General features: G+C 35.6%; 17 protein-coding genes, 1 long non-coding RNA gene, 1 other non-coding gene and 1 pseudogene across 20 annotated transcripts; 11 read left to right on the top strand and 9 right to left on the bottom strand.

The window, feature by feature from the left end:
• The first annotated feature begins 81,570 nt into the window (after window positions 1–81,570).
• On the top strand, window positions 81,571–150,249 carry LOC145692484 (cholesterol 7-desaturase nvd-like). Its single transcript, XM_081767792.1, has 6 exons — window positions 81,571–81,694; window positions 96,887–97,075; window positions 104,849–105,027; window positions 112,781–113,011; window positions 120,207–120,380; window positions 150,082–150,249. The coding sequence occupies exons 1-6, from the start codon at window positions 81,571–81,573 to the stop codon at window positions 150,247–150,249; spliced, it is 1,065 nt and encodes a 354-aa protein (XP_081623918.1).
• A 25,748-nt stretch (window positions 150,250–175,997) lies between these two features.
• On the bottom strand, window positions 175,998–178,196 carry LOC145691951 (uncharacterized). The gene is made up of 2 exons (XM_081767251.1): window positions 178,004–178,196; window positions 175,998–176,627 (listed from the first exon to the last, which is right to left on the bottom strand). The coding sequence occupies exons 1-2, from the start codon at window positions 178,128–178,130 to the stop codon at window positions 176,167–176,169; spliced, it is 588 nt and encodes a 195-aa protein (XP_081623377.1). The 5' UTR covers window positions 178,131–178,196; the 3' UTR covers window positions 175,998–176,166.
• Window positions 178,197–180,031: 1,835 nt separating this feature from the next.
• Window positions 180,032–191,168, bottom strand: LOC145692483 (uncharacterized). The gene is made up of 5 exons (XM_081767791.1): window positions 190,650–191,168; window positions 187,628–188,045; window positions 185,133–185,306; window positions 180,133–181,155; window positions 180,032–180,037 (listed from the first exon to the last, which is right to left on the bottom strand). The coding sequence occupies exons 1-5, from the start codon at window positions 190,847–190,849 to the stop codon at window positions 180,032–180,034; spliced, it is 1,821 nt and encodes a 606-aa protein (XP_081623917.1). The 5' UTR covers window positions 190,850–191,168.
• A 53,858-nt stretch (window positions 191,169–245,026) lies between these two features.
• On the bottom strand, window positions 245,027–862,083 carry LOC145692482 (uncharacterized). Its single transcript, XM_081767789.1, has 4 exons — window positions 861,890–862,083; window positions 719,192–719,265; window positions 343,288–343,380; window positions 245,027–245,206 (listed from the first exon to the last, which is right to left on the bottom strand). The coding sequence occupies exons 2-4, from the start codon at window positions 719,258–719,260 to the stop codon at window positions 245,027–245,029; spliced, it is 342 nt and encodes a 113-aa protein (XP_081623915.1). The 5' UTR covers window positions 719,261–719,265; window positions 861,890–862,083.
• LOC145691949 (cholesterol 7-desaturase nvd-like) lies at window positions 355,391–422,017 on the top strand. The gene is made up of 8 exons (XM_081767250.1): window positions 355,391–355,443; window positions 362,473–362,707; window positions 365,017–365,206; window positions 380,278–380,466; window positions 384,722–384,900; window positions 405,726–405,956; window positions 412,409–412,582; window positions 421,834–422,017. Exons 2-8 carry the CDS (start codon window positions 362,510–362,512, stop codon window positions 421,999–422,001), a joined length of 1,329 nt encoding a protein of 442 aa, XP_081623376.1. The 5' UTR covers window positions 355,391–355,443; window positions 362,473–362,509; the 3' UTR covers window positions 422,002–422,017.
• On the bottom strand, window positions 366,093–374,434 carry LOC145691948 (uncharacterized). The gene is made up of 4 exons (XR_014132593.1): window positions 374,390–374,434; window positions 372,195–372,300; window positions 371,207–371,338; window positions 366,093–366,177 (listed from the first exon to the last, which is right to left on the bottom strand). It is a non-coding gene; the product is annotated as an uncharacterized LOC145691948 (long non-coding RNA).
• TRNAR-CCG (transfer RNA arginine (anticodon CCG)) lies at window positions 455,729–455,800 on the bottom strand. Its single transcript has one exon. It is a non-coding gene; the product is annotated as a tRNA-Arg (tRNA).
• Window positions 463,331–481,528, top strand: LOC145693455 (uncharacterized). 2 transcript variants are annotated; one of them, XM_081769461.1, is made up of 5 exons: window positions 463,331–468,699; window positions 469,962–470,139; window positions 471,367–471,463; window positions 476,560–476,701; window positions 480,343–481,528. In XM_081769461.1, exons 1-4 carry the CDS (start codon window positions 468,376–468,378, stop codon window positions 476,660–476,662), a joined length of 702 nt encoding a protein of 233 aa, XP_081625587.1. In that variant the 5' UTR covers window positions 463,331–468,375; the 3' UTR covers window positions 476,663–476,701; window positions 480,343–481,528. The 2 variants fall into 2 exon arrangements, with proteins under 2 accessions (XP_081625587.1, XP_081625588.1); XM_081769462.1 differs by lacking the exon at window positions 480,343–481,528 and having other exon boundaries at window positions 463,333–468,699; window positions 475,420–476,695.
• Window positions 553,073–602,247, top strand: LOC145691506 (cholesterol 7-desaturase nvd-like). The gene is made up of 7 exons (XM_081766915.1): window positions 553,073–553,213; window positions 560,399–560,588; window positions 574,551–574,739; window positions 582,951–583,129; window positions 591,540–591,779; window positions 596,902–597,075; window positions 601,961–602,247. The coding sequence occupies exons 1-7, from the start codon at window positions 553,073–553,075 to the stop codon at window positions 602,126–602,128; spliced, it is 1,281 nt and encodes a 426-aa protein (XP_081623041.1). The 3' UTR covers window positions 602,129–602,247.
• Window positions 794,683–861,096, top strand: LOC145692480 (ATP-binding cassette sub-family C member 4-like). Its single transcript, XM_081767788.1, has 11 exons — window positions 794,683–794,709; window positions 796,680–796,830; window positions 799,288–799,394; window positions 809,344–809,467; window positions 825,214–825,384; window positions 832,624–832,748; window positions 835,639–835,884; window positions 837,942–838,114; window positions 842,138–842,267; window positions 845,200–845,310; window positions 860,675–861,096. The coding sequence occupies exons 1-11, from the start codon at window positions 794,683–794,685 to the stop codon at window positions 860,720–860,722; spliced, it is 1,413 nt and encodes a 470-aa protein (XP_081623914.1). The 3' UTR covers window positions 860,723–861,096.
• Window positions 862,084–872,443: 10,360 nt separating the features above from the next.
• Window positions 872,444–989,268, bottom strand: LOC145692479 (cholesterol 7-desaturase nvd-like). The gene is made up of 7 exons (XM_081767787.1): window positions 989,179–989,268; window positions 987,501–987,696; window positions 973,375–973,563; window positions 959,909–960,087; window positions 940,265–940,507; window positions 938,484–938,657; window positions 872,444–872,650 (listed from the first exon to the last, which is right to left on the bottom strand). The coding sequence occupies exons 1-7, from the start codon at window positions 989,266–989,268 to the stop codon at window positions 872,513–872,515; spliced, it is 1,209 nt and encodes a 402-aa protein (XP_081623913.1). The 3' UTR covers window positions 872,444–872,512.
• Window positions 989,269–989,830: 562 nt separating this feature from the next.
• On the top strand, window positions 989,831–998,045 carry LOC145692478 (uncharacterized). The gene is made up of 2 exons (XM_081767786.1): window positions 989,831–989,845; window positions 996,618–998,045. The coding sequence occupies exons 1-2, from the start codon at window positions 989,831–989,833 to the stop codon at window positions 998,043–998,045; spliced, it is 1,443 nt and encodes a 480-aa protein (XP_081623912.1).
• Window positions 998,046–998,263: 218 nt separating this feature from the next.
• LOC145692477 (uncharacterized) lies at window positions 998,264–999,160 on the top strand. Its single transcript, XM_081767785.1, has one exon. The coding sequence runs from the start codon at window positions 998,264–998,266 to the stop codon at window positions 999,158–999,160; it is 897 nt and encodes a 298-aa protein (XP_081623911.1).
• A 47-nt stretch (window positions 999,161–999,207) lies between these two features.
• On the top strand, window positions 999,208–1,000,188 carry LOC145692476 (uncharacterized). Its single transcript, XM_081767784.1, has one exon. It carries the CDS (start codon window positions 999,208–999,210, stop codon window positions 1,000,186–1,000,188), a length of 981 nt encoding a protein of 326 aa, XP_081623910.1.
• Window positions 1,000,189–1,000,221: 33 nt separating this feature from the next.
• On the top strand, window positions 1,000,222–1,001,748 carry LOC145692475 (uncharacterized). Its single transcript, XM_081767783.1, has one exon. The coding sequence runs from the start codon at window positions 1,000,222–1,000,224 to the stop codon at window positions 1,001,746–1,001,748; it is 1,527 nt and encodes a 508-aa protein (XP_081623909.1).
• Window positions 1,001,749–1,020,205: 18,457 nt separating this feature from the next.
• LOC145692474 (uncharacterized) lies at window positions 1,020,206–1,021,066 on the bottom strand. Its single transcript, XM_081767782.1, has one exon. It carries the CDS (start codon window positions 1,021,064–1,021,066, stop codon window positions 1,020,206–1,020,208), a length of 861 nt encoding a protein of 286 aa, XP_081623908.1.
• Window positions 1,021,067–1,021,408: 342 nt separating this feature from the next.
• On the bottom strand, window positions 1,021,409–1,022,530 carry LOC145692473 (uncharacterized). The gene has a single exon (XM_081767781.1). The coding sequence runs from the start codon at window positions 1,022,528–1,022,530 to the stop codon at window positions 1,021,409–1,021,411; it is 1,122 nt and encodes a 373-aa protein (XP_081623907.1).
• Window positions 1,022,531–1,062,019: 39,489 nt separating this feature from the next.
• Window positions 1,062,020–1,076,973, bottom strand: LOC145692472 (cholesterol 7-desaturase nvd 1-like). Its single transcript, XM_081767779.1, has 6 exons — window positions 1,076,720–1,076,973; window positions 1,074,891–1,075,079; window positions 1,071,136–1,071,314; window positions 1,067,839–1,068,069; window positions 1,063,385–1,063,558; window positions 1,062,020–1,062,206 (listed from the first exon to the last, which is right to left on the bottom strand). The coding sequence occupies exons 1-6, from the start codon at window positions 1,076,841–1,076,843 to the stop codon at window positions 1,062,039–1,062,041; spliced, it is 1,065 nt and encodes a 354-aa protein (XP_081623905.1). The 5' UTR covers window positions 1,076,844–1,076,973; the 3' UTR covers window positions 1,062,020–1,062,038.
• Window positions 1,076,974–1,085,871: 8,898 nt separating this feature from the next.
• On the top strand, window positions 1,085,872–1,086,423 carry LOC145692471 (KRAB domain-containing protein 2 pseudogene; annotated as a pseudogene).
• Window positions 1,086,424–1,086,501: 78 nt separating this feature from the next.
• LOC145692470 (uncharacterized) lies at window positions 1,086,502–1,088,317 on the top strand. The gene is made up of 2 exons (XM_081767778.1): window positions 1,086,502–1,086,812; window positions 1,088,095–1,088,317. The coding sequence occupies exons 1-2, from the start codon at window positions 1,086,502–1,086,504 to the stop codon at window positions 1,088,315–1,088,317; spliced, it is 534 nt and encodes a 177-aa protein (XP_081623904.1).
• Window positions 1,088,318–1,128,491: the final 40,174 nt, after the last annotated feature.

Genomic DNA, 1,128,491 nt, shown 5'->3' with positions numbered 1-1,128,491 from the left:
TGCAAAGTGGGGCCAAGGCGGACAAAATGGAATGTTATGAAAGTGACAATTTGGGCGATAATCTATACATTTTCTATAGTAAATGAACCGAGAAATTTGGTTGTGATAATGATTTTGCAAATAGCATTCTTTTGCAATTAGTAAGTATTTAAAATGCAACAATGTTGAATTTGTTGAGTTTACGTGGGTTTATTGAGAGGTAAAATAGTTTTGCTTTATGAAAAAAAAAAAAAATAAGAAGAAGAACTGTCTAACGTGACAGATGTGAATACAGGCAAGCATGCGACAAATAATTGGTTCTCCAAAAAAAAGTTACATAAGCAAAATAGTGAATTTTTCAATGAATTGCACACATGTCTAGGTTTATATATATATATATAAAAGCTCCGCTGAACTCCGCTCTAATTAAAACGTTTTCATCAAACTACTGTAGTAAACTACTTTCTCTGTACATTGCATCACAATATGCCGTAAAATGTAGCCATAGCACCGTTGTAAGCTGACTGACTGCGTTAAGAAAACACAGTTCCCGTGGAGCAACATAGTAAGTATAAATAGGGCCGTGTGCAGCGAATACTATGAAGTCAATTGGCTCTCATGAAGTTTCTATTCAGTAGTTACAGTTGTTATTTCAGTGAGAGTGTGCGCTCTTTCCGCAATGGAAGAAGTAGTAAAATATGCCGAACTTTGTGAAGTGCTACTTACAGGTGGATCAGTGGAGTGTTTTATTCTCGAAAGATATGAGCACATGCATGAAGATAAACTTTCTCGAATTTGTGATGAAATAAAGAAAAGATTTTTGCCGTTTTATGTACAAAAACCTAAAATAGTTAATCACAGTAAAACATATTTTGGCAAGAAGTATCGCGAGTAGGTGAATGGTGAATTTGTGATTAGTTTCCCCAGCAGTAGCGTAGCCAGGATGTGTGTTTGGGGGGGGGAGCAAGTGCTGTTATAGGCACATATAGAAAAATTACAAACAAAAAAATATATAAACATAAAAATATATAAAAAATTACAAACATCAAAGTACCAAAGTACATTGTCGGACCTCTTTGGGGGGGCGGCCCCTCCTTCCCCCTTCCCTACGCCACTGTTCCCCAGTGATGATGCTCATTCGCCGAAGTCTTCCAATCCTGTTGGAAGGCCTAAAAAGTGTTTTGAAGTTTGTTGTGAGAGAAGTAGAAGTTTACGATCTAAAACATGGGCGGCGATTGGGGAGGCAAGAGGGGGCAGTTGCCCCCCACTTTTTTGAAGTGACGCCCTAATTTATATAATTTCATTTGGAAATGTAAACAGAGTGTCCATACAATTTGGAGAAAAGATCTCTGACTTTTCCCTGACTTTCCATGACGAAAGTTCCAGAATTCCCTGACCCCTGAATAACTTAAAAATATAGAAAAAAGAAAGAAACCCCAGTCTCCACACTCTCCATAGTTGGTCTTGTTCTCTTCCGATTCTGTTTCTTTCTTTTCTCCCAAATTTACAAACGTGCATTAGGCCGATATTGATTAGGCCTAAACGAAAGTGTGCAGTATACAGAGTACTTAAGATATAATAAAATTACACATTATATGTTTACACATTATAATACCAATTACACAGCTTATGCTTGAGGTACTAACTGTATTTCATTTTCTAAGAGTAAAACCATTCACTTAATGGAATGTGTGGAATTAAAAGTATAAGTTGTTCATTAATTCCCAGTTTTAATATAACTTCTGCAAAACAATTGTCATTATTCATTACTATGATTAATATTATTCCTTCAATTTATTTGTTTTGCAAATTTATTAAATAATCTGATCACACAATTTTCCAGACAGAATTTTAAGATGTTCATGAGCAAGATCTCAAATCTCTTCTTACACTTTCATTGTTTAAGAGTATAAAGGGCTAGTACTTACCTGTATTGCTCTTATGAATTTACTTAATAAAATAGAAATACGATATACGGCATTTTAAGTGAAAAAAGATAGTATCCTATTAGTTATACAACCTTTCATCAAACATTGTTAGAAACAACCAGGAAATCTAACGTTGATATGCAATTGTTCAGATCATGTCTTGCCCCCCACTTCTAACGTCCAACCGCCGCCACTGATCTAAAAGCATCACATTCCCAAAGCGTAATAGATGCTGCTGCTTCGTCGCATTCAGGAAACACATCGAAACGTTCCAGTGCTGATTTTACAGTATCAATCTTTACACAGGCTAAGCTTTCCAAATATCAATACGAGGTACTCAGAGGTGCCACACACACACAAAAAAAAAAAAGTTCAATATTTTTCCCATAAAAAAAATCCAGCGCGCAAAGAAAGATTGTCACCCTAATAATATCAAAATTACCGAGACCTCCGCAGAAGTTCCGCTCCAAAATTTACTTAACCATACAGCCGAAAGGATCCTAAAAACAGTAAATGAGAAGGAATTAGAAAAGTTGAACTGTCAGGCACTGACAATGCATACAAAATGGGGCTTGGATGGCTCGTCTGGCCAGAACAAGTTCTCTCAACGGTTTGCGATTGAAAGTGACGCGAGATCAGATGCTAATTTATTTATGACTTCTATTGTGCCTTTACAAATAATACCTACCTGGGAATGAAGATAAATCAATTTGGGTTAATCCTCGACCTTCCTCGACGCGACACTGTCGATCACTCAGGTATCAGTTCATAAAAGGGACACCTGAAATAATAAAAACTGAGAAATTGAAGGTTGAAAGGGAAATCAAGAAATTGCAAGAGACACGATTGAACCTAGGACCAAACTGTATCAGTAAAATATGTTTTACATTTGACAATGTTGGACGGAAAAGTTGCTCAACATATTAGTGAGACATCTGCAGTAAGTAGCTGCTTCATTTGTGGGGCTCGCCCATCAGAGATGAACGACTTATCGAAACTTGAATTGAAGCAATCTAATGAAAAAGGAGCTTGGGATTTCACCTCTTCATGCTCGAATCAAGTTCATGGAATATGTACTACATCTAAGCTACAATCAACAATTCAAGTCGAGGAAGACTACGAAAGATACTCTCCCAATCAAAGAAGCTGCAAAGAAACGCATCCAACAACGATTCATGAATGAGATCGGGATTAAAGTTGATGTAAAACAGGGTTATGGTTCGACGAATACCGGAAATACCTCCAGGATATTCTTCCGACATTTTTCTAACAGCAGAGATTACACACATAGACGAAAATTTGATTCGTCGGCTTGGTATAATACTGCAGGGGTGCAAAGTGCGTCATTGAAATATTTGGGGAGGATTAAAATCTGTATAAATAGGTTTGAGGAAGTGTAAAAATTAATCGAAAAGAAGATTTTTTCATGGAAGAACACTTACGGGTAGACAATTGGGGGGGGGGTGCGTCATGGACATAAGGGGGGTGGGCACCACTGAATACTGGAGGTAATTAACAGCAACTCTGCAATTGATTCGGATAAATTTCGATTGTACACAGCGGAAACGGCTAAATTAGCTATACAGTTATACCCGTGGTAATATATGCCTTCCACAGTGCAAAGTATTGATACATGGGGTGGAAATAATACAAAACCTCAGCTCTGCCTATCAGGTTACTTTCAGAGGAAGCGCAAGAAACTCTTCATAAAGATTATAAGATTACAGGCTTCACCACACAAGAAAATGGTCCCACACAGCCACCAATGAAGATGTGTTCCATAAAATCCTCGAGTCATCAGACCCATACATAACTTTCCTGAGGCCCGAACTAAAGAAGAAACATCTTCCTCTAAGTACTGAAGCAAAAGGTTATTCATTTAGATTTTCTTTGAAAAACACTTGTTTTTTTCAGTTCCTCCTGTAAATTATTTCTAAAGTGTGTTATACATATAAGAAGAATATATATATTTTTACACCGTTGTTAATAGAATGAACAGCCTTTTCCCGACATGAATAAAGCAAGTTGTTTTTTCACTTTCAAAATATACAAAAATCGTTTTTGAAGACTGCAATCTATGTTTTGTAATTTCCAAGTCACGAACTTATCAAAACACTCATATAAATGCACAGTTTCTCTGTATTATTATTAAGATATAAAATAACACAATATTGTGTTTAGCACGCTTTTTTGTATACGTTATTTCTCTATGATTTACTTATTCTACAATATTATGCAGAGTCGGGCCAGTGTTGGGTAAGTTACTTGTAAAAATGTAACGCGTTACAAGTTACTTTACTTTCTCTTAAAATGTAACGCGTTAGTAACGCGTTACTTGCAACAAAAAAGTAACTGTTACTTTACTTCGAAAGTAACGCGTTACTAACGCGTTACTTTCAGGTCCGAAACTTTAAAAATGTGAAAAAAATTATCACTTCAATTTTCCGTACTACTATTACTACCGCTATTATTATTATTATTATTATTATTATTATTATTATTATTATTATTATTATTATTATTATTATTATTATTATTATTGCACGTTCTGAATCTCTTTATGTAAATGCAAGGACAAATTTTTACTTGAAATATGAACATTTTCATATAATGTAATATTGATAAAATGCCATACTGCGTTACTTGTAGGGATGGACACGAGCGAGTTCGAGCGAGTTTTCTTTGAAACTCGATTCGACTAGAAATAGACATCTTTGAGCTCGAACCAAGAACTAGGCTCGAAAAATTTCCTCCAGCTCGACTCTAAATGGGGTCGAGTTTCGAGTCGAGTCGAGCCAAATCCGGTGTGTAGTTTCAAATACATTCTTCAAGTATATTACATAGACAGTATAATTATTATCAATTACACTGCTACTACTACTACTTTTATTATTATTATTATTATTATTATTATTATTATTTATTATTATATTAATAATAATAATAATTATGACAACACTGAATATAAACATGAAAGATAAGCGGTTTGTATTTGAATACTAAAAAATAGTTGATTGTCAACCTCGGTAGTCGTGAAGTCTTGGAGTCAAGGACATTATACACGAGCTTCTGAATTTGGGTTGAGGGTCTATGTTGAGTATTCGGGCTCGAGCCAAACAATGTTAAAAGTTATAGGGCACTGGCCAAATATGTTCAAAACTGCTCGGCCCGGGTTTAGAATTCTCAACGACTCGAGCAGCTCGGCTCACAGCTCATTCACTATCGACCCGAACCGAGAAGTGAACTGAACCAACAGCTCACCCAACCGCCTCGGCTCAGTTGAGCCGAACCGAGCAGATGGCTCATCCCTACCAAGCCAGCTCGAGCCGATGGTTCACCCCAAGTGAGCCGGCTCGAGCCATCTTCTAAGTTGAGCCGAGCCGAGCCGAGCTGAGCTTCTTATAAAAAATCTTTTGTGGTCTCGCTATCGAGACGAGACGAGATGCGAGCAGTGTCCCCTCTCGTGAGCAACACTAAAAGTATTCTATGTTACTGTTTAGCTTACATTTCTCATGGCTTTCGTTTTCCAGTGTAATCAGGCCATGATTTCAAGACGAGTTAAAACGAACGAGCCGTTTATCAAACTCAACTGGACCCGAAACTCGACGCGAAAAACTGAATCGGTTTGGAACCCGACTCGAGGATATTACCTTTGACTTGACTTGAATTCGAATCGAGTCGAGTTTTAGCTTGACTCGTGCTCATCCCTATGCGTTAGAAAAATTGGTTGCTTATTATTATTCTGCTAAACTAATTATATAATAATAACAATGTTGTTATGTAAAATTAAAAATACAGAATATAGAGAAACATTACACTACAACTAATAAAATGAAAACACATGAACTGGGAGTGAATAAAAACTTGCCAGTAACTCTAAAATCGATACATGCTTTTTAAAGCTAGTTTCAATCTCTATAATCAACGGGACTCTAGGATAAGTAAACTGATCTGAAAGAACGCCAATACTACATACCATCAGCAAACCATTTTCTAGTAATAAAGTAGGCCTGCTCATCAGAACACAGTTTATTCATATTAACCCCTTACTGTTAATCGTTAATTATGGCACCCTAGTTGTTGATAAATATTTTCCGCCGGGGCACTTCAGACACTTTACTTTTAAATTGTGTCCACCATCATCCTCAGTTCTTAAGAAAAAAAAAAGTATTCTTTCAAATGTTCGAACGGTAAAATATTTTATGTTCTCCATCTTTATAAAAACAACAACAATCAAAGTAAAATAGATTACCGGTATCATTGCACTCCTAGTTCACTCACTGAATGTATTGATTTGGAGCTGTCAAAATCTACGACAAAATCTTCCAGGTGCTTGCAATCAGTACACGTGATTTCCCTAAGGCTGTCCTCATCTTCCAAAAACAGCAAGTGGCACTACGAACTTATCTGTTTATCTGTGAGTCTGTGACTGTCGGTTGTTCATGCTCGATTGTTTCATTCTGCGAAATTCACTTACAGGAAAGAAACATTTGTTTCCGAAAAAAAAAATATACACATATTGTAGTTACTCATCCGAAATGTAACGCGAAAAAAGTAACGCAAACTACAGGGTGGCGCGTATTGTATCTACCAACTTCAAATGAAAATACAAAGGTGTGTTATGCAAGTTTTAATGCAAAACTGTTATGGAATATAAGTATATGGACTGGCAATTTGTACACTGTACAACACTTGTCGAAGGAGCTCACTAAACTTTACAAATAACGTCCTGTAAATGTCCGCCTTTTTCCTGGATGCACTGCTGCAGGCGACGTGGGAAGGCATTCATCACACGCATTAACGTATCCTGTGGAATGGAACTTATCACATGACGAATGGCAGTCTTCAGTTCGTCAATTGTCTTCACGCGATTGGCAAAGACCCTTTCCTTAACATATCCCCAGAGGAAGTAATCAGGAGCTGTTAAATCTGGGGAACGGGATGGCCATGAGACATCGCCAAATCGGGATATCACGCGGTTTGGAAATGTTTCTCTGAGTATAGACATACTTTGGCGTGCCGTGTGTGCCGTAGCACCGTCTTGCTGGAAATAAACGTTATTGATCACACCCCTTTCCTGCAATTCCGGAATGAGAAACGTCTGTAACATATGGCAGTAGCGGTCGGAATTTACAGTTGTTGCATGTCCGGCGTCATCCTCAAAAAAATAGGGACCAATAATGCCACACATTCCAACTGCACACCATACCACAACTTTTGGGCTACCTTGAGGCTTTTCATGTAATGAACGAGGATTCTCCTGAGACCAATACCGGAAGTTTTGCTTATTAACATACCCAGTCAGGTGGAAAATTGCTTCATCGGACATCAAAAGTTGTTGGAGGAACAGTGGATCTCGGTTAATCAACTCAAGAATGTTCTGGCAGTTATTGAGTCTGTTTTCCTTATCAATGGCTCTCAACTCTTGTACCACCTGCAGTTTATACGGATGGAACTTCAAATCACCCAGCAAACGACCCAATGAACGTCGTGTCAAATGTAATGTTCGTGCATGTTGCCGTGCTGAACGTTTGGGACTGCGTTCCATCGCTACGCGCACTCGTTCCAAGTTTACATTTGTTCGAACACTTCGTCCACGACCTGGTGATTTCCGGTTCACAACACTACCTGTGGCCCGCCACTGTCTCACCCATCTCAGAATACTGTGTCTCTCGGGTATAGCAACATGGCGATCATCACTGTTTCGTCGCAGTGCCCGCTGAGCCTCACTGACAGAACCGGTTCGGATAAAGGCTTCCACCGCCGCAATTCGCGTCTGCACAGACCACCGCTCCATGGTAAACTAATTGCCAGAGGCCCTGCTATTCAGTGCCGTAAGCATGCGCAGCATTCGTACGCGCATTTGATCAGGGTTGCCAACTGCAACTGGTAGATACAATACGCGCCACCCTGTAGGTACGTTACTTAAAAATTTGTAACGCGTTACCGTTACAGTTACTTTGGAAAAAATGTAACGCGTTACTAGGAAACGTTACTTAAAAAGTAACGCGTTACAAGTAACGCGTTACTTGCGTTACGTTACTTCCCAAGACTGAGTCGGGCTTCCTCAAATTCTTTTTTTTTTTTTTAAAGATATTTCCAACTAGCATAATCCATTGTATGCATCAGAAGTTCACACAGCTCAATTTAATGTTCTGTTTGCGAAGATATCTCGCGAAATCTTGAGTGCAGTCAGTTCTAACGTTCCAGAAAAGGTTTCGTTTGATACACCACCACAACATACAAGGGACCACATCATCGTCTGTTTCTTGTACCAACATTACACTATTATCGAGAATTTTGTCCGCAAAACGGGTGTTTGGACCCACTGTGCGGTGTGGCGTCATGCCGCTACCTACCGTCCCCTCACCTTTTCAGATCCACTTCTACCCCTGGTTCCTATACATTATAAAGAAATATCTTCTAGTTTGGATTCTGGGCCCTAGTGATAAAGAACAATTGAGCCAGTCACTTGAAGACCAACACTAATTATACACCATGTGCTGCTATGATTAAAGAGGACACTCCACTGTTGTAAACTGGCAGAATTTGAAATTTTCATTTTTTCTAAGCGCATCTGGTCACAATAATAAATCTACTATTGTGACCAGATACCGCTTGTCAAATATACAGATGACATTCTTTATCCTCGCTCTCTTGCCCAGCACACAAATCAAACTCAAGCGTCAATCACAGATAAACAGAAGGCCAAAAAGTTAGATATGTTTTAGAGCAGAAGTATGCTAGTGTTTTAAGCATGTTTATAGGCATTTTCTGCCTAAGAACATTGCCAGACTTCGGATCGATATGCACTAAAAAAAAACGGCAAAATATGCGCTAAAAATGACGAAAATATGCATTGAAAATATGCATCATTCAAAAGCCAAAGTCAAATGAGGAATTTTATTATCTGTAGAAAAAAAGGTATATTACAGGAACTACATACGTATTCGTGGTGTATAACTATGATGCATTCATACTACAATACACAACTATGTAGGTTTCGATGTTCTGGCAAAAACTTGCATTTATCATCCAAAACATTACTGTACGTTACATGGAAAATGTTCCTTCTGTGTCACGAGTTGTTAAGAGACAGTATTTCAAAGAATTAATGTTATTTGCCGATAAATCTGAAATTCGTGCGTCGTTGTTCCCAGAGACAAGAATTTTATGCCAGGATATTTCGCGTCTATTGACTGTGCGTCTCGTGAAAATGCTTGCCCAATTGGTCTTGGTGACGTCTGTTTCGTTATTAAATTAAACTGCTCGAATGCACTACAAAGTCCTAATCATCACTCTTCTAATCTCGTTATTATCTTTGAAATTGAACTGAAATGAGTATTGATAAACACAAGGTCGCTTTTAATGTTTTTAGCTTCGCAAGCGTCCAAGGCTTCTTGTATGCATTTGGTTTCTTCGGGTTCAAACAGCTCGCAGTCAGTATGTGAAATCAAAATATATATCTACTTATATAAACTATATCTGTCTACCTACCTACTTCTCTATCTATCTATCTATCTATCTATACACACACACGCACACGCATATATATATATATATATATATATATATATATATATATATATATATATAGGGGCTGATCCAGGATATGATCAAGGGAGGGGCTAAACCATATTTTGCCGTTTTATCCACTGTAAAGCACGATTGAAGGCCATTTTATCCAGTGTATACCTGAACGTCAAAGGGGGGCTATAGCCCCTATAGCCCCCACATTGGACCCGCTACTGTATATATATATACGTAATTTACAAATAAAGAAGAATGCGCCAAGTGTCTGTCAATAAAGAATAAATATACTCAGAGAAGTAAATAAACATTTCTGGCATAAGCATATAATAAAACCTACCTAGCGAAATTGAACAGAACTCGCAAAAATTTCCGTTAAATATTTTAAAGTTAACGAAGATAGATGTAACTTTTAAACAAATTAAATAATGTACATACATACAGGCCCGTATCCAGGAGGGTCTAGGGGGGCAGGCCCCCCTAAATTTTTGCGGGCTCCCTAAAATTTTCACGGTAGGCTTGCAAATGAACTATAATATGGTGAAGAAATATAATATTTTTGGATCGGGCCCCGCTAACTTCAGCCGGCCCCCCCGTACATTTTTTGGCTGGCTACCGGCCTGCATACATATCGTCCCTCTCGAAACAAAGGGGCGTATCTAATTTTTTCAGCAATTCCAAGAGACGAGTTTAAAGATGTTATCATAAGTGTATTTTATGTTGTTCTGCTCTTAAGTTAAATACCTGACACGAATTATATCAAACTAAATTTTAAAAGACGATAGAATAAATAATGAGAAAAGGTCTCCTGGAAAAGCTAAGAAAACGAGATACGCCCTTTTGTATCAAGAGGGACGATATAATGGACATAGGGAGATAAAATAAAATGTACATAGGCCTACCGTATTCTATTACAATATTTATTTGTGCTACGAATGAATACTCATAAATCTTTTAGTAAACAAAGAAAAAGCTACCTACGATTTTAAAGGCCAAGAAAAAGTAAATGCTATGCCCTTTTCATCGCTCCTTCCTCTACTGTTAGCTCCCTTTTGAACTATTGTGTATATTACGCTCATTGTTCCATGTCTCTAAGCCAGCTAGAGAACGAGTTATTGGTATTTGGAAATTAGGTCTACTATGTAAATTGCACTTCGTTCAAAAAGTCGCACGGTATCCAGGGTCTTACATGGCCGTGGACTAAAGGTTAAATATGTAGGGTAACAAGTAAACGAAGACCTTTACAGACAACGTACTTCATATACCTAACCTTTCACAGAATATATAAAAAATTTCTAAACGCTGAATTACGAAACTTGAAAATTTCCGTTAAAAGGTATATTTTAACATCCGTTGTTCACAACGCTGCTTCCTTCATGGGACCGTGTAATATTTCCGTTTAATAAGCGGCCTGTTGAAGGCAGCTTTTACTGTATGAAAAACCCATATTTCAAAACCTTATGTTATTGTTTAAAAGAAAATAAATCCACTTGAATTTACTTTTTGTATCAAATTATGTGTAAATCCTAGAATATTTTCTTCTAGCGTAGCATTGTCCGTTTCAAACAGTAATGACTTAACAATGTATAATATTGACGCTTTAAAATGGAATAAAGTGATTTGAGCGAGACATGGAGCATGAATGGGAAGAAGGTAAAGTTATCGAAAACATAACAAAAATCTAGTAGGATAGTTACGTTTCGAGAAACGAGGTGCGTATCAAAGCAACACAAGCTTATATTTAAATACTCTCATAAACTCCTTAAAAACAAAACTTGGGAACTTACGGTATCTCCTTATCTCAGAAAGTAACTGCTGTGACAAGTTTTAGATTTTGTGAAGCAAATGTTTTAATTAATTTAGAGCTCATTTCCAAAGGGTTGTTCATTTCTTCCCGAAACACATGCTTCAACGGTTCCTTTGGGATGAACTCCGTCGGGTACGCAAAAAAGCCACGTCTCGGTTGTTTCATAGTTGTATAAACTCCTTATTAGATTTGAAACTGCTATGAAAATATAAGAAGTCCAAATAATTCGTCCCTCTCGAGACAAAAGGGCGTACCTCATTTTTTAAACTTTTCCAGGAGATAAGTTTAAACCTTCATCATTATTTATTCTGTCGTCTTCTTTTAAAATTTAGATTGATTTCCTTCGTTTCAGGTATGTAAACTTACGAAATCAAATTAAATTTGAACAGAACATGATAGAATAAATTGTGATAAAATCTTTAAACTGGTCTTCTGGAAAAGTTGATAAAATGAAATGCACCACTTTGAAGATGTCTCGAAAGGACCGAATTGAGCGCTGCTGAAGTTTGAGATTTTGCTGTCGAAAAAGATAGAAATGTCCTCTTCTCAAATCAAGCTTACTTACTTTGAAAATATTACTTGTTTAGCGTACACTTTGTATAATATATTTTCTTCTTTAACTGTTAACGTCTCTCAACTTCAGTCCATTGTTTCAGAAGATAACTTTTAGAAGATTTTTCAGGCCCATTTAATTATAGTGTGACATCTTTGTCCAATTTTTGTCTACCCAAGAAAAAAATGTGTACCATTCAAGTCAACAAAGAAGGCACTTCAACATTTCGGCCACTTCGATCACCTGTTGTGCGACATTTTCAAATTTGAATTTTAATCAGCTCAGAATTTATTTCATTTTTGTCCTACCAAGAAAAAAAAATGTACCATTCAAATTAACAAAAGAGGGCCATTTCAAAATTTGGCCACTTCGATTATTTGTAGTGCGACATCTTCAAATTCGAATTTTAACTGGCTCAGAATTTTGTCCATTTTTTGTTCAATCAAGAAAAACTTTTATGCCATTCAAATAAACGACGGAAGGCCATTTCAAAATTTCGCCACATCGATCACTTGTAGCGCACCTTTAAATTCAAATATTAACAAGCTTAAAATTTTATTCAATTTTTGTGCATTCATGTGCCACCAACAAAACATTGTGTACCATTAAAATAAACGAGGGAGGGTCTTTCAAAAATTGGTCACTTCGATTACCTGTAGTGCGACATCTTCAAATTAAAATTTTAATTAACTCACAATTTGTCCAATTTCCGTATATTTATGTACCATAAAAAATGTACTATTCAAATTAACAAAGGAGGACCTTTCAAAATTCTGGCAACTTCGATCACAAGGAGTGTGATATCTTTAAATTCGAATTCTAACTAGCTTAGAATTTTCCCTATTTTTGTAGATTTTTGTACCACCAAGATAGTTGAAATTCGAATTTGGAAATGTCTCACTGCAGGTGATCCAAGTGGTCAAATTTTTAAATCCCAGGTTTATTTCAATAGTACAGAATTTATTCTTCGTGGTACAAAAATGTTAAAAAATTCGACACAATTCTGAGCTACGGCCGAAATTTTGAAATGTTCCCCCTCGTTTATTTGAATAATACATTTTTGGAGTGGACAAAAATGGACAAAAAATTGGACAAGATTCTGAGATAGTTAAAATTCAAGTTTGAAGATGTCACACTACAGGTGATCGATGTGGACAACCTTTGAAATGGCCCTACCTTGTTCATTTAAATAGTACAAATTTCTTTGTTGGGTGGACAAAAATGGACAATATTCTGAGCTAGTTAAAATTCGAATTTGAAGATGTCGCACTACAGGTGATCGATGTAGCCGAAAGTTTGAAATGTTCCTCCCTCGTTTATTTGAAAGTTACATTTTTTTTTCTTGGGTAGACAGAAATGGACAACAATTAGATAAAATTCTGAGCAAGTTAAAATTCGAATTTGAAGATGTCGCACGCACTACAGGTGACCAAAGTAGCCGAAATTTTGGAATGGCCCTCCTTTGTTAATTTGAATGGTACAAAATTGTTTCTTGGCTGAACAAAAATTAGCAAAAACTGAACAAAATTCTGAGCTAGTTAAAATTCTAATTTAAAGATGTCGCACTACAAATAAATGGACCCATATTTTTCTTTTGGTATTCTTATACTGCCACACGACCACACAATTTTAAATCCACACACACACAACAGTAGCAACTTTAACTGTCGAGATGAGTGACGTGGAAATTTTGTTGTAAGTGATTTGAGATCGTTATTTATATCTTCTTCCAACAAGCTGACATTCATGCGTCATTGCCGGGAGGATGGATCACTCATCCTTTGGTTATTCTCCTTTTGCATGACCTTGGAAAATATTCTAAACCGACAGCAATGAACCATTTAAAGATCTTATGTCTATTTATATTAGAAACTTGAAATTCGATTTATAAGGAAAATTGTTGGTCGTTAAAAAATATCAATTTGTTCGTTCTTTTAAATATGCATTAACGACATTTAATTTATATGCAATAACGACATAAACATGCACTAACCTCCGAAATATGCAAATATATGCACTATAAAACTCTGCCCTTTTACCCCAAAACACCTGAAACGAATTTCTGTTTAAAGAGCATATCAATATCACAGGAGAAAAACATGCAAATATGCAAAAATCTGAAGTCTAAACATTACATAAGTTCTACTCAAGTAGAGGTAAGAAGGGAGGAAAGGACAGCTTTTGTTGTTTTTTAAGAATTATTTGTAAGGAAACTGCTATAAACACCTTATTCTCTTCTGCATTAATGATATATATCTATATCTATCTATTTAACTATCTATCCATCCGTCTCTCTCTCTCTCTTTCTCTCTCTCTCTCTCTCTCTCTCTCTCTCTCTCTATATATATATATATATATATATATATATATATATATATATATATATATAAACTGGGTAACGTTCTGAATCTTGTGTATCAGTGGATATTTTTGTTCATTATTTGTACATTGCTATCCTTCAATGAAATTCCAACTGAATACAAACAGTTGAAATCAAAATCTTTATTCAAAAAAATGATAAGAGAGCTATTATGGCAGAAACTAAGAATATGAAGTGTAATTACACAAGGAACAGCATTTAGAAAAAAGTAGCAAGTAAATGGAAGGATAAACTCAACATATATTGCCTTACTTTTATTCTTGTTTATGTATATCTATTATGTATCAGCAATTTAATTTTGTATTTCGATATGTATAAGCAATGTAACTGTATTGCCTCTTAAAGTGAGTCCAGGACTCGTTGGGGCCTGGAGTCTGATATATATAATGTTTCTTACATCCGTAATGTCAGTGACAATGTTTCTAACGAAATCGACAAGAAACTGTAGCTATCTGGCAATTTGGCGCCCCGTGCTTAATGTATGTATGTTAGATTTGACTTCCTGTAGGGAGGTCATTAGTAAGTTCGTTGATTTGAAATTTAGGGTCTTTATCCAGCATATAATTCGTAAAACCATAAAGCAGTACTTCATTTACCAATAATAATAATAATACCTTGACATTACAGTTCAAACTATGATCTACCAAACAACCTTCAGCTCAGTGATATGTAGTGAACAAATAAACCCCCAACGGAAATTTTAGTGGATTTCTAGGCCAATGTGAATTTAACTAAATTTCTAACCGATGGTTTTCAGTTGGGTAATGTGTGATCCTCACATCGACCTCAATACAATTGTTACTGGGGTTTCTAGGTCTACCAAACGGCTTTTAGATGAGTAGTGAGCTGTCAGTACATTGTTACTGGTTATCTGGTCCTACCAGACGCTTGTAGTTAAGTGACATCTGATCAGCACATGTGAACCCGAGTGCGATTCTTACCGAGGTTTCTAGGTGTAACAGACAGCTTTTAGCTCACCAACGCATCGTCACCATATGGATCCAAAACGCAGCAGTTACTCGGCTTTCCAGGCTATTAGATTGCTTTTAGTTGAGAGATATGTGACAAGCACATGGATCCCAACTCATACTTAAATGGGTTTCTAGGTATAGGACATAGCATTGGAATTTAAAGAAATCATCCATTTTACACCATCACCGTCTGCTCACTGTACACTGATGTGTTAGGCTAGTTTTAGACGGAAGCATTTCTCGTAGCAAAAATCGTATCATCGATATCCTATCGTGTAAAGTAGCAAATGCTATAGCATTTCCCATGCCATGGCATATCCTATGGCATTTCTTGTCGATAGAACCTGCTCTATTTCGTAGCATTTTCCCCAGCATTTCTGGTCCGATTGCAGCGCCGTGGTGTGTTAAAAAGAAGCGAAAGATTATGTGCCAAATTTCCATTCTCTTTCTTTTCTGTGGGAAATTGAATTGTAGTAAAGAAAAAAAAATTGGAGTAGGGATGCTCTTTGCCCACATACTTCTTTGTGATTTTCGTTTTTTAATATGACCAGCGAGAACTGTTGTTACAATTACTATAGCTTTAGCTGTCTCACGCTTAATTTCGGAGTCATAATTGCGCTCTTCCCCAGTGATTTCTTTGCTACGTCACGACAGATGCTTATCAAAATGCTACCGTTTAAAAGCACCATATACTTTTGATGTCATAGAATATTATATTAAATTTTTGGCAGCACATCTGCTACGAGAAATGCTGCGATAAATGCTTCCGTCTAAAACTAACCTTACTCCTTCTTACGTAGTACGGGCTTTTCCCTAACATACTATCATCAACAACAGCTGTGACCATTGTCAGCCTAGACTTCTGATGTATTTCCAAATTTAGAGGTTTCAATATATATATATATATATATATATATATATATATATATATATATATATATATATATATATATATATATATATATATATATAGGGTGTTTCAAAACAAAACGAGAGGTTTGAGAGGTGATTCCTGACACCAAGATACCAAGAAAAGACAAAAGTATAGACAAACCTGGATGCACAAATGCTTCCTCTCGGGGAGCATGAAAAAATATATAGCCTGCCGAAAGCATGAAAAAATGAACTTTAAAGGTCCATAGCTCCAAAACTTTGGGGCCTACCGTAGTCGGGTCAAGACTTCACTTAGGAACTAGTATGTGCCCTATTCAAACATCCATGTTTCAGAATCCTGTGGTACTTCCGCAACAATTTTTGTAGAAGTTGTTTCTACGTGTTCACCTTTATAAAAATTCTTGCAGAAATATCGCTGAATAGATATAGCTGCTCTTTTCAAGTGATTACAAAGTATGTTAACATGAGAAAATATATTATTTTCTCATGTTACCATAGTTTATAATCACTTGAAGATGCTGGTTCTTTGATAATTCAATATGAAAAACTCAACACAAAACATGGAAAACAAATAACAGTTGTGCAAACACAGCCAGGGACAGTGAGAATGGGATACAAAAGGTACTGTACACTTTGCTCGTTTATATGGCGAGGTACGAGTTATACAAATTCGCAAATGGGGTGAAATACGTTTCTCTGTAAACAAAATAACTTTTTACTTATAACAGCTAGGGGGCTAAAATTTGGTTCGGTACCTTAGGTCAACACGGAGATCCAATAACCGAACCAGCCATCTAAGGTCACTCTCAAGGTTAAAAGGCCAAATTGAAGACTTTGGGGCCAAAACCCTTCAAGTCTAGAAAGTGAAAGTGTAAATGAGAGCTTCACAAGGGCTTCTCGTCATCCGATTTTCTTCAAACTTCACACATGTATACGACACGAAAATAAATCGACACATGCTTTTTTTTGTTTCTTTCGGAAAACAGGTTAAGGCGCAAAGGGCTCCTTTTTATAAAAGGGCCCTCGTGATTAAAAGGGCCACTTTAAACAAACAAAACTCTGCCGATGCAAAAATGACTTCAAAATAGAAAATACGGGTTTTGTCGCTTTTGCGAGAAAAGGGTTGCAGGGGGCAATAGCCCCCTTCGAAATGACAAATTACTCCGCACAATTCTTACGGAAATTGGATTTAAATGGAATTGCTTCAAACCGTGATATGTTGTAGATATGATGTTCCTAAGAAAAAGTTTGAACGGGCACAACCACAAATTACTGACGTTTGGCCGCTACGAGGCCAGTTTTTTTTAGGCAACCGAAGATAGTGATGTTCTGTATTGTGGTGAAAATGACTGAAACTGTGATATGTTGTAAATATGATCCTGAGAAAAAATGTTAATGGGCATAACCACCAATCACTGATGGTTTGGCCACTACGAGACCACTTTTCTGAAAGCAACCGAATATAGTAATATTCTGGATTTCGATTAAAATTACTGAAACTGTGATATGTTGTAGATTTGTGATCCTGAGAAAATGTCTCAATAGGCACAACCACCAATCACTGACCGTTTGGCCACTATAGTGTCGTTTTTTTTGGAGACAGTAGCTAACGATATTCTGGATTTCGGTGGAATTGCTTGAAACCGTGATATGTTGTAAATATTGTGATCTTGAGGAAGTCTTAATGGGCACAACTACCACTCACTGACCGTTTGGCCACTACGAGGCCATTTTTTTGAAAGTAACCGAAGATAGTGATGATTTGTACTTCGGTGAAAATGACTGAAACTGTGATATTGTAGATTGTGTTATCCTGAGAAAAAGTCTCAATGGACACAATTACAAATCATTAACCCTTTGGTCACTGCAGGGCTACTTTCTTGAAAACAGCTGAATATAACAATGTTCTGGATTTCGGTAAGATTTAGTAAAACTGAGATATGTTGAAGATCTTGTCATAAGAAAAAGTCTTAATGAACACAACCAACGTATTATGATCGTTTGGCCATTGGACTGCCAACTCTGGAAAATAATAATAATCATAATAATAATAATAAAAACAGCTTCCCTAAAAATTCCCTATGATATAGGTCTGAGTGTGAAATATCTCTGTTCGGACCCATTCATGGGAAAGAAATGTACTATCGTGAACAAAAGTGCACTAACACATGTATTCTGCATATCCTTTGTACAATCACTAATAAGATTAATAGATATATTATGCTATAAATGAGAAACAAATCGCATTGATCATTTTATTGTATTTAACAGTGTAATTTGGTGGGTTTTTGCCCCTACATATTGCTGTATGTGAGACAAACCAGTGTGGTGTAAATGACAGTCGAAAAAACACATATTTTTAAAATATTTTTTCATATAGGTGGAAAAACCAGAGATTTATTTATTTCTCTATGTTCATTTAATTAGAAGAGACCAGAAGTTCCCACCTAACAGTAAAATTCTAAATATTATTCTATGCTACGTGACTTTTGTAGGTGAGTGGGTCATAACAGAAATAGGTTAAGAGGAATTTAACAACAGTTACACGATTGATATAAAAGACTGCCGTAAATTTGCTTCGGGGTTCAGTTTGTACAGTGGAGAGGCAAGGAAGTTGTTTTAAAGAAATTCCCATCGTTTGAAGCAGAGAGATGGATCTCTTCTGCCTATCAAAGGTTGGATCTTTTGGTCTCTTCTGCCGAATAGTAACATAAGTGACTGTGCGTCTCTTTATCCTATAATATGGATGTGTTAAATTGTGATTTTTCAATAGGAAATGTTCAGGATTTTTACCGTGTAATAGGAAATGTCTCCCATCTTAATTTAACTTTGGTAATCTCAATTAATTAGTTCTCTTTTGCAACTTCATTTAAGTTGATTATATTGAGTCTTATTATATTTTAATAAATCATTGAAAATATAAAAGCAACCTTTCTTACATCATTTAAATATTCACGTTTCCATAATTAAACTAAAGGTGTATCTTATTTAGTAGTGACAGGCATTTTGGAAACTAAAAAACTCTTTCCAAGATAATTTGTTTACATTTATTTTACAGTATTATCACTGTCAGAATTTTAATATTACACCCCATTATTAAAGTACACCATACCAGTTTGGAGACAGAGAGTAGAATATAAAGAATGATGTTTTGGTGTCCAATTGTGAGAAGGTTTCCATTTTCGCGTATTGGGAAGAGGTTCTATTTGTGAGTAATAAATCCTAGGCCCTGATCGTCATTGTTGTTGGTCAGTGTGCCATTTGGTTTGCCGTTGCCGTATCAACAGCTTAGAGAAGGCGAATGCTAGGAGTCGGAGATGAGATAGCGTGCAATATTGGGTTACATATCTAATAAAGATATTACTGGCTTCGTTCCGTGGGATGTCGCAGTGGTCTGGTGTATGAAGTAACATAACAAATTGATTATTTATTTCTAGTCTTCAAAACTGTTGTCGAATATTAATGTATGGCCATGTAGTTGAGAAGTCCATGAGTTGCTATTGTGAAGTAACTGTGAAGTGACTGTGAAATAATGTATAAGTGTGTGAACTTTTGATTTAATTTGTTAAATTCAATTTTATTATTTCAATAGAATCATGAACTCTTAAATTTCAACTAGACATAACTTTTATTTATAATGTACACTCATTTCCAAAATTATTGTCGCATGTCTATAAATGTGTTGTTCTAGAAATATAATTTGATAACGAATTCGCCCGGTATTTTTTTATAACGTTAGTATATGTATAATCGGTAAAGACATGTATGTGGCAATTTTCATATAAAAAGAGCAGTAAATAAGAACAATAAAACGAAAATAAAATTTGCTTGCCTATTTAGCAACATTTTATTTCACTCATTATAATTTTAGTATTTATAATTATTTTCCTATGAAATTTACCACAAATATACATTTCCTGATTATACACATAGTATCAGTATTAAAAGTACCCTGCAAAATCATTATCAAATTATATTCTTACAAGAAGACAGTTATAGATATGCGACAATAATTTTGGACATGGGTGTACATTTGCCGACAGCTTGAATAAGTATGTATTTCACAATGGTCATTACTGAAATTGCTAATAAACACGACTAGTTCCCCTTCCTGGTTTGTGCATTCCGTTCCGCCTAGCCTGATGCTTCCTAGTTCACTGAACGCAAGACTCATCGTTTTTCTAGGGTCCGCGGTGGCTCAGTGGTAGAGCGTTCACCTCTGTTGCTTGGAGTCCCAGGTTCGATCCCAGCCCCCGCCACGTGAACTTTGTGGTGGACAAACACCGTGTGCGTGGGCTTCCTCGGGATTCTCCCGTTTTCTCCATTCCACCATTTCATTCATTATTCATTATCACCGTCTCCTTTAGCCTAACCGGCATACACGTGGGACGTAAAACTCAAAGGTTTCATCGTTTTTCTGTTAAACAAAACCACGGAGGACACACCCACAAGAAGTATTCACCCTGAGGTTTAAATAGGTGCAGAATCGTGAGAAGCACAGCGTATCATTGGAGATTTACCAACTCCATGTCTTGGAAATACCATTCTGTAGGTTTCTCTTGGATTAGACACCTGACTAGTGGGATGGATATGAAGGGAAACGTCATTGAAGATACATTGTGAAGAGAGAACTCGACGCTCCTAGCAGCTCAACAGGATTGGGATCCAATTGTTGGCTGACTCCAACGTATCCAGATTCCTCCAGGGAAATCCATTTATCGTCTTAGATGACGAGAACGACGCCAGTCTGATAGGAATATTCAGACTAGTGCTCATCCTTTGTTCCACAGTTTAAGCCTTTCTGTCTCTCTGTACCTTTCTCTTATCTAGTCAATTTCTATAAAATTGAAACATTTGAATTTTATTCAAACTCAACCATATTTTACGCAGTAAAGTGCCGTGTTGGGCATCAGTTTTTTCCCACTTATAACTTTTGTAAATATTTATATATTATTTTGAGCTACAAACTGATGATCCACGGCTCATAGTGGCACTTCACGGCACACTATAAAACAAGAAGTTTCCGTTGAAAGACGACTTTCAAGCCCATGTAAATACCCAGGTATTGAAGGGAAATCATGTGATGTATTGGAGGGAAATCTGTAAGTCTCTGAGTAGTTAAGCGCAGGGTTATATCGTCGCATGAGAACCAGAGGAACGTAACTCCAAAAATGCAATTTTCGTTTTCTTCATGTTTGGACATAATTTTGAAAGCCTCACTTAGTGTAGATGGAATGTAACACCTTCTGTTCTCCTTGTCGATCATCTGTTGTAATGTAGCTCAATTGGGCCTAGGACAAATCTGCCAATTACCAAATGCGCCAATCGTGAAAATGGACAAATCTGCCAATGGACAAATCCGCCAATGGACAAATCTGCCAATTGACAAATCTGCCAATTACCAAATCTGCCAATTACCAAATGTGCCAAACGCGAAAATGACCAAATGCGCCAATTGTGAAAAAGGACAAATCTGCCAATTACCAAATCTGCCAATTACCAAATGCGCCAAACGCGAAAATGACCAAATGCGCCAATTGTGAAAATGGACAAATCAGCCAATTGACAAATCTGCCAATTGACAAATCTGCCAATTACCAAATGCGCCAATCGCGAAAATGACCAAATGCGCCAATCGTGAGAATGGACAAATCTGCCAATGGACAAATCTGCCAATGGACAAATCTGCCAATTGACAAATCCGCCAATTACCAAATCCGCCAATTACCAAATCCGCCAATTACCAAATCTGCCAATTACCAAATCTGCCAAAGGATAAGTCACCGAACTATCATTTTATTTTAGATGTATTCTTCAATCATCATCCTACAATATTACGGAAAAGAAGAAGAATTATTTATGAAAGAAAGCGGAAAAGAGTATTTTAATTTTGATGTGTTTTACTTTAATTAATTCGCAATTATGTTTCAAAATGAATGTTTACTGATGTTGGTTGTTGGAGTTTAGTATCCCATTGCTGTACATAGGTTATATGAGACGTGAAGTAACGCGTTTGAATTTTAATGCCCTCTTACTAGGAATCGAACCCGAAAAGACTAATGTTTGTTGTAATTATTCGATAGCCAACAAATAATTTTCAGAGTAAGTTTCTCTTTATGTAGTTAATACGTTTAAAGTGGATTGAATATGATCCAAGATTAGTTCATATAAAAGGAAAATTAGTATAATTGAGTTCACTTCGCATCTATTAGTAAATACACATTAGTAACTAGTGTTTTGTAACTTGTATGCTTAGTGATTTTGTAATAATTTTGTGATCCTGATTACAGATTTCTAAAGTGAAAAATATTAACTGTTAAGAATCGGATTGTACCTTTTGTTACTTGATTTCCTCTTAACACTGACACACATATTTCCAAGAATGAAACGCGTAGTTCTAACAGTCTTCCAATGACGAGACATATATCATTCCATTGATAATATTGAGGTAAACAAAATGTTATACATGCGTGTAAAAACCCATGTAAACTTTTCTAGAACATGTAGTAAAATATCGTATTCGTAGATATGAACATTGATGCTCTGTTACAGCTACTTACTGATATAAAAGTGAAATTGAATTACATCGTCATTAACCATGCACACTGATCTTGGAGATTGGCCTCCCTGAATGTAGATATCTTTATTCGAATTTGTGACAAGGAAATACACATATTTCAATGCCTCCCCAAAATTATACAGAAGTCGTCGTCGCTGTCATTAAGATCTTTATTACACCAATTCTAAGACTACATTACTCAGTTAATGAGATATAGTCCACACTGTTGATTGATTTTCTTCCTTTAAAAATAACATTGTCAAACACATTATATATGTATAAATCGATAAATCACATCGAACCAAATAAAATGAGATGCTCGAATACAAGTTTAGTTTATATAAAAAAAAATATGCTGCACTAACAACTGTATCTTTCGTTGCCAATAATCAGTGACAGCTTTCATTCATTGTCCTGGCAGTAGTGAACTAGCAGTTTCCTTGTCTTTTCGTAAGGTGACACATACACTTTTTCGAACATGATAGTTGTAATCGTAGGTAATAACAATCAAGTTAATTAAAAAGTCTTGGTAATAAGTATTTTCAAATTGGTTAAAATGAATACGAACCTGTTTTCGGAACGGGTAATTTGAATAGGGACATCAAAATATAAGCCGTCACTTTAGAATCTTTTTAAACAAAATTACAAAAGTGTTTACTTAAAATATTTACTTTATATTTTACAAGGCTATGAAAATATTTCTTCACATTCTTTCAAATATTCACAACTTTCACAATTACAAACTAGAATTTCTCACCAAGTACAAGATCGTATAAAAAATAAATACCAAAATTTATAGTTGTAAAAGAATTTTTTCTGTTATAACTTTCGATTTTAAAATTCACGACTGTAAATCAGGTCAAGAGGACAAAAGTTACTTCTAATATGGGCAAAGTTCCTACAATCTAAGAACCCCGCAAACCTGACTTAATAAATTATATATAAAAAAACTATATATTCTAAACGTTCTAAATAGAGTACTCAAAAAAGATCTCAAGATACGTGTTTGCAAACAAGTCATGATTATACTAACTACTGCCTACTTATTAACGATGTTATTATTGCTAAAATAATAGCGTTTCTTCTTACTTTCCTTATTCATTTTCTGTTAAAGATTATAGCTTCTTGTTCAAGACTTTTTATTATTAACTTTTACCGACTGTATTTTTCTACTTATAATAAGGAATACATATATTGGTTTATTTCGAAAATGTAAAAAAGAAGCACACATCCGCTTAATGAATTAGGTCAGCCATAGCTCGTAGATTTCATGGTCTTTCACACAAATTCTATGCGAGGTCCAACCAAACTTGTGAAATCTCCATCCCCGTAAAGGTCGTCAGCACAGTTGCAACTTCGTTTTTGTTGAAATAGTCAAGTAACAATATTTATATGATTCAAGTCCTTTTTCTTTATTATTTCTTCTACTACTTTTAAATTTGAAAATTGAAAGAGCTTTTGTGTAAAGTGTATCCCTCTCATAGTGGGCTACTTACATGATGATGCACCACAGGCACTTCGTCGGTAATTTCAAACTTGAAATACTCATAACGGAATAAATTGAGTTGAGTTGATTTTAGTTTAGCGTCCCTTTCAGCAGCGAGGCTATATGAGACGTGGATCTACTGATTAACGTGGAATCCGAACCACATGAGCTCCCGCCGGGAATCGAACCCGGGTCTCCCACGCCAAAGGCGCGTACGCTAACCGCTTAGCCACGGAGGAGCTCTCATAACGGAATAAACAAAATAAACAAAGAAAAGAAATAAACTGGCTCCCCAAAAACCACAATATTAGCCACGGTTACCCCCTTTGTGGTCACATTAGTAGAGATGCAAGGGCTCGGAAAAAAAACGGCTTTTTTGGAAAAAAACTCGGTTTTTTCTGCTTTGCTTTTTTGCTTCGGAAATTTTGGGCTTTTTTCAAAATACTGCTTTAAATTGATAAAACAGACTTTGTATCGCTTCTCTATAACACAAAAAATCATTTGATTAGTGGTTAATGCTGATAATAATATAAAACATCGAAAATAATCTATGAATTTCGAAAAAATATTTCAAAAAATTTTTCTTCAACATATTTACATTATGATTTCCACAGGATTAACCAATGTATATAATAAGAATTTTTTAACCTCCTATATACAAAAGTAAGCAGAGTTGGCAAGAACCATGGTTGTTTTTGAAAATGCCAAAAACCCGTTTTTAGGGGGATGTTTAAACCAGGCTTTTTTGGTTTAAACCAGGCTTTTTTGACTTAGATTTTTTACTTTATGTATTTATATTACATATTCACAGAAATAGCCTAAGTTTGTTTCGCCTTGATGTTATTATGCAACAGCGGGGTTATGCCGGAAGAACTCCCATAAGTTTAAAGAAGTGCGGTCAGTAAATTTCTTAAGTTGAGAATCTCCCGCCCTAGCCATTGGGAAAATCCCGTCATTACTTCAAATGTAAGACAATAACGGGAAAATCCTGTTATTGCGTTGCATGTAAAATTTAAAGGTCAACGTACCATAATCAGTACGCTAAAACTGAGGTATTCAATTACAAATTTAGTACCGGTATGTAGATATCATTGAAATCCAATCCAAGCTAATGTTGGAAGCTACGTAGGCAATCGATAAATTTTGCCAATTTCTATCAATATATTTAAGCAATATTGGCTTCTTTATAAAACAACACGCATTTAGGCATGTAGAAATATACAATTTGGTTTTTTTCGTATATTTAGGCTTAACATCCTTACGAAATACCGAGGTTATCAAGGAGAAGACTTTCGCTTAAACTGACATCCGAACCGCTACTTGGGTTACGCATGAAAGAAGGATTGTGGTTCGACCGAGAATTGAACATGGGACACCTTGATTAAAAGGTGAAAGGGAAATAAAACTATTGCAGGTAGTTTGATATCTGGAAACGTTACCATGAAGTTCACACGATTCGCATTTTTCATTCTTTTTATTTTTGTGGTTTAAACCAGTTATTAAAAAAAAAGTTGGTGTAAATCAGCCAACCCTAAAAGTAAACACTTCTTTTTAAAGAATACACAAATAACTAGCAAAATAGTATGTAGTATTTTTACTTCAAAATATTCCATACCCTCTTTTTGAAACGAAATAAAATTAAAATAAGACATAAGAGAAACACTTAGATTTATATGATACACTTAAAGGCTGCACATCTAGAGCTTTTGGTTCTGTATATTCTTGAAATTCTACAGTTAAGTTTTATAGAACCCATCACAGTTTACCCAATCCTCAATTTTTCTGAATTTTTAACAAGAGGGATTCAACATATCATTACGGAACTCCCCCCCCCCCTCCAAAAAAAAAAAGACTACGGAATATATTTAAGTTAAGCTAAATACAACTGCACAACAAACATGACTGAGTGATTAGCTTTTGCGCTTCTATCGGGAAGTCCGGGATTCAACCAGCATTCGACCATTCTGACAAAGCTTTTCTTCATTCCATCTGTGAATGTAGAAATAGTGCATGTACTGAGAGTTGGGCGACTTCCTTTTTTATTGTTTTTAAATCGTTATTATTACTAATTACCAGCAGTGACGGTTTTGCGAAGGTTAGGGGGGCGGTCTTTCGGACTGAAGCCCGTTCCCCAAAGTTACGGAATGTCTGAAACAAACGAAATATCTATTATTTATGCCTTTACTCATAAACTTTAAGCTCCCGTCAAATAAAAATTACGAATGTTTAAAAAAACTAAACATTAGTAAGAAACCCTTCCCAAAATACTTTTCTAAATCCGCCACTGATTCTCAGTATAAAATGATTTTTAAAGTTGTATCCGGAAGATTATTGCTAAACATATAAACGAAACGAAATATTAGTTATGCCTGTACTCGTAAACTTCAAGCACTTCCCAAATAAAATTAGGACTTTTTAGGAAACGAAACAATCAGAAAAAACCCTCCTAAAGTACTTTTCTAAATCCGCTACTGATTATTTGTATAAATTGGTATTCAAGGTTGTGTCCGGAAAATTATTGCTAAATCACTTCACAGCTACAGTATAACAGAAATGTGGAAGTACGGTTTGACGGATATATTGAAAAACGTACGCTTTGACGGATATATAGAAAAACGTAAATTTAACTTCTGCGTTAGAAGCTAGAGTACTAAAAGCTCTTAGAAATGAAAAACGGATGACAAACTAGAGAAGAAAAAAGATGTCGATAACTCAAAGGTTAAAATAAAGTTAAATAGCCTCTAAAATTACCCTCAAATACTACATTCTTCATGTTAGCTTTAATTCGTAAAACATGTGCTCCATCCATCTTGATGGTGAATTTCAGAGCGAAATATGACATTCAGGGTCATGGAATTCGTATCTAACTATAGAATATACTATAAGAAAGCTATTTAGATAGAAAAATCATGAAGTTTAAAAAAGCCAAAATTTCCAAAATTCTCGTTTTTTTCCCCAAAAAAGCCGGCTTTTTATGTGAAAAAAACCACCGATTCAAAAAAGCCGGCTTTTTTGCATCTCTACACATTAGTAAAGAAACGCAGTTTGTCCTTTACAAGATAATATTTCCTCGACATACATTTAGATTCTTTTTAAGAATAAATAATATACGATAGCCCAACACATTACTCACATATCTATCTTCGTATTCTCTTGTATTTCTTTCATTATAATATATTCATGGGCATATATAGATTGATCCTTTGGAACAAATGCTATAACTTCAATAAAAGTATCACAAATTGCCTACTTATAATACAGCATATATAAAGTATATAGATTCTCTTATTATTTGTGTAGGTGTTATTCTCTTACATACAATTTTTACTTTATGGTTTTCAATGAATAGGTTAGGTTCTCTAAAATAACGATGTGTATGACATGTTCCCTTTTCTGTACTTATAAATTTATTCATACAAAACTTAACATTTCGACTCATATTTCTTTGATTTACTAACTACTTATATATTTTTCATTATTCATTTCGATAACCTGAGAATAGTTGTAAACTATAAATTTATAAAGTAAGTAGTCATAACTTCGAAATCAACCTGTTTTCTTCTTCCATTTCTCATTCAGTCACTTTCTTTCAGAAAAAATGTACTGTGTCTTTTTTACAATTGCAGACGTAATATAGAGTCACAATGATACAATTTAATGGCATATAAATATTATAATGTCTTATAAATGTTCGTTAAAATGTCATACATTAAAGCTTATACATACCACGTTTTTGATAAAATTATTACAACCCATTATGTATCAATAGTGGCGTCTTAGGAAGAAGGGCAATGCATTATACGACATTACATTAGAGTTGGGGAACCGGTCAAAACTCCCACGGCCAAAACACCCACACTCAAGAAATGTCAAAACGCCCACACAAACGGTCATAACTCCCACACAAATGGACAAATCTCCCAAATACACGAACGGTCATAACCCCCACAGCCAAAACCCCCACACTCAAGAAATGTCAAACCGCCCACACGATCGGTCATAACCCCCACAGCCAAAACCCCCACACTGGTAATCGGTCATAACCTCCAACGGTCATAACTCCCACACAAATGGACAAACCAGCCAACATATTTAAATAGCAACGGTCACAATCCCCACATAAATGGACAAAACCCCCACACAAATGGACAAAACTCCCACATGCAGAAATTGTCACAACTGCCACACAAATGGACAGAACCCCCACACAATCGGACAAATCTCCCACACTCTGAAATGATCCTGGTTGTATGTCTTGCCCTTGTACTTTTTAATAACATTTTTTATTCCACTTAAACTGATGTTGCAACTATTCTTCTTGCACTGTTTTCTAATGACAGAAACACTAAAGTGGGCGTCATAAAGAGCCGCAACAAAGACGTGCAATCACGATCATTTCAGAGTGTGGGGGATTTGTCCGATTGTGTGGGGGTTTTGTCCATTTGTGTGGCAGTTGTGACAATTTCTCCATGTGGGAGTTTATGTGGGGATTATGACCATTGCTATGTGTGGCTGTTTTGTCCATTTGTGTGGGAGTTTTGACCGATTTTGTGGGCGTTTTGACATTTCTTGAGTGTGGGGGTTTTGGCTGTGGGGGTTTTGACTGTTCGTGCGTTTGGGAGATTTGTCCATTTGTGTGGGAGTTATGACCGATCGTGTGGGCGTTTTGACATTTCTTGAGTGTGGGGGTTTTGGCTGTGGGGGTTATGACCGTTCGTGTATTTGGGAGATTTGTTCATTTGTGTGGGGGTTATGACCGATCGTGTGGGCGTTTTGACATTTCTTGAGTGTGGGGGTTTGGGCTGTGGGGGTTATGACCGTTCGTGCGTTTGGGAGATTTGTCCATTTGTGTGGGAGTTATGACCGATCGTGTGGCGTTTTGACATTTCTTGAGTGTAGGGGTTTTGGCTGTGGGGGTTATGACCGTTCGTGTATTTGGGAGATTTGTTCATTTGTGTGGGGGTTATGACCGTTTGTGTGGGCGTTTTGACATTTCTTGAGTGTGGGGGTTTTGGCTGTGGGGGTTTTGACCTAGACCCATTTGTTGCATCGCTTTTGGTGTTCTTTTAGGTACCTCATTGCAACCACAACCTTGAACTACACCACGAGATGTAGAAAGAGTAGAAACAACATTCTAGATAAGTGTGTTAAGTCTGGTGAAGATACTATTATAGTATTGAAACTTTACATTTTATAGTGTTTTTACTAAAAAGTGCTGTACCTTGTCATGACAATTGAGTTAAATATAAAATTTATTTACAAGGTCTACAGGTGGTTTATTTAACGTTAGAAATATTCTTTGAACATATCGTTGTGCATGTTAAGGAGATGCAAAGAATTTTCACCTATACAAAATTAAACATATTTTCAATATTGCTTACAGTAACTGTTTACATATACTTAATTTTCAACTCTTTTCATCTCTGAAGCAAAAAAAGATAATTTTTCTAGATATATTTCTTTCCTTTCTACAGAAAGTAATTTATTAGTTGAATTATTAAAGGTAAACTAAAATATTGCTCTGAATGTTACCACTATTTTACGTATTTATTTATAGACCATTCTCGTGGGTAATGATGTATATAGTTATTCGCTGTAAGTCGTAAGTAAGACACGTGCGGATAACCATAATTGATAGGACGATCACTACCAACTTCATTGGAACATGTGTGGGCCCATGTGAACGCACGAACAGTAACCAATCTACTATTGAATCGCACGTTTATGTTCTTTTCCTACGATTTTTCTCCATCTGTTCATCGCTTACAGGATCTTCGTCATTGACTAGGCACATGGAGGACGCTGATATTTCGATAATATTGTCCTTTTACCCTTTAACACAATGACGACTATTAAGTGTGTATGAATTTCGCATATAGGATGAATACCAAAATTTTACTATAGGGCATTAAGCTACATATCTCACACATCTGTTGTTCCGCTATGGGTGCTTTCATCCTCAATTGTCATCTCTATAAATATTTGAACAACTTTTTGCGATTTCATCTTCGAAGAGGGTAACACATTTTCATAACATGAATCAGGTGTATTCTAGTCACTGTACACCTTCTACTCTCGTTTGATAACCTACCCTTGGTTCATCAAACATAGCCCTAGCATGCGATTCTGACAGACACATGATTATGACAGCATTTCCTACGACCACCACCTAGCTACTTTAAGACTATATACCTGCTCAAATATCAGTTTGTATTTGTGCTGGAAGTGATATTAACATGAGTACTATGCGTTTTTTTTACAGCCTTTATAACGTATGTCTGATGCGAGCAAGTGATGCAGTCATGAACACCAAGTTTTTCTTCTTCTTTTGAGCAAGCTATCGTATAGATGAATGAATTCTTATTCTAAGTACTTATCTCGAATGGGGGCAGACATCAAAGGGTATAAGAGTTAAAATGGTCTAAAGCAAATATTGTAATCCTCGGAGTATATAAGAGTTAAAATGGTCCTAAACTAATATTGTAATCTTCTGAAAGTCCTTTTTGCACATTTATCTACAATATCTATAAACCCTCCCTTTGAGCTTTCGCGTTAATCTAGTCGCTAGTACGTGAGCATTTTGTATAAGGGGTCCCGGCCTTGATTCCTGGTAAGAGATACTTTGTGATTTGGACTGTCCGTTATATTTCTGTTTGTCACTAACGTGTATGCTTAAGTTGAATTGCAACCAAAAAAGATGACTACACAGTCGGGTGTCGCTGTTGCAACTAATTAAAGGAAATTAAGCTGGTATAGTGGCTGGTGGGTGGGTTTTTGGTGTCGTGTATGGGTCCGAGGTTTCATCCGCAGTGGAGATTTTTTGTGATTTTAACTGTCCTCGATCTTTCTGTGTCCGTGTCTCTGTCATGTCTCACTCAGTACAATTAGAATTAAAAGATAATTACAGAGAATATTGTCTCAGTTGGGGCGAGTTAAGAGACTGACAGCTGCTCAGGAAATGCGAATTGCACATTTAAGTCTACCATACATTGATGTATTTTTCGGTCGTAATCATAAAATTTCATACGCTAGTCTTGTTAGCAGCTGTCAATACGTTAGTGTATGGGACCTGGCGTAAGTTTACGTAACGAATTTTTATACGCTGGAAAAGTCTGTCTGCTTTTAACTTCGAGCGTAAATACGGCGCGTAAAAACGGCTCAGATGAAAGAGTTTTCAAGCAGCAGGTGGTCTCTTGCCCTTTCTAGGCCTTCTCCCCGTTCTGGTTGTATTGTTTTCAGAAGAGAAAACCTGTTCTTGTGTTGTCCTCGCGGATCGTTGCTGAGGTTTGCTGGCAGACTCACCAGAAATCATCATTCCAATCTAGTTTCAGTCTTTCTATACAATACATGATTTCGGCTAAATTAATATTTTCTATTGCACAAAATGAGATATTATTTCCTAATTAAAATTCATAATTAATTTTCAGTACATAGAGAAAAAGCTATTTAAATCCAATACTTCCTAATCAGAATTCGCAAATGATGAGAGCTCCTCCGTGGCTATATGGTCAGCGTACGCTTCTCTGGCGCGGGACATCCTGTTCGATTCTCGGCAGGAGCTCATGCAGTTTGGATCCCACTTCTCATATAGCCTCGCTGTTTAAGAGGTCGCTAAATTGAAATCCAATCCAATCGAACATGATGTCTTTCGACTACGAATTTAACATTAAATTTAGTATTTGCATATTAGTCCCCCCCACACACAGACACAGAGGTCGAGATGGTTATAAAGATGAAGTCACACCTTTAGAATTGCTCATGTTCTGCTATTAAAAAGAGAAGTATAACATGACTTTTAATAGGGTGTGACCAATTCTCGGCAAACTGAAAATGTCACGCTATTTATAAAAGAGAGAGAAAGCAAGAGAAGGGAAAGAAGGAAGGTTAGGGCAACCAACAGCAATGTTACTTCCAGATATACTTTCGGGCATTTGGTTCTCTCAGTCGAATATGAATAAAAATGTCCCCAGTAGCAAAGATAAATTACATTTCACTCTTGTGAAGAACACTTCATCAAATAATGTCCAAGTGCAGCTTTCTGATAGTTTGTTTTGTCCCACGCTACCCATACAATACTTTTAGAAGAAATCATCACCAGTATAGAGGCTAGAGGTACCTACTAGGTATATTTAAGATAAAAAGTAGTAATCCTGACCTTCAACAAGATACTATCTCGATATCTGCTGATAAAACTGAGCAAAAATTTGCGTTTGAGTATCGAAATTCGATAAAAGTTTTTTGCTATTTCGACCACCTGCTGCTTGTTATTTTAAGTACCTTCTCAATCTTACAAGAACTTGTAGCAAAATGGGTTCAGAAAGTCACTATTTTTTTTCCACGTGACTTTACTCGTGAAAAAGAAAATTTGATAAACCACAATACATAGCCTAATGTTTCTTTCTTTTATTTCAAACCTCAGAATGTATACATGTTTAAATTTAATAGACCTAATAATCCTATTTCTCTATTAATGCTCACATACTAAGTATAAATAGAAGAATCATTGTACCGCTTGTTTTAGTGTGCTTGCTTTCCAGTGATAAAAGTTCTAGTTCAATCCAGGATACCAGCTATGTTGAATATTTTTCAACATTATATTATATCTCGCCATGATGGGGACTGTACCACCACTTACTTGAAAACTTATGTAGGTTCAAAACAGAACATACCTAACATCAAAATTTAAATGACACCCATTTGCAGGAAATAGGAATACACTCATAATAGTTCATGTTAACTTGTAGTATTCCATTAAAGCATTTCTCAACCTTTGTGGTATGGTTACTATCAATCTTTCCCAGGCAAACGTTAACTTAAGGTATATTACCACAAAATATTAAATAACAATGAATACCTGACACTTAAATAATTTCTTTCCTGAACAACTCAATCGTTTTACTGAGCTCCTATGTCACTAAACGGTTAGCGTACGTGTCTTTGGCGTGGAAGACCCGGGTTCGCTTCCTGGTGGGAGTCATGTGGTTCGGATTCCACGTTAATCAGTAGGTCTCATATCATATAGCCTCGCTGTTGAAAGGGACGTTAAACTCAAAATCAACTCAAGTTATATCGTTTTACTATGTTTGTAAGTAGCATGTCCATCACTGTCAGGAGAATTGATATAATAATTGACGCAACTTCCTACTTAATAGTGTGTTATTTTAGTGGTATTTTAACTACTAGAGCTTCGAAATTAATTTATATTTAATTGTTTTCAGTTTCGTATAACATACAAGTTTGTTTACATTTTTCTTTTTACTTTCTCCTTAATTCCTTATAACCACGATTTCTTACAGTGAAATATGCCTTATGTAATGAATATAAGAACTAGGAGTATTAAAAACATACAATTCGACGGGATCTTTACACTGAGAGAAATGAAAATTTAAAATAAAACAAACCTGTTTATTTTCTGAACCAATATGGAAACTCTTTCGACTTAGATTCCTTCAAACTGATTGGTTCATAAGTTGTGAAACAAATGTAGTAAAAAAATAAATTTAAATCAACGAATGGATTTGGTTCAAAGTGTCTTTAATGAGTTAACAGTTTAAAAATTTGAAAGAAAAAATCTGAACCAAAATTGGGTAGTTCTCAATTCATTTAATTAAGCAGTTAGATGTTTGTACCAACATGTAGTAAAATTTAAACAAACTAGTAGTTCAGAATAGTTTAACTTTGTTTGAAAATAACCTAATCTGAGTTGAATTGTAGGATAGAGAGTTGTGAATGGCTAATGTTTGAACGGAATTTGACTACTATAAATTCGAAATTAAATAGGCTCTAAATTAAGGTCTATATTATGGTAAAGCTTCGTGATAATATGCCAAATATCATATCTACGCCAAATTTATGAAACAGCTCCAATGATTTGTAACAACCCTATATTTTATTATATGTTGTTCTCATATAACATACACGTGCAAACCTCTCTTTTTAGAAAAAATCAATATATAGTATACTAACTTACTATAACAATTTTAATAAAGTGTTAAATTTATCTTACTTTCCGTGATCGATTGTAGTTGCGCAAAAACAGATCCATCCACTTGTAATAGAAAGTACGGCAATTGGGTATGAACACTAAAAAGGGGGACAAAACACTACTAATATAAAGGGGCCATGTAATTAGGTTATAGTGTAAAGCTAAAAAAGTGAGAGCAGCAATTACTTCCACGCACCTAATCGCCGATGGACAGCAAACTTGTTAATATTATTCCCAATTTAACTGAATTTTAAGACATTGTTGAGGAATAATTTTAGTAGTATATAATTACATCTATACGCTTTTATTTGAATCACTTCACTTCAGATCTACAATTAGTTTCATTATATTTTCATTAATTGATAGTCATCCAACGATGCGTTCAAACATAGAATATTCACTAACAATCATTGCATTGGCCAACAACTTAAATTAATTTGTTTACAGTTAACTAAATAATTTTTTTAAAAAAACACCAAATTTGTTATATTTAATTTGAACATGTGGTTTAGTCCAGTCATTTGAATTAATAATTTTTCAATTTAAAAGTTGGTTTACATCGATCAAAAGTGTCTGCTTACTGTGTCAAAATGTTTTCAGTAGACCTTACATTGAATGCTGTAAATTTATTGTATCTTATACACTAACATGAGAGACGGACATAGGGCGTATTGTGAAGTTATACACTCAGAAAAAATGTATGTGGCGTACGTAAAAACGTAGGTTACATGTGTAAATCTTGTAGTTTTTGGACTTAAGGTAGAACTAAAAAAACGTATAACTAAAAAAGTATAACTAAGACATACTTTCCGTATAAATATTTCGAATAAACGTACTTTCTGTACGAACGAAAGAACTGTATATAAGTGATCAGGATGTCACATACAGATATACGCATGTAACATACAGCTGGCGTATGTAACATACGTATACGTATGTGATACATGGAAGACTGTTAGATGTCATACATCCTAAAACGGCATTATGTAGCATCTAAGTGAGGAAAATCTGTAGCATATGGATAACGTGTGCTCCTTGCAGATTCCTGTAGTAAACAATGATTCCGTATATTTGTACAATGTATCGCTGTCCGGATAACCGACTTTTCTCAGTGTATTAATTAATAAGAATTTGCGTCCGGTGAAGGGGAATGTTAAATGTTCGAAAAATTTTCTATATATATATATATTTACAACAATGAGGAATATCACAGTCGAATCGATAAGTGTCAGTAAACTAGACAAATGTTTAGAAGGAAGATGAAAAACAGAGCCGTAGTTATAGACTTCGGCGCCCCTACACTCACCTTATCGAGCTTTTTTTTTTTTTTTTTTTTTTTTTTTTTTTTTTTTTTTTTTTTACAAATAAGACAAACAGCTGTTGTCTAGTTGCACAGATTATTGCAACAGCCAAAAGTGATCATTCTCTATTCTTTTACAAATAAAAGCTGTTTTCAAGAGGCTTATTTTGGACTTTTTGTTGAACTTACAAAACTGCCTCTGGCTGTACACATCCACCTTGAGAACAGTTATGAAAATTTACAATGTTTACGTTTCATACTATCTAGAAGAAATGAAATTTTAATATGTTTGAAACTTTGTGTTTAAAAAGAAATGTTCGAAATGGGTAACAGCTTCAATTTCCAGTAATAATTGTAAACTTTTGTAAATTTATTCTGTATGTGACCACATAAAGAAGATTTTAATTTTGATTGTTTTACAGTAAAAAATATTTTGTGAAATGTAACGGAAGCTCTGAATGGACCTTCTTTGCGAATTTCTTAATATTGATCGATAGAGGTGAAGAATAGTTTAATGCTTGTACTTGAAATCCAAAATATAGTTTGGCTACTATATACATTTAAAATTATAGTACTTACTTAATTTCTTAATGACTGAAAATTTTGAATTTAAGGTTACTTATTATTAATAAACATACAAAATATCACACAACTAGATACGTAAACACACACACACACACAAAAGAAATCCTGGCGATACAAGTGGTTGATGGGGAAATGATTCCAATCGTGTCTTCACTGTTCGCGTTTTCCCGTTTTGCCTTATGATTCTTATCACAGGAAACGTCAACCAAAAATTGGTACTTAATGACTTGTTATCATAAGGCAAAATGGGAATTCCCCTTTCGCCTTACAATAATTTTCATATATTGGTAGCCCTGTGTTAGCAAATATAAATGTAATTAAAATGTTCAACAGAAGGATACTGAAAAACTGGAAAGAAATAAGTTGCATTGAAAAAGAAGGTAACAATGTAATGGATTCGAAATCAGAACTAAGAATTAATTATCACAGAGCAGGGGTAGACTGGCAAACTTTGGCCCACCATCAAAATTTTGACCCATGAATCCGACCATTATGGCTCACGAATCCGGATTTTCGACACCCTACTGCAATTCATGGGAACAAAGTTATACCTAATTACAAAAACAATAATAATAATAATAATAATAATAATAATAATAATAATAATAATAATAATAATAAAATAAGAAAGAAAGAAAAAAGAAAAGAAAAACGGCATGAACATAGTCCTACAAGTTCTGGAGTGCGTAAGTGTTTGTTTTTGTACGTAAAACAGTAGAATCTCTTTTAACAAGGGCGGATCGAAGGGGTGATAAGGGGCTATAGCCCCCCCTTGACGCTCAGCTTTACACTGGATAAAATGGGCTTCAATTCTGCTTTACACTGGATAAAACGGCAAATTATGGTTTAGCCCTTCCCTTGATCATATCCTGGATCCGCCACTGCCTTTTAACCTTACATGTATCCACCTTACATGGATTTTATTTCTTTTACCTCAATATAAATCGTTTATTCTGCCTACAGAAATAGAATTGTAACTCCTCGAAAACAACTTAATTTGGATCAGGAAAGCAGAAAATTTTTGAAGAGTGAAAAAAGTCTTCACCGATGCTCAATGCTTATGTGTAAAGAAAAGAGACAAATTAAAATGATAGTTCTCATAATCATGTTTCATTTATTGCGTAATGAAAACATTTTTGCACAAATTCCGATTCAGAAAACTTCCCAGATATCAAACAGTCTGAGCCTAACGTTCCATATAGGGATGCACACGAGACAAGTCGAGACAGGATTTTCCTGACAAAATTCGAGTCGAGACACGGCTCTTCCAATAGAGAAATATACATTTTTCGAGTCGAGACATCACTTTTACAGCACATTTTCAAGACGAGACAGCCACAAATCTTGTCTCGTGCGCATCCCTAGTTCCATAGTATACAAAAAATTTCAAGCAAGAAGTGTACAACTATACTTAGGCAGAAAAAAATATAAATGAACTCTTTCACAACCTAAAGGGAGGATAGGTTTATTTGGTGAAGTTGACATTAAAAAAATGCAACAAGGAACTTGCAATAGGAGTACAATACAGAAGGGTAACCAGAGAGTGGAACGAAGAGCTGGACCTTCAAACCATATCCTGCCAAATAGAGTTCGCTTATATTTAATTAAACTTTTTTAATACTTACATACAGCCAGGGACGTGAGTGAGCAGGAATTCATTTCGGGGGGAAGCTGTCCAAATTCAATATGAGGACAAATTGTATTAAAATTTGTAATATCGCCCCTAAAATTAGACAAAATTTAAGAAAAGTCGTGATTTTGGGGAGGGGTTTTCGGATTCCCAGGCACACCCCGTGCCTACAGCAAATGAAGAATATAGTATAAAATGAAGTACTTTTTAAAAATATGAACAATGCTAATACGTTAAAATAGTTGAAAGAAATGATTGCCGGGTAGCCAGGTAGGCAAGTCCGCTCTTGTCAGTGGGATAAATTATTGAAAAGGTATAAGAATTAATGTTTATATTCATATAATTAGATTATTTCTATGTATTTGCGAAGGTAGAGCAGGAAAGGGAAGGGATTTTAGAATTTTTGTGTAACTTTGTTTTCTGTAAGATTATTGATTATTACGAGTCAATCAGGTAACAGGTTTCAGATTAGATGTCACATTTAAAGATCTGTACGTTGCTCAAGTAGTTTCACACTGTGTATAATGAGTAAAAGTTCCTGATTAGTACTGAGTTCGTCACTGGAAAGTGTATAAGTGCAAGTGTGTTAAAGTGTGTTAAATGGCTATATCTTTCATTGCATATAAACAAAGGGGAAGGTTACTGTGTTAGGAAGAACATATTTATCGGATAAACTATTGTCGTTAGTCAAAATAATATTGCAATTGTAGTGAAGGGTGTAAGGTTATTCTACTGTTATTCTAATTTGTGTTGAATTTGAATCTTTATCTGGTGAATACACACATCCTCCAAGAAATGAGCAGATTGAAAGTTCTCTCATACGAAATGAAATGAAAGTTTTACGTCCCACATTTATGCCGGCTAGGCTAAAGGAGACGGTGATGATCAGAAATGAATGAAATGATGAAATGAAGAAAGTGGGAGGAAACGGGAGAACCTCAAGAAAACACACGCACAGGGTGTTTGTCCACTACAAGGCTCACTTGGCGTGAGCTGCGATCAAACCAAGGATCCTATGCACCAGAGATGAACGCTCTACCACTGAGACACCAGAAATAGAAGTGAAAACAATTAAACATTCGCCTGCGTACTTTGAAATGTAGAATGAGTAGTAAACAGATTTCTCTAATGCAATACTTAGATGGTGTTGCTCATTGTATATGTACCGAAGATAAACACCATCTTGTATAGGTGTTCTGTACTTCTTGTAGTTACTGCACTTATTTTGTTATATGAATAAACAAATTAAATTATATCTATGAATGCACTTGCAAGCCTACCAACATAATGTTCATAAGGCGAAACGGGATAATTCACATCGAGATTTCCCGTTCCGCCTTACATGAAGATAGAAAGTGATAACAGGTTTTACATGTAAATTCCATTGCAGAGGTCATAAGGCGAAACGGGAAAAGGCGAAAAGTGCAGGAATCATCCCAATAAATTCCTTGAAATTGAAAGCATTTCATATGCAAATAAAATTTAAAAAATCACTGGTAGTGATCAGTCTTTGAAAAAGAGGAAATTCATGGGGTAAAGTTCTGACCCATTAAGCCCCTATACTACAACTGTTTCAAATTCAAGAACGTTATTATTCCCCTTGTTTACCTTTATTTTTAATATTCCCGAGCAAAGAGCAACTTGTGTGTGTCTCTTAACTCCTTTCATTTTTCATACCTTTATTCTCACCGTCGTGATTAAAACAATTGGGTAGAAAAACGTGATTAACTAACCAAATTCATCATCAGCAAAACGCCAAATACGTTCGTATTTAACACTTTGACCGTTTCTGATTTTGAAAACGTTCTTGTGTATACTGTAAGTCATTACTTGGCAGCATGTATGTAACATCGTCATTGATAAATCATATATAATAGCTTTTTTTTAAAAGTGATAAGTAAAAACTTGTGACTTTTATTGAAACGTTTGGATTGCGAGCGTAGCAAGCAAGAAAATTTTTAACAAATCTATTTCTTTCCATACCAACAACAATATTGATTTAATAGGGCGCCAATACTTTTTCGGGGCGACGCGTCGTTTATTCATTTCCAATACCTTTTCTTTCTTCTTGCTCGTTCGGCACCCTCTTGTTATCAGCGCCCAGGGCAACCGCCCCGCTCGCCCGCACCCTAACTGCGGCTCTGATGAGAACTTTTCTAAATATACAGCAATCTATTCTACAGTTGCTAAACGAATAAGAGATAACACAAGCACTTACACATTTAAAAATTAATTGTATTTAAGGTAAAGTATTTTTTTTTTATCTTAAAAAGATATTTTACTTCCAAGGAACTTATTATTATGAGCAAATGTACTATCCAATGTAATGTAGCATGGTGCATTTATACCGTCACTGTTAGAACATGCTTGAAAGATTGGGAAAGAAAACAGGAGAGTGAATTAGTTGCCGCCTTTCATATTAGTAAAGTACAACAACATAATTGATATTGTTTTGATTTGGTTATGTTGTACTTCAGATCAAGTGATAGTTCGTTTTCTATATATTAAATTTTAATTATTCTAAATGTGCTTTTGTAACTTTTAAATAACTTGTCAAGTCACACTTCGAAATTAAAACCTTAGTTTGTTTGTACTTAGAGACGGTTGACTTTCATTCTTTTCCTTGACCCTTTCATTAAGGACTAGATTCTACAAGAGCAGCAGATGCTGAGCATATATTACCCAAAAGCAGTGCGCGAATTAGGTTGTGTATATTTGAAGGGGGATAAAATAGTTCCTAACAGGAGATAGTTGGTTGCTTTGTGAAGAATCAATGTTTCAGTTTGTTACTTTTTGAAAGGGATTACATAAAATAGAAGGAAATTCCGCCCCGGGATTCGCACCCTACCCTAAAGACATGAGTGGCATAAGCTGAATGGTAGGCCCTGTTTCCATGAGATATGTGACGCCACAGAGGGTAGATTTATTTGTTTATTCGAGAAATCTAACAAATTTAGTGGAAAAAAATATTAAATTCAATTACTGCTTTCGCAAAATCATGCATTTAGCTTTTGTTTTTCTTTCTTTCTTTTTTTTAAAAAAAATGTCTGATTTAATTTTGTTAAGACATTCTACAGGAATTTCACATTCCAATACTATGAAAAAGAAACAAAAAGTACTCTTACGTTTGAATATCATTCCCTAGTCCAATTTTCTTTTATTCTTTTCTTCTTGCTTTTTATTCGTTTCCTTAATATCATAATGTTTATAGGACCTGCACTTAGGTCTCTTTCACATAATCCGGCAATTTGCCGGATCCGTTTCCGGCTGTTTGCCGGATCCGGTTTCGGCCCCTTTCATATTATCCAGCGTTTTGCCGTGGATGAAAAATATGCGAGCAGAATTGCTGTGCAACGGAAGAAACAAAACTCTGTGACTCTTGTCGTGTTGTGGTGGTTTTAAGGGACAGACGCAAAATGTGTTTTCTACTCGCCTTGTTAAGACACAGGCAAAAAAAAAAAAAAAAAAAAAAAAAAAAAAAAACGTCAGAGACACATATGGGTTCACCCTGATTTTTCTATACTGTTTCCACAATTAAGGGAAGACGAAGGAAAATTCTTTAATAATTACTTTCGTATGTCTATCGCATCAACTATTGTCATTCATTAGTTTTGTTAACGTGACTGCAGTGGACAAATGCAAAATAATATGCATTTTATTCGCTTTGTTACCAGGCCCGTAGCCAGCCCCAAAATTTAGAGGGGTCCGGTAAAAGTTAGGGGGGCCCGACCCAATCATAGTATACTTCATCACCATATTATAGTTCATTTGCAAGCCTACCGTGAAACTTTTAGGAGGCCAGCCAAAGTTTAGGGGGCCCGGCCCCCCTTGCCCCCTATGGATACGGGCCTGTTTGTTACCGAAATGAGAGAACATGCCACATACAGAAAACATGTGCACTTTTTATTAGAGAAGCGGTATTTTGGAAGAGATTTTTCTATACTGTTTCCACAATTGATAAACTTGGGCAAAATAGCGGCCCGGTTCTGGATATTTAAAATACCGTTCTGGTATTCAACTGTTGTGACTGAGAAAACCAGACTAAAGTCCTCTCGGGATAGTCAACCGTTGAGGTCTATCCGAGAATCTCAAGCCAACATTCAGTCACTGACCCCAAGACAAATTCCGGGGCACAAATTCCGGGGAAATGGGGAGACATGTCCCCCCCAAAATAGGAACTAGAGACTCTCCCAATAATCCGATTTGAAAAGTGCTTTTTGCAGATAAGTGTGATGATTTGTGTCCGACTGCCACAAAGGAAAGTGAAATGAAGTTTGTTTCTCTTGGCTTTTCCATTTTTAATGAAAATGAAGGCGTGCAACTGTGTGTGACGTAACCTGATATGAAATCTTATCTCCTCCTCTCCCCTAGGCCCTAGCACGGGAAGAGTATAGACTATCCAACGTCAGTAGAACCCATCTTTTCAGTAAATGCGTATTTAATCTATTTGTAGTATCAGCCTAGGCATCTACTCATGCTTCGTAAGCTAACTACCTCTGTAGCCTATGGAACCCGGAGGTTCAATGCTGCGTTCACAAAAGCTCTCCACTGACTTCTATCCTTAACCAACTGGATCCAGTTTCTACTTTGTATTCCTATTTTTACGAGAGCCATCTTAATATTGTCTTCCCATCTGCGCCTAGGTCTTCCTAATAGTCGTTTTCCGATTTGTCTTACCGCTAACACTTTGAAAGCGTTCCTACTTTCTTCCATCCTGGCTATATGTCCTGCCCACCTGAGCCTCTTTAACTTGAAGACCCTATCTTTGATAAGAAGTATAATTTACGTAGTTCCTCGTTATGAAGTTTCCCATTCCCATTCCTCTTGGGTCCGAATATTCGTCTGAGCATTTTGTTCTCAGATACTTTACGTCTATGTTCTTCCCTCAGAATAAGCGACCATTCCTCAACAGAATTCGCGACGACAAGAGATTTTGAACTGAATAATAACACGAATTTCCTGTTTTTAGTCGACATTTAATTTCTTCGTGAACAGATTTTCGTCTGTTAATATTGATCCTAGATATTTTAAAGTATCCATTTTATCTAAAGTATTATTTAATATTTTAACGCATTCATAATTTCCCGTATTACGGTCCCGACGCACTTTCATGTATTTAGTTTTCTCTGCATTTACTTCTAAACTCTTGTCCCTGCAAGCGTTTAATAACACCTCTGCATTTCTTTCTATTGTTCTCCTATCATCTATTAAATTTACATCATCAGCGTACGCATAACCTGGTAAACACCGTTCAGCTCTAGGCCCTGGTTGCTATCTTTGATTTTCCTTGTAGCGTATTCCAGAACAAAGTTGAATAATAATGGCGACAACGCATCTCCTTGTTTCAGGCCATTCTCGACGTGAAAGCTCGTGGCCAAAAATTTTCCTATCCGGACTTTATTATGGGATTTATTTAAACATGCTTTAATTGATCTAATTAGCTTTTCCGGCATTCCAAATTCTGTAAGAACGTTGTACAATGTTTCTCTCCTAACCTAGTCGTAAGCCTTTCTAAAATCAATAAATAGTTGATGTACCGGGCTACTGTATTCCCACTTCTTTTCGAGTATTTGGCGAATGGTAAATATTTGGTCGATAGTTGATCGATTTCTTCTAAATCCACACTGATAATCTCCAATAATTTCATCTGCGTATGGGGTCAATCTTGCTAATAGAATGTTCGAAAGGATTTTATAGGATGTTGACAGAAGAGAGATGCCTCGATAATTATTACAGTCAGTTTTGTCGCCTTTCTTGTGGATTGAAACAATGATTGATTTTTTCCACTCTTGTGGCAATTCTTCCTTGTTGTAGATAAGGAGAATGAGTTTGTGTACCTTGTTCCACAATTTTTCGCCTCCAGCTAAAATTAACTCTGCCGGAATTTCGTTTACATCCGGAGATTTGTGTTTCTTTAATTTCTTTATAGCGATTTTTACTTCTATTCGGTTGGGTTCTGGAATATACGGTTCTGCGGTGAGTATCTCCCTTTCTCCACGCACATTTGTTTTTGACTGGGTGTTAAGCAAATCGTCAAAGAAATCTTTCCATCTATTTAAAATGCTATCTGTATCAGTGAAAACTGTTCCATCAGCTTTCTTTAATGTATAAGCACGAGGTTGATAGCCTTCCTTAAATCCGTTGATCTCTTTATACATGTCTCGAATGTTTTTATTTTTACTATTATTTTCAAGTTCTTAAATTTTAGCTTTCAAAAAATCGCGTTTCTTTGTTTGGAAGTTTCCCGCCTGATATCGACGAAATTTTGTGTAGTTATTTCATTCGAATTTTTTAGCCAACATAATTTTGCCTGTTTTCTCTTCTCTGCTAGATCGAACCATGGTTTGTTCCTACGTATTTCCGTGTACCAATTTTACTTTTGAGAGAGGATGCTTCGTAAGCAAAGAAGAGAATTCAATTGCTGGAATATTTTTCTCCATAATCTTAAGGTTACATCTGTTAACTAAAGAGTATATGACATGCATCAGATTTCTGTAACGATTCATGTAGTGTTATTGAGATTATCATCATTTTGCTCAAACAGTATTGTTGCGTCATACATAATTGATATTCTTTCTTTATAGTTTTGGGGAAGTCATTTATATTATTATATTATTATAAAACAATTTTAACGTTGATCTTTGTGGATGCCTAATTAGAAATATACCAATTATAAATATGCGTGTATTCAGATTTAAGAATGTGTTCACGGCAGTGATTTGTAATACTGATATGTACAACTACTTCACCTACATCGCCTAATATATAATATACTCCACAACAGTTGATCAGATTCATCTACCGTAATATGAGTTTCATCTCCCTTCTCTAGAATAAGGCGTACTTAGTATTTTGTTTCGAGGGCTATGCCCAACACAAGGAAGGAAGTCGGAGTGCAATTGCCCATCTGAGTTTGAGAATTAAATATATTTTAATTTATGCATAAATTGAAGTTATAGTGGCAAGAATTGCAGACCGATAAATCCTATATATGATATGATACAAAAACTTATGAGTGAATCTAACCCTTTATTCTATTCATACAAGAAAAAGGAAGCATCCTCTTGGCCTTCCTAACTTCCTTGACTAATTATTCCCCCGGTTTGATTTTCTTTAATTCAAATATTCCCTTCTTTTAAAAATAATTAAACGATATATTTTTTCCTTTATTATAATAACTAAAGTCCTGTCATGTTGATATCCGCGCATGTTGGTGTGGAACACCAGTTTCGCTTATCAACTCCTCTTAGTTTTGGTGTTACCGATGACGGCCGACTTGAATCACAACTGACAACGGTCGATAAAGTATGATAGGCGAAATGAAAGAAAATAACGTCCAGAAAAAGAAACAGAAAAGTAGAAAGGACGAAAGAAAGAACAAAAGAACGCAGTTCTTACATGGAATGAAATTTGACAAATACAGTATTATTTCTAAACAAAGAGCATAAGAAAATGGAAAGTCAATTGCATTCTTAGAAATGGTAAGAAGGATTATTGTTGTACGTGGAATGCGAAAAACTAACAAATTTATTTCGGGGGGGGGGGACTTGAGCCCGATAGCCTCCTAAATACGCCACTGAAGACAATTCTGCTCCTCTGATTCTTCACAGCATTGTTTTTCAACTTCATAAATATTTTGAACATCGCTTATATATATAATTATATATATATATGAGAACGGTCTTACTCGTCCCAACCAATGTTGAAGACAGATTTGCGCCGATGCGTCCTACCCTTATGCCGTGTAAGCTAAAGGATATGGTAATGATAAGAATGAATGAAAAATAGTGTAATGAAGAAAATGGGAGGAAGAAGAACTCCGAGAAACCTCAGACACACTGTGTTTGTCCACCACAGAATCCACTTCGCGCGAGGAAATTCTGAAGTTCAGGAAACACAAATATAACATCAATTTATAATTTTTATTGTGAAGATCCGAGAAAGTAGCTGCACAGAGACTGACTTATATACTTGTTTCTCTTTGACAAAATTAGAACTGAAGTCATCAGAGTAGATTGTAATTAATTTCTTAATTGTGACACTGTCATCCAAAGTGTTTACTCTGAGAATTGCTTGAAAAGTCAAGTAAATATATCTCATTTCTGTACACCGAGAATCCACCTGAGATACGATCTTGTGTACGATTACATCAAAAAGCCAATATTTTAAATTGTTCTTCTCTGATTTCTTCTCGGAGTGGTTCAGTATCAAATGCGGGATTCAATTTCTTACATTGATATGATCTAGATTTTATCTTCAAACGTCCGGAAGAATTAATGGTTGTAACTTAGAGAAATGTAACCTACCCGTTTCTTCTGCCATAGGTTTTATAGTCTTAAATCGTACACAGGGCTCCCTTGTGGCTATGTGGATAGCGTACGCGCCTTTGGTATGGGAGACCCGGGTTCGATTACCGGCGGAAACTCATGTGTATCGGAAACTATGTTAAGTTGTAGGCCCAAGGCTCATAGTCTTCTGCTGAATGGGATGCTTAACTCAAATCCACTCCAATCCGTGTACATTCCATCTTGTTTCAGAAATGCTATGGAGGGATTGCCGACCCTTGTATTTTAATAATCTCTGTGGGACAAATTTGATTTTCAGTCTTAGCGTCCCGTTCATCATTGAGGCTATATGAGACGTGCACCTACAATTTAACGTGGAATCCGAACCAAATAAGCTCCCGCCAGGAATCGAACCTGGGTCCCTACGCTAACCGCTCATCCACTAGGGAGCCCTTTGTGTGGACTTGAAAATACCCCAGTAACTATACATAAATCACTAAATTTTTGTATTACCAATAGACTAAATTTTTCTCCTTTCACCAAACGTGTTTAAAAGATCGCTAAATCCAGATTTTTAAATCTAATTTTAATTTGATCTCTAGAATGGTTATGAAATATATACATATATATATATATATCTCGCGTATCGCGCTCCCTCTAGAAGGTTTGGGTCCCCATTTATCGGGATTCCTATACCCTCTTATTGTTAATCCTGCTGATATGCCTAGATTTAACGTTGGCTACACAGTCGAACACAAACAAATTGTAGGCAATATCAATTTTGAAAATGCACTTGGAGAGTTTCTAAGGAAACACAGGGCCGGCGCGAGGGGGGTCGAGCCGTGCCACCGCCCAGGGCGGCAAGTCTAATGGGCGGCAAAATTTGAAAAAGAAAAGAATACTATCAAAATATAATGCTTCATAATAGGCTTACATAGAAAAATAAAATTGTGTTCACCTGAGAATGTAATTGAACTTACTTCACTCACATTCAAGAAAATACTCACTCAGGAAATTCAGAGCATTACTCCTCATTTTCAATTATCAAACTACTAGCCACAGGTATCTCGTTCAATATTTCCCTTGCAGCGGCGTAGACAAGATTTTGAGCTAGAGTGCATAAGATTACAAGGTGTCTTTTTATATTGTTTTCTATTCAGTAATGTTCTAACGCTCCGCTCCAAGTATGCAAAAGGTACACTCCCACTTGAGACAGGCCGTTCTAGCCTGTAGCATCTAGAGACATTTAGGTTCTAACAGCGAGTTTTTGACCATTTTACAAATTGTTCATTCCGAATGTAGTAAATCGTACAGCATATTTTTTCGTGTGAAATGTTTCATTTTTTGTATAGATAAAAAAGTTTATGGCTTTCTTTCTGCGTCAGTTCAACGTTGGGCCATACTAAAGGAACATATTAGCAGTCTCACTTCAATATCATTAACCACCACAAGGTGGGAGAGCCGAATTGATGCTCTGACTCAGTTATGAAATAGGGGAAGTTTATGATGCCTTACTTCAAATAAGTAATGACAATAGAACAGATAGAATGGTCGCCCACGATGCTCTGTGTATAGTAAACCAGCTGCGTTACTTTCCTTTCCTTTACTCACTCGTTGTCTGATATGACTTTTTACTCCACATAAACATAGTAAGCAAAAATCTTCAAAGCATTGATTCTCACGAGTTGGATGCAGTAGGATTTCTTGAAAATATATCTGGGTACTTTGAGAAGAAATGATGCAAAGTTTCAATCTTACTCAGTTGATGCGACAGAGTTGGCATCAGCATTAGATATGGATGATCCACGGATATGTAATACAGTGCAAGCCCGAAGTCAAAAGAAGAGACAGTTTCAGTGCGAGACAGAGGATGAAGCTATTGAAGATCCACAAACAAGATACCAGATCGATTTTTATTACAAAGGTCTAACGCTTAGTTATAAGAGAAAGGTTTGAACAACTTAAATATCAGACGAGTATTTCAATTTACTTTACGATAGAAGTAATTTTAAAGATATGCCACCTGAATTTTTTGTCTGAAAAGTGTACTAAACTTGCCAGCATTTTAACAAACGAAGAATAGAAAGATATTAACCCCAGTGATTTGAAAGACGAACTGAAAGTGTTATCCGCTATAATTAAGCCTAAAAGTTCACCAAAAGAGACTTTAAAAATAATTAATGAACATAACTTTGCTCCCAATGTCAGTGTTGCACTTAGAACTTTGTTAACCTTACCGGTAACAGTGGCAAGTGGAGAAAGAAGTTTTTCGAAACTTAAGCTTATTAAAAACTATCTACGTTCTTCCGTATCTGAAACACGCTTGAGTGGTCTGGCGATGATATCAATAAAACACAAATTGGCTAAAACATTGGACTACGCGAATGTGATAAAGGAATTTGCTTATATCAAAGCAAGAAAAGTTTCTTTCAATTAAGGTATGTTAAATTTATGTATCTATTGTGTTTTAGTGCATTATAAGGCTTAGGCTAATCACTTAGATTTACCGTAATATCTGATTTACTAATTATCTTCTTGCTCCATACACTATCGAAAACCCTTTTGATATAAAATAAGCCTAAAAATTAAAATTCTTAGTCATGACTAAAGTAATATTTTTAAATTTTATTTTCTGTATGCGCTGCTGTATATTACAGATATACAGCGAAATCGAGCATACCGAATATTGTGTCAGTATAGTCGTTTAAATATTACAAAAGCATTCCAGAAAGGTAGTGCATTTTCTTTGTTTACTTTTCCATTTTATACATATTTTTAAATGACACTTGAACATCATCTATCAAAATAAGGTTTGCTGATTAAAGGGCGGCATGTGAAAGCACCGCCCAGGGCGGCAAAATTGCTAGCGCCGGCCCTGAGCAAACAAATTATTATATTGAGTGCTTGAACTCACCTTGAATAAATTTAACTGTGGCGTGAACAGCTGATAGCGTAGTAACCCAATAATGTGCTTGGGACAATTCGTATTGTATGCATTCTGTTTATAATATAATAGATTTGATCATTATAATATACTCATCTGGCAACCCTTAGCTTATAAGTCGATTTTGTATAAGTCTTCACGATTGTGGTATAAGATAAGCTAGAGAGAACAATACCGTGGCAAACAACACCAAAATGGAGTCATGGCAAACAACACGTAATAGCAATTTGATATTTTACATGGTTTAGGAGATGTGATAATGAATGTTAATGTTGGCAATACTGCTAAAAGTTGTGAAATTAGGAGAATATGTAGTAATCACGACTCCCAAAAACTGTTGGTCAAGTGTCAAAAGTACGAAAACAAACAACGATCGTTTTAAAAATTTCTCGCAACTACGTCATTTTAAGAAGTATTGCCAACTGTAACAAGTATAGTGTAATGTCCAAGAGGTCGGGCACCCGAAAAATATAATCTCAGTGCAGAAAGGGGGCAATCACTCCAGCAAATAACAAGAACATTCATTTTTAACAGTTATAAATTCATCAAAATTAACATATAAAAACAAACAAATTATCTCATTGCGTTAGAGCATGTACGATTTATTGAACTTTTACATAATGTCTCTCCGGTCTTCATAAAATAACCAACTTTTTTTTTAACATATACTGACTAAACGTTAATGTTATTTTAAATGGTTACCTCGTTCAAATCTTCAAATATCTGGGCGATGATTTGATTACTTTCTATTAATTACTTTTAATTTGTTGCTTGATATTCATAAATACTTTCTTTCTATATGCTTTTTACTAGACTATCCAGTTATTTGATGATAATACAAACAGAGTTCGGTGTTTTCCGTTTGGCAGATTTGTCAATTGGCAGATTTGGTAATTGGCAGATTTGGTAATTGGCAGATTTGGTCATTGGCAGATTTGGTAATTGGCAGATTTGTCATTTGGCTGATTTGTCCATTTTCACGATTGGCGCATATGGTCATTTTCGCGTTTGGCAGATTTGGTAATTGGCAGATTTGGTAATTGGCGGATTTGTCAATTGGCAGATTTGTCCGTTCTCGTCATTGGCGCATTTAGTCATTTTCGCGTTTGGCAGATTTGGTATTGGCAGATTTGGTAATTGGCAGATTTGGTAATTGGCAGATTTGGTAATTGGCAGATTTGGTAATTGGCGGATTTGTCCATTGGCTGATTTGTCCATTTTCACAATTGGCGCATTTGGTCATTTTCGCGTTTGGCGCATTTGGTAATTGGCAGATTTGGTAATTGGCGGATTTGTCATTTGGCGGATTTGTCCGGGTCCCTATAAAGGTGCTCTGGTACCCTATGTGAGAGCATTTCCATAAAGCATGCTCATAATTGTAATTTGTGTAATCACTAAAACACCACGTTAAATTTAAGTTACAAATATGCATAATTGCAATTATTATGAATATTTATTCAAAGTAGTTTATCTAAAGCAAAGAAGAGACTTATTAAAAATTAGGTACAAAGTTGAATAACATAAATAAGCCATTAGTAATACAAGTATACGTTTTCCGTAACTCGTAATTTTCCACCTTAAAACAAATCTGAAATCGGATTTATTTCCTGTTGATAACTTTTTCGTGGTAAATCGTCCGCAGCGGAATGATGTCCATCCTTCAACCAAGAAATAACTAACTCGTCTAATTCGAGCTTGTCTAGCGGTGGGTCATTAACATTGATGAGCAACAAATTAGACAATATTTGAGCACTTAGTCTATTTCTAATATCAGTCATCTGTAAATTCATAAGGGGAAATCCCTGTTCGCACTCTGTCGTGGAAATTGATAATACTACCCGATTTCTGCAACTTCTCATCGACAATCTACTTGTTAGACCTAAGTCTGATAACGATTTTTCTTGGTCAGGTTTGAAATACTCAGCAAGAAGTATCATCTCTCCATCACCATACAACATCTTTTCCATATCGACCATATCAGTTGGCAATGTCGACCCATGTAGAACAGAAACTTCATCTACCACGCCTTGGATAGGGAATCTTGTGAATAAATTATCAATTAAAGCCTGATAAAGTGATGATTTCTTATTTGTTTATAAATTTAATTTTTGTAGTTACACATGAAGGTTTGATACCATTACCAAGTTTCCTCCCCCGTCTAGAAAGCGAAAGGGAACGAGGTTCCTGGAAAGTGTTCAGAGGTGAATGGGAATTTCCCTTCTTCCCCTTCAATTACCACACTGCTGTTTGCCATGTGCCAAATTACGATGAATTTAAATTAAATTATCATAATATAATTATTTCCTTGTTGAATTATCAATACTTTTCAGTGGAAGAAAAGGATGAAATTTCAAAGTTCCAAATCAAAGTAAGTAGACCAACGTAAAGGAAAAAAAAAAAAGTGTAAAATTTTCCATACAATTATGCGTACAATCTAAACTTAAAAGTTCCGTCTAATTAAGCTTACAGTACAAATTTTATGCCTATTTTTCTCACAACTTTATGGGTTGTTTGCCCTGTGCTGTAAGCGCTCCATATAATACCGTAAACATAAGCTTCAGCAATTCTTATAACAAAAAGCAATGGATATATGAAGCCAAGCACTGTATTTTTTTGTTTCTGATTTTTTTTCTTAAATAACATCGATCGTTTTCGATCATTTTTACTAGAGATGGGCACGAGTCGAGCTGAAACTCGACTCGACTCGAATTCGAGTCGAGTTTCGAGCCGTGTCAAAGGTTGTTTTCTCGAGTCAAGTTTCGAGCCGAATTACTGTTTTTGAGATCGAGTTTCGAGTCGAGTCGAGTTTGGTACATGGCTCGCTCGTTTAGCTCGCTTTAGCTCGATTTGAAATCACGGCCTGATTAAACTGTAAAGCGAAAGCCATGAGAAATGTAAGCCGTACTGTGGAATACTTTTAGTGTTGCTCACGAGAGGGAACACTGCTTGCATCTCATCTCGTCTCGATAACGAGACCACAATAGATTTTTTTTTTTAAATAAAAGGACAGCCTCAAATGTCGTGAGCACCAATATATGTATATACTGTAGTTTTTACCATCAAGGATGAGACCTGCACGGTCGTATTTCTGAACCTAAGCAGAAGCCCAACCCGGGTACTCTTGTCAACGGGCTCGGCTCGGTTCAACTGAGCAAACAGCTCGAGCCGGCTCGGTTGGGATGAGCCATCGGCTCGGCTCAATTGAGCCGGTGGCCTGAGCCGACTCGTTCGGGATGAGCCACCGAATCGGTTCGGTTCGGCTCAGGTGAGCCATCGGCTTTTGCCATCTCGGTTAGGTGAGGTGTTGACTCGGTATTCTAAGATGGATATAGGCCTATACATAATGTGTCTCATGTAACCCCTCTTTAATCAAATTTATGTGGTCATCAATTTATCACCTGGTATACACCCTTATGCTATAGCCGTGTTGAAGCAGCTCTCACGTTATGAATACTAGTAATTAATTAATTAATACGTAAAATTTACCATATTTTCCAATATTTTACATCTCCTTGTCTTTATATATGTGACTGTGTATAGCTGTGTTGAAATGGCTCCCATTATGAATGATTAATAAAAGGGATAGTCTAATTCAAAATTGATCACTTTTCTGAATATCTTACCATAGGCTATATGGAGAAATTACTAATTTTTCAGTATTAACATATTGCTTTATTAGTCTGTTTTTCTGTTAGTATCAATCATTATAAAGAATTCTAGTTACACAAGAAATCATACTTAACTTTAAATTATCTTCATAATACTCTTTCGTAATATTCTATACTGTCTTTAGCTGTATAATTTTCCTATGGTATTTTTAAATTCCTCATATTTAGAATTTCTTGCGAGAAGAATAATCGTCATCTAGTTTCTACATATTATTATTATTATTATTATTATTATTATTATTATTATTATTATTATTATTATTATTATTATTATTATTATTATTATTACCAATATTATAAAAAGCCTATTCTGGATAACAAAGTTGTTATTTGTATAATATGGGCAGCTCGTGGAAACATAATTGTATGCCACATTTTCTGACTTTCGAGTAAGTAAAATATGAAAAGAAAGTTCATCATTCCTATGCAATTCAATACAATGACATATACCAAACAAGTTTCCCTTGTGGTTTAATACCAATCCAGTCCACCTAATAACTTAATTTTGCCAGAAGTGACAATTATCATGATGTTCGCTAAATCCTCTCGTATCATGGTAAAAACGAGTTGAAATCTTTAAGTTTTATGTCCCGCGGTTTTGCCGGTTAGGCTAAAGGAGACGGTGATGATGAGACATGAATGAAATGGTGGAATGAAGAAAGTGTGAGGAAACGGGAGAATCCCGAGAAAACCCACGAGCACGGTGTTTGTCCACCACAAAGTCCACACGGCGCGAGCTGGGATCGAACCAGGGACTCCAAGCACCGGAGGTGAACGCTTTACTACTGAGTTACCGCCCCCCCCACATATCATGGTAAATAAAGTGATGACTTCGCTTCTTCATATTTTGTATGGCCGGAAATTCTCTTTTATCTTATTCATTGGAGGCAAACGTTCTTACAGATTTAGACTGGACTGCAACTGAACACGTGTGGTTTATTGTTCAACAGCCCTGCAACTCTGCAAGTAAACAAGTTACCACCAAACGGAATCTGTAATCAGAGGTCCCTCCCTACAGGGGTTCAGACTTTTCTTTACTGAATAGTTTTAAGCTCTTTCCTTTTTTATAGTAGGCAATAAAAATAGGAGAAGAACAATATTACTTTTCTGCGGCAGTGTGTCATTTATTTGAGCAAAGCTATGGTAGTCAAAATTTGCAGACACTCCTCAAATAACAGGAAGAATCCCACAGCTATTTACAAAGGCAATCGGAAAAACAAGTTCATTTCTCTGCTTTCACGAAATATTTACATGTGTGACACTTTGCGTGCTGAAATTAATAATAATAATAATAATAATAATAATAATAATAATAATAATAATAATAATAATAATAATAATAATAATAATAATAATAGTGAATATCTACAATATATTATCATTATTCATACTTTATCTTATTTCTGACAGCAGTGTTACATACATAATTTTGTCTTCTTCAATCACAAGCCACTGTTGTGCTTATCCGATTCAAATCTCTCCATATCGTTCTGCTTATTTACTTAGTAAAGTACTACTAGACTAATATTCATTCAAAACAATTCTTTGATCCAATACTTGATCCAATTTTATGTTGTATATACCCACATTCATATTCAGTTCCATCTAAAGAAACTAGTGTAAAAAATATTTGTTCCCGAGCGTTATAGTAGTGTATGATTGAATTCCGGATATATGAAGGCCCATAAATATGCAAATGACATATGGGCCGTTAAAATTAGTACAATATGAATTGGGCCGCGGAGAACTTGGCATTTGAATCAATTTTACACGAATACCGAGAGAATACTTCGCGAATGTAGCATAGATTGTGTCTTAAAGTTACTCATATTAGAGACCTGCATGGGCCGAATTTTTCGGCCCGAGCCCAATCCAGCCCGAAGGTACCTAGGCCCGGCCCAGCCCGGGCCCGAAAAGCTTTGGAGATTTTCGGCCCGAGCCTGGCCCAGCCCGATAAGTTTTTCAAAATTCTCGGCCCAAGCCCGGCCCGGGCCCGATAAATTTTTAATTTTTTGGCCCGACCCCGGCCCGATAATTTTTTTAAAAATATAGCTCGAGCCCGAATCTTTCTCAAAATTTAGTACTAAATTTGACCTAACCCTCAGAAACTTTCTAAACTCTGGTTCACAACCTGACGCTTGCCTCCCGAATGGTACCATTGCCTCCTAGAACTGCGCCTGTCATCGAGAGAACAAAAAGTCCATTTACTGTAACAAAAATCTAACTTAATTGATTTTTAGCATAAAGTGAAGATGGCAATATTGTTTAGCGACAGGCAAAACATTCCCACCCCTTCTTTTTATATTTTGAGTTCAGTGAAGGTCAAGGTCAGAGCTCAATTTACCGCATAATGCCTGCAATCCTCTATAGTGAAAGTGGAGCCGCTGAGCAACACAAACTGTAAATAGCTATTGCATTCTTTGTAACATTTTTCACGGACACACTTCTTCAACGTTTGGCTTTATTCCAATTATCGTTTAACGAAAGTCAATAATTATTAAAGAATTGCAATTGATCGGCCCCAGCCCGGCCCGACCTGAAGGGAAATCAGAATCGGCCAGCCCAAGCCCGGCCCGGCCCAAAGAAATAACAGTGTCGGCCCGCCCAAGCCCGGCCCGGCCCAAAGAAATAACAAAGTCGGCCCGCCCAAGCCCGGCCCGTGCAGGTCTCTAACTCATATACAGACCACGACAATAGTCTAGGAGAAAAAATGAAATGAAATCTTTAAGTTTAACATCCCACGGTTATGCCGGTTAGGCTAAAGGAGACGGTGATAATGAGAAATGAGTGAAATGGTGGAATGAAGAAAGTGGGAGGAAACGGGAGAACCCCGAGAAAACCCACGAGCACGGTGTTTGTCCACCACAAAGTAGGGTCTAATAGTCTAGGAGACAAAGTTTGTGTCTGTCTCGTATCGAAAAAGTATCGTAAAAGTGGTGGTCTCTTAGGAATTGTATATGTACCTGGAAACGTATGACTTCATGCCCACCATCAGTCATCTTTTGCAGAATTAAGTGAACGAGATATATATAGCCTATATATATATATATATATATATATATATATATATATATATATATATATATATATATATATATATATATATATGTTTATTTATTTATTACTAAGCTACCAGATACAATCTCAGAGGCCATTTTACACTGGAGCACTCAAATCAACAATAATAACAACATTGGGAAATGAAGTGGAAGAATGGCGGCCAGGGTCTGTATTTTAAGGTACCATCTCAACATTGACCTGGTGTAACTGAGGAAAACCCTGGAAAACCTCACAAGGGAACCTTCCGAAAATGATAGTCGCAGTGAAAGATGTGGCCTATGCCAATTGAAAGAGATGTAACAGACATGAACATTCCCAAAAAATTAGCTGCCCATGGCAATAGGTTCAAGAAATATAAGGGGTGGAAGTTCGGGAAACACCAAGGTTGGACAAGGGGAAAAGTGCAAATTCCGTAAAAAAAAAAAAAAAAAAAAAGGGGGGGCACGGCAAAATACAATGCTAGCAAGTGATGTATAGAAAGAGACTTGCCACAATAGGGAACAAATGAAGGCCACTAGTAGGGTTAACAGTGTTGCCAACTGCAATGAAAAGTACATGTTTTGCAAAGAACACTATATGAAATGAGTGCAATATTCAGTGTCATGTAGAACATAAGATATGACGTGTATAATTAGTGGAACAATTTAACAAAAGAGAATAGAAAAAAACAGAAGTACGAAAAATACGGAAAAGACGAAGTTGACCATAATGCGCCACATTTGATCACGAGCTGTGCATATTTGAATGAACAAAACAAAAAGCACCAATTATTCAGGAAACCGACGTACCTAGAGTCGCAAAGAAAAACGAGTTCCAAAGTTGGCAGCACTGGCCATGAAAATCCACACAATTCTAATATAGTTAGGGCACTTGCTTCACAAAAAGAAATCCGGCAAGAGGCATTAGCCTTCGCATCATTTGTACATGCTCCTCCACATTGTACGTGCAATTGTTGGATGAGACCTTGGTCCAAACAGAAGATACATTTGCAGTGAGCACAGCAGAATACCGCCAATCCGTCACACATGGTACAATCCGCGGCCAAAAACCTGCAACATGAGGATGTATGTTTATTGTGAAACTACGCCTAACAGCACAGGGAATGAACATAACGTCTAAGTGGAACGAATCACGCCAGGATAAACCTCGGTCTCCTCCCGTGCACACTTATTTTGGAGCAAAAGACTTCGTCATTTCACAATAAACTTATATGCTCATGTTGCAGGTTTTTTGCCGCGGATTGTACAATGATCGCCTGTGAATGTCTCAAAACCGTACTGTAGAGGTGTCTCAACCTTTGGTGGTCTTTCTATCTCATATCCACACCTGTAGAAAGCAAACATAATCAAAGGCTTGATCTGCTGTGTGTTGCTGTCTGCAGTACTATCACCGCCTATATGATATATCCAGTGTGTCCCACCTAACTCTGCGACTGAAATAGTTTCAAAGGGAAAAAAACGTGACATATCCAGTTGTGCAGGAATGTACCCATGTCAGAGGGCGACAAACTTCTGTGAGACGCAAGTGCCCCCAAGTCCCCCATTATAGGGTCCCAGGGGCCAACTTCAAAATTTCAAATAGCACCATCGGTCGAGGTATATTTCTTTCGATAAATCGTGGAATATGCAACAACGAATATCAGAAATATTTAATATATGGGATTTCAAAATGGCCGCCAAAAATATCTGCTCGGTGACAAGAACAACGTGCATTTTTGGCGGCCATTTTGAAACCCGTGCTTCATATGGCAAATGTTTCTTATAGACGGTGTTGTATCTATCCAGAGAAATATCATCCACCCCCTGTTCCCATTTGAAATGTTGCGGTTGATCCCTCGAGTCTTATGATGGGGACCCTGGGGGACTTGCTTCTTACAAAGTTTTCTTGGCCTTCGACATGAGTACATTCCTGTACAATTGGATTTGCAACATCTCTTTTCGCTTCGAAGCAATTAGAGATCACAATGTTCGATGCCATGTTAAGACACAACATATATTTGTGGCGGCCATTTTGGAAAATGCTTCATATAGCAAATGTTTCCTATATGTGTTGTTGCACATCCCATGGTCTATCGAGAGAGGTACCACTCGGTCCCTGTTGCCATTTGAAAGTTTGAAGTTGGCTCCTGGGGCTCTATGATGGGGATCCAGGGGGTACATGCTTCTCACAGATTTTTATCACTCCCTGACATTGGTACATTCCTGCACAACTGGATTCGTTACATTTTTGTTCGTTTCTCAAATCTTTCAGGTCACAAAGTTTGGTGGGACACCCTGTATATTTCCACATACGACCCAACCATGACATAATGTTTACTTCTATTATCGGCTGTTGGCTCAACCCAACCATTTCATGTTCCCCGACTTGACATTGCCTCAATCAGTCTAGCATTGATGCATTCCGAGTGATGTCTGTTGCCGGAATTTTCTTTTTGTGAAACGAGTGGCCTAACTATATTAGAATTGTCTGGATATTCATGGCCAGTGCTGCCAACTTTGGAACTCGTTTTTCTTTGCGACTCTAGGTACGTCGGTTTCCTGCATAGTCGGTGCTTCTTGTTTTGTTCATTCAAATATGCACAGCTCGTGATCAAATGTGGCGCATTATGGTCAACTTCGTCTTTTCCGTATTTTTCGTACTTCTGTTTTTCTATTTTGCTTTGTTAGATTGTACCATTGATTATACACGTCATATCTTATGTTCTACATCACTGAATATTGCACTCACTTCATATAGTGCTCTTTGCAAAACATGTACTTTTCATTGCAGTTGGCAACACTGTTAACCCTACTGGTGGCCTTCATTTGTTCCCTATTGTGGCAAGTCTCTTTCTATACATCACTTGCCAGCATTGTATTTTGCCGTGCCCCCCTTTTTTACGGAATTTGCAATTTTTCCCTTGTCCAACCTTGGTGTTTCCCGAACTTCCACCCCTTATATTTCTTGAACCTATTGCTATGGGCAGCTAATTTTTTGGGAATGTTCATGTCTGTTACAGCTCTTTCAATTGGCACAGGCAGCATCTTTCATTGCAACTATCATTTTCGGAAGGTTCCCTTGTCAGTCAGGATACTGAACTCTGGATTCGAGCATGGGACCTTCCGATTGCGAAGCAAAAACGCTGTAATAATAATAAATCTTTGAGTTTTACGTCCCAGTCTTATGTCGGCTAGGCTAAAGGAGATGGTGATGGTGAGAAATGAATGAAATGGTGGAATGAAGAAAGTGGGAGGAAATGGGCGGGCCCCGAGAAAACCCATGCAGACGGTGTTCGTCCACCACAAGGTTCACTTGGCGGGAGCAGAGATAGAACCCGGGACCCCATTCATCAGAGGTGAACGCTCTACCAATGAGCCACCGCGGTCCTTATAATAATAATAATAATAATAATAATAATAATAATAATAATAATAATAATAATAATAATAATAATAATAATAATAATAATAATAATAATAATAATAATAAGTGTCATTGATAATAATTGTATTGTGTATGTATAATACTTGAAGAGAGTACTTAAATTACACACACGATTAGGCTCGATTTGGCTCGTTTTGACTCGACTCGAAACTCGAACCAAATTCGAGTTGAGTTTCGAGTCGAGTTGGAGGAAATTTTTCGAGCCGATTTCTCGAGTCCAGTTCAAACATGTCTGTTTCGAGTCGAGTCGAGTTTCAAAGAAAAATCGCTCGAACTCACTCGTGCCCATCCCTATTTTTTACAAACCAACTCACTACCAATTTTCCATATATAGAAAAGTGCCCCTGCCCCACATAAAGGAGAATTTTAAAATTGCTAGGACACATTCTGTTTATTTTCAATAAAGAGTTAATAAACTGAATTTCAGCTCCGTAAGTTTAACGGCTTGCGAGATACTCAATTTTTTTTTCGCAAAAATTTGGATCCTCACTACCTCCTTAGGATATTATGCATTATAATAAAAGCAATATAACATCCCAATTTGGATTAAGGCCGAACTATATACCAAAAGTAATTTCATTTGACTTTGCAATTTGACCGTGATGATCAGACACACATAGTTGCATGCAATTTTTTATATATTACAGTGATTCAAAAATGTATTTTTTCCAGTAGTTAGCTCTAAAAACTCACAGGTCTCGAAAGCCAAGTTGTAGTGTAAGTCCTATTGCTATTATTACAATTAAAAATATCAATATCCAAAAGTGCCTGAAGTTCCTTTTTCAATTGGTTAGATATACTCGCCTCAGGTAAGTAGACAGAAACAAGTGGAAAAGGAAGGGAAATGAAAGTCTTGAAAGTAAAACAGAGACAAATTTACCAATCTTCAGAAGATACTCTCTACAATGCAGTGAGCAGAGAGGGTCGGTAGATCATACTGAGTCGGTGGGTCGCAGTGGGTCACGGTGGGTGGTGGGTCACAGTGGGTCATGGTGGGTGGTGGGTCGCAGTGGGTCATGGTGGGTGGTGGGTCACAGTGGGTCACGGTGGGTGGTGGGTCACAGTGGGTCATGGTGGGTGGTGGGTCGCGGTGGGTCACGGTGGGTCACATGCTGTTGACCCACGACCCACTGACCCACTCAGAAAACTTGACCCACCGACCCACTGACCCACTCCATCTCTGGTTCTCATGCGACATTATGTTCCCGCTCCAACCATAGGTCCATGTTCAATATACTGCTTGGAAGCATTTGTGTAGATAAAAATAATATTACAGTGAGGGATTGGATATGGTGGGTGTTTCCACATAGGTCTATAATGTACCATCTGAGACTGGGTGGAACAAAGACGTTTGAAGCAGACTAACGGTTGATCAAGTTCGTAGGTGTGTATAAGGGTTGCATACTGCACAGTATAACATAATAGTTTTGTTCCTTGATATAATTGATTTGACCGAGTGTGAACCCTAACATATTCTCGCCAAAGTCAAGGTAATTGCTTATGATAAGGACGTCTGGTGTGGAGTTAATACTGGACAGGAGCTGTAATTTCGATAATAATAGTGAGAAGGAGCAGCACATTTGTTGAAAAAAGAACTTCTTCACCATAAAATATTTTTTTACAGAAAAAAATATTCCAGTGTCTTGTAAAAGAACTTAAGGGGAATGTAATATATTAAAATGTTACTTTTGTTTAACGGACATGAACAACATTTAGGTCAGTGTGGTTTACGCGTATATTGATGTAGGCTATATAAGATAGAAAACATATCTTTATCTTTAATTGTACCCTGTCTCCCTAATAGCTCCATACCGATATCCTAATAACTAGAAATTGGAGCGAAGACGATAAATCCTTCTTTGAACGGCAGATAGCGATCACTCTTACAGTATAATTATTCACTCATCCCAAGAGGCAAGACGTTACTGAAATTTTTGTTATTGATCTCGGAGATGAACACTGACAATTTGAGGACTCCTAAATAAGGAGTACGATAAGCAAAATCATCCATTGACGAGTTTCTATCATAAAATGTGCTTCTGAGTGTCTCTTGCGTATGTATTAAACTAGTTTATTCATAACAATAAAATTTTTTACTTTATTAAATGATAATAAATAAAGTACAAATAATATATAAAAAGGTTACCGGTACGGTCCGTTCTGCTTTGGTCTCCCAGGTGTCCATGGAACAACTAGGAGTACGGTCGTTCATCTTAACCTCTTTGAATCCACCAGTTGTAACAAAGAAATTCCTCTTTGAATATAATATGTATCTTTGTATCAAGTACGAAGGCTTGAAGACATCATATTACAACTAAAGTACCGAAAGGATCCAATTTAGTTATTTAAAAAAAATTAGGCGTCACGAGACGCTCTACCACACATTTATAAATAGAGCTCCTCCGTGGCTAAGCGGTTAGCATACGCGCCTTTGGCGCGGGAGACCCGGGTTCGATTCCCGGCGGGAGCTCATGTGGTTCGGATTCCACGTTAATCAGTAGGTCCACGTCTCACATAGCCTCGCTGCTGAAAGGGACGCTAAACTGAAATTCAACAACATTTATAAATACTGTTGGTTGGTGACTTTAAGCGGTTCCGTCTCCACCCTCGAGGCATCAGAAAGTATTTTTTTTTTTTTTTTTTTAATTATGGACTTGAATACAGTACAAGCACTGCACCAGTTTTAGGCTGACTGATGGAACTGAGAGTAATTCTAATTCGTACTCTATAGTCAAAAAGTTACTGGTACGTAGTCACCTGCGACCTTAAGAACGAATACGATAAGCTGCATTGGTTCAAGAGAAAGTCAATGTTATTCTACATGGAAAAAGGGTTGTGAATGATTTCCTGAGGGATTATTACCGAAAGAGAATAGAACAACGTATACCTTTGTTTCAGCTCATTTTCGGTAACCGCACCTAACCTTCAGAATGTTACTGTGGTAATTTTATTATGCCGTAAAGTAATATCTCAAAACTTTTTCTTCTTCTTCTTCTTTTGGTGAAAAATTGCTATCTTGCTGAACTACTCCATTCTCTTTTGAGGATTTGCATTTTGATCAAAATGACATATATATATAACAGTTCAACTAAAGTATTAACGTGAATAATGGAGGACATGTACTAACTATTTGCGCGATTAATGTGGCAACTTCAGAAAAGTAATCAAGAAGTCACGTTTGGCTTGAAGTTATTTCGAAAAAGAAGAAAACGAGAAGAAAGGAATTAAAAATATATATATTGTATTATATTCTTTTGAAATTTTAACTAACAATCAATTGATTTACATTTCACAACAAAATGTCAATGACAGTTTACTGTTGAGATAAGACAGAACACGTTCAAGTGGCTTGATTGTGCAAAAGTTGACGATGTCAACATAATTAATATCATTTTATTAGTGTTGTTTACATTTACGCACGTCTACGAACGTCTTCTATTTTAATGTTTCTGATTCTTGTCATCATTATTCTGCTTGAACAGTTTGTCAACTAAGAGTTGTACATTACAGTGTCTTCAGGTTTCATAATATTTGTTTCTACTACACAAAAGGGTTTTTACTGTGAGTAGGATAGCTTAAGCTTACTATGGACAGCCATAAATTTAGAATTAACTTTTAAAGAATAGCATTAAGACATTTCTTTTTTCTTTGTGTTTCTACTAAAAAAAAAAAAAAAAAAAAAAAAACTTCGTTTGAGGTGTATGAGAGTGATTATCATTTTGTGCAATAACTTACTTCATTGTGTATTGTTGTTATAACTTAGTTACCATATTGTAAATTGAGGCACTTTGATGGAAGGTTTACTTTCACTCGTTTCGTCGGCACAAAGTACCTAACCAGGAGAAGAGTTACTTTTCTTAAGAGTTACTTCCAAACTATGTTATGTATGTTATGCTTAAGTAGTGAAAATCTTATAGAAATAGAAATGTCCGTCGACTTGTAGACAGTTATCGAGAAAAAATGAAATAATATCTTTGAGTTTTATGTCCCACGGTTATGCCTGTTAGGCTAAAATAGACGGTGATGATGAGAAATGAATGAAATGCTGGAATGAAAAAAGTGGGAGGAAACGGGAGAACCCCGAGGAAATCCACCACACAGTGTTTCTCCACCACAAAGTTCACTTGGCGGGAGCAGGGTTTGAATCCGGGACCCCATGCACCAGAGGTGAACGCTCTACGACTGAGCCATCACCGTCCCTAGACAGTTATCGACAGAGCAAAAACAATAAGATATATAAAAAACGTTTTTTTTTTTTTTAAAATAACAAATCGATGAAGTGTTCCAAGAATAGCTTTCTTCTCCTATATTAGCCCTCTATTCAAACCAGAACTGGTATATATCAATCCTTTTCAGCTTCGATGTTTATCACCATAAATAGAAACGGTAATAGATAGCGACAAGTGGTTGACCGGTTCAACGTCTCATGAAAAAAAATATAATATCCACCTGTAATTACTAAAACCGGAAGTGGTAGATGTTTTAATATTATTATTTAGAGAGCGAAAACCACAAGAAATATCGATAAGTTGTTTCTACGAGGGCTATCCAGAAAGTAGATTACGTTTTGGAATAAAAAATCAACAAAGTATAGGAAACAAATTTTATTATATACAGATGAAAGCCACACACAAATACTACTTTTCGACATAGTCACCATTCAAATTAAGGCATTTATCGTAGCGATGTACGAGCTTGGAAATTCCTTCGTCGAAAAATTCGGCCGCCTGCGACTTCAACCACTTCGTTACCTCTTCTTGCAGCTGTTCGTCGTCATCAAAACGCTGCATAGCCAGCCACTTCTTCATTGCTGGGAATAGGTGGAAGTCGCTCGGTGCCAGGTCGGGACTGTACGGCGGATGAGGAAACAACTCCCACTGAAAAGATTCAAGAACTTCACGCGTGACATTTGCCGTGTGGGGCCGGGCGTTGTCGTGAATCAACAAGATCTTAGAGCTCAACATTCCTCTGCGCTTGTTTTGAATTGCTCTTCTGAGGTTTTGCAGAGTTTGGCAATACCTTTGAGCGTTTATTGTAGTGCCTCTTTCCAGGAAGTCCACCAAAATCACACCTTTTCTGTCCCAAAAAACAGTCGCCATCATCTTCCTTGCCGACATTGTTTGCATGCATTTCTTGGGTTTTTGGGGAGAACCTGTGTGCCCCCACTGCATTGATTGCAATTTCGTTTCACAGTTCACGTGTTTCACCCATGTTTCGTCACCAGTAACGATGCAATCGAGTAAAGAGTCACCATCCTTATTGTAGGCGTCCCAAAAGTGCAACGCTGCAGCCATTCGCTCATTTTTGTGGTCCTCTGTCAAGATTTTTGGAATCCATCTTGCACAAAACTTGTGGTATCCAAGCTTTTCGCTGATGATTTCGTGCAACAAACTTCGCGAAATTTGTGGAAAACTCAAAGAAAGTTCCGTTATTGTGAACTTTCGATTTTCACGGACTTTAACATCGACTTTTTCGACAAGTTCGGCAGTCACTTTGCTGGGTCTCCCACTTCGATCTTCGTCGTGAACATTGGTTCGGCCATTTTTAAATCTTATGACCCACTGTCGCACTCCACCTTCAGTGATAATGTTGTCCCCATACACTTCACACAGCTGCCGATAGATTTCTATCGGTTTACAGTTTTTTGCTGTCAGAAACCTTATTACTGCACGCACCTCGCAGCTCGCGGGATTTTCAATTAACGCAGACATTTCAAACCGTCACAGTATCTTAACGGAGCACAGCACGAACCTCTCACTAGCACGGCTAGATGCCGACTGAGCTGCGCAACGCTCTGACCCCAAGATGGCCGCGCTAGCCCCGCCCCTAGCGGACACAGACGAAAACGTAATCTACTTTCTGGATAGCCCTCGTATTTAAAAAAAAAATCGGTTCAGCGTAAATACTGTATTTACTAGCGTTTTCCGGTTTCAACGTTGATCGCCATAGAAAAAAACTGTAATAAATAGCGGAAGCGGTTTTGTGGAATCTGTTCGGCGTCCCAGAACAAAATATATATATATATATCTACTTGAAACATTCTACTAAAACCGGAAATGGAAGGGATTTTTGCTAGTATTTTCAGTTTCAACTTTGATCTCTAGAGAGCAAAAACGGTAAGATATACCGAAGTTCTTTTAATCGCCTCAGCTTCCCAAGAATAAGTTCGTTTTCATCCATTAACCATTTATTAAAACCGGACTTAGTACACATCATTCATTTCCGATTTCAACATTGATAAAAATAGAACAAAACGGTAATAGATAGCGCCAACTGTTTTCTTCGAATTGATTTAGAGTATGAAGAAAAGATATCATCTTTACTAAAACCAAAAGTGGCAAAAATTACTAGTATTTCCGGTTTCAACCCAGTTTGTTAGAAAAAAAAAAACTAATAGATAGCGAAAAGGGGTTTGTGGAATCGATTCTGCATCTTAACAAGAGATAACATCTCCACTCGTAGTTACTTTTTTAGGAAAGGAACTTTAATCAGACTAGGGGCCGGAAAAAATTATTGGGCCTAGGGGCGCCAAAATGCTAAATCCGGCCCTGTTAATCATCCGTCTTTTAGCTTAAACAGCATAAATGAGGGACACAAATCTAGAACTTTTATTTCATTTTCCATTCTTAATTGTTTTCATCTTTTTCACTGCAGAATGAAACGCAGCTGATAAGCAAATGTATTTCCAAGCATCTTATTTCATACAAATACTCTTTGTGAATTGTTACAATTAGTTTGTCACACTTGAACTTTTCTACTAATAAGTAGAATAATATCTATTATAAACGAAAATGACGTTTCAGCACTCCCCATAATATATCCATTTCCCACATTGCATTGATATTTCTATTATAACGAATTTCTTTATTAGCTCTAAAACGGGTTACGTTCCTTGACTGATTGAAAATGCATCTCTTTTAGCACCGACAACATCCCTATAGAAACGTTGAATCTGAAGTAGGCTATATAAATTTCCACCACGAATTATATACTGTACATGTCTATCGCACCAGAGATGCGTATGTTAATTGAATAGCCATGAAAGTATGTTTTAAAACATGTTAGGATTCATATATCTATATATTAGTTGTTTACGATACGATGAACCATGAAAAACAATTACTTTTGTTATTTATTTGTTAGTAACTTAAGAATAGCCTTCACATTATGCTCATTTTGTAGCCAGAAATTTTACGTTAACATTATCCAACTTGTCAGCTGTTGTATTTCAAACAAGTTGCATTTTTGCAGCTTCAACAAACTCATCTATTGTTTTCCCACGCACCTCTTTCTAGTCTGCCCGAGCAGAGACAAAGAAAACTGCAACACTCCGTGGGAGTGGTCTTCTGTACACTACCCTGTTCGCGTTTATGCAGCACGAGATTTGATTTCATTGTTTATAATTTCCTATATGTACTGCTCCTCGACTTGATAAACTGCCCTGTTGTTTATTAGAGTCCATACACGCAGACACATGCATGAAAAAAAACTTCCAACATGCATAGAAAATGATAAAACCACAGGCAAGTTGATTGTTGAGTTGATTTTAGCTTAGCGTCCCTTTCAGCAGCGAGGCTATATGAGATGTGGACCTACTGATTAACGTGGAATCCGAACCACATGATCTCCCGCCGGGAATCGAACCCGGGTCTCCCACGCCAAAGGCGCGTACGCTAACCGCTTAGCCACGAGAAAGCTCGCAAGTTGATCGTGTATGGCGTCGTTCATGGATGTTGGAAATTTTCAAAATCTTCTGTAAACATGCATGATGGTTTTGCCGTTCTTCGTGCATGTGCTCGTTCAAGCAAGTTGGTTGTTTTATATTTAGGTCCACCAATTACGACAGCGGAAGAAATCACGTTAGGCCTACCCTATCCTCCGTGAGGCCCATTTCGTAAATTGGACAGCAAGTTGGTACGTGTGTGCCCAAAAAATTCTTCCAACATGCATGATGAAACAAATCTTTCATGCGTGTTAGTCATGCAAGCGTGTGCGTCTATGGCTCCCATTAACGGCCGACCTATCGTGAAAGTGAAAACATAGAGAACAAAATAAACAAATACAAGATAATTATCAAGGTTTTGCACACCTGGACATAACTGCTACGGAAATAATTTATATGGAGTGGGGTTCGTATCTTTGAAATGCATCCTTAAACATTTACTTAGCTAGTACAGTATGAAGTATTTACTCTGGCTATTAAAGTTATGTAATGTGTACAATATTGTGTGCATCAAGGTCAGAATGTTCGTGAGTTCGCTTGTATGTCGGTATTTTTCCTCCTCCCTCTTGTAAAGAAAATTCCGTGGGCATTTCTGTATATGGCGGACATTATTTATCCCGTACATGTATATTTAAATGGCACAGGGGTCTCAGTAAAGAACAGGAGTCAATTAAAGACGACAAGTATTCGGCAGTGGCGCAAAAATATCTTCAACAGTGGGGGTACGGGTAAGGCTGTTTCCATAATCTTTTTTTTCTTTCTTTTTTCTTTCTTTTTTTTAAAGCGATGTTCAAAGTATTTATGAAATTGAAAAACAATGCTGTGCAGGATCAGAGAGCAGATTTGTCTACAACATTGGTGGGCGGGCAGATCTAAACGCTTATTGTTGGGGCGGGGGAGACTCATATTACGGTAGATAAATCTGATTTCTGAGGTGAACCTCTTATATATTATATACTAGACGATGTAGATGAAGTGGCTGTCGGACAGAAATCATCATTTCTCCCCAAAAAACACATTTCAAATCGGATTATTGGGGGACAGTCCCCTCCCAGTTCCAAAGATTGAGGGGACATGTCCTCCTCATCTCCCCCGTGATATACGCTAGTGGTTTCCGGCTGCAGTGTTCCGTTAGGAGACCGATATTCACTGAGAAAATGAGCACAATCAGTACTGAAGACCAAAATTCTACGCTTCAAATCTGTATTGAAGAGTTAAAAGTGATATAAAAAAAGTTTGATAAAGTATAGCCAGTGTTGAATTCAGACATTTTCACCCGGGGGGGAATGTGAACTCCTCGGGGGGAGGGTTGTTTTTCTGTATTTTTGCAAGAAAGCAGCATATTTAACAATTCCATTCACATTTTAACAAAAGAGACACTCACCAAAGCTTAAAACCCACTTTCTTTTAAATTATAGTTTGTAACTGTTTCGGATATCTAGCATATCCTTCTTCAGACACTATCGAAATTAATGAAAATACAGACATATATATAAATGTTGTTATAACAAAGTTTAAATTCAGTTTATCTCTTCCTACCTTCTTTATCCAATCCGCTTCTTTCCACTTCCTTATTATCATTCTCTTCTCCATCTCCAATACTTCCGTCTTATCCCAATTAATTCCGTGATTCGTCTCCTTAACATGTTTGTATATGGCATTGATATCTTTCTTCCTCCTAACATCATCTTCATGTTGTTTTATCCTTTCGTTCATTCTTTTTCCTGTCTCTCCTATATATGACATATCGCAGTCCTCACACCATACCCTGTAGATGACCCCTTCTTCCTCTTCAATAAACTTTTTAGTTCCTTTTCTATTCTTCTTCTTTATTGATCTTAATAAAGTTTCTTCGATCTTTCTATAAGTTCTGACCCCTCCTTTCTTCAATAAATTCTTCAGTTTCTCCGTTTCTTCTCCCATACTTTCTGTGCCATGCCATTTTCCACTCTCATCCTCTTCATTCTTCTTTCTCCCTCTCTTCCTCTTCCTGCGTTCTTCTTCCTTCTCTAACTCTTTCTTGCTGTAACCGTTCTTCTCTAACTGTCTGTAGAATTTCTGTATGCTCTCCTTCCTTCCTTCCTCTTTGTCTTCCATCATTTCTATTCTTCTTATCATATTTGCTTTGAAATTTCTCTTTGTACTCCTATCCACGTCGCTCCTCTCATGGCAGTACACTCCCGCTGAGCACTCTTTCTGGTACCACCTCGTAACCAGGCCTTCTCCTTGTTTTATTATGGTCATGTCTAAAAAGTTTATTCTTCCATTTTCTTCCAACTCCATTTCCAAGCTTATGCCTTTTTCTTTATCTTCCACACTATCTTTGAAGTTCTCTAATTGTCTCCTAGTCCCTTTCCACAAGCCGATACAGTCATCCACATACCTACAAAATATGATCAAGTTCTTATACCCTTCTCCTTTCACCTTTTTCTCCCATTTGTTCATAATTATTTCTGCCAGTACTGGGCTCAGCCTTGAACCTATACTGACTCATTTTCTTATTTTTACCACTTTCTCACCGATTATACAATAACTGTTTTCCCACATTAACTTCATAGCCTTAACTACTTTCTCTTTTGTCCATCCTTTTATACTTTTACTACCCATTTTTTCCTCTATGACACTTATTATTGCTTCTCTACTAAGGCTCGGGAACATAGCCTTAACATCAAGACTAAACATAAGTTTTCTGCCTCCAATATTGGAGATGGAGAAAAGAATAATAATAAGGAAGTGGAAAGAAGCGGATTGGATAAAGAAGGTAGGAAGAGATAAACTGAATTTAAACTTTGTTATAACAACATTTATATATATGTCTATATTCTCATTAATTTCGATAGTGTCTGAATAAGGATATGCTAAATATCCGAAACAGTTACAAATTATAATTTAAAATAAAGTGGGTTTTAAGCTTTGGTCAGTGTCTCTTTTGTTAAAACAATCAATCCAAAGCCATGAATAGTCTTACTTTCCATTCACATGCACATCTTAGCTAATATTGAGACTAATTGCTGATAAATATTCAATGTGAGATTATAATTTTAAAAAAAATCATTTAATTTTATCTAAAACATTAAATAAAGACTGGCAAATATATTTTTAGACTAAACTTTAACTGCTATTTACAGTAGCTATTTTGGTTATTTTTCCCCTATATTCAGTAGTTACTGTTTGTTACTAATGTAGAAGTTTTTAAAAAGATTTAAATTAACTGAAATATTTTTTTGTCCTAAAACAAACATACATAGGAATATCTTAACAAAAAGTAATCATTTCTTCTCACACTTCTGATTCTAAATCAAGTATATTAGCCTTGGTTTCTTCACTGCACACCCATCAATAGTTTAGTTTACGAAATCTTCAGTAGGATTAGTGCCGTGTCGTGAAAAATCAGCGCTTGGGACGAGAGTATACGACGGCACCCCTGTATATTCTACATATGAGTGAGGTCGACAGACTAGCTGCGAAAGGTGAGAAAATTTTAAAAAGTAAACCCTGCTTTTCCTCGATTTTGAGCACTTTTTATTACTTTTTTTCTTTCATTTTATATATGTGCACATGCCCACATGTGCACATGTGTTTCATTCCTCTCTTTTTTCTTTCCTTCTTTTCTTCTCTTTTCCCTCCCGATTCGTGCGCCCCTTACTTCGGTGCCCGGGCCGTCGCCCCGTTTGCCCCTACTTCGTCACCTTCAATAGCAATCTTTCACTTATATACTACTATTATATTGATAAATTCTATATAAATCTCTAACCCAGGAGGGATCAGGTTCGTCCCTGATCCCTCTAAATGACGCCCTCTGAATCTCACCCTTTAACTGACTTATTTTTAGTTAAAAAAAGGTGTGTTTACTTTAACAATCGTAAAACACAATTACATCTGTTACTTCCGATGCGAGAAATGGGATTTAGGCGCTCTATTTCAAATAATGCAAGAACTGTACATTTTCAAGAACTGAAGTCTCCTGACATCAGAGATGATATGGAATGATCGAAGAATATTCCCTATCTTTCCTTTCCTATCTCAATCTGTGCTAGTGCTACCTAATATATAATATAGGTCGAGAGTATAGTACCTACTAAAATACAAACCTTTCTTCAACAGTTGACAATTTCATGTTCTGTCAAACTCGGTCATAGCTTTAAGAAATACAGGTTTTATTGACTATTTGGTATTCTACCTTAGAAGTTGCATGTATAATATTTATATAGAATGAGTCTGCGTCATTTATATGTATATTGAGAGATCGGATTTCGTCTGCACGTGCACGGAAAGAAAAACAAATAATTGGGTGAAGTAATTTCTACATTTTGTGACTGAAATTTTGGGAGTTTCTCCGGGGGGAATGAATTTTCTTCGGGGGGAGATTCCCCCCGGGCTACCCCCTGAATTCATCCCTGAGTATAGCACGTGTAGAGTCCAAGTGTCAAAATAATGGTAAATGGTGTCCGCTGCATGACAATGCTTTAGGCACAAGGCTTGGATTCTGAAGAACTTTCCTGCCCGGTATGGAATCTGTGTATTGTTACACATTTCCTATTCACTGGATCTAATTCCGTATTATTGTTTTATATTATTATTATTATTATTATTATTATTATTATTATTATTATTATTATTATTATTATTATTATTATTATTATTATTATTATTATCATTATTATTATTATTATTTCCTAAACAAAACCATGCAGAGAAGTTCCTACTTTGATGATGAACAAAAAATCAAGAGGACTATAACAACGGTTCCAAACGGCATTACAAAACCGAATTATATAAATCGTTCCATGACCTGCTAGGCAGTGCTCAACGATGTATTGATGCAGATGGGTCCTACCTTGAATGATCCAATTTAAGGAATTTTATATAACCACTAGTTTATTTTTTACAAAAACAATCTCGATTTAAAATTGCTACACTGTAGGGATGGTACCAAGACCGAGACGGACTTTTATATACCAAGACGAGACCGAGACAGATTTTATATAATCGAGACGAGACCGAGACCTACACAGACCTCTATGAATCGAGACGAGACTTAGGTCAGTCTCGGTCTCGTTTCGAATATTGATAGCTACAAAAATTGCCTTTACTCAAAATTTGTTTCGTTGCTGTGTTAGATAATGTGGGAACGGTTAGCTGACGTACAGTGGCGTATTTAGGGAGTGGCTATTCGCCTCAAGCTCCTCCCGAAACAAAATCCATCACAAAATGTTTTATGGTGCTAATGTCAAAGTTTTCGTTCCAGTAATACATGTAAATGCAAATTGTAACATAAATTAAATGTAACTGATAACTTTTCAGTAGCACTAGTTGTTCCCCCTAAGCTTTAAGCCTGCTGTACACTTTAGATTAAAACCGTGCTTAATTATAAGTTCTAATTACACACCCTAATTATATTTCACTTGTTTCAGTTTGACTATCGGCCACCTCAAACTAAATCCATACCATATAGCTATATGCAATTATTCAAGGACTTACAGTTAGTAATACACATTGTGTTGATTTTTTATTTGTTTTGTTATAGTTCAAAGTCCCACATTTATGCTAGAGCAGTTAAAGGGGACGTGGAGCTACTGATATAGTGGAATCCGAACCACTCCAGTCGTTCTACGGTACCCCCACTGGGAATCGAACTCGGGACCACGGGAACCGAAGTCAAGCGTGCTAGCCTCTAGACCAAATGGGAGTCTCACATTGTGTTGATTTAAATCATTGAGTCAGTGTTGACAGATCCCAAGTTCAAAAAGTAGCGTGTCTGTGCTCCGAAAGTAGTGAATTTGAATTATTTGAAGCCCAAATATATAGAAACGAATTATTTGGCAAGTAATGACTATTACTAATGTAATAATTTTTAATCTGGGTTGGAAAAAGTGCTGGATATATTGCAAGAAGAAATTATGATCAATGGATGAAAACAATTCTAGACTGGATACCACGAGACAAAAACAGCCTAGGAAACGTCCGAATACAAGGTGTGATGAAATCAAGAACTACTTGTGAGTAACCTGGAAAAGAATTGCCTAAGATAGATAATTGTAGAAAAGGCTTGGAAGGACCTTCATCCAGCAGTGTATTGATAATTGTTGATTATGATGGTGATGATGATTTTATTATATCCGGACCTCAGAGGTAAACTAAAGCAAGTTATAATTTCATAATTTTATAAGAAAAGTGAATACTGGTTTCTTAAGTAAGACCTATAGTATTGTTTTTTTTTTCATACTTACAGTATTACTACACCACTAAAAAAATATTCTATTAAAAAAAGTATTCTTAACTCAATTTCGACCAAAAATTGACTTAGCCTTGTTTACCTCTAAAGTATATATATAACTTTAGGTAAGGTAGGGTATATAACTTTTACTAGGTAAGGTAGGGTAAAAAATAGATCCAAAATTTACCGAAAGTCGTACAGCGAAGAAAGTATTCTTGACTATTCAATCCTTCATATCGCAGCAAAACTACGAAAATTAATACAAAAGAAAACTAGAAAGATAGGGATTATTTTGTTTTGGCGCGCGAGAGAAAATAGATACAGATAGCTCGAACTATCTATATACTTACATATATAATATGTATGTCTATGTTTTATAAGTAATTTTCAGTCAATGTAAAATTTCCCACGTGCCCCAGTTGCACCTCTCTAGTTACGGCATTGCATATGGTTATGTAATACATTATGACCATATAAACTTGTATAAGAAATAGAATGTATTTAAGTGACACCAAAGCTATGCGAAACATCGACTTTCAATCTAACTTGTTTGGTGATCCAACCCGAGACTACACATAGGTTCAAGAAGTTCTTTCTTATAAAGTGACAATTAAATACGGAGATGTGAAACAGTAATAAAGCATTTGATCAATTTGAAACAAAATATATTGTAGTAATGTTACAATGTAATGTTATTGTAGTACCGTATTTGTTAACATAATGAACGTATGCAGTAATAAAGCATTTGATCAATTTGAAAAAAAAATATATTGTAGTAATGTTGTTAGTAATGTTATTGTAGTACCGTATTTGTTAACATAATGAACGTATGACAGTCAAAGCAGAATGTATTGGATAATAAATGAGAAATCGTAAAATTTCAATTTCGTTACAATTAAATACATTCGTGCTGCTATGTGATGCGTTATCCGTTAGGATGTATTGAACATTTCTGATTCAAAGGAAGGAAATAAACTACATTATAGTACTGGAGTTAATTTAATAAAGTTTAATTGTATACGCAGTACTGAGGCAATATGAGACAAAGTCTATTGCTGAAAGTGAAATATGGGTTATTATTAGGGTTTTATCCCAGGTATGATATACCTATTGATGACTGAACCTGGAACACACACATGAAAGGAATAAGGGTTAGCAAACTTGCTATAAACAGGTAGGCCTATACCATACCATAATTCTAAGTCAAGAATGAAGGCAAAAAGTAAGAAGCGGAATACTTTCACAATTTTAATTTCACATTATTTATTTCGAGACTTTAGAGACGAGACCGAGACTTGGCCCTCGAGACTGAGACCGAGACGGCGATTTTTGACTCCAGAGGAGATCGAGACCGAGACCGCTATTTATCAACCCAGACGAGTTCGAGACTGTACAAAGTCTCGTCTACTATCGTCCCGATACCATCCCTACTACACTGTGAATATATATGTTTTGCAACAATAAAACACAGTAATACGCAAAAGCCTTCGCGTTGCTCTAGTGATTGGTGTGTGCATCTTTCATGCACAGGGTGTGATTCCAGCTTAAATTGTAGGTCAAGATGTTGTCAGTGATAGAAAGAGATGTTTTTAGTTCCAATTCATCAACCAATGAAAGAGAATACACACATACACACTAAAAAAGGGGAAATGCTTTTCTCGAATCTCTGAAACTGCACTCACGAATATAGATCTCACGAAGGAGCTAGGCCCTAGATAAATAGATTATCTCACGCGCTTCTGTAACTTTCAGAAAATCCTGGTGGACAAAAGAGTCTGGTATATGTATTATTTCAGGCCAAATGCCTATATCAAGGTTTTTTTTTTTTTTTTTTTTTTTTTTTTTTTTTTTTTTTTTACAAGTTTTGTATATCCCATCGCTGAAGGATAATTTGATTATAACAAGTTGGAATTACAAAGAAAAAAGAGGAAGATAATTTTATTTGTTGCTCTTTGCTGCATGGATTATGATAGTGTATTGCTCTTAATTCTCAGAAATTTCATGTCGATAAAATTTAGAAATTAACTCATCCATCAAACTTTTCCTTGTGTGATTTTTAACATATAAAAGAATTTTGTTGCAGCTTTTGTTATGCTGTTATGCTACACTGAATTTTTATCAAGCTGCTTGGACAAACCACTGCAACAGAAAAAAGCAATTATTATGTACTTTTTTTTTTTCTGTTTACAAATCTAGGGATGAGAAGTAAAGTAGTAGAAGTCATAAAATATTAATTTCACAGGAGACGCGAAAAAATTGTTTTCAAGACAATATTTTTGTTGAATTGTGTCGATTGACGGAAACATTATTCCCGTGTTCCAGTTGTCCCTTCTTAGTGTCCCTGGTAATAATGTAAGGAAAACATGATTATCAATTTCGGCCAAAAATGACTTGGCATACTTTATCTCTCAGCCACAGAAATAACAGCCTTTTTTAAAAGGCTTATTTTGGACTTTTTTTTTTTTTTTGTTAAATTTGACAAAATTACTTTGGTTCGTATACAAGTTCACTTGCAGAACAGTTATAGAGATTCACAACTATTTATAACGTTTCGTACTATCGATAAGAAATAAAATTTCAATTCATACGACAATGTGCTTTTAATATTCCAAATGGGTGATAGCATTAATTTGCAGTAGTAACTGTAACCTTTTGAAATTTTGTTCTCCATATGACCACAAAATAGCATTTTAATTTCGATTCTTTTACTGTAAAAAAAAATTTTTGTGGAATGTAATGGAAATTCAGAAGAAACCTCCTTTGCGAATTTCTCAACATTGGTCGATGGAGCTCAAGAATATGTTTAATGATTGCATTTAAAATTCAAAATGGAGTTTGGCTACTACATAGCTTTGAAATTACAGTAATTCCTTAATTTACTAATGAATTAAAGTTCCGAATTTAAGGTTACTTATTATTAATTAAAACATTAAAAATACACTAACAAACATAAATATATAGTATATACTGTATACAAATATAAATATACAGTGTATAATGTAAATGAAATGAAATCTTTGAGTTTTACGTCCCACGGTTATGCCGGTTAGGCTAAAGAAGACGGTGATTATGAGAAATGAATGAAATGGTGGAATGAAGAAAGTGGGAGGGAACGGGAGAACCCCGAGAAAACCCACGCACACGGTGTTTGTCCACCACAAAGTTCACTTGGCGGGAGCAGGGTTTGAACCCGAGACCCCATGCACAAGAGGTGAACGCTCTACCACTGAGCCACCGCGGCCCCCAGTGTATAATGTGTGTATATGTTTTGTATGTATGTAGATAGACAAAAAAGTCACACAACTAGGTACGAATATTCAAAAAATAATAATAATAATAAAAAAAGGGATATCCTGGTGATACACGTAGATGCTGGAGAAGTGATCCCAATAAAGTTCTTCAGGTTGGAAACATTTCATATGTTAATGAAATTAAAAAAATACAGGTACTGATCAGTCTTTGGAAAACACGAAATTCGTTGGTTTAACTTCTGACCCATTAAACCCTTATTCTACAACTTTAAGTTCGAAAATGTTATTCTCGTTGCTTACCTTCGTTTTTAATATTCAGCATAAATCAGTAGCTGGCGTGTATCTCTTCATCCCTCTTATTTTCATATCTTCATTCTCGCCGTCTTAATTAATACGATTGGGTAGAAAAGTGGGATTAACTAACCAAATTCACCATCAAATCGTCCAACACATATTTCAGTGTATGCTGCTGGTTCCTGGTTTTGAAAACCCTTCTGCGTACTCTACAAGTCACTACTCACAATGTCAGCACCTTGTATATCACGTTGTCATTAACAGATCATATGTAATAACCTTTTTAAATAATAGGTAAAAATTTATTGTAACTTATTGAATCTTTCGTGCTGCGAGCGGAACGAGCAAGAAAGTCTTTATCAAATCTATTTATTTGAAAACATACAACAATATTGATTAAATAGGGCGCCAATATTTTTAAGAGGCGCCGCGTAGTTTATGCTTTTCCAACACTTTTTCTTTCTGCTTGCTGGTTCGACACCCTCTTCAACACTCGGGCAACTGCCTCGCTCAACCACCGTAGCCATGGCTCTCAATATTTGTAATTTTAAAACAAATTACATACATTTAGAAAAGGTATGTAATTTGATTTAAAAATACGATTTACTTGCACAAATTTAATATCAAGCGTGGACAGGAAGTGGGACAGAAGTAGAGAATGAAGAAAACATATGTTCGATTAATATTGTAACATATTATTTGTAATACAGAGAAAGACTGAATGAAGAATGTGAAATAACTTGAAACATTCTGGTTCATATTATGCTATTACTATTCAACTTGTAATGTTCAACTTTTGTTATATATATATATATATTCTTTTATTCTAGTAGCTTAAGAAGGTATATTTGTATAAATAATAAGTGAAGAATAATATTAACACACTTTTTCATCTTATTTTCCGTTACAGTTAACAAATTGTACCTTTAAAATTAAAACAAAGGATTATGACAGGCATAGAGGAATCTTTGGAGCTAACGTTAACGGAAACGTCGATAATTGTTTTAAAGTACATTGAAGGCGTTATTCCCTTCCTTGACTGTGTCAACTTTGGAAACATATACCTTTGGATATTGATTACTACATTCACCTTAATTACTGCTATTGCTTATAATTATGCATTTCGCCCTCTCGATTGGCGTTGGGTAAGGTGATTCTTATAACTTATATATATGTATCATAGTTTATAATAGCACGTATTTGAAATTTTTAATATGATATTTGATTTGAGTTTGAGTTTAGGGACATTTTCAGCAGCGAAGCTATACGAGATGTGCACTTAACGTGAGGTCCGAACCACATAAGTTCTTGCCGGGAATGAAACCAGGGTCTCCCACACCAAAGACATGTATGATAGCAGCGCAGCCAGGAGAACCTCACTTTTATATTTACTATAAGTTATACTGAAACTATAGTGGGAATGGCGGAAAAATGTTACTGTTGGGTTATCAGGTAGTGGAACATCATTCTCTAGCTAACTGTGCATGTGCACTGTTCTATGTGCTCATATCCAGTTTTAATTAATTTTCTCTATATGTTATGAATATTAAACATTGCATATCTTGAGTTGCACCTCGTGAGGAAAATCGCATCGGTAAAATAATTTTCCTCAAGACCCGTTACTGTCAATACTGTTGCAATACAAGAAAAGATAATATTAACATATGTAATAAATAAATAAAATTAATTCAGAACAGTGTAATAAGTAAAGCATATTAGTATACCACAATAATGGTAGGGGTAGTATTCGTAGTATAGTTGTAGTGTATTGCCTGTCATATGGTGACCAATATCCAAATGATCCATGACATTTCATTCAGATGTGAGAGATTGTAGATTAAAAGAGATTGAATAAAAATAATAAGAAGAATATATAGTGTAATTAATTAATATTCAGAATAAAAAAAATGACTACATGTAAGTCAAATACACAAATGAAATACAAAGAAAGAACTATTTAAATATTACAAGAATGTGAGAAGCTAATCGGATATTCTAGTTGCTATCCATACAATACAATTATACTTATTCCTTTTTCTGAATTTGTAATTAATGTCCTGATTGCTACTCAGAGACTTCATGACGAAGTTGTGAAGAGTTGATTGAATCGATCCAGTGCCCAGAATGAACGCTGAAAGAAGAATGATTGTTAAATCATCGTTGAATGAACGATTGATTCCGAATGATAGATTCGCTTTAGAAGTTTTACTTTTAATGTGCACCATCGTCCTTGTGTATCCAAGTATTCTTGTTTTCCGGGAATTTTTGTATTTTTAACTTTTGTAAGTCCAGATAATAATTTCTGAAAATATTATTATTAAACTGAAAAGTCAAACATTGATTGTTGCTTTTCTTTGTCCAGTTTAAAAAAAAAATCCGTTTTATTTTTCACCTCACTATGCCACTAGATGTTTTTGCGTACAAGGAATGTAGAAGCACAAGCCGACGTCACTTGGCTTTATTTTCCGACGAGAAAATTTGCTTTCTATTTCACACACAACCTTGACCATAGGTTGCTTTTACTTTTGGCTGCTTCGATGCAAATACTTGTATTATAAAAATATTATTTTAAATGTCCGTTCTGTTCCCTTCTAATTATATAGAAAAACTTTATGCATTATTATAATTATATGATAATATTGAGTGAAATGAGATTTATAAAAATAGATTCGTTACGTGACTATTCAAACCTGATTGCAATTTGAGAACGTTCCCCATCTGTGTAGGGCAATGAGTTTCTCCTCAATGTGCAGCAGCTAGTATCGAGCACGTGTGCCGACCCAATGGCTCCCATATTACCACACTTGACTTTGAACCATTATCACACTCTATAGTTTACACCCGCAGATTGAACTAATGACAGTGTCTCAAGTATGCGAATATAACTATAGAACAGACTGAAGCGAATTTTGTCCTTAACTATGCAACCCAGCACTCCAGTTATAGTATTCATGAGCTTGTAGCAGCCTGAAGCATTTATGCGACTGGGTCAAAGATATGCACGGCGCCGCCAGCTCAAAGTTCAGCAGATGGCATCCAAACATCGATGTGCACAGTTCACGTATGTTATTGTGCTCTTGAATCGAGCTAATTGAGGATAACGATGCACAATTCGTCATGTCCTTGTGAGCAAGAGATCTATCAGGCCATGTTGAGGTTATGTTATGCCATTCTCTTCCTATTCATTGCATCATACAGCTGTCTTGTGTCCATTGCTTACACACATTGGTGATTGTCGTGTGGCTACATTCCCTGTAGAAATATTAACTTGGCGGTAATAGAAGCTTCCTAACCGTAGTTCGACCGTATGTCCCTATTCGAACGCAGTAATTTGTTTGTATTGTACTCTTTGAACTTGAACAGTCATAGTGGTGCCTGCCTGCACGTATTCTGTACACTTGCCTAATTTCCACTAACCGGTACCTCAATCCTAAGTAAACCACATCTTGCTTTAATACTACATGCAGCGAACCGTGAACGCTGTTGGATCTATGATTACGTAATTGTGCTGAAATCAAGCATTGTTTTGTCATACACTGACTTCTAAACTGTGTGTGTTTGGACGTATTCCCGTCAATATCGTTTTTATTTTGTAATTTTCACTACGAGCTGTATAGTTTAATTTTATTCACGTCGTTTAGATAAAGTATGATGTATTGCTGAAGAAATTATCGCATCTGACGTCATACTTCATTTGTTCTTACACAAATTAAAACATTTCAACAACATGAGATATTTCCCAAAATACAATTTTCTAAGGACTAAATAATGACATAAAATCTGTAATATCTTTATTAACTGTTGGAAATGCATTTAAGAAGATCCATATATACATATATATACTGTATAGGCTTATTCAAATTAAATTCGCATTTCAGAATATTGTTTCATCGATGCCAGACTAACAACTGATACGTCAATTTGTAAGTTCCAAGACACTCGCCACAATAGATGGCAGACTGATCATAGTGTAGAGGTACATAACTGTTATCGGAAGATTGCTGGATATCACGGGTGTAATGGATATGTTACCGAACTCCTATTTTGTGTAATAAGATGACTTCAAGCGTGACCTATTATGTAATCCAGTATATCTAGGCTAATCAGAGCCACATTGGCCTATATATGAGCACACGACCACTAACTAACTGATTGTTTGAGGGAGGTATACTATACGTTCTTTGGCGATTCTTTCACGATACTCTTAACACCAGTTCATCGCCGAAAACGCCATTAGTAGTTACGAGAAACCGTATTGCAGAGGAAATGAAAGACGAAGACGTTGGAAGATGAGATTATTTCCTATGTTAAACATGTTCGTATACTACCTGAAGACACATAAGTGAGCGGAAAAAATATAGCGCACTCATCATACATAACCCACATCTGACATTCAGATATGGGACCAACATGCTATAAAACCCGCTATTCTTTGATCGTTAGGCTATTAATGGGAGTAATACTTCGCATCACCAATCCTGTATATTTGGATCCTATCTGGACAATTGTGGCATCTGCTACGGTAACTCACGTCTCCGTACCGTATTGCTAGGTATACATTTGATTTCCGCGTCTGCCAGTTCTCCGGACTTAAACTATATCAATCACGTGTAGAAACATGAAGGCAGGTGACTTACCGCCAAACGGGCATCAACGACAACCATCACTTAACTATACATAGACCTACATGAACGTGGGAGTTCAGGAACTGTACGAGTAGTTATGTAACCAAACAGCTACTTGTGTGGTCGCTCAAAGTAGTTCTATGTACTATTTGAGCGCATTTGTATGCTTTTCAACATCCTGTATAGCATGTTCAGGATTTCCACCGGCCCTCACACTAAAATCACAGTCTTGGACCGATCCCTGAATTCTTACTATGTGTTCTTAATAGTGGTGCCAGCAGAGTGCTAATTTATGATGTGTCAGAGGAAGAAGAATACATTGTAAAATAGGGAAAAAATATAAACTCATGTAGGTCATACTTCTGGTCTGATATATTTTGGTTGTATGCACTGAAGTATTCGATACCAGTCTGTCAATTATCTACAGGACTTGGATGATACAGTTTGCGAAAATTTGATGGATTTTAAACAAAGGAAATCAAGGAAAGAAATAATGGAAGAGGCTCGAAGGACAAGAAAAGTAGGATCCTTACCTCCAGTATTTCCAAATGGATGGTTTGTGATTCTAGAATCAAATGACTTGAAGAAGGAAGAAGTCAAATATATATCTGCTCTTGGTAAGTGATATTAGAAAGAGTTTTGATAATTGTTTTTTGGTGTAACTAAGTCAAGTCACTATGTTTATTATTACTTGTGTCTTATCTTTATATGTTAAAATGATGATTATGGAAATTTTGCTCATTGAGTAGAAAGATATGAGTCGCGGAAGCGTAGTCGTTAAGATCATGAGCATGGGACGAGTGTGTGCTCGGAATTGCAGTATTGGGGCTCATAGGTTCGCCCAATGTTTCTGAAGTGGATGAATTGCCGGAAAACAATCATTATATTTTATTAAGTAAGATTATACCCTATAGTTTATACCTGTAATAAAATTGCACATATGATCAGTGCTTTCTAGGAAAAAGGTGCTAGTTCCATCATCAATTTCGTATTATAATAACTTCCACATTTTAGCGTATAGACGGATTAGGGCCATAAATCGGAAGATTTCCTGGGAGAACAGGCATTAATAATTACCCCATTTAGAAAAATATGAGGTTTAGTCGTCTAGAAAAATACAAAATATATTTATATGCCCTAGAATTTAGTATATTAATAAACACTTTTCAATTATACCTCGTCTTGTAGAAAATATACTTTGTCAAGAAATGAAAAAATGAAATGAAATCTTTGCTTTATATCCAACGGTTATGGCGTGTCGGCTAAGGAAGGTGGTGATGAGGTTTAAGATATGGTGGAATGAAGAAAGTGGTAAGAAACAGGAGAATCCCGAGAAAACCCACGCACACCGTGTTCATTAACAACAAAGTCAACTTGATATTTTGTTCAGATGATTGGACAGCACCAGTGCTTCAAATTACTTTTAGTCCTTCTGTAAAGAGTATCGTGGTCCCATTCTACGCTTTACTAGTTAAATTGAGGACACGATTTAAAGTCATAAGATTTATACAAGATGATATCAAATTGAAAGAAATTAACTCTCACATCAAAATGAAAGAAAAAGTTCATATGGACCTGAGGGGAAAAGTGTAAAGGACTATCCAAAAGCATCGGAAAGATGAATTTCAACACGCGTTATTTTGAATATGAGAAACTGTGGTCCGGCGGTCCATATCAGCCAAAAGAAGCTATACGTATACAACACAAAAATGCATATTTCATCAATGTGCAATGAGTATACAAGGGATTTTCTACAGGGTATAATTCCCAGATATGCTTTCTACAGAATTACCAGATGTGTTCTGCTTTCAAGGTGGGCTGAATGGCACGGTGGCTCAGTGCATGGTGTATGAGGTTCAATCTCTGGTCAAGCTCAATCTCAAGATACACAATTTCATTCCGCCAATTCTTCAATCATCAATCATCTGACACTCTTAGCCTGAGACTGAAAGATTTCAAAATAAACCCAAAATGAGCAAAAGTCAAACCTTGACAACAATCAGCAGCGAATGCTTCGGCTGAAATGGGAAGTGTGAAGGACAGTCAGTTCCCCGCTTTCCGGTGGTCGGCATAACACGTGCTATGATGTATTTTGTAATGATATGATTCATGTTTTTTTTTTTAACATATACGAGTAAAACAAAACATCGCAGCATGCGTTATTTTGAACATGAGGGGACATTTGTGATAACGGCCTTAAAAGACAAGGTTTCAAAAGCAATAACAAGAAAGGGCAACGAAAAGAGACAAAATATACTCTTCCCTGTACTTTCTACCGTCAATGCAAAATCTTTCCATTAGGTTTGTATACAACAACTAACGGACTACTATATTCTGTATTGCATTTCTTTATTTTCTTTCACGCATTCCAGCGATTAATTTTATTTCATACTTCATTTTAATACTTAACTGATGTATATATTTTCGATTTAATAGGTGTAGTATCTGCTAATTCTATTTTGTGTTCATAATTCCTAATAATTTTCAGTTTTTAATTAAATATATTTATGTGTGTGACTAAAAGAGACGCAATTAAGCCCTTTGCATGATAATCTTTCACAACTGTTAACTTAATCATGAATATCATCTATAGTTCCTTTTGTATCTACATTGAGCTATTCATCTGAAGACAACACTCTTTGTCCCATTCAAACACACTTTTCTACGGTTTGGAAATTGAAATTGAATTTGGAATTCTTTTCTCTCTTTCTCCTACGTTCCCTGTATCACTTATTTCAATAATAATACCACTGATTCTTCCAAGTATTTTAGGACAAAATAATCAGTGTATTCCTTACGTCATGAAAAATGATTCTACATATTGGATCTTTTGTAAAATTATTAGCGCTATAGGATAATGTAAAATAGCTGAAGATTGTACGAAAAATAGCGATCTCAGTACCAAATTTTTGTTCACATCCTCCACAAAAATTCCTACTGTTCGATAAACTTTTCCATTTACATAAAATTCTAGCACTGTATAGCCTTTTGTTAACGTTATTTTCTTACTGAAAGTAGAGATAACTTATTCGCCTTTAAGAAAGCTGGCGGAAGTTGATATCCTTTTATTGTATACCATAACCTACTGCTTATAGCAGAAATAGATGCCCAGAGCCTAATAATGCATTTACCGATTGTACGCATATATACTGTTTTTCAAAGCTAAACCAAGTTTTCTTATCAGCAGTAAAACTGTCATATGGTTGTTAGCGGCCACGTGCGGTTTGTCAACCAGTTGGATGTTGCCGGTATTACAAAAGCTTAGCCGCTATCCCTGTCGCCAGGGCAAACAATGAAGTCTCGAACTATTCTTTCTCTGAGTGTTGCAAACCAATAAGCAGATACATAAAACCAGAATAACCATTTAAAATAGGGATAAAATACGTACAGGTCATTCAACAAGTAATTTGCTCTCCTATTAAAATAATAATAATAATAATAATAATAATAATAATAATAATAATAATAATAATAATAATAATAATAATAATAATAATAATAATATAGTAGTTTTTACGCCCGAGCCGTTTCGGGCTACTGTGCATTTTCGGTAATGCTCGGAAAATAGAATCGATTCTGGACCGCCCGTTGGACCGATATTGTATTTTTATCCGTATGAATCGGGTTTGCCCGATTGAACCGTACTTGAATGGGGTTGGCCTGATAACCCCGTTTTTATTAAAACAAACTTATTCTGTCAAGATTGTAAATGATGTGTTGTTTCACTTTATTATCGTAACATAAATTGTTCTAACTATCATGCACGAACTCATAACGAGTCTATCGAGTCAAACGGTCCAAACAGGCCAAACGGGTTTATCAGGTCTAAGGATCGAGTAAACCAAACACAAGGGGTATCGTGCGGGTACTGTTTACCCGAAAAGTTCAAGCACTAATTATAGGTTAAAATCATACTTAAGAGCTCTAATTGTTTGCATTTACTTTTTCTTTTTTTAATTTGCCGACCAACGAATTTGCGGACACATAAATATAAATGCTCAAATCTAAATTATTGCATTATGTTATTGCAATGAGCATGAACGTGATTTACTATTAGGAGTTAGCGTAATGCACTAATGTTAGTCTTTTATAAATAGGATTATTATTATTATTATTATTATTATTATTATTATTATTATTATTATTATTATTATTATTATTATTATTATTATTATTATTTCTTGTTTATGCCCTTCATGCAACTTAGAATCAATCTCACATAAAGCACTATATCAGACCTGATTGATTATTTTTAAAATTCTCATATAAAAAAATAAAATAAAAATTGGAACTTACCCCATCAAGAGTTTAAAACATGTCCTCATATCCGTTATCCTCACTTTCTGAGGACGATTGATCTATCTCGATGACAACATGATCCTTGTCTCCATCAAAAACATTTTGCAAAACACGATAACTTTGTTCAATGTCCTCGACGTGTCTTATGTAGTTTCTCCATTTTTCAGGAGTAACAGAGTCCGCTGCATTTTTCAAAACTGAGATAAGTTCTGATGCTGGACGACCTTTTAAATTGCAAGATGCAACACGCCTTTTTATTTCTGACCAAATTTGCTCTATAGGGTTGAGCACACAATGGTATGGCGGTAATCTTAAAACAATGTGCCCGTGCGAAAGAGCAAGTTCATCAATTACGAATTTTTTCTGTTCTCTAGGTGATGTCTCCCGAATAAGTTTCATTAAAACAGGTTTTATTGGAACCGGCTGAGGTACACTAATTCCATGATTTATCATGTACTGAATTATTTTTTCTTTTGGCCACGACATATTAGGAATTGGGTTGAGAATTCGCGAGTGGTATCTGGCATTGTCCATCACTATAACGGATGGCTCTTCCAATCGCTGTAACACAGAATTAACAAACCATTCCTCGAAAACCTGTGAGGTCATGGTGCCATGGTAGTCGGCTGGGACATTTAACATGTTTCGATGTGTTACTAGCAGAGCGTCTTGAACAAAGCCATTTCGCCCACCACAGTGCACAATTACAATTCTTTCTCCTTTTGACGCAGGAGTTGCAACTGTGCAATTGTCTGTGTCATCACTCCAGTTTTTCATTTTGCATGTGTTCGTATCGAACCGCGACTCGTCCAAATATACCGGTGCAACGACATTGCGCAAATTTATCTAAGGATTAGATCGTTGATAATCCTCGTAATCTATATCTTATTAACTAGGAGCAGAAAGTTCTGAAATTGCGCAAATTTCCACTGCGACGTTGCCAACAACAGCACCCAGTAAATGTTGTGAAATTTTGCACCGAAATAAAATGTATAAACACCATTCTTTTGTGAGATATACTTTTATTGCATTCTATATAGCCTATAATATTTACAAAGCAAAATATATATTTACAGAACATTTCATTTTACAAGTTGAATTTAATTTCTACAGCTTTTAAAAATTTCCTACGTACTTTCTCATGGTTTATCTATGAATTCCTAAACTCAGTGTGTTTCCTCATGATGAACTCACTCCTTTTGATGCAAATGCAAATATAAGGATCATTTATAGAAAGGTGAAAGGACAGTTACTAAGATAGATGGTAGACACACCGAAATATGTAAAAAGATGCTTGTTTGTGATTGGCCAAAACTGAAAAATGTAAACAAATCCTTATCTCTGATTGGTCGAACTCCCGTCTTCGATATTTAAAGGGAACTTCTACAAATATATTTATTTTTTATTTTATATAAGTTAGTTTTCCTTACAGTTTTCCAATAAATATTTTCTTGAAGTTTTAATCTTACAGTTAGACATAATACAGAAAATTACTGACTGCGACATGTTGCTCAGTCCCCTCTCTAACGACGCCCATGCACACATATAATAGCGATAACTGAAAATGCTATTGTCATCCATTACTTCGTACTTTTCCCTAAGACGACTTGCGTTTTGGAGACTGCTTTTATTAGTCGAAATACTTATGGTAATCATGGCAACGTTGGACAACATTTTCCAACTTTGTCGCCTGCTCATTAAAATTTTATCTGTGTCAACAGATAAGGAAGTAAAAAGTTGGCGCAATTTCAGAGTACCCAAATATACATCACTATATCCTTCTCCACGCAGTCTATTTATTTCTTCTAAGTAGCGAAATCTCCACGCAACTATTTCTACAGACTCGGATCTAGCCGTTTTACGGAGAACTCTTTTATGTGAGAAACCCATACTTCGCAGTAATCTTCGCAAAGTCCCGTCAGAATATGGAAATTCATAGTCCGTCCCGGCAGTCTTTTCTTTCATCGCTTTCCCTAAACGGCGTATTGTTGGTGATTCTCCTTTCATATAGAATTCATACACCGTTCGTCGGACTAAGTCTCTCGTAAAATCATCTATCTTATCGAAGGACGACTTAATTTTATTGATTTTTTGTTTAGTAGGTGTCTTATATGATGAAACATCCTGAATCGCGGAAATTTTCCTCACTGTGGTTATATTAACACCAGTTGCGTCTGCTGTAATTTTATTTATGTTTTTACTTGGCAAAATACCCCCACTTTTTACTATATCACGCACATACTCGCATACATTTCTCACAATACACACACTCTGTTTTCTCATTTTCGAACCGCTCCCGATCGAATATTCTTTCTTCTTGGTCGGTGTTCGTTCATTCTGATGGCTGGGACCTGGAAGATTATTTTCTTGTTCTGGCAAGGAATGCTCTTGCAACCACGGACGGAAAAATTCAGACATGTTGACAGATCACACTACACTCACTTTGTGCATCCAAAACTAGCTAAACAGAGACAAACAAACATCGCCACCTAAAGAGAGCCAAAGTAGGGACACGCCTCAGGGGTTCTCTAATATTCCCACTAGACGACATACCTAAGTTGACATCTGTGCATCTGTGTAGTCTTTGAAGAAACGGGAAAATTATATTATCTACTGTGTGCATATTCCCAACTCCATTCTTTAAAACATCAAGTTAAAAGTACTGTATTTTGTTTCTAACTGGAATACTTGATTATACTGAAGTTACATCATCTAATCATTTTATATGTATATATATGCGGATCCAAGGGGAGATAAGGGGCTATAGCCCCCCTTGACGCTCAGGTTTACACTGGATAAAATGGGCTTCAATTCTGCTTTGCACTGGATAAAACGGCAAATTATGGTTTAGCCCCTCCCTTGATCATATCCTGGATCCGCCACTGTATATATATATATATATATATATATATATATATATATATATATATATATATATATATATATATATATCCATGAAAACAAAACTTTCACAATTACATTGATATTAGTTTAATTAGTTTAACTAATAACTATACCAGTGACGTATTCTGGGTTAACTTATTATTATTATTATTATTATTATTATTATTATTATTATTATTATTATTATTATTTGACAGGCCCGTGAATAATACTATAATGACAATTTAAACTTTTTTTTAAAAAAAAATGGTGTAAAAAGCATTCTATTAAGTATAAAGTTCCTCATATTTATTAATGTATGCGGGATCTGAATAATAAAGCTATCATTACTAATTTCCTGTGTGTACTATCCTACTTCGCAGTTTGTCCAGTTTTTATACACGTGATGCATCACATTAGAGTGGAACTGATCAATTGTTCACCTGCCTAACTATATCATAAAGTGATAAATAATGTTCTTATGAGCAGAGCAAACAAACACTCAGAATCTTTATTAAGCCTACTGCTAATATTATTATTAGCAATAATAATAACTAAATTCCTTGCGCAACAGCCCTTAGGAGGCCTGGACTTATGGCACTGATGACTGTGGGATGATGTATTGTCAGCACATCGGCTATCCTTGCCTTTAATGCTGGCTTCATAGACTGCAGTTCGCTACTTTTTTCTTTCAAGTGGCTTCCAAATTCAGGGGTATAGAAGCAAAATCTGCTAAATCAATTTTTCAATTTTGTCAGGAAACGAAGAAAAAATGACGCCCGTATGTTTCAGAATTGTTGATTTTTTTTTTAATGGTCACAGATGAGTCAAATCTACCACTAAAAAAAAAAAAATCAATAATTCTGAAACATAAGGGCATCACTTTGTCTTCGTTCCCTAACCAAATAGAAAAAATGGATTTAACAGGGTTTGATTCTATTCCCCTGAATTGTCCTCACGACGCTGGGTGAACGCTGCAACGCCAACACAATCTGGTGACTACGAATGGTCACACTTATCTTTCCTCTGACCACACCCGGCACTGCTTAACTTCGCTGATCTCACGGGTAGTGATATTCCAGTGTAGCTAGGGTGTTAGTAGTAAAATAATAAATGCATATTGAAATAGTGAGGAAATTTGCAAGGAAATATAAGGAAGTGCTAAACTGACTCCCTGTAGCTACGGTTTATGACGGATTGTGCCTAACCAATGGCGCATTGCAACAACCATCGAGAGCTCCTCCGTGGCTAAACGGCTAGCGTACGCGGCTTTGGCGTGGGAGACCCGGGTTCGATTCCCGGCGGGAGCTCATGTGGTTCGGATTTCACGTTAATCAGTAGGTCCACGTCTCATATAGCCTCGCTGCTGAACGGGACAAAAAACTCAAACTCAACAACAACCATCGGCCACACACTGAAAATATTCGAGATAGGAAGATATCGGCTTTTAAACTGTGTTGCTATTTTTTTACGCAGTGCTCGAAGTGGGAGATCTAAAGAAGTATATCATGCATACCCCCCTCTTCTATTTAGATCATTGCCTTTACGTCACTTATGGAGGAAACATAATGCAAAGGCTTAGATCGGGAGTAGAGAAGTTTTGCTCTATTCGGTAATATTTACATGCTTCCCGACATAGTTTACATCAAAGTAATTTGTATTTTAAGCTAAACAAGTAGAATAAAATTGTTTTATTCTATTTCATATGACGTGGGCTGATTGCAAAGCCTAGTGAAAGCTACGGATGCCAGACGGAGGAACCGCAGTACAATGCTACTATGATAACCGTAGTGGGGTTAGCCATACTGACAGCTGAAAAATGTTCAATGTGAGTTCGAGCGGCAACGCCGGATTCTAGTTACAAAGAAGGATTTATGGTAGGGACCCTTAGATCTTGACCTTCGAGGAAAAAGTTGGCGATGTTTTGTCGCGTAGTATAATTACATTGATTTCCGATAATGTTATAATTTCATTGTTTATTAATGGACCATCTTTTGTGCCTAGAAAGTTAATAAATATTGCTGCATTTGACTTGACTTAATAGATACATTATGCATTTGACTCTTGCAAACCTCTCTATCTAAATCCATCTTTCTTCCATCTTTCCATGACAATGAAATGGTAATTTCCAGGGCCCGGATCTTGTTGACAAGTTAACTTTTTTCTGTTACGCATAGGACAAGGCAACTTCAAATAAAAACGTTATCTGTCAACTCAAGGTTCTAAAAGTATATTGTTTTAGGGTCAACTTTTGGTCACTTCTTGCCGTTTTGAAGTTTCTGGTCATTTTTTTTTTTTTTTTTTTTTTTTTTTACATTTTAAGGTAACTTTCAGGTCACTTATGGTCTTTTTAGTCTTTTTCTTCGACATAAGGAAATCTTAAAATGAGCATTGTTTACGGATTTGAAAAATACGAAGTTATCTCTTTTCCTGGTTCCTGATTATTGGGGTGGAAAATTGCATTCTTAAGAAGCTAATGAACACTAAGCTGTAGCTGGTTGACTAGAGGTAGGGGTTGGTCGGTGGCCAAACAGATGGTTTTAGATCATTGACCACAAAGGATGTGATCACGTGAATAACTAACAATGGATTAGAAGACGTACAAAGATTTTAAACGGGGTTTTTATCTATTATTCTCATGTATGCAGTCTACACTTGCGAACTTCTATTGTTTAAGTGTGTTTCCTAGTTTCAAATCGGGAGTGAATTGACGCTTTCAGTACGTACAATGTCGTACAATGGACTGATCAATAGACTGCAAGTAACTGAAACAAAACTTTTGAGAATGAGTCAGAAATGGTAATTAAAATCTAATAGATATTCAAAAATGACAATGTTTAACGAAATAAACGTTTTAAAAAGAAACAAATTTTAGGGTCAATTTTTGTTAATTTTAGGGTCATTTTAGAGGAATTTTAGTGTCATTTTATAGGTCACTTTTTAGAAAATTTTAGGTCAACCAGATCCCGGCCCTGGTAATTTCATTCATTACTAGATATGCTTTCAAAGTATTTTTTGTTTAATAAGCTTAATAGATACATTGCGCATTAATTGTGTGCTATAAAGGAGATACTGAAATCGGCATTGATCATTTTATTGTATTTACCAGTATCTGTCATTTCTTTAAAATTATCGAAACAGATGAACAAAAATAGGGCTATATTAATGTTTATGTGACAATTTTGCATTTGGAAAATGAAATTTATTCTTTAAACTTATTCTTCAACTGCAGGAAATTGCTTTAAGAAGTCGCTTCTCACTCTCAATAAATGTATAAAATTCCTTACAAGTAAATTTCAAATTTTGCCTGACATACTTACTAAGAACCTAACTCCTCTTGTAGTTAGTTACTGTACTAAGCAGTGATCAAGTATTGCAAATGTACTTGTGAGATCAGTGCAGATACCCTACATAAGAGACTGACAGAGGATTTTCATCTTCTGGAGGGTTTAACTTAAATTTTGAAGGTCATTGTTTCTGATCACACTTTGACCAACTCTTTTGTTGTTTTGTTAGGGTTACCTGTAGCACTATCTGAAAGGGCTGCTGTTTACATCAGTTTATGCGGTGCATATTTTTATCGCACCATGCATAAGCTACCGGGATTAGTTCAAGGTCCCACAAATAAAGCAGTGGTTGATGCCAAACGCGATACGCGAACCAATCGACGTACCCGTCAGCTCTCGGAGGGTAGTTTAGAGTCGGCTGATAAACGTTCCAGATCTCGCTCTCCTACCTATATTCGCAAGCCGGAAGAATCGGAACTAATGCAGACGGCCGCTGGTCTCCTAGCACATCTACTGTTGGATTACAACCGTCATACGCAGCCACCCTTGCTCGTCCTAAATTGAATTCTTTCCTTCTAACTAACTTCGACCCAAAGTACAGTAATACCCGTCATATCTTTAATCAGATTATTAAGTATCTTCCAAGGGCCAGTATCCAACAGATAGTTTTCACCAGGGGTGGTGTTATTATTAAATCTCAGGACGAAAATTTTGGCATTACTCTCCGTAATAAGGCCAGTTACGAGATTTTTGGCAAATCTGCACAACTGTCTAAGCTTCCTGACAAAATCAAGCAAACTCCCCCACCTTCGAGAACACCAATGATGTCCGTAGTTCTTCGCGGAGTTTTACCTGAAATAACAGATGATGAGGTGCTTGAGGAGCTAAAAGCAGAGGGAATTGAAGTTACGAAATGTATTCGTATCCGAAATAATAACGGTCCAACATATATGGTGAGAGTCCTGACTACTTCTCAATCCTCCATCGATGCCTTGTTACAAGATGGCGCATACATATTTAAGAAACGTCATAGGGTGGAACCATCCCGAACAAGCCTCCCTCTTCCCATTAGATGTGAAAGGTGCCAGGTGTATAACCAACATATAACGGCTAAGTGTCCAAATGTCGTAAAATGCGGCTACTGTGCTGGCAACCATGATACCAAAAAGTGTCCGAATACGGGAAAACCACCTCTATGCTCGACCTGTTCCAGTGACAAGCACCCAACGTATAGTTATAAATGTAAAGGCAAACCGAACCCAACTCCTGACCACCCGGAGATGACGGTACCGCTACGTACCATAGATTCTAACGTGGCTTTGTCACAGTCTATCACCTCTCCTCTTATTGTGGAAAACTTCCTCCGCTACATAACACTCATATTGCAAAATATTTTCCCATTCAACGTCAACTTATACTAGATCATGTTATTGCAGCAGCCTCCGCTATATTTCAAGTTAACTTGTATGCTACATATTCTGGACCATACGTTCATTTCCATATTGCTCCCCGAGATATAGCAGTTTAACTCCGTAATTTTGTATATGAATATGGCGCTTACAGTTCTTTTTCTGAACATTCGTTCTTTAGCGCAACACCGCATACTATTTGAGCAGTTACTGTTTGAGGAAAATATCGATTTATTTGTACTAAATGAGACTGCACAGAAACCTGCTACTTATGTCCGATTTCCTCGATATCAATTTCTTCGCTGCGATTATGGAGACAATAACGTACGAGCCCAAGGTGGCGCTGCAATTGGAGTTCGTAATAAACTCACTTATAGATGCAACTCTGTTCCGCAGCATATGCAGTTACCGGAATACCTAGTGACAACAGTTTACGTTCCTCACCTTATATTAACAATAGCTACAATATACGTTCGACCAGGTCATATCATTCCTCTTGCCTTCTTCACCTATTTGTTTCACCACTTTAAACATCTTGTCATATTAGCCGACGTTAATATTCACAGTCGCTCTGCCCGTGATAAAGCTGAATTTTTCGATCATATAACTCTTAATTTAAATGGGCATGTCCATCAATTGCGCAAACATACGCGACCAAGCAGTCATACTACATCCGATGTTGTTATTAGCACTGCCTCTATGGTCGATAAATGTAATATACATGTACTAGATTGTATCGGCAGCGACCATCTTCCGGTGAAAGTCGTTATCAACCATCAGAGACGACAACTATCTGAATCAACTATGAGAACTATCATGTTATACGACAAGGCGAACTGGGATTAGTTTCGTACTGATATAGATGTTGCTCTTGCCTCCTTTGTACCACCGACATCAGAGACCGACCTTAATAATACCGTCGATAGCATTAGCACAGCTATCACCAGTAGCGCCAAAAAAAAAAAAAAAACATACCTACATATCGAGGCAAAACATACCAACCTATGCTACCTCCGCAGTACTTGACTCTCGTCAAAAAAGTCTCGCACTTATTTTCGAAAATACGAACAAACACGGAATCCAGAGTATTTGACTCAAGCAAGACGATGGCAAAGGACCGTTCATAACTATATTGTTGCTCATAAACGGCTTACCTGGAGCAAAGCATGCAATCAATTGAATACAGAGTCACATCCCACGAAATACTGGAAAAAATTTCATCTTCTAACTGGACAGACAGTTAGTTCATCTTATCCTCTCATACAAGATAATCAATCTCTTGATACAGATCAAGATAAAGCAGACACTTTAGCCACACATCTTCAGTCAGTATTTACACCTCCGCCTTGCACACATCAATTCAGCCCTAGAGTTTCTGAAGAGGCAATTGCACAATTACTTCAACCTTCCATCCAGCATACTTTAGAAGCGGATAATCCTTTGACTCGTGAAACCATTTCCGCGGAGATACAGTCCATCATCAAGCGGAAACGTAGTACTGTCCCAGGCTTTGACCAAATAACTTACAGATTACTTAAGGAATGTTCGGTCATTTTTTTCATATTTCTAGCATCCATATATACATTTATGCTTAGAACTGGTTTCTATCCTCTTGAGTGGAAGGTATCTAAAGTCTGTATGTTTCTGAAACCCAACAAACCACCACATTCCGTACAGTCCTATCGTCCAATCCATTTAACTTCCACGTTAGGTAAAGTCTTTGAAAAAATACTCGTATCTCGTTTACACCCATACATTATGGATCTACAACTTCTACCTCTCCATCAAACTGGATTTCGACCTCATTATAGCATAAATGATCAACTACTTCGTCTAACTACCATTATTACCAATCATTATAATAAGTCTCTTCCGTCCTGTCTCGTTTTAATGGATCTGGAAAAAGCTTTTGATCGGATTTGGCATTATGGATTATTTTATAAACTTCTTAAACTCGGTCTTCCTGTTACATACCTCCGAGTCATATTTTCTTTCATACTCAACCGAATAGCCTACGTCAGCATAAACAACTCATTATCACATCCAGTCTTTCCATACACAGGAGTACCGCAAGGTTCTAGTCTATCTCCTCTTTTATACATATTCTATGCTTCCGATTTACCGTCTCCATCGCCGAACACTTATCTCTTTCAATATGCTGATGATATAGCTTTTCTTACACTGGGAAACACGATACAGCAGATTAATACAAACTTACAGACTACAATTACTAGCTTTCTGAATTGGTGAAGTAAATGGAGACTTTCAGTTAATGAAGACAAAACACAAACACTTGTTATTTTACCTCCTAAATGCCGCAGCAAAGTTAGACGAAATCCAAATTTACTACAGATACGTGTGGGAGATCACTTTCTTCAACCAGCTAAAACAGTAATATACTTAGGAATCATTTTTGACGATAAGTTGCGATGGACACCCCAGCTTCAGAAACTTGTTATCAAAGCAAAGAACCGCTTACAACTTCTTCGTCGTCTGGTTGGCCAGACCTGGGGTTTAAATTCCAAATTATTGCTTAACACATACAAAACATTTATGCGGAGTATACTTACATTTGGACACATAGCCTGGTGTTCAGCGCCTCCGAAATTTTACAATAGACTTGAAATTCTTGAGAGACATGCCATTCGTCTTGCATTTAGGATAGAACTTCCGTACCATAATGCTGACTTGTATGACAAAATTACCTTTCCTCCGCTTGTTCAACACATAGCACAATTGCGTCAGAAGTTTATAACTAACAGTCTCCGTGATCGTAAGGATATCTTTCTTGATACCATATTTACAGATTTACAACAAGAATCTCAATCTAAGTACTGCTATACACCACTCAGAGTTTTGCTTTCCATATACATCCGCACTCTTCCAGCAGATCACCACCATGCCACCTTCTTCCGTCACCAACTCATCCGTCAACATCTTCCACATCTTTTTCCATCATAGCACTTGTCTCACTACAACACTAATCTGAGCTTACCCCATGTTTCTCATCAGTCCTGAGCCGCCCCAGGACAGAAGATTAATCTGCATTTGTTTGTACTAACATCTATATGTTGTGTTGTGGCGTTACGAGCACCTCACTCATCATCATTTTTCCATTTTTTTTTTTTTTTGCATTTTCTATGTTCTTTATTAGTTTCAGTTTTTTCCGCACCTTTTTGTTATCTTTTGTATCTGCACCTTTCCTTACTAGTTTGTTATTATTCATATATTATTAATGCTATTGTTGTTTCATATCTTTATTTTTTATTTTTGTTAGTGTATAATAACAATAATTGTTTCACAGCTCTTTGACCAGCTATGAGTTTAATAAAGAATAATTGATGCTCCCACACCCCTGGCCAAGAGAGAGGGCGAAACCCTCTAGTGGCCGTTTCTTTATACCCATTCATTCCAAGTTCTTCAGCAATCAACCAATGATATACTTAAATTGATGCCCAACACCTTCCAACTCAATAAATAAAGTACTGTCACTACCCACCACTCTAAAAAGAAAAATTGCCTGTTACAGTCTCTGTAATCTCTTTAAAATTACTTAAATAGATGAACAAAATATATTAATCGTTGATAGCTAGTGAAATGTAACAGTTTTGAGTTTACAGAATGAAAGTTATTTCTTAAATCTATACTTCCAACTAGATAAAATTGCTTTGAACTAGATACAAATTTGAAAAAACCGGTCACAAAGATGCTGGTAAGAAGTTTGTACCGTCACCGGTTTTAATCAAAATAACAGCAATATTTCCGGCCAGGCCGGTAAAAAGACCGGCCAGTTGGCAACCCTACATGTGAGATCTCGATGAGAAATTTTACAGCACAATTGTGGGTTATGTTCGTATTTCTCTTAAACCTTCGAACTTAAAATGATTTCTCTTTAACAGATAAGTTTACAGTAGTTTAATTTGTTTCTCAGGTGAGAATTTTGCAGTGTTTCGAACAAAGAAGGGCGAAGTACATGTGTTAGATGCATATTGTCCACACTTGGGTGCTAACCTTGCCATTGGAGGTTCGGTACAAGATAATTGCATTGAATGTCCGTTTCATGGATGGCAATTCTCAGGAGTTGACGGAAAATGTGTATCAATTCCATACACAGATAAAGGTAAGAAGTCAGTCTGGATTGAATTTGGGCATTCTACATTTTATTTGATAAACTTGCAGAATGCAAATGTGACCGTTCTTTGCCTGGTGGAAATGATATTTAAGATATATAAAACCATGAATTTTAACATTGTAAAAATTGCTAATCCTTTCCCTTTCAGAAATCGATTTTTTTAAAGTGTTGGATAGCTCTTAAAAGTTTATATGCTGAATTTCTCACATTCAAATTAAGCGAATCCTCATATCTGAAACTTTCTGAATAAAGAATGGAAAATTAGTCTGCTTTTCTCCAAGAGCAGACTTTTGAAATGCTAAACAAGACTTCCGGTCTTTTAATGGAAAGCTTCATCTGCATATCTTTAGAGGTTTGTTTGATAATTTAATTCTCCCAAAACGTTTAAGGCTTCCTTTACTTTACGTACGATATGCACTTTTAAAAAATCCCGTCCTTTCCGTAGTATTCGTAGGGAAAGAGAATTTTGTCCACATTTCACGTTTCTAGCCACAGCCCTGTACAATCACAGAACTAATGAATGAGTCACTTTTAATATCTTGTATAATAGAGTAGATTTTAGCGGTAGTTGGCGTATTTCAGCATTTTACCTTTGTCAAAGAATTTTAACTTCTCACGAATTCAAAGTGAACCATTACTTCAGCATTACTATTCATTTAGGAGCAAGGAATCGACTAAAAGAAGACACAAACTCAAGAATAAGCAAGAGAAACTATCTGCTTTCGGAAAGTGAAACACAGTGACTAAAGAACTGATGAAACAGGTGAGAGCGATCAAGGACCTTCGTATAGGAAGAGAAATGTATCACCCGGAAACCTAATGACCAGATATAGCCTAGGTTTACCATGCAGAACCTTTAAGACAGGCGTCAGTGATCGTAGTGCTGATTCATGGAATCACAGAACATCACTTGAAGAAATCACCTACGTAGAGAGAGAGAGGATGGACGAAGGAAAGAAGAAACAAGAACAGAAATAGGAGAGGGACAATTCTTTTATTTAAGAATCAATTAACACTTTCGATAATAAGCAAGAAAAAAGTAGAAATAGATAAACTGTATAAGTGAAATTAAGGAACAACTATACTAGATAATATACGCAGAAGAAAGGAACGTAAAACTCTGACTGGTCTATGGTAAGCTTGGAGGGGGGAGTGAGACAGAATTCCCATGCCTGTCCTGCGCCGATGTTTGCTGCAATGGGAACTGCGATACCGTGTGATAGTCCACAATGTTGGAGTCAAATAGAACATGACCGGTTGTGGTGGCGCCGTATTTTTAAGGTGAGTAGGCCAACCTGTCAAAAATGGTCGGATATACGTACAGCGAACAACCTTCTTTATATTTGACATAATTTTCAAGGAGATCTTTATAACTTAACAAATAAGACTATTGATGCTTCTTTATTTTATTTGAGATACGTTTCAAACGTACTGACTGCTTTCATCTTCAGAGTTGTTCTAATTCGGAAATTTGTACATTTATTGTGGTATAATTTTAATTTTTAAGCTTGTAAGAATTTTGTATTTCAGTATTTAATAATTAAAATTTTTACATGTTACAGTCTGGGTATTCTTCACCCGTTCGAAAAGATACTACTTTAGTCGTGCGCGGAATTTTGTTTCGCAGAATAGAGATGAAGGAGAACTTCTGTGATAATTAATATTCTTCCTGTTTTGATTTTATTATAGACTAGAATATTAGGTAGTAAAATGCACATTTAGTACAACATATTCTTTACTATATTAATGAAATAATACGTCACATATAACTCAAATAATATGGAACTTGTTTATCTCCCACATCAGACATTGGTGTCAGCTTTAATTTGAAATAATCAGGACAGAAATTCAGGAATACATATTACACAAACAATTTAGATTACAAATACCTGATTACAATAGAAAACACAAAATGTTAAATAAACTTTAAACTTTCAGACACATTTTAAAGTATCTTCAGCATGATATACAGGGTGTTTTAAAACAACACCGACAACGTTTGGGAGGTGACTGTAGATCCATCTGGTGTAAAATATTACAATATATATCCCCCGAAATAAATTTGTTAGTTTTTCGCATTCCACGTACAACAATAATCCTTACCATTTCTAAGAATGTCATTGACTTTCCATTTTCTTATGCTCTTTGTTCAGAAATAATACTGTATTTCGCGAATTTCATTCCATGTAAGAACTACGTCCTTTTGTTCTTTGTTTCCTCCTTTCTACTTTTCTGTTTCTTTTTCTTGATGTTACTTTCTCTCGTTTCGCCTATCATCTTTATCGACCGTTGTCAGTTGTGATTCAAGTCGGCCGACATAAAAAACATCAAAACTAAGAGGAGTTAATAAGCAAACTGGTGTTCTACATCAACTTACGCGGATACCAACATGACGGGACTTTAGTTATTATAACAAAGGAAAAATTATATCGTTTAGTTATTTTTTAAAAAAGAAATGTTTGAGTTAAAGAAAATCAAAACGGGGGAATAATTAGCCCGGGAAATTAGGTAAGCCAAGAGGATGCTTCCTTTTTCTTGTATGAATAGACTAAAGGGTTAAATTCACTCCTAAAGTTTTGTATCATATCATATAGGATTTATCGACCTGCAATTCTTGCCATTATAACTTCAATTTATGCATAAATTAAAATATGTTTAATTCTCAAACTCAGGTGTGCAATTGCCTACTTCCTTTCCTGTGTTGGACATACCCCTCGAAACAAAATCCTAAATACGCCACTGGTTGTCTTCAACATTGGGAGGTGGGCAGGTCTGAGGTTTATTCTAGGAAAAGGGAGATGAAGCTCATATTTCGGTAGATGAATCTGATTTCTGAGGTGAACCTGTTGTAGAGTATATTATATATTAGGCGTTGTAGATGATATCAGTATTACAAATCACTACCGTGAACACATTCTGAAATCTGAATACATGCAAATTTATAATTGGTATGTTTCTAATTAGGCATCCACGAAGATGCACGTTAAAATTGTTTTATAATAATATAATAATATAAATAATGACTTCCCCAAAACTATGAAGAAAGAATATCAATTATGTATGATGCAACAATACTCTTATTTGAGCAAAATGATGATAATCTCAATAGCATTACAGGAATCGTTACAGAAATCTGAAGCATATCATACACTCTTTAGTTAACAGATGTAACCATACGATTATGGAGAAAAATATTCCAGCAATTGAATTCTTTTCTTTGCTTACAAAGCATCCTGTCTCAAAAGAAAAATTGGGACACGCGAGAATACCGTGTGGTTCGAACAGGAATGCATTAAACTAGCAGAGAAGAGAAAACATGCAAAATTACGTTGACTACATAATCCAAATGAAATAACTACACAAAATTTCGTAGACATCAGGCGGGAAACTCCCAAAACTTTTAGACAAAGAAACGCAATTTTATGAAAGCTAAGATGAAGGAACTTGAAGATAATAGTAAAAATAAAAACATTCGGGACATTTATAAAGGGATCAACGAATTAAAGATAAGCTATCAACCTCGTGCTTATATTAAAGAAAGCTAACGATACAGTTCTCCCTGATACAGATAGCATTTTAAATATATGGAAAGTCTTCTTTGACGATTTGCTTAACACGCAACCAAAAACTAATGTGGGTGGAGAAAGGGAGATACGCACCGCAGAACCTTATATTCCTGAACCCAGCCGAATAGAAGTAGAAATTGATATAAAGAAATTAAAGAAGCACAAATCTCCGGGTGTAGACGAAAATCCGGCTGAATTAATTTTACCTGGAGGCAAAAAAAATGAACAAGATACACAAACTCATCCTCCTTGTCTGGAACAAGGAAGAATTGCTACAAGAGTGGAGAGAATCAATCATTGTTCAAATCCACAAGAAGGACGACAAGACTGACTGTAAAATTATCGAGGCGTCTCTCTTCTGTCAACATCCTATAAAATCCTTTCAAACATTCTATTAGCAAGAGTGACCCCATAAGCAGATTAAATTATTGGGGATTATCAGTGCGGATTTAGACGAACTTGATCAACTATAGACCAAATATTTACCATTCGCCAAATACTCGAAAAGAAGTGGGAATACAATACCCCGGTACATCAACTATCTATTCATTTTATAAAGGCTTACGACTCGGTTAGAAGAGAAACATTGCACAACGTTCTTACAGAATTTGGAATACCGAAAAAGCTAACTAGATTAATTAAGGCATGTTTAAATGAATTCCAAATAAATTCCGGGCAGGAAAATTTTTGTTCACGGGCTTTCACGTCAAGAATGGCCTGAAACAAGGAGATGCGTTGTCGCCATTATTATTCAACTTTGTTCTGGAATACACTATAAGGAAAATCAAAGATAACAACCAGGGCCTAGAGCTGAACGATGTTCACCAGGTTATGTCGTACGCTGATGATGTAAATTTAATAGGGGATGATAGGAGAACAATAGAAAGAAATGCAGAGGTCTTATTAAACGCTTGCCGGGACATGGGTTTAGAAGTAAATGCAGAGAAAACTAAATACATGAAAGTGTGTCGGTACCGTAATACGGAAAATTGTGAATGCGTTGAAATCCTAAATAATACTTTTGATAAAGTGGATACTTTCAAATATCTAGGATCAATATTAACAAACGAAAATTATATTCAAGAAGAAATTAAATGTCGACTAAAAACAGGAAATTCGTGTTATTATTCAGTTCAAAATCTCTTGTTGTCGCAAATTCTGTCGAGGAACTTGAAGCTTAAAATATATAAAACGATAATCATTCATGTTGTTCTGTATGGTTTCGAAACATAGTCGCTCACTCTGAGGGAAGAACATATACTGAAAGTATTTGAGAATAAGGTTCTGAGACGAATATTCGGACCCAAGAGGAACGAGAATAGGGAATGGCGGAAACTTCACAACGAGGAACTACCTAATTTATACGGATTAACAAACATTCTGAGGGTCATCAAGTCTAGGAGGCTTAGGTGGGCGGGTCATGTAGCTAGAATGGAAGAAAGTAGAAACGCTTTCAAAGTCTTGACTGGAAGACCAATCGGAAAACGACCATTAGGAAGACCTAGGCGCAGATGGGAGGACAATATTAGGATGGATCTCGCAGAGATAGGAATACAAAGTAGAAACTGGAGATGGCTAAGGATAGAAGTCAGTGGAGAGCTTATGTGAACGCGGGATTGATCCTCCGGGTTCAATAGGCCATATAGTTAATTACCTTACGAAACATGAGTAAATGCCTAGGCGGATACTACAAATAGATGAAATGCGCATTTACTGAAGAGATGGGCTGTACTGACATTGGGTAGTCTATATACTCTTCGTATGCTAGGGCTTAGGGGAGAGGAGGAGATAAGATTTCACATCAGGTTACGTCACGCACAGTCGCACACCTTCATTCTCATTTTCATTAAAAATGGAAAAGCCAAGAGAAACCAATTTCATCTCACTTTTCTTTGTGGCAGTCGGAGACAAATCATCACATTTATCTGGAAAAAGCACCTTTCAAATCGAACTATTGGGAAAGCCTCCAGTTCCAATGTTGGTGGGACATATCCCCCCATTTCGCCGGAATCTGTGCCCGTACCTACAGCTGAGACAACTTTCCATATGAAGAGAGGGCCATATCCTCCTCTGGCATTTATTGCAATTTGTGCCCATTTAGCGGAAGTGGAATTAGTACATATTGATGAGACTACTAAGTGCACTACAGCACGAAGTTCAGTTTGAAATACTTCAGAATATGATTCTTTTTAAAAGATGGAAAAGAAAAGAGAAATCAATTTCATCGTACATTCCTTTGTGACAGTCGGTCACAAATCATCACACTTATCCCAAAAAGCACTTTTCGCGTCAGATTATTGGGGGGACAGTCCACCCAGGTCCAAGATTGGGGGGACATGTCCTCCTCGTTCCCCCGGGATTTGTGCCAGTGCATAAGATAAAGGATTTGTGGTTACAATTAGAGAAATTATTCAAGAAAACATGTTAAAGTAGAACAAAATTTCGCGTGAGACTAATACTGCGTTAATATTATTATTGTTTTAGGTTTGTTCTAATTATAATAAAGTATTCCAAATTTCACTTAATTTCAAACCTCCTCTTATTTAATCTGTTATCATGTAATTTTATTTCTATTGCTTTGCATAATAACCTTTTATATCCATGAATTGATCTACATATCACCGAATTTTCTAACATAATTTTATTCTTCTATTGCATGTTTCACTAATGCTGACTTCTATGGTTGCTTTAACCGTATACATCTTATATGCTCTTAACATCCAGTCTTAACTGTATGTCCCTTTTTTTCCAATGTATCTTAGTTCACATCTACGTCGGATTAAGTAAATACCTAAGATATCTATATTTCTTGATATTTTGCGAAGGAACTTTTGACTAATCTTTGTAGGTGGCATGTGAATTACTTTTATTTCCTATTTCTTTTATTTAGTAATCCACTTACTTTATTTGAGGTACTGTGAATAAAGGGTATGAAAGGAATAATAATATTAAGAAAACGGTTATTAATAAATTTGAATCAAACTGTAACTTGTAACAATACTTAAACGCTAAATATTGTAATATGAAAATATAACAGTATAAAAATTTAAATTATATCACAAAAATTATATAAGTCCTCAAATTAGCACAACTATGAAGAGAAACACAGTCAGTGGATTTGAAGCGTCAGTCAAATAAAATGAACAAGAACGGAACATTGAATATCTTATTTATTAAAATAAAAGATATTTGCAAACATACTATTTCACTTGGAGATATTATTTACTGATGTAGAAACGATAAAATGTAAATGTAATTTTCATTTTGAGTTCAGTTTAGTGAAAAATTATGTATGTAAATCTAATTTAAATAGGACTTATACATTAAAAATATTTTAAGGCTGCAGACTACTAAATATTTTTGAAAACTAATATTTTTTTTCTTTTGCCCGTTTCTCGTAAGTGGAAAGAGATAATAAAATGCAACTTACCACAATCATAGATAATATTATTCTGCAACCGAAAATATGAATCGGAAGAATTTTCAGTGTTGCCAACCATAGAAATTACAGTGTGACCAGAATTTGAATTACTCAAAAATCTGGGTAAAGGCAGCGACTAGAAAAATGAACTCAACAGTAATTGATGACTTATCATCCTGTCTATGCTTCTTATTTACTACTTTTTAAATAGTGCTTCCATTTATTTTGTAATAACTCATTTATTTTGTAATAATTTATGTAAGGTTTATAAAATAAATAGAAATATTATTTAAAAAGTAGTACACAAGGAACATAGACAGCATGATAAGTCATCAATTACCTTTAAGTTCATTTTCCTAGTCGCTGTCTTTACCTCGGTTTTTGAGTAATTCAAATTCTGGTCATACTGTAATTTCTATGATTGGCAACACTGAAAATTCTTCCCATTCGTATTTTCGTGTGTAGAACAATATTATCTATGATTGTGGTAAGTTACATTTTATTACCTCTTTCCACTTACGAGAAGCGGGCAAAAGAAAAAAATATTAGTTTTTCAAAAGTATTTAGTAGTCTGCCCCCTTAAATACTGGTAAAAAAATCTGGCGGAATCAAGTTTGTAAAATAGCCCGGTATAGCATTGTTGATACACTAACATATCCAAGTAAGTTGAAACTAACATGTTAATGTTAGGCAACCTAAGTAAATCTCTTTATTCTAATGGAATAAACTATGAACATTTTTAACAATTACATTAAATGAACGTTTTCTTTTCAGTACCAGAATTTGCGAAGGTGAAAAGTTGGCAATGTCTGGAGAGAAATAGTTTAATATTTGTTTGGTATCATGCTGAAGGAAAAGAGCCCTATTGGTGGCCTCCTGCAATAGACGAAGTTGAAAATGGTAAATGGAAATACATAGGAAGATCCGAATTCTTCACTAATACTCATGTCACAGTAAGATTTTTAAATGTCTTTAAGAAACTTCTGTAGTTTGTAAGATCATTTTAAGGAATTTCATTTTCACTATGCCTTTATTTCCAAAATTAATATTAAGGACAATTTTTTAAAAAAATCTATGAAATGCGTAGATGGCTAGAAGTCTCGTTTTCATTCCTCAAATAAATTTCATTTTGAAAACTTGTTAGTAGTACGGGCTATGACCATAGGTCCCGTAGGAATGGCATGTCTGACAGCTGTTCTCTCCGGATCCTGTATCTACCATCAAAAACAAGTAAAAGAAACTTGAGTAGACATTCTGAATTCCGGGTAGATTTTTTCTATGACGTAATCAATATGGCTGCCAACGAATTTCGACTTACCAAATTTAAAATTTTTAACTTCCTTACTATTCAAAACAAAAGCTTCGTTCTTCTTTTATTTATCAAAGAATACATTGGGCTTTTCTTATAATTATAAACTTTCCCTTCTACTGCCGCCATTTTTAAATATGACAGCTCAAACTAGAGAAATGATAATTTTCACACTATTTTTTAAATTTTATGGCAAATAACTTTGAAACGGCTATGTTTAAGAAAAAAACATCCTGAAGCAAACGTTATGGAGTATTACAATAGCTTTCAAACGCAAGCAGAACATTGGTGTATTTCAATTAATAGCGAAGATATTCAATTTGATGTTAGGTTAACTGTAAAATTTTCATCAGTAGGTTCGAAGTATTAAAATTGTATTCATAGATGTCGGCGCAGGGAACTTTATGAAGGAAGAGCTCAAAATGCCGAGCAGTAAGGTTGAATAGGTTATGTTGTGGGTATTTTTAAACGATTAAGCCGCAAAACTCGAAAATCAAAATACGCCTGGATTAGAGATGCTTAAAATACTAATCCTTTCGAACCTCTTTAAATGCCTTTTCACCTTAGTTACCTCAGAATTTCGGCTTAATTCATTAAAAATTACCTGGCCTCCGAAACATAGCGTACCCATAACTTATTCAGTAGTCTGACATTACACGATATTTAGCATAAACTAATCACATTACATTCTTTCAAGTCTATATTAATATTATTGCTACTGGTGTTAGGAATTTCTTTTAGGAGTTTATATATATATATATATATATATATATATATATATATATATATATATATATATATATATATATATATATATATATATATATATATATATATATATATATATACCAATAATTCTAATTATATTTTTCTTAGTTTTAGGCTATATGAAATATTGAACTTTTAACAATCAGAAACATATACTGTGCCATGGCATCAAAATTGTATTCATCTCAATCATTAGTTGGAATTGAATTGGCAGCAGAAATAATGAAAGATCATGAGACTATCCATATTGACATTAACAAATTGTATTATCTGTCCACAAGTTACGAAAGAAAAAACATGTACGTCAGTCCTTGAAAGGAAAAATATTCTTCATCTGCTGAAATAAGGAAAGGTGTAGTTTATTAAAGAATTTCTGCAGGAATTTTGCAACCAGGAATAGAATTTATTTATCATTGCACTAATACATGCTACAAACAGTATACTTTAAAGAAAACATTGCTGAAGTTAAAGCTTAATTGGAGAAGAAAAAAAAGATGATGATGATGATGGACTTGATAATATTGAGCAGGAAAGGAAAATATCTCGATCAGATATCACATCTCAATAAAAGGCATCCCAAAACAAATCGATTCGAAATGAATTGTATATTGTGAGATTATAAGAAACTTGGCCATATCAAAGAATAATATCGTATTTGTGAAAGTCCCAGACATTCAGTATTTCTTGAGCAACTTTCTGTGTGAAAGATCATGTACATGCTTGGAACATCTGTTTTTGGAGCTGACCTGTTCTATCAGAAGATGTGCCTTGAAACTTACATTATAAAGTACAGAAGAAAGCAGAAAAAAATGAAAATAAAGAAAAGTCAGTACAGGTAATCAACAAAGAAGAAATGTTGCAAGATGTATTTCTATTAATTAAAGATATTCTTAGATAAACGTAATGGTTGACACTATCTGAAATACGTGAGTACATAAATCAGAAAGGAGAAATAAAGGTAACAAACCAGGAAGTCAAACTTTATCTCCTAAAAACTTTTGGACCTGATATACAATTTGTAATCCAGTCAGAATAAATGAACATAGTTTTGTTTATTCTTCCAAACTAAGTGCTGATCAGTTAGCTGAAGCCATTAGAAACACAAGTGTGCAAGAGATGCAGGAGTATTGATTTGTGAGTCTATTTTAAATTGTGAATTTCGTTTGGATCATAGAATTGGAATTCTGAAGCTTTTAAACAATTCTGGACATCAATAATCTATGGTCTTGGATATAGTTTCACAAAATGTATTACATTTGCCAAACAACACACCAGGAGGAATTACATATCAGTCAATAATCTATGGTCTTGGATATAATTTCACAAAATTTATTACATTTGCCAAACAATATACCAACAGGAATTACACAAACTATAAAAAATGATTCAGAACTGTACTTATAACTATCGAATGAGGAGCTTATGAAGAATATTCAAGAGACTGATTTGAAAATAATCCTTTTCATTTTTCATGTTGCAAAAGGTTTTGTGCTAGTAATTGAAGCATCAAATGTTTTGGTATGGATACAGATACAAATGTTTGGTACTATCTCTCCATTGTCTTAAAGATTTCAAGTCTGCTGGTTTAAATAAACCGTGTCTTAGATAATCTTCACAATAAATTTTACTCATTCATACTTTATTAGATAAATTAGGAGAACTTATTGGTGTTATTATTTTTAACATTACCTTACAGGATCAGCTGCTACCATTAAAATTAGAACTAAATAATCAGCCTTGAAAGCACAACCAGAATTATACCTAACACATTTTGAACGGCATGTGCCAACAGATGATCAAGCTTTTCAAGCAGTAGAAGAGTATCTAGTATAAGTTTCAAGTGTAGTAGTCACTTATCAAATTTCAATGATCTCAGAGAAGAGATTATGACTCAGTCTAAGGCAACAAACCATCTCCTGCTACCACCAACAAATTATTTTATACAGGGTCATCTGAAGCGCGCAGTTTTATAGTATACACTTGTTCCTTAGTGCTTCATCAAAGTATCACGCTATTACCAGAAGAATACGAATGGATTCTAGATGAGGACAGTCAATTGGTACTTGACCCTCAATTAAATCCAATTTCTGAAGATATTATTATTACAAGTAACTGCAAACAAAAATACACTACAAAGAGCTGTCGGTGTCATTCGAAGTTTTCTTTTTGCGCGTTGTTCTGCAACTGCAATAAACTTTGGAAAAATATATCCAAGACCATAGATTATTGACTGATATGTAATTCCTGCTGGTGTGTTGTTTGGCAAATGTAATACATTTTGTGAAACTATATGCAAGATCATAGATTATTGGTGTCCAGAATATTTTAAAGCTTCAGAATTACCAATTCTATGTTCCAAGCGTGTCCATGATCATTCACACAGAAAGTTGCTCAAGAAATACTGAATGTCTGGGACTTTCACAAATACGAAATTTTTTTGATATCGCCACGTTTCTTATAATCTCACATTACACAATCCATTTCCAATCGATTTGTTTTGGGATGGCTTTTATCGAGATATGATATATGATCGAAATATTCGCCTTTCCTGCTCAATATTATCAAGTCCATCATCATCATCTTTTTCTTCTTCTCCAATTAAGCTTTAATCTAACTTCAGTAATATTTTCTTTAAAGTGTACTGTTTGTGACATGTATTAGTACAATGATAAATAAACTCTATTCCTGGTTACAAAATTCCTGCAGAAATTCTTTAATAAACTACATCTTTCCTTATTTCAGCAGATGAAGAATATTTTTCCTTTCAAGGATTGGCGTACATGTTTTTTTTTTTTTTCGTAACTTGTGGACAGATAATACAATTTGTTAATGTCAATATGGATAGTCTCATGATCTTTCATTATTTCTGCTGCCAATTCAATTCCAACTAATGATTGAGACGAATACAGTTTTGATACCATGGTACAGGATGTTTCTGATATTTCATATAGCCTGAAACTAAGAAAAATATAATTAGAATTATTAGTATATATATATATATATATATATATATATATATATATATATATATATATATATATATATATATATATATATATATATATATATATATATATATATATATATATCTTGTGTGTGTGTGTGTGTGTGGTGGAAATAATATTAATTTAGCAATAGTAGCAATAATATTAATTTAGATTTGATAGAATGTAAAGTGATAAGTTTATGCTAAATATCCTGTAATTTTACAGAAAATGATAGTTATGTCAGATTACTGAATAAGTTATGGGTACGCTGTTTCGTAGCCCAGGTATTTTTTAATGAATTAAGCCGAAATTCTAAGGTAACTAAGGTGAAAAGGCATTTAAAGAGGTTCGAAATGATTAGTATTTTAAGCATCCCTAATCCAAGTGAATTTTGGTTTTCGAGTTTCGCGACTTAGTCGTTTAAAGGTACCCACAACATAACCTATTCAACCTTACTGCTCGGCATTTTCAGCTCTTCCTTCATAAAGTTCACGGCGCCGACATCTATGAATACAAATTTAATACTTCGAACCTACTGATGAAAATTTTACACTTAATCTAACATGAAATTGAATATCTTCGTTATTAATTGAGATATATCAATGATTCTGCTCGCGTTTGAAAGCTATTAAAATACTCCATAACGTTTGTTTCGGGATGTCTTTTCTTAAACATAGCCATTTCAAAGTTATTTACCATAAAATTTTAAAAAATATTGTCAAAATTATCATTTTCTAGTTTTTGCGGCCATATTTATAAACGACGGCAGCAAAAATGGAGGCAGTAAAAGTTTATAATTACAAGAAAAACCCAATATATTGTTTGATAAATAAAAGAAGAACGAAGCTTTTACTTTGAATAGTAGGGAAGTCATAAAATTTTAAATTTGGTAAGTCGAAACTCTGCCCGGAATTCAGAATGTCTACCCAAGTTTGTTTTACTTGTTTTTGATGGTAGATACAGGATCCGGAGAGATTAGCCGTCAGACGTGCCCTACCTACGGGACCTATTGCCAGGGCCTGGACTATAGCCTTCAACACAAATATAATATAGTTAGTTTGGCTAAAGATTAGTATTTTATTTAGTACTTTGAGTTAAACACTTCAAGATCAGAGCTTTATAGGAAATATCGCTTTCTCTGATCGCAGTTATTGTTATTGAATAGCAGTAACTTGAAACGTATTTGATAAATACTTGGACAATATTATTCACAAGATCTTTTTAGTAAATGTTGATTTTCAAATATTCAAATACTAGAGTGTAGATCAAATGAACACATTTTTTAATGCAAATATGTTTTCATATTTTTTCTCTAATTACTTTGTAAATTAACTATTTGCTTTAATACTAGGGATGGCCGGCACCGGTTCCTGATGGAATCGGTTTTTATATCTGAATGGATACGGTTCTAGAAGATCCGGTTCCGGAACCTGATTTTCGAATCCAGGACTGGAACCGGTTTCCAGGATTCAGTTCCGGAACTGAGTTTTCGGACGTAGATCTGAAACAGGTTCCTAAGATCCAGTTCCGGAACCGGGTTTTTCGGATCCAGGTCTGGAACCGGTTCAGGAATCGGTTCTAAAAATCGGATCTCCAAGAACCGGTTTCTCGCGGTACCGGAACTCCCCAAACCCGATCTGCTGGCAAGCTGTGAACAGTGTGCTAGATGAAAGGCGGCAGGCCGCTTGTCTCATTTGGCTAAACAAGCTGGGTAACTGGCAAACTCATTGACTAAACAGGCAAACTGGTAGGGATCCGCACGAGACGAGTCGAGACAGAATTTTCCTGACAAAATTGGAGTCGAGACACAGCTCTTCCGATAGAGAAGAATACAATTTTCGAGTCGAGACATCACTTTTACCGCACATTTTCGAGACGAGACAGCCTCAAATCTTGTCTCGTGCGCATCTCTACAAACTGGCAAACTCATTTGGTAAACACCCACGGATGGACCAAATATTTTTTTCTGGTGGGCACAAGCGGGTCTTGGCGGGTGGGCACAAGCGCGTGGTTCTTTATGCAGTGTTTTGAAGGTGAACTTTGTGTCTCTTTTAAGGGTCCTTGATGAGCTTTTGGATCCAGGTCTGGAACCAGTTTCTAAGGTCTGGTTCCGGAACCTGTTTCTAAGATTCAGTCTGGAACCGGGCTTTCGGATCCAGGTCTGGAACCGGTTCCTAAGGTCCGGTTCTGGAACAGGGTTTACGGATCCAGGTCTGGAACCGGTTCTGAAAACCGTATCTCCAGGATCCGGAACTTTGTGGCCATCCCTAGTTAATACTAAGAAATATGAAAAATGTATTTCAACAACTTTTCTTCGAAAACTTAAATGTGCTACTGCTATCTTGAATATTTTACTTTATAATTACTTTACTCATATACCTAGGTATTTTGCATATACCTAGGTATGTTATTTCGAAGTAAATGGATTCAATGAACCACTTGAGTGGTTGCACAGAACGTAGTCATTGAAGAATTCTAAGAAATGAGGGTAGTGCGTTAACGTACATTTTTCAATGAAAAAATTCAAATTCAACTGTACTTTCACACTATGATAGCGACAATCCTCAGTACACACTGAATTAAACCTGTGTGAGAATTGGTTTGGAAACACACATTTCTTTTCAGTATCATATTTTTAGTACTAGCTGGCTAACTTTGGTATTTTTGATACCTTACATTACCTTGAAATTATTAACATAAATTCAAAAGTGTAGTGATGAGGATAGGGAAAACTTTAAAAGACCGTTTGTTACGGACGAAGAAAACTCATTATTTTGCCTGCATTTGCCTGAGCACAACATTTACACCTGAATTATCAAAAGTCGAGCTTGTCTTAGATCTGTTAAACCTTTCAGTGCTTTGCGCTTTCGATAAACTAGAAAGCTCAGTGATGGTAGAGTAGCTAACAAACTTCTTTTTTATCGTTAATGAAAAAGCATGTGATAGGCAGAGATAGTTAACGTCAATATCATAGTCAGTATAGGATCATATGGGCAAAGATGGTAAAGGAGAATGGTATGTGCATTAAACCACTTTTCCCGTTGATGAAAGCACATTTCCTCAGAAGAGAAAGAGTGGAACGAACATCAAATGAGGTACCTTAACTAAAGAGAACAATGACAAAGCCCTCACGATCAAGTATTAATTAAAAATGATGCAGATATTTCTAAGCGTTTTTATGTTTACTATTTCTTTGTTTTATTTATTCCGGTGCACAAAGCATTGGACCCACATGCGGTTCGTAATGGGTGCAGGTCTGCTTCAACGAAAGGAACATGCCCACCAATAATCCAGTCTCTCGACTTCTATAAGACTTTCACGAATCCGCCAGTGATATTAACAGCTGAATGGACAGACAAAGAATGTGCAAAATAAAGGGTGAGTAATGCACTATGTAAAACCGATCTCTGGACTCCCTCCTCTACTTCCCAACGACGATTCACTGCTTCAAAGGAATTATCTATCTTTAGCTAGCTATTCAATATTTAAGATTCGAAACATTAGTTGTCTTACGAAAATAATTATAGCATATTCATTTCATTTAATGGTATTTCCTAATGACAATACTGGATGACTTCATCCAACAAGGATTGCATTAGCAGGAGCGATCAACTACTTAACTAATATGTTTTCATTCTTCAGGATATGGGGGAAAACGGCAGTGACTTAGCACATCTCAACTTTGTACACGCTCCTTTTGTTCCAAGCAGCAGTAAATTTGGACTGCTTGGGCGACTCGTCCGACACGTTTACAAGGGTGGCTGGAAACCAGATCCCATTCCCAATGAACATTGTGCAACAATATCTCTTCAACATAATTTACAGTTGTTTAATAGAATAACGACATTGAAAATGGATATAATGGGAAAACAAGTAAGTGTATTTTCTTTTCTTTTTTTTTTCTCGAATAGAAGTCAAAGTGTAATGAATAGGGCCCGGGACTTTATGCCCTATAAAACTGTAAAATATGTCATACAAACTTCAAAAAAATGTTACGAAAATTAAAAAAAAAGTCATCTCTCCAAAACACAGAAAAACATTAGAATATAAGTACTTAATTTACAAACTCATTTTAGGGACATTTTGTGGTATTTTTAAAAATGTTTTATTTAAACTTAGTTGATAGCTACAAAAGGAACATTTTCCAGTTGTATTTCTGAACAGATTTTTAAAGGAAAATGCTATCGTATTTTTTAATGTTTTGTTTTACTTAGCTTGCTTTTACAAAAGGAACATTCTTCAATAAAACACTTATAGAAGATTTTTCGTGTTAATTTGAGAAGCTTGTAACGAATCTCTAGAACTTGTGATTTCCGTTTCTTTTAATTGAACACACACACACACACACACACACACACACACACACACACACACACACACACACACACCTACACACACCTACACACACATACAAATATGGAGAGAATGTATATACAGTTTAACCTCGTTAATCCGACTATTTGTTTGCTCGAACTGTTTGGATTATCAAAAAGTTCGGATTACTATGGAATGCTAAAAAAGAGCGAACGAAACAAACTTAAAATAAATTTACTGATAGTAGTTATCACCGCCCATAATTCTCTTGCACATGCTAAAGATTGACCAATAGAATAACTAGCTAACAAAATGCCAACCCACAGACCCACCACACTGACAAGTAAAGCACCTATTTTTAAGTATAAAGATAACACAACAGAATTAACACTAAGAAAAATTAATCAGCTTAAAATGCTCCCAAAAATGCTATTACTACCAATCCTAGTATACCCCTGTATATAATTCACCCTTCATTATCTCTAATAGAATGGGATACGGACAAAATCTTGCGGCCGAAACATCGCCGGCCAAAAACTCGCGTGGCCAAAACCTCGCCGCCCAAAATCTCGCGTGACCAAAACCTCGCCGCCCAAAACCTCGCGGGACAAAATCTCGCCGGGCCAAAACCTCGCGTGGCCAAAACCTCCCCGCTCAAAACCTCGCGGAACAAAATCTCGCCGGGCCAAAACTTCGCGTTGCCAAAACCTCGCCACCCAAAACATCGCGTGGCCAAAACCTCGTGGGCCAAAATCTCGCCTGCAGCTTAATAAAAATTCAGTGTAGTATAACAATATCTGCTGCTTTTCTTATAAGTAAAAAGAAAAAAAGGAAGGAAGAGCTTCGTGTGGTGAGAGTAGGGGCGCCGAATTCTACTTCACCCCGGGCGCCGAAATCTCTAGCTACGTCTCTGTGAAATTACAAAAGACATCCTAGGCACGAACCTCATCTATGTTAAAAATTTGATTGAGATCGGTAGGATGGCTCAAGAGGTATAATGTAACAAACATAGTCATTTAATTTTTATATATATAGATTTCCAAAGCATGCATTAGAATTTTTCTTGTCATTATTTTAATGTAATTATGTGTTATTACTAAATATATACATATAGTAATATATAGAACATTCTACATTGAAGAAATCGTCGTGAAGAGGTTTTATCCTGACATTTCTTCCCAGGCGACACTACGTCTCGCTCAATTTAGACCAGGCGAGATTCTGCGTCACGAGATCATTACAACGAGGTTTAGGTCAGGCGAGATTTTGGGTATGGCGATATTTTGGGGCGCGAGGTTTTGGAAGACGAGGTTTTGGCCCCGCGAGATTTTGGCCCGCGACGTTTTGGACGGCGAGATTTTGGCCAGGCGAGGTTTTGGCCCCGCGAGATTTTGGCCGGCGACGTTTTGGACGGCGAGGTTTTGGCCAGGCAAGGTTTTGGGCGGCGCGGTTTTGGGAGGCGAGGTTTTGGTCCGCGAGGTTGTCGCCGCGAGGTTTTGTACCCAAAACCAATAGAATGAATAATGGGTCCTCCGAACCCTTTACCTGTCAAACAAAAATCTTAAGCGCACAGAATAACATAGAATTAAACCTGTAGAAAAAATAATAAGAAATAACTAACTACATTAATTAAAGACAAGGAAGATACCTCCAAAATTAAATCCTTAGAGTAAAACCCTGCTAAGAATGGTATTCCACATAGTGTTAAATTAGCTACATTCAAGCAGGATAAAGTAAGGAGGATTTGACCTACAAGTGCTCATATTCTACAGATATCTTGTGTGTCCCCTACACCGTGGATAATCGCTTTCGCACATAAAAAGGTAACGTTTTAAACACAGCATGTGTAAGTAGATGGAAAAAACCTAATACAGGGAACCCTATAGATAAAATTATTATTATAAGACCGAGCTGGCTTAAAGTAAACAACGTGATAAGCTTCTTTAAATCATATCCATAATTAGCACCAATACTAGCTGTAAATATTGTTAAACCTGAGAATAAGAGTAATACATATTCCGCTTACACATTTAATAAAACGTCTCTGAAACGAATTAATAAATAAACACTGGCAATGGTAGTCATGAGGAAAAAGGAATTTGTGCACTTTTTGTTATTGCTGCCAAAATAACTAAACTAGAAATAATTACTATTTCATCATTATTCAAAACTCTGTGCAAATAAAAAACATAATTTCAACTGACATAATTCAATATTCAAGCAATGGCTAGCAAAATTGCTACCTCACCAATCCGATTACAAAGAGCTGTTAATATGCCAGCATTATATCAAACTTTCTCATAATAAATAACTAAGCAATATGATACTAATCCTAGCCCGTCTCAGCCAAAGAGGATTCTAACTAAATTAGGAGAAATAATTAACAACACTATTGAAAGAACGAATATTAACATTAATATAATAAACCGATTAAGATATCGCTCAGCACCTATATATTGTTCACTATAATAAATCACTATACTAGAAATATACAGTACAAATCTTATAAATATAAATGATATCCAATCAAATAAAAGAGCCATAATAATTTTACTTCTATTAAAAGAAATTACTTCTCATTCAATTAATACACTATATCTATTAATTAAAAAATTCAAGCCCATTATGAATAAGAAAATACTTATACCATTCAAAAAATCAAATCTAGTTACACAAATTGAAAAAGGTCAAACCACGGCCTGAGGGTAATAAACTTTCCTTAGTTCCACAAACTAAAATTTTCTCTTTAACTACTCAAGCAACTACAATCATAAAAATCTCGGCCCTGCAAAAAAGATTAATAAATTTAAAGGCAATCAATGCAACATTAGCAATAAATACTTTCGAACACTTCCACCTCAACAAGAATATAAATTAGAATAAGCTATACCATGTTGAGTATATGAATATAAATATAATCTATAAGCAGTGCTAAAAAAAAGAAAGTAAAGCCAAACCTAACATATTCTTCCATGATCAACCAACAATTCTAATCAACAAACTATTTTCTCCTAATAAATTTAACGTAGGCGGCGCGGCTATATTAGCAATCCTCAATAAGAATTATCATAGACCTATACTTGGTATAAAAGATAATATCCTACGATTAATTAATAATCTCCGACTCCCTAAACGTCCATAAGAAATATTTGCAAGACAAAATAATCCCGAAAACCATAGGCCATGTGTAATTTTTAATGTAAGGGTACCTCTAAACCCTAATAGACCCATCATTATTAATCCTATTAGTACTAAGCCTATATGAGCAACAGAAGAATAATCAATCAAAGATTTTACATCAATCTGCCGTACACAAACTAATCTAACTGATCAAATACCCACAACACTAATAACAAATCAAATTAAATTTATACTTACAGTTACATTTTCCATAAAATATATAATACGCAATAACCCACAGCTCCCTAATTTCAATAAAACTCCTGCCAAAATCATTGAACCACTTACGGGCGCTTCTACATGGGCCCTCGGTAGCCAAAGGTGGACCAGAAACGTAGGCATTTTAATCAAAAAAGCTACAACTAAGGCAAAATACCACATATAGTACGTAGTCCCCAAACCCATAACACTTCCTATATTAACCGCCAACAAACATATTCTTAACATATTCTAAATAAAAAATGCCAATCAGAAGCGCTAGTGAAGCAAATGAAGTGTAAAATAATAAATACATCCCTGCATGTACACGCTCAGGTTGGTACCCTCAACCCAAAATTAAAAATAATGTAGGAATTATTGAACCTTCAAAAATAATAAAACATAAATAATTTAGAAGAAAATCTCAAATAAAGTAACACAAGTAATACTAAAACTAAACTAATAAAACTCGTATTATAAAATCAACTATTTAATACATCTTCTCTAGCCATAATTATAACAATTCAAATCTATATATATAAAAGAGAACGTACAATTTTTTGTCCGCTCATCACGCTAATACGGCTGAACCAATTTCTTTCATTTTTGGGGGGTTATTAGGATTTGGACCCTAGATGGTTTTTATCATATCACTTTAATTTTTAATTACCAGTGTCTTGAGATAATTGACCATTCAGGTGTCCATAACGTACAAATCCTTTGTTATTAGTTCATCATAGGTAAAAATAAACGTATTTATATGCAACCCGCATGACCGTGTCACTCGGCGGGTTAACATAAATGACAGGCGATATACAGCGGAAAATAGCTTGAATCTTCTGTTTAAAATTTTTTAATTGATTTGCTTATTTTTACAGACACTTTTACAATATGCCAGCACCGGGATGACCGCAGCGAAGCGGGGCGGGTTAACATAAATGACAGGCGATATAATGTTAAGATTTACTGCAATCTTCTATGGTTTTTATCATATCACTTGAAAGCGAAAAAGTAAAAATTATCTAAGTAACAAAGTTTATTGCGTTCCGGGGTGACCGCAGCGAAGCGGGGTGAACGCTGCTAGTTTTCAATAAAATTAATGAATATCTCAAATTATCTCTTCACAAATAGTAGCCAACTTCTCAAGAAATCGATCCTATACTATTTCCTATCATATATAAAAAACAGAATCTAATAAGACAAAACTGAACAAATCACCATTATTTAAAATTAAATCCCAGAGGGATTAAAAGTAACATAAATATTAAATATTTTAACATCGTAATACAACCAAATAATTCAAGTAATCATCCCCCCCTGAGTTTGAACGATAGGCACTAAAATAGATAGCCCTAAGCTACTTTCACAAACTCTAAAAGTTATAAATAATAAACAAAAATAATTTTCAACGTATAAACTACCCAAAGAATAAGACAACAATTAAAAACTTATCAACACAATAAATTCAAGTCTTAATAAAACCATCAGTAAATGCTTACGCTGAATGACAAAACAGGCTATTCCCAAAATAATTAAGAAACAAGAAAACAAAATCAACAATATTTTCATAAGCTTTTACAGTTTAATCAAAACGTTGGTTTTGTAAACCATTAATAAATAAAATTCTAAAAGTATCAAGAGAAAGTATGAACTTATCTTTAGTACCCAACCCTAATATTTTAATAAACTATCTCTTGAGATGAAAATAACCTGAATATTACTTATAATTTTAGTAGTCCTAAGATTCATTTTAATTCAAATATCCCACCCCTTATCAATAGGACTAATTCTCATTATCAACACCATCACTACCTGCTTAATTATTTCAACTATAAGAGAATCGCCTTGATTCTCTTATGTTCTTTTTCTAGTTTTCGTTGCTGGTATACTGGTCCTATTCATTTACGTTACAAGACCAGCATCAAACAAAATATTCACTTTAACATCTAAACTTTTTCTTACTAAATTTCCTTATTCCCCTCTCTTAATCTTCATCTGAATTATTGACACTATCCTCTTACCAAACAATTTCAATTCCTGATCCTCATGTATGTACAACTAACTACCAAGAAATTTCCGGTATAAAATTTTGCATAACATCAATCTTAATAAATACTATTATATTAGCTACATACTTATTTATTACATTAATTATTGCTGTAGTAAAAATCACTTCACTATACCAACGACATCTTCATCCCTGTAAACTATATGTCAACACTAATTTGCTTACATAATCCTCTTTTTAAAATTGCTAATAATGCCTATTGATCTTCGTAATAATTAAACATGTGTACAGTGTGGAAACATTAACTAAAATTTCCATAGTCTTTAGTTGGTATTTTTCCTAGTAGATCGTGTGGTCCCAGTACCGCACACTCCGCATGTTCCCAGTATCGAACAGAAGAGATTACCTAATTAGTCTTAATTGAGAAGATATTTAGGGTGAAATTTATTGTATGCACAAGGATGGCTACATACAAGAAAGGGAAACGGGATGAAGAAAGTATGAAGAAAGCTGTGGATAGTATGTTAGCAGGAAACTGTAGTGTTCGGAGAGCTGTTGGACGACACAAAGGAAACTATTGTCACGGAGTGTCTTATTTGTGGGGAATGTTTCAATGAATGGGTACAATGCTGCAGTTGTCGAGGGTGGTGTGCTGACAGTGAAAATATTGATTACTTCGTTTGTGAAAATTGTAAGCAGTGAGGTTACTGAGATGAAACATTTAATTTGAAATATCTTTTGGCTTTCATTTCCTACATATTATTGTTATTACAGTCTTAGTTTTATTATTATTGTAGAAGATTCAAATTATGTTGCTTGTACCAACGGTTTTAACAGTAGCCACTTTTGAGTAAAATTTAGTAGGGAGAGAAACATTGTTGCGGTGAAGCACTATTTTATTTTTTTAAAATTTTCTACTCATTTTTCATAGTGTTAAAGTACTAATAAAATTCATCCTGTCTGTTAACACTGTACGAACTGGATAATGTAATACGATTACAATATCAAATAAATTGTATTTGACAACTACAACATAACATTTACTTGCATATTTACAAACACTCCTGTGTTTGATATTTATAGTAATCTGTCCGGTTTGACCAACGCCATTTTGAGCATTTTAGAAAATCGAAAAATTTAATGTTCAAATCTTGTAATAAAAATGTTCTTGTCATACTACATTATTATCAATACTATGATTATAGTCAGGGTGTTTTCTTGTATCGATTTGTTGATTGGTGTTTAAACAAATAGAAAAAATGCTTAAGTGTACGGTACTGGGGCAAACTTCCCTATATATATATATATTACTGAGGAAATCTATTACTTTCATATATTAACATATCTTGTACATTTTTTGTTCTGCAGATAGGCCCTGCTTACATCCAAGTAAACTTGAGGTCCTCAGTTGGTCCAGCTATATTATTTTTTACAATGACGCCTGTTGAGCCACTGTTGCAGAAGATTGTCCATCGCTTATATGCTCCACCAAGTATCTGGACACCATGTTGGAAGTTGTTTTTGGTCGGAGAAGCTTTTACAGTATGTTATACAAATTAAATTTCTACTCGAGATTTAAACAGTCCATTTTGATAAATGTAGTCGTAATTGTTATAGGGTGTCTTGTTAAACTATTCATAAGGGTAGGACAACTTTGGATAATATGAGGAGTTCGATAATATGGGAAGATCTAAGGTTTTCACAGTATTACTCATACGAGATTTGATCTATTACTGAATTTGTTTCGCATGGTGTGGCATACTAGATGATAACATGTGGTGGCATAATGGTGTGGTTAAAACAAGGATGCAAATAAGCAACAAAATTTTAGTCGCATAAGAAAAAAACTACTAGCCCACATCCAACAATAGAAATCATTTACTTACCTTCGGTATGATATTAAATACTCGCCCGCACCGATAAACTACTCGCCCCGGGCGAGTGGGCGAGCGGTTATTTGCATCCCTGAGTTAAAAGCTAATTGCAATGTGCACGGTGAATGTGACATTATATTGCGTTATTTAGGAGATACAGGAAAGTAGTTGTTGTCATTTGCATTGCACATTTTGTTTTTGTAAATTTCAGCATTATGGATATAAGGAATTTATGCTTATATACTTTTTAGAACAAAAAACATCTCATTTATGATAATCTGTACGCATTGCGATATCACTACACAGCAAAGGATGGGACTGCCCAATTAAATTATCATTGCAGTGTTGCAAACTACTAATCACAATATAATGTAAGCATATTCATTTTGAACAAAACAGGCAGATATAATGAATATATACTGAGCAATTATCAGATAAAGAAAGAAAGTGTTTCCTATTATACAGACATTTTTGATCATAAAAGATAGTTTTCTTAAACATTGTGAGTACAAAGATATTTTTTGCTTCAAAGTACATCTCTGTCTAACTAAGCCAATTATTTAATTGCCTAAAACAACTGGCAAATCTCTCTTGAGACCACTGAAGAAACACTATTACGAATTCGTAATCTGTATTGAATTACGTGTTCACAATGATCGGCTTTTCAAATTAAATTGCGCGATATGTTTTCACAAATGTGGCAAATATGTCAAAGGCAGTGAAAGAGTTCCGCATAAGAGGAATTTATTCTTTCTAACCCAAATACAATAGCAAATGACACTTAGGTTGGAATTAACTAAAACGTATGAACTGGCTGCAATATCAAACAATTGTTAGCATATAACTGGGGATATAGGGACAAAATCTTGCGGCTAAAACATGGTAATCGAATATCCCGCCGGCTAAAATCTCGCGCGACCCAAGCCTAACGGATTAAATAACGCTGTTTCAAAATTCACAGGCCGAAATGTCATCAGAACAAAACCTCGCCTTAACAATCAATATTAATTTCTTGGGCCAAAATAATAATAAAGTACTATGGGAACAGAAATGCCTATTTTAGACACAGACATTTTATAAATTGTCATGGTCAAAACGAATGTATATGTAATCATAAAACAAACTGAAAGAGGAGAAACGTTTTCCACCAAATTTAGTGCGCTCATTCTAGATTTTTGCTAGGAGGGAAGACTCTCCGATGTAAGTAGAATTTATCCCAAAGTCAGAGGCAAATTACTCTCTCCCTGAGTCCCAAATGAAGCCCGTGATCATATCTATTTTATCTAAATCGTTTAGTGGTCGCCAACTGCCAATCGTAATAGAAGTTTATCATTTATGTCAAAGATCCAGTATCTCATTAATCCTTTAAGTTAAGAAGATAACATTTTGTATATAAACTCCTCATTAAAATGTATGAACACATACCGGTACCCGAATGTTTTCGAGAAGTCAGCTTGTAAGGAACAGATAGAGGCAATTTATATAGTTTTTCTTCAAATTTAAATCGACGTTGCTTATCTCATCATCCTGGGTAAACGTATGAACCATTTAAAATGAATTGTCTGTCTGCTGTACTCGGATTTATATTCAAATTGCAAAAAGGATTTTCTGTGCAAATTACATTTGAATTGAGAATTGCTCTTGCTTGTTATGAAAATGTTACTAAAATGTTCAGGGTTTGGTGTTCGTATCTGAGAGTTTTCGTAAAATAGGGGAAAATTAAATGAAATCTTTGAGTTTTACGTGCCACTATTATGCCGGTTAGGCTAAAGGAGACGGTGATGATTAAGGCCCCTATTTTTATGTAATATCAAACAGCAAAATATGTTCATAAAATGATAAAAATACCCAAAGTATGTTAGAAATATGTAATATCGAGAGAATATGTAATACTTAAAGATCGAAAATATCTATATATATCAGCAGTTTCAAGCATATAAAAGAATCAATAAAATAATGTTATGGTAAGAATATTCTGGTCTGCAACTTTCCAGTTCAAGCTATAATACAATGAATTCCCTTGAACAAGTAACTTTCAAATTATATATATTTTTAATTATACAAAAACACATTCTATAATTTGAAAAAAACGCTGTTTATAAGTCCCATATATATGTTAAAAGCAATGCGTATAGCACAAAACTTCACTGTATAAATATATCGCACATGACATAGAACAGTGACACAACTCAAAAAAACGTATTGTTTCAGGAGAGCAAAAAAAAAAAAAAAAAAAAAAAAAAAGAAGAAGAAGAAGCAGAAGAAGAACTAGTATTACAATGAGTATTGTATTTCGAAGAAAATAGTGTATGAATTGCTTCTAGCTTTGTAAATAGTTACAGGTATTGTTACTGGAAACAATAGGTGTTTAGTACACAAAATGCAGTCATCTCAGGGGTGAGAATTTTGATTTGTGTCACTTTTCTTTTTATTTATCATTGTCATTTTTTGCAAGTTGTGACTATTCTGATGACACACCTTGTAAAAGTGTGTAATGATGACAAAGAGGAAAAGCGACACAAATCGAAGTTTTCGAAGTTTTACAAAAAAAAAAAAAAAAAAACAATTACTTTTAATTATGGTATAACTTCAAAATAACGATCCAAAAATCAATGTCTTTACATCAGCTGTACAATAGAAACTACTAATTGAAAAGTGATGGGTAGAAATCTTTGTAAGCTGGGGGGAATGTGTTGGGAAGCAAAAAAATCCATTATATTGGACTTTTTGCGATCCGATATTATGAATTTATCTGGATGCGCTTTTCCCAGTTCGCACGACATTCTTCGCTGCCGAGACTTGCGTGTATTCTTCGTGACAACAATTTTTTGGTAATCCGCCTGTTCGTATGAAATTATGATAAAAAATTCGTCCGGTGTTTCTTTCTTAACTTTTGCTATCTTAATATCGGCAAATTTTATTTGCCGTTCATCGTAGGTTTTTGAGAAGTTATTTCCGTAGTTTTGACGAAGATCCTTAAAGTCAAGCAAGTTTTCATATGTTAATTCTACTACCTTGTACGGCTTTCCTTTCTTTTTTGCTCCCTGAACTATTGGCACATACTGATATGGCACATAAATTTTAATGATATTTTCACTGCTTCTTCGATAACGGCATGAACGTTATTGCCCTCATACTGAGTATGTCCAGGTACCAGGAACTTGAGGGTTATAGATTTTATGTTTAAAGTGGATACAGCGTGCATATACATGACGATCATAAATTTATTCTTTCGTTGGCCGCAGCAATTATCAGAGTACAAAACAATTTCCAAAGATTCATTCCTCGCACGCTGTGACACGTCTTTTAAGTACATGTAAAGACAGGAGGATATTTCTGTGGCATCTCTGTTGCCTCCACATTCATGCCAGAAGTAGCGATAAACATCTTTTAACCAATAAACATCACACCATATTATATTGCAGTTTTTCTTCGGCAGAAAATTTTACGCGATTTATTTTGATTTACAATGCACAATCAAGTACTTTTCAATGTTTTCTGAGTTCATTGATAGCCGTTTGTCGGAGACTACGTTCTTATACGCTGAAAAGAATCTTTCAACATCACATGATGTTGTAGGAGCGTATTTCAACAAGGAAATATTTTGGGGGATATATCTTCTGGGATGGGAATCGCGACTTCCCCACTGAGAATCTTACACACACTATCAAAGGCTTCATATTCAGGATTTCTTTCTAAGACCAGCTCAAACTTTCTGTTAACTTTGACACCAATTTCACCTCTAATAACTACAAGTTTTTCCCTTACACTGTTTACAATATCGAAGGACTCCTGCAAGGGAAGTCCTGAAGATTTAAGTTTCTTTATGTTCTCTGAAGGAAAGCCAAAGTTGCTTGCAATGTATGCTATGCTTGAGACAATTTCAGGATCATTAACAGCGACTTGAGCTTCACTCACTGAAATTGCGGACTCTGGTGAGAACATGTCAACTACAGACTTTACGTGCTTAAAATGTTGGTTTGTAAAATATGACAGCCTTTATCCAAGTTCCTCAATGTGTAACTATAGGTTCAGGAGGTAAAGGCACATCCGACAGGTGTTTTCTGTAACATTATGATCAGTGTGGAGCTTTCAAAAAAAAAAAAAAAAAAAAAAAAAAAAACCTTTTTTGTACTAGATATAAGTTTGTTCACCAGAGGGATATTGCTTCTCACTTCCTCCGACACACGTTTGAATGCGTGCGTGAGTAAGACAATGAAAGGAATTAAATTCAGGTACAATACTCTTAAAGCTCTATGGTTGAGAGGAAGCTTCAGGGTCTAATTTGACAACAATTAAATTAGCTACATAGCGGCCCGCTAAATCTGTAGTTTCATTTACCCATATGTACGAGTCCCCTATTTCACTCCGAATACACTCTATACTTTCCTCGTAACAAATATCAAGATATTTTTTCGCAACGTCGAATCATCTGGAATTTGACGCTTACAATATTTTTCTAGGAATTCCCGGTATTCGTGTACCTGAAGCTTATACCAAAGAATATTAGCAGCTACCACTGCAGAACACATGTCTTTGAAAAATTCGTTCATTGTAGAAGCCCCCTGCTGCATTTGGGTCAGAAGAATTTGCTTTCTGCCGGAATGCACTTCCTTGTTTCTAGTGTGGACGGTGCTTCCCTTATGTTGCTCTAACTGCGATTTCAAAGAGCACACGATTTTTTTTCGTATGCTGTACATGCTACGACTTTACCATCAGTCGTAAATGCTTAATCTATTCCACCCCACGATTTTAATTTCGCTGTTAGTGAAGACGCGGCCGATACCACCTTGTCAGCGTTATTGGATAAACACTCGTTCAGAATGCCACTAGTTCAGAATACTTTTAAAGACGAAAAACTTTTGGAAAGCTAATTGGAATTTCAATAATTCTTTTGTGCGTCTGTAACTCCATAAAAACTTGCCAAAATTATAAATTCGCAGTGGCATAACATGACATCATCCAGGCACGTAGCCAGGATTTCGTAATAGGGGGGGTCCGAGACATGAAATACTGTGGTTGTCACACCAGAGTTCGATTATCCTAAACTATTTTATTGGTAACATACATTGGTTCGTTTAGTCTGGATTTCGCAATGGGAAGAGGGGAGGGGCGTGTGACATGAAATATTGTGGTTATCACACCAGGGGCTTGATCAATCTAAACTATTTTACTAGCAACACATATTGGTTTGTTAGGACAAGAAAATGAGGACATGTTAGTAAGTATTTTAGTAGCAAGCTATGAAGAAATCTCTAATAAAAGAATATTAAAAAGATTTTAAAAGATTTTACAATATCTACATTTCTTCTTCTGTTCATTCATATATAACAATTTTCCTTTTATTATGACCTCAACTATTTTTAAAAAAAAAGTACGTATCCAATAATGTAAAATATTATATATCTGCGTTCCTTTTTCTGTTGAGTCAAATGTTAACAGAACTTGCTTTCCACATAACTTTTTGTTTCTATTATTCCGTCAACTACTGTCTATTCCAAATGACAAGTTAAAGGAGCAGTTGAAAACCGTTTCTGAAATAACTTGTTTGATCTACAAAGAAGCGATGATGAAAAATTATTTTTATTTTTCGCTTTTTATTTTTAATGCTGATTCTTCCTATTTCTCGTTTCTTTTTGCTTCATCCTTCATTAATTTTTCTTTAATTTCTGGTCTTGAAGGGAGGGGGGGGTCCGGACCCCCCCCCCTTGGCTACGTGCCTGCATCATCAATATGGCGGCCAAGCGATGGCGATAAAAATATTCTTTGTAAATTTAAATAGGCATTTTTATATTATAATAGGGTTGAGTGTGCTCTAGGGATATTTTAAGTCGACGAGTAAATAAATATGATTGTATATTCATAAATGTTGAAAGACAATATGCAGTCCATTGTTGTCGGTTCACTTTGTATACGCGCCGTCCAAACCACACCGTGGCCCGTCCCAACCCCTGCTAGAATTTAGGATTTAGATTTCTGGGCTTTGGGCATCTAAGGCCATTTAACCCTTCACTATTTGAGGAATGACGTCCCTCGGTGAGCATACAATACGGGGAAAGGGAAGGAAGAAAGGATTGGGGAAGGAAGGAAGCGGCCTGGAACCTATAAGTTAGATACCACCCCGGTATTTACCTGGCATAAATGAGGATAACCCAGGAAAACCTCATTCAGGGTGACTGGCCTGAAAAAGCGTGTTACACTTTTTCGACCGAGTGCCCTCACCGGGAATCGAATCCGGGACCGATTGCACCGAAGGCGAGAGCGTTAGCGACTACGCTACACGGCGCTACTCAACAAGTGCTGAGAAAGGGGGAATTACCCCTTCATTACACACCTGTTACCGCATGCCTTGTGGTGGGCTGGATGCTTTGAGGGAGAGATAGGTTTGACTGGTGCTTGGAATCATGTAACTATCTAGAATGTTCAGCACCCCGAGCAGCTTTTCCTCATAGACTGTTCCAACAAGTTCGACAATAACCTACCGGAGGAGGTGAGGCTTGGTCTATCCTCCGAAATGACCAACTAACTCGTGCCATTGGATTCGGGAGAGTACGTGTATCCTCATCACGTTCTCAGTGAGGAAGTTAGCTTCTGCTGCCGCCCCTAACGGCAGAGGTGAAGTTTTCGGCTGTCCTCCGAAATGGGCAACTAAGCCGTGCCCTTGAGTCCAGGAGATAAGGCTGCGTGGTACTCCAGCAAGTATGAAAGAGTGAGGAGCTGGTTTGCCCAGGGGGACGGGTCCAATGCCCTACTGGAAGGATGATGTAGGTACTGCTCTCAAAGAGCGTTTCGTACGTGCTCTGGGGTCCGGGATGGGATACCTAGTATCCTAACGGACACTTGTACCTTAGGGGCGCTAAGGAACTGGGACCGTTCATCCCAGATTTTGTTGACCTTATTTTCGTGCAGGGTCTATGATCCTACCAGGGTAGCCGCCGCTCCGAAATGGCCATTGTCTTTAAAGGTAGACAGTTTACGTCAGCCATTGGATCTGGTAATATACGGTGTAGCTCTACTGTAATTAGAGGAAGTTCCGTATTGCTTAAACGACCCGGTAGCCACGTGTTGCTTGGGCTACCCTACCAGGGAAGACATGGCTTCCAAATGACAATGTATGTGTTGAACACACGGTCTACATCAGTCATTGGTTCTGGTAATGTACAGTGTACCTCTGCCGTAATTAGAGGAAGCCCCGTATTGCTTGGACTATCCTACCGGGAGGGGAGTGTCAGATTTCTGCCTGCATGGGGACTGAACTTCGACTGGGAAGCATTATTTACTCTTCAGATGCTGAATCCATAACCACTTCCGCTTGGAGTAGAGGTATAAAACAAAGATGGAACTTAATATCGGAACGCTGATTCCATTTTTTTAAAAAAATCTTTCTACTTCTTACCATTCTTAGGATTAGGATTAGATTTCTGGGCTTTCGACATCTATGGCCATGTTAGCCCGTTACACATGAGGAACGACATTCCTTGGCAATCACATTGCCTTAGGAATTGGGGAGAAAGAAAAGAATGGTGAAGAAAGGAACCTACCTGGAACCTTGTGTTAGATATCATTCTGGCATTTGGCTGATCGAAATGAGGAAATCCCAGATTTGTAGAACTTCACTCAGGATGGCAGGTCTGAAAAAGTTGTTACATTTCTTCTGTGATGCATACCGATATACAGACGGACAGAATTGGACTGACATAGCCGTTCTACGTCATTACTTGCGATAATTATGTATAGTATAATTTCGATGTCTAACAATATTTCTTTATAAGTAGGTCCTAATATTAATTACATTATCATAAGAAATGTCATTATTTCTACGATTGAAGAAGATTATATGCTAAAATAGCATAGAGAAGAAGTCGTTCTATTTTTCAGTCTTTAAGTTAGTATAATACATTTTGAAATCTATTCTTTCACGTGTGTATCACTTCTTGTTCTGCAATTATTTTTATAGTCAACTTATAATAGCATAGCTACTTGTATTCTTCTTCCTCTCTTGGGTTTAATTAGTTACTCACTTTTGCAATTTGTAGTTAATATCACTTAAATTGAGTAAGATTTATAAATATTGAATTCAATAATACTTTTAATGCTTTTCAATTGACAATATGCCTTCCAGTAATCAAGTAAATGTAACTAGTCACGTAACTATCAGAAATACATAATTATGGTCCTTATTCAATAAAAAAACGACAATAACTGTTCCGCAAATATAGTTCATTCTGAAATGTCACTTCTTGACATATGGAGAATTTCCCCCCAATAGATACAGGTTTCAATACAGAAAACACTCTACATTTGACATAAATTTTGAAACATCCTACCAGTCTTGTGAAGTAACGTTTTCTAGTAACGCGTTACATTTTTCCAAAGTAATTGTAACGGTAACGTGTTACGATCTTTTTAGTAACGTGCTTAGTTTGCGTTACATTTCGGATGAGTAACTACAATATATGTATATTTCCTTTTTCGGAAACAAATGTCTCTTTCCTGTTAGAAAATTTCTCAGAATAAAGCAATGGAGCATGAACTATGTCAGTGACCGACAGCCAGTCACCAACACACAGAGAAACAAATAAGATCTTAGTCCCATTTGCTGCTTTTGGAAGATGAGTACAACCTTAAGAAAATTACGTGTACCTACTGATTGCAAGCACCTGAAAGATTTTGTCACAGATTTTGACAGCTCCAAATTAATACATTCAGTGAGTGAACTGCGAGTGCAATGGTACTCAGTTTACTTTGGATGGAGAACGAAAATATTTTACCTTTTAAACATTTGAAAATTACTTTTTCTTAAAAGCTGAGAATATGCTGGACAGAATTTCAGAGTAAAGTATCTGTAGTACCCCGGCGCTAAATATCGTCGGGGTACTACAATCAGGATTTATCAATAGCCAGGATTTCGTTCACAAATTCTAAAGATTTTTTGGCAGTTAAATTTCTAGAGTAGACCAAAACAGCACACACACAAACATATGGGATCAAGCTATTTTCCAAATGTTAATAATTTGTTTACGCATGCTCTTAACAATATTATATTAATACTTTCTTTAATACTTCATTCTTGTATAGTGCTATTTTGTTTATACTTATGGGTACTTTAGGAGTTGTAATTCCTTGGGAAAAAAATTCAATTGCAACAATGTAAGAAGAAAGATAGAATTTCACTTTGTCAAGAGATTAAATAAAGAAATGTATATTAAATGTAGATGAAGTAGGAGATGTAATGTGTTGATTGGTTATCGTGACAATATCTGAACAAAAACATCAGAGGTGCAAAAAGGGCAGCCAAGTTCGTCAGCCTCAAAAAGTGTCGAGATGAGGATGGATGAGGCAAGTTCCTTGGCCACTACATCTAAAACGAACACTGGACCTTGCGCGAGGGGTCAAGGAAGATTATGTTAAGGAGCGTTAGGGATAGTGGTGGTGAGCGTGGTGGGTTTGGAGCCACCACCAGCCGTAGAAATATCAACTTCGCTAGTGGGCTAAGGCTCGTATATACTTTCATTAAGGTTGGTTGTTCGAAACTCAGACAAGAAAAACTTATAATCCTCCATGGGAAGTTAAGCAAAATGACGTTGACGATCTTTAGGGATTGTGTTTGTGACCGTGGTGAATTTGGGGGCCACTACCAACCTTAGGGTCGAAATGTCCCGGCTGTGAAACTAGGAACAAACATCTTGCTGTATTCCAATATATTAGACACCTCACGCCAAGTTCCAGTGTTTGTTGGAGATGCAGAAACTTGGCTCATTCACCCTCATCTCAACGCTTTTTGAGGCTGATGAACTTGACTGCACTTTCTACACTTTTGGTGTTTTTGTTCAGATTCCATTGCTTTTTATAGTTCACCATATCATTATCGTATATTGGGATTAGCGATTGTGTCATATTGTTGGATTAAAATTTAGGATTTTACATTTTTAAAGAAGTCATTATGTTCCACATGCATCATTACTTCCCAAGGGCTCTCCCTCCGGGAACCGAACTCAGGATCCCGTACAACAAAGGCGCACATGCTAGCCACTGGACCAGCAGAGAGGGTTACTTTCATTAAAAATCTGTCAGAGAGTTATGTCCAAACGAGATTCTAATTCATTTACCCAAGCTACAAAATCACGATAGCTAACATCTGCTTTTTCATTACCTAAATACTAAGAATTTCAACAGACCTCAAAACCCTTGATGCTGAATTCCCGATATTACATCACTAGACATGGCTGGTGTTTCGACATACTGAGTCCTTCTTACCCTTCCACATTGCTAAATTCCGGAGCTCATTACATGACGCGCAAGTTACTCAGTTTCATACTTCCTGGAGTTTTTCTTTCAATGACATAACCTTTTAAATAGCTTGTAAACATAATTATATCGCCGCTAACATGTTTAGTATAAAATACAAACAATTGAATTCCTCATATTCTTGGAGAACTTCACTAATTTACAGATATTTCCACTTCTACTTTCTCCTACTTCTTAATTTAATTGCAATAGCTATTTAATACCAATAAATGTGTGAAAGAAAAAAATATTCACTGAGAAAAAGAAAAAAATAGTTTTTATTATCTGGGTTCTCAACCACCAAATTTACGTTAGAATGTACGCAGTTTAGCTCACTCGGACGATTAACATTATCATTACGCACATGATGTGTTGAATAACGGAATCCGTTTCCGATTTCTAATTGTAAGAACAGTTTTGCACCTATTAAAATTTTCCCATTGCACATTCCTCAAATTTTGGACTTTTCCCATACTCAAGACGTTATAAGGTACCTTTATGGAGAGTTTTACATCTTCATCTCATTAAGAAGCATTTAATAATTACGGACAACTTTTTGCCAATAAAGGGCCTAATCGGATGGAATGATCTGAACAGACTCAGGGAGAGATGGCTGAAAATCAGCTCAAATGTAGAAGAAACTATGCAGATTCTATATTTCAAAAGTAAATTGTTCCAAAATGGATGGAACATAATCAAAACGCACGAAACATTAACATTAATGTCAAAGGAAAATCAATGAAATACCAATAATTGCTCCACCTATCTCAAAGACCAAAAGAGGGAGATGGCTGAAATTCAGCACAAATGTAGAGGAGAGTATGTAGATTTTAAACTCGGAAAGCAAATTGTCCTAAAATGGATGGAACATGGTGAAAAATCATGAAAGATGAACATTAACCTCAATGGAAAATCAATGAAGAAACGAAGTCGTCCACAGATCTCAAGACCTTTAATAAGGAGATGGCTAATTAAAAGTTTATTGGAAAGACATAATGAACGTACATAGCACGTAAGGTAAATATGAATAGAACATTGTCAAAAGTCAAGTTCTTTGAGTAAAATCAATAGTAATAATAAAGTATATGCATCTTCTGCGAATCACCCAGGGCGCCGCATGGCGAGATTACGTGCTTGAAAGATCTCACATCTGGATTTGGAATATCCAGACTAGATTTAGTAAGCAACGTGACTTTTGATCTGATCACGCACAGTCTGGTTCTTATGGCAAACTGTATAGGCCATATCCCATTGAACATTCCTTAAATTTCGGACTTTTTCCATACTCAAGTCATTATAAGATACCTTTATGTATAGTTTCACGTCTCTATCTCATTGGGAAGTATCTAATCAATGTGATGAGAGTGAATGAACCGATTTCTGCTTGGATAAGGACAGTTTTTGCCCATAAAAATTCCATGGCGCATTCCTTAAATTTCGGCATTTATCCATACTCAAGTTATTATAAGGTACCTTTATTCAGCGTTTTACGTCTCGATCTGGTTGGGATGTACTACCACGAGCAAAATAAATGATGCGTCTCTTTATTTTGAATTTTTTTTGAAAATATATTTGTTTTCTTTATATGTTCGAAATTTCGGAAGGTTTCCCCAGCAGAACAGGTTATTAACAAACCCGTGTTTAATATTTGTGTTAGATATTAGCTTAAAATAAATAAATTAGAAGCAAAAACATTAAATCGACAGAAATCTCGAGAATTACCAACTCTGCTAAAGTGGGAAATTTTCAAGAACGCGAGGGAATTCTGCAGTTCAACACGAAGCAGCGACATCTATGTCACTGAGAGAAATGTGGATAAAATATACAAACGAAACTTTTAACGAAATATTTCTAATATGTCTTATTTCGTGCATTATCTGCAAACTCCAAATATATTAATATATACAAAGTTTTAACGTAAAGATAGAGCAAAAAGTGGAAATTGTCTATGGAAAAGGACGAATTGGTAGCGCGACCGTAATGAAAAATCGTCTTTACCGTAGAACAGGGTCAGTTCACGTAAGGAAACAAGTAGCTCAGTTAATTAAAGCAACTAGTTTGTATGCCGAAGGTAGCGGGTTCGAATCCAGGTTGAAGTGACGTTGTCGTTTTTATTATTATGGTTATTTTATTTATTTTTTATGTGGGAAAGAATCAAATTGTAACATATGTGTAAAATTCATGACGATACCAAAAAAAGAAAAAATGTCGTTGTCGCACTTGCATTAGCATCCCTAATTTTGTTTGCAAAAAGTTTAGTAATTATTTCCTCTGTGCTCACTGCTCACTATACGTAATGCTCGCTGGCGCGTTGTTTCCAAGTAAATGTTAATCCTAATTTGGAGAATTTTATAAAGTTTCACAATATTTCTCACTAGATAGCCTTCTATGTACTTGTTTGGATATTTTGATAACAGATTCCCCTATTAAATGTTTAATTTTCCCTAGATGTTTAATTAGGAAAAGTTTTACAATGTATTTGTATTAAATTGAAATTGTTTTGAATTTACCACATGAGATAAGTAGCTCGAAGGAGGAAAACTCAAGTAATTGATATTCTACGTAAAAGCTACCTATTGTAGAATGATGATACTTCTTGCCATCAGACCATAATCTTCACGTTAGAGAGCCAGATAGAAAAAAATTCTGGTTTTTCCTCCCTATGACCACCCATCTTAAACCTCTACATTCCATTGTTCGTCTTATAAAATTTCGGTGCTCCAAAAACATTCATATAATAATAATAATAATAATAATAATAATAATAATAATAATAATAATAATAATAATAATAATAATAATAATAATAATAATAATCCTGAATATGCCATCCTTACATAATGTAAGGATATCTTAGTTTCTTAGTTTAAATCTTAGATATCTTAGTCTAAAGTGCTTTCTTTAGTAATTATTTGAACAACCATGTAGGAGGGGGTACGGCGTTTTATTTTGCCCCTCTCATTTCAGTACCCTTCCAACAGAAAGTAATTTCTGATAAGCAGGGTAGACAAAATGAATAAGAAATATATTTACAGCATCCTCTCCCCTTTCATGATTGGAATATCACGTAGCATTTTTTTATTCTACCAAAGATGGCCCTCTGCGGTTAGCGGTAGGTAACTAAAGAAATACCTAATATATAGCGCCCCTTGATTGTAATATTTGTACGAGGGAGCCCCAACAAGGTGATAAAAAGAATAGGAAAAATGTCTATTGAATCCAGTGGCGGATCCAGCACAAACTTCTGGGGGGGGGAGTGAAAGATTCTTTTGATGATGTGAAGCTGTCACAAATTACCACTTAACTAAAGTAAACATAATAGTGGGGTGAACTTGAACTCAGTCAGTTTAAATTGATGTAAAAGTTTAATTTTTGGCTTCATATTAAAGTTTTGGTTTCAAATGAGAATTTCAGTCCCAGTGGTCAAGGATCAAATCTCGTGGGGCTTTTCAGTGTAGGCTAATACGGGCCCCTTATGAGAAAAGGCAAAAATATTAAAATGTTTATAACGTTCGAATTTTTCGTCTATTTTAAAGAAATGTTGGGCTTCGTATTAAAGTGTTGGTTCCAAATGGTAATTTCAGTCCGATGGAGAATGATCAAATCCTGGAGTCGGGGGGGCTCATCAGTATAGTGTGCTACGGCTCCATTATGGGAAAAGGCAAAAATATGAAAATGCTTATAACTTTCGAATTTTTCGTCTATTTTAAAGAAATTATTGGCTTCATATTAAAGTCTTGGCTTCAAATGACAATTTTAGTCCTTGTGGACAATTATCAAATCTCGGAGGGCTCTTCGGTGTAGGGGTTTCGGCTTCTTTATGGGACAAGGTTCACGTAATTGATATTGCAAAATTGTTTTGTATACATTAGTGTAAACTTGCACCATTTGGTTAATTTTACCTCTTATATTTTGCAGATTTCAAATTCCAAGCATAGTTACTTCTCAAAGCTAAAAGGCACTTACTAGTTTCATTAAAAGGGAATGTCTTTTATGAAAAGTTGTCATGGAGTAGACGAACGAACATTCACCCAAACATTGGTTGAGTCAGACGGTTGAAACTCGTTAAGCTCACTTCAATTATAATAATAATAATAATAATAATAATAATAATAATAATAATAATAATAATAATAATAATAATAATAATAATAATAATAATAACAATAATAATAATAATAATAATAATAATAATAATAATAATAATAATAATAATAATAATAATAATAATAATAATAATAATAGAGCATTCATGGGGTCCGTGGCTCGACTCCACTTCGCGCCAAGTGAAATTTGAGGTAGACAAATACCGTGTGCATGGTTATGGGTTTTCTTGGAATTTTCCATTTTCCTCCCACTTTCTTCATTTCATCATTTCATTCATCATCATTCTCCCTTAGCGTAGGTGCATAATAGTGCAACGTAAAACTAGATATTCCATTTAATTTTAATTTCAATAATAATAATAAACAATTAATTCAACTGAAAGAACTGTAATTTATGTTGACGGCAATTATCATAAATATGCAACCATTATAAAAACAATGCTTTGAGTAGAAAGATAATCCTTCCCAAGTGTTAACGAATGCGCACGAGATAAGATATGTCTCGAGAAAGAGACGAGACGCGCTTTGTGACATCCAAAAGAAGACGTAAGAAATGTTTTGGACATGAGATAGCTTTTAAAATGTCTCGTCTTGTCTGGAATGTCTCGAAAACAAAAGTCTAAGTTTTAAAATTATTTTTAAAGATCTATTCTCTCAAAAGTAGCTCTCTCCCTTAAAATTAATAACGGCATTTGTGATTTTTATAAAAATAAACAATGTCTAAAGTTAATAGTTAACTTTTTGAAAAGAAGCTTCATTAAGGGTGAACCTGAAATATGTCCACAAACTTCGGGAGATGATTCGTGACATCAAAAGGAGACAAATAGCCCTCTTGCAGTTTTCGAGTTCAGCTTCGTTGTCGATATACAGGGTTGCCAACTGGTCGTGTTTGAGAAACTCATTGGAAATAAATTCAACTCCAAGAATAAACTACTACAGGTCAATTGACTTATAACATGCTGCAAGGTTAAATATTTGTTTATGAAGTGTGTACAAAATTTGCCGGTGTCCTTTCTGAGAACATCGTCGAGAAAAAGTCACCTCCAAGAATAAACTACCCCTCGTAAATTTTTCTAAGAGAAATATCTGATACTGCAATATAGGGTTGTTAATTAAATATTGATTAATCAAAAATAAACAAAATTGTTAAAACCATTTTGGAGAAAATAGCTGTTTTCGATTTTCGGCTGTTAGTAAAAAACACTTATTTTAGGCGGTAGGAAAAAATGGGAAAATCTCCTGTAGGAATACTATGTAAACCCTAAGTCTAAAATTTGGTGTAGATACGTTGAACGGTATGGCCTCTAGGCGAGTGCACAGAAAAGTGTACCGAACGGACGGACCGGAAGGACGGGTATCGAAAAATCACATTTTCGGTATGTAGACGCCATGAAGTATGTAAATCCATTGAAATCTGAATTTGATATTATTTTCACAATCACTATATTTTCTTCTCTCTTTTGTCGCTCGAAAAAGAAAAGCCTGAGTTTACCACAAAAAGCTAGGGTGTTTACCAAAAAATATTCAATTACAAGGCCACCGCACTAAACGTTTTCAATTCAATTTCTTAACTGTGTTAGGCCGCAGTTGTTACTGAAGTGTGTACTTGGATAATACGAAAAAAAATATCGTATTATTCAAATACATCAAATGTCAGATTATCGAATAAAAAACTTCGATTGAAGAAAATCCTCACTACAAAATTAACTCACACTTTGAGCACATTTTCATTATACATATAATAGAGCAATTAATGCAATAATTGTTTATGAAATATGAAAAAATCAAATGAGTCATTTTCGAGAAAGTCGTTCAAAAAGAACACGTCAGAAGTAACCTACCTCTTGTGAATTGTTTCGAACAATGAGTTAAGATATACTTTTGCTCATTAATGAAATACTTATTTGCGAAATTTGAACAAATCGCCTGTCGTTCGAGAAAATTGTTGGGAAAAACCTTGACCCCCAAAATAATTTATCCGTCGTAATTGTTTTTCATAGAAATGACTTATACTAAAATATAGGGTTATTAATACAATATTTATTTATGAATTATCAATAAAATTGTCCACGTAAGTTTTGAGAAAATCGTGAGGGAAAAATAACTCCCCGAATAAACTATCTCTTGAGGATTCTTTCAGGGCAAGCGAGTTATTCCATATTATTAGGTTTTTAATGAAATATTTATTTCTGAGTACGAACAAAATTGCTTGATTCATTTTAGAAAAAACCGTGGAGGAAAAACACCCCCAAGAGTAAACTACCCCACGTATATTTTTTTTCAGGACAAACGAGTTTTGCCATATTGTTCGGTTATTAACGAAATGTGTATTTTTGAAATACGAATAAACTCTTTTGAGTCATTTTTGAGAAAATCGCCCAGACAACACACTCCACCAAGAATAAACTACCCCTCTCATTTTTTAGGACAAACGAGTTATTTATGCCATATTGTTAAGTTATTAATGAAATATTTATTTATGAAATATGAACGAAAACACTTGAGTCCATTTTGAGAAAATCACTGAGAAAAAACTCACCCCTAAGTATAAACTACCCCCTGTAGGTTTTTCTCAGATAAATGCCTTATACCACAAAATAGGGTTGCTAATTAAATATTGATTTATAAAAAAAGAAAGAAAACAAGATCGTTAGAGCCAGTTATGAGAAAATATATTTTTTCTATTTCATCATACAGGATACTAACCTTGTTTTTGGAGAAGGAGGGAAATAAAAGAAACTATAGGCAATATTATGAAAATCTTAAACTAAAATTTGGTGCAGATAAGTTGAACGGTTGGCCTCTACGCGAGTGCACAGAAAAGTGTAGCGAACGGACGGACGAACAGATGGACATGTATCAAAAAATAACTTTTTCGGTATTAGGGGCTATAATACGGGTAAATTCGTTGAAATTTGAAATTTGATTTTTTTTCGATCACCATACTTTCTTCTCTCATTTGTCACTTCAAAGTAAAAGGAACTCAGAACTACAGATAAGAGACAGCTACTTTTACACATAGACATTTATTGATTTAAAACTGTTTTAGTTTGTCATTTCACTTCCAATTGAAAGGTTTTACCATGACCAACGGCAAACCAATGACGAGACTAAAGTTTTGAGGAAGTAAATGCATTCAAAAGTCTAGACTACATTACGCCTATCAGCCTGTTTTTACTTCTGCAATTATTGACAGTTGTAATTTCGTCCAAACGCTACATGAAATAATTCTTGGTTGACGTCATTGTGTTACTATTTTAGTATTGTTCTCTTCAGACTTGGTTGAAGTTTTGTCTTAACGGTTATACATTTTTCTTTCTTATTTCATCGTTACACATAAGAATAAAATGTTCTGGTGAGGGGATAGATTCGAACCTACGAACATTGAGTGTTCATTCTTCCAACACTTTACCAATGGACCAAGCTTTGTCTTCACGTTAACGCACGGTTACAGGGTTTATTACGATTTAAATAAAATGGCTGGCTGTTAGAGTTTCCTGCTCACATATTTCGATAAAAAATTTTCATTGCTTCGTAGATACGTAGAGCAATGTTTAGATACACATTTTAGGAGAGTGCATTTTGGTATATATAATAATTTCATGCCAGATAAAAGCTGCATAAGTTTTGATAACATGTTTCATATGTAGTTCTCAATAATAAGCTTGTTGTTCGGGATGACGTTCCAAGGTTCAGCACTGACTAGCAGTTTTTGCTATTAATACCCCTTCTAGCAATATTGGCAGTGGCCAAAAGTTAGCCCGTGTTGAAGCTTTTTGCTCCTAATTTAGTTATTTTACTTCATTATTTAACGAATATATTGAAAAATGTCAGCAGACACGTATGCAGTAATTTATTTCGGCAGGGCTCCGACTTCAATATTAGGATAAATAATAATAAAATTTTAAAAGATAATCCCAAAAATTAGGCTAAATTTACAGAAAAGTTGGGATTTCAGAGGGGGCCCGGACCCCCTGTACCCACCCCTGAATGCGTCCTTGTTTGTCAGTAACGTTTCCTCATTTTGAAACCCTCAAAAACTTCGGATATATAAAGGGAAAAGAGTTATTTTCGATAAAATATCACTTCAAGGAGACGCGACAGTTTTATTGCACATGGTGGTATCCAACTTTCACAAGGGCAAGAATTCCTTCCCTTTTATTCTTTTGCTATTGTGCTCTATCGAAAGGTTAGGTTTGTAAAATATTACTCTTACAAACAAGCGTGATTGGCAGATAGTAATACTGAACAGAACTCCACAGAAATGCATGCTGAACTTACGTTTATAGCTTCCCTTTGGTGATTTGGCCTCAAGGTCAATCGAGTGGTAATTCAGTTCCGTCTCTGTTCTTGAGCCATGTTCGTATTACTTCGAACAGTTTTGCTAATGGAAAGCATGCCTCGTAATATAACAGACTTCTTTCGCGTAAGAAATCTGAACTCAGTTGGTCAGAGCAACTAGTCTGTACGAATTAGGTTGTTAGTTAGAGCCCAGTACGAGTAAGGGTTTTTATTACTATTGATTGTTTTTATCTTTTTTAGGTGAGGAAAAATCAAATTGTGACATCGCGATATCAAATGTATTTGGTTAGGTAACTTTGTCTCAGCTAAACTTTAAACATCAGTAACCGTCGAAATTATTTCACTAACCGATCAGTCACTGAACATTTCAAACACGTCAAACCAGTGGCATAATATGAAAGTTAACCTCTCCTCCGCAGTCCTTAGTTATGCGTCCGTACTTTCAGGTGCGTGCCAAGGGCCGGGCGACTGCCCGGGGCGCTAGAGAAAGGGGGCGCCAAAACGAGCCTCAAAAATTAAATTTTAGAACGTGTTTTCTACTGACGTTTTTGTTTATATTCTTGTAAAGTAGTGGCAATTACATAACCATGGAAGAAGAGAGTTTCATAGTAATAAGGGGGCTGTATCGAAAAGTGGAGAGATGGTATGCAGAATAAAGAGTGGCGGGGGTGTAAGTATTGTTTGTTTGTTTGCTTGAGTTTAGCGTTCCACGGTTATGCCTTAATGACCAAAGGAGATGTGGATACTAATTATAGTGGAATCTGAACCACTTTTATCGTTCAACAGTAATCCACCGGGAATTGGATCCGGTACCACAGAAGGCAGGCATGCTAGCCACAAGACCAAGCGGGGGGCGGGGAGTTCGTATTGCTTATAGCGGGCCATATTCTTTGTGAAGTTTTCCTAGGTAATGAATATCTTTTTGAAAAATGGGTTTAAAATATTAAAAACATTATGATAAAATGTAAAATATAGGCTAGTATAGGGGGAGGGCGCCAAAAAGTCACTTTGCCCGGGTGAAAATTTGGCCTGGTCCGCCCCTGCGTACTTTCTGTATATTTTTGGCCTTGCAGCTTGTGCGGTCCCCACGCCACAGGGTTGCGGGGGCGCTATTTACGCGTATGCTTCGAACGTAATTCAATAACTGCTTAAGAAATTCTACCATCAGCGTGGAAACGGGAATACTCGTATATATTTTTCTAATAGTCCCATAGAACTTTCATTCAGAACGCCAGATGCAATTAAGTAGAAGGAGGATCTGATGTTTTCTAAGTAAGTTCCTTTCAGAAAGTTTGCTATTTCTTTAACGGTGATGTAAATAATTATACTCATCGTTATTAGCCCGACACAAAACCATCGTGGACAAATCCCTCTAGAAAACTTTATTCTGCCTAATTTTATAAGCGACTCAACGGTGAAACACTTGTTAACGAAAACAATGCTGTGTATACACTGCCTTGTTTCTGACAAAATATAAAGTGTTTTGTAATCTTTAGACACTTTTCCTATTCTTTTTGTCACCCTTGGTTATGTAGGGTGGCCTCGAGCAAATAAAGAAGAGGTAATATTACAGTCAAGGGGCGCAATAAATATATTAGATATTTCTTTTGTTACCTAACCATAACGGCCTAGGGTCGTCTTCAGTAGAATAAAAAAATGTTACGTGATATTCCATTTACGAAGGAGGAAAGATTACTTTAAATATATTTCTTATTCATTTTGTTTACTCTGCTTGTCAGAAATTATATACTTTCTGTTGGGACGGTGCTGAAAAGAGAGGGGGGGAATAAAACTTCGTGCCCCCTCATACATTTTAAATTTTGTTACATGGTTGCTCAAATTATTACTAAAGAAAGCACCTTAAACCAAGATATCTAAAGTTACATTATGCAAGGGTGACATATTCAGGAATAATAATAATAATAATAATAATAATAATAATAATAATAATAATAATAATAATAATAATAATAATAATAATAATAATAATAAATGTCTTTGGAGAGCCGAAATTATGTGACACGAATCATTACATGTAGAGCTTTAAGATGAGTGGTCATAGGAGAGGAAAAAACAGGGTTTTTCTCTGTCTGACCAACGTAAAGATTATGTGCTGAAGTTAAGAAGCATAATCATTCTACAATAGGTTGCTTTTACGTAGAATATCAGTTACTTCAGTTCTCCTTCGGGCTACTTACCTCATGTGGTAAATTCAAAACAATTTCAATTTAAGACAAATACATGTAAAACTTTTCTGTAATTAAATATATATAGGGCAAATTAAACATTTAATAGGAAAATCTGTTATCAAAGTGTCCAAAAAAGTAGATAGAAGACTATCAAGCGAGAAACATTGTGAAAATTTATAAAATTCTCTAAATTAGAATTAACATTTACTGGAAAACATTCGTTATGCACCAGTGAGCATGTTGTGAGTAGTGAGCACAGGGGAAATTATTACGAAACTGTTTGCAAACAAAAATTAGAGACACTAATGCAAGTGCGAGAACGGCATTTTTTTGGTATCGTCATGAGTTTTACACATATGTTACAATTTGATTTTTTCCCACATAAAAAATAAATAAAATAACCACAGTAATAAAAATTACAACGGCACTTCCATGGGGTTCGAACCCAATACCTTCGGCATACAGACTAGTTGCTTTAACTAACTTTTTTTAAAATACTTTATTGTACTGTTATCGGTCGATTACATCAGAATCAATAAACAAACAAAAGTTGTACTCTTAGCAGCCAATTACATCAGAAAGCATAAACAAACAAACATACAATGGACACATCAATAAATTGCTGCAAGAAAATTAGCAAACTTTTGTTTACGAATTGGAAATGCAATAGTGTGCGTGCGTAACAAAAGTTGGTGGATGTACAAAGTCAGATTACCATTAAAATTATTACATAAAAGAATATCTATAGCATGGGACGTGATCCACAGAATTGCATTATGTTTAGTACAGGGATAAAATTGATAATCAGGAAATAACATTAGTGACGGACAAGTGATAGTAGAAGGAATTGTTCGGGATATACGGGCAATAATTTTTTGATAGTGAGACCAAATTGTAACGTTCTTTGAACAACTATCGAGCCGGTGTTTTAAAGTATCGAATGACAGGTACCGTAGAAAGAGAGGCTGCGGATACCCAATTCATAGAGTCTCCCGTTTGTAGGGTATATGTTTTGAACAACACTGTACCACAGAGATTGCAGGGCAGGGGACAATATCGGTGCATGAATGTTCGCCCAGATTTGCGTCCAGTTTTTCAGTGGGTAATGTTCTGCTATACGGGGAACAGAAACTGTGATAGAGTGAAATTGATTATATAATTGCTTTACGGAAAGGTCTTCAAGGTGAATCCGTGCAATAAGCGAGTAACTAATATCAATAAATACGTCCTTGAGGTATGGCACAATGCTAGCCCATGGTTGTGTATGCAGGGGAGCTTGTAGCTCAATATGACGTAATGATACACACAAAGCCTTGCTGGAAAGGGAGTCGGAATATGAACATAATGTTTGACACACGCGATGCAGTAACAGCGAGTAGCTCTGAAGTTGTATATTTTTAAGACCGAGGCCGCTAGCACCTTTTGATAAACGCAAGGTCTCGTGACTTACTCTTAGGCAGTGATTTTGCCACAGCAGTTACCCTGTGTGTTTTCGTATCACACTGAGGTATTTCTTCGGCAAGGAAAATAATTGCGTCAAAAACCAAAGACGACTAAAAATAAAAACATTTAAAAGGTAAACTCGGCCTGCAAGACTTACATGCCGGGCTTTACTTTGGTGAATGAGTGCAACCAAAGTACATGTTGTGGTATGAAAATTGTAGTCTATAGTGTCTGCTATGCGACGTTGCCAAGTTACACCTAAGATTTTGATGCGATCAGTACAAGAAATCGTAGAAGAATACACGTGTTGGTCAGCCGGATTTATACACATCAGGCGTGACTTTTGTTTATTCAGAACAGTACCTGAAATGCGCTCATAGTGCGATATGAGGTTTTCAACACGTGACAGTTCTTGTGGACTGTTAAGAAAACAATGTATATCATCGACGAATGCTTGTAATTTTAAGGTTGTTGCACCAATCTGTATACCTTGAATGTGTTGTTCCAGTTTTAAAAGAAAGGGCACGAGAACCAAGCTATACAGGATGGAAGACAGGGAGCAGCCTTGTGCAATACCTCGACGTACATTGATGGGATTTGTAAGTCACCATTAATTTTTAATTTTACGTATCGTTGAGTATAAAGAAATTTCATGAAATTAAGAAAACTGTCTCCGAAACCATATTTTGCAAGTACTGTAAACATATAATCATGTGACAACCTATCAAATGCCTTATGGATATCAAGAGCTAATATAGCTGCCTGCGGAGAACTAGTTTTCTGACACCAATGAATACCTTCTCGTATATTACTTAATGCTAAATACATAGGTTTGGTATGCTTTAAGCTATACTGATCATTATGTAAGACCTGATTTAAAAACGGTTCTAAACGAGAGGCAAGACAACGTGACAAAATTTTCTGATCAACATTAAGGAGGGTAATCGGTCTAAAGTTATCAAAATCATGCGCACGTGCATGTTTAGGTACAAGAACCATGATGCCAGCCGTAAAAGAAGAGCTCCACGTAGGTGTGACTCGGAGTTCGTTATACATTTCTGTGAGAAAAGGCGTGAGAATGCCGTGAAATTGGCGGTAAAATTCTAGTGTAAGACCATCAGGTCCCGGAGATTTGTTTAACTTCCCCGCAAAAATAGCTTGGCGAACTTCGCGTTCTGTAAAGGGCGCATTGAGGGTGTTACGAGCCTCCGGGGTGATAGAACCGATCGTACTAACTGAGCTACTTGTTTTCTTACGTGAACTGAACCTGTTCTACGGTAAAGACGATTTTTCATTACGATTGTGCTAAGAATCCGTCTTTTTCCATATTTAATTTCCACTATTTGCTCTATCTATACGTTAATACTTAGCATAGATTCATATATTTGGAGTTCGCTGATAATGCATGTAATAAGACACATTAGAAATGTTTCGTTAAAAGTTTCGTTTGTAGATCTAATCCACGTCTCTCTCAATGACATAGATGTCGCTGCTTCGTGTTGAACTGCAGAATTCCCTCGCGTTCTTGAAAATTTCCCACTTTAGCAGAGTTGGTAATTCTCGAGATTTCTGTCGATTTAATGTTTTTTGCTTCTAATTTATTTATTTTAAGCTAATATCTAACACAAATATTAAAACCGGGTTTGTTATTAACCTGTCCTGCTGGGGAAACCTTCCGAAATTTCGAGCATATAAAGAAAACAGAGATATTTTCAAAAAACTTCAGAATAAAGAGACGCGTCATTTATTTTGCTCATGGTAGTACCTAATCAATTTGATGAGTGAGTGAATGAACCGATTCCTGCTTGACTAAGGACAGTTTATCGACCATAAAAAAATCAAAGCACATTCCTTAAATTTCGGACATTTTCTATACTTGTCATTATAGGTGCCTTTATGCAGTGTTTCACGTCTCTATCTCATTGGAGGCACGAGATGGAAACACGAAAAAGGAATTTGCAACTCCGACAGACAAAGAGATGTCTAAGGTAGGTTTAGCAGCTGATGACATCAACTAGAAATGGGAAGCCATGAAAGCAGGGATTTTGAAAGCAGCCACGAGCACATAGACGAGACTCGAGAACCCCATATAAACCTTGAATAATAATATTGGAAATGATGGAGAAAAGAAGATTGTTCAAGATGACAAACAAAGAAGAGGAATACCGATGGTGCAGAAATCACATCAACAGAGAAGTAAATAAGACCAGAGAAAATTGGATAAACAACTTGTGCTAGGAAGTTGAGGAAAATATCGTCAAAAGTAACACAGAAACAGCATACAAAAAGGTTAGGTAACAGTTCGGTGAGAAAAAGAAACGCACAGACATTATCATAGAGAAGGACGGGACAACGCTAATAGGAGAGGAGCAGATAACAAGAAGGAATGCATTGAAGAACTCTACCATAACGACAAAACGACAGAGTGAACGAAGAAGAGATAGAGAAGGAAGAAGACGTCGATGAAAATGAATTAGGGCCATCAATTTTACAGTGCGAATACATGGTAAAGCCCAAAGAGTAGACCAAATGCCAACGGAAGTGATTAAGAATATCGGAATAGCAACAAAGAAGAAACTGTTTAATCTTATCAAGGAAATGTACATCTCGGGGGAAATACCAAAAGACTTCTATAAAAGCATATTGGCCCTTATCCCGAAGAGAAAAGATACACAGAAATGAGAAGAACACAGAACGCTAAGTTTGCTTTTCCATACATCAAGAATACTGTGCAAAATTATCTCACAACGAATGGAAGGGAAAATCGAAGAACAGCTATCAGAAGACCAGTTTGGATTCAGGAGAAAAAAGGGGACAAGGAAAGCAATACTGAGTCTATGGTTAAACATGGAACAGCACACCAGAATAAACAAACCAATTGTGATAGCATTTGTAGATATAGAGAAAGCTTTTGACAACGTAGATTGGAATATCATGCTCACAGCGTTGAAGAATCAGAAGATGGATTACAAAGACAGAAGAACAAACTTTACAGGAATCAGAAAGCTGTTATACGAAGAGATCAGAAGGAAGCAAGAATAAGTAAATTAGTAAAGCAAAGATGTGGACTTTCACCTTTCCTCTTCAGCGTCTATATAGAAGAGGCTATGAAAGAATTCTTTGATAAAAACGAGGAAGGAGTAAATGTAAATGGCCAGATTTCCAGCACAATAAGGTTTGCTGATGACAGCAGTGATAGCGAAGAACGAAGAGGACTTGCAGAAAGCACTTTCAAACTTGAACGACCAACTGGAAAGAACATGCAAATTGAATATAAATAAGAAGAAAACCAAAGTGGTGAAGTGCACAAGAGCAGGACAGGAAGGGCAAACGTATGACTAGAGGGAGAGAAAATCGAAGACGTTGAGACGTTCTCCTATAGGAAGTCTAATATCCTCGGACGGAAGAAGTGAAAAAGACGTAAGTCCCAAAATAGCACAGGCTAAACAAGCATTCAATAGGAAAAGAGGACTGCTAACATTAGGAAATGTGTTACTGGACGTTTGAAAACGATTTATTAAGACGCTGGTATGGAGTGTTGCGCTTTACGGATTAGAGACGTGGACATTGAGAAAAGCCGAAATATCCAAGCTGGAAGCATTTGAAATGTGGTGCTGACGCAGAATGCTGCGCATATCATGGACCGAAAGGAAAAGGAACGAAGACGTACTAAAGAAGCTAATGAAGGACGACAGATAATGAAGATAATAGAAAAAGAAGAAAGAGCATGCTTGGCCATCATATTCGGCACTCCGATTGGATCACCGTGTTGATAGAGAGAAAGGCAGAGGGAAAACCAGCAAGAGGAAGACCAGAGATAGAATATCTAGATGCAGTTATGAAGAAGAAACCTTATCAAGTATAAAACAGCTCTCCCAAGAGAGAGATAAATTTTAAAAATTCCATGTTCCCCACCAACTATGGTTGAGGTGAGAAAGAAGAAGATCTCATTGGAAGGTACCTCATTGGATATATTTTCTCATGTCAGTCCCTACCAACTTCCATCCCTTGGGGTGTCTTACTCTAACAGTATTAATTTCTTTTTCAGATTTAAGTCAAATTTCTATCAAGTTTGGTTGAAATTGCTCAAGGTGTTCCAGAGTTACGTTGCAACATATATATATATATATTTGGTCTAGGAATTAATTCGTGCGGGTGGACAAGAGATGGCGCAACGAACGGAGCGTCCCACAGTTCCGTGTATCCACACATGTGTTGCAAACCCCTGTCATCGCGTATCGTTCGTAGTATAGGGCAGTGGATTAAAGCGTCAACAACACCAGTTTGTAGTTAAGTGAACATGGCGCAATTTGTGCCTGATAAAGTGTTTTTGCGGGGTGTCCTGCTGCATTACTTTAACATGCAGAAAAGTGCGACTGAAAGTCATCGTATTTTGGTGGAAGTGTATGGTGACCATGCTCTAGCTCAGCGAACGTGTCAGAAGTGGTTTGCACGGTTTAGAAGTGGTGATTTCGGCTTGGCAGACCAAGAGCGAGCTGGACAGCCAAAAAAATTTCAAGACGAAGAATTGACAGCATTGCTCGAGCAGGATTCGTGTCAAACGCAGGAACAACTTGCAGCAGCATTAGGCGTTGATCAAACAACAGTCTCCAAACGCTTGAAAGCCATGGGAATGATTCAAAAGATGTCAAATTGGGTTCCACATGAATTAAAGGACAGAGACGTTGAAAGACGAAAAACCATTTGCGAATTGCTGCTTCAACGACAGAGCAGAAAGGGGTTTCTGCATCGAATTATTACGGGTGATGAGAAGTGGATCCATTACGAGAACCCTAAACGAAAAAAGGCCTGGGTGAAACCAGGTGAACCAGGTCCATCACAATCAAAATGAGATATTCACTGTGCAAAGGTTATGCTGTGCATATGGTGGGATATGAAAGGTGTGGTGTACTATGAGCTGCTGCAACCGGGTGAAACTATGAATGGAGAACGTTATCGACGACAATTAATGCGTTTGAAGCAAGCTCTGTCCAGAACACGACCAGAATGGGAGAACAGACATGATAAACTTATTGTTCAACATGATAACGCTCGCCCACATGTCGCAAAACCGGTCAAAACCTATTTAGAAAATGTCGGATGGGAAGTTTTACCCCACCCGCCGTATTCACCAGACGTTGCTCCTCCGGACTACTACTTGTTCGATTGCATGAACAACGATTTGATTGGACAGCGGTTTACTTCTTCAGAAGATATCGAAACATGGGTCTCTGACTGGATCGCTTCCGAGGATGAGGACTTCTTTCGCCACGGAATCCGTACATTGCCTGACAGATGGGCGAAAGTGGTGGCTAGCGATGGACAATATTTTTCTTAAGGTATTTATGTATTTTGTGTTTGTACTACAGCTTCAATGTGTGCGTACCAACCGCACGAATTAATTCCTAGACCAAATATATATACATACAAACATATATATAGAAGCATATATGCATTCATACACATATATCCTTCGGCGTTGCTCCGCTCAAATAGTAAAGAGTTGAATATAACAATAAACAACAATCAATGCCTTCGATGTTCTCCCTATAATTTCCCATTTCAGCTGACATACCCGTTTCTGGCTAAACTTGGGTTTAAATTTAATCGGAATTCCCACCTAACAGGTTAACGACCCCGAAAACTATAGATTTTATACTAATCTCGTTCACTTCTTAACACGCTTCATGCTGATAAGAGCTGAATGTAAACTTTAATGGTATTGCAAATGTGGCTATTTGTCTCGGTGGCATCGAAAACTATGGATTCGAGACTAGTGTCAGTTGTTTTCGATTATTTTTACGTGTCACCCCTTCTTATCTTTCAGAAATCCTAATGGGAACAGAAGTTGAACTTAAACACCATCGTAAGTGTCACTATTCCTCTCAGCGACTCCGTAAATAATAACATCAACACTAATATTATTTTATACTTTCTCCAGTTCCTACACCTAGGGATGCTAGGAGATCTTAACCACTCTGGGGGCTTAAGTTAGACCCTAAAACGGCATTGGATCTATCACCAATTAACTTATGGACCCCGAGAACTATTAGTTCGACACAATTGTCAGTAGTTTACGATTATTTTTACCTATCACCCTTTCCTCCCAGGAGTGTAATGGGAGTGAACATGGACTTAAACGGCAATGAAAGTGTCATTATTCATGTCAGCAACACCGAAAACTGTGGTTTCGACACCTATATAGGTCATTTTCAATCATTTTTATATGCCATCCCATCCCACTCCCTTCTAAGTGTGATACAAAGATCTTGCTCCACAGTATAGTTTTCTCAGATTGTACGTAAGTAAATACTTGCACCAAGATTTTACAATCTGTTCCAAGTTTTCCAGAGTTATACTTGAACATATACACATACATGAATATATTTATATACAGTATAAGAAATACTAACTATGATGAATTTTATGCGCATATTTATTTCTTATTAGTAAACTTCATCTCTATTTGAGAAGATTTAAAAAGTCATAAGGTAAGTAGCTCAGTAGTAACTGTGAATCGAAGTCCTTCCTTTCGATTTGCGGAAATTCTACATTAAATCTGTATCAATTTTACATATTGGTGGATTCCCAGAAAGGAATAAGCAAGTCGAGTTGGTACATCTCTCATATCATTTAGAACAGAATAAGAGTTGAACAGAACAAAATTTTTTTAAAAAAATCTGACAGTAAGACTGCACTGTGTATAACAAAATTCCTAAGTTTAAGAGTGAATGCATGTATATAATATTGTATATTTGTTTAAGGGCGGATCTTGAGGAAAGTCCCAATGGTAAGAAATTAAATTTTATCGTTACTAACTACGAGGGGAAAGTCATAAAACTATATACAAGATTTAGCACAGTAGGTAACTATTCTTCCTTAGTTTTACCAGCAAGTTGAATCTTTTAGTGTTGTGACTTTCCTCAAGTGCCGATATTCAATGTAAGCACAACGTTTTAAGTATTTTTTACAATTAAAGATGCTGATTCATTTCTTAATATCTTGTATTACACATTATATTAACATTGTCTCTTACCTGCAGCTTCAACGGGACGTCCTTATTTGGAACCATAAGAAGTACGAACATAAGCCTATGCTAACAAAAGAAGAGAAAGCACTAGCTCAACACCGGAAATGGTACAAACAATTCTATTCGGAAAATAGTCCCCGACTTAAGAATCCAAACACTGAATCAACTTTGGATTGGTAAATTATAAATATATACATTCTCTCATACGTACAGATATAGAAATTGGTCGTTAAGAGATTATCATTGTGTATTAGGAGTGACAAATTATAATCATTTTTTGTAATTATATGTTATCAAGGATATCTTAAGAAATTAAACCATTAAGTTGGCTATCTTTCTGGTTTCGTCAACTATCTAACTTGATCGCATATAAGATTACTCATAGTCTTACAGGAATTTATTAAGAAAACCTTATCAGTTGGTCACAAATCCCAGGTTAATCTCTGAAATATGTAGGTAAAGATGTGCATTGGACTCTAAACAGACTAATAAAACCCATGCACGGTATAGAGATAATAAGATACTTCACACTTATTTGTCTTCGGCATGCAAAGCAAGAATTATAATTATCATCATGTCCCAGCCACCTTCAAAACCACATGCTTCTCCATGTACCCATTTGACAGAGGTTGGGATCATGCTGAGGCGCATTTGAACGGAAGTACAACTAGAAATGAAAGTTCTAAGCACCAAGTGTCTCTGAAAGTAAAGATTACTATCTTACAAATTTCGTTGTTAATTTATTGTATATTAGTTTGTTACCGTGTTCCATATTAGTCTAAATACTATATTTTGTTTTGATACTTTATATGCAACTACACTTTGTTTTGTTACTTTATTCTGAACTAGTTTCAGCAAATATATTTTGTTTTGTTACTTGACTTTATATTAGTTTAAAACAACTATATTTTCCTTTGTTAGCATATTCTTTAATAGTTTAAACAAGTATGTTTTGTTTTGTTGCTTTATTTGTATTTGTATTAGTTATTTGTATTAGTGAGAGAGAAACTATATTCTGTTTTGTTGTTTTATTCTGTATTAGTCTTACAAGGTACATTCGCGAAGTGTTCCCTCGGGATTCATCTAACATTGATTTAAATGCGAAGTTCTCCGCGGCCCAAAGTTTATTATACTAATTTTAGCGGCCCATAGGGTAATTTGCATATTTATGGGCCTTCATATATCCGGAATTCATACACTACTAAAAAGCTTGGTTACAAAATTGTCTTTAGTTTCTTTAGATGTAAATGAACATGAACGTGGGCATATGCAAAACAAATTGGATCAAGTACTGCTTCTCTGACACGTATTATCCACACCAGCCGCCATCTTGGATCCGCCATATTGGACTCAACTTTCGTTTTTTCAAATGGGAATAGGTACATGTGATACATCAAATTCATACAAAATTTTCTCGGAAATTCATTGGTGTAGTGAGTTTTACGGTAGCTTGTACCATTTGCAAGTTATTGCATTTTAAATGTGAGGCACTTCACACAAATTCAACCATTAGAAAGTTATGCAGTGCCCCGTATGTATATGTGATCTTTTACGTGATTTATTGTTGACTAAATGTTTTCTGAACGTACATACATACAGACATACAGACGTAAATAGGATATGATAGATTTTCACCAAAATCTGGTCGTAGATTTACATTAGGCATTTTGTTCGTAATACTTCCTTGTTATAGTATAACATGGATGTAATAAGAATCACTCGCAGAAATGTTATAAGATTATGACACCAATGTTGTAGAGAGTTTGTTTATACCTACAGTACTTTTACAGTTAGAAATTGTTCTCATTTCTCAACATAAAAAACGTAAGCGTAACTGATATTACTCTGGAATGTCTATTCGCAAAGTGCCTAGAGGGATTTGACATGTATTATCTCGCAAATAATACAAGCTACCGTAAAACTCACTACACCAATGAATTTCCGAGAAAATTTTGTATGAATTTGATGTATCACATACACCTATTCCTATTTGAAAAACTGAAAATTAAATCCAATATGGCGGATTCAAGATGGCGGCCGGTGTGGATAACACGTGTCAGAGAAGCAGTACTAGATCCAATTTGTTTTGCATATGCCCACATTCATGTTCAGTCACATCTAAAGAAACTAAAAGCAATTTTGTGATCGAACGTTATAGTAGTGTATGACTGAATTCCGTGTATATGAAGGCTCATAAATATGTAAATTACTCATATGGGCCGCTAAAATTAATACAATACACATTGAGCTGTGGAGAACTTTGCATTTAAATCAGTTTTACATGAATCCCGAGGGGACACTTCACGAATGTACCTTGTTAGAGAACTATCTGCATTTTGCTTTGTTACCTTATTCATTTCTTACACGCTCTATGTTAATATAATCATCGAAAATACATAAATCACTTTGGACTAAAGGAAGATCTTACTCTTACACTCTATATACTTTGTGTTATTTGTCTGCTAGTTAAGATTCATTTTTAGAAATAAAGAATAAAATTAAAATTCAGAATTATGTTTGAAAATGCAATATTATAAATTATTTTGTGTATTTACTCTACGAGTTAGGAATAAAGTTATATTTTTCCTAAATTTTACTGAAAATATAATTAAGTCTGAAACAGCAATTAGACATATACAGACTGAGAAGACATTATATGTAACATCATTGAATGAAGGAGCATATTGTTTTCCTTTTCCTTTTTTTAAGTTTATTTTTTTCCACGATTATGTACCAAGACTAATAGAAACGTTGGTGATGAAATGAATGATAATAGTGGAATGGTGAACAAACGGAAAACCCGGAGAGAAAACAGCACAAGTGCCGCCATTTTAAAACTTACTTGGTGATAGCTGAGATGTGTACCAGAGACTCAACGATTCGTAGGAGAACTTTATGCAACTGAACCATTGCAGTCCACTAGAAAACTGTGTTTGCGGTTTAATTTTTTAAAAGTAATATATGCTATTCTACACAGTTACACCGTGCAATTACAGTTATATGGTTATTACAGTTATATGTCTAAACGTTGCATTTTTCTGACGACGTGAAGGCAACATTTGCTGTTAATTTTGTTTGTTTATTCGTTTCGTGTAGCGAAACTAGTGCAAATGCATTTAAGAACAACCCAGATAAGGCTTACATAGAAAAATTCGAACGAAATTCATAAGGCAGAATAAGTGCTTGTAGAGGTAACTCTTCAACCAGAACACGAAAACTGGTAGTCCATATAGTTTTTGTAGAGTAACTTGAGTTAAAATCACGTTCTTGACTACTTATTATATTTTTAATAGTAGAGGCTAAGTGTTCTCTAGCATAATTGATGTCCGGTCGTTTAGAGGACTGATTGTGACACTGACCACTACCTGCTAGCAGCGATAATACGAGGGAGGTTATCGTTGAATAAAGGTAATATTCATTGTCCGAAAACGGAGAGATTCAATTTAAAGAAATTAGAAGAGAGCCAGATAAGAGAAAAATACCAGATTGAAGTTTCGAATAGATTCTCGGCTTTAGAAGATTCGGAGTGCATTAGTGTTGAGGATACCTGGATTGAAATTAGAGATAGCATTAAAATTTCAGTAAAAGAAAAATTGGGACACGCGGAAATACGTAGGAACAAACCATGGTTCGACCAGGAATGCATTAAACTAGCAGAGAAGAGAAACAGGCAAAATTACGCTAGCTACAAAATCCGAATGAAATAACTACACAAAATTTCGCAGATATCAGGCGGGAAACTTCCAAAACTTTTAGAACAAAGAAACGCGACTTTCTGAAAGCTAAAATTAAGGAACTTGAAGATAATAGTAAAAATAAGAACATCCGGGACATGTATAAGGGAATCAACGAATTTAAGGAAGGCTATCAACCTCGTGCTTATATATTAAAGAAATCTGACGGTACAGTTATCACTGATACGGATAGCATCTTAAATAGATGGAAAGATTTCTTTGACCATTTGCTTAACACGCAATCAAAAACTACTGTGCGTGGAGAAAAGGTGATACACACCGCAGAACCGTATATTCCAGAACCCAACCGAATAGAAGTGGAAACCGCTATAAAGAAATTAAAGAAACACAAATCTTCGGGTGTAGATGAAATTCCGGCTGAGTTATTTTTAGCTGGAGGCGAAAAATTGTGGAACAAGATACACAATCTCATTCTCCTTATTTGGAACAAGGAAGAATTGCCACAAGAGTGGAAAGAATCAATCATTGTTCCAATTCACAAGAAGGGCGACAAAACTGACTGTAATAATTATCGAGGCATTTCTCTTCTGTCAACATCCTATAAAATCCTTTCAAATATTCTGTTAGCAAGACTGACCCCATACGCAGATGAAATTATTGGAGATTATCAGTGCGGGTTTAGACGAAATCGATCAACTATCGACCAAATATTTACCATTCGCCAAATACTCGAAAAAAGTGGGAATACAATACCCCGGTACATCAACTATTTATTGATTTTAGAAAGGCGTACGACTCGGTTAGGAGAGAAACATTATACAACGTTCTTACAGAACTTGGAATACCGAAAAAGCTAATTACATTAATTAAGATATGTTTAAATGAATCCCAAAGTAAAGTACGGGTAGGAAAATTTTTGTCCACGAGATTTCACGTCGAAAATGGCCTGAAACAAGGAGATGCGTTGTCGCCATTATTATTTAACTTCGTTCTGGAATACGTACGCTATAAGGAAAATCAAAGATAACAACCAGGGCCTAGAGTTGAACGGTATTCACCAGGTTATGGCATATGCTGATGATGTAAATTTAATAGGGGATGATAGGAGATCAATAGATAGAAATGCAGAGATCTTATAAACGCCTGCAGGGACATGGGTTTAGAAGTAAATGCAGAGAAAACTAAATACATGGAAGTGCGTCGGGACCGGAATACAGCAAATTATGAATGCGTTAAAATATTAAATAATACTTTTGATAAAGTGGATAGTTTCAAATATCTAGGATCAATATTAACAGAGAAACGTCATATTCACGAAGAAATTAAATGTCGACTAAAAGCAGGGAATTCGTGTTACTATTTGGTTCAAAATCTTTTGTCGTCGCGAATTCTGTCGAGGAATTTGAAGCTTAAAATATACAAAACGATAATTATGCCTGTTGTTCTGTATGGCTGCGAAACATGGTCACTTACTCTGAAGGAAGAACATAGACTGAAAGTATTTGAGAACAAGATCCTGAGACGAATATTCGGACCCAAGAGGAACGGGAATGGGGAATGGCGGAAACTTCATAACGAGGAACTACATAATTTATATGGTTCACCCAACATTGTTAGGATCGTCAAGTCTAGGAGGCTTAAGTGGGCGGGTCATGTAGCTAGAATGGAAGAAAGTAGAAACGCTTTCAAAGTCTTGACTGGAAGACCAATCGGAAAACGACCATTAGGAAGACCTAGGCGCAGATGGGAGAACAATGTTAAGATGGATCTCGCAGAGATAGGAATACAAAGTAGGAACTGGATCCAATTAGCTAAGGATAGAAGTCAGTGGAGAGCTTATGTGAACGCGGCATTGAACCTCCGGGTTTCATAGGCCATAGAGTGAGTTAGTTAGTCGGCACAGTGTTCAATGCTCATTTAGCTACGGGAATGTATATAAAGCATGTTAAATTTAATTTCAAAGTCCAACAGATGACTTGATAGAGCACAATCTTTAGAGAGCATACTAATAGTGGTTTCAAGGTCGACTTACCAACTTGAAAAGTATAGTAGTTTGTGAGAATGATTTGTTTGAGCCACAGTCTGTGGCTGTAATATTAGGACGAATACAGTGATCACTTAGTATGTAATAAGCGTCATTAGCAAGCTTGCGAGAAACCAGGTGACCTTCGTGCATAATTACTGTTCTTATGGGAAACAAAGTTGGAAACAAAAGACAGTCATAGCAATGATCTTGCAATGCACCATATAGCGCCTGAGCAGAATGACTGCAAAGCGAATAAAATATATTGAATGGCAACTCAAAGTTGTGTGCTGTTTAAAATGTTTCACTATACTAAGTGACCAGAATGGGTTTGCCACCTTTCTCCCTTGTATATGAATATAACTGTGGCCATTGTGAAAATACATTTAAAAGCTTGAAAATTGTGTACTGGCGTAACATTGTTACGATGGAATGGCCAAAATGGGTTTTTGCTTTTCAGAACATGACGAAAAATTCAACCGCTCATAACTCGGAGTCCGTAATCCTTCACAACATAATATTTCATACGCTTATATAGCAAGACCAAAAAGAATCACCAAAAATGAAAACTAAAAGAGTATTTCAGGCTTTGCAGAAACGAATCTAGTCTTTGTGTTTAGCGTATAACACTGGAACCCAAATTTTAAAGATTTTTTGCTTGGTGTTTCCTATAATGTTATGCGTAGTAGAAAATGAACATGTAAAACATTTATTGTATTATAACAAGTTATATTTTGTTTACTGTTTTCCGTTCTGAAATTTTGACGTTGGAAAAATCTAATATTATAAATAGCTATATACAAACCCATTACGGACCCATTTTGCCTGTGCTTTTAATATTTACTGAAGTTAACATTATGTTCTTCTGTTGGTGTTTGTTGTTGTGTCGAGTATTCGAAACTTCGATTTTGAAGAGTCCAACACAAATTGACCCTGTCCAACCAGTACCGAGTTGAGCCCGAAAGTGAAAATGCTATCTAATTTAGTAACAGGGACTGGTTCCTATCACTTAATCAATATGGAGGGCAAATTTGTTACGAAATTTTCCAAATGGTCATTTACGCCCGTTTTACCCACCGTATTGGTTCCAGGGTTTTGAATTTTACAATTGTGACATTCAAAACGTTAATAGTGACCTCACAAATATAACAAACTCAATTTTCAGCCCATTTGGAGATTCCGAACATATTTTGTCCGCCAAATTGGATTAGCCATTCTGAACTTCTCACTTTTGACGTCAACATCGCTATCACCGTCCTCGAAAACCAACGAGTACATAAACCCATGCAAATTGCACGCTGTTTTCATATTTTGATCAGGTTGTTAGGATTCAAACCCACTATGCAGCGTTGCCATCTTTTACAAACCTTACTTCTCAGCTTTAACAAGATATCGAATATCTCTGTTAGTACGTGACTTATCGTTCTCACATAACCACGGTACTGTTTCTCATGCTCTACCGCCTGGCATTATGGGTTTTAAACTATATTGCACTAGAGACCTTTTCTGAGTTACTGTACATTTTCCAAACTCAACTTTTGTCAATATTTACAATGACAAACAGTTCTTGTCAATATTTAATTTAACGTGTACAAAACGTCAGTACCTTATTTACTGTGTGTGCCACGGCGTTTGCATGTAACACATGTTTCACGTTATTCTCGAAAAGTTTGCAACACTGACCTGAGTTAACCATCTCTTTTGTCTTTAATTTCATTGTTGCTTCAAATTGTGATATCCAGTTTAGTTCATTCTATTTAGAAAAACACAACTTCTCTTGGGTTGGCGACACTGTTCATTCGGTGATGTTCGTAAACACACTGGCAGATGTCATAATTTCGCTAGTTGCTTCGTGCAAAGTTTCGTTTCTATGACTCTTAGTTTCTCAATTATCACGGTTAGAAATGCTAAATATTATATTATAATGTGGAAAAGTCATTTTTTGACTTTGTCGTCAAGTCGGCATGGGTTAACTTTCTCGTAGGGAGCTGCTATTTCACTATTTACCGTCACATAGACACCCTATTCTCTCTCTCTCTCTCTCTCTCTCTCTCTCTCTCTCTCTCTATATATATATATATATATATATATATATATATATATATATATATATATATATATATATATATATATATATATACTATAGTAAAGTATATGAAATATATTGCAGAATTTTCACATTTTCAGGCAAAGCCCTCCCCCCGAAAGTTAGCAAAGTCCCTCCCGAAACAAAATCGTAAATACGCCACTGTATATATATGTCAATTATGCTCAACCGTTTTCCTTCAGTTCAAGATTAAGGAAAGCTATTTCAGATTTTCTTTCCAGTTTATTTATTGTATTATGTTCTATAAGAAACTGATTATTCCGTGACAATTCCCGTGAAATTACCGTGACAAAATTTCCGGTGACAAAATTAAAGAAGTTCGTACTCAAAAGAGTGGATTTTTAAGAAAGGTAACTAAAAATGTTTTTGCCATCCTAGAACAGTGATAAGCAAAGAGCAATACAGTGGGCGGTACGTATCTTTAGGTTTCGAAATAATTTCCATCGTCATCCAAACATTTTGACAACATTCCTGTAGCTGCACAATATGCTGGTGGTCGTGGACGCAAAGAAGTCCGTGAGTGCGTTCTCCAGGTCTAACTCAAGGATCTTCCACAGAGATGGTTGTCAAAAGAATGAAACAGGTAGTAATCTTTTGGCGCAAAGTCAAGTGAATATAGTGAATGATACAGTGTCTTCCAGTCAAGTTTCTGAAGGGTTTCCCCCGTCCTTTTTCCACATATGCCTTGACATTATCGTATAGGAAGAGCACACCCTTGCAATTCACCAATGCCGGCTCCTTCGGCCTCAATGCACGGTGCACTGTTTTCAGCTGCTGAGAGTAGATATCAGTAGTGATGGTTTGACCCAACGGAGGAAGCTCTTAATGCACACTTACCGACAATTTCACCATACATAAAGCCTAACATTTTGTGGATGCAGAGATGGTCTTGAGGTGTTAGGAACAGGTCACGTGGCAGCAACCAATGTCTGGTACACTTGATAGTGCCATAGAGGACCCACTGTTTGTCAGCAGTGAGCAAGTGGCCAAAGGTGGGTGTATTAAGGTGCGATTGAGCAAGGGGAATCCGGTTGTCACTCGTTTTTTCTTATTGGCTGTTTCAATGTGTTGGGTACCCACTTGCTTCACTTATATGACTTTTTTTTTATCCCACGGAGATACAGTATCACTATTTCAGCGGAAACATAGAACCTTTCTGCAAGTTCATCTCACTTTAGACCACTGTCCTCTTTGATGGCTGCTTTCAGGGGCTCATCATACAACACATGTGGTCGTGCACTGCGAGGTTCATCCGAAAGGCTCACATCTCCCGAATGGAACTTCTGAAATCAATGTTTGGCAGTGCGTTCGTTCATGGTATTCTCTCTAAATGTCTGCATATGAGGTGACTTGATGTTGAAGCTGACCGACCCACTTGAAAGTTATACAACAAACACACTATCAGCGGCTGTAATGTTTTCTCTTTGTTTTCTCCCCACTTGTACTAAACTTTTTTTATTTTTCTGCTCTTCCTGAAAAACCAGGTTTCATGCAAGCACAGTAGTCATTTTTAAAATATATTTTTACTTTTTCATCAAGCCAAGCATTAAATTTTTAAAAAAAAAAAATCTTTCCTCCTACGGCATTGTTTCCATCTCTTGTCGAAATCAACATTGAAAGTACATATATATTTTTAATTCTTCCTTAATGTCTCCTTCGAACTGTTCTTTAGGCTATACTTTATCATTACATACTTATACAATCCTTCACTAAATGATTTGGTGAAAAATACTTGGTCGCAAAGTTCTCGTCTTTCCATATCGGAAGCTATTCGGGACGTCTAGGAGGTATGTATCTCTTCAAGAAAAAGATAGATATTTCAGAAGATAGGAACTAATAACAAGATATAAGACATGGAAATGAAAGAAGAAATACTACTCTCTGCATTAGGTTCAATGGGAAAATACAGACATTTGCAGACATTTTTAAAAGTCTACGTGAATTTTACGTATTTTACGAAACAAAAAATCACTTACATACACAACCATTTGCTATTACTAATGCAATGACAAGCCCTGTTATTACTGTGTGTTATCGTAAGCGTCGGAAGTCATATAACGACTATATCCGTTCATTCGTCTGCCGACAGCTATTAGAGCAGAGACAATAGAAGGCGTCAAAATGCGTTTTTTTCTTTGCAATCTATTCAGAATCCCAAGAGTAGATTCCATGTCCTCCGTTAACTCTCAATTGAGACCGAAAATGGTATAAATCAACCATTTTCGGTTTTAACGTTAATCGCCGTAGAACTGAAACGGCAATAGATAGCGATAAGCGTTGTTTTTGCAAGCGTTTTATCATCTCAAGAGAACATACAATCATCATCCGCAATATTTTATGAAAACTGGTTTACTACAAACTGTAATACTTTGGTATTCTCAACTCATACCGTGATTACATATATTATAAATGATGTTCTTGAAGTTAAATTTTCTTTATTTTTATGTCAATTTTGAAAGATTAATAGTGTTTAATGTTATATATTTAAAAGATGTGGGTAATGAACTTTGACGATCTGGATCATCAAGAAACGGATTATAAAGGAGAAATGTATTATTCTAGCGAAGAATATCTGTGCTTACAATAGAAATTTGAGCATTGATAAAAACGAAAAATTAAACGCAAATTAAGACAATTTTGGATACTTTTCGGCCATTTTATCATACCTGAGAAATAATAATTTACATTCGTTCCTGAGAAAGAAAGCTTTAACAGATAACGTTGGAGTTTTTAAAAAATAAATCAAGTTATTGTTTGTTCGTTTCCCAATATGACTGCCCACAATTAATCGACAATTGATGTTGGTGTCGGGTAGGCAAACTTACGTTAGGGTTTTCTTCTGCCCATTGGTGTTGGTTATAGATGCTGACACCACCACTTCGCGCGAACCCAGCCTCATCAGTAAATATAGATGAGTCAATGAAGGTCCAGTATCAGGACTAATTAGTAACAAGCTGAATTTTTCAGGACGTTGGACCACAATATAAGAGGTATTTTCTGAAAAGTCCCCATCCCTCCACCTTTCAAATGGTATTATGTGCATATTTGCATGATTTACGAAGGAAAGGAAATTCGGGGTAAAAAACAGAACTTTCCTTCCAAAAATTCCCTTTTTTGAAATGTGGTTCCCTCTGGAGCAACCTGGCTACAGGTACCTGAATATAAACTATCTTGCAAAATACTGTAAAGGTCTATACACAATGAGTGTTCCAAGTTTTACTGCAATATCTAGAATAGCTACGAGGGAAAAATATTTCTCAATCCTGCTTGACAGTACCGAATTTCATATATAGATAAGGAAAAGTGGGACATATATATAAAATAAGTTTCCAAATACAGTATTATATATCCAAGTATCATGGTTAATATGCCATTCTTTTCAGAATGAAATAAAATTTTAACTGATACCATGCGCATGTGTTTATAATGTACAAAAGAAAAGGATTTTGGGATAAATATAAAAAATTCCCTGCAAAAATCTCTTTTTTGAAATTTGGGGACCCCTGAAGCAGTACCGGTTACAGGTGCCTTAATATAAGCTACCTTGAGAAAAACTGTTTTCTATATATAATGTATGTGCCAAGTTTCGTTGCAATATCTAGAATTACGAGGAGAAAAATATTTTTAATCCTGTTTGACAATACAAATGAGATACTTTCGAAGAATCGAATCCAGTAACAGTACTCTTACCCTTCTAGTATCCCAGGAAAATATGACAAACGGAACGAAATATAACTCTTAGCTTTAAAATATATATGTATGTACAGTCAGCGACAGTAGAAAATGGAGGTTGGATACATAAGAAATGATAGCTTTTTCCAGTAGCAGAATAGTTTCACTCGATGTCTGATAGTTGGACAACCAACATGACAGCAAATACGTGCCCGAAAACATAACATGCCAGGATATTGCTCCATTTGGAGGAAAAAGTATTACTATCTGAGAGCATCATTTAGAGAAACAACCACGAGATAAATCTGCAGAAATTCCATTCACATTAAGTTCAAAGAGATAGGAATTAATGTAAAGAAAACGAAAAGAATAATACGATTCATGCAGAAACCGAAAAAGTACGGAAAGCTAAACAAAATGAGAAAAGAAGGAAAGGAAATTGCAAAAGACATGAGAATAAATTAAATATTAACACTTAAGGATAAACAGTGTCCGTCTTTCCCCCTGCCCCCGTCTTGGTTTTTCTCCCTTCAGAGGATAAATCTCTTTCAGTATCAAACGCGAACATCATTTATAGTGTTGAATTCCTTGAAAAAATTTTAACTCGGTCTAGGCCGAGACTCGAACCCCAGACCTTTAGAATGACAGTCTCACGCGGTATCCACTTGCCTACACAGGCTCTATCTATTAATAAGCTATTACCCGCGCCGTTATCAAACGTGTTAAATCAGCCATTGTCGGTGAGCCACCCCAGTTCCATTTGAAGTTTAAATTTTATTTACCTCACTTAGCCATCTATGGGTAGCAGTCCCCTTGCTTTCATAAAAAGCATTTGTTCTGTAGATTAAAATCAAGAATGAATTAATCTGTACTCTTGGGAGCTTACTGGTGCACCAACATATCTATCTATCTATCTATCTATCAATCTATATATATATATATGTGTGTGTGTGTGTGTGTGTGTGTGGTGACGGATTGATTGAGGATTAAAAAAGCGACTTCGTAAATTTACGGAACGCGTGTTAACACAACAGTAAGGACATCTCGTAACGTTACGTAACACACGCAATGTAAATAAAGTTTCAAAACCAGCAGTCGGAAGATATGCCGTGGGTAAGTCGGTAAGACGTCTGCTTGCTGAGTGGAGAAATCCGGGTTCAAATCTGGGCTGTTACGTTTTTTTCTGTTCCGTTGAAAATACATTTCTATATTTTTGCGTTTGAAATTGCTTTCTTTCATTTTTTGTAGATTATCTTAAATTAGTGAAGGCCAAGTAAGGTCAGATTACATATATGTCTGCTTTATCTGTGTGTACAGTCCAGAGATGGAGTGAGTCAATTGGGTCAAGATTTGTAAGTGGGTCAGTGGGTCGTGGGTCAACAGGACGTGACTCACTGTGACACACCACCCACCGTGACCTCTCTGACTCACTGACCCTACGTTTTAAATTTTAAGGTCTCCCTCTTTATTCGGCCTCCCTCCTTATTATTAAATTCAATGTATAGATAATTATTGAGTTGAGTTGATTTTGAGTTTAGCGCCCTTTTCAGCAGCGAGGCTATATGAGACGGGACCTACTGATTAAGACAGAAACCGAAAATCATGAGCTCCCGTTGGGAATCAAACCAGGGTCTTCCACGCCACAGGTATATAATTGTGTCTTATATAGCAGTTAATATTCTTGCTATAAAGTATAAAGTTATAGAAAACTTGTAGCTTCACGAAAGGCATTTGTTGGTCCTTCAAGGTTTACACAAGAACAAAAAAAAAACTAATATTAGGTGTGCATTTACAAGTGACTACTATGATAACAACAGAATGCTGCCTACGTTTAACATATTATGCCTCCGGGGATTAGTAAAACGCTTAACTGTGTGGAAATCGCTGCACACAACAGGTCTTAGGAACACTCACAAGTACGTAAAATTGAAAGAACAGAAAATAGTGCATTTTTGAAATGAGCATACAATTCACACTTCACGCAAAGTTCCAGTATGGGAAATCAGTCAATATCTTCAGTTGGAATTACTGAAAAAGACAGAAACTGGCTATTTAAAACTCCAAGTGTAAACCTGCGCTAGGAACGATTCTATTAGCTACATCACAACTCATTTTCGAGAGTTGCCTCTGTGGTCAAGCGTGCTTAATAGCGCTGTTAGAGTTCTAGAACCGGAGGGCGGCGGTTCGAGCCTGAGTGCAGTAAATTTCTTTTTTTAAAAAAATAGGGATTGCTTTTTAAAAGTATATATAAAGTTGTATTTTGAAGTGATTGTAAAACAAATTCAGATGAACTTTCACATTTCTAAGCTCACTCGTATTTATTCGCCATGTCCCAAATTTCACAGAAATAAATCCCTACGTTAAGCGGGTTTACATATCCAGACTCCTAACAATTGTAAGTATGAAAACATTTACGCTCACTCCAACCTCAATCATTTCATGAATTCAACCTGATTTACGTATGTTATTAGGACGTAAAATTGAATGTGATTTATTCTACAAACACTTTTATACATTGCAAGAGCTGTGACGTCTAAATATTCACTGAGAACTCATAGTAGTATCGCAATAAACAAAAGCGAGTATGGAACAGTAAACTGCTTTCACAAAAGTTAAAAGAAAGCCTGCAAAAGCATGCAAAATGGTCGAGTGGTTTAGGTCGATACTCTATCAATCACATGTTTGTGTGTTAAAACCCAATAATAAGTTTTTCTAAGTGTCTTCCTATTTTCATTTGGAGGCGGAAAACATTTCTTTGAGTAACTCATTGGAAACTTCTTTTGTTTCAAATTCGGCTAAGACGGAATAATATATCAATTGCAAATCTAAAATCCATAGCTGAAAACAAAATATAAAGTATGTTTTCCAATTATTATCCTCCGATTTGTAACGAGACCCGGGTTCGATTCCCGGAGGGAGTTCATGTGGTTCGGAGTCCACGTTAATCAGTAGGTCCACGTCTCATATAGCCTCGCTGCTGAACGGGACGTAAAACTCAAAATCAATCAATCAATCTCCAAGAGAGAGAAATAAAAAAACTTTCTTATGGTAAATTCTAGTTCAAAGTTCGAAGCACTTGCTTTTGCACGTGATTTTTTGTTTCTTTTTTCAGGGAACAGAAAAGTTCTGGCGCCTAAGAAATTATACCATATAATATTGCAAATTTGCAAGTGGATGTATTTACATTGCAATTTGTGGTAATAAAGATATTATGATTAGAAAACAATATTGTAATAAGTAAGTTTAATTTCTTTATCCATCGCAAGTCTTAGGGGCCCCTTATACCTCGCCGCCCCTCGAATATCGATATCGAAAATTTCGAATGATATATTCATGTCCATATATTCGCGATATCGAATGTTGATATATGATAATATATATATCGACGATAGCGATCTATCAACATATCACAGGCCCAGGTCCGAGAAGTGATGCTTGAAATATACTGGAACCAACAATCAAATTCTAAATAAGTTCTCCATTTCCGTATTCAATGTTGAGGGGGAAGGGTGTGAACCCGAATAGAAATTTTAAGGAAAACAAATGTTAAGATAAAAGTAGGTTTTCGGTCTCCCCTTGAATATAAAAATTAACAGAAAACTATTACTGCAATTTACCTTATACTTCTGTTTCTGGTTGTTATCACAAATCAGCGACAGTACACATACTTTACATAGTACACAACACACTCTATAACTTTTCACAACCAAGCAAGCCGGAACATGAATTTCCTGTGATATTAAAGTGAAATGTTCTACAAAATAGTCATAATTCATTGGCCATATTTCTATCAGTACTTTGGTACGGACTAAGAGCTACAAGACTAACAGAACTAGAAATTAGAGATTTCATTCCTTTTTTCTCTCAGACTAAAAGACTTCTGCATTTTCCTAAGATTTTCATTTTCTTAATATAAGTCCCCTATCCTGGGCTAATTCTGGCTACCGCGGTTGTGAGGTAATCGGTAAACGAAAGAGCAAAGTTTGTCGACTCTCAACTCTCGACAGTTTGTGAGAAGATATTTCACAGTTCACGTTGTTATTTCTTCGTTACAAAAACACTTCTAGTTGACTCTATTCATGGTGAATTACTGAACTTATAAACATTGACAATTATTGAAAAATGAATAATTATTTTTAAACATAAACGGCGTTACAGTTCAGTAGAATGTAGTAGTAGAATGCAGAAGTGAAAGAACATATTGTTTATTTGTTGAGATGCGCAAACTGAATGTGAATAATAAGTGTTTCCCATTCTCTCGTCCAGAGGTGGATCTATGATGGACTTCTGGGGGCTCGGTGGTTGGTAATACTCCTATTTAGAGCTACTTTTAAGAGCTCCAAACTCTGGAATGGGTTTTATTTATATATGAAATAACAAATATTCCCTTTCTGGGAGGCAATCGCCTGATCGCCCACTGGATCCGCCCCCGCTCTTGTGTAGCAGACTTTGAAGATATTTAGCTCGTGTATGCTCCTGCGATGGTGATTAAGGTTTGTAACCTCTGGATAATTTTTATACTGATATCGGATAGGAACTTATCCGGATTTGCAATATCCGGTTGAAGGACAACAAAACGGATGACGGATAACGGATAATATCAGGATAATGGATGACGGATAATATCCGGATAGCGAATGACGGATAATATAGATAACGGATACTATCCGCATGATGGATAACGGATGACGGATAAGATCCGGATAACGGATGTTATCCGGATGTCGGATAATGTCCGAATAATGGATTTATCCCGATAATTTATAAAATTAAGATAACGGATAATATCTGGATAATAGAACATTCGGATAACTGATTACATGCGGATGACGAATAAAGGATAATATCCGGATAAAGTATGTGGTTTTGAAAAGACAATATAGGAGAGGGACTCATCAATGCTTTTTCCTCATGAAGTTATTAAAAGACGATCATCGGGCAGTGGTCTTTACCATTGAAAGATATTGCTTCTTAAAATGTTTCCTAGTAACTTCCAATTTTCTTGTTCTTGTTGGGCGCGGTGGCTAATGGTAGACCGCTTACTTTGGTGCGTGGGGTACTTATTGTTTCGATCCCCGGCCAAATAAGTTTGCGGTGGACAAGATCGTATCCGTAGCTTCTCTCAGGGTACTCCCGCTTCTTGCCACTTTTCCCTCCATTAAAGCCGGGGGATCCACTACGTAGTTTGTATCAGTGTCAACAGAGGTCACCTGCGTAGGTCGCTTCAAGCGTTTGTAGTGAGCTCAGTTGGAACTAGCTTCTCAATGTAAAGTAGGGTGTTTCCATCCCAACATACCAAATGGTTTCGTTTCGTTTCAGGAAAATACAGGGTAAATCAACCTGAAATTGGCACAGACCAGTTTTTTTTTTAGATTTTTTTAGATTTTTTCAGATTTATTATATTAAGTGGCAATATCGGCGTTATCTACTTTTTCCCCTGTCTTTCGTCGATGACATTTCCAAGTGGCGTCTGTTTATTTTTTTTTAATTTATTGTAAAAAATTCGCGTTTAAGTGAAAGGCTTTCATGATATTCAAGTTTTCTACTCGATTCTAGGCAATAGGTTAAGGAATATGCTTTCAGTGTTTTTGCGTTATTTATTGTTCTAATGGAAATGTTGCACATATTTTATGTTGATCGCTTCGTTAAACCGTAAAGAATGTGCATTTATGTCATACTGTTAAAAATTGTACATTCGTCGCATGCTTACAACGGTGCCAGGAACGTAGCTAGGAGAGAACATGGGGCCCCACGTACCTCCTAAAAGTTGACTTAGCCCTCCAAATATTTATTTAACGTTATTTGTATGAAGGAGCCCATTTGCTAATATGGCTTCCCAAAATCAGAACTCTAGTTACGTTCCTGAACGGTATCAAAAATTAGGATTTCTAATGTACACTCATGTCCAAAATTATTGTCGCATGTCTATAAATATGTTGTTCTAGAAATAAAATTTGATAACGAATCCGCCCAGTATTTCTTACAATGTTAGTATGTGTGTATGTGGCAAATTTCAAATGACATGTGGCAAAGACATAGACTATATGTGGCAAATTTCATGTCAAAAGAGCAGTAAATAGGTACAATAAAACGAAAATAATATTGCCTTGTCCATTTAGCAACATTTTATTTTACTAATTATAATTTTCGTATTTATAATTCTTTTCCTTTGAAATTTGCCACAAACATACATTTCCCGATTATACACATAGTATCAGTATTAAAAGCAACCTGCAAAATCATTATCAAATTATATTCTTACAAGAAAACAGTTATAGATATGCGACAATAATTTTGGGCATGAGTGTACATAAACCCCTTTGCTTGGCACAAGGATATAAAGCAGTTCTAGAGATATTAATTTGATACTATTCAAGGTAACAGTCTACTAGAGATTAATTTGATTTTAAGGTCTTCTACTTTGTCTAGTATCTAGCACACTTGCCTTCGGAGCTCGCTATCCAGGGTTCAATTCCGATAAGAGATAGGGTACAGTAGAACAATAAAAAAATGTTCAGATACCACTAAAGGTAGTAGATCTCCTGCAGCCACCATGGAATAAGAGTAAAGCGTTAAAATAAAAAAAATACTGATTTTCTTGATTTTTAATTTAAAAAAGATTATCCCAACTGGTCACTAACTGCCTTGTAGAATTTTATGCCTTAGCCACTAAGCTTATTTCTGAGCACGAGCGCACCCACGGGTTACTCCGCTTACACCAGACCCTCAAAAACAATAATTCAAAAGATTCCGTACACTTCCGTAATAAAACCACAATTCCTTAGCAGATAAATTGTTGGTGTATTCTCATAATTTGATTTTACACTTCATCTGTACTATAAATCCTAATTTAAAAAAAATCTAATTCTATCATAGGGAAGTTTGGTAAAATTTTAAATAAGTATATTTTTTTCAAGTGCAGAATCGTTTCAATATTACATACAAGCACTGTCTTGTAGTACTGGACACCTCTCAATACAAAAAATTCTGACTGCGCGTCTGTGTCCGAGTAAGTGAAGGTAAATATTTTTTTTAGATGTATATAGTACTATTTATCAATGAATTCAGGGAAATCCCACACCATGAACAGTGTACCTAAGTAGCAATTTGTACCAACTACAGATCGCCAGTGGAATATTTTACCGCCACAAACCCGACTGTTCCCCTCTCGCCACCTCCGAAGTCCGTCCTGGATCCACCCCTGGCCCTATTTTACAGGATGTTTTAAAACAACACTGACAACGTTTCGGAGGTGACCAAAATAAAAATTATATACCAACCTACGGTCAAAAGTGCACAGTTTTGGAGTTACAAGTTGCCGAAAACGTGAAAAAATAAATTAAAAGTCAATCCCTCCACTACTATGGGACCGATTGGAGTCGGGCCAAAACATCACTTAGAAACTAACACGTGTTCTATCCAAATATCCATGTTTCAGAACCTCCCGGAATTTGCACAAGAATTTTTGGAGAAGCAGCTGAACAGTACTCAAAAGGTTTGAAGTACTTTCAAACTGCCCCTGTAAAAACTGTTGCGCAAGTACCGGGGAATTCTGAAACATAGATATTTAGATAGAACGCATATTAATTCCTAAAAGATGTATTGACCCAACTCCGATCAGTCTCAAAGCAGTGTAGCAATGGACCTTTTAAGTTAATTTTATCACGTTTTCAGCAGCCTGTAACTCCCAAACTATGCACTTTTGACCATAGGCTGATCAATAATTTTTTGTCTTATTTTGGTGTTAGGAATCACCTCTCAAACGTTGCCGGTCTTGTTCTAAAACACCATGTATAACAAAGTTACTCCTTACCAAAACATTTGATGAAATCTAAAAATTGGTTTATTTCTTCATGATCTTTAGCAAAAAAAAAAAAAAAAAAAAAAAAAAAAAAAAAAAGTGGGAGAAATATCCATTTCATTCCGCACGCAAATGTGTACATTTGTAGGACTAACATATAAGTTAAATATAAAGCGCAAAATGACTATTTGGTAAGTACCAACAACTACTCATTTTCGGGTTCTCATTAAAAGATAAATAAATAAATACATTCTGATTTTACTATGTCTAAATAGACTTCCTTTCAGGAAAAATTTATTTGTTCATGAAATAAAGAAACTCACAAAATTTAGTGATACAATGTGTGAAATACATATTTTTTTTAACTTCCTCCGGGCCCATAACTGGGTAATTTACCCTAGCCATTTAAATACAGTGCGTCTCAAAACTTCCTTGACATAGCGTAACTCTGTTATTATCAACAAAATGTAAGAGGGGAACCGGTCTCCAAATATGTTTTCAATCTAAAGTGAAGGAATATTTTAAATCGGACTAGCCGTTTGGGCTGTAGTCTTTATGTGCATAATGTTAAATGAAAATGCAACGTTTCCATTAATAGAGGGACTGGAGGAGGGAAGGGCGGGTCAGGAGGTGAATAAATTTTGTAACAGTATGGTGAATGGTGTTTTCAATGGAGGCTGACCATCGACACGTTAGCGTAAAAGACAGTAACTTCATTCACTTATGTTGTTGATCCAGATAAATGGCAAGGTTGAATTTTCATTATTGGACGCATAAAGAGTGTACAGCCCAAATAGTAGTCCGATTTAAAAATTCCTTCACTTTTGGATGGAAAACATCATATTTGGTGACGGTTTCCCCTCTTACATTTTGTTGAAAAACCGATAATATTTACCCTATGTTAGGGGACTTCTGGAACACCGTGTATATATACAATATATACAGTGATGTAATGCTAATTTTTTAGGTGAATATACGCTCCATCCCTTGTCACACACACACATATTATATATATATACATCGGGTGTTTCAATACTATTGGTCTTTGCACTATTAAGATTTAAAGTTCAACGTTCATAAGAAAGTTATGAAATATCCTTGCTTATACGGAACTCACACTGGCTCTCTGCGCGTATCGGTTGCATAATAAGCAGGATATGTATATGAAGTAACAAGAGAAGTCTGAATGGAGAGCTATGTTTTTGAGAGCAGCTACCGAACCACTTAACCTATCAACCAGAGACTAAGAAAAAGATTACCTATAATGTTATAGATTAATGTAAGACCTTATTTAGCTCTCAGCGTTAACTAGATCAGGCTGTAGAAGTGGCTGTACTTGTATGACTGATAACTATAAGAAGAAAACAATGACTTTGACCAATGTTGTTTCCGCCATGTTGCTCATTCCTTTGGCCCTATCTATCACTATGACACTTTCAAAGGATGTATTTAATGTATACATATCTCGTTTGAGTTAAAATGTTGAGTACATTTGGAGTAATTTAAGATTGAATTTTGAATTTTAACATTGTAGATCGGTCGCGAGCCACAGCCTACTGGCTGCTGTAATAATCAGGGCCATAACCAAGAAGAAATTAATCGCCCTCAATCTGTAGTTTGTCCGTCCTACAGCTTATAACCTCTCTCTCTCCCAAATTGTGTTTAGTTGGACCAGTAAGGATGGCTGGCTCGATTTTTTAAGAGTAGAATTACTCGAACAGTTATTTCCAGCGAAATTTGACCCTGGGGCCATTCACGCAAATGATTCCAATAATAATAATAATAATAATAATAATAATAATAATAATAATAATAATAATAATAATAATAATAATAATAATAATACGAGGGACATTCAATAAGTAAAGAGACAAATTGCTATAGCTCAATAAAGATTTATTTTAATCTTTCAAAACTAAGGCTATTTTTTAATATAATCACCCTTTACAGTTATGCATTTGTCCCATCTTTCTTGCAGCTTCCTAATTCCCTTGGCGAAGAAATCTTTCGATTTACCCCGAAGCCACCTTTGCACCGTCTGGGAACCCATCTGGCACACGTTTTTCTGTACTTTAAAATGTTCCTAATGACATTGTGAACAGTTCCAACACTTACTTTAACTTCCTCAGCTATCATTTCAACAGTAATTCTTCTGTTATCACGAATAAGTCCGTCAATCCTCGATTCCAACGAAGAACCAGAAACTTCCACTGGACGTCCATATCGGGGTTCATCACCTTGTTCGGCCACTTTTAAACCGATCAACCCACTTGTACACATTCGCACGGTTCATACAACTGTTACCGTACTGTCTCAACATTCTAGAAAAAAATTCACTTGGTTTTACACCTTCTGCGACTAAAAACCTAATGATTGAGCGCTGTTCTTCTAAGGTGCAATCTTCTAGAGGACTTGAAATGATGAATTGATATTTTTGAAGTTATGTTGACATAAAATTACGAAACAGCAGATCAGAGCATATCCCAAGGTTGCCAGCTAACAACCCTGAAACAAAAAAAACAAAAATGATTAGTGTTAAAAATATAGACTTTGTCTCTTTACTTATTGAATGACCCTCGTAATAATAATAATAATAATAATAATAATAATAATAATAATAATAATAATAATAATAATAATAATAATAATAATAATAATAAATCGGTCAAGAATGTGTGAAAAAGATTTTGCAGGTCAGCTATCCCAAGAGAGGTTTTTCTTCATTCACACCAGGCAAATGTTGGAATAGTACCTAACAGGCCCCAAGTACTCTCCTATCCAATGCCGAGAAGGACGTTATCCATATGACATCATCATCAAGCCGGAGATGTAATAACAACCGTTATAATGTGAAATAAATAAATAAATATACTTTCTCTGAAGTAGCTGGCAAATTAACGTGTTCTTTTGGATTTTTCTTCACTATTTCCCGATGTATTTTTTCACATTTTCGTCAATGGAATTTACACAGCTATTGTCTCTTTTCCTTTTTAACTAATTTTCTAACATCTTGCAAATTGCGAAGGAACTCTTAATTAGTCAATCCACAAAGAAAGTTTAAACCTTTTGGGATTTCCACTTCGTGAGGTAAATTTAGACTTTCACTGAAACAGTCACTGCTTCCTTACTATTTATCGTAGGATCGTTCGTACTTTTTTTTTTTTCAGAATAGAGCATCATCTTTTCCTACGGTAGCACTCGCTTGTCCGTATTATACACCAGAAACGAGAAAAGGGTGGAAAACCGGGAGCTTTTTCGATTTTTTTTCAAAATGTTTGGGCCCATTTATATATATATATATATATATATATATATATATATATACAAAAATTTACTGCGTCATTATTTACTTGGCCTAGCATCATGGTTCAAACGCCATTTTCTTCGTATTACGCGCTCTTTCAAACGCTACCATCACATGTCCGTATCTGCATCTGAACCGGGATATCGTTTCTTTTTCGAAGAGTCACCCACCTCGGAACTCTGGCCGGCCTGGGTTCACGTAGGGATCTGAAAATTTCTTGAAAAATATGCTGTTATGTACACAGTACGTGTGCAAAATTTCAGTTCGATATCTTGAAAACAAAGAACAGATTTTTTTTTTTGAAAATCTGAAGGTGATCCATTTATAGATATACAGGATGGCCCAAAAGTAGGTATACAACCCTGCATTGATTAAATATGACCGTTTATTAAGATAGTGAGGTTATTTGCTTCGTTCTATTTCCACTTTAACGTATAAGTGAAAATAAATCAAATAAACTAGCATAAGTAAATCCTGTCTGGATAATAATAAGTAAATTATATATAATGTCATAAGTCAATCAGTACACTAGACTGTATTCCTACTTTTGGGCTACCCTGTATATACATATATTCTAAAAATTCATATAACATTACTATTTGGCCTAGGATTATGGTTCAAACTTCATTTTCTTCAGTATTACGTGTCCTTTCCAACAGTACCACCCACATGTCTGTATCGTACACATGAATCCGAAAGTTCGGTAATAACCGGACTTTTTTCTGAAAAACCAACCTCTCGGAATATTTGCGCCCCTTGGGTCCGGGTTCAGATAGGAATCTCAAAAGAAATGAGAAATAATTAAAGATGCACACAATCCGCATGCAAAATTTTAATTTTGATATCTTGAAAATTAAGGTGCGAACTTTTTTGAAATTTTCCTAAAAAAAAAAAAAAAAAGTCACACTCCTGCCCCTCCTTGGCACCGCCAACTTTACCATCCGGTTGCAAAACGAATCTGGGGTGTTCTTTGATCCATGCTTGACTTGAACAATAAAAAGAACCGGGTTCAATACGTGTTCAAGCGTTTAAATACAACACTACTCCATGGTACTGATTCGTACTATAAATCCCCTAAAGGGTTAAACACTACTAAGGAAATATTTTCGAAGTGACGGCTGTATCAAAATGAGCAAAGATTGCTGTGACATGCTCATACGCTACAAGTCTTTCCTGACTTGTTTTCTACCCATTCCTGTTAAAAATTTTCTTCAATTTTATTTTTTTACCTAAAAGAAAATGAAACAGCAAAGAAAAATGTTTATTTTTACCCCGCCCTTTTGTGTGTGTGTGTGTGTGTGTGTGTGTGTGTGTGTGTTCGGTAGGTTGAGGAGAAACTACTACTAGTACTAGCTTGGGATCGGCGAAAATGCTAGCTGCTAAGTATTTATCGAAATCAATCGCTCCTTTCTTTTATGTCAATTGCGGCTACAAATGAGCAGTATTAATCCCAGGTTCGCTGTTGTAATTGGTGGTATTGGGAACGACGGTGAATGCTTGAAACAAGACCGACGACAGGTCATGTGTTTTGTTATTTTTGTGGAGGCCAACGATTTCTTGGAGCAAATATATTCATTTAATTTCTCTTAACTTTTAAGTAAAGACCACATTTTTCAGAACCTCCTTCCGAGATTAGAAGGGAACTGATTCCATCCCATATTGCCTTGTTCAAATTGTATCCAATCGACAGAATGTGAATTTGAATTTGGAAGGTAGGGACAACGCATGTGACATCTTGGGGAAAAATCACTGCATGTTCAGAGGGCTGTTTGCTTTTGCTTTTTTTTTTTTTTTTTTTTTTTTTTACATTCGCTCAGTCGAGTTACTCTTAGTCGGTTACCTAGAGCATTCGAAAACCGACGAGTTATCATTACTGCGAATGATTTCTATGGTAGTTTTTTTTCTTTATTTCCATAAGTGAAAAAAGAAAAAAAGTAGGAAAATTTGGGAGGGAAAGGATGGGGAAGGAAAAGAGACCAAAAAATGGAAAATTTACAAAAACGAAACAAAACAACAACAACAAAAAAAAACTAAAAATTTAGGAAAAAAGTTTGAATCTAGTTTGCTTGTTTATTGTGTATTTCTGTATGTGTGTTTGGTATCTGTGTTCTCTGCGTATTTATGTTTTTACCTTTTGGCTTCTTCTTCTTTTTACCTTAGGCTTCTTCTTGTTTCTTGCAGGTTTTCCCTGTGTGTTTAGGTTTTTTCGCCCACATGTTTTATATATATATATATATATATATATATATATATATATATATATATATATTTAAATATATTTATTTGGTATTCACCTATTTCTTTCACTGCACTAATGGTTTTCACCTGTGTTTACCACACTAACACTTGTGCACCAAAACTAATATTCTTAACACTACACTACACTGTATGCTTTTGCTGTCACTAATACTAATAATCACTGACACTTGTTTTTCACCTATATGACTTTCTATTTACATATACACTTACATATATATATAACTTCATCTTTTTGCATTATAGAAAAGATCCTAGAAAGTTAGATTCCCACGCCCCCAAAACGCAAATATTTTAAAATAATTGTAATCCTTTGTTTTAAAAAATAATTTTCCCGATTATTATTATTCTTTTTATTTCTTTTCATATATGGAGAAGAGTTTTAGAAAAACAGTGCAGAATATACATTGTGTGTCCCTTACTTCGCTCATCACCGGCAACGATATTGTCGGGGCTTCCACCGATTTTGACGGTATCGTGTGCAAACACGCTTACGTGTTCCTACCTAAATATACAATTGACAATTTTGTTCCACGAAATCTATTACGTTTTCAGAACGTTATTACTAACATTATTATTATTATTATTTTAAACACATTTGTCTTGAAAATTATTAATTATGTTGTACGTAAAGCAGGACTGTTCTATGCAGGTGGACGCTAGAAAGAGCAAAGCCAACGAGAATAGCATCAAACCCGCTATGGTATGTTCCAAAATCAATCAAGGTTGCAAGTGTTTGTTGTTTGTAATGGCTATATGTAGCTATATATTTTATGGATTTATTAGAATGCCACGTGACTTTGTAACTATCTGTAGAACCACTACCCTTTTTTTAAACTTTGGAGTCTTTAGTCGCTACAGTTCTTTACTTAGTGCGTTATCTTGCTTTTAAAAATGTCCAAAATATTACGAGAACTAAATTATTAAAGCAACATTTCAAAATAATAATAATAATAATAATAATAATAATAATAATAATAATAATAATAATAATAATAATAATAATAATAATAATAATAATAATAATAATAATAATGACAACATAAATACATATATTGAACACACACTGACGATATTGATAAAAAAAATAATGTTTACATTTACTGTAACAACAAAACAGCACAATATAGGGATACAAATAATAATAATATAAAGAAGAAGAAGAATACTTGTTGGAATTACAAATAGTAATGTTTGAGAATAGGTCGTTCCAAACATGTAAAACATATTTTGCCTTTCTCACTTTTTCCCTTTTTTATTTGTACTATTTTCTTTGCTTTCCTTTCTTCTCTGGATTTCCTCCTGGGCTTTCACTATGTAGTCGGGATCTCTACATTTCATTCCACGTGGGATTAACGGATCGACAATCTCTGGTAGCATGCATTGTTTAAAAAAACGACAGAGTTTAGGAAGCATAATATTCTTCCATAAATCTTCATTCCTTACTACCTTTTCAATATACAGAGGTGTTTTGTCGTCAATATACACTACCAAATAGCATTTATTTAGTTCGGCAATGTTCAGCTGTCCCTGAATTTGGTAGTAGTAATCACTATTTTGTTTTAGTTTCAAGCTTCCATCCGGCTGGACAAGTAAGAAAAATGTCCCTTTCCTCTTTCTTATTTCTTCTTGAATATCTTTGTTCCTAAGGGAAGGAACGCACTTGACTTCCACTAGTGCATTCTCTTCAACTACATACCCTGTAAATATGCAGATAATACCAATTATAATATTAATTATTACTTTGTGACGATTAAGGTGTTGCATATGAAAAATTAGTATCCTCCCTATTTCAAATTTAGTCAAAAAGTAAAATTTGTTCGACACTGGTTCAGGAGAAAAGACATAACTAAAGGCAAACTGCAAATCTTCAATCAAATTAAACTCTCGTGAATTACAAATTATGGGCAATATCTTTCCCTTGCAGTTCCAAAATCATAACTATTTGAAGTCATATTGGTACGAGAACTGGGTGTGAACGTTTGCACACAATCACATACGTAAGTCAATGTGTGTTATTGAAGAATGGAATACTAAATTATTTGTTGTATAAGTATAACTACGCGTATTATAAAAATCGCCTTGTAAACGTTGAAGTTTATTCAGGAAAAACAATATTTACGAAGGAAGGCGCCGGGTAAATACGGTTGGGAACCTCTGGAAAACAGTCATGATAAACAGGAATAGTAAACTGGTTAACATTTTCTGAAAGGCGTAAGTTAGGCCACCTAACTGTTCCTTCCAGGGACATATTTAGGGGAGCTATTGGGCTCAAGGCCCTCCCTAAATAAATTCGTTATCATTTTTTCGCATTGCACATATACTGCTACTTACAGGCCCCTCAGTCGGCTACGAATAAACGGAAATCAGAATTACGAATATTTTACAGCAGCTGTAACTTTTGCTTCTAGTTTTTATTATGAAAGCAGTAATTTTTGCTTTCCCAAACTTTTTAAATATCAATATCAAAAATTTACAAAGAAACGGAGCCATAAAAAACGAAATTACGAACAAAACTTCAGAGAACAAAATCCACCAGAAATTTTATAGGATAGGACGATAGCCCATCAAACAGGAAAAACCTTTGGTCAGGGTTATAATGGCGAAGGAGCGACCGCGTTGTGAATTCAAAATTTATTGTACTTAATTATTCAATTTTATATAGAAAAAATAACATTCGATTTTTTAAAAGAAGTAAAACGCACATTATATTTGGAAAAAATTTTCAACAAAAGCAACATTTCTCATTTTTTCTTTGAACCGACTATAGTAGATAATATTAATAAATACATGTCAGGTAAATTGTATTTGTTCATATGGGCTACTGTTGAATCCAATACTGGAATCGATACTGAAAGTACACAAAATACTTTAGAGTAAATAACCTATATCTATAGGTTCTTAGTTCTCCCATGTCCACGCATTGAAGTGAAGTAAATTGATAGTAGGCTTTATCTCATCTATTTCCGACATGAAAAGTATGGGGCAGGTTTCTAAGTACGAGATGGTTGTATACAGAAAATAAATAAAAATAATTTTCATTCGGAAAGATTTACTAATGAAAAAATGTTCTTACCATCAGGACTAGCGGCCAAAAATCCGTGTGTGAGATCTATGTACAGTCCTCTCTTTTGTATTGTCCAGCCTTTCTCAGCCGCAAGCCTTCGGAGAGCCACATGTTCATAATTCCTCCCATATTCCATGGCTGGTGTACATACATTTCTTTTGTAAAGTACATCCTTTACCAATGAATGACAGGCGGTGTTATCTTTACGCGTAATTACCCTACCAAACATAGACGCTGTTAGTCTGTTACGACGCTGCTCCTCGTAAACTAAGTTACCGTGCTGTCCTCCTCTAGAAGAAACTTCTATATTTGTTCTCTGTTCTGTTGTAACCTAATAATAATAATAATAATAATAATAATAATAATAATAATAATAATAATAATAATAATAATAATAATAATAATAATAATAATGTTTATTTCTGTGCCATGAACAGCCTAACGGCAAAAATACAGCACTTTATCAGACAATATAAACACATATTACATACAATGTAAGCTATATACTGAAACAATAAAAACATAATGATAAAATAATATCGGATTAATAATTCCTTGTCAAATTAACACCATTTTTTTTAGTATCAAAATAGTCGTCATAAATAGTAAAAATAATATTTGTCAAGCTCTAAAATTCATGCGTTTATACTGATAAAAATAAATTAAACTAAATTAAAAGAATTGGTCAGTCTTATTAAAATTACAGATTTCGGATTCAACGGAACTAATGTTGATATATTTCTTGTATTATACATTGGTACCCTTATACCTATATTATGCAAGCAATATTCACTACGATAGCTATTGTCTAGTAATTTCTTAATAAAATCTCTTTCAATAACTTTTCTCCTGTCGCTCAATGCCTGCAATCCCCAAAATTTACACCAGTATTCATAACTACGTGAGTAGTAATCTCTATTCATTTTATAGCAGAGTAACCTAATAAAACATTTTTGTACTGATTCAAGTTTGTTTGCCAACGTTATACCTATACTATTCCAAATAACTACACCGAACTCTAATTTTGATCTTGCTAGCATCTTGTATAAATATACATATGAGCTGTATAATATATAATAATAATAATAATAATAATAATAATAATAATAATAATAATAATAATAATAATAATAATAATAATAATAATAATAATAATAATAATAATAAGTTAGTTTCGTTTCACAGTGTGAAACTATGGCAGACTTACAAACTATGCAAATTCAAAGCAAAATCAAACAAATTCGAGATTGAATCGATTCCCGGAAACCACTTTTCGATATCTCTTACCGTTTTGGCTTATAAAAATCAAGTTTAGCCGGAAGTAGTAGTAAATACCTACCACTTCCAGTTTTGGCTTAAAAAGGATTGACATAGTAAGATGCTAAATCAGTTAACGAAAGCTGCTATTCGCTATCTACTTCCGTTTTTGATTTATGCGCAATTATAATTTTGGCTCCACAAAAATTCAATTGAAACCTGAAGTAATATAAATTTGTACCAGTTCTAGTTTTAGTAGAGAGAAATAAGTGGGCCTATTATTCTTTCTTGAAACGGTGAATCATTTGTTGAAAACAGTTTATAAAATATTAAAATTTCATTGTTTTGAATTTATAGAATTTTTAAAAAGGCCTATTTTTGACCGCCCATTGCGTATTTATTGAATATTAAAATTATATTACATGAGTATTTATTAAACCAAAAATTCATAAAAAAAATAAAAAAAATAGTATAGCATAAATTTTTTTAAACATTACTTTTCAAACATTCATTGAATCACTAATATGAAATATTTACACTTTTTATGCTTGTTATTCAATGGATATTTAAGAAAAAAAATATTTATGCTTTATTATTATTATTATTTTGTTTGTTTTTTTGAATAAGTATTCATAGTAACATAATTTCAGTATTCAATAAACATGCAATGGGCGGTAAGAAATAGGCCTTTTTACTATTTTATAAGTATTAGAAATCAAACAATAATGCAATTTCAATATTGAGTATAAAATAAATATTCCAAAAATATTGTTTCAACTTTCAGTGCTATTAAAGGTATAAAATAAATGATAAAACGAACTTAAAGTAAACTTTAAAAAAAAATCAAATAATTTAATATGGTTTAAGAAATGAAAACTTACGTCGTATGTTTTGAGCTCGGCTTCACAGGCTGATTGAAGCGAAGTCGAAGACAGCGGTGGTTTATCCGCGTTCGGCCCATAATCTCTGTCCTTTTCTGGTGGAAGTTCTAATTTTCTTCTTACTCGTCGTGAACGGGAGTGAGAACGCTTGCGGCTTCTCTTGTTCATAAATCTCCTGAAATACATTCCAGGATTATTTTCTATCACAGATTTCCAAGGACTACGGTGCCATGTTGCTTTTTTGTTATATGATAGTCCTGTAACATAGCATCGGCGCTGGAAGGCACCGCGATTTGTCAAATTAAGCCTCTTACCAGCATTGAACTTTGACAGAAGGCTCATATACAGCTCAACCCGATTAGTTGTTTCGTTTGGAACTAATCGGTCTGCCTTTCTTATTAACTGGTCTACAGCAGCCATAATGTGGTAATACAATCCGGCCTTTTCTAAATCTGGAACTAAGTTTCTATCTTCTTTCTTTGTACAAAAGTACTGTTTGCACTTCTCGTGGTTCCCAAATACGTGCGATGGACCATTTCGCAGGTCATCTCTAAGATCCTGCACTGAACACTTCTGTTTTGCATTATAGGATATAGCTCCCCGAGCAGCAGCGGTTAGACGTGGAATTCTATCTCGCAAAATTGTTCTGGCTTGCAAGGGAAAACTATTTTGCATACGCAGCTTGTGGAGCGCACATGTATAATTCCGCACACAATGATTTGCGCATTCAACTTTCGTGACTTGACGTCCATACGACACCTTTTCGATTATCCTGGAGTGAACGCTGGAGTCGCCATCTGCCACAAATCGTTTGTAGCGAAGCGTATGCATTTCTTGGCTCTTGCAAAAGCCTTCTACGATTATGTCAGCTTCCATCGACGAAGATGAGGATGACCAGTTGCGGTAGCATCGATGGTCGCTTGGTTTTTTATTTCTTGATGACGCTGCAGCGCACACTGAACAATATTTGTTTCTCACTCCCAAAAATAATAGCTTGTTAGTTTCTTGACCAATAATACATGCCTGGAAAAGATAATATATACAACAATGTAAGTAAAATTTAAGTATTAGCAACATTATGCACGATAAAACGTAAAACGTATTCAATTTTAACAAAACACAGTGTAGACCTTAGAGCGTTTGCACACGTCCACGGCAATGCTGGCCCAGTACCGACAATGCCGGAACCGGAACCGAGGATGCTTTGCACACGCGGCCGGCAAAACCGGATCCGGCGCTGCTTTGCCCACACATCCCGGTAATGCCGGTGCCAAGAAGTAGTTAGAATTTGAACGTGAAAAATAGAACATGAGTCCAGCAATAAACAAACGACATCTCCTTGCCTTGATGTACGTACGGCGAAGAAAAAGGAAACAAAGCAGTACTAGAAAGATTTGGATCCATCCATTGTTGACAGTGCGTCATGTGAAAGGTTCGTTTTATACATTATATGAAAAGATGCGGAAATATATTGAAACAGGCTGAGATCACGGTATTTAAAATACTACTACTACTACTACTACTACTACTACTACTACTACTACTACCACTACTACTACTACTACTACTACTACTACTACTACTACTACTACTAATAATAATAATAATAATAATAATAATAATAATAATAGGAGGTTCTGAAAAGGCAGCATTGCGGTTGCATATTCACTCAGTCCACAATCGTTCTATGGAACATATGCCAGACTAGACACAGAGTACATGAATACTTTTATAATGATCTATAGGGTAAAGCAGCATGCAACCACAAGACTGGAAGTTTTCTTGTTCTGCTGGTGCTTTTTCAGTTCTTTCTGTAGTTGTGTTGTAGTTTTTATTTACTTTAATTGTATTGGGATGCTTTACTTGGGATGCCTCTCGTAAGCCTCTGTAAAATCATGATACCCTTTCCCCGTAATATATTATGTTCCTTACTACAAACTTTTTTTCATGCTTACACTGTTCGTTTCATGCAAAAGGTTTATGACAGAAAAATAAATGTGGAAAACTTAGTAAATAAAAAAATAACTAAAAATCAATGGTAAAATGGAAAAACATCCCTAAGAGCAAGGAATCGTGAAATAATATTTATAAAGTATTGAAATTTCATTTGTTTCAGGATGTCAAATATTTATTGAATATTGAAAACCGGCCTATTTTTGACCACAGATTGAACATTTATGTTATTATAAATGACACTTTTCTCTTTGGATTTTAACCGCTTCAGCAGACAAAGCTCAGGCCAGGAAGTTGACCATAAAATCGCAATGAAACTGGATTCTCTCTCTCTCGCCTTTTTTTTTTTTTTTTTTTTTTTTTTTTGTGCGAAGGGAACATATGTAGCGTTGTTCTTTCCTGTACCTCTGCACAAGAAACAGAGCAGGCTTTCTGCTAAATTGAATAGAACAGCGGTACTTCAAATATTGCGAATGGACGTTTCTAACTGCTCTTTCACTTTCTCGAATGATTACCGACGAACTGTACATATCCCTACGCAAGTTTTGTGTGTGTGCCACTACTCTGAAATCTTTCGGGCTGTTTATCACAATGGAAACAGGGAACGCGGCGTATAATGTGTAGTACTGTATGTTGTACGTATTATTGTAAGTGACCTGCTAGGAGTAAGATTGTAATTCCTGGAATAAACTAGACGATGGAATATGACAGCTATTGTAACGGTCGAGATGTAAGAGTATAAAAATAGTTCGTGCCGGCAGGGTCAGAAACAAGAGATTGTCTTTTTTTTTTTCCCACCTATCCCAGTTGGGGAAGGAGGTGTTTGGAATCTTGGCTAAGATAATTGCCGCTAGTCTAAATTGTAAATCTGCTAGTACAAACAATGTACTGGAAAAGGAAAAGGTATTGTGGTTATAAAATTTCATCCCTTCACTTCAGCTGTTGCTTCTGGCAATGAGATAATATCGAGTTCGCAGAAGGAAGGCTGCAAATGGGAACAGCTCTTCAATCTTCTCTTTCGTGGTCAATAAACCCCCACCCCTATTTGCAGTGACCTTCACAAAAGACTATTTCTGCTTCAGAAGAAAAATAATATCCATTCATCTGTGAAAGCTTTCAGGAATGTTTCGGAGCTTATTTGGGTGTTTCATATGAACATACGTATTTCGCGAAAAATTCACACAGCCAGGAGTGGAAGCGGAAACTATTGAAAGCCTGTTGTTGGCGGAAGGTGTTTCCAATCTCCACAGAATGTATACTAACAAAAATTATATTACTTGTGCTCATAAAAGAATGCCAAGTTGAACTTTTGATTTTATGTTTAGCGTTCCTTTGAGCAGCGAGGCTACATGAGACGTAGATATACAACTCCTGAAATCCGAAGATTATCGTTCAATGCACTCCCACTGGGAATCGAACACGGGATCCCGTTCACCAAAGTCGCGCATAATAGCCATTAGACCAGCAGGGAGGGTCACCCCAAATAGAACGTGGATAGCAAACAAAACAATTCATTTCCCATCTTCACAATGATTGGTAGGGTGAAATTACAACTTACAAACATTATTTTAAAAAGAATGTGGTTAGTTGAATATATAGACAAAATATTCGTCGGCTTCACCCCTAGATCTCCTAGTTTGCTCGGTTTACGGCCTCTCAGTTCATGAACCTAGAACCATATTTAATTTCATTTGGGGCTTCGCCCACAACCTCCCTTATCCCTTTTGATCGGCCAACGGCCTTGCATCTGATAAACTTGCAAGCACACCGAATTTCATTTCAGATCCGGAAAATCGCTCCGTGTACGGCCTCGCATCTCATTAGGCGTTTACTCGACCTATGGCATCGTACCTCATAATCCTGCAAGCATATTGTATTTCAGTTGAAGTTGTCAAAGGATTAGCTCCAACCCAGGTTTGCAGGTTGAGTCAGGTTCAGTACGCGGGGGCTTCGCCCTCAGATCCAGGGGCGTAAATAAGGGCCCCGTAGACCCTGTATTGCGGGGGGCCTCAAGCCATCAGGGGCCCCGAAATCGTGAAGTGGGAAGTAGGGAAGGGGGCTCACTCCACGCTGTCTGCGGGAGGGCCCCCAAGCCTTTAGTTACGCTACTGCTCAGATCCCCTACATTTGCTCTTCATATCATACACCTGCACATTTCCCGAATTTTTGTTCAAATTCCAAGTTTCATGTCTCTAACATGCCGGGGTTCCGAGATTTGAACATCTTTTCTTCCCGCCTCTTTTCTTTCCTTCTAGGATATACACCGGTGTACATAAAAACGCTTAATAAGTATCTAATAATCTTCATTGAAAAGTATAAATACCACATCCATGTTCCTAACCTTCAAAGATTCCAAGATATCGACATCTTATTATAAGAATTACAATGTAGCTCTTTTCTTCTACTTTCACTAAAATATCAAAAAATGCTGAAACATGTGTTAATTTATTTTAAATGGGAAATCCCAATACCAAATTTCAAGTCTCTAACCCGGAGTGAACATCTTATTATAGTAATTATAATCCACGTCCATTTTTCTTCCCTTCTGGGCCATATTAAAAAAAAGGCACTGAAATACGTGCTACATTATTTTAAATGAAAAGTCCAAATACGAAATTCTATGTTTCTAACCGTCAGAGTTTCCGAGATATTGGCAAGATACGAATTGCAACTCCCATTGCATTTTCCTTTTCTCCCCTTCCTATTTTCCTTTCCCTTTCGCCATTTTCCTTTTCTTCCCTCCTCTTCGTCCCATCTAATTAAAACATCACAAAACGCTAAAAACATGTCAAATGATTTTCAATGAGAAATGCAAATATCAAATTTAAAGTATCTAACGTCACGAGATTCGGAAATAATTCCATTTTATTAAAATATTTCAGACACCATTTTCATTCTATCCCTGTCGCATTTCCAAAAATCATTCCTTAGTGGTACTCTACGTCACAAATCCTATGTATTGTCCTAATTTTTTATTTTGACTTCTATATGGTTTAGTTTTTAATTCCTTCCTATATAAGTCATTAAATTTGTATAATTATACTCACCACTCCAGAAGCTGCATTGTATCCATGTCCATAACTTCTTTTGCTCCACCCTCCGTCCACGTATACAGTTATCCATGGTATACCATCTGGATCTACATGGCCCTTTTCAATTGCTAATCTTCTTTCTTCCTCTCCAGCTTCTTTCATCTGACTCCAAAGAGAATCTGTCCACACCTATAAAAGATATACATTGTTTTAGAAAACATGGCATATCGTTATTTTGTTCTAATTTTGATTCATTACAAATCTCATTACCCATTTACTTTCTACTTTGAGTGATATCAATAACGAACAAGATAAATTTCCCTAGTCATCGAGAATGTGACTCAGTTTCTCTATGATTGTGCAGAAACTATACGGATAAATAGTTATTATTTGTCTCTGCATGCTTTGTCTGGTATACATTGCAAATACTAGCAGCGTTCAGAAAATATCAGTTTGAATTTTACTTTGTATAAAATGTAGATAGCGACTGAGGCTTCACCTCTTGAATCCCACATATGCTCACTCTCCGATCTCGCATCTCATAAACATAAAATCATCAATGTTTGGTTAGCCTACGGCCCCGCACCCCTGCAAGAGTGCTGAATTACAGTCGAAATACCGGAGGATTTGTTGCAGAAAGGTTTCTAAAACTATTTCCTTGTGGCCAAATAGCGTTCTCGCTTGCTGTGTGGGAGATTCGGGTAATATTTCGTGAAAGATCAATGGTTTGGATTTCACGTTAATTTACAGATTAAAGTCTCGTATGGCTCCGGTGCGCAACCATCTCATCACACACACCATAAAGTATTCTTGACAACATCAATATGAAAATTCCACGAGAGCAGCAAAACGAGTGTGATCCACAATTCGTTATATGGCGGGTTACGGAAGCTGAGGATCATAGCGAGACTACGCTTGGGTCGCAGAGTGGTGCAAACTCCGAAAACGTAATCAAAAACCCCTAAATCAAAGTCTCAACTTTGATACTTCTCCAAATAGATAGGTTAGGTTAGTATTTTAACCATTAGGAACCCGGTTTTGTGGGTCAGATGCATATACTGGCTTTATATATATATATATATATATATATATATATATATATATATATATATATAAAGCGCCGAACTCCTCACATCAAGGTCTCGCTCGCTCAATTTCCTTGTGATTAAAGTTATTTTATCATTTTCTCCAATGGAGTCAGCGATTGAAAATAAGTAGATTTTAACTACGTACGTTAATTGTAATAAAATTTGCTTGTTAATATATTATTGAACCATTTATAACATCTTTTTTCCATTATTTTGAGTTGAAATTGCAAAATTAAAAATGTGGTGAGTTCAAAAATCTTACTACACCCCACCCTTCAACAGCTGCCCATGTTGACCCCATTTTGTTTAACCCAAATTTATCCTGCATTCGCATTTAGATATGAAATTTATGCACCGATCCTGAAGGAGACGCTGATGATGATAATGAATGAAATGGTTGAATGAAGAAAGTGGACGAAAGAAAAGAACCCCCAAGTAAACCCACGCAATGATATCTGTCCGTTTGGCGCGAGATGGGATCAAATCAGGAAACCCACGTACCAGGTGAACGCTCTACCATCCACCACGACTCAAATATTCGCAGTTAGGCGGCGAATTCATGCTTTCTTTCAGACTCCCCCGTTCAATATGAAGTGGTGATAAATTTATTTGTCATTAATTTATTTACAATTCAAAATTAGCCGCTTGGGAGACCCATTTATATATTTTTTCTTATGAGATCGCGTTAGTTCAGTGGTGGAACGGACCCTGCTTCGATCTCGGTCCCACCAATGTGGACTTTATGGTGGACAAACACCGCGTAAGTGTTTTCTTTGGAGTTCTCTAATTTCCTTCCACTTCCTTCATTCCACCATTATCGCTTATTTCATCATTACCGTCTTTCTTAGTCGCGGTGCAGAAAAAAAAAAGATTTTCTCAAAAGCAAAAGTAATTTATTATAAATCCGTCATATTTGATCGCTATCAAAGCTGAAATCACCGATTTATGTGCTTTATGTGTTTTTTCTTTTTCTTTTTTTAACGATTAATTTACGTTTTCGAATTTTCCACATTTTTGGCAATTGAAACTACTACGTTGCCCTTGTAACCAGGTCAGCAACTAGAAGGGGGCAAGGGGCCAGACCTCCCTAAATTTTTCATGGCTCGCAGATCTCAATGCATCATATACTATATTAACACAAAAAATCATGAATTTATATATTTGTAACAATTATTTTAAGACTTGGGCCCCCCTAACATGTTTATGGCACCCCCAGACTTCTATGGCTGGTTGCGGGCCTGCTTGTAACTAAGATTACTTTCATTCCGCAAGTGCTATTATGATAAAATCTTCTATACAGAACTATATCAATACAACTATTATATTAGCCACTTGTGATATTGTTGATAAGTAGGAAAGTATATTTGTCAGTTTTTTTTTTTTTTTTTTTAAGATCAAACGGATTTGTCAATTATTACTTACCGGTTCCAGATCTTGTTCAATCTTGTTGAAAAGTTTGAAGCTCATACATGGGATATCCATAATACTGAGAAATTCCTCTAGATGAGAATACCCACTTCCAATGGAAACAGTACCCCAAACAGCTGCAGTATTGATTACAGATCTTTTCGACTGTTGTTCCTCCTCTGTAGAGTGACATACTTCGCGTTTGCACACGCGGCACTTGAAATAGAGGTAAGACACTAGTCCTGAACGTCTCTCTCTATGAAAATCCATTTTTCCTAAGACACATATCTTTCTGTGGTTTTCTTGGAGCTTTATGGACCACTTGAGAATGTGGCCCAAATTTACAATTCGGTAGCCATTTGGAAAGTCATTGCGACTAACAATCTCTGTTTCGGGCTCCACTACAAGAGATGGTAGAGACTCAGTGTCAGAGCTGAAATGACATATAATAATAATAATAATAATAATAATAATAATAATAATAATAATAATAATAATAATAATAATAATAATAATAATAATAATAAATTATAGAAATGAAAATGAAATTTATAGAAATTTAGTGCTTATATGTTGAACGATATGGCTTATATGAATAGGGTGAATAATTGAAGGACAGATGGTCAAAAATTACTTTTTTCCTGTATGTAGGACTGCGAAATGTGTTTATCTTTTTAAACATTTGAATTAGATTTTCTTCTCTATGACTATTATATTACCTCCTATTGTCGCTCGAAAATTAAAACCAAAAAAGTAACTTTTATATGAAGTTCAAATGTGAAACTGGTTTTGTTCTTTGGTTTGCAATTTAGATAGATTAAAACAGTGCAATTTTAGACTCGGTTTCATGACTTTTCGGGGAATAACCAAGAGTGGAAAATCATATGGAGCAAAAGCCACGACGAAAAAAAAAAAAAAAAGTTGAGGGCGAAAATCACGCTGCCGGAATCTTTGATGTAAACAAACAACTGAATGTTGTAGGAGGCTGAGTCCCCTTCAGGTGTGAGTTGACCAAGGATTTCTAAAAATTATTTAGTAGGAATAATCTGTAAATTAAGCATGATTTTTTAAATAGCTTTCCACTAATAAATTACGTATAGATTTAAAGTTTGAATTTCAGACTTTTTTTTAAAGTAACATTTCGATACATAAAGAAAATATGTATTGTTGAAATTAAATGAGAGAAATAAATCACACGAAAAAAAAGCCTTTTAAGTTAGTGAACAATGTATATATATATATATATATATATATATATATATATATATATATATATATATATATATATATATATACAAGGGTGGATCCAAAGGGAGGCTAAGGGGCTATAGCCCCCCCCTTGACGCTCAGGTTTACATTGGATAAAATGGGCTTCAATTCTGCTTTACACTGGATAAAACGACAAATTATGGTTTAGCCCCTCCCTTGATCATATCCTGGATCCGCCACTGTATATATATATATATATATATATATATATATATATATATATATAATTACTTTTTCCTCTAAACCTTCAGTTACAATGAACAATTTAGCAGGTGATTTTCCTCGAAGTGTACATATTTTAGCAGTAAACCATTATAAAATGTGTGATAGAATGAGTCGAGTAAAGTACATTTCTTCAAGTCTGAAATATTAATAGTCCTAAAGTAAAATAATCGTTTAATCCTTATTGTAATTCTATATGTTGTCAGTTAAATTAATTCCTATTTTTTATTTTAGCTGTATATTATAACAAGTTTTTGTAAAGCATCTAATTCAGGTGAATTCTAAACAGTATCAAAGAAGATGGCAAGTGTATTAGGGTATATATATTATTGAACCAATAAAAGTAAACACTTAATAAATAAGGTAGAATACATTTCCTAAAATACCTACATATACAAACACATAATATTCAGACATAAGATGCAATATATATATATATATATATATATATATATATATATATATATATATATATATATATATATATATATATATGTCGCTGGTCTAGTGGCTAGCACGTGCGCTTCTCTGCAAGGGGTCCTGGGTTCGAGTCCCGAAGGGAGAGCATAGAACGATTGTGGTTCGGATTCCATGTTAACCAGTAGGTCCATGTTTCATATAGCCTCGCTGCTGACAAGGGACTCTAAACTAATATATATTTATGATCCGAGAGAAAAGTGAAATTTGCCATTGCATCATAAAAAAGTAATTTAAACAAGAATACTTACTATATCTACTGATCCTAATTTCGATTTTTGCAAACTTGTCAAGATCAACGGGTTATCAGTGGTCGATTTGGAGGAAATACGGAGAACGTCGTTCTCCATTTACCAGAAAATCAAATATCCGTTCCCCTACTTTATTTCGTTCTGGAACGCCTTACCCCGGAATCTTACAAAATAATTTTGTTATTCAATGTATTAGAGCATTTTATATTAATACATAGAGAGTGTTCCCCCACTTCTTTAAAGCCAAATCGACTACTGCAGGTCGTAAGATATGCAAGGTCCTAAAAATAGTGATTTTTTTTAAAATGTGGCATATTGTTCCAAGCCCTTCATATATAACATTGCGCATAATACTATTATTATATGTATCGCTGTATAAAATTAAACACGCAAATGATTCACGTAATTGTATTTTAAAAAAATAATACACCTAGCAATATTATAATAATCCACTAAAAGATTAGTGAAACATGTGAAGGGTACAGGGAAAGAACATGGTAAGTACATTTTTTTTCTTCGATTTTGAGATTGCACCCAACCGTAAAAGTATGCGTTGCACACGATGTTTTGGACTACTCAAAGTGGTAAAAAATTTTGATCATTCCTCTGTAAATTGGATGTTAAAAGCAGCTATATGCGTAAAGAACACGCTCAGTCAGACTGCAAAAATGAGTTTTGGTATAAAATCAATAAAACTGGATTTACAATGTTCTTTCCCTGTATACATTTAGATAGAATGATAACAATTTTATAAAAGAATCATTTTATGTTGGTTCAAAGTAATTAATAATCAAGATGGAAAGTAAAATAAATCTCACCTTTCTTTATCATTTGATTCATCCCTTGCAATTGGAACCTCCATAGAACTTCCACTTGTTTCTTCCAAAGATACACAAACAGAAGTGTCACACTTGGAGCTATCTTCTATTTTACGCCTTTTTATCCAAGATAAACGAATAGCCTTAGAATGCTTATTTCTCTTCCTACTTCTGGAAGGACATCGCCGCGTACGACCCATTTCTAAAACACTAGCTGAATAAAACTGTGCGTTGGTAACTCTGTCAAGACTTATCCAGACTGCAAGAAGTTCCGAAAAAAAACGTCGCCTGAAGTGGGAGGCGCCACCTCACAAACCAAGAGGGTGGCATTTTACATATTACGAAATTGTTTCATGTTTTACTTTGAAATGCATATGTCTATATCCAAAACTGTGGTACCAATCAAAAGACAAATATATAGGGATTTGCCTGATATGCAATATATAGGAATAAATAAAGTATTTTTCACAAAAATAGTGCTCAAAACTGAAAGTTTGTTCCTCATACGGAATTCAGTAGTATCAGCAATGCACTTTTCCATTTTCCATTAATAATAATTTAATATCTGTCACGATATTGACGTGTATTATTATTTTATGTCAATGAGAAATGTGTAAAGAATCATATACTTTTTTACAAAAATATTTCTGACAATTGATTACAGAGAAAAACACGTAATAAAAATGCATAATTAATAATTAATTATGCAGTAATTAATTATCTAATTTTGTATAAAATCACTTTTAATCATACATATAGTCAATGTAATAGTGTTTTCATACAGACAGAACATGAGTAATGCATTAATATTAGTAAATCTCAAAATGGCAAATGTCCCCTTAATTCTTCTATTATCATTGACTTGCTTTAATCATTCGGCACGGCAGCTCAGTGGTAGAGCGCTTCCTCTTTTGCGTGGGGTCCTTATTGTTTCGATCACCAACCAAGAAAATTTGTAGTGGACAATATCATGTCCGTGGTTTTTCTCAGGGTAGTCCTACTCCTTCCCACTTTTCTTTCCACAAATTCCTCTATTATTACTGACTGGCTTTAATCATTGCGCGCGGTGGCTCAGTGGTATAGCGCTTCCTCTGGTGGACCAATTAAGTTTAAGTTGGATGAGATCGTACCTGTGGGTTTTTTCAGAGTACTCCCGCTTCCTCCCACATTTCATTCCACTAATTCTTCTATTATCATTGACTTGGTTCAATCATTGGGCGCAGTGGCTCAGTGGTAGAGCGCTTCCTCTGGTGGGCCAAGTAAGTTTGTAATGGACAAGATCGTATCCGTGAGTTTTCTCAGGGTACTCCCGATTTTTCCTACTCTTCATTCCACCAATTCCTCTATTATCATTTACTTGCTTTAATCATTGGGAGCAGTGGCTCAGTGGTAGCGCGCTTCCTCTGGTGGGTCAAGTAAATTTGTGGTGGACAAGATCGAATCCGTGGGTTTTCTCAGTGTTCTCGTGCTTCTTCCCACTTTTCATTCCACCAATTCCTGTTTTATCATTTACTTGCTTTAATCATTGGGAGCGATGGCTAAGTGGTAGAGCGCTTCCTCTGGTGCGTGGGATCCTTATTGTTTTGATCCCCAGTCAAGTAAGTTTGTTGTGGACAAGATCGTCTTCGTGGTTTTTCTCAGGGTACTCCGCTTCTTCACACTTCCCATTCCACCAATTTCTCTATTATCATTGACGCTTTAATCGTTGGGCGCGATAGCTCAGTGGTAGAGCCCTATCTCTGGTGCATGGGGTCCTTATTGTTTCGATTCCCGGCCTAGTAAGCTTGTGGTGGACAAGGTCGTATTCGTGGGTTTTCCCAGGTACTCTCGCTTCCTCCCACATTTCATTCAACAAATTCTTCTATCATCATTGACTTGCTTTAATCATTGGAGATGCCTTGGTCCCTTGGGAATTGCAGTGATGTCAGAAATCAGATTCGGTCCCAAGCATTTGGGTTGTGATGTAAACCTTTGCTGTGGTTCAGTCTCAGTATTTTATTACGCGAGATAAAGCCATCCATACAGCTATAAATGTTGTTCTATCTTGCGCAACCAGGTATTGATTTTGAGCCAATTCGGAACCACATTTTTGGGGCTTTGAGGCCAGAAACCGATTTTGGACATTACGCTGTCCTCAAACGACTAGGATCTTTCCAATGTTACCATCCGCGTCCAACAACCCCATGTTTAAAAGGAAAATTGAAAGGACTCGTGTCTAAAACTTCCGGACCCAGTTTCTTGAGGTTCAAGTTTAGGGATCGATTTCTGATATCACCATTGTGCTCAACGCATCAAAACCTTTGAAATGTCGCCAACGCCGTCCAATAACTTCATCTTTAATAGGTGAATAGAAGGGACCTGAGCACATAACGTCAGGACCCCATTCCTTGAGTTTCGTGGCCTGAGCCTGATTTCTGACATTATTACTGAACTCATGGGCAGTGGTTAGGGATGGGCACGAGCGAGTTCAAGCGAGTTTTTTTTAAACTTGATTCGACTCGAAACAGACATCTTTTAGCTCGACTCGGGAACTCCATTCGAAAAATTTCTTCCGACTCGACTCGAAACTCGACTCGAATTTGGATCGAGTTTCGAGTCGAGTCGAGCCAGATCGAGCCAAATCTGGTGTGTAGTTTCAAGTTCCTTTTTCACTTATTCTGCATAAACAATATAATTATTATCAATGTTGCTACTTCCACTACAACTTATTATTATTATTATTATTATTATTATTATTATTATTATTATTATTATTATTATTATTATTATTATTAAATTCTGTAATTAAGCTTGAAAGATATGCGGTTTGCATCTAAATACTAAAAACTACTTGACTGCCGATTTCGGTAGTCGTGAAATCTAGGACACAAGGACATCGTTCACGAGGTTCTGGGTTTGAGTTCCGGAGGATCAAGTATTCGTGCTTGGGCCAAAATTTGTTTAAAAGTTATAGCGTGCCAGGCAAACATGTTTAAAACTGTTCTGCCTGGGTCTACGGTTGTCAACGACTTGTGCGGCTTGGCTCACAGCTTATTCAATATCGAACCGATCCAAGAAGTAGGGATGCGCACGAGTCGAGACACAATTTTTAAAATTCGAGTCGAATCGAGACTGCTCGTAAAAATCTTGATTCGACTCGAATGTCTCAAAACTCTTCACATATTTTTAAAAATAGTTTTGAAGAATCTAATCACTCAGAAACATATATATATATATATATTATACAGGTGCGGATCCAAGGGGAGCTACAGCCCTCTTGACACTCAGGTATACACTGGATAAAATAGGCTTCAATCCTGCTTTACACTGGATAAAGCGGCAAACTGTGATTTAGTCGCTCCCTTAATCATATCCTGGATCCGGGGCTTTAAGGGTTCATAGCTGTAAAACTATGGGACCTATCGTTAGGGATGCGCACGAGACGAGTCGAGACAGAATTTTCCTGACAAATTTCGAGTCAAGACACAGCTCTTGCAATAAAAAAGAATACAGTTTTCGAGTCGAGACATCACTTTTACAGCACATTTGCGAGACGAGAAAGCCTCAAATCTTGTCTCGTGCGCATCCCTACCTATCATAGTAGGGTTAAGACTTTACTTAGAAACTAATATGTGCGCTATCCAAAAATACAATGTTTCAGAATCTAGAGTACACATGCGACAATTTTTAGAGAGGAACTTTGGCTATGTGCATATAATTTGAAGTACTCACCAAATACCTGTATAAAAATTGTTGCAGAAGTATGGCAGAATTCTGAAACAAGGATATTTGAATAGCGCACGTACTAGTTCCTAAATAAGGTCTTGACCCTACTACGGTAGGTCGCCTAGTTTTGGAGCTATGGATCTTTAAAGTTCATTTCTTCATGTTTTTGACAGCCTATAACTCCGAAATTAAGCATTTGTGCGCCCAGGTTTGTTATTACCTTTTGTCTTATCTTGGTGTCAGGAACAGTTTTTCTTCCAGATATGTTTTTGGGGCACTGCCCCCCTCCCGGAGCTCTGAGAGTGCCCCACGGAGACCAAAATATTACGTCTATAATACAATAATAAATAGAATAGTACCAGCAGTGCTCCCCTCACCCTGAACACTTTTTTCTGAAAGAACAACTGGTCAGGAATCTCCTTGCATTTTTTAAATGGAGTATCGCATCGCAGTTTGCAGTGCAAATGGGAATGCAATGCAGTGCAAACATGGAAATGCAACATTGCATTTACATGTTTGCACTGCAAGTTGAAAAATGTATTGTAAATTGCGATACATCTTTGTGTCTTTAATTACTACGTAAGCTAAAATAAGGAGCAAGTTAAAAATATATTACTATTATTTCAAGAAACTTCCCCCGACTTAAAGGGTCGGTTATTGCAAGAAAAAATGCCTCGATTTTGGATTACAATAGTTTTCCACTTTTGCATTTCCTTCCCTTTGTCAGTTTATTGTTACTGGGCCATTCTCCAGATCTTCTCAGGTTTCGGGTGATTATCCTTGTTTCTGAGCGTGTAATAATAAAAAAATGTTCCTTAAAGAAAAGGCGCATTGGCAGCAGATAGGACCTAGCCGATATATGGTATATATAGCATGATTGTGGCTTAGTTAGTAAAACGCAGAAGTGCGTACAGTAGATCAATAAAACAGTAATGGTATTCTTCAATGCCAAAAATACAGTATAGGAAATTACACTCATCTTTGTCTCTCTTTTCTCTTTGCTTTTCATTTGAAGTACTGATATACCTGATACCCATTTACGTTCCTTGTTAAAAACAACATATGTTTTAGCAAGATTTCTTCTTGGGAGACGCCGCGAACCTCAAAAAACATCCCGAACAAATGGACTCTCTCTTTCTGTGTGTGTTTGAACCAATGAGTTGTTTTTCCTAAACCTAATTGTTGAATTTGCCGCTGTGGTAAAACTATTTCGCTCAATTTAATAAAATATAATACTTATCCAGCAATGAGCGTGGATTGCAAGGAAAAGCAGTGAACCCTAAAGTACCCCTGTAGCAGGGACGGATCCAGAGCGGACTTCTGGGGGGAGGGCGTGGATTGTAATACTGCTACTTAGCTAGTTTTAAGAGCTCCAAATTTTGGGATGGGTTTTATTTATATATAAAATAAGAAAGCTTCCTCTTCCGCGGGAAGGGAGGGGGACGATTGCCCCGATCGCTCCCTGGATCCGTGTCTGCCCTATAGCCTCTCCCCGAAATTAAATGCATTGATCTATTATTTCCAATTCGAAGTCATTTTCGCTTCGATGTTAATGGTGACGGATTTCTTGTTCTTTGTATCTCTGTACTCAAGAAAATAATAATAATAATAATAATAATAATAATAATAATAATAATAATAATAATAATAATAATAATAAAGCATCTGAATAATAAAGATATTTTTAACCCTTCTGTAAACTTTCTGTGTATTTCTTTGAATCTGGATATGTTGTTTTATAGTGTATAATGCAAAAAGGTTTCAAACAGCAATCTGGCAATATTTATTTGTGTATAAGACACAAACGCCTTATCAGTTGCTCTGCAAAGAACTACTAAACAACTGACGTTCTTTCTGTTTGCCTTTAAACACAATGTTACGATTTACAAGGCACAGACAAAAGTAGAGAGCAACGTGAAATTTCGCCTAAGGGCTCCTTCGTTGCTAAACTGAAGACTAGCACTCTGTCAACATATTGCATAGCTATCAATAAGTCACACTCAAAGGTTCTTTCCAAACGTTTTGGTATAACAGGTTAATCAAACTACGCTGTTGTAAGTAAGGGATGAGACTCTGAATGACCGATAAGTGTTGGAGCTCAGAGCCGTAGCTAGAAATTTCGTTGCCCGGAGCGAAGTAGAATTCGGCGTCCCCTGACACTCACCTTACCAAACTTTGACTTTTTCTTTCTGTGCTTTTATTTTTAACATATAAGAGAAACACCTTTCTGTTGTTATGCTACGCTATTTTTTTTTTTTACCAAGCCGCTTAGAAAGACCATTGCAACAGCCAAAAGCGATCGTTATGTATTCTTTAACAAATAAGAGCCACTCCCAAGAGGCTTATTTTAGACCTTCTGCTAAACTTGCCAAACTACCTTGTATACAAATTCATTTGGAGAATAATTATGAAAAAAGCATGGAGTCGATTCTCCTACGTCAGGTCGACCATGTTAGACATGGAGTTGCTGGACGCGAGTGGTAGCGTTGGAAAGGTCCGGGACCCTTGAGTGCAGTAGTAATGTCAGAAGTCTGGCGCAGGCCACGCAACTCAAGGAACGGGGTCCTGACGTTATGGATTCGGGTCCCTTCTATTCACCTATTAAAGATGAAGTTGTTGGACGGCGTTGGCGACATTTGAAAGGTTTTGATCCGTTGAGCACAATTGTGATGTCAGAAATCGATCCCTAAACTTGAACGTCAAGAAACTGGGTCCGGAAGTTTTAGACACGGGTTCTTTCTATTCCCCTTTTAAACATGGGGTTGTTGGACGCGGATGGTAACATTGGAAAGATCCTAGTCGTTTGAAAACAGCGTAATATCCGAAGTCAGTTCCTGGCCTCAAAGCGCCAAGAATGAGGTTCCGCATTGGCTCATTATCAATACCTGGTTGCGTAAGATAGAACAACATTTATAGCTGTATGGATGGTTTTACCTCGCGTAATAAAATACTGAGATTGAAGCACATCAAAGGTTTACATCACAACCCAAATGCTTGGGACCGAATCTGATTTCTTACATCACCGCAATGCTCAAGGGACTAAGACCTCTCCAATGTTTAAAGACCACTGCCCGATGATCGTGTTTTAATTTTTTCAAACCATATACTTTATCGGGAATATTATCCTTTATTCGTCACTTCATGAATTGTTTGAGGTTGGAGTGAGCGTAAATGTTTTCATACTTAGGAGTCTGGATATGCAAACCTGCTTACCGAGGGGATTTACTTCTGTGAAATTTGGTCCATGATTTTATACAAAAATGGTAAAATAAGGAACATTAACATTCTTACAATGAGAACAGGTTTCAATTCCCGGTGGGAGTTAGCGTACGCGGGACTTTATCGTGGGAAACCCGGGTTCGATTCCAGGTGGGAGCTCATGCGTTTCATATTCCATGTTAATCAGTAGGTCCACGTCTCCTATAGCCACGCTGCTGACCGGGCAGTTAAACTCAAAATCACAATCACCACCACACGGCGAGAGTTTACATGGTTCGGGTTTTACGTTAATCAATATGTCCACGTCATATATGGTCTTGCTGTTGAAAGAGACGTTAAACTCCAAATCAACTCAACTCATTAAAATCAGAGTTCTGAGTTTAATACCAACTTGAAACCATACGTTCGAAATAAAAATTGAAATAAAATGAAATCTTTAAGTTTAACATCCCATGGCTATGCCGGTTAGGCTAAAGGAGACGGTGATAATGAGAAAGGAGTGAAATGGTGGAATGAAGAAAGTGGGAGGAAACGGGAGAACCCCGAGAAAAACCACCAACACGGCGTTTGTCCACCACAAAGTCCAAACGGCGCGAGCTGGGATCTAATTAGGGACCCGAAGCACCGGAGGTGAACGCTCTACCACTGAGCCACCGCGCCCCCCAAAATGAAAATTATTCATGCTTCTGATACCTATATATATGGAGAGAGAGAGAGAATAAATATTGTTGTATTTTTCATAGGGCCGAAGTGGCTTAGTGGTAGTGTGTTCACCTCTGGTGCATGGGGTCCTTGGTTCGATCCCAGCTTGCACAAAGTCAGATTTGTGGTGAAGAAACACCGTGTGCGTTCGTTTCTTCAGGATTCTCCTGTTTCCTCCTACCTACATCGTTGCACAATTTTCGTTCACTTATCATCACCGTTTCCTTTACCTAGCCGACATAAGCATGGGACGTCAAACTTAATTTAATTTCATTTCATTGAAAAAAATACTATTATTCATAATCTGCATCTTTATAAACCAACTTAAACAATTATATGGATGTATAATGCTTAAAATTGAATTAAATCGCAATTGCAGTAACCTGCAATATTTTAGGTTTCTCATTTATTTACATCAAATGTTTACTTATTTGATATTTTATAGCAAGAATATTAACTGCTATATAAGACACAATTATATACCTGTGGCGTGGAAGACCCTGGTTTGATTCCCAACGGGAGCTCATGATTTTCGGTTTCTGTCTTAATCAGTAGGTCCCGTCTCATATAGCCTCGCTGCTGAAAAGGGCGCTAAACTCAAAATCAACTCAACTCAATAATTATCTATACATTGAATTTAATAATAAGGAGGGAGGCCGAATAAAGAGGGAGACCTTAAAATTTAAAACGTAGGGTCAGTGAGTCAGAGAGGTCACGGTGGGTGGTGTGTCACAGTGAGTCACGTCCTGTTGACCCACGACCCACTGACCCACTTACAAATCTTGACCCAATTGACTCACTCCATCTCTGGACTGTACACACAGATAAAGCAGACATATATGTAATCTGACCTTACTTGGCCTTCACTAATTTAAGATAATCTACAAAAAATGAAAGAAAGCAATTTCAAACGCAAAAATATAGAAATGTATTTTCAACGGAACAGAAAAAAACGTAACAGCCCAGATTTGAACCCGGATTTCTCCACTCAGCAAGCAGACGTCTTACCGACTTACCCACGGCATATCTTCCGACTTCTGGTTTTGAAACTTTATTTACATTGCGTGTGTTACGTAACGTTACGAGATGTCCTTACTGTTGTGTTAACACGCGTTCCGTAAATTTACGAAGTCGCTTTTTTAATCCTCAATCAATCCGTCACCACACACACACACACACACACATATATATATATATATATATATATATATATATATATATATATATATATATATATATATATATATATATATATATATATATATAGATTGATAGATAGATAGATAGATAGATAGATATGTTGGTGCACCAGTAAGCTCCCAAGAGTACAGATTAATTCATTCTTGATTTTAATCTACAGAACAAATGCTTTTTATGAAAGCAAGGGGACTGCTACCCATAGATGGCTAAGTGAGGTAAATAAAATTTAAACTTCAAATGGAACTGGGGTGGCTCACCGACAATGGCTGATTTAACACGTTTGATAACGGCGCGGGTAATAGCTTATTAATAGATAGAGCCTGTGTAGGTAAGTGGATACCGCGTGAGACTGTCATTCTAAAGGTCTGGGGTTCGAGTCTCGGCCTAGACCGAGTTAAAATTTTTTCAAGGAATTCAACACTATAAATGATGTTCGCGTTTGATACTGAAAGAGATTTATCCTCTGAAGGGAGAAAAACCAAGACGGGGGCAGGGGGAAAGACGGACACTGTTTATCCTTAAGTGTTAATATTTAATTTATTCTCATGTCTTTTGCAATTTCCTTTCCTTCTTTTCTCATTTTGTTTAGCTTTCCGTACTTTTTCGGTTTCTGCATGAATCGTATTATTCTTTTCGTTTTCTTTGCATTAATTCCTATCTCTTTGAACTTAATGTGAATGGAATTTCTGCAGATTTATCTCGTGGTTGTTTCTCTAAATGATGCTCTCAGATAGTAATACTTTTTCCTCCAAATGGAGGAATATCCTGGCATGTTATGTTTTCGGGCACGTATTTGCTGTCATGTTGGTTTTCCAACTATCAGACATCGAGTGAAACTATTCTGCTACTGGAAAAAGCTATCATTTCTTATGTATCCAACCTCCATTTTCTACTGTCGCAGACTGTACCTGTATATACATTATTAATATGCACATAAGTTAATATTTTATTTATAATAGTTATTACAATTTTTATTTACTATATTTTATTACTTGTATTATTGCTAATTAATATGGCCAATTTTGGGTCATTGATTCCTAACTTATATTGGGGCCGTTCCATTATCAACTACCTATGGACCCGCCATGTCCCGGACTAGTAACAATCGGTAGGTGCTTAACAATGCAAAATAATGTACTTTGTACTAGAATAACATCATCACGAACTACCCACCCAAAACACACTGAATGTAGAAAGTAGAATCACATATTCTACTTTCTATACAATATTACTACACATTTTATACAATCGATATTTACTTATTGACTGATAAAAGTCAATTCAGTTCTCAGTCCAATCTGGATAAAACAAAATGCTATACTGTTGACACTCATCATCATTAAAGTCGGTAACATCGTCTAGGCAGAAGAAATATCGAGGAAAGTTCATTACAGTGCTCACATATTTAGGAACAATTGAACCCTATATTTCTACATATAGTTGGCGCAAGGTTATTCACAGCTGTGAGAAACGAGACGAATATTTCCAGGTGCAAAAGGCTTAGAGCTTGGTACTGGCATCAAAGCTTTCCTTTAACATGTTCCATGTTTACGATAACCGTCAGAAATGACAGTGACATTTCTTCCCTATGTGCTTACAATGTACACTGAGTGCTCACTGAATTGTAACAATCCCTGCATACAAGAAAGTGTGTGGAAGAGCTGACTCTATGATCCCCGACTAGTAGTATTGCAGAGAAAGAACACACTCGAAGTTACATATTCGCAGAGAGAATACTGTTATAATGGAAGGTGGGCAGGATTTATCAACATTTTATTAGGGCATGATTGTGAGTACCCGAACAATAGGTGCGTCAATCACCCAGACAGCAATATTTGTCCTATGTGCCCGTTCCTGTGTAGTGAAGGTGTACAAGGAGTGCGAAGAAAATGGAGAAACGGTCTCCAAGAGACGGAACTACGGGGATGTATGGAAGTTCACAACGTGGGGCGAACATCGCGTCAAACAGCTCGTGATAGCCAAACGAACTAACAGTGCCTTGGAATTATATGACCAATACAATGGTGGATGCACAACACCCATATCCCACGCAACTTTACTGCGCACTGACACGCATGCAGTTTCACAACAGACTACGCACTAGTCCCTCACTCCTCCAGACTTCGTCGCGCTCGGGCATAGAAACACGCTAATTGGACCATGGATAATTGAAAAAGGGTGTGTTGGTCCTATAAATCAGGGTTTGTGTTACTCCTTTCGAATTTGCGTGTCCACGTGTGGCGCCAACAGCATGAAGCTATGGATCCCTCGTGCATGGTGCGTACTGTAGAGGCAGGTTGGGGCGGCTGTATGATTTGGGATGTCTCTGTTGGCATGGACTGGGATCGTTGGTGTGCATGGATTACAGCGAGACATCCGTTGTGTATCTGCAGGTGTTAGAGAACATGTACCCCTATAATGCAACACTTCTACCTACACGAAGATGACATTTCTCAGAACGTAATACATAGTGTCACCAAGCCAGGACTGCACTTGCCTGGCTTAAGGAACATTTCACGGAGCTACAGCGTATCAATTGACCCCTAAACCACCGGATTTTAATTCTATAGAAAATTTATGAGATGTTGCAGAACGAGCTCTTCGCACCATGACTCCTGCACAAACATCTGTGGATTCATTATGGGATACCATCAGGAATATATGGTGTCAGATCTCCGTAGAAACATATCAGGAACTACCAGAATCCATGCCACGCCGTAATCAGGCCATCCTCTGAGCAAAAGTGGACCGACAAAATATTAGGGAGATGGTCATAATTCAGTGAGCAGTTAGTTTATTTGCTACAGTTTTGAATAACATTTTCCTAAGTACAAGGAACATAATAAATAGGAAATTAATCAATCACTACAACTGGTTTCATATTTTGATTTGGTCAATTTCAATACAGCCATAATGTGTGATTAAACACTTTCTCGATTTTCTCATTATGGTTGTCATAAATCCACTCCATCCTGGCTGCGACTGGAACCCAACAAGCCATATAAGATTGAAAAGAAACATATATTGTGAAGATTGGTCCGCAAGAGATCTTACTTGCTGAAGTTCACTTAAGTCTTCAATGACAATTATCAATGAAGAAAGACATGTATTTCTCTTTTTCGTTGCATGTAAGTACTCTAGGATAGTTACGGTGTTAATACAAGACTCAATTGGAATTCTCTCAACTTTTATCTGAGTTTCGACGCAGATACCTGGCGTGACGCAATGAATACCCCCAATAGTACGAAAACTACCTTTGCTATCAAGATTTTTCACATTTACGTCAACATTATCAACAACATGTTGGAGAAATTCATTTGATTCAATAGCTGGGAAGCCAGCGTTAATAATCGATGTCAGGTAGATTGTGATTTCATGTTAAGATGCTCGCACTCCCACTGATAAACTATGTTTATGAAGTGTTTTGAACCGTATAATCGATGTAGATTTAGACCAAGACTTGTCTATATTATATGAGTGACAGAAATGATCTAGATCTTACAGCAAATACGAGAGCGCAATTTATAGCACTCACTTCCTTCGTACTTTCTGGGATTTACTTGAAGTTTCTTGTTTTTGTAATTTGTGATATAAATATATCAAGACCTTCTGGAATAAGATCTTTGCCCTCCTGAATTAACTGTATTCTTAAATTTTACACTTTCTTAATACTCTTCCTCCGTTGCTTTTCGTACACATAACTTTTTCTTTGTATACTAGCTTCACAAATAGCATGTACACCATTTTTACAACTCCAATGTCTACTTAAGTTAATTTCCACAAATTACACAAATAAATTCAACATTATTCTTTGTTTTTTTATATTAATGCTACTCAGATAGCCTGGAACAATATGAAATTACTATACTCTTGTCAATGTAATATATTATACTGAGTTAAGTTATACAAAGATGGGGTACGGCGTGCGCCTAGCCGGCCCGGCAGGATGATTTTCCCGCACCTGCAGTCATTTGGTTAGAACTCTCTGGACAACGTTCTCATTCCTATAAACCTATTAATACATATAATTACCATTTTAAAGCTAATAAAACAAGCTAAAAGTTTTATTTGAAACATTTTGTTATAGCGTTATCACTTTTTTTCGTAATAATAACAAAAATGTTGAACATTCTATTGAAAAATCTACATTTTCAGCAATTTATTTCAATAGAGCCATATATTCTTACCTTAGCTAAAAACACATAAGTTCATAATTTAAAGAACGTAACGTGAGAAAGCTAACTTCAAAAAATCATATTGATTCGAGCTGGCGTAATCGAGTTATTGGCATTTTAATGTAGGTATACAAAGAGGGATGTGCACAAGTCGAGACATGTCTTGAATCTCGACTCCAAATCGAGTCGACACACACTTTGTAAAATTCGAGAGGAGTCAAGACATATATATTTCTCGACTCGAATTTTCGTGTCGAGACACGAGTTGAGTCGAGACTGCTTGTAAAAACTCGACTCGACTCGAATGTTTCGAAAATCTTTCTATAATTTTTAATATTATTTTGAAGAAAGTTAGAAACTGCCTTGAAACCAATGCAGCATTTCAGTTCAATTCAGTTAATTAAAACTAATAATTAATGTCGTGATATTTGATTGTACTTCTAACATAATAATAATAATAATAATAATAATAATAATAATAATAATAATAATAATAATAATAATAATAATAATAATAATAATAATAATATATTATCTAGTTTGTATAAAACTATTCAGATAAAGTGAACTTCATAAATTCTCTGGATGTGGAATTGGCAGTCTATAGTAATTTAGCATAGTTATAATTATTGTGTTTTCGTTTCCATGAACGCAATAGGGATACATAACTTCTGGATTACTAGCTTCCAGACCTACGTACTATCGATATAAACTCATCCAGGCGATAGCAGCGTCACCTGTCGAGAAATGCCTACTAGTCAGACAGATGTATGATACATATAGTATCAGTGAGAGTGCTGTCCGTGTGTAGAATGGGGAAGGCGCGCGATCTATCTGAATTTGACCGAGGGAAGGTTGTAATGGCCCGGAGACTCGGCATGAGAATTTCGGAAACTGCAGGACTTGTCGGCTGTTCGAGGAGTGCTGTGGTGAATGTCTTCAATAAGTGGCGAAACCAAGGAGAAACATCTTTCAAACGTCGAGGGGTTGGGCGCCACCCCACCTCATTACAGATGTTGGACTCGTAGGCTCTTCACACTGGTAAAACAGGAAAGACAGCGCATTGTGGTGGAACTATCATCAGACTTTATTGTTGGGCAAAGTACAAGTGTGTCTAAACATACAATGTACCAAACACCCTAACGATGGGCCTCCGCAGCTGGCGACCCATCCATGTGCGAATTTTAACACCATCGGCAACTACGACTGAAATGAACACGTGACCATCGGCACTGGAGCTTGGCGTAGTGGTAGAACGTTACATTGTGTGATGAATCCCGATACCTTCTTAATCATGGCGATGAAAGGGTGCGAATCCGTCGTGTTCCAAGGGAACAGCTTCTTGACACCTGCACTGCAGGATGGAGACAATCTGGTGGAGGCTTAGTTATGGTCTGGGAAACATTCACGTGAGCATCCATGTGTCTAGTACAGCTCAAGCAAGGCACCATGACGGTTGAAGCGTATCGCACATTGCTTGCAGACTACGTACACCCCTTCATGAAGACCATGTTTCCCAACGATAGTGACATTTTTCGACAAGATAATGCACATTGTCACAAGGCCAAGAGTGTGATAGAGTGGTTCGGGAAACACAGGAGCGAATTCCAATGATGTGCTGGCCCCCAACTCGCCGGATATACACCCACATCTGGGATTGATTGAACGTGACGTCAAAGCGCATCGCCCCCTCCCCATAACTTATGGGAATTACGTAATCTGTATGTGCACATGTAATGCCAACTCTCTCCAGCGACCTACCAAGCATCATTGTGTCCATGCCAAGACGCGTCGCCGTTGTTATCCGTGCCAAAGATGGACATACTGACAATTAAGTAGGTAGTCATAATGTTCTGGTTGATGTGTGCGTATATTTTAACTCGTATATTTTGTCTGGACTCTAATTTCGAGACGACTCTTCTCGAATTCAAGTCGGGTCGAGACAGAAACTGTCGAGTCGAGGCAACATTTTCTCGAGACGATTTGAGACAGGATCCCGACTCGTGTGGATCAATATATACAAATTTGCATTTTTGGGACCGTGAGGGGGAAGCAAGAGGGGGAAGGTTGGGGTCTTTTGAGGAAATACCCCCTTTATGTAATAACTGGCAAATTTTCAGCTTTTGACTAATTAGTCTATTTGGCAAGTAACTCTTTCTGAGTCTTCTTATTTATCGTGGAGCAACTGGTGCTTCTGAAAACCTCATCAAGGAACTATGGAGTAAGAGTCAAGGATCAGCATTCTACAGAAAAACAATGACTGGAAAGAGATTTTATAAAATCGAAAGATATTTACGATTTGATGAGAAGTCAACAAGATCAACGCGACTTCAAAGTAATAAATTTGCTTTGACCACAGATATATGGAATATATGTATTCAAAACTCATATGGTGCTATAATGTCAATGAGAGTGTTTCAGCAGATGAACGTTATACCCGACGAAAGATGATGTAAATTTATACAATATATGTGCAATAAGCCAGACAAATTTGGAATAAAGTTCTGACTGTTGGTTGATGTAAGTCTAAATACATACTCAACCGATTTCCCTACATAGGTAAAGATTCGGAGCGTCCAATAGAAATGCAGTTAGGTGAGCATGCTGTAAGAACTTTGGTCGATTCTTCCAAGAACAAAGACCTAAATATTACTTGTGATAATTTTTGACGACCTAGCAGAAACCCTGAAAGTCAGTAGTATGAATTTAGTTAGTATATCAAGCAAAATATTAAGGAGCTTCCCAAGGAGTGTCTCAACCAGAAAGAAAAGGAGTTATTATATATATATATAATGTCATGAGTCTGGAAACACCTTGACTATATACAAATGCAAACGGTATAAGTGTGTATGTATTCCTAGTAGTATGCAAAAATCCGTGTCTATAAAACCTACCCAAGCAGGAAGCCTGAGAAAGTTATATTTTATAACAACACCAAGTATGGAGTAGTCGTCGTAAATAAACTGGTAAAGAAGTCCTTGAAAAAGATGGCAATGTACGTCTCCTACAAATGTATATTGTGAATAGAGAAATAAACAATATATATAATGGTTCTAAATACGTTGTACAAAAGCAGAGGGGGTGATTCCTGAGAGCAAAACAAACAAAAAAGTTCGAATAAACATAACGCTTAATCCGTGTCGTTTACGTGTTATAGGTTGCCGAAAGCGTGGGAAAACAAACTTTAGAGTTAAAAGTGAAATGAAATCTTTAAGTTTTACGTCCCACGCTTATGCCGGTTAGGCTAAAGGAGACGGTGATGATGAGAGATGAGTGAAATGGTGGAATGAAGAAAGTGGGAGGAAACGGGACAACCCCGAGAAAACCCACGAGCACGGTGTTTGTCCACCACAAAGTCCAAGCGGCGCGAGCTGGGATCGAACCAGGGATCCCAAGCACCGGAGGTGAACGCTCTACCACTGAGCTACCGCGCCCCCCAAACTTTAGAGTTAAATATTGCACAAACTATTAATCGTAGGCGTGATGCATCACGATATCTTCAAAGGATCCTAACCTGCTCTATCGAAATTTGCAGTTTTCAGATTTATGCAATGGTGGAGCTAGGGACTCCCCAAAGGACGTTAGGGATTCCTGGCCATTTTATTTCGTAATTAAAGAAGTACACAACACAAAACATAAAAAATTAGAGGCGCAATGCCATTAGAGGTACAAATAAACGAACGAAGCCTGTAACAGAAATGATATACGTAGTTTTCCGTTTATGAAATGGCTGATTAGAAACACACTAGCAGAACTAGTCCTCAAACGAGAATTCATTTAGCTGTCCACAATGTCGATCCCCGTTCTTCCGCACAAGATCAACAAACCAGCTCATTCACTCATGTGCAATGACAGCGCACGCACAGTGCAACAGACAAATGAAACTGCATAGGAAAACCACAAAACAAATATCAAGTAGCGTAGTTCCGTTGTTACTTGCAAAGCTACTGTAGAGAATGACGGAAGTGTATGTACTTCCATGCGCAATAAAAATTGCGCGTATATTGTAACTCACGATTTTTCGCATTTATTCCATTTTCCTTACGTTTATGGGTACAATTCAGTTATTAGTATGTGAAGATATGTGAGAGCAATCCATTTAAGGAGATATTTCCAAAAAATATAATAAAATAATAGATATATAAACAAAAACAAAATTATTCTTGGTTTTGTGTATACTGGCAATCATGCTATTGAGGATTTTTTCAGTAGCAGAGCACGATTGCAGAGGAAATTCAGTAGGGGAGTCGAGAAGTTGGATCAAGGAACTGGATACTGGAGTAAAATGTTGCATTTATTGGTTAAAATCTAGTGTGTAGATTGTCTGCCAAATATAAATTAGCTTCTGTAACCAAGATGTCGTACGGAAATACAGAAACAAAGAGGAAATCTCCTGTCTTGAGGTTGGAAGTGACATACGCTATGGATATTAGCATTTATTTGTTAAGAAAAAGAAAACAAGCAAAAAATAGTTTCCGTGCTTAGGTGCGTAGCGTGGTGGATTAGTAGCTTTTACACTATTTTGACACTAGATCGAATCCCATCCCATCCCATCCTTATTTTGCAAAACATTATAATTTTCATGTTAATAAGGATCGAAGCAAAATAATAAGGACATAACTTATTGATATTTTGCTGTAATGACGTATTTATCCAATATTAGAGTACTATTGGTAATAACTACTGTTTTCAGTTCATGCTGTTGTATAGCTTCTTTCATCCTCTTTTCTTGGCAAAAGAACAATTTTGTCTCCAACAAAGTATGAAGGTTATATACAGACAGAAAAAGACATCTTAGTACCAAACATGATTTATCATGATGAAAGGGACCAGTTTGCCATTATTAAAAAGAAAACTAAAGTAAATTGTTAAAGTTCGCTTTTGTTTAGCTTTTAGCTAAAAATATTTTTTCTTTATAAGACGATACTTTATGAGGCAAGGTGTGTGATCATACCCACAAATTTAGCTAGGGAGGGAAAGATTATTATTTATACAAACATTTTACAGATTTAGGTGCGTGCAACACCCATACACCATGGTCTCGCTTATCCGATCTTCCTTTGTTCCACATACCGTATGATCCGACATATTATTGGAGACAGCACCAATCGACAAGAAGAACTGCAAGTTGTGGTCTTAATCAATTTTTCACGCTCTGGAGTCTATCGCCTAGCGCGCCCCCCAGGATCGGTGTCCTTGCCTTCTTCCTAGTTAAGCAAACGTAAACAGATGATTTACTCCCTCCCCATGGTAAGTAATTTTTTCCTCAAGATCTGATGTGTTTCGTGAAATAACAGCAGGAATTTCCTGATTACTTAACCATCTAAATGAATGTTTTCACTTAGAGCCATCCCGTCGATTCGCGTTGCCTAAGACTAAAATAAATTAAGGGTCAATAATGAAGATGAGACTTCCATATCAAACATGAAGAGACATGTGGATCGGAGATCTTTCTTTGTTCGAACTTTGATTTTTTCAAATCCATGATGGGAAATTATAATATAAGCGCAATTTTCGAAATTAATAGTATACAATCGTAAAAATATCTTACAAAACGATGGTTTATTGCAAGATACTTTGACTCAAAGAATGAATTACAAGTAGTAAACTTGTTACTTTTCCTGAAGAGTCTAAGTCTTGAATGAGACGGAGACTCTCGAGCGTAGTGCTGGGAACGATTGCCTCACTTGTTCTACCTTCCCGTGGGGCAACCTTGATTCGTCTTGATCATAAACGAATTATTGAGAAGTCGAAGTCGGAAGATATTTCCCATTTTTCCGAAACACTCTTGGTCGATTACAATCTGCCTCAGTTGTAAGGGGACAACCCCATACCGTAAGCGTCGGTGGACCACCGATAGGCAACTAGCGATATGTCCCGAAAAATTTGTCCCGCAGCGATGATCGGCGATGATCCCACTTCCGAATTGAAAATTATACCACCAGTGGCAGAGAAGCGACGGAACGCCAACGAACCGGAAAATTATTCCCCTAAAATACGTTAAATCGCCTATATGCGTAATTTGTTTGCATTAAGGTTAGTCAAAACATTTTTAAAAAAGCAAGAAAAGTGCCTTGAGCTGGTTACTGGTTGCGTGTTCTTCCGAATTCGCCACGGAGGCGATTATGAAGACACAGATTGTAGTGTGATAAATCGTTGAAGTTTTTAAAATATTTCTAATCAGAGTGCTCCTTTAATGCTGTATATTTGACGATAACTGTTTGGAATCAGATCAAATGCACTCACCATGTAATTTTATAACAAACTGGCAAGCGTCTATTTACTTTTTTCGTAGTTCTATATTCAGTTGCTACTGATCGGCGACAGTTGCCATCTAAACTCATACAATTATACGCACCGATCTCAAGATTTTTCATTTCATGATGTGAAGGCAGGACTCAATCTTGACCGCTGGAACTCAAGTATTGTCCTTCATCGTCACAGAAAAATAATATAAAATAATAACCACATGCACATGACTGGCGATAGATCGTGTTGGTTCCTTCGCGATTCTCCGTGACAAATCCAAGGAGCGCGGATCAAAATGAAGTCATCGCTGTTACACGGTGGTAACTTCAATACCCCCGATTTTAGATATCTGCTTCGAGTCGACGAATCCCTGCCACTAGTGGCAAACTAGCGGTAATCCTTCGACGCGTCACTATATCGACGATCGCTATTTACCGGCGAGTGGGCCACTAGGTGTTGACGACGTTTACGGCATGGGGAAGCTAATAAACAAAGAAACCAATAAATAAATCTGAAGCCTTATAAAAAGTTTTCCCAAAATTTACATCTAGCAAAATCATTTGTTGGTATTTCAGAACTGTAAATTCACCTTTATTCATAATTTGCTTCTATCGTAGTTTTGATATGATAATGATATGTCTGAAATTGTAACGCAGGTCATTAATCCTTTTTTTGCTTTAGTCAGATTTAGCAGTTTTACTTAACAGTCAGTCAATTTGGATCTGTAATTTCAGAGTTTTAGAGATTTCCTTACATTTTTCATTTTTACAACAGTATGCAACGAACACCAATTACGTATCTCTTTTGATATTTCCATAGGTAATGGCTTGGTCGCTCCCAGTATATTTCAAACAATAAACTATTTACGATGTCTTATTTCAGTAATCCGAACTACATTTAATATCCAGCAACTCTGTGCATTTTCCCTTAAATCTCCAAACTTTCTACTAGATTAAAACTGAACATCTTCTATTTTCTTCCTTTCTTGCTAAAACAAAAGTGTTCTTTAGAAAACCTAGAAATGATGACTCTATACTAGATTATGTTGCATAGGGTATTTTATGTAGCATATCATTTGTACAGTTGGACACTTTCTTCGTATATTGAAAGCAACATACATGGGAAGTAAACAAATTCTTTGTAATTCGTGGAATTCTGCCAATGCACTAGGTCCAGAGAGTTTTTAATTTAAATTTATTATTATTATTATTATTATTATTATTATTATTATTATTATTATTATTATTATTATTAGTAGTAGTAGTAGTAGTAGTAGTAGTAGTAGTAGTAGTAGTAGTAGTAGTAGTATTTTATTGACTTAGGTTTTCCTGAATATTAAGCAATATTTCACAAAAAGCTGGTATTTTTAAACAAATGTGTTCGATATCAAGTTTTCATAAAGTAGTTACTCTCTCCTATAAATAATTTCAGAGGGGCCGCGGTCGCTCAGTTATAAAGTGTTTACCTTTGGTGAATGGGATCCTTGGTTCGACCTCAGCTTGCACCAAGTGAATTTTGTGGTGGACAAACGCCATCGCCTTGGGTTTCTTGGGGTTCTCCCGTTTTCTCCCACTTTCTTCATTCGACCATTTCATTCATTTCTCATCATCAACATCTCCTTTAGCCTAGCCGGTATAACCGTGGGTCGTAAAATTCAAATAATTACAACCTAAACAATTCCAGGAATAAGTCAATTCGAATAAAACAATCTACTCTATAAAATTCTGAGTATTATTATTAATATATGCACAATTCTAGCGGACCTTATTTCTAAATCGAAGGGTAAGAAGACTAAATTCACTCTCTTATTATTATAGATTAATTTCAATTGAAGCAGTTAAAATAGTTGGGAAAAATTAGAAAGCCATATTCTATATTCCAGTGTGCCACAACCGGATAACACGGCACACTGGCGTGCCCAGCAAAATGAACAGTGTGACGCAAACTTTTACCTATTGTTTACAGGAATATTTGTCGAGTTTATTTTATTTATTATTATCAACGATTCTTCCAGGGATCAGCTGCCTGTGTACAGTTAAACAAACAAGTATCACATTGAAGGAATGAGTGTAATTATTTACTTTAATAGTAATAGAAAGGTATATTTTCCTGTATTTTCTACCGGGAATAACTGCATCCGGTCTAGAATGCTGGGACTAACAACAAAGGAACCCGATGTGCCAACCACACACCACCCTATAGTCGTGAGTGCAACAAGTCTTTTTCTACGTCTTGGCACCCTAAGGGTTGTTGCCTTCAAGGAGACAGAAATAACTTAAATCCATTGGGCTTACATGCTTAAATAAATAAATTATGTAAATAACTTTCGTTTTCTATTATTATTATTATTATTATTATTATTATTATTATTATTATTATTATTATTATTATTATTATTATTATTATCAATATAAATTTCTTAGGAAGTTGATTTTTATATGTATGCACACGGCTCTGCCGTGCAGCGCCTCGTGTATGATTTTCCATACACAAAATATATATTCCAAGTTTGTTGTGTTGTTCTATATGTGTGTTTGTAATTAGATGCATATGGCGTAGAAGTCAAAATTTAATGTCCACGCTACGTATATGCAAAACCATGGACAAAGAAATTTATGTACAAAGACATTTATGGCGCTGAAACGAAGGGCGAAAATAAAGAATTACTGGCGAATTGTTGCCCGTAGTGCACAGGTGATAACGGTTAACAGTGTTAAATTTAAACAAATAGAGTTTTAATTAAACACGAATTTAACATATAGTGTACAGTGGGGAAGGCTCAGGAGTTCGCTAGGATCGTTAAAATATCTAACCCCGTGAAATGCACTGCAAACCTGTCCGGAAGCCCCCCGTAATGTTCAACAGATATTGTGTATTAACGCTCATTTCAATGCAAACCTATATAGGCCTACGCACTTCAATACTCAACGAAGGTGCAGACTATTCATGATTTACAGTATTAAAATCTCTCTCCCACTGTATTCTCCAAACATGTCTCCCAGCGATTACAACATTTTTTGATATCTCAATCATTTCCTAGTAGGATAGCTTTACCTAGAGACCACTGATTAACCTGGTATTGGATGTTTCACTTTCTTACCTTTGGAGTTGACAGTCATCGGTTGGACATTTCACACGCAAATATCTAATATTAACAACATTTCTTCTATAATTTCATAATATTGTATTATTTCTTTGTATTATTCATGACCTTAGTTAGGCTTGTTTAAACACTTTTCTCTTTGCACCTGCTTATTACCTATACCTTAACGTTGGATAAAAATACACGAGCTCTCACAGGGAATCAAGTCCAGAACCAATGCACTTGAACCATTTTACCTCAACAAGGCACATTTAAAAAGAAGTTTCGATTTTGTTAGAAAAGTTGTGATTAGGTGTAACATTTAAAAATATATTTAAGAGTGGGTACGGATGAAACGCACTGAATTTTCTCGCTCTAATTTCTTAAACTGACTCGTGTTAGGCTGCAGCTAGTATTGAAACATTTATTTGGGAAATGTGAATAAAATAATGTGTTTTGGAAAACTTTGTTCGAAGCAACTTACGTCCAAAAGGAAAGTACCCATTGGTCATATTTCTATTAGAAATAACTTAAGATATGTATCAGAATTATTAAGGAAATAATTTTATGTAAACTATGAGCAAAAGCGTCTGAGTACTTTCTGAAAAATCGTCAAAAAAGTCATCCCCAAGAATAAAATATCCCTTGTGTATCTTTTGAGGACAAACGAGTTATGACATACATGATATATTAACAAAATTGCCTGAGTCGTTCTCGACACAATCGTAGGCTAAAATTTACTCCGAAAAGTAATGTACCACTTCTAGATTTTTAGGATGATTGAATTATATCATATCGTTAGGTTATTTACGTAACATTTATTTAAGAAATATGAACAAAATTGCGTCAGAGGTTAATGGGAAAATCGTCGGAGAAGAGTAAACTACCTCTTCTGAATGTTTACAGGACGAACGTGTTGTGTCATATTGTTAGGTTATTAATGATATATTTATTTATGAAATGTGATTTAGAAAATTGTTTGAAAAAATGCATTCCATACAGTATATTACACCTTATGTATTTTTTCAGAGCAATGATTCATACTACAGTGAAGGGTTATTAAAAAAATATTTATTTGTAAAAATAAAGCAAAATCTTTACAGCTGTTTTTGAGACAATTTAATTATTTTAAATTTTCATCCTTCAGTAAACTGCCCTTATTTTTAGGTGTCGGAGGATATAGAATTGGAAACGATAAAGTGTTATAAAAACTTCACGCCTAGAATTCGGTTCATATACTTCGAACAGTATGGCCTCTATTTGAATGCATGTAAATGCGTGACGAACCGACAGACGAACAGATGGACAGACATCAAAATCACTTTTTCGATATGTGGGGGCGTGAAACTTGAATTCATTGAAATCTCGAATTCCTTTTTTTATTACTATCACTACACTTTCTTCTTTCGTCGCTCGAACGTGAAAACAAGTCGGAAAACAACGACACGTAAGGTGATAATTTGTAATGCCCATAATTTAATGAGTTACGTTTAATGCGTTGCCGTGCTAGAAAAAAAGCTTATGCCCGTTTGTTATATCATTTTAATATCAGTTTTTCACGTTACTATATAATGTAGAAATGTGGTATGATTATCGTTCATATTCATGCTATTTTTTAGAAATATTCGTGTTCCGCATACATAGATCTGTATAACTTAGTTTCGTTCAACGGAAGCATTCTTTATTCCTTTCATTGACTTATGATTGCATTTCTTGCACTTGTGGATATGAAAAAAAGAGAGAGGGAGAAAGTCAATACCCTAAAAAGAAAACTCACAAGCACATACACATACACACATACAAACGATAATTTGACATCAACTTTTTCCTTTCTTCCTTTTTTCATAACAACAAGCTATTCTACTTCATTCGACGTAACGTCATGTCGATATATTAAGGGCTAAGACTGGAAAGACTGTCAAGATCGCTTATGTTCTTCTTCCTGTTCCTGACACACAAATCCGAAGTGAGTTCTCTGCTGTTCAAGAACGGGCAGGGGAGATGTAACATACAAGACTATAACTGAAAACAATCGCTGTTTCCAATAGTACACGTATTCTAATACTGAATAAATACGTCGCTTAAAGGATACTATCAATAAGTTATTTCCTTATTGGATTGTTTCGGTTCTTATTAACATCAAAATTATACACTTCCTATAATGTTTTGTAAAAAAAAAAAAGGAAAAATTTGGGATTTGATGGGATTGGATCTGGTGTCAAAATAATAAAATAACTACTAGACCGCCACTCTATCCACCTAACCACGGAGACTACGTTTTATTTGCCCTCTTTTTCTTAACAAATAATGCTCATAACCATGGCGCGTATTGCTTCGAACCTTAAGATAAGAGTTTTTCCTGTTTAACTCTATATTTTCGTACGACATGTTAGTTACAGAAGCTAATTTATATTTGGCAAACCATCTAGACACTAGGTTTAAACCAATAAATTCAATATTTTACTCCACTTTCCAGTTCCTTCCGCCTGCTCGTTCACATTCTATTGTCAATTACCCTTCGCAATCCTGCTCTGCTACTGGATTATCCCTCGAAAGCATGATTAACAGTATACACAAAAGCGAGCGTAATTTTGTTTGTTGCTTACTTTTTTATTATTTTTTTATATTTTTCGGAAATATCTCCTTAGATTGATTGCTTTCTATTATCGTTACATACTAATAACTGAATTTTACTCATAAAAGTAAGAAAAATAGAATAAATGCAAAAAATCATGAGTTACAGTATATGCTCATTTTTTGCGCATGTGGGTACATTACGAAATGCAAATAAACTAAATGATAGTAGCAGTAACAGGAGATCATCATTAAAGGCGTTGTGATGTTATTAATATGAGCAAATCAGCAATGGGTATTATTTTCTTTTCTATTACTTATCGGCTTGCGTTGTACGTATTTTTACCTTGTAGCGATAAGAGGTTTCCAGTGAATTCTTGTAAGTACAATGTTTTTACTAGTACTTTTTTGAGAAGATGTGCAACTACGAACAGTGATTATTAACTCATCTGTCATTTTTTATCTGCGTGTATGAGTAATGATCTGACACGTAGTATTATTTCTAGGCAGTGAGACGTTCTTTACATGCTCTTGTCCATTCAATTCACGTCATAAAATGGCCAGGAATCCCTAACGTCCTTTGGAGAATCCCTAGCGTCACCATTGTACAAATCTGAAAATCTGCAAATTTGGATAGAGCAGGTTAGGATCCTTTGACGATATCATGGCGCATCACGCCTACGAGTAGTTTGTGCAATATTTATCTCAAGGGTTTGTTTTCCCACGCTTTCGGCAACCTATAATATAACACGCAGACGATGCGGATTTCGCCCTATGTTTTGCTCTCAGGAATCACCCCTCTGCTTTTGTACAACGAATTTAGCGCCATACTATGTATCTATCTATCTATCTATCTATCTATCTATCTATCTATCTATATATATATATATATATATATATATATATATATATATATATATATAGGGTTTTACAAAACAACACCGACAACGTTTGGTAGGTGATTCGTGAAACGAAGGTAAGACAGAAAGTATAGACCAACCTTTCGAAGTTATAGGTTTCCGAAAAGATGAAAAAAATGGAATTTAAAGGTCTATAGCTCTAAAACTACGGAACCTACAGTAGTCGAGTCAGGACTCTACTTAAGAAATAGTATGTGCCCTATCCAAATATCCAAGCTTCAGAATCCTGCGGAACTTTTCCAATACTTTTTATATAGGTAGTTGCTGGGTACATAAGATAATATGTCCGCAGCCAAACTCTCTCTATAAAAATTGTTGTGTGAATTCCTTAGGATTGTGAATTTTGCAGCGTGTGGAAATGGAACAGTTTCGACCACAATTTCACCACGCGAGAGACACAGAATTACCAAGACGGCTGGCTTCGAAGAAGAGGTCTTTGTGCGAGTGGAGGTGCAACCTTCAACAATCTCGAGCCGTAGCACATGACATGCGTTTGGCCCACAGTACTGTGTGGAAGGTACTAAATGACAGGAATTGCATCCCTACCATCCACAAGGAGTGCAAACACTGAGTACAGCTATTTTGTGAATGGCTTGTGCAGTGCTCTGTGGCCCATACTCAGTTTCATGTCTCGGTATTGTTCATCAATGAAGCCTGTTTTCCCAGAGATGGTGTGTTTAATTGTAGTAATAATCAGGTGTATCCGCCAAAAAACATCACGCAACAATTGTACGGAGCCATCAAGAGAAATTTGCAATGAGCATGTGGGCAGGCATCATTTGTGACTACTTACTAGGCCCCTATCTTGTTCCTCCAAGCTTAACTGCACCATTGAATGCAGTGCTTCTGCAGCATACATTCCAGAAATATTAGAGGCTGTTCCGCTTCTTCTTCGACAGCAGATGTGATTTCAGCATGTCGGAGCGCCAGCCCACTTTGCTGCTGTTGCTCGTGTTTTTTCGATGAAACATTCCCAGATTCCCGTGGATCAGCGAGAGGATCCTGCTCGTTCGCCGGACCTCACCTCACCTGATTTTTCCTTGTCGGGCTACATGAAAAGCTTTGTCTACGAAACTACTGTAGAGAGCGAAGAGGACCTCTTGTCACGCATCCTCGCTACCAGTGACATCATCTGAACCACTCCAGATACATTTGTGCGTGTACGACAAAGCTTTCTCCGACGCTGTTATGCATGCAGCGAGGCCACGGGACGTCATTTTGAACATTTACTGAGAAACTGCACATAGCAAGTACATTCTCTTTGTTGTATGTGCAGTACACTTACGTTGTTTACAGGGTACAGTTTATCTGACTTTGTCTTACGAGCAGTGTCTAATGACGTTGTTCTGTGTTGTGTCCCAAACGTATTACCTTCTTTGTGTATGAAACCCAAGGGATTTTCCAGACATCTTTCTTTGTCGTCTCATTATACGTTTCCGGCACACATATGGCGTCCTGTACCGAACCAACTTCCCAAAATCATTTGTGTTTGTCTGCGCGGGCTGTCCTGCTGCAGCTTTCCTTCACACCCCTACTGTGTAATTATTGTACTGTCGCATGTACTAGAAGTAGTTCCTCACCTCGGATTTCTTCTTTTGTGCTTGCCCACCCTCCCTCTCCTTTTTTCCTACGTGCACAGTCACCATCACGTACGTACCTCTTTCTTTCACATCACTTTACAGTATGCAGCTCATAATTAAACTAGTGGCATCATGACTATCCGAAACATCTGTAATGAATGCAGTATTTTCTTGGTTTTGCCAATATTTCTGAACTAAACATTTTTTCTAATGGGTTCAAAATTTCAGGAAATTTTACACAGAACAAGGAAGATACGTATCTCCATAAAATATATATTTGATTTTAACATACTGGTATTAACTAAAATGATTCTGGCCGTTATTTTAACACTTCCCTGCAATAAAACGGTGACTTTGTAAGATTACTTAAGATAATTTAAATGGGTCTATATTAATTAATCTAACTACGATTATATTTTAGTACCTTTGTAGCCATAACTATATTCTATCACGGTGCTAACTTTAAAGGGGTGGTGTAAATATATTTCATGCCACAAAATTCCCCTATTGTAATACAACAATCGTAACTACTCAATACAAGAAACATAACTACTCATTGATCTTAACTGTAAAGTAATAAATATAAAATAGTTTCCATTTTTAAAGCATAATGTAGTAAAATATTCGAGAATTTCAATTTTTACCAATTTTTACCAATTTTTCCATTTTCTCCAAGCTCGGTTAAAAAACGGTAAAAAACTTTTTTAACCCAAATTTCCGGCTTTTTTCCAGGCCTTTACAACACTAGTCCGGAATCGACTCCCACTACCGGTTATTATAAAAATTCCACTATAAACAGTATTTTACAAATATACAACAGATAATTTCTCTCAGTTTGCAAGGTGATATACCGATAGTCTTTGACCGTTAGGTCGCAGACAGGATCTGCACAGAGTCCCGTAGCAGGCTAACTAGAGTGGTGTTAGGGATCCCAATGCTCCGTGGCAAGCAAAGGGTTGGTTAGGTGACCACAGATCCCCGTAGAACGTTAAGCGGCTGAGATTAGGATTCCCGACAGAGCCCCGTAGTGGGGTAAGCCAGGAGAAAGGATTGGCCAAGAGTCCTGAGCAGACTAGAGGTCTGGGATTAGGTTACTCCTAATGTTCCGTTGCAAGCAGTAGGACGGGCACCAGAGAACTGCTACAGGTCTGCTATCGTCTATCAAATTTATAGGGGTCCTCGGACGGTGATGGCACTGCTGGTCCGTAGTTGTCGTCCGCTCCGTGGGAGGAACCAGAAGTCCGTCGTCTGCAGGTGATAGTGGATCCATCTATTGTGTAGAATCCTCTTTCCAAACCATGTGGGACATTACACTATATATATATATATATATATATATATATATATATATATATATATACCCTCCCCCTCCCCTATGTTGCACCGTCCAAGTTAAATGACAAAAATTATCCCAGGCCCAAACGTCATCTATATTGAAAAGGTTCTTTGGGTCAAGAGTTAAGATTTATTCATTTTTATATATAAATCTAACCCTCTTCTTCCCCTCCCCTAGGTCCTACCTTCAAAGTAAATATATATATATATAAACCACTTTCCACACCCGAATCGCATCTATGTTGAAAATTTGGTCGGGATAGGTGGAGTAGCTCCAGAGTTATTAAGATTTATGTATTTTTATGATATCTGCCCTCCCCTCCCCCTCCCCTAAATTCTACCGTAAAAGTGATATGATAAAAACAACCCCAGGTCCGAACCTCATCTATGTTGACAATTTGGTTAAGATCGGTCGGGTGGTTTAACTGTGATGAAGTCACCAAGACAATCCCTTTCATTTTCAATTTTTAAACATAATCTCACCCCTCCCACTCTCCTACGTTGCGCTGTAAAATTGAAATGACGAAAGCACCCCACTCCCGAACCTTATCTATATTGAAAGTTTGATTCAGATCGGTCACTTGGTTCAAGAGTTATAACTTTTATTCATTGTAATATATTTCCCCTCCTTCCCTCCACCTCCCTTAAGATCTATCGTCAAAATGAAATGATGATAAAAAAAACTTTAAAGGCTCGAACCTCATATATGTTCAAAATTTGATTGAGATCGATCGGGTGCTTCAAGAGTTATTAACTCAAGAACATAGTCATTTTAATTTTTACATATATTGATTTTAGTATATCTTCCCTCCTCCCGCTCTTCTAGGTTGCTCAGTCATAATAAAATGATAAAAGACATCCCAGGCCAGAGCCTTATGTATGTTGAAAGTTTGAGCGAGATCGGTAGCTTGGTTCAAGAGTTATAAAGTTGTATTTATTTTTTATAATTTCCCCTCCTCCACCTTCTTTAAGTTCTACTGTCAAATGAATAGCTGAAAACACTCCCAGTCCAGAACCGCATCTACGTCAGAAATTTAAGCGAGATCTGTCGGTCGGTTCAAGAGATTAAGAGTCACAAACATAGTACTTTCAGTTTTATAATACACAATAGCGTCAATTACCCTCTTGGCTCGGTCAAATTAACAAAAAATAGTAATATGTTTTTTAGTCAGTCACTGTTTACTATTACTAAATTGTTCTTTGAAATCTGACACTTTGCAAGAGTTTATATATCCGCTCCCCTCGCTATTTTGCGGAAAACGCATTGGAAGTGTCATTGTTCATTTCAGCGACCCCTAAAATTGAATTCGACACTGATATTAGTCATATCGATCATTTTTATATATCTCCCTCTTCCCCGCGTTACGTAGCTGATTTGGATTTAAACGGCATCAGAAATGTTACTGTCCATCTCAGCGAACCCGAAAACTAAGAATTCGACACTAATATCAGTCTTTTCCGATCATGTTTAAATGTCTCTCCCTTCCCCCACCTTTAAGTTAATACCGTCAAAGTGGTATGACAAATACCATATCAGGTTTATACTTCATCTAGGTTGTAAATTGATCAAAATCGGTCCGGTGGGTCAAGAGTTACTATGTTTTATTAATGTTATATATTCCCTATCTCCCTCCCCTAAGTTCTATCGTTAAAGTTAATAGATAAATACCATCCCAGACCAAAAACTCATCTATGTTGAAAATTTCATCAAGATCGGTCGGGTGGTTCAAGAGTTATTAAGTTTTATTTATTTTGATAGACCCCTCGTCTCGGAAAGTGAATTTATTTCCACGAAAGATCTGTCTCTTACAGTGTCGTGCCATACACAGAGATGGAGTCAATGGTGCTATTCAGCCGGTTCGCAAGAACCGGTTATAAAATATTTTAAGTTCGCAGAACCGTTTGTCAAACCGAGACACAAACACACACAACACACACGCGCATGACCTAACCAAGAGTGAAAGAAAGAAGCAAAAAATTAGTGGAAAACCTCCGTAGTTTCCCCGCTCAATTGTATTGCTATAAAAACAAACAACTTTCAATTGTTTCAGTTCAATAGACAGACAAATATTTGAATGGACAAATAGAAATTTGAATATGAATTCTGGGATACTGGGATCTGTGAGTATAATGAATGTGATATGTATCTAAGGGGTAGTCTACTTATTAGTAAAGCGGCAAAGGGGAGAGGGGGTTCGGCCTTGCGTTATGAAGTATGACACGAGGAAGAAGGGAGTTAACGTCTTCGTTACGTAGCGTGTTTTTTCTGTAATCTTAATTTTTATTCTCAGGTTTATATGCAATTTTTTAAACAAATAGTTTTATTCCGTTCTTTTCATTTTTACAAATAAATATTTATATTGTTTTGGAAAATTGAGAACATACAGCCTATATAAATTGAATCATGCAGAAGGGATTTGATGACACTACTAGACACCAGCATGAATGGTAACGAACCCTGCATGTATTACAACACAATAAAGCTCTGTTTTGTTTCTATCGTCGCAATGCATTTTTCTGGAGTTAGTTGTTAGCGATCGTAACTACCGGTTGAAAATGCCCTCGCGTTCCCACTCGATCTGAGAGTAGATTTGAGACTTTTGATTTGAATCATTACTCACTCTGTTCTTCCAAGTGGTTTCGCATGTGAAACAGAAGAAACTCTCTTTCGTGAAATAAAATTTTCCGCGACAGAACGATCCAAGCAAAATAAGATATTAAAAACCGAATTTATCGGAGATTCATCTCATGCTGATTTTTTTTATCTTTAGATTTTTTATTTTCCAAGAGAAATAGAGTTTATTCGTATTCTGGCATTGATTTAGGACAAGAATAATTTGAAAAGGGGTAAATGAAAGTCCAAAGAAGATGGCTGAAAGCTTGTTCACAAACGAGATGTTCCTGCACCTTCACGTGTGCAGCCACGTCAAATCTGTGATCTACTCGGAAGAGAACATCTTTGTATCGTCAATGCTGGGAAACTTCAAATACAGAAAGCATCCTGAATTCCAGAAGAAAAGAAGTCGATGCCAATTCTCCAGATCCTGTTTCACCTGCATATTCCTTAAGTTCCTTGCCAATCATCGGTGACCTAAGAGGTTGGATGCGATCACTTTGGGAAAAACGACAGTATGAAATTTCGAAGAATTAAGACTGGTTAATTAATGAACCTTATGGGGTTAAAATATTATTATGTTACTACCATTTTCTAATACTTTGATTTGTTGGCAAGAAAAAAAAATACAAATATATTCGAAATACAAGCATTTTGTAAAGAAGTTCTGCCATTATTATTATTTTTCTTTTACAGTAATAACTCCCAAACTATGCTTAAGCAAAATTAATGAAACATCAAAAATCAAAAAAACGTTACGTAACGAAGTGGGAGGTGTTCAGCTTTGGATTGTGAAGTGTGACAAGGGAGAGATAGGGGGTAAAATTGATCAAAAACAGCATTACGTAATATGTGCTCGGCCCCTAATGTCTATTACGTGTGCTACCTATATACAACACGTTTTTGAATGACTGCAATGTCTTCATTGGTTCTCAAGAGATGTACCTTCGATGTAATGTGTAAAAAATAAAATGTTTTTTTCATCAAGATCTCGACCGATTGCTTGTCATGACTAATACTATCATTCCTCTAAATATAGCACTTTCCTGGTGGGACACATCTATACAAAATTGAAAGTGACTATGTTTGTGATTCGTAATCTCTTGAACCAATCGACCGATCTCGATCAAATTTTCAACGTAGATGAGGTTCTGGCTTGGGAGTGCTTTTAGCTATTTACTTTGACGGTAGAACTTAGGGTTGGGGGAGGAGGGGATATACAAAAAATAAATAAAACTTAATAACTGTTCAACAACCCGACCGATCTTGATCAAATTTTCTGTGTAGATGAGGTTCGAGACTGGTATGATTTTTATTGTACTTTGACGACGCAACGTAGGGGAGGGGGAGATATAAAAAAATCAATAACATTAAAAATAAAAGTCACTATGTTCGTGAATTAATAGCTTTTGAATCACACAATCGATATCAATCAAATTTTCAATATACGAAGTTTAAACCTGGGAATGTTTTTATCATTTCATTTTGACAGTAGATCTTAGGGAAGGGGAGGAGGGGGTAATATATGAAAATGAATAAAATTTAATAACTCTTGAACCATCCGGTCGATCACGATCAAACTTTCAACATAGGTAAGGTTGTGGCCTGGGATATTTCCTTCATTTCACTTTTACAGTGCAATTAAGGGGAGGGGAGGGGGAGATGTATATGTCAAAAAATTAAAAATAAAAGTGACCGTCTTTGTGACTTCATCACGTCGAAACCACCCGACCGATCTTAACCATATTTTCAATATTGATGAGATTCAAATATGAGGTAATTTTTATTATATCACTTTAACTGTAGAACTTAAGCGAGGGGGAGGAGAGGGGAGAAATCTATATAAATAAATAAAACATAATAAATCTTGAGCCACGAGATCTATCTTGATCAAACTTTCAACATAAATAAGGTTCGGTCCTGGGATGTTTTCGTTATTTCAATTTTACGGTGGAACCTAGGGGAGACGGAGGGGGAGATGTAAGTAAAAAAAAAATCTTAATCAAATTTTCCATATGGATGAAGTCCGGACCCAGGGTGGTCTATCACCTTGACAGTAGACCTTAGGGGATGTGGAGGGGAGGGGACAGATATATAAAAATAAATAAAACTTAATAACTCTTCAACCACCCAACCGATCTCGATCAAATTTTCAACATAAATGACATTCTGGCTTGCGATAATTTTTATCATTTAACTTTGACGGTGCAGCGTAGGGGAGGAGGAGGCGGAGATATATGTAAAACAATAAAAATTAAAGTGACTGTCCTAGTGACTTCACTCTTGAACCACCTAACCGATTTCGTTCAAATTTTCAACATAGATAAAGTTCAAACATGAGAAATCTTTGCCATATGACTTTGACGATGTAACTTAAAGGAGGGGAAAGACATATACAAATGATCGAAAATGACCGATATTATGTCAAATCTATAATTTTTGAAGTCGCTGAGATGAACAGTGAAGGTTCTGATGCCATTTAAATCCAAATTCAGCCCCGCAAAAATTCTGGGAGGGGAGGGATATATATATATATATATATATATATATATATATATATATATATATATATATATATATATATATATATATATATATATATGGAGAGAGAGACAACCGTTTGTTAAAAGATTATAGTAGCACCACTGGATGGAGTCGGTCAATGGAGACAAGATTTGTGAGTGGATCAGTGGGTCTTGGGCTAATAGGACGTGACCGACTGCGTCTAACCATCTACCGTGACTCACTCTGACCCACCATGATCCACCAACCCACTACGAACCATCGACCTATTTTGTTCAGTGCATTGTAGACAGCATCTTCTGAACACTGGTGAATTTGTCTAAGTTTTACTTTCAAGGCCTCCATTTCTCGTCCTTTCCATTTATTTCTATTTACATGAAAAAGAACTTTAAAGTCTTTTGGATATTGATATTTGTAATTGTAATAATATCAATAGGACTTCCTAATTGGCTTTCGAGACATAGCAGTAGTAGAAAAATGTATGTTCTGCGCCACTGACCCTCTACCCACTTTCTCAGTCCCGCCCGAAGCAGACAACGAATTTCCCAGTGCCGCCTGACACACTATGCCGGGGCACACAGGGGGGATACGAGAAATCGAGCACTTTGAACCGTCCACCTACGGTCTTTTACGACCTCCATTTTAGAGGTGTATTCATTCCCTTTTATGAGCACTTTTTAGGGGGTGTACTCGTTCCCTTTTATGAGCACATTTTAAGGGGTGGACTCGTTCTCTTTTATGATCACTTTTTCAACCCCTATTTGACCATAGCAGAGACTACGAACACATAGCAGCGATGTATTCATTCCCTTTTATGAGCATTTTTAGGGGTGGACTCGTTCTCTTTTATGAGCACTTTTTAGGGGGAACTCGTTCCCTTTTATGATCACTATTTCCAACCCCTATTAGAACATAGCAGAAATTACACTGAGACTATGAACACACAGCTGAGCAGATAATACATAAGACTCGTTCTCTTTTATGATCACTTTTTCAACCCCTATTTTACCATAGCAGAGACTACGAACACATAGCAGAGCAGAAGACTACGTAATATAGCAGGGATGTACTCGAACACACTGAACCGTCCACCCACGGTCTTTTACGATCTCCAATGTACTCGTTTCCACCCCTATTTGAACATAGCAGATAATACATAAGACCAGCAGGAATGTATTCATTCTCTTTTATGAGCATATTTTCCAACCCTTATTTTAACATAGCAGTTGGCCTATTTTTCCACCCCTATTTGAACATAGTCCATTTTAGGGGTGTACTCGTTCTCTTTTATGAGCATATTTTCCAACCCCTATTCGAACTTAGCAGAGAATACATAAAACTACTCCAACCCGCTATGACTTATTTTCCAACCCCTATTTTAACATAGCAGAAATTACATAAGAATACGGAACATAGCAGGGGTGTATTCAACCTCTATTTTTCCAGACCTATTTGAACATAGTTCATGGACTCGTTCTCTTTTATGAGCATTTTTTTCAACCCCGATTTTAAAGACAATGAATACCTATGTAACATAGCAAAGGGGGTGTATTCGTTCCACCCCTATTTTAAATTCTTTAGGGTGGACATAGCAGTAGCACATGGGGTGTATTCATTTTTTCCAAACCTAACTTAACATAGCAGAGATTATTTTCTTTTACGGGGGTAACACCTCACAATCCTCCTCCTTTCTCATCCAGGCCTTGGGACCGGCAATGGCGGAGTTTAAAAAAATAACAACACCATCATCACCATACTCTCATAAATGAATAAAGCATTATATCATTAGCATCAGTAGTGGTAAGTGAGAATTTGTTTAAGAAATCGTGCAGTGAATAACCAGATGTACGACATGTTAGATATAAAAAACAGTAATGTCCACAAAATTCAGATAAATCACCTTGAATACGTCTATTATTCCATGTATAATACAGACAGTTTCGTTTTAAAAACCTTATAATGTTGTAAAATATATAGTTAGGTATACCATAGGTATCGAAATACTCTCCCACACACGTATTAGATATATAAACAGCAACCCAATGTTCACCAGGCTTATCACTAGAATAGAGTATTTATAATTATGGCGGCTGGAAATGTATGAATAAACAGAGGTAACTCATCTGCAGCATATACACCAATAAAATGATTTTTAGGCAGATTTTGTTGTAGTGCCTCATAAAGTTCAATTGTATTTAACATTTTTAAAATTAGTTAATATATATTTTTCTCTGGAAATCAATTTCTAATTTTGAAGAGAATTCACCATAAATAATTGCTGTTACAGGAGATGGCAGTGCTTCTTTAAAATGAACCTCTAAACGTACACTTCCTTGCCGTTGTGGACTAGTATGAAATGCAGCACTTGCGCTAGAATCGGGAGTTAAATTAAACACCAGTAGAGTATAACCATTAGGATATTCAGCAAGTGAAATATCATTATCTTGATTAGAATAATAAATACCTGAACCTGTAAATAACGTAGAATATGCTTGTATATATACCTTATTATCAAAATCAGGTTGTATTGATTTTGATGGCACAAGCGTTCCATCAACATACAGTGTAAAAAACGACATACTAAAATGTTGAAAATTGAACGGATTTGTTTGATAAGTACCATTGAAAGCAGCATTAGTAACAAAACCAATAAAAATACGTTTAGGCACTATGCCTGAAAACAGATCTGGAAGTGTGCTATCCATAATTCCTTGTGGCAGAGTTTCTGTCTTCACCTGCACTTTTCTTAGAGGATATTTTATTCTAAGTTTATATTTTGTAATACTTAATTTGTGTTAATTTAACTGCTGGTGATACATCAACCTTTTTCACAAGCAATGTTGCATCTGTAATTACAACCTTTCCATCAGCATCTGCGTCACCCATTAGACAAAATGTAGGTTTAGCTGGAATTAGTTTAATACGCAGTTGTACACCATTCAGTAAAAATTTCTCCTGATTGAAAATATCAGCATGAATATAACCCAATAATTCAAATGACTAACTTAAAGTAGTGAGAAGAAAACGTTGTTTAAATCCTAAATTACCATCGGCCACACTGTACATATGACCTGCAGTATATTTAAAACACATTGATGTTTGAAGATGCGTTGATTTAGCATTAGCATTATAATTTAGTAGTTTTTCAATATATGATCGATACTGATATGTATGTGAAGAGTAGGAAATAAGTCTATTATTCAAATATAATTGCACTTCACTGAACATTGCATTGAGAAAATCATTTACAGGACCAATTTTCTTATCAGTAGAAGTTAAATTAGAACCATCTGATTTAGTAATTTTACCTTTAATATATACCATTGTGCACGGTAAGTCCATATAGTCATCCCCATGACCGGGGACAACAAATTCTATTGGTGCATTATCAGATATTGAAGCCACAGGCTTATATGGAACTATTTTATTACCTATAATACTGGTTTGAGTGGGTAAACCAGCAAATAAATCTAATGCTGATATCATACACTCACACTGCATTTTTGTCTTTTTTCTTACTATTAATATTCACACATGGTAAAATTTACAATACCGCATTACGTCTACGAAAATGTATTTTTACACATACACTGCCATATTGAAAAGGAAGTGGATTATCTGTACTATCTCTTAAATCAATAATAATTTGATCAAATTGTTTTCGTTGCACGGGCACATAATGATGATTGTCAAAAATATGTACATTATTAGTACCATACTCTATAATATTTGTATTTATAATACGTAATAATGGAGCTATGGTGTCACCCACCATTTGTATTTCTACAATATCACTGTAAATATGCATAAGTGTAGGTAGCGATTTTTGTAAATCAGGTGGATAACGAGCATGATGCACAATTGCAATATCTTCTTGTTGTATATGTTCAAACCCTAGTATTATGGCTAGTTCAGGAGATAGGAGTACTTTTATATGCTCCGCTTGATCTTTTATTACTCTATTAACCTCAATTCGTTTTACTGATGCTTTAACTTTTAATTGTAAATTTAATATATCACTTTTATGATTAATTTGAGATAGGATATCATCAACATTATAATAGTGTCCTGGTAAGATTTGAGTTATGTTCCAGCTTTTTGTATTCATGATACGGTAATAAATATTATTTGTATATTTGGAAACATTCTGAAATGAATTTGTATAATGTACTTCAACAACAGCTGTTTCCCACACTCCCTTCTCCAGTACAATAGGATGATATAATTTAGTAGTATAACAGGCATGAGTATTTTGAGGAAAATATTGCATAGAACTATTGCTAGGAAGTGTGAGAAAAAAACTATCACTTTGCTCCATAATCAATCAATCAAAAATATCTTTGGATCTTTTTATCCGCTTCACACCAAAACCTGTTGATGTAAAATGAACTTTGTTTCTTTTTCTTCCAGATCCTACCAACACCTGATTTAATTTATTTTGAGCTTTGTTTTAAAATTTGTTTTAGCTTCTTGCGACCGATCTTGTAAAGACACTTCAATAGGTCTATTATTATCTAGTACATCTCCTGCTACATTAATTCCTGTACGTATCAACTCTTTACCAACAGTTTTTGCACCTTGTTTTAATAAAGGAAATACAGTGCGGAATGAACCTTCTAGAAAACTACCAATGCCATAACATTCTTGATATGCTGTACCTTTATACACATTGTAACCACCTCCTGCTTGATTAGTGTAATAATGAAAGTACGGATTATTTATCTTTCTATATACTCAAAAATAAAAATAGATTACAATATTATATTAGTATTATTGCTTATAAGTACGCCATTTGCGTTTACGGGGTGGAGGACCATCCTCTTCGTTCTCATCATCATCATCGTCCTCTGTAAGTTTTCTAATATATTCTATTCGTTGAAGATTACCAGTGTACTCTAAGGGTATATTGGCTTTTGCTAATAATGTAGCAAAAGGTTTCCAACCGGCAACTGAAATATTTTTCTTACGACATCTAACAAAATCGGATACCAAATCCACTATATTTGCACCTGGAATTAATTTATTATTAATATTCACATTTCCATTATCATCCCATTGAATATTAGGATTCTGTTTCAATTTACGTAAAAAGGTCTTGCTTTACGTTTACAAATTTCGGGGAGAGTAGATATTATTTCATCCTCCTCCTCGTCTTCTTCTTCCCCCTCCTCTTTATCAATAGTACTAGTTGCTGTTGTAACTGCTGCCGATTTTTTATTTATATTTAAATATTTTTGTAAGACCTTTCTATATCGTACCCATTTTTCTTCTGCATTTAAACTTTTATTATTTAAAATTTCTTCCATCATGAAGATTAGATATCGTTTGATAATGATGTAATTTTTCTGGTGAGATTAAAATAAGTTTTTGTGCGTTTTGCATAATTACTTAATTAAACTTGATAATATACCTCCTAAAATAGGTGCAAACAATGCAGTAAGAAAACCACCTTTTTGTATAATTATTCGTTTTTTTCTTTTGTTTTAATGACGGATCCTTTTTCACCAAATATCTCAGTTCCTTTTTATATTTTTTAAATTTATTTATCTCTGTTTTATTTAACGGAACCTTTCCCTGTAATACGTTATAGGAACATTCGCAAATAGAGCAAATTAAATCAGGATCTGCATTTTGTAAAATTGCCCTACGTGCTTTCGGTTTTGACTTTGCTAAAAGTTTTAACAAATGTGCATTTTCGTTACTAATCATTTTTACGGCTATTAAAGCACAAATAGTTGTTAGAATATAAACCATATTACAATTATTTTTTACAGGCACATAAACATAATTAAAAGAATCTGTTGGAAAGATATTTGTTCGAAATCGCTGCTCATCAGGAGTATTTTGTTTTAAATCAAAAAATAAATAACCATGTGCAATTCGAGTTGCATCTTGATATGCTTCTTGAATAAATTTTGTATTACCTGGATACAATTATTGTTCCAGATAATTAATTTGAGCTTGGTCTCTAGAATTTTTAAAACAAACAATATAATCAGAATTTAACGAAATATCCCGCACTCCCTTTTGTTGTTGAAAAATATTCTGTTATAAATATTACACTTATATTTCTATGATGGCTACCCTTAGTAAAAATATTTACAATCCGATGGTCACACTCACGCATTAAATAATCAATAATGACAAGATGTGGACCCTCGTGTGCTTGAAATTCATTATTTTGAGGTAAACCTTCTTTAAACGTGCAGCCTGAAAGAGTATCATACAACGGCTGCCATTCACCATGACATCATACAATATTTTTAAATAACTTACTATAATGGTCAAGAAATGTTTTAACAAAATATGATTTTCCACAGCCTGTAGGACCTGCTACCATACATGTAAAAGGAATTTTCCACTCCATGATTTTTCTCTCTCTCTATTACAGATATATCACATTTATTTTAAATAACGTTTTTAAATATTTTGCTTTATTTTCTCTTTTACATAAAATCACAGCGTTTGTTGAAGTAGAAATTTGATTTAGTATACCTTTTACTTGTGATACTGATAGACCTCGTGATGATGATGATGACAATTTAACTAAACAACGAAAATTTACAGTGTTGCTAGAATTTAAAATATAAAATTCACCTTTAGAAATTATAAAATCTACAAGAAAATATACTTGTGACATGCTTCACCTATAAAAGCTTTGAATTTTCTTTTTTACAATAGAGTATGCTTTAAATCAATCCAAGAATTTTCGCTTTTTGGAAAATCTAACCATTTCACATAGGTTTTATTATTTTTCTTCCGCAAAACCTTTACAATCAAACCTTTGAAATTGCTTCTTCGCCTTACTTATTCTAACATAATCATTCACTTTAAATTTTGGTTTTGCTTTAAAGGAAGCAAATTTTTTACAATACACGGTTGATAATAAAATCTGTTCATGATTTTTGGTTACATCTGCAGGTCTCATTTTGATAGTGCTATGTTTAGTATGATTATATTGTTTAAGTAATTCTGGTAATATAGCGACCCATTTATAATTACCTTGTAAAGGAAAGCGTGTCCATATTAAATTACGCAATGTTTTGTTAAATCTTTCGACCATACTAGCTTTTATTTCAGTATATGTAGAATAATGCTTAATATTATATTTTTTCATTAATTGAGTATGTGTTGTAGAATTCTTTGCCTCTATCCGTCTGAAGATTATTAGGACTTATCTGATTTTGCTTGACTCAAAACCTTTGGCTACATGTTCACCAGTTTTTTGTTTCACAGGCACCGCCCATGCTTTTTTACTAAATGTATCTATGACAGTTAATAAATATTTATAATTTTTATTAATTTTTGCTAGACCTTTTAATTTCCCACTATTCATTTCTATAAGATCTGCCTGCCATAAATCGTGAATGCCTTTGGTAATAACAGGAATTCTAGCATAGTGTTTTCTAGCAGATTTATGTAATTCATTTACAATATTTTTTCTTTCATCCTGATAAGACATCACTTCTATATATTTCTCCTAAAATATTATTTACATATTTTACATTGATTATCATTATGCTGTTTCTATTGAAAAACTTCTTTAAAAAAGATTTTATTTTACATTTTACACTTATCACAATATCTCAATGGTAACTGATAATGTCCCCATGGCAATGTATGAATGTTACAATTAAGAATACATCGCTTGTTATCATGAGGATCTAAAGCAATTTTATTAACAGATACTGTAAAGATTTCATGTTCTTTAGATTGAAACTGTGCTTGTTTTTTTCTAATAGTTCGATTATTGTTTAACCAATCCGTAAAATCTTCGATAGAAATCATACGTGTTACATTTTTTCTTATATCCTTATTTTTTATTTCTTTATCAGATTTAGTGCGAATTGCATATACTTTAGCACGTAACCCAACATATTTTATAATGGGAAGTCCCCTTACTTCATCTTTCATTTTACCTAATTTTTATTTATTGTGCTATATAAAGCACGATTTTCTGGATAATTAGAAGTATCAAAATAATCAGACATTTCTTTCATATCATTCTATAAATTATCTGTAAATATCTGGTAAATGAAACTGTCTGTATCTGTTTACATAATTTTGATGTTATCACCATATTTTGCTTTCATTACATTATAATGAAAGTTATACATTGCAAGTTTCGATAATTCTAAAATTGCAACACCAATGTAAATAGGTTTGTTTAATTTAATTTTCGAACGCTCCATGTTAAACATTACCAAATCCTCGTTATAAATAACCATAGATTTTAAACGAGGTGATGCTAAAAGTTTCTGAGCTTTCAGTCGATCGGATACCAATTGAATGTCAATCCTAGTTCTTACATTTTCCATTGTTTTACCGTAGGGTGAGTTATTCATAAGTTTATAAAAATCTTTACCAAAGGATGTAGTGACTTGTGCTCGTAATTTTGTATTATGTTCAATATATGATTTTAACCATTGAGCCTGTTTAAACCAAAAAATTTTATGAATTTTTGTAAGTTTAAGACTTTGTAAAATGTAAAATTGTAAAGTTGGTAGTGAACCACATAATGGGATTTATTATCTAGGGTTAACATTAACTTTTTCTTTTCGGGGGCCATCGGAAAATCACTATGTATCTCATGTAAATGTTTTGAATATATCAAATCTACTTCAAGAAAACACCCTTCTTCCTTATCTATACACCAACTTAAAATATCTCCTACAGTATATTGTTCAGGATATGTATCCCAATAAAATCCTCCATATGGTAAATAGTCCGCCATTGCAAATCCATACAAATTATTTACGTCAAAATACGCAATCCAAGAATCATTTTCAATACTATTTGCATATTTTTGGCAACACTGTGTGATTCCCCCACGAATATTCAAATCTAAAACATATACATATCTATGTCTGAAAGCAATTCAAGTTCAATATTAGTAAATTTTAACATAGCATTCCATGCTAATCCAGCTGTTGTAAACATATGTGCTGGATCGATCTGATACGTTAGCATACACTCATCTCGAAAATTATTGAAAATATCAGCAGTAAGTAATACATCTCTTAATAAATAGTGGTCATGATAATCACCCAGTGCTTTGCAATCAAATCTATACCATACTGCGAGAGCGTACGAATAATCTTCATTACTTATTACACCAGTTAAAGTATTATGAAACGCTTCCTTCGAGGGTAATTCCTCTTCTTCAAATTTATTAAGTGATGTAATATATTCCTAAGGAAATACCCCCTTACGAGTGATTAAATCAATTTTATCAACCCCAATGAAAGATGTAGTAAATTTCATTTGATCTGCTACCAATTTTGATGACACAGCCTCCAGACTATACGGCAGAAATCGATACATATCTAAAAAGCGAAGCTCTACAGTTTGATTGCTAAAAGTGAAATATTTTGAAAATGATATATATCGTTCTTCAGTTTGTAGTATTACATTGATCTTTCCAGGCATACACCCTAATTTTTTTTACAAATAAATGACTGTCATATCCTGATAAATTTTGAAAGAATATAGGCACGAAATTATGTTGCCGTTTTACTTGTAAGTTGCAATTATTACATAAAGGACTAATATATTTACCTGTCAGGTGGCTGCAGTGTTTAACTTTGTAATTTTCATATGTAAATTCTTTACAACATAGAGGACATTCAGTGGTTTTCTTATACATTTCCTCTTCTTCAAATGTCAATACATTCATTTGTTTTTATTCTGAATCCGTTGAATAATATTATATAATTCATTTTCTATGCGAAACAAAAATTCATCGGATGCAGATCGATCATTGTCTTTATTTCGTCTGTAAAGTACAGTTTTCGTTGCTGTATTATCACTCGAGCACACTTTGTACGCAAAACTGCAAGGCTCATGATGCTGAATAGGAATGCTATACGATATATCAGGATTATTATCAGAACCGCTAATTGGTTTCAAAATGCTTTCAAAATCTGATATAATTATTGCATAAAATTTTAAAGTGGTCACAAGTTTATTAAATTTAAGTATTTCACCAAAATTAGGCATTTCGATTCGTGATACTTTATGCTTTGTACATAGCTCCAAATGATTATCTAATTTAATTTGTGTATTGAAGAATTGAAAACATCGTCGAAAGATATATGGTTTACGATCATGACGCGTTAGTTGACTATGAACTAAACGTGAAAAATCTCGAATTAAACAATAATGTTTCCGACCATCTTCGTGAGTCAAGTATAACAGATCAACATGTAAATAACATTGTTCGCTAACATCACTTACACGTAATGGATAAATATTATTGTCACATCCATATACGTTTACCGAAATAGTCTTTTGAGTATGCTCATAATATTGTTTCTCAAACTTATCAATATCTTTTAATGCAATAGGAAACTCTATACCTTCAAATATACCTTTGAGTTCATTTTGATATTAAACATAGCAAGACACACGATCAGGATGATTTTGTCGTGAAATTGGATGTAACGCTGCCAATACACACCATACAAAACAATGATTATCATTATTTTTTATATTAAGTACGCATTTTTTAGCTTTAATCCAATCTGGCAAATCTATATAACTTGATGATCTCAATGGAATATATTTATCAACACCAATTTTTAATTTATGTTCCGGCTCAGAACATAGACTCCAGCGTGATTTCTGAATACATCTTTCCTCTTGAAAGTGACATAAGTCCTGGAATATTTCACCCAGTTTTTTGCTGATATCATCAACCGGTTGGGTTACTTGATATCCGGATACAACAGGAAAATTTGTTATAACATCTGGTGATGAAGATTGTATAAATCTTGTTAAACTGCAATTGACTTTAACTAAATGATCAACACTCAAAGCTTCTTTTATAATTGATTCACATTGCGGCTTAATACACTTTAAAAACGTTGGTGTGTCACATAAATAGTATTCAGTATTTCCATCTGGTAAAATATAACTTCTAAGGGTACGCTCGAATGCAGTCTTTACCCCCTGATTAGTTTTTTTTTTTTTTTTGTCTTTTCACAATATTACTTGATGATGATAATGAACGAATAGGTTTCATATGTCTGCCATAATGTTTCTTTGTAATCCAATTGTTACACATACCACATTGTTGCTTTGAATCCATATTTTATCGTTAATGTTAACTCTTCCAACTATAGAATACCAAATAGTGTTTTTTTAAATAACGTATTATTCTTAACGCTCACTCTTTTCTTTTCACCAAGTAATGTTTGCTGTTTTTATATTAATTGGGGCTTCCAACTATAGAACGCCAAGTAGTGTTTTTTCTAATAAGCTATTATTCTTAACGTTCACTGTTTTACAACGATATATTGAAAGCAATGTTTATAGCACTTCTAATGAATCAAAGCCGCTCTCTCTATCCCTTATTTTTCTAACTATACTATGATAAAATGTCTTTTTTCCTAATAACTTATAATAATAATTAACTATTGTTAATCTTTGCAAAACTCCTCTCGGAGAAACGCTATCTCTCATAACTGGGAGATGATTGCCTGGGGCCAGGTTGCAACTATGGCACTGAAACCCCCTGCCATGGCACGGCTTTGGAGCTCTTCATCTCCCAATTGAGAGATAGAGTTTTTTTTATTCAACAATCTATGGAGATGTAATCCTTTATAACCCGGCCAAAGTTATAAATTATTACGGCTCCAAACAGGATTCGAATCTACATTATCAACCGAATCTCTGTTCTTTAGATTGCTGCCTTTACCGATTGCGCTATAATTGGAAAGACAAAAAATCTCTGAATAAAAAGATATTTAGCAAAATTATTAATCAATCATTCTTTTCTCCTATCTGCCGGCAATGCCATCTATTAGCAAAACTATCAACCATTTACTGCCATCTGTTGGGCTGATTTATAATTACCAACAGCGCTAGTAGCTTCGGAACTTCTGGATTTCGACGTCGCCAAATTTAACATTGCCACGACTGGGGTGGACCATTTTTTGCCAAAATTTCAAATAATCGACAATTGTTCGCTCACTGGTATAGCTAGGGGTATACGGTTTTCAGTGAGATTAACCAGACTTGTTAAATGGTGTTGTTATTTATTTTAAACTCCGCCATTGCCGGTCAAAAGCCTTTTTTGCTACGTTAGTAGGGGTTGGAACGAGTACTCCCCCTTTGCTATGTGACTCTGCTAGAGGGGTTAAAAAGGGAACAAGTACATCCTCATTATTCTCTAGTTTTTGCTGTGTTCGAATAGGGGTTGGAAACGATGCACATCCCTAAAATGGACTATGTTCAAATAGTGGTGGAAAAATAGGGCCGTAAAAGAGAACGAAGTGTTATATAATTTCTGCTATGTTAAAACAGGGGTTGGAACGAATACACCCCCTTTGCTATGTTATATATGTATTCATTGTCTGCTAAAATAGGGGTTGAAAAAATGCTGATAAAAGGGAATAATTACACCCCTGCTATGTTACGTAGTCTTATGTATTATTCTCTGCTATGGTCAAATAGGGGTTGAAAAATTGCTCATAAAAGAGAACGAGCCAACCACTAATAATGTTCATAAAAGGGAATGAATACATTCCTGCTATGTTTCGTATTATCTTCTCTGCTATGTGTTCGTAGTCTCTGCTATGGTCAAATAGGGGTTGAAAAAGTGATCATAAAAGAGAACGAGCCCATCCCTAAAAAATGCTCATAAAAGGGAACGAGTACACCCCCTAAAAAGTGCTCATAAAAGGGAATGAATACACCCCTAAAATGGAGGTCGTAAAAGACCGTAAGTGAACGGTTCAAGGCGCTCGATTTCTCGTATCGTCCCAACCCCTGCTATGTTCCGTATTCTTATGTAATTTCTGCTATGTTAAAATAGGGATTGGAAAATAAGTCATAGCGGGTTGGAGTAGTTTTATGTATTCTCTGCTAAGTTCGAATAGGGGTTGGAAAATATGCTCATAAAATATGACGAGTACACCCCTAAAATGGACTATGTCAAATAGGGGTGGAAAAATAGGCCAAATGCTATGATAAAATAAGGGTTGGAAAATATGCTCATAAAAGAGAATGAATACATCTCTGCTAGTCTTATGTATTATCTGCTATGTTCAAATAGGGGTGGAAACGAGGGTGTTCGAGTACACCCCTAAAATGGAGGTCGTAAAAGACCGTGGGTGGACGGTTCAGGATGTTCGAGTACATCCCTGCTATGTTACGTAGTCTTCTGCTCTGCTATGTGTTCGTAGTCTCTGCTATGGTAAAATAGAGGTTGAAAAAGTGATCATAAAAGAGAACGAGTCTTATGTATTATCTGCTCAGCTGTGTGTTCATAGTCTCAGTGTAATTTCTGCTATGTTCAAATAGGGGTTTAAAAGTGCTTATAAAAGAGAACGAGTCCACCCCTAAAAATGCTCATAAAAGGGTATGAATACATCGCTGCTATGTGTTCGTAGTCTCTGCTATGGTCAAATAGGGGTTGAAAAAGTGATCATAAAAGAGAACGAGTCCATCCCTAAAAAATGCTCATAAAAGGGAACGAGTACACCCCCTAAAAAGTTCTCATAAAAGGGAATGAATACACCCCTAAAATGTAGGTCGTAAAAGACCGTAGGTGAACGGTTCCAGGTGCTCGATTTCCCATATCCCCCCTGTGTCCCCCGGCATAGTGTGTCAGGCGGCACTGGGAAACTCGTTGTCTGCTTCAGGCGAGACTGAGAAAGTGGGTAGATGGTCAGCGGTGCAGAACATACATTTTTCTACTACTCACAGCCTTTGCATTTTACGAATTTTTTTCTTTTTAGGCCTACTTTATCTTGATTTGAGACTTTCAAATTCCATCCTATTTTACACTGAAAAGTATCTGTAATTCAACAAGGAAATAATTATATATGATAATTAAATTGAAATTCATCATAATATAGCCCATGACAAACACTGTGCCATTTTATATCGTGGAGGTCAGATCCAGTTGTATTGTAAGAGAGCGGTGCTTGAGTGATTGACAGTAGAAATTCAAACTCCGATTAGTGATAATTTCACAACCATGTTTTAGTAGAAGTGTAAAGTCTTTAGTCAATGGAGAGGACAGCGTGGATCATAAGTCACAGTCGATAACGGTGGGTTTTGGTGGGTGGTGCATCAGAGTGGGTCATGGTAGGTGATGCGCGACGTTGGGTCGTGGGTTAGAGTGGGTCACGGTGGGTGGTGGGTCAAATTTTATTGATCCACGCCATCTCTGTCATACCCTTTCAATACTACTACTACTACTACTACTACTACTACTAATAATAATAATAATAATAATAATAATAATAATAATAATAATAATAATAATAATAATAGAAAAAGAAGGAACTTTCACAGTTGTATCCTAATAAGTCAAATTTAAAAGATCACACAAAAACTATATTTTTCATTAGGCCAATGCATACGAAAACCCTGAGCCTCCGGAAAGTTTCTGTGCACTAAAAATAATACCATTTGGAAATGCCTTGAATGAAATGTGTTGAGAACTGACATCTTCAGACATACAAACATGTCTGTGTACCTGTCTGCACATTACTATAGCGAATATCTTATGATCTGTGGTTTGGTTGACGGGCTACGTATATTATATATGTATATTCCCTCAGAATATATACGGTTTATTATAATATATGTTCCTTCACAGGAAATTACGCAAGGGATAGCATTTACTCACACTTTTTCACTCATTTCCATTAAGACTAGTCTAAAATAAACATACAAGGAAATGCTATATACTAAGAGTGTCCTTCATGGTTTTAATAGGAGCTTATGCAAATTATTTGCTCAAAAAATACGTGTGATAAAGATAGAGACAATTATAAGGCACACTATATTTTTGTGGTAAAGTAACAAAGAAAATAATGTTTGGATTTTTTTGTTCCGTTACTACACACTAACTCAGCCAATTTATTTTAAAATTGTTCTAAGAAGGTATTATTATTTTTTTTGATATTACATAACGCATAGTTTCATAAGATTAGAGTCTAAAGCTCACTTACTCAAGCTGAGAAACAAGTTTATTATTTCAGAATAGTGTTGAATGAAGGTAAGTTCCGTTCTTTTGGCTTTTACTTTCGAGTAATGAGATTAAAAAGGAGAAGGTACGGTGATAGTGGAAAAAATAACCCTGTCCAAGATGTCAACAGTTGGACATGATTCATGTGACATACATGCCAAAAATAAGTACTTTTGACGTCAGCCCCTCTGTTCGTGTGTTAGTTTATCCCAAAAATACGTACAGACGCCTAAAATCATACCGTCCATCGTATTCTTACAAATTTTGAAGTTAAGCTTTTTATAGGATTCTCCAGTTTCATGTTTCGAATTTGGACTAATTGAAACTTAAATTTTGGAAAGTAGACGTAAGATTCCCCATGCCGTAGGCGTCGGAGGACCACCAATGGGCAATTAGAGATATCTCGCCAAAACTTGGCGGCCCCGCAGTGACGATCCGCGGTGGCCCACTTCCGTTTTGAAAATTATACCACCAGCGGCTGAGACGCGACGAAACGCCAATGAACAACAAAATTAGTCCCCCAAAATATGTTAAATCGCCTATATGAGTAATTTATTACATTAAGGAGAGTCTAAAAAAAGCATTTTAAAAAAAGTAAGAAATACGTGCTCCAAGTACGCGCGAACCACCAACCTTTGGATTACTGAACGCGTGTTCTTCCCACTTGGCTACGGAGGCGATTTTGAAAATGTCGCTTGTAAAGGCATAAATCGTTGAGGTATTTCTAATTTAGCTAATCAGACTGCTCCTGTAATCGTGTATATTCGACGATAACCATTTGAGATTAAATAAAATCCGTTCGCCATGTAATTTTATGACAAAATGATGCGCGTCTAATTACTTTATTTCATGGTTCTCCATATTCACTTTCAAATGATCGGCTACAGTTGTCATCTAAATTCATACAATTATACGCACTCATCTGAAGATTTTTCACTTCATCATGTAGAGGCAGGGGTTATTCTTGACCCCCGTAGCTCGCTTTAGAAACAATTCGTCAGGAAAGATAATATATAACAATAACCGTATGCACATGACTGGCGATAGTTCGTGTTGGTCCATTGGTGATTCTTCGCGACGAATCGAAGAAGCGCGGACCAAAATGAAGTCCTCGCTGCTACGCGGTGGTAACTTCAATACTCAGACTCTCTTTCGGCTCAAGTATAGAGATATCTCTTTCAGCTCGACGAAACCCTTCCGCCAGTGGCACACTAGCGGCAGTCCTTCGACGCGTCGTTATAGCTACGATCGACATTTACCGGCAAGTGGGTCACTAGATGTTAGCGACGTTTACGAAATGGGGATAGTACTAAGGAAGAATTTTTGGAAGTTTGATGTACATTCATGTCCAAAATGATTGTCGCATATCTATAACTGTCTTCTTGTAAAACATAATTTGATAATCATTTTGCAGGGTACTTTTAATACTGATACTATGTGTATAATTCGGAAATGTATATTTGTGTGCAAATTTCATAGGAAAAGAATTATAAATACGAAAATTAGAATGAGTAAAACAAAATGTTGCTAAATTGACAAGAAAGTTTTATTTTTGTTTTATTGCTCTTATTTACTGCTCTTTTGACTTTAAATTTCCCACATACATGTCTTTGCCAATTATACACATACTAACATTGTAAGAAATACCGGGCGAATTCGTTATCAAATTATATTCCTACAACAACATATTTATAGACATGTAACAATAATTTTGGACATAAGTGTACAGGAAGAGAGGAGTAGGAATTTGAATTATAACAATTTATCCACATTCAATAATCTCTTACGTATTATTTGTATTTGGGCTTTCTTTTAAAATATCGAACACGGGTATTTTTTTTAAATGATATTTGACGTAGAAGGGGAAAAAATCGTTGGAAATTCGGTGTGGAAGAGGTGAAATGCGCAGTTGCAATTATCACAATGAGATATCTACATCTTGGAGTTCCTTAAGGTTAGATACATGAAATATGGCATGCTCATATGATATGTTCAAATTTTGGAACGAGATTTCGACCTGAGAGAAATTCGACATAGAAAGATGCAGAACCAGGAACGCAAACTATTGCCTCCAGTAATACGAAGGACATTCGCAAGCATAGTAAAGATTATATATCCAGTGAAATTCCAGACGAGATAGTTCAGTCTAGGAGGTAGATTTTAGCCAGACGATTTTCTGAAGCAGAAAAACAAAAGGACTCAGGCGATATTGTTCGTATTTCGCATGAAAAGATCCACAAGAAGTAGTTTAGCCTTTGGAAAGAGGGAGGGACAATAGTTTTCATTTTTCAGAAAGTATTTTATTTATGTGGTGTAAGAGATTACTCATTTAAAATTTTATAAGTGATAGTTTTCTCTTGGCGGTGAGTTTTTTCACGGTATATTTTTACCAAGAACAACTTATTGAATTTTACTTGTATTTCATAAAATGATTTTGCTCATGAATATACCCAAAAGGGGTTTTCTTAGCATGATTTTTTTTAGCATTTAGCATGAAACCCCATAAATTATTATTTTGCTCATATTTCATGAATTAAACATGAGTAATAACTGGAATATAACATGAATTAATTTGAGAAGTGAGAGCGAAAACTCTTATGGGATACCTAGTAAGTTTTATTTTAGGTATTTATTATTATTACTACTACTACTACTACTACTACTACTATTATTATTATTATTATTATTATTATTATTATTATTATTATTATTATTATTATTATTATTATTAATGAAGAAGGGAGAGAGCAGTTCAATAATTTTAAAACTTAAAACTTAGAAAATGCTTCCCGATTATAAAATGGGTTTAGAATATGTTAGTAATGGATATAATACACTTCTTGAAGGTAGAACCATATTTAATATCTTTACTACTCTAAGCCATTAGAAAAATGCCGCCACCTCAATATCAATAAAAAAAAAAAAAAAAAAAACGACGTAGAAATTCTACGAAGGAAAGAAAAACAGTTTTTATAAAGAACGAACCTCTGAGAAAAGAGTAACAAGACATATGCCATATACCGATATATACACGATGAAACTAGCTACTTTCCCAGAACCTACTTCTATGTAAGTAGAAAGATCATACAGTGCGTCTAGCGGAACCTTGAACATTATCCCTGTGTCGGATCCTTGTTCCGGAATCAACCTATAAAAGCGCAGGAATGTCAGCCGCGGGCAAATTCAAAGGCTAATCGCTCGCTGTGAAGAACCCTTCAAAAGACGTTAAGGCTCTCTGTTTATTACAAGGTTTTCAGTTTAATTTATTTTAAATTAGGTTTGTAAGGGGCAGAAATAGACCGTTAGTTTTTTTTGTTTTTAATAAATCGCTTTTCGAGATCCTTCTATAAAATGTTAAATTGAATCGGTCACTTGAGAAACACCTCATATCCCCCCCCCAAAAGTAAATTTTCGGGAAATCAAAAAAAAAAAAAAAAAACAGCTGGTCCATAATTTAACATCATGTTTTTAAATTTTTATATATGTTTCTACAGGGTTTGGTAAGTTAATTGTACCAAAATAAAATTTTATTAATTTTATTTTGATATTTAAAAAAAATATAAACGTTGTTGGAGATGTGTTGTTTCTCAAATGACTGACTAAACAATATGTTATCAAGTATGAAATAAAAGGTAAAACAATTCAAATTATTAATAAAAATCAGTATTTTATTCACATTTTCCAAATATTGTTTCTTAAAACAGTTCAATGTCATCCATATCGATAGTTGGCCAGTCATAAATTTTTGAATAAAATTCACCAACAATGTCTACAGGTATATAGGCTTCGACTTTCTTGAGGTCATTGATTATGTTGATGTTAATAGGTACACATTTTTGCAGGTAGACACTGATTTTTGGAAGCTCTGGTAAACCAGTTCCCGGTTTTTTAAAGTCAAAAGTTTGTTCATTGAGTCCACCAATAAAGTTTTTTACTTTAACTTGGCCTACATGTTTATTAGAGTAATGAATCTCCATAAATGTTGAAATGTTGAATTTTATTTTGTTTTCCCTTGGGATGTTCCTTGCTTGAGTCTCCGTAGATATTACATTTTTTCTATAAAATTGACCACACCATGATTTTAAATAATTCACTTTTTCACTTTCTACTATTTCCACCAGGAACTTGTCCTGAATAGCAGCAGAGTGCAACATAAGTTCAGCATACTGTTTTCTAGTGTAAATCCTGTCAGTTGTTTTAATTTTTGATTGTTTGCTTTAATTTGATTACACTTAAGTCGCGGTCACACGGAAGGTACAAATGACCTCGAATAGGAAAATAGTGATGAATACTGTCGAATCGGCCAGTTTCTATTATGGCAAGAAAAAACCCGCACAACCACGGTGTTTTTGTTTTGTCCAGGTGCACCATCGAGGACACATGAAGATCCCTAACATCAGCATCAAGAACTTCATTCATATAATCACCTAAAAATGAACAACTTTCATTTGGCTCTTTCTTAGCTAAGCCCTCATGATATACATAAAAATTGGCTTTATTGGTTGCAACATCATGAATATTAAAAACATTCACTGTCAACTGCCGTAAGTAAAATATTTCTTGAACTGGTATTTGAGGAAGTTGAAGGTTTTGTATAAAGTCCATGCAGATCCCACCTACTTTTTCATCCGTTAAACACTTTTGTCTAATATTTTCAATGGCTTTGAAAACTGTGATCTCTTTTTATGCACAAGGAGTTCTGCAACATAAACTCTTTTAGCTACATCATTTAAAGATGGACTTTTTATTTTGACAGACAGTTCCTCACACTTACAACAAGAATCAATCTGATGCCTCCCGAAAGTTAAGTCAAAATGCTCATGAAAGATTTTCAAATAAAACTTGTAATCAACATTCAAGTCTGGATGTTTTTCTTTGAAAAGTTGCCACATAACTCTAACATTAAGTTTAGTGTTCTAGTATGTGTAAGACCTGCTGGTGTAACGGGCTTCTTTCTGGGGAATAGAGGCTATGTGGTCGTCAATAGCCTTTATGATATGACCTGGTGTAGCGTTCCCTGGGCATTTTTCACTCTTAAGTCCTTTGGTGATTTGCCTTGAGAGAGTAGTTTACACATGCTTTTGACACGTTGAGTGGATACTCCATGGACCGAAAGAAATGCACGTTTACATACCTGTACTTTTCCAGTAGACGCAGATACAGAATACACAAAGGAGTGAGACTTTGGTTTACTAGTTATTTCGTTATCATCCAATTTTCGCCTTTTCCTTGCAATTGGCTTACACTCAATTAATGATTGGAGGTATGCATCCTATTCATTTTTTGTGTTAAAATCAATAAACTTGGTGTAAGTTTAATTTTCTTGGTCCTCTGTAACCTTTTCCGGTATACATTTCCATCTGCACCTAAAATAACCAAACCTCACTAGGACTAGTTCAAAATAACTTAAAACCTACAAAATATTACAATCTTAGGCTATACAGATAAATTTTCCTAGGTTAATGTTCTAGGTTATAGGATGTAAGATGATCTATGCCTATGGTAAATATTCTAAGTTACCTGCAAGCGAATCCATATTCTTTTGATTTCACTACATTTTCTTTCCAGTTTGTATACTCTTCATTCATAACACGGGACTTCTTTATTCTTTCACACTTATACTGAACTTGCTTCCCTTTTCTACGTTTTAATCGTGTGGAATTATTACTTTCACTTTCACTAGAACTCATTTTAACCTATAAACAACAATAATAAACACTACAGCACAACAGCTAGCTGTTTGGATTAAAATTGAATAAAAAAAACAGTGTTGCTACCAGCTACATTATTTTGTAAGTCATTTGAGAAACAACACATTTCCAGGAGATGAGATGTTTCTCAAAGGAATGGATATTTTCTAATGCGCCATCACAATGGTTACTAAGTGGAGATGAGTTGTTTTATGCGTATTGGTTTTGTCTAGCCTTCACCAACAATTTAATATGTCTAACTCAATTTTGGCCAAAAATGGACATGAGGTGTTTCTCAAATGACTGATTCAATTGTTTTAACGTATTCTTGAAGGACAATTCTATTACATATGTTGTTAAGTATCAGGCTTCCCTTGCGAAAAGCTCAGATGATTGGCAACTCTATCCTGTTGTGAATTTCCTGAGAGGGAGAAATGGAAGTGAGATAACGACTAGTTTCTCTTTCTCTCTCTCTCTCTCTCTCTCTCTCTCTCTCTCTCTCTCTATATATATATATATATATATATATATATATATATATATATATATATATATATATATATAGAGAGAGAGAGAGAGAGAGAGAGAGAGAGAGAGAAACTAGCCGTTACCTCACTTCCATTTCTCCCTCTCAGGAAATTCACAACAGGGTAGAGTTGCCAATCATACATATATATACAATTAGTACATGTATACGTAGATAAATAGATATAACTTTCATATAACTCTCTTAGGAAGCATACTATACAAGGAAGACAAAAAGCAATTTTTTTCACTGGATACCATAAGTAATAAGAGTAGACTTCGGATCGATATGCACTAAAATATCCATGCAAATATGCACTAAAATATCCATGCAAATATGAGCTAAAAATCACGAACATATGCAAATATGCACCAATCAAAGGCTAAAGTTAAATCAGAAATTGTATTATCTTTAGAGACAAAAGTTGTATTACTTGAACTACATATAACTATGATGCATTCCTGCTACAATACACTACTATGTAGTTTTCATTATTTTCTTAAAAAAAATAACAAAAGATTGCTTTTTTTAATTAGTTAAAACATTTCTGTACATCGGAAATGTTCCTTCCATGTCACTGGTCATTAAGGGACAGTATTTCAAAGCAGCAATGCCACTTGCCGATAATCTGAAATTCGTGCGTCTTGTTCCCGGAACACTTTATTTACATGTCGCATGAATTTTATGGCAGGATTTTTAGCGTCTATTGACTGTGCTTTTCGAAGCAATGCTTGTCCAGTTGGTCTTGGCGGAGTCTGTTTCATTGTTGAATTAAACAGCTCAAATGCTATACAAAGTATTAATCATCGCTCTTCTAGCCTCGTTGTGATCTTTGAAATTGAACTGAAATGAGTATTGATAAACACCACAATGTTTTCAGGTCCACAAGTGTCCGCAACTTCTTGAATGCATTTGGTTTGTTCGGGTTCAAACAGCTCAGTATGTGAAATTAAAATACACCTATCTATCTATCTATCTATCTATCTATCTATCTATCTCTCTCTCTCTCTCTCTCTCTCTCTCTCTCTCTATATATATATATATATATATATATATATATATATATATATATATATATATATATATATATACCTGCTTGAAAGTGGCTTATTTGAGGATTCGTAATTTATACGCCTAAAAATAGTACAACGGTACAATAAATTATAGTAGGTGCAGTGAATTACGTAGAATTAACCAAAAAGGTAAATATAAAGAGATTGATTACATTCCATCCGACGATTTTTTTTTAAAAAAAATCCAAGATATCAAGTAAATGTCAATCGAATTTGATAAAAGTTCTTTAGTTACTATTTTCTTTTAGGATTTTTCACAGTCTTTAGTGCTTGGGATCAGTCAGGAATAAATCGATGGCTTTACCCCTAGTATAAGGTGAATTCCTGCTAAAGGAGTGAAACCCAAAGCAACCCCATGTTGTAAACATTTAAAACAATTTTGCAGGATAAACTACACTATAACTTTCGTAATAATAATAATAATAATAATAATAATAATAATAATAATAATAATAATAATAATAATAAAATTGACTCAATATGGTGCATATTTTTTGAGGCTTCACAATCATCCCTACTACGTGAATTTAAAATCAATCGAGAACTAGACATTGAAATTATCTCATTTCCCCGGTCTTCAAATAAATAAAAGTATTCTACAATTACATACGTAATATTGTTCTATTTTTACACATGTCAATAATGAAGGAGTGAATCTTTCCTGATTGTAAATAAAATATTTCCACGGCAATTTCGTAAGTCTTCTGTTTTTGAAATGAAATTAAATGAAATTTTTGAGTTTTACATGGGAGGAAAGGGAGAACCCAAGAGAACGCACGAACACGATGTTTTCTCTAGTTAATTTCTCATGTTTTGCATCTAGATTAAGGGAGACGGTGATGATGATAATGAACGAAATTGTGGAATGAAGACGAGCGAGAACAAGAGAACTCCTTGAAATTTTGATGCACACGCTGTTTGATACCACAAAAACAACTTAATGAAAACCGGGATCAAACCAGGGACCCTATGCACCACAGATGAACGCTTTACCAGTGAGCATCTATAGTTGAGTTCTTTATCTATTTAACGAAAAATGAATTAAAGTACTGTATTAGAAATCTAAATGTGTGTGTTCTATAAAAGTAACAAGCTCTACATAATTTAAATAGTACATTGATAAATATGTTATTGTAAAAAAATACAGCAAAATTGCTGAATACAGTATTTTATATACTCACACGTTTAAAATAAACATCATGGTGTGAAATGCACTTTGAATTATGTATATTTTTGAGAGTGATTGTAGCAGGTTGCAGTGCACTTCAATTTTCTAATTATCTAAGCATCACTGCTAATTTCGTATCTCAATTAAAAAAATCAGTGCATCTTTAATTCATATTATTAATAAGCAAACAAGTATTTACTAATATAAATTATCGTCATTTAGAAATCTTAATCCAGAATATTAGTGTCTTATAACTTTGAGAATATTAAAAGATGAATATATTAACAAAACTGTATTGACGGACTTCCACGACACCTTACTATAAAGGTAACCAAGAAAGTTCTGTCCATTTGTGTGGAGATCTGTGTTCAATTGGCTCTCATACCGTGAGTTGAATGCAGAGATAATGCCAAGTTCAGTTGTTGTTGTGGGTATATCCAACATACTACTTCGTTCTGGTAATTCACTTACACCGTGAACTTGCTTAAGGACAGAGTGAACATGGGACCTCCACAGAACGTCATAAGTGCGTGTATATTGTACAAGTACAAACTGGGGTCAAACGCCAATGCAGAGGGGCGGAAGATATACCAGGCCTTTGGTGAGGGTGTCGTGACTACGCGGACAGTGCAGCGGTGGTTTAGCAAATTTAAGGACGGTGACGAAACACTCGAAGACGAACCACATGCCAGAAGACCAACATATGTACAAAATGAAGATCGTCAGTCAGCAATTGAGGCGAACAGTTTCCAGACATATGAGGAACTGAAACTACAATTCAGTGTGAGTGGAGAAACCATTCGGCAGCACCTTCATCAACTTGGGAAGCACTCTAAGTTGGGTAGGTGTGTCCCACATAAATTGACTCCCGAGCTTCTTCGTAGTTAAGCGGTTAACGTACGAGCCTTTGGCATGGGAGACCTGGGTTTGACTCCTGGTGGAAGCCCATCTGGTTCGGATTTCCCATTAATCAGTAGGTTCCGACTCATGTAGCCTCGCTGCTGAAAGGGACGTTAAACTCAAATCAAATCAAATCAAATGAATTGACTCCGGGCCAGAAGGTAACACGAGCAGACCCATATGTTTCTTTGCTGTCTCGTCCGAGAAAGGAGACATTTCTGGACAGGGTGTTGACATATGATGAGAAGTGTTTCCTGTACGAAGCTCCATGGCGCCGTCATCATTGGTTAGCATCCCATGGACCTGTTCTAAAACAGCCGAAACCAGCACTGCACCAAAAGAATGTCCTCCTGTGTGTTTGGTGGACTGCTCGCGGCATCGTGCATCGGGACCTGTTACAAGCTGGTCAGAGAATCAATGTAACTGTGTGCTGGCAGTAGTTGAACCGTGTTCAAGAAAAACTCAAAGCTCTGGAGCCAGTACTTCTAAATCACATAGGGGTCCTCCTGTTACAGAACAACGCTAAGCCCCACGTGGCTAGGGTGACCCGGGACACCATTCTACGTCTTGCATTGAACAATGACCTTAGAGGAAGCCATTTCAAATTCCTAGTAGAGGTGCAAAATGTACTTGATATCTTCTTCGCTTCACGGCCCGCCACGATGGAATCCTTGGTCTTCCAGAAAGTTGGCAGAAGATCGTCGATGTTTATGGGGATCATTCTTGATCTTCCAGGTACGTCTTAGGTGACATAACAATTTTAGAAGGTGGGGTTGTAAAAGCGACATAACTTTCTTGGTTACCTTTATAAAATGTGTACCCCTGAAATGAGTTTAAGTATTATGGTCTAACGACTTAAGCTGAAAAGAACTATGTCAAATGAGTAGAAAAAGGCGTAGTCACTAGCCTGAGAAGAATAAAAGGTGATGAACTAGTAAGGTGGAACTATTTAGGGAAGAAGTATATACTCTGCTGGAAATGATATGATACGTCTACCCTGAAAGGAGATTTAACCAGGAAAACCTAATCCAGTATGGCCGACTAGCGGTAAACCTTAAATCGCATGATTGCCAAGCAATGAGGCTATCTACTGTGCACCGTTATATTGTAGAGATTGGCAAGCCTTGTTGCGCATTTAGACCACAAATTTCTCAAGTCGGCTAATAGGCCACCTCAATCAGCAAATAGGCTACTTTCATAAAAGTAGATAATGAGAAATGATCTTTTTGCTCACTAGCGGCACACTACCTGCTTAACATCTTGGTACCAAAAAGTAACCGGTAGCTATTGATTAACTATCTACTGGCCAACTGGCCACCGTTCTCCAGATATTGGCCAAAACAGTTCGAATTTCTAGACATTCAAGCAACCATATCTCGAGAACTGTAATTCATAGAGAGATGATATTTTGCTAATGTTTGCGGGAAAGAGAAGAATGAGAGGATACAAAGATTTACTTTTACGTCTAGAGACAATGACAATTATCCTTCCCTCTCCATTCTTTTTAAGTTTGTTCTGGCAATGCTTTTGGAGCATTCTCAACTGGTTTAATTGTAGAACTCATTTTCAAAAGGGTTGTTCATTTCTTCCCGAAATACATTTTCAACGGTTTCTTTCGGATGAACCATGTCGAGTATGCAAATTAGCCATACCTGAGTTGTTTCATAATTGTATAAACTCTTTGCCAGACTTGAAACTGCTATGAAAATATAAGAAGGTTAAAAAAAGGACCTTTATTGTTCTAAACCACTGTTTCAGAAGATGACTTCTAGAAGATTTTTCTTTCGTTATTATTATACTACCACAGGACCACATAATTTCATATCCACATACACAGTGATAACAACTTTAACTTCCGAGATGGGTGACGTGGATATTTTGTTGTCGGTAATTTGACACCGTTATTTGTAGTTCTTCTAAAAAGGTAACAGTCATTGCCGGAAGCATAATTCACTTACCCCTTTCTGGGTTAGTGAAACTTTTCTTTCACACGACTTTGGAAGATATTCTAAACCGACAACAATGAACCATTTCAAGGTCTTGAATCTATTTATATTAGAAACTTGAAATTCCATTTTGAGCAAAGTTGTTGGACGTTAAAAATTATCAATTCGGTCGTTCTTTAAATATGTATTTATATGCAGTAACGACATAAACATGCACGAACTTCCGAAATATGCAAATATATACACTATAAAACTCTGTTGTTTTATTCCAAAATAACTGAAATTAATTTCTGTTTAAAGAGTATATCAGTATCACATCAAGAAAAAAAAATGCAAATATGCAAAAATCCGGAGTCTAGTGATAAGTAGAGACTTTCGCAGCATCCTATAAAGCGTGTTGTCATGAAATTAGGTAGCACTGCGAACAGTCGTTCTCTCAGAAAAAATGTTCCGGGAGGACACAGTTAGTATTCCGGGGGGGCACTGCTGGTACAGTTCGCATCAAAAAACCTGAAACATGAGCATCTAAGTTTATTGTGAAACGACGAAGTCTTTTGCTCCAAAATAAATATGCAGGGGAGGACGCCGAGGTTTTTCCTGGCGTCATTCGTGCCACTTAGACGTTATGTCAATTCCCTGCGCTGTTAGGCGTAGTTTCACAATAAACTTACATGCTCATGTTGCAGGTTTTTGCTGCGGACTGTACTATTCAATTTATTATTATATTATAGATGTATTATTTTGGTCTCCTCCGGGGGGCATTCTCGGAATGCCGGGGGTGCAGCCCCCCAAAAAAAAAACATGTCTGGAAGAAACACTGAGTGTGAATATCTTGGAAACGAATTATCTAACATTGATAGTTGTCAAAAAGTGTTGGAAAGACCATAATCCAGCAATCAATTGTCAGTTGTAGATAATTGTATGTAAGCGTTTCAAATATAAATAATCCTCACCACTACACTCATGCGGTCCCAGTTCTCATTTTTGATATATCAGCATTTGAGATTAAGAAATAAACGCCTATGGTTTGTTCTGAAAGATCATATGCTTAACCCTATAGCTGTAAGAATTTCTAAAATTTACTGTTCCTGGATATAACTGGTAAGATTTACTGTTATGTTTGGATATAACAAACTTCTCGACTAACTCGACATACTTTAATAACTGGTTCTAGCGAACCGGCTGAATAGTACCATTGAATGGAATTGCATTTGGTGATGGAATCGGATTTTGATAAACCTGATTTCGATTCTGCAACTTACTTACTAGATAATAATTTAATTGCGTCGTTAAAAAAAGGGAAGAAAATACTTTATAACGGAAAACAAAGAAAACACACTTGAGTAGGATTTAGGATTGAGATTTCTGAGCTTTAAGAATCCATGGCCGCTTAACCCGCCATATGAGGGATGATGTCCCTCGGCGATCACATCCGTGGAAAGGGAAGGAAGAAAGGATTGGGGAAGGATGGAAGCGGCCTAGAACCTATAAGTTAGGTATCAGCCCGGCATTTGCCTGCTGTGAATGAGGGAAACCTCATTCAGGGTATTTTCCTGGTAAACCGCCTTCCTTTTTACGCTTTTCCGACCAAGTGTCCCCACCGGGACCGCTCGCACCGAAGGCGAGAGCGTTAAGCGACTACGCTACGCATGGCCGGCCACACCACACTCAAGTTTGATCTAACACAATGGATTCGTAAATTTCAAAATTTCTGTTATAACGAATACGAATGACACTATTGGACTAATAAAGGTATACTGATAGAAATGAAAAGTTTCTTGGTTACTGGTATTTCAGGTTGGGGATAATGAGCCATGGTGTAGACCTGGTGTGTTTAAATGGAAAAAGGTGTCGAACACGAAGCAAATTACGTCTAAATCACATGAAGCGTCTAAATCACATGCGGGTTTTGTCAATGAGTTTTAGACTACAAGACATTAAATAATGAAACACAAAGAACAGAAAAAAATGTGAGCAGACTAATTGACATTGTGTGCTGTTTTAGTGTACAAGAACTTCCATTTAGAGATCACAGGTAGGGGTTATAACTTGGAAAAAATAGGAAATCATTTAGAAATTACAGAGTTGTTAGTTGCTGAAGAATCGTTTATAAGAGCAGTTAGGTTAAGTAATATTTGTTTAGATAAGGCACACACCAAAAAATTTTATTTGGAGGAGCCCAATACTATGATACTACGTTCAATTACCACTGTAGTGTTGATCCGGTATTATTCTAAATAACTGTTAAGTACTGACACCTATATTCTCAGAGAAAACGATACAACTAGGTTGTTTTTATAAAATATAAAAGCATAAAAGAAGTGTAAGGTCAAACCTTGACGCAACATCAGTCATTTCTTTGCTAAGCAAGTATACTTTTATTCAGACAATGTATACATGACTCCAAAAGTACATTAACACCTGTTATTCTCCTTTTCCTGCAATAGTAGGCAACCCCAAAAGCTTGGTCATTCGGTTGGTTGGGAGTTCGAAAGGCGTTGGACCAAACCTCAATTTTGTTACAAATATATCAGTGTGGCAAACTGTAAATAAGAGAATAAAATAAATTGTTAAGAAAGACAGTTTTATTATTGTGAGGGAAATGGATGACACAAAAAGTTACAAAATCATCTTACTTAAGCAGTTGAAACAAGATGAATGGTAAGAAATAGATATCAGAGAAAGCAGCTTCTTTCTTTAAAACAAAATCGTAAAAAAGAAAATAGGTTTCATAATGTAAAAGTTTAATATAAACGCCTAACAGCACAACAACAAACATCCACAGGAAACGGAAAGAGAGGCAAACATAGACTAAGGTTCACCATTAGCATAGTAGACTTGTGGGACTCCCATGAAAGATAAAGACATGGGACCCTGCTTGTAAACCAAATTGTTACAATAATAATAATAATAATAATAATAATAATTATTATTATTATTATTATTATTATTGAAAAATCGTTTCCTTTTCCAATCTATAATTCTGCCTAAGAGTATGTCTGCATATAGCAGTCGTGTGTGCAGTTTTTGTCAATGAGCGGTCTCAAAGGCCAAATGGGATGGAAATCTCCGAGAGAGAGGAACAAAAAACATTCTTATGATAAATTCTAGGTCAAAGTTCGAAGCATTTGGTTTTTGAAAAGTCCTTTTTTTGGGAAGATAAAACGTTTTGGCCCCTAAGAAATTACAGTATATAATATTGCAAATTTCCAAGTGGATTTATTTACATTGCTATTTGTGGTAATAAACAAATTGTCATTGGAGGACATTATTGTAAAAATTAAGTTTTGTTGTGTCATCCATCGCAATGCTTAGAGGCCCCTATACTTCGTCCCCACAAGACCGATATAAAAAATTTAGGATATGAATATATTGTGTTGATATATTTGCTATATCGAAATTGGATACGTCAATGTCGATATCGACGATATCAATATCGACATATCGCACAGTCCTAGATCGGAGAAATAATGCTTGAAATATACTGGATCAATAATAAAAATTTAAATGTTCTTGCATTCCGTACCCAAGGTTGACGGGGAAAGGGGTGAACACGAACAAACATCTTAAGCCAAAAAATTGTTAAAATAAAAGTAGTTATACTTCCCCCTTAATATAAAACTATTACTGTAATTTATCTTTTACCTCTGTTTCTAATTGTCATCAAAAATCAGCGACTGTACACATATTTTACGTAGTATAGCAAGATACTCTATAATTTTTCACAACTAAGCAAATCGGAAGATGAAATTCTTGCGATAATAAAGTGGAATGTTCTACAAAACAATCATAATTCATTGTCCTTATTTCTGTCAATAATTTTGACAGACTCAGAACTACAAGAATGATAGAACTAGATATGAGGCATTTAATTCCTTTTTTCTCTCACACTAAAAGACATCTTCATTTTTCTGAGATTGTCATTTTTTAATATATAAGTCCCATATCCCGGGTTAATTCTGGCTACCGGGTTTTCGAGGTAATCGGTACCGGAAAGTGTAAAGCTGTCGACTCTCAAATATCGACAGTTTGTGCAAAGAGATTTCACAGTTCATGTTGTTATTTCTTCGTTACAAAAACTCTTCTGATTGATTATATTCATGGTGAATTACTGAACTTATACACTCCGCATAAAAAATCGACAGCTAATACCTTGCAGCTAGGCCATCCAATATATACTTTCTTGTCCCACAATCGTGTCTGGTAGAGAGACCTCTCTCTCTCCTCCTTCTCTTTCTCCCATATTAAAATCAGCAACAACATGAGCACAATTCTAATTTCAAACTATAAATGTATTAAGGTCAATAAAGTGAAAGAATAAAAATGAGACAAAACGAGATTTATAAGTTGATATAGAGGGAAATTAAAAAAATCTCAATGAAAAATTGAAAACAATAGATATCTGTTAGAGTTATGGAAGTGAGGCAGAGAGGGAAAAGGAGATAGAAGAAGAAAAAGAAAAGGGAGCACAGATAAAAATATTGGATTTAAACGTAGTAAGAAAAGAACCTAACATTATAAAGTTCCGATTCCAGAAATCCATCACTAATATAGAAATAACGTTTTCTAAATTTTTGTTAGAACTATTCGAATAGATACGTAGAGGATGCTTGAAAAATTCATGAAATCATTTTCAAAATGAATACCAAACTTGGAGACCAAATTAAGTACTCGATTTCCGGTGAAACTGAAAATTCCGAGAAGCATCTAGTAACATGCCAAAGGTTTAACATACATCCTGTCTTTCAGCGTGGTTCGGTTGCAAATTCGGTAGTGTTCATTAAACGTGCTGATCTGAAATACATTATAATAAACCTAGTAGGTAGCGAGGGTCATACCTTCCACTCCAGACTACTAATGCAACTGAAAAAAAGAAGAGAGAGAAATATAGAAAGAAAGAGAAAGAAAAATTCAATGAATCTTGTAAATTTTTGTAGCAAATTTTGTATATTTCGTATTTCATATGCGGATAATAGTAATTGAAGAATTATAGGATGGAAACGAATTTTGTGTCAAATTAATGTAAATAAAATCTCTCTTAAAATAACTCAAAAGGGGCCATTTTATAGTCATTTCTGAACATTTGTCTGTTCCGAACATCCACTCTCGATTTCACCTATTGCGGATATAACGTTATAATTCGCAATGATAAGGTGAACACGCTAGAGGTGAAACGGGTCATCACAGTGACACGGTGATTTGGTTGAGACTCTGTAACCCATGGAAAAAAAGAGACTACTTATTTCCTTTACATAAAGTACGTGTTCGTGAGTGAAAGCGAGAGAGAGAGAAGAGAAAGATGCAAGACATGATAAGGAAACGTCAAGAAAGATGGATACAGAGAAAGAGAAAGGGAGACGAGTATAAATATGAAAACTACTTATCACTACTCTGTATGATGAAGACTGCATCCAATGTTTATTCTGATTGTCGTCTTGTAACTATTCCAACCAACGTTGGTAGCGAATATTTTATATTAAAAAAGCTAGTACCTGATGGGGATTCGAACCAAGATTTTTCATTTGCAAGTCTATGACAGTACCAATACACCAACGTTTACTCTACCAAATCATATTTAACAAAATATATAGTGTTTCTTTTTAAGAACAATAACATGAAAAGTGGATACTACAGATTAATTAAGTGCTTCGAATTGTACTAGTATCCCTCATAGTTATTTTTTGCCCTTTTCCGAACCAACATTTGTAAATAGTCTCTATCATAATAAAACAAGATAATGGTTCTTGTCTCAGAATATTACTATTCTTATTAGTGTCGGTGTGGTAGTACAGTGATTGTGTGTGACCTATGACTCGATTACCCTGTAGGGTATGCTATCTGCAATGCAATAAACCGTATGTGCTTCTTCTTCCTAACGAGGCTGGGAGATAAGACCCTGCAACTCCATCATAAATAAGGACGTAATTATTTTACAAACTACTTGCTGAACGCTAGCTAATATAATGTTACTAGTTCTTACAAGCTTTCGTTAAACTTAGCTAAGAATTGCAAATTGAAATAAGAGAGGAAACATATAATGATGATGATTGTTTATTCATATAAGCTATACATACAACAAAAGGGAATCTGTTGGTCACTACTGCTTATCTACTAAACCAGGGTCAAACTCTGTGTGTCATAAAAGTTAGTTTAATAGAGTTTAATTAAACAATTTAGATTCTTTCTTACCTATAAAGCAAATCATTCTATCAGCAAGGTGACTTGAAATAATACGCCAGGCATAAGATGAGCCTTGGGCTATGTCGCTTAGAACTGCCTTAAAAGTGAATCTATCATTTATGCATTGAATTCCATTACTGGCTACTTACATGTTTCGGCCTCGTCTTGGAAGTCAGCTTCTGGTCTTATATTCATACCCCATGCTAATCACGCACTAATTATGGGCACTATAGATCACTAGACGCATCACTTCGTCCTCTTCCAAGCCTAGAGCAGCGATCGGATTGCAAGCCCATAACAAACGTCTTTGTGTGGCTACGGAGTCGGGATCGAACTTTGGACGTCCAAGGATGGCATCAGTGGTAGCACACAGCAAACCTATTTGTGTGGCTTATGGAGCTGGATAGAACTGGCTTGAACTCAGGACCTCTCTTTTTCGAAATCGAGGCAGACTGTTAATCAAGAATTCGTCGGCGAATGTGCAGCACTTTTGCCTACCATTCGAGAACGACCCCTGTGACCTCAAAACCCGAAGTTTAAATACTGCTTGCTGTTCTTGGCTTTCAGGTCACGAGCTACTTTCTGTAACTAAATTTTACTTAGGAAGTTAATTTTTAGCTTGTGTTCCGTGTCTTAATGCAGCCATGGAAAAATTGGTTTGTCACCTGTATGATGCCTATCGCAGCAGGATACGTCGCTGGTTTGCGTATTGGTTTTTCAGAGAAGCTTAAATCCGTACACAATATTCTGAAATTCGCGGTAACTGAGTATTTGATAAATGTAAAAGTTTGACTCTTGTACTCTAGTAGACACCTGATATGCCCTTTTTTTTAAAAAAAAAAATGAATGTCTGGTCTAGCTTTCAATAAACAAATGAAATGCACTTACAAACTAAACTTAGCCTACGTACAAAGAAAAGAAAAATATTTACGAACATGAATGAAATTAATGAAAAATGGAAAGTTATCAGTTTATCTTTAAAAGTCCATTGTCTACGACGTCTGACTACTTTAGGCAGCATATTAACAATCAATATGGCCTTTGTAACACAGCAATAGAATCATGTGCAATCAGTGATACAAGTGTACCCTTCTTTCTTATTGCATGTGCGTCATTTCCCCGTTGTTTGGACACTCATGTGAGCCACGTCCATGAAGACACATACTTCAATCAAAGTGGGAGAGACGTATGAATTATGGCTTGTTCAAGGTGCGGGAAGCACAAAAGGGGATGATATGAACGCATATGTATACTTAATGGGATGTATCGTAACTCTATCATTAGCAAAAAAGAAAAAAAAATCTTACAATCTAAGAATATTGTCGTAAATGGAAGAATGGTACACTAGTTTGTGACGGAAAACAAAATACTGTTATGCTACGAGGATTAATGAATGAAATAAACACTTTTGAAAACGAGAGTAAAAGTGATAGCTAGAAGAAAGAGAAGTTATTTCTTTACTTGGAATGACATGCCAGAGAATATAAACGAACAAAACGTCACTAAAGGTGATGCACTTGTATTGAGTGTATTACCGGAGAGTTGTTGAAAAGTGAAATGAGCAAATGAAAGTATTCAATGAGGAAATATTTGAGCAGGGTTACCAATACACAGTAAGAAAAACTTGGGAGAAACCTAGTTCAAGAAAGTTAATTATTATTAAAATACTAATGTTAAAATAAATTATAAGAGAAATGGTAGTTCTCACTAAAATAGTTAAAGTGGCAATCATGGAATGAAAGAAATGCACTGGTTAGAAAAAAATGTATGAGCGAAACAGTGAGATACGAAGTCGGGAACAGGAAGCAAAATACGTTTGTGTGAAAAAATATGCTGGTTACAAGTAATTGCGATATTTTGTTACAAATTGTGGGTTGACATCATTTTCATAATAAAGTTGATTTCTGTTCTTAGCGATAGGCATGCGCTGTCCATTGATGTCAAGAAGGTATGAATTACCATCAAGTCGAGAAATAATAGTACAGGGTCCATCAAAAAAAACTACGAAGAATACTATCTTCGTTTGATTTTGTATACAATCTTTTGACCATTACTTGCATACCTGGAAGAAAATCAGTAGGAAATTTCTGAGCGTAAATTTTGAATTGGTAGTTTTCAAAATGTTGTTGTCTCTTGTAAGCGACATAATCTCTGAGATCTTTAAGGTTCGCTAACCTATCGTGTAAATCAATGTCTTCAGTAGGAATTGGAAGATGTATATATTGAAAATATAGGGGCACTCCCTTCAAAAGTTGTAAAGGAGAGAAAGTTGGCTTATGACCGTCTTGTTTACTATGGCGGTCGCAGTAGGTAAGTGCTCTGCCCGTAATGAATAGTCATTTTCGGTCAGAAAACGCAAAATCTTTTGGAGATATCCTATCCTCGTTTCGGCGTAATCTAATGTATAATGTTGGTTCGGCAGTGTATATCGAATCTCAACACCTAGCGCTTTGAGAAATTCTTTAGTTTTCGCACTGGTGTGAGAAGATTGCTTGTCCATAAAGACCAAACGAGGGCATGAGTATGGGATAACCATATAGTCCATAAAAAATTTAATGAAGGCATCTGAAGCAGGACTTACAATCGGGGCCGTGATTGTAAAAGACGTGCTATGTTCTAGTGTGGTATAAATATATTTTTGAGAATCAGAAAGCATTAGTTTTCCACATAAATGCAAAGAAATAGCTTCAAACAGCTGATATGAAGGATGTCTCTGTACAGTTTGAGTAACAGGTGGGGTGGCGCGTTTGAAAATAGCACAATCTTGACAACGCTTAAGCTTGAGAAATAACCAAGATTTTAATTGAAGGATGTAGTATTTGGATTTGAGCAACAAATACATTTTCAAAATGCAGGATGCGACAGTGAATGCTTGTGGAATTCGTCAAATATCGCATCGCGAAGACTTTTAAAAATACACAACAAATGTTTGTCTTCTGGAATGGATTTCGTGCGATTATATAAAAGTCATTGTTTGTGAACAAACTCATTCTTGTAACGTTTATATTGGTGGTGGTTTGTGTCATTGGTGTGCAAAATTTTTAATTATTTTCCCGAAAAATGTATCTTCACGTTGCAACGCTGCAATATCAACCGATTTATCGAGAGCAAGAAGTTGAAGCATATGGGGCGTTTCATTGGCGTCGTGGGTTGTCTCTGCCGTAGCGGTAAGGAGTTTCTACTTATAGGTCCGGGACGGAGTTCCGGACGCCCGAAATGTGTTGAATGTGGAAATCGAAAGACATAATGAAAGAACGTCATCTTTGTAGTTTGGCTGTTAAATAAGGGGAAGATTTCATTGCTTGTACAACAGTACTATTCGTAAAGATAGTGAAATGTTTCCCAATGAGATATTTGTAAAATTTCTTCAGAGAAAACAAAGCTTCATAAAAGTCCTTCTCATAGATTGGGGGTGTCGTTTTTCTGGGAGGAAAGCGTGAACTTGCACACAACGGTAGTTTGTAGTTCTTCTCACCTACCTTACGTTGTAATAACAAGCTACCACAGCCTATCATTGAACTGTCAACCGCGAACGCGTGTTCAGTGTTGTCAGTTGAATAAATGTAGAGGAGAGGGGGTGAATTCAACGCTTCCTTCATCTACTGGAAAGGTTTTTCTCGGTCACCGTTCCAAATGAGCTTTTTAGATTTATTTTTAAGTGCTTCATACAACGGCGCAAGTTCAGTTGACAAATTGTTGATAAAGGAGAGGAAGAAATTGACACTACTTAACCAGGAACGCAACTGTTTGATAGTGGAAGGCCTAGGAATTTCTAAAATCGCTTTTAGTTTGTCCTTATCTAGTGAAATTGTGCCATCTTTAATATGAAAGCCTAGACACTTAATTTCAGTATCACCAATAGTAGATTTGTCAAGGTTAAAAATGTACAGAATATTTCTGTGCAGCTTGAAGGATTTTTTCGAGAACACTAAGCAATTCTGGGAAAGTTTTGCAGCCAACATATAGAGAATGCAAGTCTGAAGGTACTTCTTCAAAAATTTGTCATAAAACACGTTGTAAGTTGATAGTACTATTAACAGCGCCCATTGGTGTCATGCGAAGTTGAAACATACTATGGGGCAAATTTAACGAAGGAACACTAAAAGCAGTAAATTCTCTATCCTCTTTACATAGGGCCAATTACAAAAAGCTCTGGTAAAGATCATAACAGATAAAATAGCAAGCGTCTGCTAACTTCTGAATAGTGTTGGCCGCAAGTAGCGTTTGAGTGTGAGTTGAGCCTGCGTAAATCCAGCACACAACGAACTTCGTCCTTGTTTTTCTTGGGAATCACAAGGATATTATTCCTTGTACTACTATTAGATTCCTCTATGATTTCCTGTCTTAACAGTTTCAGAATTTGTTCACGAGCATGGAGACTTAATCGATAAGTAATGGTAAACATAGGACTCTGAAAACTCTCACGCCTCTTTAAGTTTAGCGAAGATTCGAAAGCAGTTATGTTAGTAAAATCGTCAGGACTCCACTTATAAACAGTGGCCTACTTCAAAAGTAAGTCGCGCAATTGTCGCTGTTGTTCAGGAGCAGGATTTTCGTTTATTTTGAATTTCGCGGGATCAGTAAGGTGTCCTATCTGTTGAAGACGTTGACGCGTCTTTTCTTGTACTTCTGCGTCACTAGGTGTGTATAATTTACGTATAGAATGTGCATGTACCACATCCTCATTTTCTTGTTGAAAGAAAGACCCTATTGCCTTGCTTGAAATATTTCGTACGATTCGTTACATTAACCAGAGGCACAAATAAAAGTTCAGTGTTTGCAACAGATTGCACAATGTAACACTTTTGTAAACACCTATTTACTGGAGTATGTATAAAAAATTGCTTATCGTTGGTCTTAAGAGGGAGGGAGTTTAACCTATAATAAAATAAGTTTAACCGTGCCGGGGGAATGGAGAAATTTTTCGTACCCATAAGCGTGAAATGTTTGTTTATTTTCCACTGTTGTAGCGTCTGTCAAAGTAACTTGAGCTTGAAGAGGCACATTACGCTAAGTATACCGAGGTTTCGTACCGAAATGCTTAAGGGCAAGAGTATTTGTTGTATAGTTAATTTGACCAAAATGATCTCGTAAGAAATCATTTCCAAGAAGAATGGGAAAATTTTGAAGTGGTATCAACCGAAATAAAATTGAATAAGATTTGCCATTAAGATGAACATTTGTGACAGCAGCGGAATCAAGCTGAATGGATTCCTTTGATACACCATGTAAAAGAGTGGAAAGAAGAAAAACTTTACAGTTTTTGGGTAATTAATTTACGGAATAGAGACAGGTTTCAGCACCTGAATCGAGGAGCAAAGAGACATGCTTGTTATTTATGGAACCGTCGACATAAGCTAATTTTCCAGTAAATTTCAAAGGAAACGCAATATTAGTTACATCATGATCGATTGGATCTTCTCCATGCTCATTATCTGGCGGCAATGACAGTGAAGACGCTGATGACAAACTTACAGTGATGTGGGATGCCGGAGGCGAGTTAGTAGGGTGGGAAAAGGTCTCTCACCCTACATAGTCAGTTTGAGAAACCAGTTGTTGAGGTCACAGTAATGGGCGAAGAATCCGAAGCGAAAGGAGAAGGAAGACCTTCTCAACACATTCTAGTTTTTTGGACGGCCATGTATGCTAGGTGAAGTGGGTGGAGGTGGGGAAGGGAGGGAAGGAAAACCTGGGATATATATGCACTTTGCGCGTGTGCAGCAAAGTAAGGGTAAAGAAAGGGATGAGGTAGAGAGATGGTGAATAATTTGTTTGTCTACTATTTGCACGGTTTTTCTGTTTGTTTTTCTTCTTGACTAGCCTGTGCTCAGATGTATTTGCTGGAGCCGAAGAACGGTTTTCACTTCAGCTACTGCATGAACAGCAACAAGAACAGGAAGGTTCTTGGATAAACGAATTGCTAAGGTTGAAATTTCTATTTGCGGAACTGTCCCGTTGGTTGCGCGAAGGAGACCTACTTTCTCTATGCGTATAACGATACGGAGAAAATAACCTGGAATGTCGATTCTGAATAGGGGCGTCTGAAGAATTTCATGAAGAGAGTCAACAACGAGGGTGACACGCCTGATCTGTAGCATAGTGAAACACAGTTGTACTTTGGGCATTCGCCAATGTATTAGCCTGTAATTTAAGGGATTCTAGCTGTTGCATAAGGGTGGCTATCGAATCCTGAGAAGAGGGGGAGGGGAGGGAGGAAAATTGAACCTGCGGTGAATGTGATACAATGGGCTGAATTTGCTGCATGCGTTCTCTTTTGAGTCTATCCGCCGTTTCTAACAGCTGCGCTTGGGAAATTAAATAATCAAAATTAGCAATAACTTTCTGTGATAAAGCATGAATATAACCTGGAAGCATATTACAAACGCAATCCGCCAGAAATTCTTTAAAGGAAAGTTTCGAATAGTGAAATTCAGCCAAATATTTATTTGTGAAGATATAGTGACATAACGATTCATCTGGCTGTTGTGCCCTATTCTTATATTCTGTGAGTGTAGTCATTACACCTTTGAATCGATCAAAGAAACTGAGAAATTCTGTTTTGATTTCCTGCCAGTCTTTTGTTTGCAACTTATGCTGTTGAGTATTCCACCAAAATTTCGGGGTTTCGCTAAGAGATGTGAAAAATCTTAAAAATTTTGTCGATATTCCAGCCATGAACTTGGATTTGTCTTTCAAAATTAGCAATAAAAGTTTCTACGTTTTCACCTGGACGTCTCAAAAATACCTCTAATGAAACAGGGGACATGATTATTGAGAGAGGAGGGGAAGGAGAATCCTCCTGGAAGCCATAATACAATTGTTTGAAAATTTATAGAGTAAAACAAAGAATTCGAATTGTAATGGACCAAACTCACCAAGTACAAAAAAACAGAGAAAATAAATGTACGAGCTAAAGTAACATGAAATAAAACAAGAAATAAGAGTAACTTGTAATAAATAAATTCACTCAAAACACAGATCCAAAACGATTTCCTCGATTGGGAAGCCATAGAACAAGATAATCGTTCTTGTCTTAGAATATTACTATTCTTATAAGTGTCGGTGTGGTAGTACAGTGTTAGAGTGTGACCTATGAATCGATTCCCCTGTAGGGTATGCTACCTGCAATGCAATAAACCGTATGTGCTTCTTCTTCTTAACGAGGCTGGGCGACTCCCTCAACCAGGCTAAGCCCCTGCAACTTCATCATAAATAAGGACGTAATTATTTTACAAACTACTTGCTGAACCCTCGCTAATATAATGCTACTAGTTCTTACAACCTTTCGTTAAACTTATTTAAGAATTGCAAAATGGAATAAGAGAGAATACATATAATGATGATGATTGTTTATTCACATAAGCTATACATATAACAAAAGGGAATCTGTTGATCACTACTGCTTATCTGCTAAACCAGTGTCAAACTCTGTGTGTCATAAAAGTTAGTTTAATAGAGTTTAATTAAACAATTTAGATTCTGTCTGACCTATAAAGCAAATCATTATATCAGCAAGGTGATTTGAAATAATACGCCAGGCATAAGATAAGCCTTGGGCTATATCGCTTAGAACTGCCTTAAGAGTGAATCTATCATTTATGCATTGAATTCCATTACTGGCTACTTACATGTTTCAGCCTCGTCTTGGAAGTCAGCTTCTGGTCTTATATTCATACCACACGCTAATCACGCCCTAATTATGGGCACTATAGATCACTAGATGCATCACTTCTTCCTCTTCCAAGACTAGAGCAGCGATCGGATTGCAAGCCCACAACAAACGTCTTTGTGTGGCTACGGAGTCAGGATCGAACTTTGGACGTCCAAGGATGGCATCAGTGGTAGCCCACAGCAATTTTCTTTGCGTGGCTTATGGAGCTGGATAGAACTGGCTTGAACTCAGGACCTATCTTTTCCGAAATCGAGGTAGACTGTTAATCAAGAATTCGTCGGCGAATGTGCAGCACCTTTGCCTACGATTCGAGAACGACCCCTGTGACCTCAAAACCCGAAGTTTAAATACTGCTTGCTGTTCTTGGCTTTCAGGTCACGAGCTACTTTCTGTAACTAAATTTTACTTAGGAAGTTAATTTTTAGCTTGTGTTCCGTGTCTTAATGCAGCCACGGAAACTTTTCCAACGGTTTCTTGTTGACTTGTAGGAAAACACAAGTTTAATTTGCTTAATATTGGAATTAAAGTTTTTAATTTTTTTTTTAATTCTCCCAGTGTATATTGTCCTGATCCTAGGTGATCATTACAATAATAAAGGTGTTTGTTTGCACATTCTTATGGATTGCTCGTTTGGTATCAGTAGTCACTCTCCCATTCTTCACGATCAGTTTGTGAAAGCAAGACCTTCGTCTTGTCCAGGATTGGAACCTATTCTACTTGTGAGTCAAGGATGTAGCTTCTTCCTCACCCTGATACTTGAAACTATAACTCAAATCTTAATCCGTTCAGTTTAGTTCAGAGCAACACTGCCCAATAAAGGGCTAGAAGGGAAACGGTGGCTCAGTGGTAGAGCGTTCATCTGTGGTGCTTGGGGTGTTTGGTTTGATCCCAGCTCGCGCCAAGTTTACTTCGTGGTGGTGAAACACCATGTGTGTGGGTTTTCTCGGGGTTCTCCCGTTTCCTCTTACTTTCTTTATTAAACCATTTCATTCATTACTCCTCATCACCGTCTCCTTTAGCCTAGCCGGCATAATAGTGGGACGTAAAACTTAAAGATTTCATTTCATTTCATTATTAGAAGAGCAAATAATAAGAGAGATGTATTTTGAAACGCATAATCTAAGGGTAGTAAAAGGGATTGATTTTCTTCTAAAACCAAGAGTATAATGTGTCATGAATCTTTGACATTAGAAAAATGGAACTCGGCATATAAACACTCTTTCTTTATAATAACTGTAAACGTAATTCAGCATTTTGAAATTTTCACTCACATTATTCAAAATTCTGTTTCATTATTCAGAAAAACATTAGTCTGGGGATTCGTTAATGTTGTAGTGTAAAATTCGGTACTTAAACTATTATTATTATTATTATTATTATTATTATTATTATTATTATTATTATTATTATTATTATTATTATTTTAATACGAAGCCTAATACGTGTTACAGAGTTTTAGAAAATTTCACTCTTGAAGGCAGAGGGTAATTTATCTACATATTAAAAGGCTACGTTTATATGTTTGTGGTCAAGAAAGATTTATAAGTTTGTCGCAAATCCTTTCGAGAATGAGTTCTCGGAGTGTAGATTGATCGATTGCAAATTTCGTGTGGATTGTTCAGTTCTAATTGAATATTTTTTAAAATTCCGTTTCTTCTTTATTTTTTTAATGGTACACAGGAAGTGTTGAATTTTTTTAAAAAAATAAATCACCACACCCAACGAGCTATACACTCAAACACCACACATTTGTATACAGGGTTAATATATCTCTCTGGCGATTATTTCATGGCCAAATGATAATGAAAAACGAAGGATAACCATTTTTCTAGTCTAAAATGAGTCTTAATTGTTTGGAATGATTTGCAGAATGAACACCATATGTCACCGACATTATAGTTAATTGTGTGTATAATGTATTTTCTTATTACATATTGCCTACAAGAAAATAAAACACTGGTCGTACTTGAATCAGAAACTCCAATCGGAAGTAGACTCAAATCTTGCAAACGGTGTGAGAATTGAAAAAATAATCCAAAAACTCTCCTCTTTGTGGGATTCTTGCCGATATGTATCAAGACGTATTTCACTTGTGTGTGTGAAGGGGCATGTGCAGATGTTCTGAGAAATGACAAGGAGATTCATGCTCATGTGAATGATGCGCTGTGTAGAGAGCGCAGGTTCAGCTAGGATACTATTAAAAGTTTCTATACTTTACTCAGAAAATTTCAAATGTGAGAATTCTCTTAAATTGGGAATATGACATTCCGTAAATGAACTTTTCATTAAGAATGATCGACCATGTGTTATGGTGTTTTCGTAAATTCCTCATCTAAAGGGAAAAGGAGGCAATTTTTATATTCTTCAAATTTCCTGGTTTGTATTAATTAAACCTTGACTAACTGTGCGAAAAGCGGGTACTTCTGAATTAATAATGCTTTCGCATTCTTAATAACGGTTTCCTTTTAAGCTAATGCGCCTGATAAAGTCACGGTCCTCCCCAAGAACAACTTGCTGGCCAGATCCCTGCATTTTTACACTTGCATACTGAAATAGTCACTGCCAGAACGACGAATGAAATTCTTACACGAATAGGAACACGTAAGCACTCTGTCAATAAGAAGATATTACTTTACACTACTGTGCATTGTTAATGTCTATAGCCTTTCGTAACATATAAGATTCACGATTCTATGGCCATCTATGACCACTTAGAGAAAATGCTCTGTATACAAGATTTTCCTCTTTCCCGCCCCCTCCCCAATATAACGTTCTTACCAGAGTTGGAATTTAATAAATGAGTGGTGTGGGGAACATAATGGTATGTCACGTTTTCTAACTTTTAAGTAAACTGTAATGAAGGTTCAACATTCCCATACAATTCAATGCAACGACACATAAAAAATAACTTCCCCTTGTCATTTGATGGTACATTTCCGAAATTAAAATACCTATATACTCTTCTGTGGTTCAATCCCAAATCACTACATCTAATGACTCAGTTTCACTGGAGGTTGCTCTTACCGGCATGTTCCTCCACGTCGCTCAAATGAACGAATACATTTACAATCCAAAATTCAACAGGAAGTCCCGTTCAGAAATATCAATTACGTAACCTAGTTTCCACGGAAGAAAAACCATGTGACCGCAGTGTGACATCCTCCTCGTGGTTCATTCCATATCAGTCTTCTCAAATTTTGTTCCTCGCAATGCAAAGCAAAATAATAATAATAATAAGAAGAAGAAGAAGAAGGAGAAGAAGAAAAATAAGAAAAGAAAAGAAAATGTTATGTTGATTTTTCCAATTTAAAACGCAAAGTTTTTGTATTGTGTTGACGCAAACCACAACGGAATGAGTTCCCTGTATGCCTCTATTTGGAGGACACAAGGTCGCATGGAAGAGTCATTAGTTTAAAAATATAATGGAAAGACATTTCTGTAGGTTAAGAAAGTGCGAGGAGAATAATATAAACACCATAGCTATTTAAAAAAAAAATCCCTTATGAAATCAAATAGCTAGCGTGTAAGATGAGGAAATGCATAAAGAAGTAGAGAGGTACATAATACTTATAATGATATACTGAAGGAAAGGAGTGGAAAGAAAGAAACCTTGAGACGTGTGAAATACTCTTTGCATTAATTTTGTATATTACAGTATATTACTTCTATAAATTCAAGTTTTACTTTCACACAGAAAATGAACACCTTTTGTCATTCTTTGATAGAGGGATTATTCTGTGAAGGTTGTTATTATGACACGAATTAGCAGCTTTTTAAAATCCTTATCTCACATTATTCATCTTAGGCCTGAATATGCTAATAAAGTAATTCAGCATAATGTTATTCAAGATTTATTATAGCATAGTGTTGTTAAAATCTTTTGGTACTGAGGAATCATTTTCAAAACGGTATAAGCCGAGTTAATTAAGCATGAAACGTAATTATTGTCGTGAACTTGGTAGGTTATATTTCTACCAGTTTTATGTATATACATTCTACTATATTGTTATTGTTTAAGGAGAAATGAAATATCAAAAGATGAGACATATTACTTGATATATCTCATCGAGCTGAACAAAATGATATAGGGAAATCTAAAATCTCATGCGTAGTTTCAGAGGAAAGATAAATTTTTCTAAATCTAAAAATTGATTCTGTAAGATAATCGCATCATATATTAAGAACCAACCTATAAAACATTGTTCCCACCTGCTGGTTTTGAACGAAGTCGTTGAACTCTACTTAATATTCAAGACTTTGCCATCAGGGGCGGATCCAGGGGGAACCATCGTCTGCCCCCAGAAGAGGAAACTTTCTTATTTTATATGTAAATAAAACCAATCCTAGAGTTTGGAGCTCTTAAAAATAGCTCTAAGTAGCTGTATTAGATCCCACCGCCCCCCTCCGCCCAGAAGTCCGTCCTGGATCAAACCCTGTTGCACATTAAGATCATTCTATTGTTTTATAGTCGTAGAGTAACAATTAACAACAACAAATACTGTATACTTACTGTTAAAATAAGTTGGTGTCGGCAACTCAGTCCACAATAATTTACAAACGCAAGCTCACTAACAGAAACGTGTAAACAACTCTAACAGCCTTTGTTATTACTTGTCTGCCCAGATACTTTTTTTCTACTAGATACAAATGTCATACGTAGCCAAGGGTGACCATATTGTAGTGTTCAAGGGGAGGCAAGTATACGCGACTTTTCAAATATAGGTTTAAATTTTACTGTAACTAATGTAAAGATTCTATTGGGTTTTCGATATTCCGAAGGGTCGCGGTGGCTCAGTGGTAGAGCGTTCACCTCTGGTGCTTGGGGTCCCGGGTTCGATCCCAGTCCCCACCAAGTGAACTTTGTGGTGGACAAACACCGTGTGCGTGGGTTTTTTCGGGGTTCTCCCGTTTCCTCCCACTTTCTTCATTCCACCATTTCATTCATTACTCATCATCACCGTCTCCTTTAGCCTAACCGGCATAACCGTGGGACGTAAAAGTCAAAGATTTCATTTCACTTCGATATTCCGAAGTACAATTTCCTCTAGGGGAGGAGCGAGCGCCACACCTTGTCACCAATGATGGGCGCCCTTGTACGTAGCACATGCTGTTCCGCAAACGAACGCCAGTGGGTCAAATATAATTCTCGTTTGTAAGAAGATTCTAGCCTAAATTGGTATGACACACACATATCTTTCTTTTTAAAAATATTGTGTGGTATCTAATATGAGGAATTCAAGATGATTGTGATGGTGTACATACAATCATTCAACTCAGTTTTCCCACCGATATCATCTTGCAACTTTTGCTGTTCCTCCGGCTACGTATATTTCTGTTAGTGCGCTGTCCTGGTACCTATTATATTAGATAAAAAAAAATGTCAAACATAGCAGACCCTATCTCATAAACGGATGGCGATAGGTCAGATAAGTTCACTTTTTAACATAAAACAGGTGTTTTCACGAAATATTTTTCAAACTCATAAGTATTTTTATACTTTTGGACTAAGGGGACAGTCATTAATCCTGGGGTCAATTTGACCCAGCCTTGGTACTCCGCGGCACGGCACAGAAAAATAACATAATAATAATAATATATTGTTGATTGAAACGACATTTTTTAAAATTTTACCTGCAGCAATCACTTCCCCATTCTCCCGAGCTTTGATTCGGAAGAGAGTAATAGAATATTTTATTTTAGCAAACTCTTTTTTTCCCATTCTTTCCCTCTCCACACTTACCGCTGTACATTTCTTTCTCAGCAATTACTACATTGTTGTTCAGTTCCCTACAATATCTGGTTTTATTTTTAGCAAGCCACGTGATTCTTCACCCCTCAAAAGTATGCAATCTGTTACAAATTTATATGCAAAGGACAGTGCACCAATGATCTGTTCTGCAAGCACTTTCAGGTGTAATCAAAATACCATATGTGACAGGAATTACTTCTAAAAAAGACAGCGTACTTCTATGTATAAATTTCTAATGCTACAGTACTATAATTCAGGTATTGTTTAAAAGTGTCACGAGCCGCCACTAACAATGTATACAGCGTATAAAATTTACTGTAATATAAAGAACGATAAGGTGCATTGTCCTTTTTACTGTACGTTGGAAATTTTAACTCCCTGATCAAACTTGAGATCTTTTTACAAAAAACTCGCCTGGGTCATTAGTACTTTACGTAATATTTTAGGCTTGGTACTTTAAGGGTTAATATATGTATATACGAGGAACAGTCAAGGAGTTCCCTGAATTATGTTGTAGCTCTTTATTACCACAATATAAGCACCGCAAGACTACTTTGCACAAGATTTAAGCAATTTTAAGGAAAATCGCATGTAACTTACAAATGTAATGAGTTAGAACACTGTATTTTAAACATATAATAACTAGATATATAAGGAAAACGTTAGTGCACGTTCATTAGTAAACATTCAGTATAAGCATAGTTATTGAAATACAAACTTTGGTGCAAAGTAACCCCACAGCTGGGGTTACTTTCCACAACATTCAAAAAAGTATGTTCAACATACGAACAACACTTTTCTGTGCAATATTTTCCCTTCAGTATTTATACATTTTACTTTCTACACAAAACTGCATGCAATTTGCAAATACTGATATTAGAATGATGGTATCGGTATCAGTACTTAATTTGAATTATCGATATTTGTAAAGAAAATTATGTATTTTCTGGTACCGGAACGGGAATCACATTCTAATAATTTAGCATATGTCCCACAAAAATGCCAACTCAGGAATAGAAAAAGAAATGCTCGTGAACTGATTTGCCTTGTTCACTCCTTATGTTCAAGAATATCATTCCAACGGTAATCAGTGGAAGATTTATGACGTTTGGGACTTTCAGGCTGAAGCTCACCCAAATTGCAAGTCATTCCTATGCGTATAAGCTGCAAGCACCCTCCCCAAAAGTCGAGTGATCTCTAAAAAAAAAAAAAAAAAAAAAAAAAAAAAAAAAAAAAAAAAAAAAAAAAAAAAACCAAGTCTTTGTGGGTTAAGTTCCTCCTCTCAAACTACTTTTCGGCCACTGTTCATAATTTATTTTCCAACAAGAAATTCATTCCGGCATCTACCTAAATAGGACATTTAGCAAAATTTAGATTGGAGGAGGTTCCAGTGTTAATAATTTCCTATCTAAGTGGTATTTTGGACCGGTGCAAAGTAACCTCGAGTAGAGGCTAAAACCGCCTTACATTCTTTATGACTTTAAAACGTTTTCCATTTCAATTTCTACTATTGCATCAAAGTCCCATTATACACAGTAATATTCTACGAAATTGACTTAACTTTGACGGAAATTCTTGTACGTGATATCTTTCAAATTTTGGGGGCCTGCATATTCACTGCTTTCCATACCTCTAGAACAACGAACCTTCCCCCTAATTAGAACTTGTGTTAGCCGCCAACATTAGAGCCAAAATACAGTTAGATGTTCTATCTTACGGTGGCAGTTGAAACTTCCTCTTTACGGTTCATGGTTTTACCGTCAGAGGACTCTGAAACTCTTTTCACATTTTGTGCAAAGTAACACCCGGTGTGCAAAGTAACCCCGTCTTACGGTACACATTTACTTGTCTTCACAGTTGGCACCATCGGAACACACGCACACTTGGGCCACGGCTCGTGCGATTGCTGGGAATACGACGAATTAGCTCTTTTTGTTACTTCCGAAGTTCAGCTGTCGCGTCACTTTTGATCTCTTCTACGTTGGCGAAACGGAGAAGGTCCGTGTTTTGCTTTGGAAAGTGCCAAACATCCAATGGTGCTATAAAACTCTAGTATAAATCAGATTTTATCCCGATCTGCATATGAATTTGATGTTTGCGCCTTGCTCGATCTGTGAAATTCCGCCGATTGATCATTACACACTCCTCCGTTCAGCTACACTACTCGTACAATGCCTGTTATGACCCGTTCACACTTGTCAATTTCATAATAAGGCAACCTAATTATTGTACTGTACAAGATTCGTTGTGATTGCATCATGCCAAAATGCCGAATGCCAAAACTACAACAGCATTCCAGGAAGTTTTTGACTGCCCCTCGTAGTCTGATGGGCGTACGTTACGAGAATAGAAGCCCAGAGGGACGTTGGACAAGCGTATTTTCACGGGGAACCAACTTAAACAATAGCATTTGTCAGCGGTGGCTAATCTAAGTGTTGCGGCGTTATGCAACGACCAATGTATTACAACACAAGATCTTATTAACATTAGTAATAAAGAACAGAAAGAAATACTTTCTAATGCTCCCATATATACTTTAAATAACATATTTTCACTTCTATAATTGTTCGTTCCGTTAATCCATTTTGAAAAGCGAAAAACAATCCGTCACAGAGTCTCTAATTTATGTTGCGTTGCAGGGCGCATACAACGACCAGATTTCTACAGCGCGGGAATTAGAGCAAATGGTAAATCTCCTTCCCCCTGTCTCAGAAGTTAAAGACTCTGGTCGTTGCAGTGCTTCTGCAACAACGCGGCACGGTTTCCAGTGAACGAGAACATTTTTCGCGCTTCGCGCTAAATAAGATTTCTGAATTTTATTTTACTACCAATTAACAAATGGAACTTATTTTTATGCATTCATATTTTTAAATTACGGGTCTATACTGAAGAAGAATCAATATAATGACAAAAAAAGGAGGTGATTGCAGAATTACAAAGTAAGAAACAAAATATTTAGTAGAAAACAAATGAAAGTAAACACTCATTTACAAGTTAATTCTTAGCTAATATAGATAATGAAGACTTCTTGTACAGTAATTTGTGAACCAAATATTAATAAGTCAATATATATAGAACTTCCCCCTCTGTGGATAGTATTTTAGTACATATGTATTTCTTTTACAAAATAAGTGTATATTGTACTCGTGATAGCTTTCCACATAAAACTGTATGGTGGGAAAACAACAGATTGAACTTAGGACTAGCTAACAAGGCTCAGGTGCGCACCCACGAGGGGGGTCCACTGGGTCCGGACTTCCCCAAATTTCGAAACTCGACTAACATTTGTAGACTTTCTTAACGAACTATACTTGTTTAACAGAGATGTGATTGATGTAGGCTAAATATTTTATTTTTCGCCTCGTCATGTACTCTTTCTATTTTTTAAAAATAAGAAAGCATAAGAGGAAAAATAAGCAGCAACGTTGTTTGCACTAGATCTATTTCCAGAATTTATTTTAAACTTTCCTAGATACATAAAATAAAGCGTGTTCAATTTACATGTTTTATAACACTAATCACTCCCACGAACTGTGTTCAGTCTAAGTTGCAGAGGAATTTGTATCACTGTTAGAAGTTAGGTTTGCTGGAATCAATTGTTCGTAATAATCTAGCAAAATTATTTAGTGAATCTGCCAAGCTTCTGAAATTAATAACTGTGTCTATGACATCAGCAAAAAGAGAAGGGCGTTTTTCCACATCGAAAAGAATTGTCGCTTTCAAGGAATTGAGTTGATTTTATCGTCCCGTTCAGCAGCGAGGCTATATGAGACGTAGACCTACTGATTAACGTAGAATCCGAACCACATGAGCTTCCGCCGGGAATCGAACCTGGGTCTCCCACGCCAAAGGCGCGTACGCTAACCTCTTATCCACGGAGGAGCTCATTCAAGTTTCCTGTTTTTATTAATGACCATTGATATTCTTCCTTCTTTTGGAAAATCCTAGTGAGGGGATGCTGTCCCCTCTCGCCTCTTTATTTCCACCGCTGCTTTGATCTCAGGTTTTTTTGGTCGTGGGACCGTTTTCACCTGAACACTTTTCACTGGGAGCCTTTTAACTCGGACCCGTTTGATGAGAGGCTTTTTTGTCCTTTCCTTTCTGACATTTTTAAATTTTCCAATTCAGCCTCCTCATCTAGGCCTACATATATAGCGTAAGCACCATTGATGCAGGAGACTCGATTTCAATTCCCGGTGGGAGCTGATGTTTGAATCCCACATTAAACTGTAGGTCCATGATTGACATAGCTTCTATGCTGAACGGGACGCTACACTCTGAATCAATTAACCAAGAAATTAAATTAGTATTAAAATCTCAATTAGACAGTTATCCAATCGTAGAATTTTTTCACGATATACATGAGTCTTTACATGTATATTCTGTTTGAATTCTTGTCTCTTTGTACGGTGATATTTACGGAAACGTAAAATTTTGAAACTTTTAAAATGTTTTTTTGTTATATCGTTGAGTACAATTAAGATGGAATTCTAAAAATCTAAATCCGTAAAATGGATAACCGAATTAAAGTGTTGTTTATCATTAGTACTAATTTCCTGTGAAATACCATGAAATTTGTATATAAGTATGTTTTGTTATACACGATATCCAAACAAGAAAACGCTTGCGCTTCTTTGAAACTGGTGTAAGCAAACTAGTTGTAGTCTTTGGAAAATTCATTTTCGGAATTAATTGATTCTTAACGCTTGAGGTAACGGAGTTAGAGGAATCTCTGTGAAAATGGATCTCGATGGGATGGGATGGACAGGACTAAATAATTCGACTGTAAGTCGACAATTTTGTATCGCATGAATATGTTTATGGTTAGGGTTACCATATTTCAAAAATGAAAATCAGGGACGCTACTGAATTGCGAGAATCTTTGAAATGCTTAAAATGTAAAAAAAGAGGGTGTTATATACTAATTTACTTTCTTCCATTAGATAGAGTTCTTCAAGTATTACGTTATCACATTTTTAGTCATTTTAGTAGATCTTCTCCTACCTAGTTACGCAAACGTAAACAGATCATTTATCCCCTCCCCCTGATAAGCATTTTTTTTTTAATTTCTCAGGATCTGTTATGTTTCGTGGCTTTCAGAATTTGTTTTAGCTCATTCAAGGTATAAGGTTTCCTTTTTCACGTTTTGTCTGTTCGTGTTGTTTACTTTTTTACTTTTTATTTTTTTATTTTTTTAGAGAACGAATTACTATACGTATCGGTCAGGAATTATTGATTAAAATATTTCAGAGGCAAGATGCAGATCGAAACAGAATAGTCTACTAAAGATCACGATAAGATTGTGAAGTGAAACCTTTTTTCCTTTGCTCGGTGAAATTAATACTTCGTTCAATGTCGAAGTAGTTAAATCGTGAACTTAATTAAATCCATGTTTTATGTATTCAAGTCTTTTCTTTTTCAAATTTTGAACTGCCATACTCAGAACTTGAAGAGAAGAATTATATATCTAATCCTGTGAAAAAAGCAAACAATAATTTCAATTCCTTTATTTTTCTTCACTGAAATTCGGGACATTTAAGCGCCCCGAGAAACGTTTTCGGGATGCCGGGACGAAAATCTCGATTCGGTAACGGTCCCGGATTTTCCGGGACGAATTGTAACCCTAGCTTTTGGCTCTGTCTTTATGCTGTGAAAAGTTATTTATAGGCTTTTATGTGGTAGGTGTTTCATTAATTCCTGTTAACTCATGTGTAATACAACATATAATTTAAAACCAGAAGTGATTACGTATATTTTATGTTTGATTTGTATGTCTTATTCATTTTGTACAAGAATTTAGTATAGTATATAGCACTATATGCCACTATATAGCGACAAATAAATGAAGCTATATAAACTGATGAATTATTTTTCTCTTGTAATCTACAAATATGCAAACATCATGGTTTAAAGGAAATGCAGTCATTTCCTAGCATGTTTATGAATTTTGAATAATTGCCAAGGGAAAACCCGAACATCCTGGTCATTTTCTATATAATCATCTTCTGCAGTGAATTATGTAACTAATGCAAGGTCACTTGAAGCAATTTAAAATAATCCATGCACAGAGAATGCAACCTAATCACATACATACACGTTATGAGAATTTTATGAAAAGAGAAGGATATACATATATGCTGTACATATTTTTACACAACAACAACAATGCAGTCAAATGCCTTTAATTATAGTAATAAAACAACAACAACTACGCAGAACAAGTTCAAAACAAAACACGCTTAATGCCGACTAAAGTAATGTGTTTTCACTAGTTGTAATTAAATATTTTTGAGTAATACGACATGATTACTATCGTGACATAAAATTAATTTAACAATAAGGCAAGTAAACCAAACGAAACTAACTGACTACATATACACAGTATATTTAGAAATTTGTTGACTAAACTCCAGGAGATGATTCACAATATAGAATAAGTGAAAGAAAGTTATAATAAGCATCGGTTAAGAAACGAGTCCTTTTGGAATTAAAACTGAAAAAAAAAAAATCATGTTTAAATTTGTCCTGGTTTGAAAAATTGGGGTCTATTGCAAGCGGTTCAAAGAATTGCACGGGTAGTACGCACACTATCTAAATAATCCAGCGTTCGTAGGTCTCCTTAAGAAAATGTTCCTCAAATTACTAAAAAATTCCCCTTTCTTATCAAATTTTCCCTAGTTTGTTGGGTGTCCGATTCCTAGGACAAATTATGTGATAAAATTAATTTAGGTATATTAAGGGAAGTGCTAATCATATTTGTTTCGTCCATTTGCTTTTTGCTTCTATTTTTCTACTTTCTCCTTAACATTTTTCTCTAAAAAAAAAAAAAAAAAGCAATACACATAAATTCACCGTCAACAATTGGTGCAAATTAATCTACTTTGAACAGACACACATATAAGCTTACACAGGAAATATTGGTGGTGTATTGGTTTATTTATGAAAACAAAGAAAATTTAAACTAGTCAGAGCGAGAATTTCCCTGGATTTTCAACGTTTTATCGAAAAATTCCATTTTTGCTAAATTTATCTACAAAATTTCCCTAAATTAGGACAATTTCCCTTAAAATACGAACACTGAAATAACCAAGTTTTACCATCTTATGGTACCGTAGAAATGAATTGTAATGTCTTGGCCATAGTAATTTAGACGCCTGTAAAATAAAACGAACCTAGACCCCTTCGAATTCCCTGGGAGGCCGCGGTGGCTCAGTGGTAGGGCATTTACCCCTGGTGCATGGGGTCCCAGGCTCAAATCCTGCTCCCGCCAAATGAACCTTGTGGTGGACAAACACCGTTTGCGTGAGTTTCCTCGGGGTTCTCCCGTTTCCTATCACATTATTCACTCCACCATTTCATTCATTTCTCATCATCACCGTCTCCTTTACCGTAGCCGGCATAACCGTGTGACGTAAAAATCAAAAATTTCATTTGATTTTTCCCTACGAATTCCCTCTATGTCTGGTTCATTTTCCCTGGATTTCTTTCACAGACAGGAGTAAAGTGGAACGATAATATTTCTGAAGATATAATGTAATTTTGTTTCCTGTACAGTTAGGTCAAAAATATACCATACAGAAAAATACGGTAATTTCTAGTCGCAAATTTAATATATGATTTATAATTGTATTTAGAACTGTTAAAAAGACCGACATAGAAGTAAAGGCAACATATAACTTACAAATATACTATAAACATTAACCGTCTGGTTCACGCGGTTTGTTTCTTGTTTCATTGCCAATTTGAGTTTCCTTAAAGTAATACGAGCTTGCCAAGTTGGCTTCATTGAAGCCAAACAAACAGAGCCGGATTTAGCATTTTGGCGCCCTTAGGCCCAATAATTTTTTCCGCCCTCTAGTCTGGTTAAAGTTATTTTCCTAAAAACCTTTATTAAAAAATTAGATCAGGCTTATATGCTAATTGCTTAAACACCACTCCACGATGCAAATAGTTTAACTTTACCAACAATTATTTGTTCCAATGAACTTCAAAATCAGAATGCTTTATTAGCCTGATTTTTAAAAATCAATTCAAAACATATGTTAAGTTATGGCTATTTATTTTTATTTTGTAGATATTTTTTATTTTTTTTTCTCTCGGCCGTGCGCCCATAGGCCCGGGCCTACCGGGTCTATTGGGAAACCCGGCCCTTCAAACAAAGGGGGAATTCATGAAAAAATTATCGAAATCAGCAGGATAAAAGCGAGTATATTTGAAAAAGTTCTGCTTTTGTCTGGTAACATCTGATTCTTCTTGTCCTGGGACGTACGGAAGAATTTATTTCGGGAAGGATCATAACCTTTTCTCGGGGCACCAAATTCAATATGAGGACAAATTGTACTAACATTTGTCAAATCGTGTAAAAAAAAATTAGTAAAAATTTGCAAAAATGTCAAGATTTTGGGGAGTTCACACTCAAAGACGTAACTCGTGCGTACATTTCTGCCGAATTACTTTTTTTTTTTTCTATTTAACAAGAGAACCACCGCAGAACCTACAGCAAAGTTTCTGTAAAGGCCATATATGAACCAAGGGACCTATATGTCTACCATATGATGCTACTTTTTCAAAAGGCCGTCAGTCGATTATAGTGAGTTTTTCCCAATAAAATAAACCGGCGGGGCCCGAGAGAAGGTTTTCTGAAAACGGTCCAGTAAATTTAGTTTTATTGTTTTAAATTTCCTTTATATTTACGACTCATACAGAAAGTTTAATGTAAATCCCATGATACTTACGTGGCACTTAACTGTTTTAAAAATATTTTAATATTGCTCTTCTTAATGTAATGCATTTTGAATGAATTTTGTATTGTATGAATTTTGTATTGTTAATAAATCATAATTTCCAACCCTGTACTTACCAATCTCAGAACATTTTAACATTCTTAAACATTCTCTTTCCTTTATGAAATAATTATATGCATTTTCTGCATAATCTGAATACTTCTATTTAAGTATATATATATATATATATATATATATATATATATATATATATATATATATATATATATATATATATCGGGTGTTCTAAAAATAGTGCCCAGAGACCTCAGAGCACTTTTCTACAGATCAAAATATTGCACAATGTGGCCATATCGCATTGCAGATAAAGGAGCATACAGTTAATTTACCATCAAATAGTTATGTTGATTCTTTCCAGAGGGCAGTTAAGTCTATAGACTTTGACACTAGCATCATTTATTAGCGTAGGTACAAAATAAAAGAATGCACTTGCTAATAGAAAAGAAAATACTTACCAAGTAAAGCCAAATAGTTTCTACAAAAATATGTATTCTAGCTAAATCAGAGTAATTTTATTTTCTAATGAATCCCAAATAAAGAATTGTCTTAAAAAAGAAAATGAATCAGATCAAAAGACTTGCTAGATTCAAATAATAAATTCTGCTTCATTGCTTAGATTTTTTTATAAGGTCTCACCGCAGTCTCAATGAGATTTCAAAATATAGCCAGCCCTATACATAAATTTTTCACATTCGTTCTAAAATTACATAATATAGATATTGAAAATGAATACATTAATTATACAATTAGGTTGTAAGAGAAAAAATATAAAACGTAGAACACAGTGGGACTTGAACCACGTAAAAATATCTTAAATTTACAAAATAAATGTTAAAGAAACATGATTACGTGCGCTCGGCTACTAAGCCAACTGCAAAAGAGATGCTGTTACACTATATTTTATACAATCCATACAACTATCTTCAGCTTTCTTTATTCATTACTGTGTTTGAATAGCATAGCAAGCAATAGCAGTCACCAAAAATAAAATATTTTTGAAAGATAATTTAAACATATTTTATGTAATAACAGAATATTTGGCATTCCAAAATTCGAAGTGATGGAATGATTGTTGGTGTAGTTGAAACATTTTTAAAATTTAGTAAAATAAATGCATATAATTGTTATTTACATAACTTTACATTAAGTTGTGTCTAAAATCTAATTCCCATGAATTACAAGCTCATGCACTAAGAAAACAGGAAACATTTATTCTGGTGTACTTTTTGTGTAGGAATAACGTGTAATTTGTATTCTTAAGTGTAGGAAAGTAACACCAAATTTTCAAATTGTATTTATTTATTTATAGTTTCAAGAATAACAGGAAAGTATCATTTTTGTTTAATCATTACTTAAGTAGCATGGCGTGAAGTTTTATGAGCTGTCGTCTACTTTATAATATTTAATTTCATTTTTGTTTTTAATATCTTAATCCGTGCAGCTATACTTTTGGCGCTCCATTAAAGATAATTACTGAAAAAAAAATTTTTTTCACGAATTTCCTTCTTATTGTTCCCTAAAAGATTTGCGGTGGGCGACATGAAAATATCTCACTTAGCACAGATAAAATTCAAGGGGACCACCAGAAGTAATTGCTGAAAAATAATTCTTCTACGATTTACGTATGAATACGGCTTCCGAATGTATGACATAAAAATTATAGTGCAAAAATCAGAGGCGAATTTAGACTTATGCCGCTTAAGGGCTAGCGGCAACTTGCCGCCCCCTCATCAGTTACTTCTGAACCATCTTCTCTCTACTCGCACCTTCTTGCTCCCTTTCCTTCTCTTTACCTTATACTTGCGTAAATACGACACAAAAATGAAGAAGGGTGTGCTATATTCCGTCATCTGGCCGTAGAAAGGTACAAAATACAGAAGACACGAAACGAAAGAAACTAATATCAAAACAACTTTTGCAGGGGGGGGGGGTAAATGGTGTCAAACCAAGGTAGTAGTACTATACACGGAACTATACATTAGAACATAATAATAAGAAAAAAAAATAATGAAGACAGAGTTTTCTAGTAATACTCCCACTACTCAAAAGACTTGTCTCAAAGACTTTCGTTCCACCTATATTTCAGCTTCCTTGGATTGAATAGCAAAAATAGCTATGATCATAAAGAAAATCTGTAAGTTTTTTTAAAAAAAAAACAAAAAAAAAACAAAGTAATATCTTGTATGCCAAAATAAGATGTCTTCTTCCAAATGCAGCAAGAAGCAAATGTGCAATCAGAAACTTTGTTAGAATTGGTTCCATGTGCTAAATTCGATTTTTGGACAGTCTCTCCTGAACTAAATTCTTCTGCTTTTGCGATTAACCCTGCTACTACCGGATTTTTTTCATTACACTGAATACCGTTGGGGTCACTGGTGACCCCATTTCATTTATTAAAGAAACACAGCCTTCTTTGTTTATAAAAACATTTAATGGTTCCCAGTTTTACATTCTATCGTGTTTGTTTATACATTGTTATTAACTTAGCTTTTCTGGTCACGTAATATGCTTAATGTGTTGATAAATTGATAACATAGTGCAATTATATAAATTAAGTACAGGTATGCACATAGGGAAACTTAATAATTTGGATGATGACTAGTAGTATAGCTGAATTTTCCAGTCTAATTGCCTATTTTAGACATACAATTCGATTCTAAAACAGTTCTCTAAATTTTTGTTTACCTGCGAAGTGTTTTTTTTTTTTTTTTTTTTTTTTTTTTTTCAGGAAATTTTGATCTCCAAGAAACAAACTGCTTACAAAAGAACTTATACAAAATTACACTGTCGTTTTAGCCGTTGTCACATTTTACACAAAGAATAGCTGAGTGTTACTTATACACGTATGTTTCGTATCTTTTCATATGCCTTGCATAACATACAACCACGTTTTCGATATTTATTGGCTTCTGAAGATATACACGGGAACTCTGAACGCCGAAGTCGGTTTTGTGTAGTTAGAGACTTAGCTAGTTCAGGAAGAAATATTGTCCATCTGTAATTACTGCTGCTGTTCTATTCAGGATTGAGTGAAAACCAAATGATGAAAACGTTGAGAGCACTGAAGCTAATGGCGGAGGGGTCAGCGTCCTCAAAATGACACTAATTGTTCATCAATAGTAATGTTACCTGCTATATATGCGTCCTGTAACGTACTTCCACATGCGTCAAAAGCGCCTCTAATTGGAAATAATTTGTCCGAACTATGATTTTTGCCTCGTTGTTGAGTGTCATTGAACCAGAAACATCGAGATATCTGTGTAAATCTATTTGTCCACATTGATTTGTTGGAAATAGACCTGTTATCTTCTTTATTCCACAAATGTATAATACATTCATTGTGTGTTTTTCATACTTCCTCCAGTATAAGAAGCAATATGATACACTGAAGTTCACCCATATCAACATACGCTCATTTATATCCATATCTAATAGAGCATTCCTTGTTTGTCCATTTCAAAATAGTTTCAAGAATATTGGGTCTCGTAAAGTGCTCGAAAGGAGATTGGACCGTATCCACATTCCTGATACTATGACGTGTAAGCCCTGTTTCCAGTCTTGATAATATTGCGAAAAGGAGTCTTAGAGACTGAAACTGAGTCCTGAGAAGTCCTTAGTGGATTACTACTGAAGATTTATTGTCCATTCTCCGACTTCAAAAGAAAGTGTGGATTCATAAGATAAAAAGAAAGGGAAAATCAACATTGCAATAACATAAGATGACTAACAGAAATCAGGATCAAATTCAGAACAAGGATAGAAATGTGTTTATAATCGTAGTTGATCGTGCTCATTAGGAACAATTTTAGTGGATTATTCAGAAACATAACATTCAATAATATGCCGCGGTGGCTCATTGGTAGCACCTTCATCTCTGGTGCCTGAGATTCCTGGTTCAATCCCAGCTAGCGCCAAGTGTAATTTATGGTGAATAAACACAGTGTGCATGGGTTTTCTTGGGGTTTACACGTTTTCTTCCACTTTCTTCTATCAGCCATTTCATTTATTCTCATTATTGTCGTCAGCTTTAGCCTAGGTGGAATAACAGTGGACTCTTTTCCAATTCCTTTTTCTACAATATTGAATAAGGATGGGAAAAAGGAAATAACTAAAAGGGGAAAGTGAAAGAACAATTCTGAAATGTGTCTTTCATGAAACTTTAGAAAACTAATAGATCAGGACAAGAAATACAACAGATAATGCAAGGCTACGATTTCAACTAGGAGCTATTTCTCATTATTTTCAGGACACCGCTAGATCGAGAGGATAGCACACTTACCTTCGACCCAAGGCCGGGTTCTATTCCCGGTAGGAGTACAGTTGAAGGAAGAAATTGGTTCGGATTCCCCTTCACTCAGTACGCCTACGTCACCTTTAGTCTACACAGCATAATCGAGTGACTTTAAACTCAAAACAAAGCAAATCATTATTTTAGATTTTTATACTACATGAAAGTATAGCGCACTGTATTTTACCATTTCCATAAAATAATAAAATCAATTGACAACAATGATTGACAAAAATGCAAATGCAACAAAAGTAGAAGTCCATTAGAATATACCTACTTGTAAGTGCAGATGTTGAGGTATCATTTTTGCTTCTTTCAAGCATACAGTCATCTTCAGAATCTAGATGTGAATCTGAATCATATTCATGTATATTATTATAGTCGAAAATCTGATCTATTTCACAATCGTCACTAGAGGAAACATCATCACTTACAGGATCTTCTGGCGAAAAGTCAGAATCAGTGATTTCTTCATGCAATTTTTTTTTTCTACGTCTTCGCAAGATAGATTTTTTGATGCCATGGTGCTTCTCATAATTCAAGAAAACAATTGAAGAGTGATTTGTGTTAAATTTCACTCCGAATAATCAGTGACATGTATTAAAAAATACAAAAGTTGTTAATAATTGCTGGGGTCGTATATGACCCCAATGGTACTCGGTGCAGGAAGTAAAGAAACTTGCGCCCACATACACACAAAAAATATCACAATGTACCAAAGTGAAGTTCCAAAGCAAACATGAAAATCCAGTGTTTTTCATTTTTTAATGTAATATATTACGCGACTTACACGCTGTTAAACTTAGCTTGGGGTCATATAGGACCCCACGGTAGTAGGAAGGTTAAGATGAAATCCAAACCTCGTAATACTAAGGCACACGGGTTGGCTAGAGAACAGGTTGTGTATAAGTAGCTCCCTGAAGTTCATTTGCAACCAGAACTGTCACAGGTTGGAATATGCATTCCGTACCATATCACTGTAATTTTTGTTCAAACTAGTACAAGGGCATGCCTACGTTTTGTATGAGAATTAACTGCATTTTTCTATTGCTGAAGCAAACAAACTAAACTTTAATTAATGTGAAGTCAGAAATTTTAAATAACTACATTATCACGAATTGTTGGTAACAAAAGAACAGATGAGTAGCGATTTTTTGTTAAGTGTGTTGATTCATTGTGAGCTGTATGAATTGTTAAAATTACTGCAGGGAGCGGGCTATCTCAATCCTAGAGAACCTCCTTACATTCAAGAGACCTTGTACTGAATCTTCCGAATCCTAACACAATACACATGAATAAAACATTTAATATTAAAAATAACGTTTTTTGTTAGAGGTTTAAACATTAAGTACAAGAAACCATGTAACACTGATGAACAAAACGATATGTATCAAAACAAACTAATTGTCTAAATTAAGAAACAAACTTACCAGAAACACGAAAGAACTTTTATCACTTCTTTGAAATTTAACATATTTACAGTTTTTTCCCTTCTGGTGACAAATACACACAGGTTGTCACAATTAAAAGAACTTCTTTCGTAAAGCAGAATTTGAAAATGAGTCTATTACATCATCAAAGTCCAACGTTTTGGTTATTTCTGATTCGATACTTAAAACTGCAACATCCCTGAAACGTTTCTCAGTCATGGTAGATCTCGCGTAGCACTTTAACCTTTTCAAGACAGAAAATAATCTTTCCGCTGAGCAGTTAGACACAGGCATTGTCAAGAAAAGGTTTAGAGCTATATTAACGTAAGGGTAATACTTCCTGAAGTTCGTACTCATGCACAAGTTGAAAAAGTTTGAATATGGATTTTGGACATTCATCCAATTCTTTCAAAAACCAAAAAAGTTTAAACACTCGTTCTGTAATTGGTAGATCTTTATCGTAAAAAGCACATAACTTCTTGCTGTGTTGCACTAGTATGCTTTTGTCAAGGTCTTCCTTGTCACCACTAATTAAACATCCAAACAACGCTTGTTAGTGCTTATATTACTTCATCCCAATCTTCATTTAACGCCTTACAAGCATCATCTTTTGCAGACCAACGAGTATTTGACAAGGATTTTAGACTTAAGTTGTCTTCCTTGCCAAGACATGTCGTGAGTACTTCCCACCTTCTGGTAGAGCATGAGAAAAAAATATACAGGCTATTAAGAAGCATAAAAAAATCTCGACTTTCTTTACAACTACTGGCTAAATGCTCACCAACTAAATTCAGTGAATTAGCACTGCAAGGCACGTACATTGCTGTCGGCGTTGTCTCACGTATTCTGGCTTGTAGTCCAGTGTACAGACATGTTGGGGGCATTGCCATACGACTGTCCCCTGCAGTTTTTTTTTATGTCAATACCATATTTATCGAACACATGTGTAAAAGCACTGGAAAGTTCATCTGCTTCATGGTCCACATTAGGTAAAAAGCAGACAAATCTTTCTACAGGAATGCCATTCCCGGGAACGCATCTAATTATTACGACCAGTAATTGGTTTATGACTTGCTCCAGGGTGTTTTTATTGATAGACCAAAAAGCAGGATGAAACACAAAATCTTTCTCATACTTTTCTGACTCAATTTTGGAGTCCTGGAAATCCTGGCCTTTTATTTCTGTTGGATCATCTCGAGTCTCACCGTTAGCTGTAAATTCTACTGCACTTGGAGATTCTGTAATTGGGTGTAATTTGTTTCGGGGTAGTTCTAATTTTTGTCCAGATTTTTGCGTTTCCAGGTGGCTTTGCTATCAGATGACCCTTGCATTTTCCTCAGATTCTTACGAGATAATCGAAGCAATGAGGTATTTTCCTGGAAATGATGAGTTGTTAACGTTGGTAGAGTATGTTGTAGTCAGGGACGTACGCAGGAATTTATTTCGGGAAGGATCTAAAGCGTTTTGGGGATTCCAAATACAATTTGAGGCTAAATTATAGAACATTTCTAAAATTGCCCCTAAAAGTTGACTACATTTACAAAAAAGTCGGGATTTCGGGGGGGGACCCCACGACTCACCTCCTGCGTACGCCCCTGGTTGTAGTTTGGTTTCATTAGCTTGAGATAAAGCATCTAAACCTTATTACATTACGTAATAGATCCCATCTATCCTATAAAGTAAATCATTCTGCCTCTACTATATCTCCATTCAGGTCATTTAAAAAACAAAAACTAAAATTAAATTAATAATTTTCTTCACCTGTTGATTTATTTAAAATAGAACACTTATTCAGCACAAGAACGCACCTAATACGCGTTACAAAATGTAAACCGACGCTTTACACTTCATAACAAAACAAGATCAACTCGGGAATTAATGATGTACCTCCTAGTGATCTGAAAATGCTCAAATTAGCCAACTTTATCAAAATCAACCACTATTACCGTGCTAAAAATTTCAGTTTTGCTAACTCAGTACGAAACACTTACTACTTTAATACAATGGGGTGTCTCTATATCCCCTTTTCTACGGGCGGTACATGGTCTTCCACCTCCGTAGTTTGAACTACTTCATATTTTCAAAAAATTTTCCGCCCTTGAAATTTGGCCAAAATTTGCCACCCTGGGCTGTAGCCTCCCTAAATCCGCCACTGGCAAAAACACAAGCCAACATGTGCTAGGCGGGCACTAAAAAGCAAGAATGCTATCTATCCAGTCAGAGCAGGGCGAAGCTGGTCTGCCCGCGCTCAGACGCGTTAACAATGGTGGGTAACTCATAAGCGAGTTTAGTGAAAAGGAGTGGGCTTTGGCAATGATACTAGTTTCAATTGCACTTGTCATGGTTTCATACTAGTAACGCTCCACTTGTAAACATAAAATACAACTTCTGTACACTATGCAGAAATACACCGCCGAAGAAAAATAGCATCTAACAGGGTCACTTTTCATATGTACTCACTTGTTTTATCCTTCGGAAAGCACTTGTAATGATTTTACACTACTAACCCTAGTTATAAACCTAAAGTACAGCTGTATTACTTGGTATTTAATTCTGTCACCTGCAGAAATTTGTTCCTTATAAACATGTCTTTTCAGGTAAAGTATTCAATTTTGCCTGTAAATCTTCTAAAATGTGGTGCACCAAAACTACACCAGCACCGCTTAATTCATTCTAGAGTGTTATTATCTTGCTGCATGTTCAAATAATTGTACAGATAGGTATGCCATTCGCCCCGGAAAATCCGGGACCGTCACGGAATAGAGATCTGCGTCCCGAAAATATTTCTCGGGACACTTAAATGTCCCGGATTTCAGCGAAGAAGAAAGGAAGAGAAATTATAGTTTGCTTTTTTCAGAGGATTAAGAATATAATAATTCTCTTCAACTTCTGAGTATGACAATTCAAAAGTTGAATAAAAAAACTCGAATACATAAAACATGGATTTTATTAAGTTTACGATTTAACTACTTTGACATTGAACGAAGCATTCGTGTCATTGAGCCAGGGACTAAAGGTTTTACTGCTTAGTTTTATTGTTACCTTTAGTACTCTGTTTCAATCTTTATTGTCCTTCTGATATATGTCAATCAATAATCCCTGAATAATATTTTTAGTAATTTTCTGCTGACCATTCAAGAAGAAAAATAATTGTTTTAATTAATAAAACTGTACAGACAACAATGGGAAAATGTTAGAATATTTGTTTAAAAAAACATAAGCTTTTGAGGTGGGGAAAAACGGAACAGATCCTGAGAAATTAAAAAAAAAAAGTTTTTATCAGGGGGAGGGGATATATCATCTGCTTACCTTTGCTTAACTAGAGAAGAGAAGGTCTACTAAAATGACTAAAAATGTGATTACGTAATACTTGAACAACTCTATCTAATGGAAGAAAGTGAATTAGTATATAACACTTCTTTTCATTATAAGCATTTCAAAGATTCTCGTAATTTAGTAGCGTCTCAGATTTTAATTTTTGAAATATGTACAGATCAATAATTTAAGAAACTTGCAGCAACTGTACAATAATTATATATATAGTCTCTTTCATGGCTTGACGAGACTTATGGTCCTGTGCAGGGTTGAATCTGTAGGGTGTAGGTGCAAAGCGACGGTGAATATAAGCATAAACGAAGATGCTTTGGAAACTACAGAAGCTACTTATATTATAACTTAAAAACACTAATCTCTCTACTAAGGCCGGAAGTGTTAGTAATCTACTACCACTTCCGGTTTCAATATAATTGAAAAAATATATAGTGCCATATAACTAAATTCATTCAAGGGATGTATACGTAACACTGTTACTTGTTTATATGCATTGTCTATTAGATTACGATATTTTGTAGTTTCCCTTAGGTAAGTGCAATTCTAACTTTCTTTCCCAGTATGTGTCACAAAATGTTTAGCATTAATCCAGTAACTTGAGATAATTAGAGATCTACTGTAATTCAACCTATAAGACAGCTACAGTGTGAAAATTCAGAAATAACGGAAAAAGGAATTACATCCTCACTATACATAATCCAGCTAAATGCTGTCAAGCAGGATATTTGTTACAATGCATATCCTACTTGTATTTTATGGATACGGTCTGCGGGTTTTATTTATTTATTTACGGCCTTGGTGAGAAAGGAGATTGACGTCTTTCTTAACGTTTGTTACTATAATATCACCTCTTATTATGTCCAGTATGTTTCCCTTAGATAATTAATGTCTTATTAACTGATGTGTGCAAATGAATGTGTATTGAAGATATGATCATTCAATTCTTTTATAGATCCAACCTTTATTTTTAATTCTCATTTTGTTTTCAGTCTCACAATTCTCATTCTCAACATTTTAAGTTAACTTTGTCATATGTTAGGTGCGCGAGATAACTGACTCAATTCAGGGTTACGCGAAGTGAACTTGGTTATGGACAAGCACCCTGTACAAGGTTATCCTGTCCTTCCGCTTTCTTAATTCACATTTCGTTCATTATCATGATCGTCATAGCCTCTCTTAACTTCAGGGCATAATCCTGGAATACTAAACTGAAAAAGATATACGCAGATATATCATGTTTTTATCCTTCTGTATATAGGATACACAACAAGAAATTTGATGCTAACGGTTTATTACAAGTGGAATAGTTTCTGATTGTTGTTTATTACAAGTGTTTCTGAATGTTATAAAAGAAAATATATTTTTAAAATCAGTTTACATGACTGAAAAAACTATGGTACTGAACGAAACCTATAAACTTTCGTTGAGAATCACAGACTGCGGAAGGGCACTCCGCAGAGTTTCTGTGAGTTTCTCGTCACTCCAGAAAAACAGATCAAAAATAGGAAAATTGAAAATAAAAGAACTAAGACAAAAGAAAGAAAAGTAAATTCTAATCCAACGTAATTCCTAAATGGGGCATTCTGTGCACAATGGATTCAAATCCATTTTTGGTTAGTTTGGTGATATTTCATATTTAAGAACACTATATGATTCCCGTTTCAGTGCTTGAAAGATTCATATCCTTAACTTATATTGTTGAAAACTACTTACGTATATTTCTATATTGTTGAAAATAGTGCTCCTTTTTTCGTGTATACCAACTTTGTTATTTTTTCTCACCTTTGATAATTGAACTTGAACCTCTTGTGCTCTGAACGCCCTAAATGATAGTAGGAACCAACATTTTCTTAGGGTGACAAAAGGTATATAAAATTTGAGCTGAGATTTAAGTAGGGATGGAAAAATCCGAAATTATGATGCTGATGATGAAAAAACAGCAAAAATCATCTTCACTGTATTTTTTCTCAACGAAGTGGCGATACTTTTACTTGACAGATTGAACTATAATTTTTATGCTTCATATATCACAAACGATAGACGTTGAAAATGGCGTGGCGAGAATTAAGATCGGGGGTTAGAATCCTAGAATATCCCTAGTTACACCGTAATACTCTCATCCAAGAATGCACACTTTCCGCTGTGGAAAAAAGAAGAAACACGAAAAGAAACCATTAATTCAAAATACTTGAAATTGCAGTTTTAGGAGAACCAATTACCAGAGTTAACTGGAAAAGGATCCTCCTATAAGCCTGAGTGGTTTCCGTACTGTAGATTTCCGGTCTTGAACAGTTAAATAAAGGAACCCTACTGATTTCCAAAACCGGAGCTTCTGCATCGAAATATTTCTGAGGATTGGCATTTTTGGTCATGTTTCACAGACAGTACTATCCAGGCCGGTGGCCAGCCCAAAAATGTATGGTGGACCCAGTAGAACTTAGGGGGGGGGGGAGGCGACCCAACCATATTATAGTTCATAATCATATTATAGTTCATTTGCAAGCCTACCGTGAAAATTTTAGTGGAGCCAGTGAAAATTTAGGGGAGGGCAGCCCATCCTGACCCCCCGTGGTTACGGGCCTGGTACTATCCTGGTAATACTAATGTAGAAATGATAAAAAAAAACAAACAATGTCTTCTTCAATTGGATGTTTTCTTCAATTTCTAGTTATAGTTAACATTACAGTTATTTCGCTACTACAAGTATTTACAAGTGTATTGTTATGACGTTAAACAAGTTAGCAACACGAGACGTGCTTCTGTATCAATACGCTGCCTCAGTTGTGTAACACACACGCACACAAACATAAACAGAAATTACTCTAGTTGTATCCTCGTCGCCATAAGTGGCTTTACATCGCAGTGACGGGTATGTGACCGCGCAGTACTCCAAGGAAGGGATGGTTGTATAAGAATTTTTGATTAATATTGAAGAGTGTTTATCTTGACTAGGGAATTAACATAGGTATAGGGAGTAAAGACACAGATTTGAAGCATCAGTGCACGAAAAGATTCGTATTCTCAGTTTTTCTATTTATTGTTTTATATGTTAAGTTAAAGAACACAATATGTATCACGGATATCGCAGATCGTATAATTTTGTAAAATCGTGTCTGTAACCTAATGTCAAATCATTCATCTCCAGAAATGATGTAGAGACAAGAGAAAGAGATAAGACATCTGTAATATATGTATATGTGACTCAATAAGTAATTGTAGAAATTAGTTAAAGGACACGTCAGAGAGCGAAAGGGAGGTCTAGAAGTCTGAACATTTTTTTTAGAAACGTCCTAGATAGGTGAAAGTATAGTTAGAAATTGCAAAAGGTATCACGTAATTTATCTTTCTTTTCTTATATCCTAGTATACTTTTTCTTTCACATTCAAACATCTCTATTCAGAATTACGAGATAAAGGTGAAGAGAGAAACATTTCCATCTCAAGAATTATATCAGAAAAAAATCTTTTGACTTGGGCTAGATTCGAACTCGTAACCCTTGAATCCATGAGTCTGCGCACTACCGATTGACCTAACAATTGCTGTTGCAAAAGCCTGATTTCTACAACTAACGGTTGCTGAATGGTGTGTATTAACGAAATTGGCCGAGATAATAGCTTCATATAGCTATTGCAGTAACAATAATAATAATAAATATAATAATAATAAATATAATAATAATAATAATAATAATAATAATAATAATAATAATAATAATAATAATAATAATAATAAAGATGAACAGAATTTAAAAAGTCGCATTGTTAAAAGTTTGGTGTGCAAAGTTAGTCATAATATGAGATTTTATTAATTATATATAATAAATGGAAGCGTGGTTTATTCGTGCGTGCTACTCAAACTGCGCAACTGACTACCGTAGTCTCATAAGGGTTGTACGCGTATGGTACAGTAGCCTTGCGTCCTCCAACTGTGAAGAAAGATTCGGTTTGAACCTATGCGTGTCCTAAGAGGAAGGAGGAGATTCAAAGAAAGAAAAGTGGTTTAGAAATTATGCAAACGTAGAATATCTCACGAGGTGAGGTGATATAGAGTTCAGCGTGTCTTTCAGCTGTGACTCTATACAAGATATGCATCTACGACGTAACGTGGAACCCGAACCACACGATTCCTGCCGGGAATCGAAACCCGTATCACCTCTAGCTCTATCATGGAAGACACAGGGGCATGTAAAAATAATCGAAAATGAACGATATTAATGTTAAATCCATAGCTTTCGAGGTCCTAAAAATTACTAATTGAAAGATATGAGTGTCTATTCAATAGTTTTCGGGGTCTCTGGAGTGAATAATGACACTCCGGATACCATAAAAGCCTAAGTTTTTATTCTTCGCTAGCGGCAAGTTGATTCATTTGCTCCTGCTGGAAATGGATTCGTACTATTTCATTCCGATTCAAATATGTATTCAACTGGGAAAACTAATCTCAAATATATCTTTGAAATATAAACCTATTCTTCCCGTACAACGCCGGGTATTTCAATTAGCAAATAAATAATTTAAGAAACAATGAGTATATTTAATGGAAACAGACATATTTATTTTTGAATGTTGTATACGAATTGCTAATTCATACTTTATCTAGTAGAAAATGGAGCATCCCTTATATATTCTGAAGCAATAGGGAGAACTATTGGAGGTATATTTTATTTATCAACTGTCGAATTTAGTGTGGAATAATTTCAAATAATTTATTTGGAAACTATCGAGACGAGACTGAGACCGCTATTTGACGGTTGAAAGGAGACTAATACTGTAAATAGTCTCGTATTGTCTCCTTTTGATACCAGTCCTACTTCTGGGTTTGTTCTCTAGTAACTGGTTGCGTAGTGCACCTACAGTATATAAGACGTCGTATATTTAAATGTTTGAGAACTTACCCCACCTCCACTTGACGGATCTTTCTAACTAAAAGTACCAGACCGTTTATGTAATTTTGCGTTTAAGTACAGGTCCTATCCTTATGTCAATTATTTTCTTGCAACAGAGAATGAAAAATATAACAAGTTATAATGTTGATCGCTCATAATCTTGCATAGATAAAAGGCACTTTATAGAGTGTCGGACTCTGTGGCGTAAATACAGTAGTTATTGGCTTGGTAAGTTAATCACTGAACGCGTTTCCGTCATATCGTGCAATGACGTCACCTTTGACACATGCTCGGGACAGGACCACAGGAGGAGTAACGCCGTTGTTTGCTTACTCGCTTGCTGCTGTGCAGTGGTGCCCCCCTTATGTCCATAACGCACCCCCCAATTGTCTACCCGTAGGTGTTCTTCCATGAAAAAATCTTCTTTTCGATTAATTTTTACACTCACACAAACATATTTATAGAGATTTTTACCCCCCGAAATATTTCAATGACGCACTTTGCGTCATAGCCCCCCTTGTGGGCACCCCTGCTGCTGTGTATTCTCTTTGGAACCTGATGTGAAATTACTGATTTCTCCTTACTTTCAGCTGTTTTTGCTATTTCTAATTTAGATGTCTATTATATTAGTGGAATTTTATTCCATAATGGAAATATATTTTATTTCTTTTTAAATGTAAATAAAAGAAAAGTCTATTTGGAAAAGTTTCCCACAACTCTAGAGGTATTGTCTTGGTTGCGCTTTTCTTTTCTTTTCCTTTAGGGCCGCGATGGTTCAGTGACAGAACTTTCACCTCTAGTTCTTGGGGCCTGGGGTTCCATCCCAGCCCCTGTCAATTGAACTTTGTGGCGGACGAACACCGTGTGCGTGGGTTTCCTCGGGGTTCTCCCATTTCCTCCCACTGTCTTCATTTCATTCATTACTTATCATCACCGTCTCCTTTAGCCTAACCGGCACAACCGTGGGACGTAAAACTTCAAGATTTCATTTCATTTCTTCACACGAATGCAATCAAAACCTGACTCTGAGAGCGCAACAATGTTATCTTGTTCGAAGGGTCAGTGATTTTGTGTCGAAGGTAATGTCACGCGAAGAGACAGGCTGCGCGTGGGCTTACCTTGTCTTACGTTAGGCAACATTGCTCTTGGTCAAGTGGCCTATTGCTTATGCCTTTAGGTATTTGCCCTAAAGCTATACAGCAAGTTGTGTGCGTTCTGTTACTCCGTCCCTGCCCCTGGCTGTGTTTGCAAAAATATTATTTGCTTTTCAGGCATTGGGATAAGGGGTAAGACACCTTGCATAGCTTGGGACAATGGAAGGGAGTAACATATAAAGTGATCGAAAACGACAACCGATGTTAATGCAGAGTTCATAGTTTTGAGGTCGCTCAGATGATTAGGCGTAAAGCTATCAGCTATTTTCTGTTAGTGGTTTCTTCATATACGTCTACCAAGTTAACGAACCTTGACTTATCTGCGTACAGTAGTTGGTTAGTGTGTCCTCGATGGCTATTTTTACTTTTTCCATGATCATCCCATACCATACAGTATTTTTTTATGTTTTGAAAAAGATTGATTTTATCAATTCGTTAAACAACAATGTTTCTTTTTTCTAACCATGTTCCTTAGTATTATCCTCTTCATTCTAACTAATTTAAATATTTTCAATAATTCAGAATTTTGACTAAAAATGTTATAATGATCAAGATTTGTATAAGAAGAGGAGCCTTCATTTCTAATCATTGTCATAAACGGAAGGGAAAACTTATAAAAAATTGAAATAACTTAGTAGACATAGAAAATCGATAGAAATAATGAACACCAACTATTAGTTGACTGTTAGAAGTATAGTAGATATAGTTCTCAACCCAAGTAGAAGATGCACTCTTTGCTTCATGAAAATAATAAACTTTTTTGAAAAATAATTACAGAAAAGTAATTTGATGACATTTACTGAGCGAACGTAGATTACTGGTTAGTGTTGATGCTTGTAATTGAGAGTCTCCCGGTTCAAATTTCGATACGAGGCATCCTTACTAGTGATTTTGCAGTACCACTGGGCGAATACCGGGATACTTTTAATACATAAGCTTTGTCAAATTTTCTTGAAATCTTTGTTTTTATGTTAATATTTCAATGTGAAATGGCATTTTGCTGCATGGAAAATATTTTTAGTAAACACAATAAAGTAGATGAATGGTTAGTGTAAGGGACTCCTACTTGTATGGCTTAGGTTCAAATCCCGACTGTTCTTATTGATTTTTTTTGGCTACGCTCATATGTTGCGCTCCAGAAGTTCAATTTTGAATTAAATGTAGTCGCAGCTAGCTTAAACTGAAAATATTTTCAAAACTATTTGCTGTTACATGTTTTTGTTTTACTTGTGATGTTTCAACTTTGATATTAGATCTTAGAATCCTAATGTAACTCATTTCCCTACGTCATATCATGATGAATGTTTTCACAACAACGATAGTCGGGCGGTAATACAGAATTCCATTGTTACTGCAGGGCCGGATATTGAAGCCTTCGCAGGAGGCGCCAGGTGAACAGGGAGCCAAATTAGAAAAATGAATTTTGTTTTAAATGTAAATATTTATTTTAAAAATGTTATGATGAAAAATTTTCCTCATAGAGCTTCAAATAAATATTGTACAGACTGAGATACAGATAAAATACATCAAAAGGACAATAAAGTCGAATCTTTGCGTGGTTGGCTGTAAAAGACCCTTTACAAATGAAATCGGCTCGTACATCAATTGATGCCAATGCCACACTCACAAGTGATGCTAGTTTGAGGAAAATTTCCACGGCAGAGGATAGACCTTTTTAAATAGGGAAAAGGGATATTTTACGAATATGAGATAAAATGAAGGTAAATTTAGCTTTCCAATATATGTTGTATTAAGCACTATGACAGTAGAGCTAAAGACAGTGGTATTCTTTCCACAATCCCACCATATGCACAAAATACAAATATAACATACTCTTCATTCCTCCCTCAACAATCCTCCCGACACCTTGCTAGAGAATATCATTGCCAAATATGTCTTTAAAATTCGAATGGATCAACAAACGAAAGGAATTCAACCGCAAGTATTGTTTATAGATTGGGTGGCATTATCACAGTACAAAGAAATGTCTCCAAGGGTGTTCCTTCAGCTTGTCTTAAACAGTGTCTTCGCATAGTGTTTGGTTCAATGACCACAGTTAAGGGTTGAGAAAGATCACCGTAAATGAAATTCACATTATCAAAGATGAAGCAAGCATGGGCGCCCAAAAGGGGACGAGGGGGCCGGGCCCCATCTGGCTTACGACAAGTATAATATATGTATAATTTCTAAGATTTTCTTAATACAAATAAAAATACCAAACGTAATATACCAACCAGGGAGATGACCCCCCTAAAAAATTCTTCGTGCCCTCATGCAAGTAAGTAGGCTTTTCTTGTCCATTCGCCCAGGGAGTGGAGCGAATACTAAGAAAAGACGGGCGGTACAAATGGATATTTTAAAAATCATTTCTGAGGGAAATTTTAACTTAAGTTCCTAATTGCTCAAATCGCTGTCCACTGCTTAATGCTCACTTTGTTTAATATCTATTAGTTCATTTGTCATTCGTCAAGATTTTCATTTCTATCCTAAGTCGTTTCGTTTTTGTTTTATTTTTTAATTTATAATGATGTGTGCTTTCACTTTTTAATAGTAGTTTGTTTTTTCATGTAATAATAATGAGCAACGATATAAAACCAAGTGAGCATTTTATCGGAAAAGAAAGCTACAAAACATGAAAGAAGATAAGAGGCAACCGAAGGCTCTAAAAGGTTTCTTTCGCGTTTTGGACAAAATCATACAAATGTTGAGGTGGAGAGTTGTCAATACCAGTCACTGTTAACGAAGCATTTGCAGGTCGACCTTCTTTTGAAACTGTAAGGTTATTTTACCTGATTGCAGTAATTTAATTGTTGAATTAAAATGGAACGATACGGTCATTTCTGTTACGGGTCTGAATTAAATTTCATGTATTTCAAAATATATTTGAATATAATTAGTTTTCACGCGGCATATAAGTATATAACTTGAAAGGATATAATCGAAAGCGATGAAAGGTCATTTGGATGACAAGTATTTTTTTTCAGTACTCTCACTTTCAATCACAGCAGCATATACAGATGGTTGTTTTATTATAACAGTATAACAATAATTATTAATCCATTCCCTGTTATTAAATGTAGATGGAGCGATATTTTAAATTAGTAATAATTCTACTGCAAAGTAGAGTTTTGATTATTAGTTACTTGTGTTCAGCGATGCACTGACATAGGTGCTAGGGATGCGCACGAGACGAGTCGAGACAGGATTTTCCAGACAAAATTCGAGTCGAGACACGGTTCTTCCAATAGAGAAACATACATTTTTCGAGTCGAGACATCACTTTTACAACACATTTTCGAGACGAGACAGCTACACATCTTGTCTCGTGGGCATCCCTAATAGATGGGGTGTTCCTTTCAGAAAAAATCTTCCGGGGGGTACACTTAGTATTCAGATTGCCACTGCTGCTACTCTTTTATTTATTATTATATTACAGACGTATTATTTTGATCTCCTCCCGGGGGAAAGTGGCCCCCTAAAAATATGTGTGGACGAAACACTGCACAGGTAGTCTGAGAGTCTGGATCCCCAATTAGCACAATTTCAGGGGCAGATACACAAAATTATTTGTATTTATAGGCTATTCCGAAAAATCTTCGAACCCCAAAGAAAAATCTTGGGTGCATCTTTGCTTGTGTTTACATTGTGTTACTGCCTGATTTCGTACGTTTATGTTGGAAAGAAACATGAAAGAATTGAATTGTTCTATAGGCCTAAGGGGCCCTGAAAAGAATTTTTGCGAAGGAACCTGATTTTAAAGTTCTGCCACTGGATCGAGGACAAATTAAACATCAATTAAGACACACACTTTTGTCATTTGTTGTGTATTGAACTAGTTTAACTAAAATTAACAAAGAATTATTTGAAATCAAATATATCTCAAGAGCGATTGAATGGACTAGCTTTGATGGCCATTGAAAATTACATTCTGAATGAAATTTATATTGATGCAATAATAAGAGATTTTGCCAAATTGAAAGCCAGAAAAGTGTCTTTATAACATGAACTTTTCAGTAACAAAATAATAATAATAATAATAATAATAATAATAATAATAATAATAATAATAATAATAATAATAATAATAATAATAATAATAACCGAGAAATTAAGCTAATTATCATATTTGTATCACTAGAAAACACTATTTAAATATGCTTTTAATGAAGTGTAAGAGGATATCTCTTTGTTAAAATCAAACCTGTGATAATCTTAGACTTGAAGCTCATGAGATTTATTCTATTTCGACTTTTATGTTTCAACTGTATTTGTCAAAATACATCTTAGGTATACATTTTAGTTGTTTCCTGTGCTTATTTAATAAAATAAAATATATAAGTTATTAAAACAGGAACTTTGGTCAGGATTCATCCACAGTTAATTAGGTTTAATTTCGCTATTTTCCTTTAATACTCATTGGAAGACTGAATTATTATATATTGAAGAAATTTGTAATTGTAACAATTATCTGAAGAATTTTTGTCCATTACAGCATTCTATTCTTTTATTATCATTTAGGCGGGGGCAACTAAATATTGTTTATTTACACTTACAAAATGTCTACAACCGATCCTGTTACTGTTATATATATATATATATATATATATATATATATATATATAGAGAGAGAGAGAGAGAGAGAGAGAGAGAGAGAAAGTTTTGACTCAGAAAAAAGTACAGTTGAACGTACGATGCAACATGGGCTCCTGGAGGGTTTTCAAACGAATTAGGTATACGTATACATTACCATCTGAACAATTTAACCCTAAAAATGCTTTCGATCACTGAAATAAATTCCTGCCTACGCTCCTGTAAAGCAGTAAGAATTTTAGGGATTGATCATGGGGTAATGCCTCCCTGGAGCAACGACAGTTCCCCAGAAATCATACCTCTGATAGGTCCGGATATGACACCAGTATTTGTGAATTACCACTCCACACTCTAAGTGTATTGAAACTTAAGTGAAAGGAACTGTTCTGAAATCTTCACCGGTTCTCTCCTCTGAAACCGCATGCGAATGGGGCCAACCTTGGCCATATACCACATCTGGAATATTACCGTTTGTCAGAGATCCCGAAAAATATATATTCGACACAAATAAAGGATGTTTTCGATTTCATTTTATTTATTTATTTATTTATTTATTTGCCTGTCACCCTCCCACTCTGACCTCCATGCCAACCAAGGCTTAACTTGAACTTAAGCAACATCGACAGCGTCACTATTCATCTGCGACCACGAAAACTAATACAATAACGATTTCGATATTAATATTGTTCATATTGAGTACTTTTACATGCCACTTCCCCCCTTATTACGGATGGCTTCAGTGTCTCGCCCCCACAACTATGGAGTAATTTCAACAAACTTACGTATAGCTATAAACCACCATCTGTAAAATAAATGTGCGGGTGACCTTTTTGGGAAGGAATTCATTAGCTACTTTTCCAATATCAATGTGGTGGCTTTTTTCGCTTTCCATGCTAAAGATTGCCGAAGAGCTCAACTGCATTTGTACCACTGTCCTATGAATATAGATTTTAATGGCATTTACTTTACTGAGTGCTTGCTTAGGTGTTACAAGAAAAGTGAGATTCTGTTGTAAATGAGTAGGGGTCTAAACAAATACGGAAAACTATTAGCAATGACACTACTCGAAATGAGTTTTCGCAATATAATGGAACAGTATTTTATTCGAGTGTGAAGGAAATCATTGCATAAATTGACCCTTCCCCTCATTAGAAGTCTAAGCTAAAATACGTATCTAATAATTTTGAATTAGAAATATACGCATCGAGTTTCATATCCGGGTAATTCCACGGGATTATACACCAAAAGTGTATTTTCTAAACTTATGTGTTTCGCTTGCTTTTGTCACCCATATCTTCGATTGAGGTCTAGAATTATGAATGCTATATAATTTGCTGCAGTTTGAAAAGTACTGAACTGACAACAGTGCTGATTCAATATGGCCGCTCTGTGAGACAAGCTGAAAGGCATATCGACTGACATTTAATTGTCGATCATTCATTTTATTGAGAAGAGAAGAAAAGGTGTTTACAATTTTGAGTGCAGAGTACCGTATTGTGTACCACTACATATGCGAATGTTGTCTCATTTCAGCTGTTTAAGTAATATTTCATATTAGAAAACTGGTCTTGTGGTGTAGTGTGCGTCACGTAAAAAATACATTTTTTCCTGCTGAAAGTTAGTTATTGCATGTATCGGTTTAATACTTTCAATTTTCCTTCTTGATAGATAGAGCAACTATTTGCCATGATATTGATTTGGAAACTCAAATAAACACAGACTTACAATTACTGAAGTGTATGTAGTGTGCGTCACGGGTAGTGTGTGTCACGTTCAAGCATAGCGAAAACTGCTGCACAACGTAAAGCAGAGCACGGAGAGGCTCCGTACGTCCGGAAATAATGCCGAATTTTGAAGAAAAAAGACTCAAAAACAGAGAATTAGACGTGATAAAAAAAAAGAAATATATTACAATTGAAGAGAAGGAGCATATGCGAAAGAAGAGGGAAGGAATGAGACGATATCGCCAGAAGAAGAAATTAAGCACAGCTATTGATGCTATGTTAAATAAACAAGTACCAGTGCATCTTGACCTAACAAAGTGTTTTCATCTCGGTGTTCATATGGGAAAGCTATGGCTAAAGTTAAAAGAAGCGTAGACACGGCGCACAACAACTTTGCACTTGAGAGACGTAATGCTCTTCGCGATTTGGCTGCCATCTGACCATGATTTGAGAGGCAGGGAAGTCAAGTTCTCAACGTTGCCAACTGAAATAAATATTCGCCATGAATCTAAAATGTGAGGTATTATTCATAATTCGTACGTTGTACTTTTTCATGTATATATATATCTAGAGCATTGTTAATAGACGTTTCACTAGCCTATACACACTACACTGGACCAGACAGAGTACGATAATAACAACCTTCGTAACCACAAACACCTTATTTTCAACCTACCACCACACTACACGAAATCCAGCCAAAGGACAAACCTTATCATGCATCGGAAATATCTTCTTTCGAGGGGTGAGTGAGCCATGTCCCTTGTTTTAAGCGAATGGAATGCTACGATTGTCAAAATGTACCATGTGTTCTGTTGGCCAACAGCTGTGTGGGATTTTTTTTTTTTTTTGTAACCCAAAGGTCAAAAATAAGAATTGCGAAAGAATATTTACCATTCAGTACTACCTAGCATTGTGTTGGTGATGTATATAAAACTGAATTTTTGTGTTTTGTAAAACTATATTAAAATATCTCTTTTGTGTGTTAGTATCTGGCATTGTGTGGAGATATTTGTATGGGTTGTTCTTTACAATTTTTTTTTTTTTTTTTTTTTTTTACGTCGGCATGTTCAGGTGTATGATACATTAAGTTATTCTTTAATTTTAATAATTGACTTCAAATTCTCTTGTACTTTGGTTAATTAATGCTATGATTACGAAAGATAAACTATCTTTTTTTTAAAAAAAAAATCGGGAGCGGTGCTACGATCAGTTGGGAAATGGTGTATAATGTCAGAGCTTGCATTGAGGAAGAAAGACAAAACGATGGTCCATGATTATCAAAAGTAGTGGAGAGGATGTGTGATAGTTCGCAAATAGGTAGACATTCAGTAATAAACTATTTTTTTTTATTATTATTATTAACGACTAGGATTTACTACTGAGAAGTTTGAATAATCGCGGTTGGCAACACATCTTGCGCATGCGTGGTATCAACCATTTCCTCTCGTTTTCATCTCACTCACTCGGAAAACAACGGTTTCAAAGTGCAAAGTTAGCTTACGCCATGTCTACCTCATAGTTCGAATAAGCGTAAGGTTGCTGTTAAACAATTGTTTGAACAGTTTGCACCCAACAATAAAAAAACAACCAAGACACTAGATCAAAGTTCATCAGAAACGGCAACTGAAGAAGCAGTTATTCAGTTTTATTTAAGCAATGCAATATCTTACCAGGCACTAGGACTTCGAGATTGTTTAATTATCAGAGATTCATTCGACAAACAAAAAGTTAAAAAATTGTTTTCGTTCCTAACACTCGGTGAAACAGTTCAAGAAACAGAATCCTGATACAGAGGTTGGAAGATGTAAATTCTGTGAACTTCGGCCGAAACTTCGGTCTGCTGAACGCGAACACCACCACATCTTTCTGTGTATCAATCACGAGAATGTTAGGTTACTGTTAAATTCATGTTCATTTCTGTCAAACAGCACAAATGATCTGATTTCGTCTCGTAGTGTGCGACGATGAATCTGAGATCTGTATGTTTCATACTTGACAAGAATGTGGTGATTTACTAAAGTTCGTTTCGCTTCTCAACTCTACTCAACCAATGGACACGAATATGGAAATCATCTATCAACAATAGACTACTGATGAGACTGGCAAAGTGCCGAAAGAGAAAATATCAGGAACATTAAAGGAAGTGATGAAAAAACTATAGAATGAACTACCCGTTTTTTATAGCATGCATTTATACTGCGTCACCAGGCAAATTATTTTAAAATCCTGAAAAAATGGATTGATTTAGTTTAACGTCCCACGGTTATGCCTACAAGGCTGAAGACGACGTGGACCTACTGATTATAGTGGAATTCTAACCACTTTGGTCCTTTAACTGTACCCCCACCGGGAATCGAACGCGGGGCCACGCTATCCGAAATCAAGCGTGCTAGCCACTAGGCCAAGCAGGGGTTCCCTGGAAGAAAATGTACCGGAAAACACAATAATCATGCAAATAAATTTTAGTGAAAACTACACATTTCCGAAACATGCTAAATCCTTTTTTGGTCGCTCAATAAGTATATTTGAGTTTGCTCTTTCATTTCTCGAATACCTTTCGACATATACCTCAGTTTCCTATTTTTTTAAAGTGCGTTTTGGTTTCTAGCAAACATTATTGAAACGAAACTATTGCAGGTATCGATAGGCATTTGAAAAAATAAAAGAAACAATATGCTTATTGAATCACCAAAATGCGATTATTTATTTAACGAACACCAGATACGGCTCAGAGGCCATTTTACACTAAGGAAAGGATTTGGGAAAGTGTCGGCCAGAGTGGATTTGCTAGGTACCATCCCGGCGTTTGCATGGTGGGACTAACGGAAAAGCATCAAAACCCGTCAGAATGGTCGGCACCGGTATCGAACCCAGAACCTCCCGACAGCGAACCATCGCTGTACAAACGGAGCTACCTCAGTAGCATGTTTTGGAAATACAATCCACAGTTATGCGAGGTACGATGAATAACAAATTCAAACAATCAATAAGATTCCAAACAATAGGAAAATTTAAGTGTTGTCATTGAAGGAAGTAGTGTAGTGCAGTGTAGTGGTTAGAATTCCACTATAATCAGTAGGTCCACGTCGTCTTCAGCCTAGCAGGCATAGTGCAGAAGTAGTGTAGTGTGCGTCACAAGTGAACTGTAGTGTGCGTCACAGAGAAATTCAATTGTCATATGTTTACTACAGTGAAGTGCGAATGAAACGGTGGTTGTGAGAACACTGCATTCCTTCTGGAAAATGTTTATGTACAAAATATATTTTGTAAAGTCATACGGAGGAAGATTTCCTAAATTCAAAATATGAGTGAAATTTTACTTCCCTTTCTGTAGTGTGGGTCACGTTTTAGTGTATAAATATAACCTGGTATTTTAATAATTAAATAGAAAAATACCAATATGTGGAAATTATAATATGTCCTTTCTATAATCATATTTAGTGGTTTGTATTTAAAATTCGATACATTCATTACCATAGTTAAGGTTTAAAATATACGAGCATGTTCTCTTGTAGAGTGCGTCACGCGTGGAAATAGCCATCCTTAACTTTAATGTCTCCTGAGTTAAGTAAATGAATAAACTTCCTGCTAACGAAAGAGTAAAGCTTTGGGCTTTAATGGTATCTGGAGTGTAATTATTAATTTAAGAAACCCCGAAAACTATTGAATACACACTCATATCTTTCAATTAAGAATTATTAATTTTCACCCCTCCCATTAAACCTCCATGAGATAATGCTAAACTTTGATGTGAACGGTATAGAAGGTTTCATAATTCATGCACTCAAATGCTATGGATTTAATATTAATATCGTTTATTTTCGATTATTTTTGCATGTCCCTGTGTCTCCAGAGGCGCCCATTAAGGGGGTAAGAGGGGTCGCTTGCCCCTCTAGAGGAAATTATACTTTGCACGATCGAAAACCCAAAAATTGTTTGAATATTTACCCCAAAATTTGCAACTATATTTGAAATGTCGCTTATACTTGCCCCCTTTGAAAACCACAATATGGGCACCCTTGTGTGTCTCTCATGATAGAGCTAGAGATGATACGGGTTTCGATTCCCGGCAGGAGTTTGTGTGGTTCGGGTTCCACGTTAAGTCGTAGATGCACATCTTGTATAGAGTCACAGCTGAAAGACACGCTGAACTCTATATCACCTCACCTCGTAAGATATTCTATTTTTGCATAATTTCTAAACCACTTTTCTTTCTTTGAATCTCCTCCTTCCTCTTAGGACACGCATAGGTTCAAACCGAATTTTTCTTCACGGTTGGAGGACGCAAGGCTACTGTACCATACGCGTACAACCCTTATGACACTACGGTAGTGAGTTGCGCAGTTTGAGTAGCACGCACGAATAAACCACGCTTACATTTATTACATATAATTAATAAAATCTCATATTATGACTAACTTTGCACACCAAACTTTTAACAATGCGACTTTTTAAATTCTGTTCATCTTTATTATTATTATTATTATTATTATTATTATTATTATTATTATTATTATTATTATTATTATTATTATTATTATTATTATATTTATTATTATTATATTATTATTATTATTGTTACTGCAATAGCTATATGAAGCTATTATCTCGGCCAATTTCGTTAATACACACCATTCAGCAACCGTTAGTTGTAGAAATCAGGCTTTTGCAACAGCAATTGTTAGGTCAATCGGTAGTGCGCAGACTCATGGATTCAAGGGTTACGAGTTCGAATCTAGCCCAAGTCAAAAGATTTTTTTCTGATATAATTCTTGAGATGGAAATGTTTCTCTCTTCACCTTTATCTCGTAATTCTGAATAGAGATGTTTGGATGTGAAAGATAAAGTATACTAGGATATAAGAAAAGAAAGATAAATTACGTGATACCTTTTGCAATTTCTAACTATACTTTCACCTATCTAGGACGTTTCTAAAAAAATGTTCAGACTTCTAGACCTCCCTTTCGCTCTCTGACGTGTCCTTTAACTAATTTCTACAATTACTTATTGAGTCACATATACATATATTACAGATGTCTTATCTCTTTCTCTTGTCTCTACATCATGTCTGGAGATGAATGATTTGACATTAGGTTACAGACACGATTTTACAAAATTATACGATCTGCGATATCCGTGATACATATTGTGTTCTTTAACTTAACATATAAAACAATAAATAGAAAAACTGAGAATACGAATCTTTTCGTGCACTGATGCTTCAAATCTGTGTCTTTAGTCCCTATACCTATGTTAATTCCCTAGTCAAAATAAACACTCTTCAAAATGAATCAAAAATTCTTATACAACCATCCCTTCCTTGGAGTACTGCGCAGTCACATACCCGTCACTGCGATGGAAAGGCACTTATGGCGACGAGGATACCTTTTCTTGGACCATGATATAACGCTACCGATGCTAAGAGAAGGCGTTAGTATCAACATGTTCGAGACTAAAGGAAAATACGAGGAATGCCAATGCATTCTGAAATCAAGGAAGGATTAGTCAATGAAGAACGCTGAGACAGACGATAGCCAACTAGTATGTACGACATAATTCTCAGATACGCTCAATATGACTGTTATGAAATATGTCATATAATTTCCAATTACTCTGTGCTTATCAACTGTAAGTCCATCTGGCGACAATCGATGTAATTGATGAGAACTCGCAGAGTAACTGTTTATATTTCAAAGTTTATCTACAATGTTGCCACATAGTAAAATTTCAATTCTCTTAAGCAGTTGAAGGAGGCTGCGGAGGGTATTTCATCATACAGTATCTTTGTTTTATTTTGATACTGATCCAGGGGCGGAACCAGAATGGACTTCTGGGGAGGGCTGTGGTTTGTAATACTGCTACGTAGAGCTACTTTTAAGAGCTCCAAACTTTGGGATTGGCTTTATTTATATATAAAATAAGAGAGATTCCTCCCTGGATCCGCCCCTGGACTGTACTCTCATGTAAGTGGTCTAACTATTAGTCACAGAGTTAAACAATTTTCTAGGAGGAAAGAGCTATTATTTGTTACTTACAACTCCAACCTGCACTTACTTTAGTCGCTGTGTGTACATACATTCCCCCCAAATATCTTTCTAAGGTTACTGTAATGGGATAAAAGAAACTTTGAAATGAAATATGAGGGTAGTAAATTTGCAGAGATTTCAAGTACGCCTCAAACATGGAAAACTATAATTTTCATTGTTTGGTCTTGTTGTATTTGACACGTTTATGTTGGTTTTTAAAATGGCAGTACTATATAAAATATGTTAAATTTTAAAATATTCATTAACGCTTTGTAAAAAAAAGAAAAAAAACAGATGATGCATTTACTAATCAATAGACCTCATTAAGGCGAATATAATTATATTGGCGTGTTTAAGTTCTCATGAGTAGTTTTTGAGATAATCTACAAAAAGGATTGTTTTGTAAACCTAAAAGCTGATATTCTATGATAACGACGACACATATTAATATGAAACTGATATTGAAATACACCGTCATCAAAGATTTCATTATTACGCTCAGTGGTGACATCTGATAGGGCAGGGTGCTCCAGGTGGCATCTTCTGCTCGCCTACCGCCCTACCGGACATGCTGTAAGTTAAGGTAGGACAAGTAAGGAAAAATTATCCATCTCGGTGCACGCAAAAATAACTTTCCCCTGAAAAATGTCTGTTCTCCCACTTAACCTCCCAACCAAGAAATTAAAGTTGATGATCTCATTGATTACGCTATTATTATTATTATTGTGACAAGGTGGTTAAAATGAAATATAACCGAAAATTATCCCTAGTATTAAAACGATATCTTTGTTTACAGTCGTTCTGTCAGAAAAAAAAAAAACGTTTCGGGAGTCACACTTAGTATTTCAGTGGGTATTGCTATGGGCGCCCGAAAGGGAGGGCAGGGTGCGGCCCGGCCCCTCCCTGGTGCACGAAAATGTATACGTAATATAGCAAACCACGTCTATTAAATACCAGAAATACCAGATGTAATATAGCAATCATGGAGATGGCCCGCCTAGAAATTTTTCTTCGGGCGCCACTGGGCACTGCTCGTACTATTTTATTTATTATATTATAGACGTATTATTTTGGTCTCCTCCGGGGGGCACTTTCAGAGCTCTGGTGGGCAGTGCACCCCCTCCCCCGCCAAAAAAAACATGCCTGGAAGAAACACTCTTTGTTTATGTATAACATTGTTGAAAAATTTTTTGTAGCTATCTTATTGTTTATATTGTTCATATTCTCCTGTTTGTATTCTTTATAGTCTGCTGAACAGCTTACTGGTATTTGTTTAGGTATTGCTCCTGTAAATAATACGCTTTTGACTGGCATATTGTATCTGTTGTTTGTTTCTCCTGACAATAAGACACACAACTGGTCGTGATTACTATAATCATGTTGCCATCACTTAAAGTAAAGTAGCTTTTATTATTGGATCACAAACGAATCCAAAAGAACGAGATGCTGTATAAGATTTCGAGGTAAGACCATATACGAAGTATCTAGTCCGTAAATAAAGTACACTTTTACTAATATTTAAAGGTATTCATGAAATTTTGTCGCTTTTTGTGGAGGTCTGAGTTTAATTGGCCCTCGCACCATGAGTTGATTGCGAATGGAGATAAGGTGAAGGTTAGTTGTTGGTGTGAGTATATCAAACATACTACCTTGTTGTGGCAGTTTAGTTACACCGTGAACTTGCATAAGGACAGAGTGAACATGGGATCTGCAGAGAGTGTCATAAGTGCGCGCATGCTGTACGAGTTCAAACTGTGGTCAAACGCCGCTGCAGAGGGGAGGAAGATATGCCAGTCCTTTGGTGAGAGTGTCGTGCCTACTAGGAAAGTGTAGTGATGATTTAACAAGTTTAAGGACTGACGAAACACTCGAAGACAACCACGTGCCGGAAGTCCAACACATGTACAAAATGAAGATCTTCGGGCAGCAATTGAGGTGAACAATGGCCAGGCATGTCAAGAACTGGGACTATAATTGAGTATGAGTTGAGAAACCATTCGGCTCCACCACCAACTTAGGAAACACTAAAAGCTGGGTCAATGGATCCCACATGATTTCACTCCGGGCCAGAACGAAACGCTACCAAAATCCTGTGTTTCTTTGCTGTCTCGTCTGAGAAAGGAGCCATTTATTAACAGATTGTTAACATGTGATGAAACGTGGGTCCTATACGAAGCTTCACGGCACCGTCATTATTGGTTATCATTGCATGAACCGGTTCCTAAACAGCCGAAACCAGCAGTGCATCAGAAGAAGATCCTCCTGTGTGTTTGGTGGACTGCTCGCGGCATTGTGCATCGAGAACTGCTACCAGCCGGTCAGAACATCAATGCAACTGCTAATGTCAGCAGTTGAGCCGTGTTCAAGAAAAACTTAAAACTGCTGGTACCAGCACTTCTGAATCGCAAAGGGATCCTCGTGTTAGAGTACAACACTAAGTTCCACGTTTCTAGAATGATCCGGGACACCACTCTATGCCTTGAATGGGAAACACCATTGCATCCGCCAGCTACGCATTGCACAGTCCAATTACCACCTGTTCCATTCCTTGAACAATCACCTTAGAGGACCAGTTCTAAACCCTAGTAGAGATGCAAAAATACACTTAATACTTTTTAAACTTCACGGTCCACTAAGTTCTACCGCTATGGAATCCATGGCCTTCCAGAATTTTGGTAGAAGATCCTCGATGCTGATGGTGACTATTTTTGTTCTTCCATTTACATTTTAGGAGACACATCGATGTTCGAAGGTGGTGAGTGAAAAAAAGACAGAAGTTTTTTGGTTACCTTTATAGTAGCACTAGAAGTATGAAACATTTTGAGTGTGTACTTGTGCTCTTTATGTAGATTGATGTGTTACTACTGTACCCTGCATCTGTTACTTACTGTACTCACTCTGTATCATGATACATATAGTCCATCGTTTTTACTACATCGAGGAAGAAAACGTATGTGGGGTACGTAAAAACGTATGTTACATGTGTAAGTCCTGTAGTTTTTGGACTTACGGCAAACGTATAACTGAAAAAGTGCGTTTTATAACTACTTTCCATACAAGTGTTCCGAATATTATACTTCCTTACAAACGAAGAGCAGTACATGGATGGTCAGGATCTCACATACAAATGGACATATGTAACATATAGCTGACGTATAGAACATACATTCATGCTTGTAATATTCTGAGGACTGTTTGATGTCATACATCCTACAAAAGCATGATGAAACATATAAGCGGGAAAACTGTGTAGTATTGCCTATGCATAACGTATTCTCCGTACTGATTTTCGTAGTAAACATAAGGATTCCGTATATTTGTATCCTCATTGCAAAAAAGTGGCTTTACATCGCCGTGACGGGTATGTGACAGCTCAGTAGTCTAATGAAAGGATGGTTGCATAAGGACTTGTGATTAATTTTTAAGAGCATTTATTTTGACGGGAAATAACATAGGTAGGCCTATAGAGAGTAAAGGCACAGGTTTGAAGCATCAGTGCACTGTCATCTCTGAAAAGATTCGTATTCTCAGTTTTTCGATTTATTGTCTTATATGTCATGTCAAACATAACAACAACTATCACTGATAACGTAGATCGTCTTACATTTTAAAATTACCTCTGTAGCCTATTTGACAAAACACTCATCTCCAAATATGATGTAGAGAGAAAAGAAACAAAGAGATACATATGTAATATTTATATGATTCACTATGGGACTATTGGAATTAGAACATCCGAGTTAAGCGGACGTAAGAGAACTACAGTGAGATCTAGAAATCTGAACTTTTAGAAATGCCCTATAGAGATGAAAATATAGTTAAAACTTGGGAAAGTAATCACGTGACTTACTTTTCTTATATTCTAGTATACTTATTTCAGCATCCAAACATCTCCATCTAGGATTACGAGATAAAGTGAAGAGAGAAACATTTCCATTTCAAAAATTTGATCAGATAAAATTCTGATCTCGTACTTGAACTAGACTGGAACTCAAAAACTTTGAAAATCACTGCTCTATCTACTGAGCTAATAACTACTACCAGTGCTTTTCACTCTTAAGGAATTTACCACGGTCTGTTTGCAGGACACTTTTCTAACAAGTAAATGGTCCAAATGGATGAATTGAGTTGGATGTAGTAAATGGTCCAAAGGGATGAGACATAATGTGCCTGATAGAGGATGTGAAAATATGTGTATGTGCAAAGTTATAGCTGTTGAACTCGTAAGAAACGGAGGGGGAGGGGGTCGAAGATGGAAGATTTATTTATTCATTTGGAAGATTTAGGATTATCTTTATAGTTATTCTATTTACGAAAATCTAGGAGATTAATACTCGTGTGTTAAAAGTTTGGTTTACAACGAAAACACATGTAAGTTAAACATATCTATAAGCCAAGAAAACTAACAATGAAATTTGTTATACAAGTTGTATGTTATTACAATATTATTTATGACATTACTTCCAATTTGCTTCATATAATGCCGAAAAGTACTGTTCCGGTCTGTAAGAACCGCGTCCGCTTGTTTGCTGTTTGTGCTTTTGGTTTGAAAATAATGTGGAGTTTTTATAACTACCATTGTTAAATGGCATACTATTTGGTCTAGGAATTAATTCGTGCGGGTGGACAAGAGATGGCGCAACGAACGGAGCGTCCCACAGTTCCGTGTATCCACACATGTGTTGCAAACCCCTGTCATCGCGTATCATTCATAGTATAGGGCAGTGGATTAAAGCGTCAACAACACCAGTTTGTAGTTAAGTGAACATGGCGCAATTTGTGCCTGATAAAGTGTTTTTGCGGGGTGTCCTGCTGCATTACTTTAACATGCAGAAAAGTGCGACTGAAAGTCATCGTATTTTGGTGGAAGTGTATGGTGACCATGCTCTAGCTGAGCGAACGTGTCAGAAGTGGTTTGCACGGTTTAGAAGTGGTGATTTCTGCTTGGCAGACCAAGAGCGAGCTGGACAGCCAAAAAAATTTCAAGACGAAGAATTGACAGCATTGCTCGAGCAGGATTCGTGTCAAACGCAGGAACAACTTGCAGCAGCATTAGGCGTTGATCAAACAACAGTCTCCAAACGCTTGAAAGCCACGGGAATGATTCAAAAGATGTCATTGGGTTCCACATGAATTGAAAGACAGAGACGTTGAAAGACGAAAAAACATTTGCGAATTGCTGCTTCAACGACAGAGTAGAAAGGGGTTTCTGCATCGAATTATTACGGGTGATGAGAAGTGGATCCATTACGAGAACCCTAAACGAAAAAAGGCCTGGGTGAAACCAGGTGAACCAGGTCCATCACAACCAAAACGAGATATTCACTGTGCAAAGGTTATGCTGTGCATATGGTGGGATATGAAAGGTGTGGTGTACTATGAGCTGCTGCAACCGGGTGAAACTATGAATGGAGAACGTTATCGACGACAATTAATGCGTTTGAAGCAAGCTCTGGCCAGAACACGACCAGAATGGGAGAACAGACATGATAAACTTATTGTTCAACATGATAACGCTCGCCCACATGTCGCAAAACCGGTCAAAACCTATTTAGAAAATGTCGGATGGGAAGTTTTACCCCACCCGCCGTATTCACCAGACGTTGCTCCTTCGGACTACTACTTGTTCGATTGCATGAACAACGATTTGATTGGACAGTGGTTTACTTCTTCAGAAGATATCGAAACATGGGTCTCTGACTGGATCGCTTCCAAGGATGAGGACTTCTTTCGCCACGGAATCCGTACATTGCCTGACAGATGGGCGAAAGTGGTGGCTAGCGATGGACAATATTTTTCTTAAGGTATTTATGTATTTTGTGTTTGTACTACAGCTTCAATGTGTGCGTACCAACCGCACGAATTAATTCCTAGACCAAATAATATAGACCATAACACAATAAAATCTGATAGATTGGAATGCAATTATTACGTACTGTGCATAAACCACTATTTTTTCACCACTTGCTATATTTTTGACTCAACTTTGTCCACCTTCGTAAGCAATAACAACTCGGGACAAGCGTAGCATGGAAAATCTGGATGAAAAGTGGACTACTGCAGTTGAATACAGCAATGTAGTTGTAGCGGAAAATAATTTGTCGGGTGAGATGGCTTTCTCGAGTATCTATCGTGTAGCATTATGTTTGGTCGGTTTATTTGAAATACGAAGCCTTCGACTATTGTGAAAATGTTGGTTCGTGAGTTCGGAACTTGCAACGATGAACCATCGTCGGAAGAATACAGTGTGTATGAAAGAATTAAAAATTTATTGGAAGAAAACGAAAGTGTAGTAAATTAGATACAAACATTGGTGACTTGGAACAACATGAAAATGGTGATGATGTAGATAATACCGTTAATGATTTAGAAGAGTGAGAAGACGTTTCGTAATTAGAATCATCCATTGAAGCTGCAGAAGATAGTTGTTCGTATTAAAGCAACAGTTCCTCATATATGCCTTCCTCACCGAGTTCCTCACCAGTCATGCTGGTGCCCAGTGCGTCTTTGAATCCCTTCTGTGTGATTCAGTTTATATAGACTATAGTTCGCAACTTTCCAAAATAATGGAAAAATTTATTCATTTATTGACAAATTTGAACTTTGATATTTAACAGTGAAATGTGATAGTAATATACAACTTGTATATCAAATTTCACGGTTAGTTTTCTTGACTTGTGGATATGTTCAACTTTCATGTGTTTTCGTGTTAATCCAAACTTGCAACATACGAGTATCAGTCTCCTAGACTTTCGTAAATAGAATAACTATAAAGATGATCTTAAATCTCCCAAATAAGTACAGATAACGATAACTAAAGTTAATAATTCACTTTTTGTGAAAATACAGACCCTAATTGATATATCACATGTCTATCTTTCCATTTCAAAAAAATATCACTATTTCAAAATGGAGGAATTCAAGATGGCGGCGGAAGTTCGTGATCTACTATGTCCATTCTTCTTTTCCCAATATCTGAAACTACCACCGTTTGCATTGTCTATCGTTCACTAGTTTCACGGTTTAACAGTTTATTTAATGTATTTCAATAACCTTCTCCCACCAACTTTGATCCCCTCCTCCTCCGTTTCTGATGGCGCTCAGCCGCTATAACGTTGCATATATATACATTTTCACATCCTCTATCAGTCGCACTATGTGTCATCCCGCAACTTGATTCATCCATTTGGATCCTTTACTTGTAAGGGGATGGTGACGTAAAAATAACTGAAAATTACCGATTAATTGAAATCCAACCTGAATAACCGAGTAACGTTGTTTTTCACCAAATTTTCTATCTGATATAAATATGTTTTTTTAGGTCTCGATGTCTTCCCCCCGTGACTCATCAATAAGTGCAGGAAACAAATCGAATTCGTACAGTATTAGTATCCCATCTCATTGTTTAAAATGTAACAAGAAACCGAAAAGAAACCTTTGTGAATTTATCAGTAATTTCAAAAACAGAAAATTCCACTATTTCTTCATATATGCGCTTGCCTATGTAATGAAATAACTACATTAAAGTTCCAGTTTCTCATGAAGATTAATTTTGTGACAGAAAATAAGAAGAAATGCTTTGATTTTATTGTGGTTAAAGCTGTGAAAAAACATAGCCTTACGCGTATTAAATTAACGAAAAGCGATATTGTGATATTAAAGGTGAATTTTGAGGAAAGAATACGATAAAGTTTTTGAAAAATATTTCCAGAAATGAAGAATCATTAGATGTTCACTTCATGAAACTTCTTTCAGACAAGGTTTATTACAAATAAATTTTACGGCTAAACAACGGTGTAGGAGTAAGTGGAGCATGTTTCTATGAATCGGAAAATTTTTCAGAAAATTTTCTGGAAAATTTTCCGTTTCAAAATTTTCCGGAAAATTTACATCACTAGGCAGGACAGAAAAGCCCGAGTCAAAACGGCTCCGCGTCAAAAGATCCCGGTCAAGATGGTCCCGCGACAAAGGAGAGAGTCATAAAGGCTCCGTGTCAAAAGGGCCCGGGTCAAAACGGCCTCGGTCAAAATGTTCCAGCGACAAAAATGCCCGGGTCGAAACGGCCCCGTGTCCAAAGCACCCCGCGGCAAAAGAGCCCGAATTGAAAGGACCCTGCGTTAAAAGGCCTCGAGTCAAAGTGTACGTGACAAAAGGGCCCAGTAAATACGGTTCCGCGGCCAAAAAGCCTGAGATCAAAGCAGGAGTGAAAATTAGGTACTCACAAGGGTATAGTGTCCCCTTAGTAAGTTGAAATGTTTGTGCAAAAGAAGGAAGAATATCTGTAGTTACTAGTAACAAATAGGAAATATGAATCGCGATATTAATTTTGTTTGGTTGTTTATTGTTATGAATAATCGCTATCGCTTACGTCGGTTCAACATGAAAGTTTGCTTGCATTTCCGTCTTTCTGAGTTTGTTCTCGTGAAATAGCCCAATCAAACTTTATCTATTATTGACTTTCCCCTTAGTTCTAAAATTACATTTCTACCCCTGGATCAAAGTATAGTATGAACAATATTCTGTGGAAAAGATTAGTTTAATTTTGCTGTGAGAAGACACATGTGGATCTGTATACAGGGTGAGTCAAAAGTATTGGGACAGAACAATAATAACGACATGCGTGGACGGAGGAAAAATAAATGTTGCAATTGGTATTATTGCAAAAATGGTATTATTGCAAAAATAGTATTGATTTGGAGTGTGGTCATCATGGAAGCCATATTGCATATCTTGAATTCTGCCATATTGCATATCACAGAATATTTTTTAATTATAAAGATTATGATTTTACACTTCAACTTAGGCTTAAATATTCCCATAAATGAGAATTTGAACTCATTTTTGACACATCACCTGTTTGAGACAGGATGGGCTATGTTTGACGCATGCATCTAATAGAAAAAAGTATCATTACAGAGAAGTAACAAAGAGACGCATGAACGGAGGAAAAGCACATGTTACAGTTTGGCAGTGATGTAGAAACTGCATTGAATGATTTAGGGTACATCAGGACAGCCATCTTAATTTCCGCATATTATATATCACACAAAATTTTTAAATAGAATGAGTTATGTATGTGACATAAATTGATGCTAGAATCTTCCTCAAACGATAATCTAAATTGATTTTTGACAGACCTTCATCCGTTTACGAGATAACGTATGCTACGTTTGACATTTTTCTAGCAGAAAAATATATCGGGACAGGCAAGTAATAAGGAGAGCGTTCGTCGTGTTCTTCACGTTTCTGTTCGTAAGCTTGCGTTTGTAAAATATTGTACAGTGAGTTACCACATATATTAATATTAAATGTAATATATTTTAACATTTTTTAAATAGTAAGTATATTTTTGTTAATTCTTGATTATGAATATAAAGCAATAGTTTGTTCTTAATGTGCAAAGTTTCAAATATTCAGTAGAGCTTAACGTCTTTGTTCAAACAGTAGCTGGTGGTAACAATGTTTTATCTTGTCAGTGTATTACCTTGCGTGGGGTTAATATGGTAAGGGTATCATGGTAGAATAGCTAGAAAGAAATCGTATATTATCCAACTACAAAAAAAAATAAGATACTTAATTTTTTAGAGCTTTCGTAGATAAGCCCAAAAATTGGTGGGAATATGTTATTTTTCCGACGAATTTAAATTCAACCTGCATGGATATGATGGTAGAGTAATAGCTTTTTGGCAAGTAAAAACAGAGCTAAATGTCAAGAACGTTACCCTACTGTAAATCACGGAAAAGGAAGTGTAATAGTTTAGAACGTTCTTAGGGCAAATCTTCAGAAAAATGCGGAAAATTGGGAATGACGATGACTTCTAATTTTATCAAGATATTTATCACAAACAAAGTGTATATTGTAAGGAAATGATTGATTTAAGACTGTCCAAAAATGAGCGAAACCCAACCTCAAAATAATCACAACATTGTTGGAAAATTAAAGACGGTTATTACATTCATAAGGAGCAACCGGCACTCAATTCAGATAAAGGTGACATAAATGTTATTTGGAGTAATGGTTTTGCTACTCATTTTCGCAGTCTGGAAGATAATGAAGAAAGAAAAAAACAGTAAATAACAGTGAACAGTGACAAGTGAATACTATTAACATATGTCTAATTATAGTGCCAAAAAGATTTTTACTTCGTACATTTTTAAAATTCGTTTTATGGTTTAAATCCTTTTTGAAGTGTAGCTAGGCTGACGATGAAGATGATATTTTTCGAAAGTACTTCCTAGAGATAAGGTTTGTTTCTTGTGGTGAATACTAGCCTTTTACTTCCATTATTTTTCAAAATACCGACTTTAACCTCACTGACAAGGAGAAAGCAGACTTTCGTAAATGAACTTCGGGGCCATGTTTCATCGTCACCGTCCCGTTGGTAATGCTATATGTTGCTATAAGCAAAGAAGATTTCCTCCTCATTCCCTTGTAATTCGCACACTTTCCACAGACATAGACGAGAAGCGTCAAGAACATACTTTTTCACGAGTGTGGTAACCATAATATTTGTTACTCGTGATATCAACGAAGTAGATTACAATTCTTTGCTAATTAACATGGAGTATTGAAAAATTCTAAATTAATTTTGAACATATCGATTGTTTTATTCATAATAAATATATGGTGAATTAATATTTTAGTTGTAGTAACAAATATCTACTTTATTGGCTGAAGCAAAAGAACTTTACTTGAGCAAGAATCGAACCCGGAACCCATTGCACGTGAGTCGTAGATGCCTCACACTCCACCACACCGCCGCTTGAGATCTTTATGCGTCGTACTATATATGCAGCGAGTCAAAACCTTTGCGACGCTTTTTCTTCGCTATTTTTGCTATTGCGCTCTCCCAGTTTGTAATATTCAAACTTTAAATGTGCACTACCACCTCGCGCCCTGAAGTTCATTCACCAGAATCTGCTTTCTCCTTGCGAGAATCTTTGCAACGAACTGCAACGTAGGGTCAGTATGTTACGAGTTATGATCATTAACTTTGAAGACATATATAAGGAAATCATTAACACAAAATGCTAGATCGCTTCGCATATTTTGTTTTTTTTATTTCTGTTTATTCGTTTGTTTGGGTGACAGTCATATATCCTAAACGGCGTAAGTCCAAAAAATATAGGCACTAGACCTAAATTTTAGGTCTTGTGCCTTTTAGAACTTATGCCGTTTAGGACTTGCGCCGCGAAATGATTCTTAGGACTTGTGCCGCAGAATGATTTTGAGGTTTTGTACCGTTTAGGTCTTATGCCGTTTAGGACTTGTGGCGTTTAGGTCTTGTGCCTTTTCATTCCCTTGTTTTAGTTCTGAAATTCGTCACCACCACACGGAATTGTGACGATGCAGCAACTAGTAGGTGATAATGTTACGAACGTAGCTAATTCGAATGATAATAGCTAAGATTATTATCATTATCTGTTCTGCACTTATACACGAATTATATAACATATTTCATTCTAAGAATTAATTGTATAATTGGTTAAGAAATTCGTTTCTTTCAGGGTCCGCGGTGGCTCAGTGGTAGAGCGTTCACCTCTGGTGCGTGGGGTCCCTAGTTCGATCCCAGCTCGCGGCAAGTAAACTTTGTGGTGCACAAACACCATGTGCGTGAGTTTTCTCGGGATTCTCCCGTTTCCTCCCACTTCCTTCATTTCACCATTTCACTCATCTCTCATCATCACCGTATCCTTTAGCCTAACCGGCATAACCGTGGGACGTAAAACTTAAAGATTTCATTTCATTTTTCCTCTCTTTTTCAGGAAAATACGAATCACGCATTCCCTGATCTTACGTCTACAATATTTGTGTGAAATTTCATTCACTTCGGTCCACATCTTCTTGCCTTTGGGAGGTCAACTTTCAAATTTTTGAGTGAGTGCTTTTGCCCATAAAACCGTTTTTGCGAAGAAAATAAAGAAAACTGTGCTACTTTATTTTTTGCGTATTGTCACTACACAAAGTTTCCTTGCAGTTCTTCATGTCCTTTAGACACTTCTGATTTACTGTTATTAGCATTTTTGATATTTCGTATCAAAGGTTTGGAGGGGTCCGTGCCCCACCGAACCGTTTTTTCTAGGAAAATACGAAACGCGTATTCCCTCATTTTACGTCTGGCATAATTTCATTCACTTCGGTCCACTTCTTCTTACCATTGGCAATCTGGCAATCTTCAAAGTGGAACCCCTCCTTCGTAATGGCGAACTTGTATAAGGACGCAAAATTCAAAAACTCAAAAAAAGACAGCTGTTGCTTCTTTTCTAATGGTTCATATTTTAATACATCCCTTCCCTAAACATGGTTGCGGCATTGATTAAACGTAATGTTCTTCTATTAAATACATTTATTTTAAATATATCTAAGTTTCTCATTAATTTCAATTAAGTTGCTTTACAAAGATCCTCAAAAATTTCAGTGACGCACTATGGGCTATAAGCCATTAACTTCTGTGGCTACCCTCGCTACAAACTACAGACTTAAATTTTCGATAAAACATTTCAGTAGTAAGTAGTTGCCACAATAGTATTATGAACGTATTTAATTCCAACGGTAACAGCTATGTTAGTAATACTAAAATTATTATTAATAATGATAACGGATAAGGAGTAGCTAATTACAAGTATGACAACTATTTCTTATAGAAAGACTTGAATACAATAAATATATGTGCAAAAATAATTTACTTCAAAACAAGGAAAGCAAAATTTATGACGTATATAACTAAACACAATATTATGTTACTAATATAAGGTCAATGGTGTGGAAATAGAGAGACACAGACATTATGAGAGATTTGGGAATCACATTTGGTAGAAAGTTAAAATTTTAGCACCATAGATATATTTCATGGAAAGAGCAAGAAATGACAATAGGTTTCATTTATTTACTTATTTATTATTTCAGAACGATAGAATATGTATTTATACGAATTACTTGTAAAAACTAAGGTTCTGTAATATGAATCAGTATATCTAGAACTTAAAATAAGAGATTGACAGTATTCTTGGCACGGACGCTAAAATGTAAACAATGTATTTATTCTGTATTTTCTATGTTACACTTTAGCCTACAGTCCAAATAATTATAATCTAGTCTACTACTTTTTACTAAAATCCACTTAAACAATCCACCTTGATATTAACTTTTTTATTATAGTATAATAATTAAACATTTACACCTTTTAAATATTGTACATGTTGATTCTACAAAATGGATCTTCTGTTGTATATTTTTCGTTTCTATGACAACCAATAACACATATCAGATTATCATGTCGACAAGATATCAAAAATAATATTTTAAAAAATCAATTTAATTTCTTTTCATATTTTCTTCTTCTTCTAACAAGCTTGTGCATATTTCAATAGCACCTATTGCCCGTAAATACAAGAAATGATATTTAAAATTACATGTAGAGTACACAATATCGTTATATATAATGGCGCTGGAACAATAGGACTTTTCTTCTACAATTAAAAAGAATCCTGGACCATTAAATATTACATAATAATTACCTAAGTTTTTGAATGACTCTCGTATACATAAAAATTACAATTCACATAATTATATATCATATTCATTTTATATTAATATCATTTTCATATTTACTTTAACTTTCATAATTAATTTTATTTTAATTGTTCATAAAATTCATCGACGAAATGAGAAGGTACATTCAAAATATGATATACGAGTTATTTACTTTTGAGTCCTAATTAAGTTTTTCGTTTCGATGCCATTAATACTTATTGGAATTTAAAAGTTAACAAAACCTATATTATTCATTCGGGCATAATTAGGAAGTTTTGGAAAAAGATATTTTGAAATTGATATAATTATTCTTCTGAAGGAGACAGAAGATTAAATACATTATATATATATATATATATATATATATATATATATATATATATATATATATATATATATATATGTGTGTGTGTGTGTGTGTGTGTGTATTTTCAAACAAAGTACAAATTACAAATGAAATACCGACAATGTTTAGAACGAAACAAAATAATCAACATCATAAAAATTAACACAAATAAAGAAATTATCATCTTAAGTATTAATTTAAAGATTAAATGTCATTCTGTTTAATACATAAATATGGTTTTATATGAAGGACTATTTGTAAAGAATTCAAACAAAGCATGAATAACAAATGAAATCATTACAATATTTACAATGAACTAACACAAAAATTTATTTAATATGGTTTTCTCGGACGCCACAACACTAGCTTAAGTTACATCACCAAAGTGTTCGGTTATGAATTACGCAATCATGAATGTAGTATGGCGTGTCCTTTACTTCAACAGTACTTTGGTTCTTATTTCGATTTCTGTTGCGTCTGAAATTAGATAGTTACATTACCGGTACAATTGATAATGCACTGCTTCGTATTCGTGTCCGATAAGTGTTCCTTATCAATTCAGTGGAATGAATTACTTCTGAAATTAGGTTCAGTTCTATTACCGATAAAATTATGTTCAGTTCTCATTCGTTTTACTGGTGGCAAAATGTCGTGACACCTAACGGAGCTGTACTTGTTCGTTAACACAATATTCACGGTAGTCTGTCCTACCACGGTTTCTGTTCCAAAAAGACTCCCTCTGAGCATTCGATGTGTCTCTGTTCTGTTTTTTAGAAGCAGCCTCATTGCCGTCGGGCGGATAATTTTTATCCGACTTCTTTCCATTTCTATCAACCCACTATTCTCTTCGCCGATCGTCTCGACGTCCACCTCTGTACTCCATCCTCTTTCCTCGGAACTTATCTCTCCGCTTGCGATGATATTCATCGTCACTGTCTCCCATGATTAACCTCGCAACCTTATCCGCCTTCTTATGCAAAGCACTATCGTCTTGTTCTAAATATCCTTCAGGTGAATCATTATTCTCTACAGCTACTCTGTGTTGATCTGGTACACGTTCTATGTTGACGGCTTGAACTGGATTACCATTTTCAATGGTTATCTCTTCTTGCAATTCCTCCTGTAACTCTCTGATTTGACTACTTTGTTCACTGATCTGACTAGTATGTTCAGTGATTACAGTTTCCAATACTTCTACAGAATTTGAACCTCGATAAACCTATGTAAAATCTGCTCGATCTTAAGATCACTCTGTTCAAATTTCGAATGTATCTGTTAATTTATTTGATCTGTTCGTTGTGACATCTGTTGATTCATTTGCTCAATTCGTTGTGACATCTGCTGATCAAGTTGTCTTATAAGGTCAGCTGTGTTCGGGGATGCGTTCATTTCTATACTACCACTTTCTTCATGTAGCCTATACTTTCACTTCCGGTAACACTCATTTTGATGTTTCTGTAAATTTTCTCTTTCTCCTTAACTAAGTATACTCCGTGTTGCTTGATTTGCTAAAAAGGTTACGCAATCTTAAAATCAATCTAAAGGTCCTGGTCAGTAGACTAGTCTCTATTAAATAACGATATTTTGTTCTTGAAGTGTGCCTACAATAATTCAACACAACTGGTCAAAAATTATTGTAAGAAACCACCCCATGAAATGTAAGGTCCTTAAGATATAATCCTGCGGCTGAAGACACCACATTAAATGTAACCAATGTATTTATTTAGTATTTTCAGGGTTACACTTTAGCCCACAGTCCGAATAATTATGATCTAGTCTACTACTTTTTACTAAAATCCACTTAAACACTCCTCTTGATATTACCTTTTCTTATTATAGTAGTAATAATTAAACATTTACACCTTTTAAATATTGTACATGTTGTTTCTACAAAATGGATCTTCTCTTGTATATTATGTTTTTCGTTTCTATGACAACCAATAACACATATCATCAGATTATCATGTGGACAAGATATCAATAATAATATCAGAAAAAATCAACTTAATTTCTTTTCATATTTTCTTCTTCTAACAAGCTTGTGCATATTTCAATAGCACCTATTGCCCGTAAATACAAGAAATGATATTTAAAATTACATGTAGAATACACAATATCGTTATAACGCGATGGTAGCGCCACAAGAGATATTTTTAGCTCCAGTGCCGTTTAGGACTTGTGACGCGAAATGATTTTTAGGACTTGTGCCGTTTAGGTCTTATGCCATTTAGGTCTTGTGCCTTTTAGGACTTCTGCCGCGTCTCCGTTTGTTTACGTGCAAATATTTAATATCTATGATTATTAGAGCTGTGTCAAGAATAGCTTAGAGAGTAATACTCCCTGAAGTAGGAACTGAACACACGGTTCTGATTGGTTGGCGTTATCTGTTTCTTGGCACGTAGCATATGTATAGCAGAAATAAAATCCTTCCTGAGGACGGTAATAGTGGTCGAGCGTATTAACGATACGGCCTTTTATGCTGAAAAAAATACACAAAATTATAATCCATTTGCCACACCGAACATCCTCAATTTTGTTGTGTTCTCTGATTGTTAAACAAGAATGACATCTGAACTTTAATGTAAAAGCACATTTGCGCCATATCTGCTGGCTTTACGACAATTGCGAGGAACGTTTTGCATGGGTGACGCGAAACACGATGTATCAATTTCATTCAAGCATTTACGGATTCGTCGGATACGACCTGCAATGGATGTTGGATTATAATTATTGGCATACACTTGTCTCTTTAAATTTGCCCAAAAGTCCTCGATAGGCCGAAGTTGGGGAACATCAGTAGGATTTTGATCTTTGGGTATGTAGCGTATGCCATGACTGCAAGACTTGCTGTATCGTAGGGGCAGCTTAAATCTGGCCAAAACACCACATTGTTTCCACGATGATATGTGTTGATAAACTGTTTAATTTTCGGCAGACAGAACTTCACATAGCGTTCAGTGTTTAACACAAGAGCGGTAGTGAAAAACTGCGGTTTAGAGTGTCTGTTTTCATTCATCGCAAGTCATAGCAACACCTTTTGTGGATATTTTGATTACGGACGAAAATGCACTGAATGAGGCATATCATCAGTTCCTAGATCGTAGTACGATTCAGGCTGCCACTCGTGACCGTCTAATGTAAAATGGGTCTCATCGTCCATCATGCAGAGTAAATCATTTTTAGCAGTGAACGTTTGGTAACCAGAGTTTTTAAACGTTATTTCTGAATCACAATTTGTTGTTCCGCAATCGTCGGCATAGTTTTCCTTTTACGCTTGGTAATTCCCATTTTCTGTAAAGCATCCTTTACTGTACTTTTATAACAGTGAAATTTTCTACCAAGTTCTCCACCAAGTTTCTACCAAGTTTTGCCACCTTACTGCAGTAGCTCGTCGAAGTTGTCTCAACACCTTGGGATCACCTAAAGTCGATTTCTGTTCACTGCCGACCATATTTTTCACGTTCATACCCTTCTCTACTTTCGACACAATGTTATAGACCGTTCGTCATGAATATCCCACACTCCGGAAGTATTTCACAAGGCCGGACTTTTTAACATTCGGATTGTCTTTCCAATATTGCACAATTATTTTACGACGGTGTTCCTCATTTAACGCCAAACTCATTTCGTTGTGCGTCATTCTTCTCCTGTTCTTGCTAATTTACAACAGATACACTAATCTTCCTGCATAGCTCATATCGTGTATCACGGTCCACTGTTGCCAGGGTTTGCAGTGTTGCAAATTTTGTGCAAATTTTTTCACCATACGCTAGTAGTATTTAAATAGTTGTAGAAGTAGTAATAGTAGTAGTAATAACAGTAGTAGAATAAGGAGGTGGAGAAGGCGGGGTCGTAGTAGAAATGGGTTAGAAGAACCGCAGGGATCGTTTGGTTCCACCTTGATATCATAATAAATTTTGTGATCAACTTAAAACAGCTGGCTAGGGTAGCGCGCGGAAAAACTTACTTCCGTGAATATTGTATAGTAACTAACATTATGAGAGATTTACGTTGCATTTCTAATAGAGCATAAAATTCCCCATCTCTTACAAGGTGAAAGCAGACTTCATTAAAAGAACTTTAGTTTCATTTTTCGCGACGTGGTAGTGCACTTTTCTTAAAGTTTTAATGTTACAAACTGGGAGAAGGTAATAGCCAAACATAGCGAAGAAAAAGTGTGTTAAAATTTTCGACTCTCCGTGTATATCATACGACGCATAAAGTTATCAAGTGACAGTATGGATGAGTGGCGCGCAGCTACGACTTACGCACTTGGTTCGATTCCCGCTCGAGTTGTTTCTTTTTGTTTTCAAAATGAAATTATATGAACTATATTATAGAAATACATGTAATTTCTATTAAGTTGTTTACAATTTTTAGATAAAAGATTATTCGCCGCAGTAGTTGTTGTAAATAGTAAATTTTATACGAGTTTTTTGCCGTATATTAAACAACTTTTCCCTCTCTTTCTTGCTATGAAAACTTCCCTAAAAATCCTAAACATTGGTTATAAGTATTACTATTGCTAGAGTTTTCTCTTAAAGTAAGAAATTAAATTACTTTTGGCGTGAGAATGTTAAATCTAATTTGTTGTGTTCAAATGCTATAGTTGCTGGTACTTAATGTTTTTATTTAATTATTTCTTACATTATAATTACAGTTAATTATTTTATTAGTTGTCGTTATCAGATGTATCAGTAACTCCCATGGAGACAATTTAAAAAAAAATATGACTTAAAAATCAGATAAACATTCCAAGTGGTTATGTTTTCTAAACTTTGAAAAGAGTTATCTTAATAATTATTTGCTCATAAAATTATGGCGCAAATGCACGCTTCTGAGAAGAACACACTAATTATTATGCACTATAAACATTCTTTAAATTGGCATTTTCAAGGTCGTATAACTTTAACAGTATAATACAGACAAACAATTTCACACCAAACCTTACGTTGAGGAATAAATTTACTAATTACCATAAAATCACTGTGATTAACTGTGGGATTTTTCTTTAAAAAAAGGAATATAATTTTTGCGTCTTGCTTTTGTTTCTTTTCCCCTTAATGAAGCTCATATCCCTTAGTTGTGATTTCTTTTTTACTTCTTTACCTGTATGTTACGCTTGGAAGCCACAGACTCAATACTGAACAATTGAATACAAGTGTGTAATTTCTGCAATGAGAGTTTTATGTTGGGGTAAGTTATATTTAGGGGTTCAGGGGTAAGTTAGGATTTGCTCTTCTAGTATTAACTCAGATAATATGAATTACACTGGACCTAGTAGTTACGAACTTAATAGGTTCTAGGTTCTGTAATGCGTTCGTAAACTGAAATTGTACTAAGGTACGTTCGTGAAGTGTCCCCTCGGAATTCGTTTAAAATTGATTCACGTGCTAAGTTCTCCTCATTTTAGTGCTAGTAATTTACATATTTATAGGCCTTCATATATATCCGGAATTCAATCATAAACTAGTATAACGCTCGGACACATTATTTTTATTTTCTTTAGATGTAACTGGACATAAATGTGCGCATATGCAAGGGAATTTAGTACTGTTTCTCTGACACATGTTTCACATCCGGGCCACCATTATATATCCGCCATATTGGATTCAACTTTCGTTTTTTCCGAATGGGAATAAGTGCAAGTGATACATCACATTCAGGTTATAATTTTCTCGGAAGTTCACTGATGTAGTGAGTTTCACCGTATATTGTACCGTTTGTAAAATATTGCATGTCAAATATCAGGTATTTCACGAATATTGAACCAAATAGAAAGTTGTGCAGGGCAGAGCAAAAAGTGGTGTTGTGCAGTGTCAACGTATGTATAGTAACCTTTTATGAGATTTATCGTTGACAAAATACATCTGGACGTACATACAGACAGACACAATCAATAAGGAAATGGTAAGTCGGAGTCCAAATCTGTTCGTATCTGCATTTACATTACAAAATTTAGACATTCATCCGTGCTACTACTGTGATTACTGTCGTGTATATTTATGCTTACAGGATTATTTTATGAAGTCTCATAGACAGGTATGTTCCCCTGCATGGACTGCAGCAATTAGCACAATACACACGGGGCCCGGTACAACTGTCTATTTAGTTCAATATTAGTAAAACCCCTGAAATGTTACATGCAATACCTTGCAAACAGTACAAAATACGATAAAACACTCTATACCAGTGACTTTCCGAGAAAATTGTACATGAATTTGATGTATCAATTGTACCTATTCTCATTTGAAAAATCGAAAGTTAAATCTAATATTTCGAATCTAAGATGACTACCGGGATATGTAGCGTGTCAGAGAACCTGTGCTTTATCCAAATTCTTTTGCATATGCCCATATTCATGTAGCTAAATCTAAACAAACTAAAAACTTTTTTTACCCGAGCCTTATCATAGTGTATGATTGAATTTCGGATATATAAAGGCTCATAAATATGCAAATTACCGGCATGAGCCGCTACAATTAGTACAATACACATTAGGCTGCGAATAACATTGCATTTGAATCAATATTACACGAATCCCGAGGGGACACGTGTATCACGGGATTGAATCTGCGGATCCGATGCCCTTAGACTTTTCCTTGTGGGGTAATGTGAAGCAACATGTGTACAGTGAACGTAACAAGAACATTAATAATTTAAATCATAGAAACACAGACGTTATTCACTCTTATACCAGACATACTTAACCCTAGAGTACGCAATGCATTTTCCCGTTAATGTGCGCAAGGTGAGCTTCTGAGGCTCATGGTAATTTTGTAAGGATTTCAGTATATATATTTTAGCTTTTCAAGTAATAATATTATCTTTTCTTCTTAATCTTTGCATAAATATTTATTTTCATTCATTTCATTACAATTTATAAACATATTTTCACTCAATACATTACAACACATCTTTTAATGTGTTACTATTTTTGAGAAACCTTTACATATGTGACGAAAAGCTAGGATGTTAGTCTTGATCATTGTATCACTGTTATACATTTCAAATATGGAGTGATGCACACTTGATTGTAACACTACACATGTTTCTTTAGAGGCACATAGGAAACAAGTATGAATTGTTTTGTGGGACCAAAGATTGAAGAGATATTGCTCGAGATATAGGTGGTCCATATAAGCGACTTCATAATATCTTTGTACTCGAATGATTACTTGTTTCCATGTGCAGCCCCATAAACAGCCCAACGAGAGGAGGACGTTTCGAAGCACAATATTTCTGAGCCATAGCATTTGTATATTTCTGTATTATCTTTATGACATCGTCCGAAATGTACAATTCAAAAGAATCAGCCGGAGTTTCAACTTTCAAAGGAGGCAATTTAGTTTATTCATTTGTGATTTTATAATATTAGATTTAGGGACTTTTCCTTGCAATGGAGATTCTTTAGTCCATACACTACCGTCTTTTCCAAAGAAAGCATTACCCACCTTAGATAGTTCAGGACTCTCGTCGTCATTGTCACTTCCGTGACTGTCGAGGCCTACTTCGTCGGGATCTTCACTCCATACACTAACGTAAAACATATCTCTGTTTCAATACATTCACTATCACCGTCAGAATTCACATGTTATAGCAAAGTAGCACTTATCTTCATCAGACAGTTTCTGTCGAGCCATCTTACACACTAATACTATGTCACTACAATACACGACAGAGATTTATGCACAGAATACCTCAACAAACTTCTCGTCAGTACATAAGTATGTTCCCCATTCACAGTATATCAGTATACTGGAACAATTCATTTGCGGGAATATGCTATTACTAGGAGAACAACAAGCAAATCTTGTACAATTAATAATAACTAGATACGAATAGTAAATTAGATACAGTATACATATAAAAACTCAATAGTAGAAAATAATATACAAAATAAAAATTCTATAAGCAAGCTTTGTATATACTTGATACATGTGACGTCTGTTTACAATATTCTAAGTAAATGTATGTAGTATAATCTCGGGATTTATTTCATCTTCAATACATAAAGTGATAACAAACACATTGCAAATGAACTCCATAAAGGAATGAAATAACACATAATAATAGAATCTTTCTTTGTGCCTCTGAGACTCACCTTGCTTCAATTGAGGATCTAAATTGAGGATAGAGTATTCCCCATGTCATTCAGACTAAAAAGGTGACTTTGAAATATTAGTCAAAGCGTTAGCATATCTGCAAAAGTGAATTGAATACTAGTCATCGTTTTCTATGAGATATGTTTCGAAAAAATATCTCATCAGGCTTGAATACAGGTATCATCATCATATATTATAGTTTTCGTTGATATAGTTCTTCATATAGCACTTTTACGTGCAACACAAGCTCACTGAGGGCTTGAGTATACAAATGTTCAACTTACGTTGTCAAAACATTATGAAATGCTATGAGGAACTTAAGTCCTTAGATGATGCTGAATTGACTCCAAATAACAAACTATTCACTTAATACTTGGCTGAGTCATGTTTCATCGTTTTTATACATGCATCTCTGTGGGAATAGGATCAATGCTAAATTTCGATGGTGTTGATGTTGAAGTTCTTCGTGGAAACCAAGGCCATTCAATGTTTATGGGGGCAGCTGCATATACGAATTCTCATCCCACGTTTTCAAAAAAAAATATTGAAATACGATATACACCTTAGACAACTAAAACCAATTCAATCAAAGAATACATTTCATGTCATACAACGTTTCACGAAATACGATATTCACCTTAGCATCTAAGACCAATTCTATCAAAGGACAAATTTCATACAGTCTGATGGGAAGCTTCGACCATTGAATATCACAGCTTCAGTTCATGGTCTACAGGAGTTTCAGTGGGAGTAGGACTAAGGTTAAATCGCTTACGCCTTTCGCAGGAGGGGCGAGACTGTGGGCCAAAAATACCGATCCAATACAAGATGAGAAGACGAAGAAGAGGAAAAAGCATATTTCAACTGTTTCTACATCCGGTAGCCGTTCAAGAGTATACTACCTTATTCTAGGATAGCAGTATACTAGTTTACGCCGGTTTAGGCTCCCTGGGAACATTCCCAGGTCAGGCCGAAGGGTCAAAGGTCAAATCCAGCTATTCTGCCTGACATCTGCTGTGTTTGAGTAATTATTACGAGGTGACTAAAATGTTTCTATCACCATGGCTAAACACTTACTGTACACGTCTTTGGCGTAGGGGGTCCTGGGAAGCCACGGGGTTATCGTTTTACATTTCAGGACCCAAGAGGGTTCTAAAAGTAGTGGATGGGTCCTGGAATCATTTTAACAACGAGCTATTTACTACGCTTACACATAGTGTTCGAGTATTCATTACGAGGAATTAAAAGATACAAATGAAATAAAAAAGACAAAGGCAGGGTCCTAAAACCAATGGAGGATCCCCAAAGAATTCCTGAAGCATCATTCTTTGCAGGAGCCACAGGGATCAAGTTTTAACCACTGATTTTTATACTCTATCTAGTAACGAACCTGGAAAGTCAGGGAACAACGAATTTTTACATTTTATTACATCATAATCAAAGATTGTTCATCGGCTAAATTACGACGGATTAAAAATCTTCTGAGAACCATTTTGAGGGAGCAGGGACTATAGGAGGTCCCTGGAAACCTAGGGGCCATTCTCAAGCCATGAACCATGGTCCTGCTTGGCTACACCAACCATCAAGGGTCAATAACATCCCAAATGTCATTCAACGTTTCCAGGAAACACTCAGACCACTGTAATGGTCAATCAATTAAGACTGCAACACTTTGCATACATTCTAAAACATTATCAAACCATTAGAAACAACAAGTACCGTTAGGGCGGCTTCCTTTCTCGACCCTGCTACATTATTCTATTAACCACCTCACTCCGTGACATTGTATCGAACCATACAATTAACTTCTACGTTGGGTAAACTACTTGAAAAAATCCTGGTACACCGTCTCCTTCCATATCTAAATGAGCATACCCTTCTCACCAAACAGGATTCCGGCCGCTATATAGTATTAATGACCAATTACTTCGCCTTACCATTATTATTACAAATCATTATAACAAAGCACTACCGTCTTGTTTCATACTCTTGGATCTGGAGGAAGCGTTTCACCGCACTTTGCATTACGGCTTATTAAATAAACTTTTAAATTAAGAATTCCTCTCACTTATTTCCAAGTTATATATCTCTTTATACTCAACCGTATTGCCTATGTGAACATCAACGGCTCCCTATCGCATCCTATATTTCCATTCACTGGTGTACCACAGGGTTCAAGCTTATCACCTCTTCTTTACATCAAATATGGCTCGGATTTGCCATCTCTAGCACCTAAGAAATATCTATTCCAATATCATTCACGCAAACACATAGGTGGTTGCATGGGGAGGCCGAAGGGTCGTTCGCCCCTACCCCAGCGGCACCATTAAGAGTGTACTTTAGTATTAATTGGTGGCAATTTCAGACCATATAAGTAATTTTTCACCGCTAGCATCCCCAACCGCCCAACTCGAGTAAATCAGCCCTCTCCAGGAGTCCGTCTTGGATCTTCCCCTATGCAAATATCATATACAACTCATTCAGGAGTACATTTTGTTGGCTTTTTTTAATTTTTATTTTAACCCTCTAGTGGGCAAGCATTGATATCATTACCATTAAAATATTAGTTTTCTTTTATGGTTGGACCATATTTTCCTGATCATAATTTCGTAATGTTTAAAGTATTTTCTTACTTTAGTTACAAAATGCAGGGTGTTTGTTTCAAAGCAACATTGATATAAAATAGGTCTTGTGTGTAGCTAAGGAGCAGCATTGCCCTATTGTGGTAAAATATCATAAGAATACTCTCAGTAATTACCAAGAGGTCTGTTGAAATATTTTTCAACAGAGCAAGAAACCACAAATAAAAAAATAAAAAAGAACTTTCCCCAACGAAGGAGATAAAGCTTCTACAATACTAAATTTGACTGTCCCCTGTTGACGAAGATGAGAAGTATCTAAAGAAGCGACCTGCAAATCATGTATATGAATATTGTATGAAAGTAATAATGCCAATTAAATGATCACTGAAGTTATAATTGCCGATGAAGCAATAGAATGCGATATTACTTGAGAGCAACACTGCGCACTAAAGGGTTAAAGAGTTGTCATTTCTCGTGGCTACTTATGCAATTTTGTCCACAGATGTACATGCAGTTTCCAGTCATTACACAAATACATTTATATACCTACTAGCCTTGCTAGTTGGGGCTTCGCCACCAGACCCCCGTTACCGCTCGGCGTACGGTCTCGCACTAGAAAAGCCTCTAATCATACTGAATTTAAAAAGAAATGTTTGGGAAATTCGCCCTCAGACCCTCTGATATCTCATTTCATCGACCTACGGCCTGGCAGCTCATAAACCTACAACAATACTGAATCTCAGTTCAAATATGAAGGTGTGTGTCTTAGTTCATTCCGGTATCCCGAGATATATCGAATTATAGTACGAGTACGTGGGGGATTTTCCCCTAGCCAACAGTTGCTCGGCCTAAGGCCTCGCACATCATACGCCTGCAAACATAACGAATTTCTGTTCAAATAACAAGTTTCATTTCTCTAACATTGGAGAATTCCGAATATGAAAATCTGTTCTTCCGTTCTAGGGCATGCATAAAAAATGCTTAAATACGTATCTAATGAAAAGTCCAAATACCAAATTCCATGTCCCTAACCTTCAGAGGTTCCCAAATATCTACATGTTATTACAATAATTACAATTCCCAGCCTTTCCATTTCCACCTCTTTTCTTCCCCTTTTTACTAAAACATCAAAAAATGCTGAAACACGTGTCAAATTATTTACAATGAGAAACTCAAATGCCAAATTTCAAGACTCTAATGCCTTTTTCTTCCCTTCTGGACCATATATCAAAAACGCTGAAATAGTATTTAGTTATTTTAAGTGTGCAGTCCAAATGCCAAATTCCATGTTTCTAACTCTTTAAGTTTCTACAATAAGTTTCTAAATATCGGCATATTATTATACTAACTGCAATAATTGCAATTACTACCCCTTTATTACTTTCTACTTCTTTCTTGATCCTTCTTATTTAAATATAAAAATCACTTAAACAAATAAATTATTTTCAATGAGAAACCCAAATATTAAATTTGAAGTATTTAACGTCGAGGATGTCGGGGATAGCTCAATTTTATTGAAATATTTTCCAACCTATTTCCGCCTTCCCCGTCGAATTTCACAAAATCCTTTCTTAGTGATACCCTACGTCAGAAATTATACAGGGTCTTTATAAAAGAACTCCGGGGTTTTAAAAATGCATATCTTATTAACGATAAAAGAGAGCAAAATTTAGTTAATTTCTCTGAAACGACTAGCTCAAAAAGTTTTAGTCATACTAATTGGAAATGTTTTTATCAACAGGTGGCAGCGCTGAGGAGCGTTGACCTTGAGACGACGTAGCGGCTGCGGTAGTCAGTGAATCATTGCCGTGCCGTGTGGAATGTTGCGCTTCGCGTTATAGTGACGCCACAACAAAAGGCTCAATGTGTTATTTGGCTCATAGAAACTAAGTCTGTTGTTACCGTACAAAGAAACTTTCGACGTAGCTATGGCGTTGACCCGCCTACGAACAAAACCATTCGTCAATGGTTAACTGCATTCAGGGAAACAGGAAGTGTTTTAAAGCAAAAGTCGCCGGGTAGGCCATGTGTGCCTGGCCCAGACATGCTGGCCAGGACATGGCAAGAGATAGAGTAGCGTTACGATGTGTTCCGTGCCACTCACGGGGCTCATATTGAACTTTATTAAGTTTTTAAAACAAACTTGAAACTGTAAGCTTTCCAATCATGTATAACACATGTATGTACGGTTTTTTTTTTTTTACTTATTTTGCCTCAAAACCCCGGCGGGGCTCATATTGAACTTTATTAAATAGTTGAAAACAAAACTTGAAAATGTAAGCTTTCCAATCATGTATAACACTTGTATGTACATTTTTTTTACTTAATTAAAATATTTTGCCTCAAAACCATGGAGTTCCTTTATAGACACAATGTATGTACTATCCAAACGTCAAGTTTCTAGCTTAATCGGTTTGGCCTGTATGGTGATCAGTCACTCACTCAGTCAGTCACTCAGGACTTTTTCTTTTTTATATAGAGAGATTTAAGAGTTTATGGGAAAGCCATGGATTTTGTTCTAATACCGTCAGTATCATAGAGATGTAATTGCTTTGCTGTAAACTTTAAGCAGTCAACCGACGACTGATCTGCGCCTATATGTATTATTTAAAATACCGCTTATGATATTTATTTTGCTAATAATAAAAAATAGTAATAATCGAAAATTCAAATGCATTCATTATTTTAGCGTAATGCTCCAGGAGTTCAGATCATTGGATAAACATAAGAGTCAACTGTATAAGAGACATCAATTTCCAATGTAGGTAAAAGAAAATATGCAGCATTACTATGCAGTGTTTTCAAATTTTTAATTCAATCTGAATATATTATCATGAGTCCCACAAACAATCGAGTTTTAATTTTAACATGATTAATATGCCTATAACAAAAGGCGGATCTATACAACTACTGACTTGAAATGACAGTGGGATGCTCGTAGTAAGTTTATATATTAAAGTCTTTGATATATTAAAGACTAAATGATGGGGTATGCGCAACAGTGGTCTAACCCCGAAAAATGTGAAAATGAGATTTTGATATCATCTCTTGTCATTTAAATTGAATTGTCTTCCCACTATCTGAGTTAGGGGCTGTCCACATATTACGTAACCCTATTTTTAACCAATTTTTACCCTCTACCACCTAGTGATGGGCAGTGGGAATATTCCCGGTGGGAAGGAAAATAAAAAATGGGAATATTCCCGGGTTTTTCCCTGGCATATAATATCCCGGGAAGAAATTGATTACCATTTCTTTACTTTATCTTCCAAATTATAAGAACCATGTGTCTAATTATTTTATTTTCATTTAATATTATTCACTTCAAGGTTTTAAATAATTTGGAGATTAAAAAAATAAAATTCTTTGACAGTACTTTAAATAACTATTAATATGATATTTAAAGTTACATTTGCATTTGCACTAAATAGTAGCAGAGTACTAATTTAAAATGATGCAAAGAATCTGTTTGTAAAGCAATGTAGAAATTATGTAGAAATAGATATGAAATACTACCAATACACCCCAAAGTGGGCCCAAACCATCGTTAGTAATAGAAGTCGCTCTGTCTCCTGGCTCTGATTCAAATTTCTAAAAAGGTGCTTAGACTTCTCTTACATGAGAATTATCGCATGAAATTTCGAGAAATAGGTAGGAAGAAAGGACGTGTGTTACAATGTTACGTGCTAAATTATAAAACTAGGTAAGTATCTTGAAAATATTATCAACATAAATATGTATGCGCAAATGTGTCTTCTAACAAGACATGGTGAGACATGTCTTCTGACAGTTATCCAATCTAATTTTTTATAACATATAAAAATTTAATATGTTTATATCAATATTAGAGTTAAGTTTAGAAAATTCACTTACAAATAAATTTAAACTGTTTAGCGGTGTATGTGGACTTTCTATACCATTTTCCCACATATTTACTTGCATAGAACATATTGTAAGTAAATATACATTTATGCATATTCTCTAAATATAATAAAATATTAATAAAATAACACGATACCGTTCAGAATATACATTTTGAAGAATCCTCTGGACATAACAGTAATAATATACAGCGATAAGAAACGAATTTACCTTTGAATTAATAATATAGTAATAGAATTCAATTTTGTTTGTGCTTGTACATAAATCCCCGGAATAATTCTCATTTTTGGGAATTTTCCCGAAAAATATCTGCCCTGGAATTTACCCACCACTACTCCCACCCCCTAGTCACTTTGTAACGCAATGCCGAACCCCTTTGTTACGTAACACTTTTTGATTTTGATTTTTTCCACCAATTTTGCTTACTTTGGTAATTATTACATTAAAAACTATTTTTAATGGTAGAACTTATTATTACAAAATGCTTGTATTCTGAATACATTTCTAATGTTTTCTCACCGAAAAATCAAAGTATTAAAAGATAGTAGTATCGAAATAATATTTTAACTGCATAAGATTGTTTAATGAACCAATCTTAATTCTTCGAAATTGCATACTGTCATTTTCCTAAGAAAACTGACTCATCTTTTAGCTTCAACTAGAAATACAAATCATTGAAAAAAGCAGCGTTTCTTTTTATTTTAAAATAATAACCCTGTAACGTGCGTTACTTAACGAAGACGCAAACCTCCTCCTCCCTCCTTGTCACGCTTCATAACTCAAGTCCTAACCCCCTCCCTTCCTTTGCCGCGTTACGTAATATGTGGACGACCCCATGGACGATCCCTTAGACAAATTTCACCTAGCAAATGTAGGTGAGAAGCTAACTTCTTCCTTGAAACGAAATTTCTCTTGTGCAAGCGCAACAATTGCCCAACCTCAAACGGGCAATGAGGTTCCAGTATCCGCGGCACGTGCCCTAACCACACAAATTGCAGAAGCTAATGTTGTTACGGTACTTCGACTGTTGAAACAGCGAAATAGCTTAACAGGAACACGAAGTTTATAAAAGAAGTAGAACTACAAATACTTAGTGTCAGGGCACAGTTATTTATCATGTGATAAGAGACCTCGGATTAAAAGGAGAGAAAAAGCGGGCACAATGTTTATACTCCTGCTGAGTTAGTAGAACTGATAAGAGATGTTAAAACAGGTAAGAAAAAAATTGAAATGCAGCAGGTGCATTTTGTAAAAGCAAAACATTTAATTGCAGAGGTTACCAATCGCAAACGCACTGAAGATAAAAACCGGTTACTTTCAGTTACATTACAATTAATTTTGTTTATCATGAACATTCATGAAAATGTAACGTAAAGTATTGTTATTCAGACAGAACAAAACCAATATGTATATCGTGCTAAAGAACAGAAAAGCAAAGAAAAACAAAATATTACACTTAAGCAAATTTTAGAAAACCAAGGCGATTAAAACCACAGGGGAGGATGATTTTATTTATATTCCAGACTAGAGAATAGGGAGATTGGGGAGGTAATTGCCCTCTCCAAGTTCGGGGCATACATACATTATTCTAACTAATAGTATAGATATATAACTAGAAATTAAAAAGTGAAAATTTCTACTTTATCCTTAGAAGGACCTATTTGACCATGGTGAAACTGGTGATTTTATTCATACTCCATATTTGTACCTCTATGTAATATGTAAAATTACAAAAAACGATAGTACAAGTTTAGTGGAGGCAGATGTTGTGGCACCTGTAAATAATTTTCTTCATTCCTTATTTAGTCAAGTTGATGTTTTATTCAGCGATAAATTAATTAGTTCATCATCTCGTTCATATCCGTACCGTGCTTAGATCGAAACACTATTAAATTATGCCACTCGAACCCGTTTAACTGAGGGATTACGGTATAAAGATAAAAGCAAGCCAATTTAATGTATTAGGCAACGCAAATATTGGATTTACAAATCATGTCCAATATGTTATAAATAGTGCATCATTCGATATGTATGGCCGTATCCATGCTGATATTGCCGGCGTGTGATGTATGTTTCCTAATAAAGTAAACTTACGTGTAAAATTACATCGTACAAAAAATACGTTTTCTTTAATGTGTGCTGAAAATACAGCATATAAAGTCAAACTTTGAAGATGTAACACCTCACATGCGGCGTCTAGATGTTGCTGCCGACTTAGCTAGGCAAATGGATGTTGGCTGGAACACATTCCGGCCAAAATACATCTTACCTGTGTTCAAACTCCTACATATACCATTCCAGCAGAAGTAAGTTCATTCAATCTCGATGATAGTACCAAAAGGTGTCAAAGGTTTTGTATCAAACGCTGCATTTAACGACCAACCACATGTGAACCCTTTTGAATTTCAACATTTTGACGTTATCAAGTTGCAGTTACAACTTGGTTCAAAATCATTTCCACCGACTCCCCTCACTCCTGATTTTGCAAATGGATTATATGTTCAAAGATATTCTACTATGTTTTCCGGTACCGGTATATATTATCAACATCATTTACATACTATTTCCCATGATGAATTCCGACATGGATACACATTGTACCCGTGTCGATCTGCAACAGGAACATTAGATGATTCTACGTGGAATGTCATACGTGAATCTCCTGTCAATTTAAAATTATCATTTTCTCAAACTCAAAAAAGTTCCATCACATGTATCGTGTATGCCCAATTGGATTCTCTCATTCAAATCGATAAAGACAGTAATATATATACTGATTATACAATGTAAAAGTTCATCATTTTAGTGCCATGAGTGTTATTGTTCACTTCTCCGCACACAACGATAATGATAATAATATTATTAAGGGACTTGCAATTGTAAATCCTGATATGTCCTTTGTACAAAGCTGGATTTTTAAACCTCCATGTACATTACATGAATTATGTGTGCCGCTCAATCCAAATAGTACAACGTATGTTCCATCAAAAATAAAAAATAGGAAGAAAGTAAGGACGAAATCGACTAACAGTCACCAAAAAGAAAACAGATAAACATGTATAGTCATCAAATACTAGAAGTGTTACTAAAGTACTGTATTAGTGGTACAAATGTGATTGGAATTTACCCCAATTGATCGTTTATCTATACTTGTTCAACACCCAGTAGGGTTGATTATTAATTTAAACAAGTCTGATTTACCTGGTAGCCATTGGGTAGCAATCTATATTGATGAAAATAAAAATGGATGCTATTTTGAATCTCTGGCACAGGGTGTACCTAAACTAATTCAGTAGTTCCTACAAGGGAATTCTAAACTCTATTTTATAAATACTGTACAAGTTCAAGGTAATCATTCTATCATGTGTGGATATTTTGTGTTATATTTTCTGTGACGTGGTGTATCATTCGAAAATTGTATTACACAGTTTAATCATAAAAAAATTAAAAGATAATGATAAACTTGTCAAAAAAAAAAAAACGTACAAAACAAAATGCGACATTTAAAGTAGATGTTTGTAGATTTTTAGAAAATATTTTTTAAATAAATAAATACAATTTTTAAAAAAGAAATATGTTTTATTTCTTCATAAGATATCTCTTTCTTACAATAATTTTAATGTTACAGCGAAAAGATTAGACTTGCTATGTCATTAGTAAAGAGTGTTGATCGTTCAGTTTTCCACCAATAATTCAATTGCTGTGCATTCCAATATGCACATGTCGATTTTTGTTCTACTTGCTTATGAAATTAACAAATTTCATTACAAATGGTAACTTGTAATTCTGCTAATGGTGAAAAACCTTTTGTTTTCAGATTCACAACGTTTGCTAGTGTAAAGATTTGCTTTATCCGAATGGATTTTTCCTCACCTTTACAAAGGAAAGTTGCATCTGATGCACATAAATTATACATAATATTCCGAATATGTGATACGAGATAGCCAGTCTTACTAGACCACGACAAACCATGCAAGTGGTTTGTAAGCCAATTAATTTGTTTTTGTTAACCTATTGGTAATTCGTTAAATTCACATGGTATTTTTTCTGAACAATAGAAATTTAATGTATCATTACACGTAGTAAGACAAAATTCAGGTATCACACATTCTTTCGGGAAAATCTTAAATCCCTGAATGTCTACAATATACATTTCATGGCAAACTGAAATTTCATACGAACGCTCCATGACAACTGGGATCAGTTGTTCAATAAATTCAGCATTTTTTGAACATTCACCAGGTTTTAATATAAAGTTTGTGATTAAAATTTCACGATGATGTTCATGAAAGATTTCAAAGAATTCTACTAACGTCTTATCATTCAACAAGTGTTTTTCAAGAAAAGTTTCAGGATTATGCTGCAAACCAGTTATTCCATTTGAGTGTAAGTATACAGCTATGGTTTCTAACGCACAACTTTTACTAATGTTTCGTCCACAATTCTCACTATCACAATACATGATTAATAATAATAATAATGAAAGGGAATCAAACTATTAAAATAAAAAAAAAAATACACAATTCACGACTTGTTCAAGTATTTTACATAATCTTTCTCCAGCAAAATTTTCACTAACGTCGATCAAGTCCCACACAAGATCTCGAAAGCGATCATTAAAGTTCCATTGACTGCCGTCTCCAAAACCACAAGCGAAGCAAATATATATATCGTCTGGTTTCCATTATGCCAGCTTTTAAACAATCCAATGATGTTCGTTCTACTGTACATTCACATGGTAGATACAAAAATTCTTCCAACTCCCAATTTTGCACCGGGAAATTACTCACTGTTGGTGAAGGTGTACGGGGATATTCTTCTATTTCATGATCCTGACACAACACATCAAATGACAGGGTAAATTCCGTTTCCAGTGGCGGCGGTTGCGGGCTCACCAATGGTTGGGATGAAAACTGTCCCCGGTAAAGATGTCAATAAATCCAAATTAGGGGGGTAACTTCTGTTTCCAGTGGCGGAGATGCGCGGTCAGCCCCTGCAATGTACAACACTCAGTCCCCAGCAAAGGTGACGTCTGTGTGAGATCACTTTCATCTCTTGTACTAAGATCCCAAGGTCTCGCTAAATCCACGTTTTAAAAACAGTATATAACTCCTTTTCACTAATAGCTCTTACGCTAAAAACACTGGATATTTAATATTCCCCATGCCGTAAGCATCGTTGGACCACCAACGGGCAACTAGAGAAATCTCGCCAAAAATTGGCGGCCCCGCAGCGACGATCCGCGGTAGCCCTCCGTCGTTTTGAAAATTATACCACCTGCAGCCCACCAGTGGCAGAGACACGACGAAACGCCAATGAACCACAAAATTATTTCCTCAAAATATGTTAAATTGCCTATGTGTGATTTGTTTAATTTTGAAAAACACTAAAAATAGTATCAAAGAAGTATCCGGGAGGGGGCTCGAACCACTAATCTTATGATTACTAGCCGGGTGTTCTTCCGACTTCCGACTTGTAAAGCGACAAATCGTTGAGATGTTTTTTAATTTGCTTAATCAGAGTGCTCCTTTAACCGTGTATTTTCGACAGTAAGTCCTTGGGATAAAAATAAAATGCGTTCGCCATGCAAGTTTATAACAAAATAACGCGTGTCTATTTACTTTATTTCATAGTTCTCCCATACTCACTTTCTAATAATCGACAACAGTTGCTATTTGAATTCATACAATTATCGCCTTATCTCAAGATTTTTCACTTCATGATGTTGAGACAGAGGTTATTCTTGACCCCCGGAGCTCACTTTACGAACAATTCGTCAGGAAAAAATAATATATAATAATAGCAGCATACACATGATTGGCAATAGTTTGTGTTGGTCCCTTCGCGATTCTCCGCGACGAATCGAAGGAGCGCGGACCATAAAGAAGTCCTCGCTCTTAAGCGATGGAAATTCAACACCCCGACTCGAAATATCTGTTTCGACTCGACGAAACCCTACCGCCAGTGGGACACCAGCGGCAATCGTTCGACGCGTCGCTATATCGACGATCGACATTTACCCGCAAGTAGGCCACTAGGTGTTGGCAACGTTTACGGCATGGGGATGCTTAGTCCATCAAGTGATGTCCCATTCTACATCAACCGGATCTCCACAAAATACATTAATTTCTTATACCTGTTTGATCTGCATATTTCATTTCTTAAACAATCTAAAAGCGAAAATCATTCATTATGTGTCAAATTCTCTTTCCCTATAAACGTCAGTACGCTTAGTAATTAATAACTGCATAAGTTAACGTGCTTTTTTCTTATATGTGTGTAATTTAAATGTCACTCTTATTTAAATGAACAAAATTATGTTTCATTAATATGCGGGAGAAGATGCACACTTAATTCAAACTGTCATACTTGAAAGGACCACCCATGAAAACAATATTCATCATTGAATCATCAACAAGGGGTATCTGTCACTTCTCCCTAAATTGTAAAGAAAGTAAAGAATATACAGTATAATTAGGCTACGCCATTAAATATTCTTTACTTGTTTGGAACAATCTACTGAGTACTTCCAGTCGGTACTGACCAGACTTCTAGAATATGTGCGAAAGAAGCGCCTTAACTTCACAGAAGCGGTTGGAAAAATTCACCAGAGAACCTGCGGACTCGAGTGGCCGTTAATCACTTTCTTGGCCTAAAAAAGCTGTTCGACATATCCCTTACAGTCAAGACTTGAGCCCTTGTGATTTTGTTTTTCTCCCCCAATTTAAAAATATTACAGAACCGTTCTTTCGGTAGTAATAGTCTAACCAGGTGGTCAAAGCAGAATAGGAGGCCTTGAAGATCAAGTAAAAGGGCAACTTTCAGCAGGGACGGGTCGAGGACCGAATTTGGGATGGGGCGTTGGGTTGTCATATTGCTACTTTTAAAGGCTCTAAACTTTGGGATGGGTTTTATTTATATATATAAAATAAGAAAGTTCCCTCTGCTAGTTCGCCGCGATCGCTGCCCCCCCCTTGTATTCGCCCTTGCCTTTCAGCATGTCTTCCTGGAGCGGCAGCGATGTTTGGATGGATGTATACAACTGCAGGGAGCATTTTGAAAAGGACCACAATGAGATTTAAACTGAGATATGTTTTTGTTTTATTTTTCAACATTAATTCGTGCGTCTTTCTTGAACAGTCCTTATATCTAACTACCCATCTATAAAAACAATCGATTTTACATGTTAACACAACCACTGTAGCGCACAAAGGGTTAAATGTTACTTATTATTTCAGGCAACACATCAAATGAAACAAAACAAAGTAAAATTAAATCCAAAAGAAGAGATACAATTCACTCATTTATAGGCATACAAGTTGACACAAAATACATGATTTTACTATCTGGTAGCAGAACAGTAAGAGGGATCTTTTCTTTTGTTTATCGTGTCGTTTGACATTGAATGGATGACAGGCAAGATTGTATTCCCAAGAGAAGACTGTAATCCCGCGTAATGAAATTTTCCCAACGGTCTCGCTTTTTCTGCAAGCATTATCGGGGCTTGATTCGCGCCAGGAAAGCTCGGTTCAGAAGATCTAGTGTGTTTGTATGTGCGTGGGTAGGTGAGAGAGAAAGAACGAGACTGAGTAAGAGAGAGATAAAGATACTCTGTATTTACGTGATTACTTACCACTGGCACTAACATTCGAAGTCTAATTTGCCCATCTTTCTCACGATGCAGCCTAGTTAAGAACACCTAACAAATATTCGAAATTCTGGGGGTGGGAAATTGGCCCCCTTCCTCATCCCACCAAAGCCCTAGTATAGTGTCTTTCATACGAAACTATAGGTCACGCCCTTGAACGTGGCTTTTCTTTCATTCATTCGGGGTTTGTATTTGCGAAGATATAGAGGAAGACAGAGGGTTATGGAATATCATTTTTTAAATTGCAATCAATTTTTCAGTATTCATGCAAACGGAATAATTCGTATATGACAACACACGTAATACCCTGTATAATGGTGTTTATATTAGCAAGAAGCTCTAAGTACATACGCAGAAAAATGGAATTTTAAAAATTTCGAAGAAAAAAGTAGAGGAGTTATGGAATAGGAAGAAGTTTACTGCAATCACTACAATAGGTTTACTTGCAAAAATCACAAATGTATATGTCTATTTCACAACTTGAACAAGCTTCATGAGCCGACATGTGGCACATAACACATAATACATACATACATACTTACAGTCCGGCTCAAACCTCTTGACGTCTGACGAAAGCCAATAGCGTTCAAATGCGACATTATCGGGTTTCCGTTCCTTTTATGCACGATCTTAACCTGAAATATTAATGAAAAATTAACATATTGAGAAACAATTTCGGTTCTACCAATTTAAAACCCGACAGTGATATATATTAAAAGAACGTAGCTTTAAAGATTTTTTTTTTATTCTACCTAGGTAATCCAGAAACAAAGTTATTAGACAACATCGCACAACTTGCATTGGGTTTTGTGAAAAAGACAAGCTTTGTACGTCATGAGGTTTGAGACAGGCTATATGTTAACTTTTATATATACTTATTCTTCACCCCCCTGAACCCTTATGCTGATATGGGGTGAATTTGTCGGTAAACAGCAACACAAGAGGGTCACTATTCATCTCAGTGATCCAGAAAACTATGGATTCAACACTAATATTGATCATTTTGAATATTTTATTTTCCACAATCTGATTCATGCTGATGCGGGGTGAGTTTGTAGGAAAACGGCATTGGAAGGGTCTCCATCCATTTCAGCGACTTTGAAAACTATGGATTCGACACTAATATCGGTAATTTTCGACTATTTTATATATCATCTCCACTGTGACCCCCCTAGCAATGATACAAAAATTTTACCTTCATAGTATTTCTTTCGTGGTTATATATAATATGTGCACCAAGGTTGGTTGAATTTGCTTCAGACGTTCCAGGGTTATGCTGGAACATACATACATACCTACAGTCATATACAAGGCGTCCTTAAAGTTTGACCCCTGATCATTTGTTCGGAAACGGTTGGGTAAAGAGAAAAATCAGAGAACATATATCCCATTATTTCTAGGGGCACATGATTTGAGTGAAAAAGTGTTGACTCAGGGTACCCTGGGGGTCCCAGATGGGTGCAACTCAAAATTCTCAAATAGCAAGCGGGCCGTTGGAAAGGTGTTGTTAAAAGTAAGAAGATATTACCAGTCCCGAGTTCCAATACGAATCCTGTGCAATATGACGGTCAAAATATCAACACAGTGTGCATTGAAGATTCTGTGGCGACTCCTAGCAATCTGAAAGAGTGAATCAGATGTCAAGAGCCAACAACACGTGTCGCATCATTTCAAAAGTACAACATATCGAGGAAAAATGTTTTGCTACAGAGTCCCCTTGGGGTCCCAGATGGGGTCTAACTCAAAATTTTCAATTGGGTTCCCGGGTTCGATCCCAGCCCCGGCCAAGTGAACTTTGTGGTGGACAAACACAGTGTGTGTGGGTTTCCTCGGGGTTCTCCCGCTTTCTCCCACGTTCTTCATTCCACCATTTCATTCATTTCTCATCATCACCGTCTCCTTTAGCCGAACCGGCAAAATCGTAGGACGTAAAACTCAAACCTTTCATTTCATTTCATTTCAAAATTTTCAATTATTCAGATTATGATATGGTGTTCATTAGAAAACACTCTCTGAACCATAGAGATTCACCTCAGAATGGAGATTTGAGATATATATGGTGTTTATTGGAAAACACGCTCTGAACCATAGAGATTCATCTCAGAATGGAGAAATGTTTCGTACGTCGTCTACTCACAATTTTACTTGCATAAAGACCTGACTCAGTGCTACCAATTGCTGTCAGTCCCGAAAAAAGTTACGTGTAAGTTTGGTTACATTGCCCAGGAGTTTTAACTAAAAAACTAACTAACTAACTCTATGGCCTATGGAACCCGGAGGTTCAATGCCGCGTTCACAAAAGCTCTCCACTGACTTCTATCCTTAGCCAACTGGATCCACTTTCTACTTTGGATTCCCATCTCTGAGAGATCCATCTTAATATTGTCTTCCCATCTGCGCCTTGGTCTTCCTAACGGTCGTTTTCCGATTGGTCTTCCAGTCAAGATTTTGAAAGCGTTTCTACTTTCTTCCATTCTAGCTACACGACCTGCCCACCTAAGCCTTCTAGACTTGACGATCCTGACAATGTTGGGTAAACCGTATAAATTATGTAATTCCTCGTTATGAAGTTTTCGCCACTCCCCATTCCCGTTCCTCTTGGGTCCGAATATTCGTCTCAAGATCTTGTTCTCAAATACTTTCAGTCTATGTTCTTCCCTCAGAGTAAGCGACCATGTTTCACAACCATACAGCACAACAGGCATGATTATCGTTTTATATATTTTAAGCTTGAAATTCTTCGACAGATTTGGCGACGACAAAAGATTTTGAACCGAATAGTAACACGAATTCCCTGCTTTTAGTCGACATTTAATTTCTTCTTGAATATGATTTTCGTCTGTTAATATTGATCTTAAATATTTAAAAGTATCCACTTTATCAAAAGTATTATTTAATATTTTAACGCATCTATAATTTGCTGTTTTACGGTCCCGATGCACTTCCATGTATTTAGTTTTCTCTGCATTTACTTCTAAACCCATGTCCCTGCAAGCATTTAATAAGATATCTGCATTTCTTTCTATTGTTCTCCTATCATCCCCTATTAAATTTACATCATCAGCATATGCCATAACCTGGTGAATACCGTTCAACTGTAGGCCCTGGTTGCTATCTTTGATTTTCCTTATAGCGTATTCCAGCACAAAGCTAAATAATAATGGCGACAACGCATCTCCTTGTTTCAGGCCATTTTCGACGTGAAATCTCCTGGACAGAAATTTTCCCACCCGGACTTTACTTTGGGATTCATTTAAACATACCTTAATTAATCTAATTAGTTTTTTCGGTATTCCAAGTTCTGTAGGAACGTTGGGTAATGTATCTCTCCTAACCGAGTCGTACGCCTTTCTAAAATCAATAAATTATTAATGTACAGGGGTATTGTATTCCCACTTTTTTTCGATTATTTGGCGAATGGTAAATATTTGGTCGATAGTTGATCGAGTTCGTCTTAATCCCCACTGATAATCTCCAACAATTTCATCTGCGTACGGGGTCAATCTTGCTAATAAAATTTTTGAAAGGATTTTATAGGATGTTGACAGAAGAGAAATGCCTCAATAATTATTTCAGTTAGTTTTTTCGCCTTTTTTGTGAATTGGAACAATGATTGATTCTTTCCACTCTTGTGGCAATTCTTCCTTTTTTCAGATAAGGAGAATGAGTTTGTGTATCTTGTTTCAAAATTTTTCGCCTTCAGCTAAAATTAACTCAGACGGAATTTCATCTACACCCGGAGATTTGTGTTTCTTTAATTTCTTTATAGCGGTTTCTACTTCTATTCGGTTGGTTTCTTGAATATACGGTTCTGCGGTGTGTATCGCCAAGGAGTTTTACAAACTGCAAATCACCTGTTTGTAAAACTCTTGCAAGTTACAAACTGCAAATTGTTTTTACTATTAGTTTTACTTCATTTAAAATAATTTTTCTATTTTTCCTGTTATGATGACGTCATGTGATTTAATACCATCCCAGAAGTAGGAATACAATCAATTCAAATTCATTTAGATTTAATTTACCAAATTTTTTGCAGACTAATAAATTTTCTCTATTTTGAAAGAATTATTTATATAATATCGTAACTAATTTTTATTTATAACAGCTAAATCAACCTGTCGAACTAAATGAAATATGAAATTATTTATTTAACCATATTCCATATTTTGAAGTGGGCGTTCCCTTGTTTAAACAGTTGTAGACCCTTTAGCACCAGAATTAGTAAATATTGCGTTTAGGATTACCGACTAATTCAACAGATTTTAAATGGATCAGACACTTAAGTTTTAACGGTATGTGGAAAAATTGAAATTTTTCAATTTCAGCTTTGACTTTGATATAAATAAATATATAACCGTGTTGAAGAAGTGTTTCCTTGTTTCAGGCATAAGGTATTGCCTAATATTTGACAATTTACACAGTATGATGAGAGAAACTAAGTGACTGAGTGTTCTATGCATGATCCATCTTTAGCGGTAAGATTAGAACAATAGAAGCATTGATATTAAGAAGTTACTTGATTAGATTTTAATGGTTGATAATTATCGGTGGTGTTGACAGTATACTTTTCTTCAAATATGGAAAATACATTTACAGTATGTTTTCCTGATATTTACGTAGTGAACACAATGCTCGTGTAAGGAAATTTACAGCCTCCCGCTTTCAAACCTAATACCGATTACCTGCATATTTCGTAATAGTACATCCTATTAATTCTGTAGTACGAATTTTACAGTATGTTTTCGATTAGTAAAACTAACCTAATAAGCGATGAGAAACAGAGAGATCTTGGCTATTTCAAAATTTTCTGTAAAATATATCTTAAGAGCATGAGTATTTACTAGTTGATTTTTGCATGTCGTTTTATTTCAAATTCGTATCGTATTCCAAATTATCTGAAATGTGAATGATTCAGCAAATACATACAGTCAATCATTTCTTACGATTTCGAGTCGCAGTTCTCTTTTGCTTAATGTTTTTCCTGATCAAATCTAAATAGCAGAATAATTCTTCGATAATAATATTTCTTTCTATTTCTGATTACCGGTAAAAATATGAACTTTGCAAGATATGTGGCCTACGATTATTTTATTGATATAATTGTGTTTATAAAAAACAATAAGAATAATTGAAGAATTTCTTCGTGAAATAAAAATGTAATTAATTTTTAATGTATTAAAAATGAATAATTTATTAAAGAAAAGAATTATGACAACCTAACATAAGACAATTTTCCTAAAGGTATGTATGAAACATGTTGTTAATAATTTAATGGCCACTGCAAAGTAAATCTGTACCTATAATTAGTATAAATTTTACTTCTTGCTCACATGATTATCTGTACAATTGAATAATACGTAAATTCTATGAATTTTGAATATTGTATCAAAAGACATAACTGTTCTGTGTTTCGACTACATTATTTTGCAATAATTTTAAATCCCTGGAAAATTGTGCATGCTTAAAAATCTCATTTATTTTTCCCTTTTTAAAATCTATAAACATAATTTCTGTAACTTCTGTTATGAAGTAGCAAAAGCAGAGTTTACTGATTTTAATGAATTTCGACTGTCATAATAAAATGGTATTTAAAAAAAAAGAATTATATCATTTCTTAAACAGCATTGATTCAGTTATATATAACAATTTGACTTTCTTAAACAGCTATAGAGTACCCACTAAGATGTGAGAGTGCTTAGATAGGTAATTGAACATTGTAATCAATTTTGTCTTATTTTTTTATTTAGTCAGATTGCACAATTATTTTCCTTTTGCGGTAGTTTTTTCCCGTTGCCGCTGGCGACCTATTTCTTGTAATCAATTATTAGTATTACTTTTCGATAGTAGAAAGCATCTACTACAATAAGTGGGTCCCCTTTAGCCAGGATCGTCTCATATCTTATGATGCTGTGCTCTATTGTTGTTATTATTAGATACAGAAAGAAGTCAGTCAAGATCAAATGCAGGTAAATATTGCGAAGTAACAGGTCTTAGGTTGGGTTCTTGGAAGCGGGATAGGCTGTGTTTGCATGAAATAAAGCTTAACAAAGCTAGTGTTAGTAAAGTGAAGAACTTGAATTTACCAAACTGAAGTTTCTTCTACGACATTTAATGTTTTAGATATTTTCTTAGTGTGTGTATTGAATAACACAATGCGACGTACTAGGAAAGCTAAAGTTAACGAAGAAATAGCATTAAAGTGCTGTTCCGATAATAAAAAGGATGATTCGGTGCTTGAGTGCAAAAGTTGTTCAAGTGCTTATCACAGTGCTTGTATTGTTATTAGTGATGAAGAGTTTGACAAGTACAGGGCTGGAAATTTAATTTGGTTTTGTGAGTTTTGTAGAGAAAAAGCGGCACCTGTTAGCGACAATACTGAGAATGAATCTTATGCGGATTCAGAAAATCTGCTAGATTTAGTGGCGACAGTGAACGGAAATCCTACTTCAATTAATGCAACTGTTAATACAGGAAGTATTGTAACTTCTGAAGGAGGTAGTGATAAAGTACGCCAAAACACTGGTAATTTCACTATTGATGGTGATGCTTTTCAGGTGTTGATGAATAAACTGGCGGAAATAGGAATAGCGCAAACTGAATTAGAAAAAGGAATGAAAGAACAGGTAGACAAACTGGAACAAAATGTAAACAATAAAATCGAACAAAGTCAAGCTAGGTTAGAGAATCAAATGTTACAGGGACAAAGTGAATGTAAAATGGGTATGGAAAAGTTACAAAAGGATTTCAACAATTTTAAAGGGGAAGTACATAAGAAAATAGACAAAGTACATTCTGATCTGATTGAGCGGGTTCAAATTGTACAAAAGAATACCACGGAAGCCTTATCTCAGTTTGATGTACAATTTGATAGTGTGAATGTCGAATTAATTTCTCATAGTTCGGTAATAGATAAATTAAAGAACAGTGTAAAAGAGACTAGCGATACAATGACGGTATTAGATACTAGGGTAAATCAGATAACAGACATTGTGAAAGATGTACTTAATGCCGATAAGAAATGGAAAGAACCGGTATCGAATCTAATTCGGGATGTTACTAAGCATAAGACCGACATAAGTAGGATAGAACGAGCGATTCAATCCGGAGAGGTGAAATCCGCTAGTTTGGAAGAGCTTATGTCCAAGCTAGAGGATAGACTGGAAGAGGTAGATGTTAATAAGGCAAAAGACTCAGATAATTTGAATACACGCGAGATGAATCATGCTGGATCGGTAAAACGCAAACGAACAAATTTTGATATGTATAGCCAAGATCCATTTGTTTTCATGGGGGGAGATAATTACTCAGAGAATGAGGATAAGATTAAAGAAATTCCAGAAGTAATGCAGTTAAAACTTCGACACTTAAACAGACAGTTTTCCCTACCTTCAATACTTGTTTTAATCAGTTATCTGATAAATTTTACCCGCAATTTCCACGTTTCGTAGATGAAAGGAACGTAAATAAGAATGATAGTTTCAGAATGCCAATGGAAGATTATTATAGTAATAATAATCCTTATTTCCAAAATCCGTATCATGCCATGATTCCCAATAGTTGTAGAACAGACAGAGTCAGTGGAATTTCAGAGACAGTTCCTAGACATAAAGCTAGTGATTTAAGAGCTTTTCCACATTTTTCAGGAAATTCTACTAAGGAATCCGCTAGAAATTATTTAAGAGATCTAGAGCAAAGCCTGGATTATTTTCAAATTACAGAAAAACGAGATTTAATGTTCGTATTAAATCAAACTTTAACTGGAGCAGCTAAGATCTGGTTTCTTTCGGCGGAAAACCGAATAAATAATTTTTATGATTTTGCCCAGTGTTTCACACAAAATTTCTGCTCAGATTATAAGGAGCGTTGGGAGTTGAAACAGCTAAAGAACGAGAAATATGATAAATCTAGGCATGGGTCGTTGATCAATTACGTGTAGAATTTAATAGGTAGATATCAGAATGCAGTCAGCAATCCCACAGAGAGAGAAATAGTGGACATTGTCTTAGATGCAATTCCTGACGAGAGATTTGGATTCTTAAAGATAGTAACACCTAAATCAGTAGATGACTTAATTTGCCATCTGACTAAGTTGCAACCGCAGAAAGAAAATAGTTCTAGTTTCAATGAAACGATTAAGCCTAGAAATAAGTTTAATGTGCGTCAGGTAAAATCAACGTCCACTGAGGAAAGAAAACCTGATTGTATGAATAGTAGATGTCAGACAGAAACTAGATTTGTAAATGCATCTGTTAACAATAGCACAAACAATAGATTTACTGGCAAGAGTAGTAGTGACAGATTCGTACGTGATAGAAATAAACATTTTAATGGGAATTTAGCCAATAATTATAGAATCTTAAGTGACAGAAATAGTACTGAGAATTTCAATAATTGTAATAGAAACACAGAAAATGGACAGGATAGAGATAGTAGATATAAATAGAATAATTCTTTTAACAGAAATGGCTCATTTGCACATCCTTTTCCACCATTTCCTTGGTTACCAATGGGAGTAAACTGTTGGAAATTTCCTCAATCTAGATTTAGGGGTAATAATCCTAATTATTTCAGTGACTTCAGGAGAAATAGAGGGAATAATCAGGAAACAACTCAGAATGAAAATCCGGAAATACCGCAAAATATGGAAAATGCCTCCGGCAGTCAGTGAGCTCTGATGGGGATCCTGTCTGCCTAAATATGATTTCCCCATCGAACATAATTTCTGATAGGGAACTACATGAGGCTAATATGGTGGATGAGAATGAGACTTTAATTAAAACTAAGATGTCGGACAATAGTATGGCTCTGAATATTCATTTTGTAATTGATGATGAAGAAAAAGAAACGAATGTGATAGAAACCTACCCTACACCAATCATACATTGCAATATAGCAGATATTAAATTAAAAGCCATCATTGATAGCGGAAGTGATTTAAATAATCTCAATTACAATATTTGGAAGAAAATTAACGAAAAATTTCCATATGCTAAGTTAAAACCAATGACTTCTTTATCACTTAAAGGTTTTGCAGGACAAGAAGAGGTACAAGTAAAGGGATTTTTAGTTTTGAACATTGAAATTAAGGGAAGCATTTTTGAGATACCAGTTTATATCGTAAAAAGTTTGAAAGTAGATTTTTTGCTCGGATATCCATTTTTATACGTCATCATGCAATATTCAATTGTAAAAATAAAACATTAGATATTACAGAATTTCAACAAAAGCATTATCATTAATCTAGACGAAGATCATACCTTGTATATAAAGTTGGTCACTACTGAAATAAAATATGATGAATTGCAAGACGATGAGAGTATAACTTCAGAAAAAGAAATCAGGGAGAGTATTGGAAGTAGAGAGGATTTGACGCCAACTATTAAAGCTAAACTATTAGAACTGCTTTTACGTTATAGGCATTTATTTTCATGTGATCCCAGATTGATAAAGACAGACCCTTACGAAATTAAATTAACTGATGCGGAACCAGTTGTAGGCAAAATATACCCAATTCCTCAGGCATTACAACCAGCTTTTGAAAAGGAGCTAGAAAAATGGTTGAAATTGGGAATCGCTGTTGAAAAGAGCAGTCCGTACAGAAACCCCTTTCATTGCGTGAAAAAATCTAATGGTTCTCTAAGGCCAGTGATTGACTTAAGATTACTAAATGTTAAGGTAATAAGTCCAAAGATACAAGTAGAACTAGTGCAAGAGTTACTTATGAGATTAGCAGGATCGAAATACTATAACAGTATCGATATAACCCAAGCCTATTATGGAATAGCTTTAACTCCTTCTTATGAGTGTGCAAGCTTTGTATACTTAAATAGACAGTATTGTCTTTGTCGTTTGCCTATGGGACTAAAATCTAGTGCTGCAGTATATCAAGAGGTTATGAACAAATATTTTGGGCCAAGATTTAAATCATATGTTATTAATTTCTTAGACGATCAACTTATATTCAGTAAATCCATAGAAGAACATTTTCTACATTTGGAAACCGTATTGCAAATTTTTGACTCCGCAAATTTTGCTTTAAGCTTTAAAAAATGCGATTTCATTAAGACAGAGATAAAGTTTTTGGGCCATATTGTGACTGCAGAAAAGATACAAGTTAATCCAAAACTTAATGAACCGATTAGATATTTTCCATTGCCAAAAACAAAGAAACAAATTAGGCAGTTCTTAGGTTTGATCTCTTGGAGAAGGAGACATATAAAGGGGTTTGCTGAGCTTACTGCGCCTCTGTTTGATCTCCTAAAGAAACAGCAGAGAATAGGATTTACACCTGAACTATTAGAAAGATTTGAACAATTACGAATATTAGTCAGTGAAGCGCCCTCGTTAGCTCAACCGAATTTTGATTTACCATTCCATTTATATGCAGATGCCTGTGCTCAGAGTTTATCCTCCTATTTGGCACAATTTCCACAAGGTAAAGAGGAGAATGAACCAGAAGTAATAGCCTATGCAAGCAAGAGAATAAAAGCGCATGAATATTCCTTAAATATATACCAACTGGAAACGCTTGCAATATTATATGCATGTGAACAATTTTCTCAGTTTATTTTAGGCAGAAAAGTTATAGTTCATACGGACAATATGGCAGTAACTCATTCGCTAAAGGTACAAAACTTAGATCCACGAACTACAAAAATGTTGTTAAGATTACAACGTTTTCATATAGAATATCACCATATTTCGACACAAGACAATAAAATAGCTGACATTTTGAGCAGAAATCCTTCAGAACCGCCACTAGATACAGAAGAACATTTAATTAATTTTATAACAGTGATTACAATATGCTTAATTGGGAGAAACTAAAAGTAGAGCAACAAAAGGATGAATACTGTAATAAGTTAAGGAGATTACAGTTGGATAAGACATGTTTACATGAAGGAATATTATTCCTTAAAGATGATAGTAACAATAGCTGGTTGTTGGTAGTACCGAAAACTATGACTAAACAAATAATACAAACAGTTCACAACAAAGCTCATTTCGGTTTGAATAAATGTTTAAATTTTATAAGGAGATTATTTAAGTGGAAAAATATCAGGGCAGATTTACGTCGTTATATAAATGATTGCATTGAATGTTCAAGAATAAAACATACTAATACAGTTATTTCAAAGGAGGAATGTAATATTACAGCCGCCAATAGCCACGAAAAGCTCTGCATTGAAATTGTAGGTAAATTGCCTAAAAGCGGGAATTATAATTATATTTTATCCGTAATAGATGTCTACTCCAGATTTTTAGTTTTCTTGCATTGAGGAAAGCAAATTCTCTAGAAATAATTACAGTACTAAAAGATAGATATTTTCACATAGTACCATATCCAATGCTGATAATCTCAGACAAAGGAGGACAATTTTCTTCTAAGAATTGGAAGAAATTTTGTAAAATCACTGGTATGAGACATATAATAACATCTCCTTATTCTCCTTTCTCTAATGGAATATTAGAGAGAGCTCATAAGAATTTGAATCAATTGATAAGACTTCGATGCCACATTGATCACACAACCTGGTCTAAATTTTTACAAGAGATTCAAGATATGTTAAATTATTCTATGTGTGAAACTACAGGAAAATGCCCGTCGGAGATATTTTATTCCTACTCAATGGATATGCATCTGAGGAAAAAATATCCATGGCCAAAAGTTTTAGAACAAACACCATTGCAGGATAGACATTTTCAAGCAGAAATATATGTTCCAAACTTACAGGGAAGTAAGAAGAAAAATAATAGAGAAGTAACCTTAAATGAAAATGATCTCGTGCTAATAAAAACGCACGAATTATCTTCTGCACTGAAACAAAAAACACATAAATATTGTTACTGTTATTGTGGTCCATTTATCGTATATAGAATACTAAGGAATAGAGCAATTCTCAAAGATCTCAAAGGAAATGAAATAGGAACACAGAATTTTACAAACTTGAAGCTTTTTAACTGTTCAGAAGATAAGAAGAATGAATTACTGAAAAACTATAAGCCCTGATTTAGACAGATAAGCTATTGTATTATTGAGGAAAAGTAAGCTAATTCTAGCTTTATAGGAATGTTGCTCTGAATAAAAAAAATAATTATTAGAAACATTAGTTATGTTAGTTGTGTTTAAGATTACATTTATCGTGTATTCAGCGTTTGACAAATAGATGCAGTTAACGTTAGAAGAATTTAAAATAATTTCATCATTTCACTAATTATGTTAGATTGCATGTGAAATTATTTTTTTCCCCAGCGGGGGTTTTGTGGCTAACCTCATGGTAATTCGCTTTCCCACAATTGTTTTTACTATTAGTTTTATTTCATTTAAAATAATTTTTCTATTTTTCCTGTTATGATGACGTCATGTGATTTAATACCATCCCAGAAGTAGGAATACAATCAATTCAAATTCATTTAGATTTAATTTACCAACTTTTTGCAGACTAACAAATTTTCTCTATTTTGAAAGAATTATTTATATAATTTCGTAACTAATTTTTATTTATAACAGCTAAATCAACCTCTCGAACTAAATGAAATACGAAATTATTTATTTAACCATATTCCATATTTTGAAGTGGGCGTTCCCTTGTTTATACAGTTGTAGCCCCTTTAGCACCAGAATTAGTAAATATTGCGTTTAGGATTACCGACTAATTCAACAGATTTTAAATGGATCAGACACTTAAGTTTTAACGGTATGTGGAAAAATTGAAATTTTTCAATTTCAGCTTTGACTTTGATATAAATAAATATATAACCGTGTTGAAGAAGTGTTTCCTTGTTTTAGGCATAAGTTATTGCCTAATATTTGACAATTTACACAGTATAATGAGAGAAACTAAGTGACTGAGTGTTCTATGCATGATCCATCTTTAGCGGTAAGATTAGAACAATAAAGCATTGATATTAAGAAGTTACTTGATTAGATTTTAATGGTTGATAATTATCGGTGGTGTTGACAGTATACTTTTCTTCAAATATGGAAAATACATTTACAGTATGTTTTCCTGATATTTACGTAGTGAACACACTGCTCGTGTAAGGAAATTTACAGCCTCCCGCTTTCAAACCTAATACCGATTACCTGCATATTTCGTAATAGTACATCCTATTAATTCTGTAGTACGAATTTTACAGTATGTTTTCGATTAGTAAAACTAATCTAATAAGCGATGAGAAACAGAGAGATCTTGGCTATTTCAAAATTTTCTGTAAAATATATCTTAAGAGCATGAGTATTTACTAGTTGATTTTTGCATGTCGTTTTATTTCAAATTAGTATCGTATTCCAAATTATCTGAAATGTTAATGATTCAGCAAATACATACAGTCAATCATTTCGTACGATTTCGAGTCGCAGTTCTCTTTTGCTTAATGTTTTTCCTGATCAAATCTAAATAGCAGAATAATTCTTCGATAATAATATTTCTTTCTATTTCTGATTACCGGTAAAAATATGAACTTTGCAAGATATGTGGCCTACGATTATTTTATTGATATAATTGTGTTTATAAAAAACAATAAGAATAATTGAAGAATTTCTTCGTGAAATAAAAATGTAATTAATTTTTAATGTATTAAAAATGAATAATTTATTAAAGAAAAGAATTATGACAACCTAACATAAGACAATTTTCCTAAAGGTATGTATGAAACATGTTGTTAATAATTTAATGGCCACTGCAAAGTAAATCTGTACCTATAATTAGTATAAATTTTACTTCTTGCTCACATGATTATCTGTACAATTGAATAATACGTAAATTCTATGAATTTTGAATATTGTATCAAAAGACATAACTGTTCTGTGTTTCGACTACATTATTTTGCAATAATTTTAAATCCCTGGAAAATTGTGCATGCTTAAAAATCTCATTTATTTTTCCCTTTTTAAAATCTATAAACATAATTTCTGTAACTTCTGTTATGAAGTAGCAAAAGCAGAGTTTACTGATTTTAATGAATTTCGACTGTCATAATAAAATGGTATTTGAAAAAAAAAGAATTATATCATTTCTTAAACAGCATTGATTCAGTTATATATAACAATTTGACTTTTTTAAACAGCTATAGAGTACCCACTAAGATGTGAGAGTGCCTAGATAGGTAATTGAACATTGTAATCAATTTTGTCTTATTTTTTTATTTAGTCAGATTGCACAATTATTTTCCTTTTGCGGTAGCTTTTTCCCGTTGCCGCTGGCGACCTATTTCTTGTAATCAATTATTAGTATTACTTTTCGATAGTAGAAAGCATCTACTACAATACGAGCCTTATCATGGCGAGAGGGCTTAAACTCTTAATTGTGATCAATCGGGTCTATATAGCTACAAAGAAAGAGCTTTTCTCATTGAGCAAATGAGCTCAAATTACCACCCGACAAGTTTCCACCTAATTAGTAACTCAAAATCTACTGCATGTTTTTGTACCATGTGACATATCAAACAACTCGTCTAGATGAGCAGTTGACGAATAGATCATGAACGTACTGATCTGCCAACGTATATAGATTAAATCGCGGAAAATGTAGAAATTGAAATACTTTGAATGTGTCACATCTACCCACAGCAATGAATGGCATTAGTTGTGATAATAAATAACTGCACTTGTCTGGACAGGGAATTGAAACCTCTCTTGGAACTTGGTCGAGAAATCCTTTCAGGAAATATATAGGTTACCCTCAGATTCAAGTTTCACCTTTGGAATCATTCCTAGTTAGATCTAATTCAATGACTCTTTAGAACTAATCTAAGCAAACGGCGACCATTGAAAATGTTTACGGAAATTTACGAAACTAAGCCCAAAGATTAGTAATAAATTTGACGTCACGGAATGTATAATCAAAATTGATATTCTTATGTCTATGCACATTAGATCCTTCATGTTTACGCCAGATCTAGTTGGAGCTCGCAATATATTTCAATTTTTGCAAGCAATCATGAGGAATTTAGGAAATTGATATATCAAGGTTGAGAGAGTTTTTGGTATTTGTATTACTGCGTATGATTTATTGTTTATTGTTTTCTCTGTCAAAAATGTTACTCATTGATCTATTGTTTTGAACATTGTACTTTCATTATTTACCAACGCTGACCTTGAGCGAACCCTACTACATTTGTAATTTACAATTTGTGCATTAAAAAAATGTACACACGGTATTATATAAAACTAGTTGAGAATCCTCGAAGAACATTGCCAGAACGAACTTAAAAAGCATTATTTTCTCCAAATTTATTATTACCCAATAACTAATGACGCAATAATTATTGAGCCAATAACTAATGATTCAATAATTACTGAATCAATAAGTATGACGCAATAATTACTGAGAAAATAATTAATGAGGTAATAATCATTGAGACAATAACTAATGACACAAGAATTATTAAATATATAACTAATGACGCAATCATTATTGAATCAATAACTACGGACGCAATAATTATTGCGAAAGTAACTAATGACGCAACAATTAATTAGTCAACAACTAATGGCACAAGAATTATTTAAATAATAACAAATGACGCTATAAATATTGAATCAATAACTAATGCAATAATCATTGAATCAATAAGTAATAACGGAATAATTATTGAGACACAACTAACGACGCAACAATTGTTAAATCAGTAACCAATGACGCAAGAATTATTTAAATCAGTAACTCATGACGCAATAATTATTGAATCAATAACTAATGACGCAATAATTATTGAGTCAACAATGAATCAATAACTAATAACGCAAAAAATTTTGAGTCAATCACTGCTGACGCAATAATTATGTATTGAATCAAAAGTAATGACGCAATAATTATGAATTTAATCAATAACTAGTCACGCAATAATTATTGAATCCGTAACTAATGACGCTATAATTATTAAGTCAATAACTGATATTGATATTTATCACCATTAATATCATCTCTCTATAAATTACGGCTCTCGAAATATGCCTCCTAAATCTCCTAAAAGAAGGACTATTTTTTAGTCAATATCTCATGAACGGTAAGAGTGACACAAAAAATTCCACTACTTCTTTCAAATAGTTTTTAATGCTCCAGGGAATGGAGGGCTCAAAATTGAAAAATCCGCAAATAACAGAGAGAGAAATCACACATACAAACACACACACACAAAGATATATATAGAGAATTCAGTAACGAACATTTTAAGTTTTTTGAAAATACAGTAATGTCACAAGTGTCTTAATATTACTAAATGTTACTTTATAAGTATTATGTATTGTCTGTCACAAAAGTTTATACATGTTTTCCGCGGGATAGTATGTTGCCGTTTGCTGCTATGAAAATAAAATCATTCCGCCAGTAACTTCCTATTTAATGATCCTGTAGCCTAACCGGCATAACCGTAGGATGTAAAACTTAAACCTTTCATTTCATTTTCATTTTTCCTACATGCTGCTCAGTTACAACAGTATTTCTGGGCATCGTGGCGAAAAGTGTATTTGCTTTTTCGTGCATTGTACGAAAAACACAAAGAGTGAACACAATAAAAACGAAACAAGTGAAATATGCAGTGAGATGTAAAGTGCTTGGACTCTTTCGACAAATCACTCAATGTATCGCTTTCCTTGCAACGAGGTCTTGATGGTATAATCGGTAACTCCGTGGTCTCAAGTCACGGGGTCCTCAGATCGATTCCCCCTGAAGACATTAGTTTTATTTTCTTTACAATAATAGTTTTTAAATTTATCCAGTCAACCGAGAACAGAAAATTGTGTAGAAACACAACATTTCACTTTGGTGTTCACATCATCGCGAAGAAATATGATAATTTCCTGCAGTTCCACAGTAGACAAGAAGTTAGTGAGTAATGTTTTTCTGCCATTTTATAAACAATGTCCGGTGTGCTGTTATCAACAGAGCCCTACACTGTAGGCCTTTAAGTCGCAAGTTTCTGAGGAAAACAATGTCTATTATTATTATTATTATTATTATTATTATTATTATTATTATTATTATTATTATTATTATTATTACAAAAGAATGAAAGAAAGAGACACATAGTCGAAGCTATTGATAGGAACAGAAGAGATACACTTTACATAAGATTCTTTTTAGGTTTACATGAAAGTAATAATATCACTACATTTATGGATTCACAAATAGATTTGGTATTTTACGAGAACGAGAAATGGAGTATAAATATTTGTTAGCTGGTAGCAGTAATGAATTTTGTTTCACCCTTCTTCTAGATAGGTTGAGTTGATTTTGAGTTTAACGTCCCTTTCAGCAGCAAGACCCAAACAAATTTTGTTACAAACCTAATATCGTGTGACGTTTCACCAACTAAACACTGCTTCATGAGACACTAGATACACAGACACCAATTCAAACATTAGGTAGTTCCACTTCAATACCAGTTCAATATTATTTAAGCTTTCAATTGTTATTATCGACAAAGAATCTTGGTACACCCAGAAAAGAAGTGAAAGTTCTACAAATATTGTAATCTTCAGTGTATTAACATCACTTGATTTTAAATTAGTAACTTTTTTCTTTTCACAGTAAAAAGTGTGTTCGTAAAATTCTCATTTTACCACAGATATTCCGTTCAACTCTAGTGCATGTGGTCCCTGGTTTGATCCCAGCTCGCGCCAAGTGAACTTGGTGGTGGACAAACACTGTGTGCATGGTTTGCTCGAAGTTCTCTCGTTTCCTCCCATTTTTTTCATTCTACCATTTCATTCACTCCTCATCATCACCGTCTCATTTAGCCTACCTGGTATAAGCGTGGGACACAAAACTCAAAGATTTCATTTCATTTTTCATTTCAACACGTGTATTTTTAATTGAAAGTAGTAGACATAATTCTTATGAATAGAAGTATTTTAAATGTCTCGGTAACAGTTTTTACGAACATATTGCTATTTTCAACAGACAAATGTTAATAATTAGGGAAATACTTTTCTGGTTTTAGTTATGTAGTACCTTTACATTACAAAAATATTATGTTCATTTTAGACGACAAAGCAGTTGAGCAAAAATATTATTTTTTTCATTTGTTTCTGGAAAATTCTTATTTGTGCGTGTAACGTTTGTTACATACGATGTTCCACCTTTGATATATCATTAAAATAGTGTGCCACAATCATGAACAATTCATTTTTAAACTTTAAACTACCTTTAATTACCGTGCGCATGTTAAAAGCTTTTCTCTTTCTGATAATTCTGAGAGTACATTTAAAAGCTTCGAAATCGTGTGCAACTTTGTTACGTCGAAATGGCCCATATGGCCTTTTGCTTTTCAGAACATGACGCAATGTTCGACCGCCCATAACTCAGAAACCGTAAGACTTAACAACATAGTACTTTATACGGTTATATAGCTTGTTAAAGTCTAGAATTACGAAGAACTTAATCCGTTGAGATTATTTACATATATGTTTTTTTGTTTCCTTGATATGTACAAAATAAAGTCATCTATAACTTGGAAATTGTAAGCCTGCACAACTTAATTTTTCATACGCTTATACAGCATATTAAGGAAAACCACTATACCAAATTTGATTTTAATTAAATGTGTTTGGCTAAACTCGTACGATATGTTCGTCAGTGTCCTTGATTTTTCAGGGAAAAATCAAATGAAGTATGACAAGTTTCGGAAGTTTTTCCCAACTTATTTTTCGTGTAGTTAAAATGACAGGAAAAAGAATTATATATAATGAATTTCAACTCAAATTTGTGTATTGTTTAAAATGTTTTTACTATACTAGGTTATCAGAGATGACGTAAAAAAGGATAAAATCAAACGTTGGAAGTTTTTGACCTATAATATCATCTTTTATGAAGCTTTAATATATTATATGCATATAAAAATTAGCGTGGAGGGAAAAAATCAATTCTTCGAGTATCGAATTCTAATAGAGCTCAAAAGTTGCGTATTTGCATGCTAATCAATGGAAAAATAACGCAAGAATCGCACTTTGGATCTTCAGTTCCCGCAAACGGCCTAAATTTTGAAAAAGTGACTAAAAACACCACAATTTACCTTTCTGTGAAAAAAAAATCGAATCGAGATTTTTGAGTATCGAATTCTAATATGGATCGAAAGTTACGTAATTGAATGCTAATCAAGGGAAAATAACGAAGAAAATCACACTTTGGATCCCCAGTTCAGGCAAATTGGCTAAAATGTAAAATATTTACAACAAAATTTACCTTTACGCAAGAAATATACAGATTATTTTTTTTTCATTTCTTTAGCGTATAAGTACTTTATTTTACTTGTGTGTGGTCATGTTGGTTAATAATTCGTTAATTTGAGTAATTTTATACATTGTATTTTGGTATTGATTTTGCGGCTCTTCACTCATTTATCAACTTTTTTATATAAAATGGTGGCTGCAATTCGAGTTCCACCCACATCCTACTCAACTCTCCTATGCTGATTTAGTCAAGAATGTTGTCTTAAATTCAGATATTTTTCAATCAAATTTTGGCAATTTTTTTGTTTCACGTCCCATGTGAAAGCCCTTCATGTCCCATATTATTTGTAACACAGAGAAAAACTAGCTAAAGAAAATGAAATAAATTTAAACATTCTGGTGGAAGTTATGCTATTACTATTTAACTTACAATTTTCACCTTTTCTTATATGTACTTTCTTTTGCTTCTAGTAGCTTAGGAAAGTATATTTATATAAATAATATATAAGGAATGAAATTAACACACTTTTCCCACCTATTTTTTCCGTTACAGTTAAGGAATTCTACCTTTGAAATTAGAACTAAACATTATGGCAGTAACAAGGGAATCTTCAGAGCTTACATCAATGGAAACATCGTTAATTATTTTGAAGTACATTGAAAGCACTGTTCCCTTCCTTGACTATGTCAACTTTGGAAACATATACCTTTGGATATTGATTACCACATTCATCTTAATTACAGCTATTGCTTATAATTATGCATTTCGCCCTCTCGACTGGCGTTGGGTAAGTTGATTCTTATAACTTGTATGTGTACCATGGTTTATAGCATGTAGTTATAATTTTTATTTTCAAATTTGACAAGATTGAATTTAGTGTCCCTTTCAGCAGGAAAGCTAAATGAGATGTAGGTCTACTGCTTAATTGGGGTGCAAACCACATACGCTTAAGCCTGGAATCGAACCTGGGTTCCTCATGCGAAAGGGGCGTATGCTAAAGACTTAACCAAGAGGAAACTTACTTTCATGTTAGTTATAAATCATACTAAAACTACAGTGGGAATGGCACAGGAATGTTATCATTGGGCAGGTAAGTAGTGAGTTTTATTTTCTAGCAGACCGTGCATGTGCATTCTTATATGTCTCGATGCTCATAACTCTCATTTCTACTTTTAATTCATTTCTCAAAATGTTGTAAACATTAAACATTACATATCGTGTGGCGGTTCGTGAGGAAAATCACATCGGTAAAATGATTTTTCTCGAGAGTTGCTACTTGTAATACTGCTGGTTAAGAAAATTAAAATACAACAGGTAATATGAGTGGAATGAAATTTAAAGGAACAGATTCGTTACATAAGTATGCACACTTGATTGCAATTTCAGAACGTTCACCCTGTCTGGAGAGTAATGAGTTTCTCCTTAATGCGTAGCAGTTGCTATTGAATACGTAGGCCTAACCAATGGGTCCCACACTATCATTCCTAACTTTGGACCTCTATGACGCTCTACAGTTCACATCAGCAAAGAGGGTTACGACGAGTGGGTTTCAATACGTTGAAGAGGTTTCATCAAGAAATATCATTGTCGGTTACTCAGCACACCAGCTATAGTATTCATGAGCCCATAGTAGTCTGAAATACTTTTTCTGCTGAGTCAAAGTTGTGCGCAATGCGCCAGCTCAAAGTTCTGCAAACAGTATCAAAATATCGATACGCACAGTCCACGTATGTTACTGTGCTCCATTAGATGGCGCACGAATAGTTTACATATGCAATTTTTAGAATATGACAAAAACATGTTTTGTTAAATTTGACACACACAAACACCTTTTGGATTCCCTGGAAATACGGATAGTCAAGATCAAGGAAAGTTGTTGTTAGGCGAGGCGTGGCAATTAAGCTTATCACAATTCTGCATTGTGAACAAAAGAATGACTGAATACACACGTTTGTCCGTATTACAGCGAATAAAGGTTTTTGTATTTTTATATTTTAGTTTTCATCTAAATCCCCGTGACTTTTTATCTATGAGGGTGTTTAAAGAGCAGACTCTATCTAAACCTCTACATTGTTTTGAAAATCCGGGCTCACATAGTGCAGTTGTATAGTGAGATGTATCACACAGTGGCAAGAAACATGTGCAGATACCTTGAAGGAGTTAGTGAAAAAGTGTTCACAGTGAAAAAGTGTTCACAGTTCACAGTTGCATTGAGACACTTTTTTAGGAATGTAATAACTGGTAAGTGTCGAGTACTAGGGGTTTCGAAAACTGTAGTGGAGAGGGAAATGAAAGACGAGGATGTTGGAAAGTGATATTATTTTTGTCTTGAACAAAGTAATGTCCGTATGCTATCTGAAGACACATAACTGAACGGAAACATATAGCATATATTTGTAGCCTTTGTACATAATCCACATTTAGCATTCCGATATAGGACCAACACGCTACAGAACTCACTCGTCTCTAATCATAATTCAGGGGACTAACATTTCACATCGTGAATCCTGCACTTGGATCCTATCTGGATAATTATGACATCCGCTACGGCAACGCTTATCCCAGTATCGCTAGAACAATCCTGCGTCCATTACTAGGTTTACATTTGATATCCTCACCTGCCAGATCGCCGCACATAACTGTATCGATCTTGTGTAGAAACATGATGACTTGGCGCCTGATCGCCTACTGGGCGAAGATGACGTTCATTGTTCAGCTATACCTAGTTCCACGTTGAATGAACTGAATGAATACATGAGGCTGCATATGTTCAGGAAGTGTTCCATTGGTTATCTAACTGAAAACCTATTGCGTGGCTGCTCGAAGTGTTTGCACGTGCTATTTACGTGCATGCTGTATGGTTTTGAACAGTTGTTCGGATTCCTAAGGGGTCCACATTGGGATCACTATCTTGGACTGCTCTGTGTGTTGTTTAATAGTGTTTCCAGCATTTTGCTAATAACGCTTCAAAGGAAGAGTAGAGTACATTGTTAAATAGGGCAAATGTATAAATTCATGTGTACCATACTTTTGGCCTGATACGATTTTTGTTGTATGTACTGATACATTCTATACCTCTCTGTCAATTATCTACAGGACCTGGATGATACAGGTGGCGCGAATTCGGTGGATTTTTCACAAAGCAAATCAAGAAAAGCAATAATGAAAGAAGCTCGGAGAACAAGGAAAGTAGGGTCGTTACCTCCAGTGTTTCCAAATGGATGGTTTGTGATTCTAGAGTCAAATGACTTGAAGAAAGAAGAAGTCAAATATATATCTGCTCTCGGTAAGTGACATAAGAAAGGATTTCGATAGTTGTACCTTCATGTAGCTAAGTCAATTCACGAAGTTTGTTTTTGCTTATCTCTTGTTTTTATGTTAAAATTATGATTATAGAAATTTAGCTCACTATATAGAAAGATATGAGTCGCGGTAGCATGTTCGAAAAATCGTGAGCGTTGCCGGGCCTTGATCTTGAGATTTTTTCCATCGCTCAATGCGGCTCATAAATTCACCTTATCTTTCTAAAATGGGTACTCAGGACAACATTGAAGAGGCTGTGATGTGATCCTGATTACGACAATTCCAATATATGCCAAAGTGAAGAAAGTGTGGAGTTTAACCTCCACACACCGCCTTTGTCGCTTAGTAACTTCTCCAGAATTGGGACAGTGCAATCTTGTCTTTTATTAAGTAAAAATATACCCCTTATTTTACACCCATAATGAAATTACACTATGCTTTTTCTCTGAAAACAAATATACTAGTATCACCATCAATTTCTTATCACAATAACTTCCACATTTTTAGCGAAACAACCGATTAGTTTTCTTGATTCTTTTCTCTTAAATTTTCTTAGCATGTCAACCATTTTTATTTTACTTCCCTAAAAGAATATGAAGTTGAGTCCTCTAGAAAAACACATAATATGAAATGTAGTTTCCCTAATCAATATATATATAATAAAAGTAAGTGTGGTTTGTCCGTGCCTGCCACAAAGGCTCCGAAACCATGACTCTCAGCCCCATGGGAGTTATATGGTATTGTAGTCCTGTATCTCCCATCCATGAAGAAGGTTTCGGGTTGGACCAGCAGGAGTCCTAGAGGGAGAAAACGCCCTAGCAACGGTGTTACTGTGCGAAAAATGGGTTAAATTTTAACGACAACGACGAAAACAGTCTGTGTCGACTGCCAATGGACACGAGATCCTCCCAGAAGTTTTTCATTTGCTATAAATGTGTCTATGCCTTCATCTCCCTGGAAACAAAGAGATTGTGTAATTAGTGACAATAGAAATAAAAATAAAATGAAATACTTATAAATCTTATTCGTGTATGGCGATATCTCGAATAATATTAGTGTTGCTACGTTCTAATTTGAATTAGTATCAATTGAAATACGATAATATAGACTCTGGTAAAGACAGTAAAGAGAATTACGCAATATTTCTTCAATTAATATTGAAACCAGAAGTTGTAGTAGATCTACCATTTAGTGTTTTAGCAGAGTGATTAGAGTGGAAATGGAATATATTCTAGGGACGCTTAATCAATTAAAAAATATACAATGTGAGATTACTGTCTATGCTCTATAGTGATCAACGTTAAGCGGAAATGGTTTATTTCTATCACTACAAGTAGGTGGATCACATCCATTAACGAACTCCTCCGAGATAATTATCTAGCTGTTGATTGCAGAAAACAATTTTAAAATTATCTTTTCTTGAAGAGTTATTGAGCGGTGTAACGGACGTACTAAGCCAGAGGTGTTTACCCTTGCGAGGATGGCCCTCTCGAGGGCATCCTCACCCTCAAATTCTCTCTCAACCATAATGACGCGAGGGCGATGACAAGCTTGGACAGCGAGGGCGAGGGCCAACTGTCACTGTCAGGGCTAGAGCGAGGACAAATTCCCAACACGAAGGCGAGAGCGATGGTCAACTCTCTTCGAAGGTGAGGGCGAGGGCCAATTCACTGTGAGAATGAAGGTGAGTGAGGTCGGAGTAAAATGAACACCTATGGTACTAACATTACAATATTATATATATCCCACTTGCGTGATCCTAATAAACATCAAATAAAAGACAAGACCTGACTCGTCTATGGCGATCTTTATAACTAGGAATGCAATGGATGTACCCGATTGCAATGAAATGAGCTGAGCGAGCTTAAACTACGTAATCATTCCTGGCCATTATGCAATAATAAATGTCATTTTTAATTGTTGACAAAAAAATCGCGTGAAAACTTTTTCCCCATGTTAAGTCTATGCAAGCGTTTTTCAGTCATTATTCCTCGATGGTACATCGGATTTTTGATTTCGACCTATGTTGTCACTCAGCACGACATACTCTATCAGCGTGCTAAGTTTGGTTGAGATCGGCCAAACGGTCTAGGAGGAAGCGTTTTTCGGTCATTATTCCTCGATGGTACATCGGATTTTTGATTTCGACCTATGTTCTCACTCAGCACGACATACTCTATCAGCGTGCTAAGTTTGGTTGAGATCGGCCAAACGGTCTAGGAGGAAGCGCTTTTCGGTCATTATTCCTCGATGGTACATCGGATTTTTGATTTCGACCTATGTTGTCACTCAGCGCGACATACTCTATCAGCGTGCTAAGTTTGGTTGAGATCGGCCAAACGGTCTAGGAGGAGTTCGCGGACAACCAAACGGCTAACCCGAGTATAAGAGCTTCGCTTCGCTCAGCTCAATAATAGTAGGGTTGTCACGTTCTGGAAGGATTAATATCAATTGAAATAAGATTATAAAAATAAGGAAATTGAAAGGTAACCAAAACCATTTCGATCTGTTTCATCTATGCAAGACAAGGAAACAATAAACCTGAAAATTAGTCATTTCTGCTTATGTGTGACGAAAAAAAAAAGAAAGAAAGAAAGAAAGAAACAATGAATCACACCACAAATTCTAAGTTATATAAAATTTCACCGTTATTCGATTTCTACTTTTTTTTAGCAATTGTTAAACAAATTACTAGAATGTTTTGAGAATAGTAGCGTAACTAAGAATGCATGCCCCCCTACATCCGCGAAAATGTCAAAAGGGCTCTTCCTGTTTCTACGTTCATGGCACACGTACAATTTATACAGTAGTAGAGTTATTTTTCCATCTAGTCAGACACTACTTGCTAATATACAAAAATTGTACATTATTATTATTATCATTATTATTATCATTATTATTATTATTATTATTATTATTATTATTATTATTATTAAGCAATTACATGGGAATAAAAAGTTTCTTAAAAGAAATAATTTCTAGGAATTAGGAATTAGATTTCTGGGCTGTCGGCATCTAAGGCCACGTTAGCCCATCCCGTATAAAGGATGACGTCCCTCAGCGAGCCCACTGTACGATGAAAGGGAAGGAAGAAAGGATTGGGGAAGGAAGGAAGCAGCCTGGGACCATTATATTAGGTACCCCCATCCCGGCATTTGAATGGTATGAATGAACGAAACCCAAGAAAGACTTCACTCAAGATGGCAGGTCTGAAAAAGCTGTTACACTCTTTCGGCCGAGTGTCCCCACCAGGAGTCGAACCTGGGACCGCTCACCTCAAAGGCAAGAGCAGAAATAATTTGTTTCCTAACGTTCACATTACAACTAACATATGAAAACTCGTCAAAACTTGTGGAACTTGCTCACATATTTCTAAACCGGCGTATTTTTTTTTTTTTTTCGGAGAGTAATTCGCTGACTACTTTCTCAATATCAACGTGGTGCCATTCTTCGCTTTCAGTGCTCAGGATTGGCAAAGGGCTCAACCAATGCCGTAACTTTTGCGGGGGAATGGGGAAACTGCTCCCCCCCAATTAAGCTTCCAGTTGTTTGATAGGATTCATTTGAGTTAAAACTTTGTTGCTTTGTATGATGTGATATGAACAGGAACTTATAAATAAAGCTTGGAAAAGGTTTACCACATAACAGAAAAAAAAATGAAACGAAAATGTGTTAAGAGCCTCATTCAGTAAAATGTGTCCTATTAGAGCCCCAGACAAAATATATATTTAGTAAGACTTTCAACATATTGTCTCATTTAGTTAACTTGTGAAGCACCGTACTATTTTCAAAAGCATTGCAAATAATTTAAGATGTTTCTGCTGCCCCACTATCTGAACGAAATACATTCCTTTAAAATGTAGCATATATGTAATCTGGATCTTACTTTAGTAAACCATCAACTGGCGCCCCAAGAAGTATCGAACACGTTTAGTAAGGATTTCACTTCAAATGCCATCATTATTCTAGGGGGCCTCAACTTGACATATTTTAGGAGGTCTAATTAATGTTTGGTCTTCCAAGAAAAAGCCCAAGTTACGGGGCTGAGCTCAATTTCATCTTCGACCTTGTTCTACGAATATTAAGTTTGATGGCTTTTAGTGTACTGAATGATCGCTCAGGATTGGCTTCGTCAGAGGCACAGTGAGATACAGTTGCAAAGAAGTACACAAATCCAGAACACTACTAACATAGGAAGTTATCTACGACTAAATAATTGGCTAATTAATTCCAAGTTAAAATTTCACTAAATTGTTTCTTCACTACTCGTCGGAAACTTGTTAGTTGTTGCAACAAAAGGCGATACATTTTCCGAGTAGAATTCACTAAATCTATTATAGCTGGTTCCGTGATTTCTTTTTCCTCTAAGTAGAGTACTCTTGCAGTAATATGAAACCTGCAAAGTGCTTTTGAATGGAGTTGAATTTCAGTTTAGCGTCCCTTTCAGCAGCGAGGCTATGTGAGACGTGGACCTACTGATTAACGTGGAATCTGAACCACATGAGCTCCGCCGGGAATCGAACCCGGGTCTCCCGCGCCAAGAGCGCGTACGCTAACCGCTTAGCCACGGAGGAACTCTGCAAAGGGCTTTTAACATCCAAACATTATAAAGTTATACTCCGAAACTTAAATACCGCCACTGCTTGAGAATACAGATTCTTTATTCATAGAAAGGAAACTTAATGACTACATATCAGGGTTGGCTGGTTTAAACCAATGTTTAAAGCAGCTGTTTTTTTTTTTTTCAAAAAAACCAACTGGTTTAAACCAAATAACGAAAATGTTCGTAAAAGTGTAAGTGTTTGTAAAATCTTGATGAACACACATTTGTGGGTTATCACGTTTCACTCCCGTATATTATTCGTATTATATTCAGACCTAAATTCCCCATTCATTACTCAAAAAGATTATACTACAAAAGCAACTTTTTTTTATGTAAGTTTATAAATGTTTGTTTTGTGATTTTTTTTTTTTGTAGTTATTATTGTTATGTAATTGCAATCAAAGAAACATTCTAAAAAATGTTTTGTTTACTATTGATAAAATACATCGAAATGCCGTACTTTGTGTGTGTGGGGGGGGAAGGAGGGTCATACAGACCTTACGAGAGGCATTTAGTGAAATGAGAAGTATCTTCGATATCTATTTAGGCCTATGTATAAATGAGTCTGAGCCAAAGTGGACTCAAATAATTCGTATCTTTGTGATATGCAAATTAAGTCGTTGTATTTCTTTAATTTGGACCAATAAAAGTCGTTGTTAACTAACTTGAATTAAATTAGTTCTTCTGTACTCCGTAGTAGTTTGAAATTGTCCATATGTAATTCAGTATAATGGTTTCACTTGTGCACTGTTTATCTTTTTGTCCTTCTGAAATGACTCTTGAGCGCTATATTAAGAAGCATGTAAAGATCAGTACAACGTATTTTTATCAGGATTCCTTCGTGAGTGAGTCGGCAGACGTATCGCATTTGTGCCCAATTAGTCCTGGTTCCGAGTTCAAATGGAGGACAATTTTTCTCGGATGTAACTCGAGAAGCAGTTTTTATTCCGCTTTAAGCTTATGTGACCCCTTCCAGCATAACCCGGCTGTTGCATAATAACATCAAGGCGAAACAAACTTATTTCTGTCCATATATGATATGAATATATAGAGCAAATTATTTAAACCAAATAAACCTGGTTTAAACCAAAAAAACCTGGTTTAAACCAAAAAACCCGTTTTTTTTTCAATAAAAGCCATGGTTTTTGCCAACCCTGCTACATATACAGATGACGTTAGAACCATCCATTAGTATGCAAATTAAATTATTTATAAAACCATCCTTCTATTAAGATATTTCCAAAACGTATAACCTGGAAAGTAAATGTATTAACTCTGTAATTATTAAACTATGACTACAATTGAACGATAATGGACATATTCCTAATCAGGAAGGTATACAAAAATTATGTGTCCAATGAAACGCCTGACAGGACTTACCTGTAGCTCTGCAATGACATATTCGTGGCTCCTGTAAGGTGCCGGCCTTCTCCTTACTATTTTAGCTCCTTTCTTACGTATGATTACACCTTGTGGTAGTAGAAATGGAAGCAAATGTAGTGCGCAATTGATCTATAGAGAGAAAATATGACTAAGTCAGTATATAATAATGTTTGGAATTAGTAGATATTGCTATTGTCTGCCAAAATATTTTTTTAAGTACAATGTAAATCACACTAAATTATTCAAAAACTACTTCCATGAGTTGAAATAAGGTTTTACTTAAAGTGTACTGCTTTCTAAAGCCCTAGACAATTGTTATATTCCTTAGCACAATGATGGGGAAACATTTTGGGCCGCAGGCTAAAGAAAAACGGAAAAAAATATAGGTGGGCCAATATAATTTTAAAAAAAAAACAGTGATTGTATCACTTGTAAAACCAAGCTCTATTAATACTCGAAAGTTCATGAAGGGGAATGTGATAAATGGTATTGTGAATGCATTTTTAAACATTTCTCATAATTTGGCTGGAAGTATAATCCACTGATTCTCAGAAGTGAAGTTATATTCGTCAGGTAATGAATCACGTCGTGGGCTGGGTGGAAACGTTTAAGGAGCTACATCTAATCCGCGGGCCATGCTTTGCCCATCACTGTCTTAAGACGTGATGATAATAAGCCAAAGATGTGCAATTTTGAGTTCATGTACGTTTATTTAAAAGGTATCACGTGTTTCAAAATACTGACTTATTTTTACTTTTCAAAGTAAAGCATATAAAAGCTACTATTTGCTGCGATTGAATTATAACAATAAAACAATGTTTGTGAATAGACACTATAAAAAGATAATGTAAAGAAACAGAAAGAAAAACAAATGGGTGCTTTGCCAGAAGTAGGGTTGTGTTGATGACAAATAGACTCTTGTGTACATATTTATACATGCAACCTGAAATATGAGAAATATACACGAAAACTTGATCTTACTCACCAAGAACTTTCTCTAGCGAAACCTTAAAGAAAATTATCACTGCCAAACAGATGACATTGAAAACAGACTCTGTCGCGCCGAACAAATTTTTAAATTCAGCATCCATCTGAAATATAAAGATTTAATTGTTATACAAATATATTCTATTAAATAATATATTTTACCTTTTTCTAGTCATGAAGTTCAAAAGTAGTTCATTGTCATAATGTTTTACTGCAATGTTAGAAATGCGCATACATGAATAATGTGAAGTAGCAATTAGACTCTTGTTAACGAACATCACTACTTAAATTGTTCTTTGTTATTCAGAAATAAACCAATACAATTGCAATAGTTTGTGTGTGCTGCAAGTAGCATAATTTGCACCCATTGTTAGCTAGTGGAGTGCACGGTGGCTCAGTGGGGAGCGCTTACCTCAGGTGCATGGTTTCCTTGGTACGATTTTCACCCAAGCAAGCTTGTGATAAACAACATTGTGTTCGTGGATTTTGTCGAGGTACTCCCGTTTCCTCCCACTTTCTCATTCTTCCATCATCATTCACTTGCTTTAATCATCGTCTCCCTTAACCTAAAGGCATAATCATGGGATGTTAAACTGAAAGATTTTTACTATATTTCATTTTGTTGGCTGTGTGTATACTTTTGCAAAAAAAAAAAAAAAAACCGTAAAAATAGAAGGAAAAAGTAAATGAATAAACAAATGTGGTTGGTAGCAGAAGCGTCATTTCAGATTTTGCTTGTGGGAGGGCAAGACCCCTTGATATAAGAAAATTTTGCGTTTTTCACTGACTACTATTCTACTCAAAAAATCTATATAAATCTCAGGGGGTGCAATTACCCCTCCCTGCCCCCTAAATGACGCCACTGGTGGTAGTTCCCTTAATATAGCTAGATTAAAATTATTACATAACTTCTGTCATAAGTATTGGACACTCAACAAACAACGGACAATTTGATAAAGTGAAAAGTTTGTGTCAGTCGAGGGAAATTTTCTTAAAGAAACCTACGAACAGTGCCACCAGGTTCGTTATGCACTGACTCGGTTAGATAGCATTCATGCTTTTATTGCCACCTAGCACAAGTTTGTTCGTGTTTATGCCATACGTCCACACTGTATTTACATCGAGCCCTTCTGAAGTTAATCTGTATGTAGTACTGGAGCTTGTTCTTTAGTGCTGCTAAAAAATAAAATAAAATAAAAAATAAAAACTTTAACCTAACCTGAGAATGTAAGAAATGTGTCAAAACTTGATAAAACAGTCTGCTCGAGTAATGCCTGTGTGTGTTTTTTTTTTTTTTTTTTTTTCTTTTACATTGTAGCTTTTATGCAACAGATACGGAATCCGTATTTATATGGCAATCGTAAAGGAATTGCAATTTTTCAACTAATACTTCTGGTGGTCCCTTGAAATTTTATCTGTGCAAGTGAGCAGGCCGGTAGCCAGCCCAAAAATGTAGGGGGAGGGGAATCCAACCATATTATAGTTCATTTGCAAGCCTACCGTGAACATTTTAGGCAGGCAGTAAAAATTTAGGAGCCCGACCCCCTAGACCTCCCGCGTGGATACGGGCCTGCAAGTGATGGCAAGGTTCTAGATTACTGGTCCCCCTTCCCATTGAGCAATAATAAAGACAGAAAACAACGTGCCCTGCGGGGCTCTAAACCGCCTTCACTCGCTAACGCTCGCTCGGCAATACTGTGTAGATTACATGTATAAACTTTAGTAGAGAAAGAAACCAACCCAGCTACTAACCTACATGGGGGACCAGTAATCTAGAACCTTCCCGCAAGGGAGTTTTTTCATGTCACCCGCCACAAATCATTTAGGGGACAATAAGAAGGAAATTATTAAAAGAATTGTATTTTAACAACAGTTATTTAGAGTGCAGCGCCAAAAGTAAACCTGCACGCCCCAATTCACAAAAAAAAAAAAAGAAGTAAACCATTTACTGAATATATTGGAAAGTCGCATATCATTAACACAACAACTTTGTCTAAGATATAGAATGCCCAGAAGCATAGAGTGAGGCTTCCGGGCATTCTATCTGGGAACCAGTACCTAGAAGCATTACTCATGATTTTCGAAGGAAAATAATGGATTGTCGTGATTAACCGTCAATCGATTACAATGATCGCACACAAGCAATGTTGCATTCACACTTAAAACTAAATTCATGTTGCTAGCAGTACGTACCTGCGAAATCCTATATGCTGTTAGTAAACAACACTTTTCGTCCATATTTCCTTTTTAACTTTCTCTTTATCCATCCGCTAAGTAGTTCCTCCATCAGCCAAAATGAGAACATATAGTTCAGGATTATAAAGGACTTTTGTGCTCTTATGTTAGCTTGTTCGTACTTGTTTTCCATAATCTTGCATTTGCAAGCTGTCTTTTATATCTCACGATATTCCATGATATATCTATATCATAAAACAATATTTTTTAAGACTACATTATTACTCGTTTTTGAGAACCAGTCTCTGACTCAAATATGCAACTAAATTTCCTCATTCTCATTTTTTGAGTTATTTTCTCCTCAAAATTGAGACTAATTTACTCATTTTTTTTTTTTGAGTAGTAAAATGTATTCATTTTTGAATAAATCATTTTTAACAGTGTATAAGACATACCGGACGAAATCATTATCAAATTATATTCCTACAACAGAACATTTATAGATATGCGACAATCATTTTAGACATGAGTGCACATTGACAGAAAGTTAAATACTTGTCAGTTTCATATTCAGATTACTTTATGCTCTTTGACACCAGTGTGCTCAAATAGCACCAAAGAAAGTTAACAGACAACGATGGACCGGAGTCTGAGTCATTACATTTATTTACAATTTTGTTTAAAAGAAGAAAATATAATGTCTACAGACATCGTTGAAAATACAATGGTGGTTTCAGAATTATCACAAAGTACCTAAAATGCCCGTTCTTCGCACAAGCAAGATAGAATAAGGAAGATTATTACTATTAAATATATTTCCCCCGTGCGAAGAACGGGCATTTAAGCTAATATTTAATAGTTTAATAAACACTTTCCAATTATACTTCGACTTAGGAAATATATTTTGAACAGAAATTAAAAAAAAAAAGAGATAATGAAACGAAATCTTTCACTTTAAGGTTCCATGGTTATATGGTATGTCGCTTAAAGAAGGTGGTGATGCAAATGAATGATGGAATGAAGAAAGTGGTAGGAAAAAGGAGAACCCTGAGAAAACCTAGGCACACGATATTTGCTCACCACAAAATTCACTTGATATTTTATTCATATGATAGAACAGCACCAGCGCCTTGAATTATTTTCTGTTCTTTCGGAAATGATATGGTGGACCATAGGCGCCGACTTGAAGAAAATATTGGGGGGGCCAAAACAATGAATAAATATATAATCATATTCAGCCGTTTTCTATCAACTGCTGGATAAAGGCCCCCTTCCCTCCAGATCTCGGTCTGCTGCATCCGCTCCACTGCTAAATTCATGACCTAAGTCAAATTTGTGTAAACGCATTAAAACAAATTCAGGTTCAAATTCTGGGAACTTCACTGCACCACATTGATCTTCACTTCTCAGATCAGTGTTACCATAGTGTTGGTTGAAGCTTCAGTGCTCTATTAACTCTTTTAGGATTTTTGGTAATTTTTGGTTACCATGACGTACTATGGTCTTTGACCTCTTATTTAGGTTCTATAACAGGTATTTAAGCCGTTCTTTTATTAGTCAAGTCAAGGATAGACCAAAGAACACCCCAGATACGTTTTGGAACCGGATGGTCAACTTGGCTGCGCCAAGTGGGGGCGGAAGTGCGTGACTTTTTACTTTTTAAGGCAAATTTCAAAACTATTCACGCCTGTAGTTTTCACGATATCAGATTGGAATTGTATGTATTTTTGGATATTTCTCAAATTTTTCTGAGATCTCTACGTGAAGCCGAGTCCGGGCACGAGGGCTGCAAATGTTCCGAGGGGCTGAATTTTTTAGAAAAAAATTCTGTTTTCCCGATTTTTCCAGTTCAAGAATACGATACGTACATGTGTTGGAAAGGGCTTGTTATACTAAAAAAAAATAACGTTTAAGCCATGACTCTAGGCTAAATAGTAATGACGCAGTGAATTTTTATAATAAATATATACGTATGTGTGTGTGTATATAGAGAGAGCCTAAAATCAGACTTTCAACAATTTTTCTGTCCTTTGTTTTTAAGATACAAGATTGGAATTTTGCACACGTATTATGTACATAACAATGTATTTTTAGACAAAAATCAGATCCCTACATTAACCCAAAACTAGGCCAGAGGGGCAAAATGTTTTGGTTGGATTTGCAAAAATACTTCCGAGTTTTTTCCTAATTATCTGGTTTAGGTGTATGATACGGACATGTGAGTGATATCGTTGGAAAGGGCTTTTATACTGAAGAAAATGGCGTTTGAAGCATGACTCTAGGCTAAATAGGAACGACACAGTACATTTTAAAAATATTTTATACCTAGGTATACATAGAGAAAATTCGGGTGGGTATTATGGAATACCATTTTTGTTTCGCTTGTAACTTGGTTAATAATTGCACATTGAAACAAAAAGGAAAACAAGTATTTTCTATACGCGTTACATATTTGGCTTTATTTATGTATATCTTGATAAAGAATTTTCATTACAGGGGTGGGTAAAATTTATAATTTGTAAAGAAACCACTTTGGAGGGTAATATGAAATAGTCGAGAATGGAATACAAATGCTATACAGAAAAGTAATGAGTGTTCTGTTGAACACACAATGAATGCAGTGACAATATATGAAAATTCTGAATGCCAAGCCATAACTGATTGTGATTACTTGCAAAAGTCATAAATATAATACTCTGCTTCAGGATCGGCACAGTCATTGTGTGCTCACATTAAACATGATGAACGCTGGAACCAAGCTCACCCCTTGTATCATCAGAAAATCTGCTGTAATAAAACATACACTTAGCATTGTTGTCATCATAAATGTATATTTAATTGCCCAATACCGATAGATATTTTTGTAATCGGAATACCATACGGAATACGGAATACCATGCTTTCCTTGCGGGTATTCCATATTGCCCTCCACCACACCACCTTGGAAACGAAAGAGCTCTTAAACTCATTCGAAGACGTATAGCATAATGACGCTGATCAAACTACCACTCTGTATATCCAACGTCATAGTAAATAAAGAATTGTTGTTCTATTACATTTCAATAGGAAAATACAGGTTGTAAATCACTCATCTGTAAAAGTATTCCTGAATAAGAAATCAGATTTTCACGTCTATCAACACAACGAATGTCACAATCACATAGAGACTGACTGTAGAGCATCATGGGGACGTGAGATAGTAGTTTCTTTCCTCTCCGCTTGGAAGCAACCATCACAGGCGAGATAATGAGGTATTCCATATTATCCGACTATTCCATAATACCCGAACTTCCTCTATTTATATACATATATGAAAAGATGGGTCACCTTCAGACTTTCAAAAATTTCTCCCGACCTCAGTTTTCAAGATACAAGAACGAAATTTAGCGCACGTATTATGTATAGAACAAGATTTTAAAAAAAGGTTTAGATCCCTACGTGAACTCAGGCCCGGGCCAGAGGGGCACAAAAATTTCGATTTTTTCGATTTTGTTTGTGTTTTCAATTTTCTTATTTCTGGTGTATAATACGGACAAGAGAGTGGTACCGTTGGAAAGTATGAGCTACCCTGAGAAAAACGAGGTATAAACCACGATTCTACGATAAATAGTAAGGAAGCAGTAGCTGTTTGAGTGAAAGTCTAAAATTTATCTCAAAAAGTGGATATCCTAAAAGGGTTAAACGCCGATTTGAAAACGGTGTTTTTTATCGAATAAGAAGGCTGTTCCTAATATTGAATTAAAGGGACGACGTAATTTACGACAGAAATTCTTGCTCCTCTTTGGTAAGTCTTCCTCAACTGGATTATATTGGGGGGGTGAGGACCCCACCTTAAAATATTGGGGGGGGGCAAAAGTGCTCTGCCCCCCCAAAGTCGGCGCCTATGTGGTGGACTCATTCTATACTTCAACAATGAAATTGAGAAGACAATGTTTGGCGTGTTTTAAAGCCTTAAGAGATATACAGCTTGTAAATGAAATACTCCGAGAAACTGAAAGAGGCGAATCCTGACATCAAAATAAGATAAAAATACGGGCCTTTGCGAAAAAAAAAAAATCAGAACTAGGGTTGTTCCAAATCGTCAGAAAGCTAAAATTTCAACACGAGCTGTTTCAAATTCGGGAAACTGTAGACTAGTGGTGCATAGCATAAATGGAGTCATAAATACACAATCCAAAAATGCATAATTCATCAAGGTGCAATAGATATGAAAGGGATTTTTCACACAGTATAATCCCCAGATATGCTCTCAAGTAATGACTTCAAGATAGGCAGAGTGACAAGTGTGTTCAATGGTATAGCACTTACCTCTGGGACGTGACGTCCCTGAGTCGAACCCCGGCTACGTATGTTTGTAGTGAAGAATATCGTGTTCGTGAGTTTTTTTTGCGGGTGGGGGGGATACTCTCGTTTCCACTCAGAATTTCATCCCACCAATTCTTTCATCATCATACGCTTGTGTTAATTATCCGTATTCGTTAGCTTAACGAGCATAATCATAAGATCGTTAAATTTCAATGATCCCAAAGTGAATAAAAGGCAAGTCTTAATAACAACGGATAGGGAATTATTTATCGGGAAGTCGGAAGTGTTAAAGATCGCCAACTTCCCGGTTCCTCGTGTTCTTAATCATACGTGCTGGGATGTATTTTCTCATAGTATATTTCCGGCTTTTTTATGTATAAACCTAAGCCACATTGTCCCGGGTTCGATTTAGGATGGGAGTTAATGTATGTTGATTATGCACTAAGATGTAAATATCAAGTCTGTGTACACAGAAAATGAGTAATAAACGAACAAATCCAATTTAATCAAACAAACGAAAACAGTGTTATCAAGATGTTTTATCGAAATAGTGTTGGTGAGATTGAAATGGCTACCGGACATGTGCCACGTTCGAAGACGAAAAGTTTGAAAATTGCAATACCACTTCAGTCATAGTTTCAGGTTGAAGATATGCGTTTTTTGATATCTAAACCAAATATTGGACTCCATATCGAACAAATCTGGAGTGTGCATGCGAAGAACTATTGAACAGCACTTTGCACGGTCCGGTTATCAAGTGATTTCTTCTGTGACAAGTGATCAAAATACAGAAAGATTGTGATCGGTGGGAGAGATGTCCAAACCAGAACTCGTGGTTTGGAGATGTTATCTCCTTGGGAATGGGAGGGGAAGAAGAAGGTGTCATCTTCTGAACTATGTGAAGATCGAAAATTCCGATCCCTAAAAAAAAAAAAAAAAAAAAAAAAAAAAGTCAGAGAATAGAAATGAATGGAGAAAGATTTCTTTGGAAAAATATACTCTAATCTTTGTTATCCTCTCCTTCACAAAAAGTGTAAAGGGCAGAGGAGAAAAGATCATTGATATATATATGAGACGGCCAGTCATTTAAGCGAATATATGTCTTCTTATTCTTGTGCATCCCTTTTAGTTTACGCTAAAGGAAAGCAAGAGCACAAGAAAGAAGAAAGAAAGACCAACTGAAAGGTACAAAATCATTATGATTTCACGCTATTGACAATCCTTCATGGACAATAATCAAAGATGCAGACTCATGATCGCAGGCTCATGATCATTCTTCTTTTCCGTACACAAAATTAAATATCTATATTGCTTTGTTGTTTTTTACAAATATTTTTCTTTGTACGAGTAATTGGGAAGGCATACGAGATTGAGAGTATATTATAGACATGTTCCTGCTTATGAGTGTATATTTTATGCTACTAGTTTTAGATCTTCCAGATTTATTATTTTAATTATTTTAATTATTTTTAACATGCAGAACTTTCATGAAAATTTTTATAACACTTTGCTGGATTTCGTTGATATTCCTCGCAAAATGTTTAACTTAAAATGTTTTCGCTTTAATAGATGAGTTTACAGCAGTTTAATTTGTTTCGCAGGTGAGAATTTCGCAGTGTTTCGCACAAGACAGGGGAAAGTACATGTGTTAGACGCATATTGTCCACACTTGGGCGCTAACCTTGCCATTGGTGGTTCGGTGCAAGGTAATTGCCTCGAATGTCCATTTCATGGATGGAAATTCTCAGGAGTTGATGGAAAATGTGTATCAATTCCATACACGGAGAATGGTAAGAAATTAGTCTGGATTTAATTTCAGCCTCCCACATTTTATATGATATAGTAATAGAATGCAAAATTGATATTTCTTTGCCTGATGAAAATAATATTTAATATATGTAACAATAATAATATTGGAAAAATTGCTACTTCTTTCGCTTTTAGAAGTATATTTCTTGCAAGTACTCGTTAACATGTTCTATCATTCTTAATTATAAGTTTATATACTGGGTTTCCCACCAGTAAATTAAGTGAGTTCTCACATCTGACATTTACGGGACGAATAATCGGAAATTAGATTATAACAAAAATTGCTGCCTTCCTCCAAGAACAGAATTTTCGAAAATACTGAAACTTAACTTCAGGTGTTTTTAATGGAAAAAAAAATATCTCCGTATTTCGGAAGCTTTGTGAGAAAGTTTAATGTTCGCAAAAAATTGAAGTCCTCCATTAACCCTACTTGCGGTATGTATTTTTTTAACCTTGTATTTTTCCTTGTTTTCGTGGTAAATGATTAATTTGTTCAAATTTCACGATTTTTTAGCCACAATACCGTACAGCCACAGAAGTAATGGATGAGTCACTTTTACTAGGCAGATGTGTGGTCTTACATGCAGAACCTTTAAGAAAACAGTCGTGAGAGTTAGTTATCATGCTACTGCCACTTAGAATCAATCACAGAATATCACAAGAGAGGGAATAGACGAGAAAGTGCAGAAACATGAACAAAAATAGAAGAGAAAAATGAGGGCAATTCTGTTATTTATGAATCCATTCATACTTTCGATGATAAGTAAGAAAAAAGTACAACTAGAAAAAGTGCGTTAAGTGAAATGAAGGAATAACTATACCAGATAATATTAGCAAAAGAAAGGAAGGTAAAAGAAAAACTATTTAATTACAGGAAATATAATGAAATACAATAAACAATCGATCAACAGAAAGTAAAATAAAACTTGGTGTAGAAATTGCGATATCAGAGAAGGATGGATACCGTTTGGGAATCTTGAAATGAGAAAAAAATATGATGAGAAATAACAGGAAAATCCTCACAAAAAACTTAAATGAATTTAGAATTAATGTGAGTGAACCTAATTCTAGGGATGGCCAGTATAATATATTGCATAAGTGTACCAATCTTACCATTTGCAACTTGGAATCACGTAATACAAAATTCATGTGCTGCGGTGGTTCAGTGGTAAAATTCTTGCCTTAGTGCTGGTTTTGTTCAGACATGTGTTCTGAGTGCCCCAGACGAGAGACTTTTGTTAAAATTTTGTTCGTCAACATATCAGTGAGTGGAATGTTCAGAGAGTGGCTCAGTGGTACAACGTTCACCTTCAGTGCATGTTGTCTCGGGTTCAATCCCAGCTCCCGCCAAGTGAACTTTGTGGTGGACGAACACCATGTGCGTTTTCACAGGGTTCTTCCGTTTCCTCCCTTCTTTCTTCAATCCACCATTTCATTCATTTCTCATCATCACTGTCTCCTGTAGCCTAGCCGGCATAACTGTGGGACGTAAAACTCAAAGATTTCATTTCACTTCAAGAGATATTTTCTGTGAGTATAATTTACCTATTTCATCGAGTTTTGTATTTTTCTTCGTCAGGAGTGTGTTGACTGTTTTGTTCTTGTGATTTGAAAGTACAAATCAGTGAACTATCATCGCCCAATTCGACAAAATACTGTTAAAATAGCGTTTGAAAAATCAACACATAGAGACTTCTACTGCTCTACAGACCTTTGAATTGATGATAAAACTCCAACTCAATCAAATTGCTAGGATTCAATTTGCTAGGAAAGAATACTGTATACTTCTGAAAATTTGTAGTACTAGTTTCTGAAAAAAAAATCTACATGATATAGGGGAGACCGGGGCTGGTTGGCAGCAGGGACTGGTTGACGAACTGCATATAACTCCTTCATTAATTAACATAATGAGCTGTTGCTGTTGTCATAAAAGAGCGACCTATGGATGCAGCTGCCACCTTCATATGGAATTTGTAACTTGCAGATTATGGCGTTTATTAGATAAAGAGTGTTTTTGCCAGTCTGAAGTATTTTTTTTCAGTTCTCCGTACAATATCTCAGAATCGTCACTACTTGGAGTACAGAGATAAGTAATATAGCATTAGTTAAATCTGAACTTTATTTTTATGGATATTCAAACAATGAAATGTAAATGCCAAATAATTGCTAAGTAATTACGATTTTGTTGCACAACATGGACTTGGAGTTAGTTGGCGTATAGCATTTGGGATAGGTTGCCAAGTGCGCCAAACAACTCAGTGTGGAATTTTATTTCATTTTACTTTTATTGTTAAATTGTTTGTTTTATTGTTATGTTGTTTACAGTTTTACCAATCTTTTACTTCAATGTTATAGAATAAAATGCACGTATTGGATTACTGTCAAAATTTAGAAATCGTGATAAGGCTGTATGCCGAACTCTGAATTTTTTGAATAGGCCTAATTCTCAGGATGAAGAATATTTTGTATGTACTCTTTTGTTACAAAAATAGAGGCCTAGCTATTGCTTTTTCTTTCCTTGTGGAAAGTAGGGAATAAACTGTATTTGTCCATAATTCAGCTCATATCTTAGTTTCTCTTAGCTACTTTGTGAACAGCGGGAAATAAACTACATTTCTTGATAGTTCAGTTATTTTAATTACATTTTGAAATAAATAATATGAAGAATTTACCTACACCAAATCATCTTAAGACTGATGTGGTTTGATAATCTTGTAGCTTTCAATGTCATGACAACCAAGGTAGAATGAAAGAAAGAAGTTTCCATATTTCATAATGCTGATAATTTTAAATGTTGTGAATAAAAGTCATTTCAAAATTCAAATAGCCTGCTTCATTGCAATATATATAATAGAATTTAAAAAAAGTAACGTATATTTCTAATAAATCCAATTTTTGTTCGTGTTTTGCTACATTTAAAAAGTATGCCAACTAGCCCCACAATATCAGCCAACGAGCCCCTTACTAGGGGTCGGTTGGCATAATCCATTTTAGAAGAAAGAAAAATGTATTTCTCGAAAACTGTAAGCAACAAAACAAAAACAAAAATTGAATTTATTAGAGGAAACATTAGTCTGTCTGTACACATCCATTACATTGCAATACAGTGTACCATCTGCTCATAAAAAACAAAGAATGAAAAGTTCGAACAACCAGCCCCGGTCTCCCCTTCCGCGTGAACTCCCTTTTCTTGAAAGCGATGGCTCGGAAAATTTAGTAATGTTATAAAACGCCAGCAACAATATTATGTGTATACATGCATCTGATCTTCCACTCGAGCCTGATGATAGTGTTGTTACTTCGATCCTAAGTAACTATGGTGTTGAAAAGGACATAGGGAATTAATATGATCAAATAAGTACGAATTTCTGTGTTAAACGGTGCTCGTGTGATACATATGTAAATGAAACGAACATATTCTATCCAAATTAATTGTCAAACTCTTTTGTGCTATGGTTAATTATTTTCACTCTTGTTCGAAAAGGATTTCTCACATTCTTAAATAAAATAAAATAAAATAAAATAAAAAACACTATTAACCTACCTTTGAGATGTCTGAATTGTTTCAAGACTCATTATAGTTTTCTCGGTCGCTACCTACTACTGAGTCTGGAGACGACTCTTGAAAATCGCCGCTTGTGACCACGGACACTACTTCGGTTCCTACCCTTCTTCAGCATCTGCTGATATGCCTCTCCACTCTCCTATTTACCCGAGCAGTAACTGGAAATCCCTTTGCTCTTTACTCTTCACCAGCGCGTGTTGTCAATGACGCTATTATCTCTACCAGTTACATTGTTGATAAAAAACTACCTTAGCAATCTTCCATACCTCCTACCTCTGTGGATAATCGCTCTTATAAAAAAGTTGGAAAGAAAGTCCCTGACCTTGATATAGAGCAAGTAAATAGTATACACAAACCACTCTACCCAACAGGCAGTTCTCTCAAGGCAACGACGTCATTCCTCTTACTGAACAAAATAGCAGTTGTCGGTGTTGTTTTGAAACACCCTGTATATAGAGCTCGGAATAGCGTTGTTTCTACACTAACAGATTGAATTTAGTTGAAATGTTAACGTCAACTAATAATGTTAGTCAACCTACGTAGATCTTTTTCTTATAAGGCATGTTGGCTATGAAAATTTACACTTAAAATTAAATTTATCTAACAAAGTCATTTGTTAGTTATTTTTCTTGTAGTTTAACAATCACATTAGAATAATGTTTTCTTTTCAGTACCAAACTTTGCGAAGGTGAAAAGTTGGCAATGTCTGGAGAGAAATAGTTTAATATTTGTTTGGTATCATGCTGAAGGAAAAGAACCCTATTGGTGGCCCCCTGCAATAGACGAAGTTGAAAATGGTAAATGGAAATACATAGGAAGATCCGAGTTCTTCGCTAATACTCATGTCGCAGTAAGATTTTTAAATGTCTTTAAAAGAAACTTCTGTAGTTTCTAAGTTCATTTCAAGGAATTTCATCTTACGCTACCAAAGCTAAGTAGGAGTTTATACTTATTATTTAAAAATTAAAATTAAGGATTACTAAATAAGATCTACGAAATGCGTGTATGGTTAGAGATCTCGTTATCATTCTTCAAATAAATTTAAATTCAAAAGCATAAATTTACTACCTTGCAATACAAGTATAATATAGCGAGTTTGGTTAAAGTTTCGTTATTTCATTTACTACTTCGAATTAAACACTTAGCAATATATTCCGTATCAGTACTCTATAGGATTCTGGGAAAAGTATATTCTCTCACTGTAGGTATCATCACTGAATAGTGGTAGCTTCAAACGTATGTGATAATTATTCAAACACTATTGTTCACAACAACTTTTCAGTAATTATCGATCTTCAAATATTCAATCAATAGCATATAGAATCAATAAACACATTATTTTTTCTACACAAATCTTTTAATTCCTTTTCTCTAATTACTTTATCTACTTACTATATGCGTCACTTTTAAGAAATATCAATAATACATTTCAATAATTTCTCTTTTAAAACTTGAATCTTGAATATTTCACTTTGTACTTAACTTACTAATTTTTGCATGTACACCTTGTCTCAAAAAGGTTGAGCGCATTCTTTATTGGTGTTTTGAGGCAAACATTTTCTAAACCCAACTTCGGGTATCTTCGGAAAATAGTAAACCAGGTTCGAACCTCCAAGAAAGCCTTTGTAATCGGAAAAAGTTTGCAGATGTGTTTTTCTTCTTTTAAATATAATAAGACTTGTTATCAAGTGTTGAAAAAAAAAGCAACATTGATTGAAATACTTAATAATACAATATTTCGAAACCTTGTATTAATGTCAGCACATGCTTGTTTGTCATTTAGCTCTCCATTAGTGATGGAACATTTAGATACGTTAAAGAATCTTTCCATATGTAAAAGAATGCTCAAAATTAAGACATAGAATATAACTATCTCTTGAGTACTAAAATAAAAGTCAAAGTAGAACAAAAACAGCGTTTGTAGTGGATATGAATGTCATAATTTTCTTGAGAACCGTTATACATCGCTAGAAGCATGGCTCCAGAGGTCCTTGTGTTAGCTCATTGGTAAGCTGTCGGATTTCAAATCATAAGGTTGTGAGTTCGATTCTCTTCTGGGTCAATGCTTTTCTTTTAAATTATATTTTCCGCAATGCATGAAAAATTATATAATATAATTACATTAAAGTACATCAGTTGTGTATATATACAGTATAACAATCATTGCAGAACATAGTAATTATTATGTTTAAAATATAACATCTGAGATAATTTTCACAGTGGGTCGGTATTATATATGAGAATGTTAAATACAAGTTAAAAACTCGTTCAATAGCAATAAATAAATCATGTAGTGTATTTATTTGCAGCTATTTGTCATATAGAGGGTAATTCTCAACATTCTTAATACAGCATGTCATTTATGTTCTTGAAAAATTATTCGATGCATAAACAGAGGGTATAAACAGTGAATCCAAAGTCGCAACGCTTGCCAGAAATTCATGAACCCCAAAGGTCACGTGAGCAGACTGGAATTGTCCTTATGAAGCATGCCACATCAGAATGTCTTTACATAGATTTTCAATTCAATTCCTGATATATATATGCTTTGCAATGTGGAAGTGGTGATGCCTTGAGTCGCTCTCTCTCTCGCTCGCTCGCCCACTTTCTATTTATACAGCATATAAAAGTGGATGTATGTGTGTGTTTCAATATAATTCTGATATATCTAGAACAATTTTAACTATATTTCTTACAATCTGGGAAAGAGTACTGTCGGGATACATTTCAAAAATGCTAGAAACGGGTCGATATTAGTATTGGTATCCATAGTTTCGTGGTCGCTTAGGTGAATAGTTCTACTTTCAATTCAAGTCCAATTAAGCTCTCATTAGCACCCAGGGTGGTTACGTAGCGACAAAAAATATCGAAATCAACCGATATTAGAATCGAATCGTAAGTTTTCAGCGCCGCTAACAGTGCCGCATATCCCATTAGTCAACATTAGTCCACATTTCAGATTAGTTCCATTGCCTAGAGGGCAACATATTTGCATAGTGCAAAGTTTAAATCTTGAATAATATTTTAATTTTTTCCGTATGAAAAATTTAAAAATCTAGAGCAAATATACTATTTCATGAACAATCCTCTTTTAATATTCTAGTATGTTTAATAATAGCGTAAGAAATCTAAAAATAATTCAGAACATGTTTCACATTTGGTATTTTTGTTACGTAGTTGTAGCTGTAGCACGTAGTGAGTGGTATTTAACTGTAATAAATTCACTAATTAAGCATATTCGAATTAAGTTTTATTTTTAAGTTAGGGATGAAGGGGCGGAGAAATATGTAGTTATTGGGGGCGCCGAGAGCAAAAGTGCGTAGGGACGCCGAGCTTTTAAATGCAACACTGGTTGCTAAATTAATTGGTAGAAATTTTAATGTCATTTAAGACCAAATTTAGTCCTAACGGTGGCAGTATCCGTTTGCTCTCCTAGGAGAATGAAAGGGGCTGACATCAAAATTATAAAAAAAGACCGACATTAGTGTCGAATCCATAATTTTCGGGGTGGATTAGATAAAGAGTGGCACTCCAGGTGTCACGTAAGTTAAGCCCTCACTAGCACCCTGAAGGTGTGTGTGAAATTTTGACATGTAGTAGTAATTGAAAATGAGAAATGTTAGTGTCGAATCCATATCTTTAGGGGTCCCCAAGTTCATTGGGAGCAGTTCTGATGGCCCTTAAGTTCAACTTCCAGCAGGAGTAAAATCCCCTAGCACATCTAATAAGGAGAATCAAGAGTTGAGTAACATATACAATGATTTAAAACGACCGATATTAGTGTAGAATCCATAGTTTCGTTATCACCGAGATAAATAGAAATATTTCTGAACGAACATATCAGCTGGATTTTGAATTCGCGGGGGCAGCATCGAAGGCTTTGCTCGAATGCTGTAAGAATTTAAGTGTTTCTGAATAACTGTATATACCAGCGTAACTCCTTAATGTCTGGGGCAACATTTACCAAACTTGGGGGACATATTATTTTCAATCTAAGAAGAAAATATTGCGGTAGTATGAAGTAATGGAAGTTGGGATGTGTGGCATGTAAAAATAATGTAAAACGACTGATATCTCTTTTTTCATAATTTTCATAATTCTGATCATAATTTTCTTTGTCATTGAGATGAATAGTGATGCGCAGAATGGAGTTCACATCCAAATTCATCCCCATCTTTACAGGATGATGGCATGGGAGACAAAAATATAATCTCAAAAATTACTGAAATATTTGTTGAATTTATAGTTTTCTGGGTTGAGAGAGCGTTTCTAATAACTTTGGAAGGTAATTTGTACCCACTTCAAGATGGGTGTTTTAATCATATCAATTTCTCACCGTGCGAAAAATGACCATTTCACTACTATATGAAGCCAACCTTCGCAATCGACGAAAAAATTGTGTGGGTGTATGTTTCGTCTTTTAAATGAAAGAAGACATATTAAAATCAAAGATGGAGTTGGTCAATGGGTCGATTGCTAAGTGGGTGAAATGGGTCAAGGTTTGTGAGTGGGTCAGTGGATCGTGGCTCGAAAGGACGTGGCCTACTGCGAAACACCACTCACCGTGACTCACACTCATCTCCGACCCATTCTGTTCAGTGCATTGTAGACAACATCTTCTGAACACTGGTGATCTTTTCTACACTTTACTTTCAAAATCTCCATTTTTTGTCTTTTGTCATTTGTTTCTAATAAAAAAGTTCAGTCACTTTTGGATTTTTATAGGATAGTAGGAGTTGGATTTTGGGATGCAGCCTGTGAGCTTCTATAGGAGCTAATTGCTTGAAAAATATTTTTGAATCACCTGTAACATATGAATTATATTATAAAAAATTGAAGGTAACTATGTCTGCGTAATCATCACGGTCAAATTGCAAAGTCAAATGAAATGACGTTTGGTATATAATAAGGCCCCAATCCAAACTGGGAAGTTATCATATGCGTATCGCTTTCATTATAACACATATTCTTAGGGGAAGTAGAAGTCCGAATTTCTGCGAAAAATTGAGTATCTCACAAGCCGTTCAACTAAGAGCTGAAATTCAGCATATAACTCTTTATTAAAAATAAACAGAATATGTCCTGGCATTTTTTAAAATTGTCTTTTATGAGCGAGGGGTGGGGGTGCATTTTCTATATATTGGAAATTGGTAGTGGGTTGATTTGTAAAAATAATCGAAAACGGTTGATATTAGTTGAGAAACAAGGCGAGTAATGAAAACTACAGTTCTTTGAATTTTATACTCACTGCTTTCTATTTCTAATTGCTGAAGCTGGTGTTTAATATATGGAGCGTTCAAAGCATAAGGTAATCAAGCCATAAAGTTGAGAGGAAAATGGCCATAAATTTGTATTGTAAACTTAATTACATGTACATTTTCAATTAGTACGGCATGCTTCATTATATAGATAATTAGTTTTTCTTTCTTTTTTTACGTTGGTCTACTTTTCCTTGACTTGAGACTTTCAAATTTCATCCTATTTTCTACTGAAATGTGTCTGTAAGGCAACAAAGAAATAATTTTATATGATAAATTTAAATTCATTTTAATTCGGAAGATAAGAAACACTTTGCCATTATATATCGTAAAGGTCATATCCACCAGTATTGTAACAGAAATGTGCTTGAGCCATTGATAGAAATTCAAACTCCGATAAGTGATAATTTTACAGTCTTGTTTCATTACAAGTGTAACCTCTTTAGTCAATGGAGAGGAGGACGTGGATCATGGGTCAGAGTTGATATCGATGGATTTTGGTGGGTCGGAGTTGTTTGTAATGGTTTAGAGTGATTCATAGTTGGTGGTGGGTCAGAGTGGATCACGATGGATGAACGGGCAGAGTGGAACAGTAGGTCATTTGGGTGATGGGTAATAGTGGGTCATGGTAGGTCGTGGATCAAATTTTCATTGACCCACACCATCTCTGGTTAAAATTGTACTAGAGATAAGAGGCACCGAAGATTCATGTCGGCTATTATGCTCAAATTTTGCACATAGATAGTACCCCACCAGAAAGCAATAAATCTGAAACTGTTCACGGTATCACCTCCTAGAACTCGATATGTAGGTGTTTGTCTGATTGGCTAAATTAACACGTCAATGATTTATCCTTCAACAAGCAAGCTTTTTATGATCGTTTCCGTGGGGAAGTCAGAAGAGCACATGCCTAGTAACCGTAATATTGATAGTTCGCGTCCACCCCGGGGTATTTGTTTTGTGTTTTTTTGAATCCCCTAAAAATAAACAAATCACACATATAGGCATTTTAACATATTTTGGGAGAGTAATTTTGTGGTTCCTTGGCGTTTCATCGCGTCTCTTCCGCTGGTAGTAAAGTTTTCAAAATGGAACTGGGGCCACCGCGGATCGTCACTGCGGGGCCACCAATTTTTGGCGAGAGATCAATAGTTGACCATCTGTAGTCCACCGACGCTACAGATTAGGGTAATGAACGATATCTTTGCCTTATAGACTTCATGACTACCGACGTTGGCAGTCAACTAGCTTTTAGTATTCCTTTACTAACCGTCTATCGTTCATGATTATGCACGGTGCTGTCATAATAACAATAATAATAATAATTATTATTATTATTATTATTATTATTTATAGTAATAGTAGTGTAATTGATAATAGAATAATTATATTGTCTATGTATTGTCTAGGAAGGACTACACACAGGATTTGGCTTGTTTTGGTTCGACTCGACTCTAATCCGACTCGAGTTAGAGGATATCTTTCGCGCCGAGTCCTAGAGTAGACCTCAAAGATATATGTTTCGAGTCGAGTCGAGTTTCAAAGAAAAGTCGCTCGTGCCCATCCCTACTAATGAGAGCTTAATCGGAGTTAAACGAAATCGAAAGTCTCACTACTTATCTAAGCGACCCCGAAAACTATGAATTCGACACTAATATCGATCATTTTCTAGAAATCTTTTATATGTATCCCTCTCCCATTCACCATAGGTAACCCGACAGCACTCTTTTTCAGACTATAAGAAATGTGGTTAAAATTACATTAAAGAAGTTCTGGACACAGCTAAGGAGAAATGGATACAACGAAGAGGATAAGATCACAAGAGACATAACAAGAGAGAGAAAGAAAGAGGAAGAAGACAAAAACAAAAATGGTTTGGAATAGAAAGCCTAGGCAAAGAAACAGAGAAGATAAAGAGAATGCTTCGGAAAGTAGGAATTAGGACGTACAGGAAAGGAGGAAGCAGAATAATTGAACTAGTAAGAAGAACCAAGAGAAAAGCAGTAGCGGACAAAGATCAGAGGGGAGTAATATAAGAGTAGGCTGCGCGGAGTGTAACAAAATTTACATATAAAAAACAAAAAAAGAAAATGCAAGAAAGGATTAAACAGCACCAGGATGATGTAAGATTGAAAAGGGACAACAATGCGATATACAAGCATCAGAAAGAGACAAACCACAGGATAGGGTGGGAAGGAGCAGAGGTAATAGAAGTAGAGAACAGAACTATGGTGAGAAAATGGAAGGAAGCCAGGGAGATTATGAAGGCAGTAGACAAGGTAATGAACTGGAATGTAGGATTCTCGGTAAATAAGGAGTGGGAGAAGATTCTGCATAAAGAAGAAGAAACGAAAAGGAAGAAGAAAGAAAGGAAAAAAATAACAAGGAAAATAAGGATGATTAGAGAGCAGAATGCATCCAGCGAAAAAAGTAAACTTTTAATTGAACACGTGTGCAGCTAAAAAGTGAAAGTGAAAGCCACACAAGTGTTAGTTTTTTAATGAAGAGGTGGAGCCTAATTAAAAGTTGATCTCCGAAGAGTATATAAGTGATGGCCAACTCCCAAGCAATAAGAAGAAGTGGAAGTCTGATGAAGACACAGTTATTGTGTTGAAACTGTTACGTGATACTGTACTTTTTTACATATTATCACATAGCCTTGCTCAGTGTGTTATTGTGTACTCTAGGCCAGTGGTTCTCAATCTAATTCCTATCACGATCCCCTTTTATCACATCCTCTTGCCAGCGATCCTTTTATGATTTGTGTTTTATAATAAGTTTGTAGGGGATTTTTAACATACCTATTTCCATAATAGTAGAATCCATTTCTTGTTTATAGTGAACAGTGCCGTGGCATGGAAAATCAGCGCCCGCGGCGAGAGTATACGACGATGTCTTCGTACATATAAGTGAGGTCTACAGAATAGTTGCGAAGCGCCACCATGATTGGCACGAAGGTCAATAAAATTTTCAAAAGTAAACCCTGCCTTTCCTTGATTTTGAGCATATTTTATTACATTTTTCCTTCTATTTTATACACGTGCACATGTGCTTTTCTAACATGAGTAACACACTTCCCCCGAAATTTGTGTCCCCTTTTTTCAGCGACCGGCACTGACAGTGGATACAGTAACTAATATCTATATTTCCAACGACGAAGGTGCTGGTTCAAGATGGATGTTAAACTCCTTCATTGAAGAGGCCATTAACGTATCTGATCTAAGCCCACAACTTCTTGACCAAATAATAGAATGATCATGCGACAAGTCTTTGCAACTAGTTTTCTATAACGAAGACTTGGACAAGTTCTGCCTGTTGAGGAGAGAAGAATATCCTTGTCTGGTATCTGCTGCTTTAAAAGTAATAATTCTTTGCTATATCGTACTTGTGGGAAAGATTTTTTTTTTCATGGTGAACATTAGAACAAAGATAAGAAATCGCTTATCAGTTGAAAATGGCTTGATAATGTTCGTCACGAAGATTGAACCGGGCATTGCTGCACTAGTGAAATTACACCATGCTTACGTATCTCATTAGATTTCAATTTTAATTGTATTTCAATGTGCAGGTTTCGTTGTATGTGTTGTATTTTTCTAGTATTTCTATATACAGTTCTCATTAGTTTCATATCATACTTCTTTCATTTAAATTCATTTTGAGAAACTCTGCTCTAAGCATACATGACTTATGTTGGAACATACATTTTTATATGTATAAATGCAAATGAGAGAGTTAAGAGAGAGCGATTAAGGTATTACCGTTCTCAATCCGTTCACTTTACTTTTGCGATTCGTGAATTTCTTATGTGACACTTTGGGGCTAGCTAGTTTTTTGTCTTGAACCACGATCCGATTTTCGATATGTTCTATCTAAATGCTATAATGCGAATATTGGGAAGTTATCTGCGTATGGAAATAGCTGCAAATAAATACATTACATAACTTATTTATTGCTATTAGACGATTTTCTTAATTTGTATTTAATATTCATATATAACATACCAACGTTCTGTCAATACCTCTGATGTTATATTTTAAAAATAAGAATTACTTATGTCGTGAAATGATATGAATATATATATTCGACTGATATATATACAACTGATGGTATGAAGATATATATTCAACTGATATATACAACTGATTAATTGTAATGTAACTATTTTACATAATTTTCATGCATTGAGGAAAGTAGAATATCATAAAAGAATCTCACCTGAACGGGTATCGAACTCACGGTTTAAACGCTCGGGGGTGCACCACTGAGCTAACATGACCGCTTTTCGGAAGCTGCTTCTGAAATATAACTGAGCTCATACGTAAATGTTCTTTTCCGTATGGAAATCACAATGAGGAAACGAGAGTGTGAATACATAGTTTCGAAATATTGTATCATTGAGTATTTCAATCAATGTTACTTTTTTCTACACTTAATACCATTTCCACATGTCTTATTATATTTAACACAAGGAAAACATATCTGTACATTTTTTCCCGATTTCTAAGATTGGCTTGGAGGTTCGAACCAGCAGCTTTACTTTACTGTTTTCCGAAGATACCCGAAGTTGGACTTCGAAAGTGTTCATCTCAAAACAGCTATCATCATATCGCTCAATCTGTTTGGTATACGGTATATGTTTTTATACGTGTAAAGTCAGTACAACAATTCATTCTTTAAACAGCTTTTCGTATGTATTAATATTACTTTATAAAAACTGTTTTTAATATTATTATTACGGCGCACCATTTTCAGATTTCTTTCATGAGTCGTTCACCAAGTCGTTCCCTACAATAGGCGTTTCGTGCAAGTAACTAATCACACGTCAGGTACTAGCTTTTACCTATTGCTTCCCGCTCACAGCTCAGAACATTGGTTACTATGGATAGACGTACAGCAGTAATTACTTTATGGGAGTTGGAAGACTATTCTGCAACTGCAGCTAGCAGGCGAGTAGGTGTCCCGGCCTCTACAGAAAGGCGATGGCTTCGGAAATATGGTGCTACAAATCAGACTGGTAATTTACGATCTCCTGGTCGTCCGCATGTGTCAACCGAAGCCGAAGATGCGAGATTAATAAACGAAGCCCGGTTAGACCCACTAAGGACGTCTAAACAGCTAAGGGAAGCTTCTCTCTTTCCTGGTAGTAAGCATACAGCTCTGCGAAGGCTTCGACATGCTGGGTTACGTGGCCCTTTTGCTGCCGTGAAGGGAGAACTCTCAGACGACCACAAAATTTACCGTCTCGCATTTGCACAAGCGAATGTGGGTCACAATTGGGAAAACGTAGTTTTCTCAGATAATTCCATATTCACAACATCAAATGAGGGACACCGTTTTGTGTATCGTCCGAGAGGCATCCGATATGACCCTGGATGTGCGGTTGCTTGCAATCGCAGTGGCCATGATCTATTTCATGTTGGGGTTGGATTTCCAGTCGCGGAGCAGGACAGCTTCACAGAATTGAAGGACATCTGGACAGTGCTCAGTACTTAGACATTATGAGTAATATCATGGTGCCATCTGTACGAGTATTTCAGCCTGATGGTGTAATTCACATCCAGAAAGACCACTCGCCAATACACACTTCCCATGTGGTTCAGGAAGGGTTCGCAGGGCAGCCTGAGATTGATTTAATTGACTGGCCGCCTCGTGGAGCAGATCTCAATCAGATGGAAAATATGTGGTCAGAAGTGAAGCGTACTCTAAGGGACAGTTGGAATGAGGCAGATCCACCAAGAACTCAGGATGACCTGTGGCGTCTTGTTTCCGAAGCATGTGTGGAGGTAGGGGAAGGAGATAAATTTGTCACCCATTTAATAGATTTCATGCCGAGAAGAATGGGGCGTGTAATAAATTCAGAAGAGTCTTGGACACAATATTAATGTTCCCGCCTTAACTCCCGAAAACAGCCCTTTTCAGGGCTACCTAAACGCTTCTGAAAATATTTCTAGAAGTAAACCACTCCTTGTATCCAATTTCTGTGCAATTCTGCTAACAAAAATGATAATACGCTGCAGGCTTCGAACTCAAGACCTCTTCATTGCCAAGCCCGTACTCTTCCAGTGAGCTAACATAAACACGCAAACCCAACCTGAAGAAACACGACTTTCAATTTCCGGTATTCGATGACAATGATGCTCATATACTTTGCAAATGTATTCAACTTGGGATGTTCCGCTACACACACATACACACATTAACAAAGCGACAGAGAAAGAGAGAGAGAGATGAAAATATAAAAGCATATTCAACGTATTCGAATGAAACTCTAAGTAACGACATTCCGTTCTAAAGAGAATTTGTGTTTCTTCTCGTGACGTTAAGGGGATCAGGAAAAGTTATGTGTCTTGAAGCAGGATCCGACTTTGGACACTCTGTTTATACACTTTCTATATCCGTAGGAATATACTGTATTTCACGAATGTAAATGACATGCTGTAATGAGAATATTGAGAAGTTACATCTGTATGACAAATAGCTGCAAATAAATACACTACATAATTTATTTATTGCTATTAAACGATTTTCCTAGCTTGTATTTAAAATTTTCATATATAATACCGACCTACTGTGAAAATTATCTCAGATGTTATATTTTAAACATAATAATTACTATGTTCTGCAATGATTATGTTATACTGTATATATACAACTGATGTATTTTAATGTAATTATTTTATATAATTTTTCATGCATTGCGGAAAATACAATTTAATAAAAGCATTGACCCAGAAGAGAATCGAACTCACAACCTTATGATTTGAAATCTGACAGCTTACCAATGAGCTAACACAAGGACCTTTGGAGCCATGCTTCTAGCGATGTATAACGGTTCTCAAGAAAATTATGACATTCATATCCACTACAAACGCTGTTTTTGTTCTACTTTGACTTTTATTTTAGTACTCAGGAGATAGTTATATTCTATGTCTTAATTTTGAGCATTCTTTTACATATGGAAAGATTCTTTAACGTATCTAAATGTTCCATCACTAATGGAGAGCTAAATGACAAACAAGCATGTGCTGACATTAATACAAGGTTTCGAAATATTGTATCATTAAGTATTTCATTCAATGTTGCCTTTTTCTACACTTGATAACAAGTCTTCTTATATTTAAAAGAAGAAAAACACATCTGCAAACTTTTTCCGATTGCAAAGCCTGGCTTAGAGGTTCGAACCTGGTTTACTATTTTCCGAAGATACCCGAAGTTGGACTTAGAAAATGTTTGCCTCAAAACACCAATAAAAAATGCGCTCAACCTTTTTGAGACAAGGTGTACCTAGGGGTATTGTTTACATGTGAATAGACCCAATGGCCCCCTTTGAATGATAGCATAGAATATAGTCATTGAAGAATATTTAGAAAGGAGAATATTGCGGCATCGTACACACACACACACACACATATATATATATATATATATATATATATATATATATATATATATATATATATATATATGGGTGTTTCGAAACAACAACGACAACGTTTGGGAGGTTATTCCTGACACCAAAATAAGCCAAAAAACTATATGAAATGAAATCTTTGAGTTTTACGTCACATGCTTATGACCGTTGGGCTAAAGAAGACGGTGATTATGAGAAATAAATGAAATGGTGGAATGATGGAAGTGAGAGGAAACGGGAGAACCCACGAACACGGTGTTTGTCCACTACAAAGCCAGTCCACATGGCGTGAGCTGGGATCGAACCAGGGACCCCAAGCACCGGAAGTGAATGCTCTACACTGAACCACCGCGCCCCCACGAAAAGTGTAGACCATCCTGTGTGCACAAATACTTTCTTTCGGAGTTATAGGCTGCCGAAAACATGAAAAAGTGAACTTTAAAGGTCCGTAGCTCCAAAACTATGGGACCTAACATAGTCGGGTCAAGACTTCACTTAGGAACTAGTATCTGCCTTATAAAAATATTCATGTTTGAGAAACCTGTTGTACTTTCGTAACGATTTTTTTATATAGGTACTTTGTGAGTACTTCAAATTATATGCCCGTAATAAAATTGCCTCTCTAAAAATTGACACTTGAGTGAGTACCTTAGGATCCTGAAACATGTATTTTTGGATAGTGCACATATTAGTTCCTAAGTGAAGTCTTGACCCAACTACGATAGGTTCCATAGTTTTGGAGCTATGGACCTTCTAGTTTCATTTTTTCAAGTTTTCGGCAGCCCATAATTCCGAAAGGAAGTATTTGTGCACCCAGGTTGATCTATACTTTCTGTCTTATCCTGGTGTCAGGAATCACCTCCCTAACGTTGTCGGTGTTGTATTGAAACACCCGATCTATCTATCTACATCTATATCTATCTATCTATCTATCTATCTATCTATCTATCTATCTATATATATATATATATATATATATATATATATAAACTATAGGCGAAGAGCCAAACACATGATAATTCCTCCCCCCTAGGGAACTTTTGCCACTATATTAGAAATGTTCTTTAGGTTCCTTAGAATCAAAAATAGTTGTTGATCAAAATATAAGTGCAACATCTGGGTCCTAGGGCCCTTAACCCTTTACCACCCATGTATGTTTACACACATCGATGGGATCTCTTTAAATGACCGTAGATCATACCGTTAACGCAACACTGGAACAAGGTATATAGCGATCGATTTGTAAGATTGTAGGCTTTCAGTTTAAGTAATGTACGGGACATTTCTGTATACAAAAGAAATCTAATTGATGGATATTTAAGAAAAAATTCTTAAAAATCACTTGCGATTCTTTTAGTTATTACATGGCACGACTGCAAACTAGGTGAATAATAAAACGTATTTATGTGTCCTTTTTCATATTTAACTTAAACTGAAAATTTCATCTTGATTCATCGAACAGCAGCAAAGGAAATATGTATTTTATAGTGTTCGCAATTTTCATAATAATTGATTTTCATGGAAGTACGAGTATGACTTTGTGTCAATGTTCCGTTTTATTTTTCTATAGAAGGCAAGTGATACAAATTATTCTGGTTGATTTGCTAATTCGTTATATTATGACAGATTCCCAGTACCAAGAAATCCCCCAGGAAGGTTGTACTGGTATGCTATGTTGGTCTATGGTATAATAGAAATTGTTTCAAAGCAATAATTTTACTGTGGTGCGGTTAAATTATGTTCTTTTCAAAATACATATTGTTCTTGTATCCTACAATGAATACAACTTCCAGATATGTCTGCTGGTATGTGAAGTTATCAAACAACTCTCGAAGTTATTGCGTAGCCCATGTATTTTTATTACATGCGCACACAGATAATCGCACTTAATATAGTATGCAATGTGTAGTTTTTTTTAATTGCCGTAATAGTAAATAATTTGATATATTTTTTCAGTTCTTGCTTGTTTGTATGATGATAATAGTAGTACGTTTGCCCTGAAATCCACGTGTTCTTAGTTATTCTGAAGAAGAATACCAAACAAAAAGAAGCCAGTCAGACGGATGACAATTGCAACAAGGAAAGGGATTGCTGTTGAGAAAAATCGAAAACTCTGTGTAATTCATTACGCATAAAACGAAAGGGACATGTGGAAATTGTCTTCGATGACAAATTTCATCGAAGAAAAGCTTCTATGAAATATTTCAGGTAAGAGAAATGCAGCAGAAGAGTGACACTACATCACTGCACCGCTTAACATCAATTTGCGTCCAAATTCCTGCAGAATACAACACAAACAAACACGGTCTATCGCTGGGACTACCAAACTTTCACTAAATTACCACGATTGCTAAGTCAGTCAGCTGAATTGTGTGTGGCGGAAAATTGTACACTCTTAGTGGATAATTCACCATATTTGGTGCGTGATGCTATACGACAGTATGTAGCAAACATCCTGTTTAACGAAGAGCAGTGCGTATTTTTTCCAGAAAAAAGAGCTAAAGGGGGAAAGGATGTTTTATGGGAAATTCTAGTGACATGTGTCACCAGAACAGCTGAACATTCCATTAAAGGAGCAATTATTCGATTGGAATATGAATCACTACTATTAGAGATTCAAGAAGTGGATTTCATAACAGCCGAAATGAGTTACCACAACTTGTACCAGATCGTCGAGCTGAAATTGTTCATGGATGTAATATACCTAAAGATAAGTTCATTGAAGGTGCACTCTGAGCAGATATGTCAGTAAGTGTTTTGGTTATTGAAACAGGTTTACTGTTACTGCGAGCTTTTATTAATCACCACCGACAGGTGTGAATTCCTTCGTGGCAGTCCACGGCGGAAATGCTACATTTCAAAGCTCAGATTTACCTCGTCTCTTATCTAGTTTATATTTACCCTTTTAACTGAAAGTGGTACGCAAATCCTCAGAAATTATGCTATCAAAAGGGGGAGAACGCATATGAATCTTTTAAAAGTGAAGGCTGGAGGTCATTACCGCTTTGACAACGCAATCATACATTGCTGTTTCTAATTCAAGTATCTGTGAATATGAAGATGAGTGGCCCGTACGATTGAGCAGAGTTAATGTTGTATTGCTGTGAGATATCTGACTGTTATACCTAATAGCATCTGTTTTGACATCAACCCATGCTACTCCTGAAACAGCTGAACAAACATCTTGCGTTAAAAATTTGGGCGTGTTTTCCGAAGACTTGGACCCGTAATACTTGCAGCTAAAAGGATAAGGTAAGTATAAGCTCTTGGAATTGCAGCAATTTTGTAGCAATTGCACAATAAATCAAGTTATAATCTTATTCCTATGGAGCAATACAATAATTCGGAAATTCTGGACAAATTAAATATTAACTTTATAGACATCGAAGATGTTGAGAATGCTATTAAAAAACTTAAGAAACGGTCATCTTGTGGGCCGGATAAAATACCACCGTACATCATTAAAGGCTGCTCAGAAATACTGAAACATCCCCTACAGGCTATTTTTAACAAGTCAATAGCTTCTTCTACGTTTCCTATGAAATGGAAGATTGGTGACCTCTGTCCCATTCCCAAGACAGGTTGTCCTACTGACCAAATAAAAAATTATCGACCGGTAACACTGCTATCTGCCCCATCTAAGGTATTTGAAATTATTATATATGAAAAAATTTACTCACATGTACGGTCAGTAATATCTCCCTTTCAACATGGTTTCATGCCAAAGAGGTCAACTGTAACTAATCTCTCAGAACTTACACATTTTATAGCTAATCAAGTTGATAAAAAGGAACAAGTAGACGTAATTTATACAGATTTCTCCAAGGCGTTCGACGTAATTAATCACGATATACTTCTAAGCAAACTTGTGACATTCAATTTTTCACGAAACCTTCAACAATTTATAGCGTCCTATCTTTGCCAACGCAAATATCGCGTTCGATACAAAAATATTCTAACTGAGGAATATGTCGTAGACTCTGGTGTGCCTCAGGGATCGAACTTAGGACCTCTATTACTTATATTATTTGTTAATGATTTACCACCTGTAATAACATCCTCCCACAAACTATTGTTTGCTGACGATTTAAAAATCTATCGTAGTATCTCCACGGAGTTAGACGCTATTTCTTTGCAAAGCGATATAAATTCTATTTTCCAATGGTGTGAATCAAACAAATTGCTGTTAAATATTAAAAAATGTAAAGTAGTATTATACACCAGGAAAATGAACTATGTCCGCAATGTGTATACTATTAATCAAACACCAATTGAAAGAGTGGATTATATAACTGATCTTGGAGTCACTCTGCAGTCAAACCTATCATTTGATATTCATGTCAACAGAGTAGTTGGTGAGGCCTTTAGGAACCTTGGCTTTGTGATGAGATTAGGAAGTGATTTTTCTAACACCGATGTCCTCAAAACATTATACATTGCCTATGTAAGGTCTAAGGTGGAATATGCAGCGATAATATGGGGTTCTGATAGTAAGAAATATACAAGTAAAATCGAAAACATTCAAAATAAATTTGTGCGCTTTTTAACATATAAAGAAACAGGGATATATCCTAAATTTGAGAAGTATGAAGATCTTCGAAGCAAATATTCATTACAATCACTTGAAAGCAGGAGGACTCACTTCATTTTATCTTTCTTACATAAAATAATACATAGTACAGTAGATTCAGAATATTTACTATCAGAAATCAAACTTCACGTCCCACATAGAGCAACCAGACCCCATAATAGCATATTCCATCTTTCAGCGCAAAGGACTGATGCATTGGATGTATCGCCTGTCAGAAAAATGTGTTTATTGTGTAATAAGGTGTCAGAAAAGCACCCAGAGATAGACATTTTTAGCTATACACAGAATTTTACTCTAAATAAATAAGGTGTAGATCATGTTATATGTATTTTAAAGTATTTTGCAATCGTATTATTTTGTTATCATGTGTGTATTTTAAATTATATTATCATGATGGAAAACTGTAATTAGGCATCCGCCTGTTGTTTTCTGAAATAAATAAATAAATAAATTTTACCGTGAGCAGCCACGAAAGATCTGACGCTTGTCGATGGTAATTAATAATGGCTCGCAGTAAAAACAAAGCTGCTTCAGTAACCAAAACACTTACTGACATACCTGCAGAGAATGTGCCTTCAACGAATCTATCTTTAGGTATGTTAATTCCATGAACAATTTTGTCTCGACGATCTCGTACAAGTTTTGGTATCTCATTTCTGCTACTATGAGATCAACGTCTTGAATCTATAACAGTAGTGCTTCATATTCCTATCGAATAGTTGTTTCTTTAATGGCACGTTCAGCTGTTTTAGAGACACATGTCACTAGAGTTCCATTAAACATCCTTTCCCTTTTTTCCATCTGCTACATACTGTCGTATAGCAGTACGCTCCAAATATGGTGAATTATCCACTAAGAGTGTACAATTTTCGCCACACACGATTCAGCAGACTGACTTAGAAATCGTGGTTATTTTGTGAAGCTTTGGTAGTTCCAGCGATAGACTGTGTTTGTTTGTGTCGTATTCTGTAGAAATTTGGACGCAAACTGATGTTAAACGGTGCAGTTTTGTAGTGCCACTCTCCTGACCCATTTCTCTGACCTGAAAGATTTTATAAAAGCTTTTTTTCGTTGAAATGTTTCGTCCTCATGTCAGTTTCGTTTTATGCGTAATATATTACACAGAATTTTTGATTTTTCACAACAGCAATCCCTTTTCTTGTTGGAATTGTCCTCTGTATGACTGGCTTCATTTCGTTTGATATTCTTCAGAATAACTAAGAACACGTGGATTTTAGGGCGAATGTGCTACTATTATCAACTTACTGACAGATAAAAACTCAAAGAATATAACAAATTGTTTAATATTACGACAATTAAAAAACTACATATTACATACCATATTAAACATGATTATCTGTGCACATGTTATAAGAATACATGGCCTACGCGATAACTTTGAGAGTTATTTGATAACTTCACATACCAGCAGACATGTCTGGAAGTTGTATTCATTGTAGAATACAAAAACAATATGTATTTTGAAAAGAACATAATTTAACCGCACCACAGTAAAATTATTGCTTTGAAACAATTTCTATTATACCATAGACCAACATAGCATACCAGTACAACCTTCCTGGGGGATTTCTTGGTACTGGGAACCTGTCATAATATAACGAATGAGAAAATCAACTAGAGTAATTTGTATCGCTTGTTTTCTATAGAAAAATAAAACGGAACATTGACACAAAGTCATACTCGTACTCCATGAGAATCAATTATTATGAAAATTGTGAAGACTATAAAATACATATTGGCTCTGCTGATATTTGATGAATCAAGATTAAATTTTCAGTTTAAGTTGAACATGAAATAGGACACATAAATACATTTTATTATTCACCTAGTTTGCAGTTTTGTCACGTAATAACTAAAAGCATCGCAATGGACTTTTAAAGGAAATTTTCTTAAATATCCCTCAATTAGTTTTCCTTTGTACACAGAAATTTCCCGTTCATTACTTAAACTGAAAGCCTACAATCTTATAAATCGATCTAGATATAACTTGTTCCAGTGTTGCATTAACGGTATGATCTACGGTCATTTAAAGAGATCCCATCGATGTCTGTAAATATATGTGTGTGGTAAAGGTTTAAGGGCTCCAGGACCCATGTATTGCACTTATATGTTGACCAACAACTATTTTTTGATTCTAAGGAACTTAAGGAACATTTCTAATATAGTGGCAAAAGTTCGCAAAGGGGAGGAGTTATCACGCGCTTGGCTCTTGGTCTAATATTTTAACGAATCTTTCACAATTTGATATTCTTCTTAACGGTTTGATTCTCTGTATACACTGGATGAATCTGTGTGAAACAGTAGCGAGGTATGGTTCATGGTAATTCTATCATCCACGAAGTTATACTCTAGCAATACGAGAAAGAATTAGTGAACAGTACAACCATTTTGTAATTTATCTAAATGGGAGATTTTACTTTCATAAATTTGACTAATATCTGACAGCAAATCTTGTTTTTCTTTGTTATTAGTCACTTCCTTCGGAACTACCGAAATTGAAAATAGTTATTTAGTTAGAAGCATTGACACGCATTCATTGAAATTATTAAGGTACGAAGTTATTAACAAGAGTATTCATACTTTTAATAACATTTATGTGTAATTGTTAGTGATTTTGTAACTAAATTATATGCACTGTGTTATAATCCTCTTCCTGGTATGGTAATGAAGTGAAATTTATGTTAAAAAATAGGAATTGTCCTGACTTTCTGTATTCTGAAATAAATTTCATAACACCCATATATACAGAAAACTTCAGTCTTTTCGCTAATTTCACTTCAACATTTTTTTAAAAAAAATTAGTAGTCAATTTAAGAGAATGAAAAATGTAAATGATTTAAAAAGTGACCAAATAATACCTATAAAATGCTATTACATGAAATAAATGTTTCCTTTCGTGTAGTCATATATATATTTGGTTGTCCAAGAATTAGAACATGATAGGATGCGTACTCAAATTTCTGATATGTGAGAAAAGGTTTGCAAACAAACATTACTTTTTAATAGAATTTTCTCAATATTAGCGGGTTCACTTTATAATTTTGATATCATTCATTGTGTTGATGTTATTAACTTAAATTGAAAAAAGTGATGAGTAGCATAGCAAAAATCCTTAAATACTGTTTGTTACGGACGAAGAAGACCTGCATTGCCTGAGGTCAACACTAACTGCTCAATGATCAGAAATCGAATTTGTCTTAGACCTGAATTAAATATTTCGCTGCTTTGTGTTTTCGACAGACTGAAAGCTCTCTGACAATCATGGAGAATGCTAACACAAGGTAAGTCCTTGTGAAATATACCTTTTCTGAGCGATGTCCTTTATTATTATCTTTATTTTCTGCTGAGTGCGCAGTTATGTCAGCAGCATAGAGAATTAGGGTTGCACTGACGTATCGACCAGCAATGGCTAACTGAGGTTAAATTGAAATGAAACCGGAATTAAGCTCTTAATAAAAAAACAGGCTTCTGTTAAACTTCAATTTCGAACTTGGAATACATTTTCGTATATCTGTAGGTGATAAAATATAGAGATAGGGTGATAAAATATAAGTATGATACCAATTACTCTAGTCTGACTGTTGACTCATACCATGATGTGATTGTAGAGTAAATAGCAAACTTCATGCTTCTTTATTGTTAATAAAAAGCATGTGGTCAGCAGAGACAGTTAATATCATAGTCACTGTAGGATAGCATGGGACGTAGGTGGTAAATAACAATGGAATGTATATACAATAAACCACTATTCCAGTAGATAAAAGCAAATTGTTTCAGAAGAGAAAAAGTGGAACCAAGATCGAATGAGGTACCTGAACTAAAAAAAAAAGAAAAAAGAAAAAGAAAAAGAAAGAAAATGAAAGAATTGCTCTCAAAACAAATATTAAATGAAAATGGTGCAGATAATTTTAAGGGTTTTACGTTTATTACTTCTTTCTTTTGTTATTTATTCCTTTGCATAAGACACTGGACTCAGACAAAAGTAGATTGTAATGCGTGCATGTCTACTTCAACAAGAGAAACAGGTATTCCCATAGTTTACTCTCTCGACTCATATTTAGCTTTCACGAATCCGCCAGTGTATTAACTACTGATAAGGCAAGCAAAGAACACGCAAAATAAAGAGTGATTAATACATGCTAAATGAAACCAACTTCTCGGCTCTCTCCCCTCTTATTGATGACGATTCATTACTTGAAGAGGATTATCTATCTTTGGGTACCTATTCAATATTTAGGATTCGAAACTTAGTTTTCTTACGAAAACCATTACAGCATATTCATTTTATACGAATAATGGCATTTCCTAATGTGATAACAAAGGACGACTTCATCCAACAAGGATTATACTAGCAGGAGTGATCAGCTACTTACTAATGTGTTTTCATTCTTCAGGATATGGCAGAAAACGGCGCTGACTTGGCACATATCAACTACGTACACGCTCCTTTAGTTTTGGGCAGCAACAAATTCGGACTGCTTGGGCAACTTGCCCGACACAATTACAAGTGTGACTGGAAACAAGATCCCATTCCCAATGAGCATTGTGCATCGCTATCACTGCAGCACAATTTACAGTTGTTTAACAAAATAATGACATTGAAAATGGATGTAATGGGAAAACAGGTAAGTATATTTCCTTGTGTTTTTCTCAAATACAAGTCAAAATGTAATAAATTTTTATCTGAAACTACACTAATCATAAATTACAGTGCGAAATTTCAGTGAACTAGTTGTCTCTAATGATGCCTTAAGGCAATCACTGCAGGCAGAATCCAATACTGAAGTTAGAACTTTAAGCTATTCGTAGATTTTTGGAAAAGTTTCCTTCTTGAAATTGGTTCACGTGCCTAACAGGCCATGTCGTTTATTGAATGGATGCCACGAACAAAGACCTTTATCTAATTCAATGACTATTTAGAATTAATCTAAGCCAACGGCCTAAATGAAAAAAAGGTTCACAGAAACCTTGACGAAACTGAGCCCACAAAGAGAATTAATAATTTTCACATGACAAAGGAACAATTAAAAGGGAGATCCCTATCTCTATACAAAGTAGATTCTTCTTTTTTTCTGCCAGATCTGGATTTCAAATTTCGTAAGAAATCTTGTCGTCGAAGGAACTGATACATCAAACATGAGAGAGTTTTTGGTATTGGAACAGATATTTAATTTCTTGTCTCGTATATTTTATTGTTTATCTTTTTCTCTTAGCTATTCTTGTAAACATTATGTTTACATGAATGTCTCAATGCAGACCTTGAGTTGACTGTGCGACAATTCTAGTTAACAATTTTTGGATTCTTACAATTTTGACACGGTATTATAAAATACATTAATGTGACTAGCCTTGGTACTAACAAAATATTACTTAAAAAGAATTGTGTGCATAGAAGAGTACAGTGTATGTGTGTCACGTTTAGAATAGATAATCAAGGTTAGATACACTTTGCTAATTAACACTGTATTTTCCTACATACGCAGTTCATAAATAAATAATAATTTCTTGCACCAAAACAAAATTGCCTCCACACACACACATGCCAACTCTTCACGTATCGTTCGTGCCGAGTTTCCTTGAAAATAAAGCCTAACCACAGTTCTGCATTCCATATTGCCCATTATGCCACTGCCTAGTTTTCTGGCAGTAACATCAATTCAACAGGATCTGAAAAGATAGTTTACAAATTAGCACAAAAACTGGTGTATCATGATACAAACTTTATATTGCTAGTACAGTAATTTTCTGACTTTCTCCTTGGAGTGATGACTAGCAGACAGTTATTCAGTTAGAAAGACAATCATTGTAGAATGTATAATATATATATATATATATATATATATATATATATATATATATATATATATATATATATATATATATATATATATATATATATATATTGTGTGTGTGTTTGTACACCCTGCATTTAATACCAAAAACTGAGGGAGTTGGCAAGACTCAAGTGGCGACCCTAATTTAGTCACTACGTAAGTATGCAGACCGCTAGTTATGTGATTTCAAGAATAATCGTGAAAGAGAATCATACTTACTTTACCCAATATGGGTTTTAGATTCCCATGTCTGCCATTATCGAGGTTGGTCCTAGACTGTTCCTCTAGGCGAATCTTCCCTAAGCAAGTATCATATAGTTGAGAATGCACAGAGTGTAGGTTTCAAGAGAGTAAGATTGAAGGAGAGTGAGACTCATACGAGAAGGTTCGATTCCGGCAAACCTTTCGTTCACGGCGGCGTCTCTCACTCTAATTCAGTACTTGCTTAAGCAACTCAAAGTATCATGTCCCTTGGATAAGACAGCACCTAGTTCGCTATCTAGACTGCCTGGGGAAAACCTTCTGTCATCAGCGCCAAGTTCACAGGATACTTATAAAGAAAACGGGGACGTTAGCTACAATACACTAACGGGATCGATTAGCATAGTATGTCTATCGACTAATCCTCCCAAGAGCTGATAATGGTCATTAACTCTAGAACAGTAGGGCCTAATCGATTTAAAAAATGAAATAATTCTTTAAGCTAGTAAACTTATTACAAGACTAGTTAAAATAATTTATATAGTAAAATTACAAAATAAGAATTCCGAAGTAAATCAGCATTTCATTAAGGTTTACAAGAGGCGTCTTCAGTATCATGTTTTAATCATTTATGTAGTTTATCTTCCTAATATTAAACACCAATTTGAATACCCTTTATTTCACTGGCTATCTCACGACTGTAAGGTAGTCTACCTACGTCCAAAAAGGAAAGTGTTGCAAAAATAATCTACTAAGCTCGAGATAATGATTTGAATGACAGAAAGTTGTTAAACTCCGAAGTTTCAGCCTCCCTAGCTTCATATCTGCACCTTCTTTGCCTTTCTGTAGAAAATATTAAAGTTTTATTTTTTACATACCTGAGATAGCTTCAACGACGATGCACGATGTGCACGACTACGCTGAATCGAGCACCGCACAAGACGAGCACAGCACAAGACAAGGAACGCCATCACACCCCTAAGGGAATTTTCTCTCTTATTTTTATAATCGTTGTCTGTCGTAAGGATTACCCACTCAGGAACTGTCGGCAGAAGTTTTTTTTTTTTTTTTTTTTGATAAAGTTATGTAACTTTATCACATATGTGGAGGTAATCCCTTTCTTTGGAATAATAACACAACCCACAACTTCTAGGATATGCAGAATTATTTTCAGCTTTGGAATTACATCAGTTCATAGCATCTTATTCCAGGAGAACCCTTTTTCGTATTTCTGTTGTAATTGCGTAAATAGAGATCTCAGAATATTCCGACTTTAGTCCACGCTCAATTAGATGAATTGTTTGACTGATAAATTTCCATGCTTTTATCATTGGATACTTATTCAAGTAAATCCTTTAACCGTGGCTTGCTCTGTTACCTTTTGCAAGAGTGTGGGAGAATTAGAAAATGAAAAAAAAAAAAAAAATACAAGTAATCACGTTGTCATGGTACCTACAAGAGCCCCAAGATTAGGGTAACCTCACGTCAATAGTGGCCGAAATAAATCAGTGGCGGCTTGACCCTAGTTTGAAAGTCAGCCTAATGTTACATCGTAACAATATATATATCCATCTATCTATCTATCTATCTATCTATCTATCTATCTATCTATCTATCTATCTATCTATCTATCTATCTATCTATCTATCTATCTATCTATCTATCTATCTATCTATCTATCTATCTATATATAGATAGATAGATAGATAGATAGATAGATAGATAGATAGATAGATAGATAGATAGATAGATAGATAGATAGATAGATATAACTTCAAAAATTGCCTTTAGGAAATTGTTAAGGATTTCAAACAGTTGCGTATAAAAATAAAATGTAAACAAAATGTGTAGAGGGCACTGGAATATCATTAACCAGATTAAGGGATAGAAAGGTAAAGGATAGTTTGAGCAAGTGCAGTCTGTTTTTCTGTGTACTGTGTTGGCGTGGGTCAATGAAAACTTGACCCACCACCCACCATGACTCACGACCCACTGACCCACCACCCACCGTGACCCACGACCCACTAACCCACCACCCACCGTGATCCACTCTGACCCACGACCCACCATGACCCACCACCCACCGTGATCCACCGTGACCCACCACCCACCATGAGCCACTCTCATCCACTGTGACCTATTCTGACTAACCAAAATCCATCGTCATCAACTCTGAACACGATCCACGGCCTCTTCTGTACTGATTAAAGAGTTTACACTTTAAATAAAACAAGACTGTGAAATTGTCACTACTCGGAGTTTGAATTTCTAGTCAATCGCTCAAGCACCACTCTGTTACAATAACGGTGGATCTGACCTTTACGATATGAATTGGTAAAGTGTTTGTCAATGAGGAAATTGAAACAGTTCGAGGTGGAGGGAAATTAGTGTGTGCCTAAAATATACTTGTACTAAGAGAGTATTCTTGCATGTGTTAATTTCTGAACGCATTCCAAAAGAAACTTCTATTCGCAGGAAAATACCCCTGTACAATATGGAAAAAGTTATGGTTTCTCAGTTCACAGTATTTTTCCCCCCAAAAAAACTTGAAAAATCAGTTTTTCATAGTTTATAAAGGTGCCCGGGTACCCTACCTGAGAGCATCTCCATAAAGTATGCTCATAATTGTAATTTGTGTAATCACTAAAACACCACGTTAAATTTAAGTTACAAATATGCATAATTGCAATTATGATGAATATTTATTCAAAGTAATTTACCTAAAGCAAAGAAGAGACTTACTAAAAAATAGGTACAAAGTTGAATAACACAAATAAGCCATTACTAATACAAGTATACATTTTCTATGACTCGTAATTTTCCACCTTAAAACAAATCTGAAATCGGGTTTATTTCCTGTTGGCCTCCAGAACTTTTTCGTGGTAAATCATCCGCAGCGGAATGATGTCCATCCTTCAGCCAAGAAATAACTAGCTCATGTACTTTGAGCTTGTCTAGCGGTGGGCCATTAACATTGATGAACAACAAGTTAGACAATGTTTCAGCACTTAGTCTATTTCTAAGATCAGTCATCTGTAAATTAATAAGGGGAAATCCCCGTTCGCACTCTGTCGTGGAAATTGACAATACTTCTACCCGATTTCTGCAACTCCTCATCGACAATCTACTTGTTAGACTTAAGTCTGGTAACGATTTTTCTTAGTCAGTTTTGAAATACTCAGCAAGAAGTATCATCTTTTTATCACCATACAACATCTTTTTCATATCGACCACGTCAGTTGGCAATGTCGACTCATGGAGAACAGAAACTTCATCTACCACGCCTTCGGTAGGAAATCTTGTGAATAAATTATCAATTAAAGCCTGATAAACTGATGATTTCTTACTTGTTTATAAATTTAATTTTTGTAATTACACATGAAGGTTTGATGCCATTACCAAGTTCCCTCCCCCGTCTAGAAAGCGAAAGGGAACGAGGTTCCTGGAGTGTTCAGAGGTGAATGGGAATTTCCCTCCTTCTTCCCCTTCAATTACCACACTGCTGTTTGCCATGTGCCAAATTACGATGAATTTAAATTAAATTATCATAGTATAATTATTTTCCTGTTGAATTATCAATACTTGTCAGTGGAAAAAAGGATGAAATTTGAAAGTTCCAAATCAAGGTAACTAGACCAACGTAAAGGGAAAAGAGTAAAATTTTCCATATAATTATGCGTACAATCCAAACTTAAAATTTCGCGTAATTAAGCTTACAGTACAAATTTTATGCCTATTTTAGTCATAAGTTTTTGGGTTGATTGCCCTGTGCTGTAAGCGCTCCATATAATAAACATAAGCTTCAGCAATTATTATAGTAGAAAGCAATGGATATATGAAGCCAAGCACTATATTTTTTGTTTCTGACTTTTTTTTCTTAAATAACATCGATCATTGTCGATCGTTTTTACAAACCAACTCACTACCAATTTTCCATATATAGAAAGTGCCCCCTCTCCCACACACCCATAAAGGGGAATTTTAAAAAATGCTAGGACACATTCTGTTTATTTTCAATAAACAGTTAATACACTGAATTTCAGCTCCATAAGTTTAACGGTTTGCGAGATACTTATTTTTTTCGCAAAAATTCGGATCCTCTCTATCTCCTTAGGATATTATGCATTATAATAAAAGCAATATAACATCTCAGTTTGGATTAAGGCCTAACTATATACCAAAAGTAATTTCATTTCACTTTGCAATTTGACCGTGATGATCATGCACACAGTTACATACATTTTTTATATAATAATTTATATATTACAGTGATTCAAAAATGTATTTCTCCCAGTGGTTAGCTCCTCTAAAAAGTCACAGATCTTGAAAGCCAAGTAGTAGTAGAAGTCCTATTGCTATTATTACAATTAAAAATATCAATATCCAACAGTCCTGAAGTTCTTTTTTCACTTGGTTAGATATACTCACCTCAGGTAAGTAGACAGAAACAAGTCAAAAGGAAGGGAAATGAAGGTCTTGAAAGTAAAACGAAGACAAATTTACCAGTCTTCAGAAGATACTGTCTACAATGCAGTGAGCAGAGAGGGTCGGTAGATCATACTGAGTCGGTGGGTCGCAGTGGGTCACGGTGGTGGTGGGTCGCAGTGGGTCATGGTGGGTGGTGGGTCACAGTGGGTAGTGGGTCACAGTGGGTCACGGTGGGTGGTGGGTCGCAGTGGGTCACGGTGGGTAGTGGGTCACAGTGGGTCACGGTGGGTGGTGGGTCACAGTGGGTGACATGCTGTTGACCCACGACCCACTGACCCACTCAGAAAACGACCCACTGACCCACTCCATCTCTGGTGTACAATAATGAATTTCGTTTGGGGTGCCTCGAAGTGCTATTTAAGTCTTCGTAGAGTACAGGGTTTAAGCATAATAGAATTAATTTTTCTTCATCAGATGAAATGAACCGTCTCCTAAAAGTTGTTTGTATTACTCTTCTACTGGTTAGAAGGATCAAAAATAGATGATTTTATTAAGGAAAACTTTAAGTATTACGTTCATGCATTAATATATTTTATACATTTTGTATTTTTCAGATAGGCCCTGCTTACATTCAATTAAACTTGAGATCCTCAATTGGCCCAGCAATATTATTTTTTACAGTGACGCCTGTTGAGCCACTGTTGCAGAAGATCGTCCATCGCTTATATACTCCATCAAGTATCTGGACACCAGTTTGGAAGTTGTTTTTGATTGGAGAAGCTTTTATGGTATGTTGTTAGATATAAGAAATGTATGCACTTTCGAGTACCAATATCATCTCATTTATGATCATCTATAAGCACTGCGTTATCATTACACAGCAAAGGATCGACTTGCCCGATTAAATTCTAACTGCATTGTTACAAATTACTAAACATTGCCATTGCGTATATGAGCATATTCATTTGGTATAAAATAGGGATGGCCACAAAGTTCCGGTTCCGGCGGAACGGGTTCTCGGAGATCCGGTTTTCCCAACCGGTTCTGGAACCGGTTCCGGATCTGGATCCAAAAACCCGGTTCCAGAACCGGATCTTAAGAACCGGTTCCAGACCTGGATCCGAAAACCCGGTTCCAGAACCGGATCTCAGGAACCGGTTCCAGATCTGGATCTGAAAACACGGTTCCAGAACCGGTTCCAGACCTGGATCCGAAAGTCCCCAAAGACCCGTAAAGAGGCACAAAGTTCACCTTCAAAAATAATGCAAAGAGGACCATGCACTTGTGCCTTCCCCGCCCAGACCCGCTTGTGGCCCCAGAAAAAAAAAATTGGTCCACCAGTGAGTGTTTAGCCAAATGAGTTGGCCAGTTTGCCTGTTTAGCCAATGAGTTTGCCAGTTACCCAGTTTATTTAGCCAAATGAGACAAGCTGCTGCCGCCTGGGCGCCTGCCTGTCGCTTCCACCATTTCATCTAGCATATTGTTCACAGCTTGCCAGCAACTCGCGTTTAGCGTAGGGATGGTAACAAAGTTTCGGTTCCAGCGGAACCGGTCCCGCGAGGAACCGGTTCTGTTTTCAGAACCGGTTCCAGACCTGGATTCGAAGAACCGGTTCCAGACCTGGATCCGAAGAACCGGTTCCAGACCTGGATCCGAAGAACCGGTTCCAGACCTGGATTCGAAGAACCGGTTCCAGACCTTGATCCGAAACACCGGTTCCGGAACCGGATATTTTAAAACCGGATCTGTTCAGACCCGAAAACCGGTTCCACCAGGAACTGGTTCTAGCCATCCCTAGTATAAAATAGGCAGATATAACGAACGTGCACTGAGCAATCATCATTTAAAGAAAGAAAGTGTTTGATATTATACAGATATTTTTCATCGGATTTTTTTCCCAATATCATCAGTATAAAATTTATATTTTACTTCAAAGTACACCTCAATTTAAGTTAGACAAATATTCAGGGCCGTGCCGGGGGAAGACGAGCGGGGCACGGCCCCGAGCGCCGAAGTGAGGGGAGCGAAAAAATCGGTTGAAAACGGGGTAAAAAAGGAAAACTTATTTGGAATATGTATATGGGGTCGCCGTCGTATAGTCCCGCCCCGGGCGCTGATTTTCCACGGGACGGCACTGCAAATATTTAAATTGACTAAAACCAACTAACAAATCTCTCTTAAGATCACTGAAGTAATACTATTACGATTTCGTGACCAGTATTGAATTCCGGAATCAGAGTTCTCAGCTTTCCAGTAAGATTGGATTCTGTGACACATTTTCTTAAGTGTGGCCAAAATCGGCAAATATATCAGTCAGTCAAAAGGTTCCAAATAACAAGGATTTGGCATTTCTACCCCACATATGAAGAAGAAACTATATTTTACATTTCTGACTGTAATATCAATAATTGTTAACATATAATTGAGATATATGGACAAAATCTTGCGACCGAAACATCGTAGACCAAAGTTCCGCGGGCCAAAATCTGCATGACCAAAGATTCATGGATTAAATCTTGCTGACCCAAAACTTACAGGCCAAAATGTCGTTAGGACGAAACCTCGAATTAACAATTAATATAAATTTCGTGGGCCATAATAATAATAATAATAATAATAATAATAATAATAATAATAATAATAATAATAATAATAATAATAATAATAATAATAATAATAAGTATTTGAGTACCGTGGGACCAGAAATGCATACTTTAGATACCAAAAACTTATCATATTGACAGGGTCGAAACAAATGGGTATATAATTGTAAAATAAACTCAAATTACGAGAAACCTGTTTCACTAAATTCAGCTGAATCATTTCAGGTTTTACTTGTATTTACGTTGGGTACACAAAAAAATTTTGCACTTTATGATTGGAATATGTCACTTTTTGTGGTCATAGTTTATGTCAAAATGTAACATTTTAGCCGAAGATCCAGTTCGAAATCCGTGTAGAACACAAAAATGGCGGCCACTCAAGATGGCTGCCATGAGCCAAGGAATTGCTTTTTCCAAACAGCTATTGCTTCAACACTACTTATTCGAATTTAATGATTAGTAAGGCATTCTCCTAACAATAAAACAGTCTTTCAACTGCATAATCGCATTTGTCCGTATGACGTGTGAAAAAAGGGAAATTTGGGGAAAATCGGGAAATTTATCACGAAAAAATACCTTCTTTGAAGTTTGGTGAGCCCCAGAGCGACCCCAGTATGAATATGCAATCACATTGTATCCTGAAAAATACATTTATTTAATGGTAATTTTTTTTGCCAAACATGAGTCTGATATCAAAAATTTAATGACATGGGAAAAATATTTCCCAATTTTATTTGAAATTAGAAAATATATATCAATAGGGAACATTACGATCTAAAATTCCTTGAGCGAGTACAATCCATCCAAATTTTATGATTCGTATGCTATTCTCTTCAAAATGACGCAATCTTTTAAATTTAATATTGGTTATGTCCCGATAAAGTATGGGAAAGAAAAATTTTGGGGAAAGCGCGAAATTTCTCCGAAAATTCATTTTTCTTGAACGTTTGAATCCTCTGAGAGCGGCCCCAGATAAAAGTACGCAACACTAACATACCGAAAAAAAAAACGCGCCGGAATATTGTTAATGCTTCCTGCAAGCACCATTTAGATATCTTATTTAGTGACGTCGTGGACAAAATATTTCCCAATCCTGTTTGGAAGTAAAACATATATACAAGTAAGGAAAATTACGATATAAAATATCTGGACAGAGTTTTAACCATATAAAGTTTGTGGTTAGTACATCATTTTCTTTAGAATGAGGGAATGTTTCAAATGAAATATTGTTCAAGAAGCCATGACATACGAAAAAAGGGAAGTTTTTGACCCCAAATTTATTGAGAGGTAAATCTTATGGGGATATTCAGCACATTTAAGAAGTTCACTAAATTTTTTTTGTATCTTATCTACTAATTAATTGTTCGATTTAGATTATGTTAGAACGGCTCCAATTGAAAGTACGCAATCCTAACATACCACATAAATACGCCGGAGTATTGTTAATGTTTTGTGCAGACACCATTCCGATATCTTATTTAGTGACGTCGTAAAAAAAAATCATCGAAAGCTCTCATTAAGAGGGAGCTTTTCTGTCCTTACACATTCAGCTCTATACTTTACAGGTTCTGGACATTTTTCAAAACAAGAATTTTGTTCCACTTTACTCACACATTTCATTGTTAAGTAACTTTTTATAATTCTTTCTTAATATCTAATTTTTCGACAGGATTCCGTACGTGTAAAAAGACTCATTTTGATAAACAGCAGTGATTTTAATTATTTTACAAGAAATACTGCATTATTGCGATAAATATTTACAAACAACTACATAACTAAACCGCTTCTGTAGAGCTCTTATGGTTCTTGATCATTTATTGTTGCACTGTCTACCACCAGTGTATTTTGCGCAGAGCAGCATGTATGGAACTTTGGGTTTTGAACAAGAGCATCGTACAACACATCCGGAGCAACCACATTTAACGAATTCTCTGCAGACTTCCATAATATGGGGAAGAGAAGACCAGAGTGGTATCAAATTCCCATCAACAATGGTCCATCACCATTCTTCTGGGTTTGGAATATTGTCCTTCTCTGAGCATGCACGACGGCAAGCTTCACCTCCCTGGTATGTTGAACGAAGGAAATGTTGCCTTAGTGTCTCTTCTGTTGGAGGAAGTCTTTGTAACCTGCAACTTTGCAAGTTATAATGTAGAGCTTTTCTTCACTTTCATCAAATGGTGTTCTGCGATCATGTCAGAAATCTCAGCTACTTAAAATCTTGGAAGACGCTGTTGATCCACCACAATTCGAAGGATTTTGCGATACACTTATTTACGATCGGGCAGCACTAGTACATGCTGTTCCACCCAAAACATCACGAACGTTTGAAGAATACTGTGATATGGAATTCAAAGACAGAATTAGTGATTTTGAGAGATTCCGTGCAAACAGAATACACATTTCGTGGGACACATACTCGAAAACTTGCCTGAAGAAGCGTGTAAAAGGTAAGAGAGGCTTTGGTTTTCGTCACGAAGTCGCAGAATGAAATATGCTAATAAAAACTTGGAGTGATTCCCTCTGCTGTCATCAGAAAAAGACAGGGCTCTACAAGTTACTTGGAAATCATGCATTTTTAAATTTTCATTGGGTTCATATCAAGAGATTGATGGCATTATTTGTTCATCTCTGCCGGATGAAACTTCAATTGCTGGAGTACAATGCAGGCAATAGGAGGAAGTTGACGGCAGGATTCTCCTCTACAGTATTGAGCATGGAACCAAAAGTTATAACTTGCACAGTAGATACTGATGTAGTTGTTTTGGTGATATCTTTTTTTTTTCATCTTTAAAACTGCTGGACCTCAGTACGTGTGGATTCCCTTTGGCTTTGTAAGATTTCAGAGATTCATGAGCGTTAATGATATCTTTTCAAATATGGGTGAACATAAAGCTTCTGCATTGGCGGTCTTTTATGCATTTACTGGAACAGATGTAACGTCTTCGTTTGGAATGAAAGAGAAACAGACTACCTGGAAAATGTGGAAATCATTCCCGTTATCCGTACAGACTTTCGGCCAACACAGCTAACCACAGGGTATAAATTCACACAATACTTACATTGTGCACTTCTAGTTCGCCTATTTTGACAATTGTCAGGGTTTTCCTCCGTTTCACCAGGGCTATGCCGGAATGACTAGTACGACATCCAATTCGGTTTTTCACTTGTTGTACTTATGCAACGCCGCATACTCAAGTTATGAAACGTCAAACATCTTGCCACTTCTTCAGATATGGCTGCACCACTAAAGAATACCGTGTTTTCTATGCACCACCTTTCATTTAACCAATGTGGGATACTTCTTTTCTTCGCAGCATTCCGGGAATTCCTCCGTTCATTTAGGGATCCCTTGCTCATGCATTGCAGCGTTACCAAACATGCATTTTTCAATAGAGTAGGTATGGCTTTCTAACTGGCGTTTTTAACAGCACTCTCAACGGTATATTGGTTTTGAAGTATTGGTCTCTGACGTTCATGTTCCCACACTTTCTACAAGCTGTCACTCCTCAACGGGATGGAATTTTACCCCTCGTTCCCTACGACTTTTTTGCTTCTTTTTGGATGTACTATCACCCTTCCAAGTTGTCCCATTAGCTAGAATACATCCTATATATACGCTCTCCCTGCTAATTTAGTGGTTAGCGAGTGCTCCTGTGGAGTACATATTCTAGAACCCGATTCCCGGTGGGAGAGCATACAAAATTTGATTTCATAATCACTCCCTTTCATTAATCATCCATCTCCTAAGAACAAATCCTAATACGTGAAATAAAAAGAATAGTATTTCCATTTCATTTCAAAAGTTTAATAAAGATTTTGGAGTCAGAGTGGATGGCAATCAAAACGTGCGCTTAAATAGTGCGTAAAAGTTAATAGACTACACACATATAGGGTATATTTCAATATAAAATTATATATATGTAAATCTACAACTAGCAATCATATCTGAAAAGGACATAGTCATAATACTATTTGTTTTAGTGACACATCCCAGAAATTTTGAGAAATTGTTAAAATAAAACTACAATTACGTTTTAAGTCCCCACATTACCGAATACTGTTGGGCTCCGGACTCCTCGAAAATTTTAAACTTGTTAGACGATACCCTAAAATTACGTTTTAGTATCCCCATTACCGAAAACTTTTCGGACGAGGGCCCCCGTACCCACTTCGAAATGAAGTCCTGGCTACGCCACTGTGCATATGTTAAATAAAGTAAATATCTATAATACTGTAGAATTTCATTCTAATCTATTAAATACAACAGTGTATCAGCAAGCGATTCTAACAAGTATTGACATGTATTAAGAAGAATTGAATACTTCTTGAAAATATGGCTGATGTAACTTACCCCCTTGCCACTCTGCGGGCGGCCATTCATACAACGATAATTATACTTTAAGACGTGTTTTAAGAATTTAGCAAAAGCTATCAGCAATCCTTATACAGTGGAAAATATAAGAGAATGATGTCTGAAATGTGTCATAATATCTACAAACACCATAGCTTCTTTGTTAGTTTGGCCTTACACGAATTGACTTTCAAAAGTTATTTTGCAATTAAAGGTTAAAATAATAGGATCTACTTGCATTGTGTGTTAATGTGACTAAGCCATCTAAACGGTACCATAGCCACTTGGCCGGGGGCCCTGCAAGCAGAATAGTATCTATTAATTACATGTATTAGGAGCAAAATTTATTCATAGGAACCACAACACACTTGTTTGCTGTAGGGTCTAATATGCTGTTAAAACAGCACTAAGAGTAGATTAGACTGGAGAATAGAATAGATGGCACTAGCGCGGGGCCCGAGTGGGAGCAATCGATCCAATTGGCTTAAGCCGGTCCTGTTGTAAGTTATATGTCTACCAAGGTTGGTTAAAATTGTTCCAGTCGTTCCAGAGTTACACTAAAACATACATTTACATATATACATCCAAATATGTAGACACATACATACACTTTGGAATTTAATGATATCGATGTGTGACTATTTATCTCAGTGACACCGAGAACTATGGATTGGACATTAATAACGGTCGTTTTCGATATTTTTACATGTCACTCTTCACTTTCTATGGGTCTTAATGGGAGCTACAGTTGGGCTTAAACACCATCCGGTGTGTCACTATTCATCTTAAAGAACTCGAAAACTATTGAATCAATACTAATATTGATCATTTCTTATTATTCTCTTTATTTTTATTATTACAAATTATTTTCTTTATTTTTATCGTTATTATTTCTGTTGGACACATTCACCAGTTCCGAAGCACCCTAGAGCCACTGGGGCTGAATTTAAAAGTGTCATTATTAATTTCAATGTCCCTGAAAACTATGGAATCAACACTAATATATGGCATTTTTATTATTTTTACATGTTCACCACGTCCTATAGGGATGCTAGGAGACTTTTACCACACTAAGAGCTTAAGTTGGATTTAAACGGCATCTGGAGTGTCACTATTCGTGTCAGCGGCACAGAAAGCTTTGTAATCAACACTAAAATAGATATTTTATTATTATATTTTTACACGTTCACTAGTTCCTAAGTGTCTACGGGTGGAAGGGGATCTGAACGTGGACCTAAAAGCAGCATTGAGTCTGCTACCAATTAACCTATCAAGCCCGAAAACTATGGGTTCGACAAAGTTATCGGTTGTTTACGATTATTTTTAACCTTTCATTCTTTTCCTCCAGGGGTGCTAATTGTGTTGAGTTTGCACTTAACTGGCAAAGAAAGTGTTACTATTGACCTCAGCAACTCCGAAAACTGTGATTTGGCACACTAATATCAATCGTTTTGAATCATTTTTATATGTCACCTCCTTTCTCTCTCTTAAATGTGCTAGTAGGATCTTATTCTCGCAATACTCTTTTATCAGATTATACGTAAAGTATCAAGTTTGATGGGTATCAAGTTCGATTAAAATTCGCTCCAGGTGTTCTACAGTTATACTGGAACATATACATACATATATAGTATATTTTGTGTATACGTAGATATAAGAAAGACTAAAGTTGATAGAACTTGCACACACGTTTCTTTCTTATAAGTAAACCTGTATTTTTAAGGTAAGTAAGAAGGTTAAAAAGTCACAAGGTAAATAGCTCAGTAGTAAGGTGTATCGAACTCCTTTCTTTCGATTTGCGGAAATACTACATTAAATTTGAAAAAAAAAAACACTGTTGAACAAGACTGCACTTATTTAATAAAAACACGTTTAAATCTGACGTTTCGATCTTTTAGCCAAGATCCTCATCAGACGTACACTGGGTGATACAAAAAGCTACTCAAGTATATATACACAATCCATTGGGGAGACGGAGAAATTATTGAAAGAAAGAATTAAACAAAATAAAAATGATGTAAAATATGGCAGAGGAACTAACGCAATCTTTAAATACGTAAAAGAAAAAGGATATGATGTGAACTGGGAAGAAGTTATTGTGCTGGAACAGGAAAAAAGGTTGTGGCCGAGAAAGTGGGAAGAGGCCTGGTGGATAGAAAAGGAAGAAGATGTAAATTTAATGAATTGGACCAAAGGTATCAGCATTAATAGTAGAGGAATATTGATAAATACAGAAAATGTACGGTATGTGAATTGATGTATTCAAGAAAGGAGATGGGGTTGTTTGCTCCTTGTTGTTTCTTTCTGGTAAAATGTTATGTTTTCCCATTGGTCAGATCAGATAGATCTCCACGCTTCTGATTGGCTGTGAATGAGAGAGAGTAAAAAGGGATATGGATTGGGTATATATACTTGAGTAGTTTTTTTTTTGTGTACGTCTGATGAGGATCCTGGCTAGAAGATCGAAACGTCACGTGTAAATGTGTTTTTATTAAATAAATGCAGTCTTGTTCAGCAGTGTGTTTATTTTTCTGATTTTATTTGCAAGAATTATGACTATGATTGTGTGTCAGATTAAATTTGTATGTAGAATTTACATATTTGTGGATTCCCAGAAAAGAATAAGCAAGTCGAATTAGTACATTCCCCATCTCATTTAGTGCAAAATAAGAATTAAACGAATGTTTTTTTTTTAAGTTCTAAGACTGCACGCTGTATAAAGTCCGTAAGTTTGTATGAATATGTTTATATGAATATCTGTACATTTGTTTAGGGACGGATCTTGAGGAAAGTCAAAATGGTAAAATAATAATAATAATAATAATAAATGAATAAATTTTATCGCTTCTAAGAGAAGAATGAGTCGTTAACTTCGTAAAACTATATACAAGATTTAATACATTAAGCATCTTTTCTTCCTTTGCTCTACTAGCAAAACTGAATTTCTTAGTGACATGACTTCCCTCAGGAGCCACCATTCAATATAAGCGTAATATTTAAAGTATTTTTACAATTAAAGATACTAACTAATTTCTTCATATCTTCTATTATACATTGTATTAACAATGTTTCTTACTCGCAGCTTCAACGGGACGTCCTTATTTGGAACCATAAGAAGTACGAGAATAAACCTATGCTACTGAAAGAAGAAAAAGCGCTAGCTCAACACAGGAAGTGGTACAAACAATTCTACTCTGAAAATAGTCCCCGATTTAAGTATCAAATAAATGTATCAACTTTGGATTGGTAACTAATAAATACACACATTCTGCCATGAGCTTACACGTATAGAAATTTGTTATTGACAGATGAATATTATCTGTTAGAAGTGTCAAATGTTAATCATTTTCCACAATTATATATTACCAGGGAAACCTTCAGCTAAGTTGGCTTTCTTTCTAGCTTGGTCAACTACGTATATAAGTTTAGTCATACTTACATAGGAATGTATTTATACCATCTTAGTTGGTCGTATGTCCCAGGTTAATCTTCTCTGAAACTGTGTAAGTAAAGGTATGAATTGCACTCGAAGAAGGCCAATAAAACCCATGCACAGTGTGGAGGTGATACGGCACTTCACACTTGTTTTCGCTACGCAAAGAAGGAATTACAATTATCATCACACCCCGGCCGCTTCAAACTCACACACTTCCCCACGTACTATAACGCGGCCTCGTCTTATATACCTCAAGTACCTCAGAGAAACAGTAATGTTTAAAGAATGCATCCTTTGGATTCATCCACACTAATATTTATCAGTCCAGAATTAATGAGTAAACTACGTACAATGTCAAAAATAAAACTATACCAATCTTGAGATTTAAAGAACGCCCAGCTAAATATTCCGAATGAAACTCGTAACATCGTGTTAATATATCGAAAAATTGAATTTGCAGGAAAATTATAATCAAGATTTCAACAATTAACTTTATAACAAGCAAAATTGTAGAGTGATACATATAACAACAAACATGGAATATTTCATTTAATATATAACATCAGTAAATATTCCATGGTTTCTGCATGATAGTTAAATAGCAAATTAAAAATTCCAAGATATGAATAATTCTGACATACAAACATCAACTTTTATATTGTAATTAATTAGGATGACAAATAACTCACAAATTATAACAACATAATATATCTTCTTGCTATTTCATATCTTAGGAATACCTCCAACAAAACATGTATCAACATGCTCGATTAGATTCATGGTCATTCAAAAATTCAAACGTTGTACAAAATACAGGGTAATTCTTTTAAAACTCACCGGTTTCATTTGCGCCTAGAATTTTTAACCGAAGTCCGATTTTAATACGACTTGTGGCAAATGATTAAGGAAGGGTGAGAGATTAATGGTACTATATTTACTGGTTTAAATTCATCCGGGTTAATATCGATCACGCGTCAAGAAAAACAGCAAATTTTCGCTAGTGTACCTTACAATTGGAATGATGTGTGGTGCGGTACGGAGATTTGAGTTCTTTTTGTTAGATGGCAACCTCACCAAGGTCAAGAAGAAGCAGGAAACTGGGCCGCTGTATTGGGAATTGTGCTATATACTATTCTTGCTACTATGTGGGTATGATCAGCGCACAGTGAGAATAGTGTATTCTTTGGAACAACACGAGTTTGTCCTTAAAAGTTTTGGAGAACGGAATTTGTTGCTACGCAAAGGGCATTCAGAAACAAGTTTGCTTCACGTTCTGCCAAGGAGAGGAACATAATGTGGTCGCTAGTAAATAAATTGGAAGAGATAGAATCGCTTCTGAGTGAGACAGGGACGCATCGGACACCACAGGCGACTGTTGTGTGAGATGTCAGTTATCGACTCCTTAGGTTGCCCAAGAAATCTCTCCGTTGTTTGTGGCAAGAAACCGGCTATAGCTATACGCATGTTATTTATGGGTGTTTCTACTAACACTTAATTTGTATTCTGACTAATAGTTAATTTGTATTCCGCAATTTCGCTTAATACATTCCAATTGTAAGGTACACTGGCGAAAATTTGCTGTTTATCTTGAGACCTGATCGATATTACCCAAGATGAATTTAAACCAGTACACATAGTCCCATAATCTCCCATTCTTCCTTGATCGTTTGCCACACATCGCATGAAAATCGGACTTCAGTTAGAAATTCTAGACCCAAATAAAATCCGTGAGTTTCAAAAGAATCGCTCTGTAGCTGAAACGCTTTCCACTACTATTTCGAACATTCACTCGTTTGACTTGTATATAATATTTTCAACGTACCGTAACTTTAATCTCCAGAATGTGACTTCAAAATTACAATATATCGACTTCTTAAGCCACTTATAGAATAGGGCTTTCGAACTGTGCCCATTACTCAGGATTTCTGTTGTTCTCCCTTTTGTATTCAAGAGCCAAGCGGCATGAACATCAAAATGGCTATAAATAACGCCTTGTGATATACTAGATAACACATCTTCCATACGAGGAGTATATTGAGCATTTAAATACAAACGAGAATTTATAAATTGATAGTTCACTACAAGTCTTTTACTTCCTGGCTTATTTTTCACACGAAAGCAAGGAAAAGACCATTGTGAAGTACTAGGACGAATTATTCCTCGATCATCAAAGATTACATCCATTTGTCTTCGTTCTACACGTGAAAGAGGATAAAGGTTTTCTTACGATTAGGTATTTCGTCCTTTAGCAAATACTCAAATCCTTTTACACATCCTATGTTATCACTAAAAGCATAAGGTTTTTTTTTTACTAAATTGACCACAAGTAGGGTAGATTAATTTGGGCAGCGAATGGGAAAATTCTTAAATGGTAGGATCCGTCCATGCTCTAAAGTGACTGTATAAACAAAACGGAAACACGATTTTCCCTCTTCTTCTTCTGGTGAAAATTGATCCTTGCTATGTACTAGTACAATCTGAATAGTTCTTGTATTGGGTAGATATTTTGGACTCCGCCCACCGTCGGCTATGAACTAAAGCTGAGATATTCAACAATCGAAGCTTCCTATAGTATTTCATATAGTTTTGAAGCCGTAGGATGAGAATCATACAGACTCCATCTTGTGAAATCAAAGCAAGGAAGACAATTTGTTTTTTATTAACTTAGAGAGAAGGAACAAACATCTGTAAGTGCAATGGTAAACGCTTTACCAATCAACTAACGTGTCCAGTACACATAATTAACTCAAACTTACAGTTAATTTATCTTTCATTTTATAATAGTTCGTTTCCTTTATCATCCTTCATTCTTTCATTCTATTCGTTCAATACAGGTCCACAATGTCAATGATCAAGCTAACCACAATATCCATCGGGGAGAGAGTTAATAGATATAGTTTCAGCTGCATATTTTCTGGTATTCAATATGTAAAACCGATGAATTGCAGGACGATGAAGAACGTCCTTTCATAGCACTTCAGCACCGAAGCTATATTACCATTGAACTTCGACTTCCAAAACTATGGACTTAACACTATTATCGATCATAATAAATTATTATTTTTACATGTCTTGTCCCCACATTGTGTTGATTTAAATTATTGAGTCAATGTTGCCAGATCCGAACATCAAAAAGTAACGTGTCTGTACTCCAAAAGTAGCGGATTTGAACTATTTGTTGCCCAAATATATAGAAACGAATTATTTGGCAACTAATGACTGGTACTTATCAAATAATTATTAACACGGACTGCAAAATGCGCTGGACAAATTGTAAAAAGAAATTATGATCAATAGATGAAAACAATTCTAGTTTGGATACCACGAAACAAAAAGAACCTAGAGAACGTCTGCATACCAGAAAGTGTGACGAAATCTGGAGCCACTAAGGTGTAACCTGAAAAAGAATTACCCAAGATAGATAATTGTGAAGATTTGGAAAGACTTTTATACAGCAGTGATTTGATTACGATGAAGATTTTATTATATCTGGTAGAATAAACCAAGTCATAATTTCATAATTTTACAGAAGCAAAAAACGTGTTCCTTACTGCTGTTACGTGTTCCATATATTACTGTTTTCCAAACTATATTAAGTAGTTACAAAGTAGAAGGATGCTTTTAGACTTACATTATTTCGTCAATAGTAAGAACATAGTCTATTACAAAAAAAAGTATTCTTAACTCAATTTCGATCAAAAAGTGACTTAGTATAAGTCAGATATCTTTTATTAGGTAAGGTAGGCTAAAAATGGATCAAAATTTTAACGACAAAAATATTTTTGACTATTCAATCCTTCATGTTGTAGCAAAACTATAGAAATTTCAACGTAATGAACGTACGGTTAGCTTTTTTCGAATAAAGATGACATGCACCGTTAAAAGCTCAGGGATAAGCTTATAAAATTTGAAAAATGAAAGAGAGAGATCCCGGTGCTGATCGCTTGTAGCGCCAGATTTTGAAATAATAAAAATAAAAAAATGAGATGGCGGGTCTCGGGTTCATATTCCGTCTGTCACTCTTTATTCCCTGTGCACCACCGTTAAAGTCTCCGTTCCCCGAACTAAAATGGTTTGTGACTCGATAAGGACTAGTTTCACGGTTTGGAAATCCTATCTCCCCGCGGTGTCCCAGGGCTTTAGGGAAACAAGATCCCTCTAAAACCGTGTAAGCAAATGAGAATGATATTATTCGCATACGTATCCTGTATTCACATGCTGCAACGCTGAAAGAGAATTTTGCTCTAATGTTTGGTTTGTGTGGACGAACTAGACTGACTTTCACTTTCCAAATGGACTGAATGATAATAGTAGTAGTAATAATAATACCAAAACATAAACGAATATCTAGAATTTAAAATTTTAGTTGAAAATTCTGAAAATCAGTCTAATCCCCACTAGAATCGAGAAATTGCTTATATTTGTTTAATTTGCCTAACAGATCCTTTGGAAAGCAATGTTATGCTTTAGGTTAGGGATACAACTTGTTTGTGAAAGAAAAAGCTTACGAATTTGGGGTTAACAATGTAATAAAAGTTTTAATGAGCAAACGAAAACAACAACAAGAGAATGTTTTTCTAAAATTAACATTGAATGTTGAGTTTTGTGACAACATATGTTCAGAATAAGGCATAAAGCCTTAACACAAAAAGAAATCAATTCAAGTAAATTACATCTTGGTTTTCTTTCTTGACCTATGTAGTGAATGAATTGTTATCATTAACCTGACACATAAAAACAAACTATGGAATTGATGTCTATAACCAGTGCTAGATGCAATCTTGCATTGTTTATATTTTATATAGAGCTTTCCTAATTTACATAGATATCATACCAAACTGGTTAAATTACAATTTTGCATTTGAAAATACCTAATTATTTGACATCGTATGCTAAGCATATAGTTTACGTTGATCAGCTGATATGTTCTGATTATGACCTTTCCAAGATTTACGAAATTAAGATACTATATTGCTTGACGGAATTTGAATATAGCTACCTACATCTTATTTGGGTGAAAACTAAATATTGGGATGATTTAAAAATAAGTTGAAACGAGTTGAGGTATGTGGAAATAAGTTGAAGTAAATTGAAATAAATAAATAAAAATAAGTCGAAAAACAAGTCATGACTGATTTGAGATTCATGGGAAGTATGAAAGAAACATAGAGTGATCTAAAGGAGTTAAGTAAACCTACTGCCTGACTGCTAACCATTTTTAATTATTGAAATTAATAACTGAGAATGAGAATAAGTACACTAAATATGCAATTCGACATTTACCTAACTAACAAGAATACACCATCAAATACATAAAATCAATGAGTGTAGCATTACTATTTGATTATGCATAAAGGCTATATATATACACATATTAGCACAAATAGAAAATCAACAGACACAAACATATATAGATATATATAAAAAATTATAAGTAAAGACATGCATACATACATAAAAATCAAATAATATATGAATATTAATAATAAATGCACAGACGTCTCTCGAGATTTTAACAAATATATATATTGAGTTTTCGTGATTTTCTCTCTCTGTATCATTAATAAGATCGGTATATGACCGTATATTTTCATTTATTTGTCTAGTCTATGCGCATAAACTTCTGATCGCTCTATTGTTAGAGGATCAGAATGACGTAATAATTGCGGCTTTACTTAGCCTACTTCGTGTTTTCCATCAGTATTCTACCTGGCTGAAAATAATGTCGGTTCCGCTTTATTTACGGATTACGTATGTCTAACCAAGAAAATGCTTAATGGCGAGACTAGTCGCATATATATATTATAATTACTAATTAATCTTTTAGCTCTCTTACATAACATGCTTTTGTTGAGACATTACAGTATTATTTATTAGAGTTTTACTAGCATATTGATCGAAAAAGATTCATTTAGTCCGTAAACTTCTATGCAAAATGACTTTACAAACACAATAATCTTTGGACAATTGAAGCAATGTCTTGAATATATTTTCTAGGAATACATATTACGCCTTGTTCGAAATTATCTTAAATTTCTAATATTGCATGTCCATAGCGCAGATGATGCACTTTCGCTTCATACAAACTTCCATATGGTAAAGTAAATACTTCTTTCATGACAAATTTCACAGCTCGAGTTGTTAAAGGTCTACAACCTGTTATTTGATCTACATTTAAATTAACTTTCTTGATATATTATTTAAAAATCCTAAGTGACAATTAGAATAATGACATACACTACTATCTCTTTAATAAAAACAACGACATGTTCACTGAAGTCACAGAATATATATATATATATATATATATATATATATATATATATATATATATATATATATATATATATATATATATATATATATATATAAGTTCCATTGTAAAAAAAAGTCTCTCTATTTTCAATAAGCCTTGCTCAAAAAGAAAGAAAAAAAAAGAATTCTAATGTTTAGTAATTATAGTTCGAATTGGAAAATCTTTTCTTCACGCGGTGTAAATGCGTTTACAGTTTTCAAATAGTTCCGACTTTCATACCGCGAACGTCTTGCATTTTATTCAATGCCGAAAATTTCCCTTTTAGCATCAACAAAAAATAATTTGGATGGGTCCTACCTTTCGCCGTCCACACTGCTCTCACCACTTTCGTAGTCACCATTGAGCTGACCACACACATACAGATGTCCCTGCGTTTCTTGGGTTCCTTCTTCCGTGAGAAGTGTCCTGGATCCGGAGTTCCTCTCTTCGATTCCAGCTGCGTCCTCCTCTTAAACTGCAAGGGGCGTCGCTCTTGGGCGTCTCCTGATCCATCAAGGTGGGGCTTCTGTTGGTCCATTTCTGATAGGATGCACTTTCACTAACAGCACTTTCAAACGTTACACTGCACCAACATCACTCTATGTCTCAGAAGTGTAGTGTTACACGGATAAATAGTATTTATTGTTTTTAAGTATTGTGTATAGTACTTCAAAACTGATTATGTATTATTGAAACTAGTCTAAGTGCTTTCGGTGAGTATGTAGGCCATCCGTTATTGCTAATTGTCTGTAATTGCTCGTGAATATGTTTATAATTATAAGTGCGAAATTCTGTCACTCAAAAAAATGTCTGTAAGCGTTTCGCGATATATATATTAGCAGCGTTAAAAGTTTATATATATATATTTGAAGAAGATCAATGTGTAAGTTCCTATGCCTAAGAAAAATTGTCAGTTCCGCACACTCGGCTTCGGTGAGTTTAGTCGCACATTATTCTCGGTTGATTAACTTTTGATTATCAATGTATTGTGTGTGTAAGTTCCGGGTGTATTTTTGTGTTGTGGTGATATGATGTTTCCCCGTGATGTACTTGGATACGACTGACCTGGAGTTTTGAATTTTTAACCTGTCGATTTTTTTGGATACGCCTCTAACGGTGTCTTCGATTTCGTCTCTGTTCTCTTATTCGTTAGATTATTTTGATGTCCTAAATTTTTATTTTCTTGGTCTCCGCCTATTTACGGTGTTCGAGCGTCGTTTCTCCAACGTACGTGATTTTTTTACATTTCACATATTATATCTAAAATTTTTATAGTTGTTGATTCGGCGACTATTAGTCTCGTGCGTGCTTTTGAACCAAGTTACAGACCTGTGTCAAAATTTTATCTTGGTACTGCGTGGCGACATATGGTCTATGCTGTGATTTTGACAAATTCACAGAGATTATTTTCCACTTGGATTCTATTCAATGTGTTCAGACTTTATTATTTTTCTCAATTTCACAAAAAGATGCTAAAAGCTGTTTTGTTTTTCTTTCTTGGGTTCACGCTGGGTCCTCTGTATGTGTGGTCTTCTACGCATGTGGCTTAGGCAGCGGTATTAAGAGACAATAGAAGGGTCTTTCAACTGTCCTCGCCGCGACGACAGGTATACAAAAAAAAAAGTCTTACTCTCGGATAGTAAAGGAAAATAGAGAATGTCCTTTGCATCACAAAAATGAAAATGAAAATTGTATTCACTAACGTTCATAACTATATGCAAGATTGAATTAAAAAGATTTATTTAAAAATTAAATAAAATGGTGATGATACAACTGTCACAAGCTTAATCAATGTTACGGCACCGGATATATGCTTATGTAATGCATTACAAAATTACAAACTTGTATAAGAAACAAAATGTACCTAAAGTAAGATGCGAACTATGCAAAACATAGAACTTTGTATCTAACTTGTTTGGTGATCCAAACCGAGACCACACGTAGCAAGGATGAGTGTCGTAACTCCCATCACAAGGTTCAGGAAATTCGTGTTATAAAGTGCGAATTAAACACGGAGATGTGAAACGCTAATAAAGCACTTGATCAAATGAAACAAAATATATTGTAGTATCTAATAATTTAAGCTATGTGCTAAGATAATGAACGTTATATTCTGATTATAAAATGACAATCAAAGCAGAATGTATTGGATAATAAATGAGAATTTGAATTTCGGTACGATTAAATACATTCGTGCTGCTTTGTGTTGCGTTATCCGTACGATAAAATCCCACAGACGCTGTTACAATATTGAAAAAAATATTTGGGAAACACTGTGACTTTTTTCTTAAGAAAGAAAACAGTTTCTATTCGTTTAATTATTTCATTTTTCTTCCGAACGATATTCATCCTACCAATATTTTATCGTCATGATCACTAACGAGACTACATGAAATGCAATCATACTACTTAACATACTATGGGATGTTTTATTTTAAATCTTGATGTTGGTTTGAAATAAAACTTTATTCTTGGTCACCACAAAGCCCATTTGGTGGGAGCTGGAATCGAACCAACGGCCTCATGAATGAGAGTTGAATTAAGTTTGTGATGGACAACATCTGTTCATAGGTTTTCTTGGATACTCCCACTTCCTCACACATTCATCTGGAATCGACTCTGGGACCTCACGAACCAGAATTGAATTAAGGTTGTTATGAACACCAAACACATTTGATGGGAGCTAAGATCGAACCAGGGACCTCACGAACCAGAGTTGAATTAAGATTGTTATGAACACAAAACCCACTTGATGGGAGCTAAGATCGAACCAGGGACCTCAGAAGCCAGAGTTGTATTAAGTATGTAGTGTACAATATTCGTGTTCATAGTTTCTGTATCGGGACATAATCGTTGGGCGTTAAACATTTTCGTCTGTGTGACCACACCGGAATGGGCTTTCATTCATTTTTTTTTTACATGTCAATTATGTTTTATTAGTATAGTCTAGCAGTATAATATTGACAAATCCTATTAACTGAAACTTTTTATTTTTTCGTAGAATTCGGTCGCAATTCCATTGTTTTTGTAACGTAATGAAAGATTATTTTATTACTGTAGTTAGTTATTTCTTTAATAGGATTGGTATTTATATTAGTTATTCATTTTTCTTAAAATCTTGTTTCCGTGAATGTGCGTGCCTTTGGTGGGGGAAAACTTGAGTTCGTTTATTGGCGGTAGCTTATGTAGTTCGGATTCCACGTTAAGCTGTAGATTCACGTCTTATATAGCCTCGCCTGGTCATTCTAGACTAGATTTTCAGATAAAATTGATAATGAAATTAGAAATTTGCACGAGTATGCAAGATATCAGCATTGGTTTTAGTTTTATCTTACTCCTATTACCGTTGAATTTCAGGACTTGAGTTCGACTCTTGACGGAAGCTTAGTGGTTCGGATCCCACATTAAGCTGTAGATCCATGTCTCATAGAGCCTCGGAGATACTATGATTCTTCTAGAATAGAATGATTTTAATGTAATATTTACTTAATAGTCCTTTGGTTAGGGTAGTCCCCAATTCGATTGCGTGGTTCCGTGTTCGATTCCCCATGGACCACTCTTGCACAAGAACAAGGGCACAGTGGTTCATATTTTATTTTACGGTTTAATGTCACTTTGGTCACCTCAATAAGATTTAATGTTTTTATTAGTATTAGGATAAATAACACTAATGTATTTCCATCTTTCTTAAAGTTTTCATCCCTCACAGCACAAATTATGTAATGTTTACTTAAATATACTGCTTAGCATTGTATTATGTGATATTTTGGTTTTAATATTATCCCCCTGAGAGTTCATTTCATACCTAGTTATTTAGTTTACTATTACTGTTAGTATATGTAGGGATTTATTTCTTGTTGTTTTACATTACGTAAGGGAACCATTTTTATTATTTTTAGTATGGTATTTTCATAGTTTAATAGTATTAGTTTTGATTAATATATCAATGCTTCTTTTCTAATAAAATCTTGTTTTTCTAACGTCTTTTTTAATATAGTATTTTGATAGTTTAATAGTATTGACTTTGATTATTATTTTAATGTATTTTTTTAAAAAATCGTGTTTCCGTAACATAATGGAAACTTTTTTTTATTACTACAGTTAGTTACTTCTTTACTAGTATTCTCACTGGTATTAATTATTTCATTTGCTTTTTTTAAAAATCTTGTTTTCGTAAATCTAGCAGTATAAAGTCTTAACTCGTGAAAAACGCTAATGTAAATCAGCTAACTGCAAATTCTTCGTAAAAATTTGTCATAAACCGTTGAATTTTATAAAGTGTCAGCTTTAGTGTCACATTGTTCAAATCTCAATATGATCTAACGATTGATATAAATGACTAAGGTTTGCATGGTCCCGGGTTCGATTCTCTTTGGGTCACTCTTCATTTTAGGTTTTAATGTCATTCTGTTCAGCTTTATAGTGTCCATCGATTTATATGAATATTTCACTTGTGTTTGCGTGGTCCCGGGTTCGATTCCCGATATACTGCTCTTGCACCAGATCAAGGGCACAGTGGTTCGTATTTTATTTACGGTTTAATGTCACTTTGGTCACCTCAATTAGATTGTAATGTTTTTTATTAGTATTAGAGTAAATAACACTAATGCATTTCCATCTTTTCTAAAAGTCTTCACCCCTCTTAGTGAATGAATATATGACAGCTCAGATTATGATAAGAGCAGTTGTCAAAAACGAAATATGTTTACTACTCGTTCGTAATCAGAAAGGCTACGACATTGAATTCTTCTTTCTGATTCCCCTGTGATGAATTCCTACATGACCCGCAAGGGGACGATCATTACGAAGACATATCCGCAGATGGAAAGACAATATTAAGATGGATCTCGCAGAAACAGAAATACAAAGTAGAAACTGGATCCAGGTGACTAAGGACAGAAGTCAATGAAGAGCTTTTGTGAACTCGACATTGTACCTGCGAGTTCCATGGGTCACAGATTTAGTTAATTAATATTCAATATCTCGTTTTCATTTTCGACATTTAATTCATACATATGACACAGGTACGCAAATTTTCAGATTTCCTAACTATAAAAGTTCCTAATGCATAATTTACGCATATGGTTCGTAACGTTGGGAAGACTATAATGGAGTGGCGACCTTTATCACTTCTTGCAACATATTCCTTCCCTGCTGCTCTAATGGTTAGCACGTGTGTCTTATGAACACGGTCCTGGTTTCGATCACCGCTGAAAATTTGATGTTTTGCTGGTTAGCGCGTGTGCCATACATACCGTCCTAGGCTCAATTCCCCTTGAGAGATCATTGAAATTTCAAAACATATTTCTTTTTTACGTTTTAATACCACATTGTTTAGCTCAATAAGACCTATTGATTCATATAAATGTTTCCCTTCGGTTTGCGCCTGGAATAAATTGATAAGTTACATAATACAACTATTGTGAAAATGATGTCTAAACATTAGGGAGTTCGATTATTCACCCCCATCTTTGAACTGAATATTCTTTACTGTTTTGGCTTGTACTTTTATTTATGTAGTACATATATACGAAAGAAAATTACACTACGATAATAAATAGTGATATAAAACTGAAAGTAATATTTTCATAGGTCGCTTCACTACAATTCAATGTCATTATGAAGTATTAGATTTCTTTTAAAAAATTGTCTCAGATTATGCTATCACTGTACGTAAGTCGAAGCTGCATGTATGTATGTATGTATGCGTTAGCTTGACACTTCCATTCTCACAACCAGGATCAACGGTTCTACTTACTGTATTTTTTTTTTCTACGATTCAGCACGTCTCGTAACGGAATCAAAGTTGACATACATTTCAGTAAATCAAGTTCGGTGATCCACATGCTCACTGGAAGACAAATTGCAAACATATTTTTTCTCTCTACGTTTCAGCATTCTTTTATTCAAGCACATTCAAATGATTAGCGTAACATTTCTCAGTGTAAGATGTAGTGTTATTTCACAGCGTCTCAGACAAACAAACTTGATATGCAATCAACCTTGATTTGATTCCCTTCTGAACACTTCACCTTTCTCTTTCTCTTTGCACTGAACAGCAGCGTGTATGTATGTGTGCGTGCGTGTGTGTGTATGTCTTCTTTAATCCTCATTTTACATTACATGTTTCTTTTCGCTACGGAGCTTTACACGTATTTCAATCTGTTAATCAACAACAGGCCGTATAATTATCGTTTGTTTTCTGTTCACGATAAGTGAACAACATGTAGGTTCGAGTCCGGATTCGATTCTCGGTGAGAGAGCATTATAATTCGAGTTCGAGTTCCATTTTAAAGTGTAAACTCATCTCTCGTATCACATTTTTTTCGTATTATTATCTTACTTCAACACCAAAGCTATAATCCAGAATGAGTTTTCTTCTTCATTTCAATCAGACAAATGCCAGAGTGGGTCCTAGCATATACTGGGATTCGATTCCGGTGGGGTAACACTCAGTCAAAAATATATATTTCAGATCAACTAGAAGATGAAAAATCTTTCATTTGGTACTTACAGAGGTCCTGGCTCACTTCTTGGTGAGAGCGCATTGTAAATTTGAAGACATTATGATGATTCGGGTTCCATCTTAAATTGTAAATCCATTTGTCGAAAAGTGACAATTAGCTCCAATACTATTCTGGTCAACGCATGTGCCTTTGGTACTTACAAGGGGTCCGGGTTCGATTCTCGGTGAGAGAGCATTATGATTCGAGTTTGAGTTTATCTCTTGTACTGTAAATTTATCTCTCGTACCACATTTCTTACGTATTATTATTTTACTTCAATATTAAAGCTATAATCCTGAATGATTTTTTTTTTTCATTTCAACCAGACAAAATGCCAGAATGGATCCTAGCATATACTCGGATTCGATTCACGTTGGGGTGGCAGTGAGTCGAAAAAAATATATTTAAAATCAACTCGAAGATGAAAAATCTTTCATTTGAACATCCACGATTATATCCCTGAGAGAAACTATGAAAATGATGTACACCACAAATTTAGTTCAACTCTGATTCGTGAGGTCAAAGATTCGAACCCAGTTCTCACGAAAATGGATTTTGTGCACAGAATCTTAAATCGTGAGATAACGAAGCTACAATCAAGGTCAGTTGACTGCTTGGCTTTCCCAAAACAATAATGTGATACTGTATTAATTATTTTCATTTTATTATTTTTCTAAAGCAGTTATACCAAGGTAGAGGAAAATTTATCTTTTTATGTTAACTAAAACGGCTTATTTTATCACTTGTATTGTTCTTCTACTCACAAATTCAATGGGTTTTAGAATGCATGGTGGCTCACTGGTAGAATGCTCAATTCTCTGGATCGATTCTCATATATGAGATTTTGTGGTTCATAACAGTATGTCCATGGGTTTTCACAGAGTTCTCATATTCTCATTCCTCTGTAGGACTAACATCAATTTTTTAATATGTAAAACGGCGTTTAAAATATTTATTTTAACATGAACAGATGAAAGGTTCAACGTTAAGATGTAGATCCACGTCTCATATAGCCTCGGAGATATTCTGAATTAATCTGAATTCTTCTAGAATAGAATAATTTTCTATTTTTATTATTATAGTTGATGTGATATTTACTTGAATATCTTGTTTAGCATCGTATTATGTGTTATTTTTGTTTTATTATTATTATTATTGTCATATATATTTTCATAAACCTAGTTCTGGATGTTTTTGTGTACGATAAAGTAAGTTGTCTCTTAAGCGAAAATACTTAACGGCTCTCATCATAAAACATTTTGATGTTTTTTTTCCTTCGTCATAAATGACATGGGTCCTGGCTCGATTCTCGGTGAAAGCGAATTATGATGATTCAGGTTTTATCGTAAACTGTAAATCCATTTCTCGAAAAGTGACAGTTAATTCTAGTACTATTCTGGTTAGCTCATACGCCTTTGGTACTTACACGGATCCTAGTTGGATTCTCAATGAGAGAGCACTGAATATTTGAAGACATTAAATTGATTCGATTCTTTCTGCTGTGAAACGCAAATCAATCAATTACACACAAACACAAACACACACACACACACACACACACACACACACACACACACATACACACACACACACACACACACAGAGAGAGAGAGAGAGAGAGAGAGAGAGAGAGAGAATACGCAAAATTTCGGAAGTCCTCACATTGGTAGTTTCTCATCCATTCCATTTCTACCTATTCAAACTAAAATATACGTCATAACGTGACTTTAAACAGAAAAATGTCATATTAATATCATTCGATGGTATCTCCCATATTACGATATAACCTGGGCTATATTCCCTTAAGAATTCACACTCTACCAGTAATGTTTCAATATATACAACGGAAAGTAACTTCGTGGGAACCCAAGGCCAAATTAGACCTATCAAATAGCTTCAATGAAACACTATATCCCTTAGCAACTAATCAAAGATGGAGTCTGTACGATTCTCATTCTACGGCTTCAAAACATTATGAAATGCTACGGGAAGCTTGGATTGTTGACTATCTCAGATTCAGTTCATAGCCGACAGTGGGCGGAGTCCAAAATATCTACCCAATACAAGAACTATTCACATTATACATAGCAAGGATCAATTTTCACCAGAAGAAGAAGAAGAGGAAAATCATATTTCCATTTTGTTTATACAGTCACCTTAGAGCATGGACGGATCCTACCACTATACGCAATACACGTCTATGGCCACATACGCCTAGTAAGAGTAAAATTTTTACATAAGAATTTTCCCACGCGCTGCCCAAGTAAATTTGTCCTACTCCATATACCCTTGCAAAGTCTGATCCTGCTCCAAAAAACTGAGGTCTACTGTAATTGCTGACGCTGCAGACAGCCGCTGTTCTAAATCTCCTAACCTCTTTAGATACAATGAAGAAAAAGTCTCTCCTGAATTGGCAAAATGGGAGTACCAAAGACGCTGGTGAGATGGAAACCTTACGGACGCCTAGTGATGAAGTCTTCTCTCCCTCTCTACAACCATCCGATCTCATAAACAAATTGGCGTAAGCAGAAGCACCATCACTACAAAATTAATCGCTTGTCTCAGAATAAGAAAAATCTTTTTGGTAGGGGTGTGATAGATTATAAGTAAGTAGTACCACACCACGTTCTTGTCTTAATAAAAGTTTGTTGTTATTAAAAGATATTTGAGCACGCATAAATTTTAGTTCTTGTACTCCTACTATAATGTGGGTTCTAAACAGGGCTGTTTTGTTTAAAACAAATGATTAAAACGTGTTTTAAACAAGTGATTTTGTTTAAAACAAGTTTTGTATAAGTTTTAAACATTTTGTTTTAAACATGTGTATTTTTAAGACTTGTTTTAAACATGTTTATTTTTATTTTATTTTATTTTTGTAAAAAAATCTGCCAGAGAAAGAAAATTATCAAAAAGCCCCCCATTCAGAAGACCATTTTCTTCCCATGTGAATGTTTTGATATCTCGTGGCTACACCATGTCAATATACTGATCTACAATTTAATTTGTCCTCCCCCCGTACATTGTAATGTTTAACCCTTTCCCCTCGAACGCGGCGAGAGCCCCGACATTCCAAATTTTCCTTTCCGCTCGTATGTCGGGGCTACCCCTCACTAATTTTGACGTTTTAATTCCTCGCATGTCGACAGAGCCCCGCTTGTATGATTTAGTCGACAACTTCTGCCATCTTTTGGCCGTCTATTCAAATCCTTACTCGGCCATTCCTTAGTCGACAACTGCTGCCAGTTTTATGCGTAAATCGGTGAAATGGTGGAGAAAGTTATTTTTCTGGCTATTAGAGGTAGCAATTGTGAATAGTTTCTTATTATTCAACACGCAGAGACAAATGAATCAAAATCCAAGAGTTGCCCATATTGACTACAGAAAATAGTTGATCACTCAGCTGGTAGGCAATATCCGAAATACACAACGCAAGCGAGGGAGGCCGTCGTCTACAGATACGGAAGAAAGACTGAGTGGTGCACTACATTTTATATATTCCAATTCAATGAGCAATTCCAAAGACTGTGCAGTGTGCAGTGATAGAAAAGTAAAAGGTGGGAGGAGAGAGACTGTGTATTTTTGTAATACGTGCTCCAGAAAACCTGGATTGCATCCATGTGAATGTTTCGAAAAATATCACACACAGCGCAAATATAGGTAACAGATATGTAAAAGGACAGTTTATGCTTAATTTCTGATGTATTTTTAAATAAAACAAAGGTATTGTCTGTAATGTGGTTGTTTATTTGTATTGAAATGGTAGCAAGCAGAAATCACTAAAATTATCTCAAAATAAATCTGAGCAGTACACCTTGCTGTGTCAAAACAAATTCGAGGGGAAAGGGTTAAATGTTTCTCTGAAAACTTGCGAGAAAGTGTCGTAGTCGAAGGTTGGACTACTTGTAGAACTGATATTAAAAAAATAATTAAATAATTATCATGGAAACAAATTTTCGTGTTGTATTCAGAAAACAAACAAGAGGTTATTTGCTAAATTGCGGTTCTGAAATTAAAATAATGCAGATATTCGTTGATACAGTACATGTTGGTTCTCAGTCTCCGTACAACTTGGAATCGTTTAACATGAGTTTTACGGGAAGAAAAGAAAAATATCATTTGAAGCAAATTTATTAAAGTAACTTAAACTCCATCAGATAAGAAAATGACCATACGAGCTCGTTGCAAAACGTGTAAGAAAGAACTGTGGGTTTAGTTTAAAGAATGAGGAACTATCATTAAAAATGCGATGATGTGAAAAAAACTGGAAACCCAAACACATAGTAAAATTGTTGATCAGAAAATTGTTTCTGATGATTCTAACATCAGTGATGTGGTTGACATGCAACTGGGAACTTCAGGTAATAAATAATTTTATATCAACAATATCTTTTTCATTATATTATGAAAATTTTATTTCGTATCTCCTCCCCACCTCAGTCCTAAATTGTCTTCAAAACTTTACACCTTGGCATAGCTTGTATGAAGGGACCAGGCGAGAAAGCGCAAGGTATGGGAGTCACCCGCATAACTATTAAAGCGTGATACTTATTGTAACATCAGTGCCGAACGTCAGTGTCTGGGACAATTTGAGTCTTTTCAGTTCTTGCAGATGTTTGAAACTATTAGAGGTTAACTTTCAAATTTTGTATGATTTTTTTTTAGCTTTACTGCACATAAGTACACTGAGAAAAAAATGTAGGTGGCATACTTAAAAATATAGGTTACATTCGTAATTCCTGTAGTTTCTGGCCTTAACGTACAACCGTATATAACATCCTGCAGCAAACGTATGTATTATACGTACTGTCTGCATAAGTGCAATGACGTCATTCGTGTGACGTCACCTGCAGTAACAAGTATATACAGAGGTGATATCTAGCTTTGTGACGTCAGGACCGTATGTAGCATGTGGGTTAAGAATGACGACACACACTGACTATCAGGACGGAGCATAATTTCAAGAAGTATGCAATATACGTTCTGTACGTATGTTTCTTACGTTCAACCCCGAGAGAGCATCTATATTGTACTTATGCCCCGTACGCATGACTAGATACAGTATACGTATTGTACGTATGTATTATACAGATTTTCCTTATGTCGCACACAGCTTATCCAGATACAACATACAGAATATCCGTATGCACCATACAGAGTGCACCAATGTAGCTTACAGACTGTCTGCATGCAGCATATAGATTATACTTATATCGCGTACAGGTTGGCCATATGTAATGTATGGATTGGATGTATGTAGCTAATTGGTTGTCTATATGAAATATACGGATTTTACCTGTATCGCATACGTATTGCCTTCTTGTAATATATGAATTGGACATATGCAGGATCTAGATTGTACGTATAGTGCACCATTATTAAAGTGCTGCAACATACTGCAAAGTGCATGATACATTCTTACTGTAATGTTGTCAAATATTGTTTTACTCTGTATGAAAACAAAAATAGCTTAAAATATGTTAGATCTCCTTTGTGCTAATAATAATAAAATTAACAATACTACCAATACTACACTTTTCAAATCTTAGTTTGGAGCAATGAAACTGTCCAAAGAAATGTATGTACCTTCAGGGTGTCCTATAAGTTTTGGGCTTCCTGCTAATTCATTGGAAAGCTACTGCAAAGCCAAGTGTTGAAAAGTGACACAAGCGTTAATTTTAAAATTATGGGCACAATGGAGGTTAACCATATGTTAAACTATTTTCGTTTTCATATAGAGTAAATCAATATGTGATATATTACTGTAAGAATTTATCATATGGTTTGCAGTTAGTTAGTTGCAGCACTTCAATAATAATGCAAAATGCACAGCCATATACAATCCTGTATTGAAACTCAAACAAGATTTACGTACAATCATTTATTAAGCTGTTATCATCCATTGCTTGTACAATATAAAGATTATTTTACCTCATTCTTTTCCTTAATAATATCTTCTTCTAAAGTGCAGTTGTTACCACAAGAGGCCTGAATAGAATTTTCCAGAAATAACTTCTCTGTACATTTAATTAACAGGTAAGTTATATTTTTTTTAAATGTCGCAATAATTAAAAGTATGGTGTCAGCCGAAAACGTGTTCGCTCAAAAGATGATTCCTACTCAGTACTCGCCATTAAAAATGCAACACCAAGAAGAAGACAGGGTAGCTGCGCCAAAGTTCCCAGGCCGATAGCTAATAGTAAGTGCAAAATACTCTTAAACGTCCGCTGTATTCGCTGTGTGACAACGTGGTGACAGCGGAGGCGTTGTGCAGCCATCGACTAAACATATTTATCCTTCCCTGCTCTAGACATTCTTCAAATTTGGACTTTCCTGGATGCATCTTTCTTAGTGCAACATTTTAAGCAACGAGCAGTTTAACAGTCTTATACATTGCTTGAAGAAAGAGCAATTATTCTCAGAACTACTCGGAAGATATATATACAATAATTTAAAACGGTTATTTCAAATTTTGCAATTCAGAGCACGAAAAAAAGTATAGCTAAAGGAACACTGATTTTAGCCAGATAGTAACTAGTAAACTCAATCACACTCAGTACCATTAGTTGCTTGGTGTTATCCGTAAGTCAGAGATCATGGTATCTCATTTCGTGTAGATTTTTGCATTTGTTTAATGCTAAAAATGTATTTTATCGCTAATTGAACCCAGTACCATGTATATACCGACAGGACGTGCCTTAGTCACAATGTGACATGAGTGAAACACTAAACTATTCGATTGACACCTGCGGACTTGTCAACACTAGAGAAAGTTACAAAGTGATTAAGTAAATACGGAACATAGTTCATACAAAGTATAGCGATGTATGAAGTCTCCGTTTCATACGACTTGGATAAAAGATACATCTGAAAATAGCAGCAAAGAAATATATAATGATTTCTCTGGATAATTTGGATTAGTCCAGAATTCGAGCACACATACGTTGGTAAGTCCGACATTTTTTTAACTTCTTTCTTCGGATTCCCAATAAAGTTGACTACTGAAAAGCTGAGTTATAGATTTTGTATTAAAACAACACCTTCGCTAGACATGTTCAGTATACACATTGTCTTACATACAGAACAATACATTAGTTATTAATGCATGTCTGAAATAATAGTGCTTTGTACAGAATTTTACTTCATCCAATCGTAATAGCACAAAGATAAAAAATATTGCGACGGATAATATTCTTATTACAGAGAAAAAGAGTTGAAATGACTTAATACTAACAAACATTATCTTTAAACAGACATAATATTTTATTCTAATTTATGGAAGAAAGAAATAATTTGTAGTACAGTATCTTTATTAGGGTTATATATTCGTACAAAAGAATGTAAGTACAATTGGGTCTGTCTTCAGAAAGGACGTACTTTTAGTCACAACTTACACTGCTTCTTTTGACTGTCTTTCTAGCAGAATCCTGGTTTGATGCACGAAATACCTGAAACAAAAATCAGAAAATATTTAAAATGTTACATTCGGTGTGCTTAACTTGGTTGTACTTAACAATACAAAGTAGTATATCTTAACATTTTTGAAATTATATGGACAAAATCTGTTCGGTCAGGTATGGACTTTTGGGTTGCACGTAGAAAAAATATGAAGTGTTTATTGATGCTGAACAGCAACTCAAAATGTATTACTATTCAAAAGTAAATGGGTATCCCAATGGAGTTCGGGGTACCATGGGGTATCTAATGTCTATTTTTAGATATATGGAAATATGTCTCTAAAATGTAAGGAATTGGCATCTGACTACCGAAAACCTCAACTAGGTAAGCCTTATGAATATCGAGATATGGGAAAATAAAGAGCGACACTATAGAAGTGTGGGGTTTGCGTACTAGATGGTGCAGTTTCGGAAACGTAATTACAAGGGCTTACAACAACCTCAAAAGTAGTTTCAATTAAATACACTACACACACGCCCTGATGGGGGTTTTCAGGTACCATGATATTCGCAGAACTCTCATTTCTAAATATTCTAAAATATGTCTTAATAACGTTTTAAAGAACGTTAAAGGTGTGTGTTTACCGAAACTTTAAGTCGGTACGCCTAACAGTTACCGAAATATGGTGAAATAAAAAGCGACACCATAGGTACGTGGAGCTTGCATATTAGACAGTACAATTTAGAAAATTAATAAAAATATGACTATCAAGATATTGTCAAATAAAGGGAGGATCCATACAGTTATGGGGTTTTCGTGTTAGGTGGTAAAATTTCCGAAACCGGTCATGGAAAGATAACAAGCATCAGTAGCAAGTTCATCTTAAAGTAATTAGGTATTTCCATGGAGTTTAAGGACATCATAGGGTCTACCAAGATTAAATTTTAAAAGCTTTGGAAAATATATTTTGACATTTGTAAGGGGTATTAGAAATATGTATTTACCTAAAACTTCCTCTAGTACATCTAGCAGCTAGAGAGACACCATACAATAAAAGCGTATTAGATCTTGACATTTCAGAAAACAATTATTGATCCTAACAAAAGTTAAATAAGATGGTACTTCTATGGGTTAAGTGAGTACCTCATACAGACTCAATTTTTTTGTCAATATCTAATATAGCAAGCGAGATATAAGGAATTGTGTATTTTATGACGTCGTAAAAATAGAGACCCACATGGATTTGTACTTTCGAGTCTTTGCTGTAAGAAGAAATTTCAGAAAACAACCGTATATACCTTAATAGACAATTAAATGGGCGGGGGCACGGTGGCTTAGTGGTAGAGTGCTTACCTCTGGTGTATTGGGTTCTTGGTTCGATTTGCGGCCAAGTCAGTTTGTAGTGGACATCGTATTCGTGGGTTTTCTCGGGGTACTCTCTTTCCTCCAACCTTTGCATTCCATCAGTTCTGTCAACAACATTCACTTGCCTTAATCATAATCTTCCTGAGACTAAAATGAATAATCGTGGGACACTACACTGAAATATTTCCTTTTATTTAATTTTAAAATTAAATAGGGAGTTAAGTATGATCGTATCTCTATGCGTTAAGTGAATATTCCAATAGTTTCTGCAAAAAAGACTAGTTAAACACCCTACCACTAAGCTACTGTCTCGCCACCCATTGAATTGTCTATTAAGGTATATACAGTAGTATTCTGAATTTTTTTCTTATAGGAAAGACCCAAAAGTACAAATCCATAAAGATCTCTATTTTTACGTCATATAATATATAATTCCTTATATCTTGGTTACTATCTTAGACATTGAAAGCGAATTTTCATTCTTTTGCACAGCTCGATGAAATTGGAATTGCCTGAAGAAAACCTAGGACTGAACTAATCTTTCGATCAAAATTGTACTGAGGTACTCATTTAACCCATAGAAGTACCATTTTATTTAATTTTGTTGCGACCAATAATTGTTTCCGTAATTTCAAGATCTCATACGCTTTTATTTCACAGTATTTCTCCAGATGTTAGATGTACTAGTTGGAAGTTTTGGCTAAACACATATTTCAAATACTGTTTACAAATGTCAGATTATATTTTCAAAAGCTTTTAAAATTTAATTTTGGTAGACTCCACGATGTTCTAACACCCCATGAAGATATCTAATTACTTTAAGATGAAATTGCTACTTGTGTTTATTAACTTTCCGTGACCGATTTCGGAAATTTTAGCATCTAACACGAAAATCCCGTAACTGTGTTGGTCCTCCCTTTATTTGACATCATGATAGCCGTTAGTCATATTTTAATTCATTTTCCGAATTGTATCGTCAAGTATGCAAGCCCCAGATACCTATGGTATCACTCTTTATTTTCTCATATCTTGATATCCATAAGGCTTACCGAGTTGAAGTTTTTAGTAAAAAAAAGAAAAAGTTCTTTACATTTTAGAGACAGGTATTTCCATCTACCTAAAATGCAGAAATTAGGTATCACATTGGAACCCCATTGGAGTACCCACTTACTTTTGCATAGCAGGGTAAAAACGCCAGTGGTTCTCACTTTAAGGTTGAAAACATACTATTTTGTCTTTTCTCTGAGCATCGTGAATCTGTCGGAGCTGTACCATAGTTGGAAAGACTCACTGATCCATTCTATAAGGACCATGTAGTCAGAATTCAAAAAGGAGTAGCCGTTGAAGGAAAAACAATATTTTAAAATCCTTGCACCAGTAGTCATCACCTTAAAATCAAAATGTTCCAGTAGTAGTCAGGATTTTCTACCAGTGTTCGTCACTCAAATAACTTGACATAATTTATTCAAAAACGCACTGTGTAGCAGCTTAGGGTTAAGAATACAATATAAAGTAGTAAGCTTAATAACTTTGCATTACTTTCAGAACTCAAGAAAGAAAATAAAAACGTTTTTACATACTTTTTAAAGCAATTTCAGAAAGAAAAATGTTAACTGAATTCAAAAGTTAACTGTATATCACTTTCACGTTAAGAGTACAATATTAAATACTATGTTTGATAACTATGCGTCACTTTAAGCACTCAAGAATGAAAATAAACGTTTGTACATACATTTTAAAAACAATATGAGAAACAAAATAAGTTAACTGATTTCAAAATTTAATTATACATCACCTTAAGCTTAAGAATACAGTATAAAATACTGAGATTAATAACAATGCATTACTGAAGAATGAAAACAAAAATGTTTTAGCTACCTATATTGTATTTACATGTTATTTCTCATTAACATTTTTTTTTTTTTTTTTTGATAACTCATGATCAAGTCTAGGGATGCGCAAGAGAAAAGATTTGAGATTGTCTACTCTCGAAAAGGTGCCGCGAAAGTTATGTCCCGTCTCGAAAACTGGATCCGTTTCTATTGGAGGAGCTCTGTCTCGTCTCGAATTTCGTAACAAAAATTCTGTCTCGTCTCGTCTCGTGCGCATCCCTAATCAGGTCCATAGCCAAAAACTTCATTTCGGAGGGGTTCGATAGGGCTTTGCGATATCGACAAACTATCGAAACTTGTTCGAAACATCGAAAAATACAGCAATATCGAAATATGAACAATATCAAAAATCGAAAATATAGAAATATGAAAGAGATAAAAAATATGGATATATCGATCAAAAATTTCGATATCAATGTTTTGATATTTAAAAATATCAATCGTTCGATCTAAATATCACACAGCCCTAGGCTCCAACTGTTGTCACCTTTAAAATTAATGTGAAATTGCTGACTAATCTTCTGTAGGTACCGTAAGACGGGATTATTTTGCACTTCAGGATTAACTTTGCACAAAATACGCCAAAAGTGTCACAGTCCTCTGTCGGTAAAATGATGGACTGTAAAGAGAAAGTTTTAACTGCCATCCTAAGATAGAACATCTAACTGGATTTTGGCTATAATGTTGGCGGTTAACATCAGTTCTAATTACCTGAAGGATTTGTTGTTGTAGAGGTATGGAAAGCAGTAACTGTAAAGGCCGACAAAATTTGAAAGATATTACCCACAAGAATTTTCGTCAAAGTCAAGTCAGTTTCGTAGAATACTCTGTGTATAATGGAACTTTGAGACAATAGTTGAAATTGAAGTGTGAAACGCTTTAAAGTCATAGAAAAATAAAACTGGGAGAAGGCTGTTTCAGCCTCTAATCGGGGGGCTACTTTGCACCGATCAAAAGTAACCCCTCAGATTGGAAATTATTACTACTGGTACCTCCTGCCGTCTAACTTTAGGAAAATTTCCTATTCAGGTAGATGACGGAATGGATTTCTTGTTGGAAAATAAATTACGAACAGCGGCGGATTCAGAAAAATAGTTTGAGAGGACTTCACACATAAAGACTTCCTTTATTTAGAAATGACTAGACTTTTTGAAGGGCTTGAAGCGTAGACGCATAAGAATGACTAACATCAGATTTTTTAAAAAGAAACCTTGCAATTTGGGTGGGCTTCAGCCTGAAAGCCCCAAATCCCGTAAATCTTCCACTGATTACGGTTGGGATGATATTCTTGGATATAAAGAGCAACCAAGGGAAATCAGATCTTGGAGATTTTTGCTGTTCTTGAGTTGCAATTTTTGTGGGACATACTAAACTATCAGAATGTGGTTCTTATGTCGGTACCAGAAAATACATAATTTTGTTTACAAATGTCGATAATTAGTCCTATGTACTGACACCGGTACCGTAAGTCCAACCTCAATATTTGTAGACTGCATGCAGTTTTGTGTAGGAAGTGAAATGTATAAATAGAGGAGAGAAAACGTTGCACAGAAACATTATGTTCGTGTGTTGAAAATACTTTTTTTTGTATGTGTTGCAAAGTATCTTCAGCTATCAGGTTACTCTGAAACAAAGTTTATATGAAATGAAATGAAATGAAATCTTTGAGTTTTACGTTCCACGATTATGCCGGGTATGCTAAAGGAGACGACGATGATGAGAATGAATGGAATAGTAGAATGAAAAATGTGTGAGAAAACGGGAAAACCCAGAGAAAAACCACACACAGCGTTTCTCCAACACAAAGCCCATTTAGCACGTGCTGGGATCGATTCAGGAACTTCACGCAGGAGAGGTAAACGCTCCTCAACTGAGCTACCACGTCCTCCAAAACACAACCTCAGAATATATTTCATATAGAGTAGAAATAACAATATGTTATTAAAAATGGCCGGTCTGTAAGCTAAAAAAATACAATTGCTACTCGATCTACTTACTAGCATTATTTAATTATCTACGGTACTGAACATCGCAACACGAATATCATTATGTTATGTCACATCCTATCAAAACTATGCCAACTGCAAAGTACCTGCTTTGCTTCGTGAGTTCGAAGAGTAGACGACTGAAGGCGAAATCAGGCAAGTAGCATACAAATTTATGATGTTGAAGGCATTACTTTTCACAGCTGTGGAGAAAAGAGATAGAAAAAAACAGGAAATATTTGTTTTACGTCCTACGAATATGCTATGTAGGCTGACGGTCACAAATGAGTAATGAAAATTGATGATCTTGGAATATGATTTGGTAGAATAATGTGGGAGAAAAATAATCATTGATTAAATACTAAATTGAAAAGAAATAAGAGCCTGACCCTCAAATACTTATCTATCCGACACCCATCTTGATCCCCCTAAAATATCATGAAGTGATTGATTGATTCTAAACCCAATAATAATAATAGTAATTTAACAATAAACACAGAATACATAATTTACGCACCTTGAATGTAGAAATTAATGATTGTAATCCCCAGCTTTCCAACAAGCAATAATGGGTTACAAAAATCAGTTGCAGTCCAAAGCCAAGTCACTAACGTAAGTTAAGCATGAATATAAAAGAATTCATTAGTTAGATGCATACAAAATCCTACGCATGTAAATCCGAATCTACTTGTATTAAATTGTAAATTAAACAAACTAAATTATACTACAGTTATAGTGACATCAAACACACATTAAATAAGATATACAGAGTGTCTCAAAAGTTCCCTGACATAGGGTAACTCTTGTTATCAGAGTTACAACAAAATGTCGGACGGGAAAGCAAATTATTCTAACTCAGTATTCTTTGTGGTCTGGAGGCAGGATAGAAATATTGAACTACAAAAAAAGCTAAGGGTGGGGAGTATTGTTTGCTGCGCTTAAAAAATATAATATTCAAAAAGTAAATAGCTGGGAAACTACCTTTGAAAGTGTAATTGTCAAACTGGTTTTGAACTCAATTACCGTGTATATTTGTATTGTTTACATAAAACTTGATTCACCACTTCATATATATGAACAGTTTTTTGAATTTGTAGAATCAAATTGTCCTGTGGGTTGCACAAATCTTTGTATAGGGGATCTGAATCTACGACAAATAATTAGTTCAAATTTCGATTTAATGACGTCATCAGCTAAATGTAAAAGTCTTGACAATTTTATGTCTCTCTTTAATTTGATTTCAATTAATAATATTCCTAATAGCAATGGCCGAACCTTAGATCTTGTTCTCACAAATTTCTCAAAAGTAACAGTTCAAAGAGAATGCGATCCACTGGTAATAGAAGATAAACATCATCCCCCCCTTCTTATTCAGTTTTCAGCATTGTATTCAACCAAACTTAAAACAGTGCCTAACACAGTAGGTTATAATTTTAGGAAAGCAGATTTTGAAAAACTTTACCGAAACCTATTAGCTGTGAATTGGGGGATGCTGCAGATAATTAAGGATGTCAATCAAGCTGTGGATTTATTTTATGAAGTATTATATCAAATATTTGATAATTGCATTCCCCGTAAAAGAGTAACTAATAAAAAGAGTAACTAATAAAATCGACCTTACATGGTTTACCCCGAATATTATTAATAAAATTAAACGTAAAACGTATCATCGTAAAAAAAAGTCGTCTCAGTGTAGGCAACACTAGGTACCATGAAGAGCAATTCCGTCAAATGCGTAGGGAAATTAAAGCAGAAATAACTGCTGCTTATAAAGAGTTTTTAAGCAGCACAGAAGATAAATTAAACAATAATCCGAAATTATTATGGTCCTTCATTAAAAATAAATCGCGTCACTTGTCTTCTGATCGCATACAGTACAATGGTCACGACCTTACTGATGATAGGGACATAGCTAAAGCATTCGGGCAACATTTTAGTTCCGTCTATGGCTCAGTAAGAGCGGACTATGACGTATCGAGCATGTCTCTAAATGATCGTTCCAGTGCTCTTCTTGATATATTTTCACTTCCTCTCATATCCGAAAAAGAAATAAAAGAAGCAGTACGGAAGTTGAAATCGAAAACAGCAAGTGGCCCAGATATGATCCCAACGTACATTGTGAAAGGCTGTTCAGATATATTCTTACAACCTCTGAATATTATATTTAATTTATCTATAAAAACACGTACCTCTCCTGAAAATGGAAGGAGTCAGTTGTGTGTCCAATACCCAAAACGAACTCAGCTAGTAACATTGAACAGTTCCGACCAATTTCTATCTTATCTGCGTTTGCCAAGGTGTATGCATATATACTGCATAAGCGAATAATGGATCATGTTAAACCTCATTATCTGTCAGTCAACATGGATTTCTGAAGGCAGATCTACTGTATCAAATCTAGCACTAATAGCAGACTACATTTCGAAGGAGCTTGACAAGCAAGGACAAGTAGATGTTATATATACTGATTTTTCTAAATCATTTGACGCCATTGACCATGACATTCTGTTAAGCAAACTGGCATCCTTTAACTTCTCGAAATCAACTCTGCAATATTTTGCTTCCTACCTTCAAAATCGTAAACAAACTGTACTGTATCGTAATCATAAATCTCAAATCTTTCATGTAACATCTGAAGTCCCTCAAGGCTCGAATCTGGGACCTCTACTTTTCATTTTGGCGGTAAATGATCTTCCTGAGTGCTTTCAATTTTCTAAAAATCGACTCTTTGCTGATGACCTTAAAATATTCAACAGAATTAAAACAATTCAGTACTGTTTAGAACTTCAGAGTGACTTACAAAATCTTGAAATTTGGTGTAAAAACAATAAATTTAAGTTAAATGTTCGTAAATGCAGTTATTTAACATTCACTAGAAAAGAAAAATATATTCAATATAATTATTCAATATTAGGGGAAAAACTGAAAAGGCTTGATTTTATAAGGGATTTGGGAGTTATTTTTGATTCAAAATTATCCTTTATTCAACATATTGAAACTATTTGCAAAAAATCCTACAAAAATCTTGGATATATTTATCGAGTCAGTAAAGATTTTCAAAATCACCAAACTCTAATTGTGCTGTATTATGCATACGTCAGGTCGAAATTAGAATATTGTAGTAATATATGGAACCCTAATATACAGAAATACTCATTCTTGATTGAGCGTACTCAAAATAAGTTTTTAAGGCTTCTTACCCTTAAGAAAACAAAATTCTATCCAAAATTTGAAAGCTATATTAACCTTGTTGCATATTTTAATTTTGCAACATTAGAACTCAGGAGAAGAAATATTGATTTATCATTTTTACACAAACACTTTTATGGCAAAATAGACTGTCCTGATCTTAACGAACAAATATGTATTTAAGTACCATCCACTAAATTGCACACTGCTTCGAAAAATACATTTTTTTTTTTGTATGACAGCGAAAACAAACGTCTTAAGCAGATCTCCTATATGGAGAGTTAGTGCAACCTACAACAGGTTAGTTAAAGAAAATTTCAACCTGGATGTACTGGCAATGGATGTAAGTAGTTTTAAGAAGTCTATTAATTCTGTACGACAAATGTAATTATGACCAATAGCTTTATTAACCTATATAATCTGTATAATATATATATTATATATAACATTGTAATTAGGCCTGTGCCTGTTGTAAATCAAATCAAATCAAATCTCCAAATATGATGTTTCCAATCTAAAGTGAAGGAATTTTTAAAATCGGATGATCCGTTTGCGCTGTACACTCTTTACGCGCCCAATGTGAAATGAAAATGCAACTTTGCCATTTACCTGGACCTACAGCATAAGTGAGTGAAGTTACTGTCTTTTACGCTAGCAAGTCGATGGCCAGCCCCCGTTTCAAATAGTAACTTCATTCACTTATGTTGTGGGTCCAGGTAAATGAAAATGCTGCATTTTCATTTAAAATTGGGTGCATAAAGAGTATACAGCACAAACATCTCGTCCGATTCTTTAAAAAAAAGTGTTCACTTTAGATTGAAAACGTCATATTTCGAGATGTTTTTTCCTCTTACATTTGGTTGTAACTCTAATAATAACAGAGTTACCCTATGTCAGGGAACTTTTGAGACATCCTGTATACATCATAAGAAGTTCCTTTCTAAATTCTACACGGATGTGGTTTCATTAATATGAGGTGGGTGATACACATTAGGCCTTTTGGGAGTACGTCACACGGACGACTGTAATTTCGTGTTCAAAATTTTTATTATGAACTGGTGGGATATGTGATACATGTGGCCACGGGCTAGAATTTTCTCACTATGTCAAATATGCAATCTGATTTCATGCAGTTTAATTTGGTGAAAAGCTATTGCCAATTGAACGTTACGTTTACCTCTTTCTTGCGGATGTTGAACCATGCCGTTAGCACGTGAGGAATGGATCGAAATAATCAAACTGCGGGGCGGAAGGAGTATATGTGCAGTGGTTGCCGATTGCAGAGTCATCCACAATGTGACTCTGTGTCACATGTTTCAGTATTACAGTAATTAACTAAATTTGAGAAGACGGAGTATGTTTAATATACGGAATTTCAGTTTAATTTTTGCCTCTTTGTTATTATTAATACTTTTAAAAGGAGTCAAGGCACTGGGTTTGTTATTTACTTCTTTCATTTGCATAAAACGGGACGAATACTACTTTTTTCCATCTACTGACGGGACGGCCGGGACACGCCCCTAAAACGGGACGTATGGTCGCCCTACGATAGCGACAAAAATTTTTTTTTCCGATTGGAGACTTTTTTCGGTGATTTTTAAATGATGATTTACCGACTTTTTGCTGCAAACAAAATGCTCATCTGTAGAGAAACATTATTAGTTCAAAACAGTTTTTACGTTCTTTTTTCTGTTTGTTTGTTTTAATCAGCACAGGTGATGAAGAGTTTGGAAATACAACGTACCCACTGCCCCACAATCCTGCATTGTTATGTTACCCTTGCCCTCTAACGAAGAATAACTACAAACTTGATGTCCTTTAGTTCGTAGAGTTTCCGTTGAGAGACACACGTAATACATCATTACCGATAGCAACAAGATTAGCTATAGATGCGTGAATAAAGGCGAAGTGTTATATTTGTCCTTTGGGGTCTTTTAATTATTCTGCACTTTTTCTTTTACAAAAAATTGCTTAACGTAAATACTGTAATGTTAATTATTTCGGAACTATTTTGACTCCACAATATGAACAAAAGTACCCGAAACAATCCGAAATGATCCCTGAATTCAAGGATTGGTTGCGCCCTGTTTACAAAGATGTGAGTAGAGCCAGCGGCGCAAATCTGTCTTCAACATTGGGTGGGGGGGGGGGGGACGGGTAAGACCATTACCATACATTTTTTTTTTTTTTTTTTTTTTGCGATGTACAAATTCCCATGAACTTGAAAAACAATGTTGTGGAGGATCAGTTGTCTTCAGTGTTGGGAGGCTGCAGATGTGAGGCTTATTCTGGGGGACGTCTATTTTATCTTACGTTCCTTTGTAGCAATCGGACAAAAATAATCAAATTTCTCCCAAAAAACACATTTCAAATCGGATTACAGTACAACCCCTCAAATCCGAACCCCGGAAATCCGAACACCCGGCAAATCCGAACACGTTCTCTGAAAAAAATAATAACTACAGCTGGAAAATTAACTACAGCTACTTATTGTTGCTTTTCCAACTCCGTACTCCGCCGCTAACTTGGTCAAACTTTCACCGTCGTCTAAATGTTTTAAGGCTTCTAACTTTTGTTCCACGGTACACGAACTGTGTTTCCGCTTACTCGAATCAGCCATTACAGTACGTACTTTTAAAACATCAATTCAAGCTGTTTATTAGAATACGTAAACAAATATTAACCGCACAAACGCTGAAACACTTAACACTTAACTAACGCTTTATTTATATGTACGATCCGCACTATTCAGCAGGTGAACGCTGACTAGATAGACGAATAAGTACATAGATCAATAAATACAGTAAGAGGAAGTGGTAGGGGTAGAGTGATAATAGGCTATTTTTAGCACACACTCGCCTAGCAACAATGACAGCTCACCGGACGTACACTCATGTCCAACATTATTGTCGCATGTCTATAAATATGTTGTTGTAGGAATATAATTTAATAACGAATTCGTCCGGTATTTCTTACAATGTTAGTATGTGTATAATCGGCAAAGACATGTATGTGGCAAATTTCATGTCAAAAGAGCAGTAATTAAGAACAATAAAACAAAAATAAAACTTCCGTGTCCATTTAGCAACATTTTGTTTTACTCACTCTAATTTTCGTATTTATAATTCTATTCCTGTGAAATTTGCCACAAATATACATTTCCCGATTATACAAATAGTATCAGTATTAAAGGTATCCTGCAAAATCATTATCTAATTATATTCTTACAAGAAGACAGTTATAGATATGCGCAATCATTTTGGACATGAGTGTACACCCGTCAGTCAAGATCACTGCCCTTTCGACCACTTTGCCACCCTGTCTAACCTCAGTCGTTGTTTTACCGCCAATTCAGTGACGAAATAAGTACGTAATATTATTTCCCGGGTAATCCGAACCCCCCGAAATCCGAACAGGCTTTAGCCCCAATTAGTTTGGATTTGAGGGGTTGTACTGTATTGGGGAGAAGCCCCTTCAGTTCCAAGATTGGAGGGGACATGTATCCCTGGGATCTGCGCCAGTGAGTAGAACATATTGTTTAGTTTACATCTACAACTTTAAAACAATGCTTATAGACAATGAATTTCTCGATTATTTTTCATAGCGACTTTTCACCCAAAATTGGAGTCGTCACCTCTCGTTTCGCAAACTTATTGTCAACATTTTGGCAACACTTGTTGCGGGGAGAGCTACAATGGATGAGTCCAGTTATTTCGTCACTTCCGCTGTGAACCTAAGTACAAGATTCCAAAAGTCACATTTTTTTGGTTCCAAACAATATGTTTGCTGGGTGAAAGCATAGACTGGTGTGTGTTTCACTTCATTTGCATCCATATGTGTTGCCTTCCCTACCTTATCTTTAATCCCATAGCAGCTTCTTTCCGAAAGTTAAAAAAATGTAATTCTTCCTTTTTTAATAGTATTTATAACTCAAAGTATTACGTAAGCATTGTTATGTTACTTATGTAGCTCACAGAGCCGCAGCTATGGGCGAGCAAGCAAAGCACGTGCCTCGGGTGCGTGGTTGGAGGGGCGCCTAAAAGAGAGGTTATATATTAGTACTTTTCCTGGTGGTATTTAATACTTTTCATCAGAGTGCGAAATCATGAAATCAAAGTGGGAGGAGACTGAAAGAGAAAGAGAGAGTAAGAGAGAGAGAGTAAGAGAGAGAGAGAAGAATAAGAATAAGAAAACGCTCGCACTTTTCACTTCAAAGTAAATTAAGTCTTATTTATTTTTTCTCTCCCCCACCTCCCCCTTCCCTAAGTTCTACTGTCAAAGTAAATAGCTAAAAACACTTCCAGGTCAGAACCACATCCACGTTGGAAGTTTGATCGAGATCGTTCGGGCGGTTCAAGAGATTAAGAGTCACAAACATAGTCACTTTCAATTTTGCAATATTTATCACTGACTGATAAATAAAATGCTTGGATTGTATATCTAAAAGTAGCCCCCTGCCCGTAAAAAGCTTCATTCGAACTCGGAATTGAACAATTGCATCTGTAAAGCAGTGGTGAGTTGGTTTTAACGTACCTTTCAGCAGCAAGGTCGTATGAGACGTGGACCTACAAATTAACGTGGAATCCGAACCACATAAGCTCCAGCCGGGAATCGAACCCGGGTGTCCCACGCCAAAGGCGTGTACGCTAACCACTTATCCACGAGGGAACTCATCTGTAAGGCAGTGTAAGCAAAAAAAACGCACACTGGAAGTTTGCGCAACTAAGGATCAAAACATTCTCAATGGAAAAATGAAATCTTTAAATTTTACGTCCCATGCTTATGTCGGTTAGGCTAAAGGAGACGGTGATGATGAGATTTGAATGAAAATGGTGGAATGAAGGAAGTGGGAGGAAACGGGAGAACCCCGAGAAAACCCACGAGCACGGTGTTTGTCCACCACAAAAGTCCACACGACGCGAGCTGGGATCGAACCAGCGACCCCAAGCACCGGAGGTGAACGCTCTACCACTGAGCCACCGCGCCCCCACATTCTCAATGGAGTATGAGAAATAGTAAACGTAGATGAAAGTGGGCTTTTGCTTATTCATTACTTCGTTAATACTTAATTCCTTCTAGAAATAGTGAAACAATACTATGAAGAGACACTAATTAAAATAATAACTATTACGTTGTATTTCTTACCACACCACGAAAGTAATATACTGTTTTTACCAGGCATAGAATTTGAACCTAGTACCCCTAATAGCATGTTGGTTTGCAGCAAGTCTTTCACTATATTTGATTTTAACATGCTAGACTTTCCTTGCACTGTACACCTGCTGCAGGCTTTTTGAAAGAGTTACTCGCAAATGTAATTTGGTTTTCACTTACTAGATTTTACTTGCCTCGGAGACTTGCTGCAACTTTGTAGCAAGTGTGTCACTTCTAATTTCTACCAACAGGTGGCACAAAAGTCTAATCTTAGAAATCTCTCCGCCAGGTCGCCATTTGTAGTAGGTGCGAAGTGTATGAAGCATTAAAACAAGTGGATAATTAAGACAATTACGTAAGTTTCCAGTATGTAGAGATAATTTATATGTTAAAAGTGTATTGTTTGACAAAGTTGTTGAGAAAAATATACTGTGTGTATGTTCGTATACAGTATGTATACAGTATACGGTAAATTCAGTAAATGTACCCGCAGAAGACTTACTACACTCATTTGCTGAAAACCTGCTGTAGACTTGCATTGTAAGTATATACTCGCAAAAGACTTACTACAAACTTGCTGGAGACTTGCAGTGCAAATGGTATCCTTGCACAGACTTGCTTTCAACCTACACAAACTTGCTGCCAACTTGCTGTGCACTTGCAGTGCAAGTAATATGCTTGCAGAGACTTGCGTCAACCTGCACTAACTTGCTGCCTACTTGCTGTGTACTTGCAGTGCAAGTGGAAACTTGCAGTAGGCTTGCTATGCAAGTAAATCCCTTCCAGAAACTTGCTTTGCAAACTTACCATACACTTGCAATGTAGGCGTGCTGCAAGTTCGAAGAGCGTCAACTAGGAAGTTTGCATTAAACTTGCATCAAACTTGCAGACTTGCATCACAAGCCTGCTGCAAGTTTGCCAGACTTGAATTGCAAATCTGCTGCAAGTTTTTTGCAAGTTATTTTTGCTATCCGGGACTATACTGCATTAGTCACGCCGTAACGAAGGCTGAAATTCAAACGCCTGGCACTCGTAGCTATTGAAGCTGTGTTGTAGCTATATCACGCGGCCTGCTTGGTACTCTTCAACATGAAGACGTCACAGCCCAAAGCCAGGAAACATCACAGACAGAAGCCAGGGGCACAAGCAGTGCCTGGCACTTCACGAACTCAAACCCGCCAAGACTCAACTCAACATGACCTTCAATTACGTTCTAGAAACCAAAGCAATGCTAAGGCACTAACTCACCAACTTCCTATATGAAAACACAAGAAAAAAAATTATAACTTTTTGGTTCCAAAGTGATGACATAACAATAATACTAAAAAGGCTTTAACTCTCAGTAACCCAAACATTAATTAACTACGGAACATAACAAGCAAAAATAAATAAATAAATAAAAATTAAATTAAATTAAATTAAAAAATAAAAACCATACAAGTAAGTTCTCCCTGACCACTTTTTTCTTTAATTTCAGTGACGCTGTAAAATATGTCAATATCTTGGTAAAACATGCATATTTCAATGTAAACAAGTTCTTTAAACAAAAGAAAACTCTGTAGTAGAGAGTTTACCTCTGACCCGTTAGGTCCCTGGTTCGATTCCTGCTCCCAACAAATAGGCTATTAGGGAACACTGTAGGTGTGGTTATTGTTAATACTCTCCAGTTTCCTTATATTTTCTTGATTCCACCATTATCATGTATCTCATCTTCACATTCTCACTTAAATTGATGTACAATCATGGGGCGTTAAACTAAAAGAAAAAAAATCTTAAAAATATCCTAGTAAAAGTGGGTTTTCTAGACTACACAAGTGGCCCCGCGTAGCGTAGTCGCTAACGCTCTCGCCTTCGGTGCGAACGGTCCCGGGTTCGATCCCGGTGGGGGAACTCGGTCGAAAAAGTATCAAAAGATTTTAAGTCCAGCCATCCTGAATGAGGTTTCCTTGGGTTTTCCTCATTCACAGCAGGCAAATGCGAGAGTGGTACTTAACCTATAGGTCCCAGGCCGTTTTCTTTCTTCCCCAATCATTTCTTCCCTTCCTTTTCCTGGATAGTGTACTCACCGAGGGACGTCATCCCTTCATATGTGAGGGGCTAACAAGGCCATTGACGCCAAAAGCCCAGAAATCTAAATCCTAAATCTTCACTACACAAGGGTTTCTGTAGCGTTTCCGCTGAAAAGGTTTCTTAGCAATTATGTTAAGCAGTCCTGTAGTAAATCTGCACCAAGTAATAAATCGTCACATATAAAACGGAGTGAATAAACACATAACATTCATTTTGCTACCTTGAAACGTAAAATGTTTCGAAACATTAATATACAAAGATTTCTCAAAATTCAGATTCACCATTCCATTCTCCTCAATCATTAACGAGTTACAATAGTAAGAATTGTAGTCATAAACTACATTACTTACTTAGTACTATATTAAAGCAAGTTACACTAAAAGAATATATAATTAATGGACTATTTAACTAAAGTAATAGTTGACTATTGTACTTAACCAGGCTTTTGTTTCCTTCCTCTCTTCTTTTCAGTTTGTAAACAACCTCGTTTCACAAGCAAAAGACGGTAGTTCAATCATGTCAGCCATGGCGAAAGAAAGAGTGTCTATAGGCGGTCTGGATCTCACACACAGATGGACGTATATAACATATGGCTGAAGTATTTAACATACGTATACGTATATAAAATAAAGAAGATTGTTAGATGTCAGACATCCTGCAGCGACATGATGTAATATCTAAGCGGGTAAAAGGTAGTACCTATGTAGTATATGGATAAAGTACGCTCCGTACAGATTTCCTTAGTAAACATAACGAATCCTTGTATTTGTACAATATACCGCTGTCCGGATAATGGATTTTTTCAGTGTAGGAGAATAAGTTTAATTTGACAGCTGATAGATTATTATTAATCAACGAGTTTAGTTTATCAAAACTACCTTATATATTTACCCTGTCCATCTGTCCGTCCGGGAGAAAATCTCAACAACCACTTGGTCAATAATCATCAAATTTAGTTAGGATGTACAGGGTCAAGATATAGAAATCGAGTTTGTTTTTGAATTCAATATTCAAGTAGGAAGGCATTGTTTGTTTTAACGTTGATCTCTGTAGAGCAGAAAGGGTAATAGGTAGACAGAAGCGGTTTTCTGCAAATCCTTAGCATGACAGAATATATTCCATCACAACTGTAATCACTCTATTAAAACTGGAAGTGGCAGCAGTTATACACTTCCGGCTTTGACTTTGATCGTTATAGTTATCACTATAGAGTAGAAACCATAATAGATAGCTAAAAGCAGTTTTCTGTAATCAGTTAAGCATCCCAGGAATATATTCCATCTCCACTCTAATCTCTCTATTGAAGTCGGAAGTGGCAGAAACCAACCTTTTTCAGTTTTAAGTTTGATCATTATAGAGTGAAAATTGTAACAGATAGCGAGAAACAGTTTTCTGCAATCAATGAAGCGTTTCACGAATACATTTAATGTCCATCTTTAAAGTCTACTAAAACCGGAAGCAGTAGAAATCAACTACGACTTCTGGTGTCAGTATTGATCTATAAAGAGCAAAAATGATCAGATATAGCGACAAACAATTTTATGGAATGTCTGGTAATTAGCGTTCTATAAGAATAGCATCATGTTCACTCTTAATCCTATCTAAACGGGAAGTGGTAGAAATTAACCACTTACAGTTTTAACCTTGATCGTTTAAATTTAAAACAGTAACAAATAGCGAAAAGCGATTATCTGTAATAAATTAAGCGTCCTAAGAATATACGTGGAGCTTATTATCAAAACGTCTCTTGTCCACTTTTTTTGAAAATCGAGATATCAATATACACGGAATCATCGAATAATTATTTACATTTTTGCACTTTTATTTCTGGTCAAAACGCAGAGAACAATGGATTTGAAATATGCACTTTTATTCAAAACGTCTCTTGTCCACTGCAAAATGGCGGACACCTTACAGCAATAAAGTTTCGAAGCAAAACGTCCTATGTCCATTCTCACTTGAACACGATTCTTGCTGTTTTATTTCAAACTGTCTCTTGTCCATGGATTTCCCTCAGCAATTACTTGACACCAAAGTGCATTAATTATTGCTTTCTAGTACATTTAATATATATTTAAGCCTACAAACTAGTTGGTTGGTACCTTTGGCTCAACCGAGATAATTGACAAAAGATTTGTGCGATAACTTTATATCTTATGGTGATTACATTGTTGAGATCATATCAGCCATATTGTTCCACTTAATTCTTATTAAAATTGGTGCTTGAAGTTTGCAAGCACTTAGACAATTTATTTGTCAGACGTCTCTGGAGTATCACAGTTCATTTTCATAGATATGAGTGGTAATCAAGAAGAAAATAATTCCAGATTTTCATTATTTTGTATCAAATTGTCTCTTGTCCGATAGACTTGTTTTCAAAACGTCCCTTGTTCATTTTTTAGTTTCAAAATGTATCTTGTCCAAAATAAATAGCTTCTTTATTCATTACTTGGTTTTGAATAATGGAATTTGTTTATAAAATAAGGCAATAATGGTTTAAAGAATTTCTACACCAAATCTTACAATATTTAATAACCTTTTAAAATAATTATTAGTTTTTTTTTCGATTTGCCAAAATTTCTGTTGGATGGACAAGGGACGTTTTGATAATAAGCTCCACATATTTCAACTCCACTTTAATCTCTTTACTAAAACAGGAAGTGGGTTAAACCTTACTACCACTTCCGATTTCAATAATAATTGAGAACATATAACGCCATACAGACCAAACCCCTTCTCATGGTGTAGACGAGACACTGCTGCTTGGTTTACGTTAAGACAAAGACATAAATTCACTTTTCAATGACCAGGTATTTTATCTGTTGCTCAACTGTTAAAAAAATGATTAATAAATACTAATATTTTGAACATAAATTAAACATAACTTTCTTACAAGGCTGTCTGTATTCTTTATTATAAACATTTCTCGTTAATTTATAATAAAGAATACAGACAGCCTTGTAAGAAACTTATGTTTAATTTATGTTTAAGATGGACACAAGGCCTTTTTATAAAAATATCTATAATATTTTGAATCAATGGGTATTGTCGTGAATTGCAAAATTATTGAGTTTTGAATCTGAAATTACACTGAATATATGATTTTCTTTTCTACCCGTCTTAAAAGCATAGAGTCTTATGCAGAGTCGTTTTGACGTATGATTAGCGTCATACTGAAGATCTGACTACTGCAGGAAACGTAAATATATTAGTCGAACTCTTTAGTATGGCACTAATCACGCGTCGGAACGACTCTGCATAAGGCCATTGGTTCTTTAGAAGTAAAAAGCAAAATAAGTTCCGCAATTTTAGGTATTACTTATTTGTGGTATTATCAATAGTTACTTAGTACCTATTGAGTTTTCATTATTTCAGTGCGACAACGTAAAGACTTTTAACTCAGAGAATTTGATGAAAACAAAATTATGGTGCCGATTAAGGAAAGAAATAATGTGTAAACTTCTGTACACGATAAAAGTGTTATTAAAATTCAGTCATTCCACCACTGTCTCAAATAAGTATCTAAAGCAGACAGATTGTGCGTCAGTATATTATTATTATTATTATTATTATTATTATTATTATTATTATTATTATTATTATTATTATTATTATTATTATTATTATTATTATTAATCAAATTATACTTAGCAATAATAATAATAATAATAAATAAAAATAACTCTAAATTTCTCAGTTTGATGTAGCAAGAATGAGTGTCATAAAAGTTAAATTTATTATAGTTTATTTCCTTTGTCGCTAACTGCATTATATTTCAGTTTCTCATAATAGGTGTATTTCCTCCTTTTTCATGCTGGAATTTCCTGATATAATTGTTCGTACTTACGGCAACACTGGGAGAAAGAAAAGCGGCGTGCACAGGAAAAAAATCGATATACTATCAGCAATATTGGCCCCTTTTGAGACGTTAGGCATTCTAACCAACTGCACCGACTTCACCCTGTTCCACTTAAAATGAACACTTAGAACTATCCTACAAAATCGCTATGATACATACTCTGATATCATTCAGAAAAGCTAAGCGTCTTTTAGCTCCCAAATCACAAAGGGCATGTCTACGTCGCAAACATTGCGGATCTTAAGTTTGTAAGCTGAGCTTGATATTTGATATTTGCAATTCACAAAAATATTTTAACGGATTGTTATAAATATTTGTTTAAAATAGATTTGCAATTTAACTCTTCACTGTAGTTAAAAGTATATTCCTCTCATGTTTGTTTATATCATAAGTATTCAACAAAACTAAGCAAATTCTTCATGTTCTTGGTAGTATAACATAGAGGTAGTGTTGGAAAATTTCATGAAAAGTTCAAACTTGAAAAGTTCACGCGAAAGTTCGGCTCATTTTTTTTTAAATTGTCCATCTAAAAAACCCCTGTAAAATTACAAACATTTTGGTATGTAACATGGCTATATTAAAAATCGCAGTAAATTTATTTTAGTTTTTTTCTCTTTCTAATAGTACATAATTTTCACATTTTTTTCAAAAGACGTTACGGAGCGTTACAAGCATGTATTTCAAATTTCAATCCTATATCAGAAAGCAGTATGTTTTCGGCAGAAACCTTCAATTTTACATGATGCTGACAGCCGAAAACTTAAATTTGACTTGCGCAAACAAGTTTATATCATAAACTCACGCATTACCAATACAAAATTAATCATTTTATTTAATAGTTTTTTCTTTGTGGAAAGCACTGATTCAGTTACAATAATGTGTTTTACGTGTTTATCCACATCATGTATAATGTCAATGTGTGTCAGTACATCTTGTATCATTATGGTACAAATATTTATACTGTATAACACATAGGTAGCTCACAGTCATCACACTATGTTCAGAAGAAGTTATCATAAAAATGAGTGTCGCTAATTAGTAAATAAAAGAAAGCGAAAGTTCGGGAAAAGTTGCTTATGAAAAGTTCGGAAACGAACTTTCGAAAATGAAAGTTCCCAGATAGCATGTAAGCTTAAATCAAGGGTCGCTTTCCCTTGATTTTGGCTTAGCAATGTACAGTTGATGCGATAAGCGACAATCAACGTTTATTTTAGCTTGTTTTTAACTTGAAAAGAAGCTTGAATGCGACAAGCGACAATCAACGTTTATTTTAGCTTGTTTTTAACTTGAAAAGAAGCTTGAATTTATCAACTTTCTACTAAGATTATTTCAAGCTTGATTCAAAACGCTTGACGTTTGTCGATTGTTTAGCAAATGGAGCCATCTGTAGGATTGGTGAGTAGTTTGATTTCTTCCAAAAGGTAAGCTATGTGTATGAAATGTAATAGTAAGCCCTACTTTAGTTTTAGTTACAAAATAAAAAGGTGATTTTTATTTTAGACTGGTGCGCTAAGCGCTTTTAGGATAGTATTACTTCATTACTTTTCAAATATGGATGGAATTTTATGTTATACCTTTTATGTTGTTTTCTTTTTTTTAAGTGTGTTCATCCGTATAATGTATACCATATTTAGCCATTGGATTCTTTAAAGTCAGTGATGGCTCTTGACAATTAGCATCAGCATAGGCGCCCGAAGGGGAGGGCGGTGGGGCCCGGGCCCCCTTTGGCTTACGAAAATGTATACGTAATATAGGAAACCATGTATATTAAATACCAGGCGTAATATAGCAACCATGGAGATGGGCCCCTCTCTAGAAAATATTCCTCGGACACCCCTGAATATCAGTACAAAAATTAGAGGGTTAACTTCAGCAGACGGCTTTATCATATTAAAAATTTATAGGTGGAATACTTGATAACTGTTAAGGCATTGCTTTAGCAGACGGCTGTACCATATTTATATCGATTTTATGGTCATTTTTCACTAGATTTGAGATAATACTGTTACATATAGAGAATTTTGGAACTTGGGGGCCAAAATCAGGTAAAACCACCGTGTTTACAGGAGAAATGAGTTGGTGTTACGTAACCGTAATTACTAACATAACTAACCAAACCTAACCTAAATCATCAAAAACAGAAAATATAGGAAGAAAGTACGAATTCAGGTAAAATCACCATGTAAAAATTATTGCAGATATTTTATGTATTTTTCCACTTTCCTCGTTTATGTGCATGTCCTCCGTCGCTGACACGCCTGCTCTCTACGGACGCATCCCCTCGCTCCGCTCGGGATACCCAGCAACACCCCTGCCCTGACTCGGTTAGATGTCATTCGTGCTTTTTTTGTGGCCACCTAGCACAAGTTGGTTCGTGGTTTATGCACTAGCTTCTCACTTAGTAGATATTCTATAAAAAGCAACCCGGAAATGCAATGTGTGAACATTTGGTAGAACCATCTGCTCGAGTAATGCCCAAGTATCTTAACCCAGCCTAACCCAAACTAACTTAACCTACCTAAACCATAAAAAAAAATACAAAATATATACCAAGATAGTACAAAATTTAAGCAAAATATTGCCCCCCCCACCAGTTCAAAAAATATGCCGTTACATAACACTTTACGTAGCATAGCTGAGCGAGCGAAGGGGAATAGATGCCCCGCAGGGCTCGTTTTTTTTTTCTACTTTTTAAGTTACACGCGTTTGGTATTGCAACCATTGCAGACGGTCATTTTCCAAAGCTTCATATGTACTTACTGCCATCTCATTCCTTGCTTGTATTCGTCTGCCTACCGCCTTGTCAATTAGATCCACCATAACATACGTAATTTTCCATTTCGTAGGATTCTATATAACAGATACGATTTATGAAGTCTAAACACATTAAAATAATTTATTTAATTAGGTAGAGCCATCTGCTAAAGTTAACCCCATATTAATAATGAAGGTAGTTAAATGATAATGTAAGTGTTTTAAACTCAATAAATTGTATGTGCAAATGAGTATACATGGGAAAGTAAGTATGTTATGGTGGAGCTATTTGCCAGGGCGGAAGGCGGTTGAATACAAGCAAGGAACGAAATGCCAGTATTTGTATGTTAAGTTTTGGAAAATGACAGTCTACAATGGCTGCAATGCCAATCGTGTGTAACTTAAAAGATAAGGGGAAAAAACGAGTCCTACGGGGCTTCTAATCCCCTCCGCTCGCTCAGCTGTGGTTCGTGAAGCGTTTGTAAAGTAGTGCCCCAAATCTAGTGAAAAAATCGACAAAATCGATTTAAATTTGGAGAGCCGTCCGCTAAAGTAATGAAAATTACGTTTTATCTCTACAATCGAGGAGAAAACTGCTTTGAATTAATACATTGCCTAAGCTTTCTTGTTTTACCTTTCACCGATACACTAAAAATTTTAACCGATGTGGCTTCCCCAAGAATCGGTACGGATGATATTTAAATGCAGCAAGCAAGCCTGGACATTTCACTCATTTTAGAATGCATCATGCTTATCTTTCGTTCCTTATGTTCTTCCATATTTATTCGGAGGTTGGGGGCAAAATTGAAGAATATAAATACTTATATCCGACTTTATTTAGTAACAATTACTTATTCTAAGGTATACTTCATCAATCTTAGATTAAGTGATATCACTCATTTCATTGCTTTACAATAAGTGCAAGGAAAGGTTCGATCGGGTATGGACTTTTGGGTTTAGGGTAAAAGAACGATGAATTTCGAAAAATGAGTTATTAGATATTAATAATAATTCAAAATGGATTATTACGCGAAAATAAGTTGGCATATTAGTTTGAAGTTTGTTAGGTAAGAAGTCGAGGGTGTAAGTTTGAAGAAAACTAGGTTTTTCGTTGCTTACATTTTTATCTTTTTATCCTCTAAAAACAGTAACTTCTGTCTCTTAATTGATTTTAGTGCTTTTGTTTACTTTTTTTTTTCTACCAGGTGAATGAAGTCTGGATCTAAAATCTCAGAAAAATATTTGCAATCTGAACGGATGTAATAAAGAAATAACGCTATTTTTCAGGATTGGCCAAAACCGTGTTTTTTTAAACTTTTTTTCACTTAAACCGGAATGTTTGCTTTACACCAGTTTTTTTTTTTTAAATACGTTTACCTTAGATTAAAGTGGAGTAACCGTTGCCCCCTTTTTTTGAGAGTAAAGGTAATTTGAGGCTGATGATTCGATTGAACAAGGTCGCAACCTCGAGAAATGAACGCAACTCGCTCAAACTATAGGTCATAGGTCAACTAGTTCTGCAAATGATTTGCCATTACATCATAAATTATTCAGCATTGGTTAAGCTTGAATTTTCCTTGTCGGAGGCATGATAGTCCACAAGTTGAGTGGGGGTGGGATTCGTGAAATATACTTTTTTAACTTGTCTCTTTAATTGTGATTTTATTTTATCAAGTTTGGAGTTCCCGCCGAACTGCCTGTAGTCGCTGCCACACTAGCGGACGGTCAACAAAACTTTTCCACAGAAGCTGATTAAGTGTCTAAATTTATAACATTGGAAAGTAGATCGACGAAACAGAGATTTCTATTAGGTTTGACTGGTTTGTTAATAATAATAATAATAATAAAAAGTTTTATTTAGAAAGATAGTATGAATGGTCCAGAACTATTAGTCACTTCCTGTATTGAAGAGCAAATTAAATTAAGCCTATATTTCTGACTGACGAAATTAGATCTTCTGTACTATATAGTCTTTTAAAATTGTCCATTGATTTAATCTGTATAACTATAGAGTGATTCCATTTTGCAGTTCTTTCCCTTTTGGTTCTTAAGTGCTCCTAAAATATCCACAAGTATGCAAGATCACTGCAACGTATTTCTATCAGTTGACCTCCGTGGATGATGGGTCTGTGGATTTATCGCCTTTGTTATCAAGGGATTCTGGTTTCGAGTTCAAATGAAGAACAATATCTCTCGAGTGCAACTGAGTAGTGGTTCGGATCTCACTTTAAGCTGTAGGTCCCGTTCTTCATAACCCCGCTGTTATGTCCTTAACCATAGAAAGACGAAGGTGGGTCAAATTTGCCCGCACTTTCTTTTTCTCTTTGCCCGAACAAATGAATTTTACAACGTTTGAATTTTTTTCTATTTTCTTCTGTAATCTAAACTTAAATTTAGTTTTATTAGAAAGCACATTATTGTGGTAGTTTTTTTTTAAGCGCAGGAGACTAAGTACATTTTTTTTTAGCAACTTAGAAATGTTAAGAGGAGTACAGTTTTACTTTGAAAGGATCATGTAAACTTATCTATTCTTTGAATGGATGACTAAATTAACATAATCTACTTTTATACATTGAGCAAACGTAATACTCTCAGGTTTAGTATAGTAAATTGTCTACACAGGCGAATTGTATTTCAAGCTACTTCATGTCTGCTAACCAAATGCGGTAGTAGTCTGTACTGGGACTTGTAATATTTCCTATTAAAATAAAATTTCACAAGTCTTAAAATAATTTTACAACTCACATTTATTAGTAGCAGTCATTAAATAACTTTAGAAAACATTAGTAGGGTTAAAATTGGAATTTACAACCACGAGCAAAATTGACACCCCTTAGTCTTTCACGTGACCAATTATAGTTTAGTCTTCCTAGGGTTAATGTTAAGATACACGGATGACTAATGATAGTGAATGATTATGAAGGAATTAGTGGCATGAGAACGGGAAAACCCTCACGAATATGATATTGTCCATCATAAACTCATAAGGCCGGAGATTGAACCAAAGATCCGTCGCACCAAAAGGCAACGTTCTACCTCTGAGCAATCAACCCTTTCCTTCCGCAGTGCTGATTTATGAAGTCATACTCTAATGACCTGGTCATAATTCTGCAACGTAGTGGTCTTCTACACACGTCTTCCTAATTGTTCCCCACTTTTCCCCCCAAGATTTCTGATTAAATGAACAGCGAAATCATATTTAAATAAAATCTTTGAGTTTTGTCCCACGGTTATGCGGGCAGCCTAAAGGAGACGGTGATGATGAGAATGAATTAAATAATGGATTGAAGAAAGTGGAGGGGAACGGTAGAACCCTGAGAAAATCTACGCACACGGTGTTTGTCCACCACAAACGTACACCCATGTCCAAAATTATTGTCGCATGTCTATAAATATGTTGTTGTAGGAATAAAATTTGATAACGAATTCGCCCTGTATTTCTTACAATGTTGGTATGTGCGTAATCGGCAAAGACATGTATGTGGCAAATTTCATGTCAAAAGAGCAGTAAATAAGAACAATAAAACGAAAATAAAGCTTTCTTGACCATTTGTTTTACTCATTCTAATTTATGTGCTTATAATTCTTTCCCTATAAAATTTTCCACAAATATACATTTCTCGATTATACACATAGTATCGGTATTAAAAGTATCTTGCAAAATCATTATCAAATTATATTCTTACAAGAAGACAGTTATAGATATGCGACAATCATTTTGAACATGAATGTACATTTAATTGTTTCAATGGTTTGTGAAATAATATATTTTCTAGTTATATTAACACCTTCAAAACAATATTTCCTAAAATTTATTGCAGATATCAGAATGGTATTTGGCCAAATGCAAACTACTTTAGCTGACCTTAGTGAAAGAGTATCTTCCGTCGAGAAGAAGGTCGACACACTTCTAAGTAATGGTGTGAGTGTGAAAGCAGAGTCCATAAACGAAGAATCCGAACTTCTTGGCCTTCTGCCTCTGCGAACGTTGAATGATTTTCAAACATTTGAGAGAAAGCTTGAAGAACCTAACTTCGGAAAGAAATATGTAAGTATCCTATCAAACCTGTACGAGTTATGAAGCAGGTTTCAAATCTTTGTTATATCTTTTAATTTACGTCTTTTTGGAACATCTCTCTTTTGACTCAATGTTAGCATCAACTCCATTTTTGCCAATTAGCCATTATCATGTGCATTAGCTATGGACTATAATTTTGGTCAACTTGCCATTCATACTTGCTAATATAGCGGCAATTACATCTTTTGCAGTCAATTTTTTTTTTTTTTTTTTTTTTTAGAAAATATGAAAAACCTAAAAAAAAGTAGTTTATCTTGGTATTTTTCTAATTCTTTTGTTTACAACAGCACTTACATTGTCACAGTAGATTAGATATCTTTTATCAGTCTCACCTATCCGTCACGGTAAATTGGGATTCCTGGATCTGGTTTCTCCATAGTCAATTTTTTTTTTAATAGTTTCTAGTGTATTTTTAGTTTGGGTGGAGTTTTTCTTGTTGAGATGCGTGCATGTGCATGTATATATTTTTGTGATAGATCAATAGTGTTATGAAGCCATACCCAGCATTAGAAGTTGAAAATAATTCAAGAGATTTTATTACTTCTAGTCAATGAAGGAACAAATTGTATTGTGAAACTGTTTGATTTGAGGATATCAAAAGATAAATAATATTAGAACATCTTTGTAAACTAGTAGACTTAAAGTACCAAATATTTAGTTCCTTTATTCCTAAATTCTGTTACCTATAATTTAAGGTAAGTTGAGCCATTTTTAGCTAGTTTTTGTGCGTCATTTAGCTATTTTCTGACACTACTTGTTGGCAGCATTGATTAACCCACTGTTACTTGTTACTTTTGGAAGTGTATGTAATTTCCATATACATACACACACAAACACACACACACACACACACACACACATATATATATATATATATATATATATATATATATATATATATATATATATAGTATTTTTTTCTAATTCAAACGGACAATGGTCCTTTTAAATAACCGCTATTCCGATATAAAGCTGAAAGTTACCAAATAAATCCCAGGCAAACAGTTTTTGTTAGTCACGTAGCCCATTTGATACGGCCTTCCGTGAAACTCAGAACCCCACGCTTTTTTTTCCACACTTCACATTACGGTATCTAAAAATTAATCTAGTTTCATTCATGCTTCGTTTTTTTTTACACTGGTAGAAAAACATAACAATACGGACCCTTATATATATTGCTTTTCTTTTTGATTTCAGCATGCATTAGATCTAAATACTTTCCTTTCTTTCAGGTAAAAGTATTACTGTCAATTGGTGGTAAGGATTTTAAAAGGTTTCGCTCACAATGCAATAAGAAGAACTTTGTGCGACAAACTCGCAATGGAATTCTCCTACTCTGGCAGGAAACCAAGGATCATGAAGCAAAAAAGCACACCTTTGGATCCAACCAAATGTGCAATAAGATCAACAGTAAGTTGATTTGAAAAGTTGTACTGAAATATTTAACTTCATTTATTTATTTATGCTAGTAACCATACAAAATTCCAGTTTGCTAATTATTAAGTCTTACTTCTCTCGTACTGGACGTGTGTTCTCATATTAGTATGTCCCAAGCAATCAGAAGTAATTCTTCATGAATAAAGTATGCTTTGAGTACTTTAGGATTCTTTTACTGTCAAGTAGTAAAATATATAAATGTGTTCACCCTTACTGGGTGAATATAACATCTGTGTACAATGTATAGGAAATTCAATAACTGATCCAACACTCTATGTTGTAAACAAAGCTTTACTGGCAAAGTACATATTTAAACAAATCTTTGCTTGAAAAAGGATTCAAAAGAATTTGTAAGGTGTACGGAAAATCTAAAACCAAATAAAATTCCAAGGTAGGAATGATTCCAGGGCTAAATAAAGTCAATAGTGTCAACGAATTTAAATTGAAGTACAGTGTAGGAATCACTACTGTGAAGTATAATTTTGCACCAGACTTTTCGTGTATACCTGTAAATTTGATACTGTCTACCACACGAATATAACTTTGTTGGGTTGGCAACACTGTTAGTCTGGTAGTATTACATAGTATGCCAAACTGTCTCCCCTGCCGATATTTTAAAGGTGCAAAATTTCAGAGCTCTTTGTCTAACACTGGAACGCAGATAAAACACTAGAAGAACATAGCTTTCGAAGTTACCATAATTCCAGTATAAAAAGAGAAAAGTTGCAGGCTTTCAAGACGGCGAATAGTCAAACTTTCGTCTTTCTGTCGACTTCATCTTTCAATTTTTCGTGACAACGAAGTTAGCCAAAACACATGTGTTTTTTGTAGTGTTATTTAAGGTGACTTTAAACGTTGACTCAAAACCATATCACCACTAAGGGCACCGGAAGAAAGTCTTGTTACACTTGTATCGAAAAATGCAACTTTTCCATTATATAATATACCAAAAGTGTGGTGGAAGATAACTTTCTATAGTACCCTTACATAAAAATCACAAAATAGGGGCCTAGTTTAGGTGACTTGAAAAATAATATAGGAATTAGTTTCAGCTCTAGGTATCCATGTTTACAAACCATACCATAATTCCGTAAAGCTATTTAAGAGGGAAATTTATTTCAAATGACAGTTTTTTTTTTTTGTTTTTTTTAAAGAATAAAAATCGCTAGTACTTGCTTGAAATTCTATCTTTCTTTTCAGCTGCTGTTCGTAAGATGTACACCGTCGCAACAGAAGAAACGGTGAAGGAAGTATTGGATGTTTGGCTGCAGCAGGCGGAGCCTAGACTACTGCGTAGGTAAGTATAGTTTTACCTATCTTCCTTACAATCACGAGAGATATCGGAAAGTTCTTACCATCACTAAATAAGCCAGGGATCTGCAACTTAGTCCATGGACGCGTTCTTCTCTACATATACGTTTTGTATTCACTACATTTCTCATATCTATAGGTCACTAGATCAATATCATATGCATAGAATTCTGTGGATTTGGAGGAAAAAGAGATTTCCACCGTTTCAATGCCTCTTACTTTCCCGGACCCCAAGATATGAACATCTTATTATAATAATTGTAATCCTTCCCTTTTTCTTCCTTTTAGGATATGTATCATAAAACGCTTTTGTAATAATTTTAAATGAGAAGTTACTTCCATATTTCAAATCTTAAAAGATTTAGAGATACCGACATTTTATTAGAATAATTGTAATCCCCACCTTTTTTTTTCTCCTCTCCACATCGTTTCTTTCCCTTTTTACTAGCATGTCAAAAAAGAAAAAAGAGGGCCGAAACACATGGCAAAGTATTTTAAATGAGAAATAGAAATACTGAACTTCAAATCTCTCACCTTAAGGAATTAAATACTTTACTATAATAATTATAATCCCCATCCATTTTTCTTTCCACCCCCCTTTCTTACCTCCGAGGCATATTTCAAAAGCGCTTAAATTCTTATCTACTTATTTTAAATAATATGAAAATACCAAATTTCATGTTTCAAACCTTCATAAATTCAGAGATTTCGACATCTTATAATAATTGTAATCCTCACTCCTTTTCTTTTCTTTCTCACCTTTTTTTCTTTTTTTCCTTTGTACTAAAATATCAAAAACCGCTTAAATATGTCAAATTATTTGAAATGATACATCCGAATATCAAATTTCAAGTCTGTAACCTTAAGGAATTCGGAGATATGGTCATATTTTAAAAATACGTCCCACACCTATTTTCCTCCCCTTCCTGTCGAATTTGCAAAAATCCTTCCTTAGTGGTATCCTACGTAACAAATCCCATGTACTGTCCATATTTAACTTGTCTATCTTAAGCGATTTGGCCTGTGCAAAGATCTGTTGGTCACTCAATCACTTAGGTCTTTGTATTTTATATAGCGAGATGAGTTCAATTTAACGCACTCATGTATTAGTACACAGTGAAATGAGATGAAATGTTTACCTTGTATGTATTTATTATTTTATTATCCTTTATAATTTAGCAACTTGCCTGTTACTTTCCTCGGAGGATGGAAGTATTAACTAAAATCGAGATTCATTACTGTTTACATTTTTATTTTTTGTCTTCTGGAAGAAAGTACCTCTGTTAATTTTATTTTTTGATTACTCCTATCTGCTGAATGAAATCTTTTTTTTTTTCTAAGAATAACTTTTATTCCTTGATTAATTTTGGTGTTGATTACTTCTTTTCTATACTGCTGGAAATTTCATTTTTTGAAAACTGCGATGTCAGAGTAATAGAGAGATAGGCACTTACTGTTATATTTGCCTTCTAAAAACATTTCCTACCTGCTGCATGAAAAACAGAAAGCAACTAACCTCTTTTTTTCTTGACTAATTTTAGTGTTATTTTACATCTTTTCTATCTACTGAACGAACTCATCTCATGAGAGAAAAACTACAATACCACCCTCTTTCTTGATTGATTAGAGTAAATTACTTCTTTTCTATAGTAAATGAAATCATCTTACATTCTGGAAAACTCTGCAATGCCATTGTAATAGAGTAATATGCAATTGCAGAATCTTCCAGACGATAAGATTATTTCGTTTAGTATAGAAACAAGCAATAAAGTACTATAATTAATTAAGATACAGATGGTATTGTAGTTTTTTTTCCTTCTCAGAAGATACGGTTTCATTCAGGAGATAGAAAAGAAGTAAAAGAACATTAAAACTAATCCAGAAACAGTTTTTTTTTTCCTAGAAGATAAAGACTTCAGCAGTTAGAAAATTTTCTTAAAAGACAAAATAATAGTAAATGCACATTTCTCTCTTACAAAGACATTCCCGAGTTTTCGGGAAGGTAAGACTTCATTCAGTATGAAAAAGAAGTAATCAACACTAAAATTGAACAAGAAATAAAGGTTAATGTTTTATCCACAAGATAAAGACTTCATTCAGCGGTGGCAGTAATAAAAAAATAAATTTGAAAAGTAAGAGTAGTTTTTTTCCCCCAAAGACAAAAAGATTTCAATAGGATGGAGCACGCCAAAGTATGCGTATGCGTAAACACTCAACAACAAATTACCAGGAAAATAAATAGGGAGACATAGGTCTTAAAATGCATTCAGAATTTGGCTGGATTGAAGTAAATGAAGTGATTTTCCTGCCTTGTGCCATGTACACTGAGAAATGTTTCTGCTTTCAAAGATGGGATATAAAGAACTAGGTCGATAGGTCGCAGGAGTATTTATTACTTCTCTATAATGAATTGTGAAACGACGCTAATGACTCCGACACGACGTTCCATGAATATGGGTCAAATAAACTTAGTGTTACATTTACGGTAATGAGTCATCCCTTCTTCATTTGATATGTATGATGAAGGCAATATGCATGTCTTCCTATCAGTGATTCTTGTGTTTTGAAAGAATGAAACGTTGCAAAGATGTATTCCTCCGCTGTAAGGCTCAGGATTAAAATCCGTTTGTTTTACTGTCACAAATAATTCCAGTGAATTGTTGTTCAACACCTCTTCACGTATTAGTCACCAGTAACTTTTTTATTTTTTTATTTTTAAAGAGAAATATTTCATTGAACCTCTAAGTTATGTTCTAAACTCGTTGCAAAATGGTACGAAGTTGTCCGTGTACACGGTGCCTACTTTAGTAAATTCTACACGTTTCCTGTGAATTGCGAACTACACTTTCCCACGCGTTCTGTTGTACGTGACGCAGGATAACGCCTTGTAGGTCATCATCTGTCATTTATGTTGCTCCGTGAAGAATACAAGGTATATAGGTTCACACACTTATGACCTATCTTTCCTGTGAATCGTGAGATCAGATTGCATTTCATACAAGGCATGGAGAGAAAATTACAGAAATAAGTAAATATTTGTTCTTCCATCTCTCAGTGATTTCTTATATCAGTGATTACTTCGTTTGTTTTTCGTAACGCCGTGCTTATACAACAGTACCGAGTGAGTCAATATGACATTTTGTGGATTTATCTCAATTGATGCTCTCACAGAACAATGCACATTTTCAGCTAGGAAACTTAAAAAAAAAAAAACTTTACTGAAAATTTACTGGCACTAGAACATTGAAATAGGTAAAGTGAATAAATACCATGCAGTGGTACCAGTGATGAAACGAGTAACATACTTCGTGACTCGTGATCCCGAAGTAGTCAGATCCCTGACCCTGTATGACCCAGACAGATTCGTGCGATCCCGAGACGACTTAATATCAGACTGTGGGAGAGTATGTTGTAATTGTAACAAACGCGATTCTTTCCTTTCAAGTGTTTCTTATGAGTGATCGTCAAAATTTAATCAAATAAGGCTGTAAAACGTAAAATGTAGAATATAAGAGATGCCGCTAAACCGAAAGAGTGTTTGGGTAATGTTTATGTATAGTAGTGTTTAAAATTACTTTATTAATTTTCAGTATGGGAAGATGAATTATATTGTATTTGACATAGTCAAGACACTTTGAATAAGAAGTGTCACACTACAAATCTAACATCTGAATAGGTGAGCTCGATTAGGGAATATTAATTCACTATAAAAAATTCTACCGTAATGCTATAGAGATCATATTTGGAGTGCCTCCAAGCCATGGATCACCAGATCTGAGAAACGAGTGCCAGACTCTGTTGCCTTGTGTGGCACTTACTTCAAAGAATAATAATTTATTTTAATGAGAGCGTATTTATAAGGTAAACAATATGAATGTTTTCTTTTAACTGTGCAATCAATTACATGTTTTTCAGTACGTATTTATGATCGTTATTTTGCAGAGAACGAAAAAATTCAAAACCTGTAGTGGAAGGTCACACCGTTGAAGTTGAGGAACCCAATTAAGGAAATAAGTTAGAAATAATACAAAATATGTAAATAAGTTCAATAAATAACATTGTAATACAAGCTGGTTGTTTTCATGGAACCTTATATCAGTTGTTGTGTAGAATGTAGGGATAATTTATTTCAAATATGTAGCAGCAGGATGCGAAATCATAACAGTTATGATCGGGGAGAGATAGGAGTAAATAAATAAGTAAAAAAAAATTGCACTGGAAAGTTTTGAAATGAAGATTTCATATATTGAACATCCAAAATTATTGATATATGTAAGGTTAGGGATAATGCTTATCCACTAGGTTGTCCACTAACTGCACAGATTTACTGTAAATAGTTTGTATACTTCTGACAGTGTCGATGTCACCTTATCTCTCCAGTAAATTATTTAGGATGAATTTTCTTCCAAAATTTTGAAGTGTGGGAATGTTCATCCTCAGTATTACGCACCCTGTGTAGCAGTGGTTCTAGGATTTAATTTATATTTCTTTCTTTCCTGAAATCTGATCATTTAAAAGTTTGCTTAGCCCTTGACGCTTGTCTAGTGGTGTACGTCTTTGGTGCGCCTAGGGTCGTGGTCGATTCCCAGTGGAAGACCTTACAAACACTAAACGCATTACTGTTCGGATTCTACAGGTCAGTGTCTCATGTAAAACTTCGTGCTGAAACGGGACGCTCAACTTCAACATCAAACTGTGGTTAATGGTAAACTAATTGGATACTGATCTGCCAGGTCGCATAGTATATTCACCAAGGAACTCAGGAAAAGTGTTGCTTTCTATGTTGAGATAAGATACTAATCTCAATAGACTGGAGTATGGGGTATATATTCAACACCAATGTTGTGTGAGACATGGATTTATAATTTAACATGATATTTCAATAATGTTACTCAACAGAAGTAAACCTGAACCTCGTGCTGCAAAGACGCATAATGGACGAAGGAAAGAAGCATAATACAGATTGTGAAAGTATACATTATTTTGCTTTCATTTTGACCGAACACAACTATTCTTTTTCAGAACATTGCTTATGTAGGTTTAACAGTTCTTTCGTCGTCACCTTTACGTTTATTTTTGCAGGATTGTTGTCTATATGAGGTTAATTTCATTTTGTATAAGATTTGATGTGAGGCCCAGTAGTGTCAACCTTGATACAGATTTGTTTCTGCACGTGAGAAAATGATTCATCTGGTTGGCGTCATGTATAATGTTTGATGTGAAGGTTAGTATAATGTTCAGTGTGTAAGTTACATAAATGATGGTGTGTGTTCTTTTGCCATCTGAGGGTGTTTGGATATTGCCACCACTTTATTGGCATTCTTTTAAAAATATTGCAGAAACCATAGCTTACTACTATGTTTACTATTAATAGTAAGTATGGTATGGTTTCCCCTATATATATTTAAAATATAAGCCTGTCAACTTCGTCGCTTGAATCAGCCTTGATATACGCTTACAGACTTGTCGTAACAAGCTTGGGACAAGCTTATATCCTTGTCACGACAAGCTTATATCATGCTTGTGGCAAGCTGTTTCTGCTATCTGGGTAAATACCGTAAAATAAAATAAAATAAAAAGATGTGGACCCGGTTGTGAAAAGTGAAATTACATACAGTGTCATTTATGTTTTCCTAATTACTTATGTGAACACGTAAAATAGCTATGGCAAGTGATACAGATCCTGAAGAACCGTCCACTCCGCAAAAGAAACTAAAGGTATGGGGTGAGTTGAAATTTATGAATTTAAAACAAAACTTCAGGAAAGAGTGGTTAATTGATGCTGTATTCAAGCTTGGTTAGAACCTATTATTGATAATGTGTATAAAGCCCGGTGTAAAGTTTGCAGAACCAAATTTACTGCTAAGTTGACTGTAGTAAGAAATCACGCTAAAGTTTTTTTTTTTTAAAAAAAGTGCAGTAAAACGTGTAGGATTTGCCCAAAGAAAACTCGATTTTTCATCATCCATGTCTACTTCTTACACCTTGGATACACAAGGTAAGCGAGCTGAAATAATACGTTTTTTTCTTTTTTTTTAACCAATTCATCATTTAACAGATGTAATTAAAAGTGTGTTTCCTGATTCTAAAATTATTAACAAGATTCAATTAGATAGAACTAAGGCAACGGGTATGATAAAAATATCATTAGTAAGGTACGTTTATTATATTTTATTGCTATTATTAGTAGTATTATACTTGTTTCTACAATTATAACGAATATACGATAATTCACGTTCATAAAGAATATGCGAATTTTTTTTGTAATGTTTAGTCATTCAGGGGATGACCAACAGTTGGGGAATATCGACACTTCTAAGCTTAAAGGAGCAGTTCGAGTTAAAAACAAGTTTGGTGCAATAGAAAGAGAAACAAAAAATAAGAGACCCGTATTTTTTTATATCTTGATAGGCCGTCTCTTTCAGCTTCTACAGGCATTTGTTTTTGATGAATCGTAAATGGTGACGTCATTGGTGGGACGCGAGAAACTCAATGTGAGTCAGCAACCACTCCCTTGTACGCAGCTGATAAACCTTTAATAGTACATTGGATTTAATAGATTGTGTTTTGGATTTGTTAGCAGTCTTGCTCTGTGTTGATTTCTTGAGGGAAGTTTCTGTTAGTTGTTTTTCCTATAGCATTAGTATAAAAAAGAGTAGAGAGAGAGAGAGCAGTAATTACGTTTGTTGTGCGAAACAGTGTTTCTTCCAGACATGTTTTTAGGGTGGCACTGTCTCCCGGAGCTCTGAGAGATTCCCTCGGAGGAGACCAAAATAATACGTCTATAATGTAATAAATATAATAGTACTGTGTAAAAATAATGTGCCTCTCCGAATAATGTGCCCCCCCCCCGGAATTTTTTTTTCCTGAAAGAAACACTAGTGTGAAGTAGAAAACACATGTTAGTACAGCGCGTGCTGTATCTGTGAAGTGAAGTAGAAATGCCTAACACCTGCTGTGTTTTCGGTTGTAATTCTTGTGCAATTAAAGCTGAGGACGTAAAGTATCTTTTCTTACGTTTCTAAGTTATGAGAAATCACCAGATCGATATAAATCATGGCCCAAGAAAATCAATGAAAAAAAAACAAATAAAATCACTCGTGTTCCAAACATCTTGAAGAGCTTGTCTTCGAGAAGTCAAGTTTACTGAAAGAAAAGTTAATGCCAGTGGCGGATCTAGGCTGGAGCCGGGGGCCTAGGCCCCCCAGTTTTTGAGTGACAAAATTGATTTAAGCTATTATTTAGATATTTTTGAAAGTTTTTAGTAAACATGATATACATATCATAGTCTGGGTTCTGACTCCCCCCCCCTGAGTTTTTACCGTCTAGATCCACTTCTGGCTAATGCCAGGATAATTATTTGCACGCAAACTGATGAAGAATGCTGTTCCAACTATATTATTGAAAGTTTTAAAATCCGAGCCATTGAACAAGCACCGATCTATGTCCAGTTACCAACATACAAATATTGTACAAGACGCAATTGATGGTTGTAGTCAAGACGAAGCATTAGAGAGTAATAGAGACGATGTCACTCATGATTCTGAAGATATTGCTTTAGAAATAAGCTATACAATATGAATAAGGGAGTGAAATATACCGGCTTGTAGAAGGAATCAGTGACGATGACTGTTCCTCAAGACATTGATCCATCGTTTAATTTCTCTGTATCATGTGACAATGATGATGAAACGGGTGATGAGAGTTGTTCCGTGGACAGCTTCGAGAATAAAAGAAATTTAACCGGTGAAGTGTTTTTCGTATTCTGGCAAACTTTACAGATGTTATTTCATTTTTGCCTCATATGTTACGCTCCTGTACATACCTTGAAGCACAAAATTATAAGGTCAGCGTTAAAAATTGCAACAAAACGTGAAAATGAACATACTTATGTTTGTGAATCGGAAGAATGATTAAAGAAAAAGTACTTAGGTGTTGCAGCAATCTCGTCCGCCATCTATTTACATATTGGTTTCGATTTTTTTTTTTTTTTTTTTTTTGAAACGCTGAACTCATGCTTTATAGGATATGTTTTATAATATAAAAACGTTTGTACAGCCCACCATCAGATATCATTTTCTATATGCAGATGATATTTGTAAGTCTTTGCAATCAGTTCTGGAAAAGGAAACCGCACTTAGAACGTGCCACCGCACCTCTCACAAACGAAATGCTTGGCACTGTGTAGTATGTAAGCCTGCTCTCGCTCTTTGCCCACCTATGACGTCATCACAAAATCTTTCTTCCTCTGTTACTTGCTAACGACTGAACGTATCGCGATCAAACAAATACCATTCCTTTTAGAATTTTCAACTCTACAAATGGAAATGAATTGTAAAAAATGCATTTCTAAGTCGAACTGCTCCTTTAAAGCGCTGTCAATTCTACCTGGAAATGGAGTTGAGGTAATCAGTATTAAGTGAAACTGTGGGGTGTATGGAATGTATATCTGTAAAAGTTTAAAAATGAGTAGAATAATTTGACGAGAAAGGTCTAAGTTTATGAGATAAGGTGTGAGAGATGTGTAAGAAGTGAAGGGTCACGGTAAAATTTGAGTATGTTTTGTTAAGCTCTTGTTTAGAAGTAAAAATTGTATTGTTTAGCATTCATGATGGACAACATACAGCTGAAAATTGTGCAATCACAGATAGTTGGTTCATCAGTGTACAGTGTTTCTAACTTGCAAAAAGTATGCTTAAGTGCTACATATACATTCGGGGTAGTTTCGACACTCACATTTGGGGCACTTTCGACAGATGCTTTTTGCCCCCCTTTCGTCGTGATTTTTAATAACTATATATCAAAACTACTACATTAGTATTAACATATAGAAAATACAATATCTGCATCCTTTTTCCATTGCAGGAAATGCTCCTGGGATTTGAACGAAATGTCAGTAGCCATAGGGCCGTAAAGATGCAATGCTACTTGCTACTGCTTCAAGAACAGTCCCTCGAATACATGACGTGACAGGTTATTGAAAATTAACTGCAAGAAATATTTTGATGAACATACATTTACTGAAGAAGATGAACACGCACTAGAAGAAAAGTTAATTATATTGGACGGGTATGGGTTCATCTAAAAAAATGAGGTGTGGTACTGTAAAACGAAAGACAATAGTGCCAAACTTTTAACATCTGCACAGAAAAATAGTAAGATAGAAAGATCAAAAGGTAGTGACACATAAAAGAATGTACAACATAAAAACGTTGCAAAACACAGTAACAAAAATGAGAAAACTCAGAAAGAAAATAGTTGTGCTATCTGCTGAGGTTAGTTTACGGCAAAAACAATTCCGCTGATTGAGTTCAATCTACAATATATTTTCATCGGTTTAACGAGGACTATGTTCTTTATCCAGACGATTCCTTCTTTGTGTGTCAACAATGTGAAATCTCAGACAAATATGAGTACAATGTTTGCTCTTTCCTGTATATGAAACTAACACTAATATTTGTCTATAATCATAATTTTGATAACATATGATTAATATAAATTAACAAATACTTTTTCATGAAGTACAGAATTTTTGATTTCCTGCACTAGCTCACATTTAGCATATTACGTATTTTTAAAAGAGATTCTTCTTTCATATATTTCTAGTAACTGAATAAATTTTGTGATTATTCTTTCCCTCATTTATAACTCAGTGACATTTTTTAATATTTTCCGGAGCTGTAAATAAAGATATTCTACATTCCTACACTTATAGATTCCCGTGTTTGTTTAAAGTCCATGAACTACTTTACGAACAGTAATGTGCGTTATGGAATTATTAGTGACACTATCATAGTACGTAAAGTTTTAATGTTGATGTCGGTATAACCCCACAACTTGTCGTTCTTCCCCATAGAGTTAGGGAAGACCGACACTTCTTCATCGTTCATTTTAATTGTGCCTTCACAGCCACACATTGCTTTTGTGTAAAATGTATTGTATCAGTCACCTAGTGAAATAATACACTTAATCATGGGATATAATTCCTTTCTTTAATAACACTACGCAACACTCATTTTGTCCTTGTCTTATAATAGTGATTTTCTGTATTGTTACGTTGAAAGTAACTAGAAAAGGTGTATTTTTCCCATGATACTTCGCTTATGTAAGTAGTAGCGTCGAAACTATGGAATCTGTTCTATATTAATGAATTTATATGTTCGTCTTAAAACGTTTGATGCGTTAAGTTGTATTTACATTTGATTGAAGAATCTGCCAACACTGACAGATTTGCGATAGAATCAACATGCAGATTGCTTTAAGGCTATTTGTAAGGATTTAAAGGTATGTGTATATACAGGGTGGCACAAAAGTAGAAATACATTCCTGTATTGATCAAGTATACCATTCTAGTTTTGTGTGTATTTGCTTCGACTCTTCTGAGCTTAAGATGTAAGTAAAAATACATTAAGAACAAAAAGAAACTAAATCTTCCTGATGGATAACAATAAGAAATGATATAAAATGCAATTAGCTGATCAGTACGGTACTATATACATACTTTTGAGCTACCCTATATATTTATAACCCTAGAATATCCTGTTATACTATAATTGTGTCACAGTATGCCTTTTTTATTAAACATTGCAGATATGAACTACTAATAGACAACCCTACCATACTAACCAAACAGATTTGAACGATCTTATTCGAGATCTAAGTCTGAGTAAAAATGGAGGGTAAAATAGTGGAACATAGTTCATAAATCAGTAAACGCAACAGCTCAAAGGAGACGGCACGAAGTTTTTCTTTTTTCTTTTTTTTCTTTTTTTTTCTTTTTTTGTATGAAAGCTGGATTGTGCTTATAAGTGTTTATGCTTTACAAATACATTACGTTCTAAAAGAGTGGCGTTTGTTTATAGACAGCTTGCATAAAGGCTGTGCATCTGCACAATGGAAATAAGCACCTGTCTATTCCTATGACTCATTCCGTGTCTATGAAGGAACACTTTAACAGCTTCAAGAACTTATTGGACAACTTAGAATATACAAAATATGGATTGCAAATAATAGGGGACTTCAAAATTATTGCCTTGGTTTACAGGGCGGTTTGACCAAATTCCCGTGTTATATTTGTTTGTGAGACAGTAGTGACACCGGAGCCCACTACCGGAGGAAGTAATGGCCACAACGGGAGGAGTACACTGTTAGGACACATAACGTAAAATACGAGCCACTTAACCCTAAAATGGTATTGTTACCACATCTACACATTAAACTTGGCATTATCGAGCAATCTGTGAAAGCTTTGGATAGAGATTATGGCACATTCAAGTTTTTACAAGACATGTTTCCACAGCTATCTCGTGATATGATGGAGGCTGGAGAGTTTATAGGACCGCAAGTGATGATAATAATCCAGTCCACTGACTTCTCCACGTTGCTGAGATTGAAAAACAAGCCTGGAGCAGTTGTGCGACAGTCGTTAAATGTTTCTTAGGATATTACAGAACTGAAAATTATGTGGAACTTATGAGCATGGTGACAAACCTTGACGAAGTGGGTTGTAGGATGTCACTTAAGTTACATGTTCTTGTCTCTCATCTGGACAGTTTTAAGGAAAATATGGGTACAGAGGAGCAGGGTAAGCGCTTACGCCAAGACATTACGACTTTCGAACGCGGTTATCAAGGACAATATAACGAACATGATGAGGAATTACTTCTGGGGGCTAGTCAATTCATGAAAATGATAATATGCATGAACGAAAATGTAGGAAAAGGACACATTTCTAAGGTATGCACAGGTACACATGGATATTTATCATGGTCGCAAGAAGGGCAAAGAGGCCCCCCTGGCTCACGACAATGTATAAGTAATATAGCAAACCATGTATATTAAATACCAGAAATATCAGACGTAATGTAGCAACTATGGAGATGCCCCCCTAAAAAAATCTTCGGACGCCCCTGATATCTATGTATCCAAGTTATGTATTTAAATACAATACTCTTTTAATGTCATAATAGGGGTGTTGTGGAACTTACTACCGAACTCCTTTAATTAATTTAACTTCAAATCCTAATACCTTTCATAGCGTTATTTGTTTTTGCAAACAAATTGATGTTAAACTTACAAAAGCGAAGTTTCATGAGAATTATGCACATTTTCGTAAATGTTCAATGAATATGACTAAGGAATCAACAATAGCAACCGAAGGACAAAACTTTTTTTTTTTTTTTAAAAAAAAGTTTTGCATAGTGTAATTCATTACAATCTTGTAGTAGTGTTAATGTCCTTAGGGTGTCGGTATCGCCACAAATGACCATACTATAATTTTAAAGACGAAAATCGATAATTTCGTTTTCCGAGGATGGCAACAGTGCATTACCGAAATATTTTAATTTTATAGATTCGTTCTAATTGTAATGTACCATTACAGTTGAAAGTAATGGCAATTTTTTTTTACGCACCCTGTACCTAGTAATTTTTTTTTTATTCAATTTCGGTTTAGCTACACAATTTATTTACTCCCTTTACTTCGAAATAAATATAATGAATCGAAATGTTTCATTAATAACCATATTTCCCACTGTATAATATATTTATTTATATTTTGATTAAGTGTAAATCCCATTTACGGATATATAACTTGAATAGTTACAAGGTTTACCATTCTGACGTCATACCGAAACATAGTTCCGTTATTGGATATAAGTTTCCTTAATTTCAGACCAATGTAGAATTTAGCCAGGTACCTAATCTTTCCCTCACCCCCTCTCACTAGTCCATAGTCACTTTCAGATCCGGTTATATCTGGATTTACCAAATTTCCATTCGTTTTGTAATTTCCGCGGCTAAAGTTTTCGTTCTGATTGGAGGAATTCTCCTACCTCTGGCTTTTTCGGCGCAATGTTATGTGAATAATCAAGAACGACTCTACGAGCACAGCCGTGAAAATCAACTACGCTATACTGGCTGGTAAAGACGTGGATTTCGAGTGTAAAACAGGTAAAATTTAGACTAAATGTCATCGTAAACGTCGTGTGATTAATCGGGAGCCAGGAAACCCATATTTTTGTTGAAAGAACTGCAAAACCAGGGGAAAATATCTGATTCAGGATTTCGGTTTGCAGGAAGCCATGTTTGCTGCCCAGATAGGATAGACAATATAGGAAAGTGATTTTTTTTTTATCTTTTCAAATTCAATTAGGGATTAGGGAAATTACGACCTGATTAGTGCATGTTGGTCGTGTATTAAGTAAATGTGAATTATTATTATTTATTTCGTAATTGCATGTATGTAGTAGGTTTAATAGTACTGTAAATAATCATAATGGCAGCTTAAGTTAGTTCAAAAGGGCTCCTATCCCCTTTTCTGAATTGAACCGGTTCTAGCGGGGGAATGGGTTAGTTATTGTTCGTTTTAGGGCCTTTTCCCCTTTTAGGGGAAGGGTCCCTACATAAACCTCCTTAAGGTGCCCCCCGGGCATCAACTTTTGGTAGTCATTATGTAAACAATTGGTCAGGTCAATTGGACCTAGTGTTTACCTTTCTCATTTTGCCCCCTCTAAATTAAATAGAGCCGACGGTATATATCAGAAGGGAGTATTTATTTTGTCAACATGCATGTAACTAAATGGTGCATGTTTGGTTTAGTTAGTTGTTTTTATGTATAGTATTAGCAGTGGTGTATGTAGTTAGTAGTTTTGTGTGAGTGTGTGAATTTTCGGTTAGGACAGTGTATAAATATGCGTTAATTTAGTACCATTTTCCTAACAGAAATAAACCAGAGTAAATATTAAATTTCTGATTAATGAGTACAAGTATACATTTCAGTACACGGTAAATTATGCCTCCACTACAGCGCCACAGCGTCCGGTTTCGGTACTCAATTGTTTGTTGACAATACGACATCGCATAACTTAGTGATCTAGGTTGTTGGATTTTAGTCATTTATTCAAAAATTACTTTCATTGGACATGGTTTTCGGTTCAGATGAGTATACCTTCGTATAAAATAGCATGAGATCTTACTGTACTGAAAATTTCAGCTTGCTAGGTCCAGTAGTTAATGAATAATCCGCTGAAATAAAGAACACCTATTTTCTTAATAGAAGTAAAGCCCATATGCTGTTACTGTTTGGTTCAAAATGTAGTATTAAATTCTTTTTTCCCGTGGCTGTCGAAAATTCCATTGTTGCTTCAGTTTTATCAACAAATCAGAAATAGATTAATCATTGACAATTTAACTTTCCGTAAATACATGTATGATTTTTTTTTTTAAACCTGCAAGGTAAATACAATTTGGGTGCTTCGAAATAAAGAGTACGTGGTTCGATGAATGTGATCGTGTGGTGGTTTGAGCGTGATAGATTGTGATAGTTATATATATATATATATTTATTACTGCGTAATGTAGATATGTGTATGGCCTGCGTGTAAAATGTACGAAATAGGGTGTTTATAAAATATTACTTCGTGCGAAAATTAGTAGATAATGAATGAACGTAATGATATGTTAATAATATGATATATAATATGAACGAGATGACGACCCCTATATTTAAATGGATAGGCCTAGTGAATTTTATATAGTGAAAATATGAATATGTTTACGAAAAAAAAAAAAAAATCTCTCGCGTTTTGACTTCCACACCAGTGCATTCATCCAACCGAGTTTGCTACTTGAATGTAAATTATAGTTGGGAATTGTGTGTTACTTTGCATTTATGTACCTCATAATAACAGCCCCAGATCTTAAGCCTTTCAATAGATAGAGTAGTATCATGTGGGAATTACTTCTAAAGGATGACAGAAATGATAATTAAGAAAACCAACTGCTATATCCTGTGATCATCGAAAAGTACAGGTTTCGGTCATTTGTACCTTTAGCATTCATTGCCTCTCCGAGATTTTTTTTTTTTGTCGCTTATTTTATTTAGTTATTGTGCAGTGTTCATATAACTCAGTTCGGACTATCCGATTAAATTAACTGCTACTAAATTAATATGCATGTTAATTAGCGTACCCGGACGTCGACCCCTAGTCCCCTTAAGTATTTTTCATGTCTTTTCTTAGTTTAATTAAATGAGGGAAATTAACGACGTCCCAGACGGTGGCATGTCTGCGCTGGGTAGCCATCGGTGATGTTTCGGTAATTGAAATCACCGATCCAAAATTCGGTTTATTTATTTAATTTTTTTTTTAATTTTGGCGAATTACTAATTAGGGATACCTTAGCTATTATTCTAATTTCATCCCTATTCTGGAATCTTCTAGTTTCCAAGAGGTCGGATGATTTTTTTTTTTTTCTTGAAATTCTAAATTAGCGCCTTCTCTAACCTTCCGGACGATTTCCGGAAACCTGCTGGTTTGGGCCGGATACGGGGATCGGATTTCAATCTTACAACCAAATTCTTGTGGGATTGGGATCTGATGGACACAGAACTTGCATCCTTGGCAGCAGGGCGTTCCTTGAGTCTACGTATTTGAGTAGACCACCCTTTTGGCATGTTAAGAATATTTTGGCTATGGATTTGTTGAGATAGAAATTCGACTTTTGTCTTTGTAGCGTTAGTTATTTCTCACTTAAGTCTTTGGCGCCACTATTCTTCGTCTTCCTTCTTCTCTATCTCTCTCTGTCTTCATTACTTCGAGATTTTTTTTTTTTAATTTTTCAACCTTGCATTCTGATTTCTGAAACTCATGAAAATGTACAATATTCCATATCACTTATTTCGATCGTATGTACTAACTGAGACATCGAGGGATGCAATTCGTGGAGGTATTGCAGCACATCTCGGGACCATTTTCGCGATATTCAATCCACCACTGGAGAAATTGATGGGAAGGTACACTATGCTTTCGGATTCCTAGAAACATTCGTTATTCATGGATCATACAAATTATATCCATTGACAACTGATTTCTGGTTTTTATTTCTATTGATTGGTCATATAGTGTGTATGTATTAGTAGTCTGGGCCCACTAGTTTCCAATAACATTGATTTTTTTTTTATATACATCTATATATGTGCTTACATAGTTTTAAAAGTTACGTGCCTGCTCAATTTGTTACATTTCCACCTCTTATGTCACTAAATAACACCAACTATTTTTTATATATATATATGCGGATCTTTAGTAAATTGAAAATGATTATTGATTATCGGGTTTATACATAGAAAGTACAATGTTGCAACCTTATGAGAGAAAAAAGTGAATTTTGATAGTCAGGGTTTTTGTTTTGTCTTTGAGCCAATAAAATATAAACATTTATAAAATATGAATACTTGTCGAATATGAACGGTTATGTAGAATTTAAACGTCGACAAAATACTACGATGGATATTAAAGTGAAATTTATTGTATTGAATAATATGAATATATATATATACGAGTATGTATGTAATGGGCTCGGTATTTACCCTGGTTTTGTTTAGGTTGCCATAGGTTTTTGACACCCGACCGTTACCAACTATTTGTGACATATAGTGTTACCGCGTATATTGTAATAAATTACATTTTGTTGAGTGGTTACTGATGTCTGTAACTATTAAAGTTGAATATAATGTTAAATACCGCATGTAAGTAAAATGAGTAGCAGGTCGTAAGATAAGTAAAATAACCCTAATCCTCATCCAAATTTATTCGCAAGATCAAAGTGAAATTAATAACCTACGAAACAGTGTGCCCCACCAACGAATCTTCTATCAGTAGACTCTGAAACAAATCCTTCCCCTACGATCAGAAATTTAACTATTCAGTGACTAGAATCTTTTGACTACAAGATCTATGCTATAAAGAAAATTACTGGTCTTAAATTTAATGAAGAGAAATTTAGTTGATAACTTAATGTGAATACCGGAATATGGAAATATGTTCTCAATATCTGTGACTGGATTCAAAATTTTTTTTAACCTTGATAAACTTTGAAATTTTATATTGAGTGCGTCGAGTGACGAAATGAGAAATATAAATATATATGTGATATGAAGCGACTATTTGTCTATAGCTAAAACAAAAACAATTAAACACTCTCATGGACACAAACCACAGTGCGAAAAGAGAGTTGGAAAAAGGAGCTATTATCGATGTGAGAACAAAGACTCATAAAATCGTCGAAATGCCTCCTCTTGGGACAGAGACCTAATAAAATGTTACTAAAGTGTTTTTTTTTTTAGAATGATTAACCAATTATATATATATATATATTTTTTTTTATTTATTTTTTTTTCCGCAACGATATATATATATATTCATTACATTGAATCCTAAATGTATTGATCTTTGAATTTTTTTTATTTTTGTCTTTCATTTTTTTTTTGTCAAATTCTCTTTTATGTAATTCAACTTTTAATATATATATAGGAAGAGAAATGTGTTATTTGGTCTTGATAAAATTAGCGAATTTCTATGCATGTTAATGAAACATTCTTTCCATGTATTAAATTTTTTCCCTGTTATGTCCAACTAATTTTTCTTTTATTGAAATGTAATAAATGTATATAGTAATGTAGTTAGGTTAGTTTAATTTAACTAAATACAACCCGAAGTATACATTGTCCTGTATGAATGTGTGTGTGAGTGAAATGTAGGTTCATTATTAAGTGCATCCATTATTTTGACATATATGTGTGACTTATTATAATTAATGGTAGTTATCAATTAAACTCATTGAATGTTAATACTAACTTAAGTTGGCTCTATGAAGGAAGTAAAAAGGACTGAAGTAGCCTGAACGAATGATCAGCATGGGAGAACTGTGAGAGTCAAAATTTTCTACGAATATGTAATACTCTGATTTTTTTTTTTTCTTTGTGGTCGATTCTAACATGCCATCAACTTCGTCGTTTATTTTTCAAATATTGGATATTAGTCTAGAACTTCTGGAAATATTGAATGAACTGTAAACTTAAACTTTCTCGTCTATCTCAGATCTAGATCGGGATAATTTGGTAGTTAGGGTTAAATGGATCTAGATCGGGGATGTATGGGTTAACATGTGTCTACCCTTGATCACCTTAATACCAAATATTAACCCAATAGCTATTGGAATTCGATAATTATTCACTTTCTTTACCATATTTTTCAAAATATTCAGTAACAGCTTCCTCTTTATCACCTTCTTACTTTACCTCTTTCCTTTTCTATTTTCCTTTTCCTTTCTTCATCTTCTTCTTCTATTTTTTAATAAAACTGAAAAGGGGGTCGTGACTGGGAATCCTAGATGTAATAAACACGGTCATGTATTTAGTTATTTTATTTCATTCTCTTTAGAAGTCCGATAAAAAGTTTTCTCGTTTCAATCGAATCTAGTATGTTCAAAATTAAGAAACGGTGGTTTCTATGGCAACGACGACTCTCCCTTTTACAGTTTTAAATTGGCGACACGTGACAAGACTGTTGCAATGGTAACCATGTTTACTGTGGTAACGGATCTGAAAATGCTTATTGAATAATACCAGTTATCATGCCAATCAGTTTGAGTTGGTGAACCGCGATAAGAATGGTTGTTATGGCAACGTTTGTTTCCATGGCAACGGATCTCAGTTTAAATGGCAACCGATAGATTTGAAATTTTTTTTAAGAATGTCAAAGAGTGAGGTTGACGGCATGTTGAATTGATTACAACATTGAAATTAATAAGAGAAATTTTATAGTCAAATGAAATAAGTAGAGTCGTTGGCTACTTTGTCATTTTTGTTTCCTTTTCTAAGGGGGAGAAAGAGAAGGAGTGTCCAAATTTTTCTAAAATTAGAATTAAACGCTAGAAGGGTTTCAAGGAAGGAAAGAGAATGGGAGTCCTTTAAGTCATGAATAATACTTGTCTGGATAGCAAATAAGTATTTTATAGTATATGTGTATTTTTGCTATATATATCTTGTCTTTTGTAAAGTGTAAAGTGTCTCAAAGCTATGGCAACAAAAAAGGTTGTGGTGTCACAGGGCGAGTGTGAAGTCACGTGCACTCAATGCACATTAGATGAAAGAGAGAAAAGATCTCGCGCCCCGCGAAGATTAATTAGATGCACCGGTTGTGGACTAAAATGGATCCACTTTGCTTGTTCCAATTTAGATGACACTGCTGAAAATGCAGAAAAGGTGCAAACCGGCGAAATAGAAAAATATTGTGAGGACTGTGAAAAGGACCGAGGCCAAATATCTCCAGCGGAGATATCTGACCTCGACGATGAGGAAAAAAATGAAAATCACAGTGATTCTCGGGATCAGACGGCAAACCCGAAGGAAGGAATGTCATCTGGAGGGTCTGACACGTCTGCATTAATTCGCCAGATGATGGAAATGATGCATGAAAAATTCACTAACATGGAAGTTAAAATAGACCAGAATAGTGAAAACTTAAGGCGTGAGATAAATGAGAAGTTTGATACCTCGAAACGAGAGACCGACGCTCGATTCGAGGTATTAAACAACAAATTTGACCAGATTTGTTTAGACTTTGCTTCTTCGATTAGTAAATTGAAAGAACAAACGTCTACTGAACTGGAGCAGGTTAGATACCAGGCCCAACAGTCTACCGAGCAGCTCAGAGACGAAACAAATGAGAAATTAAACGAAATAGATGTAAGGTTTGAGGGTACAAACAAAAGATTTGGTGACATCGAACGAAAGGTTGAACAGCAGCAGGCTGAAATAAGTAAATTGAATGTTGTAATATCCGACCTATCAATAGAAACTAAACTAGAGTCGGTTGATCAAAGAATTAGTCGAATTCAAACTGAGGTAGACAGTATTAAGGGGAAGATTACTAAACTGGAAATCGTCAAGTCTGACATCTCCTATCCTTTTCCTGATAGCGATTCTATAGGGAAAAATTTCCCCGAAACGAGTAACGTCCTCCCGGGAAAGAGTCAAGTGTTGCCTGATGCACGGGACACAACCATGTATTGTCCCCCGCATCAGCCAACCTCGAAATCATGGTTGAGTAATTTCGATGTACCGATGCAGTCGAGTGTTGTGACTACAACAGTCACTAGCGTAAATGCTCACTCTACCTTTGGAATGGTACAATCTTACAGCGTGCTGCCAGGAGGGGAAAGGAGATGTGCCGGACCGTCAGTTACTGCAGTGGTGGGTCCTAAATTCGAACCTTACATGGTCAATACTAATTATAAAACCTCTCTTGGTCATATGGGAGCGTTCAGTTCAGTGACCACTCCGTCGGTGGCAAATCCGGTGACAACCCCAACCGCTCAGGATAATGCGTTGATTCCACTAGATTCTTTTCCTGCCCCGTATAGTATGAGCTCTAAAGTTTCCCTCCGGGATATTGAACGTTTCCCCACTTTCGATGGGAACATTACTAACGGGTTACCTAGAGTTTTTCTGCGAAGATTGCAGCAATATCTAGACATGTACAAACTTACTGATGGAGAACGCCTACAAATAGTTGAAAAATGTTTGATCGCCGCTTCGGGCGCATGGTTTGCCTCGGTTAAATACCAAATCCGGACGTTCGGTGATTTTTTGATTCTTTTCAAAGAAGAATATTGTAATGAGCACATCGAACGACTCCAAAAAAGAAACTTACAATCACTCCGGTATGATCGCTCCAAGTATGGATCCCTATTGGACTATGCTTGGAAAATTATCGAACTATATTATCAGATAGCTGAACATCCCTCTCAGGCCGAACTGGTAGATATTATAGTTAACGCTCTTCCACCTGATGAGTCCCGGGCCATAGCGTCCCACTTGTGCCAAACGGTGCGAGAAGTCACCTCACGTTTAGCTGCCTTGTGCGGTAAGGAAGTTGGTGGTCCACCAAAACGATACTTCGCCCGACAGGCAAAGATTCTAAAACCGACGAAGACGAAGGTAACGGCAAGTTGCCAGACAGATTTCCTGAGTTATACCCAAGCTGGATCTCGTTATCCTAGTGGGTATGGCTCAGAAAACAACAATAATGGCCGGCGACTATTTAGGAATCGGCCCATGTTCAACAATCGCCGGAGTTATCGTCCCTATGACCGTACCAACATGGCATCGAACCCGGATAGGGGCGATAACACCAGGAGGAATTTTAACAGGACGTACGGAAGAAGGGAGAACGGTAATACTCAGGGCAATAATAATAACAATAATAGTAACAATAATGTAAATCGACCCCAGAATTCAATCCATTCGCAAGTGCGTGGTAACGGTGAGCCTAGAACAATATTAAATGGGAGTGATAGTCGCGAAACTGCGGTAAAGTCGACAAACTAACGCCGCAGTTACCTGATGAAATGGGGGAGGATAACTGCGGGTACATACACCCCATTAACCACAAAATGCAATATTCTAATAATAGTAAATCCGAGTTTCAGATACAAGAATACCCCTCGCCGAATTCCTTAGAATTTATAATAAAATTCGTAATCGATGAAGAGCCATTTGCGGTGGGGGAAGAACGTTATTTCTCGGCATCTCCCAGCCTAAAAGGAAGTATCGGTGGCGTTGAACTTGTTGCTACCATCGATAGTGGTTCGGAGCTCTGCCTAATGGACTGGGAGGTGTGGAGAAGATTGAAACAGCGCTTCCCTTCTGCAAAATTAAGGCCGTACACGGGTCTTACACTGGGTGCATTTGCGGGGAAGGAAAGTTTTTCAGTTCAAGGGGTTCAAAATTTCAATCTTAATATTCAAAACCATATTTTTGAAATAGCTATTTTTGTTATTAAATACTTGCGAACGGATTTAATCTTGGGTTGCCCATTCTTAGATAAGTTTCATTGTATCATCGACCGTGAAAAGAAAGAAATTCGTATGAAAGATAGTCTCGGGAATGCAGTTACTGTTTCAACTAATAAACCAAATGTAATGTTAGTGGGAATACCGGAAAGAGAGATTGCAATCGGTGAGTCAGGGCGGCCAGTGATGGATCAGCCCATGCTTGACCCCAGGTTTATCTGTCGAGCTGCCTGTGCAGTGACACCTCTCAATGGAGGAGAGGTTAACAGGGACGATCAGCTGGATCCATTCCTGAATGCCGAATGCAATGTCTCTCCACAAGACATCGACACTTACATTACTACTCGGGATGATTTACCACCACCAATTAGATCAGGTCTCCGTAAACTATTATTACAGTACAGATCTCTCTTCTCCGAGTACCCACGTCGTGTTAATGCGCCTCCATACAAAATTCAACTAAAAGATAACGAACCAGTTGTGGGACCTTGCTATTCTGTCCCACAAGCAATGCAACCCGAGTTTGAGGCCGAATTAAATAAGTGGTTACGGTTAGGAATTGCTATAGAACAGATGTCCCCATACAGAAATCCTATTCATGTTGTCAGAAAGGCCTCTGGGGGCGTACGTCCCGTTTTGGACCTCAGGGCTACCAACTCAAAAATTATTTCTCCACAAGCACAGGTTGAACCAATAGACGATCTATTACATCGTGTTTCACAAGCCACTTGGTTCTCATCTTTTGATGCATCTAGTGCCTATTATGGGATCAGTTTACACAAAGAATCATATCAGTGTACTAGCTTTGTGTATAAAGGAAGGCAATATTGCCTTACCGTTTTGCCACAGGGATTGAAGAGCAGTCCTGCTGTTTTCCAATCCATTATGACTAAATTTTTCAACGACTCAACTCGTTCTTTTGTAGTTTTATACCTTGATGATGTTATGGTAAAATCGGTCACGGAAGAAGAACACTTATCTCATTTAGAAAGAACCTTTGAAATTTTCAAGAGGGCAAATTTTTCCTTAAATTTTCAAAAATGTACGTTCTTCGCACGGGAGATAAAATTTTTAGGTCATATCATTAGTGGCAAAACGATAAGGGTCGACCCTAAATTGAACGAACCTATTCGTTGTTTTCCGGTTCCGAAATCAAAGAAGGCATTACAAAAGTTCCTAGGCCTCATAGGGTGGAGGAGAAAGTTCGTACCAAATTTTTCGGGACTTACCGCTAAATTATATCAACTATTAAAAAAGGATCAAAAATTCACATGGAACGATGAAACATTGGAAACTTTCCATAAGTTAAAAGAGCTTATTAGCAATCCGCCTGCTCTAAGTCAGCCAGATTTCTCCCTGCCATTTCACATACACAGTGATGCGTGTATGGAAAATCTGGCTGGCTATCTTGCACAATATCCAGCAGGTCAAGAAGATCCTAATGTCATCGGATATGCTAGTCGACGGGTAAAGCCTTACGAGTTGTCTCTGTCGATCTCTCAGTTAGAACTACTGTCCGTTCTGTTCCTATGTGAGCACTTTGAACAATATATTATGGGTCGTATCACGTATGTTCATACCGACAATGCAGCAGTTACTCATGCTTTCACTCAGAAGAACCTTGAACCAAGAACCACCAGGATCCTACTTAAATTACAAAAATTTGACTTAACGTTTCAGCACTGTCCAGGCCGCGAGAACCTTATCGCCGATACACTTAGTAGGTATCCGCCCGAGGTATTGCTTGAACCCGAAACCCATTATGTGCATTTCCTAACGAAAACACAATATGCTGACATCGATTTAAATCATATCAAGAAAAATCAGGAAACTGATGAATTATGTCAAACGTTCTTAAGGCGATATGAAAATAGTGGTAATCAGAGTAGAATCGCAATGCATTGTGGGTTAATGTACATAAAACCGTTGCGAGTTCAAAAATGGCTTCTAGTAATACCTCAGGCTTGTATTCACCAAATTATCAGTATTGTTCACTCCACAGGTCATTTTGGAGTTCAAAAATGTTATCGCTTTTGTCGCGCAATCTTTTATTGGAAAAATCAAAAATCTACCATAAAAAATTTCATCCGAAACTGTATCCAATGTGCGGAAACAAAGTTCACAAACCGAACCATAGCTCAGCAAGAATATCACATAAGAGCAAATGTACCCCATGAGACTCTGGGGGTGGACCTTATCGGGAAATTACCACCTAGCCAGGGATACTATTATATTTTATCATTAATAGATATTTACTCTCGTTTTGTTACTTTTCTTCCGCTCAGAAAAGCTCATACCAAAGAAATAATAACGGTACTAGAGAGAAGATACTTTCACCTTTTACCATACCCTCAAGAATTCTTAAGTGACAGGGGACCACAGTTCCAGTCCAAACTGTGGCAGGATTTCTGTGCTAAGTATAAAATTAAACACAAGAAAACAGCTAGCTATTCTCCTCAGGGTAACAGCATAACAGAACGCAGCCATAAAGAGCTCAATAGGTTAGTTCGGTTATGGTGTAATGAAGATCAAACCACCTGGAATAGATATCTTGTAAAAATACAGGACCTTCTTAATAATTCTTATTGCTCAAGTATTGGTTGTACGCCGGCGGAACGCTTTCTGAGTTACTCTGCTGTTGACAACTACCGGAAGGTGTTCCCATGGCCAAAACAATTAGATTCCGTTGAAAATAGGTTTAAATTTACTGAGATAGATATAAATTCGCGAAACTCTAGTAAACGATCAACACATTCTGTTACTCTGGAAGAAGGTCAACTAGTAATGCTGAAATTACACAACTTATCGTCAATAATAAAACAGGAATCCGCCAAATGGATGAAAATTTTCACTGGCCCGTTTGTCGCGAAAAAATTGTTAAAAAACTGCGCTGTTTTGCATAATCTCAAAGGCGAAAGTATCGGAACTCACAATTTTCGAAATTTAAAGATTTTCAATTGTACAGAAGATAAACGTAATGAATTACTCGCGCAATACCCCAAGTAGATATAATATACTGTCCTAGTGTGACTGGTAATGTTTGAATGAGATGAATGAGTGTGTTAATTTAACAAGCATCAGTAGTTAGTATTCCCAATTAGCAAAATTTTGTTATTCTAACAAAATTTTTGTTAATGGGCCGGGGAAAACTGTAATGTACCATTACAGTTGAAAGTAATGGCAATTTTTTTTACGCACCCTGTACCTAGTAATTTTTTTTTTTATTCAATTTCGGTTTAGCTACACAATTTATTTACTCCCTTTACTTCGAAATAAATATAATGAATCGAAATGTTTCATTAATAACCATATTTCCCACTGTATAATATATTTATTTATATTTTGATTAAGTGTAAATCCCATTTACGGATATATAACTTGAATAGTTACAAGGTTTACCATTCTGACGTCATACCGAAACATAGTTCCGTTATTGGATATAAGTTTCCTTAATTTCAGACCAATGTAGAATTTAGCCAGGTACCTAATCTTTCCCTCACCCCCTCTCACTAGTCCATAGTCACTTTCAGATCCGGTTATATCTGGATTTACCAAATTTCCATTCGTTTTGTAATTTCCGCGGCTAAAGTTTTCGTTCTGATTGGAGGAATTCTCCTACCTCTGGCTTTTTCGGCGCAATGTTATGTGAATAATCAAGAACGACTCTACGAGCACAGCCGTGAAAATCAACTACGCTATACTGGCTGGTAAAGACGTGGATTTCGAGTGTAAAACAGGTAAAATTTAGACTAAATGTCATCGTAAACGTCGTGTGATTAATCGGGAGCCAGGAAACCCATATTTTTGTTGAAAGAACTGCAAAACCAGGGGAAAATATCTGATTCAGGATTTCGGTTTGCAGGAAGCCATGTTTGCTGCCCAGATAGGATAGACAATATAGGAAAGTGATTTTTTTTTATCTTTTCAAATTCAATTAGGGATTAGGGAAATTACGACCTGATTAGTGCATGTTGGTCGTGTATTAAGTAAATGTGAATTATTATTATTTATTTCGTAATTGCATGTATGTAGTAGGTTTAATAGTACTGTAAATAATCATAATGGCAGCTTAAGTTAGTTCAAAAGGGCTCCTATCCCCTTTTCTGAATTGAACCGGTTCTAGCGGGGGAATGGGTTAGTTATTGTTCGTTTTAGGGCCTTTTCCCCTTTTAGGGGAAGGGTCCCTACATAAACCTCCTTAAGGTGCCCCCCGGGCATCAACTTTTGGTAGTCATTATGTAAACAATTGGTCAGGTCAATTGGACCTAGTGTTTACCTTTCTCATTTTGCCCCCTCTAAATTAAATAGAGCCGACGGTATATATCAGAAGGGAGTATTTATTTTGTCAACATGCATGTAACTAAATGGTGCATGTTTGGTTTAGTTAGTTGTTTTTATGTATAGTATTAGCAGTGGTGTATGTAGTTAGTAGTTTTGTGTGAGTGTGTGAATTTTCGGTTAGGACAGTGTATAAATATGCGTTAATTTAGTACCATTTTCCTAACAGAAATAAACCAGAGTAAATATTAAATTTCTGATTAATGAGTACAAGTATACATTTCAGTACACGGTAAATTATGCCTCCACTACAGCGCCACAGCGTCCGGTTTCGGTACTCAATTGTTTGTTGACAATACGACATCGCATAACTTAGTGATCTAGGTTGTTGGATTTTAGTCATTTATTCAAAAATTACTTTCATTGGACATGGTTTTCGGTTCAGATGAGTATACCTTCGTATAAAATAGCATGAGATCTTACTGTACTGAAAATTTCAGCTTGCTAGGTCCAGTAGTTAATGAATAATCCGCTGAAATAAAGAACACCTATTTTCTTAATAGAAGTAAAGCCCATATGCTGTTACTGTTTGGTTCAAAATGTAGTATTAAATTCTTTTTTCCCGTGGCTGTCGAAAATTCCATTGTTGCTTCAGTTTTATCAACAAATCAGAAATAGATTAATCATTGACAATTTAACTTTCCGTAAATACATGTATGATTTTTTTTTTAAACCTGCAAGGTAAATACAATTTGGGTGCTTCGAAATAAAGAGTACGTGGTTCGATGAATGTGATCGTGTGGTGGTTTGAGCGTGATAGATTGTGATAGTTATATATATATATATATATTTATTACTGCGTAATGTAGATATGTGTATGGCCTGCGTGTAAAATGTACGAAATAGGGTGTTTATAAAATATTACTTCGTGCGAAAATTAGTAGATAATGAATGAACGTAATGATATGTTAATAATATGATATATAATATGAACGAGATGACGACCCCTATATTTAAATGGATAGGCCTAGTGAATTTTATATAGTGAAAATATGAATATGTTTACGAAAAAAAAAAAAAAATCTCTCGCGTTTTGACTTCCACACCAGTGCATTCATCCAACCGAGTTTGCTACTTGAATGTAAATTATAGTTGGGAATTGTGTGTTACTTTGCATTTATGTACCTCATAATAACAGCCCCAGATCTTAAGCCTTTCAATAGATAGAGTAGTATCATGTGGGAATTACTTCTAAAGGATGACAGAAATGATAATTAAGAAAACCAACTGCTATATCCTGTGATCATCGAAAAGTACAGGTTTCGGTCATTTGTACCTTTAGCATTCATTGCCTCTCCGAGATTTTTTTTTTTGTCGCTTATTTTATTTAGTTATTGTGCAGTGTTCATATAACTCAGTTCGGACTATCCGATTAAATTAACTGCTACTAAATTAATATGCATGTTAATTAGCGTACCCGGACGTCGACCCCTAGTCCCCTTAAGTATTTTTCATGTCTTTTCTTAGTTTAATTAAATGAGGGAAATTAACGACGTCCCAGACGGTGGCATGTCTGCGCTGGGTAGCCATCGGTGATGTTTCGGTAATTGAAATCACCGATCCAAAATTCGGTTTATTTATTTAATTTTTTTTTTAATTTTGGCGAATTACTAATTAGGGATACCTTAGCTATTATTCTAATTTCATCCCTATTCTGGAATCTTCTAGTTTCCAAGAGGTCGGATGATTTTTTTTTTTCTTGAAATTCTAAATTAGCGCCTTCTCTAACCTTCCGGACGATTTCCGGAAACCTGCTGGTTTGGGCCGGATACGGGGATCGGATTTCAATCTTACAACCAAATTCTTGTGGGATTGGGATCTGATGGACACAGAACTTGCATCCTTGGCAGCAGGGCGTTCCTTGAGTCTACGTATTTGAGTAGACCACCCTTTTGGCATGTTAAGAATATTTTGGCTATGGATTTGTTGAGATAGAAATTCGACTTTTGTCTTTGTAGCGTTAGTTATTTCTCACTTAAGTCTTTGGCGCCACTATTCTTCGTCTTCCTTCTTCTCTATCTCTCTCTGTCTTCATTACTTCGAGATTTTTTTTTTTTAATTTTTCAACCTTGCATTCTGATTTCTGAAACTCATGAAAATGTACAATATTCCATATCACTTATTTCGATCGTATGTACTAACTGAGACATCGAGGGATGCAATTCGTGGAGGTATTGCAGCACATCTCGGGACCATTTTCGCGATATTCAATCCACCACTGGAGAAATTGATGGGAAGGTACACTATGCTTTCGGATTCCTAGAAACATTCGTTATTCATGGATCATACAAATTATATCCATTGACAACTGATTTCTGGTTTTTATTTCTATTGATTGGTCATATAGTGTGTATGTATTAGTAGTCTGGGCCCACTAGTTTCCAATAACATTGATTTTTTTTTTATATACATCTATATATGTGCTTACATAGTTTTAAAAGTTACGTGCCTGCTCAATTTGTTACATTTCCACCTCTTATGTCACTAAATAACACCAACTATTTTTTATATATATATATGCGGATCTTTAGTAAATTGAAAATGATTATTGATTATCGGGTTTATACATAGAAAGTACAATGTTGCAACCTTATGAGAGAAAAAAGTGAATTTTGATAGTCAGGGTTTTTGTTTTGTCTTTGAGCCAATAAAATATAAACATTTATAAAATATGAATACTTGTCGAATATGAACGGTTATGTAGAATTTAAACGTCGACAAAATACTACGATGGATATTAAAGTGAAATTTATTGTATTGAATAATATGAATATATATATATACGAGTATGTATGTAATGGGCTCGGTATTTACCCTGGTTTTGTTTAGGTTGCCATAGGTTTTTGACACCCGACCGTTACCAACTATTTGTGACATATAGTGTTACCGCGTATATTGTAATAAATTACATTTTGTTGAGTGGTTACTGATGTCTGTAACTATTAAAGTTGAATATAATGTTAAATACCGCATGTAAGTAAAACGAGTAGCAGGTCGTAAGATAAGTAAAATAACCCTAATCCTCATCCAAATTTATTCGCAAGATCAAAGTGAAATTAATAACCTACGAAACAGTGTGCCCCACCAACGAATCTTCTATCAGTAGACTCTGAAACAAATCCTTCCCCTACGATCAGAAATTTAACTATTCAGTGACTAGAATCTTTTGACTACAAGATCTATGCTATAAAGAAAATTACTGGTCTTAAATTTAATGAAGAGAAATTTAGTTGATAACTTAATGTGAATACCGGAATATGGAAATATGTTCTCAATATCTGTGACTGGATTCAAAATTTTTTTTAACCTTGATAAACTTTGAAATTTTATATTGAGTGCGTCGAGTGACGAAATGAGAAATATAAATATATATGTGATATGAAGCGACTATTTGTCTATAGCTAAAACAAAAACAATTAAACACTCTCATGGACACAAACCACAGTGCGAAAAGAGAGTTGGAAAAAGGAGCTATTATCGATGTGAGAACAAAGACTCATAAAATCGTCGAAATGCCTCCTCTTGGGACAGAGACCTAATAAAATGTTACTAAAGTGTTTTTTTTTTAGAATGATTAACCAATTATATATATATATATATTTTTTTTTTATTTATTTTTTTTTTCCGCAACGATATATATATATATTCATTACATTGAATCCTAAATGTATTGATCTTTGAATTTTTTTTATTTTTGTCTTTCATTTTTTTTTGTCAAATTCTCTTTTATGTAATTCAACTTTTAATATATATATAGGAAGAGAAATGTGTTATTTGGTCTTGATAAAATTAGCGAATTTCTATGCATGTTAATGAAACATTCTTTCCATGTATTAAATTTTTTCCCTGTTATGTCCAACTAATTTTTCTTTTATTGAAATGTAATAAATGTATATAGTAATGTAGTTAGGTTAGTTTAATTTAACTAAATACAACCCGAAGTATACATTGTCCTGTATGAATGTGTGTGTGAGTGAAATGTAGGTTCATTATTAAGTGCATCCATTATTTTGACATATATGTGTGACTTATTATAATTAATGGTAGTTATCAATTAAACTCATTGAATGTTAATACTAACTTAAGTTGGCTCTATGAAGGAAGTAAAAAGGACTGAAGTAGCCTGAACGAATGATCAGCATGGGAGAACTGTGAGAGTCAAAATTTTCTACGAATATGTAATACTCTGATTTTTTTTTTTTTCTTTGTGGTCGATTCTAACATGCCATCAACTTCGTCGTTTATTTTTCAAATATTGGATATTAGTCTAGAACTTCTGGAAATATTGAATGAACTGTAAACTTAAACTTTCTCGTCTATCTCAGATCTAGATCGGGATAATTTGGTAGTTAGGGTTAAATGGATCTAGATCGGGGATGTATGGGTTAACATGTGTCTACCCTTGATCACCTTAATACCAAATATTAACCCAATAGCTATTGGAATTCGATAATTATTCACTTTCTTTACCATATTTTTCAAAATATTCAGTAACAGCTTCCTCTTTATCACCTTCTTACTTTACCTCTTTCCTTTTCTATTTTCCTTTTCCTTTCTTCATCTTCTTCTTCTATTTTTTAATAAAACTGAAAAGGGGGTCGTGACTGGGAATCCTAGATGTAATAAACACGGTCATGTATTTAGTTATTTTATTTCATTCTCTTTAGAAGTCCGATAAAAAGTTTTCTCGTTTCAATCGAATCTAGTATGTTCAAAATTAAGAAACGGTGGTTTCTATGGCAACGACGACTCTCCCTTTTACATAATGCTGATTGAACTCCTAATACTTATAGGTAAACGGATATTTACATTACTTTCATATTATAGAGTCTAATGTTTAATTTCTTTCTGTAATGTATTAAGGACTTGAACACCATCCAAAGCACGTTGGATCAGTAGTAGAGCGCTTACCTCTGAAGCGTGGGGTTCCTGGTTCGATTGCAAGTAAGTTTGCAGTTTAGCGCATACGCGGATTTTCACGGGGTACTTTCGTCTCTCCCCACATTCTCATTCCACTACATTCCACCAATTCTTCTATCATCATTCATTGCATTAATCATCCGCTTCCATTGGCCTAAAGGACATGGGCCTAATTGTGGGATGTTAAACTGAAACACTTCATTTTATTTTTTAAATCTTCGGAAGGAACCTAATTTCGTTCTTGCCTGAATCTATGCTTAAATGTCATCGGGAATTGGCACCTAACACCTAGCGATAGTGATGGGTAAATTCCCGGAAAGATATTTTTCGGGAATATTCCCGGGAAGATTCCCAAAATGGGAATTTAACCGGGAATTTATGTACAATTACGAAGAAAATTGCATTCTATTACTATATTCTGATTTCAAAGATAAATTCGTTTTTATATCACAGTATGTTATTACTGTTGTCCCCAGAGGAGTCTTTAAAATGTATATTCTGAACGATGATCTGTTATTTTATTAATATTCTATTATATTTAGAGAGTACGCATAAATGTATATTTATTTACAATATGTTCTATTAATTAAATATAAAATAACAGACAAATTCTGACCAAAGCATATATTAACTAATAAATAATAGCGTTACAGTTTCGGCAAATTAACTTTGCCTTCATCAGACACATTATGAAATACAATTTCTAAGATTACAGCTTATATACTTCTTAAAGTGAGAGGAGGTATTCCATGAACCAATCATGTTCGTCCTTTCCTTTAGCAATTTTTAATTAATACAAATGCAACTTTTAATGATCAACTTTCACTTAAGAGCTAAACTTTTAATTGGCACACCTGTGTATGAATAACTTTCACTTTTGAAAAACATAAACTTTTAATTGTCTATCCGTTGTTCAACACACCTGTTTTAACCTCTTCTTTCTTCTCTGTTTTATCCAATATCTTTCTCCATACATCATGTATATTTAGTCCGCTATTCCAATTCATAAGTTTCTCGCTTCCTTCCTTTCTTATCCATTCTGCCTCTTTCCATTTTCTTATAATGCTTCTTTTCTCCTTTTCCAGCCCCTCTACGCCTTCCCAGTCTATTTCATGTCCTGTCTCCCTTACATGTTTATATATAGCGTTACTATCTCTCTTCAATCGAACGTCGTCCTTGTGCTGTTTAATCCTTTCTTGTAACCTCTTTCCTGTTTCTCCTACATAACTCATATCACATTCTTTGCATTTAATTCTATATACGACCCCTTCATCACTTATTTGAATCTCTGTAACCTTCCTTTTCCTCGTTCGCAACGCATTTAACATTCTTCTGCTACCTTTTCTGTACGTTCTTACTCCTCCTTTTCTCAATAAGTTTTTTAAGACTTCCGTTTTTTCTCCTATGCTGTCTATCCCGAACCATCTTTTCTTTTCTTCTTCTCTATCTTCTCTCACTTCCTTCTGCCTTCTGCCCTCTTCTTTCTTGCTATTCTTCTTCAATATATCCTCACTATATCCATTCTGCATTAATAAAGTGTGAAATTGCTCTATGTCTTCTTTTCTCTTCTCGTCATCACTGTCTATCATTCTTATCCTTCTCTCCATGTTTCTAATAAAGTTTCTTTTAGTTCCTTCATCTACATCACTTCTTCTATGGCAATAAACACCTGCTGAACATTGTTTTCTATGCCATGTTGTTTCAAATTTCCCTCCTACTTTCCTTATTGTCATATCTAAAAAGTTTATTTTCCCCTCTTCCTCTAATTCTACCTCCAGGCTTATTCCTTTTTCTTTATCTTCTATCCTTCTCACAAATTGCTCGAATTGTCTCTTCGTTCCTTTCCAAATACCTAAACAATCATCCACATACCTGCAAAACATAATCAGTCTTTCGCCTCCTTCTTCTTTAACTTTCTCTTCCCATTTATTCATCACAATTTCTGATAACACTGGGCTTAGTTTCGATCCTATACTTAGTCCTTCCTTTATTTTCACTAATTTTTCTCCTATCGTACACACACTGTTCTCCCATATCAGTTTTAATGCTTTTATCACTTTATCTTTCTTCCATTTCCTTACTGTTCTATTCTCCATTTCTTCTTCCAATACATTCAAAATATAATCCCTTCTTAAGCTGGGAAACATTGCTTTGACATCTACGCTGAACATCAGTGTTTTCTCATTTCTTCTTCCTACTTTCTCTATCATCCTCTTGACTTCTTCTGTATTCTTAACTCTATTACTTACTTGTTCTCCCCTTATTTCCTCTGCTATTATCTTTATTTCCTCTTCTAATGGTTGAAAAATATTCTTTCTGCAATCCATTACTGGTCTCAGCTTTACCTCTTTTTTGTGTATCTTTGGGAATCCTTTCATATCCGGAATTCTTCCTTTTTCATCTAATAACTTTCTAAAGCCTGCCTTCTTCGCATTCTTTATTATCTCCTCTTTAACTTCTTCTTTCATCTTTCTCTCACCTATCACCTGGTATGTCTCGTCGCATAATTCATCTAATTTCTCTTTGTACCATTTTTCTTCCATTACTACTACTGCTCCTCCTTTATCGGCTTGTTGTATAACAATGTCTTTCCTTCGTCTTAAGCTCTTAAATCCTTCTTTCTCTTCTTTTGTAAGATTCCTTATTTGTTTGTTCATATTCTGCTTCACTATGGCAGCAGCTTTTCTTCTTATCGTGTTCCTTTCTTCCTCTTCTTTTATGTCCATAATTGCTTGTTCCACTGAAAAAATTAATTCCCTTGTATTCGTCTTTTCTTCCTTCACTTTGAACTTGTATCCCAAATCAAGGCACTTTTCTTCTTCTTCCTTTAGTATTACGTTTCCTATCTTCACAACTCTATTTGCTTTTCCGTTTTTTCTTTTTCTCCATCCTAAATTCTTCCCTTTCGTTTCCAATCTTTGCCACTCTTTCTTCTCAAACCTAATTTCCCATTCACTTAGGCTTTTCAATACTTCTTCTCTCACAAACACTATCAGTCAAGTTTCGAAATTTTTGGGAGGTCCGGACCCGGTGCTCCCCCCTTCTCGTGGTTACGCCTCTGAGCATTGCTAACTAGTCCCAAATTCAATGTGGCGTTCCCCACCATACAGTTTTATCAAGAGTATAAAATATACTTATTTTATAAAAGAAATATGTATATACTAAAATACTATCCACATGGTGGGGGGGGGGAATCTGCATATTGACTTATTAATATTTGGTTCACAAATTACTGTAGAAGAAACCTTCATTATCTATATAAGCTAAGAATTAACTTGTAAATGCGGATCTAGTTTGATTTCTGCTCTACTACATATTTTCTTTCTTATTTTCTAATTCTGCTATCACTTTTTTTTCTTTTTAATTGTCATTATATTGATTTGCTTCAGTATAAGTACCGTAATTTAAAAATATGAATGCATAAAAACAAATTCCATTTGTTAATTGCTAGTGAAATAAAATTCAGAAAGCTTATTTAGCGCGAAAAACCTTCTCATTCACTGGAAACCGTGCTGTGTTGCAGAAGCACTGCAACGACCAGACCCTTTAACTTCTGAGATAAGGGAAAGGAGACTTAACATTTGCTCCAATTCCCGCGCTGAAGGAATCTGGTCGTTGCATGCTCGCTGCAACACAATATAAATTAGAGACTCTGTGACGGATTATTTTTCGCTTTTTAAAACGGATTAACGGAACGGGCAGTTACAGAAGTAAGAAAATATGTTATTTAAAGTATATATGGGAGTACTAGAAAGTATTTTTTCTGTTCTTTATTACTATTGCTAATATTTTTTTCTAGAAATACTTTGGTCGTTGCGCAACGCTGCAACACTAACATTAGCCGCCACTGTGTTATAAACAATTTTGTCAACATTTGCGCATAAACATGTATGTTCACAATATTTGCAAGATACTTTCTTATATTTGTGATTTTGCATGTTACATTGCCACACTCGAACTTTCGTTCTGCCCATTTCTCGAAATTTCGTACGTTAATGCACATGTAAGAGAAATCCGAGCACCTCTTCAGAAATTTGAGTCAGAGAGAGGAGACAGACCGACGTCTATTACTAACGGTAGTTCAGGGTTTATTAATAGTACTTCATCTCTAGTTCTACATAAGTTTACTTAATTCTAAATTACTTTACAAAATGTTCCTTTTCATTTGTAAATTAGTACTTTGCTAATTTTGGCTGTTCTTTAGCATTGGGGGCCAGCTTTTACACATACTTTTTTGTGATATTCTATTCTGATGCGGTTGTTTTATGGTTTCATACGTTAAATTACGTTACCAACATTAAATTCAGACAGCATTGCAGAGCGAGCGTTATCGAGTGAAGACGGGTTAGAGCCCCGCATGGCACGTTGTTTTCTATCTTCGTTACCAAGAATTCACTTCCTTTTCTCACATAAATCACTTCCACTTATCTTTACAGTTTGTACAAATCCCTTACTGCCCTAAAAATTTGTGTTCGATACTTTCATGACTACTTGAACATCACTATCAACTCATTTCTTCCGTAAATCATCCTACTTTTTGCTAGTTTGGGACCCCAATATAAACATTTAGCTTACTTTTTAGTGCAAATTCAAATGGAACTTAAAAAATCATATTATTAGTTATATAAAGTAGAGTTAAAGAATTTTAGATTTTTAACCTCCAAATTCTTTAAAAACTAGAAGTAAATAATAATATATTAAAATAAAGTAATTAGTCATATGGTTCTTATAATTTGGAAGATAAAGTAAAAAGTTGGAAATAAATTCCTTCCCGGGAATTTATAGGTCAGAGAAAAACCCGGGAATATTCCTATTTTTAAATTCCTTCCCACCGGGAATATTCCCACTGCCCATCACTACCTAGCGACCACGAAAATTATGCCTCTACACCAATAGTTGTTCTAGAACATTTTTATAAGTCAGTCTCTCCCACTCACCACATGTGTGTTAGGAGGTCTTACTCCCATAGTATTCCTTCCAAGATTGTAAGTACTAGGTGTACAATCTTTTCTTAAAGTTGCTTTAAGCGTTCCAGATTTCTACTGGAACACACATGCATTTTAGATTAGGCAACTAACATATGAAATGGATATGTTGATATTATGGTGAATTTTGACAATTACTATTTAAACCGGAATTGGTAATATATTTATAACTCTTCCTGTTTTAGTTTTTTAGTAGAGATGTTAGAGTGGGAATGGAATATATTCCTCGGACGCTAAATTGATTACAATAAACATTTTCAATATCTAATACGGTTTTTATTTTATCGTGATCAACATTAAAATCGAAAGTGATTGATTCCTGCTACTTAGTTTTGAATCAACGGTTATTAGAGAATATGGTACATATTCTTAGAAGGCGAAATCAATTCCAGGAAACCCCTCTAGTTACCTGTTATCGTTTCTCTTCTGTGTAGATCCATATTGAAATATGAAGTTGTAATAAATTTCTATCACTTACAATTTCAGTGGATAGTTAAGGAGAGTCATGTATTCTTGGGATGTTTGATCGATTGCAGGATAACAAATTGGTAGGTGGATAAATTTACTGAAATATCATCCACTCCAAAGTTGCTTTTCAATCCAGCAGTGCGCAAAAGCTTTGGTTTCTCCGATTTCTACCACATTCAATTTACATCCATACCTAGGGATGCGCACGAGTCGAGTCGAGTCGAGATTTAAGCCTGTCTCGACTCGACTCGAGAAAATGTTGTCTCGACTCGAAAATATGTTGTTGTCTCGACTCGTGTCTCGACTCGACTCGAATTCGAGTCGAGACGTCTCGAAATTCGAGTCGAGACAAAATATACGAGTTAAAATATACACACACATCACCCAGACCATTATGACTACCTACCTAATTGTTAGTATGTCCACCTTTTGGCACGAATAACAACGGCAACGCGTCTTGGCGTGGTCGCAATGTTCCTCGGTGGGTCGCTGGAGAGAGTTGGCACCAATATTCACACACAGGTCATCTAATTCCCGTAAATTCCGGGGAGAGGGTGATGCGCCCTCAGGTCACGTTCAATCACATCTGGGATGTGATCGATTGGGTTCAGATCCGGAGAGTTTGGGGGCCAGCACATCACTTGGAACTCGCTCCTGTGTTCCTCGAACCACTCCATCACACTCCTGGCCTTGTGACATGGTGCATTATCTTGTCGAAAAATGCCACTACCGATGAGAAACATGGCCGTCATGAAGGGATGTACGTAGTCTGCAAGCAGCGTGTGACGCCTCGGCCGTCATGGTGCCTTCCTCGAACTCCAATAGACACATGGATGCTCACCTGAATGTTCCCCAGATAATAATTAAGCCGCAGCCTGTTTGTCTCCGCCCCCCAGTACAGATGTCAAGGAGCTGTTCCCTTGGAACACGACGGATTCGCACCCTCACATCGTCATGATGAAGATGATATCGGGATTCATCAGATAATGCAACGCTCTGCCATTGTGCCAAGCTCTAGTGGCGATGGTAACGTATTCATTTCAGTTGTAGTTGCGGATCTCGTGGTGTTAACATTCGCCATCGGTAGGAGTGTTCGGTGCACTGTGTGTTCAGACTAGTATTGTGAAGGTCTGTGAAAAAAACAGAAATTTTGGGTAAAAAACAGTTTTTTACGGTTTTCCCGAGCTGGGGGAAAAACGGAAAATTTGGGTATTATCAGAATCATCATTTTTGTTAATCACAGAATCATGTTAATTAATATGTTAAATCAAACATATTTCATAGAGATATCTTCATTGTTCTATGTAAAATTCCGGAAATTTTGAAACTATTAGAAAAAAAATCATTTGTTCGGATATATTGGCAAAAACAGGAAAATATAGTTTAAAAATTATTTGTTGGCCTGATGCTAGTAATCTTACTTGCTGTAACATGTCTGCAACATATACAGTGGGAAGTCGAAAATTCGAACTAATTGGGACCACAGGTAGTTCTGATTTTCAAATTGTTCGGATTTTCGAAAATGACCAAGAAAATGCCATTTAGGCTTACATATACTGTACGGTATGTTCTTCTATCGATACAGTGGTTATTCAGAACATATAGTAATTACAATACCGTACGTAAGGCTACTTACATTTAATGTTTCTGAAGAACTGCTTGTACTCTAAATAACACTGTTCTTGTAAGTCACACTTAAAACTTATAGGCCTAAGAAAAAAATAAAAATAAAAATACAGACGAACAATTACATATAAATGAACTTTTGTAAAAACACTGACCTCACATAACGTCGATGGACACGCTATTGTTTGTTTCTCGCTAGCGTTAAGACAAAATGTAAAAAGCTTCTAGGGACCGCGTTCGGATTTTTGACGTTAGGATTATCGACGTCCTACTATATATGCAATGAATTCGCTAACGGAAAAATACTTAAAGCAACAGGTTTTAATTATACTTTACACACATATACCGCACAAGTGAGTAAATTTGAGCAGCGAGAAATATATTAAGTGAAACTTCCGTTAGTTATTACTACAGACTAGCAGAACATCCGTTCTTCGCACGGGGAGAATACGTTTCATTTTGGACGCAAAGGGCACCAAAACTGTCACCAATGAAGTTGTGGAGCCCGAAAACTATGAACTTGACATTAATACCGATAATTTTCAATTATCTTTACATGTCACCATCCCCCTTAGAGTACTAATGGGGCTGAATTTGTGGATTTAAACGGCATCTTCTGGTAATCTCAGCGAGTATGGATTCGAGGCCATTTTCGATCATGTATATATATATATATATATATATATATATATATATATATATATATATATATATACGCAGAGGCGTAACCAAGGGGCTATCGCCCCCCTCTCTTCACACTCAAGTATACACTAGTACTAGGACCCCGTTATGCCCGAATGACTCATCCTCACTCTCTTTTATGAACGGGATTTTTGAAATTCGTTCCCTTTTACGGCTTAGATGAGGGTCAATGACCTAGTGGTACTTAGGACCACCCTCTCTAAATTTTGGCAGGGGTACCTTGGCCCACCCCCTAAATTTTGGCAGGGGTACATAGGACCACCCCCTTAAATTTTAGAAATTGTCAAATTTAAAAATTTGGTATGAAGCCTAGGACCATAGTATGTACCTCGATCAGTATTGGGGGTCTATGTCGTTCCCTTTTATGGGTAAAAAATTGTCAAAAATTCAAATTTCGGGGGTTTTTAACCTAATTTACCGCCTTTGATGAGCGGGCGTATACAGGGTTCCATTACCTTTCATAAGACATGGGTATATTAATGCACCCCCTGAAAATTTTGGGAGGGGTACCTTGGCCCACCCCTTTAATTTTGGAAATTGCCCAATTTAAACATTTGGTATAATAGTATAGGACCCTAATATATATTACTATAACCACGTTCCTTTTAGGGGTACAAAATTGCCAAAATATAAACGTAAGCAATACGTTGTACCACGTGTTTCGTTTTTTACCTAATTTATTTCATTGGATGAGGTTCTATTACCTTATATGGTTATATGGTCACGTATGGGGATTCATTTCCTATCATAAGACATAGGTACATTTGTGTACCCATTTAAATTTTTGGGAGGGGTACTTTGACCCACCCTTTAATTTTGGAAATTGCCCCTTTTATATGTTTGGTATTATAGTATAGGGCCCTAATATAAATTACTATAAATTTTGGTGGTTCACCTCGTTTCCTTTTATGGGTACGAAATTGCCAAATTTTAGTACAACCACGTGTTTGGGTTTGGCTCAATTTATCCCCTTGGATGAGGTCCTATTACCTTATATGGTTATATGGTCATGTATATATTGGTCCATTTCCTATTATAAGACATGGGTACATTGATGCACCCTTTAAATTTTTGGAAGGGGTACCATGCCCAACCCCCTTAAATTTTGGAAATTTTCCAATTTAAGCATTCGGTATCATAGTGCATGCCTCAACATGTATCATGATAAATTTGGGTGGTCCACCTTGTTCCCTTTCATGGATAAAAATTGCCAAAATATAAACATAAGCAATATGTTGTACCACATGTTTGGTTTTTGGCCCAATTTATCCCGTTTGATGCGGTCTTATTACCGTATATGGTTATATGGCCGTGTATATAGGTTCATTTCTTATCATAAGACATGGGTACATTGATGTACCCTTTAAAATTGGGAGTGGTATCTTGGCTCATCCACTCAGATTTAGAAATTGTTTAATATAAGCATTTGGTATCTTCGTACAGGACTTCAATATGTACGACTATAAATTTGGATGGTCCACATCGTTTCCTTTCATGGGTAAAAATTGTCAAAAATGTAAATTTCGGAAGTGATTATTCCCTTGATAAGGATGAATGTATACAGAGATTTATTATCTTTATATTTTTATGTCCCCTTTGATCCATTTTGTTCCGTCTCAGGAGTGAACATGAATACCTTGCAATCGTACCGAGTTCGATTCTTGGTGCTAGTTTAGGAAATGTTGAATTTAACGTCCCCAGCGAAAAACGATGGTGATGAGAAATGATAGGACGAAACAGGAGAAAACATGTTCCCTTTTAGAGGTACAAAATTGCCAAAATATAAACGTAAGCAATACGTTGTACCACGTGTTTGGTCTTTTGGCCCATTTTATCCTCTTGGATGAGGCCCTATTACCTTATATAGTTATATGGACGTATACAGGGGTTCATTACATTTCATAAGATATGGGTATATTTGTGCACCCTTTAAAATTTGGGTGGAGTACTTTGGCCCACCCCCTTCAATTTTGGAAATTGCCCAATTTAAACATTTGGTATAATAGTATAGGATCCTAATATATATTATTATATCCCTTTTAGGGGGCACAAAATTACCAAAATTTTACTACAACCACGTATTTGGTATTTTGGCTCATTTTTTATCACATTGGATGAGGTCCTATTACCTTATATAGTTATATGGACGTATACAGATGTCCATTTCCTATTATAAGACATAGGTACATTTGTGCACCCCTTTAAAAATTTGGGAGGAGTACCATGGCCAATCTTTTAAATTTTGGAAATTTTCCAGTTTAAGCATATACTACTGGACTCTAATATGTATCATGATAAATTTGGGTGGTTCACTTCGTTCCCTTTTTTAGGGTACAAAATTGCCAAAATATAAACATAAGCAATATGTTGTACCATGTGTTTGGTCTTTTGGCCCCAATTTATCACCTTGGATGAGGTCCTATTACCTTATATGGTCATGTATAGGGGTCTATTCCCTATCATATGACATAGGTACATTTGTGCACCCTTGAAATGTTTGAGAATAGTACCTTGGCACACCCCTTAAGTTCCCTTTTTAGGGGCCATTTTGTTCCGCTTTAGGGGTGAACATGGATACCTTGCAATGTCCCGAGTTCGATTCTTGGTGCTAGTTTCAGGAAATGTTGAATTTAACGTCCCCGCGGAAACGATGATGATGAGAAATGATAGGACGAAACATGAACTTACTTCGTTGTGGATTGAAGCAGGAACCTCACACGTTACAGACAAGCGCTGAGCCACCGTGTCCCATTTGGTGTGAACAATTTTACGTATGAAAAGAAGACGAACAGATTTAAACAGATTATGTTACATTACACATTTCAGTACGAGCAGTTTACACTAGGTTTTATGTTTCATATAGAAAGATAGAAGAATTGTGTTGTCATCTTTTTACTTCGTGTGCGACTTTGACCTTGAAGAAAACCTTGCTGACTCAGTGCTAAGCATTGGCGTATACACATAATCTTATTGTTTAGTTGGTTGTATTTAGAGATGAATCAGACATTTAAGGTTGTTGGTTCGAATCTAGTTGTGTTCGCTGTAACTCAGTGGCTGAGCGATACTTACCGAAATTTTTCCAGTGTTGCCAACACTATCAGAATGAATCGATTCATTTAGTCGGAGCAGTTTCGTGACGAAAACTGATTTTTGTTTTGTACACAAAATTTTTTTCTGAAACAGTATTTTGTTTGTACATAAAAAATTTTCTGAAACAGTTTTTGTTTTGTACACAAAAAATTTCTGAAACAGAATTTTATTTTGTGCACAAAATTTTTTTCTGAATGAGTTTTCTTGTTTCGTACACAAAAATTTTCTGAAACAGAATTTTATTTTGTACACTTTTTTTTATATCGTACACGAAAAAAGTTCTGAAACAAAAATTTAGTTTGATTTTTTTTCGCAAAACATTGATTTATTTTACCGGTAAACTGATTCAGAACACTCGTGGTGGTTCAGAGAAATTAAATTAAATCTTTGAGTTTTACGTCTTACGGTTATGCTAACTAGGCTAAAGAAGACGATGATGATGAGAAACAAATGTAATGATGGATTAAATATAGTGGGGAGAACCCTGAGAAGACTCACGCACACGGCTTTTTGTTCACTATAAAGCAACTTGGCGTTAGCTAAGATCGAACCAGCGACCTTACACACCTCTGTCATTGAGTCATCAATACTAACACAGATAATGATATACTTAACATGAAACAAGCAAGTCATTGAGTTGAGGAAGATCATTTTGCAGGCCTCAGCTTTTCTCGGGGAGCAGATACCACAGCAATAATTTAAAAACCATTCATGAAAAAAGACTGTTGTTTAAAATAACATCGCGCACACATACACACACACATACACGTACAGACCATTCACTGATATGAATCAAGCAAAAAGTCGATCAGCTGAAAGGATTAGTTTGCAAGTTTCAGTATATCCTTTAAGTTATTTCTGATTACTCTTCAACATTAGGTCATTGTTGTGTAGCAGATTACTAGATTTAGAGAATCAAGTTCATAACTTCGTAATAGAAATAAACATTAACATTTAAAGTAAATCGTGATTTATTTATAAATAAATTGTATATTTTATAAATGAAACAAATAAAGGTACCCACTTAAAATTCATAAAACACACAGATTTAGAAAGCACTAACACAGTACACTTTATTATAATACATTACACTATATTTAAGACACTTATTTTTCATTCACTTGTACATTATGAGTTTTCTTTACAGTTTGTGCTAATTTCTTGAAGCAGATGGATGTTGTTTAAAATTTAGTCTATGAGTGCCATTAACGAGGCCTTCGTAATATAATGTCACATCACTAGCGTTAAAAATATTTAATAACTCTTCTTGCTTCGACGTATCTTCTGGGAAGAATCGTTTAGGTAAAATGATGTTTACATTTCTTTCCATGTGTAGTAAGAAACGTTCTCCAAACTTTGTTTTTATCTTTTCAGCATACAAAATCATATATGGTATGTTTGTCTCCAGATCACCAATTTTCGTAAATTTTAATGTATTCTTGCTATTTAAAAACTGTAAACATGAAGCCATTTTGATACTTGTATGTATGGTTATTGTTGTAGCTGTTGATGATGATGCTTTTGTAATGCTTTAAAGTTGTTTGAAGTAAGTATTTATATTAAATCATAGGCATATTCATTTACTTAATTAATTGGATAAACTTAATTTCACAATGTATGACATCATTCTTAATCAATAAATCGTAAACTTGACAAATATATTACTGACGCATTAAGTTTATTTCCTCACAACTGAACTTTGATATGGATAATGTAAGTGACTATTATTTATGTCATCACTATATCAGATAAAAATATTGAAATTTGTTTGTCAGTATAATAAGAAATTCCTTTTATATGATTAAATCAATAAATATGCTAACTTCTTAACAAAGTATCTCATGTTTATAGGTAATCATTAATGAAAATTTCGTTTTCGTTTATTAAGGATTTTTTAAGCATAGCATTCACATATTTTAATTTGTCATAATTACAATAATGTTGATTTACACATAAATTGGTTGTAAGCACATATTTTGTTAGGACAGATAATGAATTCTTTAATTATGAGCTATTTACTAAAATATGCAAATTTATACGAAATGTATGCATTAAAATGAAATATTGGCAAATATTTCTTAATCTAATATTTGAGTGTTACTGTTAAACGAAACTTTAATTTCGTAAAGTATAAATCAGCATTAACATATAAGAAGCTTATACGATACTCATTATTCAACACATAGCTTGAAACTTCAAAAGGATGTTTTATATAAAATTTCAACGTTAATCAGCATTTAGATCTGCTCAATACACAGTTTATTAAATTAATACAAAGGAAATACAGGATCCAATTACATGATTATAGAAAGCAAATTAATCATAAGCAGTGAACATGTTATCTTATTTTCTCACCTTTAATGATAAAATTTCAAGAATGCCTGAAATTAGCATGATAGTCGAATAATCAGCTATTTGTTGTTTCATCTAAATTTAACATACGACACCGGATATTAGGTAAAAATAATTTTAATTAACTTATCTTTTAGTGTAATTTCATTCACAATATGTAGTGCCTTGTGTATGATACATGTGTTTTAATCGTAAAAGCTAGTGAATACGAAAGGCTGAAAAGTTTTAAGAAGCATCGTTTTTTTAACTTCGAACAATTGATACCAAAGTGTGCACAAGGAAAAACAATTGTATATTACAGTTTCGATAGGAAATTAAAAGAAAACGAGGTCCTGAAAGAATTTTAATCGGAAACAACGGTCATTACTATTACACGAGTGACCATTATAAAACTTTTCATTGTCTGTATCCAACAAAACATTGTGTGTTTTGTCATCGAAAATGTTATATGTTTAAAAAGTTTGAAAAAGAAATTAGAAAATAAGTAAGTATCCTAATTGAAATTTTTATTTATTTACTTTTAACATAACATTCGAAATAAAAAAAACGTTATTTTATTATGTTCTATGAGAATATAATATACTTTATAAGATTTTTTTTTTCAAATTGAAAAGTTTGTTTTCAAAAAAATTCGGTTTGAAATCTTGAGTTTGAACATTTTAAAGTTTATAAGTTTAATTCGAAAAAGTTTAGTTTAACTTTCCAAAATTTGATTAATTTTTTGTTTAAATTTTCTTTCTAGTTTGAAAGTTTAAAACTTTTGTTTGAATTGTTTTTGAAATATTTAGTTTGAAAAAAATTTTTCTCGTTTCAAATCTTGTTTGAAAATTTTAGTTCAAAAAAATTTTTTTTCGTTTAGAAAAGTTCAATTTTTATTCGAAACATTTTTAGTTTTGAAAATTCTTAAACTCAGCGGAACCGTTTCAAAAAGAATCGGAGCAATTTAGATTTTCAAAATCTGGCAACATCGGTTCCATCAATGAAGCGCTTACTGATCAACAAATGCTAACCGTTTTAAAAAAATCACTCGAACCATGAACTAATCAGATTTAAGCAAAGAGTCATCTTTTTATTTAATCCACGAACGGAAACGAAAAGGTACTAATTAGATCCAAAATCACATCATCCCATCCCTTTTATTCATCTCAAAATAAATATATCCTTTCAAAGTAAACCATTGACAATTAAATACTGTATATGTTCAATATGCAATGATACTGACAACGAATACGTAAGCACATGTAACACAATATAGCTGACGTTTGCTTCTAAACATATGATCATAAGCCAATGCACGAAGAAGCTTTTTTTTTTGCATCATTTTTATTTAATCTGCGAACAAAAAAACGATATAAATTAATGTTATTAACCAAGCCCGAAATCGTTCCTCCTTTACACCTCTTAGAGGTATTCAATAAACGAACTGACATTATACTCTTCGTAAAAGCAGATTCTCCAAGTTCACAACAATTCGTATGCGTAACAAAGAGCAGAAAATGTTTAATGTAACATAACATGTCCATGTTTTCTTTTCATACGTCAAATTGTTCACACCAAATGGGACACGGTGGCTCAGCGCTTGTCTGTAACGTGTGAGGTTCCTGCTTCAATCCACAACGAAGTAAGTTCATGTTTCGTCCTATCATTTCTCATCATCATCATTTCCGCGGGGACGTTAAATTCAACATTTCCTGAAACTAGCACCAAGAATCGAACTCGGGACATTGCAAGGTATCCATGTTCACCCCTAAAGCGGAACAAAATGGCCCCTAAACAGGGAACTTAAGGGATGTGTCAAGGTACTATTCTCAAACATTTCAAGAGTGCACAAATGTACCTATGTCTTATGATAGGGAATAGACCCCTATACATGACCATATAAGGTAATAGGACCTCATCCAAGGTGATAAATTGGGGCCAAAAGACCAAACACATGGTACAACATATTGCTTATGTTTATATTTTGGCAATTTTGTACCCTAAAAAAGGGAACGAAGTGAACCACCCAAATTTATCATGATACATATTAGAGTCCAGTAGTATATGCTTAAACTGGAAAATTTCCAAAATTTAAAAGATTGGCCATGGTACTCCTCCCAAATTTTTAAAGGGGTGCACAAATATACCTATGTCTTATAATAGGAAATGGACATCTGTAAACGTCCATATAACTATATAAGGTAATAGGACCTCATCCAATGTGATAAAAAATGAGCCAAAATACCAAATACGTGGTTGTAGTAAAATTTTGGTAATTTTGTGCCCCCTAAAAGGGATATAATAATATATATTAGGATCCTATACTATTATACCAAATGTTTAAATTGGGCAATTTCCAAAATTGAAGGGGGTGGGCCAAAGTACTCCACCCAAATTTTAAAGGGTGCACAAATATACCCATATCTTATGAAATGTAATGAACCCCTGTATACGTCCATATAACTATATAAGGTAATAGGGCCTCATCCAAGAGGATAAAATGGGCCAAAAGACCAAACACGTGGTACAACGTATTGCTTACGTTTATATTTTGGCAATTTTGTACCTCTAAAAGGGAACATGTTTTCTCCTGTTTCGTCCTATCATTTCTCATCACCATCGTTTTTCGCTGGGGACGTTAAATTCAACATTTTCCTAAACTAGCACCAAGAATCGAACTCGGTACGATTGCAAGGTATTCATGTTCACTCCTGAAACGGAACAAAGTGGATCAAAGGGGACATAAAAATATAAAGATAATAAATCTCTGTATACATTCATCCTTATCAAGGGAATAATCACTTCCGAAATTTACATTTTTGACAATTTTTACCCATGAAAGGAAACGATGTGGACCATCCAAATTTATAGTCGTACATATTGAAGTCCTGTACGAAGATACCAAATGCTTATATTAAACAATTTCTAAAACTGAGTGGATGAGCCAAGATACCACTCCCAATTTTTAAAGGGTGCATCAATGTACCCATGTCTTATGATAGGAAATGAACCTATATACACGGCCATATAACCATATACGGTAATAAGACCGCATCAAACGGGATAAATTGGGCCAAAAACCAAACATGTGGTACAACATACTGCTTATGTTTATATTTTGGCAATTTTTATCCATGAAAGGGAACAAGGTGAACCACCCAAATTTATCATGATACATGTTGAGGCATGCACTATGATACCGAATGCTTAAATTGGAAAATTTCCAAAATTTAAGGGGGTTGGGCATGGTACCCCTTCCAAAAATTTAAAGGGTGCATCAATGTACCCATGTCTTATAATAGGAAATGGACCAATATATACATGACCATATAACCATATAAGGTAATAGGACCTCATCCAAGGGGATAAATTGAGCCAAACCCAAACACGTGGTTGTACTAAAATTTGGCAATTTCGTACCCATAAAAGGAAACGAGGTGAACCACCAAAATTTATAGTAATTTATATTAGGGCCCTATACTATAATACCAAACATATAAAAGGGGCAATTTCCAAAATTAAAGGGTGGGTCAAAGTACCCCTCCCAAAAATTTAAATGGGTACACAAATGTACCTATGTCTTATGATAGGAAATGAATCCCCATACGTGACCATATAACCATATAAGGTAATAGAACCTCATCCAATGAAATAAATTAGGTAAAAAACGAAACACGTGGTACAACGTATTGCTTACGTTTATATTTTGGCAATTTTGTACTCCTAAAAGGGAACGTGGTTATAGTAATATATATTAGGGTCCTATACTATTATACCAAATGTTTAAATTGGGCAATTTCCAAAATTAAAGGGGTGGGCCAAAGTACCCCTCCCAAAATTTTCAGGGGGTGCATTAATATACCCATGTCTTATGAAAGGTAATGGAACCCTGTATACGCCCATATAACTATATAGGGTAATAACACCTCATCAAAGGCGGTAAATTAGGTTAAAAACCCCCGAAATTTGAATTTTTGACAATTTTTTACCCATAAAAGGGAACGACATAGACCCCCAATACTGATCGAGGTACATACTATGGTCCTAGGCTACCATACCAAATTTTCAAATTTGACAATTTCCAAAATTTAAGGGGGGTGGTCCTATGTACCCCTGCCAAAATTTAGGGGGTGGGCCAAGGTACCCCTGCCAAAATTTAGAGGGGGTGATCCTAAGTACCACTAGGTCATTGACCCTCATCTAAGCCGTAAAAGGGAACGAATTTCAAAAATCCCGGTCATAAAAGAGAGTGAGGATGAGTCATTCGGGCATAACGGGGGGCCTACTACTACACTGCATAAAATGGGCTTCAATCCTGCTTTACACTGGATAAAACTGCAAACTATGGTTTAGCCCCTCCCTTGATCATATCCTGGATCCGCCACTATACTGTATATAATGCTCAAAAAAATTAGGGGTTCAGCTGAAACATCACACAAGACCTTAAGATAGTGTATGAATAAGCTTGTGTTTGACTCATATATATCATAGAAGAAGGAATGCTTTAAGATGCACTAGAAAAATGGGGCACATACAGGTGTTGGGGCACGGAAAACCTTGTTCACATGGCTCATGACACAAGACGGTTATGTGTGTATCTCTCGAACTGCTCACAAACAGGCAAGGCAACAACACTGATTGTTCCTTAATATGTCATATGATCACTTCGAATAGCCAACAGAGCCTCGCACCTGCGTGGCATGGATTCAATCAGATTATCGATGAGTTCTTGGGGAATGTTGTGCCACTCATCCAGAAGAGCGACTTCCAGCTCTGGAATGGTTAATGGATTTACTGGCCTAGGGGCAATTCGTCTGCCATGCATATCCCAGACATGCTCAATTGGAATGAGATCCGGAGAGCATGCTGGCCACTTCATCCGAGCGATACCCTCAGCATCCAGCATCTCATCCACTAACCGAGGTCTGTGAGGACGAGTATTGTCATCCATGAAAAGGAACGAATCACCAATAGCACCAGCATAGGGAAGAACAAGAGTTTTCATGATCTCATCCCTATATCTGAGAGCCGTCAAAGAGCCATTTCGGATGATGTGGAGCTCAGTACGCTCACCAATCCTGATTCCTGCCCACACCATCAGTCCACCACCATGATACTGGGATCTTTCTCGCACAAACATGGGATTGTGTTCCACACTCTCTCCAGATGAAAACACGTCGATTATCAGGCTCCACACTGAATCGAGACTCGTCAGAGAACAAAACATTGCCCCATTCATTGCGTTCCAACCCACGATGTTCCTCTGCCTTCGCTCTTCGATCAACAAGGTGTCGTGCAGTTAATGGGACACACATCATAGGCCTACGTGCGTAGAGACCACCTTCTCGAAGGCGATTGCGGACCGTTTGAGTGGATATTGTGCGTCCTGTTGTTGTTCGGAAGGCTTGCGGGAGCAGAATTGTATTCTGACGCCGGTTTCGACGGGCTGTTAACAAGAGATAACGATCGTCTCTGGCTTTGGTTGCTAGTGGACGGCTCTGTCCTTGTCTTCTTCGAACACTTCAAGTTGTTTGAAATCGATTCCACAATCGGGAAATCACACTTTGTGCCAATCCTATGACACCTCCCGCTGTAACTGACCAGCTTCCAACCTGCCGACAGCTCGCCATGCCAACGATTCTGGCAAATCACCTTGTTGCGCAATTTCACTACGTAGATTTGTGACGCACTAAACACAATGAGAACAAAGCTATCCTGGAGCTGGAATGTGTTGAACGAAAAACCCTGTTCCTAACTGGTGATTTTTATTTCCTTCACCGTAAAAGAACGTAAAATTTCCGGAATTCTCAGATCCATTTCCTTCCCACCTAACTTCCTGAACTCCTACTAAGTCCATCCTGTATTCCTCTAACTCACTCGTTACAGATTTTAACGCGCCTGCCCTATAAAGATTTCTAATATTCCATGTTCCAAATCTCATGTCCATTTTCTTTTAATCAATATATATATATATATATATATATATATATATATATATATATATATATATATATTAAATATACCCATTCTTCGCATGGAAGTCAAGGCCTGTGAAAGTATTACCCTCATTTCCGCGACCGCGAAAACTATGGATCTGAGACTAAATCGATCATTTTGGATTACTTTTACATGTCTCGGTATATCCCCCTCCCGCTGATTCTCGGTCCGCATACAATGGTAGCTGAATTTGCAAGTGATCACTAATGAAAGTGTCACCATTCATCTCAGCGACCGCGAAAACTATGGATTTGACACTAATATCGGTCATTGTGGATTACTTTTACATGTTTCGGAATCCCCACCCCCCGCTGACTCCCGGCCCACATACAATGGTAGCTGAATTAGCAAGTGATCACTAATGAAAGTGTCACCATTCATCTCAGCGACCGCGAAAACTATGGATTTGACTAATATCGGTCATTGTGGATTACTTTTACATGTTTCGGTATCCCCACCCCCCGATGACTCCCGGCCCACATGCAATGGTAGCTGTATTAGCAAGTGATCACTAATGAAAGTGTCACCATTCATCTCAGCGACCGCGAAAACTATGGATTTCACTAATATCGGTCATTGTGGATTACTTTTACATGTTTCGGTATCCCCACCCCCCGATGACTACCGGCCCACATACAATGGTAACTGAATTAGCAAGTGATCACTAATGAAAGTGTCACCATTCATCTCAGCGACCGCGAAAGCTATGGATTTGACTAATATCGGTCATTGTGGATTACTTTTACATGTTTCGGTATCCCCGCCCCCCGATGACTCCCGGCCCACATACAATGGTAGCTGAATTAGCAAGTGATCACTAATGAAAGTGTCACCATTCATCTCAGCGACCGCGAAAACTGTGGATTTGACTAATATCGGTCATTATGGATTACTTTTACATGTTTCGGTATCCCCACCCCCCGATGACTCCCGGCCCACATACAATGGTAGCTGAATTAGCAAGTGATCACTAATGAAAGTGTCACCATTCATCTCAGCGACCGCGAAAACTATGGATTTGACACTAATATCGGTCATTGTGGTTTACTTTTACATCTCTCGGTATATCCCCCCCCCCCCCCGCTGATTCTCGGCCCGCATACAATGGTATCTGAATTTGCAAATCGTCGCTAATGGAAGTGTCACCATTGTTCTTAGCGATCACGAAAACTATGGATTTGACACTAATATTGGTCATTTTGTATTACTTTTACATGTTTCGGTATCCCCGCCCCCGCTTACTCCCGGCCCACATTCAATGGTAGCTGAATTAGCAAGTGATCACTAATGAAAGTGTCACCATTCATCTCAGCGACCGCGAATACTATGGATTTGACACTAATATCGGTCATTTTGGATTACTTTTACTTGTCTCGGTTCCCCCCTCCCCGCTGACTTCCGGCCCACATGCGATTGTAGCTGAATTTGCAAATCATCGCTAATGGAAGTGTCACTATTGATCTCAGAGACCGCGAAAACTATGGATTTGACACTAATATCTGTCATTGTGGATTACTTTTATATGTCTCGATATCTCAACTCCCCCTTCCCGTTGACCCCCGACCCGGTGCCGCATAGCATGAATTTGGAAGTTAATGCGATCGGAGTTTCACCATTGATTTCAGCTACCGCGAAAACTATGAATTCAACACTAATATCTGTTATTTTCTACTTCTTTTACATGTCCCGGTAAACAACCCCTGAGACCCCCCTGGTTCGAATTTTGACAAAATCGTTTAATTCTGGTCTGGAGCCTGGACCACGGTATTCGTGACTAAAATTTGGTAACTCTCGGTCAATTTGTCTGGTTCCCAAGCCGGTTCCGGTAAACGCCTCCCCATGAGACTCCCCTGGTTCGAAATTTGAAAACAACTTTTCGTCTTGATCTCGGGCCTAGGCCAAGGTACCCCTGACCAAAATTTGGTAACTCTCGGTCCACTCGTCTGGTCCCCAGGCCGCATACAGACAGACAAACACACAAACAAACTGTTTATTTTATTTATATTAGACTAGATAGATTCTTGGAAATTATACCAGATTTTCATATTATCTTTCCGAACTAATTTTAAACCCGCCCCCCGCTCCTACTTATCTTTATATGTATACAGTATATCTATATTTATATCTATTTATGTATGTAACAAACGCAGGAATTACCCCATAAATAACGCTCCTGGAGGACCCCTTTCTCAAAGAAATTGCTGGGGAAACACTTGTACGAACTTCAGTTTTCGTACCAGATGATTACCGAGACCTGGTGAAAAAAAAAAAAACTGCTTTTGCGTTCAAATTAAAAAAAAAATAGTTCTTCTCAGGTTAGTATTCACTGATAATATTTTTATAAAATTTAAATTTGATGGGTAAATCCGTGGACTTTGAATACATCCACATCGTATCCACTGAGTTGCGAAATTGTGTAACTCCAGACATGAAGAAAATTTTGTAGGGGAACATCTTCAATGTTTGCTATATTAGTCTGGCTTTTAATGTGCATGGTTTGTTATATTACGTATACATTTTCGTGAGCCAGGGAGGTTCATTCTTATCAAACACGGAGATTATGAAGGAGCAGATCTACTGTACAAAATATAATAAAAACATCTCTTTCGGATTTCTATCATTCCGCAGTCCAACCCCGAGACGGAAACATAAGAGATAGGCTTTTTGTTTTTAAACAAGATAACGTGTCTAGCGAATGCTTTACATTGTGAAGATTATATTAGTGAAAATTAGAGATGCAAGGGCTCGGAAAAAAACCGGCTTTTTTGGAAAAAAACTCTTTTTTTTTCTGCTTCGCTTTTTTGCTTGGGAAATTTTGGGCTTTTTTCAAAATTCTGTTTTAAATTGATAAAGCAGACTTTGTTTCGCTTCTCTATAACACAAAAAGTCATTTAATTAGTGGTTGATGCTGATAATAATATAAAACCTCGAAAATAAACTATGAATTTCGAAAAGATATTTCAAACAATTTTTCTTCAACATATTTACATTATGAATTCCACAGGATTAACCAATCTATATAATTAGAATTTTTTAACCTCCTATATACAAAAGTAAGCAGAGTTGGCAAGAACTATGGTTGTTTTTGAAAATGCCAAAAACCCGTTTTTTGGGGGATGTTTAAACCAGGCTTTTTTGGTTTAATCCAGGCTTTTTTAACTTAGATTTTTTGCTTTATGTATTTATATTACATATTCACAGAAATAAATTTGTTTCGCCTTGGTGTTATTATGCAACAGAGGGGTTATGCCGGAAGAACTCCCACAAGCTTAAAGAAGTCTGGTCAGTAAATTTCTTAAATTGAGAATCTCCCGCCCTAGCCATCGGGAAAATCCCGTCATTACTTGAAATGTAAGACAATAACGTGAAAATCCTGTTATTGCTTTGCATGTAAAATTTAAAGGTCAACGTATCATAATCAGTACGCTAAAACTGAGGTATTAAATTACAAATTTAGTACGTACGTATCATTGAAAGTCCAATCCAAACTAATGTTGGAAGCTACGTAGGCAATCGATAAATTTTGCCAATTTCTATCAATATATTTAAGCAATCTTGGCTTCTTTATAAAACCGCAGGCATTTAGGCATGCAGAAATATACAATTTGGTTTCGTTTTGCATGTTCAGGCTTAACATCCTTACGAAATACCGAGGTTATCAAGGAAAAGACTTTCGCTTAAACTGACATCCGAACCGCTACTTGGTTTACGCATTTAAGAAGGGTTGTGGTTCGACCGAGAATTGAACATGGAACACTTTGATTAAAAAGTGAAAAGGAAATAAAACTAATGCAGATGGTTTGATATCTGGAAACGTCACCATGAAGTTCACACGATTCGCATTTTTCATTGTTTTTATTTATTTGGTTTAAACCAGTTATTAAAAAAAAAGTTGCTGTAAACCAGCCAACCCTAAAAGTAAACACTTCTTTTAAAAAAATACACAAATAACTAGCAAAATAGTATGTATTATTTTTACTTCAAAATATTTCAACCCTCTTTTTGAAACAAAATAAAATTAAAATAAAACATAAGAAAAATACTTAGATTTATATGATACATTCAAAGGCTGCACATCTAGAGCTTTTGGTTCTGTATATTCTTGAAATTCTACAGTTAAATTTTATATAACCACCATCACGATTTACCCAATCCTCAAGTTTTCTGAATTTTTAACAAGAGGGATTCAACATATCATTACGGAACGCCCCCCCCCCCCCATAAAAAAGGACTACGGAATATATTTTAAGTTAAGCTAAATACAACTGAACAATAAACATGACTGAGTGATTAGCTTTTGCGCTTCTATCGGGAAGTCCGGGATTCAACCCAGCATTCGACCATTCTGACAAAGCTTTTCTTCATTCCATCTATGAATGTAGAAATAGTGCGTATACTGTGAGTTGACCGACTTCTTTTCTTATTGTTTTTAAATCGTTATTATTACTAATTACCAGCAGTGACGGTTTTGCGAAGGTTAGGGGGCGGTCTTTCGGACTGAAGCCCGTTCCCCAAAGTTACGGAATGTCTGCAACAAACGTAATATCTATTAGTTATGCCTTTACTCATAAACTTTAAGTTCCCGTCAAATAAAAATTACGAATGTTTAGAAAAACTAAACATTAGTAAGAAAAACCCTTCCCAAAATACTTTTCTAAATCCGCCACTGATTCTCAGTATAAAATGATTTTTAAGGTTGTATCCGGAAGATTATTGCTAAACATATAAACGAAACGAAATATTAGTTATGCCTGTACTCATAAACTTCAAGCACCTCCCAAATAAAATTAGGACTTTTTAGGAAACGAAACAATCAGAAAAACCCCTCCTAAAGTACTTTTCTAAATTCGCTAATGATTATTTGTATAAATTGGTATTCAAGGTTGTGTCCGGAAAATTATTGCTAAATCACTTCACAGCTACACTATAACAGAAATGTGGAAGTACGGCTTGATGGATATATTGAAAAACGTACGCTTTGACGGATAAATAGAAAAACGGGCAAGTTTAACTTTTGCGCTAGAAGCTAGAGTACTAAAAGCTCTTAGAAATGAAACACGGATGACAAACTAAAATGATCTAGAGAAGAAAAAAGTTGTTGAAAACTCAAAAGAAAAAATAAAGTTAAATAGCCTCTAAAATTGCCCTCAAATACTACATTCTTCATGTTAGCTTTAATTCGTAAAGCATGTGCTCCATCCATCTTGATGGTGAATTTCAGAGCGAAATATTGCATTTAGGTCATGAAATTTGTATCTAACTATAGAATATACTATAAGAAAGCTATTTTGATAGAAAAATCGTGAAAATGAAAAAAAGCCAAAATTTCCAAAATTCTCGTTTTTTTCCCAAAAAAGCCGGCTTTTTATGTGAAAAAAACCATCGATTCATAAAAGCCGGCTTTTTTGCATCTCTAGTGAAAATTAAACGAATATAATTTTACAACTTAATATACATATTACTAAATGTTTAGCTCCCCGTTGCTATGTTGTTAGCGATGCGCCTTTCTCGAACGAGGTTTGATTCATGGTAGGAGCTTATGTGTTTCAAATCCGACATTAAACTGTACGTTCACGTCTTGTAGAGCTTTGCTCCTAAAAACGACGCTAAACTATAATCTAATTTAATATTATTAATATTAAAAAATAATGACTTATCAATGTGACGTCAATTTGGCAGTCAACAAATCCATTTTATACTTTCACTTAATCCAGTGGATATTAATATAACAATTACGAGACACACGCGCATATAAATACTCAGAAACAAGCACATACACACGTACACATACATAAATATGAACACTTCAAATCTATTTACATGTGTTGGACTGCACTGCATCAAGTATCTTCTCATGTATCTGCATTTTCTGATTCATCCACAGATTTGTTATTTGTACGCATCAATCATTTTAACATTTTCGGGAAGGTTCAGGGTTCGTTCTTCATTTAAAGAGTCGGTTCTCTGTATTGGAAACAGAATGAGGGGAGGGTGGGGGAATTTATACTTTATGAATGGATAACATTTTAAGAAATATATACAAAACATGCCGCTTCCGACGTAGCACTAAAGCATTTCTTTTAGCGGTGTACTACTAGTGGTACCCTGATGATAATACCCCCTCCCCTCTCAAGTTGTAAAGTGAGAAGGGACAGAAACATCCCAGACACTCAGGGTTCAATTGACAATAATAAAACTATGGGTAAGTAAACATCTTGTGCAGAGTCATGTTTTGCTTATTTTTGAACATTTCTGTGAAATCAACAATACAACAGCGGAAATACTAACTGGTTTTATTACTCCAACCATCGCTTCAACAAGGGATAATTCCCAACGGTCAGTGTTCTCTTTCTCTTTTTCTGTCCTCGTTCTTATTCTCCACATCTTTAATGAAGTAGGGGGCGCCCAACCCCTCGACATTTGGACGTCTTTTCCTCTTGGTTTCGCCACTTGTTGAAGACAATCACCACAGCACTCCTCGAACACCTGACAAGTGCTGCAGTTTCAGAAATTCTCGTGCCGAGTGTTTCTGAGCGAGTACTTTCTTCAAAATAATATTAAAAGTTATAGAAAGATTTTCGAGACATTCGAGTCGAGTCGAGATTTTTACCAGCTGTCTCGACTCGACTCGAAAATTCGAGTCGAGAAATACGTTTGTCTCGACTCGTCTGGAATTTTACAAAGAGTGTCTCGAGTCGAGTCGAGATTCGAGACATGTCTCGACTCGAGCGCATCCCTATCCATACCTAAATGTTTTCTTGTCGGAACTTTGAAAATCCACTCAAATGAATAAGAATTTCTATTTATGAATTGAGTGTAGGGAACGGGTGAGCAGAGGCAACTAAGGAGCACAGGATTAAAACGCCGAAAACTCAGAACTGGCGCTATATACAATGAATGTGACTAATAACTATGGAGCGTTCACCCTAATAAAATGATTCAGTTACGTGTATTATATATTGTCGCGTGTTCTTGAATTTTGATATCTGTAATTCTTCAGTTCATTGAAATAACATTTTATCTAATTTTTAATATATTTAACACCCAATAAAATGAGCACGTGAGAATGTCATGGTGAGAGAGTCGTTGTGCTTAATTGCCGTTCAGAACATTCATATGAAAAGTTCTGAGCAATCCTATGAGCTAAAGGTTGTCAACTTTGTCATCTTTAGAGTAACTCAAGATTTGAAAACTTAGGCCCACTAAGTTCAACTCAATTTAGCTTCGATGGGTTTCTTAAGCCGAAGTTATGTTACGGTAGCTTTGCTATATCGTTACAATTCGAAATATAGTATAAAGGAATAATGGTTCCAAAAATGAACATATAATGATGCTGTAAATTTTCGTTCTTTAACCTTTGGTAAAACAATTTCCAGAATTCGTGATGATAGTAATGTCTACTGCGTACCATGGCGCCCCATATAAGCAGATACGTAAGCATTTTACGTGACTTAAAAACGAAATATTATCTATGTATGTGTCCAGCATGTTAAATTCCTGTGATTGAATATTACGTTCGTGCTCATATGAACAACAAAGTCCCACATATTATATTGCGTGTCTTTTTATCTACTAGTTCAGTACAAATATGCAATAATAATATTTATTCTAATTAATTCCTATTTCCGCAGAGCTTGCTCTTATCTCAAGACTAGTGGCTATATCCTGGATACCTGAACGGAGCAACATGTAGTCCGTACTCATTTTGAAGTTCTGGTTTCATTATAATATGATTTTTAAAAAGGACGAGAAGAAGGAAAAAAGCCATTAACTGTTATACATATAATACACGTTTAATTCTTCATAGACTCAGACACAGTCAACAGCAAAAATAATCCTCCCTTGACTAGTATGACTCCATTAGATAGGGTCCAGTACTTTTGGTAGTATCACAAACGCCTAGACAGATGCAAGGCAACTTACGCCAACAAATCAAACAGTTGGTATGCCTGTGAATCATTGAAACCGTCTTTTTCTGTAAAGTTGATGCAAGGAAAATTTCTCCATTATAATACGAGGGCTATCCAGAAAGTAGATTACGTTTTGGAATAAAAAATCAACAAAGAATAGGAAACAAATTTTATTATATACAGATGAAAGCCACACACAAATACTACTTTTCGACATAGTCACCATTCAAATTAAGGCATTTATCGTAGCGATGTACGAGCTTGGAAATTCCTTCGTCGAAAAATTCGGCCGCCTGCGACTTCAACCACTTCGTTACCTCTTCTTGCAGCTGTTCGTCGTCATCAAAACGCTGCATAGCCAGCCACTTCTTCATTGCTGGGAATAGGTGGAAGTCCCTCGGTGCCAGGTCGGGACTGTACGGCGGATGAGGAAACAACTCCCACTGAAAAGATTCAAGAACTTCACGCGTGACATTTGCCGTGTGGGGCCGGGCGTTGTCGTGAATCAACAAGATCTTAGAGCTCAACATTCCTCTGCGCTTGTTTTGAATTGCTCTTCTGAGGTTTTGCAGAGTTTGGCAATACCTTTGAGCGTTTATTGTAGTGCCTCTTTCCAGGAAGTCCACCAAAATCACACCTTTTCTGTCCCAAAAAACAGTCGCCATCATCTTCCTTGCCGACATTGTTTGCATGCATTTCTTGGGTTTTTGGGGAGAACCTGTGTGCCCCCACTGCATTGATTGCAATTTCGTTTCACAGTTCACGTGTTTCACCCATGTTTCGTCACCAGTAACGATGCGATCGAGTAAAGAGTCACCATCCTTATTGTAGGCGTCCAAAAAGTGCAACGCTGCAGCCATTCGCTGATTTTTGTGGTCCTCTGTCAAGATTTTTGGAATCCATCTTGCACAAAACTTGTGGTAACCAAGCTTTTCGCTGATGATTTCGTGCAACAAACTTCGCGAAATTTGTGGAAAACTCAAAGAAAGTTCCGTTATTGTGAACTTTCGATTTTCACGGACTTTAACATCGACTTTTTCGACAAGTTCGGCAGTCACTTTGCTGGGTCTCCCACTTCGATCTTCGTCGTGAACATTGGTTCGGCCATTTTAAAATCTTATGACCCACTGTCGCACTCCACCTTCAGTGATAATGTTGTCCCCATACACTTCACACAGCTGCCGATAGATTTCTATCGGTTTACAGTTTTTTGCTGTCAGAAACCTTATTACTGCACGCACCTCGCAGCTCGCGGGATTTTCAATTAACGCAGACATTTCAAACCGTCACAGTATCTTAACGGAGCACAGCACGAACCTCTCACTAGCACGGCTAGATGCCGACTGAGCTGCACAACGCTCTGACCCCAAGATGGCCGCGCTAGCCCCGCCCCTAGCGGACACAGACGAAAACGTAATCTACTTTCTGGATAGCCCTCGTATTAATTTATATTATTTGCTACGTGTTGTTAAGTGAGTATCATATATATCAATATTATCAATCATTGCGTGTATAATGCATTATTTCACTGCATACTACATGTGAAAATAAAAACACTGATCATATATTAGAAAATGGTTGAAATTAACTGAAATTATCAAATCTTGAACCATTGAAGGAAATACGTATGTAAATCTTTATCTCCATTCATGAAATTATAATTCCTCAACAATCTCATCATTCGAGCATTTATTTCCTTCTCTGCACGAAAGATCCTGCATATCACACTGAATATAGACTAAAATTGAAATAGAAATATATTAAAAATTTCGTACCCACGAGGATTCGAACGCAGCCTGCCTGAGTAGAAATGCGGTAATCACTTACCTACGCTGATCACTTACTTCATCTTACACAAAAACTGTTGGCTAATTGAAATTATTTTATGTAAGTCCAGGGAAGACAATAAGGCTTGTATAAAAAGAGGATCACTAGTTGAGTTACTCATCATTTTTTATTCAAATCTGAAACAGGTTAAGAGGACCTTATGTCCATTTAGACAACCTTCCTACTTCCTCCGAATTTCACCAAAATAGTCAACGTTTCTGCAAGCATAACTAACGGTTGTACACAAAGCAATTTTAAGGTATGAAATAATTAATTTAGGGAATTCTCTAAACGGCAGCCCCATGAGCCAATTGGCGCCAAAACAGTCTTAATCATTTGTGCACACAAAATTTTCGTTTGTGCGCAACATGAAGTGTAAAATATTAGCGTATCTAGTTTAGGCGCCAGTCCGACATCGACGCTGATTAGCGCCAAAATGGTATCAATCATTAGTGCATCATTAATGCATATTTATGTAATGAAAAATCTAATTTGTATACAAAAGGGAATGCCAAATTTTGGCGTATCTTTTTCGGTCGCCACCTTCCGATTGGTGTCGATGGTTTTCGGTTCTTGAGTGTAGTCTAAAAGGACTGGGATGGTTGGAGCCAAATTTACAGTATCCATTGCTTTTTAGTCTACGATTAAACACCAAAAAATATTTATTTACTTAAAAAGAAGAGAGATAGAGGTCATACTTCATAAAGTTTGTAATAATGAAACAAAACTTACAGAATTTACTCTCCAAGAAACTCTGAAAAAAAAACTTTTTAATTTGTTTACCTATTTGGCGACAGCAATTGGAGTATATTTCTCTGTGGAATCCCATGATTTCATTCTTGGTTCTAGCATAGGACTGGAATGTTTGGAATCAAACTTGTAGGATCAGTAGCTCTTCGGCCTACAACTTAATACAAACTAATAATAATTACACATATGTCTATTTACATATAAAAGGAGATAGGGGATATACCACATAAAATTTGTAAAAAGGGAACAAAATTTGCAGATTCTCCCTCCATGACGCTCTGAAAAATAAAATATTCTTAAAATTTATTTTTAAAGCAAATTAAAAATTTTAATCTTTCACAACTACTTAAAGGTATTATATAGTATTTACGGGGAAAATGCACATTCGGGGAAAATGCACATTCGGGGAAAATGCGCAGTACATTGTTTAATCCTGAATTGGCAATATTGACTAACATGGTGAGTGTTATGTTGAAGGGAGAGGTATAAAGGAGTTGTTGCAGGCAAACAGGACAAATTGGATAGTAAGTAGGCTTTCAAGTGTTATTGGTTTATTTCAGTAGTGTTTGTTATAACATTAGGATGTGGTAAAACGGATTATTAGAATAAATCTGTGTGTAGTTGTGATAATCAACAGGCATGCGCGTCAAGTACAAACACCGGCTTGTGAAACGCTGTCGCACCCATGGGTGTGACAAGATCAGTGTGTCAGTGTCAGTAACCACAATGTTTATTTATGTTTTGGGGGAAAATGCTCAGATCCATGTACGGGTAAATAAGTGTGATGTGAACAAAATTACAAAGTATTAAAATATACATCGAACGTAGCCTGGGTACCTGGTAGGTTAATATATAATTTCAGTCACACATAAGAAAAAGGCTTGTGTGAAAAAACTCAAACACAATTGATAACTTTGAATTTGTAAACCAGAGTGTAACATCCGTTCACATAATATGAAAATAAATAAGCCTAATAAGTAATTTATATCAATAAAATGGAAATGAGAGAGTGGTAAGTAAATTGTTGTGAGTCAGATGAAAAAAATCACCAGGCTTAGACGCCAGGGGAGAATAAAAGATGAGGTACATCACAGTAAATATATGTGTTCTTATTTCACGCAAAAGTGCAGATGAAATCCCGAGCTATTTTCCACTATTGTAACAACATAGAAGGAGCGGATTTGGGAAGAACGTAGCTGATTTACAAGATAGCTGATTTACAAGATATCATCCCGACATCTGGCTAAAATAAGAAGAACCCTGGGAAAGCAGACAGTATGGTATGCCGATGGGTTCGAATCCATGACCTTCTCGATGCTAAACCGACCTAGATTAAAGAAGAATCAAGATTATAAACCAAACCTCCAATACGTTACGATATGGCACTCTTGGTTGCCTATCCAATATGTATGAAACAATAATTTACACTTCCATCTTTTCGATATCCAGTTTCGTATGTTTCACCAATATCGACATTTAGTAAGATCTTGATGTTAGAAATAGAGTTTAAGTTATGATATTTATTTCATTCATTGTAATTTGGTAGCAAAAGTTTTTGTTGTGTTAATCTTTGTATTGTCCTTAATATATACAGACCCAACAAAGTTTTCAATGTAAGGTATTGTTTGCATAAGAATGGAGGTTTCTTCTGTTCGCGTGAAAAATTTTATTCACTGCTTTCTATTAACAACAGAAATATTTATTAAGTAAAGTATCATGGCCAGTCCAACAGAACATTATGCTGCCGGCCCTTCATGTGCTTAGTCGGTGGTTCAGGTATTAACTCTTTTATAGTCTTTTATTCTACAGACTTAGCACAGATTGAACATGAACCAAGACTCACTCCAACAGCCGAATATCTCCACGAAATGCACAAGCGCTGACATCTTAAGGTCATCTTGCTTCACTCGTCACGAAGAAGCTCAAGAAACCTGAACGGCTTCAAGTAAAGAAAGGTTCAAAGTTAGGAGTGCAGACGATACATCAAACTAATCGCTCTGCAGACGGCTCATGTGCAGCCCATTCCAGTAGATCCGTCGTTATTACTTTTCTCCAGATTCTGTTCGTTTAGGTGGCTGGGATCGGTGTGCGCAATGTCTCCAATGGTGCCATGAAAAATGTGTTACAGGATCTCCGGACAACAATATGTTGTTTACTTGTGGCACGTGTTAGCAATGATGTATTGTACGTCAATCTTCTGACTGTGCACTACGAACAATTTGTCTATACTTGTTGTGAACACATGGTTCAACAATGCATGTAAATCATTTCCACGATAAGACATTTCTATATCCCTGTCGCAGAACACAATCTGTGTGCTCATGTTATACATCGGTATATTCAACAAAACGAAGAAAGTCAAGGATTTCTAGATAAACAATACGATTAACATTATCAAAGCTTTTTGCTTTTATCCTTAATGATATGCAATTTTGCCAAATTTTACTTATCAGCTGTCCATATACTTTCTTTTGTTTAGTATACATATTCCTTCTCTTATGCACTTATTATACAATTGCACAGATATTTCTCTGCTCCAATTTCTTAATGTACGTTCTTATTCATACTGTCAGCCGTACATGTGTGCTTATTCCCCGTATATGTGCATCTTTCCCCAATGTTCTGGTAAAATGCACACTTTATATACTTGTCTATGAATCACTATTACTTAGTCTATGCTACATGTGTCTATCAATGGTGCATATATTATAATAAAGGAAGGATCAAAATTTATTCTCCGTAATTTTTACCTGGCTTGTCCTTTTCTCTTTCCAGCAGTACTAATAAATATCTTAATATGCGCATTTTCCCCCGAATTACTCTAATATATTAAAAAGTCGATAACTTTTTATACTGGATCAGTGGCGTATTTAAGGGGGGCTTCCGGGCATAAGCCCCCCAAATTGTATTTCCTATTTTAAAGTAAATTAAATATCTTGCAGAATTTTCACATTTCCAGGAATAAAGTTAGAAAAGACCCACGCCCTCGAAACAAAATTGTAAATACGCCACTGCACTGGATTGACAACACTGATGGAGTAGTGCGTACCCTATTATTCTGTGCTTGCAACGGAGATAGAATCATTCGAGTTGAGTAGCGTACGGCAAGTAGCAGTAACGTAAAATGGCTGCCATAATACAAAATCCCGTCAAAGGTGAAGTGAGGTCTGTTATTCGATTTCTGAATGCCAAAGTACAGAATGAAGCTTACATCCATCGAGTATTGTGTATTATTTACGGACCGATAGTAATGAGTTAAGAAAAAGTCAGGCAATGACGCAGAGTGTTTCGGGAAGAGCGTTCACAATGTTCATGACTATGAGCGTAACTGAAGATCTAGTGTTCATATGAACGATCTGGTGGAATGCATTAATAAGGAAATGCAATCTAATCGCTAGTTCAAAGAGTTTCCAGAAGTGCCTGCAAAAACAGTGCATCAAATTGTGACCGAAAAGCTGGATGATCACAAACTGTGTGCGAGGTGTGTGCCATAAACGCTGATAGAAGTTCACAAAGAGCAAAGGAAGTCGGCTATACGTAATTTCTTGGCTTGGTGAGAGAAAGATAGGGATAATTTCATTTTTTACATGGTGGCGGGGGATGAAATCTGCATACTGTATGCCACTGCAAAATCAAACAAGCAGTCAATGCAATGGCGGCACTCTACGTCTGCTAAAGCGAAAAAACTTTAAAAACGCCATTAGTTCACAAAATCATAGCAACCGTGTTTTGGGATAAAAAGAAAAGTGTTATTCTTGTGGAATTCTTGGAAGAAGGACGAACACACACGACAGCACATGATTATTGCTAAAAACTGTATAATCTGCGTCGGCCGAATAAAATAGGCTGAGAGGAATCCCACACTCTAGAATTTTTTTGCTCAATGACAACGCCCATCTACATACGGCTACTCGTACTGTACAAACATTTCAATTATTTCCATCGGAACTATTCCATCATTACCCTTACAGTCTCAACCTTGCGGGCAGCGATTTCTTTCTTTCTATTCACCTGAAAAAGAGGCTGGCATCAAAGTGTTTCAGACAGTGAAGTATTCAAGACATCAGTCCTGGCTTGGCAGCACTCTTAGGTGGCATAATTTTACACAAAGGATATACGGAAGTTTGTGTCACGCTAGAAATGTCTAGAGGTTCACGGTGACTAGGTCGAAAAATACCCAAGGTATGTACGATACTTGTATATCAATCAAATAATTTCTCTTACCATTTTCTTATTTTTTTTAAAAAAATATTGGTCATTTTTTGACATGCCCCTCGTATAACTGTATTGGTGGAATGGGGTCTTAAGGTACTGGGCTACAAATGTTCTCTGGAGTTTCGAAGAACTTCACTCCGAGAAAAGAGGACAGGCAAGGTCACCATAGCCCTCCTTGTTTATTTCTATATTCAAATGTGCACTGTTCCATTTTTGTGATACTAAAACTAAATAATGGTTAAAATGAATTATATACACTGAAGACTCAATGTAGATAAATTGTAAAAATCTTGTATTTTTCTTCTTCTAAATAAATACACTTCTTTCTTTTCATATTTGGTAGGGGCAGGGGGAGCATATTCCCCCATGTAATGCTATGATTGTTCCAAAAGGACAAATTTTAATCCCCCGTCCTCTTTGTATATGTAAATAGATACTATACATTGTTCGGCGTAAGCTCTAAACTGCGATAAACAAAGCCACGTGAAACTAAATCTCGCTGATTTGCTGTTGTCCTACCGACGCTTGTACTCCTCCGCAAAATAGTTCATGTGATTGCATTATTACTTTTACTATGAAGCTTCATATAAAACTGCTACATTATTATAAATGACAAAAATATAATACGGATTATCTAATAATACTGCAATCGAGTGTTTTAGCTTAAGTGGTAGAGCGCTCGCTTCGCATTCGGGAGGTCGTGGGTTCGAATCCCGCTGCCGACCATCCTGACTAAGGTTTTCTATTGTTTCCCTCAGTCCTACCAGGCAAATGCCGGGATGGTACCTACTAAACAGGCCCTGGCCGATACCTTCCCAAATCCTTTCCATTGTTATTGTTGTTGTTGGATATCCAGTGTAAAATGGCCTCGGAGCTATATCTGGTGATTGTTAAATAAATAAATAAACAAATAAGAAACAATAGAAATAAAAACTAAGCAAGCGCAGTAATTATGGTGCCAACTCAACTGTTGACGGGTGTTCAGCTTTTAAAGTCTGAAAGATGACTGGCACGAATCCCGGTTCCGCGAGTGTTGTGGTGAAACACCAACAAGGCAAACCTTTACTCACTAAGCAACAATTGTTTACGAGCGAAATTCAAATACTTTTTTTTTTTTAATCTTTCGAGTTTTTTCTTTCTTTTCTGCTGCTGCTGTAAGTATCTGGACAACAGGAGACAGTATTGTCAAAATGCAGGTGTATAATTTGCTCCTCCTCGTGGGGAGTGGGAGTGATACATCACTAGCCAATCGTATTTGTGACAAGCAGAAGGATACAAATATTTTGTTTATTGGAGTTTAGAGCTTATGCTGAACAATGTTTAGTTATTATTATTATTATTATTATTATTATTATTATTATTATTATTATTATTATTATTATACATATTATTATCATTTAATTGCAGAATGAAGGACGATGGGTCCTGCAAGTTTACTCCAGTCATCTTACTCATTCTACGTTAGACGTAAGCAGTGGCGGATACAGGATATGATCAAGAGAGGGGCTGAGCCATAGTTTGCCACTTTATCCAGTGTAAAGTAGGATTGAAGCCCATTTTATCCAGTGTATACCTGAGCGTTAACGGGGGGGGGGGGGGGGGGCTATAGCCCTATAGCCTCCCCCATGGATCCGTGTCTAGACTTAAGAACCGAACTATGGCATTATAAAGGAAATTATGCTTTCTACATTCCCGCCAAATCGAAAAGGAAAAAAGTGAAATAATGATTTTTCAGAGCTTCACGGAGAGTAAATTCTGCAAATTTTTCATTATAACAATTTTTGGGGGGTATGCCACCTGTTCGGCTTTGTATGTGTAATTAGATACGTTTATTTCTTTGGCTTTTAATCTTTGACCAGAGAGCTATGAATACTGGAACTTTGGCTTAAATTGTCTTACTTTTTCTAAGCTAGACCGAAGAGCCGGAAACCTAACCGAAAGCATTTTGTCAATCACTAGATCTCGGAAGGCTGGTGGTCAAAGAGAGACAAGCAAGAATTACACACTCCATTTTGTAACAAACGAGACATTCTTGTGCAAAAACGCGCATAAATGATGCACTAACGATTGAGACCATTTAGGCGCCAATCGGTGTTAGTGAGGGAACTGACGCCTAAACTAGAAACGTCAATATCTAATTCAGTATAGGGTTTAAGAGTGTTGAGTACCTTGTTTTCTCAATCCATTGATTCATACATGGAAGAATTCGGCTGCTTTGTTTAAAAATGAATTAGCATTTTTGTGGCATTTATTTTTTCTTCATGATAAATTACATTTTTTTTTTATTTGCACAGAGTAGTGACAATCATATGTGGCATATAGAACACATTGGAACTCTACCAGTAAAAAGTGAGAAACTATGTTCTGATAGTGGTCTGCTCCCCTTGCCTCCCCACTACATATGGCTATGTGTATTATACACTTAATATATCTATGCAATACAATAACAACATTCAATACCTTAAACACGGTCACGTGTTCATAAAACCCAAGTGAGGAGATTGAAGACACGAGATATCTCTAGATTATGAATAATGATCTTTCGTGACAGTTGGTTTCATATTGTAACATACGACACATGATAAATCAAAATGTCTCCATTTTTCCCGCACAATACAAGAGCAAAATAATCAATGCGTATTTATCCTTAAGGCTTTAACAAGATAAATCAACATGCATTACAAAAAATAACGCGTTAAAGAAAGAGAAGTATAATACTTAATGTCATCGTGTCGTTTCTACGATATTTTCTTTCCTCCAAAATTACTCTCTAGGACCAACGGAAAACGTTCTTCAATTGTCAATATTCTATCAAATGCAGATCCTACTGTGGCGATAAGTAAGAGACGCAAAATACGTGTGTCGTATGTGCCATGTTGTCGCTCTATCAGGACAAATAATGCTCATTTTATGTGTCTTATACGACACTCGCGTCCGAAGAGGATATGTGATATTCAGTTTATACAAAATGGAAACATTAATTTTATAGAACACGAACATTTATTTGAATAGGAAATAAGCAAAATCAAACTACTTAAAATTTCCGAGAGTTTCAAAGAAAAAGAAATATAAACCAATACCCTGAAAACAAAGATACTGTAGGTACTGAACCATTCAAAAGACGTGTTTTGTACAGCATATATGATCAGAAAACTTTCTCGAATAGTACTCTCTCTCTGTCTGAAACTAAAAAGAAAAGTTAAGTCAACACTACTCAAAAATTACGTGACAAACTATCGGTCATAGATCTTACAAAGTGAGCAAATGGAACATTATCTAAAGAAAAATGATCGCTATATTTAAAGGCAGAGCTTGGCTAGAAACAGGTTTGGTTCGCCTTGCATGTGGTTCTTTATTTCTTGGAAACTATTGGCCGGATCTGAAGAAAATTTGGTGGGAAAATAGCCAGGCAACACAGGTTGTGTTCCATCGCTTTGCATGTCGAGATCTTCTGAGTTCGGTTTATAGACTGTTCTGATTGTCTTCATGTCACTTTACCATCATTTTATTTTTATTGACGTATTTTCGAGTAGTCAATATACTCTCACATTTATACCTTACATGTTTCATTGCAGTTCACGATTTACAATCTGGAAATTAGAACAAGAAAAAGATGACCAACTCAGGAAATATAATGCAACACATATCAACGGAAATATCCTTGATAATCCTCAAATATATTGACGAGGTTTCGTACATCTTTAATCGCGTAGTTCTCGACTTTATCAACATTGACTTGTGGATATTTATAATCACTTTCATCTCAATTGTTGTTCCTGTTTACTACTATGGATTTCGTCCTGTCAACTGGCATCGGGTAAGTAGTTATTCAATCTATGGAATATATTTGATATGGGAGCAAATAACCCTGTGTGTCTAAAGATAAATATTCTCGCCTTTGATGATGAAGTTTTTGGCTCAATTACGCGTTCAGAATCCACGATAAACTATATAAACAATCATCTTATTTAGTGTTTGCTCTAGAAAGGGATGTTAAACCCCAATAATCAACATCACTTCAGAAAATATACCCCGTAGTCTATATCTTTCAATAGGTGAGAAACCAGTGCACATTATTAACTGAAGCCATACTTACAAATAGCTATGGTAACATAGGCAAAGTCACAATTAACAAATGTAAATAAATTGAAATACATACAGTATATAATTACTGGCAAAATTATATTCTGTTATATACGAAATTCAACTTTTATTGAGGCGGTTTTGCTATCGAGAATTTCATTTGTAAGTGAGTCAATAGTTTGGTTTATTGATATTATACAAAACATAGATTTATCGTCTAAACGTTGAGTTAAATCACCGTGGATTAATCCCAGGTTTCTCTATTCGGAGAAGCATGCCAACTGTTGTAAAAGAGAGAGTTTCTTTTCATATTGTGAAAGTTTGGTAGATTTAAACTACAAGAATCCAATGCAGTGATCGATCTATCAGTTGTAATTCCATTAGAAGAAAAGGAGAGAAATGGAATTTAATCTTAGGATGCTAAACTCTCTCCTATATTTCTATAGCCCCCTTGAATCCGCGCCTGTATATATAAGAATCAATTTTATATAAATATTTTATGGTTTCTTGCCCGTTTCTTGTCTACGGAAATCCACACTGAACCATAAAGCGCCATGTATCTTCAACTTCCTGTTTCAAAAGTTGGATTAGTGTCGGGATCGATTCCTTTTTGAACCAATATTGAAATCGAAAGTCTAGTAAATTTTTGCTACTTCCGGTTTCGACACAAGGCTCAAAACTGAGAAGTAAGCTAATCTCTATATTGACCAATATTCAAACCGGAAATGATACATTTCTCCACTTTTGGTTACAATAGAAGGATCTAGTTTGAGATTGAACCTATTCCTGGGTCACTAAATTCATATCAACAGACCGTCTCTCGCCATCTTTTATAGGGTTTGTTCTAGCTAGATCAATGTTGAAACCAGAAGTTGGATAGCATTAAACCACTTCTGGTTTCAGTAGAGAAGGGATCTGTTCTTGAGAAGGTATCTCGATATCGGAAAAATGTTCCTCGCTATCCCGCAGACGTCCATAGCCGTTATAGCAAGTTAGAATAGCATTGCGAGGTTTGGAAGTCTAGCAAAGTGATTTGCATGTAAGACAAGGTGGTTTACTTCGTAATTTTACAATGATAATTGTAGATAATAATTTTCTTTAACAAAATCAAGCTATTTGGTGGGAGTAAACGTAATTTGTAATATAGGCAATCACTTGCATGATTTTCTGCCTTTGGGGCCGAGGTGGCTCAGTATTAGAGTGTTTACCTCCGGTTCGTAGAATCCCTGGTTCGATGCCAGCTCGCGCCAAATGAACTTTGTGGTGAACAAACACCGTGTGCGTGGATTTTTTCGGGGTTCTGCAATTTCCTCCTACTTCATTCATTTCTCATCCCCACCGCCTCCTTTAGCCTACCAGGCATAAACGTGGAATGTAAAACTGAAAGATTTCATGTTCTCAGCCGTCTACGTACAATGAATGTTGGAAGCAACAAACGCAAATATGTGCTTATCAACAAGTACTTGATGCCACTATGGTATAAATATTATGTTTTGATGAGTGACTTTTAGATTTCTTTAAATTAATACACTCAGCATTTTTCTTCTCTCGCAGTGTTTGCTGACTCAAGGTCATGAACAAGGTTTTCAAGTAGCTGCTCATGTTTGTTACATTTCTGACCATGAATATTAGCTCTTGCAAAACACAACGTGGAAACATCTTGTAAGCAATAGCAATGTTAATTGCTGATTGTAAAATGATTGCATAAGTTTCGCAATACTGGATAGAGAGAAAAGAATCGGAGTCTACTAAATAGGGAGTTCAAGATCTGGGGAACAAACGGAAGAATTTGTTATATTATACAACACACAGTTTTACAGAACCCACAACCAGGGACGTCGACGTACGCAGAAATTTATTTCGGGGACGGGGGAGGGACCATAGCTTTTCGATGGTGTTCCAAATTCAGTATGAAGATAAATTGCGTTAAAATTTGTAAAATCACCCCTAAAATATACACTAAATTTAAAGAAAATTTGGGATTTTGGGAGAGAGATTTGGACCCCAGGCCCCACCCACCTGGCTACGTTCTGACCACCAGCTCATCAAATATCGTAGGTAATAATCTTGAGTAAACTTGGCCACGAAATAAGAATTTAGACTATCTTGTTTGAAGAACGTGTCTGAAAGTGATTTCTTGTCTCGGACAAGTTTCTATTCGGAAAGCTCCTTCTTGTCTTGTCTCATGAGCATCCCTAACCTCGAGACTTTCAAGGTGGAAGGGAAATTCCCTTACATTTTGGTAATATGGGTGGAAGGCAGGCCCGTGCTGTTATACTAATGAGGGCGGTGGACAAGTCTACCCAAAAGGGTGCTCATACAAACGCTAATATATACAGGGTGTAACTAAGGGTCTTTGCAACGCTTGGGAGGTGATTCCTCACGCGAAAACAAGCAAAAGGTTTATGACATTTTCTTAAGTTCGGCGTCGTTTCGAGTTACAAGTTGTCGCAAATGGAGGCAAAACGACGTGTGACACCTCATTGCGGACAAAGGAAAGGTGCAACTGCAAGCGGGTTTACACAGTTTAGAGAAAGTAATGCCTGAATAACATAATGGTGTGAGAAGCAAGGCAGTAGGGACGCGGCACAAGGAATTTCTCAAAAGTAACTTTCCTATATGGACAGACTGGCATGCGAAAAATGGAAGTAGAAGAGGAACTCATTGTGCTTCGTCCCTACTGCCTTGCTTCTCACACCATTATGTTATTCAGACATTACTTTCTCTAAACTGTGTAGACCTGCTTGCTGTTGCACCTTTCCTTTGTCCGCAATGAGGTGTCATACCTCGTTTTGGCGCCATTTGCGACAGCTTGTAAATCCGAAATAACGCGAAATTTAAGAAAATGTCACATAAACTTTTCTGCTTATTTTCGTGTGAGGAATCACCTGCCAAGCGTTGTAAACGGCCTTTAGTTACATTAGTACTATATATATATATATATATAGAACTCAGTTAATGTAGTTAAAGTCGGGAGGTGATTCCTGTCCTATAGACCAACCTAGGTATAATAATGGCTAGGAGCTATGACCACCCGAAAATTTTCGGAAAAACAGCCTTATTCGAGAACGAAATGCCGGATCGAAATCGAGCAAAAGGAATGTCTATTATTTTTGATCGTATATTGAATTAGTGTACAATCGGATGTAGTGCAGTGGCGGTGCACAGGTAACTCCCAAAGAAACTGTAGTATTCCTTCGAGAATTTTATCAAACGTTAAATGAGAAAAATGAACAACAATTAAGTTCAATATTTCAACAATCAAAAGAAATAGTACATTGTTCAAATTAGAACACTCAGAAATGAAAGAAAGAGAGATACACGTGTGATTGATCTATTTTTTTATCATCACAGAATAAACTCTCAGAAGAAGAATTTTAAATGAAAAGAAAGTTTTAACGTATCACAGTTATATATTCTAGGCTGATGGTAACGGATGATAAATGAACGGCTTCCTGTCCAGGCACGTAGCCTAGGGGAGGGTCCGGGGGGTCCGGACCCCCCCAATTCGAGACCAGAAATGGAAAAAAATATGTAAGGATGAAAAATGAAATGTGAAAAAGAAGGATCGGATTAAAAAAAATTTTTAAATCAGGAAGCTTTTGGTTACTTTTTCTTATGAGGAGATTTGTATTACTTGAAATACATGGTAGCGAGGTGAGCGAGATATCCTGGAAGAGTCAGGGAATTTGAAATTTCTAGTAGTTATGGAATTCTCAGAATTTCTAGAAGAGTTACGAAATTCTCAGAATTCCTGCTACTAGGCAGGGGGATTTCAAGGGAGATTTGAAGCTTCCGAAAGTATAGTACCGTTGTGTAACAACGTGGACATGTTTTAATCATAAATTTTCGTCATCGCATCCTTGCAGTATCAAACATGTTACTTCAAAAACAATTTTCTACTGCTCCTTTAACCTGTCATTGGAACAGACAGTAGTTGACGGAATAACAAAAACAAATTTATATGGAAAGAAAGTTTTGTTAACATTTGATTCAACAGAGAAAGGAACGTAGATATTGTAAAATATTTTACAAGACATTATTGAGTATGCACTTTTTATAATAGTGAATATGTACATCTTATAGTAGTTGGGGTTATAATGAAAGGAAAATTGTTATATTTGAATGAACAGAGGAGTGATGTAAATATTGTAAAATCTTTTTCAGCACTTTTTTTATTATTATTTTACTCGAGATTTCTCATAGTTTGTTATTAAAATAATTACCAGCATATCCTCATTTTTGTCCTAACAAACCAATATATGTTGATAGTAAAGTAGTTTACATTGATCGAGCTCGTGGGCATTGAGAATTTCATGTCACGCCCCCTTCCCCCGTTATGAAATCCTGGCTGAACGAACCAATATATGTTCCAGTAAAATAGTTTAGAATGATAGAGCCGCTGCTGTGATGACAACAGTATTTCATGTCACGGACCCCCCCACCCTTCACGAAATCCTGGCTACGTGCCTGTCCTGTCAGAGTTCGGAGTGTGTGAACATGAAGCAAAAAAAAAAAAAAAAAAAAAGAAAAAAAAGAAAGAAAGAAAGAAAAGAAAAAAGAAAACTTTGATTCAGATTAGGTTTAAATTATGACAACTGTGCATAAGACAGTCAGGAGGCAAAGATAATGTATGATGGACGAGAGTATATGGGATTCTTCACATGACAACAGTAATTCCTACAAATTATGTCAATACAATTTGGACGAAAGTAATCTGTGTTAAAAGGATTCCTCTCGTAATACTGTACGTAATTCCGTGGAAGATAATCCCGAGCACAGAAGCAATGAAACTCGACAAAACACAAGCTGTTGCGCGTGTTACACAAAGAAATACAGTTTCAAACTACCGATTTATTCTATACAAAGTAGGACAACTATGAATACTCAGAGGTATCTTGTACAGTATTTCCGCAATGCAATATGTGTGTACGAGACAGCTGTGAAGAATAACAGTTCACAGTCTGTTTGTCAACCATTGAGCGCATTGCAAAGATGGCTTCGGCGAAGCAAACATGCTGTGAAACATTCCTGAAATTTCGGAGATGACTGCCGCAGCTATATTAACTCCAACATCAAGTTCTTCTGATGTCGTATCTGGTGTTGGATACGAAAGGCGTTTCATACCCCTTTCCCCCTCAAAAAAAAGAAAGAAATCAAGGAGCGTAAGGTAGGGTGAAGTGGTCATAACACAGGTCCTTCTCTCCCAATACAACGAACAGAGAATGGTTCATTGAGGTAGGTCTGCATGTGCAGGTGCACTGACATGCTAGGATCACATCTGCTGACTTATGTTTAAGGGCACATGCTCTAACAATTTTGGGAGAACATTACGTAAAAATAGAAGATACATACTCTCACATAGTAGAGATACGTACCTTATTTACTAACGAGGGCTGGTAATAGATAATGTCTTACAACAAAATTATCCACCATACCGCACCGCGCGCTCACTCTGCATCTGATGGTTCACCAGAGTTGCATTTGAATTTTTACGCCCTACACATGGTTACTGCTAGTTTCAGGATGGTAATAGGCACAGTAATCTTAAACTTAATCTGGATTAAGGGTTTTTTTTTTCGTTTTTCACACACTCGTAACTTCGACAGGAAGCCGTTCATTCATCATCCGTCACCATTAGTCTAGTAGATATAACTCAGATACATTAAAGACTTGTTTTCATTTAAATTCTTCCGAGAGTTTATTCTGTGCTGATACAAAATAGATCAATCTCATATGTGTATTATTTTTTTTTCGAATTCTGTGTGTTGTAATTTGAACGATGTACTATTATTATTGATTGTTGAAATCTTGTATTTGAATATTGTTCATTTCCCTCACTCAACGTTTGATAAAATACTTGAAGGAATACTCCAGTTTCTTTGGAAATCATCTTTGCGTCGCTAATACACTATATCCGATTGTACACTAATGGAAACTACTACTAAACATAATGGATAACCCGACTTCGATCCGACGTTTTGTTCTTAAGTTATGGCTGTTTTTATATTTTTTCAACAAATTTTCGGATAATCAAGGCGTCGAAAGGAGGCATTTTTACACCCAGGTTGGTGCATATTGTTCGTTTTATGTCGGTGTCAAGAATCACCTCCCGACGTTTGTTATATTAATTAAGTTACACTCTGTATATATACAATCGGATAAATATTACATTGTGAAAATGTCTTTACTAGAGAAACACTTTTCAGCTCTTGTAATATTCTTTTATCAAACAAAATGAAGCTAAATATACACCAAAAAATCAATATAGCTATATTTTAAAAATACAATAGGCACTGATTATATTCGAACACATCTCTAAAACACACAGGGAAAATCATTTTTGGAAATAAAGAGCTTTAAAAAACTTGAATTGTTTAAACTGCGCTATATCAATTGTGCTGTATGTGTGATAGAGGCTTTCAAATTTTGGATGTTTGTGATATTATAGCATTTTTAGTTTGCAACACTGAATAATAAATGTGGTATTTTAAGTTTTCGTTTAACATCTTGATTTGAAATATGTAATAATCTGACGTAGTGCCATTTGAAAAAAAAATATACCTTTATACTGGGATGGCAACACTGTTCACTGGATGGTGTTGTTAGTACGTAAAATGATGTCCCCCTCCTTATAGTTGTTTAATGCAAAGTTTCGCTTTTCTCGCTCTTCTGGTTTCTTCGTTATCATGGATGTTCCAGATAAATTGTTCACTCTGTATATATGTCTACACTGGGCCGCGGTGGTTCAGTGGTAGAGCGTTCACCTCTGATGCTTGGGGTCTCGGGTTCGATCCCAGCCCCCGCCAAGTGAACTTTTTGGTGGACAAACACCGTGTGCGTGGGTTTTCTCGGGGTTCTCCCGTTTCCTCTCACTTTCTTCATTTCACCATTTCATTCATTACTCATCATCACCGTCTCCTTTGGCATAACCGTGGGACGTAAAACTCAAAGATTTATATATGTCTACACTCTACTATTATTGCTATTATTATGAAAGATTCAAAAATTCAATACTGAAATTGCAAAAGGGGCCTGATCAACGAGCGGCAGAGAAAGGGGGACGTAAAGCTTGTAAAGTTCATGAAGAGGGGGTGAATTATGCGGGACTCACGAAGGGGGTCCGTCAGTTAAACAAGATTGGGAACCAATGATGTAGATAAAGATAGTACAAAGCTTTTCTATATGAGAGAACTAACTTTCATATTTTCTGGTACAAATTCCAATTGCACTGGAAATATTCTTTAGGAAAAGTAATGTGTTCGGAACTTCATTCTCTTTTAAGATAATCGCGGAAATCATGATCTGCATCCAGTTGTATCATTTCAGATTTTGCCAGAGTAAGGGGGGGGGGAATTGTTCATTGACAAAATAGTTTCAATTTTCTTATTAGTATATTACTATACAATTTATTAAAAAGCATGTCTTTCTTAAACTAAAGGGGAATATTGCCCTCTCTAACCAAGGTGGCAAACTAGGCTTGTGGCCCGGGCGCCTGATTAGGGGGTGCAAAACTCGGCAAATATTTATTTTAATATAAGACAAGGAAACGAATTTTAACAAACTAAAGATCATAAAAAAAATCTCAGAAACTTAACAGGACAACATCGACTTACCAACCTTAGGATCATATCCATAGAGCATAAGTTAGCGTGAAAGCTGTCTTTTGAAGACACTGTAAAAACGTTTGTAGTTAAAAGAGCCCACAAAGTTAAGTTCCAGCTTTTTGTGTTTTCATTTAACTTACATCGATTTGAAGAGATTTGCAAAACATAATACGGTACTCGAAAACAACAACTTGACTGTTTGTCGTAATTAAATATTCTATTCTAAAGTAAGATAGTGTTGATTCATTCTATACATATGCACATCCAAATTCCAGAAACATTGTGATTTGCAGTTATTAAGATAAGACTATAAGAATATGTCAAGCATAGTACTCTCAGGTTATTTGGTAATCTAATACTAATTAATTTGGTGTTTTATCTTGTACTAAAAATTAAATTATGTACTGCAATTTTGAAATCAAGCTTTACTACTGAAGAAAAATAGAATACGAAAATTAGTGTGTGGTGCCAATATCAGGTTTAGTCGGGTAATGTTTTGGCTTGGTTGATTAGGGGGAGGGGCAAGGGCGCGATTTCTCTGTAAATTTGGGGGGGCATTCAGATGCAGAAGGTATATATATTAACATTTTAAGACAAATTGCACTCAAATTATGACAAATATTGTGTATTCATAAATACAATAGGGGGCCCACATGAGCTTTGGAGAGGCCCGGGCCCTCTCGGCCCCCCAGAATCCGCGCCCTTTGGGAGGGGGATGGGGCACTAAGGCGAGTTCTTGTCTCGGCCAACAATGCATCGTTCCCTAAATACCTGATTGCATCTCTTTCATTTAAGGGATTTTGCGTGCTGACTTTCTACAATAATTTCGGATTCATCAATGCCAGCTCATGGTTCTCTGACTCTGAACAATGTGTGGAATCTAATATCTTAGCACATTGAGGAGCATCAAGTAATATAATCCTTCTAACAGACCATCCATCCATCCAACCATCTATTTCAGATGTTTTAAAAGCGTGATTGATTTCCTTGGCCAATTTTATTTTTATTGTTGTATTTACGAAATGAAATTAGATGAAATGTTAAAAGAAAAAAAAATACTATGTTCCATCTCGTACAACTACAAAAGGAACACTTTATACTTGAATCTTCCATGTTAAGTTTGTGTCAATAACATTTGTTTTAACCTACAGGATAAGGAAACACCTTACGTGAAAGCAGGCCTGTAGCCAGAGAGGGGCTAGAGTAGGCAATGTCCGCTCTATTTTTTTTTTTTTTTTTGCCTCCTCTAAAACAGAATGGCGGAGAGAATTTTTAAATTCCTTCAAAATCAGATATAAAATCCCCCCCCCCCCCATTTGTAACAAAAGTAAGTTCAAGCTAGCGTGTTTTACTCATTTCTGTGTAAAATGATGTAAAGTATCTTCCATTGGCTTCTTCTCATTTGAAGAATTTCAAACTCAAATACCCTATTATTGCACAATGACAAGCACCTAAAGGTGCGAGTTCCATCGAGATCCACAACATTAACTCCAAACATAAATAAACTGTATTTTTGGTTGTGATAAGTTGAGTGTAAGTAGTGATTAAAGTGTCGATTTTTCCTGTGTATTTATATCATTTAAAGTTTTTATAGTAGGCCTATAAGAATGTCCAAACTTGTAAAGGAAGAACACTTCAAAACGAACCAAATAATATCGCGAAGCAATTTAGGGGAGACCGGGTATTCACGAACCCTTAAGCATTGATTATAAATTACTCTTTTGTTTTTGCAGATACAATTAAAATTTCTTGTGTATAGAAAACTTGGAGTTTTTCCTGTTTACTAAAGTGCAGATTATGTTCGGGATTGCCCCAGTGGTCGGGGTAATCCCGAACATACTGTTTAAACTTTTATTTAGAAACAAGTACAATGCATTAGAATATATTAAAAATATACCATAATTTAATATTGAAATCTTTAATAAAAACTATAATTACAAACATGACTAATAAATATAGCAAATAATAAATATAGCAAACTATTCTAATTAATAAAGCTAATAACGCTTATTACTAAGACATGATCTATTTCCCAAACCAATGTCATTAACTTATTACTTACTTTTCAATAAAGAACTATTTAAATATTTTTTTAATAATTTTTTCATACCATGGAACAATCCCGAACACGTCGGAGTAATGGCAAAAATTCTGTCTTACATTTCCCCATGAGACGCCATTTTATTGTTATAGTTGAAACTAATTGTTGACTGCATACAGGCTAATAAGATTACAAAGAACTAATGCTCAAATACAGGGGAACATACCGCCTTATCTGTAACAATATAGATAAGAGCCAACTTATCTTGCCCAGATTGTTGAATGAGCTTTATAAGTGAATCGACAAAATCAACAAAATCAGTCTTCTTCCTGGGAATCCACTCAACTGACTGTCACCAAATTTATGTTATATTTTTCCAGGCCTCTCCGCTAGCGTGCAGCAAAATCATTTGATCTCTAACAAGCTTCCTTGGGCGTAAACTTGGGTGTTCGGCATTACCCCAGTGTTCGGGAATACCCCGGTTTCTCTATATTAATTATAAAAAAATGAAACAAAATTTTTTTCCAAGATATGTACCATTATTTTCTTGTAAGGATTTTTTTCCTTTTTTTAATATCATTTCTGGGTGTTAATGAAATAAGACTAATGTAAAATGAGACAAAAATTGATCGAAAACCTTAATGAAGCTAATGTTTAGTTTGCCTATGTACAGTAGGATATTGTTTTATTAAAGAAGGTACAACTCGGTTACAAATTCAATAATAAATAAATAGTTTTGAAGTGTTCCCTGTTGCCTTTGTCATTGTCCCCTCAATATCAGAGGCGGATCCAGAATGTAAAAAGTGGGGAGGCAGCCAGAACCGAGATTATGATAGGTATAAACTTTTACAAATATATAAATATTAGCTTAAATTTTGCCACTCAAAAAACTAGGGGGGCCTGTGCCCCTCGGTCCCGAGCTTGATCCGAAACTACTTAATATTCATTTTTGCCCCCTCGAAGAAATAGGGCTTTCTACTTGTCTGCATGTAGGAATCAAAGAAAGTGAATGTAATTTAAAGCAAAGAGCCAAGTGAAACTACAATCATGATGCTATTGATAGAGTACAGGAATTGACTGCAAGCATTTGCAAGTGTTGATACTATAAAAATAAAAAAAAAAGTGACGCTTTAGAGATATTATAGATATTAAGGTGTAACCAGAGAATAGACCTTAGACTTCCGCATGTGCTCCTATTTCTCTATAATTGTCTGTCTTTTCTTTTCCTGCTTTGCATTAAGAAAATGCGTAATCAAACTGCTAATTTCAATCTATTACATAAGAAAGCAACTAAGTTTTGTTTCAGCTTGTGAAGTACGATAAACTTCCCAAGTTTGCAAAGTCAATACTGAAACTAAAAGTCGTATTACAACTCTAGTTGTAATAGAGGGATAAGTGGCCTCATTCCGTATCGCTCTTCACAAAATTTGCGAATCTTAACACAGTGCAAGGAATGCCGTAAGCAATTACTGTATAAGTTAATTCCTATGCCAATTATTGCAAACTGAATATAAAATACTAAAATGAACATGAATAATTTAAGATACCGGTACTCAGAACTATGTATGACATCTCGCATAAAAATAAACATGTAGTACTATTACTACTATGACTTTGCTGCTATTATTATTATTATTATTAATAATAATAATAATAATAATAATAATAATAATAATAATAATAATAAATTTTCATTTCAAATTGCGATTATGGCGTGCGCCACCGGAAAGTCGTAGCCAACGTTAATTCATTCTTAAACATTCTTTACGTATCACGTCAGAATTATAAGACTACATAATTAAAAAGCCACACTGGACTCCTTAAGGTCATTCAGTACGATCCCCACCACTTGTTCTTACGTTTTTTCTTATTAAGTTTGAAAAAAAGGAAAGAAAGAAAGAAAAGAAATGAAAGAAAAGAAACCAATATGATAATTTTTGAAATTACGTCATTTACAATTTATCAACAGGTACATAGCAATTAGGCATACGCCTATTATCTACAGGTGTATACAGCAATTAAGTGAAGAATTACTTGTTTTGAAGACGATTCATATAGGACAGTAATTTATTTTCTCTGAAAATTGTGACATCCGGTTTCAATATCAATTTCCATAGAACAAAGAGTTCCCTCTTGTTAAGCGGTTAGCGTACGTGCCTTTTCGTAGGAAACATGGGTTCAATTCCCGGCGGGAACCCATGTGGTTCAGATCCCACGTTATGCTATAGGTCCACGTCTCATATAGCCTCGCTGCTGAACGGAATGCTAAACTCAAAATCGAACTCAATGTCCATAGAAAAGAAACTAATGAGAAACAAAGGTTATATATCGTTTGCCAAGAGAGAAGTCAAGAAATGAGAAAAATATTACTACACATAATTTCATGTTAGATATTTCATCGTAACATTAAAATGTTAAGATTATAGCATCTTCTCTGTGAATTCCTTTTATGTGCTGATGACAGCTTAACTTACGACGTAATAAACTTCCTCATTATGTAAATCTAGCATTGATAGATTTCTTTAATCTGACCAAATTCCGATTATAAATGAACCCAGATTTATGCATGTCTTTCGAGTGCGTAGCTCCACGGCATTTTATGTAACCTCAGGTAAGGTAATAGTGTAAAACCTTAAGATACTTCCAAGATGTATGTAGATGGATTAGGATTTAGATTTCTGGGCTTTCGGTATCTAAGGCCATTTAGGGATGTGAGGGATGACGTCCCTCGGCTAGCACACAATCCGGGGAAAGGGAAGGAAGAAAGGATTGGGAAAGGAAGGAAGTGGCCTGAGACCTATAAGTTATTTACCACCTCAGCATTTGCCGGGTGTGAATGAGGAAAACCCAGGAAAACCTCATTCAGGATAACTGGCCTGAAAAAGCGTATTATACTTTTTCCACCGAGTGACCCCACCGGGAATCGAACATGGGACCGCTCGCACCGAAGGCGAGAGCGTTAGCGAGTACGCTACGCGGGGCCACTGTGTGTAGATGGATTTCAAATCGCACGTTGTTTCTATATAGTTCCGAGATTCTTGGGCATGCTGTTTGAATCATGTAAGAAAAATGTGGTCAGGTTATGATTGTGCACCTCATATTTTGCTGTGCACCGTGAAGAAATCGAGCAGCGTAAGTTCTGGAAAGCGTGCAGGAAACTCGATTGATTCCTTGCGTCCTATCTACTGGCCTACTATGATTTTGATCCAGGTATGCTTGCACATTTATATGATAGTGAAGGGGGGTACCAGCTTGTTGCTAAAAAAATATCATTACAGTACATTGCACGAATGGCAGGGTAAATGAAATTATCAAGCATTGTTAGGTACTTTTCTCCAGTTGCAGTAGCCTACCCTTAAAAACGGAAGGCCCAATGAGTCACCTAGGAGACTGCCCACAACACATATTCACACCATGCTTTTTCAACAGTATCTTCAGCTGAGCACACACAATTATCCCTATTGACGGTTCCATTAAGTTTGAATTCTGCTTCATCCTACCAAATAGTATTACCCTTATTCCCAGTTCATGTGTAACCATTTCCTGAATTCATTCACAAAATCATATCCTGTGATTTGGGTTGTCAATTAGCTACTCCAACAGTCTTGGTATTACTATTGTCTGGTGCACCAGCTGTCCGCCATGGTCTTGCTAATGGGGATATTAGTCAAGAACCATCTCATGTCAGTGCTGGTTCTTGAGAGAAGTCACATCGGTTAAAATTAAAATTTTATCAGATATGAATTGAAGGGTGTGAGGCAAGAACGTGGTAACCTACAAATTTTCAATTGCTGAGTTATGCAGATAGAGAGTAACGCATACCGCTTCGTTTAATCTTGTCCGTTTAATCCGTCATATATACAGTCTTATGTGAGAAATCAGCTTTCCGACTTTGAAAGTGAATTATGCAGCAGAGAACTTCCAATTTCTTAAAATAGTAAAATTGTGGGTTACCTTGTTCTTGCCTCACACCCTTCAATTATATGTGAGTTAGGCTTTTTTTCCCCCTTAACCTGTAGGGATAAAATGTGAATATTTTACCGATGTGATTTTCCTCAAGAGCCACTACTGGACAATTCTCAAGGAAGGGGATACTGAATATCAGAAAAAGCATAAACATCAGAAACATCAGTAATTTAAAGGATTGTTTTGTTTTGTTGCGGGAAGGGGCAGATAGATATGTCAAAAGAATTCAGGGAGGATAGTAGATCTGGGTCATGAGTATTTTTGGTTTTTACAGAATCCAACTGAAAACATGATGGAAGAAGAATTATTTAAGCTTTCGAACAGGTTCCAGTAAGTGAGATTAGGAAGTGAAATCTTTCAGTTTAACGACCCACGTATGTGCCCTTTAGACTAAGAGAGACGGATGATTAAAGCAAATGAATGATGGTGGAAGATTCGATGGAATAATAAAGTGTGAGGAAACTCGAGTATCCCGAGAAAACCCACGGACACGTTGTTGCGTATTACAAACTTATTTGGCCTGAAATCGAACTAGGAACTCCAGGCACCAGAAGTAAGTCCTCTACCACTGAGTTACCGTGCCCCTGAATGAGATTATGATTTTGTGGTGAAAAAAGTCAGCATTGACGGGTAGAAAATGAAAGAAAATGTAATGAATATTTGGAAATCAAAGGGAAAAGTGCATGCAGTTAAAGGAATTGAGAACAAATTTATGCTTATTATTATTATTATTATTATTATTATTATTATTATTATTATTATTATTATTATTATTATTATTATTATTATTAATAATAATAATAATAATAAAGGCATGGTGTCTCAAGAGTAGACTGCTCACCTCTGGTATTAGTAGTCCCTGGTTCGATCTCAGCTTAAGTTAGTCTGTGGTGGACAACATCGTATCTCTGGGTTTCTCTGGATTCTCCCATTCCCTTCCACATTATACGTCTCCATTATGCTACAAGCCATGGATGTTGTGAAAGAAAGATTTCGCTTCATTTTTAAATAAGTGTAAGAAAGCACAGCGAAGGTATGTGCAATAGACTTCATATTAAGTTACAGCTCATAGACTGTTATTGTGGTGTGAAATACTGAAGGTAATTCAGGAAGAAAAGTCATTGCACTTTTTTAAAATTTCTTTTAAAATTTACTTTTAAATTTGACTGGTTGAGCACTATATTAGATTAATAAGAAACTAATAAACTAGAATTTGTAAAGTCACACATCCTTGTTCACATTTCAAGGATGAAGTAATAAAAATGCCGAAAAATCGTTTTACCATTCTAGTGTTCAAACAATAGGATTTGTAGGTTACTGTTAAACATAAATTCTATACAGTGATAACATATCAGGAAAAAACCTTAATATTATTGTTGCACATTTCAAGAATAAATTACAAACACTTGAAATTACCTAACATCCAATATAGCGCTACGCAAAACTGAAATTTTAGAGATATTTCTTCTTTTGTTGATATGGCTTTATTTCCTCTAGTGTGCACTTTGGTTTCGAACTCTCAAAGTTCTGTAGGAACTAGGGATGGCCATTTCCGGAAAAAGAGTTTTCCGGTTTCCGGAAATCACATTTTCCGTTTTTCCGGAAAATTTTTCGTCTTCCGACTTTTCGGAAAATTTTCCGTTTCCGATTTTCCGGAAAATTTTCCGTCTTCCGTTTTCCGGAAAATTTTCCGTTTTCGATTTTCCGGAAGATTTTCCGTCTTTCCTTTCTAATTTTCCAGTTTCCGGAAGAATTATTTTCCTTTTTCCCTGAAAATGTGGTCATCCCTAGTCTGTAGGAAGTTTAACCTTTTTAAGAGTTCTGGTATATTTATATACCATGGCGTACTACCGTCTCTGACCGCTTATTTAGGTTCTATAACAGGTATTTAAGAGCCGGGATTTTTTTTTTTTCAAGTCAAGGATGGACCAAAGAACACCGCAGATGCGTTTTGGAACCGGATCGTCAACTTGGCGGTGCCAAGTGGGGCGAAGGAACGTGACTTTGTTTCTTAAGGCAAATTTCAAAACTTTTCGCGCCTTTAGTTTTCAAGATATCAGATTGAAACTTTGCATAAGGATTGTGTGTACCTTTGGGTATTTATCCATTTTTTAGATCCGTACGTGAAACTGGGGCCGGGCCCGATGGGCGCAAGTGTTACGAAGGGGTGATTTTTTCAGAAAAATTCCGTTTTTTCCCGATTTTTCCGGTTAAGCTTTATGATACGGACACGTGGTACAGTTGGTAAGTACGCTCTATCGTTTTAAGAAAAACGAGGTAAGAACCAGGATCCTACGATAAATAATAAGGAAGTAGTAGCTGTTTGAGTGAAAGTCTAAAATTTACATCAGAAAGTGGAAATCCTTAAAGGGTTAAACTTCTTGCAATCTGGCGCCTTTGTTACATTTCTATCTGATAATTCATGGTTAAGAGCTCTTCTTTGTTCTATCAATCTCTCAAGCATTCCATGTATAGTGTTCTACCGTGTTTTAAATTGCTGTATAACGAAATGTACTGCCAATCCTAATAACCTTTACTGTTTTTCCAGTTCCAGTTCTAACGTACTATGTTTAAAGTGGGAAACAATCCGACTAGCAACACTTAACATTTTCACGATTTTTTTTCTATTGCAAGACCTTTATTTATAGAGAGTTGTAGGGTCTGAACAAAATAACATATGCTTGAATACGGAAGTTCTCGTACCGCACTTGTGTTATTATTAGTAGGCTTCGGATTTTTAGGTCCCAAAAAATTCAAATTATTATTTTAAAAAGTGCATTTTAGGATTTTATAGGTTTTTAAAATCACCGTTTAGGATTTTTAGCGTTATATTACTGAAAACGGAATATTACTACACTTTAAACACTTTGTTAGCTATTTCATACTTAAATGGTAACCTTAATTTAGTAAGCTTTATGCTAATCAGTCATTTGCGTACTAAAAATAATAAAACTCTTCTTACCTTGGACTTTTTTTGATAGCTGAAATATAATTTAACATATGTATGGCCTGTCGTACTATAATAATAGGTTTTTTTTTTTTTTTTTTTTTTTTTTTTTTTTTTTTTTTTTTTTTTTTTTTAGAGACACATGCAAAGAAACAAATTACAGAAGACGCAAATTACCAAGAAGACACAACTTGCAAATAAACATGCTGTGTGAAGGAAACCTTGTTATTGCATTGTTGAAAACTGGTTGACTACGTGTTTGAAATTATTTTTCAAGTTAAAAATAACTATAAAGAATCATTTAGGACGTTATAGGTTTTAAAACCTAATTTAGGATTTTTTAGGTCCTAACCCTCCAATTAGGACATTTTAGATCCTATAAAACTAATATAGTTCTACTTATAGCAACTTGAAATGTAAAGAAAACACGAATTTTTTGCATTTACTGTACAGGAATAAAATAGGTTCGAACCTAAGAATCCGGAGCCTAATTATTAGCATTGTCAGACAATTGCATGTGTTTTATCTGAAATGTTCCACTACTCTGCAACATGTGATAAGTGCTGAGTTAGGTTTACCCTTGTGTGCCTTACTTTTATTTCAATTATTCGAAGGACTGAACTTATTGAACTTAGATGGAAGCATATAGTGGGCTGTGATTGTAATATAACTTTCCGTAGCATGCGAAGTCCAGCTATCTGTTGTCAAAGGAATCGATTCCGCAGCCACACTTCTCCTTAGAAAACAAGGCCTCAATACGGCGAGTCACAGTTTGCCTGGATGGTGACTGGTAACTTGGTTCTACTTCATTCATAAATTCAAGAAACCGAATTGCTTCAACGAAAGGCACCATATTACTTATTTTACTATTAAGCACCTCTGCTCTTGCGGAAGAACAAGGTTTAGGGTCTCTGAGATAAGACAGAATTCTTTTCTGTTTCTTACGTACTACTATGTTCCCTTATTTGTAAAACATTTTTTCTGGGATCTTTCTGTTACTTTAGATGCATTTGAGCGTGCACCAGGTGAAGCGATAATCTGAGATATAGAGGTAGCAGCACCTAGATTATCATCTACGTTTCTGAAATAATAATAATAATAATAATAATAATAATAATAATAATAATAATAATAATAATAATAATAATAATAATAATAATAATAATAATAATGATAAAAGAAACACTTTGATTGCATTAGGAGTTCACAATTTAGTAACAAAACATGAATATAGAATAATAAGTAGAGCAACCCACAGTATGCTTTATTTTTGTTTAATTATGCATTATTGTTTTTCCAAATTATGCGTTATTATGCTTTATTATTAATTTCAATCATTGTTTTACATTAATCGTGTATAACGTATAATATTTACTATACATTAAATATACTAAATATCTTGATCTATTTATTAATATTTTATGCAACCAGTTTCTTTCATATTTGATGAACTTTCTACCTAATGCACTGTAAAGAGATGCTTTACTCGAGTCATTTTTTTTCCTTTTTTTAACACTTGTATGCGCCTTAGAGGTGCATATATACAGAAAGGGAAGTAAAAGATGCCACCAAAAAGTACAGAAAGTGCTCAACTTCAAGAGGTACACATAACAATATAGTGTGGAGTTCTTGTGTACTATTCATTGTTGGCGGAAGTTTTCTTCTTGTTGTCCTTTTTTCTTTTCTCCACGTCAAAAGATTAGACCGAAAAGTTTACTGAGAAGTTTAAGCTTTTCATTGTAGCATTGTTATGTTCTCAATGATTTTGCATTGTAAATATTGGTTTTTAAAAATATTAATACAATATGTTAAACTTGTAGTTAATTTTTTTTTTTTTTTTTTTTTTTTAAGAATTGTGCTATATCTTTTAAATTATGCTTTATGCTTTATTTTCTAAAATTATGCTTTTGAAATTAATTTCTTCTCGACCCTTAGACAGCCATAATCATGTTCAAGGTACCAATCATATGTGTAAGTAGCTATTATGCTTTTTATGCTTTGTATGCTTTTGGGTTGCTCTAATAATAAGTAAAACTTTCAAATGCATACAGAAACATAGATAATAAGTCAACATTGAGAACTAAATTGATGTATCGATGACTAGGTGGAATCGTCCTTCAGTTTAAGAGAAATTAGCGGAAAAAGTTACGAAGAGAATTATGTGGAATAGATCATTATATGAATAGCTGGCACTAGTTTCAAGTAGTGCTACATACTATGGTATTTATAGCCAATAGTATCGGTATTTGAATTCGTGACACTTATAGTTGCAAGATGGTAACACTAGGGTAAAGTGTAAAATTGAATTACATCAGCAGAATTGAATTTATCTCAAGGTTAAAAAGTCTATGGCACAGGTCGGATGTAACTGAGTAATAAACTTACACACACACACACAAATAAATAAATAAATAAATAAAATAAAAAATAAAAAAGTCGGGACGGTAGGTCGCTCGAATCGAACATCGGTCTTCTGAAGGTTAATCCGATGTTCTAACGCCTGAGCTCAGTTGGACGTAGTGTACTCCCGCCCATGATTTAATACAAGACTACTGCGTATAAATTCTATAGAATCTAGGGTGCCGATTTCTCTCTATCTTTGTGGATCCATTCAGATGCAGAAGGTATATATGAAGGTTTTAAGACAAACTGAATTCAAATTGTGCAAAATATTGTATATTTATAAATACAATGCGGGTCCACATCGACTTTGAGGAAGCTGCCCCCGGCCCCCCAGGATCTGTGACCTTGACAGATTACCGTGGTCATGATAAGCAATGAAGAAATGGTTGGAATATAAACATACTAGTTGTACTAATAACACACTGCCAGCTCTCTTTACTTCCAGGGTTCTGCCCTCAGGTACACACATAAGCGGGGATTCCCCGAAACACACGCATGATCGGAATTTCCTGGTGCAAACGAATGATCCGCAAGCCCTCACGTAAACAAAAAAAGTACATGATTAACCAAGTGTACAAATAGATGTAGCAGGAAGGAATGTTTCGTCGCTGGTTTACTCGACCTTTCCTCTCCTATCCACTGTTAAGTTTGAGTTGCGTTTCTATAGCATTAGATGGTGAAGAGCATTGCCTCATTTACTTGTTTACGCGTAGCATTTTTCGTTATTTTTCTTAATGAAAGACGACCAATGCCACTATTCCAAGTGAACATTTTCATTTTCCTGAAAATTTTCCGTCTTTCGTTTTCCGGAAAATTTTCCGTCTTCCGTTTTCCGGAAAATTTTCTGCCTTCCGTTTTCCGGAAAATTTTCCGTCTTCCGTTAAAAAATATTTTCCGTTTTCCGTTTTTCCGGAAAATGTGGCCATCCCTAGTAGGAACTTCAACATAGCTATATCTTGCAGATGTTTTGTGTTTTAATGAAGTATCAACAATCCTTGTCTAACTTGTAACTTCTTCATTTTGCATTGTTTGTGAAAAGATTTCCATAGTTACTTCACTCTTGTAACTTTTATTTGTAGGATTTCACCGACGTAAGTTACGATTCCTTGATAGATTCCAGACGCAAGAAGTCAAAGAAAGATCTTGTGAAAGAGATTCAGCGAATAAGAAAAGTAGGTTCATTGCCTCCTGTGTTTCCAAACGGATGGTTTGTGCTGTTCGAGTCTTCCGATTTGAAGAAAGAACAAGTCAAGTATGTATCTGCTCTCGGTAAGTAACAGTGTTATGATTAGTAAATGTTTCTAAAGTATTCGTCACTCTTACAATGATGCCTCATTAGTAATAAGTAAATCAATATTAAACAAATAACTATTCCACTTAGAATATAACGTTAGAGGTCCAAGAATATACAATTTACGTTCTGGATATTCGTACTTGGACCAACAAAGGGTCCATGTAACATTCATCTCGGAAGCTCATTAGATGCCCATACTTCGACCAATAGCAGAAATCTACAGAACACTATCTTTCTACGGTCCAGGCAGAGATACTATGGGCATTGATCGTCATTTAATAAAAACTATCATATCTTGTGCATAAATAATAATTTGAAATCTGCAAGTTGTTTGCACGCTAGTGACATTTGTTGACATCAATATGGCGTGCAGGTAGCGACACCTACTAACTAAAATGTTCTATGTTCTACTATTATAAATTGGAATATGCTGGAAACATTAAGCATTTAATGTTTAAAGATCGAAGGAAGCATGAAGTTGTGGAAGATAAACAGACCTAAGGGAAAACATTATAGTCATATATAGCGCGTTAAGTGCACAAGAGAATTAAGTCAACATTTGGTCCATCTTTGAGATCTTTGTCTACAGTTCCTTTTACAGCTTAAAAGATGCATGTCTAGATATTATAAATAACGCTGATAATGTACAAAACATTGTTAACATTTTTATATACTTAAGCGTATATAAACTTTGCCTATTTTTCTCACGACTTGGTAATTGTACCTGATGCCTTCTGCTCTGAGCCTCCCATCTATTTTTTTTTTTTTTTTTTTTTTTAATCCTTTAGACCGTATTTGGCACTGTTGCTCTCAAGCAACATCGCATTCTATTGCGTCATAGGCACGAATTATAACTTCAGTGATCATTTAATTGGCATTATTGCTTTCATACAATATTCATATACATGATATGCGGGTCGCTCCTTTAGATTCTTCTAATCTTCGTCAACAGGGGACAGTCAAATTTAGTATTGTAGAAGCTTTATCTCCTACGTTCCACGAAAAGTTCTTTTTTCATTTTTTTCTTTGTGCTTTCTTGCTCTGTAGGAAAATATTTGAACGAAACTGTTGGTAATTACTGAGAGTATTCTTATGATATTTGACCATAATAGAGCAATGCTGTTCAGTAGCTACACATAAGACCTCTTTTATGACAATGTTGCTTGTAGAAATAAACACCCTGTATTTTCTAACCAGAGTACAAAAATACTTTAAAAATTATGATCAAGAAGACATGGTTCAACCATAAAAGCAAACTAAATATTTTAATGGTAATTTTATCAATGCTTGCCAATTAAAGGGATAAGCATATAAAAATGTTTGCAAATGAATCCACATAGCCATTTCTTTTTATTATGAAAAACTAGGCTTGGGTGAGCGTTGAAATACTCTAGGGGTTAATTATTATATACAGTACATGGTGGGATTGCTTGTTAAAGAACATGTTTTAGCTGCTGAGATATAGGCATTTCCTGCAGTTCTATACAATAGTAAGTACAAGTATCAAGTGTACATCACGTCAAGATATTTGGTTTGTATGATAATACTTTGTTTTAACGTTTTTGATCCATAGTGGTCAACATAAAACCGGAAATGGTTGATTTCTACTACTTCCGGTTTGAATATCGTCTCTTATAAACGAACTCGATTTCTAACTTCCGATTTCTATACTCTGGCTAAAATTGATGGTAATCAATGAAATAATTAATGAGACTTTTTGTCTTTTGAACCTAGGGCAGACAGAGCGACAGACAGAGAAAATAATTAAAGAATTGTTGAAACAAACTTCTTAAAAAAATTGATTTTTTAAAACGCCAATAAGTAGCAAGGGTGGAGTTTAGAAGAGTGACATTTGTTTCTAAGCTAGTCCAAGAATGGAGAAATATCAACTTACACAGAGAAAAATCCGTTCTCTGGACAGCGGTATATTGTACAAATATACGGTATCCTCTTGCTTACTATAGAAATCTGTACGGAGCATACGTTATCCGTATGTTACATAGGCACTGCCCTTAGATGTTACATCATGCCATTGCAGGATGTCTGACATCTAACAGTTTTCCGTATATCACATGCATATACTTATGTTACCTTCGTCAGCTATATGTTATATACGTCCATTTGTATGTGAGATACTGACCGCCTACATTGTTTCATACGGAAAGTACGTATAGATGGAACACTTATACAGAAAGTATTATAAAACAAGTGTTTTCAGTTATACTTCTACTGTACGTTAAGTCCGGAAACTACAGGAATTACGCATGTAACCTATCTTTCTAAGTACGCCACCTACATTTTTTTTTTCTCATTGTAGTAGCGCATACTTATACAGAAGTATTTCAAGGTCTGCAGAGTCAGGAGTAGATGACACATGAGTATTTGTTATTGCATTTGCCTTCGATAACATGCGCTTCCTAAGTACAACTAAATCTCCTCATTGAAAGCGTGACAGCATGTTTTTTTTTTTTCTTTTTTAATTATGCCGTCTGATAATACGTAGATTTTTTACCCAGCAGAATTTCATCAAAGCATGTCGGAACTTCTACGGTGAAAATAACTCAAAACTCATTATTATTTATCACTCCAGGTAGACAGTTGACAAACTGAACTTATGTTAATGATGATAGTGGTTAATTTGTTTTCCTCTTGTCATTTCAAATTGACTTAAAAAAAAAAAAAAAAAAAAAAAAAAGAATTCTCAATTCGACCAGTTTATGTATATATTCACTCAAAACTTGAACATATGTGCACCGATTTTTATATTTTTTTTTGTTTTTAAAGAATGTACTTTCCCGTTGGTCTCATATGTATTCAGTAGCGTAGCTAGAATTATTTTCAGGGGGGACAATGAAGTGCCCAAGAAAATTTTGAGGGGGCCGCCCCAATGAATGAAAATTTTTATTCACATTGTTATAAGTGTCATTGTTATAACACTTAAAAGGTTTATTCATATATATATATATATATATATATATATATATATATATATATATATAGGTATATACAGACTGTTCCATAATTCGTGTAATTTTCTACAGTACTGGAGGAAGATGAAGTTTTCCCACTATTTATATAAAATTTGGCACTCTTATCGAGAAATGTATGAAGTTTTCGAATTTCTAAAGAAAGTAGAGAAAATTGCTGTTTTGCTTCCCTTTTGGGGGTGTAAACACAAAAGTTCATTTTCCTTACGGGAGATTCAATGTTAAATTTTGGAAGCAGTTTTCTCCAATAATTATTCGTAAAGATTTTGAATGAATTGTATTTGTTACAAAATGCAAAAATAGTCATTCACAAAGCTAGTGAAGCCGTCTCAAACATTATTTTGGGAAGGCCCTCCTTTTGGGGGGCAAGGGACGTAAAAAGGTGGTGGGTGATGTGTTACCAAAATCCCAACATTTATTTTCCGAATGCCAGTAAACGTCAGATTAATGTCACAGAATTAATGCTCCAATGTTCCTTACATGTAAGAGTGACTGATAATGGGGCTACAGCCCCCTTTCCAAAATAAGAAAATCACCATAATTATCCTTAGTAGGAACATACGAGGAGAAGGTATTTTTTTAATTAACTAATGTGAAATTTGGCGTCATTGTAGCAAACGAGTATGCGTTTTTGAAATCTGGAATGCTATTTTGTTAACGCACCGCCTTAGGGGGCACAGGGGGCTAAGCATTAGATGATGGATCTTTATAAAAAATCAAAATTTTGTTCCGGAAATGCCAGTGAGCGTCAGGATTATTCACAAATGTCACATAATTAATATTCTAATGCTCCTTGCATGGCTAGTGACTTATGTGGGGCTATAGCCCCCTTTCAAAAATAAAAAATACCATAAATATCCTTAATAGGGACATACGAGAAGAAGGTATTTTTTGTCAATTAATATGAAATTTGGCGCCAATAAACCAAAAGAGTATGTGTTTTTCAAATCTGGAATGTTATTGTGGTAACGCACCGCCTTACGGGGCAGAGGGGGCGAAGCATTAGATGATGGATCTTTTTTAAAATTCAAAATTTTTGAAAGGGGACTATAGCTTTATCGAAGTAAAGTAACAGTTACTTTTTTGGGGGCAAGTAACGCGTTACTAACGCGTTACATTTTAAGAGAAAGTAAAGTAACTTGTAACGCGTTACATTTTTATAAGTAACTTACTCAACATTGGTGGAGTGGTGATTGGTATAATGATTTTGCTATATGATCCAAAGCGTTTTCCGTCGCAGTGATTGCCTTATCAATAGTAGGCAGAAAAATGTCTCTAGTATATTCCGACATGTCTGCATCTACTTGAGATAAGGCAGGCACGTAGCCAGGATTTTGTAATAGGGGGGGGTCCGTGACAAAATACTATGGTTATCGCACAAGGGGCTCGATCATTCTAAACTATTTTACTGGTAACATATATTGAGGGGGGAGGCGTGACATGATATACTGTGGTTACACATCAGGGACTCGATTAATCTGAACTATTTTACTGACAACGTACCCATATTGGTTTGTAAGGACAATAAAGTGAGGATATGTTAGTAAGTATTTTAATAACAAACTATGAAGAAATCTTGAGTAAAACAATATAAAAAAGTATTGAAAAATATAGTCTTTTGAGGTCATTCGAACTCGGTTCTTATTGTCTTCTTTCTTCTTTTTCTTATCTTTGTTTAATGCCGTCAAGGATAGCAACGAGATCTCTTTCGGTAGTAAAGACATTCTATAAAATGGATTCAGTTGCCGCGAAACTGAAAATTTCTTTAATAAGTGTAACTGGAATCTATGTTGCCAGGCTCATATTATTGGTGATTGTAGGCATTTTTTAAGTTCTACTTGAGAGTCTAGCTCATCGAACCGTTTATCGATAGTAGTCCATAGGATTAGCATGGAGCTAAATGGAATTAGGAATGCTCAGTTACAATAATATCAATTTTAAACTTGAGACCCCGTTTGCTCCATACAAAGCTTCTCATAAGAAAGAGTAACCAAACATTTGCTGTAGCTTTATATATTTAACACAGATTCTTCTTTTTCTCGTTTTTTTCATCCTTCCTTCATTCGCGTTTCTTTTTTTCATTTCTGGTCCCGAAGGGGGGAGGGGGTCCGGACAGCCCGGACCCACCCCTTGGCTACGTACCTGGATAAGGTGAAGCTCACAGTTATAGCATGGCAGCAGTCATCTCAAATTTTACCAGCCTGAAAACATTCCCTCTTGTACAGATCACACTAATTTTCCGAATGGATTGATGGAAGTAAATCAGATTTGGTTTAATACCGCATAATAAGATAGACAGTTGTTTGGTAGAAAACTGTATTAATAATAATAATAAAATAAAAAGTGATGGACAAGGACAAAAGTTCATAAGAGACAAACGTCGCACAGAAACAGGAACTGAACTCTAACAGGACACTGATTTGCCGTCCCAGCTTACTTTAAATCTTAAAGCCTTGGGTTTCACCTTAAAGTAAATTGCCAATAACAGTCATGTATTCTTAATATTTCAGAAAAAAGTCCCGATTTCACGCTCTAAAAATATGGTAGGCTAATCAGTGTCAAAACTAGACATTTGGTGCGCAGGGCAAATTTTACGATTAGCACCCCCACACAGATTAGTTTACTGGCTCCCGAGGCAACTTCCCCGTTTGCAGTATCTTGTTTTGATCTGGCCGTAATTCAATTATTTTTGGTTACTATTACGCTTCAGCTCTAAAACCGAGTAATGAATTTATCTTTACTTCATTAAAATAATAAAGGGAACACTCTTAGAAGCAAAAAGAGGAAATGTGTTTTTATATCCCTAATATCAAACAGTGTTAGAGTAGACATTTCAATCGAAACTCCTTACAGCAAAAGAAGTATACTTGGCCTTCTTTTCTTTCTTTCGTTTGTTTACCTTCACTAGTTTTTAGAATTTGACGTGAATTCAAATACACCAACACTTCACACCCACACCGAATGGCCAAAGCTCAGCGGTAGAACATAAGCTTAAGATTCGAAAGATGGCATGATCAATCCCTCGTGGATAAATATTTCGACTGAGGAGTTTACTGAGATTTTTTCTCGGTGCCACTAGGGAAATTTTTATGACTCTATTGACTCATTTCCCTCATTTCTATCCTCTGAGAGTCTCGGATGTTTCAAAGCTTTAAAATAAATTCAAATGTAGTTGAAATAACTTAACGCTACTATCCTGTAGTCGATGATAAATTAATATGTTAGTTTTGAGATTAGATTTCAAGGGGGGGGGGGTTATTCATTAGTATATCCTTTTGAAAATTCATGTCACCCGTGATTTACTGTTCTGCATAATTCGTACAATGTAACTTTCTCAGAAACGCTTAATGCTAAATTTTTTCAGAAATTCATATTTTGAAGAACAAATATAAATATGTGACAAAAATTAGCTTTCATTGACTGAAATTACTGAATGAAATATCTGTGTACCAGTCCGAGAAACTCCTGATTACTGATATATTTCTGATTACTAAACATAAGATAACGGGATGATACAACCTGGTCACGGGAATAACTACCACTTTTACACAAAATAGCATTAGTGCCGCGATCAAATTGTATCATCTAGGTATCTTACCTGACGGTTAGTAATAAGAAGATTGTGGCACTGCCTCTGGGATAAACTTCAGGATTTCTCTAGTAGTAGTAGTTTTGGGATTAAGTTACAGTTAAAATTGTTTAAAAGGAAATACCATATTTATAAAGAGTCACTGATTTTTGTTAGCCTCATTTCCCCAAGTTTTAATTAGTAGTATAGGTCCACCAAGCGCTGACTCCGTTTTCCTTGGAGATCACTAGAATCGCTTGTTAACATAGCAGCAGAAGGTTTCTACAGAGTTTGCAACAACCAAGAGCGTTAGGAAACTAGACGTACTAGAGACAGGATCGGAAGGTAGTCGAGAAGGAGAACCAGTATCAGTAGCAATAGCAGGTGTTAGTAGCATTTAGTATCTTAATTTTCTCGAAAGTTTGGAATACAAACAACAGAGAGAATGACAGAAATAATAAAAACTTCTCTTCTTGTCTTTTACTGTAATTAAACAAGACGGCTTGATATTATTCCATAATAATAATAATAATAATAATAATAATAATAATAATAATAATAATAATAATAATAATAATAATAATAATAATAATAATACATTATTTAATAAATACTATGCATTTGTTCTATGTTGGCATAATCAATGGAAATTAATTACTTAGTGTACGAAGACTTCTTTCGTTCAACACAAGTGTAATGTTTTACTGCAATGCATGCTATTTGTAAGTAAGCATCTCTTATTTTAGTATGACTTTTAACATCAAAGCAAATGAGAATGCCGACTGACTTTGCTTTTTTATTTCTGGTTCTTTGTTGAAAACAAAGAAGATAACCAGATAAGGGAAGAGGTTAAAAGAACGTTCAGATGGTAAGGTCAATGCATGCACCTTACAGATTTCGATGAATTAGATCTTACTGTATTATAAACAAAAAACGAGCCTGGACCATTTTACTCGGAACTCAGACTATTGTAACATACGGTATTCTGCAGTTGGTAACTCTGTTGTAGAGAGATGTTTCGGTAGTAGTTTTACCTGTGACCACTATCAACTCACCGTTTGTCGACATATAGTAGTATCACTCTGTGTGGGGGACACTAGGGGAAGCAAGAATTTGATCAAGGGGGCCTGGCCCCCTAGGCCCTCCCTAGGCTCCGCCACTGAATAAATTTCATCAATATATAATGGTAATAGTCTCAGGAGCTAGACCATAAGACACCTCAACGAATGTAATGTGAAAACTATAATAAATGAACTTTAATAGACCTATAGGCATGTTCACACATAACTCCGACATTTTGATTAGTCCCTTTTTTGCTTGAAAAAAAAAATTCTTTTCCCATTATTCCGTATAAACTTTATGAGGATTTAACAATGTCTTTGGATCTAGACTATGAAACTCCTCAATAGCTGACAGTGTTCACACCATAATTGTGTGTATGACCAGACAATTAGTTAGAGGAGGGCGAGCGGAGAGATCGCCCCAGGCGCTGATAGCAAGGGGGCGCCAAACGAGCAAGAAGAAAGAACTGTTGGAAATGAGTAAGCGACTCGTCGCCCCCAAAAGATATTGGCGCCCTATTAAATCAATTTGTCGGTTTGCAAAGAAATAGATTTAGTAAAAAATTTCCTGCTCCCTCCGCTCGCAACCCAAGCATTTTTAATAAGAATCACAAGTTTTCACTTATTACTTAAAGAAAGTTATTATGTATGATTTCTTAATGACGATGTGACATACGAGGTGCCGAGTAATCACTTATAGTGTACACAGGAGCGTTTCAAAATCAGAAACGGTCGAAGTCTGAAATACGTGTTCGACATTTAATGGTGATGAGCTTGCTTAGTTAATCACGCTTTCTACCCCATCGGATTGATCACGACCGCGACTGAAAATGAAGGTATGAAAATGAGAGGAGTGAAGACACACGCAAATGCTGCTTGCGCAGGAATATTACAAATGAAGGTAAACAAGGGGAATAATAATATTTTCGAACTTGGGCAGTTGTAGAATAAAGGCTTAAGGGGTCACAACTTAACGCAACGAACTTTGTCTTTTCCAAAGACTGATTACTACCAGTGTATTTTTTTTATTCCATTGACATCTGAAACGCTTTCAATTTGAATGAATTTATTGGGATCATTTCTCCATCAACTACTTGTGTCGCCAGGATATTTTGTACAGATGTATCTATTTGTATGATATTTTTATCTATCTATTTATCATTTATTTTTAATATGTTAATTATTAATAAGTTACCTTAAATTCAGAACTTTCATTTATTAAGAAATTAAGTAATTACTAAAATTTCAAACATATGCAGTAACCCAACTATATTTTGGATTTAAATACAAATATTAAACATATTCTTCATCTCCATTGATCAATATTGAGAAATTAGCAAAGAAGGCTTCTTCTGAATTTCCGTTATACTTCACAAAATATTTTTACCGTAAAAGAATCGAAATTAAAATGCTATTTGTTTGGTAACATTTCAGAATAACATTACAAAAGTTTACAATTATTACTGTAAATTAATGCTGTCACCCATTTCGAACATTTTAAAAGAACATAGTTTGTAATGTATTGAAATTTCATTTCCTATCGATGCTGTGAAACGTAAATAGTTGTAAAGAGCATGGAGAAAATTCCATTAAAATTCTCTCATGGTAGGGAAGCCGTGTTAGACATGAAATAAGTGGAGGCAGGTGGTGGCGTTGGACTGGTCCGGGTACCCTGGGCACGGTGGTGATGTCAGAAATTGGGTCTGGCTATTAGGTCCCAGAAATGGGGTCCGAAATTTTGTGCATGGGTCCTTTCTATACACCCGTTAAACATGAAATTGTTGTATGAGGGTGGTGACGTTGGAAAGATTCGGGTCGTCTGAGCACAGCGGGAGACCTAATGTCAGAAATCGGGCACCTGCCTCGAAACTCCAGAAATGGGGTCCCGAAAGTTTGGGTTAGGGTCTCTTATATTCGGCTATTAAACAAGATGTTTTTGGACGCAGGCGATGGCGTTGAAAAGGTCTTGATCCTTAGAGCACTGCGTTGATATCAGAAATCAGCTCCGGACCCCGAAAGTTTTAGATTGTGTTGTAATTTGATCTGGTTCAATTCCAAGACTTGATTGCGGGAGATAAAACTATCAATTCAGCTATAAATATGGTTTTATCTTGCACAATCAGGTATTGAGATTAAGCCACAGAAAAGGTCTGCGACACAAATAACAAATTGGAGGCCCAGATCCGATTACTGACATCAATACTGTGTTCAAGGGACCAAGACCTTCCCTACGCCACCAATCTCGTCCAACAATTCCATGTCCAAAATCAATAGAATGGATCCGAATGCAAAACTTCGGGATCCCGTTTCTGGAGCTTTGAGATCTGAAACTGATTTCCGACATTACCCTGTGCTCAAACGACTAGGACCTTTCCAATGCCACCACCTGCGTCCAACAATTTCATATTTAAAAGGGGAATAGAAGGGACCAAAAGCTTCGGGATCCCATTTCTGGACCTTCGGGTCTCGGATTCCATTTCTGACATCACCGATGTGGTAAGGAGACCAAGATCTTTCTAACGCCACCATCCGCGTCTAAGAACTTCATGTTTAATAGTCGAATAGAAAAAACTCAAGCCCAAAAATTCGGAACCCCATTTCTGGGACATGGGCTCGATTTTTGATTACTACTATGCTCAGAGGACCCGGACCTTTTCACTGCCACCACCCGCGTCCACCAACTCCATATCTAACACGGTTTCTCTACTGTAGTAGGATTTGCTGCAAAGCTCTTTCCGCAACTGTTTTACAAATTGATTTGTATACAACCAAAGGTAGTTTTGTCAAGTTTAACAGAAAGTCCAAAATAGCTCTTGTTTGTAAAAGAATGCATAATGATCGCTTTTGGCTGTTGCAATGGTCAGTCCAAGCGGCTTGATAAAAATTCAGTGTAGTACGTAACAACAAAAGCTGCATCTCTTATATGAAAAAAAAAAAAAAAAAAGCTTGGTAAGGTGAGTGTAGGAGGCGCTGCATTCTACTTCGCCCCGGCCGCTACGATCTCTAACTACGGCTCTGTGTATGACCATGCTTACCTTCAACAGAGGTGGACGAATTTTATTTATTTATTTATTTTGTTTAAAAGAGTATGACTTCACGGTGATTTCGTGTAAAATTCATTATGGTCTTCGCAGCTAGATTATGTAATTTTTCAACGAATGACAGTGTCAATATCGTAATTTAATCAACTTTATTGTATGCATGTTTACGTATAGCTTCTACATACAGCGTGGTCCGGAAGTGGGCGTATCCCTAATTGGTGTTTTCTGACGGTTTTAGTTTTTACCCACATTTGTTTGGTAACATTGCTCGGCATTGCTACTGAAAGAAAATGGTATCAAACGCACTGTTGTGATACAGCAGGATGGAGCACCAGCGAACTTCGCAATTCGCGTGTTCAATTACCTAAATCAGATGTTTCCTGGCCGCTGGATTGGAAGAGGTTGTCCAACTTCAACAGCTAATTTTGTCTGGCCTCCCAGAAGTCCTGATCTGTAGACACCAGACAATGCTCTCTGGGGTTTCATAAAGCAACAAGCAAGAAACACTCGATATCACACAACGCAGGAATTACGAGCAGCTGTGAACACAACTTCACCCTCGTGACTCCAGAGTATCTCCGCAAAACATCTGCGAGAACTTAGCGCAGAATTCAACTTTGTTATTACATGGATGGTGATCATATCAATGTTTATGACTCTTAAGACTCTTAAAACATCAACGTAACTGTGTACAGAGATTCTACCTAATTAACACTATACTGCTGAAACTAAGGGGGAGGGGTACGCCCAATTTTTACTATTTTTTACTATTATTATTTGTTATTATTATTATTTGTTAGTTTCAAACAGTATACTTTCTCGCAGATATCACATAAATTTTATCAGAATCTAATGATAATCCCAAGATAAACTACCCCTTCAAGACTTTTCTCAGAGAAATGACTTTTAACATAATAAGGTTATTTTTGGAAAATTGATTTATGAAATATTATAAAATCGTTAGAGGCGTTTTTGAGGAAATTTCAATTTTTGATTTTTTAGAAAATTCGAAAAAAAACTGGATGGGGACATAAAAACCTTAAGTTTAAAATTTGGTTGTGATACGTTGAAAATAATTGCCTTTAAGTAAATGTACATTAGGACGAACAGACAAACAAACGGGCTAACAGAAAAATATTTTCTTTTTTATTTTTAGGGCCATAAAACGTGTGAATTTGTTGAAAATTCGAATTATCTTTTTTTCACGACATACACTATGTGTTCAAAACTATCCGGACACCACCCAAAACATACGTTTTTCATATTAGGTGCATTGTGCTGTCACCTAATGCCAGGTACTCATTATCAGCGACCTCAGTAGTAATTAGACATCGTGAGAGAGCAGAATAGGGCGCTCCGCGGAACTCACGCACTTTGAAAGTGGTTAAGTGATTGGGTGTTACTAGTGTCAGAAGTCTGTACGCGAGATTTCCACACTCCTAAACATCGCTAGGTCCACTGTGTCTGATGTCATACTAAAGTGGAAACGTGAAGGGACACGTACAGCACAAAAGCGTACAGGCCGACCTCGTCTGTTGACTGACACAGACCGCCGACAGTTGAAGAGGGTCGTAAAGTGTAATAGGCAGACATCTATTCAGACCATCACACAGTAATTCCAAACTGCATGAGGATCCACTCCTAGTACTATGACAGTTAGGCGCGAGGTGAGAAAACTTGGATTTCATGGTCGAGCGGCTGTTCATAAGCCACACATCACGCAGGTAAATACCAAACGACGCCTCGCTTTGTGTAAGTAGCGGAAACATTGGACGATTGATCAGTGGAAAAACGTTGTGTGAAGTGACGAATCACGGTATACAATGTGGCGATCCGATGGCACGATGTGGGTATGGCGAATGCCCGGTGAACGTCATCTGTGAGCATGCGTAGTGCCAACAGTAAAATTCGGAGGTGATGATGTTATGCTGTGGTCGTGCTTTTCTTGGAGGGGGCTTGCACCCCTTGTTGTTTTGCGTGACACTCTCATAGCGCAGGCCTACGCTGATGTTTTAAGCACCTTCTTGCTTCCCACTGTTGAAGAGCAATTCGGAGATGGCGATTTCATCTTTCAACACGATCGAGCACCTGTTCATACTGTACGGCCTGTGATTGAGTGGTTACACGACCATAACATCCCTGTAATGGACTGGCCTGCACAGAGTCCTAATTTGAATCCTATAGAACTCGTTTGTTATGTTTTTTTAACGCCGACTTCGTGCGAGAACTCTCCGACCTACATCGATAGCTCTGCTCAGTTCAGCACTCCGTAAGGAATGGGCTGTCATTCCCCAAGAAACCTTCCAGCACTTGATTGAAAGTATGTCTGCGAGAGTGGAAGCTGTCATCAAAACTAAGGGTGGGCCAACACCATATTGAATTCCAGCAGTACCGATGGAGGGCGCCACGAGTTTGTAAGTCATTTTCAGCCAGGTGTCCGGATACTTTTGATCACATAGTGTACTTTCTTCTCTTTTTTCGTCCGTCGGGAGTAAAGAATAAAGTCTGTGCCAAGCTAAATAACTTAATACTTTATAAAATTACTCTCCAAACTAATTTTATATTATGCACTAATTTTTTGCGTTTCAATAACTTGAAGTATTTTCATAAGTAGGGCCTAGTAGTAAAGATATATTTTCTGTTTCTAAGATATTTCTTCTTCTTCTTCTTCTTCTTCTTATTATTATTATTATTATTATTATTATTATTATCTGTTTATAGGAGCTTTTGTTTGTCAGCGATTTTTAAAGTTATTTTTCCTGATCGCCCTCTTCTATGGAGATCTAAAACAGTGCCTATAAACATATATTAAATTCAAACTTACAAATGGGTCGTCTATAGTTTTTTTCTAACTTCTTTCTGTATATTTCAAAATTAGAACCAATAAAGCTATTACTACAATTAGTAGCCTACATTTCTCGCTTCTTAGCGAACGACTGCCAAATAATTTTAAATATTCCCCTCTTTGACCCTTAAATTTCTGTTAATGATGAACTCATGATAGGATATCAAATTGATTGTTGCCATATCTAAATGACCAATCAATATACCTAGGTATTATTGTGCAGCGGTGAGTAAGTTTTTTTTGCTGATATCTTTCTCAGTAGCTTACAACTTGTCTTATATATATTTCTCACATCAGAAACTATAAGTGAATATTTATTTTCTCTCTAGACCTGAGTGTACAGCTTTTTTTTAAAAAAATTTCCGTGTATGTTTATATGACTTAAATGAATTTCTTTTTAATGTACTTCATGGCAAATCATAATTTATTATGCAGGTGAGAACTTCGCTGTGTTTCGCACAAGCAATGGTGAAGTAACAGTACTAGACGCCTACTGTCCGCATTTGGGTGCTAATCTTGCTGTTGGGGGAGCAGTACGAGGTAACTGCCTCGAATGTCCGTTTCACGGATGGCGATTCTCAGGAAAAGACGGCAAATGTGTGTCTATTCCTTACTCAGATAAAGGTATGAATTGGACTTTTGGTTTTAAATTAACTTCAAAGAGCTATTTTGTAATAATTTATAATTAACATATAGTATATTCTTCTTTTACGCTTAAGCTATGTTAATATCTATCTATCTATCTATATCTATCTATCTATCTATCTATCTATCTATATATATATATATATATATATATATATATATATATATACTAGGGATCAAGGGCGCCCATCAGGGGGAGCAAGGTGGGGCGCTTGCCCCCCCAAGAGGAAATCGTACTTCGGAATATCGAAAGCCCAATAGAAAAATCTTTGAGTTTTACGTCCCACGGTTATGCTAAAGGAGACGGTGATTATGAGTAATGAGTGAAATGGTGGAATGAAGGAAGTGGGAGGAATGGAGTCTGCTTTCGGCTATGAATCACAAAGCTTGTGTGCTGGTTTGTTTGCTAGCTAACCGCTAAATCTCACAACTTTAAAGAATAATTTATAATATTTTCATTCATGTCTGGCCAAGAAATATCTTCACCTACCATCTACATCATTTTATAAAAACCCAAATCTCCTTCAATCATATAATTGATTTTAAAGTGATATTTAAAACCATGGCTAGTTGTAATTTAATGAATGACCGAATATTATATTTTAATACAAAAGTGAACGTGACACTTCCAACGACTAAACATGTGTGATTTTTGAATAAATAGTTTTCTCTTACTGACAATAAATTAACAATTTCAAATACTTTGGAAGATTTTTTAATTACCTAATCTTGCCATATTGAATTTACTTTTCACGCGTAATTCATAGTTATTCAATACATACACCACACTTGTTTAGTTTAACATTCCTTCAAATATATCTGATTTTATTGTCTTTACGTAATTCGATTCAACACTTTTCTTACTTTGTAGGCAACCTCACTGATTGGATTGTTTTCTTAATTCCATTTAAAGAAAAGTGAGATTAAGAACGGTATATTCAGTTATTGAAATATATATATATATATATATATATATATATATATATATATATATATATATATATATATATATATATATATATACGAGTATACGAGTATATATATTTGTCAAACATTTCCCACATGATGTTTCAATATTAAATTTACGTCTCCTTTGTACATAAAGTTCATATAATAATATTAGTATCTATCACTGATTTTGCATTGTTATTACTGTCTGTATTGACTATTATAAATTTTTAGAATAACGACTTTATTTTAATTGATTCTTTGCAATGTCGAAATGCAATCTCTGCGTTATCAGTTCTCAGTAAAATTGAATTGCAATATAATTCTGTATTGAACTGTTTCCGTTAACAAATATTTGATGAATTTTCTGATCTGTTGATCCAGTCAATTCTATTGCCTGATCTGAATTCTCATTGACTTTTCCGATCGTGAAATAACTTTATCTTATTGTATTACTTCTCTGAATTATTAATGTCACAAACCGGAAAACGACGACATAAGTTCATTTTAAGCAGTTAGTTATTTTGAAAAATGATTTTTCTTTACATATATATAGGAAAATTTATTCTACTATATATATTTGGAAATTAAGTCTAGAGAGACGCAGGTGTATGTGCAGGACTTACTTGCTATAAACTGGGCAAACATGATGCTGTATTCTTTGTTTAGCAATGATTGCATAATTTTAACCACAATTCACCTGAGTGGTATTATTGAATAATTTTTTGTATCTTCAAATTTCAGAATCCAGTTAGTTTTTTGCAACTGAAAATAAATCTGCTTAAGCATATTTTTGTTGATATCGGTAAAGATGTTGAAAATTTTCCCAATTTTATACTGAAATGAATCTTACTTTTGAGGTATCCTACGAGAGGTGAAGTGGAATACGCATAACTTACAAAGAGAATTCTATGATGAGTGTTCCTTCTTAATCTTGCAGATAATTTAGTAAATTGTATGGTATTCTTTTCTTCTTACGGCATTTAGTTATAAATATGATCTTTTGAGATATAGATTAGTATAGAGAAAAATATCGTGCGAAATCTTTGAGCATGGAACCATACAATCAATTGCAGTCATGGATACGATAATTTCGCTCTTCTGGGTTTCTTGCTTTATCCTTTAAACCCTATAGACATGACATTCATGTGACATTACAATGTACTAGTTATAATTCAAGTGAACTTTATGTCGTGTAAATCACAGCCGAAAAAAGAGTTTTATGGTTTTTACAGGTTGAAAAACCAGAGATTGATTTATTTCTCTATGTTCTTTGAGTTAGAAAAGAGCAGACGTTCCCACCTAACAGTAAAATTCTAAATATTATTCTATGCTACGTGATTTCTGTAGGTGAGTGGGTCATAACAGAAATAGGTTAAGAGAAATTTAGCAACAGTTACACGATACATATCAAAGACTGCCGTAAATTTGCTTCAGGGTCCAGTCAGTAGGTGGAGAGGCAAGTCAGTTGTCTTTAAAGACTCCGTCATTTGAAGCATTAACATGAGTCTCTTACGCTTATCAAAGATGGGATCTTTTGGTCCTTCTGCCAAGTATTAAAATAAGTGACAATCCTTCTCTTGTCCTAGAATATGAATAAATGTCTACTTGTAATATTTCAGTAAATAATGTTTATTATTCTTACTATGTAGTAATAAAGTTCCCATTTAAATCTCGCTTTTGTCATTTCAATTAATTAACATTATATTAAGTTTTTTTTATTTCAATAAATTATTATAATCATCTTAGTATCTTTTCGCAGATCGTTTACGTATTTACGTTTTCTGTAATTAAAACTAAAGGCATAAGTTATGAAGGAATGACAGGCGCTTTAAAAAACCTTAATCTATCCAAAATGATTTGTTTACATTTATTAACAGCATTATAGCTATAAAAATTTTATTATTACACACCATTATTAAAGTACACCACATTTAGCTCTCAAATATATAGCCCCTATTATAAAGTTTCCTTCATACAACTTCGTATATACGGAAGTAATATATACGGAAGTAATCAATCGAAATCCCACGCGCGCTTCTAGCCGGTCCTACCCTTACCCTCAACTTGCTCGAACTGAGCTGCTATCACCAGGCTGCCAGGTTTTGTTAACCTGGCTGCCAGGTGTAGCGCTCTGATTGGCTGAGGGTAATTGTAGGATCGTGCCAAAGGCACGTGAGACCCCGTCCACTTTATTGTTTTCTGAAGGTACATTTTCAATAACATAATTGTTGAGCATGAACACAATATGAGCAATTGGTAGCAAATAATATACTCTACAGACTTGGCGAGAAAATCAATACACTACTGCCATATTGTCAGAAAAATTTTGACTTTTCGAGGATAATAAATGAGAGCAGCAAAGGCTGCTGCTGAAAACTCCATTACAAAAATTGGCGATGAGGCCATATTAGTCCATTGGAATATTATGGAACCATCTTGATCAAAAACCGCAAGCGATGTGGGGGTAGCGTCAACATGGCACTGAGCGGAGCATGTTGTGTAATCCCAGATCGGTTGTGGCTGTGATTGAACATGATATAATACAGAGGTTGTAAAATGTAAAACTTTTTGGTGCAAAACGGCAAAGACCAGAGGATAAGTGAGAGATGTGACAAGAGTACACCGCACTATATATCCCGCCAGAACTTGACGCGCACGCCGAGAGTGGTAGAGCAGGAATATATATCACGATTTCACAATTTTGAGATATATGTCATCTATAGAGATGGAGTTGGCTTCCAGATCAACCCAAATACCTAGATAAATTAGTCTCTTAGTAGGGTAAAGCACCGATTTGTCGATGTTAATATCCCATGTCAGTGAGAACAGGATAGATAGGGCCTCTTGTAAGTTAGTAGGAGAGCCTATTAAAAGGATGTAGTCGTAATACACAAGAAAATTCACTAAGTGAGCTACATGGCTACGGTTGAAGGTCCAGATCAATAATCAGCTGGGCTAAGGGATCGTCCGACTGCCAGGGTTGGTGGGGAGCGTCTTCTAGAGGGTTCTGGGTAAATGGAAAACTCCGTGAACACGTATCCCATCATTTTCAAGGACAAACTTTTTGGGATAAAAACCTTTGCCCCAGGGTCCCCCGTAGGGTCCCAGACGGAGTTCTACTAAAAATTTTCAAATAGAAAGGGGATTAAGTAGCACATGGTTTGTAAGGTGATGTTAAATGAAAGAAGATGAAGCAATTCTCGACTTTCTACAACAACCCTGTGGAAAATGGCGGCGGTCAAAATGTCGGCTCGGTTTTCACCGAAACCAGTTTTCCTCGTTTTTCCATTTACCCAACCGTTTCCGAACAAATGACTCGGGTCAAACTATTCTGCCAGATAATTTTTTGTAGCGTTTACATTACAAAATATGTTGTAACTCACGATATTCCGCCCGGTGGCACGTATAACTTTGGAATTCGTCTAGTTATAACATATCAAATGCAAACACAATTGTCTCGTTCGAATCTCAGTTAAGCACCTTTTGGAAAACATATAAAACTATTTCTGTGGAAACGAATTCGGTTTCCGGACAGCAACGGAACACTATTCTGGTCAGAAATAGAACAAATTTTGAAAAAAAAAAAAACGGAACCGGTTTTGAAGAAAACCGAAACCAAATCTGATAAAAAACTGAACCGGTTTTGAAGAAAACCGAAACCGGGTTTTTGAAAATTTTCAAAAACTTGTTGCGGTTTTTCTAAAACCGAAAAACCGGTTTTTGTGCCTACAATTAGTTTTAACCGTTGGAGTTCGTGAGTATAAGCTGTGTCGTATTATGCAAATAACTTAAATCAAGTGAAGACAGTTGTAGACTCACTAAATCAAGATGATGCAGTCGCTATTTAAGTCACAAAAATGTTTCTCTACAATTGGAAACACAATCACCTCTCGAGAACACCGGAAATTATCAGACAGTTGGAATCCCGTAACAATGCTTTGCAGTATTCACTCTCCTTGTTTAGACGAATTATCACAGACTTCGCTCAGTGAAACTCACGGTGTTGCGAAAATAGCGTCAGATAAACTTTGCCAAGTATTAGGCAAAAATCCCGGGTACAAAACGATCTGTGACATTACAAATGTACTTATTGGTGAAAACATGGAATTGGGAGGAGACTTACGACAGGAAGATGTTTGATGTTTTTCACATGCACCAGTGACTTCTGCTCATGTAGAAAGGAACTTTCCCATCTACAAAACGTTTCTCACTGATAAACGCAGACGGTTTACAGGAGAGAACCTAAGTAAGACAATGTAACTCATGCAACAGAAGTAATTAAGGTCAGATATTTTTTTTTTTATAAGAAATTGAAATTTTTATTCTCTTACTGTATATTTCAGTGTGAACGTGAATTTTTTTAATGGATATTCTAGTGCATATTTTTTATATTGTTTGTGTATATTTGCATGTACTTTATATCTCGGGTTTGATTGTGCTTGGAAAATTAAATGAAATCTTTAAGCTTTACGTTCCACGGTTATGCCGGTTAGGCTAAAGGAGACGGTAATGATGAGAGATGAGTGAAATGGTGGAATGAAGAAAGTGGGAGGAAACGGGAGAACTCCGAGAAAACCCACTAGCACGGTATTTGTCCACCACAAAGTCCACATATCGCGCGAGCTGGGATCGAACCAGGGACCCCAAGCACCTGAAGTGAACGCTCTACAACTGAGCCACCGCGCCCCCCATTGTGCATGGAAATCCGGGCTCTAGTAATCATTATGTAATCATTATGTCGAACTGCGTATGACGAAGGACAAGACTTTTCGCGTAGGATATTATGCTTATTTTGATATGTTCTGTAGTGTCCTGAGCGTTACTCAACTTTGTCCATTTTGTACCATTTGCGGCTACAACATTGCTTCTAGGAACAGGAGATACAATATTATCCGACATATCATCCTCCGAACTTTCACTGCTGTCATCTTCATGTAAGAAAATATCTTGATTGAAATCTGCGCTGTTTTTAGCTAATAATTGCTCCTAATATTCAGATCCAGATTCCTGTACTTCCAGGTCCTGAGGTGTGGAAAGAAATCCGAAGGGCTTCGTTTTAACAGAACATTAGTTATAACAAAACACTCACGATAATATTCCTATAGTACAGAAATAAGTAGTCTCAAGCACTGAGCATATATTTCACCACAGCGTGTAAGATGTAAAGAATTACATGGTGAGAGAAATAAAGTAACTATGTAAAATGCACTTAATATTTTATAATAATTTATTTTCCGTCACCCATAAATTAACGCGATAACCAACAGCAGTTTCATTCACTTTCCCACTACTTAACATTATGCGGTCTAAAAAAAGCAAAAACCCTGTTTGGTGCTTCTAGGTATATCATGATGAAACTCCCTCCCCTCATACCATTTTATTTTCCAAACTCGTTGTAAATACGTTGAATAGCAACAAATAAATATAAGTCAATGAGTATGAGCGACTAATAGATAAAAGTAACTGAGAACAGGCAATGTGTTTATCTGGAAGCGGTCTGAAAAACCGTTTGGTGTTTCTAGTGTTATTATTAGTGACTCATTTCTTCCATCTATTAGCCTTGAAATGGCATGTACAATCCTGAGAAGCCGATATCTGTTTGCTTTTCAACAAATTTGGTCTTGGTACTTTTCTTGTATCTTACGACTTTGGATAAAAAAAAAAAAAAAAAAAAAAAAAAAAAACTATTGAACAAAGAAGAATTACATTCAGCGAAAGTTTGCAGCCTGATTTTAGTTCTTCTGTATTGGTTTTTCTATTGAAATTTAAAACAGAAGTAGAAATAAACACACAGAGAAACTGAATATAAGACCTTATTTCCATATTTATCTGTCTGTTTTGTTGTTTTCTGAAAATGTATGTTCCTACAATATAGTCTTCGAAAAATGAGATTAATGTGGGGTTTGATGGTGCATACTTTAGTGATTCTGTCATAATTGTAAAAATTTCATTCCTACTGAGTCATTCTCAGTTTCCTATACGCTTCCAGTATGATTTAAGTACGTACAGTTTGGTACATTCACTGAATCGTTCCACGCTGTCCCGACTACAACAGATTGTGTCATGTATTCCATTTGGAAACTGTTATTAGAATGCCTTCCACTTCACATATATGACTCTGAAAGGTTGCCTGAGCAGATCGGTTCACGAATGGAACGCTTAGCAAGCAGAATTATGGCTATATATATATATATATATATATATATATATATATATATATATATATATATATATATATATATATATATATACGTAAATATATGTATCGTGAACACAATTTTTGGGCATGTAAAGTAATTTGTTGTTCTTAAAGTGTAAGATTTGGAAGTGCAGAACATGGTAAATGTCATATGGTATGAGGATATCTGTGATGTTAGAAAGATGTAAGATATCTAATTATTCTAACTTTCGTCTTCAAACAATGAAATTTTAATCCATATTCGCTATGCATGAATTGTCAAATGAAAGGGAACAGCTAACTTGAAAGGAATAACCCTGACAAAAATATGAAACACCGAAGCATTCGATTATAAGAATTAAAATTCAAATGACTTTTAGAGAATTAGAAGTAAATTTAAAGTTTATTTGATTTATATAAAATGAACACTCTTACACATAATTACAACTACAATTGTAATTATAGTGATATTTAGGATTTAAATAATGAAATTACAGTACTGTATTATGAAACAAGTCGGCTTCTCGGTATCAATTAAAAATTATAAATACAGAAAATTTAGTGTGTCCGTTACAAGTTCGAGGATCTTAGATGGTTTCAAAATTTGAAGTTTATTATATTACTTGTGATGAATACACAATGTAGTTGTCGTTCCACAAACTTACATTTCTATAATGTGTGAATTTGTCATACGATGTTAGATAGTAACCATGTTAATGGAGGTTACTGGAACTGTGAATACAGTTATTGCTAATGCAATCAAATATATAAAGCGTAGATTTTATTAACTTTCAATTACTCTGAGGGAAACAAAGAGGAAAACAACTATTGTTGAGTTTCATTAAAGCCATCTCAATATTGACAGAACAGAAGAAATGCATAAATACATCTTAGTATTGTTTGAAAATTAAACACCTATTTACTACAAAATAAATACGAAACGTAAATGTACAGCATTCTGATTAAAGGATAAAAAGCTAGGTTTTAGTTATATCACTTGCCTACATTTATTTCAAATTAAGAATAATGTAATTTTTACTACCAGAATATTTATTTCCCAGTTCCAGAATTTGCAAAGGTGAAGCATTGGCACTGCTTGGAAAGAAACAGTTTTATTTTCGTTTGGTATCATGCTGAAGGAAAAGATCCTTATTGGTGGCCTCCAGTAGTAGAGGAAGTTGAAAGCGGAAAATGGAAATATAGAGGAAGATCTGAACTCTTTGCTAATACTCATATTGAAGTAAGATATTTCAATACCTTAATTATTATTTCTTTCATACTTTAACACCTAATTTAAAATGTTATACCATTTTAGAATATTCTTGTATATAGAAAGATCAATTTTCCAAATAAAAAATCCAGTTTAAGTTTATTTGACATTGAATTCTAGTTGTTCTTACATTTTATTAATTATGCATGTATTTATTATGTATCCTAAATAGTGTTGCAAAGGTCTGAAACAAACCGGAAATTTTGGGTAAAAAGCAGTTTTTTACCGTTTTTTTCCGAGCTTGGAAAAAAACGGAAAAATTGAAATTTTCGGATATTTTACTAAATTATGTTTATAAAAGGAAAACTACATTATATTTAAAAGTTTACTGTTAAGATCATTTAGTATGTAGTTATGTTTCTTGTATTAGAGTAGGGAAATTTTGTGGCAATAAATATATTTGTACATCTTTAAATTTAGCACCTTCATAGAATGGAGTTATGGCTACAAAAGATCCTAAAATATAATCCTAGTTAGATTAATTAATATAGGCGCTTTAAATTATTTTAAGTAATCTTATAAAGTTTTTAAGGCAGGGTAGTGTTAAAATAACAGGGCCAGAATCATTTTAGTTAACACCAGTATGTTAAAATCAATATATATATATATATATATATATATATATATATATATATATATATATATATATATATATATATATATATATATATATATATTTGGAAATACGTAATATCCTTGTGCTGTATAAAAATTCCGGAAATTTTGAATCTATTACAAAAATCTTTTGTACGGAAATATTGGCAAAAACCCGGAAAATATAATTTAAAAACTATTTCTTCGTCTGATGTTAATCTTATTTCCTGTAACGTGTCTGCAGCATACATACAACGTATTTCGCTAGCAGGAAAAGTACTTAAAGCAACATCTTTTAATTTTACTTTTTAGTTTTCTGATTTCTGATAAAAAATTTCTTTATTATTTGTAATTATATTTTTCAAACAACTCAAAAAGAGAGATGATTTTATTTACATACGTATACACACATACACCGAACAAGTGCGTAAATTTGAGCAGCGACAAAATAATTTAACATGTGAAATTTCCGTTCGTTATTATTAAAGACTAGCAGAATGCCCGTTCTTCGCAAAGGGAGAATACGTTTCATTTTGGGTGTAAAGGGCACCAATATTCTCACCAATGAATTTAGGGATCCCCAAAAATATGAATTCGACACTAATATCAGTCATTTTCAATTACTTATACATACCGCTTTTCCCCCTTAGGAGTATCTAATGGGGGCTGAATTTGGATTTAAACGGCATTGGAAATGTCACTGTTCCTTTAATCCATTCCAAAAATATGGATTCGACACTAATATCGGCTATTTTCGATCATTTTTAAATATCCACCCCTTCTCCCTCTCCCAAGTTGCGGCGTTGAATTTGAATTTAAACAGCATCGGAAATGTTAATGTTCATCTTAGGACCCCAAAAACCATGGATTCGACACTAACATCGGACATTTTTTAAATAATTTTTATATGTATGTTTCCCCCTCTTCCCCGCTCCCAAGTTACGAGGATGAATTTTGATTTAAACGGCATCGGAAGTGTTATTATTAATTTCAGCGACCCCAAAAACTATGTATTCGACACTAATATCGGTCCTTTTCGATCATATTTATATGTATCTCCCCGGCCCCAAGTTGTGTAGATGAATTTGGATTTAAACAGCATCGGAAATGTAACTGCTCATCTTAGCGAACCTGAAAACTATGAATTTGACACTAATATCGGACATTTTCAGTCAGGGGTGTCATTTAGAGGGGGCAGGGAGGGGCAATTGCCCCAACCTGAGTTTGAGATTTATCAATAGAATAGTAGTAAATCAGTGAAAAGTGCGAAATTTTACTTATATAAAGGGATCTTCTCACCTCTCTTCCCAAGCAAAAGCTGAAATGACGCTCCCGTTTTAAGTCATTTTTATATATCTCTTCCTACTCAAGTTGCGGGCATGGACTTGGATTTAAACGGCATCCGAGGTGTTACTGTTCATCACAGCAATCCCAAAAATGGGTTTGACACTAATATTTGTCATTTTCGATGATTTGTATATCTTCCCTCTCCCCGCCCAGGTCACGGCGCCTTATTTGGATTCAAACGGCATTAAAAGTATCACTGTTCATTTCAGCGACCCCCAAAACTTTGGATTCGACACTAATATCGGTCATTTTCGATCATGTTTTATATATCACTCCCTTCTACATCCCTAAAGTTTGAGCGTTGAATTTGGATTTAAACTGTATCGGAAATGTCACTGTTCATTTCAGCTGCCCTTAAAACTATGGATTCACATTAATATTGATCATTTTGTACCATTTATATATGTCTCCCTCAGTTTGCGGGGATAAATTTGGATTTAAACGGCATCGACAGTGTCACTGTTTACCTCAGCGACCCCGAAAACTATGGATTCGACACTGACATAGGCTATTTTCAATCATTTTTATTTATCTCCCCTTCCCCCTCCCCTAAGTTGTGGGTCTGAATTTGAATTTAAGCTTCATCGGAAATGTCACTGTTTATCTCAGCAACCGCGAAAACTAAGATCGGTAATTTTCAATATATATATATATATATATATATATATATATATATATATATATATATATATATATATATACCCACACTGAAATTATTGGAGATTATCAGTGCGGATTTAGAAGAAATCGATCTACTATCGACGAAATATTTACCATTCGCCAAATACTGGAAAAAAAGTGGGAATACAATAGTCCGGTACATCAACTATTTATTGATTTTAGAAAGGCATACGATTCAGTTACGAGAGAAACATTATACAACGTTCTTACAGAACTTGGAATACCGAGAAAGCTAATTAGATAAATTAAGATATGTTTAAATGAATCCCAAAGTAAAGTCCGGGTAGGAAAATTTTTGTCCGCGAGATTTTACGTCGTAAATGGCCTGAAACAAGGAGATGCGTGGTCGCCATTATTATTTAACTTTGTTCTGGAATACGCTATAAGGAAAATCAAAGATAGCAACTAGGGCCTAGAGTTGAACGGTATTCACCAGGTTATGGCATATGCTGATGATGTAAATTTAATAGCGGATGGTAGGAGAACAATAGAAAAAATGCAGAGATCTTATTAAACGCTTGCAGGGACATGGTCTTAGAAGTAAATGCAGAGAAAACTAAATACATGGAAATGCGTCGGGACCGTAATAGAGCAAATTATAGATGCGTTAAAATATTAAATAATACTTTTGATAAAGTGGATAGTTTCAAATATCTAGGATCAATAGTAACAGAGAAACGTAATATTCACGAAGAAATTAAATGTCGACTAAAAGCAGGGAATTCATGTTACTATTCGGTTAAAAATCTCTTGTCGTCGCGAATTCTGTCGAGGAATTTGAATCTTAAAATATATAAACTGATAATCATGCCTGTTGTTCTATATGGATGTGAGACATGGTCGCTTAAACTGAGGGAAGAACATAGACTGAAAGTATTTCAGAACAAAATCCTCAGACGAATATTCGGACCGAAGAAGAACGGGAATTTGGAATGACGGAAACTTCATAACGAGGAACTACATAATTTATACGGTTTACCCAACATTGTTAGGGTCGTCAAGTCTAGGAGGCTTAGGTGGGCAGGTCGCGTAGCTAGAATGGAAGAAAGTAGAAACGCTTTCAAATTCTTGAATGGAAGACCAATCGGAAAACGACCATTAGAAAGACCTAGGCGCAGATGGAAGGTCAATATTAAGATGGATCTCGCAGAGATAGGAATACAAAGTAGAAACTGGATGCAGTTAGCTAAGGATAGAAATCAGTGGTGAGATTTTGTGAACGCGGCGTTGAACCTCCAGGTTTCATAATCCATAGAGTTAGTTGGTTAGTTAGTTATATATCCGCACTTCCTTTCTCCAAGTTGCACCTTCATAGTGAAATGTTAAAGTCCATCCCAGGCCCAAAATTCATCTGTGATGAAAATTTTTATCGAGGTCAGTCTGGTGGTTCAAAAGTTGTTAAGTTACAAATATAGTCACTACCATTTTCATAAATGTAGGTAATGTGTGGCACTAGAAAACAGGTATTTGTTTAAATACAAATTTTGTACTTAAAGTTTATATTAAAGTTTGTATTTGAATATTAAATAATAATTATATGTCTTAGTACATGAGTACTAGTGAAATTTGTCTACTGCTCTTTCTTTTAAAAAGTAATTTGGTTAAAATTAAGGAAATTTCACCAGATTGTAAAACATATTAAGAACTGTTTCATTCAAGAGCCCTATTTGTTGCAGCAGGAGCGCCTCATGATGATAAATTGTATACAACTGTAAAAAAACCGGTAATTAATGCACAACCAGGAATAAACTACTAAAAGGCATATACAGGAAACGAGTGCACACTATTAATTTTCACGAATAATTACAACAGTTTTATTTTCGAATGCTTCTTTTTTAAATATTCACAATATTGAAATTTCTCAATTTACATTTTTCATGCGTTCGACAAAAAAAAAAAAAAAAAAATGTTCCATTACTAGTAAAACTAACCTAATACAAAGATTTTTGTTAACACTAATCCCAAATAATGTGTAATTTTCATTTTTAATCGAAAAATCAAATACACAATATACTCTTTTAAACCCGATTAACCTAATATACAGGTTAACCGAAACGCTAAAAAAACCTTAAGACGTAAATGACTCATTTAAAAGCACTACGAATGAGTACAGTATTTGTTTTGTATGTAGTGCATATTTATCAGAGTAAATCCATTGTTACGTTGCATTGGCTACTCACCCACTCTCTCATCCCCGCCTATTTCTTGTACACGTACTATACTGTAGTATAAGGACCAAGAGACTTCTGTCAATTAAACTTGTATACAAATAGTATATATCGAAACGCCTTTAATCCGGATTATCCGAATTTTCTTTCAATAGAGAAACCATCTGTCCCATCAAATTCGGTTGGAAATTGGACTCTAGTACATAATAGTATTTTTATGGAGCAAAACTTTGGTTTATGGCATCATTCGTGTTGAATAGAGGTTTATTGACACATCTATATTTTAATATGTTATTCTAGAAGTAATTGTTATATCTTGCAATAAATGTAAGAACTTCTGTATTTCATAAAATTTCTGATGTGGACGGGCAAACCGCAAAATTTAATCCCATTCTACTGAATTATTATGAATATTAAGTCATGGATGTAACACAAACTTTCCTTCCACAGTCTTCTTTCACTGCCCATGTCCTTTAAACTAATTCCCGTTAAAGTATAAAGTATACTGTTCGCTCTCGGGTACGTTTGTTTCCAATTGTGAAAAAAGGCAGGCAGTTTTTGATGCTAAGAAGGTCAAAGTGGAATAATCTGTAAAGTAATAAACTGTCTTTCTTTAGATAGAGAGCAGCAAAGAGATTTTAGTCTTGCTAAAATAATAATAATAATAATAATAATAATAATAATAATAATAATAATAATAATAATAATAATAATAATAAACTATTTTTCCACTTCTTATATCCAGTTATACGCTTGCATGCATTATATCGTTTACAAAACGCACACCAGTATGTCTGTTATTTTAGGCTAGACGCGAATTGTGGCGCATATAGTGCATGTAAGTCTACATCACATAAGCGGTATTACGAGCAGGAGCAACAAACACACCGCTGCATCCAAAAATGTCGAGCTCAACAGAAAACAATTGCTATTATTAACAAAATTGGGTCCCGAATAAGAATTAGGTATTGGTATTGATAACAGTTTTGCTTTATTCCATGATGAATAAGAAATTTCAATCACCAAATAAGTAATTGTGTGGGGAAGAAAAAACTTGGGGTAATTTATTACATCTATCAAGGTATATTCGCGAAGTGTTCCCTCAGGATTCGTGTAAGATTGATTCAAATTCAAAGTTGTCTGCGGCTCAATGTGTATTGTACTAATTTTAGCAGCCCATACTGGTAATTTGAATATTTATGGGCCACCATATATCCGGAATTCAATCATACACTACTATAGCGCTCGGACACAAAATGGCTTTTAGTTTCTTTAGATGCAACTTGACATGAATGTGAATATTTGCAAAACAAATTGGATCAAGTACTGCTTTTCCGACACATATATTATCCGCCCCGGCCGGCATCTTGGATCTGCCATATTGGATTCAACTTTCGGTTTTTCAAATGGGAAAATGTGCAAGTGATATATCAAATTCATGTACAATTTTCTCGGAAATTCGCTGGTATAGTGAATTTTACAGTAGCACGTGCTGTTTCATGTTAAATCCCTCAAGGTACTTCTCGAATAGACATTGCAGAGTAATATCAGTTACACTTACGTTTTTGATGTTGACAAATCAAAACAACTCCTAACTGGAAAAATACTTACGTATAAACAAACTCTTTATAACGTTTGTGTCATAATCTTATTACATTTCTGTAAGTGATTCTTATTACTTCCATGTTACACTATAACAAGGAAGTATTGTATAACGGTCAAAATGCCTAATGTAAATCCAGATACGACGAGATTTGGGTGAAGACTCACCATTTCCATATTGACGTCTGTGTGCCTGTATGTACTGTATGTACACTCATGTCCAAAATTATTGTCGCATGTCTATAAATATGTTGTTGTAGGAATATAATTTGACAACGAATTCGCCCGGTATTACTTATAATATTAGTATGTGTAATCATCAAAGACATGTATGTGGAGAATTTCATGCCAAAAGAGCAGTAAATAAGAGCAATAAAATGAAAATAAAACTTTCTTGCCCATTTAGCAACATTTTGTTTTACTCATTCTAATTTTCGTAATTATAATTCTTTTCCCATGAAATTTACAACAAATATACATTTCCCGATTATACACATAGTATCAGTATTAAAAATACTCTGCAAAACCATTATCAAATTATATTCTTACAAGAAGACAGTTATAGATATGCGACAATCATTTTGGACATGAGTGTACGTTCAGAGAATGTTTCGTAAACGATAAATCACGTAAAAGATTACATAAACACACGAGGCCATACACAACTTTATATTTGGTTCAATCTTCGTGAAGTGCCTGACACGTAACATTCAATACCTTGCAAACGGTACGAAGTACGGTAAAACTCACTATACGAATGCATTTTCGAGAAAATTGTATCACTTGCACCTATTCCCATTTGAAAAGATGAAAGTTGAATCTATTGTGGCGGTTCCAAGATGGCGGCCGGAGTGGGTAATGTGTGTCAGAGAAGCAGTACTTGATCCAATTTGTTTTTCATATGCTCACATTCATGTCCATGTACACTCATGTCCAAAATGATGTCCATGTCGCATAACTGTCTTCTTCTAAGAATGTAATTTGATAATAATGTTGCGGGGCACGTTTAGTACTGATACTATGTGTATAATCGGGAAATCTATATCTGTGGTAAATTTCATAGGGAAAGGATTATAAATGCGAAAATTATAATGAGTAAAACAAAATGTTGCTAAACCTAGAAGGAGGTTTTATTTTCGTTTTATGGTTCTTATTTAGGGCCTACTGCTCTTTTGACACGAAATTTGCCACATAGATGTCTTGCCGATAATACACATACTAACATTATAAGAAATACCCGGCGAATTCGTTATCAAATTATATTCCTAGAACAACATATTTATAGACATGCGACAATAATTTTGGACATGAGTGTACATCTAAAGAAACTAAAAGCAATTTAGTGTCCGAGCGTTAAAGTAGTGTATGATTGAATTCCGGATATATGAATATATGAAGGCTCATAAATATGCAAATCACCGGCATGAGTCACTATAACTAGTACGATGCACATTGACCGCGGAGAACTTTGCATTTGAATCAATTTTACACGAATCCCGAGGGGACACTTCGCGAATGTACTTTGTAAAATGGTTCATGTTGATTTCACTAATTACATCTGCATGAATTCAAACCAATTTGCTGAACTATAATTTTTCTTTAGCCGTACTCCGAATAACACTAAAAGTCAGAGACAAAAAGAGAAAAAACTACACTTAAAACAAAATGTAGTCACGTAGAGCACGGAAAATTGTTTCTCAGTTACAGAATCTCGCGATTAACGTGAGAACAGGCGCGAGTAGTGCTACCAGTTGTCAAGTTCCCAAATTGCACCGTTCTGTATCGAGCGCGCTGTGTTGTGTTACCTCACATGCGCTGTGTTGTGTTGCTTCACATGCGCTATAGTCGTCTCAATTTGCGCCTAACCTTACTGTAGCAAACGTAATAGCCATTCAGGTTACAATAATCAATTGAAATCACGTGAGTATTCTAGAATGAACCTTTTCTTCTTCACGGAACATATGAAGTAGCTTCTCGTTTCTTTACAGGATATCGAGGAAAACGGCTGTGACGAAGCACATCTGAGCTTTGTTCATGGTCCCGTTATTAGTAGTAACAATCTTCCCTTTGCGTATCAGTTCCTACGGCGTTTTGCTCGACACATATATAAAAGTGATTGGAAACCAGATCCATTCCCTAACCAGCACTGTGCATCGTTGACACTTAGACATCAATTAAAGATATTTAACAGAATAACAGTAATGGAGCTTAATGTGATTGCAAAACAGGTAAGACAACATTCACTTTTTTAATTTAATAGATATAGTACGCCTGTCTAAATCCAACGAAAATAATTTTAACTTGAGGCGATGCATTTTGAAACATGAAGTGATGCGCTTTGTTGCAATTCCTTTTCACACCAGTCGCTTACGACAAACTCCTTCCGTGTATTTTGCATTGTGCTCCTAAGAGATAATATCACAATCTTTCACTCTGGTTAATGAAATTAAATGCAATCTTTGAGATTTACATCTCATGATTATGCCGGGTGGGCTCCAGGAGACGGTGATGATGAGAAGTGAAGGAAATGGAATGAAGAAAGTCGGAGGAAACGGGAGATCTGTGTGAAATCCCACGCACACGATTCACTGCGGTTAAGAACCTGACAATTAAGCAGCGTGGTTCCAGTTTTTTATAACTTGTTGCTATATGCTTAATGTTCGTGTCTTCGGCGCCGGAGACCTTGATTCGATTTCTTGCGTTAGCTCATGTGGATTGGATCCCCTGTTAAACGCTTGGCAGAAATTTCAAATCGTTTAACCGATATTGTCACTCTAAATATTGGGCTGCCTCTTCAGTTCGTGGAACTAAGTCTACAAATGTTTTCAATGGCCAGATAAACATTTTCATAGACTCACTTACCATTACTACATTTGCAATTGCATAGTGCAATGACTCAACTTCTCATGGCTTTATTTTCGTCTTCACTACTAGAGGCCTCAATGTAGGACGAAGTGACTTTTTCAGTAATACCAGTATCACGACTTCAACCATCAATAGTCAATACAACTGCTCAACAAAAACTATATCCATAGCATTGACGACGCCAGGTTTAATTTCGTGAACAGATCGAGTGGAGGAGTAAAGCAATTTTTGGAATCAATTATTTTTATGCCAAAACAATAGTTTTATATTATTTGACCGACCTTGAAATATAACATGTCTGAGGTCCAAGACGTGGCAAGGGATTAAGTCGATGCTCGTTCGTATGCCGAGCTCTATACACTACGGTTCCAAACCATGCGATCACATAAAATAACCCACGAAAATACCAAGAATTTCTACTAACTCATTTGTAGAAAAAGAAAAAGCTTTTCACATTGGCATACCCCTTACAAAATGGCCACCATTTAATTGTACAATTGGATGAAAGGTCAGTTAGTTATAAATCACAGATGATTGGAGATAAAAAAATGAAACAAAAAAACGACATTGGAAATGTCGGACGACTCATCAAATAGAGTAGTCTGCACGCCACACAGAACCCTCCTTTCATGGAGGCCCGACGCCCATTCGAAAATATGTATGTTAATAGTAAGGAACATACACGTCTCTCAAAGACACATTTAGAGAGTGCAAATTATGGTATTAATAATAAGAGGTTGGAATATGTTCCGCCTTCAGAACAGTACCGAAGCGACGCAGAATGGAGTCATAGAGGTCATAAGAGATAGCAAGTGAAATATTACGTCATTTCGCGTGCGGTTCATCACTCAATTCCGTAAGAGAAGATGAAGGTGGCAATAAATGCCTGATTGAACTCTCCAAAAACATAAATATTCAATTACGTGTAAGTCCGAGTATTGGGCGTACCCGGGAGCTGTTCAACTGCAACCCGATGTTACTGAAACCACGCAGAAAAAGGTTCACTTGTTACAATGGGCATATTATTATCCTGGAATATCGCGCCGTTACTGGTGAGAATATCTCGACAAGCTCATGCAGATTGTTCCTAAACGGTGTAATAATCATGGTCACTGATATGATTGATAAAACTTATAACCGTTACTAGGTTATATAAGTAATTTTTGTGGACGCTTTGTATAGTTTCGAAAGACAGAGACCATTCTTCGATTTATACTTTATTTTTGCAACGCAAGTCATTTCTTTTCTTCGATGGGAACTGCTAATTACTCGATTTCTCTCCCACGAATCAGAACAATGGAGTCTTTCATCGTTCACCAATACATATATGTGAAACATTCTTTCACAGTGAGAAGATTTCAGTGAGCGACAAAAACGCTATCCATTTTCTGAACTATATGTATTAAAATCGTATTTTTATTTCTTGGATACTTCAGTGTTTCTCCCTTACTCATTAATATGCAAAGATTACGTTATATGATAGCTTGAAACTAAATTAAGTGTTTTCTTCAATTACTTCTGCTAATACTAGAATGACAGGGGCAATCTAACCAGACAGTTGCCGAGCAATATTGTTAAGCCAGTCTTTATCTTGAAGCTCTCATGATCGAACAATCGTCGTTATCTTCTACTACATTGTGACCAATGAACTGTGAATTAACGCAAATTCTTTCAACATTTAGTTTGCATATCCATATAGGTTATTTAAACTGATTACATTTTAAAATGAACTGCCAACATTGACCAGTTGGTCAATCCGGCTCATACATAGAGCACCTCAACTCTACGAGTTTTCTCCGTGTGTCGATACAGCCAACATGTTTGTTTAATTTGCTATAGAATTAAGCAAAGGAGCATATGTCAAGTAGCCGCACAAGGACTTACTCAGCGGCTAGCCGCATTTAGTAAAGTCCCGTGTTCACTGATCCAGTTCGAATCAGTTAACGGTTTCTAGCAACTTTTCTATTTATATACCGTGCTGGCAGACGTTCATTCCATGAATACTCCACTTTGTATTTTCGATGAATTCTCAGCGTAGCTGCAATGAACTTATGTCGTGGGATTATTTTCAGTGTTACCCCACAGTGCTAACCCCAATGTGCATTCTTTAGTGGTGTAATAAAAGTACTTAAGTGCTTGTGGTGATCCCCAAAATATAATATTTCATTTACATATATATATGATATAATTTTAAAGGGCTATCATATCGTGAAATGTGAAGTGTAATTTTATGTTCACGGAAATAGTTAAATGTCTACTTCCATATCATTGTTTAGTGTTGTGATTATTTTTCTTCTATATATTTTAATAAATAAGCATAGTATTATTTTATTCAGTGTGTTTTCGTTTCATGTGTGAATAGTATTTTTGTGTATCATGGTCTAAGCGATATCTGGGTGTCCATGGGGATTTCGAGACGAGACATTCGAATCTCTCGGTGCTTTATGCTCATCTCATTCTCGAGACCTGAGACCGATCTGAGAAAAGTTTTGTAATCTCTTTTTTGAAATGTTCTTCAATGTTTTAAGTAGGTAAGTTCAGATATCTTGAAAGTACACGTTGGTGGAACGTCAGGAACAAATCCGTAAAGCGATTACAAACTCAGCACAAGACCAAGTAAACAAATAGAAATAATGCGGCTCAAAGAATTCCAAATTCGCCGCTATGTTTTTACGGTTTGACGGAAACACTGTGACATGCATTTCTATAAATCACACATAAACATGGATCGTGATTTGAAATAGAAGGATGATGACTTATTAGACCGTATTACGCGTTTCAACATATTCGCGTCAGCATTGGCGTCGTGCTAAAGAGTGATGGTTCCTTATCACAAATTTAGCCCATGTAACCTGATCCCATGTGTCCTATCTTGTAACTCGTAGGCGGACTATGATTGTCAATACAGACTTTGGGAGGTCTGTTTGAGTTTAAATTTCTCTTGCAATCGCAGTTGCACGATCATTCTGAGTGACATTCGGCTTTTATGTTCGGCGGGAACTGGACTTAGGGTTTCCTTCCGACCATTCTTCCTCTTTGTCGATATAGTTTTGCTGTAAGTTTTCCAAGCTCATCATTTAGGACCGTGTCCCTCGCGACACACTGAATATATTTGTTACTTTTGTCATGCTCACCCACATAACTGAGCCCCAATAATTTTCACCCTTTGGAATTCAGAGATCACCCATTTTACATTATCACCGGCTGCTCAATTCACTACACCCTGGCGTTCTACTGTTCCTCACGTATTACGGAGCTTGCTCAAACGCATCACAATCAGTAGCCCAAGATTACGGTCCCCACCTGACTGTTGTCAATCTAATAATATAAACGTTTCCAACTTCAAGTGGCCCTTTATTTTATTTTGATAACTATGCGTACTTTAATATATAATATCATTGAAAGTGTTATTGAAAACAAAATAACTTTGATGAGAAAATATTTTTCATGTGAGGTAACGTTTATAGAATAACGACCATTAAATTATGAATTCTTGCAAAAATCATATAGTATAACTTACAGTTAATTGGTGGCCATTTCGCCAACGGTTCATCATACGAAAAATATTTTACCATTAAAGTTGTTTGCTTTTTCATGATTATTTCGACGATGCATCGAATTAGGGTTTCATAATAGGGGTCTTTTAAGGCGAGCAAAGTGTTATATGCGATGCATTTTCTGTCATTTCCCTATCCTCTCCCCCCCCCTTTTTAAAAAAATCTCCAACCGTAATAATTCATCGATATTGATTTTTTTTGTGAATGCACAATAACTCAATTGAATGATGTGCATTTCATAAGTAGTGTCTCACATGAAAAACCTTTTCCAACAAAAGTTCATTTTTCCTATTATTATCTTTCAATGTAAAAAACATATATTCGTTTCTATTTAAAACTTTCGGGGGTCCTTCGGGGCCTCACAATAGATGATGCTGTGGAACCAGCATAGTATTCCATTCAATGGGCCAACTAATATTCTTCCCCTATTCCATTTTTTGTTTCATCTTTTTCTTTTCAACAGTGTGTGATTCATAATGACTGGCTGTTTTTATCTAAAACTTTCAGTATATCAAAATGATGATTGTAAACTTAAAAAATACACATTTTTTAAATCATACGTGTTTTGTTTTACCCGCAGAATTACAGAGCAAAGACATTATACAACTCATATGGTTAAAATTTGTTCATTGCTATTTCTTGATAATGTTAGTTCTACGTCGTGAAGTTTCAAAATACAGTACCTGGATTGAGGAAATGCATAATCCTCCGTGTTTTTTTTTTAATTTTGAATTTATTTACGACTAAGTTAAAACATAAAATACTGAGGTTTTATTTCTATTGGAATATTAAATAAGCAAATGCTGCTAATTTAATAGTTGAAAATAGCATTTGTGGTAAAATGTTATTGCGAATGTATGTTTAGTACATTGTATTTAAATACCTTTATTTTGAAAATGGCATTTACACATGTTATTTTGTTTTGCAGATAGGTCCGGGATATATGCAATTGAAAACACAATCTGCACTGGGTCCATTGGTATTATTCTTTACGGTGACGCCTGTTGGTCAATTGACGCAGAAAATAATTCACCGAATGTATGCTTCATCTACTGTTTGGGCGCCATTTTGTAACTTCATTGTGGTGGCAGAAGCTATGATGGTATGTTATTTGAAATAAAACGTGGTACCCAAAATTAAAAAAAAAAGGTATTTGAAGAGCAAAGTTATTGCAATTGTTATGGAGGTGTGTTACTAGCGTAGTGCTTGTTATATAGAGTTCAGTGTAAACAATATGGAGTATGATCTAAAAGAAATGAATACGTTTTACCATTTAAATGTTCATTCTTTGTACAGAATATGGGGTTGTTGAAAGTATTTGAACTCGTTTCCCCCTTAGGATATGCATTACAATGATACAAACCTGTAATATAATTCCTTTCTACACCACCCACCACGTCCTCTCATATCCCATAAGGGCTGAACTTGTACTTCAATGGCAAAGGGGGTGTCACTATTCCTTTTAGCGATCCCGAAGACGGCGGATTAGGCACTAATATCGGTCATTTCTGATTATTTTCGAATCTCATCCATTCCACCCCACATGTGAATGGGGGATAAATGTGAATTTAAACGACACAGAGATTGTCACTGCCATCTTATCAACCCTGCAAACTATTGATTTAAGACTAATATAGGTCGTTTTCGATTATTCTTCATTTCATCCATTCCTATTCCCACACCCACTCCTCATACCATGTTGATAGGGGATGAAGGTAGACTTAAACTGCATCGGGTATGCTACTATTGATCTCTGTGATTCAAGAAAATATTGATTACATACTAATATCTGTCGTTTCCGATTATTTTTACATCTTATAACTTGCCACCCCATCCTTGAAACCCTTTCCAGCCAGATGCTGACCATGTGATAAAAATATCAAATTCGATGCAGTGGCCCAGAAGGAGTTGACCGTCGAACATTCTCACATTTCAATTTTATTTGTATGGTAACTTCCTTCATCCCTCTCTTAAAACAGAAATTTTCAAGGACACTTGAGCGTGTTTTTCCTTGTTTTTATTTAGAAAATTCAATTCCAAGTTTTCTCTTTCTAACATGACGGTCTCGTGAGACACTCATTTTTTTGCATAAAATATGTCTACTCACCCCAATCTTAAGAATGCATTTTAATCAAGTTAAAACATAAAATCCAAATTCGATGGACTTCATAGCTATATCCAACATTTAATTTCGAACGTTTTATCCGTTTTCCCGTGATTCGAACAAACAAAACATGATTCTCTTTTCTATAACATGTGTACAATATATTACAAAGTACTATCCGAAGCAAGTGAACTACTAAATAGAATAACACTCTGCATATTGCGGCCTGCAATAGCCTTTCGGGGTTAATATAATTTCCGTGTGTTAGATTAATCTAGCATTTGCTCACGTGTAACTTATGTATCATTTAATTCGTGTTGATAAAAGAAAACGATACCGGCATTAGACACTTTCGGTCACCCACGTCCGACACAAGGTGCATAATTTACTTTCTGGAAATAAAGATTTATACACAGAGACAGCACACATTGAATTTGTATATCAATTAACTCATGCCGATGAAATAAATGATCGGCACCAAAGTTGGACCTTGCGGTACACGATTTGATTGATACATAGGTTGACTCTTCACATTAACTTAAAAATATATCGTCCCTCAAAAGTAAATTAGGTGCACTGTATCGGAGGTGTTCAATACCGATCACTTTTTTTTTTTTTAATCAAGATTCGTTAATTGCCATATAGGCTGCATGAGTCCAACCATGGGAAATACCCAACCTCAGAAATGTAAATTAGATACCACGTACCAGACATAAACGACCAAAAATGTCTAATTTCGGTACCGATACCTTTCTTTCATCAAGACTAACCGATATATAGATAACACACAATTTCTCTCTCTCTCTCTCTAACCTCCAGAAACAAAAGGAGGTTCCCCCGTGACTAAGCAGGTAGCGTAGGCGTCTTTGGAACGGTAGACCCGGATTCGATACCCAGCGGGAGCTCGTGTTCTTCGGATCCCAATAACTCAATAATAATAATAATAATGAAATAATAGAACTTGAGAATGAAAATTAACCTATCTTCAAATCTGACATTTTCTCTGCGTGCGCGATTCCTTATTTCTACTGTACACAGACTTATTAAGATAGCTTTTGAGGCGTGTGTGTAACACTATACGAGAGTTAACTAAAAATATTCACTTGTGCAGAACAATAATTATGAATACGCTTGCTGTCATCAAACTTACTCCTGGCCATCTACATTTTCTAAAAGGCTTTCAGTTTTTACCTACAAGAAAACAGATCATATACATTTACTTTACACCCTAAAGTCTTTATAGCAGAGCTAAATACTAATAGATTTAGTATTTAGTTGTTTTAATGGCTTTAGGTTACGTATAGGTTTGAAAATGTTACATTTTAAAGAGAAGCAGTAGCAAAAAAGGAATTTTGGACACGCTACGAAACTGAAAAATGACAAGATTGTGCTAATTTATGGCACGATAATACAGAATGTTTTCTGAGGAAAATGTAAACAAAGAAATAATAATTCCGCTTGAAACTTTGGAAGATGACATAGCATTGTCATAAGCCAAGAACGTGGGGAAAAGTTTAAACATATGTAAAGATAATGTATACGAACATGATAAGTAAGTTAACTAGAATATAATATTCAAAGTGATAAGAATTTAAGAAAGAAAACTTGTGATTTATATTTAAGCATTTTATAACGTGATTTTGATATACGTATGCGTATTAATATAAAAATTCGTATTCAATATGACGCTATTGATTCAGAACTGTTTCACGCTTCATGGAAAATACTGTGACAGGATAGGTTGAAGGAAAGAGGTGATAGATTATTTATAACAATTAAAAGTCATTTTGGTAACAACAAGCATTACAATAAAAATCATCTTTAGAATCTATATTATGATAAATACACATAGCGCAATATTTTATAGTAACTGTATATTTTATACCTCGTTTCTTTTATGTCATTACACAAATTTCTACAAAATATTTGAAGAAAATATTTTTATACTTTTCGTCATTGGTAATAATATTTTGCTGACTGGTGACTTTAATATGTCTTTCATTGGTGGTACAGATTATGATCTTTTGAGTTCAGGTGCAAGCTGTAGACGCTTTTTTATTTTTATGCTTACATAACATGTACTCTTTAAATAACACAAAGAACTCTAATTCTAAAACTTTAGATTTTATAGTTATGAATATAGTTAATGATACTGAGTATAGTTATGAATATAGTCAACAAAAATTATATTGTTATATTTTGTTCAATTTCTTCATGAAGTTATACATAATAGTAATCATGTCGATATAATAATTATTAATTTTGTAAACGCTTCTGGTATTATCAATTACGATATGATTCTTTAAAAAAATCTTGTCTTGGATATTCATCATAATTAGTTACTCACGTCTTACTTGAACCAATGAAAACAACAAACCGAAACTATTCAGATACATCATAAATTACAGAATATTACGGGATTCAAATTTGAAAATCTTTGTTAATACTGCATTTTATAAATAATTTACTAAAACATGTTAAGAACTCTAAGTGTTAATTGAATGAACACTGTGCTAAGATTAATTAGTATAAAGATATACCAAAGATTTGTGACATTCTAAAATTATAAAAATATTTAAATGATATTACATATGAAAAATCTGAAATTGTCTAAATTTTAACATTAAAAGGTAAGTTTATGATATTTACGGAACACAAAAGTAAATGAAATTCCATCACATGCAATAGACAATTAATATTTAGAGAGTATATTTATTTAAAAGTTAAGAAATTTACATTTAGCATCGGGATTTCACTTAATAAATATATTTTTTCGATTATATAAAACAACGTTATACAGTTGGGGTTTATCAATTTTTATAACAATACGTAAATTAGCTTTTCTGGAAATTATATAAGCATAACTTCGTATAGTAAGATCACAAATGATGCATTGTTTTGCAAATCATAAACAAAATCATTCTCTTTTCTTGACATAATAATGTAGAAAAATGACTTCATAGCTTAAATGGTGTAGCACGTCAGATATGTATGTATTTACCCTTCTTCATAATAGATATTTAATTTTCTGCACACCCCTAAGGTTGTCTTTCAAGAGTTTGTATGAATTTTAAAACGAGATAAACAATTCATACTCAAACACCAGTGAAAATTCTTGAACTATTTACGAGAGAATGTTATTCATAAGTCATTATTATTTTGAAGTAATATCTATTAAGAACTTTTTTTTTTTTTTTTTTTTTTTTTTTGAAGAGGAATGTTCCTCTACTGTTCTATCTTTAATTCTAAATACAGTTTCTCAAATGTGAAGCATATGCAAATAATTATCACACTTCATAACCATAAAGATGCAATAAGCGACGTTTTCGGTACATAATACATTTGCTGGTAGAACAATCGAAATCACCTCAGTGATATTTCCAATTAATACCTCGTAACCTGATGTGGAAGTATTCAAGTTGATGAAAGTCACTCTGGACATATTCTATACGGTACTAATTTTTCTTAAAAAAAAAAAAAATCCTATCGCATTGACAATGACCAGTGACAGTGTTTATTGACACTAACAGTGTACTGCAATAGGTTCGATCATTTCCATTATTTGTATTCGTTAGTAGTTTAAACAGAAACCTAGGGTTGATATGACGTATCAGAACAGATTTCAACTATTAGGCATTCATAAAAAATACAGTGAATATAGTACTTTGAATCAGGCATCTGACACAATGTTGAAGGTTGAAAAATACCAGCTATTTGTAAGAAATCCTAATGCTACAATGACTACTTATTTAAAGAAACCTAAGAATTCAAAATAATCTTTCTTCCATATATGCGCACATTTTATAACACATTTACATATAATATGTTATAATTGTTCGAAACACTTCAATATAATGTATCAACACTTCCTTTGTATTTTTAGGTTGAACGAGACATAATGATTTTTAATCACAAGAAGTACATTGAAAAACCACTGCTGCTCAAAAATGAACAGAAAATAGTTCAACATCGGAGATGGTACAAACAATTCTATTCTAAAAATAGTCCTCGTTTCACAACGAACAAATCAACATCAACAATGGATTGGTAAAATATATTGAAGTCTTGCGGATGTTCGTCCACCAAGGATTCACCATGTAATGATTGTGTAAATTAATTTTATTGTGATTAAAACAAACAAAATTATTCTGAAAACCAATATTGGTCATTGTGTGGGCATCATAATCGCAGGCAGGGTTGGGTTAACCATTAAGAAAAATCATGTGCCTAGAGCATCAAGAGGAGGGGCATTTCTCTAAATTTTCTTAACCAAATTTGCCATCGTCCATGTGTCATATTGTGCAATACTGGAAGTGGTGAAGTTGAATCAGGATCTGCAAGTAAAGAAATCACATGAACCCATATGTGCTTTTATCTTTTTTGTTTTGTATTTTGATTTGTTTTGGAAAATGGATAGTTTTCGACCTATTCTTTGTGAATTTAGTGTCATTTCTTGTTGCTGATCTCCCCATTGGCTAATTATGACACTGGATCGAAAACGACCCGAGGGGCAAATATATAAGCTTTAGCAATAAAAATCGATACGTAGGTGGGTCGTTTTCGACCCGGGGGGCTTAAATTGGAGTAACAAGAGAACTAAGAGGGTGCAAACCCCAGCCAAGGGTCATGAGATTGAAAGACGAAAAGATCACCTACATGGCTTAAAATGAACGGGATCTTTGTATACAGTCTGTCAAATTTGCATACTTTCTGTACAACGTCAGTGAAGCAATAACACATACACACTAACATATATACACTGAAGTTTGGTTAAAAGCACTTCAGATGTCCTAGGCTAGAACATAAAAACATACACATACACATACACCCCCCATATATATATATATATATATATATATATATATATATATATATATATATATATATATATATATATATATATATGTGTGTGTGTGTGTGTGTGTGTGTATGTCTCTGTGTGTGTGGAGTGTGTTTGTGTATGTTTTTATGTTCTAGCCTAGGACACCTGAAGTGCTTTTAACCAAACTTGTTACATACAATATGTAAAAATAATCGCACCCACACGTAAAAATAATCGAAAACGACCAATACTACCGAAGTGTCGAATCCATAGGTCCTTGATTAAAAAGAGTCTAAATCACTACAAATTATTTTTTTCTATGAAGTCGAAGATTGGGATGAATGTGCGTTCAGCGCTGAGCAAATGAGCTTATAATTCTTTAAATTTCTGGTGCCCCAAAAATGAAATATATACTATCAGATATTTCAACAATATTACATATTTTACAGCCTTTTGCTATATATTTATGTACTATTTTGCTATATATATCTTTTAACATAAAAATTCGTAATCCGAATTTTAGTAATAATACTATAGTGCAGCTTAGGAATACTATAGTTCACCTTAGGAAAGCAAGAGAGTTAATTATGTAATATTTGATAATTATACCGTACTTCTATGGTTGTAATTTCTTGAATAGTCCTTTGAATTCAGGCACTAGAGTAGTGCTTTAAAGAGAGTTGAGTCAATAATAATAATAATAATAATAATAATAATAATAATAATAATAATAATAATAATAATAATAATGCCTACAGACCAGTCTTGGGTTCAGTGGTTGAGTGTTGATTTTGGATTCTGGGATAGATTTTAGCCACCGACTATCGTGAAAGGACTTTATCCTGGTTTTCCCAGTCACAACATCGGGGAATATCGGGATAGTATTTTAAATATCCAGAATGGTATTTTAAATATCCAGAACCTGTCCGCTAGTTTGTTCAAGTCTATCAATTGTGGAAACAGTATAGAAAAATCTCCTTCAAAATACCACTTATCTACAAAAAAAAAGTGAACCCATATGTTTTTTTTTTTTGTCTTTCTGTCAACAAGGCGAGTAGAACAAACTTTTTGCTTGTGTCCTTTGCAACCACCACAACACAAGAGGCACAGGGTTTTGTTTCTTCAGAAGCACAACAACCCTGCTCGCATATTTTTCATCTGCGGCTAAACGTCGCGTAATATGAAAGGGTACACTTCTCACGCAGCAAACTGCCACGAGCGGCAACGGCAAATTGTAGCCGCAATGTAAGAGCAGCTTAAGGAGATGAACATTGAAAGCAAAACACGTGTATTTTTAACTCTTCCGGATTCAAGCGAGAGTAAAGGTCAGAAATAGCACCTGTTCTTAGATGAATCAGACTGAATCCATGAAAAAAAATCTTACCATCTCATACTGTTCTTTTTTTTTATGAATATTCAAAGTGGAAATTTTAGATTTCTCCTGCTTCCCGTTATAGACAAGATTAAACACATTTTTTGGATAATAATTATCGAAATCTATTTCTCGCTATTTACTGTCGCTTTTACTTTATGAAGATCAATATTGAATCGAAAGTTGTAACGGACTTGAATCAATTTTGTTTATAGTACAGTTATTACTGCTCAAGATAAGTCTATTGCAATTAATATTGAAAATGGAAATAGTAAATTTATGCCGGTTTCAATAAAACTAAACGACGGACGCGGAACCTATTATCAGCACTAGTGTTGCTAATGAAATAAGACGGGACGAGAAATGAGGTTTTATTGTTTCGTCTCGTAATTTCTTTTTGTTTAATTTTCGTCCTGCCTCGATTCCCTAAAAATATCCTCTCATCTCGATTTTCGGATAGATAATCTCGTCTCGTTTCGAATTTCTCTCGTCTCATTTTGTACACTTATGCGCAATATGTTCTCCCTAATTTTATTTACAAGTGATTATAACAGTACTGTGCTACGAGAAGTCCACAATGGGCGTAATATAACAACATTTAAATCATATTTATTGTTTAAGTATATCGTGGAATGTTGTGGAATGGCGTATGTCTCTCTAAACGTTGACAAATGCTCTTAATTTCGTTTGTACAATCAAGTTAGCGATTTATTGTTTTATACTATGGATCATGTAACACAGCGGGGCAATGTTTGACATCTAAGACTTTGCTGAACTGGTTAAGACTTGCACGAGAATAAAGAAATGTTTTGCTTCGCCTGGAATTTTAAAATGTACCTTCTCGCCTCGTGAGTAACATTAATTGGTACACTAAATTCATGCAAAAAGTAATCATTTCTCGCTGTATATCACTCCTTTAGGATCAATTTTGAAACCTTAAATTGCAGTGCATTTCAATCACTTCTTGAGTTCTAGTAGAATAATAAGAACAGATAACGACTTTTTTCTTTCTTTTTGGCCACTACTTCCTTCTGCCTTTGCCTTTTCATAAGGTCTTATTTATGGCAGACTAGACTGCCTTGTTCTATCTCTCCAGGTACTGATTTATTTTATTTTAGTTTTTCCTAGATCTCCCCTCTTTTATTTAACCTCAGATCAGGGTAAGGCGAGGCTTATATGTTATTGCATGACACCTAATAGTATAAGCCATGCCCCTTATTCATTTACTTATTCATTTATATTTATTAGAGAGTACACAATACACAGACACAAAATCACAAACCTGTAAAGAAAACAAAAGAAAGATTAATAAAACCTTCATAAACATACTTGGTTTGGTTTGTGTTCTCACTTTTTTGTTTGTTTGTTTACGCATTTCTTCTCCTGTGTGATTTTAACCTCTAACAAAGATTTAGGATTCTTTCCTTTTTGCGGTAAGAAAATTGGACCCTCAGATTTCTTGTTGTTATCTGATATAGGATTTAAAAATTTATATTTTATTTCATTTTCCGTTTTGGGAAATATGCCCGTTTTCTCTTCTTAAAATAAAACTTATTAAATAATATAACAAAACACAAGCAGTACACTTTCTATACGAGGAATGCAAACGATCACTCGCCTGGGGCGAGTGGTTCATCGGTGTGGGCGAGCTTCTAAACGTATAAAGGTCACGATTGGGATGTGGAATGTTGACTAGTAGCATTTTTCTTGGGCTAGTAAAATTTTGTTGCTTATTTGCATCCCTGATCTATACTATACATTAGAACAACCATGTGAAACAGACGGGGCCCGGGCCAGTCCCAGCCCACTGATTCCTTTCATCCGGCCACTTCTTACATAATCTTAAACTGAATTGAAAATATTTCCTGGATAATTGATGTTCACCTTGGAAATATCTTCCGCGTTGGGACATCCAGTGTACCACGGAACACTCACAGACTAGTTGACAAAATGAAGAATCAAATTATCCACTAAAACGGAAAATAACTCTTTTCTGCCTTTAGTAAATAAATATTTTGGTTACCGTCATAACAGTTCTTGTGTTCCTGTGATGTTAGTGTACGCTGAATGAGTTTCTCTATTAAATGTAGACATTCGAATGTTATGAAAATTTTGTACATTCTCTCATACGGCCATCGACGTCAGTAAGTTTTCTGTGATTGGCCCACCCCTTCTTCCCCTGTACATATATTATATCACATTAGCGAAACACGTGATCTGAAGCGTTGAACTTCGCACGTGCATTTATCATCATCAATTATGTTTACTCTCTTTAGGTGCATTTTAAATAGTTCAAGACCTGAAATATATTCCATTAATTCTGTGCTTATATTTCCCATATGTCCTGCATTTTGGATTTGGAATGATATTTCTCCTGTATGGGAATTAGATCATTCATTTTACCATTTTGATCTTATTATTTTCTCCATGTCGCAATCTCTGTAGAATTTGTCTTGTAATTTCCATTACTTTTGCCTGTTCTTCATTCTTAATAAATGTTTACATTTTGAAAGTATTTGTAAATGTATTGGTTCTCTGTATGTTTAAATTCGTATTGTTTTGATAATATTATTTATCCTTATTAAAATTAATCTTTGTACCCTATTTAAGGTTTCTTTCAATTTTTATTCATAAAAAATCCTATGTATCTATACGTCTACACAATATTGTAAGTTAAAATTTTTTTGTCTAATGTAAAATATCTTGTTTGAATCGTTAACAATTAATTGGGAATTGTTTTCGATTTTTCTGTTATTTCTTCTACACAGGGTTAGCATAAATGATTTATTCGTTTTGAAAAGGCTATATTACACACACACACACACACACACACACACACACACACACACACACACACACACACACACACGCGCGCGCGCGCGCGCGAAAGATACATGAAAGGAACTACAAACTCAACAAGTTTGCCTTGTGTATTCCAGGTGGCAGTAGAGTCCATTACCTTTTCGATAGGGTGTGGCAGTGTCAGTGGCGGCGGTTGGACGTTAAAAGTGGGGGGGCAAGGCATGATCTCAATATTTGTATATCAATATTAGTTTTCCTGGTTGCTTGTAACACTTTGTTTGACTAAAGGTTGTATAGCTAATAGGATACTGTCTTTTTCAGTTAAAATACCGTATATCATGTTTCATATTTTATTAAGTAAATTGACAAGGGCAACGCAAGTAGATACTAGCCCTTTTTACTCTTAAACAACGAAGTTGTAAGAAGAGATTTGATTCCTTGCTCAAGAACATCTTAAAATTCTGTCTGGAAAATTGTGTGATCAGATTAAAGGCCTATTTAATAACAAATTTGCAAAACAAATAAACAGAAAGGATAATATCAATCAAATAATTATAGTAATGAATAATGAGGCTTGTTTTGCAAAAGTTACGTTGAAACCGGGGATTAATGAACAACTTAAATTTTTAATTCCACACATGCTATTAAATGTATGTTATTACTCTTAGAAAGATAGTAAATACTAGAAGCATATGCTGCGACATTTAAAGAAGTACTTTTGCAGCTTCCCGAAGCATGTTCGTTGCATACAGTTTTTACTTTCTTGGAATACGTACATCAAAACTCAACAATACTTAGAATCACTAAAGTTATACAAAATTACCCTAAAACCTAGAATTATGTTGAATTCACTAAATTTAATTGTATATACAACATTCTATATGTACACCCCTAAACTCGGATATTACACTGCAAACATTGCCGCACATTTGGCGTGGGAAACCCGGGTTCGATTCCTGGCGTGGGCTTATGTGATTCGCATTCCACTTTAATCAGTAGGCCTTCGTTTCATATAGCCTCACTGCTGAATGGGATGTTAAACTCAAAACAAAAAAATTAAAGTAAAATATTCCTTAGTATTAGAAAGATGAAAAGACATTTTAGGAACTTTCGATTTTTGTGCAATTAAAGAATAACTTGTGATTCACAAGTTGTGAAGTTTTTTTTTTTTTTTTTTTTTTTTTTTTTAACGAAATGTTATTTCAATTTGTACCAATGCGGCTGACTAACATATTAACATATTGAGCCCTTGTAAAAACAATGAAAGTACACTCGAATTATGGCGCTCCAATAGGTTAATTTATTGGACCATTTTTCGTGGTAATTAAAACGCAATTCCTGTAGCTTTCTTAACTGAACTGGAAGACAACCAATACGTACTCACGGGACGGCAACTATTTTATGGCACAATTGTTATTCTATGAACCATTAATACATACAAAAACTTATTATTTCCAAATGAAATTATATATTATTAATGGGTCATTTCAAAAAAGTGGGGGGCAAGTCATTTCAAAAAAGTGCCCCCCTTTGCCCCCCCCCTAATCGCCGCCCATGGGCAGTGTGATAGTACGAGACTAGTACCTGTCGAAAGTGGAGGGAAGGTAAGGAAAAAGACATCGTCTGGACCTGTGTCATGTCACCAAAGGGGCAAATGTTGAACATTTGTAGAGAGTGTAAACTTGTGGTTCTTTTCATATATCTTTCATGTGTGTACGTGTAATCTTTTGAAAATATAGCCTTTTTAAAATGAATGAAATATTTATGCTAAAACTGTATATTGCTTGTTTTATTTAACTGTTTGGCGATCTACACACCTAAACAAATTCCTATTCAAAAACCCAACCATGCAAACAAGTAGGAATATGCAGATTAAGTTATGCTGTGGGATATTTGATAGCCTAATAGTTTATATGGTTGAGTCATTATGTGGTAAACAAGCTTTATTAGACCTATAATCTAGCGTATGTTATCCAATGACCCACTCTATATCCAATGACTTTGCTTTTGTGAAACTCGTTTCTGTTACAAAACCTTGAATAATTTTCCGTAAGAGATAACAGTATCATCTACAAGACTTTTCTTTAAAAAAAAATAAAAAAAAAACATTTTTCTCTAATTATACTTTTTTGTGAATAATATTTAACTGACAATTACCTTTAAAAAATGGAAACTTGTATTATTGGAATTTATCTTTTACTGCAAGCAGATTTGTTGCCTTTTGTGTTACGTAGGCGCCTGTATTCAGAATAATCCTTCAACACAACACGCAAAGTTTATAGCTTCTTGAGTGTTTGCAATCTATTTTCTTCACTCAAATTAGGTAAATATACATTATCCTATTTATTAATTTATCAGTGTATTTTTCTACAGTCATGTATTTCAATACGTATCTACAATCCAGTGGCTTTATTCGACATTGTTCAATTGCCATATGTCGAATATATAAAATCCTAATTGCCACGGGGTTCTGTTGTAGAGCTGTCATATCTGTTGTGTGGGATCTCTGATTCGATCACAGCATTGAAACTTTGTAGTGTACATACACTCTCTGTGTAAGTTTTATTGCTATTATTCTGGTTCTTCATAACTCCTTCAATCTACCATTTCGTTTTTTATCAATATCACTGTTTACCTTGGATTAGGAGAATATTTATGGGACGTTAACATAAAATAATATGAAGTCGTACACATAGAACGGAAGTCATTCGTAAATACACCTTCCAAGTTGTAATTTCAGAAAGTTTCTCCGCTGGGAACTTTCAATACACAGGAGTAGAAACTAGTACTGTAAACTGTTGGGAATCAATTTTAAGCATGAACAGAGATGTGTCATTACATTAAGAATAAAATATATACTTCCCATTTTACGGAAGTGATCTACTGTTCCACAGTTTTAGACTCTATGAACCTGTATAGAAGGATTCGATCAATACTCGCTTCTTAAGTGTATCGAAAATATGGTTCCTTTTTACGTGAAGTTCTTAAAGAAAACTATCACTATCTGGTTACCAGTTTCAAGCACCCTATAGCATGATTTAAACCTGTTACTCATCTTGACCTTTATGATGTATCAGATATTAGAAGCTTGCATTCATGTTTTTGGTAACACAGTAATATTTATCTTATAACAGCAATTTGTCGATTTTTTGAAATTCTTTATCACAGGAAAAGTATTTTTCGATCTTTGATAAGAACAGTATTAATATCACTATGAGCAATAATTCTGAATATTTTAATCTGTCCTTTATTATTATTATTATTATTATTATTATTATTATTATTATTATTATTATTATTATTATTATTATTATTATTATTATTATTATTATTATTATTATTTATTATTATTATTATTATTATATCATCATCATCATCATCATCATCATTGAAAGTTTATTAAGTTTTAGGTATGTAATTTGATACAATTTTAGCTACGCTACATTAAACATTTGCTATTGTGTACTAGAGACAATACATTCAAAGTACACGTTAAGGACCAATCTGTGATAAGCAAAAGCAAATACAGTATTTACTATCAGTAATTAAACATCGACTTTAAATGTTATAAATGATAAATAACATTTACCTTCTTAGTTGTTGCGCACGAGAGTTCGGCCACGTACAATTTAGGTTAAAATCATTATTAATTAAAAACTACTATCTTTTACAGATTGTTTTTTCTTTCTTTCTGTTTTTTTTTTGTTTGTTTTTTTGTTTATTCACTAACCAAAATGAGGATAAGGAAATATTAATGCCAAAACCTAAAAGTGACTACCCCTTGCCCTAATAAGGAACAGAAAAACACGTTTCCTTTCCGTTCCATTATTCACTTAATTAAGTTGAAACAAGGCATTTTAACTTGCAGTTATATATCCGAAATATACCGGGTGTATTAAAAGTCCAAGACCATAGGCCAATTTCGTTTTGGGTAAAGGTACAGAGAATATGAAAGAATTAATTCTGAAATCTAAATATAATTCTAGCTGTTCTCATATTTTGAAATAATTAAACTAAATCAATACAATATTTCTTTTGTTATTAAATCCTCTCAATAGTTTGAAATTGGCAAGTTTCTTGCAGGCAAGCGACATCTGTCAATGTTAGACAGGAAAACATCGGCGCCGATAGCAACGTCTATTAACGTAACTATTTATTATTCGGAATTAAGATGACTCACTGCGACGTTTGGCTTTTACAAATAAGAATGACTTTTATCAGTGTAAAACGAACAGTTATTAGGGATAGAAATGTATTTGAGCTCATCCATGCTCAGATTAAAAGATTGCAGAAAAAAAATATCATTATTTAATTATTTTTACACAGAGATGTTATATATTTACAGAGTTGAAAACATTCATACATTTTTCGGATGGTCAGTTCTCTTTCGAGTGCCAATTTTGTATAGGTGCATAAAAATATTTTGTACTTCACAAAGGTTTGCAATAAATGCTGTAGCTACGTTATTTTTATAGATATCGGTTTCAAACAGAAATAACTTAAAATGTAGGAATTTGGTAATAATTTTGAGTTTAGTGCACATTTACGCCTACTACCCCACACATAACTTTAAAAAATGTTCTAAGTTCGGGGTCGCTGAAACGAACAGTGACACGTCCGATGCCGCTTAAATCAAAATTCAGACCCGAAACTTGCAGGAGGGGAGGATATATATATAGACTTTAACTAAAAGAATACTCGTTCTTCACACGGGAAAATACGTTTCATTTTGGACGTAAATGGGTTAATTTGGATTTAAACTACACCGGAAGTATATATATATATATATATATATATATATATATATATATATATATATATATATATATATATATATATATATATATATATATATATATATATATATATACTTCCGGTGTAGTTTAAATCCAAATTAACCCATTTACGTCCAAAATGAAACGTATTTTCCCGTGTGAAGAACGAGTATTCTTCTAGTTAAAGTTTTAAAAAATTCTAACGGTTATTTGGTTCTGGATATAGGCTTTGTTATATAGTATAATACTTACTAAAAAAACGTTTAATATCGTTTTATTCTTGTGATTGGTTTTTAAACAATGCGATTTTTCAAAAATCGATTAAATTTAACACACTTGAAAATTTTCAAATTTTCACTAAACAGGTTTATTTGCGTAGTGTCAACTCTTTAAAATTTGATCTTTTGACACTTGACTAGTTTGTAACCGACTTCAAAACAAGGAGGATGTTTATATACTGTATAAGGATGTCCCTGACAACATGTTACACAGTTTGTGGATAGACATCAAACAGATCAGAATAAATTTTCAGAATACCATTTACGCAACTGAGACATCGTTTCTGAAATACCGGTAAAGGATTGCCCATTGTGACGCACTATTGACCTTTGGAAGTGCTAAATGCCACGAATACATGAAACGTCAGAGACACGGAAGTGACAGTGTTGTGCACCATAATTAACATTATATTGTAAGATACAGTGCGTCAGGTCATTGCATATTTAATGTCCTTTGGTACTGCTGAATGAAATATAGGACGACGATAATTCCGTGTTGCTTACTATCGAGGGCGGGGAGAAAAGTTCTCGGCGTCACCCAGAGATGCCATTCCAGTCAGCAAGATCCCAGCCCCCGCCAAGTGAACTTTGTGGTGGACAAACACCGTGTGCGTGGGTTTTCTCGGGGTTATCCCGTTTCCTCCCACTCTCCTCATTCCACCATTTCATTCATTACTCATCATCACCGTCTTCTTTAGCCTAACTCGCATAACCGTGGGACGTAAACCTCAAAGATTTCATTTCATTTTTTTCCAATCAGCAAGATTTTATTGTTCTTGCCTGGGGACGCTTTTCAGTTGTTCGTATAAGTGTCAACTTGTTTTCCCAAGTAGTTAGACGTCTTGCGTATTAGTTGTGAAAATGAATAAACTTGATTATCGTGCGGTAATCAAAATTTTCGTTTTTGATGGATTAACCACTATGAGTTGACAAAGTTTACCGTTACTCTGCTCCTTCCATGACAACCATTAAATGGTGGACAGCTTAATTTAAACGTGGTCGCACATCCCTCGAAAATGACCCACGGGAAAAAGGCCGAAAACCGCAACTACACCGGAAAGAATCGAAAAAGTGCTTGATATCTTGTTGGACGAGAGGCGAGTGAAGGTGAGTGAGATAGCTGAGAGTGTGGGGATATCGGAGGAACGAGTGTGAAACATCTTGCGTAAAGGATTAGAGATGCGAAAGCTATGAGGAAGATGGGTGCCGCATTTGCTGACTGCCGACCAAAAGCAAATGCGAAAACGATTTTCACTGCAATCGTTAGAGTGATTCAAAAGGGATCCGATCGATTTTGTGCGGCGATTTGTGACAATGGATGAGACATGGGTTCACCACTACACGTCAGGAGTGAAACAGCAGTCCAAGCAGAGGGTGGAAGCCGGTGGTGCAGAGCCGAAGAAAGCGAAGACGATTGTATCGGTCGGAAAGGCCATGGCCAGCGTGTTTTGGCCTGTTAATTGATTACGTTGCAAAAGTTAAAACAATTACAGGCGAATATTACTCCAACCAACCTTCTCGACCAGCTGGATACCAAAATTCGCGAGAAGGGGCCTGGCTTGAAGAAGAAGAAAATCATTTTTCACCAGGACAACGCACCTGTACACAAGAGTGCGTTGGCGATGGTAAAACTGCTGGATTTGGGGTACGATTAAACTCGGCTATCTCCATATTCTCCTGATTTGGCACCATCGGACTTCTATCTGTTTCCAAAAGTGGAGAAATTTCTTTCTGAGAAGCGGTTCAGATCGAATGAAGAAGTTAAGAGGGTCGTGGATTACTACTTTCACAAATTTCCAGACTCTCACTTCCGGGAAGGAATACTGATGTTGGAGAAACGCTGGACCAAGTGTATTGAAGTTAAGGGAGATTATATCGAAAAATAAAATCATTGTTGAACTGAAATTCGCGGTCTTTCATTGTCAGGCCGAGAACGTTTCACCCCTTCCCCTAAAAACAATAGCAAAAGATAACAAACGAGCAATAAACTTTCAGTAGCTAAGAAAACATTAAGGTATGTGCTTGAGATCGGATGCTTTGTACGTTCATTTGTGCATGTAATGTTACTTTTGAAGAATGACAAACAACAACAACGACGACGTGAAACACTGTGGCTCTGCAGGTGTTTTCCTATGTAAAACTTCGAAAATATTTATTATTATTATTATTATTATTATTATTATTATTATTATTATTATTATTATTATTATTATTATTATTAATTATTATTACAGTGAAACCTCTACTAACGGACTCATCTATAAAGCGGACACCTCCCGTAACGGACATATTTTGTAATCCCCGAACACTGTAATAGGATAAAACATATTTTCAAATCTCTTTAAAACGGACACTCTCTAGTACGGACACGGACAGTCTTTTCTGTCCTTTGTAGGTATTATTTACCTCCGTATTACGGACACTTTCTCTATAAATAAGTTGAAAAGTATTGTAAAAAATACTCATTTTTAGTAATTCATACATGTGTCAGCAAGAAAGCATTGTGACATTTTGTCTCCTCAACTGTCTACACAATGATCCAGACAAAGAGTCTCTGTTTAACAACACTCTCATGTTCTTTGCTTGCATTCCACTCCCACCCAAGCTGTTTTAGACACAAAAGTGATTGATAGTTGCCCGCCGTTTGGAATAACACGTTATTCTACTGTACTGCTGAAATATCTAACCAAGCAGAAGAAAAGTTCGGTAGTTTTTGCCCGCGAGTACGCATATTGTCACAAAAAAGACATCACTGAACTGCAATTAATCCACAAATTAAAGCGACATACTGAAAACGTAAGTGTAAAGTGCAGAGAACTATAATTTTTCCATCTAGTGCCTCGAACATAGAGTATTGGACAGCAGAGGACAACACAGGTAATATTCGCGAATACATGATTCATCCAAAAATATTGTTACTAATTGCATATTACCTTCTTTGCTAATTTACGTAAGAAAATATCAAAACCTCTCTAAGGCGGACACCTCTCTATAGCGGACAATTATTGATTCCCCACGGCTGTCCGCTTTAGAGAGGTTTCACTGTATTATTATTATTATTATTATTATAGGCAGAAAAATAAGAAGACAAAGAAGAGTAATAGTTCCAGTTTACAGAAACTATGACGAGACCGATTACAAGCATTTGAGCCCAGTTTGTACACTCAAGTACTGTATGTGAACAAAGAACGGGGAGGGAAGCGAATGAAACTTACAGAAGCAGCATTGGCTCGTCCATTTGACGAACGTTGTCGAGGTCGGTGTCTCTCCTCTATTTCACTAGTTTGAGCTGAAGTTACATCAAATACCACCTAGGAATTTGAGCTGCTTCCCAAGCACGTAACAGTGGAAACGATACTACACTTGTGGCAACACTTTACTTTAGACAGTGCCTCAGAATCAGATGTTTCATGTCAGTGTTTGTTATACAGACGCGTCGATTTGCATGAAGAATCAAATGCAAGTTTCGAATGGTGTATCCTCACACAAATAATGAATACACTTATATGCTTCTCATATACAGAGAAGCCGGGCAAAATGGATGAGAGGAAAGCAACTGTAGCAGGAACGCCCCAATAAAGACAATTTGCACACACCATATTTACAAGATTCGAACGTCCTTTGCTTGAAACTAGTCGTTCGTGTTCTTTTAGCGAAAAGTCTGGGGTTCCCAGAATAATTCACACCATTAGATTGGAGGAACAATTGCAACGTGTTGAAGACAATCCTTCCACTATCACTAGGGATAATGCACGTGCCCTCAATATTAGCCGTATTCATCACTATGAGCACATTCACCATTATCACCTACAAACGGTTCAAAATTTGCAACCACAAGATTTCGCTGCACATGAATAATTCTGTCGAGAGGTTCTTGATAGAGTAGCTGAACAGGGTATCTACTGATACTGTAAATACTGGAAATACTGGAATTAATTTTGATACTGGCAATACTGGAAATATACTGGAATTTTGATCCACATACTGGAAAAATCATGAAACTGGTCATTTGCCAACAAACCCTTTTTGTAGTTGTTTAATAGTCTTAGAAAAAAAATGTATTCATTAAGATTGTAATTTTTTTCCAAAGAAAGAGTTGTATACATTTTGTAGTTAGGCATTTAAAGCAGTGGGTAGATTAGAGAGCTGTGAAGGGAGTCGGAAGGCCCTTTAAAAACGTTAAGAAATGTATTTAAAAAAAATCAAGGCTAACTAAATTTATTAAAAATGAAATATTCTTTTGATAGTAAAACAATTACAAACCTGAAATCATCAAGACTGTGATTATTCCCAAAGAACTTTAAAAAATCATTATACTAGATACTGGAATTTTGCTGATAGTTATACTGAATATACTGGAAATATACTGGAATTTTGAAATTGAAACTCAGTAGACACCCTGCTGAAGATTTGCAGTTCACACGGTTCCCTTTATTTAGTAATGAAACTCTCTTCACATATGTAAGTGAGATACAACAGAAGAAATGAAGCGTACCGTTAACTAAAAATCCGCACGCTATACATTACTGAGAAAATAATGTTTTTCGGTCAATATTTGGGTTAGAATTGTAGATCAACTGATAAAATTTAGGTCCATACATTTTATCTCCACGTATTAACACAAAATATTATCTGACAGTTATAGGGGTCCCCGTATACACAGCCGAGTCAGCAAAAATGTTGTAATGTCATAGATGAAAGGTTTATGTCCCTGGCCCGGGGTCAACGCCCTTGGGGTACCTTGGACCACCCCTCAAGATTTTGCCGGGATACCTTGCCCACACCCTAAATTTTGGCAGGCGTTAGTAGCACTATCAACGTTAAATTTTGGAAATTAGCAAATCCAAAAAAAAAAAAAAAATCGTATGGTAGCCTAAGTCCAGTACGTAACTCTATAAGTTTTGGAGGTCCATCTGATTCCCTTTCATGGGTAACAATTTGCAAAAAATTCAAATTCCAAAGGTGTTTGACGCAAATTATCACCTTTGATTAGGTTTTTTCACCTCATATGGTTATATGGGAGTGTACAGAGGTCCATTCCCTTTCATAAGGCATGCGTAAATTGATACACCCTTTAGAAAATTTTGGAGGGGTACCTTGGCTCACCCTTTAAATTTTGAAAATTGTCAAATTTAATAAATAAAATTTGGTATAATAGTACAGGACCCCAATATGTATCACTATAAATTTGGGTTGTCCATCTCGTTCCCTTTTATGGGTAAAAAATTGCCAAAATATAAACGTAAGTAATACGTTGTACCACGTGGAAAGTGTTCGATTGACCCAATTTATTCCCTTTGATGAGGTCTTATTAACTTATATGATTATATGGACGTGTACAGGTGTCTATTCTCTTTCTTATTTTTTTATACACTTTGAAAATTTGGGAGGGGTGCATTTCGTCACCCTTTAAATTTTAGAAATTGACAAAATTAAAAATTCGATATAATAGTATAGGACATTAATATGTATCACTTTAAATAGCCCAATTTAAAAATGTAGGGCGTTAAGAAATACCATTATAAATTAATGTGGTTCATTTCCTTCCTTTTCATGGGTAAAAATTGACAAAAATGTAAATTTCGGAGGTTATTCACCCAATTCATTCCTTTCGTGAGGTTTTATTAACTTATATGATTATATGAGTGTGTACAAAAGTATATTCTCTTTTATAAGACATCGGTATAGTGATGCATCCCTTTGAAAATTTGGGAAGGGTACTTAGAGCCATCCATTAAATTTGAGAATGATGAAAATACAATAATTGATAAACATTCTTTAGGACCCATTCGTACATTTCTGCACATTTTGTTGCTCTTATTATCCCTGCCTATGGGTAAAAAATACCAACATGTAAACATAAGCAATACGTTATACCAAGTGGAATGTGTTCGATTCATGTTATTGACCTTCATGAGGTTTAACACGTTATATAAATATATGGTTGTGTACAGGGATTCGTTTCCTTTATAGGACATGGATACTTTAATGCTTCTTTTCAAAATTTGTTACGAAACTCCCTAGATTTGGGAGTTACCAAATAACAAAAACTCGGTAAACGTTTCTAGATACCAGGTGATTCTGCTTATTTTCTTCTAAGGTAAACAATAACCGGAGGTTATTGTCCTAATTGATGTTCTTAGATCAGACCTAACTACAACATATGATTATATGGTTAAGTACATGATTAATTCTTAGAGTTATGTATATTGATGAATTTCCCTTAAAATTTTTTGGGAGATCTACCTCCCTTAAATGTGGGAATTGTGATAAAGAGAATTTTAGTATGAGGCGCGACGTTTGAGTATTGTGCTTAACGTTCAATAAGATAAATTCAATACTCGATTGCTATGAAACAACACTTCACTACAATACTATAACTTTATTCACAGCTTATAGTGTAAGATCATTGGTGGAAAGATGTCTTTACTGAAATCTGATTGCTTGACTTGTACCTCGAGCTTTAAATTATGGACTTGAAATCGGAAAGGTAACCTTAACAATTTCACACTTTGAATTTTAGATTTGTAGCTATGACTCGTAGTCTAAAGTCAATATTTTAACACATGATACCTGATATGCAACAACACATTGAACTTGGACAAAACTCGCTCTCTAAGGTGATGCAATCTGATTGGTTAATTACCGTTAAAGTTATTGTTTATGCAAACTGATTGGCTTATCATTATTTTAGGTGCAATCTGATTGGTTGAACACTTTCAAATCTTTGCTGCCTACAGTATAAAAGTTTTACTCACCATTTTATCAATTACACTTCAAATATTTATTTGAAATTTGCAATGAAAAGATCTTTGTTTGAAAAGTTTTAGTTCGAAACTTTTGGTTTCAATTTTTAGTTTGGACATTTTAGTTGAACATTTTTGCACTTACTGATAAATATGATCAAAGAATTGAACACCATTTATGTTTATCGAATGGTTAAAAACCGGATAAAGTTTGATAGTTAACCGTGAAACGGTTTTTTTGGTGCATTTTAGTTGAATTTTTTTGATTTCTTTGTTTGAAATGTGTAAGTTTAAAAAATTATAGTTTGGGAAAACTTTCGTTTCAAAATGTTGTTTGAATATTTCTACTTGAAAATTTTTGTTGGAAATTTTGATTGAAAAATTTTTCAGTTCAAAATTCTGTTGTTTTTAAAATTTTAGTTTCGAAATTTTTGTTTGGAAATTTTAGTTTTAAATTTTGGTTTGAAATTTTAGGTTTGAAAACATTTAATTTCAAAACTTTGTTTCAGAAAATTTTAGCTTCAAAATTTTTTGAAAATTTCTGTTTCAATATTTTGTTTGAAAAATTTTTGATTTCCAACTTTTGTTTAAAATTTCTTTCTTTGAAAAAAATTAGTTTCAAATTTTGTTTTGAAAAATTTTAATTTGAAATGTTTGTTTTGAAAATTTTTAGTTTGAAAATTTAGTTTGAAAGTTTTAGTTATAATTTTTAAGTTTGTAGATTCTTGGATTGGTAATTGATAAGAAAAACAACATGATTTTCGTATATCGAATTCCACGGCAGGCCATTTTTCGAAAGGAGAAAAAGAAACCCAAGAAAATGTCTCAGAAAATTGCCCATTCTATACATCACTACGCTACGGCAGACATACTACAACAAGGAAGATTACTATTCGTGCATAATCACATTTCTTTCTTCTTGAAGTAATAAAGCATGATGAAGAATTATTTTTCGTCACATCTTTTCAAACGTTTCTACATCTCTAACACTTAGAGGCATTGGCCATTTCAAATACAATATGATAACCATAAATTATTAATTTCTAATCCGAAAAGCCATCGCATAACCTTAGAATAAACACTACAAATAACATGTATGCGAATAGAGTCAGATTTTCAGAAAAAAAACTGAAAATTTCCATATAGAACGAAGCAATAAAATTAAGTACAATAAAACAAACAGCTACATTTTACAAAATTAACCAGCTGCACGGAAACTCAAATTTCACAGAATTCCAGAAAACTGCTATATATAATTTGTTGTATAACTACTGAACGCCTTTAGTTATTCGTCAGAGGATACTGGATATTTTAGAATATTCATAGATACGTTTCATGATCGTTCTTCTCCGAATATTCTAGTAGTTTCACCAGAAATAGGAAAGCAGATTTAACAGCATGTAAGATCAAAGATATTTAAAGAAAGAAGTGATATCTCATTCTCCTCTTTGTTACCTAGAGTTAAGAAACGGACTTTCTCAGATTTTCTAACTGTCCTGAATATCCCAAAGTGGAACGCATGCAAGACATATCTCAGTATATCATTTCAATCTACGTCTTACACACGCTAAAACAAAGGATGTAATTTCAAATGTTGATCTCGCAATCGTATTTACAAATATTATTCTATCCAAAAAGTTCTAAATATGTGACTTTCTACGTGAAATACAGAAGAAAATCACATGAATTTCTACACTGTGTAATGAAATACTCCAGTCGGCAGAAGTATCATCAATTGTAACAAGAATGATTTTTATAGGAATTACCAGATAACTTCTTTTGCAGATGGACCTGTAATTCGATTAGAGGACTGAAACAACGCATTTGGGATTTTGAAGTTTTTCTTTTAACGTCTTAGAAAACTTGTTGTAAGAGTGAGTCTCAAATAAATGCATTTGCTCCACAATGAATTGGCTGCACTAGCATTTATTGTAACAGAAGAACATGTCAGCATATCGAAAAAGATTGACATTTAAATTCGAAATTATTTTTTAAAAAAAGATGACTACGAAACGTACTTTGAAATGTTTATTTTACCTCTGCTAGTATCTATGAATTCAGAAAGTTGTGAACTAAAATTAAACAATTTCATTTACTTGTTCCTAAAAATTCTAAATTCCTTTTGGATTCTACATAGGACCAACGTTTTGAGAAATTAAAAGATATTTTGTTATACTATCACTTTATCAATTTGACAGCAACCTAGAAATTAGAGCTTATTCGGGTGTTTCATCAGTACAAATCGGAAGACTATTTCTTGTTATGAATCCTAAATAAGAATAGAGAAGATAGTTTCTTACTAAAGTCATCTATTAACTAAGTCAGAACAACGAGCATCCATATGACAAAAAGAACATTATGCTCTCATCTATGTTCTTCGAAAATTTCATTCTTTCATACTAAATAGCAAATTTAAATTATTTGTTGACTAAAAATGCTTGATGTAACTCAACACACAAACAGATAAAGTAGGAAAGCACACAAAGTAGATCTTCCTATCCTACTACCACCTTTATATTAGTATCGCGAATCGAAAGAATCATCCATCTAGCATTATAGGGTGTCTTGGACAAAGAGAAATTATCAAAAAGGAGGAAATAGAAGACTATATTTTCAATGAGACGAAGGACGCTTATGAATTCCGTTCTAATGCACTAGAAGATTCTATTCTTCAAACAGAACACAGCCCAACACTTCAAATTTAACAGAAGAACAGTGGAAAAGTCACTCATATGCAGATTTTATCTCTGTATTAAAAAATTTGAAACCAACTAAGACATCTGCGTTAAGTTGTACAAAAATATTTTCATCTAAAGGATAACTATTTTGCACAGACAAGCATTCGAACTAGAGCATTTTTATCTTTTGGGTGTACTTAGAACTTTAGCCGACCAGTGGTCAGAAGTGATACATAAAAGTCCAACAGCGCTACACTTAGGATTCACTGACTTATAAAACCATCTTGAACAAACACTGAAAGCTCAACATGAAGTCCTTTTGACCTTTAATAAAATTTAGACATGTATAGACTAAAAAAAAATAACGATGTCCACAGAACCCGCAAGCAAAACTATTACACTATCCAATTGATTTTATTCGAGTCAACTTACAATTTGAAACGTTACAGCCATTTCCGACAGGACACGGAAAAACAAAACTCATTGTAGTCGCAACTGAGATGTCCAACAGTTGTGGTAAGGGCGTCAAAATCACCGTAGACATAGTTCAGAAAATTCTCGTTGAAGAAATTATATTACGATACGGAGCTCTTCACTATATTGAACTTGGTCAACATCTCCTTCATAAGGCTAAAAACTTTACAATTTAGCAAAAATATACGATTTTGAATTCAAAGTTTGTCCGAGTTTCAACCACAGCGACATTGGAATTGTGGATGTCGTCAAGTAAACTCTTCAGAATTCTCTAAACATTTTTGTTCAAGAGAATCAATTATAATGGCCAAAATGTGTTTAAACATAACGTTCGCCGCAAGGACATTGTACAAATTGGAATTTATAAAAATCAAGCTTGTGTAATGCATCAATACAAACAAAGGTCCTTAGCAGACTTCAAGTTAAATACATTCCACTAGAAGTTGCAAGGAAACATCCAGTTATGATAAGAGATACTGTAAAACGAAGCTACATGCAAATGATAAAAAGAAACAAAATATCATAATTACTTAAACAGATTTAAGACTCCCGAACCAAAAACGACCCACTTACGTATTGTCGTTTTCGAACAAGTATCATAATTGGCTAATGCAAGAATAGGTCGAAAACCATCTATTTATTTTCCGAAATAAATCATATTTGTATCGAGAACAACTAAACGATTCTTTTGTTCAGGACGAGAAATGGCGAGAAGAGATCGAACTTCAGTCATCTGCAAATCGGTCTTTCATAGCTCATAAGAAAGAAAAAGGAAGAAACTAATTTTCTTCTACCAAATGATAAAATTAACAAAAGGAACAAAATATTAATCTACTCACCATTAGACGCTAACATTTTTTTTCACTTTGACGAAGCAAATCTTCGTTGACTTTTTGTTTCACCATTCCTGTCCGAATGATTCATGCTAATTTACAGCAATTTTTCAATGAATTAAATTGTAAAATCAGAATTCCTTTCTTATAGGGAGAGCTTGACCGCCTGGTAAACGATCTAAAGTGAAGTAAGCGATTATTATTTTATTACTATTTTTACTCACATAGAAGAAACACACGGAAACGAAATTATTTACCAACCATTAGGATTGTCTATCCATAAATTTAAACCAATAATTAATTAAGAGGAAACGAAATTCATAGCTTAGAAATTACATGTTTACTTCGTGCCAGTGTACTTAAATAAGAATCTTGTTCTATCTATGAACAACTTATTTGTCTGTTACATTAAAAGAAAAACAATTACCAATAAAAGAGAGAACATTACACCATGGAATGCTAAAGCAGAGTGTCCCGTATGATTTTCAAATTGTTAGTCGGACTAACGAATTTTAGTTCGAATAGAGAGAGCCTTTATGAGATTCACAAACTAAAATGAACTATCATCGAAATACAGAACAAAATGAATACCTAACCAGCCATATTCAGAAAATTAAAAAGTAACTTCAAACTAACACACTAGGTCATGGATTTCTGGGTTGCAGTTGAAAAAGTAGTAATACAAATATACCAATAAATCCCTCAACTATTAAGTATTATGGCAAACATTGAAAGATTTTTGATTACTCTTCTAAATTTCCAAAACTTGAGTAACATTTCGATATTATTATTCGAAATTTATTGCAGGATATTGTAAACGATATCTTAATAAAACCTGTAATTGCGCTGCAAATAATACAAGATTTCGCGGTTCACTAATAGAGCAAGATTTCGCATTATTTTGCCATTGCTTCAAGACTATCTTATATTTTGGCTCTTCATTAGCAAATCTTAATATAATCATACAAACACACAAATTGGACTTTGCTATATGCCAGATATATCAAATGTTTTCTATATGTAGAATATAACCACAAGTATGCTTACAAGTAACGGACTGCTTATATAAATTGGCATTTAAGAGTTTGACTACAGGTTGCTGAATACAACTAAGTTAATCGAAAACTGAAGAATTTTATTCATACTCATTTTATCCGCTATGAGACTACTTTAACAAGAAAACCTATTATTAAAATAAAAAGGCAAATTCCCAGTACGTGAGTAACGGTAATTATTAGTATTTAATACTTGCTACACTCGCTGTCTGCAGTTATTTGAAAATGAATAGTGGGCGCTGGGGATGAAGGCGTTTTGGTTTTTATCGTTGTTAAGACAAGGGTCATATTAAATGTAAATAAGGTAGTAGTAATTACTTATATAAAGGGCACAAGTATTTAATGAACATAGAGCACAATATAATTTAATAACTAAGCAAGATGAAAACAATAACTATACAACAGACAGTTGTTACCATTGACTTTTAGAATAATTCAACAAGCTTTACTGTCAATCCATAACACTTGTTCAACAGCATGTTATTTCGTGAACAAACTGAAAATAAAATAAATGTAAACAATTAGAATTTTTACTTAAGCATGATTTTAACGTATGAATTACAGAGAGCCAAAGGTTTGGGAAAAAATGAGTTCCTTTAACTTGAAAGTTGAGTTAATTAGGAAACTACTGTAAGTACATGATTGAAATGCTATTATCTTGCTTTACATTAATAAGCTAAATATTTGTTCATAACGTAATTGAAGCAAATCAATTTGCAAAGAAAGTTCAAACCATCAATATTGACTTTCTGAAACCTTTCAGTATAATCTAGTAACAATATATTGTTGATGATTATGTCCTGGATACATGATGCTAATAAAATAACTAGAGACTTCTAAAGGCTGGATTTATTTAGAATTTCTGTATTGTTATAAAATACTATCCTAATTCTACAGTATTGATACCATTTGACGTTGAAAGTTTTGTCCAAATATGGGACATTAGTAATAATAATAGATAGATATCATTGAGTCTAACAAAGCGATATAAGTGTGTGTGTGTGTGTGTGTGTGTATATATGTGTGTGTGAATTCTCATGCATCGGTTTCGAGAAAATCGAGACAAATTTGCATAAAACTTTATTTTGTGCGAAAACTAAGTCGCGAATTCAGATGAGACAGACACTGAAGTTTAGACTACTCTCAAGAAGCTTTACTTTGTGTTACTAGCAGGAGGAAAGTAGACAGTATGAATAATCAGATACAGACGAAATTTATGATTAAATGTTAAAGGCTATCAAATGACCCGATTGAATCACCTCAGTCCTTTTGCTTTGGTGCACACTGTTTTGAACTCAAATCAGGACGCAACAAAGTAATTTTTATTTTTGCTTACAAAACATATAAGATTCATTGCTAAATCATATAATTTAAGTCTTTCCATATGCTTATTTTTTCCGTAAGCACTGATAGTTTTAAATGGTTTCAACGTACGTTAACTATTTGATTATGGCGGTAAAAAAAATCCAAGAAAACTAAACAGTAAGTCATTGTTTATTTTACCACAATACTTCTGAGAGTGAAATGAAAACTACAAAAACGTTCTCTCTTGTAGAGTGTTAAGTGACTTAAGTCAGTATTTGGGACTCTTACCAAGTAATTTTGCAGTCAATGATGGAAATCAATAAAGAGCGCAAGTTCCAATTTTGTTTTAATATCGGATATTAATTGTAGTAATTAGAAAAACTCTTAAATAATAATAATAATAATAATAATAATAATAATAATAATAATAATAATAATAATAATAATAATAATAATAATAATAAACAATGACTAACGTACATCTAATAACGTAATAAAGAGAAAGAATTCATTCTCTTCGATGGGCTAATGGTGAAGGATCACCTCTAGTCCGTGGGATCCCTGGTTCGAACTCAGTTTGCGTCAAGTAAACTCTGTTGAAATCAAACGTCGTATACATTAGTTTTGTCGGAGTTCTCCCACTCTTTTTTCCATCATTTTGTTCATTACAGTCTTGGAACATACTTGTGGAACGTTAAATTAAAATATTTTATTTTATACATGTAAGTAGGAGACTACATAAGCGAAAATTTTATCTTGTTCCCCTAGTTGGTGTATCAGAGTAGAAATTCCAAGCATGACTATGAAATCTCTGTTTTAAATTTTTGTTTGTTGTTCGTTTATTGAGAAGATACGATTTTATTATTTAGCACTTTACTGTGCTGGTGGGGTATTTAAATACCCCACGGCCTCTTTTCAGCAACGTACATTTTTTTATTGTAGGCAGATGTCTTTGATGTTCAATGTAATATCATTTTGTAGTGTGTTTGCGCATGTTATGCTGTTCGGACATCCTTACAATTTGATCAGTGATAATAATATTGGGGTGTAAAGATATTCCATGAGCACAGTTACGTAAGTTTATTTTCTACATAAATTTTATTTTCGCTCTCACATAAAGCTGTTTTCTTTCTTGTAATATGAAAATTTGTGTCTATACTAAAAGTATGTCAGAAGGTTACGGTAATAGTAAGCCTTTAAATGAGGGTAAAATCATGACTATTCTTCAGAACGAGTTCGAATCTGACGATAAATCAAAAGCGTATAATAGGTTTAACATTGAGAGTGACCATTCATCTCATACAGAAGAAAGTGAACACAGCATTTTCTGATGATGACAATGATAGATCTTGAGAGTTGGTCTGTGGAAAGAATAAATGTTTTAAATGGAGTAAAAGAGCAACTTTGAAGAAACGTACGACATTATGCAATATCATTGTTTACTTATCTGGAACAAAAGGGGGTGCAAGAATGGTATCTTCAGAAGACATTGTCGGTTGTGGGGAAGTTTTTTTCTCAGAAAACATGTTACGAATACAATGTCTTTTGGAAAACACAATTATGAAGATTGAAGAAAAGCGTAGTAACTTTCGAAATTCCAAGCCATCATACACAACTGACTTTGACATGATAGAGCTGCGAGTATTTATAGAACATCATTTGTACGTTAGTCCTCATTTTGTGAAATCATGCCTGCAACTATTGCACGCAAAATAATTGTTACTCCAATAATTATAATGTAATTTTTAATGTGGGGGTTTTCAGACATCCCACTAGCAGATAAATGTGACTTGTTTTACGAGCACAGTTAAGGGTTAATATACTTTTAAGAGCTATATAGCCGAATATTGTGGTCGGCTGGCCATTGCCGCATTTACCCTATTGGTGAACCGTACACTGTAGTGATCCACATAATCTTATACATAAAACTGAATGTTTGTTTATTGGTTGGATTGTATATTTTTCCTTAATAGAACTCTACATCCCCACATTTTCATACATTCAAATTACTGTGATAGAGAGATCATAGGATTTTAAGACTTTTTAAAATGCGTGCACAGAAGATTGATAAAGGGGAGAATTTGTCATACGTAGCGTATCTCACAAGCATTTCATTTTGAAAAAAATAAACTTAGAATATGATCTTCATAATATAAATAATTGGACACTTGTCCCAGAGAATAAGAAAATTCCACTCTGAAGGAAAAATAAGCCATTTATATTTTATCTTATATGTGACAATAGCAGCTAGAGATCCTTATTGTTTGTATGGTTAGCATGCGTCGTTGTTGTGGGAGGTCTGAGTTCGATCTTTTTGGAGCTATTGTGGTTCTTACCTCACATTAAATTGTAGGTCCACGTCTCATATACCATCGGTGATGAAAGGGTGCAAAACTCAGATCAATCCAATAGTATCAAATGTTGCTTTTCTCATTATCACGGGAAGACGGGAGAAACATTTGAAATGAATTTTAGATAACAGTGGGGAGCTTGACATAAGCCGGAGTCTTGAAATGTCACGTCCATTAAAATACATATCCTTAGAACGAGAAGGGGTTTACAATTCGTATTCATAATACAAATCTACATCGTGTCTCCCCTTAGAATAAATTTTTGGTCCCACAACTTTCAAATAAAGTTTTAAAAATAATAGCAATGAGGTTGAAGAATTAAATCTATTTTACAGTTTCTATTACACTGAATGAAATAGCAGCCACAGTGCGAAATAAAATATAATACTGCACCAGATATTTTAAACATAATATCTAAATATCGAAGAAGTAGTTTTTTTCATGGTGTATACCATGACTAATTTAAACTTTGCTCTTCAAATTTGACATTATTTCATATTTTGGAAGGTTTTTAAGCTTTTCATAAAACGCCAAGTTCCACTTAATATCAATTCAACATGAGAAGTTTGCGGAACGAATAAAGACCAGACACAACAGCAAGCTTGTTGTCTACACATCTACCATCTACATGGGAAAAAATTAAAAAAGAAACTATTCGGAACATTCACCCAATAAATTATGATCTAATATTATTAATTCAAACAAAAGTTTGTTTTCCATATAGCAACCTCAACACCGTGGAATACTTAAGTATCTCAGTGAGTAATCTATGGTATTCAGGTTGTCTATTGATCACAAAAGTCACGAAAGTCATGAAAAAAGTCACGAAATCAGAAAACGGTCATGAAAGTCATGATAAAGTAACGAAATTTAGCTTTTGGGTCACGAATTTTTCATCTGTTCAAATATAAGTGCAGACCGGAAACTTTTCTTCCATAAAACATCAAAATTCACCACCAAAAATGTCTATGGTCGGCTTTAAACGCTACCAAATCGCAACCAAAGTATACTTCTATCGCATGTATGAAAATTCGCCTAATCCGCACCCAAATTCGCACTTGAGAATGTTACGAAATTTTATGGTTTGGAAAAGAAAAGGTCACGAAATTTCATTTTGGGATTTTAGTAGACACCCTGGTATTGCATGTGAAATAACAGAAGTCCTTGGCTCATCATCACTTATACAATACGTAAAAAGTGGAATTTGGAAAGAGTACTTTTTTGTCACGACAGAAGAGATAAAGGTCATAAAGAGGTATTCGAAGAGAGCATTTTCTAGTAATAGTTTCTCAAATATTCCAGAGTTAAGAGGATAAAACTTAAAGTACAAATTTAAGATTTAAAGTAACTGAAGAAATTTTTCAGTGTTTTTGAAAATTCTCCAACTAAAATGCACAAGAGGACAATTCGAACAAAATTAAAATTACTTAGTATTTGTTTAAAAATACCAATAAGGATATGCTTAAGTTGAAGGTGTAATATTTGTAGCTTGAACTCATAACTACAATTAGTGGAACGTTTATTTCGCTATTTTAAAAAGTCCATTCCTAAGGGTGAAAGGGGGCAATTGCTATATCTAAATGAACCATCATGGATTCAGAAAATGCAAAATGTAAGAAGTATCTTAGGTTTGAGGTGTTGAGTTCTTAAGTAAAAATAATGAAAGACGTACTTTAGTGTTTTCTTAAATCCGTTTCTAAGTGCGTACACTGGGGCAGTTTTTATAGACTATTATCATTTTCCATTAATTTATGAGATTGTTTAACGTTACACAACAACATACTAACCATTACAGCAGAAGCATAGTTTAGTCATAGTACTATAATAGAAAAACAAAACTAGGAAAGCTTATTTCATAGAAAGATGTTTATAAAGGAGTACTGTTTTCATCTTCATTGAACGTTCCATAAAATTATTTCTCTGCTGAAAAGAACCTCTGTCACTAAAGTTGAACCCAAAACATATCAAATCGTGAAAGGCAGAATGTTATATTTTAATCTATTTTATAGTTTTCGTGAAATGACAATACCGAAACAATATACCTGCAACCTTCCATAACTCATTCGAATTTACATAAGACTCAATGTTCGTTACTAGCTTCAATAATCACTAGCACTATAATCTCTGTACGCTATGCTATATATGAATGCAGAAAATAAAACTATTATGGTATGCAATATTACAAAATTTGTTTTCTATTATCATTTTAACTTTCAAGTAATAATTCCATTTCCTATATTTTCTAGTTTTTGAGACTACCATTAGTAGCATTTATTAGTTTAAAGTAACGCTCTTTATTTCGTTTAGAACTTTTACTGTTTATAATCTACTTCAGTAATAATTTTGTATTCTTACAGTGATATTTCAAATGCGAAAATTTCCTCTATCAATGTTTTCCTCATAATTTTTCGCATGAATTTTGGACACGGAATAATTTAGATTAATGAATATGGCCCACCGTTGACCTGATAAACTATTATTTACCGTTGATCTGATGAATGGCCCATTACATTCAAAATTTAGTGGCTTTATGTCAAACTTGTGGTAACACTAAATTATAAAAGAGATCCTTTGTGACTAAGGGGTTAGCGTACGCCCCTTTGGCGTGGGAGACCCGGGTTCGATTCCCGGCAGGAGCTCACATGGTTCAGATTGCACTTTATCAGTAGGTCCACGTCTTATATAGCCTTGCTGCTGAACGGGACCTTAAACTCAAAATCAACTCAACTAAGTTGTTTAAGTTCGTTTTGAAGTGTCATTTTAAAAAAATAAAGTGGGATTTAGTGAATTTCTGAAAACAATGGTAACATAATTGTAAACGAAAATGTACTTGCCTAACAACATAGGTTTAGCGTTGTTACTCTGTTTCCAATGTCTAAATGTATTATTTATACTCTATACAAAATAAAATTGCAGTTCTTTAAAAATACATTGTATTTAAACATATAGATGTGTTTAGTTATACATAAAACACATGTAAATTTACTTTACAATACAAATTACTCTATTTCTATTTTTAGATACTAAATTAGCAGACTTGTGATAGAATTTGTTTGTATCCGTATGCAGACTTCAAGGGAAAAATGAAATACCCTACTCGAGTAGTTCGTAACTGGAATTTGGAATTCTTTTTAAGGTAAGTTATGTTATTTAGATTAATTAGGCATGTTGTGCACAATAGGATAGAATGGAGTTTCTTTTAACCCTTAAGTAGGGGCGTCATATTTCGTAATATATGCAGGCTTGTGAGGGTGTCACATGCCCACATTAAAGATTTTGTGTTTTTGACTTTGAAATGATACCATTAGAAATGTCATTACTAAGGTACTCTTAAAAGCTATTCCTTTTGAGTGAATAACCAACAAAATTTAAAGTTTTAATAGTTTGTCTACTAAAAATCAAAATGTAAATATGTTGCATTTTTGAATGTTTTCCTTATTTAATTCATGCAGATAATATAAAATTAAAATACAAAGATGTTCTTAATTTGGAAATACAGAAACGAGGTAATTGAAGCGCTTGGAGGGTAGAGGGGTTATGTTACATTTTTCGAAATGTTGCATTCTGGCTGTTCATGCACGTATGCTACTCATGCTACCTACACATTATTGGGCGAGTCCTCGTCCTAGTGCAGATATTTAGAAACGATGAAGGTAATATGTTAACGGACAAAGTTGTGAAAGTCAATTTTCACGTCATATTCAACTTGTTACATACCACCTTTATCCTCCAAGCGCTTCAATTGATAACTCTACAGGTACAGATGGGTTATCAAAGTAGGAAAAACCGGTAAAAATTGTATACCTCAATATTGTTTTTAAAGGTTTATTTTCCATAAATTTAGTAATCGCAATATGAGAGTTTTTCATTTCTTTTAAGTTCGCAGTTAATTTTATAAAATATTTGTAGCAGAAACGTGAACCCTCATTTCTTATATATGCACTATCATTATTATTGTTATCAGCAGTTGTTGTTAGAGCAAAAGTAATATTATTGCAGTAGTAATGATCATAACTATCGTAAGAAGTCAAACTCATACGTAATATGGTATTTTCATTATTGCCTCTAAAAAGTGTTCCAATAATCAATCAAAGTTTTGAGAAAAAAAGTTCACATTTAGTAGTTTTAGAAAATCTACAAGCAAACTGAGTAATCAAAACGAGTAGTCGTATTGGAATAGTCAACTGGAACTGATACATGTACGCAGATAGTATCTCTTTTGTTTTACCAGGAAAATATGAAAAATTATTTCCATGTGAGACAAACATATCTTTTCGATACCTACCGGCTACGTTGTCGCTTTAGAGGACTTACAATTTCACGATAGAGCTATTTTAGAAGACATTTTTGCGACTTATCTCCAATTTCCCTTTCCACATATCACGGAACAATGTGCGTGATAACTATTGAAACGCTTGCTTCATTTTACATAGAATGTAGTACAATTCTTGATTCAGAATAGATAGTACTGCGTTTATACTTTTATTTATTATGCTCTCTATATACGTGAGGCCTTTCCCCTCACACCTATTCCGTCTATGCAAACAAAACTTGGTACACAAATTCCTTATCGCCTACAGTATTCTTTGAGATATATTTGGATTTTCTGCTTTTACCCGGGCCACTCCAGAGGGGGTAAAAGTTGATGCAAGGGATTTTTGAAGGGAATTTTCCTGACATTCTCCCAGTTTTTTTCTGTTCAAGTACGTTATGCGCTCCAATACATTGCACCTCTGAAAAGTTTGTTTCATTCTGAAGACAATGAACTACGTAATTATAAAGGTAACTAAGAACATTCTGTCACATTTTGTGATGTGTCAAATTGGCTATCACACCGTGATATGAATGTGAATGGAGATAAGGCGGACGCCAGTTTTGGTGTGGATATATCCAACATACTACCTGGTTGTGGCAGTTCAGTTACACCATGAACTTACGTAAGAACAGAGTGAACATGGACCTCCACAAAGCGTCAAAAGGGCGTGAATGTTGTACGAGTTCAAACTGGCGTCAAACGCCTCAGCAGCGGGGCGCAAGATATGCCAGGCCTTTGATGAGGGTGTCGTGACTACGTAAACAGTGCAGCAGTGGTTTAACAAATTTAAATGTCATTGATGAAACACTCGAAGACGCAATGCGTCCTGGAAGACAAACACATGTACAAAATGTAGATCTTGAGGCAGCAATTGAGACGAACAGTGGCCAGACATGTGAAGAACTGTCACTACAACTTAATGTGAGTAGAGAAACCATTTGGTAGTACCTCTATTAACTTGGGAAGCACTACAAGTTGGGTGTATGGGTTCCACTTGATTTGACTCCGGACAAGAAGGCAAAGCGAGCAGACACCTGCGTTTCTTCGCTTCCTCGTCTGAGGAAGGAACCATTTCTAGACAGGGTGTTGACATGTGATGAGAAGTGGGTAATGTACGAAGCTTCGCGATACCGTTATCATTAGTTAGCATCAAATTATTTGGTTCCAAAACAGCTGAAACCAGCACTGCCCCAGAATAAGATCCTTCTGCGTGTTTGGTGAACTGCTCGCGGTATCGTGCATTGAGAACTGTTACCAGCTGCTCAGAGCACTAATGCAACAGTGTACTGTCAGCAGTTGAGCGGTGTTCAAGAAAAAGTCAAAACTCTGGAGCCATCACTTTTGAATCACAAAGGGGTTCTGTTACAGGACAACGCTAAGCCCCACGTGGGTAGGATGACCCGGGACTCCATTCTATGCCTTGGGTGGGAAGCACAATTTCGACCGTAACACTCCCCGGACATTGCACCGTCCGATTATCGCCTGTTCCATTCCTTGGATAATTACCTTAGAAGGCGCCAGTTTAAATCTCTAGTAGAGGTGCAAAATGCACTTGTTACCTTCTTCGCTTCACGGCCCACCAAGTTCTACTTCGATGGAATCCATGGTCTTCCAGAACGTTAGCAGAAGGTCGTCGATGCTGATGGGGACTATTTTTGATCTTCCAAGTACGTCTTAGGTGATATATCGATGTTCGAAGGTGGTGCGTGAAAAAGTGACAGAACTTTCTTGGTTGCCTTTATATAAACCACGATTTTCCAATGAACAGTGTTAATACGATGGCTATTTCACTGCGAGTCTACGACCTTCTTTACACTAACAGGATTAATGTGCCCCAGGGACTTACAACGTTGTCCATGGCACCTAATGTTTTGCGCATAGACACATCTTCGTTATGTTTATCGAATGGACTAGGTTTGACTGAGATATCGGGATGACACGTTCATGTTCGCTCCTTGTGAGCAGCCGCCAATATGGTTCCCAGCTGTTAGTTGCACCAACAGCATCTACCGTAAAATATTTGGAAACGAATTCTGTTTTCATATGCATTAAGACGAATTGGAACTAGTAAAACAAACATATGGTTCTCTCAACTACTACTTTTAAACCATATTTCTTTTCAGATAGCGTTTCTTATATTATTAATCTCCAATACAGCGGTATTTCTCATAATTGTAAGTTTTAGATTAGAGCAATTATTATCCCATTTAAATTTTATGTGCACCAGTGATTGATGAAAATGCATACTCAAGGTTAATAGAGATGCATACTGAATGGTTTCAAAGCATTATAATTGTGATTTGAGAACAACGCTAGTCAAAAGTAGTAGAACTCTACGACAGTATGTGTAAATTTCCAGCTTTAGAGCTAAATATTATTATTTACATTTATATTAAATTGAAACTATGTCGAAGACATACACTATTAAAAAAAATAGCACTTTATTTTTCTCTTCCTGTAAGAATCTAAATTCTGAACACTTTAGAGTAAATTTTATAAATGAATTAACTAAAACATTAACAAAGAAAATTTTTCAACTCACCTCGCTGTAGCTTATTCTCATTTATCATTGTCACCGTGTCCTAGGATTTTAAAATTATTACAACTAAAATTTAAACTAATTTCCAATTGTTTATTTCTTAATTGTTCACACAATACTCTTGATTAGGCAATACGTTTACATATTAAAAATAATAGTGTTTTTATCCGAAATGGTATTTGTAAAAGAAACAGTATGGGAGGGATTTTACAAAATCTGTTAACTGTACTTTGGTACAGGTCATGGGCGTCTCTGGCACATTAAATCGAGGGTATAAATATAACATAGAATGTTTGTAAACCTCATAAAAACTATAAGAGGTTGTCCACATACTACTAACGCTATTTGTGACCAATTTTTACCCCCTCCCCCCTTGTCACACTTCGTAACGCAAGGCTGAACCCCTCCCCTTCGTTATGTAACACTTTTGGATTTTTGGTGAAAAAACAACTTTGCTTATTTTTGGGGTTATTACAATAAAAACTATTTTTAATGGTAGAACTTATATTATAAAATGCTTTTATTCTGAATATATTTGTAGTGTTTTTCGTGAATAAATCAAAATACGCATTGGAAAATGATAGGACGCTAATAATATTTTTAACCCCTTAAAATTACTTAATTAACCAATCCTAATTCTTCAAAACTGCATAATCTCGTTTACCGAAGGAGATCGCACATATCATTTTAGGTCTCCGATGATGACAAGGCGGAATTACTGCCAGAAGATGCAGGTGAAACAGGATCTAAAGAACTGACATCGACCTCTTTTTCATTCATCTTGGATGCATTTGAAGTTCGCCTGTGTCAACGATGTTAAGTTCTTTTCCTCGTCGACTACAGATTCGAAGTGGATGCGCGTGTGAAGGAGCAGACACTTCGTTTGCGAACAAGCTTTTAAGCATCTTCTTTGGACTTTGGACTTCAGTATACCTCTGTGCAAATTCTTCTTGTCCTAAATCAGTGCGAAAATGCGAATAAACTCGATTCCTTCAGGAATATTTAAATTCAAAAGTCAAAAAGTTTAGTACGAGATAATATCCGACGAATTAGGTTTTTAATATCTTATTTTGACCTGCAAATCGTGGATCGTTCCTCGCCGAAAACATCGCATCACGAGAAAGAAATTCTTCTGTTTCCCATGCAAAACCCGTTAGAAGAATAGAGTGAGTAAGGACTCAAATCAAAGATTTTAGATAATATTCTCAGAAATAGCGATGCGAGTGGGAATGTGAGGGCATTTTCAGGCGGTGGTTATGATTACTAACAACTAACTCCGGGAAAACATGTTCAATAAATCTAATGCTTCAATAGCCACAAAATGGAATTTTGTTGTATTGTAATTCACGCAGGGTTCGCCACCATTCATGCTGGTGTCTAGTCAGGGTGCGAAATCATCTCATTCAAAGTGAGGGGGGAGCTCTTTTAAACGTAATACCTGTACACAAAATAGTAACCTACCAGAAAGAAAAGAAGCTAACTTAAGCTTACCAGCTTGTCGCAAAACACACTCATTTCCGATTACGCTATTCCGTGTTGAATAAAACTTGAACAATGCAAGAAGAGTATATTTTGAACCAAAACGTTGTGCTTTATTTTATTGACCTTTAATGTGTTCTACAAGCTTGCATTAATAAGCCATTACAATAGAAATAAGGGTACCTTTGTAACTGGTGACTTACCAGGCTAGGTTATTATCTAGTGTTGCACCTGAAAATGATTGGCCATTTTAAGTATTTATTTTTGTTCAAATATAAATACAAGTCAAAAGAATACTGGTTAGGTTAGAGCTCGGTAGGTTACCAGTTAGAACAATACCGAAATGAGAAGCTGTATTAAAAAATAAGAATTACAGCCATTCGTTAAATTTGACAAACACGAGATTAACGGTAACCTGCTAATACTCTTTATAGAAACAAATTATGTTCATACTTATCTTCATTGTCTGTATAGTGGTATATATACTGTCTGTATAGTGATATATATATATATATATGTGGTATATATAATATGGTGCCCCTCCTCAACCCAAGACTGTGCCACTTAATGCATTCCACAAATTCAAGGGTGGCCACATTAAGGCTTCTAATGTATCTATTGTTAATCGATTTCTTTCATAGCTTTTCAAGTCATGTGCAACACTGAAACCACGCTCACACTCTGCAGTCGATAATGGAACTGATTTTATTTCCCGCAACAGCATTTTAAATACGGGAAGATCGTCAATAGATTTGAGACCAGATTTCAAATGTCTCCATTCCATTACAGCTATAGATGGATCTATACTCAATCCAGTAATCAGAACTGCCGTACAATGGGCTAAGGAGTTTCATCAAGTACTTTGAAGCAGAAAATCAGTTCATCTGCTGGAAATCTTCTTCGTAGTTCTTTTAAAATTCGTTGTAAGATTTGACATCTTACTCGCTCGAATTGAATTGATGTCGAGTCACTGTCAATACAATAACACAGATACTTCTCTTTGCAATTTGTGAAACAAATGTCATCATTTTCTTTCATATCAGTAAGAGTTGTGCAGGCAGTATGTAGCTGAGTTTCTATTTCTCGAGATAATACAGATTTCTTTTTGCATTGTTGTACTGACCGTAGTTAATACATGTACAATGTATAAAAGCAACCCTAACATAACTATGGTTTGTCTTGAAGTTAGCTTACGATATAGAACTTTAAATTTTGCCACCGTTTGTACACTTGACTCATTTCTCACTTCGGCAGAAGACAATAAACTATGGATGGATATTCTCTATATACGACTAAGAGCACATCTTTTTCACTGGAAATCCAACGGATTCGAAACAGTTTCTTTACTTTCAAAACACCTTCTTCGCCAATGACTTTGCTAGTATTTTCGAGGCGAGCAAATGCAGAAGGCTTACCGAAGACTTTATAAAGTTCGTCAAGCAGATTTTCGAAGTGGTGTACTGCGTTCACCGCGACTCCAAAAACTTTTTCCGTTACTAAATCAAGCCTATGAGACATGCAATGAATACTGACTAAGTGAGGAGCAAACGTTTTTCTAAAACGAGCAGCAACTCCATCATGCCTATGAAAACCGATGCACCCTCTGATCCAAGACCCACAAACTTCTCTTTATTAATATCAGAATCAATGCCATCCTTTGCGAAAGTTTCAATGATGTCCATTTCTATTGCTTTTGCGTCTTTCTCGATGTGAACAATGTTACATTTTGGTTCATTTTACTTGATATTGTTTTATTATTCCATTACACGAACTCTCTGACAAATGTATTTTAGAAGCTTCCATCACATTTGCACTAAAACATTTCTTTTCAGCTTCACCCGTTTCACTACTACTGCATTTGTCACTGCCTTTGTTCGTGAATGGCGACCCATTATTAGTAACATGCGAATTGTCACTATTGAGTTTGCGAACTTTATTGTCTGACTCAGATTTAACGTTGAAGTAGTTTCTAATTACGTTATTCGTAGCACTCTTCCTACCTTTCATTTTTGTTGTATTCAAGAAGTCAATAACACCACTCAAGCAGGCACGTAGCCAGGATTTCGTGAAGGGGGGGGTCCGTGACATGAAATACTGTGGTCATCACACCAGGGGCTCGATCATTCTAAACTATTTTACTGGAACTTTTATTGGTTCGTTTAGCCACGATTTCGTAGCGCGGGGGAGGGGGGGGGCTAACATGAAATTCTGAAAGCCCAGAAGCTCGATCAATCTAAAGTACTTTACTATCAATATGTATTAGTTTGTTAGGATAATAAAATAAAGATATATTGGTAAGTATTTTAATAACAAACTATGAAGAAATCTCGAGTCAAAGAATGAAAAAAAAGTATTGAAAAGATTTTACAATATTTAAGTCCTTTCTCTGTTTATTCAAATATAACGATTTTCCGTTCATTATAGCCTCAACGATAATAAGAAGTACGTATTCACTATTATTAAAAGTACATACTCATAATGTCTTGTAAAATATTTTACAATATCTGCGTTCCTTTCTCTGTTGAATCAAATGTTAGCAGAAATTTCTTTCTACAAAACTTTTTTTTTTCCTTTTATTATTCCGTCAACTACTGTCTGTTCCGAATGACAGGTTAAAGGCAGGGTTGATATGTTTAAAACAAAATGTTTAAAACAAGTGTTTAAAACATGTTTAAAACGAGGGTTGTTGTTTTATTCAGTTTGTTTTAAACGTTTTAAACAAATTGTTTTAAACGTGTTTTTTTTTTCGATGCTGGTTGGACATGTTTAAAACAACTAAAATATGAGATTGAAGAAGCTTATTTAATTTTCTAACAAACAACCCATCCACCGCAGGATTTGTGCATGGAGCAAATTACAAGCAGAGTTATATTCTTATTATAACAGCAATTACTGAACGAAATTCTGCACATCAATGTGCGTATAACTAAACCAACAGAAATTCAAGTGAAGTATTTGAACATTTCTTAATTTCCAAGAATAATGGAGGTTAAACACACTATACACTATTCTAAGATCCAAATTCACAAATTCAAAACTTGGGTATTTTTTGATCACTATCATTTCCATAATAATGAACAGTTCTCACATCATAAGTTAGAAGAAATACTCTGACAAATACAATACAACTCATAGAAAAGAGCAGTGACTAGTTTACAAGGAGCAAATGACATTTTAACTAAACAGTTTTCAAGATACATCTCTATCTGCAACATGGGTAGCTAATAATGATTAGTGTCTACGGCATAACAACACAATTAACTCTAGACACCCGCCAGGGATTTTAACAAAACGGCAGACTCTCATGTTCGGGGCTCTGGTGACCCCCTAATTATCACAGAGTCATGAGTAATACACCATTGGAAAGCTTTATAGACCACAAATTCCAACGAGGTAACATTCGTGAAATTCCCGCCGTATTCGTAGAAAAAGAACAGACATAAAAAAATCATTAAAAATATGAAAATATTGACTTTGCGGGTCCCTGGCAACCCTTGCAGTCTCCCTACGCTGACAAAATGATGCTAATGTGTAGGCCACATACTTGTGACAATAATATAAGAAATGGTAGCCATTGCTGCCATTGCTTAATGAATTCGCTTTATGTAGGGAATATTTAAAAAATATATATATATGCGCAGAAAATCATTCATTGAATTAGACATTCTATCCCCTCCCCCACTGTAGTACCACGTCCACTCAGTAATTGTTGCAAATCATTTTTGGTGCACACATCATGTATACGAACAAGAATTATGCTTCTAGACCACTTCAGTGAAATATATCTTGTGTTATATGGGACCGTCCAGAAAATAAATGTAAATTAACCAAATTTGACCCCCTCTTCCTCTATAAACAACAAGTACACATACAGGTTACTATCATGTAGGGGACTACTTCATTGCTTCACATACCAATTTTTAGGGATGTACCGCAAAGGGGTGAGAAATACCCGCCAAAACCTGATGAAAAAAAATTGATGAAAAATTTTAAAAAACAACTTCATCCTCCCTCTCTCGGCCGTACATACGTACACCCTATATACATAAAATGCAACTGACGGAAAGCTTCATCCCTCAGAAATACTTTGGTACCAAATCATCTTTCTAGCTTAATTAAGGACTGAGCTATTGATGTTTGTTGTAGAAATAAATGTAATTTACGTAAAAAAAAAAAAAAACCCTCCAAAAATTGGCTAACGTTGCTCCCTTCCTACTACCCCATATAAGTAAGAAGTCCAAATACACGATATTACCATGTAGTGGCCTACTTCATTGCTTCACGTAACAATTTTTATGAATCTATCCCCCAAGAGGGGTAATGGCCCCCCAAAAACTGTTGAAAAACAAAACAAAAAAAAAAAAAAAACGATATTTACCATCTTTCCACATACATAAAATGCACATCAGCAAAGCTGCATCTTTCAGGAATAAATTGGTATCAAAACCATCTTCCAGCCTTAATTTGAGGTTTAAGACTAAGCCATTGAGGTTTAAAGCCCTGATAGAACGTAATACAAAGAAACTAAACTACATATTCTGTGAACGGAGATCGGGAAATTCCCGATTTCTTTCTCCGGAATTGAACATTTGGGCGGATCGAAATTAGGGAAGTTCCCGAAATTTGATCTAGCGATTGAATATAGATGACAAGCAATACCTAAGAGTGTAAAAATGTAATATATATGCCTATTTAGATTATTGTTTTAAACAAAATAAACATTTTAAATATTTTTTTTGTTTAAAACAAAGTACTTTGTTTTAAACGTTAAAAACGTTTTAAACAAAAAAACATGTTTTAAACATAAAAAACGTTCTTTTTGTTTTTTTTTAAATCATGTTTTTTTTTTTCAACCCTGGTTAAAGGAGCAGTAGAAAATTGTTTTTGAAATAAAATGTTTGATACTTCAAGGATACGATGACGAAAAATTATTATAAAAAGTATCCACGCGGTTACACAAAAGAACTATGATTTCGGAAGCTTGAAATCTCCCTGACTAGTAGCAGAAATTCTGAGAATTCCATAACTTTTCTAGAAATTTCAAACTCGCTGACTCTTCCAGAATATCTAGCTCACCTCGCTATCGCTACCATGTTTTGTAAGTAATATAAATCTCCTCTTAAGAAAGAGTAACCAAAAGCTTCCTGTAGTTTATTTTTAACACTGATTATTCTTTTTCTCATTTCATTTTGTTTCATCCTTCCTTATTTTTTTTTTATTTTTGGTCTCGAAGGGGGAATATCCGGACCCCCCCTTGACTACGTGCCTTACTCATTTATGATCATCTTAGTAGTAGAAAGACAAAAAAGAATAATTACTTCAGATCCCATCACTATTTTGTTTTCAGAGTTACCAGATCAAACCACAGTTTAATTGTTCACTGCATTTTTATTTTTGCTAACTGCACTTCAATGACTTTCATTATACTATTCCTACTGAAATATTTCCAAATATATTGATAAGTGTGTTGAGCTTGTATAATGGGGTACGTGTGCCTTTGAAAGTATTTTGAAGGGAAAATAACGTTATATTTTCAAGAAATTTGTATGACATCTGACAAATACCTGCATATTCTCTTCCCCCCAGTAACTTTGTGGTGGGAGGATTATTTTCCAAAAAAACAGTGAGAGGGAACTTCCCCTCATCCCCCCAGGATTTCGCACCCTGTGTCTAGTGAGGCTTCGAATCCCTTCTGTATGGAAATATAAATGGAAGTGACTATGTTTGTAACTTAATAACTCTTAACCACCCGAACGATCTCGAACCAATTTTTCAATATAAATGAAGTTCTGACCTTGGATGTTTTTTTTATCATTTCACTTTCAAAGTGCAACTTGGAGGAAAAGGAGATATATATAAAAATGATTGAAAATGAACGATATTAGTGTCAAATCCATAGTTTTTGGGGTCCCTGAGATAAACAGTGACACTTTCGATGCCGTTTAAACCCAAATTCACCCCACAACTTGGGGAAAGGAAAAATGATCAAAAATGACCGATATTTGTGTCGAATCCATAGTTTTAGAGGTCCGTAAGTTGATTGGTGACAGTTTTTGTGTCCTTCATATTAAAAATGAAACGTATTCTCTCCGTATGAAAAACGGGTATTATTCTATAGTTAATTTATAAGAAAAGAAAAGAACTGAATAACATTATTTCTTTGAAAAATTGTATATAATCTGAGAAATAAAAATAAAGATTACAGCAAAAAAAAAAGTGTTAGGTAACGAAGACCTAAAGCCCCACCTTTCCCCATGTCACGCTTCGTAACGCAAGGCCGAACTCACTCCCCCCCCCCGTTTGCCGCTTTACGTAATATGTGGACGACCCCTAAGCTAAGATAATTGAGAAGCTACTTGCATTGAGAGTTAGAGGCAGGCCCGTGCTGACCCACCGGGACATGTCCCGATGCGCCCTCCGAAACATCACAGTATAAATAAAGGTACAAGTTTTTAATAATAAATTCTTACAGTTTTATTGGTAAAGAACCAGTGAAAGGTGCAGTGCGCCCTTGCGAAACCACATGAAAGATGAACGGTTTTATTTATTCTTCTGTATACCGCGGTTCTGTACAATAAATACACATAGTTACTGTTGGTGAAGAACTCGTGAAGTGCACAGTGCGCCCTTTACATAAAGCGCCCTGTGAAACATTACATTGTAGAAAAGTGGTTTCAGTTGTTCTGTATACCAGCTTTGTATAACAAATTCAAATAGTGGCTGTTAATGAGGAACCTATGAAGGGTACAATGCGCCCTTTACGTAAGTTGCCCTGCGAAATATTAATTATAGATGTTTCTTTTTTTTAATTTTATTCTTCTGTATAGAAGCTTTGTATTATAAATTCATACAGTCGCTATTGGCAGAGAATAGGTAAAGAGTATAATCACTTACAAAAATATGTATAAAGTTACGTATCTATAAAACAAAACATTGTGAAAAATCAAGAGTAGTTCGTATAGTCAAATGTATGATACATTCATGATATACTACATTGACACTAGGATCTGTTTCTAGTTTACTATTTTCACAACATGGAAGCTTACACAGTCTTCAAATGTACATGTCCCAACAGAAAATAAAATGCCGATATAAAAGAGCGTTATTACCAAGGAATAGAACGGGTATTTGACCAACTCCCGCAATGCCACATGAAAATATTATTATATTTCAATGCGAAGGTAGAACGAGAGGATATTTTCAAACTGATGATAGGGAATAAAAGTCTGCATAAGGAAAATTGTAACAACAGTGTTAGACTCGTGAACTTTGCAACATCCAAAACTGTTATCGTGAGAATTACAAAATTCCCACATCGCAACATTATGGAAAAAGACATAATCAAAATGAACACGTTCTAGTACACAGAAGAAAACAGACTAGCACAATTAACGTTCTGTCGTTCAGAGGAACTGACTATGATATTGATTACTACCTGGTAGCAACAATAATAAGAAAGACACTATCTTTCAATAAAGGAAATATTCAATATCTGAAAATGAAGCGGTTTAATTTAAAGAAACTAGAGGAATGCCAGGTGAGAGTAGGATACTAGATTGTAGTGTCGAATAGATTCTCGGTTGAGTAGGTTGGAAGTGCACTAGTGTTGAGGATACTTGGGTTGAAATTAGAGATAACATTAAAATTCAGCAAAAGAAAAAAATGAGGAATGCGGAAATACGTAAGAACAAATCATGGTTCGACTAGGAGTGACTAAAGTAACAAAGAAGAGAAAAGAGGCGAAACAACGTTGGTTACCAAATCCGAACGAGGTAACTACACAAAATGTCGTTTTCCTCTTCAGCAAAAGAAAAAATGAGGAATGCGGAAATACGTAGGAACAAACCATGGTTCGACTAGGAGTGACTAAAGTAACAAAGAAGAGAAAAGAGACGAAACAACGTTGGTTACCAAATCCGAACGAGGTAACTACACAAAATGTCGTTTTCCTCTGGCGGAAAGCTTCCAAAACTTTCAGAAGAAAGAAACGAAATTTTTTGAACGCTAAAATAATGAACTTGAAGATAATAGTATAAACAAAGAATATATCTATAAGAACACATAAACGAATTCCAGAAAGGCTCAACCTCATGCTTATATATTAAAGAAAGCCGACGGAACAATTATCACTTATACAGTTAGCAACTTGAATAGTTGGAAACATTTCTTTGACCATTTGCTTAACACGCAGTCAAAAACTAATGTTCGTGGTGAAAGTGAAATGCATAAATTATAACCGTATATTCCAGAACCTAACCAAACAGAACCAGAAATAACTATAAAAAAATTAAAGAAACACAAGTCTCCGAGTATAGACGATATTCTGGCTGACTTAATTTTAGCTAAAGGAGAAACATTGTTGAGCAAAATGCACAAACTCATTCTCCTTATCTGGAACAAGGAGGTATTGTCACAAGAGTGGAAAGAATCAACCATTGTTCTAATTCACAAGAAAAGCAACAAAACTGATTGTAATAATTATTGAGGCATTCCTCTTCTATCAACATTCTGTAATTCCTCTTAAATATTCTATTAGCGAGATTGACTCCATACGCAGATAAAATTATTGGAGATTATCAGTACGGATTTGACTGAAATCTATCAACTATCAACCAGATGTTTACCATTCAACAAATACTCGAAAAGTAATGGGAATACAATATTCCGGCACATCAATTATTTATTGATTTTAGAAAGGTCTACGATACGATTAGGAGGAAAACATTGTACAATATTCTTGCAGAATTTGGAATGCCGAAAGAGTTGGTTAGATTAACCAAGCTATGTTTAAATGGATTCTAAAGTAAGGTTCGAGTAGGGAAATTCTTGTTCACGAGCCTTGACGTTGAGAATGGCTTGAAACAAAGAGATGCTTTGTGGCCATTATTATTCAACTTTGTTCTGGAGTATGCTATAAGGAAAATCAAAGATAGCAATCAGATCCTAGAGTTGAATAATATTCACCAGGTTATGGCGTAGCTGATGATGTAAATATAATAGGGATGATAGAAGAATAGAAAGAAATACAGAAATCTTAATGAACACTTCCAGGGATATGGGCTTAGAAGCAAATGTAGAAGACCTTACGTATATACATTGAAAAGTTCGTCGGGAGCGTAATACTGCAAATTACGATTATATTGAAATACCAAATAATACTTTAAACAAAGTGGGTATTTTCAAATATCTAGGATCACTATTAACAGACCAAAACCATAATCACGAAGAAATTTGATGTCGACTAAGAGCAGGGAATTCGTGTTATTATTCAGTTAAAAATCTTTTGTCGTCGCGAACTCTGCCGAGGAATTTGAAGCTTAAAATATACAAAACGAAAATCATGCCTGTTGTGCTGTATAATTGCGCAACATGGTCTCTTACTCCGAGGGAAAAACGCAGACTAAAGGCATTTGAGTTGAGTTGAGTTGATTTTAACGTCCCTTTCAGCAGCGAGTCTTTGTGAGAGGGGACCTACTGATTAACGTGGAATCTGAACCACATGAGCTCCTGTCTGGAATCGAACACGGGCCTCCCACGCCAAAGGCTCATACGCTTAGCTACGAAGGAACTCTAAAAGCATTTGAAAGCAAGATTCTGAGACGGATATTCGGACCACAAGGGGAACGGCGGAAACTTCCCAACGAGGATTTGCATAATTTTTACCGTTTACCAGACATTGTTAGGGTCAGGTCATCAAATGTAGGAGTCTCAGATAGGGAAGTCATATAGCCAGAATAGAAGAAAATATCTAGCGCTTTCAAAGTTCTAGCTAAAAATCCAAATAGGAAAACGAATACCAAGGCGCAGACGGGAGGACAATATTAAGATGGATCCCACAGATATAGGAACATAAAGTAGAAACTGGATCAATTTACGCGGCATTGAACTCCTGTGTCCATAGGCCATACAGCTATATTAAGTTTTTAATATATTTAGCTCCATTTTGTTTGACAAAAATTTTATTATAGGAAATAAAAAAGTATTTCTCTACTTAAGAAGATATCGAGGTTTTCACAGTTTAGCTATTTACGTTACTATAAAACAAAGTTGGTGATTTTATATGAAATGGTATAAAGAATATATGAATATATGAATATATATATATATATATATATATATATATATATATATATATATATATATATATATATATATATATATATATATATTCGCTTTTGTATGGGCGCCCTTTTTAGTAGACTTTTTCACCGCTCTCGTTAATATCTCAGCACGGGCCGGGTTAGAGGGCTGTATTTTATACCCCTATGATAACAATTCATCATAATATAATTATGTTATAGATTTATCGAGACCGTAGAGATTTAGAAGAAAAAAAATTCGCGTCTCGACATAGCCGTGTCGAGACTTTAAAATGTTACAACTATTATGTTAATTAATGAAGTTCGTTATAATAATAATAATAATAATAATAATAATAATAATAATAAACTTTAAAATCAAGAAAACCTCACCACTCCCCAGCAGGCAGGCAGAGATGTACTGTTTACATAGGATACATACTATATATATTTGTCGCATATTTATTATATGAGGAGCATTATGGTAATCCCTACGAAATCTACTTTTTTTCTGGAAATGCTTTTTGTCATTATAAGCAGATGCCTGCTATCTATGACTAAAATGGTATCGTAAATTTGATTCAGGTGAAAATGGTGTTAAAGTTGGCCTGCTATGCTAAACGCCGTAAAGTACGTGGTTGATAATCTTCTTAACAAGTAATTTGAATGCGCCATGCCATCTTGTCTGAAATGTAATCATAAAAACTGTAATTGTTGGATGCCTTTGCTTTTGTTTGAAGTCTAATAATTTATGGTAAGAGTATCAACGACGAAAATAGATAAGAGCTTTTAGGCTAAGGCAAATTTGGTCAGCAAATTCGTCTAGTCACATCATTTTCGTGAAAGCTTACAGAATATATAATATCGTTTTCGTTACTTGGTATAAATTACCAAACATACCGGGAATACTTTGATCATAGCAACAAAACACTAATACTAATGCTCATTCCTAATACAAGTTCTCATTGTTAGTTATTTACATCTTTATTAATCACTGCAATACGGGATGGGCGCTAAAATTATAGTTTTAATATGCTTATCAGATACACAGTATTTTAAGGCAGCTGTCGTCCAATTGCTAACTCATTGTTCTTAACAAATGAAAGAATTGGTGTTCTTAATAAAAATAATACAGTTATTAAAATTTGTTTCTGAGAAGCTTGCGTTCACCGTGGTTACTGATGTGTTACTAACACAAAGTATATATTGGAATTTCCGCATCCTTTCCTTCATTCATTTAGTCCCTTAACAGTGTTATTTTTCATATCGCTTAATATCAAGTCTGTTGAACCGGGAACACCGTACCCTTTCTAATATCAACACTGGATCCTTCGTGTTGAAATAACACGCTAAGGTAGTAATAATCATACTGGGATCACTGTTCACTGTTGAAATTTAGTTCTTTTAAGGACCATCCTCTTTTGCTCTGTAGGGGTATTAACTATTGTATACACATTCATTATTATTTTATTATTATTATTATTATTATTATTATTATTATTATTATTATTATTATTATTATTATTATTATTATTTCTTATTAATTTTTGTTTTCTGTAATTCATGATATTTAATAGACCCGTGTTTTGTTTATCTTTCTTATCAGTATTATTGCATTTATAGGTGCAGTTTGTCCTTGTTTACTTTAGACTTCAAGAGGTCTTTAACAGAAGGAGATATCTATCCATGTCCTCCAGAGTACAAGGCAGATACACTGGGAAATAAACTAGAAAGGTAATTCTGAAAATCCATAAGATATACGTATGAAAATAGACTAAACGCTGTACTAGTATAATTTAAAGACATTTTATAATAAAAGATATGTAACGTTATTTCGAAAGAACATTGTATAAATAATGAAACTATCTAGAAATTTTACATGTGGCATGTCGAATAACGTAGAAATTCATCAACAAAAGTACAATTTTTTATGCACGCAGTTATGTATTGGTAGGCCATTACAAAGGGAAGTCAAGACAAGGCAGTCCGTTGTGGTGAACAAACAACGTATAAATGGGTTTCCTCGGAGTTCTCCCGTTTCCTCCCACTTTCTCCATTCTACCATTTCATTCAGTTTTCAACATCACCGTCTACTTTAGCCTAGCTGGAATAATTGTGAAACGTAAAACTCGAAGATTTTATTTCATTTTCAAGGCAGTCCCTGAATTCACAATGCGCTACCATGAAAGTGTTCGAAAAGTATGAAGACAGTGTGTTAATTTGCGATGTACAACCGGCAGGACGCTTTATAAAAGTTCCTAAACATGGTGTGAAGGAAGAACTGGTGAATGTCGGAATACTATATAAAAATACAAGTTAAGCATTTTTTGTTATGTGCAATTTTTTTTTAATTTACAGAAGAAATTCGTAATGTTATGTTATTAGTATCTTCGTTTAAGCGCATTTCCAACGTACCTGCTCACTAAAGACATACCCTTACACTACGGAGCGGGCCCACTGGCTTTGCCCTGCACTTTCTTATGTTAGATACAATTTCTTACTTTTAGTGGACACCTGCAAAGGTCGGGTTGTGTTTTCTAACTATCCATTTTTTATAACATACCGGAAGCAAAAATACTAAATTTATACCTCTAACGGCTAAACCTTCCTAAAGTGAATTTGCACCCAGAAATGCAACTCCTTCTAGAAGAAAGCATTTTTACAAGAAGTAAGATTATCTTTACGAAGAAAGAAGTAAAACATCAATAATTTATATCTAGACCCTTAAACCGTACTTGCTTCCAACGCACAATTACACGTAATACATTTAGAAGATATTGATTTTGTCTTCCCCGACCAGTGATAATAGTCAGTGTATTGATATAATAATCTGATTATTTTTTATTTATTATTGAACTTAAATCATTATCCTTACTTTTGAAGTGAATAAAGGATTAGTGGAAATAAGCGTATATACCATATTAACAAATTATAGTAAAATACAGTATAGGGTTACAATTCCCTTTCCTTAATGGGGCTGCGGAGGATCAGTGGTAGAGCGTTCACCTCTGGTATTTGGGGTCCTGGGTTCAAACCCTGCTCCTGCCAAGTGAACTTTCTGGTGGACAAACACCGTGTGCGTGGGTTTTCTCGGGGTTCTCCCGTTTCCTCCCACTTTCTTTATTCCACCATTTCATTCATCCCTCATCATCACCGTCTCCTTTAGCCTAACCGGAATAACCGTAAGACGTAAAACTCAAAAATTTCATTTCATTTTTTCCCCTTTCATTAATGTGGAATAAACTTGTAAATTATGAACATTATACAGGGTGCGGCACGTAAAACCGGCCCGCAAAGTGAACACATAAAATGAAATGTAATGTATTGAATATGATTAACTACAACACATAAATGAAATGTAATGTATTGAATATGACTACTCACCTTCACAGCAGCCTTCACAGCAGGTGCTGAAAGTGTCCTCCGCCCACTTTAACACACACGTGAGCACGATTGAGGAGATTCATATATACCCTTGTCAGTTCTTGTGTTGTAATGCTATTGGTGACATCCTGGATCCTGGTCTTGAGTTCTTCAATTGTGTGTGGATTTGTTTCGTATACTCTTCCCTTTAACAGTCCCCATAAGTAAAAGTCACACGTGGCAAGTCTGGTGACCGAGGAGGCCACAAGCCTTTGCTGATTGTCCTCTCTGGTGTAAACATCTCATGCACAAGGGACAATGATGTAGCTGATGTGTGGCATGTTGCACCGTCCTGCTGAAAGTAACATAACTGACGCTCCTCTTCGGTCAAGTGTGTATAAAACTCCTCCAGGATTCCCATATACACGTCACTGTTCACTGTCGTCTCAAAGAATATGGGCCCAATAACGCGTGTGGCGGAAATGGCACACCACACACCAATCTTCTCATCATGCAAGGGTACCTGGTGGATTGCGGTGGATTTTCTGTCGACCAATACCGGTTGTTTTGGGAATTTACGTACCCAGACAGGTGGAACCACGCCTCGTCACTCATGATGAGCATTAGTGGATCCAAGAAACCACTGGCAACATTGCTCAACAGCCATGAACAGAAATGCACCCTCTTCTGCAGGTCAGGCTCCCTCAGTTCTTGCACAACACTTATCCGGTACGGTTTTAACTTCAGTCCCCTTAAAACACGTCTGCAACTTCTTTCACTCGCATGAACCTGTTGACTCAATCTCCTGGTTGACTTTTGAGGACTTCTTCTCATTATCTCCTCCACCTGCATCTTTAATTCAGGTGTGCAGACAGATGGTCGTCTGTTCCTGGGAACATTTTGAACCAATCCTGTACGCCGCCATTTTTCAATCAATTCCTGAATGGTGTTTTTGGCTGGCACAGAACATCCTGGAAATTTCTCCCGAAACAAATTCTGTTTTCACAAAAGATCCAGTGAGAATGAACCCTTCAACAATGGCAACACGCTCGGGTATCGAATACGGCATTATCACACACTGACACTCACCCGGCTTAACACAACGAGGCCCTTTTCTCAACTGGTTTCGACAAGTTTCACTGGCTGCGGCTGTACGTGACTGCTGCAGGTCACGTAAGTCGACCCGACCTCGACACGCCATCTCTTGGTAGGAAGGTAGATTATTTAAGTGTTGCCAAAAACACAATATACCAGAATATTACGACGGGCCGGTTTTACGTGCCGCACCCTGTATTTTGAAGATGTGTATATGTGTGAATTTTACTAAAAATTCTCAAACCTACTCCAGTTCTAGAATATTCAATTAAATGAAATTTTAAAAATATTTTCCACGACATCATATATTGTTATAAACTCCTACGGCACTATTGCACGTAAATGTTTTATGCTTGATTTAACATCCAAGTTGTTTCAGATAAAAATGTTTTAAGATAAATGAAGATGGTTTAAATGGACACGGTAATCATTATTCTAAGCTACAACGTCTTTTTAGTAACTTGGCTCATTGGAAAACGGCGTTTCCTAGAAAACTACAGTAAGATGAATTTCTGACTTTTTTTTTCTCTGAGAGATATACGGTGGCAGACCCGTAGCCAGCCCAAAAATGTAGAGGATGCCCGGTAGAAGTTGGGGGGGGGGGGCGGAGCCAACCATATTATAGTTCATCAAATATTAACATCAGCAATTCATCATATCTGCTCTTGAATTTTTAAGTATTTTGCTTCTACTTAATTCTATTATCCCCCCCTCTACACACACACATACACATTATAACATTCTGTAATATACATCCGTGTAATATGAAAAAAAGGTGAATTTTATTAAATGGGTATTTCTAACTACACAAATTAGAATTAAAATATAAATGTTTTAATAGTCCCTCATGTGTACTAACATTAAGATCAAGAATGAGATATGATCTACTGTGAAATAAGGAAATTCAACTTTACTTAGATTCTTGTTTAGGGTTCACTTGCGAAGTTGCCCTTCCGTTTTTATAAAAATTTTGAAAATTTACCTAGAAGAAATTGATAATTTGATTGCTTGTGTGCTTGATAACATGTAAGTGAAGAGTAATTTATATGCAATATGTTTTGATAAGTGGTTATAAAGATGGGACTAATTCACAAGTAGAGGAAACTACTTGTCTCTAGGTTCAGGACGGTTGGATTATGGATAATATTCGAGTAAACATGCCTGTGAATTGACAGTACTAACATTTGTAAAACATGATGTTGATAATGAGGTTAATCTTTTCAATATTCATGGCTTAATGAATGAAAGAACAAAGACCACCAACAATCGTTCACGAGTTTCTGCTTGAGATAGGAGAGCTCAACAAACCTAAGTACGTACTAAGGTAAGTGCGAAGTAGACATAACCTAACCTAAAAGCTAGTAGTGCGTTATCCCACTTTACTTCGGCTTCTCGCTTCGCTCGTTCTTCCCTCTCAAATCCGTACTCCCCATTAACTACCCACCACCGTGCTCTGCGTGGCCCGCCAGTCTTCCCTTTAGGTTAATAATGAATTTCCATACGTAGTTGTGGTTCCTCCCCCGTACTCACACCCTCGAGATAACGTAACAGATCATAAAATGAGTAAAGTTTAAGTAGAAATTGATGATTGTAGATTTTATTATGTTTTTTGTTGAAAATTAGGTGGATGTGAAACTTTGAAGTAATTCCCTTGTTTACAATTAGAGTTGTATTTTTTTAAATATTTATACTAAATTCTTGTTTAAAATCTTAAAATCAAATTCGTTTTATATAAATGAACTACCCGCACACTATACCAAGAAGACACATACCAAAACAGCTTTAAAAAAATACTATAATGTTATTCAAAGCTACACTGAGAAAAAAATGTATGCGGTATTCATAATATCGTATGTTATATTTGTTAATCCTGTAGTTTTGGACAATCCTGTAGCGTATAACTGAAAACGCATGTTTTATAATACTTTCTGTATAAGTGTTCCATCTATACATACTTTCCGTATGAAACAATATAGGCGGTCAGGATCTCACATACAAATGGACGTATATAACACATAGCTGACGAAGGTAACATACATATATGTATAATATAAGGAAGACTGTAAGACATCAGACATCCTGCAATGACATAATGTAACACCTAAGGGCAGTGCCTATGTAGCATACGGATAACGTATGCTCCGTTCTGATTTCTGTAGTAAGCAAGAGGATTTCGTATATTTGTAGCCTACAATATACCACTGTCCAGAGAACGGACTTTTCTCAATGTAAGTAAAACGTTACATTCATCTAGCATCGAGTTGAGTTGATTTTGAGTTTAACGTCCCGTTCAGCAGCGAGGCTATATGATACGTGGACCTACTGATTAACGGGGAATCCGAACCACATGAGCTCCCGTCGGGCCATCTAGTATTGAGTAAAAGCATCACTGCTTCTTTCATGTTGAATTACATTATTATGCGTACGCGACTAAGAAATAGTTTTAATTTACAACGTTTTTATATGAAAACTAGCTACTTCCACGGGATCCCCCACCCCAAGTATAATACAAAACATTTTGCTACTTAATTTCTCCTCTAAATCTTGCAAATTTTACTAGTCCTGGCTCCACAACCGGGAATTTAATCCTTAACTCAGGGGCGGATCCAGGGGGGTGCGATCGGGGCGATCGCCCCTTCCCCAGAAGAGGAAACTTTCTTATTTTATATATATAAATAAAACTCATCCCAAAGTTTGGAGCCCTTAAAAGTAGCAGTATGACAACCCACCGCCTCCCCCAGAAGTCGGTCCTGGATCCGCCCCTGCCTTAACTTAAACGTTAAATATGTTCACTTGCTCAGTTACTCATCTAATTAAGGTAGTTTAGCTTAACTTTATTCTTCTACGAGAACAAACATATAAAAGTCTTTGCAACCATTACTTTTTCGGTGAATGTTCCACCACAGTTCTTGTTTTACATATCACACCACAATAATTTGGACCCTACTAGAATCAATCGCCTTTAACGGAACTCGGAGCTCTTAATTCAATTCACAACAAATTGTTCCAACTAACTGTTCCACAGTTAATCTAAGGTTTGCTGTTGACCTGGATTTTGCAATGCATGTATGTACTACAACTACACAATAGAATAACAATAACCTACCGCCGTTACTGCAATCGACAAAAGATAAACGCTTTGTTGCTGTTCCTGTTTTTATGATTTGGTTTGCAGCAAGCATTTCACACTTCGTCTCCTACCTCCCAGATCGTTACAACTGTGGCATGAAATATTATGAACGTATTCCTCTTTCCGTAAAAACTTGCTTCAATATGTATTGTGTCATTTCATAACGAGATTCGAGAAGACTGATAAACTTTACTTTAACTCCTTTAAAATATGTTTAGAAGTGTTTGTTAAATAGTTAAAATGGAAAAATTCTTGGAATAATATGTTTTATATTGCATTTTATTCTTAGTATTTACACATAGAATTAATCGAGATTTTTTGCAAGCCTTTACGAAAATTTTAGGGGGGGGGAAATCAGGGGGGCGGCCCCCTCTTGCCCCCCGTGGATACGGGCCTGTACGGTGGTATTCTATGATTACTTGTTCACTTTCTTGATAATCTAACTGTTCAGTGCTGTTGAGATGTGACTTCAAAATATTTGTACGACACTGTATAATTTCAATAATGTATGTAGTTGTGTTTATTAAAACATATTTTTTTCAGGTATTTGCAATTCAGATTGTATTGATCGGAAAGGCTGATCTACACCCCATCTAACTATTTCTGCTCCACTCATTTCAACAGCTACAAAGTCGAAAATATTTATTTGAACGCAATTAGAATTAGCAAATAAAGAACAGAGTTTTAGAACTTCTTAAGTCTTAAAAAATGTGTTTCTACTTGAATGTATTCTATTGTATACCCACGCGCAAAAAAAATGCGCGTATACTGTAACTCACGATATTTCGCAATTATTCCATTTTCCTTATGTTTATGGGTAAATTTCAATTATTTGTAATGGAGATAATAGAAAGCAATACATCTAAGGAGACATTTCCAAACAAATATAATAAAATAATAAAAATATAAGGAAAAGAACAAAATTATGTTCGGTTTTGCGTATACTGGCAATAATGTTTTCGAGGGAGTTTTTTAGCAGAGCACGACTGCAGAGGGAATAACAGGATTGGTAAGGGAGAGTTGAATCAAGGAATCGGAAAATGGAGTAAAATATTGCATTTTTTGGCTTCAATCTAGGGTGTAAATTGTCTGCCAAATATAAATTAGCTTCTGTAACCAAGATGTTGTACGGAAATATAGAAACAAGGAGAAAAACTGTTGTCTTAAGTTTGGAAGTCACATGCTCTATAGCCATGAGCATTTATTTGTTGAGAAAAAGACAACCAAGCTTGGGTCGGGTTGTTGGGTCAGGCTATTCGGGTCGGGTAGTCGGGTCGAGTCAATCGGGTCAGCTCCGGTCGGTTTATCAGGTCGGGTCACTCGGGTCAGCTCGGGTCGGGTTGTCGGGTCAGTCGGGTCAGGTTGTCGGGTCGGGTCAGTCGGGTCAGTTCACTTTGGTCAACTGAGTTTAGGTTGAGCTTAAATTCGACTGGAGTCGAAAGCTGCTGTTTTTCACTAGGTGCCTAATTAGAAATAGCAATTTTCAACTGATTTTATAGAAACCATAAATCTATTTTGAACAGTTGCAGCTAGTGTTTTTATGGTAGATGGTTATTTTTGTACTTGTGTGTACTTTAATTTTTAAATGTGGAAGATTGATTTTACCAATCGACTGAAATATTAATATCTACGCCAATATGGAGTCTGGATTTAGATCAAAACTAGAAGTTGTTTAAGCAAGGCCAAAAGAAAGACTGGATATAGACGACTAGCAGCGTTCACCCCGCTTCGCTGCGGTCACCCCGGAACGCAATAAACTTTGTTACTTAGATAATTTTTACTTTTTCGCTTTCAAGTGATATGATAAAAACCATAGAAGATTGCAGTAAATCTTAACATTATATCGCCTGTCATTTATGTTAACCCGCCCCGCTTCGCTGCGGTCATCCCGGTGCTGGCATATTGTAAAAGTGTCTGTAAAAATAAGCAAATCAATTAAAAAATTTTAAACAGAAGATTCAAGCTATTTTCCGCTGTATATCGCCTGTCATTTATGTTAACCCGCCGAGTGACACGGTCATGCGGGTTGCATATAAATACGTTTATTTTTACCTATGATGAACTAATAACAAAGGATTTGTACGTTATGGACACCTGAATGGTCAATTATCTCAAGACACTGGTAATTAAAAATTAAAGTGATATGATAAAAACCATCTAGGGTCCAAATCCTAATAACCCCCCAAAAATGAAAGAAATTGGTTCAGCCGTATTAGCGTGATGAGCGGACAAAAAATTGTACGTTCTCTTTTATATATATAGATCAAGCCCAAGCAGGGCTGCGGTGGCTCAGTGGTAGAGAATTCATTTCTGGTGCATGGTGTGCATGGTTCGATCCCAGCTTGTGCTAAGTAGGCCTTGTGGTGGAGAAACGCCATGTAGTGGGTTTCCTCGGGGTTCTCCTGTTTCCTCCCACTTTCTTCATTCCACCATTTCATTCATTTCTCATTGACAGCATATGCCTTAGCCTCGGTGCAGAATCGAGGGACCTTAAACTGAATATTTCATTTTATTTCACCAAGCCCAAGGACTTCGATACAAGAACAAGATAAAAATTTTATATGCAAGACGAAGTGCGTAGTAATTTTGTTCTTGGCCTTGTTTTGGTTGTCACCAAGTAGCGGTGAGCGTATTTTCTTGCATTCCGTATAGTATGAAAGACCATAATCAAAATCACACTTGGTCTTCATTTATACCGATGAGGCGAGCATTCTTGGCTCTTGAATAGCATGAAAGATGACCAAGACTACGAAATGCAGAACCAAGACTTGACTGCGACCAAGACCCAGGGAGCGAATTGTTTGAATTTCATTTGTTGGGCTGAAAGTGATGAAATAAAATTAGTACTTTATAATTAATTATCATACTGTATTTTTTAAATTTTAAATTACAAAATTCATATTATGTATCTTCTTACGTGCAACTATATATACTGTAAAATATGTTTTAATTACCGAGAAAGAAAAATCAAAGTGGCATGTGTCCCGGAATCATAAGAACCTATTTTGGAATGAAAGTTGAAGGGTTGGAAAAATCACAGGTGTTCTCCTGTTTCCTCAACCCTTATCATTGTAGTTAAACTATTTCCTATTGTTTCCGCCAAGAGACTCATGCTACTGCCTTCCAAGAAGACCCCCTGCCGTCCGAGTAGGTAAGAACACTGACATTGAAGAAAAATTTCGTCACATAGAACTAAAGCAAGAAAAAATAAATAAATTTCTCCCACGTCGGACATTGGTATCAGTTGTAAAAAGAAATAACCAAACCTCAAAAGTGCCAAATATTCATTAAGATGCATATACAAATCCCCCTTTTGTAGCTAGTGGTTAACGTGTAAGAGTTCGGTACACGTGATCCGGTTTTAATTCCCAATGGGAGTGCATTTTGGCGTTCACCCAGTGTCGTGACCATAGTGCTCTCAAACGGATCGAGACGAGTCGGGTTGTCGGGTCGGGTCAGTCGGGTCAGCTAAGGTCGGGTTGTCGGGTCAGTCGGGTCAGCTCGGGTCGGGTTATGCGGGTTGGGTTGTCGGGTCGGGTCAATCGGGTCAGCTCGGGTCGGGTTATTCGGGTCGGATCACGGTTCGTGTCAGTCGGGTTGGGTCGGGTCATTCAATTCGGGTCACGGGTCGGGGCCTAGAGCTCCTCCGAAGAAAAAGTAAATATTACCGTAAAAGTGCAGGAAGGAGTGGACCGAAGCAAATGAAATTGTTTGTAGATATTGTATAGACTCTAAGTAAAATAAGGACTTCCGTATTTTTTAAATGTCCCTATCAATTTTGGCACATCAACAGCAAACAGGAAATTAATCGGCACGTGGTTTTGTTTATGCGGAAAAACATTGTAAGGGTTAAAGTTGCCTCGTGAAATACTATCAAATACGCTATACTGTTTGTGCTTGTTGTTGATCTGCCAAATTTGAAGAAATCTGATGGAGACACTTGTGAAACACGAGAGGCTTTATTTTTCATATCCAATATCTACAGACAATTTCATTCGCTTCGGTCCACTCCTTCCGACACAACGCCTCGGTCCACTCAAAAGTTTTTTTTCTCTTTTCAGGAAAATACGAAACACGTATTTCCTCATCTTAGCTCTACAATATTTGTGAACAATTTCATTCAGTTCAGTCGATTTCTTCTTGTCTTTCGGGCGTCAAATTTCAAAATTCTGGGTTGTATCTTTTGCCCCCTCAAACCGTATTGGCAGGAAATAAAAGAGCCCTATTTGTTTATTTTTTGCTTATTGTCCTAACACAAAGTTTTGTTCCAATTCTTCATGTAAATTTAGGCACTTCTCACATACTGTTATTAGCACTATTGATATTTCATGATCAAAGGTTTGGAAGGGTCTGTGCCCAACCTAACCGCTTTTTCCAGGAAAATACAAAACACGTATTTCCTAATTTTACGTCTGCAATATCTGTGCACAATTTCGTTCACTTCGGTCCACTTGTTTTCGCCTTTCGGGCATAAACTTTCAAAATTTGGATGGGGGCTTTTGCCCCCTAAAACCGTTTTTCCGCAAAAAATAAAATACTTATTTGTTTATTTTATGCGTAGTATCTACCTGCCAAATGTTATCAAAATCGGAGTGTTACACTTGAGAAGTGTTACTTGTTAGAATTATAATAACAACGCATTGCCCACAGTTTGGATACAGACTCAAAGGAATCTGATATAAAAGAACCTCAAAAGGGAAAAAGTAGGTATATTAAAAAGTGCTTGAGGTTTGGAAAGGGACAGCTTCCAGGACCTGACGCTGGATACGTCCCTGAGTCAATTCATTATACTTGTTTCTTGCAAAACATGATTATTAGATGCGTAATATGTCAAATTATATCATAGTTTGACTTTTAATAGATCTTTTCTTAACACATCCATATTATCCGGCGGTCTGCCTGCCTGTTTTATGTCGGATAAGCGAAACTCTACTGTATTTCCAAAGATAGCATATACCCAGGGGATAGAGGTCTGTACGGGCCGGAATTGTTAGAACGGACCCGGCCCGGCCCCTTTAATTTATTATATATAGGCATTAGTGGATTAAGGGCGGAGCCAATAGAGCCCAGGCTTCGGGGCCCCAAGCTCAGGGGGCCCTTTAAAATACCTCTGCTTAATAGTAAAATATAGTAATCAACTTATTATATTATAAACTTCAGACTGATGCTAATTTTTTTCCCGCTCGTTACGCTCACGATATCGCTAGATTTAAGTCTTTTCATCAGCAGAATTTAACTGTTAATAATGAATGCAATTATTTACCTGTCAATAATGAATGTAACTAAACTAATTATTGTAAACTTCGAGCACATTCAAATATTACAGCATAGTTCTCGGTAGTTCCATAAGCCTATGAGGCTGTGGAAGGCAGCAAAGAAAATTTATACGCTGGAATTATTGTTAACATAGGGCCCCCTTAAAATATTCGGCTCTATGTCCCCAAAAGCCTTAATCTGCCCATGTCTATAAGCAATATTTCACGAAAAGCTGGTATTTTTTTTTAACAAATGTGTTCATGAAGTTTTCATAAAGTAGTCCCTTTCTCCTTAAATAATTTTAGAGGCCACGGTGTTTCAGTGGTAGAGCGTTTCAACTCTGGTGCATGGAGTTCTTGGTTCGATCTATGCTCGCACCAAGTGAACATTGTGCTGGACAAACACCGTGCAGTTGCAGGAAGTATGTAATTTCAAATAAAATAAACTACTATATACAATTCTGAGTATATTATCTTTTTATGAAATTCTCGCGAACCTTATTTCTAAATCAAAGGTTAAGAAGACTAAATTCACTCCCTTATTATTATAGATCCATTTCAATTGAAGCAATTGGAATAGTTGAAAAAAATTAAAAAGCCATACCCTATATTCCAGTGTGCCATAATCGATATAACGTGGCACACTGGTGTGTCCAGAAAAGTGAACAGTGTGACGCAAACTTTTTCCTATTATTTGCAAGAATATTTGTCGAGTTCTGTTATTTATTATTATTATTATTATCAACGATTCTGCCATGGATCAGCTGTCTGTATACAGTTAAGCAACCGCAAGTATCACATTGAGGGAATGAGTATAATTATTTACTTTAATAGTAATACAAAAGTCTATTTGCTTGTATATTCCACCGGGGATAAATGAATTCGTCTAGAAAGCTAGGACGAACAACAAAGGAATCCGATGTTCTGACCACACACCGCCCCAAATCGTGAGTGCCACAAGTTCTCTTCTACGCCTAAGCACAATAAGGGCTGATGCGTTCAGGGAGAGAGAGAAACAATTTAATTCCATTGCAGTTATATGCTTATTAAATGTTAAGTTATGTTTATAAATTATGTAAGTGATCGTATCGTTTTCTGTTTATTATTATTATTATTAATAATAATAACAATAATAAACCTTATTATTATACATTCCTTAATACTTTGATTGCCATGTGTATGGAATTCCATACACACGGCTCTCCTGTGCAGCAGAGCGTGATGATTTTCCATACGCAAACAATGTAAATATTCCAAGTTTGTTATGTTCGTTCTATAGGTGTGTATATAATTAGATATATATGGCGTAGAAATCAAAAGTTAATGTCCATGCCACGTATATGCAAACCCATGCACAAAGAAATTTATGAACAAAGACATTGAGTTTGAGTTTAATGTCTTGTTCAGCAACGAAGATATATGAGACGTCCTCCTACTGATTAACGTGGACTCCGAACCACGTGGGCTCTCACCGGGTCTTCCACGCCAAAGCCGCGTACCCTAACTGCTTAGCCACTAAGGAGCTCCTGAAGAGAGATATTTACGGGCTAAAACAAAGGCGAAAACAAAGATGTGTGATGTGATTTTGAGTTTAACGTCCCTTTCAGCAGCGAGGCTATATGAGACGTGGACCTACTGATTAACGTGGAATCCGAACCATATGTGCTCCCGTTGGGCGAAAACAAAGAATTACGGGCGAATTGCTATCCTTGATGCACAGGTGATAACGGTCAACAGTTTTAAATTTAAACAAATATAGTTTTAATTAAGCACGAATTTAACTTACAGTGTACAGTGGGGAAGGCTCAGGAGTTTGCTAGGATCGTTACAATATCAAACCCCGTCAAATACACCACTGCAAATCTGTCATCAAGCCCGTATCAATATTAAATAGATATTGTGTTCTAATGTTCATTTCAATGCAAACCTATGTGGGCCTACGGACTTCAATATTCGCCTTCAAACGAAGGTGCAGACTATCCATAATTTGCAGTATTAAACTTTCCCTCACCCTCTGTATTCTCCTAACATGCCTCCCAGCGATTACAACATTTTTTCGTATCTGAATCACTTCTTATGTTAGTAGGATAGCTTTATCTAGAGGCCACTGATTAACCTGGCATTGTATTTTACAAGTTTTTACCTTTGGAATTGACAATCATCGTTTGGACATTTCAGTCGCACCTACCTAATATTAACAACCTTTCTACGATAATTTCGTAACATTGCATTATTTCTTTGTTGATTAGCTTGGTTAGGCTTATTTAAACACTTTTTTCTTTGCACCGACGTGTCACATCTCTTGGATGAAAATCCACTAGCTCTCACTGGAAATCAAATCCAGAAACAATGCACTTGAACCATTTGACCATAACAAGGCACATTTAAAAAGAAGTTTCGATTTTGTTCGGAAAATTGTGATTCGGTGTAACATTTAAAAATACATTTAAGAAAGGGTACGGAGCAAACGCATTGTACTTTCTCGCTTGAATTTTTTACATTGACTCATGTTAGGATGCAGCTATTATTGAAATATTTATCTGGGAAATTGCGAATAAAATAATGTTTTGGAAAACTTTGCTAGAGGAAACTTCAGGACCAAAAGTAAAGTACCCATTGGTCATATTTATGTTAGAAATAACTTGATCCATATATTAGAATTATTAAGGTTATAATTATATGTGAACTATAAGCAAAAGCGTCTGAGTAATTTCTTAGAAAATCATGAAAAGAGTCACCCCCAAGAATAAATTATCCCTTGTGGACCTTTTCAGGACAAACGAGCTAAGCTATATTGTTAGTGTTTTCATAAAACATTTATTTATGAAATACGAACAGAATCGCCTGGGTCGTTCTTGAGAAAATCGATGGGTAAAACTTACTGTCAAAAATAATATACCACTTCTAGATGTTCCGGATGAGGGAATTATACCACATAGCTACGTTATTTATGTAACATGTATTTATGAAATATGAACAACAAACATCTGAGTTGTTTTTGGGAAGATCATCTGGAAAAGCTTACCCCCAAAGGTAAATTATTCTATCTGTAATTTTGACAGTATATCGAGTAATTTTAAGCAAATCGTCGGGAAAAAATTCACTGTCAAAGTAAACTATCTATTTTGGATTTTTCTTTTCGGAACAGGCAAACTATACCATATTGTAAGATTACTACAGAGAATATTTTTTACTGAAATTAGAACAAATTTGTCTCAGTTATTACTAAGAAAATTGTCAAAAAAATATTCAACCCTTGAGAATACCACTTCCTGTGTATGTTATCGGGATAAACGATTTATGCTGTATGTTAGTTTATTAATGAAACATTTCTTTACGAATTATGAACAAAGTTGCCTGAGGCGTTCATGAGAAAACCATCGGGGAATGCTCACCCTAAGAGTAAATTACTTCTTCGAACGAGTTGTCATATTGTTAGGTTATTAATGATACGTTTAATTATCAAATGTAGTTGAGAACATTGTGCAAAAAGAACGTATACCATACAGCACATTACATCATATATATTTTATTTTCAGAAAAATTATTCATATGCAGTGGAGATGTGTTAATAAAATATATATTTATAGAAAGTAAATAAAATCGTCAGAGTTTTTTTCTTGAGAAAATTGAATTATTTTAACTTTTAATCCTTCAGTAAATTACCCTTACTTTTAGGTGTCGAAGTATATAAAATTAGAGACGATAGTATGCTATTAAAACGTTATGTCTAGAATTCGGTCCAGATACGTTGAACAGTATGGCTTCTATTTGAGAGCATGTAAAAGTGTGACGAACCGAGAGACGAATAGTTGGACAGACATCGAAAAATAATTTTTTCGATATGTAGGAGCCCTGTAACTTGAATTTCTTTGAAATCTGGTATTCTGTTTTTGCAACTCTCACAATTTCTTCTTTTACCGCTCGAATGTGAAAACAAATAGGCCCACATCGACACGTAAAATGATAATTAGTAATCGCAAAAATTTAATTTGTTATGTTTAATGTGTTGTCACGCTAGAAAAAAGAAAAGCTTATGTATGTTACATCATTTTATTATCAGTTTTTTACGCTACTGTATAATTCGGAAGAACGGGATGATTATAGCTAATATCCATGCCATCTTTTGGAAGCATTCGTGTTTCTCACAAATAGAGCAGTAAAATTTAGTTTTGTTAAAAGAAACCATTCTTTATTTCTTACACAGGCTTATGATTGCATTTCTTGCACTTGTGGATATGAAAGAAAAGGAGAGAGAGAGAGAGAGAGTCAATATTCTAAAAAGAAACACACACACACACAGAAACACTAGAACAGTAATTTAACATCAGCCTTTTTTCTTCATGACAATGAGCTATCGCTTCGACTGTGTTCGTCACACTGTGTGTAAGGCTGTAGAACGCGCATATTTTGTTTTTTTTTCTGTTCCTGATTCACAGACAGACTCGCAGTGAGTTGAAGTTAAAACGGAGACGGAATGATTAAGTATACCATACCATAAACTGAAAACAATCGCTATTAGTAATAGTAAGCTAATTCTGAATAAATATGCCGTCAGAAAAAACAAATACTTATTTCATTATTATATTGTTTCGGTTCTTATTAACATAAAAATTATACACTTTCTACAATGTTTTGTGAAAATAAAATTGGATGGGATACGATCTGGTGTCAAAACAGTATAAGAATTACTAGTCCACCTCTCTACCCACATGACCACATAGACTATCTTTTGTTGGCTGTCTTTTTCTTAACAAATAAATGCTCATGGCTATAGAGCATGTCACTTCCAAACTTAGGACAACACTTTTTCTCTTTGTTTCTATATTTCCGTACAACATCTTTGTTACAGAAGCTAATTTATATTTGGCAGACAATTTACACCCTAGATTGAAGCCAATAAATGCAATATTTTACTCCGCTTTCCGATTCCTTGATTCAACTCTCCCCTACCAATTCTGTTATTCCCTCTGCAGGTGCTCTGCTACTGCAAAAAAATTATTGCCCTCGAAAACATTATTGCCAGTATACACAAAACCGAACATAATTTAATTTTTGCTTATATTTTTTAGTATTTTAATATATTTTTTTTGAAATATCTCCTTAAATGGATTGATTTCTATTATCTCCACTTACTAATAACTGAATTTTACCCATAAACAGAAGGTAAATGGAATAACTGCGAAAAATCGTGAGTTACAGAATACGCGCATTTTTTTTTTTTTTTTTTTTTTGCGCATGAGGGTACGTGAGTTCTTCTTGCATGTGCAAAATGTATTCCATTTTTACTAACTCAATGGAGTTACAGATATTTAAGAAGAAGTAGGTATCGGATATTGATCCATAGTTAGGAAGAATTTGTTGTTTAAAATAGAATATTAGAAAATGTAATGCAGTGCTTCAGTTGATTGAGCACCTGATCGTAAAGTACGCATTGTAATTTGAAAATTATAAAAAATAATAATTATTTAAATGAGAGATAAAAGAGAGAAAGGCATCATTTTTAAGTTAAGTGTAGTAACAAAACTGATTATAATGCAGTTCGTTGTATGTTCTAATATATACAATGAAATACTATTGTAATAATAATACTATAATACATTAATTTTATTTAGCTCATGGACTGATAAACTACAGAAAAATAAAGAAAATGAAAGAAATGGAAAACATAAAAGAGATCCTAGTCTACTTATGGTTCTACTTAAGCAGTTTCGGGGAATTATAATATGTATATATTGTGCAATGCTTATCTCAGACATGTTGCGGTAAGTATATATATATATATAATGAACAATTTAAATAGAAATATATTTGAAAATTATTTCACATATTTGGAGAGTACGTTCAAATCGCTGATGGAACGATATTTTTCTATCGCCGATGAAAGTTCTTTTTTTATTACTAATGTCCTGACCGGCTAAAATTACCTTAAAAGTCGAAATCCAAAACAATAATTCCTAATTTCTCTTCCACGTTTCTAGTCGAAACTTACTTATCGTCTAAAATTTCTCAAAATCAGTAAGTTTCAATCTTCTGCTGATTTGATGGTATGTTCTGCTGTAGAGCAAACGATTGTCGTCGCTACAAATGGTTCCATAACAAAATACACGGCAACAAAGGGGTTCACGGCAACAAATTCTACTGTGTTCGTTGGAAAGTAGCGAAGCTATTTTGACACGTCGTTGTGTTTTACTACTTTTAATTGGCATCTAACTTCCGGCAATATTCAACATTTTGCATTAATTGTGCTCTTGTCTCCAAATTTAGAAAGATTACGAAGCATTTCTCGATCTCCTGTGACTACTGTTTGGTTTCAGTTGTCTTCAAAATTGTCACGTTTCCACTACTAGTATACTTGCTCCATCATCAACGGGAGTGCTGAAGACTATTACTACAGAAATAGCCAACATATTGACTTAACTCTTTTCTTTTTCAACTTTGATTTCGCATATTATTCTGTCGATTGTAATCGCATTCAAACTAGTACCGAGAGGAACTCTCTAGACTTTCTTACCATCAACTCCTTGAATTATAACTCTTGTATCCCAGTTCTCGAGTTCCTGTCTGCCTTATTTGAGTCGTCAAAGACTGTTGAAGGGATTTATTACAATCATACAATTTTCTAACTTTTCTCGCGATACTCATAGGAGTTGTTCAATCATATCTGGACAGAAAACATTTTTCCACTTCAACGGAGTGTTATTCATATCTTAAAATAAAGTAAACCTCAATGATTGTCACGGGCTACAATCTCGTTCCTCTCTTCTGTCAGTAAGACATTTGCGCTCATAGTGAAGAAGCATTTACTGAGGTATTTAGGGAAAAATCTCTTCAGCAACTTCAGTGCGGATTTCGTTTATCCAGATTCATTATCGAAACTCTCGCTAATATCGAATGCAAAATTCAAATGCACTTCTTCCAACGCCAGTACCTTGTTGATAAATCTTTTTGAATTTAAAAAATATTGCGTCATAGTTTGGCACTACGAAACGTTTGTTGTTTTAAGAAATCGCTATGAGTGCCACACTGTTTGCGCTCGCCATCATGTGTTTCAGTTCACTTTGAAATTCCTGTGTTTGGTTTGGTTTATATTGACGTCTTGTCGTCTTGTAATTTATTGCCGTCCTAGATTATTTCGTGCATTATTCGATAGCTGCAACTCACATTATAACGTCTTCACTGATAACCGGGAGAGATAGTTTTTTCTCTTTTTTTTGGCTGAAAATAATTGTTTGTATAATTGGGTAGCCAACACACTTCTTGATTTGGACTTGAATTGCAGTGTTACTCTACTGTTTTCGTTTGTTCATTCGTTTCGATCTCTTGGTTTTATGTTTGATCGGTGATTACTATCCGTAAACTTAAATGCTTCTGTCTCCCAACTCTCCATTTGTCTCCAGTACAATATTAAAGCACTTGAGTTGATTATATTGTTAACGAGGATTATACCATAGTCTAATTGAGTTCAAGTTATGTCTGGTTGTAGTTCTTACTAGTGAGCCTGCTTCTTTTTGCTGAAGCAACTTAACACTGTTTATTACTGAGAATTGAGAATTTGTATAATTACTATTGTCTCTCGTCATTCTAGATTTTATGTAGAAACCATCATTATTGCCGAGAGACTTCCCTAATTTATACGGTCCATGTGTGTTTTATCCCTGACCTCAGGTGCAGCTTCGTATTACACAGTGGTCAGTTTACGTTAGGTACGAAGCACGTCCTCGGGCTACATGCACATAATTCTTTTGTACTTTCGAGAGTTTCATTACCAATGAATTTGTGTGGCTATTTCTTTGTCTATTAAATGTTCGTTCTCTTTCACCATGATTGTTGACTCCACTTAAGACTCTGCCTTCTGTTCCCGTCACACAAATAGCCAAGGATTCACGTTGAAGCGTTTGAAGCGTTTGAAGCGTTCCGAGAAGAATATTCTTATTTAAATATGCTGTATACGGACAGTTGCGAAGGTGGTGATCAGTTAACAAAGAGCTGGATGGTAATCGTGGATCAACAACAGTTAAATATGCCTCAGCTCTCGCTATATATTGTGCTTATGTCCACTGACGCACATTGCGTTATTATTGTCTTGCCCAATAACTTTGACAAAAATGCTCTTGTGCAAGGCAATCTAGTAAGAGATCATCAGCTCAGAGAAACGAGTGTACCAATATAGAAGCCTAATTGGCAGGTGCTAAAGTGGAGTATTTTCTCTCATATCCGATCTTTGTGGCCACTCCGTCCAATAGATGCATTCTCACTAACAACATGATTGAGAACCGACAACATAAATAAGCTTCATTCTGTTGAATCTGTTTTGGAGAATTAGCAGACGTTCTTGTGAATTACTCACCAAGATGAAACGATCCTGTTTCGTTTGTATATCAGGCACTCTTTTCTCACACATTTGTATTTATTTGTGTGGCGGCAACTGGTCAAATTGCAAAGATATATCGTCTCACTCAGTATTAGACACTTTTCGCCGTATGCAGTGTCCTTTTGGCGTTTGATTAGCGTCATCCTAAAGACCTGACTACTGCAGGAAACATATGTTATTAGAACTCTTTAATATGGTACTAATCACGCGTCAAAACGACTCTGCATAAGGCCCATTATATTTGAACGTTCAATAAACTCAGTCCTCAGAGAACGGTAACGAGTAACAGGTAATATTAGTATAGTTTTGTTGTTTTGATAATTTATTTTCATTTTCATTATCGTTGAAACAGTTAATATTCTCTGAGTCATGCGTTTTAGTCTATAACTGTATATTATTATTATTATTATTATTATTATTATTATTATTATTATTATTATTATTATTATTATTATTATTATTATTTTGTTTTTGAGTATCCATTTACTTCAATATTATGTTAGAGGAATACATAATACTGAAAAATACTTTAGACAGTTCCTTACATCTTTTTTTTTTTCACTTCTAACCGGCTAGTGTCGTATTAACATAAGAATATGACAACTCTAACACAACACTTTAAAAACTGCTCAGTAACAATAAAGTTCTTTGTTATTTCTTTTCTATGGTATTTCTCACTTAATAGTTCTTGAATATTTTTTATTTTTATACACACGAAGAAATAATTTTTTTAGTCTCGTAAATGTAAGTCACTCAGTTTCTTGCTCATCTCGCTTCTTACAGTGATGTTCTTTCTTCTTTCTCTAGTCTGTTTTGATAGCTCTTTGGGCCTCCACTAGCTAAGTCACTAAATATCGAATACAGTAGTTTAGAATGTACCATAGAAGTTGTGAAGAGTCTTAATGAAGCCATCACACATATTCATAAATATGGAAGCAGTCACATAGATGTTATCGTAACAGAAAATATTACGTAATAAAGTATATACTGTATTGGTATAAATTCGAAATAGGTTTTACGTTTAATTAAGATAAAAAACATTCTTCTAACTTGTATGAAGGGAAGGAGCTTAAGATACTAATCGCATTGCCTCTTTGTATAGCTAGGCTAATGCGTTGTACTAAAAATTGTTGGCTTCTGGCGTCGCCTGATTTAGTAATTAAATTGAAACCCAGTTCTTTCAAAAATTTGTGAGTTTCTTTGCTGAAAACCCCCATAGTTTCAGTTGCAAAAGCTCGAAACGAAAAAAACGAAAAGATGCTCGTCTTTCAGTTTAGAATATTTGGAGTGTTTGCTCTTGCAGGCCACTTCAGCTGCACTACCTGCTTCGTTTAGTGTTGATGGCAAATATGATGGTGCAAAAGTATCCACGCATGTGACATCCCATATCAACCGTTGATTTATTTTCCATGGAGTTACGGTAATTTCATCTGGCTGCTTTCCATCTTCTCGAAACATTCCTGGTGGTTACAAAATGCTTGGAAAATCAATGGTCGCTAGTGTTCGTTTTATTATGTTGTTCAATTCACCATGGTGTACTAATCTTCCTCCACTTTTAGTACAACTTAGTGCGTGTAACTCTTCTTCATCCATTCTGCTTTGACCTGTAAAAGTAAATGTATGGCAGATATTTATCCCCAGAATCAAAACTACACATATTTGAAAAATTTTGTTATCTAGAAAGGTACCAATTGTTTTAGATGGCGTGGCTTGCAGCCAAGCACCGGTCTATTTTTTTCTGTAAAGCTTTTATATGCAATTGTCGGCTATACTTTCAGGAATTACTTCACTATCTATTACTTCCTGTAATAATATAGCATCCCAACTTTTTTGTAAATCCTTTGTCTCAGGAATTTTACTGTTGTAGATCCCCTTCCAAATTTCCAAAGCATCATCCATGTGATGTATATCCATGTTATCAAATGAACTATTTAAAATATTGGAGACAAGTAGACGCACCCTATGGCAAGAGGAAAGGAAGGCTGGTAGGCTCAAGTCCGATGCTTTCCGTATGTTTAGACCTCCTAGGGGGAATGGAAGGCTTGCTTATGTCCATTGGGTTTCGTTTAGGGAATAGTTGATTATTAGCTGTACTGCCTTTTGGAAGTAATTATCTATCTGTAAAACTTTAGATGGTCTGTTCCATGTTGGAACAGTTTTTAAAAAGTACGTTAGCTTTGGAATGCTGATGCAATTTTTGAGAGAAAAATAAGCTATGTGATTGGTAAACTTTTTAGTCTCTCAGTTATTACTTTGAAACTATTCATATATTTCTGGAAATAGAGATCATATCCTTCTTCGTGAAGCGGAGACCTTAATAACGATAATTTCTCTGGTTGTAAAATACGTATGTCTGCCAACAGCTCTTTAAATTGGATTTCTACATCTGTGTCTATTTTATCCGATGTGTAATAGAGTTCATATTTCGATGGATTCACCTCTAGCCCAATTTTCTTAGATTCTGTAATTAAATGCTTCATGTCATCTATGACTATATTTGGCGATCCTCCTAGGATTCCATCATCTAGATAAAGGGCGTTCAATTCAGAAGAAAGCGCTCGGACTATCGGATGAATAGCCAAACTAAACAACATTGGACCTGCAGATCTCCTGTTGGCATCCTACTTTCGATGAGAGTTCTTTTTCCATAAAATAATATTGATGGATAAGCATAGCTTTGCCAAAAAAGGGTTCAAATGTGGCATAAAAGATTGCACTTCTTTTAGCATTGAATCTCTTTCCACCGAATTAAAGGCATTTTTATAATCAATTTTTAAGATTACTTTGTTAGCGTTTTCATTTCTCTTTATGTATGTCCGTGTGGCATGTATAATAGCTTCATTACCTTTTTTAGTTGCACACCCCAGTTGGCGTTGTTGTAAGTATTGAGAGCATTGGTTGTAAACGAGTGACACAGCTATGTTGGATGTTAGTCGTCGCAAAAAACATCCAACTGCTATAGGTCTGATTCCGCCATCCTTTTTTCGTAATGTACACAAATTGGCTCCAAAAAGATATTTCCATAAGTCTTGATTTACGTTTCCATTTAAAATGGTGTTACCCAATATTCGTGATTTCGCCTAGTAAAACAGATGCTGATGCTCCTGTACATTTAGAAATTAAGTCTTTCAGGTATTGAGGGGATAAGCCATCGATTCCAGCAGCGGAGCCACTCTTAAAATTATGGATTGCTCTTGATACCATGTCTTCATTTACAAGGAGAGAAGATGTCAAGCACTCTGGTTGCTCCTGCATTTCTAAAACTCTGGAGGGAGACGGATGTTTCTTTTGTAGACTAGCAAAAGTTTCTTCACTCAAAGAAGCCAGAGAATCGTCGGATATCAGTAATCTTAAGGCACTTCTTGTATCAAAATCAGCTATTTTCTCTGTAATCAGTTTAGATAAGTCGGGTTTGATCTTCTTACTTGAAGTTGCAGGACATTCTACCACAGAAGACTCTCTTAGATTTTGTTTAATTATGTTAGTGACTGAGGATGTTGTTCGGTTTCTGGGGATTCGTAGAATATGAAAAGCAAATTCGAACAGTTTCTTCCAAGAAGTTAAATCATTTTTGTTGGCGCAGTCACTAATGATAGAAGAAAGTTTGTCCTCTACAGCACCTCGTATGCCTCTTGGAATCCTTTTTATTACCCATATATTTGATTTTAATTTAGCCAACTGGTACGTAAAGTCTTCCGTAGTTGAGCATTGTTCCTCTGTAGCGTGTTTTCTAGTCTTGCGTATGTTATATCCTTTCTTTGTTGGGAATTTTTTATCGCATTGAGAAGAATAAATTTCATTTTTGAATAAGATGGATAAATCTTCTGAACCGTGTGCATTCATATATTTATTTTCCATTGTTTACTTATTGTTTAGGATTAGTAAAAAACGATATTTTTGATTGTTGAATTCGACTTTTAACGACTAATAACTGACATAAAATTTTTCTGCTCAAATGCATATAACACGAAAATTATGGATCAAAATTATACGTTGCTTCCTGGATCTCCTGCAAACAAAACATAGAACAAGGCACCACACGATGAAAGCACAGCACCACACCACAACTATTCTGAGTGATGAAAGGAAGGCAGCACAACACATCCCTCAGCGCCCGGAGACCAACCATGCTTCCCAACTTGTTCAAAACATGCAGGAAGCCAAGATCAGACATCTCTCTCACCAACAAATCACAATTAAACTCAAAATTAATTAAATTTGCAGAGCTCCTCAAACAGAGAGCGACTACACCGTGCAATAATAATAATAATAATTATTATTATTAGTGCTTTTGATTTTACATATCTTGTTCGTATTTTCATGACATATTTATTTGTTATATTTTTAGTATTTTACTTAAACATTTTTTGTGTGTATATTCGACACATATTTGAAAGTTAATTTTTGATATTTATTTTTTAAAAATATCCTTTTATTTGGAACATGTGTCCATCACTTTTCTTATCATGTTGACAACAAATAATCTTTGTGCTCAATCCTCATGTCAATCCTCAATTAATCAATCAATATAGTGTGAGATACCCAATTGTCCCCAATTTTATTTAACTGGTTTTATGACTAGTGGTCAAACTTATGATATATATGAACTTTAGTTTGAGAGACATTTCTGAAAACAATTCTTCCGTAAAATCTTCACAAATCATATAAAGTAACAAACATAACATTAAATTAAAAGAAAAAAGTAAAATATTGCATGTATAAATTCAATCAATGAATGAAAAATTACATGTTTAAACAAACTGTAATATTAGCAGAGTAAAAATCAATCTTACTAATATGTTTTCATAAGTAATCTCATATGAAAAATACTATTTTTTTAAAAAAAAAATTACAGATGTGTTCAGTTATATTTGTTTGGCATAATATTGCTCTTCTACGAAAATGGTTCTAACATAACCTATAAAGAAGCTTGTGCAAGTGCTGGAGGAATTGCATTTCTTGCCTTTGTATACCCATTCTGTAGAAGATTTGCGTTTTACCTTGGTTCCAATGTAGAGTCACAGATGAAAGCATCGATTTGTTCAGTTGTGTATCGAAAGGTAAGATATTTGTAAACCAATATCTACATATCATAATATTTCGTCATTTATTTTGTTCTGATTTATAGTTAAATATGACTATGTAATAATCTAATCTATATCCACACCTAGAATGTTTTGGAGAATACTGTCGGCTAAGATGCGTACTATTAATATGTGCTATTATTCATCATGACTACTTTGTGTGCGTCTGAATTACCCTTTGTGGTAGGTAATATTAGTTAGATTTGGGGGAAATGTACGAATATATTTTTAGTGCTCGTATACTCTCTTTAATTCATAGAATTAAAATAGTTAACGTTCTCTGGTGGTTTCTCTTTCAGGTTTTAAGCATTTTCTGTTATTATTACTGATACTTTTTTAGTCGCGTTCCCTCTTGTATATTTTGTACTTTATTTAATGTACAATAAATAAATAAGCAAGTAAATAAATGAAAGACAAATCTGTTCCTGCAGACTTGAAATTAATAATAATGAATGTCTCACAACTTAGTATGATAAAGTGTAGTTTTTACTTTTTCGCAAAAGTTCACATAATAATTTACCTCGAAGTATCTCACTTTCATAAGCTCGCTGAAACATAACGAGTGAAAATGTTATAGTTGAAGAGAAGTTTCAGAATTATTAGTAATTTAGGGCTTATATACTACTAGCATTGATTGCGCTTTCACTGTGTTAAAATAAAAGTTTTAAATTGACAACTCGTTAATTCATATATTTAGTATCCGTGAAATATGCTTCTTTTGGTATTAGCGAAATGGATTTAAACGGCATCGAAAGGGTCATTATTTGTCTCTGCGATCACGAAAACTATGGATCCCACTAATGTCCGTCATTTGCGATCATTTTCATATATCCCCCTCCCTCAAGTTGTGGGACTGAATTTGGATTTAAATTGCATCGGAAGTATCACTGTTCATCTCAGCTACCCCGAAAACTATGGATTCCACACTAATATGTGTAATTTTCGATCATTAAATATCTTCACTTCCCCTCTCCTACGTTTCACCGTCAAAGTAATATGATAAAAACCATCATAAGTCCAAATCCCATCTATGTTGGAAATTTGATCGAGATCGGTTGGGTGGGTCACGAGTTAAGTTACAAAGACATTTATTTTCATTGTCACTTTTTTATATCTTCCCCGCCCATTCGTTGCAACGTCAAAGTGAAATCATGGAAACTACCCCAGGAATGAACCTTATGTATGCTGAAAGTTCAATCGAGATCGGTTGGGTGGTTCAAGAGTTATTAGCTTTTATTTATTTTTATTTATCGACCCACTCCCCAACAATTTCCCTAAGTTCTACCGTCAAAGTGAATTGATATAAACTTTCCAGGCCTAAACCTCATTTATATTGAAAATTTGATGAGATCGTTCGGGAGGTTCAAAAGTTATCAAGTCCCTAACGCAGTCACATTCATTGATTGATTTTATATATTTTCCCTTCCTCCCCCTCGCCTAAGATGCACCGTCAAAGTGAAATGATAAAAATCATTCCAGGATCGAATCTCATCTATGTGAAAAATTTGACCAAAATCAGTCTGGTGGTTCAAGAGATTAAGAATCACAAACGTAGCCAATTTCAATTTTACAATATAGATTAACAATATTACATACTGCCGTCTTGCAAGTGTCATAATGTGTTGTTTATTTTACGTCAAGCATCACTTTTTTTTGGTAGGTGGCTTGATAACCTACTGCATCAATTTGTAGATTTTCAAAAAGAAATTATTGACTTTCTCGAAAACTATGACCCTCTCACATATTTTGCTTAGCTTGATTAGATCAATTGATGAGAAAAAATAATCTTCTACTATTGCGGAATATAATTTTCAAAAATTATTTTAAATGTTTTTTCTTAGACTTTCAACCTATGCTGTGTATAAGTATGGGGAATCTTGCTGAACTACTGTGCCTGTCTATGTATCCATTCGTTTGTTTGTCGACAGTTACAATCAGTGGGCGAATTTAGTTTCTAATATTGGAGAGAGGAATAAGTTGAGGCTCAACGGGACACACAAGGTGCAATAAATCAAAATGACGCAATGACAAACACAACACCAACACAAATATGATTACCGACAACAGTAGTAAATAAGACATTTATTAAAGAACTTACAAACGATAACTAAGTTAAGCATATATATGTGGCTTCAGATATCGATACCTAACTTTTCCGAATGGGTTCTGCCTGCTGGTTCTGCCTGCTGGCTAGCACACACACCCTTCGTTCGTGAGGTTCTTGTTTCCCGGTGGAGAACATAGAAATTGAAAACAAAATGGTAGTTCGGATTCCACCTTAAACTGTAGTTCCACGTCTCATATAGCTTATAGCTGAAAGAGACACTAAACACCAGTCTAATAACTCTATGAATATGTTTCGGTATAACATCGAAAGTCAATGGAGAAACTGTTAAAAAGTGTAAAAGCTTTTCCAGGGCAACTATACTGAGTAAGGTTTTCCTGGGTTTTCCTCATTCCCACCAGACAAATGCCAGGACGGTAAATAACATTTAGGTCCCAGGGTGCTTCCTTCTTTCCCCAACCCCTTCTTTCTTCCCTTTCCTCGGATAGTGTGATCGCCGAGGGACGTCATCCCTCATCCGTGACTAGCTAACATGATCCAAGTTGCCGAAAGCCCAAAAATCTAATTCCTAGTTCTAATTCTAACATCCAAAGTGTCCTCCACTGTATATGTACACCCAAACGCAAAAGTAGCTTGCTCCTTAAATGCTCTAATTCCATTACTTGGGATCCAGATGATTTGCAGTTTGTAAAACGCCTGGGCAGATCCAACCCAACTTGAACGTAACTTTCCTCGGCACTGAGAGCAGTTGGTAGCACTGTGTTAGGTCTTTATGCAAGTAAAATTGTGAGTAAATGACGACGAAAAATTTTTCCAATGTACGATCAATCTGTCTGATTTAGAGCGTGTTATCCAATGAACACCATATATTAATCTCAATATTGCTGTGTGTGTAATGTATTATTTCATTACATACTGTATATTCAAAGAAATGAAAACGCTGATCATGCATGAATAAGAAAACGCTTGAAAATAGACGAAAATATCAAATCTAGAACAACTGCTGGAAATAAGTTTCTAAATCATTGTCTCCATTGAGAGAAATTCTCCGATAAACCTTATCGCAACATCTTTTTCTTTCTAGGGAAGAGAAGATATTGTATGTCACACTGAGTATGCATTGAAATTGAAACATTTGATAATGTTTGAACCTGGCCGGGATTTGAATCCGGGTTTACCGAATAGAAGTTTAAAGGGCTAATCAGTTACCTACTGAGTTTTTATTATACATGTACTGGACTAAACACTATAACAAGTACTGAAACGCAAACATATATAATTAACATAACAAATGAAAGCATTTCCAAAGGGAAACTAGAAGTAGCGAACAGAAAAGGGAGGACTAACGAAAGTACTACTTCTAGAAATCTACTAAAATGCCGCTTCTCCAACGCAGATGAAAAAAGCTTATCACGAGTGCGTTTAAGAAAGTCACAATAAGTGTGAGCGTCCATCAATGAGGCGTAGTAGCGGTGAATATAAACGATGGTGCCTGCGAGTATAAAAGGAACGACGTGATGTTTTGTAGGTGGGGAAAACCGGAAATCTGGAAACAAAATGTAAGACACTGTGAACTGGTGGGGGTTGTCGACAGTCTTCCTAATAAAGTCGTGAGCCAATTCGAAATAATTGGATCATCGCACCGACGCAACAAGTGTAACGGTGTGACAGCGTGTCTTCCTGGGAACATCTGACGCACTGAGCGTCAGGGAGACGATACAGCTCAAAGACACGTGCAACGGAGACGTTTAACTAATGAACCACTTGAAACCAGGTACCCTGGAAATAGGAAGAAAAAGGGGGTAGAGATGTTAGCCCAAATTTATGACCAACGAATCTGTGGAAAACGCTGTGGAATACGTAAGAGTGTTGAATCGTAAGTGTAAGACGCAAGTAAATGGTACAAGATACGTGAAGTACGGCCCTCAGGGCAAAGACGGATAACAGTCATAGAATTGAATGAACGGATTGTTGAGAGGGAACTAATAATTCAGCCAAAAACAAAGGATCCACTGGTGGGTAAAGGACTCGGCGTTATAGACGGCTGTATGCAATTCAATCATAAACAAGATGCTACATGTAATACGTATATTGACCAGTCCTAATCCTCCCAAAGAACGGGGAAGGTAAAGGCCTGGATGTGGGATACGAAAGAAGAAACCGCGCCAAATGTTCCGCAGAAATAAAGATTCAAACCGTTTCGCATAGATTTCCGGATTTCACGCTCTCTGTACCACAGTTTAGAAACCACATAAATATTAAGAAATTGATATCGATGCAATAAGTGGAGACCGTGAAATGGCTGAGAATACAACAGGTGACCGATTTCAGTTAAGAGTGGTGACCAAACTTTGTCATACAAAGTGGTAGGGTTTCACATGAAAGGGACACCTAAGATCCGCAAAGAGGAGACATGTGGTATATGTTGAGTCCTGGTGTCGGGAGTGGGTAAAAGGAAATCTTTGAATTGGAGTAGCTGGGTTTTCAGGGATTGTGATGTAATCCTGAACTACGGGAATAGCGCTGTAACGCATCGAAGACACGCGCCATTTGCGTAGGAATCACACCGGTAATATTGTTGTCATCGGCAAAATGTTCTAGCTAAGAAAACGAGAAGGACCTGGTGGATGTAAGGTTGCCAATTTCCTTAGCAAAGGGTCTAGTGCGAGAGTGAAAAGGGTGTTTATAAACTTCAGCCTTGCCTAAGACCCCGTTTCATCGGGATTGAAGGAGAAAGATGTCAGTTAATTTGAATTCGAAAAGTAGCCGTAGAGAAAAAAATCGCAATGACTGCGCGGAAGGCAATGGGAAACTGCCGAGCTTCGAGAATCTGCATTAGAAAACTATGGTTGAGACTGTCGTATGTCTTTTCTAAATCTACCTCTAGAGCCCAGACCGGATCATCCCGGAAATGGAAGTAAGAAAACAGATTCTGCAAAGAGCGAAGGGTATACGTAAGATTAAGTGTGAAGTACAGCTTCAAACGGACTGATGTAGTGAAGCATAAGAGGGCGTAAACGAGCTGTAAGGATTTTTGTGAATAAGTTAATATCAGCGGGAAATAAAGAAATGGGCCTAAAGTCCTGAACCAGTTTCGCAGATGCGAATTTGAGTATGAGTTGTGTTTCTACAAAATGTTTCACCAGATAAGAAAGCACTAAATAAAGACGTAAGATGGGTGCTGAGGTATGTCCAATAGTGTTTGTAGAACTGCAGTGTCAAGCCATCTTCCCCAGGTGGTACGACCGCGCTTCCGGCTAAGAGCAGCGTAAATTTCATTCGCAGTAATCAGTTGCATAAGACTATTGCTATCGTGCTCTGAAGGTGGATATCATAAACCGAAAATCCGTTTTCTGTGAAGCATCGATGGGATGCACGGTCGTGAAATCCCTATAGTAACATGTAAATTCACTTAATATTTGTGTAGCGTCCGTGGTGGACCTCTCGTCTCTCAGAACGAGAGAATGAATAGCAGTAGAACGTTTCTGTGGTAAAAGTAAATTGACTTAGTAAATAGTAATACTTTCATCAGGGAAACGGTGATAAAAGTCATGTGACAAATAGGCTTGGAGGGAATCATGGGAATAAATCACTTTAAAACGCTGTTTGATAATATTGATATGCGCAAGGTTGGTAAGCGAAGGAGGGGCTACCCAAAACTCGCAAAGTACTAAAAATTCATGTAAATGGTGATCATCAACACGTGGAATTTGGCTACGAATTTTCGGTTTGCAGTAATGGGTCCATCATGAGCTTACAGTTGGGTAATATCTCTGCATGCGATACCAGTAGAGGAAATGAGAAGAAAATGATTCCCATACCTCTTCTCGTAACATTAACTCATGATTCATCTTCCAATAAAAAAGGGCCTCTAGAACGTGACAACATAAAATGTAATTTAAAACAATTTTCGATTGCGACATGATCTGAAAAGACTATTGGGATTGTAAATGCTTGTAGGTTCGCAGGACAGAGTCCGTTTGTAATATATACCCTATCGATACGGCTTTTAGTAGTAACGAAACTTTATGAAAAACATGCTGTGACAGAGACACGAATAACGTGGCTTTCAATTTTAAAAACTCGGACAATAACGTGTCTTTCAAAACTTGGAAAAGCTCAACCAACGAAGGATAACGTGGGACAGGTGTTAGTGAGTCCCAGGGGTTGATAATAGCGTTAAAATCACCGACGAAGCTACTATGCGAAATCTCTGGGTACAATAATGATGTGATCGTAGATGTGTAAAATTTCTCCTTTTCCTGTGTACGTACAAAGCCAGAAAACCTAGAAAACACATATTCTGAATGTAACAACCAATGACGCGGTCATCGGGAGACAGTACCACTCAGTCATAGGGAAGTCCCTTACGAATCAGAAGCGCAACACCTGTGGTGCGTTCTATATTTACAATTGTTTTAGTAGAGTCTTATTATGCTCTGAACTAATTCGGTGTATATTAGGCGAAAGCACCTGAAAAGAGTTCACTGGGGGCATTATATACCATACAAATACTAAATAATAATAAAAGTACTTACTAAAGTGAAATGATAAATCATAACCCGTCAAAACTATAAAAACTACACACGTTGCGAAAAGAATATGATCTTAAAAGAATACACTCGGAAATCGAAAAAAGAAAAGAAAAAATACTACAACACATTCTAGCAAAACAAGAAAAAAACACTGCTTGAGGTGTACTGAAGGTCAAGTACAATAGACAGCTGCACAGAATGTAAACACTAATCGTCACGGCAGTTCTGAGTCAGAGGTAGAACGAAATAAAGCTGTGTTCTTGTTTTTTTAGAAGCACGAATCACTTTCCTTCGTTTTTGCTTATAATTAGAATCAGATGTAATTGACACTGATGTTTGTTCTTCTTGAGAGGTTACTAAAGCCTCGTTATTCTCACTAGGAGAACTGCTCAATACAGTAGAAACTTCCTGGGAGGAAAGATGAAATGAAGCAATAGGTAGAACTTTCATCTTGGTATTATCCTGGGAAGGTGGAGGTGCTGGGTGTGAGTCTGGAACACCTGGAACTTTTGATGAGTTATTGCATAACTCAGTCGTAGATTGTAACGCCGGCAAACAAACGGTATCAGATATAGCAGGTGTCCGAAAAGGGCCGGAGTTGGAGTCCAAGGTGGCCGTGGGAGGGGGGGTCCAGCTGGATTCACGAACGTTGTAGGTTTGCAATCTCGGTCATACGAAGTGAGGTCTGTTTATCGACGGTGATAGTAGATTTTTCTTTCTTCAGGGGACTAGTGGAGATAGTGTGAAAATTTAATTGGCATTGGAAACTGGTGATTGGCTGCACTTGATACGAAACATTGACTCTGCATCCCTGCACTATAATACGGGATGGAATATTTTTTGAAGTTCCATTTGAATAACTCGCACTTCGCTGTCAAAAGCAGAGGGGAAGGGCGCGCTCCATAATTGAGGCTCACCTTTTCGAACCAGTCTATACTAACGAAAATGTTTTTTAAGGATCGAGAGAGGACATTCTAATCGGTAATCGTACACAAGTATTAACTTCACTGAATCCCCGACTGCTCCAATCCTGACGTCACTGTTATTGCCTCCGAATGATGAAAGGCAACTTGAAGCGGTTGATGCAAACTATTTATAAGCGCATTAGTTTTTAAACTTAATAAAATACTATATGACACTGCATGTAATTGCAGTGCACTTAGATTCAGGAAACTGGTCGGCTAACCAGAGATATATATCACTGTGATTTGGTCTAGAACTACGAAATCTCCGGTCAAATAGCAACTGAAACTGTAGGTCTTTTTTGTATTCCATATCTTGAAAAGTGAAGAACGTTACAGCGTCGCCGATCATTAGCAAGTGAATATGGTAGAACTATGAAATAAGGTAAGTAGATGAGTGTAATTTTATTATAAAATTATATGGCGAACGGATTTCCCTTGATCCCAAATGCTTATCGTCGAATATACATGGTTACAGGAGCACTCTGATTGGCCAAACTAAAAAGACCTCAATGGATTATCCCTTTACAAGCGACATCTTCTTCATCGCGTCCGTGGCGAAGTCGGAAGAACACGCGTCTTTGGATCATAAGGGTCGTGGTTCGCTCCCGCGTCGGGGTACTTTTTTCATTGTTTTTAGACTCACTGTTATGTAGAAAATCGCGCATATATGTGATTTAACACATTCTGGGAAAGTAATTTTGTGGTTCATTGGCGTTTTGTCGCGTCTCTGCCGCTAGTGGTATAATTTTCAAAACAGAAGTGGGCCACAGCTGATCGTTGTTGCGGAGCATCTAGTTTTTGCCGAGAGGTTGCTAGTTGCCCATCGCTGGTCCACCGACGTTTTCAGCATGATGTAGCTAGAGTTTCAGTTTGTTTACATTATCAGTTTTCTTTTTCTACTTTTCACAAAGAAAACTTCCATACAAAATAACGTAATAAAGAGAAAAACATATAAAAAGTACGTGTGAGTGTTTGGGCCACACATCACGTTTTAGAAGGCCAAGAGAGAGTTTTATTTCGCCAATATCGAGTAACCTTGATAAAACGTTGAACTCGACAATCTGCAATGTATATTACTGGTTCGTGAAAGAATATAATTATAAAGAAATACTCGAAGAGAAATATTTGAACTATAGTTTCACATAACATTAGCCTCGATGTTCAAGAAAGACGTTAAATGCTGCAACCACATCCACTAATACTACTTCTATCACTCATTTACAACAATTTACATTGACAGTTAAGATTTGAATTCTCTTGATTATTGTTTCCACATAACACTCTCTATATTATTATGCCCGAAACAAAAGTTTTACAACATTGAAATGGTAAAAGTGTGCAATTTGCTTAAGGCACTTCACACCAAGTTTTCCTCCTCTTAATTGACAGTGATGTCTTAAGCTGGATAAGAGTTAGTTTTAAATTCCGGTGGTGTTCAATTCGATTGCCGTTGTATAATTTAAAAGTATAATTTGTAATATTGATACCTCCAATTTCAGATCACATAGAAAATATTTAATTTGTCTCGTTCTTAGTGTTCATACGCCTTTCTTCAATACACTTGCAATAGAACAGTGGCCTACAAGATGACGTCAGCCGTATTAATCTTGATTCTTACTGTCTGGGAATGTAACGTCTTTAGCGAACAATTGATGAATACGTAATTCATGTCGTTAGTATAGGTAAAAATACGACTGATCAAAACAAAGGTTATTATTTCACACAAATTGCTTATGCTTCTACTACTTCGTCCTCTACTGATACTAGTACTACAGCTATAAGTATTAATGTTTCAAGCAATTCACAATTTCAGACACGTTCCACATCAACAAAAAGGCTTCAAATTGAATAGTGAAAAACTTCTTATAAAATATGTAGCCAGTCTCAACTTTCCAAAATAATAATAATAATAAGGAACAACAGAATTAGAATAGCAATTACGTAAAGAGTACCATCTAATTAAGAAAAATAAATGCCACGACGGGATTCGAACCCGTTTCTCTGCCATACGATTTTCCTAATTTGCCAATCTACCATAAATTCCTCATACAAAGATAAGGAAATAAACTAGTAGTTACGGAAGATAAAAATATGACTTTTTTCTACAGGTTTTGATGCAATTCAAAGAATGGAAAAATAATGTCTGCCGGTTTTTGTTCTTTGGAAATTAGAAGTTACGGTGAGGAAGAATAATAGTAATGTAAAGCGGGACCAGTTACAAACGATGAGGTTGTCTCAACTTGAAGAACGTTTCGTGATATTTTCCTCATTGGCGAAGGTCTATATAACTTGTTTTTGAGTTAAAGAAGGAAATCTCGAATATATCATTGTCACACTCATAAGGAACGTCTACTTATACGAGCAATAGTATTTTATGTATTGTCTTATAAGCAACGAGTTTACTAGTTAATAGTTTAGATGAAAGTGACGCGGTAAGTAAGTGGTTAGCTCATTGAACTTCTATTCGGCGGAGCCGGGTTCAAATCCCGACCGGGTTCAAACTTTCTCAAATGTTTCAATTTCAATCCATACTCAGTGTGGCAAGCAAGATCTTCTCTCCTCCAGAAAAAAAAAGATGTTGGTATGAGGAGAATTGGAGAAGGTCTCTCATTGGATGCAATCATTGACAAACATATTTCCTTCAGTTACTCTAGATTTTATATTTTCAGCTACTTTCAAGCATTTACTCATTCATGTGTGGTCAGTATTTTTATTTCTCTAAACATACACTATAAAAAGAAATAATACATTGCATACACAGCAATATAGAGATTAATATATGGTGTTCTTTGGAAAACACGATCCGAACCAAAGAGATTTATCTTAGAATGGAGAACTGTTTCGTTAGTCACTTACTTTACAATTTTACCTCCACAAACACCTGGATGAGGGCTACCAACTAGGGATGGCCGGATCCGGATCTGGCCGGATCCGAAGATCCGGATCTGATTGGGCCCGGATCCTTTGGACCCGGATCTCGGATCTGGATCCGGATCTCGAATCTCGGGTCTGGATCCGGATCTCGGTTTTCGGATCTGGATCCGGATCTCGGATTTCGGATATGGATCCGGATCTCGGATTTCGGATCTGGATCCGGACCTCGGATCTGGATTCGGATCTCGGATGTGGGTCCGGATCTCGAATCTCGGATCTGGATCCGGATCTCGAATCTGGGTTCAAAATTCGGATCTGCATCCGAAATCCGGATCCCAGATCTTGATTCGTATCCAAACCCATATCCCACCCAAATTGTGATAAAGTTGAATGTCAAAAATTCGCCAAAAGTAATTTCACAAAGTCCTGACAGTGAAGAAGAAAACAGAAAATTAATACGAATATTGACAAGTCTACTTGTATCCTTCATTCTACACTAAAGATCAAATGCTTGCCTTACTAAAAAATAATCTGATTTGATCCGGATGAGAGTTCGAATGTCGAACCTAGGTCCACCCGGTTGCAGGACCGAGATGAAATACACACATATTTATATTTGAAACCGGAATACAAAACTCGAATATTTAAAATTCCTCAATACACCTATTTCATTGACAGTTAAGACAAGTATTGACTAGTTTTTACGTATATTTATCTTGCTCAGTCTGCTCAAAATATCAAATGTATACCTTACAATTAGATTTAACAATTATTTAGTAAATCACAATATGAACACCGAGAATAAACTATGAATTTTGGTGCCACTTATCTAGATTTGAAATTTCGGATTCATACATAGAATCAGGCTGAAAGATAAATATTTGAGATCTCTAAACCGAAACTAGTGCTAGTACCAAGATCGTAGCCGTTTTACCTAGGTAATGCGAGCGGAAGGCACTTGCACTAATTGCGCATGTACCGGTACTTTGGGGAACACGAGAAACTAAAAACAGATAAATATTCTTTTTCAGGGGCAAGTCGCGCTTTAACATGACTTTTCATGAGTGTTGTGTTCAAATACGAAAACTGTAATGGCGACTTGTTTGAAATAAATGCCTTTTCTTATTTAGCAATAAAGTTAGGTACTTTCACATTGAATAAAAATTAGCAAAGGGTCATTCCATAGTAACGGACGGGACATTCATAGATATTTCAAGTACAATGAAGTTTAATTTTCTAGTTGTCCTTAATAATTATAAATGCAATATACACAACAGGGAAAACGTAAGTAAAATAGGCTTTCTGTAGCTTAATTTCAGAATATTGTCAGAGATATGAACTGAGTTGTTAATATTTTTATGGAGCGTAACAGACGGGACACATATTGGACGTGGTTCGCAACTGTCAAATAGGTAGTGTAAATTTCTGCGAATTGTTAAGAAGTTTGCAAATATTAAGTATAGTACGAGGCGTCTTGATCTTTCAACTACTGCTACACAACATATTTTGTCAATTTGATTTGTTGGACATGAGTTCTGCTTGATTGATTAACCATAGTATAGCGAACGGACGGGACGTAACGGACGGGACAATTTGTCCTATGTTTCAAAAGCCATATTTTATACATACTACGTTATAATTTCTAATACACGTTTTACAATATGTGTGATATGAACATAGTTTTACTGATGTAACGTTATTTGTAACTAATAGGATTGTCTATTACACAATAACTTTGGCAACATAAAGACCATAGGCGTATTCTGTAGAAAAAAAAAAAACAAAACAAAAAATCAGTTTTCATCGTCAGAGTGCACATCAGAAAAAGACAGTTTCTGTTCTACTGCTTCTTTTGTATTAAACATACTCAAATCCAAATCAGAACTACTGCTGCTACTACTACTATCGTCCTCGTCTAACACTGTATATGCATGGAGCTCTGATAAAGCTGTTCGTCCAGCTACAACCTGAAATGGATTGATGCCCCTAAAGTAATGTTTGGTTTGAATGTGTGGCATAGCCTTAACAGTTTTCCACCTGTTTTGTAGGACGGAATTTTGCATGTCTATTGTTCGAGTGTCAACAAAATAGAGTTTTATCCCTTTACAATAAGAAGTAGCAACATGAAAAAACTCTTTGACTGACCTGACCATCACCGTTCTTTCTTTAACCCTCTGCCAGACCGTTCTTTTCAAAGTCCCACCAACACCAGCTACAGCTCCTTTACCGTGGGATGTTGCAAAGAAATTCCATTCTCCCTGTACTCCGAAATCGTTTTCCATGTAACACATGTTTGCAATGTTAAACTTGTTTTTAAACTGCGCTGCACAGCCATCAGAAAATATAGACACTTCAGAAACATTGAAATTTGATCGAAGATCGTCAATAATTATCTTCAGAAAACACCACACACTAACCTTATCATGAAACACATGATCACTCACAATAGCGTAAGAGATGGTATGATTTTTAACCCATGCAACACATGTGAAAATTGTAGCTTGTTCATGATTCCAATGTGCACTTTGTATTTCATCTTTGGTTAGAGTAGTATAATTCTCTGCGAAGTCCACTTGTAACACTGCTTCACATTCTTCCACGCTTCTTTTTTTTATATTCAAATGTTGTTCTTGTGTCTTTTTCACAAAATAATGAGTCTTGAAATTTGTCAGTTGACCCTGAAGTTCATTTATAGCATCAACCAGTGGCGGCCGGTGGATTGTGGTTTCGGGTGTTGCAGTACGAACGATAAGAGACAGAAGATATAAAGTGGACTCATTGACTAATCAGCATAACTTTAGATGCAAATGCTATGTTACATGTGAAATTAAATAAAATTCTGTTTTTTTTTAAAATAAAAAATGCAGAACATTTTATCCGATTAATCACCTTAATTAATTAGTAAGTTCTTTCTCTTCTCTTTGATTGGAGCAAATCTGTCTAATACATGCTGGTTGAACTCTGGTATTCTTATTGTCAGGTCTTTTCCGATGGAAAGCATAGTCAATGGTGATAACCTTTCTTGGGACATTCAATTCCTTGAAAGTGTCCATTCTTTTTCATGTAGAAAAATACTTTTCGTCTTTTGCTGACGCCATAGGTACAGTTAATATTAATTTCAGAAGCTTTGTAGATTCACTAAATATTGTTTCTAGATTATTGCGAACGATTCATTCTAGCAAACTCAGTCCCTGACCGTGATCCGAATTCCTCTTCAGCGTTGACTGAAGAGAGTTCGTAACAGAAATTAGTGTTATAAAAAATGTCCATTAAACACACTTTATTCACAGTTTATCCAGGAAATTTTAAAATAAATTGAGGAAATGTGTCTAGTGCAAACAACATTACTGCCATAAAACATCCTGTAAATTTAAACTGTATTTTTTTAACACTCTCCTGAATTGTCCTTTGCTTGTTTTGTCTAAGCCTTAATTGCAAGTTTTTCCTCAGTTGAAAGCTGGTCAATGTTTTTTGTAAGTTATTTACAGAAGTCACGGTATACAATTCATTCAGAATTTGTAGGTTATTTACAGAATTAAAGCACACACAATAAAATTAAATCTAATAAATAAAAACCAAAACAGTAATACAAAAGAGGTACTGGTATATGAATTCCGAATGTCACATATTCATACATCAACACACACACATGTGCGTAATAGAAAAAAAACTACATTCCAAATCATCCGTCTTGGTTGTTATTATACGCAATGCACGATGAACACAATATACTTCCACATGAGGCGAAACAATGCTTATCAATGTCATATGTTCTGGAAAGGAAATCTCGAAACCCGACAGATGTAGGATTAGCATGTATACCTAACAGGAGGTAAAAGTCGAAGAACATCAAAACAAACAACTCTGCTAGTTCTACACCCAAAAATGTGTGTTGGGAGGGGTTCGATACGTCTATGCAAAAAAAAAAAAAATGATAGAACGATTGTTTTTAAGAAAAGAGAGAGTACATGATGAGGCGTAAAATAAAATATTTAGCCTACATCAATCGTTTCTCTGTTAAACAAGTATAACTCGTTAGGAAAGTCTACAAATGTTAGTCAAGTATCGAAATTTTTGGGAGGTCCGGACCCGGTGGCCCCCCTCGTGGCTACGCCCCTGAGCATTGCTAACTAGTCCCAAATTCAATGTGGCGTTCCCCATCATACAGTTTTATGTGGAAATTATCAAGAGTATAAAATATACTTATTATAAAAGAAATATGTATATACTAAAATACTAGGCTATCCACAGGGGGGGCGATTCTACATACTGTCTTATTAATATTTGAATCACAAATTACTATGGAAGAAGCCTTCATGATCAATATAAGCTAAGAATTAACTTGTAAATGTGGGTCTACTTTCATTTGTTTTTTACTCTCTGGAATCACTTTTTTTAATTGTCATTATATTGATTTGTTTCAGTATGGCCCTGTAATTTAAAAATATGAATGTATAAAAACAAATTCCATTTGTTAATTGCTAGTGAAATAAAATTCAGAAATCTTATTTAGCGCAAAAAACTTCGTTCACTGGAAACCGTGCTGTGTTGCAGAAGCACTGCAACGACCAGTCCCTTGCACTTCTGAGATAGGGGAAAGGAGACTTAACATTCGGTCCAATTGCCGCACTGAAGGAATCTGGTCGTTGTATGCTCGCTGCAACACAATATAAATTAGAGACTGTGTGACGGATTATTTTTCGCTTTTTAAAACGAATTAACGGAACGGACAGTTACAGAAGTAAAAAAATATGTTATTTAAAGTGTATATATGCGAGTATTAAAAAGTATTTTTCTGTTCTTTACTACTATTGATGATATTTTTTTTCTTGAAATACTTTGGTCGTTGCGCAACGCTGCAACACTAACAATAGCCGCCACTGGCATCAACTACGGACCCCTCGACAAATACTTGCTTTAGGCGGCCATCTATATCCTCCCATTGCTTCCATTTTATCCTGTCACCTAAGTTAAAGTCATCGGGTTCGGGCAATAAGGAAATGATTTCCTTACAGCTTTCGCATAATCCTGTCATGCACTTTTCGGATCCCACATTGCAGCATATATCTTGCATAAGGTCACTGCTGGTGGAGGGAAAGCAAGGTATCTTCTTCGCCAAAGCTTCAATAATGAAGGTAAAATTTGAATGATATTTGCACACACAAATATTATGAGGCATTTCCGATAACGGTAACACAAACTTCGGTCGTAGTTCATAAAATTTGCTGTGTTTAATCTTAACCACAGGGTTTTCAATTGTAAACAGACGGTAAGCTTCTTTAACTGTCATCATCATGTGACGTTTCTGTAACTTCATTCTACCACCATCATTGCACTTAACACTTTTAAAGTCCTTTTTCCCAGGGGACTGACGGCTTACATCATCTCTGCAGTAAAATGCTTCAACCGTACGTACGTCTTCAGTAGACATTCTTTTCCCAGATGGTTTTATTGTTTTGGTCAACGAATTCACGGATGAATCGCAATTTCGAAGAGTATCCGAAAGCAGTTTAATGAATACATCTCTTTTCTTTCGTGGGCTTTGTGGCAGAGCCTTCCTAACTCTTTGGATTGCCTTTCCAAGAGATTGTGGACACGAGAAGGAGCCTAGGTCACTTAACACACTAATATGTTCTTTCTCTAAACTTTCCTTTTGTCTTGCTCTGTATTTCTGTTTTCTTACCCTTTCCATAGACCTCTTTGCATTCAATAGTCTCTTATTTCCTGCCATTCTCGCCTTCTCCTTAGCACGGGCTTCTCTCTTTCTCTGAGCTTCCTTCCTTAGATGCGTTTGCCATTCTTGACTGTTTGTCTTCAGCTTCTCTCTGTATTTTCTCATTCTTAATCTAGCCTTCTCAGCTTCTTTCTTTCAAACCATTTTTACCTTGAAAAGAATAGCAGCAAGTTGTAGTATCATCTTCCATGAACTCCTTTAATACACATCAGTAAATGTAAAGCAAATGAATTATAAATAAAGAAAACAACAAATTAAATTACATTTATTATCTCTCCACCTCTCTCTTTCTCTGGAAACTGTGAATGAATAAATACTTTTTTTTTAGTTTTACGTACAACGGTTATACCCGCAAGGCTAAAGGAGATAGTGATGATTAGAAATGAATGAAATTCCATAATGAACAGTGAGGAAACGGGAGAACCCCGAGGAAACCCACGCACACGGTGTTCATCCACCACAAAGTTCACTTGGCGGGGGCTGGGATCGAACCCAAAACTCCAAGCACCAGAGGTGAACGCTCTACCACTGAGCTACCGCGGCCCCATGCATAAAGAATAGGGTCCCTAAAGCACATTTGAAAAAGAAACATGACATATACTTTTCAAGATAGCCAGTAGAGGGGCCATTACGTGGTTGAACTATTTCAGTCCGCGTGATTTACTAACCTTACTAATGCATAATAAAAGAGCGTTTATTAAAACGCACGTTCAGAAATGTAGTCGTTGGTTTAATTCTATTTATCTCTCTCTTTCTCTGTCTTTATCGCTCTCTATATATTCATAACAGTTCCAGTACCAACCACATAATTACAGTACGAACTGAAGTATTGTAAGAACAACTATACTTTTATATTCATCAGATTAGTAAACATTAAATGAAATGCTGATATTCTTTTCTTTCTTTTCAAGCACTTATAATATAATTTACATTAATGTAAACCAAGAATAACCTTGACCCTACGTCTGTACGAAAGGAAACAATGAGACTGCACTCACAGTTTGAAATCCGTAACGGACGGGACATTTTTTTAGTAGAACAATACGTGAACTTCAATAGCACATGATCACACAACAGTTAGTAATTTATAACTTACTGCCTGAATACTCTTTAATACCAGCAGCACAAATATTAATTTTACGAACGTCAACATAATAATAAACTTTCTTACCTTTCAACGGAACGGACGGGACACAACACAATCGATATTTCATTCACACTTTCCTAATAGCTCCATTGATGTATGTGGCTTGAACAACATCAAATAAACTCTACCATCCTGCCTTCTTTCCTCACTAACGAACAACTAAGAAACACGTGAACACATTGATTGCTGCATGGGTGCAAACATTAGACTATTCTCACTCCGTAGTTGCTCCCACGCGGACCCTTGATTTCAGCGAAGCCAGATGACGTAATTTTATTTCACCGCGAAAAATGTTCTCGTATCATTACCTGTAGACTTTCTCCCACATGACTACGTACTGAATGTTTTTTTTATATCAATGTTTGTAAAATGGTACCCAGGCTCAGTTCGACGTGGAATGACCCCAAAGCACATTTCACTTATTAGAGTGCTGGTTCTTATGGAAGCTTTCACACTGAACCGAAGATTTCCTCATGTGGGTATCAGATTGCCACAATTCACCTTGCTGAAAGACGTGGTTTACCAGGAGGTCGGCCAAGATTCTTTTGGACTTAGCCTGTAGACTGCTTCTGGTCTCAATTATTCCCATATAACAAGACTAACCATATATAAAGTTGGTTCGAAATGATTTCAAATATCACTTATTGACTTTAAGGGGAAAATCGCGATTTAAATATTCGTAAATCAGAAGAGATGTAAAAGTTAAGCGTTAAAATAAATCCGATAATTCCTAATGCAACCATAATGATAGCAATAAAACTCCTTATGTGACATTTTCAAAGCTAAGATTAACAGTTTTGTTCTTGAAGAGGGTTTATGGCAACATAGAATATTATAAATCCAATTATCATAAGTGGTACCTCTGACAGCCCCGCATTTCACATCACCATCGCTCTTCATCCTGACAAGTGGGCAATTCAGTTTCCCACAATGACTTTTTAGGGGTTCCAGTGACATCAATATCTCAATTTGGGTTTGGGATCATACTTTGGTGAACCTTGACTATCACCATCAGCAGCTATTAGAGAATCAGAACTTATTTCTGTATTAGATAATGTGGGTAACTATAGATTTTCGTCTATAGAAGACGCAGAGCGTGCCTTCGGTGCCCGTGATCATGGTTTCAATTTCCGGAGAGGCACTCAACAATTTCGATGTTGACCCAGCATCGTGAGGACAATTTAGTCCAGTAAAGATAGGATTGAGAAAGGAACAAATTAGTAACAAGCGGAAAATTGGTATGGTAGTAGGGGGATGTGTCAGGAATAACATACTAAAAGTCCCCTAAAATCCCACTGTAGCTTTTCCCGCAATTTTGAAAAATGTCCGCCATCTTTAGATGACAAGAAATTTATGGAAATCGTCACCCTTTATGTTTATTCTTCTAGCCACCGTTCTAATTATCATAAAGCTATGAATCATATATGGTTGGAAAGCTTGAAAGACAGATAATATAAGTAAATAACATATATGCCCATCGTGCTAATTTCTAGAAGAAGAGGAAGAAGAAAACAGCTTTTTATTTTAAAAAGGATATTTTCAGAAATCATGAGAAGTTTGCAACACTGACAGTTATTGCACACCAACGAAACACCGCTAAAAGATATCCTTAATATTCATCTCAATTATAGCCAACAATGACACAAATCGGTGCAATACAAGCCGAGAAAAAAATATAACTTATGTTACTTTCTGACCTCTTTGTACAAAAGTGCATAAGGTGACATACACTTTCAAGGTTCTAGTCAGCTTCTTTTATCACATAGGACCAAGAGTTATATATAATTGGAAATCTTAAGAAACTAAATTCGAACGAGGTAACACTTATACTAATCAACCCCAATTTCTGGAAGAAGCGCAAAACCCAAAATTTCGGGACAAAACGTGATTTTCGCATAAATTCTTTAAAACTCGCAACACTGACAATTATCGTATGTTAACAAAACTCAGCCACCGTTTTCACTATCGTCATTATTAATTTACTTTTAAAATGGCCAACGCTTTTCCCAATGGAGTAAGCTTTTATGATACATAAAAAGCTTTTATGTTACATCACTTAAAAATAACACAAAAGTCATTTATTGACAGCATTAGAAAGTAGCAGAAATTGGTAGTCTCCTATTCATAGGAAAATCGTAATCCACACACTTAAAATCACTCTCAACTACAGTGGTCATTTGAGTGTATTTTTTTAAATGTCTTGTTCATAACTAGAATGCAATTTTTCTCCTAGTAATCTTCAAATCAACTTAGCATTTATATTAGACGTTAGTATGCACTTTAAGAACATTTTTGTAACTAGTCCATTCGGACTTATTTTATTAGAAATCAATGAGGTTATTATTATCTCGTTCATCTCTATGGTCTTCATCATTTGGTTCTGCATTCATACATCCAATTCCTCGACAATGACATAAATTAGAGCACACAATTCCTGCTTTCCGACAACCGTACATACTTTCACAGCCCTGTTTACAGTTACAGGATATTACACGGAGCGGATTCCTTGGTCATTCTTGCTGGTACTATAATACCTCCTAATGTTGTCCATTCATATTCAGTCGCTCGCATATCATTGAGCAATACCTGGGTTCAAAAAACGTACACTGTCAAAGAATGAATGGAATATATTACTTTTAACGTACACACGCAAAGGCAATGGCCTTTCGGATTTAATCATTGAAGATATAAGATACCTTCGTGTTCTGAATATCCAAACTGAAATCCACCTTCTGTACGATGTAACATGGATGATTCTCAAGTGGTTGAAGACACTAACTTGCCCGAATTGGAATGGATTTATGCAGCTGGTGACAAGCAACAACCATAAGTATCAAACATATTAAGTAGTAATTCAACCTCTTATCAATCTTCAACCCATAAGCATGGATGCTGTATACTCGGCGCTTATGTTTGCTAGCAAAGAATGTGCAGGCAATAAGCTAAAAAGCGTGCTTAGTCACGTTGCATCAACCTTTGTACTCTAAAACATGCAGCATGTAGAAATTCTGGTGAATTACCGTGAGTGGTTGTTAGACTTCGGGGGTTTTCACTCTATAATGCCATTTATGGAAACAGTTGCATATATAATGAAAGGTAGTGGCATTGAAGAACTTTGGTCTTGTGTGTATGCTAGTAACTCCATGCCACAGATAAAGCCAGGACATTCTTATTGCTAGTGCTTTGCGACCTCATTTTTTAAAAGCACAACACGGCCTTTAGCAATTGCAATATATACCGTTTAATTAATGAATCAGACGGCACTGAGGAGTTTGTGCGTCAATTGCGAGATGTTTGTATTCCTCTGATGACTGAAGAAGATATCGATACTGATGTAGTTGTTCAACATTCATAGTCAATCAAGATTGCAAATGACCTGAAGTTATTCATTGACGCTGCTGCAGAAACAAGCCGTATCTCTAAGTTATTCGCTCTGTACTTTCAGCTTGTAGAAATTATGCGTCTTTTAATTCGAAAGAACTGGAGACTTGAATCTTAATCTTCACTGCATGTAAGAAATGTTACCATATTTTTATGCAGCTGAGCATCTTTTGTATGCCAAATACGTACATCTGTACTTAAAAGAAATGTTGCGGTTGGAGGATGAAATGGATCTTCATCAGTTCCACTTATTTGCAGGAGACGGTTACTTCACTATTCGTAGAAAATATATATTTTGAAGTGGTACATGGTCTGATATGACGATTGAGCAGGTTTTAGCGAGAGCAATGAAGAGCAGCGGTGGACTGATCCATGGGAGGCATGACTGAAAAGATAATATCTAGGTGTATGTCAAGTATGCCAGATGTCACACTGGTCGGCATGTGGGCCTGTACCAAAGCAGTCAATCGCGTGATATATTACATCTAAAGAAGTTCTTGCGTTGGTTTTGTCAGCATTCTCCATTCCCTTCATATCCGGAGCTCGCGTCCCTAAACACTGGCATGGTAAGTAATGAAATGGTCAACTGATAAATCTAAAGAAATCGGTTTGGCTGCTATGGAAGGAATGTTTGGATAGACTTTGGGAAATGTGAAACTTAAACAAAACGATAAAGTCATCCCACTATTCGTAATGCACAATGTAGTGCGTATCCGTGATGAGCTACTGGCTGTAAACACCATACTTCAACTGAATCATATGAGTAGAAGTCCGAAAAAGAACTCCAGCAGTGTTTTGCTTACGAGCTTGCACCCTATTCACTTTCTTCAAAGAAATATCTATGAGAAAAACGAAAAAGTCCGCTTTGTACGACATGTTTGAAATCGGACAAATTTTAAAAGTCAAATTAAAAATACTCTGTACGTTATAGATGGAGGCTTGCTTCTACATCATGTTGTTTGGCCACAACATGGAACACACCTTGACGTGCACAACTCGTATGTGTCATATGTACTCACAAACTCAGGAACGAAAGCAACAATTATTTTCTTATGGTATTGCACTGAAAACTGTACAAAAGCCGTTGAGCGGGAGCAACGTGAGTCAAAGGTTCAATCAGCTTTGGTGTTATTCTCAAATGAAACCATATTATTAACAATAAAAAGATAAATTCTTAGGTAATTTCAAAAATAAGGATTGTTTCGCCTGTGAGTTGATGGTTCATTTGACACAAGCTGGAATTCAAAGCAAGGAGTGATGCTGACGCACTTATAGCTAAAACTGATGTAGCCAAGTCTTTAAATCCTTGTAGGCACGTCGTAGTAATAGCGAGGATGTTGACATTCTCATTCTCATTGACGTTCTCATTGATGTTCTCATTGACATTCTCATTGACGTTCTCATTAATCATTTTGCTTGAACAAGATAATAATCAGTACGACATCACATTTCGAAATAATCTGTACGACATTGGGCGTGTACAAGACGTGAGTAAAGATTTTAGTACTAAGAAGTTGTAAGATACACAGACAAATATATTAACTGTTTTGCTCAGTTACCATGCTTTAACTGGATGCGACACATCATGTGGTTTGTATCGACAGGGAAAGAAAAAGCCATTGCGATTACTTCAAAAACGGGAAGATTTATGCCGATCACTTGAAGTTTTGAACCATGATAATGCTAGTGTACAATCTATGAAGCTGGCACATCATTTCTACTAACACACTACGATTATCCAGCAATAGTAACCTTACTGGATGAATTCCAGTATCATTCATATATCCTTACAGCAAGTCGCTCCCAATTCAGAACAAAATGCAATTGGAAAAACTGCCACCCACCGATGATGCTGCGAAACACCATATCATCAGGTTCAATAGTACCGTGGAAATGATTTGCATGCGACTGAATATGGATGGACAACATTAGGAGGTATTCTAGTACCAGCAAGAATGACCAAGGAACCCGCTCCGTGTAATATCCTGTAACTGTAAAAAAGGCTGTGAAAGTGAGTACGGTTGTCGGAAAGCAGAAATTGTGTGCTCTAATTTATGCCATTGTCGAGGAATTGGTAATTTCAAAAATATTCGAGGATGTATGAATGCAGAACCAAATGATGAAGACCATAGAGATAAACGAGGTGCATTTCGCCAGCCCCCCCACCTTGGAGTTTCGAAACAAAACCTATGCCAATCGTTTGTGCTACGTTTGTGCCGGAATGTACCGCAAAAATTTTCGTTTGTACCACTTCCGGTACGAAGTTATAATAGTTTTAAAGTGGGGGGGCTGGGGAAACGGCAGCCCCCCCACCTTGGAATTTCGAAACAAAACCTATGGCAATCGTTTGTGCTACGTTTGTGCCGGAATGTACCGCAAAAATTTTCGTTTGTACCACTTCCGGTACGAAGTTATAAGGGTTTTAAAGTGGGGGGGCTGGAGAAACGGCAGCCCCCCCACCTAGGAATTTCAAAACAAAACCTATGCCAATCGTTTGTGCTACGTTTGTGCCGGAATGTACCGCAAAAATTTTCGTTTGTACCACTTCCGGTACGAAGTTATAAGGGTTTTAAAGTGGGGGGGCTGGAGAAACGGCAGCCCCCCCACCTTGGAATTTCGAAACAAAACCTATAGCAATCGTTTGTGCTACGTTTGTGCCGGAATGTACCGCAAAAATTTTCGTTTGTACCACTTCCGGTACGAAGTTATAAGGGTTTCAAAGTGGGGGGGCTGGAGAAACGGAAGCCTCAAAACTTGGAATTTCGAAACAAAACCTATAGCAATCGTTTGTGCTACGTTTGTGCCGGAATGTACCGCAAAAATTTTCGTTTGTACCACTTCCGGTACGAAGTTATAAGGGTTTTAAAGTGGGGAGGCTGGAGAAACGGCAGCCTCCAAACTTGGAATTTCGAAACAAAAGGTATGCCAATCGTTTGTGCTACGTTTGTGCCGGAATGTACCGCAAAAATTTTCGTTTGTACCACTTCCGGTACGAAGTTATAAGGGTTTTAAAGTGGGGGGGCTGGAGAAACGGCAGCCTCAAAACTTGGAATTTCGAAACAAAACCTATGGCAATCGTTTGTGCTACGTTTGTGCCGGAATGTACCGTAAACATTTTCGTTTGTACCACTTCCGGTACGAAGTTATAAGGGTTTTAAAGTGGGGGGGGGCTGGAGAAACGGCAGCCTCCAAACTTGGAATTTCGAAACAAAACCTATGGCAATCGTTTGTGCTACGTTTGTGCCGGAATGTACAGCAAAAATTTTTGTTTGTACCACTTCCGGTACGCAGTTATAAGGGTTTTGAAATGGAGGGCTGGGGAAACGGCAGCCCCCCACCTAGGAATTTCAAAACAAAACCTATGCCAATCGTTTGTGCTACGTTTGTGCCGGAATGTACCGCAAAAATTTTCGTTTGTACCATTTCCGGTACGAAGTTATAAGGGTTTTGAACTGGAGGGGCTGCAGAAGCGGAAGCCTGCAACCTTGGAATTTCGAAACAAAAACTATGCTAATCGTTTGTGCTACGTTTGTGCCGGAATGTACCGCAAAAATTTTCGGTTGTACCACTTCCGGTACGAAGTTATAAGGGTTTAAAAGTGGGGGCTTGGGAAACGGCAGCCCCCCACCTAAAAATTTCAAAACAAAACCTATGGCAATCGTTTTTGCTACGTTTGTGCCGGAATGTACCGCAAAAATTTTCGTTTATACCACTTCCGGTACGAAGTTATAAGGGTTTTAAAGTGGGAGGCTGGAGAAATGGCAGACTCGAACCTTGGAATTTCGAAACAAAACCTATGCCAATCGTTTGTGCTACGTTTGTGCCGGAATGTACCGCAAACATTTTCGTTTGTACCACTTCCGGTACGAAGTTTTAGGAGTTTTAATGTGGGGGCTGGGGAAACCGCAACCCCCTACCTTGGAATTTCGAAACAAAACCTATGCTAATCGTTTGTGCCGGAATTTACCGCAAAAAGTTTCGTTTGTACCACTTCCGGTACGAAGTTATAAGGGTTTTAAATTGGGTGCCTGGAGAAACGGCAGCCTCCAAACTTGGAATTTCGAAACAAAACCTTTGGCAATCGTTTGTGCTACGTTTGTGCTGGAATGTACCGCAAAAATTTTCGTTTGTACCACTTCCGGTACGAAGTTATAAGGGTTTTAAAGTGGGGGACTGGAGAAACGGCAACCCCCTACCTTGGAATTTCGAAACAAAAGGTATACCAATCGTTTGTGCTACGTTTGTGCCGGAATATACCGCAAAAATTTTCGTTTGTACCACTTCCGGTACGAAGTTATAAGTCATTTAAAGTGGGGGTGGGGGAGGCTGGAGAGACGGCAGCCTCCAACCTTGGAATTTCAAAACAAAACCTATGCCAATCGTTTGTGCTACGTTTGTGCCGGAATGTACCGCAAAAATTTTCGTTTGTACCACTTCCGGTACGAAGTTATAATAGTTTTAAAGTGGGGGGCAAACTTCAGAAACATCAAATTCAATACAAATAGAGATAGAAACATTGAGTTAACGGGAATCGTTAGTGCACTTATAAGCACTAAGCACTAACGTTAGTGCTATCATATTTTGGGATTTATTCAAGATTTTTGGTGGGGGGGCCAACTTCAGAAATATCAAATTGTATACAAATAAAGGTAGAAACATAGTGTTAACAGCAATCATTAGTGCATCATTAGTGCACTTAAACGCACTAAGCACTAACGTTAACGCTACTATATTTTGAGATTTATTCAAAAAATTTGGTGGGGTGGTCAACTTCAGAAATATCAAATTCTATACAAATAGAGATAGAAACAGAGTTAACGGCAATCGTTAGTGCATCGTTAGTGCACTTAAAATACTAAACACTGACGTTAGTGCTACAATATTTTGGGATTTATTCAAGATTTTAGATGGGGCCAACTTCAGAAATATCAAATTCTATACAAATAGAGGTAGAAACATGCAGTTAAAGACAATCGTTATTGCATCGTTAGTGCACTTAAATGCACTAAGCATTAAGGTTAGCATTACCATATTTTGGGATTTATTCAAGATTTCTTGTGGGACCAACTTAAGAAATATCAAATTTCATACAAACATTTAGTGCTTTCTAGAAGCACTAACGATACATTAATGAATGGCATTAATTTTTTGTTAGTGCTTGAAGTTGACGCAAGTTCACCGTGCCCTCCAAAGATATTGTACCTGTAGCACCTACACTAATGAAGTACTAACGTTAGGGGTTGGTGCACTAAGAACCACTAACAATTGCACTAGAAGATATCATTAGTGCTTTTGAATATGGCGGAAATTTGATGCAATTAAAAATTCCCAATAAATGTCTTATAGGAGTTTAGTGACATGTAATTGTCCATAACTACACTAATATTGAAGGACAAACGAAACTGTTAGTGTTTTCTAGAAGCACTAACGATGCACTAACGATTGCACTAGAATAGATCATTAGTACTTTTGAATTTGACGGAATTTGACGCAATGAAAAATTTCCCATAAATTTATTATGTGTTTCGTTACATGTAATTGGCCATAAGTAAACTAATATTGAAGTTCTAACTAAATTGTTAGTGTTTTCCAGAAGCACTACCAATGCACTAACTAATGGCACTAAGTTTTAGTTAGTGCTTGAAGTGGGGGCGCTAAGTTCACTCTGGCCTCAAAAGGTATTTTAATTGTAGCACATTTACTAATGAAGCACTAACCTTAGGTGTAGATGCGCTAAGAAGCACTAACAATGCACTAACGATCGCTCTAGAAGAGATCATTAGTGATTTTGAATTTGGCGGAAATTTGATTCAATGAAAAATTTGCCTAAATTTCTTGTGAGTCTCGTGATATGTAATTGGCCATAACTACACTAATAGTGAAGCACTAACGAAATTGTTAGTGCTTTATAGAAGCACTAACGAATTGGACTATTTTTTCCGTTAGTGCTTAAAGTGTCGGTGCGAAATTCACGCTGACTTCTCCATAGGTTTTTTACTTGTAACACCTACATTAATGAAGCACTAACGTTAGGTGTTTGTGCTCTAAGAAGCAATTACGATGCACTAACAATTGCACTAACAGAGGTAATTAGTGCTTTTGAATGAGATGGGAATTTGATACAATGAATAATTTCCCATGTGTTTCTTATGGGAGTTTTGAGACTTATAATTGGCCATTTCTACACTAATGGTGAAACACTAACGAAACTACTTGTATCTTCTAGAAGTACTAACAATGCACTAACGTATAAAACTAATTTTTTCGTTAGTGCTTGTAGTGGGGGCTAAGTTCACGATAAATTCGAAAGTTTTCTTTCCTTGTAATATTAGTGCTACCTAGTGCACCAACACCTAAGTTTCGTGCTTCATTAGTGTGGGTGCTACAAGTAAGAAACCTTTGCGGGCCAGCGTGAACTTGGTTCCCACTTCAAGCAGTAACGAAAAATAAGTCCATTCGTTAATGTATCGTTAGCGCTTCTGCAAAACACTCATAGTTCCGTTAATGCTTAACTATTGATGTAGATATGGCCAATTATATGCCACAAAAATCCCATAAGAGATTCATGTGGAATTTTTCATTGCGTCAAATTTCCGCCAAAATCAAAAGCACTAATGACCTCTTCTACTGAAATCGTTAGTGTTTCTTAGTGCATTAACACCTAACGTTAGTTCTTCATTAATGTAGGTCCTACAAGTAAAAAAACCTTTGGAAGCTTTCATGAACTTGGCGCCCCACTTCAACCAATAACGAAAAAATTAGAGCTGTTTTCGTTAGTGCTTCACTATTAGTGTAGTTATGGCCAGTTACATCTCAGGAAACTCACATAAGAAATTTAAGGGGAGTTTTTCACTGTGTCAAATTTCTGCCAAATTAAAAAGCACTAATGATCATTTCCAGTACAATCCTTAGTGCATCGTTAGTGCTTCTTCGTGCACCAACCCCTAACGTTAGTGCTTAATTAGTGTAGGTGCTACAAGTAAAATATCTTTGGTGGTCAGCGTGAATTTGCGCCCTCTTCAAGCACTAACAAAGTAATTAGTGCATTCGTTACTGATTCCTGAAAATACTGACACTTTGTATGGAATTTGATATTTCTGAAGTTGCCCCCCACCAAAAATTTTGAATAAATTTCAAAATGTGGTAACACTAACGTTAGTGCTTAGTGCATTTAAGTGCACTAATCACGCTCTAACGATTGCCGTTAACACCATGTTTCTACCTCTATTTGTATAAAATTTGATATTTTTGAAGTTGGCCCCCCACCAAAGATCTTGAATAAATCCCAAAATATGGTAGCACTAATGTTAGTGCTTATTGCGTTTAAGTGCACTAACAATGCACTAACGATTACCGTCAACCCCATGTTTCTACCTCTATTTGTATAGAATTTGATATTTTTGAAGTTGGCCCCCCCACCGAAAATCTTGAATAATCCCAAAATATGGTAGCACTTACGGTAGTGCTTAGTGTGTTTAAGTGCACTAACGATGCACTAACGATGCGCTAAGTTTATTGAAAATCTGTCTGCATAAAGATGGGTGGGGGGCTAACTTCATATGAAGTAGGTCCCCAACCAAAATCTTCAATATCTCGTAAACGCTGATAGCACTAACGTTAGTTCTAAATGTACTAACGTGCACTAACGATGCATTAACGATGTGCAACGTTTGGTGTGATTTGGGAGAGGTGGGGGGCCAACTTCAGGCACGTAATTTTTTTTTTGCGGTACATTCCGGTAAAAACGTACCACAAACGATTGACATAGTCTTATCTCGAAATTCCAAGATGGAGGGTTCTGGAAACGGCAGCCCCCTAGTTAAAACTGTCATACTTTTGTACTGGAAGTGATACAAACAAAAATGTTTGCGATACATACCGACACAAATGTTGTTAAACGATTTGCATAGATCTCGTTTCGAAATTCTGAGGGGGCATCAAAACGGCAGCCCCGTAGCTTGAAACTCTCGTATCTTTGTACCGGAAGTGGTACAGAAAAGAGTTTAGCGAAACGTTCCTGTTCAAAAGTAGTGCAAAGAGTGGGCATAGGTTTCATTTCGAAATTACTGGGTGCGGGGCTGCCGTTACCACAGCCCCTCTTGAAAACTCATATAACTTCGTACCGGAAGTGGAACAAACGAAAATTTTTGCGGTACATTCCGGCACAAACGTAGCACACACGATTGGCATAGGTTTTGTTTCGAAATTCCAAGTTTGGAGGCTGCCGTTTCCCCAGCCCCCCACTTTAAAACCCTTATAACTTCGTACCGGAAGTGGTACAAACGAAAATGTTTACGGTACATTCCGGCACAAACGTCGCACAAACGATTGGCATAGGTTGTGTTTTGAAATTCCTAGGTGGGGGCTGCCGTTTCCCCAGCCCCCCACTTTAAAACCCTTATAACTACGTACCGGAAGTGGTACAAACGAAAATTTTTGCGGTACATTCCGGCACAAACGTAGCACAAACGAATGCCATAGTTTTTGTTTCGAAATTCCAAGTTTTGAGGCTGCCGTTTCTCCAGCCCCCCACTTTAAAATCCTTATAACTTCGTACCGGAAGTGGTACAAACAAAATGTTTACGGTACATTCCGGCATAAACGTAGCACAAACGATTGCCATAGGTTTTGTTTCGAAATTCCAAGTTTGGAGGCTGCCGTTTCTCCAGCCCCCCACTTTAAAACCCTTATAACTTCGTACCGGAAGTGGTAGAAACGAAAATTTTTGCGGTACATTCCGGCACAAACGTAGCACAAACGATTGGCATACCTTTTGTTTCGAAATTCCAAGTTTGGAGGCTTCCGTTTCTCCAGCCCCCCCACTTTGAAACCCTTATAACTTCGTACCGGAAGTGGTACAAACGAAAATTTTTGCGGTACATTCCGGCACAAACGTAGCACAAACGATTGGCATACCTTTTGTTTCGAAATTCCAAGTTTTGAGGCTGCCGTTTCTCCAGCCCCCCACTTTAAAACCCTTATAACTTCGTACCGGAAGTGGTACAAACGAAAATTTTTGCGGTACATTCCGGCACAAACGTAGCACAAACGATTGGCATAGTTTTTGTTTCGAAATTCCAAGTTTTGAGGCTGCCGTTTCTCCAGCCCCCCCACTTTAAAACCCTTATAACTTCGTACCGGAAGTGGTACAAACAAAATGTTTACGGTACATTCCGGCATAAACGTAGCACAAACGATTGCCATAGGTTTTGTTTCGAAATTCCAAGTTTGGAGGCTGCCGTTTCTCCAGCCCCCCACTTTAAAACCCTTATAACTTCGTACCGGAAGTGGTACAAACGAAAATTTTTGCGGTTCATTCCGGCACAAACGTAGCACAAACGATTGGCATAGGTTTTGTTTCGAAATTCCAAGTTTTGAGGCTTCCGTTTCTCCAGCCCCCCCACTTTGAAACCCTTATAACTTCGTACCGGAAGTGGTACAAACGAAAATTTTTGCGGTACATTCCGGCACAAACGTAGCACAAACGATTGGCATACCTTTTGTTTCGAAATTCCAAGTTTGGAGGCTGCCGTTTCTCCAGCCCCCCACTTTAAAACCCTTATAACTTCGTACCGGAAGTGGTACAAACGAAAATTTTTGCGGTACATTCCGGCACAAACGTAGCACAAACGATTGGCATAGGTTTTGTTTCGAAATTCCAAGTTTTGAGGCTTCCGTTTCTCCAGGCACCCAATTTAAAACCCTTATAACTTCGTACCGGTAGTGGTACAAACGAAAATTTTTGCGGTACATTCCGGCACAAACGTAGCACAAACGATTGGCATACCTTTTGTTTCGAAATTCCAAGTTTGGAGGCTTCCGTTTCTCCAGCCCCCCCACTTTGAAACCCTTATAACTTCGTACCGGAAGTGGTACAAACGAAAATTTTTCCGGTACATTCCGGCACAAACGTAGCACAAACGATTGGCATAGTTTTTGTTTTGAAATTCCTAGGTGGGGGGGCTGCCGTTTCTCCAGCCCCCCCACTTTAAAACCCTTATAACTTCGTACCGGAAGTGGTACAAACGAAAATTTTTGCGGTACATTCCGGCACAAACGTAGCACAAACGATTGCCATAGGTTTCGTTTCGAAATTCCAAGGTGGGGGGGCTGCCGTTTCCCCAGCCCCCCCACTTTAAAACTATTATAACTTCTTACCGGAAGTGGTACAAACGAAAATTTTTGCGGTACATTGCGGCACAAACGTAGCACAAACGATTGGCATAGGTTTTGTTTCGAAACTCCAAGGTGGGGGGGCTGGCGAAATGCACCTAGATAAACGAGATAATAATAACCTCATTGATTTCTAACAAAATAAGTCCGAATGGACTAGTTACAAAAATGTTCTTAAAGTGCATACTAACGTCTAATGTAAATATTAAGTTGATTTGAAGATTACTAGGAGGAAAATTGCATTCTAGTTTAAACAAGACATTTTTTAAAAAAATATATTCAAATGACTATTGTAGTTGAGAGTGATTTTAAGTGTGTGAATTACGATTTTCCTATGAATAGGAGACTACCAATTTCTGCTACTTTCTAATGCTGTTAATAAATGATTTTTGTGCTATTTTTAAGTAATGTAACATTATGTATCATAAAAGCTTACTCCATTGGGAAAAACGTTGACCATTTTAAAAGTAAATTAATAATGGCGATAGTGAAAACGGTGGCTGAGTTTTGTTAACACACAATAATTGTCAGTGTTGCAAGGTTTGAAGAATTTATGCGAAAATCACGTTTTGTCCCGAAATTTTGAGATTAGTATAAGTGTTACCTCGTTCGAATTTACGTTTCTTAAGATTTCTAATGATCTAAGATTTCCTCGTATATAACTCTTGGTCCTATGTAATAAAAGAAGCTGGCTAGAACCTTGAAAGTGTATGTCACCTTATGCACTTTTGTACAAAGAGGTCAGAAAGTAACATAAGTTATATTTTTTTCTCGGCTTGTATTGCACCGATTTGTGTCATTGTTGGCTACGATTGAGATAAATATCAAGGATATCTTTTGGCGGTGTTTCGTTGATGTGCAATAACTGTCAGTGTTGCAAACTTCTCATGATTTCTGAAATATATCCTTTTTTAAATGAAAAAGCTGTTTTCTTCTTCCTCTTCTTCTAGAAATTTAGTACGGTGGGCATATATGTTAATTACTTAGATTATCTGTCTTTCAAGTTTTCCAACCATATATGATTCATGGCTTTGTGATAATTAGAACGGTGGATAGAAGAATAAACATAAAGGGTGACGATTTCCATAAATTTCTTGTCATCTAAAGATGGCGGACATTTTTCAAAATTGCGGGAAAAGCTACAGTGGGATTTTAGGGGACTTTTAGTATGTTATTCCTGACACATCCCCCTACTACTATATCAATTTTCCGCTTGTTACTAATTTGTTCCTTTCTTGGCAGAAAAATGGGCTATCTTTACTGTACTAATTGGGCAGTTATCTTAAGTAAGAGGTAGCGGACTCCAGTCTAGAAATCGGGCATTAGGGACTTCGGGTGTCGATGCGTTGACTACATATCCCCACTTTCAACGTAAGCCCGCTGGTAGGAACCAAAGAACTGTCGTGCCAAGAATTTAGTTTATTTTAATTATCATAAATACCTTCTATATTATTAAATTTTATCCAATATTTTCTTTTCAACTTGTTTGCGAAACTCAGAGCTAGCTACTTGTTTTCTTTTTAATTCATGTTCATAATTAGCACAGCTAATCACTAAGGCAGCGTTTCCCAACCGGTGTGCTGCGGCACACTTGTATGGCATGAATGGGCCGCTGGTGTGCCGCGAGGAATCGAAACAAAATTATTAATTTTACAGCAATCAAAATGCAAAGCGTAGGCAAAAATGTATATTTGTATTTCACATTACTGTGAAACTACTATTAACGTACAATTTTAAGTTTCATTCCGGGTTACTATTCTGTACATTTCTAATGTTGAAAAAAGTATTTGTTATCATTGTTATGACCATTATTGCTTCTTTATTGTTGCAGACTACTTCGTAACTTGAAAATTTAAAATATCATTCAATCCTTTAAACAAATTACCTACATTTGTGTTTAAAAAGTATAAGAGATTTGTTTGTCTGTTCGTTATTTAGTGATCTTCCTTGTTAGTAAAAGGTTGGATACAGTTTTTAAAAAGAAAGCGTATTTTTAAAAACATGAGTCCAATATTTCATTGCAATTGTTTTCTATTTTTAAATTAGAATGAAAAATAAGCATAGTGATTTATCACGGGGAAAACCAATGATAGAGCTATCTTCTCTGTGAGATCAATAATCACAGAAAAAATACCATTGTGTTTCACATTTACAAATAATAATATCTATAAGGGTGCTGCGAGAATCCAAGTAACACCCGTAGTGTGCCGCAAGTTGAAAAAGGTTGGGAAACGCTGCACTAAGGGAAACCAATCTTTTCAATAAAATTCGCCTCGCGTCTTTCGTAGCTCTAAGTTTAGTTATTTTTAGTTTTTTTTTATGTTGAAGGGCGGTTTATCATTTTCCCTCGCTTTCCCTATTTTTTTTTCTAGTTTTACCTATGTTTCTTTGCACAACATTGCGCATTGCGCCTATACGCACATGCTTAGTGTGTTCGTTTACAGAAGCGGGCCATTTTCCTGCCACTATAGAAAGTAAGAGTTCACTATATCAGAGAAATATTAATTGACGCAAGTGAATATATCTGTGACGAAGTCATAATTACTCAGTTTTTGCATCGTACATAGTTTCCTCATCCTTATTAAACTCTTCACTCCCGCTTCCTGAATTCCAGTTCTAGTATTCTTTCTTGATGGGGGACTGATGTCTCATGTAGCCTTATTAACTATAACATCAGCAATAAAGAAAGTACGGTTTAATTTGCACTAATTTTAAAACATTACGTTAATTAAATAATAATAATAATAATAATAATAATAATAATAATAATAATAATAATAATAATAATAATAATAATAATAATAATGCGAAGCGAGCTCAGGCTACTTGTTAGGATTCTTGCTTCGCATTTGGATAATACCGGGTTCGAATTCGGAGACCAGCCATCCTGACTGAGAATTTTCCAGGGTTGTTCCTCAGTTATACTGGTAAATGCTAGGTTAGTACCTTGATCTAAGGCTCTGGAGACCTTCCTTTCATTTCTTTTCCAATGTTTTCATCTGTTGATACTACAGTGTAAAGTGGCCTCTGAGGATGTATCTGGTAGCTTATAGTAAATGAACAATAACGACGTAATATATCTTCACGAAACGTGTGGGTTAATTTAACTACAGCCCTACAGTCCAATAGATAGCTAAAGTTTTAATATCAATTTCCTGACTTTTATATACTATTTTCATATTGTTTCAGCTTTCAATTTTCTCATGTATGTTCCCACCGAGAATTGAACCTGAGATCACATGAACAAATGCGAATATGTTAAATATTTTTGAACACTTTAATATACAAAACACAAAACGCTTCAATGATACGATGCATGGATATGTTTTGGTTACATCCTACAATGTATGATTAAAGAAGCCTGGAGGGTGAAGAAAAAATAACAGAAATCTCTTTTATATTTACTCCTTCAACAAACTCCCGACCTCAGAAGGGCAAGCCATAAGTTAGGTAATAAAGTCATACAACGAACACAACCATATCGCTCCCCTGACATTCTCGTGTGTATGTTTAAAAATCTACTGTTGTTCCACACCAACCAGTCTATATTTTTTGTTGTATATACCTTCGAAGTGAAAGGTATTCATTATTACATTTGTTGGTGGTTGGACTCTAGTGAGTCATAAACTACTATTAATAAAGAGTTTGTTTTGTCTAGTATTCCTGCGATTAGAAGGGCCTTATCTAGAAGATATTTCATTTGTATACGAGAGAAGAAGAAAGTTTATTTTCTAAGAATAAAATAAATATTTCCAATGTGAAGCTAACATGAAGTTTCTAAGAGGAGCTAAACAGAAGAATTTGTTACAATTTACCAGGGTTGAAAAAAAAGCATGATGTTTTTAAAAAACAAAACAAAAAGAACGTTTTTTATGTTTAAAACATTTTTTTGTTTAAAACGTTTTTAACGTTTAAAACAAAGCACTTTGTTTTAAACAAAAACAAAACATGTTTAAAATGTTTATTTTGTTTACAACAATGATCTAAATAGGCATATATATTACATTTTTACACTCTTAGGTCTTGCTTGCCATCTACATTCAACCGCTAGATCAAATTTCGGGAACTTCCCTAATCTCGATCCGCCCAAATGTTCAATTCCGGAGAAAGAAATCGGAAATTTCCTGATCTCCGTTCACAGAATATGAAGTTTAGTTTCTTTGTGTTATGTTCTATCAGCGATTTAAACCTCAATGGCTCAGTCTTAAACCTCAAATTAAGGCTGGAAGATGGTTTTGGTACCAATTTATTCCTGAAAGATGCAGCTTTGCTGATGTGCATTTTATGTATGTGGAAGGAGGGTAAATATCGTGTTTTTTTTGTTGTTGTTGTTGTTGTTGTTTTTGGTTTTTCAACAGTTTTTTGGGGGCAATTCCCCCTCTTGCGGGATAGATTCATAAAAAATGTTACGTGAAGCAATGAAGTAGGCCACTACATGGTAATATCGTGTATTTGGACTTGTTGCTTATATGGGGTAGCAGGAATTGGACAAAGTTAGCCAATTTTTGGAGTTTTTTTTTTTTTTTACGTAAATTACATTTATTTTTACAACAAACATCAATAGCTATGTCCTTAATTAAGCTAGAAAGATGATTTGGTACCAAAGTTTTTTTGAGGAATAAAGCTTTCCATCAGTTGCATTTTATGTATATAGGGGGTACATATGTACGGCCGAGAGAGGGAGGATGAAGTTTTTTTTAATTTTTCATCAAATTTTTTTCATCAGGTTTTGGTGGGTATTTCTCCCCCCTTTGTGGTACATCCCTAAAAATTGGTATGTGAAGCAATGAAGTAGTCCCCTACATGATAGTAACCTGTATGTGTACGTGTTGTTTATAGAGGAAGAGGGGGTCAAATTTGGTTAATTTACATTTATTTTCGGGACGATCCCATATAACACAAGATATATTTCACTGAAGTGGTCTAGAAGCATAATTCTTGTTCGTATACATGATGTGTGCAGCAAAAATGATTTGCATATGGACGTGGTACTATAGTGGGGGAGGGGAGAGAATGTCTAATTCAATGAATGTTGTTCTGCGTACATTTTTAAAAATATTTCCTACATAAAACGAATTCATTACGCAATGGCTACCATTTCTTATATTATTGTCACAAGTATATGGCCTACATATTAGCATCATTTTGTCAGCGTAGGGAGAATGCAAGGGTTGCCAGGGCCCCAAAAAGTCAATATTTTCATATTTTAATGATTTTTTTTTTATGTCTGTTCTTTTTCTATGAATACGGCGGGAATTTCACGAATGTTACCTCGTTGGAATTTGTGGTCTATAAAGCTTTCCAATGGTGTACAACTCATGACTCTGTGATAATTAGGGGGTCACCAGAGCCCCGAACATGAGAGTCTACCGTTTTGTTAAAATCCCTGGCGGGTGTCTAGAGTTAATTGTGTTGTTATGCCGTAGACATTAATCATTATTAGCTACCCATGTTGCAGATAGAGATGTATCTTGAAAACTGTTTAGTTAAAATGTCATTTGCTCCTTGTAGGCTAGTCACTGCTCTTTTCTATGAATTGTATTTTATTTGTCAGAGTATTTCTTCTAACTTATGATGTGAGAATTGTTCATTATTATGGAAATGATAGTGATCAAAAAATACCCAAGTTTTGAATTTGAGAATTTGGATCTTAGAATAGTGTATAGTGTGTTTAACCTCCATTATTCTCGGAAATTAAGAAATGTTCAAATACTTCACTTGAATTTCTGTTGGTTTAGTTATACGCACATTGATGTGTAGAATTTCGTTCAGTAATTGCTGTTATAATAAGAATATAATTCTGCTTGTAATTTACTCCATGCACAAATCCTGCGGAGGATGGGTTATTTGTTAGAAAATTAAATTAGCTTTTTCAATCTGATATTTTAGTTGTTTTAAACATGTCCAACCAGCATCGAAAAAAAACACGTTTAAACAATTTGTTTAAAACGTTTAAAACAAACTGAATAAAAAACAGCCCTCGTTTCAAACATGTTTTAAACACTTGTTTTAAACATATCAACCCTGCAATTTACATCAGTTTTCAGACAGTTCACTATACTTTGAAAGGGAAAGAAATCAAACTTGGAAACATTTTAATAAAGAGACTTCGACAGAAAGTGCAACATGTAAATATTGCAAGGTTAAAATAAAATAAAGAACAAAGGTAGCAAAAACGTGTTATGGAAACATTTAAAAGTACAGCAACCTACTATATCAGTGAATCCTAAAAAAGTTTTAACGAATTTTAGATATTCAATTTTATCATCACAATTTCAGATGTAGGTTTGCATACGAATCAAGATCTGAGATTCGAATTTCGGATCCAGATCCGAGATCCGGATATAAGATTCGGATCCAAGATCCGGATCTAGGTCCGGATCCGGCAAGATCCGGATCCGGATCTCACTGGATCCGGGATATCCGGATCCTAAAATTTTTGGCCATCCCTACTACCAACCGCTGTCAGTGCCGAGAAAAAAGTCACGTGTAAATTGGGTTGCATCTATCTAGGCGTTCTCACAACTGCAAATTAATTGGACCCCAAGTAATGGAATTAGAGCGCTTAGGTGGGAGATGCTTTTGCGGTTGGATGTACAATATAAGACGTTTATAATTCCAAATACGACTTAGTTATACGTTGTTAGTTTAACCTATTCGTCCAATTTTTCTTTTCAGAACTCATTTAGTATATACAAGCTTATACAGAAGGACATAAATAAATTGAAATTTTACAATATATTCACACTTGTTGTCACTGGACATTTTTAAAGGAAACAGCATTCTCTGAAGAATACTTAAGATAGTTTTATTGCGAGAATAAAACGTAATAGAGGGTAAAATCCCCCATATATCCATGCGATCGCAGCAAAAGCGTTAACAGACACTGAGAAGCAATTTCCTAGAATTCGTTTGTGTAGACCTTCGTTTGACTAGGTAAAATGATCGTTCAGAATTGGATTATGACCTTTTTTCCTAATGTTAACTACTTTGGCCCTTGCAAATATAATGAAATATTTGTATATACGATTAGATTTTACTTAGTACTAGAACATTTATTTGAAGAATATAGACGTATAAACCAAACTCTGTTTGAGACGAGAATGTGGTGGGGTATGATCTTACAAATGAATCTCTATGCAGGCGCAAACTGTATCGAATTCAAGCCACAGTTATAGTTTGAATCACGGGCTAACCCTAAGAATACCAAAATACCTTACATAACAAGTCTTTCCAAAGACGAACAGGAGCTCCGTGAAAGCCATTTCGCATTTTTCATATAATTAATGAAAAGAATTCATTGTAAATGTTTTAGTCTTTAAATAATCACATATTCTCGTACATAAAACGTACATGACTTATTTCCTTTTTCTCAGCAGGAAGCTTGGGCATTCTTTGTTGATGTGAAGCTGAGAAGAAAGTGTTTAGAACAATGGTAGAAAAGTTAACAATTGTTTCTGGTTGGGTATTGTGATCAAATGCATACTTCATTTAAATCTGAGACAAGAGAAAAATTGATATTGTAATATTGTGTTAAGGTCTATTACTTAAATTAAATGTGTTATGATCTTCAAATGAAAAGGTCCTAAGTAGTCAGGTTGACACCCCGGATCCACTACTTTATTTCCCAATCTACTTTAACTAATTGTTTTATATCCTTATGACGAATTGACTAAATAACCATAATTAACAAATAACTAAAAATGATAACTGGTTGGTAACATATTGTTAAAATTTTCTTTTAACAAGACATTCTGTGGGTTCGATGAGCCTTCCTTGGCATTACTAGTGTAATAGTAAATATTTGCCTACAATATCTTGGTATTCAGAAATCTGACAATCATTTTTCAACATCTAGCTACACATTGTTATCCAAACTAATAGTGTTACCACTTGTAATTTTATTTTGCATTTTTATATGGTGATACTTATAAAAAGGTCCTTACTTCATGAAAACTATTTGTTTCCAATCAAATGTTTAACTAAATTATTATCGTATGTTAACTGCTTTTCTTCTAAACTTGATTTCAGCTTCTGAGATTAAATATGGCATCGTTCTCCAAAACTTCTGTCGGCGAAGTAATAAACCTTCTATCAACAGATCTTAATTTTATCGATCGGGCAGTGTCATTGATGAGTTTATCTTTAACCGGACCCATTTCAGTTATTGTGATAGGGTATGTAATGTGGACGTATGTTGAGCTACCCTCGCTTGCTGGGACATTCATCACTGTATTAATTGTACCACTTCAATGTAAGTAGAAAAAATTCATAATTTTAAATCTTAGTGTGAACAACAATTCATTTATCAACCTAATATGAAATTCAATATTCCTAACTAATGACTAGAATAATGCCATGCACTTTCAAATACGTGCTCCAAAATTGATAATTACATGAATTTCATTCTGCTTAGGAAGAAGACTGAAAAGTATTCAATGATATAATTAAATGCATGCGATTTTCTTCGTCCTCGTTCAAGAACATAACAGATACGTTTCCTTGTATTGGATTTATGATTCATCCTTTCCAATACTTTATAAACAGTCTCTCGGGAACTCGCTACAGTGTGGATGGTTCTCTACATATTATAATACTAACATTATGGTGTAAAAAGTGTAAGACAAGACTTTTTAATAAGCTGTTATGTATAATTTAATTCGGTTAAATATCGTAAGTCAACATTAAAATTCCAAAGGATCTTAAGATTGTTCTAAATTTCTTGTGCCAAAAGTGAAACAAATATATGTATACGAGAACAATTACAATTGGGAGCAAAAATATATTTAAAGTAATAAGACTTTAGTTCTAATCATAGTGTTTAAAGAAGGTTTATATGCTTATGATAGAAATAGATAAACTAAAAGTATTTGAAAAGTGTATATGAGCCGTCTTCCGTTTAGTATTTGCTTTTTGATCGAAATGGACTATTGAGAACTTAGCTCCACACAAGTTCTTAGTTTGATCATTCAGTAACCGTTAAGTACTACGCACGTTTTTTGTCACATTAGTACTATGCGGAGTCTGTCAGACTTCGAACAATATATTGCGGAAAAACTACCGTCGCGTTGTTAGTTTTCGCATATGCACTCAATATAACCAAGAAGGTAGAGGAAACGACAATCTGGAGAGGCGGTAGAACGGGAAGTTATGGCGAACGCGGAGTCTGACCGCGTAATACTTACGGGTTAAATTCGTTGTCTAATCGTTTCCGTGTGGTTCCCTTTTCCTGTCCCATTTTGCGTCTTTCGTTTCACATAACAGGCATGATTTTCCTCCCATAGTTTGTTCTATTCCTCTTTGTCGTTTTATGGCCTATAATGAATGTACATGTTATAATCGTTGGCAAATAATGTATGACGTGTAACAATTAAAAAGTGTAATAATGTTTAAATGCAATAATTATTAAAGCCATTATTTTGACTTTAGTTACTTTGTTTTCGTCATATTTATTTTAATAAAAGTGACACGATAAAATACAGTTCGACTAGGGTACTATGATTCCAAAACTAGTCAATGTGTTCAGCTCTTCGGCCCTGAAACGATAAAATCAAAATTATAATTATTTTTATTACTAAGGATTCAGGAATAATAAACATAATAGTAAATGCAATTGCATTAAAAGGAAGGAAGAAACTCAAAATTCCGTATTCATGTGAAATATCGCTACAAGATTTCACGTATGGAGTTCAAAACACTGTTCTACTGACAAATTTAGGAACAAATTGCTAGCGGCAGAAAATGATTATTTGATAGTATAAGTTAATAACGTACCAAAGCGCTTAATTTACTGTATCCTGCGCTAAATTTATTTTTAACTCAGCTTAAGATTGCATAAGTGAGCTCAATTTGAGCTTAGCGTAAATTCGTGTTTCAATAAAGTGTTATGAGGAAGATGAATATCCATGCGGGATCTGTCCTGTGCGCCAGCGGTGTACGTATTTGCTGCTCCACATCACTTGATCTGATGCTGGTAATCACATAAGGAACACATTGCACATTTGAAGTAAAGGCTTCGAGTTTGGAAAAGGCGCTTTCCCAATAAAGGGTGTAGAGTTCTTTGTCACTCCCTATTATCTGATCACTGCACTTCGCCAAGAATAGTTTAATTGATGGAGTGATGAATGACCTATCGTTGTGTTTATTGGAGAGAGCTGTTTGTGTCTAGTTATGACTATAAGCATTTTGAACATCGACAGGGTAACGGATACTTACTGCAGAGTGTACAGCAGCAACGTCGTAGCTATCATCTTATGGATAGTCATACCCTACGATAGCCCTGCTCCTCTGGTGTCCATACGGGAAACGTTATTCAGTGGAGCATTCTTCCAGAGGGTCATACAAGTCGTGTTATTGGCTATTCAGTCACATTATTGCATTGTGTTCTTTCAAAAGACCAATAACTTCTCTCGATCCATTTAGACCATAGGCCAAAGGGGTGATAACTCTCTCTCGCTAGGGAACTTTTGCCATTATATTAGAAATGTTCCTTAGGGTCCTTAGAATCAAAAAATAGTTGTTGGTCAACATATAAGTGCAACACCTGGGTCCTGGGGCCCTTAACCCTTTAGCATATGTGTATATTTACAAACATCAATGGGATCTCTTTAAATGGCCGTAGACTGTTAGTGCAACACAGGAACAAGTTATACATCAATCGATTTGTAAGACTGTACGCTTTCAGTTTACCTTATGAACGGAACATTTCTGTGTACAAAAGAAAACTAATTGAGAGATATTTAAGAAAATTTCCCCTAAAAACGTCCCTTCTCGCGATTCTTTTAGTTATTATGTGGCAACACTGCAAAACTAGGTAAATAATAATATGTATTTATGTGTCGCATTTCATTTTCAACTTACACTGAAATTTCATCTTGATCCATCAAACAGCAGCAAAGGATTTTTTTTTTTTTTTTTTTATAGTTTTCACAGAGTTCATAATAATAGATTTTCATGAAAGTATGAGTATGACTTTATGTCAATGTTATTGACCGTCAGTGCAACACTGGAACAAGTCATACCTCGATCGATGTGGAAGAGTGTAGGCTTTCAGTTTACGTAACGAACGAGACATTTCTGCGTACAAAGGAAAAATAATTGAGGGATATTTAAGAAAATTTCCCTAAAAAAAGTCTCTTTTCACGATTCTTTTAGTTATTTCATTGCAACACTGCTAACTAGTGAATAATAAAATCTATTTAGGTGTTCTGTTTTATGTTCAACTTAAACTGAAAATATCGTCTTGATCCATCAAATAGCAGCAGAGGAGATATGTATTTTATAGTCTTCACAGAGCTCGTAATAATGGATTTTCAGGGAAGTACGAGTATGACTTTATGCCAATGTTCCGACCGTTAGTGCAATACTGGAACAAGTTATACCTCGATCTATTTGGAAGAGTGTAGGCTTTCACTTTACGTAACGAACGAGACATTTCTGCATACAAAAGAAAAAATAATTGAGTGATATTTAAGAAAATTTCCCTAAAAAAATCCCTTCTCGCGATACTTTTAGTTATTACGTGGCAACACTGCTAATTAGGTGAATAATAAAATGTGCCCTATTGTATGTTCAAGTTAAACTGAAACTTTCGTCTTGATCCATCCAATAGCAGCAGAGGAAATAAGTATTTTATAGTCTTCACAATTTCCATTCCTGTAATAACTGATTTTCATCGAAGTATGAGTATTACTTTGTGTCAATATTCCGTTTTATTTTTCTATAGAAAACAAATTATACAAATTATTTTAGTTGATTTTCTCATTCGTTATATTATGACAGATTCCCAATATCGAGAAATCCCCAGGAAGGTTTTATGATTTGTTCGTCCATTGTATAATAGAAATAATTTCAAAGCAATAATTTTACTGTTGTGCGGTTACATTATGTTCCTTTGAAAATACTTGTTGTTCTGCTATTCTACAATGAATACACTTCCAAACATGTCTGCTGATATGTAAAGTTATCAAACAACTCTCGAAGTTATTGTGTAGGGCATGTATTTCTATTACATGTACACACAGATAATCGTACTTAATATAGTATGTAATATGTAGTTTTTTAATTGCCGTAATATTAAATAATTTGTTATATTCTTTGTATTCTTGACTGTCTGTAAGTTGATAATAGTAGCACATTCGCCCTGAAATCCACGTGTTCTCAGTTATTCTGGAAAAGAACGACAAAGAAAAAGAAGCCAGTCAGACAGACGACAATTGCAACAAGAAAAAGGATTACTGTTGTGAAAAAACGAAAATCCTGTGTCATACAATACGCATAAAACGAAACTGAAACAACGACAAATTTCATTTAAAAAAAAAACTTCCATAAGAACTTTCAGGTCAAAGTACTGCAGCAAGAGACTGACACTGCAAAACTGCACCTCTTAACATCAAATTGCGTCCAAATTTCTACAGAATACGACACAAACAAATACGGTCTATTCCTGGGACTACCAAAGTGTCATAAAATTACCACGATTGCTAAGTCAGTCTGCTAAATTATGTGTTGCGGAAAATTGTGTACTCTTAGTGGTTAATTCACCATATTTGGAGCCTATGGCAGTATGTAGCAGACATCCTGTCTAACGAGGAGCAGCGCGTATTTGGCCAGAAATATAGCTAAAATTGGGATTACGAAAAAAGGGAAAGGGTGTTTCAAGGAAAATTCTAGTGACATATGTCACTATAATAGTTAAACGTGTCATTAAAGGAACACCTATTCGATAGGAAGACGAATCACTACTGTTACACACAAGAAGTGGATTTCATAGCAGCCGAAATGAGGTACCACAACTTGTACCGGATCGTCGAGCTGAAATTGTTCATGGAAGAAATACCTAAAGATAAATTCATCGAAGGCACAGTCTGTACAGGTATGTCAGTAAATGTTTTAGTCACTGAAGCAGCTTTATTTTTACTACGAGCCTTTATTATTCACCATGGACAAGCGTCACATATTTCGTGGCTTACCACGGTAAAATTGATACATGCCATGAGCTTAGACTTACATCATCTTTTTTGGTTTATATCTATCCCTTTAGCTGCAAGTAATACAGGCCTAAGTCTTCGGAAAACCCGTGTCTCCACATTTTTAACGCAAGATGTTTGTTCGGCTGCTTCAGGTGTACCATGGTTGATGTCAAAGAAGATGCTCCTAGGTATAACCGTCACATGTCTCACAAGCAGAACAGAATTAATAACTGTATTAAACCATACGTGCCAACCATCTTCATATTTACAAATATTTAGATTATAAACAACAATGTATGATTGTGTCGCCGAAAGCGGTGACGACCTCCAGCCATCAGTCATAAAAGATTCATCTGTGTTCTTCTCCTTTTGATGCGATAATTTCCGAAAATTTTCATATCACTTCCACTTAAAATGGTAAATATAAACTGCATGAGAGATTAGATAAATCTGAACTCTTCGAACGTGGCACTCTCGCTATGGGCGGCCACGAAGGAACTCACACCTGTTGGTGGTGAATAATAAAAACTCGTAGTAACAAGAAAGCTGCTTCAATAACTAAAACACTTACTGACATACTTGCACAGACTGTGCCTTCAATGAATTTATCTTTAAGTATGTTTTTTCCATGAAGAATTTCAGCTCGACGATCTGCTACAAGTTGTGTTACCTCATTTCGGCTGCTGTGAAATCCACTTCTTGAATCTGTAACAGTAGTGATTTGTCTTCCTATCGAATTTTCGAAATCCCGTTCACAAAGTAAACTAAAAGCCTACAGGCTTACAAATCGATCGAGGTATAACTTGTTCCAGTGTTGCACTAGCGGTCTGATTTACGGTCATTTAAAGAGATTCCATCGATGTCTGTAAATATACATGGGTGCTAAAGGGTTAAGGGCCCCAGGAGCCAGGTGTTGCACTTATATGTTGACCAACAACTATTTTTTGGATTCTAAGGACCCTAAGGAACATTTCTAATACAGTGGCAAAAGCTCCCTGGGGTGGGAGTTGTCACCCCCTTGGCCCATGGTCTAATTTCAATTATCCAAGAGCACAACAAAGATTTGGTCACTTCGAAAAATCAAAATTAACAAGAATAGCTTCTGAGTGAGCACATAAAATGAAACTGTATTGATAATTTTAATTGTTCTTATCTTCTAACCGGTGGCATCAGGCTTGAGTTTCATGGCCCGCTTTTAAGATTCTTCTTTTTTTCTTCAGACGAACTAGGCGTGTTTCCAACCATACAATATATAATGATACACAAATTTGTAGACGGTTTGTGTTACTTTGAAAATATTATTTGAATATTCTTATAATTATTGTCTGAAGTGAGGACTCCAGAGTACGTTATATTCATATTAGTACTTCAGTTCAATTTTAACATATACCACTCCAAATATCATAGTTTAACATGCTTGAGAACATAAAATTACTTATTCTTGTCTAAAAGTAATTGAAATAGATTATCATTATATACGTCTCTTTGTATTACAAGAAAAGATGAAACAATTTCAAAAACCTGAAGACATAGGCGTAGCCAGGACTTTTATATAGGTGTGCAAAACTGTAATCAAAACGAAAATTATCATGTGGGTGTTCACAGGCAATGAAAGTTATCTTTCATATTGCTCGTTAGTTGATTTAGGATTTGGCACCTCATTGAGCAGAGATGCTATATGAGACATGGGCTATACATTAAGGTGGGATCCAAATCACGTTAGCTTCCACTCGGAAATGAACTCGAATTTCCCAATCCGAAGAGGTGTACGATAGCCACAGACCCACGAGGGAGCTAACTTTTTATATGGGTTTGTAGAAAGGTAATTGAAACCTATAAAATTTTCATTGTCGCACTTTATTTTGATTTAAGTGTATTAAAAATGAAATAACATATTGTATTAATTATTATTTGAAGAAATAAAAACACCACGTTTTATAATATATGACTTTAGATGGAAAAAAATTAAGACAGTATTTTAGGGTGTGCACAGCTAACGCTATCAGTTCAATAAGTTGTTTGAATGGTACAAAAAGGTATGCAAGAATGTCACATTGAACGTACACATTGTTATATGAGACTACCTAGAACACTGCAAATCCATTTGCCAGTATTGTAATCTCAGCATGGTAAAGCAACAAGAAAGAAACCACTTAAACTTGCAACATTGCTTTTACATTTAACATAGAAGGTCTTACGAGTGAGAGACCAAACGGCTGGTGAGATTAGAAAAGGACACTATTATATTAAAAAAATATCTATTTACAACAAATTTAGTCTCTTTCCAATTTTTCCTTCTTTATTCTTAACACATTTGCGGTAAGATTCTACACTTTCGATGCACCCGCCATGTTATCATGGGAAATATAAGTCGACAGCAAACCAGAGGTAGAGGAAGAATAGTAAGCTCTTTTTTACACTAAAAGCTCAATGAGGTAAATGTTAACAACACAAATGTAGTTGGGTGTGCATTATCCTATCAGTAATACTTGGATTGTTAGTGTTGCAGAAGGTTCCAAAATGTAAAAAAAATTGTGACGCTATAAATATTTTAGTTTATAATCCGCATAATAAATGTGATATTTTAAATTTTAGTTTGATGTAGTTTGGGAATATGTAATAAACAGGCAAAATTTCGTTTGAAAATAATACTACTCTGCATTGTTTTGGGAATAATATTAATCTAGTGATATTAAAGAGTATGTGAAGCAATTTACGCTGTTAATATTTGAATCCTTTAAATTATTAGCGGTTTTCTCCAGTATTCGTTTAAAAGGTACAAGGACATTTTAATATAAATGATCTCAGGCCCATAACCAGAGTGAGACTAGGGAGACCCGCCCCCACTAAACCTTCCCATGCCCCTCCAGACCTTAACACAAAATGCTATTATTAATACAAAAAACACAATTTAGTTATTTGTAAAATAATTTTTAATGACTTGCCCCCCCTAACATACTCATGCCCCCCCAAAGCTCTGTGGCAGGTTGCGGGCCTGAATGATCTACCCTGTATTTTTTTTTTTTAGCAAAGTTAAATTCTCTGTTTTAACAACATGAACTTACCTGAAATGGAGTAGCCTCCATGTCTTCTTTATCCTCCAGTATGAATCGCACAGTTTTGTTTAAGTCCATGATCTCTGTAAAGTGAGAAACATATGCCAAGGATTAAAGTCGGAATTCATTGATTAGCAACGATGCACTGTATTAATGTAACATTATGTGAGTTGCCTCATTCATAGCCACACTAAATAATATAACTAAGTTGACTTGACATTTATCTAAATCTCTTAAGCAGAGATACAAAACTTGAGAATACTTCTTAGTATCTCGGTGATAATTCTTACTTAAGATCTTTAACGATATATTAGTATGAGTGGAATACTGTACAAGAACTAATCACTGATATGAGTTGTGTATTTCAGTCTGGTCTAGTCAAATGGTGTCAAAATGGAGACGTGAAACAGCTACCTATTCATCAGAGAGGATTAGGCTTATGAATGAAATAATACACGGTATCCGCCCAATTAAAATGTACACGTGGGAAGATCATTTTCGAAGATTAGTAGAGGACATTAGAAGGTAAGTATAAGTAAGGACTTTATAAATTTTCGTAATGCATCCTTTATGCCATTAAGCCCTTCTCCCAAATTAAGTCTCCAGGTACCGAGCTACTTTTTGAAATTTTCGCTATTTTCTTACAAATGTCACTAGTTCATTCCTTAATTGAATAAATGCCTGAAATAACTGCATGTTACGTAGAATAGATCAACAATTCATAAACAATATAACCCATGTCTACTTGAAAATGATTGTTTAAGGGGAGAAAGGAGAAGACATGAGAAAAAATCGGATTTACTCTCATAACCCATTTGTAGACAACAATGATATAGTCCACCTAAAAGTGTTTTTTTTTTAAAGTTAGCTAGCTATGGTGTAGCTAGCACCCATTGCGAGGGCTACACCCTCTATTTGGGAAAGAGATTTAACATTATTATGGCGAAAAAAATATATTTTCTGTTGGGCAAAGAGACATTTATGAACTGTATTAAACCGCCATAAGTTTTATTTATTTATTTATTTTATTATACGTGAGGAGGTCCTGTTAGTGACAAGCGGGTTTACTGTGCATGATATGAAGGTGAGATATGGGCCGGTACGTGTGATGTGCTGAGGATACTGATGATGTTATAGTCCGGATGATTTGGAGGTACGGTATATTTATATAATGCGAAAAGCAGTGAGAGAGGTGTAGACGTGTGGTGATGGCTGTGAGTGTAGGGAGCGTCGCTGTAAACGGTTTCAAAAAATAAAGCGTGTTCGTTGTCATACCGTTGAGTTATATATTTAATACGATGAGCTTCAATATGATAAAGAAGGTGAGGAAATGTGATGCGGTCGTACAATTCACGGGTTGGACTTGGTAATTTAATGCGGTAGGCTAGGCGGAGAGCATGTCGTTCCATTATTAACAGCTTTTCGTAATGTTTTGCGCTTGCTGATATCCAGGAGGTAAAACCATATGTAAGTACGGGACGGAGGAAGACCTTGTATATGTCGATGAGCGTAGAAGAATGGAGACCCCATGTTGTACCTATGAGACATTTAAGTAAATTTAATCTATTTTTGGCTTTGCTTATAACGGTAGCAAGGTGTGGACGCCATGTAAGATGATGATCAAATGTTATACCCAAGTATTTCACTGTCTTTGAGTGCTGTATGGCAGCATCATTGACGGTAAGGGCAAGACGAGCTGGGTTTCGATGAACTCGTGATCGACGTTTTGGTGGAATAAAGACTATGGCCTGAGTTTTGGTAGCGTTTATTGTTAAGCGCCACGTCCGACACCAATCGCTAAAGCGACGGATAGCTTCATTCATCGCAGTGTTTATTTGAGAGATAGTCTTTGTTAACGCCAGGAAAGCCGTGTCATCGACGTACTGAAAAGTATGAATGTTTTGCGGTAAGGACGGCATGTCAGCGACATAAAGCAGATACAGCAGTGGGGACAAGGCAGAGCCTTGCGGAACGCCGCTATGAAGAAAAACAGGATAAGAGACACTGTCATTGATGTAAATGTAAGCCAGGCGGTTTGAAAGAAAATTAAAAATTAAGCGGATGTACGTGATTGGAAGACGGAAAGACAGAAGCTTGAATAAAAGTCCCAGGTGCCATACTTTATCAAATGCCTTTTCGAGATCGAATAAAACTAAACAGGCAGGCTTGGAAGAATTGTAATGATTAGTGATCATGTTGGTGAGGCGAAGTAACTGATCGTTAATACTATATCCTGGTCGGAAACCAGCTTGACGTAAAGGTAGCAAATTTTTCGCTGTTAAGTGAGTGTGAAGTCTTTTGACAAGGATGCGTTCCAATATTTTGATGAAAGTCGGAGCTTAAAAGTGCTTGGTGAGGACTTTATGTACTATTGTGATCACATTATAATCTAGGGAAATACAAATTAAGTTGCTTCTTGTGCAGCTATTTGCTAATAGAGAATAAGACCGTCTATTTCTTTACACTTAGACAATTATATTTCTTTCAACTTTAGCCAACATTGATATATACCGTATATATGAATATAGTTTAAGACGTTACCCAGTAAATGACACTAATAACTTACATATTGTGAAAGAGAGAGATATATATAAGTAATACTAATATAATATTGATGTGCATTGCAGTTAACATTATGCGAGTGAGTCTACAATCACTCACATTTACAACAAATATCTTGTTTTATAAAAATCGAAGTATTTTTACGTTCTTATCACGGAAATAGGAGAATTATTTTCCTTTCAACATCCTTTAATGAGGTGAGAGATGACACTCATGAGTTAATAATACAGAAATAAGACAAAATTGTCATTAGACTTCGTAGCATCCCCATACCGATGGACCGAACTCGCCGTCTAATCATTTTGGTGTAGTTAACATATCGAGCATTTGGAGAAACATTCATTGGAATCTAAAAGACCAGCAGGTGTGAATTTCGTTATGAGATTCTATTTCTCCAGGTGGATAGGCATGACACAATTGCAATTCATTGCGGTGGTAACGTCCAAGTGAGAGTTTAGAGAAAGACCTATCGATGTATATGAAGAGTATAGCCAGGAATTGAACTCTGTGGCGCACGACTACTTTGATGAATAAGTGCATCATATGCATCGTTCAATTCTCGTTCATAAACTTTAAATTGTGAACTGCCTGATTTTGGAATTTCAGAGAAGGTTTAATTCCGATGGGGACACTTGGTCACAAATGTATGCAAGACTTTCCAGACAGCAACATTGCGTCAGTTTTCTCCTGTCTTTTACTGATTTGCACCAATGCAATGAAATGATTTTATTCAGCATAAAGTTCTCAAAGCGCTTTCTTTCCTCTTCACTTTCCTTAACACTGTGCTCATCAAGGGACGTCATTCGTCTTACGAGACAGGTTTAATAGGACATACATGCAGAATGGTCAGAATTACAATTCCTAATTCTTATAATAAATTGAAATTTTAGGAAATTCAGCAGCAACGTAGAGAAATCCAAGTTCACACTTGGCGGGTACTTCGTACATGATTTTCATGCCCACTACTTCACGATGATTGCATGTTAAGAGTCTATCGATCTTTATGCGGGATGGGTGGTGTAAAATGAACACTTTTATTATAATTACGTTTAGTCATCGTACACGCCTCTCCTTGTTTCAGCTTAATGAGCTTGAAAAAATATCAATCGTATTTTATATACAATCTAGCGAAGTAATATCGTTCACTCATTATTGACTCATTTCAAACTCAAACTGTAAAGATTATGTTAAATACTAAAGATCACGCAATATTCCACCACAATTGAATGATTTTATGATATTAAAGGCATTGTACTACATTTGTAATACCACAATGTGCATTGTGTAAATTGACTGTTTGTTTTGATCGACTTCCACTCCGCATGTTTATTGACACTTGTATATTATGTTGTATCAAAACAGAATCATTTTTCGTACATAATCTGAAACATTTTCCCCCTGAGGAAGAAGAAAAAATTCAATTCCTCGTACTCTCTTAATTCCAAATACATTGAATTACTGTGAAGCCCTAAAACATATTGCATTATTTTTTTTTATCTATTTGTAGAAATTTATTTTGGAGTTTTGTTTTAATTGAGAGGCATCCATCCAACATTATAGGGCTAAATTAATTCCTCGTCCATTGTTTTTAAATTTCAATTATAGAAGAATAGAAAAAATCGAAGAAAATAATTATGTTACTCCACTAAAATACATGAATACATCGAAAAATATCCTTGAGTTCTTTTAGAAGATTGGGAGATAGGTAATACAACTCTTTATTGTTCATTGGTAGTAGCTCCATCCAGAGTAGACGAGGGCTCTTAAGGTTGAAAGAAAATATGCGCCATATTATGTTAAAATTCAAGCATTCTTATTTACCAAAGTAATACTGGAATATTTCAAAATCGGCAGATGCGGTAAATTCGTGTAGTCACACTGAACCCCAATAATGAAAGCCACCTTGAAATCACAACATATTTTCAATTATTAATATCTTATTTTATAAAATTCAGCACTATTGAGATGTTATCATAGGATTTGTGACTCGTCACTAAGTTAGCAAGTGGTATAAAAGGGTTATAATTGCCGTTATGTAAAAAGGACTGATTGTAGACTGACGTTTGAAGGATCGATAAATAACCAGCAATCTCCTGGAGTGCAAGGAATACCTAACTATTCTATCAGACTACTTATGTCTACACACAGAACTCTGCATTGAGAAATATGTCAAACATTGCACACAATTTTTCGTGCGGACTAATGTTTTCGTGTCTACAGTCAACGACTTCCATTATTGAAGAAAACCTTGATTTCAGAACTACTGGTTTTGGTGTAAATTACGCACTAGGTCTTTCAAGTTGTTATTTCTGAATGATATGTGACTTGTGAACACTATCAGCGGTAAAAGTCAAATCCATTAGTATCAATGTTCATTTGATGGTTTGAGAGACGCTATATTATAAGTTGGTAGGTGCTTTCCGAAACGAGATTTCAATTCCGTGGGGAATTGGCTTGATTGCAAAATAAACCTGATTTGGGGATTGTTGATACGTTGAGGTATTCACTGCGTACTTGTTCTTTTACTAGTTTTACATACCACAGTAATTTTGTTTCCAAACTTACCAAATTCAAACAGAAAATAATATCTTCAAGTTAGGTAGGAATGTTTTACGTATTTGACATTCATTAAGAACTTCTCTCATAGCATCGGAAACCTTACTTATGTTATACCCATATGATTTTATTTAACAGTCCTATACTAAACTAAGTATTTTATTCACACATAATGTTTAGTACTTTTTCTCACATCCTCTTTATTTTGATAGTTTATGTTCAAACTTTTAAACAAATCTATGGTATTTTTTCTTCTTAGGATTATGTTTTAGATACATATAGAAATGCCGCAGTTGTCTTTTTTTTTTAAATATCAATGTCTATATATAAATGCACTATGCCCAATATAAAAAGTTGTTTACCTTAGTCTTGTAAAAAGAAAATAAAGTTTAATATGTAGAACATTATCGCAAAAAGCTTGACCAGGTAATATACTACCAATCTTAAGTAGAAAATTCTAAAAATTAATTTCTAAATAATGATAACTAACCAAGTAATATTACATATGTTTGATCTATATCCAGCTATAGATAAGCATGTATTTATAATGTGTGTTAATATTTTATATATACTTATTTTAGTTGCGTTATTCCTAATTTAAACAAATGTAACTGTAACGGAAATTTCAGACAGGAAATCAAGTCAATGAGGAAGTACTTAACGTTGTTTTCTATGGCATCATTTCTTGCACACTGGATAACTGGCCTTGCTACGTTTTGCATTATAATCACCATCATTTTTACTGGAGGAAATATAACAGTTACCAAGGTAATATTTACAGACTTATTTTATACTTTTGTTTCAATTAAGCTCTGGACCTTACTTACGTCTCTTTCAGTAGTACTAAAGTGAGAGACAGTTCAAAATTTAAAAGGCTTATTGTCTCATAACATTTGAAAACGTTTATCCCAACTAAAAAAAAAATAAACAAACTTTAGAATTAGAAATGTCCCCTGAAACGGGTGCATTGCGGAGTGTGTCTAGCGCATTGTTCACAGAGTTCGGAAAGTAACATCTGCCTGAATAGACCGTCATACTGTGATTCTTGTTAAATGTGTATCGTTTTTGGAAGGTTAAGTTATTAAATGTATTCAAAATTGGAAGCTAAACCCATTCAAAATTCATTAAGAACTTGAAATGGACTTGAATTATGTCCTTCAGATCAATGAGTTACACTTCAATGTATAAGATTCTCTGTAACTACTTAACATAATTTTTATTTTATTTCTCTATTTTTATGTACCCTAAAATTGTTATATTTTTTTATTGTATTCAGGTTTTCGTATCAACAGCCTGTGTTGAAGTTCTTAGAGTATCTATGATTTTTGGATTTCTCAGAGGACTAATTTGCTTTCATCTTACACAGGTTACACTAAAACGTATAGAGGTAAAGTACAAAATAAAATATTTAATTTATCTATTTTATTTTACTTTGTTAACCCTCGCACGGCCAAGTGCGATACCTAAGGCTGTAATGTGCCATTACAGTTAAGGCAGTATAAAATTTTGGGAGGACTAATACTTTTTCAACATACTGTGTGTTGTAAATTTTTAACACATCATTTTTGGTCTATGTACTAAATCCATTTGTTAACGTAGGAACTTCAGAAATAATTAAGGAAAAATTATATTTCGGAGAATAATTGCTTTAATTATATATCATTTTATCGTATATTTCTGCATATGGGCATCTCAAATCGGATGATTATTGAGATTAAACATTTTATTGCAATGTAAAATATAGGTCCGGAATTGGGCAGAATTTGCTGAATCTGTCCACCAATCTAATATTTGAGAGAACAATTTAGACCCCCTTCGTCCCTCTGAGATATCCATATTCTGTTATAATCCGGTTTCATCCAGTTTTTAGCATTTGTTATTCGTTTTGTACTTTCCGCCGCGAAAATTCCTTTGCTCTAATTGGGAACTATTTTTGCGCCTTAGTAATCTGGAGCGTCTTCATGTTGTTCTTCATGTACGACTGTCAGGGTCGGACTGTATTATCTTCTCTCTTCAAAAAGTGGATATTTGATAAGAAAACCAATCAGAAAATTAGGTACCATTGTACTAATTGCTAAATAAACCAGTTGGAAGCATCCAGAGTCCCAAAATATTGGAATCCTATTTGAAGACAGACTAAAATCAGTGAAATATGGATTTCGAAGGTAAGTATCAGGATCACCATATTTTATTACAAGGAGAGGCATGAAGGGAATCGATTTTCGGAGTTGGTGTGAGTTGCAAATTAAGATTTGGTGTGTCAAAAACGTTTAGGATATTCCTTTCACCTTCCCAAAGTTAATTAAGGTGCGGTAGAATGTTCTTATAGATAGTTCTGTGTACTTAGTAGAATGTAGGTGATTTGTTTTAACATGATGGTATATAATTTAACTGCAGTTAGGTTAATTCTTATTATGTCAGTGTACACTCTATCAGGGACTCCTATTTACCCCGAAATTGACCACAGCTTGCGACTGAAATGGGTTAAATAATTTCATAAAGGTTCTTTTCCCCTCAGGAAAGGGACGTTCCTTTCTTTAATAGTTTCAATATGTCCTTCTTGGGGCATTGACATAATCTTGTAATTGGAGAGAATGGATTAGTTTGATAGAAGGGCCACCTGACTCTGATTACTCCCTTCCCTCTGTTTCCAGAGCTGATTTGAGATGTGGTGATATCAGTGATTTGTTCGGTTTATTCATATAATTAATTTGTGTAATAATATGGATTAGTATTTGTAGTTTTAGTTTATGTGTGATGTAGCATGTGTATGTGTAATTCAGTATGTAGATGGTAGAAGTGATTTGTGTGTGAAAGTATGATTTATTTACTTAAGTACAGTGTATTGTTGATGTTTATTATTAATCTCTTTTGGTCAGTTCGAATATGTAAATTAGTCCATAATGCATATTTATAGTATTTCCATACTCTTATCCCATAATATACAGCACATAGTTAGTTTTTCATACATTACAAAGTGTGTTTAGTAGTACAAAGTTTAATTTTATACTTCAACGCCATCTTAAATCCCGTAAAAAATTTCTCATCGTTAGCGTTTTGTTCCCCCGGTACTTAAGAATTTAGTTAGCCCAAAAGTTATCTCTTTTTCGTGATTATTGAGAATTGTGTCGCAGTTCTCGTCCACACGAATAGGTAAATAAACGATTTACATTATATTAACTTTCCTGAAAAGCATAATGCCCTATGTAGTCTAGTATTTAGTTAATTTATAAAAATAACTTTACGTTCATTCTTAAACAGAAGTTAGCATGCATGAAGCTATTTCCATCGCCGGGTCGTAGTTTAAATTTTTTCTTCGTTGGTTTAGGTGATTACTTTCATTGTTGTTTCAGAATATAAAGATATTTATGATGGAATGCTGTCAGCAATATTGAATTTTCCTTGTGTATACGATTTTAAGTCGTAAAGTGCAAATATGTTATGATTTGTGTTGAAAGAATCTAGCATTGGTTCATGCGAGGTCTCACGTGTTGATCTGTGTGTTAGATAAATAGCATTTCTTAAATAGACTGGTGAAAATTCCTTGCATGTTATTTCTTTTCAAAATACGAGAAAAGTGGACGAAAGAAAAAGATATTATGTGTGTGGAAAAGAATCTCTGAGAAGTTTACGCTTGTTTTAAGGCTTAATTCCTTGTTTCTGAATTACAAAATAACGAATGAAATCTTAATATTTCTAGAATCTATTACTACATTGTCTATCATGGTTTCTTTCTTATCTTTTGCAATTATCCTACCTTTCCAGTGAATCTTCTAAAGCAGTTTCGATGTATCCAAATTTGAACTATGTATTCTGACAATCTTTCTGTTATCTAAATAATTATCATTCTTACTGAGTATTACTATAATTCGTTTCGCGAATAATGAAGTACCAAGATGCAAATCTCACATTATTCACAAAGCAAAACTGTTTAACACGGTGAAATCCTCAAAAGTAAAATTTTTATGGTAATGTGACTTGTTTCTGTACATGTGCTTTATCGATTCACGGAAAACTTAATAAAGTATTTAGAAAAAGTGATTTGAAGAATGTCATCTTTGGAGCAAAATGTTGAGTACAAGGATTCCTTTCAAGATCTACACCACTGAACGGTATGCTTTGTGTTCTAGACCATAAGAGTCATTTCGGGATATTAGGTAATTGCATCACTTTACTTCTAGGATCTTAGTAGATTATATTTACAAAATTTACATTTGTCTCGTGTTGCAGAATAAAGGAAAAGGTGTGCCTTTATCGGTAATTGAACATGCAGCCAGACATAAAGTGTGGAAAGGCACTTACCACACATATACAAAATAAGAGATTATCGTGAAAGGTTATAATTTTAAACAACAACATATCGAAAATATTTTCTGATTGTATTATAAAATAAATAACACAATTTTGTGAAACAAAGAAACGTTTGTCTTGCATTTATTTTAACATTGAATTAAAAGCCCTTTCCAATATATTACAGTCTTCTGTTAGTTTTTGCTTAAAATATTCTCTTTCCTGCATGTTACTATGTGAAAATAATTATGCTAGCAGTAATATTATATATATATATATATATATATATATATATATATATATATATATATATATATATATATATATATATATATATATATATACAAGGGTTGCATTTTTAGTAATGCCAACACTGCTATACACATACTCGGGAAAAAATAATCTATTATAATTCATATTAGGAGTAGATTAAATGCCGACCTTCCCTCAGAGCACATGAACTCGCCTGCCTTCCCCTCCATGCGCGGGCAGCGCCAGCAGTTGGCAGGCAATTCTGAGTGAGTGCTCGTGGACTACAGTCACGCTGCGTGAGTGCTCGGGGGATACAGTCATGTTTACGAAGCAAAGAAACTGGTTGAAGATTGAATGCGCTAGAGGTAGGAATGCAAAACGGTGCTACGAAGTATTGCAAGATGTTGGGGGTGCAAGTATATTACCATACCGTACAGTAGCAAGGTGGATCAAAGCCTTTAACGACGGACGACAAAATGGCATAGACATGCCTCGCTCCGGCAATCCTCCTGTAAGTGAAGAAGATGTGCAGAACGTGAACGCGTTAGTGCTAGGGGATCGGAACACCACTATTCGTCAATTGGCAACGCATTCGACTGTGCTGAAAATTCTCAAGAAGAACCTGGGATTGTGTAAAATTGCCTCAAGGTGGGTTCCACATGATCTGACTGAACAACACAAGTGGCTACGATATGATGCAGCTCGAACACACTTGGAGCGGTATCAACGTAAAGGTGAGGTCTTCTTACGGCGGATCATTGCTATTGATGAGACCTGTACCAGAGCGTATGAACCACAGCTGAAGCGGCAATCAAACGAGTGGCATCATCCTGGGTCGCCGAGGAAAATAACAGTTCGGAACACCTCAACCAATGTAAAAGCTATGCTCATCATTGCATAAGATTGGGATGGTGTAATCATAAACCATACTGTCCCCCAAGGACACACCGTTAGTGCAGAGCACTACTGCAACTTTCGCAAAACAATCTGCGAGCAGCTGTAAGATGAAAACGACGCCACTTCCTGACGAACCCACCCATCATTCTGCATAACAATCCAGGGGCACATTCAACAGGTGCTGTCACTGATTTGTTGCATCGTTGGGGCTGCGAAGTGCTGTATTACCCTCCGTACTCTGCAGATTTAAGTCCCTGCGACTACGACCGCTTCCCGAAGTTTAAGGAACCACTTCGTGGGACACGCTTTCGTACAATTTATGATCTCCTCCGGTCGACCGATAGCTCCATCCTCACTACCCAGCGATTAGGCGCTGCCAGTGGCATCCAGGGGCTTCCACATTGCTGGGAACGCGTGATTCACAATGCTGGTGATTACATCGAGGGCCTTTAAAACTTCGAACCTTGTAAGTACTCTACTTCTCAAGATATATCGTTGTTCACATTACTAAAAATCCAACCCTTGTATATATAAAAGCAATTTGGACGTAATTGCTTTTCTACTTATTGTGTACTCTTCCATTTTATACTTTTCAGAATTTTCTCCAATTGAATGAATATCAATCAAAAGTAGAATGTTCATCAGTCCTAAGCAACGATTCACTAATTTCTATAGAGAATTTGACAGCTAAATGGAACTCCGGAAGTTCTGAGAACACTTTAACAAATCTGAGTTTAGAAGTAAATCACTTAGAGTTGGTTATTGTTATCGGGAAAGTTGGGTCCGGAAAGGTAAGGATGTTATTCTAGGAATTCAGTGAATATTTCATCGTATTATGTGCTTATTTTCGTGAGATAATGTGTCATATAAATGAAAAGAAGGTCAGTTACAGTTTGAATTTTCTGCTTAAGAACTTTTATGTTGAATCTATAAGAAATATGTAGATACTACTCCAATATAATCCAAAAATTGAGAATTAATATTTTGAACCTCAATGCCTTTGAAAGAATGTTTTCTTTCTTCAGAGAAATAAAATAAATATTATCAATCTGTTTGATGGGAAAAGGAAAGAAAGATTTGAACTCTTCTTAAATTCCCATTGTTATACTCTGAGGCTAAGGGAGAAAGTGACGACAACAATGAGCAAATTGGTGTAATTGAAACATGAAAAATAATGAAGAAGGCCTCGAAAGTTTACGCACACTCATTTGTCAACTATAAACCCATTTGCCGCAAGATTGAGTTAATACAATGACCCTACTCTACCATTGAACTACCACGAAGACTAAATGAACACAAGAAGAATAAGACAGGGTTGACAAAGATTTCTTCAAAGTATTCCACTTTATACTAAAGTGTCATCAGCAGGACGGAATCATCTTTAATCACATTTACTTTCACCTGCTACTATATATCTGAAGGAAAGAAATATGCATTTGCACAATAAATTAAATTAAGTTTTGGGTATATGTAAGGAGATATTCTCGTTTCCACTCTTTGTAGTGGTACAGATTGGCATATTTGACTTTGTCAACCATTTAATACTGCTTAAAATGTTTGATATATTTAACTAATATATTATTCTGATTCCTCATAAGATTAAATCTGTTTCACTGTGCATGGAAACCAGAACCCAAAATGTTGAACATGAGATAATAGTTCCCCTGCAGAGTTAGACCTCTTAACATATCATCCGTTCAATCATTAATGTTGCCTATGCAGTAATATGAAAGCAACAGAGGTGGTAACATAGTGTAGAAGTCTTTAATACAGACACTTTCATGCATTTTGACTTTATTTACTGTCAATTTTCTTTTGTTCGTTATGGGTTTAATGCACGGAGCCACATAAATGTCAATTGCCCTAGCGTTACTCGACAAAGTGGCATCATAAATGTTTATTAGTACGAGACTTAGGGACTATACATATAGGAATAACACTTAGCAGTGCCTTACTATACAACATATCTGGCTGTTTTCAGGACATCAATAGATAAATATGAGACCGTCTCCGACGCATAGACCATAAATACACTGAAGTAGTGATCAACACTACTTGTCTTTCGAAACTCATGTATTATCACGGCGACGTTTTGGGACTCTTGTATTCACAGGTTTTTCAGACACTCTGAGAGGTACGTAAAATTAACTATTCCCATTGTTGTGAATGAGCTCAACTAAACTTAAAATCCAAGCAAAATACGAACACAGCACACAACACTATCAGAAAAGTACAGTATATATACCGAAACACAGTTTTCCCAAGTAAAACTTTATTGCACGCCCGTTAGACCAAGGCCAAGTTCCTCCAAAATCAGTTGCTATAGGTGGTGGTTTTTGAAACAATGCAAAACACACCGTAATTTTCTAGCAGAATTTTCATAATAGAAGTTATTGCAACAGAAATAAATCACAAGAGATGTCTGCAATTATAAGTCTTTCGTTCTGAACAGGTATTAGATCAGACAAACCACAGGTTAAAAGAAGCAGAAAGTTAAAAGCAGCACTATCAATACCCAAACCAACTTCAGGGATAATCAATTATCAGACCAGAGAAAACGAATACAATGTAACACATCCGCTCTTCACCACGACATTACCTGCAGAAATGCAACACATCGGCAAATATGTACGCCAAACATCTGGATAGAAATGTGCTGATGAAAATCAAGTCACACTATCGTAACACACCGTTGTCCATATCCGGAAACTAAACTCAAGTAGAGCAGCAACAACAACTCTTACTAGAAGATTCACGTCTTATTAAGGAAGAAATGGAAAAAATTGAAGGAATTGTAAAAGAATATAATGGTTCTGATCCAGGAAATTAAAACAACTATCGTCGGAACGCAAATCTCTTAGTTGAGTCAACAAGCTTGACAGCACTTAATATAGATACTGCGCGTACAAGCGAAAATTATTTCTATGAATTGAACTATTACTCCATCACAAAGCTTGGAGAAACGCAGTTAAGATACACCAATAGAAATCCTATTATATCAAATCTACATGAGGACAGCGATATAGCATTCACAATTGGTGCATGATGTCCTTGGTTGGATCCCAGCTCACTCCAATGAACTTTGTAGTGCACAAACACAGTGTGAGTGGGTTTTCTCGGGTTCTCCCGTTCCCTCCCACTTTCTTCATTCCACCACTTAATTCTTTTTTCATCATCAGTATCTCCTTTAGTCTAGCCAGCATAAGTGTGGGACGTAAGACTTAAAGATTTTACATCAAATATACACATATATGAATCAACGACAATCTAACGTGAATAAGAAAGTGTCGCTCAGCATAAGCATCTAACGTCAGATAATGTTATTCGTTCCCCAGAAGCAGATAATTTTCAAACAGATTTAGAAACCAGTTGAAAAACGAATAACTTTTCTAATTAGTAATTCTCAAACTTTAAGAAACCACTATATGGCAGTGATCAGATAAGCAGAACAAAAAAGTTTCCAACAAAGCTAACACCATCTTTGAATGGCAATCCACTTGACTCCATAGTATCAAGAACTTATTACGAAATTCCATGCAATTACCATCAAGAACATACATCTGTATCTAAGTAATCCCATTCCATTAAAACAAAATAAAAAAGTCCAATATCGACTACTCAATATAACAATATAGCAATTACTGCATGGAATTCTACGAAATAGATTTCAGAATCAATTTCGGAACGCAGGAAGCCAACTACGTTTCCTACAAAAATTTCAAACTTCTCTTAATTGATTCCAAATTTGTCTCTACAACTCAATGCTTCGTAGATAACCTGATATATAGACACAATGTATAGTATTTATTGTGCTATTGTAACAGATTGAAGGATAATTTATTTGCTCATTATAAATGTGTTTCAGATCTATTTTAGAAATTTACCAAGCTATGTTGAATGTCAACAGTTATAGTTGGTTGTGACAAGTTCATAAGAATTAATAGCCATATCAATTCAAAATGCTGCTAATTGTTGTAAGATTCTATCCTAATATGCTTTTGTCATTTGGACCCATACTGTGATTGAAATTTTAAGTAAAGCATATAGTTCTTTTTATGATATAAGAAACAAATGCATTAAAAGTAAACAAAATGTTTCTACGAAATTTAGAAGTAAACCCAGTAAATTCAAACTTGGTTCTTATTTGCACTCAAAAGTGTATCTAGAAGATAAAAACTGAGGACCAACAAGAACCCAGTCTGTGATAGCTATATCATGAGTTTACTACACTTTCAAAAATATAAAACTGGGGGCGTAGGTACCCCGGCCCCGGAATAGATTCGCCTCTGTTTACACTGAGGTTTGACACAACTTAGAGGATTTACATAAGAGTTTGAAGTTTATTACTGAAATCAAGTTACTGAAATATATCTTAATGTACAACGATAAAAAGAATGCGTTTTCTCCATATGCCATGTAAAGGTTTAGCGTAGAGAACGAGAAAATAGGTTTACCATTGGTACTCGATTTTAGATAACTTGCAATTGTTTGCTCAAGATGTACTGTACGTAAGCAGACATAATACTTGCAACATTGATTCGTAAACGCAGATACAGAAAATACGTATAATTTAAATTAGAGACTTAATTTATTATCTCATTCATCAGTGCGTAAATATTAGTTCACAATATAAATTTAAAATTTTTTGAGCCCTTCGAATGCGCAGTGCACAATTCCAGAGTGAATAAAATGTTACAAATGATGAAATTATATTTTAAAAACATCAACTACTATTGTCGATATACTTAAATAAGACCGAATACAAAGCTTCAGTTGCAATTTAAGATAAGGTGACATATTTGCCTCAGTGTAAACATAATCATACCTTCCATTTGTTTTTCCAGACTTCTCTGCTGCATTCTATTCTTGGAGAGTTGCCATTTTCCAGTGGACGTATTGTGGTACGAGGCAGCATTTCATATGCTGCTCAAGAACCATGGTTGTTTGCAGGATCAGTCCGTGAGAACATAATTTTTGGTCAAGAGTTCCATGAAGAACGATATAAAAAGATTATTGATGTGTGTTCTTTGAAACCAGATATCGATCATTTTCCGTTTGGAGATTCGACCATTGTTGGCGAAAGAGGAATAATTCTTAGTGGTGGCCAGAAGGCTAGAATTAGTCTTGCAAGGTAGGTAAGAGAGTTTGTGTAATTTTGTGAACATTAAACGAAGTCGGAGACACACATTTCATGGTGGTGAAACGCAATTGTATATGCATAAGTTTAAAAGAAACAATGTTTTGAACAATTTAATATAATACCTTACGTGCTACATGTTAAGATAAAAATATGAACAATATGCATAAAACTCAATTCTCCTCATATATCTGAAACAACGTTCAAAATTCCTTTTTATTAACTACTACCTGAAATTCTTGTTCTTCGCACGGGCACAGCAATTTATGAAAGGTACTCAAACCTATTTCCTCTATAAATACGCATGAAAACGTAAAAGACATAAAAAATTTTCACTTATCTTAGCGACTCCCGAAAAGTATGGATTGGATGGATACTAATGTCTGCCGATTTCGATTTTAGTGCATGTCCTCAATATCAATCCCACCCTCATCCTCATACAAATGAGGTTGAACTGGAACTTTCATCTCAACGGCCTCGAAAATTAGATGTTATTGTGGATAGTTTCCGAATAAGTTTACACATTATCCACTTCTCCCTCCTCATCCGTCACCCCACACCTATGGTGGATAAATTAAGAATTAGGCGGCATCGGAGACGTTTCCATACATCTCACTGATAACAAAAACTATGGATTGCTCATTAATATCTGTTCTTTTCGTTTTTTTCCTACATTATTTCACCAATTTCCCCGTTTTAGAAAATTTCCTAAAACCCCAAGTTAGGACTGGGGCCAAGCATTTACAAAAATCACCAAAAATCGGTACAACGGTCCAGGAGATAGAAGCTGTCAAACATCATTATATTTATCTTTATTAATACATATTAGATCATTTTCTATCAAGTATAAATGTGGAATCGATTCTTCGAAAGTCCAACACTAGTAAATGCTAATTGTAGTTTGTTTCAAATTTATAATTTAATATAATTTTTATGTTATTAAACTTAAATGAGTACTTGAAACTATACAGTATGGAAAAGTGTATTGTTCTAATTTTCCTGTTCTCTAGGAAATAGTGTTCGGAGATCATTAAAGAGATGCTGGATAAATCTATGAATAAAGTACTTCTCTCAAATATTACGATAACTACATAATATATTTTCTGAATAAAAATACTATTCTATACTCAACACAATTTTCCTGAATATCTAGATGGACGACCTAGTACTTTTTGTTTCATAAGCGCAATTCCTTTTACTGCAGTATTTGTTTCAAAATTAAATGAACTTAAACATTTGTTTCAAAATAAATTACCTTTCACGATTTAAGGTGAGGGTTTTGGATTCATAGTCTATTTGAGCAATATGGTCATGTACAAATTGACTGGAAAGCAATACTGGAATGAACGAATGGGGAAAATTCGAAAAATAATTGTAAAAGAGTGTTGGCCAATTAATAAATGCAAAGTTGCTATTTTATGGAGTTGTAAATCTACATTTGAAATTCCTATTAAGATATTTCTCTAAAAATAAAGAAAAAGAAAGACCGACAGAAAAGAAAAAAAGAAAGGAAAAAGGTTTTAATTGTTGATGGAACCAAGGATTCCGCCAGAAGGTAGGTAAAAATAGTGATTAAGATTGGTTAAATATAAAGATAAATGGAGAACTTTTGTTGTATATTTAATTTACATAATGGTTGATTTTGTTGTATATTTAATTTACCTAACGGTTGATTGATAAATGTTACAGACTTTTATTAAACAGAGCATAGTGATAATTCTAATTCTGATGCATCTATTACGGATTCTTATAAGGCAAATACAAAAGAATAAAATATCACATTTACTAATAGTTTTAAAGACATCTTACAATACTGTAAGTGTGATGCACAAAACATGAACTTTATGTAAATGAGATTAAATAAAGATAACAGTGCTGTGGGTGGAAACTCTATGCATTTTCAGGACTCCTTACTTTAAGTTTCAACATTGCAATATAATGCAGACGTATAACTTACAGAATTAAGGATGGTGATCCCTGATAACTAAATCCTATCCTGCTCATTCCAGCCTTTAGGTGCTTTCGGCATACTACAGAGTATCGCCAGATGAGAGAAGACCGAATGACCTTTTTCCATGTCGGAGAAATGTTATATACACTTCGAGTTTTGGTTTTCACTTGTTTGTTTTCCTATTTTAATATATTATTTTGATACTTTCAATCTTGTTTATTACCTTCTATTTTTCTGACTTTCCAGGCTCCACTACTACTACTTCTATCAGTCATTTTCAACGATTTACGTTGACAATTTAGATTTGAATTCTTTTGATCATTGTTTCTACTTTACACGTTCTATTTCATTATGATAGAAACAAGTTTTCCAACATTGAAAGTGTAAAAGTGTGCACTTTGCTGAAGATACTTAACACAGAGTTTTCTCCCGCTTATTAAACATCTATGTATTAGAGTAGTAGGATAAGAGTTGGTTTCATATCCCGCTGGTCCTGGGTTGGATAATTATCCCGTTGGATAATTAAAGGAAATTTTTACCATTTGTAATATTGATACTTCCAGTGTAAGATAACATGGAAAATATTCAATTTCTCTTGGTCGTAGTATTCAAATGAGTTTCTTCAGTGCACTCGCAATAGAAAAGCGAACTGTGAAGAATAACCACATGATGACTTCAGCCGTATCAACCTTGATTTGTGCTGTCATGTAACTTGACGTGTTTACCGAACAATTGATGAATACGCAAGGCATATGGTTACTACGGATCAAAAACGGATCATATACTGATACAATTTGGTGGGCTTATACTAAATATGTACCGTAGGTCTACACTAAATTTGTATAAATTTGAAGTTTTGATTTAAACGGTGCCTTGAAATTATGAGAATTGGCCCGTAGCTGATTTAAAATGTGAGTTTTGAAAATGATAGGATAGTGATTACTGTTACACGTATGAAAGTATGTAGACCATTCTGCTTCAATATAATGGTCTCCTTTGGTTAGGGTTAGGTCTGGAACACTAAAAGAGTTATTTTGAACTCTAGTTGGAGCCCTGTTATTAATAAACGTAAATTGAGATTCTCTAAGAATTTTAAAAAAAATTGCGTCCTTCTGAATCTGTTCTATTTGATCCCCATATGGTATGCGATACAGTAAAATCGCCGCAATTGTAATCGAATTCTTGTTGATTTTGCAATAAAGATTTCCAAAAGGAATTATTAACTTTTGTTTTGAGTGGCATATAAAGGTTTATCAACTTTATATTATAAATTTGAATTCCAATATATTGAATATGCTCATAGTGATCAGCTAATTGTCCGTGTAACGTGGGTTCCTGTCACCAAAACATGGCGCGTCCTCAGGTTGCGGATCGAGAAGAAGGCCACTAGATATAGAGGTAAGCTGCGAATATACTGAATAAGCAGTCGCGGACAGACGACAAGGAGTGGTCCTCCAGCGTGGGGGTTTAGGTGAGTCTAACAACATCACACTGTAAAAAAGGCACTTGTTCAGAAACAGTCAAAGAAGACTGGGACCAGGACTGATAACTTTGCACAACTTCAACAAAAGAAAATTGACATGAGATTTGGAACATGGAATATTAGAAGTCTTTATAGGGCAGACACGTTAAAATCAGTAACAAACGAGTTAGAGAAATACAGGATATACTTAGTAGGACTTCAAGACGTTAGGTGGGAAGGAAATATGGCAATGAATTCCGGAAATGTTACGTTCTTTTACAAGGAAATAAAAATCATCAGTTAGGAGCAGGGTTTTTCGTTCATAAACGTATATTACCAGCAATCAAAAGGGGTTGAATTTGTTACTGACAGACTTTCTTTTATTACTCTTAAGGGTAAGTGGTGTGATATTATTGTTTTAAATGTACATGCCCCAACTGAAGATAAGGATGACGATATAAAAGACAGTTTTTACGAAGAAGTGGAACGCATATTTGACCAACTCCCGCGATACCGTATGAAAACTCTATTACGGGATTTCAATGCGAAGGTAGGACGAGAGGATATTTTCAAGTCGATTATAGGGAACGAAAGTCTCCATAAGGAAAGTAATGACAACAGTGTTAGACTCGTGAACTTTGCAACATCCAAAAATCGTATCGTGAAGAGTACAAAATTCCCACATCGCGACGTTCATAAATACAATTCGACATCACCAGACGGGAAAACACATAATCAAATTGATCACGTTTTAGTAGATAGAAGAAGGCAATCTAGCCTAATTGATGTCCGATCGTTTAGAAGGGCTGATTGTGACACTGACCACTACCTGGTAGCAGCGATAATACGAGAGAGGTTATAATTGAACAAGGGTAATATTCATTGTCCGAAAACGGAGAGATTCAATTTTAAGAAATTAGAAGAGAGCCAGGTAAAAGAGAAATACCAGATTCAAGTTTCGAATAGATTCTCGGCTTTAAAAGATTCGGAGTGCATTAGTGTTGAGGATACCTGGATTGAAATTAGAGATAGCATTAAAATTTCAGCAAGTGAAAAACTGGGACACGCGGAAATACGTAGGAACAAACCATGGTTCTAACAGGAATGCATAAAACTAGCAGAGAAGAGAAAACAGGCAAAACTACGCCGGCTACAAAATCCGATTGAAATAACTACACAAAATTTCGCAGATATCAGGAGGGAAACTTCCAAAAGTTTTAGAACAAAGAAACGCGATTTTCTGAAAGCTAAAATTAAAGAACTTGAAAATAATAGTAAAAATAAAAACATCCGGGATATGTATAAGGGAATCAACGAATTTAAGAAAGGCTATCAACCTCGTGTTTATATATTAAACAAAGCTGACTGTACAGTTCTCACTGACACGGATAGCATCTTAAATAGATGGAAAGATTTCTTTGACGATTTGCTTAACACGGAACCAGAAACTTGTGTGCGTGGAAAAAAGGAGATACACACCGCAGAACCGTATATTCCAGAACCCAACCGAATAGAAGTAGAAACCGCTATAAAGAAATTAAAGAAACACAAATCTCCGGGTGTAGATGAAATTCCGGCTGAGTTAATTTTAGCTGGAGGCGAAAAATTGTGGAACAAGATACACAAACTCATTCTCCTTATCTGGAACAAGGAAGAATTGCCACAAGAGTGGAAAGAATCAATCATTGTTCCAATTCACAAGAAAGCGACAAAACTGACTGTAATAATTATCGAGGCATTTCTCTTCTGTCAACATTCTATAAAATCTTCTAGGAAATCTTCAAATATTCTATTAGCAAGATTGACCCCATACGCAGATGAAATTATTGGAGATTATCAGTGCCGATTCAGACGAAATCGTTCAACTATCGACGAAATATTTACCATTCGCCAAATACTCGAAAAAAGTGGGAATACAATACCGCGGTACATCAACTATTTATTGATTTTAGTAAGGCCTACGACTCGGTTAGGAGAGAAACATTATACAACGTTCTTACAGAACTTGGAATACCGAGAAAGCTAATTAGATTAATTAAGATATGTCTAAATGAATCCCAAAGTAAAGTCCGGGTAAGAAAATTTTTGTCCACGAGCTTTCACGTCGAAAATGGCCTGAAACAAGGAAACGCGTTGTCGCCATTATTATTTAACTTCGTTCTGGAATACGCTATAAGGAAAATCAAAGATAGCAACCAGGGCCTACAGCTGAACGGTATTCACCAGGTTATCGCATATGATGATGATGAAAATTTAATAGGGGATGATAGGAGAACAATAGAAAGAAATGAAGAGATCTTACTAAACGCTTACAGGGACATGGGTTTAGAAGTAAATGCAAAGAAAACTAAATACATGGAAGTGCGTCGGGACCGTAATACAGCAAATTATGGATGCGTTAAAATATTGAACAATACTTTTGATAAAGTGGATAGTTTCAAATATTTAGGATTAATATTATTAGGGGAAAATCATATTCACGTAGAAATTAAATGTCGACTAAAAGCAGGGAATTCGTGTTACTATTCGGTTCAAAATCTCTTGTCGTCCCGAATTCTGTCGAGGAATGTGAAGCTTAAAATATACAAAACGATAATCATGCCTGTTGTTCTGTATGGTTGGGAAACATGGTCACTTACTCTGAAGGAAGAACATAGACTGAAAGTATTTGTGAACAAGATTCTGAGACGAATATTCGGACCCAAGAGGAACGGGAATGGGGAATGCCGGAAACTTCATAACGAGGAACTACATAATTTATATGGTTTACCCAACATTGTTAGAGTCGTCAAGCCTAGGAGGCTTAGGTGGGGGGTCATGTTGCTACAATGGAAGAAAGTAGAAACGCTTTCAAAGTCTTGACTGGAAGACCAATCGGAAAACGACCATGAGGAAGAGCTAGGCGCATATGGAAGGATAATATTAAGATGGATCTCGCAGAAATTGGAATACAAAGTAGAAACTGGATCCAGTTAGCTAAGGATAGAAGTCAGTGGTGAGCTTTTGTGAACGCGGCATTGAACCTCCGGGTTCCATAGGCCATAGAGCTAGTTAGTTAGTTAGATCAACTAATTGTACGTTAAAAGTTTGATATTGTAAATTTGATTTTTTACAGGTAGCGATTCATCCATGTGAATCATGTTTCAACTGATTGATGCAGTTGTAGCCCATAATTCTTAGTGGAATATTAGGTTTACAACATGTTTCTTGTAGGAAGACTCTATCTGGAGACTATATATTAATAAGTGATTTTAAATAATAAAGTTTCCCATATATATTTTGTGCGTTCCATTGTAAAATAATTTTCTATTAATTACATTATCCATTAAAGTTTATCTTAATAAAGCTATGATTAAATTTTATTTTTTTAACTGTTTTTTTTCTTTTTTGGGAAAACCTTTTTTTTTAAATCTAAGATTGAATATAGTTCTTGTATAATTATATCCACTTTCAGTTGTGATTCGGTTTCACTAGAATCTGGCTGTGATATAGTCAGGTGTCGTTGAAGAATTTCTTTTAGTTTAAAGATTTTTTAAAATATATTTTCTTGCTGGGTCAGTTTTACTATCTATCAGTGATTTGATGCCGCTGAGTCAGTGTTTTTAGGTATAAGGGATGTTGGATGATCGGTTTTGGTTCTATTAGGAAAGTCTTTTCCATGAAGAAGAGCGTTGTTCGAAAGGGTGTGCTGTGTGTGTGGTTGAAAATGTATTTTCCTTTTGAAAGCAGTTACTTCTTCTCTTGAACCCCCCCCCCCCAAAAAAAAAAATCTGCTACTGTCCTTCTTCACGCTTTAGGAATTCTGAAGGAAAGATTTAGATGTAGTAGGTTGTTGATCTTTAAAGTTTGGTTCAGGGTAAATGTTGAATTGAATCGTTTTTTTGGAGTTATTGTATTGGAGGGTTTATGTTCCACTATATTTTTCTTTTTTCCCTGGTGGACTTTCGAGTGCTTCTCAACGCTGGGATTCGATTGATGGAGTGGATTTGTTTGAAATAGCTTCCGAGTAAGTGGACTGTTTTACTCTAGAAGACAATGGTGATAGAGAAGTTTGTGCTGTTTTATATCTGTGTATTTCAAAACGAAATGATGAGTTATCTAAAACTGGAGGTCGTTTTATAATTGTGTTGGCTTCATTAAAAGATATTTTCTCTTTGGCGATTAGTTCCATGATTTTGGATTGTCTTATGCGTTCTACGCATTGAGTGTAGTCCGCTCTGTGATTGCCTCCGCAGTTTAAGCAATGAGCTGGGTTATTGCAAGAGTTTAATTGATGGCATTGGCCGCACTTGACACATGTGAGTTTTGAAATCAATTGACGTTAGGTAATGATAGAGATTAAAAGAGCGATATATATATATATATATATATATATATATATATATATATATATATATATATATATATATGGTTAAAGTAGTAAATTGTTACGCTCAATTTATTGCAATGAACAATTATTAAATTATATGTAACTATAATTATAACTCAATCCTTTAACATATCACACGTTTAATTACTGCCACGTATCACTACAATTACAGAATTAATTGTGATATCAAGCCACAATTATTCCGTCTTCTTGTCATAAATATCCTCTACTAATAATTTCATAACTTATTATCCATCACAATCTCTATTCTCCATAAACAACATGCTAACATAGAATATTCTTCTTCTAAAATTTACGTTATTGGCGTTAAACTTAAGTTCCTCCTTGCCAACAATTTCAATTCCAACAGGTAGTATATGCTGCAATTCATAAGTCCTTAAATTAGAGACATTAATTACACTTGTGCGGCAAAGGCTCACTACATTTTAGGCTACTTGACGTAATTTAGAATTGAAGAATATTCATTTTATAATTACGTTTAGAAAAATTAATTATTGAAATTTACGTAATTCACTTCTCAGCAACAGATTTAATTTTCTTCCATTTATTGCATTTCTTTTCCAGAGCGTTGTATCGTGAAGCTGATATATATTTACTAGATGACCCATTATCTGCTGTGGATGCTCATGTGGGTAGGAAACTATTCCAAGATGCGATTAAGACTTTTCTCAAGGACTCAGCATGTATATTAATAACGCATCAACTCCAATTTCTAGAGGAAGCAACCAAAATTATTGTGCTGGAAAACGTAAGTGAATAACTAAACGAGCAAGCTCCTTAAAATTTACTAAACATATCTATACAGCATATTTCATTGAAAACTTCACTTTCTAAACAAAAATAGAATTGATTTTCTGTAAACACAAATGTTGAAAGTATAGCGCAAGTTAATATCAGAAAATATTTAAACTTTTATTGGAAAAAAGGTTAAAAGTGGTTATTTTAAACTTTTTTTACTTTAAGTAAGGAAACATTCAGTTTTAAAAATATTGTTATACAAAAACAAATAGACCAAGTCACTGTTTCAAAAATGAAAAGGAAAACTGTATAGAGTGACCAAGAAAGTTTTGTTGCATTTTGTGGAGGTCAACGTTCAATTAGCCCTCACACTGTGAGTTGAATATGAATGGAGATAAGGCTAAAGTTAGTTGTTGGGAGGTATATCCAACATAATACCTGGTTCAGTTACACCGTGAACTGCATAATGGCAGAGTGAACATGGGACCTGCAGAGAGCGTCATAAGGGTGTGTATGCTTTACGAGTTCAAACTGAAGTCAAACGCAGCTGCAGCGGGGAGAAAGACATGCCAGGTCTTGGTGAGGGTGTCGCGACTATGCAGACAGTGCAGCTGTAGTTCAACAAGTTTAAGAAAGGTGACGAAATACTCGAAGACACACCACGTGCCGGAAGACGCATCACATTTACAAAATGAAGACCTTTAGGCAGCAATTAAGGCGAACAGTGGTCAGACATGTGAGGAACTGGAACTACAATTCAGTGTGAGTGAGAAACCATTCGGCAGCAACTCCACCAATTTCGGAAGCACTAGAATTTGGGTCGATGGGTCCCACATGATTTCACTGCGGGCCAGAAGGCAACGCGAGCAGACACGTATGTTGATTTGCTGTCTCGTCTGAAGAGGGAGCTATTTCTCGACAGAGTGTTGACAGCAGTTGAGCCGAGTTCAAGAAAAACTCCAAACTCTGGAGCTAGCACTTCTGAATCGCAAAGAGGTCCTCCTGTTATAGGACAACGCTAAGCTTAACGTGGCTAGGATGACGCGGAACACCATTCTACTCCTTGCATGGGAAACACTATTGCATCCGCCATACTCCCCTGACATTGCAGCGTCCGATTATCACCTGTTGCATTTCTTGGACAATCATCTTAGAGAACGTCAATTCAAGTCCCTAGTAGAAGTGCAAAATGCACCTGATACTGTACCTTCTTCGCTTTATGGTCCACCAAGTTCTACCGCGATGGAATCCATGACCTCCAAGAATGTTTGCAGAAGATCGTAGATGCTGATGGGGACTATTTTTCATCTTCCAGGTACGTCTTAGGTGGCATAACGATGTTCAAAGGTGGTGGGTGAAAAAGCGACAAAACTGTCTTGATTACCTTTATAATTGTGGATTTCTTATCCAAATAATTGACAATAATATGTAGCTTAAAACATGTTTGACTAATCTACTTCATAACTGCATCATCATCTCTATCAATTTGAATAAAATTGCTTCAAAGTTGAATTTTCGAAGATACTCTGTTAGTAGTATCAATGTTTGCCATTAGGCTTCAATTTCAGCTGGCTCAATATTTTTTACTATTGCTATTTACATCACACATGATATCCACTAGTTAATGTTACAACTATTAATATTATTCGTGCAATTACTACTGCTACTAATAGTTGCAATAACACTTAAAGCTAGCAATTGTTATAAAATTCAAACCAACAAATAAGAAGTGTCGTATAAAACTATGATGTTAATAAAATAACTTCTTTAAGTCACGCTATAGCTAGTTAATGTTTTCAGAGGATGCGTCAGTACTGACTGTTCTATGGTTTATTGTATATAAATGATAAATAAGCATACTTATAGTTGTATTTTGGAAACATTTTATTTGACTATTACTTTCGTGCACTGTCTAAATGACGAAATATAACAATATCGAATAGCGTTCGTGTAAGGTATCCCACATTAATCTATAGTATTTCTTCTTAAGGACGACGACACAAACCCTTTCATAAATTGCTTAATTTATATTTAAGTGATTGACATATAGGAAGTATATTACTGACCATAGAATTCGAGAAACAAGTACCGAATCTTTCAATACATTTAATGAACTTTTTGTACTAGTCGACTTCGTCTGCTTCACTGTTCATTTATTATAAAGTTTGAATTACTCAGTGATTTGTTGCGGTTTCATTATTATTATATATATTTGATACATCAATTCACTGTAAATATTATCATACTTTCTTTCAACTTCTAACAATACTCACTATACACCAAATACTTTTCGCATCACTGGATAATTCACACCATCAGAATAGAACAGTCGTAACTTTAAAGTGTCACATTTACAGGTATGCGAAAAATTCGTTGTATCTAAAGAAATTTGATTATCCATTCTGTTTTAGTGAAAAACATATTATTTCTATATTGTAGTACAGTATGAATTATTGAGAAAAAACCTACCTTACATACATAAGAATTACACTTTAAAAATTTATAAAAAATTTAAACCAAGTTCGAATTACGTCGGTCTTGTTCTAGAGATGCGGATTATTCTGCAATTTGGCATTTAAAGTAGAAGGGATTAAAATCATATAACCTACGTTGTGAGAAATAGAAACAAAATTTGGATGGTACGCTTAATTACATGGAAAATTGAGAGCTTTTTTTTACATTGTAAGAGTTACTAACAATATTTGAACATCAATTTTTAAGCTCTAAAATGAGCTTGAAATTGTAATCTTAAATGTTATATATGTTCAAAATGATTAAAAATTAGACTTGCTTCGCTTATGCACTGAAGGAACCAATGCGTACAGATCAACCCGTATTTAAAATTACGCCTTCCACTCTTGCCTCAGACTACTCTATTAAAAGGTGCAATTCCATGATATTGACAAGAAACGATTAATGTACCTCTATATGTTAAGAGATATCTTTTAAAATTTTGTTAATTAAACAGGTTGGACCTATTTCATAAAAGAATTTTTTACTTATTATTAGTAGTATTATTGGAAGAAAATTAATTTAATAACATCAGTGCACTTGAAAATAATTATATAATAATTATGCTATTATAATATTATATATTATTATAATAATATATATAATAGTATTATATATTAAATTATATAGTAATATCAGTAATATAGAATATATTGAGTTATTTCAGGGCGAAGTGAAATCCTGCGGCAGTTACAAAGATTTACTTGACCAACATCTAGATTTTACGAAACATCTAAGTTTAGAGCAAGACAGAGAAATGTTGACAACCTCAACGAATAAAGTTCCGTACCATTTAGCAGATAAGTACAAAGAAGTACGTAAAAACCATGTACTAATTTTCTCAAATCTTTCTGGACAAACAGAAACAAAAAGCATGCATTTGTTACGAGTTTTGTTATAGAAAGAAAATTGGTCAGTTTATTATGTTTATGAATAATGCTATACTAGCTCTCTCCCACCTCCGGCGTTCAATTTTGGAACCAGTCTGTTTGTTTGGAATTCATTTTGATAATTAAGACAGTTTTGCTTTCCAAACTGACCTGATCGAATGTTAACAAAAATTAACCTGTGAAAATGTGCTGGGAAAATATTACACAAGGCGTAAAAGTTGTATCCTAGTTATTAATATTATAATAATTGATATACCAATAAGTAGATTGGTGAGTGTAATGTTCAAATGTCATTCTAAAGTATAGATACATATACATGTGTGTTCATAATATATTGTGTTTGGTTGAATACTGCTATAAAGTCTAAAGTCTATTGAGTTATTTAAATATCTTATTTATTTTTTAAAACAAATTCTACATTATTGAAATTGCATTTATACTTCATTGTTGTACTTGCACTTTTTTATATTTATATGAAGTTGCTCAGGTTAAATCCAACTTTTCATTTGACCTTAAATAGCTTTACTTGCCAAATATTGATATCAGCGTCGTTCAACAAAGAGTAGGTTTGTAGTAATGGATTTGAACTGTTTTAAATTCGATATATTACTTTAAACCATATGCTAAATTTAATTTCTAAAACCAATCCCGCCCCGTGAATTGGAGGATACATTAGTATTCCCGACAAGTAGGGATAATGTTTATAAATTTCCTATAAATCATACGTTACAGTATGCAATGTGAATATTCTTTCAACTTGTGCCTAAAATCTTTCAAAAAGAGAAAGGATAAGTTTTCCCCTCCCCTCAATCTAAATAATATGTTCCACGACAATTTGCATTAAGAATATATTCGATTTTTGTGTAATACGTTATACATTTTTTACATATATATACATACGTTATACGCCAAGGAAGAAATCCAACACCAATTTCATAATATGCTATTGAGTTATTCATTATTAAGTTTTCAGCATTGTTTTAACCTTCAATTATATAATAAGTCATGGAACTACAGCTTAATATTGTACCCGAGCTGACACGGACAACGAGAATTGAAGCCTAAAAATGTGCAATTTCCTGAGCGCACAAAATAATCACGAAGATTTGCTGCATCTTACTGTCACTTCTAATAACAAATGCTACAATAATTATGAATGGCAAGAACGGTAGTTTTATTATGATCATCGTTCAGGACGGTTTCCAAAACCAGCCAATCCACACATGATGTATTCCTGACAGAGGTGGTCTATGAGGCGTAATTCATCATACCTTTACCCGTCAATGAGAAAATGAAGCTAAGAATCGTTAGTTAGCAAACGTCTGCGAAATGCACTCCAAAGTGTTGTATAAAGCTCCGGAATTGACAACATACATTGTGTTCTCATGTTGCAAAAAATGACAGCTGACATACGGTAAGAGCACTCCATAAGTGTCAGTATGAAATCCGTCCTCACTCTCTGTATACTATCTTTTCCAATATATGCAATACTACTTGGCAAGAAAAAAAGTCTGCTCTCATGATTAGAAGGTCTAACGTGCGCTTGAATACATATTCGCATCCAGGCTCAAGATTACTTTCTATGAGCTCCTTCGTGGTTAAGCAGTTTGGCGCCTTTGACGAGGGAAATCTGGGTTCGAATCCCAGCGCGTGCTCATGTGGTTCGAATTCCATGTTAATCAGTAGGCCCCGTCTCATATAGCCTCGCTGCTGAAAGGGCCGTTAAACTCAAAACGAAATCAAATCAATTCAACTACTTTCACCATGAAATGTAATTGCTTGAGTGATGGCAAAACAATGGAGCTGAATCCTAAGAATACATGAACCTTTTTATGTGACATCTAAGATGTTTAAATCAAAGCAATAATACGAAAGTGCCCATATCAGCATAGAATAATCTACACTTTTAATAGGAAGTAATCATACAAGATCACAGTTCTTTTTGAGCACTTATAGTACAGAAGTCTAGCTTTACATTAGAAATAAGGAGACTGATTAGTCATCGGTTAATACCGCTCTCTTCCAATCTTTCGTGGGCATAATATTTGAGTGGTGTTGATAACAAAATTACAAGTTTGAACTGTACTGCGAATATTGACTTCATACAGCAAACGTTTCACAGTGTTTCTTTAGAAATGCCTTTCTATATGCTGATTAACTTTTACTATCAGTTTCACTGTGTTAGCTTTGTAGTTGTTTGTGACAAACTCTCAATATTCGAAGATTTTCCTTGCCGGCTTTTCTTTTCCCACTATTTGTATTTTCTCTTTTGATATATTCAAAGACTTTTGTATGATGCCATCTTCTTGAAGTGAGCTGTTTCTTACACTCTAGCAGCTTAGGATATAAGTTCTGTAGCTAATTACGTTTCTCTTTTAAAATCAGGAAGGTTCTTTATAAACTTACTGTATATTAATTATCAACAGCCGTACTATAATTACCTTTGCTTTATTACTTTAATAAGTAAATTTTTAAGGATGTTAAATTCTAAAAGTTTTCACCAGATTCAAAACTATCAAAATTTTGACACTAAATATTTTACTTTCCTTTTTCTTTATGTAACTTCACCTTAATACTTACAAGGGAAGGTCCCACAAGTTCTCGTTCACATCTGATGGCCATATACCATACCTTATGGAGTATCACGAAAAGTGAAAATGAGCAAATTTTTAGGTGCTATGGACCAGAAGAATAGGACCTACGGGGCTTCAACATTTAAAGCTCTAAAAGTTATACCACGGAAATATATATAATTTAAGTAAATATCTTAAATGAAAACAGTTAAAGCAATCAAACCGAAAGGTGCCCAATATAATGAGAACAAAATGCCGTTTCGAAAATCACAAACAATTCTGTCATAGATGAGGCAGAGTTGCCAACTCAGCATAAAAGTATTTTGTTGGAAATAGCACCATATACGCAGATATTAAATGCACTATTATCACTAAACATAACGGTGAAGTTAGTGGTACAGTGTTGCACACTCTTGGAGCTACGTGTGCTGAAAATGTATAATTTAGAAGTCTGATATGTGCCAACAATGGGTAACAAAGGACCTCGGACACATATCATGAATTTAATTGAAATACAGAATGATGCCGATAGTATAACTCAAAATGTTAGCTGATTCACGAAGGATTGATGCATTTAAAAAACGAAATTGAGTGATGCCATTTTTACGTCGCGTGTTAGCACGGAAGCTATATAGAATGGAACCTACAGGGTAAAGTGGGACCCAAACCACTAAAAGACGAAAGATGACAATGAAATACAAGGTGAAAAAAAACCTTAATATCCGAGATGTGATTGGAAATCGCGATCTTTAATCAGTCGGTGGCCACGGTTGTATCCACGGGGGCGCTTGGCGGGACAACCCCCTAAATTTTTACTGGCCCCCCAAAATGTTCATGGTAGGCTTGAAAATAAACTATAATATGGTTGGATTGGGCCCCCTAGCTTCTACCGGCCACCCGTACCTTTTTGGGCTGGCTACGGGCCTGTCGGTAGACTAGCCTTCTAGACCACATGGCTATCCGGGTCGATTAAAAACGAAATGGGGTAGAAATAAAATAATTATATTTCCAATGTGATTATGGTAATATCAGAGTACAGTAACATAATTATATGATATGTAGGAGAGGAAGTAAGAGAATATGACATTTAACAGGAAAGACATAAACCAAGAAAGTACTCTATCAAATCTGGATAAGATATTCTGGAAAAGCAGTTTACAGAATTAGAAAACATGGGTTTCTGTCCTCCTGTATAACATTTTGTTTTCGCGAGTTGTCTGCTTATTCACCAGGGCTACGGAAGTGTAATGCAGATCCCTCACTTTTTTCTAATGCAATCTTTTATTTACACTCTGCGCCACATATCAGACTTCTCCATTGTCCATTTTCAGCACACGTACCTTCAGTAGTGTGCAACACTGTACTACTACGTTTCACTGTTATGTTTAGTGATAACAGTGCATTTTAAATCTGTGCACATTTGTATATGGTGCTATTTCAAACAAAATACTTTTAAGCTGAGTTGGTAACCTGCCTCATCTGTGGCAGCACTGTTTGTGGTTTTCGAAACGGCATTTTATTCTTATTATAATGAGCAGAATTCGGTTTGATTGCTTTAAAGGTTTTCAAGATATTTACTTTAAATTTTCCATAATTCCATGATATATTATTCTGGATATTCAAATGTTGAAGTTCCATAGGTGCTATACTTCTGGTCCATATCACCTTAAATTTTGATCATTTTTATTTCTCATGATGCTCTATCAGATGTGGTATGTGGCCATCAGATGTGAGCTTCAACATGTGGGACCTCCTCTTGTTAGTACTGGTTCAAGATACGCCGAAATAAACAATAACATGTTGAAATAAATGGGGACTAATAATGCCTACCTTTTCTTCGAAGGGTATTTGAAGACATGATATGGTACTTTAATGCAAAATATTTCTATGATAGTGTATATCCTTGTTTTTGCATTACTTTGAATGTTCAAAATACTACGTTATCTCCTTTTTGATTTTAAAATTATGCATTCAGTATGTAGTATGATACGTGATTCACGTAGAATGTTAGCTCTTCATTTTATTCATTTCTGTTGTGTTTGTTTCCTTTGTTTATATCAGGAAATATCTTTCGAAACAAACATTACATCTGAAGAACAATCTGTTAGTTCGTCACATGGAAGAAGGCAGGCCCACGTTTATTTCAAATACTGTAGAGTGGGTAACAACATTTTTATTTTGAGTATGGTAGCACTATGTGTCTTATTAGCTCAGATCTCCTGGAAAATTGTATATATTTGGGTTATGATCTGGTAAGTTTATGCACTATTTATAACATCTAAATATATTCGTAGAATTAGTTATAGATTTCGTTTAAACATCTTTTACGATTATATTAATTTAAATAATAGTCAATAGTCAATTTTATTGCTTACGGAGAAAAAATACAAGATAAAATAGGGTCAGTTAACTCGAAGTGGCAACATAATTGTGAAATGGAATATAGTGAATCACTCACCTCAAGAAGCTTAAAGTCCCTCGATGTACTCTCTGCCAGCCTGTTGAACCCTTCGCCAGATGTCTGGTAAGCGTTGAATGCCTGTCAAAGCCCCACGTTGTGAGAAGGTGTTGACAGTGCGCCCTAAAGCACGAACAATGCTGGGAATGTCTCTGAAACGTTTGCTCCTGAGAGGTTCTCTCATCTTTGGGAAAAGATCAAAATCGGTAGGGCTTCATATCCGGAAGAGTATGGTGGGTGTTCCAGCACCTCCCAACCCTATCGTAGCAACAGAGTCTGTACTGGATGGGCTGTATGGCATCTGGCATTGTCGTGTGGGAGAATTGGTCCACACTCCAGGAGGTGTGGACGTTTGTGCCGCAATGCTGATCGCAAATCTTCACTGAGGTATGAAACATAGTATGCAGCATTGACAGTAATTCCCGGTGGATCTTGATGTGATAGGATAATGCCTTCGTGGTCGTATGACATTATCATCATCACCTTCACGTTTGCTGGCTCTTTCTTGCCTAAGCTTTTTCGGTCGTGGAGATTCAGAGTGGCGCCATTCACACGACTGACGTTTCAATTCAAGCTCGTAGGATCTTCCCCACATTTCTTCGCTTGCAATAATGCGGTGCAAGAAGTCATCATCTTCCTCATTGTAACGTTGAAGGTGTAGGCACCTATGAACCTCGGTCAGAGCATGGGGTACCCATCTGGCTGTAATTTTCCGCATGCCAAGATCTTGTGTTAGCATGCGGAATACCGACCCGGAAGAAATGTTCAGCTCCTGCGCCAATTCACTACAAGTCCAGCGCCGATCATCGTCAAGCAGTGTCCGGTGAATTTCGTCCGTAGCCGTTCGCATATGCTCTCCCCTGTGCATTTTGTCTGTTGACTGCCGTCCTGCCTGAAATGCTGCAATCCATCTCGCCACTGTCCGATACGTTAGGTCAGTTTCACCGCAGGCCTGTACTAATCCTCTGTGATTCGTCCTAGCATTTCGCCCTCGTGCCACCTTAAACTTGATAAACACACGCTGTTCTGCACGCGTGAACATTGCGTTAGAGCTGTATTTCACACAACAATCACTTTAACAATGTTTACTCGCCACACATACCGTAATATGGGACCACAGCAGCATTGAACTGACTCGTACACATCCGCGCAACACACTACGTTTGTTATTTGTCTCCTACCCACACGACATTCCAATCGTAGCAGTGTTGTCAGTTCGAGTTAAATGACCCTCGTAAATTAAAACCCTTAAAATTAATAACACCAACTCTGAATTTTTCAGTTTCAAAAACAAACATGGTTGTGGTTGAAGTTAATATAATAATAAACGAAGACCAAGTGAATAAGTAGGGGTTATACTAAAATCTAAATTTGATAAGATATTTCCAAACAAACGTCGATCCAAAAGAACATGAACTCATTACGGATCTAAGCAGACACGGTGAACTTTAAGAAAAAACAAAAGAAGTAACGATCTAAAACTATTCACGGATCTGTTATGAATTATGTCGTGAGGGAGCGTCATTTCAGATTTTGCTTGGGGGGGCAAGACCCCTTGATATAAGTAAAATTTCGCGTTTTTCACTGATTTACTATTATTCTATTGATAAAATCTATATACATCTCAAACTCAGGGGGTATACCCCTCCCTGCCCCCCCTAAATGACACCCCTGAGGAATACATCTGTGGAAAATCGTATTTCATCTGTGTATCTTGTCTAATCTCATAAAGAGGTACCGTTTTAGATTTTTCGTTGCGTCTTTCTAACTTTCTTGCAGAAACTGAGAATATTCAGACAAGATTATATAACTCATATGTTTGATTTGTGATTTATAATTGGATTTCTAGACAACATTATGTTGGTTTACATTACCATTGGATTGGAATGTGCGCGGAGGGAGCGAGGGCTCAGTGGTAGAGCGTTCACTTCCGGTGCTTTGGGTCCCTGGCTCGATCCCAGCTCACGTCGTGTGGATTGTGTGGTGGATAAATACTGTGCTCGTGGGTTTTCTCGGGGTTCTCCCGTTTCCCTCTACTTTCTTCATTTCACCATTTTTCATTTCTCATCAACAGCGTCTCTCTCAGCCTAACCGGCATAATCGTAGGACGTAAAACTCAAATATTTCATTTCATTTGCATTGGAATATGGCTTCATTAGATCGAACAATCATCTCTGAATTGTTGTTCAGCATATTTTGAAACCACTTGCAGTACTACAATCTAACATCAGCCATGTTTCTTCACCAATGCTACCTACTCAAAAGAGGAAATGAAATTAAAATCGAGATATATTGTAATAACTGAACATTGAACGTTGAACTATGACACTGTCAAAAGTGAGACGTTTCAGTAAATCACTTCCGAGTTATTCACAATTAAATGGTGTACACATTTTGTTGTGCCGTTCTTTGTAGTTAATAAATATAGAATTGCTCAGTAAACTTATCAGGTGAACCACTGGCAGTGCAATGATTTACTAATTTTGTAAGTCTGAGAAAAATATTATTTTAACTATAGCTAAGAACCATCTTTGTCCGGTTTTTCACCCAAGTGCCCGGCTCCGATTTCAATGATTTTTTTTTTCTGATAGAAGGCATGTATGCATTATTTGTGATGACATAAATTTTTGCCATGGTGCATGGTTTCTTATATATATATATATATATATATATATATATATATATGTGTGTGTGTGTGTGTGTGTGTGTGTGCGTGTGTGTGTCTGTGTAATTTTTAAGAGTTGTGATGTTGTTATTAGAGATTACTGAAGTTCCTTACTACCCTGTAAACGGAGTGTAATTGGAAAAAGTGAAGAACAACCATGTGGATACATATAAGGCCGAGGGGGAAGTCGTATGATAGGTATGATATTGACGGCAGTCATCTTGAAATCGCCATTTTGAATTAAAGTGAAGTTTAGGAAAATGAAACAATAGCATGTGACACCTCATTTTAATAGCAGATTTTCCCCAGAAGCCAATGGCATGATTATTGTTGTTCTATAGTTAACCAGTATGAATTTAGGTCTGCTTCCAATGTGCACCCAAAGTCCATTATTCGACTTGCAAATTGGCAACACTCCAAATTTTCACGCATGTTTGAATGTTCCAACTGGCACTTTGCAATTGTTGCTATGGCTTATGTTTTCTAAATTTATTATATCTTTCAAGAGTGGCGAGTTGTCAGTTCATTAATAGTGTGGGGATAAGTATCAAGCAATCATTCTGAATTTTGAAGACTTTATACAATGTAATTATTTATTTCAAACCAGAATACATGAGAAGCCTATGGATCTATGTAAAGTAAAGAAATACAAATGAAAGTGTAACAAATTGTTGTTATATGAACACAAAATTATCAGGAAATGTAGCGGACATGTTGCGCAAACGACAAACAATAAAATATTTTTAATAAATACAACTTTAAGGAACAATAGCAATGATAAAAATTAGCAAAAAGGCATAATGTGACCGTTCCCAACACCATTGTTCCATGACCATAATATGAAAATAGGTAAATTGTTTTTAAAGAGGTATCCTCGTCGCCAAAAGTGCCTTTACATCGCCGTGACGGGTATGCGACCGCGCAATACTCTAAGGAAGGGATGGTTGCATAAGAAATTGTGATTAATTTTGAAGAGTTTTTATTTTGACTAGGGAAATAACGTATGTATAGGGACTAAAGGCATAGATTAGAAGCATCACCTCACTGTCCTCTCTGAAAATATTCGTATTCTCAGTTTTTTTCAATTTACTGTCTTATATGTTAAGTTAATAACTGCTAACAACTGCTACTAGAACTTGTCACTCTTCAAGACTTTACTACGACATGTTCGCAGGGCACTTTTCTAAGTTCTAAATGTGTGCGTGAATTATTTCATTCCTCTCACTGTAATTATTTGAGAATGGAAACTGATTACGCTGAACGTAAAGCAAGGACCGTAATAAATGTAGATAAGGTTCTTATTATTACTTTTTATAAAACACAGAAGTATGTATTCCGTATATAGATCAATATAATACAGTAAGTAAGAAACATAATAATCACTTACGCCCGGAGTCCCATGAGAAAAGGGTCCGACTCAAAAGGTCCCTGCGTCAAACGGACCCAGGTCAAAAGTGGTCCCGCTACAAAATGTCGGAGTCAAAACAAACCCACGTCGAAAGGCCCAGGTAAAAGGTCTTCGCGAAAAAAGGCCCGAGTCATAAGGGTGCTGCGTCAAAAGAGCCTGGGTCAAAAGGGTTCTGCGACAAAATGGTCCGAGTCAACAAGGAACTACGTCCAACGGGCCCTGGTTAAAGTGGCACCACTACAAAAGGGCACGGGTTAAAACGGCCAGGCATCAGCCGGGCCTGTGTCAAAAGGGCCTCGCGTCAAAGTGGCACAAATCAGAAAGGTCCCGCGTCAAAAGGGTCCGGTAAATACTGTTTTACGGGTAAAATGCTTTAGATCAAAGCAAGATTGGAGATCAAGCATGCACAAGGGGTTTGTGTCCTCTTAGTAAATTGAAGTGTTTATTACAAGTGTAAACTCTTTAGGCAGTTCAGAATGGGCCGTGGATCGTGTTCAGAGTTGATGACGATTGATTTTGATGAGTCAGAGTAGGTCAAAGTGGATGAGAGTGGTTCATGGTGGGTGGTGGGTCATGGTGGATGGTGGGTCAGAGTGGGTCACCGTGGGTGGTGGGTCAGAGTGGGTCATCGTGGGTGGTGGGTCACCGTGGGTGGTGGGTCATGGTGGGTCACAGTGGGTCACGGTGGGTGGTGGGTCAGAGTAGATCATGGTTGGTGGTGGGTCAGTGGGTCGTGGGTCACGGTGGGTGGTGGGTCAAGTTTTCATTGACCCACGTCAACTCTCCTACGGATAAAGATTTTAGTGAAATGTAGCCTGAAACTGAAGATAGTGGATAAATTTGTTACGATAGTAGTAGCAACAATTCGCAACCAGAGGACGAAGCAGCGTCGAGTTCCACTTCTTATTCAAATTCGTAAAAAAAAGTCTTTAGAAAATAGAAAGAAAATTGTTGAATATTCCGAAAGTTTGAAAAGGGACGTTTACATTGCAAAACTTTATCGCGTTGTCACTAATGACCGACAATTAAGACGATTTAAACATGAAGTTACAGAAGCTTGAAATCGACTTGACAAACTACACGAGATCGATCAACATACCTTTAATGAGTTTGTTAAAACGAAATCTAAAAAGCTAATTGTACATGACTTTGATTGGAAGCGATGAGCAATTTTAAAGCAAACAGAAGTCAATGAAAAAAAAAAAAACTTTTCGGCACCACCTAACTGGATTTGGAAATTCAAACACATAATAGAATCGTGTCATGAAAAGTAACTAGATTCATAACCCATGGTTATTCTGCAAAACGTAATAACGTCAATCAAATTGCATGTGATTTTCTGTTAGCGAGCAAACAGTATTTTGATGAATATCAACGAAAACAAATTCATAACAGTAATCAAAGTGCTTTTAATCTGGAACCTGGTTCGGGACGTACGTTGAATGTAGGTATCAAAAGAATACAAGAAATTGTTCAATCAAAATTATCCACACCACAACCCATTCCTATACAATTATGTCCACTTATTTCAGCTGCTGGGCAACTAATAAGTTCGCTTTACATTGTGTTAGGAGGAAACTTTGGTCAAAGAATTTAAAAATCTTTGTTTACAGCTGACAATCTGTACATTGTAGCTTCGAGCAGTGGAAAGATGGGGAAACAGCATTTGTTAGAGCGGTTTGAAAAGGTTTACTTCCCTAATGTTTCAGAAGATTCAGTACTTTTAGTCGATTCTTGGACAACTTATAACGATGATGCCGCAATCACAGCAATAAAACCATGCAATTGCAATGTTAACATCTTACGTATACCTCCGAGGACGATAGGTATCATCCAACCTGCGGATGTTTATTTCTTTAGAATGTGGAAGAACGTTGCTCGAAAATTTTCTGTTCGAGTCTTGCTCGGTAACATGGACATAAATCTTCACCAACGAAACAATGTCTTAAAACTCCAATCACTTGTGCATAACAAATTCTCATCTCCAAATCCCACAACTTCATAGCTTATTCGTGGTTTAAATCCGGATACATTGGACATCGTCCTCCAAATTTCCATCATCCGGTCGAATTTTGGTTCAATATGGTTGTCACTCGTTGCGAAGTGTGTTCTTCGCCAACAGTTTTCATATTATGTTTATGGTGCAAAAGGTATCTTTGTTTCCAGTATTTTTTCCATGATTATCACTATTGTAATAGTTATGTCAATTAAATCCCTGTAAATGAAATGTGAATGTATTTGTAAAGGGTGTTGAGAATAGTGCCACCTTGATATTTTCACCACCTTGATATTTTTGCCACCTTGATATGCCACCTTGATATTTTTGCCGAACCTTAGTGAAACTCCTGATGGGACTCAATGTGCATTTCTACGTTTGTTTGTCTGTCTGTCTGTTTCCACCATGCTACAAGTCGCAATTTTGGGTCTTTTGACCTGAAATGTAGAGGGTAGACTTGTGAGTCACCCGGAATTTGCCGTGTAGTTTTTGGTTGCCATTTTGACGACCGGAAGTGGTTGAAATCAACTACAACTTCTGGTTTCAATATGGATTTAATAGATCAAAAATGGTAAAATATAGAAAGAAGCGATTTCTGCAATCGATTGAGCGTCCCAGGAATAGCTTTTATCGTCTTCGGTAATCATCCATTAAACACGGAATGGTTAAATTAAACAACTTCCGGTTTCAATATTCACTTTCATAGAACACAAACGGAAACAGGTAGCGAGAAGTGGTCTTTTATAATCGATTCGACGTCTCAAGACAATATACCAGACTTACCCATACCTCATCACAATAACCAGAAGTAGTAGGAATTTACTACTTGCGGTTTCAATATTGATCTCTATAGACTATAAACTGTTCATGATAGAAAGAAGCTGTTTTCTTCAAACGATTAAGACCCTCAGAAATAGCTTCTATCTTCTTCGGTAATCCTCCATTAAAATCGGAAGTACTAGAAATGAACAACTTCCGGTTTCAATATTGGTCTTCGTAGATAATAAACGGTAACAGATAACGAGAAGCGGTTTGCTTGTAATCGAGTCACCATCTTAAGACAATATAATATCCTTACTCATATCTCAACTATAAACGGAAGTGGTAAAAATTTAAAATTTCCGGTTGAATATTGATCTTCACAGAGGAAGAGCTGTTAGATATAGCCCAGTAAATAAAGGACCAAAAAGGGTGTCGAGCTGAAATAATTTAGAAAAAGCTGAAAATTTCAGGATTTGTTTTTCACGTGATCTTAAATGAAATATCAAAAGTCCCCTAAAATCCCGTGTGCGCTTCATCCTCAAAATGGCGGCCAAAGATGGCGGCCGTCCGGAATGCGCATGACTCCCGATTTTAGCTTGTAACTCTGAGACTATTTAAGATATTCCAATTCTGTAAAAGCACTTTTGTTCTAGAAGCTCTAATCTATAACCTTTCTTAATACTTCTTTCTCGTAAAGTTTGACACAAAGCCACCATTTTTAATTAAAGTATAAAGTGATACATTTTGAAAGTCCTGTTTTTGGATTAATTGTAGAAAATCTCCAAAACCGTTAGGAATTCGCAAACAATGCTCGGGATAGTTTAGATTGAATATTTAATTAGCTTTGTTTTAAAAAAAGAATCATCCAAATCGGAACACAATTAGTCGAGAAATTCGATGTTTTTAATTAAAAGTAGTTGGATAAAAATTAATCGCTATTAGTCCAGCACCTAGTTTCGAAATTCATAGTAGTGCTGGATTTATGGCATTCATGCCTTGGATTCCAAACTGAAATTTCAAAACTGTCATAAAACCTATGTGAATTTCATACCAAAATGGCGACCAAAGAGGACACTTGTCCGACATGTCCCCGCCCCCGCCCCCCAAAAAAAACCTAACAGCTAGAAAAGGGATTATTATATTTTAATTCTGTGAAAAGCACTTTTATTATGAAAAATAAAAGCCCTATTCTATAAATTTTGTTAAGAGTAATATAATTTTAAGTACATTGAAAACAGTGGTGGCTCGTTGTTATGCAACCGGTGGTGCACACGAAATAACTAAGTTGTATATTCATAAGGATACGAAATGGTCAATTTGCATTGAGTCTACTTGTAGATACACAACCTAACTTACAGCTATGTAGTGTGCCTCACTGATTACATACCAACGAGCCATCATTGTTGAAAATTAAGTAACCGTTTTTACATCTCATTTGAACTCCCTTGTACAGTAGATTCTTCATTCTAAATAGTCAAAAAGGGAGTAAAAAGTTTTAAAAATATGTATTACACCTACCTTCTTTAATATATGAAAATTTCATGGTCTTCAGAGTCGTCAGGAATTAACATATTTGAACAAATATTTCCCCGACAATTGAAAGAAAGTTTGGAACAAGTCAGTCTTGCCTTTCTATATTCACATTTGCTATCACAGTCTTTCTGCGTTCTGATCTTACATGGGCAAGATACAAGGTTAAGCAGATTGTCAGGAGCAGCTCTTAAGTTTATTGCCACTGGAAACAATTTACCTTCTATTAATTGCCACCCCCATTTTGTTGGGTTCAAATCATTCCCCAATCATTGGTGTACTTGAAGGTAAACACATATATTGTGTTGAGAGGCAGCAGCACTTGTAAGAGGGAAATTTTCCAAATGGAATTTTGAGGATAGTTTTCTAGTCATTATCCTGTTGTAGGCTTATATCGAAGTTCGTCTAAAGAAATTTGATTGTGTTCTCCATACAACCGCGTAACCAATCTTTCTCCTATTTTAATGACTGTTTGGGGATCTAAATTGGGTTGGTCGAAGACTGTGGCCGCTTTAGATAGTTCTTGCTACTTCTGAAGAATTTTGATGGCAGCTTTTGTTGAAAAAAAAAGATAATGATGTGTTACACCCTGTGACAGCATGAAGACACCCTGTGAAAGATGTCATTCAGTGACTCTAGTTTCCTTTGGATGTTGCCAATGTGGAAGCATTTCTGTTCAATTTTGTTTGTTTTCGGCCTCACAAAGTACACTGTAGTGTTTGGAATTGTTCGAGAATTAAGATGGCCAATAAGTCAGTCAGTTCCTACTACTACAGCAACAAAAGTGTTTTATTTACTTGGATTAATAGCTGTGCTGACAATCAGAGCATCTGCATCTCCTTCAGCTTCGTACACTGTAATGCTTGAAGAGTTAAAGTGGGTTTTGAAGAAATCAATCAAACGTCTTTTATTTTCAGAGTTCAGTAATAAGGGTGCTTGCTCATTAGTTACTTTTGTATTTTCATCAAATGCGATTGTAGATACATCTTTGACATTGCTCTTCTCTGTCGTTCAACATTTTTGGTGTTATTGCCTGTTGCATAGCCATCAAAAACTGCAGCTCTGCACGGTGAAATGTGTTTCTGTATATATCGTATGTATGTATGTATCAGAAGTATTTGCATATGTGTTAATATCGGACAAACAACCGCATGAAGTAAGAAACCATCGTCTACAACGTAACTCAAGTCTGATAGAGTTTTCATACAGGGTTCTATAGGTCCTACAATGTTCACAACTACAGATTTTCTAGTTTTTATAATTGAAATTTCATCAAACAAGGAGGGAGGATAAAGTACTAGTTCATATTTTAAAAAAATCATGCATCTATTCATATGATTGCAGTACCGCAGCAATTCGGTTGAACAACTAAAGTGAGTTGATGCTAACAGCTTCCTTCCTAATATTAATTGTATTGCTTGTCGCAGACACACAACCTTCTCTTTTCTTTTTAGAACTACGCTACCAAAGGTTTTACCTATCATTTGAGATAGTGATTTTGACCCTATCTCTTTCGCCCTATCACAGTTAACTTTCTTACCAGTTACTAAGCCAGTTGCAATGTCGACTAGAAGGTCTTTTTGATAGGACTGTTCAAACGGGTTGTGAAGACTAAGCCAATCAGAAAGTTTTTTGATGTCTTGATCATCTGTCTCCTGACCAAAAGGTCTAGTTTCTACATGCTGTTCAGACACTGACGACCATTTTTAACAGAAACTTTCTAAGGCTTCACTCACTTCCATTGTAATTGGAAAAGATAAGACCGAACCAGCCAATATCCCGCCCATAGCTCAAGCCTCCGGAAGCTTTCATTGCCCTTATCAAACTCTGTTCAGTTACCATATCTGTTGCACTACTACTCCAAAAGCCATCCTTCCTTCGCACATCAAAGTATCTTTCAAATTCTGCTGGTTTCAGTTTATTTCCCAATTCTTCCATACAGAAGCTGTTCAAAAGTAACGATACAAGAATCCTATCCCGCCTTCTTGCTTTCGTCACAAGTAAATAGAAAGGAAGTGTAAATTGTACAGAAAATTAATGATTTCCAGTTGAGAAAAGGAACTGCAGTTATGCTGCTCATTTCAAACTGCCGGTGGTCATAGTGATAGTGTGCATGAAACCATTCCACCCTGGCTTAGGTGAATCTTTTATGAGATGCATGAGAAGTCAAACTTCATCTGTGAAAATTAGCATATCGGAGATTTTGTACTATCATATTTTCTGCCGGTATCAAACTCTTTACTTCAATATTTAAAAATTTATTTTTTGTTGGTTTATTATAAAATTTAATATCCCTTCTAGCAAGAGCGGATACCATAACTGCTGAAGGCAGTGCAGCACGTTCTATACGTAAATCTTGTCTATTTATTTTAAGTGTGCATATTTTAATCTTACCCATACTGTGGAAAGTACCGTGACCATCTAATGTTTTCGCTGCATTATCAAAAACAAACTGAATCAAATTTTGAGAATGATCGGTTTGGATTGGAATAATAGAACACATTCTAGAATATTCATATCTTCTTACTTCAGCGTAGCTGGCTGATATTCCAAAACTATGCAAGTATATCTATCTATATATTGACGAAATCCATAGTATCGCAAACAGTAAACTCCAATTGCTAGATGGATTGGTGATATAAACGTACGAGGCCGACACATTGAAACAATTGAATGACAGATCATGATATGCATCCGAGATATCATATTTGAATCACCTTTCTTACTTCTAGTTACATTTTCAACAAAAAAATTTAATAATTGTGGATCGTCGGGAGTAACTTTTTCCAATGAAGGAATTGCTTCTTTCTAGGTAGACGCGATACGAATGCATTGTTGATGCTTCTATTTTTAGACATGATCTGCTTTTCTTTTCTTGTTTGCTTCATTCTTTCAGATAAGAAGGCAAGGGTTTGCTGTTTACTTTCATACCACTATGAACCACATTAGCTTAAAATTTATGTATGTTTAGAATATAATAATATATAGACTACCAGCTGTTACGTCAATGATGTTAAGGGTGAGTCTAATATATATATATATATATATATATATATATATATATATATATATATATTTCTGCTACTAAAAAGAAAAAAAGGAGATTTAAAGGAACACAGTATGGACAATTGGGTGACAAGAAGGAAGCTCTGTCCACTTATATTTTGCAAAAACGTCGAATTTCTCGACTAATTGTATTCCGATTTGGATGATTCTTTTTTTAAAACAAAGCTAATTAAATGTTCAATATAAACTATTCCGAGCATTGTTTGCGAATTCCTAATGGATTTCGAGATTTTCTACAACCAATTCAAGAACAGGACTTTCAAAATGTATCACTTTATACTTTAATGGAAAATCGTGACTTTGTTTCAAACTATATGAGAAAGAAGTATTAAGAAAAGTTATAGATTAGAGCTTCTAGAACAAAAGTGCTTTTACAGAATTGGAATATCTTAAATAGTCTCAGAGTTACAAGCTAAAATCGGGAGTCATGCGCATTCCGGACGGCCGCCATCTTTGGCCGCCATTTTGAGGATGAAGCGCACACGGGATTTTAGGGGACTTTTGATATTTCATTTAGGATCACATGAAAAACAAATCCTGAAATTTTCAGCTTTTTCTAAATTATTTCAGCTCGCGGTCCTTTATTTACTGGGCTAATATGCCGAGAAGCGATTGTTTACAATTGATTTAGCAGTGGAACAATATGAACCATCTTATCTCTTGAAACTCTATTTAAAGCGGAAATTCAAGAATCAACCACTTCCGGTTTTAATGTTAATAACAATAGAAGGAAAACGGTAATAAATGGCAGAAACCGCTTACATGGCCAGATATTGAGTGTGGTTTTTACATTGGAATTTATATGAGACACCTGATCGGTGGATCTACTAGTCTATTAATTGCTGGTGTTCCTTTGAAAATTATTATCATTAGTATTATTATTTGTCGTTTGCGCAACATTGTCTGCTATATTTCCTAATAATTTTGAATCCATGTCATCAGAATCAATTAGAATTTCATTTTTGTTTGTTTATGTCTCTCAAGCCTTCTCATGTTCACCTCTCATAAGACTTCTCATGTATTCTGGTTTGAAATAAATAATTACATTGCAAAGTCTTCAAAATTCGGAAAGATTGCTGGATGCCTATCCCAACACTATTCATAAACTAACAAATCGCAACTCTTAAAAAATATAAATTTGAAAAACATGAGCCATGGCAACCGTTGCAAAGTGCCAGTTGGAATCTTAAAACAAGCGGTGCAAATTAGGAGTGTTACCAACTTAAAAGATCGAATAATGGACGTGTTGTGCACATTAGAAGCAGTCCTAAACTCATACTGGTTAACTATAGTACAACAATAAGCATACCATTGGCTTGGGAGAAAATCTGCTATTAAAATGAAGTGTCACATGCTATGGTGTTCATTTCCCTAAACCACTTTAATTCCAAAGGTGGACTTCAAGATGGCTGCCGTCAAGGTTACCATACAGTACCACTTCCCTCTAGGCCTAATATGCATTACCGAAGCTTTTATCCACATATTATCTTTAAGACGCGGGTTAGAAGCGGAGGAAAGGTAATTCTGCACATAGTGCGTACAAACAATTAATATACCTGTAACATTTCCCCAAATGTATGTATCAAGCCCAGAATTAGGTATGATATTACGCTATTCCCCTTTAAAGAACTTGACCTTAATTCAAAATGGCGGATTTCAAGATGACTACCGTCAAGGTCATATCTAGCACACGACTCCCCCTAGGCCATATATGTATCCACATGATTGCTGTTCACTTTTTTCATTAACACTCCGTTCACAAAGGATAGTATGGGACTTCTTCAGTAATCTCTAATAACCACATCACAACTCTTAAAAATTATTTATAAAAATAGAAAACATGCACCATGGCAAAAGTTTCTGTCATCACAAATAATGCATACATGCTCTCTATGAGAAAGAAAATCATTGAATTCGGAGGCGGACACTTGGGTGACGTCCCTTGTGAGTGTTCTACTGACATTTTTTTTTTAGATGAATTGGTCTATTCATAAGTTCATGTTTAGTGTAATATAGAGACTCTCGAAGGAGGATTATAGATTTAAAAAATATATCGTCAGAAAGTCAGACGAAAAGAATTTCATTTTTATATAATTGTTCTACACAGATAGCAGTTTCGTGTATGTAAATACGGCGTTCAGAGTCGAAAAATACTTCATTATTTTGTTTGATCCGTGAAATTGAGACGAGCTGCGTTTGCGTTATCGGTTGCCTGTCCACAGGATCCGATAAACTATACTGCTGTGGATGCTTTATTCGTGGTTCAAGTAAAGTAGGCGAACTGGCTACTGGCAAACTAGCTTGCTGCACTTCTGTTGCTTCTTTTGCCATGGGACATAACTCGAAGCGCAAAGCCTTCGTGATCGCGGCTTTCTGAAAAAGAGATTTCCTGCAATACTCGCAACTTGCTTCACCCGATTTTGCAGTATACCAAGCATGAAATTTTGGTGGAGATTTCTTAGATTTGAAGAAGGGGAACCAATGGAAAGACATTTCGAATTACATCATTATTTTTTTGTTTCCACTAGACAATAATAAAACAAAAAAAAAATATGTTGGGGTATTGCACTATGAACAATATAATCAGATCGCTAATTTTCATTAGAATCCACAATAACACAATTGCAATAATGCGACAACTTACATAATTCACGTAAATTAACATGCACCATGAACATAATACCAAAACATATACATAAAACACAAAATAAAAAAGGAAAGATGTCATAGCAGCACCACAAAATTTTTCGTCCCGAAAAATGAAAAAGGAAGAAAGGCTTTGGACGAGCCCCCATTTGTGACGATGTGCAGGTCTCTTTCTGTTTACTTAACTCGTTAAATTCCACATTCATTAGAGAACTGCTCACGCTATAATTTAGCGGGTGTCACAAAAGAATTATAATCACTTTATACCATGATTTTCATGAGAAAAGGTGGTTTAATCTAGGGAAGTGACAACATTATTTATAAAAAGTAAGTTTATTACATAACTAAAATGGTAATATACAACTTGAATGATTTAACAAGAGTAATTTGATATCTGATAGCTCATTTGATAGTTATACATCTCAATATAGTTCTTTTAACAGGCAAGTTATTCAGATATTTAAGTTATTGGAGATGGAAAATGATATACGAATATGCGACAACAGTTCTTAACCTTGAAAGTTTTACGGTAGGTAGACAAATCATTTTGAAGTACTGCATGGCATCTCTAAACTTGAAATTACTGATACAACAAGTGCACATACATACCTTATAGTAGTATTCTTGTAACTCTTAGAAACTTTGGCGATGATTCTGTCAGCACACAACCTGCTCCTCGAGTCTCGACTCTCGCATCTCCGAAGCTCCGAATAAATAATTTGAGACCTTGAGGTCCCTTTTTATTATTTTGCGAGGGACACACCCAAACCTCGTATCAGTCAGTTCATCCGTTGCATCAGATGCACAAACATGGAAATCTATTGCTCTTTTGCATTCTGATTGACTCTTAACAAGGCTGCACCCAAGATACATGGGATGACACACATGTACACACGTGTACTGTTACAGCCGGAAGAATTCAATAGCATGATTTCTAGATTTATTCATAGATTCTAAACTATTTAACCAATTTCGGCTTATTAATGCGGCGTCACGTTGGCAAAATCATGATTAATGTATCCTGTATGATGATTATAAGTAATCTTCGACAAGCACTGCTTCCTACAAAATTGCGCAGCAATAGCAACATCAGTCACCTTCAGAAAGTTTTACGTATTTCCTTTCTCTGTTACTAGCTTGCAGCAAGGCAAGAGAGAAAAATGTATTTTAAAATGCATATTAATTCAAAATGATATTTTCAATTCCTTCAATAAAGAGCAATGTAACCATATTTTTGGATTCAGCGTCACACTATGGCAAAGGCTGGACCCCAATCTCAATAAACTGTGTTTGAAGGAGAATGGAACTATGGTTTAGAAACAAGATATTGGCCTCATCGTAATGAATAAAACAAGTATAGGTTTAACATAGTGTCAGTAACTAGTATTCCCCGGCAGTGGTCTCAGTATCCTACTGATTTTTCAACCTCTAAGATATCGAATGTACGTTTAGGCCTACCCTTTCGAAAATTTATCATAAGGAAAAGTGTGCCGTCTTTTCTTTGTAGAGGGTATTCTGGTATTATCACTATAATTTGTAACTAAAATCACAGCCTCTGTGCAGATCATGTACCTGTAGGTTGTGCGTCTCGCTTCCGCCCGTCTCCTTACCAATACTAATACTAACTTTGCGTCATATTGTAAATAATAAACATTAAATTTTTATTGTTTCAGTTAAGAGCAATGATCATAATCGTAATCTTAGCTAAAAGTAATTCAGTTTAGTTCCGTTGTTGTAACATGTAACAGTGTTTACCAGTACACGAGATTTTGTATGAATTCGTGACAGAAGGTTCACTTGTCTACCGTAGTAATTTACGGGTAGTTTCATTGATGTCATTGTTTTTTTTATTTTATAATTATTTAGCCTGAGTTTGTCTGTTTAGTTAAATATATCGTTCAATTAATCTAGATTAATTACAATATTATGGTCGCTTACACTCATTGTAACCCATTGATGTGCTTCCTCCAGAACCCTGTAATGTCAAGGTTGGTAGTCTTATTATGGTTATATTGGCTTTTACTACATGTCACTTTGAAAAGTTATTTTCGTGGCATAAGGATAATGCGTCTGAGAGGGAATGTGCAGCCGATGTGGAGAAGTTAGTGGGACGATAATTTACCATATGTGGATCCAGATTTACAGGTCCAGTCTGCAATCTTTGCGTTACAATGATAGAGTTGATAATAATGGTTATGTAGCCTGTTTCTTCGTCGTGTTATAAAATGTTTGTTAATGGTATAATATGAAATGTGGATTCTTGTTCTTGTAGTTTTGTAAAATAATGATAATAATCCCTTCCTATAAGAATCGTCTATGGCTATTAGTGTGTTTTTCTTTTATGTAAGCTGCTCCCTTATTCTCAATGTGCCACCAGGATGTCTTCTGATGTTTATTTGATAACGCTTATGCTATGATTCCCCTTGTTTGTAACTTCTTGATGCTAAGGCCTGAAGATTAATATAAGCATCACAGTATGATAGTGTTTTGATTAAAGTGGAGAAAAGCATAGTACCCAAAAGTATATATTGATCTTTAAGTGGAAGTCGAAATATTTCTAATATTATAGCCGAAACTAAAAACACTGAACTTCAGACTGAACAGTTCACAATCATATTTGTTTACTTAACAATTGGCTCCTTTATGTACCAAATTTAATGGTTAATTCACATAGTATTGCCGAATGAGCGACAGCGAATGAAGGCGGGTTAGAGCACCGAAGGACGGGTATAGGATGTTTCGGTGTAGGGCGTTTTGGTGTAGGATGTTTCGGTGTACGGACGATACGGTGTAAGGACGTTTCGGTGTAGCCTAATATTTGATAGCATTGATAATATGCTTGTAATGAACAGTCATGAACTGTCATAGTGTAGCTACTCTGCAACAGTGTAAACTGATTAACATTGTTATTGATTCATTGTTATTGCTCAATCTCTTCGTAACATTTGCGTATTTTTTAGTTTTTCTGACTTCATGTCCGCCAATTAACTTATTTGTTCCATTTGAACAGCACTAACAAGGAGACTTACGGACGTGTAATTTACTGATTTGAATGAAAGTTTGCATACTTGTAGAATATCACAAAATAATCGTCACGTATTTTTTTTACTTTGGTAATGATGCGGGTTTAAGGGTAGAAACCACCCTTTGAACATTAGAGGTGGCTTCCAATCATAAACAGAAAATAATTATTAAAATAGAAGATTAAATGATACAGTCAGCTTACTGCCAAGGGGTTTTAGGACAGGTGATTCAGAACCTGACGTTAAAATCACAAAATTCAAATTGGCGGATCCAATATGATGATTACAATTACAAATAGTCTTCTGGTTTGAAATGTTCTGCAGTTAGCCAAGAACAATTATAATTCTGCAGTTAGCCAAGAGGGCAGGGACTACTGAGAGAAGGTGCAGACTGATTTGAAACCCCTTTCTGTACTTATTTTAACAGGACGTTTGATTAAATCTATAGCCCAAAAAGTTAGAAACCAGTGCCAATGCATTTGTCGCGAATGTGAAGAAACACGTGTTATTGGAAAAGAAAATATTTATAACTGATCAATACGGTTTAATTTGGAAATGCAGACGAAACGTACTCTAGTGTTTACAGGGATACAAACAGTAGAAAGTGTGACACAGTCAGTAAATTCTATGACTCGTAGATCGTAGTACATCATACAGCCTTTAATTTCTGCAAATAGTATTTTGTTATCACCACTCTTAATTGTTTTGTAGGAAAACAATGGAATATTTGGTCTTATAGTCCAACACAACCTCTTTAAATTTCAAAATATCCTTGTGAAAACGTCAAATCCGGGACAATTAACATCAAGTGTTGTGAGATCATGATTCCAAGAGATTCTTCTTCAAACGTCTAGTGCAAACTCCATTTTGTTATTAGCTTCGTGGAGTGGTCACAATTCATCAATTTTGAACCTATTTTAAGAACAAAAGAGTAACTCATAATAAAAACAATTTCTGCAGGAAGAACTGGTAGGATTCAGCCTCTTATTGAGTTCTTTACGCCGTTAAAAGTTTTCTTGAGGATTTTTTCTGACACTATCCTCTACAACTATAACATGAATTTATATCTCCGTAATAATATAATTAGGATCCCAACACTGATTCATAATCAGTTTTCTTCTCCTAGATTTGTTTATCTTATTGAGTATGCATGATATAAAAGCGGTTATTTGGAAGAAGAACCACCTGTGTTTGAAAATTTCCTTTCGAAGATTATGCAGTATTTTGTGATTTGTGCACAGTTATTGCCTTAATAAGGTGTGTGTGGTGTACACAATGTTTATGCATCACACATTTTTTTACTATATATCATTACCATAAAATGTTTTCCCAATCAATTCATAATTATAACATTTGAGGACATAAGAAGTTCTGACATAGAGTGAAGCGAGGGGACTCACTATAAATAAGTAACCCCTGTAAATTACAGCAGCATTTAATTTTTATTTTATTTATTATTTTATATTTTCTACTTCATGAATTTACCGTATTTCTCTCTAACGAATAATTTTCATTTTGAAGAGTGGACGTTTTGGTGTAAACATTGTAACTTTTACACCGAACCAGCCTTACATCTAAACGTCCTTCCACCGAGACATCCGTACACCGAAGCGCCCTGCACGAAAACGTTCTACACCGAAACAGCCGTATCACCGAAGGACACGTTGTTTTCTGTCTTTATTACAGCTGTGGCCCCACGTAGGGTAGTCGCTAAAGCTCTCGCTTTCAGGTGCGAGAGGTTAAGGGTTCGATCCCTGTTGGTTGCACTCGGTCGAGAAAGCGTAAGAAGCTTATTCAGTCTAGCCATCCTGAATGAGGTTTTCCTGGGTTTTCCTCATTTACACCAGGCAAATGCTGGGGTTGTACTTAACTTACGGTCGCAGGCCGCTTCCTTCCTTTCCCCGGATAATATGCTCGCTTAGGGACGTCATCTCACATACTTGACGGACTAAATGACCATAGATGCCAAATGCCCAAAACTCTAAATCCTAAATCCCTTTATTACACCAAAATGGAAAGGGTTATCTCTGTTCTAGAAACTTGACCAGACAGTATTGCAGAGCAAAGGTTAGTGTGTGAGGGTAGACTAGAGCTTCGCAGGGCACATTATTTTGTGTCTTCGGTATTTAGCCACCTTTTTACTTACGTTTTAGGGATATTCTATTGACTTTCGATTGTTTTATGGTTTTATATTTTAGATCACGTCACAAGCATTTAATTTAGACAGTGTTGCCGAGCTAGCGTTAGGGAGTGACGGCGGGTTAGAGCCCCGCAGGGCACTCGGTCGTTTGGTGGTTTTATACGTTAGATTACGTTACTCCAACATTTAATTCAGACAGTACCAGAATTTCCGAACGGCGTTAACGAGTGAAGGCCGGTTAGAGACCCACAGGGCACAGTCACCATAGAGGCTGTTGTTTAGCTTTGGGGGGCAGCTTTTTTACCTACTTTTTGCGGGTATTTTATTGACTTTTGATTTTTGCATTATTTTAAATGTTAAGTTACGTCACCAACGTTGACGGGCCTCCCGATAGCAAGAACTCAATTTTCCATTGACGCACGATACTGAATTACCCTCGTACAGTCCAACCATGGAAAATCGAACACCCCGAAAACTCGTTCTCTTTTATGAGGGTGTACTCGTTCCCTTTTACGACCTCATTTTAGGGGTGTACTCGTTCCCTTTTATGAGCACTTTTTCATCCTCTATTTTAACATAGCAGAAATTACACAGAGACTACGAACACAACTATTTAACATATGACTATGAGCACATTTTCCAATCCTTATGCAATATACAGAAATTATGTAAGACTACGAACACGTAGCAAAGCTAATAAAAGTTACGCTATTTTTCAACCCCTATTTGAACATAGCAGAAATTAGATATAACTACGAACACACTTCTATCTAACATAGCAGAAAGGATACTAACATAATAGAGGTGTATTCATTTTCTTTTACGACCACATTTCCCAACCTCTATGTAACAACAAAGACTATTAAATAACAGACAATAATGGGAGTGTATTCGTTTTCTTTTACGACCAAATTTTTCTACCCCTATTTTAACATAGCAGAAATTACACAGACTATGAACGCAGCTATTTAACATACCATATATCACATGCGACTCTGAGCACATTTTCCAACATCTATGTAACATACCAGAAATTACATAAGGCCACGAACACGTAGCAGAGCTAATAAAAGAGTTTGGCTTATTTTTCAACCCCTATTTTAACATAGCAAAAATTACATAAGACTACGAACACACTCCTATGTAACATAGTAAAGACAACTAACATAACAGGGAATAATGTGGTGTAGTCGTTCTCTTTTATGAGCACTTTTTAACCCCCTACTTTAACATAGCAGAAATTACTTAAGACAATGAACTAATAGGAGAAATACCTTTTATCAACCCCTATGGAACAAAGCAGAAATTATATAAGCATGCATCTAGTGCTGCATGTTCCAAACGTATTAACCATAGGTACCTTTTTGTGCTAACCTAAAAAAGGCGAAGAATATCCATTTTAACTAGCTGAGAATTTTATATCTTGTACTATTTAAATAAACGGAGGAATATATTTGAGTGGTCTATTCAATTTTGTACCTCCGTTGAAGTGAAGCCACTGCACAACGCTGCAGGACGCCACGAGCCAGGTCGGGTGAGTCCATTATGCCCGGGAGGGGGAAGGAACGAAATCTGCCAAACGTAGGCTGAACAACCTCTGTACTTTATCAAATAGCAACAATAAAATTGGATATAAATCCGAAGGCACTTAAACACAAAAAGAAGTCAATCACTGTTTTCTGTCTCTCCTGAAAATTTAATAAAAATTACTTACTCCCCTCTGCCTTTAAGGTCCGAATATCTTTTTGTTAGTCATTTCCTAGTTATATTTGGGATTGCATGTGCGCTCTCCGGTGCAAGTTAACATTAAGAAATTTTGCGCGCAAACACCATCTAACTTGCTCTAAGTGGCCACTCAAATCATAAATCCTATGTAACCAAGTCAGGGTAAGAGTGTAGCAAAGGGACCGAGTGCGGTTCTGTAGGTCTTGGGCAAAAACAACCAACTTCTGCTAGGTGGTCACTTAGATGCGCTAACGCAACTAAGTCAGCGCAGGAGGAGTCCCGCGTGAGGATGCGTCCGTGGGGAACAGACGTGTCAGCTATTGTGGGTACACGCGTAAACGAGGATTGTGGAAAACTACTACTTTCACAATACAAAGATATATATTTTTTGTTATAGTCATTTGCTCGTTACATTCAGGTTTACATTTGCGTTTCCCGATGCAGATTCACTTTGGTACCCTGTGCTGACGCAGAGATGTAAATAGAATCTGATAGATACTACTCGGTGGGCTGAATGTTTGTGCAAAATTTAAATCTTCTAGGTTCCAAAGTAAGCACCGTCCAAAAAAAAAAAAAATAAATAAATAAATAAATAAAAATAAAAATAGGCATAAGAAAAAACTTAAAGTTATGACATCATCACCACTATGTCTCGACGCAGAAAGCTTGAAACCATACGTATCGTGTTCTACATACAATGCCTCTATTCTTTAGAAAGTAAAAAATAGTAAAAACTCTATTGTTACTTTTTTAGTCGAGACATACCAACGTCGTCAGTTTCACATTCTTGTGATATCATTACGACATGTGTATGTGCCCTATTACGGACAGGTTTGATGTATATTTTTATGCCACAGCAACATATTTCGGGTTCTGTGTGTAGTTACTTTACTTATGGTTATGTAGAACTTTATTTTGGTGGTTTATAAGAACTTCAAACAAAATAGTACACTCAGAGTTTGATATCAGCTAGACTAATCTTAATCCCAATTGATGTGAAGTTAAGAGTTCCTATACATATATTTTACTGTATGCTCTGGTTTAATATGTTCTTTATGACGCATCCGTAGTAAGTATTTAGTTTCTTTTGTTTAACACGTTGTCAGGTGGAGTCTGGATTTATTTGGCTTATTGTTAACAAAATGTCAGTTGCGCAAAACTTTTCCTTCTTAGAGAGTGTGACTTTAAATCATGGGTATATTATAATTTAGCGGAAACTATTCAGTTTTGATTTTATTATTTTCCATAGAGTTACAGTCCGTTAAGGACATAGTCACTGGTGATTCCAGTCGACGTGCTACTTACCGTTTGGCCAGTTTAGCCAGGAGCACGCTGATGTTGTTGAGCCAGTCAGGTTATTACATAATCATTTTGCAACAGCAGCATCCTTCTTGAATGTAGAAAGTGATTAACAAGTCGTTCATCGTGCTAAAAGCTTTCTTTCTGAGATAATACTATTCTGTCATTATGTTTCATAGATTTACAAGTCAAACTAGTGACCTATCTCAGTATGCAATTCAATTTGTGTTATTTATCATTTTAAGAATTAATCAGGTAATCTAAATGCATGTGATGATTTTAATTTTCCAAGCTGAAATTGATAAATTTTGGAAATTAGTAAGAGAATCATAAAAGTACGTCGTGAAATGCCACATCATTCCTACAAAGGAAATTACATATATCGGGTGTTGCAAAATAAGTGTTACAGCTCTTGGGAGGTGAATCCTGCCACTGAGACAACAAAAACGTTCTCTTGAACTTTCGGCTATCGGACATAGTTTCAGATCTACAAGGTGCCGAAAGCGTGGGAAAATGACTTTCGGGCGCTAATGTTTCGGAAACTATCCAACGTAAAGAGGGCGGGTAAAAAATTCACTGAAGAAGTCATACCTGCTGTATTGAATTTTGCATGTTTCACAATCCTATCATGCACGCGCAAGGGATTCCCCAAACGAACGTAGGGAGTTCCGGATAATCTGCTAAATGAAAGTTGGTCTAAATGGATATGAATTGATGGGGTTTCTACCAGGTAACAATAATTCGTCTGTAATAAGTCACTATCTGGAACAAATACAAAATGGCGGACACTTTCATGCCCGTTGTGTGTGGTTGCATAATCGCCAGGTAAAAATGAAAATGAAATGAAATCTAGTGAAATGATATCTTTAGTTTTACGTCCCACGATTATGCCGGTTAGGCTAAAGGAGACGGTGATAATGAGAAATGAGTGAAATGGTGGAATGAAGAAAGTGGGAGGAAACGGGAGAAACCCGAGAAAACCCACGAGCACGGTCATAATCGCCAGCTACGGATGCTGGCCAACAGTGAAGTTCTGAGTATTAAGTGTAGCGAATTTGTACTCAGATGCTTTAGAAAGACATCTGGAGTGTCGGTAGAGCACAGATGGAGCAGGGTGATTGACATGTGTGGAAACATGTAACGAAAAATGCCCAGAAATGCACTCATACTCAGTAAACGTGAGTTCAAAGCGTCGGAAATGTAAGGATTAGCGTCAAGAAATGAAAGTCGATTCACCAATAATATTCCCTCAAACCGACGCGATATGATGTGTACGGTTGCATACCAATAAGGATGCAACAACTGAGGCCAAGTTGAAATTGTGCAAGTGGACTCACTAAGAAACTGGGTAATCTAAATGAATGTCTCTAGTGGGATCACATGATCGATATTGAAATGCGGACAATTTGTGTGTTGATATCGATATGTACCTAGTGGAGAAATGTCAACATGTGACACTACTGCTGGGACACCGTCCCACGTGGGAAAAATAGGAAAATAACTACTCGGGTCTTGAATATGAGGCCGCGGGCTTCCAGTAGGATTGGAAACTGCGACCACGCGAGCGAAAGCGAGCGCTCTAGCCCTGAGGCTCGAGGGAGCCTGACTTTCTCTGTATACATTTCTTTGAGGAGTACCCACTTTGTTTGGTAAGCGCTCTTGTACAGCCTCCCGACATGATTGTGTGTTACATTTTGTTACTATTACTGCACAGTTGTAAACAATCGGAGCTTTAAGACGTTTCTTCCTATTTCTCATGTCGTTTTATTTTCCAATATGTATGGTGTTCCAGCTATAGTGTTACATGTGCCAAATTGGTTCATTTTAGTCTTTGTCTTGGCATGTGTACTGTGTGTAAGATACATATTTCTGGAGGTATTTTGATATCGAGTACGTCATATGTCCCAGAAGACGTGAGACATAATACAAGTTTGTTATTTTCACGCTCTATCACAATTTGAACCATGGATTAAGAGATTTCTTTTCATATGTGTCGAGTGTGGGACATTGATGCAATCTTGTTCTAGTTACGTTCCACCAAAAAGTGCACCAGATGTAATAGCAGAATGTACAATGTTATTTTCCTAGTTTTCGCATGTGAGACAGTGTTCCAGCAGTAGTGGGACATGTTGACATTTGTCCATTAGCTACATGTCGATATGAACACACACATTGGCCACATTTCAATATCGATCATGCTATCCCACTAGTGACATTCATTTAGTTTACCCAGTTTCTTAGTGAGTCCCTTTGCACAATTTCAACTTGGCCTCAGTTGTTGCATCCTTATTGGTATGCGACCGTACACATCATATTGCGTCGGTTTGAGGGAATATTATTGGTGAATTGGTTTTCATGTTCTTGACGCTAATCCTTACATTTCCGACGCTTTGAACTCACGTTTACTGAGTATGAGTGCATTTCTGGGCATTTTTCGTTACGTGTTCCACACATGTGAATCACCCTGCTTCATCTGTTGTGCTCAACCGACACTCCAGATGTCTTTCTAGAGCATCTGAGTACAAATTCGCTACACTTAATACTCTGAACTTAACTGTTGCCGATCATCCGTACCTGGCGATTATGCAACCACACACAACGGGCATGAAAGTGTCCGCCATTTTGTATTTGTTCCAGATATTGACTTATTACAGACGAATTATTGTTACCTGGTAGAAACCCCATCAATTCATATCCATTTAGACCAACTTTCATTTAGCAGATTATCCGGGACTCCCTACGTTCCTTTGGGGAATCCCTTGCGCATGCATGGTAGGATTGTGAAACATGCAAAATTCAATACAGCAGGTATGACTTCTTCAGTGAATTTTTTACCCGCCCTCTTTACGTTGGATAGTTTCCGAAATATTAGCGTCCGAAAGTCATTTTCCCACGCTTTCGGCACCTTGTAGATTTGAAACTATGTCCGATAGCCGAAAGTTCAAGAGAACTTTTTTTCTTGTCTCAGTGGCAGGATTCACCTCCCAAGAGTTGTAACACTTATTTTGCAACACCCGATATAAATATATACAATTATTTCCATAAAACCATGTATACAATTCCATATAATTAAGTTATTCAAAGTGCCTTTATGCTATTCCGGAATTAAATATCCTGAAACATTTTGTTTACTTTAACTTCCATCATATCTTATGAATTTTTCAGTCCTAGACCTGAACCGGATATATGTCTAGAAACAAGTTTGTTCGCTTGTATTACATGTTTTGTCATATTGGTGATGATAGTGTTGACATAAATATGCTGTTATGTTTCACGTGAAACAATGTAATGCAAGATGTTCGTATTCGGAGCTGGAAGTGGTACACGTAAGAATTCAAGTTGCCCTAGGAGCTTTAGCGAAAGACCTGTTGCTACATTTACTGCCATCTGTAACAATGGTGTCACACAAGCATTAATATATTAGAAATACTTCAGTGTACCCGGTGGATTCCGTCTTTAAAGACAATTGGCAGTAGTAGGGAATCATTATACTCACTTTTCTGTATTATGGATGTTCAACACTCATTTTTTTATAATTGGGCGACTCTTCAAATGTATAGGTCATGGTTTAAATCGATGCTTCATTATAATGAAAAGCGATTCCGCGTGTTCATTTGCGATGCTTTGAGCATAGCTCTTTTTCGATTGCTTTCTTCTTTCAGTATTATGAATTTCACTTGATAAATGTTGGCGATACTTGTTGAAAGACATTCTAGCTTATTGTTGCACACAAAATTGTCATTCATCTTCCAATAAAGCTCAATTTATTTTCAAACAATGAAACGATTTCGTATTATGCATGCAATGAATAAAATACTGTCTAAATCTTTATGGCTATTGTACATATACAGTAAAAAGAGTTACTGAGTATTTAAAAAATACTATTTGAGAGAATTATACTATTTACTTTTATTATTATTATTACTATTATCGTTTCATTTTTAGGGTAAACGTAGAAGAGGAAAGCCAAGTTCAGAGAAAGGATATAATACAAGAAAAAGAATTAAGTTTCTTTAATTGGCTAAAAGCGAATCTAACAACATCCATAGGTGCATATATTTACACTGCGTTGTTGGGAGTTTCAGCTGTTCTCTTATTAGCTCGTTCCTTAACGATTGTTACAATGTGCATACGATCTTCGATCTCTTTGCATTCAACAGTATTACGAAAAATAATTGAGGCAAAAACAAGATATTTTGATGTTACTTACTCAGGTAATATCAATATTTTGGTATTAATTAATCAAGTTTAGCATATTAATTATTAATGCTAAACACACTATGCGTAAGATATATCTATCAGATCAAATAAAATCATAGTACTAAATACTATGTTTGTAATATTAATGTACCTTGATAACATTTGTGTAGTGTTGGCTTAACAAATAAATGCTTTGCTTGTGGTTAATCTGTAACGTTTGAACTATTTCACTGAAAGTCTAGTATTGAGAAGTTGTAATGTTTTTTACATTACACTTTCGTGAATATTTACTATCAGGAATTAGGGATTACACATTGACAAGTTTGTCTTGTGCATAGGATGTCAAAATTCATCTAGAAAACGCTGAACATATCACTGTATTTTATGTTCACAACAAGAAACATACCATTGTATTATAGGTTGCTTAAAGTTTTGTAAATTTAAGAAGAGTATCAAAAATATTAAGATTTGTATCTAACAATGGAATTAAGTTAAACAGTCAGGAATCTTATCTATCCAATCGTGATCTTTATTTAAAGTAGCATATTATAATTTTTAACAACTTTAGCAAGAATATCACTTTTCAGAAAGAACTTGGTAAACGTTTTCTTCGTAAGCAAATCTTCACCTAACATATCTTCACACTTACCAAATAATTGTATAAACATAACATATTCAATACTCTAATAATACATCAATGGAAGCAAAGGACAAAGGCAGTTAGTGAAAGAGTATTATTTCACTTAACAGTTGCCATGACAAAAACAAATATATCTCTTTAATTTCTTGTTGGTGTTCAAATTCACTGGCGAATTCCTCTTTTGCAAAGGTTCTTTAAACATTTTAAACGTTATACATCATATAATTTATTATTTAAACTATCAGATATTTTACATAAATGCACTTTATATATCTATGTGTCTATGAGTAATTATTGTCACACAATTGGATTTTTTCAGTTCATAACGGTAAACGCTTGTCAGTTAAATACAATCGTAGACAAAAACAAAAGTCCGATCAGGTATGACCTACAAAGTGTGACCATGTTGTTCCACATTACCAAATTGCAAAAATATCTGTATACAATATTTGTTTTGATTACTAAAGAGTAGGTGTGTGATATTAAGGATCAGACTTGTACCATTCATACAAAAAGTTATAGTTCGCAATAATATATCGATATTTATTTTGGATATATTAAACTAATCACTGTAAAATGTATGACCAAAAGCGTAAGTCATTTTAGTTTTGAGAGCCTGTCTCCCTTTGATTGTGACTTCAACATTCTACCATTAAAATAAATGCAATTATTTTGTGACGAACTTGGAAAAGGTATTTCTGGAACTTGTAATGTCGGATTGTCTGATAAATGGTTATATGCTGGCCTATACGCAAAATAAAAGAAATCATTTGAAGAACCTAAAACGTCATTAAAGAGCTCAGATTTTCTTAATATTACTTATCACTTATTAATAACATTATATCCATAAATGTTAAACTTTTCAAATTTTACATTTATTTTGTGTTCTTTTCCAACTATAGAAACAAAAGTTAGTTGTGTATGTTTTAAATACCAGGTAATACCAAAAATTCTGCATATTGAATATCAGAATTATCATACTTAAAAAAATTCATGTTACTCCACAAGGTTAGTCTTAACTACTATTGATAGTTATCTTTCACAAATGCCATTGGGAATGGTTTTGTGTTAATAAAATCAGTGTGACAACAAATAAGTTTGAGAAAGTGGGTAGCATTTGTGCACTAGGTCTTCCACTTATAAATCTAGCAGTCAGAACGTAGTAAACAAAAATAATTTTTTAGACACGTAAACAAAGTGCTAGGTAGAGAAAAGCTTCACAATGAGGTAATCGATTAGCTTCTCTAAGCAGTTTTTGTTTACTCGTTTATCTAGGAGCATTTAAGGAACAAAATGGGTCCTATATTTTCGTATTTTGTGATCGTAATTTTTCATCATTATGGTAAATATAATTTTCAACTTCTACTTACCTCTTGAACTTTTTCAGGAAAAATTTTGAATTACTTCTCAAAGGACTTAGGGTTAGTCGACGAAATGGTGCCAGAATATTTTCTTGATACAATTCAGGTTTGTTTAAGTCATATATTCTACAAATAGAAACTTCTTGGTCAGATTTCCAAAGATAGCCAATGTACAAGTAAGATTACAAATTAAAAGTTATGCTATAAAGTATTCATTATAAACTTTCTCAAAGTCATAAAAATCGTTCTATAACACTACGAAAAGGAGAGCGAATATATAATAATCTTTATGCACTGCTAATTTCCTAATAAAACACAAATATAACAGACATCGATGTAAACGTTATTACGATATATTCTCTCAAATATATGGAAAAGAATATTCATTTTAAAAATTAATGAACATTAATCGTATTTATTAGTGGTTCAGGACATCTAGTTAATTTATAAGTAACTAGATTTATTTGATGCCATTCTTTTACCTACCTTATTACCAATTGTTATTTATATAAATATTATTTTGATATTTGATTAGGAAGGTTTTTATTAGTATATGTTTTAATTAGGAATACAATATTATACATTCAAACATTTGTTGATTGATAGATGTTTAATGGGAGATGGGAGACGTTATTTACTCGATATGTGTAACTCGTCACAATAAATATCACGAACCAATGCTAATATTAAAATTTTGAAAATGTCAAAAAGAATTGCAATAAAACTGCAAATGGACAAACGTTATGGAAACAAAAATGTTTAAAATTAAAGTAATCGCAGTAATTATAAGAAAAGTCATTATCCTTATCATCATCATCATAGGTATTCTGCCATTACTGGCAGGTCACTTTCTGCAACTGAGAAGCTTGCTTGCTCCACGGTCTTCCGATAACCTCTTCGTTTTCACGTACTATTTTTTGTTTTGATATCGTCCATTAATTGTAGTCTCCTTCGCCCCTTCCTCTCTTTCCTGCCACCATACCCTTTATAACGTCCCTCATGATACTGTTCCTTCTTATAGAATGTCCCAATCAGTTTCTCTTCCTCATCGTAATAATATCTAAAATTGTTCTTTTCTACTCTAACATTTTCAACTCCATCTCATTCGTTTTCCGCTTGACCCATCTAATTCGCTCCATTCTTCCACACACACACATTTCGAATGCTTCTGTCATCATTTTTGCGTAATATGCGAGTTTCTGACCCACACAGTACAATACTTCACACGAACCATTTTATTAGTCTTTTTCTCAACTCGTTATTCAAGATTCCACAAAATAGTGCTTTCTTCCTCCTAAAGGCTTCTTCGCCATTCCCATCCTTGCTTTTATTTCACGTTGACATTTCATATCATTACTAAAAATTCTATCCAAGTATGAAAAATTAGTCACCTGTTCTATTTTCGCCCCCCTACTTGTATATTTGATACAGATCCTTTCGCTCCAATTACCTTGGCTTTTGTCTTTCTAACATTTACTTTTATCCCATACTCTTTACAGCCCTTCCTCAAATGTAGTCATAATAAAACACTTACATCTGCAGTTTGAAGGATCTTCTCTTTTACTCGAAACGGTATAGCACAGTTTGTGACTTTGTAGATACCAAGAAACCTTATGCCATGCCTCATGCATATATAACATACTGCGTTCACGTGAGTGAAACAGAGGTCATCTACACAGTGATACAAAAGAGGCAGTTTAGCATGATTACTGTAGAACTGTGATCGGGAGACAAGAAAAATAGCAACGTGTGATTCGGAATTGAATGAACCTTGTAGCTTAATTTTTAGACTTTGTATGAGATTCAAGGACGGCGGGAAGATTCAAAGACAATATGGTGCAGGTCGCCCAAGTACTATCAGCCAGTATGAAGAATTGGAGTAAGTTCCTGACGACGCTTATTCAACACTTAATTTGCATTAGCTCAAATCATTCAACAGCTTGTGGAACTATTGTCTAGAAAAAATGTGCTACTTAATTCATTACTTTCATATAAGGCCACCCGGTAATGTTAGTACCACTCAGACCGTAACACTTATCGTAACTGCTTAGAATAATGTCTCGCCACTGTTAATGAACTTAAGAACAGTTGGACAGCGCAGTCTTCAGTGAACATTTCTAATAATTATCTGGGAAATGTTTTTTTACGTTTACATATATCATCGTTTATTACCTTGTCAAATTAGTGGTACGATATAATTATAGAGGTGCCAGGGATAAGGATATTGAGGGCGGAAATGGTTCGATTTCCGTGCACATGCCTTAAAAGAGGAAAAAAGAAGAAGCCTAGATTTTTTATCATGATTATCAAGTTAATTTTGTAAATTGGTTATTGATGGGAAATCTTCATGTCTTTAGGTAGAAGTTAAATACAGGTTGTAATAGTGGAAACGGTTTAATTATTTTAATAATTAAGACAGAATAATATAAGGTGAAAGAATAACAAATGGCGCTGTCGGTATTTCAAAACTACGTGCAGTATTTTTTATGTTCACGTGGGGAGCGTAACTGTAGATTGGGAGGTCCAGCGGTGACCTTGGCAGGGATAACATCACCCGAAGTTTGGTCAAGAAGAGGAAGTGGTTAAAGTGAAAAGTGCTCATTATACATATCATTCACACATTTACAGTTATTCATAAACACATTTACACTCATCCACAATAATCATACTCATCAAACATTCATGTTTTTTCACTTTATTCCAACACATCACACCCTGACAAACTGGGTAGCTAGCCCTCTTCGTCCTGTTGGACCCCCTTCTCGATTTAGACTATAAAATTTACCGATTATGACAATCTTATACTTTTCCCGATTTTGACTTTATGCTTCTCAACTTTCACGAACACGTCACATTGAATTTAATTTTCTTATAACTTTTTTTTCAATTCACTACTATACATGACAGGCACTTTGACTTTCATGTCGGCCAATCATTGCAAATGGCGGTGTTAGCCATTGGTAATTTTTTTTTAGTAAACCTAGAATTTTACACACAGAACTATTTTACAAAAGTAAGTCAATAAGTCTACATTTGTTGCACATAAAACCGTAGATGTTGGTGCAGAAAAATTTTTAAACACCAATTAATGGTGAAGAAGAAAGAAAAAGTATTTTTATATAGGCCTAAGTAGTAATAATGACAATGCTCAAAGAACCATTATATGTTAATTTAAAATGCAACGATCAGATGATAAAATTTCTGCTGGATACAGGGATAGCCGTTTCAGCTGTAGGGTATACTTCACCGTTACTACAAGGAGTACTGGTAGAGCCGTTTCAAGGACGACTTAATAATGCTGATGGCTCTCCTATTAACACATTAGGTAGATGTACTGTCAAGGCACAGCATCTAGAACACAATGAAAGCTTATCTTTGATAGTCGTTAAGCAAGAAGAGTTCCATCCTATTTTAGGGAGAAGTTGGTTGGATGCTTTGGTTCCACAGTGGAGAAATCAGTTGGCATTAATGTTATATAGTACTGAAGAATTGCAACAGATGGAAGTTGCTGAATGTCAGACGGTAAATGTTTTACAGAATCAGATTATGCAACAGTTTAGTGAAGTTTTTAATGGTTCTATTAATGTCCCAATTAAAGATTTTAAAGTGTCTATTCCTTTGCGACAAGGTGTCACGCCTATATTTAGGAAAGCGTATGACATACCGTATTCACTGCAGGAACAAGTTAAAAAGGAATTAGACAATTTATGTAATGCTGGAGTTTTAAAGAAGATTTCACAAGCTGATTGGGCTACTCCAATGGTAATCGTTAAAAAAAAGAATGGTTATGTTTAGATTTCAAACGTACACTAAATTTAGTGACAGAAAAGGTTAGTTATCCTCTTCCTAAAATACAAGACTTGCTCAATAAATTGTCATATGCAAAGTGCTTTGTATTGTTAGATCTAAAGCAAGCTTACTTACAACTGGAAGTACAGGAAGATTCACAAAAATATTTGGTAATTAACACACCATGGGGTTTATACTTGCAACATAGGCTACCTTTTGGGTTGAATTGTTCAGCACAAATTTTCCAAAAATTTATGAATAATGTCATACAAGGTTTGGATGGAGTAGCTTGTTATCTTGATGATGTACTTATCTGGGGAGTTACAGTAGAACAATGTTATCAAAGAACAGTACAGGTATTAAATAAATTCAGGAATTACAACATACAGGTAAACAAAGAGAAAAGTATTTTCTTCGTTGATTCCATAACATATTTAGGACATGATATTTCTCAGAAAGGTATTCTGCCTGCAAAAGACAAGTTACAACCTATACTGGATACGCCATCTCCTAAAAATATAACTCAGTTACAGTCCTTCCTAGGTATGCTAAACTTCTATCATGGACACCTACCTTCATTACCATCATGCAGTTCCGGGATTATACAAGTTATTAAAAAAAGGTGTTAGCTGGGAATGGACTAGCAAGCAGAAGACAGAGTTTCTTTTAGCAAAACACATGCTGCAAAAGGCCAGAATTTTACATCCTTTCGATGAAACGGCAAAAGTGGTATTGATGACAGATGCCTTCCTAGATGGAGTAGGATCAGTGCTGTACAATGAAGTAGACGGTCGGTTTAAAACAGTAGCTTGTGCCTCAGCAACTCTATCGGAAGCAGAGAAAAAATATTCGCAATTCGAAAGAGAGGCGTTAGCAGTGGTATTTGCAGTGCGTAAATTCCATAAATTTCTGTTTGGTAGAATCTTCAAGATTATCACGGACTCTCAACCAGTGAAGTGGATTTTTGGATTGAAAGCCCCGTCTGATGGAGCTTCTCCAAGAATGCAAAGATGGTTCTTACTATTAGCTAATTACGATTACTATATTGTGTATAGTAAGTCAGTCAAGGTGGCTGATTTTTTGTCAAGATTTCCCTTGAATGTTCCTACAGAGGAAGAACGAATAGCTCCGGATTACATCAGTGAAATTTCAACTACAATTTTAGATAAAACAGAGATAGAAGAAGAGTCTCAAAAAGATCATATGATAGTGAAGATTAAAGAGTGGATGTTACAGGGATGGCCACTTTGTTTTGATTATAAGGAATATCAGGAGATGTACAGAAGAAGATTTCAATTGGAATTACATGGAAACTGTTTATTTTGGAAGGGAAAAGTAGTGATTCCTCGAAAGTTGAGACCACTCTATAAGGAAAGATTACACAGGGATCATCTGGGAGAGTATGCCACAGTGAAACTGGCGAATGATGAAGTATGGTGGCCTGATATGAACAATGAATTGCACAATTATGTAAAAAGTTGTGAAATTTCTGCAGCTATGGCTAATAGCACTAGTTAATAAATTTAAACTTTTTGTTTGTTACATGAGAAAAATCACCTGATCTTATAGGAACTTTTTGCGCTGAATTCGAATATGCACTCGGTTTCTCTCCATCACGTACAGTTTTCCCGTAAGAGAGGGATTTTCGGGAAATTCCCTAAAAAATTTCCCTTTTTCAGATAATTTATTCCCCTAGCTCCTGTCCCTTTACATATAGTAACATAAAAATTATATTTAATAAACCCTAAAAGTTTCGTAAAAATCGCTTTGTTCTTTCTAGAGAAATAAATATATTTTGTATGTATACTGTGTGCACTGTTTATTGCACCTGATAGTAATGCTTTCAGATCTCCTGAGTTGGGGTAAAAACGATTTGCTTTATTACCACAAACACAGACATAAAAATGAATATTTACAATAGTCAACAACACACTTGTATTGCTCTCTGTAAATTAGAAAGGACAGTGTAGATCCATTACGCCATCGGTGAAACTAGCATATTATATATATTTCGGATGTCGTGTGGGAGATCAGGACAAAACTTGGGCATCCAACATAATTTGTGCGTCGTGCTACGTCACTTTACTTCCATGGGCCAAAGGGAAACGGAGGTTCATGAAATTTGCTGTACCAATGGTGTGGAGAGAACCCACCAACCATCTGGATGATTATTATTTGTCTCACAGTAGTTAAGGGACATTCTAAAAAAAAGCAAATACACAATAAGTTATCCCAACGTTAAATCCGCAATTAGACCTATTCCGCACGGGGATGAACTTCCACTTCCCGAGCCCCCTACCAACTGGGAAGAGATATGGCCAAAAGACTCTGATGATGATCATGACCTTGATGAACCATCGATATCAATATGTACATCCAAGGATCCAACGTTCATCCCTGACTGTGTTCGCGAGCCACATTTCATCCGGCAATATGAACTTAATGACCTAGTCCGTGATTTGCACCTGACAAAACAAGAGGCGGAACTTCTGAGATCAAGGCTCCAGCAGTGGAACTTATTGGATGCAGAAACGAACATATCAGTGTACAGGAAAAGGCATGTTCAATTTTCAAGCTATTTCTCAATGCAAGATAATGTGTGCGTATGTACGGATATAAATGGGTTGATGGCGGAGCTAGGGATTCCTTACGTTCCAGAAGAATGGAGGTTATTTATCGACGCGTCAAAGGTCAGCCTTAAGCCTGTCCTTTTACATAATGGAAATAAAAAACCTTCTATACCACTTGCGCACTCAGTGAAGATTAAGGAATCCTATGACACCATGTCAACTTTGCTAAATCTTATAAATTACAAGGACCATTGTTGGCAAATATGTTGTGATCTCAAGGTAGTTGGTATTTTATTAGGACTGCAGTGCGGTTACACGAAGTACCAATGTTTTTTATGTTTATGGGATAGCCGAGCTGATGACAAACATTATGAAGTGAAGGAATGGGAACCTAGAGTGAATTACGTACCTGGAGAATGCAACGTCAAATACGCTCCTTTGGTAGATCCTAATAACATATTACTACCGACACTTCATATCAAGTTAGGACTTATGAAAAACTTTGTCAAAGCCATGGACACATCTGGTGAAGGTTTCAAGTATTTGCGAGATAAGTTCCCTAAGATTTCAGCGGGAGTGTTTATTGGTCCCCAAATTAGGAAATTAATGCTTGATGATAGCTTTGACAGCAAGTTAAACAGTGCTGAGCTAGCTGCCTGGACAGCATTTAAGTGTGTTGTGCGCAACTTTCTGGGCAATAACAAAGCTGAGAGTTACACAGAAATCGTACAGGACATGATACAGAAATACAAAGAGTTGGGTTGTAGGATGTCTTTAAAAATCCACTTTTTGCACTCCCACCTCAGCTTCTTTCCTGCTAACCTAGGTGCTCTCAGCGACGAACAGGGGGAAAGATTCCACCAAGATATAATGGCAATGGAGAAAAGGTACCAGGAACGATGGGATCCTTCAATGATGGGGGACTATTGTTGGGGTCTTGTTAGAGAATGCAACATTTCTTACAAAAGAAGGAAGTAGTGTACGTTTTTGTAACCCAATGGAAGTTTCATATATCGTGATAGTTTTGATTGTCTTTTCATGACCTTTTGGTACATTTGTATTATTGTTTATTGTAAATTGTCACACTTGTAAATTATATTGTATTATATTTTATATATGTGTTTGTGGTAATAAAGCAAAACGTTTTACCTCAACTTAAGAGATCTGAAAGCATTACTATAAGGTGCAATAAACAGTACACACAGTATACATACAAACATATTTATCTCTCTAGAAAGAATAAAGCGATTATTACGAAACTTGGAGGGTTTGTTAAATATGAATCAAAGTATACTTAGGTATAATTTCTATGTTAGTATATGCAAGGGGACAAGATCTTGGGGTGTAAAATAAACGAAAAGGGAAATTTTTGAGGGATTTTCCCGAAAATCCCTCTGTTACGGAAAAATCGTACGTGATGGAGAAAAACCGAGTGCATATTCTAATTCAGCGTAAAAAGTTCCTTTAAGGACAGGTATTTTCTTTTATGTAACAAAACCTTTGTTAACTAGTGTAGTTCACCTAGAAATAATTATTGTTCTTGGCCAAATGCGGAAAAACCTTTTGGTAGAATACATGTAGATCATTGTCAGTTGTTTGGTTTCTTTTTTCTAATAATGGTAGATACCTACTCGCACTGGGTCAAAGTTTGGAAGGTAGATTCTACGAACACTTACACAACATTAAATTGTTTAGAAGAGTTATTTGAATTAGTAGGATTTCCTGGAACGATAGTTACTGACAATGAACCGCCTTTTAGAAGTTATGAGTTTCAAGAGTATTGCAGGAAGAGAGGTATAAGATTAGTGTCTACACCACCATATTCCCCAGAGAGTAATGGTAGCGCTGAGAGGGCGGTGCAAACTTTTAAAAAGTTAATAAAGAAGAGATATGTTCAGAATGGGTATCATATTAATGTTCAATGCGTAGTTAGATGGTTAAAGGAGATTAATTATGCTCTTTTACACACACCGTTGAAAATTATCAATGCTTCACCAGCTTCCTTGGTGTTCTCTTTTAAACCACGCTCATGGTATAATGTTACTCCCGCAGTATTCAATAGTCAGGCTGAAACAAAGATTGGTTCGAGACGAGTGGAACTAAATTGGAAGGAGGGCATGTCTGTATGGGTAAAGAATTATAGAGGAGACGTGCCTAAATTTATTAAAGGACGTTTTGTACGGCACTTGGGTAATAACATTTTAGAAGTGCTAGTGAATGGTACCATTCGTAAGTGTCATAGAAATCAAGTAAGAATTAGTGATTTCAATGACAGTGTGGAGAATAAGGAAACAGTCTCAGAGAATAAGAGTGAGATGAAGTTAAAAAGTCCCGAGTATAAAGTTACTGGGAAGTAAGAAGCAGACCGTCGGTTGGAAAACAGTTATTTGAATGGGACCAATGGTGAAAGTGAAACAAGGGGCTGTATACCACAGCAAACAGAGGCTAGTAGTACAGAATACAGGAGAAGATCAGAAAGAATACGCAAACCGCCGGATAGATGGGGATATGAACAATAGTTGAAGGGGAGGAGGATGTTGAGTACGGAAATGGTTAGATTTCCGTGTACATGCCTTAAAAGAGGAAAAAAGAAGAAACCTAGATTTTTTATCATGATTATCAAGTTAATTTTGTAAATTGGTTATTGATGGGAAATCTTCATGTCTTTAGGTAGAAGTTAAATACAGGTTGTAATAGTGGAAACGGTTTAATTATTTTAATAATTAAGACAGGGTAATATAAGGTGAAAGAATAACAAAGGAGTGCATGGAGTTAACTCATGTTAGGCATACAGACACATCTATACGTATTCACGGCGTGGTATTATGATGTTTTTAATCAATTGGGACCTTATCATAAAACAGTATATTTGACACTTCCGTGGTTCATCAAGCCCCGGGATTAGTTTATTAGACAGTAATGCCTGTCTACACATGTATTACTATCTACCGTACGCAGATGGAAGTCGAATATATGGAACACAAAGATATGTCGTGTTTAGAGTTGCAACTTCGCTCCTAGGATCATCTCTAATTGAAGACATTGGGGAGGATATTGGTAATCTGATTGATAAACGAAAGCATGGCTATGGATTCGACAAGTATTTGTGCAACAAAAAGATGTAGGGTAATAGTTAAGAACAGCTACTTCCCCATCTCCCGTGCACGAGGATACATCTTACTGTTGCACTACCTAAACACCCTAAGTACAAGGGCAAGAACTCAGAGTCTATTACCTACTTTTTAACATCCTAGATAGTCATTGAATAATTCCTGAAAGTATAGCGTTTCTCGTCCTTCCCTAAATGGGAAGTACGGTTCCTTAACTATAACCAGATGTAGTATCAAAGAAGTTGAAGATTTCATCATCTACAACATGCGAATACTCTTTGGTAATCCCATGTATTTAGTAGCATGGTACGACAACTCATACTGCACATTTCTGAAGATTTCAAAGGGAACTGACTTGCAATTACCAGATTGAAACAACACTTACCTCATAGCCTCCATTTGCTATATTTCTGTTTCATTTGAACTTCGTTACAGTCCCAGGGTACCAATCTTACACATTCAATTCCAGAGTCATATTCCCCCTTCTAACTGGCGTATCACTTTCTTTCTCTTAACTTTTATACACAATTGTATAAATGAATAAGATCGAAACGAGTAAACTTAGCGATAATAGTAGCATATAACAGACAAAATCGAAAGAAGTCTGTTAGAGATCGTTAAATATATATTGAATAGGGTTCGCTGGGCATCATGGAAGATGATGCGCACTATATCGTAGAGTATGTAATCAATTTATAAAATAGTATTGAATACCTCACGTTAGGAAGGCTGAGAGACGGAAAAGGGACATTATAAACCTGCATATTAACGCCACGGGCACTTAACAGTTTCCTTTTGCTATCAGTACTAACTGGACTAAAGCTGATAGCATATTATAAGCTCAGAAAGAGAATAAACGTCCTGACCCGAAACGCTATGTGTTTCTCTGCGGTTAGTCTCAGCTACTTCATTATCTGACTTATCAGAACCACTAGTGGCCAAAGAGAGTGAACCTAAGGCCATACAATAGTCACAGTCGTTTGGAGAATCATACTTCTTCCTCCTTTCGCACACTTCAGTGATTTAATTAGATATAACCTCAAGCCCGTACAATGTGAAACTACTAAAGATCTATACCAAAAAAGGTACACGCTTAAAGTGACGAACTTACGTTCAAGAGATAGAACAGCATCAACGATATCACTATACCATAAAGAAACGTGTTGCCGTGGACCTCCACAATAAAAATTAAAATCCAGAAAGCATCGATAAAAGTCTGATTGAGTATCTCAATATTCGCACATACAAGAAAGCCATCAGGTTTATTAAAGTCAGTAGGCTCTTGAAACGTTTCTCAATCAGCAAGTGTTAAGATAAAGTACGGAAGGTGTGGTGTAATGATAACAGAAAGAGTTTAAGATTTTTTAAGGAAAATGAATAATGCTGGACATCTGTATATAGTCTACCTATAGAAGAAATTATATGGCATGCAGTAAACAGAGATAATCAGAGCGAGCATTTTACTTTCCTCAACGAAATTAGATATCTAACAGTCACAATTTTGTAAAAAAAAATGAAAAAGAAAAAAACGAAATTCAATTCTATATATTCTGCACTGTAATTAGCATGAAATGTGGTCCAAGTTGATAATAGAGTTGTACACTGATCACCAGTTGAATTAGGGGCAGCAGGACAGTTGCAGAAAGAGCCCTGCAGAGGCTCCACCAGTTGACGTGAATGAAACGCATCGCGTGTGTACTCCTACCGTTTACTTCCTCTCTCTCGCTAACTTTGTCAGTTCAGTGTGTGATGGGTAAGACGAAAGATATGAATGCATTTGAAAGTAGTCAAATCGTTAGGGCCAAACGAATGGTGTTGCTCGATTTCGGAAGTGCAAACTGTCGCAAGGAGGGGCGTGTCGACGACAGGCAGTAAGCACCCAGAGGCCCACATAGATAACAGAGGATAGCCGGGCAACAGTGCGTCAAATCGCGGAAAAGTTCAAAGCAGGACAACAACGCCGTGTCAGCAGCCACACAATCCACAACCACGTACTCGGAATGGGATACAGAAGATATCAGGCCACGAGAGTACCCTTTGTAACCGTAAAACACATTACAGGATGTCTAGCTTGGGCAATTGAACAAAGCCACGGGACCTTGGAAATGTGGGAAAGAGACGCCTAGACATAAGAGTCACGTTTAACATTGGTACTTTCAAGCGCAAAAAATTGCTCGTATACTGTAACCCACGATTTTTCGCAATTATTCCATTTTCCTTACGTTTATGGGTAAAATTCAGTTATTAGTAAGTGGAGATAATAAAAAGCAATCCATTTAAGAAGATATTTCCAAAAAAGGTAATACAATAATAAAACAACATAAGCAAAAAAATATATATATGCTCGATTTTGTGTATACTGGCAATAATGCTTTCGATGGAATTTTGCAGTAGCAGAGCACGACTGCAGAGGGAATTTGACGATTGATAGTATCGTAGTATCCAGAAGTTGAATCAAGGAACTACAAAGTGGAGTAAAATATGGAATTTATTGGGTTAAACCAAGGGTGTAAATTGTCTGGCAAATATAAATTAGCTTCTGTGACCAAGATGTTGTACGGAAATATAGAAACAAAAAGGAAAACTGTTTTCTTAAGTTTGGAACTGACATGCTGTATAGCCATGAACATTTATTTGTTCAGAAAAAAGACAGGCAACAAAACATAGACTCTGTGGTCAAGTAGGTAGAGTGGCGGACTGTTAGTTCTTATACTGTTTTGACACTAGATCAAATCCCATCCCATCCATTTTACTTTTTTTTTACAAAACATTATAGAAAGCGTATATTTTTTATGTTACTAAGTACCGAAAAAATAATAAGGAAATAACTTTTTGTTTCCTCTAATGCTGTATTTATTTAGAATTAGTGTACTATTAGTAATAGCGATTGTTTTCAGTTTATCGTATGGTATGCCTATTCCTTCCCTCTACATTCTTGCACAGCAGAAGAAACTTCAACTCACTTCAAAACAATCATGCGCGACCTGCAGCCTTAGTCCCAGAGAATGAAGTAGAATAACTCGTTGTCATAAAAAAAGCTGATGTTAAATTGTTGTTCTAGTGTTTGCGTGTGTGTTTCTTTTTAGAGTATTGACACTCTCTGTCTCTGCTTTTTTATATCCACAAGTGCAGGAAAAGCAATCATAAGTTTGTGTAAGGAATAAAAGATGTTTTCTTTAAACAAAACTGAATTATACAGCTCTACTTTGTGAGGAACACGAGTGCTTACAAATTATGCCACGGATTATAACTGTAATCATACCGTTCTTCCGAATTATACAGTAGCGTGAAAAACTGATAAAAAATGATGTAACAGGCATAACTTTTTCTCTAGCTTGACATCACATTAAACATAAATTAGTTTTTTGGAATTACAAATTATCACTTTACATGTCGGTGTAGGCCTATTCGTTTTCACATTCAAGTGGTAAAAGAAGAAAGTGTGGTGATAGTTATAAAATCAAATACAAGATTTCAATGAATTCAAGTTACGTGGCTCCGAATATCGAGGGAATTATTTTTTGATGTCTGCCCATGTACTTGTCTGCCGGTTCGTCACGCGTTTACATGCACTCAAATAGACGCCATACTGTTCAACGTCTCTGGAACGAATTCTAAACAAAACGTTTTAATAACATACTATCGTTTCGAATTTTACATCCTCCGACACCTAAAAGTAAGGGTAGTTTACTGAAGGATGAAAATTTAAAATAATTCAATTTTCTCAAAAAAAAAAAAAAAAAAAAACAGATATGACGATTTTATTTATTTGTTTATAAATATATATTTTATTGACAACTCTCCACCGTAGTATCATTCATTTTTCTGAAAAAATACATATGGTGTAATTTACTATATGGTATGCGTTCATTTTCACACAATTTTCTCAACCACATTTCATAAATAAGCGTATCATTAATAACCTAACAATATGACAACTTGTTCATCATTTAAACATTCAGAAGGAGTAGCTTACTCTTAGGGTGAGCTTTCCTCCGATGATTTTACCATTAACGCCTCGGGTAATTTTGTTCTTATTTCTTAAAGAAATGTTTCATTAATAAACTAACATGCAACATAAATCGTTTATCCCGATAACATACAGGAGACATTTTCTCAAGGGTTGCATTTTTTTTTTACAATTTTCTCAGTAATAACTGAGTAAATTTGTTGTAATTTTAGTAAAAATATTTCTATAGTAATCTTAGAATATGGTATAACTCACTTGTTCCGAAAAGAAAAATCCAAAAGAGATAGTTTACTTTTACAGTGAAAATTTTCCCGACAATTTGCTTAAAAATTAAAAATATACTTGGTCCAGATTCTAAATAATTTACAATATGGCATAAATCGTTTATCTTCAAAATTACAGATAGAATAGTTTACCTTTGGGGTAATTTTTTCCCGACGACCTTCCCAAAAACAATTCAGGAGGTGTTTGTTGTTCATATTTCATAAATAAATGTTACATAAATAACCTGGATATATGGTATAATTCCCTCATCCTGAAAATCTAGAAGTGGTATATTACTTTTGACAGTAAATTTTACCATACAATTTCCTCAAGAACGACTCAGGCGATTGTGTTCGTATTTCTTAAATAAATGTTTTATGAAAACACTAACAATATAGCATAGCTCGTTTGTCCTGAAAAGATCTACAAGGGATAAATTATTCTTGGGGTGACTTTTTTCATGATTTTCTCATAAATTACTCAGACGTTTTTGCTTGTAGTTCACATACAATTATATCGCTAATAATTATAATATATAGCTTAATATATAATATATGGCAATGGGTACTTTACTTTTAGGCCTAAAGTTTCTTCTAGTAAAGTTTCCCAAAACACCCCCTCAATTTGCAATTTCCCAAATAAATGATTCAATAATAGCTGCTGCCTAACATGAGTCAGTGTAAGAAATTCGAGCAAGTAAGTAAAGTGCGTTTGCTCCGTACCCTTTAGTAAATACTATATTTTTAAATGTTACACATAATTACAATTTTCCGAACAAAATCCAAACTTCTTTTCAAATGTGCCTTGTTGTGGTCAAATGATTCAATGCATTGGTTCTGGATTTGATTTCCAGTGAGAGCTAGTGTATTTTCGTCCAAGAGATGTGACACGTCGGTGCAAAGAAAACAGTGTTTAAATAAGCCTAACCAAGCTAATCAATAATACAAAGAAACAATACAATGTTAAAAAATTATCGAAGAAACGTTGTTAATATTAGGTAGGTGCGACTGAAATGTCAAAACGATGATTGTCAATTCCAAAGGTAAAAAAGTGAAAAATACAATGCCAGGTTAATCAGTGGCCCCTAGATAAAGCTATCCTACTAAGAAGTGATTGAGATACCAAAAAATGTTGTAATCGCTGGGAGACATGCTAGGAGAATACAGAAGGTGAGAGAGAGTTTAATACTGCAAATCATGGATAGTCTGCACTTCCGTTTGAGATCGAGTATTGAAGTCCGTATGCCTACATAGGTTAACATTGAAATGGACATTAGAACGCAATACCTGTTTTAATATTGCTAGGAGCTTGCTGACAGGTTTGCTTTGTATTTCACGGGGTTTCATATTGCAACGATCCTTGCGAACTACTGAGTCTTCCCCACTGTACAATGTAAGTTAAATTCGTGCTTAATTAGAAATATATTTGTTTAAATTTAAAATTGTTGACAGTTATCACCTGTGCATCACGGACAGCAATTCTCCGGTGATTCTTTGTTTACGTTCGGCGGGAACTCATATGGTTTGGATTCCACGTGAATCAGTAGGTCCACGTCTCATATAGCCTCGCTGCTGAAAGGGACGATAAACTCAAAATCACATCACACATCCTTCTTTTCGCCTTTGTTTTAGCCCATAAGTGTCTTTGTTCATGAGGTACTTCGTGGCTAAGCGGTTAGCGTACGCACTTTTGGCGTGGGAGACTCGGCGAGAGCTCACGTCCCTCGGAGTCCGCGTTAATCAGTAAGTCGACGTCTCATATAGCTTCGTTGCTGAACGGGATGTTGAAAAACTCAATGTCTTTGTTCATATTTTTATGTGTGTGTGGTGTTGCATATACGTGGCGTGGACATTAAATTTTGATTTCTACGCCATATGTATCTAATTACACAGACACCTATAGAACGTACACAACAAACGTAGAATATACATGTTATTTTTGTATGGTAAATCATTACGCGGCGCTGCATATGAGAGAGGTGTGTATGGAATTCCATACCCATGGCAATCAACGTGTTAAGAAATTTATGATAATAATAATAATAATAATAATAATAACGGGAAAACAATAGGATGACTTACATAATTTATAAACATAAGTTAACATTTATTAAACCATATAACTGCAACGGAATTAAGTTGTTTGTTTCTTTCCCTGAACGCAACAGCTCTTATTGTGCCAAGCAGTTTTCTAATATTAGTTCAATAGCACAAGAATGCATTTTACATTTTAAAATTCCTCTGTGTTATCCAGATACAATTAGCAATTCCGGTTTCAAACCTAATATCCATGTAACGGCTTTATGGTATGAAATCAGCGTCTAAGCAACAGGTTCTATCTTTTACGTTTCTCCTCTATCACAACCTTTAGTTGTAGACATACTAATTCAAGTTGGAATATTTAATTTTCAAAATTTGGAAGTCTACCGTAGTTTTACATTGTGAAAGGGTACTTGTTTATTATTATTATTATTATTATTATTATTATTATTATTATTATTATTAGTAGTAGTAGTAGTAGTAGTAGTAGTAGTAGTAGTAGTAGTAGTAGTAGTAGTATTACCATAACAATGATAATCAGTAATAATCGTCCTACTACTCTAATCGTTGCTTAACTACTATATTGTAATTTATGTTTCTTATAATATTTCTTGTTTCTACTTGCAGATTGTCATGCAATTAGCTTCCATTCTAATCGTATTAGTTTGCCTCAATTATTGGGTTTCAATTCCATCAATTATCTATACTGTATTATTCTTTGCTTCTAATCAGCGTTTTGGTCCCAGAGTAAAGATACTGAGAAAGTTAGAGGGAACAGGTAAGCATTACGTAATTACATATTATATTATATATATAGGGTATTGATGATCTATACTGACAAATTGTGAGAAGTGATTCCTCGCTTCAAAATAAGAAAACAGTTCATATGAATATATGGAACAGATGTTTACTTTCAACTTCAGTACGGTAATGAAGCACACACTTCGTAAAATAATACTTGAATCAGATAATGCAAAAATGACTTCAGTTACTCAAACTTAGTTTAGAGAAAAATAAAAAAAAACATTGCAGTTTTGAAAATATTAAATCAATATTAACCATTTTTATGCCGATAAAAATTAAACTATTCGAATATTGTATAGGAGAACCATTTTCTTTGCTTATTACCATGGTAGCAAAAAGTTTTCCGTTTTGGACCGAAGCCCTTCTTGCACGTAAATTATATACGATACCCTGAATGTATGTAAATTTATTTTATGATTAGTTTGTTGCTCTTTGTTAACACAAAACTGTGTTAAGACCTTTCTTGTCCCAGTCAAAAATCTATATTAAGTATAAGAAACCGTAATTCCATATGGAAACATTGACATATTTTTTGACTACATTAAATTATTAAGCAAAATGTATTGCATATTGTGTTAAGGTTTGTTCTTCTCAAATAAAAAAAGAGATAGGAATGGTTTTGGACTTCAAAGTCGATTTGATCAACTGTAGACAAATTTATGATCATTTCATAGAAGTATTTGTGTTCATCGCGAAGATTAGCAAAATTTCAATGATGTAATTGATTTTGGGACTCTTGGTGAGCACTTTACGGCGGTACGCGGTAGAAGGGGTGGCTGTGTTGGTGTTTGTTGTTCATCTTTGTACATTTTGAAAGAATGCATCACTATACTGTCAATGGTTAAAAAAATGAAATGAAATCTTTGTTTCACGTTCCACGATTATGCCGGCTGGGTTAAAGGAGATGGTGATGATGAGATATGAATGAAATGAAGAAAGTGGTAGGAAACGGGAGATCTCCGAGGAAACCCACGCACACTGTGTTTGCCCACGACAAAATTCATTTTACGAGAGCAGGGTTTGAACCCGGGACCTTATGCACCAGAGGTGAAGACTCTACCACTTTTTTTAACTTCCTGACTTATTTTCTACTTCAACCTCTTTTTCAGGACTACTAGACACGACAGGGACACGAACACAGAAACATCGAAGACAGTTAAAATTCCACCCTTGCTACTACAGAGGGACTCGAACCCCCAATGGGCTTCACCTCACGATCATCAGCCTAACGCCTCAGACCGTTCGGCTACACCCACTGGCATCCACTGAGCCACCGCGGCCCCTGTCAACGGTTTAACTTGGAAAGATTTTGTCATTATAACAAAACAACTGCAGTTAATTTTAGGTTAGGTAACTTTGTTGAACTAAAGTTAGATTAGGAATCTAAGAATATTATATGTTAAGGTAACCATAAGTCCTGGTTTTCCCGGTCATGTCCTCTTTTCGGAGCCAAAATTTGCGTTTCAACGGGTCTTCCATGTAGATAAAAATTGAATTAATGACACGCTATTGCCACTAGCATTTAAAACAAATATAGTTCTTCTTGCAGAAAAATGCCTCGGTGGCACAGTGTAGAGCGTTCACTTGTCTTGCAATGGGTCCGTGGTTCGATCTCAGCTCAAGCCAAATGAACTTCGTAATAGACAAGCACCGTATGCGAGGGTTTTCTAGGGGTTCTCCCGTTCCCCCCACTTTCTTCATTCCACCATTTTTATTCATTTCTCAACATATCCGTCTTCTTGAGTCAATCCAGTATAATCATGGGACGTAAAACTTAAAAAGCTTTCCACGCAGGAAGAGCTTCGGTCAGTGATTCAAGACCATTCTACGTTGAGCAATCGAAGTTTACGTATGTTTATAAAATATTAGACCAATGAAACTGAAAACCTTTATACATAGAACCATAGGCATACTCTATAGGAACAAAAATCCGTTTTCAATTCAATTTCACCATTTTGGTAACTGAAGCCCTTTTTGCATAAACTAATTTACAGTACTTGTATTGTATAAACGTGAAAAAAGCATCTTGTTTTATGTATCAAACTTGTATATTGAATAAAATGTTTAACATTTTTCACTTTCATAGAAAGAAGACTAAACGGTGTTTGGTTTCTAAATTATTATGGAGTTAAATAAGCCAGGATTAAGAGTACTAAATCTCTTCTAGTTTATTTCACAATTTGCACGTTAAGGATTTTTATTTTTTACCAATTTTAAAAATCTTTGAAAATATTGCTAAGATACGATATGATAATTTTCAGTTAATTGTTCGATTAAAGTGTTCATGTGAATAAGGTGCATGTGCAGAGATTATGTGAAATTAATATTGTATTGTTTTTTAGAGTAACACACACACACACACACACACACACACACACACACACACACACCTATTATGTTAGTTATGACGTTTTGTTTTAAATGTTTGCAGCAAAAGCTAATGTTTTATGTCATCTGAACGCAACGATTCAAGGACTAAGCACTATCAAAGCATTTGAATCGAGTGCTAGAATGGAGAAAACATTTAACTCGTATCTGGTAAGTAATGTAACAGCATTACGATATATTTGAAACTGTATAAAGTTAAGAAAACCCTTGGTTGTATAAATAAACATAATGGCTGCACAATATTCAGCAATTTAACTAAGTTCTAACTAAATCACTATTAAATATATTTCCTTTGAAAATATACTTTTGAACTTGGATTTTACCCAACAGTGTATTTCTTTTTTCTTCCTAACAAAGGTTTTCTTCCTACGCTTTTATCTCGAAATTCACTGAAATGAAATATGGTCACATAGACCAAATTTATTCCATCAATCATTTTCAAAGTATTTTAATTAGGATACTTTTTCCTGTTTGTGTGTTTGTTGTTGCAAATCTTGCAACTTAATTGTCACATACGTTCTCATTAACCATATCTTTGAGATTGCGTACAGAAAACTAACTCTTATAACAATATTGTAATATGAAGATAAGTAATTAAATACCTCTTTCACTTCACCAATTAATTATAGCCATTTTACAATATATTTTCAGATGCATCTGAAACAGTTTGTTTTTTACTGTAAAAATTAATTAAGATGTTTCAGATATATTTAAATTGTGTAGCTAACGTCAGTTAATTAAATATTATTTCAATAAATTGTAAATTGATAAAGTGCTAATTCGAGACTTTATGTGATTCCTTAAAAATTATAAATTAGAACGATTGCTTCTACAAATGTATTTTTCAACTGTTAGAAGTAGTGATGTGAGGTGGGAAATTTCCCGCTATAATTTTCCGGAAAATTTTCTGTTCTAAAAATATATCAGTAATCAAGTAACAATTCCGCAGCAATCATAAAATTGATTGATTTCCTGTATAGAAATGTTAAAAAGTGAAAGATTGTTTAAAGAATGTGAAAAGTTTCATAGCTGAGACAATTTTCAGTACTATGTAGGAACAAGTTAAACAATTTTTCATGAATCGAAATATTTTCTGTCTCATATGGAAAAAATTGAAGAACTTTTTATGAGTCGGAAAGTTTTCATCATTTTGAAGCAAAAAGTAAAACAACTTTTTGTGAATCGGAAAGTTTTATTGATCTGGAGAAACAAGTGAAAGAAATTTTCATAGATCGGAAAATTGTCATCACGATATAGAAACAAGTGGAAAAAATCAGGATTTACAAATTTATAATCCGAACAATTTTCCATATTATGTATAGTGATGTTAGGTGGAAAATTTTCCATTATATTTAACTGCACATAGAGCTATAAAATTGAATTTGTAGAGGAAAGTTAGTCAGCAACAAACTATAATTTTCAAATTAGATTTCGGGAACAGGAAAATTTTCTAATATTTGAAGTTGTGAAGTAAAATTTTATACAGTGTTTCTCTCTCTCTCTCTTCCTCTGCAAGCTCCTTCGTTGTTAAGCGGTTAGCATACGCGCTTTGGCATGGAAAACCTGGCTTCGATTCCCAGCGGGAGCTCATGTAGTTCGGATTCCACGTTAATCACGTGGTCCTGTCTTATACAGTCTCGCTGCTGAAAGGGACGTTAAACTCAAAATAAACTCAATTCAACTTTTCTCTCTCTCTCTCTCTCTCTCTCTCTCTCTCTCAGTGTGTGTGTGTGTCTGTGAGTGTGTGTCTCTGTGTGTGTATGCAAAGTGCAGAGAACACACATCGAGTTCGTAGAGTACAAATATCCCATTCTATTATTTAAAATTTCAATTTATTAAAAGTCATGAATATTTTCCGATTCATAAAACATACTCTACATATTCCTACATCGTTGTTTAGCCATAAAATTTATTGGTAATAAATGTTGTCTTAAAAAGTTTCATGAACTGAAAATCTATCGATTCTTCATTTCAAAAATGTTTCAAAAACTTCAATGCGTTCTTCACACAGAATCCACCTTTGATCTTACAATATTAGATTTCGACAGTCTAATACGCATAAGACGGTTTTCACATAGCTTTACTACTTATATAGGTTTACATACTGCAACATTTATAGGTAAATTGATATAATATAAAGTGCCTACTGTAAATTTTTGACTACCCAAAATACGAGTTTAAGTAACTCTTCAAAGCAAATACTGACCATTTTCTGCAAATAACCTTTCATTTATTCGTTCAGAAGAGAAAGTGAAATATAACTAATAAGGAAGCTATTTGTGTAGTTGTTCTTCCAATAAAATAATCAAAGAAACATAAAAAGCTGCAGTATTAGCGCTGCGTTCTAAAACCAACAGGTAATTTCATTTTAATTTACAAAATAAAAAACATACTTCTTTTATATATATATATATATATATATATATATATATATATATATATATATATATATATATATATATATATATATATATATATATATATATATATATGGTAAAGACGGGGCAAACAGACATACTAAACAGTTTTCTGTTGCTTGTATGAATACGAATGACCGAAAGGAACTCAAGATATTTCTTACAAGCCAGTAAGCTTTCTGCAAAGTAAAATGTATAACAAAGAAATCCGTTTGTCAATTAGTCAAGGATATATTGAACAATTGGTATACAAGGATGCAAGATGTCCATATGCCCCATGGGGTAGGGCAGAAGGACAAAAATAGTGGGGTAAACGGATAGTTACAGTTACAGTTTATAAACCACTAATACTGTTACAATTAATGCGTAGAAAGTATGCATGACGACCATTTGGATCACATTCTACATGGAACCAGAAAAACAACCTGTACACATTATCCAGTCTTTTCTCTCGACATATCGTTTCCACGAGTTAAATTTCTAGCTGTAGAATAGGACAATGATTGCGCTACACGCACACTAAGTCTTTTGTGACGTACGAAGCCATGCCCCCAATCTTTACCAGCCATTTTTGCATCATTATTGAATATGTGTTTGTATTTGTTCTCAACAGCAAAGTTGTGCGAAAACTTTCGTAATTTGCGCAGAGTTAACCCAAATCTCATTTCGTCCAAGGCAAGTAGATGCTTTTCCAATTCATTTTCTGCTGTGCTGAGAATGTTGTATAATTTCCAAACTTTCGGATTATGCGCGATGACAAACCCGTCGTCGTAGTGTATTACGAGGGATATTGAAAGTTGTCGCTGCAGTTGACAGAGGCATCTTGCCTTCAAGTACGGCTCTAACAGCAGCGGCTATGGACTCATTTTCCTACTTGCATCTGTCTGTTGTGCGAGTTCGATAACGTATCATCTTTAAAAAAAATGGTAGTACTAATAAGAAAATCGCCTCTTAAGTGATACACATAGAAAGAAATATTGTTTTTCTACTTCATACTAACCATTTAGGTCACTGTCCGTTTGCCCCGCTAATTGCGTGTCCGTCTGCCCCGCACACACATTGGTTTCAAATATTTTTGACCCTACTCAATAGATGGCACGCAACAGTCATTTACTCTAGTGGTTCGTGTAACTATCCATCTATTGTCTGCTGCTACTCCCGCGAATGTTTAGCAACTTTCCTTCGTTGTCAAATATTTCATTTCTGAAGTCCAGTTTTTAGAAATCACGTTTTGGAACACTTGCCTCTGTGTAATTGATGACTATTTCTTCGCAATATTGCTGTACACACACTATAGTCAGTGAATTCTACTCCTGCGATGTGAAGCATGAAGTATAACCAAACACCACACACACGACTAGACTCACTGTTGCCAGGTTAGCATATTTCCTATTACTATATTTCTTAACTCCTGTCAATCTGCTCCCACCATTCATCTGCCCCGTCCTTACTATATATAAAGTACGGAACAAGAATAAACGACCGGAAACGTCATTAGTTTTAATGGAATTTTAGGTCGTTTATTCTTGTCCCGTACTTTATATGTACTTGTTCCATCGAATCGTCATTATTTCTAATACATTTTTATACATAATAATACAAATATCTGCTCTAAGATGTTGATTTACTGCATTATGAAATGGAATATCCTCTTTCGGGTTATGAGTGATTCCACTTTAACGTTCTGGACAAATTTCAGTATAAGGTAATTTACGCTAACATTGTTTACCTCTAGGGGGCGCGGTGGCTCAGTGGTATAGCGTTCATCTCCGGTGCTTGTGGTCCATGGTACGAACCCAGCTCGCTCCGTGCGGACTTTGTGGTGGACAAACACCGTGCTCGTGGGTTTTCTCGGGGTTCTCCCTTTTCTTCCTACTTTCTTCATTCCACCATTTCACTAATCTCTCATCATCACCGTCTCGTTTAGCCTAACCGGCATAACCGGGGGACGTAAAACTTAAAGATGTTTCACCTCTGTAACTTACGTATTGAACTGTGATAGATAAGCTAAAATCTCTCTAACTCAACACAAACCACATACAGTAGGAAGACGTTTATTCCAGACTACATATAATCGAAATTTTTCACGAATTGAACAATATCGTCGCCAGTGCTGGAATGGCGATGGTAGAGAGAGGTTTCAACTTTTTAAATTAAATTTAAAATGCATTTAATAATTCCGAGTAAATGTCAGTACCACATAATGGGAGTATTTGAACCTACACTATAAAATATCTGAAGGAATTCAGTTTGAAGAATGTAATTCACGGGATATTTTTTGTTTATGTTCACGCATAACTTCAACATAGGTGCGCGGAATTTAATAATTCTTTTCTGGTATCTAAAACTGTACACTTTTCTCCTGGTCACATGTAAATATCATCAGAATACAATAAGTCTTAGGAGTTAGACTACAAAACACGTCAATGCGTGTAATACGTAAACCAAAATTAACCGACTCCTTGTTTTAAATAGTACACTTATTCAATGTCGCCATATAAATATCCTTAAGCTGAAGTAGATTATTAGTAGGTAGGGAATTAAATTTTTAAGGGGTGCAGTTGTAACTGCTCCAAATTTTTGCTTGATATACTTTTTCGCTTTAACGCAAATTCTGCGTTAGTGTACTTTGTGACGTTCATTTGGATTCGTACAATTCGTATGGTGTATGCCTTCCGCTTATTGTGCTGCCATCTGGTAGTACTGAAAGAAAGAAGAGTAGAAGAAAAGGAATAAGAAAACTGAGAGAACTCTAGACGTATAAACTGAAGTTTGATGTAAGTGTGCGTGTGTGTGGAGAATGACTTGATTAAATTTCCTCGAACGTGGTTGCGCCTCGAAACCAAACTCATTTTAGAAAAATATGAACTACGCAATATTTTTGAACAGCTAGAATTATATCCAAAATTTCATAAATAATCTGTAAAAATAGTAATGCAGATATTAGTGTTTTTTTTTCAAATGTCTTGTAAGTTTTTATTCAAGTAAATCTACCCCATGAAGTATTTTATAACAAAAAGGGGTTGTGGACGAGATAGTTTTGGGATGAACAAAGCATTCGGCGGACTTGCAATAAAAAGAATGGGCGTATGAAATACCAACTAATGTGAAAATCTCTTAATTATTCAAATTTCTTCGATTTAATTGCGAAATATTACAGTAATCATGTTCCCTGGGGAAACCTGTTTCGTAAATCGTTAGAAGTGAAGTATAGGACAATTATTGCAAGAAGATTCATCGGATTTAGAATGGAAAGACTTCTACCTCGTGATCACGAACGTTAGTGCACTTCAACAGACTAAGACTTTGTTCTTGTAAGAAACTTCAAAGCATTTCTACGAAAGGGGAAAGATAATTTTGTAAATCTAAACAGTGTTACAAGTACGTTTAATTACTCATAATAAATGGCACCGAAAGTATTTAGGTTTGTTCGTTCTTTTTTCAGGCTGCATGAGCAAGACAAAAACGTAGCTGTTGAATTACTTGTAATTGATCTGCGAAAGTGGGTGATGCTCTCACCTATTTTCTTTATCACACCTCAGGTCTCCTCACAGGTGAATCCGTCCGAATCGGGACCGTTACTGTAAAGCGAACTGCGCCTTCCTGGATTATTGGACGATTGTCGAAGGGACGAGCTTTCTGAACCCACAAGTAACATAGTGCAAAGCTATATTATTTGAGGGTAAAGAATTGCGCGCACTCTACGGGAACCGTCTAATGATGGTGCGTGCCGGGCTGCGCGAAGCTGTACCGGAAAGCATAAGTTTTCAACTTCAATACAATTATTTTCCCACAAAAGTTCGACATACGGAGAGGCAAAAATTAAAATATTATTATTTCTTTGAAATAGTATACTATACTCATGTGTGAAGTCCAGTTTCATTACTTTTGGATCGAAATAACGTATACAAAATTACGAAATTGAGAATTTTGACTTGACAATCCATCACAGGATTTTGTAAACTGAAGTCTTTAGAGCAGAGGTAAGGGGTGCGTGACTTGGGTTGTTTTGGATAATGAATTTAACATTTTTCAATTGGAAACAGATTGTGATGTAAGAGTATATAAAACGTGTTGAAGAGCAAGGATGAACTTAGGGTAAGTAAAGGTCTACACAGTGCTTGCCTAGAGCATTCGGTGATCCTCCATTGATGGCTGTCTCGGTATTTCAGGAACAAGGAATACAGATCCAAGCGACAGACAAATCGAACAAAAACTCGGCACTAAAATGACAAAATCCGAATAGTTTTAATCGTGAAATCTGACCATAGAATTTACAAATTAATACCTTACCCTTAGAGAATTTGGAAAGTTCTATAATTAGAATCTTTCTCTTTACATCCTCGTCTTAAGTTGACTTCGTCACACTCTCTCGATGTTTTGTTGTTCCCTGTAGTTTCGTTCAGAAGTATCGATCATTGAATTCCCAGCTCATTAAATAGACAGCAATCCGATGTAATATAAAGTCAGTAGATGTCATCTTAAGATAAGGTGATCTTTAGGAATATGGATAACGAAACGATCTAGATGTTTATTCATTAAGGAATATGTGAAAGAAAAAAAGAAATACTAAAAATTCTCTTATATCTTAGCTCATAAATGTACAGTAAGTTGCACTGAAAGAAAGGAGTTCACACAAAATAAAAGTTTGTTTGTCTCTGAAAGTGTAAATCAACTGTAAGCTAGGCTGAAACAAGTGGAAAAGCAAATATTATTTTAAACATTGGCCTGATAATGAGAATTCCCTGTTCATGATTTCAAATAAATATTTTGCCTTTTTTTACAAAATTATAGTCCGAACCATCACATGTCCTAAACTTACTATTATAATATAATCACATAGTTCATCTCAATGGACACGTTATCTTGACACATACATTTCTTAGGAAATAATCGGAGTCTTTGAAGGTAGACTATGAAAATCATCAGTGGTTGACAGATATAATATCGTAATTCACAGGCTTCATTGTACGCATATCCACGCATAAGTTAAACACTGACGCACCAATTCTGAATATTTTTCTTTAATTTCAAGGAGTGTATCTTCTCGCAGGATTCAGATAAATCTGATGACTGTCCCAGGATAAAAAACATGAAACATACCAATATTTAATACTTTCACTACTGTATGTATGTTCACGGATAATTTCGCATAGACCAATTTAAAAATACACTTTTCACGTATCTTCACTAGAACGTCTCATTTTAGATTATAGATAGGAAATTTTGATCGTCCAATCTTAGAAGGGAAATCAGTGTCCTACCATTAGTTTAGGTACGCAGGTATGGCATCAACGAAAGTGTGTTAAAATTTTAAAAGACTTGAAAGAATAATAAGATTCAAGAAACGCTATAAAAACTGAAAATAAAAACATTTTAAAACGCATTAACCGCTTTCATAAAAACTAAAAAGCAGAAAATAATTCATTTCAATTATCTATTTAAAAAAAATTGAATCCTCTACCAAGTCAAACAAATTAATGTCTAACATAAAATTATTCTGGATGCTAATTTTATAAAGGATTAATATTTTGGTTTGGTACAGACTTCAAAAATTTTACAGACGTCGGATATACACATAATACAATTTTGTGTTTTGTATATAAACATAAAGTTGTATTTATTTCTCTTTGTCTTTCCTTCAGTTTAATTAGAACAAACATATTGAAGTTATGATTGAACATACACATATTAAAATAGGTCAATTACGGAATTTACATTGCACCAGTTGAGATGTTCGAAAACCTAGCTGTGAAGAATTTTATTACATTCTAATAGTATTTATATCATGACCCCAACAAGATATACGCTTGTAAGGAAAAAAAAACATCAAAACAAAAACATTAATAATCTTTTTTGTACCTAATCTAAAGATGGATGCATAGATTCGAGTTTAGAGTCTTTCAGCAGCGAGGCTATATGAAAGATTGACCTACAGTTTAAGTGGAATCCGACCCACGCGAGATACCACCAGGTATACCCACGCCAAAGACACGTATGCTTATCATTTAGTTATGATGCAACTCAATTCATATTAGTTAAATAATATTCCAAACTGGTGCAATTGTAGATATATATCCTACAGAAAAGTAAATGTTAAACTGCAAGTTTACGAAAATTTTTCTGAGAGTTCTCAGAAATTTATATAAATGTTTCTTAAGACTTAACGAGGGAAAATGAGTAAATTGGTAACATAAAAATAGGACAATAATGGAAAAAATAAATACGTTTAACGAATAGACGTGAATTAAACTAAGCTACTCTGTGCAAGTGAATGCGAATACTTTGGCGCAGTGTAAAATCTGACAACAATGGCCAAATTTAAGAGGTCCAGCTGAAAATAGTACAACATTAAGTTGGTTCAGATGGTTGTTAGTGACAATCACGAAATGAACAGTTATTTATTGTGTTGGATGTCTGTGTCGTTTTGTGGCCTAATGTTATGGTAGTTGTGGAGTAACTAATAGTGGGCAAAAGTATAAACTATGAAAGGATGTACTTGGCAAGTAAAGTACATGACTTATTTTGATAGTCTCCTCTTCTCTGCCTATAGATGTGCATTTGCAACAATTAATTATAGATCCAAGCGCGATAAATCTTACGTTTATGAAGCATTTTGATTCTGTCTGTTTCCAGAATGATTGGCTATTATTGTCGATTTTTTGCATTAACTTCTCACATGTTTGCTCGGAAGTTAAAGGATACAATGATAATGAAGTGAATGTTAATGGTGGAATAAGGAGAGTACAAGAAAAGGGGATACCCCTGAAAACCCATACATAGAGTGTTTTTCCTACACGAATGTCAACTTTTAGAATCTGGGTTCGAACCAGCGATCCCTGGCGCCTGAGGTAAACCGTCTTAGCACTGCGCCACCGTCCCCCTTATTATTGATCGTTGACTTTGTATCAATTTAACATTTTATGGACTTATGTCTAAATATGTAGACACAGGGTAAACAGGAGTCTTTAGGCTAAAGACGTAGACTAAGTAGATTATTATTCTAAGTTTATATGATAATTATGATTGAGCAAGCTTTTATAAGTTGCGTTTGAAAAGAGTCAGACCTTGTTCTTACTGCTCTACTTTTACAGTATATACACATGCACACGTGCGTGAATTTTTCTGCAATTGAAGCTTCTACACTTGTTGTCCGAGTGAAACCGAGTGTGTTTAGCATGTCATTTAGAACGCTAACTTTTGCTCGAAGAAGTTAGGTTGAATTTTCACTAATCGACGTTTTATTTAATTTAACCCTTATATATATATATATATATATATATATATATATATATATATATATATATATATATATATATATATATATATATATATATATATTACCATATATATAATATGGTAAGGCTTTGAATATCCGTGTATATAACAATTACAAATGTTTTGCTTAAAAACCAACCAAAGTTTTGGTGGAGAAAATTGATTCTGTGTTTGCCAAGACTAGGCTAAAAGCAATATCGTCAAATGAATCCTTTAGTTGGTCTGTAGGTAATAGTTCAAATTGGCAGTTTCAAATGTTTTAGAAGTATTAAGTTATGCACAACATAAAACGTACTAAGTAAGTAGCTTAGCAGGATCTTTCACAATCATAAGTACATCTGAAGAAATTATTCGTCAAAATACTAATTTTTATGAATAAATTTTCTTCCCCTTCAAATTTACAGGATCAGAATTCGTCTGCATACCACATGTTTGCCAGCTCCAAAGAAGCTTTCGTACTACTACCTGGCGTGGCATGTGCTTCATATGTGACCTGTGTAACTTTATTGTTTATGATGGAAAATATCGGTAAGACGAATATTAACAAACATTTTTGAATAAATCTCTCATTACAAAACTAGTGGTAAAAATTGTTTAATGGTCGATAAACAGAATTTCATAAAGTGAAAGTTTATAAAGTAAAAATTCAGGTGATTCTTATAATGAAATTACTTAGTTTTTGAAGGATAATTGAAATGAATCTTGAATGAATTAGTAAAACGAATTTGAACAAGAGAAAGAAGAATATTTGAAATATCATTGATAAAGCATTCTCAAACACAAGCTAATCTGGTATTCAATCGATCATGGATACTTGAAACCAAAGGTAGGAAAAAATTCTAATCTAATGTGCCCCAATTTCTATATATTCGTTGATGATTTACGATAAACGTCCAAGTGATTGAGCAGCATTGTGGAATATATTACTTTTGGCCACATCATTGCACACCACGCTAGAGTACAGTCAATTCGTATCCGCAATATTAAGATGTTTTCTTAACTAATTTGGATATGCTGGCTTAAAATCTGTTATTCATTTCCTTCATGATGTAATATTTCGGAGATGTGTGTGACTTCATATCTGGTGTAATATAAATGGTTTACTATGTAGCTCGATTGTGTAACATAAAATCTGAACATTTTTATTGCAGCTTGTGTAAGAAAAAGTGTTTATAATGCAATAGCATTTCTCGATGGCCTACATATTAGGATTTGATATTTAATAACGCATGCATAAATACTGTACTTGAAATATGCATATCTATTATAAGTTGTAATTTAGGCATTTTATCTGAAGCTATCAAGACCGAACACAGAAAATAAACTCCAAAGGGATTTATCTTATTTATTTTTTAAAAGATGAAAAGAAAAATAAAACTGAGTTAGTATTCAATTTTATACAGTGTGCATTTCATATATTTCTTGTAGAGATCCTCTCACAACATCGTTTTTAAGTACGTCATGGTTACTCTAAATCCTTTCTCCTGCTGTCTTCTGTACAACATATCTTTTAACATTACATTTTCAGGAGATACTCTGAAGCAGATATCCTTCGAATAGGTATTGAAACTTGAGTATACTAATGAAGAGGAATTTTATCACCATAATCCATCATCAACACAAAAGTCACAGTTTCTACTGTATTTTATTTTCATTTTGTTTATTTTTTCTTTGTTTTCAGTTTTTATCTTAGTCTAGTGACGATTGTGCATACTGTTTTTAACCGGGTCTCGGATTGAACACAATGTTGGGGCCATATCCAATTTTAAACGTAGGTCTCTTCTTATCTACCTGTATTGCTGATGTAGGACATAAATAGAAATGAATCAATCATTTCGCTAATCAACAAGGTTTTGGCACAGAAATTAGATTATCTGATTCTAATAGAACTTTTAATGTAGCATTAAACATATAATAAGCTTTTCTCCATCACCCACTATTTTCTCGCGACACCCACATGACCTTCAAAAGTGGATTATTTTTAGAAATTTGTTATTTAGGTGCAGATAACCACATGTAACTGCTACGATAATTATAATATAAGCATAATGTAGTATACCTCATTCGATTTGCAATGGAACACACTTTACAATGATGTATACATCATGTAGCCATTTTTATATGAGAGAAATTCTAGAGGAATTTTGTGGGAAATTACCTCAAAAAGGTAAACTTTTTTGTCTCATGTCATTATTCATATATTGATACAGAAACATGAATTGTACCAAAACACACATTTGAGACTACTCAATACATCATGTTAATTTAATGTAAATCGCGTTATTCTATCTATAAATAGTCATTCCTGTTTACAGGTTTAAATGCGAGGAGTTCAGCAAAAGCAGAAACCTAACATTGACGTATTGTTTTCAGCACATACACGGAACGCAGGTACAAACACAAATACACACAGGCGCACGTAGTGCACGCATGTTTTCTGTGGAAAATTAGTTAATATGTACGATTTTAACCTGTTAACAATAAATATAAAGATCTGGAAAAAACAGCGAAAAAATTAATTCGCTGAATTTCATTATCACTTTCAAGACAAGACTGTTAGTATTGTGTGGTGATGCACTGACGAGGAAGGTCCATAAACCGTGAGAGTTGAATTTTGACGAAAATTAGTGACAAGATTCAGTTTGAGTTGCTAAGCAACGTAGTAATAGTCACTCGATGCGCAAATGCTTCGTTGAGCTGCTACACAGACGCCATCTTGAAATTCAGTAGGCAATGTCCAAAAATACCCTTTTGGCACAAAAATGAAAAAGCTTTTGATAGATCTGACTTCAGCATTGTAAACCAAGGTAGACCATCTACATGTGGGAGTACTTCCAGTGCATGATCGCCATCTTGAAAGCCGCCATATTGAATTGAGGTCAAATATGATAAATAGTAAGGGGGTCATGTGGGGTATCAAATAACACTGGAATTCACTCGTGAAGCCATTTCCGTATTCAACGTTTATATATCTCTTTTCACTTCAGAGTTAAGAGGACTCTCACCTACAGGAACATATAAAATCTGTGCTACTTAAATTTGTGTTATGAAACGCGATCGTACGAGCAGTTGCAGGATTTTAACTAATTTGTTTGAATTTTTTGTATTTGTTGAAGACAGCTTCTGTTACACGTACAAATTTCGTCCGGCTTGAAAATGACATCTCATACTCATTCGTAGAGGGCTTATTGTCACTAATTGATGGACTAGTTATCTGTTCCAGATCCATTTCGTTTGTCGAATCTTCATGTTCAGTCTGTGTCAGTAACTAGCATCGAATTTGTAACTAGCTGTTAGACAAATGTCACCATCATATTTATTTGCTATCATTGGAAGCAATGTACCTGCAAATGTCTTATCTTCTACCCCATTCTCACTTGCGACAGTATATTTTTCCACCACTGCTTGATTTAAGATGTTGACTACGTTTATTGGCTTAAATGTTCGCATTTTATGTACGGAACGAATGTTTCACTGGTCCAACAAATGCGTTCGTACTGAACGTCACACGCCTACGGTAACCAAAATTGCTGTACTACTACTGTTTGTCATTCGAAGACAGACAGCATACACCTCACTGGAGTTTGCGCACAATTGAGACATTACCTTCTATTCAAGATACAAAAGTGATGTATTACAAAAATATATACACATACATGCCGACTCTAACGTATGTGCACATCATGCGTTTGCACGGGGTGGAAAATACTGGAATAAAGTATTCACAAATACAATATACGAAAAAAATGTATTCTTTAAAATAAATATTTCCTTTTTAACCGATCTTCGTGAGTGTTAAAGCACATTATAATCGAGTTTTTCATCGATAAAGGTGTTAATATGCAGATATTTAATTATGTAATATTGAAGGAAAAAGCCAGAAAGAGGCTTGTGTTATGGATTGCAACTTGGTATTGAATCTTGTAATAATCTTTATTGCTATCTGTTCTTAGCAGATGTGTATGCATTATCTTATCACTAATAGCAGAACAGACACAAGAAAAGTAAATTCTAAGTTTGCAGGTGTATTTTCTTCTAAGAATAGGCTGTGACCTGATAATTTAAATCCCCTTAATTGTTCAATGCGTCAGGAATAAATCGATATTAGTTAGAAAAACTGACAACAAATGTATTAAAAAGTATTTTAACTTCGTAATATGCATGGTAAACTATAGGTTGTCAAGTATGAGTATTGGAAAAGAACGTAATATTCTGCAACAATGGGGGTCTTTGCGTAAGGTTTCAAGATTGGAGAACAAAACTTAACACTATAATGGATCATGTAAAATTACCTAAAATAGATTTTTGGTTTGATATAGTTTAACGTACCACACTTATGCCTGCTACGCTAAAGGAGACGTGGAGCTACTGATGATAGTGGAATCCGAACCACTTTGGTCGTTCAACTAATACACCAGTTTATATCATGTTCTAATGTATATCCGAACAATCCCTTTGCTATTCTCTGCTCGTCAGTACTATTAAACATGTGTAATCGACCAGCGGTCTATTCCATCGCGCTTCGAAATAGGTATAATTTGTAGCATGCTGCTATTTCATTTTTCACTATACGTATTCCAATGTAAATAACGATTTCTCTCACTAGGCTCAAGACCTGATTGGTATAGTGGTTATTGTACATCACGTGACTACTACTGCATTAGTTAAAACCCTGCAACTGCTCGCACGACCGCGTTTCATGGCACAAATTTAAGTAGCGCAGTTTTTATATGTTCCTGTAGGTGAGAGACCTCTTAACTCTGAAGTGAAAAGAGATATGTAAACTTTGGATACGAAAATGGATTCAGGAGTAAATTCTAGTGTTATTTGATACCCCGCATGACCCCTTTCCCGTTTATCATATTTGACCTCGATTCAATATGGCGGGTTTTAAAATGGCGGTCGTGCACTGGAAGTACTCCCACATATAGACGCCGTACCCCGGTTTACAATGGTGAAGTCAGATCTATCAAAACCTGTTTCATTTTTGTGCCAAAAGGGTATTTTTGGACATTGCCTACTGAATATCAAGATGGCGTCTGTGTAGCAGCTCAACGAAGCATTTGTGCATCGAGTGACTCTTACTACGTTGCTTAGCAACTCAAACTGAATCTTGTCACTAATTTTCGTCAAAATTCAACTCTCACGGTTTGTGGACCTTCCTCGTGAGTTAGATTGCGTTTTGTGCAGCTTTGTATTTTATTATGTGTAGGTTTGTATGTGTATGTGTGTGATACCGTACATAATAAAAGATGCCGAGGAAGTGTGAAAATCACCAGGAGAATTTCTGTTATGTATGTGGAAAGCTGATATTTAAATCGTAACGACGATGTTTCTTGTGAAGAAGTGTTATCAATTATATTTTGGTTGCAGCATAGGAGACCGAGATAAAAACTGGGCTCCTTACTACATTTGTTGTACTTGCGTGAAACTTTTGACTGGGTGGACAAATGGTGAACGTAACATGAACTTCGACGTATTCATGATCTAGAGGAAACCGCAAGGTCGATTCTTCAGACTGCTATTCTTGTGTAACACAGATAAAAGAAATAACCAGTAAATCTATGCGCACAGTGCAATATACTAGTTTGCCATCAGCAATTAGCCCAGTTCCATAAAATGCAGAACTACCAGTACTACAACCTCCATTTCATCTTATTATAGCTAAAGATTACATACTTGGCAACTATTGAAGTACAACACGAAAAGGAAGATGCTCCTACGTATGTAGGAAGCACATCTACATTCGGGCTCCATCTGGTAACTCAAGGTGAACTAAATAACCTCGCTTAGGATTTAAAACTCTCTCAAATAGACGCACAACTTCTTGCTTCTAGACCTAAAGACTGGAATCTGCTCCATCGTAACACTAATTGTGTGATCTTTGAAACCGTCATACAGAGTTTCAGAACTACTATTCAAAAGAAAATGATTTAGTTTATTGCAACAATGTTTGTGCTGTCATGGATACACTCGGACATGAACATGTAAGTACTTGTAGATTGTTTATTGACTGTTCAAAAACTAGTTTAAAGGCAGTCTTTTTGCACAAACGCAACATGTTTCCTTCAGTGTCTTCGGCTTATGCAAATAACATGAAGGAAACCTATGGAAACATCAAAATATTGTTAGAAGTAACTCAATATGAGCAATACAAGCGTTAATTGTGATTTAAAAGTCATTTCCTTGTTAATGGGTTTTCAATTTGGTTTTCCGAAATATTACTGTTTCCTGTGCGAATAGAACAGCAAGAATGAAGCAGAACATTACATCAAGAAGGAATGGCTAACGAGTGTATTAACTCCTGGGCAGAAGAATGATTTTTTATCCCTCACGAGTTAATCTTGTCTTGTCTTGTCTTCTTCACTCTTAAAAGTTTTGAAAAAAATGGCACCAGGAAATAACCAGTTTGTGCCATAAATGGTACAAAGAATATTGTAGTGAGTTAGATAATTTCTTCAGTAAGAATTGCAGTAATCAGTATTCTTAAATATGTCTTCACTTTTTTTATATTGAAATTCCGGTTTTTTAAGAAATTGTATTAAAGCCTTGATTGGTATTCGTTGATTTGTTGCTAAGATATATTTATATGAAAAAGGGGCACATCGTAAATGATTATAAAGTTGATTTAAAAATTGAGTTCTAAACGATTCAAAAAGTTCACATTCGAAGAGAATATGATTCATAGTTCCAATGCCTCATAGTTAATCTTGGTAAGATAATTCTGCTTCTTTTTTCATATAAATTTGGTGCTTTTCAAAAATCTTGTTAAGCCAATGGACAAAAGTAATGCAGAACTTTGTTATCTGTATGAAAAATTGACTCAGGTTAGTGACGCTAAAATCAATAAAGAATTTTTTCTTGGCCCCCAAATAAGATATTTGATTCGTAGTAAAAAGTATGCGGATCTATTTATTCGGGTTGAAAAAGCAGTTTGGTGTTCATTTCAAAGTTCAACAGAGATATTTAGGAAACCCCAAAGCCTCAAACTACCGTGAAATTGTGAGCACTTTCCTGCAATCATTCAAACAAACGGGTTCCAACACGTCCCTTAAAGTCAATTCCCTAGACTACCACCTGGATTTCTTTCCTGAAAATATTAGTGCCGTTAGTAATGAAAGTGAAGCAATGTTTATTCCAGACATGTTTTTGGGAGGGCACTGCCCCCGGAGTTATGAAAGTGCCCCCCGAAGGAGACCAAAGTAATAGGTCTATAATACAATAATAACTAGAATAGCGTCAGCAGTGCCCTCCCGGAATACTAAGTGTGCCAAGTAATTGAAACAACTATTTATATCTCTAGATAGGATAACGCGATACACATGAAATTATCATAATTTATTGAATAAACGTAAGTCTATGTCTTAGTACAATTCATCTTTCTCTATCACTATATGAATAGTAACATGAGACAAAAAATCTTATAAACTACATTTTGGAGGGAATTTCCCCAAAAAATCCCTCCAGAATTTCTCCCATATAAAAAAGTAATGACACAGTGTATATATCAATGTAAATTGCGTTTCCTTGCGAACTCAATAAGGTATAAACCGTGTTTATATTATAATTACCGTCGAAGTTACATGTGATGATCTAAACGTAAATAACAAATTTCTGAAAGAAATCCAATTTTCAAGATCACGTGCCTGTCATGGGAAAATAGCAGGAGATGGAGAAAAGCTTATTACATACACTACGTATGTGATCAAAAGTATCCGGACCCCTGCTTGAAAATGACTTACAAATTCGTGTCGTCCTTCATCGGTGCTGCTGGATTTCAATATGATGTTGGCCCACCCTTAGCCTTGATGACAACTTCCACTCTCGCAGGCATACTTTCAATCAGGTGCTGGAAAGTTTCTTGGGGAATGGCAGCCCATTCTTCACGGCGTACTGAACTGAGGAGAAGTATCGATGTAGGTCGGTGAGGCCTGGCACGAAATCGGCGATCCAAAACATCCCAACGGTGTTCTGTAGGATTCAACTCAGGATTCTGTGCAGACCAGTCCATTACAGGGATGTTATGGTCGTGTAACCACTCCGCCACAAGCCGTGCAGAATGAACAGGTGCTCGACCGTGTTGAAAGATGCAATCGCCATCCCCGAATTGCTCTTCAACAGTGGGAAGTAAGAAGGTGCTTAAAACATCAATGTAGGCTGTGAGAGTACCACGCAAAACAACAAGGATTGCAAGCTCCCTCCAAGGAAAACACGACCACACCATAACATCCCCACTTCCGAATTTTACTGTTGAAACTACACACGCTGACAAATGACGTTCACCGGGCATTCGCAATACCCACACTCTTCCATCGGATCGCTACATTGTGTACCGTGATTCGTCACTCCATACAACGTTTTTCCACTGTTCAAACGTCCAATGTTCACGCTCCTTACACCAAGCGAGGCGTCGTTTGGCATTTACCTGCGTGATGTGTGGCTTATGAGCAGCCGCTCGACCATGAAATCGAAGTTTTCTCACCTCACGCCTAACTGTCATAGTACTTGGAGTGGATCCTTATGCAGTTTGGAATTCCTGTGTAATGGTCTGGATAGATGTATACCTATTACACTTTACGACTCTCTTCAACTGTCGGCGGGCTCTGTCCATCAGCAGACGAGGTAGGCCTGTACGCTTTTGTGCTGTGCGTGTCCCTTCACGTTTCCACTTCACTATCACATCAGACACAGTGGACCTAGGGATGTTTAGGAGTGTGGAAATCTCGCTTACAGACTTCTGACATAAGTGACACCCAATCATCTGACCACGTTCGAAGTCAATGAGTTTCGCGGAGCGCCTCATTCTGCTTCCTTACGATATCTAATGACTACTGAGGTCGCTGTTGAAGTAGGTGGCAGTAGGTGGCAGCACAATGCACCTAATCTGAAAAACGTATGTTTTTGGGGATGCCCGGATATTTTTGATCACATAGAGTATTTGAATTCAAGAATGAGGGATTTTCTCCCGTGTGATAGGAAAAAAAGATTTTTGACAACTTGTGAAAGTTTCGTTTCGCCCACTGTACCACATTTCTTCATTATTGGACGGCAATATCCGAAAATGATCAATAGTAATATCAAAGTAACACCTGGAAAAGGTAAAATGTTACAATTTGCGTACTATATTCCTTCTGTTAAATTTTTGAAAATAGTTTCTGATGAATTTAACTACTGAATATGGTAAAAACGTACTAAATACAATCGATTTTGTGTTGACGGAAGCTATAGATTTTACGCCGAATGCTCACAGTTTCAACGAAGTTTATCCATACCAGCTTCTGCAAAAATTACGGAACGTACCACAACTCAAAACATGCAAAAATCAATTATAAGTGCTATGCCTGTTACATTCATTTACAACTTTTTGGTCAAGTGAATGACAATACTGTTTTCAGCTAAGTCGAATATATTGAACTCGATAACAAAATCAGTTTTTGCCTATCATGCTAGGTTTATTTGTGACATGCTACCTCGTTCCTATCCAAATCATCTAAATTCTTCGAAAACGCTGCATATGGAGTATTTTGCTGTGGCTCAATTTAAGTAATACTCAGTTGAAATGAAAGAAGTTGAAGTATGTGCTAGAAATTCCGATGTATAGTCCTGAGGTCACAAACAGTTTCTAGAAAATAAGTCATGTTTGATAACATTGCCGTTAAGTCTGCCCAAACACACAGAAACGCGCTGTGATTATTGGCAACAGCGTAGCAGCATTGTGAGAGTACAAAGTGCCTTCTTCTTGTTCCAGGTTTCAATTTTTGTAAGGAAGAAATGCATTTTACCTGTTTAAAGAGTTCTAATTCCTTTTGATGAACCTATAAAAGAGTGTCTTAAAAACTCAAAAACTACAATTGGACCTCCTTGCAAAGAAATATTACGAAGTTTGTTTCGGATGTAAAGTTATCTACCAAGACCCCCACATATGCTGTTTAACACGTGTTATACTCCAGGCAACCTGGTTGAGAGGTTCAAGACAAATACCATTTGCTAACCTCATGATTTTGAAGCTATCGATGGGTCATACAACGCACTGTAACTTTTGCCAAACGAAAATAACTGGAATCACGTCGAAAACAAAGAAGAATTGGCAATATCCTAATGTACCATCTACTATGAGTTCTGATTACCATATTGAGGAATTGGCGGTACAGGTGTCTCCAAAAAGAGTTTAGTAAAGATGAATTTGGTATCGAGTATGAAGATGATGCAAAATGTAGAGATGCAACTCATTCCGATCCAACATTTCAGGAATCATGTGAATCAAAGTCTTCACACATTTTGACACAAGTGTCTCAATGATATTGTTCGGTATTTAAATTCTAAACAGCTTCGGATTGAAATGATGAAATCTTCTTTCTCTAGATGGAAGTGTTTTGTGACTGTCATGCTGTTTCTCTAAATATTTCTCGGGGGAAGATGGGATTATTTTTGTAACGATATGAATTCGTTATGGAGATTCTTGGTTATGCATACAGTGTAAATGAATAGTGTCTGTTAAAAAATTACAGTAAAGTTAGTTTCAATGCAGTATTTCTGGGAACACATTCTCCTCTCTTCTTGTTGTTCACACAGATAACGTTAATCAAATTTACAATATTTTTAAACTGCTTCTTACTTCTATCCAATCCGAAAAGTATAAATGTAATATATGTGTGGAGATCTAAAGTTAATTGCAATTCTGCTTAGCAAGCAGCTGGGGTACACAAAGTACTACTGCTTTCTATATGAGTGGAACAGATGAAAAACATTATTGTGGGAAAAAATGGCCTGCTCTCAATGAACTGCTGCCTGGGCACAGTAATGTGATGAACGTTGCTCTTGACTCTATAAAAATGTACCTCTACTCCATATTAAATTTTATCATAAATTTTGTGAAAATCATGGACCTAAAGTTACGCTTATTCATGTATTTGATACAAAATGAGTTAGTCCCTTCTACTCTTTTATAAAATTGCATATATTGTAGTCACTAATTAGATTATTAGCAAAGCTATTTATTGTCATTTTATGCCAATTTGGTAGAAAACCATATTCTTAAATTGTCAAAATATAAGCAAACTGTTGTCTGCCAACTGCAATTCCTAAAATAACACAATTTAAATTTTGGAACAACATTCTATATCACCTATAGAGTAAAGTATATTTGCATATAAGTAAAATGATTGTAATTGCAATATTATCCACATAGTCCTTATAGAAAAATTGAAATTAGATGCGACAAGTAAATAAGTGACTAATATTGCGTAATGCGAAACGTTTCAATATCTACAAGTAATCAAATAACATGCGGATAATACAATGAGACGTCTTGCATGGGGGCACAGTAAAATAAAGGTAGTACACCGAGTTGTAATACTCTGTATACACGAAGTTTAAGAGAAAGGATTCGCTAAGTCGAGCCTTAAATTGTAAGGATAATAATACATAAAGCAAGATTTTAGTTAGATTAATAATAATCAAGACTGATTTAAGTTGGCAGAGTATAGCATGAAATTGAGAGATTTTACCTTTGTTGCGATAAACCTCCAGGTTATTTATGTTATAAGGTAATTTGGCTAATTGTTACAAGAAATCAAACGCTACAGTATTGACCAATGAGTACAATAGAGTTAGGATTATCCTAGGAAGTGTAAACCTCGATATCGGGGATATACTAATACAATTTCTGCAGAATGATGTGCAGTATTACAACGTGGAGTACAGTATAATAATTAAATAGACCTATATTAATTTCTTTACAGCGCGCTCAATGTTTCTAGAGTAAGTTGAAAAGAAAAACAGTAAACAGAAAATTAGAAAAAGTGAAAAAACTCACAATACTATGTTTCATGATTACGTCAGAAAGTAATATATATACGTCAGTCGTGAAGTATCATAGTTGGTTATTAACAAGAGTACCATGGTTAAGGAGCTGTTCCATTATTTCGTGTGTACGTGTTAAGGTTCATAAGTGAACCAAACTAGTGAAAGACTGACTAACTTTTTTGGAATATGACAGTGTGAGTGACTCGATAGCCGTGTTAGTAGTGCTAGTGATCCTGAGATCGAGAGTTCGAAATTTGTCGATTTCTCTTCAAAGCTTATACACATTTTCAGATCGCCTTGGCTTCTGGTCGTACCTACAACATGTGTCACATGCTAACCGTTCGCTCCGATAGTTTTTCTTTTTAATTTTCTTTCCTTTGTGTTTTCAGGATTACTTCGATTAACCCGGAATACGTTTGTCAGGATTCGAACAATTATAATTCTATTGTATTACAAATTATGCCTTTTATACTGGCACGAATTTTGTTTAGATCTAGAAAAAAATACGAAGAGTAAAATTATGTAATTTACTGTTTTCCGTTGTATTAATATTGATAATGTAATGTTATTTGTTTCCTTCGGAATGACTGCCATGAAGCGATAAGCATCTAAATATATACAAATGAAATTGGTGTTGTCTGTTACATCATTAGAGAAACGAAAAAGTTAACTGTTTGAAACGAATTTCTGAAGACAGTTTGCACATATTACGAACTGGTAATTTTGTCATGTAGCTTTGAGTAAAATGTGTATCTATGGGGAAAAGAGAGGTTCAAAATATGCTCCAAAAAATGTATGTGACGGGTCGTTATGTTATAGAGTTGCTTGAAACAATACGCTTTATTAAAAAATAAGTCAAAGTTTATAGCCTTTTCGAAAACTCTGCTTCTGAGGGGGAGGGAGAAGAATGCAAATTCAATGATGGTTTTCTCAATAAATAAAATTATATCTACGTTGTAACAGTTGAACTGTCTGTGGTGAACTTTGGGAAATAGCACTTGGGTCTAGCGGGATTGTTATAATTTTATTTCGATTCAGAAACGCATCCTAAGTGGTAGAAAAGGAGTAACATATTTTCCATAAACGTGTTCTCTTATCCAAAAACAAGTACGCTAGCTAGTCTTTATATATTGCTATCTGTTTAAGGGTATACATGAGAAAGAATTGTAATTTTGTTTAGGGATTATATATCCTTCAAAGTACTGCAATTCAGTCGTGATATATTTTATAATTTATTACATTTTTGACTGCATTATGAAGAATCTCGTAGAGGAAACATTCTTTCAGGTGACTTACAAATATCTCAATGAACAATATCATTTATAATGAAGTAGCTTCTTTGTTCTCATAATAGCAAGTAGGCCGTTTTCCCCATAATTTGCGTTTATTAATTTCTATTGTGTGTGTGTTTATACATTTAGATTCATCTTTGTATTTTCATTGTTTACCAGTGTTATTTTTTATTTCCGTTTTCTCATTCTTTATTTTATACATTACTTGCTATCTTATATCTTACTTTACTCTTTGTTATGTCGTCAATGTGAGTATTAAACATAACAATTAGAAATTAGCTAATGATCGTGAAATTAACTTTATTCAATATTAAAATTTAGTGTAATTCCCATTTTGTTCTAAGACTACTCTTACTCGTCTTAGTATCGAGTTATCAGAGCTGGCAACATATTGGTGTCCATGTGGAACTCCTAACTCATTACCAAACAGCTCCCATAAGTCATTAGGTAATGGTGAGATGTCAGGCCAATTTTCTTATTGTGTTTTAGTAATTTCTCACCATAGATTTTCTTGAATTCAGGTCAGAAGTTCTAGAAGTCCAGTCGACTAAATCAACATCCGGTTCCTGTTGTATCCATGCTTGAACGAAAATGGGAATCATGAATTGAGATTTAATCTTATTTAACTTTTATTGTGCCGCATTGAACGCATTTCTTACAACTGGTGAGAATTTCAAATTGTAGAATATCCAGGTATTTCTGGCTATTCAATTGGCTCTGTACGGTGTAATTCAGATACTGCGTCCTTACATAACCAACCCAGTATTTAATAGAGACATTCCACATTCGATGTGATTGATGAATGAACTGCTGATTATATCGTTTTCCTACAGCCCTACAAAAAGAGTCATAGACCCTATCTCCCCGTAAATCCGGAGTTTCCGCTAACGTTGGAACAGTTCACGTATCTGTAATGAGAAGTTTATATGCCATTTAGTCCTCTGATCTTTATTTACTTATGATTTTTTAGCTTTTGCTTAAATGTTTAATATCCATAATCCCCTTAAGATGCGATCTTCAATAAAATCAGGATAACAAACTGAACTTCCTTAATATATGCGTTATGATCCAAAGTCCATTTTAAACTGTAAAGTCGGTTTCCTGTGGTCCAATTACAAACAGCACACTACATCGTTTCAGTTTGACGGAAATAATAAAGTAAATGCCACTTTTCCTTCTTTTACGCAAAAATTTACTAAACGTCTGGGATGTACGTCCATTTATTTTTAATGAAACGTTTAAATACCATGCTTCATGTTCCTAATTTGATTGCATCCTAAGATACTCTATTTTTCGCATAACTTCCGTACTTTATATTCCGCATAAATTTTGAATCTTCTCTTCTTCTCCTAGGATGAGTCTTTTAACTAAGGTGGAGTTATGTAACCCTAAGACAGAGACGATATTAATTGTTTGAAAATTAACTTGAAAGTTTCCATAGGTTTTTCCATGATGCGGCCATGAACAACAGATAATATCTTTTCAAATGTACCCTTAAAATATACGAAATGCATTCCCTTACAACGCTGGATATGTGTCCACTTGATTGTTATGAACAGTTTGTATGCAGGGTTTCCTTTTCATAATTTGACGGCCCGTAATATAGTCAATTCTTCATTAATTTTGAATCCCATGTCCCCTTAGAGTATACATTATAACCAAAGTGGCCTAACAAAAAACCCAGTTCAAGGTAGGTAGTTGGCCTTCGAAAATAACTATATTCAAAGCTTGAATTTAAACGATTCAGATGTTTTTCGGTTTTTCGATTAAACTCAATATGCTTTCACGTATCCATAGACTTTAACTAGTCTCTCCTTGCGTTTTACCGTGATAATGTTTTTCATCTCTTCCTCTCTCTGAGTTCCAATCCTGTTCGTCTTCGATATTGAGTGCAAATGAATAATACAAACACCCCAAAACCTTATTTAAGGACCGTCGAAAGATTTGAAATTCAAGTACTGTGACCTCATTTGCTGCCTCGGGTTCTAGCTGAACATTTATGAAAAATGCAGCATTTACAGTGACAAAAAACTTATTTAAATACCCTCTCCTTCATTTAGGATCAGCAATTATTTACCTTTTCCTTATTTGCAGCGTAGGGTCCAAACAGATCATTTATACAAGCCATCAAGACTATATACTTAATAATTTTGGAAATCTGTAGACCTGCAAAAAGTATTCGAGTTCGCAACAAATGCCCCTTACAAAATGTATTTAACAAAATCTCATCTTATTTTTTCATGAAAAGTGTGTGCTGTCAGATTATTAATGAAATATTAATGTATGAAATATGAAATAGGGAACACTTGAGTCTTTTTTTTTTTTTTTTTTTTTTTTTTTTGGAGAAAATAAATCGTAAAACCTAGCCCAAGAGTAAACAACCCCTTGTAGCTCTTTCTCAGAGAAATGACTTATAGACAGTATAGGATTGTTAACGAAAGATTAGTATATGAAATATAAACAAAATCGGTTATGGTCGTTTTCCAGAAAATAGCTTTAATTATTTTCACGCTTCAGTAACCTGCCCGTGGTTTTGAAGGTAGGGAGACAATTCGAAAGGTAAAACTCTGAAAAAATTCTATATATGCCTTAAGTTTAAAACTTGGTCCAGATACGTTGAGCAGGACCGAAGTTCGAGTGAAGGGCCTGATAGTGTCTCTAGGCGAGTGAAGATATCTCAGGATGAACAGACGAATAGAGACTGGAAAATCACTTCTTCAGCTTATAGATGTCATGAAACATCTAAATCGACTTTTTTTTTTTTTTTTTTTTTTTTTTTACAATCAAAATACTTTTTCCTCCTATTCTCGCTCGAAAGTAGAAACGTAGTACCATTAAGTAAATATAACTACAGAATTTAACCTTAGAGAATAAAGCATAATTTTATTTCCGTATGTTGTGCAATCACCCTTCTTGATTTAGCGTGTTTTTCATTCGACAGTTAAAAACGCAATCTACGACTATTTTAAGAGTATCTGTATGTGCAAGATATTCTTCAAATTTATCCAATGTAATTTACATAGTATTGGACATTTAGTTTCATTTTAAGTTAATGGTAAACACTGCTGAGAAAATAGTGTATATTATTATTATTATTAATAATAATAATAATAATAATAATAATAATAATAATAATAATAATAATAATAATAATAATTCGTACTTCTTTCGTTGTAGGATTATCACCAGCATTCGTGGGTTTGGCGATTTATTTAATCCTGAGTATGGCTTTCGTTAACGACGTTGCTACGCACTTTATTTCAACCTTACAGGAATTTGAAGTTTCAATAGGAACATTATTGGAATTAAGTAATGTAGAACAAGAAAATGATTCAAAATTGACAAATGGTAGGTCATTAACTATCTAATTTTGCTAAATAATATTTGCTTTATGAAATACATTTGTTCGTAGTTCATTTTATATTTATAGTATCGTCTTATGTATGAAACGGATATTACAATAGAGAACTGCACCATATTACATATCGTTATATGAGAACCAGACAGACGTAACTTCAAAAATCAGATTTTTGTTTTTCTTTATAGTATATCTATATAATTTTAAAAGGCCCACTTGGTGACAAATCGACGTAACTGCATCTCTTCTCCTTGCCGTTAAAAGGCAGTAACACATCTCTCATTTACGAATTGATCTTAGAGACAGAGGTGCGTAACATCCAATACTTTCTTCTGTCTCAAAAGAAGTCATTCAATTTTCAGGACCAAAGAGACGTATTGCCAAAAGGCAGATGAATTGTCAAAAATACGTTTTAGTGAGTTCCATTGCTTTAAGCTGGAATAAATATTTTTTATACTGAAAGCACATTGTTGTTTTGTTATTTTAAAGAAATCTCCTTCGTTGCTAAGCGGTTAGCATTGCTCTTTTGGCGTAGGAGACTCGGGTTCAATTCGCGGTGGCAGCTCATGTGGTTCGCATTCTACGTTAATCAGTAGGTCCTGTCTCATATAGCCTCGCTGCTGAAAGGGACGTTAAACTCAAAATCAAATCATTCAAGTAGTTTTAAAAAGAAGTAAAAAAAATACTAAATAATTATTATATAAGCAAAAATGAAATATCAATTCACTTTTTACTCCGTATCAAAATGTGCAAATTACATTTTTGTTAAGTAGTATTCCGCGACAATGCAAGGTATTTTTAGACAGCATTTTCTGGCCGATTTTTGAATTATTAGTAGGTTTTTTTTAGCTCTTTAGGAAGAATGACAAAAAACAAAAGAGTAATGAATGGTCAGTGGCTGCTGACTAGCACGTCGTCCCGCACAGTTCGTTTACGAATTGAAAAATGATTTCGAGGGCAAGAAGAGCGAATTAGTCAAATTGAAAACTACCGAGAAAACGGAAGAAGATAATTTTGCCTACTTACGAACACGAACAAACAAGATCTTTGAGTTCGTGTTCGAGTAATAATTATGTACCTATTGCTGATCCGGGATCGTTATCATCAACAACGGAATTGAATAACGCCAAGAAAACGGGTGAAGAAAACACTGAATCTAATGGTATAGTAAACAAAGATCATTTGAGTTTATGTTCAGGTGATGATTATGTACCCAGTGCTTGCGCGGAATCTTTATCATCAATATCATGTGATGACAGCCCTAGACCCAAGAGGAAAAGAAGAGCAGCTAATACAAAGGAGACAATACGAGGAACAGGTAAGAGAGACTACGAAACTAGGTTAACCATAATTTCATTTCGTTGATACTGCCTCTTCCTTGAAACTCCGATATTTTTTAAAAAGATATAGGCTTACCTTTACTTCAGTTTTACGCAAAATTGTCGACACGTGTAAAACTTACACTCACTCTGAATTTGGGCGTCCGCAAAAGCCTTGAACCCTTCTCGAAATGAATTTCTGGGTATGTGTCTCACTGCTGTCATGTAAAAAGTGTTACAAAAATGACTCTTATTGAAATTCTTGAAGATTGTTCCGTATAAAAGTAATGGAAAACTATTCAGGCTGTAAATAAAGTACGTGGCTGTACTAAGTATTTCAACGCATGAAAGAAAATAGGAAAGCTCATGCAACAAAACCAAGAACACGGCTTCTAATTTGAAGCACTCTGTTACCAAAATTACGACTCGGGGAACTGATGCGGCAATCGATCCGTAGGAAGTCACCAATGATTCTAATGATTCCAGTCATTCTTTATCTCTGAATAGAAACCGTTTTCTGGATGTTTTTATACGTAGAACCACCCCTCATGCACACTTGGTTCACACCATGAATAAGGAATGGAATAGATTAGAAATTGTAATCAATTGAATACCTAAATTGGTTTCTATTAAATAGGGTATATGGAAACTATTGATAATCTTATCTTCTGAGTCTTATAATCCATTTACCTATTTTATTCAAACTTTTAATTATTTACCACCTAGTTTGAAAGTTAGTGATACATAAGTATATTTGAAGTACCGAAGGGTGATTGGATCATGTCCTAATACCCATTGGAATAAGTTGGAATAAGTTGGATTAAGGCTCTATAAAATAAATAGATCCATCATGGTCAAGGTGATTGAATTTTCACAAAGTTTTAAGACGCAACTCACACAAAACAAGATTTCTATAAATGAAATGCATTTTGTTTAGGGGAAGCATATGCCTTTGAAATGTTTTCCAAAATAATTTTTTTTTTTTTTTTGAAATGCAGAAATATTGTTCAAAATTATCTAGTATTATATGATAGGAAGTTAGTATTTTCATCTAATAACTAATCAGTTATTTTTATCTATTCTTAGTTATCCTTAATATTTAGCAATAAACATTCTGAATTGAACTCTGGAAAAATTTGTATCACTTTTAAAACATTGGTGAGAAATTTAAGAATTTATTGACGAATAATTCAGTTTCGTATTCTGATCTGAAATATCATCTACCTATTAAATGGTGGCTCATAGTTAAAGTTTAGTGATCCGGGTCAGCCTCATTTGAAAAAGAATTGAGAAACAAAGAATATAATGCTTCGCATTTTACTATATCTGCTTTCTACTATAATAATTCTGAACCTTATGTTTATCATATCGAGCGTTCAGAGCACAAAGCAATCAAGCCATAGAGTTGTGAGAAAATATATTTGGTCTAGGAATTAATTCGTGTGGTTGGTACGCACACATTGAAGCTGTAGTACAAACACAAAATACATAAATACCTTAAGAAAAATATTGTCCATCGCTAGCCACCACTTTCGCCCATCTGTCAGGCAATGTACGGATTCCGTGGCGAAAGAAGTCCTCATCCTTGGAAGCGATCCAGTCAGAGACCCATGTTTCGATATCTTCTGAAGAAGTAAACCGCTGTCCAATCAAATCGTTGTTCATGCAATCGAACAAGTAGTAGTCCGAAGGAGCAACGTCCGGTGAATACGGCGGGTGGGGTAAAACTTCCCATCTGACATTTTCTAAATAGGTTTTGACCGGTTTTGCGACATGTGGGCGAGCGTTATCATGTTGAACAATAAGTTTATCATGTCTGTTCTCCCATTCTGGTCGTGTTCTGGCCAGAGCTTGCTTCAAACGCATTAATTGTCGTCGATAACGTTCTCCATTCATAGTTTCACCCGGTTGCAGCAGCTCATAGTACACCACACCTTTCATATCCCACCATATGCACAGCATAACCTTTGCACAGTGAATATCTCGTTTTGGTTGTGATGGACCTGGTTCACCTGGTTTCACCCAGGCCTTTTTTCGTTTAGGGTTCTCGTAATGGATCCACTTCTCATCACTCGTAATAATTCGATGCAGAAACCCCTTTCTGCTCTGTCGTTGAAGCAGCAATTCGCAAATGGTTTTTCGTCTTTCAACATCTCTGTCTTTCAATTCATATGGAACCCAATGTGACATCTTTTGAATCATTCCCATGGCTTTCAAGCGTTTGGAGACTGTTGTTTGATCAACGCCTAATGCTGCTGCAAGTTGTTCCTGCGTTTGACACGAATCCTGCTCGAGCAATGCTGTCAATTCTTCGTCTTGAAATTTTTTTGGCTGTCCAGCTCGCTCTTGGTCTGCCAAGCCGAAATCACCACTTCTAAACCGTGCAAACCACTTCTGACACGTTCACTCAGCTAGAGCATGGTCACCATACACTTCCACCAAAATACGATGACTTTCAGTCGCACTTTTCTGCATGTTAAAGTAATGCAGCAGGACACCCCGCAAAAACACTTTATCAGGCACAAATTGCGCCATGTTCACTTAACTACAAACTGGTGTTGTTGACGCTTTAATCCACTGCCCTATACTACGAACGATACGCGATGACAGGGGTTTGCAACACATGTGTGGATACACGGAACTGTGGGACGCTCCGTTCGTTGCGCCATCTCTTGTCCACCCGCACGAATTAATTCCTAGACCAAATACATAAAATTTATTGTAAGCTTACATGGAAATTTTAAGCTTGTAAGGTATACTTAATTATATGGAAAACTTTACTTTTTTTTTTGTCTTTACGTTTGCCTACGTTACCTTGATTTTTGAGACTTCCAAATTTCATCCTATCTTCCACTGAAAAGTACCTGTAATACGACAAGGAAATGATTATATATGTTAATTAAATTGGAATTCATCGTAATTTGGACCATGACAAACATTACAATTACCATTTTATATCGTAAAGGTCAGATTCACCGGTATTGTAACAGAGCGCTGGTTGAGCAATTGACCGTAGAAATTCAAACAGCGATTACTAATAATTTGGTAGCCTTTTTAATTGCAGCTGTAAACTCTTTAATCAGTGGAGAGGAGGGCGTGGATCGTGGGTCAGAGTTGATGACGGTGGGTTTCGGTAGGTGGTGGGTCAGTATGAATCGTGGTGGGTCAGAGTGGGTCACTATAGGTCTAAGTAGGTCAAGTGGGTCGTGAGTCACGATGAGTGGTGGGCCAGTGGCTCATGGGTGAGGTTTTCCTTGACCGACGCCATTTCTGTAGCGCGTGCATCCCTATGGTAGTGATGATGATGATAGTAAATAAGTGTTATTTTAGAGTTTAGTGGTGGTATTTTAACATTTAGATGACAATGTTTAGTGTTTCTAGTTAGAGTTCGTAATAAGAAAACTGAAGGTTATTATAATTTGCTAAACGTAAGTCCACAAGAACTATTTCTTTAAAACAATCTGCTCAGAGTCAGAGGATTATATCTCATTTCAATAGTGCGTACCACGAAACTGAATTACTATTTTGATTAGCTATCCTGTCATTTGTGTAGTGTTAGAACACATTTTGTAATGCCTTGATTACTACTCAATAACATTTTTACCATCTTTTATTTTTTTTTTTAATTTTTCTTTTAGAATCACTTATTTTCCTCTCTGCTGTAAACCTATGAAAATGGAGTTACGTTCCTCTAGTTCTGATGCAACGATATGTATGAATGAAACACTCAACTTATGTGGTAGATGTATTAAACCGATAATTGGGAAATAACCATATGGTTAATATTTTATCGTCATATGCGCCTTTTCGCCACATATTCAAAATTAAGTTCATAATCTTCTTCTGTTTTATCTAACTTATTTGTACTAACGAAGGGATTATACAATTAGAAGTTTATGGATATTAGTTACTTCTAGTTTTTTTAAAAGATCATTCTCACAATAATGTCCTTCAGGATGCATTAGTATATTCTATTCTCCCCAAACTGATTCATAATTAGATTTATTTCTTCCTTGTTCGTTACTTTATTTCTTCACAATTTGTTACTTGCTCAAAACACCTAATTGATTCAGTTCTCAAATATAGATTCTAATTCTTTCGTTACATTTTAGATAAAGGAGAAGGTCTAGAGATCTGTTGAAAACTTCGGTTTTAATCCTTTTAGAACAAGAACGATAGTTGGTAGTGAGAAATTGGTTGCTTTCTTTTTCATGTGGATTAGTCTCTCTAGAACAGGTTCCAACTCAGATTATATCCCTCCTTTGTAAACGGAATGAAAGATATATGGCTTCTGGTTTCAATATTGAATCTCCTTAATTTGGAAGTCTATCGTAGGTGCGTGATATGAAAGGAAAGTCATTTGTTATGTCAGGAAAAACAATTCTTTTAAATATATTGTGTAATATCATTATGTGCCGAAAGTGGAATTTGTTTAGACCACAGACACGGGTGATATACAGTCAAATAGCAACTCTCTAAAATTCCGATTTCTCTGTAGATTTAGTTTAACTTTTGATTTGATTTTACCAATTTCAAAATAATTTATCCTCATGTTCAATTTGGAGCTGCCACAAATATTCAACTCCTGAAATAAATTTCTTCGTACATACATGCCAAATATTATTAAGAAAGTTTAATTTCCTCATTACAACATATATAAATGTTTTATCCACGAATATTTGTTATTGACTTTGTGAACTGTTTTACTTGCGGTTTTACAAGTGAGTTTCAAACTCGCTCTTGAATTCAGTTAGTTCAGCCAATAATCCAAAAAAAATACTGAATTGGTAACAATATTTACTCAATACATGTTATCGGGTATCCTCTGTGTTTTAAATGTACATATAACCCTCAAAATTACGCTTCTGCAGTGAATAGATTAATTGATTAATACAGTTAATTAACAAATAAGCAAATGACCCCAAATGGCTCCAAAAAGTGGGTTCTGTATCAGATAAAACGTCCAGTGCTTATAGGCCTAACTCAGAACCGGTTGATAATAGAGAGATGAAACAAAAACTGAGATAGAAACGATGATAAAGCATATCAAGTGGTGTTGTTGTGGTGACCCTCAGGAAACTCAATGAAGGGGGGCCAGGTACCAACTTCAAACTGATACAGGACTTTTTCCACCATTTTGAAAACAGTGTCCCAAATCGAAAATTGTTTCCTACAAAAGTTGTTTCGTATTTCAAGGGCTATTGAATGAGGTATGATTCAATACATCTTCCCATTTGAAAATTTGAAGTTGGCCCCTGGGCCCCCTTGAAGGAGGGCCCTGGGGTCACCACGACAACACCATGTCATGCGCCCTATGACATTTTCCTATCTCAGTTTTTGTTTTATCTTTTTATTCTCAGCCATTTCGGATTTATAAGCACTGGACGTTTTATCTGATATAGGACCCACTTTTTGCGGCCATTTAAAAACTGTGGCCCAAATCGAAAATTGTTTCCTACAAAAGTTGTTTCGTTTTTCAAGTACTATTGAATGAGGTATGAATCAATACATGTTCCTATTTGAAAATTTGAAGTTGGCCCCTGGGCCCCCTTCAAGGAGGGCCCTGTGGGTCACCACAACAACATCATGTGATGCGCCCTATGACATTTTTCTATCTCAGTTTTTGTTTCATCTTTTTATTCTCAGCCGTTTCGGATTTATAAGCACTGGACGTTTTATCTGAAACACCCTGTATATTGAAATTTAGTGCGTTATCGAAATAAACAGATCGTTACAGTTAACTCAATCCATTATTTTAAGTGTCAGGCTATATATCACTAACATATGACTAAAGCCACTAACTTTACAAAGAAAATACTTTGAATTTATTTCGAGTTTTCTCATTCGTTCCCTTTTCAACATACTTATATATCTTATATGTACAAATGTTCATTAATCTCTCGATTACAGAAGCTCTTCAGGTAGAATGGATAAAACACGGAGAACTTAAATATGAAAACGTAACGTTGGTTTATGAAGGTTCGAACTTGCCTGTTTTGAAGAATGTAAGCTTTACTGTCAGACCAGGAGAAAAGGTATTGTAAAATCTGAGATATTACATCTTGTTTAAATTTTAGTCTGTAATGAAAAGATTATATTCAACTTACTATTGAAACTAATTGTTTTCAATATTTTTATTGATAGTTTATATTTTTTTAAAATCTTCAATTTTATCAGACATATTGAATTAGCATAGCCTATATTTTGAAAGCAATAGATTGAAATACGAAAACACTGAAAAGAAATGAATTTATTTTCAAACATTGATAATGTATATATAGCATTCATTCTGCCTTTGGATCTAATCTATAACTTAAAATAAAAATCCAAAAGATGGCGAAACCAAAATATTTGTACTAATAACTTGGGATACAGTTTCGATTATGTTGTATTGTCTTCACCAAATACGTTATATTTTATGAAAGATGATGAAGACAGTGTAGTAGGTTTAAAGTAATAAGATAACTGTATCAGAAAGTGAATGTGTATTGGCTACAAGGACAAGATACTCATAAAGCAGTACTGACAAACTGGTTCTTCAGCTAATGCTGGCAGAAAGAAAATATGATATAATAGACTATGATTATGTTAAATATGTCTGATAAAGGTAATGCTACTTTGGCAAAACTGAGACGATTCTTTACCTCTCACGTACAAAACGAGTGTGATAGTTTCATATGAAGGTTCGACTACATGGCACCTCTCTTAAGTTCGATTTAAAGAATTCCTGAATATTATTCATAGTCCGTACTAGTTGCGACGGTGCTACACCCTGTGGAAAAAGAGCAAAAGTTATTGAATGTTGATTAGATATTTTTAAAGCGATGTATGGATACATGTTACGTAAGAAGTTTTATTAATATTGTGATATTATTACCTTTGTTCTGCGACGATAATAAGTATACGGTTTTAAGTAATAATTAATAAAATCTTAAATTGTGTCGGTTAGCTTGCAACGAATCAGGTTTAAGGGGGGCTGGTAACGAGATTCTGCCGGGCATTGTAGTTTAAGATGACCGGACTGTCACTTTCATCTACTGTTATGTGAATAATGGGTGATAGCTAATTGAAAAATTAATTATAATTGAAATTGTGGTTAGCGGTTGTGAAGTACGCGATGGACTTCGTAATTTTCTGAAGTTTCTTTTGGATGCAAGAGTTGGTTATAAACTGTAACAAAATCAATGCAATCTCCCGTTCATTGATGACGAAGAACAAGCTCAAACCAGAAATGGCAAATTTGTAATTCTCTTCCATTGCATTCGATCCAAGCTCACAAAAAGAACTACAGGTAAATTAAGTTTTCTTTCCTATGCCGGATGCTGTTGGATTTCTTGTGGAGATAGTTGGTGGATGATGAGCAAGGACATGTAGCCTTCGTTGATGTGATCGGAAGTAACGAGACACTTTTTTAGTGCAGTAGTGGATTCGTTAGTCTCGTAGAATAATTGGCTATTATATTTCGAGAATTCAGTTTTTTATTAGGTTTTTGGCTGTTCGTTTTCTACAAAATCTTCTTGAAATTTTTGCACAAGAGGACAAAAGGATTTATACTGCTCCGGCCTCTTGTAGGGTAGTGTATAAAGCATTTTTATTAATATTATTTTTATTAAGTGTTACTTTATATGCTTCATCTACAAAAGATATTTATTGCCAACATAATGCGTTAAATTCACGTTTTTCAGTTAGGCGTATGGGTCCTAAGTCTCGGGAAAATAGCACTCTTCTCCTGCCACCATCGCTGTCACATTCACATCACTAATATGGCATGAAAGTGTTTACATCTGACTGTTTTTCACAGTAATAAAGACGAGAGTTTTTCACATGCTTTTTCACTGTTAGTTTGTAACTATATAGTCATTTTAATTGCTTTTGTTTTAAGGTTCCGTTACGGACTTAGCCCTGGTAGTTAGATACTCGGTCATTTAATTGAAATGTATAATTGTATTGTATTAATTGGAAAGTAGTGTTATTCTACTTTCATTTGAAATTTTGAAATTAATATGAATTTTAAAGGGGTGGCATTCAGTTCATTTCGTTTGTCCTCGTTCCTCATGACAGTACAAATTATGTAGTAAAAATAATTTATGAAATACCATCTAACAAAATACCCCTAACTACTTTTACCTATTGACGTAGTAATCACAAGTAAGTTATCAATTACAGTAGCGTTAGCATTTGAAGAAGCCTATAATGGTAGTTTAGAATAACTGAGACGTGTTGCACTTGTATCAGTACTCTCCTTTCTATCCCGGAAAGGCAATGTAATTGTTATATACTAACGGGTATTTTAAAGTTTCCACGCTCGTGAATTTGGTTATATTATTTTGCTTCAATGTTTTATCCGGAGAGCCCGGTCAGAATTTCCATCCACTGGTTATATATAAATAATATAACCACTGTTAAATTTGGTTATATTATTTTGCTGCCACTCTTATTCGGAGTTCATGCATTATTTGTTAACCTGAGTGAATTGTGAGCTTGAAGCTTGCACGCAATATTTCGTTTTAATATTTGACACATACGTGAACTACTGAATAATACGTGAAGTATTCATAACAAATGCGCATAACCCCTAGTAACAGACAAGGTATGCTTAAAGTGCATACTCTTCCAACAACTTTCTTTCGGGACTTCGTATTTTATAACCAAAGAACACACATGCCAGAAACTGTAATTTTGGTCGACTCACCAACTTGCCTCTAAACAAGCAAAAATTAGCGCTTATTTATCCAATCTTGTCACATATTGGTTATGTTTTGCGTTAATTTAAAAAAAAGAAACAATGTACGCTTTCCCCAATTTTTTTCTGTAATGCATTCAATGTTTTTTTTTTATCACAATGAAATTATTAGAACATAATGTATATAGATGTATAATATATATAGATATATTGTACAAATCTATAATTTTAATTTTTAATAGATTGGTGTAGTGGGAAGAACTGGAGCAGGGAAGTCATCTCTAATTACTGCTTTATTTAGAATGGTTGAACCAAATGGATTTATTTGGATAGATGGCGTCGATACTAAAACTTTGAGTTTGAAGAATTTACGAAAAAATATATCAATTATACCTCAGGATCCAATACTGTTTCGTGGTTCACTACGGGATAATTTAGACCCACTAAAGGAGCATACGGATTACAAGATATGGAAAATATTAGAGGAGGTAAGAAACTTAAGAGACCCTCTTTATATCTATTGAAATATGTTATACAAGTTAACAATTGAGGTGGTGAGCGCAACAGTGGTTTAACCGACATTTTTAAAAGTGGAGAAAAATCAAGTTAAACTTAAACACATTTTTGGTGCAATATATATGTGTACAATGTATGACACATTCAACCACTTGTGGTTGCTTTTGATATATTGTGCAAAAAGCACATGTGTTTAATTTAATTTTTCTCCATTTTTAAAAAATGTGGGTTAAACCACTGTTACGCTCACCCCCTCAATTTTTCTTTTCATTTAACTTTCAACCTGAAAATAAACTTGTGTTTATGGTGGCTGTAATAATCCACTAGTCGATCTTGTGGTGGGATACTAGGTTTGATACTGACTTTCGTCAATTGTGGTTTTCGTTAGGCAAACACCGTGTACGTGGGTTTTCTTTCGATTCGTCCGTTTCTTTCCACTTTCTTTGTTCATTCATTATCATTATCACCGTTAGAATTATTCCCAAAGTAAAATCGCCGGGCATTAAACTCAAGAAGAAACAAGAAAGAAAGAACTTGAGCTATATGACAATATTTCCAGGTACAATAATTGCAATTCAGGTAATGTTAATACTTTATGTGTGGTTTGATCAAATTGAAGACTTTGGTTATTGTACCGTGAGGAACCCCCATCTGGCAGGCAACCTATTGGTGTGCCGAAATCTTATGTACGACGTTGCAAACTACAGGCGTTAAACAAGCAACATGTACATTCTGATTATTTATTCTCCCAAAAAAAAATCTAGAAACTTTTTGAGGCGTCCATTTAATTAGGAGGCAATGTGTTTTTGAGGTCATCACGAGACACTGCACTATACAGAAAGCAAATTCTAGGTGATTTCTCTTTACTAGTTCAAACTAGGACAATCTGCACTTCTAGTCCCAAAGGTCACTAAAAGTAGTGAATGAACGCACTATCCGATGTTAACTGGTGAAAACATGTGGCATTCGCACACTACTGTAAAGTAATTCTTGCAACTTCAGGCCAACAGCATGTTGTGAGGATTTTCTCATGAACACCATGGAAGCGGAGAGTACAAAAAGTCTAACTCGCAAAGTTGGATATACACTATAGCACTGTAAATCGGCAAATCCATTAATCGGTATGCTGTAAAATATGTACTCATAAATGTCATGTAAATCAACATCGGCGAAGAAAGCTCCCAGTCCGGATTTGTCGGGTTCTCTTAAGCTATGAAATAACTGTATTTTTCTGTATCAAGTTGTCAATTCCGATGAAAAATAGATCTGCAACAATAGTAAATAGTGTGGAAAGTGGTTAATAATCTGAAAAGCTTCCAAAAATACCCTTCCAACACGAGAAGATTTTGTTCCGGATACCATATTCTATAGTGATATTGATGCATCATATGTTTCACAGACATCCATCCAGAAACAGGCAGCATACTCATGCATGCCACATAAAGGATAAAGAGGCTCTCCTACATCGCATTCTATTGATGTAGCTCACACCGACTATTACCTCTTTCAACATCTTGATCACTTCTTCCCAGGGGGAAAAAATCTGTGATGACTAGGCAAGGGAACATTCATCAGAGGAGCTTTTGCTTTCTACACTCTATACTTCTTTTAAAATGGAATCCGATCATTGACTAAGAGATGACAGAATTATGTGGCTGAAGCCCGAAACTCACTAACCAGATATTGTTCGATATTTATTGTTTTATTTATTTCGTTTATCTTTGAGAGTGACACAGTTACTCAGACATTTCAATATCTGCAACTTAGTATTCTCGGTATTTCAAATGTACAATATGCCATATCTCCTTAGTTTTTCTTTTATTTGAAGTTAGTAGTATGCATTAAACCAAACAAAATAAATAAACATATAATATGTAAGTAGTAAGAAATTACAAGACTTGAAATGATAAGACTTACAGCAAAGATTTAAATACTAATGAAATTAAATTCTTTTTTCGCTAAAATGTTTCTTAGCAAAAATATATATTCTGTAATCAAGTTCAAATGATATTTTTCTCTTCCTGTATAGGTGGAACTAAACAAGTTTGTTTCAAAACAACCCGAAGGTCTAAACCTGGAAGTTTCAGAAGGAGGAAGTAATTTCAGCGTGGGATTTAGGCAGTTAATATGTCTTGCAAGAGCAATGTTACAAGAAAACAAAATTATTGTTCTTGACGAAGCCACAGCTAACATTGATCACATGTAAGATACATTTTATATTTCTATTAACCCTCTAATACTTGGTTATTATTTCATACATAAATATCTCAGACTGGCATTCAAAACCTATAGAAACTATGACTTTATTCATTTGTTGTTATCTTTAAGGTAAGCACCATAGATTGTTGTAGAAGGTTTTAGTTTCTTGATAAATATATTTATAAAATTAATGGGATACCTGATAAAAGTGCAATATACCAAGGTATTGTGATGTCGATGTACCTTTCGCCGTAAGATCAATTCTGATGGGATCTCGAATGGAGTCATATAATTCATAAACGTTACTAAGTAAAGTTATACCTTTCGATTTGTAATGGATCACTCAGTCTCATAAGAAAGGATGGAGCGGAATTTTAGCTCAGATTCATGTCTCAGAAATCAACGAAAGATGTTCAATTATGTTCAAAATCATCTCCATGTTTCTCAAACCACGCAATAATAGCTTCAGTTGAATGAAGGGTGCGATTATTGTCCTGAAATATACTGTCATTTACCGGAAGCATGTGATTCATAGAATGTACACGTCCTTAAAATAGTAACGTAGTCAAGGTAACCTTCAGCACAGGATCCATTAGGAACCAGGATATTGTGGCACACAGCACCACGAAACAGCTGCAATGTTTTATGGTTAAGCACAGACATTAAGGATGATATGGCGTATTGGGTGCCTATCGCATATGAACAATGCCTGTTGTTTGAAGTAAAGGGAACGATAAGTCACAAGCTCATATGACTCGTTGCCAGTCATCATTGTTCTATGTGTGTTGCATGTTCGTTACTCAATTTATATCATGCTAAAATGTTATGATCCCTTGTCAACGGTTTTGTTTCTGCAATCCGACTCAATTTGTCCATGCCATCAGACTAGCGGAGGTCTTGATTGCATTTCAGTTTGTGAGAGAACCTTCTGAAGACCTCCGTGACTTGTACTGCAGTCGCCGACGGTTCTGAGAGACAAACACCTTTAATGCTCGGCGGGTTCTGTTACTGGAGACTTTTTTCTTACCACTGTTTCTCTTCACCAATGCGGTTTTGCCGTGAGTTTTCTTGTCTACCACTAAATCCCTTGTGACAAACTTAAAGCGCTTGCCACTTTCGTCACTCTCACGTAACATAACACAGTGTCAAAAATTTGTCAGAGGCCGCCAAATTTACACTATCACCACCTACTCCGTTGAATGCACACTGCCGTTCTAGTGCTTCTCCTGCAATATGAAGTTTATCCTAACACACAATAGCTCAGCAGCTGGTGTTGAAATCTCTCTACTACTAATTACAGTATATGACGTACTTCCAATTATAGATATTTCTATTGTAGTAAGTTAGTTCCAAATGTAGTAAGTCAGTTTTCTTGTTAGTTTTGCTAAACAGTTACGATATGCGAGACAGGAATTTACTGAAACAAATACAGTTCTTTAGCATTCAAACCTTTTTCTTTCAAGGAGACTAGATTATTCGTAGCGAGACACAAAAAGTGAAGGCTTGGGAAAGTTAAGGAATTCCTAAATCAATGACGAAGGTTACACGGAATAAGAGTGTTGAAAAATTAGGGAGAGGTTTCCTCTAGGCTATCGACCTGTGGAGCAGCGTAACTATTAAGTCAATCTCGGAGTCTCAAAAACTGAAGATTTTCGTCTGGGATTTGTATATTTTGCAATATAGAATTCTACATGTGGAATAAATTGACACTTTATTCTAAGAACATATTATCCTGTACTCATCTGCAGACAGTAAACCCGACAGAACATAATCAGAAGAACTACGATTTCTTTTGAATCACCGTACACATTCAAAGTAAAAGAATGTATGACTAGAATTACAAAGAAGGTAGAGGGTTTTGATGGAAACTCGCGAAAGTACTTTAGTGGGTCTCTGAGACCAATATTATGTAGTAATGGGATAAAAGCGAGACATATAAATAAATATCTTATTTATGGGGAGGTAAAAATTACTTGTATGAAGTTGATGCTGCAAATACTTTGAAAGACGTCAGAAACATTTACCATAAAATGCCAGATATAAAAGATTTAACACATTTTCTTTAACATGCCTAGTCTTTCAGGTCCATATCGTACGTTTGATGTTTAACGTTAATGTACTACAACATACATATCTTCTTTGACTTAAATGACAGTACTTAAGTAACGATACGAAATATGTTTTAGTTTCACTTTTGCGCTTAGTACTATATTCCAGGTAAAATTAGACAATTTTAAGATTTGTTCTCGTACATCAAATTTTGTCCATAATAATTATTTTTTGAACATAATTATTTTCCGATGTACTGTATCCACTATTTACTTACTACAGATTTGCAATATTTAGAATGAGGATACAACAACAATTCTATGTATTAATTATAGACATTATATATATATATATATATATATATATATATATATATATATATATATATATATATATATTAACTTTACAACTCTTGTAGTTTGAGATATTCGTTGTTCATTGATATGAATGACATTTTAATTAAAATAAAATTATGATTTTCTGGAGGAAAGAAAAGAACATTTAGCACGGGTTTCTACACAGTGAAGCTTAAAATATATAAAACGATAATTAAACCTGCTGAGCTGTGTGCTTGCGAAATATGGTCGTTTACTCTGAGGGAAGATCGTAGACTGAAAATATTTGAGAACATGGTCCTGAGACGAAGATTCGTACCCAAGAGGAAATGGAAAAGGGAATGGCAGAAACTTCATAACGATGAATTACATAAATTATACGGCTTACTAAATCTTCTTACGTTCATCAAGTCTAAGAGACTCTGGTAGAAATAGAAATAGAAATTAGAAACTGGATCCAGTTGCCTAAGGACTGAAGTCGGCAGAAAAAATACTACCCTATTACTTTTCTTCACATATCTGTCTCTGCGACATAAGCTTGCGGAACTTCTTGTACAGACTATGGAACGCAGAACAGTGTCCATTGGAATGTTGTTCAACACCACCATCACATTTGCTTTAGAAGCAATTCAGTCTCAAAAGATTCCAGTTGAGGGTACATTTCGTTTAGTGAAGGGGATATTGTCCGCTGAGCCGTATCAGGCTAATATGAGGGCTTGAAAAACAGAGACTCTTTCTCTGAAGGACTTTGGCTTTGTCGCCAAACATTACAATGTGTTGGCCCAGACCAATATTCTTGTGAGTGAATTTTTTGTCCAAACCAAGTTCTTGAATACCACCTCATTCACCTTGTTTCGTCCAGTGGACTTCATACTCTTTCCTAAGCTCAAATGTGTCCCGAAGGAAGCGCGTTTTCAGGATGTGGTATCGATTTAAACGAATGTATAAGATACTGAACGGTATTACAATAATCCACTATTCTAGAGCTTTCCAGAGCTTCTACTACTGAGTGTGTCCTGCCGAAAGAGATGTATGTAGAAGGCTCATATGGCAGTCTGATCGTTAAGTATATTATTTCGAAGTAGTCAAGGAAATAATAAGACGTACATTGTACTTGCAGTTTATCGATTAGCTTTTAACATCTCCCTTCAGAATTAATCATAAATGAGTCAGAGACCATTACTTAAAGTTGTACTCGAACGAATGATCGTGTTTGTATCCACTAGGAGTATGAATACAGTGAGCACGTTTGCCAGTCGGCCGGCTATGGTTACTCGTATTAGAGTTTCGTTTACACCATCCGTTACTTAGCTTATTCACTAAACGTATTTACTACCCATCATATGCGTAGAAGAGCGTGGACAAAATGTTATTTCGAATGAATTCTTGAATTGGTTCGTAACTCCAATTTGGATACGAGAAAATTGTTTGACCCCATCTTGATATTTTCAGTGTGTAGCCATTTGTCAGTGGTTCTCCCAATTTAGTGGCACCAAACATCTGTCACAAGTATATATATATATATATATATATATATATATATATATATATATATATATATATATATATATATATATATATATATATATATACTGTCTTATATCACTTTCTTATATTAGATTAAAGTAATATTTAATTTCAGAACCGATGGAATTATTCAGAGAACGCTGAGGGATAAACTTTCTAGATGCACCATAATCACTATAGCTCACAGACTTAATACAATTTTAGATTCTCACAAAGTGCTGGTAATGGATGCAGGTGAGGTATTGGTGAGTATTTAACGCTGAAAGTATAATGTTACTTTCGTACGAAATGTTTTAACGTAAATTAGATATTGACTGTTTAAAAGATAATTTGTGTTTGGCATTGTAATTCCGGTAAGTCTATTTACATTATGTTGGTAAGTACTACACTTATTTTGTCCCTAAAAGAGCTTGCAATACTTTTGACTCTTCCAAGCACTCTTTATCTACCTACAGTTTTTAAAATTAGGGCATGAATACCAATGAAGTTCGAATTATTCTGCAATTGAAGGGCTTCGTCTAGAGGTATTTCTAGAGCAAGCAAGGGAGCAAACAGAATACGTCTGAAAAAAATTGATCTTAATTTTTTTTGTTGCCTGGATAACACTCTTCAACAATGATAGGGAACTGTGTAAAAGGGGTAGCTTCAATATACACTGTAAAAATCGTTGTATTATTTCAACGACAATCCTATGTGTTAACACGATTGTGTTAAAATATACCACAAACAAGTGGTTAGAACAACTCATTCTCCATTTGGAGTTGTGTGTGAAATGCCGGTAGTTGAAATGAATTTACACTTGTGTGTTAAATTAACACAAGTGTAGAATCTTCGGTGTTGTTTTCTGCTTGATTGCAAAATATGTTGGGCATCTAATTATAGAGGCTTATGAATTGAAGCTACAGACAAACACACTAGAAAGAAATACTTAGACAAATCCAGGTATGCGCAAAATTTCATCTCCCACATTTGATGCATTTATTGCTTCTTTTTTAAGCGATTGTGTACTAGAAGCAACAAACGCATCAACTTTATTACATGGCAATTGTCTCCGATCATTTGAAAGTGAATAAGGAAGAACTGTAAAATAAAGTAAATAGACAGTCGTCATTTTGTTATAAAATTACATGGCGAGCAGATTTTTTCTAATCCCAAACGATTATCGTTGAATATACGCGGCTTAAAGGAGGACTCTGATTAGCCAAATTCAAAAGACGTCAACAATTTATCCCTCTACAAGAGACGTTTTATTCATCGCCTTCGAGGCCAAGTCGGAAGAGCCACTAGTAATCGAAAGATTGGTAGTACGTTCCCTCCCCGGCCACTGGAGTAATTTTTTTACTTGTTTAAATTGTTTTTAGTTTATTTTCATTACGTACATAATATGCTCTACTGTTCTCACGAGCTATAGTACCAGCATTCTTTGATATTTCTATTTGTGTATTTCAACCTCATCAGTAATCAGCGATCATAAAAGAACACCGTATGCAAAACTTTTCTACGGATATTTGAGATTTGAATTCTAATGAAGAAGGGAGTCTCCACTTACCCCATGCCGTAAACGTTGCCAACACCTAATGGCCCACTTGCCGGTAAATGCCGATCGTCAATATAGAAACGCATCAAAGGATTGCTGCTAGTGTGCCACTGGCGGCAGGGTTTCGTCGAGTCGAAAGATATATCTAGACTCGGGGTGTTGAAGTTACCACCGCGTAGCAGCGAGGACTTTATTTTGGTCCGAGCTCCTTCGATCCGTCGTGGAGAATCGCTAACGAACCAACACGAACTATCACCGGTCATGTGCATGCGGTTATTATTATATATTATTTTTTCCTGACAAATTGTTATTAAAGTGAGCTCCAGGGTCAAGAATAACCTATGTCTCTACACCATCAAGTGGAAAATCTTGAGATAGGTGCGTATAATTGTATGAACTGGCAACTGTCGCCCATCATCAGAAAGTGAATATGGGAGAACTATGAAATAAAGTAAATAGATGCGCGTCATTTTGTTATAAAATTAAATGATGAACGCATCGCATTGTATCTAATCCCAAGCGGTTACCGTCGAATATACATAGTTAAAGGAGCGCTCTAATTGGCCAAATAAAATGACCTCAACGATTTATTCCCCTACAAGCCAGGTTTTATTTATCGGCTTTGTGACGAAGTCGAAAGAACATGCGCCCAGTAATCATAAGGTTGGTGGTTCGCGCCCAGCCCGGCCGTACGTTTTGGACTCTTTTTTAGTGTTTTTAAGACTCACATTAATGTAAAGAAATCACACATATAGGCAATTTTAACATATTTTGGGAGAGTAATTTTGTGATTCATTGTCGTTTCGTTGCCTCTCTGGCGCTCCTGGGCCGATGCTGGAATAATTTTCAAAACGGAAGTAGGACCACCACGGATCCTAGCTGCGGGGTCGCCAATTTTTGGCGAGATGTTACTAGTTGCCCATCGATGGTCTACCGACACTTACGGCATGATGTTTGCTGGTTCGGGGCTATGATGATTTCATATTTGATTTAGAACAACAATTGTGATTGAAAAAGTCGTAATGAATATGTATAATAATTCGATAACCTATTTATAGTTGTATCGCACATTTCAGATAAAACACGCAATCTTCCTAAATCACAAAGAATTGGAAATAAAAGGACGATACAAAAAGTGGAAAAATGTCAGATGATACATCGAATGGAACAAAAATGTTTAAACAGTAATGTAATATTTTCGATACGCCATTCAAAGTATAATAGATAATAAATAACGTTTATAGTAATTTTTTTCCGTTTATGACACCGTTCATAAAATTCCCATTATTTGATTGTGCAGAAAGTCAAATAAAATAGTTGCCATATATATGTATATAAAGCCATCAAAAAGTAAAATTTGTCTTACACGAAATTAATAACATTAAATATGCATGAAACTGAAAAATGTCTTTCAGTTAATGAAGTTTCCTGTAATGTATTCCCGAGACAGCTAGTTGGTATGTGAAACCCAATACTCTATGAGTTCATTGTTTTCCTTAAAATATATCATTCAGTGGTTCTGAAACATTTCTATTTGAGTTTTGTTTATGATAAGCACATATTGTGAGTTATGTAGACACGTATTGCGATAAATATACAGACTGAATATTTAGATATTGCTTGTTTTCTTCTACTTCCAGGAGTATGATAACCCTTACGTACTATTGCAGAACAATAAAAGTCGGTTTTCCAAACTACTTCATGAAACAGGGCAAAACGATGCAGAAAATCTTACACAAATTGCAAAGGAGGTAAGTGTATACTTTGATTTCTTACAAAAGCAAGTTTTCATTATGTTAAAAAGCTGTATATTAGAATTTTTTATTATAGTTCAAGAAATTCCATTGTTGGTTTGGGCCACGAGACATTCACAAACTTAAATTGTTTGACTTATTTTGTAAGAGTACTATCTTAAGCAGGACCTCAAGTACTCGTGGTTCCAATATTCCTTACCATAACTTCATTTCCACACTCTTAATAGTAATCACTGGGAGCACCCGACGAGATGAGTATGTGTGTTAAAATTGTAAAAGAAAAAAACAATTGTAATTTTGTCACAGATATAGTCCCAGACACAATTGAGGTAATATAAATCGATATTCTTTCCACTTCTGTTGGCTTGAACGCTTTTTCATGTATCCATTTTCCACGCAAGAGATCTTTCAGATTGGATATCAGATAGTTAACATAAGATATTAAATTCAGTTATTATAAAGGTAACAAAGAAAGTCTGTTGCTTTTTGTAAAGGTCTGTGTTCTATTGGCCTTCACGCCGAAAGTTGAATGGGAATGGGAATAAAGCGAAGGTCAGTTGTTGGTGTAGGTATATCCTACATACTATTTGGTTGTGGTAGTTCAATTAAAGCTGTGGACTTGAGTAAGGACAGAGTGAACATGGGATATCTACAGAATGTCATAAGGTGTGTGCGTGCTGTACGAGTTGAAACTGGGGTCAAACGCGGGGCGGAAGTTATCGCGGGAACGGGGTCTTTTGCTGCGGGTATCGTGACTACGCGGACAGTGCAGCGATTGTTTAAGTAGTTTAACTACGGTCACGAAGCACTCAAGACACACCGCGTGCCGGAAGTCCAACACAGTACAAAATGAAGATCTTCAAGCAGCAATTGAGGAAAACAGTTTCCAGACATGTTAGGAACCGAGAATACAATTCAGTGTGAATGGAGAAACCATTTAGCAGCACCTCCATCAACTTCGGAAGCACTACAAGTTGGGTCGATGGGTTCCACATGATTTGACTCCGGGTCAGGAGGCAACGCGAGCTGTTTCTTTGCTGTCTTGTCTGAAAAAGGAGCCAAGTCTGGACGGGGTGTTGACAGTAGTAGTGGTCCCCGTATATGCAACTGACTCAGCAAAATTTTTTGTGACGTCATAGGTCAAAGGTCAATGACCTTGGCCCGGGGTCAATGACCTAGGGGTACCTAGGACCACCCCCTCTAAATTTTGGCAGGGGTACCTTGGCCCACCCCCTAAATTTTGGCAGGGGTACATAGGACCACCCCCCTTAAATTTTGGAAATTGCCAAATCTAAAAATTTGGTATGGTAGCCTAGGACTATAGTATGTACCTCTATCAGTATTGGGTGTCAATGTCGTTCCCTTTCATGGGTAAAAAATTGCCAAAAATTGAATTTTCGGAGGTTTTTGACCTAATTTATCTCCTTGGATGAGGTGTTTTTACCCTATATGGCTATATGGGCGTATACAGGGGTCCATTAGCTTTCATAACATATGGGTATATTAATGCACCCCTTGAAAAATTTGGGAGGGGTACCTTGGCCCACCCCTTAAATTTTGGAAATTGCCCAATTTAAACATTGGGTATTATAGTACAGGACCCTAATATGTATCATGATAAATTTAGGTGGTCCACCTCGTCCCCTTTTAGGGGTACAAAATTGCCAAAAATATAAACGTAAGCAATACGTTATACCACGTGTTTGGTTTTCGGCCTAATTTATCTCCTTGGATGAGGTCCTATTACCTTATATAGTTATATGGGCGTATACAGGGGTCCATTCCCTTTCATAAGACATAGGTATATTAATGCACCCCTTGAAAAATTTGGGAGGGGTACCTTGGCCCACCCCTTAAATTTTGGAAATTGCCAAATCTAAAAATTGGGTGTGGTAGCCTAGGACCATAGTATGTACCTCTATCAGTATTGAGGGTCTATGTCGTTCCCTTTCATGTGTAAAAAAATTGCCAAAAATTCAAATTTCGGGGGTTTTTGACCTAATTTATCCCCTTTGATGAAGTGTTATTACCCTATATGGTTATATGGGCGTATACAGGGGTCCATTATCTTTCATAACATATGGGTATATTAATGCACCCCTTGAAAAATTTGGGAGGGGTACCTTGACCCACCCCTTAAGTTTTGGAAATTGCCCAATTTACACATTGGGTATTATAGTACAGGACCCTAATATGTATCATGATAAATTTGGGTGGTCCACCTTGTTCCCTTCTAGGGGTACACAATTGCCAAAATATAAACGTAAGCAATACGTTGTACCACGTGTTTGGTTTAGACCTAAGTTATCCCCTTGGATGAGGTCCTATTACCTTATATTGTTATATGGGCGTATACAGGGTTCCATTCCCTTTCATAAGATATGGGTATTTTGTGCACCCCGGGAGGAGTACCTTAGCCCACCCTTAAATTTTGAAAATTGCCCAATTTCAACATTTGGTATTATAGTACTGGACCCTAACATGTATTATGATAAATTTGGGTGGTCCACCTCGTTCCCTTTTAGGGGTACAAAATTGTCAAAATATAAACGTAAGCAATACGTTATACCACGTGTTTGGTTTTTTGACCTAATTTATCTCCTTGGATGAGGTCCTATTACCTTATATGGTTATATGGTTATGTACAGTGGTTTATTTCCTTTCATAAGACATAGGTACAATTGTGCACCCCGGGAGGGGTACCTTGGCCCACCCCTTAAATTTTGGAAATTGCCCAATTTAAACATTTGGTATTATAGTACAAGACCCTAACATGTATTATGATAAATTTGGGTGGTCCACCTCGTTCCCTTTTAGGGGTACAAAATTGCCAAAAATATAAACGTAAGCAATACGTTGTACCACGTGTTTGGTATTTTGACCCAATTTATCCCGTTTGATGTAGTCTTATTACCTTATATGATTATATGGTTATGTATAGGAGTTTATTCCCTATCATAAGACATAGGTACATTTGTGCACTCTGGGAGGGGTACCTTGGCCCACCCTTAAATTTTAGAAATTGCTCATTTTATATATTTGGTATTATAGTACTGGAACCTAACATGTATTACTATAAATTTGGGTGGTTCATCTCGTTCCCTTTCACGGGTACGAAATTGCCAAATTTTAGTACAACCACGTGTTTCGTTTTTTGACCTAATTTATTCCCTTGGATGAGGTCCTATTACCTTATATGGTAATGTATAGGGGTCTATTTCTTATCATAAGACATAGGTACATTGATGCACCCGGGAGGGGTACCAATGCCAACCCCCTTAAATTTTGGAAATTTTTCAATTTAAGCATTCGCTATCATAGTACATGACCTCAATATGTATCATGATAAATTTGGGTGGTCCACCTTGTTCCCTTTCATGGGTAAAAAAATTTCCAAAATATAAACATAATCAATATGTTGCATCACGTGTTTGGTTTTTGGCCCAATTTATTCTGTTTGATGTGATCTTATTACCGTATATGGTTATATGATCATGTATATAGGTTCATTTCCTATCATAAGACATGGGTACATTGATGCATCCTTTAAAAATTTCGGAGGGGTATCTTGGCTCATCCACTCGGTTTTAGAAATTGTTTAATATAAGCATTTGGTATCATAGTACAGGTCTCCAATATGTACCACTATAAATTTGGATGGTCCACATCGTTCCCTTTTCATAGGTAAAGAACTACCAAAAATCAAATTTCGGAGGTTATTGACCCCTATTTAGCATGTTATATGGTTTATTACCTTTATATGTTTATGTTCCCTTTTAAATTTGGGAATTATCAAATAACAAAATTCGGTAAACGTTTTCTAAGCCCATTGTAGATGTTGATGTTCCTCTTATGGCCAAATATTCAAAATTTAAATGTTATTGACCGGCTTTATTATTGAATAAGTACAGGATTTATTACTTTTTTCATAAGACACAGGTGTATTTGTGTACCAATCTTACATTTTGGAAGGGGTACATTTCTTATTGTCGTATCAATAATTGGTAATTGTTCTTAAAATTGGATAGTATCTCATTCATTGGGTAAATCATTATGATCACGTGATCGGTTATTGACCTATGATGGGATTAGGAGTCCAGGACATTGGTACATTGAAACTTTGTAGGATAATTTGATAATGCGTCATTGGTTTTGATTATTCCCGCCAAATATAAACGTAAGCAAGACGTTGTACCACGTGATTGTCCTTGATGAGGTAGTGTACAGGGATTCATTTCCTTTGTTGTGGTACTTCTTAAGTTTGAGTACACACACACTTCTAGAAAACAGTTGGTTCTACTCAGGTAAACAATTGACGGACATTATTGACCTTATTGAACATATAATGATATGATTAACTCTAAGACTTAGGTATATCAAGAGAAGTATTCTTTAAATTTGGGAATGGTGATAAACAGAATTTTAACATAAGGTGCGAAATTTGAAACAATACATTGAACTTTAGTCACAGCTCATAGTCTAAGATCATTGGTGGTGATTGATTTGAAATCTGATAGCTAACCTTATGAATCTTATGACTCATAGACGAAAGGCAATACATGCTACAACACTGGCAAAGTTATTGTTAATGCAATTTGATTGGTTGATCACTATCTTTCCTGCAATCTGATTGGTTGATCACTATCTTTCGTGCAATCTGATTGGTTGATGATTTTCAAATCTTTGCTGTATTCAGTTTTAAGTTTTGTTTAACATTTAAAAATCTTGGTTTCGTTCAACATTTTGCACTCACTGATAAATATGATCAAAACCGTTTATTTGTTAATCGAATAGTTAAAAACCGGATAAAGTTTGACGGTTAACCGTGAAACGTAAAATTTTTTTAGTTTGAAATTTTTTTGCTTGAAATTTTTTGTTTGAAACTTTTCGTTTGAAATTTTTGTTTGAAAAAATTTTTGTTTGAAAATTTTGTTTGAAATTTTTTTGTTTGTAAATTTTTGTTTCAAAATTTTTTTTGTTTAAAATTTTTTCGTTTGAAATTTTTCGTTTCCAAAATTTTTTTCTATTTTAAAAATTTTTGTTTGAACAGTTTTGTTTGGAAAATTTTGTTTCAAATTTTTTTTTGAAAATTTTTGTTTGAATTTTTTTTTGAAATTTTTGTTTGACATTTTTAAAAGTTTGTGCACTCATTAGTAAAGAACCGAAACTGTTTAGAACAAAAACCTCTGGCAACATTGTGGTGCAATAGTACACGTCAGAACATGATAATGCAACATCATCAGTTTTGCATCATCTATAAGTATCGTTCGAGTTAGTATTCATGATAACATCATCATGGCTACTTGTCTGCAGTTTCTAAACACGCGTGATGTGATGAAAACATTTACCAAGATTACTGATTTACAACAGAATGTACCTTATAGAATCTTAGCTAGCCAAATGATCCCTACAAAGTTTGGAGTAAGAATCGTAGTGAAGCTTGAAAATGATAAGAATATAATTTTACCAGCAAGATATTTACCCATGGAAGCATTAAAACAAGAAGAACTGCTGCGTTTCTTAAATACTGGATCTGTATCTTTATGTTACAAAGGATTCTTGGGTCGAAGTCATCAATTTGAATTTAGTACACAGCCGGATTCGTCAGCAATTGTGATGAAATCATGAATTCAAACATCAGCACGTCAGCCGTAGTTGTATGAATTTGGTTGGTCGGCATGACGTCAGCAACTGTGATGAAATCATGAATTCAAACGTCAGCACATTCCTTTCCAATGACGTCAGCAATAACTATAAACCAGCAAACACAGTGTCATCCCACGAAATCATTTGAGCAAGTGCTTTTCAGGAAGAAAGATGTGTACTTCTAACGATAAAGAGTTCATCTTCGCAAGCTATTATCCAATAAATATATTTCAAACAAAACATGTGATGATTGGTATCAGTGCTAGAACATTTGACCCAGTGATTCGATTGGGCAAAGCAGAACAATTTGGTGTACAACTGACCTGTGAAGAATGGCACGAATCGACCAAATGAACGATTATTTTCATGATGAGCTAAATGTGACCATAGTCAAATCATTAGGCTCAAATCATGAAGTGGTGCTACGTACAGTCCTCGAAGAGAAGATGGTGCTGTTACGTAAAAAGAGTACATTCCATGTCCCTCGCAACCTGGTGTATCTAACGCAAACTGAATGGAACAAATTTATCAGCGTATTTCAGTGTGTGAAACATGCAGTGGAAGTGTGCAACAAAACAAGTATATTCCTGAAAAAGTACTACTTTGAAAAATGTGTTATGCATATTGTACAACATGTATCTAGATATTGTGATGGTTGTCAACATCGTTCTTGGGTGCATACCTGTATTGATAAACAGTTTATTTGTGATCAAATGGACATTGAGTTTCCACCAATTGATATTGCATTAGACCTTAAAAGACTTCAATTGGAATTAAAATTATATGCTAAAGACAAACTAGTGCAAGAAGTTCAAAATACATTGTATCGACAATATCCAGAACCACTATCTGGTATGGATGTATGTGGAGTGTAATAAAATGATCCATTTCAATGAATTGTGTTTTTTTCATTTCAAGTACAACCCCAGGTTCTGACGTGTACTATTGCACCACAATGTTGTCAAAGGTTTTTGTTCTAAACAGTTTCGGTTCTTTACTAATGAGTGCACAAACTTTTAAAAATGTCAAACAAAAATTTCAAAAAAAATTTCAAACAAAAATTTTCAAAAAAAAATTTGAAACAAAATTTTCCAAACAAAACTGTTCAAACAAAAATTTTTTAAACAGAAAAAAATTTTGGAAACGAAAAATTTCAAACGAAAAAATTTTAAACAAAAAAAAATTTTGAAACAAAAATTTACAAACAAAAAAATTTCAAACAAAATTTTCAAACAAAAATTTTTTCAAACAAAAATTTCAAACGAAAAGTTTCAAAAAAAATTTCAAGCAAAAAATTTCAAACTAAAAAATTTTACGTTTCACGGTTAACCGTCAAACTTTATCCGGTTTTTAACTATTCGATTAACAAATAAACGGTTTTGATCATATTTATCAGTGAGTGCAAAATGTTGAACGAAACCAAGATTTTTAAATGTTAAACAAAACCTAAAACTGAATACAGCAAAGATTTGAAAATCATCAACCAATCAGATTGCACGAAAGATAGTGATCAACCAATCAGATTGCAGGAAAGATAATGATCAACCAATCAAATTGCATTAACAATAACTTTGCCAGTGTTGTATTAAATAGCATGTATTGCCTTTCGTCTATGAGTCATAAGATTCAATAAGGTTAGCTATCAGATTTCAAATCAATCACCACCAATGATCTTAGACTATGAGCTGTGACTAAAGTTCAATGTATTGTTTCAAATTTCGCACCTTATGTTAAAATTCTGTTTATCACCATTCCCAAATTTAAAGAATACTTCTCTTGATATACCTAAGTCTTAGAGTTAATCATATCATTATATGTTCAATAAGGTCAATAATGTCCGTCAATTGTTTACCTGAGTAGAACCAACTGTTTTCTAGAAGTGTGTGTGTACTCAAACTTAAGAAGTACCACAACAAAGGAAATGAATCCCTGTACACTACCTCATCAAGGACAATTACGTGGTACAACGTCTTGCTTACGTTTATATTTGGCGGGAATAATCAAAACCAATGACGCATTATCAAATTATCCTACAAAGTTTCAATGTACCAATGTCCTGGACTCCTAATCCCATCATAGGTCAATAACCGATCACGTGATCATAATGATTTACCCAATGAATGAGATACTATCCAATTTTAAGAACAATTACCAATTATTGATACGACAATAAGAAATGTACCCCTTCCAAAATGTAAGATTGGTACACAAATACACCTGTGTCTTATGAAAAAAGTAATAAATCCTGTACTTATTCAATAATAAAGCCGGTCAATAACATTTAAATTTTGAATATTTGGCCATAAGAGGAACATCAACATCTACAATGGGCTTAGAAAACGTTTACCGAATTTTGTTATTTGATAATTCCCAAATTTAAAAGGGAACATAAACATATAAAGGTAATAAACCATATAGCATGCTAAATAGGGGTCAATAACCTCCGAAATTTGATTTTTGGTATTTCTTTACCTATGAAAAGGGAACGATGTGGACCATCCAAATTTATAGTGGTACATATTGGAGACCTGTACTATGATACCAAATGCTTATATTAAACAATTTCTAAAACCGAGTGGATGAGCCAAGATACCCCTCCGAAATTTTTAAAGGATGCATCAATGTACCCATGTCTTATGATAGGAAATGAACCTATATACATGATCATATAACCATATACGGTAATAAGATCACATCAAACAGAATAAATTGGGCCAAAAACCAAACACGTGATGCAACATATTGATTATGTTTATATTTTGGAAATTTTTTTACCCATGAAAGGGAACAAGGTGGACCACCCAAATTTATCATGATACATATTGAGGTCATGTACTATGATAGCGAATGCTTAAATTGAAAAATTTCCAAAATTTAAGGGGGTTGGCATTGGTACCCCTCCCGGGTGCATCAATGTACCTATGTCTTATGATAAGAAATAGACCCCTATACATTACCATATAAGGTAATAGGACCTCATCCAAGGGAATAAATTAGGTCAAAAAACGAAACACGTGGTTGTACTAAAATTTGGCAATTTCGTACCCGTGAAAGGGAACGAGATGAACCACCCAAATTTATAGTAATACATGTTAGGGTCCAGTACTATAATTCCAAATATATAAAATGAGCAATTTCTAAAATTTAAGGGTGGGCCAAGGTACCCCTCCCAGAGTGCACAAATGTACCTATGTCTTATGATAGGGAATAAACTCCTATACATAACCATATAATCATATAAGGTAATAAGACTACATCAAACGGGATAAATTGGGTCAAAATACCAAACACGTGGTACAACGTATTGCTTACGTTTATATTTTTGGCAATTTTGTACCCCTAAAAGGGAACGAGGTGGACCACCCAAATTTATCATAATACATGTTAGGGTCTTGTACTATAATACCAAATGTTTAAATTGGGCAATTTCCAAAATTTAAGGGGTGGGCCAAGGTACCCCTCCCGGGGTGCACAAATGTACCTATGTCTTATGAAAGGAAATAAACCACTATACATAACCATATAACCATATAAGGTAATAGGACCTCATCCAAGGAGATAAATTAGGTCAAAAAACCAAACACGTGGTATAACGTACTGCTTACGTTTATATTTTGACAATTTTGTACCCCTAAAAGGGAACGAGGTGGACCACCCAAATTTATCATAATACATGTTAGGGTCCAGTACTATAATACCAAATGTTGAAATTGGGCAATTTTCAAAATTTAAGGGTGGGCTAAGGTACCCCTCCCGGGGTGCACAAAATACCCATATCTTATGAAAGGGAATGGAACCCTGTATACGCCCATATAACAATATAAGGTAATAGGACCTCATCCAAGGGGATAACTTAGGTCTAAACCAAACACGTGGTACAACGTATTGCTTACGTTTATATTTTGGCAATTGTGTACCCCTAGAAGGGAGCAAGGTGGACCACCCAAATTTATCATGATACATATTAGGGTCCTGTACTATAATACCCAATGTTTAAATTGGGCAATTTCCAAAACTTAAGGGGTGGGTCAAGGTACCCCTCCCAAATTTTTCAAGGGGTGCATTAATATACCCATATGTTATGAAAGATAATGGACCCCTGTATACGCCCATATAACCATATAGGGTAATAACACTTCATCAAAGGGGATAAATTAGGTCAAAAACCCCCGAAATTTGAATTTTTGGCAATTTTTTTACACATGAAAGGGAACGACATAGACCCCCAATACTGATAGAGGTACATACTATGGTCCTAGGCTACCACACCCAATTTTTAGATTTGGCAATTTCCAAAATTTAAGGGGTGGGCCAAGGTACCCCTCCCAAATTTTTCAAGGGGTGCATTAATATACCTGTGTCTTATGAAAGGGAATGGACCCCTGTATACGCCCATATAACTATATAAGGTAATAGGACCTCATCCAAGGAGATAAATTAGGCCGAAAACCAAACACGTGGTATAACGTATTGCTTACGTTTATATTTTTGGCAATTTTGTACCCCTAAAAGGGGACGAGGTGGACCACCCAAATTTATCATGATACATATTAGGGTCCTGTACTATAATACCCAATGTTTAAATTGGGCAATTTCCAAAATTTAAGGGGTGGGCCAAGGTACCCCTCCCAAATTTTTCAAGGGGTGCATTAATATACCCATATGTTATGAAAGCTAATGGACCCCTGTATACGCCCATATAGCCATATAGGGTAAAAACACCTCATCCAAGGAGATAAATTAGGTCAAAAACCTCCGAAAATTCAATTTTTGGCAATTTTTTACCCATGAAAGGGAACGACATAGACACCCAATACTGATAGAGGTACATACTATGGTCCTAGGCTACCATACCAAATTTTTAGATTTGGCAATTTCCAAAATTTAAGGGGGGTGGTCCTATGTACCCCTGCCAAAATTTAGGGGGTGGGCCAAGGTACCCCTGCCAAAATTTAGAGGGGGTGGTCCTAGGTACCCCTAGGTCATTGACCCCGGGCCAAGGTCATTGACCTTTGACCTATGACGTCACAAAAAATTTTGCTGAGTCAGTTGCATATACGGGGACCACTACTACTTTGACATATGATTAGAAGTGGATCCTGTACGACGGTCCGCAGGGCCGTCATCATTGGTTAGCATTACATGAACCGGTTCCAAAACAGCCAAAACCAGCACTGCACCAGAAGGTCCTCCTGTGTGTTTGGTGGACTGCTCGCAGCATCGTGCGTCGGGAACTGCTACCTGCTGGTCTGTACATCAATGCAAATGTGTACTGTCAGCAGTTGAGCCTTGTTCAAGAAAACCTCAAATCTCTGGAACCAGCACTTCTGAATCGCAAAGGGACATTACGATTACATGACAACGTTAAGCTCCACGTGGCTAGGATGGCACGGGACACCATTCTATGCCTTGGATGAGAAATACTATTGCATACGCCATACTCCACGGACATTGTACAGTCCGATTATCACCTGTTCCATTCCTTAGACAATCACCATAGAGGACGCCAGTTCAAAATGAAATTAAATTTTCAAGTTTTACGTCCCACGTTTTTGCCGGTTAGGCTAAAGAAGACGAGAAATGAAAGAAATGGTGGAATAAAGAAATTGGGAGAACCCCGAGAAAACACACGAGCACGGTGTTTGTCCATCAGAAAGTTCACACGGCGCGAGCTGGGATCGAACCAGAGACCCCAAGCACCGGAGGTAAAAGCTCTACCACTGAGCCACCGGCCCCCTGACACAAGTTCAAATCCTTAGTAGAGGTACAAAATACACCTGATATTTTCTTTACTTAACGGCCCACCACGTCCTGCCGCGATGGAATCTGTGACCTTCCAGAACGTTGGCAGAAAGTCGTCGATGTTGATGGGGACTATTTTTGTTCTTACAGGCAGGGGCGGATCCAGGACGGACTTCTGGGGGGGATGGGTTGTCATAATGCTATTTTTGAGGGCTCCAAACTCTGGGATGGATTTTATTTAAAAAAACAATAAAGTTCCTCCTTCTGGGGGCGATCGCCCCGATCGCCCCCCTGGATCCGCCCCTGCTTACAGGTACGTCTTAGGTGATATATCGATGTTCGAAGGTGGTGTGTAAAAATCGACAGAACTTTCTCTGTTTTCTTTATAGCTGGGGTGATCTACATATTCATCCAAATCGTCCTTAGAAAGGTATTATTGTAGGATGTTTCCAAACTGCTGGAAAGGACATTTAATTCAATTTTTCTGTAAGTTACGTCATTGATACTGGGCATGTAAATCAATCTAAATATATTAATTTAAAGGTCATCTTTGTGGTGGCCACATAGGCGGAAATTTGTTCTTTAAAAATCCGTATTATTTTGAGTTCTCGAATTAGAATTCCAAATTTGCAACTTGAAATCTGCTGTATCAATGTGTAAGCACTTTTATCAATGATAAAACGTAGTTATTCTTTACCAGTTCTTCCTACTATAATAGTTAGTTAGCTGTACAATTCATAGAGCATTGTAATCCGTTACTTGAAAGTTATTTCGAACTTTGAAAATGCCATTCCATGAAAGTTAGGGATATTCTACACCATGCCTAGAGTACGTAGTGGTTAGAGTACGTGCCTCAGGCGTGGGAGCCCCCGGGTTTGATTTCCAGCGGGAGCTCATGTGGTTCGGATTCCGCGTTAATCATTAGGTCGACGACTCATATAGCCCAGCTGCTGAAAGAGATGTTAAACTCAAAACTAACTCAAGTCTACTCAATAATATTTACAATAATAATGTTTGTATACTTTGTAAATAATTTGATACCAGGCTTAGTGTTCCATTGTCTTTGTACCCTACTGCACAACTGTTCTGTCGTATTCGAACTGTAATACACACTTCAAATGTTCAAGTGATATGATTTTCCTACCCATTTCGGCTATGAACTTGAAAAGCATTTCTCCTCATTTCTCATTGTGCAAGAGCTGTTGTAGATGGTTTTCCCGATTTTAAAGTAGAATAATTCACATTTGTTTATTAACAATGTAATTCAACTTACGTTAATTGAAAGAAAAAGTCAAGACGTTTTAATGGCTAGCAAAGCTGATGTTGTGTTACTAACTCCGCTGCTAGGATGATAGTAAATCAGGATGGTAGGAAACAAAAATAGAAGAGCATTTTGTGAGATTGAATTTCATGTAAAACAGTTTGTAGCGAGTTTCAGAACAAAGTTTGGGTTAGATCCATCAAGGGAACATTCAATTAAGAAGTGATACTGACTATTTAAAGAAAGTGATTTTATCTGGAAGAGGAAATCAACAGGCAAGCCAGAAATTTAGGAGGAACTAGTTGATCGTGTGGTGCGACTTTCTCCAGAAGCCACAAAATCAATGATTTGTGTGCCAAAAATTAAACTTGAACCCGATTCTGCAAAAATAGAGAACTTATTCACATCGCGGACTGCAGACACCCTTTTCATGACATCTAATCGTTAGCTGAATGATGGCAAAATAATGTGTAAAGAACTCCAATATTTGTATTAAGCAGTACTCTTTTTTTTTGTTTTCTTTTGAAAGGTCGAACTTGGGCTGGAGATTTATTTCCACGAAGTTGGTAGTTATACCAATCCGAACAAATAAGACATGATAAAATCAATTCTGTATTAAACTTCAACTAAACTCCTAACTCTGCTACTCCTGGGTCTTAAAATACTGGGTAATTTCAATATTAGTGCCTTCCCATGTCTCCGATCTGATGCAGAAAGTAAGACATGCCAATTGCTAGCATGTTAGAACGCAACATCTCGATGAATAATAGGGGCTGCAGTAGCTCAGTGGTAGAGGTTTCACCTCTGATGCATGGGTCCTGGGTTGTTCGATCCCAACTCGAATCAAGCGAAAGGCGTGAGTTGGTTTTCTAGGGGTTTTCCCGTTTCATCCTACTTTCTTCATTCCACCCTTTCATTCATTTCTCATCATCACTGTCTCCTTTAGCCTAGCCGGCATAACCGTGGGATGTAAAACAAAGATTTCACTTAATTTTTTTTCAATAATAGAAAGCACAATGCATAATTACGATAAGTTTCACATGGTAAAAAGGTTCAAGTATCAAGTTCATGTGCTATGCAGACGATGACAAATAGTTGAAAGCTGCGGAAATATAACATTGTCAGGGACAGCCAGTAGTTCCTTGTCACGCTAGACGAAGCGTGGGTGAATCTACTGGAATCTGATAAGAAAAAAAAAACGTTTATTGTTCCCGTAATTCAAAATGTTGTCTTGAGTAGACATGTGAACCTATGGACATTTTTCCATGTGGCTCTATGGTCATCAGAGGATACTACCATAATGGCAAACTTATAGTACGCAAAGCGGACTGAAACGTTAAAATCAATGCATCTTATTAACAAACATATTGGAAATACTGTACTGTCAAGATAGCCTTGAATACAAACGACATTGTATTTTACATTGCTATTTTCCAGCATATGACATGCAGTCTTACGCATAATGAACGTTGATACATAAAGAGTACGGCACGTGAAACGCGGATTTATGCAATCCCATTTAAATACTTTCCTGTGGAACCTCTATGATTACCGTTTTCGAAACGAGCATTAAGTCGTTTAAAGACAAGCAAAGTTGACAGTCTTAGAAACGTTTTCCAAGATCGTGCATTAGTAAATTGTATCAACACATTCTCTTTCAGTGAATACGTATATTCAGAACGGGATTTAGAAGACAAAATTCAAATATGGGACACAACAATGGTAGCGTTTGAAATTTCTTAAGCTGATATGCACAAAATTCATTAAAATGTACCTGAAATAGTTATGTATATAGGCATGTGATACAAATATCATAACATTGTTTCATAGCTATGAACTTTTTCGAAACAAAATATGTAATTTTGCACAGGAATTAAAATTCCAAAATATAGAAAGTGCGTAAAGAATTAATTTATGTTTAAGAAATGTGTAGTGCATGTTCCTAATTCCTCACATGGTCGAAAGTTTAAACAATTTTATACGTACATTTTTTCTGATAATTATTATGCAATATTTGGGGTTTAAACTTCTGAAAATATCCAATATCAATATTTGGTATATTCGTAACAAAGAGCGAACAATACAAAGTCTGTGAGAAGAAAGGAAATGAAAATCCTAAATTTCTAAACGAGGACTTTTCACTAAAAATCGTCATTTTACATTTATTATTTCCTCATTCAAATAACTCATAAGTTTTTTTTTTCTTAGTCCTCATTCTTCCCAACTACCTCAATTATCCGTATTGCCATAACATTTGGCTATATATATATATATATATATATATATATATATGTGTGTGTGTGTGTTTGTGTGTACATGTGTATGCGATTTTCATTCCAAAGTGTTTACGTCTCGTACTTTAGAATAGATACAAATATGGACCACTTGAGGCCAGATGGCGTAAGTCCAAATTGAAATTTTCCATGAGTGAAATTTCTAGTACAATATCTCGTGAATAATTGATATTACTCCTATGTTGAAAAAAATAGCTTGTAGTTTGTGACTTATAGCTTAGTGTTTACAAAATATCTTTTTTTCTAAGTTGTTGGATTTACAAGAGTAAATTAAAACAAAGTAGTCCATTTTTTTATTTTTTTTTGAGGTTAGGTCACTTATCATCGAAGCGAACCATATTATCAAATAATAGCTTTCCTACAAAGTACCGGTACTGTTTGTTATAGTTGAGAAAGAAATAATGTTGTTTTCTTCCAGTTTTATTTTAGGAAGACTACGAACCACCCGAGAGAAGAAATCCATTAGTAAACGGAGATATGAAATGCAACTTCAGTTTCGTCTGTATTATTTTAAGCAATGTGTAAGGAAATATGGTACGAAAATATTTATTAATACAAGTTCAAATGTATAACCAATAAGACGAAACTTAGTATCAGTGAAGAATTGCGACTGAGCTTGCATCCATATGCATTCTTTCATTTCCGTGAAGTGTTTAGCAAAAGTATGTACAGTTTTATGCTGGCATGTGAAATGTATTTTCGAATATATTTTTAGGAATGTAGATTACAGTATACAATAGTTTTCATAAATAAGATTGTTTTTAATTGTCCTTTTCCATACCATTGTGTATTGTGAGCTATATTGTATCAAACAACAATAACAATTAAGAACAATATAAAATTAGAGAAGAAACAATATTTAAATGTATTTTATTCTACTCAACCATTTCAGCTATTCATTGTTATGGTCCCCATTATAAAGTCATGCCTTGGCTTTACCATTAAAATGTTTCGATGTTGAAATTCATTTAAAAGCTAATGCATTAACTGTAATCAAAAAGGCGCGGCCATCCTGCCCAATAGCCGCTCTAAGTAGAATTGTTAACACTCAAAATTGTAAGAAATAGCGAAGAGTAGTTGCGTCTGATATGTATAAATTGTTCTAGGTAATTTAAAGATGGTATGAAAATAACAGGTGACTAAATGTAAATTTATTTTAAAAAGTGAGAAACAGAAAACATGAGAGTCTTACACTCAGTACTTACCTGTCCGGCCACCACCTTGATTCCCTGATTAAAATATATATTCGCACAAGTATATACGGTGTTTCTATGGTAACAAATATTGTTAACGGTTAATTCATATAACGTAGGGAAAGTAGAGACAGTTGTGGTGGCATGTATTAGTTGAGTGGCAACGAACGATGCGGCAACAAACGACGTATTTTTTTATAATAAATTAATTATTAATTCAGTACTTTAACTATCCTTTTTTATTTATTTTTTTTTTGTCTTGCAATCTCTGGAAATAACTTTTGTTTCAATAATGAACAATGGGCCTAACAAGCATCAATTTAAATAAAATTCTTCGACTATTCAACCTAATGGAGCAAAAAACTCGACCGAACACATACGTTAAATATCACAAAGACGCAGAAAGGATAGAATAATAAGTTAATAAAGTCTGTTCTTACCTTTACATCCGCAATCTGCTCACCCTCTTTTCTTCCTCTCGGTGTCTGACCAAAAGAATCCAAGGAAAGAAACAAATACGGAATTGAACTACACAGCGAACTAACAAAAGCAACAAGGTTCCTTCAGCCAAAATCCATTTGGATCTTAAACATTAGACTATACCCGCAGCACCCCTATACAGAAGTAGTAATGCTAAACAGAAGCAGTAACGTTAAACAGAAACAGCGATAGGTCGCAACGGACCTTCCGATACCTAACGGAGCACGAGGCAGGGAAGAATCGAGCTATTGCCAGATCGTCTTAACTACAAACCCTTTCTATTTTTACACAATCCAATATCATTTTAATTTTTTAAACATAAGTATTTTAAATATTATTTTCTTCTTCTTTTCAAAGTCCATAATTAGTATTTTATTTAAACAGTATTTCGATAATTTTGTCTTTTTTTTATTTGATTCCATTTGAGTCACGTCCATTATGTTTCTGAGGGGTGTTATCTAAGCCGTTGTACCAGGCCATGGGCGGCTCTCAAGAAACATCATATCCATTGGCGGCTCCGTAGGAAAGTCATTTCCAGTTTCGGTTCCGATGGAAAGTCACATTCAGAAGCGGCTTCAAATCATGAACTATGACATAGAACATTAAAAATGCTTGAAGTTTGCTAAAGAATCTTGCTATGATAATAATTTTATATAATTGTGGCTATAAATAATATATGTATTATTTCTTACAATAAAAGTGTAAACTATAGTTATTTTCGTGCAGTTTTACTACATGGATCCATAATGTAAGTAGTATTATTAGTACTAGTAGTAGTAGGAACGGGTTAGAAGCCCCGCAGGGGTTGGTTCGGCTCTGTTCTCGACATGAAAATGGCAAATTAAAGTGTTGCCCAAATTTTACTGTATATTTTACAATCTATGAATCCGAATACTAAAACTGCACCGTTATTGTATTAATATTCAATTCTTTATATGGAACTAGTATGGCAAATCGTGGTAATAAAAATATCCAATAATCCAATGATATTATACTGCAAAATACATGTAAATGTATATATATAATATGAAACAATAATATGCAACTACAGCAAACATATAAAACCGTTGTGTTTAAGTTGTAATAACTAAAACATTTTGTACATAACATAAATGATTGTGATTGAAGTGTGTGACATATTCCAAAGCTGTATAAAGTTGTTAAGTGTCTAACGCCATCTTATATTTAAGCATTATTAAAATTGCACTTTTTAACATCTGCATTCACACGCTAAGACAGTACAAATATTCCATGTATTTATATTAAATCATTATATATTATAGTAGAATCACATTTAGGAATGTATTAAGTATTTAATAAATATTTTGTTTCATACAAAGTTACGTTAGTTATCTGACAATGTAACCTTATGCATAAAATAAAATAAATATTAAACTGCCAGCTCTTTTATAAAGGTAAGCATTTATTTCAAAATTTAATTTATTTGAAATAATTCTTACTCTTATTCGATTTAATAAAGATCATGAACTACTTACAGTGTAAATGATGATCGGACTTCTGTAACTGCAATATTTGATTACGTAATGATTAATAATGGTGTATTAAAACTAAACAGCATTCTTTATATCGACCACCCTATACATAGAGATAATGTAGTTTTATAAATAATTAAATACTACATTCAATTAAATCAGTGCAAAGTGAGTAGAGAGGGGACACCTGGGGCTGTATTTTTCCTACTGCGCATGCGCAAACAAGCCACGCCCCCTTCAAGCTGATTCGCTGGCGCCGGTCACGTGACCCCGCCCCCGGCCCAACCCACTTGGCCCCGCCCACGTGTGGGAAATCGAACAACTTGAACCGTCCACCCACGGTGTTTTACGATCTCCATTTTAGGGGTGTAGTTGTTCCCTTTTATGAGCGCTTTTTAAGGGGTGGACTCGTTCCCTTTTATGATCATTTTTTCCACCCCTTATTTTACCATAGCAGAGAATACATAAGACTACGAACACATAGCAGAACACATAATACATAGGACTAAGTAACAAAGCAGGGATGTATTCGTTTTTTCAACCCCTATTTGAACATTTTACCATAGCTGAGAATACATGGAGACTACGAACACATAGCAGAGCAGATAATACATAAGACTACGTAACACCTTGAACCGTCCAGACATGGTCTTTTACGACCTCCAGTTTAAGGTGTGTACTCGTTTCCTTTTATGCTACGAACACATAGCAGAGCAGAGAATACATAAGACTACGAAACATAGCAGGGGTATATTCATTCCCTTTTATGAGCATTTTAGGGGTATATTCGTTCTCTTTTATGATCACTTTTTCAACCCCTATTTGAACAATTTAACATAGCAGAAATTATACTGAAACTACGAACACATAGCAGAGCAGATAATACATAAGACTACGAAACATAGCAGCGTGTATTCATTCCCTTTTATGAGCATTTTTCAACCCCTATTTTAACAATAAACATAGCAGACAATGAATATCTATGTAACATAGCAAAGGGGGTGTACATAAGACTACGAACACACAAATATTTAACATAGTAGGGCTGTATTCGTTCCACACGTACCCTTTTATGGTCAATTTTTCCACATGTTATTTTACCATAGCAGAGACTACGAACACATAGTAGAGCAAATAATCTTTAAGGAGTGGATTCGTTCCCTTTTATGAGTCACTTTTTCCACCCCTTATTTTACAATCGAACACCCTGAAATAGGGGTGTAATCGTTCCCTCTTATGACCACTTTTAAGGGGTGTTCTCGTCCTCTTTTATGAGCACTTTTCTCAACCCATATTTTAACATAACAGAAATTACACAGAGAGTATGAACATAGCAGATCGATAACACATTCTTCAACCGCCTATTTAACATAGCACACATTACATAACGGCTTATTTTTCAACCCCTATTTTAACATAAAAATTGCACAGAGACTAAGAACGCACCACTCCTATGTAACATAGCAAAGACTACCAACATCATAACGGGTGTTCTTATTTTCTAGTATGACCATTTTTTTCATTTTAACATACCAAAAAATTACATAAAACTATGAACGTTCTCTTGTTATGGTCAATTTTATAACCCCTACTTTAACATAGCAGAAATTACAAAGACAATACGAAAACCTATTTTAACAGCACTCCTATGTAATACGAGGGATGTACTCGCTCCCTTTTATCAACCCCTGTGTAACATAACATTCGTCAATTACTGCATCTCCCAAAATAACTGAGCATCGTTGTCAAAACCAGAATAACTCGTAAACGGAGTCACATATTGAGGTGGTGTTTCCAGATTTAGTAATATGTCATCAACTACTACAAGTTCCAAAAGCACTGACCAACGAGGTCAAAGGTCAAATTTTTATAACCGCATAACTCGTAAACAGGGCAACATTTAAGATGCTGTTTCCACATTTATTAATAGGTCACCAACTACTACACGTAATAAAAGTACTGACCATCGACGTCAAAAGTTCAAATCCGAATAACTCGTAAACTGAGCAACATATTTAGGTGCTTTTTCCACACTTAGTAATGTCATCAGCTAATACATGTCCCAAAATACTGACCTTCGACGATAAAGTTTAAATCCGAGTAACTCGTAAACGGAGCAACATGTTTAGGTTCTTACTCCACATTTAGTAATAGGTCGTCAGCTACTGACGATCGAGGTGAAAGGCGAAATATTTAAACCAGAACAACTCGTAAACGGAACAACATATTGAGATGCTGTTTCCACATTTAGTAATAGGTCATCCACTACTACGTGGCCTAAGAATGCTGACCATCGAGTTGGGAGGTCAGATATTTAAACCAAAATAAGTTGTAAACGCAGCCACATATCGAGGTGCAGTTTCCACATTTAGTAATAGGTCATCAACCACAACATGTCCCAAAACTACTTACCATCGAGGTCAAAGGTCAAATATTTAAACCCGATTAATTCGTAAACGTAGCAACGGATAAATTTTGTACCAAGCAGAAAAAAGTGAAGAAATAATAAGTTTGTATTAACGAGAAAAATTTAAAAAACGCCATTTTAACTACCTCAGAATTTCCGAGCCTTTTGGGTTATTCAAATAAACGAAAAAATGGATTTGGATACTAACCAGAAAAAGCGAAAAAAAGACCATTTTGTACTATTTAAACAAACGAAGGGATAACTTTTGAGTGAGCTTTTCAATTTTGTAGCAAGAAGAAACAAAGCGAAGAAGAACCATTTTCTAACTAACTCAGAATTTTATATCATTTTGTAATACTCATGACTTTTTCTTCTTCTGGCTTTTCTTCTGCTGTGATTCAAAATGGCCAAGCATGCTGTTTCTTTTTTCTATTATTGTCGCGATTCCTCGTCCTTCATCAGTTTTTTGGTACGTCTTAGTCCCTTAATAACCAGAATTGCTATGAAGTATGTTCTACAGAATTAAGTTATAATTGAATTATAACGCAACTCTCTTTTGTAACCAAGGGCAGCACTAGTTTGTTAAATCTTACGTTCAAATATTTAGTTAGTGACCGGGAAACTTTGGACTTTCGCGCCGCCGTTAGTATTTCGTAAACTTGTATTAATATAAGATCTTATTCACTAAACGCACGTCAATACCCATACAATTATGAGCCTTACTTAGTGACGGGAGATGCAATTTAAAATTTATTTAGCAATGCTAGTTTAAAGTGGACATTTCTCTGAGTAACACAAAAATACACAAAATGTAGCACCACAACTAAATGAACCACTCGTTTATTTTAATCCCTCACAAAGGTATAAATTCTGAGCTAGTTAAAATGTATCATCTTTACTTTTCTTCTGATTGTTACAAAAACGAAAATGACCACCCAAATTTATTAGAGTAGTAAAAAATGGTATAAAAACACCCATCTTGGTATAATGGGCATTCTTCCCTTTTTTCGTGGTTGGTACAAAACTAAAAGGGGCATTTTCTGCTTGCTATAAAAGTGAATAGGTCACATAAATTTATTCCTTCGTTTATTTGATTAGTACGAAAGGATATCAAATTCTGAGTTAATTAAAATTATCATTCTTTGTTTTTTCGTTTGTTTGAATAGCACAAAAAGTATAGAAATTCTGAGCTTATTCCTCAGTAGGATTTGAGTAGCAGAATATGGTCTTTCTCTGTTTTTCTCTGGTAGTACAGAAAGTAGAACATCAAAATTTATTCCTTCGTTTATTTGAGTAGTACAAAATGTACATAAATACTGAACCATTTAAAATAGACCTTCTCCGTTTTTTAATTGCTAATACAAAAGTAAAGAAGCAAACAAAATTTATTCATTCTTCAATTTTTTCTACTTGGTACAAAATTGAATAGGTCACTCAAATTTAACCCTTCGCTTTTTTAATAGCACAAAAAGGTACAAATTGCTGAGCTAGTTACCATTGACCTTTGCTTAAGCAATTCAAATTTATTATTTCGTTTGTTTGAGTTAGTTACTTGGTACTGAAATATTGAGTTAGTTACAGAATGGACCTTTTTCGCTTTTTTTCGTGGTTGGTACAGAACTAAATCGTCCACCCAAATTTATCCCTTCGTTTATTTGATTAATACAACATGTTAGTTCTTTCCTTTTTCTGCTTGCTACAAAAGTGAATAGGTCACACAAATTTATTCCTTCGTCCATTTGAGTATTACAAAATGATATAAAACTTTGAATCTGGTTAGTACAAATTTATTCCTTTAATTGTTTAAATAGTACAAAAAGGTATAGACATTCTGAGCTAGTTAAAATGGCATTTCTCGTTGGTGAAAAATTGAATTGGTCACCCAAATTTATCCCTTCACTTCTTTAAATAGTACAACATGGTCAAGAAATTCTGAGCTAGTTAAAAAGAAATTCCTCTTTGGTACGTATAGCTTCGTAGCTTCGTTTTGTTTGAGTAGCACAAAAAGTTATAACATGCTGAGCTAGTTAAATGGTCTTTCTTCGCTTTTTCTGGTTAGCACAAAAATTATTAGTTAAATGGTATTTCCTTGCTTTTTTTGCTTGGTACAAATTTATCCCCTCGTTTGTTTAAATATTACAAAAAGGTATAATATTATAAGCCAGTTAAAAATGGTCCTTCTTGCTTTTTTCTCGTTGGTACAAAAGGAAATTGGACACCATAATAAATTTATTATTTTTAAAATGGCACAAAAAAGTATAGAATGCTGAGCTTATTAAAATGATCCTTCTTCGCTTTTCTGATCAGTACAAATTTATACCTTTGTTTACTTAATTAGTACAGTATTAATTCTTTCCTTTTTCTGCTTGGTACAAAACTAAATAATTCATACAAATATATTTTTTGTGGTTAGCACAAAAATTATTAGTTAAATGGTATTTCCTTGCTTTCTTTGTTTGGTACAAATTTATCCCCTCGTTTGTTTAAATATTACAAAAAGGTATAAAATTCTAAGCCAGTTAAAAATGGTCCTTCTTGTTTTTTTCTCGTTGGTACAAAAGGAAATTGGACACCATAATAAATTTATTATTTTTAAAATGGCACAAAAAAGTATAGAATGCTGAGCTTATTAAAATGATCCTTCTTCGCTTTTCTGATCAGTACAAATTTATACCTTTGTTTACTTAATTAGTACAGTATTAATTCTTTCCTTTTTCTGCTTGGTACAAAACTAAATAATTCATAAAAATATATTTTTTGTGGTTAGTACAAAAATTATTAGTTAAATGGTATTTCCTTGCTTTTTTTGTTTGGTACAAATTTATCCCCTCGTTTGTTTAAATATTACAGAAAGGTATAAAATTCTTAGCCAGTTAAAAATGGTCCCTCCTTCTTGTTTTTTTCTCGTTGGTACAAAAGGAAATTGGACACCATAAATTTATTATTTTTAAAATGGCACAAAAAAGTATAGAATGCTGAGCTTATTAAAATGATCCTTCTTCGCTTTTCTGATCAGTACAAATTTATACCTTTGTTTACTTAATTAGTACAGTATTAATTCTTTCCTTTTTCTACTTGGTACAAAACTAAATAATTCATACAAATATATTTCTTCGTTTATTTGAGTAGTACAAAATGATATAAAATTCTGAGTTACTTGAAATTGTCCATGTTGGCTTTCTCAAATTTATCCCTTCGTTTGCTTAAATAGTAAAACATGGCCTGGAAGTTCTGAGCTAGTTACAAATGAGATTTCTCGTTGGTACAAAATTCAATTGGCCACTCAAATGTGTTCCTTCGTGTCTGTTTGAGTAGCTCAAGTGTTATATCAAGCTGAGCCAGTTGAAATGGCCTTTCTTCGCTTTTTGTGGTTAATACAAATTTATTTCTCTGTTTATTTGTGTAGCTTTTTTCTGTTTCGTACAAGTTTAATCCTTCGTTTCTTTAAATATTACAAAAAAGGCATAAAATCTAAGCCTGTTAAAAATGGTTCTTCTTCGCTTTTTCTCGTTGGTACAAAAGGAAATAGGACACCCATATTTATTTATTCCTTTCCTTAAATGGCAAAAAAGGTATAAAAAGCTGAGCTACTTAAAATGGTTCTTTTTTGCTTTTCTTCGAATGAGTACAAAAACTTAGACTACTCAAGTTAACCTCAGTTTTCTTAATGGTACAAAAAAGCATAAAATGTTAATCTAGTTAAAATGGCCCTTCATTGCTTTTCTTCTGATTGGCACAAAAATAAAATACACCACTGAAATTTGTCCCCTCTATTATTTGAATAGCACAAAAAGGTATAAAATGCTGATCTAGTTAAAATGACCCTTCTTTGATTTTCTTCTGATTGGTACAAAAAATAAAATAGATTATCCAAATTTATTCTTTCGTTTATTTGGGTAGTACAGAAATATTGAACTAGTTAAAATGGACCTTCTTCACTTTTTTCTGGTTCGTACAAAGCTAAATACTCCATCCAAATTTATTTCTTCATTTATTTGAGTATTACAAAATGATATGAAATTCTGAGTTAGTTAGAAAATGGTTCTTCTTCGCTTTGTTTCTTCTTGCTACAAAATTGAAAAGCTCACTCAAAAGTTATCCCTTCGTTTGTTTAAATAGTATAAAATGGTCTTTTTTTCGCTTTTTCTGGTTAGTATCCAAATCCATTTTTTCGTTTATTTGAATAACCCAAAAGGCTCGGAAATTCTGAGGTAGTTAAAATGGCGTTTTCTAAATTTTTCTGGTTAATACAAACTTATTATTTCTTCACTTTTTTCTGCTTGGTACAAAATTTATCCGTTGCTCCCTTTACTAATTATTCGGGTTTAAATATTTGACCTTTGACCTCGATGGTAAGAAGTTTTGGGACATGTAGTAGTTGATGACCTATTACTAAATGTGGAAACTGCACCTCGATATGTGGCTGCGTTTACGACTTATTCTGGTTTAAATATCTGACCTCCCAACTCGATGGTAAGCACTCTTAGGCCACGTAGTAGTGGATGACCTATTACTAAATGCGGAAACAGCACCTCAATATGTTGTTCCGTTTACGAGTTGTTCTGGTTTAAATATTTCACCTTTCACCTCGATCGTCAGTAGCTGACGACCTATTACTAAATGTGGAGTAAGAACCTAAATATGTTGCTCCGTTTACGAGTTACTCGAATTTAAACTTTACCGTCGAAGGTCAGTATTTTGGGACAAGTATTAGCTGATGACCTATTACTAAGTGTGGAAAATGCACCTAAATATGTTACTCCGTTTACAAGTTATTCGGATTTGAACTTTTGACGTCGATGGTCAGTACTTTTATTACGTGTAGTAGTTGGTGACCTATTAATAAATGTGGAAACAGCATCTCAAATGTTGCCTTGTTTACGAGTTATGCGGTTATAAATATTTGACCTTTGACCTCGTTGGTCAGTGCTTTTGGAACTTGTAGTAGTTGATGACATATTACTAAATCTGGAAACACCACCTCAATATGTGACTCCGTTTCCGGGTTTTTGACCTTTGTCCCCGACGGTCAGTATTTTTGGATGACCAATTACTAAGTGTGGAAGCATTACCTCAATATATGACTCCATTTTCGAGTTATTTTACCTTTGACCTCGATGGTCGGTATTTTTGGAGCATGCAGTAGTTGAAGTGTGGAAGCACCACCTCAATATGTTGCTTCATTTACGAGTTTGACCTTTGTTCATGATGGTCAGTAGTTTGGGGACATGCTTGTGTCATTTCTGCTATGTTAAATTAGGGGTTGGGAACGAAATCTGTGCTACGTTAAAATAGGGGCGGAGAATGTGTTCATAAGGTTATGTAATTTCTGCTATGTTAAAATAGGTGGTTGAACGAATACAGCCCTGCTATGTTAAATAGTTGTGCTTTCGTAATCTTATGTACTCTCTTTGCTATGCTACACACGTATTCTTTGTCCGCTATGTTTATAGGGGTTGAAGAAATGCTCATAAAAGGGAGTGAATTCACCCCTGCTATGTTTCGTAGTCTTATGTATTCTCTGGTCTGCTATGTGTTCGTAGTCTTATGTAATTTCTGCTATGTTAATATAGGGGTTGGAACTGCTATGTTTAAATAAGGGTGGAACGAATACAGCCCTACTATGGTTAGAATAGGGAAGGAATACACCCTCTCGTAAAAGAACATGGCTGGACGGTTCAGGGTGTTCGTAGTTTTATGTAATTTCTGCTATGTTAAAATAAGGGTTGGAACTGCTATGTTACGTAGTCGTCTGCTAGGTGTTGATAAAGTGATCATAAAAGAGAATGGGTACATCCCTGCTATGTTGCGCAGTCTTCTAAATAGGGTTTGAAAAAGTGATCATAAGAGAACGAGTACACCCCGTAAAATGGAGGTCGTAAAAGATCGTGGGTGGATGGGTGGGCGTGGCCAGGGGCGTGCCCATGTGGGCGGGTGCGGGTCCAAAAGTAGGCGGGGCCAAATGGGTGGAGTCACGTGACCGGCGCCAGCCAATCAGCGTGAAAGGGGCGTGGCTTGTTTGCGCATGCGCAGTAGGAAAAAAAGCCCCAGATGTCCCCTCTCTACTAAGTGCATTTACAACAGTGTGTGTAGACTTCGATATTCACAATTATACATTCAAAATGTAAACATTGTTAGTGGGTTTAAGCAACAGATATTCAAAATAATTCCAAAAAGTATATACATATCGAATATACGTATTTGTATATTTTAGACGTTCAAATAGATTTATTTTATATTTGTTTAGTATCGTATTTATTTTTTGGGTAAAATTAATAAATTCCACATTTCCTAATTTAAGTCGCCTGAAATTGGATTCTCAGAATTCATTTTCAATTATATCTCCCAAGCAGATTCTTCGTTTTAAGTTTACTTTGAATATTACGTATTGTGAGTTATACTCAAATACCTGGAACAATTAAAAATGGGTCATTAGCTACACACACACACACACATATATATATATATATATATATATATATATATATATATATATAAAATTTTACATTCTTAAGTATCTGAGAGATTTTAATAAGGTACTCTATATTTAGTTCCTACCTCTCTTTTTATAATATAAAGCTAAAGGTATACAAATTAATGCAATCGAAAACATTTTCTACATTATATAGGATTTGTTACTCAACTCCTTAAGATATTTTCATTAATCAAGCATTGATTCCGTTTTATCTAAATCGAGGGCTGTTTTCTGAATAAAATTGTTTATACCATCTCCGAAATTCAGCTATTGGTTTTTCTTCTTTAGTTAGGAGTGGTTTATCCAAATACGTCTTGTGATTCAAAATCATTGCGTCTCGCTCAACCTATAGAGAAGTGGTACATATTTCAGATTCTTTCATTAATTATAAGATATACTATATTTTGCTTATTCAAGTTAAATGGAAATTTTAAAATTTATACTGGTTACATCAAATGACTTCAGAAAATGAGACAACCAGCATGCTCTCTCTAAACCTGTATATACGCATTATCTCTAGCAGTGATTTCCAGTCATGAAAGGAGAATTGTCATCTTCATATTTGCAATACATCTGTCTCAGTTTTATGGTAATTTGTATATTATTCCAAAACAAAGTTAGTATGAAAAATAAAATAAGATTATATTGTAGAGATTTTAAAAATTAGGTACATAGTTTTATTAATGTAATAAGATTGTTGATGAGCCTAAGTGGCAAGTACAATGAAAAAAATAAATAAATTCATTCCTACATCGTATCTGTTAAAAGTGTATGAGTATATTTTGAAATAACAAGTTTTACATATTTTGTCATGATTGTTATAATATTTCTTCATTTTTCTTTATTGGAAAGAATGTTGATAACATTGTAAGAACCAGTTATTCAAACCGCTAGCTGTTACCAATCATGTAATCACTGCCTAAAGACTTATCCTACTCCAATTCCTTCTCAAGTATTACTAAAACGTAATCCGAAATTGTATCCTATGATCTATTATATATACCTACAGAGTGATACAAAAGTGTGAAGACACCCGAACAAAAATTGGATTAGGCTATATATAGACCGGAGCAAATCAACTCTGTATATTACTAAAAGGGATGAGGCAAACTTTATATATGTCCATGACGATGAAGGGCACTATCTTTATAATTTTAAATGGGTGCCGTAGTTTTGCACTTACAGAGTTCTCTCGCAAAATGAAGGCGATGTTTAATTTTCTTCTAGCATAAGCAGTGAAGAAGTTATGGGCTGTTGATAGTTGAAGGTACTTACGTATTACGGCTTTGACAGATGTACATAGAGTTTATAGTCTTACTCTCTGAACAACAAAGCAAACGGATACTTGGAAATGATTACAAAAATATGTAATATACAGAGGGCACATTTCGCATTCATCAGTGGTACCACCGTTTTTGAAGGTATATTTCGCCCGCCTTCCCACCTTGGAATTTTGAAACAAAACCTATGACAATCGTTTGTGCCGGAATGTACTTCAAACATTTTCGTTTGTACCACTTCCGGTACAAAGATGTAAGAATTTTAAAGTGGAGGGCTGTAAAAATGGCAGCCCCCAACTCGGAATTTCGAAACAAAACCTATGCCAATCGTTTGTGCTACGTTTGTGCCGGAAAGTACCGCAAAAAGTTTCGATTGTTTCACTTCCGGTACAAAGAATAAGAGTTGTAAAATAAGGGGCAGATTCCCACGTGGTAATTTCGAAACGAAACCTATGCCCATCGTTTGTACTACGTTTGTACCGGAATGTACCGCCAAAATGTCCGTTTGTACCACATACGGTTCAAAGAAATTAGAGCTTTAAAGTGAGGAGGCTGTGGAAAGGGGAGCCCTCACATGTGTGAGCTTAGCAGGACCACATATGAAAGTTATAAATACATGCATCCCGTACGTTTGTATTGCGTTTGTTCCGGTTTCTACCGTAAAAATCTTTCTTTGTACCGGTTTGAAATTTACGAAAATCAAAAAATAAAGTGGCCATGCTAAGTTTACCCAACATAACAGAACCACTGATAAATTTCTACAAATTTGAAGATCTTTCTGTACGAATCGTCTTTACTGCGTTTGTACCAAACTTTCCGGTAAATATTTTCGTTTAAACCGGCTTCAAATTCAAGAAAATCGAGAAATAAAGTGGGCCTTCTTACTTCACGTATACCTAGCCGTACCAGGAAATAAATTTTGACAAATGTGAAAATTTTTCTGTAACTATGGTTCTATTCTAAACAAGATTATACAATATCTTTTTATGAATTATGTTTTAAGTACATTTCTATTACAATTCGCTCGAATTTAGGTTTCAAACTTATTTCTGAAGGTATGTTTTTAAAAAAAAAACCTGCTAAATTCCGTTTTAAATTTTGCTATATAGTAAAGAGTCAACCAAAACTTTTAGATGTGAATTTATTTCTTTTATTTATTGTGAATAAGTCTTTCACTTTATTTTACGGATATTGTTTGCACTTTAATAAGACAACTTATTTAAATATTTTAAATAGTCGATGTAAAAACAGGTCTTATTTTTAAAATGTAAATAAAGTTTGGTTTGTGTTCCGTGTCTTTCGAATTTTTGTGTAATTATTATTGGAATACACATATTCTTCAAATTTGAAGAGATTAGTCAATAGTCCGCTGTGTTCACGTGAACTCACCAAACAGAAATACTTTTCGATTTTCTCGAGTTTGAAACCGCTAAAAGCGAAATTTCTTACGGTACAATCCGGTACAAATGCAGTATAAACGATTCGTACAGAAAAGTCTTCACAGTTGTCAAAATGTATTTCCTGGTACGGCTAGTTATACATGAAGTAAGAAGGACAATTTTATTTCTCGATTTTCTTGAATTTGAAGCAGGTTCATTAGAAAATATTTACGATAAAATCTTTTACAAACGCAGTAAAGACGATTCTTACAGAAAGACCTTCGAATTTGTAGAAATTTATCGTGGTTTTGTTATGTTCGCGTGAACTCAGCAAAACAACTTTAGTTTCCGATTTTCTCCAATTTGAAGTCAGTACAAACGAAAGGATTTACGGTACAATCCGCTACAAACGATTCGTGTAGACAAAATCTTCAAATTTGTAGAAATTTGTCAGTGGTCCTGTTTTGTTGGGTGAACTTAGGAGGACCACTTTATATTTCGATTTTCTCAAATTTCAAACCTGCACAAAGGAAGATTTTTACGGTACAAACCGGTACAAAGACAGTACAAACATACGGGATGCATATATTTATAATTTTCATATGTGGTGCTGCTAAGCTAACAAATGTGATGGTTCCCCTTTCCACAGCCTCTCCACCTTAAAGCTCTAAGTTTTGTGTACTGTAAGAGGTACAAACGAACCTTTTTGCGGCACATTCTAGTACAAATGTAGTACGAACAATGGGCATAGGTTTCGCTTCGAAGTTATAACGTTGGGAGCCTCGGTCCTAGTTTAGAACTCTTATATCTTTGTACTTGAAGCGGTACAAACGAAACTTTTTGCCTTACATTCCGGCACAAACATAGCATAAACGATTGTCATAGGCTTAGTTTCGAAATTACAAGGTTGGGATCTGCCGTTTCTACAGCTTCCAGTTTAAAACTCATATAACTTTTTACCGGAAGTGGTACAAATGAAACTTTTAGCGGTACATTCCGGAACAAACATACCACAAACGATTGTCATAGATTTGCTTCGGAATTCCAAGGTAGGGGACTGCCGTTTCCACAACCCCCACTTTAAAACTCATAACTTTGTACCGTAAGTGGTACAAACGAAAATTTTTCAAGTAAGTGCAGGTACAAACGTAGTACAAACGATTGGTATATAGTTTGGTTCGAAATTTCAAGGCTGAGTCCAGCCGTTTCCACAGCCCCCTACATCAAAACTCTTATAACTTTGTATCCGAAGTGGCGAAAACTAAAATTTTTGCGGTACATTCCGGCAAAAACGTAGCACAAACGATTAGCATAGGTTTTATTTTGAAATTCCAAGGTTGAGAGGCTTCCCCTCTTTTAGAACTCTTATATATTTGTACCGGAAGTGGCACAAAAGAACATTTTGGGGTACGTTCCGGCACAAACGTAGTACAAACGTTTGGCATATATTTTGTTTCGAAATTCCAAGGTGGAGGGCTGCCGTTTCCATAGACTTCACTTTAAAACTCAGAAGTTTGTACCAGAAGTGGTATAAGCAAAACTTTTTGCGGCTCATTCCGGCACAAACGATTGGCATAGATTTTGTTTCGAAATTCCAAGGTGGAAGGCTGCCGTTTCCATAGACCTCACTTTAAAACTCTTATCACTTCGTATCGGAAGTGGTACAAACAAACGTTTTTGCTGTATATTCCGGTAGAAACCTAGCACCAAAGATTGTCATAGTTTTGTTTCGAAATTCCAAATGGAGGGGGAGGCTGGCGAAATGTACATCGCTTTTGAAATGTTTACATCTACATGAACCTGTTGCATTAAAAGTTAATGCAGACAGCTCACATTTGCTTGTAAAAACAGTGTCAGTGTTATCTATGTTCAGCAAAAGTCATAAAGGAAGCACTTGCAACTTAGTCATGAGACAGAATCCGTATTTCCAGTATAAGCATTTTGTTCTTGAAGAATTGACAGTCCCACAATTTCCAACTTCACTAATATCTTTCTGAAGATGGCTTTGATTGTCGTTTGGGATTTGAAGAGTGAAACATAGAGCAAATATGGCAAAATGCTTACATTGCCTGATGAAACTTTTAATTATGAAGTGAACTATTGTGCATTGTACATTCCTGTTCACAAAAAAATAGAAACTCGTTCAGAAACTAAGTCCAAATAAGTGAGCCTAGATCCATCACAATTCCCTCAGATCTGTACAGACGGAATTGCACTTTCCCTCTGGTTTCTGAATAGACACTAACTTCAAGAAATAATTGTACTGACGATAGTCAAGCGTGATGAGGCACTGAGCTTTCTTAGAGAACTTACGAAATTTGAAGATCAAGGTTTCGATTCTCGGTCGAAGATATATTATTTATTTATTTTTTAAAAAGAAGATGTTATGAAATAATTAAAAGTGTAGTATTTGTTAAATATTTAAATTTTAAATTTAATTCTTTGGTGATAAAATTGTTGTATCTTGCAATTTCTTTTATATTTAGTGCCAAAGTAAGATTAAGGCTTATCGGTTTAAAATCTCTAGAATAGACAGTGACTCTTTGATGGGCGTTCATTAGTCTCAAATAAACAAATAAGGGACAACAGAACGTGCGAGTGAAAAATTTTAGACAACTGTCAAGAATATAAACTGATCATTCGATATTCAGTCAGTATTTATTACCTGCTGTTATTAGCTGCGAGTTTACATGACTTTTTCCAGCTTTAGTTGATGGTGTAAGGGCCGGCTCAGAGTCCCCAAAGACACGTCAAGACGATTAGCCATACACCTTTGTGTTGGCGGATTTTCTTGCATTGCCATTTTGGGAAGTTTCTTCTGCATGGTGGAGGTGGCCTTTGTGCATTCCCGCTTCCTAGGCAACTTCGTTGGTGATCCAAATGGTCGAGCTTCGTTGCCCTTGTACTTTTTAATAACATTTTTTATTCCACTTAAACTGATGTTGCAAGCATTCTTCTTGCACTGTTTCCTAATGACAGAAACACTAAAGTGGGCGTTATAAAGAGTCGCAAAATGGCATTCCCAAAACTTTGGGGGACATTTTGATCACAGAGGGGAAACCCACACACTTGAAAACAAATTTAACACAACACTCACAATAATGACCCTGTTTTGTGCATTATTGTCCTCCGTTCCCAGGAACCCAATGCGCATCACTCCAGGACGCCACGAGCCACGTCGGGTGAGTCCATTCTGCCCGTGAGGGGAAAGAAACGAAATCGGCCAAACGTAGGCTGAACAACCTCTGTAGATATATTCATAAAACAAATTATCACGACGTATTTAATAAATGCCAGTTGACGAAAAAGTTACTAAAATATCGAGCTCAAGCTAAGATCGATGTAGAAATAGACAATCATAGAAACATTGCTGTTCTTTCAGACATGTTTTTTTACTACAATTATAATTATATCCATTATAATAAGGATCGAGATGTAGATATGGAGAAGGATGGAAAATCAGTTGGAAAGAAAAAAACAAGAAATAAAGAATTTCTGAGAAGATTGAATGAAGAAGAAGGATGCTGAAGTTAATAGCAACAAGGAAAATAAATAGGATAGAGCAATGTCTAAGGATGAATTAACTTATAAGAGATACTTTGGAGGGATTAGTTTCTGGAAGGGAAAAGAGGAGAATAAGTTGTCAGCTCCTCAACGATATGAAGATCGGTAATTCTGGTTAATTAACAAGAATGAGGTAGAGAATAGAAATGAATGGAGGAAGATTGGTTTGCTGTAAGAACTTGTCAACATGGCAGAACACTGATATTGATAGTAAGGTGATAGTCACACTCATGATAATATACAGGTAAGTAGGATTTGTTGTCTTCATCACGATACATAGTAATACTCTCTATTTGGGTAGAATTGGGATTATTCATGCGTTATATTGTTATTTTAAGAAAATATACGTAAGAATAAAGTAAAGAATTGTTATAATTTACAAAGTTAGGTTAGACGGATATATGTAACGTACTGGAAATGCCGAGTTTCTTAAAACACTATTATTTCTTGCACTAGTAACACAAGAAGAATAACATTAAGAACATTTCCAAAATGTGACGATACGATAACGTCCGATTTGATCCTCACATTTTTGACCAATACTAAGGATGTGCTTTATGTATTTATCAATTCTTTGCTAAACACGTTAGTTCCCACACAGTACAAATGAAGGTTGATACGGCTTACATCATTTTGTAGACATGTTGTTGTATTCACCTTCCTATAGCGCGTCCCAGCTCCAAGACAGAGAGAAGTTTAATAATTTTTCATTACTAATCTGAAGTATCAATATTCCAAATTATAAAAATTTCATTAACTAAATCAGCACGAATCGAAACTCAGGACCCCAATTTGTGAAACCAATGCTTCAGTCACTACGAACGCGATACGGACAAAATCTTGCGGACGAAACATCGCCGACGGAAACCTCGCGTGACCAAAACATCGCCGTCCAAAATCTCGCGTGGACAGAACCTCACCGCCCAAAACCACGCATGCCCAAGACCTCCCCGCCTAAAACCTCGCGAACCAAACTCTTGCTTGGTCGAAATCTAGTGGGATGAAACCTCTCCTTAAAACTTACCCAATGAATTTCCTAAAATGAAATTCCATATTACAAATAATAATAAAAGAAGAAGAAGAAGAGACAAACATCGTGTGCATGTGTTTTCTCAGGGGTGTTCCCGTTTCCTCCCACTTTCTTCATTCCAACATTTCCTTCATACTGATCATCTACGTAAAATTATAAAAAAAACATCCCAGGCCCGAACCTCATCTATGTTGAAAATTTGATCGCGATCGATCAGGTGGCTCAAGAGATATTATATCACAATCATTTTCATTTTTATATAGAGAAATTTCCAAAGCACGCGTTAGATTTTTCTTGTCATTATTTTAATGCAATTATGTTTTGTTACTAAATATTTACGTATAGCAAAATATAGAACATTTTACATCGAAGAAATCGTCGTTACGAGTTTTTATACTGGCGTTTCTTCCCAGGTGAGAGTACGTTCCACCTAGTTTAGGCCAGGCGAGATTTTGTGTCACAAGATCAGGACCAAGAGGGTTTAACCAGGCTAGATTTTTTGAGCATGGCGAAATTTTGGGACGAGAGGTTTTGTCCCGGCGAGATTTTGGCCTATGATGTTGTGGGCAGTGTCGCTTTGGCCCGGCGAGATTTTGTTCCGCGCAGTTTTGGGCGGCTAGATTTCGGCCGTTAGAGATTTAGAGGCGCGAGGTTTTGGGCAGCGAGATTTTGGCTGGGAGAGGTTTCGGTCCGCGAGGTTGTCGCCGCGAGTTTCTGGCCGCTATGTTTTGCACTCAAACCCTCTAAGATCTCACTGTTAAGTAAAAGGAACAAAGACTCGATGTCGAGTATATTTAACAAAGTGCAACTCTTAAGATACCAATACTGTAATAACGACATAATTCTTTGATTTCGGTCATGTTTAAACACTAGTGTTATGTAGAACAATATTCCAGAGATTTCAAATTTAAGTAAAAAAAAAAAAAAAGGACTTACAAACACGCCAGGATATGACGGAGAAACTGAACCGTAATTAAGTTCGCTTCAATTTGAAAACTGACAGTTCTCAGAATGTTTTTACATATTTAGGAATAGTTCCGAAATATATGTAATGATTTCTTATTAGGTTAAATAATTGTATGTGATGTTTTATTTTTGAACGAAATTACGATTCCCCATGTTTTTCTCTTATTATTTTTGGTAGAACACATAAATTATCGATGAAATCTAGAACCCTTTCCGGTTCGGTTTTGTTTCGGTTAACGGTCTGAAACCCGTTCGTATTTGAAACCGAACTGTGGATTTTACGATTCTTGAATCACTCCAGCTCTACTAGCACGTATATCAATATATATATATATATATACAAGGTGGCAAGAAATTAGGTACATAGTCCCGTACTAACCGGTCATGACATTAGTAGGGTTTTGACACTGAGTGCGTTTTTTGACCTACTGCACATGCACAAACTGCTCCAGTTCCTGTTCCGATTCATGTTCCGACTCAAGTTGAAGTACCTGTTTCAGTTCACCCGGATCAGACTATGTGCAACGACTATGAATACCACCGGTGCACGCATGCGCAGAAACATTACAGTTCGAATTACACACAACAGTAAGACTATGAACATAGTAGAACGACCATGACACTGCCGGTAGTGTTTTTTCAACCATTATATTACATCAGGAGTGCATTCGTTCTCCTTTACGAGCACTTTTTTGATGTGAAAAAATTATAGCAACATAGTAAGGCAGAGATTAAAAAATCAACAACAACATTTAACAATATACGCAGCATAAGTTTTGTTATTCACACACAAACAGATAGTTTACGGAGAACTTATTCCCGCTCCAGCGACCAACACACACACACACACACACACACACACTCACTTGGTTGCTCATGCGCAGTAAAATTAAATTTCCAATTTAGTAGAAATTACACGCATGCGCAGAAAAATTACAGTTCCAACTCCCACTTTCGGTTCCGATCGAACAGACCATCACTAGCAGCAGACTACAACCCATAAGATTATCACCACAAACTACAAAGGCTACAACATAGCACTATGAAGTATGAATACATATTCCAACTCCTATTGAACATAGTAGAAATTGCACGCAATTTAGAAAGGCTGTTTCTATACCCTTTTATGAATACTGTTTTCATTCACTAAAACACATACAATGTCTACCCGTTTTACTCGATTTTGGTGTGAACATAGTAGAGCAGTGGTTCGCTCCCCCCTTGCATGCGGTCTCCTTTAGCCTAGCCGACATACGATTCCATTTCTGTCTCTCTCTCTCTCTCTCTCTCTTACACACACACACACTTGGTTTACGGAGCATTTGGTGGCGCATGTGCAAACTGTTCCAATTCCTATTACAGTTCTGGTTCCGTTCCGATTCCGACTCCTGTTTCGGTTACGAATACAAAACACAGGAGAAGTTGCAGCGGAGTAGGAACATAGCAGACGTTTTAAGATTACAAAGAAAGGCTACGGCACAGCAGTAACAGACTACGCAATACATATTCCAACTCCCAGTCTAGAAAGACTATGAACACTGGCAGAAATAAAAGAAGTGGTGGCATTTCTTCATTCCGTAAATAACATAAATGTATACTAGTTTTACTCGTCACTCTTTGACGACGAAAGTACTGAAGCAGAGGTTAAAACACACACAGACACAAACACTTGGTTCAGGGAGCGCTTGGTAAATAAAATTACACTTCCAATTTTGGTTCGAGTTTAGTAGAAATAACGCGCATGCGCAGAAACATTACAGTTCCGAATCCGACTCCGATCCCGACCCCTGTTCCGACTAGACACAGGAACAGCAGCAGACTACGAACCTAGAAAAACGAATATGGCATTGGCGGCAGCGTTTTTGTAGGCTTTTATGAGTATGACATATTATAGAGATTACGCAAGAAAAGGCTACAGCATAACAGCAACAGACTACGCAATACATATTCCAACCCGCAGTCTAGAAACGTTATAACCACATGCAGAAATGCAGAAGCGGCGGCATTTTTTCATTCGCTAAATAACATACACACACACACACAGTATACGAAGCACTTGATGGCGCATTCGCAGTAAAAATAAAGTTCCAATTTTGGAGAAATTACACGGGTGCGCAGAACAAGTACTGTTCCGATTCCGATCCCTCTTCCAGTTCCGGTTCTGATAACACACAAGAGCAGCAGCAGACTACGAACATAGAAGAACATAGAAGAGAATGATTAACTTTTCAATACCTGTGTAAAATTACAACATTTTAACTCTTACATTCAGAGATTTTATAAGGCTACCATATATTTTCGAATTGGCCGTATTTTGAAGCCTCCAAAACATCGTTCTCTTTTCCATCCCTATTGAACGTAGCATATATTCTAGCACATATGTAACATAGCAGAGCTGTATTTGTTCTCTTTTACGACAGTCAAAATTTAGGGCTCAAAATTTTATTTGGCAACAAGTGACAGATCTGGGATCATCAAATTCGTGCTTGGCGTATGACATCGGTATTAAGTTGGTAATGTCGAATTCGAAATCTCAAAAAAATCATGACCTTAAGTGGGGTTATATGGGTCAAGATTAACCCGTAGCGACTCTGCGGTTTCAGATTCGTGATCAGCTTATATCACATCGATATTTATTTCGAGGTGTCAAATTCGAAATCTCAAAAATCGTGACTGGTAGTTGGATTTTATGGGTCAAGATGACCTTATAGCGACTTGGCGGTTTCAGAATCCACACCAGCGAACGGAGTTACTGAAAAAACGATTTTTCCAAATCTTCAAAATTTGGGGACCAAAGTCGTATTCGGCAACGAGTGACGGCAGCTTGCTCTCTCTCTCTCTCTCGCACACTACACACTTGGTTTGCGGAGCACTTGGTGGCGCAAGCGCAGTATCAGTTTAGTAGAAATTACACGCATGCGGAAATTGTTCCAGTTCATGCTCCAGTTCCGGTTCCAACTACTGTTCCGACTCAAGTCTCAGTACCATTTCCGGTTTCTGTATACACAACACGGAAGCGGCAGCAGACTACGAACATAGAAAAACGAGTATGACGTTGGCGGCGATGTTTTTGCAGCACCATTGTACAAGACTATGGCCTACTCTTATTCCCTAAATAGCATAATACTCGTTCACCTTGTGTGTTTGGTGGATTGCTACCAGCTGGTCAAAACATTAATCCAAAACGCGTAAGCAATCCTAATGTTACGGGACAACGGTCGTAAGCCTCACGTGGAAAGAGTAATGAATAGGCCATAGTCCCCGGACATTGCACCTGTTCCATTCCTTTGAAACGTCAGCTCAAATACCATCTTTGTGATGGAATACATGGCCCTCCAGAACGCTGTTATAAAAAGACTATGACCTATTGTAGACTTTACATTTCAGTTTTGGTGTGGAAAAAACTATGCCACACCAATTTATTAAAAATAATAGCATTATAAGTGTGGATATTCAGCTCACACACACACACACACACACACACACACACACACACATGGTTTACAGAGCGCTTAGTGGCATATGTAAAGTTTCAATTCCTTTGCCAGTTCCGGTTCGATTGAAAACAGGATCAGACTACGCAACGAGTTGCCTTTTACGACCATTTCTTTCATCCCCTAAAACACATACAATGTACACCCGTAGATAAGAGATTAAAAATAACAGCTGCAATGATTCAGTGGTTCGTTCTCAGCTCGAGTATGGTGGATAAAAAACTCTTATTTACCTTATTCGGCATAAGCGTGGGACATAAAACTTTAAAATTGCATTTCACCGAGTTTCAAATCCTGGGTCTTCAAGTTTCGCAGGTTCTTTACGAAGAATGAGTCCTTCGACATGCACGGCAATTGTCAACATATGAACTTTTTACTTTTAAAGTATCCCAGGATGAGAGGCTGCAGTGGTTCAGTGGTAGAGTGTTCACTTCTGGCATGGAGTCCTTGGTTCGATCCCAGCTCGCTCGAAGTTGGCTTTGTGGTGAACAAACACATTGCGGGTAGTTTTTCTCGGGGCTCTCCCGTTTCCTCCCACTTTCATTATTCCACCATTTTGTTTATTTTTCATCATGGTCTCCTTTGTCCTAGCCGGCATAACCGTTGAACGTGACAGTGAAAGGTTTCCCTTCCGAGGATGGGCGCGCCGTGGAAGGCTATCAATTCTCTGTGACCGGAGATATTTTAAAATTCATACAACGTTTAATGTGTAGAAAAATTGCAGACTGTATATTATGAACTAAAGTAGGAAAGTTAGTGGGCCACAGACATTCTTGATGTGCAAAGTCCGTGAGTTAAGCATCATAACTAACGCATGCTTGAAGATTACTTACGCCTGGTAGAGTAGCTAGAACAGCAGCATGAAGTTTGCCACACCTGTTAAAAGAGCCAATCGTAAAGTGTATTTTTGTGCAGGAGTGAGGAGAAACACTGGCAGACGAAATGACAAAAAAGAGTTTTTGGATACTTGTACTCACAGTAAACAGCACAATACCAGAAAAAAATATACGGAAACCAGAGGCGCCGATGAGTAGATAACAGTCAGGGGACTAAGGTCTTATAATCTTATAATAAACTCAAATGAGGGAATATAAACAATTTAACTAACTTCAAATGACTAAACATACATGCGTATCAAATAATATACAGATAGATATGAGCTATATATATTAGTTTATTTTTTAAAAAATAAGCACAAAGCCTTGCGCTGAGTTTTAAAACTATTAACAGTACTCCTACCTCCAAATCAACTAAAGTATGAATTGATCATTCAGAAGAAGAACCCAGCCCCTAATGAAAATTTTGGGGGTCTAACAGGGCCTGAGCTCCTAGGTTCCGGCGCCACTGATTGATACGTAATGTTACTTCGAAAGAAGAACGTGTCTGATTTCATTATTCGTTAAATAAGTTTGGAAAATGATAAATATTTTTATGCAATAATTTATTTGTTAACATTAAAAATGCAAAATTCGATACACTTAAACGAGTTGGAGAACTTATCCGTACTAAGCGTATTTCTCCTTAGGTTGCAAATATAACACAGGGCTCGTGATTTGTTTACACAAATTTACACATTGAGACACAAGGAGAAAAAATGAAAATATAGTGTCAATAAACAACAATTTAAAAATGCACGAAATTAACGGTTAATATCAAATATAGAACCACTAAAAGAATTAACTTTGTAACTCGTTTTCTCCATTCATTTTTCTTGCTTTATTTTCAGTATTACATCATCACTGAATTTCTCCACTGGAGATTATCTTTCATTTAGCAGCATCCAACTGGCGGTCAGCCTTGTAAATGAAGCATTTTAAAAGAGTAATCGGCAAAGGCGGGAATCGAACCTGGGCTGCCAGATTAGAATGCTACAACTCTAACCACTGAATATTTATTGTACTCTGTCACTAATATTACATAGCAAAATTACATGGAGACAATATAGGCGTAATCTAGGACCGACCACTGGGAAGAGAGTCCAAGATGTGATTCTGAGCAAACTTACTCCGCTGTACGATGATAATGGTTATGCATAACAAGGAAAATGTTCACAAGCACAATTCATGGCCTCCCGGTCTTTCCCGACAGGTGGGACAGAGCTGCTTGCAAAAAACCACTGAAAGATTGTCTTTCAAGATCGACTGAAAAATATTTGCGGCGTTCCCGTTGTAGAAAATCGAAATATAAGCATTCATCATTCCACGGCATGGAATGATGAACATATAACAATGTGGTACCAACTAACCAGAGGACCGAATTATGTTTGGTTTTTGGGTAATACTGAAATGCAGGAAAGAATAGGAGATCGACTGTAAATAAAGAAACAGGTGTACGGCAGATCAAGCTCAACATACGAAGGAGGAGGTTCCAAATAATATCGGCACCTGAACATGACATGTAGCGATGAGATAGTGTGTCGGAGTGGCCACAATATTTGCAGGTGAGGGTTGTGGTACGTCCAATGCGCAGAAGTCGTTCTTGTGTGGCAGGCAGTTGATGAACTATGGTCGTCCATACCGCTTGTGTGTGCAAAGGGAGGACATTGGTTCTTAGATTTTGCCAAATATGGCGCCATTGTTTATTGGGGAACATATCCTGTACCCGGACTCTCACATCTACAAGTGACGCTCTCCACAATTGCTGGTATAAGGTTTGGTGAGTATATGTAGTAGGGGAAGCAAGCGCACCAGAATATGTCCATGCTTGAACAAGATTGGTGACATAGGTAGGACATAATTTGCCAAATCTGCAGAAAGGCGGATTCCTTGGTTGGGAGTATTCGGGCCAGAAACATTCGATCCACACCCGTGTATAGTCCATGTGGGGCTCAACGTCTTGATACGCATCTAGCATGTATAGAACTTGACTTTTAAGACGAATGTTTACGAGTCCAAGGCCCCCTTCGCTGCGAGGAAGATAAATAGTGTTGTGGCGGAGGCGGAAGTAGTAGCCCCGCCAAAGAAACCACATAAATACAGATTCAATTTGGCGAGCGTAAACAGAAGGGAGGGGAAAGATACGCGCGTAGTACCAAAGTTTAGCAGCAACATACTGGTTAAGATATTGGACCTTATGTATGATATGCAGACCTCGGAACCGTTGTAAGTATAGCAGCTGCTTAATCTGAAGAACTATAGGACGCCAGACAGCATCCATTTGTTTGCGTACATCGCTATGAAAAGTTATGCCGAGTACTGTTAAAACATCAACCGTGGGAATGTGAGAGCGTGAATCAGGTAAAGAGGGTAGGGAGAATCCGTGAAATGACAGGAGTTTGGTCTTGTGTTTATTGTATGCCAAGCCGGAGCACTGGGTGAACTCGTCAGTTATGCGGATGGCGGTGAGCATATCTTTGGGCGTAGTTCCTATTAAGGTTACGTCATCCGCAAATCCGAAGACGTGTAATTGATGGTATTCCGGTATACCGGGAGAGGTAATGTTAGCCAGAGCCCGGAGATAGGTATCTAGAACTATCACAAAGAGGCTCGTCGAGATGCTATCACCTTGCCGTAATCCGCGTTGCAGAGCAAATATGTCAGAAAGATGACCGTTGATCTGTACTCGACATTGGGCCGATTGGTATAGTTGTCTTATGACTTGTTGAAATGCAGGAGGAAATCCCCAAGCGTCTAAAGTTTGAAGAAGAAACCCGTGATCAACGCAGTCATATGCGGAAGAAAAATCTATGCCAAGGACCCCCGCTTTAATGCGCCGAGTTTGCACGTACGCTATAAAATCCCGTAACGAACGTAACACATAATAGATGTTATATTTGGGGTGGGTGGCTGCCTGATATGGACTAATATACTTTTGCAATATGGGTTTTAAACGTGCCGTCAGAATTTTGGTAAAAAGTTTCAAATCGGTAGGCAGTAAAGTGATGGGTCGGTACTCCTGTACAGTCTGGGAAGTGGCAGATTTCGGGATAAAGATTGTGATTCCGACGTTACCGCGGATGGGGCCTCCCTGTAAATATGTATTAAATAACTTGACTAGGGTATCGGAAAGAAAAGTCCAGTATTGTTTATAGAACGCGTACGGCAGACCTTCATATCCTGGCGCGCCCTTTCCTTTTGTTGCCTGGAGGGCCATCCATATTTCCTGAGAAGTTATGGGGCGCATGAGATCACGACCCTCTTCCTCCGTAATCAGTTTGGGAATAATCGACAAAAACTGAGTTGTAACATTGGTGTCAGAAGGTCGGGGTTGTACTAATTTATGGTAATGCTCACGGAAAACATTTAGGATCTGAATCGAATCACTAGTCATATCACCATTCGGGAGTCGGAAAGCTACTATTGTAGCCTGTTTCCGCCGGTGCAATAGACGTGCAACGTCGTAAATAGTGACAGTTTCCTGGGCAAGCCTATAATATGTGGTCTCATTAATAAAAGAAGGCATGAGTGTGGGAGCCTGGAGATTTTGGAGTCGTAGTTTGAGCTGTTGCACTGTGCGTTTATTCTGTAGTGAGGGGGCCGCACACCATGCCTGACGCAATGCTTCATAGAGGAATTCAAACATCAACTGCCGATCGTGTCGTGTTTCGTGTCCTTTACCTTGGAAGAACCGAGCGATCTTAGGTTTAAGAAATGTCGTCCACCAAGAGGCGAGATCTGGAAAATATTGTTGCATCCTTTCCCAATAGGAATATTGTTGTTCCAGTTCCTCCCGATAACCGTCGTGGTGAAGTAAGGATGTATTTAACTTCCAGTATCCTCGCCTGCTAAGGGCTGGCAAGGGTTGATCTGTTTTTATGTGGAGCTTGATCGCTGCATGATCGCTGAAAGATGGTATAATAGTCTGTACGTCAATAATAGTGTGAAATAAGTCAGGAGTGACGTATATTTTGTCAATCCTACTTTTCGAATGTGAAGTACAATGGGTATAGGTCCTCGGTGAATTGGAAACAATGACTACATCCCGTAAGTGATAAGCCCGCAAAAATTCCAAAAATGCGGGACAAGGGGGGCTGGGCGGAATTGAATCTGCACTGGTTTCAGTGGTATTCCAATCAGCCATGATTACCATACGAGAAATATTAGGAGGCAGGAATTGTGGCAAACTTTGGCCATAAAATTCAGCCCGTTCCTTCTTAGCTGTATAGCCAGAAGGAGCATATAGTCCGACGACCAGGTGCCCCTGTATGACACAATGAATAATACGTCCGTCAGGGGAGAGAGTAAGATTGGTATGCCCCAATCCTTTTCTGATAAACATCCCTACTCCAGTGGTGGGTCCTAAATTAGCAAACACATCATAGTCCATCATATTGTGAAATGAATCATCTATAAGTTCTTGCACACAAACTACATCCGGTTTATGACATACGAGAAATTGGTTTAAATATGCTTTTTTATCGTCACTACTTGCGCGATTTAAATTTATCGTGAGAAAGGATAAAGAGTTTATCACAGTCATATAGAGGAAAATTTCGTAGTATAACACTTCTGTGCAATGTCGATATCTACGTAAGTTTATGCTACTCAAAGTTAATATGAGTCTTAAAACTAAGAAGTGAAGCAAAAAATAACTTACAAAATCCATGATAGATGTTTATGAATATAAGTGCTGCAGGTGAAATTATAACCATACGGCAATGGTAGATTTAAACACAACTAACACTCAAGGATTTCCTGTTTGTATACGTGATAAATACCGCTGTTCCACTCTGCACTCTTGCACTATTAGAATCGGAGGGCACTTGTGTTGTACACACGTGACGTAGAGAAAAAAAAACAAACCAACGGAGGCACACACCACACTACTTGGGGTGAATTCGTATCCATTGACCTTGAAGACCAATACCTTATGTATCTGTTTCAAACACCTGCTGTGGGCGAGTCCGTGGGTCTCGATCGCAAGACAGAGAGACTTGGCTGCCTTCCAAGTGAGAATTCAGTTCTTCCTTCCGGGATAATTTGCGTCTTTTTTGTTTAGAAATAACATCGCTAAATTTAATTCCTTGTGTCTCATGCTGGAGAAACTCGCTTTCAAAGGGTTCAAGATGCTCTTCCTGTGTCTCTTTCGGGATCTCACTATCCTCAACTGGTGAGGGATGTGGTTCAACCTCCATGTTGTGTGAGGTGATATGCTGCTCTACTCGTATGCCGGAGGCCTCCGATGTAGGCGATAAAGGCACTCGTTTACTGGGAAGTTGGTTATCGTCCTTTGCTTTCTCAAGAGACGTTATTGTAAGTGCAGGGAACTCCTTTGGGTCCGGAACCGAGGGTCGATGCTCAAGATCATCTTCTTGGTTACCAGATTTCGTAGAAATGACAGGTGGGGCTAATTTGTAGGATGTCTTAGGAGTCACTTTTCCGAGTTCTGTCATGCGAGGAATTGACGGAGAAGTGGTCGGGATTACACTCGTTGCCCCTCGGGGTTGAGCCCCCCGTTTCAGTACACAGTTCGCTACGGTATGCATAGAGCTTTGGCATCGGAAACATGTAATCGGTTGTCCACTGTATGATACTCCTACTTTATAACCATGGACTAGAAGTCGGGATGGCACATGAGATGTCAGTTTAATATGTACATGGCGAGTTCCAGTTTTAATACCAGGGGGATAAGGAGGGGCCCATTCCTGATCTTCTATTTTAATCACTGAACCATATGCACTAAGAGCCTCACTCAATAAGTTGTTCGGTGCCTCGATAGGATACTCAAACACACGAAGGAGGTTAGTCGGATCTGCTGCGGAAATAATTCGAACAAAACTCACTTCCTTATTTGAATGAGTGAATGGTACCTCACTAGGGGCATGAGCTGCAAAGTCATCGTATTCCTGTTGCGTTTTGAATTTTAGAAAAATACAAAAATTTTCACTATTTAACTGCATGTCACTGATGTGATCAAAAATACCTGGGAAAGTGGAGTTCATCCAATGGTAGATTTCCAAGGGAACTGGTCGAACTGCACGGAACTTCTTGTCAAATTCTAGTTTAAATTGAAGATCTTTTTTATATTCCATATTCACGTTTGCACTGATACACCGACACTACGCCGAAACGGCAATAATTGAGAGTACGGAGTATAACTCCTACTTCAGTAGTTTTGCTTTGATATAGTAATCAGAGCTATGAAATACACTTAACGTATATATGGTCTACGATACTATAGGCTATAGTACACTGTGGAAGCACCAGAGCACCCGTGTTGACTCGACGGCGGCTTGATGCGAACTCAACCACTCATCTAAAGTGTTACTTCTTTCGGATTACCTAAAAAAAGAGAATTTTCTGTTCGTTCAAAACAGTAGCTTGTTAATAGATTCCTTGGCCAAACACAGGAATATGTACGCTGTATTCACTAAATTGTAAAAGTTACAGATTTTTTGAAAACAAAATACAAAACTTGTTTATTTTGAATGAAATACGCCGAGTGTATTATACTCATAAACAAACGAAAGACAAATCAATTGCTGCGTAGTAATCGTGGTTAAGTGATTCGAACAGTAAGCTGAAGCTAGTTGAACCAAATCGGATCCATGAACGACCTGTATATTTTTTTTTACTTTAGAACTTTTGATGGCGATTGATCGTCGATGATACACGTTTTATTTTCTTGTGATACTTGAATACTCGGATGTTTCTATACTTGAACTATCAAATCTTCTGGAATGAAAATAGTAATAACAATAATAATTATTATTATCTCATAGAACACTAAATGTTAGGAGCTTATTATTGCTCAGGGCATAATATCACAACCAGAAATGTAATATTTGGCAAGCATGTTTCGGTTTTGTTTAGTGTTGCTTACGAGAAGACGAATTTCTCATCTCGTTACTGAAACAAAATAAACAAAATTGAAACAAAAGTTAAAGTTTTACACTGAAGACGAACAAGGCTAACTTAAAATATCGTCTCGCTTTGGAGATGGAAATCGAGAAGAAGCGAAAAGTATCGTAAACATTTCTCGCTTTATCTCGATTCTGTGTATATCCATTCTCCGACAATTGTGTATGTCCATTCTTTAAGTAAAAATTGGTTTGTAGACTGAATCTTATACGCTATTTTGTTACTTTGTATTTTGGAGCTCAATGAATTTATTATGGTCTGTGTAATTATTTTTGTAACAAAGCTTTTATAATTACTTCTGCATCTCCTAAAAGTTAGTTTATTATATGGCTTACTGTTCAGTGATATTAAGTTATTTTTATTACATTTATCTTCCTCAAAACGTACAGTAGAATACTTTCTACAAGAAACTTCAGTAGAACGCTTTGGTTTAAAATTTTGGTAGTTGCAGAGATTTGTCCTGGAGGTCCAGACACCCTATCGAAATCTTGATTTATCTGAATAATTTTAGGGCAACTTTAAAAAATTTATTATTATTATTATTATTATTATTATTATTATTATTATTATTATTATTATTATTATTATTATTATTATTATTACTCAAAATTTAAGACCTCAATATTTCCTTCTATTGCAATGTAAATAAGCGTACTAAAGTTGAAAGGAAAAGAAAAAGAAAGGATAAGCGATAATGATAGAGAAAAGATAAGAACGATTAGTGTCCGAAAGGAAATTAGAGGGCAGAAAGAAGTTGTCAGTTCCTGGGCAACATTAATATCGAAACTTCTGATGCCCAAATAGCAATTAAGTAGGATTTGTCTTCACCACGATACATAGTAACACGCTTTCTTTGGCTAAAAGACTTTGAATTATGCATGCGTTATATTGATATTTTAACAACATATACATACCAATTTAAGAATGAGTAGTTCCTATTTACAAATATTGGTTGAACGAATATGTGGAACGTGTTGGAAATGGCGAACGAAAATAATATTATTTCTAGCAGTAGGAGTAATAATGGAAGACGTTCGGAATAATTGCTCGGATACAATATCATTTCAAACACATTTATTACTCATACTAGGTCCTAAGCATGACCCTTAGGGGTTGTATTCATGAATTGTTTGCTAAACACGTTACGTTTTTTACCACAGTACGAATCAAGGTTTTAGACAGACATGTGACGTCATTCTGCTAGTATTTCCTCTGTGAAGAAAGCAGTCTCCACTCTAACTTGTAAGACTGAAAGAAATTGAGTATTTTTCATTTTATTACAGATCAGAAGTATAAAATTATAGTTCATAAACACAACTTATGCAGCGATAATCGAACTCGGGACCTCTGAATTACGAAAGGAATTTTCACGTCACTACCCTAAGACTTCTCTTTTAAGGAAGAGTCAAAAATCACTCGTTTATGGAGCAAATTGCACACGTTTGCGATAACGACGAAACACGCTGATTTCTGTCATGATAAAATTCTGTAGTCGAGAAACTTCAAATTTAAATTAAAAAACAAAAATATGCATATAGTGCCTCAGACCATTTTATTTTCTGATTCACCAAAAGTATCTCCGTAACTTGTCTTTATTATACTTAATACTACTCGTTTTAAGCTATTTCCAGTAACTTTGAACGACAGGTACACCAATACAATTTAAAAGGACCGAGAATTGAAAACGTGCCCGCGAGCACTGAACTATCTGAGGCAGTGATGGCGTGAGTCAAATAAATCTTGACCCACCATGACCCTCCGCCAACTGTGACACACACTGACCCGTCATCCACCATGACCCACTCGGATCCACCACGCACCAAAACCCATTTTGATACACCACCCACTATGACCCACTTGGACCCACCACCCACAATGACCAACTCTGACCCACTACCAACCAACCCGATCCGACGCACTACATACCAAAATACATCGTTATCAACTCTGACACATGATACACAGCCTCTTCTCTACTGACTAGAGTTTATACTTGTAATAATAAAACCAGGTTGTGAAATTCTAACTAATCGGAGTTTGAATTATTACGGTCACTCACTGAAACACTGGTTTGTTACAATAACGGTGGATCGGACATTTACGATATAAAATGATAAAGTGTTTGTCATTGGCCAAATTTCGATGAATTTCAATTAAATTATCGTGGTATATTACTTCCTTCTTGAATTATGGATACTTTTCAGTGGAAAAATGCAAGAAATTTGAAAGTCTCAAATCAAGGTAAATAGACCAACGTACAGTCCAAACGTACTTCATATCGCACTCTACAATTTACCTGGTACATCAGTAGTATAGATTTAGTATCATGACCATCAAAAGACTTGCCGCGCCTTGATAAGAGACAGTTTATCGCTTGTTTAATTAAGGATAAGGGGAGTATCGAAGGAGGTGATGCAATAGGGTTAGGAAAGGGGAAAGGTCAATTGATTGATAAAGAACACGTGATGTGTTTCACAATGATAGATGACGAAAGGAAAGGTTGAATGACCACTACGAAGGTCACAGTGGATGGTCCCTGGAAATGGCCCCCAGGACCCAAGATTGACCCCTGTATAGGGAACACGTTTTTTTAGGGACACCCTCCCCTGTTTAATGAATTTTAAAAAATATGAAATTATATTTATGTGGACACAGGAATTGAACTCGGGAAAATAGGAAATAACTTTATTTTATTTTATTGCATTATTTAGCCATATTTGGTGCCCGTACTAAAGACGGAGTATTGGTCTTGCACATCCATCACCGAAGAACTTAAAACATGAACTGAGGTTTTGCGCGCTTTGAAAACCCGGATGAATTGACCTTTGTACGATTAGATAAACTTGTTGAACGACGAAACATCATGTGACGATGAGTAATTTTGACCGTTGATACATGACTAAACATCATGTGATAAGTAATTGGGTCTACAACTGTGTGATTAAGTAACATGTGATTGATGACTAACCACATTGATTAGGCATAAGGTGAACACGTGATGAATCTGAAAGTATTTTAAATACAAGTTCTAAGAGAGAAAATATATAAAGACAGACAATGCAGTCGTATGAGAAGAAGGATTACTGCGATATTGAAGCATCATTATCTGATGCTGAAACAGAATTATATGAATCATCTTCAGATGAAGAATTTGATATTGATGAAATAGATTCATCAGTATTAACAGTTTCAGAAACCCCAGCATCATCACCATCATCATCAAGATTTTGGAGTTTAGACTGTTCTTGTAATAGTCAAAATGTGGACCGAGAATGTATAAAGAAAGCTATTGAAAAATGGGAATTTAACGACACGTTAATATGTGATGGTTGCAGAGAAGGATCGTATCATGTGTCAGCGCATGATTGTATGAATCTACCCCCAAAATCATTGGAAGTTCGTGCTTGGAGTGTTATAACAAGCCCTAGTGTTGAAGATGATGTGTTTTACCTGTATGCCAACACCCACATTATTGGAATACTAACAAGAGAAAAATTTTATGAAGCATATTTGGAACTATTAAATGATATAGACTATTTTCCGGAATTACTAGAGGTTCTATTAAAAAAAGACAGAAGGAAAAATGTATGCGAATAGTGTGAGTGTTTTATGTGTGTTATGTAGTGCTAAAAATATTAATGTGAATTGTGTATTAAAAACAATAAATGTATACTTACGTGAGAATAATCCGCTGGATTGTAAATCAAGTACTCTTCATGATATTGGATCATTTGCAGCAAAGTATTTATCTCTTGATAAAACTCTTGGTGAACTTTTTGAATTGTATGAACAAGAACATAGTGAAATCTCATTTATATGCTTTATGCGTAAAACTTGTGATCTTTTAAAAAATACAGAATTTGTTGGACAAATTATACCATATTTTATTCAGCGCACAAATGAAATTTCACCTTGCGTAAATCAATACATTATTGATATTCAAGGTTTTAAAATGTCTGATAACGAATTTATTATTCGTGAGTTTTGTCTTAGCGCATGTGATGATACACTAAATTTTCATTGCTTGGTAAAATCACCAATAGAATATAACTTATTGTCATTAGGTTGCCAAAAACAAATTGATTGGCTGACATCGAATTTACACGGATTGAACTGGGATAGTAAAACAGGATATACTGTATCATTCATACGTAACCTTGTATATCAATTATGTACAATGAATTCAACCTTTTATTGTAAAGGTTTAGAAAAATCTCTTTGGATTAAGAGAATATTTGCATTAGATAATGTTATTGATTTAGAAACGAAAGAATGTCCAGCATTAAATGATTTGTGTGGAAATACATTTAATGAATATTGTTCTTTTCACAAAAATGTTGTAAAGAAATCAGGATGTGCATATCGTAACGCACAACAGTTGAATTACTGGTGGAAATATGAAAGATCAACAGCATTAACTAATGCATTATCAAGATTGTAACGAGGATTTGTAAATTAAATGCATAAATATAGATTAAAAATTTTTATTGTAAAAAATATATATACAATAATAAAAAATAAAAAAATTACTTGTGTTTTCTTTTTAAAATGTTGTTTACATCTTTATAAACAATATCATCATTCTTTTTTAAATTTTTGTTGTTAAACAATTTTAAACACTTTTCAAATGATTGAGTGCGAATAATATGATGCAAAAAATATAATACAAAGTATCCGCATAACACAGAATCATCGTGCTGATATTGTTCACTGTTTGTAAAATATAATTTAGTATTTTTTGATAAAAAATTTTTTATTTGCTTGGGAATGTCCATAGCAAGACTGTCAAAATAAAATCCATGTTTTTTATTATTAATGTACACTGCTACCCAGTGTGATCCACTTGAATTGGATGTATCAAGATTAATTACAAGTGCTGCAGGTGGTTCTACCATTACAGGAAGTTTATCAATAGGATAAATCCCGGTAACTCTTGCACCAGTCACTTTATCCGTCACTAACACTTTTAACAATTCGTCACTATACATGATTATTATTTTTCTTAATTATAGTAGGTATGTAATTATCACTGTTTTTTACATGTAAAACATAATCATACACTTTTACATATTCACTATATAGTAATGCTTCATGAATACTGCACCTATATTGTCCAAAACGATGTTTATTATGTGCACACTTGTGAACGTGAAAACTTAATGCAGTATACTTTGGAGTCTATTTCTTCCAAATTTGTAACATTTCTTTGCAGAATTTCTTCAAGAAAACACTTTCTAGTTAATCCATACGTGTAAATACTGGTGGTATTTGAACAATATGATTGAATTATTTCCTTAAGAAGTGAATACTCTACATCGCCTTCGTGCCAGGTAATGCCATATACATTTTCACTTAGATATTTGTTTGTATTTATGATTGGCTCAGACAGCTTATTTAATGGATATGGTGGTTTAAATATCCAATTTTGTAAAAACGGAACGTCAGGATTTACAATTGCTAGTTCCTTTACAATAAATTCCTCATCATTATTATGGAATGCGGAGAAGTGTACAACAACCCTCATTCTACTCAACTGAATAAATTAGAAGGTGTTATCAGTATAAATGTTTCTATCTTTGTCTATTTGTGCTAACGAATCAAATTGCGCATAGACAATACATGTAATTGGTTCAGTTAAAGTTTCTGAAAATGATACTTTTAAATTTACAGGAGAATCACGAACTACATCTCAAGTGTTGTCATCTAAACTTCCAGTTGGAGATAGAATAAATGCATACAGAGTATATCCATTAGGATATTCTTCAAGAGTAACAGTATGTGAAAATTTTGATAATATATACCAGTACCTGATATCAGAGTATAGTAACTTAGAAGGTATAAATCATTATTAAAATCAGGAGTGAGGGGGTTGGGAGGGAATGATTTTGATCCAACATGTAATTGCAGTTTGTTAACGTTAAAGTTTCGGAATTCATATGGATTAAGATGTGATTTACCATTGAAGGATGTGTTGGAAATGAAACCAATAACCAGACCTTTAGGAACATTACCCAGAAAGATATTATCAAGGTTATATGACTTGACTTGTGCAGGAATAGTATAAGATCTTGTTTCTACTCTTGTGAGAGGTAACTTGGCCGTTTCTGAAACCATTCGTGTATTTAATTGCATAGCTAAATCTGCAGCAACATCAATACGACGTACATGTAGAATAACTTCTTGAAGTGCAACTTTGTAACTTGTATTTTCAGGAGACATTAAACAAAAGTTATCTTTACTACGATGTAATTTTACACGTAAACTTACTTTATTGGGAAGCATACGATCTAAACTTACAATATCAGTATGAAGACGTCCGTACATTTCAAAAGATTTACTATTTTTTATTTTATTGGCACGCTTTTGAAAACCATCATTTGTATTATCTAATTTATTAAAATTTTTTGCAGTATCTTTATGCCACATAGCACATGCTAAATGTGTTTGAGAAGCATCATGAGAATAATTTAATAAAGTTTCAATGTATGCACGATAAGGATAAGATCCTGATGAAGAACTAATTAATTTATCATTTAACGAAATATCAATTTGACTAAATAATGAATGTAGGAAATTATTTACTGGTGCAACAACATCATCATTAACTAAATTTTTACCATCATCTTTTGTAATTTTACAACGCACATAAAGATATAGATATGCGGGATGAATAAATTCTCCTGTTTCTCCAGGAATAACAAATTCAATTGGTCCTTCTGATGTTAATGTAGAAATAGGTCGATATTCAGCATTTATAGTTGCTTCAATAGCTGTTTGTGTCATTGGTATTGAAAAGAAATCAAATTCATTGGTACAGCATTCAGAACTATCGGAATTTAGGAGCGACATTGTGAAAAGATATCGTTTATATGTTTACGTTTTGTTGGTGGTCCAAAATTTACAATTGCAGGAGCCTTTCTTTTGCGTGACCGTCTCTTACCACTACCAGTTAGCAACTGTCCAACTTTATTAATAGTTTTTGTCTTTAAATTATTACCAGCTTCTTTTACACGTGCACGAACCGCTTCTTTAAATGGTTTATTTTCCAATACATCACCCGCAACTTGTATACCGGTTTGCAATGCTTGACGTCCTACAGTTTTTGCACCTTGTTTAAGAAATGGTAATGCAAAACGAAATAACCCTTTAAAGAAACTCCCTATACCATGTCCCCTTTGATATACAGGTCCTGAAAAATATGGTATTCCACGTCCACGATGTAAAGTAACACGTCTAGATCTCATTTTATTATTACTATTTAACAGGAGAGCGTTTAAAATGAAGTGTTACGGTCAGTGTCCCAGATCGGAATGGCAAATTTCGCCCTGCATGATCTTTTAATAGTATTTCAATTGTATTAAAACAAAATTTTGCAAGTGGCATATAATGAATATTTTCAAAGGTAATTGTTTGAACTTTTCCATATTTAATATTTGAAATTGTTGCTATACGTAGTAACGGAGCTTTTGTATCACCTAAAAATTGATATTGTATAATGTCGGTATAAATAAAAATTTGATGTGGATATCCAATATCTACGTATGGCTGTTTGAATCCACGGCGTTCTTTTACAAGATCTGATTTTTCAGAAAAACCTAATTGTAAAGCTAATGTAGGTGACAATGTAACAGATTCTACACGTTCATCACATTCAACACGTACAATATTTGAAAAGCTAAATTGTATAAATCTTGATATTGTATTTAATTCGTCTATTAAATGATGAATGGATGGATAATATCCAACAACAACTTTACTTTTCATAGGGTCTGCATTTATAAATTTGTACCATTCAACATTTTCGCCTTCGGTGACGTTATAACATGTTAATGGAATATGTACTTCACTTAACCCTACGTACCAATCGGATTCTGATAAAAGTATATTATTTTTCAACTGATTAATAAAATGTGTTGGATTATTTGTAGGATATACTTTTGTACTAGCATTTGAAACTAATGTAATGTAAAAACTATCATCAATACTTTCAGAAATCATTTTCGTTTAAAGTGAAGTGTCAAGTTTGAAGTCCCGAAACGAAATGGTAATTTTAAACCGTGTTCATCTTTTAAGTTTACTTCTATTGTATCAAAATATTTCTTTTCAACTTTAACATAATGGGGTGTATGAAACACAAAAGATTTTACATTACCGTGTTGTACATTATATACACTAAGTTTTCGAATTAACGGTCCAATATTTTGTTGATGTTTTACAATATCAACACATACATTAATTGAATTGGGAATATTATAATCTAAATTACATGGAAATTTACCCCGTGATAATAATAAATCAACATTTCTAATTTTTGTGTATACTACATTTTTAATATCGTGTGTATTTTCATTAATAAATCCAAAAATATGTTGTAATCCTGGTGTAATACCAATCATACACTGATCTCCTAATTTTAAAGAATGTTTAATTACAATTTGATTTTTATTTTGTAAATATTGTAACATACGAACATTTTCAGGAATTAACTCAAGAATAGATTCGATAGACGAATAATATCCCGGTGTTACACGAACATGATGGCGTTCAACGTTATCATTGATAACAGTAGTAATTATTATTTCTTCATTTTCACCAACATTATAAAAACTCCACGGAATATTAATTTGTGTTAATGCAACACCCCATTCCCCATCACTTAAATCAATAGGTTGTGCTAATTTAACGCGAAATGAAGCTGTTGTATTATTATTAAAAAGTCTACTACTGGCATTTGAAGGAAGAGTAACGTAAAAGTCATGTGTAAGGTTTGAATTCATTTTGCAGACTGAATAGAATCGGATCTAATCCATGAATTCATACTTGACGGATATCCCAACCATTTTACATACATCCACCCATTTTTACGTTTTAATACTTTTTCAATGAGATAAGATTTTTTTGAATTTATAATTACTTTTTGTAATTCTTGGGCATAAAATATTCCTTTAATTTCTTCTCCATTCCAATCTTTTAATTTATAAGTCACAGGATTAGATTTAATACATTTATCGACAATAAATATTTCTTGTGGCCATTTAGGTAAATATCCTTTTTCCAATACATGTTTATACTTAGTAACACGAACATAATCACCCGGACTAAATTTACAACTTGTATTCTTTTTATTTATTTTATTTCCGTATAATGTTTCCCACACTTGATTCACATTGGAATCATTTACTTCTTCATTGGCGCCATTTTAATACTTGAATGATATGAATGGTTATAATTATTAACAATTTGATCTAAGACATTAATATATCGATAAGTATTTTTTGCAGTAATGTAACGATACAATTTTTCTTTTAATGTTCTTATAAAACGTTCTGCTAAAGCACATTTAATTTCGGAATGAACACTATAATGATTAATTTCGTATTCTTTAAACAATTGTTTTACATGACGATTATAAAATTCTGTACCTAAATCGGTTTGTACATTAAACACGGGTAACTTGATTTTTTTAAAAATTTTTCTTATTGCTTTTACCATTTCAGGACCTTTCTTTGTTTTTAAGGGGACACAATATGCATAACGTGAAAAAATATCAATACAACATAATATATACTTATAATTATTATTATACTTTGCAATGTTTTGCATATCTGCCAAATCCATTTGTAATGTTTCATTTGGTGCACTAACATAATACTTTTTCCGTTGAAAAACTTTACGAATTGGTGCATGCAATGTATATGCATCTTGAGAAGCTAACCAATTTTTAATTTTCTTTTTAGATAATTTCGTTTTACGATGTAATGTTTGTATACTTGATAAAGAATTAGGATTTGAATAATCATAATATATTTTTGATAACTTTGTCATTTTTTACATACTATATTCTTTCCAATGTTTAAATAAATTAGATACTGCTTTAGGACTGGATGATTTTCTTATTTTACGAATACGTTGTCTACTACTACTAGTATTCAGTTTTGATGCTGGTGTGCCAAGAAATTCTTTAGGAACAATAAGATCTTCTAATAAATTTTTAAATTCATAAATACCTATAGGATTTCTTGAATATTTTCTTGTACGAACAACATCATTTACTAAATCTATAATATTTGAACCAGGTATTGTTTTCCTTGGATACGGACTATGCCAGACTTATCCCACTGAATTTTATCAGAATTTGTTAACTGCTTTAATAATAGATCTGTTTTCCTACGTAGTGTTTTTGGTACTGATTGTAAAATGTCTGATACAAATGGTAAAATAGAAGTATTGTTATCCTGTTGCAAAGCAAGTGATGATAATTTTTCTTCTTTTTGTTCATCCTGAATAACAGGTAATGTAATAGGTTTATGTGAAGAAGAAGAAGTATACTGTAAGTAACGATGCAAAGCTTGTTGATATAATTTCCATTTTTGTTGTACACTAATATCATGACGTTTTAAAATATTATTCATTTCTTCATCTAATCTATTGATTTAAGATTGGACTGAATTTCATGTATTGCATTTTCAGGAACTAAAATTATTTTACGTAATTCTGACATAATTATCGACTAAAAATACTACTGCCTACTGCTGCTAGAAGTGGTCCCAAAATTAATGGTAAAAGTGCACCACCTTTTTGTAGTAACAACCTCTTCTTTTTCTTTAATGCAGTACCCTGCTGAGATAAAGCGCGCAAGATCTTTTTATGTCTACGTAATCGTTGCTTCTGACGAGGATTTAAAGGGATGTTTCCTTTTATTGTGTTTTTAGCTACTTGAGAAATTGTTCTTATTAAATCCCCTGAAGCATTTTGTAAAATTTGTTTTCGTCTTGTATTTTTACATTTGCACAGAGCACGGAGCGTGTTGTAGTGTTGTTTTACCTTCAACATCTTGATAGCAACTAAATAAAAATTTCTGTATGCATGTCTTTTATGTTGGCGTATACATGCATGATTTCATTAGGAAAAATATTTGTACGTATTCGCAATGCATCGTTTGTTTTTTGGGTTAGGTCAAATAACAAATAAGTGTGAGGCTCACGTGTTACCTCTTCGAATACATTCACAATTTCCTTACTATATCGAGGCATAATTTGCCTTGCTAAATATTGTATTTGTAATTTATCACGAGGATTTTTAAATACTATAATATAATGTGCATTTAAACTAATATCACGTGCATGTTTTCCTTTTGGAAATAAATTTTGAATAATAAATATAACAGTCAACTTTTTATGATGTGCATACTTTGTAAATAAATTAGCAACATCGCCATTAGTTTGTGACATTAAATCATCAAGTATTAATAATGAATTTTCTTTAATTTCAAAATTATTCATGTCAGGTATTCCTTCTACAAAACGTATTTTTGCATGTGCATCCAGGTTTGGTATTACTGCACCATAACACCAAACCATATCATTAAATTTTATACTAAACATTTGATCACGTTCATTAAGTAATCGATTTACAAAACATGTTTTTCCTGCCCTTGATGGACCCGCAATTAAAATGGTAGAGGGATGTTGAAACTTTAACATGTTGTACTCAAATGAATGCATACAATAGAGCTTTTGCTTTATATACACTCACACATTTAAAAAGAAAAAGATAAAGGTTTCTAAGAAAACAATCTACGATTGTTCTGAGCTTCTAATGAAGCGAAAGAAAAAAATGTTAAAGCTTTTAAGTTAAAATAAATTATTTACACTCATAGAAAATTTTAACAATGAGCTTCTATAAGAAGCGATGTAACAAATAATTAAGGACTTTCAATAGGAAATTTTAAGAATGAGCTTCTATAAGAAGCAATCCAACAAATAATTAACGACTTTCCACTGGAAATTTTAATATAATCACATTCAATTTTAACAGGGAGTTTCCAAAGAAACGAAAGAATGTAAAAGCAGAATTTCCATAAGAAACGAACTGGTTAAAAAGAAAAAAAAACATTCACACAAGTCATATTTACTCGTTCGTGGGCCTATAACCGTAAGGTAAAGTCGCACGTTTTGTTATTGGTATATCGTCAGTCACGTCATCTTCGTCAACACGTTTACGTTTTTTATTTACCTCACGGTGTGTCTTAGTCTCTGTACGACTAAAAATACGGAACCCTGGTTTACGCACAATACTATTTGGGTTTTCTATTACTGTGGACTCTAATTGTCCAGACACTAATTTATAGAAACTCTCAAAGTTAATTTTTTGAGAGGTCCTATCGTTTAGTGTTATCCCCCTAATTTTGAGTAGGTGCCGAACATCCCCTTTGGCATTAATTAGCCTATAACAATAATTTTTCGCACCTAGACCGTAGAAGGTTGTAAATTCCCAACCTTCTGGAATTTCATCTGTTAGATCACCCAAATAGTTTCCAAGTGGTAACAAAGGTTCCTCATCTTTTTTCTGTATATACATAATACTGTCAGTGTCACAGTAAATGGCTCTGTCTGGTCCTACAGTCGTTAGTAATTTATATAGTTCAAGTCTAGCCCACGAAGTAATAAAGGCAGCTAATATAACGTTTGAAAATTCCAGTGGGACATTTTCAGTTTCATTATCTCTATATGTGATAATTAAGTGATCATCATTAATTGGGACCACACTTTGAATTTCATACCTTGCCGACGTTAAATACCTAAGGAACGTAACTTCGTCACTAACGATTACACTATGTGACATGTCAGTGCGCTGTCACCATTTACCATATAATGAATTGAGGTAAAGTTTTGCACATTGCCTCAATCCCGGGTTCGTCCTGATGTTATCATAATTTAACTGTATGCCTTCATGGGCATAATAGTCCTCGATATATTTTTGCTTGTCTCCTTCATTTTTACAATAAGCAGGAAAACCAGAGGCTTCCTGCTTCATCTGAAGAAAGGAATTCACATAAGTTCCGAACAAACCACCTGAATTCCCCTCTTCAGGATCCATGAGTTCGAATTCCCATATTTCGTGTATATCGAGAATTTTGTACCCTTTTTGAAGAGCCAGGTGTAACTCTGGAGTACAAAACGTACCTGTAATAGCACACTCATTGTCACTATGAGTACAATCATCAGTGTTTTCCTCTTCCATACATGTCCGGCATAAACCAAAAAGTAATCGGCCTCCAGCAACATACGGAATAATTGGAAAATACAAGTTTTTCGGGGGCAAAATAGTGCATTTTACTACACCATGAATACTTTCCACATCTGGAAAGTCCGGCCCCGTATGTATCTTAGGTGATTTAACGGGCATAGGCTTACGTGACATCACATATGGATATAACGAAGTTATATCGGCGTAACATAACTTCTCATTACCCGTACAATTCACAAAAGATTTGAACACTTCCGTGCGTCCGCCGTTGTAACAATTCTTGGGAATAAGGAAATCAGGCAGGCTAGTACAACGTTCTTTATTAAACCTTTGTACGTCCTTATCCGTCTTTACCTTTTCATCCCAAGAACATTCCCAGATTTCGTATAGGTTTATACCTAAACGTTTTAGGTACTTCCGGCGGAGCATTGTTTGTTCATATCTTTTTTCCATTGTATTGCATGAGTCTTGAGCGTCATGTAAAATGTCGTTACGGTTGAAAGGGTAACAACGCGGGCACGAATGCCAGTAACAACCATAAAATTCGAAGGCAGCGTTGAGTCCCTCATGCCATCCATCAACTTGGTACCTACCAATATACTTTTCCCCACCTCTCCTAGCATGCTGGATTTCTATCCCTAATTGTTTTTCCATATACATAAGCCATTGCATAGCTTTAGTACTATACTTTGTCTTATGATGGAAACCCAACGCGGGAATTACGGGAATAGTATTTTCAGGTAAGTACAAAGTACGATATGTACGCATTGCAAGACCTGCAATGGTGGATGATGTCATGAAACATTGCAAACCATTCGTTTTCTCCTCGATAATGTCACTAAATTTGATGATCGCTTCTGCTAGAATTCTAACATCGTTTTCGCAATAAGACAGCATTTCCTTTTCGAGGTTAAACTCCTCGCCACTTGCCGCACGTTCTTGGTGCCAGGCTATTAATTCTTGTTTTTCTTCGGTGCTTCGTCCTTCAGGGTCATAGAATTCAAGTGGGGGATAGGGACCAACATAATTTTGATTTTCCTCGGTGTTAAATAAATATGGGAAATCTCCCTTTCTTAAATTTCCGCGCAGGCCTAAAGTTTTGGGAAGTCTAGATAATTTACATCCAATAAATAAATAAAAATCTTTAAAAAAAATACGATTACCAATATTAATATTAAAAATTTTCTGACCCTGAATTACCACATTAGGAATAAGATGCTGCTCTTCTATTAGATTTCTAAGGCAGAAAAGACCATCATATCTGCTACCATTATGTGCAATACAAATTATAGGTCTAAAGTCAGGTCGGTCTGCCAATACATGGTTAATAAAGTCCGTCATTGTCTTAAAAGAAAACGAACGATTTCCATTATTATCACCACATGTTTTAAAGGACTCATCGATACCTTTATTCATACAGTTGTGGCAAATATGCTTACAGCATACAAGTACTACCACATGTTCCCTTTCACCGCGCGCATTTGGTGCCTTTAACATCGTTTCTATATCATATGCAATGTACATAAACCTATCAGTATGTACAGGCTCTTGTCGTTGTACAAAACATGTGTGAGTAATATCAACATGCTTACAAGTCGTGCAAAAATGTTCACCACACACATGGTTTGATATTCGACGCCTGTTATCAAAGATGATACCGCAATTATTGCAGATCTTAACATTATCACACACAGATTTCCCGCCTTTATTACATTTCTTATGATTCTGAAAACATGTACCCTCAGCAAACTCTCTATTGCACGCATTACATTTAATTTTTTCACTATCATAATTTCGTACGTGTTTGCATTCACAAAGAGAACACTGAGTTTCACACTTATGTTTATATGCTAACCCATTATATGCTTGCAAACAATAATAGCAATACTTCAATTTACCAAGTAATTTTTTAATGTATGGAATGGGTTCAAAATGGTCAACAGTGTCACCTCTCCTATAGAAAATAAAGATTTTATTCTCTGCATACTCTCCCGGGTAACGTACTATATATTCCCGGTAATTGTTTTCATCTTCCTCATACACCACAATTTGATACTCACCACTTAAATATGATTGTATCAAATCCAGGTCTTTAAAATCACATCCACCCTTTGCTTTAACGTCAACTCCTGCCATTTCGCAGAGAACTTCTGCTTTAAGAACCCATGTATCTTAATCTCTTGTTTTTAATTTATATAAACTTTCAATACTTGCGGTGTGCTTTGTAATCCACCACACAATTGCCATGGGAAGGCAGTACATATTATTGTTTTCTATGCGTATTAAACGCTTTTCCAAATAATCTTGATGTTTGCAATACTTTTCAACAGCGCTTGCTGCATTTCTTCCGTTTCCATGCATACTCTCCGCTACATGGAAGCGAAACAATACCTCATGCCCCAAAAGGAAATCCTCATTTGAATTTAAAACTCGTTCAACTGAGGAAAGGACAGTTTGAGCAGAAAAATCGGGTTTTCTTCTAAATGGAACATATACAGACTTGTTATTTCTACTATTGCTACTATCAATGTACAGTCCAATATAATCTGTGGGGCGAGCATTAGATAACACATGTTCTTATGCAAAATTAAATAAGCTTTCAATATAGGCCTGTGGATTATCAATACGTCTTTCATTATCCACAGGTCTAACCGCGATTTCATGGCCCGTAACGTGAAACTTACGAAACCGTTTTCTGCTCTCTCTTACTACTTCGAAGTTATTATTATTACTCTGATTTTCCCCCTCATTATTATTTCCACTACCACTACTACTAGTACTACCACTAGCACTACAATCAGTACTATTTGTACTTTTCCCATTATTGCTCCCATATCCAACAAACACGGGGTCAGGAGCATGTGAGGGTCCAGGTTGAGGATCAGATTGGTCCCCATAACCATGATTGTCCTGTACACAAGGGTGATTGTATACAGGATTTTGTCCCTGGACTTGTTGCGTGGGTTTAACCACAGCATCGTCCACATTTTTAACCAATCTCCTCACTTCTTGTTCTTCATCGGAATTTAGATTTACTCCATCTAAAAATGCCAAGTCTTCATCACTCAAGTTACAATTTTCTTGAGGGGTCACAGTTATGGGTGATTCAGATGGAATTAAAGATTCATCCAAAACAAATCGCGAACCAAAATCAAAAAAGTTGGATAACTCTGTATTATTTATTCTATCTATTTGCCCTTCTCCGCACGCCATTAAATACATAAATCTGTCTTGAGCATAATTGTAAAACTCCTTATTACGAAAAAATCCATGTACATATAACTCAAGCACATCGGCGGCTGAAACGCAATGATTTAAAAGTATAAGGTCATTACCTTCTAAAGCACGAAGAGCGTGTAGTAAAGCCTCACATCTTACACTGGCTCGATGACCTAATCGCTGCAGCTCCATTATCGCCTTCCGCGTACTGAAGACACGAGAATAGTCATCAAGCCCGCGTAAAACTTCATGCAGGAAAAGTTCATCAATCATATTGAACTCACCAGTTGAACACAGGAAATCCATCTAAAACAAAAAAAAAGAAAATATTTTGAGTTCTATGTAATAAAAAAATCTAGCAAAACAGGCAATAATCAATAACTTGCTTTGAAAAAACTGTAAAAAAACTTGTTTATTAATTACTGGTTAAAAAACAAGCTCAACTAAAGAAATGTTCAAGAACTTGGTTTTAAAAAGTCTTGTTTACTAAGTGTTGGTTAAATAATTAATGGTTAAAAACAACATTAGCTAAAGAAATGTTCATTAAATATATTAATAATTATTATGAAATACACTCACCTTCTAATTCTTAGTTGTTCTTGTTAAAAATTTTTATATATTGCAACTGCAGGGTCCACACACTGTAAAACAGGAATAATATTTTCACTAAATTCAGTACTACTACCACTAGCACTAGTAATAATTATTTTAAAATAAGTCAAGGATAAACAACGCGTTAGGTCCAAAGGCATACAATAAAATGATATTAAAACGAAATATTATATTATTATATATGTCATTACATTAAACAAGTTTACGCATGTTTTGACGTAATCATGTGGTAAGTATTGCCACCTAGCGGCCTTATTCAAAAGCATTCAGTATAGTATTAAGTCGTCTGCAAACGGGTTCATAAAACAACACGTCTCTGTGCATTTTTTTCCGATTCACATTCTATACGTGTTTCCAATAACAGTACAAATCTATGTGGCCTTATTCCAATTCTAAAATATCCTAAAGCCCATTCTGCCCACCGCAATATTTATTTTCAAACTAAATATACCAAAAAAAGGCCCTCATTCTGTACTGCGCCCCACCGCAATATTTATTCTGAAACTATATATACCAAAACAAAAGGCCCTCATTCTGTACTGCGCCCCACCGCAATATTTATTCTTAATCTAACTATACCAAAGCAAAAGGCCCTCATTCTGTACTGCGCCCCACCGCAATATTTATTCTGAAACTAAGTATCGCAAAAAAGTCCTCATTCAGCACTCTATAATTAAGCTTCACCCTAAATAGTCCGTGAATATTCTTAGTATGGGCTAGCTACCCTTTAAGCATTCTTAATATCCCCTAAATACTGATTAATTATCCTTACTATGGGATAACTACCCTTTAAATATACCCTAATAGTCCTTAAATATCCTTAGTTTGGAATAACTACCCTTTAATTATCCCCTAATAGTCCTTAAATATCCTTAGTATACCCCCTTGACTACCTTTAGTATCCCCTAATAGTCCTTAAATATCCTTAGTATGGGCTAGCTACCCTTTAAGTATCCCCTAATAGTCCTTGAATATTTTTAGTAAGGGCTAACTACCCTTTAATTATTCTTGATATCCCCCGATTATTCCTTTAATATTCTTACTATGGGCTACCTACCCTTTAAGCATTCTTAATATCCCCTAATTATTCCTTGATTAACCTTACTATGGGCTAACTAGCCTTTGATTATCCCCTAAATAGTCGCTGACCATCTTTAGTATTCCGTAACTACCCCTTGATTATCTTTAGTATACCCTAATTACCCCCCTAAATAGTCGCTGACCATCTTTAGTATTCCGTAACTAACCCCTGATTACCACCTAAATAGACCTTAACTATTCTTAGTTTGCCCCCTTTTTTCTCTGTTACTAACACATTGTGTCTTACTAAATTGTCTTCGCATTCTAGTTTGCGTAAATAATCCATCGCAAAATCCATAAAATAAGCAAATGTGTTACATTATAGTCTGTGTTTTGTAGTCTAAATATCATAAAGGGTAGTGAATCGGCTCATATTCCTATAGGCTACATTACAAAATGACCTAAAGCATTTTCATTTATTTTTATTTTACAAACTAGGCAACACAAATACTTTTTCTGCACTTGTAATTAAAGTATACCAAAAACAATTCCCCATTTCATAATGATTTCTTATTTATTAATCTCTTTAAATCAAAAATCTTCCATTACCATTCTCTAACTAAACACAAAATATAAAAATTTACCAACACTGCTACAGGAAGTTGAGTCACTTCCTGTCGACGCGCATATAGGAATACGTATAATTTAAAATGTGCTTACAGGCGGAAAATAAAAGGATGTATATAAAGGTAAGTTTAATATCATTTTTACCATTAAATTATTTAGTATGTACTAGAAATGAAGTATTTCAAATTGGTGATCTTTTTTTCTACATTTATTTTATAAATACTTATGAAAATATATTCGTTGTTATGTGCGTTAAGCAAATGATATTAGGTTACACTATTTAAAGCTATTTCCGAGATGTGAATGTTAGCCGATTGCAGGTTGTTCTTGTTTTCCGTGTTTTAAAATCAATTATATCGCGTATTTGTTAATGTAGATGCATAAAAATATAGCAGTGATTAATTTTAAAAGCGTGGCAATTGGCGCCCATGCGTGCGTGCATTTATACGGAGGTATGCTTATATTTATTAATGTTAATGCGTAACAGTCGATTTCCATGTGGAAAAACGTGCCTGCATTTATACGGAAGCATGCGTACAATAATTACATTAATTAGTTTTAAACGTGTAGCAGTAAAAGTCCATTCGTGAAAAAAAACGTGCGTGCATTTATACGGAAGCATTCATACATTTATTAATATTAATGCGTAGCACTGCAAGTCCATTCGTGAAAAAAACGTGCCTGCATTTATACGGAAGCATGCGTACAATAATTACATTAATTAGTTTTTAAAGCCGTGGCAGTCGATGTCCATTTATATAAAAAAAAACATCCGCGGCAACAAGTGTTCAGGGCAGGTCAGGGTAAAGCATACGCGCAACCAAGTGGTTTAGGGCAGGGTAAAACCCTCGCGCAACCAAGTGGTTTAGGGCAGGGTAAAACCGTCGCGCAACCAAGTGGTTTAGGGCAGGGTAAAACCGTCGCGCAACCATGTGGTTCAGGGCAGGGTAAAACCACCGCGCAAACAAGTGGTTCAGGAAAGGGCAAAGCCGGTGTGCATTTAAGTTGTTTTCAAGCATTTATTCAGTATTAGCAAACGCGTAGCAACAAATTAAAACAAAATAATAATTATTTTATACATTATTATCAAAGGTGAATAATGTTGCGTTAAGTTAGGTTATACGGTAAAGGCGCGTTACCGACGGTCACGATACCATAGGTGGCGTTAGCAGGTATAACCAGTTTAGGTTAGTTTAGTAAGGAACCATATGGTTTTCAAGTAAAGGCGCGTTAACAACGGTTACGTTACAATAGCTTAGTAAAAAAATGTGGTTTTCCACTAAGGCGCATTAGCAAATATAAACATCTTAGGTTTGCGTAATAACAAACTGTTCGAATAAATATTATAATGGATAGGCAATTTAATTTTTGTGCTAGGCAACTAATTTATCCGCAAAAGTTATATAACACAAACTATTTTATAATGCGTTCTTAAATGTAAGTTGGTGGCTGTATTAGCGTACATACAATTTTAAAAAGTGCAACCAATATGTGCTAGGTGTACACAGTAATTTTTTATTTCGCTTTCGCGTTAGTGCAATTGTAAAAAGTGCAACCAATATGTGCTAGATGCACACAGTAATTTTTATTTTATGTTCGCGTACGTGCAATTTTAAAAAGTACAACCAACATGTGTTAGATGAACACAGTAATTTTTATTTCGCTTTCGCGTTAGTGCAATTTTAAAAAGTACAACCGACATGTGTTAGGTGAACACACTGATTTTTATTTCGCTTTCGCGTAAGTGCAATTATAACAAAGGCGTAACCAACATGTGTTATGGTGAATAGTATTTTAAAATTATTTCCGTAAATGTTTGCTATAATTAAAAAATAAATCTTTGAGTAAGCGCACAACATAAATAGCATTTCAAACAAACGCGTGGCATTAATGTTAAAATATTTTACAATTAATCACTTTTTTCTCACGTTTCAATGTGAATGCCTGTGGTGGCACGTTAACGATTATGTGTTATACTTTTAAAGTGAATTACAATTTTACATTTGTTCGTTAGCCCTAGGTTTAAATATTAATGAACAAGAGGCGCGTCATTGAATATGTGTGGATATATACATCAACTACAATAATAACTTACAATTTTCGCTGCTCGTCCAAACTTTTTAGAAATCGCAAACACACACACGTAAAATCACACAATTAATTACTATAAAACACACTCTCAGTAGCAACAATTATAATATATAGAAAAAGGGAGCAAAGGGATTTATATATAAGTACTTTATTTAGTATAGGCGGAACCATTTTTTTCCCATAAGTCCATATGCTTTATTGCATATAGGCGGGGCATGGTCAATGTTCTCACTGTGGACATTGAATCCATACAATAATAATTGTTCAGTTCGGGGCATTAATCTCTAAAGTTGCAGTTTATTTTCTCGTATTAGATTGTAATAACAAAATAAATGTTTTTGCCGTTCTCTGGTTATCTCTAAGTAATAACGTTTCCAAATTATTTATATATATTTACAAATACAAGTTCAGTTTGTAATAGGGTAAGCGTTCAATAACCCATCAGTTCTCGTCATTATCGGTTTATTTTTTTCTATCGTCAATATCATTTAAACTCGGACACATAAACTCGTGATCCATCTGTGATTAACTCTGTTAGATATCACTCATGGTTGTCAATAATAAAGGTTTTTAACCTTGCACGTGATTGTTATTCAAAGTTCTGATTAAGTTCAAATCATACAAATGTTTGTAAATGATTGCAATCAAGCGTTCAATAACCCATCAGTTCTCGTGATTATCGGTTTATTTTTTTCTATCGTCACCTTTTTAGCAATGATTATGGCTTGCCATACGAAACATTAAAAATATTCTCACATCTTTTTAACAGGTAGCTTCTAATCAATTATATATGCTCACATACTGTTCGTATAGGTCCTGCACAGGGGCAATGGGTCCTGGGAGTCATTTCCAGGGGTCATGCAAGGCAGGGAAGGGTCCATTTCCTTTTATCTGCTCCTACCTTTTTAGCAAGGAGTATGGCTTGCTATATTTTTCACTTCTCGCATACTGTTCGTATGGGTCCTGCATAGGGGCTATGTGTTGGGGTCATTTCCAGGGGTCATCCACTGTAGTCCTGGGAACCATTTCCTTTTATCTGTTCCCACCTTTTTAGCAAGGAGTATGGCTTGCCATACGAAACAATAAAAATATTCTCACATCTTTTTAAGTTAGCTTCTAATGAAGCGTAGGGGCCATGGGTCCTGCATAGGGGCTATGGGTCTTCGGGGGGCATTTCCAGGGGTCATCCATTGTGGTCCTGCAAACCAGGGACCATGCGGTAGGGACCATCCACTGTGACCTTCGTAGTGGTCATTCAACCTTTCCTTTCGTCATCTACCTCCAGGAAAAAAAAAACCTGACCCTATTTCATCACCTCCTTCGATACTCCCCTTATCCTTAATTAAACAAGCGATAAACTATCTTATCAAGGCGCGGCAAGTCTTTTGATGGTCATGATACTAAATCTATACTACTTACATCACTCCTTCATCTTTTGATCTTCTCATTTTCCTTCTTCTTCCTTTTATCACTCACTAAGTCTATTTACCTCTTTCCTCCTTTTCTGTAAGTTTTAATCTCTTCCTTTCTTAACAGGTTCTTCAGGATCTCCGTTTTCTCTCCTAAACATTCAATACCATACCATCCTTTAATGTCGCGGTCGGAAAGAGGCACGACGATCTACTTGTTCAAAGTTGCCGACCTTTTGCTGAGGCGGCAAACAGTCGAAAATCGTCAAATAAAATTTCCTTTGCCGACTCTTTGCCGACTGTTGCCGACCGTCAGAGCCGGCAAAACAATCGGAAAGGCCCCTTTCCGACCCTCTGCCGACCCCTTATGCCGGCCTCTTTTCGACGGCGGCGCCGGCGCATTTACTGCGCCTTTACGGTTGTTTGCCGACCGCTGGCCAAGGCAACTATTCGTCGCGGTTGAAAATCGCGCTGAAAGATGTCGGCGTCCGGCATCGGCAATCCGACCGCGGCATCTGGTCGGCTTGGACAAATTGTCCGACTATAGGCGGCAGAATCCTGATGAGGTTTCCTTCTTTCTCAGCTTCTTCCTCTTTTCTTCCTATTTTTCTTTCTTCTGAATCTTTTCTTCTGTATCCGTTTCCCTTTAATAGCTGGTACAGTATTTCTATATCTTTTCCTTTTTTCTTCGTTGCTATCTATCATTTTTATTCTCTGTTTCATGTTCTGTATAACATTCTTCTTAGTTCCCCTGTCCACGTCGCTCCTCTTGTGGCAGTATATCCCAGCATCGCATTCTTTCCTGTACCATCTCGCTTCGAATTTTCCTCCTATTATCTCTATAGTCTTGTCCATCAAGTTGATTCCCCCCCTTCATCTATCTCCATTTCTAGCCTAATCAATTTTTTGTCGTCCTCTATTATTTTAACAAATTTCTCCAACTGCCTCTTAGTTATTTTCTATATTCAAAGGTGATCAATGGAAATCAAAAAAGTGATTTACTTACGTTAAGCGTGCAGTTTTGTTACACGAATCCATATTATAGGTAGTAATAGTAGTACGTTGTTCAGTCTACATTTGGACAATTTCGACTTAACTAAAAATTTAGAATATTTCATGGCGCCAGGATCGTAAGTGCCAGATGTGTATCCCTTGGGTCCTAATAATAGCCCGACAGCGTAATTTCCACTGTAATAGGCTTCTCTGAAGAACTGGGAGGGGAATCTTGTGCCATTCCCTTTGCACAGCTTTCCAAAGTCCTTCCACAGTTGTCACATGCCGTTTTCCGAAACCCTGCTTCAGCAATCCAAATCCACAATAGCCATAGGACTTGCATCTGGAGGTTTAACAGGTACCTCATTGAAAGGTATCACCTGTATACCACTTGCCTACTCCATCTCCATGTAGAATGCCAGGGACGATCGTGAGGTATGTAAAGAGGCCTTGTCCGTGTGAATGCGCACCAGAATGGCGTCATTTCCGTACATTGTTGGAATCTCATGCTCGTAGATCGGCCGCATGATCTGCTCCTGGGAATACTGCGAATTTATTTTTCAGTTCTTCGCCACCCTACAAATCTTCAATTACCTCGGTAACAGTAGCCAGTAACGACCATGAACCCTTTTGGGAAGGATTCTTTACAGACACGGACCTACCTTTTGAAGTTCTTTGCGCCTTTCTCTCGGTACAAGATTGCTGTCGGTTTACAGCAGTCGGAAAGTAAATCCATGCTTTATCGAGCGTTACGACGTACATCCACCTTTGTTTTGCCAGATGCAGTTCGTACAGCTTCCGGGCGTTACACTTGCGTTTCTTTGGTGGGCATCATTGAGAAGATGGCCGCGAGCTTTCATGATTTTTTCCAACTTGAGTTGATGATGTAAGGGCCGGCTCAGAGTCCTCAAAGACACGTCAAGACGATTAGCCATATACCTTTGCATTGCCATTTTGCGAAGTTTCCTCTGCATGGTGGAGGTGGCCTTGTTGATTTCCCGCTTTCTAGGCACCTTCATTGGTGATCCAAATGGTGAACCTTCGTTGCCCTTGTACTTTTCAATAATATTTTTATTCCACTTAAACTAATGTTGCAAGCATTCTTCTTGCACTGTTTTCTAATGGCAGAAACACTAAAGTCGGCGTCATAAAGAGCCCGAACATAGCCTTCCCAAAACCGGCTTAGTTTCAGGGGCATTTTGGTCACAGAGCGAAAACCCACACACTTGGAAACAAATTTAACACTCACAACAATGGTCCTGTTTTGTGCGTTATTGTCGTCCGCGCGGGTGACTGCACACCATTGCAAGACGTCACGAGCCACGTCGGGTGAGTCCATTCTGCGCGGGAGGGGGAAGGAACGAAATCGGCCAAACGTACGCTGAACAACCTCTATGGTAATATCAACGGGTCAGAAGCACCGCAGGGCTCGTTTTGTTACAGCTTGACTGTTATTATATTAATTTAACCTCAGCTGCTTCTTCAATTTCGTACTTCTTTAATTCCAACAAAGTGACAATTTTCTTCTATTACTATAATACACAATAGATACACTAGGAGGTTTGGATAATAGCAAACTGCAACCAATCAGAAACGTGTATTTGGTACATGTGGCTATTGTCAAGAGTGAAATAAAGATATACTGTTCAGAAGATACTGTCTACGATGCAGTAAGTAGAGTGGGACGGCAGATAAGAGTAGTTCGATGGATCGCAGTGGGTCATGGTGGGTGGTGTGTCGCAGTGGGTCACATGCTGTTGACCGTCGACTCACTGATACACTCAGAGAATTCGACGCACTGACCCACCGACCCACTCCAACTGTGAAGTATCTGTCTATTGGAAATGAAGTAACTATGTATTGGATATAAAGAAGCATGAACTTTTGAAAACTTTGAAAAAAAACTTTGTTTAGAATTGTACATTCTCAGACACATGTTGTAAATGCATATTTGTTAAATAAACTTCGACTAGCTTCCTTCTTTTCTTTCCGCTTACCTTCGAGCACAGCCTGATACTTCCCGATTAGGTCATCATTCTTGAATTGATCAAAACCACGAGGAACAGAACAACAAGGGGTATTCGACACGCGATCAAGAGAGGTGTAGGATCATCGGAGAGAAGCGGATCCCACCATTGGAGGACCACCGACTCCAAGTTCAAAGAATACCATTCTGCTGATTCATCGCAGCAGATACATTTGTTAGTTACGATTGGTAGAATGGGAATGTAAAAGGACATCATAGAGACGCATCACGGAGTGAGTTCGACGCCCCTAGCAGTCCAGCAGGATTGAATTCCAGTTGTTGGCTGTTACCAGAAGATTCAGGTTCCTTCGCGGCAAACCTTTCATCGTGCCAGATGACCAGGACGACGCCACTCTTGATGGATCAATCAGGCTAGTTCTCATCTCTTATCTTTTAGTCATAACCTTTCTCTTTCTCTCACCCTTTCCCCTAACTAGTCATTTTCTAAATTAGAAGCATTTGAATTTTATTTAAATTCAACCACAATTTTACAGCTAAGTACCGTGTTGTGCATCAGTTCCATCCCCATTTGGTTGCATTTATTTACTACATATTTTGAGCTATAACTGATGACACAGCACCGGCACATGTTGGAGATGCTGGGTAGCTTACGCCTTTGTTACGATCCTAAAATTTCGATAAATTACGATTCTTAATATTCGGTAGATGCTTTAAGATCCCAAATTTTGAGTAATTTGTACTGTGTAATTTTAGTTTGTCGAGAGAAATTGAGAAGAGTTACTTTTAACCCACCCGCCCACCCTCGCTACTTTATTCATTTGCTCTGTTAGAGTAATTTTATGTTTTTGTTGTATTTTAATCGAATGATAAGTGGGTGAGAAGTGGGTGAGAAAATTTTGCTAAGTTATTATATTTAGTTTTTCTTTGTGTTATTTACATTTTGGTGTTGGATATATATACATAATAATGTAAGATATTTATTATAAGTGTGATTTTGAAAATAGATATAATGGAGAATTCTAGTATTATGTCTTCTGCTATAGATCGTTTAGTAGAACCCCCCAAATTTTTCGGCAAATTGAACGAGTCAGTTCAGTCGTTTTTTAGCCATTTTGAGGATTTTTCTGTCCTTCGTAACCTACGTGATGTACAGAAACGTCATTTGTTGCCGTATTGTTTAGAAAATGGGGCTCGTGCTTATCTGTTAGCTTTACAATCAACCGCAGAATATGATAATCTCACATATGTACAGATTAAGAAGAAATTAATAGAGGCTTATGAAGATAATATAGTTTCGCAAGTTTTAGAGCAAGAAATGAGAAATAGGGTACAGTTAGATTCTGAATCAGTCTTAGATTACATTTTTCATAAGTGGAAATTAAATACTCGAGTACGATCCGAAGATGCCAGTGACCGAACAAATTAACTTGATAATCGATGGGTTATTGCCTTCATTTTATTCTGTAGTCGTAAGAAAATCATATAAGACTGTTATTGACTTAGCAAAGTCCTTAGGTCTAGAGGAAAGAGTTAATTTTCTTGTCAGCATGCGTAGTCAGCAATTGAAGTCCTTGGAAATAACAAACGAATACAATATACATCCTGTTAGTAAGAATGCTATACAGCAAAAAGAAAATACTTTAGATGTTAATATTCTGAACGAAAATGAAATTGTAAGTCAGCCTGAAGAAAAAAATACATTGATAGCTCAGTTGGACGGTACCAAAGTCCAGTTAGAAAGCCTTGTGCAAAGAACTGCTCTCGCAAAAGTTTCTCACGCACACAAAGAAAAATCTGTGTGTATACAATCTTATGAGCATTCGCGTTTGGAGCGAAGAAATCCCATTCATGCATCCTCTCCATCCTTTGTTCATTCGTTGCCTCCTGCTTCTGTCAATGCAGTCAACGTAAATGAGAATGTTAAATCGAATAATACGAATAAAGTAGACAATAATATGTGTAATAATGTTAGAAATAGTAAGCGATATTATGTTCCTATTCAATATGAAGCTGATTTGCCTCATGTTAAAGCATATATTGATAATAAGCCGCATTTATTTCTGTTGGATTCAGGCAGCACTGTTAGCTTAAATTCTGGTAATAGTTTAAGTAATAAGCATAAAATACTCAAAGGAACGACTTTTATTCGTGGTATCACTGGAAATTCTCAAGGAAGTGATCAAATCGCTTTAGTGAAATTTAAATTAGGAGGACAGTATGTTACGCATCCCTTTAGAGTGTATAAAGATTTTCCGTTTAATAGCATAATTGGCCAAGATTTTTTGAAAAATCATCTTGCAATGGTTGATCACAATAAGAATTATTTTAGTTTTGTTAAATTTGGTATTCCTCCAAAAGTTGAATTACCGCCATACGTATCTTTTGATGAAATTTCTAACCATATAGCGAAATTATATAAACCTCAATTTTTAGTGGCTTGCTCTGATGTTTTGCCTCCTAATTCAAGTGTTCAAGTTACATTGAAAAAAGTAAATGATCTTGCAGGAACTCGCAATTTACTACTCCCCAATAAGTTAATAGATACGCAGGCAGAAATCAGTTGTAAACGAAATTCATCCAGTAATTTCAGTGATTAATCCTACCAAAAGTAAACTTTACTTGAAAAAAAGATGTTGTTTTGGGTTCTGCCGAACATGTTATCAGTGATACCAACTTCAAGAAACAAAATAGCACTAATAATAAGGTTCATCAAGTTAATGCAGTAGATACGAAATCTTTTCCTGAAGGTTATGATAAATATAGAGTAAATGTTAACCCTGAATTGTTGCCACATCAACAACAGCAATTATATGATTTAGTAGAAGAATTTTATTCTAGTTTTTCTTGGAATGAATTTGATTATGGTTGTGCTAAAGGATATAAGCATAAAATTGAATTAGTAGACAATATTCCAGTAAATCGACCCCAATTTTCGATACCATTTCATCTACGGGATGAGATCAAAAAACAAGTAGATATTTTATTGAAAAGATATATCATTGAACCTAGTATTAGTCCGTATAATTCTCTAGTAATGCTTGTTAAAAAGAAGAATGGACAGTATAGATTTGTAAAAGACGCTCGTTATATTAACCAGAAAATGGTTCCTGAGAGCTATCCGGTTCCTCCTATCCAGGATATTTTGACTAATTTGGCAGGACGCAAATATCTATGTTCTAGCGACGTTTTTGGAGCTTTCTTTAATATTCCCCTCACTGAAGAATCTAAACCTATTACAGCTTTTTCGATTCCAGGCGTGGGATCATACCATTTTAATTTTTTGCCTCAGGGCGTCAAGACATCTACTAGCGGTATGAACAGATTAGTGAAACTCACCTTAGGTCTTCCACAAGATAAAATATTTGCTTATGTTGACGATTATTTTTGGTCTAGTGATAGTTTTGATGAAATTGTGCAGTTAACTCGTATGTTGCTTCAAAGAATAAAAGAAATTGGTTTAAAGCTTTCCCCAGAAAAAAACAAAATTGGGATATTTTTCATTAGATGTTTTAGGTCACACTGTTAGTAAAGATGGTTTGTCTATTTCGAAACGAATAATTAACTCAATCTCCAACTATCAACGTCCCAAAACAAAGAAACAGGTCAAAAGTTTTTTAGGATTGGCTTCTTTTGTTCGTTCGTATTTACCTAATTTTAGTCAATTAGCAGAAGTGTTACTTTCTTTGCTGAAAAAGACGCTCCTTTTCGTTGGAAGGACGCATAGGAGACAGCATTCAATAATATCAAACAAGCCATCATTTCAGCACCTTGTCTAATGAGATACAAGCCTGATTATCCTCTGTATCTCTATTTTGATGCCAGCAAACTCGCTCTTTCTGGACTAATCTAACAACCTCAAAATTCACCTGACGACACAAATCTAGTTCCCATTAGTTATTGTAGTCGTGCAACGTCTCCTAGCGAGAGAAAATTACACCCATATCAGCTTGAATTACTAGCATTATTGTACTCATTACGTTCATTTCGGTATTTTCTTTTGGGTCGTCATTTTTATTTGAAGACAGATTGTCATAGTTTAATTTATTTGAAGCAAACAAAGAATGTAAGTAAAATTTCTAGATGGTTGAGTGAAATCGAATCGTACAATTTCACTATTTCACATATCAGTGGCTCCAGTAACGTAGAGGCAGACGCCATTTCACGTTTTTCTAACCCCCCTAGAGATTTGGAAAACGAGAAAAAGAATCAGGAAGATCCGAAAATTTTGTTTACTCAGACCACAAATTCATTTTCAATTTTAGATGAATCAAATCTGGCAACAGAACAGCGTAAAGATCCGTTCTTTAAAGATATTTTTTCTTGGTTGGAACAGAAAGAAAATATAAATCCTAAAATAGAACGCCAAGCATTATATTTTACTATTAAAGATGGAATTTTGTATAGAAAACAGAAAACTTCTCAAGGTATAAAATTTTTAGTTGCAGTTCCTACTTCTTTGCGTTATAAAGTTTTTAATGCTTGTCATACGTCAGCATTGGGATTATCTCATTCTGGCTATTCTAAAACCTATGATATGTTAGTAAAAACAGTGTATTTTCCCAACATGAAGAAATATATATATCAGAAATGTAAAGAATGTACGATATGTCAAGTATCGAAATCGAAAATTGGTTCTCCGTATGGTACGTTGCTTATTTATCCCTCCGTTCCCCCCTTCTATCGCATCCACATAGGTGTAGCTGGGAATTATTCCCCCAATAATATGGTAAATCACAAATATATGATAGTTGTAGTAGACAGTTGTACTAGATACATAATTGCAGATTCCCTTCCTGATGTTACAGCAAGTACTTTGGCTTCATTTCTTTATCATAAAGTAATTTTAAAGTTTGGAATTTTTTATGAGATTGTCTTAGACAAAGGCAGTGCATTCACTAGTGGACTTTTTAAAGAATTATGTGCTATGATTGGTGCTAACATGCGTTTTGTAAATGTGCATGGGCATTATAGTAATGGTGTTTGTGAAGTTACTATTAGGAACATAGAACAACGATTAAAATCAGCCTTATGTGACAAAGATTTAGGACAATGGATTGACTTATTACAACCGATAGTTTTTTTGCTTAACGTCAGCAAGAATTTATCGTCTTAAATTTCACCATTTGAATGTCTTTTTGGTTTCAAACCTAGGTTACTTCATCAGGCAATTTTAAATACCCCGTGTCAATACGAAGAAAATGCCATTTGTTTACAGCAATTACAAGAGATTAGAGATAAAGCGCAAGAAAATCTTTACAAACGTCATAAAACGGCGACAAAATTTTTTGATAAGAGACATACGAAACCTGCTTTTAAAGAAGGAGAAAAAGTTTGGATTTTAGACACCACAAGAAAAAAAGGTCACGCCAAAGCATTTAGCGGAAAGTTTATTGGTCCAGGCATAATTGAACGTGTGGAAAATCCAAATTCATATTTTGTTAAGTATAAGACCGCCCGAGGATCTTACAAGATAGACAGCATAGCAGTTCAGAGATTGAAGAAGTTTTATGAGAAGGAAAACCCGGAAGAGGAAGACCACCTTGAAGACTCTGACGAAGAGATACCTATCAACGTCTGCACGGAAGACCATACGATGAAAAGGAAGAAGACAAGACGCGAAGACAATCAAGAACCACCAACTGAAGAGATTTTCAACCCCAGGAGACAATGTTTAGAAGAAGAAATTTTTATCCCTTCTCTTCATATTAAGGATGTTGTAATTGCCGAAAATCTACCAACGTGGGCAACTATAGGGAAGAATTCTACAGAAGAAAAACCGAAATTTGCCTGTAATACTGACATCAATCAGAAGATTAGTATTTATAAAGGTAACATAGTGGACATAAAAGCAGATGCTTTAGTAAATCCAACGAATGAAACCTTAACTAGTTTAGGTGGTGCAGATAAAGCCATTCAAGACGCAGCTGGATCTGAATTTTTAGAAGAATGTTTGACCATATCATCATTGAAGCCAGGAGAAGCGAAGATTGCCAATGGTTATCGTTTACCAGCTAATTATGTAATTATGACATATGGACCACAGAATTCAGACAAGAAGATTTTACGAGAGACATATAAAAATTGTTTTAAAGTAATGTTGGAGAATGATCTTTCTACAATTGTATTACCTAACATTTCAACTGGAGCATTTAAGTTTCCGAAGTTAGAAGCTACCAAAATTGCCTTGGCTACAACAAGAATATTTTTAGAAGAACATCTTGATAACGTAAACCGTTTCGTATTTTGTGTTTATGATAGAGAGAATTGGGACATTTATCAGCGATTACTCCCCATATATTTTCCCATTGATGAAGAATCTGTTAGTCCGTCTGTCCGCACGTAACTTGTATGTGGATTACTTTTCTTAAAGATTGGATTGTGCATAGGAACACCTTGCAGATGGTCGATGAACTTTCTTTTAGCACTGGCCACGCTTAGAAGTTAGTTTATCTTGGTTTTGATTTGTGCATCCAAATCTACCGGTAGAACACTTCGAAAATTTAGCACACTTTGAAACTTGGAATACTTCGAACATTGGAACATGTTGGTATCTTCAAGAATTGTACCATTTCGTTTGAAAGGACAGCGTATCACTACAGAACTTTCTTACTTTTTTGAAATGTGAGTATGTGAAGAATGAAGAAAATCAACGACACGCGTATGGATAGATACTTCGATGGATATATTAAGAAGATGTAAGAAGATTGAAGTCAAGATTGCAAGAACCATGCTCCATCCCTTTAGATGTCTAGGATTCGATGCCATGATTGATGTCCAGCATTCGATACCCGAAGAGAACAAGATTCAAGAAGAAAGAAGATGATGATAAGAAGAATTTATATGTTAGTTAGGGTTGTAGGTTATATATGGTGAATAGTTCTGTCGTGCTGATTTCATATAGTTTGATTACAGCCAGTATATGGGGCTATAACCATATCTTGGAATTCTTTTCCAGTCTACGGACGCTTTAAGCTTAAATAACTTAAAGCTCATTTTTCTCACACTGAAATCAGTACCCTTCTTGTGCAGTATAACTTTACTATCTTTGGTTAGCTAGATAGTATTACACCGTTTTTTCTTTTCGCGTATTAGTCACGTTTGATATTGAAGTTATTTTCTGCATTAGAGGAACATATATATATAGAGAGGTCTACATTAGATTATACTATATTTATGAAATATTTATTTATTTGATTATGATTTTTTTATTATACGTATCTAAGTTTTGATAATCTGTGTTAGTGATAATTAAATTTAGTATTATTCCTACCTTTCATTTCCCTTCCCTGAGCACTAACGGAACTCCAAACTAACGTTTTAAAACACATGTCACTCACAATGATATTATGCAAGCACTAATGTTTATTTTTCTTTTTCTTACTTTCCATCTTCCTAGAGACGCTGTCGTCATATCTTCAGGTTACCCAGAGAACTATATGAACTGTTTCAGCAACGCACACTTAGCATTTTGCAGTTTGTGGTCAAGGATTAATTGAAAACATACATATGTTAGACAAAGAACTCTCTTACCTTTAACAAACAATTTTTTTTTTGGACTTTCTTCAATATTTTTTTTCATTTATTTTTCTACTACGGAAAATTAAAATTTTCGTGTATTTTAGTTTCGAGGAGGAGTGTGAAGTATCTGTCTATTGGAAATGAAGTAACTATGTATTGGATATAAAGAAGCATGAACTTTTGAAAACTTTGAAAGAAAACTTTGTTTAGAAGTGTACATTCTCAGACACATGTTGTAAATGCATATTTGTTAAATAAACTTCGACTAGCTTCCTTCTTTTCTTTCCGCTTACCTTCGAGCACAGCCTGATACTTCCCGATTAGGTCATCATTCTTGAATTGATCAAAACCACGAGGAACAGAACAACAAGGGGTATTCGACACGCGATCAAGAGAGGTGTAGGATCATCGGAGAGAAGCGGATCCCACCATTGGAGGACCACCAACTCCAAGTTCAAAGAATACCATTCTGCTGGTTCATCGCCGCAGATACATTTGTTAGTTACGATTAGTAGAATGGGAATGTAAAAGGACATCATAGAAACGCATCACGGAGAGAGTTCGACGCCCCTAGCAGTCCAGCAGGATTGAATTCCAGTTGTTGGTTGTTACCAGAAGATTCAGGTTCCTTCGCGGCAAACCTTTCATCGTGCCAGATGACCAGGACGACACCACTCTTGATGGATCAATCAGGCTAGTGCTCATCCCTTATCTTTTAGTCATAACCTTTCTCTTTCTCTCACCCTTTCCCCCAACTAGTCATTTTCTAAATTAGAAGCATTTGAATTTTATTTAAATTCAACCACAATTTTACAGTTAAGTACCGTGTTGTGCATCAGTTCCATCCCCATTTGGTTGCATTTATTTACTACATATTTTGAGCTATAACTGATGACACAGCACCGGCACACTCTGATCTGAGGTTGGGGTAGTTGGTTCGTTCCCTGGGCAAGTATGCTTGAAGTGGACAACATTGTGCTCATGGGTTTTCTCGGGACACTCAGAGTTCCTCCCATTATCTCGTTCCACTAATTTGCCCACCATAATTCACTTGCTTTAATCATGGCCTCCCTTATCTTAACAGGCATAATCGTGGTACATTAAACGCAAAGATCACGAAATATCAAAAGTGCTAATATCAGTATGTCAGAAGTGCCTAAAAGACATGATGAGTTGCAACGAAACTTTGTGTAGGGACAATACCCAAAAAATAAACGAATAAGTGTTTTTTTAATTCTGCGGAAAAATGGCTTTAGTAGACAAAAGCCCCCATCCAAAATATTGAAATATTTGACGCTCAAAAATCAAAATGTGGACCGAAGCGAACGAAATTTTACAGTGATATTTAGACCCGAAATGAGGGAATGTGTGTTTCATATTTTCCTCCGAAAAAACGTTGGGTAGATACAGATTCCGGAAAGCCTTTGATCATGAAATATCAAAATTGCTAATAACTGTATGTCAGAAGTGCCTAAAGGTCATGAGAGTTGCAACGAAACTTTGTGTAGGGACAATACACAAAAAGGAAACGAATATTTTTCTTTCATTTTCTGCTGGAAAACTGTTTTAGAGTGAAAAACTTCTACCCAAAATTGTGAAAGTTGACGCCCTAAAGGCAAGAAGTAGTGAACTGAAGTAAATGTAATTGTGCACAAATATTGTATACATAAAATGAGGCAATATATGTTTCGTATTTTCCTAAAAAAAAAAAAAAAAAAAAAAAACTTCCAAACTTTTCATTACGAATTATCTAAAGTGCTAATACGTATACGTCGGAAGTACCTAAAGAAATAGACGATTGGAACGAAACTTTTGTAAGGACAATACGCAAAAAATAAGCAAACATGTATTTTTAGCTTGTGCGGAGAAACAGTGTTGGGGCCAAGGGCAGTTCCGGAAAAAGGAAATATTATCGTAGAAGTACCGGAATGAGTGGATCGAAAGAATTGAAGTTGTGTGTAGATATTGAGGCAATTCGTGTCTCCTAATTGTTCCCATGTAATCTGTTTCGTAAATATATTGATATCATGTGTTATACTATAGTTACCACAGTCGTTGTGTAAAAAATATTCTTGACGCTTCGTGCCTATATCTGTTGATACTGTGAAAATTACAAGTGAGATGTGAAGGAAATCTTCTTTAGTAATACTGGATGTAACTATAATCAAAGGAGATTACCCCTCATTCTTCTTCTATTAAGCGGCGAAAATCCGTCTTCAATATTGGGGGGGGGAATGAGTACGGGTAAGAACGTTCCCATATTTTTGAAGCCATGTTCAAAATATTTATGATGTTGAAAAACAATAATGTGGAGGATCAAGAGAGCAGAGTTGTCTTCAACATTGGGAGGCGGACAGATTTGAGGCTTATTCTGGGATATATCAAACTCATCTCATTTTCCTTTGTGGCAATCTGACACAATTCATCACGTTTCTCCTCAAAAAACACATTTCAAATCAGATTATTGGGGCCACAAACCGTCAGTTCCTAGACTGGAGGGGACATGTACTCATTAATCTCCATTTGTGCCAGTGTTTGTAATACACACATTGTCAACAGGTGTAGACACGAAGCACAAGAACATTTTTTACACAACGACTGTCGTAACCATAAAATAACTCGTAATATCAATATACCGTATTTCCGAAAAAGATCATATTTTGTTGGTAGTTACCATGAAATATTGAAAGACTTTAAAACTGATTTAAATATTTCTATTGTTTTAATTCATTATAAACATACGGAAAATTAACATTTTACTTGTAGCTACAAGTGGCTGCTTTATTGGTGGAAGCAAAAAACAAAACAAAATAAGTCGACACTAGTGGAAACCAAACCCGTAACCCTAGGAACGTGTGTCACAAATGCTTCTGACTCTCCCACGCCGTCACCTAATAGATTTGCGCAACGTACGACATATGCGTCGAGTCGAAAACTTTAAGAAGCATTTTCTATGCTATATTAGGCCATTGCGCTCTCCCAGTTTGTAATATGAACACTTTAAATGTTCACAATCACGTTTCAAAAATGCAACCGATGTTTTCAATTTACCAAGGTTTGCTTTCTCCTTATAAGTGAAAAAAGAACTTCAGGTATTTTTGCATATTGATATTTGTAATTGCAATAATAGCAAGATACGGAGATGCTTCCGGTGAATCAGAAAACAAAGTGGTCTGAGGCACTATATGCATATTTTTGTTTTTTAATTTAAATTTGAAGTCTCCCGAATATAGTATTTTATCATGACAGAAATCAGCGTGTTTCGTCGTTATCGTAAACTTGTGCAATTTGCCCCATAAACGAGTGTTTTTTACTATTCCTTTACAGAGAAGTCTTAGCGTAGTGGCGTGAGCATTCGTTTCGTAACTCGCGCTGCGGTAAGTTGCTTTTATGAATTATAATATTCATACTTCTTATATGTAATAAAATGAAAAATACTCAATTTCTTTCAGTCTTACAAGTTAGAGTGGAGACTGCTTTCTTCGCAGAGAAATTACTTGCAAAATGACATCACATAACTGTCTACAACCTTGATTCGTACTGTGGTAAAAAACGTAACGTGTTTAGCAAACAATTTATGAGTACGACCCCTAAAGGTCATGCTTGGGACCTAGTATGAGTAATAGATGTATTTGAAAAGATATTGTATCCGAGCAATTATTCCGAACGTCTTCCATTATTACTCCTACTGCTAGAAATAATAATATTTTCGTTCGCCATTTCCAACACGTTCCACATATCCGTTCAATCAAAATTTGTAAATAGAAACGATTTATTCTTAAATTGGTATGCATATGTTGTTAAAATATCAATATAACGCATACATAGTCCAAAGTCTTTAGGCCAAAGAAAGCGTGTTACTATGTATCGTGGCGAAGACAAATCCTACTTAATTTCTGTTTAGGCATCAGAAGTTTCGATGTTAATGTTGTCCAGGAACTGACAACTTCTTTCTGCCCTCTGATTTCCTTTCGGACACTAATCGTTCTTATCTTTTCTCTATCACTATTTCTTATCCTTTCTTTTTCTTTTCCTATCAACTTCAGTCCGCTTATTTACATTGCAATAGAAGGAAATATTGAGGTCTTAAATTTTCAGTAATAATAATAATAATAATAATAATAAAATTTTTAAAGTTGCCCTAAAATTAGGCAGATAAATCAGGATTTCGATAGGGTGTCTGAACCTCCAGGACAAATCTCTGCAACTACCAAAATTTTAAACCAAAGCGTTCCACTGAAGTTTCTTGTAGAAAGTATTCTACTGTACGTTTTGAGGAAGATAAAAGTAATAAAAATAACTTAATATCACTGAACAGTAAGCCATATAATAAACTATCTTTTAGGAGATGCAGAAGTAATTATAAAAGCTTTGCTACAAAAATACTTACACAGACCATAATAAATTCATTGAGCTCCAAAATACAAAGTAACAAAATAGCGTATAAGATTCAGTCTACAAACCAATTTTTACTTAAAGAATGGACATACACTATTTCGAGAATCGAGAAAAAAACAGAAATCTTTACGATACTTTTCGTCCCGTCTCGATTTCCATCTCCAAAGCAAGATGATAATTTGAGCTAGCCATGTCTCGTCTGAATGTAAAATGTTAACTCGTCTCAATTTTGTTCATATTTATCAGAAACGAGATGGGAAATTCGTGTTCTCGTAAGTAACACTAAACAAAACCGAAAAATGCTTTCCAAATGTTACATTTCTGGTTGTAATATTATGGCCTGAACGATAATAAGTTCTTAACTTGAATCTTCTATGAGATAATAATAATAATAATAATAATAATAATAATAATAATAATAATAATAATAATAATAATAATTATTATTATTATTATTATTATTATTATTATTATTTCTGAAGGTTTGATAGCTCAGGTATTGAAAAATCCGAGTATTCAAATATCAGAAGAAAATAAAACGTGTGTCAACGCGAATCAAACGCCATCGCCATCGTTTGTTGATCCGGTTTGATTCGACTACCTTCAGATTACTCGTCGAACCAATTAACTACGATTACTACGCAGCAATTGACTTGTATTAATATGTTTATGAGTATAATACACGCGCCGTATTTGATTCAAAATGAAGGAGTTTTTTACTTTGTTTTTAAAAAATCTGTAATGTTGATAATTTACTGAATACACTGATATAAAGCCCTACAAGTGAATGACATATTCCTGTGTTTTGCCAATGAATCTATTAACAAGCTACTGTGTTGAACGAACAAAAAAAGCTCTTTATTTAGGTGAGCCGAAAGAAGTAATTCTTTAGATGAGTGGTTAGAGTTGTAGTTTTCTAATCTGGCGCGTCGGGTTCGATTTTCCACCTTCGTCGTTTACCCTTTTTAAAATGTTTCATTTACAAGGCTGAGCTCCAGTTGAATGTTTGTAAATGAAAGATAATCTCCAGTGGAGAAATTCAGTGATCTTGAAAACAAAGCAAGAGAAGTGAATGGACGAAACGAGTTGCAGAGTTCAATCAATGGTTCTCTATTTGATATTATCCGTTAATCTCGTGCATGTTTAAGTTGTTATTTATTGACACTATATTCTTCTCTTTTCTCTTTGTATCTCAATGTGTAAATTTTCACAAATATTACACAAACAATGATCCCTCAGTTATATTTGCAAGTTAACGGGAAATAGGCTTACTTTAATACGGATAAGTTCTCCATTACAAATAAATTAAAAATGCTTAGCATTTTCAAAAATTATTTAACGGATAAAAATATCTACAATTTCTTCTTTCGAAGTAGTAGTACGTATGAATCAGCAGCGCCGGAACCTACTATCCATTTCATAAAGATAGGCTCCTGACTTTGCGGTGCTGCCGTGACGTCCAGTCAAAACTTATATTACATTGTCGTACCTCGTTGGAATTGTTGGAATGTTGTCTTTTCAATACTTAAGATATACAAATTTTCTTTGTACTGTGTAGTGAGAAAAAAGTAGAAATTAATGAAAAAAGTGCGTATTTTCTCGTACCTTTTTGGTAAATCGATGTTTATAGGACTATATCTCGAAAAGAAGATAACATGAAATAATTTCCTCTGCACGATATGTAGATGCATATATTACCTTTAAGTTCTGAATATTTCATTACTCAACACGTAGTAATTTTATGGTTATTTAGTAAAAAGTGAGACGTCATTGTCTCTGAATTGCTGCGGTGTATTAACAATCTGAAAAAAAAATCTTTTAGAAAGATCTTAAAGTAGCTTTTTCAACCAAACTGTTTTGACTTGTTTTAAAAAATAATCACAAATATGACATTATGATTTTCTCTGCTTTGCGCCCTTCGCTATCGCCGTTTATACGGAGTGCTACAATGCCACATGTTCCTGGCGCGTATACACTCTCAGCCGGACGGGTATTTAAACTTGTCACGCACACTGTCCGGCACTTTTTAGAGATATTATTAAAATTTTAATGTCTCCACAGATTTTAAACCAATTTCTCAGAAATTAACAGGATATATAATAAATGTGCCGAATGTTCAAAATTAGAAAAGAGAACTCTTATGTTGTTTGGATTTGCATGTGATGGTCCTCGAAAATTTGTTGCCTTTTGTCAGTTCTTCACTTATTGCACGCAGTACAAAAGACACCTGCACAGAAACAAATACACGCACAAAGTTTATTATATGATACAACCTTAGTTGATATGTAATATTGAGTTTAAACTTCTCTAGTACTTCTCTTTAGTGTTGTGCATTTCGAAGCACTTTCCCACGCAAAGTCCAACTTCATAACAGACAATAAACTAGGGATGCAAATAAGCAACAAAAGTTTACTCGCCCAAGAAAAAAGTTACTAGCCCACATCACATAATAAAAATAATTTACTTAACTTCCGTATGATATTAAATACTCGCCCGCACAGATGAGCCACACGCCCCGGGCGAGTGGTTATTTGCATCCCTGCAATAAACGCTAATATTTATTAAGAACTTCCTTTCACCGTGCGGATGCTACGCACTTTGCATCTCCTTTGTCCTACTCTGTTAGGATTTGCAGATATTGGGGGGAAACTCTCTAATGGGTCCTTGCTACCAGAATTCTACCGGGTGAAGGTCCCTGTACTTCAATGCCTGCTGAGTGAAGCAGTTTATCTGCTACATTCGCATAAAAAGTTCGAAGTGCGATATGTTTTCCTGCTTTGTTCCTGTACAGTATGAGCTCCTTCGTGGCTAAGCGCTTAGCGTGCGCGCCATTGGCGTGGGAGACCCGGGTTCGATTCATGTGGTTCGGATTCCACGTTAATCAGTACGTCCACGTCTCATATAGCCTCGCTGCTGAACGGGACGCTAAACTAAAATCACATCACATAACATCCTGTACAGTATGTGAGCATTGACATGTGTGATAAGTCAAACAGCAGAAAACACAGCTTCTTCCACCACTTGACAGACATACTAATAGCTCTTGCGTAGTTGATTTGTAACAGTCGCGTAAATCTGGCTTCCGTACAAGGCGTATGTGAATAATTAGTGTAAAAAGTTCCTTGTTTCCAATTGAAGTAACACGGTTTCATTTAGAAAACAAAGATTTTTCTTTTAGTATTTTTTTTTTCTCAATCTGCTGTTTTGCGTATTGATTCATTTCTTTTACTACTATTCCTGGTGGGAGCTCATGTAGTTTGGATTCCACGTTAATCAGTAGGTCCACGTCTCATATAGCTTCGCTGCTGAAGAGGACGTTAAACTCAAGAGCAACTCAGCTTTTCTTTTTACTATAAAACTTCATCGGTAAAAACAACTGAAACACTTTGTATGCGGAATACTCTGTAGATAGCCCAGCATTTTGATCAATTCCCGGGACACCACTAAACAGGGGTTTTGCATTTACTTGAATTTTATCTCTCCAAACTACATCAGCATCTGCCTTTGAATAGGAGCGATGCGTTTTTTTCTCTCTTTCCCGGCGCAGCCTCAGGTTTACTTGAAACAGAGTTACTATCTTGTTCATTCCCGGATACGCCACTGAACACAGAATAATCAATGTCATTACTATTAATTACTAACTCATAACCGTCTGAGTCGGAGTCATTCATCAGTTCTGCAATTTCATTATCGCTAAACATTTTGTCTCTTCTTTTTGTAATACCGCCGCTCGTAAAGGAATATCCATAGGAGAACAATAGAAAGAAATGCAGAAATCTTACTAAACGCTTGCAGGGACATGGGTTTAGAAGTAAATGCAGAGAAAACTAAATACATGGAAGTTCGTCGGGACCGTAATAAAGCAAATTATGGATGCGTTAAAATATTAAATAATACTTTTGATAAAATGGATAGTTTCAAATATCTAGGATCAATATTAACAGAGGAAAATCATATTCACGGAGAAATTAAATGTCGACTAAAAGCAGGGAATTCGTGTTACTATTCGGTTCAAAACCTCTTGTTGTCGCAAATTCTGTCGAGGAATTTGAAGCTTAAAATATACAAAACGATAATTATGCCTGTTTTTCTGTATGGTCACTTACTCTGAGGGAAGAACACAGACTGAAAGTATTTGAGAACAAAATCCTGAGACGAATATTCGGACCCAAGGGGAACGGGAATGGGGAATGGCGGAAACTTCATAACGAGGAACTACATAATTTATATGGTTTACCCAACATTATTAGGGTCGTCAAGTCTAGGAGACTTAGGTGGGCGGGTCATGTAGCTAGAATGGAAGAAAGTAGAAACGCTTTCAAAGTCTTGACTGAAAGATCAATCGGAAAACGACCATTAGGAAGACCTAGGCGCAGATGGGAGGACAATATTAAGATGGATCTCGCAGAGATTGGAATACAAAGTAGAAACTGGATGCAGTTAGCTAAGGATGGAAGTCAGTGGAGAGCTTTTGTGAACGCGACATAGAGGTATCAAAAAGCACGAGATATGCTCACAAGGGAACCTTCCGAAAATGGTAGTTGCAGGGAAAGATGTGACCTATGCCAATTGAAAGAGCTGTAACAGAGATGTTCATTCCCAAAAAATTAGCTGCCCATAGCAATAAGTTCAAGAAATATAAGGGGTGGAAGTTCGAGGAACAGCAAGGTTGGACAAGGGAAGAAAAGTGCAAATTCCGCAACAAAAAAGGGGGGCACGGCAAAATACAATGCTGATAAGTGATGTATAGAAAGAGACTTGCCACAATAGGGAACAAAACAAATGAAGGCCACCAGTGGGATTAACAGTGTTGCCAACTGCAATGAAAAGTACATGTTTTGCAAAGAGCGCTATATGAAGTGAGTGCAATCCTCAGTGTCAACCTGCAATGTAGAACATAAGATATGACGTGTATAATCAGTGGTACAATCTAACAAAAGAAAATAGAAAAAGCAGAAGTACGAAAAATACGGAAAAGACGGCGTTGGCCATAATGCGCCACATTTGATCACGAGCTGTGTATATTAGAATGAACAAAACAAGAAACACCAACTATGCAGGAAACCGACGTACCTAGAGACGAAAAGAAAAACGAGTTCCAAAGTTAGCAACACTGGCCATGAACATTCAGATAAGTCTAATATTGTTAGGCCACTCGCTTCACAAAAAGAAAATTCCGGCAACAGACATCACTCGGAATGCATCAATGCTGGAGTGATTGAGGCAATGTCCAGTCGGGGAACATGAAATGGTAGGGTTGAGCCAACAACCGATAATAGAAGTAGTGAACATTATGTCATGGTTGGGTCGTATGTGGGAATATACAGGGTGTCCCAGCAAATTTTGTGACCTGAAAGATTTGCGAAACGAACAAAAATGTGACAGATCCAGTTGTGCAGGAATGTATCAATGTCAGGGGGTGATAAAAGTCTGTGAGAAGTAAGTGCCCCCAGGATCCCCATCATAGGGCCCCAGGAGCCAACTTCAAACTTTCAAATGGCAACAGAGATCGAGTGGTACCTCTTTCGATAGATCATGAAATGTGCAACAACACCTATAGGAAACATTTGCTATATGAAGCATGGTTTTCAAAATGGCCGCCACAAATATATGTTATGTCTTAACATGACATCGAACATTGCGATCTCAAATTGCTGCGAAGCGAAAAGAGATGTTGCAAATCCAATTGCACAGGAATGTACTCATGTCGAGGGCCAAGAAAACTTTGTAAGAAGCAAGTCCCCCAGGGCCCCCCATCATAAGGCTCGAGGGGTCAACCGCAACATTTCAAATGGAAACAGGGGGCGGATGATATTTCTCTGGATAGATGCAACACCGCCTATAAGAAATATTTGCTATATGAAGCACGGGTTTCAAAATGGCCGCCAAAAATGCACGTTGTTCTTGTCACCGAGCAGATATTTTTGGCGGCCATTTTGAAATCCTATATAGTAAATATTTCTGATATGCGTTGTTGCATATTCCAAGATTTATCGAAAGAAATATGACTCAACATATGATGCTATTTGAAATTTTGAAGTTGGCCCCTGGGACCCTATGATGGGGGACTTGGGGGCACTTGCGTCTCACAGAAGTTTGTCGCTCGCTGACATGGGTACATTCCTGCACAACTGGATGTGTCACATTTTTTTTCGCTTTGAAATTATTTCAGTCGCAGAGTTAGGTGGGACACTCTGGATATATCATATAGGCGGTGATAGTACTGCAGACAGCACACACAGCAAATCAAGCTATTGATTATGTTTGCTTTCTACAGGTGTGGATATGTGATAGAAAGATAACCAAAGGTTCCGACACCTCTAGAGCACTGTTTCGAGACATTCACAGGCGATTATTGTACCATGTGTGACGGATTGGCAGTATTCCGCTGTGCTCACTGCAAATGTATCTTCTGTTTGGACCATTGTCTCATCGAAGAATTGCACGTACAATGTTGACAAGCATGTACAAGTGATGCGAAGGCTAATGCCTGTAGCCGGAATTTTCTTTTTGTGAAGCGAGTGGCCTAATTATATTAGAATTGTCTGGATTTTCATGGCCAGTGTTGCCGACTTTGGAACTCGTTTTTCTTTTCGAATCTAGGTACGTCGGTTTCCTGCATAGTTGGTGCTTCTTGTTTTGTTCATTCTAATATGTACAGCTCGTGATCAAATGTGGCGCATTATGGTCAACTCCGTCTTTTCCGTATTTTTCGTACTTCTGTTTTTTTCTATTTTCTTTTGTTAGATTGTACCACTAATTATACACGTCATATCTTATGTTCTACATTACAGGTTGACACTGAATATTGCACTCTTTGCAACACATGTAATTTTCATTGCAGTTGGCAACACTGTAAAGCCCACTGGTGGCCTTCATTTGTTCCCTATTGTGGCAAGTCTCTTTCTATTCATCACTAGTCAGCATTGTATTTTGCCGTGCCGCCCTTTTTTGCGGAATTTGCACTTTCCCCCCCCCTTGTTCAACCTTGCTGTTTCCCGAACTTCCACCCCTTATATTTCTTGAACCTATTGCTATGGGCAGCTAATTTTTTGGGAATGAACATCTCTGTTACAGCTCTTTCAATTGGCTTAGGTCACATCTTTCCCTGCAACTATCATTTTCGGAAGGTTCCCTTGTCAGGAAAATATAAATGTCCATTCGTCCGTCTCATTGCAATGAACCCATATGATGTGAGTGCGTGTGTAAATTTTTCACGCCTACGAAAGAAAACAAAGACCCATTCTGTGTTACTGTACATTCAGCAGATGAATTGATCGCAGCACTTGGATAAACACATGATTGCCAAGGCTACAGTAGATTTCTTTTTAACCTTTAACATGTTCGTAAGCTGGAAAGGGTGTATACTGATAGATCATGAGGTAGAAATGGAGCCATTGTTAATAAGTACTCAGGAAGATAGCAGGAGCAGCGATGAATCAACAGAGCCTTGACGAAAGTGAATGAAGTAGGGCCGAAATAGATTAAGAGATGAATTTTTGGATGTGTTACTTCAACGTTTTATTTCGATTGCATTAAGATGTGTACACTAATGTCCAAAATTATTGTCACATATCTATAACTGTCTTCTTGTAAGAATATAATTTGATAACGATTTTGCAGGGTATTTTTAATACTGATACTAAAAGTAGAGTCTGGAAATGTATATTTGTGGTAAATTTCATAGGAAAAGAATTATAAATACCAAAAATTAGCATGAGTAAAACAAAATGTTGCAAAAAGGATAAGAAAATTTTATTTTCGTTTTCTTGTTCTTATTTACTGCTCTTTTGACATGAAATTTTCCACATACCGGTACATGTCTTTGCTGATTATACACATATTAACATTATAAGAAATACCAGGCGAATTCGTTATCAAATTATATTCCTACAATAACATATTTATAGACATGCAACGATAATTTTGGACATGACTGTACATGCATTATTATTATTATTATTATTATTATTATTATTATTATTATTATTATTATTATTATTATTATTAATGTTGTTGTTGTGAAAGGTTATAATAAATACTTTTTCCTATTACATTCTTATGAAGTAGGCTTCGTGCTACAAGCTTCCTGAACGCGACAACACTGCACGACAGCGTTGCCGCACTTCCAGTTACTGTATGCTGTTTCTTCATATAAGCGCGGGGAATTTAAAAATTGGGCTGCAACATGGCTCACCGCTTAACGCAGAGAATATGTTGAAGTAAACAATTTAAAAGAAATAAATACTGTACCAACTAAACCCTTTCCTGTTAATACTTCCAAATATTTAGAACACTAGACTTCCAAATTTTCGAACAGTGTTTTGTACGTTTCTCTACCTACCATGGTAAATTTAACTTTTCACATCTTACAGCTAATGGATGCATCTACATATTGTACACAGGAAATTATTTCAAGTGATTTCTATTCTGAGATATAGTCCTCCTATAAACATTGATCTACCAAAAAAAGTACGAAGAAACGCACTTTTTCATTAATTTTTATTTTGTTCTCACTACATAGTACAACGAAAATTTTTATGTCATAAGTATTGAAAAGACAACATTCCAGCAATTCCAACGAGGTACGACAATGCAATATAAGTTTTGACTGGACGTCACGGCAGCACCGCGAAATCAGGGGCCTATCTTTATGAAATGGATAGTAGGAGCTCACGCTCTGTTAGAACCCCAAAATTTTCATTGGAGGTTGGGTTCTTATCCCCAAGTGATCCATCCATACTTTTAATTAATTTGCAGGTAGGACTATTGTTAATAGTTTCAAAACTCAGCGCAAAGCTTTGAGTTAAAAAAAAATAACCTACCATATGTACCGCATAATCTATCCATATATTATTTGATACAGGGATATGTATAGTTATTTGAACTAAGTAAACTTGTTTATATAATCCTTATTTGAGTTAATTATAAGATTAACTAATTCCCCCGACTATCATCTTCTGATCAGCGCCGCTGATATCCGTATATTTTTTCAAGTGGCTGTGTATAGTTTTGCGTGTGTATCATACAAGCAACAAGTACTGTGAGTACAAGTAGGCCTATCCAAAGACTCCCTTTTGTCACTTCGTCAGCCAGCGTTTCGCTCACTTCTGCACGAAAACATTCTTTACGATTTGTACTTTTAACAGTTGGAAGCAACTTCACGCTGCTGTGCTGGCTATAACCAGGCGTAATTAATCTTGGAGAAGGCGTTAGTTCGGTTGCCAATCTCGCGGATTTTGTACATCAAGAATTTCTGTGGCCCACTGTACATATTACATCTAGTGTCTATATAAAGAACGGAGGGAAAATGTAATTCTCTTTGTAAAGATCTTCAGGAATTGAGCTGGATCTAGGCTGTTTTTTGGACCCTGTCTCTGAAAGCGTTTCTAGCTTTTTCTGAATATAGTTATACAGTTAGCATTTTAACGTTTGAGTAAAAATAGTAAGATTTGAAGATTGTGGGCATCGTACGTATATATATTCTATTACACTTTCTATTAGAAGCACTCAGTCTTAGTTTGGCTACATTGTACATAATTCAACATATATTCGAGTGTCTACCTACTCTTGAACTATCTTAAACGGTTCAATACGAATTAATATGTTTGAATTTGTTTCTATGAGTAATCAATTCTTACCTTCTTTTGTTACAATGAGTATTTGGACCTCAGATTGTTGCAATAGCAACAACTAGTTTGATTGCTGTATGCTTTACATAAACTGAAAATACGATATGTATAGTTTAACTTTGTTCAACATACCGCCATACTGTATGACCACAACATCAGATTGCAATACGGAGCTAATACAGTTGGAGCAGAGTACATTCTCATGACAATTTTTTGTATCAATGGTTCCACAGGAGTTATTGTCACAGTTATTACAGCTGGGCCCATAAAAGTTTGCATTTTCGTTACCACATAACCAGCACCTATCTAATGAAAATAACATTAAATTTGAGGAAATTAATTTCTTGTATTGAAAATAAAATATTAGATTAGTGAACAAGGTTTTTTGTTACAAGGAATCTGAACAAGTAACATTTCTTACCAATCATACTTGTTTACAGTTCACTTGTAGCAACAATTTCACACAAAAACAACAATACACAACAACAATATTGCCACTTGACACTGTTCAAACAATTACAAAACATAGAACAATCACAAAATGCTAATTACCTGAGCTTACACATCACAAATGCAATGCAGAATTCTCACCCCAATAATTTACGAGACGCTCCCAGGTGACATCTGGAGAGAATATCACTGATACGTAAATAATTAGTAAGCGCCATTGTACACCATAGGTGTCACAGATAATGGAAATGAAATATCACACATAATTTCCTTCTATTCCTCTTCTAGCCGGCTGCAGCTATGGTTTTCTGTGTAAGTTACCTTGAGAATTGAGGCTATTTTTTCTTTACAGAGTGTATTTCCGATGAAAAATATGTGCGGTCAATTGAACGACTTGTTTGGTTGCACATGAAACAAATATCATTCGCATCCAATAAAAATTACAGAAAGTCTTGGTAAGACTTGGTAACCCTACATGATTGAAGCTTACTTGGTCGACGTATTGTATTCCTCGCTTACTTTCACTACTTTCGCCTTTTGATGGGCCTCGGCTTCTCGACTACACACACACACACAATGAAATCAAAACCATTGCAGTTGCATGAAATAAATATCCTTATTCAAATGTTTTTCATTGCATTATCATTAATTTCTCAAATATGTCGCTTTAATAGCACAGAATATTCTGGTGACATCCCATGGACTTCACGAGATAAAGAGGATATCTATGGGACATCTCAAGTGTGTCTCACTTGTTGTCGTACGGTATCCACGGATCGGTACCGACTGTCGCAGAACCGGTCTTTATTTCATTTTTCAGATCCGGTACAAACCCTGGTCATTTCTTCTTCTGACTTCTCAAAAAGAGCATCAAAACCGGTTCTAGATTTTCGTTACATTTAAAAACCGTTTCCACAACCACTTCGTAATAAACCAAACAGGATCTTGAACCGGTTCCTAAAACATGGTCAAAACGCAGAACCGGTTTTGGGAGCGGTTCTTAAACGTAGGAAATATGTAGAACCGGTTCTTGGAGCAGTTCGTATAGTTCAGAAGCCAACGGAACCGATTCTGGGAGCGTTTTCTAAAGTTAACAAAACAATAGAACCAGTTCTGAGAGCGGTTCTTAAATTCAGCAAAACAATGAGACCGGTTTCGGAATAGGTTCTAACTTTATCATGTATTCTGGGTTCCTGAACCGGTTCAGAATCGGCTCTGGAACAAAGAGAGGGGTTATGTTTCCATCTCTGGCATTTATGCATGTGTGCGTTGATCAGAGATGACTTCAGACACTCATCACGAAACTATTTGCAAGTTCATGGATATGAACATAGTTCAGAATCATGTAACCGTATAATAAGGCTCTATATTATCCTTGTTTTGTCTACCGGAAAACGTTTCTTGTCTTGAAGTACGTGATACAGTAATAATTTTACATATATAAGTATTCAAAATATTCTTACCATTTTTATGTAAAAATCAAATTCGAATGCTCTAATTGCGTTGAATAATTTTGCTTGATGATGAAATAACAACGTTGAAGAGTGCTGGTTTGGTGCTGGGTCTGAACTCCAATTAACACTGAGAACATGATGAAGAAACCGCCATCTCCATCCGTTCATGAATCTTAGATCGCTGCCACTCAGAATGGAAGGACCATGGATGAACTCAAAATGTGCCATATCGCTGGCATTTTCTGGGATATCCTATATAGTAATAAGACAGTATATATATATATATTAACACGTTTACATTTTTTCTCATTCCTATACAAGGATGGCAAAAAATTATATGCATATTTGTACAAAAAAGCGAATTACATCCTTATGAATTTCATTTAAAATACTTTCAATTTACTGATGAAAACAAAATATATACTACTAAATAGAGATTTTTCAAAAATTAAACCCTTATCAAGTATAGCTAGAATACAGATTTCAGTGTGACCAACTATCAAAATGAAAACACAAAAATGACTAGGAGTGGCATATCATGTTTCGCGTCTTTGTATAAAATTCGTTACAAATATATATAACATATTGTGCCATTGTCATATAGATTTAATGAGTGATAATTGCTTTTGCCTATATTAATTTCATACATTATCATATATAATAGTTGTGAGTTAAAAAAGTTGCCTATTGTAATAAGAAGAAAATCTACATAAAGAAAATTAAAATTGGTTACCATCCTTCGTTCGCACATCGCACTCAAATTTTTTGAAATTTTCAAAATTCGCCCCTTTTTTGTAAATTTTTTAGATTACTTCAATATTTTAGCATAATGACGCTGTATCTTTTTTAATCTTTTCCAAGGTTTAAAGAGCCTAAATAAGTTAATTTCTAATCAATAATGTCACATTTTCCGTTCGCGCAAGATCTGAGAATAAACAGGAATTTATCAATATTTCTCAATTTTCATTGTAAAATTCTTCGTGCGTTTTGCTAGGAGAAAGAGAACTCACTTGACCTTCATTGAACTGATTTGAACTGGATTTAGTCATACGCGGTTTGAATCATACTGGCTTGAATCTATTGACAAAACAATTACGAAGAAGATAAATTTGAAGTCTCAGCGAAAAGCTCGCAATCTTCAGCGACACAGAATGGATAAAGGTTCCTTAATTGGGAGGGTCTTCAGAAATTGATAATATAGACATAGTTCTACCTCTGAGGTATCGGAGTATGTGGAAGATGAATACAAACAAAGACATTGACTGGAAAGCCCCAATGGCAGATGAGAATTCAACTTAGTGCAACAGCGTTGAAGTTATCGGTTCGGAGACTCTGATTGGGCAATAGGTTTCATAGCATTAAGTGTTCTTCAAGATGTAGGAATGATAACCAGAACAGACTCTTCCTACGTAGTTCATAAGTGTAAAAGAATAAGAGAAAAGAGTCGTGTAGGAACTAATTTGAAAAGCGAATTCAGACCTCCCGAGGGAAATTAATCGCTTTTCTTTGATGGACAAAAAGATGATACTTTGATGTCGAAAAATTAAATGCCAAGCAATTTCATAAAATTGTGCAAGAACACTATCCTCCTTGGATCAACTTATATTAGACATGTATCTCCTTTCTCGAGTTCAGCAAATGATATAACTCAAAACATAATTTCTTGTTTGTTTGAACTAACAATATAAATTGAAAAACTAGAACTGGTAGGGTGTGGTTGTAACTGCTCCAAATTTGCGCCTAATATATTTTTTTCACTTGAACGCAAATTCTGCGTTAGTGTGCTTTGCTGACGTTCATTTAAATTCGTACAGTTGACCTTGTGTGTGTGTCTTCCGTTGATCTTGCTGCTATCTGGTAATACGTATAGGAACATGAGTAGAAGAAAAGGAAGAAGAAAGTTAAGAGAAATGTGTGTGAAGAAACTAAAATTTTTTGTCTATGTGTTAGGATAAAACATGATTCAGCATATTTTCTTTGAATTTGAATGTTAATCTCGTTCGCATACGTTAGTTCAATATATTAACTGCATAATAACATAAGAAAACTTAAGTCAAGTATGATATGTTGTGAGTTATCTACAAAATTGGTGACTAACGCCCTAGTGACGTTTACTAGTGTTCTTTTAATTAATACTAATGTAAAACTCTACCACATCGTACTTAGTGATAAAAAGATGACTGAGGACGAGATACAGATTGCGCGGACAAAGCATTCTGCGGAAAAGCTATTATGAAGAAGGACATAAGAATACTGTATTCCAGTAAAATCATCAAATATTTCAATGTGCTATGAGCAAGATCTATAATAATCTCACCATGAGACACCTACGAAGCAATCAATTTATACATTTGGCAGACACGTCGATATAAATGTTTATTCCCAGAAGATTAAGTGGATATTGGAACGAAAAGACTTTGTTTCGCAACGGCAAGTGTGCACGTGCAGAATAAAACAAGGACATTAATGTCGTCGGAACGTTCAGTTTTATTCTACGAACTGATCATATTTGGGGCAAGGTATTTTTAATACTACATGTAACATTTCAGGTATGTTTAGTCTTATCAATAAAATACACTTGAAATATTTATACATTTTCTTCTGTTTTCATAAAGCATGACTTCAATAATGAATAAGTGTGATTTCGATGTAACAAGTATAAGAGTGTGGGTGATGCATTCATTTACACTCATTTCAACGTTTTAGGTCTTTTCACAGTTGCGACATTCCGAACCTGGACCATGGACGGTAAGGTAGAGTGTGTTAATGGAGTCATTGGGTAATTAACTTAGAGAAGAGTATCTTCCAAATCCAAAGGTAACACAGTGCAAGGCTGTATTGCTTGAGGGTGAGGAACTGTGCATATTCTAAGGGAGTCGCTAAATGGACGCGCGAAGAAGTACTGTCAAATGGTGGCACTGTAACTAACAATGGCTGGAAGAATGGTGTCATCCACTGACTAGAAATTCTTTTAGTACGCCCGTTACAGTGAAGGATTTGCCTCCTGCATGTTATTGAACTTTCTTTCCGCCACATTGTTCACCATATTTATAGTCATACTACAGGGCCTAAATATTTTGCTGGGCCAAGAGGACAACAGCTCACTTGCTGAAAAACTCCCCGTGGTAGATTATGAAACAATAGCTTGTTCGATTCCTGATGTAGACAGAAATTTGTTGAGCAAAGACCAACAATATCTGTTGGACATTTCTTAAGTAATTACTTCGGGACAATGTCCAGAAGACTTGACAAACGTCATCCTGTTCCTTTATCCCATCCAGATGGATAACTGCAGCAACCCGAGTCCTTAGATTGTATGTAATATCATCAGATCCATCATCAAATCTGAGAACTTAAAAGAAATAGTAAGGTTAATTTTCAAATCATACATGCATGTCTGATTTGCCATAAAAAAGAACCCATACTTCACTGACGGACCAAAACATGTGTTTAAAGCAACCCAGGTAACACGTTGTTTATCTGACGAATTTCTTCAAGTTATCTACCCAGTATTCTTTCTTGGCACACCAGAGAATCTTCTGTTGGCTAGTTGATGACACAGAACATATTCGGAAGCTTTGTTATAGAAGGATCTTAAAAGCAAAACAAACTTCCGTCAAAAAGAAGACTGTTCGAAAGTTTGTACGACGAAAGATAAACTTTTAGGCTTCCGAATACTTTGAAATTATTAATTGGAATTCTTATGTATTGTATCCTCCTCCAATTCTGCGCAAGCTAAGTGAAGATGAAACAAAACTATTCATCAAGTCTGACACTACCCATCAGGGAAATACAAAAGTTTCCCTGTCATATCCAGGCTGTGGAGGGATGTGCCAAACATGTGACAGAGGACTCGAACAAAGTATGTGGACATGTAGCTAGAGATGGCTAAATAATAGCAACACTGAAGTCTAGATCAGTCATGTCTCATTTCTAAAAAAAATCAGACTTTAAATGTGTGTAGATATAAAAAAGAAAGAGTAAATATACAGCAAGTCAAAAATTATACTGTATGAAATATACTTTTACATAGTATATTGTAAAATGTAAATAGTTGTAAATATAATGTAAATAGCACACCCAACAATTGGATAATTGGTTGGGTAGGGTGAAGGTGGAACGAGATGTGTAACCACCTTCACGTGGTGAGTTCTGGGTCGTTTTGTTTTAGAAAAACGAACGAAGAATTTCACAATGAAAATTGAGAAATATTGATAAATTGCTGTTTATTCTTAGACCGTGCGCGAACAGAAAATGTGACATTCTGATCAGAATTTAACTTATTTAGATCAACTAAACCTTCAAAAAGATTAAAAAGGTAGAGCGTCTTTATGTTAAAACTTCCAAGTAACTTTTAAAATTTACAAAAAGAGAGCAATTTTCAAAAACTTTAAGCGCGATGCGCGAACGGAAGATGTTAACCGATTTTAATTTTCTGTATGTGGATTTTCTTCTTATTACAATAGGCAACTTTTTGCGCTAGAGAAAAAAGAAAATGATTTTTCGACCCACCCTATTGATTGGCGGAAGAGAATGGTGATGAAATAATTGATTGAATGGGAATGTGGGACTAAACAAGAGACCCCGAGTAGACACAACTACATGATGTCACTACAATCTCAATTGGCCTAGGATCAAACAAGAAACCTACAGAATTAGAGGTAAGTTTTCTACTACTTTTCTGAATTGTTAGCTAAACTGGTATACATTACAATGTATAGCAATATTGTAGAACTATACATATCATATATGACAAATAAATTCACATAGATCATACAAGAAACATCAGAACATATTAATCGTATAACATTACAGCACTAATGAAAGTGGAGTGCAAAAAATTATGAACGCATCATTTTTAATTTGTCATCTACAACAGAAAAATAGTTCAGAAACTGTTTCCATTTCATGTTTCTGATATTCTCCATTGTTTTTTCAATATATACAAATAATTTGCTACTTTGAACCAAATATTCTATTGTTATACCAGACAACCAGATTACACCGTTTTTGTAAGGATAATAGTATGAAAAGTCAGGAAATAGAAGCATTAACGCTGAAATATGCTTGATCTCATAACGGCGATAACACGCATGAAATTTGCAAAGGATAACCAAATTTTTTCCGCCAAATTACAACTGGAAGGTCGATGTCGTCTCTATTGCAATACACACATGACGTTGTAGTCAGTAACTTGACTTTCTATAACTTCATACGAGTTAGTACTATATCATCACTTAATAGCAACATATTGTTTATACTGAGTGATCGATACAAAATCTTGATATGTCGATGTTTCGGAATGTCCATGTCTACGGTGATGTACCTATAGAAATGCATATCAGGAGAGTGGTGGCACTTGGGGGAACTTTTTGAACTACTGCACATGCGCTAACTGTTCCGGTTAATGTTCCAATTCCGGTTCCTTTTCTAGTTCCGGTCGCTGTTCCGTTCCGGGTCCTGTTCCGACTCATGTTACTCCGGGGGAGTATGGAACATGCTATTTTGTTTCAACGTGTAGTTTAGCTTTGCTCCGTAACAGGGGGACTGGCTCTAGAGTGTTGTATTACTGCTAGAAAATACGGTGATAGGAAAAACAGGGATGGGTCTATTGGAAGAAACTTTGAACCCACCCTGTACTTCGTCGGGCACGCTACAGTAGTTCCAAATTCGATAGTCTTAAACTGCAGAATGAGGGTATGCTACCCGCAACACCTCAAAAACTATGCATAAGAGCCATATCATCTTGTTGAGCGCCACGAAATTGATTATATCAAAATTATGAGCGTCCTCTGTCTTTACGTGCAGAATACAAATTGCAGTTCTCCTGTTGTAGCAGAAAACCCGACTCTAGCTGAAAAAAGTTTGTGACCACGGGTATGTTAAATAGGAATTGGAAAATTATGTCATTGCCTTATAAAAATCGCTAGACGTAAGAGGTAATTTTTGCTGTTACAAAGGGGTTTAAAAGTGTAAAAACAAGTCATTCTCTTTTATTAGCTCTGCAATGTTACACAGGGTTAAAAAAGTGTGCTAGTAGCTTTTAGTAATAGTCCGTTATATTTTTTGTTAGGTTAAATATGTTCGCAGTCTGCTCATTTGTAATTGGAACCGGAACTGGCATTGTAACCGAAATTGGAGCTGCACATACGTATCCAATTGCTCCGTAAACAATGTGTGTGTATGTGTGACCGAGAGAGAGATAGTTTCACGCCCCACTATTATGCAGAATACGCTAAACAAGACGACACGCAAGGTAAGAGCGAACCACTGAGAAACCACATATGTTATTTTTTAAATCTCTGCTCTACTATGTCCATAGTCTTTTTTCAGACGAAAAATAGTAGACATTGTATGTGCTTTAGGGAATCAAAAGTGGTCGTGAATGTCTATAAAAACTAAAATTGTTATAAAAGTGCGTATGCCGCATAAACTATAAGGCCTAGGTAAAAGGAAAGATTATATTCGTATTTAACATATTCGAAAACACCTATATACTGAGTTTCATCCAAATCGGTTAAAATTGTCATAAGAAAGTTGTATCCCACATAAACTATAAGACTTAGGTAAAAATAAATATGGTATTCGTAATCAGCATGTCCGGGAACCCCTATATGCCGAGTTTCAACCAAATCGGTTAAAATTGTCATAAAAAGGGCGTATCCTACACAAACTATAAGACCTAGGTACAAAATAAATATGGTATTCGTAATCAGCATATTTGACAACTCTATATGTCGAGTGTAATCCAAATCGGTGAAAATTGACATAAAAATGGCGTATCCCACATAACTGTAAGACCTAGGTACAAACAGATATTATATTGATAATCAGCATGTTCCGAAACTCCTATATACTGACTTCCGTCCAATTTGCTTAAAATTGTCATAGAAAGGGCTATCCCACATAAACTATAACACTTAGGTAAAAAATAAATATGGTATTTGTAATCAGCATGTCTGAAAACTTCTATATGCTGAGTTTCGTCCAAATCGGTTAAAATTGTCAAAAATAGGGCGTATCCCACATAAACTATAAAACTAGGTAAAAATAAATATGGTATTCGTAATCAGCATGTCCAAAAACCCCATATGCCATCAATACATCAAGATTTTTTTTTTCATCTAAACCTCCTGTTTGTATCGGGCTCATGATTCTTGAGACCATCTTTTTCAACTATTTTGTAGCCAACATTTAACATAATTAATACGCTATAATGTTTGGGACAGTAAGGAGTTGGTAACTTTGTTACCAATAGAATTACACCTGCATCAAAACCTGACTAATTGTAGAATAGTGCTAAAGTTCATTGAAAAGAACGATAATACATCGGCATAATTGGAAACATCTTTTGATAAAATTATTCTACTCCATAAGTTTGAAACCTTGTGAACTGAATATATAGCTTATTGAGTCTTCACTTTGGTATATAGTTGAATATCATAATTGTATTGAGGTGTAACTGTATGTCCTGTCAGAAGCTTAAATAGCAGCACAGTAGCCATGTTCCCTAGTAAAACCAGTTTCTGTGCAAACTAATGTTTTAAGCAAATTTATAAACAAAATTATATAAATACATTTTGCGAAAAAATACTGGGATAAATTTTACATTATTAAATTAAATTGTAAATGAATATACGATTTTCTGAATAACTTTTTTAGATTAAACCTTCAATTTCGTTTTCTATACAGATAACATTACAAATAATTAAAAAATCACACCTATTAAATCTTTACATATAAACTTAAACATAATCATATTTCTTTAATTTATTTTTTTTATTCTCTGTTTTATTTTTCCACTATCTTCCTCTTATAGTCATGTCTTAATTCTTTTAATTTAGTTATTATTTCTTCCCAATTTATATCTATTTTGTAATGGTCACAAGCCAAGGTATGTATTACATCTTCTAATACGTGTATTATACCGTCGTGAAAACTCAATCCTAATTTGTTTTTTCTACTGAAAATATATTACGCTTTTCACTTCGGAATGTATTTTGTACAATTTTTCACCTTCTGAAACATAATCTTCATAATCTTAGAAATGTATTAGCATCAATTACCCGCTCCGCTGTTTAAATTAAGAGAAAATAGTAATATGTTCCGTTAGTCAGTCATGTTTTACTATTACTAAAGCTTTATTATTACTTTACTCTCTGATATCGGTTATTTTCGATGATTTTTATATTTCACTCCCCTCCCCTCCCATCTCACGTGGAATTTAGATTTAAAGGACATCGGAAGCGTCACTGTTCATCATAGCGATCCCGTAAACTATGGGTTTTGCACTAATATCGGTCATGTTCGATTATTTTTATATTTATCCTCTCTCCCTTCCCCCTTATTGCGGGGATAGGCATCGCAAGTGTCATTGTTCATCTCAGCGATACTGAAAACTATAGATTCGACACTCATAAAGGTCATTTACAATCATTTATAAATCCTACTCCCCTAAGTTGCACCGTCAAAGTGAAATAATAAAAGTCATCCCATGCTCAAAGCTCATCAATATTGAAAATGTAATCGAGATCGGTCGGGTGGTTCAGGAGTGATGAAGTTTAATTTATTTTTATAGATCTCCCCTCCCCTCTGCTAATTTCTAACGTTAAAGTGATATCACAAAAACCAACTCAGGTCCGAACCTCGTCTATGTTGAAAATTTGATTGAAATCTGTCGGAAGGTTCAAGAGTTATTAAGTTTAATTTATTTTTATGTATCTCTTCCTTCTCCCCCCTAAGATCTACCGTCAAAGTGATATTATGAAAAAACATCCCATGTTTGAAGCTCATCTATGTTTAAAATTTGATTGAGATTAGTCGGTTGGTTCAATAGTGATGAAGTCACAAAGACAGTTACTTTATTTTTTATTTTTTGTACATATATATATATATCCTTTCACCCTCCCCTATGTTGCAAATTGACAAAAAATCGTGCCAGGACTGAACCTCATCTATATGGAAAATTTAATTGAGATCGGTCTGTTGGTTCACGAGATTAGGAGTCACAAACAAAGTCATTTTCAATTTTCTAAATGTGGGTTTTGCAATTAATGTTCCACTAGTTTGTTATTAAATGCAATTCTTGAATCTATTCTATTTCATATGTTTCCGTAGATTTTTCAAACACAGCACTATTTGTAACCTTACAAAAGCCTTTCTCAGAATCACGTTTGCTTATTAGCGAATTTTTGTATTTAATTCTGTATACATTTTATTAAGCACACTGACTCTTTAAATGCCAAAAGTTTTAAATTTGATTTCTTGCAAGGAGAATTATTTCATAATTTATATAATTTTCTCGAGTTGATGGTAAGTCCTTTTGATGGTAAGTTCTTTTGGATATTCGAAATCTACTTCTAAGATATAGCCAATATAGGAATCGTCTTTTGTTTGTAATATTTTGTTTATTCAATAAATCTTACTTTTCTTGATAAATATTTCCACTGAAAATATCAATAAGGCATTTGATGATTCCTAACCCATCCATATTTATTATTCGCATCCGTTATACATTTTTGAAGAACTTTCCTTATTAGGATTTTAATTCTCTGAATTATTTTATTTAATGCAGGATAGTGATTCGAATATTTTGAGAAATTATTCCTCTTCTACTATTTTCTAAATAGAGTAATTGCACATTAGTTAATAATTCTAGGTTTTGGTTTTGCCAGTTTTAACATAGGATTTCAGAATAATCCTGAACTGGTGAAATAGCAATTTGGATCTAACTTATATGTTTTAGAATCTGTATCTTTTGAGTTTCGAATAACATCTGCTAATTGAAGAACATCTGCAGTTAGAAAAATGTGCATATTCTCTTATTTTTGGATGCATGTATTGCATAGGTCATAAACATGGACATTACACAAAAGTGGTGAAAAACGAAGGTTTCGAAATGTGGGTGTGGAGATAATTGCTAAAATTAACTGCTTCGAGTGGGAAATGAGTGAGAGAATATTTGAAATAACGAGGAAGAAAATAACAATTTTAAATATTATTAAGAGGAGGAAAAGAAACTGGTTGGGACATTGGCTAAGAAGGAGCTGTATCAAGGGATGTGCTAGAGGGTATGGTGGCAGAAAAGAAAGGGAAGAGACGAAGGAATCTAGAATTGATGAACGAAATCAAAACAGAAAACCATACGTGTGGCTTAAGAAGTTAGCGGAAGACCGTGGGTAATTGAAGCTTCTGAGTTGCGGCAAGTATCTTGCCAATAATGACAGAACACCTATGATAATGAAGATATATTCTCTCAAAATTTTTAGGTTGAATATTCTAGAAATATTTATATAATGTTTATAATCCCTATTACATATTTCTTCTCTAAATTTATCTCTTGATAATCTTAAGGTTCATTTAATTTTTCAGGTGAATGAACATAATCATGTGGATACATACTTTTTTCTAGATCAATTAAGTTATAGGAAAGAACTTCAGCGTTTTGCTAAATGTTCTAGTTTTAAATTAATTGGTAATTCTGCTTAAACAGTTGAGAAATCTTAACTGATTTATCTACCTTTGTTTTTTATTTTTGTATTATATTGTCTTTCAGAATATGTTTTTCCTTCTATTTTAGCTATTACACTTCTCTTTTACATTTCCACCTGCAAAGCTTTTTACAAATAAATATCTATCATATCCAGCCAAGTTAAATATAAATACTGGAATAAATCTTTGATTTGTATATTCTAAGTTACAATGAAAAGCCACTCCTAAATTCTTCTCTTAAATCAACAAATTTTCTTTTGCATGATTTTGTTACTTTGAGACTTTGCTGATTTCTTCTTGTATTTATCTAATGCATCTTCTATACATTTTGCTTTCTCTTTTATTTATATAAATATTCATCTGCATCATTTATATCAACGTCTTCTTTTTCCGTATACAGCTCTTCTTCTAAATGTTTTAATCCTTCCTAAATTTCGTTTATTAAATAACTAATTTTTTAAAAAAAATATTTTTTTCTAATGTTCGTGGAATTTATACAAGTGTTTTTTTCACAGATCTGACAGTTTACATCAAATTCAAATGTATTTTTTTTCGTAAGAGAGTTCATATGTTTACATGTATCAAAAATATTTGCTATTTTAATCGCTTCTTTCTTTGATTTCCCTATAAATACATTGGCTACTTCAGCTATGTATTCACAAAGGTCGTTTTTATACAAATCTAAGCTACTTTTAAAATAGTAAGCAAAATCGGTGGGCTTATGTCCTTGTTAAGCGTTTGAATAAGGTTAGGTTGACATGTACTAATCGGTTTTAATAAGCCACACACACACAAAGTAAAATTCTCTGTAGCGGACCCCAGGCTATGAATTTGATACATTTTGTTCCACATAATCCAAATTTCGAAATTACAGGACAATTTACCGTGCCAATTTTTATAGGCGAAAACCTTGAGCGCTTTTGATAGGAAGGATACACGTAATACACCTATACCAAAGAACAAAAATTCTGAGCAGCGTACCTCAGGATATGGCTTCGATGTAATTTGTTACACAGAATCCAAATATCGAAATATCGAAACCCAGGACGATTGACCATTTCAATTTTTTATGGGCGAAACAATTGAGCGATTTTGGATAGTGAGGATACACGTAACACAACCATACTAATAAAAAAGTTCTGTTCAGTGGATCCCAGAGTGTGGACTCGATGTGTTTTCTTACACAAAATCCAAATTTCGGAACCCCAATACGATAGATCGTTTCAGTGTTCTTATATTGCCGGAAACCGTATGTTGAATCTGTCAATCCAACAAATGATTGTCTTAAATTTAAAAAAAAATGCTATGAAACTTTGCGCACGATGTCTATTTTATAGGGTACCAATTTCCAAACTATGAGATCGTTTATGAGATTCGTGAGGAAATTGTGAACCCAAGAGAGAACATTTTACATTTTGCTAAATGGGGAAATTTGAAAAGAGTTAATCTAGAAGGTGTACGAGGAAGAATACCTAATTAAGCAAGAGAACTAGAAAAATGATTTCTTACGTTTTATCTGTATTTAGTTTTAATTTATTACCTGAAAATTACATGGAAGTAATATCGGAATTAGAAATCAAATGAAATGTGACTGTAGTGCAACAGTGTTATATTAACCAAAAAAATACACTATTTTCTATTTCGAAACTCTTTACAGAAAGACCTCTGCTGATGTTAATATCGTAGAATCTGGTTTATTTGGAATGGAAAATTTAATTCCGAAAGTGAACAGAAAAATAATTAATTTACTTATGTTTTTTTCTCAGCATTCTTTATAGAAAATAGAATCAATTATTAAAATTAATTTACAATTTCGTTTTAACAGACAGCGTGAAATATTAGAATTGGAAGATTAAAGAAAAGTCAAAGATTATTCAAATAAATTATCCCATTTAAAAGGATAGTTTCTTAGTTTATTAGATAGGGACAAGATGAAAAAATTCAAAGAAAAAAATTAAGTTCTTTATTTGACTGTCATTGAAAACTATTTAGATTTAATAGCTACATATAAATTATACGCTAACGTGGTGTACGACAAACATAAATACACGTACGTTTGTGTTCTTGTTGAGCGTTATAATCGGAAATCATTTAGGTGTAGTAACGGATTTTATAAGAAACCTCCTTTCGTTATTTATAATTGTTGTCAAAAACAATTGCTAAAAGATGGTTTTAATTTTTACCCTATAAACTTTTGGATATTATCTACTTTCCGAGGAAGACATATTTGGCAGTTCCTAAGGCAGATAATGTAGACTCTTATAATGACTATTCTTTTCCAAGAGTGATAGCCTAAAAACCTGTTCGGGAGTTTTTGAGAACAAGGACCGTCATAGGGATTACTCAAGTATGCAAGAAATTTTGGACTAAATAGATATAGTTCGAAAGAACAAAATTAAAGGGATCTGTTAAAGTTTGTCCTTGTAGAAGAGTAAAGAAAATGAGTAAAGGAACTACGGAATGGTAAGTCACCGCTATTAAAGCTGTACACCAAAATTGCACTCGATTTATTTTGTTTCGGGAATTTCGATGATTTGTTTGTTCTTACTAATTGGTTGCAATTCGAACGTAGATGGTTAGATATAAGTTTAAGTTTAATATTAAACTCAGTAGAATTAAATATTACAGTAACAAGAATAAAGAAATGTTAGTGTTTTGTGTGTTAAATCTGCGAATGTTGTTGCGTCTTAATATGGTGATAAAGTTGCTTTATATACTCTTCTTTTTTCTATTTTTTACCGTATTATTTTTCTTACATTATAATTCTCTGTCTCCACAAAAGTAAATTGTTGCGAACTCATTTTTTGACTTCTCCTTGTTTCGAAATTTAAGTATTTTAGAAATATCATTAACTAGCATATAACATTAGAAGAAGAAAGGTTGTATTAGTTTTATCTGCAAGATAAATCGAAGCTAGTGTAAAGAAAAAGAAATAAATTCTGAAAACGTTGTTTTTCTTCCACAATTAACCCCAAATAGTAGGTATTTACTTTGAGATGTACACAAATCCAAAAAATAGCATGAAAGAGACAGCTTTTATAAAAATTCAGTTAGTGTAATCGAAAAGGTGTTTTCTCCTTGAAAGGAAAGGGAAGGTATATGCAGACGCAACATTATGAAAATTCTTAATTCCCACCCAAAAAGAAGAAAGTCTAGACAGTGTCATACAATGTTGGATTTAACCAATAGAGTTTTTGTCCATATTTCTCGTAACATATTTTCAGTGGTCTAATATTTCACAGTGAAGGGACAGGAGGATTTTGTATAACATCAAGCAAGAAAGAAACAGACTGTATGTCGTTTCATGTTAGATTTAAACAATCGAATTTTGTTTCGAGTTTCTCGTACTATATTTTCCGTGGCTCACCCATGACCTAACAATTTATTCACAGTATACCTATAAATATTCCTTAAATTTTGTTCTCTCTCTTAAAGCAAGCAACACACCAGAAGCAGCAGTTAAAGAATTGAAGAAATTGACTTACGTGAGTTGAGTAAATCAAGCGTATCGAATGTTCGAGCTTGAAACGAAAAACTTTGTAGAGGATGAAAAGAGAAAAACTTAGCCAAAGACTTAGAAGAGAGAAACTTTGAAACTTCGCATAATAATACTGTTTCAACTGGTTAATCTGACACAAATAAACAAGAAAAACGTGTGGTTTAATTTGTTTCGAAACTTTTTCTAAATGAGTTTGTTGCGTGGATAAAATTTTGTGGTATGTTTGGAAATATTGTGGATTATTACAATTTCAACAACCTGCCTATAGAATAGGCAGAGACAAAATACTTTACGATTTGGACTTAGAATTAAGAAAATTGACACATATTTCCTTAAAGAAGTGTTTCAAATCTAAAATTCAGAAATAGCGTACAAAACTTTTTCGGCTACATTAAAAGGACAGAATCTTATTAAAAAAAAGAAATACTACACCAAAATTTTTAATAATCATAACCAAACCATAGATTATACAATCATTCGGACATCCTTTCAAATTCGCAACAAATTAAAAAGAAAACAACAATCTAAAATTGGCAAGAAAATACGCGTTCAAAATTTGATATTACACAAATCATAAGAGAAAAATATTTTAGAGAAGAAACCCTAAAGTTTTCCAAAAAATAAAATATAAAAGCTTGTGAATAAGTGTCGTAAAAGAAATAAATAAATTCTGTTCTATAGCAAGTTAGAAGTAAGAAAAATGCCGGTCCGTAGCAGCAACTCCAACACATTCGATTTGAGCGCAGAAACATAAAATTACTTCTTCGTCGAGATTGGATAAAACCTATACAAAAAAGTGCCTAAAGGAAAGAAAACTGCAGGAAATTCCTCACTCAAACTTCTAAGTTACCTCAAATAAATGCTGCAGAATCAGAAGATACCATCTATAAAATGGAACGATGAGAAATCAAAGCAAGAAGAAGGTGTTCGTGTTTCGTTCCTAAAAATTATAAGGGTTTAGTGTCGGGTCCATTAAAATAAATTTTTAATTCGTGTTAGCAAGAAGATTTTTTTCCCAAAGAGTTAAACCATTGCACGAATTTACAAGGGAACATTAAGTGCTGCAGTTAGACCGGTCTCTATAATTTTGAATGTGACTAAAATTGTAGAAAAGTGCTTAGAAAAAGACTAATAGAGTACCTGGAGAGTTTCGATTCTATCTTATATTTCAATTTGGTTTTCGAGAAGGAAAACGCACTGAAGATGCTGTGTTTGAATCCGTTAAAGAATTACAAACAAACAACACGAAAGAATTAGCTATTTATTTAAGCTCATAAAAGTTTTTAATAAAGTATTTCATATGTAATTTTTTTATAAAATGGAAAATTATAAGTATTAAAGGAAGATTTCTAAATTTGTCTAGATTCTTTTTGATAATAGAGTTTGTAAAACTATCAAAGGTAACTGCTTCTGAATGATCAAGCTTAAATTGAGGCATTCCTAAATGTTCCTGTATATCAGCATCGCACTGAGACTGGGAGTGCTGCGTTGAGACTATCTACATTTTTGTTTGCTTGCAGTCGAACTTCCGAGAGGTTTGTTTTCAACTTAATTTCAGCAAGCCGGTTTCTTCTTTTCTTTTGCTGCTGTTTTCGGTGTTTACTTGCTTCAGTCGTAGGAAATAGATCGACATTTTTAAGGAATATTTATACACAGCGAAGAAATTGCTGGATCATTAGTGGGAGATTGAACATTATCGACAGAGAAACAGGAAACAAAATTCTATTCGTGAAATTTAACATCGAACGGCATCCATTCTTTTAATTTCTTCTTCAATATTATAAGAAATCTTACTGTCTATTCTCTTTGGAATATTAGAACACAGAAAATATGAAACTAGAAATGAAACCAAACTCTATTGGCTAAATCTAAAATTGAATAACATCTGCTCGGTTTCTCTTCTGTTACTGGGAGAGACACTGTAAATTTTGATACCTCATTTTACATATATTTTCCATTTTTAAAGAAGTCACGCAAGATAAAAGCAAAGAATGCTTTAAAAACGTATAAAGTAAGAATCAGAACATGACGAAAGTAGGAGCCATACGAGTATTTACACAAACATATAAATCTAGAAACACTGAAAAGTAATCTCTCCGCCAAGCAGAATGTGGTAAGTTTTCATTTTCTTTCTTTTTTTTCCTCTTCTCAGTCCATTCAGTTGGAAACAACATTTTTACATAGTTGTCTGTTTGCCTGAGTGGAATTGCAAGCTAAATGTTCTAGGACAATAACTAAATTAATTCCTTTTGTTCTTTCTATCTGTTCGATTATACTAATTGGATTTTTATAAAATGAAATACTAATATATATATATATATATATATATATATATATATATATATATATATATATATATATATATATATATAAACAATAAACATATATTCTCTGGAAAGCACACATAAAAAGATAAATATTGAAAGACCGATCCGACAATAACATCTTCGGAAAAATGAATATAAAATTTTGGAAGAGTACCAAAAACGCAGAGAGCTTCACAGTTAATGTAAATGTCTACCTTTATGGTTACTGAGATTCTACATTAGAAATTAAATTTGTAACATCTGATGCTTACTATAGAACAAAAGGAACATGATCAGAACTTATTTCTTTTTCTTTACACCTGTTTCGATATATCGTATTGACAAAATAACAATCTTTCCTCTAGTGTTTCTATCTTATTTAATTGGACTCTTCACTTTAAAAGACTTAAATTTCGGAACTACGAGCCTATATGGAAAAAATGATCACTCAAGTAAATTACTTTTGTGGAGAAAGATATTGATTGGATATGAAAATTAATATTTCCAAGTTGAAATGGAAAATATTTTTTTCTGAGTCTTATATACTTACCTATGAAAGTGCAATATATAAATAATAAAAAGTAAATTAAGTAAGCACGCTTCCTGGTAGCACATTTACTGATAGTGATAGCCATGAGTTTGTAACTTTCTTAAGTAACGATACATTTAATTAGATAATATCTTTGTAGTTAAATTAACGATATGGAACTCTTTAAACAAACTGCAGTGAAGCCAAACTATAAAAACACGCTGATCTCTCCAACAATTTTACATGCTTTGGTGAAATGATCGACATTTATAGTACACAAAAAATAATAACGTAAATTTCCTTGAAGATAACATATTATGTTTACGTGATTTTTTAAAACAGTATTTTAGGTTAGGTTAGACTAGACTATGCAATCTTCGATTTGCTTAAAATACTTAAATTTAAGTGAAGTACTTAACTTATGTTTGGTATACTGACATCTTTGACTTCAGGTGGGTTTCGCTTAGATGACAGCAGACACGTAGCTAGACAGTGATCTCAAAAAAAATTCCCCTACAAAGGCTTTCGGCACTCCTAAAAGTTACAGTAGTTTGTTTGAATAAATAAATATGGTGAGTTCAAGTCATGTACCACCAAAATTATCTCGGTTCTTCAATTATTCCGGTAACGGACCTCGATGACAGTCTTTTTCTTATTCTATAATAACACTAGTCAACAAGATTTTAGCACAGAAATGAAAATACCTTAATTTAATAGAACTTTTCACGTAGAATTAGAATCTGCAATCAGTGTTTCTCCATCACCCTCAGTTTCTCCGTAACAGAGGGATTTTCGGCAAATTTCCCCTCAAATTTCTCTCTCTCTTTTTTCTTCTTCACTACAATTTTTGTACCTATAGCTCGGGTATCCTTAGGTATATGCTATGTGTACTGTTCATTTTACCATATTCAGTAGTGCAGATAAAACCGCATATAACTTCCACGAAAATTACAATATAAACACGGTTTATACCTCATTTGACTTCCAATAAAATATATTTGCAATGATATGTACACCATGTGGCCATTTTTGTATGAGAGAATTTCTAGAGGGACTTTGTGGGGAATTCCGTCCAAAAACTAGTTTATAACATTTTTTGTCTCAACTTGCTATTTGTATATAGTGATACAGAAACAGGAACTGCATTAAAACATAGTTTTATGTCTACTTAATAAATAATGTTAACTGAACTGAGTTAGATTACGTTTGTGCTGCTTCATGATTAGATTACGTTTGGCTTATGCAACTAATATGAAGGAAACCTAAGAGAACATCAAAATAGTGTTAGAAAGAATTCAGTATGAGAAATACAAGTGGACCGTTTTCTGTGATTTAAAAGTTTTCTTTTTTTGTCAATGGGTTTGCAGCTTGGTTATACGAAATATTGTCGTTTCCTCTGCGAATGGGACAGCAGGAACAAAGCGGAACATTACAACAAGAAGTAATGGCCAAAGCGTATATTAACTCCTGGACAGGAGAATGTTGTTTATTCCTCACTGGTGAGCCCTGATAAGATAATTCTACCTCGTTTTCACATAAAGTTAGGGCTCTTCAAAAACTTTGTTAAGGCAATGGACAAAAGTAATGCAGGATTTTGTAACCTCAAGGAAAACTGTCCTAGGATTAGTGACGCTAAAATCAAGGAATGGATTTTGTAGGCCCCCAAATAAGATGTTTGATTCGTGACCAAAAATTTGAGGATCTCTTAACTCCGGTTGACAAAGCAGCTTGGTATTCATTTAAATATTTAACAGAGAATTTTTTAGGAAACCAGAAAGCCCCAAATTACCGTGAAATTGTGAGTGATTTCCTGTAATCATTCAAAGAAAAGGGTTGCAACATGTTCCTTAAAGTTCACTTTCTAGACTTCCACCTGGATTTCTTTCCTGGAAACCTTGGTGCTGTTAGTGATGGGCATGGGAAACGTTTTCATCAGGACATTTCCTCCATGGAGAAGAGATACCAGGGACAGTGGAGTTCACAAATGCTAGCTGATTACTGTTGGACACTCAAAGGAGATGTTTCAGAAGCCAAACACAGAAGAAACTCGACAACTAAAACATTTTAGTTCAGGTAAGTAAGTGTTCATTTATTAAGAAGGTATCACTCACTTCTTTTGTATTATTTATTAAGTAGATATGAAATTATGTTTTAGTGCAGTATCTGTTTCTGTATCACTATATACAAATAGCACGTTAAGACAAAAAGTATTATAAACTACTTTTTGGAAGGAATTTTCCACAAAATCCCTCTAGAAATTCCCTCATACAAAAAATGGTGGTACGGTGTATACTTCATTGAAAATATGTTTTATTTCAAATCCAATAAGGTATAAACTGTGCTTATATTGTAATTTTCGTGGAAGCTATATGTGATTTTATCTGCACTAATGAATATGGTATAATGAACAGTACACATAGCATATTTTTATATAAATATGTTTATTTCTCTAGAAAGAATAATGCGATTCTATGAAACTTAGAGGGCTTACTAAGTATAAATCAAGCTAACGTGTGTGTTCGTGTATTTATATACCTAAGGGTACCGGAGCTACAGGTATGAAAATGATTTAAAAAGGCGAAATTTGAGGGGAAATTTGGCGAAAATCACTCTGCCACGGGAAAGCTAAGGGTGATGGAGAAAACCTGATTGCAGATTCGAGTTTTACGTGAAAAGTTCTATTAGAATTAGGTATTTTCTTCCGTGTGCCAGAGAAAAAATATTGTTTGTCGACTAGTTTAGTTTATAGCAAATAGATAACACTTTTTCCTCAAGTCATTTCCAATTCACTTATAATACTGAAACATTATATAAGTTTGGAAACTTGCCTGAATATGAGAATTAACAATAACCTCAGATGTTCCTCTATATTTCCATTTTCCACTGTCAATTTCGTCTATCACAGTTGGCTGCCAATCAGGTTTAGCTCCTTCAGCATGATACCAAACAAATATACAACTGTTCCTCTCCAAGCACTGCCAGTATTTCAACTTTGCAAATTCTGGAACTGAAAAGCAAAGATTTTACATTTCTTTATATTATAGGCCCTATATATTTTTTAAAATTCATCAATTACAAATTACAAGAAATGGCATGTGGAATTGTGTCAAAGGTGTATTATACACAGGTTTGTTTCACTCAGCATAGAATCAAATCAAAGATAGTAGGCATTGTCAATAGTTAGGGAAAACCTGATAATTTACCAAGGTGTAATATCTGTAGAAAAGAAATAATCAAAGTAAGGCTGTAGTAAGATATTTTAAACGAAACAGATGAGTTCTCTAAGAAGGGAGTTTAACAAAATAACATACCATATTAATTCAATAAGAACAATAAGGTTTCTTCTAACAAATCTGTTCCTCTCCAAGTATCGTTCCACGAAAATATTAAATGTGCAATTTTAAAGGTTAAACTTATATCTGGCACCAACAGATAATGAATCAGTTTGGAAGGTAAATTTAAAGATTTTATAATATGCTATTACAGATTTATAGTATGCTTTTACAAATTTTATAGTATACTTGAAAAAGAGGATGTTTTTATACGAGTTTATAGAACACAATTTGATTTATTGTTGGATAAACCTTTGGTTTTATTCCTAGCCATAATACCCAAAACATTTTGATACGTAAACTAACAAAAGTCATGAGTAAATCAAAAGTTTGAATATCAAAAGTTAATAAACTTTAACTTGAAACTATAAGAGGTATACCAGAAAGAAGTGATTAATTACGTCCTATCAGAAGATAATTCTGTTAAGCACAAGTGAGTGTTTCTGTAGTCTAAAGACGTGAGTTGCAGAAGCATTGCAAAAGAGGAAGATTCCAAATATACAGAATATTTCATAATTTAGAAAACGTGGGGCAAGTGAGCGTGTACACTTTACTGTCGGTATGTTGGCCCGTGTGTTACACATATTGATGAAGTTTAACTACTCATTCCTGGATAACTCGTAGTTAGCTGTCTGCGGTATTTTGTGAACGCGCTTGAAGATAGTATTCTGTTGTTTCGGAAGGGATTGAATCTTCATAGTGTACACCAGTGACATCAATCGACCCCAGAGGTTAAAGTTCAAAGGTGTCATGTAAAGCAAAGGATGACCTCTGCCCATCGTCCTTCCTGCCAAACATTAGATGGACTATGGATATGTCCCTGGTTTTTTCAGGAAAAATATCGAAAAAAAATAATGGAAAAATGCACCAGAGATCCTATTAAATCCTATAATTTGTTGTTACTTCTTTCAACCTAGTCATGTATAAAGAATAAATGTACGTGAATGTATGTATACTTTCGATAATTTATCATAAAACATAGCTAGAAATGAAAAGGTAAAGCCTAAGGGACACCCAGAAAGCCTGCATTTGTTATACAAAAAACAACATGCTGACTCTTAACATTCAGTCAAAGAACTGTTTTCAACTTCAATTCAAAAGAAAAACACTCTATCCTCCCTCACAATAGTATGTCTAAGGTCCATCCATTCCAACATTAATTCAACTTAAGTCTATTAAAAAGATGCAATTTAAAGCTAATTCGTGTGGAAGTACATGTTCAAAGTTATGGTTTTATAAAGTCTATGAATTACGTTTCCACGTTTCATAATTTCGCTAGTAAAACATACAATTCCTTTGCAATTGTATTTCCTAGAGAAATGCGTAGGCTTCCCTGTGTTGCATTAACATTTTAACACATAAAATAAGGTTTCATTAATCTTTATTAAATGTACAGGATCGTTTTGTTTAAGGGAAATCAAAGGAAGTTCGTAAAACCTGCATTTGTTCCTCACTTCATTCCGTTTTCGTGCAGGGGGCGTCTTTTTCGGGAAGAGGCGGGCTGAAAGGACACCATCATTTTTCATTATTCACCCTTCATCTTTATGTCCTTTGAGTAATCTCTCCATTGTAAACACCGCTGCACAACTCCAGAATGGTTGGCGGAATTCTTAAACAAGGATAATCAGTAAATGTCGTCTTTGACTGAACTGGAAGAACACAACCCCAACCTGTTTGACCTGTTAGTGCGTGTGCTCAGTGTTTTATTTACATTTTAGAATAAAATACTTTAATAAAAAGTCAAAAAATATTACGCATTTCTCTATGTTGTAACTCGCTTTCGTTTGCTTTTATTAATTTAGGGTATTCATTCGTTTTTCTCTTTCTTTTGCAAGCCACGTGCTTTTGTGCACAGGACTGATTGTTTGATGCACTCCCATTCCCTAGCGTCCGCCTCACGCTGGTCGTTCATTAGGGTCTAGGTCAAAACCCCCACAGCCAAAACCCCCACACTCAAGAAATGTCAAATCGCCCACACAAACGGTCATAACCCCCACACAAATGGACAAATCTCCCAAACGCACGAACGGTCAAAACCCCCACAGCCAAAACCCCCACACTCAAGAAATGTCAAAACGCCCACACAATCGGTCATTACCCCCACACAAATGGACAAATCTCCCAAACGCACGAACGGTCAAAACCCCCACAGCCAAAAACCCCACACTCAAGAAATGTCAAAACGCCCACACAATCGGTCATAACCCCCACACAAATGGACAAAACAGCCACACATAGCAACGGTCATAATCCCCACATAAATGGACAAAACTCCCACAAAATCGGACAAATCCCCCACACTCTGAAATGATCGTCATTTCACGTCTTTTTTGCGGCTCTTTATGACAACCGAGAAGAATAGTTGCAACATCAGTTTAAGTGGAATAAAAAATGTTATTAAAAAGTACAAGGGCAATACATGAGTACGGGGGTTTTGTCAATTTGTGTGGCAGTTGTGACTATTTCTGCATGTGGGAGTTTTGTCCATTTGTGTGGGGGTTTTGTCCATTTATGTGGGGATTGTGACCGTTGCTATGTGTGGCTGTTTTGTCCATTTGTGTGGGAGTTATGACCGTTGGAGGTTATGACCGACTACCAGTGTGGGGGTTTTGGCTGTGGGGGTTATGACCGTTCGTGTATTTGGGAGATTTGTCCATTTGTGTGGGGGTTATGACCGATCGTGTGGGCGTTTTGACATTTCTTGAGTGTGGGGGTTTTGGCTGTGGGGGTTTTGACCGTTCGTGCGTTTGGCAGATTTGTCCATTTGTGTGGGGGTTATGACCGTTTGTGTGGGCGTTTTGACATTTCTTGAGTGTGGGGGTTTTGGCTGTGGGGGTTTTGACCAGTTCCCGTTCATTAAGGGCATTCTATGGGATTAAAGGGAGAGAAGCATTAGTTCTCCCTTCAAACGCTCCGCTGTGCTACTCTGAAGATAACCTTTTTTTTAAAATTTATGTTAAGAGAACTTTTATGAATACAGTACATCATCATTAATATTTCAGTGCCAAATCTATGTTATAAGAAGTCCAAAATAAGAGAGCAAATGCAGGAAATCTCTATAAATATAGATCTAATGCAAAAGACAAATGTTGAAAGTCCAGTAGTAAGTAAAGGAAAAAGACAAATCAAAGTATCAATTGCGATTCTAACCATGTGAATGAATGAATTAATAATAATAATAATAACGAATGAATAAACAATAAAAATGTAGACTATACTAAAGTAATATGCGGCAGTATAAAATGGAAAATGATATACTGTATAAAGTAAAGTAAAATAAGGAAAATTGTTCTTTGCGTATTCACTGTTACAGATTCTAGGTTCGAGCCTCGATCACTAGCGGTGGCTAACTAGGAAATGGCAAAAAAAAAAAAAATACAACCGAAATAAAATCATCGAAGCACGTAAAGCATTTTCTTTTTTATATATAAGGGCTGCATACAATATACGAGGCACACGTAAAAAAAAAAAGTCGATAATTCTTTAAGCGCGGTTGGCAACATTGATTAAGTTAAGCATGCATAAGAGCATGTCCTAGTATTTTGGGCTTCCAACACAGATAGAATCGACCTAGTCGAGTTTTGTACATGCTAACAGCAGTAATCTGAAATGGCTCCCGTAATATAAAATCCAGGAAGTGTGAAGAGAGATCTGTCATACGATTTCTGAACACCAAATGACAGAATGTAGCTAACATCCATCTGAAATTGTGTCATTTACGGACCAAGAGTACCGAGTGAAGAACAGGTCAAGAAATGATGCAGTGTGTTTTGGGAAGCGTTCAAACGGCGATGAGTGTAGCGGAAGACCTAGTGTTCAGACGAACAATCTGGTGAAACTCTTTAACGAGAAAGTCTGATCCATTCGCCCGTTCACAATAACTGAACTCGCCAATGAGTTTCCACAAGTGTCTGCTAATACAGTGCACCAAATTGTGACTGACAAGGTGGGTTATCACAAACTGTATACGAGGTGGGTTCTAACAATTCTTTCAAAGAGAAAAGAATGGCAACTAAACATGATTTTTAGCCCCCTGGGGGAACGGGGATTACCTCCTTTGTTATATAGTAAAAGGATATATTGGAACCTGGATATCGTACTTCACTGAGAAGTCGAAATAAGAGCTAATGCCATAGCCCAGTCATTTTAGGTTTGAACCTTGCGAAAAATAGTGCAAAGCTGAAAATTGGCAGATTTGTTCTATTAGATGTCCTGAACAACATATCAAAAGTCCTCTAATCTCCCGCGTTCGCTTATCCCAGAAAGCTAAAATAGGTCTCAAATGAAAGATAAATAATAGGAATTCATTTCAAGCTATATATTGTTTTAATTACACACCATCCAGGGCCGCACGAAACGATTGAACACCTCAAAAGTCAAAATGAAAAGAACTCGCTTTTTCTTTGCTTGGTTATGGACGTTTTGCTATCGTAGATAACATAAAACAACCCGAATAAAAAGAAAGTTTCAGCAAACATTTATATTTTCATCGGTATCTTGTAGTGCATATACGATTAATAGTTACGGAGCTACCTGCGTTTAAGTGACACGTGCTGCACTATTGCCCGCCATTCCGCGGCCATTATGTGAGCACTTGTAGGCCAGATACTTTACGTAATAATAGTACAAATATTTGTGTGAAGCTGAAACTTGGTACATTTGCTCTATTTGATGTCCTGAACAACATATCAAAAGTCCCCTAATCTCCTGTTGCTTTATGGAATTCCAGGCGGTTGAATCACTGGAACGCTGGAGAAACGCAAGGAATCGCTGGAATCCCTCTTAAATCCAAACGAATAGGCCTACAGAGTTCAAATAGGGCTCGAATGAAAGATAAAAAGAATTGACTTTATTGTAAGGTGTCCAGTTTCCATCACGTACTGTTGCACATAGAAATAAATATTGTAAAAACAATTAAAATAACTCCTTTGTTTCCCTCTTTTTACTCTGGAAGCCTTAGTATCGATATAAATCCAATAACATACATTTCTTATGTGTAGGATCAGTAGTTGAGTATATATAAACATTTAAACAGAGGCGTACCTAGAAGGTAAAAGCTATGGGGACGCAACCAGAACTCAGACTATGATAGGTATATCATAAATTTACTATAAAATTTCAAAATATATAAATAATAGCTTCAATTATTTTTGTTACTCAAAAAACTGGGGCTCTAGCCCCCCGCCCCGGGCTCGATCGACCATTTAATTTAGACAAAATATGTTTCGCTTTCACGTAATTCGCGTGACCACTGAGTTCCCGATTTTATCTGATAGTAGGTTGCTTTATCATCTCCAATTTCGCGTTTCTGCATTTTATAACTAAAGGTTATATTTACAATCATCATTAGGTCGTTATATGAATTGCTAAATATTGGCTTACTTTAAAGTATTACAACAGGTGCTTACAAGGGAACCTTCCGAAAATGATAGTTGCAGTGAAAGATGTGCCCTACGTCAGTTGAAAGAGCTGTAACAGAGATGAGCATTCCCCAAAAATTAGCTGCCCATAGCAATAGGCTCAAGAAATATAAGGGGTGGAAGTTCGGGAAACATCAAGGTTGGACAAGGGGGAAAAGTGCAAATTCCGCAAAAAAAAAAAGGGGGGCACGGCAAAATACAATGCTGACAAGTGATATACAGAAAGAGACTTGCCACAATAGGGAACAAATGAAGGCCACCAGTGGGGTTAACAGTGTTGCCAACTGCAATGAAAAGTACATGTTTTGCAAAGAGCACTATATAAAGTGAGTGCAATATTCAGTGTCAATCTGTCTTGTAGAACATAAGATATGACGTGTATAATCAGTGGTACAATCTAACAAAATAAAATAAAAAAACAGAAGTACGAAAAATACGGGAAAGACGGAGTTGGCCATAATACGCCACATTTGATCACGGGCTGTGCATATTAGAATGAACAAAACAAGAAGCACCGAATATGCAGGAAACCGACGTACCTAGAGTCGAAAAGAAAAACGAGCTCCAAAGTTGGCAACACTGGCCTGAACATCCAGACAAGTCTAATATAGTTAGGCCACTCGCTTCACAAAAAGAAAATTCTGGCAACAGGCATCACTCGGAATGCATCAATGCTAGAGTGATTTAGGCAATGTCAAGTCGGGGAACATGAAATGGTTGGGTTGAACCAACAACCGATAATAGAAGTAGTGAACATTATGTCATGGTTGGGTCGTATGTGGGAATATACAGGGTGTCCCACCAAACTTTGTGACCTGAAAGATTTGCGAAACGAACAAAAATGTGACGGATCCAGTTGTGCAGGAATCTACCAATGTCAGGGGCCCCAGGAGCCAACTTCAAATTTTCAAATGGCAACAGGGACCGAGTGGTACCTCTCTCGATAGATCATGGAATGTGCAACAACATCTATAGGAAACGTTTGCTATATGAAGCATGTTTTTTCAAAATGGCCACCGCAAATATATGTTGTGTCTTAACATGGCATCGAACATTGTGATCTCAAATTGCTGCGAAGCGAAAAGAGATGTTGCAAATCCAATTGCACAGGAATGTAATCATGTCGAGGGCCAAGAGAACTTTGTAAGAAGCAAGTCCCCCAGGGCCCCCATCATAAGGCTCGAGGGGTCAACCGCAAATTTTAAATGGGAACAGGGGGCGGATGATATTTCTCTGGATAGACACAACACCGCCTATAAGAAACATTTGCTATATGAAGAACGGGTTTCAAAATGGCCGCCAAAAATGTACGTTGTTCTTGTCACCGAGCAGGTATTTTTGGCGGCCATTTTGAAATCCCATATAGTAAATATTTCTGATATGTGTTGTTGCATATTCCAAGATTTATCCGAAAGAAATATAACTCGACCGATGGTGCTATTTGAAATTTTGAAATTGGCCTCTGGGACCCTATGATGGGGGACTTGGGGGCACTTGCGTCTCACAGAAGTTTGTCGCCTGCTCACATGAGTACATTCCTGCACAACTGGATGTGTCACATTTTTTTCGCTTTGAAACTATTTCAGTCGCAGAGTTAGGTGGGATATTCTGGATATATCATATAGGCGGTGATAGTACTGCAGACAGCAACACACAGCAGATCAAGCCTTTGATTATGTTTGCTTTCTACAGGTGTGGTTATGTGATAGAAAGACCACCAAAGGTTCCGACACCTATAGAGTACTGTTTCGAGACATTCACAGGCGATCATTGTACCATGTGTGACGGATTGGCAGTATTCCGCTGTGCTCACTGCAAATGTATCTTCTGTTTGGACCATTGTCTCATCGAACAATTGCACGTACAATGTGGACGAGCATGTACGAATGATGCGAAGGCTAATTAATGCCTGTTGCCGGAATTTTCTTTTTGTGAAGCGAGTGGCCTAACTATATTAGAATTGTCTGGATTTTCATGGCCAGTGCTGCCAACTTTGGAACTCGTTTTTTTTTCGATTCTAAGTACGTCAGTTTCCTGCATAGTTGGTGCTTTCTTGTTTTGTTCATTCTAATATGCACAAGTCGTGATCAAATGTGGCGCATTATAGCCAACTTCATCTTTCCGTATTTTTCGTACTTCTGTTTTTTTCTATTCTCTTTTGTTAGATTATACACGTCATATCTTATGTTCTATATGACAGATTGACACTGAATATTGCACTCACTTCATATAGTGCTTTTTGCAAAACGTACTTTTCATTGCAGTTGGCAACACTGTTAACCACACTGGTGGCCTTCATTTGTTCCCTATTGTGGCAAGTATCTTTCTATACATCACTTGTCAGCATTTTATTTTGCCGTACCCCCCCTTTTTTGCGAAATTTGCACTTTCCCCCCTTGTTCAACCTTGCTGTTTCCCGAACTTCCACCTCTTATATTTCTTGAACCTATTGCTATGGGCAGCTAATTTTTTGGGAATGAACATCTCTGTTACAGCTCTTTCAATTGGCATAGGTCACATCTTTCACTGCAACTATCATTTTCGGAAGGTTCCCTTGTTAGGAACTACGGTTGCAGTGATGTACAAAGTAAAAATGAACTTTTTAAAGATAAATATTTCCTTACCTTGTTTTATTAGAGGCGAAGTTCGACCTCGTCTGCTACATCTTCAAAGTCAACTACTTTATTTGAGCCTAACTCATAAGATCGTCCACATATTTTGGAGCATGGGAGTCCAGCCGTTCTCCATTTACAGTTCCTTCTTTCGGTGCAACTTCCCTTGCAGTTGCAGGATATTATGTGTAGTAGCTCCTGGGATGCAGGCGGTAGAGGTGAGATGAGGAATATATTTGCCATATAAAGTCTCCATCCCCATTGTGAAGCGTTCAGATCATTTCAAAGCCACTGTTGTTTTGGCGGTGATATGTTGACGTTCTGCAGCTGACGTTGGAGGTAGAGTAGCTAAATTAATTGAGATAGTTATTGTGGTCTTGGCCAAAGTCTGTTGTACTTGTAAAGCCTTAGTTGATCTAATGATTTAAAATCATAGCAGTTATAAAGTTCAATGAGGAACTTCTCTCCAGCTTCTGATACCCTGTCACAGTCTGCGTCAGTCGTATTAAATATATGCACCGTTTCCTGTAGTTGTGGGTTCTTTTCGAGTATACTCCAAGCCATTTTTCCTTTCATATAATTAGTACAAATAGTATTACTTCCACTCATGGTGTGCAAAGAAAATGTATGCTTTTTCATATCACCAACCTTGTTTTGGATATCTAAAATATTGTATAATCGGGCCGCATGTGACGCAACACTGGGCATGAGGAGATTGATGGTTGCTCCATTAATGATTGTAGCTACAATCACTACCAGAAAGTCACTGTCTGAAGATAATACAGTTACTTTGCGATTACATTTGACTTTTTCCAAAGCAGTAGCAACTGTTAAGGCATCAGCATCTCCCTTGGCTTCTGTCACGTGGATCCTTTCCCTCTCAAGACGAATTTTCAATTGTTTCATTAGATGTATTTTGTTGGAGCTGTTTGACAGAAAATCCCCTTGACTACATATAACCATTTTTGCATTTTCAACTAAAATATTTGAACAGCTATGTTTTCTTGCCCTTCGGATATGTTCTTGCTTTTTTGTGGTAGCATTACCATAACCATCGGAAACTACAGTTGATAATTTGGTGTAGGGAATTCTAACGTATCTCAGATAGGATTTAAAATCTTCTTCGTACATAGCTGAACTTGGCCAAACAACTTTTCGAAGCAGCATACCTCCATCCACTATGATTTCATATTTATGGGACAATATTTCTTTGATATCATCATCACTAGAAATGCTCGACTGGAAGTGATCACATATTAAAGACTTGTTTGTTTTTCTCAATTCCTTGTTTTGGAATAATGCAGGTGGATAAGCGGCTAACTCGTACTTTAGATATTTGTTTAGTTCCTCCTCTGTTTTCATCACACATGATATCCGCAGTAAAAGTGATTTGTATCTACCGGGACAACATTTTCATGCACTTTAATACATATATCTGTGTACGAAATAGATTTTACTCGGTCATATCTCTTCAATTTTAAATTTCCAAAATTCTTCCAAACCATTCTCTCTACACAGGCTTTCCCCAAAGTTTCCGCAGTTTAACTGAAACATCAGAAAAACTCCAGTCGTGATAGAGATTAAATTGTTAGTGACCACGTCAAATGGACTGTGGTCATTGAGCCATAGGACAAACTTCTCAAGATCCTTGTAGTCGCATTGCTGCAGGGATTTTCGGAGATCAACATGTTCGGCCAACAATGAGATACTTCTGAAATTTTCGAAGGCTTCACACATCCGCAAATTTTCGGGTAGGGAAAGCACCCACTGAGCCAGGGTACTGCCCGTTATACCTCGACCTCTCCTAACTCTTCCTGAGGTTTCAATTTCTCGCATTTGTTGTTACACAACCATATCACTCCATACAAAACTCCAGAATTTGTCACTTCTTATCGTGAAATAACCTTAAAAGGAGAACTTCTCATATTCTTCTGCAGGGTTTTTGAACTCTAGATTTTGCGTCTCCTGAACGTACAAATGCGCACAGTTAGCATAACTTAGGTGAGCTGCAGCATGTAGATGAGGCAACATATCTTTTACGCTGTTAAGGTGCAGTTCCCAATCTCGAGTTTTTTTCAGCTCTAATAAACTGACGAATCAAATTCACCTGCCTAACTAACATACGTACTATATCCAAAGTGCTGAAGTGCAGCTGTCAGATGATAGGTTTTTGCATGCGTTTTCCAAGATATATGAAAATGTCGCGAGACCGTTGGATTTCTAGGCGTCATCCTAAGAAACTTCATATGTCATTAATACTGCGTGCATAGTTTGTACCTCTTGCATATCGGCTGGGCAAACAACGGAAGCACTACCACGTGAGGCTGGAGAAAGGTCAGTCCAAGTTGTGGCGATGGTATTGCAAGTATAGAATACGCTACTGGAATTTGGACAGACTGTGTATTTTGTCAAAGATCCGGCTGAAGAATAAATTGATAAAAGAAAAAAATGGAAAAGGAACTAAATAAAAATAACTATTATGAAGTTTTAACAAAAGTAAACATGAATAGGACATTGCAAAAATGAAAAAGAAAAAAACGTAAAAAGAATAAAAGACGGCAGGCTTATCAAGTCTTATGCTTAATGTGCTTCCTGTAGTTTACAATGGTGATCAAGTTGATGTAATTTATCTGGATTTTGCAAAGGTATTTGACAAGTTGCCTCATGATATTTTATTAAGTAAATTAAACAAATTTGATTTACCATGTTATATAATGAACTGGCTCGTTTCTTATTTATCTAACAGGAAATTCTTGGCAAGATATAAAGAAAGTACTTCCTCTATTTGCAATATTACTTCTGGAGTACCTCATGGGTCTAATTTGGGGTCCTTACGTTTTTCTTGTTTATTAATGATATATCTGAGATTATTACTTGTAATTATTTGTTGTATGCGGATTATATTAAAATTTTTCATCATATTTTAACAACGAATTATCATATAATTTTACAAAACAATATTAATACTATTGCACATTGGTCTGAATTGAACTTGTCCAAAACTCAAGAGACATCTTACTTCAGGAAAACAAAGCCCTCTCTATATAAATGCAATATTAGTAACCATCATATTCAATTTGTAAATTATGTAAATGATTTAGGAATTGTTTTAGATACGAAACTGTTGCTTCGTAAATATCTTCAGGTTATAACACTTGAAGCGAAGAGAAATTTAACACTCATTAAATGCTTGTGTAGAAATTTTAATTCAATTAATAAGTACAAGGTTCTCTGTTTATGTAATGCACAGTCTCTCCTTGAATATGCAACTGTTATTTGGAATTGTGAACCTAGATATTTAGCAAACTCTACTGAATCTGTTGAGGAAAAATTTTTTGTGTGGTTAAAATGGAAATTTAACAATATGATAATATGCGCATAAGTGCTATAAGCGAGGATTTAAACTTAATAATTCTTAGTGATCAATGCAGTTTGTTTAATGTAAAATTCTGACATAATCTATTACATTTACGTTTTTATTTACATGATTTCACTTCCTTGAGAGTTCCTTATTTTAGAACCAAGAAATTTACTTCTTCTGTTTCTACCAGGCTAATTTCCAAATCTTCAATGTATAGTTGTATTGAGCCACCCAACAAATTCTGTTCTATTGTAGATGTGTTCCAATTTAAATTTTCAATTGTTCCTTTTGAATTCTTTAAACGTTTTAAAAGTCGTTAGTCTTATTCGAATGGGTGCCTTAATATACTTATATATATTTTCTTTTATAACTAGATAATATCGGTCTTTTTATATACTTTTAATTTTTATATTCATGCATGTAATTTTTCCAGAAAAATCTTTATGCATGTATTTTTAAATTGCACATACTACATGTTTGTCTTTTATTTTTATATTCATTTATCATTATGTAATTAGCATGTTTTTTACATTATTATGATATTATGTATAAACTGTTTATTTTATAATTATGATTGAATGTATTCATGGTATTTTCAATTATTTTTTGCTCACTAGTGGGTGTCAAGCTGTTGATCCCAACAAACTACTTTGAAATTATTATTATTACCCATTGTTTTAAATTTTATTCAGATATTCAGATGATCACAGAGTAATCTGTTCATGTCGGGTGTGGAACTCACCTCATCATTGGTTCCGCAATTACTTTAGCTCCAGGGACCGTAAATTTCAGAGATTGTCCTGGTAGCACACATATTTATCTGCAACTTTGTGTGCAGGAGAGTGTTGCGACTGCAAAAATATTCTGCATAAAGAAAGAAAAAGGAATATTCTGCCTTCTTCGTACACTTCAATACCTACTTGCTTCTCGCGTGGACACCACGGCTTCTCGCTAGTGACATCACGCAAAACGAAAAGCGAAGCGTCTGCGCTTCAGCCCAACCTTTCTTTCTAATGACCTTGCCCTATCATTGATAAACAAATCGAAACATTGCCTTCCTTTGGATACCATTTTTGCTTTCTCGCATCTTTTGTTTCATGATGAAAGGAGTTTTCTGTGCAAATTTCTAATAAGTATAGTAGTATAGCCGGGGCATTGATAAGTGAGTCATGTTTGTTCTTCTATACGTTGACATGTTAATTTTCGTTCTGCCGGTATTTATTATGAGTTAGCAATCTTCTTGCTAAGAATAAAATTAAACTTTTAGTTCATACTAAAATACAAATGAATGGCTCGGACGAACAAAGTGATAAGCGCTACTTCCGGCAAACTTGAGTTCTTAGGTGGAATTGGTTATGATCGAACCACAGAAGAGTATGTAGATAGTTTAATTTCGGAAATGGACCTGCAAATGGCAGAGAAAACTTGCTTGGGATGTGTCATTTCACTAAATTGCATGGAAATCGTCAACCTCCTTTTCAAGTTTACTCGAAACTTAGAAAATGTGACATATCATTATGTTCGTCCGAACCGCTTATATATACACAAGAAGAAAAGTGTTCTACATACTTTTTTCTGTGTAAGGAATTGACAGGCATTTTCCATCGAGTCCTGAGAACTTCCATCCATGAAAGGGGCATTCAATGCAATTTCCTTGTACTGATCCACCAATAGCTAAGTTAGCACCCAAATGAGGACAATACGCATCTAACACATATACTTTTCCTTCCTTTGTTCGAAAAACAGCAAAATTATTACCTGTAAAATAAATCACAGTTAATAAAATGTTGTAAATTACGGATGGCTAAAATTTTCCGGAATCCGGATTCCGGAATATTTGTTTTTCGGAATCGGAAATTTTAATTTCCGGATTTCGCAAAAAAATCCGGCGCTCAGAAAAAATCTCGAATTCGTAAAAAATCCGGACTTCGGAAAAAATCCGGATTTTTTCTGAAAACCGGATTTTTTCCGGAATTGGAATTCTTCGAGTTCCGGAATTCTTCCGATTTTACTTTCCGGAAAGTAAAAATTCTGGAATTGGCCATCCCTAGCTAGTAGCTGAAAAAAAAGAACATAATGAATATATACTACATGTTTTATTAGTTTCTTGTAGTTGGAGATGTTTTATCACTTAGGTAGAAAATTGCTACTGCAGTTATTTACTGCTTTATGAGGAAGGTGTTATTTTCACCCAAAAAAGGGGCTAGTATGTCTCAAACATTATCGTTTTCCCACCTGCAGATGCTCCAAAGCAATGCTTGCTTAGCTAAGGACAGTTTCTTGTCTATAAAAAATTCACATAGCACATTCCTCACATTTCAGACTTTTTCCGTATTCAGATCATTATAGGGTACATTTATGCAAAGTTTCACGTCTCTATCTCATTAGGAAGTATCTGATCAATTCGATGAGTGAGTGAGTGAAACGATTTCTTGCTTACCTAAGAACAGTTTTTTGCCCATAAGAAATTTCCCATAGTAGATTCCTTAGATTTCCAACTTTTCTATAGTCAAGTCATTATAAGGTACCTTTGTGCAAAGTTTCACGTCTCTATCTCATTGAGAAGTACCTAATGAATGTGATGAGTGAGTGAGTGAAACGATTTCTTGCTTGGCTAAGAACAGTTTTTTGTCCATAAAAATTTCCATTGCACATTCATCAGATTTCTTACTTTTCCATACTCAATTCATCACAAGGTGTCTTTATGCAGTTTCACGTCTCTATCTCATTAGGAAGTACCTAATCAATTTGATGAGTGAGTGAGTGAAACGATTTCTTGCTTAGCTAAGGACAGTTTTTTTTTTTTCATAAAAATTTCCATTGCACATTCATCAGAATTCGGATTTTTTCCATACTCAAGTCAGTGTGAGGTACCTTTATGCAAAGTTTCACGTCTCTATCGCATTGGGAAGTACCTAATCAATTTGATGACGGATAGAATGAACCGATTTCTTGCTTGGCTAAGAAAACTTTTTTGCCCATAAAAGTTTCCCATAGCACATTCCTCAGATTTAGGACTTTTTCCATACTCAAGTCATCACAGGGTATCTTTATGCAGTTTCACGTCTCTATCTCATTAGGAAGTACCTAATCAATTTGATGAGTGAGTGAATGAAACGATTTCTTGCTTAGCTAAGGACAGTTTTTTGTCCATAAAAATTTCCATTGCACATTCATCAGATTTCGGACTTTTCCATACTCAATTCATCACAAGGTGTCTTTATGCAGTTTCACGTCTCTATCGTATTGGGAAGTACCTAATCAATTTGATGACGGATAGAATGAACCGATTTCTTGCTTGGCTAAGAACAGTTTTTTGCCCATAAATTTTTTTCCATAGAATATTCCTCAGATTTTGGACTTTTTTCATACTCAAGTCATTGTAGAGTACCTTTATTGCAGGTTTCATGTCTCTATCTCATTGGGAAGTACATAGTCAATTTGGTGAGTGAGTCAGTGAGATAGTGGGCCTGAAAACTGCATATTTTAGGGGTCCAGTACTCGAATATGGTTGAAGGTAGGAATGTGAGATTTGGCATATGAGTACATCTCTTGGATACTCGTATCTCCTTAAATTCTTAATTTCATGTTTCTACCCTTAATAGAATCGTTTTTACAGAGCCTCGAAATCGGCGGTTTTACCCAAAACTCCTCTTCGTGTATAATATGCTTACGGCAGTGCAGGCCAGTTTTCATTTTCTTTGCGGAACTTGGCTGTCATGCACTACCGTGCATGTTGATCCATGTTAGTAAAGTTGATCAAACATTGAAAATTGTTGATCAAATCCGATGAAACGATTGGCATCGAAAAATTTCGAATCTGAAGTGAAGGGGCGCTAGCGCCCTTACAGCACAAGATGTGCTAGACATGTGCCATTTAGGTGTCCCAGCTACCTTTTAGGTACCCGACACTTGGCATATATGGTATTATATGTTAAATGTACTTCAGATACCTAAAGTTTTAGGTGCTTGTTACACCTAAGTGATATTTGCGACTATGTACCACAAAGATATAATTTATAAACCTAGCTCTGCTTTGCACTGTGATTTGTTTTTATATCGTCACTTGAGACATATCGTTCCTTTGTTTGCAAGTTGTCGTATCTCAGTTTTTCTCATTTTCCAGAAGAGCGATTTGAAACTTTGTACCTGTTTTACTTTCCTGTTACGCTCGAGTTTACCAGCAAATATTTACCAATTTTTGACACGAGGTAGCAGAAAGTACATTCGTAAAATACCACGTATTCAAATTACATAATATTATAATATTAAGCCATAAAAATATGTTATTTGAGATACGCTACTTTGCAAAAAAAAAAAAGTTGTTTTAAGAATGAGTTACGTCACCGTGCATAGTTCTTGGGATATACAAATAATGTCAAGTTGAAGTTGGAAAACTGCAATTTGTCCATTTGTGTACATCTAAGTTGCTGTATTCATCTTGGATATAAGTTAGTTATAAAGAAATAGTAAACAAAAGATAGAACCAAAAGTCTTATTTCTTACATTAATTAATTAAACATGTTTATGAAATCAATAGTAAAAGAACGAACTGATTGGGCTTCTGACATTTTACCAAAAAAAGAAAGAATGTTTTATGAAACGAATACTACAAATCAACACTATTAAGTGAATATGAAGCTGTATGAAAGGAAAATATAATTCAAGAGAGCTTCTAAATAACGAAATGAAAAATAAGTTATCGTATCCAAACTAGAGTATAATAGTATTCGTTTAAGTAAACATCAATACGAGTATAAGTTAAATGAGTACAGTTAATAGCACCTCCATACAATACTGAAAATTACTGAACCATGTCCATAAAGTAATCGGCAAAAAACAGTTCTCAAGTTAACAAAACTACAAAAAAGAAAGAAACTCGTGTTTTGCCTGAAACCACCCTAATGGTCGAGGTGCAAGTAAAATTGCTTTTGCTCTGACATTCGTATGACAGGGGTAGTAGTTCCGTTGCACAGAGATATTAAGTCTGCGTATTTATCTTGGGCGACTTTCAGCTTTCGCAGGCTAAGCTTCCCGACCTTAAAATCTTTTACGTTCTTCTTGAGACGCTTAAGTTATAGTTCCTTGTACTCTAATTGTAGGTGGATGATTTTGTAGAAAATAGTTATCGGCAGTGACGTAATTAGGGAAGAATGGGGCTTTTGCCACGGGCACCAGATTGGGAGGGCGCAAAACTGGGCATATAAATCTTTATTTTCACTATAAGACATTGGAAGGAGTTTTAGCATAGCAAACTAAAGATCATAAATAAAAATACCTCAGAAACTTAACAAACAACACCGACTCACAATCCTTAGGGTCATATCCATAGAGCATATTTTAGCTTCAAAGTTATGTATTGAGGACATTATAAAACCTTTTGCAGTCAAAAGAGCCCGCAAAGTTAAATTTTAGTTCTAGCTTTTTTGTGTATACATTTAACATACATCGATTTAAGAGATTTGCAAAATGTTCGAGTATAATACTTGAGACAACAGCTTGACTGTTTGTTATAATTAAATATTCTATTAAAATGCAGCAGACTGTTGACTCATTCTACACACATGCACATCCCGATAATTCCTAAAACATTGTGGTTTGCAGTTATTATGACAACACTGTAAAAATATGTCAAGGATGTTACTCTTAGATTATTTGGCAACCAAATACTAATTAGTTTGGGTTTTATCTTGTACTAAAAAGTAAATTATGTACTGCAATTTTGAAATCAAGCTTTACCACTTGAAGAAAAAATGGAATAGGAGAATTACTGTGTGATTGAGAGTTTTAGCTAGGTTGGTAAGGGGGGGGGGGCGAATTCTTGCCCCGAGCGATAACTATCCTAGTTGCGTCACTGGTTGTCGGTGAGCTCTTCAAAATTCGTATTTCCATCAGGTTCTTTCAGTGTACGTCTTTTGCATTACTTCCATCTGATTCTCGAATTTATAGAATTCTAAGTTCTTTGGAGAGCTGCTTAAAGTTGAAGGCACTATGCTGTAGTTCCACTCTCAAAAGGCTGCTTTCTATGAGCCAGCTTGATCACAGTAGTGCTCTCAAACGGGTCGGGTTGACCCGACGCGACCCGGGTCGCGTCAGCTCGGGTCGGGTTGTCGGGTCAGGCTACTCGGGTCGGGTTGTCGGGTCCGGTCAGTTGGGTCAGTTGAGTCAGATCGGGTCGGGTTATTCGTGTCGGATCAATCGGGTCAGCTCGGGTCGGGTTGTCGGGTCGGGTCAGTCGGGTCAGTTCACTTTGGTCAACTGAGTTTAGGTTGAGCTTAAACTCGGCTGGAGTCGAAAGCTACTGTTTTTCACTAGCTGCCTAATTAAAAATAGCAATTTTCAATTGATTTTATAGAAACCATAAATCTATTTTGAACACTTGCAGCTAATGTTTTTATGGTAAATGCTTATTTTTCTACTTGTGTGTACTTTAATTTTTAAATGTGGAAGATTGATTTTACCAATCGACTGTAATATTAATATCTACGCCTATATGGAGTCTGGATTTAGAACAAAACTAGAAGTTGTTTAAGCAAGGCCAAAAGAAAGATTGGATATGGACGACCAAGCCCAAGCAGGGCTGCGGTGGCTCAGTGGTAGAGAATTCATATCTGGTGCATGGTGTCCATGGTTCGATCCCAGCTTGTGCTAAGTAGGCTTTGTGGTGGAGAAACGCCGTGTAGTGGGTTTTCTCGGGGTTCTTCTGTTTCCTCCCACTTTCTTCATTCCACCATTTCATTCATTTCTCATGGTCACCATATCCCTTAGCCTCGGTGCAGAATCGAGGGACCTTAAACTGAATATTTCATTTTATTTCACCAAGACCAAGGACATCGATACAAGAACAAGATAAAGATTGGATATGCAAGATGAATTGCATAGTAATCTTGCTCTTGGCCTTGGTTTGGTGATCACCAAGTAGCGATGAACGTATTTTCTTGCTTTCCATATAGTATGAAAGATCATAATAAAAATCACACTTGGTCTTCATTTGTACCGTTGAGGCGAGCATTCTTGGCTCTTGTATAGTATGAAATACCACCAAGACTGCGAAATGCAGGACCAAGACTTGACTGCAAGACAAAGAATAAGACGCAGTATTGATGACCAAGACCCAGGGAGAAAATTGTTTGAATTTCATTTGTTGGGCTGAAAGTGATGGAATAAAATTAGTACTTTATAATTAAATATCATACTGTATTTTTAAATTTTAAATTACAAAATTCATATTATGTATCTTCTTACATGCAATATATATACTGTAAAATACGTTCTAATTACCGAGAAAGGAAAAGCAAAGTGGCACGGGTCCCGGAATCATAAGAACCTATTTTGAAATGAATTTGAAGGGTTGGAAAATATCACAAGTTTTCTCCTGTTTCCTCAACCCTTATCATTGTAGTTAAACGATTTCCTTTTGTCTACGCCAAGAGACTCTTGCTACTGTCTTCCGAGAAGACCCCTGCCGTCCGAGCAGGTGAGAACACTGATCTTGAAGAAAAATTTCGTCACATAGAACTAAAGCAAGAAAAAAAAAATAAATTTCTCCCACGTCGGATATTGGCATCAGTTATAAAAAGAAATAACCAAACCTCAATAGTGCCAAATATTCATTAAGATGCATATACAAAACCCCCGCTTAATCTAGCTAGTGGTTAACGTGTAAGACTTCGATACACGTGGTCCGGGTTTAATTCCCAATGGGAGTGCATTTTGGCGTTCACCCAGTGTCGTGACCATAGTGCTCTCAAACGGATCGGGTTGACCCGACCCGACCCGACTCGGATCGGGTTACGGGTCGGGTCAGCTCGGGTCGGGTTGTCGGGTCAGTTCGGGTTGGGTTGTCGAGTCGGGTCAATCGGGTCAGTTCAGGTCGGGTTGTCGGGTCGGGTTATTCGGGTCGGGTTGTCGGGTCGGGTTATTCGGGTCGGGTTGTCGGGTCAGGTCAATTAGGTCGGATCACGGTTCGGATCAGTCGGGTCGGGTCGGTTATCGGGTCGGCTTTGTCAATTCGGGTCACGGGTCGGGTCGGGTAGGGTCGGTCTTCAACCCGACCCGACCCGTTGAGAGCACTGGATCACAGTGACCGGTTGTGAAGGAACAAATATTTCCTGTTTGCTTAAACAGCATATTAAAACAAATTACGTATTAAGGTGAACACACATACACACATACACAAACAAAAAATAGAAATCGTTTGAGATATCACTCTGTGTGAACAATAGAAACTTAGTTTAACTTTTCTTGTAAACTATCGTATCTTGAGTTACGGCAGTTCGAGAGAAATTTAATTCTGTACAATTGAGATAGGACGAACATCAAACTGCTTATTCCACAGCTATATTTTTGAAGTTAGATATGGCTATTAAAGAGAATTATACAACTCCTAAAGGGAAATTCCAGGATGGTCTTAACTCAAAAATCGATTATTTTGAGATACGACACTTTGCAAACAAAGGGACGATATACCTTTCATTTTTGGGGTACTTCCTCTAGGTGCATACTTTTTCAGATACTTATAACACATAACTGATATCTGCAGCGACGCACAAATGACAGTCAGCTGTTTCCATTTGCTCATACGTAGTAACACGCAACGGTTTCGCGCTTTCTGCTCCATTTTCTGTCCTTCTATTACACAATCGCTTAGAAAAAAGAAGCAACAAATGCGTCAAATTTGTTAGATGAATTTAGAAGAAAGAAACGACATAACTGGTGAATGAAAATTAAGATGAATCTTTCATAAATATGTGAACAGTTAATTATTTAAATATATATATGTGATGAATTGTTCCTAAAGTGAGCTCCAAGGGTCAAGTGTAACCCCTGTCTCTACATCATGAAGTGAAAAATCTTGAGATGAATGCATTTAATTGTATTTTTTGGATGCGAACTGTCGCCGATCATTTGAAAGTGAATATGGAAGAAACATGAAATAAAGTAAAGAGACGCGCGTCATTTTGTTATAAAATTACATGGCGATCGGATTTTGTCTGATCCTAAACGTCTATAGTCGAATATACATGGTTACAAGAGCACCCTGATTATCCAAGTTAAAAAGACACCAAGGATTTAACTCTCTACAAGCGACACTTTCTTCATCGCCTCCTTGGCCATGTCGGATTCGAGTGCTAACTGTCTAACTCTGCGGACGTGTGGAAAGTCCTCTGTGAGTGTGTTTCTATAGAATGTTGTTTAGCGAGCTATTTGTTCGAGGACGTATCGTTGTCTGTTAATGTTTTGTTTATCAATGAATCATGAATACCATACGTAAAAATACCGTCAAATTTGAGTTTGATAAAAGTTTACGCCATTTACGACCGACGACACTTGAGGTTCATACCTGGCTTGCCGAGAAAGTAAAGCTCACATTGGACCAACTTGAAGCCATTCAATTGCACAACGAACATCATTGTCTTTATGTTAAGTTTAGTGCCCCTAGTACTTATGATATTTTTTTGCGTACAACACCTGAAAAGCTTCTTTTACTCTTTCCGATGGGACAGAAAGTCTCGTCTGTATTTCCAGCGAAAGTGAAGATGTCACACGAGTGCGGAATTTAGAGTTGCCCATTGAACTCAGTCCCGAAGTGATTCACGCAACATTAAGTCCTTAAGGATCTCTTTCTAAAGTTATCAATGAACAATGGTATGATAAATTACATTTTTCCAGTGTCTAATGGAGTTCGTGTTATATATATGACTCTAAAAAAAGCATATTCTGTCTAAAGTGACATTTCAAGGTCATCGTGCTACAGGTATATATCCTGGTCAGCCCCCTACTTGCTTCTATTGCAGCAATAGTTCGCATGTTTATAGTCATTGTAATAAACGGCAGCCTCTAATCTACCTGCCCGATATTCGCCTGGTACGTTACAGATGACTGAGTTGTTCGTCTGACCTTTACCCCAAACTCCTCAGTACTCAAGGTCTACTTCGCCTCGTCCCACCACTGCCTCGTCAGAAGCAGTGGATATGACCGAACTTGTACCAGGTGTTCCTAACATACAATATGTGCCACCCCTCCTCCCTTAGTTTTTTTTATCCGTATCTTATGTTTCCCTTTCATTTTGCAACACTTAACTTTAACAAATCTATCAGTGTTCTTCAATTTACTTCTTTACGGGACTTTTACGTCGTCATACCACTGATATTTGCGTCTTACAGGAACTTGGTACTGCATCCTTTGTGAGTATTCACGATTACAATGTTTATAATAATTTCACTTACAACGCCACAGGTACCGCTATTCTTGTTCGTCAAGGTATAAAGCTTGACAATGATTTTTACCATCCATCTGGTCGCTTAATTAGTGGTATGATAGGAGATGTCAAAATTTTGAACTTGTACTCACCTTCGGGGAATAATCAAAGGGCTACCCGCAACGAATTTTTCGTAACAGTGGTTGACCAGGAATGTGCTGGAAATTATGCTAATCTTAGTATCGGGGGTGATTTTAATTGTGTCATACACCAATCAGTGCAAATTCTGGGCTACAATTCTTGATCTAGTCTGCACAGCTTTGGTAATTAGTTGTGTGAATCGCAAAAAAAATTAAAAATCTGGCTCGTCAGTGATAGTGGGAGAAGATTCAGACATTTTGGTTCTGATATTAGCACTCGCAACAGCTGAGACTTACATATTTATTCCTGGCTCGAAGCCACCACATAAGATACACAGCAGTACCAAACTTCAGAGAGCATTGGGAGATATGGTGAACTGCATTTTATTTCTGCATGCCTTCACTGGTTGTGATACAACTTCTGCTCACACAGTAAAGGCAGAAATTTGCGTACAAAATACTAGGGAAAAAAGAAGAAATGCGTCTAGAAATGGACGTTCTCAACAACACAACATCATCCGCTAATGATATGGCACCTGTTGCAGAAAAAATGTTCTTAGCGTTATTTAGATGTGGTGAGAAAGGATATCTGTATTGTGCAAGATTCTACATATACAAAAGATTGTATCGATGCAACGCACTAGTGACAGTTCTATCAAGTTCAGCAGTGGAAAAATCAAGAGATAAACTCCAAGTGAATGGGGCTGGAGATTTTGTGGTGATTGCCTTCTTCATATAACAACACTTGAACAACCTGCTCCAGAAGATTTGTTAAAGCTTATAGCATGGAACTGCCAGACAATCTTCGGAAACACTTGTGGATGCAAAAGAAGAGGACTAGATTGTACATCATTTTGTGGAGTATCCATCATGTAGTGGACACGGATATGGTAATAGCACTACTTTAGTTGAAGATGCAGATGAAGGAAGTGATGATGAAGCTGCCACCGAAACCAACTTCTTTGAGAAGGAAGTTAAGGAAAATCGTCTACATTCAACTGCAAAACGCCGTTCGAAAAAAGTAAGTCTCAAAGTACACCTTTTAGAACATTTGTTTATCATCGCAAAGCTGTTTACGGTGGCATACACATGATCAGCGATTGGATTAGAGAGAGCAGGAAAGTTGCAGAAACTGCCCTGCAGAGGCTACACCAGTGGATGTGAAGAAAACGCATCTCAAGGGTACTGCTGCCGTGTACTTCCTCTCTCGGTATCCGTATCAGTGCAGTGTATGATGGGCAGGGCGAAGGAACTGCGTGCACTTGATCGTGGTCAATTCGTAGGGACCAGACGATTGGGTAGCTCGATTTCGCAAGTGACTGCGGCACTCGGATATTTAAAGGCAATTGTGTCAAGGATATAACGTCAGTACCTGCCTTCCGGTAAAACCGCACCCACACGGGCAAAATGCCGCGGTCAGGGGTGTGTCGACGACAAGAGTAGACGCCAAGTGCCCAGCATAGTAACAGCTGGTTGACGGGCCACAGCGCGACAAATTATGGAGAGGTTCAATGCAAGACAAGTGAGCAGCCACACGATTCGCAACCACATGCTCGTCATGGTGTACAGAAACCATCGGCCCATTCGAGTATCCCTTCTAACAGCGCAATACAGGAAACAACGTCTATCACAGGCAAAGGAACACCGCCACTGGACCGTGGAAATGTGGAAAAAGGTTGTCTGGAAAGATGAGTTACGTTTCACAGTGGCACATGCCGATGGACCGGTAAGGGTGTGTCGCCAACCGCTCGAGGCAATGGATCCATCGTGACAGTAGGAACCTGTGCAGGCGTGATGGTGGTATTCTCATCTGGGGCATGTTTACGTGGTCTGAAATGCGTCCCCTAACACGTGTAACACAGTTCCTCACAGGTAAACACTACCGCGGTGTTTTGAACGACCATGTCATGTCATTTGCTCGACTGCAACACTCAGGTGGTGACCTCATGTTGCAGCAGAACAATGCACCGGCCCACCTCTCTAGGATGGCAGCAAACTAGTTTGAAGAGCACTCCTCTAATTTAACAAAACTTCCCTGACAATCACGGTCACTGGAATTTAATTCGATCAACATATCTGGGACGCCATGCAACGAAGCCTTCGGCTGTGGACCCTCTTCCGATTAATCTGCAGGCTCTGTGGGAGACTTTGCAGCAGATATGATTGAGATGCCAGACCAACACTTCAGGTGCCTTGTGGTATTTATGCCGCGGCGGTTACCCTCCGTTTAAAGAACGAAAGGTGGTGTTACACGGTATTAGGTAGGTGTCTATAACTCAACCGGTGATCAGTTTATATTGTCTTCCTATTTATAAGTATAATACTTTCAATTTTAGCAGTTTAGGAGATGCGCAAAAGAATCTAATCACAACTATAAAAATTAGTACGTATGGGTGACTACTTAGTGAAATAGTGAAAATCATAAAACAGCATATGATGGTATTTACTATAAATCACATACGAAATGCATCTCAAATAATTCTGATAAGTATATTTTCCTTCATTTTTAATAATTAATCTCTTGTTTTTATCACCGTTTTTATGTTTTCCAAAACATATTTCCAAGCATTAATAGAAAAAGATTGAAGGTGCACTGAACTTTTGGTAATGCGGAGAAAAGTGATAACTTATTATGTAACCTATACTATTAAAGGTATAATAAAGATGGAAGAATAGTTTTATGTTTATTAGCTTAGGAGCTATAACGCAGAAATTACGTGGAGGGGAAAATCTCAAGATGCAGTACTGCTTATTAAAAGTGGCAGAAATCCAGCAACTAGAGTTTTGGAACTGTTTTAGTATAATATCAATACATAGAACACATTCTAACAGCTTTCATTTTTTTAAAGAATTATGTGTGATCGATTTAAGTCATCATTGCACTGGACAAGAGCTATTTATTCAAGAAGGTGGAAAACCCGCAACTGGATATTTTTGTAGGATAACAATATCAGTAAAACATATTTCAATAGATTCCATCTACTTTTTAAAACGTTTATCTCAAACACTAATTTCAATGGGCACATAGACCTACATACAGAAAGATAGTACGAACGTCTACTTTCAGGGTTCTTGCACATCCTCTAGCAACACCACTGTTTAAGAAATTTTATTAAACTAGGCTGACTTCCAAACCTGTTGATACTTAACAGAAATTGCAATGAAAAGCAGTTTCAAATCACTAAATATTTTTTCTTCTTGTTAAATGATTGATTCATATGTTTCTACAGAAATTGTACGCAGTCCGATGAGGTTTGAAGCTTCATTGCGCATCTCTGACGTTGTATATAGTGACAATATATACATCGGTTTAAAGCTTATGAAATTTCCAACAACTTTTATTCGAGCACTTCTTTCATATTTCTACCCTGTTAAGTTGTATGAGGCAATGAAATTAATATGTTCCCTAACAAAGATCACATTTTTTCAATTTATCCTAAAGTTATGCAAAAAGGGTTATTAGGAGAAAGGTGATAATAACTTTTTCCATTGCCTACAAGATTAGGAAACAATAAAGAAAGAATAATCCTTCTACGTTACTTAATTTAGAAGTTATGTGGCATAAACTAAGTGCATGTGGGAAATCCAAGGTGGCAGATTATTAATTCAAAATGGCGGAAAACCCGCAACTGAATTTTTTTAGACTTTTTGCAGGTAATAAGATCGATACGTAGAACATATCCTAATAGGTTTCATCTTTTTTATTTTAAATGTCTACCTTTAAGTTTCTACTTCAAACGCTAATTTCACTGGAGTATTAAATTGTGTTTCAAAATTAACATTATGTTAAAAAATATAAAGAAAACAAACATAATGTAAGTAAGGACGTTTGGCACTCTACTGGTGAACAACAAAATTTACCCTTGGTAGTCAACATGTTAATAAACTATTATATGTATCCATTCGTCTACCTTCTACCACCCCCAGTTTTAATATTGACCTTCGTAGAGTAGCGAAATGGCTATAGATTTATAGGGAACAGTTCTTAGTATGAATTCAAGTCTCCTTTATTCCTTTATTCAAAATTTCAAGTAGCACATTTAATCAGCTCCGGTATAACATTATATCTCATAGATTAAAACTGTTATCGTGCAGTTAGAAACGTTTTATGTATAAGCAAAGAGTCCTAACAAGCTTTCTATTGAAACTACAAGTAACGTATTCAAAAATTATGACTTCCAATATTAGATCCACATAGGGTAATAAAGGTAACCTATATTGAGAAATCGGTTTATATAATTTTCATATATGTCTTTGTTAGTTTATCGGAGTCGGAAGTGATAGGTTCATTCAGTACCAAGTAACAGATATCAGCAAATGGTTTAACCCTTGCAGTACCTAGGTATTTTTTTGTAACGCGTGTCATTTTGTACCCACCTGTTAAGATTAAATACATGTCGCAAACGAAACAAATTAGAAACGCTCACAAAAATCTACAGTGACAGAAGTAAACAGTTCACAGGATAAGGCTAACAGCTTTTTATTAAGATGCCATCTAGCAGTGACACCTCTAAATGTCAATCACATCTCCTACCAACGGGAGAGGGGTACTTCGTACCCACCAACTTAAAATAGCAAATTTATAAGACACAATAACATACAATTTGCACCACCGTAAGTTATACGCTTTAGCTAAACATGTTGAGCAATAATACATTTTCTTTTTTATATATATAATTTTTAAAGAAACGATTAGAAGAGTAATTACAAACATTATACTGCGATGTGTACATACCAATTCCAGTTGGTAGTGCTAAGGTTAACGTAGATTCAGTATCTAAGAAATATATTTCACCTGTGCCATTACGTCTGTATTGACCGCGAAGGTAGTCTAGTGCGTCTATTGTGCTGCCAAAATGTCTTGAGCCGTGGCAAAAATGCGAACTAATGCTTACACCCTCGCACACCAACGCGTTGAGCTAATAATGGTTCAGCTGTTGCTAAGCGAGGGAAAGCTAGTGGAATTCCTTCAGCCGATAGCAGCGCTTGCAACGAAAGACTAGGGAGCATGCCAATGTGACTTATAACTAGCACTTCTGGTTTCAACATTCGGTTTCAAATTTTCGAGATTTCATCAAAATATCTCTTAGAAATGAAACCCATTTATTTTCCACACTTTTGTTTTCATTTAGTCACTAGGTTAGCTACGTTTAGTGTTAGTTAAATGTGTTGAGCTAATAATTGTCTGAATTAACTATTTAAGAAAGCCATATACATATGTCATTTTTTTTTAATCCTATAGCAATGAAACTGGGTACTGACTATGGTTTGATAATATACTGCCCAACATGAGGTCATTCGTAGCAAAATTAGTGGTAAAAGAAATATTTACTGAAAGAATTTGTTTTACTTACCGAGCGCAGATACGTATTTGACCTCTTCTTTTTTCAAGTCATTTGAGTCCAAGAGTCTAAACCATCCATTAGGATATACAGGAGGCAATTTGCCTACTTTCCTTGTTCTCCTAATATTTTCCACAATATCTTTCTTTGATGTTCTATGTTTAGATCTACTATCCAAAAATTGGCCATATCCAAGATCACTAAAATCCTTTTTTAAAAAAAAGAATAAAGAGAGAGAGAGAGAGAGAGATAAAACACTACACATTAGACATAGTGAATTCACATTATATTCTATGAAAGGTTAATTCAAGCCGTTCTAATACTAATAATGTAATGATATTGCTAATTGGATAAACCCAATGCGATTCGTTGATACTGGCTTTTCAGTTTACAAACGGTGCCCACTTCAGTAGTTGATTTGTTATCGGATGAAGATTTACAAAGTTCATTTTGTTTTATCCATTTGATGATACAAAATTCAATTAAAATATAAAACAGAATTTATCACTTATTAAATACGATCATATAGTAAATTTTACAAACAGTATATACTAAAACATATAGGCCTGCATATAAGTATATTGTTTTATTATACTGTACTCATGATAACAATCCTATTATAATTTTATCTAGGATCTTGCGTGTATTTTTAAATAGAAAAACAATTCTGAATACTTTCCAAAGGTCATCAATGGATTATACAGAGGCAATGTTTTTAGCTCCAATATACTGTGTAAAATCATTCACTATAATGATTATTTTACATTAGCTCTCGACTCTGTTGAAGCATGAAACTAAATAAAAACAAGTGATACATATATGTACATAACGTGTGTTAATGTTTAATATTCACTTACAAATGTATCCTATGTGAATGGTGACTACTTATTCGTCAAGTATTCATCTTTCCCAATTAATGTTTTAAGCAGCATTTATCTGTCATAACACTAAGTAATGCAGAATAATATTAGTGGAACGTAATATATTTCCATATAATACACAATTCTTTATGAAGTCACGTTACATTATTAAATATTTATTAAACAAGAAGTGCAGTAACCATACTGAATTTTCTCGCTTCTATTTTTGAAATTGGATCATGAATCATGTAATAATGGATTATGATTTTTTTTCTTACTCTTCCCTGTTTTCTGTTTCCAGATGGAAATTAATGTGATAATTATAGAAAATTATCGCCTGAAAGTTGTATATAGGGATGACTAACTTAATAAACCAGCTCTGTAACTTTCTCAATTTTATGCCTATTGTCTATACAACACACCTTACGGAATGGGAAAACAATTCTGTATATGACTAATATACAAAATGTTCTTTCATTTGATTTGAGTTAGTGTCCTTGCAGCAACGACGCTATGTGAGACGTGAACCTAACAGCATAACGTGGGAACCGATCAAATAAGCTCCCACTGCTAATTGAACCGGGTCTCTAACGCCAAAGGCACGTATGGTAATCATCTAATCACGAGAGAGCTCACACACAAAATATATAGAAGTGTACATAGCTTTAATTCTTTTGGTCGTTTGATCAAATGAAACGCTTTCTATATGTAAAATGTTAAAACATTTACGCTATGAAGAAATTATTTAGGATATTTAGTACCTTAGTACCTTTCATATTAGAATGACGAGTACATGACATATTAAGTTCAAAATATAAACTGCTACTTACCCGAAATCGGTTGAGAGGACGAAATGTATAATAGTAAACAATAATTGTGATTGCAAACCATGTAGCAATGTATATCCATCGGTAAAACATGTTGAAAATGTTTCTTAAAATTTCAACACTACACGTGTTGTTTTCTATATAGTCGATGGTAACATCCATTAGTATTTCATAGCTTGTAATCCACTGATCCATTGAAGTGTTCATATTTTATCAAGACGTATAGTAAATAATGTTAGCTGTAAAAGTAAAAGGAACCTATTATTTTAAAACTTTGTAATTTCAGAGGTGCATCTATAATAAAAGTTAGTCATAAAATCACGTTCTTCTCAATTCATACAAAAATAACAATTAATAAAAAAAAATAAGCATATGTATTCCTGTATAAGAATGAGAAGCAACCAATAACTTTTTGTTTGCAGCCATAATACTATGGAGTTTGCAGCCCTGATTGATATAATCTGGAAACATGTGAACAGAGGATGGTAACATTAGTCATCATGACTTATGCTGTGTTTTACTCTTCTTGCGTTAGCCTGCCTGAGAGAACATACCTTTAAAACGCCTGCCCTTACGTACAAGCTAATCACATCTTTAACATTGTGAGAAACATGCTTTCTACCTACCTCCTTGTGGCCAGCAGACGGAGAGAGGAATGGAGAAGAGAAGGGTAAGAGGAAGGGTTTAGCCCTTCAATCTGAATTAGCGAGTTCTACTTCCACAGGATGAAAGTGGGCGCAAAACGAAAGAAAGAGCTGCTAATCGCGGAAGAAAGAATAGCTCATATCGTTTCAAGGAAGAAATAGTTTTCCAGTAGGTTTTCGACAAAGAATTACGTTTGCTTTACGACTTTCATATAAAAAAATATTGTGAAGAAAAAATTTTTTTTTTAATTTACTTTTTTAAGACCTCAAAATTTGATAACACATGTGATGCATGTTAACTTTTTGCAAGCATTTAGAGAAAGAATGAATACTCTTGCAGTATATTTGAATATTTGAATTTCAATGCATTATGAAAATATTACAGTATACGTATTTTATAGGTTAATAAATATTATAAATGTACTTGAAAGATTATGTGTCTTTTTACTTAACTTTTCTTATATCCATTTCAAAAAAAAATTGTTAATAATTATGTATGTTAGTGAGTATGTAACCAAACAATATTTATAGAATGATTTGAGAAATTCAGTTTGAAGAATTAGTTTAAACAATGTAAGCAACAGCAATTACTTTCCACTTCTTAAACAGCTTGAAATCGTTGTGCTGAATAAAGTATTTAAAATTAAGTTGAATAATTATGCACTTTACATGCTGGATGTTGATTAAGCAATGTCAAACTTTTTTCTTCATCAAGAGATCCAATATATTTCAATCAAAAATTGGTCCTGGGTTCGAACCCAGCCCCCGCCAAGTGAACTTTGTGGTGGACAGACACCGTGTGCGTGGGTTTTCTCGGGGTTCTCCCGTGTTCTCCCACTTTCTTCATTCCACCATTTTATTCATTACTCATCATCACCGTCTCCTTTAGCCTAACCCGCATAACCGTGGGACGTAAAACTTACAGATTTCATTTCATTTTCATTTCAATCAAAAACATTTTCTCTTATCGATACGCCTTACATCTGGAGAACTACATAAAGTGTAGCCAAACCCAAACTATCACTTAATTCACTATGATGTGCTAATTCTCAGAAAATACGAAAATTCCATTTAGGGACAGTTCAAAAATTTTGTTGTCCTTGATCCAATTGGCTTAAAAGATGCAATATATTTCAGAAAGAATTTTCTTCTTGACCTTATATCTGGAGAACCACATATATAGTAGCCAGATCCAAAGTATCAGTTAACTCAGTATGATGTGCTTATTCCGTAGAAAACAGGAAAACTCGATTTAGGGGTCGCTTTACAAAACTTTGTGACCCCTGATCAAAATACTAATTATCGGAAAAGATCACAACCTTTTGATGCATTCCTCCCCCCCAAAAAATCATTGTTTTTTCTGTAATATTTGTACCTCACATCAGAAATTGACAAAGTGTTCAAAGTGAAAAATCACTAGAAGCCACAAAAGCGGAAATTGATTTAGTAGAGGAGGGATACAAAATGGTTCCAACACCATTGTCAATGTGGCTTCCCACTTGTGGACCTCTGGAACTCCCACTGGACAATTACAAAATTTCTGTTGTGAAATAAAGATGTTGAAGAATTAAGACGATCGGCTACTTTCATTTCATATGAAAACAAATTAGTATTGTTTCGCGTTAGGAGACTATGGTAGACTTCCAATGAGAACTCAATATCAAAACCTGGAGTAAAGGAAATACCTCTTCCGGTTGGAATAAGGAGATTATATATCTGAGATTGAAGCTGTTCTTCAGTAATCGAATGCATATTTTTTTCCTCGCAATGTGTTACACATTTTGCTCTCCAAGGACATTAGAAATGAAAATGGAAGTTATGTCACATTTCTACAGCTTTCAGTTTCTTCAGGAAGATAAGAACAGATGTAGGAACTATTATTATAATTCAGAATAGATACTGAAAAAATCCTGATATCTTTTTCAATTACCTCTTTATGGCCATCAGTCCTGAAACCAGAAATCATGTTCTTGTGTCACTTTCGGTTTCAATAAACAGATATGAATAAAGGTCATAATTATCTTTGGGATGATAAAACCACAGCAGAAATTCGTTTCCCCTATCGGTTACTGTATTTGCTTTACATAGAATCTCCATGAAGTTGCCTCCCTGCCACAGGAGCACTACTGTCTCTTCTACTGCAATAGTTAGTGCTTCATTAGTGCTTCTTAGAATACCAACTCCCAACATTAATGCTTCAATAGTTTGGACACTAGAAACAAAAATCTTTGGGGGCAACTTGACATTAGCCTCCCCCCACCCCCAAGAAAGCACTAACGATGAAATCTACTGCAATCGATAGTTTGCACGCAAGAAGCAAAAACCTTTAGTTCCCCAAGAAAGCATTAACGATAAAACCTAGTTCAATGGACAGTGTATCGCTATTGCTTCTAGTAAACACTAATAGTTTCGTCAGTTTTTCACTATTAGTGTAGATATGGCCAAATATATGTGACAAAACTCTCATAAGAAATACACCAAGAACTTATCATTCTGTCAAATTCCCGCCAAATTCAAAAGCGCTAATGGTCTCTTCTAGTGCAATTGGTAGTGCTTCATTAGTGCTTCTTAGCGCACAAACTTACAACATTAGTGCTTCAGTAGTTTGGACGCAAGAAGTAAAAACCTTTAGCCCCCGAAAAAGCAGTAACGGCGAAACCTAGTGCAATCGATAGTTCACCGTTAGAACTTCTAGAAAACACTAATAGTTTCGCTAGTGCTTCACTACTAGTGTAGACATGGCCAATTATATGTCACGAAAATCCCATAAGAAATACAAGAGGAACTTTTCATTGGGTCAAATTCCCGCCAAATTCAAAAGTGTTAATGATCTCTTTTATTGCAATCATTAGTGCTTCGGTCGTGCTTGCTTTTACGCCAACTTCGAACATTAGTGCTTCTCATTATGAATGCTTTTGTAAGGAGGGGCTAGCCTGTAGTTAGCATCCCCTAAGTTTTATCATCTAGCGTCCATACTATTCAAATAATAATGTTGGGAGTTCTACAATAAGACCCATTAACGAAGTAGTAACCACTATACTATATATTCTTGTAAATTTGGCGGGAATTTTACAAAATGGAAATTACCACGTTAGCCCCACACGTATTTCAAACAGTACCAAACTTTTCACCTGATTAGTGCTTCGTTAGTGCATTGTAGTGCACTAAACACTTACTTTAGTGCTATGATAATTTAGAAGTTATTAATGAATAACTCGGGCTAGGGTAACTTTATATCTTAAATATTTACGCAGTTTTACAGTAATTGTCAGCAGGGTTGTTTTGTTTAAAACAAATCATCAAAATTTGTTTCAAACAATTGATTATCTTTAAAACAAATTTTATATACGTTTTGAACAGTTTGTTTTATACACCTGCATTCTTAAGACTTGTTTCAAACACGTGTATTTTTAAGACTTGTTTTAAACATATGTTTATTTTCATTTTATTTTATTTTTGGGAAAAAATCAGTCAAAAGATGAAAATTGTCAAAATTGCTCTCCATTCAGAAGACTGTTTTCTTCCCGTTTGAAGAAGATTTTGATTTTTAGTGGCTTCAACAAGTCAATGTGATGATCTATAATTTATTTTGTCTCTTTTCTCCCTTGTTTTTACTGGTTATTGTATTGTTTAAATGTTTATCAGTTAACTTGCGGGAAAGTGTCGTAGTCGAAGGTTGGACTACTAATAGAACTAATATTAAAAAATAAATAAAGAATTATCATAAAAACAAGTTTTTGTGTTGTATTTAGGGTTCTTTGCTAAATTGGGGTTCTGAAATTAAAATATCGCAGGCATTCGTTGATACAGTACATATTGGTTCTCAATCTCCAATACAACTTATAATTGTTTTACATGAGTTTTACGGGAAGAAAAAAGGACATCATTTGGAGCAAATTTATTAAAGTAACTCAAACTCCTCACATAAGAAAATGACCATACGAGTTCGTTGCAAAACGTGATAGAAAGAAATATTTGGTTTAGTTCACAGAATGAAGAGTCATTATGAAAAATGCAATGCTGTAAAGAAAAAGAAAAGAAAAAGAAAAAAGAAAGAAAAAGAAAATACTGGATAACCAAACAGGTGGTAGAAGTGTTAATCAAAAAATTTCTTCTGATTATTCTAACGTCAGTGATGAGGTTCAGATGCCACTGGGAACTTCAAATAAGAATGAATTGTGTATTACCAATATCATGAAAATTTATTTTTATTATATTATGAAAATTTTATTTCGTTCCTCTCCCCTACTTTCGTTCTAAATTTTCTTAACCTTTAGATTCCTTTAGGATATTTTCTACGTTATTACATTTGGGGGTCATTTTGACCCCTTTACTTTTTTCTTGTTTCTTCCAACTTTGTTCTGTAATTCTTGTTTGAAACGTACTGCTAGGAACATAATAAATATTTCAAGCAATATTTTCTTAATGATTTCCCATTTAGGTACAAGGGCTCATTCTTTGTATTAACAATAAATGATTACTGTATATGAATTTCATGAACATTAAATCTAGCTTATATTTTCAAGAAATATAACTTTATTATCAATTTTTCATAACAAATTGCTATTTTGCGTACTTTGATGTACACTGCAAAACATACAATATATGAACTCTTCATCTTTTGTGTACAAGGGTTTCAAACTTGTTACTCCCATATCCGCGTATAATGTTGTTTCTGTTCCTCTAAAATAAGTTCCTGCAAAATTGAATCGTTTGTGAGGCTACTCATATTTCACCAGACTGTTCCGACCACAAAACAAGAACCTATCAGGCTAGACGCAGTCCTTACACATCAGTTATCTGACGTAATAAAAATCTCAGAGCAATTAGAGAATCATCAGATATTTTTCTTACACTTCTTCTTTTTATTTTACTGTTTCTTCTTCTTCTTCTTGTGCGTAAAAAGACGGTGTAGTAACTGTCATAACTTAAATACAGGGTGCGGCACGTAAAACAGGCCCGTTGTAATATTCTGGTATATTGTGTTTCTGGCAACACTCAAATAATCTACCTTCCTACCAAGAGATGGCGTGTCGAGGTCGGGTCGACTTACGTGACCTGCAGCAGTCACGTGCAGCCGCAGCCAGTGAAACTTGTCGAAACCAGTTGAGAAAAAGGCCCCGTTGTGTTAAGCCGGGTGAGTGTCAGTGTGTGATAATGCCGTATTCGATACCCGAGCGTGTTGCCATTGTTGAAGGGTTCATTCTCACTGGATCTTTTATGGGGACTGTTAAAGAGAAGAGTATACGAAACAAATCCACACACAATTGAAGAACTCAAGACCAGGATCCAGGATGTCACCAATAGCATTACAACACAAGAACTGACAAGGGTATATATGAATCTCCTCAATCGTGCTCACATGTGTGTTGAAGTGGGCGGAGGACACTTTCAGCACCTGCTGTGAAGGTGAGTAGTCATATTCAGTACATTACATTTCATTTATGTGTTGTAGTTAATCATATTCAATACATTACATTTCATTTTATGTGTTCACTTTACGGGCCGGTTTCACGTGCCGCACCCTGTATAACACATTGTATAAAATTCCACCAAAGGAGAACAAAATTGAAAAAATGGTCAAATTAACACCCCAAACAAAAATACGTAGTACATGTAAGAACTACATTCTTACACCGTTATTATAAATAAAATTATTAAACAAATATAACATAATAATACAAAAGAACCTACTGTAAGATGTCAGAAAGAGCCAGTAATTTTTTTAAAAAACTTGTACACTTAAAATACAGAAAAGAATACTTGATGGGTCAATTTGACCCCCGAAATGCATCTAAAGGTTAAACACTATACATCCTGGCATAACTTGAATTGAAGGGACTAGGCCAGAAAGCGCAAGGTATGGCAGTCATCCGTGTGACTAACCATTAAAGTGTGATACTTATTGTCACATCATTGTCGAACGTCACTGAGGCTCCTGGGACGTCTGTATATATGCACCACGCTACAGAGCGCAATTTTCGATCTTTTCACATTAAATTTTGTGGGTAGAAGCACTACACGCCTGGAATTTGCTGTATAGATTTTGACTGTGATCCGACGTAAAATTTCAAAAGTAGTGGTTCGGATCCCACTTTAAACAAAAAGCCCTGTCTCATATAGCTTTGTTACTGATACAAGACTGTAATCAATCAAACTAAACAAACTAATTTTATGCGATTCGAACAAACTTGGGTTGCGGGATAAATTTGACTCTAACTCAGCTTTTATAAAATATTTGTAGATGTGGAGCATTCAGAGCACAAGGGATCCAAGTCCATTTTAAGAAAGGTTCACTTTTCCTTCAACAAACGTAGAATCTTCGTAGCTTAGAGTCCGAAATAAATGAAACAAAAGCCATGTGAAAGGGTGTAAGCTAGAGTTTCCTAGGACAACCGCTAGACAAGGGCTTTGATGGAATACACTGAGAAAAAAAGGACTAGGATTTCCGTGTGGATACTGTTGGATTTGTTATGGCAACATTTGTACCGAGTTCTGTTCTTCTTTTGTTTTTCTTTTGTTCCTTCGCTCGCTCGTTTTCTATCAGCTGTAGTGCAAGTGCTAATGTTAGAATAAAAATAGTATTTTTTGCCTTCTATAATATAACATTAACGTTTTATTGTAACATCTGGCGACCGCGACACGACTGAAAAACGACTTAAATAATGGAGAAGGCAAAAACAGTGAGAACAGTGGCGAGAGCTGCATTTACAAAAATCGCAAAAAAACGTGGAACAGTGTTGTAATGCCGCGAATGTGAACATTGACGATATTAAAGTGAACTTTGAATTATTGGAGGATAAATACAGGGCAGTTGATGAAGCACACAATGAATACATTGAACTGTTATTAAAAGAAGAATTCGAAGATGATTTGGTCCAGAAAACAGAAGCACAAGATAAGTATGTTCTGACATTTTATAGTCTTCGTACGAAAGTTCAAGAGTTGATCGATAAGCATGCATCAAATTCAACTCGTGATACAGACAGTGTTTCGACAGAAGGTAAGAAACGGGGTATTAAGTTACCGGTAATTGAATTGAAGAAGTTTGATGGTGACTTAAAGAATTGGTTACCGTTTTGGAGTCAGTTCAATCGAATCGATGCGGACACGAATATCGCAAACAGTGACAAATTTCAATATTTAGTTCAGGCTACTCTACCCGGTTCAAGAGCACGCCAATTTGTTGAAAGTTTCCCGTTATGTGAAGAAAACTATCCGAAAGTGATTGAAGGTTTGAAGTCACGTTTCGGCCGTGAAGATACATTGGTAGAAGTGTATGTGAGGGAACTTTTAAAACTGGTGTTAAGCAATTTGAACAGTAATAAGCAATTAAAACTCAGTGCCTTGTACGACAAAATTGAGTCACAATTACGAGCATTAAGTACATTAGGAGTGGCGACAGACAAATGCGCAGCAATGCTGTACCCACTAGTGGAATCGTGTTTACCTGAGGAACTTTTGCGAGCATGGCAAAGGGGAACTACGAACTATGGAGAATCTACAGTGGAAAATAGACTGGAAAATTTAATGTTGTTTGTGAGAAAAGAAGTTGAAAGTGAAGAGCGGATAGCACTTGCAGTTGCGGGCTTTGATTTGAAAGATACTTCCAGTGCGATAAAGAAAAGGAAGGATCGAAGTAGTCCCACAGAAACTGTTCCAACAGCGGCAGAGTTAGTTAATTGTAAAGGTGACCCAGAGAAATGTATTTTTTGTAGTGATTTTCATGTTACCGAAGAGTGTTCGAATGCACGTAACTGGTCTTTCGAGGAAAAAACAAAGGTGTTAAAAGCAAAGGGTTGTTGTTTCAAATGTCTAAAACCGGGGCATGTTAGCAGTAGATGTAGAGTAAAATTAAAATGCGCCAAGTGCAAGGGACAACATTCATACATTATGTGCAAGGGACCAAAAGGTAACAAGGAAAATGACGGTACAGTGAAACAAAGTGTAACGAAACCGGTTATTGAAAATACATTTACTAATAACGTGTATGCCGAAACGTTTTTGCAAACATTAGTTGTAAAAGTAAGGGGTCAAGAGACAGAAAGGGAGGTAAGAGCAATTATAGATACAGGTTCCCAACGATCGTACATTCGAACAGCTACCGCATTGGAAATGGGATACAAAATTGTTAAAAAAAAGAAAGTGTTACGCATGCACTCTTCGGAGGTATTTGTTCTGCACCTTATGAACATAGTTGTTATCAAGTTAGGTTGTATAGTCTGAAAGGAGATTATGCATGCAATTTTGAAGCGCTGAACCATGATACAATATGTAGCAATGTGACGTCAGTAGTTGAAGGTCCTTGGTTACAGGAGTTAAAAAATTTTGGTGTAGAAATTTACGACAGGAACCCTGGCGCGATAGAAATTTTAATTGGTTCTGACATTGCAGGAAAACTTTTTACTGGGAAAAGAATTGTGTTGAAGTCCGGATTGGTAGCTATGGAAACATTGCTTGGTTGGGTTTTAATGGGCAAAGTTAAAGTACGTGGTGATGTTAAATTCTCGTCTATGGCAACGATGTCCATGTTTTGTAAAGAAGCATCTATAGCGGATTTATGGCGGTTAGATGTTCTTGGTATCACAGATCCTGCGGAAAAGAAGACAAAATTGGAAGCTCAGCAAGCAGTAATGGATTACTTTAATAAGACCGTAGCTATTAATGAGGAGAAGAGGTATGAAGTAATGTTACCTTGGATAGAAGGACATCCTACACTTCCTAGTAATATTGGGATGTGCAAAAGAAGATTGAATACACTTATTGCTAAGTTGAAGAAGGAAAACCGTTACGAAGACTATCAACAAGTGTTGAATGAATTGATATATGATGGCGTAATAGAAGAAGTTCCACCAGAAGAAAAGGATAGAGAAGGGCATTATTTACCTCATCGCCATGTAGTCAAGGAAAGCAGTACGACGAAAATACATCCCGTCTTCGATGCATCAGCCAGGGAGAAAAATTATCCTTCATTGAATCAGTGTTTAGAGAAGGGTATTAATTTGATCGAAATGATACCCTCAATTTTGATAAAGTTTAGGTTAAATAGAATCGGAGTTGTATCCGATATCAAGAGAGCATTTTTACAAATTAGTGTTTGTAAAAGAGACCGTGACTTTTTGAGATTTTTGTGGGTTGACCAGGAGGGAAACGAAAAGATATTTGGTCACAAGCGTGTAGTTTTTGGTGTGAACTGTAGTTCATTTTTGCTGTGTGCAGTGATAGAACATCATCTTAAGTTAGAAATGGAAAAACGAAGAGAAGGAAAAAGCCAATATTCCAGAGAAGTCATCGCTCAGCTTTCGAAGTGCTTTATGTGGACAATTGCGTTACCAGCGTAAGGAATGAAGAGGAGCTTCATCACTTCATTAATGAAAGCACCCAAGTAATGGCGAAAGCTGGATTTGAGCTGAGAGGGTGGGAGCACACTTCTTTTGGCGAGATGGAGCAAGACAACAGAGTACCAGTCTTAGGTCTACAGTGGGAAACGAAATCTGACACTTTGGCAATAAGACCAGAATGTTGCGATGGGTTGATACCAGAAGTTCTTACTAAGAGGGTTATTTTGTCGTTTGCAAATAGGATATTTGATCCTATAGGGACTACTTCTCCAGTGACGTTGTATCCAAAGATCCTTTTGCAAGAAATTTGGCGATTGGAATTGAGTTGGGACGAAGAAGTGCCAGGGGTAGTAAGGAAGAAATTTTTACAGTGGGTAGGTGAATTGCCTTTGTTGAAAGAACTTTCATTTCCTAGATATATACAAGGAGATTCAGAAAATTGTAGCCTACATGTGTTCTGTGATGCAAGTGAAAGAGCCTATGCTACGGCAGTTTTTCTTAGAACTGTTACAAGAGAAAACATTAATATGCAGTTAGTACAAGCCAAGACAAGAGTTGTTCCTATAAAGAAATCAACCATAGCAAGATTAGAATTATTGGCAGCTACTATTGGTGGGAGACTAGCTACTTCTGTGATTGAAGCCTTGAATCTTGAAGGTATACAGATTTATTATTGGACAGATGCTACAACAGTTCCTGCATGGATTAAACGAGATGAGCAATGGAATACTTTTGTTTGGAATCGAGTGCAAGAAATCCGAAAATTAAGTGAAGAAGAAACTTGGCATTACGTACCAGGAACCATGAATCCGGCGGATTTACCATCGAGAGGATGTACTTCAGAACAACTGCTTGAGTCAAAATGGTGGGAAGGTCCTTCGTGGCTGCGACGACCCAAGGAGGAATGGCCAGAACAGAAGTATGAGTACAAAGAAGAAATCATTACACAGGAAAAGAAAAAGACGGTCTCATCAGCTATGCTTAATGTTGGAAAGGAGGACAGTGACTGGTATTATCGGTATCCTTGAAAGTACGAAAAATTAGTTCGCATAATAGGTTGGATGAAAAGATTTATTCATAATTGTCGTTCTAAGCAAAGAAGAAGCAACGAATTGTCTGTTGAAGAATTGTTATCAGCAGAGAAGACTGTTATTAGACTTGTCCAAACAGATTCCTTTGAGGGTGTTGGCGACAAGAATTTGAAATCTTTGTGTCCGTTCGAAGACAATGACAAACTCATCAGAATAAAAACCAAAATTACAGAACTTTCAGATGTTGAAACCTTCCGTTATCCAGTTGTGTTGCCAAGCACACATCCAGTAGTAAAAATGTTAGTGTACGATAAACATGTGGAAGCTTGTCACGTTGGTGTTCAAGGTTTGTTGAGTCTTCTTAGGGAACAGTTTTGGATACTCAAAGGAAGAAAAACTATTCGATCTGTAATAAAGCAATGTGTCATATGTAAACGATATACTGCCAAGAAGTTGGAACCAATCCCTGTAGCCCTACCCGAAGATAGAATCAGAGATGCAGCAGTGTTTGAAGTAACGGGAGTGGACTTTACCGGACCAGTTAGACTACGAGATGGAGGAAAAGCTTGGATTTGTATATTTACCTGTGCAGTATATAGAGCAGTGCATTTGGAGCTTGTTTCCGGATTATCAACGAGTGACTTTCTTCAAGCCCTCAGAAGATTTATAGCGCGTCGAGGCCGTCCTTCGGTCATTTACAGTGACAATGGCACGAATTTTGTTGGCACAGAAAATTTATTGAGCAGACTGGATTGGAAATGTATAACGTCTTTTGCAACTGTGAAACGCATCAAGTGGAAATTCAATCCACCCAGTGCTGCTTGGTGGGGTGGATGGTTGGAGCGTTTAATTCGATTAATGAAAGGACTGTTAAGGAGAATACTTGGAAAGGCTTCTCTAAATTATGAAGAATTCATTACAGTTTTGTGTGACTGTGAAGCTGTCATGAATGGTCGACCGTTAACTTATGTTTCTGATGATAGTTCGGATTTATTAGCTTTAACTCCAGCTATGTTTTTGCAGCACGTTAGAGAAGTAGGAGTACCGGATCTCGACAACTTGGAATCCGTTAACCTACAAAAACGGTTGAGATATTGTCATAAACTCAGGGAACAGTTACGCAGTAGATTTCGCAGTGAATATTTGGGACAGTTGGTGCAGCATTGGAAATCTAGAAGAGACCATAGTGAAATAAAAATAGGGGATGTTGTACTTGTAGAAAACGAGAACTTGAAACGTTTAGAATGGCCTTTAGCAAGAGTTGTTGAAATATTACCTGGACGTGACGGTGAAGTACGACTTGTGCGCTTGAAGACACGTACCGGATTGATGATGAGACCAGTGCAACGAGTTTTTCCCCTGGAAGTTCATTCAAATGAGACACCACAGGTGTTGAAAGAACCAGCAGTGTATCCTAGTGATGAACAAATGGACGGAGTGAGTGATAAAAACACAGAGACTGAGTGTGAAACAAAACTTCAAACTGTTACAACTCGAACTGGTAGAAAAGTGAAACCTCCTACCAGATTAGATCTGTTGTATATACTCAAAAAATAAATGATGTTTGTTGTGGTTGAGTTACTAGTCCCCTCAACGTAACTCAAGGTGGGAGGATGTTGGATTTGTTATGGCAACATTTGTACCGAGTTTTGTTCTTCTTTTGTTTTTCTTTTGTTCCTTCGCTCGCTCGTTTTCTATCAGCTGTAGTGCAAGTGCTAATGTTAGAATAAAAATAGTATTTTTTGCCTTCTATAATATAACATTAACGTTTTATTGTAACAGATACATTGTATTTACGCGGGTGCACTCCTTAAGTAATGTATTAATTTCATGTATAAAAGTACAGCAGGTGGGAACACCATGCCAAGTCTGGAGTTCGGCGTCGAACTAGACTCGCTGTGATTCGATAATTTTATTCACATGATTGATTTCGTGTTAAAAACTATTACTCTCGTAAGGTAGGGAGTCACAGATTTAGAAAGAACCAAGAGGGGACACTCGTAGGAAGGTGGTAATAACATTATATACGTAATTTATCACCGTCGGAATGGGTATGGCGTTATTTCTAGATTTGAAATGGTGGTCCCACAATACGAAATTTTCGCTGAACGGTGGTGTAGATCGTACTACTGATGAAACAACATTACTAAATATGATGACGCGCGTAACCTGGTAAAAACAGCATTTACATGCCGGCTGGATTATGCATTTTCTCCGTGTAGGGATAACAAGAGGGCTAATTTCCCCCTCCTTGGTCATACATTTAAGATATTAACAATATATTGTGTACGCTACAGCATGGGAATGGTTAACAAGTCAAGCTCCGAATGTCATACTAAATGATGCATAGTTGCGTTAAATAAATGCAGGGTGTGTCAGAAAGAATACACCAACGGAAAGCGTCATATTTTCGCAACCACGAATCCGAAATGAAAGAAAGAAAAACGTACGTGACAAGAAACAATCTAGTTTTATAATAAGATTGTCGTTAGAGAGGGGAGTACGTTTAAAGATCATCCACTTCTACCCCGAATTTCATATTTTGGGGCAGTAATGAAAAAACCTTTAGAAACCTTTCACTGAGCAAAGTCCAATAGAACAAATTTGGAGTCCTTACACCGAATAAATACGGATTTTGATAAGTTATAATCCATTTCCATTGGCCGTAGGCCTAAGGAGCTATAGGTCTATATTGCTCTCATGTATATTTTTTGGGACAAGGATTCCAAAGGTAGTTCCACTTTCGAGTTTCAGGCCTGCTTAAAATTGTGGAAATTGGACATAAGCAACTTTCCAGTTTTGATCATCTGTATTTCCTTCGTATTTATTCGGTATAAGGACATCAATCTTGTTCTGTTGGACTTTGCTTATCAAAAGATTTCTAAGACTGCCTTATTGCATCAAAAATATGAAATTCGGGGTGAGGTGGGGCGGCCACCGACATTGCCCCCTGGCGCCCTTATCTAGTGGCTGTCGTATGAAACCATCTCAATACCAGCAATATGCTGAACTACGCCCGCTTGAATAAAGCCTATTTTTTTTCAATACATATTTCAAGTGGTTTTAGTTACATTTATTTCGGACTCTTGACTGCGAAGATATTACGTTTTGAAATAGAATTCATTTGCTGAGCCAAACTGAACTTTATTGAAAATCGACTTGGATTTATTGTGCTCTGAACGCCTCAAATATCACATTTCTTCAATACATTATTGACTTAAAAAACAACCAATTACATAGGATTTCAGAAAATATTCTAGTTAGCACAACGTGAAGTGTACTTCAAACACTACGTTTTGAAAACTTATTACTTTAAAATAATTTTATTAGCATCAGTGTTCTGAAATAGTAATGAATACAGGCCGGATTTATATGCAAAATGCATGTTTATAGTAACATGCAGAAACGTATTAAAAGATTTTTTTCTTTCCGACGGACTTGTAAGGATTCGTTTGAGACGCATACAATAGAGTGCATATTTTGAGTGAATTGCAACGTGCATGCAAATTTCGTAAACTTTGTAGAATAATGCATATTTCCCATTTTATTGCTGCATACTAGCATATTTCAGAGTATATCACAAGAAAGTAGGTTATATTTAAAGTGAACTGAATCACTTTATAAACGCAGATGTAGAATAAAGTGTACGGAATAATATAATAGAGTGTTGTAGCCTAAATTGTTCCACTTGACTTGTCCTGCACCTGGTCTTCATCGCGTAGCAGAAACAATCCTATGTGAGTATCAGGCAGTAGACGCGCTTATATCAAATATAAAGAAAGTATTTGCGAACGCTCCATCGCGCGTACGTATCTTTCACGAAGTTACGAAAAGTGTTGCAGTACCTTCGAAACCAGTGGGGCTCGTGGCTAGAAGCTGTGTCGTATTATGAAGACAACTTTAATCAAGTAAAGAAAATTTTAGACTCATTAAATCCTGGTGATATAGTCGCTATTTATGTGTCACAAAAATGTTTCTCTACAAATAGCATTGAGAACAAAATTAAGTAACTACACAACAACTTTTATAGAATACATGAAATTATCAGACAGAGTCCCGTAAGAATGCTTTGCAGCATTCATTCCCCTTGTTGGGGGAATTATCGCAGACTTCGTAAAGTGAAACTCACGGTCTTCTCAAAATAGCGTCACAAAACTTTGCCAAGTATTATGTAAAACTTCCGGGTACAAAACAATGCGTGACATTGCAAATGTACCCAATGGTGAAAACATGGAATTGGAGGAGCACCTAACACAGAAAGACATTTGGTGTTTTCTCACGTGCACCAGTGACTTCTGCTGATAGAGAAAGAAACTTTTCGATCTACAAAACGTTTCTCGCTGATAAACGTAGAGGGTTTACTGAAGCAAATCTAAGAAAGACGTTCATATTTCATGCAACAGAAGTCATTAAGATAAGATATTTTTGCAATCTTAGTTATATTACAGTGCATATGTTAAATTTTAAATGTATATTTTAGTGCATATTTTTTTATATTTTCATGCATATTTGCATGCATATTTTGGGGCTTGTTTGTGCATGGAAATCCGGGCTCTAGTGATCAAATTTTGCAACTAAAATCTCACCCGCATCCACGAAATCCGAGTTTAGCCCCTAAGGGCATAATTAGGAAACTTGCAGAAGCAGTAACTCTGAAATGACTTGTTTTAGGGTTAAAATAATAACACAAGCGTATTTATGGTAAAATTCTAGCCTTAAAACATGTAACATGACTCCCTTTGCATTTGAAATTTCGAATATCAATCAAAGAGGGGGCTATGATGCTTGATAGCGCCAACTGAGGTGTCAAACCACTTCCAAATTTCATCATTCTCTCTCAACCCGTTCTCAACACACATGCGTACTGAAGACTTATGTTTCACCATGTATATTGATAGGTTGTGTGAATTCTCCATAGTAGGTAGATTTTAAAATTTATCTAAAATGCTTATTACGACCAATAAATTGATTTTGAGTTTGACGTTCCTTTTCAGCAGCGAGGCTATATGAGACGTGGACCTACTGATTAACGTGGAATCCGAACCATGAGCTCCCGCCGGGAATTGAACCCGGGCCTCCCACGCCAAAGACATATAAAATCGATCCGTTTTAATCATTCACTTTTTTATGACGAAAACCGTGAAGCAGAAATTAACGCACATACATACACACACACACACAAACTCATGATTCACGGAGCACTTGGTGGCGCATGCCCAATAAAATTTAGTAGAAATAACAGGCATGCGCATAAACATTACAGTTCCGCTTGCGAATACTGTTCCAGTTCTGGTTCGAAAACACAGAAGAGCACGAGTATCACATTGGTGGCGGTGTTAGATATTACCGTATAGTTTATGGGGATACGGCCTTTTATAACAATTATAACTGATTTGGATAAAGTTCGGTACATACAGCTTTCCGAAGTAAACCAATTCGTATAAAACTTGGTGTATAGGGGTTTTCGAATATGCTGATTACGAATACCATATTTATCTGTACATAGGAGTAGTAATGGGGACACTTCAGGACACTTTTTGGCCCCTGGGTCCCTGCCTCAGGACCCATGGTCCCTGGCCGGGGTCAATGACCTAGGGGTACTTAGGACCACCCCCTCTAAATTTTGGCAGGGGTACCATGGCCCACCCCCTAAATTTTGGCAGGGGTACATAGGACCACCCCCCTTAAATTTTGGAAATTGCCAAATCTAAAAATTTGCTATGGTAGGGTAGGACCATAGTATGTACCTCTATCAGTATTGGGTGTCTATGTCGTTCCCTTTTATGGGTAAAAAATTGCCAAAAATTCAAATTTCGGGGGTTTTTGACCTAATTTATCCCCTTGGATGAGGTGTTATTACCTTATATCGTTATATGGGCGTATACAGGGGTTCATTACCTTTCATAAGACATGGGTATGTTAATGCACCCCTTGAAAAATTTGGGAGGGGTACCTTGGCCCACCCCTTAAATTTTGGAAATTGCCCAATTTCAACATTGGGTATTATAGTATAGGACCCTAATATGTATTATGATAAATTTGGGTGGTCCACCTCATTCCCTTTTAGGGGTACCAAATTGCCAAAAATATAAACGTAAGCAATACGTTGTACCACGTGTTTGGTTTTCGACCTAATTTATCCCCTTGGATGAGGCCCTATTACCTTATATGTTTATATGAGCGTATACAGGGGTCGTTATATGGGCGTATACAGGGGTTCATTACCTTTCATAAGACATGGGTATGTTAATGCACCCCTTGAAAAATTTGGGAGGGGTACCTTGGCCCACCCCTTAAATTTTGGAAATTGCCCAATTTAAACATTTGGTATTATAGTATAGGACCCTAATATGTATTATGATAAATTTGGGTGGTCCACCTCGTTCCCTTTTAGGGGTACAAAATTGCCAAATTTTAGTACAACCACGTGTTTGGTCTTTTGACCCAATTTATCGCCTTGGATGAGGTCCTATTACCTTATATGGTTATTTGGTTATGTATAGGGGTCTATTACCTATCATAAGACATAGGTACATTTGTGCACCCCGGGAGGGGTACCTTGGCCACACCTTAAATCTTGGAAATTGCCCAATTTAAACATTTGGTATTATAGTATAGGACCCTAATATATATATTACTATAACCTCGTTCCCTTTTAGGGGTACAAAATTGCCAAAAATATAAACGTAAGCAATACGTTGTACCACGTGTTTGGTTTTTGACCTAATTTATTCCATTGGATGAGGTTCTATTACCTTATATCGTTATATGGTCGTGTATAGGGGTCCATTACCTATCAGAAGACATAGGTACATTTGTGCACTCCTTTAAATTTTTGGTAGGGGTACATTGGACCACCCCTTCAATTTTGGAAATTGCTCAATTTAAACATTTGGTACTATAGTATTATAGTATAGGAGTATAGTATTATAGTAATAGTAGTTTGGTATTATAGTATAGGACCCTAATATGTATTATGATAAATTTGGGTGGTCCACCTCGTTCCCTTTAAGGGGTACAAATTCGCCAAATTTTAGTACAACCACGTGGTTGGTTTTTTGGCACAATTTATCCCCTTGGATGAGGTCCTATTACTTTATATGGTTATATGGTCATCTATATTGGTTCATTCCCTATCATAAGACATGGGTATAATGATGCACCCCGGGAGGGGTACTTTGGTCACCCCTTTAATTTTGGAAATTGCCCCTTTTACATGTTTGGTATTATAGTACTGGACCCTAATATATATTACTATAAATTTGGGTGGTTCACCACGTTTCCTTTGATGGGTACGAAATTGCCAAATTTTAGTACAACCACGTGTTTGTTTTGGCTCAATTTATCCCCTTGGATGAGGTCCTATTACCTTATATGGTTATATGATCATGTATAGGGGTCCATTCCATATCCCCTTAAATTTTGGAAATTTTCCAATTTAAGCATTCGGTATCATAGTACATGACCTCAACATGTATCATGATAAATTTGGGTGGTCCATCTTGTTCCCTTTCATGGGTAAAAATTAGTAAAATCTAAACATAAGCAATATGTTGTACCATGCGTTTGGTTTTTGGCCCAATTTCTTCCCTTTGATGGGGTTCTATTGCCTTATATGGTTATATGGTCATGTATATGGGTTTATTTCCTATCATAAGACATGGGCACAGTGACGCACCCTTTAAAATTTTGAGAGGGGATATCTTGGCTCATCCACTCGGTTTTAGAAATTGTTTAATATAAGCATTTGGTATCATAGTACAGGACTTCAATATGTACCACTATAAATTTGGATGGTCCACATCGTTCCCTTTCATGGGTAAAGAACTACCAAAAATCAATTTCGGAGGTTATTGACCCCTTTGATAAGGATTTAGCACGTTATATGGTTTATTACATTTATATGTTTATGTTCCCTTTTAAATTTGGGAATTATCAAATAACAAAATTCGGTAAACGTTTTCTAGGACCCATTGGTGTTCCTCTTATGGCCAAATATTCAAAAATTTAAATGTTATTGACCGGCTTTATTAATGAATAAGTACAGGATTTTTTAACTTTTTTCATAAGACACAGGTGTATTTGTGTACCAATCTTAAATTTTGGGAGGGGGTACAGTTCTTATTGTCGTATCAATAATTGGTAATTGTTCTTAAAATTGGATAGTATCTCATTCATTGGGTAAATCAGTGTCAAATATGAGTATGATCACGTGATCAGTTATTGACCTATGATGGGATTAGGAGTCCAGGACATTGGTACATTAAAACTTTGTAGTATAATTTGAGAATTGTCAAATGAAATTACGTCATTGGTTTTGATTATTCACGCCAAATATAAACGTAAGCAAGACGTTGTACCACGTGATTGTCCTTGATGAGGTAGTGTACAGGGATTCATTTCCTTTGTTGTGGTACTTCTTAAGTTTGAGTACACACACTTCTAGAAAACAGTTGGTTCTACTCAGGTAAACAATTGACGGACATTATTGACCTTATTGAACATATAATGATATGATTAACTCTAAGACTTAGGTATATCAAGAGAAGTATTCTTTAAATTTGGGAATGATGATAAACAGAATTTTAACATAAGGTGCGAAATTTGAAACAATACATTGAACTTTAGTCACAGCTCATAGTCTAAGATCATTGGTGATGATTGATTTGAAATCTGATAGTTAACCTTATTGAATCTTATGACTCATAGACGAAAGGCAATACATGCTACAACAGTTTGAAATTTAATCATAAGGTGATGTAATCTGACACTAGCAAAGTTGTTGTTAATGCAATTTGATTGGCTGATCACTATCTTTCGTACAATCTGATTGGCTGATCACTATCTTTCGTGCAATCTGATTGGTTGATGATTTTCAAATCCTTGCTGTATTTAGTTTTAAGATTTGTTTAACATTTAAAAATCTTGGTTTCGTTCAACATTTTGCACTCACTGATAAATATGATCAAAACCGTTTATTTGTTAATCGAATAGTTAAAAACCGGATAAAGTTTGACGGTTAACCGTGAAACGTAAAATTTTTAGTTTGAAATTTTTTGTTTGAAACTTTTTGTTTCGAAATTTTGTTTGAATTTTTTTTTGACAACTTTTGTTTCAAATTTTTTTGTTGCAAAATTTTGTTTGAAAATTTTTTGTTTAAAATTTTTTGTTCGAAATTTTTGTTTTCCAAATTTTCAAAATTTTGTTTCAAAGATTTTTGTTTGAAATTTTTGTTTCAAAGTTTGGTTTGACATTTTTAAAGTTTGTGCACTCATTAGTAAAGAACCGGATCTGTTTAGAACTAAAACCTCTGGCAATATTGTGGTGCAATAGTACACGTCAGAACATGGGGCTGTACTTGAAATGAAAAAGCACAAATCATTGAAATGGATCATTTTATTACACTCCACATACATCCATACCAGATAGTGGTTCTGGATATTGTCGATACAATGTATTTTGAACTTCTTGCACTAGTTTGTCTTTAGCATATAATTTTAATTCCAATTGAAGTCTTTTAAGGTCTATTGCAATATCAATTGGTGGAAACTCAATGTCCATTTGATCACAAATAAACTGTTTATCAATACAGGTATGCACCCACGAACGATGTTGACAACCATCACAATATCTAGATACATGTTGTACAATATGCATAACACATTTTTCAAAATAGTACTTTTTTAGAAATATACTTGTTTTGTTGCACACTTCCACTGCATGTTTCACACACTGAAATACGCTGATGAATTTGTTCCATTCCGTTTGTGTTAGATACACCATGTTGCGAGGGACATGGAATGTACTCTTTTTACGTAACAGCACCATCTTCTCTTCGAGGACTGTACGCAGCACCACTTCATGATTTGAGCCTAATGATTTGACTATGGTCACATTTAGCTCATCATGAAAATAATCGTTCATTTGGTCGATTCGTGAACATAATATTTGCCATTCTTCACAAGTCAGTTGTACACCAAATTGTTCTGCTTTGCCCAATCGAATTACTGGTTCAAATGTTCTAAAACTGATACCAATCATCACATGTTTTGTTCGAAATATATTTATTGGATAATAGCTTGCGAAGATGAACTCTTTATCGTTAGAAGTACACATCTTTCCTCCTGAAAAGCACTTGCTCAAATGATTTCGTGGGATGACAGTGTATTGGTTGATTTATAGAACTGCGGCTGACGTCATTGGAAAGGAATGTGCTGACATTTGAATTCATGATTTCATCACAGTTACTGACGTCATGCTGACCAACCAAATTCATACAACTACGTCTGACGTCAAAGGAATGTGCTGACGTTTGAATTCATGATTTCATCACAATTGCTGACGAAACCGGCTGTGTACTAAATTCAAATTGATGACTTCGACCCAAGAATCCTTTGTAACATAAAGATACAGATCCAGTATTTAAGAAACGCAGCAGTTCTTCTTGTTTTGATGCTTCCATGGGTAAATATCTTGCTGGTAAAATTATATTCTTATCATTTTCAAGCTTCACTACGATTCTTAATCCAAACTTTGTAGGGATCATTTGGCTAGCTAAGATTCTATAAGGTACATTCTGTTGTAAATCAGTAATCTTGGTAAATGATTTCATCACATCACGTGTGTTTAGAAAGTGCAGACAAGTAGCCATGATGATGTTATCATGAATACTAACTCGAACGATACTTATATATGATGCAAAACTGATGACGTTGCATTATCATGTTCTGACGTGTACTATTGCACCACAATGTTGCCAGAGGTTTTAGTTCTAAACAGTTCCGGTTCTTTACTAATGAGTGCACAAACTTTAAAAATGTCAAACCAAACTTTGAAACAAAAATCTTTGAAACAAATTTTTGAAACGAAAAAAATCAAACAAAAAATTCAAACAAAATTTTGAAACGAAAAAAATTTCAAACAAAATTTTGAAACAAAAAATTTCAAACAAAAAATTTGGAAACGAAAAATTTCAAACAAAAATTTTAAACAAAATTTTGAAAAACGAAAAAATTTTAAGAAAATTTCAAACGAAAAATTTTTAAACAAAAAAATTTTGAAACAAAAGTTGTCAAGAAAAATTTCAAACAAAATTCTGAAACAAAAAATTCAAACAAAAATTTGAAAGCAAGAATTTTTAAACAAAAAGTTTCAAACCAAAAAATTTCAATCTAAAAATTTTACGTTTCACGGTTAACCGTCAAACTTTATCCGGTTTTTAACTATTCGATTAACAAATAAACGGTTTTGATCATATTTATCAGTGAGTGCAAAATGTTGAACGAAACCAAGATTTTTAAATGTTAAACAAAACTTAAAACTAAATACAGCAAAGATTTGAAAATCATCAACCAATCAGATTGCACGAAAGATAGTGATCAACCAATCAGATTGCAGGAAAGATAGTGATCATCCAATCAAATTGCATTAACAATAACTTTGCTAGTGTCAGATTACATCACCTTATGATTAAATTTCAAACTGTTGTAGCATGTATTGCCTTTCGTCTATGAGTCATAAGATTCAATAAGGTTAGCTATCAGATTTCAAATCAATCACCACCAATGATCTTAGACTATGAGCTGTGACTAAAGTTCAATGTATTGTTTCAAATTTCGCACCTTATGTTAAAATTCTGTTTATCATCATTCCCAAATTTAAAGAATACTTCTCTTGATATACCTAAGTCTTAGAGTTAATCATATCATTATATGTTCAATAAGGTCAATAATGTCCGTCAATTGTTTACCTGAGTAGAACCAACTGTTTTCTAGAAGTGTGTGTACTCAAACTTAAGAAGTACCACAACAAAGGAAATGAATCCCTGTACACTACCTCATCAAGGACAATCACGTGGTACAACGTCTTGCTTACGTTTATATTTGGCGGGAATAATCAAAACCAATGACGTAATTTCATTTAACAATTCTCAAATTATCCTACAAAGTTTCAATGTACCAATGTCCTGGACTCCTAATCCCATCATAGGTCAATAACCGATCACGTGATCATACTCATATTTGACAATGATTTACCCAATGAATGAGATACTATCCAATTTTAATAACAATTACCAATTATTGATACGACAATAAGAAATGTACCCCTTCCAAAATTTAAGATTGGTACACAAATACACATGTGTCTTATGAAAAAAGTAATAAATCCTGTAGTTATTCAATAATAAAGCCGGTCAATAACATTTAAATTTTGAATATTTGCCATAAGAGGAACACCAATGGGTCCTAGAAAACGTTTACCGAATTTTGTTATTTGATAATTCCCAAATTTAAAAGGGAATATAAACATATAAAGGTAATAAACCTCTGTACATACCCATATAACGTGCTAAATAGGGGTCAATAACCTCCGAAATTTGATTTTTGGTAGTTCTTTACCTATGAAAAGGGAACGATGTGGGCCATCCAAATTTATAGTGGTACATATTGAAGACCTGTACTATGATACCAAATGCTTATATTAAACAATTTCTAAAACCGAGTGGATGAGCCAAGATACCCCTCCCAAATTTTTAAAGGATGCATCAATGTACCCATATCTTATTATAGGAAATGAACCTATATACATGACCATATAACCATATAAGGTAATAAAACCTCATCAAAGGGGAGAAATTGGGCCAAAAACCAAACACATGGTACAACATATTGCTTATGTTTATATTTTAGCAAATTTGTACCCCTAAAAGAGAACGATGTGGACCACCCAAATTTATCATGATACATGTTGACGCATGTACTATAATACCGAATCCCCTCCCGGGGTGCATCAATGTACCTATGTCTTATGATAGGGAATGAACACCTATACATGACCATATAATCATATTAGGTAATAGGACCTCATCCAAGTGAATAAATTAGGTCAAAAACCAAACACGTGGTACAACGTAATGCTTACGTTTATATTTTGTCAATTTTGTACCCGTAAAAGGGAACGAGGTGGACCACCCAAATTTATCATAATACATATTAGGGTCTTGTACTATAATACCAAATGTTTAAATTGGTCAATTTCCAAAATTTAAGGGGTGGGCCAAGGTACCCCTAGCGGGGTGCACAAATGTATCTATGTCTTATGATAGGGTATGGACCCCTATACATGACCATATAACTATATGATGTAGTAGGACCTCATCAAGGAGATAAATTAGGTCAAAATCAAACACGTGGTATAACGTATTGCTTACGTTTATATTTTGGCAATTTTGTACCCCTAAAAGGGAACGAGGTGGACCACCCAAATTTATCATGATACATATTAGGATCCAGTACTATGACACCACATGTTGAAATTAAGTAATTTCCAAAATTAAAGGGTTGGGCCAAGGTACCCCTCCCAAAAATTTAAAGGGGTGCATCAATATACCCATGTCTTATGAAAGGTAATAGACTCCTGTATACGCTCATGTAAACATATAAGGTAATAACACCTCATCAAAGGGAATAAAATCGTCCAAAAACCAAACACGTGGTATAACGTATTGCTTACGTTTATATTTTTGGCAATTTTGTATCCCTAGAAGGGAACGAGGTGGACCACCCAAATTTATCATAATACATATTAGGGTCCTATACTATAATACCAAATGTTTAAATTGGGCAATTTCCAAAATTTAAGGGGTGGTCCAAGGTACCCCTAGCGGGGTGCACAAATGTATCTATGTCTTATGATAGGGTATGGACCCCTATACATGACCATATAACTATATGATGTAGTAGGACCTCATCAAGGAGATAAATTAGGTCAAAATCAAACACGTGGTATAACGTATTGCTTACGTTTATATTTTGGCAATTTTGTACCCCTAAAAGGGAACGAGGTGGACCACCCAAATTTAACCTAATACATATTAGGGTCCTATACTATAATACCCAATGTTGAAATTGGGCAATCTCCAAAATTTAAGGGGTGGGCCAAGGTACCCCTCCCAAATTTTTCAAGGGGTGCATTAATATACCCATGTCTTATAAAAGGTAATGGACCCCTGTATACGCCCATATAACTATATAGGGTAATAACACCTCATCAAAGGGGATAAATTAGGCCAAAAACCCCCGAAATTTGAATTTTTGGCAATTTTTTACCCATAAAAGGGAACGACATAGACACCCAATACTAATAGAGGTACATACTGTGGTCCTAGGCTACCATAGCAAATTTTTAGATTTGGCAATTTCCAAAATTTAAGGGGGGTGGTCCTATGTACCCCTGCCAAAATTTAGAGGGTGGGCCATGGTACCCCTGCCAAAATTTAGAGGGGGTGGTCCTATGTACCCCTAGGTCATTGACCCTGGCCAGGGACCATGGGTCCTGAGGCAGGGACCCAGGGGCTAAAAAGTGTCCTGAAGTGTCCCCATTACTACTCTAGGTCTTACAGTTATGTGAGATACGTCCTTTCTATGACAATTATAGCCGATTTGGATGGAACTCGGTAAACGGTATATAGGGGTTTTCCAACATGCTGATTACAAATACCATATTTATTATTTTTTTACCTAGATCTTATAGTTTATGTGGGATACGCCCTTTTTATGACAATTTTAGCCGATTTGGAGGAAACTCAGTATATAGAGGTTTTCGAACATGCTGATTGCGAATATCATTTATTTTTACGTAGGTTTTATAGCTTATGTGTGATACGCCCTTTTTGATAGTTTTAACCGATTTGGATGGAACTCGGTATATAGGGGTTTTCGAATATGCTGAGTACGAATATCATATTTATTTTACGTAGATCTTATAGTTTATGTGGGATACGCCTTTTTTATGACAATTTTAGACGATTTAGATGAAACTCTTGATAATTAAGATATGTAATAATTATATTAATTAAGATATGTTTAAATGAATCCCAAAGTAAAGTCCGGGTAGGAATATTTTTGTCCACGAGCTTTTACGTCGAAAATGGCCACAAAACAAGGAGATGCATTGTCGCCATTATTATTTAACTTTGTTCTGGAATACGATATAAGGAAAAGCAAAGATAGCAACCAGGGCCTAGAGTTGAACGGTATTCACCATGTTATGGCGTATGCTGATGATGTAAATTTAATAGGGGATGATAGGAGAACAATAGAAAGAAACGCAGAGATCTTATTAAACGCTTGCAGGGACATGGGTTTAGAAGTAAATGCAGAGAAAACTAAATACATGGTAGTGCGTCGGGACCGTAATACAGCAAATTATGTATGCGTTAAAATATTAAATAATACTTTTGATAAAGTGGATAGTTTCAGATATCTAGGATCAATATTAACAGAGGAAAATCATATTCACGAAGAAATTAAACGTCGATTGAAAGTAGGGAATTCGTGTTACTATTCGGTTCAAAATATCTTGTCGTCGCGAATTCTGTCGAGGAATTTGAAGCTTAAAATATATAAATCGATAATCATGCATGTTGTTCTATATGGTTGCGAAACATGGTCGCTCATACTGAGGTAAGAACATAGATTGAAAGTATCTGAGAACAAGATCCTGAGACGAATATTTGGAATCAACAGGAACGGGAATGGGGAATGGCGGAAACTTCATAACGAGGAACTGCAAAATTTATACGGTTTACCCAACATTCTTAGGGTCGTCAAGACTAGGAGGCTTAGGTGGGCAGGTGATGTAGCTATAATTGAAGAAAGTAGAAACGCTTTCAAAGTCTTGACTGGAAGACCAATCGGAAAACGACCATTAGGAAGACCTAGGCGCAGATGGGAAGACAATATTAAGATGGATCTCGCAGAGATTGGAATACAGGATAGAAACTGGATGCAGTTAGCTAAGGATAGAAGTCAGTGAAGAGCTTTGGTGAACGCGGCATTGAACCTCCGGGTTCCATAGGCCATAGATTTAGTTAGTTAGATAGACGAAACACGGTATATAGGGATTTTCCAACACGATGATTACGAATATCATATTTATTTTTGCCTAGATCTTATAATTTATGTGGGATAAGCCCTTTTTATGACAGTTTTAACCGAATTGAATGGAACTCGGTATTCAGGAGATTTTGAACATGCTGAGTACGAATATCATATTTATTTTTGCGTAGATCTTATAGTTTATGTAGGATACGCCCTTTTTATAAAAAAATAGACGATTTGGATGAAATTCGGTATATGGGGGTTTTCAAACATGCTGATCACGAATATCATTTATTTTTATTTAGGTATTGTGAGATACGTCCTTTTTATGCCACTTTTAACCGATTTGGCTGAAACTCGGTATATAGAGGCTTTCGAGCATGCTGATTACAAATATCATATTTGCTTTTACCTAGGCCTTACAGTTTATGGGTGATGCACGCTTTTATGACAATTTTAGTTCTTGTAGCCTTTTTGCGACCACTTTTATCATTCCCTAAATAACATACAATGGTTACCCGTATTGATGTGAAAAAAGTCTATGGCAACATAGTTGAGCAGATATTAAACATAATAGCTGCGGCGGCTCAGTGGTTCGCTCTCACCTTGTTATTTAGCTTATTCGACATATTCGTGGGACCTAAAACTTGAAAATTGCATTTCGTCTCGTACACACACATACACAGGGTTCACCGGGCCCTTGGTAGCGTATGCCCAATAAAATTCCAATTCCAATATAGGTTCCAATTTAGTAGAAGTTACACTTATGCGCACAAAAAGTACAGTTCCGATTCCAGTTACACACAACAGCTGACTACGAATATAGAAGAACGACTATGACATTGGCGGCTGGGGGTTTTGTGATTTTTATAAAAGACAATGACCTATTTTTTATTCCCTAAATAACATACAAATTTTACCCGTACTGGTGTGAAAAAAGACTATGGCTACATAGTAGAGCTGAGATTTAAAAATAACGGATGCGGTGGCTCGGTTGTTCGCTCACCTCTTGTGTGGTAATAAACCGTCTAATTAGCTTATTCGGCATAATCGTGGGGCTTAAAACTTTATATCTCTCGGTCACACACACACACACACACATGGTTTACGGAGCACTTGGAGACGTATGTGCAGCTTCAGTTTCGGTTATAGTGCCAGTTCCGGTTCCAACTACAAATGAACAGACTACAAACATAACAAAAATTATAACGGACTAATACCAAAAGCTACTAGCACATTTTTAACCACGTGTAACATTGCAGAGCTAATAAAAGAGAATACTTGTTTTTACACCTTTGAACTCCTATGTAACATAGCAAAAATTACAACCTGCTTACCCCTTACATGTAGCGATTTTTATAAGGCTATAGCATACTTTTGAAACTCCTATTTAACATACCCAGGACTAAAAACCTTTTTTTTTTTCAGATAGAGTCGGATTTTCTGTTACGACAGGAGAACTGTAATTTGCATTCCGCACGTAAAGACAGAGGACACTCATACACGTAATTTCGATGTAATCAATTTCTTAGAGCTCAACAAGATTATATGACTCTTATGCGTAGTTTTTGTGGTGCTGCGCGGAGCATACCCTCATTCTGCTGTTTAAGACTATCGTATTTGGGGCTACTGTAGCGTCCCCGACGAAGTACAGCGTGGCTACAAAGTCTCTTTCAATAGACTGTTTTCCCTGTTTTACCTATCACCGTATTTTCTAGCATTAATACAAAACTCTAGAGTCAGTCCTCCTGTTACGGGGCAAAGATAATCCATACGTGGAACAAAATAGCATCTGTCATACTCCCGGGACATTGCACCTGTCCCATGCCTTGGAAACACCAGTTCAAATACTTTCTTCGCGATAGAATTCATGGCCTTCCAGAACGATGACAGGAGGTCGTCCATGCTGATGGGAATCATTTTTGATATCTTAGGTGACATATCAATGTTCCAAGTGGTCAACTTGAGGTCAAACAAAGGTCAAACATTTCATTGCATATGACACGGGGTCCGTATATTTTGTTCGAACCTGGTTTGCTTTTTTCCGAAGATACCCGAAGTTAGACTTTAAAAAATTTTGCCTCAAAACATTAATAAGGAATGCGCTCAACCTTTTTGAGACAAGGTGCATGTTTTAAACTATGCATTTATGTTTATCTTGTTTTTTTTCTTTCTTCTTAACGTTCTTCTATGACTATTAGACTATGGGTGCGAAGCATACCTCGTTGCATTCTCTGTTTCATGAGATTTCCAACCAACATGCCATTCGTATCTCTGTGACAATTAGGAGTGGGTGAGATGCCAGGATTGCCAATGTGAATGCATACAAACCAAATTATAGATTTTATACAGGGGGTTGCACTTCGTTTTGTTTCTCCCTTCCTATTGTAGTTACGGCTTTGATTTTTATATGGTTGGTATTACTATGTAAGGCACTTGTATTAATTTTTTTGATCAACGTGGGATTACTAACAGTGTTATCAGTGGACCGGAAATTCATTTTTTAAAATATTTCGAATTTCTTCTTCGTCTACAAATGGGACCTCAGGGGTACCAAACATACCTCGTTGGGTTTCCTATTCTATTACCTTTACAACAAGGTGTCGATCATGTCCCTATGACAATTAGTAGGCACCAGGGGTAACAACGTGAATGTTTACGAACCACAAAATTTCACAAACGGTGGTTGCACTTTGATTTTTCCCCGTTTTTTTATTGAAGCTACGGCTTTCATCTTCTATATGGTTGATATGACCATGTAAGGAACTCGTATATTTTTTACCAACCTAGAATAACTAACAGTGTTGCCAGCTTGGCCTTGTTACGTATGTAGGGGTGATATGTTTATGTACTTTATTTACAAATTACGCATATCACATCCACAGCTAATGAACTGTATGATTAAACCCATATTACTAATTTACCCAGATATCATGGAGGAACGAGAATTATGACGTGACGAATATTTTAGATGTTACTTGCTTTAATTCTTATTTAAAGGTACATGCGTTAATATGATAAATATGACATGCTTTGTTTATATGTTAATATAATGATATAATACTTAAATATTAGTACAATGAATTACTTAACTTCTTTCTGCAGTAATTGTTGCTTGCTTGCTGCTAAACCACATGGTTGCTTGCTAAACTATCATACTTTGTCTTCGGTCACACATAAACTGAGTAGCACTCTAAAACACTTTTAAAAACATATAAATTTTGTATATTAACGAACATGAGTGTTTCTCTAAAAATTATGAATAAATATGCCTTTTTGAAACTATGAATGAATATGCTTGCCTAGTTGCACTTCACAGCACATTGTCGAAGCCACAAACACAACTTGAATAGAACACCGAAAGCACTGTTGCCAGCCAATGCAAACACAACTCACTAAAACTCACCAAAAAATCACTAAAAGAATCACACGAATTCACTAAAACCACTAAACTATATACAAAAAATGAAACTAATATGAATAAAAATAATGCACATATGCAAGCTTATCCATGCTCCCCCTCCTTGATTAGACACAATCAATTAATATTCTAGGGGCAAAGGAATTAATTTAGCAACACTGCGCCGAAAAATGCCACTTTTACACTTCACAGTTGCCACTCGCACTAAATTATCACTGCCCGGATGAACTTTTTCAATCACACCTAACTTCCACACTTGAGGAGGAACATTGCCTTTTTTTTTAATAATACGACCATGCCCGGCTGTAGATTAGGCCGAGCTGACTTCCATTTTCTTTTTCTTTTTTTTGTAACTGGTTGAGGTAATCCCTTGACCAAGGTTTCCAAATATGCTGCTTAATTTCTTGGATCCGTTGCCATCTGCCTAGTCTGTTGATAGGTACGTCCAGTAGATCTGGTTCCGGAGGGCTGAGAAGTGTAGCTCCCATCAAAAAATGTCCTGGACTGAGATACATTGGATCAGTAGGATCGTTGGAAATGGCTGTCAATGGTCTTGAATTTAGAATAGCTTTAATTTGAATAAGTAACGTGTTTAACTCGTAGTATGTTAGACTTGCTGATTCTGCTACACGGCGTAGGTGGTACTTCATGGATTTTATTGAACTTTCCCATGACCCCATGTGAGGAGATCTGGCTGGAATGAATTTCCATTCTAAACCTTTTTCAGCTGAGTATTCCAGGATGTTTTTTTTTTTTTTGTTAGTCTTGGATTTAAAAAATTGTTGCAATTCTCGATTGGCGCCAACAAAGTTTGAACCATTGTCGCAACAGATAGATAAGCATTTTCTCGCCTAGCAACAAACCTCTTCAATGCTGCGATGAAGGCTTGAGAAGTTAAGTCTGAAACTATTTCTATGTGAACTGCTCTAGTGGCTAAACAGATGAACAACGCTGCATAGACTTTCATTTGAATTTTGCTGCGAATCGTGGGCTTCACATAAAAGAATCCTGCATAGTCCACTCCCACGTGTACAAATTGCCTTGCTTCATTTACTCTTTCCTTGGGTAAGTGTCCCATTAACTGAGATGAACTTGTTGATTTCCACTTGAAACAAACCAAACAATTGTGTACTATTGCCTTGACCATCTTTTTAGCGCTTGGAATCCAATATTTGGTACGCAGAGATGCAATAAGAAGCTGTGGTCCTGCATGAAGCAAACTTTTATGTTCTTCTTTGACTATCAGGTGGGTGAAATGATGTCCTGCAGGTAGGATGAATTGATGCTTGTTGTTGTACTCCAAGTTTGAATGTTCCAATTTTTCTCCTATTCTTAGCATTCCTTCCGTGTTCAGAAATGGAAATAGATCCTTGATTGGGCTCTTTGTTGAAACTTCCATTTGTTGCTGCAAGTTCAATATTTCTTGATGATAGGTAGTATGTTGTACTATCTTGATACATCTGTGTAATGCTAAACGAAGTTCCGAAGCGTCAAGACTATCGGTTTTTCTTTCTGATATTAAGGAAAGACAATTATGTTTGAATCGCAAACAATATGCTACTACTTTCAACATTTTGTTTAACGATGAATACCTTTTCATAAAGCTTGTTTCATGAACTGCCACCAAACTTATCATGACTTTCTTCTCTTCTGGAATATTATCTGGCTCATTTTGTTCTTGACATGGCCATTCTGCTGTATGAAGAAACTCTGGACCATGCCACCACTCTCGAGACTGAATAAGAGTGTTGGGATCCGCTCCTCGACAAACTATGTTTGCCGCATTTTCTTTACTTGGCACGTGGTGCCATTGATTGATGTGATTTTCTGAATTTGAGCCACCCTGTTGGATACAAATGTTTTTTTAACGATTGGGAGGTGATTTGATCCATGACAAAACTATCGTCGAGTTTGTTCACAGGTGTATACCACTGACCTCTATATTTAATATGGATAGTGTTTTGTCTATTAGCTTCAAAAGTAACAGTGCTCCACATAATTCCAATCTAGGCAAGGTTTGCTTCTTCAGTGGTGCAACCTTCGACTTTGAACAAAGTAAATTGACTTCACCAAAATTTTCTTCACTTGCATCGCAAAAACCATGTAATTGAATTTCCTTAACGTTCTCCAAAGACATTACGTTTCTTGTAATTTGTATCTTCGCCATCGCAGGTAACCAAGACACTAATTGATTCCATTCAACTTGTAGGACTGTGTCTAATGGGTCATTCCAATCCATTCCTGTCTTCCACAACTTCTGTAAGAAATTCTTGTATTTGATGACAATTGGAGCGATTAGACTTAATGGATCGAAGATAGATGACACTATGCTGACGACTTGTCTTTTTGTCATTGCAACATCACTTTCTACTGCAGTTCCGTGTTTACAAATTTTGTTCGAAATTATAAGTTTGTCTGTTAATGGATTCCATGCTATTCCTAAAGTCTGAACACCGTCTTGCTGAAGAAGTATGATTGGCTGTTGTTTTTCCATGAAGTCTTCGGGAACTCCTTGAAGCACTTCTTCTTTGTTATAACTCCATTTACAAAGCTTGAAACCTGCTCTGCTTAGAATATTAATAAGATCCTTCTGTAGTTCTAAGGCCTTTGACACGTTTGGTACTGATTTTAACACATCATCAATGTAGAAACTGTGCTTTATTACTTCTGCTGTTTCTGGAAATTCCTTGGAATTTTCCTCCGCTATTTGCTTCAGACATCTTGTTGCCAAGAAGGGTGCTGACGAAGTCCCGTACGTCACTGTTTGTAGTTCGTACGTCTGGATCGGTTCTTCTACTGAGTTTCTCCAAAGGATGTGTTGTAAACACTTGTCCTCATCATGAATTAATATTTGGCGATACATTTTCTCTAAGTCTGCTGTAAATGCAACTGGATACAACCGAAACCTTAAAATAATGGAGTACAAGTCATCTTGAACAATTGGCCCCACTTGAAGAATGTCATTTAATGATTTTCCATTAGACGTTTTTGCACTTGCATCAAAAACCACTCTTAATTTAGTTGTTGTACTGTCCATCTTGAATACAGGTGATGTGGAAGATAACAACTGCTGCTGCTGTTCACGTCTTCTTCTGTAACTTTTCGCATGTGACTAAAAACTTAAATACTCATCCATGAAGGCGGCATATTGTTTATGAAACTCAGGGTTTTGTAGCAATCTTCTTTCAAGCTGCTTAAATCTTTGTAGTGCCATGTTATAAGACTCTCCTAAAGCTGCATTCTCTTTCTTCTTTGGTAATTTGACAATAAATCTTCCGACTTCATTTCTGGTTGTGTTTTGTAAAAATTGCTTCTCACAATTTTTTTCTTCTGGCGTGTAAATTTTGGTCTGAAAATTTTCGAGTTCCAAGAATTTTCTCAATTGTGTATCCAATTTTGTCTCCATCTGAGCAAAACATGAAATTACTGACTGGTTGGCTTCTTTGGGTATTGAAGGCATATTTCCGACGACAACGTATCCTAGCTTCGTTTCCTGCAAAACTGGATAATGTCCTTTTCTAGTCTTCTGGCCTGGCTCAAGGAGACTGTAGAATAACCCCGCACCTATAAGCATGTCCACTGACGACGAGCGATTAAAATTTGGATCGGCTAAGCAAATATACTTTCGCAAGTTCCAATTACTTTAATCAATATCCTTAGAAGGTATGCAATCTGTAATGTTTGGCAATACTAAACAATCGACCACTGCATTAAAATCACATGTTCTTGAATAAATATGAACTTCAACACTGTATTGAGCTTCGGAGGTTACAGAATTGATAGCTCTAATGGGAATACAATTTTTCATTTTCTTGAGACCTAATCTATGAACTGAAGCTTCGCTTACAAAATTCGATTGAGACGCTGCATCTAATAACACTCTGCATTGTTGAAAACGACCTTTAGTGTCTGTTACGTTAACTAACGCTGTTGCTAATAAGACTTGCTGACCATAATTAATCTTAAATGAGCAATAAGAGTCCTGTGGTAGAACTTGAACCTGATTCTGTTCCTTAACTTTAGGTACGTTAGTATTATTGTTATTTGTTTTGCTTTAACTGTCTTTGTTAGTAGCCTCCTGAGTAGTATCTTCATGCAACAGTGTATTATGCTTAAAATTATATTTTTTTACAAGTACTTGATTTGCATGCCTTTACTTGATGTTTATTACCTAAGCAATTAAAACATAATTTATTTTGCTTCACGAGCTCCTTTCTTTGATTAATGTTGGCACTCAGAATTTCTGGGCAGCGAAAAAAACATGCGTTTCTTTGCTACGGCAAATATTACATGCATTTGGAAGCACAGTAACCAACGAATTCACTTGACTGTTATTCTTTCTTTCTGCTTTGGAATCTACACTTTTGTTATCATAAGTACTTTCAAATTGAGTAGCACGAATGTTTTCTAACATTTGACAACGACCTTCTAAAAATGAAAATAATTCCGATAACGATGGAAAGGAGTCACTACTTTGCTCAGCTTCCCACTCCCTTTTGCTTGTCGAATCAAGTTTTTCTACTAAATGTTGTGTTAGTAGTACGTCATGCAAAGGTTTGTCCAAGTTCAATGCTTCAAGGGCTTGAAAATTACTACGAGCTGTATTTACAAATTGTCTAATGTCCTTAGCGTTTTCTTTCGTTACTGGTTTGATATTGAGCAACCCTCGTACATATGTCGAAGCTTCAACCGTTTGTTTTCGCAGCGTTCAACAAGAAGCTTCCATGCAATTTCATAATTTACTTCTACCGTTGGCAGATTTGCTATTAATGTAAACGCTTCTCCCTTGACGACGTGCGCAAATATTGAAATTTACAAACTGTACTTAATGATTCGTTATTGTGAATAAGGGAAACGAAAATGTCCTTAAAAGGTGCCACTCCTCGTATTTACCGCAAAATATGGGCAAAGAAATTTTTGGCAACTGTACTGAATTACTAGAATTTGTAGCTTTGTTATTTGCTGTCTCTCTATCCGCTTTTTGTACAAAACTATCAATAAATTCTTGTAACTTAACCTATGAATCATAATACAGCTCCTCGAATGTAATTCTGTGCGTTTCTTGTTCACCCGTCTCATCCAAGAGCTCTATTTCTGACCGTATCTCATCAAACTTAATAAAAACCCCTTGAAGTGCAACTGGCCGTTTCTTGCTTCTTGTATGCTAGGTTTATTTTCATTCTCTAGTTTTTGAAGAAATGTCTGTATTGTTGCCTGACCTTTGACCGAAGCACGTTTCTTAATTAATTGACACAACTGCACTTCTGCCATTGTTTCAGTCTTTCTTTTTTAACTACTCAAACCGTTGACAATATAGTTTACTTTTCACTTCTGAGTGACCTACAAATGTGTAACCTTGAATTCAGCTGGGTTAAATGCACACACACCACTGTACTGATGTGAACAGTTCTGTCCTGCCTATGACAGCAGGACCCACACAAAGACATACGAGAACAAAGAATGAAAAAAGTCACGTTTCTCGTTTTGATATCCGGCCTGGAGGACCAAAAAATGGTTATGTATGTAGGGGTGATATGTTTATGTACTTTATTTACAAATCACGCATATCACATCCACAGCTAATGAACTGTATGATTAAACCCATATTACTGATTTACCCAGATATCATGGAGGAACGAGAATTAAGACGTGACGAATATTTTAGATGTTACTTGCTTCAATTCTTATTTAAAGGTACATGCGTTAATATGATAAATATGACATGCTTTGTTTATATGTTAATATAATGATATAATACTTAAATATTAGTACAATGAATTACTTAACTTCTTTCTGCAGTAATTGTTGCTTGCTTGCTGCTAAACCACATGGTTGCTTGCTAAACTATCATACTTTGTCTTCGGTCACACATAAACTGAGTAGCACTTTAAAACACTTTTAAGAACATATAAATTTTGTATATTAATGAACATGAGTGTTTCTCTAAAAATTATGAATAAATATGCCTTTTTAAAACTATGAATGAATATGCTTGCCTAGTTGCACTTCACAGCACATTGTCGAAGCCACAAATACAACTTGAATAGAACACCGAAAGCACTGTTGCCAGCCAATGCAAACACAAGTCACTAAAACTCACCAAAAAATCACTAAAAGAATCACACGAATTCACTAAAACCACTAAACTATATACAAAAAATGAAACTAATATGAATAAAAATAATGCACATATGCAAGCTTATCCATGGCCAGTGTTGTCAATCATATTTTTTACAAATATTTCTTCCTCTTCTTCTACGAATGGGAGCTCATATGCACCAAACATAGCTCGTTGCATTACTCCTTCTATTAGCTTTCCAACAAGAGGTCGTTAATGTCTCTGCAACAAATAGGAGAGGCCCAGGGATAACAGCGTCAAGACATGAATTCCCTGGCAGGCGTCTACTGGTTAAAAAATACGTTTTTTCCAAATTTTGACATTTTCGTGATTTGTGAAAAAAAAAACTGACGTGATACACAATTTTGAAGGCCATTTTCGTAATCTGCAGAAAAAATCGATTCCGATACACCTCTTCACTTGAAAACAGAAAAACCTTCCATATCAGTGTAATGCATCAAATTTATTTATTTAGTTACAAAGCATAGCTGGGTGAGCTTTTGCGAGCGAATGGGTTTAGAAGCCCCGCAAGGCACGTTTTGTTCCACCTTTACCCATGATAACACCACGTTACGTTACGTCACATTCAGGTGGTCCAAAAAATATGCCATCAATTCCATGTGTGCTTCACTGTGGACGCATACCATCCAATACGGGCACTAATGTAGCGGGAAGATAAACCACACTCACAATATAGTCCATGAGCCAGACCCCTAAAATTTGACAAATGGCACCACTCAGGAGGGCAAAATCCCCCAATACTTTTTGAACACATACATGGTCTAGCATGTCAAAACTGCTTGGTGGACTTTCGTCCGGCACAGCTTTATGCCAAATATGACGTCATCAGTATGGCCTCCAACTGATTTCACCATAGCAAATTTAAACAATTATAATTGCACTATCATTCAAGATAGAAACTTAATTCTTGCTTTATTGTCGAGAATATACTCCAGGCCTACATTTTAACACCAAAACGTTTCTAATCGTTGCCGCCATTTTGAAATATAGTGCTTAAAATTGGAGAAATGTCATGATCACACATTCAATCGCAACCTTTAGTGGCGAATATCGATGCAACAGCTATATTTACACAAACACATCATGGAATAAACAAAGTTGTGCATTTCAAGAGCTTTTAAACGACATCTAAATCGTGACTGTATCTTTACAAATAACGGAAGTAATTCATTTTATGCACTGCTAGATGTAGCTTTCTAAGAATTCAAATATTAGAAATATTACGTTGTCAACATATGGCTCTGACGTTTATTACAAGATATAAATGTAATCTTGTGATACTGAATTCGGCAGAAACATGTAACGTTCAATATGTAGTTATCATTTATTGTATTTCTGGGTTTACAATTGCATTATGCCGTAAAACATTAAAGAAAAGTGAGCAAATATGCATACAAAGTAGAATTTGCTAAGCGAGTATGAACAGATTATGTAATTGTAAATGACGTAATTACTTATATACCGAAGGTACAAAATATTATTTACGAAGCAATATTGAACTTTATTTATATGAATAATCATAAACTCTACACTCTGACACACACACAAACTCATACATACAGTTATAGGTCATCTACACTGACGAAGTACATAAATATTCGATTTTAAGTAATATGTTATATTGTAAAGTGTATACTATTTTTAAACTATTTTTCTATATTTTGTCATAAGATTGTTTATTTATTACTCTTACACACATATACTGACGCAATCCAAAATATTTGTATAATGTAAAAAAATAAAGATATTGAAACCATCTTTAAAGTATATGGGAAAACTTTCTGCATCTAATTTACTATGCATCGTAAGAATTATATGAACTTTACTATACCTGGTTTCACACTCTATTTTACAGGTTATTCTATCTGTAAAATAGAATACATATGCATATGCTACTATACGATATATATGCAACTATACGGAAATCTATCTACACATTTTTTGATGCACCACTCTATCGTGTTACATGTTTTCATCACCATCCTCATCTGTGTTCTTCTGAATGTTAAGATTATGCTATTCTAGATGTCTGAAATTTACAGACAATGTTTTCTGCAGCAGATACTTTTTTCTCAAGATATCTGTGAAGAGTAGCCTTGTTTGTTTTCTTCATGGTTCCATCACAATTAGCCATAGCCCATGGAAGTGGTCCTAATGGATTTTGTAGAACAAATTTCATGTCGTTTTCTCTTTCCAGTTACTAAGCTCATATTTCTAAGTAGTTTATCAGCTTTGAAAATAACATCCTTATTCGAAATTCTCAATTTCTTGGACGTCTGCATATAACTGAAAGTCTTAAGCCTTAATTGCTGAGGTGGTTATTGAATTTCGAGGATTTCTCCTTGAGTTTCATTCTGTCATGTTTAAAATTGATGAAAGCATTTGTCGCCTTCTATTTGGCATTTAGGAAGTCTTTTCCATGCTAGTCAATAATGATAAGTCTTCTGGAACGAGAAAAGGATTTCCCCAACTGTTCTTAATTGTGTAAAGAAGTTACATTCATTTCATCCTTCTGTGCCCTAGAAGGTTTGAGGTCAGCATGTGACAAACCACCTCTTTTTATATCAGTCATCATTCTTAGATTCATAAAGCATGAGCACTCTGCTGTTTTGTAATACCTGGTCACTGCACCTGTACGAAGACTATATCCTTTAACTCCACCGCCGGTTTGAGTGTTAACTGTACCCTCTATTGCCCAGACAACTGGAATTCTTGCAAAAGGATTGCTTCCTCCCAGCTATTCAGAGGATCCTCCTATGGTGAAGTGATAATACAGCTGCGGATGATCAATTTGCAGCCTAGTGATTTCAAGGTAGTAAACCGATAGATATCTAGAGTAACTTTGCGTATCATATGCAAAACACCATGGAATCATCTCTTTAATCATAGCAAGATGAAGAAACCAGTTTCCTTCTCTGGAAGATCTAACTAAGCAAAGAACAATCTCTAACATATCAATATAGCTCATCCAAAATGATAAATCACAATTTTCGTTTCGGGGAAATTTCTGGTAGTCCTTGAAGAGATTTAGAATGCGAATACAGGATACATTTTCTAATACACCTTGTAAATTCTCCTTACACACATTCTCACGAAGTAATTCAAATTGCGTGATAGCGTTGTTAAGATCTTGAATGATGTTCTGGTTATTTATTTCCATCCATTTAAGAAAGCCTTTCCATGCCAATCTCATGAAGGCTTTATAGAGCAACTTATGCAGTCTAATTCCCTATTATAATGTCTATCCTCCAGTACTGCATGAATAAAACCCTCCGGTGACCCTCCGAATTGCACAGCCAAGTCCCGTAAGACTTTTTTAAATATCTTTCCTATCGTTCCTATCATATTGCTAATGACACTATGAACATGGTAATGCAAATCTAGAACCGCAGTAAATGAACATATTGGAGACCATGAGTTTCTGTCGAAATCAATATCACCATAATTTACATTGTATAATAAAAGTCAGATCCACTTGTAAACAACGTAAATATTTCGGAGGACTCGCACTTGGTGTAGTGGGTAATACCTTTGCCCTCGGTGCGCGTGGTTCTGGACTCGATTCCCGGAGGGGATACAGTTCAATGAAAAAAGTGGTTCATATTCCACTATAATAAGTAGCTCTACGTATCCTTCAGCTGCAATGAGATAATCTTGAGACGCTAAACTCGAGCCAAATCAAAATTAGAGTAAAATTTCTAATATTTAAATTCTTCGAAACCTACATCTAGCAGTTCATAAAATGAATTATTTCCGTTATTTCTACTGATAAAATGTTATTATTTAGATGTTGTTTGAAAGCTCTTGAAATGCACAACTTTGTTTATTCCATGGTGTTTCTGTGTGAATATAGTTGTTTCATAATTATTCGCCATTAAAGGTTGCGATTGAATGTGTGATCATGACATTTCTCCACTTTCAAGCACTATATTTCAAAATGGCGGCAACTATTAGAAACGGTTTGGTGTTAAAATGTAAACCTGGAATATATTCTGGACAATAAAGCAAGAATCAAGTTTCTATCTTGAACCATAGTGCAATTATAATCTTTTAAAATTGTTATGGTGAAATCAGTAGGCGGCCATATTGATTACGTCATATTTGGCATAAAGCTGTGCCGGACGAAAGTCCACCAAGCAGTTTTGATGGATCACGTATCTGTTCAAAATATATTGGGGGATTTTGCCCCCTCCCCCCGAATGGTATCAATATGTTGTCTGGCTCATGGACTAATACTTCCATTCATATTCGTTCACGGTCAAAGGCCGAACTCTGCAGGAAAGTTTTCCGTGTTGGATGAGTACTTATCTTTTGACCGTATGCACATACTCATGTCATACCAACATTCGTCTACCACTGAACAGTGGGTCTATGACCGGCCTCTCCTTTGTATTATTAGATGGCATACCCGACACATCTGCTGCTCCACGGCGCTGGATGGCTAATCAAGTTTATCTTTCCGTATTCTACTTATTCAGCAAATTTTTTACTTGCTGTGGTATATCATTCTTGGTGTCGTGTCTTTATTGGCAATATTGTATTATATATACGAGTTTTTGGTGTAAAATTTAAAGAAAATATAACATTCATAATACTAGAAAAAGATTATATTGTACTTGAAATGAAATGAAATTTCTAGTTTATTGTCCCACGTTATGTTACGAGGCTAAGGGGGACGATGGTGATGATAATGAAGGAAATAGTGAGATGAACATAATGGCAGGGAAAGGGAAAACCTAGAGAAAACCCGTGCACACAGTGTTTGTCCACCATATGCTCAAACAGAAATTTTTGTTGGTAAGTATTCAAGCATTCAGAGCTGGTCCAATACAACGAGCCACTACGTGTATGTAGTATTCAACGGGATATAATTCTGTACTCGTATATGCGATAAGTAGTTGTAAAATATTTCCATCTATACTTTTAGGGGAAAAATGATAGACCTAGATTGTTCTTATAGGAAGAACAGTTCAGATGAAAGATAAGATTAAATTTTCATGTTACTGCAATCATTTCCCTGTTAAAGTAGTATAGTTTTATTAAGAAAAATGTGTAAATATTTTAGGGTTAGGAAATTTGGGGCGATCCAGATTCGGTGGACCCCCGTGAGTGGGCACTTGCTGTCATTCATTGTATCCAGGTATATCAGTGTGGCGTTTTACCAATATCTTCCCCTGAGCCGTCCATATTTATAGGTTAACCTTCCCTCCCCCAAACGCCTAATTTCCCTAGAATATCATATAAACAACTTAATCATTTTTTAAATGTATGTTTCCTGAGACCTATGGTTCTTGATTCATTTACTGTCAAGACGCATGTTTCCAATTAGATAGCCTACTGAAAATATAATAATAATAATAATAATAATAATAATAATAATAATAATAATAATAATAATAATAATAATAATAATAATAATAATAATAATAATAACAACAACATTTATGTATTATTTTCACACTCTGGAGGGATATTTTTGGTTTAGTTTTAATATGTCAAAGGTAAGCTCTATCCATTAAAAAGTAATGGTTTTGTATTCATCTCCCCCCTCCTCTCTGGTAGGACATCTTGCTAGTTACTTCCATGAGTCCAACTTTTTCAAGTTAATAAATGCACTGAGGTGCTGCAAGACAATGATGTATTGTGTATCTAACTCGCTTTGAAGTTTGAATTAGTGAAAAAAATCGCTAGCCTTTGTTTCTTCTTCATGTCGCACTTTCATACAATCATGATCAACAGAGCAATCCCTACTAATTGTTTAGGTACATAGTCTTTTTTTTTTTTTTAGATATTTACAGAGCTTGTGGCGTAAGGTACAAAATGTTTGATCATCCTGGTGTCGTGTTGCTGAGGCGAGTTTTCCATAAGACTTAAAATGGACATTTTATTCGTACCAACCTAATAAACTGTAGGAACTGGTAACTGATAACTGTAGTAAATGATAAAATTAATATAATTTTGAGTTGGAAATATCAATGGACAGTAATTGATTTAGTTGTGTGTACAAGACACTACACTGATGAAGATTTCCATTTATTATATTGCATTGCATATAGCCAACCCTGGATGAATTAGAGAGAAGTATTATTGTCGTTCAAATAATAAGACATATTTAACCCTTATCCGGGCAACCGGGGCCTCCCAGGCCCAGTACCTTCATTTTTCTAAAATTTCTCAATAACCAGACATATTTCGAAGACATAAAATACTGAATTCTATCTTTCGTCGAAGTTAAATTATGAACATATCGAGTTGGTAAAGGTAATGTTTTTTTTTTTTCTTTTTTAATTTGAAAATCATTTCCTGACGTAACCAGGGCCTAGGAGGCCCCGTATAACTTTAGTGAAATTCCTGTCAAATATTAGATCAAATTGTCACATAATTATATATTGAACACGTGACTATTGTAACCTTTAGTCGGAACAGTATGCGGCAACAGACATTGAATTTTGAGTGTTCTGCACTTAAAATATATACTGGGCCTGACAGTCCCCGGTTGCCCGTTTACGTTACAAAAATGTCTGGACTGGATTTGCAATTCTGCTTGGCTTACAAAAGCGTGACACGAAGTTTCGCTACTTGACAAAAATATATACCGGTACATTCTAGACTAGTCTAAACAGTAAGTGACAATAGGCATTGATTTTGTGTATTCTGCACTTAAAATATATACTGGGCCTCACAGGCCCCGGTTGCCCGTTTACGTTACAAAAATGTCTTGCCCGGATAAGGGTTAAGCGGGTGAATTGTAATGCCGGGTGTTGCAGGAAGAAAAGTAGGAGACGAAAGATAGAAATTAAATCACTAATTAACCAACATAACCATGGCGCAAACACTAAGTTGGATATGGAAATAAATAAAATCTTTAAATTTATATATATATATATATATATATATATATATATATATATATATATATATATATATATATATATATATATATATATAGCATGGTGAATTTAAAATTTGCCACCCCTTGTATCTTCGAAACGACTGCGAATGTGAGAAAACGCAAAAACACGTTCATCATTATTTTAAGGGACTTGAATTTTGAGCTATAAACTGTCTAATCCAGAAATCCCCATATGTGAGGTCAGCTTTAAACTTTTAAATGACAAAGGGGGTCAAGTGATATATCGTTGGAAAGGACTCGACAAGAGAAATATTTTGCCGAAATTTTCAAGTCCGTATATTGACCCTATCTAAAATGGCAGGGGTTTACATTTTGTGCCCATAAAGACCATTGCCACCCCGTGTATCTGCGAAACGATTGCGAGTATGACAAAACGAAAAAACACATTCGTCATTACTTTAAGAGATTGAAATTATGTGCTATAAAATGGGGATACAATTCATTAAATCTTCTAATAGTCACATGACAGTTTCGCCCACATTCTCCGAAAAGAACAAAACGTTCAAATGTATATTCAGTAGAATGTGCTCCTTTAGTACGATTCATTATGAATATCGTAAGAAAATCTTCAGCAAAACTCGAACATTCACCACAAGCTCAATCAAACTATCCTCGATAAAATGTCTTAGAACAAGACAGCGTTCTTTACTTCATTTCAGTATTGATTGGAAGACTACACCCAATTTAATTCCTTTGTATGAAGATTGGATTCGACGCGAAGACAGGCAGAACTACAGGAATATTAAAATTTCTGAGCACTGTAACGCATGACTCATCATTGTGTGTGAGAAGTGTAGACGTTGCTACGCAAAATAACATCCAAATATTCAAATAGGATAAGCAATTGTACTTTAAATTGCTTGCGTGAGTCTAATTTGTCTTGGTCTTAAGCGTTTCTCTGTCAAATGGGTGTGCGCCTTATTGCGTGGGAGACCCGGGTTTGATTCCAGGCTGGGGGCCGCGGTGGCTCAGTGGTAGAGCGTTCACCTCTGGTGTTTGGGGTCCCGGGTTCGATCCCAGCCCCCGCCAAGTGAACTTTGTGGTGGACAAACACCGTTTGCGTTGGTTTTCTCGGGGTTCTCCCGTTTCCTCCCACTTTCTTCATTCCACCATTTCATTCATTACTCATCTTCACCGTCTCCTTTAGCCTAACCGGCATAACCGTGGGACGTAAAACTTAAAGATTTCATTTTTGTCGATTCCAGGCGGGAGCTCAAGTGGTTTGGATTTCACGTTTATCAATAAGTCCCGTCTCATATAGCCTCGCCGTTGAAAGGTACGCTCATCTCAAAACCAAATCAACTCAGCTCTGTTAAATGGATAACTTGCTTGACCGAACACTCAACCAGTGTAATCAACTCTGCTTTGACTGGTGCGCCTAGAGGCAAATCTCAGAACGAACAAGTTACACAGTAAGATGTTTATGCAAAGGTTGATTCACCAATGTAACTAATTCGAAGGTAATTTGGGACTGTGTATGCGGGTTATTTAATTTTCAATCAGCGAAACGACGTAGTCCTACATGCCTAAAACCTGTATTAATCATCACTTCTTTACACCCTGGTAGTACTGATCCCTCTTTCTGATGTCCATATTTTCGTAACTCTTTATTCCTACTTTTGAAATAACCATTTCTTAAAACCTTACTCTAATGGCAATACAATATAAAGCCAACATGCGCCTCCGTTTACAAAACCTGGATCAGGATGCACAGAAACAGACTCTCAACCTAATAAATCATCATTTTCTCGTTTTACATAAGTTTTTTTTACAATACTTAACCCTCTCTAAAAACAAAAACGTAGAAGCACTACATTCACAAGCCATAGATATGTAAAAGTCATCAAAGGCCTTCAATCCGAAATTTAATTTCACCGACATTTTAGATTTCGGCAAACTAGCAAGTTCAGAACTTCCACCAAAAAGTTCATTTGTCGAACCCGTTCAAACTACTCGATCCCCTTTGCCATTAGAAATCTTCAAGTTTACTCCTGTACCCGTATTTGGGAATTCTGGAGAGGACCTTTTATAGCACATAATTTCAATCCCTTAAAAAAATGACGAATGTGTTTTTTCGTTTTCTCATACTCGCAGTCGTTTCGCAGATACAAGGGGCGGGGGGCAACGGATTTTATGGACACGAAATGTGAATCCTCGCCATTTTAGATGGGGTCAACATAGGGACTTGAAACTATCAACAAAATATTTCTCTCGTCGAGACCTTTCCAACGATATATAGCTCGACCTCTTTACCACTTAAAATTTTAAAGTTGACCCCACGTACTCCTGTATGGCGGTGCCTGGGGTGGGCCTTTTATGGCTCAAAATTCAAGCCCCTTAAAATAAAGATGGACGGGTTTTTGCGTTTTTTCATATAAGCAGCCGTTTCGAAGATACAGGGGGTGGCAAATTTTAAATGCACCACACTGTATATATATATATATATTGCACATTTTATTATTCACGGTTTGTCGATGGAAGTTTGAGACATAATAGAAATGAAACCTTTTGAGTTTTACGTCCCCCGGTTATGCCGACGAGGCAAAAGGAGTTGAAACATAATATAAAGCAAGTATTGTGCGAACAACATTGCTCTCATGAGTTGTCCAGTGAACTTAAATCACGCTTTAGCTTCGCAAATTAAAACACAATAGTTTTCCTGCTTCTCTGTTCTATTTTAAGGTGTTCTTTCCTCTTTTTTTTTTCAAAATAATTTCTTTGTAGATTCTACTTCATTGATCGTATCACCCCCATTTGACCTCTTATCATAATTATGTTCTTTTCAAAGTTTCAAATGGCTTGTTGCAAAGAAACAATTATTTGTTTCTATCTGTTGGAAGAAGAATAGCCTTTTTATAGAATACCTTTTACCTCAAGTTCTATGATAAGTAGTTAAAGTAACTTGTTTGGACGAGTTTGTGACCAATTTGTTCATAAAAACAGCTTATTTATTATATTTTGTTTTTATAAGAAAAGTTATTGATTACAAGACTATTGAACAAGTCATTGTAAATCTAATGCTAAAGAACGTTAAAAATAAATTGCAAAAGTTACTATAAATTATTTAAGAAGTTTCATAAATATTCCTGTATAATGTTTGATTGCAAAACTTATAAAGGTAAACATCCTTCTTGCATCAAGTGCAGTCCTAGTGTATTCACATTCGCAGATAACACATTCCACCCACAATATTTCTTCGTCATCTACCGAAAACAGATATCTCACAAGAAAGAAATTGCTTCATTCTCGGAACTTTCCTCTCCAATTGAAGTTTCTGAGAGTTTTCGCACAACTGATACGGAATCACATGATTCCGCTTTTCACTAGCTATTTTCATTTTCTTAGTAGCCTGTTGATGATTTTTTTTCTTTTAAAGTTTACTTTTACTTTAAGTTGAGACTGATCTCTTTATTTCTAATTCCACAGGTAAAGTTTTGGTGACTCATGTACCAAGACGTTTGGAGGTTCATTTTGCAAACTTCGCTATATTAGAATTAGTTGTAACTTCTAAATTTGCGTAGTATTTTCATTAAAAAAAAACTATGTTTTATACATGCTTTATCCACTGCAATAATATACTAAGACGAATTCAAATGAGCAACCTCTCTGATTAAAGACTAAATACTTACACTAGTTTCCAGTTTGAGAAAAAAAAAAACACATCAATTTAAACCCTATTAGCTACATCTAAGTAAGGATGCACTGGCTACAAAATAGTTACAAAATACGATACAATAGAAGTTCAAATAGTCATCGCCAATAGTCATTGCACTATAGAAGAAATACTGAAAGGACTAATAATACTACCTTTATCTCTAGAGCACAGAATAAACAAAAACAATGTAAACTCTTAATATATATCATTTCACTAATACGCCTCCAACGCTCATGGTCATATGTGAAAGAAGAGAAATAAAATATATAAATTAATAAACACTATTAAAGAATGTTATCCTTATTTAAAACGAAAAGACAACACCTTAGGTATTCCACTATTTGTTACACTTGGCCTTGTAATAATGTATGACTGAAATGATAATATTGTTTTCTCCAAAAATACTTCTGAAGATATGACATATATACAATTGATATAGGCATGCATAAATACAAAACAAGAACACTATTATTTGCATCTACAATTCTTCAATTTCTACTGCAAACATATTAAAATTAATATAAATAAGTTGCACAGACTTTTAGGTACAAAACTATCCACAGCAGAACTTAACTTTTAAGAGTAGAAATTTTGTAGAAGGATGAGAACACCACTAACTTGTAGCAACGACTTCACTGTGTTTGTAGAACCACAAAATTTCTGAATTACATTAGAATAAATAGTTTAGAGCATAGTAGACGTCAGCCACGTAATAGTATTATGTATAAAAGCACAAAGAATGTTTCCATCAGAAAACAGTCATGCTCCAAGTGCTCTTAACGAAATTTAAGGTTTTCGTGAGACTTTAACTTGAATGATTTGCACAAGAAATGAACAACTAGATTTTCTGAGTATTTTAATTGCAACGGTTATAGAGACCTGCACGGGCCGAATTTTTCGTCCCGAGCCCAATCAAGCCCGAATGTACCTAGGCCCGGCCCAGCCCGGGCAAGAAATTTTTTTGAGATTTTCGGCCCGAGCTCGGCCCAGCACGATAAGTTTTTAAAAATTCTTGTTCCAAGCCCGGCCCGGGCCCGATAAATTTTTAAAGTTTCATTTTGTAACATTTTTCACGGGCACACTTCTTCAACGTTTGCCTTTATTCTAATTATCGTTTAACGAAAGTCAATAAAGAATTGCAATTAATCGGCCCCAGTCCAGCCCGACCTGAAGAGAAATCAGTGTCGGCCCGCCCAAGCCCGGCCCGTGCAGGTCTCTATACTCGACGACTTCTGTTTTCTATTTTGGTTTATTTTTTCTAAGTTTTACGTTTTCCACATGAACAAAAGTATTGGAAAGATTATTTTAAAGTTAGATCTAAATCACATATACATCCACGTTCAAACTTCTTGATTATTCGTACCCTTTTCTATGAAAAGTACAGGTTAGATTTTTTAGGTTCAAAAGTTTGTATTTGCATTACCATTGTTGATGAATTAAGCAATGGCTTGAATACTGATTTATGGAATACCTTTCTCTGCAAAAATCCCGGAATCTCTTCCTGAGTGTTAACTCTAACATTTACATTACTCTAAACTTATATTGCCAAAAGTGTTTCGCGACAAACTCTATAATAAGTTAAATAATAGTTTATAATAAAGCAAAATGCAATAAAGTGCAAGGTATTGAAAGTTAGGGAAAATATTTGTCGTTATATGCTAAAACACAGGTTTATTCAATAGGTACTGACACTTCAACTTCAAACATATAACTTGAATTTAATTATCAATAGGATCTTAAATATATATTAAGAACTCTAAATCTTGAAGAACTCAGCACAAGTTTCAAGTTGTATGGTTTTAAAATTGTCGTTACAAAGGACCAAACTAATAACAAATCCAGGGAGTGGTTTATTGAACCAGCTCCTGCTTCCTGTTTTGTCTATAAATTATCATACCTAATTACATCATTACTACATGCTATATTTTGGGCCAAGAAATATTATTTTCCCTTGTATATAGTTCAGAAAGAAAAGTAACGCCAACATTTAGCAAATGTAGTTACTCATCTTTAACGTCAAAACAAATTGTCAAAAATAGCACACTTAGCCTGCTAGAACCTATTTATGGTGGGAGCCCATACGTCAAATATTTTTTTAAAATTTTTGAATATTTCTGAAGATTTTATTGAATGTTTATTATTATGTACCAAATTTCACAATAGTAAATACCCACGTTCAGCGGGTTTGCATATCCAGGCACCTAGCTATGAAAACATTTACCATCACTTCAACCCCAATTATTTCTCAGAATCAACCTGTTGCATATAAGTTATTAGGACGTAAAATTTAATGTAGTTTATGTAAAAAAGACCTTTATGCATTGCAAGACCTGTAACGCCCAAATATTCACCACTAACTTATAGTGGTATCGACATAAACAAAAAAAGTGTGGAGCAGGAAACTACTTTACACAAAATTCTAAAGAAGGTCAGTGAAGACGTACGAACTGGTCGAGCGGCCCAGTGTTTCCACGAGTGTTCGTGATGTGTCTCGAGCTCCCCCTCCTTTGGTGCAGGATCCTACAGAATTTCCTACTTTATGTCATGATGTCATAACAGAACCTGAGCCAAGTACTACGGCCTTACAAGATTGTGTTGACCCGATTCAGTGGCCCTCGACCAACTCAGTGCTACAAACTGCCCCGCCCAATCTGGCAGGATGATGTCCCATTGTCTACATCTCATGTTCAGCTTACTAAGAAATCCGCCACAACTCTTGAAAATGCATCTGAATCTACTTTGCCCTTTACTAGTGCTCATGGAAATCAACTACGGCGATCGTTACGTAAAAAAAGAAAAGTGCTCTCAAATAAAACAGACAGTGTTAGCCAAGCAATCCAAGATAGTGTGAGTGACCCAGAAACACATAGCGGCGGTGGTGGTGACCTTGACTCTGACATGGTTTGTAACAACTTCTCTGCTACAGGCGAGTCTCGTGAAAAGAGTGGTGAAACAGAACCTACTGCTTCGTAAGTTCTTGTGTATAGCTTCTCGTCAGCACCGTTCACGTGCCTTCGGGTTCTTATGCCATATATTTTCTTTTCTGCTTTCCCTGCAGCGCAGTTCTCATGTGATGTTTACCGGATTGTTTCTATTTATGTTTTTATTTTTCTTTCTTTTCAAACTTCAGGAAGAGTGGTGGAGATTGTGTTTCAGATGGATGCAATATTTCTCCTCTCCCCCCTCTGTAGTGAGGTGTATTTTTGCACAACTTATCCAGTTTTTGGTGTTATTTTTTCAAATTGCTTTATTACTTTATGTATTTATTAACTTGATGGCAGGTTCTCCGTCGCCTACTAGACCTAACGTGCGCCGTCTATGTACCATAAATATCGCTGGCATTCACCATCCAGCGAAACAAAATAGTTTAAAAACTTTTGTTATGCAAAGTGGTTACGACATCATTCTTCTGCAAGAGGTCCGCTTTGAATGTTTCGAATTTCTGCCAATGTACAATGCAATTGTGAATATCGGACCCAACAATCGGGGTACCGCTATCTTAATCAAAAAGGGTATTGTCGTCGAACGCATTAAGCGACTTCCCTCTGGCCGTGGTATCAGTTTATTTTGTGATGGATTTAATATTGTGAACGTTTATGGTATTTCTGGAACAGTTAACAGGCGTTCTCGTGATCATTTTTATAACGAGGAAATAGTGCAGATTTTACCAGATAATTGTGATCCTATTATTATGGCTGGTGACTTTAATGTACTGGAACGACAAATCGATACCACTGGCATCTTCCACCCTAGTGTCAATTTTACCCGCCTTATCCAACAGTTGCGGCTCCGGGATGTGTGGTGGAATCATTGGACGGTGCCTAAATTTACTTTTAAGGATAGCCATATGATGTCCAGGTTAGATAGGTGGTACATAACGTCTTCTCACTGTTCAGATATCATTGAAACGGACATATGTCCAGTTTCATTTAGCGACCATGCAGCGGTTTATTGTGTTCTTAAAATTCCGACAGGTGTCTCGCATACGCATGGTAGAAGTTACTGGAAATTAAATGCTCAACTTCTCCATCCAGCTACCATTAGGAATGATTTTCGTCAACGTTGGCAATTTTGGGTACGTCAACGACGTTACTTTTCAACTATTTCTGAATGGTGGACTTCTTACGTTAAACCCCACATAAAACGTTTTTTCCAATGGTACGGAAAAGAAATTAAGCGCGAGACTCATCAGACATTAGAATATTACTACGCTGTATTAAACGATCTCTGGTCTCAACCCAGCAGCCCTCAAAATCTCAGTCATATTCATAGGGTTAAAGCGCAAATTACACGCATACAACTTCGGGCTCTTGAACGATATAAGACGGCTTCCACATCTGCCTCATTTTGTAAATCTGAACGCATTTCCTTTTATCACTATATTCAATCGCAAAAGCGACGTCAACAGAACTACATTGAAGCTATTACGATGGATGGTGCTGGCGAAGTTACGGATCTTAATGTTCTTAAGACTCTTGTGTATGGACATTTTTCTTCCTTATATCGAACTGGTTTCATCAATGCTACGGCACTAGAGACATATTTCCCGGAGACAATGCCCCAACTGTCTCCCGACGTACACCAACAATTAATGGCGGACATTACTCCGACGGAAGTCCGAGAAGCATTGAATACATGTAAAGACCGCAAGAGTCCCGGTCCAGACGGACTAATTTATGAATTCTATGTCTCCTATTGGGATATTGTTGGAGCGGAGTTATGCCACCTTTTTAATGAGCTCTTAAGGCATCACAATTTCATTGATAATCAAGGTGTCATTGTTCTCATACCTAAAACGAACTGTCCGGTGACCATACAGCACTACCGTCCTATAACGTTACTCAATACTGACATGAAACTTTTCTCTAAAGTCTTAGCACGACGCTTGAAACTTGTTTGTCACGAGATTGTTAGTGATTTTCAGGCAGCCATTCATCCCACCAAGAATGTGTTTTCTGCTCTTAGCAAGATTCGTGACATCACTGAATATTTTAAATTTAAGCGCATGCCTGCATGTTTATTATCAGTGGACTTCCAAAATGCTTTTGACTTTTTATCCCACGACTATCTCTACACTGTTCTACGAGCCTACAAGTTTCCTGACTCATTTATTGACTTGATTCGTGCGCTGTACTCTTCCGCCACTTCCCGTGTGCAAATAAATGGCCACCTTACGGCTCCCTTTTCCATAAGTCGTGGAGTAAGACAAGGATGTGCTTTATCTGTATATTTATTTAGTTTGGCGCTTGAACCTCTGTTCTACCATCTAATGTCGCTCCCCTCATCAGTGAATCATGATTTTCAAGATATCAATGTTCAAGCTTTCGCTGATGATGTGACACTTCTTTTCACTACGAATGAACAGTTTGCGCATATTGAACAGTGTCTACAGACTTTCGTGCAGGTGAGTGGTGAAAAAATCAATGTGAATAAATCGACGTTATTGTTATATAATGCTTCCATGGTCACGTCACACTTTTCTATTGACCACCAGTATCTGATAAATGACCACGTCAAAATACTTGGTATTACCTTTACAGTTCGAACTGACGTGACGACAGACATAATTTGGGGCCCTATTCTTCAGAACTTACGCCTACTTAGTGCAGGCAATAAAGGTCGGAGCTTGAATTTGATCCAACGCACCTGGTTTGTTAATACTTACATTCTTTCTAAAGTGTGGTATGCAGCTCAGATCTTTCCTCTGCCTGAGTGTTACGCAAGGAAGATTGACTCTCTCATAGGATGGTTTCTGTGGAGTGGATTTTATTTTCGACTCCCACGAAATGTTACCTATTGCTCCTATTCTACAGGCGGATTACAAGTTACTAATGTAAGACAAAAATGCAAAGCTCTTTATATGCGTAATGGATTGAAGTTATTTCTTGATTCTGACTCACACACATCGCAATGGATATCGTGCTGGACTGTTTCATTAACTGAAAATAATCCGCCATACATCCGCTTTTTTCGTCATTGCCCTGCATATGTGCAGGAACTCATTTCCGCATGGGCATATGCCCCACCGTTACCCGAGGCTTGCACCATGTCCACTAAAATGTTGTATGGCACTTTAATCAACAGTGCTATGTGTCATTCTGTACCCCGAATTTGTCATAAGTTTCCCACCTATGACTGGCATGCGATCTGGCGAAATGTGCACAACAAAATTTTATCTTCGGACATTCGTAGTGTTTGGTTGTGTTTTATTCATGACTTACACCCTACCAATGAAAGACTTCATACTATTCATCGTTCTGAATCTCCTAAGTGTGTGCACTGTGGTCGACTGGATACGCTTTTGCATCGTGTGTCGGAGTGCACTGATACGACTCGCATCTGGACCTCTTTATGTGGATTACTTGCGGTGATCTGTCGTAAACCAGCTAACTATTTTGATCGCCGTATACTTGCCTTTCCGGACTATGTGTGGTATCCCAATACAAAACTCAATGCCGTTAATTGGCTTATTGGACATACTATCTATTATACTATGTCCTCTACGCCGAAGTGTACAGTGGAGGAATATTCTTTATACTTAAAATATGCTCATAAGACTTTTCTTATGATCAATCTGAATGAAACATCTGTGTTTGCTAATTTCCTCAAAGTTATATTGTAAGATTCCATAGTATACTGGTTTGATGTAATGTAACGTCAGTGTTTGCAATGTACTAGTTGTTACAGTTCAATAAATATATTTAAAAAAAAAAAGCGGTTTGGGTCAATAGTCTATCAATCAGAAGTTTATGTGTTCAAACCCTGTAGGAAGTATTAGTATTTTCCTTAAAAGTGTGTTTCTATTTTCATCAGAGGACTGAAAACATTTCTTTGAATAAATCTTTAGCAACTACTTTTCTCTCAAATTCGATTAGAAGGGAACATTATATGAATTGCAAATCTACCTGAAAACAAAATATTAAGTTTATTATCCAATACATTCTGCTTTGACTGTCATTTTAAAAACAAAATATAACGTTCATTTTGAAATTTAAAGATTTGTACATAGAATCCACAAAATGTACTACTTGTCAAATTCCATACACAATTATAACAATGAATTATTAAACAAAACCGAAATGACATAATTACACTGAGTTTACATTTTTTTCCCACTATAATCACTTTATTCCGCACACATTGTTTCCAGAAATCTAAAGTCATTAAATACACAATAATATATTTTTTTTCGAGAGTTTGGTGAGAGGAGAGTGATTACAAAAGGAAAATTTCGTCCAAAGCTTTTCCCGGAGGGAAAGTTCCTAGCATCGCTGCTACGTTCCCTCTTAGCACAGCCATACTTATCCTTTGTATAAGGTAGGATGAGGCTCGGGTGTCTCCTGTGTTAATAGCTATACGGTGTCCAACTTCATTAATGAAGTTTAGACCTTCCTGACCCCAGGACCCACAAGTTTCAATGGCTATGGTGACGAAGTGGTATTTGTTCAACAGGTTGCTATACTTTCGTCTCTTTTCATATTTTCTGCGAGTTGCAACCGTCCCAGCTTTTGTCGAAGATGAAGGAAGATTAGAGGGGGCTAGGGTAACGGTACAAGTGAAATCCCATATTAAAGCCTTCCCTCGTTTCCAAGGCACCAAAGACATTCCATTAGGTCTCTTGCCATCAAAGCGACTACACCCCATTGGCTCTCTTACGGAAGGCGTTCCAGAGGATATGAGGGTTCTCATAATGAGATCGTTAACAGTGGAGTGTCGAGAGTATCTGCCAGCACTGTGAATACATGATAGGCCATGTATACCTTTCTTACCCACTAAACTTCCGCAAGCAGGGCACTGGTGTTGTTCACAGACATCTGCTCCCAAACGTAACGCACAAGCGATTCGAAAACTTTCGTCGGGAAGATGCAGCCCTAGGGAAGAAGATTGGATAGCTTGTAACCAGGCACCTGCTTCAGGGGAATTAAGTATGTTCAATATTTCATTATTATCCTTTGATTTGTAATAATAAATTATAGATAGGGAGAAGAAGGATGCATGCATAATTCTAATGGGAGATTTCAATGCAGTTGTGGGAGAAAAACAAGAAGGTAGTATCGTAGGCAAATATGGTTTAGGCGAAAGAAATGAAAGGGAAGAGGGACTGGTGAATTTCTGTAGACAGAATTCACTAGTAATTGGGAACACTTGGTTCAATCAGCACAAGAGAAGAAGATATACATGGAAATCACCAATAGACGGCGGAAGATATCAGATAGAGTATGTTATGATTCAGGACAGGTATCGGAATAGCTTAAAGAACGCAAAGACCCTTCCCGGGGCTGATATTTTCTCTGATCATAATCTTGTGCTAGCCGAAGTAGATATTCAACTGAAAAATGTAGGCAGAAGAAAAGTAGGTAACGAAGTGTTGAATACTGAAAAGTTGAAAAACGAGGAAACAAGAAATCTTTTCGTTGAAAAATTCAAAGAAAAATGTTCAGACGAGGAAAGGATAGGTGCAGGTAGTAACGCACGGTGGCAACATATTAAATATTGCTTACAGCAGGCTGCAGAAGAAGCAGTAGGTTACCGCGAACACAAAACTGCTAAAAAAAAACCATGGGCTACAGAGTAGATGTTGCAGAAAATGAGGGAGAGGAAGATGTGGAAACAGGTTGATACAGAAGAGGGCAGAAGGATGAACAGAAAATTAAATAATGAATTACGAAGAGAAACAGACAGAGCGAGGGAAGAGTTTTACAAAAGAAAATGTGAAGACATAGAAGAATTAGAAAGAGTTGGGAAATATGAGGAAATGTACAAGGAGGTGAAATCTATGGAATTTCGGAGGAAACAAGGGGTTATTATGATGGCAGTTGAAAATAAGAATGGGAAGGTAGTCAGCGAGAGAAATGAGGTCATAGGAAGATGGAAAGAATACGTTGAAGACTTATATGAGAGTAGGGATAGACCGTGTAGCCTAAATGTTGAAGTAAAAAATGAAGTAGGCGAGGATGATAAAGGATTTAGTATTCTTCGGGATGAGTTTGAAAAGGCTATATCCGAGATTAGGAATGGAAAGGCAACCGGAATAGATAACATAACAATCGAATTCATTAAAAATATAGGAGATAAAGGAAAGAAAAAATTGTTGCGACTATGCAATGAAATATATGAAACAGGAGAATGGCCAAAAGACTTTCTGAAAACGATCATGATACCGATGGCTAAGAAATCGAACCCAAAGAGATGTGACGATTATAGAACTATTAGTCTCATATCTCATGCAGCTAAAATTCTGCTTTGAATACTGAACAGAAGGTTATATGGAAGAACAAATAAAGGCGTTGAGGAGGAGCAGTTCGGTTTCAGAAGAGGCAAGGGCACAAGAGATGTTATTAGATTATTAAGGGCGATCGGCGAAAGATTTATAGAAAAAGGGAAAGAGGTGTATGTGCTATTTATTGATCTAGAAAAGACTTTTGACCGCTTGAATTGGGAATTGTTGTTGGTAGTTCTAACAAAGATAGGGTTGGAATGGAAAGATAGAAGACTAATAAGAAACTTATACATGAACCAACAAGTAAGTGTTAGGATAGGGGAAGAACTGACGGAAGAGAGTGCAATTGGAAGGGGAGTTCGACAAGGATGCTGCCTCTCGCCAACACTATTTAATGTCTATCTAGAAGAAATAGTGAAAAAGAGCCTACATGATGATTATGGCATTTCGGTAGGAGGTAGAATGACTAGATGCATAAGATTTGCAGACGATATGACGCTTGTTTCAGAATCTGAAAAGAAAATCAGTAAAATGTTAGAGAAAATGAGAAAGGGCTTTGAAGAATATGGGATGAAAATAAATGTTAGAAAGACAAAAGCCATGGTGATTGGAACGAAGGGGTCTGTGTCAAATATAAAAGTAGGAGGGGAGAAAATAGAACAAGTGAATACTTTTCGATACCTGGGTAGTGTTCTTAGTAATGACATGAAATGCGAACGTGAAATAAAAGCGAGGAGAGGAATGGCGAAAGAAGCCTTTAGGAGGAAGAAAAGTCTGTTTTGTGGGACTTTGAATAAAGAGTTGAAAAAAAGACTCATAAAATGCTTCGTGTGGAGTGTTGTACTGTATGGGGCGGAAACGTGAACATTACGTGAAGGTGACGAAAATCGATTAGAAGCCTTCGAAATGTGGGTGTGGAGAAGAATGGAAAGAACTAGTTGTTTAGAGCGGAAAACGAATGAGAGAGTGTTAGAAATGGTGGGTGAGAAAAGAACACTTTTAGATATTATTAGGAAGAGGAAGATAAACTGGTTGGGACATTGCCTAAGAAGAGATTCTATCATGAGGGACGTCCTAGAGGGTATGGTGGCGGGAAAGAGAGGGAGGGAGCGAAGGAGACTACAATTAATAGATGATATTAAAACAGAAAATTCATACGCGAAGACGAAAAGGTTAGTGGAGGACCGTGGAGCATGGAAGCTTCTCAGCTGCGGCATGTGACCTGCCAATAAAGGCAGAATACCTATGATGATGATGTAATGCAAAGCTAATTATAAGTATTGATGATTTCAGTAGATTCTCCCCGGGTAATGGTCAATATATGAATGAGAGGAAATTAATAGAACATTATTAGTCCACTGAGAGCATGATTGAAGATATGGCCACGAATTTATGTCAACAGGGTCTCAAATTCTCCCACAGGTCATGCCCTGAAATCATCACTGTTTCAGAGCTTTCTTTCACAAATACCTAGGTAGAATATTACATTTATTTCTCGTTCTACGTTTTGAAATGACAAAATCATAATTTTAAAGATAATTATAACACGATAAGCATAAAGGTTTATAGAACTAATGAAGTAACTAGTATTGTGTAAGTTATCGGTTTCTAATCTAAACTAGAATATTCGTTTGCATCGCACTTTAAAGTAAATCCTCTCTATATATAATTCTTACTGGAAAGCATGTTTAACTCCAATTACTTAATCAATATTTTTAATAATATATTTTTATTGTAATACTTTTACTATTCAATGCCGTACACACTTCATTTCCCAAAGCAAAATCTCGCAAATGTATAGTGTGCTAGTGAATATTATCAAATAAATTATCATTTAGTTTACGTAAATACTGCATCGCCTGATTTGAAACTTCATTCTTTAACTAATAATAATAATAATAATAATAATAATAATAATAATAATAATAATAATAATAATAATAATAATAATAATAAAATTATAGCCATATTTTATAAGAATTTCAGGCTTACTCAATAAATGAATTCAACGTGGTCTCTATTCGAAGTTCTATTTATTCGAATCCGATAGAAATACAAAGAGAAACTTCGAGAACAGGTAAAAGAAAAATGTTACTTTGGTGGGACTGGAACTAACCTTTAAGAGCTCCTTTCAATTTACAAATGCCTTAGACAACTTTGTTCCTTGTCTTTAAGTTAACTCTTTCACTGAACGTATCTGAGTCAGTTGTCTTTATTTTCTACTCGGTTATACACGTTTTACAATCATTTCCTTTAAGCTTGAACGACAGGAACACGAATACAAAAACATTTAGGTCAATCAAAATTCCCCCACCCGGAATCGAACCGGGGACCCAGTACCAAAATCCCAAAATTTATTTTCGGAATGCCAGTAAGCGTGAGATTAATCACAAATGTCACAGAATTAATGCTCCAATGTCTTTACATCTAAGAGTGACTGATAATTTTTCAGTCTTTCGTTTTCGGAATGCCAGTAAGCGTGAGATTAATCACAAATGTCACAGAATTAATGCTCCAATGTCCTTACATGTAAGAGTGACTGATAATGGGGCTATAGCCCCCTTTCAAAAATAAAAAAAATCAGCATAAATATCCTTAGTAGGGACATACGAGAAGAAGGTATTTTTGTTAATTAATGTGAAATTTAGCGTCATTGTATCAAATGAGTATGCGTTTTTCAAATCTGGAATGTTATTTTGATAACACACCGCCTTAGGGGGGCACAGGGGGCGAAACATAAAATCTTTATAAAAATTCAAAATTTTGTTCCGGAAATACCAGTGAGCGTCAGATTTTTCACCACTGTCAAAGAATTAATATTCTAATGCTCCTTGCATGTGCCAGTGACTTATATGGGGCTATAGCCCCCTTTCAAAAATAAAAAAAACCACCATAAATATCCTTAGTAGGGTCATACTAGAAGGTATTTTTTAAAATTAATGTAAAATTTGGCGTCATCGTATCAAAAGAGTATGCGTTTTTCAAATCTGGAATGTTATTTTGATAACGCACCGCCCTAGGGGGGCACAGAGGGCGAAACATAAAATGATGGATGTTTATAAAAATTCCAAATTTTATTCTGGAAGTGTGAATGAGTATGAGATTAATCACAAATGACACAGAATTAATATTCCGATGCTCCTTGCATGTTCCAGTGATTGATCTGGTGCTACAGCCACCTTCCACAAATCATCAAAAATCACAATAAATATCCTTAACAGGGACATACCAGAAGAAGCTTTTTTCCTATTGGTCGATTAATGTGAAATTTGGTGTTATTGTAATAAAAAGTTGTGTTTTCCAAATCTGAAATGTTATTTTGGTAACAGGGGACAAAGGGCGCGGTTGGTACTTTTTGGCTTTGGAGGGCAAAGGGGCCGAAGTATAAAAATCTCAAATTTTATTTTGGTAGTGCCAATGAGCATGAAATTAATTGCAAGGCGCACAGAATTAATGCTCCTATGATATTTCCATGTACAATCCGCAGCAAAGAACCTGCAAAATGATCATGTAAGTTTATTGTGAAATTACGACTAACAGTACAGGGAATCAACATAACGTCTAAGTGGCATGAATCACGCCAGGAGAAACCTCGGCGTCCTCCCCTGCACACTTATTTTGGAGCAAAAGACTTCGTCGTTTCACAATAAACATATATGCTCATGTTGCAGGTTTTTTTCCTGCGGACTGTACCAGTGACTGATATTAGGCTACAATCCCCTTTTATAAAACAATAGAAATTCATGATGAATGTCCTTATACGCAAGGACCTACTGGCAGAAGGTAAATATTTTTCATTATTAAAGTGAAATTTGGCATTATTGTCGAAAAATGTTTGTTTAGAAAAAGAGCTAAAGCGACAATATGATAATGATCATGTGTTGATCTCTTTTAGTGGCGTCAATTCAAAATTTTATTGGCCTTACTGGAGTTTCAATGTAAAATGCGGAAAGCAGTTTGCTCTATATTTATACGAATTTTGCTGTAAATTAGCAGTTTTAGGTAGAAAATACGATACCATTCCTCTTCTTCCTCCCCTTTCATCTAGTTTTATTACGCCAAACCTCCAAATTGGGGAATATAGGCAGTAAGAAAAATTCAAACTTTTCGTTATTTCCCGTGAGCGTCAAAATATTTGGAAATATACCAAAATTAATGCTTAGAAGCTACCTCCATGTGCGGTTTGGGTACAAAACCTCGCGGCCAGAACCTCGCGGCGACAACCTCGCGGACCAAAACCTCGCCTGGCCAAAACCTCGCCTCCCAAAACCTCGCGGGCCAAAATCTCGCCGGGCCGAAACCTCGCCTGGCCAAAACCTCGCCGCCCAAAACCTCGCGGGCCAAAATCTCGCCGGGCCAAAACCCCGCCTGGCCAAAACCACGCCGCCCAAAACCTCGCGGGCCAAAATCTCGCGGGGCCAAAACCTCGCCTGGCCAAAACCTCGCCTTGCCAAAACCTCGCCCCCCAAAATATCGTCATCCCCAAAATCTCGCCTGACCAAAATGTAGATGTTCCAACAGATGATAAGGATGACGGTATAAAAGACGCTGTTTCAGAAAAAGTATCACGGGTATTTGACCAAGTCTCGCGATACCATATGAAAATTCTATTTCTGTATTAGAGGATTTCAATGTGAAGATAGGGCGACAGGATGTTTTTAAACTGGTTATAGGGAAAGAAAGTCTGCATAAGGAAAGCAATGACAACTAACGGGGTTAGTTTCGTGAACTTTGCAGCATCCAAAAACTTAAAATTTCAACAAAAATCTAATAATATTTATGAAAGTATGAAATAATATATGAGTTTTTACGACGTCCCTTGATTATGTCCTGTAGGTTAAAGGAGACGTAGATGACCTGGATGAAGGAAATGATCGAATAAAGAAAGTGGGAGGAAACGGGAATAACCCGAGAAAGCCCATGCACACGATGTTTTTGTATCTTCTTCTTCTTCTTCTTCTTCTTCTTCTTCTTATTATTATTATTATTATTATTATTATTATTATTATTATTATTATTATTATTATTATTATTATTATTATTATTATTATTATTATTATTATTATTATTTGTAATGTGGAATTGCATATTAAGAAACTCATTGGATAAATTTTAAAGAAAAGTTTCATTCGCGGCGAGGTTTTGGCCCGGCGAGATTTTGGGCGGCGAGGTTTTGGCAACGCGAGGTTTTGGCCCGGCGAGATTTTGTCCCGCGAGGTTTTGGGCGGCGAGGTTTTGGCCACGCGAGGTTTTGGCCCGGCGAGATTTTGTCCCGCGAGGTTTTGAGCGGCGAGGTTTTGGCCACGCGAGGTTTTGGCCCGGCGAGATTTTGTCCCGCGAGGTTTTGGCCGGCGAGATTTTGGGCGGCGATGTTTCGGCCGCGAGATTTTGTCCGTATCCCCCATGTGCCAGTGACCAATTTAGTGATTCAATTCCCCCTTCCCGGTCCCAAAATAATTTAAAGAACCACACCACTTTGTTTTATTATCTTCCATGCTTCTCTCTGGCCTATTCAGAGTGCATGCTAAGAGATATGTGTTTAAGAAACACTGGAACACGTCCGAATCATTTGTTGGCGTCCCACTGTAAGCTGATTTTAAGCACTGTCAACAAACTTGTGTTTACAAAACACCCTCTAATTCCTGACTCAACTTCTTGTTCATGTGTGCTGACAACAGTTTCAGACCTTTTCTTATCGCAATACACCAACGATTTACGAGTTAACGTGTTGACAGTTCAATTGGATTTCGTGTCTGTAATAAACACCTGGGTTAGATTGACTTCTTCGGAAATGGGCATTACATAGAAGGTTAATCTCGGGGATAGACTGGCTTAATCATTTGATAATTACTTGTCGTTTCCAGTATACTTTAAGAGTGCATTCATACTAGTCTCCTTCGATCATGCAGTCTTTAACTCAGGATCAGCGTGCTAATGTAATTGAATGGTACATTTTATCAAAAAAATCTGCAAGAGCAACAAGATCCCGTATAGTTAAAGAACTCGGATTAAAAGTACACGATATGCAAATTCACCATTTGTACAAACAGTTCCGCAGCAATTGTTTTCACACTGCCCATCTTGCATCTAGAAAAAGTGCAGGAAGATCTCCAAGTGTATCTACAAAAGAAACAAAAAGACAGGTGTTGTTATATGTTACTAGTTCACCGCGGAAATCCCTTGCTCGTCGAAGCTTAGTCTTAAATATTAAGAAAACTACACTACAAAAAATTTTAAGAAACTTGAAGGTAAAACCATACAAGGTCCAAATGGTTTCTGAATTGTGTGCAAGTGATTATGGTGATCGTGTTTATTTCTGTAACAGGTTTATCGAGAATTTAAATGAAAACTCTATGTTCTTATTTCAAGTGATGTTTACCGATGAAGCAAAATTCTTCTTAAATGGTTCTGTGTCCTCATCACATGCAAGATATTGGTCATCAATACAGCCGAACGTGAAATCAGAAGTGTCAATGGACAAACGAGGAATAATGGTTTGGTGTAGTATAACTGCGACTGAGGTAATAGGACTTTTCTTTTTTGATGAAAATGTAACAACGTCATCATACCAAAAGCTACTAAGAGAAAAACTATTTGCTGAACTTGATCGTTTAAATTTAGGTTAAAGTGATGAATTATGGTTTATGCAAGATGGAGCGCCAGCGCATCGCTCAAATACGACTATAAATCTTTTGAGAGATAAATTTGGGGAACGGATTATTTCTATGGGGTCAAGTGTCGAATGGCCACCAAGAAGTCCGGATCTTACCGTGCGATTTTTTCTTGTGGGTATTCCTAAAACAAATTGTCTACCAAAAATCACGTAACAGTGTAGAGGACTTGAAACAGAGGATTGTTGACAGTATAGAAACGATCACTTCAGATATGTTGGAGAAGGTGTTCACAGTTTCTTTAGTAAATCGCATTAATTTAGGTCTTGCTCGTTCAGGAGGGCATGCCGAATAAAAGTAAGTTGATTGTATGGGTTTTACACTTAGGTTAATGATCTTTTTAAATAATTAGTGATAGTAGAGCCAAAAAAGAGTTGTTTTCAACAAAGAATAATTTCCAGCAACTGATTCTTATTCCTCGGGAAACATTTGTTTCTATTACAACCGTGTGTCCGTGTGTATTACGACTGCAGTACATACGAGTAAGTTGTTATATGGAAAGTTGGATAATACGGTTATTGTGTAAGAAGTAATGAAAATACATGCTTTGTCTTTTTACGAATAAAGCAAACAATATTGAAACTTAAAGCTCACTTTCAATTTTTAAGATTTTACTTTTCATTAAGTTTTTTTTTTTTTTTTTTTTTTTTTTTTTTTTGTTCCTCCTACGTTTTCCATTGTCATTTTGTGTTTTATTTCGAGATAGTTCTGCTTAAGTGTGTAGAAAATACGTAGGTGATTTGTGTGTGAGATTTTCTGCTATAAAAAGAGCCCTAATTGACTTTTAAAAATATAAAATTCTTTGATTATATTCCAGTGAAACCATAACAACAAAGCTATATTCATAATCAGTTACACTGACAAAAGTTATTCATTTACAGCAATTTCCAGGTTTATTGTATATTTTTTTTGTTTTGCAATAATGACAACTTACATATTAATTATGACATATTTATTGTGAATTTTTATGATTTTTGGAAGGGGGCTGTAGCCCATATAAGTCACTGGGACATACAAAGAGCATCAGAATATTAATTCTGTGACATTTGTGATTAATCTGACCCTCACTGGCAGTTCCGGAACAAAATTTGGAATTATATATAAAGGTCTATCATCTGATGCTTCGCCCCCGTGCCTCCCTAAGGCAGTGGTTATTAAATAACATTTCAGATGTGAAAAACTCATACCTTTGTGCTACAAGGACGCCAATGAGAAAAAGTACCTTCTTTTCGTATGTCACTACTAAGGATATTTATGGTGATTTTTTGAGAGGGGGCTATAGCCCCAAATAAGTCACTGGCACATGCAAGGAGCATTAGAATATTAATTCTCTGACAGTGGTGAAAAATCTGACGCTCACTGGCATTTCCGGAACAAAATTTTGAATTTTTATAAAGATTTTATGTTTCGCCCCCTGTGCCCCCTTAAGGCGGTGTGTTATCAAAATAACATTCCAGATTTGAAAAACGCATACTCATTTGATACAATGACGCTAAATTTCACATTAATTAACAAAAATACCTTCTTCTCGTATGTCCCTACTAAGGATATTTATGCTGATTTTTTTATTTTTGAAAGGGGGTTATAGCCCCATTATCAGTCACTCTTACATGTAAGGACATTGGAGCATTAATTCTGTGACATTTGTGATTAATCTCACGCTTACTGGCATTCCGAAAATAAATTTTGGGATTTTGGTAACATATCACCCACCACCTTTTTACGCCTCTTGCCCCCCAAAAGGGGGACCTTCGCAAAATAATGTTTGAGACGGCTTTACTAGCTTTGTGAATGAGTATTTTTGCATTTTGTAGCAAATACAACTCATTTGCTCCAAAATCTTCACGAATAATTATTGGAGAAAACTGCTTCTAAAATTTAACATTGAATCTCCCATAAGGAAAATGAACTTTCGCGATTACACCCCTAAGAGGGGAGCTAAACAGCAATTTTCTCTTATTTTCTTTAGAAATTCGAAAAATTCAGATATTTCTCAATAAGAGTGCCAAATTTTAGATTAATAGTGTATAAACTTCATCTTCTCCCAGCGCTGTAGAAAATAACACGAATTATGGAACAGTCTGTATATATATATATATATATATATATATATATATATATATGTGTGTGTGTGTGTGTGTGTGTGTGTGTGTTTTAATTGACTTTACTTAACCTCCAGTAATCAGGCACGTACCCAAAGGGGGGTCCGGGGGTCCGGACCCCCTCCCCCTTCGAGACCAGAAATGAAAAAATTAAGCAAGAATAAAACGAAATGAAATGAGAAAAAGAAGAACCGGTGCTAAAAATTTAAAAAAACAGAAAGCTTTTGGTTACTCTTTCTTACTTGTAATACATGGTGGCGAGGTGAGTGGGATATCCTGCAAGAGTAAGGGAATATGAAATTTCCGGAAGTTACGCAATTCTTAGAATTTCTGCTACTAGTCAGGGAGATTTCAAGCTTCTGAAAGCATAATACCGGTTGTGTAACAGCTTGGACATTTTTGATCATAATTTTTCGCCATCGCATCCTTGTAATGTCAAACATGTTATTTCAGAAACAATTTTCAACTACTCCTTTAACATTTCATTTGAAACAGACAGAAGTTGAAGGAATAATAAAAATAAAAATTTATGTGAAAAGAAAGATCTGTTAACATTTGATTCAACAGAGAAAGGAACGCAGATATTGTAAAATATTTCACAAGACATTATTGAGTTTCTACACTCATGTCCAAAATTAATGTCGCATGTCTATAAGTATGTTGTTGTAGGAGTAAAATTTGATAACGAATTCGCCCGGTATTTCTTATAATGTTAGTATGTGTATAATCGGCAAAGACTTGTAAGTGGCAAATTTTGACAAAAGAGCAGTAAATAAGAACAATAAAATAAAAATAAAACTTTCTTGTGCATTTAGCAACACTTCGTTTTACTCACTCTAATTTTCGTGTTTATTATTCTTTTCCTATGAAATTTACCACAAATAGGGTCTATACAATTCCCGATTATACACATGGTATCAGTATTAAAATTACCCTGCAAAATCATTATCAAATTATATTCTTACAAGAAGACAGTCATAGACATGCGATAATCATTTTGGACATGAGTGTACTTTTTATAATAGTAAATATGTACTTTTTATATTAGTTGAGGTTGTAATGAAAGGAAAATTGTTATATTTGAATGAACCGAGGAAGAACATACATATTGTAAAATTATTTTCAATACTTTTTTTTTAAATTTTGCTCGAGATTTCTTCGTAGTTTGTTATTAAAATACTTACCAACAATTCCTCCAAACCAATATATGTTGATAGTACAGTAGTTTAGATTGATTGGGTCTTCAGTGTTTCATGTCACGTCTCATCCCCCCCCCTCCCCCGATACGAAATGCTGGCTAAACGAACCAGTATATGTTCCAGTAAAATAGCTTAGAATGATCAAACCCCTGATGAGAACCACAGTATTTTATGTCACGGACCCCCCTTCACGAAATCCTGGCTACGTCCTGCACTAATTTAAGATAATTTACAAAAAATGCAAGAAAGCAATTATTAATAACATATATAAAATATAGAAATGTATTTTGAAAGAAAAAGTAATTTGTGTACTCGAGGCTAGAATCCGCGTTGCCTCACTCAACAGGCAGACACCTTACCGACTTATCCACGGCACAATTTGCAACTTGTGATTTCGAAGCTTTCTTTATACTGAGTGTGTTACGTAACAACGCTAGCAGATGTCAGTACTGCTGCGACCACCGTCTTGAAGACCCATTTCGCAGTTACGAATTGACTATTTTAACCCCCATTAATCCGATATCTATATACCTATATCTATCTATATTGTATCAATATATAGATGAAAATCAAGAATGAATTATTCTATAATCTTACCTGTTGTCCACACACACACACACACACACACACTCATATATATATATATATATATATATATATATATATATATATATATATATATATATATGTTGACAACAGTAACACATACTTATCCAGAGCTTGCTCTGAAGCGTTACCTTGTATATGGTGACGATTTTTGAATTAACCTTCCGTTTCCATATCCTGAGCCTCTTTCTCTGTTTCTTTCTAGAGATCCGTCCGTCAGACTCATCAAGCCAAGGGCGTCCGGATCTACGGATCGAGCCAGAGGAGCCGCTCCTCCTGGGCAACTATCCAAACGGGTTGTCCTACCTACATCATATTCATCACTCACTACACTTCATCTTCGGGTCTCACGGCTCTCTAGAAATCTATCGGTCTCTGCTATGGCAGATCAAGCTGCTTCAGGACCAAAGGTGGATGGACGGCTCGGTGGTCTTCCTCCGGTATTTGTCACTCCGTCCGCTTCGAGCACGAAGGTGGTCAAGCGGAAGGACACTGGCAACCGGCAGCGAACCATATCCGGTAGCTCTACAGCTTCATCAGCTTCAAATGTCTCCACCAGGTCTAGGTCTCCACGAACCACACAGCTGTATGCTGATACTATTAAGGAGCCTCGACATCAGTCGAAGAAGCAACACAGAGACGATCTTTCAGGAAATTCTGATATGGATGCCGCCGATGACAATAGCAATACAATCATTCTAAATTCTCAATCATCTCTCACCAATAATCAGCCCCCTCATCGCCCGATTCTACATTCGTTCCTTCTTCAAAATTATGACACGAAATACAGCAATGAAAAGTTCATCATATTACAACTTAGGAAATATCTTCCAAGCATTCCACTAGCAGAAATAATTAAGACACGTAACGGTTACATCTTAAAGTCCATAGATCCGCAGTTTGCTATCACCATCAGAAACAAGGCCTCGTTTGAGATTTTCGGGAAAAATGCTACTCTCACATCTCTCTCCTCTACAGGTCAGAAACAAACACCGCCTCCAAAACGTCCACCATATTTATCAGTTGTCATCCGGGGGGTTGACCCAACATATTCCGACGCCGAAATTCATGAAGAGCTTCAACATGAGGGGCATAACATTCATAAAGTCATCCGCATACGAAACAATCAAGGTGCAACATTTATGGTACGCATTCTCACCTCTTCCCAAGATACGATAGACGCATTACTCACTACTGGCGCATACATCTATAAACGTCGCCACAGGGTTGAACCTTCACGCTCTCCAGCTCCTCTTCCGGTGAGATGCGAAAACTGTCAAATCTACAATGATCACAACACTGTAAACTGCAAAAATCAGCCAGTCTGTAGACATTGCACAGGACCACATCCTACTCGCCTCTGCACCAACCTTCAACAGCCACCTGAATGCCCCACATGCCATGAACAACATCCGGCCTATAGTTATAAATGCAAGAATAAACCTCAACCTGATCAACAACATCCTGATTTAGTCGTACCGCTCCTTATGCCAGACTCTCCACCAAAAACCGATCTTCAAACCACTGATCCAGTTACCATCCAGCAGCTTCTCCAATTTCTCACGCTCACCCTACAAAATATTCATCCTTTTCAACGCAATCATATTCTACAACAACTTACCAAAGCTGCTAAATCAGTCTTCAATGTCAACTTCTACGCCACCTATACCAACAATTACGTTCATTTTCATACATCCCGTCATGAAACAACTGTTTAACCTACCCGTCATTATGGATTTAGTCTTTCTTTTCATGAATATTCGCTCCTTACTTACCAACAAAACCCTTTTCGAAGCATTGTTACTCGAAGAACACGCTTCTGTATTTTTGCTGAATGAGACCTTTCTCACCAAGTCTACCATATGTAATATTCCGCGCTACATAATCACTCGTCATGACAATACAGCTCCTGCATTACGGGCCAATGGGGGAGTAGCAATTGGCTTTCGAAATCACATACCATCTCGCCATCACATTTGTCCTGTTCCACACCTCCCCGAGCATCTCATCATTACATTGTACTTCAAGTCAATCATCATCACTTTTGCTACTATCTATGTTCGACCCGGTCACCCCATCCCACTTGAATTTTTCAGTCATATTTCTAATACCTATAAACATTTCATCATTCTCGCCGATATAAACTTTCATAGTCGCACTCCGAATGAACGCACACGCTTTACAGACCATATCACCACTCACACTACCGGCATAATACATACTCTCCCATCTGCTACTAGACCTGTGTCCAATACCACTCCCGACATCGCCATCACCTCAAATACACTCGCTGCAAACAGTACATTTACAGTCCTTGATCTTCTTGGTAGTGACCACGCCCCGGTCAAACTTTCATATCATCTTGGTACTGCTCGACCGCAAAATGCACCTCCACCACTCCGAACGCCTCGCTTTGATAAAGCCAATTGGGATAAATATCGTACATATCTTACGACTGCTGTTGCAGATCTCCACCCTCCTATCTCATCTGACGAACTCTATGCACACGTCACTACAATAACTTCCGAAATCACCCGTGCATCTGAATTGTACATTCCAACTTCCAGTTCTACTCCATACCAACCTAAATTGCCTCCGCACTACCTCGCTCAGATCAAACGCTCCCGCCAAGCATATCGTGACTACGTTCGGACACGAAATCCTGAAGCTCTACGCCTTCACAATCAGCTCCAACGTTCCGTAAAAAGCTATCTTGAAGCATACAAAAAGCGCCAATGGATTAAAACTTGTAACACTCTCGCCGACACAGCACATCCATCACGTTACTGGAAACGTTTCAATGCGCTTTGTGGCAAATTCACTAAAACCCCTTACCCACTCATCATCAATAATAGTCCAGCTGCCTCTGATCAAGACAAGGCTAATGCTTTTGCCGACTACCTCCAGGACATCTTCACTCCTCAACCTTCTGATCATATTTTTTCTCATCCAGTAGATAAAATAAACACAGCGAGTCCTCTCTTCCAACCTAGTGCCAGTCATACATTGCCGCCTAATGAACTCACTTCTCCCATCACTGTTGCCGATATCACTTCCGTTGTCCAGACTAAACGAAACTCTGCTCCCGGTTTTGATTCAATTACCTATCGCCATATCAAGGAAAGTCCGCCCTCACTCCTCCTTCTATTAGCCTCTATCTTCACTTTCATCCTTCGAACAGGTTTTTTTCCTGCCGACTGGATGATGTCAAAAACGCTCATGTTCCCAAAACCGAATAAACCACCGAACGCCGTATCTTCCTACCGCCCTATACAGCTCACTTCGACTTTTAGCAAAGTACTGGAACGCATTCTAGTCAATAGGCTTCATCCTTATCTCTGTGCACGCAGTCTCATTCCATCTTTCCAAGCCGGTTTCCGCCCGTCATATTCCATCAATGATCAGCTCCAACGACTAAGTACCCTTATCACAAATCATTATAATTATGTGCGACCATCTTGTCTTGTGCTTTTTGACCTAGAAAAAGCATTTGACAAAGTCTGGCATCTTGCCCTCATCTTCAAACTCATTAAACTTAAATTGCCATCCCCATATATCCGTTTTATCTATCAATTTTTAGTCTGCCGTATTACCTATGTTCATATTAACAATCATTTATCACATCCAATATTTTTACATTCTGGCGTCCCTCAAGGATCAGCTGTGTCTCCCTTGCTGTACTTGCTATTCGTTTCCGACTTTCCAACTCTGCCCGCAGACGTACACACCTTTCAATATGCCGATGATACTGCCTTCCTCGCTCTCGGCCGTACCATCAGACACATCAACCTAACATTACAAGAATCAATTGATCGCTTCTCTCAGTGGTGTCGAAAATGGAAGCTCACTATAAATGCTTCAAAAACACAGGCCATCGTATTTCTTCCACCACGCAAACGCTCCAGAATCCATAGAAATCCATAACTCCTCTCTCTCTCCATTCAGCATACGCCAATTCGTCTCAGCAAAACAGTAACTTATCTCGGCATTATATTTGATCAACACCTTACTTGGACTCCTCATCTGAACTACGTAAAAACTAAAGTCTATAACCGTCTCAATCTTCTCAAACGTCTGACTGGCACGACATGGGGACTTACATCACACATCGTTCTAAACACCTATAAGGTTTTTCTTCGTCCTGTACTTACCTATGGATTCACTGCCTGGATATCAGCACCACCTTCATTCTACTTCAAACTGGCAACCTTCGAGCGCCATGCCTTTCGTATCGCTCATCGTATTTCTCTTCCTAGTCCGACTCGCTACTTGTATTCTCTAATAACCTTCCCTACCTTGCTTTATCACATTGAATCTCTCCGCCGAAAATTCATCACCATTCGCTTCCAGCAAGAACAACCATTGCTTTTCGAAACCATGCATTACCTTGCTCTATCATCTGTTCGACCTCGATATTACCATCTCCCTCTTAATTTACTCTTCACACTCTATTGCTATACCTTACCGCCTAATCATCCAGACTTCGCACTTGTGCAAGATCACCGCCTTCATGTCCATCTACCGCATATCTACCCGTCATATCAAGCACAGTAACTCCTCTGTCATCTAACAGGGCCTCCTCTGTCTACATTAGCCTAGCGTCGCCCCTAGGCAGAAGATAACCCGCATTTGTCTATATTAACAGTCCCTATGTGTTGTGGCGTGCATCGCACCTCATCTCATACCTCATATTCATTTATACAGATTGCATTATTTCCACAAAATTGTTTTGTATTATTCTAATCATAATTATTGTACTTGTAACTATATAATTTTGTTAATTACCTAACCTATACAATGATTATAGTCGCAAAGACTATAATGACCAAACATATACAGTAATAAATAAAGAAATATCTCTTAGCCCAACGATTATAACCTTCACTTCCTTCATTCCGTTCCATCCCTTTCCTAAAAGAGGGTGTAGCCCTCTACAGGGTAGCTAGCCCTAGGGTTAGCAAAAAAAAAACAGTAAGTAAGAGTATAGATTAATTCATTCTTGACTTTAATCTACAGAACAAATGCTTTTAATGAAAACATGGGGCCTGTTTCCGTAGATGGAGGCCGTAAATAAAATTCAAACTTCAAGTGTAACTGGAGCAACTCACCGACCATGGCTGATTTAACACGTTTGAAAACAGCACGTGTAATGGCTGATGTATAAACGCAGTTGACATAGCCTGTGTAGATAAGTGGGTACCGTGTGTGACTGTCGTTCTAGGGATTTTGTGTTCGAGTGTCAGCCTAGACTGCGTTACATTTTTTCAATGAATTAAACACTGTAAATGATATTCGCGTTTGATACTGAAAGAGGTTTATCCTATGAAGGGAGAAACAACCAAGACAGAAACAGGGGGTAGGGGGAAAGACGGAGACTGTTTATCCTTAAGTGTTAAAATTTAATTTTTTCCCATGTCTTTTGCTCTTTCCTTTCTCTCTTTCCTTCTTTTCTCATTTTGTTTAGCTTTCCATACTTTTACGGTTTCTGCATGATGCATATTATTCTTTTCGTTTTCTTTGAATTAATTCCTAACTCTTTGAACTTAACGTGAAAGGAATTTCTGTAGATTTATCACGTGGTTGTTTCTCTAAGTGATGTTCTCATATAGTAATACTTTTTCCTCCAAGTGGTGGAATATCCTGGCATGTTATGTTTTCTGGCATGTTTGCGTTCCGAAAACAAGTTAGTGTAAAGTAACGTATTGCTTCCACACAGTGCACGGGTTTTGTTAGCCTTGCTCCAGTCCAATGCATATCTTTATCTACAGAGTTTTAGAGACTATTAACCGGGATATAAGACCAGCTGATAAGATGGTATTACCACATTTCTATATAAGTATGACATAACTTCTATGCGATCAAGTTAGGCATTTGACACAGTTATAAAGATAGACAACTTAATGGTTTAATTTATTAAGCTTTCCTTGATAACATATAATTACATAAGATGATCATAGCTTGATGCTTGTAATACATAATGATTATATGTTAATCAATTTCTATATCTGTTAGCACTTGAGAGAATGTACGTATTTATAATTCACCAATCCAAAGCTGACTCAGTTCTTTTATTCATAAATCGGGGACTATTTTCCGAATAGAATTGTTTGTACCATTTCCGGTGTTGAGCTAGCGCTTTTTCTTCTTTCATTAGAATAGGCTTATGATTGTACTTCTTATGGTTCCAAATAAGGACGTCCCGTCGAAGCTACGAGTAAGAAACATTGTTAATACAATGAAAAATACAAGATACTAAAAATGAGTTAGTATTTTAATTGTAAAAGTACTTTAAATATTAAGCTTAAATTATATACTGGTTCTTCAGAGAAGTCACACCACTAAGACATTCAATTTTACTGGTACAGCAAAGGAAAGACGTTACCTAATGTATTCAATTCTGTATATAATTTTATGAAATTTATGGCTCTTTCTTTTCTTAGATGCTGTAAAATTTATTTATTTATTTATTTTTACCATTTTGAAATTTCCTCAACATCCGTCCCCAAACAAATGTATATACAATAACACATGGATGTGTTCAATCTTAAACTTACGAACTTTTCTTATTTAGCGTGCACCCTTAGAAATTTGTTTGAATTTTTGTTTTTTCTCAATTCTTATTTTGCACTAAATGAGATGAGGGATGTACTAACTCGACTTGCCTATTCCTTTCTGTGAATCCACAAATATGTAAATTCGTACAAATTTAATGTATAATTTCCGAAAATAAAAAGGAAGGAGTTCGACTTTCCGTTACTGCTGATCTTTTTATCTTATGAGTTTTTAAATATTCTCAGATATAGTTGAAGTTTACTAATAAGAAAAAGAAAACATGTGCATAGATACCATCATCTTTAGTCTTTCATGTATCTATGTATACACATAAAATATATGTTCATATATATGTATATGCGTATATGTTAGAACTTAATCGGCCAACTCCATCCTTTGCTATGTAGTAATAGTACAATGCTTATAAATTATCATGATTGACCTTATGTTTGTACTCAAAAGTTATAGTTCATAAATTTCTTATGTCCATGGTACTGAAATTTACAAACAATAAAATGTACAACGCAAATAACAACAATTATTTATCTTTGTCCTCCAAAATAACCTAATATAATAGCATAATCGTCATGCACATTTGCATCCAGCGTTTACCTTCTTCACACAAAGTTATCATATTAACAAGTTCAGTTATACATTAATTCTCGTGTAAGAAATAGTGTGAAAACCCCAGATCTGCCCATATTATCGAAATGTTCACACTACTTGCACTGACCTAACCTTATGAATAGTTTGATAAGACTACTATAACAATCACATTTAAATTCCTCAAAATGAACTGTTTAAATCTGCAATATTTAATTTCTAACAACATACCATAAAAGCTTCTATAACCAAAAACAACTTCCAAAATGGTGTCCAGATACTTGGTGGAGCATATAAGCGATGGACAATCTTCTGCAACAGTGGCTCAACAGGCGTCACTGTAAAAAATAATATTGCTGGACCAATTGAGGATTTGAAGTTTAGGTGGATGTAGGCAGGGCCTATCTGAAAAATAAGAAAATGTATAAAATATATGAATAAATGAATGATTTGTAGTAAAATAAAGTTTTCGTAATAAAATTATCTACTTTAATGTATACAACCTTTAGAAGATAACATAAGCAACCTTCTAGAGATGATTTATTTCATCTGATCAAGAAACGGTTAAGTCTATTATATTTAAACTCTGTTCACTACAAAGACTTAAGTACCACTGCAAGACACACCCAACGAAGTTCGTTGTTGTACATTACACTGAGAAACAGACTACAGTTTCCATCAAACTATCCATTACTTTCCTATCTCATGTTTCTTTTTAAAGATTTGTTTCGATTCCTTTACACATTTTGTTTACTTTTTATTTTTATACGCTTGAATACCTTGAGAACCTCCCAAAGACAATTCTCTGAAATCATTTATATCTTATCGTACATTACACAGTGCTTGTCTTGAAGTCATTCCCGCTCTTCATTATTCCATGAGATGAAAGTCAAAGAAATGGTCTGCTAGCAATGTAAATATTTTGATCATGATACACTGGTTTATGTTCTAATTTGTATCTTTTCAGATCGTGTTGAATTGATGTTACTGCCAGAGAACTAAGCAGTGGCAACATAATGGACAAAATCGAATACCGAGCAGTGAGTCGGTTTCATTTTCAAGGAATGTTGGCACAAACAATACGTGATGAGATCTGTGTATGTTGATAATTTGTGTTTTGCTGGAAGAAACTGTTATTTATTTATGAATTGGATACACCGTTAACTAACAAATTGTATGTATTGTCATTGTAACTAACAGGTTGTCTTTTCCAAACGTAACAAACATACACTGTACTCTTTTATTTAATAATACACACATATCGGTTTAATAATACCAAGTCACATTAATATGTTACTATGTCAAAATTGTAAGCACGTTCTGCATTGAGAACATAATATAAACACAATGTTCACAAGAATATCTCAATGTGACCTCTGTCAGGTAGCCTTGTTTGACAGAGAAAACGATAAACAATAAAACGTACGAGAGAAGAAATTAAATAGCAGTTGCAATGCCAAAATCTCTCTCACGATTGGTATATCAATTCTTTCTATTAAAAAATTTGTTGCGAAATTTGACACAGAATGAACTAGATCTGGCAGAAACAAGAAGTATATAGTGAGCATATTGATAGGGTCTTCCCTTTGATTGTGCATTTGTCACGTCAAATTCATTAGTCCTCTTTCAGGTCAGTTTCATAAAGATTTCCATGAACATTTTCCATGGATACCGTTGGCATAGATTAGATCTAAACAGTCAATAAACTAGATCTAAGTCTGTTGGTGTCATCCAATCAATAAAGGACGTAACTTGCTCGTCAGGCAAACGAGCTTCAAGAAGGAAACTTGCTGGAAATCTACAAATAGCTTTAAGTACCAACTTTAGCATTGGATTTTGCCTCCAATGATTGCCGTGAGCGATCATTACACACAGTTAATTCACTGGATTTTTTATCGCTTGATGTCTACATCCCAAATTGATAATAACACCTCACCTATTGATTACATTATGTCCAAAAGTACTCACGAACACTAACTGCACTATTTTACACCCGGTTTCCACAACCTAACAATGTACAGAAGTTAAAAAGTTAATCTTGACCCTGAGTAGGGCTCTCAGATGTCTCGGTTTAATCAGGACAGTCCCAGATTTACATTATTATTACCCCAAAATTGTCAAAAACACGAACTGTCCTGCCTTAAAAACATAAAATCTGTGCGATATTAAGATAAACCGTCTTTATTAGTCATTCATACTCAATTAATAAGAATACTCTACTCTCCGTCACTCACGTTTGGTTAATGTTGACCTATAATTTAGTCAATTCTGACATTTTTGCAAAACACAAGTGCATAACTATGTCTATACATAAACTTTTCATACAGTGTTCCGAGTTTTAAAGTAAACTTTCAGAGGGTGTTCCGGTTAATTTACTCTGAAACTCTGATAGTCTTAGCCATGAGCCTGTGGGCAGCCCTTTGAGTCTGAACCTGTAGACAACCACACGTAAAGTTGCCTCTTCGTAGCTCAGATCATTTATATTCATTACTTATAATATGGAGCAGATAGGGAAGATTTGCCTTGAAAATTAAATTACACATTTAGTACAATTGAAAAACAATTGAAAATAAAAACGAGAAAACAAATAAAACATGGAATGTTAGATTAGGCTAGAATCTAAAAGTGCTCCTCGGCTCCTTGGCATTCTGAAATCATAGTGTGTCTATAAATTGAGAACCTTCTGATGAAACAATAACTGAAATGTTATATGAGTAGAATTGTTTGCTACTGCATTTTCGCTAGTCAATTTTGATGTTTCGCACTGACTGCTATCTTCGTAATCGGAGTGGTTCCATAATAACCTATTCATGATCTCAAAGAGACTAACCCTAATTCTACGTTTCAGTTTACGAATCTTCTCTTCCTATATCTGTGGCCTGATGTTTTCCTTACGCTTAATTGGCAAAGGTTCTTTTCCTTGTTTTTTAAATCAAGGAAGAATACTTAGTTTTCTGACTCAACAAAGTGTAACGCATCGAAACTCATTTTCTAGATCACCAATATCTTGTAAGTAAAGAATTTAAATGTAAGTGAATATGATTCCTCTTCAGTCAAGATATTATGTGATTGACCTATAATATCAAAGAAAGACTGCTCTTTATTTTCAAACTTAAGCTATGAGTATTTCCAAAATATTATGTGTATAACACATTAAATAATTATTTTCCCATAACCAAATTTTCTGCCTATGAAGCGAGCTACATTACAATATTCCAAACCAAACTCTATATTTCTCGTTTTATTTCGAAATAAAATGTCCAAAGTATGTCTATATATCATATTTGTCTACCCTCGTATAGAATTGTTCAACCCTGTCTCCCTCTTTAGAATACGCATTTTAATCAATCAATCATAAGAACTCCATCAAAGTAGATACTATGCTCTAATTTAATTTAGAACGGTCCATCCGTTATTCGGTTATGATGTAACGGAAAACATTAATTTCATTTATTTTTTCCCGAAAAATAATATTATATCTATAAGGTACCGTAACACATGACACGAATATCTTTATAGGAGAGCATATTACAATCTTATGAATTAATTTTTAAAACATACTTTCAGTTCACTGATGAAAACGTATATATATGGAAATTAGAAGAAAATATTGGGAATTGAAAGAGAAAGCTGAAAACCGAGAAACATGGAAGAAACATTTCCAGAACCAAACTGAAAATTAAGAAGAAAAACCCTCATTAGTCCCAGGACCTGCCAATAAGCACAATACTAAATAATAATAATAATTATATATATATATATATATATATATATATATATATATATATATATATATATATATATATATATATATATATATATATATATATATATATATATATATACTGCTATTAAGATTTTTTATTTAACTTATCAACCTATTCCAGTATATTTTGATAGATTTCAGTGTGATCAATACTGGGGCGAAAGTACGGAAATAGACAAAAAAAAAATAGTATATCATATTTTGCCCCCCTCCTTTAGATTTTAATTCATAAGGTTTAAAATTGCTTTCTGTAAAAAACAATCATATTAATTTTCGTCACCCTTGAACAGATATAATATTAATGTAGGCTCATTTGCTTGAATAATGAGTCTCTTACTCTCAGGTTCTTTCGCATAACTTTACGTTCTGCACAGAAACATGGTACTTTAAACGAAAATGTAATAGCATGTGCTTTCCAAATTTCGCCACCTGTGTCTAATTTAAACAGTAAACACATTTTATTGAAACCTACATTACAATTACTAGTATATTACAGTTTAATACATTTTTCATTGTTGTATTCTAGAAATTCCCTAGGAAATTCTCTAATTTTCTTTTGTGTTTCTTTGTACAGTGCTTCTAGTCATGTAGAAAATAAACAAACGTGGAAATAAAGACATGGAACAAAGACATGGAAATAAAAGACATGAAATAAAGACACAAACGTGGAAAATAAACAAACGTGGACATCAAAGAATTTATATTTCAACATCTGTGTGGAGTGCTATCAATCTCTGTACGACTTATGTTTAAACCAACACCAAGTACACAAAATTAAGATAAAAAATATGGCGAATGCATCATATATAATGAATCTACAGTATGTGTGTGCGTTTGCAAACATGTTCGTGTAGTTTTAGATGAAATTTCATTACAGTTTGACTTCTATTTGAGAAAAAGCACACGAAAATATACTTACTTGTTTCCCCATTATATCCATTTTCAGTGTTGTTATTCTATTAAACAACTCTAAATTATGTTGAAGTGATACTGTTGCACAATGTTCATTGGGAACGGGATCTGCTTTCCAGCTACCTTTGTAAATGTGTCGGACGAGTCGCCCAAGCAGTCCAAACTTGCTGCTAGTCGGAACGAAAGGAGCATGTAAGAAGTTGATATGTGCTAAGTCACTGCCGTTTTCTGCCATATCCTGAAGAATGAAAACATATTAATAAGTAATTGATCGCTCTTCTAGTACAACCCTTGTTGGATGAAGTCATCGATTGTTACCATTAGGAAAAGTCATTACATAAAATGAATATACTGTAATGGTTTTCATAAGAAAACTAAGTTACGAATTTTAAGTATTGAATAGGTAGCTAAAGGTAGATAATTTCCTTCAAGTGAAAAAGGTCATCGAGGAGCAGAGGAGAGATCCACAAGGTCGGTTTCATTTGACATGTATTAATAATTGTTTATTTTACTTTTTTTCTTTTGCTTCCCTCTCAGTTGTTAATGTCACTGACGGACTGGTGAATGGCTCATAGGAGTCGAGAGAGTGGACTGTTGGTGGACATGTTCCTGCCGTTGAAATAGAACTGCATCTATTAGGAACTACATAAATGTAAATTCAATGCTGTATACATAGGGAAAAATAATAAAAGGAAGAAAAGATAAACATATAACGCTATAAAATATCTGCACCATTTTTATTTAATGAGTTAGTGGTTGATTGCACATTTCATTCCCCATTTACCACCTTCGCTCAATGTGATTCTACGGTGACTGTGATATTAACGTTAATTATCTCTGCTAACCATATGTTTCTTATTAACAATAAAAGACCTTAAGTTTGCTACCTACTCTTGAACCAGATTATGATATAGCACAGGTGTCAGACTAGAGTAAGAGGTATCGTACCTAGATGGTATCACTTTATCTCTACAGCAATTATAAGAAAATGTTTACCAAGGTCCGAATTGAGGCTTAAGAAAAATCTGTTTTCTCTTAAGACCTTCATTTCAGCTTCATGATTACTAAACCACATTTGGCTATGTATTGTATTTAAGAAATGCTTCCGAGATACATCAGCGAAGGTGCCTTTGCAGGCCGATATGTCAATATAACCCTAATTCCGTATGGTGATATATCTGCGCACTCAGTAGAAAATAAGGACCAACACCTGTTAGTGTAATGAAGGACATAGCTTAGAAAAAGGTACCTTTCACCAGTACTTATTTTGTGTTAGCATTCTCCACATTCATCAAAGAGCCTTGTACGCTGTCGGAAACACAAAGCAGTGAAAGATTTAATTCAGGTCTAAGACAAGCCGACTTCTGTTCATTCAGCAGCAAAGGTTAAGCTCAGACACTGAGATAAAATGTGAACTTTCTTCGTCCGTAAAAAAACTGTCTTTAAGAATCTTTCGTACTTTCATCACCACCTTTTTCTTTTAAAAAATAAGTTCATAACTTCAAGATAATGAAGGATATCAAAATGTACAAAGTGATCCAGATAGCATCGAGAAAATGGTATTAAAAAGTAATATGTATTTCCAAACCTTTTCTTACAAATCAGAAATTTGATGTCCTTGTTGTTGATTTTATTTTAATGTCCCTTTCAGCAGTGAGGCTATATGCTACGGGACCAACAATTTAACGTGGAATAATAACCACATGAGCTTCCACCGGGAATCTCCCATGCCAAAGGCAAGTACGCTAACCGCTTAGCCACGAGGGAGCTCAATCAGAAATTTAAGAACACAACTGATGACGTTATAATTCTTGAACAACCCAATTTATATACTACATGAGAGGAAACAATTATTTCATGTAATATCATTTTACAAATATTATTTGGTCACTTCCTAATTTTTTAAAATACTTTATTGTCTTAAATTTATTAAACTTTGAAAAAAAGTTGAATTGAACTTAGTGAAGAGCCTAAAGATTTCTGTGTATATGGGTATTATGAACCTAATTTTAGAATTTATAAACTCAGGCTAATTATTATTTTTCAACACAAATTTCACTTTACTACAATACCACAAAGCATATATAGTTTAGCATATATAATTGTTTTACTTGTTACAAAAGCACTAACAGCTACACACAAATATTATTAGAAGTATGAACATTGTTGTTAATAACTTACATTAATGACTTCAATGTATGTCCCTAACTAAATTACTGTTCGAGGTTCGAACGTTCCGAGGTTAGCGGCTACTAAGAAAGAAGAACGAGATTCGCTGCCAGACATAAGCCAATTTTTTGAATGTAAGATGTTACATTTACAAGAATTACAAAAGGTTTTCATTGTTCAGTATAATTTTGTTTCTCGTAGTGCTAGAGTATTACGTTGTGAATGATAAAATTTCCATGTACCATACTGTTAACTACTTTTTCACAGATTTATGCAGTGTATACAGAGAAGCAAATCGCTTAGAAAAATATATTGTGAAAGCACAGTTGAAATTGATTTTTTTTTTTTTTTTTTTTTTTTGCATAGAAGAAAGTGCACGTTAAAGCAGTACCCTTATTTCTTAGCATTCTTCAATCAATACATTCTGTGCAGTCACTCAAAGAGAGCGTTAACTCCTTTCACATGGAAAAAACATACCTAGGTGTATGCAAAAATCAGTAAACTAATTATAAACTGAAATGTTCACGATTCCGGTAGTGCCTTTAAATTTTGGAAGTGGAATTCCTGAAAAGCACTTTTTCATATCTTTTTCTACAGTACTAGTTCGTATAGTTAATTTACAAGATAATTAGAGAAAAGTAATGGAAACATTTACTCAGAAAAAGATAATTTGCTTATTGATTCTACACTCTAGTGTTTGAATATTTGAAAATCAATATTTACTAATAATATGTTGTGAACAATAGTGTCCGAGTATTTAACAAATACGTTTCAAGCTACCACTATTCAATAATGATAACTTCAGTGAGGGAAAAGACTATTTCTAGAAATTCTAAAGAGCTCTGATAGGAAACATATCGCTAAGTATTTAACTCGAAACATAAATGAAATAACGGAACTTTAGCCGAGCTAACTGTTATATCTCTATATTTCTAATTTAATAGGTTTTTCCTTTTGAAATCAAATCATTTTAATAATAACAATGAGACCTGTAACGATCCTTATTATTAACCCTTAATTTTAATTTGGTAAATAAAGGCATAAACTAGTACTCAGCTATGGTAGCGTAGGATGGAGTTTCCTAAAATGGACTTACAAACTACAGAAGTTTATTAAAGACGTTCAAAAATCTTACTGCAACATGAGTATTAGCGAAGAACTCAGATCTTCCTATGTATTTCCATTTACCAATTTCAACTTCGTCTATTGCAGGGGGCCACCAATAAGGCTCTTTCCCTTCAGCATGATACCAAACAAATATTAAATTGTTTCTCTCGAGACATTTCCAACTTTTCACCTTCGCAAATTCTGGTACTGAAATAAAAGTCCTCTTAATGTGATTGCTAAACTACGTGCAAATACTAACAAATGACTTTGTTATATAAATGTTGTAATTTTAAATATGTATGTAAATTTTCATTGTTTATTGACTTCCAATAAAGAGATTTACTTACATTGCCTAACATTTTTATTAGACGTTAACATTTCAACTACATTTAATTTGTTAGTGTGCAAACAACGCTATTCACAGATATATATGTATAGGGTGATGCAAAATAAGTGTTACAACTCTTGGGAGGTGACTCCTGCCACTGAGACAAGATAAAGAGTTCTCTTGAACTTTCGGCTATCGGACATAATTTCGGATCTACAAGGTGCTGAAAGCGTGGGAAAATGACTTTCGGACGCCAATAGTTCGGAAACTATCTAACGTAAAGAGGACGGGTAAAAAATTTCCTGATGAAGTCATATCTGCTGTATTGAATTTTGCATGTTTCACAATCCTACCATCCACGCGCAAGGGATTCCCCAAAGGAACGTAGGGAGTCCCGGATAATCTGCCAAATGAAAATTGGTCTGAATGGAACTGAATTGATAAGATTTCCACCAGGTAACAATAATTCGATTGTATTAAGTCGATATCTGGAACAAATACAAAATGGCGGACACCTTCATGTCCGTTGTGCTTGGTTGCATAATCGCCAGGCCAACAATGACGTTATGAGTATTGAGTGTAGCGAATTTGTACTCAAATGCTCTAGAAAGACTTCTGGAGTGTCGGTAGAACACAACAGATGAAGCAGAGTGATGCACATGTGTGGAAGCATTTAACGAAAAATGCTCAGAAATGCACTCATACTCAATAAACGTGAGTTCAAAGCGTCGGAAATGTAAGGATTAGCGTCAAGAACATGAAAGCCATTGCCAATTAAACAATAATATTCAATAAAACCGATGCAATTTGATGTACATGGTTGCATACCAATAAGGATGCAACAACTGAGGCCAAGTTGAAATTGTGCAAGGGGATTCGCTAAGAAACGGTAAACTAAATTAATGTCACTAGTGGGATCGCATGATCGATATTGAAATGTGGCCAATGTGTGTGTTGATATCGACATGTAGCTAATGCACAAATGTCAACATGTCCCACTGCTGCTGGGACACCGTGTCACGTGCGAAAAATAGGAAAATAACTACTCGGGTCTTGAATCTGAGGCCGTGGGTTCCCAGTAGGATTGGAAACTGCGTCCACGCGAGCAAAAGCGAGCGCTCTAGCCTGAGGCTTCGAGGGAGCCTCACTTTCTCTGTATCATTTCTTTGAGGAGTACCCACTTTGTTTGGCAAGCGCTTATGTGCAGCCTCCCGACATGCTTGTGTTTCATTTTGTTACTCCTACTGCACAGTTATAAACAATCAGAGCTTTAAAACGTTTCTACATATTTCTCATGTAGTTTTATTTTCCATATGTATGGGGTTCCAGCAATAGTGTTACATGTGTCAAACTGGTTCATTTTCGTCATTGTCTTGGTATGTGCACTGTGTGTAAGATACGGATTTCTGGATGTATTTTCCTATGTTTCGAGTACATCATATGTCCCAGAAGATGTGGGAAATGATACAAGTTTGTTATATTCACGCTCTATCAAAATTTGAACCATGGATTAAGATATCTCTTTTCATATGTGTCGAATGTTTGACAATGTCCCAAACAAAGAGAAACATTGATACAATCGTGTTCTAGTTACGTTCTACCAAAAAGTGCACCAGATGTTATAGCAGAATATACAACGTTATTTCCCTAGTTTTCGCAAGTGGGACGGTTCACAGCAATGGTGGGACATGTTGACATTTGTCCATTAGTTACATGTTGATATCAATACACACATTGGTCGCATTTCAATTTCGATCATGCGAGTTTACCCAGTTTCTTAGTGAGTCCCCTTGCACAATTTCAACTTGGCCTCAGTTGTTGCATCCTTATAGATATGCAACCGTACAGATCATATTGCATCGGGTTGATGAAATATTATTGGTGAATATTATTGGCAATGGCTTTCATGTTCTTGATGCTATTCCTTACATTTCTGACGCTTTGAACTTACGTTTACTGAGTATGAGTGCATTTCTGGGCATTTTTCGTTACGTATTTCACCACATGTGAATCCCCTGCTTCATCTGTTGTGCTCTACCGACACTCTAGGAGTCTTTCTAGAGCATTTAAGTACAAATTTGCTACACTTAATACTCAGAACGTCACTCTTGGCCAGAATCCGTACCTGGTGATTATGCAACCATACACAACGGGCATGAAGGTGTCCGCCATTTTGTATTTGTTCCAGATATCGACTTAATACAAACGAATTATTGTTACCTGGTAGAAACCCTATCAATTCATATCCATTTAGACCAATTTTCATTTGGCAGATTATCCGGGACTCCCCACGTTCCTTTGAGGAATCCCTTGCGCGTGCATGGTAGGATTGTGAAATATGCAAAATTCAATACAGCAGATATGACTTCATCAGGGATTTTTTTACCCGTCCTCTTTACGTTAGATAGTTTCCGACCTATTGGCATCGGAAAGTCATTTTCCCACGCTTTCTGCACCTTGTAAATCTGAAACTATGTCCGATAGCCGAAAGTTCAAGAGAACTTTTTATCTTGTCTCAGTGGCAGGAGTCACCTCCCAAGAGTTCCGCCAAATTTCTTACAAATGTCTAGAAATTATCTTAAATGCACAATGTCACATTTTATTATGTTTGTTTTTATTTAATTGAACCGAAAAACAAATGAGACTTGCATCCTTTGTTTCAACATCAGTGAATAATATCTCCAGGTAAAATATAATTTTCCAAATAACATTTTTTATTTCAATAAATAGACACTTGTTGTAGTATCCTTGTTTATTTCATTTGAATGACACTTTAAATCCACTGACTGCATTTTTCTTCAGAGTTAAGCTCATTCGGGGAGTTGTATAATTATTGTGATTTAATTTAAATGTTTACACTATTATAATTTAATATATCCATATTTAAAGTTTAAGTATTGTTAGAAGTTACAGTTTGGTTCAAGTTTATTACAACCGTTTTCCTAATAATATTATTGCTCTTCACAATTCACCACAGTACCTCGAATAAAGTAAGTGGATTATATATATTAAAAAACACATGGAATAAAAACAATTCCAGTTTCTATACGTAAGTGAATAAGTGACTAAAGTAACTGTCTTTTAAGCTAACGTGTCGATGGGCAGCCCCCATTTCAAATATGCCTCATTCATTTTATGTTGTGGGTCCAAGTAAATGGTAACGTTGCATTTTCATTTAACATTGGGCTAATAAATAGTGTACAGCCCAAACGGCTCGTTCGATTTAAAAAACTTCCTTCACTTTAGATTGACAAAATCTTATTTGGAGACGGTTTTCTCTCTTACATTTTGTTGTAACTCTGATAATGACAAAGTTAAACTCTGATAATGATAATGAGAGGGGACGTTTGAGGCACACTATATTATATATACACAGATGAGAATTTTCACTTTACGTTCTGCTAGTATCATATATAAAATGCAGAAGACAAATTTTATTCAGACTGACTTCTTACCTTTCTCTGTGTATGGAATTGATACACATTTTCCGTTAACTCCTAAGAATTGCCATCCATGAAAGGGACATTCGAGGCAATTACCTTTTACCGAACCACCAATGGCAAGGTTGGCACCCAAGTGCGGGCAATATGCATCTAACACATGTACTTCCCCCTTCTTTGTGCGAAACACTGCGAAATTCTCACCTGCGGAACAAATTAAGCTGTTGTAAGCTCATTTACTAAAGAAAAGTCATATTAAGTGCAAAGTTTTATGAGGAATATCAACAAAATCCACGATAGTATGGTAAAATTTTTCAGGGAAGTTTTGCGTGTTAAAAACGTTTAACAAGTAGATCAGTCCGGCAAATCTAAAAAATACTTATCAGAAAATATACAAGGATATATAAGAACGGTGTTATACTCACAATCTGATGCGCCTTCCCAATACACATACAAAGAGAAACATTTATAAAAACAAGAACAAAAAATATAGATATTTAATTTGTATACGGAACAGAAGAACGAACAAGAGTATGCAAGTTTAAATATTGACCATGAAGGAGTGGCAAAAGTGTGAAACCGCAATAATTTTGTGCTTTTCAGTTGGTCTTTTAAAAATATTTTCTCGTGTCTTCTTCAAACAAACTGAAATGGATGGACACGAGTAAGAGGATATAACTTCGCTCAAACGTCTGGCCGTCTAGTATATATCAATTATACTAAATGTGACCTTTTCTTCTCTGTCCTTTACACTTTTGTAAAGGAGAGGAAAATGAAGGGTAAAGTGTCTTTCTCCTAACAAATCTCTTTCTATTCATTTTTATTCCCTGACTTATTTTTTTGTTAAGAGATCAGAATTTTCGATCTTTGTATCGCCTAGGAGATGACACGTTGTTCTTTACCTCTTTCTTCTTCCAGAAACTAGTTCTTTCTAAGTATTTCTTATAAGGCAATATATCCTAAGACAGTGTCCTTACCAATGATTCTCCTGTTTACTACCAACTTCAGTATTCTTGTTCTTTCATTCAATCTTCTCAGAACATTTTTAGTTCTTATTCTCTCTTTCCAGCCAATTTTTTTTAATCGTTCTCCATATCAACACCTCGAACCTTATTATAATGGATATAATTATAATCGTAGTAAAAACATGTGTGAAAATACAGAAATATTTGTATGACCGTCAAGATCTACATTATGAAACTGCACACAAGGCTCAAAGTCCGTTCTTATAGCCATTTTTTCCCCCAAACTGGCATTTATTAAATACGTCGTGATAACTGTTTATGTGAATATTTACCTTCTATTTCATTAACAATGATAATAGCATTTACAACAGAAAAAGGAGACATTTAGTGTGAGATCTGTTTCATCTACTAGTCCTCATCCTTCCCTGAAACAAGTTATTTGAAAATGTAACTATCGGCTCGTAGTATATCATACAATATTTACAACTTACAAAAAGTGAATGTCATTGTTCCATTTCATAGCACATTAACATTCCAGACAATTAGTATTTCAATTATATAAAGAAGCTTACTAGAATTGCTTAATAAAATATATGCCTCACTTAATTTTATCCATTTCTTTAATTTCCTCTGTATCTCTTCAAGAGAGTGACTGAAAATTGAGAATTTCAAAGTAAAATACATAGTGTTCTCTTTCCTGGCAGCCGTTTCTTTCGAAAAGACAGCACCTGGAAATTACTGACTGAATGCTGGATGTTATCAATTTTTTATAATCATCATTTCAGCATATAAAGACAAGAAATAAGCAATAAGAAACTTCTTTAATGGACATAGTTACATCAAAAGACAATTATCAAAATTCTTTCTTATGTTACTTACCGAGAGCAGATATATATTTGACTTCTTCTTTCTTCAAGTTATTTGACTCTAGAATAGCAAACCATCCATTTGGAAACACTGGAGGTAACGATCCAACTTTCCTTGTTTTCCGAGCCTCTTTCATTATTTCCCTTCCAGATTTCCTTTGTTTAAAATCCACCGAATTCTCGCAACCTGTATCATCCAAGTCCTGTAGATAGTTGAAAGATCGGTATAGAATATCTCAGTACTCACATAGAAAAAAAAATCATATCAGACCAGAAGTACGATCTACATGAGTTTATATATTTTCCCCATTTTACAATGTCTTCCTTTGAACCATCATTAGAACACTGTTGGAAATATTATTAAAACACACAGTAAGAATTCACGGATTGGTCTATGATAGTGATTGAAGTGTGGAGTCCTTTGGAATCCCGAACATGAACTTAAATAGCACGTGTAACCACTTTCAACGGCTACACAAGTAGATATTCGGTTAGATAACCACTGGAACAGTTCTGAACATATACAGTCTCGGGTATGGTGTCCTGTGCTCAATGTAAACCTAAATACCCGAACAATGGACTTTAGCCTCGATAGGTAGGCGATCAGGCGCCATATCATCATGATTCTAGACAAGATCAATATAGTTTAAGTGCAGAGATTTAACAGGCGAGGGTATCAAATGTATCTAGTAATGCTCGCAGGATTGTTCTACGAATACTGGGACATGTGTTACGGTAGCGGATGCCTCAATTGTTCTGATAGTATCCAAGTATAGGATTGAAGATACTAAGAATTGCCCCACTGAATAATAATTAAAAATGACTGGGTTATATAGCATGTTGGTCCCATATCCGAATGCTAGATGTGGATTATGTATGCTTAGTACAAACATGCGCTATATTTTTCGGCTTAGATATGTGTCTCCAGATAGCATACAAACATTACTTTGTTCAAGACAAAAAATAATCTCAGCTTCCAAGTGTTTTTCATTCCCCTCAACACTACAGTTTTTCGAAACCGCCAGTAATGTTTTCGGCCATGAGCTGGTGACAACAATGTCGTGAAAAAATCACCATGGAACGTATAGTACACTTGCATCAAACAATCAATTAGTTATTGGTCGTGTACTTACATGAAGGACACAGTGGGTGTGATTAGATTGGGTATATTCATTAACATAATAGGCCACGCTCGAAGCCACTTTACTGCACAATATAGGATTTCGGTAACATATCCAATAGACTTCATGGTTCGCTGCCTGTAGTAGTAGAGCAAGATGTGATTTACTCCGGATTGAGGTAGTTGAGATTAGACAAGAGTACCGAATACTTGTAGGCAGACAACACTATGACTTTTGAAGGTCAAAGAGCCCAATAAAAAGAGATGACTGCGTTCGAATCGGGACAAATGGTCAGACTACGTTTAAGAAGCTTCTATCACTGCCAAGTTGAAATTTTCACAGTGTCAACAATTTCCAGTGCGTGATAGCTATGGACAGAAGAGAATTATGTGATGCGACGAATAGGAAAGGAATCACATAATATGACCACAACAAGTGACGACAGGTGTCTTTTTCATACGAACTTGACAAATCGTGCATCGTCATTCTCAATATTAGCTCGATATTGGCGTATCCTACTTAAATATTAGAACTTTTATTTGGTATTACTTATTTGGTATTTTAGTACTTAATGGTTACTACATTCCTATAAAAGTGTCTGAATACAGCACATGTTCAATGTAGGCATCTTTCCACCGAATAGCTCCTTCAAGGCGACTGCACATGTTTCTTACCACTCTGTGATACATCTCACTATATGGGCTCGGGTTTTTGTAACATTTTAGGGGTTTAACAGATAGAGTCTGATCTTTAAATACCCCATAGAAACAAGTCACAGGGAATACGATGAAACAAAAACATAAAAATACAGAAACTTTCTATATTGTGTAGTTGCAATATGGACAAACGTATATGTTTAGCAATTCTTTTCCTCACAATGCAGAATTGTGATCAGCAGGGCCCGGATTTTGTTGACAAGTCAACTTTTTTCTGTTACGCATAAGACAAGGCAAATTCTAATAAAAACGTTATTCATCAACTCTAGGTTCTAAAAATATATATTTTTAGGGTCAACTTTTGGTCACTTTTTGCCGTTTTGAAATTTCAGGTCATTTTTTAATATCTTAAGGTAATTTTTAGGTCACTTATGGTCTTTTTATTCTTTTTCTTCTACATAAGGAAATCTTTAAATGAACACGGTTTACAGTTGTGGAAAAGACGAAGTTGAATAATCTCTTTTCTTTCTTCCTGACTATTGGGGTGGAAAAACTGCATTCTTAACAAGCTAATGAAATCTAAACTGTAACTGGTTAACGAAAGATGGGGGTTGATAGGTGTCCAAACAGATAGTTTTGGGTTGTTGACCACAAACGATGTGATCACGTGAATAACTAAAAATGGATTAGAAGGCGTACAAGAATTTTAAACAGATTTTTATCTGTTATTTTCATGTAGTCTGCACTTGCGAACTTTTATTGTTTAAGAGTGCTTCCTAGTTTCAACTCGGGAGTAAGTTGACGCTTTCAACACTTACAAGGCCGTACAATGGACTGATCAACGGACATAAATGATCAATGGACTGCAACTAACTGAAACAAAACTTTTTGAATATAAATGACAAACGTTAATTAAAATCCAGTGGATATTTTAAAAATGTCAATGTTTTACGAAATAAACATTTAAGAAAACGCAAGTTTTAGGTCAATTTTTGTGAATTTTAGGGGCATTTTACAGGAATTTTAGTGTCATTTTATAGGTCACTTTCTAGAAAATTTTAGGTCAACAAGATCCGGGCCCTGGTGATCAGCTTAATTCACACACAGCGCCTAACGATAACTTCCCTTGAGCTTTACTGCCTGGATTTCGAGGAAATCCAAAAGGTGTTTGTGTGTTGTTTCAAATTTATCACAAAGTGTTTTTAGCAAAAACTAAATATTACGTGTCAACTATTCTTGCCCCACCTAGTGCAGAACAGTAACATTCGTGGAGTGTGCGTATCGATGTTCTCATACGGTCTGCTGAACTTTAAGCTAACGCACTGCGCACATCTTTGACCAGGCATCATAAATATTTCAGGCTATAATGGGCTCATGAATATTATACGTGGTGTGCTGAGTAACCGACAGTCATACTTCTGGAGAAAACACGCTTGAACCTTTTGAAACACTACCGTCGTAATCCAATCTGCCGATGTAAACTGCAGAGCATAATAGCGGTCCAATGTTAGGTATGATATTGTGGGAGATATTGGTTAGGCCGATGTGCTCGTTAGAAACTGCTACGCACTGAGAAGAAACTCATTACTCTCCAGAGGAGGTGAACGTTAATCAAGTGTACATAGTTTAGTCATGTAACAAATCTGTTCCTGTAAATTTCATACTACTCATATTACCTCTTGTTGTGTTTTAATTTTCTTAATCAGCAATATTACAAGTAGCGGCTCTCGAGGAAAATCATTTTACCTACGTAATGTTCTTCACGGGCCGGAGCTCAAGATATGTAATGTTTAATGGTTACATTTTAAAAATGAATTAAAAATGAGGATGAGAGCTATAAACATGCAGACATAAAATAGCACACACTTACGGTTAGCTAGAGAATGAAGTTCCACTACCTGCCAGCTCAATGATAACATTTCTCTGCCATTTACTATACTTTACTATATAAATTATAGTTTTACTATAATTTATACCGGTACCGAATATGACAATGAGCTGCCTGTGGTTAAGTGGTTGGTATAATCGGCTTTGGCATGAGAGACCCTGGTTCGATTCCAGGCGGGAGCTTATGTGATTTGGACACCAGTTAAGCACACTGAGAAAAAAATTGTATGTGACGTACGTAAAATCGTATGTTACATTTGTAAATCCTGAAGTTTTTGGACTTAATGTACAGGAAACGTATAACTGAAAACGCATGTTTTATAATACTTTCTGTATAAGTGTCCCATCTATATGTACTTTGTATATGAAACAATATAGGCGATCAGGATATCACATACAAATGAACGTATATAACATATAGCTTGTATGGAATATAAAGATGACTGTTAGATATCAGACATCCTGCAATGGAATGATCTATGCCTACATAACATACTGATAACGTATTATCCGTACTGATTTCTGTAGCAAGCAAGAGGATACCGTATATGTGTACAATACACCGCTGTTCGAGAACGGATTTTTCTCAGTGCAGTATGACAAACATCTCACATAGCTTTGCTGGTGAAAGGCCTCATATAGCCATCTCATATATAGCCTAGCTAAATTCAAACTCTAATCAAATATGAAAGCAAGAATTAATAACTACGTGCTATAAATCATAATACATATACAAATTATGAGAATCAACTTACCCAACGCCAGTCGAGAGGGCGAAATGCATAATAATAAGCAATAGCAGTAATTAAGATGAATGTGGTAATCAATATCCAAAAGTATATGTTTCCAAAGTAGGCATAGTCAAAGAAGCGAAAAACCCTTTCAATGTGCCTAAAAATAATTAACGACGTTCTTATTGAAGTAAACTCCAGGGGATCCTTTGTGTCTGCCATAATGTTTTGTCTTAATTCCAAAGATAGTGTTTGTTAACTGTAACGGAAAATCCAGATAAAAGAGTCTGTTAATATCATATATTATTTATACAAATATACCTTCCTAAGCTACTAGAAGTAAAAGAATTTACATATAAGAAAACGTGAACATTGTAAGTTGAATAGTATTATCATAATTTGCACGAGTGCCACTCTGTAAACCTTGGGGAAACTTCGCAAAAGGGGGTAAAGGGGATGCAGTGATCTCTTGCTTTCCATGTCTTAAATTACTGTATTATCTCAACATAGGTTCATTTTTCACGTTTCCTATTGCCAGTACAATACTAATTCATGTATATGATATAAATAACCATGCTAGTAACCAACTAATGGAATTTCATAATTTTCTCACAAATGTCAAGGTTACCAACTATCAATAAAGTTACAAAAATAATTTTTGTACAAAATAATTTATTTTACAAAATTTTCACATAGAAAATATTGAAAACAAGTCAAGTATCATATATATTCCAAATATACAGCCCTTAAACTCTCATATGAGCTATGAATAAAAGCCAGACAATCACTAGAAGGAAAATAGGGAAGTACAAATTTTGACTTCTAAATACGGTTAGTACATAAAAAGCAAATTCCGAACAATTCAAATATATGTATTTCTTGTAAATTATTTCCAATTTGTCTCTTCACCATTTGTGAACATCTTTAAACGTGTTCGTTGTGTAGGAATTCTACTTCCTCTCTTAAACTTCATAGTTGCCAACTGTCACGGAATTATGTTTCTCTTTTCGTATTTTGTATCGAATTTTTAGTGATAAAAACGTAAAAGTAAACGAGATATATGCAAAATATACGCAATATATTTATTTATTCTTCATATAATTTCAAACGATCAAGAGAGACAAGAATTAGGAGCAGCCGAAAACGTTAGTAGTTTGAGCTCTTTCCTTTAACAAGTTTGGTCAAATTCAGATAGATGTGGGCGATATGAAGAAACTAAAAAATGAGGACTTAGTTTTCCATCACAAGGAGAAGACAGGGTCCCGTATCAAAACTGACTGTGCAGACCACGAAAAGATTCGTAATTTTTTGTCAACATGTATCGACCACCTTGATAGCAAAAGCCATCCACTTACGAACTCATTTAATATTATTAGTGGTCAAATTTTACGTGAGAGTGCTCTAAACGTATAAGACGCTGTTCAAGTGGAAACATAGCAGCTGACTGTGTGAATGGCCTGTAAGATTTCCCCAAAGTACTTCCAAGAAAATTAAAATAATCTTAGACGTTACGAGATTAGTGAAGTTAGGCTCAAGTGATAAACGAGAAGTGATAATTGACTGCAATGTTACTTATGTTCATACAATGGGCTTGCTCGTATCATCTCGTGATATTAATGTATATAAAGAATACTTCAATTACTTTAGAGTTCGATTACAAATTAACATATTTATTAATTATCTATATTTTCACGTATAGTCCCTTGATTCACAAATTAGCGTTCGGATGCACGATTTATCTTTTAGCACTTTTTTGAATTTAAAATATTAACATCCTACTTGGGATGCTTTGTAATTATACTGCTTTTTAGGCGTGATATTTATACGTATATAGGGTTGGATTTTAAATACGATGGTTGAGGACGTACTTCATTATACATCACGTTGAAATAATGACATGCACTGCACCATATTCACTTTTCTTTGGAAAGCGTAAGTGAACAGTAAAATAACATAATTTCGTAAATTGTCATAAATAGTTTTCGAGAAAAATGAAAAAATAACTAATTTTGCGGCAATAAAATGTTTTTCGTTGATAATAATACAGTAATTCAGCTCCTTTTTTTATTTTCCTCTAAGAATATGTTATTTTCATACTGCAAATGTATAGTGCTGCCAAAATGTCTTGAGCCGTGGCAAAAATGCGAAGTAAAGCTCACACCCACGCGTTGAACCAATAAAGATTGAGCTCTTGCTAAGCGAGAGAGCTTTAGCAAAAGAGAGTGGAATTTCCCCAGCCGATAGCAGCGCTTGGAACGGAAGACTAGGTGTCAAGTCAATGTGGTATATCTATAGCAAACTTTATTGTATCTATTGTTGTATCTTTGTTCCTAACGGTAACACTACTTGTTACTCTTTACACATTTACTACTTCTACTTATATGAGAACTTCAGTTGACGGATAGTATAGAAAATAACAATTCATTAATCAAAACTAAGGTATTAGTGAAAACTAATAAGTAAATCTAGAGTATAAAAATCTTTTATCTTGCATCAAACGACAGCAGTGTCTAAGGATGAATACTTCCATCACGAAATGAAAATCTCAGAACTACGTGCGCTAAGAAAACGTTCCTGTTAGAAATTTAACTACAAGCCAAGAATCTTTCCTGAAAATATTCTAATTACATAAATTACATAAATTGCATAAATTGGGAATGCCAAAACACAATATCCAGACATGTTTGTCTCGGTCGTACGAGTGAAGTTCTGATTTCAATTCTTGAATCAAAAATAAAATAATACAGTCTCTATAGATTGCGCAGTTTACTCTATTTAAAATTCTTTAGATATCAAACTACTAAATACTTTATAAAACTAAGATAGGGCTGCGGTAGCTCAGTGGCAGACCGTTCACATCTATGTATGGGGTCTTTGGTTCGATCCCAGCTAGCGTCGAGTGCACTTTGTGGTGGCCCAACACCTTGTGCGTGGGTTTAATCAGGATTCTCCCGTGTCCTCCCAGTTTCTACACTTCACCATTTCATTCATTTCTCATAATCACCTCCTCCTTTAGAATAGCCTTCATAACCGTGGGACGTAAAACGTAAAGATTTCGTTTCATTTATAAAACTAAGAATTTCTCTTACCAGTTGTTGAACTGTCCAAACAAAAGAAGTATAAAATTGAGAGAGAAAAACTAGAACCAAGAATGTGTAACAACGATACAGTAATGTCTACTTGAATCTAAGACAGTATCCTACGAACAGTATTTAATTGCTGTTTGAAAATAATTATGCAGGAAGTATTTCACTTAAAAAAAAAAAAAAAACACACAGGATGATGATGAAGAAGATAGGACGAGAGCTACTAAATTTGTAGGAATTCGTAAAAATGCAATTATATTATTATCATCATTTTCATTTCGTGTCCTTGTTGTAATGCAGTTAAAAGAAACAGAAGGAAAGTTCGCTACCTTATACATTCCACCATTTTGTGAGTTTTATCGTAATGCAAATTATAATTTACAGTGTATTATTTCCTGTTCTGTTTGAACTTTTACGTCCTTGTGTTACACTCCACTGGTAGTGTATGTGTATTATTATTGTTCTTCTTTCTCATTGAATCTCATAATTGTCATTGCATGTTACTGCTCTGAAGTTCAAGTTTATTTTAAAAGCTGTTTCTAGTTGAAAAACATCTTTGACGTTCCATATTTTATTTCTTTGAAGCTGTTTCTAGTTCAAAACAAATTTGACTCTTGATTTGAATTCGTTACAAAAAAAAAAAAAAAAAAAACCATTGTTCACAGAAGGAAAGAAGAAAGAAATTAAACATAATATAAAAGAAATATGTTAAACATCTGGCTCAACTAATTACGTTTCGTTATTACATGGACGGATTCAAGAAATAATTCACTCTTTTTTTATATCGAGATAACTTCTCCATAAAACTTGCAGATGACAACAATCTCTGTTTCTGTTGTTTTCTTTAAGAGTAAAATAGCCTACCAATTATACACAAGGCAAGATATTTTCTTTGTTTCGTACATAACTATCTTACCATAATTTAAATATATATGTTACCGTCAGAACCCGAAATTAGGTAAAAATAGAATTTCCTAGTTAAAACTAGTTTTCTCAAAGCCGTTTCGAAAGAACTAGTATTAACTAGTCATGTTAGTTAGGTAATTCTGGAATTAACGAAAAGACTATATAATGTGAATCATATACAGTTTTTACTAGTTAAAACTAGTTCTGACCAAAATGGATCAGTTAACAGTGTTTCTGCAAGTTCGGACTTGCTCCTACTGGGAAAGTATTGTTTTGTTTTCTCTCAGTCTGTTCGGAGCCTTTGTAAAGTGTGTAGGTGCGTCTCTGTTGTCGTGGCTGCGCGTGTGTTAGTGTTTCGGGAAGTGTGAGGTGATTATTCGTTGTAATGAGTCAGTCCGATAAAGAAACAATTTTGAAGGAAAGATTCTTCAAAGAAATTATTCGTTTGGAAAATGAAAAAAGACAGTCACTATAATGCAATGACCAAGGACGTTTACAGTAAACTTTTAACTGAAGTTGAAGAGGCAAAATCTGCTGCAAAGAAAACACCTTTACAGTACAGACGTTTGAAACGGTTTAATGTTTTGGAAATTGGTGAAACAAAAAACTGGTGTCGAATAGTGAGCCTGTGAAGTACTACTTACCTGCCGAGGAGATCTTTGATGTTATTGAAGCATCACATGTTGCTGTGGGACACGGAGGTCGAGATAGAATGAAAACTGAAACTTCTAGGAAATATGCCAACGTTACAACTCAAATGATAAATATTTTTCTGTCAATGTGTGAAACATGTCAACGGAAGAAAAGTATGAAAAAGAAGGGCTTTGTTTCTAAGCCAATACTTCACACAGAAATGAACAGCCTATGTCAAGTGGACCTGACAGACATGCAAGCACACCCTGATCGTAAGTTCATCATGGTATACCAGGATCATCTGACGAAGTTTGTCTTACTGCGAGCGCTGCAAACCAAAAGAGCTGAAGAAGTAGCCTACCAACTGACAGACATATTTTTGACATTTGGTGTCCCTTGCATTTTACATTCAGATAATGGCAGAGAGTTTGTTAATTCTGTCATCAAGGAACTAACGACACTCTGGCCTGAGTTAAAGTTAGTCAACGGTAAGCCCAGGCACAGCCAAAGCCAAGGGTCAGTAGAACGGGCAAATCAAGATATAGAAAATATGCTTGCCTCGTGGACGCATGATAATAAAACAACAAACTGGTCAAATGGTCTCCGCTTTGTTCAGTTTATGAAAAATCGAGCTTATCATTCCGGAATAAAACAGTCTCCATACCGTGCGATGTTCGGCATTGAGCCAAGAGTATGACTTACGACTTCAGCACTGTTATCAGATGTTCTCCAAAACATAAACGATGAGGACGACCTCGTGAGTATTATTGAGGACATGAATGAGCGCCTTGGTGAACATGAAACATTTGATGAAGGAGAAAATGAGGCTGGTCCTAGTGCGGTTGATATCACATCATCCAGGAAAGAAGCACGTGAAAATTTGTCAAAGCGGGCCAAGAAAATGAAACGTATCTCTGATGCCACCCATCTACCTGTTGAAGTGGGAGATAATGTCATAATACCAATCCCGGATATGGACAGAGCAAAGGCGGATTTTTGGAATGTCATTGGAGTTGTTCTAGAAAAAAATGAAGATCTGCATAAGATTGGAACCAAGGATGGAAAGGTGGATAAATTATATTGCAGGTAAGTTTTCTGTCTTTTATGTGCTCCTTATTGATAGAATTTGTATTAACGTCCTAAACAAGCTAAGGAGCTTCTAACGACGGGACCTACAGGTTAAAGTGCGTTCCGAACCATGGCTCGGGTTTGTATCCGAGGCGGAGGGCTCCCAGCGGGATTTAGAGCCCGCGACCACGCCCGCAGAAGGCCTTAAGCATTTTCATTTAAGGCCTTTAAGCATCTCTGGTACACGCCGGGATGGGGCACGAGATAGCATATGGGAAGGAAGTTGGTTAAGGCCTAGTTTTATAGGTACTATCACATTCTTTGATTGGTATGAGAGGGATAAAAGCTGGGAATCCTCAGTTAGGATGGTAGGCCGCTGGACACGAACTTGCGACCTTCCGAATGCGAAGCCAGCACTTTACCAACTGATCTATGGCCGCTCGGTAATTAAGAGCTATATTGTATATGTTAACGCTGTTGACTAAGCTCCCCACCACTTTCTTTTCTTTCTTTCTTTCTTTTTCTTAAGATTGTAAAAAGTTGTAGGTCACTATCACAATTTTGGATAGCAAGCAAGATAGAATTTAATAAGTCTGTGATCTGAAAGGATTATTCTTGTAAACAACTTATTTTTTTGTTTAGATTTTTGAGTAGTCAGCGTGACATCCTTATTCACAGCTATTCAAATTTCTATACAGAAAGTAAATTGTTTACAGCGCTGATCCTTTTAGATCATAGAATTACTTAAATTCTGTCTTGCTTGCTTTCCAAAATGGTGATAGTGACCTACAACTTCTCACAATCTTCAAAAAACGGAAAAATTAATGAGAAGGAGCTTGGTCAACACCCTTAACCATAGATGTTAGTGTTTTATACGTATCTGTAATATTATTATTAACCGAAATAATGATGGATTCTTCACATCATTTTATGTCAAAATAATTTTCTGTTATAATGTCCATTATGTTTTTCCGGAACCGATTTAATAATGTGTAATCCATCTGTTGTCTGCTGTGTACTCACCAGTAGATTGATAACATGTCACGAACTTGATCCCGGTAAAAGACTGTTGTTTAGCTTGTGAAACCGGTACTCGTGAAATGTGCTTTAGTGCATAGGCTTTTTTGTAGGAAATACGCAGATTAACTACCGGTGTTTCTCTGAAATACTTATTATGACGAGTGTGGAAATTGTGTGTTAAAATACATTATTATTTTGTTTTGGAAAGTCATTATTATTTTTTATATAAGTGATTCAGGATTCCCACACCATGTGATTAAACAAAATGTGTCTGTTGTAGGTCTGAATTCGACATTTGCCACGAGCAGTTCCTGACAGCAGTCGAAGTACCAGATACTGAAATTTCGTTGAGAACTGCAGCCAGGAAAGCAGCATTAACCCCACAAGGGTTCACACGTTGTGTGTGCAAGAAAGCATGTATTTCGAAAAGATGCTTGTGCAAGAAGAAAGGTTTTCTCTGCAACTCAAAATGCCATGATAGTTTACCTTGTGGTAACAAATAGAAACATTTCAGATGTTTTAGCAATAAAAACGTTTTTCTTTGTATTTCATAATAAATATACAATATTACGTCGGTAGATTGGCTTTGGCACCACCGAATTGAATAAGTAGTAGTGCAATAGTAGTGTGTATTTTACCTTGTGCTAACATACAAAAGTATTTCAGATATTTCTGCAAAACGGAAGTCTTTTCTGTGTATTTCTTAATAAATAAGTGTTTCTATAGAATTGTTTTTGAACGACAAGGATTCACATGTTATGCATGCAAGAGGGCTTATATTTCGCAAGGTACTGCAAAACAAAGGATTTCTATGATATTGTGAGTGCCATAACACTTCTTAGAAATATATAGGAACATTTATGATGTTTGTGCAAAAGAAAAGTTATTTCTAAGTGTCTTAATAAATATTAATACATTTCTTCAGGTTTCACTAGTAATATTGTATTTTAATGAAAATAAATAGTAAACTACGCATTCTTAATAAGCGTTGTCAATTTTACAATTCACTAGTTAATACTGAGTTAATACGAAAGGCTGACGAAACTAGTTTTAACTAGGGTGTTCTGGTTTCAACAGATTTCGGGTTTTGACGGTAACACATTTCAGTTAATACTAGTTTTGACTAGTAATAACACGTTTTAACTAGAAGGAAAAATAGTAAAAACTAGAACTACCTAACTGACATCGTAAATTCTAGTATTGACTAGTTAATACTAGTTCTTTCGAAGCGGCTTTGAGAAAACTAGTTTTAACTAGGAAATTCTATTTTTACCTAATTTCGGGTTCTGACGGTAACATATATATATATATATATAATGATAAATTCAGTCAATTAAACAAATATCACTTAAAATAGATGCACTTTCAGTTCCTCGAGCTATTTCTAGCGCATCGTTTAATTACAAATCAATATTTAAAATCTCTTCTCAGACATAAGAAAACAGCAAACGTACAAATGAACAATTACATTATTTTGTGAAAATCAAAGTATACGGTGTTGAACGTGTATGTGGTCAACAAACGCTCACATTTCTGAAAAGAATTAGCTCATGATAAAACTAACGAGAAACGAGCGCGCTTACGAGAGCTAGCTCAAATGAGCGCTCTCATTTACAACCCTGCATGCACTCTTGTTGATCTTATGCTTATCTTTCTCCTATGAATTTATAACCTCACCTAATTCATTTGTGCGAAAAATGTACTTAGCTTTCTTTGGGTAAATGTTAATAATACTTATTTTTCTTTTTATTTTCTAAATTAACTATCGTATATATTTTACCTGATTTACATTCTAGTAATGGATTCTCATCTAATTGAAATTGAACTTTGTGGTGGACAAACACCGTGTGCGTGGGTTTTTTCGGGGTTCTCCCGTTTCCTCCCACTTTCTTCATTCCACCATTTCATTCATTTCTCATAATCACCGTCTCCTTTAGTCTAACCGGCATAACCGTGGGACGCAAAACTCAAAGATTTCATTTTATTTTTTCACCTAATTGAACTGTGTATATATTTAAGATTTTTGAAGTTGTAATAATGATTATGATTGCAAAAATACCAATTTTGCCTGGGTAAATACAGGTCTGGAACCATTCCAATTCTTCTTCCCTTTTAAATAAAGTTTTTTGAAAATGTTAAATACTTTTTTTATTATTTTACATGAAAACTCCAAATATCAAATTTCATATCTGTAACCTTAATTTATTACAAGTTATAGACACCATATATTAATAACCGCAACTCAATTTCACCTCTTCCACTTGACTTTTCAACCTCTTGATTCTTCCGTTCTAGATCTAACATAAAACAATGCTTAAACATGTGATTAATTATTAGAGACCAAACGTTCTACTAGATTTTCATGTCTAGATAGAAATGCGAACAACACAAATTGTTACAGACAATTTATCTTGACATTTTACTGGTTGGAGATGAACCCCACGCTGATAGGGGTTCTGAGACTTGGAGAGAAAATCTGTTCAAGGGAAATTTTGACAGCCTCCAAACCATCAAAGATTTTTCGAGCGATGAGTTACATAAGGAGCAAAACATGTGATCGTCAGTCGGGGCCAATTTAGGAAAATAGACAGATATGACAAAAACCTCTTAATCAAGGTTCATTAAATTTTAGATGTGACGAGAGTAATATGTGCTCTTTTGTTACCATAACTCCTTCCTGATTGATTAGGTATTGCCACTTTGATCACAATGCTGCTCACAATTTTTCAATCTGATGACAGTGGAAGATGACGTTAATGATTTGCGTAGGATCTAGAGCCCCCAAGTTAATTATTCTCTTGACTTCCACCTTTACATTTCAGAACATTTTCTAGATATTAAGTTCTGACTTGGACCTCAGTTCTGAAACTAGGTTTAGAAACGCAACACACATTTCTGACGCTTCACGTTCCGATACAAAATCCCACGCTCATAACACGTGACAACGCGTGCCAAGAACTATTCATTTTGGTACTGAAAATGAAACGAGTACACTTAGTATTCTCCCCTTGATCTGCAATCATTTAATCCAACAATAGAATTTCAAGGTTAATCTCAGCGCTTTGAGCAATCTAGAATCTTTTGATCGTCCTTTGTACCTGGATGGAATTGGTGTCTGCTAATTCGGATACGGGCTAGATATCACTGTTTTTTACGGTTTGGTCAGGAACCTTATCTACCGTAGCAGTAGAAATCAACTCCGAGGTTGATCTAGGCAGCTTCTGTATCCGTCTCTAATTTTTAAAAACCAGCAACGACAGTCCTATCGTCAATTACATTATTTTTTTTCATTAGCTTCTCGAATATTTCAGCAGCTTCGGACTTAGTAATACTTATCGAATCTAAAATGTAACCAAAGGTGAATCTGGTATCCAATTCACGCATATGCTACTCTGTGGCATACGAGCTGTTCGTCTTCACTTACTGCCTGTTCGTGCTCTAAGTCTTCCCCAATTACTTGAGTACTAAATCTGCACAGACAATGTCATTCTAAAGTCTTTACTCCACTGAATGGCGGCATGTCAAGAATGATAGAACCTTTGTGTATATCTAATACTTTCAACGAAAAGTCCAAATGGCAAATATCATGTCTGTGATTTCAAGGGATTCCAAGATAAATATCCCCTTTCCACACAGGCCCGTGCTGGGGTACTAACGAGGGCGGTGGACAAGTCTACCAAAAGGACGCCCATACAAGCGTGAATACGTATTATATATGTAATACGTATTCACACTTGTATGGGCGCCCTTTTTGTAGACTTGCCCACGACCCTAGTTTGTATTCCAGCACTGACCTTTGAGTGACCACATGTATTGATAAAATGTACAAAATATTCATGATTTGCCAATGTTGAGAGACAAGAAAACAATGTGAAAACCATGGTGTGAAAAGGGCTTAAGCCAGTATGTGCTCCTAAACATGAAATGACCCAATATTTATACTCTCTCTCTCTCTCTGTATATATATATATATATATATATATATATATATATATATATATATATATATATATATATATATATATATATATATAGTTTAACTTAATTAATGTAGTAAACTTCCGGAGGTGATTCCTGTCCCCGAGATAAAACGAAAAGTATAGATCAACTTGCGTGTAGAAATGCCTCGGAGATATGACCACCCGAAAATTTTCGAAAAAATGCAAAAACAGCCATACTCGGGAACAAGATGTCGGATCGAAATTGGGAAAAAGGGAATGTCCATTATTTTTAGTCGTAGATTTCATTAGTGTGCAATCGGATGCAGTGGCGGTGCAAGGGTGACTGCCAAAGAAACTGGAGTATTCCTTCGAGTATTTCATCAAACATTGAATAAGGAAAAGGAAAAAAATCAAGTATAAGATTTTCATCAAAAGTAATAGTACATCGTTCAAATTAGAAAACAGAATTTGAAAGAAATTAAGATACATGTGTGATTAATCTGTTTTGTCTTAGGACAAAATAAACTCTCGGAAGAAGAATTTAAATGAAAAGAAGTCTTTAACTTATCACAGTTATATCTTCAACGCTAGTGGTAACGGATGATAAATGAACGGCTTCCTGTAAGGTACGAGTGTCTGAAAATGGGAAAATAACTTTGATCCAGATTAGGATTGAAACGACTGTGCATAAGACAGTCAGGCGGCAAATATCATGAATGATGAACGGCAGTACAAGAGATTCTTCACATGACAACAGAGATTCCCACAAGTTATGTGAATTTAATTTGGGCGAAAGTAAGCTGCATTAAAAGATTTCCTCCTCGTTATACGTAGTTCCGTGGAAGATACTAATTCCGAGCACAGAAGCAACGAAACTCCACGAAACACAAGTTGTTGCGCGTATTGCACAATGATACAAAGAAATACAGTTTCAAACTACTGATTTATTCTGTTTCGTACAAAGTAGGATAACTGTGAAATACTCAGAGGTACCTTGTACGGTATTTCTGCAATGCAGTACATGTACACGAGACAGATGTAAAGAATAACAATTCACAGTCTGATATTGTCGACCGTTGACCGCATTATAAAGATGTCATCGGTGAAGCAAATTTTTCCGCGTGCGGTCAAACACACCTGAAATTTCGGAGATGACTGCCGCAGCTATATTAACTCGAGCGACAAGTTCTTCGGTTTTTGTGGCTGAGAAGGCTTTTCATCCCTTCAAAAGATCAAATCAAGGGGCGTGAGATAGGGTGAACTAGGTGGTCACAACACAGGTCCTTTTCTCCCAATCAAACGATCTGCTGTCTTATGTTCAAGGGCACACACATGTTCTAAAAATTTTGGTTGAACATTACGTAAAAATAAACTCTCACATAAGGTTATAAATGAGGTCCTACACAAAATTATCCACCATATCACACCACAACTTACACTAAATCTCTGTTGCTGATCGTTCACTAGAGTTGATGTGGATTTTATGCCCTACATATGTCTACTAAACTATCTTCACCACTTACGGACCTGTTGAACGGACATACACTTGTCACCATACACCTCTGTCAACTGACGATGAATATCCACGTATGGAGTCCCATTGGCGTGCAAAAAGCGAATTATGGAACGAATCTCGCACTTGCGGGAGCAACAATGGCCCTCCTTCTCGGACCGGCTGCTGAGCCAAGACTGAGCTAGAGATGGGCAGAATCGAGTCCAAGAATCGATTCCACTAGATTCCTTACTGAACTCGATTCTCTGTGCTCGGTTTCTCTGGACTCGATTCTGGATTCGGTTTAATTATTCTCATTCAGTGGCCTGCGTTGGTGATCCTACGTTCATGACTTCATGTACGCGCTTTCTGGATTCGATTCTGGATCGGTTCTGTATTCGGTTTTATTATGTTCAATCAGTGGCTCACCTCCCTGGCAGTGCATTCAACAAGCTGCGTATACAGAACACATTTCTGCTATTCATATACCAACTGATGGGAAACTAACCCTTACGCAGCGTAAAGAGCTTCGACTGAATTCACTAAAGTAGCGTACTCCTTGTTTCGTCTTGTTATCAGCGGAGGGAGGAGAAGGCCAGTAAAGCAAGCCATGGAAGGAGTAAGAATCGAGTCCAGCTGAAATAGTAAGATATGAAGTATGGTAGCAACAAATGCGGCACAGCGAATTGCAACATGCTTCTGTGCATATGATAGGCATGTTTTTTTAATATAGCGTAGAATATTTGTTTATTCACATTGGAGAGCCAGGATTTGTTACCTAACCGATTCAGTTGAAGAGAATTTGAAATCGAGGAAGAAAATATTTCGTAACATAATAAAGGAAGATTGTAGCAAATATAAATAATATCTTTCTAACTGAGGTAATTGACAACATTCGTCATATTTCTTTAACATCTCTGTGACCAATTACGCATTCATCCAGCCGAAACGCCCCGTACCTAACCCAAGATGTTATTAGCTTATAACTATTTTTACATAGGATAAAAATACGCCCCTTCCCAGCAGATGAGTGAAATGTCATTACAACATGTGAAAATGCTATCCCTGTAACTCGCATAAATTTCTATCTTACTTTAAACAATACTTTCCATATCAGCTTGGGTTGTGAAAAAGCGCATTAAAATTTAACCAATCGATCAATCAACGAATATCGGGAAGAACGAAGTAATTACCTATAGGCCTACACGAAAAAGTAGAATCGAATTAAATTACGATATCAGCTCAGTTTCCCCGTAGCGTATTGCAAGATGGACGATTTAATTATAACTAATCATTCTTACATTCAACCAACTCAGAATAAACTGTTTCATAGATGAACTCAACTCGTAATCGATTATTATTATTATTATTAAGTAGGGTACATATGTATGTTTTGCCCCACTTTCCCCTTAGCCCCTAACTACCAAAAAAAATTTATGAAGCCACCCCTGACTATTGTACTTTAACACAGAGGGATACCCCAAATGCGATTGAATATGCTTTTATGACATTTAAAAATCATAAAAACTTACATCTATAAAACTTATAACTAACTTACATCTAAAACTTATAACTAAAACTACAACTATTCCTCTTCTATCCCATAATGCCCCCAAGCTAATGTATTTACACCATCTCTTAATATGTATCTTTTATCATATGAAGAATCTAATGCCAGCTTATGAATGGTTATGCTATATATATCGTGCTTATAACTTCTAATGAGGTTTATGCCCTTATACGTTTTAACATTTTTAAATAAACTTTCTTTATAATCATCAAACTGCAACTCCTTTGATATTACAGCTTTAGTTACTCCTTTAGCCTTTTTCTCTTCTTTATTTTCTACTCTATAAGCATACATCTTTGATCTCAATCCAATAAACTCTGTCATTATCTTACCTTTATTCTCATCTTTCATCTTACCTATTACTTTTTTGTTTATTAGTGGCAGCCCATATATATTATTTTCCTTGTATTCACTCGTGTCAAACTGGTCAACTATTTCTGCTATATCTTTATAAAAGTCGTCAGTCTCAATCTCATATATAAAGCTATCGGTATCCATATAACATAAATCTATATTGTTTCCATATTTCGGCTTCATCGTGTTATAATGAAAATCATACATTAACAGTTTTGATAGTTCTAACACACTCATACCAACATATATTGGTTTATTAAATGTCAATCGCTCTTTTCTCATATGTATAGCACATAAATTCTCTGTAAATATTGTTCTGTAATCAAAATTAGGTTTTGCAATTAATTTTTCTACTCTTTCAGGATCACATTCTAATTGTATGGGCTGCCTCTTTCTAATATTTTTCATAGTCTTTCCAAATACCGAGTTATTCATGAGCTTATAAAAATCTTCTTCAAACTTGTTTTTAGCTTGCGTCCTCATCTCTGTATTTAAATCGATGTATTTCTTTAACCAGTTTGATTGTTTAAACTCTAATACCCTATGCACTTTCTTTAATCTCATTCCAAGTGACACATAAAGTTTTAAGTTTCTATAGTGAATTACATATCTTTCCTTATTGTAAAGCGTTGTTAATAATTTCGATTGTTTTGAGCCGGGTGGACACATGTTCTCTGGAGCTAATGGTAAATCAGAATGCTTGTTATGTAAATGCTTTGGATATTCTAAATCTACTTCTAATATGTAACCAGTTTCTGAGTCATCCGGAATGTTCATTATATCTATGTAAGGTTTAACCCACTTAAAATCTTTATAAGGCATGTATTGACTCATAGCCCATCCATATAAGTTGTTTGCGTCTAGATATGCTAGGTATGTTGAACACTTATCCTTATTATAATCTTGCATATATTTGTTGTTAGCTTTTACATATCTTTTACTACATTGTGAGATTCCTCCTCGTATACCCTTTTCTAACATTAGTATTTTATCATAATCAGTCAACATTTCTAAGTTAATTTTAGTCATCTTTAACATTGCATCCCACGATAGACCTGGTGCTGTATAATACCAAGCAGGATCTAATCCATATGCCTTTAAACACACATCTCTAAAGTTTTCAAATATATCTGTTAATTGAAGGACATCTGTTTTGTTATAATGTTCAGTTAAGTCCTCCAATAACTCTAGATTGAATTCTTTACAAACTCGTACATGAAGCTTATGACGTTCAGGACTCATTTTTTCTCCTGTTAATCTGTTTGTAAATTTGTCTGGAGATAATGGAACAGGTTCTTTCAATTTTTCAAATGAATCAACATAATCAAATGGATAATCACCTTTAGTATTAACTAGATCAAGTTTATCAATCGGGAAAAACTTTAATGTTTCTCGAAATTGTTCTGGCTTTAAATTCTTTGTTAACTCTGCTAAACTCTTTGACATAAATCTAAATGAATCAACAAATCTTAAATTTATTCCATCTTTTTTTGGTCCTGCTTTTACATATTTTTCATATGTTATGTACCTTTCTTCATTGTTTGCAATCAGTTTAATTTTCTGCGTATCATAAGCTAACTCCTTAATAAACAAATGCGTATCATAGCCAGTTAAATTGTGAAGAAATACAGGAACAAAGTTGGGATTTTTATAGTTTAAATTGCAATAACTGTGAGCTGCACCTCTAAACTTCCCAGTTAAATGATCACGATCTCTTACTTTTGCTTTATTTTTATTTATCTTATACAAACACTTTTTTAAGTCATGCTTCCATTCTTCTATTTTTTCACTCATATCATCTTTATCCTGGTAGAACTGTATTTTCTTCTTCAGTATATTTATTTTTTTCTCAACAGCTGGTGGTAAGTCATTCAAGTTTTTCTCACATATATGACAAGTATCCGAACTGTTATAAGCTTCTATTTCCTCCTCATTAAGCGGGGTCATATCAACTACCCTGTTATATATTTTCATAATTTCTATTGCTTCTTTTTGTAACATTTCAATAAATACTTTTGCAGCATCTGGACCTATATAACTAACAGGGGCTTTGTAGTCTCCATTTGAATATTTGACATAGTAACAAAAATTCATTGGTTTATGCTTTTGATATTTTACTGTTTTACTACAATTATGCTCTATTTTTAACTTACATAAGATACATTCAAAGTCAGCAATTATCGTAAATGGAACTCTTAATGATCGATTATAGTTTTGAAACTTTATTTGATTGTCATATGGTTTAGGAAGTTCTATTCTAACAGCCTCATGCTCTTTACAATCTAATTCATGTTTTTGCAACTGCTTCTCATTTCGAAAGTGCCTTGTTAAACATCTATCACAAAAGTATAACTTCTCAGTATGTTTTGTCACTTGACTTCTTATTAATCGTGATAGGTCTTTTATCCAACAAAAATGACTGTTTTTTTTTATCTTTTACATATAATAAATTGATATGAGTTTCCTGCTTATTTTTTGTGATTTGAAGTGGATATACATTATAGTTCTTGTCATAGCTGAAAACATTGATGGAGATATTACTTCTTTTTTCAAACTTAACTATATCTTTTAACTGTACAGGAAACTCAATACCATCACAATATTTCTTTTGTAATTCATTAACAAGTTGTTTATAATGAGAGGGTCTTTGAGGATTTTTTGAAACGGTTCTATCAATAGGTTTTAAATAACTTGCAATAGAATATAAGAAACATTTATTATCTTTATTTTGAATATTCATTACTGCTTTCTTATCTTTAATCTGCTTTGGAAGTTCAATATAGGAAGAAGCTCTTAATGGTACATACTTATTTAATCTGATTTCTAGGTGTTTAATTTGATGTAACGTCCATCCTGATCCTCGGCCTTGAAATTCTTCCATTTCTCTTCTAAGTTTTTGTTTTGCATGGTTTATATATTCACTTAAGTCAGTTGATTCTAATATTCTCTCGTTTGATGTTTTGAAATTGTGCTCTTGTATTTCTTTATCTTTAATATAGTCACAAATGAAAACAAGGTTAACTTTAACAGGGTGAAATTTTAATTCCTCTTTGATTTTGTTAATAGCAACTCTTCCACTTGTATCCAAAAATTTTATTGGGTCTTTATATCCTCCTGTGTTTTCAACTTTAATGGTTTGTAAACGCTTCTTGAATGCTGTTTCTTCTAATTCTACTTTGATGGGTATACGTGCTGGTTTCGGTCTTTCAATTACTTCTTGTTTAAATGGGAATATATCTCTAATCTGTCTTCTGCTATGTTCATCATCATATTGTTTAAGAAGGTTTATTAGTTCTGCTTTTCTTAATCGGGAATATCTTTTGATTCCCTTTTCTTTACATTGTCGTCTTAACTCTATTACAGTAAATTTACTATAATCACTCATCTTATTTATTATATAGAAAATTCTACTACTCAATTTTTATCTTCGCCGGATTATTTCGGTTCATTTTTTGTACTATTTTTAGTTCCATATATCCTAATACAACGCTTAACATTGTACACTCCTGCCATTGTCTACATATTACGCGTTGTATTAGAACACGACTTTCATGGGAATAACCTATCAAAGTCACATATACACATATTAAAATTAAATCATTTTTGTAAACTTACTCATCATCATCATCATCATTATAATCATCACTGCCATATTTATATTCATCATCACTATTCAAATCAGATGTTTTTTGCTGTGTTATTAATAATTCTTTTTCCTTTAACAGTATTTGCTTCTCTACTAGTGCTGCTAAGAGTTTAAGATCATGATGAATTAGTTTAAGTCTATCATGTAATAAATCAAAATGTGCTTCCATATTTGTTATATAGAAAACCAACAAAAAAATGAAATAAATTTAAAATCTAAGAATAAAAACAAACATCACTAGTGCTAAGGAAATATTATCTTACAAACCTATATTTGATTGTGTATGTAAATATTTAGATATTGGTGGTTATAATGATGAAGACAAAATAAATTTTAGTGTGTCCATAGGTATGTTAGATCATTTGTTCAAGAAAGCTACTAAAGAAAACAACTCATTTCTTACACAAAACATTCTCTATGCAAATGTTATGAATTTGTCTGATGAGATATTAGATTCACTAACTAATGAACAATGGTTATCTATAGGTTATGATGATTATGAGGGGGAATATAACTATGATCACATTACAGAAGACTTCATAAGTAAATATCTGCAGAAAGTTAATTTGAACGAAATATGTTTATGGAAAAAGTTATCGGAAGAGTTTATAAGAGAATTAGCTGATAAAGTTGATTGGGAGATTATTTCAAGAAGCCAAGACTTATCAGAAGACTTTATAAGAGAATTTGCAGATAGAGTTGATTGGAAAGAAGTATCGTATAACCAAAAGCTATCTGAAGAATTTATTAATGAGTTTATAGATAAAGTTGATGTTGATGCTATATCTTATGGAAGCAAACTCTCTGAAGCCTTTATACGAAAACATGCAGATAAAGTTTCTTGGTGGCGCTTATCTGGAACTCATCAATTATCAGAAAACCTTATAAGAGATTACGCTGACAAAGTAGATTGGGAAATAATTTCATTGTTTCAAAATTTAACAGAAGGATTTATTGCAGAGTTCAAAGACAAAGTTCATTGGCATAACATTTCAATTTTTCAACACCTCTCTGTAGAGTTTATATATTTATTTAGACATTACATAGATTGGAGAGTTATAATAAGAAAATATCATAATAATCCCGATTTAGGTATTATATTGAATTTAGCATTCGATGTTACAACAGATGTTTTGTTTAATGTTTAACTAATTACCTTTTATGACTATTATATCATAAAAGTCGTAACCTTAATTATTAGATATTAACCTTAATTATCTTTTATGATTATTATATCATAAAAGTTGTAACTTTAATTATTTAATATTAACCTTAATTATCAGATAATAACCTATCATATAAACAATCAATTTCTTTAATCAAATCTTCTTCTGATAAGGACGTCCAAAACTCATTACCCTTACCTTTACGAATATCTAGTTCTTGCTGCATTAGGTTGAATAGCTTAATACTGTTAGGATCTCTAAACTTTTCATATATTATTACATGATTCGGATATTTTTCTTCTGCTTCATTAAGAGGCTTATATAGACTTCTCTTCTGACAACGAATAGCATAATAAGGGAAAGGATCATTAAGTTTGTTCTTCTTGTATATGATTAGACAATTATCTTTTGAAACATCATCTGTATATGGTGCTGCGATTGTTTTAAGATGATTTATTTCTTTTTCTTGTTTCTCATTGTTTATACGTAATTCATTCATTTGTTGTTCTATTTCTCGTAGTCTTGTTTGCAACTCTTCTTGATCTTCTTGAATCTGCTTAAAGTTTTGTGTGAAGTAATCTTCTATAATATTATAACACTTATCGCAAAACTCATTCGAGATCCAAAACGAAATACTTAATATTAGCTGTTTTCTTACATATGTTCCTGTTACCTTTATATTTGTCTCTCTTTCTCCACCTTTGATTGTGTACATAGAGCGGTTGGTAGAATCGTCCCTATCGCCTTTTTTATTGTAATAGTCTAATAGCTCTTTTGCTTTTTGTAACTTTAACCATTCTTTGAATATTTTACCACCACTCTGACACAGTTTAAAAGCATTGAAGTAACCAGTCTTCTTATCTATAATCAGTCTAAAATCACCAAACAGACCGTACCAGTAATCATCTTTAATCTGTTCATAGCAAATATCATTTAAACTATACGAGTTATTTATAGTACTTATATTTATTATATAGAAAATGTTAATTTTTAACTTCATTTTCAGAGTTTTTACCCATACAAATATATTCTTATTACCATGATTTTAGCTATCGATAAAGTTTTAACTTAATTATTTTTTATGGAATAATAACCATAAAATACAACATTTATATTTACACTACAATATTACTTTTATCTATCCAACTATTATGTGAATCATCAAAACCTAGCCATTTAACATATACTTTATCACCTTTCTTTCTTAACACCTTTCCTACCAAGTATTCATCCTTATGTTTCGTCTTTAATAGTTCTGGTTCGTAAAATCTACCTTGTATATCCTCTTCTTCTAAATCTTTAATTCTATATGTAGGTGGATTGGATGGAATAACTTCCCTAATAACAAATACTTCTGTTGACCAATTAGGTGTATATCCTTTCTCAAATAACCCTTTCGACTTACTTATACGAACATGATCACCTAACTTGTATTTGGGCTTAACACGCTTATATTCTTTTTGATACACTTTCTCCAATATTGTTTGCTCATTTTTCTTATTAACTTCTGTAGGTTTTAAACCAATTGTTCTATGAATTTGATGATTATACTCTTTAACTTATTAGTGTTGGCAATATCTCTATCCATTTATAATTCCCTTGTGTTGTGAACCTTTTCCACATGTTTTGTTTAAGTGTTCGATTAAATCTTTCAACAACAGAAGGTTTCTTACCACTATAGGTTGAGTAGTGATTAATCTTATTTTCATCCATTAACTTCTTAAACTCTTTATTGTAAAACTCTTTACCTTGATCAGTTTGTAAGTTACTAGACTTTCTCATTCTTAATATGGATTCGAATGCTTCTGTAACATTCTTACCACTCTTATCTTTAACAGGAACAGCAAACGCATATCTGGAGAACACATCTATAATCGTTAGCAGATACTTATAACCTTTATTTATTTTGGAAACACCTTTTAACACACCACTATCCATTTCTACAAGATCAGCTTGCCAAAGATCATCGATACCTTTTATAACTACACTTAATCTGTCAAAGTTTTTTCTAGATGGTTTGTGAATTTCTTCTATAATGTCTTCTCTAACACCTTTACCTTCTTCTAGTCAATCGGGCTTTTTAACGAATTGAGTTTTAGTAACACCACATATAGAACAAATACCTTTCTTTAGATATCTTCCATTCTTTGTTTGTTCTATTCTAATGGTATCTTTCTCCGTATCTGTTAACTTCTTACACTTAACACAATACATCATCATTATTTATTGTATAGAAAATCAACAAAAAAATTTAAAATTTATCATTACCTAAAAATTATACGTCTTTAGGAAAGTTCTATTTCTATGTACATTACAACAAACAATAATTGCCCTTCTTCCATAGCTGAATTTTTATTTGGTTTAATTGTAATTATATCGTTCTTGTTAAAGTTAAAAGGTAAAGTTTCAATCAAAGTATCACCCAAATATATCTCTAGAAAGTATTTATCCAAACTTAATTCCATGTGCATTATTTTCCCATTATAGAGAAATTTGTAACCATTAGAGAGATTAAATATTCTAAAGATTGGTTCCTTAACGTTTTTAGCTCTTAATCGATATAGTAGAGGTACAGTTTCTTTCTGCATAATCAATTTAGTAGTATCCATCCTAATCTTTTGAAAATCTTCTTTCTTTATGTATGTGTCTTGTAATGTATCTAATGCATCTTCAAATCGTTTTCTATCGTTCTCTAATTGAGCTTCTATTGATCTAAGTTGACTTACGCTAACAATATCATTTAAATTCTCCAACAATTTTAATTTTTCTTCACTAATATCAACATCACCTTTTCTATCTTTAACATTACCAAATATATCCATACTCATTTATTATACAGAAAATGTCCATCCTAATTTTTCAAAACATTTCTTTAACATCTCTATTTGTTCAGATGAGTGTTTAAAATCAATATCAACATGAACATCGTGCTTTTTTAACAAATAGTACAAAACACATTTTAAGTTAATAAACAATACTCTTTTTGGATACAGTTCTTTAAAGGTTTTGTATAAGTTTTCGAAGTCCGTTATAAGTGTTTCTTCCATATGTCGTAAGTTTAATGGTTTTTGATCGGTAAGGTGATAGTGTATTAAATAAACATCATCATAATATTTTGTGTATTTGTTTTTCTTTAATACTTCTAGAACATCTTTTGTTGATATTAAATGTTTTGATATATCTCTAAATTCATCATTTATCACCTTGAACACCTCTTCAGGAATAATTCTATACTGTAAAGCTTGTAAACGAGATAACTGTAACTTAAATCTTTTTATAGTATCATACCATGGTTTTCTTACGCAAGCTCTCATTCCTTCACAAGTACTGTAAACAAAACCATTCATTACAGAACAATTATCACAAATATATGTACTCCTACTTTTTGTTAATGACTTACTACCACAATTACTGCATTTTAATGGTCTAGAACTATAATTTTTCAACAACTCCTTTAAGGAAATTATTGGATATAACTTTACCAACTCTTCTTCCGTGTACAAAAATTTAGGTATTAACATTTTCCATAACTGAACAACTGTATATGCGTTGTTTTTATCTTTTAAGTCTATCTTACTAACATCCCGAAAATACCAATTAAAATAAAATCTAAGTAGTGCATCTAGTTCATCCTCATGCTTCTCAAAATAATCTAAAAATCTATTGTGTATAGCTTCCATATTTATCTTAAAACAAAACTTTTATGAATATAAGCCATAAAAGTACTTAAACTTAATAATATTTAATCATTTTTAATCATATACATAACATCACTAAAAGAATACCCTTGATTTAGAAGATTTAAAACCTTAACACAAAGATGACCACATAAAACTGAACTAAAGTCTTGTATTCGTTCGTCATTGTAAAATAAGTTTTCGGTACCAAGATATTTTACTAGTTGTTTAGGAGGAACACCACCATAAGAATCGAACACGTACTTTATGTTGTTATCTTTCCAATAGCATATCCAATGAGTACCAATGTTTTCTGATTTATCAAGGTTAACTACACCACATTCATTTATATAGGGTTTTTGTGGAAGTTCATCACTCATAAATACGCCTCTAAATTGTTTTATCTTTAATTCTTTAACCAACCTCTCTATATCGAAGTTGGTCAATGGTTTTAGTTTTTTGACTTCCTTGGTTTACCTGCTCCCTGCTTTTCTTCCATAGTCATATTGTGTCTTTTTTGTTCTTCAAGTTCTTGTTTTATCTTCTTAGCATCCAGTACAGTTTTAGTAATCGCTGCTGCACCACCTGCTAATGAGCCAACTGCTCCTAAAGCTGCTAAAATGGCTGGAATTGTAAAGATAAAACCACCCATATGCTCGTTCTTAATCTTTTTCATTTGTGCAGTAGTTAAAGTTAAATCCATTCCTTTACCTTCTTTAATTTTCTTAGATTTATCACTAAGTTGTTTCTTTGTTAATACATGATCAATATTTAAATCCTTTAGTTCGTTATAAGGAACACCAAACATAGAACCTTTAATAGAACACATCTTCCTATTTATTTAAGAGAAAATCTTAGTTTGTAAAAATACAGTTGTTGTTGCTCCACCAAAATCAATTAAGGAATCATTCTCATCTGTTATCCTTATCTCAAAATTGTCAACCTTGTCTTTGGATATAGGGAAAAATAATGGATAAGTAGGCTCGTAAATAATACTATGTTTGAACTCAGCATCTGTTTTGAATGATGCTAAAATTCCTGTTTCCCTATGTTTATATTCTGTATCTTTAACAAACATGCCATCTGCTATATTACAGTGAACATTTATAGTATCAAAGGGATGAAACTTTGGCCACTTACTTCCAATATGTGTTTTGTTCTTTTCTAAAAGTTCAAAAACATTAAACCCGAGGACAGTACCTATACTCCCAATTGTAACATCATTACTATCAGTTTCAATTTTAACTCTATTTCTTAAATGATCTTCTGATAATGTTATGTTGATGGATTGAGATTTTAAATATTCATTAAGTAATTTTAAATTATATTGACCTTCTGGTATAAAAACTTGTCTATTACTATATGAGAAACTGTTTTTTTTCCGTTGTTATGTTTGGAGTTAGATATGTACTGTAAAAACCAACTAGTCCTATACTTAAATAGTTTCTACTGTTGTCTAATTCGTAATGGAGTTTCTTCTTTAAAACAGAAGTATCACTCGTTAACTTAAATACCTTAGCCATTTATTATATAATAAATGAATGAGTTTGATTTACCTAGAGATATTCCAAGAGAGAAAGTAATCAAGTTAATAGAAGATGTCATTCAAAAGTTAGAATACAGTTTAAAGAAGAAAAAGAGAAAACTACGAATTGTTAAATATGCATACTACACTTTGATCACGTTATCAGTCACACTTTCTGCAACAACTGGATTTATTAATATTTTTATACCTGTAACAATTTACTCAATATTAACAACGTCTCTTGCAACTGGAAGTGCTATAATAACAGGTTTGTCTTCTAAGTTAAACATAAGCAAAAGAAAAGACGAATATAAAACCATTGTCACTTGTATTAACTCATTTAAAGAACAGTTAGAGATGATAAAACATTAAATGGTGAAATGGATAACGAATATATAAAAGATACGTTGCTTAAGATCAGAGAACAACTTAAAGATATAAGATCATAAAAAAGTCGATTTTCTCTATAATAAATGAGTAAGAAAACTATTAATTGGGATGTAAAAGAGATGATAAAAGAAACAACAGTTAAGAAAAGAAATGGAGAGCTTATACCTGATGATATTCGTTGTCTTATCGTAGGTTCATCGGGGTGTGGTAAGACGTTTTTGTTATTTAATTTTTTATTACAGCCAGGTTGGTTAAACAATAATTACTTCTATATATATTCTAAAAGCATGAATCAGCCAAAGTATGAGCAGTTAAAAGATCGATTTGAAAAGGCAGAACTAAAGTTTAAGAAACAAATAGCAACGTTCTTAAGCGGTAATGATTCTATTGTACCTATTGATGAATGTGAAAAATACTCTGTAGTAGTGTTTGACGATTACATTTTGGAAAATCAAGATACTGTTAGAAATTACTTTACAAGAGGTAGGCATAGACATTTAGACTGTTTCTATCTTGCACAAACATATTCAAAAGTACCCAAACAGCTTATAAGAGATAACGTTAACTTCCTATGCATATTCATACAAGATGATACTAATCTTAAACATGTGTATAATGAGTTTGTTGGAGGAGATATGTCTTATGATAAATTTAAAGAGATATGTTCAAAATGTTGGCAAGATGATTATGGTTTTATAGTAATTGATATGACAAGGAAGGTAAACAATGGTAAGTATAGGAACAAGATAAAACACTTCTTAAACGTTTGATGTTTATTGACGTTTATTTATGTTCTTTGACGTTTATTGACGTTTGTTCGTTTTCTATATAATAAATGGATGAGAAAGATATTAATAAAAATATCAAGTTAAAGGAGTTCTTGATAAAGGGCTTCAAATCTTGGAAGAAAGAAAGAGCAGGTATATATGATAAATTTAAAACACAAGAACAACCTGTAATTGATGCTATTCAAAACTTGGGAAGTGAGATCAAAGAAGTAGCAGAACAAAATAAAAATCTAATAACTGAACTTGTTCCAGTTGTACATAAGACGGCTTCAATAGATCCTAGTCTACTAGAAACACCTAAAAAGATAACTTATGATAGTTCTCCAAGTAGTAGTGATACACCTATAACGGGCGAAATAAAACAAATGAGAAAACAAATTAAAGACAAAGTGGAAGGAGTACAACCTTTAACAACAGCACAATCATTTGGTAAGATTGCAACGAAATATTATAGTAAAAGAAATGATAGTGTGTTTGGAATAAGAACTGTAGAAGAAGATGGAAAAATAATAAATAAGATAGGAAATTCTGAAGTTAAAGTGAATGGTGATGATTTGATAATTAATGGTAAAACTTATAAGGGAACAGAAGGTCTCTGGGAATTGTTAACGATGGATACTAATAAAACCATTGAAGATTATGATGGTGATGATTTTGAACAGTACAAGTATATAATAATAGAATCAGATGCTGCCTTCCAAAAATATAATCGAGATAAAAAAGTAGCATCTAATAGAGGTTCTAAGTACATTAATATTATCAAGCCTATTTGGGATAATTATATTAAACCATCTTTACCTCCAACTCCTAAAAGGACTGGTGAAGGAATTAAACAATATACAGAGATACCTAAAGAATATGTATGGATGGATGACGTGAGAAAGTTAATTGATCGGTTAATAGTTATAGATGGAGAAGAAAAAGCTGGTAATAATAACTTTTACAATGAGAAAGTAGGTATAGTGAGTATGATTAATAATAAGCTTTCACAATTTATTCCTAATGATCCAAAAGGTATACGTTATTTGATTAAGATCTTAAATACATTACCACCACGATTCTGGAATGATGAGAAGCTTGGAAAAGGATTAGTAAATTATTTGATTAATAAACTCCCATTTGAATTACATATTCCAGGATACGAATTTTGCGGGCCTGGGACTAAGCTTCAAGAAAGGTTAGAAAGAGGTGATGAAGGTATTAACCCATTAGATGAGGCTTGTAAAGAACACGATATATACTACAGAGACAATAAAGATACAGAGTCAAGACATATTGCAGATAAGGAACTAGAAACTAAAGCATGGAAAAGAGCATTTAGTAGTGATGCGTCAATTGGTGAACGATTAGCTGCTTTTGGAGTTGGTACTGCTATGAATGCTAAGGTTAAGTTAGGATGGGGATTATAAGTTTTTAATTGTTATTATGTATGATTCTTTTATGGGTATATACCATAAAAGCGTTGTTTCAAGATTTTCTTTATAATAAATGGATTGTGTTGAGAGTTACGAGTTACAAAGCTTTAAAGCTAACACAAGAACATTTAATAATTTGAATGAAGCTAACAAAGATATTGAGTTTGATTTCGATGTGGGGGATGGCTTTATACATCCACACAAAGCAGATTGTCATATGACTTTTGAAGTTGTTGGTGCATCAGTCGGAGAAACATTTGGTGCAAATGATACTATAAAACATGTAGATAACTTCTTACCATTCTTCTTTTCTCAAATTGAGGTTAGAAAGCATTGTGTTGTTATAGATAAGATTGAGCTACCAGGAATAACATCAACAGCTATCGGAACATTAAAGATTTCCAAACCAGAAGTTGAATATCTAAAACAAGCAGGATTTGAAACAGATGATAAACTTGGCCTAAGAAAGGACTTTAGTGTTTTATATCCATTAAGATTAATTCCTGGCTTTTTAAGTGATTATAAAGAGGTTATGTAGAAAGGTGGATTGAGAATAACATTTACAAGAGCTAACAACAATAACGATGTCTTGTATAAATGGACTGGATCAGGAGCAGGTGCAGCAGCTCCTCATGATGGAAAAATAACAATAAAAAGTATGGAGATAAGAATGCCTATTGTTGAATACGAATCTAATTATGAAAACAAGTTAAAGTTGAATATTCTTAAAGAACCTAAAATCATGTTTTCATTCCATACTTATCAGTGTGTTCAGAAGACTGTTGTAGGTTCTTTCTTGGAGTTTGATGTTACTACTCAATTTAATTCTAGACAATTCGATATACCTGATTTCGTAGTTGTAATGTTCCAAACTGATAGAAGTGGCAAACAAACAGCAGATGCAAGTAAGTTTGATCATTGTAAGCTAAAGAATATCTATCTTAAGAATGGAAGGAATGAGGTATTTCCAAAAGAATCAAGAAACTTAGATATTGCTAACAAGGATTATTTTAAGATGTACGAAGATTATACTGCATTTAAGAGAATAACATGTGGCAATATCGAAATGTACTATGATCCTAAAGAGTTTATAGATAACAGACCAATGTATGTGATTAATTGTAGTAAGAGGAAAAATGTATCGGTAAATGAGAGAACAAACATAAAGATTGTAGTAGATTTTGCAGAAGCTGTGGCTGCTAATACTATATGTTATGCGATTTTAATTGGACAAAAGAACTTTACATATGAAGCTAAGAATGAGAAAGTAGTAGAATAGTTTTAGATAGTTAAATGTATGTTTGTATTAAAGTTTTTCCATAAACAAAATTGATAAAAAATGATTAAATATTTTTGGTGAAGATAAAAAATTGAAGAGTGTTCGTTGATTTTCTATATAATAAATACGATGTCGAGTCATATTGAGCTTTTAAATAAACTTGGAAGTCTTGAACAAAAACAAGTTATTGGATTAAAAGAATTAGAATTAAATACAGAATATAAGATTGTGAAAATGGAAAAGATTAAAACTAAGTATGGAAAGAGCATATTAATTGAGTGTGAAGAGTTTAAGGTATTTCTTCCACCTAGATTTACAAAACACTTAACAGATAAAATGATCGATGAGATCGTTAAAGATGGAATAAAAAACAAATACACTGGTTTAAAAGATAATTATCCAACTGTTGAGTTCTCTATGTAAATGTTATGTAAATTTTATGTATGTAAATGAGGATTGGTTTTATGAATTTCTCATAAAACGAATATTTTACTTATAATAAATAAACTATGGCTAATTATTTGAATAAAAAAATGATGTTAAAGCATTGAGATTCCTTCGCATAGACGAGTTAGAAAAAGGTAAAGCGTACGAGATAAAATTATGGAAATTGATTCAAACACAGCGTTATGCTCAAAGAGTTTTAGTTCATTTAGATGAGAAATATAAGACGTTATTACCACAAAGATATAATGATGAAACTGAGCAAGTATTGAAAGATTTGAAAAAGTATAAGCTGTCTGTTAAGTATGAGGGTTTGAAAGATTTAGATAATGGTTATAAAATACATCAGTTTTACTTTAGAAATGAATCCAAAAAATAAAACTTGTAATTTTAAGTGTATAAGTGTTTGTATGATTTCATTATCAATATCCGAACTTGTAATTTTAAGTGTTTTTATAGTATCAGACTATAAAAAACTAAAACCTTTGGATATATAGAACATAATGTCATTTGAATTTTAAAGATACATATATAAATAAGGGATTTATTTGAATTTTTTGTAATTATATCCTTAGAGTTATGCAATTTATGAGACATTCAATAGATAGGAAATTTATTTGTCTATTGACTGTCGTTTGAATTTTGAAAATCGGTTAATAAACAACGGAGATATAACAAATTCGGAATATTATCCTTAGAGGTATGCAACCCACAATACATTCAAAAAATTTCAATTGGTTTCTCTATCGATTACCGTTTGAATTTTGAAAATCGGTTAATATTTGACGATGTTATAGTCAATTCAAAATTTCGGGAATTTTTTACGGGTTTATTTTTGAGTTTTCGGGAAAACGATATTCTTTTAAAAAGTCTTAAAATCTTATTTGACCTATGATAGTATTTTTATTTTTTCGATTTGTTGAAATTTTGTAGAGATATTGAAAAACGGAAACATATCCTTTGGGTTATGTAACCATTTATGCATTTTAAAAAATTGGTCATGTTATTAGTATTCATTTACCGTTTGAATTTTTGAAATCGGTTAATTAGGGACCGAGGTATTAAATAATAACGTTATTGGGGGTATGACTATCAGTGTTGCCAACTCATTTTTAACAATTATCATATTTATTAGTAATGGGGTGAATTCATCCCTATATGTTTTAAAGCGATATCTTGAAAAATTAAAATCCTGGAATGTTCCGAAAAAATATATGGAGTTGGAGACACTGCATGGTAAAAAGATCTAGTGAGAACAGCATGTGAGTTGTGAATTTCTTTCTTTTATTTGAGGAAATCATGTTGAGGAAATCATGTTGAGCTATATGTAAGTCATTCTCTCTCTTTCTTGCTGGAGGTGGAAGGATATAATGACGTGTATCAACGAACATCATAGTTATTACGTAGTCCCATGCGGTGGGATTATGTCATAGTTATTGCGTAGTCCCATCTCGTGGGATTACGTCATAATAGCTCCATCTGGTGTCTACTGGCTGTGTGGGATGGTAGTATGCATGCATGCTCCAGGCAATTTTTATATATGTCGCTGAGCAGGTTGTGTGTTAGTATGTAATTGAATTGCTGTTCGTGTTGTGGTGTTCCAATGTTAGTACTGGAATCGTTCAAAATGAATCAGTGACAGATCATCTGTTCCGGAGTAGATGTAATATTTGTATGTATTCCTTCTCATTGAGTTTTTAAAGCTAATTATTAACGGATTTTCATGATTCAAGTGTCAAATGAAAGCTTATAAACTGGAGATTAAGATGAAGTTTAGATGTAAGTTTTTATGATTTTAAATGTCATAAAAGCATATTCAATCTCACTTTGGGGTATCCCTCTGTGTTAAAGTACAATAGTCAGGGGTGGCTTCATAAATTTTTTTTGGTAGTTAGGGGCTAAGGGGAAAGTGGGGCAAAACATACATATGTACCCTACTTTATTATTATTATTATTATTATTATTATTATTATTATTATTATTATTATTATTATTATTATTATTATTATTATTATTATTTAGTTTAACATCCTGCGAGCGTAAACCAAGGCTAAGAGATACGGTAATAATGAGGTGAATAATAATAAAATAATAATAGTGGAATGACAAAAGTGGGTGGAAACAAGAGAACCCGAATAAAACCCACACACAGTGTTTATCCACCCCAAAACTCACTTCTTTTAGCACAGAAGTGCAATTTTGATCGCATCTGTAGTTATTCCTAGTTCCTTGTATCTTTCTTTATAATTATAGGCAGCTATATAGCATTCGGATGGCATTTGTAGCAGTTTCGGATCTAGAAGGTAAAAACGGGGGGAGAGCGCTACCAGGTCTCAGACTATGATAGGTATACTATGAGTTTACTATAAACTTTCAATGTATATAAATAATAGCTTAAATTATTTTTGTCACTCAGAAAACTGAGGGGCCTAGGTCCCCCGACCCAAGGCCAGATCCGCCGTTGATTTGTGGTAGAGTTTGCAGTACCTACCACAAATGCTGCATGCGTAATTCAACTCTGGACTTACTACATTTCTCATAATTCCCATGGTTCATTATTATTATTGTGAGTGTATTTTAACTAGTGAATTGTGAGTAATGAGTCCAGAATCTTTTCTAGAAATTAAAAACTGGGGGGGGGGGGCAGCCAGACCTCAGACTATGATATGTATATCATGAGTTTACTATACACTTTCAAAAATACATAAATAATAGCTTAAATTATTTTTGTCACTCAAAAACTGGGGGACCGAGGGCCCTGGCCCCGGGCTACAACCGCCACTGAATTAGTCGAAAAACAAGAAACGATACTGAGTCGTATTGACTAGTGACGTATGCAGGAATTTATTTTTTTTAGGGGTCCAAAGCTTTTTCCTGGTGCGTTCAAATTCAATATGAGAATAAATTATATTAAAATTTGTAAAATTACCCCTAAAATTATATTAAATTCACAGACAGATCGAGATTTCGGGGAGGGGGTCCGAAACCCAAGACCCTGCGTACGTCTTTGGTACTGACCACGTATCATTCTGTTGAACGTTATTATCTGGCGGGATAAAGCAATTCATAGAATGAAGGCTACAATAATTATAGCAAATGTATGTGTTAAAATACACGTATGGAATACCTGCAATTTAGAAATTGTAATTATCTTGTATATTGGTGCCATTGATTATGTTACTGTTATCCCTTTATTCAAGTCTGACTGACCAGTAACCAACAAATAGGCTGATAGAGCATCTGCTTTCCTGTACTTCCACTCCGAGCACAGCTGGTCTCGATTCTGCTTGTGCTCACTTTTCTCAAACCGAGTCCAGGACATCTGAATCCAGAATCGATTCTGTTTGTGCTCGGAATTGCTTTCTCATAAATGAGTTCTGAGCTCCGTACTCGATTCCCTACGCTTGCTCTGATTGGCTGGAATTGATTCCGAAATCCTTTAAACAGCATGCACCGTAGGGTGAACAGCATGCACCAGAACTCCACCCACTCGCTTGGCGACACTTGGCGAGTGGTAAAGAGTGAGAGTGAACTTCAGTTAGCCTCGTGTGCTTGCGTGTTACAAAGCGTGGGATTCAGTGCACAGAAACAACGGGGATGCAAATAGATGTGAAAAGGAGGATAAACAATGAAATATATAGCTATGCATAAAAAAGAGGGTGGGCAATATAAAATGATTCTTCTAATTCGTGTTGCTAATCGTGAAAAAGACAGAGACATGTGTACTTTATTAACTAAAATCCTAGCATATATATATATACAATGCCAAATACTTCAAATTGTTATTACTTAACGTTGAATACGAATTGTTTGCCACTTAAGTACCGTTAGATCGCAAGAGCGCGCTGCGGGGGGGGGGTAGTTATGAAGAAAACCGATTCCGATCCGAGTCCAGAATCGATTCTCTCCCTGCAGAATCGAGTACGTACTCGATTCTCAAAAGTACTCGATTCTGCCCATCTCTAGACTGAGCGTCGCAGCGAAGCGCGGCCAGGAGGAATCAAGAGTAGGGGAACAGCCGCGCACAGCGGTGTTGCCGGATTTCGCTTCGCACCTTCACGCTCGGCCGAAGCTCTTTGGGAACCTTATTTCCGGATCAACCCTAGTACATAGTTTTTGAAAAGTGATTATACTCTTTCCCTCTTCTCTCTTAATAACACCTTTATGAATGAATAATACAAAACTGGCACACAGGAGAATTAAAAAAATATTTATGTGATATTTCGCGCGCCTCCTTTTATAACGGTGCACTATACCCTTCACAGGTTCTGTACCAACAGCCACTATATGAATTTACTATACAAAACTGGTATACAGAAGAACAGCTAAAACCACTTATCTATAATGTGATGTTTCGCATGGCGCACTGTATCCTTCACGGTTTCTTATCAACAGGGTTCTTTAGCAACTATAATACTATGTATTCATTGTACAGAACTGTGTCATACAGAAGAATAAATAACCCGTTTATCTCTGATGTGGTTTTGCAAGGGTGCCTTAGGTAAAGAGCGCACTGTACTTATCACGGGTTCTTTACCAATAACAACTGTAAGAATTTATTATATTTAAAAAATGTACCTTTATTTAATAATGTGATATTCGGAGGGCGCACCGGGACATGTCCCGGTATCCCTGTTTCCTGTTCTCACATCGAATTTCAAAAACTTCTTTCTTATGGTAATTTACGTCCAAATTCTACAAACTCTCCAAATGTTACAGTTTCTGATTAAATAGTTAGACCTAGCAACTGATCAGATAGTTTAGGACTTCTTTTACACAGAGATTTGATTGATTTTTACGTCCCACGGTTATGCCGGTTAGGCTAAAGTGGACTTTGACACAGAGAGAATACCATACATGAACATTTACAAATCGGGCTTAAGGCTGTGTCCAACACTCGGAATGCTTTGGAATTTCTCTATGTAATAACATGGCATATTTCTTTTCAAAATATTATGAAAACTATTTATTTTATACATTTCAAAATTCGTCCAAATGTTTGTTAGTATTATTATTGTATGTTCACTTTTACTTTTTCTTGCTAGGGTAATATTAGAGCGCGCTAATTAAACATTAATTTTCCTCCATTTAAAAGCTGTTTAATATATGGCCTTAGAGGTTGCAAGAACGCAGAACAGCAGATAGGAGGCTAAACACTCAGGTTTCTTTCATTCTCTGTCCCCCGCTAGGTCACGCGCGCGAACTTTGGGTTGTCACTGAAGATAAAGAAACCGGTGGAATGCAAATTGACAGCAGATAGCAACAAAGTCTGTTTTCTCTCTCTTCATAGATCTTAAAGATACCATTCATGCTACATACAGATCTCCGCGAATAGTTAGCTGTAGAGCATTTTGGAGCTAACGACGTACGAAAGTTTCAGAAAATCTTTCTATGTTGCTTTCAAGTAAGGAAGGTGTTCATCTTATAAAAGCAGTTTCGAACTCTATAGTGAAGAGTAAACTCGCTTATTTGTCGCCCCAACTGACGAAAGTTTACATAGAGATCAAAGAGGATTTACCCTGTTGTGATGTATAGCGAATTGCAAAAATGGTCAACATATGTATGTGCAAGAAGAAAACGACCGAGAACTGCTTTTCGATATATCGTATCGTTGTTGCTCTATGCAAATTAATATTGAAACTGAAAATAGTAGCGGGGCCGCGGTGGCTCAGTGGTAGAGCGTTCACCTCTGGTGCTTGGGGTCCCGGGTTCGATCCCAGCCCCCGCCAACTGAACTTTGTGGTGGACAAACACCCTGTGCGTGGGTTTTCTCGGGGTTCTCCCGTTTCCTCCCACTTTCTTCATTCCACCATTTCATTCATTACTCATCATCACCGCCTCCTTTAGCCTAACCGGCATAAACGTGGGACGTAAAACTCAAAGATTCCATTTCATTTCTGAAAATAGTAGTAAATTTCTACCAGTTCCGGTTTTCAATAGAGAGATAGGGATGGAGATGTTATATTTTCTAGACACGTTGAAAGAATTCCCTAAAACCGCTCGTCGCTAGCTATTGTAGTTTTTTATTTATTTCCCTAAGTAGTCCACCTCAATCACTTCCGATTTACATAAAAGATTGACAGAGTAGATGGAACCTATTCTTAGGGCACTAGATAGATTTTGGAAATCCTTCTCGATATCTCTTACCAGCAAGAATGATATTTATTTCGTTCAGATAATGTTCTTTATGGGACGAGACGAGACGAGAAGTAAAATTTTTGCGTCTTGTCTCGTCTTGATCCTCGAAGACTTCTTTCACTCTTGTCTCGAAATTTTATTGGTCCGTTTTGTTAATTTATGTAAAAAAAAAATAGATGCTCTAATTTTTTCCCTTAATTTCATCTCTAAGTTATCACAACCTTTCTGCGTTATGATTGGTCCACGAATAGTGTGATAGAACATTTAAACCATACTTATTATTGGAGTAAATTGTGTAATGATTTGCATATTTTAAACGTAAATAAATTCTCTTCATTGCTTTCGTCTCACCATTTTACCACTTTGTATTTTTTTTTAACATATGAAACTTGTAACACTAAAACAGTGTTTGAGATCCAAGAGTTGGGTGATCTTGTGTTGCCCACAGAACTCGATAAATTTATCGTCTAGAAAAAGAGACGATAATTGTTGTTTCTTGCCTCGTCTCGAATTTAGAAAGGTACTTCTCGTGTGATTTTCGAGATTATAATTAAGACGAGACGAGAAATTTCTGGTCTCGTGGACCAGCATTGAATGAACTAATGGACTTGTGCAGGGATGCGTCTTAGGGAGCAGGTGCGTTAGTTTTTCTTACGACACAGTAAAGTATTTTCCAGTATAACGTACTAAGGTGCTTGTGGAGATGTTAGTCTCAACAAGTATCTCTGACACTTTCAAGAGGTCAATCCTTTAGGAGTTTGTTCGACAATACGACTACAGTTACTAACATCTTATTTATTTTTATTTCTGTGATACTTCAGGTTTGAACTTCCTATAAAGTATTTCTACTTATCGATTCAAATGTTACCAAAACCAGTGGCTGAAATTTAAGATCTTGTTTCGGAGGGGGAAGTCTGAGAACCAATAAGATGCATTTGTATTGTACTTATAATGCGAAAAAATAACAATGAAATTATTTCGGGGGGGGGGAGCTTGAGTCCGATAGCGTCACTGATCAAAACATGTTATAATTATTAGTGCATAAATGTAAATTAATTTTCATAATATTACTAAATACTTATGTTCATTGCATTGCTCACATAAAACAATATCATGGTGATGGAGCAAACTTTTCAGTGCTGTATCTCAGTTATATGAGGTACACGTTATCCGCCTACATAAATAAGTTCTTAGTTTCTGAGTTAAAATATTTTATCCGTAAATTTTCCCAAAAAAATAAATAAATAAAAATAAAAATAAAAATAAGTGCATCTCATTCTTGTTTTGTACCTCTATTTAATTAAATTATATGGTGAGTGTGAACTACGAAGATCTGTTTTCGATGCAAACGTTATATTAATAATCTGCGAACTAACTGCTTACCTATCTTTCTTTGCCTCTTTTAAAAATTAATGAAATCACTTATTATGTTTTGCCTTCTCATTTATTTATAATAATAATTATTTTCCAAGTGTACAGTGAATATTTTAAATATATATTTTAATCATTCTATACAGAAGAAATCGCTAATGGAAGGTTTGATTCCTCGAGATTTTAGATGGCTAAGTTTTATCCCGCGACGTTTTGACCAAGCTAGATTTCGTTCGGCAAGATTTAGGCTATGCGAAATTTTGGTCCGCGAGGTTTTCGTCAGGCGAGATTGTGGGCCGCGAGATTTTGGTTGAGATGTTTCACCCGCAAATCATCAACCGATCAAGTATTAACTCTGTTGTGATGTATGGTCAACTACAAAATAGAAGTACACATGAATGTGGATATACGGATTAATACAGCTTTCTGTAGATATATTATTTATTGATTCCGTGCGATTTGTGGTTATTCCAATTTGCGACAAGTTCATGTATCCGCCAAATTTGATTGAGAGTTTGATAAGATCCCTCAGCCGAAAATAATAATTTCAGTTTGCGACCAACCGGTAATTGGTTGTTTAAATGAATCAGGAGAGTAGAAGTGATACACGTTGCCAGATATTTTTTTCCTAAAATTATGAAGTTTTATGAACTACGTAGGGAAAATAAGGAAAAATAAGGATAAACGTCTTTGTTCAAAAGTAACGTAATTGTATATTCCTACGATGTAACATTGGTCAGGAAACTGACTCAAAATACCATGTAACACACACACACATATTACATATAATCAAGTTTACAGTTATAATCAAGTAAAAAGATATTTCACTTGCTTACCCTTGGAATACCAATATCGGCTCCTAATGTTCTAGACCCTCAAAATTTTTGTAATATATCTTTCTTTGTTTTGTGTATTACTGTTACGCACGTGCACGAAATGCCATGATTTGTTTTTTCATCTTCCGAGATATTTCTTTTAAAGTTCTTTTTTTTTAAAGTTATATTCCGTATTTTGAAAAGCAATATATTGATGATAACGCTTTTAGCTTTGCGTTTCCTCTGATGTGTCTCCCTTTTTCACCACACAAGAATCAAGATTTAGGATCAAAAATGGTTGAAATAGGAAAATAGGGAAAGTGCACCCTGTTTGACAAGTCTTGTTATAAAACATAAGGCTGATTGCGGAAAAAAAAATCTTGTCACTCACCATTTCAATCTTCTTTTTTTTCGCAAAATAATGTTACTTGTAGAAATTGTATTTGGGTAGCTTCAAAACAGAGAAACTGATCTGCATAACAAGCGATTTTAAGCTTTGAATGGAACATTAATGCAATAAGAAATCAAATTGATAATGGCAGGCGGAAGGAAATAAAATATACAAAGAGAGAATCAAAAAAGAGAAAAAGTTACATCACAGAATGAGACAGAGAAGCAAAAGAAGTGTGCGATGTTATAATTTCTAAGCTAGAACCCGGTTTAAATTTATATGACATCTGATAGCAGCAATGCTGTTTGCACCAATTATGTTTCCACTATATGCTTTAAATTTTCCTAGATAAATTGTGAATAAAGTGTGTTCAGTTTAGAGAATTTGTTTATAACACTAATCTCTGACACGAACTGTCTTCAGTCTACAATACAGATAAATTTCGATCACTGTCAGGGATGTGAGTTTGCTAGAATTAATTGTTCGGAATAACCTAGGATGATCATTTAGTGAATCTACAAAGCTTCTGAAATTGATATTAATTGTATTTATGACGTCAGTAGAACGAGATAGTGTTTCTCCACGGATAGAATTAATTCATTTTTAAAGAATTCAGTGTTATAAGAAATTTTATCAGCATTGGCATTCATCGAAAAAGACTTGATAATAGGAATATCAGATTTCACATTGCGTGTGATAGACAAATTCGCTCCAATCAAAAGGACGATAATGGACTTTTAATAAGATCAGTGATTGGATAAAATGTTCTACCTTCTGTCTCCGACAGTTCGTACTGCAACACCCAAGACCACAATGCACCGTGGGGCTTGAGGTACCGGGTTCGATCCCAGCCCCCGCCAATTGAACTTTGTGGTGGACAAACACCGTGTGCATGGGTTTTCTCTGGGTTCTCCCTTTTCCTCTTCCTCCCACTTTCCTCATTCCATCATTTCATTCATTACTCATCATCACCGTCTCCTTTAGCCCAACCTGCATAACTGTGGGACGCAAAACTCAAAGATTTCATTTCATTTTCTCAATGCACCGTCTGCCACTGATTGAGAAAGTGAACAACATAAAAAAAAAATTATATATACAGTATAACAGTATACAGAGTGTTAATGAACTATACCGACAAACTGTAAGAGGTGATTCATCACATCAAAATAAGACAAAAAGTTCATAAGCCTAAAGGACCTATGGCGAAAATTTCATAGTTTCAAAGGGCTGTCGAAAATTGCGAAAAAGCAAAATTTCAATAGGCCCTATTTCGAATTCCAGAAACTGTGGATGGTGGTTCTTATCAGCGTAAAGAAAGCCACACGTAAAGAGCCCAAAACTGCATATTTCATCAACTGTTAATAGGTGCAGATAGTATTCCGTACAGGGTGTAATTCTCAGATATGTCTTCAATAGAGTTTTCAGATATACACCGATTTCAAGAAGTGTCCAAAGTAGGCAGGAGGTAAACCTTGAAAACAATGGATATTCAATGCTTCGGAGGGAAGGCAGAAGCATTACAAACCGGCAGGTCCATGTTTCTTTGTGTTCGGAATAACGTGTGATGATATGTATTTTGTCACGGTACATTTCACGTTTTCTCCACTTATAAGCGTGAAAGAAATCATCGCACCATGCATTTTCCCGAGTACGAGAGACCGCGCTGCTGACGATCGTTAACACTTCCGACATCGCGCTAAAGGAATCCGTTTTCACTGCTATCATAGCTTATCGTTTGTCTACTTTGGACCAATCAAAAAGTCAGAACATATCTCAAAAATCGGTTTTTGGCATGTCTGGGAATTTCACCCTGCAGGGAATAATCTGTACACCCATTGAACATTAATGAAATATGCACTTCTGGATTGCATATGCGTTATTTCCTTTACGCTTATAAGAGCCATCATCCACAGTCTCTCGAATTCGAAATAGGGCCTCTTGTAATTTGGCTTTTCTGCGATTTCGGACAGCCCTATCTCTGAAACTATGCACTTTTCGCCATAGGTCCATATGAACTTTTTCTCTTATTTTGATGTGAGGAATAACTCCTTACAGTTTGTCGGTATAGTTCATTAACACCATGTGTATGTATGTATCAGTGTTGGGCAAATTTCAATTGAATTAACAATTAATAATTAATCTGTAAATTTAATTGTTAATTGCAATTAACAATTGAAAAAAGTAATGGTTAATTGTTAATTGCAGTTGGCCATTAATAAAGGAGAATCAATTGCAATTGATCAATCGATTGAAAGTAATTGCAGTGGAAAGTAATTGCAATTGAATTACAGAATTCAATTGCAATTGAAATTAATTGGCAATTGATTCAATTGCAATTGATTTCCACAGCAATTACTTTCAATTGATTGATCAATTGCAATTGATTTTCACTGATTAATTTTCAACACTATAGTTCAGAGAGGGCGTGGGGCAATGAAAACTTTAGCCACGACCAATTGACTCACCACCCGTCGTGACCCACGACCCACCGTGACCCACTGTGACCCACCACCCACCATAAACCACTCTTACCCACTGTGACCCACAGACCCACCAAAACCCATTGTCATCAACTCTGACCCATGATTCACGCCCTCTTCTCTACGGACTAAAGAGTTTAAACTTGTAATAAAACAAGCCTATAAAATTATCACTCATCGGAGTTTGAATTTCTACGACCAATCGCTCAAGCACCGCACTAATACAATAACGGCGGATCTGACCTTTCTAATATAAATAAAATAGAGTTTGTTCGTGTGTCTGTCTGTCTATCTTTGTGCGGCCTGTGGACGAGACGAGTGGACCGAAACTTTTCAAAATTTGTTCACGGGTAGCTTGGTCTAGGCCCCAGACCAAGACGATTTTTTTTTAATTTCTTACTAGGGGGTCTCCAGGGGCGTTTACCGGGACCGGCCTGGGGACCAGAAAAGTCGACCGAGAGTTACCAAATTTTGGTCAAAGATACATTGGTCCAGGTCCCACACCAAGGCAAAGCGTTTTCAACAAAATTCGAACCAGGGCGTCTCAGGGGGGCGTTTACCGGGACATGTAAAAGTAGAACGATATCAGAGTCGATTTCATAGTTTTCGCGGTCGCTGAGATCAATGGTGAAACTCCGATCGCATTAACTTCCAAATTCACCGTATTCGGCTGCGGGCCGTGGGTCAACGGGGGAGGGGAGGAGGATACCGAAACGTAAAAGTAATCCAAAATGACCGATATTAGTGTCAAATCCATAGTTTTCGCGGTTGCTGATATCAATGGCGACACTACCATTAGCGATGACTTTCAAATTCATCCACCGTTGTATGCGGGCCTTGAGTCACCAGAGGGGGGAATTCCGAGACATGTAAAAATAATCGAAAATGACCGATATAAATGTCAAATCCATTATTTTCGGGATAGCTGAGTTCAATAGTGAAACTCAAGACCTCGTTTACTTTCATAATTAGCCCCCATCAGCTAAGAAAGGGGGGCATTATAAAGGGGGCATCACGAGACATGTAAAAATAATCCACAATGACCGATGTCAAATCCGTAGTTTTCGCGGTGGCTGAGATCAACGGTGGGATACTTTCATTAGCGATGGTTTTCAAATTTAGCCACCATTGTATGCGGGTCGGGAGTCACCGGGGGTGGGGAATTGCGAGACATGTAAAAATAATGGAAAGTGACCGATATTAGTGTCAAATCCATAGTTTTCGCTGTCGCTGAGATGAATGGTGATGCTTCCACAGGCGTTGACTTCCAAATACAGCCCCCATCGGCTGTGGGCCAGAGGCATTGTTTTTTCAAAATTGGAACCAGAGGATTATAGGGACTTTTACCGGCATATGTAAAAAGTAGTAGAAAATGGCAGATGTTAGTTTCACATTCATAGTTTTCGCGATATTGGTTGGGGGTTGGTGGGGGCCAGAGGAGATTTTTTCACAATACGAACCAAGGGGGTCTGAGGGGGTTCACCGGGACATGTAAAAGTAGTAGAATTTGTGTCAAATCCATATTTATTGGGGTTGCTCAGACGTATAGTGACACCCCCGATAGTGTTTACGTTCGAATTCAGCCCCCATCGGCCTTCCCAATGAAAACACATGTACGTTGTTGGATATATATTCACACAAAATATATCCAATTTTAGAAATATTTCTTAATTTTTATCCCGTTGTTCAGTTTGTTTACATTGATATTTTATCTGATCCGTGCGAAGAACGGGCATAACAGCTAGTACGAAATGGTAAAATGTTTGTAATGGAACAAATTACAATGAATTCAATTATATAGATAATAATTATAATTATAATTAATAATTATTTTCTTGTTGAATTATATATACTTTTCAGTGGAAAACTGAATAAAATTTAAAAATCCCAAATCAACGTAAAGTAGACCAACGTAAAGGAAAAGTGTATAAAATTTTCCATATAATTAAGCTTACAAACTTAAATGGAAATTTAGCTTAATAACATGGAAAATTTTTTGTGTCGTTTTGTGCGCCTATTTCCTCGTTTTCTGCGTCACCGCAAATTGGTTAATGTTATCCTACAAATATGGCGGAACAAGTTAATGCTGTTCCGTCAGGAACGATTTCGAGGTCGTTTCCTTCACATCATCTTGTGCGTGTTTTCTACATTTTTGTAAGCCTATTTTTATGTTTTGTGAATCAATGGTAGGGGGTCAAAATGGGCATTCAATGTGGGAAGAAAAATGATCCACTCTCCCACCAGTATCGAATTTCAAGGTCGCTTTTTCGCATTGTTTAGTGTATGTTTTTACCGTTTCTGCGCATATTTTCACGTTTTGTAGGCCAACGAAAGTGGGTCAAAGACGACCTACAAATATGGCAGAAAAAGTCATATTCATTCCACTTTCAAGGTCCATTTTGACCCTCTCCCACTAATGCACAAAGCGACACAAATCATGCATTAAAAATGTGAAGGAAACGACCTCGACATTCGATGGTGACGGAACAGCATTAAGTTATTCCGCTATACTTGTAGGCCATTTTGACCAATTTTCGTTGTCGCACTAAAGTGAAAATAGGAGCACAAAACAGTACAAAGCAGGCACTGTACGATGCGAAAGAAACGACCTCCAAATTCGATAGTGGCGGAACAATGGCTCTATTTCCTCACACATTGATAGACCATTTTGATGCATTTCTGGTGATGCTCAAAACGTGGAAGTAGGCGCACAGAACGGTACAAAATACACACTAAACGATGCGAAAGAACGAACCCCGAAATTCGATAGTGGCGGAACAGTGAGCCATTTAACTCCCACTTTAAAGGCCCGTTTAACTCACCTCGGGTGATGCACAAGACGATAAATAGGTGCAGAAAACTTTAAAAAAAGGCACTAAACGATGCGAAAGTAACGATCTAGAAATTCGATAGTGTCGGAACAGTGGGTCATTTTCGTCACACCTTGGAGGCTCATCTTTACAAACTTCTGGTGACGAACAAAACGTGGAAATAGGGGCACAAAACGTAACAAAACATACACTAGTCAATGCGAAAGGAAGGACCTCGAAATTCGGTAGTGGCGGAGGAGTGAGTCGTTTTCGTCACACTTTGGAGGCCCATTTTGACACACTTCTGTTGACGCGCAAAACGTGGAAATAAGGGCACGAAACGGCACGAAACATTTACTAGTCGATGAGAAAGGCAGGACCACGAAATTCGGTAGTGACGGAAAAGTGGGTCATTTTCGTCACACTTTGGAAGCCCATTTTGACACACTTCTGGTGACGCACAAAACGTACAAAACAGGCACTAAACGATGCGAAAGAACCGACCCCGAAATTCGATAGTGGCGGAACAGTGAGCCATTTAACTCCCACTTTAAAGGCCTGTTTAACTCACTTCCGGTGGCGCACAAGACGAGGAAGTAGGTACAGAAAACTTTTTTTAAAAAATAGGCACTAAACGATGCGAAAGAAACGACCTAGAAATTCGATAGTGTCGGAACAATGGGTCATTTTGGTCACACTTTGGAGGCCCATTTTGACACACTTCTGATGATGCTTAAAACGTGGAAATAAGGCACGAAACGGCACGAAACATTCACTAGTCGATACGAAAGGAAGGAATACGAAATTTGGTAGTGGCGGAGCAGTGGGTCATTTTCGTCCCACATTCGAGGCCCATTTTGACCGTCTTCCAGTGACGCACAAAACGTCGAAATACACACACAAAAGGGTACGCGATGTGAAATTAACGACCTCGAAATTCGATAGTGGCGGAACAGTGGGTCATTTTCGTCCCATCTTGGAAGCCCATTTTGACCCACTTCTGGTAACGCACAAAACGTGGAAATGGGGGCACGAAACAGCACGAAAATTCAGTAATCGATGCAAAAGGAAGGACCTCGAAATTCGGTAGTGGCGGAGCAGTGGGTCATTTTCGTCCCACCTTCGAGGCCCATTTTGACCGTCTTCCAGTGACGCACAAAACGTCGAAATAGGCGCACAAAAGGGTATGCGATGTGAAATTAACGACCTCGAAACTCGATAGTAGCGAAACTCTTGGTCATTTTCGTCCCATCTTGCAAGCCCATTTTGACCCACTTCCCATGACGCACAAAACGGCACAAAACGATGTGAAGGAAACGACCTCGAAATTCATTGGTGGCGGAAGAGCAATAATTTGTTCCGCCATATTTTTTGGCCCATTTTGACCCACTTCCGGTGATGCACAAAATGTGGGAATAGGCGCACAAAGCGACACAAAACACGCACAAAAGATGCAAACCAAAGTACCTCGAAATTCGTTGGTGGTGGAACAAGTTAATGACGCCGTGAGCACCAATATAAGTATATACTGTAGTTCTTACCAGGGGGCGCGGTGGGTCAGTGGTAGAGCGTTCACCTTTGGTGCTTAAGGTCCCTGGTTCGATCCCAACTCGCGCAGTTTGGACTCTGTGGTGGACAAACACCGTGCTCGTGGGTTTTCTCGGGGTTCTCACGTTTCCTCCCACTTTCTTCATTTCATTCATTTCCCATCATCACCGTCTCCTTTAGCCTAACCGGCATAATCGTGGGACGAAAAACTAATGATTTCATAACATTTTTTGTAGTTCTTACCATCAAGGCTGAGAACTGCACGGTCCAATTTTTTAGCCAAAGTAGAAGCCCAACCGGAATAGTGATGTCAACCGGCCCGGCTCGGGTCAACTGAGCGTACAGCTTGAGCTGACTTGGTTGGGATTACTTATCGACTGGGCTCAATTGAGCCAATGGCTTGAACCGGCTCGGTAAAGACGACTTATCGACTCGGCTCGATTGGAGCCAATGGCTCGAACCAGCTCCGTTGAAACGAGTCCATTGGCTGGGTTCGAGTCAGCTTAACTGAGCCAATGGTTCGAACGGCTCGGTTGGGGTAAGCAATCAGCTCGGTTCGGTTCGGCTCGGCTCGTGTGAGCCATCGGCTCGAACTGCCTCGGTTGGATGAGCTGTTGGCTCGGTTCACTTCTCGGTTCGGCTCGATAAGTGAATGAGCTTTGAGCGAGCCGGTTGAGTCGTTCATAACCCTAAACCCGGGTCGAGCAGTTTTAAACATGTTTGGCTGGAATCCCATAACTTCTAACAATTTTTGGCTCGAGCCCGAATACTTGCTCCTCCTGAACTCAAATCAAGAACCTCGTGATCGATGTCCTTGCCTCCTGAAGATTTCTTGACTACCGAGATCGACAGTCAAGTAATTTTTAGTATTCCGATACAAACCGCCTATGTTCCATGTTTATACAGGTACACGGTGTTATAATAATAATTAGTTATAGTAGTAGTAGTAGTATCATTGATAATTATATTGTCTATGTAGGATACTTGAAGATAGTAGTACTTGGAACTACACAAAGTATACACAAAGTATTTAGCTCGAATTGGCTCGACTCGACTGGAAACTCGATCCGAATTCGAGTCGAGTTGGAGGAAATTTTTCGAGCCGAGATCTCGAGTCGAACTCAAATATGTCTGCTTCGAGTCGAGTCGAGTTTTAAAGAAAACTCGCTCGAACTCGCTCGTGCTCATTCCTATTGTATGCATGACGGGCATATAGAGTTCTTTCGAGGGGGATAGAAGCATAAACATAATATATTTGAACAATACTTAGTTTCAAGACTTTCTTCCCAGGGGGGGGAAGGGATGGTAGGTATCCAGCATTTCTTATTAGTACCTTATTTGAAATATGTAAAACAGTAACAAGTGGACAATACAATATACACACATCTTCTTATCTTCAGTTTTAATTGCTGATTTCAATTGCAATTAACAATTACAAGTTTCAATTGTCAATTGCAATTAACAATTGAATGTTTCAATTGCACCCTTTGCAATTGACAATTAACAATTAAAAGTTTCAATTGCCTGGTGACCAATTAACAATTAACAATTGACGAGAATTTAATTGCAAATTTTATGATTGAATTCAATTGCAATTGAAATTGTCAATTACAAATTGAAATCAATTGCAATTGAAATCAATTGCAATTGATTTTCAGAGCAATTACTTTCAATTGATTGATCAATTGCAATTGATTTCAATTGATTTTGCCCAACACTGGTATGTATGTGTGTTTATTTGTGTGTGTGTGTGTGTGTGTGTGTGTGTGCGCGTTGGTGTGTGTGTGTGTGTGTGTGTTAATAAAGTCATGGTGCACATTTGACTGGTTACAGGAAGTCAACGAAAAGAGATAGAAATGTGAAATATTCACCAAATAAAAGGAAAACTCCTCAAGTTGTTTCGTATTTATTCAGTGCAGTTCGATGTGGCTTCCATTTGTGGCCATGTACACATCTAAACGATATTCAAGTTCTTCCCAAACACGGTTAACACAATTGCACTCACTTCGATTCACTTCTTTTTGTCTTTCGGGAGTCAAATTTGCAAATTTTGGGTCGGAGCTTTAGTCCCTAATACTGTTTTTCGCAGAAAATAAAAGAACCCGTATTCCTTTATTTTTTGCGTATTATCCATACAAAAAGTTTCGGTGCAATTCTTCATGCACTTTACACACATCTGACATACTGTTACCAACACTTTTCATTTTTGTGGTCAAAGGTTTGGAGGGGTTGGTGCCCAACCCAACCGTTTTCTCTAGGAAAATACGAAACCCGTATTCCCTTATTTTATGCCTACAAAATGTGAGCATATTTTATTAACTTCGGTTGAATTCTTTTTGCCTTTCGGGCGTGAACTTTCAAAATTTAGGGTGGAAGCTTCTGCCCCCTAAAACCGTTTTCACGCAAAATTAAAAAAAAAACGTATTCGTTTACTTTTTGGGTATTGTCCATACACAAAGTTGTGTTGCACTTCTTCATGTCCTTTACACACATCTGACATACTGTTACTAGCACTTTTCATATTTGGTGATCAAAGGTTAGCGGGGTCCGTGCGGCACCCAACCTTTTTTCCAGCAAAATACCAAACCTATATTCCCTCATATTATGTCTACAATATCCATGGATAATTTCATTCATTTCGGTTCACTTCAGTTTGCCTTTCCGGCGTCAACTTTCATAATTTTGGGTCAGAGCTTTTGCCCCTTAAAACCGTTTTTCTGCAGAAAATAACCCTTATTCATTTATTTTCTGCGTATTGCCCGTACATAAAGATTCGTTTCAATTCATTTCCTTTACACAAATCTGACATACTTTTACTAGCACTTTTGATATTTCGTGATGAAAGGCTCTGAGGGTTCCGTGCCCCACCCAACTTTTTTTCCAGGAAAATACGAAACCCATATTCCCTCATTTTATGCCTACAATATCTGTGCAGAATTTCATTCAATTCGGTTCACTTCTTTTTGCCTTTCGGGCGTCAATTTTCAAATTATTTGTTGGGAGTCTTTGCCCCCTAATGCCGTTTTTCCGCAGAACATAGAAAAACCGATATTCCTTTATTTTTTGCGTATTATCGATACAAGAAGTTTAATTTCAATACTTCATGTCCTTTACACACATCTGACATACTGTTACTAGCACATTTGATTTTTCGTGATCAAATTTGGGACGAGTCCGTGCCCCACCCAACCGTTTTCTGCATTAAAATACGAAACCCGTATTCTCATTTTACGTCTACAATATCTGTGCACAATTTCATTCTCTTCGGTTCACTTCTTCTTACCTTTCGGGAGTCGAGTTTCAAAATTTTGGGTCGGAGCTTTTGCCCCTAAGTCCGTTTTTGCGCAGAAAACTAAAAAAGCCCGTATTCCTTTATTTTTTGCGTATTGTCTATACAAAAAGTTTCGTTGCAATTCTTCATGTCTTTTGCACAGTTC

This window comes from Thermobia domestica, chromosome 8, assembly GCF_964235325.1.
Source record: "Thermobia domestica chromosome 8, izTheDome1.hap1.1, whole genome shotgun sequence".
In the NCBI taxonomy this organism is placed as follows: Eukaryota; Metazoa; Arthropoda; class Insecta; order Zygentoma; family Lepismatidae; genus Thermobia; species Thermobia domestica.
Note: the sequence above shows the minus strand (reverse complement) of the source record. Positions and strands in the feature narration are given on the sequence as shown.

Coding starts and splice junctions, on each gene's coding strand:
- LOC145692484 (XM_081767792.1), top strand. CDS start 81,571: ATGGAAGAGGCTCGAAGGACAAGAAAAGTAGGATCCTTACCTCCAGTA. Junction 81,695..96,886: donor CAAATATATATCTGCTCTTG/GTAAGTGATATT, acceptor TTTGTTTCTCAG/GTGAGAATTTTGCAGTGTTT. Junction 97,076..104,848: donor AATTCCATACACAGATAAAG/GTAAGAAGTCAG, acceptor TTTTCTTTTCAG/TACCAGAATTTGCGAAGGTG.
- LOC145691951 (XM_081767251.1), bottom strand. CDS start 178,130: ATGGAATATGGGAGGAATTATGAACATGTGGCTCTCCGAAGGCTTGCG. Junction 176,628..178,003: donor TTTGGCCGCTAGTCCTGATG/GTAAGAACATTT, acceptor GCATATTTACAG/GGTATGTAGTTGAAGAGAAT.
- LOC145692483 (XM_081767791.1), bottom strand. CDS start 190,849: ATGGGTCGTACGCGGCGATGTCCTTCCAGAAGTAGGAAGAGAAATAAG. Junction 188,046..190,649: donor GAATCAAATGATAAAGAAAG/GTGAGATTTATT, acceptor ATGTCATTTCAG/CTCTGACACTGAGTCTCTAC. Junction 185,307..187,627: donor TTGAACAAGATCTGGAACCG/GTAAGTAATAAT, acceptor TATCTTTTATAG/GTGTGGACAGATTCTCTTTG.
- LOC145691949 (XM_081767250.1), top strand. CDS start 362,510: ATGGCAGTAACAAGGGAATCTTCAGAGCTTACATCAATGGAAACATCG. Junction 384,901..405,725: donor TCGCTAATACTCATGTCGCA/GTAAGATTTTTA, acceptor TTCATTCTTCAG/GATATGGCAGAAAACGGCGC. Junction 412,583..421,833: donor TGATTGGAGAAGCTTTTATG/GTATGTTGTTAG, acceptor TCTTACTCGCAG/CTTCAACGGGACGTCCTTAT.
- LOC145693455 (XM_081769461.1), top strand. CDS start 468,376: ATGAATGTACATTTAATTGTTTCAATGGTTTGTGAAATAATATATTTT. Junction 470,140..471,366: donor AATGTGCAATAAGATCAACA/GTAAGTTGATTT, acceptor CTTTCTTTTCAG/CTGCTGTTCGTAAGATGTAC. Junction 471,464..476,559: donor GAGCCTAGACTACTGCGTAG/GTAAGTATAGTT, acceptor TTATTTTTGCAG/GATTGTTGTCTATATGAGGT.
- LOC145691506 (XM_081766915.1), top strand. CDS start 553,073: ATGTGGTCAGGTTATGATTGTGCACCTCATATTTTGCTGTGCACCGTG. Junction 591,780..596,901: donor TTAATGTGATTGCAAAACAG/GTAAGACAACAT, acceptor TTTGTTTTGCAG/ATAGGTCCGGGATATATGCA. Junction 597,076..601,960: donor TGGTGGCAGAAGCTATGATG/GTATGTTATTTG, acceptor TTGTATTTTTAG/GTTGAACGAGACATAATGAT.
- LOC145692482 (XM_081767789.1), bottom strand. CDS start 719,260: ATGGACTTAAACAAAACTGTGCGATTCATACTGGAGGATAAAGAAGAC. Junction 343,381..719,191: donor TGGAGGCTACTCCATTTCAG/GTAAGTTCATGT, acceptor TTAATATTTCAG/GTTAAGATCGTGCATAAAAG. Junction 245,207..343,287: donor CAAGAGGTTTGAGCCGGACT/GTAAGTATGTAT, acceptor TGTTGTTTATAG/GTTAAAATGAGTTCTAGTGA.
- LOC145692480 (XM_081767788.1), top strand. CDS start 794,683: ATGAGTCAGTGTAAGAAATTCGAGCAA. Junction 796,831..799,287: donor GAGAAAGTTAGAGGGAACAG/GTAAGCATTACG, acceptor AAATGTTTGCAG/CAAAAGCTAATGTTTTATGT. Junction 825,385..832,623: donor TGATTCAAAATTGACAAATG/GTAGGTCATTAA, acceptor TCTCGATTACAG/AAGCTCTTCAGGTAGAATGG.
- LOC145692479 (XM_081767787.1), bottom strand. CDS start 989,268: ATGTTTTACCGATGGATATACATTGCTACATGGTTTGCAATCACAATT. Junction 987,697..989,178: donor GTCCTCTCAACCGATTTCGG/GTAAGTAGCAGT, acceptor TTTTTAAAAAAG/GATTTTAGTGATCTTGGATA. Junction 940,508..959,908: donor TTGTTAATTCTCATATTCAG/GCAAGTTTCCAA, acceptor ATTACTATATAG/GATATCCCAGAAAATGCCAG.
- LOC145692477 (XM_081767785.1), top strand. CDS start 998,264: ATGGAAACATTGCTTGGTTGGGTTTTAATGGGCAAAGTTAAAGTACGT.
- LOC145692476 (XM_081767784.1), top strand. CDS start 999,208: ATGGCGAAAGCTGGATTTGAGCTGAGAGGGTGGGAGCACACTTCTTTT.
- LOC145692475 (XM_081767783.1), top strand. CDS start 1,000,222: ATGAAAAGATTTATTCATAATTGTCGTTCTAAGCAAAGAAGAAGCAAC.
- LOC145692474 (XM_081767782.1), bottom strand. CDS start 1,021,066: ATGTTGAAAGTAGTAGCATATTGTTTGCGATTCAAACATAATTGTCTT.
- LOC145692473 (XM_081767781.1), bottom strand. CDS start 1,022,530: ATGGACAGTACAACAACTAAATTAAGAGTGGTTTTTGATGCAAGTGCA.
- LOC145692472 (XM_081767779.1), bottom strand. CDS start 1,076,843: ATGAAAGAGGCTCGGAAAACAAGGAAAGTTGGATCGTTACCTCCAGTG. Junction 1,068,070..1,071,135: donor TCGCTAATACTCATGTTGCA/GTAAGATTTTTG, acceptor TTCATTCTTCAG/GATATGGCAGAAAACGGCAG. Junction 1,062,207..1,063,384: donor TGGTTATAGAAGCTTTTATG/GTATGTTGTTAG, acceptor TCTTACTCGTAG/CTTCGACGGGACGTCCTTAT.
- LOC145692470 (XM_081767778.1), top strand. CDS start 1,086,502: ATGAATGAGCGCCTTGGTGAACATGAAACATTTGATGAAGGAGAAAAT. Junction 1,086,813..1,088,094: donor GTGGATAAATTATATTGCAG/GTAAGTTTTCTG, acceptor TGTCTGTTGTAG/GTCTGAATTCGACATTTGCC.